This window comes from Podarcis muralis, chromosome 8 (assembly GCF_964188315.1).
Source record: "Podarcis muralis chromosome 8, rPodMur119.hap1.1, whole genome shotgun sequence".
Taxonomy (NCBI): Eukaryota; Metazoa; Chordata; class Lepidosauria; order Squamata; family Lacertidae; genus Podarcis; species Podarcis muralis.
Window position 1 is genome coordinate 44,676,750 of NC_135662.1, and position 1,025,717 is coordinate 45,702,466.

The window sequence follows — 1,025,717 nt, forward strand, 5'->3', positions numbered from 1 at the left end:
TGGTAGATATACCAGTACTTCCACCAGTTCCAGAAGTCCCAGACGGGTGGGAAATACTAGTAGGTATTTAACATCAATGACAGAGAAAGCTATCTCTTGAAATATCACCAACGCTTAAAAAATAATAATACACTTGACACAGCAATACTGATTAAGAGAATCAGTGCTTTAAAATAGGCCAAAAACCTTTTGATTTCATCTAAAGTACATTTTCCATAATGTTAATGTGACTTTTATTCATCATACTTCTCCCCTCAGAAACACACAGCTTTAACCATCAATTTTACTATAATTTTATGTGATTTGCTGCTGAAAGGCGGTGTAAGGAACTTATTTCAGAGACAGAAATGACATACAAGCACACAATTAGAACCTAGAACTTGAGGGGATGTCCACAAAAGCTTAAAACATTTCATGACTTGCTCCCCAAGGAACTTAGAAATTGTAGTAGCTCTTGGAGCGAGGTGAGTAATCTCTTACAGAGAATTCTGAACATCCTCGTAGAACTACAGTATCCAAGGTGCCTGGGGAAGAATTGGTATAATAGCTGCTTGCAATATAGACACACACCTAATTTAACTACATTGTAATTCTGAGTACTATATGAGCCCTGATTCCACACTGACTATGGCCTGGTTCAGACCTTATTATGTGGTTGCCATTCACCAGGCAAAGTTCTCAGTTCACAGCAATATTGCTTGAAACTCAGCATCGCATGGGTCTCCCGGAATACAGTGTACTTCCCACACCAGTACCTCCCCTTGTTTGGGATGTGACACAGGTGGCCCACAGGGAACAGCTGATGTACATGGACACCAACAAAGGGAAAGCATTGATAGTGGGCTTATGCGTGTACTTAGAAATGCTCAACTTTCTTTAGTGAGAACAGGATAAGTCATTTGGCATGGGTGCATGTGGAGCTTACACACACACACACACACACACACACACGGGTATGACATAGAAGACAAGTGTATTTTAATAGCTTCATTTTCGTTATGTTTTAGAACCTACTTGGCAAAAGAAAAATCTTGGGTATTTTCCTTCCTCAAAATCGTTAGCAGAACTTTTTTTTATTATACTTAATTTTCATTCAGTCAAATGTTTTGAATATAAGCAGCGGCGTAGCGTGGGTTGTCAGCACCCGGGGCAAGGCAAGTAATTTGCGCCCCCTAACCCGTGGATTTGCGCCCCCTAACCTGTGGATTTGCGCCCCCTAACCCATGGATTTGCCCTAACCCCAGATGTTGCGCCCGGTGCGGCCGGCCCCCCCTGCACCCCCCACGCTACGCCACTGAATATAAGTCAATAATCATGGCAAGCTCAGAACATGTACCCAATAACACAAACAAATCTAAGCTGTTTGGGAAGAATGTTTAAAGATTTCAGAACCATATAGACATATGGATCTTTGAATTCCCAGGCACTTATTACCTATCCCACCTGTCTGGTGTACTGAGCCCAAATGGGGTTTCCTCAACCCACCTGTTCCCCAGGTTGCCCTGCGTGGCTAGAAACATGGAAGAGACCAAAGTTCATGTCCTCCATTCTTCTACCCAAAGATAGAACTATCTCCCATACATCACTTTCAGACAATTCTAGCCCCTGGCTTCCAGTCAGCTGCTGCACTATAATAACATGCAGCTTAATCCCATGGGAATCCTATCCTGCCCTTTCCCACTGCTTCTGGCACCCCTGTTTCATTCTTCTCTATAACATTAGGTCCTCCATCCCTTCCTTTTGTAATTTATTGGCTCCAAATGCTGCAAAAATACATGCACTGTATTAACAACCCTGTGGAGGGAAAGTCCATTCCGTCTGCTGCGGAAGCAGAGCTACTGCCTCTAACAAATTGTTGCTCTAGGCATTTGTCTAGGGTCATCTACTATAACTTCAGTCTTGCTAGAACTGAGAGCTAGGAACTGCCACTTTATTCCACTTAAGTTACCAATATTTGGTGTGAGTGGGAGAGCGGGAGACATACTGCTTCAGTTAGTTCAAAGTCTAAATTCAGACCAATAATTTCTGTTGCACTTTTTTAAAGAAAGAAAGAAAGAAAGAAAGAAAGAAAGAAAGAAAGAGAAATACAGAGATCATTTTTAGAGTATTCCATATAACATAGGGCACAATGGCAACAGCGTAATGTAACTTTGTGATGCATACCCAATTTCCCTCTTACGATACAGTCTATTTCTGACTACCAGATGCTAGAAGCTAACAATAGAGAAAGCTATCATGATGATTCCCTGCTTGTAATCTTCCCTGTGGCATCTTTTGTCTGCAGTTAAGAGGACAGAATGCTTGACTAGAATTACCATTAGTGTGCCCCAGCATGGCATTTCTTGGGAAGAGGCCACAGCTCAGTGGTAGAGCTCACGCTTTGCATGCAGAAGGTCCCTGGTTCGGTCCCTGGCATCTCAAGTTTAAAAAAAGGAACTTGAGTAACAGGGTTGGGAAAGATCTCTGCCAGTTAATATGGATTGCACCGGGCTACGTGGCTAATTGTGTAACTAATGAAATACAGCTTTATGTGTCTTTGTGTTTTCACTGCCTACTTGTAATCAAATCAAATGTATAGAAAATGCATGCCATACGCTGTCTTCAGGCTGTAGGGGGTAAATCACGTTTGAATGTTCTTCCTATGTTTTTATAAAAAGCCTTTCTGCACACAGAAACATAGCAGGTTAGCTTTCCATATGCAAGGGTTTGCTTGTTTGTTTGTTTGTTTGTTTACACATAGGAGTATTCATACATGCACTCCCTGACCTCCATCCCAAGGTGGTGCAGCCTGCTGAATGTTTTATATCCTTCTCCCTGATGTGCTAGTTTTCTTCATGCAAGGAGTTTCTCACAGGGGAGATTTAGATATGTCCTGCCACCTGCAGAATCAAGTTGTATGATCCAAGAAGGACCATGTGTTGTTGTTTTTAAAATTCAGTATGTTGTAATACTTTTCTGAAGTCTAGGTATAAGATAAGTGTTGGTTTTTTTAAAAAATAATAATAATCCACCAGCTTGCTCCATGTCCAAAAATAAAGAATTGATAATTATTTAAACTTTAGTCTACATTTTTGCAGTAGCAGATTCTTCCAGTACTGTAAACATTTCCCTCCAGCAAATCCCAGCTGTATATTTGATTTTAGTATCTCCATTTCCTTGCTGCTATATGCCTGAATTGTGGGGTTTGGGGTGATAATTCTTGAGAAATTGTAAATGACAGAAGGCCCATTACAATCAGGGAGGAATGATGAGCATATGCTGGAAGTCTTCAGGCAATGTTAATTTCTGTATTAAGTCTTTAAATGTGTGCTCTTTGCCTAGGTGAAACGGGTGGGGGTGGGAAATAAGGGTTGGTTTGATGCAGCTGTGAACACTTTGGAGAGCCAGAAAACTGCAGGCCATTTGATTCCCAAGTTAAAGAGAGGAAACAGAGTTTGACCAACAGGGAAGACAGCTTTGTTGCAGGGTGCATGTAGCAGGTATGTTACTATTCATGCTCTTCTTTAAAAAGCCAAGATATGCGGCTAGACACAGGGCCAGATCAAGTCCCGGTAGCAGAAGCTTGTGCAAGGATTTCTGCTGGCCCAAGTGGGATTTCCCCTCCTCCCCTTTGCCCGATGCCCCCCCAGTCGCTTCTGGGGGGTAAGGAGACACACACCCCTGCTCAGCAGTACTCAAGGGAAAGAGATGGGATATCATTCTATCTGGCAAGCTGAAATGCTTGCACTAATGGAGTAACTGTCATAGCAGTATGTTGACTTCTTCTCAGTGCAATCCTTGGGAGGCAATAGAACATTAAAAACCAACAACAGTAAGTGGTTTGCAAAATTATAGAACTTGAAGGGGCACTTCTCTACTACTATGATGCACTTCTCTGTGACCTTAAGGCTGTAATTCTATACACTTACCTAGGAAAAGCCCATTAAACTCAAAGGTCCTTACTTCTGACTGTGATAGGTAGTTGGGATAGCACAGTAGCAGACTGCTCTGTTTTAGGATTAATATTGTATGAGAATGGTCTTATTTGGTTAAATTTAAATTATATTTTACATTTCCTTGCAGCTGATTTTTTTTAAATTATGTTTGACTGTTCTTAATTGCATAAAAGATATTAAAATACAGTATATGCACGTGTGCAAAAGTTTTGTCAAATGTCACTAATAATATTGCAGGAAGGGCTTCCAGTAGGTGCTTCCTGATGTTCTAGCACCCACTTTACACATGAAAAGCAAGGCATGTATTAACAAGACATTTTTCCAGAACCAAAACATGGTACTTTGAGAGCACACAAAATCTATCATCCCTGCAGCGGTTCTCAACCTGTGGGCCCCCAGATGTTGTTGGACTACAACTCCCATCATCCCTGAGCTCTGGCCTTGCTAGCTAGGGGTGATGGGACTTGTAGTTCAACATCATCTGGGGACCCACAGGTTGAGAAAGGCTGCTCCAAGGCATGGAACAAACGTAAGCAAAATAGAGCAGAAGTCCAGCTGTAAAACCCGCTTTATTTGTTATACAGCCTGCTACTTCCATGCAACAGCCTCCGCAGCGTGTTACACACACAAAGGTGCACCACGCAATTTAATGGGCAGCAGGCTGTGGCTATTGTCCTAACCCGAACAACATGTGGTTTCCCTCTGTTCATCTGTTAGATGTGGACATCTGAGAAATGGAAGCCTGGCAACATAGAGGTCTATACACGTAAGCTTCCCCTGGAGCTGGAGACATGTGTGATCAGGGTTCCAGCTCTTGGGAAACACTACAATACACAGAGGTCTACACCGCAATGCTTTAGCGCAGCAACCATTCTCACAGAATAACTGGATGCCATGAGTGGGGGAAGCCATGCGTCATCAGGGCCCATTGCCTTTTTCATGGTATGGACCCCTTTGTGTCATGAAGGGAGCTCATTCTTGGAAACTTCACCATACTAGGTCCCCCCCCCCCCCCCCCCGTCGCCCTTGCTTTCATTGTGGCAGTAGCACACTGGACTGAAGATTAAGCCTGCTTACCTTAATATGTATCAGATAAGCGGCTCAGCAAATGGTCTGGGAACACCAGGCTAATGCTCAGCAGGTGTAGATCTGATAGGTAATATGGACAGGAGGCAACTGGGTATTCTATGTTTTTAATTGTTGCTGTTATCAGTTATCTTTTTTGAATTGGAAAGCTACAGATCCAAAACTCATTTCTTTTCTATGAACCAGAAAGCTTAATTGTATTATAGTCCTCCTTCTTCCTTCCCCCCCCCCCTTCCAAATAACGAGTTCATGTTTTTCCTCTCTGGGGAGACTTCCATCCATTCATCTCCAACTACAGCCCCACATGGATGTAGCTCTTGTGAATGGCTTCCTCGTGTAGCACTCTTTTCCATCGCCACACATGAGAAAGGGCCTAAAAATAAGTCTTCTGGCAGCAGTGCACATGAGGAACCCATAATTAGTGTCCTCAGCTTGGATCTCTTCCTTGAGATGACTGCTCAGAAGTCACTTTGTTTCTGACTGGGGGGGGAATGGTTGTGTGAATCAGCACTACAGCAGCTCCTGGGTACCTAATTTGCAAGCTGTGTTTTTATCTTAATCCATGCAAGCAGTTGCCTAGAAATTCCATAGAATTGCTTATTCCTCACCTATAACTCTTAATAAAAAATAGGACCGTGCCAACCTATTAAATCCTTAATAGAATATTCTAATGGTTATTAAATCAATTGACTCTGAATCTCACTTTAATAAATGAGTCAGACAGTATTTTCCAATTACTGTCATCCACCACCTTTCTAAAGAGCAGATTATTCTGATTGAATTTTTTTAAGCTGTTCAGCACTTTTAAGATCCCCTCCCTAATACATTTGCTGAAAGAATGTAGCTTTGAAGTGGATATAGGAGAGAGGAAGAATGACCTCTTGAAGGGATGTTCTGGCACTCCACTTCACTTCATATTTATCCCAGGTGTAAACTGCCAGGGTAGCTTTTCACTGTCTGTTTGTTTAGTTGTGACTTTCAGTATTTTCTAAAATTTTAAGATTTTCTGTGGCTAGAGAGGGCGTGGGGGTGGGGTTGCAAAACAGCTTTCCTTCCAGTCATCATTCCACTTCTTCTAATCTTGTAATATTTACAAGGAGCAACAGGAACTGAAATGTTATGGTGGAAGAACTGTAGAAGTGTATGCAGCTGACCTTTCCAAAGTCAGATGTTTTAAAAAGGTGTCTGAAAACCAAGGTATTTTCAGAAGGGTTGCAGTCATCCTGGGCCAGATAGTCACTTGGTGTTTCCTCCACTGGGTCAGTCACAGTTCATTGCTGTTGCTGCCCATAGCACTTTTACTTTCCTAAAATGTAGTGCGGATCAAAGTGGGAAATGAGGAGAATACAGTGGTACCTCTAGATTCCGGAGCCCCATTCGCATCCTGAAGTGAACGCAACCTGCGCATGCGCGGGTCGCGATTCGCCGCTTCTGCGCATGCATGTGATGTCATTTTGAGCGTCTGCGCGAGCAGCGAAACCCGGAAGTAACGCGTTCCATTACTTCCAGGTCGCCATGGAGCGCAACCCAAAAACGCTCAACCCAAAGCAAATTTAACTCAAGGTATGGCTGTATGTGAGTTAACAGCTTTACAGAAATATTGCATATGGTCCAAGAAACTAGGTGCATTTTACTTTGCTTACTGTAGATCACACATACCTCAGTTGGTAGGGTATGAGACCCTTAATCTCAGGGTAGTGGTGTTTATTTGAACCTCACACTGGGCAAAGTTTCTTGCATTGCAGTGGGTTGGACTAGATGACCCTTGTGCTCCCTTCGAACTCAACAGTTCTATGATTCTATACACAAAGAAAAAAATAAACCTGCCTAAGCTAATAATTAAGGCAGTGTAAGGACAGATATCTGAACTGATACTACCCTTGCTGGTGCCTTTCCCGGGAAAGTCAGAGGCTCACTATGTCAGGTTCCTACTGGAAGACCGGACAAAAGCTAGAACATTGGCAGTGGCAAAGTTTTTATCGGTGGTTGCAAGAACAAATGAGCCCTATATTCCAAACAAAGTGCTTGATTAACCTGGAGGTAGGCTGTATGAACTCTGTATTGATTTGTAATGTTTTGTTGGGTCTCTGGACAGTAATAAAGATAGTAGTAGATATCTTCACTAGTAGCATTCCCTCTAATTACAAAAGTGAAAACTTTTGTTAGTCAACAAAACGCGTGGTGGGACCTCGATCATCCCCCATAGGAATACTTTGTGAAATACCCCTCGCTTTCTGTTGCTTTGTAGTGCCTGACATTGCTGATTTGCATTTGGCTAGCGTTTCAGAAGTTGGCATTGCTTATCTTCACCTTGACGGATGAAAGATCCAGAGCTGAGCTCCTTTCTTTCCACTTGCTTTAAGTGTGCATATCAACACAAATATTCATGGAGGGAAAAATCCCTCCTAAGATTACTCAGTGCATAATATGGCTATTATGGGGATTTCCACCTTCCTCTGAAGCAGCTGTTACTGACCACTGTCATAGGCCAGATACTAGATGCTCAGCCTAATCTTCTATTACACTATTAATTTCAGAATTTTAAGATATTAAAAATCAGGATTTATGTGAGGACTAGGCATTTACTCCCTCTTCTTAACAACATCTGCATTCAACCCTACTGTGATATGTAGTCGTTTAAAATGTGGACTTGGTAAACATAGGTCTTGCATTTTTAAAAAAATTGAATTTTATTTGGAAATAAAGTTTAAATTTAGGAAACAAAAAAGGAAGGATACGTAATACAACAAGATAATTAAGGAAAGAAAGAAACTCACTGATTACACTTCTTAATATATCGCATTTCTGCCATGCACTATCCTGAATCAATTTATGGATACATATATTCTTACCAAGTGGTCCATCTAACTGTCCTAGATCATGAGCTGGAAGAAGAATGAGCTACTTTGGACTTCTTCCCTGGCTATGTAAAGACATCAAAGCAACCGCTGTCATAAACATGGAGGAAGGGACAAATGCTTCCTCTCACATTGGTACAGTTGAGCTTTAGCAAGCCGCAAGCACATCTAGAATCTCGAGAATACACAGCTTAGAGCAGGAGCGGCCAAGACAGATGTTGTGGCCATTCACATCAGTCTCAGCCAGCATGGCCACTGGGCACCATGTTAATTGTACTTGGCCTAAAGGCTGTGCAATTGCTGGTGCTGTTTTTGACTGGCCTGAGCATTTGCCATGAGAACAGGGTTCAGGGAACTGTGAACCAATGCATCAGAAATATAAATCAATTTACTTTTCCCTGTTTTAGATGGATACAGTTTGGTAGAACAGCCAACCGATGGCCATTTAGGCTGCAAGTTATATATTATCTGTTAATTTGGTAGTTATCCTCTTCAGTTTTCATTCATTTCTATATCAGTCATAGCTACCAGTCATATTAAGCAAACTATGCTTAGGAAGATGTGCTTTAAAAAAATCCTTTCCCTCTAATCTTGCTTGAATGTTGTACCAGGGACAATCGTGTGTGTGTGTGTGTGTGTGTGTGTGTGTGTGTGTGTGTGTGTGTGTGTTTATTAATCGGATAGTGATTTTACCTGCAAGATCAAACTATTTGTATAACACACTAGTGACATGCAGAAGGACCTTTCCTGAGATCTGCTGAGGGAATTGAACCCTGTACAACAGAGCTGGAAGTTGCATCTTACCTAGCAACTGTTTCTAAGTAGGACAACCTATCACTGTTCCCATGGCGGAATGAAAGGAGCTTGCAACACTGTTGGGAAGAAAGACTAATGGTAGGCCTAAGATGGAAGGGAGGGGGGAGGGCACCAAGGGCCTGCAGCTCAGAGCAGGGAAGGTTTTAGGATCAATTTGGTGGTGCTAGGATTGCCTGTAGCTGAACAAATAAAAGACCATTGAGGCTAGTAGGATAGTTATTAATAATAAAGTGTATCGTGGGTGAGCGGGGGGGGGGGGAGAGACTAGTTCAAGCATTAAAGATACTGGGTAATTAGTTGTCATAGTAAAAGATTTCAGATGCCATACAAATTTAGAGACAACTCCCCAACCCCCTTGATGTAATACCAAAAATTAACATAACAGCTCGCAGAATTGAAATAAAAATAAAAATCCTGAATTTTCTTATCCACCCGCCCCCAATCAAAAGTACATGCAAATTCTTTGCTACTAAAGACCAAGCCAGATAGCAAGGATTTGCACAGCATTTTTGGTTGTCATAATGAGGAAAGGCTAGAGTGGAAAGATACATATGAAAGTTCAAGATAGAAAGGGAAGACTAGTATGGGGATTTTTTGTGAGTACACTTGCTGGCTGCTCTATTGAGAATTTGCATATTACAGTACATAATAAAATATTCTGCAGTCAATCTGTTTAACTAAAAGGTGTTTGACCTTTCCTGTCTCTTCTTTCTCTATCTCCCTCTCCTTCCCCCATTACTTGGAAAGGCCAGTGCTAATTTTTGGGGTGCACATTAACTGATATGGGCTAATAGCAACAAGGGGCCTGATAGTATATCTGCCCACCCTTATTTTGGCATAGCCAATGGGATAGAATGATGCCATATCTAGTCAAGGCCATTGAGTTGTACCTATCATATTTAACTGACTTAAAATCTGGTGCACCAGCATTTATGTTAGCAGGTATCCGGTGCTATTGCATGTGTGCACCATACTTCTAATTAGTGACTAAATATTTGGGGAGGTGTAGCAGTTGCCGAATGGAACAAGATTAAAAGCTGCTTAGTACATGAAGTATATCATTCATGATCCTGCATAAATTCTAATCCTGGAATTCTTTAGCAAGAGATTGGGTTTCAAGCATCGCAAGTGACAATAAACTTTTCTCATATTTTCCCCACTAGATGAAGGACTAAACCACGAGTGCAAGCTCTGCAACCAGACATTTGATTCTCCTGCCAAACTACAGTGCCATCTGATAGAACACAGCTTTGAAGGAATGGGAGGGACCTTCAAATGTCCAGTCTGCTTTACAGGTGAGTATTCAGGAACTGTTCATTTTATTCATGCACATTCTCAAATGATGCCATTTATGCCAGACATTGACTTCAGGTCAGCTTGCATGCAAGTATTAGATTTATGCTCTTTAGTGGTATTGATTAGGAATTATTTTAAAAGTCAAGCGTGCAGAAAGATTGGACCTCCATCTACCTGAATTGCTTTTGCAAGCACACTCTCACACAATATGTTTTTATCGTATCAATAGGGTGGGTTCCAGAGACCCCATGTGCTGAGCAGAAGGTTCCAATTTCTGCCAGTTTCCTCCCCTCTCATCTTCCACATGCCACACTGCTCTAACCATAAAGTGAGATAAATCCCCATTGTATCCTGCTACATTCCTATCTGATGTACATACATTCTCAAAGGAAGATCACGTGTCTGTGGGGCTGTTGGAATACTTGTTTCAGCAGCGCATCTCAAGTCATGTACCATTTAAGCTGATTGGCCCCTGTGTCTTCATGTCTGCATGTAGAACCAGGCACATGTTGACCCAAGAAGCCACTGTTAATTGCTCACGTTTGAGGTGGTAGGGGATCTTCTACATATTACCGGACATAGATCAGATTCACCATGTTTATCCCTCAAGTATTCAGCACAGCCCATCAAACTACACATTGTGTATAATATTTTGGGTATAAACGTGCAAATCTGATCTAAGTCTGTTTGGTACAGTTTTCAATAGCTTCTAAAAACTTTTTTGTTGGAGCAAGCCTACCCAGACATGAGACATTTTAACGCCTTTTTAAAGGATTTTCTATAAGCAAGAAAACAAACAATAAGAATGAGAAGCTACAATGTCTCCATAGATGTGTATTTTTTTAATAAAAAACCTTGCTTTTTATCTATATTTTTTATAATTTTATTATGTCCCCTATTAATTGCTGTTTTAATTGCTATTTTAATGAATATTTTTTACATTTTATGTTTTCTTTCAATAAGCAGTATTTACGTTTTGCCAATAAACAGATAAATAAAGCTCCCCATTGGCACCAATGTGAACTTTTTTTACTGCTGCAGGGGGGAAGTTTCCTGGGGAAGGAGTTGTGGCTGTGAAGGAGATGATTAAGCCTTCCTTCCATGTGTGCTGACACCTCATCCAGATTGCCCCTCCCACTTCTGAATTTAAATACACACACAGTTTACAGCTATGTATTAAACATAACATGTCGCTTCACCCACAGTTACTTGCAGCACAACACCTCTATTGAACACTCTATATAGATCTGTCTCTGACGTTCTGTATATGAAAACTGCCTTCACGTAACGTCAGCTACCATGTGATGCTTCTGATGTGACTAAATGATGTGCTTGCCATTGTGTACTCCCTCAGATAAGGTTACCAGATTTTTTTCCAAAGAATCCAGGGACACCTTTAAAAAAAAAAAAAAAAAAACGAGAAAAAAAGTTATTAATATAAGTTTTGTGTTTTTTAAAAAAAGTAAGCAGTAATATGTTCTCTTCTGTGGTCTCATCTGTCGCACAGCCTTCCTCTGGGCCCCAGCCTGCTCTCTTGGAGTGCTAGCTGCCATGGAGCAGGCTCGGGTCACGCCTGGGCTTGGCCACATGTCCTTGCCCTCCCAGTGCTCTCCTACCTTTCCTAAGCAGCGGCAAGGTAGGGGCTCCCCTCTTTTTTCTCCTTCCTCTTTCTCTCTCTTCCTTCTCGTTCTCCTCTCTTCCATCTCCCTGCATCGCCTCCAGGGGTTTTCTGGCCTCGGAGCGTCGCTGGGCAGGTGGCCAGGTGCTCTCGCTCCTGGTTCAATTCGGGTTGCGCTGGGGTGGGGGGGCTGTCAGTGGTTCCTCCAGTTGACGCACCGGGCGTCCCTGGTTCCCTCTCAGCAGTGGCGGCGGCAGTAGCAGCCTGGAGCCAGCCTGGTAGCACAGTTGGCTCTGGCTGGCTTCAGGAGCTGCTCGCTGCCATGGCGCCCGCCATTTTGCCTCACCAGAAGTCCCCATATGATGTGTCTTGTGCCGTTGAACCTATCACACAACATTCATTCCCTACTAATAAATCTACAACACTTAAAATATAAATCCAGGGACATTAAATGAAATCCGGGGACGGATTTTGTCCGGGGGCAGATCTGTAAATCCGGGGACTGTCCCCGGGAAACGGGGACATCTGGTAACCATACCCTCAAAGAAACTATCAAGTGCATTTTCCTTACTTATGTACCTCTGTACTCTTCCACTCTCCCCTTATCCCCACTGTAAATCAGCTTCGCACTGCCACCTCCTCAAGCCCCCTTCCCATGTTACTGCTTCCCCACAACCAGAGGTAAATGATACTCCAGGAATCATGACTTGGAACCATGCCTTCCTTTCCATTGTTGTGAGAAACCTCAGGCATTTGCTGTTTATAGGCCTATCTATTGCCAATAAGACAAGCTCCCCTACCACCCTGGTAGGGGTACGAAACACACTGACATGCTGGAAGAAGCATAAACCTGCAACTGTCGCTGAAAATTAAACCATAAAGACTGCTTACAGACCTTTTATGTTTGACAGCAATAATGCACCCTGAATCATAGTGAATAAATGCAGGATTTCTTTTTTCTAAAAGAGGAAAATCAGCGGTTTGCACAGCTCTCTATCAACGGGAAGCAATTTGGGGTTTTTGTTCTCCACTGATGCACTTTGATAAGAAAACATGACCCTTAGTACTTTCGTATTAGTCCTTCTTGTTTGGCAGCTCCATTCCCAATAAAATGCAGGCATCCACTACGAGAGCCAAATTAAAGTAAGATTTCTCTTCTGTTGGTTGAAGTTGCTGCTACTGATTATTACCTTCCCATATTCAAGTTAGACATGTTTTCCTGCATTATAACAATTTAGTTAATTTTCACTACACAGCTTGCAGTAATGATGTCTGAGGCTGTAGATAGTTTTGCTTTCAACCGTATGCCTGTCAGGCATCTGGGTTCAATAATTCCTTCAAGCATTTCTTTTGCATTTTAGTTTTTGCATTAATTGTACAGGATTTTGCTGTGTGTGTGTGTGTGTGTGTGTGTGTGTGTGTGTGTGTGTAAGCGTTTCCCCCCTTTATTCCCTTAATGCAGCTTGTGATTCAAAGAGTTAAGTTTAGGATGGATTTTTAAAAAACAACAGTGTACAAAAAAGCGTATGAAAAGCAACCCTACTTGTGGTTCTCACCATAAATAAGTTCCCTGATTAAAATAATAATAATAACAATAATAATCCTTTAATATTTCAGCCAGTGGCCCTGTAAATGTATAAAGAAACCCATTTTCCATTTTTGCTGATGGGGTAAATAGACACAGCACATTAATCATAAACAATGATGTTTTATGAGTAATATGCTATTAAATTATTTTAGTGTGTAGAATATTAACAAAACCAAAAATCACCAATACAAGTTTTATATGGAAAATGGAATACAATCCTTTTTAAGGTAATGAGAAATGTGATTAAAATGTATGACTCACAAGAACTCTATTCTAATTCTTTTCTCTTTTCTTTTTTTGGCATTCAATTAGAATTATTTTAATGATTAGGAATGGAGTCAAAGTTAAATGCCAACGTCTTTAATAAATCCTTTCCCTGCCTATACAGATTAATATTGTAGATGCAAACTTTTTTTAGGTCACAGTGCACCAGGCATCCATCAGAAGTCAGTGCTGCCAACCCAAACACTGCCTCTGGCATATACAATTTAATTATTAATAGTATGTCTCCTAGGTAAACTGTTACACAGTCTTAGGGCCTTGTTTTGTAGTCATTAAAATTGAACATGTTTATATTATTGAAACCCTTGCATTCAGTGTGTACTCAGAGTTGATCTTAAAGTATCCAAAGAGAATTTACCTGCAGTTGTGTTTTACGTTTATAGACATTGCCCCAAAGTAGCTGTGGGATATAATTTTAACATTAACACATTTAAATACAGAAATAGTTTGCTAGATTTAAGTTTTGGGCAAATGCATAAATAAATAAAAATAGCGGGTTTTTGTGCTTCCATATTTCACAGTAGCAAGGATTTGTTTATTTTCAAATGTTGCTTTTGATGTTCAGCACATTGTGGTGCAATCTGAAATTATTGTGGCGAGGGGAAAGGTACATTTCTGAGTGTTTGAGATTGAAACAGTATTTGATTATGTTTTTACCAGACATATAAGCACAGTTCTTTTACAAAGAAAAGAAAATTAGGACTTGGATGTAGAGCTGAGCAATCGTGGCTGGTGCCTATTATAGCAACAGTATAATCAGAAATTACAGGGTTCTTGGATAATTGTACCCTTTGCAATTGCTGTGAGTTAATGAGGAAATGTTCACAAAAAAGTCTTTCCATGTATAAAACGTATAACAAAAAGTTCACTTTTTCTTTTTAATGTTGCAGTGTTTGTTCAAGCCAACAAGTTGCAGCAACATATTTTTTCGGCCCATGGACAAGAAGACAAGATCTATGACTGCACACAGTGCCCACAGAAGTTCTTCTTCCAAACAGAACTGCAGGTACTCAGCTTATTGAAGGGGTTTCAGTAGAGATGGTTGTAGTATGTATTTTTCACCAAAGGTGTTCGCGTGGTGGATCCATAGGACTGGTTTCTGGGAAGTGCAATGATGCTTCATCGGAATTGAGCTTAGGGATGGTCAGTAGACAGACATATTTGCAGTTAGCCCATATGTAAGACTGCCCAAGCTGCATCTTAAGAACTGCTAGGGAGGCTACGTCAGAACACATTTCTGTGCTGCAGACTTGAAGGAGGATGATAGGTCTTGTAGATTCATCCTTTGCCCAGATTACAAAAAGGTAAACTGTGGTTTGAACTGCAGAGTTTGTAGCATCACAAAGAAAGAAACAAGTGCACAGAAGTATAATTTTACTTCCGCCTTCCGCTCTGGAGGAAGTGATAACTGAACTTGAGTCGTAGTTGGAGTTGCCAACAGTCTTGATTCTGACCATGGAAGGATCTGAGGGAAGCGCTGTCCATTTCAAGTGCTTTGAATTTGTATGGTACAACTGGCCTGGCATGCTAACCCTTCAGCTGCAACCCCCCCCCCCCGGCCGCCCCCAATACAGCTTCTGGGTTCTCTGCTGAGACACAGTTGGAGACTGTGAGAAGGCAGCTGTAACTTGGGAGTACAGGGATATTCCTGTGTGAGAACTGAAAGCTTTATTAAAGGGTTCATGTATAAAACTGGCAAGTTGCAGCTTGCGGAAGAGGCCTATACCTTTAAAAGCCTCCAGTCAAGGCCCAGGGCTTGCGCTGCACCTCTCCTGTCTTGCACTCTGTCACAGCTGAAGGAGATGATGATCAGCTGGAGCAAAAGAAAATAATCTTCTTTGAGGGCCTGCATCTATTCACAAATACCATCCACATACATCAATCTTCTCAACAAACCCCCCTTTTCCTTTGTCCCTGCTCATCAGTTGTAGAGAAGAGGTGCACCACACACACCACGAGAGTGACAACAAAAGTGTGTTTGTGTAAGTGCAAACCCTTTCTCTAATTGCAACTTTGCACTTCCACCTACAGATCCCCATTAGGGTCATTTCCCACATTACAAGGCAGCAAACCTGGATTTGCATTGCCCTTGAGTATTTACTTAAAAGGCTGCTGTGACCAATCTGTGCTCCCTGATTAGTGTGACAGTAAGATGTATTCAATTACAAATACACATTTACTGCATCCACATATTACATTTTTAAGTGTAAACTTAACACATTTTAGACGTATTTTAAAAGATGTAATGTGTGAAGAAGTGGTCTTTATTGATGTCTCTTTCAGGCTCCTGAAATAGTCAGGTCAAAATTAAACTGTTCTTGGGTGAGTGGTAGAACCAAGAGGTAGCAATCATATTACTATGCAAATAGCAAATGTACAAAAGGTATTAAAAATCAATTGTTTTAATTATTATACTACATAGTCTCTCTCTCCCCCCTGCCCCTGATAGATTGAATATTCCATGCAGAAATCTCCATGTCAGGGCTTAATCTCATCTGGCAGTCCTGCTCTTGAACTTAGAAGAAAGCTTTGTCTTTTGTTAAAAGTAGAATTCTTGAGTCCCTAGTGTTCATTTGTAAACCCATATTTTGCTTTCATTGGGACACATTAGTTCTCTAGAGAGAAACAGAAAAGCAGGTCTAGAGCTCTTACATGAAGTTAGAATTTATTTTAAAAGGTCTCTCCGTTGCTCGCACATAGCAGCTATAGATTTGCCAAGAATGGTTTTTGTTACACCTGCTGAAAATTAAGATTCTGAACCACTTCCCATTTTACAAAAGTATCCACATGTAATGATGCTTTTTTTCTTCTTAATGAGATGTTCTTAAAGGTTGTAACTTATGCATTCCTGTGTTGAAATGGATGTAGCTTCTCCCCCTGCTAAAGGACTTGTGAATCTAGACACCTCAAATACAGAGCCCATATATTTTTTTATAAAAGGAACAATAGTCTTAGTCTGCCACTAATAAAAGGCACAAAAGCTGATTTTGCCTGTGAATGTCCCTTCAGTTACTGAGAAGTTCATCCTTGTCTGTGATGAGTGAAGGTAGAGCTTTCTCAAAGTTGACTTTTAGGAAATCGTCTGGCGTAGATACAATAGAAATAATGGTTTTTCAAAATGGATTGCCACTGCAGCCTGGGGTTTGGTGTGTGAACATCGTGAGAAGTTTTCCATGAGATTATTATCTAATTATTCTGAATCATTTACAATTGGATTTTGGTACAACATATGCAGTATTTTTCAACATTAGCTAATGTTAAACATTAGCTAACAAACGGAAGGAAAACGTCACAACTTTACAGATAAGGGAAGGACGGGAGAATCATTGTGACATGAAAAGAAAACACATTATAGGAGGCAATTCTGAAAGCTCTCAGTAAGATTAGCTTTGATAGAAGAAGGGTGATTTGTTGGCAGTTTTCAGATGAGGATAGAAGGAAAAGGAAGGACAGTAAGGCAGGTGGGAATTATAAACATGGGCAACGGTTTGGCAATGCACTTGCTTAGGAGGACTGTGTTAATTTCCTATCTTAGAGATTTTCAAGGAAAGGTCAGGTTGTCAACAATGTTACTGCCCTCCTGGAAGCCAAGAGGAGCATATTAAGAAATCCCTTATAACTGAAACAGCAATGTCTGAAAGGGTATTTCATCACACTCTGGGTGGTGTATCGCACCCTCCACGACAGCCCAAATTGATACAGAGATCCATCCAAGCAGATCTTTCACTAGATTATCAGCCTGCTAATTTCAAGAGCTGCAGCCAACCTGGGTCTCTTCTGGGTCAGCCAAAAGGTTACATGGTTGAAATGACGTTGCTTGCGCTTGATCAGCTCTAATGATACTATTACTCAAGCTATTGAGCTGCCACTCCTTAGGGGAGAAGTTGCTTGTGTTTAATTTCTAGACGGAGACTATGAGAGACCTTCCAATAAAACCTCTAAGAAAGAGATTATGGTGGACATGGAGTCAACAGTACCATGCTTAATATTTCTTCTATGATAATAAATAGCAGGAAGGGGTGAAGCATTCTAAACTTTCAACTCAAGCGATCAATTTAAATTTTCAAGGATATCTTCACAAGGAAAAAGGCTAAGATTTTTTTTTTAAATGAAGCAAAGGATTAGATTTGACATTTCAAGATCCCCGGAGTCATTGGGAAGAGGGGGAGCAGCCACTGGTTTTCAGGCCCTGGAGGCCAGCTGTGATTATGCATCCAGTAAGGAATATCTTATCTGTTCTCCTCCTTTGAAAGGAAATCTACCTGAAATCCAATTAACATCACTCAGCTTTAGGCCAACATTTTCATATATTATAGCCTTAATTTTTCAGAGGTCTTGAGCATCAGCAGCTGCTATTTATAACAGAAAAAGAGGCATAGTGTTATTCAGCGCTCCAGACATAAGCACCTGAATTTAGGAATTCTCATAATGCCATAACCTACATCAAAGTGCCCTAGCTCTCAAGAAAGCGCTGATTGCCACCACTTCCACTAACTAATGTGTGAACTCAGTGCTTAAATATGACAATTTCAGTCAGCTGTGGTAGGCAAAAAGGCTTCTTCATTATGGTAGAGAATATTTCTAAGAACCAAGTGATATTCCCAAGTATATCATAGACTGGAGAGAGGTCTTCCTTTGCACCGGGGCTCAGGCTTGGAACCTGCTTTCAGACCATGTTCCAAGTGTTTTTCTGTCATCGCTAAGCAACCACAACCTGTTTTCTTCTCATGAGTTCCAGGCAAGGTTGAGGCCTAGCATATAACTTATTAGAATTTAAGCACTAGCTGGGGATCATCATATTCTGCCACAGCAAACTTCACAAATAAAAAGAAACACATCTTCCCAGGTATAAGTCAGCAGGATTCCAAACGTGGCAACACGAGGGGAAAGAAAATAGTGCCTCGTTCAATTAACTTTCTAGTCTCATTATATTAATGTTATTGTGGTGAAAACCTTTTATTTTGCAGAGTTTTAAAGATTGCATTTGAAATTTGGAGTGGGGTTTTTCTTTAGTCTCTGTTTACATAGAGGTGAAATTACCAAGGACATCTGAAGAGTAATCATGATATTGTCCCTCAGGGATGCCTGAAAACATCTGTACATAAAAGAGGTCTCCAGTTTTCTTGGCAGTCCTTTTCTCCAAACAGTTAACGTAGTTGTACTTTGGTACAAGAGAGTTTGTTACAAAAATGTTTGGGGGGGGGGAACCTGAAAATGTATGAATGACATGACTAAAGGAACATGTTTTAAATTCCTTGCACTGTTCCATTTCTCCCCTGGGGATTAAAGGACTTTAGAGCCATATTAGTCTTTCATAAGGTAATTCTTTTCTGAAAAAGAAACTTCCTGATCTGGATTGTGTGAACCCAACCTTATTTGATTGGCCTATTCAAATATAATCACTCCCAGTGGGTAGGTGGTTCATTAGGGTGTGAATATTTATAGCCCCTTGTAAAATCAACTAGATCTGATGTGTCAGTCACATTGTACAATGAGGACGTAAAATGATTGAATAGCTTAGCTGTGTCTTATGCACTGGCTTCTTTTTTTCACAGGGATTCTTGTAATAGCATATAGAATGACTCCTTTTTCTTCAGAGCTCCGGTTGTTGAAAATGGTTCAATTGAGCATCTTAGACTGAAAAAATCAATTCAATATCCCATATTAAACTGAAACCAATAAAAAAAGTTGCATTAGTTGCAATGTTCATAACTATTAACAATCTCTGCTTAGCTCCTCTTTGTGTGTTTCTTTGTTGTGTTTTGCCTTGTTGAACTGTTAGCCTATTTTTTAAGGTCTTTTTATGCTTTCTGTGTTTTTTATTTTTAGGAGTTGCTTAGCTGAAGAGTGCTGATGCTTCTAAATTGTACTTTGATTTGGTGACATGACTGTTGTAGACCCAAGTTATCCAAGTGTCCCTGTTTCTCAGGGACACCCCCAATTTAGAGAAGCTGTCCCGGTTTCTGATTTGATCTGGAATGTCCTCCTTTTCCTTGGGATGTCCCTATTTTCATTGGAGAAATGTTGGAGGGTATGGGGTTATCTGACCCCTGAGCTGTTTCAAGGCAATCCTGTATAGGGAAGATTTAAAAAAAAGTTTAATGTTTTATTATGTTTTTGTATATGTTGGAAGCTGCCCAGAGAGACTGGGACAACCCAGAAAGATGTGTGGGGTATAAATAGCAAAATTATTACAATTATGGAATGGGATGTCCCTATTTTCACCAGAGAAATGTTGAAGGGTATGCTGTTTTGCATTGCCAGTAGTGGATTTATTTCATTGTTCAAATGAGATAGCAGAAAGTCTAGTGTGCCTAATGGAAGGGCTGGCCCTGTTGGTCTAAGTTTAAAAAAGAAATATGTTAGGTCAGTGAGTACAGTATTTCCTGCAGCAAATGTAAATACCAATCATCAAGGTAATATTAATTTGCTAAAGCAGTTGGGAGAAGCAGGATATGGTGGAGGAAGGGAATCCAATTTTCATATAGAAACAATAATTGCACTATTACTTGCACAAAATGCGAATAGGCATAACTAGGAAAATGTTATTTAGCTATAGTGATTTACGTGTACCCACTGTATGTAAGAAACATGTAACATCCATGTAACAGCCCAGTGATATTTTGAAGTTTTGAGAGTGAAACTGGAGGCTCCGCCTTTGGAGGAACGCCTGTAGAAATTCCAAGGGAAGTTGAGGAATTTCAGTAACTTTCTGTTGGACCTGCATGCATTCAAAAGACATAAGCAACTTAACTCCACCTTTCAAAACATAGAGGAAATCCCATCCAAATTAAAGGAGAGCCCAACAGCAAAAGCGGAACAAAGCCTGATCATGACATTCCTCAGAGAGCCCTCTGAACCTCTCACTTGCCCCCGTCTCCTGCCCCACAGGAAACCAAAGATTGTTTGCTCAAAAGCATTGTCTTGGGAGGAGCTTAACTCTGGCATGTTTTGCTTATGCTTCAGGATTCCAATTGGGCCGGACTAATATCTGGGTTTGGTTCAGAATTCTGTGCAGCACACAAGACCAAAGACATTCCTGAGCCTTGCCTTGTATGCTCAGAGCCTTTCTACAGGGCCAGCAATGTCTTCAATCCAGACGTTTCCAGATTGCATACTAACTTAGAAAATAGTTCAGACCACTCAGTACCAGCATTGGATTGGCTCTTCACTGTATAAACATATACCTTTTCCTGTAAATGAGCATTCATATATTACAAATTAATTAACCCCTTAACAAATGTTAACCATGCTTTTGTTCACCACAGACTGATTAAGCTGATGAGCCTTTTTCACTCCACTCTTGAAAAAGCACTAAACAGATAGCATGGTGAAAAATACTCTAATTTGTTTAATCTAAGATGAAAGATCCTGATTGAAATGCTTCTGTAAGTATCTGCTGGAAGAGTCATCAATTCACCCTTTTTGTAATTCTTTAAAAACCCCTTATAACATGAACAGAAGGGTGATTAAAGGAAACTAATCTTAATTGGATGATTTTGAAAATGTTGTTTGAGGGTGCAGTATTTATTCTGGACTAATTAATTTGGAACAAAAATCTTCTGAACACAGCCTTTAGACTTGGGAGTAGGCTGAATATGCATAGCAAAACAGTATTAGCTGGGTAGAGTTAAGCTTTCCATTTGTATTTGTATATATCCTCTAACAGCTCAGTTATGTTTGACCACCATTAAGCTTCCTGCTAATGCAACCTATAATAGTAAGTAGTTTTCCTATGCTAAGTGTGAATCACCATCTCTTCATTCTACAGCTTTTTCCTCCCTTTCATTTCCCTGCTGTTAGAGACCAAGAACTGACCTTAGATTACCCTTCATCTGACTCATAGTTGACAACAGATGGCCATTTCTGGGACTGTCACCAGGGTGACTTTTGAAGCACCCATGATTACTGTATTAAAGAGCCTCATGACTAGTTCACCCTCCCTTCTCCTCTCCCACTAGCCCTGGCTCCATTGTCCTCACTTAAGATTTCCCCATTCAGAAACTGCATGTTGAAACTTATTACCTCCCAAAGTACTGCTGCAAACCTCTAGATGATCCAAGCACGTGCTGGAAAGAAAGCCTTGCGTTCCACATATCAGAAGGGTCTGATGAAACAAAATTTCCTGTGTTTTAGAAGTGAAAAGTTAACACTGCAAATTGTCTCTTTTATATTTGAGTTTTCATTCCCAAAGTTGGTTTTGCTCTAGTGACACTGTTTAAAGGGAGGGCTTTAATGGGTCTCAATAACTTTTTTTGCTTTGTCCTTCATGAGTTCTTAGGTGCCTTCCACATGTGCCTAGGACTTGGAATGCTGGAAAGATAGCCAAAGCGATCACTATCAGGGAGAATGTAGACTTGACACCACCTGCCACTCTCTGTTATCTCCAATAAGCTAAACAGAACCCCTTCAACAGCATGTATATTTCAGCAAGCAGAAAGTAATGTGTCACTCTGGAGCTCAAAAGCAATGGTAGTGCTGGGTCAGGCAGCAGCCCAACAAGATGTCTTTTTCTTTATGGGACAGAGGGCTGTGTCCTGGCAACATTGGAACTTGTTCACTATCTCTTGACTAGATTGTCAGCAACAGAGGCAGACATTCAAAAGGTTTGTTTGGTGCTGGTTTGCACATGTAAAAAAAGCTACAAGTCCCCAAGAATCCCATTTCTATGGGCACGGTGGCAGCAGCGGTGGTGCTGGCTGGAAGCTGTCAGTTGGATTTATGGTGCTGACTATGAGCAGCATCAGTATATCATTAGACCCCAGCTCTGGTTCCTCTTTGGTTGCTCCATGAGGGAAGCAGGTTGAGGCAGAATCGATAGTCTTGCAGTCTACACACAACTGTTCTCTAGGCACAATACGTTCTCCATTTTTGCTCCCAGACTTAAGAACACCAAACCTGGGGAATAACATTCACTATTAACATCAGGAGCCAGTGTTGTGGTGGTGTTCCTGTTGTCCTATGGGAAAGCTAGCGCTCAATATCTTCAGCAGCGGTCAGAAGCCACTGAGGACACCGCTGCTGTAGCAGCAGCGCATCCTTCCTGGGTAACTCCAGCATCTATTTCTGATGCCTCTGCAGTTTGGTAGATACATGAGGTACACCGAGCCACTTGTCTAAGGCAGCAGCTTGAAAGGGGCATCGGAAGAAGCTCCCTGCTGCCACCTCTGGAAGCCACCACCACGAGCCCTCCAGAAAATGGGCACCTTTTGCTAGTGACTGCCCTGCTGCTGGAGCTCCTGTTGCCAGCAACTACTGGCTGGATATTTTGACAAAGCCCTGTTATTTGGCTCATCTGCAGTGTCTATAGCAGGAACAGCCAGCATGGTGCCCTCCAGATGTTGTTGGACTGCAACTCCCATCATCCCTTACCGTTGGTTGTGCTGCCGGGGGGTGGTAGGAGCTGTAGTCCACAAGCATCTGGAAGGCTTCCCATTAGCTACCACTGGTCTACAGTAGGTAGAGGCCTCTGGTGCTCAGGGGTACAGCAGAGGCAGGCCCCATCTTGCTCAGATAGCAAAATGGCTTGCTCTGGACCAAGGGGGTGGCAATTAGTCAGTATATATTATAGATAGGAGAATAGCTTGACCAAGCCACCTATGGCATTTATTTGGGCTCCCCACCTTTGAAAAACTGATTGTTTTTCTTTTCATTGTTTGGATCGATCTACAGTGATACTTCAGGTTTCAGACGCTTCAGGTTATAGACTCCGCTAACCCAGAAATAGTACCTCGGGTTAAGAACTTTGCTTCAGGATGAGAATGGAAATCGCGTGGCGGCAGCGGGAGGCCCTATTAGCTAAAGTAGTACCTCAGGTTAAGAACAGTTTCAAGTTAAGAACGGACCTTCAGAACGAATTAAGTTCTTAACCTGAGCTCTCCCAATATTCTACAGTTTCTTATTCTTTATGTTAAGAGATTTCTTTGACTTCTTTCATTCTCTTTGTGTCCTTCCCCCCCCCTTTCATCTATGATATGAGTCAGAAGAAGCAGGATGTTCATTCTGTTGTGAAGTGCTCCCAGGGGCATTTTGACCTACTGCTGAAAGAGGTGCCTTGCTGTCCTGTCCTTACTGTGGAGATAGAGATTTCACCTCTTAGCCAGGAAAAACTGCAGTCGCCTGGACACAAGCAGATGAAATCATAGCAAGGTGCTTCCTGCAGTAAATGGCAGCATGATGTATCCATAAATCCCCATTCTGGAATTGCTGCTGTCATGACAAACTCCGCTTCTGCTTTCTGTCTGTAAAATGGGGATAATTATTAGTGACAGTTTTCCTATACCATCAAATATTTTGCCAAGGCAGCCTTCTTTGGGTATGCGTTTTATAAGGATTATGAAGCATCATTAGCAAACCAAGAGTAAACAGAAAACATGAGGCTTAGAATAGGAGAAGCATAAATCTGAATCTAATCACAATCAACCCTTAATCTAAACAGGGTGGAGGATGCTGTGATGCATTGTTTTATATGACTGTTTCAGACACAGAAAGGCTGCTGTGTATCTTGAAAGATCTATTGTTTGCTATTGACAGGGTATGCTAGAGCAAGATATTTTCCAGAGCCAAACCTGTATTTTAAGAGGAATTCACATTTGTATCCTTTATTGTGATATTTGGCGGCAAGTCTACAGCTAGTAACAGTCTCTGCCCTGGAGCTATGAAGGAGTAAGACTCCATTGTTGGAGAGAGAGTGGTGCTCTGTGTAAAAACCTGAGATGTGGTAGGCAAGATGAATCGCGCTTAAAAGCAGTGCTTGCGGTGCTGTCATTTAGAACAGGGAACACTGAAGCTTTAAACGAAAGTGAAAGGCAGGATAAACGCCCCCTTTAAAAGTGGTGGAATTCTTAAACTGCCTACAACAACAAATCTTTTCCATTGATGACAGCACTGAGGGCAATACAATTTGGCAGTGGATGGCTCTCTCTGGGGATGAGATGTACAGAATCTTTTTTTTAAAAAAAATGTAAATACAATCATTTTGTAACAGCATGGCAAGTATTTCATGAAGGAGCATGTCCCAGAAATTCTATAAAGAAGTGGGCTTGGCGTGACTTTATTCTCAGAGCATTTTATTTGCGGCTTTAAGACTGATTAATGTGTAAAATAACTCAAACAAAGGACTCTTTGTGGCACAGCTGATTCCTGACCATTGCCTTTCCTCTCTTCTGCTAAATTCCATACTTACGGTGCGATCCTGTACAAGTCTACATCAAAGAAAGCCCCGTTGAGCTCAATGAGACTTACTTCCTGGTAAGAGGTGATAGAATAGCAGCCTTAATCATTTACATATGAGTTAAATTTAAGTCCTGGCTTTCTTCTTTAAAAGAATCAAACTTTAGTATACATGGCAGAGTCTTGCTCGCCCTGCTGGTCAAGTTTCACGTGGTTTATATGGTTTAATGCCTTCCTGTCATTGTTGATCTGTGTTGGCTTTTAAAATAGTCCAACTCAGAGCTGAGGGTTGGGCACACTTTCCACAATGTGGCATTTCTTAATAATGGTTCCACTTCAGTGAGGTCTCCATAGTGGCATGGTGCCCTGTCCATTGGCATAGTTTAGCATGACAATGGGATTCAGCACTGGTTCTGTGTTATATGTTTTCCTCTAACAGTGTCCACTGACCTGTCAGTATAGAAGGGCAACAGGGCTAGCAACGTAAGGCTTGTCTTAGGATAGGGTTTCAGGTTTTATTTAGAATTTGTTTTGTGAGTTAGCTTTTGATCAAGCCATGGCTTTTTACTGTAGATCCCTCTGCATATTTGAAAGTATTTTCCTAAGTCAGTTGCATTTACCTCTGGATCTTCTCTGGGCGGTGCTTACAGGTAATTTATTTCTGCTACATGAAAAATTTAGGCCAGCTCTTCCATTAGGCAGAGTGAGACATTTGCCCCAGGTAGCTGATTTTGAGTGTCATGAAAGGGGAGAAAATTATTAGCTGTTTAGTTAATTGTCACTATATTTTTCCTCAAAGGAGGGACAGAAGTGTTTGTGGCGTTTTCTGCTTCAGAAGCCAAAACAATTTGCACTTTAGAGTTGTTGTTGTTGTTGTTGTTGAATTTATATACCGCCCTATATCTGGAGGTCTCAGGACGGTTCACAGAGGGTACTTGGCAAGAGTGAGGGGGAGACAATGTTTGCTGCTTCACCCTCAGGAAGAAAAATATATTGCACTGACCCTGAGGGCACAAAATATCATCTTCACACGATACTTCAATGTACAGCTTCAAAAGGCAGCTCCTCCCACCCCCCGCTGCTTTCCTAGTTTTGTAATGTATTTATTCTACTAAACACATCAGCAAAACATAGGGTGCATATCAGTCTTTGAATGGTAGTTTCTCGCTCTGTCTGTGCGTGTCTTCCTGCAGATATATACCATACCATGTAGAGAAATGCTGTACCATTAAATATTAGCAGTGCATTTTGCTTTGCTTTGAGTTTGTCAAGGTGAAAGGTGATTGTGCAGGAAAATGGAACACTATATTTGCTGTGCGACAGGCAGTAAGAACTCGCTCCCATGCTCAGTTATAATTCATGACTGTACTGGTGGGAAGTCCTTATCCCTCTGTGGAGTTAATGCATCTCTACTGTAGCCTGCTGAGAGCACCCTGCGTCCCCTCCCACCATCTGTGCATTCACTTGCGTGCCTTCGCCAGCTCTCTTTGCCGCGAGATCTCTTGGTGTTAAAACTGTCAAAGTACTTCTGCCTGGTAGAAGTGGCTTGATGGTGTGTATTAATGTTAAATTGTCGTCTAAATGGAAAAGAGCCAGAAGAGAGATTTATTATAGGCCCCGTTTTTGAAAACACTATACTGATGGGTGTCTGGCTCTTTTTAAAGGACTTTGGAGTCTCTAATTTGCTTTGCTTTCCTGATGGAATTTCTGTATGGGAAAAGTGATGAACTAAATGGCTTTTGTCAGTTTTCTGGATCTTCTGCTGATTTGTTGGCACACTGACCTTTTATTTCTTGAAGCATTTGCATCCCACATTTGCCTGAAATGTAGCAAACTGAACAGTATTTACCCACCCATCGCCTAATTTGTGCCTGCAACTATTTTTCGCTTTCCTCATGCTTATTTCCTCTCTGAACTGAGGCAGCCCTCTCAGAGTCAGAGAGTTAATTGCCTCCACGTTTCCCAAGGCATGGGAATCACATGACCAGAAAATATAAGCAAACAGTGTCGTTTCTAAAATAGACCCCATATGAAGATTTTTTATTGGGTGAAAGGGCTGTCTGAAGAGAACTGAGCTGTGACAAGAGCCTGGAGTACACAATAGGAGGGTCAGAATTGGACCACAGAGATTTAGGATGGCACTCTTATTACCATGACCCCTTGTTGCTGCCCTGGGTTCTATGACTACAAATAAGATGGAAAGATATAAACAGATAGTAGCAATGCAACAATAATATATTTATGGATTTCACAGTGTGTGTCGATGCAGTTTGTTGTTAACACAACTTTAGAACATAAATCAAATCTAGACCTCAGTTGCCTGTGAATAACTTTAACAGATGTGATATCATAAGAGGCTCAGTGTGTTGTGAATTGCAAAAATGACCTTTTGTGTTTGTGCGTGTTTATAATCTTTCAGAGCTCTTTTTTCACTGAGGTTTAGTATCCACAAATGTCAGGTGAAATGTTCAACATTAGCAACTACCTAGGCTTTCTCCCAGAACATTGGTAGGCTGTGTAACTATGATGAAGTTCTCTTTTCTCACCACTGGAAGTGTCTTTACATACTCTCTGCCTTGTTTTATAGCACAAAAGATAGAAAACCAAGAATTTGTTGCACAGGATCGAAATACCTTCCCTTAAGGAAGCTTTTCTGTTTTGGGAATGGTTCATTTTGCTAGCACTCAGACCGCAAGACATTGATTTCCACCCCCCACCCCCCAGCTTCCTAGGACATTTGGAGCACTGTATGTATAAATGGCCATGCAGGAATCTCAGCGTCCATTGGATAGTGTGTATGATGTCACTGGTGATAAACCTCTCCAACATGGCCCATGCCATTTTTTTTAACTCCTTGTTTTCCTCTGAGGAAGAGCTTTTCAAAATAAAATCATGTTAATGTTCTCAGTTGGGCAGTCCCCTGGGTCACTGGAGCACTCAGCCAGTGCTAGGTGGGTGTTGTTTTTTTAAGAAGCAGCAAGCTTATCCACCTTCCCTTTTGCTATTCTGCCATTTCAGAACATGAGTAAAATTGATTAAACAAAGAGGAAGCTTTCAGGAGATCTTCCAGCTTAGTTACACACAGAGAGAGTGAGAGTCCGGAAACTACAGCATGACTTCCCTTCTCCCATTCTATCTATTACATGGACACCGTATATCACACTGCAGGCATTGACTGGAGTTAGCACAAGTATAGCTCTATATAAAAAGCCTGGGCTTTTTTGTTATTATCTTTAAAAGCACCGTATGGTGAGTGAAGCATCATACAAAAGTTCCATGGGTTTTTTATAAAAAAATAATAAAGTAGGGCAAAAATGACTTGAGAAGCTCAGTGTCTAGGTTTTCTTAGGTGAAAGATCACTTTGAGATGACATGGCTGAGTAGTCAGGTTGAAATCCTTCTTGGTATTTTATTAATTTTGCACCAAGATAAATCCTGAAATTCTGACAAACTCCATGACAGGTGAAATTCCTTCTTGCAGAATCTGCTCAGCAAGAGGCTGCTCATTTCGTTCTGTTCTGAGGCAGGCAACAGGAGGGCAGCTTTATAATCAGCCCTCAAAGGACCCCCAGCCGCCCCAGAGTCTTGGGCTGATTGAATAACTCCTGGGCCTCTTCCCCTAGGCCTCCATCAGCAGGGGTCCTGTGGAAAGCAATCTCCTGCAGACTGGCACAGAAGTGAGCTTTAAACTACTATTTTCTGCTCTCCAGAGGAGCCTGGAGTACTAAAAGATAGATGGACTGCAGATATTTTATGAGAAACTGTCAGAAGAAGAGCAGGGTAAATGTTTTTTTTCCCATCCTTCTTTGAGTCATGTGCTACATCATTGTACAATTTCTCCCAGAGTCTTGTACATTTAAGGGAAGGAATTAATTGGTTGCCTACGCTAATTTCTTTTTCCTGTATTCCTCTTTTTATTTTTCACTCTTTATTTTTTTTCCTTTCTGTTTTATTTTTTTAAAAAAAATATTCACTCAGAGGCCCTCTGCTTAACCACAGTTGCAGAAAATCAGTACCATTTGCACTGAAATATTTATAATGACAGAATGAAAAATTGGATTCATTTTCTGGCTTGTAGCCGAACAGTCGGCAACTTTGTGCGGTGTTGTTCAGCATCTCCCTCCCTTCGTTTCATTGGGCTTGTCTTCCAGCACATGCACACACAGAGAGGATGCTTCATAGGAATGCCTACAAAACAGTCTCTCTCTCTCTCTCTCTCTCTCTCTCTCTCTCTCTCTCTCTCTCTCATCTCAGCAATGAGAAAACAAGTACTACGTAACCTTTCAAGCATTTATAATATGTATAGTTGGAGAGAGAGGGCGGAAGAAGGTAAAACAAGTAGGGGAGATTATGAAAGATGACAAGTAGTAATCTATTTTGTGTGGGGAAGCAGTGTACAGATGGAATTCTGAGGATTACTTCAATGTATTCATTGAGAGGCAGTGTGTGGATTTAACGCTAGACAGAATGCCTGGAACTTCCTCCTAATTCTTACTCTGTCACTGACTCTGAGGGCCAAACTACAAATTACTGGGGGGGAGGGGCCACCCCACTCACTACTGCTTTAAGAAAGCTACAGGGGCCAAAATTGGGGATGGGAGTGGGGGGGGAGAGAGAAGGGGAGAAGTGGTGTCAATTCAAGATTCTGTTTTATAGCCTCTGAAGAATGAATTAACCTGGGTCAAAATGCAGCAAGACCTCTAACATAAACTCAGTGCACTGTTCTTAAATTTACTGTCTGTGCATCAGAGTAGCTGGAAATGCCCCAGGGGCCAGGTCTGAGCATCCAAGGTCAGTCCCAGATATTTTGCTACCTTGCTTCCCTCGGGAAATAAAAATTCCCAAGCAATCGTAGTCACCCACTGTATGAACCTCATGCACTGCTTTTGGTGTGCCTCGTCACCCTGTGCAAAATTAATGCTCTGTCCTAGAGTGTGCAGATCAACTAGTCAGATCAGAATCTCTTTTCTGAAGCTGTGTAGGAAAATCGTCTCATTTCTAAATCGACCCCCCCAGCCGCCCCAAAGCAGGGCCTTCAGAGGGAAGGAACAGGACTGACAAGGCACTAGGCTACAGATCACACAAGTGTTTTGAGATAGAAGAGTGACTTTTCCTCTAACTGTACATCTGGTATTGAATGATCTGGAGGTGAGTTCAACAAACACCATGCCCAGTAAACAAGAACAAAAAGCCAAAAGGGTATGACATGCGTGGATTGTTTCTTGACAGGTGAAATAATATTAAAAAACATTGAATTGCTTAAGATCTAATAATGTTTAAACAGTTAAAAATGGGGCAAATGCAGATACAGATGAAGAAAAATTAAATGAGGACAAATCACTGAGATTTAGCCCAGTTTGGAGATTCAGCCTTTCAAGACTGTGTGACTTCAGTTGTCAGTTACCAAGGAACTAGATTTACACCATACCTGCAGGAAAATGTTTCTGTATGGGCTAAATGCTGTGTGTTAGTTGATGAATAGGATCCCACTATGAATGGAATCGGATGAAAATGGCATTTTGTGTTTCTGTGTCATTTCCCCTCACACATGCAGAATCATTTTCTTCTTCCTTGAATTATAACCTATCAGTAGAATTAATTATGTTTTCTGACGAAAATAATTCTCACCGATTTACTTTGCTGGCTTTACATTTCAAAATAAAGGCTGACTTACTAGGATCAGTACAAAACATTATGAATGCGCAGCCTGCTGTAATTTGTGTGATATATACGTTACTAACAGCAAAAGTTTTGTACAGTCTTGCAAATTTGGCTTTTTTATTATGTTCCCAAAGTGGGTTTGAAGGAATGTACTGTCAGGTCAGCATAAAGTGATGTGCGTTCTGCTACAAACAGCATTGTAACTCACACTATTGCCCTAAAATGGTTTTTAACAGAGCAAATGCTTTGATTATTTTTTTTAAAAAAATGTCTACAAAGTAGTCTTGTCTACAAAGAGATGGCAAACTTTTCTGCTGCTCGGTATATACATATGCAACTGATTTTATGCTTAAAGTCAGTTTTCATTTTGCTCTATTTATGTGGGAAGGTGTAATTTTTTTTGAATTTTAACTGCTTTACAATGGCATGAAAAGTAGAATATCACATTCGCAGATGAATACAATGCAGTCTTCTTATACTCAGTACAAACTTGTTTTGTCTAAAATAAGACACTATACAGAGCAGCTTTTAAATGGTTAGTTTTGATCTAGTATAAGCTGACCTACTTCCCCTGAATATGTGGCCTAGGGGTGGGCAAGACTTTCCATAATGAGCTGAGAGGGGAGTGTAATGAAATCTGCTACCCCTTTGTACAATATTGTTCAGGATGTTGCCTCATCACTTGCCACAGCGCCATTGAACATAGGCAGCCTTCTCTCTTGCATCTACTGGCCTCCTTCCCTATTTCAAGTCTATGTACAGCTGCTCTCCGGCCTCCCCTCTTTTATCTTACCTGTCCGCATGCAAGACCACTTCCAGTAAGTCATGGCCAAGCCACAGGCAGTAAATAGCACTTTCATGGACAATAAACAGCTAGAAGGGGCCCATTTTCATCCCTCATAAAAACTAGCACAGGGTTCTGATCAAGAGTGGGAGCATATTCCAGACGGGGGCCACCAGACTGCTCCGCAGCCTCTCCAGATAAAAATGGCCGGGTTCCACTGACTTGTTTAAACACTAATGTTTGGCCTTTTGCCTCCTGCCTCCAGTCTTTCCCCCACCACCTCCCCACAATCAGCAGTAGAATAAATTTAATCCCTGTTTAGGTTATTATGAAGTAGTTCATATACTTCAAAAATGGATTAAATCCAACGGCAAATTTAATTATGTTTGCATTAGGGTGCTAGAGAAGGAGGAAGCGGGATTGCAGGTATAGATGGAAGTCAAGCCTTTGATGAGTTTGTAGTCCTGTTAACCCCTGGTAGCTGTTGTCCTTTCAGGCAAGAAGTCCCCTCAGTGCTTTTTGCCCAGCAACACACATACACACTCACACCCACACCCACACCCTCCGTGCATGGTGTAAAATATAACTAGTTTGATCTGAGACAGTCAAGTTTCTAGTGAATTGTTTGAATTACCTTGGCAGCATTGCACTAGTTTGTAAGGATTGCAAACATTCAAGTCGGCGTGAGACAAGGGAAGGGACTAGTCTTGCTAGTAGGTGATATCACAAGAGTGCTTACCCAGGAACCCTTGCTATGTTTTCCTTTCCCTGGGAAGGAAAAGGATGTTTGGTGAGTTACCTCCCAAGAGAAAGATTGCTGTTTTTCTAAAATGCCACCTATTGCACCTTCTCAGTTTTCTAATGGTACCTTTCCCAACCACACATACCCCAGTTTTCAGAAGGGGTGACCCTGGTGTGTATGAGGAAGTTTCAGTGGGCATTCTCTCCATGTGGCCTGGGGCTTCTGACATTACTTTCATGCCGTTGGGTGACAAATACTGAAAAGTGGCTTTCAGGCTGCAATCCTATGCACTCTGTACTATAACATTTCTTGATTTTCTTTTCATGTTTTATGATTTCTTTTTTTAAAAATGTTGTAAGCCAGTCTGGGTAGTGCAAAGTTACCCTGCCAAAGCGGTTCAGGATAAAAAGGCAAATGTAGATAAGCATACAAACATGGAACATAGGCATATGCCATTTCACATTTTAGCAAACATATTGTGCATGCATGAAGTTACAAGCAAATGTTACAGCGGACAGCAAGCAGCACAAACATGTCTGCATTATGGGAAAGGTTAGAATCCAGCACGTATTAGGAGCTTCTCTTCGGTACATTCTGTATGGCAAATATGACTTGATAACTGAGCTACAGGTAGTTTTTCAAGAAGCGAAACAGAAATTGCAGCAGCAATAAGAGTTGGCACGTGATGGTGTGACAGCAGAGATCTTGCTGACATGGAGGATCTGTCGTGGAGATGTTTTTGAACTGGGGGAACTTCAAGCATAACACAATCCTGAATCCCATGTTTTCTTTCCATGCTGGCAAGAGCAGATTCTGGGAGAAGCTGCTCTCTCTCTCCCGCCTTTTAAGCTCAAGCCTTTGCTGTTGTGCTTTTGTTGTTTATATATTTTGAATGCCAAGGCAGTTTAGCAAAGTTATTAGTTTATACATTTTGCAAAGGTAAAGTAACCATAAGAGCTTTAAATTAGAGTAAGTGCCACTTCACTATGACAGATTCCTTTGAGTACTGATTAGAAAGGAGGCCTCCTGTTGGCTGCCCCTTTATGCGTAGCAGCATTACTGTGTCTGCTTGTTTATAGCTTGCTTTTTCAAATGGTGTAAGCGTGCGGTAGGATGATGAATCGCCTTCTGATAGACAAGATTCTGCCTTTATTCTAGGATCAAGACAATGTTTCACTTTAAAGAGTTGCTTTAATTAGATGGAAGCGTTCCTGCCTCATCTAATGCAGTAGCTTTGATTGCATGTTACATAGGAACATGAGATATTTAGTACAGCTGTTCCATCAGAGCTCCACAACACAGATCTGGGTTGTTTTTTTTTTGCAACATGTGGTGGGACAGGTGAAGGGACATATTGCCACACAGACATGGTGCAGCTAGCCTTATACAGAGTTCTTTTCACTCTGAGCCAATGTTTCCTTATTCAAAGGTAATTGCAGCAACATGGGATAGAAGAAAGAAACAGGGACAGACATTCAACATCAGTGGGTGGTAATCAGATGGGTTTTACTCAGAATAGACCCATTCAAATTAAGGAGAAGGATTAAGTTAGGTCCATTAATTTCAGGGGGTCTAAAGAGTAGTAGAAAACCACGCAATATTTTGATTTATAAGACAAACAACTAATGGCCACCCTGTTCTCAGCATCTTAAGATGGAAGCGAGTGGGAGAGAGGAACACCTGCCCAAAGGACAAGAGAAGAGGTCACTAATGAATGCATGTGAAACAGGAAGTGCAGAGAAAGAGGTGGAGAAAGGGACTAATGAGTATAAACACTCATTAATGTGGGTGTATTTGTAGTCAGCTTTTGAAGCACTTTCATTTCAAGCACATCTCCTATTTCCACTTCCAGTTACTTTCCCCTTTAAGCAACTTTCTATTCTAGACAATGCACCTTTGCGTATGAGGGGAACTAATGCTATTTAATGAATTTATGGCAATATGTTCTGAAATCAGGCCTTGACTTACAGCACTATACTTTAATATTGTGGGGAGCAATTGTCCTGAACGTCCATAACTGATTAACTCCTGAACTATCAGATCAGTCTGAGTCAGTGGATACTTTATGTAGGAAACTGCATTTCTGCACTATTTCCTTCTATGAAGCGATAACATTGTAATAGCACAGTGCATTGTAAAGCTGGAAACACTATAGATTGTGAACTGCTCTGGTGTTGTAGCAATGAGAGTCTTGAACATTCTGAACATAAGCTTCCATACGCCAGAGATATCAATTATTTTTAGGAGACTGGAACAACTCTCAAGAGGAAGAAAGATGCTGACTGATAACTGTGGAGGGGATATGGTAATAGCGGTTTCCACAAAAAATCAGAAAATTTCCGTGCACAATTTTCTATTACTTTTGCCCCTGGAGCAGTCAGCCACCGTTGAACAGAGTAGCTATAAAACTCCAGTACTCTGCTTTGGTAGCATTTTCCACTCACTTTGCACAAGTGTAAGTGATTACACCAGGGGCAAGGCAGCAGAGAATGAGGACACTACAAGTTTACAGCCAAGATCCACAATAAGGACATAAAATGTTATTGTCTTTTATAACATGTCACAGAAAACTCATTCCAATTTTTCTCTTCTGTGTTTGTGTTTTGGAAGTTTGTGGTTTTTTACAGTGCATCCTGAATTCTTGACCTTCAGGAAAAAAATGTAAATGTCTCATCATTTGTATTTATAAATAGATGGACCATTGTTTAGAACAGTTTTCTCCAACCTGGTGCCCTCCAAATATTTTGGACGACAACTCCCCTCATTCCTGACTGTTGGTCAAATTGGTTGAGGCTGATTGGAGATATGGACTGGTTGGTCGCAGAGGAATGATGGGAGGAACCAGGTGGGGAACCACCAAGGGAAGAAGGCTCAGACCCCAGGGAGTGATGGTGGGACAATGATGAGTGGCCACAGGGAGAAGATGGGGAAGAAGAGGTGTCAGAAGCTGAAGAAGTAACAAGGCTTAGTGAGCTGGTAGAGTCTGTGGCAGAGAGCCGTTCAGAATCAGAGGCAGAAGCAGAAGCAGAAAGCTTGGATGAGAGCAATGAAGAGGCAGAAATGAGTCAGGCTGGTGAAGAGTCATGAGGGTCTCTCCCTCCTGCTGTGACAAGCCCTGCTACAAATCTCGCAGAAGAGATATGAAGTGGGAGAAGCAAAGACAGGCATGGAGGCGCAGTCTCTGATTGCTTGGGGGAAACCCTGGAGAGGAGGAGACTTAGGCAGCTGTGAGGAGGTGGGAGCTTCAGTCTCAGCAACTGCTTCATGGGGGGGCAAGACCTACCAGAGATGAGTTGCTGTGCTTGTTAGGCCTGATACTCTGCCAAGTCTGCTAATCGTGTTTTTGCTGTTAAAGAGTTAACTCCAACTTGCACAGTATGGTTCACTGCCGGCTTGCTTCTGACAATATCCATCACTTGGGAATGTCAGAAGCCTGACCAGACAGATTTGCCTTCTACAGCCTCATAATTATTTCCAACCAATTATTTCATAGTGTCTGTGACATTATGAAACCACTTTCTCCGCAGGAGCACAATGAGAGGGTTCTCTCTTCCTTGCATTGTCTTGGCTCACTTGCTTCTACTGCTCAGAGATGGCAGAGATATCAGTACAGAGGGATTGATGGGAGGAAATGAAGGGCTGGGTAATTTGCAAGAAATCCAAGTGCTAATGGATGGTGGGTAGGTGGAATTTAACAGGAGGGTGTATGTAAGGCATAGTAAGATGAATGCAACAATCCAGCTGTCCTGTTGGCTGTAATTGAAAATTACAGAAGATATGGATGCTAGCAATGGCTTAGTTAAGAGAATGTGCTGATCCTGTTAGCTAGATGTTATCCTTTCTTTAAATGGAAAAAAAATGAAAGTTTGGTGAATTGAATTCTTAGAAATTAACTATTTATTGCCACATATAGAGGCACAAAGCTTGTTAAGTAGATACAAATAACTTTATAGCTGGCTTAGTTTTAAAAACATCTGCGTGATTATCAATTTAAGCTGCCATTATTTGCTGCTAATTACTAAACAGAGCTGTTAAATATTTAGTAGTAATTTGTTTAATTGGCTTTGACCTATAAAGTAGTAGTATGCGCATACCATGGGTTGTGTTCCCTGAGTCAGAACTGAGCAAGCAGGGAATGCATGTGCTGTAAAAGAGAAACACCTTACAGCTTGTCAGGTTCCTTTGCTTTTTCATTCTTTCCCTGCTGTAGATTGATTTGTCTTGAAGGTATCTACAATTAAGGCACGAAGAAGGAGCACAGTGCATGGATATAAAATGAGAGAGGTCGTACTTAAGCTTGTTTACAGATGTTCTAGTTTAAAAAGCACCAGCATGATAAATTAAACATTACAAGGCCAAAAAAAATTAAAGCAGAGAAACAACTGGCACATGAACACATCTGTCCATAATGCACTGACTTAATCCTTGAATATTTGATTAGATGGTCTCGCCTATTGAAGCCTTCTGTCTCTTGTTGCTCTTCTGTACTGGAACTGCTGTGGCTTCTGTTTTCTTTCCAAACTGGCCGGGCTTAACATAGGCATTTTGTGCCTAACAAAAGCAACATGTGTGCAAGAAGTTTGAGCAAGAGGGCACTGCCTAGCTTGCCAGCTTCCCACTTCTTAATTTTACCAAGGCTGTGCTCTATCAAGGTTAGAAATTGTCCTGTGCCCATCAGAGCCGTGACTCATTTTAGGATAAAACTTCCCATGTGGACCCAATTCAGACATCACAGTCCAACCATGCCTTGTTGTCTGAACTGGACAAGCTGTATGATTTCCCACAAATCGTAAGCCTTGTTCAGGCATTAGTTTCCACTTGATTTGGGTTAGGTTCCCTGGAAAGAGACAACAGTTCTGTATATGTTAGCCATGCTCTGCTATCACACTCAGTGTTCCAGCACATGTAGATGGCCTATGCACATTTATCAGGCTTTCCCATCTCAAAACCTTCCCCAGCTTGTGGACAGCCTGGGGCTGCATATTGTTCAGCATGGGTGAGTCACCCTCCCGCCTGCCTCTGCCTTGGTTGGGCAGAGTGGCATGTAAATTGCACCTCTTCCATACACTTTGAAGACTGAAGGGAGTGTGATTGTGATGGGGAAGAAGCCACACAGGTCCACCTCAATGAATACAAGAGGTTCTTTGCTTCAGACTGCAACCTTCAACTTCTGAAGAGTGACAGACACAGCAGAGTGGGGACAGAGCTTAGCACAGCCATCTCCATGTACAGTGGTACCTCTGGTTAAGTACTTAATTCGTTCTGGAGGTCCGTTCTTAACCTGAAACTGTTCTTAACCTGAAGCACCACTTTAGCTAATGGGGCCTTCTGCTGCTGCTGCCGCACCACCAGAGCACGATTTTTGTTCTCATCCTGAAGCGAAGTTCTTAACCCGAGGTACTATTTATGGGTTAGCGGAGTCTGTAACCTGAAATGTATGTAACCTGAAACATATGTAACCCGAGGTACCACTGTAATGTGTAGCCTTTACACATGAGCAGCATACCCCAATAGGGCTAATGCAGCCAGTATATCACACACAAGTGAATAAATCCAAGGCTGGGCCTATACAGTTAGCAGAATATTGAGACAGTTGGACTCTGCTACTACCAATGTGGGAACTTTCGAAAGTTCACCTATGTTTTAAAAACTATAGAAAATCCTGCTGTTTTTGTTCTTTTAATCAGAAAGAGAGTTTCTAACCCAGCCTTTTCCTGCTGTGTTGATTTTACTGTTTGCAGGAAATTTTTAATGGAGGGAAGCATTCAAAAATGATGTCTTCAATTCTCGTCTTGAAGCAGTGCAGTCCACCTGACTGCCTCATTCAGCTGTATGAATAGATCGGACTAGAGACCTAGGCATAAATGATTGTATATGCCAGAGCTCAAGTATAGCTCTGGTACTCTTGAGTGGCAAATTCTTTGCTTTCACAATGCTGCTGTTGTCCACTTACCCTCTCTTTGCTCCCTTGCTGGGAATTGGGAAGGAAGGTAGGCATGGCAACATCAGAGCAAAAAAGCTCCTACTCACTGCAGGAGCTCCTCCCTTACACAGAAGTATTAAAGGTACCCAAACTATGTTCAGTCCAAACCTACTTGCAGGTCTTTAAATATGTAATGGTGTTGATTTTTATCACAGCTGACACAGTCTTTTGCTAGTGACAGAGTCTAGTTTGGGATGAGTAAAACAAAAGCACTCCCTTCCTTCCAGTTATGAATACAGAGAAGAGATTAGTAAAGATCAATTAATTTTGAACATTCCAGTTAATTATTCTCCAAAAAATAAATCTGAAAGATAGAGGAAGAAAAAGTTGGTTTCTGCCCTCATTTTCTTTCTGTTTCTCGTCTTGACTTTTGCTATGCTCTCTCACCTTTCTCTGTGATAGTGATATAGTGCTGTCCAGCGAGTGTTGTGTAGAACGGTGTTAAATGCCAAAAGAAAATTCAGCAGTTTCTTTTCAGGTTCATTGTAAACTTGGGGTGGGGAGGAGAGAGAAATCTCTGTTCCAATCCAAAAGCATAAAAGTGCAGAGTTTCTTTTACAGAGAAAAAACATACAAATAAATGGAAAGCATTGCCCACAGAATGCAACAGCATTTCATGCTCTGGCATTAAACTATTCTACTTTATAAGGCTATGTTTCCACTAGATCATTTAGCAATGTAGCTTGACGCCTTGACACGCTGTAGTTCCATGACTGAAAAATTTGTCTTATATAGATTAAAGCACTATACTGACCCCTTTTACGTCGTAACTTCTATCTCACAAATCTAATATCTCACTGGCACTCCTTAGACCCAAGATCCTCTTCTCCAAATATTTGTTTAATTCTACCTATGCCCCACTGATCTTATGAGGAACTCAGAGAGGCTTACCTAAGGTTCTCAGGTAATCTCATATCCAGGCACCTTGGAGGAGCAACCCAACTTTTATTCAAACAGTTTTGTGATATGATATATAATGGCCATTCATAACCAATATTCTTTCCCTCCCCCTGGTTTTGTAAAGTTGTCTTATGCTGCAGTCTTGAAGTTGGCATTCAGCTGACTGACAAGCTTTAGGGGGCAGCATACGTACTACTTGGCTGATGGAGTCGGAGGGTCACTGGTAGAATGGCACTTACACTGCCCAGGACACGGTATGGTAATATGGTGTGGTATGCCCACAGAAAGCTCCATGTGTTTAGATGCCCTGCCAGCAATGTGCCACCACTGGTGGGAGCTGAAATGAGGTGTTTCTGGGGCATTTGAAGTGAGGCCATGATTTCACAGGATCCTAAGCCCCCAGTACTACCCCAAGCAGGTCCCAAAAACTAGTGTCAGCTTTGTAGAGCTTTTTAGCCAAGGCGAACTTGTCTATCACTCTTCTCCATCTAGCTGATATTCACCATGGAAGGTGAGCACTTCCCATTTGCTTCTCTTCTGTTTTTATTTTATTTTTCACTTTTGCAGGTCACCCTATAATATACATTCCCGAGGCAGCTAACACTGTAAAAATAAAATAAAAGCTACAACAATAAAATGGATTTATTCAATAAAATGTGATGAAGCGCTAAAACAACCTGAAGTTAAAATCAAGAACAGGGCAGAGAAGAAAACATCAGTGCTAAAAATAGATTTAAGAGCTAACAGCAGGCATTAAAAGATTTAAAAGTCCTGGGGAAATAAAAATACATCTGCCTGGCACCAAAAATACATTAGAATAGACACCAGGTGAATCCTTCTGAGGAGTACTTCCTCAGGCAGGGTGCCGCCACTGAAAAGGCCCTTTCAACAGCAGTGACGCTTTGCCCCTCACTTGATGGATCACCCAACAGAAGGCATCGGCTGATGTTCTCAAGGTGTAGGTAGATGAATGTGAAAAGAAGCAGTCATAGAATATAAGAATAATAAGAATAAGAATAATAAGAATAAATAATTTTGTACCCTGCCCATCTGGCTGGGTTTCCCCAGCCACTCTGGGCGGCTTCCAACAAAGATTAAAAATATACTAAAATGTCACACATTAAAAACTTCCCTAAACAGGAATCATAGAGTTGGAAGGGACCAGAAAGGCCATCTGGTCCTGCAGTGGGGGACCAGATACAATGCAGGAATCTTTAGCTCAATGTGGGGCTAGAATCTATGACCCTGACATTAAGAGTGTCATGCTCTACCAACTGAGCCCTTCAGGTACACGGTTGCAAGCCATGAGGAGACTTGAAGGAACACTTTGTATTGGGCCCAGAAATGGACAGGAAGCCAGATAAAAGCACTCACATAGCCAGTTCCAGTTTGCATATTCTGAACCAACTGAGCTTTTTCAAAGGGAGCTGCATATTACCAGGTCATGGATAACTGAATTCCTCTCTGTCTGTGGGTTTTTTTTACTCATTTGCCTTCACTATTGAGTTTTGCCCCTCTCCTTTAGTCATTTTTTGATTAACCAAAATGAAAATTGAAACCTTTCCCGCCCCCTTGCTTGGTGCATCTCCTTCTTTGTGTTCTTGAACATTTCTTTGTCCAGTTTTGCAGGAGCTATATTATCAATCCTGAAAGCTAGGATTGGAAGTTCTGGAAATCTTATTGTAATCAAACCACCTGCTTGGCATTAGGGCTTGTAATCGGGGTATGCTGGGTTTGCCCATTTTTACTTCATCCCCATCTCTATCACCCCCGCCAAGTATCCTGCCATTTTCCGAGGACAAACTGAAAGCTATCAGTAAGAGGTTTGGAAGAAGGGAGCAATGGATTGGGGGGGGGGGGGGGAGAAGCAGAAAACCTTGATTAGAAAGTATAATTTAATAGAATGTGTATTGAACCAAATGTATTGATTAATGTGGAGGATATAGTACTTATATTGATTCAAACTAGAGATTTAGTACTAAAAGCTGTAAGCCAAAAAGCTGTTGCAGATTGCTACAAAAGTCAGTTTAATGCTGTCCTTGAGAATGCCTTCACAAAGAAATTCTTCTAATGTTTGAGGAGTAGGTAGAATGCTGTATATGTCAGTTTGATCCCGGAGGGTTTTATTTTGTACTCTAATAGCTGTTACGAGCCTACATTATATCCAAGGAGTAATTTTCCTTAGGGTTGCCTGGCTCGCTTTGTGTCAATATTCTAGCATTTTAAGTCACGTACAGTATATGCTTCTGGGAACAGCGCAGGAGCCAGCCAGACTCATAATGGTCTGCATTCATTAATAAAGGCAGAAGCTTCTGTCCCTCCATTGCCCACTACAGGGATGCCTCCCTGGTCTTTTGGGACCTGTACAGACACATTTAAAGAAAGCTTTGTTTTGAGTGGGCAGGAGATGAAATGCAGGACTTGGAGGCATTTCCTAAGTCAGCTCTATGCCCGAGCACAGAGCTGACCTTAATGGGTCAGAGAAGAATGCAGGTCAAAAGACTTATTATCCAGCCGGTTGGAAACCAATTGCTTTTGGTGTGTGTGTGTGCGTGTGTGTGTGTTTTTAAAAAAGTGGTGCTTAAAGGTTAGTAATGTAGAAATCTGTTTTACAACCTGAAACTGTATTGGAATGCCGTGGGCTTACAGAAAAGGGGGAGAAAGCAGCAACGGGGCTTAGTTTTTAAATGTAGATTTCCCATCAATTTTAAAATGTTAGTATACCATAATTAGTTAATCAGTGATGATTGATTACTGGTGTTCACTTTCTTGAATTAAGGAAAGAGAAAAACATGCTGCTGTGATTCTGACACCATCTGTTGAACAATAATGTCCCCATTTAATCTTTCTATTTCTTTATTTGTAATCTGCTTTTCAGAAACAATTGCATTCATTTCATTCAGCTTCGAAATGTCTCATTTAAATTGAATGCAACAGCACTTCACGTTTGGGATTCTAATGGGGTATTGGAATAAGGGGGAGTTTTTTTCATGGTAGATTTTTTTCCCCCTAGCACTCTGTTTCTCTTTCTCAGATTGCTTTCTGTAAGAATTTAGTTCAGGTAAATACAACAGGGTGGAGAGGAGACTTCAAACAGTTGCTGGGGGAAAAAACCCTGCTTTTTCACTGTTGCAGTGAAAGCTGTGGAACTCAGCGACAAAACACAAGACCGTTTCCCAAGTTCACTGAAATGGACACAGCCCAAGTGTTTGAAGCACCAAGCTGCCAATTGTGGATTTAACATCAGTTTCTGAAACCTAAAGGGTTGAATAGATTATCATATGAATGTTAAGTTCCACTGATATCACAGAGCAAGTGCCCATGGAAAGTTAGTATTTTAGAATCTGTGGCACGTGACATATGCTGACATCACATTGTTCCGTGGAATGCAAGGATCCTTGAACTCTATGGCTTCATTTTTGTTGTTAGGAAATAATTAAAAACAAAAACAAAACCCTAACTTTCTATTATTGTATTTTTGTCATTGCCCCTCAAATTCTGCATACAGCATGCTTTTGCAAAGCAAGATTACGTGTGTGTGTTTGTGTGACAAAAGACAAAGCACGAAAGACATTAATTCCGATCCTGGAAAAGAATATAAATTCTAATCCAGTTTTCTTCTTCAAACTGACAAAATCTACAAAAAAGCTGAAAGAGCTCCCAGTATCAAACTTTCTCAGCAATATACAACACAGATATATAAATACTGAGGTAATAGGATTGAGATTTCAAAAATTTGCTGAATTTTATATCTTATTTAGATGAGAATTTTTGCTTTGCCCTTTTAATGCACACGCATCACTCAGGGTGCCTTAGAGTGGCAACATGGGCAATAATAATAGAGTGGCAATATGGGAAGGAGAATGAACTCGGGGAAATTACTTAGTACTGCATGCTTTCTAGAAGATCAATTTTAAAAAACATCTGCCTCAAATATACTGTATGTCCTGTAAAGGGCAAATTCCATTCTCAGAGTTACACAGAAGCTCTTAACTCTAATATTGGTTCTCCCTGTGCACTGAAAACTCCCATGTTCATGTCAACAGGAGCTCCATCTTTCGATTTCCCCACTTGTGTTAGCTCCTATTGTCATGGAAGTGGGAGTCCAGAGCACATGGAAAGAGGAGGATATCAGAGCTCAGATCTGCTGGGTGGATAATAGAGGAAAATTTTGTCCTAAATTTTTAAACATAACCTTCTTTATATAAAAAAACACCCTTAAACCAAAACCTCCAGCAGTTCATAACTGGGATTAATGGTTGCAATTTTCAGTCGCTTATACATGGTGTCTCCAGTAGACAACTTTTTTGTTTTTTTGTTTTGTTTATGGCAGAATATAATGTAGCTCTCTGTGGGATTAAAGAATTTTTCTCCTTCCCTTACCTCTTTCCTCCCATCTTTCACCTTTTTGTCTCATAAATGTTATATCTGCACTATACTCAAAAACAGCCTTTCTCCCTAGGCAGGTATTTCTTTCTAGTCCATTGATGCTCTAAAAAAATGCAAAGAGGTTGCACATCCTTGTAGTCTCAAGTATTTAGGGAGGCTGCTCAAGGTACATGTTTGTGTCTTTGCTTAATTAGCAATTTTTCTCGCTGTTGCTTCTATCTGAGTTTCTGTCTCCATGTTCTCTTGAGAATCTTGTTGTGCAGCAGGCCATATTAGCTATGGAGCACCACAGCAGGGCCCAGCAGAGAGTAATCCCATGGTTTCTTTTATATCTTCCACATTAATGCCTCCATGCTCTTTTTTTTAAATGAAAAATAATTGTGATTTGGAACATCGGAGGGTGCCTTATAATGGGCCATAAACCCATTTTGCTCAATATTGTCTACACTGACTGGCAGTAGCCCTCCAGGATTTCAGACAGGGGGTGTGCCCAGCCCGACTCGGAGGTGCCAGGGATTGAGTTTGTGCATGCAAAGCAGATGATCTACCCCTATGCCACACCCCTTCCCCCTTTGAGTGCTGATCAGACATCCAGTCCAATGCTCTGCAATGCAGGAATCTCAACTAAAGCATCATGGCCATCCAACCTCTGCTTAAAAACCTTCAAGGAAGGAAAGTTCACTACCTCTCATGGTAGTATGTTCCACTGTTGAACAGCTCTTAACCATCAGAAATTTCTTCCTGATGTTTATTGGGAATCTCCTTTCTTGTGGCCTACTAAGATGCCTAGATCCTGTTCACATATATTACTGTTAAGCCAGGTGCCCAACATCTTATATTTGTGCAGCAGGTTCCTCTTGCCTAAGTGTCCCTGTTGAAATTCATTTTGTTAGTTTGGGCCAAGATCTCCAAGCTGTTAAGGTCATATTGAATACTGATTCCATCTTCTGTGGCATTGGCTGCCACTCCCAGTTTGGTGCCACTTGCAAATTGCATGAGCATCCCCTCAATTCCTGCATCCAAGTTATTTATAAAAGCACTGAACATTAAGGGGCCCTGGACAGAACCCTGCGGTTCTGTCACTTTGTTCCAGGATGACGAGGAAGCATGCCCATAAGGCTTCGTTTCCAGACCCTTTATCACCTTGATCACCCTCCTCTGTACATGTTCCAGCTTGTTAATATACTTTTGAAGGCTACATAAACCTACATTATGGTGAGACTCTTGCTGCTCAGTTTTGCCATCAATGCAATGCAACAAACAAAAGTCTGCCCCGTTGCTTGGGCAGTACATTCCCATCACCTCATTCTATCCCATTCAGAGTGAGGGCAATCCAAGGAAGTTATTTACCAACATTAAACATTGTCAAGTAGTGAAATCTGATGGGCCCCACGGTGCCATGACCTGTGATTCCCAATTGGCCAGGATCATACAGTGGGGGGGGGGGGGAAGGCCTAAATATACACCGAAGCGGCAATATCATGGGTCTGGGAACAGGTAGGCGGGTGGTGGGGAAATAAGCCTAATGCAGGGGCAGGTTTCAGGTTTTTGTTCAATTTTGCATCCCTCAAAAATCCAGTTTTACCTAGAACATGTTCAAGTATGAAAATTCATTCAGTACAGCATTATATATTTATGCTTCAGAGAAAATTCTACTAAAGTATTATTCTGAACATGGTTGTTCCTCACATTGTCTTTAAGAAGATTATAACTCGAATGTTTGAGTCACCTGGACCTACCTGCATCGTAGGGACCACCGAACGATGTAAGATGTGAGCAGATTAATAGGATATCATCTGGCATATGGAAACACATACTCTGGTGTTGTCTTGGTCACATGGATTTGAACACATTTCAGACATTACCGTAACAAGTACATTTCTGTCACACTAAATCAGGAAAACTAATCTCTTAGTTATATTCAGTTTAAAGACAGGCGTTATTGGTCATAATAGCCACTATTTGCAGATCTTATCTGTCATTGTTTTACAGCATTTTGATACATGTCGACTGATGTGGGAAATGCTATGCATGAAATCAAATGGTCTTGGGTTTGCTTTTCTGCTTTTCAACCTTTTAGATTGTTAGTCAGCAGGCAGAACCCTTGTTGAGGTATTGCAGCGACTAGTACACTGTGCAACTCAGTCCTAAACATGGGTGAAATTCAGCCTTATGATACATTGGGTATATGCAACATGGGGAATAAAATCCACTCTCACAGTAAAACTATCCTCCCCACATGCTGCACACATACACCCTAAATCTATTCTGGGGGTTACCCCAACCCTCTAGAGCAAGTTGAGGGAGGAGTGGGTGAGAAATCCTATTGTGCAAGCAGGCCACTTTCCACACACTGAAGGCCCACCTTCAGTTCCCATACAGTTACTCCCATAAAGTTCAGTGGGATTTATTCCCTACTAAGTACCTGTAGGATGCTTGGGTGTAGCCTTAGGTGGTGTCACAAATATTGAGTCATATACGAATAAGTTCTGTCTTCCTTCAGGATTCTTCTCAAACTTTCGATTTGTCCTTAGACTCACTTGCCACGTACTACTGGCCTCTTGAAAAGATACCTAGGGAGACATCCACACAAAGAACTATTATACTAAGATTTGTCCTAGGCTCAGCTGCAACATACCAGTGGCCTTCTGAAAAGATACTTATGAAGATATTAACACAAAACAGCTAGCATACTAAAATTTGCCACCAGTGGATGGATCTGTAAGCATTCTCACAAAAGGAAGGCCCATGCCACATTCACTGGCAATCACCCCCAGATGTTTGCATGGTCTGTTGGTGTTTTCTGCATTATAGGCCCAAACCAACATATTCACAAATGGCCATTTCGGCAAGTACTGTCTTGGACTTTGACCTAATGTACTTTGAAGTGCATAAGATGAAGATTATAGAAATGATTCCAGTGTGCAATACAGTGGTACCTCGGGTTACATATACTTCAGGTTACAGACTCTGCTAACCCAGAAATAGTACCTCGGGTTAAGAACTTTGCTTCAGGATGAGGACAGAAATCGTACTCCAGCCGCACAGCAGCAGCAGGAGGCCCCATTAGCTAACGTGGTGCTTCAGGTTAAGAACAGTTTCAGCTTAAGAACGGAACTCCGGAACGAATTAAGTACTTAACCCGAGGTACCACTGTACAAAGCAACATCAAAGTGTGTATAATAGGCCTGTGTTCTTTTTGCACCCGTGCTTTGTTTCCTTGGCTGTACAATAACCACATATCTCCTTTTTTTCTTGCAGAATCATACAATGACCCAACATAGCAGTTAGTGCAAGGCCCAGTTCTTCAGGAACCGATTCTTTGCGGGACAAGAAAAAAAAAGGGAACATGTTTAACTCTTTGCACGAGACTTTCATTGTTAATGTATATTATTCAGAAACATTGTATTGTACCATAAAACTTGTATTATCAAAACTGTTGGATGTTCATGTGTTTGAACTTTTGAGCACCGGAGAGACTTCTTGTATATAAAGTGTTGCACATGTATTATGTTGTCTGATACTAAAATGGTCTTATAAAGACAAGTGGACTTGGGCCCTATTCAAGCAGGATTAAAAGAAGAATAACGTATAAAGGGAAAAAAGGCTTAAGACAAATGTTATTTTCAAGGAAGAAACAGGAGAGAAAAACTAATACATTAAAACCCTATTTGGCTTTCCTTTCATTCCAGCTTATGTCTACAATTTCTCTTTTGGTATACAAGCAAATGAATTCAAGAGTATTTTTATTGTTGAAGATACTTGCAAAAGTAAAAATAAATAAAAACGAACCGATTCTCTCCAAACTTGACCCCCCAGCTGAATATGGCCTGTATATATATTTGTAAGCCTTGCGATATGACAGATAGCATTACCATATATGCAATAGTTGTTATGTAGATTGTCAAAGAAACTTTTTTCCCCCCTGGATACCATTTGAAGCTTTTGAGTGTTCAAGACTTTTCCTTAATGACGTCACATGGCCAAATTTTTGAATCAGTTGAACTAACATGTATGTTACTGTTATTAATGTTTACTCTGCGGTCTGAACCTGGAGATTACTGGAATGGTTTTCCAAGAGGAAATAAATTCAGTTTACCATTACATTACAGCGTGGCTGTGCTTTTTGTCCCAGATACAAACAAACCTGCTCTCCTTTTGCAACTTAATTTTGACTCGTAAATAAACAAATTATTTTCCCCTTCACATCACACAGGATCCCAGAAATCAGGCTCTTACTGCATCTCAAGCTCTAGTTTAAATTTGTTATTGTTTAAGACGTATATTTCTTTAGAAAAATACCAGGATTGTCGTGGTAAGTGATCTGAATCCAGAGCTTGCAAATGTCAATCTCCTAAACCAGGGGTGGAGAACCTGTGGCCCTCTAGATATTGTTGGGAGTTGGTGGCTTGGGCTGATGGCAGTCCAACATGGACAATGGATGATGGGAGTTGTAGTCCAACAACATCGGCATTACTCATTCCTGTCCTGAACTTTGTGACTGCCATTTGTCCAGTTTTTTAAAAAGTCACTGACTCACTGAGGTCAGTGCATTTATTCCCCAGTAAGGATGGAAGAATCTGTCAAGTTCAGTTCTCTCAGTTGCTCATTCTCCAATCTTAAATTCGGTTTTCCATATTTTGCAGAAATTAAAAAAAACAACCACTTTTTTAATCCTCATCAACACTTTAGGACAAAGTTCACCTAAGAAACAGTTTTATAAACAGTATCTACTTTTTGCAAGCAATTTTTCCTATTATAATGCATTTTTGTGTAAGTTTAATTAAGACCATCATTTTCACGCATACTTTCCTCTGATATATATATATGCATTTTTGCAAACATTGGTTGGAGACCTGCATTGCAAAGTGCACATACTATTTTGGAAAGGGAGAGCTTGATAGATCTGGCTTTAACGGCATACTGAGTCGAATGTCTCCCCCATCCCTCCTGCCCAACAAGTATGCTTTGGATTGTAGCCTTTGCTTCCCCTTTTCAGTATTTCATGTTTCTATTTCAGCCTCAGACACTGTTGGAAGCTCGTGCGCTTAAATGATTATCTTATGAAGGGAGCGGTAGCCGGTTCTCCCCCCCCCCCCCAACCAGAGGTGGCAACCCTGTTAAATTCCAGCCACAGCATTGACATGGACTCCTCTACCCTCCAGTCCCTTGTCCTCACTGCTGACAGAGATGGCAGTAGAGGACGTGGCCAGAGAGAGCGCTTCAGTGAGCACTCCAGCCTTACATTTCCTGTGGGGGATTGTTCAAAGCCAGCCGAGAAGTGTTGCCGAAAACTGCATTAACCTGTTTGTCCCAAGTATGTGTAAAGGAAGAATGTACCATCAGGGTTTTGCTGTTGCTGCTGGTCCTCAGATATGCTGCTATGAATGTTCACCCTAAATCTATTCTCTGCGTTTGTTGCACAGTGTTTCTGGAATCCTTATGCAGTGGTTAGAGCTACACAATGTGGCACCACAAAGAGTTGCTGGCCTTTTCCTGTCAGGGTAGATTTTAAGTGTGATTTCCAGTTTGCTGAGTGTCACATTCTGAATCTCCACAGATGGGAGGGCTGGAAACAAAGTTTTCAAAATGCTTCTGCTTGCCAGAGATTTCAAGGAAAAAATGTGCCATGTTTCTTTCTCCAGCCTTGAGAATTTTAGGCATACGTTTGCCAAGAACAAAAAACAAAACAAAAAAAAGAATATGGGATTTTAAAAAGTAGTCTAAGAAAATCTCATTTGTGCTGACAAAAGGATAAACATGGGCAACTGTGCATACACTGCAAGTACAATGCCAGCTTCTATTTATAATAACTCAGACACCCATTCCGCTTTCATTTCCATTAATATGTTACTCATCTCTGCCAAATTGGATCCGATTATGCCTTCTTTCTTCATGGCAGATACCTTTTGCAAAAGTGCAGGCATTTATTTCAGCCTTCATGTGTGAAAGCGGGACATATTGGTTAAAACTGTAAATAGCATGTTTTTCGTCAAGTTCAAGTATGTTAGAAATATTACACCCCACTGTGTTTGTGCCACTGAGTTGAGACAGATGGTAGCTGGGAAAGATGCAATCTTATAATCAAAAGCTAAAATATGTCAAAAATATGTTAGCAAGCAAAACATAGCATATTACTTGCTTCTTATGTCATGACAGCTTGCAAAACACGCAAGGTTGTTGAATTTCTAGTTATGTAAATACAGTAACACAGTAAACACAGCAACAGCAAATGTGATGGTAGCTTTGTGCATCCATTAGTCCTGCCTTTCAGGGCTAGGGAATAGAAGTCTTCTGGTCACATTCAACTCCTGGCTTGAAGAGCGAGTCACTCATATCAAATGCCTGAATCCATTTACCTTTCTCATTAGTTCCCGGTTTCTCGGTGATACCCTAAAAAGCTGTTTAAAGAGATTATGAAAGACATTCAACCTTCCCAATGAGGATTGAGTCTTCCATGGGGGCTTATCAGAGCATTTAGCAAACAGAACAAGATTGGGGTATCAGTTTGCAGAACCAGGAGGTGGGGAGGAGGGAGAAATACAGAGACTCCGTATGAATGTGCTTAGTCTCTGGCATGCTAGCTTCCCCAGTGGGCCACTGAAGCTAAAATGAGCCACCCTAATGAGAAGGGGGAAAGTAAAATTGTGCCAGCATCAAGGAGACCAGGGGGAGGGGAAGAACAGGAGACATACATGCTGGATGCAAAGCAGGCCACAGGTTTATTGAACGAGAATGCCTGTTACTTGGCATAAAGAGTGGAAAGGCTAAGCAGAAGTCACTGCTCACAGGCTGTACTATTCAACCAGATTGCTAAATAAGCTTGTGAAGATAGGAGGAGCGAATGAGGTGGACTTTGTTGGGGTGCCCCCTGGTCCCCATAGTGGCTTAGCTGCTGCATAAGCCCCTTAAGGGAATTTACAAGGAGTTAACTCTCAGTTTTTCCAAACCATAGGCCCAGACACAAGCTAGGGACATAGGAAGTTGTGTTATACTGAGTCAGACCATCTAGTTTAGTTTTGCTTAGTTAGTTAGTTAGTTAGTTAGTTAGTTAGTTAGTTAGGTAGTTAGGTAGTTAGTTAATAATATAATAATATATCCCACCCATCTGGCTGAGTTGCCCCAGGTACTCTGGGCAGCTTCTAACACATATAAAAACATAAAGCATCAAACGTTAATAGTAACAATCTAATCCAATAAAAAAGTCAAACTAACTTTAAAATAAACAACCTATATCAAATAAAGCTATATTCAATCATCTATTAGAATCTAATAGTAATAGTTTGCACCAAGGAGGAGCAGCCTTTGGTCTTTCAAATTTCAGTGGGGCCATTCAAGCCTCACCTTACAATATTCTCCTTTATATACCTGCCAACACTAAGATTTCACTTCATGCCTCTGACAAAATGGGCCACAAAAGTCCAAAAAAAATCCACAAAGCTTGTGTCATAAAAAAATTTTTTTAGTATTTTAGGTACCACACAATTGTTGACCATTTCTGCCATGAGAGACTAACACGGCTACCCTCTGCAAATACTTATTGACTCTTTAAAAGTGCTAGAACATTCTCCACTCAACTATAATCCTGTCACAAGGAATGTACTTGTCCTTTTGCTTTTATCCTCTCTGAGACACTGTCCTCAAGAAAGACTAGAAAGAGCTGTACCTTATATACCAACATATGACCCTCTATTTATATGAAGAATTAACAATTACTTCACACCTTGATTGAATACTTCCTTATTTAGATGTCACAACAGATTTTCGCAGCCTTCAGAGGGAAAGCTTTAGAAATGTTAATATTGTGACAGGCAAGACACCTAAAAGCAAATGACTCATAATTGGCGACAATTAGAAATAACTTGGTATGAAAACAGACTATTACTTGCCACAGTGTGCTGGGGCTGGGAGGGTGAGCTTGCATCTCAGGTAATGCGAAGGACTCCATGGAAAGATCTTGGCCACACAAACAAGAATATAACATTGATTCCACTCTAATGCATTCCTTCATACATTACTGCTCAATTATCGTTCAAGGGGCCTTTACGCTTTACTGGCAAATGGAACATTCTCTCTGCGATGTTCCTTTCACTGAGTTGCCGGGATAATGGAAGATGAGCAAACAAAATCAGGCATGTTATCCTTCTACTCATAATGGGCACAAGCTTATTTATTCAAATGGTCTAAACATTCCATTGAACCTGAAGTCTGAATAAACCAACATACAATGTACGTAAGATTACTTAGAAACAGTCTTATATGGATGAGATAGAGCTGATTCCAAATGAGAAAACTCAGACAATTAAGGTTCAAATCGTAAAGACTTTATGATAAGTGTGCAGTTTCAGTGGATTTGCAAGACCACTGTCTGGAATCCTATGACATTTATAGGAAAGTATTTCATAGACGGATGCTGTGCATGTTCCTAAATTTAGAGCACAATTCTAGGCCAGTTTACTCAGAAGTCACCTGTGCTCAATGGGAATTACTCCAAGTGTGCATAGAATTGTAGCCTTAGTGCCTTAGGCAACCATTAAATAGTTAGTAAAAAAGATAATAGGACAAGATTCCACCTTTATGTTTCTTTCATGATGCCAAGATTTCAACTTTACTGTTAATCTTACTTAGACAGACACACGCACACACACACACACCCCAAAAGTCAAAATTCTTATTTTGATATCAATTCTTCATTTGTCCAAAATGCTTGTGATCTCATTTGCTATGATCAGCAATTTCCTACATCACTGAAGTTCTTCTACTGGATCCCTCAATATGATTTTAAATCAAAGAAATACAGTAATTATTCAGTGACTGCAAAGAACTCTGTTTCATAGGATACATTTTTACAGGACTTTTAAATATAATTTATGAATATTTGCAAGCATAATAATTGTCTTTTCTGCTGACATTTTCAAAGCGACACTGTGATTTGTTGGGTCTCCAGAGAGTCTGAGTACAAAACTGATAATTATATTAAATATACATAGACAATAAAGAGTGTGTTTACATAACTATGCCCATAAATATCTGATTGAACAGTCATTGTTCTCAAACCCCTTTTAAGCAGCTCTCTGAGGAATCCAGTTCTAATGACATGATGGTTTAAAAGATGTTGCTCAGTCTTGTTCCATATTTAATTAACTTTCCTTTTTTAAACTTGTGATGATGGAGACAATAACAAATAGCTCTGAAAAGAGAGATGGCTTTGAAACATGAGTGAGAACTTGTCGTGCTTTGTACACCATACGCCAAAGGAAATTTGTATGGAAGAGCAGGCGGCATGAGCCTGCCAAACTCTGTGGGGAGTCAATTACTAGATCATGTGATAGAAATAATAATGATAATAATAATAATAGTAGTAGTAGTAGTAGTAGTAGTAGTAGTAGTAGTAGTAGTAGCATTACAATATTAAATACCAAAATGAAGAACGTAACACTAGGGTGTGGGTAGAAAGATTCAAAAGATATGTAGTACCCACTTGGAACTTCTCTTGGGTCATCTTTGAAATGCCTCCTATTTATTTCAATGGATCTTGCAGAAGGAATGTGTCACTCGTTTCAACATCAGGTGGTTACAGGGAGTGTTACAAATTCAGAGTATTTTTTGCTGAGATTGTGTGTAAATAAGATCAGAGAGGCATGCACAGCAAGGGAGAGGTTGCTGTCAGATCTGTGTACTGCTAGCCTTTGTGACCTGGAGGCTGTCAGAGAATAGACAATGAAGGTATGTTATCCCTGTCTGGGTATGATTGCAGATGAGGGCCACCTGCTGAAGCTGGTTACAAAGTACTCCATGCCACAGAGGCCACTTATACCTCCAGCTGCAGAAGTAGATCCAGACATGCCTCAAATTGTGCAGCTGCGCCTTTAAGGGGAGGTGCAACCTCTTCCAGAAGAGGTTGAACCCCAGTCATCTCATCTAGGGAACCACCCACTAACAGTGCCTCAGTCTTATCTGGATTTGCTTTCATTCAGTCCCTTACTGAAGCCAGACACTGATCCTGCACATCCAATGCCTCACCTGCAGATGCCACACATCTATTTCTCCTTTACACCAGCATATTGATGACACTAGACACCAGTTCTTTGGAAGACTCAATCAGCGGTTTCATACAGATGTTGAACAGCAAGGGGAATAAGCTCGACCCTTGTGGAACCCCACATCAAAAGCTCCACAGTATTCGCCAAGCACCACTCTCTGGAGTTGGCCATCTAAAAATGAATGGAATCACTGCAAAGCAGTGGTGCCTGGTTTCAATTCAGAAAACTGTTCTAGGAGGATACTCTGGTCAATGTTCTAGGAGGATACTCTGGTGGCAAGCTACCGAGAGGGGAAAAAGAATCAACACGGTCACACTCCCTTGCCTCTCTCCTAACCAAAACAGTTTCTGTTCCAAATCCCAGTTAAATTGTGCCTAGAAAATCAGCCTCATCTAAGAGAGCCTGAAGCTGGTTAGTAACTTACCAGTTCAAGAACCTTGCCCAAGAAAGGGACATTCACAACTGGATGATAGTCATCTAAACATTTCAGCTCCAGGGAGGATTTATTAAGAAGTAGCCTTCCCATCACCACCACCTTCAGGCATGCAGTGACCACTTCCTCTGACAAAGAAGCATGAATCACATCCCTGATCCAAGCGGCCATCTCCTTGCTAGTTTTTATCAACTACAAGATCAAGGGTCCAGAGAACATGTGCACATCTGCACCAATTCAAGAGCCTTGTCCAAGTCCTCGAGCCATACCAATCGAAATTCATCCAATGAAACAGGAGTAGACAGTGTTCTAGATACCTCTTGAGATTCACCTGCTGTACAAGCAGAGTGAAGTAGTTTCTATGTTGTTTCACTTTCAATTGATGGTAATAATGAACAGTTTGGAAAGGTTTGTAGGTTTTATGCAAGGCTTTTCCCCCCGGCCAGAACTGTTCTGTCACCTTTCAGGTAGGTGCCATTGCCATTATAAGAGAACAAGGGAGGTGTTCATGGTGAGTTCTGGCACCTCTTTTTCTAGAAAAATAGCCCTGGTTTTATGTATTGTAATGTTGTTGATTAATGTTGCTGATTTATGTTTTGTTGTAATGTATTGTTATGTAATGTTGCTGATTTATGTATTGTAATGTTGCTGTTTAACCCATGTGGGTGGCGCTGTGGGTTAAACCACAGAGCCTAGGACTTGCCGATCAGAAGGTCGGCGGTTCGAATCCCCGCGACGGGGTGAGCTCCTGTTGCTCAGTCCCAGCTCCTGCAAACCTAGCAGTTTGAAAGCACATCAAAGTGCAAGTAGATAAATAGGTATTGCTCCGGCAGGAAGGTAAACGGCGTTTGCATACGCTGCTCTGGTTTGCCAGAAGCGGCTTAGTCATGCTGGCCACATGACCCGGAAGCTGTACGCCAGGTCCCTCGGCCAATAACGCGAAATGACCGCCGCAACCCCAGAGTCGGTCACGACTGGACCTAATGGTCAGGGGTCCCTTTACCTTTACCTAATGTTGCTGATCTCTAGGAATGCTAGAAAATGTGGAATTAGTCAGAAAGCTAGCTAGAAACTATTCTGAGAACAACATTACTAATTGTCACCATGCTTGGGGGATTTTTATGTCTAAGGCTGTACTCTTATACTAAAGGAAAATCTCAACGCAAGAACAGAAAACCAACCCAATCCTAGGAAAGCACAAATGAACAGGAGGCACTAGATGCCCGATACATTAGGGGAGAATCGTTGCTAAAGATGCGTCCCCAAAGAAGGATGTGTTTGAAAACACACTTGCCAAGGAATCAGTCTTATTTTAAGGGCTTTTTTTCTCCAGTCCTATACATATACAGTGGTGCCTCATTCTTAATTCATTCTGGAGGTCCGTTCTTAACCTGAAACTGTTCTTAACCTGAGGTACCACTTTAGCTAATGGTACCCCCTGCTGCCACCACACAATTTCTGTTCTCATCCTGAAGCAAAGTTTTTAATCCGAGGTACTATTTCTGGGTTACCGGAGTCTATAACCTGAAGCATCTGTAACCCGAGGTACCACTGTACACATAAACAAGTAAAGCTTGTGCTGTCCAAGTAAGTCATTGTAGACTCAGTGAAAATGACTAATATTGGATGGCTATCACCCTTAAGTTTTATGAGGCCTTGGCTAGTCAATGCCAGAACACCTTAACATTTATATTACAGATTTGGGTCACTCAGCTATGTTTGTGAGGACCCAAGGTTTTGTTTACTGACCAATATTTTATTTCCTGAGCTATATTTATTTGGAAAAACCCCACAGCACTGTGATATTAAACAGCCAGTAAATACCTGTGTTTGGCCTATTCGCAGTAGCGTTTGTTTTGTCTGAATCTCAGGTTTTTGCCCAACATGTAATTTATTGTGTTTCTGCCTCCTGTGTGTCCATTGCGAAGTCATTTGTTTCCTGTTTCTCCTTGGGGAATTCATCACTTGCTCATTTTGCCCAGCATTTATATGAGCCATGTTGTCTCTTGTCCTTAGTGTCACACATATATTGATGACTTTCATATTGACTGTGTTCAAAGCCTTGTGCATCCCCCATCGAAAAGTTCACGATACTTTGCACCAGTGTCATCTCTGCTCCCGTTATTGGTCTGCCTGACTGCAAATGCACTTAAGAATTAGTTTTATTAATATGTCCAGGGAAGCAATTCCATCAGCAGCCCCCTTCCCTGTTGGTCTATGTTGCAGAAAATATATAAGTTTTCCTTGAAAAAAGCGTGCCAGTCCTAGAAACAATCATGTTTGCCGTTGGTGTCCACAGATAGCTTATTGTGATTAAGAAAAGAAGGGGCTGCTCAGGAATGCAAGGAGCTGCTTCATCACCAAAGACGATGCGCTCCGCCTTGCTCAAAGGATGCTTGCTGAAATCTCATGAGGAAGGAGAGCTCAAAATCACTTGTCACTTCAAAAAAAAAAAAAATTGCCCATGAAGAATTGAAACGTGTGGATTATTTGGACAAAACATAGTTCTGTGTGCCTCATTTTGTCTGTATCATTGCTGTAATTCTTAAAAACTTTATTCTTTTTTTAAAAAAGAAAAAGTATTTCAATTTAGCTATCCCAAGAATTCCAGTGTGGTATAGTGGTTAAGAGCGGTAGACTCGTAATCTGGTGAACCGCGTTTGCATCTCCGCACCTCCACATGCAGCTGCTGGGTGACCTTGGGCCAGTCACACTTCTTTGAAGTCTCTCAGCCCCACTCACCTCACAGAGTGTTTGTTGTGGGGGAGGAAGGGAATGAATGTTAGCCACTTTGAGACTCCTTTGGGTAGTGATAAAGCGGGATATCAAATCCAAACTCCTCCTCCTCCTCCTCCTCCTCCTCCTCCTCCTCCTCCTCCTCTTCTTCTTCTTCTTCTTCTTCTTCTTCTTCTTCTTCTTCAGGCAGGGACCAGCAGCTTTCAACATTTTTTTAGTAATGCTTTTGGCCCATTGAAAATGTCTCCACATGCAAAGCACTTCCTGAGGGTTGCCACTGCAAACACGAACTTGTGCTTCCCCATGGAATCCGAGTGTCGGAAGAGAACACTAGTATACCTGCCCACCAAAATGTTGCTATAGAATATCTGAGAAGGCTGCTTTATAGCTGGGGGCGGGGGAGAGAGAGAATAAAGATCTAGAAGGGATGGTTGCTCCCTTCATGGCCTGCTTGAGAGCATCCCAGAGACACCTGCCCAGCCACTGCTGTAAACAAGATGCTGTATTAGACTGGACCCAACCAGATAATTCTTAAATTCTGAATTCCATTATTAATCTTTAATAGCAGATATTCTGGGGGCTTATATCTATTATATCTTAAGCCACTTTTGAGAGCTATGTTCTCATGAAGTGATGTTTTATGAAAGGAGAGACAAAAAAATAGTCACAGCACAACAAATGTACAGAATAATACAAGAAGTTGCTTTGGAGACAAAGGCTATTTATACCAGCTGGAAAGATGAAGTTCTAAAAGACTCACCTAAATGCTACAGTTGAAAATAATCCATAATCCATAGTTTTGGGACCACCACCAAGAAGATCCTGTTTCTTGCACATGCCAACCAAACTGAACGTAACAGAAGCAGATATGCTGCAGATACAGGATTACTTTTCTTAAAGTGGTAATTAAGATTTCTCCTTCATCTATCTGTAAATGGAGGATTGACTTAACAAATCAATCCTGTATAAACTAGTATTCGGTGACCAGACAACATCAGATGATTGGCTCTGTAGTAGTCTGGGATGAAGCTCACTAAAAGAGCTTTAATAATTGGCAGACAAGAAGTAAAGGTTAGGTTCAAGTGCTAACAAAATATTTCCCGAGGAAGACTCTGGTGAGGAACATACCAATGCAAGAGTCACAACCAGAAAAAGCAGCATACCCATTACTAAAGCAAATTTATTTGAGTTGTGAGCCATAGCTCATAGTCAGCCTTTGAAAACTTTGGGAGTAAAGTAAAAAAAAGTCTCCAGAAATCATTAGATGAGAAAGGGGGGAAATGGCATAAAAGAAGACCAAGCATTCAGAGCCAGCTGTAAGCAATGTAAGATCGGGCCCCAAAGAGGAAATGGACTGGAGCAAGAATACAGCCAAGGACGAGATGAAAGGAGAAGGCCAGTTACAAGAGAAGAGATATTACGAGGTTCTTCCAAGACTCTTGATTTAGGTGACACCCTGGCTTTTATTTTGCTAAGAATTTTCATGCACAATCCCAGTGCAACCACCAACTGAGATCTTCCAAAGTGTCTGAATATAGAAATGTGGAACTCAGCTGCCTGCCTTGGTTCCCTGCCTATCAGCTTCCTACAGGAACGAAAGTGTTCATGCAAAAAAGGGTTTTAGCCAATTTCAACAGGGAAGTCTTGATCAAACCACTTCTCTACCACCACTCTCAAATGATGAAAAGAGGAACCAGATATTTGCATATGCCTCTATACACAGCATCAAGATGGAACTTGTTTTCTTCCTGTTTGGGGAATAATGTTAACCCAATAAATATACTAGGAATTAATTCAACATACTCAGCTATGGTTGCAAAGATCTGGGTAGCAACTAGCAAGCAACTCATCTAGTTGCTCAACAAGACTCCAGAGCAGCGCTATGGGACCTGTGGCCCTCCAGATGTTGTTGGACAACAGCTCCCATCTTCCCTGACTACTGGTAATGCTGACTGATATTGATGGGCGTCAGAGTACAACCACCTCTGAGGATGGTACAGGTTTCCCATCCCTCTTCTAAAAGTAAAATAAAAAGTTATTTGAAGAGTAGCTGGCAAGAAATGAAAACTTGTACATTTGTAAGTTTGTATGGGCAGCCTTGGGACGCAGGTGGCGCTGAGGGTTAACCACAGAGCCTAGGACTTGCCGATCAGAAGGTCGGCGGTTCGAATCCCCACGATGGGGTGAGCTCCCGTTGTCCGGTCCCTGCTCCTGCCAACCTAGCAGTTCGAAAGCACGTCAAAGTGCAAGTAGATAAATACGTACTGCTCTGGAGGGAAGGTAAACGGCTTTTCTGTGCGCTGCTCTGGTTCGCCAGAAGCGGCTTAGTCATGCTGGCCACATGACCCAGAAGCTGTATGCCGGCTCTCTCGGCCAATAAAGCAAGATGAGTGCCGCAACCCCAGAGTCGGCCACAACTGGACCTAATGGTCAGGGGTCCCTTTACCTTTACCTTATGGGCAGCCTTACACACAACGGATTTCAGTGCAATATTCAAGTGTCCATTTCAGCTCCCAAATAGCCCTGAGGAATTGAAGCATATAAACCTCAGGGCTATGCAACTGGACCAACCTGGGCACTTTTTACAAGCAAAGTGAAAGTTCACCGAAACCAACAACAACACAACAGATTCCACTGCAGTGGGCTTTGATTCGGCATTCTATTGTGAATGCCATCCACTGACTCGCATGAGCAAGATTGTACACTGCATCGTTGATTGTTCTATGCCCCTGTGCTGGAGTGTTATATGTTTAAATAATTTGAAGTTAATTAAGAGTATTGGCTTGGAACTAAATCAGGAAACTTACACATCTGTGCTCGCATCCTGGAACAGAGGTGTCTTAAAAAGTGCCGCAAGCAATGTACTTTAGTTTATACCCTATTTAAAAGTGTGTGAGTGTGTGTGTGTGTGTGTGTGTGTTTCCTTTGCTTAATGGGCAGGGATATAGCTTTAAGAAAACTTATTTGAGTTCTAATTCATGCTTTTAAAAACCCATTACAATTAAATTTTTATCTAAAAATTCCTATTTTCTGGGAGATCTTGTCCACTGTTCCAAATATTAAAACCTCAAACGTTAGGTGAATAAAATGTGGGATGCCAATTGACAACAGCTTGAGTTCCCTCTAAATCTCCAGTGCCTTCAGCATGATATTTTAGCTTTGTATTAAAATTGGCTTCACTGGAGTCCTCTCAGGGTAGGTGGACGATTTCTTACCCTTTGTTTGAATCAGACATGTTATGATTTAAATCCACACTGCAAATTGACTTTGATCACACCTTTCAGATGCCTTTCCCCTACGCAACTTACTGATGTCAGCACCCGCCAGAGATTTGGCTAAAACAAGCAAAAAATATCCAGTTTGAGTTTGTAAATATTAGGCAAATTCATATTTAACATGGGATAAATAAATACCGTATAACACATGTCATGTTTCCGTAATTTCTTGGAAAATGTATAATTACTTTAATAAACTAATGAGAATAGTTGCAGTCTGTACAATGGATCTTTAAACCCATAGCAATCACTGTGATATAACACCATATAAGAATGGTGCAGATTCAACATCTGACTAATAATAATAATAACAATAATTTTATTATTTGTCTCCCACCCATCTGGTTGGGTCCCCCCCCCCCCAGCCACTCTAGTACATAAGTACATATTAGCAAGAATAAAATTAATAATAATAGTTCTCTGTAATATTTATTGTCATTCCTATTACAAATATAATGGAAATTATTAAGCCATTGCTGTAGGATAATTTTAACTCATGCAACAGCTTGATAAGGATGGTACATCTCCATGTTTGCATTTTCCAAAATACACTGACTCCCATGATTAAGGAACACCAATTGAAAGTGGTCTAGGAATATACAATCACCTTCTCTACCTCTGTGTTCTATGTATTCCTCTAACATTAACCTTCTATTCCAACCCAGAATCTTCAATTCTGTTGCTTGTTTATTTTTATTAATTAGAGTGATTTATACCCCACCTTTCAAACAAGTTCTCTGGAGGGCTTATAAAGTTGGAAACTACAATAAAAATGCAACAAGCCAATACAAAAATGCATGCAAAACCCCACCACTGCCTTGCTCTCACCTCATTTCTCTAGATGCCTGCCTCAACACAGTGAAATGCCTTCCATCTCAACATCTCTTTGCCTTTATCTGTCTCAATGTAGGAATATTAAAAACACAGGTCCGCCACCCACCATAAGAATATAAGAACATGAGAAGAGCCCGGTTGCATCAGGCCAAAGTCCAGACCCTGTTTTCACAAAGGCCCACAAGCAAGAGCTGATGGCCACTTTCCAAGGCTAAACCCCCTTGATTAGCTCTGCCTGTTCCCTTCTTTTTGGCTTCTTTTCCTTCAGTTGCAGCCTGTGAGAGCAGGACCCGTTTTCCATTTCCATGACTGATTGCTACAGGAGCAATATCAACAACATTAGGCAGGCACCCTCAATACACTGTTTTAGATGTCTGCTAAAAACTTTTTTGATTTCAAAAAAACCTCTCCAAGTATATAAACTAGAATTGGGGCTTTTACATTTTGTTGGTTTTACATGCGTATTATTGATAATTATTTTATATACACCACTTAGAGCTTTTTTCTTTTTCGTTTTCAAGCAGTTCACAAACTTTCCCAAAGAAAAAACAAAACAACAAAACTTGATCATTGTATCTTATTGCACTGGCTCCAAGGGATGGGAGAAGAGGGCATGGTATTGCAATGGTTCCACTCTTGCCTGCAGGGTCAGTTTTTTTCTGCTCCACCCCCTGGAAGATGGTCCATGAGGTCCTGTTCTGCCCCCCAGTGCTATCCAACATCTAAACAAAGTTACTGGGCAAGTTCTTTAGGAGTGCCATGCCACCAATATGCAGCTGGCACTGTTCCATTTTTCTCCTTGTCATTGGAGCGGTGTCTGGCTGCCACGATGGGATGGATGAGGGTGGATAAATTGGAACTGCATCCCAATAAGACAGAGATGCTGTAGTTTGGTGGTTCCTGGGTCCAGGAATTAGGAAGAGAGCCTGCTCTCAATGGGATTTTGCTTGTTCCTTGCAGGAACAAGGAGGTGTGTAGTCTGGGGATCCTCAGTGAGAACACCTTGTTACTGGAGACACACAGGTATATTCAACAGGACAGAGTTGTCTTCTCCAGCTCCAGCTGCTCCTGTACAGGAATAGCTTGGCCACAGTGCTGCAAACACTGATAATAGCTCATCTGGGTTACTCAGATGCTTAGGGCTGCCCTTGAAGACAACTCAGAAATTGCAGCTGGTGCAAAATGCACCAGCCAGCTTGTCTTTTGAGCAGAAACAGGTTGATAATACTCATATTCTTGGAAGATGAAGGGAGAGAGATTAAACCTGACATTTGCGTGGGAGGAGGAGTGAATCATCCCTTTGCCCACACAGGTAAACTTTAGGTAAACCTATTACCTGACACTCTAGGAAGAGGACACAGGAATGAGTGTGTGCTGGTGAAACCAAACAATCCTTGTCTTAGTCTTGCACTTCTCTTCATTTTCCCTTTCCAGCCCACAGCTATTCCAGACAGAGGAGAGAAGGTAGATACTAGAGGTGGTCTTCAGTGCTAGTCCTACTCAGAGTAGATTCATTGGAGTTAATGGGCATGGCTAATTAAGGTTCATGAATTTCAATGGGTCCACTCAGAGTAGGACTTAATTGAATAGAACCCTAGGTCCCTATCGCCCCACAATCAGACTGACCCACAGGAAAATTAGTTGCCGTCCACCCAGGCGCTCAACTCAAAATCCACAGGTATTCATCTTTCATTTCCATTGAAGCTCTCTTTGGATGCTGCTTGGTTATATCCCATTGGGAGATTGCTGTTTTACAGGATTGTTTCTAGGTCTGCGGTTTTAATGCTGCTTATTGCCATTGCCACAACATTGCAGAATAAGATTCCAACTTGCAATAAACCATTTCTGGATTCCTTCCAGCAGTGAGCAACAACAAAAGATGGAATAGGAGGAAAGAGCCAGTGCTGATCTGGCGGCAGCCAGTGGTCCCTCAGTGGCAGTGATCTGACTAGTATTTGATGTAAGGATGAAATATGGCATTTCCAAAAATAACCCTTAAGAACTCCCTTGGTGGCTGTTAAGAAGGCACAATAGAACTCTGCAGAGATCTGTCCATTCCCCCAACATAGGATATGCAGAGCCACATCTATATTTTTCATTCTAAATGTCCCCATGCCTGCTTACAGTTTAGTGCCACATACTGGTTCACTGCAATGCTAAATATCCAAATAACCAAGGAGGCAGCCAAAGGATTTAGCTAATCAGATCAATGTTTGCTTGTAGGGAAATTTTCCATAATGATAGTCTGTACAATGGGAAAGGGCTACATGCAATTACACAAGGGTTCAGGTCCAGAGCTGGTCAAGAAAGTAGGGGTGAGGATGAGATCATCTACACCAGTGGTTCTCAAACTATGCCCTTTGTGGGACAGAATCTATGCCATTTAGTTGAAAGGTGGCCTACCATCCTTCAATGGATTCATTTCAATTGAAGATTAGGCTTCTTATGCATTTGAAGCTTCTGCCCCTCAAATTTTCATAACTTACAGTGTTTGCTAAAATTTACCTCATGAGTATGAATGATACTCGAGTTGCAGAACCTTTCCAGAGACAATTTGTTTTTCTTATGCAAAATGTAATTGTGCGTAAAGTAGTTTTAGTTTGGTTGAATTTTATGAGAATGTAATGTTTTCATGGGATCAAAAATTCAAGTGCTTATGAAAACTCAAGCAGAACAGAACAGAGCAGAGATGTTATGATTTGGTGGTGCTGTTGTGGAAGGGATTCATCAATCTGTCCACTTACTCTGTTTGCATAAAGGAAGATTTTCATAAAGGGCCTCTAAACTTAACCTTTCATAGCATGGCTTGAACACATAGGTGGGTGATGATATGCTTTAGTTATATACAAGATGCCACATGCATAAAGAAAACCCTACATTAAAAAAATTACATCTTCATCAAGTTCTAGGAAGACTTTGACAAAATGCCTAACCTCTACCTTAGCCTTGGTAATGAAATCAATATGTACTAATCAGGCCAGGCTGCCAAAAAAGGGCACTTCCTTGTCCTCCTCATCACTATTGAGAAAACAAAGCAAGACAAACAGATCTTCACTGAGCTTTAATTGTGAATAGAAATGCACCCTGAGATGGCAGTCTGGAATCACCCACCCAATTTACTGATGGGTAAATGCCTGAAAACAGGTTTGCCAATGAAACTAGTTTACTTACCCCAATCACTGACTATAAAAACAAGATGCTGGTAGCTCATAAACAGAAGTGTAAACCAGCAGGAAAGCAGAGTTTCTTCTTTACTTTAAGCACTGGAGTTGGCAAGGAGACAAATTGACACTGGGGAACGAAAGCAATTCCTGGTTCCTTTACAGTCCACCAATTTGTTAGCATTCAGTTCAGAAAGAATCAGACATGTTCAGGAGGTGCACGCATGGAAATCGTCAAATGCAATAGGGCAAGTTAAGCTTGCTGCCATACGTGGGGATCTATGAACTGAGGCTTTGGGCTTTTATGATCTAGGAAAACTGATTGCGCAGAGAGCTTGTTCTGATTAGCAATTTGCTCAGCTATATCAAATATATAATGGTTCCTACATGCCTATGGAGAGTGCTAGTGAGTAATTCTAGTTTCTATGAAACAAACATATACAACCTTTATAGATGCCTGTTTGGGACCCTTTGGCTCAATACAGATGTGATGCTCTCTCTTGCTCTTCATCATAGTTAAGTGGCTAGAAGTGGATCATGGAAACATGTATAGTGGTACCTCAGGTTACAAACGCTTCGGGTTACAAACATCAGGTTACAAACTCCACTAACCTGGAAGCAGTACCTCTGGTTGCGAACTTTGCCCCAGGATGAGAACAGAAATCGCGCACCAGCGGCGCGGTGGCAGCGGGAGGTCCAATTAGCAAGAATGGTTTTGGGTGAAGAACGGACCTCTGGAATGAATTAAGTTCATAATCCAAGGTACCACTGTACTCTGTCCCAAGCCCCTCTATCATACAAATTTCTCCCCCCTATCTTAACAGCATTAATTATGGCAGAGCATTACATCTGCAGTAATAGCTACAAATGTTTTAGAATAATCAGGGTTAGTTTAACAGGGTCTGAGGCTTGTTTGGAATCTCTGTTAAAGCTGATCCTGGCTAAGGTGAATCCCTTACAATGCAGTGATTCATCTGCACTGGCTCCAATCCTGCTCAGCAATGGCAAGAAAAGGGACAGTTTGCCTGGGCCCACTCCCAATTAGGGAGCCCTAGTCAAGAGTACAATGGTGGTGAATTGGGCTTTACATATTTATTTATTTTATATTACTTTGATTTCCAGCGCAGTTTGCAACATACCCATGCAACAACGTTTATGAAATTTGCAACAACTGCCCTGAGCTCCTTTGAGAAGACAGGTGGGATATAAATGCAATCAAATATACAGGCAGACAGATTTATTTATTACTTCATAAAATTTATACACTGCTTGACTGAGGATGACTGCAATGTGTTATATGTAAGGCTGCCCCTGAAGACAGTTTGGAAACTTCAACTAGTGCAGAATTCAGCGGCCAGGTTGCTCACCAGAGCAAGACGGTTTGAGCATATTACACTGATCCTGGTCCAGCTGCACTGGCTACTGATTAGCTTCCGGGTCCAATTCAAAGTGCTAGTTTTGACCTATAGAACCTTAAATGGCTCAGGACCGCAATAACTCAAGGACCACCTGGACCCTGAGATCATCTGAGGCCCTCCTTCATGTGCCTCCTCCTTGAGAGGTCCGGAGGGTGGCAACACGAGAATGGGCCTTCTCTGCAGTGGGTCCCCGTCTGTGGAATGCTCTCCGCAGGGAAGATCACATGGAGCCTTCATTATACACCTTTAGGCACCAGGCAAAAAGGTTCCTTTTTAACCAGGCCTTTCGCTGACCTAATCAGCATCCTATACCCTTTAAAATGTGGATCTTTTTTTGGGTGGAGTGTTATTGGATTATTGTTTTTATTTTGATTTTATATATTGTAATCTTTCTTGTGAACCTCCTTGAGACCTCTGGGCATAGGGCAGTATATAAATTTAATGAATGAATGAATGAATGAATGAGGATTGAGGTTTTTTTGTTTTGTTTTTGTTTTGCAGAAACCACCTCCAAGTAGTTTACAAAAAAAAGATAGATGTTAAAAGGAGCAACTGTAATGAAGCACGTAAAATTTACAAGCTTGGGAAAACAATAACCTGGCCCCTAAAAAAATATTGGCACCAGCCTCCCTTGGGACAGAATTCCACAAGGCAAGTAGAATACTTGTGGAGGCCCCCTGGTCCCTTGCCACTCACACGTCTCATTCGGTGGCATTGGCAGGAACACTCAGAGGAGAGCACCTGACGACAATCTTTATGTATAGGGAGGCTGATGTGAGGTACCAAGTCACGTTAGGATTTTAAATAAATGTTTCAAACATATTGGGCTTTTTTTAAAAAAAAAAGTTGGCTTGGGCAAGAAGAGAAGTAATATAATACACCGGACCATTATTAACAGAGTGACCGGATAATATTTACACTTTGGAAGCTCTGATCTTTAATGCACTAATTAAAACTCTTTTCAAAGTTTTGAAGCGGAAAGGGAAATGAAAAGAAAGCTCCTTGTTTCTGAGTGTGTCAAGGATCAAAGTCCTCTTTTCTAAATATAAAACCGTTATTCCCGCTTACCCAGTGCAGGTTCCAGTAACAGCAGCTGGAAGAGTCATGGCAGATCTGCATCTCTGAGCACCTCCACATCAACGCCATCTCCCATCACCTCTACTAGGCTCTTGTTTGCATCAGCCTCCACCATCGGTGCCCTCCAGATGTTTGAATTCAGCTCCAAAACATATATTCTATATTTAGAGTGAAGGGCACCATGATGGCGAAGCCTGGTTTGCATTAACACCAGCTCAGGGTAGCTCTGACTAGCCTCAGAGTGAGGGTGGGTCATACCCTGTGGGCCGAAGGAGAAGTGGGGGGGGTGGTGGTAAGAGAGCCAGGTTTCCAGAGATCTGCCTGGATTAATTTTATAGGATACTCAGTTTCCCAGCAGCCTCCAGTGCCCACACTCATTTTTCTCCACCCGCTAGGAACTCTCTAGAGGCCTTTTCTCAACAGCCATATTGCTCCCCTTTCCAAGCAACTAATCTTCCTCCCACCTCCACAGTCACCTCATTGCAACGTCAAAGTATCCTTGTCAACTTTTTGCTTTTTCATCTTTCCTATTAAGGCACAGCAACCATGTTGCAAGCATGCTTGCTCTTATAACTGTATTGATACTGTAGTCTGCTGCTTCCTATGAACTCTGGCCCTAATCTAGGACTATGCACAGCCGCTGCAATGCACCTGAAGGATCCTCTCACCTAAGAGATGGTAAGCACTCAGATACTGGCAGAAGGAAGAACAGGGTGGGGCCTCCAGTCCAAGCCCTGTTAAGGTCTGGTCTGAGGAAGAGAGAGGTGCAGGGGCCTTGTAGCAGCCCATCAGCTGTTAGCACCTGGGTTGTAGACTTAGCAGCCCCACAGGTCACCTTCTTGCAGCCGTCCACAGCATAACCACGCCCAAAGACAACAAAAAATCTGCTTCAAATCCCACATCAAGTCTCTAGGGCAGGGGTCTGCAACCTTTAAGACAAAAAGAGCCACTTGGACCTGTTTCCGAAGAAAAACAACAACTGGGAGCCGCAAAACTCGTCATTATAAAAATAACTTTTTTGTCACTTTTTTATTATTTCTTTGTTTGACCCCTCAGAATTACTCCTCCTCATAGAAATAACAAGTTACCTTTTTGTGTGTGTGTGTGTGTTCTTCACTCCCCTTCAAAACAGTGACCAGCGTACATGCCCCCTTTCAATGCAGTGACCAGCGTACATGCCCCTTACAATGTAGCGGGCGGGCGGGAAGGAAGGTGACGTCGGGACGGTGCATGACTAACGCACGCACCGCCCCCATGCGACGTCACAGCCAGTACAGCGCCCGCCACAGTGGGGAGTGTCGGGGCGCACAATGCGCCTCCTCCCCTCACTAGTATCCACCCTTGGAGCCATGGCAAAGGTGTAAAAGAGCCACATGTGGCTCCGGAGCTGCGGGTTGCAGACCCCTGCTCTAGGGAGACAGTCAGCACGCTAGCAGAGCCCAGACTCAGCTCTCTGGCTTCATCTGCACTTATACATTTAAAGCAGTACCATACCACTTTAAACAGTAATGGCTTCTCCCTCAAAGAATCATGGGAACTGTAGTTTCTTAAGGGTGCTGAGAGTTAGTCAGGAGACTAATAGTCCTCTTGCAAAGTTGCAATTTCCAGAGATCCCTGGGGGAAGAGAGATTGACTGCTAAAACTGAGAACTGTAACTCTATGAGGGGAATAGGGGTATCTTAACAACTCTCAGCACCTTTAACAAACTACAATTCCAGGCCTAGATAGTTCAGCTGGTTAGAGTGTGGTGCTGATAATGCCAAAGCTGCAGGTTCAATCCCCATATGGGACAGCTGCATATTCCTGCATTGCAGGGGGTTGAACTATATGATCCTCAGGGTCCCTTCCAACTCCACAATTCTATGAAATGGCTATCTATGAAACAGATTTTTGGAGGGAAGCTATGGCTGCTTCAGGGGGTATGATAGTACCTTGCAATTGGGGGCCTCTCTTTCTCACCCAAATTGCAGACTGATGTTATTTCTGCACAAAAATATCTTGCTCCGTCTGGCTAGAAGGGGAACTCTGGATGAGTCATCTCATAGACAGACAGACAGACAGACAGACAGACAGACAGACAGACAGACAGGGTAATCCAAGCCCTTAGCAAGCAGCAGAGTTCAAAGTACAACTTTCCCACTAAGAAAGGTACGCAGATGCCACTGCCTTATTTTAGCATAGCCTCATTTTGCTTCCAGACTGATAGGTACTCAACCGCCCAAATGTGCTTTCAGAGGGAATGTTTGAGTACATGGCTGAAAATTTGTGATGCAACTGGCTGGAAAAATCAAAGCAATGCATAAATCACTGAAACAACAGGAGAAAGGAGGAAACAGAAAGAAATAATGAGTTGTCCTGAGGACAAAAACTTGTCTTCCGTCAGTGGAGTGCACCCACCTACAGCCATGCTGACTTATGAATCTCTAGGCAGAATAAGCTTTATTTTCAACCTCTCCTCCAGTTTCCTGAGAACTAGAAACTTGCATTTTAATTTTGAAAATGAAATTCAAGAGTTTTGAAATTCAGATTTCAAAAATAAACCCACCCACCCCCAGTAATTTCCATGAGAGGACACCAGGACTGCCCCCCCCCCCAAAGGCTGTGATGGCCTTGTAGTTATCTAAAAAATTCCTGGATATTGTACTGAAACCCAGGATGCTTTGAGGGCTTTGTTTATGGAAGAGGAGGCTTTGATCGCCTTTGAGAGTGTTTGCCTCCTGCTTTGTTTGACTAACTGAACTTTAAGGTATTTTCAGAGCCCAAACATCTGACCCTTGTGAAACTTGCCCAGTTCTATCAGCTGTGCTTGGCTCAGTGGGGGTCCCTCTCCCTACATTAAAGTGCTTTGTGGTTCTTTGAAGACAGGCATCTCTGTCAAAAGAAAGCCAGTTCCATTGTATTGTTCGCAGGAACCACAGTGCCTCAGCCTCATACATTGCTCAGCTAAGTAGCTTTTTTTCCTCCTTTCCTTTCCAATCCGATCCTCTCCTTCCCCTTTCTCCTCTCTTTAAAGCAGCAGCAACAGCAGCAGCAGCAGCCAGCACGCTTGAAAGTTCTGCGGTTTAGTTTGGAGTTCATTCATCCCTACAGAGAGAGCTTGTTCTGCCAACCTCTACATACATGTCAGCCTAAATAGCAACAGATGTACTGTACCTTGGATGTATAAAATTTTCATAAAATATAACAAATGCTGTTTTTCCACTTGGGATGAGTCATTAACCATATGCTTGCGATATTGCTGCTTTTTGCTTCCCTTTCCTTTTTCGTAATGCAAAAGTCTAACGCAGACAGTATGGACTAAATTCTGCACAGGGAGAGGGCTCTTGCAAGAGGAAAAAGGGGAGAACCCTTACACTTTCTCCACTGCTTAGCAAAACCTTAGCCCACATTCCCATCCCCGACAGGAAAAGGGAGAGGTAACATAGGGGTTCCCAGAATCGGGGCAGTCTCTGGTCACAGCTGGCTACAAGAGTGATGTCCATAAAAAAAACTCTCAATCCATGGTTATGACACCACATTGCTCCCTGAGGACTTGGGGTATCTTTATTATGACTGAGCATTCATCTCCGACACCCTACTGAGGGCGTCTCCAGACTGTCTCTGTTTTGCAGGAAGGATTTCAGCACCTATTGGATATTGAAGTTATTGCTTTTTATTATTATTTATTAAATTTGTATACCGCCCTTCAACCACCACAAGGTGGTTCACGGCATAAAAATACAAAATGAGAACACAAAATAATAAATCGAAAACAGACCACCTCCCACAAACAAAATTTAAAAGCCATAGAACGTTAATTAGCCAAAGACCTGGTAATAAGAGCAGAGTGGTTCACCATGAAGCCTGGGAGCTGCATGCTGCCCTCGAGGCAATTTTTGGCAGCCCTAGACAACATACAGGACTTCTTAAAATGGTTTGAGTAGCTAACTTTTTTTTCTGTTGTTGCTGTGAGGCACCCGCGAAAACAAACAGCAAAGGTACTTGTTCTGTCTCCCTCAGCCTGTGCGAGGCCAAACAGGCCAGCCTCAGCACCCAATCTCACCTGAGGCTGGGGTGTGTGTGTGTGTGGGTGTGCGTGTGTGTAAAAGTGTGGCCCACTTCTTCTGAGAGGTTGGGCGGCCCTAGATGAGATGAAACTTTCCAATGCATTTCCGCCATCACTTTCCTTATCACAAAAAGACTTCCCGGTCAACTATAATGGCGCGTCTTGAATTTGCCAGTATCCCACCCAAAAAGGGCCACAGTCCAGAAGCAATCTAAGCCTAGCTGCTTCATCTGGTATGCTGAGACACAGGCTGGATCCAGCCAGGCCACCCCAGCAATTCTCCATTCCTGCTCTAGGTATGCCTCTGAGCACCAGTCGCTGGGAGGCAACAACCGGTGAGGGGTATCGTCTGCATGACCTGTTTCCTAGGGGCATCTGGTTGGTTGCTGTGGGGAACAGGATGCTGGACTTGATAGGCCTTTGGTCTGACCCAGAACCCAGCCCCTTCCCTTGCAAAAGCCCCTCTCAGCAAATGAGTGCTTTTATGCAAAGTGTGCTCAGGGCTCCCCCACCCCTCGATTTTGTGCTTCGATAGGTACTGTGGCTGTGCCTCAGGCGAACGCACCTGAGCGTTCCCACTGAGACAGCACACCTCTACGTGGCTGTCAATATGAACCATCTCAGCATCAATCCGCTTGACTTGTTACCTTTAAAGCAGAGTCTTTAATTAAAATGCTTTGAGGTAATTAGGCATTTGAAGGGTAGTTGCCTGTGTTATTCTGAGAAGGCAAGAGGTGTCAAGGATACGTTTCAGCACTTCGTTTTGCAAAAGTAACTCCTCCAGAATCCTTTATCATCAGACAGAAAACATAATTTACCCATGTATTTCCTGACTTGACTACAACACAGTTTTAGGGCCCGAATCAGTTCATACATGATTGTGGGTGGTGGGTAAGGGTGGGGCAGAAGGTCCCCTCCAAGTAGGAAGGGAAGACAGGAAAGTCTTGTGGCGCAAGCAGAACTCCATTTGTATCGCTCAGGATCCAAGGTGATGGCAGCAGACATGGATGGCCTTCATTTCAGACCAATTTATTGCACAGTAAACTGGTGTGTTGTGAAACAGGACCAGGTGGGGCTGTTTGGTATGAAGCATATGGTGGTGCATTTATGTGAGGAGTTTCAACGAGCAACACACTCAGTAGACTCAGTCTCCATTTTCCACTAGCTGCTGGGAAGAGGCTGCTCTTTTCCACATGGGCAATCCGCATAGTAGGCTTATGTCAAACCATTCATAGAATTATAGAGCTGGAACAGACCACAAGGATCATCTAGTCTAACCCCCTGCAATGCAGGAATCTTTTGCCTAACATGGGGCTCGAACCCATGACCCCAAGATGAAGAGTCTCATTCAAACACCTGCTTTGACACAAACAAAATAGAATCATAGGCTGGAGACAGCTTTTAAGGCCATTTTGTCCATGCGTGAGGAACCTCAGTCCAAGGGGCTGTATGTGGCCCTCCAAGCCTCTCTTTATGGCCCTCATGACTCTCATGGAGCCACACAACCTTCCTAAGCCACATCCATTACTGGCCCTGTTATGAACCCTCTTTGTGTGCTTTTGCCTGAATGGAAAAGGTCTATGAATGCTAATAACGCTTTCTGCTTGTCTGGATTTAGAACTTAAAGGGGGGGGGGGTGAGTCTCATGTACAAAGGTAACGTTTACATTTGTTGCCCACTGGCACACAGCTCTCAGAAGGTTGCCCTTGGGCTGACAAAGGTTTCCCAGTCCTGAGCTAGTCCAGTCCTCTGCTCAGTACAGCAAATGCAGAGCTGGAGCATCACCAACAGACAGGTGTCCTACCTGTGCTTGAAACCCGCAGTGAGGAACTGGCTCCTAACACACACACACACACACACACACACACACACACACACACACACTGCTGCTACCACCATCCTTGGTGATAAGTTCCATTGTCAATCTGCTCTTACCATTAAGAAGTTTCTCCTAATGTTCAACTGAAATCTACCCTCTTGAATTATGCAAGCTGATGTGCAGCACGTTTCGGCCACCATTCATGAATATGAATTATTGTCAGCGATGGAATTATTCTGCTATTGAAGAGGCTGAAAAGTTCATTGTTGCCTGCCTTAGTTTCTGCATTTGTTTTTATGAGTCTTGCACTGAGTGATTATCACTCTGACAATGAAGAACAAACTGTCATGGTCCCTTGCTGCCTGCAGCTTTTAATTTAAGCAGACAGCTAGGAACTTAGGATTCACAGCTTAAACAGATGGAAAGGCTCAAGCGAAGAGGTGCCGCTTGCAGCTTCTTCTAAACGTGGCCCGTCTTAAGCTGAAACATATTTTTCTATGGAGAGGATTCCTGGAGGTGTTAGCTTGACTGTCTAGTGAGCTTCACTCTTGGGTAAAAGGCTTCCAGATTACCAGAAGACCAGAAGGGCTAGGTGTACATTTTGTTTTACTGCTCAGCCTCCTTCACAAAGACATAACACTTCCATGCAATCTCTACCTCAGTCCCACTTCTAGAGGCATCGTCAAACAAACAGCTCTTTTCTCCACACAGAGAGCCAGGTCTAAGAGGTGAATCACCTGGTCTATTGATCTGTCTGGACAACGATAAAAAGGATGATGTATTTATCAAGGTAAAGGTAAAGGGACCCCTGACCATTAGGTCCAGTCGTGGCCGACTCTGGGGTTGCAGCGCTCATCTCTCTTTATTGGCCGAGGGAGCCGGCGTACAGCTTCTGGGTCATGTGGCCAGCATGACTAAGCCGCTTCTGGCGAAGATAAATTACCAGACCATGTGGTACCCTCCTGATGTTCATCTCTGACCATTGGCCATGCCAACTAGTGCCAATGGGAGTTGTTGTCCACCACACCTGCAGGACACCATGTTGATTATCCCTCTGCTAGGCAGATGGACAAATCCACCTGATGTCCAGGAAGCAAACAGGGACAGTTGTAAATAGATGAGACCTGGGATTCTCAAGAGCTTCTTCCATAGCTACTTGGAGTGGTGGGCTTGTCCACTTTACATCTCCTTTCACATATCCTAGGCTAAAACTAAGCACGGAAAATTCTGTTGATCATCTGCAATGTCCCACTTTCTTCTTCTTCTGTGTCAAATTCTAGTCTTCTCTGTAAAGTTAGGGTCTAAGGTTATCAGGTGAAGTCTGTATAATTGGATATCCTAACTCTGAAGTTTATGCACAGAACATTATATGACCTTAGGAAAAATGGTTTGTTTGTTTACTGTTTTAATGTGCTGAACTTGGTGCCAATGGTATTGTTTCAAAATGAATGTGCATTGTTGAACTCATCTTGCGTACAGTTCAAATGGGTGACTAATCTTTTTTTTTTTACACTTTCACACCACACTGGCACACACCTAGGACATACACACACAGTCCCTCCATATCTCATCCATGCTTATCAAATGATCCATCTGATAACCGAGGAGGTTACTTGCACCAGGGAGCTGGGCTGACAGAGACATTTAAACCTCTCCACCTATTGCAGCACTGTGTGTGGGTTTCTTTTCTATTTTGGCAGTGACATTCTAATCTATGGAGTCACAGGGGAGGGGGAACAAAAAAACAACAACTCTGTACACAGTGTGCTTGCTGGATTCTTATATTAACACCAGTTTTACCATTAAGCAGCCTTGCCTATCTCTAGCTCAGTTATGGGGAATCTATTGGACTTCAGTTCCCATCAGCCTCAGCCAGCAAAGGCCAGGGATTATTGGAGAAGTCCAACAACATTTTCTAGAGGGACACATTTTTCCCTTCCTGCTGTATGCCTATTTCTTAAGATCTTCTCCTGATGATGATCTTCACTAGGTGCCTCCTGGAGGAACACTATTACATAGCAAAGGGAAGGGCCTTTTCAGCCTGGCCACGAAATGCCATAAGAGATTCTCCTTGTGGCAACATTACAACCTTTCAGGTGCCCAGCGAAAATGTAAGTAGGCATATTCTTGTAAATTATTGTTACGTTTGCTTTTATCTGTTATTTTACTGTTGTTTCTACTAAGATACAAATTCTTGTACACCATCATGAAATCCCAAACGGAATGAAGGAGTGAAATATATGAATGTTTTAAATAAATAGTGGGGTACGACATTCAGAGTGCAAGAGGCACGATGCTTGGGAAACTGGTAAGAAACGTATTTCAGTTTCTCTACGGCACTAAATGCAAGGGCTGTGCTCAAGCTGCCCCATAAAACAAGTATTTGGCACGTATTGCCAATGGGCTGCCATGCAGCTATTGGAAATGTTCCAAGTGTTAGTGTTGTAAGCAACACCAGCAAAGCGATATTGGATCCCCAGCAGTTGTCATGCAAAATTATTCTCAATCCATTTCATTCTCATGAGTACCATCGTCCTCCACCTCACCTTCACAAGAGGCAGGGGCAGAAGGATGACAAAACAAAGCTCTTTTCTGACAGAGGAAGACTTCTTAAGAGAAGGAGAGATGTCAGAACAACACAACCTGGCTGAAATAATGTTCAGGCGAGCAAGAACACCACAAAGCACTAAGAAGCAGAGAAACCTTGTTGAGAATGCCACAGACATTAAAACACACACAGGCAGCAAGGGGAGGGCAGGCTATGTGTGTTTGGCAGGGAAGGTAGACCTGCAAGTCCCTTCCACTCTGGGCTCGGCATCAGCTTAAATTCAAACCAGGCGTGAGGAATATGAGTCTTTGTGAGAGCTGTTGTCCATACTGTGCTGAACAGAAAGGAAACCTGAGCTGGTCTAGGGCCTGGCCTGAGAGCTTTGAAGTGATTTCTCTTGGTAAGGAAATCATTTCCTTTGTCTGTGCATGTTCAGAAAAAATGCCTCATCAAAGAAATGGTTCCCACCAGGCAATTCACATTGTAATTACTTTACACAAAAGAGTGCATGTTTTCTATTCCTGGAAATGGGGGGAGGGCATCAAAATACGTTGTACATATTACAAGCACAAACTGGCTCACTTAATAGGTTGCAGTAAGTTTGGGGTTAGACTAAATGGGTTTGGGGGTCCTCTCCAAACCTGTGATTTTATATCTTCTGTAAAATGGGATTTCTGCAAAGAAAGGGGGACTGCTAAAAAAAACCGGTCAAACCACTTTCTTTGTTAAGTAAATGACCCTTGCCAGGTGGGTTAAGTATTGGCTTTGTTATGTTAGCTTTGGCCCAAGTGTTGCCATAGAAACTAAACAGCTGAAGATGCTTCTAGAAGCCTAGCTGAAATGAGAAGACCTTTCTCAATTGATTTGGATGAAGGAGCTGGCATCAAGGTGTGTGTCTGAAGGAGAACAGAAGGAACCTCAGTCTTGAGGTAAGATCTAGAATCATACAGAGGCCCGATTTACTCTCTGTGAGAACCCAAAACTGTAGGTTTTGTGCACCCAAAGCCTAATGAGGGAACAAGATTTGTTGGAGTATTAACGCTAGGCTCCTCCCATCTTATGTTCAGTCTGTATGTGTAAACAAACAAACAAACCACAACCCAACAGTGACATTCCTTCAAAGGAAACCAAAATATGTACTGGGATCCCTGAGAAAACGTACTGTTCAGAGATTGGGGGCTTGTAACAATATGCTATTTACTGAAACTATTTGTATGCCACATGTATTTTCATATGCATTTTTATAATAAATGCCTACTATACCCATACCACATTTCACATTTCCTAAAGTAAGAACACATAACTCTTTTATACATATTATACCTATAATATTACCTTTGATGTGCATTTTTGCATGTAAATCTTGCATATAAATCTTGCAGGCTTGCTTTATTTAGTTGCTTATTTGTTTATTTAAAAAGCACCTGACAATGTATGAGCAGCTCAGACAGACGGGATTGCTCAATACAGGAGGCAGCCAGATGTGAGGAAAGCTTGATCCAGTCAGAAGTACTAAATTCTGTGTATAAATCTATTCAAAACACATTCCTCCTGCTTGCCTGCCCTGGACATTAATAGCTTCATTTGCTTCACCATGACTCAGAAAAGTGCAACTTCGCCTTTGGGGGAGGCAGCTTCTTCAACTCCTTATAGGCCACCAAAGAGGTAGGCAGGACCCTTCCTAGGGTCTCACGCCCCCAAACATTTTGGGAGGACAATTTGGGGCTCCCCTCCACCATCCCACCAACCCTGTCGCTCACCCCGTCACCCCCTCCCCGCCACCAACCCCTTTCTCACCCGCCTGCTCACTGCCGCAACCGGCTCACTCGCCCTCTCCCCTCTCCCTTACCTTGTCTGCTGTCTTCTGCCTTCAGCTCCGCAGCCTCAGGAGATGCCGTGTGATCCAGAGCGGCCTGGTGAAGGTTGCCACAGCCTGCACAGCATCGAAAGACGCCGCCAGAGCATGGAAGCCAAAATGGGACATCCAGGATTGTGTCCTGAACCCCTGGCCTACCTGGTGACAAGTCGGTATGTCAAAGTCCGGGGGTCAATCCATGCAAGCAAGGCCCAAAGTCCAGGAAACACAGTCCAGGGTCAGTCCAAGTAAGCCAAGTCTAAAGGCTGCAGTCCAGAGTCAAACCCAAAGCACAGTCCAGGAGTATCCAAGCCAAAATCCATCTAAATTGGCTGTCGAGGAGACACAGCGCCTCAGCTCTGCTTCCCTTGTGTGCTTTGCCTGCTGGGCTTGATGAGGCATATGACCCTCACCTGTTCCAGCTGAGGAATCACACTCTTTCTCTCAGAGCTAGCGAGCCCCACCTGGCCAGCTAAGAAGCTGGGCTGTGGGCTCGTTTGCCTCAGTCTCCTAGAGCACCCCTCCTTGCTGCTCTCTACTTCTAGAGCATCCCATGTTCATGGAGACAGGGGCCCCTCTGGCTTTAGGGTCCTGTGCAATGACCCCCATTCCCTCACCATCTTTTGTCACCCTATGAGTACTTCCCCCCCCAGCTTACCCCAATGTGTCCCAGTCCTGGTTATACCCCTCCATGGGATCCTCTTCCTCCTTCCCATCGTCCTGCCACTTCGTGACAGATTGGGATCAGAAGATGGGGCAACTTCTGTCAATCTGGGAAGTCCCAGTTAAATCGGGAAATTTGGGGGTTATGGGATATCCCAGGTTTCCTCTGTGTGCAGTCCTGTATTTGAAGGGATGTTTGGTTCAAATACAGTTTAAAGGTAAGGAACCCTTTGCTGATGTGTGGAGTGTTAGAGGCATCTCCCTGCAAGTATAGTTCTTGACAGAGCTCTGCCCATTGCTACCGTCCATGATTATCTCTCCAGACAAGGTTTACAGCGGTGCATTTTCTTGACTTATGGTCCAGAGGCTGTCTCCGTGTACATTTTGTGAGTTGAATGCTCTGACACAGTTTTAGCCTGTAGACAATGGCACATCAACTGGCAAACCACTGGGCATTGCTCCTCACCTTTCTCAGTGCAGCAAGTGTATTCTCACAGTAGTGCATATTCGACGGAATCAGAGAAGCATTCAAAAAGTTCAGGTATGGCTGTTTGGGCAGTGTAGATTCAAGGCCAAACTTTCTGCTTTGAGCTATGGGCCCTCGAGAAAGATCTTGCTTGCCACCAGGGCATGATCTGTGCTACAGTTGACACTGTGGTAGCTCCATGTGACAAAAACACAGTTCAGGACCAATCTTCTGCTGCCAGTGGCCTAATCCTGGATGTCTTCAGGACACTTGCTGCTTTGTCTTGGTAGGGAAGAATGTGTTTGTGATGCAAGGGCTGTGATACTGCCATCCATACATTTGAGGTAAACTGTAGTTTCTGGGGACTTTTGTTTTTCTCTAATGAATTGTTTCTAGTGACCAATAAGAAAAGTAAGTAGGTCAAGTGGGCTCTTTCACAACCATTTAATTGTGGTTTCAGCTGCCAGGGGAATAACATGTAAAATGTGTGCCATGCCCTTGTCTCCCTGAACACAATTTTGATTGTGAAAGCGTAAGGAGAAGATCCACAGTGTAGTGTCACTGTTGGGTTTTGCTTCAGTGTTTTTATTGCATCCCAATTTCCAGCGTATTCTGTGAGGTTCACAAAACAGATACACAACACCATGTGCTCATATGATAACATTATTATTTAATAATAAAACACTAATGCTAACTGATGAAATCTATTTTTCACTTTTTGTCCTGTTTGGCCTGATTTATTAATAATTTGTGTTCTGTCATGGAAACAGGCTTTCTGTTACTTGCACTGTGCCCTGAAATTGTTTTAACAGCAGCTTATATTTTACTATTGGGTGACTTTTAGGAGCCATTGCAGTGCACAATGCCATCTCCATATCTGTAGTTCAGAGATGTCAGAAGGACACCCAAATTATTCATAGAATAGGATGGATTTCCATTGCAGTATTTAATAGATTTTTTAAAAACTGGCCACCTTCACATAATAATCCCAGGCAGTTAAAATGACTGATATGCTGCTGTTGTTAGTCTTCTGGGTTACCAAGACAGCCTGAGATTGGCATAAGGTGCGAACAGGACCGTGGCTGATAAAAGTTGTGGCAGCAACAGCAGCAGACTAAGCTATTCATGCTTTCTGCTTCTTTTAAAGAGAAAACAGTCATTTGGTTCATAGTGTTTGAACTTGAGGAGAGGTGGGGATTTTTAAATATTGCTACAAATGGGTCACACCTCTTCATTCATTAAACTAAAGGAAAGCACTACCTCATAGAACTGTAGAGTTGGAAGGGACCCTGGGGGTCATTAAGTCCAGCCCTCTGCAATGCAGGAATCTCAAATAAAGCACCAATGACTGCTGGCTATCCAACCTCTGCTTAAAAACCTCCAACGAAGGAGAGTCCACCACCTTCTGAGGGAATCTGTTCCTGCCTCATGCAAGTCATGCCAGAAGATGTGCAATGGGCTCACCCTGCAGCCCTACAAACTCAACACAGCCATCAACCTAAAATTGGACACTGTTCCTCTGTTCCTTCTAGCATTTTATTGCTCAGAATTTAGCTCGTGCTGTTCTTAGTATTCAGATGTGTTTTTTTTTTAAAATCACTTTGCCATGATGTGACTGAAAGGTGACAGGAGGCGGCTAGGAGTCTGACAATCTGCACAGCATCCTCCCCTTATACCATAGAGGCTGCTTGTACCAGACAAAAACTAGTAGCGATTTCTCACAGTTGTCAAAGGCCAGCCATCGCATTTCATGTAATAGACAAAAGGTCTTCACACCACTGCATTCTGTATAACAGGAGTATTCTGTCTCTATCTCTCTGCTACGAAATTATTTTAATGGATCCTGTCAAACTTTGTTTCCTAATAACTATGTCTTAATTTATCTCAAGAGAAAGAACAGCATATAACCTCTCACAAATGACTAAGAATATTTACCCTCAGGGCCAGCTCAAGACATTTTGCTCCCTGAGGCAAAGGACATTTCCACTTTAAATGGCCATGGAGTCCCTCAAAGAATCATGGGAACTGTAGTTTTTAAACAGTGCTTTGAGTTGTTAGCAGGCTCCTATTCCCTTCACAGACCAACAAGGCTAGGGTGGTTTAATAATCAATCTCTCATCCCAGGGAACTCTAGGAACCGTAGATCAGTGAAGAGAATAAGAGGGTCTCCTAACTACTCTCAGCACTGTTAATAAACTAACTTCCCAATATTCTTTGGGGGGGGGGGAGCCATGATTGTTTAAAGTGGCATGGGACTGCATTAAATGTCAAGTGCAGACGGGGTCTTTCTGTCTCTTGACTGCCAATATCTGCCTCACTTCCACACTACACATTGTATTGTTAAGCACCGTGCAGATGGAAGTATGAGACAATTTCAGCACCCCATTGTTCACACATTAGCAGATAAAAAGGAGTACGAACCACATGCTATTTTAGCTCATCTCATAAAATGTGATCAAGTTCTCTCTGAGCCCCCTTCAATATTCTTCTACAATTACAACTTGTGTAACATTTTCAATAAGAAACTGAGATTAGATTACAGTTCTGGAAAGTAGAGCATTGGCCCTTTTAAAAATGTCTGTTGTTAACAGCCTTGCCAAATTAATTATATGTCCCTAAAACTGAAATTATTTCTGTGCTGGGAAACAGTAATATCTCTCTGCCCCCTCTCTTCGTTTGGCAAGTGTAAAGACTTCTTTCAATCAAGCATTTCCAGTGCAGTGCAGTTAGGGATATAATTGAATAGGTTGTAAAATGTACAGTATGTAGCATTTGGAGGCCAGTCTGCTAGGGTTTTTCTTCAAGAAGCCTGGGTTACTGCACTGCATCTTAACTGTCAAGCTATTTTTTTCCTTGCTAGGTTTCATTTTGTGTTATTTCTTCACCTTTTGGAGACCCCTTACCTCTCCCCTCTTAAATCTACACTCACCACCGAGCAGACATAATCCAAGATTTTCAGTAAATCAACACTATATGCTCCCTACTGACTAAGAGAATTTGATACTGACAGATTATTACACCTAGAAGAAAAATACTGCCATAGTTTCTCTAACATTATTTGCCTGGAAGTGAGAGCAGGGAGAGAGACGTGTGTGATATCCATTATGAATGTAACAATGCCAGTATTCTGCTGTAATAGAATTATTTTTAATTTATATTTCATGACAGAGAACATAGGTTTCACCATGAATCTCTTTCCCCATCTTTAGCACATTTTGGCCACAAGGTCCTGGAGATACAATTAGCCTCCTTAATCACTGTGATTATTTAGACCACAACAATGCCATTGTTTTAGCTCATGAGATCTATCCAGCACAATAACATTTTGTATTTATATGAACGACAGATTATTCCACTTGATAATCTCAACATGCTTTGCAAGCATTTAATTAATGCAGCCTCTTAATGGCACTGTGAAGTAGGTAAATATTCCTTTCTGTATTTTACCAAGAAGAATGCTAGATGTAGCAGTAGGCTGAGATAGTGTGTACATTCCCCTCCCTCAGAGCAGGAGGAATGGAGAATTTCATGGGAGATTATTTCAAGATCCTGCACAAAAGAATATTCTGATTCAAGTTTGTTGGAAAAATTCCTTGGAAACCAAGGTCCAGTTTGGGGCAAGTATTCTTTGGTGAGAGAACCCCAGCAGAAATTTAACATGGCAAAACCTGCAAGAAAGAAAAGTGTGGAAATATAGACTGTAAAACCTTTAAAGTGCGACCTTTCCAGTGAACTCCATAATGTCCCCTTTATAAAGCTCCTTCCAAAGTTTCCTACTCCCCTTAGCATAGAAAAATGTTTGGAAAGTTATAAAATGGTTTATTTACAAACTCTCCAAAGGTCAGATTCATGTGGTTTTCCATACAGCAGTAAAAAAAACCCACAAACAAACAAACAAACGTTGAACAGGCAGTAAAATGTAGCTTGTTTACAAAATGGTAAAAGTTCCTAAACTATTGGTATAAGAAAACACTGTTTTCAGTCTCCATTCTGGTCTGAAACAAAAGAGGCTGGTTAAAGCCATGCAGCTGGAGGGAACAATTCAGAGCTCCTCACACACCATATAGGCTGAGGGAACAAAGGCTTGGTCATCTATTTCCTCTCAAGGTGAGGGGAAGCAGCATAAGCTAACACTAAAGCAGGACAGCTTACTCTATGGCATCAACCCCTTCATACATTCATTAGACTCAAGCATGCTGGTTATATGAGGCTGGTTTAGCCCACAAAGTATTGGTATGGTGGGCATTTGGCTAGGGCTGCTTTCAGAAGTGTTGCTCCTAACATTACCCAATAGTTGTTCTTACTCAGTAAGCTACAATGAGAATTGCTGCTGACTTTCCCTACTATTAAGAGTGTTGTACTTTTCACTATGAGTATGTCCCAGTGGGTGTGGCATATTTGCTTTGGGTGCAGTCCTTCTGAATGTTTTAACTGGGACAAAAATGCTCATCTAGCTATGAAATAAAGGTCTACAACACCATAATGCTGTAATGACTAATGGGCACCTAATTTCAGTAGGAATTCTTTTGCCATTCTTTTGCCAACTGTTAAGGACCCATCTGTTAACCCTGACCGCTAGTACCGGTCCTGATGCCTTGGTATGGAAACATTTTACTGAATCTCTTTGTTATTGTTGTAAATGAAAAGTGGTGTATAAATTTGCTAAATAAATATATTTCATTTTTTTTTCTTTAAAAACAAACACTTCCTGGTCACTTTTAGCAACCAACATCATTGATGACAGTGACTGCAAAGGGTCTTTTAAAAATCTTTTTTAAAGCAACATTATGGTGGTTTGTTTTTTTATGCACTTTCTCCTATAACCCTTCAGAACAGCTCCAGCTGTTGGCAGTACATAAGCACTTCCCAGTTCCACTGGGGAATCTGTCTTACTGCAGAGACCAGTATGTAGACAGTAGCCTTGAGCAGGGATGGAAGGATAAATTATGTTGCATGAATCCTCCCTTCCTCTGTGAAGGGACTGCAGGGAAAGAGGAAGGCAAATTGGGCTCTGAGACTGCACTGTTGCATGTTTCTGAGCCCTAATTTCTTCCCCTCCCAACACAGCACACCAAAGGAAAGATTAGCAATGCCCTCCTCTTCCCCTCCAAAGTCACTGGATGGGGAAGGGCAAAATCCAGCTGTTTCTTCTCCTTTGCCCCTGGGAGAAGAGATTTCCCCCAAAGTTCACCTTCCCACCATCACCACCCCCATTGGTTTTCACAGGGATCCCAGTCACTTGTATGTGTTAACAAAGCAATAAACTTTTAGAAAACTTATTTAGAGTAATAGGTACAGTCGGTGATCATTTCCATTTACAGGCCAAGGCCACCCATTGAATCCTCCTTAGCAAAGGAGGTATTTGAACTCAGGTTGACCATGCTATTTTCTGGGATTACATTGGTTAATACGCTGTGTTTAAATCCCAGGCATTTTTGTAAGATTAAGTCCTAATAATGACTCTTTAGATTTGCACAGTAGCATAGCACACGGCTGGGGCTATACAAATATGATAAAACAAAATAACTGTATCATTAACACCAATCAAAACATCATTTTGTGATAAATCCACATGCAAATTGCTCCCCCTTACTCCAGTTTGTTTACTTATTTTTTTGAAAGGAACATTCACTGAATGATTCGCCGTTAATGGAGAAGAGAAGATTAAGAAACAAAAACAGTAGCTTCAATCCATCATTAGGGAATTAATCAATTGGCAACCAGTGCAGGCAGCTATTTAGATCTGTGGCCTGAACAGCTTAATTGGGAGAAGCATGTTAAAAGGTCTAGAATGATGTTCAAAGGAACATAAATAGTACATTTTGGACTTCTCATCTGGCTTTGATTTAACAGTTTCTATACCAGGCACTTTAGGAAGAGAGCAAGAAAGAGAGAACACATTCTAGGCCTAATCAGAATATTCTTTCTTGACCTCATAACAAAGGGTCGTTTGCATTTTAAAAAAGTAAACAAAAATAGCTTTAAAAGGGTTTGACTCCTCGGCATTTGAACATTTTTGCCAGCTATCTCTGAAGAGTACATTAATAATGATAAAAACAACCAGAAATATCAATCGAAAAAAGAAACTCACAACAAAAGCAGACAGACTCCACTCCCCACATCTCAAAATATTGAGAATCTCCAGGGGCAGCACTCCCTGGGTTTGATTTATTTTTGGGTGGGGATAAGGACTAGGGACAATCCAGGCAGAGGCATCACTACCTCAGTTCAGGACTCCAGAGAGATGCACTTAGCACTAAGAAGGTGCCTTCGACCAGTCTCTCTCTCTCTCTCTCAACTTACCCCTTGTTTTGTCTAAGTTCTAGAACTACCGTACCTTTGGTGCTCAGACAAGGAGGAAGGGTGTTAGGCAGACAGAGAGAGACTGTTGGACTCAAGTGCCTAGCAACCCCAGCTAGCATGGCCAGTGGTGATGAGAGAGTTCTAATACAACACAACATCTGGAGGGCTACAAGTTGAGGACAGCTGCTTTACTCTCTCTCACTCTCTCACACATGCACAGACACACAACACAAACCTTTATCAGCTTTCCTCTTAGATTGGCAAGGGAGTATGTGTAACCTTTCTGAAGCTTTGTGTGTCCCCCCCCCCTGCAACTTCTACACATTCTATACAGATGTCTGAGTATTTCCGAACCATTAGCAATCTCCATTATCGAGCAATCTCCTTAGTAAAGTCACAATAAGGTTTTTACTCAGTTAATGGATAGGTTACACTTGAATCTCCTGCCAACCTAGCAGTTCGAAAGCACGTCAAAGTGCAAGTAGATAAATAGGTACTGCTCCGGCGGTAAACGGTGTTTCCGTGCGCTGCTCTGGTTCGCCAGAAGCAGCTTAGTCATGCTGGCCACATGACCCGGAAGCTGTACGCCAGCTCCCTCGGCCAATAAAGCGAGATGAGCGCCGCAACCCTAGAGTCGGTCACGACTGGACCTAACGGTCAGGGGTCCCTTTACCTTTACCTTTATACTTGAATAGTTTTCCCTTCCTGTTCCAGGTGTGATTTCCAAGCCATCTGAAAGAAGCAAGACCATGCCCCAGAATGCCTAACGGGGCTCAGCCTATGAAATGTGTGTGTCCTTCTACCTATCTAAGGAACAAATTATACATATTAAATGTATCTTTGCATTTAATGTGCACTATTAAAAAAGCATAATTATCAGGACTACCGCAGACAAGGAGGAGCAGCTCAATTTTCCCTGCTGCAGTAGTGACAAAAATTGCTCCTTTGAAGCTGCTCTTTGCAGTTTGAAGAAATCCCCCCTTGTCACCAATGTGCGACAAGCCAGTTCCCTTCCCAACACTCCATTCTGTTCTTCCAACATCCTGTCACACTTTGGTGTGACCAACGAAGAGAAACCCAAAGGCTATGCAGACAGAAGCTGTCTTGATAATTATTAATACCTGTGGCCACCAGGTACAGGAATAAGTTATGCCTCCCCACTGTGTGCCCAAGTGCACACCTACTTCATACATCCCCATAACTCACTAAAATAGTTTCTGTCACTAGCAGTGTATAGGCCCATCTTAGGCTGGTTAGTTAGCTACAGCTGTTCATGGCTAGCCGGCTCCACTCACCTCTCACCTGGACTACTGCAATGTGCTGTACATGGGACTGCCCTTGAAGATGGTTCAGAGACTGCAGTTAGTGCAGAATGCATCTGCTAAATTGGTAAGCGAGGAAGCCTGATGGGACCGTGTGACACCAGTCCTGAATGCCTTGCATTGACTGCCAGTGTGCTACCATGCTTGATGTGTGCAAACAAGCATGCAAAGCCCTAAACAGCTTTGAGCCCAAGTACCAAAAAAGACTGCATTTCTGTATAACACCATATTGGGCCCTAATATTGGCAAGGATGGCTTTGCTAATGGTGCCACCGCAGGGTGCTATCTCATTGGCACTGACAGGGCCTTCTCAGTTGCAGTTTACCATTTGCTGAATGCCCTCTCTGGTGAGGTGCATCTGTTTTCCTCTTTATTAACTTTCAGGAGCATTCAAAACATTCCTGTTTACCAAGGCATTTGATGGCTGAATGTTTCTGTTCCTTGCAACCTTGAAATGATTAGCTGTGAGAACATGTGATTGTTTTTTAAATGGTTCTAAACTGATGTTGTTGTTGTTGTTTTTACAGCATTGTTCTGGTGTTTTTTGCTGCCCTGGGTTCCTTGGTGAGGAAGTGCTGGATTTAAAATTAATAACTAGACAGATAAAGCAAAATAAATAAATGAAATAAATAAGCAAATCTATCTTTTTGGGGGTTATTTTTATACTTTGGAAATATGGCCCAGATCAAGAAGTGTATGGTACAACTTCACACGTGTCTGCCATTAGGGCAATCTGGTATCTATCTATGAGACACATCTTCTCGGCGCAATCGCAAACACACTCTTCATTAGTAACAGAAAATGATGCATGTGGTTACCTACCGCAGTGTGAACATGCTGCTGCCAGAAGACTTTCACATGGAATTGCTTAGCTGAAGGCCCCTAAATGTTTTAACATCTCCAGGAGACAGCACCCTGACAATGTAAGTAAACCCAACAAACCTTATGAATGTATTGTACATGACGTTTATTTTGGAGCAAACATGTTGCCCTGCATTCCAACCCCCTGGAGGCACGGTGCCATCCTCTTTATTCGTCAAGAGTATGCCCAAATCCCAGAGTTGGCTGATCTGCAGGAGGCCCACACGTTCCCTGTCTCTGAAAAGAAAATCCAGAAGGCAGCCTTCAGAGTTTATCCAAACACAATGGTTGTTGGACAGACTAGACATTTTGAGACGCTTCATAAAAGTGCTGTTTGATGGGTATTTGGCTCTTCTGTGGTGGTGAAGCAAAAGTCTATCTTGATATTTAGGAACAATAGCTGGGCCAATTCCATCTCATTTTTTAATGCAGAAAAAAATAAATCATAAGAATTCAATTGATACAAGGCCATATTGTGGGCTATATCCAGAAACAGATTTCTGTTTTAAGTCACTCCCATGAGTGCGGAATAACAACAGATATGTAGGGGTGAAGCCAAGTCTCAAATCTGATTTCCTAATCAAATGGAAGTGTTTTCTTTTATGTTTGACCTACTTGCCTTAGAAGCTGTTGGCAATTTCTCCATAGTCTTATTATGCATTTCTAACACCCCTAATTATTTGTAAGGTGAACCGCACGGCACAAATAGTTTAGAACCGCTTTCTTGCCCCTGAACCGTAGCATCACTTGCGTGGTGTATTTGGATCATCAGAATTGAGAACCAAGGTAGGAAGCTCTTGGGGCGCAGTGTGCATCCAAGCTCTTCCCACTTCACTATTCACGTTGCTGATCCTAGCTTCTTCTTCTAAAACAACACACAACTGATTGGTTAGAACAGCAGAACTGGAAAGGACCAACATATACAGCCCAAACCTATATTGTACACCTCAGCAGACGACAGAGCAACTCAGATCCCAGTGTGCTGTAGCAGGAAGGAGAGGATCCCTGCATAACAGCAAAAGCACTTATCTCAAGATTATTGGAGTAAGGGAACTCACATCCAGAGGAAGCAAAATTACTGCACAATCACTAATCAGAATAACCTGGTAAAAAATTCCTTTGCAACTCCAAACAAGGCAACCTCTGAGAGTTGTGTGGGGCTTAATGCATTTTTGTGCTTGGTTATTAATCCTGTTTTTATTTATGCTTTCTCCACCCATTTGTTACCTGCCCCAAGTGTTTAGCATATGCTGGACTATAAATTTAAATAAATCATACATTGGTAGGCTTCTCCCCCACCCCTTTGGCCATTAGAGCATTTCAAGAAACATCCTTCTTTCTTGCTGGTTTTTCAACTTAATACTCCAATCACAGAAGTCTCGGTCTAAGCAGAAAAGCTCTGGAAGGAGACAATAGGAAAATGGAGAGCATGGCAGAGGCACTAATGGGAACATAGCAGCGTTTTTCTTCACCTCTTTCACTGCTCCCGCCCGCCCCCCCTTGCCCATTTTTAACCACATATGTACTCTCAATTTCCCAGGCTAACTACAAAGCAGTTCTGAAATGTACAAGACAAATAACAATGTCAGTCAAGAACAGCAACTGAAGCTAAGTGGCAACTTACTGTGCACAAAGGTAGAGCAATAAAGTAAGCACGTGACAGAGATCCTTTGAGGGCTGGTGGCGCTGTATTTTTCCGCCTTTAAGAGAAACAGCAGTATTCTGTCACTAACATCGGCAGGGCTGGGTGAAATACACAAGTTTGACTGCAGAGAAATTCTTGGCATTTTCATCCGGCCCTCTTTTTTTTCTTTTTTGCGGGGGATGGGGAACCCTCAGCCCTGCAAAGGGGACAGTTCTGAACAAAAGCCGACAGCAGCCACCTCTTCATGTCAAGCTGCCCTAAAACAGCATGTGTGGGGCTCTTGTAAGAGCGTGTGCTTGCAGCTGGAGGGATTGTAATAAGGTTGGCAATTTCTCTCCCTCCACCACCGATGGAATCACTACTATCACCTCCATCAGTTCCCCCTCCCCACCCCACACTATCCACCCAAAATCCCCCAGAAAGCTTCTCTTGACCTTGTCAGTTCTTTTCACAGCCCTCCTTTTCAAATATACAGCCAGACTAGTTAAATGTATTTATATACTGTTACATTTGTGCCTGCTATTTCACAGGCCTGACTCCTGCGCTTTTTCGCCGCAGTGTAACATGCAGATATTAGCAGATGATTGTACGTATTTCCTTGCTATGAAAAGCTTCATTTCTGCAGATCAGGCTGTTGTTGGCAACCCTATTTGTACCCTACCACTCCTCCTGTAAGCGTCAGGTGGCATACCTGGGTCTGTCTCCTTATATTATTAGTATTATTTTATTTTCTTCACAACAGCCCTGCTAGGTTGTTATGCTGAAAGACCGTGGCTTGATTCGAACTGAGATCTTCCCAGCCCAGCTGTCTGTACACCACACCAGCTGCCATCAATTAAATATATATATATATCTCCCCTGCTTTAGATGCAGGGACTCTATAATGTGCACAATGAAACTTTTTCATGCATGGAATCGTATGCTAAAGGAAGGGAAAACTCCTGCCTGGCCTTTCCCAGGATATGTTTTTACTGAGTGAGAGGCAATATACCAACACACTATCATCCCTAACAACTAATGCAATACAGGAGTCTATGTGCCCTATGGAGTTTGCTCCTATGGCAACAAGCTCTTTGCTTCTCCAAGAACGATTCCTCCCACCTCCCAAACTCTCCCAGGAGCTGGACAAATTAAGGACTTACATGCAGCAGCTGAAGCAGCTGACATTCTAGGTGAAGGAGATGGAGGAAGTGACTACCGAAAGGGTGAAAGTGTAGGGCAGTATGGTGCACGAAGCGTTGCACTAGCACTGCGAGTGACCCACCTAGCCCCATAGTTCACTGGCCTTCAGCCAGTCACAACCTCTTAGCCTGACCTACCTCGCAGGGTTGTGGGGCAGATGATATGGGAGGGTGACCACTTATGCCAGTCTCAGTTCCTTGGAGGAAGGCGGTTAAAGCAACAATAACTGAATGGAGTGAATAATATGGAAGCCACTGACAAAGAAAGGTGAATATCACGGTCACTTCACACAATAACATACGGCAAACTCTGGTATCCTTTTAGTGTGCAACGGGGAGTTTCCTCCAATCTCAACTTCCAACAAGTGCATCTCTATGATACACTCTATGATTCTGGCATTTGTCACACTCACATTTTGGTTTTTAGGCGTATGTATTTAAAATGCCCTATGTGCATATCGCCCTATGTGCATATCGCCTGCCAACCTAGCAGTTCGAAAGCACTCCCGGGTGCAAGTAGATAAATAGGGACCGCTTACAAGCGGGAAGGTAAACGGCGTTTCCGTGTGCGGCTCTGGCTCGCCAGAGCAGCAATGTCACGCTGGCCACGTGACCCGGAAGTGTCTCCAGACAGCGCTGGCCCCCGGCCTCTTGAGTGAGATGGGCGCACAACCCTAGAGTCTGGCAAGACTGGCCCGTACGGGCAGGGGTACCTTTACCTTTTATGTGCATATCTAAAACGAATCTCAGGTCAGATCCGGACCAGGCATTGAAATCATATTCAGTGCACATTTAAAGCACATTACTTCCCCCAAAGAATCCTGGGAACTGTATTTTCCTCCTTACAGAGCTTAACAAACCGTTGTGCAGCCTTTTAGCTGCAATACCATTGTGAAAGATTGCTCGCAGCTGTCATTTGCAAAGGACTGCATCAGTTTAGTGCAATCCGTTCTAAACAATAACAGTGACAAAAAGGGGAGAAGTGGTGGCTGATGCCCACATAGCGACTCAACACCAGTAAGTTGTAAAGATGTGGTATTCAGGTTGAACCATGAAAGCAGATAGTGATTGAAGGTGTTCTGCACTGTGTTGAATTCCTAAACATGTTTGCTCCTTCATACAATTCACTACGGTTAAGTTTGAGGATTCTAACTTGAAGTCTTCATATTTGCAAAGTGTGTTTCCTTTGCCTGCTTTTATTTTCTAACTTGCAGAACTGAAGAGGTCTTTTCAGTTCCAGTTGACCAAATTGCCTGTGGACAAGAAAGAGAATTTGGAGGGGGGGATAGCACAAACATACCCTCCCGATTTTTATCAGCCTGACAGTATCCCCAATCTACACTTCTTCAGTACAACAGCAATGAGTAAATCATTCCTGGATGTATGACTGCAAGCTATGAATCTCCTTATCAACCCTGGATGCTTCCCCTCATCTCCAAAACCCAATACCCTCTTCTGTGATAAACGATGGGCCTCTCAGCTATAATTCTCCATGTTTAGGATAATATAAAATTATGTGCCATGCATATTAAAGGAACACAGACACTCTCTATTAATAGAAATTAATGCTGTTGTTACCAGATTGTACTTGGGCTGCCTCTGACAGATGAAGCAAAGCAAAAGGCTGGGAGGAGATATTTGATTCACAATAAATAGATACCAAGATTTATGATTAAAATAGAACATCTTAATGATTTACCATAGCAATGAAACCAATAGGCTGGTGTTTCAATCCGATATCCACAAATTTGTATAATCCTCAGGGTAAAACAATTTAATGTGCTGTCTCTTTTATAGTTACAAAAGGCCTTTCATATGATCAATTATACATAAGAGTATAATAAATGTAACTTTCTTCATACTAATCACATCTAACTTAAATTCTCTTGTTGGTCTTTGGAGTGTATGTAGCATTCCCCATAAAGTTTTTAGTCTCTGCTCTTAGCAAAAGTTAATATGCCCAGAACTTTCAGATAAATCATCAGTACAAGGGTCTTTATACCCGCACAACTATTCACACAATTAGGGGCCACCTCCTCCTGTGAAAGACCCTTGCTTAATACAATAAACTTGCTCTTTTGTCTTAAATGGCACTGGGGCTATCTTTTGCTGAAAAGGCTGAGTTTCATACTATGCCCCATGCATGAAATCATGGTTTAATTCTCTGAGTTATCCATCACTAGCAGAAGCATTTTCTTGGAAGTGCATTCCAAGCGGGAAAAGATCCTTCTTATTCTGGGACATGCTGGCCCCTCAGATGAAAAACAAAAGTTGTGCTTGTGCATGCACACACATGCATATATAAGGTAAAGGGACCCCTGACCATTAGGTCCAGTCGCGAACAACTCTGGGGTTGCGGCGCTCATCTCACTTTATTTGCCGAGGGAGCCAGTGTACAGCTTCCGGGTCATGTGGCCAGCATGACTAAGCCGCTTCTGGCAAACCAGAGCAGCACACGGAAACCCTATTTATCTACTTGCACTTTGACGTGCTTTCGAACTGCTAGGTTGGCAGGAGCAGGGACCGAGCAACAGGAGCTCACCCCATCGCAGGAATTCAAACCACAGACCATCTGATCGGCAAGCCCTAGGGCTCTGTGGTTTAACCCACAGCACCACCCGCGTCCCGAGCACATGCATATCTACTTCACGGCAAAAAGATATAGCAAGAATTTGGCACCTCAAAAGTGTCCCCTGAGCCAACCACAGCACTGTGCTTCACTTTAGGGTGACCCTGAACCAGCTATGCCCTACACTTGCGTTTTCCCCTTTGTACTTCTTCCAGAAACACAACCATTTCACACTTGGGTGCATAGGCATGCCTGAGACTGAGTTTGTGTATGCAGCTGGGGGCTACAGCAACCACAGCTCCCTGACACTTGCCTCTGTATGACACATTCACTGCCACATTCACATTTTACATGTTTGGGCACAGTCACAAAACAACTTAGATGCATACCTAATGTGCAAAGTGTCATCCACTCCCTTCCCTCCCCTGGCTACTGATAAGGCTGGCCTTAGATTAAATGGTGCCCTGAGTAAGGAATATATTTGGTGCCCCTTCCATTCAAATTTCCATTTCTTTCAATTATCTGGGGGGGGGGTTAATTGTATTTATTAGGTTTTATACTTTGCAGGTAGTACATAAAAGCAATATAACAAAACAACAAAGCAACAAGAATAATGTAAAGTAAACATGTGGGAAAGAGTAAGTATTATGACTTGAGAAATAAGTGAGAGGTTATCGTAAAAATGTAGAGTACGTCTTCACAGATCTTGGGTTGTTTTTATTTATTTATTGTCTTTATAGCTCATATTTTCTCCAGAGAGGTCAATGTGACATACGTTGCTCTCACCCTCCTCATTTAATCCCTACAACAACCCTGTGAGGTAGGGATGAGGGGCACTGACTGGCCCAAGGTCACCTAGTCAGCTTCATGGCCAAGTAGGGATTTGAATCCTGGTCTCACACGTCCTAGTCTGATAAATTGTGTGTGCATGGATCTGATCATAGCCACATACACTATTTGTTGAAGTGACACGGATATTGTATATTTCCACACCAAATTCAAGTAGCAACCGTATTAATTAGCACATTACTGGTCATGCTGATTTGTGTTGGCAGCTTTACTAGTAAAGCTTTATCTTTTAGCTGCTGAGTGGATAGCCCAGTTGAGTAGATAGCCCATTACAGTTTATCACCAAGCCCCAGACTGCTTGCCTCTAGATCTTAGCTTGGGACACTCCCACTAACTCTCACTGTTCCTGAGGTTTCCATTCCACCAAGACCAATAACAAATTTCACCAACTGCTCCCTAAAAGCCCCAACAGCAGCCAGATGTGGCGGAAGACAAAGAGTACCTTCTTCCTGCTTCCAACATTATGAGGCTAAAACCAAATCTAATCTAGGATTGTACCAGCCCCAATAAAAACCTCACATCATTCACCCAAATACTCAGTCACATTCATATTCTCTCCTTAGTTCATCAGGTACCAATTCCCAGCTCCCACCTGAAAAGCGATCAGACTCCAACCCCTTCCCAACTGTCGCTCACCTAGGACAGAACTGCATACCCCCAAGGTCAGCCAAAACACAACCATAAAGGGGTGGGGACCCCCACTCATGATGCCCTCAAGCAATGCACGGCAATTCTTTACAGATCAAGGAATAGATGTGAAAACTCCAGTTCCCTCTCCAGTAGTTCTCAATGCCAGATGCTGCTGATTGGAGAGCAGGCAATATATCTCAGTAAGAGATAGACAGGTATGGCCAATTCATACTTCGTGGAAGTAGGAACCCAGAGGTTCTCAGCCACCACACCTCGCTTCTGATTATCTAGCTGCCGCCCATCCTCTGCTGTGTCCTGTGATGCAACTACGTACTGTTTCTGACTCCCCTTGGCTGTTCAGAGGGAAGGGTAACCAGATTCTCACTAACACCTCACTGTGGCCAATGAACATCCAAGCTAGGAATACAGGCTTCATGTTGGTTATTAAGCCAAGAGGAATATACCTTGGCGTATTATCTTGGTGCCTTGACATTAAGCCAGAGTCCCCCACTTCAGACATAACAGGTAACTGTGGCTTAATACAAGGCAGAAATGAAGTTCTGAAGCAGCACATAAGGGTAAGAAAGGAGGGCATAGGGAGGAATGCTCAGCTCCAATGCATCTTCCCAGCTTCATAAACTGTGGTTTGTAAAGCCCTGAACAATTGCCCAAAATGTGCCAGTAAGTCGCAAATTAAGTTCCTAGCAATAGAACACTACCCACATAAATGGCCATTGATTGGCAATCCCAGCTTACCTTTGCAAGTGCAAATATCTGAGCTTTCGTGATATGTCCCTTCATCATCCTTGGCATACTGTTCTGAATAGACACATCCCTCCAGCTTTTGAACATGTTGCCTTAAAGTCTGGCACCTTTTTGAAACTAGGCTGTCAGGAAAGGAAAAATGAACAAGAACATTGTAATCTGTTTCGACCATTGTGAAGAGAGAGACATCTGGTAGGCCACTTGGAAGTCAGCCAGCGATGAAGGCTTCAATTAAAATAATGAACGCTTTCTCAGGAGTAGCACCCAACTCATTAAAGAAGCCCCCCATGTGACTTCTCATGTCATCAAAAGAACATCACTAGAGGGGGGAAAACAGGCTAGTGAAGGAGAAAGAAGGGGGACAAGTACAAGAGGATAAAATGGATTTTTAAAACCTATAAATGAATAATATGTTTCTCAGATCTTCTGTAAAGACTTGGATTGGAGCAGACTCACACAACCATCTTTTTTTACAGAATTAAAGCAGCACTTGTGGTGTGATATTTTTGGTATGTTGCACAGTTCTTGTGAATGTTCCAGCACACTGGCATCATGGTTTACCACAGCCCCATAATTCCTAGAAAAGCAGGTCACACCAGGAAGATACATTCAGCCTTTCTACTTAATAATCGCTCAGTGCAATAAAATGTGCAATGCAGTGGTGTTAATTTTACTTCCTGGTTGGATGGAGAGGATATCTTTATGTGGATAAGGTATCTTAAACATCATTATTATTGAACTAGTCATTGTCCAAAGCCCAGCTTCCAATCCTCAGAAAGGAAGATTGAGTTATGGTGTAACCTACACAGGTGTTCTCAGAGGCAAACCCACTGAGTTCAATGGGGCTTACTCCCTGGTAAGCGGGTCTAGGATTTCGGCCGAAGCAGCCAGTGGAATATTTTGAAAGCATGCAGGAATGTCAACTGGGGTCTAGGTGTCTGCTACACCTCATCACAGTCTAAGCCTGAAGTTGGATCTGAATGTGTTTTGATGCTGGATCAGATAAGTCTAGCAACATTCAGGTGTGGGCATTCCTATTAATTTCTCATAATATTGTTCAAGTAAAGTTAGACATCGAGCATTATTCTCTCCAGGCCATTGATAATGACAAAAATAAGCAAAGCCTATGTCACTCTACAAGTGCTTAATAAAAATGCGGTGCTGAACCACGCTACCCTAATTTGGAGCTGTGGTCATCCAGTAATGGAGTAAGGAAGGCTTAAATTAGAGGCTCGGCATAGCAGAATGCAGTTGCTAATGAGCCAGCACAGAAGTTCCTTCTCAAGCTCATTTAGAGTTTGTAATGGCAATTGGTTCATGACATTGTGAGGTCATTATAGTGGCCAAATTATTTTAGTGCAGCTCTTCAGAGACCTTGTTATGAAGCCAATATCGAGGTGATATTACAATGGTAAAATTATTTCCACGCACACTTTGGAGAAAGCAGCACTACAATGCTCTTAGGGTGAAACTGCACTGCAAGATTACAATCTGAAGTGAGAGCACAATGCAAGTCTGTGGAGATTAGACTCAATTATGATGTCAAAACAAAATGAAAAAATGTCAATGCAAGTTATACCATTAAGGTCGAGACTTAAACCTAGGAAAGCTCTGCATTAAAATCCCACGTTACCTTTAAATCACATTCTTGTGCTTAGGTGTTGCAGCATGCATGCTGAATGCTTTGTTCAGCTGTCTTCCGCCAGTAGGGCACGAGGTGTTCCACAGGTGATCACTGTTGCTGACGTGCAGGTGTTGACTGACTTAACTAAAAAAGACCCAAGAAATGTAGCATTAATAGTTGCAGCTTAGCAATGGCACAATAACACATGCCTCAATGGTTCTTCCCTCTTCCCTCTCCCAGGAATGACCCTGGCACCAGATAGGCAGATAAGGATAAGAACCGAATGGTGCAGTAAGTCCCCCCCCCCATCCCAAGTGTTGGCCTAAGCTTAGGGAACTCTATGTGTTGGGCCAGCACTGAGGACCCCTAACTTCTTTCAACTTTCCTCTTTCACTGAATTTTCTGAGAGTATTAAAAAGGTATTGGTTGAGTCCTGAATCACATACCTGACTCAAAGTCATAAATCAAGTAACTGTCACCACGAACACACGTGGGGCCTCCTGACAAGGTTATGTTTACCAACTGGTGGCCAAATGATAACAAAATTCCATGCTGCCATTTGCCATTATGAAGAGCTTCACATATGGTCTGCACGTAAGCTTAACATTTCTTTAGATGGAGAATCAGATTCATACATAGACAAGAACTTGATGGCTGTTTTGCTGCCTTCATTAACATTGATGGGGCAGTCCTTCCAGGTAAGAGCTCAGTATGGATAGAAACCATAAAACTATAGATTGTGGCAACTGCAGTCAGATTTCAGGGACTGCAGTGAATATTTCCTTTTCCTTTTTTGTGCAAGCATTTCTTGTATACATTTTGTATACTTTCCCCCATCTCATTTCTGTAGCAACTGAACGGGTTTGCTTTGAGTTTTAGATTCAAATTATTACAAACCACATTCCCTGGTACCAAGCTCATGTCAGAAAAATGCAGGTTCTGAATGAGAAAAATGAATTAATTTGGCAACCTCCCAAATCACAGCTCATATATTTCAGCCATAAGGTTTGTAACACTCGGTTTTGTTGTACCTGTTCTTGTAGGGAAGCTTTGTTGGTGGGGTGGGGTGTTACTGCCAAAGATTTGCTCTGCTGCTAAATCTGTTGTCATGTATATGCAAATAGTTAATTGTGTTTTATACCTGCATTATCGGTTGCACTGATTATATCAGCCTCAACCTGTGTATACTGATACCATTAATTAGCATAAAGAGTTATTCCTCAAAACCCCATGGCTGTACCTCTGACTCATTTGTCATGAGGGTAGTAGAAGTCAAGCACAGTGCAGTAATATACCAAATTTAGCCTCTGAGATGCAATCATCTTTATTAATTGTCTAATGTAGCAGAGCCTGATGGAGATAATACCATCCTGCAGGGTGCTGATAACCTCTTACTTGTCTCTTAAGTCATTTGAAGCCTGATACAAAATTGTATCAAAGGAGCTTCTACCCGCCGGGCAATTCCTTTTATGATGGGGTGATCCACGGAAGGGCCCACCACACTGGTGCTTTTTCACGTGGGTGTATTCTTCAACATGCCACTGATGCAATAATCATGCACTAGTAGTGGGTTTATACTGGACCATCCACACATCATTCTTTGTCATTATTCTGCTATGTTTCTCTAACGTTGCCGCATCACTGGCCATCTGGGGAGGGGGGCACTCTTGCACTATAGTGCACCAAAAGTGGGACTCAAAAAATCCCCAAACCCTGGTATATTTGCGCTGTAGAAAATAGCTAGATTTCATCCAGACATTATGGGGCATGCAGTGATTGAAAATGAAGCAGTATATCTACCCCAAAACCTTTGCACGTATAAGTACTGTAGGTACCAGGGAATGTAGTCTTGAAAGCAGCATTGCTTATAATGTCCCCATAAGCACAAATAATCACGAATGCACAATTACAAGGACATATGGAGGAGCCCAGAGAGCAGACTACATGCCAGAACCATTTCCAGAATCCGCTACCTGCACACTGTATTGTGACTCAAATGAACCAGACTTCTGGCTTCCTAACTATGAACCCCACTCAATTCTGTATGAATCCTGCATGTTAAAGAACAGGGCTCAAACTGCATGGGATGTTCTGTTGCAGGTTTTTCCCTCCATACAGACAGAGATTTAAAAACAGATACCTAAACAAAAGTGAAAAATCTGGCAGAAGACCAGCAGTGCAGGCAGATGGGAAGGGGCTGTTTTAACACTTTCCCTTCTGGTTGTTTTCATATTGAAATCAGCGCCTGCAGCTGCTTTTTGCTCCATGTCAGAAGAGATACAGGTACTTCTACTTTGTTTATTTGTTTAAATGATTTCTATTCCTCCTGTCCTTATCAAAGTGCACTAAAGGCAACTTATAATAAGAAGCAAACTTGTATGCTTTGGAAATGCAGAATAAATACAAATTGCAGTCAATAAAAAAATGGGAGTTGAGACATCAAACTGACCTAATAAAGAAGACACTGAAATAATATCATTGCTTGCCTAAAGGTGAGCAGCATGGAGGTCTGGCTCACCTCTCTATACAAGCTATTTCAAAAATCTGGGCGCCACAACTAAGGCGGTTCTCTCTGGAACAGATAAGAAGAGGGCCTCCGTAGTGGAAGAGAGCCCCATGGCAGGTTTCACTTGCGGGGAGGCAATTCCAAAGGTATTCCGGCAATTCCAAACACAGCTGGTGGGAGATGATGTTGAGTGGGCAAATGGCCAGAGATGAAAGAGTTAAGAAACTGCCTCTCTCCACCACTCAATATACCTTTTATTTCATAAAAAAACCAAAACACCGGCCTCTTAAATAGTTGCTTTGGGGGTTTTTTTTTTAAAAAAGATTGGGGTGGTGGTAGAAACATCTGCAACCAAGCATCGCATGTAGTTTGGGCCTAAACATCCACAGTAATTGAAAATGCTTACAAGAAGTAGGGAAACAGCATTTAGAAGCAAGCGGGCCTGTGAGCATAGCTCCCACTGTGCCACTTAGAAAACGGACCCTTCTTCATCTCTTTATCATTTTACTTAAGGTATTGTTAATGTGTGGAATAAACATATCTCCCCAATAAAGAACTGCTTCTAAAACAGGAGACCTGCTTAATGCTTCCATTATTGATCTGTGCAGAGGTGTCTCGTGCCAAACGGCTCGTTCTCTTCTCTGCAGCTCCAAGGAAGCAAGCCGCATTTGCTTTTGGCAAGTTATGAACTCGCGCATTTTATGCAGCACTAATATGAAGCGAATGCCCTTATAAATAATCTACGCAAGCAATCTTTGACATTAATATACTTTTAGTGATACTGAACCAGGGCGGATAAAGTTCAAGAAGAAGACCTACGACATTAAGGCCTCTGAGGTTTGAAAGCTACACAACTGCACTTAAAACAAAAACAAAAAAATCTTTTCTGTATTTGGTTTTTGCCACCTGCTATTATATTTTCTGTTCACCTCCCATCCACATTCCACTTATAAAAACAGTTTAGTTTTTATGGGAAGGTATGTCAACAAAAGCAATAGCTTGGATCCTGAGAACCAGCAGCAGAAGGTAATTCATAGAAGGGAATTTATTCATCTCTTCTTTCCCCCTTGAAGCCCCCTAAATGCTTCTCTGGGGGGTGTCAAGGGGCCCTCCTGAAGATCATAGGTGTGTAGGGTGGAGTGCAGGGAGCTTCTGGGGTATGGCTCCCAAATCAATGAGATTTACCTGCTACAAGTAGGTTTTGGAAGATTCCTCCCCCTCCCCTCCAGCTTCCTGCACCTGATTCTTCACTGTTCAGGAGAAGATTTGTGACCTTCTAGAGCAGAAGCCTTCAACTTTTTCAGAGCCAGCACCCACCTTTAACCCAAACATGCACTTAGGGACCCATTTCTTAATTTTTTACCACATGTTTGCGTGGTGGTTGTTCCGCTCCTGCTGCTCAATAGCATGTCCTGATTAGGGATGTAAGAAGGAATCATTTTCCATTCCTCCCTGTTGCATGAAGTTGTTATGTACTGAAGTTCTCACCCTGGGCCAGCAGGGGGATAGTGTAGATAGTTTTCACTCAGGTCCACATATGCAAATAATTGAACTGAAAGGGATTGAACGTGACGTTCAGTGAGTGGATGGTTACAGTTACGTTGTACTGGAGCTCTATATAAGCAGGCTGGCTGAACCCTTCAGTTCAGTTCTGTTCTGGCCTGTGAATAAACAAGAGCTGTTCGAAGAATCACTGTGTCGTCTGATATGTTCACCCACAACTTAACAGAAGTAATGTTTCCATTCCTGTGTAATTTGCCTACTGTCAAAAACTGTACTATTCATATTGCTGTCCACTGTGGCGAAATTACACAATTTAGGTAATTAATTACATAAATGAAGATGGAATTGTCTAATCCCCTTTTTAAAGCCAACCAAGATGGTGGCTTCTTGTGGGAGCAAATTGCATAGTTTTCCTACGTGTTGTGTGACGAAGTATTTTCTTTTGACTGTCCTGAAACTTTTAATAGTCATATTCACTGGATGTCCGCAAGTTCTAGTGTTATGAGAGTGTTTCTTTCCAGGATCTCCATGATAAACCTCTATCATGTTCCTCTTATTCGATTTAAACTAAGACACCCACCCACCCCACAACGCCCAGTCTTCTTGTAGTGATCTGCAGACTCACCCTAGTAATAATAATAATAATAATAATAAATTTTATTTATATCCCGCCCTCCCCAGCCGAAGCCGGGCTCAGGGCGGCTAACAACACTAAAACAGTACAACATTATAAAAACATTATAAAAATTAATTAAAATACAAATTGATGGCAACCATAGACTAAAGCTTTGTAGAGATTGCCAAAGGAGGGAGTCAGGCTGCGCCCTGACCAAAGGCCTGGTGGAACAGCTCTGTCTTACAGGCCCTGCGAAAAGATGTCAAGTCCTGCAGGGCCCTTGTCTCTTGCGACAGGGCATTCCACCAGGTTGGAGCCGCAGTCGAAAAAGCTCTGGCTCTAGTTGAGGCCAGCCTAACCTCTCTGTGGCCTGGGACCTTCAAGATGTTTTTATTTGAAGACCGTAAGTTCCTCTGTGGGGCATACCAGGAGAGGCGGTCCCGTAGGTACGAGGGTCCTAGGCCGTATAGGGCTTTAAAGGTTAAAACCAGCACCTTAAACCTGATCCTGTACTCCACCGGGAGCCAGTGCAGCTGGTATAGCACCGGATGAATGTGATCTCGCAGCGAAGACCCCGTAAGGAGTCTCGCTGCGGCATTCTGCACCCGCTGGAGTTTCTGGGTCAGTCTCAAGGGCAGCCCCACGTAGAGCGAGTTACAATAATCCAGTCTGGAGGTGACCGTCGCGTGGATCACAGTGGCTAGGTCAGGGCGAGAGAGGTAAGGAGCCAACTGCTTAGCTTGGCAGAGATGAAAAAATGCCGCCTTTGTTATAGCTGCAATCTGCGCCTCCATGGAGAGGGAGGTATCGAAGATTACACCCAAACTCTTAACGGACGGTGCTGGCACTAATTGCACCCCCGCAAGAGAAGGGAGTTGCCCCCTCAATCTCATATCGTCCCGTCCCAGCCAGAGGACCTCTGTCTTCGAAGGATTTAACTTCAACCGGCTCCCACGTAACCATCCAGCCACAGCTTCCAAGCATCTGATCAGTGTGTCTGGGGCCGAGTCAGGATGGCCATCCATCAACAGATAGAGTTGGGTGTCATCAGCATACTGATGGCAGCCCAGCCCAAAACTCCGGACAAGCTGGGCAAGGGGGCGCATAAAGATGTTAAAAAGCATCGGGGAGAGAATCGCACCCTGAGGCACTCCACACACCAAGGAGTGGCGGGATGACAATTCCCCCCCAAGCGCCACCCTCTGTCCCCGACCAGAGAGAAACGAGCGCAGCCATTGAAGGGCTGTGCCCTGGATCCCCACGTCGGCAAGGCGGTGGTCAAGGAGTTCGTGATCGACCATGTCGAAGGCTGCTGACAGGTCTAGAAGAATCAGCAGCCCCGACCCGCCTCAATCCAGCTGCCTACGGAGATCATCTGTTAAGGCGACCAGAGCCGTCTCGGTCCCATGACCAGCGCGGAAGCCGGACTGGAATGGATCCAGAGCCGATGTTTCATCCAGAAACCTACCAAGCTGTTCCGCAACCGCTCTCTCAATCACCTTACCCAGGAATGGAAGATTCGAAACCGGGCGGTAATTGGATAGATCTAAGGGATCTAATGATGTTTTCTTTAAAAGCGGGCGCACCACTGCCTCCTTCAGTTCCCCTGGGAATGTCCCGGTGCCAAGGGACAAATTGATGATATCCCCCAGGGGGATATCATCCTGAGTTTGAGCTGCATATAAACGCTCCATCTGACTGAGGTTTTGGACCCTGCTTCCCTTCTCTGTGTTGCATACCTGACCACCCAGGCCCCCTCTGCCATCTGGATGAAAGATACTGAGACTCCAACTCTGAGTGGGTCAGTGTTTCAGTTCATTAGTTTTTGTTATTGAAATGGGAGTCTCATGGGAAGGTGATCTCATCATGTACTGAGTTTCACTTTTTGTAAAAGAGAGACAGAGAGAGAAGCATACCTCCAGGTTACTTATTTTTTTAAATAGAAAAATAGGCTTAGACTCTGTGAGGCAGGAGATGGTACAAAACATGCACGCAAGGGTGGCCATTTGTACTTTTCAGAGTATAATCCTCTACTTGGAGGTGTCTTCTATTGGAAGGACTGTCCAGTCAAAGTCCAGTGTAAAGATGAAGGAAGAGCAGAGGCCTTGAGGTTGCACATCAACAACTAGCAACTGGACAGCAGACTGAACAGGCACATTGGTCACCCGATCAGAGTCTTCCTATGTTTTGTGAGATGAATTGCTTTTCTGTTAAATTTTAGCAACTATTTCTCAGTCTGCATTTATACATATAAATTAGAATATGCATACCCTCCAACATTTCTCTGATGAAAATAGGGACATCCCATTGCATAATGATGGTTTTACTATTTATACCCCACACATCTTACTGGGTTGCCCCAGCCACTCTGGGCAGCTTCCAACATATAAAAAAAAAACATATCAAGACACTGAACATTTAAAAAAAACCTTCCCTGTGTAGGATTGCCTTCAGATGACTCGGGGTTGGATAACTCCATGCCCTACAATATTTCTCCAATGAAAATAGGGAAATCCTACCATATCCTGAAACATTTCTCCAATGATATTAGGGACATCCTAATGAAAAGTGGGACATTCCAGGATCAAATCAGAAACCAGGATGGCTTCTATAAATCAGGGACATCCCTGGAAAATAGGGACATTTGGATGGGTTTGCATATGCAGTTTTTTAAAATGCAAATCAATGCAAAGGGTTAAATTCCCCACTTCAGATGGGGGCAAAGGGTTCAATACCCTCTCCTGTCTCTGCTACCCAGCCTATCGGATCTTGATCCCCTCCCATTGGCCACTGTTTTGTCAAAGTAAAAAGCAATCCCAGCTTGCTAATTAAGTGCTTAACATAATGTGTAGTTTGTCCCCTGGACAACATGCCTAGTAGTGGTTTCTGGTGGGAGACACTGCCTTTGCAGATTGCTTATTACTGCCTGGCTTTCTTGTTGGTCTGCTTGAATGAAAGTATGTAGATGAATCTCTACCACACATCTGTCTGGATGTCACACTGACTAATAGAGCATTCTGTCATCCTCCAACATTAAACATCGCCTCCCAAACTCCAGACATATAGATATGTGATTACACTACCATGCAAGTGAAGTACCAGGCTGTGACATACCCCTCAACTGTCCCAATTTAAGCGGGACATCCTGTTTTGGGGAACCGTGCTCTTGCACAAGTAACATGACTTGTGCAGGAGCATGGCCCCAAAAGATGTGCATCCCAGTTTTACAGTGGGGCATGTTGGAGGGCATGCTGTGGTCAGTGTAAGTAAAGCTTGTGATCAGCAGCTATTGTGTCAGTCACACATGCTTAGGTTTGGTTACTGAATCAGCTGACTCAGTAGAATATGGAAACATTTATGCCACGTGGCATGGTTCTATTTCAACATGGGAGCGGCTAAATCTCAAATTTCCCTGGAAGACAGGATCACGCCATCTCACATGGAAACCCTCCACCTACTCATGGGTATATTTTGACTAGCTGATGTTACTAAGTGAGGGCACCATGGCACTCTGCACATGTTTAAGGCACTTTATAGGTTGTCTGCAAATCCTGGAGAAAATGTGAGGTTTAGCAACTGTAGCCCTACCAACTCAAAAAACCCCCAACAACTGCCAATTCAATCTCTCAGCTATAAGCCTATCCCCCTTTTTTGCCACATTTTGAATATCATGTGTATAGATCCATGTTCAGTTGTGTGAACTGATGAACCCCACCCCCCAAAAATCTTATTTTCTGTTTGAGTATTAACCAGATTACTGCAAAACAAAAAACCCACTAGCTATTGTAGTCTTACAGAAAATAAAGAAAAAACAAGCTTCCAAAAAATGAAGATTTTATGCAGTGCCATTTTACCAGCAGTGTGTCTGTCTTCATTTGCAATAGCAGATAAATAAATTCCTGGTAAAATCTGTATGACACTGCCCTTGAACATAGTCTCTGATGAGCAAGTTGATATAACATTAAATCCTTCTTCTTCTTCTTTAAATTCTAAGGCCGACTCCAAATGGGAGAACTGTGAAATAGATGGCTTTAAAAGGACAATATGACTTTAAGATGTACAAATACATAAAATCGCTGAGAATTATACACTTTAGGCATTTCATGGAGCCTGAGAGAATCAAGGAACATTTCAGGGAGATTACAGGGAACACAAGGGATTTTTCCTCCCCTTTAAAATTGTATAGACAGAGCTGACTTTGGGCACCTGCTGAATTACTATTAAAAATTAAATTACTAAGCCTAAACTAACTTGAAATTTCTATTTCTGACCCAGTTTGGAGGTAGTTCCGCAGGCAATGCCCAAGGAGTACTATGCCTTCCTGAAGGCAGCAATGTAGCTGAAGCACCTTGCTAATTGTTCAGTCCTCTCAATTTAATATTATCAATGGAAAATGCTAGGCCAGAATCATATTCAGTCTCTGATGAGCCTCTTTCCTCAACCAAGTTATCAGAGATCCAGATTGTTGCAAAGGTGAGCCTGGAATCAGAAATGGCAGATGCATCTGTGTTGCATTTAAAGAAGTTTCAGAGATAGTTCTGGGTTCTTTGTACCCCAGTTGGACCCACCCTACCCCGCGTGAGGTTTGGAATCCCAGGTGTCACATGGAAAAGAGACATCTCCTGTTACGGGGCCATCAAGTAACACTATCTTGTTCCCCCAGACTGAAGCGGACTGTTGTTACTTTCAGTTGCTATTTGCTCTGAAAACAGTGGCTCCTGGATAACAAGGGGTGACATGACACAGACTGCAAATACCATATTGTGGCAGCTGGGAAGATAATGTGTGTTACCAGAGAATTCACAAAGGGGGAAAACTTTGAAACACTTTAAAAATGCAGGTGCACAAATTACTCATGCCAGGAGCAGCAGTGGCATTTTGTAATAAAATCGTATGTTTATTCGCCATCGTTGAAGGTGTGCACCTTACAGTTTCCAGAGAGAAGGTTGCACAGTGCTGGATAGTTTGCCGAAGGATTTAATGCCTGTACAGAAAGGAAATGCAACTTATCAATTTATAGGGATATATTCCATCCTTCTCCTGCAGATGGAATGCCTTGCTGATGCTTTGGGGAGTTTGGCAAATAACAGAGGGCTGCTCCAGATGATCTGCTTATTGAGCATTCATCGTGCTTTGCTTGCACAACAAACAATGTAGAGGTTAGACCATGCCCAGTCTTTATCGAGCATTCATTTGGATTTGTTTGCAGGTTTGTTATTCAACAATGAGCCTTCGCCCTGACTTGCTTGTGCAGTATTTATACACCTTCCTGTTGATCATTTGTTCATCCTTCACTTTCCGGTGCATTCCCCCATCACTTTCCTAACAGCAAAAGGTCTGTTTCTTTGTTTTTAAAAGTGTAGACGTTGCACTAGGGCAACAAAGCACTTAAATCCAAGGAGGTGCGGAAACCATTTCTGTATTTGATGGATTCCAATTGTTCTCTGTGTTCTTCGCTTATCTGAAAGTTCTGTGCCATGACAAGAAATCAGGGTTCTTCATATTGTTGAAGGCTGTTATATCTTCCCTCCTGCAGATTTTAGCCAGTGCCAGCTTTCTGACCGCTTTTTTGTGTTTGTTTTGGCTCTACTGAGGTTTGACTTGCTGACTGTTCTCATATGTATGTGGAAAATATACTGCAGGCTGGTTTTCTGTATGCTCCTATGTGAACTGTGGTAATTTGGGGAGGATGGCCTCCTGAAAGCTTCCATATGAATTTTTCTAATGCTGGAGGCACACTAGCTGTGTGCTCCTGTTGAGTATGTAGATTGAAAATGTCGAGCAAAAGATCTGAATATTTAAATCTCCCCTCCCCTCCTGCTTATAAAGTAGCACAACAATTACCTGAAGAAGAAAAGAAGATTATGATTTTAGCTTGATAGTGAATTGAGCGAGCTCTGGAAAAATATTAATCCCTCACATTTATTTCGTGTAGAACTGGATTTGCTTTTGATACTGGAAAGGCAAAATAAGACCAGTGAGACAAGAACTCAGCCCATATTGAGGGAGTTGAAAGTGGTATTCCATTTTTGTCCCTCTTTGTTCAAACAATGCTTTCGAAAGCTGTCTGAAGGTATTGGATTAATAGGTTTACTGTGGTTTATTCTCTGCACATCACAATAAAACCATACTTAATGGTTTGCCATGAACACACTGGTCTGAATCACTTTGTTCCTCCCCACTGGTGTGTTGAGGAAACAAACCACAATCTCTGCCTTAGCATTATGTCCAAACCAGACGTCGTGGTTTGTTTCTCTCTAAACAAACCATGAACCATAGTCAATGTTTGTTCTTGGCTTATTGATCATGATTTTTTTCAAGTGAAGCAAACAAAAATATTGGTTCAGACATAATGCTGTAGCGGGTTTCTTTCTCCCACACACAAGCAGGGAGGAGCAAAGCAACCCAGACTGGCACACTGATTGTAAACTATTAACTATGGTTTGCCACGCTGTGTGAACTGGGCCATATAATACCCTGTCTGTAACTGATATTCTACATTGTTTATGTTTGATAATATTATCTGCATGATGTTTAATCCGTTTTCTGAGGTCTCTGCATTGGCCAAACCACATCACACACGAAGTTCTTGACATGTTGAGGGGAAGTGGAGATGGAACCATTTCTTCAGCAGGTGAATCAGAGTGTTGCTTGATGCATATTTAAAGTGAGCAACAGGAACAATAAATGCCTGTACTGAATAAATGCAAAATGCAACACTTGGCTCTCCAACTGCATTTCTTTCAGTCAGCCGCACTGGGGTGTGGTTCTCAACATTTATATATGTACCTCAAAAGAGTAGAATTATGTGAATCTATAACATGGCTCTTTAACAAATCTATTCTGACTTGACACACAATTTGACAGAACGTTATAGCGTGGTCGAATAATACAGGACAACAATGCCAATTCTTCAGCTGCCTACTGCAGGGAACCATCTCTAATACATCATGCTGTAAGGTCACCAAGGTCAACTATCTCATTAACCATATATATTCTCTGAGTAGTCCTGTAGTCATTATGCAAAATGGCAGCATATTAATTGCAATGACTTCTCATCTAAATGAATTTATTTCAAATCTCACTTAATTCAATATTAATTAAAATTAACAATTTGTGGCATTGAGCTATCATCTGGTGAAACAATTTTTTATACTCTTCTTTTTCAACTGATCAGGTCAAGCTGCATAATTTCCTCTTCTGCAGCCCACGCCTATCCATGTACACACAGAAGGAAGTTCCACTGGGGACTAATGCCCAGGTAAGTGTTTTTAGGGCGCCACCCACAGAGCAGACAAAAGCAGGTACTTCCCCCCGCCCTACCATGATACATGGGTAAATTATGGAATTCACTTCCGCAAGATGTGGTTAACCATTCAGGTAGCTCGAGAAAGAGACAACCAGCATGCTTATGAGTACCAGTCACCATGAATCAATAGTCATTATGTTCTGCTTGTAGGCTTCTTATATGCATCTGGTTGGCCAATGTGAAGGACAGGATACTGGACTAGGCAGACTTCTAGCCTGCTTCATCAGGAATATTCTCTTTTATGTAAAAGGCAGATGAAAAATTGGAAGTTCCTCTTTTGTATTTTTTTGCTAAGGTTTTCTTTTGCTTTCTTTGTGTTCTCATCTCCCTTTCCTCTATTTCTATTGTCGCTTTTCTTTTTCTGTTTTTCTACTTTGTTTTGTATCTTTTCTAGCTGCAATTTTACTGTATTGCAGGGAAATCTCAATAAAAAACTTAATAAAAAAGAAAAGAAAGTTGACCCTTCATCAGAGGGTTAAGGACCTCCATACACAAATAAAAAGACAGAACACAGACAACAGACCTTATTTTCAGTAACCACTGAGTACCTCCACAAATGGACAACTTACAGGATCTGTACCAGCCACAAAGGGAGTCAAGCAAGGGTGTATTCTAGCCCCGACACTGTTCAACTTATATATAAATGATATTGCCTTGTGTCTAACATCTCCAGAGTATCATGCCCCTAAATTGGCCACAAAACCCATCTCAGTTCTATTATATGCAGATGATGTGGTTCTTCTATCCCAAACAAAAGTAGGCCTAAAAAGGCTGATCAGAGCATTTTCAGGATATTGCCAGAGGACAGCTGGCCGTGAATTACAAGAAAACCAAAGTCATGGTTTTCTCAAGAAACTATAGGGCCCATAGATGGTGCATGGACAACCAGCTAATTGAACAGGTCAAAGTTTTCAAGTATCTTGGCCTTATTTTCCAGTCTACGGGGTCATGGGGAGCACACCAGAAATGTGCAAAAGAAAAAGGGTCCTAAAGCGCCAAAATTCTAACATGTTTTTTCCACACAAAAGGTGGTAAACATATACCATCAGTCCTGGAAGTGTTCCAAGCTAAACCCCTAGCACAGTTATTATATGGGGCTCAGATGTGGACAGGCACTCACCTTGGATCTACGGAAGCTGTCCATTCAAAGTTCTTAAGGCAAAAATTTCTCTCTACCACCCTGAGTCCCAAACGTATCATTGCGCCTAATCTTCCCTTGATAGAATTACGGATCTGGAGTAGGACACTTAACTATTGGCATTGCCTAAACTCAAATCCCCCTGCTCTAATATCCCTAGTGCTGCAAAATTGTCATAAGAGCGCCCGGACTAAAATTGTCTATCAAAAAATTAACTCTTGTGGTTTATCACCACAACAGCTACTCACTTTGGGTTTTAGTAAAGCAAACAGTCTAATTTGTCAGTGCCACCCTAAATGATATCGAGTGTCAGAACAACTTAGCCACAATAAGGAAATTTTGCCCATGGTATGACTATTTACCAACTTCCCATTTTGACTCTCTGGGTGTACTTGAGGGACGATTCCAACATATTCCACACAAAAAACGCTTATGTCCCTGTGGAGATGGCAGTACCGAATCGGTGGTGCATGCCCTTCTGGCTTGCACTCTTTATAAAGACTTGAGGAATAAAAGTCTATTCCGGGTCGCCCAACCACTGCCACAGTGTCCTTTCTCTTGGCAGATCAAGATGAGCAGGTGACAGCAAATGTTGCAAGGTTTTTAGCTGGGCAGTCAGAATAAGATCTACTATTTGGCCATTGATTCAAAACCCTAAAGTGTATTTTATACTATTAACTTCTTATTTCTATTCTTTGTATATTGTATTGTTGTTTTATTGCTATGGCTGATGGCTGATGCAAATAAAGAGTCATTCGTTCGTTCAACCATTGAGTACCTTCTCAAGTTTATGGTGAGCTTATCTCTGCATGGAAATAAGCAAGGCAAGCCTTTGTACCATGTTCTATAGTACATGGTGGCCAACTGGCCTCCTGTGTCATGCCATCAGTGAACATTCATTTTGTGCAAATTCTGCACCAAGGCCTACTTAGGGATCTCTTTTATATAACAGTCCTGGAATCTGAGGAGAAAACAAATTCTGAACATGTGCAAAGTTTATTCTCCTTAGCCCTGAGTAACTACAGATTTCCAGCCTCCCTGCCTCCTTAGAATATAAGAGCAAGTGGCTTCTGCACACATTATTAGAGTTTTGAGTTAAGAATATATATATATCTTTCCCCACCCAAGCCTGCTCTTGGTTTCCTCCTCCCTGCCTGAGGCAATTTTTCACAGAAACCACAGGGTTGCTTTTTCCCTTTTCTAGGTAACTGGGATGGGGCAAGAAGTCAAGAAACGGTGTAGATTGCATGCACAGCAGCTGCCAGAATGGACCGCTCTAGCTTCAGACATTTTTGAAGAGATGGGAGAGTGGTGAATGTGGGCTCTGGCCTGGGAGGCCTGGCGTTGGGGTCCCCCACCTGCTCTTAATGACTAGTCTCCACTGCCAGTATTTATATTGTATTCTGAGGCTTTGGGGAGGAAAAGAGTGCAGGAGTTGTGGGGAGGGGAAGCAAACGCATGTAAAAGAAAACATTTTGCATCACTTTCTTTGCCTCAGATCATATAACCTGTGTGATTAACAAGTGCCTTTTAATTTTTTTAACACTATCAGTAAAGGGAGAACATATGCAACTTCTGAAGTTTACTTGTGGTGCTGTCAAGACTGGGCCATGGGCACAAGTCAGAGGTAAGCCAGGAATGAGGCGTAGCCAGTAGGGAGGTTGGCAAATTCTGACAGAAATGGAAATGGGAGTGAAAACTACCAGTGTTTGCTTATTTATCTGCTGCCCAGAATGGAAATCATAGAATCATAGAATGGTAGCATCAAAAGTGACCCCGAGGGTCACCTAGTCCAACCTCCTGAAATTCAGGAATCTCAACTAAAGCATCCATGACAGATGGCCACCCAATCTCTGCTTAAATACCTTCAGTGAAGGAAATTCCACCACCTTCTGAGGGAGTCTGTTCCTCTGCTCCACAACTCTTACTCTCAGAAAGTTCCTCCTGGTGATTAGTCGGAATCTCCTTTCTTATAACTTGAAGCCATTGGTTGGGGTCCTGCCCTCCAGAGCAGGAGAAAACAAGCTTGTTCCATCTTCCCTGTGACAGCCCTTTAGATATTTGAAGATGGCTATTATATCTCCTCTCAGTCTCCTCTTCTCCAGCCTAAACATACCCAACTCTCTCGACCATTCCTCAATAAGGTTTGGTTTTACAGACCCTTGAGCATCTTGGTCGTTCTCTTCTGCACACGTTCCAGTTTGTCAATATCCTTCTTGAATTGTGGCGCCCAGAACTGGACACAGTACTCCAGGTGTGGTCTGGCCAAGGCAGAATATAGAGAATGCGATCAGTATTCACTGTGTTGTTTTCAGTCCACAGGTGATAGGTGATTATGTTTCCTACCCTCCACCATTGGCACTGTGTTTCCTTTGCATTGAAATGAATTGTGTGAAATAGCACAATGACAATGTACATAATTAATTACATAAATTAGGTAAATTACATGATTTTTGCCAACAATATGAATAATGTAGGTTTTGGCAGAAGAAAAGCTGCAGTGGGATGGAAGCAGTGCTGCATGCAACAAATACAGAGCAGAAAAGTAAACAATGACTTTACTTCAGTAGTCAAGACTGAATAGGGCCAAAGCAGGTCACACGAGGGAACTAGAACTGAGGATGGAAAAGTCAGGATTAAAGGACAAACCAGAATTCAGATTAGAGGAGTCAGCTAGGACTGCAGGATACAGGAACACATCACAGCTCAGGAAGGCCTCGTTGCTTAAGAAACATTTAACTGGAACAGAAAGCTCTCTTAGAGTGTTTCCCATCCAATAGTCAGTGTGGGTGGGCAGTGGCTGACTGGGCAGCAGCAGTTAAGGGCCTGTGGATTCAACACGGCCTTCACCACACTGGGCAAACACACACTAACCCAAAAGCTCCCAGTTCTTCCTGGCATCTCCTGATAAATGTCAACCTTGGGCTTCACCATTGCATCTCAGTGTGGTGTAGTGGTTAGAATGCTGAGCTAACACCTGGGAGAATGGGGTTCAAATCCTCACCCAGCCTGGAAGCCCACTGGGGGACTTTGGGCCCATCACTGTCTCTCAGTCTAACCTACCTCACAGAGTTGCTGTGAGGATAAAATGGAAAGAGGAGGGGTTCATGTCCACCATCTTGTGCTCCTTAGAGAAAAGGTGGAATAGAAATGCTAAAGAAGCAAGCAAGCACATTCAGCACAATGTGGGTGTAAAGGAGTTGCTCCCTAAAAACTGGGCCAGGGGCAGTGCAGAGGTGTGGGTGTGTGGGTATGTGCTGGCCAGAACAGAGCTAAGAAAAAAATGTGGTTGCCCCTGTTGAATTGGGATTGAAGGAAGGCATGCATATGTCCTTTACCAAGAAATGGGAAATTAGATTCATTATTCCATGGAGCTGTATGTTTGCCTCTGTAAGCCTTACAGAGTGTGACGGCCGTAGTCAACAGAAGATTTATTTTTGTATCCATATATGTTAGTTGTTTCATTTGTATTCTTTGTACCAAATCTTCTTGCTGAACTTCTGTAACCAAGGGGAAAATCCAGTACAAATTGAAGGTGTTTTACAACATGGCGCAGAGACTTAGAATTCATTAGTGTACTGGCTAAATCATACAGCTGCACAAGACATTATTAAAATATCTCCGACTGGAGGGAGAGTGGACACAAGACTTCAGGTTGGGGCGGGGAGGAGCCTAAATTTGCAGTTTCCTTTTGAATCTTTCTGAGGCTCGCAAATATGTATTTCGTTTGTACGGCATAGCTGGCCTAGAACAACCACTTATTTCTGTGCATTTTTAATATAGGTTAGCTTTAATGAAACTATGTTGTGCCTTGATATCAGCCTAACATGTCCACAAAGCAGCATGGGCCCTGGCTTCACATCAATATTTCCCTGTCAGAGGTATACTGGAATAAAGGTATAAACTCAGAAGCCAACCCAGCAGCATGTTAATTATCAATGAATTCAAAGGGAATCTACCTTGAAGGAGGAGACTATTGCGCAGCCACAGCTCCCCTTGACGCCAATAGGAATGACACATGTGCATTTATGACACAGTAAGACCTTGGATTAGAACGGCAGGGTCTAGTCATAGACTAGCTAATTCGTGCGGTCGTAAGACAATAATGAGGCCTGAACATTGTGGGAACTTCCACCATCTCCAAAGTTCATAAAGCAATGTGACTTTGGGAAATATTCCAACAAGGTACTCCCCCGTACCAGACTTAAGAAAATGAAACAAATCTTATAGCAGGGAGAGTCTTTCCTGGTGAATCAAATAGCTGTCTTAACTATGATTTCAGTCTTAAACTTTAGAAACAAGCCAACTTCAGTAAGTGGATTCCCCACAGAGGAGTGGACCTCAGCAGGGATGCCAACTTGAGTAAAATAAAATATTGGGGGAGGGGGTCCAGGTAAGCCCTGCCCCACATAATATTGGGCAATGTGCATCAACTGGGGGGGGGGGCCTTGCTCCCTCAAATATTCTATTGGGGGTGGGTGAAGGGACATTGGCCCCTAGGAGTTATGTCACCCTGGTAAAGCAAAGGCACTCTGAACCTTTGCAGTTATTATTCCCTACTATAAGCCCCAAGAAAAGCAATGACAAACCTAGACAGCATCTTAAAAAGTAGAGACATCACCTTGCCAACAAAGGTCCGTATAGTAAAAGCTATGGTTTTCCCAGTAGTGATGTATGGAAGTGAGAGCTGGACCATAAAGAAGGCTGATCGCCGAAGAATTGATGCTTTTGAATTATGGTGCTGGAGGAGACTCTTGAGAGTCCCGTGGAGTGCAAGAAGATCAAACGTATCCATTCTTAAGGAAATCAGCCCTGAGTGCTCACTGGAAGGACAGATCGTGAAGCTGAGGCTCCAATACCTTGGCCACCTCATGAGAAGAGAAGACTCCCTGGAAAAGACCCTGATGTTGGGAAAGATGGAGGGCACAAGGAGAAGGGGACGACAGAGGATGAGATGGTTGGATGGTGTTCTTGAGGCTACCAGCATGAATTTGATCAAACTGCGGGAGGCAGTTGAGGACAGAAGTGCCTGGCGTGCTCTGGTCCATGGGGTCACGAAGAGTCGGACACGACTAAATGACTAAACATACTATAAGCCCCGGAACTGGAAAAAGTAGCCACAGCCGTGACATAAAATATTCCCAGCCCATATTGCAGATCAAGGCCTGAGAGACTGACTGTGACTTGTCTATGGTCACTTCTTATGTTCAGGGCTTACAGCTCACACATTTAGGCAAGCCAGCTTTCAGAATAGGATGGAAAGATTATGCAGGCAGAAAGACACACAGAATGGAGGCAAGCCCCATACAGCTGCAGTGTATCCTGCTTGACTACTCTCATTTCAAAAATACTGAGGCAAAGGGTGTCAGCAGTGTACTAGCAAATGCCTATTTACTTGAGCCCATTTGGTGACAGGTGACAGAACTGAATGGAACCCACAGGGACAGGGTGTGAATCAAAGTTGCCCATCGCTGCCCTCAAAGTGCTTCTTTCCAAGAACAAGTGGGAAAACTCCAGCACAATCCCTCGACCGCCCTCCCTTGCGCTCAACAATCTCAAAGCCGCTAATTTGTCTGAAGATTATAAAATTGTACATTTATCATAGTGATTAAGGACAAACATTTTTTCTCCTTGAATCAATTTAATAATTGTCTGGATCAATTATCTGGGAGCAGAGCATCATTAAAATGCATTTGTTTTCGTCCACAACCATGAATCTGACTGTGTGTCTTGCTGCAAGGGTTCATATTGCATGGCATCAGATTGTACCTGTCATTAGGCAGCTGCAAATCACCTTGTATCTCCTAATGCAACATGACTGTCAAGCCAATACAATATTCTATAGTCTAATTTTTCAGTCAATTCCTTGTTTTTGCTCTCATAAGTATACCATCGTCTGGAGTCATAAACAGAACCCAAGTGCATTATGTTGGGCCCTGTTTAAAATGTGTAATGCCCACTAAGCAGGGAAGAGACTTACAACACAACTCTGTTTGTGTCAACTCAAAAATAAGTCCCACTGAGTTCACTAGGGCGTAATTCTAGGCAAATGTGTATAGGATTTCAGTCTGGGAAATTTCAGGGGGAAGTTACTTCACAGAAGCTAATCAAATGAAGAGAGGAATTTGGTTTAACTGTTTTGTGGTCAGATGCCTCCTTGTTATCCCTTCACCCACAGATTTGCTGAGTATAGCACAGCATCTAAGGCAGGCTTCTCCTGAGCGTGCGAGATGAAGAGGTGCGGCCACTGAAGCTGCACAATAAGGCCTCCTCCCAACGATGCATTCTTCATGCACCTCCCAATCTTCAGCCCAGTCTCTGAGATATAGTAATGAAAGTTTGCTTTGCAAGTTCAGGACACCATTCTACATGTTATGCTCAAGGCAGACGCCCTGCACCAATGGCCAAGAGGAGCAAGCAAGACCCATCAAACATTATACTTTACAAGTTGTTTTGTTTATCGTTCTGTTGTGCAAATTATCTTTGCATCAGGGCAAGCTCAAAGCAAGGGGGCTGAGGGTTAAGTAAAAATTACAATAGAAGGAGAGAGATGTTCTTAGCCAGCTGAAATCTCCCTCATGGTAGTAGAAGCCTCATTCAGAGACCTTGAAACTCTGCAACTCCTACTAAATTGGTACACTTAAGTGCATTTTAATTAGTCACCAACTCGGCATAGCTTGGTGTTGCCGTGATAATATCCAAGCTCTGCAAAAGTGCCACCCTAGGGACCAGCTTTTGGGGCTATGCTTGGATATCACAAACATACACATCAGCCTTTCAAAATATGCTTGGATGTCACAAAGTGAAACAGCTATGTTGCATCAGGGTGGTTGGCTACAAAACAATTACAGGAAGACTAATCTCATAGAACATCAGAATAAAGCTCCTTCTCTGGTGTGGGCTAGCATTCCTGAACATGTTATATGTGTTTTCAAATGCAATGTAATGACTATCATATGAGGTTTTATGCCAACTTCCATCTTAGTTCCAAGATCATCCTATCTCTGCTTCCCAGTGACTCTTGCCCAAAGCAGTGTTCCCATACAGATAAGTGATATACTGTCTTCTTCACCTGTGGACTCTTGATGTTATTTCATGGCTTAATAAACAGCAGGAAATTGTTATTCCCTCCGGAGACTAAGAACATCCTCTCCAAAACAAACCTAGGGTTTACCTAACTGAGTAAGTGCACGCTTGTCTCTGTTGTCTATGTCAGGATGCAACTTCCTGAGCTGATGAAGTTGAACATAATAACAGATTTTTCTCCCTCCCATCATGACTGAAATTTATTTGGAAGGCAGAAAACAAGACTATTTGAAAAAGAGACAGGTCAGAGGCTTCAGGAAGTTTACATTTGGATCCATATCTCATTCTTAATACCTGCATGTCTAAAAAGGATACCCCCTGCTCAAAACCCAAGTTCTTTGTATGCACTTCCTGTCCCTCCCCTCAGTTGCACATTACCTTATGAACTGCTCTCCCCACCTTTTTTATTGCCCCCCCCCCCCCAATAGCGACGATGTTCCTTTGGCTTGCATTCTGTTTTTTAAGACGTATGTCTGTTTTGGAACTCGGTGAAAATATTATGATGCATTAAGATGTGAAAAGACAATGGTTAAATAACAAAAGCTGAAGGTCTGAGCCTAGAAAAGAAATACCACTGGAATTCCATCAGAAGGAAAGATAAATGAACAGAACTACAGTGACATCTGCTGGTCTCTTCGTTGGCAAGACAGGTCCTGGAAACTGACAGCAGATGGTGAGAATAGAAGTTAAAAATATAGATATTCTTCATAAAATGTTATTGATGTGCAACAACTATGATAATGAACTCTAAGCATAGGACAAAAACCCAGTCATATATTTCAGGAAGTTGTAGTATTACTCCTGCAATCTCATGTGTAAAGCAAGGTGAAAAAAACAAACCACTACATCATTCAGCTGAATAGCTGGGCATAAATGTTAAATGTGATCAGTAATTTGAGATGGATTAATTTCCAAATGTCCCTCTTAAGTCTTGTTAAATAAGTGCCATTTCACCCAAATACCCAGAGCATGCTGCTTGAAAAACACTAGACACACAAATTTGGATATCTCAGAACAATCTGCCACTTCTTAATGCATCTATAGAAGATGGCAAGAACTATAAAAGTATTCTGACCATGAATGGTCCTTAAGGATACTTAAGGATACTGTTATGCAGATATTTAAAGACTGTCATGATCAGGGATTTGCCATTTAAGCATTAATGGCTTGTGCAAGTTTTTGTTGTTTTAACATAAACTGTCAACCTCTACCTTCCCTGAAAATATTCAGTCTGGGTACTTCTTTAATTTTGCTTTGGACCACAGCCACAATTTCCCTTTGCCTAGAGAATTTTCTAAAATAAACTTTGTACTATATAATCTTTGATTTAGTCCTAAAAGTTAGGGCAACAATTATAACAATCCTAGGTCAGTCGGTTAAGGACACTGAATCTGCTGTCTTTAACACCATTTTCATAGGCGCAAGTTCCATTGTATTTAGCTAATTCATACTCAATGGAATATACCATACTTCTGAGTAGAGATGTATTGCAGTGCACTGTTACTTAGAAGGAAATTCCTTATGCATCCATGGAACCTTGGTGTGTTTTTTTAAAAAAATAGAACTGAAATATTAATTTATTTGGAATATTACTTTTACAAATTAAAGAAATTTATATCCAACTTGGAAAAAACTGAACTACCGCAGTACATATGAAAGCTGGATACTAGCTTAATGAAGATGGTAGTTTTTCTTCGCTAATTAATTAATTTAGAAATGTGTCACATAAACACACTGGCCACAACCCAGCACTCCACAGGGATCCTGCATCATGTATGGCGCTTTCCCTGCAATGAAGAGAATGTTGCAACCAAGAGCTCCATTTCAGAACGAGGTGGGATGGGTAAACACTGGGAGGCAAGATTCAAAGCAGTGTGTTTTAGGAACACATCTTATGGTTATTTTCCTTCTTTAAAAAAAGCATTTAAAAACAAAAAATGGGTCACAGCAAAAACATACTCTTTAGAAAACAAAAACATTCAAACACTGCTTCCTTAAGGGGGAAAAAAACCACCCCTTAACACAAGTACAGTGGACGCTCGGTTGCGAACGTGATCCATGCGGGATGCACGTTCGCAACCCGCAGCAGCACATCTGCACGTGCACAGGTTGCGATTCGGCACTTCTGCGCATATGCAAAGTGCAATTCAGCTCTTCTGCACATGCACAACTGCCAAAACCCGGAAGTAAACCATTCCTGTACTTCTGGGTTTCGGCGGTCTGTAACCCAAAAAAACGCAACCTGAAGCGGTTGTAACCCGAGGTATGACTGTACAGTGGTACCTCGGGTTAAGTACTTAATTCGTTCCGGAGGTACGTTCTTAACCTGAAACTGTTCTTAACCTGAAGCACCACTTTAGCTAATGGGGCCTCCTGCTGCTGCCGCACCGCCGGAGCATGATTTCTGTTCTCATCATTGGTGTTTAGTGCAGGAAACAAATCAGGCAATGTGTATCAGGTGAGGACATCTCCACCCCCCCTCTGGGGGTGTGCTCAACATAAGAAAGCAAAAGAAAGTGTATCAGATAGGGATGGGAAGAATTGCTTTCATTCTCATTTTAATATGTACCAATTTTTTACCAATATGCAAACCAAACCACAGGTAGGGCTGCCATATATCCAGATTTTTCTGGACATTACCAGGATTTCAAATGTAGAACTGATGCCCAGGGGAATTTCAGAAAGGCAGCACTTTGTCCTGGATCTTAAGGAAGTCAATTGAAAAATTGTGGTTTTTTGACACTTTTGTGAAAAAAGCTGAACATTTTCGTGGTGTCCTGGTTTTTACTTTTTGAAATATGGCAGCCCTAACCATAGGTCACTACTGAAATTTGCACTGCTCCAAATTTTGGTCTCAGACCAAAAAATGTGTGCAAAAACTTGTGTATTAGTGCAAGCAAAAGTGTTTATAATTAGTGAACCTAAAATGCATTCTATTTAGCGGCAAACTGCAAAAATGCATTTGCTAAGTAAAATTGTGTACAAAAAAATTACATATAATAGGAGAAATACACATGAAAATCATGCACACTTTAAAAAAAACCAAACATATGTGGAAATGGGAGAAAACCGATGTTAAGGTGGGGGAAATGAAAAAAAAACAAGAGAAACCAAAATTGACAGATTCATTCATCCCTATCAGGAGATGCATCCAAACATAGCAGCCAAATCCTAGGGGCCGAGGATACTGCCCTGAAGGGTAGTTCAGCATTGTGACTTAATCAGTTCCTCAATTGCCCGCTAGTTTGTCATGGGCAAGCAATCTCATTGTTAATGTAAAGTACTAAATAAATTGCTTAATGTGGATTGTTGATATTATTGGAATTTGATATTGCTCACTGACCTATTAGTATGTTTCACACTGTCGGACCAGGGGCAGCTCTGACACACACTCTTTAAACTTTTGGTATGTTTTAAATTAACTGTATTCCTTCATATGTCAATAGTACATGGTAGTGTGTTATTTGTTATGGCTATTGTGCTATTTTCCTTAAACTGACTTCTGTGAGTCATTGGAACACAATGTATTTTTGCAAAATGTAGTATATAAGTAAGCCGACTATGACTGACAGTGGCTACGGTATAAAACCAAGAAAAGGCACTGCTTGATATCTCTGATTCCAGTCCTCCTACTGAAGTCATCTGCGGGCACATCAGATGTCTTTTAGTTTGGACTAAAGCCACTGAATTAAGGTGATGTGCTGCGTACAGAAATACAGACTCTTTTCAGATGAATGCCACTAGTACTTTCACAGGGAACAGAGCTGATTAAAATCCTGTTTAAAATTTGCATCTCTGGGATTGATTAGTAACCCTGGGGTCCTAGAGGAGCCCCCTGGGAAGGCCTCACAGTGGTCATGGGAAGCATCAGATTTCATTCTCCAGGGGCGGAGAGGAAAGTATGACCTTGAAGAGGGAGATCTGGTGTCAGGTGCCTCGTCGCTGCTACCATGGAAACTTCTGCAGACCCTTGCCTTGAAAAGGGGAACATGGCAGTGGCAGACCAGGCCTCTGACTTGCCCATAAACCAGGGAGATTACTCCACCTGGAGTGTTGTGAAAGGGAAGGAGGAATCTAGAAAAGGATGGAAGCATGCAAGACCACTGCTGAGCCCTTACATCTAGTCTTCTGTGTGGTCAAGCATGGTGTTGGATAAGGTGGTTCATCCACCCCACCTGTTGTCACTACCTACCTAAAGCAACAATGTATGAGCGACATCCAGCACCACGTGAGTGGGCTTATTCTCATGCAATGAGACTTTCCCTCCCTCTCCTCTCCCTTGCAACCCCAACGTCTGTTCCAGGGCTGCAAGGCAGGACCTGTTCCACCAATAGTACCTATTCTGCTGGATTTTATCCAATGTCTGCCCCATTTATATTTCCTGTATTGGTTAGGGTGTTGTTCTCTCTTTTCTGTTGGATATTTAAAGGCGGTTGATAAATAATTTATTTAACTATCATATAAATAGCATATTTTGCATATTTGTAATTCAAGTTACTATTTTTTAAATGAAGATTCCATCACCTTCCTCAAACGCCATTAGTATAAAAAAACCACATAATATTCAAAATACCTGCAACGTGTACCATTGCCACCATAATCTTAATGACAGGAGGCAGGATCCACAATTTAAAAACAAACACACAAAACCTTACATTTCACTTTGAATCAGGCCTGGTGCCAGTACGTAACATTCTGGAGCAAATGCCAGGGCCACAACAGGATTTCTCACCACTGCCAGCAAACCGCCATAGCTGTGCAAAGAGGATCTCTTGGTCCACTTATCACGTGTGGTGGTCAGCACCTCCTTGTCAATGATGCTGCCATTCCCCCTGAGGTATGCACACTGGGGCAGAGCTGGCATCATTAACAGGACAGCAGTGGCCAGTATGTGTGATGACTGGGCCTGGAGCTGCATCACTGAAACACCGGAGAGACAGCAGGGAGTGTGGGGCTGACTAGCAGCCTTGCCCTGCGGAGCTCCTGGCCTGCATGTGCGTACTGTCTGGTGTCATACTGTCAAGGATATTGGCCTCACCCCTCCAATCTACACATGCCAGGAGTGGGCCAGTATCAGTAACAGGGTAGAACTGACCACTGAATGCATGCCTAACAGGAAGTTTCTAATTCTAGGAAGTTTAAAAGAAAGGTATAAAGACAACTGCCCTCTCCTGTTGTTTGTCCTTTTCATCTGGGATTCAGAGATCCACTGTCACTATATGCAGAGGCTGCATTTAGCTATTGTGTCCAAAAGCCACCAATTGTACTGTATCATGCCTGCTCCTATGAGCTGGCAAAAAAAGGTGGGGTAAGATTGAGATGTCAGTTAACTTCTTCTCCCAGCCCTACATGGAGACACCAGGGATTCAATTTTGGGCCTTCTATATATAAAGCAGATGTTCTACCACTGAGGTGTGGCCCTATCCCAGCTAGATCAGCCAGGGGTCTGATTCAGTATAAAACAGATTGCTCTGCTCCTAATTCCTTGGAGGGCAGAGGTGCAATGATTTGTGTGGATTGTCACCCTCTTATGAAGGGGTCCGTTTTCTGCCTGCAAAAGTTGTTCTTCAACAGGCAGCAAATGAAGCAGCAAAAATAAAATAAAATATAAAGGTTGTGCTTCAATGGTGTGGAATTCTGGGACCTTTAGATTTGATCTACTAAAGCTTTCTCTCTCTCTCTCTTGGGTATCAGCAAAGGTGTATGACACTCCAGGCTTCTAATTCATGGGCTAGTGGCTGTTCATTCTGCTACCTGCTGAGCTTCCATCATAATGATGAGTTCTAGTCTTCAAGAGTAGTATTTTACAGAGCAGCTAGATGCACAGAGGCAAACATACACACACACACACACACACACACACACAGAGAGAGAGAGAGAGAGAGAGAGAGAGAGAGAGAGAGAGAGAGAGAGAGAGAGAAAATAATAGCACCTATCGTACATTCAGATGCCAAATGCCAAAAGAGAATGATTGAGAAGCATGATGCATTATGAACATGGGCTATGGGGGATGACTGGAGTGTAGAGTTAAACACAACACTTTTATATAACAGAGGCAAGTGGGAAGAAAGAGGATGTTCCATTCTTTCACTCTGCCTTGTATGTTCATTCTTTTCTGGTCCAAGGGTATATATCTATGCAAAGCAAAAAAAAAAAAAACCTATTCGAAATCCTCATGATAGCTACTCTGAAACCTATGGGTTTTCAGCATCTGCGAACAATAATAATAATAATAATAATAATTTATTATTTATACCCCGCCCATCTGGCTGGGCCTCCCCAGCCACTCTGGGCGGCTTCCATAAAAACCAAAAATACAGTAAAATCACATGTTAAAAACTTCCCTGAACAGGGCTGCCTTAAGATGTCTTCTGAATGTTAGGTAGTTGTTTATCGCTTTGACATCTGCTGGAAGGGCGTTCCACAGGGCGGGCGCCACTACCGAGAAGGCCCTCTGCCTGGTTCCCTGTAGCTTTGCTTCTCGCAATGAGGGAACCGCCAGAAGGCCCTCGATGCTGGACCTCAGCGTCCGGGCAGAATGATGGGGGTGGAGACGCTCCTTCAGGTATACTGGACCGAGGCCGTTTAGGGCTTTAAAGGTCAGCACCAACACTTTGAATTGTGCTCGGAAACGTACTGGGAGCCAATGCAGGTCTTTCAAGACCGGTGTTATATGGTCTCGGCGGCCGCCCCCAGTCACCAGTCTAGCTGCCGCATTCTGGATTAATTGTAGTTTCCGAGTCACCTTCAAATGTAGCCCCACGTAGAGTGCATTGTAGTAGTCCAAGCGGGAGATAACCAGAGCATGCACCACTCTGGCGAGACAGTCCGCAGGCAGATAGGGTCTCAGCCTACGTACCAGATGGAGCTGGTAAACAGCTGCCCTGGACACAGATTTGACAAGTTGCTTTGCTGTGGTCTGTTTCTAAAGTAAGGCAACTATTCCTAAACGGGCAGCCAGCCTAAAATCACACAAGAGCAAATAATCATTGCCTTCTATTTACCACGTTTCAAGGCATCTTTAAATACCCTTTTCTATTTCTTCATTGAAAAGACTTATATGCTGCCTTTTCTATGACCAAGGCAGTTACTTTTTAAAACAACAACACGAAAACAGCTAAAAACACGATCACATTAAAACTATGAACAGAAGATAGAAATATCAGTGCAGTACCATTATACTGCAAACAGAACAATTCACAAGCAACTCTGGAAACCCTCCAGAACAGCACGAGGAGGGAGGGGCTAGGGAATCCTTCTGTCTGGCAAGCAGAAATGCTATAGATTGCTATAGGGTTATGTTGGATTCTTCCCCCTTTGCACAATTTGGTTTTGATCCGATTATGGGAAACAGAAAGAGAGAAAGACAGACAGACAGACAGACAGACAGACAGACAGACAGACAGAGAGACTTTCCCCTATGTCAAAGCCAGTACTGATACCAATACATAAAGGTAAAGGTAAAGGGACCCCTGACCATTAGGTCCAGTCGTGGCCAACTCTGGGGTTGTGGCACTCATCTCGCTTTATTGGCTGAATATTACCTTCCCGCCGGAGCAGTACCTATTCATCTACTTGCACTTTGACGTGCTTTCCAACTGCTAGGTTGGCAGGAGCTGGGACCAAGCAGCAGGAGCTCATCCCGTCATGGGGATTCGAACCACCGACCTTCTGATCGGCAAGTCCTAGGCTCTGTGGTTTAACCCACAGCGCCACCCGCATCCCGGATACCAATACATAGCCAGCCGCAAACTTGAATTAGATTTGTTGTTGTTGTTTAGTTGTTTAGTCGTGTCCGACTCTTCGTGACTCTTTCCCAACATCAGTGTCTTTTCCAGGGAGTCTTCTCTTCTCATGAGGTGGCTAAAGTATTGGAGCCTCAGCTTCATGATCTGTCCTTCCAGTGAGCACTCAGGGCTGATTTCCTTAAGAATGGATAGGTTTGATCTTCTTGCAGTCCATGGGACTCTCAAGAGTCATATCTATTTATTATTTGCCATATCTATTTATTATTTATTTCATGAAACTGATACACCACTTGATTTAAAGAAAAAACTTCAATGTGGTTTATAAAAAGAATAGCATAAAATTATCAGCAAAAACTGTTTAAAACAATCTAATGCAAATGATGCCTGCTATTCGACTCCTGTTGGGAGCCTTTGGAGTCCCTCCAGCAAGCATGTGGAGGGACAACAGTCAGTGCCTTCCTGCAAGAGGGCCCTTTCCTTGGGATGCTTTAGCTGAGATTCCTGCATTGCAGGGGGTGGACTAGATGACTCTCATGGTACCTTCCAAATCTACAGTTCTTTCCTTCTATTTTTAACTGGAACAAGAGAGTTTAAAGGAACACAGGGGGCAGGGGAGATGTTAGAAAAAATAGACTGGCGGTATCCTTCACAGAAACCCAAGAAGGCAGGCTCCAAGTGAAAAGATAGGCCTTTATTAAAATACAGATGTGCATAGGGACAGCCTCAAAAATAAGGAGGCTGCTTTCTTCTAGGGTCCAAAACTGGGGCTGGTTTGTTGGCAGTCCCTTCAGGGCCACTATTTTGACAGGTGGAAGGATAATCTGAAACATTCAGTCTCTGCTGGATCTCTAATCATGGTAGTGGACCAGAATATGGCAGTGGAAACTCAGCTTTTTGCATCTCTGTGTTTTTCCCACAAGAGGACAGGTAAGTTTTCGTGTTCTGATGCTGTCACTACTTTCTACCTTTTGTATTTTTCCAATCTCGCTCATCTCATGCTGTCGCAAGATTGCAATATCTGTTGTTTTGAATGTGAACTTCTCTCTCCTAGTTTTTGTTGTTTTTTAAGCCTCTCCATAGCTAAGTTGCACCAGAGCAGGCAGTGCCAGCTTCCACAAATCCCCAGTCAAAAATCCACCTGATATTTCCCCATGCAGCAATTCTCTGCCTCTAGCCTCTTCTCTCTATTACTGAAGTAGTAACTAAATGTATGGTCCAGGCAACATGGAGTGGTTAGCCTGTGGCAGCTAATCATTTGAGCCTTTTATATTTCTGTATTGAACCACTAAGACTTTTTACTTCTTGTTAAGCCATTTTTGTTAATAAATATTCTCATTATAACTGCAGCGTGACTATTGCTAATTCCCTAAAGAAAGCACACTTATATTGTAACCGCAAAATTCCCTTATGCAAGTGAAGTAATTGGGCCCAATGCAATAATGTCTGTGATGTACTATCATTTCCAGTAAAAAATCCAAAAGTAGTATTGCTAATTCCCCAAATTAGCGTGTTCCATGAATACATGCATAAGATCAGGATGCATGGGCATATGTGCACCTGCATGCAAGAGGATTTGGTAACATTGAAAAATGTTGCTTCCAGCAAACAATTTTCATCAAGAGCATGGCAGGGGAAGGAAGGGTTTACTCTTCTTCTCAAAACCCTGCAGTCCACTGGTGGTTGGACCCTCTGTAGCAGCTATTTTTTTGTGTGGGCGTGGTGTGGGTGTGTGGTGTGGGTATTAGAACATGTATATTAATTGTATTCACACAATAAACATAATGTATAATTTGGCCCTTAGATTATTTGTCACTATTAAAGGTAAAGGGACCCCTGACCATTAGGTGCAGTTGCAGACGACTCTGGGGTTGCGGCGCTCATCTCGCTTTACTGGCCAAGGAAGCCAGTGTACAGCTTCCGGGTCATGTGGCCAGCATGACTAAGCCGCTTCTGGCGAACCAGAGCAGTGCACGGAAACGCCGTTTACCTTCCCACCAGAGCGGTACCTATTTATCTACTTGCACTTTGACATACTTTCGAACTGCTAGGTTGGCAGGAGCAGGGACCCAGCAACGGGAGCTCACCCCGTTGTGGGGATTCGAACTGCCGACCTTCTGATCGGCAAGTCCTAGGCTCTGTGGTTTAAGCCACAGCGCCACCCACATTACGTAGTGTCTAAACAAGCATATGACTTTCCTTTCTTGTAAAACTATCTAGAATGTTTGTTTGATTGAGGAGAATTTCATCATTGGTCATTAGTTTGATACCACATGCTTTCTTTCTGCAATCCTATGTACTAATAGTGACTCATGTAGACAAAAATGCACTGTCCATGCACAAGAATGAAGTATCAGCAGACTTGTGGGATCTCTAAAGTTTACAGGGGAGGAAAAAGAAAAAACTCTTGGGGTAGCAAACCTTAAAAAATCAAACCATAAAACAGCCCAATGAGGACTACGGTTTGGGGAGATGCATTTAAAGGTGAACGCACCAAATTCACACTTTCTAAAACAAGAGGTTTTCCCTTTTCTCTGTCTTGAAACTTCCATCATTCATCTTCAGTGGATGCCCCAGGTCCTAGTATTATGAGCGAAGGAGAAACCCTTTTCCTTTTTACACTTTCCCCACATTGTGCACGTTGTTTAGGGTTCCATACCCTGTCAGCAAAACCTTAAATTTGGCCTGGCAACCCAGGCTACATGCTGTGCAGCTGCATTCTATACTAGCTGAAGCTTCCAGATCAAATGCAAGGGCAGCCCCACACAGAGCACATTGAAATAATCAAATCATGACATTTCCAATGCATGAACCTCTTGAGCCACACTACCCCTGTCCAGGAATGGCTGCATCTATCACACCAACTTGAGAGTGGTAAAAAGCACTCCTAATCACCAAGGCCACTGAATTAGCATGATGGATCAATGAGTATTCCCAGACTCCTGGGACCCAATGATAGATCAAGGAGTACCTGTTCAGAGGAAGTGCAACCCCATCCAAAACTGACCTATAAGAGACCTATCTCCCAAACCATAGAACCACCCACCCACAGGTCCACCATCTTACTAGGGTTCAGCTTCAGTTTACTGGCCCTTATCTAGGTCAACACTGCCTCTTGACATCACCCTTTCCTTTTACTATATATTTCCCTTTGAGGAAGCTAAAATGGTAGTTGTGCATATTTACAGCTGGGTATTACAGTACTATATGCACAAAAATTAAAGAAGTGTCCCTGTATAATGCAGTAACCATTTTGCTTGAGGCACCCCCTCACACACAGCACTAGCATGTATGGAAAACCAGCACTTGATAAATGTTGTTTATTGGGGTCAGAAATGAAACACGGGCATATCCAACTCTTCAAACAAGCACTGTAATGACTTGCTCCCAGTGTTCTGGGCGACATTGCCCTTTATTTCACGTCAGCTAATCTGCACACACTGTCCTTCCAACATTATCCTAAACTATTCTGCCAGTCCAAACAATCCATTTGCCATGGTTTGCAGCATCAAAATTCTTGAGTCTTCAAAACAAGTTGTTTGCATTAGGAGGAAGAGTTATGGAAGCAAGAGGCTGTGTATTGTATTTCTGTCTCACAAGCAGGTGCCCTGAGAAGCATCTATTTGTAGCAACACAATCCAGATGCCATAGCAGTGCTTCTTTACATGGGCAATTGTGTACATTCCCGTGAGTTTACTCTCACCCCCAGGAGGGGTCACCTCGCAAAGTTTTCTTGTCCTGGACGGGCTCCTCGATGCTAAGAAACTCATAACTAATTACTATGACTTCAATTCTTAACTGGACCAGCTGTGTCAAAGCAAGGAAGCCACAGTTCCCAAGTGTTGTAGGATCTATAATTTATCTTCCCTATAAAAAAGTCAATATTGGACAAAAGAATGACATTTAAAAAAATCATAAAATAAGTAGTGTGGTATTTACCCAACACGGTCTTTTCTTCTCATAGTTTTATATCACATGTTGAGCTCTGTTTATACACCTCTTATGCTTTTTGTGTGCGAGAGAGTCGGATTATTCTCTTCTCACTTTGGAAGACTTCTGGGCTAGAGATGAAACAAGACCACTGAGAAAAGAATGTGCCTACGAGAGAGCCTCTTAAGACACTGAATTTTTAATGCCGTAAAATGGGTTAGGAATCTAATTGTAATTTTTCTTAATTTTAAAATAGTGTTCTTAAGACACCCTGGTTGCTCAGGTTTGGGAGAAGGAATAATGAAAGTGTTTATTTCTTTATGTGCACACTCAGTGGCACTGTTTTTGTTTGCATATGGAAAGCCAAGTCTCGCAGCAACAACAGCGTCAGATGAAATAAGGAGAGCTCTTTTAATATTAGAACAGCAGCAGAAGTGAACTCTTCATCAAAGATTTAGGGACTGGTCCTGCAGCCTTTCTTCACAAGAAGAGTTTTTTGTTCTCTTAGAGTTGTTTTAGGTCTTACAACCCAAATTCAGATGTGATGCTTTTACGCTGGAAAGGGGTAACTCTGCAAGCATTTGGGTTTATTTAATTTATCATTATCAGACCAAGAGATCCACCCATTCTACCTTAATCCAGTATCCCATTTCCTATGGTGACCAGCCAGATTCCTTTGAGAAGCCCACCAGGAACTGAAACATTGTTATGGAAAATCCAAATTGGCTTTTGTTTTGGGGGGAAATAATATAAAACAAGACTATTTAAGTATCATAATTGAATTTTGAAAAAGATCCCAGTCAAATAAAGTTTGATAATCATTACTATGAATTTGGAAAGTAGGAGATGGTTGTAACCCAATGAACAAAGGAGGTAAATAATTATTTTAAAGCCTTAAGCTTTCCTAAGAAGCGGAAGAGAGTTGCATATAGTGTCAGTATATGGTTTTGTTATTATGTGGCATTGGATTTGGCCATACCTGAGCAGAATAAATAATGTCTTGTTCTAGCTCAGTTCCTGTTGCAGACATAGAATAAAATTATTTTTAGCTTCCTCTAAGTCCTCCATGACAGGGGACAAGAATAATTTGTTAACAACATACATGGGGCAATGCTGTGGCAAGGAGAGAATCAAGGTTCATACCAAAACCAGCACCCTAAATCTTAGTGTCAATTCAGTTTAATTGGGTTGTAGATTATGCTAGATGTTACTCGGCATCATCCCTGGAACTCTCTTTTTCTCTCAGGGTATTATTTTTGTGCCTAGATTGTGTGGTATTTTAATGGCCTGTTGCATTATTATTTTATTTGTCTTACCTATAAGACAAATGCAAAAGAGTGTTTAGTTTTTTAAAAATAAAAAAATGAATAAAACATATGGAGTTTGGAATCATTATCAACACCACAGGAGCCCTGTGGAAATTGCTGAGAACTTACTTTCCTAATTTGATAGCTAAAGACCTCCTTTTTCTGACACACATTAAGGATTTTGATTGATACCTTTTTATGGTTACTGGGTGATTGTCTGTTTGTCAAGTTGGTGAAAGCAAATGCAATCCGCTAACAACCGTGAATCAATACGGTGGTCAGTATTCACACATGTATTGCCGAGTTTTCTGATATTCGTTGCTACCCTAACCTGCTTTCCTGTTCTTTCCTACGCACTGCAAGTGACCTCTGTAAACAGACAAATTCCAGTTCACTTCCCTCCAGATTCAAGAGCGTGAGTCAGTGCCCTGAGGGAATAATGAGGAATTCATTGCTGTTGCTACAAAGAATGAAGTAGGAGAAACAATGCACATTTTCTCCTCAGAATGAGAGGAACAAATAGACAAGAAGAGTACCAGACTTGAGGATCATGGAATTGCAGTGGTAGCTAATTTGTAGTAGCTAATTTGAAAATGAGATCAGGGACTGCCTTCTGACTAGCGTGGAGTGGACCAGAATGAGACACCCACATAAAGAATGGAGTGATGTGAGTATGTGTATGTGTATGTGTAAAGGGGGGGGGGGAGAGCACTTTGTGCAAAATATTTCCCTGCATCTGCCATGTCAGCCCCTAGAATTGATTGTGACCTGGTTCATAAAGTTGTATGGTTGCATGGAGGTTTTGGCAGTGAAAACTATGGGCAATTATCCTGGTTCCAATTCACTACAGAATGCTTGAATACTCAAACTGGGAGGAGGTTGAGAGTGCACATGCCAGCTCTAACCTCAAGACCCCTGAATGCAGCACCCTCAACCTTCCCACGTGGACCAAAAAGCACTGAAGGGAGCTTTTAAGCATATTCAGTTGAACGTGCTTATAAGCCCACCTGCAGTTGGAAGGCAGGTAGAACTGGGCAGTCATACCACAAGGGCCCTGGAACATGGAAGATTTAAGTTTAAGAGAATGCTGCCAACATGTTGCACCTCTGACATGACAGTTAATTTAATAAATAGTAGTTAATTTTAATTTTTTTAATAATAATAATAATAATAATAATATATAGACGGCTTTGTCATTAATTCTACTCATATTGATCCAGAGCAGATTCCAAGGCATAGTTAGCAGAGTAAAAACTTAAAACACGTTGCATAGACCAGAGGCAATTAATATTTCATCCAGCAGAGCTTTACTGCGACTGAAGGCAAATAAGCATAATGGTCACAAATCCAATACATTTAGGATTAGCACGGTCCATAAGAAATCCAGTTGCAGCAGACTTAACTTAAACTTACAACAACTTATCATAAGACTAAAACCTGAAAACCTAGCATACTATATACAGAACACCACACCAGAAGGAAAGAGAGATAGAAAGTGAAACCCAGGCTCCTTGTGGCCTTATTCTTATAGTCAGCATGACCTTGACAGAAAGAGATAACAGGACCAGTGTAAGCCAGCTGTACGCAACTTCTCTGAAGGAATAACCCAAACATAATGAACCTTCTGCCCGTTTCTAGGCAGAATAGAAACTTAAGTGCCAGCTAGAAACTTCTAGCTTGCACCAGTTTCTTTCACACAGATAAGCTTCCAGAACCCTCTTGAATTAATTAGAATAGGAAAGATCTCTACACATCAGATCAATACTTTCTGTACCAAGAAATGCAAACTGACAGGCTTCCACACAGGGCATTTACTTTTTATGGGGCATCTGCATAATCTCATGATTAAAAAAACCACATTCTTTTCCCTTTCAGCTTCCATTTTACCTGAAAGTCAGAAAATTCAACTTCTCCAAATGTCCAATTTCTCCAGGTGTAGATGCCCTATCATGCAGCTGATCCACAGGTGGGGGCAGTTACGGTCTGTATAGATTGCTCAACTCATTTCCTTTTCTATGGCCTATATTACCTCTCTAGGAACCAACGTTATAGCTTTAACCCTTCATTTTCCAAACAGCATTGCCTTAATATCCATTTTTCTCCCCCTTCCTTGCACCCCCTCCCACACAATTACAGTGGGAAGACAGTCATGACTGGGAACACCTAGAAAGTGAAGTTTCTGGTGTGGGTGTGGGTGTTATGGTCATGGCATCAAAGTGAGGAGAACCAAGAAGGGAAAGCAAAGGAACAAATGAGAGAAAGGATTGGGGAGCATTTATCTTGTCAGTAGAAATAACTGGATTTATTTTGTGATTTTTTTAATCATTGCTTCTTTTTTTAAAAAAATCCCCAATAGAGTGCTTTCCCAGAAGTTCTGAAAAGACTTTTTCACATATGTGATCTTATCAATAGTTCCATGCAAGAAAAGACATTAGGTTCATAGTCAAGACAGTTTCCTTCATACGTTTGCTTAGATTCAGAAATGACATGAGCCTTATGAATAATGTAGTGTGTGCATATTGTCATCTTTGGATAATATCATCAAATACACCAAGAATCCCTCTAAATTATTGTTCGCTCAAATACCTCCCTCAGTCATGAGGCTGAATTAAATTGAAAGCACACAGCCAGGATCCAAACAAGGGTAAATTTAACAGCAGTCATAAACTCTGCTGAAATCTGGAATAATTGTATACCCATTATTAAACTGGCCCAGAGTCCCCATTTACAGAAACCGGGGGTCTTTCTGATCATGGAGTTTAGACCAGTCATCTGCTTAATCTGGTCTTAATCAATGTGGACTTTTTATTGTTACTTTTTAGAATCAAGATAATATTTGATCTGTGGGCAAGAGAAATGTGCTATAAATGCAGATATTTTCCCCTGTGTGCTCCATGGAAAATATACTATTATAGTAGGTCTTTTTAAATAAATAAAAATTAGTACTCATAACACAGTGCAAAACAAAAAACCTCACTCTATGGAATACATGGAATTTTAAAAAAAATGTGTTATCTCTTCCTTTTCTTAAAAAAACAGGTAATGGAGACAATTTACAATACAAAAACCAGGGACCGTGGAGAAGAGTTGCTGGGGTATACGGCGATCCAGTCTGTTATTATTGCAGAACAGTTTCCAATAGGGCATACCTCGGATCCTGTCACACCTGGGAAATACTCTGACGCTGTGGTTCATAAAGACTTATGACCATTTCATCTCTTGTTTGCCAATGTCTGTGGAAGTGTTTATCTAAATGGCTCAACATTTGCTCAAATCAGCAAATCACCACCATCATTAAATTGTTTTCTTCACTACTCTTTGCCATGAGGTCTTAGAGCAGGTTATCAGCTTAAAAGAGGGACGCGGGTGGCGCTGTGGGTAAAAGCCTCAGCGCCTAGGGCTTGCTGATCGAAAGGTTGGCGGTTCGAATCCCCGCGGCGGGGTGCGCTCCCGCTGCTCGGTCCCAGCGCCTGCCAACCTAGCAGTTCGAAAGCACCCCCGGGTGCAAGTAGATAAATAGGGACCGCTTACCAGCGGGAAGGTAAACGGCGTTCTGTGTGCTGCGCTGGCTCGCCAGATGCAGCTTTGTCGCGCTGGCCACGTGACCCAGAAGTGTCTTCGGACAGCGCTGGCCCCCGGCCTCTTGAGTGAGATGGGCGCACAACCCCAGAGTCTGTCAAGACTGGCCCGTATGGGCAGGGGTACCTTCACCTTCACATCAGCTTAAAAACTTTGGGGGGAAATCATAAGAAAGCTCAACAACTTCAATCCTAAAAAAAGTCAACAACTTTGGTCGGCCCTCGCAGCCCTTCACTTCATCAAATCTGGCCTTCTTTGAAAAAGGTTTGGACACCACTGGTTACTCCACAAACCTCTGAATGCAGAGGAATTAGCATGTGGGCACCTCCCTAAATTTAATCCCAAAGAGTGTCTGTAAGGAAGGAGGCAGTGTTTCAGATATTTGGAGCCTAAATAGTTTATGGCTTTAAATTCTTGAATTGGGTCTAGAAATGTTCTAGTAACCAGTTGATGTTAAATTGGAAGTGTCTCCTTGACTTCAGCTTATCATGTTACATTATTTTTGCTTGCTGAAGTAAAATATATTGCAAAACCACCCCTCCCACAGCAGCAGCGGCAAGACACACACACTGACTAAACAATACAGAAGACCTCTCCCCATATCAACCTGCCTGTACTTTAAGATCAACATAATGGGCTCTTCTATTGTTTTACTATTAGGGAGGCTCATTCAGGGACATAATGCAGAATAGACATTAAAAAGTTGAGCTGTTCAGGTTTGTATGAGTGGCTGGTGTTTTTTTTTTAAAAAAAGGTTTCTTTTTAAATTTATTTATTTAAATAATACAGCAAAAATAGAACATCAATAGAAAAAAAATGAAATGAAATTAAGGGGGGGGACACAGTTCAAAAACATTGAAAACAAATATACTTGTTGTATAGTACTCCCCCCACCCATCCACCCGCAGCTTCCCTCCACTACAATTCAACTTCTTTAAATCACTATCTCCGCATTTATCCTTGCCTTCTCCAAATGTATTGGTATTTGTACTTCTTTTATTGTATGAGTGGCTGTTTTAGTTTCCAGTCCACTGTATTTAGTTGCTACCATTTGCTACTGTTTTTATAAATCTCATATATATATATATATATATACATATATATATATATATATATATATATATATATACATACAGTGGTACCTCAGGTTAAGTACTTAATTTGTTCCAGAGGTCCGTTCTTAACCTGAAGCACCACGTTAGCTAATGGGGCCTCCTGCTGCTGCCGTGCCGCCGGAGTACGATTTCTGTCCTCATCCTGAAGCAAAGTTCTTAACCTGAAGCACTATTTCTGGGTTAGCGGAGTCTGTAACCTGAAGCGTATGTAACCTAATTTATTTTATGTTGTACCCCACTCTGGCATCAGTATGGAAGATAGACACATTTACAGATCTTTTGAATAAATAAACTGGTGAATTTCATTAAACATTATATGGGAAATGGGGCAGAGCAAGCTATACACAGAGATGCTGTTTTCTGCAGGAGGCTTGTGTCTGCTGTAACTTTTAGATCTATCCATACATCTTCCCCACCTCCTACCCCGCACCACGTCCACGCTAAGGCCTTGCAGTGATTGGATAGGAGTTTCCTTTGTACAAAGTCCACGTGCGACTAGTAGGCTCACTTGCAGGCACCTGACATCACCTGCCAGCTCCTGGTCCAGCATCAGTTCCACTGAAAGTGCAAGGGAGCCTGGCTTTTCCTTTGTGGAGAGATGAGGGTTGTCAGCCTTTCTTAGGATTCACTTTGGGGTCATCCTCGTTTCCGTGCAGAAGTATTCAGAGCTACAAATCACATGCTCAAGCCAAACCTCAGCTAGCGTTGCATGGGGCTTGCATAGGAGCAGTGTGTGACAGATTACGGACTACATATCAATTCATTTGTCAGCCGCTGATCTGAGCTTACACCAGTGGGGAAGGAAGAACAATTTGTGTCTCTCGCAGTTTTTGTGATGCAGAGCTGTTGGTACTAAGAAGCAGGATTAGAACATCACCTCATTTCTCACACAGTGCAGAACACACTAACAGCTGGCGGTCACTAGAGATCTTAGTCAGATTCAAATCACTAACCTAAAAGGTGAAAGCCTCCACATCCCATTACCAAATCCTAATACATCCCATCCCCCGGTCAATTAAGGGTTGATCATTACGAATTCCATGTTGGGTTAATTAATTACTATATCTGAACTCTGCCGTAGGATTTATTAGATCATCAGGGGCCTGCAATTTATTTTATTTAGTGCTGCATGAAACGGTTCTTTCAAAAAAATAAAAATAAATCCCTAACTAAAAATTTTAAGAACGCCGTGTGTTTTTTTCGTATACACAAACTGCTATGTAGACATTACATATATTATTGAAGCAATCCTTTGGGATTGGCAGGAACAGCAAGGCAGCAAGCTAACAAGCTGGCCCAGAGGATAAAGTACATGTGGACCACCACAGATACAAGCAGCGTGAAAGCCAGAGGGCCTGCAGAAACTATTGCCATGTTAATGAACCTCCACATATAATGTGAAAAGGTTTGTTTATAGAAAGGTGCAGGATGGGAGGTTATTTTCAAATCCTCTTGGAACGAACCAGATTTGCTTTTCAAAATACACAAATATTAGAAAAAGAAGCTCAATGTCCAGGAGGCAAATCAATCCATCATTACCTACCCCAAGCTCCCATATTGCAGCTTGAGTAGAAAAATACTGCAAAGGACATTTGCCCTAATGAGGGACCAGAAATTCTCCTCATGCGCAAAAGCTCATTCCTGAAAGCTGCCCTGCATGCCATGACTTACCCCAGTAGCCAACGAAGAAAATAAGATCTACATTTGCTTAGCAGCACATGTGAAGTAGTAAAGAATATAGCTTTTGAGTATGTGTAAACTGTATTTCTCTTACTTTTGAATAGAGATGGGGGAAATTGATTCAGTTTGCATTTAAAGGCAAATCCTTTACCAAATTTTAAGGCAAATCTATCAACTTTTCTGAATTTTGCAATGCATAGTAAATTGTGCATAAAAAAATGAATATATTTATGAACATAATATACAAACGTATTATTGGGGGGCTGCTTGCAAAAATGTGTACATTGATAAAAACTGTGTGCAATGTGTTTATGAGGTGAAATTCATACTAAAATCCTGATGTGTTTTCATAAGATTTAAACAAAAATCCCAAATTGTTGAAAAAATGCAGAGAACTGAATTTCAGATTGGAAAAATGAGAAACTGGGAGAACAGAAATTGACAGATCTTTCCATTCCTACTGCTGAGTGACCATTGCTTTCAAACCCCCCCCCCAATCTGGCATTAGGTAGTCCAGTAACAGGACATGGATCTAAGACATGTTTGATCACCACCCAACACTTTCTATTTTACACCCAAATGACAGGAAAAGCCACTCAGAACTACCCCCAAATCAGTGCGTCCAGAGCTACTACATGAACAACAGATATCTGATATCTAGGATGATTATGGAGAACAAAGGAAGCTGCTTTACCCAATCCCACCCTCGGTCCATCTAGTTCAGCATTGTCAATGCTGACTGGCAGTAGCTCTCTCACACTTCTCTCTTTCCCATCCCTAGCTGGGGATGCCAAGAATTGCACCTGAGACCTTGTGCGATCGTGCAGAGCATATGCTCCACCACTGAGCTATGGCCCTTCCAGCACAGAGAAATCCCATACACATCTAAAGTGACTATTGGATGGATGGATGGTGCTGTTTTTGTGCTTTATAGTTTTTCTCGGGTTTTATTGTACTGTTTTTATTCTTTTTAAACTGTACACTGCCCTCGGAGCTTTTGGAGACGCCTGGTTCATAAATCTGCAAAACAAAGGAAGAACCGGTCCAGATCAAAATGTTTGACTTCTAAATCAGGCTGGATTCCCAGCGCTTTCTCCTTGTGGAAAGAGAGTTCTGGCATAGAGGGGGCCAATGCCTGCTGTTCCTGCAGCCCCAGTTGCCGTGCCAACACGAGCAAATGAGGTGCCTCCTTACACAGGTGCTGGCAAAGATCCAGAAAGCCTTCGAACATTTCTGAAGGTCTGGCCCTTTAGAGTGTAATATTCCTAACCCCATTAACATACATGGTGATGATTCTGTCGACTTTTGTGAAAATCTGCATTTTCAACGTGCCGCCCTCTAACTCTTGCTCTGACTCATACTGCATGCGGCTTGAGTATTGCAACCTTACAGTTTAAATATATCCAAATCTGAATGCTACAAAAAACACAACTGTGTAAACTAGCTCACTTTCATTTCTGCCATTTGAAATTTATGCCACGACCTCCAGGGAATTAAGCTGGCTTAAATACAAGTTGTAATAGTTTGAGGATCCCGAAGCTCCATATAAACAGCAAGAAAAATGTTTTCAGTTCTATGGGCCATGGCTAATACTTCCTCTACTGAACATATTTGGACTAAAATGGTTTCCAAGTCTACTCCAAGGGCAAAATTTAGATCTTTTGTTTTAATTTTGGCTCTTTAGGGCTTATCAAAGATGCATATTGATTTTTGTCAGCAGTCCAAGGCACTTTGTGCTATCTTCATCGATGCCAACTTTTGGCAAGGCATCTAATTCTGGAATAAAAAAAAATGGGTGTGACAATATAAAAATACAGTCCAAATTTGATTAAAGCAGCAAACGGTTGCAAAGATGATGAGGCCAATTTGCAAAGTGCTTGGAGCAGCAGCAGTGAGAGTGATTTGCCTTATTAATCTGTGAATATTAACGCAGCTGCCCATAACAGATGACAATGCATTTTTTTCATTTTCTAAAGTTGAGTTGGGGGGATCCCAGACCTGAAAAATTACAGGAAATGTCAATTTGCCATACCTCTAAAAGGCATACTGAGGGATTAGGGGATATTATTTTAAGAGAAAACCAACACTTGTCCTCCCTGAAAGAAAATGGCAAGGAAGTAAGACTAAAGTCATCAAGTGGCAGCCTAGAACTGCTTGTTGTTTCAGCAGGTAATTGCTACCAATTCCCAGCATTCTTAAAAAACTATCATTCCCAATATTCTTTGTCAGGAGTCATGTACTTTAAATGGATTGTCGGAACAGTGATACTTTGACACACTTATAACAAGGGATAGGAACAGATGCCTCATCACATGGGATGCAAAACAACCACCAACCCTCCCCAAAACACATTCTTCCAGCATTTCAGGCAGTTACTCACCATAAATGTTTAAGGATAAACATCTCATGGTTCCACAGAGCCAGCTTGAATGACAGGGTTATCAGTGTAGTCATTTTATAGATCAGAGGTGCGGAAACTGAGACCCTCCAGATGTTTTTGAACTCCTGGCAGCCCCAGCCACAAGTTCCCCACTCCTGTTATAGATGGACAAGGGACAAGGAATATAGCACCTTGGCCAAGGGCATCCAGCATGTTTTTCAGTGGGCAGGGATTTTATCAAAGATATCCCATAATGCAAGTATATCATTCTCTGTGGTAAAGGTAAAGGTACCCCTGCCCGTACGGGCCAGTCTTGACAGACTCTAGGGTTGTGCGCCCATCTCACTCAAGAGGCCGGGGGCCAGCGCTGTCCGGAGACACTTCCGAGACACATGGCCAGCGTGACATCGCTGCTCTGGCGAGCCAGAGCCGCACACGGAAACGCCGTTTACCTTCCCGCTAGTAAGCGGTCCCTATTTATCTACTTGCACCCGGGAGTGCTTTCGAACTGCTAGGTTGGCAGGCGCTGGGACCGAACAACGGGAGCGCACCCCGTCGCGGGGATTCGAACCGCCGACCTTTCGATCGGCAAGCCCTAGGCGCTGAGGCTTTTACCCACAGCGCCACCCACGTCCCACTCTCTGTGGTATCACATACTAATGTTCCACTATTCTAAGTTGGATAAGTTCATCATAATGCAGAAGGCTGTTCACAGTTATCATCTGAACATTGCTACCCACTGATGGGAGTTTTCTATACTTAGGAAGCTGTCACTGGTGAGCTTTATTCTTGTAGGCAAACCTGGGAGAAAACCATCACCTCCCCTTTCCTCCCAGATGTACTTCTGGCTGCGTGAAATCCACTCTGGCCATTTCCTTATTTATCAACAGCTGAATTCATCCATAGTGTACTAGCTGAATCTTTGTTCTCCCATCTGCCCTGTTACATGTCTACTTGAATCTTTCCATACAGCACTGAGACGTCTCAGAGTCCCCCAGGATGACATCAGAACTGAAATCTTTCAGCCTTAGTGATGAACTTGAAGTAAATGGGCCAAAGACTGAACACTGGAATCCTATGCATATCTACTTAGAACTAAGCTGCTACATGGGGCTTACTCCCAAGTAATTGTGCATAGGATTTCAGCCTTAGACCAGATAAGTACCTGAAAAGTTCTAGGACATATCTAAACCTCATGTGATTTAGCAGCATCTTGTGAAATAACAAAACTGAGATAGAAATATGGGCAGGAGCCAATTCAAATGAACAACGTGACCCCCTTGACCTCCCAGTGGCTTTTGATACCATTGACCACTGTATCTTTCTGGAGTGGCTCAGGGAGGTGTGCTTCAGTGGTTCTGCTCTTACCTCCAGGGTTATTTCCAGAAAGTAGTTATTCAACACCGTGAAAGCTTTCCTGTGCTATCCTTCAGGGTTCCAACTTGTCCTCCATTGTATTTAACAACTATATGAAGCCACAGGCAGCAGTTATCAGGAGTTTTGGACTGACGTGTCACCAGTATGCAGGTTACACCAAGTCCTAACTCTCAATTCTTTTTGAATAAGGAGATGTGGCTGAGGTGCTAGACAGGTCTTTGGAGGCAGTTATAGACTGGATGTTGACCAAAAAAGTTGAAGTTGAATCCTGAAAAGACAGAGGTAACACATGTTCCAAGTTCTTGAGTTGAAGAAATGTGAATATGGTTTGTTCTAGAAGGAGCAGGTCTGTAGTTTGGGGGCATTCCTGGATCCAACATTGGCACTTTAGGCTTGGAGTGTCTATTTCTTGCTCTGGCTAGTTCACCAGCTATAGCTCCTTTTGGACAGAGATGACTTGGCCATGGTACTCCACACTCTGGCAACTTTCAGATTGAATTATTGCAATGTGCTCTATCTGGTGCTGCCCTTGAAGACAATACAGAAGCTTCAACTGCTCCAAAATGCAGAAGCCAGATGACTGGGTGGTGTTCCCTTTAAAACTCATATAACAGCAAGGTAGGTTCCCTTGCTATAAGGTAGGCCAACAGAGGATGCCCACATTTGTGCTGAAAGTCCAAAATGACTTTTGTGCCAAATATCTGAAAGACTGCCTCCATCCCGCCTCCATCTCTACAGACCCTCTTGGGTGCTAAGATCAGCGGAGAAGGTCCATCCTCTTGGTAGGTCCATCATCTTCTTAAGTTATAGCAGCCCCTACACTGGGAAATTGCCTCTTCACAGAGGTGCATCTGGCACCTTTACTGCATTGTTTCAGGAGTATGCTGAAGACTCACCACTTTACCCTGTCCTTTGACATATCAGATGTGTGCTTTCAGGACTGTAATTTGTTTCAAATGTTTTTAATATTGAATTTTAAATTGTTGTAACCCACCCTGGATCTTGCTGGTGAAGGGCAGAACAAATTGAATCATCACCATCACCATCCATCACTGCTAAAACTTCAGCTGAGCCATCAGTCCAGGTCCAAATGCAAGGAGCTAAGCACTTTCTAATAGCTTCCTCTTTTATCTGGCTGCAGTAGTGAGGTGCCAGAGAGATGCCCAGGAATAGCAGCAGCTGGCATTGTGTGTTTGGTTCCCCTCAATAAGCTGCCCCTCAGCCCACTCTCCCAAGAGCAAATGTCACTTTTGCCTCATGGGCAGAATGGCTCTTGAGTGGAAGGAACTGCCTCAGGCTTAGCACAAGAGTGGTTTTCGTTTTTTTCATTTAACAAACTTCCAGCCCCAATTTTTTGTAGCCAACTTCCAATTTAATGTAAGCCACAGCATTTTAAATGCAGCAAAATTCATAGCAATTCATTTTCATGCAGCTTCGCACAACACTTTGCATGGGCAATGAATCACAGCCATTCTGCAAAATTAAAATACTTTGCTAACTCTTAAATCTGCTGCTGAGGACATATTTCAAAACAATTTTGGCATTAATAAGCTGGGCAGCCTGTTTTGTCAAATTGTTCTGGCACTGACAATGCAGACTGACTGATATCTTGAATGACCCTGGCACTAGAAAACCAGGCTGGCTGGGATTTCACTTCACCCTGGCACCAACAGTCTGGAAGTGGAACTGGTTTTTTCAGATTAATGAGTACCCTAAAAACTGTATAAAATTGGAAAAGGAAAAAGTGCTTTCAAAAAGGGAGAAACTACTTGCTGCCTTCCCACTGGCCATTTGCCCCTTCATCTTCTCCACACAACTCTTATCTGCTTTCCAGAGGTTCACTCTGGAAGTCTTCTGTTTAATCATGTTCTTATTTCAGGATAGTTTGTATTTTGTCAGGCGTGTCTTGCTGTAAGATTTATAAAGCAGCTGTCTTTATTGTGCTAATGTGCAACAACAGCATTGGTTAAATGCTAGTCTTAGGAAGAAGCTACATAGTTAAACTAAGAGCCACATAGTAGTGAGTTAAAAGCTTCCCACATAATAAAGGCGTACAGGAGCCTTTTCATACATTATCAGAGTGGTGCGGAGGCAACTTCTGCATGACTGGATCACAAGCTGCTCTGGCAACATTTGTGGGGAGAGAGGACACCACATATGGATCAAATGAGACTGGCATGGTAGCTTTGTATTAGAGGGCCAAATTACATATGATGTTAATCACATACCAGTAATTTGCCCTTGACTGCAGGATATTTCTTGCAAAAATAGCTAGACCCTACTGTGGACGTTGCGAAAATGCTCATGGATAAAATGGTAGATCTGCACATGCTTTGTCTCAGATTGTTGGTGAAAATGACAATTTTTGCACTGCTGGTCAGCTTATATCAGAGTCAGAACAAGGCGGTCCAGGGCTGTTAGTACCCATGTCAATATTATTTAAGGCAGAAAAGCGGCCTATTTGGAAAAGGGGCAGTCTAGATAAAAGTTGGAGTTCACACCATTGGAGGGTACCTAACTTGATACCAAATAAAACATTAAAGCCAGAACAAATCTATTTTGATATTAGCATACATGAAAACCCTCATGGAGAGTGAAAGCAGTCCTTCTATCATTTGTTTTACTTTTTTTAAAGGTATAACATTCATATAAAATGTCTTAGTCTTCCTTTTAATGTGGAAGGAAGGATGCCAGTTATGCTGCCTTATAACAACCCAAGGGCCACATATCTTTCTATACAAGTTTATGAGGGCCACATTTCCTTCTACACAACCTTCTGAGGGCCACATGCCATTGGGGGCTGGAGCCAGAAACAAAAGGGTCAGCAGAATAATGTAAAAAATATCTTTGTACAGAAGGCTAGTTTCTACACACACTTTCACCCTCCTCTCTATTTTCATGCGTTCTATCTTCTAATGTTAAAAGTCATAGATTCTGTCATTGTTGTTACTGTGCATTCTATGAAACAGGAAACATAAATTAAGTAGTTAAAAGAGGAAGAAAAATGATCCAATGCTAATGAAATGGGTTCAAAACCAAATGGTTTTAAAAGGTCAAAATAGCGCTTCCCCATATATTCTTCCATAAAATATTTTTATATTTTGTGTGGGGTTTTTTGCATACAGATCTTTGTGCATAGAAAGATTTACTATTTTTCTAACAAGTTCTAGCCACGCTAGGTGATCTAAGCTCATGTTTACAGTGCATGCATGCAACTATTATGTGTTGAGACAGAAGGGTTTTATAGCCATTGGGAGTTGCCTCCGCAGTTACAATTCACAATACTATCTAGTGTTACTCTAGCCGTTTTCTTTTTTTAGGGGGAAAAAGTAAGAACAGCAGCGGGAATCTTGTGCCAAAATAAAGCTTCATATATTTTAGTGCTTTCCTTTGTTTTGCCACATCCTCAGTGTCTGCTCCTCAACACAGTCAATCAGCTGGTTTTTGCCCAGTTTAACAGTTCATGAAACTAGTTGATCAAACAATTCCATCCTCTTTCACATCCATATTTCCTCCTGCAATGCAAATACAAAAACCATTTGTAGGAGGAAACGGGTTAAAAGAAAAGAAAAAAGTTATCAAATTTAAAAGGCTGGCTTTGCAAGGAAAAGCCCAAATAACTATTCCTTTTAGACAGCTGGTGTTTCCACCACCACCACCCTCAAAAAAATCACATTCCAGACACATTGCAGGTCCAAAGTGATTATATGTTACTGCTAGTGTCAGAGGAAACTTCTTCCTAAGTGATTATATGTTATTGCTAGTGTCAGAGGAAACAGTAGAGGAGAAAGATGGAGCTACAGAAGTAGTTAATTCTAGAGGAAATCATGGAGTCCAAAAACGACATGCTTTTTATGGGGAGTCACAAATTGGAAATGTAATCACTGTGGTTAAGGAGCTGCTACCTAGGCTGTCAGTGCAAGCAGATCAATATTAGGAAATCTGCCCATATGGAAAAATGGACACTAAGTTCACAGAAAAAATTATTAGTCAAAACATCTACTCCAAGAGGCATAAAGCAGATTCATTTTTACTACTCTGTTATCAGAGATCCACAGATCTCAAAGTCAAGTCTCCCTTATGAGGTGCAAGCAGGGCAGGGACAATCTTCTCCCCATATCCTTCTAGATTTATTTTTTTTCATGCCTTGATTGCATGAAGTGATGGAGCTCCAACCCTTTCCCGTAACGACAGCTACAAAGTGAGACAACAGCTCAAGCCCTGAAGCCTTTGAGGAACCATGTTGCAATGAAAATATAACAATATGCTCTATCTTTACTGGGAACCGTTGCCAACTGGAGGCATGTGGTCCGTATTGTCTGCATTGAAAACATCTGGAGATCAGTGATAGTGTGGTGTTAATATGCCGAAAACTGGCAGGGGGCTGTTTCCCTCGAGTCAACTTGCCATACAACAAAAATGCATATGAATGGAAACTGGGCAATTTGGAAATCAGAGCTATTATTCTGGGGCAGAATCAATTTTCTTCTTGTACTCTCCCCTTCCCAAATTGTATTTTTCCTTCTTGCTCCCCCCACAAATTATGCTATTCTGTTGCTTTGCAAGTACAAAACAGCAAAATCTCACAAGGTTATAAAAATAATAAAGGTAGTGATTGGCAGGCAAACACTACCCACAAATCCTGATGGGAAGCTCAGTTACTTCATCATCACATGAAATGGGGGGAAAGGAAATGCACCTAGAGAATTGGGGAAGATCAAACAATACAAGACAAAGGTGCTGTTACCTGTGTGAATCCAAACCAACCAAAGCACAAACTGGAAAAAAGTCTATATAGCAGAGAGAGGTTTTCTGTTTTCCAGTTCCAAATAAAGAGAGAACATAAGATACAAAAGTAATATTAATTTCAATGCACATCTGCAAAAGATGGAATGTTTTTCTCCATCAGCTCACTATCAGTGATGAGCCCATGATGCCCCGGGCCCTAGACAGTGTTAGCAGAGATGTATCAGATCATCAAAGGATGAGATAGAGAGGCCATAGCTCAGTGGTAAAACACATGCTTGGCATGTAGAAGCTCCTAGGCTCAATCCCTGTCACTGGCCAGTAGGACTGGGAAAGACTCCCTATCTAAAACTCTAGACAGCCACTGCCAGTCGGTGCTGAGCTAGCACTGCTCTATCTTACATGTGCCTTTTTGGTGCTGTCAGCCTCCTTTTGGAATAAGAATATGGGAACCAGCTGTATGTCATCTAGTCTGTATGCCAGCTGTATATCATCTACCTCTCCTCTGAACTGTATCCAAAAACTTTATTGTCGGTTAACTTTTGTTTTTGTTTTGTATTTATGTATTTGTATTTTGTATTTATGCCTAGATTGGTGGGTTGTGTTTTTTGCAATACTGATTTTATTCTGTTTGCTGAATTGTTGGTTTTTGTTATTTTGCATTTACTGACATGTTCTGAACAGTATTTTGTATATTTGTATTTCTAGTGTTCTCTGTTTTGATGGTTTGCTGTAAGGTGTTTTGGGCACAACTCATGGAAAAACGGCATATAAGTAAATGCAGTCAATCAGTCAGGTGAGTATATTTTGCATGTTAATGTTCAGCTTTTCTAATACAGTTAACAGTCATGGAATGGTTCTTTGGCTTTATGCAATTCATGTATCAACACTTCATTTTAATGCTGGTGCAGAAGAACTAATATTTTGTGAGGATTTCCTTACCAACTTCTATCACAAACATGGAATATTGGCTACACTATAATGAACGTTAGCAAGAACTGCTATTTAACAAGGATCAGAACACACCTCTTTGAAATGGTCTGGCTAATATTCAACTTCACTTTTTCCCCCAAAGAAGAATATACAAAACACACAGGGAATTTTGTGTTAGTGCCAGTGATTATATTACTTTCAAAAGAGAAATAAAAATCTCACCCTGAAGCTTCAAATTATTATAGAGAACAGCTAGAATTTATTATAGTGAAGAAGTACCACACAGAGAGCATTTGTGGCAGATTTTTGCCAGACTCCTTGCAAAGGCATGAACATTTTCATCTTGTATGTGTTTTTGAATTAGTTACAATTCTCTTTCAACTTTGTGAATTCATTTGTATTAAAATGTGTGCACATGTAAAATAGTACTTGATTATCTATATACCCTTAATTATCCCATTGTACATTATGCTTAAACCGAAATAAGAAAGTAAGTAAATAACTAAATAATTTTTTTCTCATATCCACACTTGCACAACTTGTCTTTTTGGCAACAGGTGTTTCATGATCAAGGAATCAAAGCAAAATATTAGACAGGAGGAATTGGTGTGTGTATGAGTAATTAGTTTTGCTTCAGAAATGTAAATGTTGTTGCCTTCTCTCTCAGTGTGAACAATTGTATTCATGACCAAATTGGGACCAGGATACCTAGCACATCTCCTTCTATTATACCAGTCATGCCAGCCTTAAAGATCTTCCAAGAAGACCCTGAAGGTTGTTCCACAGCCAGGGATTGTCACTTGGTGACACCATAGAAATGGGCCTTCTTTCGCTTCGGTACTTTGTGAGATGGAGACAATACTGTAATAGTATCGAAATGTCTCTTAAAAACTTATTTGTTTGCCATAGTTTTCCTGGACTCCGATCCCAAGACAGGGATGAAGGAGAAATTTGATTCAATTTGCATTTAAAGGTGAACCTACATAACTTGCACTTTCTGAAACAATGCATGAAGCAAAGCACAGCTATGCTTCAAAATGTGCATTTCTCCAAATTTTGCAATGCAGTTCTCCAGCTAAGTAAAGTAAACAAAGGTACCACAAGAGTCATCTAGTCCAACCCCCTTCAATGCCGGAATCTTTTGCCCAACATGGGGCTCAAACCCACAACCCTGAGATTGTGGGTCTCATGCTCTACTGAAAACAATTGGTTTGCTAAAATGTGTGCAATTAGGAAAAAGAATCCCTGGCTATATTGTTAACCTTTAATTCTAAAGCAGACCTAAAATGCATGTCAGCAGCTACGAAAGAACGGAGCAATTGTTTAATTACTTTAGCATTTTTATGCACAAGTATTCCCACACGCACATCTGTGTCTGAGCTTGGATGCACATTCCTCCCCCAGGACTAGTTCTATAGAATGTGGGGAGGGGGGGTCGCAGTTGATACTTTGCATGGAGAAGGTCTCACATTCAGTGCCTGTCACCTCCAAAAGAAACTGTCAGGTCCAGGAGAGGCCTCTGCCTGAGACCTTGGAGATTCACTGCCAGTCAAAATAGATAGCACTGAAATAGATGAACCAATGGTCTTATTTAGTATAATAAGGCCGTTCCTTACACCTCTTGGGTCTCATTTGTGAAGTAAGGAATAAGGCCTCAAAGAGAAGGGTTGATGTATTATTAGAGAGACAATTGAGATGTCAAGCAAGTAGCCCTTCCAAATCTATATCGTCAAAAGAAATGAAGACGCTTAGGTGTTCATTATTTAGATGTGAAGTTGCAAAAGAGATGTCGCCCCTTCAGTAACAAACCTGTGTGACTGTCTTTAAATTGCATCTAAGCCCAATCATCTCACACCCAAAGATCCATCGCACCACCACAGGCTACTTGATTCATTTAACTAACTTGAGAAGCAACACCAAGATGTAAATCAAGATGGTCTTAATGGGTAGCCTCAGCAATGTTAAATCCACATCCATCCCAAATTTCCCCCCATTTCTTTGTCTCCACCACTACACTGAAAATGGGGCAAGGCTTTCCAGCACGCATATCTATTTTTTGCCTATTCCTGAAGATTAAAATTACCCATTTAATGGAACATTTTGCCGTTAACAATCGTCCCCGCCCCCCTTTTGCTAACCAATTGGACATGCTTGAGTTCACGCCGTCAGGGGTAAGTGTGACCATAAATCAATGAAGTTCTAGAAACCTTGATGCATGGCTACTGAAGGGAAGGCAGGGAAGCTGAGATAACACATGTATTAGTTTTAGTGACCACCGTGTTATCTTTATTGAAGAAAAGTTTTATTCCCCCAAGTTAGATTACTAATGAATGTGTAACAAAAGTTCTTTTTCTGTAAAAGGTGATAATTTTACACAGGGGATTTATCAGTCTTTTTCTCGGAAAGGCTGATACACTGGGAGTTCTTTAAAGGCCCGTTTAAAAAGAGAGAGAGAGAGAGTCTGTACTCCACATGTAGCTTTTATGACCTGTAAAGTAAAGGGACTCCACATGCTCTGAGGTTCAATTGAAATTATTGCTAGGAATGTAGGAATACAACAGTAGGACTGTATTCACCTCAAGAGTTGCATGCTTTGTTGATACAGCATGAGAGGAGACCATACAGATCAGAGCTCTAAGTTGGCTCTTGCTTTGTTCTCCTCTTTGTATTCTGCTTTTGTTTCTCGCTTTTGGCCTCTAGGAGGGTCACTCTGTACTCAACATAATCTGTTGCTGCAAAGCACTTTGTGGTCATTTCTACAAAGGTTTCTATGCGACGGTACAGATATGGCACCTAACAGTGGCACAAGGTTTAAACAATATACTATTCCCAGCCCCCAATTCTTTTGCTCCATAGGGGAAAAAAGGAAGGGGGGGGAAGCAATGTCTTTGCTAACATTTACAATATTTGGGTCAATATTATGTCCATAAGGGCTTCAGTATCTTTGTATTTTTAGTACAGAAGTCCTTTCAGCTATGGGGTGGGGTGCAGCGCTTCACTGTATCACAGCTTTGCAATAATACTCAGTGGTACCCTCCAGAGGTTTTGGACTAGAACTCCTATCAACCTCAACCAGTATCACCAGTGGGCAAGGATGACAGAACTTGTAGTCCAACTACATCTGGAGGCCTCCATGTTGGCTGTCCCCAGATTAGACTCTTTAACATCACTGGCTCTCTATAAGTCGGTATGGCAGACAGCAACCATGGCAGACTGGGGTGTTGTATGGCAGTCTTCCCGATATGTGGCATATTCCAAGGAACAAGTATCTATCTACCTTTTGCCAGTATGCTTCAGAGTATGTGTTACTGTCAAGCCAGGAGTTCATGAAGCTGGCATTTCCCCTCTCTGCCCCATACTTGTATCTCACCCTTCATTCAATGAGCTCAGTATTTATTTATTTATTTAGCACAATACCTCTCTCTCTCTCTCTCTCTCTCTGTGTGTGTGTGTGTGTGTGTGTGTGAGAGAGAGAGAGAGAGAGAGAGAGAGAGAGAGAGAGAGAGAGACCTTGGGTCTTTCCCTGTAGGGCTGGCAATAGTTTCTGTAATGCACTTCTGATTACTATTATTTAGAAGAAAAGGTATGAGCACACAAGTACAGAAATACCTGCACATGTGTCCAGAACAGAAAAGGGTAGTGTAGGGCTGGGGAGGAGCAACTGATGAGAGGGACAAAGCAACACAGCACAGATACATCTCCTCAAGCTCTGTCCACTGGTGCAGACAGCAAATTAAAATATCCCCAATCTCAGAGCAGTGCTTTATTGTCATGACGGGGTAAGCAGGCAGGTATGGCTAGGCTAGCTGAGTGACAATTTGGAGATGGAGGGGAGTACACAGAACAAGAAGCGGAAGCTACAATTTGGTGAAGGCTACACATTTAGCTGGAAGTTTGAACCTGGATTTCTCACATCAGTAACCCAACACTTTAGTCACTGAACTATACTGGACATTTGATTTGGACCAGTACATTTGACATCTGTTGATGGGTGTACTCAACCAACTTTTCTCTCTCTCTCTCCCACTAACAGCTGATTGTTTCCCCATCACTTCTGTCGAATTCCACGTGGAACTGAGTCATGTGATGAATCCAACATATGTTGAGCTCCGGGGCCAACAAACGTTCAACAAACCTGACTTCTGGAGGTTGCTATATGTGTGTTGGCTGGGGATCTGGGCATGTGTTAGACCCTTCATTATGACACAGTTTCATATGGATCTCATCATGGGGTGACTGCAAGGGGGGGGGTCACATCAAGGGGATAAGAAAACACTTCCAAAGTCCACGTGCCAACTTTCCCTTTGTGGTTTTGCAGCACCCAAGAGTGTTCTGTGAATATTTTTACATACTGGTCATATATTTGTAGCATGTGAAAGGAATTCTGCTATGGCAAAGCTGAGGGAGGTAGAAGGAAAACTGGAGAGTCTGGGGAAGAATGGGGAAGGATTTTTGCTCTACTGCCCCCTGTTGCTGGTCAGCAGAACTTGCTGTTCCAGAAGGTATTCTTCCATACTACTGTTATCTTCCTTACTGTAAAATTTCCTTTTTTATAAAATTGTAGCTCGTTGTATCCTTTCTGGTGTACTTCAAACAAATATTTTTTAAAAAACAAAACAAAGCAGGAGTTGGGGATCTCATTTCCTCAAGGACAACCTTGGGGGAGGGCAGAGGGGAAAGGGGGTGGCCAGTGGAAGTGACTCTTCCTTTTGCATAGTAGGCAACATTTTAACCACAGAAACTCAGAGGGCACTGTGCACAGACACTCCTTTCTCCACCCTCAAGCCAGACAAGCAAGAGGCATTATCAAAGCATTATCATAATAATTTATATTGCACCTTCCAGACTGATAAACTTAATGACAACCTTTCCACCTGACACTATAGTTCTTCATAAACAGAGCATCTCAATTCTCTGTCCTGCCTTCTGCTTGCTATACTTTTGCTCTCCAGCTCCATCAACATTTTTAACAGGATCGCCTTTGTCTTATCTATTATCAAGTTGTCTACTGTCTTAATGTGAATGTCAGTCCCAGTGCTTCCAAGAAAGAAAGAATCTTACTTGAAAGTAATGGTACTGGGGAAGTATACAACCTGTGGCTTTCTGGAGGATTTCTTGCTTTTATAACAGTCACCCATTATCTATTAGGCTTCCAAATTTAGAGACCTCATACCTTTTCTAATTAGCTGGTTTCTGCTACAAAATCTATGATGCCTTATTGCACAGGGTTGCCATATTTAAAAAACCGAAAACCAGATTTTACTGGACATTTTGACAATTTCTACCCAGACACTGCTTCTAACTGCAGTATTCTGGTTATGTCCAGGCAATTCAGGATGTATGGCAACCCGACTGTTGCAGAGGTGAGAGGCTTAATTTACCTGCATATTTATTCCATGTTCCCAGTAGTTGCCATGGAACCAAATTTATTTGAACACCACACCTTTCATTATTTGATACCTACATCAAAGTTTCTAAAGCAGCTTTGATAAGTAGCTGTTCCAATTCTTACAAATTCTCTTCATCATTATGTAAAAACCATAGACTCAGCCGATGTAACTGGGCTGCATCATAATCTATCCTTAAATTTGGGACAGTTAATCCTCTTGTCTGTGTTGAGGCCTGCATGGTATTAGCATCAATTCTAGGCCGTTTATCCTGCCACATGAAGCTGTCCAGGATATTTTGCCAACTTTTCAATTCTTTTGAATCCACTGACAAGGGCAAAGCGATAAACAAAAATGCAAATCTTCGTAGGACGGCCATCCTAATTGAATTTATCCCGGCCACTTCCTGGTTAAGATTTCCACTAGCAGGCATCCTGCAAGGCACCTGAGGTTGCATTGGAACCCCAAATGTATGGTGTGGATAAAAGAAGCTGAGGTAGTGTGGTGCTGCAATTGAAAAGAAGTTCTAAGTAGACAGGGTAAGCATGCTCTTCCAGCACACCACTTATTTGCTTCAAATTGCACCCTCCCAAAAACTACAACAGAGAAGATATGTAGCCTCAATCATCTAACTTAATATTCTATGTTCAGACCCTGTGAGTGACAGTGGGAAAGGCACAGGTCTACAGATCCACTTCAATATAAATAATTAAGCAACCCATTTCTTCCCAAAATCAGTACTGTCGAGATACACTGGTGCTGTCTCTTTGAACTCTATGAAATGGGTGAATTATTTTCAGATCTTGCTTTTATTTTCAGAACTTGACAGCACCATCCTCAGTCACACTGTTCCATTCCACTTGGAACTGTTTTATAATGGTAACAGTTTTATATGTTTTTATAATTCTATATTATATTGTTGTAACCCACTCTGACGGTGAAAGGCAGGTGAGAAATTTTGGAAATAAGGAATGTAATGCTAGGCAGGCCCATTCAGAGCTTGTCTGAGGCCCGGGGTGGGAGACTTGTTCTTGGCATGACAGCATAATTGGGAGCCCTCAACCACCTTAGCCCTCTAAGATCCAGGGCAAGTGTACCCAGTTCTCCCTCCCCTGTGCATGAGCCTGGTAACACAGCTACAAGCCCCAAGTCATTAGTAGCAGTACCACTATTGCCTCTATTGCATCGGGGGGACCCCAATCTCCAACTGTTTAACTACTCTGATGTAAACAACAAACAGGAGGAAGATTCCTTTAGCAATACAGGAATACTTAGATATTTCACAAATTAATATGGTACCAGCACAACATGGGGCATCCCTGCTGGTCCCAGGTTCTTCATCCTCACTATTTGGATTTGCACCAAGGAAAAGGGTGTGTGCGTAGAGAGTAAGTTGGAAGCGTGCACAATGCAAAGTATCATTACTAGTCACAATGTGTGTCTGTTAAGGCATCAGCTTTGGCTTAACAATTCCCCAGCTTTGCAGAACTTGAGCCAACACCAGAGAGCTTTAAAACTCTGGTTTTAAATTGGCAGGCTTTAAAATCGCTGAATTAATGCATATTGTGTGTGCATATCAAAGCCTAACTTAGACTTTTAGTGTAACACTTAGAATTCTAATGTTAAACCCCAGCAAATTCTTGAATAGGGAACTGATATTTTCCTGTGCCTCTTAAACTCGTAACTAATGTTTGCTTCTTGACTTACATACTCGATATTACTTGATCGATTACGTCATGTGAGCTTAGCACACTTTAACCACCCTGCTGTACTTACAAGGATGGTTAAAGAATAGTAAAAATTTCTCTCTTCAAATATGTAAAGCAGGGTTGTAATTATGACTGCAGTCAATCCCATGTACACTCACTTGGGAGCAAATTCCACTGAAATCAATGGGACATAACTCCAAATAAATATGAATAAGATTCTGCTGTACAAATAGACAGCAAATTAATTAAAGTGGAATACATGGGTATGCTTGTGTATCTATGGTACTGGCAGCAGACCGGCTCATCTCTGTAACACAAAACTAGTTTTTTTCCTCTCTAGCAAATTAGAAAGTTGCTTTGTTTCAAAAACTCAGTCTACAGCACATCTATTAAAGCTGCAACACTGACATGGGAGGGAATCCTATTTAAAAATATTCTGCCTTTTTCTTTTAAAGGGGGGAGAAAAACTTTCTTTATAATCATTGTCTTGGCTCACATCCCTGTTTCATTTAACCTCATCTGCCTGACTTTTACATTCGTGGAACAGATTTCCATTGCTTTGGATTCTCATATAATTGGCTGCTATGATATTCTTGGACTGCTTCTTTTCTTTTCTTTTTTGTTTGGGGAAAAAAACCCATTTGATACCATTAATCATATTGCCATATGTAATAAATTGGCTGCATTGGGTATATTGCTTGAAACTGTCACATGGTTCCAATCAGGATCCTGCCAACTGAAAGTGGCTATTGGAAACTCTGAATCTTCCTTTCAGGCTCTTCCAGTTGGAGTTCCAGAGGGTTCGGTCCTGTTTGTACTGTACATTAATGACCTGCAGGCTGGTTAGCTGCACGTAGGCCAAGACTTACAAGTATGCACATGTTCCTAAGTGCCGCGCTACATAAGCAATAACCTGCTTGCTATCAAAGTCACATCGTTAGACTCAACCTCTCTCAGCACTTGCAAAGCTTAGAGGCTCACACGGCACATCTCTAAATTGCAGCTAAAACACACACACAAGTACAAAACCCAAAAAAGGGCATTTGGTAGAGCCGTGTAAAATGATTCAGGGAACAAGAATACCGCTGGTATTATTATTTTTTTGCAGTTGTCAAGCCCCTTGTCATGTCACAGCTGGAATACCAGAGTCATCTTAGAAGAACAAAAGAATAATCTGAGTGGATGGCTGGCAGGGCTGGGGAGGCAATAGGCTGCTATTTTGAGCTTTGAACAGTTTACAAAAGGTTCTTTCCTGTTTTAGGAAGGAAGACAAGCTTTTTTTAAAAAAAAAAAAGAGTGTCCAATAATTTTTCAGACTAAGGAGAACACCCCTTTTCCCCAGCCCTTGAAAATATTAGTTATTTAAAGCATCTCTTACACCAACCCATTTTTTCAGTCAAGATTCACAGAGCAGCGTACATACTATTAATAAAACCCAGGTAGCCTCAGGTTACAATCTAAAAGGCATGACACAAAAGAAAAAATGGATGAGGAGGAGGAAGGAAAACGCTAATTCTTAAAGTTAAACAGGAGTTGTTATAATGGTCAGCGGCTGAATTTAAACAATCCAGGAAGAAAAAGAGCCGAATGCAGATGGTCTCTCAGCAGAACCTATAAAATGGTTCCACTTCCCCATCTCTTCTTCTGCTACAGCCTGAGGGAAAATTCTGTTATTTGCACTGCAAAACAATTGAGCTAGGAATGTTAACTCTATAAACCAACAGTCTGGTGCCTGGTCAGGGACTGGCTTGCACAGGACTCTGGGTCAGGAGAGAGAAAGAGAGAACCTCACCCTACCTCCCGGTGAACAGCAGTGACACTACTGGCCAGAGGTCAGGTGAGTGGTATCGCCCTACCACCCCATCTACTACTGGAAGGCATGGATTATACATTTTAAGGATAACGTATTCCCTGTCCCTGGTTTAGATCATCAGACTGGTTTCTTCTGTTCAGCTTCTTCATTTCAGTTCCTGCAGTTTGAGCAGCAAAGTATTTCCTTTCCAGAACCGAGAGCAGGGCATAATCTCATGAGTTCAAGCTCAGTGAAGATGGAGCATGTGCAGGGTGGTGGCTCAGAAGATGGGGTGAGTGAATGCCTGATGATTCGCCTTCTATGACCTAATATACTGTGTCACTGCCTTTGGGAGCCAAGAGCCTCTTGCCACATGCCCTTGAATGGAAGGTCAGCATGGAAATGCCCAAACTCTGGCAAAGAAGTCCTCCAGCTGAGAAAAATAATCCGGCCGTGGCTTGGCAAAAGCTTTTCTTCTCTCCTCAATTTTTCTGACTTGACATGTTGCTCTAGTGCACTTCACATCTGATTAAATTAGTCGCATTGCATTATATCCTATCAAATCTGACATGATTCAATGGAATGTGAGCAGTGCATATAAAGATGTACTGGCAGCAGATAGTAGCTACCTGTCCCCAAATGATCGCCTTGCTAGCAGCAGATAAGAGGCAAAGCTGATGCCTGATTTTGATATGTGATTTCTTTCTCTGCTGACATAGAGGGCCTTTGTATCAAACTGATTGCAGTTTTGGATTATAATCACAATGCGCTTCTCCTAAGCTTCCTCAGCAAAACTCAGCATGAATAATAAACATTAAAAGGATGATGACTATATTGATAAGACCACTTCAGCTAACAGAGTGATTGGGAGGGCTATGCACAATCCATCTTTTTCTTCAGACAGCATAGGGCCACTGTACTGTTAGAGCACTATTATACCACTTTAACAGTTAGGGTAGTGCTACGCAGAGCATAATGGAATGATCGCTCCTTCTTCCAACTCGCCCCCTAAATCTATTCTGGGTCCGTCCCCCCCGCAACTCTCTAGGGCAGATTTGGGGATGACACAGGGTGCGCATGAAGGGAAGAGAGCAGGAAAATCCTTTTGCGCTAGTGCAAATCCTTGCAATAGTTCAAATATGTAGTTGAATACAAAGAATCATGGGAACTGTAGTTTGTTAAGAGTGCTGAGAGTTGTTAGGAGACCCCTATTCTCTTCCTGTTGCGAAAATTTACAGAGTGGTTTAATGATCAATCCGTCTTTCCAGGGAACTTTGGGAAATGTCCTACATTTGTAAAATGGCTCTGAGGTCTACTGTCCCTTTTCTCTATTGCCCCCCTGGTGCTGTAGCAGGTAACAGACAAATATATTTGTGGTGCTTCATTTCCGCAGCATCTTGCAAAGCTCTGAAATTATATATTGTTTTATTCAGTGGTTGAATCATAATCACAAACGCATCTATGGTGTGTCTCCTTTCAAGGGTGCCTGAAATGAGTTCTCAAACTCACCGTGCTGGAAAATGACAATTAATCCCTCCATTTGCAATCCCATCGTTGCCTTCAATTTGCACCAAAAACATTCCACAAGCTTCGGAATGAGCCCTGTTATAGCAAGGATCCAGTTTCCTCACACCATTGTGTCTACTCAAGCAATTGCAACAGAAAAATAGTGGAGCCTTTCCCTTCATTTCCCCAAATGTAGGGCAATATTAACTTGGTTTCCAGAAGACTGAATGGCAATTAAACCCATGAATTTGCCCAGCTCTCCTGCCAATGAACTGTCGCATTCTCAGTTGCACTTCTGACTGATGCAGCTCATGAGACACAGCCTATGAGTCAGGAAGCAAAACTGGCTGTGATCTCCCTCCTCTATTCTGAATTTGATGTGAGGGCTGGTGAGGCCTCCTGTGTATATTGGGGCAGTTCAATGGTTTGCAGTAAATACAACTCGCCATGAAGCTAACTTGTGCTTCTAATTAGATCATAGAGCAGTAAGCTCTTCCCTCTTTTCCCCGAGTATCAATGGTGCCAGGAAAGTTCAAAAAGGCAGAGGGCATCACCTCTTTTATCTACATTATCCAAGGAGGATGTTTTCAAAAGTGCCTATGGGAGGTGAATATAGGTGGGAATAATAGCTCAGAAAAGAATAGTTCAGATTCTTCTGTTTGGTCTGTGTTTTAAAAAAATAAAAAATAAAATCCCTTGTTCTAGCAGAAATTCATAGATGGCTGATTCATCTAGACTGTGGCCTTTATGTTCAGCACCCGTCTCCAGGAGCAGGGGTGGGGGTAGAAACCACACACACAAGCTTTGGAAGTGCACAAGCAACTTTAAAATGTGGCAGGCACAATGTAGCTAAAGTTAAGTGCTTTTAACTTTAATTGATTTCACTTGTAATGCTAAAACACATGCTTATCATTGCAATTCTATGCAAGTCCCATTTTGTTCAGAAGGACCTTCTTACAAGAAAGGGTGCATTGCAGCCCGAATCTGTCACATTGATATCAAGAGGACTTAACATGCTTGATTTGGGCAGGAGCATGTCAGATGCCCTGCCTTTTGCTTACATTAACATCAATTAATCAAATACTGAAATATATTAGTTTTACTGGGACCACTGAACAATCAACTGGCCACTAGAATCCTTAACTGGTTTGGATTTTCCAACATAGGCAGCTGGGGTTTGTGCATACAGTTTGCCACTGGAAAAACAGGGAGGTAAATCATTTGCCCAGCCCACCATGTGCCTGATCTGAATCTGAACCATTCACATCTGTAGCTGCTACTTGGGGGGAACAAATTAAAGAGATGAATCTCTGTCATAATAAGCTCTAAGACTTAGTTATTATGTTTTAAGTATCTCTCAGCCCAACCTACCTCTCAGAGTTGCAGTGCGGATACAGCAGGGAAGGGTGAGAACGGTGCATGCCACCTTGAGGTCCCTGAAGTAACAGCGGAGTATAAATGTGAAAAGAAGATACTTTCTTCTGAAATTGAAAAAAAAATCACACCATCTTTATTAGGTACATTTCCTCTAAGCAAAACTTCTGAAGGGCTTCTCAACAGAATCAGTGGGTCCATGGATAAGCCTGTAGTTGCTAACCCTGGAGTGGGGTAATGCAATTTTAATCAGTGAAAGCAAATTTTAATCAGGGCGCTAAGAATTAAGCACACATTTGTTAATGTTTCAAAGCTACTTTGAGTCTGTTTTGATAGTGCTTGAGGAAAAAATGAAAGCTACTGCTTTCTACCGTGTATTTATTGAAAATATTTATTTCATGCCTCTCAACCATGATTTCCAAGGCAGATATCACACACACACACACACGAGAAATGGGCTGGATCCAGAATTCCTGTGAGTAGAACTCTGCTCCTGGGACACTCCTGCCAGCTCATGGGTAGAGAGATGATTTTCACTGATTCCTTCTTCCGCTATATCTTGTAATAATATTTTTGGGGACCCTCCAAAAGTGTGAGAGCTGTGGTGCCAGGGGAATTGGCTAAAAAATTAAAAAGCCTTTCCTCCTCCTTCCCCAAGTGGGAACCTCCAGTGGGTGTTAGCTCCAAAGGAAAGGCCAGTCTGGATCCAACCCAGTATCAACAATAATGAAACATGCACTCTTAAAAAAAAAGTTAAAGCTTTAAATGGTGGCAATATCCAGTCTCAATTCAACAGCAAAGCTGCTACCTGCTATTCTGAACTAAATGAAATTTCCAAACAGTTTCTGGAGGCAACACCACATAAGGCATAAGGGCATGGAATTGTATCCAGATCCCATTCTTCCAGGAGTTGCCACTGCTCATATAGGCACCAAAGCTGGTTAAAATCAGTGCTTTTTTCCTGGGGGGATACAGGGGTACGCATACCCCTAAACATTTTGTGAATCTAACTGGTGTTTTTTTGAGAGGAAGAGCGGTTATAATTGCAAAAATGAAATAAGTAAAGGGAAGCTTATCTGAAACATCTGCTTTGTTATGAGGCATTGGCATAATCAACCAGATCAATGCAAGCAAAAAGAGAGAGCACGGTGAATCTTTAGTTCCGTGGCTAACCCTGATGTCCATTTACTGTATTTATTTTTCCCAATTTGAACTATAAAATTGTGGTTTTCTTGAGTCAAAATATGAGTACCCCTAAATATTTTTTAAGAAAAAAAGCACTGGTTAAAAGAGTTTTGAGCCATGCATGATGGCACCTAAGTACTCATCCACAGAACTAGATCTAAAATCGTCCCTAAGCTGTGACCACGATCCTGTCAGTCCAAAAGCATTCTCAAACTGAGAACCTGATCATAGTAATGGCTGGTAATGTTTTGTTTATTAAATTCTAAATGCTCTCACTGCCTTCAGTATCTCAAAAAAGATACCCATACTGATGTTTTGGCAGCATGTAAATGCATTTACACGTAATTGGTTTAAAGGCTTACGATCACATTTTATTAAATTGGTGGACAGAGGTAATTTGAATGTGAATGCATTCCTTGGTGTTCCTTTCCACTTTATGTTTTCCTGTCTTCTATGAAACCTGGCTTACCATCTATCAACAGTTAAATACTTTTAAGACATTTTGGTTTCAATGGGAGATTTCAATCCCATTGATTTTAATTAGAGAGGGTTAACCGCCCTGAGTGAGGAGGAATCATAAGGGTTTTATTTAATTTTGCTCCTTTGTTTTACCCAAGTATATCATAACTTTAAATCAGGGAAAGCAGGGGAGGGGTTGAGACAGAAGGTTCTTGTAAGGGGAAATTATTATTTTTTCTATGAGTAAAACAGAAACAAATAGAGAACATGCCTGCTATAGAATTTCTTTTTTAGTGGATCTTAATATGAAGCTGGGTGTACTTTGTATGAACCCTGTAGCCCTGATGTAACATTTTCAATTAATTTGTTTATTGGTTTAATAGGCTTCTTCTATTACATTTATGAGACTGTATGGGCTTCCTCTGATGGCTAATTAACACCTTTTTACATTTTTGACCAAAGCCTTGGCTTGTCTGCTGGGTAACACAGCAGACTTTGATTTATCAAGCTTTGGAACAGAGTAGTTTTATAGGGAGGGGTTCGGGTGGGCTAAATGTGGCCATTAAATCATATCTTGCTTATTATCTGTCTTTTCAGTCATTAAAAATACATAGTAAATAAGCTGTTTCTATGTCAAATTTTTCATTTTTAACAGAATTGCTTTATTTTGCTTTGATTTTTTAAACGATGCTGCTTTCAATTTATGAGGGTAGGGGGATAATTAAACTTGTTCAACTGGCTAAGTACTTCAATAACTTGTCCTTAACACACTACTCTGGTTTTGCTTACACTCTGTAGAGCAGCGGGGGGTGGGCATTAAATGCCCAGCTAACAAAGCTATGGTTTGGCCCATCCTGTCTTAAAAAGTGGTTATCCTAGATATGCATTTTTATTGGAATGACTTCTTACATCGAAAGGACTAGAAACTTAGGGCATATTCCTACACTTGAGATCCCTCGAACGGGCTTTAGGATTTGGCAGAACCTCTGCTAAGCTGGTGGAATACCCCACCACCCCACACAAAAATATGTTGGTGAAACACTCTGCCAGTGGCACTGTTCTGGTGGCAAATATATGCCAGTGAATAGGCTGAACAGGAAACAGTTGTTGGCAGATCTCAGAGGTGCCGAGTTGCAGCCAGCATTGGGAGCCGCCAATGCACATGTATGACGTTACATGCATCACGCTTCAGGAGGATGCAACCCAGTCAGATGGCCAAGGTATAAGTAACATTATTATTATTATTATTGTTATTATTATTATTGAATAGGGTGTCCCTATTTTCATTGGAGGAATGAAGGAGGGTATGCAGCAGAGGTGGCAGGTGTGGGCAGAGGATCAAGGCTCCCACTTCACCTAGGCCGCAACCAATATCAGGAAGTGAGGATTTGTGAGGAATTTTCTCTTTGGATTTTTGACCAATGTGTGAATTTGTCTGTGCAACTCTACCAAATTATTCCCTTCACAATGAACAATGGGGGGATCTCTCTGAGGACTTCCTTGTTATATTTGTGCCCACTTTACAGATTGTACCTCAGAGAGTTCCCTTGCTTGTTGCTGCCGTTGCCTGGCTTTATGCCTTCCTTCCCTGAGAAGGGAAGTACAGTGGTACCTCAGGTTACATACACTTCAGGTTACAGACGCTTCAGGGTACAGACTCTGCTAACCCAGAAATATTACCTCAGGTTAAGAACTTTGCTTCAGGATGAGAACAGAAATCGTCAGCAGCAGGAGGCCCCATTAGCTAAAGTGGTGCTTCAGGTTAAGAACAGTTTCAGGTTAACAGACCTCCGGAACGAATTAAGTACTTAACCCGAGGTACCACTGTAAACTGTTTTGTCTCCTGTGTGGATTTGAACAAAGCAACCCCTGAACATGGTTCTTCCTGCCTGCTCTAGCAGACAGCACCACAGAGTTCCCTTGGCTGTGCACATTGCCTGGTGGTCTGTGTCTCTTGCTTAGTGGGGCATGGGAAGATGACAGACAAGCTCCCTCCATGCATGCCGGGAGTGGGGTGCCAGCGTCGGCACAGTCCCCTTAGCCTCTTAGCAGAATTTCCAGAGAACATAGGAGTGCCTATGCCATTTTGATACAACATAAAAACATTTTCTGGTTGTGTGTTTTTACCTCGCCTCCTGGGCTGAGCATGCACAGTGTACAGCAGCTATTCTACCAGCATAAAGGCAGAAAATCTGTCTTTCACACACAATGCAATGAAGGCCTCAGTCCTGTTTGGGAAAATTTCTGTGAGACACAGGCCAGTGCTGGGTGGGGCCAGAGGCAAGAGTGGTGGAAGAATTAGCCAGTGCCAGATTTACGTATAAGCTAAACAAGCTATAGTTTAGGTCTCCAATCTCTTGGGGGCCCCAAAAAAAATTAAAGGGGGGAAAATCTGGATGTACCTTTCCAAAATATAAGGTAAAAAACAAATAAAATAACACCTACACACAGTAACAGTGTTTGGTGTTGTGTAGGCTCTTATGATGTAAGTAATGGGCCTGATAGCCTGCTTCCTAAAATATCACTGGTTTGCTCATTTCTATATATATAGGGTGCCTACATTCTGCATAGATACCTATTAGGTCCATAAATGACCACATAGCATATATTCAACACAAAAAACAGCAACAATTTGTTGTTGACAAAGGACAGCTGGACATATAAACAGCCCCATTACCTTCAGCAGTTTAGGGCCTCGTCAGACCTAAATCCTGTTCTGTAATTAGCGTAGATGTTACTTTTGTGCAGTAGGCTGGTTTCTGCACATGCTTACACGTCCCTTTCTACTCTGCAGTCTGGTGAAAACACTCAAGGAGCTGGTGAGAGGTGTGGCATAGGAGCAGGGTGTGGTTGTGGAGGGTGTGTGGTCTTGGGAGAGTGCTGAGGATCATATCAAGACTTGCCACATTCAGCCTCAGGCCTAGAGGTTCCTCTGAATTTAGAGTATAAGGATGTGGCACATAGCACTTCTACCAAGTTAAGGCTCGAAGCTGGTTATCTGTTTACGAAACCCTCAGATAAGAAGGTTTTGAACTGGATGGTGTATATGGACATTTTACACTGGTTCTATCTGAGTAGTATTTTTGCTGACCCCTAATTTTAGATGTTTGCACTTAGGTTAAAAGACCACTGATGCTTTTAAAAACAATATTACACTTCAGCGAAATGTTGGCTTATGTTGCACAATAGCTACATGAAAGTATCCAGGCTCGAGCACATTGCTTCATGAAATTCATATGATGCACTGTAAATATTTACAGTATTTTAATGCAATGAGTTTGACCTGGAGAAAAAGCTATAAAATAGTTGAACAAAATCCTCTGGGAAATGCTAGCAGGCAGCGCTGCCAAGTCTCGCCATTTTATCACAGGCCTCATAACATTTGATCCTTTTATTACGTCCCTAGATCTGTTTATCTCAGATTTCATTTGGAGGTGAGAGGAGGGTGCCATTAGCCTTCAGCTTTGTGGAGGAAAGCTTGAAATTAATTGTGTATTTTAACCTAGTAGCCCTTACCGAATCTTTTTATCTCTGTTGACAATTAGATTGAATACTCAAGCAGTATTATTGTTTCTGAGTGACAACATTATCAGGCAGGTATTTCATTTTGTTTTAAACTAGAAACTTAAAACATACGTGCCTAGGCAGTGGAGTCTCACCTACTTTTTTATTTTTCTATTAGCTCCTAGGATTTCTCTGCCTTTCAGGCCTATCCCTCCCAAGTCATTGTTAGGCATACTCAGACTGCACCCCCTGAAATTAATGGTCATGTTCACTGATTTCAATAGTCTGAGTACAATTAATATTGGAGATTACCCATAAAATACAACTAAAAGCATATCTTCACAATTGCAAAACTAAAACAAAATTGGAGCGTATGTGCCTATGCAACTGCTTCAATCATGGAAATTGCACTTTCGCTTGTGCCATGTAACGTTTGTTCCATATCTCTTAGGAGTCAAGCTTTCAGTCTGGCAGCACCTATGCTGTGGAATTTTCTGCCTTTTACGTTAAGCTGTAATGTTTTAGACCCCACCTAAAAAGCTTTTCCTCCTCTCCAACAAGCCTATACTGATACATAATTTGGTTATGTATACTTGGTTATGTATACTTGCTAATTTTTACTGACTTTTTATGTTGACCAAAAAAGTGTGAGAAATCTAAACAAACTAGCTATTATAAGGATCTCTCCTGCCCCTTCATGCAGAGTAGAAACTACATGTTTGCTATCCACAAACAGCTGAATTGTTACTGTATTTTTTTCTTTTAAAAAACCACATACTGTATAGAGAGTTATGTTTACATAGGCTAAGGTTTACAGACATTAAGTGTATGCAAAATACACTGTATATTATTAATAATTGTTTTAAATTGTTTTGCATACACTACTTTAGAGGTGTTGCTTTTAAATTAAGTGGTTTATAATTTTTTTCAATATAAATAAATCAGCAGTCTGAACTACTCTACAGGCCAGCATAAGAAATCGGACAAAACATTTTAATACAGTGAGGGGAACACTTTTTAACAATTTAAAATACTGAACCCATCAAAACCTATTCAAACACTGGTAAAGAAGAAAGTAAAATAATCTCTCTCGGGGTAGGTGGGAGTTACCACCAAATATAATATGATAACAACAACAGAAACAACAACTGGATAATATATTGATCAGGCCGGCAGTGTTAAAAGTGTTAGATGTATTTTACTTAAAGAATTTTTCCTGGTTCTGGTATGGGAAATATGTGTGAAGAAGCAAATTTCCACATGGTTTCATTATTGAAATGGCATTTACAGCACCAAACAAGTGATTTTTTTCCTTTTAAAAACTGTATAGAGAGTTATGTTTGCATAGCCGCAGAAACCCTGTGGGACATTCGGTTTCCAAAAGAACGTTTGAAAACCAGAACACTCACTTCCGGTTTTCGATTGTTCAGGAGCTGAAACATACGAATTCCAGGGCGTTCAAGAATCAAGGTAGGACTATATAGGCTTTCTTTTTAAAAAAAAAAATTTATTAACCGACCAATCAAATTAAATCACATCACATAAATTCCGAATTACAAAGCCGAATTTTAAATTTTTGTTGGGGGTACCCATATTTCAAGTTCCGAAGGAGATTCCAATCATCTTCTTGCTGCTGCATTAATGTCCACAAATCTGTCCAAATAATGTTCATAATTCTATCCAGTCCTATCTTGCTGTTCCCACATCTCATCTTATTCATATATTTTTCTTTTTTCTTTGTGATCTCTTCTGATAATCTCCTTAAGCAGGTAAACACCAGTTGTAATCCTGTGTGAATTTTTCCATTCGTCCAATCACCATATCAAGATGGTTTCCATATATCATCACTTCCATAAATAAAAGCACTCTTTCCATCATTAATCTTCACAAATTTGTCGCCTTCTTTAGTCCTCTGAGGAGGCTCGCCCGCGATATGAAAACAGATCCATTCCTCCTCCCAGACATAAATCTATCAACAGAACTTGCCAAAATGGCGACGCTGTTTTTTACTGCGTCACCCCAAAGCTCTTGTACTTTCCACGATCTCCTTAAAACATGCTTTTGGTTAGAAATTATCTCCACACAGTCATAAATCATCCAGCTTAGGTCATTTAAGCGGCATTTCTGACTTGTGGGGGGGGGGGATTCTTGCTTAATCACATAGAAAAAAGAAAGGAAAGTCCCCCCCCCCCATCCAGTCCCGTTGCCGACATACCGAGCCTTGGTGTGTCTTCTCATGATATATTCCTGTTTATCCGACCCGACTATATAGGCTTTCTATTCCTCTTCGTCCTGTCCTACGAGGTGAATGGTTGGGAGACATAATACAGATCTCTGTGTGTGCAAATGCAGGTTTCCAAATTGGGCCTTCTATGGACTTCCATGAGAAGAGGAAAAGAACAATCACTATTTTCGCAGTAGCAATGTATCACACGTCACCAAGTCTAGTGGATAGAAATAGCACCCCAAGGAAAACGCAACATTACCTCACTTTCTCTAGGGCATAAAATGCCTTCTTTGACAAAAGTGTGAAAAGTTGTTCTTTTTTGGACCGAGAGCACTTCATAAAATCAAGTCAGAATTAGGCAGGTGTTCTTGAAATGTGGAGGATTGCAGATCTGCTTGTCTATTTTCATGGGAATAGGAAAACGAGAAGCCAGGAGAAACTGAAATTGACAGACTCGCCCATCCCTACAAGGATTCTCTGGCAACCTCCTACCCTAAAGGTGCCAGCCTCACGCAGCCCTGAGCAGCGGAAAAACGCTGTTGAAACAATTTGCTAATCTCCTCTTTTGCAAAGGGTGGCAAAGTGTGCTTCCCTATTTCATGATAATTGGATGAGGAAATGTGGGTGGGAGCACAATTTATTTCAGAGTTTGAGGAATTATTTACCAATTAAGGAGAGGAGCCGAGGATACTGTAAGCTACATTACGCTGGTGTGAACATTCCCTTTATTATATTATTTATACATGTGAAATGGTGGCTTTTATGAACTAAAAGGTTAATCACTTGAATGGGATTGCTTAGCAGCTCTTTACCATCCCACATACACACACAGAGGCAAATTGGTTAATTTTATGTGAAGAAAATAACCTGGCAATTTTTCTAGCACTTATCTGCACAGCACAGTTTAATAATGATCACTGTGTCTGAAATGGAATAAAGAGTCCAGAAGCACAGCTCCGCCATGACGTGGGTCTCCCTTAGGAGGTACAAGCAGTTGACTGATATACTTTTAGGTGATATATTTTTCAAAATCATCACCAATTTTGTAGGCATCTCCCCAAACCAGGAAATGGATCACCTAAAAAGAGGACAACCAACCTGTATGAATTTTGTATGTGCTAATTTATATGTATAGGAAATTACATACAAAGGGTATATTATCAGGAGAAATTCATACTAAAATGCTGATAAATTTCAAAGAGTAATACAGCAGCTCTCATCACTGGAGGAAGACTGTGACCAGGTGACTTGTCTGCTATCTGGGTAATGGACAATTTCAAGCTCCTGCTGCTGTCTCATCTTAGATTCTTTATCTGTAAACTGATCTTGGGCCGATAAATAGAGCAACTGTCCTTCTGTAAAGTAGGACCAGTGGACATTCTCTAATTTTATCTCATAAAAGGGTTCTCTGATTTGATTCTCAGCTAGAATAATAGTAAGTACAGGACAACTGCATCTAGTGTTTGAGAAAGGCTGTTGTTTTAGGAAGGAAGAAATGGAATCTGGAGACTGGAATATAACATATATTCTGCTCAAAATATGCCATGGGATCCTTAATGACCACAAGTGGTCAGGACCTCCGTTTTATGTCTCTTAGGAGATAGCTATGGCAGCCTTTATAGATTTGAGTACACTAACTGCGAACAAAAGCTGAAACTTTTAGATTTAATGAAGCTGAGGATCTAACAGCAAATAGCAACTATTGAACTTGTTATGGACAAACCTAGAGTTTGATTAAGTCCACTGAGCATTCCATACACCATATATATATATATATATATATATATATATATATATATATATATATATATATGCTTTCGTAGATTTTCACGGGTACAGGAATGCAGGTTTTGGTGTCCTCGGGTGTCTTCCCGTGTAAAAGTTGGGGTGTCTAGGCGACGTTTCGACGAGGTCTCACTCGTCATCTTCAGGCTGGTGCTTTCGGCTTCTTGTTACTGGAACAGAGCAGGATCTCAGTGTTTGAGTTCCTATAAATACTGTTGAGGGGTGTGGTGTGTAGCCTCCAATGTTCTGGGCAGAGAGGAAGTTCCCAGGCTAGTGTGCCTTTATATATGCACATATATATATATATATATGCATATATATATATATGCAGGTTTTGGTGTCCTCGGGTGTCTTCCCGTGTAAAAGTTGGGAAGTGTACACGGGAAGACACCCGAGGACACCAAAACCTGCATACCTATACCCGTGAAAATCTACGAAAGCATATATATATATATATATATGCTGTAGTTTACATGTCTAGCTTGCTTCAAGATTAAAACAATCACTATATTTCCCCCCCATAAGCACAAAAATATTAAAAATTGTAGAAATGAAAGAGCCCTAATTGGTGGTTGTGATAAAAGGGGAAGTGGCTGTGCTATTATTAATGCTTAAAATTATATTGCAAGCACTGTACAGTTGTCATATGATTTTACTGACATTCCTAGTCTAAAAACTAGAAAAATATTTCACTGACAGTCATCAGTTCATCTGTTCTTCCTTCTTCCTCTGGATATCAGGAAAATGTCTTACTAAAACTGCTTAGGGGCAACTTTTCTCCTCCAGTTCACCTAAACAGAAAAGTTGACCCTAAGCAGTTTTTGTCAGTAAAGCTCAACAATTTTGGGGTTCTATTTGTGTATCTGGTTGTTTGTTTCTGGCTTTTTCAACAGCTGCTTTTTTAACCCACATGGTGGCATTGAACTGTACTCCCCAGTCTCTCTGACCCGAAAGAAGTTCTGGTCGCTGATTCAACAGCTGCTTTTGATCCCCTCTATTATGAATCAGTAAACACCTACATTTCTCTAGCTTTCTCAAATGTAAACAAATAGTCTGGTCAAAATTATGAATTTTGGTCCTGGCGGGGGCGGGGCAGAGCTGAGCCCTGGATCTTTTGTGGCAGACCCTGGATCACCTGCTCCTTTCTTTCCCTTTTGCTAAACTGTAAAAAATAAACCAGACTCTGTTCTAGACCAGCTGGATCAAGGGGCAATGCTGGGCAGACTCCAGTCAGATAGCATCTTAATTTACTCAGAGGCACCTAAACATGTAAATTAACAGGTGCACATTTGTGCCATGGGCCTGGGCTCACAGATAGTGGGTTTTTACCTAGCAATGCCCTTGTTAAAAACGCATAAAGTGTCTCCTTTTATTCAATGTTCTCTAAGGAATCAGGGATAGGGAACCTCTAGGTCCTGCTGAACCACAGTTCTCATCATGCCTGGCCATTGGTCATGCTGGCTGGGGCTGATAGGAGCTGGAGTCCAACAATATATGAAGTGTAATAGATTCCCCATCCCTGCTCTAAAGCATCATCATCTTTGTCACGGTGAGAAGTGTGACCAGCATAGGTTCCTGCCTTACATATATTTCAGACTCTGATTTACCTCAACTTGTCTAGGAGGTGAATCATTCTCCTGTAGCCTTGTGACCTGCTTTGACTTCTAAGAAAGGCCTTCTCTGGGTTTTGGGAATTCTCTCTGGAGACAGCCTCTTCCGTTTTCAAGACATTGATTTCTGCCTCTTGCTGAGCTGGGTCTAGGCCATGCAGCCCGGAGGATTCTTATTTTGATTCTCAATTCTGCACTTTGCTCTGTTTGGACTCCCAATGCCATTTTCTCTTCTTTTATTCTTACAAATGGTTTTCTATCTTTGCCGATATTCCCTACAATAAACTGTCTTCTGGGTTTTATTTTAAGCTTTTATTGCCCCCACAAATTAGTCCTATTGCTTGGTTCTAAACTTGTGAACCTTGTTCACAAGATTTCATAGAGGAAGGATACCACAGAGCAGAAAGAGTGGTTGGAAAGACTCTAAATGGGTCAAGTCTGCTCCCCCGTGGTTGCTCTCCTTCCTCAGACGCCCTTTGCCCTAGGAAATTCCTATTGGAGTCTCCTTCAGGTAAGGGGGTGGAGCAAAATGGCCACCACCAATAGCGAGAGTGCCATTTTCTTATGGTGAGGAGCCATCTCTTCCCATTACATTTGCTCGTGAGTTGGCGCTGCAGTAGCAGTCAGTGGGCTTTGCGCCTGATGTCCAGAAAACCTTGCCTCTTTTCATATTAATTGACTGGCTAACAGAATTGACAAATACTGTTCTCCTACAAAAAGGTTGTGTTAATTTTCAGGTTTGCAAAACCCATTTAAAGTATCATTTGAACATTTTGGGGCCTGATTCTTCACAGGAGAAGATGCAATCCACTTATGACACCATTCTCTCTCATTTGCAATTTGGAATGTGGGTGTGAAAATCCATCAGCCTTGAATTTTAAAAATATTTTGCCATAACACCATTTTTATGCACTTCATCTGTCCTTTTGACACATCACATTAACATAGTTATGTCAATACATCCCAAAGCAGAAAATAAAATGATGCACAAACACACACACACAATTTAAAAATCAAAATAGTATGTTTCACTGTATTTAACTAGAGTCCCTATCACATACTAAAGAGGCAAGGCTCTAAATTAAATTTCATTGTTAGCCCCCAGTAGATAAAATTCCCTTCAGTACTCTCTGCAGGTGCAAACTGATATCCATATGGCCCAATGAATGTGTAACACAGATTTCTCTGTTGTCGTCAGATTAACAGCACAGCCTTTGCATGGTTACCCTTTGGTGCTAAATTCTCCTTTCACTCAGGGGGTTAAAACAGCCTTGCGCTATCCAGATGTTCAGTGAAATGAAAGATTAGCAATTCTTGCCGCCACTGCTCTTTCCGCCCCACCCCCCTTCTCCTTTTCTAAAACTGATATTTTCTTTAGGAGCCTGTTTGGAGTGAGTTGGAGCAATTTCTTCCCTGAGGTATATCAATCAATAGGCTGCTCTGGAAGAGGAGCAAAATGTTGAACAAGTAGACCAGAGCGCTATGAATTTGTTTACAGGGAATGACTTTCCACTGAATGAAGTATGCATCCCAGGGTTTCACTTTACCCTCTAAAACAGTGGCAATCTTTTCTGCTAAACAGACAAGGCGCATACTTTTTTCCAGAAGCATTCTTATTAATTTTCCTGCAAAACTGTACCTATTTACTTCAAACTGTGCATTAAGCGAGAGGGATAGGTATTAGAAATATGTCAATATAAAATTCCCACTTGCCATAAACAATGGCTTCCCAGGGGAGAAATGAGAAAGGTAGCCAAAATGGATGCCACTCAATGAATGCCAATTTAAAATCTACCAGACCTGTCTTTCGTATACATAGGCATGCTCAGGTCCCTGCTGTTCCAAGAACCGTTCAAGCATAGAATAAGTAGCATTCCAATGAGACAAACCTTCTGTCTCAGCTGATGTTTAACAAGCTGTTTTGTTGCTGTGACTGGTTCTCAGGGTTTGGTAAGAAGGCCTCACAAGAAAGACTCAGGTTGTTGCTAATGGGGATGGGTGAGAAATTAGTTCAGTTTGTGTCTTAATGAGAACCTTAAAAAAATTCACATTTCCCGAACCAAAATGAAAACCGAAATACAACTCTCCTTTGAAATCCACACTCCTATGAATTTTTTGCCAAAGAATGAGTACAAAAATATGTGTATTAGTGAAAATTATATACAAAAAAAGGCTCCTTGGGGGAGATTACATGGGAAAATGCTTATACTGAGAGAAATATTCTCAAAAATGCATACAAATTTTAATCAGACTTTTTGTTTAATTGCAAACATAGGAAGAAGTGGGGTCAACTGGAAATTAGAGAAACTGAAACAAACCAAAGCTAAAAGATTTACCAATCCCTAGTTACTAAGTGTTTCTCTGTTTATTTAAAATATTTAGGTCCCACCCTTCATTGTTACCCGGGCAAGTTATATGACATAATAAATCATAACAATACAATAAAAGTAGATAAGATTAACAATATAACGATTGAATGCACCATTGTTAATCAAAATAGTCCATGGGGGGCAAGATAATTCAGGAACAAGCAGCTTCATATGTATTCAGTTTGGAAGATCGGTGTTAGCCCCTCATTTTCCTTATTACATACAAAAGAGGCTTGCCCAGTGGGGCAGAGCCTCAGCAACAGTATCCTGGCAACATTACTGCTGCTTACCTGAGGAAAAGGTGAGAGGCAAGGAGGTGGAGAGGTCCAGATTTCATCAAACTTGAATACAAAATGTTTCTTGAGAATCCTGAATACATTTCTCCAATTTTGATTATGTTCCAAATGTTGTTTTTGGCTTAGAGCACAGCACATCAAGAACACACTGGACAGCAGAGGCTATGGGCTATATCCAGGGATAGTCGTACTCAGCATAGACCCATTGACAATAATGGACATTACTTGGGTCCATTAATTTCACTGTGGCCACTCTGATTAGTTGGATACAACCCTGTGTTGCCTATCCTCCTTAGGCCTTATGAGACTTATAGTATTTGTAGGAAATTCATCACCATCATCGCAGACACATACTCACTTGCCTTTTGTGTCTTGTCTTGACAGTTTACAGCCCGGGGCTTGCATCACTTATTTGAGGCATCTTGGGCTATTTAATATTCAAATATTTTGCCTCAGAGGACATCAATGGGAATTGTTGTCTAGCAGGAAAAAGCTGAAGCACCTCACCAAGCAAGGATGCGGCCTAGAGACGCTTCCTTAATAATTCTGGCACCATAGGACCACAATGTTATATCTCTTCCAGATGTCAGCCATGAATGTGGTTTTTAGTTTTACTGTCTATTAAGCAGAGTGTAAGTATTCTACATACATAAATTTTAGGGGTGCAGCTGCTCAATGATTGTATCAGATCGTGATGTGGACCATGTCAGTCAATATTTGTATGGTTGGGTCTGCCTTGCAGCAGTGGGATATTTGATCTACAACATGGGTAGGCAAACTAAGGCCCGGGGGCCAGATCCGGCCCAATCGCCTTCTAAATCCGGCCCGCGGATGGTCCGGGAATCAGTGTGTTTTACATGAGTAGAATGTGCCCTTTTATTTAAAATGCATCTCTGGGTTATTTGTGGGGCCTGCCTGGTGTTTTTGCATGAGTAGAATGTGTGCTTTTATTTAAAATGCATCTCTGGGTTATTTGTGGAGCATAGGAATTCATTCATCCCTCCCCCTAAAAAAAATATAGTCCGCCCCCCCCCCCCCAAGGTCTGAGGGACAGTCAACCGGCCCCCTGCTGAAAAAGTTTGCTGACCCCTGATCTACAACAACAGTGTGATTTTATAATTTGGAACCAATTGTTTATCACAGAAGCTTTGAAGCTGATTTACCTATTTTATCACTGTCACAATGTTTTAAGTGAATCTGGCAAATGGACCATTCTGCATAAGGCAGTTAAGTTTGCAGCCAATTTTTTCTTTCATATTATTATTTTGATTTATTTTTTTCAAATTCAACTGAGTGTAATTGCATCTTTCTTTTATTTATTTATTTTTGCCTTGTTTAGTCCATCACATTTTCCTCATTTACCTGTTGGTGTTGACAACAGCAAGATTCATTTATTTAATTTTTAATTTTTGTTGAATGTCCATTTCTTGGACTAATCAAAACTGGCCACAGGATGTCACTATTACTCTACAAACATACAGCAAGTGATCTGTTTGTTTATTAAAGGGCAAGTCTGAACAATCTCTGGACACAGTTTCCTGCACAAGCTCTGTTAAAATAATGCGGACTCTGCAAGAGAACCGCTGTTTCCTTACTAGGTTCCCATTCAATTGAATTTATACTGGAGAGACTTCTAATGGAGTCTATGTTCTATCCTTCACCAGTTTGTTTGCATTCATTCATCACCAACATTAGCATGGCTTTTCAAGAAATCATTAGGACCAGTGGACACATGATGTTATGCAGTCACATCAAGGCTGCTTTACATTGCTTCAGAGGGCACCTAGCTGCTACACTGTGCAAACTGACCCTGTAGCAGCGACGGATGAGCAGATCATTTTATCTATGTTCTCTTTCCCTTTTGCATGTTTTCCTTCTAAAACCCATTGTATCCTGTTGCTGCATTAATCTGACACTGATTAGTAACTGATCATCTCTCTTATCAAAGTAACATTTGTGAGGTAAAACAATACTCCCTCTCCGCCCCCCCCCCCAAAAAAAAAGATCTGTCAGCATAGTTCCTTCCAGTTACAGAGGCCTGAAACTGGGTTGGTCACCAGTCCCACCTTGGAGAATCTACCTACCTATTCATGATAACTATAGTAAAATTATTAGCCATCCTGACTCAGTAATGAGTAATTTTTATTGAAAAATACCTTAGTTGTATGCAAAATAGCCCAAAATACAAAATGTAAGCAAAAAGGGCAAAACACAAACACAACATATTCCATGTGAAATGAAAATCAAATCCACAAGAGCTGAAGTTCAATATTTTCCTCAAACATTTTAACTAATTGTAAAAGTAATCGTCGTCATTATTTTCCTCAAGGATGGAATCAAAGCAATCTTTGTCTTCATCTGCTTGGTTGTCACAATGTTGTGCATGATGTGTTGCTGTGCGCATCAAGCTATTCTTCGTACAAGATCATGTGTGTGCTGCACAAGATTGCTTCCGCTTGCAGGACAACAGCTCCAGACCTGACTCCAGTGTTGGTTTTCCAGTCATCTACTATGTGTCCCTGCTCCCAGAATAGGTTTCCATGGGAAAGTCCTTCCTAAAAGCAATTTCCACATGGATAACACGGAAGATATAGTTGCAAACGGGGAGGGAGGAAATGGGTAGACGTGTGTTGGTTGACATAAGTCACCAACATCCATAAACCATAAGTTCTCAATAATAAGCAATATATCATCAGGAAAGCAATGACAAACCTAGGCAGCATCTTAAAAAGCAGAGACATCACCTTGCCAACAAAGGTCTGTATAGTTAAAGCTATGGTTTTCCCAGTAGTGATGTATGGAAGTGAGAGCTGGATCATAAAGAAGGCTGATCGACGAAGAATTGATGTTTTTGAATTATGGTGCTAGAGGAGACTCTTGAGAGTCCCATGGACTGCAAGAAGATCAAACCTCTCCATTCTTAAGGAAATGAGCCTTGAGTGCTCACTGGAAGGACAGATCCTGAAGCTGAGGCTCCAATACTTTGGCCACCTCATGAGAAAAGAAGACTCCCTGGAAAAGACCCTGATGTTGGAAAAGATAGAGGGCACAAGGAGAAGGGGGTGACAGAGGATGAGATGGTTGGACAGTGTTCTCGAAGCTACCAGCATGAGTTTGACCAAACTGCGGGAGGCAGTGGAAGACAGGAGTGCCTGGCGTGCTCTGGTCCATGGGGTCACGAAGAGTCGGACACGACTAAATGACTAAACAACAACAAATCATCAGGAAAGATGATGTGTTTGCCCAAAACAGTCTGGCAGGCCAAACCCTGAAGCCTGGCATTAGACTCACAGATTGGAGGTTCCCCACTACTATTCTGTACCATCATTAATCTGTATACCAGTCCTCACCCACTTGATGATACCTGTTCCTGTTTGTCACTACACACACCTCTAGCAACATAGTCATGCACTCGCCTCTTTTCTGCATTTGCTTATGTGCCCTTACTACTCCCTGAGAAACACTAATTTACAAACAAAATCAATCCAGCTACAAGAACCCCAGAATACATATGCATAATTGTAAAATTGCAAATGGCAGGGGAGGGGAACATAGACAAGCATTGTCTATGCAAGTGAAGAAGTCCCAAGGATTTCAGCTCACATGCATGGAAGTCATACATGATGCTTGCATGTTATATCCTAAACTGACTTGCCATTCCATGGCAGAGCAACATCCCAACTTGCTTGCCAAGCTCACTAGACAGGTTAAATGCCATAGGAATCATTTTACTGTTTATCCACTAGATGGTACCCTCACCTTATCATTTTCATTTTGTCAACTGCACTGGGGCCCTTTTATTAATTTCCACAGTCCATTTCAGTAAACCCTCTTCCTTTTCCATTTACTCCCCTGGAAGATACCTGCTCGCACTGTTTCCACTTGGTCTAGATGGAAGGAATGAAAAATACCACTGCTTCAAGCCCACGTCATCAAATCTGTAGACACACTTTACAGGTGTACAGGGATGTTCTGTTAGTATAACAAGTGGCAATGTGTGGTGCAGTGCCTTTTGTTATATAGGTTGTGTGTTTTTAATTGAAAGAGCCTTTGTTGAAGCATACAGACATTAACACATTTGAACTGGCCACTGAATGAATACAAGGAGTGGGGCTGTGGTTATCGACAGGGCAGGTGAGAATGTGATCCTCTCTTTAATCATCATCTGAGGCCCTTCTTCATGTGAGATCTGGAGGGTGGCAACAAGAGAACAGGCCATTTTTGTAGTGGCTCCCCATTTGTGGAATGCTCTGCCCAGGAAGATTTGTCTGGCGCCTTCATTATATATATTTTGGGCGTCAGACGAAAACGTACCTCTTCAACCAGGCTGATTAATATCCTACAGCCTTTTAAATATATCTGTGGGAATGGAGGATGTTTTTGTTTTGTTGTTTTGGTTTAATTATTTAGTGTGTTTATCTTGTATTTTATTCTGTGAACCACCCTGACACCTCTTGATGAAGGGCGGTACAGTATATAAATTTAATAAATAATATTTCTGTCCCAAACCAAAATTCCTGCCAGATTAATGACAGTACCTGAAATAGGCAGATCTGCAGCAGATGCCGTTTGTGGGCCACAACCGTAAAACTCTTGCCCCAGACGCAGTAACTCTCCAAAACAATCTTGCTGAGACCATGGGGATAAAAGGGTGACAGAGAAATATGCACCTATAACCACAATAGGATCAGGCTGAAAATACACAATGGATGGTTTCCAGGTATGAAAAGGAGAGACTCCTGTTGCCACTGCTAGCCTGAACACATCTTGAGAACACACAGTAAAGGTCTGCTTTTTCACACAAGCCAAGAATAGTGTGGAGAGGAAGTAAGTTGCCTTCACACCAGACTATTTGTCCACGTTGCCTTCTAATCTGTCTGGCGGGTCAATGTCTCGGAGCTGGAGATGCTAGAGAGGGACTGACTCTTCCGGTCCTTTTAGATGCCAAGCATGTGCTTTACCACTGAGATATGGTTCCACCCAAAGGAAGAGTGAGTGGCGCTGAATATTCATTGGTGAATCTTTACTAACAGACACCAGCACTGATGTAAACAGTCAAGCAGGCATTGGCTTGGATAGCTATCATCCTCATCATCTGGTTTCTTTTGGCAGGGAACATGGAATAGCACCTGTTCCCTTATCATGGAGGATGAGGCCATCAATAGCTCCAAGCCACAATAGCTATTTTCTGCATCCGCTATGAGAGGCAGTATGACTCTGAATGCTCATTGCTGGGAAGCACAAGTGAGGAGAGCACCACTGCACTCAGGTCCTGCTTTCAGGCTTCCCATAGGTGTCTGGCTGGCCACTGTGGTGCATCTGCACTATACAATTGCAGCACATGGTTTCCCCCAAAGAACCCTGGGGTGTGCATGTGACCTAGAAAAACAGGGTGCTTTACTAGATGGGCCATTGGCCTGATCCAGCAGGCTCTTGTGTTCTGATCTGGGTGGAATCTACACACACATTAAAAAAACGTTCTGAAAATGCTTTTTTTAAAAAGTTTAAAAATACATTTAATTTTCCATAAGGCTCACCATCACCATCTAGTGTCACATTGTATATTTCACTTAAAACATTTTATTTGCAGCTGTATACTGTAGCTGAGTCCCAGGAGTCTCCAGGCTTCAGTACAGGATCTCTGCATGAGATTAGGAGAAATGAACAACTAGTGGAAAACAAAACATCAAATGTGTTACAGAAAGTCCACATTTATTGCATTTAAAAATATATATGTATTTCATTTTATTTATTTCAGAAGATTTATATATCCCTTGACTTGGGGTGAAAGACTTTGCTTTGCTTTGACATATCATATATGTACCACGTAAGGGATCACACAATTAACATAATACCTGGTTTGGCTCCTCGACTTTTGGTTAACAATAAATTCATGTTCACCTATTAAAATGGACTAATCTGCAAGGCATGTTGGGTATGGATGCAATGAATTAGGTGAAGGACAAATGACCTTCACCACCTTTCTAAATTTTACAACTCTTTTAGTTTAAATTTGCATCATAAATTTGCACCTTTTGCTACTAGGCGAGTTTGGCTCTCTGAGAGGCGGCAGGAAAAAACCTTTTAAAAAGTTCAGTTGCTATGAATATTCTGGATGTTGATCCAGTACAACTGTTTTGTCCTGAGCTTTACAGAGCAGCTGAAAACACCTCTGTAGTTTCAGCATCCAATTTGTGTGATACATGGTTGTTAATTGAACATTTAGGAAAGTTATTAAAAACACTCATTCTGTGCTGCATATGCCATTTTTATATTATTATTCTAAGGGGAGCTAAGCATGCTAATGCAACACAAAAGCCCTTCAGAGTTCTAACAAGAGTACTTTTCTTCCTTGGCACGTCTCATAGATTGCCGTTTAAATGAAAAATAAGTGCAATATTTAATATGGAGTTCTTCAATTTAAACTTGGGCTTGGTCGATTTGCAGGGATCCAGAACAAACTATTTCTACTTGTGCTTTTAGCCTGCCCTGTATCATGGTCTCGGGGCACTTATTTTGCCAATAAGTACAGACATTCGTGTCACTGAAAGGTTCTTAGCTTGCCAGCGCATGTAGTGAAAGTCTGAGTGTGCGAATAGGAGATGTGACTGTCTGTATCAAGGGTGGGGAACCTCAAGCGGAGTGTGGCCCTCCAGACCTCTCTTTTTAGCCCTTGGGACTCTTCAGCTAGCCTTTGTTTAGCTGAAGTGTGTGCTTGAAGCTGTGGTGTTACTTTTTGCTTGCCTGAGTGGGCAATGTTCTGGCTTTTATGCGGCTGGAATATAGCTTACTGTACCAAAGTAGGAATTATTGTTGTCACTCCTCCAGCGTTGTTGTTGTTGTTGTTATACGCCACCCATCTGGCCGGGTTTCCCCACTCTGGGCAGCTTGCAGCATATATAAAACATAGTAAAATATCAAACATTAAAAACTTCCCGATACAAGGCTACCTTCAGATGTGTTTACCTTTACCCTTTAGGACTGGTGTTATATGGTCCCAGCGGCCACTCTCAGTCCCCAGTCTAGCTGTCGCATTCTGGATTACTTGTAGTTTCTGAATCACCTTCAAAGGTAGCCCCACGCAGAGGGCATTGTAGTAACCCAAGTGGGAAATAACCAGAGCATACACCATTCTGGCGAGACAGTCTGCAGGCAAGTAGGGTCTCAGCCTGCATACCAGATGAAGCTGGTAGACAGCTGCCCTGGACAGAATTGACCTGTGCCTCCATGGACAGCAATGAGTCCAAAATGACTCCCAGGCTGCGCACCTGCTCCTTCAGGGGCACAGTTACCCCATTCAGGACCAGGGAGTCTCCCACACCAGCCCACCCCCTGTCCCCCAAGAACAGTACTTCTGTCTTGTTAGGACTCAACCTCAATCTGTTGGCCGCCATCCATCCTCCAACCGCCTCCAGACACTCACACAGGACCTTCACTGGTTCTGATTTGAAGGAGAGGTAGAGCTGGTTATTATCTGCATACTGGTGAACACCTAGCCCAAACCCCCTGAAGATCTCTCCCAGTGGCTTCATATAGATGTTGAAAAGCATGGGGGAGAGGATGGAGACCTGAGGCACCCCACAAGTGAGAGCCCAGGGGTCTGAACACTCATCCCCCCAAACTTTTTACTCTGGCCCTGCCCACTTTTGCCTTTGATCCCACCCACCAGTGACATGTGGCCCCCAGAAGGGAATGTGGCCCTCTGGCCGAAAAAGCTCCTTATCCCTACAAGCACTACATGAAATGCCTGCTTTCCTTGGTGGAATTCTGTACAGTATGAAATGGTCCTAATGTCAGTAGAATGAAAAACAAAGGTGAGTGGACAATTAGATTTGAATTTTATGTAAGAGACAAAATTAATGTGAATTGGAAATAATGGGGAGAAATGAATCTTTCTGCATGCATATGAGACTGAGCATTTTAATTAGGGTATCAAATACCAATCATTTGTTTCGTGCTTCTTTTTTATTAACTGGTTAATCAGTTAATAAAAAAATTGACGCAAAAATGTTAACAGCACAAGGGAGAGGTGCTCTGAGAATACCTGATTAAGAAAATGATTTCTCATGACTCAATAGAAGTAGCAACTCCTTTGCTCATCAGTTGTACACAAGGCCACTGAATTTGACCCAGCCAAGCACTTGAAACTAGGTATGCCTGAAGCTGAGCCAAAACAAATGCTTCCCAGTTTCACCACTTCATTCACTGGCTTTGAAGTTGAGTGGCATTTTAGTGATTTGGGATGATGCAAATGGAAGCAGGGTGTTCATCCCATTTGTTGGTGGTAGGGTTCATACCTCACCGATGCTCGGTTTTGGTTTTATTTGTTTTTGAAAATCTCCTTCCGTTCCCACTGAGAGAAGATGGAAGCAGTGCTTCCAGTTCCTGCCCTTACTCTGATTAGGCTTAAGGGAGAAACTCCCAGAGTGACAACAGGAACAAGTAGCAGTTCTTCCTTCCTGTCTGGATAGGAACTGGAGGAAGTTTGTAACAAAGAACAGCAGCAGCAAAAATGGAGCCCAGTAACTGCAGGGAAGGTTATTTTGGTTGCCATTAGGAGTATATGAACAGCAGGTGGGGAAATAAAAAAGGTGAGCTCAGGGAGCACGATTTCAGGAAACCTTCCTAGCCACCTTCCCACCTGCTCAATTCAACCTAAAAAGTTACTTTTAAGAACTTTCAGTACAGGTCAGTTTCTGCTTGTACTGCCAACATCTATGTTTTTATACCAGCAAATACTGCAAATTGCTCATGCAGCCCCAACTAATTCTGTTCTAATTAGTCTTCCAACTCCAAATTGCTTAGTGCTAATGGTAGAACCTCCTAAAATAGGTGCTGGGGACCAATTCATAAATTAGTTTAGTGGCCTGAATGCCACAGCAAAGCCACTCGTCGATAGCTGTGATAGTTGTTGTGACACCCTTTGTGTCAGCCTTTGTCCCACACTTTAATTATCAGGATTTAAGAGAACAAATACATTATTAGGCAATTTAGGGGAATATCCTCCTTGTGTTTGTATAGAGAGCCAGACATTATGTCCCTGACTCATCAACCAGGTTTACAAGTCACATATTAATCAAAAGTTGACACTTAAACCAGTACACATAAGGCGTTTATTTTAAAACATTTGTACCCTTCCCTTCTCTTCCCACTTGGGTGGAGGGGGGTGGTTTTTGCTGTGGCATATTTTCTTACTATTTTAAAAAATGGGGGTGGGGGAGCCAAGGCTACAGGAGCTAATTTTATTACTTTTATTTTTCAAATGTACTCTCCTTTTATTCTCCTTTTTGAAAACAAAATTATATATGTGTATACATGTATTCACATATATAATTCGAATCCCCGCGGCGGGGTGCGCTCCCGTTGCTCGGTCCCAGCGCCTGCCAACCTAGCAGTTCGAAAGCACCCCCGGGTGCAAGTAGATAAATAGGGACCGCTTACTGGCGGGAAGGTAAACGGCGTTTCCGTGTGCTGCGCTGGCTCACCAGATGCAGCTTTGTCACGCTGGCCACGTGACCCGGAAGTGTCTGCGGACAGCGCTGGCCCCTGGCCTCTTGAGTGAGATGGGCGCACAACCCTAGAGTCTGTCAAGACTGGCCCGTACGGGCAGGGGTACCTTTACCTTTTTTATACATGTATAAGAAGTGAACCCCATGTTATTCTGGTAGTCATGATGGTGCTATGATTCATTTGCCTTTAAAATATGAAAATGCACATGCGCAGAGCATTAAAAAAAATAGCAGAGCTGGCAAACTTAAAAAAATAATTGCTCTCGCATATTAGTAATGTAGAAACATCCCCAGAGTTCCTTGGGAAGAGGCCTTGATTGTTGAAGAACTCTGAGTATTGGAGCTCTGTGATGGTGACTGGGATCTCATAACAACTCTCAGCACCCTTAACATAATACAGTTCCCAGGATTTTTTTTTTGGGGGGGGGGAGCCTTGACTGTTTCAAGTGGTATGATACTACTTTAAATGATTGAGCCTTAGCCTGCTTCTGGGTTTGCTAGCTGACTTAAGTTACAAGGAACCAGGGCTGGGGAACCTGTGACCCTCCATAAGTCATTGGCTTGCATTTCCCATCATCCCTGACCAGCAGAGAAGTGGCAGTAGCTTCCAGCGAGATCTTGTGCACTCTGCAAGATCTCGCTGGAACCTGCTGTTGCCATTGCTGCTTTGCAGGTGTTACTGCACAACCCAAGTAATGGGTTCTGTGGTGGGTGGTAGGGCAGTACCTTTTTGTTTCACCTCAGGTGGTGAGATGGCACAGGCTGTCCCTGTCTCTGACCCTTGGCGGTGCTGGCTGGGACTGATGGGAGTTTGAGTTGCAGAATATATGGAGGGTCATAGGTTCTCTCCTTCAAGGGATGCTAGGAAGTACCAAAAGGGAACCTCGGCCAACTTCAGTAGTTTAATTTATGTGTCTCATTTGCTTTTTAAAAACAAACAAACAATGGGGTTGTATCCAATGTTAGTTATTCTCAGAGTTGGCCTATTAAAATTAATGAACATGACTGACTTTAGGTCCGTTAATTTTGATGAGTCTGCCCTGAGTATAACTAATATTATATGCAACACAGTGGCAATGGCAAGTGTATAACTAATTGCAAGGGAGCCCAGTCTAGATTTTTATTATAATAATGAAATTATAATAAATATTCTCTGTAGCTGTAGTAAAATGTTACCTTTACTGCTGGCGTCACAGCTGTTTCCCCACGTTTTTTGTTCTCCTTATAACAGTTGCCAGAAATACCTCTTTCCTATATCCTCTGCTTCTTTTCTTACTTTCAACTAAATTGCAATCATTTGTCCTCCTGCCTTCTTATCCCCAGTGTCCCTTCTTCTTGCGTCATTGTGCAATGAAAAAAAGACATTGCAACCAGTAAGGAGAATCCCTTGGAGCTCCTGATATCCAAACAATAATATACACTGTGAGAGAATGCATGGGATTCTGTGTAGTGTTATACTGGCAGGTGTTTGAATGGATGTTTTACTCTCAAGTATAAATTAACTGAAGCCCCAGAGCAAAAACTGCTCGTCCAGATATAGGCAGCCCATACGATATACCCATTGTTGGACAATGCCACTCCAGATGGCAGGAGTGGGACTGAAATTGCCCTCTAGTTGTTGTTGGGGTTTTTTTTGGGGGGGGGATTTACCTGGATAGAAATGCAAAGTTGTCAGGAAGAATGTTCCATTATTCTCTTAAATAGAGAGTTTAGGTTTGGTGGCAGTTGTTTTCAAAAACGAGGGCACTGAAATATTTAACACTTTCCTCCTGAAGTGGTACAGAAAAAAATCATAATGTAAAATTGCCAATCATAAAATAGATCCAGATTAAGTCATACTTAGAGGAGGTCCGTTGAAATGAATGGGACTTCGTTAAATCCTTGTATGTGGCTGGAAGGCATCTGGGCAGCCTTATGGTACTTCTGCCTGAGCCCAGGGTGCTGTAAGAGCCCTGCCACTTGCATCTGCACTCTGATCTCTGCAAGTCCAGTCTGGCCTGCTGTCGTGTTGCCTGCTGCACCTTGGCTTATGTGTGGCTCACCTCACAGGGCCTTGCCTCCATGCCCCTTGCGGCTTTGTTTCTCTTTGTTGTCGTCTTGCATTGATCTCTCTGCAGGCTTGTGGTTCCAGGGTGTGGTTGGAGTGTGTGGAATGGGGTGGAATGACATGGTGTGACACTGAGAGGGGCTAGCTCAATGAGACTGAGGTGTGTCTCCCACGCATTTGAGTGCCTCACTGGCCCGGTGGTACAGCCATGCATGCTGGGAGCTGTTTCTGGATTGGCTACTCTGGATGCACTCTTGCTGCAATTTGTTTCCTTTGCCCTGTATTGCCACACATACCCCACCAACAGAGTTTGGGTGCAGCAGAATTTACACTATCGGAACAGCAGAATATCTGCGGGTTTCCCATTCTTTGGATGGTTCTCTCATTCACTGAAAACCATGTTTATGGAACAGTGTCAAGAAATTAAAGCAGATCTTAAGTGCTGCCCATTTGGCATGCACTGCAATGACCATAAGTCAAGAAAGCGAGAAAGCCTGCCATAAGGAAAGACAGCAACACTGCTCACGAAAGTATTGCAGGAGAAGACAGCATGTTTTTATATTCATAATGGTAAATGGACCCCTGACCATTAGGTCCAGTTGTGACCGACTCTGGGGTTGCGGCTTTCATCTCGCTTTATTGGCCGAGGGAGCCGGCGTACAGCTCCCGGGTCATGTGGCCAGCATGACCAAGCCGCTTCTGGCGAACCAGAGCAGAGCACGGAAACGCCGTTTACCTTCCCGCCGGAGCGGTACCTATTTATCTACTTGCACTTTGACATGCTTTCGAACTGCTAGGTTGGCAGGAGCAGGGACCGAGCAACGGGAGCTCACCCCATCTCAGGGATTCAAACCGCTGACCTTCTGATCAGCAAGTCCTAGGCTCCGTGGTTTAACCCACAGCGCCACCTGCGTCCCTTTTATATTCATAACATTCAACATATAGTTTGTGGCACTTACAAAACAAAATGGTTGTCCAAATAATGTTTCATTTTCTCATTGAAGTACAGAGTAGTGAATAAGAATGGCCTAATTAAATGCCACATCTTGCATTGTCTACAGCACCTCCCAGTTAACATAATTATCAAGAGGTATAGGGAGATTTTGCAAACACATACCTGCCCTCCATCCCCATTGGCCAAGAATGTGAAAAGACGGTACCTTAAGTGCAAAATGATTATTTTTTTCTTATATCTGCAGGGGGAAAACAAACAACTCTTTCCACCAAGCTCAAATGCTGCTAATGCTCACAATTACTGTGAGTTTTCATAACAACACATTAAGCTTTTGCATACTTAAGAGTCATGTAAGCTTCATTAGCCTTAGATTACTTCCTGGCTGTTTTTGTGAGGTTTTCTCACACCCTCATATCTTCCTTCCAGCCCATGACCTTCCTTCCATGATCTGATATCAGAGCCCTCCTGGATCAGACCAAAGACCAATCAAGATCATCACTCTTTTCTCACAGTGATCAATCATATGCCTATCAGACGCCCACAAGCAGGACGCAATCCACAGCAAGTGGCACTCAGACTTCATACATACTTCACACATCTGGGATTATGTTCCCCATTCTTTTCTCCAGAATGATGGCCAGTTGTCGTTTTTTATAATCCCATGGCAGAGTTGCCAGGTACATCTTTTGTTAGGAAGGTTGCTATTGACATCTGGGCCTTCAGGAAGCTTTGGTAATAGCTGATTTGCCTCCCACACACCCAGCTAAGGATGCTGTAATATCTGGGCAATATCTCTGACAAAGAATGAAGGAGAGGCTGTAGCCTATAATGCCTGAAGATCTGATGTGGGCCAACAGATCTGACTGCCTGTTGGGATGTTAAGTTGTGCCACCACCTATGTTTAACCTGTATGTAAATAAACAAATATTACAAAATGCCATTAAGCCTCTAACATCCCCCTTCCAAATGCTGCTTGGGGAAGTGGGGTGACCATAACATGCTTGGCATGCTTTAAACTGTTGACTAGATGGGAAGTTGCATTTTCCCAGTCACAAAGTATTGAGGCTGACATAGAAGAAATTTAGGCTTATGCCAAAGAAAATTCTGTTAGGACAGACCCACTGAAATTAATGAAACCAAATTAGTGATCTCTAATAATTTAAATGGGTCTGACAAATATTGACTACAACCTTTAGTCTGCAATCCCATACACGCTTATTTGGGAGTAAGTCCCGCTGATATTGATGAGGCTTAGTTCTTAATAAACAAGGATAACATTGCAGTGCTAAAATCTCATCCTATAATTTAATACTAGGTCACTTCTCCTCTTCCTGCAGTACCAGCCTCTACCATCTTCCTTTTCCCAATCTTCGCATGCTATTCCTTTTCTGGTCCTTTTAATGGGAGCATTATTTATCTTTAGTAAATAACCCAAAATGCCTTTGAGGGTGCATTTTATAAATTAATTACTAATTACATTATTAATTGTTATCAAGTTTCATTTCTGGAAGGCTACAGAGATAGTTGAAATGCAGAAATTCTCCTGAGTCTGTCTTACAGTGTTTTATAGACCTCATGTTTATGCAATATGATTGATTTTTCTCATGTCCTCTTAAGTTTAAACTATATTATTCTGTTTTAGATAGATTTTGCTTTAAACTACTCTTTATGCAGGTTTCAATTAAAATGTTATGGTGGCTAATCATTCAGATATTTGTGGTTTCTCTTATACAAGTACAAATTTCCTTCCCCCCAAAAAAAATTGTCTAGAGAAACAGCAAAACTGTAATTAACCTTTATTTTTTATTATTAAGTAATCCTTCCACTTTGTCATTTTACTTTTACTGATGCCAGTGATAGAACATACAAATTTGATGGCATAGGAACAGAAAGGATTTGTATTCCGGGAGGAACTTGTAAGAAAACTGCTGGTAAAGCTAATTCTGGTCTTACTGTGATTACCAATAATCTTCCAGCAGCCAATGATGCTTATTTTATCTCTTTCAGCTGTGCTAATGACTAGTCATATTAGCATATAGGTGTGTCGCCCAAGACCCCTTCCTTCCCCAGTTTACATCACTTTCCATCATAGCCCACTCAGCTCTCAATGTATGCATGTGTTCCCTCCAGAAACACTGGCTGAAAGTTTGTTTCCTCGTAGGCAAAAGGTACCAGGTAAGACTGCTGTCTGAAATCCTGGAGAGCTACTGTTGATTGGTGTAGACCAGCCCACCCCAACATGGTATCTCCTGGAAGTATTGGACTACAATTCTCAGCAGTCCCAACAAGTATGGTCCATGGTTGGGGATAACGGGAGTTTAGTCCAAAATATCTGGAGGATACCAGATTGAGGAAGGCTGTTACAGACAATAACTACTGAGTTAGATGGACTATTGGTCAGACTTGGCAGCTTCCTATTATTCCTCCCTCCCCGGTCCTATGTTCTATAGATCATAAATCCCTCCTATTCTTTTTTCCCTCTCCTCATTCCAAAGTCTTATGTGAAACAGGGGGTCCTTGAGTCTTCTGTGTCACTGTCCCCCAGGGGATTCCTGAGCCCCCTTGCAAGATAGGCATGTAAGTGTAAGAGATGGAATAGGAAGGCACTCGTGTATTCACCCTAATAAACTATCTTGACACGTTCAGAATAATGTGGCCTTTATTCCACTTTAAATGGGTCCCAGCAGTGCACCTGAAATTATCTTCATACAACTAGCAGAGTTAAACAGTCTGGAGAGGCTCCGTTTCCTTTCTTCTGATTGCTTATAGTAATTTTCAGAAAGCAAGATGGACTTGACTGCTAGCCCTCAGAGGAAAGGGTTGCGGGTCCCATGGAAAGCCAACCGTCCCCCATAACAGATGGGGCAACTAGAGCTCAGCACAATTCTGGCACCACTGTCCAATGGATCTAAATATTGCTGTTAGCAGTAATGCTAGACTAGGCTACTAATCTGCTTCTCATGTGAACCTATATGCTGTTGTGAAAGTTAGGATAGACAGTCATGTTGGGTCAAGTAATTAGAACTCTTAAGAATTCTGTATGAAACGACTACTTCTCCTGGGTGCTGTTTATGTTTTAAACGTCCGCATTCTAGTCTGGGGCCAGGTGCAACAATATGTTTATTCTCACCATCTGTGGTTGCACTGGGGTTTCAAAGGAACCCTGGAGGCTGCAGAAATGGCTTGCCAGTGGTGCCTGCCACCCCTTGCTTCACACTGTTATTCTCTACCGGGCTTGAGAAATCGCTACTCAGGGCAGCCGCTGTAGCTCTTTGTCTGAATTGTTGTAGACACCTGTTTATTGCCAAATGGCAGTAATGTAGCTTCAGGGTGTTGGTGGTGCAGGAGAGAGAGGCTGATAGTCGGAAGCTCTTACCATTTCCTCGGACTACTAAATCAGCTTGCGCTGCCCAGCCCTGCCATTGCTTCACAAACTGCAAGTAGCGGGTTGTAAAGCAGGAATATTCACAAGCCCAAACTTTGAGCTCAGTCTCTAAAACGAATCAGAGGCATCTGGCTGTTTTGCTGTCAGTGGGTAATGATGCAGCCGTGTCACAAACCCAGATGTGATTCTACATTTCTGCAGCTGTTCTGATGGGAATTTCAATGCCCCAAACATCTGCTACTGGGAATCATAGGCATGGCAACACAGACAACCTTTCAGGGCTGTTATTTTGGCTTGGGTTTTTCTTCTTCTTTCAAACTCCCCACCCCGCCGGGATATATTTTTCCCTATTTATCTAAAAGGTTTAAAACCTTCCTATGTGGGAATAAATGGCAATAATCTTAGATTCAGTACCAGGCAGTACAAAATCCCAGAAGCTGAGAGTTATGGCTTCATATGGCTGAGAAATGAGGTTTATAGAGGCTGACATGATAGGACACTGTCTGTCATGTAAATAAAGTGAAAGGGAATTCTTAAAATGAAGCCATTATTGTCTGTTGCATAAATATGTATTTAGATCATTTTAATAATGCAGCGGTGTGAGTCTTTCAGGTAATTACATATTTAAAATATGGCTCAGGAAAAGCTTTTTGAAGATAGTTGCATTTCAAAAGATGTCAGCCATTTTAATGCATCAAATCAGAAGAAACTGGAGAAATACATCATGAAATAATTACTGATCAAATATGTGCATGAGAGAAGTACCTAAAAATAAATGTTTCTACCGATTTGTATGTGTGTCACAGAGAGAGAGAAACATTCTCAAGCTAAATCATTTCTATGCCATCTTTTATTATTTCATGGATAGAAGGGGGAAAGCTTTTCTGAAAATTGTCTGTATTCCAAAAGTTAACCTCTCAGCCATTCAGATGAACCAACAAAGAACTGAAAAGGGAATAGCATAGATTCCTATGGAAAATCAATTCATCTCTGTGGTTTTCTTTTAACTGTATCTAACAGTCAGATTGATTTGTTTAAATCTAGGGGAACAATACCCTCTAAGTCATCTGCATGCCAAGTTCAGTCCTGGCATGAGATTTTATGACATAAATACAATAAAAACAGAATTTACTCTAGAAATGCTGACTTGGCAAAATGGCACACACCACCCCTGTCATAATTCTTTGATTTCCTGTATGTGAGACCATTAATAAACTGAAAGCAAACACAGGATATGAAAAATCAATACAAGGTACAGTACTGTAATGTTATAGCTGCAATAGCATTCCTAATTATGATTTCTTTTCTCAAGGAAACTATTTGGTGTCTAGCATCTGTGCAGTTTTTCCTTGTCCCTGACCTATTTTGGAAAGTTTGTCTGAAACACAACCCACCACAACTGACAAGGTGTTCTAACTGAGCTTACTGCATAAGTCAGATTGCTAACACGTTTCAGAGTGATAACAATGAGATCCCAGCTGTGATTTTTATCTCATGTTACCATAGAGACATGATGTGCTTCTAAAATGGTGGCTGCGGTGGTTGTTGCTGTGGCCTGCAGAGGTGAATGGGAATTACAACGCAGGGTGTAGAGTTTGTGATCACATCCACCCCATACATTTAAAGCACTCTTATGCCACCTTAATAGTTATGGCTTTCCTCAAAGTATCCTAGGAAATGTTGACCTCACAGAGCTACAATTACCAGCACCCCTAACAAACTACATTTCCCAGAATTCTCCATGACTGATAAATTTGTATAAGAGTGCAGGCACTTGAAATGTGCAACAGGGTGGATGATGAACACAGACACATGGGCAAGCTCCCCCAATGCACCATTTTTTCCTAGCATGTTTTTCTCTCCCAATTAAGCATTTCATTGTTGTTTTAGCTTTGCCAGTCTTTAAAGGAGTTTTTCCAATGTCATCTAGAGGGTTGGCTATCCCTGGCATAGGGATTTCAACTGCATAATGCATGTGAAAGACTCTTGAGTACTTGAGTGTGTCATACAGATGGTAAGGATTACTAAATGAAGGAAAGGGCATGGTCCTATAGCAGTAATACTGATAGTGACCCCAAGTAGTCAATAAAACACAAGAACACATGGGTTATTTGGGCTTAAGTTGCAGGTTCCAGATCTAAAGTTGCATCTCAAATACTGGAGGAATGGTTAGAAATGGGATATTGCTCAACTTCTGCTAAATCTACTTCTTGGTATTTTAAAGATCCAGTTCACCTATATATTAAAATGAAATTCGTACACAATTATTTTTCTTATATTGCATTGACATCCTTCCATTAGATGACTTTTTAAAAGTGGCTTCTTAAAATCTAAACATTGTGGAAGCATATAAATTGGTTTAAAAACATAAAAAGAGCCTGCAGGATCAGGTCAATGACCTATTTGGTCCAGCATCCTGTTCTCACATTGGCTAACCAAATGTCTGGAGGAAACCAACAAGCAGGTCCCAACCCCTCCTGTGGTTTCCAGCAACTGGTATTCAGAAGTACTATTGCCTCTGATTCTATAAGAATGTGTGGCGCTAGAATTCACCTCATATGTCACTGTTTCTCTACTGAGACACAAAAACTTTGAACAGGTCTGGAGCTATACAACAATGCATGTTGACACATATGTTTGTTACTTTCTTAATGTGCATACCCATAAATGCAGCTGGTGACCTGGGTCTACCTTGCAGCATGTAGTCCAGCCTTCCCCAATATAGTGACTGCCAGATGTTGTTGGACTTCAACTCCCATCAGGCTAGCCAGCATGGCCAATGGGGAAGGATGATGGGAGTTGTAGCAGTGGCAGATTTGGGTACTATGACACCCTACGTGAGGCCAAAACTTGGTGTGCCCTCCAACCCCTGTTCTGCCTTTCCAAAGGTGGATAAGGATGCACCCAGCTTTGGGAAGGAGGTACGAGAGCTCTGGCAGGGTCCTAGAACCCTCCCTCCTCCTTCTCAACCCCAGGAAAGTGTTAAGTAGGCTTTTGGAAGGAGGCAGGAGGCCTCAGGCATCTTACTTACCAGGTTTTGAGACAGTGCTCTTTCAACTCATCACCCAGTATGTGCGTACTACTTGCATATTTCCAAATCTACCCCTGGTTGTAGTCCAGCATCATCTGGAGGGCATCAGATTGGAGAAGGCTCTAGTGATCAAAAAAGTTAGTGATCTTCAAGTACTTCTCCATCCCTGTTCATTGGAGATTGCTTGTAGCAGGTAGAGAATGCTGGTTCCTTTAACATCCAAGGGTTCTTTTGTTAGACATCATGACAGAAATGTGTTAGGGCCAAATGCAGACACATATTTTCTGTGACTTCTAGTCATGTCCTAATGTTATCTTCTGTTCCTTTCTGGTCAACATGTTTACCACTGATGTTCTAGAAATGACAACAAAGAACAAGAATTAGAGTCATAAGCCATAGGAGTGTGAGGGAACCCAAATAAGAGGGGAAAGGCATAAAAGAAAAGAAAGCAGGGGTAGAGAAGATAATTTTTACCCAATAGAAATATTGGTTCTCAAACTGTGAGGACCCATACACAGTCTAAATGTTGCAATCATAAGTATGTGGGGTGATGAGGGAAAGACAGGGTTGTTTTTTTAAGTCCTGATGTTTTTAGTGTTTTTCAGAAAAGAAAAAATTACAAATCTCATTTATCAACGAACAATGTTATGCTTATAGAAGTATTTGGGAAGGAGGAGAGTGTCCCTTTTTAGAGGTTACCCTGGACATGTGAGATGGAAGCCAGCCTGCCAATAAAGCAAAGTTAGCTTTCTGCTTTGGAATTTCTGTCAGCAGCAATCATTGATACGGCTGTTCCTCCTTAATAAAATCCATCATGCACTCCAAAAGAGTAACTAGGACACTTAGTTTTTATTCCACATGCATCTCATTTGTCTTCAGCAGGTTCTTCCATAATCTCATCATTATTGCTATCACCCTCTGAGGACAGCTGACTTGCATTAATCAGCTAGGCCTCCCTCATTCCTCACTAGATTCTTTGCAGCTTTACTGTGCCCTTGGGCATCCTAACTTTACTTGAAAAATTAATAAACCTCCCCTCTCTTATCTTACCTTATTAATGTCTGTCTTTGTAACCCATTATCCCTGCATCTCATCAGTGACCATTTGAGGCTGTGGTGATCACCAAAGGATTGCACCCTGGTGAGGCAGCGCACAAGAGTGCCCTACATAAATGCAAAAGAGGAAGTTCAAAGCCCAGCTTTGTTGTTTAGGAGTCTGAATGGTTGATGAAGTGAATGCGTGGGAATTGTTAGGATTCCACAGAAGGCCATTAAGGCCCATCAGACATTTCCCTGTTGCCGTCCTCATGCCTCCTTCCTCCACCCACCAACCAGCACACACCCAAACCTCCTTTTCTCTTTCTCTCGCTTTGCAAACCATGGGCTTGTTAGCCGTCCAGTATTTTGAAATACTGGTATGTATGCTAATCACTTGTGTTTGCACATTTTTGGGGGTTGTTGTTGGTCATGGTTTGCAGTTATACTGGCTGTCTCCCTTGCTTACTTAAAAGTACAATCCAATTGAAAATAAAGATTTTGCAGGTTTGCTCATTTCACACAGAGATAGCAGCTGGTAAGTGTCTTTTGCAATTCATCAGAGGCCTCCCCGACCACCTGCTCTTGGCATCCTGCAAACAGCTGGCTCCGTGTATGTACCATAAGCTATTATCTTACTCAATAAATAATGAAAGAAAGAAAGAAGGCAGGATGGAGTCATTTCTTTGTAAATAAAATAAATTGATCACCATCTTTCTTTTCCCATCTAGAAAGAAGCCATCACGTTAAAGGTGTGTTCTGTTTAAACAATATCTAATACACAAACATGGACATGCATGTCCAGGCAACAAGCAAACTCAAATGCATGACAGTTTCTTTTTTCTAAAAAATTGCTGCATTTTATAGAGACCGTGGGGAGGTTTTTTGAGAACTTCAACTAATGTCACCAGATGCCCCACTATTGAGAGGGAAAGCTATGTTTTCCAAAGACTGTCCCACTTAACTCCCCCCCCCAAACGAATTTCTGTTCTTTAGTTCTTAATTGTAGTGGATGTCAGCAAGTCACTCGTGTTTGTTTTGGCCTTGTGCTGCTGTTGGACGGCACCACTGCTGCGTTTTCTAGCTGCCTGGGTTTTGTTAAAGTAGGGCATTAGGGGGAAGCATTAGAAGCAAGAGAGATCAGTGCCAATAGTAAGCTTTCCATGTGCAAAGCTTCCAGATACAATGCACGTCTGATGTATGTTAAGATTTGTGTCACTATCTGCGCTTATTTGCATTGGTGGGGGTGTGCATTTCCATCTGTGTTTCAGTGCAGGAGGGAGTATACATCTCTGTACACTCTTGGGCTAGCTACTCATGGATAACACCATCTTGTTGCCTTGCAATTAACATGTAGTTCATACAAAGCTGATGAGTATCGCTGTGACTGAACATAATAATGCTGAAAGCCAGGCTATCAATTCCATAAGGAGATAGTTATTGCCAACCAGATTTAAAGGGGGGGGGGGGATTCTGCAACGGACTAGTAATTTGATTAAGTCAGAGGTAGGTCACTGTTGTTAAATTATTGTGGAGAGTAGAGCCAAAGCTGATAGTAGCTTACTGAGCTCATATCAAAGACAAGGTGCAAACAGGGCCTTTTTGTTTCACAACTCAGTAACTTCCTTGCCACTATCCTACAATATGTACAGTAGCTTCCACTGACTTGAAAGAGAGCTTCAGCCTTATGGGACAGCGCCAGCATTTAGGGGTGTTGTGAAAATTTAAGCAAAGGTGCTCCACTTACCCATTGTTACTTACTGCCTCATCCCCGCCCCCGCAAGGAGCAAAGAACTCGCCTTGGAGCCAGAGAGATGTCTGTGGATGGTGAAGGGTTGCCACAAAGTTGAGAGAGGTCCACTAAGTCTAGCCTTCCTCTGTCCATTGTAAAGTGAAGATGCTGGCAGCAGGGGCAAATCTCAGCAGGGAATGGGAAAACTCTGCCCATGTTGGTATGCCACCAACATCTTCATATTGCAAGAGTCAGGGGGGAAAGGAGGAGTTTGGTGGTGGGCCTCTCCTATCTTCAAGGGAGCTGCTTCCACCACCTGCTACTCTGTGCTGGACCACAAGGTGAATTTTCCCTTAGGTTGATGGGCAGCAGAAGGAACAGGATGTTTGGGTGTTCTTACAAATGCTTGGGGGAGAAAAACTGAAGGTTTTCAAGCATTTGAATGGAATCCCTGTAGGGCCAGGTTCATTTTCGAAAAGCACAGGGTTTCTTATCCATCATGGATATCATTAGAAAATACTGCATTTTACCAAATTCTTCACCAATAAAGAGTAGTGTTGTTTAATCTAGCTTCCGCAAAGTCCACCTAATCATTTTTTTAATTATATCTAATTACAGCAAATAAAAGCAATCTGCTGCATGAATAATTTTTTTAGGCATTTTAAATTTAGGATCTTATTCTAAATTATTCTTTGCAGGTAAGGAACTGAGGGCAGTACAATGGATGCTGCTTTCTCATATCTGTAGAACACTTTTTAATCCCTTCTGGACTTTTGCTACTTTGGAACAGATTTTACATCAAATGTGTATTCTAGCCAAAGTAGGTTTTACATTCAAATGCAAAAGTCACAGTTTTAAAAACACCCTTTTAGCTGTTTATACCAGTTTGGCATGATTTTATGAAAGCACTAAGCTCAGCCCTAGAATTAAAGGAACAAAAGAAAAACAGTGCAGCTGTAACATAAGCTTTCTGTTAAGCCAAGCGGTTACAGATCTATAGAGGAATGTTAAGTCTCACAGTTCAGGACACTGAGAGAGAGAAAAGTGATAGGTATTAGAGAAAATGTTTTCCACTCCAGTTTGGATTCTGAATTCCAGAATGTGGCACTGGGTGGTTATTGCTTTACTACAGGGGTGGAGAGCCTTTTGAGCCTCCAGATGTTGCTGGACTAAAATTCCCATCCTTGACCATTGACCATGCTGGTAGGGCCAGATGTCCCAAAGCATCTGGAGGGCTGCAGGTTCCCCATTCTATTCCATGGCAGCTATACTTTGGGATCCCACAGGGCTCTGTTGCATCCACCCATGCTTTTTAACATTCATATGAAACCACTGGATGAAATCATCCGGAGATATGGACCAAGGTGCCATTACTATGTGGATGACACTAGATTTTATCAAATCTAGGTGAGGCAGTGGGTATTTTAAACCAGTGCCTGGATGAGGCCGATCCAAGGAACTAGTTCATTTGACCAGCTGAGTGTTGTTCAGCCAGTTCTTAAGGACAATAGCTGCAATGTGAGAGTGTTTTTGGATTCAGCACTGCTATTTAGAGGCTCAAGTGGCTTCTGTCGCCAAGACGCCTTTTATCAGCTTGGACTGATATACTTGCTGCAACCCTATCTGGACAGAGATAGACTTGCCACAGCTATCCACATTCTCTTAACCTCTTAATTGGATTGCTGCGAGGCACTGTATATGGGGTACCTGGAAACTTCCATTGGGCAGCAAGATAGTTTACAAGGATTGGACATTATGATCTCATTTTGTCATCTGCATTGGCTTCCAAGCAATGTACTGATCTTAACTTGGAGCCAGGTTACTTAGGATTGTCTCCTATAGACGTTTCCTACCTTGACTTTAAGATCTGCTTCAGGAGCCCTTTTTCTGTTACCCTCCACTAAGCCAGGTGCTGCAGGTGGCTACTAGGAAGAAGTGGTCTTCAGTTGTTGTGCCTCACTTATAGAATGTCCTCCCCAGAGAGGGTCCCCTGGCATCTACAGGCTGGCTTTTTGTACACCAGGACTTTGTTGTTTTATTTTTCACCTAAAAATGTTTTAATAATATTTCAATATTGTTTTTCCCCCTGAAGTTTTAAGATCTGTGAAATGGTTGCTACTGCTGTGAGTTTTACTATATTGTTTGACCTCTGTGCTCCTGGTTTTATGCTGCATTTAGATTTTACGGTTTTAATTTCACATGCAATTGTTTCACTTTTATTGTAAGCCGCCTAGAGAACTTTTGCTATTGGATGAAATATAAATTTTGTAAATATAAACAAACAAATAATCATTATGGAAACATACTGGAATAATTGGAACTAGTAAAAGTGGAACACCCTCCCATCAGATGTCAAAGCGATAAACAACTACCTGACATTCAGAAGACATCTTAAGGCAGCCCTGTTCAGGGAAGTTTTTAACGTGTGATATTTTAGTGTATTTTTTGTTTCTATGGAAGCTGCCCGGAGTGGCTGGGGAAACCCAGCCAGATGGGTGGGGTACAAATAAATTATTATTATTATTATTATTATTATTATTATTATTAAAGATATATAACAGGAGTTTGCTTGTGTACATGCAAAAATAGCTTTCTTAACAAATATATATCCCAAAACCAACAAAGAACTATTGAAGAGAACCTGAATTGTCTTACGTATTTCCAGTTGATGACATATATAGCTGACAATTTATAGCCAAGTATATTGTATTGGATACAATTTCTCTAGGGACGTGGGTGACGCTGTGGGTAAAACCTCAGCGCCTAGGACTTGCCGATCGCATGGCCGGCGGTTCGAATCCCCGCGGCGGGGTGCGCTCCCGTCGTTCGGTCCCAGCGCCTGCCAACCTAGCAGTTCGAAAGCACCCCCGGGTGCAAGTAGATAAATAGGGACCGCTTACCAGCGGGAAGGTAAACGGCGTTCCGTGTGCTGCGCCGGCTCGCCAGATGCAGCTTGTCACGCTAGCCACGTGACCCGGAAGTGTCTGCGGACAGTGCTGGCTCCCGGCCTATAGAGTGAGATGAGCGCACAACCCTAGAGTCTGTCAAGACTGGCCCGTACGGGCAGGGGTACCTTTATCTTTACCTTTATATTGTATTGGATACAATTTCTCTATTAAATCATCTCTATTAAATCTGGGATTGGATTTAGCTTTCAACTGATTAAGATCTTCATAGTTAATACTTTCCAAATGTTGTCATACTATCTATGAATAGTTGGAAGTTGTTTTACGTTTCTATTATGCTGCATTTTAAAACTTTACCCTATTAAAATCAGCTCCCTGCTAAACTGTGATATCGCTTCCTGGTTCATTACACCCAACAAGAGGTATTTTTCTGTGTGTGGAGTAAAAGTGCTTTGAAGAAATGCCTGAAACAAATGAGGCTGTCGTATCAGAGTGTGATTGTACCCTGTAATCTTAATGTGCACAAGTGTCTGTGTTATCCTTGCACATCCTCACCAACAGTGAATACATTAGCCCATTTCACTACATCATTTCCAAGCAATACTTTAGCAAAACTAGTTTCAAGATGGTATCCAGCACCTCATGAAATCTTGTTCATAAACAAGATTTATTTAAAAGTCTGTATCCCATCTCAGGCTGTTGTTCTCAGTCAATCTGGAGATCTCAGTTCCATTTTCCTTCATATAACGGATTAGCTCCCTTGGCCTCAGAAGTGAAATGAGCGCTTCAACCCCATAGTCGCCTTTGACTGGACTTAACCGTCCAGGGGTCCTTTACCATTTTTTTTTACCAAGTGTAGGAGCCCATATTATATATAGCTGGGAAATAATATGCCTAGAGTATCTAGCTCTATCATAAAAGCTTTAAGGCTTCAACCCAATAACCAATAATCTGGAACCAGGAATGGGAAAGAAATGTAATTCAGTTCACATTTAAAGCCAAATTTCACAAATTTGTACTTTTCGAAACAATATGAGAACCAAAACACAGCCATCCTTTGAAATTTGCACTTATCCAAACCAAACAATGGGCGCAAAAATGCATAGATTGGGGGAAAGTGTTTATCAGAATGAATATGTTTGAAAAACAGCATGCAAAAATCCATTGCATTAGGGGAAATAGCATGCAAAAATGTGTACATCGGTCAAAACTATGAGTATCAAAGCATGCATTATGATGCAATGGTATTTCATGTGTGTAAGTGTTTTGCCTGGACCCCAGAACAAATGATCTCTAATGGACATAGCATAAAAGAATTCACCACTGTTCATCTTAGATAACCACAATTCATTATGTAACTGTTGCATATTCATGGATGCCTAGCAATATCACTATTCATAGGACCCGTCTTTTCTTACATAACTTTTACCTTCCATAGATATAACCAGTTAAGCTCGTCTCTCGTCTTGTTGTGACCCACTCTCAGTACGTCACTAATTTCACAAAGTAAGCGTGCACTACCTTTGCACTCAGTACACAAAATGATGACTAAGGATGGATGATCACCCTTATAAGACTCCGGAGCAATTAATCACCCCAACTTCTATCACCTCTCCAACTTGACAAGTTTGCCATGTGACTAAGCAGTGCTAAGGGCGCACACAGTTGACACAAGAGCAATCTTGAGATGGGAAACTGTGAAGGGGGTGGGGTGGGACCATCACTGCTGAGTTGTTGAGCACATCATTTGCCTGATCCTACTCACATAATAGAAACAATTCCCCACTGATTTCAGTGCACAATACAGACTGTTTGACTAGTACACTAGAGCATAATATTCCATATGAGTACTGTAGCACATATCTCTTTTTTGCTCAAGTGTTATCATTAAGTAGGAAATGCAGCATATTTTTCAAGCTGTCTGCAATTGCACTGGAAACCCACATATTTTTAGTTAAAGACTGAAAGTAAATTGAGGATATGGAATATCAATGGGAGGTAGTGCTCCAGCTGCTAGTGCAGCACTGTTAATTACACAATACTTTTATGGAGCAATTCAGTGGTAATTCTTACTGCTATTCCTCCTTAATAAGATCCATTGTGCACCATAAAATAGTAACTAGGACACAGTTTGTATTCCACATGCATCTCACATCTCTTTAGCTGCTTCTTCCATATCCATAATCTCATCATTATTACTATTACCCTCAGAAGACAGTTGACTTGCATTAATCAGACAGGCTGACATTCCCTTACCAGATTTTTTCCCCTGCAGTTTTATTGTGCTTTTGGACATTTTAATTAACTTGAAAAATTAATTACAAATTCCAACCTTATTAATGCCCGTCTCCACTCCCCAACTTCTGTAGTCCATTAGCACAGTTTTATTGGCACTGACCATCGCAATGCAGGGTCAACAAATAATGGGGCGTTAAGAACATTTCTGTGTGATCTTTACTTAAGTGGGAAAACAATCATATCCACAAATCATGCCTGCTGGACAGGATAGGATCACATCCTCATTGGCCATCTTCCATCCATTGCTGCTAGCCTACTGGTATGCTGATGCAAATGATATCCTGAATGTTGTGCATTGTTCTTTGCACTAGTACAGTTAGTTTCCAACAGAAGGAACACAGTGGCAGAAGTGGCTGCTCTTAGCAAGAACTGTTTATTTTCTCCATGAACCCTACATGTTGAAGGCTCAGTGGCAGAGCATCTGATTTCTATGCAAAGGGTTCTGAGTTCAGTCCCTGGCATCTCCTGGTAAAGCTGGACAATATCCCTCTCTGAAACCCCTGGAGAATCACTGTTGGTCAGTGCTACCAATACTGAACTAGATGAACTAATGGTCTGAGTCCTATGTTCTGTGCTTGTTGTTGTTTATTTGTCTTAGTCGTGTTCGACTCTCCGTGACCCCATGAACCGGAGGATGCCTTGGAAACTTTCACTTTCTTCTCAGAGCTTCTCCTTTTTTATGTCCATGGAGTTTTATTGGCAAAATACTGGAGTGGTTTGCCAGTTCCTTCTCCAGGTAGTCTAAACTCTTGGCTATGACCTGTCCATCTTGGGTGGCCCTGCACAGCATAGTTCATAGCTTCTCTGAGTTATTCAAGACCCTTCGCCACGACAAGGCAGTGATCCATGAAGGGGATTAAGCTTAAGATCCTGCAAACTTCAGTTGCATATATGCAGCAGTGAGTGGTCAAAGTTGCCACATAAACCTGAGTTTGATGACTGTGAAGCTCTTCATGGCGTAAGATGCATTCTAATGCTCCTTCCGCTGAAGGAAATCAGGAGTGAGCAAGTCGATTGCTCACTCTTTTCCAGTATTTCAGTAGCAAAGGTTGCACTTTGGAGGGAGCAGTGCTTCATGGATCCCACCAGATTTTTGAGAGATGGAGGAGTTCTGTGAATGACCAACATATTTTTTTTATCTGGAGCAAGAAGCTTTCTGAGGCAGTTTAAAGTTACACATCCTATTGCAACCAGGAGAAAAGCTCCTGAATAATTTAATAATCTCAGGCTGTTCAGAAGAAGAAGAAGAAGAAACTCATTGCTTGGGTCCTTGGGACATGGATGAAGTTGTGTGGGTGGAAGTATATATTTATTCACTGTGGACTTTGATTAATTATTTACCAGTTCAACTGCCATTAACAAGATCTCTGAGTGGCAAGGTCTCTGCTGGAACGAAATTTAATCGCTCCCTTCATTATTTACACAGGTGAGATCCTCACCTTTTAATATAGAAATCTGGTACCAGGTTCCCTAAAGTCAGCTGAATAATTGGAACACCCCAGGCTACCAATTTAATTCAGCTTCTTCCGAGTCACTACTCTGGGCCCAGTTCAGACTTGCCTAGCATCAAATAAGAGAGATTACTCACTTGTACAAGAGCTGCAAAAATCAGGCTCTCGTTTTGCATAATTTGGCTTATACTGCAGGGAAACAAAGAGGAAAATCTGCCTGAAAGTTTCAAAATGGATTAAACGTTTCTCGTATTGCCAAACATAGTGTTTTCAGCTGTGTGTAACAAAGTAATAAAAAAGAAGCTCTGATATACACTTGCCATCAAGGTTAACTATGTAGTAGTGGATTTATATGGCAGGCACTTAACCACAGACAGCTTATTTTGTCACATGAAAAGTATTCCTCATAGTTGGAGAGCCAAGTCCTATGACTATTATCTGAAATATACTCAGAGTCGAGAGTGGATTTCATGCTCTTTATTCAGCTCAAGTGGTGAGGAGGAAATGGAAGTTCCCCCCACAATATCTGCTTTATATACATTATTTACACAATGGGCTGCACGTGATTGGCTAATTCCGGGATTCTCCTGTAGGCCAATCAGACTTCCACCTGGAGCTGGATTGGGTGGCTCCTGCGGACCAATCAGACTGCTGCATTCTGAATCCTATTGTTCTAGGACCAATCAGACTGCTGCATTTTGGATCCTATTCAACTCAGTAATTAACATTATCTATGTGCGAAGGCGACATTTGTTGACTTCTTCAGTGGACTTCTTGGTGGCTTAAAGTGAACTAGCTTTATACTAAAAAAAAAATCCTTCCAGAAGTGTATCTGAAGAAGTGTGCATGCACACGAAAGCTCATACCAATAACAAACTTAGTTGGTCTCTAAGGTGCTACTGGAAGGAATTTTTTTGTTATTATTTTGTTTCGACTACGGCAGACCAACACTGCTACCTACCTGTAACTAGCTTTATACTGTAACAAGTGCATATTTATAAGTGCTTCTTCGTGTCATTGCTTCTCTAGCCTTCAGAGTTTGTGCATCTGCGTCAAAACTGGTAAAAGTTTGGACAACAATGCTGGTAGGCAAAGCTTCCTGTGTCCATAATAGAGGATTTATTGAATGCGTTTCTCCAGTGGAAGCTGGTGCCAGTTGGGGCTGGTTAAGCAGAGGGTCACTTAAGATGCTACATGTCACCTAGCAATGAGTGGAGTTAATGCCAGGCACCATGTAGGAACTCTCCAGGACTAAAATCCTATGCCCTCAAGAGAGTATGCTCCCTTGAATACAGTGGGATTTCCCTTTTGAGTAAAAAGGATAGGATTGGGGTGAGACCACAGTGATACAGACCCCAAGCAAGCAAGCAGGCAGAGCAGAGAGTGAGAGATTTCATAAGGGGGGAGAGGAGAAGGAAGGGGACTCATGTTCTGTGAGGAAACTGAGTCCTGCTGCTGCCTCGTTTCCCTTTATGGATCAGCAATGCCTTTCTCCCTCCCTCAGAAGAACTCTTGCACATTCTCTGTGGCACTGCTGTCCCCTTTAACCATGAAAATTCTGCCATAGCGGAGAGCAAAATGAATAATTTTCTTGTCAAAAGCTGAACTGTAGTGGAACAGAACCAGTGCTGCATGCAACAAATATGGGGTGGAAGAGAAGTCAATGTCTTCTTACATCCCTTGTTTTGGTGCTTCACTCCACACATCAATTTATTACATCATTTGGTATTCTTCCTCAGCCAGAAAAGTATATTAGATGCATAGGTGCCAAATCCCTGGGGCACTGGGTGCCCGAGCACTCACAAAATTCCCCATGAAGGGGCCCACAAATTTCAGTGCCAGGGCCACGCACACTGCATAGCACCCGCAGCCCTGGGCACCCATGGTTGCGGGGCCAAGTTGGCACTCCTGATCAGAAGGTACCTCAAAGGTGAACTAGTCCACCTAACTCAGCCATTGTACTAAAGTCATTGGTAGTCTATCTGTTAGTGGCTGCTAGGTTGGTGGAGGCCCAGGGGTAGAAGGACGCTGCAGCTTTTCCATTGGATAACTGGTTTAAGAGAGCTTTACATATAGCTACCCACCATCTGAAGGAACTAGGAAGTGAAGCAGGACCAGACATTTGGTTGACTTTTATACTCCATATAAACAATCAGCCTGCAAAGAACCTTATTCCTCCTAAATATTACTTCATATGGAAATATTTGAGCTCCTACTTGTTTGCTTCAGACAATCCCTACAATTATCTGGCCTTTAGTCCTTGGTGCAGTTGATGTGAAACCTCCACTAGTTATACCCATTTTCTTACCTGTAACATTTTCTTCCCTCTCTCTCTCTCTCTCTCTCTCTCTCTCTCCACACAAACAAACAAACAAACAGAGTATTTTTTTTTGTCTGTAACTGTGAAGATTTCTCTGTTTTGTTTTACATTAAAAAAAAAAGGTCACCTAGCCCAAACTGCTACTGATGCAGGAAAACTACCCCTTCAGCATCCCTAATATATGGCCATCCAGCTTCTAATGGAAAATTCACCACCTTCCAAGGTTGACTGTCCCACTGTCAACAGCTTTTACCTTCAGGAAGAACTTCCTAATGCTCAGTTGAAATCTTTCTCCTTTCAATGTGAACACTTTTGATCCTACCCTCTGGAGCAACGGAAGACAAATTCATTCCATCTTCTGTGTGACAATGCTTCAATGCCCTCCCACCAGATGTCAAAGAGAAAAATAACTACCAAACTTTTAAAAGACATCTGAAGGCAGCCCTGTTTAGGGAAGCTTTTAATGTTTAATAGGTTATTGTATTTTAGTGTTTTGTTGGAAGCTGCCCAGAGTGGCTGGGGAAACCCAGCCAGATGGGTAGGGTATAAATAATTTTATTATTATTATTATTATTATTATTATTATTATTATTATTATTATTACTACTATTAAAATAGTTTAAAATGACTATCACATCTTAATGGTCTGTTGTCCAGGCCAACCATACTCAATTCCTTTAGGGCTTGGTCTCCAGGCCCCCTCCAATCATTCTCTTCTTCCTCTGGATCCCAGTTTGTTAGTATATCCATCCTAATCTGTGCTGCCCAGAACTTGACACTGCACTCTGGGTGAGATCTGATGAAAACAGAATAGGGTTGGCACTATTCTTTGCCAATATATTTTGAATTCTGCACAAATTCAAAAGTTACCACTTGAACAGATAATGCAAATTAAATAAATGTTATAAATGAGGATTGTGTGATCTGCATAATTCATTCTGATTTCAGAATCTAGGAGTAGCTCGGTCCCCTATAAAACAAGAGAGATAAAAAGTTATCCTGGTAACCCTAGCACCTCTCTAAGAAATATACCATATTTTTTGCTTTATAAGATTCACTTTTTCCCTCCTAAAAAGTAAGGGGAAATGTGTGTGCGTCTTATGGAGCGAATACAGGCTACGCAGCTATCCCAGAAGCTAGAACAGCAAGAGGGATTGCTGCTTTCATTGCGCAGCGATTCCTGTTGCTGTTCTGGCTTCTGAGATTCAGAATATATTTTTTTCTTGTTTTCCTCCTCCAAAAACTAGGTGCGTCTTGTGGTCTGGTGCGTCTTATAGAGCGAAAAATACGGTAATCTGTGCTGCCTCTTGAGCTAGCTTCTTTGACCTCATGTTCGTGGGTTTGTAGTGAAATCATGAGGAATACCTATGATTTTTATTTATTTAAAAGCATTAAAGGTAGTCAAATACTGCAAAAATTCCCTTAGAGGAAGAAACTCATGCAATGAGCTGTCAAAATGATTGGCTTGTAAACAACCTATGGACTTGAAGATGATTGACTGCTCAGAGTTGCTCAGTGAAATGCTTGTGAATTGAACAACAGTTGAATTTACCAAAGTAGAAAATCTGGAAAGAATTAATCCATGAATAGCAAAATCTGTGTGCTTCATATTGATTGTAGGAAGTTCAAAATGGTCCTTTTCAATGGAGTATGGAACCTTTCCCTAGATGTGCAGAAGCTGATACAACTGAAGTCATGACTTTTCTTTGATTTTCTGCTGTGTGTTAGTGGTCACTAGAGTTGGATAGCTTTAAAAAGAGATTAGAGAAATTCATGAAGGCAAAGGCCGTTGGTGGCAATTAGCCATGGCGCTTATATGTTACCTTCAGGTCCAGAGAATTATACCAGCTGCTGGAGAACCACAGTCCTTTATGATCTGCTTGTCAGCTTCCCAAATACATTTATTTGCTTCAATTTATTTCTAGGCTTTCTTACTTACCCTTCATCCTTAGATACTAGGGTGGGCTTTATAACTAAAATACAATTACAAAATGATGAATAATCAGTAAAGCATATGGCAACAACAATAAAAGAATAAACAGTTAATAAAACAATTTACAGGGAGTATAACTAATATAATGAAAGCTGCAAAGTGCTGGTGCCTGGTTAGCCTCTCAATTTGGGGGCCACCACAGAGAAGTTCCTGTCATGATAAGCCACTGCCTCCTGAACTTTTGAGGATGGTGGCACTACCAACAGGCTCTCTTCCACTGATCTGAATCTCCAAACTAGTGCATTGGGGTCCAAGTCATTTAGGGCTTCATATGTTAATGAAAGCACATTGAATTGGGCTCAGAAGCGAATAGTCAACTGGTGCAGATGCTTGAGGACATTTGGCTGGCCAGTGTGGAATTCAACCCTCTTCTAAAATAGGAAACAAAGTGGAGAAAGTGGGTCGTTATCCTGAAAGCATTCAGACAGAGCTTCATCACCTGGACATAATCCTCTGGAAAGCTCTTGCACATTAGGCCCCACTGAACTGAACCTTCTCTTGTGCAGTTCCTATCGATTTCTGTGAGGCTTTCACTGAACATCCCAGTAGACCGTGCCCCTTTTTTTGTACAAGTATTTCCTTCAGATATATAGTTCAGCCCATGAAAGATGAATGGAGATGCCTGTGTGTATAACTATCTTTTAATTCTGGCTTGTCAAATTGTGACAGCCACTCTGGCATTGTCATGTTAGATTGTCATGTTCTGTTGATGTCAGAATTTTACCTAGAAATAGGAGCTGACATGATCTGAATTATGATATTTTTAACAATAAAGGCCAAACTATACCTTACACACAGATTTGTGTTACATTATCCTGCTGGGCTCCCCACCCCCACCCCAGAAGGGACAATCCTAACATGAGTAGTAGTAGTAGTACCCTCCCCATCTGACTGGGTTGCCCCTGGGCAGCTTCCAACAAATAATAAAACAACAAACATTAAAAACTTCCCTCTACATAGTCTTATCTGCTACTTTCCTTTTTCATTGTGCCCCCATATTGGTAGTGAGGGGGTTGTTTGAGGCAGCTGATTTAGACTTTGAAAATGGCAGGAAGGTGAAGTGCTGAACACCCTTTCCTTTCCATTTCTCCAGTGCCAACTGCAAATCTAGAAGTGGCTGTTCCTGTGTAATATGCATCCAACATCTAGTTGCATCCTTAAGGCTGGGCCCAGCACTGCTTGTGCAATGGAAGGTCTATCTCCTCTCCTTTCTTCTGCAGTCCTCTCACCCCCTCAAAATCTGCTTCAGAGGGTTGGGGGACGACGACATTGGAGTAGATTTTGGGTGCCCATGAAGAGAGGAAAGATGTGATTCCTAGCCTGGGTTTCTCAAACGTAAGTCATGCCAGGTGAATCTCATTTCTTTTTTTGATAGACTTACAAGCTTGGTGGATCCCCTGTGATATTCTTGTGGGGAAGCTGGTAATATATGGGCTAGATGAGGTAACTTAGGTGGATTTGCAGGTGGTTGACTGACCAAACCCAAAGAGTGGGTTACCTAATGGTTCCACATCATCCTGGAAAAAAGTGACAAGTGGGGTGCCACAGGGTTCTTTCTGGGACCATTGTTGTTCAATTCCTTTGCCCAAGCTATAAATGACTTGGACAAAGGAATTGAGGGAATGCTCATCAAATTTGCAGATGACACCAAACCAGGAGGTCACATGGAAGATGGAGCAAGTTTGTTTCCTCCTGCCCCAGAGAGTAGGACCTGAACCAAGAAAGGAGATTCTGACTAAACATCAGGAATAACGTTCTGACAGTGGAATGTACTCCCTCACAAGGTGGTATCCATCTGTCATGAATGCATTAGTTGGGAATCCTGCATTGCAGGGGGTTGAACTAGATGACTCTCAGGGTCCGTTCCAGCTCTACAATTCTATGATTCTATTGTGGCTCACTTTTTGTCCCAGCTTAGAAGTCAGGGTTAAGCCTGTAGTTTGGAGGAAAATTACAGCACTGCGTCTAAAAATTTCCAGAAGCATCACAAAACTGGTTATGAACATACTATTCTACAAACTAATTGAAATGAAAACATGCCTGATATATGTCAAGGCATTTTGCCCCAGGCAAAATAAATTCTTTAGGCAACAGGAAAACTTAATGCTCCCTTGGAGAAATAGCTTGAGGTCAAAGGTAGCATTTGCTCTGTAGCCACATGTGTTTTCAATCTGCTTAGCCCTTGTGATCAGCAAAGCTCAGCCATGCAAAGGGGAAGATGTGAAGAGCTAGAAAGCAAAAGCATACAAATGAATTTCCTAAGAAAGATAAAGTACAGGCATAAATAAGCTCGTAAAAAATAGAAATAAACTTGATGCTGTACAAAGAGAGATTATATTGTGTCCCATTCTTGCAAATGCCATATCTCAGCCTCAACAAAGCCTGGTGCATGTTTCCTAACAATGTTGTTCAGGGTGAGAGTGTGGGGACATTGAAGGGAGAGTTTGGAGTCCAGCCATCTCTCAGCTGGGGAAAGGCCATAGCTCTGGTAGAACTTCTGCACTGTATCATTTTCGGGAACGGCTGTGAATGTCTCCAGTCTGAACTCCTGGAGACCCACTGCCAGTCTGTGTGGACAATGCTGAACCAAATAGATTCAGTATAAGGCAGTTTCCTACATTGTGATGTTTCAGGTAGCAGCAGGAAACTGGTGGCCACCTGGGCGAGAACTTGGTTTCTCAGCCATAGATGATAATCCGATGTGAATGAGTATTTTGGTGAATAGCTGAAGTTTTTATTGGTGTTGGTGGAGTTCTAGAATAAATAGTATAAGACTGACAGTGTTGTAGTTAGGTGTTGTAGTGTAAACATCTTGTATATATACCTAGGGGACTGATGGGACTGATAAATGCTGAGAGTAAGTAAATGTTTGTGGGGGGGGTGTCTAAAAGTGTAAACGTCTGTAGGTGTAGTTTGGTTGAAGTTAGGGTGTTAATGGGTGTGGAATATGTCAAGGGATGAGTGAAATATTCAGTGAGTGGGATCATAGTTTATGGATTTTCATTGGGGGTTTTTTACTCACTTTATTATTTTAAATATTGTGTTCATTTTTTATTTTCTTTGTAAGCCTTTTTGCTATATTTTTGGATGAAGAGTAGCATGTAAATAACACTATAAATAAATAAACAGACCGACATACAGAGAATGTTGGGGGGGGGGGGAGAGAGAATGTGAATAACATGGGACAAGAGCAGCAGAGTTGATGTAACTGCTGGGCCAACAGGAACGGTGTAAACTCCCAGTACAGTGGTACCTTGGGTTAAGTACTTAATTCATTCCGGAGGTCCGTTCTTAACCTGAAACTGTTCTTAACCTGAAGCACCACTTTAGCTAATGGGGCCTCCTGCTGCTGCCGCGCCGCCGGAGCACGATTTCTGTTCTCATCCTGAAGCAAAGTTCTTAACCCGAGGTACTATTTCTGGGTTAGCGGAGTCTGTAACCTGAAGAGTATGTAACCCGAGGTACCACTATACTAGCCTTTGCTTCTAAACTCTGAAGCTCAGCTGAAGATGCTCACATAGCAGGAACAATAGCTCCTTAGGTGCAGAATTTCCTGATAGGACTAGTGTTTGTCTTCTATGCCTAATGGGGTCACTCTGTGTACCATATGAAGTGTTCTCTTATCTGAAGTACATTTTTGCAGCATGAAAAACGAATGCTGCTTTAACTCTTTCTGTAGCATGTTTTATTGCCGAGTAATTCACTATGATTTTCCCCAGCTTTCCCCCCTGCAACCTGTGTAGCAACAATTGCTGTTTGTACACCACCTGATTCTCTCTGCTCTTTTTCTAAGGTTAACTGTGTGCACTTGGTATGCCTGTGCCTTTTTAATGGGACTGCCTGAAGTGCTTTTCAACCCCTACTGCTTATCTGACTTTCAATATTCTCCAAGTGGGAGAATGGCAATTGTATTTTTCAGGGTCAGATATGATTTTGCTGGCAGCAGCTGTGCTAAATCTCTAGTTTGGTTTTTAAAAAGGAGGAGGAGGGGGGGGGAGACAGTTCTAAATTGATACCCAATGTTTTTGATGCTTATGCAAGAGAATGACAATTAATGTCCTCATACTGATTTGGGCAATGTTACATAATTTTGCTTTCTGAGGTTTTAGTCTACGACGTAACAGGATGCACTTCCAACGCAGCTGAGGCAAATGTAATTGAAATGTTAAACTTGAGGTGTTTTGTAACAAAAGGGCTGGCACATACATTTCCAATGAACTTCTACACTTTGAACATTTACACTGAATCAACCCTAGTGCTCAGATTACAAAAGGGGGGGGAGGGCGGTCCAGGGCAGATTACAAAAGGGTGGCCCTTGTTACCCCTTGTGACCATCCACATAGCTCCTGTTTTTAAAAGAATATGCATGTGATTTAGCTCAATCAATCAAACTGATAAACCCGGCACAGGATTATCCAGAGTTGATTCCATAATGTGTGAATTGACAGTAAACATGAAGCCAGCTGACAACTTGTTGGTTGGGCAGGTAGCATATCTCTGACAGGCCAGGGACATTCCTGGTTTTGAAGCAATCCTTCTGCCCTTTGTTACCCATGATGAAACATTCATATTTTTCTACACTTGCTTTGCTATTTTCAGGGCAGGGTCTGAGTACAATTAAGTCTAAGTAGCAGCTGGAGACCATTGTGGGGATTGTCAGTGACAGCTCAGATTGCAGGGGTGCCAACTTGAATGAAATATGGGGGGACAGGTAAGCTCCACCCCACATAATTGATCACAGGACACGGCACATGCACACCATCTGAATGGCAATACCTATAAACTTTGGAGTCCCGCCCCCCTCAAATATTTTATGGGGGGGTGGGTCCTGAAGACCTCTCTGCCCCTAGGGGTTGGCGCCTATGTCAGATTGTACCATGCTAACTAAGAAGTACACAGTTGATAGAATATTTCAGAACATTCCTATTTGGGAGGCTAGACAACCCACAACTCTCTAACACATATCAATTCCACATTCTTTGCCAGGACCTTCACGTGACAATAACATTCACATCTGCTTGATAGGATTATTATTTTTCATAATTTTGATGTGCGTTGCCTGCTTGTCATGAAGGTGCCATGCATCTAAATTCACTTTGATCTCTGTGGCTGGGGTGGTATGACAATAGTTTTATTTGAACTGGTCAAGAAGGAAATCCAGCCATAGAAGGAAATCCAGTTCATAGTATTATTGTCTGACCATAACTCCTTAATCTAAAAACTGAAATTAATGTACACTCATTTGAGAACTAGTGTAGTGAATGATGGGTTTGTGAATGATGCGTTGGGAGTACCAGGTTAAAAGAACACTGGGTGATCCAAGTGAAAACACTCTCTTTCAAACTCACCCAATCCCTCGCTGCCTTCACCACGAGGCTAACAGCAGAGATCTACTTTACAGGGTTGTTGTAAATTACGTATGGGGAAATTACATCTGCACATATGGGGTGGTATGCAATGCCATTCCTACTCAGAGTAGATCCATTGACATTAATAAACATGGCCAACTTAGATTCATCCATTTTAATACGTCTGTTCTGAATAGGACCTACTTGACTACAACTCTTGGATTGGTGCTAAAAGAAATAGAAGCTTTAAAGAGCTCTGCTCTTCAAATTCCAACTTTGGGGGAAAGCTATTATGAGTTTTCCAATTATAGCAAGCAAACCCCTAACAAGAAGCCGGTACAAAGTGAAGCACCTCCTTTTAATCCAGAAATGTACTTCGGCCCATATTGTATCAGCTGCTCTGGATTAATAATACTCATATTTCCTTAACATTAATGACTGCAATATGAATGCCATTTGAGAAAGAGAACCTTAGCAGCATTTTAAACTATATTCCAAATTCAGATATTATCGTTAAAATGTGTTTTACATTACTCTTGAATTCCCCCTCTCCAGTGCAAATCTAAGCGTTTGCTCTTCGTTTTTACATACTAGATTGAACATTTTCAAAGAACCCTCTTCATTTCCCTTTTATCTCTTGGTATACCATTTCGCTGCAGCCTCCGTTTCCCTCTTGTCTTTTTATTCAGTGTGTGACTCATCTGCAAGCGCAAATTACCTTCGCTAAAGTATTCTTAGGAGAAATAATTAGCCAGAAGCACCTCCTCTGCAGGCTCCCACATATGCCTCAGAGACCAGGGCGCTTGACATAAATCATTTAGTCCTGAGCCCTAGCACACACCTCTCCCAAAGGACTCCGTAATTGGCAAAGTAGTTGCCAACTGGGTTTAAAGTGATTTGAAATTGTTTTCCATACAGCCTTGCTGATAGCTAAAGGTTTCCCCTTTACCTCAAGCATGAGTTACAGTAACATGATTGAATGTAACCAGTTATTCAGTTCAAGCTGTGATTCTGATACAGTATAGACAATATAAATTCCCCGGAGCTCTGTGAGGCCACCTCAACGGTCCATTTAAGTCCAATTCAATTAGGCTCACTATAGTTCTTAGGATTTCGTAGGTATGTTTGCAGCAGCCTTGAGGCTTGAATGTGAGAACAGAATTCATCTAGGACTTTTAAATTAGGTCTCAGGTGTCATCATTCTAAATGAATTATTACACTGGTATGTTGTTCATGCCACTACAGTTAAGGTTATGTTAGTCTCTCTAGTCAGCCATTTTAACACACTGAGGGCTGAGAGATGCCTTGTAAGGTCCTTCTGTGGCTGCGACTTTTTTTAAAAAACCACATGAATTCTTAAAATAATTACACTATCAGGAAAATACATGGGCTTCTTTATATAGATAGATGGAGATATAGATTTAACAGGAAACTTCCTGGTAGATTTGAGTTTCCAAATGGTGTAAATTCAGGGAAAGCATATTCCTGTAGAGCTGGTAACATTCCCCCCCCCTCCCCGCCCCCTTACTGGATGCCATAAAGAAAAGGCATCTGCCCCAAACAATTAGCAATCTGATCCAGCAAAGATGACAGCATAATAACAGTGCATACTGTGAGTTCTTATTGAGCTCAGTAGGGCTCCCCCGGGGTGCGCAGGGAAATGCATTTTTATAAGAAAATGCACAACTGAAGAAGTGTAGAAGGCAGCAAGCAAGGTATGTAGCATTCCCAAGAAATAGAATTTATCCAGCATGAGCATATATTCTTAGGAAGAATGTAAAGCACAAAAGAAATGGATGAGCTCACTCAAGGGTAGCCAACATGGTGCCATTCAGATATTTTTGACTACAACTCCCATCAGCCCCTATCAGCATAGCCAATAGTCAGGAATTATGGGAGTTATTTCAATGACATCTAGAGGGCACTGCATTGACTCTACCTCATCCCTAAACAAATAACAAAGAATGGTTACTTGAGGGAGTGATTATTACTTTTTTCTGGGCTTACCTCTTGTTTTCTTTTAAGGCTGCTGCCCCTGAGTTAGGCTGCAAGTAGGTCTCTCTAAGTGATACGGGTGGCTCCGTGGGTTAAACCACAGAGCCTAGGACTTGCTGATCAGAAGGCCGGCGGTTCAAATCCCCGCGACGGGTTGAGCTTCTGTTGCTCGGTCCCTGCTCCTGCCAACCTAGCAGTTCGAAAGCATGTCAAAGTGCAAGTAGATAAATAGGTACCGCTCTGGCGGGAAGGTAAATGGCATTTCTGTACGCTGCTCTGGTTCGCCAGTGGCTTAGTCATGCTGGCCACATGGCTAATACGCCAGCTCCCATGGCTAATAAAGCGAGATGAGCGCCGCAACTCCAGAGTTGGCCATGACTGGACCTAATGGTCAGGGGTCCGTTTACCTTTAGGTCTCTCTACAGACCCTTTTGAGTGTTGATATCAGCTCTCTTGATATTTTCTCTGCCCTCAAAAGCTTAGGAGAAAACAGCCCCTCACTTGTGGAATTCCTTCCGCACAGAGGAGCACCTGGCACCTTCAACTGATACTTTCTTTCATTTGCTAAAGATGCACATCTTTAGCCTGGCATGTGACAACACACACACACACACACAAACTCAGTCCAGTTGTGCTTGTGAGTTGTTTTCAGCTGTTTTTACAATGTTGTGACCCACCATGGAACCTTGTGGTGAAGGGTGAATAATAATAATAATTATAATAATAGCTGTTTGTTGCCGGTATTGTTATAAATATTATTATTTTCAGATGAATCAAGAAAACCACTGAGTTACTCCCAGGGCTTTTTTTTTTCAGCTGGAACTTGCTAGAACTCAGTTCCAGCACCTCTCAGGTGGCCACCATTGTCATTATAAGAGAACAAGGGAGGCCTTCATGGTGAGTTCCAACACCTCTTTTTATAGAAAAATATCACTGGTTACTTCTTTGTATCCATAGACAATCTACAAGAGGACAGACCAAGAAGGGAAAATGACAGAGCACCACTTGTTGTCACCTATAGCTCCCAGCTAAAACCATTCCAACATATCCTTAATAACCTACACCCCTTCCCTATCTCAGAAAACAATCCTTCCCTTTCATAGCCCTTGGCTGGTAGGCCTTTCCTTGCTTATCAGACAGTGCCCTGACATGAAATAATTGCTCAGTGAAGATCAGAGATAGTCTAACCACCATGTAAGCTTTGTGCAGCAAATCAGGATGAATTCTGAGTAAATTGGTAATCTGGGGGAGCCCTGACTCCCAGGGAAGTGCATATAGGGTTGCTTGCAGTCTAAATCTCCACCTGCTTTAAAATATTATATGCTGCTACACTCAAAGTTATCCAGTAACGGTACTTCAATGAGCCTATGAGTTGAGAAAGTTGACACCTGACCCCCTCCATTAAAAAGAAAGAAAACTGCTTACCAACATTGCTAGCAAATAGCATGAAGAACACTATTTTTATTCTTTTTGTTTATCATGTCATATTGGTGATGTGTAGGTGGTGGCAACCCTCAGCACTAAATAACGAATAAACCATCATTACGCTGTGGCAGCAGCATTGATGTCCTGTTTGGTAATTATGGAGCAAAAGGATGTCCGTCTGTACTTGGTGGACTGAGAATAGATGGGCTGAGAATCCAGGGTTCTGTTTCCCAGGGGGGTTGGACCAAGAGTTTGATATTTTTATTTATTTTTATTTTTTGCTATTTTTCTAGCATGTTTTCTGTCATCTTTTTAAAGTGCTTTTTGATATATAGCCCCCCCCCCATTCCACCAAATAAATAGTAAATAGTTGTTCTTGATATTCTTTTTAAACAGCAAAATTTTATTCCAATGGGAGGGTGGCAGAGAGGGGACGGGACACACCAACCGTTGGTGAATTGAGATTAATATCCTGAAGTATTAGTGTCTTACCACTTAGAAAGCATGACACTCCCAGCTTTGTACAGGAGTCCTGTTTGTATAACTTAATTTGTCATACCTGCTTAATTCACAAGTGTCCTGTAAAGGATGATATCTCTATACTGGCTATTGGATGTTGAAATAGACCCATATGCCCCCCCTAATTTGAGCTGGGCAAACTACTGTAGAACCACATTGACATCTAGTGGCCAAAATGATACACACTGATATTGAAGGTATTTCCCAAGGAAAAGTATTTTTCTAGTGTTATATTTTTCTGGCATGTTTCAATTTGAAAGAGTAACATGTATTTTACATTCTTCATACTAATGTTCGTGGGTGCTTTGAACAATGGTTCAATATGTGTGTGTTGGTGGGGAAAGAAATGCAGAAAACCAGTGTGATGGAAAATGCAAAATGGGTTTTGGCATTAAGAATATTACCCTAATTCCACCTTCTCATGTTCCTATGAGTATTTGTGCTTTCACCTCTGCCAGCCTCATCTGGCATCATTTACAACTGAGTGATTTATAGAGTGCAGTAAATATCCATTGTTGGAAATACAGGACCAGTATTATTTAAGTTCAACTCTTAAAACTAAAGCTGTATGCAGATTGTTTTCTGAAAACAATGGCAACAGCTCTCCTTGCAGCCAGAAGATAACAGCTGTTTATATTTTATTAAGTGTGGAGAAGTCTTACTCTAGATAATCTTGTTTCTCCCTTTCATCAAATAAAAGTTGTGCATTTTTAATGCTTTAAGACTATGTCAGGTGGGGTACCAAGAGTAGCTTTACTCAAGTGATATGTTTATTTTCTTTAAAAGGGCTCATATTAGTTTGATTCAATTTAATTTATCAACTTATACAATATTAAAATTAGGAAAACAGAAACAACATTCTGTTTTCTCTCTGGCCTGAATGAACCAGGTCTTTGCTGTGTTGGCGAGAGAAAGGTTTGGAAGAGAGATTCCTACTCTCCAGTAGCAGAGCGAAGCACAACGGTGACTGCCAGAAACGTTTAAACTTGGTTTTATTTACATCTGCCCTCATCCACCTTTAAACAAATGCTCCCTACAAAAATACCAAGACTAGAATAAATCACAGCAAGTTTGCTTTGGAAATGCTGTAAGTGAGTGTTTCCTCACAGTTTCCAAAAGTTGCAGCAAACAAGTCTCCATCAGCTGGCATCAAGACAAAGATGAAAAAAAAAGCTTCCAAATGACTTAAAAAGAAAACTACTTGGTTTTCTTACAAAAAAAATCATGCAATCTTTGTGTTAGCAAAGATACGGGGTCTAAATTCTCCTTTTAGAAAGATTCGTCATTCATGTACAGCATTTGCTATGTTGGGAGCAAAGCGCTTTCATGCATGCAAGTGTTACCTCTTTCAGTAAGAGTCAGTAACTGTATATCACAACATGCCGCCCACCACAAAATAAAGCCAGGCGTGCTCCTCTAGGGAGAGTGGGGTTAGGTTGGTTACTTGTTAGATGCAGAGGTATGGTTAGTTCTTGTCTACCCAGGAAGTCGTTTGGTCTATTTACTCAGAGCTGGTGTCACTGTTCCACATCCCTTTAAATAAATGTTGGTCCACTATTTTAAAGCCTCCCTAGCCATGCACAATGACTGTCTCAAACGTACACACCTCAGCTTAACTGTGAAGTGAACATGGTTTTATGTTTTCAAACTGGATGGAAGCTGGTTTGAGGGGAAACGCATCCAAGAGGATAGGTATGGATTTTGGCTAATGCTGTGTGTGTGCATGACTTCAATGGTGGAAGCGCATTGGAGCCAGAGTAAATGGCACAGCATAAGAAGCATGGATGCTGTAGGTTGTGTGTGTGTTTTTACTGCATCTGTTCCTGCGCCTTTAAAAGCATCTCCCCCCCCCTTGTAATTTATGGGTATTGGCAGGCAAGTTAAGACTGAAGGTCATTATTTTGAAGTGAAAAGGTTTCACCTTGTATACATGGCACCTGAATCCCCTTCATTTTAATAAAGCTGTGCTTTGTGTTTCTATGGCTCCTGCTCACCTGGAAAATTGACCGATTTGCCGTTGAATCTGAAACTTCCCAAGGGCCAGGCATGCTCCAGCTGGTGAGCCATCATCACGTGTAACGTGCCCCCCCTATGGAAATGATATGCTAATTTATGCCCCCAAATGAAGCATCTGTGTTGCCATTTGTGCTGCAGATACCAGCAGAAGATCTCTGACAGTTACTCAGGTGTTAAGAGTTAAGTGAGAAAAATCAGATTTATTCCCCATTACTGCCATAGCCACTAAAGCAATTGAGACTGGATTTTCCCCTTCCAGTGTTTCATGACGGCATCTTAATAGTTTGAGTCTTGGTGATGCATTACCAGAAAAACTTTCCCAGCTGAATTATTCATGTATTCAGCCTACTAAGCCAGATAATAAGAGATGGCAGAACCTTTCCTTCAGTCTCATGGGGCATATTCATATATTTTAAAGATTAATATTCTGGCCAAATATATACCTTTCAAGGTGTATTTTTGTCTAGCTCTTTCCATTCCATTCAATGAGTTTTCTGTTATATTTGAATTTTATTCCCAAGAAACAAAACTAGAATGTACTCACTTTAAAATGAAATAGGTGTGTTGGATTACACACACACACACACACACACACACACACACACAGCATGCACACAAACAGACATGTAGAGAAATCTTCCCGACTTCATTATACACCTTTAGGCGCCAGGCAAAAACATCCCTCTTCAACCAGGCCTTGGGCTGATTAACAACCTGTACCCTTTTAAATGTGTTTGTGGGAATGGGAGGGGAAGAGGGAGGGGTTAGTGTTTTGTATTGTACTTGTTTTTCTTATGTATTTTGTATTTTTATCTTGAGAACCGCCCTGAGATCTATGGATGAAGGGCAGTATACTAAATATAGATAGATCCATAGTGTCCAAATTGTGTTACCCTCCTACTACTGACTAGTAACATTCAGCCATTGCAAACTGTGCACGGATAATGCTGTAACAGCCCCCTTTTAGTTATAAGCATGAATATGGTCCTTGTCAAGTATCCATGTGTAATGGGAGATTAGAAGCTCTAGTTGCAGTCTGCCATTTTGTTCCAAGGCTACAAATGATTCTGAAATGAGAGCCAGGTTCAAGCTACGGACAAACTATGGCTTGCACAAGCCACAGTTTGCTGCATCTGGACAAAACAGCAAACTGTGGTTTGCGGCATACTGAATCGGATGTTTCTCATTTCCACCTCTTGAACATGAAGGAGCAGGAAAGAGGAGAAAGGGAAGCACACAGGCTCAAGACTTGCCATAGCTTATGCTCTTAACATCATAAGGCTTTCCATGGTTATGACTGAACTGGGCCCATACATGGCTTTTGCAGGATTGGATTGGGAGTCTTAATGACTACCTAAAAAACTGCTCAGTAACTGAAAGACCCGTGGATCAAACAATCAAGGATTAGAGGCACAGCAGAGGTCAAAAATGTTTATTAAAATTTATACCCACTTGACTGTTTAAAAAAACGCCCTCAAAGCAGTTTACAAAAAGATATCCTGTCTTAACCATGGGATCAGAGTAACAATTCAAAAGGCAAACTGAGAGTTCAAATAGATTTCCTTATCTGGTAGTAAGCCAATGTATCCCTGTGCAGACAACCCATCTAAGTGTGTATTTTATTTATTGCATGTATGTCCCACCATTCCTTTCATAAGCTCAAGGTGGCAAACATGATTTTCTCTCTCCCCCCCCCCCCATTTTATTCTCCCAACAATCCTGTGAGGTGGGCATGAATGTATGCATGAAAGCGGGGCTGACATTGGACTTCCTGGTTCTGCCCACAATTTCCATGTGTTTACTGTGTGTAGGACCTTCTGCAGCGGTTACATTCAGATTGTGCAACCAGAACATTTGGGCCCTACACAGAAGCAACAAGTTGAAGTCTGGAGATTGGGGTGTAGCCAGGAGGTTAGATCCTGCCTGCCTCCACATATCCATTTCTACACTTTGATCACCTGCTAACATAACTCTCTCTTGCATAGCCTTTAAGAAGATAGGCAGAAATTTGGCAGGGCAGCTTTCTCCTTCATCTGAAAAAGCAACTGTTTGTGTTCATCATAAATTTTACAAGTTTCAAATCTCCAAGGTTTTAAAAACTGCGGAAATTTGTAATGCAAATTGTGATTACTAATTCTCATTATAAAATAAATAGATTAAATAATAAAAAGGAATGTTGCCAGAATGATATAAAATCTTGGGATTACTTTTTCCTCTGAGATCAAGAACATCGATTGTACATTTACATTATGTACAATCGTGCAAAATACATTTGCTGGATTATCTGAGGCAAAAATGACAAAACATTTTTTTAAATAATTACAGGATCATTAAGCCTGGGCAATTACACACAAATGGGCCAGCACATAAATGATTATTAACTGAACTGCTAGATAATGTTTCATACTGTTTGCTGTTTGCTATTGTACTTGCTTCTGTAGGATAGCAAATCTGGGTTTCCATTTGGACAGAATAACAAATAAACTGATGATCTGTTGTAAGCGCATTTAAACATGGTTAGGCACATACATTAAACCCTACAATTTCCTCTGTGTAATTAAAAAAAAACTTTTAATAATATGACTTTTGATCTATGCAAGGCTGAATTGTCTTATACTGCAGTGTAGCTAATCCACTATTTGCAACATTTAGGCCTTTGAAAAGTCTGCAAGGCTGAACCACATCTGGCAATTGGAATTATAATTTACCACACTCAGTAGTGATTAGATTACATATTTATTTAATGTGTATGAATCCACAGTTCCTGCTCATGGGGCACTTCCCCAAGAGGAAGAAGAGGAATCAGTTTTTGCCCACCTGCAGCAACCTGCCAAATCTGCTGGCCATAATGTTTTGGATGCCTCAGACTAAGGACCTGACAGCTTCCCAGCATAGCCTATCCAAGAACACCTTCACAGCTCTAGCTGCAGGCTGCAAAAATGGGAAGCTGTGCTTGGTGACTTTTTAGAGCAGAAAGTCACCAAGGTTTTCAGAGACAAGACACCAGCCAGTAAACACAACGGCACCATCTTTTTGTTCTAACTTATCTTCCTTTAATACTAAAGGTTTTTCTGCCACTGCAATGCAACTAGGCCACCACATTCCCTCCCAATGACCAACAGTGCTGTATCATGACAACAAAATATCATTTCACATATTGTTGGGAGGAAAAAGTGAGCAACCCAACCCAAAAAACTTACCCTCTTTCTCCCCCAGAATAACTTGGCATTGTCTTCCTACTTAAAAGGTAAAGGGACCCCTGACTGTTAAGTCCAGTCGCGGATGACTCTGGGGTTGCAGTGCTCATCTTGCTTTACTGGCTGAGGGAACCGGCGTTTGTCCGCAGACAGCTTTCTGGGTCATGTGGCCAGCATGACTAAGCTGCTTCTGGCGAACCAGAGCAGCACACAGAAACGCTGTTTACCTTCCCGCCGGAGCGGTACCTATTTATCTACTTGCACTACGACGTGCTTTCGAACTGCTAGGTTGGCAGGAGCAGGGACCGAGCAACGGGAGCTCACCCTGTCACGGGGATTCGAACCGCCAATCTTCTGATCGGCAAGCGCCACCCATGTCCCACTTAAAGGTAAAGGTACCCCTGCCCGTACGGGCCAGTCGTGACCGACTCTAGGGTTGCGCGCTCATCTCGCTCAAGAGGCCGGGAGCCGGCGCCGTCCGAAGACACTTCCAGGTCACGTGGCCAGCGTGACGAAGCTGCAGCTGGCGAGCCAGCACCAGCGCCGCACACAGAAACGCCATTTACCTTCCCGCTATAAAGCGGTACCTATTTATCTACTTGCACTTAGGGGTGCTTTCGAACTACTAGGTGGGCAGGAGCTGGGACCGAACGACGGGAGCTCACCCCGCCATGGGGATTCGACCTTACGATCAGCAAGTCCTAAATTTATCAGTGAAAACAGCAGAACAGCCCTACTAAACCCAGCACAGGACTGTATGCCATTAGAAAGCTGAGGTACATTAAAGGCTAGGTCACGGCACAATACACTTAACTGAAAGATTAATTTGTTGCGATGCATCTTGTTTGTGTCTTCTAAATTATATGGACTAGTGTGTGGGGTGTTGATGAGCAGAGAAGCCTGCATTTAAAACCCTAAATTCAATCTGAGGACCTTTGGGTTCACTATGGCTCTCTCACTGTATGAGATACGCACACAAAACTTTCCTCCACTTCCCAACCCAGAAATTCAAGGAAGAGGATGCCCTGGATGATACCACAGCTGGTGAGAAAATGTACACTGAAGAGAGAAAGTAAAAGAGAGAGGGGGAATTATTTATGTGATGAAAAGTTGTACATCTGTGGATTTTACTTTTAAAGACAAAATATGCTTTACTATAGTAGATGGATTTCATAATACAGTAAGCCCACAACTTACGCACATTTAACTTGTGCACATTCAGCATTATGTGCTTGGCAAAAATAATAATGATGATGATTGAAAATATGAAAATGGGGCAGAAAGGGGGTGAGTGTCTGAGCAAAAAAGACTTTGGCAATCTCCACCGCTACCGCCGCCATTGTACCCAATGTGTTTTGACTAGACATGATTTTGGCATAAGGGACATAACCCCCATGTAAGTTGAGGGCTTGCTGTATTTAGCTAATCTGTGCACACTCCAAAACAAAACTGACTTCCAAGCTGAAGTCTGCATAGTCAATAGTAAGTACAAATTTTTAAAAAACCATATAGTTCTACTGACATCTACTGGAAAGAAACAACTCCTAATGCAGTACTTCAAAGTTGTTGCTTTATTTGTAAGACCATAAGTTTGTAAATGTAGACTAATATAATAATTTTAATATCAGGTGTAAACACATTTTAGATCCATTTAATAAATATTTGTTAAATATAGATAACGAAGTAATTATAAGTAGAGAAGCGAGTTTCAGGAAAACTCTGTACCAGCTCCTCCTAATGATAGTGTTGGTGGATTAATCTGAACAAGACAGCATACAAGACCAATTCCAATTGTTAAATTTGCCTTCAGTGAATTTGAGCTGCCTTTGGCCTTGTTGTAAAATGTAATGGTTTCATCCCATGCTCAAATAGAGAATTTTTTTATTTTTTAGCAAGGCACTCATATGCTTTAATTGCTATTAGCAAGAAGCCTTTGAAAACCTGTGTGGCAAGACATTCCAGGGCCAGTGACACAGCAGGGTTTAATTCCTCTGAACGATGAAGCACAGTGTAGATTTATGGGTCCTCTGCAATGTTTTATTTATAAATATGCAAGTAGGGCACGCTGGAAACCAATAGGCAGACACCTACAGCAGGCAGCAAATTTACAAATCCTGCATCTGGTTCCTAGAGAGCAACATGTGCAACCCTGCTAAGTCTATTATTGAGTTTCTACTCTGCAGTTTCCAAACTGTCTTCAAAGGCAGCCCTACATACAGTGTGTTATAGAAGTCAATGCTAAGTTTTACCAGAGCATTGCTAACTGTTAGTAGGCTGTCACTGCCTAGGGGGTGCCAGAGCTGGAACACCAGCCAAAGCCAATGAAAGTCACTACCTGAGCCAACAGTGACAAAGCAGGATTTAGAAGTAGCCCCAGACTACAAAATAGATCCTTTTGGGCAGTGCAACCCTTTACAGAACAGGTTGAACACTATCTCTCTGATAGCAAATCCCACATTTGGAAAGCATGGTGAGGCATGTGAAGGAGCTATATACACATACAGCACCGACACATGTGTCTATGGCTGCTCTGTGCATGTGGGAAGATGCTGGTGAGATGCAGGAAATGGCTGCATAAGTGCAGTGCATTAACTAAAACACAGTGGTACCTTGGTTGTCGAACGGCTTGGCTCCCAAACAAATTGGCTCTCGAACGCCACAAACCCAAAAGTAAGTGCTCCACTTTGCGAACGTCTTTTGGAAGCCGAACATCCAACGCAGCTTCCGCAGGAAGCTCCTGCAGCCAATCAGAAGCTGCGCCTTGGTTTTCGAATGGTTCCCGCAGTCGAACGGACTCCCAGAACGGATTAAGTTTGACAACCAAGGTACTACTATACAGTTAAACATTCCTACTTCTCTGAGTAATAGGGTTTCGGTTTCGGCTCTCCAAAGCAAGCAAAGAGCCTTTTAGAAGCCCTCACCCTCTCCCCAATGCCAAGGCTCGCTTTTGCAAACCCCATATCCTACTCGTCTTTCCTGCTAGCTACATTCCTACTATAAACTGCTTCTCTGACCATACACAACCACTTGCAGAGCACCAAACCAAGACCCCACACTACAGACAAGACTGCTTACTGATGACAAGGGCTGTTTCCTTATTAGCAATCAGGAGCAACAGGTGATGTTGGCAGCTAGGACAATACTTCCAATTTATAGAAGTACAGTGGTACCTCCGGTTACATACTTAATTCGTCCCAGAGGTCCGTTCCTAACCTGAAACTGTTCTTAACCTGAAGCACCACTTTAGCTAATGGGGCCTCCTGCTGCCGCCGAAGCATGATTTCTGTTCTCATCCTGAAGCAAAGTTCTTAACCCGAGGTAATATTTCTGGGTTAGTGGAGTCTGTAACCTGAAGTGTATGTAACCTGAAGCGTATGTAACCCGAGGTACCACTGTATTATAATTTCAGAACTGAACTGTTTCATAACCCATTTTGTAGGTACTATGTGTTTCCTCAATTCTAACCAGTATTGACTCTGTCAATAGTCAACCACAAAAAAAAAGCTTTTGCAAAGAACTATAAGAGCAGGTTTATTTCATTCAGTGTCAAGAGTAAAAATAAAACTAAAAATCCAAGAACTTTTAATGCATTTTTATAATGGAGTTACTGTCAGAAGCGATTTTATACTTTTGTAGTTGATGGATATCAAGTTCGCTTTTCTTTGATTTTGGTAAAGATGCCATGAATAAAAACCTAATCTAATCCATTCAATACAACTGTGCCCATGACATTTTACAGAACTGGATCGCAAATTGAAAAAAACAAATAAGACTAATAAATTCAGAGTAAAAGAGTTTGCCAAGCACATGAACTTGACGTCCTGTACTATCAACTTAGCGTCTCAGGTGTGTAGACAACCAAACAGCAATTTCCACTTGCAGACCTACAATCCAGAAGAAGCGAGTTCAATCTTTTATGAAGAAACTATAATAAGCATTAAAATTGCCTCACAGTTCTATTTCAATATGAAATACACTTACAATCATCACAGTAGTGAGCAAGCTGTTCAAATGAGATTTTTTTTTTAAATCCCCAAGATTGCAAATCAATTAAAACATATGATTCAGCTAGCATTGAGCACTTTTACATACCATTGTTCCAATGTCCCCACTGTGGAAGGACGTGTGGATCCAGAATTGGTCTCCACAGTCACTTACGGACTCATTGTTAAAACCATGTTTATGGAAGACAATCTTACTCGGCTACAAGTGATCGCCAAAGAAGAAGAAGAAATGTTATGTATTACTTCAGGTGAACCTCACTTATAAGAGCTAGTTTGATGGCCAGACTATAGCATAGAAATTTGCCAGTAAGAAAAACTGGGAAATGAAAATACAGTACAAACCAGAACTTGACAGTAGGCTCAAGCTTCATTTTTCAAAGGTGTTTAAGATTCCTACTTGGTGCAATTAATTCTTCCTTCCCCAGAAAACCCTTCCCCAGAAGTGAAAGATAAGACAGGGAAACTCTGAATTTCCTCATTTAATTGTTCTTAACAAAGTAAGTAACTGAATACAGAAGAAATCTCATTTGTTTAAGGCCTTGGTTTCTGAGTGCTGAGGCATTGAACAAACTGAAAACATTTTCTGGCCACTGAGTTCTGTTACTCCAAAATATTTCCATGTCTTCGAGATAAAACATTTAGGATTACAAAAAATCCTTTCACTATCTGAGTGACTGGTGTTTTAACTGCATACATACAGGGGAAAGATAAAATGGCTATGCGATTTTGCAAACTGAATTACTGTTACATTTTCTTCTTGTCCTTCCTTATTCTTTTGTTCTTCCCCAGCTGCTTAGATAAATTTTCCTAGAGAGAGGAGGAAAAAAATCAAAATGAGCACGACTTATTTCTTACTCTGCATAAGCTGCTGTGCTTTTCTGCACTGGTAGGATACTTTCAAGGTTAATGATCTACAATTAATACTCTGTTTAGTTTTATGTTTTCCTGATTCACTGAACGGATTCTGAAAAGATTGATACTTGTGTCATTAAGATTATTTCTGAATGGAAAAAGTTGTCTGCAAAATGATGCTAACCATTCATAACCATTGGAGACGTTACAGAACAGATTCCATTTCAACTTTTTGCCGTTAGGCTTTATATAGGAACTGTTTTCTCTTAGGTATGAGTGACAGACAATACAACTGGAGCTCTTTCTTGCCACCTGTGGGGCTTTCTGCACAGAAAACAGGCACTACATTAACAACATATCGTAAATAAATTACACTGTACTTTCCATGGCACACTGGTGTTGTTTCTGATTAATATAATTTTTAAAAGAGTAATGTTTAGACTATTATGCTTCATTTACCCCCTCTTTTATATGACCAAGATCAATAATACTATTGTACTATAACCCACTGAATCATAAAACACCACATGTTTTTTTCAGAGCAGGTGGCGTTTTAGGGCTCTGAAAGATTTTAAGTATTGGATGCATTCCAAAAAACTTAGCAACTGGTACAAAAGACAGTTGATTTCAGATGAACATGAAGTTTTTACAGGTTTTATACCCTGTTTACAGAATTACCTTCAACACAGGGTAGAAATTAGTCTCCTAAAAATTCAAGACCCTCTGTCACTTTCTATAGCCTTTACCTTTAAAATTCTCCATCTCTCCACCACAGCCCACCTAATCGCCTCTTATTACATGTCTTAGCTTTGCCATGTTTCATGCTGCTACTTGATCTTCCCTTTCTTCAGTGCTCATCTGCCAACTCCTGTTCTTTCCTTTTGCCACAGAAATCATGCACCAAACACATCAAGCAGAAAAGGAAGCAAAACCGAAAAGTGACGTTCAGCCACCCACAGGCATGCACCTCTGACTTTATTCCATTGTTTCCTTCTCAGAACCAGTCCCACGCTGAACTTGTGGGGAGGTGAAGGAGAAAACTGTCAGTCTGGGGATTGGGCATGAGAAATAATATTCACCAAAACACCACCTATTCCTTGAAAAAGCTTTCCCACCAAACTACTTTTAAACTTGGGGAAAATTTTAAATACCGTATTTTCCCCTCTATAACACGCAGATTTTTTCTCCTAAAAAGGAAGGGGAAATGTCTGTGCGTGTTATTGAGCTAATGTGTGGTCCCTGGAGCCAAATGGCGCGAGGGGAGGCAAAAAAAATCAGGCAAAAATCAAATCGCGTGTCTCGGAGAAGGGAAACCTGAAAAGAGGAAGCGGCTGCTTTCCTGCATTCTGCCTCAGGGTCTTACTGCCCACCCACCTCTGTTTCCTTGCTGTGTTTGCTCAAACGGAACAAAGAGCAGGGAAAGCCCCTCCCCTCCAGGCAAGCAGAGGGGAAAACATGCAGGAGGGAGGGAGAGAGAGAGAGAGAGAGAGAGAGAGAGAGAGAGAGAGAGAGAGAGCTGGTTGGCTTGGGTGGGAAGGTGAGGGAAAACTTTTGCCTTCCTTTCCTCCCTCCCGTTATACCCCTCTCCTGCATTCTTAGCCAGCTGCTTCTCTGCACACCCCTCTCGTGCTCCTTGTCCATTCTGTGTTTTTCCTTCCCTCCCCACTTAAAATGTGGTTAAAAAGCATGGATCCACATGGATCCTCAGGATCTTTGCATTGGGTCACCCCAAATTCACCATCAGATCACATAGCATGTCCATGGCTACAGCCTGCCCCCCAAAAATCACACACCCACTGTTGCCTGGGGCTGCAATGGTGCAAAAACGTGGTTACAAAGCATGGATCCACAGGATTCTCAGGATTTTTGCATTGGGTCACCCCAAATTCACCATCAGATCACATGTCTGTGGCCACAGCATGAAGCACAAAAATGATACATCCACTGTTTCATTCAGAATGTTTTTTCCCTTGTTTTCCTCCTCTAAAAACGATGTGTGTGTTATGGTCAGGTGCGTGTTATAGAGCGAAAAATACGGTAGTAGTTTTCTCATACAAGTAAACTGAAAAATTCAGTTACGTGCACATGCCATTTTAGAGAGTGTCTATGTGTGTGGCATTTCAGCAGCCAGTTAACAGAAGCCATCGCTATTAGGGTAGACTTACTGGGGACTTGGTGTAATTCTGTTCCACAAGTATATTCCTGGCACAATTGTTGATGTGTTTAAAACGATCTGGTCCTAGCAGGATACCACCATACCAACGGGACACCACCACCAGAACATTGCGGACATCCAGGATCTGTATAAAAACACTTGTCCATTAACATCTGGAAGATGAGCTGTGTGACTTGTGTCTGCCTGGATGTGCTTTCCTGTATACAATGAGTGCATGTCATTGTTGATGTCACTCTCTGGAATATTTCTAGAAATAAACATTACCCCCCCTTTTTTTTAAAGCACAAGCCAACTCCGTCTTCCCTTGCCCAAAATTCTTTAATAAGAAAAGCTGACATTGGTCCAGAAACTCAAATTCTGCACTGGTACGTCAACAATTTAGGCATATCCAGCATCTACTTAATAAATTCAGCATCTGACTGTTAACTACTCTCGCTATTGGGGAAGAAGTAAGCAGGAAGAGGAGAGCTATTGTAAATGAAATGTAGAGGGCTGCAGGAGTGGAGGCAGCAGCACCACCTGCCAGACCCTAGACCTCCCATTCAGCAAAGGCTAAAATCACTACGGAGCGGGGGGGGGGGGGATCCAGCAGGTGAAGCTCTTCTGGCCATAATATGTAAACAGGGGCATTGCAAGGGCGTTTAGCTGAGTTTTAGGAGGATGCCCAGTGTGCTATCTCACAGTGTACGTAGGACCAAGAGACATGGATGGAGAGGAAGCTGCTGCAGTGACCTGCAACACCTGTGCCCTGTTTGTCTTCCTGACTGGAAATGGGCAACACTACGCCTGCAGCAAGAGCAAGCTGGAATAGAAGCTACAGCAACCTGAAGCCTCTTAGAGACCAGATATTAGATGAGGCTGGAGCATGACGGACTCGTGGAATGCTGGACACAATCTTTCACCTGCCCATTGCATGTATCTAGTTTTTAAATACAGCCATAAGACTGATCAGCATGGAGAAACCAATTCATGGCCTTGGACCAGATTAGGACCATGGGCTATGCTTTCAAATTATCTCCGTTGCAAGATCCACAAAGATTCTTTAAAAGTTTTGTTGTTTTCACCAACATATACAAACAGTAAAGAATTCATGATAGCAAATATGTCAAAGAAGAGAATACTTTCCTCCCATCATTTAGCCAAGTAGGTCCTTCCCAAGGGTGCTCTCTGACGGGGAGTCAGTTTTTGAGCCATTGCTCAAAAAAACACACACCAAATCTCTGGGAAGTAATTGCCGAATGCTTTAAGTCCCAATTATTTTAAAACCACATTGGGATTTTCCAAAAACCAAATTCTGTCACAGACATCAAATTCCAAGTGTTCAAAACTGTAAAACATGAACAGGTCATGTTGTCTGCATCTCCCTTAGGAGGAGATCTACTACAGTAAAAGGAAACAGCACACAGACAAAGAAGGTGGTCCTCCTTTGTTTCAGACACAATTCATAGCAATTTCTTTTTTAATAAGTCCCAGTTGCATGGCTACTCTTTTCACTGTTGAGAGACGGAGTACTATTAAGGCTTTTCTGGGCTCCCATGCCTTTAAATGAAGCGCTTCTAATTTACAGGTTCAAGCAATTTTATTGCCATCTATTGATTACATTGGGGGGATTAGTGACTAATCTCCCCTTGAGTAGCCTCCCTGAGAATTGCCCTGCATCAATTTCCTTTCCCCACAGGGGAGGCTAATTACTTATTTCCTCTTTTTTTAATAGAAAGCCAGCGATTTAATTTTTTTTAAAAACGTACTTGATTCTTCTACTGTTTTAATCTGTTATGACCTGGCACACGAGGAGGATGAAGAACTTTTCAGCAGGTGCAGAATTTATGGTTAATTATGGTTTGATGTGACATATGAACTGGGTTTCTATGTGATGTGATGTCACCATATTTTGAAACACTCAAGTCCCGTCAGCCAGTGATGTGTGGCATATGGGCAAGGAATCTCACTGCACCATAATGTAAATGTGATGTAAAGGAAACAGGGGAAATTAGGCACAGACTGCCATTTTCAGTGTTTCTGTCTCTAGTATCTTTCTGCGGATCTTGTAATTCTACACCTAGAAACTGAAATTTCCACTAAATAGTACCTAGATGGTAGGATGTTTTTATTATTTTACAGTCTTTCCATCATTTAGCTCCCATGTGTAAAAATACTCAAATACTGCTTTCTAATCATTATCTATCAGCTATCTAATCTATCTATCATCTACACTCAATACAGATTTGTAGAATAAACTTTATTTTAGAACTACAATACAAACACTGGGGGCCGGGGGGGGGGGGAATTCTCCAATTACCAATTGGTTCCTTTTACCTGCATGAGATGGAGAAGACGTCCACCTGCGGCTGTTTCACCGTCATCTTCACAATCCTGTAAGAAAGTCTGCTTGTCTTCACAGTGTATCCTAAAAGCAAAAAGTGAAACAAAAAGTGTCAAGTAACAAAGCAAACATCCTTACATGTTTGCTGCTTATCCCATAATACATATCTCAGCAATATTGTTTATGGGGCTCTATCATAACCACCTGTAGAATCATAGAATTGGAAGAGACCACAAGGGCCATCGAGTCCAACCCCCTGCCAAGCAGGAAACACCATCAGAGCACTCCTGACATATGGTTGTCAAGCCTCTGCTTAAAGACCTCCAAAGAAGGAGACTCCACCACACTCCTTGGCAGCAAATTCCACTGTCGAACAGCTCTTACTGTCAGGAAGTTCTTCCTAATGTTTAGGTGGAATCTTCTTTCTTGTAGTTTGGATCCATTGCTCTGTGTCCGCTTCTCTGGAGCAGCAGCAGAAAACAACCTTTCTCCCTCCTCTATATGACATCCTTTTATATATTTGAACATGGCTATCATATCACCCCTTAACCTCCTCTTCTCCAGGCTAAACATGCCCAGCTTCCTTAGCCGTTCCTCATAAGGCATCGTTTCCAGGCCTTTGACCATTTTGGTTGCCCTCCTCTGGACACGTTCCAGTTTGTCAGTGTCCTTCTTGAACTGTGGTGCCCAGAACTGGACACAGTACTCCAGGTAAGGTCTGACCAGAGCAGAATACAGTGGCACTATTACTTCCCTTGATCTAGATGCTATACTCCTATTGATGCAGCCCAGAATTGCATTGGCTTTTTTAGCTGCCGCGTCACACTGTTGGCTCATGTCAAGTTTGTGGTCAACCTGTAGTTACACTGTATGACAGCGCGAGAGAGTTTTGATGCTATTAATGTAACAATCAAGGCAGATGTTTCTCTTTTTCATCCCTCTGAAATAATTGCCACTGAAAACTGGCTACTCACCTGTATGCGTATATATTGTGAGTAGCACTGGCTATTTTCTTATTCTTGTACAACTCAGCAAGAACATTTTTCACCTACGAAGGAAAAAAATGTGTTTTTTTCTCCCAACGTATAAATGCTTATATGCTTCACTTTTAAGGTTTTGCAAACAAGGCTCATTCTCTGCAGTTACTACTAAAACATTTCAATTAAATTAAATGCAACAGTGGTGGAGACTACAATATGGCGTCCATACTTCTGGTACAAGAAATTATTCTTTTGCGCAAGTACATGTTTCCTTGGCAGCAAATGCCACTGGATGCAGTGGTGTATACGTCTGTGCAAATGTGCCCAGGACAACAGCCTGCAAGTGTAAAACTTAAGACAGCCTTTGCCAACCTGGTGCCCTCAAGATGTTTGTACTACAATGCCTATCAGTCAGCATGGCCAATAGAATGACAGGAATTGTAGTTCAAAATATCTGGTGGACGCAAGGTTGGCAAAGGCTAATTTAAGATTTGGTGTAATGGTAAAATGCACCCAGTACCACCTGAGATAGTGATGCTCAAGGAAGTTAATGTGTTAACCACAAAACTCCAAAGACCACGAGTGCAATGAAGATCTTTCCAAGACAACCAAGGGTGCCCCAGAGTACAACTTCAGCTACATGGACTGTTGGGGCTTACAAGGAACATGGACTGGGATGGGGGAAGAAAAGAAAGGAACAGGTTACAGATCGACAGAAAGGCTGATTCTTTGGGTTAGCATTTTTTTTTACCATTGCCCAGCCTCCATGTTCGTCTGTAGTACCTTCTATCCCTTTCCTTTGGAGGAAAGAGTCTGGAACTTGGACTGTATCACCAATGTCCTCAGTTATGATATAACTATGCATATTTGAAAAGGCACTTTGAGAATGGCTGAAAAATGTGATGCAAACATAGGCTAAGATCCTACATTTCCTTCTCTAGACAGCAGAGCTCATGGAATATACCTTCCCATCTCCACCCTCCCCTTTCTCCACAGACTTCTGCAATTCTGCTCTGTGGGATCCTTCAAAGTGGTATTGGGAAATGAGGGAGTCCATGAATGGAAGATGCACTTAGGATTCAAGCCATTGTCAAAATTTTAAATGAAGAGTGTGGATAGAGTAAAGAGAAGGTGAAGATGAAGGATATAGCAAACTGTTGTGGAAGGAAAGCGCTGGAGGAAGATCGACCTGCAGCTCTTAGCCTTGGGGAAATTTTTCTATGCTTAGAAACGTGAGCAGCCAGCCAGGTACAGAGGGCCAGTCTTGTACATTTGGCAAGGCATGTGAGGAGGTGAAAAATGGGGCCCTTGATATCTTATTAAAGCAAAACACTACTGATCAGATGCCAGAGAAGATGCACTGCCTGATCTGGAAAGTCACAAGGGGCTCTTTGTGTAAGAAAATGAAATACGAAGCGGTAGAAATAACGTCAACAGGCCTTTACAGATCAAGACATCAAAGGCTGCTTCTGGGGGCTGGCACCCCAGACCCACACACCATCTTCCTGTTTGAGCTCTAGGTCACTCTGTGTAGCCTGTAAAGCATTTTTCTCACTCAGAAAACTTAAATCAACAGGATCAACAGTATGTGGATTAAAACAACAACAACAACAACACCACCACACTGGTTTGCTTTTTTGCCCAATAGGTTACAGAATCTATTGTGTTAATCTGTGGAAATAATCAAGATTCCTCCAATACTCTCTTTTACACATTTAATCTTTGTACTGTAGGCCCTAAGAGCTCAATAAAGAATTAGATGGTAATTTATTAGTTGTCCTTTCCCCCCATATCTCCTTAAACGTAGTTATCTATTGTTCTGTTCTTATCAGATGGCTCATGTTCCCCTGTACTAGATAAACCTTGTGATGAAAAAACTGTTTTAATAAACAATGCATAATTAATACCACTTTAAGCAAAACATTATTAAAGCTGTGAGAGCTTGAGAAAACATGCCTGGCAAGCAAATTGCTTTTAATTCAAAAGGAGAGGAAAAAAAGTCATCTCTCTAGAGTTATCAAAATACATCTCCAATATTTATCTTTGCAGTATTCCCATTATTTCACAGCAAATTCACTTACTATGCTGGGGAGAGGAAAAAACTGATATAGTCTACCTCAAGACACAGTTCAGAGTATCTGCAAAGAGAATTTTGCTTTGAAAACAGTTTCCCAAATCATATATTTCCCTTTCTAAGGGGAAAAATGCACCAAAGGAGGGCAATGTAAATAACTGACTGTGCTAATAATCAACCAGCAATTCTAGAACAGTTTCCACCACCACCACCACCACGCAAATGGGACTGAGCTGGCACAGGCTGGTATGTGTGCATTAATAGTGCATTCCTATGAATATCTACTCAGGAGTAGGTCCCACTGAGGCCAGTGGGCTATACTCCAAACTCTAGTGGTGCAGCAATAAAACTTCTGGCAAATCTGCAAAACTAAGCAGGGTTTCAAATTGGATGGTGGACCACATGTTGAGATGCCTGCATTGCAGGGGGTTGGACTAGATAACTGTCAGGTCCCTTGAAACTTCAGTCACCACAGGTATTCATGTCAGCAGAGGGGAACAGCCTAGGAAACAAAGGAGGCGTTTGCACTGCACCAAATCCCACTACAGTTTCTCACAGGTGTCTTTCCCTCAGGTAATTTATTTGCAGAGGCATAAAGCTGGCCAAGGGACGCAGGTGGCACTGTGGTCTAAACCACTGAGCCTCTTGGGCTTGCCGATCAGAAGGTTGGCGGTTTGAATCCCTGCGACGGGGTGAGCTCCCGTTCCTCGGTCCCAGCTCCTGCCAACCTAGCAGTTCAAAAGCACGCCAAAAAGTGCAAGTAGATAAATAGGTACCGCTCCAGCGGGAAGGTAAACGGTGTTTCCGTGCGCTGCTCTGGTTTTGGTGTTCCATTGCACTAGAAGCGGCTTAGTCATGCTGGCCACATGGCCCAGAAAAACTGTCTGCAGACAAACGCCGGCTCCCTTGGCCTGTAAAGCGAGATGAGCGCAGCAACCCTAGAGTCGTTCGCGACTGGACTTAACAGTCAGGGGTCCTTTACCTTTTTTAAAGCTGGCCACTGTGGATACTTTGGTCTTATGCTTTTCAAATAAAAGCTTTCACAGAACAGATAATGCCTGTAGGACTCTGTAAGTTATCCCAGAGCTGAGGATTTGTTGTTGTTTAGTTTAGTCGTGTCCGACTCTTCGTGACCCCATGGACCAGAGCACGCCAGGCACCTCTGTCCTACACTACCTCCCGCAGTTTGGTCAAACTCATGCTGGTAACCTCGAAAACACTATCCAACCATCTCGTCCTCTGTCGCCCCCTTCTCCTTGTGCCCTCCATCTTTCCCAGCATCAGTGTCTTCTCCAGGGAGTCTTCTCTTCTCATGAGGTGGCCAAAGTACTGGAGCCTCAGCTTCACGACCTGTCCTTCCAGTGAGCACTCAGGGCTGATTTCCTTAAGAATGGATGCGTTTGATCTTCTTGCAGTCCATGGGATTCTCAAGAGTCTTCTCCAGCACCATAATTCAAAAGCATCAATTCTTCGGCGATCAGCCTTCTTTATGGTCCAGCTCTCACTTCCATACATCACTACTGGGAAAACCATGGCTTTAACTATACGGACCTTTGTTGGCAAGGTGACGTCTCTACTTCTCAAGGCCTGTCATTGCCCTTCTCCCAAGAAGCAGGCGTCTTTTAATTTCATGGCTGCTGTCACCATCTGCAGTGATCATGGAGCCCAAGAAAGTAAAATCTCTCACTGCCTCCATTTCTTCCCCTTCTATTTGCAGGAGGTGATGGGACCAGTGGCCATGATCTTCGTTTTTTTGATGTTGAGCTTCAGACCATATTTTGCGCTCTCCTCTTTCACCCTCATTAAAAGGTTCTTTAATTCCTCCTCACTTTCTGCCATCAAGGTTGTGTCATCTGCATATCTGAGGTTGTTGATATGCAGCCTTTCGCATGATGTATGTTTCGCATGATAACATGTGCTATTTCTGTGCAATCCACTGCTCAGTTTCAAGCCAGATATACAATCCTATCGATTCAAAAGGTTACCATTCATCTTTTCTTATCTGATTATCTTGAATCCAAATTACTGCACACCTCTTTTTTTACAAATATCCTGGATCCAAAAGGTTACCACGTATCTCTTCTTTCAAGATGATCCTGAATCTAAATTCCCCAGGTCATTCATTTTAATCTGGATAGCAATATTTAAGCCAATAAAACCCTCTGGAATGGATGACAGAAATCTGTATTTTGCAGAAGAAAACATATTTGTGGTATATGTGTTAAGCAAATAAGAACATATACATACATGCTTACAAATGTATACTTATAACCTAGAGAGGAGGAGACTGAAAGGCCTGTCAGAAAGCAGATTTTACTAACCTGTTTGGGGCTCACAACAGGTGCTAAATGTGCCTGGAAAGTGCTTCTTCGGTCTGTAATTGGGTTTCCATGATAAATTGGCGGCAGCTCTTCATCTGCAAATTTAAGAATTTAGGTTTTGTGCAAAGGTGGGCTACTGTACCATCACTCCAACTAATTCAGAATGCCCTTGCTAAACTAGTCTCTCCCCCCGTCTCCTACAATCACAAGCTTCACTCCTCTCTTTTAAATCCTTTACACTGATTTCTTTGCTTGCCTTCCATCAACTTTTAAAGCTTTCCTTCTCTACAGCTTGCTACGAGTTTACTATGGATTAAAAACTGCAAATAAAATGCTGCCTAAACTGGGAAGTAAGTCAGGGAATAGCTGTGCGTGAGCCAAAGGCTCACTTCATGCTCAAGTATGCAACACATGCATCTCTTACCAATATTTATAAAGCGCAAGATATAGTGGGGGGAATCTCCACGCCTTCTAATCATATAGCATAATCTCACCTAGGATCACACTCCTGTCTGTTCTGCACCATGCCATTTGCTAAGCCATTCACTGTACCAACAATAACTTCCCTATTGATCCCTTCACAATTGTGGTAAGGGGGTCCACACATAGAAAACCGTGTGAGAGCTATGGCATTTTCTGATCCCACCTCTGATGTCCATGTGCTGAGTGAGGTGGATATCTGAGGATGGAAGGTTCAGGAAAGAATGATCAGGGTTCCAGTTCCCACAGAGATCTGCGCATGTAGTCTTCCCTAGCTCAGACGCCCATGTCTAACATGCCGAAGATGGAGGCAAGCCTTAGGGAATCAGTCCCTTTGTAAATGTTCACCCCCTTCACAAAGGCATCAGTTCCTCTTTTTATTTTGCCAGACCCACTTTTTAATCAAAAGATCAGTGCAGATATCTAACACAAAATCACAGGAGGACAAAGTGATTTGCAGCAGTGCTTTCACAAGGCTTGGCTCCACTTCACGAGCGCCGTTTCATATATATATATATTATAGACACAAAAGTAACAGCAGAAACATAACTAAACACCAATAGCTACTCTACCTTCTTGGCTTTCTGACAGATCAAATTTCAGAGTTACAGCTGCACATTCCCGGAGGGGTTGATACTCCAGTGAAAAATTCTCTTCGTAATCCAGATCAGTTTCTTCTGTAATTTTTTTAACATCTGGTCCTACTGGTATAAAAGCAATACCTGCTTTAAAAGGCTTTCTTGACAGTTCAAACTATTTTAAGTGATTGGTAGCATCTGTGGGGAAGTTAGTGGTACAATTACATTTGCAAGTGGCACTTCTTAAGAAACACATATAACACATACTTTGAAAAATAAATAAAAAGGATGCATTGGTCATTCAGAGGGCAGAGCAAATTATTACTGTACTTTTCTCTCTATAACACGCAGATTTTTTTCTGCTAAAAAGGAAGGGGAAATGTCTGTGCATGTTATTGAGTGAATGCGTGGTCCCTGGAGCCGACTGGCGCGAGTGGAGGCAAAAATCAAATCGCGCGTCTCAGAGAAGGGAAACCTGAAAAAAGGAAGCTGCTGCTTTCCTGCATTCTGCCTCAGGATCTTACTGCCCACCCTCCTCTGTTTCCTTGCTGTGTTTGCTCAAACAGAACAAAGAGCAGGGAAAGCCCCTCCCCTCCAGGCAAGCAGAGGGGAAAGCAGAGCGTCCTTCCTTCTAATTCCTCTCCGTGCTCCGGTGCTGCTGCTGCTGCGTCTAGGGACTCGCAGGCAGCCGGAAAACATGCAGATGAGAGAGAGAGAGAGAGAGAGAGAGAGAGAGAGAGAGAGAGAGAGAGAGAGAGAGAGCTGGCTGGCTGGCTTGGGTGGGTGGAAACTTTTGCCTTCCTTTCTTACCTAACCCGTTAAACCCCTCTCCTGCATTCTTAGCCAGCTGCTTCTCTGCACACCCCTCTCGTGCTCCTTGTCCCTTCTGTGTTTTTCCTTCCCTCCCCACTTAAAATGTGGTTACAAAGCATGGATCCACATGGATCCTCAGGATCTTTGCATTGGGTCACCTCAAATTCACCATCAGATCACATAGCATGTCCATGGCTACAGCCTGCCCCCAGAAAATCACGCACCCACTGTTGCCTGGGGCTGCAATGGTGCAAAAACGTGGTTAAAAAGCATGGATCCACATGGATCCTCAGGATCTTTGCATTGGGTCACCCCAAATTCACCATCAGATCACATAGCATGTCCATGGCTACAGCCTGCCCCCAAAAAATCATGCACCCACTGTTGCCTGGGGCTGCAATGGTGCACAAACGTGGTTACAAAGCATGGATCTACACGAACTTTGCATTTGGTCACCCCAAATTCACCATCAGACCACATAGCATGACCATGGCTACAGCCTGCACCAAAAAAAATCACGCACCCACTGTTGCCTGGGGCTGCAATGGTGCAAAAACGTGGTTACAAAGCATGGATCCACAGGGATTCTCAGGATTTTTGCATTGGGTCACCCCAAATTCACCATCAGATCACATGTCTGTGGCCACAGCATGAAGCACAAAAATGATACATCCACTGTTTCATTCAGAATTTCCCCCCCCCCCTTGTTTCCCTCCTCTAAAAACGATGTGCGTGTTATGGTCAGGTGCGTGTTATAGAGCGAAAAATACGGTAATTATAACTGTCAGAACCACATGTAAAGTACAGTGGTACCTCGGGTTAAGTACTTAATTCGTTCCGGAGGTCCGTTCTTAACCTGAAACTGTTCTTAACCCGAAGCAACACTTTAGCTAATGGGGCCTCCTGCTGTCAACGGCGCCACCGGAGCATGATTTCTGTTCTCATCCTGAAGCAAAGTTCTTAACCCAGGGTAATATTTCTGGGTTAGCAGAGTCTGTAACCTGAAGCGTATGTAACCCGAGGTATCACTGTATTATAAAATATTTTGGACCCACTACTAGGAATACCTACATGTGCAATTGTCACATAACAACCTACAGACAGGTTGCATTATTTTTCTGACATCCAAGTGTCCCCATATCAGAAAAAAGGAAAATGCATGAAGTGACACTCACACATCGTATTTTTCAGGGTTTAAAAGAAACACAAGGGTAAATTTTGCATGTGCAGATTTAGAGAAGAAACAAATCATAGCAAGTATTACACAGATCTTGCCATCTAGCTTCTGTGCATTTTGAACTTGCACAAATTACCTCCAGGAATCACAAACGTGTGCAAACATGGTTCGTATGTCTAAATTTCCCATTCCCGCTATGTGACTCTCACATATTCAAAAGCCTTGAAAAACGTAGTAAGCGTATCACTTCAGATAAACTCAAGCAAAGTTCAGATGATCACTAGGAAATTTCAGCAATAATCTACAGATGGGGTAAAGCAAGGCAAATTATTTGGCATAGATTACTATAACACCCCTTATTCTGCTGAATGTCCACCATATCTCTCAGGATGCTCCAATCGTTTCACCCACATGTTGATTCCCTAGTACAGTGTTTCCCAACCACTGTTCCGCGGCACACTAGTGTGCCGCGAGATGTTGCCTGGTGTGCCGCGGGAAAAATTAAAAAATTGAAAGATTTTTTTTTTTTTTAAAGTCAAATTTTCGATTGGGGTGCCGTCACTAGATGACCCCTGGGGTTCCCTCCCTCCCTCCCTCCCGCTCTGCGCCTCCCTCCTCCTCCTCCGGGGAGGCCCTTCCTGGCTCTCGGCCAAGGCTTGGCGGCTGCCACTCACTCACTCGCTCGCCCACCCATCCCTCCATCCCTGCACCCGGCCTCTCCCCCTCCGTCCCCGGCGCGGGGGCTGCCGGGATCCGTAGTCCCCTCGCCCTTGGGCTCCGCGCCCGCGCGGGGTGCGCAAACTACGTTTCCCAGCGTGGCCTGGCGGGCCGGGCGTTTTGTTTGAAGCGCTCTTCTCCCGGCCATGGAATGAGCGCGGTGGCGGCAGCCGGGCGGGCAGGGGCTCTTCCGCGCAGACCCCGCGCAGCCTGCCTGCGCCCCCGCGGAGATTGGGCGGCAGGATGGAGGCCGGGGATCCCCGCGGAGGCGGAGCGGCGGAGGCGGAGGCTGCCCCCCAGGTAGGGCTGCGTCGGGGGTTTTTTATTTTTGCAATACTGCATCCGCGCCGGAGGGGACGCATCGGACCGCGGGGAGACCCCTTGGCGGGCGTGCAAGGCAATGCATGCGTGCAGGCGTTGCATGGAGTGCAGTGCAATGCAATGGCAACGCGGCGCCCTGCATGCATGCATGCAACTTCCACCGGCGCTCCGGACTTGGCAGGTGAGGGGGGTCCCCAGTGGGTGGCAGAGAGAGCCGGGAGGGCGAAGGGGAGCCGGGGGGGAGCAGCGCTGCTCCCCGAGCCGAGCCCGGGGGGAAACTTCGGCGTCGTTGCGCCGGGTGTTGGAAGCGGAGGCTGGCGGGGGCCCCTCACCTGCAAAACCTGGTCGCCTCTCATATATTTCGTGCATTGCATTCATCGCCCGCTTTCTCCTCCAAGGAGCTCCCGGGGGCGCGCGTGGTTCTCCCCGTGTTATCCTCGCAACAACAGCCCTGCGAGGTGGGTCAGGCGAGTGGCCCAAGGGAGCACCCAGGGATTGTCCTGGCCAGGTGGGGTGATTTGAACCCTGCTCTCTGCCCGGTCTTCGTCCTCATTTAGCCCCCACATGTGCATGACTGTGCATGACTGAGGTTTTCCCCCCTCGTCTTGGCTATGGTGTGAGTCTGTGCTGTTAATTAATGGGGTTCTGCCTTCGGAGAAGATGAGCCAGCCCTCAAGGAGGTGATTATGTAATTTGCTAGCAATTCATGTCCCTCCCGGCGTGACGCTGCGCGCTGATGTCACGGGGCTGTAATGGTGGTGTGCCTCGAGATTTTTTTCATGAAACAAGTGTGCCTTTGCCCAAAAAAGGTTGGGAAACACTGCCCTAGTACATGTCACCAAAAAGTTATACCACTAGAGGGCAGAGAGAACTACCAAATGCAGGCATGGCTAAATGCACGTCTGGCTTCAAGAATGCTTTGCAGAGGATAGCAGAAAAATATGTGGGCTGCAAATCCTGCAGTTTTCAAAGCCACACCAATAGTTGCCAAAAAAAAAGTACAGCACATCACATTAAAGATCCCACCCTAAGTGTTGTAATCTACCTATTAATTTTCCCAGTAAACGTGACACCCTTCAGGAAGAAACTAAACATGAACTATCATTCTGAAATGTCTCTTATTTATTTGTTGTATCAAGATGATAAAATTGCAATTTGGAGGAATAACAGAAATGCCAGACTACATGCCTGTATATTCCAAGTGTGTTGCTGTTCTGTTGACAGAGAAGCAAGACTTTTGTATGGTGAAATTTGGAATTCCTTCCTGTTACAAATCAGTCAGGTTCCATATCAATTATTTTTTTCGGTGTCTATCGAAGGCCTTCCTTTCACAACAAGCCTGTTAAGTAGAGATTTTTATTCCCTGCCTGTATCAGCACTGGGCTTGAAAATTGTGTCTATATTGTTTAACCGCTTTGCAAAGTCTTGTTGGAAGCAATTGATACATGAAATAAATAAAAATAAATAAATAAACATTCCAGAACCTTAAGCCACATACAACGTTAATTAGTACTATTTCCATTGCATAAATATTTTTGTATTCCTGGTTTCAGTTCTGCTACCAGATATTTTTAAACACTTACTAAACTGCAGCTGGTATTCCTGCTTTAATAGCACTCTCGCCGTTTCTCACTTTAGGAGGAATGCTGAAGCCTCCGAGAAGTGGCTAAAAGTGCATTTTTAATAATAATCTACTGATCTATTGGGGATGCGGGTGGCGCTGTGGGTTAAAGCCTCAGTGCCTAGGACTTGCTGATCGAAAGGTCGGCGGTGCGCACCCCGGTCCCAGCGCCTGCCAACCTAGCAGTTCGAAAGCACCCCCGGGTGCAAGTAGATAAATAGGGACCGCTTACCAGCGGGAAGGTAAACGGCGTTCCGTGTGCTGCTCTGGCTCGCCAGATGCAGCTTGTCACGCTGGCCATGTGACCCGGAAGTGTCTGCGGACAGCGCTGGCTCCCGGCCTATAGAGTGAGAGGAGCGCACAACCCTAGAGTCTGTCAAGACTGGCCCGTATGGGCAGGGGTACCTTTACCTTACTGATCTATTGGAACTAGATGTAACACGTTGCTTGAAATTGGGTTTTATTGGGGGGGATATAGAAAGCAGAATTGATCATTTTCTCAAGCAACTGAAAGCGCCTTAGCCTGCCTCTAGCTTTATTTACGCTGCCTCACATGATCCAGCTGCACGGGGGCCTTACAGCGAACGAAGGCAAGACTGTGTAGACTGCCATAGCCCTTCCCGTGTCTGATCACAAGCCCTGCATGTACTTCTAGTTATTGGGTCACATGGTGCCCAACAGGCTTTAACACAGCCTTCTCACTTCCCACTTGTGGTTTTTCTACATAGTAATGATTAAAAGTAATCATCTAGGGTTATATGCAGTGCCGTGTGAGCAGAGTTATGTGTGTGCAACAGGACTTCTCCTTCCTTTCCCCACGTGTTCCCAAAACCTGCTCCGGAGGTTGCTCAGACCCATCTGTTTAGCACCTTACCTGAATCAGAAGACTGCGATTTTTCTATCAAAAATTCACGTATCTTCTCCACCCATAGATAAAGGATGCTTTCACCAAGGTTCTGTCTGAAAAGCATGATACAAAATATACAAATCTACTCTAAAATTACTTTTTTAATGGATAGCATCATAGAAATCTCTATGTTTCAGATGTGGTTTAGGAGCCTTCTTGCGTAAAAATATCCTGAGATACACCACTTTCATTCCAGGGACACAGAGTGGCTTGTTCTTTAGGTTTTGGAAGAGAGCAGTCAGGAAGTTCAAACCTATGCATGCTTCCTCAGAAGTAAGTGCCACGTGATGTTACACCATAACGCATGGCCTTTGCCTAGCTTTGCTATAACAGTTGTCTCACTAAAACAGAATGGACTATTTTGTATAAGACCCATAAATCTTCACTTCCAGCAAATATTGCTTTTTCAACATTGCTGCCATCTGCTGGAATTATGTATAAAACATTTCAGGACAGTATTTGGATTTTTAAAAACATAACCATGACATTTATTATTATTACATTTGTTTGTTTGTTTGTTATTCATTCATTCATTCCCTGCCTTTTACTCTGACAGGACTCAAGGAGGCTTACAAATAAAACCAAGAATAGCTAAAAACAGAGAAAAAATTGATTAAGCATTAACAGAAGTCAAGCACATATATAATCTGAAAACATACAAATAACTGCAATAAAAGCAGCACGGCAGCAGCTTTGCTTCTTCCTCATCAGAGCACTTGAAAGTCGTGGCCCTTTTAATACGATCTACAGATACAGCTGCACCCACTCTCCGCTGGTTTGTGAAAACATGGTTTTCACGGAAAGCAGATACTATGCTAGATCCCAGCTTTCCATGCTTCTTTCTATGATTCGTATTCCTACAAACAGTACAACTTACACATAGAGTTCTTCCAGATAATTTGCAAGTTCCGCATATTCCTGTCCAGAAAGCCAAGGAGCACTAGAATAAAAAAGGAACGTACTAGTTTAATATTTGCATCATTTTAAAACCATTTTCTACTTCAAGATACTAAAAACACCTCATCGTGATTATGATTTTATATGCTTTGGCAAAATCAAATCATGTTACAATCCTACCTTCTTCTTCATACTGGGACAGTACCCATATCACAAAAATATGATAATGAAAAACTAGGAAGAGACACATTTTCACTTGCTTTCTCCCTTATGTTGCTATAATTTAGAGTTTGCTGAGTTCCTTTAAACCAGGACGATTAGCTGATTTTGGCCAGAGGGCTACATTCCCTGTTGGTCAAATCTCCAAAGCTGAAGTGCATATGGTCACCACACACTCACTTGTTTCACACAAGCCTGTGTATCACACACAGAGAGTGGTTACATATTATGAAACTAAGAGTTTGGAACAAAAGGCACAGAAGCTTTTTTTCAAAAATATTAACTTATCACTTACTTAATTTGATAAATAGGTGGTGCTGTTGTCGGATATTCAGGAGGCAGGATCACCTGGAAAGTTTTAAAAGTAGATTAGCCAGAAATTTTCATTCCAAATCTAGCTGGGGACGGGGTGGAGGAGGAATATAGGACAGTTCCAAAACATTGTTAAGGTATTAAATAACTGGAAACACTAGTACATAAATCCTTAGATGACAGTCCTGCACACAAAGTGAGCCTTACTTATGCATAAACATGTACAGAATCAGGATCTTAGGTACCTTATGGCTCTCCCATAATATACAGATTTTACTCCTCCCATTTTTCCGGCATTATACGTGAGACAGATGCAAACATTAAAGGACAGAACCCACAGAACTATCTTGCCAACATTAAAACATACTTGGAGAAATAAAAATCCTAGCCTACAAAGAAAGTTTTGCTTTTTAAAAAGTTACAGCACTCTGCAACAACTAATAAAGTAGGATGTGTCTCCCTACATGTGACTGCATCATTTATAAATCAATTGTGTGTTAAAGAATAGTCCTAGTTATTCTTAAGTAGGGCGCCAACAGTTTCAAGACAGGGTGGGATCACATTCCTCACCACATTCCCCAATGCTGCATTGCCATGCTAGCTCTGACCTCTAAAGACTGCATGTTGAGTGCAGTCACCAGCAAGGGAACCCCTGCTCACAAGCAGCACCTTGTGCTTACAGGCTTCACAGGATTGGGACCCCCAATTCTACAGGGTTCCCGATTGTGTGAATGCCCAGTGCAGAAGCAGCTGTGTGTAAAGGGATCCCCTTGCAAACAACCAGTTATGGTTCAGTTGTCAGAGGGTGGAGCTGATGCAGAAGAACTTGCCCTGCTCTAAGCTTGAAATCATGAATGCCTTATATGTGAATAATGCATAACGAAGGCTAAAGTTAAACCCAACAGATTTGAGGCCAAGCCACAACCCATAATTCCTTCATTCTTCATTTTATTTGTATGCTGCTTTTCCACCAAAAGAATCAAGCGCAAAGCAGCTTACAACAACAACAACAACAACAACAACAACAACAACAACAACAACAACAACAAAACAATACTTCTCAAAATCAACCATTTCAGAATAATGTAATAAAACATTACAGTACATTTACAACATTACACCTCCTGACAATAGCAAAAGTAAGCTCAAAGATGCCCATCTGAGATATCCAGTTGCAAACTCAAAGCCCAATTATGTTACAGGAAAACCTACCTGCAGACAGAGTCTCCACTTTGGCTTTTCCAGGCAGTCGCTAATCTGAATGCAGAATACTTTTGCATCTTCATCAATGGTGCACCATTCATCACCATATATAGCAGACAAGGCTTCAATTTCTTCTGTCTAACAGAAAATTATGCAGTAATATTTTATTTTATTTATATACTGCTGAACTACAATAATTTATAAGTAGTGTGCAATAAACTTGATGCAATGTAAATCAGTTAAAATTACAAATTCAGAATTCAGTTGTTGGAATAAATGTCTTCAGTAGTCAGCACAAGCCGGTTCCCCAACACAGTGGCTGCTTAGGAGCAAGGTGTAACAGAATCGGAACATATGAAGAGCTTGCTAGATCAGGCCAAAGACCCATCTCATCCAGCACCGCTGCCTCGCAGTGCCCAAATCTAGGTGGACTTTAGGAGGCAATCAGAGAAATGCACGAAGGAAGAATTTATAAGCAGCAGCTAATAATGATGGTCGCATTAAGCCTCTGCATACCAGGAGGTGGGAAAGTTTCCTTAGGGGCATCCTGGCAGCATCTATCCGGCCACTACTGAATTCGGTGGAATTGGGTCAGATCCAACGGGATGACGAATATATTAATATACTTCAAGGTGATGCTAGACGACAATGCCCATCACTCGCCAACCATGCAAGTTGGGGTTGAAGGGCGATGGAGTCCAACCATATCTGGAGCCATATCTGGAGCCACATGTGCGCCCCCATCACCTTAGCATGCAGGCAAAACCCCTTAGGCAAACGCCCCGTTTCCCTGACCTGCCCCCTTCTCCTGGAAGCCGAGCCCGACGCCCCGCCATCAGCCTCCCGCTCCGCAACGCGCTCACTTGTCTCTGGGCCGTTTCCGGGTCACTCGCCGCCATCACGGCGCGGGGAGGCGGAGCTCGCGCGTCCAATCAGCCCAGCGCCCGGGACGCAGAATCAATGCCCCGGAGAAAGAGGTTAGCGCATGTGCGTAAAGGCGAGGTGCAAAAAAACTCCAAAATTTTGGAGGACGCGTGTTGCGGCCTCTCTTAAGAGCCGAGAGTCGGAGGCGCTCGGGTTCTCGTGCGGAAGGCAAGGTCACCCCTTAGGAAATGGGTATGGCTGAAAGGCCACGGGGAAATGCAATATGCAGCAGGTGAAACGCATGAAGACCAAAAAGATGCAAAATTAGGGTGTCTTTTTCAGCTTCTCAGTCGCGGTAAACAGCTGTTCTGTAATTCAGCAGAAAGTGTTTATAGATTTGGGGGTGCTGTAAAAGGGATTTGGCGTTTAGTAAATGTAAACACAGACTTGAACGCAGTTCCTTTGGATCCAACAGAATCTGCTTTTTATTGGTGTTTATGGTAGTAGCTTGCATTGACGGTTTTGAAAAGCTAGAACACGGAACCATTGGCCAGCTTGCAACGTTGACAGGACTGTGTGGAAACTCTCACTATGAATAAATTCATCAGAATGGGAGTGGTACACATGGCCTCTGCAATTTGCATCATTATGAACTTGAAAGTACAGTTATGATATTGCTTCAGGCCCAGAGGCAAAGCAGATGTGGCAACAACCACAGAAAATGTCCTTACCTGCTTGAGCACCTGTGCACATATTCTAGGTGCACCCTGTTACATACATTTAAATGCTTTTACCACATTTGTTGGATTGTTCACATGTAGTCTCCATGCCAAGAACGCGTTTACTAATGCTATACAGTATGTGAGTAGACAAGTACAAGTGATAAGTGCCTTCAAATGTTCATTTCTGTATAGAACACTTCTATACTAAGCATCGTATCTATGGTTGCCATTAAATCTGCTGCGATACAGCATGTTGAACACTCCCAAGCAGAAATCTATGCCAAACTGAGCCAAGCAGTGGCCCAAAACATTACTGGAAGCAATTACAGGGGAGCCATAGAATATGGGTCGAAACAGACATGGTAGTGGCCATAAATAAAGTGCTCACCCAAAAAATACACAAAGATGTCCACCTAGAAGTCATGTGTTCCAACCTACAAGCCATTTTTCTCAGTTGCTAAGTCCCATTACTCATTTCCACTATCTACAGAAGTTGGATATATCTAGACTTAAAGGCTTTTCTACATTTTTCCTTTGTGTGCTTTTTTAAATATAAATTTATATGGCTAATTTCGTTGAAAATTCAGGTAATTAAAATAATGATTATCTTATGTTTTGACATTTAACTATGACTTTCTAAAGGAATGACGCTGATAGGTCCCTCTAAAAAGAAATGAAATACACAATATGTGCATTTGGGGGGGGGGGGGATCAAGAGCACTTGCCTTCTCACTTTTTGGTGTAATGCAACAGCAGATGACACATCTACAGGGGAAAAAATAAAAGGCCATGCTAGTCAGGTTAATGATGAAATAGTCTGTATTTTTTTGTGTTAACTCCTTCTAAAATCTGAATGTATTCCCATAATAGGCCTTACCACATAATTTATTTTGAATGTCTTATGGGCTTGATTTGAGGTAATTGTGTGAGACAGGTAGACCTGCAATCATAGGTTTGTTGCAAAGCAAACTGTGTTCAGAGTCTTAGGATTCATATTGCATCTGAACATGAGCAATGCAGTCTTTGGAGAAGACTGTTTATTATCATGACGGCTATGTTTTACATGTTTTAACCCTCTTTTTAAGAGTCAGTTCAGATCTTTATGCTTTCTGTTCCCAACACTTCACCATCATGTCCAAATTAGAATGGTTTCATCTCAGCTATGATGAGGTACCCCACTTCTGTGCTGAGAGTACACACATCCTGCTGTAAGGAGAGATCATGTACAAGTTAGGAAACAGGAAACGTGAAGCAATCTTGTGCTTCCTATTCCAAATTTCCAAGACTATTCTAACAGCAAATTCACACAGGAGACTGCAGCTGTATTAACATTTAGTAAACCTTGCAGATCCAAGTGAGAGTACCGTTTGTGAAAACTATGCCTCCACGTGGGTGGCTACAATTCTTACAGTGGTGGCAGCTCAATGAATTTCAGATCTTTCCCTGAAGGAACTTGTAATTCTCTGGAGGAGGAAGAGGTCTCAGCCACTCCTTGTGAGTATCCATGATAGCTAAACTCATTTTTGAATGGTAAGAGTTCCAGGAGAGATAAGCATCAGCCCATCCTAAACACATTTTACACATGGATCTTATGCCAGCTGGTGCATCTGATCTCGTTTATGTAAGCAGTGAGTCAAGTCGTTATTGAAAGTAAACAAAACATCTCATTTTTTAAACTTAATTTGAATTAAGTTTTTAGCACCACAAGGAACATTTATTTAGGATTGTAATATTAAATATAGGACAGAAATGTGTGTGTGTTGCAAAAGTGTTATTCTATAAAGTACGAGCAACAAGATAGGTGGGCATGATTTTAAAAGACCATGCAGTTAATATTAAAGAGAAGAATGTTAAAGTATACAGCCTTGCTTAATCAGAATGATGTAATCTATCTACCCCAATATTCTTTATCAAAAAGCACAGGAAATAATTTCCTGATCACGTACTGAACTACTTAGGTATGGGAATGGAGTCTTGGTCCTGTTATCTTGTTTCTCTTGAAATATCCATCCCTCATTACTTTATCTAATCTCCTTATTAATCTATTATCACCATTGTGATAATGAACTTAGGTAAAGGTAAAGGTACTCCTGCCCGTACGGGCCAGTCTTGACAGATTCTAGGGGTGTGCGCCCATCTCACTCTAGAGGCCGGGGGCCAGCGCTGTCCGGAGACACTTCCGGGTCACGTGGCCAGCGTGACATCGCTGCTCTGGCGAGCCAGAGCCGCACACGGAAACGCTGTTTACCTTCCCGCTAGTAAGCGGTCCCTATTTATCTACTTGCACCCGGGGGTGCTTTCGAACTGCTAGGTTGGCAGGCGCTGGGACCGAGCAGCGGGAGCGCACCCCGCCGCGGGGATTCGAACCGCCGACCTTTCGATCGGCAAGCCCTAGGCGCTGAGGCTTTTACCCACAGTGCCACCCACGTCCCTGATAATGAACTTAGACGGTGGTAAATTCCATAGACCAAGGCTGTGATTATGTCATTGCAGCAACTTTTATTTGAAAGCTCCTTGATATTACAGCTTATGCTCTGCGAGCCATTTTTGTAGTTCTGTTGTTTTGTTTACAAACTTCTGTAAGATTATTTCATTGGGTAGACTCCAACCAAAATACAACAGTTGTTCCATTCACTTTTCAAAATAATGTGTAATGTTCTGAGCTATCTCTTTAAGAAAAGAAATGAAGTGTTCACATCCTTCTAAAATGCAGTCCTATACATATTTACATTAAATTAAGCCTTTTAAAAAACTCTGTAGGTGTTGCTTCCAAGGAAATATGGATAGGCTGCATGCTTCACTAACACAGGCTTTCAAAGGCCTTGATAGGTAGTTTTGTTTTAATACTGCCGCCTTCTCTGCACCTCCTACTCAAGAAAGTGATAGCCAGAACTCTACATATGCATCACCAGTACCATAAAAGCATAGATTTTGTATAGTTTTTGTAATGTTCATAACATTCAATTTCCTGGTACTTTTTATGTGATGCTATTTCACAATGTTATCACTATATTTTAATAAGAAGAACCAAACACCATTAATAAAAACCACCCACCTCATTACATCTTCCTTTGCATCTTTCTGGCTTCTAGTTCCTTCAGGTTAAACATGTCTAGTCAAAGAACAACCTACTCTTGACAAATTTTCTCACGGCACTGTAGCTCCTGGCCTACTTTTGCAGTACATTATCTAATGGGAAATGGAAATTACTTTGTTTCAACACACTGGCACATTATTATAGTCTGTAACTATTAGCAACACTTTACTACAGATCTGTCTGCAGTTTTGGCATTATCACAGCTATTGCAAAATTATTCTCAAGTGCTGAAGGCACAAGTTAACACACTATGAGCTACTGCAGAAAACTGGATGTAGGAATTAGGAGCACATGTATATAACCAGTCTGGGATTTATTTCATTCCATGCCACAGGGTCTTCTTCTGACGCAAATAAAAATACTAGGTAAGAAAATGATAATTAACATTTAGTGTAGATTTTTAAAAGCTTCATGTCAGCAGTTAAAACCTGTTTTCCACTGTTCCATTTATTTTTCTAGCATTGTTATAGCTTATCATTCAGTTCATTGTCCTTGTTTAAAAAAAATGAGTTTTTTCTAAAAGTTTATTGAGAAGCTTGTTTTAATGAGATGCCTCAGCTCATTTATAAAGCTCATATCAAAATCAGATTATGCTATCTATATGAAGATTTTCTCTACATATTCTCTCCAAAACATCTTGCAGACATTAGTATAAATGAAATAATAATCTAAAGTATTTATTAATGTTGCACAGTAAGGCTTGGGACTGGTCTTGTAAAAGCTTGTCAGGTGGGAAGAGTTTTTCCTCAGTAAATATACATGTGGAAAGTGATTTGGTGCATCAAATCGTTCATGCCAAAATAAAACCTGTTTGCCTTTAAGGTGCCACAAAACATTTCATTTTTGCTTAGCTCTGTAATTCTGCAGGCACTCCTTACACAACTTACTCTTTACTACAGACCTCAATTTAAGAGTGAGTCTTGCAGTCCAGTTCTATCTCATTGGGTTCAGGGACACCTAACTCCGCATAGTATTGGGCTGCTATTGAGGTGCAGTTAGGCTGTAATCCTCTGAGCACTTAGTTGCCAGAAGTCCTATTGTACACAATAAGCAATTACAGTTGTGCATTCTGGTCCAGCTATTCAAATCCTTGCAGAACCAAGTCCTGCCATGGGCACAGTCAGGATTTATGTTGGTGTGTGTGTGCGCGCGCAGGACACCCACCTGTCATCATCCTCTGTCTGGCTCTGGCTTGCAGATTCTGGCTGAAATGTCTCAACAACAGTTGTTTCAAATTACTTTCTTTTCACCCTAAGTGCTCAGAAAAATCTGTCAACATCTTCACTAGGATGTGCCACAACATCATTGAAGTGACCCCAGCGAGTACTGTATTTCAATTTCAAATATTCTGATTATTTCTACTTTTAGTAAGGTATTTTATTTACTTGATTTAAGGGGGCAGGCCGGGGCAGCTGCTCCCCTGTCTCCCTGCCTAAACCCAAGCCCTTCAAGGTGAGAATGAGGAACCTGTGACCCAGATGTTGCCAGGTAAAACTTCCCTAAATGCTCTGCACCGGCCGCGCTGCCTGAGGCAGGTGGGACTTTGGAGCCTAGTTGCAAAGACGTCTTGCTCTTGTTCACAAGGTGGCAGGAGCACCCGCGGTTCCCTTACTTCCTCGGGGCGGTGGGGCAACAAAACCTGCGGCGTCCAAGGGGTGCCGGTGTCTCAGCGCCGGCCGAGTGCCTCGCGCGCCTCCGCCGCTGGGTGGAGCTTTGCCTCTCCGCTCTCGCCGCTGCCTCCCGGGAGCCTCTTATCTTGGCAGGAGGAGGAGGAGCGCGGCCGGGAGGGCCACGCGGTCACGTGCGCGGGAGTGGGAACTACAAGAGAAGCCGAGGGGAGGGGGCGCGCGGAGCGGACCGCGGCTGGTCGGAAAGGGTTGCGCCGCTGCCGGCCTGGCGCCGCCGCCCGAAGCGGTGAGAGAAAGAGGGGAGTGCGCGCACACACACACGAGGGGAGGGGGGTGTTGGAGGCGTAGAAAGCGCAAGCCCAAAGAGACCCCCCCTCTCCTCCTTTCCCCCCTTGCCTCTTTTCCGCGCGCGCCTGCTAGGTGGGGCTGCGTGGGGAGCTGAGGAGCTTCCCCCTCACTCTGTGTTTGGGGATGGGAGTTTTCGTCGTCTTCTTCCCAGAACCTGCGAGTGCGCTTTCTGCCTCGCTCGGGGCGTGCTGCCCTGCTTGAACCCCGCTCCCCAGCAGCACCCACCCCCTTGGCTGGCAGCTGCAGCGCGCTTCGGAGTGGCGGGGACCGGGGGTTGCAAGCGGCGAGCGCGCTCCTGCCAAGTGCAAGCGGCGGGGCCGCTCCCTTGGCTGCGCTCTCAGGATGTGCAATAATAGCAGCGCGGGGCGCAGGAGGTCCGGGCAGGCTTGGCGCAGAAGCGCGGGTCCTGCTATATAGCAATTGCTCGCGTCTCGTTCCTCCACCCTACCAAAAACCGTCACGTGTGACAAGATGTTTTAATTTTGCGGGCTAAGTTCGCTGCCTTGCGAACTCGAAAGTTCAGAGGGGCCAACAAGCCTTTATCTCTTTTTGGATTGGACCGCTGAAAAAGTGGCAGCATAGCATGAGGGATTTTAGTACCTGAAGGCTGTCGCATCTTAGGAGGAGCTTTACTTGCTGGGCTCGGTTTTTTTGTCAGAGAAACAGACATGGGGGGGGGGGGGAGAGACACGAGGTTGCAAACCCACCAGAATTCCGTTTCCTGCTATTTGCTAAGGTGTTGGTCATTCATGGTGCGATGAAGTGCCTTTGGTACACGTGTTACTCATCATAGATATGCATACACTCGTATATTAAGGTTCTGTGTGTATGTTGAGTCCTAGAATATGCAGTTTTATTCATATCTCTCCTTAAGGTAGTTTATCCTGCATTGCATTGTGTTGAAACAGATGACCCTTGGAATTCCTTCCAACTACACAATTCTGTGATTTTATTATTCTGTGATAACTATAATAATCAAACCTCTGAGTATATGGAAGGAAGTACAGTGATACCTCGGGTTAAGTACTTAATTCGTTCCGAAGGTCCGTTCTTAACCTGGAACTGTTCTTAACCTGAAGCACCACTTTAGCTAATGGGGCTTCCTGCTGCCGCTGTGCTGCCGGAGCACGATTTCTGTTCTCATCCTGAAGCAGAGTTCTTAACCCAAGGTACTATTTCTGGGTTAGCGGAGTCCGTAGTCTGAAGCGTCTGTAACCCGAGGTACCACTGTAGTTGTAACATGAAGTCATCACAGAAACTATTATGATGGATGTGCAGTTGAACATGAGAATTAACCAATGTGTATTTAAAATTAAAATGGAAGCCCATTTGTACAGTGATTGAACACACATTTTCTGACATCCACACAGGACTTTTTGGCTCTTGTGTTTTTTGTGTGTATGGCTAAATGTAAGATAGGGAGTGAGAAGACTATCAAACAGATGGAGTATTCTAACTAGTGTCTTATCTTCTTTTAAACCTAAATTGGCATTGTAAAATTTGGCACACACCCCCCACTCTGTTGTATAGCATAGTTTTGGCACCCCGTGCAGTGAGGTACCCAGTGCAACCACACCAGTCGTGCCACTCTAAAACCACCTCTTATTCAGTGTGTGCAGTAATTAAATCATGCAACAGGGATTTCAGGGCACTGTTATTGGCAAGATCAGCGTTTTGTGTTATCATGCCCATCACAAAGGAGTGAGGCTGTTGTACAGAGTGCATTCTGTTCCTTGATCCTTATGGAGACTGTGCAACATTGCATGGAGCAGGAAAGATGATGAAACATCCCATACTGGCATTATGCAGATCCAGCAGCACTCTTTCAACATATCCAACAGTTAGAGCTCTTGACAGTTCTGTGTTTGCCAGTGTTTCTGCTCCTTTTTACAGAGGTGGGGGGGAAGCAGCAGCCTCTAGTCACCCTTCTCCTACCTTTCAGGCAATAATGCTACTGTACACAGTTCTTTCAATCACTCTTATTTGTATCCAGCAAATGCAAATACCGTACCAAATGGAGAGCTGCGAGCTTACAGCAGAAAAATGACAATTGGCATATTAGACTTGATACAAGCGAGTCACATTAAATTCACCAAAGCTTATTTTGGGGATGCATTTGAAGTTTTCCAGTTTAAGGGTCTGATACTGTTTCACTAATTCCTGTAGTCTAAACGTGTGTGGTTCTTCAGCTAGTGTTGTTTCCATCTGGTCCATACAGATAAAACAGCAATTGGCATAGACGACTGTTTGAACTGTGCAAGCTGCATAGTTAATATCCTTCTTGCAGGCAGCACAGAGAGTTGGGTCAATGAGAAAACATGCCTGTATTTCCACAGCATGCTTTCCATTATCTCAACCATTTATTATAGTGTTGAATTGGGAGTGTGGAGGCATATAAAATTTGGGAGTGTGATAAAAAAGGCATCATTTAATTCAAGATCACACACCAAAAACTGCACAGAGGGGAAATTAAATAAATCATGTTCAGTCTGGTGTGTTTCCACTTTAGCATTTTCATTAGTAGTAGGTGTAGTAGTAGTAGTAATACATACAGTATTCTACTCTTCCACATTTTCATACATTAAGGAGAACTGTGTAAACTGTTGCAGGAAGGGTGGCATTTAAATGTAGTAGTAAATAAACAAAATAGTAACAGCAGCAGATTAATAGTAACAGCAGACAGAGCTAATAAAATCATAGTCTGACAGTCTGTATATATGTGTGTGTGTGTGTGTGTGTGTGTGTGTGTAAAACTAAACACTTAATTGATGAACAAATGGGATGAAATCTGCAGCAGCAAGGCCAGCTTCGTTGCTTGCTAAACCAATGGGGAATAATGTGTAGCTTACAAGTGAGTCACATGCAGCCCCCCCTCCCATGATACTTAGATCCGGCCACATGATATTGTAAAAGTCAGTGTCTCAGCTAAAACAAGCATGCTAAAATCAAAGCATTAGTTCTAGTTGAAAAGGAAAGGATAGCTTGACAGTGGCAATGTGTCTTTTTCTAAAATAAAGAAACCCAGACTAAGCCTCATACTATTTCCTTTTTTCAGTCCTTGAGGATACAAGGATTGACATGCAATGGGATATTTTTATCGCTTGATTAAAAACAAAACTTTGAACCTTTTTCTAGGAGTGTGGTGACTGCAGCACCAGCATGATCTTGATTATGCAGAAACCCTGAACTATCAAGATTTAAAGATAAAGTAGTCAATGCCATCTACTAGAACAATGTATAGGAGCTCTCTCACTGATCTGAGAGATCACAATGCAAACACATTCAAACATTGACATGTCTCCCAAAGAGCTTACCAAATGATAGCTAGGTCCATTGTATTATATAATTTGCATACTTTAATGCAAGGGTAGCCAACATGGTGCCCTGCAAATGTTATTAGACTGCAGCTTCCATAATTCCTAGCTACAGTGGTAGCTTGGGTTACAAACACTTCGGGTTACAGACTCCGCTAACCCAGAAGTAGTACCTCAGGTTAAGAACTTTACCTCAGGATGAGAACAGAAATCGTGCGGCAGCAGCGGGAGGCCCCATTAGCTAAAGTGGTACCCCAAGTTAAGAACGGACCTCCGGAACAAATTAAGTTCATAACCAGAGGTACCACTGTACTGCCCATGCGGGCAGGGGCTGAGGGGAGTTCTAGTCCAACGGTCTGTAGAGAGCACCAAGTTGGCTACCCCTGCTTTAGTGGTTCCCTTCCTCTAGTCCAGACTTTCTCAATCTTGGGTTCCCAGATGTTGTTGGACTACCACTCCCATCATCCCTGACTGTTGCCCCTGCTTGCTATTGATGATGGAAGTGGTAGTCCAACATCATCAGGGAAACCAGGGTTGAGAAAGGCTGCCCTAGTGTTTATAGGTACAATCCTGGTGGTCCAAGTACCCTTTGATTTGCTGCTATACTCCCATGTGCTGATCTGCTTTTGCTGTATGAGTCAAAGACTGAATAACTGGCAACTAATCACCTGCCCTGGGGACGCGGGTGGCGCTGTGGGTAAAACCTCAGCGCCTAGGACTTGCCGATCACATGGTCAGCGGTTCGAATCCCCGCGGCGGGGTGTGCTCCCGTCGTTTGGTCCCAGGGCCTGCCAACCTAGCAGTTTGAAAGCACCCCCGGGTGCAAGTAGATAAATAGGGACCACTTACCAGCGGGAAGGTAAACGGCATTCCATGTGCTGCACTGGCTCGCCAGATGCAGCTTGTCACGCTGGCCACGTGACCTGGAAGCCTATAGAGTGAGATGAGCGCACAACCCTAGAGTCTGTCAAGACTGGCCCGTTCGGGCAGGGGTACCTTTACCTTTACCTTTTAATCACCTGCCAGAAGTCACAATGATTGCCCAAACCTTCCTTCATAAGGAATTGCATAAGAAGGCAAAATTGGAGTCACTATGTGCCCTGTTCTATGATAGTTCTCAGCATGGGTGAAGCCAGGATTTATGTTGGGGGGGGGGGGCAGAACTGAGCTATCTGTGATGTGATTGGTCAGTTAGTTAAGTATTTTTATTTACAGCTTGCCCCCCTGATTACACCCATGGTTGCAAGTGATTAGAGTGGTGGAATACTGGAAATCTTTAAAACTCATTATAATGCTGCAATTGATTAGTGAGGTTGCAGTTAAGCAAGAGAGGTGGGGTGGGAAGAACGGACCAAACATGGAAGGACTGTAGCTCAGTGGACAGAGTACACGATTTCTATGCAAAATTCTGAAGGTGACTCTTTGACTTCTTCACGTAGGGCTGGGATACTCCTGTCTGAAATCTTGGTGAGCCACTAGCTCACTATTGTCTAGAAGGATCTAGATATAAGGCAACTAGCTATGTTCCTAATTCTCCTACAACATCCCCTTAATATATCTTCATCACAGATCCTGATGTGCAACATTTGCTCAACTGTGAACAATATCTTCTGCATACTGCTTTGCTTAAATGAGAGGCTTCTACAGAGTAGAAAAGGTTACTAAACTGCCTGTTTCTAGAAGATATGCTATTACCTGGTGGGTCCTTGAGTGTGAGGAGGTGGGGAGGGTTGCAGAGTAATAATATAATAGCCTGGAACACTTAAGTGTGTTTCAAGAGCAGCACTTCCAGTTCTTCATGCACTAGCAAGCCTCCATAAACCTAAATAATACACTTCTGAGTATTTGGACCATTCTGTTGAACCAATGGAATTCTTGCAAATAAATACATTGCCAGTCTAGTTCACCTGAGGACACTACAGAAATGTGAAATTTGTAAGTTTTCTGTTTGAAACCCTTAAGTTGCATTCTACTACAACTGAGAATTTTGATTAATGCCCAAACAAACCTGCTTAACTTAAATGGTAATCATCTAGGTAATGCTGAGTCATGGAATGAAGAGAAGGCAGGTGCAAACTTGTCTGTTAGATCTGCAGCAAGGATCTTAACTATGCCATGTATATGTTGGAAGCGGCAGAATCCAGATGACACTTTTAATGGCACTGAAAACATTTCTGACCAACTTACACTGGTCACAAATAGACCCTTGAAATGAACCTAGATGATGAGATATACCCCAATCTTACAAAGTCCTGACTATTTTGCAGAGATTCGGTTAAGTTTATATATTGCAACTTTGATTGTCCAAAATGTGGGGTTGTGCCACCAGCAACATTCTTTGTAATGGCTAGTCAGACAGTTATTGATATACAGGGATTGTGCATCGACCACCTACATGCCCTCCAGATCATCTGAAAGCTCCTCTGACCCTAAACCCATTTCTGAAATTTGAGGGGTACTAGAATAGCTTCTGGAGAGCACAAAACTTTACACATATGGTCAAAATATGGGCTGCACATGGAGCTGCTTGCATATGTATCCATACAGGACTTTTTAAATACCTGAGCTAGTGTACCCTATTAAAAATATTTCTAAACAAGTGCAGATTCATTGCTTTTGGTTGATACTGCACTCAGACATATGGTCTTCATGCAACCCCTTCCAGCTGATCAGCCAATTGATTTTGGCTACATCAGGATCACTGAGGAGGGGATGCTTTGCCGTCCTCCCGCCCATGACCTCAATGCAACCCAAATCACTGTCCCCATGCTGCTCTTAGCCATTTAGGAACAGCAATCTAGGCTGCATTGGGATTGTTATAACTATTAATGGTAAAGCAGGTGTGAACTGCCCTGGAATCTTCAGATGATGGGTGGTATACAATTATGTTGTTGTTGTTAGTGATGGCCACCAACTTGGATGGCTTTAAAAGAATATTAGACAAATGAATAGAAGATAAGGCTGTAATCAGCTGCTAGCGATGATGACAATGTTCTGCTTCTACTCTCAGAGGCAGTATGGCTCTGAATACCAGTTTCTGGGAATCGCAAGTCAGGGGAATGTTGTTGTGATCTGGTCTTGCTTATGGGCTTTTGTGATCTGGTCTTGCTTATGGGCTTTCCATAGGCATCTAGTCAGCCACTGTGAGAACAGGATACTGGATTGGATGTGCTTCTAGCCTGATCCAGCAGGTCATTCTAATGTTCTTAATTAAGCAAAGGCAATTCTGTTTGTTAATTAACATAGCAGAATCTGTTTAAAATATGCGCCGTAATTGAACTGTGGAATTGACATGCATTAATACATCTTGTGGTAATGAACTTGGTTGGCTATAAAAAGGGAATTATGAAATAGAAGATGAGACTATGTGCTACCTCTAGTACTGGAGATGGTGTGCTTTTTGGTTGCTGGGAAGCACAAGAGGGGAGAGTGTTATTGCGCTCAAATTAGCCTCTGTGGGATCAAGGTGTTGGACTGCCATGATAGGCCTCTGTTCCGATTTCAGCAGTGCTTTCCTTATGTTCATGCTGTTTCTGTGTGCTGGGTTCTAATGCATTTTTAATTGCTAATTGTTATTTTTTGTGTGAATGTTGTCACTGAGTACTCCTTTGTTTAGTGGAAAGGGGGTGGGATATCAATTATACAAATAAATAAAATAATTATCTGTATTTTAGTAGAGATGAACACTGAGGCAGAACAGCAGCTTCTCCACAATGCTAGAAATGGACACAGTGAAGACATCAGGCAGCTGCTGGGAACTATGGACAAAGGAGAGGCCATCTTTAACATCAACTGCAAAGGTTAGTATAGGCAGCCATTTGAGTAACACCTGGGACATTTATAAGTGTTGACACCATGGCTTCATTGGAACAAAATGTATACATTACTGCAGGATATTGGTCTTCTGGTAGTCCTTGGGAGAATGTAAAATATACTGGAATATTTCAGGCCAGATGTCATATCAAAATACGGTGTGTAGCTTCTCGGATCCATTGTGGGAAAAGATACATTTTTGAGAAGGTAGCAGAAAGGCCTTGTGTCATCTGGCACCACTGCTTTGTAAAAGTGCCAACTATGTTTTGAATAAATGCCTTGATGGATTATGATCTACTCCCTCAGACAAAAGCTAAGCTAAAGCCATTAGCGAAACTCATGGCAACTCGGCCTTCCTTTTTAATGTCACCTTTCCTCCAAAGAGTGCTGTATGTTCGTTATCATAGCAGCAATCCTCTTGAGATTAAGGTTAAGCTGAAAGATAGCGAATGGCCAAAGGTTTCCCAGTTGAGTGGGGAGCCCGTGTTTTCCTGGTCCTTGTCTGAAACTCAAGTCTAACTGCTACAATGCTTTTACTTCTCACTGAGGATGATACAAATTCAATTTCTATCAAACACATTTGAGAGCATCTTAAATTGGTGCAGTGCAGAATCATGTAGGATCTTTTTCAGTTTTCTTGGATGTTATAACTTTGCTTGCATGAGGGATACTGTAGTTTAGATTTGTCGTGTTTTATATTGTATCTTTAGGCAGAAGCAAATCTAACTTGGGATGGACACCTCTTCATCTTGCATGCTACTTTGGGCACACCAGTGTTGTCAAGGATTTGCTGAAGGTATAAACTTGTAATCTTCTAATGAATTAATATTTTCTGTGCAACAGAAATCAGCATTTCTTCTCCAAAGCAATTAGCATTTAACACTGAAATGCTTAATCTGTAGGTCAAAAGGTTTAAATAGTTAGATGCTGAAACCGTATGCAGAAGTTTATTATGTCCCCATTGCACTGTGCAGGTGTTTCCTGTCGTACACAGTGGGCATGAATTGGGCAGAATCTTTATCAAACCTTCCGGCTTCAACCCTTCATCACACCCAACACCCCCTTGCATGTCCACTATGTGCACTAATCAGGAACCCTTGACATATTCTTCAAATAGTATAATTGAGCTACTTTAAGTGTGTGTGTGTGTGTGCGTGCATGTGTATATGCATACATGCACACACACACACATGAAGCAGAACATGTTGATACTCTTAGCAAGTACAGTGGACTAGAAGGGATCATGCTTCAAACTGATTAAAATGTTCAAGCTGTGTCACTTATCTGTGAAGGTATAAAGGACTCTTGATGCAAGTAAGAGTGCTCCTTCAGCTAAAGGTTTTCAGCATTAATCCTAGTACTTAAAATAAATGGCATTGGTGGTTTCTGAGTCTGAAAGATAAGAAACCAAGTTGAATCTGTTAGCCCATAGGCCTTTAGGTCACCAGCAGGAGTTCGGAATGAAATCTAGGCCTCCTGGCTCTAATTTTGAATTCTGTATGTCTATGTAATTGTTAAACCACATAATCCATTTAGTTCTGCTGCATGTGTAGCTTGATCTGACCTCTTTGTAACCCTTTTGAGAAAGAAAATGAGCTGAATCCAATTTGAACAAACTGGATTAAAGGTGGCGATGAAGTAGACTGGCACACAAGAATTGTTACCTTCCCAAACACAGAGGGCTTAGAGCTCAGATCAAGACCAATATAGCTTGCACTTGAGCACAGAGCATAGCAAGTGGACATGGGTAAGGGAGGCTGGCCAAACCACCTTTTGGAAAATGTTAATTTAAAATGAGTTTGGCATAGAGCAAGTCTTTACTATGCTGGCTAAACTTTCTATTTAGAAATTTTGGAGTACTGTCATTCTAATACAGCCTGTCACTATCCCAGGTAAAACAGATTTTATGTGGAAGCATGCACCATTGAAAGCAAGAATAGAGTTTGTGTGAATGGTCAGAAACCAATTTTCTTGGATGCGAGCGCTACTAAACAATCTTTCTTTATAGGCTGGTGCTGAAGTAAATGTATTAAATGACATGGGAGATACCCCACTGCATCGTGCAGCCTTCACTGGGCGCAAGGTAAAATTAACAACTTCAGCCTCTTCTCAGAGGCATACCATTGTTCCTTGTGACTGTTCTCCCTGTCACAGACACCTTGTAATTTCCCTGTTAGAAATGTTTGTTCTGTTTAATTATACGTGGCATTCACTTCCCAAGACCAAAAGTACAAAGCAAAAGTAAACTGGCTAAAAGGAGGGAGAGGTCTTTGTAGATAATGCAACAAAACTTTGTCTTTCAGGAGGTAGTTATGCTGCTTTTGGAATACGAAGCCGATACTTCCATTGTTAACGGGAATGGGCAAACTGCAAAAGATGTTACACATGATAAAGAAATAAGAGAGATGCTGGAAGGTATCCATTCTGTAAGATATATGAACTTTAGAGAATTGGCATTCTGGTAAAGATGCTTTACTGCTGCAGTTTCTAGCTCAATTGCATCATTCAGTATGAACAGTGGTGATGTCTTCATCCTTCTTAAAGACTATTTTGCCAAGGTGACAGAGCACTTCTTTTCCCTAATGATAAACACTGTCGTGGCTGCTTGAAACTGTGTCTGCATTGAACACATCCTGTATGGCACGATTAGACCTTTTACAACACTAGAAATGTGTTGATGATGTGAAGAAAACTGCTTGGTAGTTGCTGGCTTGCATGATAAACCTCTGCACTGACATTGCATTGACACATAGATATGCAAATTTTGCCAAGGACCTGTGCCTTGAAGCTATTAAGTACCTAGCAGCATCCCTGTTAGTGTTCACAATTAGCACACTGGAAATCTGTGGTTTTCCCGAGAGCCTGATGTAAAAGGAGACAATGGCCTTGTGTATCATAACCCACATAACTTAAGCTTTTTGTGCATGTGTGAACTTCTAATTTGGTTGAGACGGTAATACGTTATTGACCAAGAGCCTTTGATGGGTTTTCTTTCCTCCATAAGTGATACAATCTTTGACCATTTCAATAGGTGGGCTGTTGTATGGGTGTATTCAAGAAATGTCGAGTCTTTCAAACTACACAGTTGTTTTTTAAGGCAGTAAGGTGCCATTTATTGCAGAAATGTCTACTAGTATATACACACACAAACACAATCAAATCTAATTTTAGTGGGGCTTACCAAGTGCAATGTCCTTTATCCCAAATTACTTTTTTTAAAAAAATCTCATAAGATATATGATTTGTGTGTCCTATGAAACCAGTGCTATTTTTTGTAAAAAATGTTCTAAGCCACATGTTGCTGATTACGTTTAGGGTGGCTTCCTTGAGTTGGATACTCTTTTTACATAAAATACCGCTTGTGCATTGTTTCATATGCCATTGAAACCTGTGCCATATTTGTCTGAGGTGATACAAGGAGTTCCTTCATATTAGAAGACCTCAAAGCACTTTCCCACTTATAGTGTATAGCCTAAGGTTTGTGGCAGAGACCAGTGTTAATTTAGGGGGCACTATCCCCTGAGACACACTGCAGACAATCTAACATGGGTTGAAACTTTTATTTGAATTGTCTGAGGGCATTAGAAGTAAGGAGTTGTATCCGCTAAGTTCTACTAGGTGTGAATCCACTGAAATTAATAGACTTAAGCTAGCCAAGTTTATTTTCATGGTCCTACTCTGAGTAGGACTAATGTTGGATGCAACCCAGGGTCAGCATTCTTTTTAGTACTGGCATCAATTGCACATTTCCTTCTTCTGTCCTAGGGTAGGAGAAATGTGTACTTGAGTCATTTCTAACATTGACTTCAGAAGCTTGAAGTAGCATTTTAATAAGGTGCCTGCAGTATCATGCAATGCAATTTTCCCATGTAGATTTGTCAGCTATAACCAGTTTGTTGAAACTTAAGTGGAGGGTTTAGTATTTGCCAATGTAAATGTCAGTTCTACCTAAAGTTCCCACGTGATCAATTGCTTCTGATAGGCTACTTTTCTACAGTCAGGGAAGAAAGCTAGGTTACAACTTGCCTACACTAGAATAGTTTGTGAGAACTAGAGACACTCGTGCTTAGAAAAGGATAAAACTTTCACAGGTTTGAGAAAGAGAGGGAGACAACATGCTGTGTGAGAGTGAAAGATTGGCACATAGTTCAGACTTACGGAGTTTCCTGTCACAATATATGATGATAATGACCTCTCTACTTGAACAAATTAATGGAGAAGAAGAGGTCTATCAGTGGCTATTTACAATGACAGTCAAGCTGAACCTTCATGTTACTCTGATTTACAAGTACCAGGAGACAAGCAACAGGGAAGGTAAGATGCCTTCACCTTCTAGTTGCACAGTTTCTGGAACGATTTGGCTAGCAGCTATTGGAAACAGGGCACTGCACTAGGTGGGACCTTTGTCTGATCTCCCAGGACTGCCCTTACCTGGGCTCAATGAGTCACTTGCCTTATCCATATCTTCTGCTATTGCTGCCAAATTCTGTAGTGGTTCTAAGAACTCATTCCCTTTTAAAAAAGATGCATTCCCAGCACAGATGATATTAGATATAGTACTGTCTCTACTTCACAGGGCTAGAAGCACTGCTTGCTGGGAGTTGTAGTATGGCAGAAGCAGGAAAAGGGAAGGAAAACTGTTTGGGCATAGAAGAGGTGAGCAAAGGGTCTTATGTAAAAAGAGTGTGTTACTGGGGAAAGCTGCTGTTAAAAGTATAAAATCCACCAGTATTTTGTTTTAGGACACACTCTCAGTGGCGTAGCGTGGGTTGTCAGCACCCGGGGCAAGGCAAGTAATTTGCACCCCCTAACCCGTGGATTTGCGCCCCCTAACCTGTGGATTTGCCCTAACCCCAGATGTTGCGCCCGGTGCGGCTGGCCCCCCCTGCACCCCCCACGCTACGCCACTGCACACTCTCATTAGTTTGTGGCATTTAGCATTATGGCGTAATTTGGGATAGAAGTGCTTTGGGATGGCTGACTGGGGAAAGCTCCACTAAAATTGTGTCAAACTTTATGTTCTGTATTTCTTTTTGGTTTTTCTTTTTGGTGGAGGGTCTACGTAATCAAAGCCCTGTAGTTGTTTTAAGACTCTCTGATCTTTAATACACACATATAAGCCTTGGAATGATTAGAAATTGTATTACAGTACTTATGTAGTTAGCAAACCTGCTTAGATATGATTCAGATAACGTCTATATTTTTTGGAGAGAAATAATAAAGATTATATTATGATACAATTGACTTTCGCTATCCAGTATTGCATTTAGAGTTAACCCTTACTTAGCAGGATACTGAGTGCAGGAGTTGCTCAGTTTTGCATTGCTTGGTCTTCTAGAATTTCAGTTTGCCCTTAATTTCAAAGAAATAAACCTTGTTGGTTAGCATTTGCCATTGAATTCCTCTGTAAGCAGAGATGAATGCTAATAGCACTATTGCCAAATAGCTGCACTCTTATGACTGCACGCCGTGGGGGGTGGACATCATTTGCATGAACTGAGCGTGTACAAACCTGTTCCTATGGATATGATCTGGGTATAAAAGCAGGTTCGGTTAAAGCTGCCTATCCAGATAATCAAAGATGCAGTGTGTCCCCTGCATGGGACTCTCCAAAGCCTGCTTACTAGGACCTTTTAACTGGAAAATACTGGGGACTGGACTTTTGGCTTTATGTATGCAAAACATAGGGACGTGGGTGGCGCCGTGGGTTAAACCACAGAGCCTAGGACCTGCCGATCAGAAGGTCGGCGGTTCGAATCCCCGTGACGGGGTGAGCTCCCGTTGCTCGGTCCCTGCTCCTGCCCACCTAGCAGTTTGAAAGCACGTCAAAGTGCAAGTAGATAAATAGGTACCGCTCCAGCGGGAAGGTAAACGGCATTTCCATGCGCTGCTCTGGTTCGCCAGAAGTCGGCCACAACTGGACCTAATGGTCAGGGGTCCTTTTACCTTATGCAAAACATCAGCTCTACTGCTGAGCTGGTCTTGGCCTACTGTATTTTTTGCTGTATAAGACTCACTTTTTCCTTCCTAAAAAGTAAGGGGAAATGTGTGTGCGTCTTATGGAGCGAATGCAGGCTGCGCAGCTATCCCAGAAGCCAGAACAGCAAGCGGGATCGCTGCTTTCGCTGCACAGCGATCCCTCTTGTTGTTCTGGCTTCTGAGATTCAGAATATTTTTTTCCTCCTCCAAAAACTAGGGGTGTCTTATGGTCTGGTGCGTCTTGTAGAGCGAAAAATACGGTATATTGTTCTGGAAATTAAAAGGCTTGAAGTTTAGGGAATATAAATCTGTGACCTACTGCTCAGGAGGGAAGGACCCACAAATGTTAATTGCTTTTTCATTGGGAATCTAGCAATGAAAGAAACTTCCCTATGGGAGGATGTTGTTTTAATTAATAATTTGTACTTAGCTGTAGAAAGGACTGAAGAAAGAAAACTTGAAGAACTCCTCCTGGGAGCTGCACGAGAAGGAGAAACTGAAAAACTCACAGCACTGGTACATACTGTGTTACCATTCTCTTGATATTTTTAAGCCATACTATACAAGTACAGTGGTGCCTCGCAAGACGAAATTAATTCGTTCTGCGAGTTTTTTCGTCTTGCGAATTTTTCATCTTGCGAAGCACGGTTTCCCATAGGAGGAGCAACTCATAGCACCACACCGTGTGCTATGAGTTGCTCCTCGAAGTCAAGTCGCAACTGCACCTCTTCAAGCAATGCACCCTGGGTATTAACGGTTTTAAGAAAAAGGAAACAAACTTGCAAGACGTTTTCGTCTTGCGAAGCAAGCCCATAGGGAAATTCGTCTTGCGAAGCAACTCAAAAAACCAAAAACCCTTTCGTCTTGCGAGTTTTTCGTCTTCTGAGGCATTCGTCTTGTGAGGTACCACTGTAATGATAGAGATACAGGGTTTTTAAATCAAAATAAATAATAGGCATGGTGGAAATAGATCTCAGGCAGTGGAATGGCCAGGAGCTCTGGTTGTGCTTTCTGTCTATAATTCTGCTCGGCTGTCTGTGGTGTGTTAGAAAACGTAACTGCAAAAAATTACAAGTATGATTAAATAATGTTTTTTTTATAATTGTCTCTAGTTAAACAGGTCAAATTCTCCTGACATCAACTGCACTGATCAGGTGGGAAATACACCATTACATTGTGCAGCATACCGTGGCCATAAGCACTGTGCTTTGAAGCTCCTAAAATCTGGAGCAGACTCCAAAATAAAGAACAAAAATGGTATGTAAAAGTTTCATTTTATTAGCTCCAGATTTCCCCTTTCACACGAAAAGCAAAGTGAATGTGTTAACTAAAAATAAAACATTATTTTCATCTAACTGGGTCTAGAGTATTGTATTTTAGCACTGTCAATTGGCTTTGTATTAGAGAATTTTAATCCGGGTTTGTGTTGCCAGTAAATAAGTGCCAGATGCCGATGAAAATAAATACCCAATAATCCTATTTTAGCTCTTACAAAGCCCATATGCTTAACCAGTACCGTCTGATGTATTCTTGAAAGGACTTCTGTTGCTAATGTCATTCTCACATTAAAAAATTGAGCATGGCTATGTTTAGTAGAATAATTTTTGAATCAATCCTTTGTGATACCTTGAGTAAAATGCCTGTTGAACAATGCCTCAACCCAAGAGAGCATCCTTTGTTTTTCCTCTCAGCTGTGAAACATAAGGTATATTCTCAGAGTTGCCAACTTTATTGATTCTGATCCAGCTACGATGAAGTAAATCTGTCTGCTCTTTTGAACAGGTCAGACACCCCTTGCTTTAGCCCAAGGTGCAGAAATGAAACACATCCTTGGAGGGGGCATTGGGAAGGTGGGTACAGCAGATTGTGTGTTTAATCTGTACCATTAACGTGGGTCGACTTGTGTTTAATTTCTCAATTCTTTTGTAGGTGAGCAACAAACCTCCGAAACGATATGAAGGACTACTCTGGAAGGTGCCTATCTTTTTTCCCTTTTTTGTCTCATCCTTATGTTTTAATTGGCCAGAGGTTTTTTTATTTCAATCCATAGCAATAACACAAATTGATAGACAGTTCATTCACTGTACTAACTCTCAAGATAGAAGCAGAATTCATACCATAAATGCCCTTATCTTGAACTGCTTTGCTGAGGCAATGGCTCTTGGGAGCGGGCCAGAGGCCAACGTGTCTCCTTTCTCCAGGGCTGGATTTACACTGACCTTTTTAGCGTTATTAGAACAATATTAGCTATATTGTTCTAAAACAGGCACCCCCAACCTTCAGCCCTCCAGAAGTTTTGGACTACAATTCCCACCATCCCTGACCACTGGTCCTGTTAGCTAGGGATCATGGGAGTCGTAGGCCAAAACATCTGCCTGTTCTAAAATGTCACAGGGGATACAACCAGTGGTGTAGCGTGGGGGGTGCAGGGGGGGCCGGCCGCACCAGGCGCAACATCTGGGGGGGCGCTCGCACTCACAGCTCTCTGCCCCTACCAAAATCCACGGGTTAGGGGGCGCAAATAATTTGCCTTGCCCCGGGTGCTGACAACCCACGCTACGCCACTGGATACAACTAAATAATGTTCATTACCTTAACGTTATTCATCCCTAACAACAGCTCCCTTTCCTACCTGGTTCCTGGTTGCTCTGCAGTGCCCTCTGGTGTCATATTTTAATAAAGCATTATTAACATTCTTAGCAAAATGTAATGTGACCCTTACGTCTTCAAAATCATTCCTTGCCTCTTTCATCATCATCATCATCATCATCATCATCATACCTTTATTGTCATTGAACAACCTTAATGTTATAAATCATGAGAGTAGATCCGCCCCAGGTTATATCTTCCATTTGAGCTCTTCCATTTCTAATATGACCCATCTGTTCCATATTGTTGCTGTTGTCTTAAAGGCTAGCGGGTGACAAAATGTCTTAACTTCCCTGACATGTATGAAATATAGGCTGCTTGAATCTTTTCTTCATATCTGATCAATATTACTTCAAGAATTGAACCAATTACAGTTTATTGCATTATAATGACCTGTGCAGCTAGATGCTTGGCTCAGAAGGGTGGAGCTAGATGCTTGGCCCAGAAGTCACAGGCTTTGGGGATATACTTGAAAAGAAGGCTATTGTACCATCCTCACTTTAACTAAACGTCCACGGGGTAGGCTAGTAGTAACTGTACTTGGAGCCTTTTATACCTCTCAGGTGAAAATGTTCGTCCTTCCCAGGCTCCAGCTGGAGTTTTCAAGTAAGCATTACTTCGGTTTACTATCAGTCAAGTATCACACAACAAATAGCAGATTAGTCATCTTCTGGCCTCCTGAGATAATTAAAACAATTAAGGATGTGTTGTTCAGCATTAAAGCTGCTTAGTAATGCTTCTTATTGCTTGTCATGCAGCAACACATGGCAAATTCAGCTATTGCTGAGGTGATAGACTCCATTTTTGTTTTGTTTTTAAGAGTTCAAGATTTTTTGGGTGGAAGCCATATTGGGTAGTACTGGAACATGGAGTCCTCTCCTGGTACCAAAAACAGTAAGTGTGAAATTGAGCATCTCTCTAAAGCCTTTTGAATGTATAAAATTGATACCATCTGCTTTTGAAACATGATTTTGAAATGGTTGAAAAGTTGAACTTTCTTTACCTATATATAAGCTGAAATTTATTTCTTAAGATTATAATTTTATCATTCCATATATTTGAAGAATGTGGTTTTTATTTATATTATGATGGATTGACTTGTATTACAAGGAAGACTACCTTTGCATTTGTTTTCAGCTCTCTGAACACCCTTCATGTGTAAATATAATGGGTAGTATTTTATTATTAGTCTAAGTCCACTGAGTTCAGTGGGTTTATTCCAAGTACGACTCAGTCAAATACCACCCAATCACATTCTACTATAAAGAAATTCTGCATCACTCCAGAAGCCTTTTGGTGGCTGTAATACTGATGATGATGATTAATTATTTGTTCTGCCTTCTTTTGAAGGGCTGATATTGGGAACAGTAATCGCCGCCAAGGATGCAAGCACTTAACACAAGCCATTTGCACAGTAAGCAAACCGGGGAACTCAGAAATATCTGTTATGATTGTGGACAGAATGGGCTAGTGTGTTAGGCTTAGGTATGGAATATCCAGGTTCAGATACCCAAACAACAGAGCAAACATTTTTAGCCAAGTTTGTTCTGTTTTTATTTTTGGTGTTATGGTATTGTTGTTGTTGTTTAGTTGTGTCCGACTCTTCGTGACCCCATGGACCAGAGCACGCCAGGCACTTCTGTCTTCCACTGCCTCCCGCAGTTTGGTCAAACTCATGCTGGTAGCTTCGAGAACACTGTCCAACCATCTCGTCCTCTGTCGTCCCCTCCTCCTTGTGCCCTCCATCTTTCCCAACATCAGGGTCTTTTCCAGGGAGTCTTCTCTTCTCATGAGGTGGCCAAAGTATTGGAGCCTCAGCTTCAGGATCTGTCCTTCCAGTGAGCACTCAGGGCTGATTTCCTTAAGAATGGATGCGTTTGATCTTCTTGCAGTCCATGGGACTCTCAAGAGTCTCCTCCAGCACCATAATCCAAAAGCATCAATTCTTCGGCGATCAGCCTTCTTTATGCTCCAGCTTTCACTTCCGTACATCACTACTGGGAAAACCATAGCTTTAACTATACGGACCTTTGTTGGCAAGGTGATATCTCTACTTTTTAAGATGCTGTCTAGGTTTGTTATTGCTTTTCTCCCAAGAAGCAGGCGTCTTTTAATTTCGTGGCTGCTGTCACCATCTGCAGTGATCATGGAGCCGTTATGATATTGTCTGGTTCTTATTTGTTATTGTTGTTGTTTAGTCGTTTAGTCGTGTCCGACTGTTCATGACCCCATGAACCAGAGCACGCCAGGCACGAAATTCTTATTTGTGAGCCACTTTATAAGGAGTGTTGAGGCATAGATATTTTAAACAGCTGAGGAGAATTATGTATCCTCTACTTATGGCACATGATATTTCCTCCCATTCCTTAGAAAAATCTACTAGAATTCTACATGCTGGGGCATTATGTTCCAGGGCATTCCTTTTTTTAGAGTATCATTTTTTAAATCAACCTAGCTTCTAAAAAGGCCAACAGTCAGGGAACAAGCAGTACAACTTATAGTTTTGCAACATGCCCTATCCACAGTAATAAACTTATAAAAATAAATTACTGTGTAAAATGCACACATCAGCTTAAACTTATTGTGAGCAGGGGTAAAGAACGATGACCTCCAAGTGGGACTCAGAATTCATAGCCAGATATATTTTTGAATACAGTCACACAATGCCAAGGCTGTGATAAAAAAGCAGAATTACAACAAAGGGGTTGCAAACGCTGCAGGAAAATGAGGACTCTGCTCTGTGATTTGTACAGTATGCAAAACTAAGCAAGTTGGCATATATGCTGTTTTGCATTCTTCTTTTGTTAGTTACAGGGTGGGGGAAAGAACAACAGAGAACATAGAATGCTCTGCCCTTTGGTTACTGGAAGTACTGCTGGACCTCACCTTGACTCCACGAACCCTGACATTTGCCCATAACATGTTCAAACCTATCCTTAACAGTCATGATTAATAAAAACTTTCAATGGGGTTTTCAACAGGGAACTGACTGCTTTTAATGAAAGGGCTGTGCTGTTTTCATTGTAATCATCTATATGTTTTTAATGTATCTTCTATTGATGTTTAACTGTTTCCTTAATGATTGGGGGTTGGTTTTTTTTTATTTCTCTGTTTTTAGCTGTTCTTCTTTTATTGTAAGCCACCTTGAGTTCCTGTCAGGGAAAAATGCGGGTTAGAAGTAAAGACATAATAATAGTAATCTGATATTTTTTTTAAAAAAATGAGATTCTCAGAATGATGTTGCTGGTTTTTTTTGCACCAAATTTTCTCTGAAAGAATGAAGTGGGCATGGATTTAACGAGACACAAATGCACCAACTGAATTATCTCTGACAAAACTCATTTTGCTTGATAGTTTGCTATTCATTTTTTTTTTCAGTTAGAGAGCTTTAAGTGAACAAGGTCCAGACAAACTAGGGATGTTGGATTTGACCTGTAAATTTTTCAATAACTTAGTCACTTTTGCAGATGGAACTTGTATAGGAAGCACTGTGCAGTTTGCTGACCTTCTGTTTCTGACCTGCTGTCTCTGCTTCCAATTGAAGGTAAAAAGTACAGACGGCAACCTCTTCTCAATCAAATGCTTTGATAATACGGTTCACAGTTTTAAAGTTCCCAAGACCAATCAACAGTCAAGAGAGGTAAGTATTTCTTTAACCGATACTTAGTAACTTGCGGATTCTAGCCAAGAACAAAACCACTGCTTGCCTAAATGTCGTTGGATAGGAATCTTTTCGGGCTGAATTTATTGAGTTCTTGTAATGCCACACTAAATTATCTTATTGCTATGATGAATGGTGCTGTGTAGTTGCAGCTTTGTCTACTCCTTGTGCTTCACAGGGAAAGCAAGGCAATAACTAAACTGCCTTCTTCTCACTCTGCCTGAAAATTTCCCTTCCAGTATTTTAACTTCGCTGCAACTTCCTTAGCTAATCAGACTAGGGAAGGCTGACATTAAAGGCACCCCATGTCCACAGTGCTCCATGCAGGGTCAAACCCAACTTTTCATGAAATGCCTATGAGAAATGACAGGGACAAATAAAACAAGTGTTTATGCTCTTATATATATTAATTCATATACTATTTGTGCCCCATAAGCTTTAATTAAGAAATACCTTACAAGATGCTTGCCTGTTGGTCTTAAAAAAAGATTCCCCCCCTCAAGATCAGTCCTTTTTTAAAAAAAAAGTCTTATCATACCATTTCCTTCCTTCGTTGCTATCTAACTTTTGCCTCTCCATCTTTGTCACCTCTGTTGGTACACTCTCAAGATAAGAGCCGTGGTGATTTGTGTGGACTATGCCCTATTAAAAATTAAAAAGTAGCAAATACTGCTTTCTGCTGAAACCTCCCCCCTTTTTTCCCTTTCCTTTTTTCCGCAGAACTGGGTACAGGCAATAGAAGACCATTCAGCATACAGCACACACTATTGTACTCAGGAACAACTGAGCGATGAAGAAGAGGAGGATGACACAATATCAGTTGCCGAGTTACAAGCTTCCCTCAAAGTAAGGAAAAGCTTCTGTATCTCATGCTACGTAGAGGTCTTCTTGACTCTCTGAATTTCTGGATAACTTTTACCCTAGGGCCTTTCCTCTGGAATACACCAACACGAGGTGCCATGGTCTGTGCAACTAAGGTTTAAAGGTGTACATAATAGAACTTAAAAGGTCTGTAAAGGAATCTCTCTCCTTTTCCTTTCTCCCTCCCTCACACATACTAGGCTTTATCTTTAAGCCATTCTCTTGCATTTTGAGCTGCCATTTTCCTTTGTTCTGTATGAGAACAACAACGGGTTGAATTTCCTTGCTTTTCTGCTACAAGTGCTGCTACTATTTCCTCATTTTTCATTTATTAACATTATTCCTATTGTAGCCCAGCATTCAGCTAAATAGTCTTGGCATGAGTTGAACAAAAGAGCATGCAGTTCATGATAACCGTTAAGTTAAAAAACACTTCCTGAAGAAGTGAGACATTTACAGATAATGCCACACATTTTCATTTCCTTTGGATTTGGGGGCGGCACCAGAGACTTGTGATATATTGGTAATTCTTTAAGTTAGAAATATACAAACAGACACTACATGGCAAAAAAATACTCGTAAAACAGCAGTAAAACAGCTAATCTTGCATCTGACTCCTAAGGTGCTTCACTTTACAGTTCACATCTGTTAGTACTGTATATCCAACAGAGTAGTTTGGTTAGTTCAAGGATTTCTGGCTGCATATTGGAATTTCTCCTCCTTCTTCTTTAAAACAGCTTCACATATACAGTGGTGCCCCGCAAGACGAATGCCTCGCAAGACGAAAAACTCGCTAGACAAAAGGGTTTTCCGTTTTTTGAGTCGTTCCGGAAGACGAATTTCCCTATGGGCTTGCTTCGCAAGACGAAACGTCTTGCGAGTTTGTTTCCTTTTTCTTAAAGCCGCTAATAGCCGCTAAGCCGCTAATAGCCGTGCTTCGCAAGACGAAAAAACCGCAAGACGAAGAGACTCGTGGAACAGATTAATTTCGTCTTGCGAGGCACCACTGTACATATATATATACATGTATGTCCCAGGTCTGAAGGTCTTCATGGCACTACTTAAAATAGTGTGTAGAATATATCGGCTTCTTCTACTGTGGTTTTTTTAGAACTAGCTATTGGGCAGATATAGTTCTTCTGAACGCTTTCCTGCTTGCCTTTAAGTTGTCTAACAAGAAAGTAATTAACTTTTCCTTGGATACCAAACAAGAAAAAACAGTCACTTTAAGTTACATTCATTTAAGTCAGTAACTGGATGTAATTCACTTCTAAAGCAACTTTAATTCAGCCTATGTAGCCATGTGACACTCGAAACAGGATGCTGTCCAGAGTAACACCTTCTCATTTACTGGAGGGGGCGGGGGGAGCGGGGAGAGGGTTTTACTACTTCAAGCCAGAAGAGGGAGCTCATCTGTTTTGTTTAAATATTTCTGAAGACCTGCGTAGGTATTTTTTTAAAACAACAGCAACAGTATTTAAAGATTATTTGAAAACCTCTGATTATAGGAAACAGGTCTAGCATAAGAAAAAAAGTTCAGTAATTGGTTTTCATTATAGTAATAAGGTAAATAAGTAAGTCTAACAAAATGCACAGTTGCAGTGCTAGTAATTTTTTTATCCTAAGAATAATTTGATTATGCATATCTCAACTCTTATCTTGCATAAAAATATACACTTCCTGTGGGAAGGGGGATTATTGGTTTGTTGTTGTTATTATTTTTACTATGTATTTTGTGGTTTATATATTGTAATTTTATGTTGTGAACCGTCCTGAGATCTACAGATGAAAGGTGGTATACTAATAGTAAAGGTAAAGGTAAAGCGACTCCTGACCATTAGGTCCAGTCGCGGACGACTCTGGGGTTGCAGCGATCATCTCGCTTTACTGGCTGAGGGAGCCGGTGTACAGCTTCCAGGTCATGTGGCCAGCATGACTAAGCTGCTTCTGGCGAACCAGAGTAGCGCACAGAAATGATGTTTACCTTCCCGCCGGAGTGGTACCTATTTACTGTATCTACTTGCATATTGGTGTACTTTCGAACTGCTAGGTTGTCAGGAGCTGGGACCGAGCAACGGGAGCTCACCCCATTGCGGGGATTCGAACCGCCGACCTTCTGATCAGCAAGCCCCTAGGCTCTGTGGTTTAGACCACAGCGCCACCCATGTCCCATATACTAATAGTACTAATTTGGAAAAGCAATTGATGATTTTTGAAAATTGGATGGCCAATTAGGGTTGTGATTAGATTAAATTTCTCCAGTATTTTAAAACTTCTTAATGAACTTCATGAGTCTGACAAAACGTTGCTTGAAACTGGATGCAAGGTCTTGGTTTAGTAGCACCAACAAAAACCCTGAAGGAAAAAAATGAATGAAATGAGTCCCCAGTGGTGCAATGGTTCAGTGTTTCTGGCTGTTAACCACTACACATGCCAAACTAATACCTCTTTGGCTTCTTACAGCTTTTGCCTGTCTTTATGCAAAACATGTTCATGTCTTGGCTTGTTTTACTGCATTCTCCTGTTCTAGTATCTTAGATTAATTTTAAGCTACTTTATTTCCTGTAATCATCCTCTACTATCCATACTTCATCCCAATTTCATTTCTTTATACTGTACAGATCTTCCAAGGGGCATACCTGGGAGCATAACTACAGCATGTGCAGAACTCTAAATAGGGCCAGTACATGCTGTACTGTTGCAGATAGTTTCTGGAGAAACCTTACAGCGCATTGCTCATTTCAGGGCAACTAGTGAATAATTCTCCTTAGTCTAACTTGCTTTATCAGTGCCTTAAAAATTTATGCTGTGAAATTTGAGCATCAGCTGTGTCACCTTGAAAACAATTGTACTTCTGGAAACTAGAGGACGTGCCTTCAGCCATAGAGGGCTTTAGTTCGGAAATTGATGTCGTGTTTGTTCTTTTTCTGTCCCAGTATGATGGTGCTTCCAATAGAATAAATTATAGCTCAGAATCAGCAATAGCCATTATTAAACACTGAGTCTGGGTGAGCAATGTGGCAAACTCAGGATTCATTTATTGGCTTATTAACAGGGTGAGCCTATGTATTTCTACTTAAAATTAGGTCTGAGATGAATGGGACATATGTCTGGATTGCAGCCTAACTGAAGCTAACTGTGCAAAGGACAGTATACATACTGGTAGGAAACCTGTACTTTTCAGTATGTTGTTGGATTCCAACTCCCACCAGACTCAGCCAGCATGGCAAATGGTCAAAGATGGTGAGAATTGTAGTCCAGCCACACTTGGAAGGCCATGGTTCCTTCCCCCTTACTTGAGATAGACAAATAGGTATAATACTTCCTTGGATCAACCTATAATAATGTTATGTGGGTGCCTTGATTCCCCTGAATCCCTCAGTGCCAGATTCCCCTAAATATCTGATAGGTGTTAGAATTTCATCAAGCCTCCTGAATCCCTGGATCCAGCAGGGATTCAGTTGCCAGAATTGCCAAGCCAGCCTGATAATGGCTGCTAAGTATGAGTTGTTAACTTAACCAAGATGGTAAATAAACCATACACCACAATCTCTGCTGTGCCTGGACCCATGGAATCTACTCTGCCGCAGAGATTGAGGTGGCATGTAACAATATACCCAGAAGGGTGTGCAAGCCTCTGAATTATAGTAAACTGCATATGCTATTACGTTTGAGTAAATTGCTTATGCCACTGTGTTTGCCCATTAAGAAGTCCTTTCACCTATTTTATCTCTTTAGGGCCAAGGTACAACTCGTAAATAGCAAAGAAAGTTAGGAGAATTGCTTCTGAAATTCATGGGTAGCCTCCCCCCCCTTTTTTTTTATGAGCTGCTATGGCTCTTGGATGTCCTTTATATTGGGACACTTTAGAAATAAAACCATACATAAAAAGAATGCTGGATTAACACTTGTAGATAACTTTTTTTGTAAAAATTCACATGTAAATAATATGAGCAGCTGCTCTCTTTTTGAAATAGAGGGCCGAAGTAGATGAGAATTGGAAATCTGTAATCAGATCTCCGTCCCTTTGTTTTTGAAACAAGCAACTGCAATGAAGGTACACCTGAATTAGGACTGTGGAACGGTGAGGGGACATTTGACATTTCCTCAGTGTAAATCCCCGCCAAAGCTGATATTTGTCTCCTTAGGGAAAAGTCATGGTTCTTTTCTGCTTCTTTCTCCTTTTCTTTTCTTAAAAAGGTACCTTTAGATTAGAGATCTGTAGTGGCATCTCTCATATGTCACCTAGTTTGCCACAAAGTTTTATAATGATGTAGGTCATGTTTAACTGGAAAGAAACTCTTTAAGATTCATTATTCTGAAAGTGTAAATATCTGTTTCCTCTCCACAGGTTGCACAGTCATGGCAACAAAGACTTGATAAAGAGATTTCTGGATTCCTCACCGTAATTAGGTCATGTGACACTTCTCAAGGTGACTTGTTTTCGTTCATAATAAGGAACTCTCTTGTTGCTTTGAAACACTTTCCAAGCTGATCCGCAAGATCAGCCTTAACTAGTTTCTCAGTAAATATGTTCTGTCTGACCAGATGTCTCAATCAGGCCTTAGTAATGGATGCAAAGTTAGCTGATCTCATACTCAGCATAATTTTTGCTCTTTTGTGTCCTGATGTTTGCAAGTAATTTAACTAACACATTTTGATACAGTTTAATATCTATTTTTCAAAAGGTTAACTTCCACTTTCTGTGTGTCCCTCAATATGCACAGAGAGGGAGCAGGTTGGTTTAGATACAAGCAGCGACCATTTTGTGTGCGTTTGATTGGTGTGCGACCACTGGTGTGCAAGCCATTTTTGGCCCCGAAAGGGGCCCGGGCAGAAGGGATCAGACTTACTTGCACTTTGCCGATGAGCACAATGAGCTGGAATGCAACCCCCTCACAAACGGGGAGTTGCCTCTACTGTGTGAAATTAGAGAATTTATTTTAAGAAAGTAAACCTGACAAGTATTTTAGTACTCATGTTTCATAAAATTGTGCGCATTTAAGCTGCAAAACCTTCTTCGTCAAGGCAGTATCTAATGCATTTTTAGAAGTGAAGAATTCACTGGGGACAGCAGCCTTCTCAACCTTATCATTCTGGAGTTCTCTTGCCAAAACACCTGAACTTTCTGCAATGCTGTTAGAATAGCACTTCATCTTACAAAATTCTTATACAGGCCTATAGTGTTCAGATGTTTCTAACTTCTATTGCTCTCAAACTGTCAAAATTTTGTGCAACATTTGTAAATGAAGAACAGGAGGATACAAGATTTTAGAAGTTGTGGTAGCTGACTCAGAAACATAAATTTGGGGTTATGTGGTAATGTGCCATCCAATTGCTATGAAGGAAATGTTACTGTTCAGATATTCCCACGGGCTTGTCCAATAGCAGTCATACTGTGCCCATCAAAAGCACTGTCTTGGTTTGTCCTCCTGTCTTGTGATCATAAATTTCATAGTAAATTGTACTTTCTCCTAGCTAAGACCTGTGGGTTTTATTACAGCAGAAAGTAATTAAATGTTCTTTAATTAGACATTCCTTTTTCTCAAGTCAAAGATATCAAGTGTATCCTATATAAGAATGGCTGATGGATGAAAGTTCCGGGTCATGCTTCTGTGAGACTGTTTTAATAATAAACTTTGTTGGTTACACGAGCTAAAACAACAACAAAAGGTGGGGTGGAATAAAACAGTAACACATATATTACCTGCCCTTCTTCTAAAGGAATGCCTACTTCATTTCTCAAGAAAGCTGAAGGGGTTTCTGAAACATCAAGAGAAACTTGTGAAGCGCTGAGCAATTGTCTCAAACTCTTCACTAAGCAAGAAGGGGTAAGTATTTCTATATGACATACTCTCTGTGAATTAAAACAATGACAAGTATCTATAGAAGAAGAATATAAGAGCATCATTTGGATGGGATCTTTTCTGTCCTTTGCAGCCTTGAGTTCTGATTGCTGAGCAATATTCCCTACTGGTTTGGACACTTAAGAACTTCAAATATTTAATGCAATGTCACTTAAGTTCATAGCCTGAGAAAGCTTCTGAAGTGTTCTCACAAATAACAAATGCAGTTTTAGCAGAGAGACATTGATAATAGAACTCTAGAACACTGGTCAAGGTAATAAAAAGAAAGAAAGATTAGAAGTGGAAGAAATATTGGAGTGGAATGTGCAGTCTGCTTCCAGGGGGAAGCAAAAACAATATTGTGGCTCCTTAAGGTTATAGTGTAAGCTTTCATAGATGAGTCAACTTCCTCAAATGCATGAAGGTTGGCAGGTATATGTATATGTGGGGGAGGGGAGGTGGTAGAATTGTAAACACTGGGGTCAAAAGCCAATGAAATGCAAAAAAGAAAACTCAAAAGACAACTGAATTAAAGCTTAAATGTATGCAAGATCAGCACAGTCACTATTCACAATGGCAGAACTGTAGGCCCACAACTTATGCACATTTAACTTGTGCACATTTAACTTGGCAATTTATTTATTTGCTTGAAATAAAAAGGGGTGGGAAGGGGGCAGGTTCTGGGAATACCGACTTTGGCAATCCCATCCTCCATTGAACCCAATGGGTTCATGCCAGAATGTAATCCCCACATTGTGTACTTTGTAATTGGAGATCACAATCAACCTACATTAGCTCTGTTAACATGTTGGGGAATAGGAAACCCTTGTCTGTATTTAAGCCCAGATAGAATATATTGAAGATTGATTCAGAAGTTTCATGATGGAATTTTCTATTTAATGTTGCTTTGTTCAGGTGGGGGGGGGGGACTAACTTTCAGATCAGCAGTAGAGTACTCTGGGAGACTGAAGTGTTCTCCCACTGATTTTTTTTTTTAAATGTCATTATTTCTGTTAGATCTGTATTCATATAGACCTGCTTGTCTTGTGTAGAATGCAGAAGGCATTGCTGGCAAGTAGGTGGCAACATATACTAAATTGGAAGATGAACAGGTGAATGGATCCTTGATGTGGCTAATGTTAGGTCCTGTAGTGGTATTACCAGAGGAAATGGGGACAGAATTGACATTGGGTTAGACTGTGTTTATAATCTGCAGGATAGCTTTGTTCTCACTTCAGCTAGAATTCAGTTGTCAAAAATCCTGTCTGTTTTAGACCAGAATTAAGGTTCTTCCTAAGATGGTTCAAGTTCCACAAAGCCAGCAGATTAAAAACTAATGTAGACATGACTCATTATTGGTAAAGATGCTGTGCAATGTCACAAATTGTGCATACTTTCAACTTAGCTCCACATACCCCCACTTTTCCTTAAGTCTTTCCAGCCCAAATACAGATGAGGATGAAGTACCTGGGACCAGCAAATATGTTCCATGTTGTGCTGGTCCTTAATGTGTTGCTAGAGGAATCCTCCTTTGACTTTCCATGTGCCTGTTGTTGCTTATGTCCGAAACCAGCAGGATGGGTTCTTTTAGTACAGTACTCTTTACCATCCTTATGCTGGCTTGTCACTGAGTTTTTTTGTGATGTACTACAGCAGGGGTCGGCAAGGTTTACTGGCCATGGGCTGGATCACTTCCACGGAGATTGTTTGTGGGCCGGACTGGCACAGTGCAACGCCGGAAATCACGTCTGCGCATGTCTGCAGTGCTGGAAATTACTTCTGCGCATGCCCAGACACCAAAAATTGTCCCTGTGCAGAAGCAATTTTGGTGTCTGGACATGCGCAGATGCAATTTCTGGCGCCCCTTGGCGAGTCCCCACACTGCGCTGTGCTGGTTTAGCACAGCGCGCAGGGGACTCGCCGAGTCGGCGGCTTGGTTCAAGGGTGGCTTGTGGGTCAGTAAAATGGTCTTTGTGGGCTGCATCCGGCCCATGGGCCACACGTTGCCGACCCCTGCACTACAGTAAAACTGAATAACATGAGAGGTCCGAGTTTCTTATTCTGGATTTGAAACTCCAGCATGAATGAAAGAAAAATATTCACTATCCTATGACTTCAGCAGTGGATATGTTGCAAAATGTTTGAGGATATTTCGGAACCTGAAATGCTTGTTGGGGATAAAACAGGTTGAGTGGTGGTGTGCTACAACTGGTGTGAGATTTAACCCCTTAGGTTGAATCACATGACAAGGACTTAAATTACTAATGTGCTTACATAAATCCACTGCTTATAATAAATTAATTAAGCTCATGGGAAGACAAATAAAGCTACAGTGTAGCCATTTGTTTTCAAGGTAAATTGTTTTCAAGGATAATTGGGTGCATTATAGAATGTTGAGCTGTATTATACGGTATTGTAAACTTGCAAAAGCTCACCGTTAATCTGTATAAAGTTATGGCTGAATTTAAAACGTTTTTATGGTGGTAGATGTGAGTTCAGCTTTGTTTTTCCTTTAGCAAGTTGTATTGCAAATGAGGAAGCTTGAGCCGACCGTGACTCGCAGCACCAGTTACTGTACATGACAATGCAGCCCATACAGTGAAGCCATTGTAGGCTCTGCAAAAATAGTCTTGAATAGTGAAAATCTGAGCATATGTCTTCTCCTGTTACACTTGAGATAGGGAAAAGTGTTGGAAGAGGGAAGGATTTGGCAAGTTTAAACATCACAAATAATGGCTAAAAATGCACCTGCGATTACTTAATGCATCTAAGTAATTATTCCTTTGGACTGTGTTCTTAAGTAATGTATATTACTTAAAGTGAACATTAAGATAGCTGTGTATGGGATTTTTGCCAGGAAGGTGAGGGGTAAAACTGAAATGCAATGAAGTACTGGTTTAGAAACAGACTTAAGCAGCACTCCAAAGCCAAGCATCCCAAACAAAAACTTTCCTCAACGAGACTTTTCTTCAGAGGTTCCCACTGAATAGTCACAGCATATATTAAATTAATACTGAGCAGTATTTAAAAAAAATTAAGGGGAAGGGCCATAGCTTAGTGGAAGAGCATCTGCTTTGTATGCAAAAGGTGCCAGGTTCAAATTCCAGTATCTCCAGATAGGGCTGGGAGTTTTCCCCATTTGAAACCTGGGAGAGCTGCTACCTTCTCAGTGCTGAGTGCTGAGCTAGGCTGACCAATGGTCTGATTTGGTATAATGCAGCTTCCTGTTATTAACCACTGTTTTTTCATGCAAGTTACAAGATGATTTTACCCATACTAAATATATATGTGTTTGTGTGCCTCTTTTCCCCATTGACTGGGGTATGGGAGGAAAGTTTCTTATTCTGGATTTGGAACTCCGAAGTTCTGAAATGCCCTCCAGCAAAATAATGTGTAACAAAAACTTCCCTTTCTCTAGCAATTAAGGTGGAGTCAATTTTTTAAGAATGGGGGAATGCAGGGTGGTTGTTGTTGTTGTTGTTGAAAAAGGAGTATTATTCTGTGTGGGATATGAGTAGTAAACCTTGCAGAATGATGGCATAAATCTATAGAGAGGGTGGAGGCTGCACTTGCTGTTTATTAAGCGTAAATGAATTGTTTTCCTGCTTGAAAATATTTACAGCGGTACCTCGGGTTACAGACGCCACTAACCCAGAAATAGTACCTTGGGTTAAGAACTTTGCTTCAGCATGAGAACAGAAATCACGTGGCAGCGGCGCAGCGGCAGCAGGAGGCCCCATTAGCTAAAGTGGTACCTCAGGTTAAGAACAGTTTCAGTTTAAGAACGGACCTCCAGAACTAATTAAGTTCTTAACCCGAGGTACCACTGTATTGTAGATCCCCAGAGTGATCTTGGGATAGTTATCTGGATCAGGACTACAGCATGGGGAGAGGCAATCTTGCTCCAATGGAAACTTCTCCCTACCACTGCTATGCAAAACTGCAGGACCACAGAAGGGGGCCAAAGGGATAAGCCCATTGACCCCACTCCAGAGAAGGCCCCCTCATGTTGGCATTTCTGCAGTAAAAATCACACTCAAAAGCAAACAACCTGATTAATGCCATAGTTCAGACCTTAGCATTGCATATATTAAAGTGCAACACTAAATATAGCTGTTGTGGTCAGGGTCAGAATAAAAATTGTATGGTGCTGGGTTATAAAATGTGTAGGGTCCCTTTGTACCTAACCCAGTTTCTGCCATCCATGCCCATTAACAAATGTACTGAAATCAGATGGGCACCTGTCCCTGATTCTTTCCTTTTTATTAAAATAGCTTCAGAGGATTTTTTGGGGGAAAGAATGTACGTCTAGCTTATGAAGTTTGTTGCTGAGGGCTCCATGTGACTCCGCTTGTGAAATAAATCTATTAATGTGTTGGTGATGGTTGTTTCTTTAAATAGCACCATTTTGTATTCTGTTTCGAAAAATGAATGGAAAATTAAAATTCTGAATGAAATGTGAGATACTCATTTACATTCCCCCCCCCCCCCCGAGAATGTGGTTCAGATTACAGGGATATTTAACATCCAGCTAGGTCACTCAGGCTGCAGTCTTAAACTTGTTTAATAGGAGTCGTTGAACAAAATGGGACTTATTTCCAAGTAAATACGTTTAAGATTGTGCTTAGAGGGGAGGGCTGCTAGGCTTCATAGCACTGTTTGTAGGCCAAGCCTAGGCTCATTTAGTTGTTCTTCAGTGGTGTAGCCGTCACATAATGTCTTGTTGGGTGGTGATTTTGGGGTTAATCTTCATCATTTAGGCATTGTTTAAATCCCATTCCAACATAACCATCCAGGGGTCCTTTACCTTTACCTGCTAGACTCTATGGGAAGTATCTATGCCAGTACAATGTATTTTGGGGGGTGGGGTGAGGGGGGTAGCAGGAGTTTTTTGTGTGTGGTCCAATAATCCATGTGGGATTAAAGTGTTGTCTCACCTGTATGGAATTCTCAAAGTGCGTATGTTTTGTTTGTCTTTCTTTCTTTTTGCTGCAGCAGTAGCCATACCACACACAAAAAATATTGGAATTGTGGTTTTCCACACTGCTTTCTGAAGACCTTATTTCTTTTCATTTTTTTCTTTTTAAAAACTTCAGCATATAACTGCTTTTTGGGGGGAGTGGGGGGCACAGCTGTGTTTACCAGTTTAATGGACAGGCATGAGTTAAAGTGGTCCAGCATTTTCTGGCCTTAAGGTAAAAGAATGAGAAGTTTCACTGTTTGATTTTTGCCTGTCCCGGAACTGTGAGGAATAGGAGTTCTACAAAAATGGCTGGCTTCAAGTTGGTATAACAAATAAAGTAACTAAACATCCATCTCCACCCCGCTGCCTTTTGAATTGCGTGTTGTGGTTAAAGGTGGGGCAAGACACCCTTTCTTGTCTGTCCTGTCTGTCCTGAACTTCAGAAGACTCAAACCTGTGCATATTTACGCGTGCAGGAAGAAGTATTTCCCCCTGCGTTCAAAGGGACTTAAAATTTCGAATAGACATGGTTAGGATTGCACTTTTAAATCCTCCTGAATTCAGTGGGGCTTAATCTCAGGTAAACGGGATTAGAACCGCAGTAGTATTATTTCCTTGGCAAGCCCACTTCTTGACAAAAGTTGCACTTAGGCTTCAACTGTAACGCGTGTCTTCGTGGAAGAGAGAAATGTTTTCGCAGCAGGCAGGATGCCTCCGTGTGGCTTGCTGCACACATGCTCGCCTTCCCACTCTTTAGGACCCAGCAGGAACTGGAGTCAGTACTTGGGTTAACGGGTTTGCAGCTCCGGCGAAGGCTTGGCTCCCCTTTCCCTTGCATCCCGTCCTGAAGTGCGCGCGGGGCGGGCGGAGGAGCGGCTTCCGTTTCTCCTCCACCATCCCTCTCCGACTCCGCGTCTGTCTTGGCCAACTCCAGGAGGCGCGGGGACCGCGTGGGGGCGCCCCAATTTGGCCCTCCAGAAGCCGACGAGCAGCGCTTCTGAGTCAAGGGCTTTCTTTTTTTTGCTGCTTCTTGCAGCAGTCGGTGCAGGGAAAGCACCGGCGTCCTAATTAAGCTGGTGCTGCGCCTGCTTGCTTGTATCTCCGCTCTCCTTCGTTGTGCTTGTTGTTGTTGTTGGGCCGGGACTTCTCTTGAAAGCCTTCCCTGCTCGGGAGCTGCGAGCCTGCAAACTGCCCCCGGGGGTGGGGGGGACCCACTTGGCTCTCGCGATAAGCCCTGCAGAGGCGTTGGTGCAGTTGCAATAGCGGCGCCGATTTGGAGAGCGGACTAGAAAAACGAGAAGGTGACTGAGGCGGCAGCAGCAGCAGCCGAGACCTTGCAGGGCTGCGCGCGAGGTCAACAATGCCCTGGTGACAGAGGCGGGAGGAGAGGACTCCGGCTGGGCAGCTTGCAACGCGAGACGACCTTTGCCAGCAGCTCCTAGGATTCACCGCGTGTGTGTGTGTCAAGGTGTGGAGCACAACAAACGAGCTGGAACGGTAGGTTTCTCGGGGCATGCAGGTCTTGTGTGTGTGTTTTTCTTTGGCATTACGTATCCGTGGGGAAATATTCTTGAGGAAGAGATGGAAGGTGCAAGGACAGGAGGGACTGATCTGGGATTCTGACACTATGGGAAGGACATGCTGCCAGGCTTTGCTGCTCTACTAGGCTCAAAATCTATTCCATCATCCCCTGACCCTGGTAGGCTTGTGCTATAAAGCTGAAAAGTTTGTAGTTTCTGGTGCTTTGTTTTCTGATGCTGAAAGTTTAATGGCTTCCTTCTGACATTGGAATGCATTCCTCTTCGCTGTGTCAATGAGCCTTTAAAAATGCCTATGTGTTAAAACGTAATTCAGTTCTCAGAACTGAGTTCTGGACATTTTTTTAGTAGTGGGGGCTCCTTAAAAATAAATAAATTGAAGCTTAAGTAGAGGATGCAAGTAAAATTATAGTTTGTGGTATTACTTCACTGACAGCATTGCTTTTATAGTTTCATAGAAGTTGGTATTGTTGTATTTCAGTCTTTGCAAACTCCAAAGAGATGTTCAATATTGACATTGAGGCGTTTTCAGCCATATCACTATAGTAGCAAATAGATACAGGTAAGCTTCCTGTCAGGTGTGTGTTCTGTAGAACAAAGGATATGCTTTGGCTTTAAAATGCAGTGCATACAGATCTTAATCTTAATTTGAAGGTATGAAATGAGGACACTGAAACTAAAACTAACTAATTTACTTGAAGTCTGAGACGTGAGTGAAATTCAGTAGTAACCTAACAAACTGCTATGCCCTTGGAAGTGAAACCCTATTGGTTTTCAGGGTTCTTACAAATATATGTATTTAAAATTGAAATTAAAATTTTCATAACTTAATTCTGTTTATTCCTTTGTGGGAAGCACCTTACTTCTTAAAAGAGTGATGCTTGGCTGGCTTTATTATTTGCTGCAGTGCTTCTACTTAATCCACAGTTTTCTGGAAACTATCGCGCCATCCGCAATGTACATTTAAAGTACTGTAGAATTGTACCACTTTAAGCAGTCATGGCTTTCCCCAAAGAATTCTGGGAGGTGTAGTTTGTTAAGGGTTCAAAGAGCTGTTAGGACACCCCTTAGAGCTACAGAGAGCTACAGTTCTGAGTTCCCTGAGGATGGATAACCTACTTTGCACATTATAACTCTGTGAGGGGAATAGGGGAGCTACCTACTGAAGCATTTTTTTGAAGGTTGGTCTAGTGGTGCTTGTGTTCATGATAGTTAAATAGAACCTCCAGGTTCTGAGACAGTCTACCTTATTGTATCTCTCGGTGTTGGGTAAACAGCAGGTGAGGGATGTCACCTTTAGGCTAGTGGCAGGTTGCAAAATCAGGCTGTGGGAAAATGCTCGCTTGATTAAATGGACCTTTATGTCTCTTCTTATGTTGTAGGGGACTGCTGTCTTACACCCACTTTTACTCATGCTGAGTTTCCTACATGGGTGTCGTTTCGGCGTAGGAAATTATGACATACACAGCATGGGCGAATGGGGGTGAAAAGTAGTGCTGATGTGCAGTGGATCCTGTGGGAACTATGCCATTCACTGGGTACTACTAGATCTGAGTGGCAGCTTAACTAAACCCATTAACCCCTTCCCCTCCACTGTAACCAAGCTTAAGAAGGTGTAGCTATATTTGTTCCCATTCATCCCTTGCTACCATTCCAACTACAATTTTTAATTGTAAGGTCCTTGTGGGCAGAGACAACTCATTCTCGCTTTCCGTTTTCTCCCCTCTTTTTCATATTTTATTTCTTTTTCTTATGCAACACTGGAAAACACAGGGTAGCAAAGTTTTATGCAAAGATGAACTTGCTCCAAACTTTAAACATTACAACAATGCCGCCTACGATTATGTTAGCCCATCCCTCATTCTTCTAGAACGAAAGGCTGTTTTTTATTGCCTACTTGAAGGTCCCATAAGAGACTTCAAGCACTTATAAAGGGAAATCTCAAGTGCAACTGCAGATATCTAGCTTACCTCATCTGAACTGCTACAGACCATTAAAAAAAAAATTCGAAGGAAAACAGGGTGATGGATTAATCCCTAGAATGTTGATCTTTCCCAATTTATTGTGGCCCTTAGGGGATTTATTTCCAGCTCCAAATAGTATGAGTATTGTGTGTTGTGCAGATGTCTCTTCATGACACTTGGCACACTCCCTGGAAAGATGTGGAAGTGCATAAGCCTTGCTTATGTGTTACAGGGCTGGCCCTACTCCAAATGGCACCCAGGGCGAGGAATATTTCAGTTCCCACCCATGTGCTGGGTTTTTGAAACCCTTTTTGTGCATTGTGTTTGCAGCCCTTTTCATGGTTTTGATGCACAAGTTGCATACTGTGTATGATTGGTTCTTGTTAGACAAGATGGTGCATTTGTGCATATGGATCCTATCGCAATCATGCCCACACTGTTCACTGAATGAGACTGTTGAAAGGCTTCCTGCAAATAAAAAGCATCTGTTAGTACAGCCCTGGCCATGCAGCTCAATGTCCCCAGCTTTGCAAGTGAATATGTAGTTTTCAGCTGTTGAGTGGATCATTCAGTGAATAGCCTGGAGCCCAGGTGATTGTGTGCTCTGGCCGGCAGCAGCTCTCCAGTCTTTCAAGCTACCGGTAATGTGTTTTCTAATCCTGTTACTTGAGATCTTTTAACTGGATCTTTAAAAAGACCTGCTGCCAAGAGCATACTCACAATCGTTACATCCAAATTCATGAGATCCAGAATGTTGCTGTTCCTGCCTCCTTCAGTCCAGATGGCGATAAGATAAAGTGCAGAATGCAAATTATAAAGTAAGGCGGTGGAATTTGCTCCAGTTTGTTACTATTTGACATAGAAATTTTAACCAAGATTTTGTAACTCTTCCAGGGTACATGGTAATTCTTAATTAAATCTTGTTCTGAATATCTATCTATCTATCTATCTATCTATCTATCTATCTATCTATAGATATATGGATATATACACACATTCCCTGGGTCAGTTCTTTTCCCTTACCATTTTTGACCAAAGTGTGCACTACAAACAGGAAAAAACATACTTTCTCTGCACAGTGAGTTGTGGACCCAAGCATATGACCATGTGGGAAAATAAGTGATATTTGGGGATCTAAAGCGCCACTTTTTTCAGTGCCAAGTTAATCAATTAATCGGTTATGTCGATACTTGAAACAACGTGGTGATAGATCAAGGCCCTCTGTTTAAAGTTGGCAAAAAACCATACAATTACAGGGTAGTATTCCTCTCCTTACAGAAGGCCCTTCGCTCCAGAGAAGGCTTCCATTAACACAGACAGAGGGGGAGATGTACTTTCCCCCTTTCTCTCTGTGATGACGTCACTTTCCTTCTACACCCCTCCAAAATATGTTCCAGAGAATTAGGGAACCTCTTTGGAACAGCCATAGGAGGTGGTACTGGGAGCTGTCATTTGGTACAACCCATATTTTATGTGCACCAGTACCAATTTTGTGAGACATATTGGTACTGGTGGTTCAAGTTACTTCAGCATAAACAATAATCCTATTAGCTGCCCTTAAAGACACAATGTTAAATAGAAAACTATAATTTTAAGGATTAATTCACTTAAATGACTCTGTAATGACCATGAGCAGTCTTTCAGTCATGGAAGTTTATTTGGGTGGAGGACAATATTAAATTGCGCATTGCCTCCCCAGTTTCAGCCTCATGTTCAAAGCTGTAGCTTCTTTAACTTCTCATACTAAGTTTCATCAGTATTGCACATATATCTCTAGTTCGCTGCTGTAGATATGAAACGTGAAGTACCGTATACAGAAATATAGGCCTTCAAATAAATCAGACTTGGCCTGTATGATGGGCACAATCCTGCCATTCTGCTCATACAGCTGTTCTTACAATATATTAGGGACAGAAAGAGGGATATGGAGGGTGGCAACATGGAAACGGGCCTTTTCTGAGGTGACACCTCTTTTGTGGAATGGTCTCAATGATGCTTGCCTGGTGCTTTCATTACATATTTTAGGCGCCAGATGAAAGCCTTTCTCTTTAACCAGGCGTTTTGCTGATTAACATTCTGTGACCTTTTAAATGTGTCTGTGGAAGAGGGTGTTATTGGTTTATTTTGCTTCGGTTTTACTATGTATTTTGTGTTTTCATTTTGTATTTTTATGTTGTGAACTGCCCTGTGATCTTCAGATGAAGGGTGGTATACACATTAAATAAATAAATAAATAAATAAATGTACCTACCGTCAATTTTCCTTTAATTCCACAATAGACTTCATACGGTGAGCCTGTCTTGTAGAACACTCAAGGAAAACACTGCTGCAAAGAATGGCCTGATTTATGAACGTTCTAATTTGAATCTGCAGGGCCTTCTCTGTAGTGGCACTCTGTTTATAGAACTCCCTCCCTCCTCTTGGAGGTGCATAGAGTGCCTTTGTTGGTGGAGTTTCACTGTTGTCTTTAACACCCATCTTTTCACCTAGGCCTTGGGGTAAATTACGGTAGGTTGGTGGGTGACACCAGCTATTGTTGACATACTGTGCTGCTGCAGAAAAACAGTGCTTTTATGGTAATTGGTTTTGTCACTGTTGTAAAATTTATTTTTGTTTGATGTGAATAATGCAAACCTCCCTGGAATCCTGATGAAAGGCAGTGTAGAAATTCAGCATTGTAAATAAATCATTGTAAAGGAATTTGAAACAGAGCCACACTATAGACCACAATGTATTAGAAGACTGATAATACTGGAAGGCTTTCTGAGGGATCCTAGGCCAATAATTTTTGAGTTTAAAAGTCAACTGTACCAATATGTTAAATAAAACTGGGAAACAAACTGCCTGTCAGTGGAGCTCAGTAAAAATGACATAATATACTTAGAGTTGCCAATAGCTAAGGAGCTGCATTCAGGACTAACTGAACTTCATAGAATCATAGACTTAAAAGAGCCTGTTGTGTTACCCCCCAAGCTAATACTAGCAGTTCCATGAATTATACAAAAGTTGCATTAACTGATTAGTAGGAAACTTACTTTGCCTTTCATAGCGCCTTCAGTTTTAGTTGCCAATTTTTGCTTAGACAAATTCTTTTTGTAAGCTTTCCTATTCTGTGACGCATTAAAATGGTGAGACAAAACTTCATGGCGAGTGCAGAAGTTCCCTGGTCATCTTAATCCACTTCTCTGAGCTTGTTGACATGGTTTAGTTAGCAAACTGGAGCCTATTCTTGATATAGCCTTGAGTTTCACGTTCTTGGGAGAGATGAGATTTTATTCATACATGTTTCTACTTATAGGTGAGGAATCTGAAACTGGAGCATGAGCAAGAGAAAAACAAGATCTTATCTGAAGCTCTAGAAACACTAGCTACTGAACACCATGAATTAGAGCAGTCACTGGTCAAAGGGTCACCACCTCTGAGCATCTTTAGTGAGGAACAGTTCTATGATGCTGTTTCAGGTAAGTGTGTGACATAGAAAACTAAAATGTTAGGGTTTTTTTTCTTTAAAAGACCAGGGTCAAGGGTGTGCGCGTATTTGTGTGTTTATGTAAAAACATATGCATATATACACACACACCTTGACTTCTCAGAGTAATGAACAGAAGAAAAGGACTATCCTGTCACAAGTAGTTTGCAGTATAAATTTTGACTCTGGCTAGGAAGAATATGTTGAAAGGGGCAAAAGTAGCAAGATTTGGGTGCGAACAGCTGTAACTGGATTTGGAGTAATGAATTGTTTACTCTATAAGTAGTAGGTATGTAAATCTTGGTTTATATACGATAGAGCTCAATTTTTATAAGAGCCACGGTCACTCCTAGCCTGGCTGCTTTTTGCCATCTGTCTCTTGCCTCTCCATCTACAGACAAGGACAAGCTAATGAAAAAGGAATTTAGATCATGATTCAAAAACAAAAATGTGGTTGGTGCAGGCTCAGGAGAAGTAACACTTTAAAAACCCATGTTCAGTGTCTAAAAACAGATTAAAACATAATACACACAATTTCTAGCTTGCCTGACCAAAATGCATTAGATCAAATTGAATTGCACTGTTGTGAGGAGAAACGCGCTGTAATAAACTAGGTGTTCAAATAGGTTTCTGCTACTGAAACCATTCAGCTGGCTAGGATTTCAGGGTCATCTTAGAATGGACAAGTAGTTGTCTTGGCCATGTATAATGTGTCCTCTGCAGAAAATAAGAACCAGACCTCTTTGTTTGATTCCTATTTTTGGATAATGACTGAAGGAAAAAGCCTGTTCTCTGAGAATGAGGGGTGCAATGTGGGTTGGAATCTGCATGCTGATCAATTGAGTGGAAGGCATAAATGAAACTGAATGCAGTTTCCCTTTTGTAAACTTTATTAAGCTACCAAAGGATTTGAGAGAGGTTTTGCCACCAGCAAAGCCCCTCACCAAGGTCAAGAAATGCTGGAGAGAATGCGTGGTTTGGCTAGCTTGCTTAAGAACCTTCTGTGTGTTACTTCTCTACAGGCAGTGAGAAAATGTCGTTAAGCAGAAGGCTATGGTCTGCCTAGTAGCCATTTCTCTTGTTGATGATTGTTTCTCAGCATTAAATTGTCTTGTGAAAATTATTTATCAAAGGCCTTTCACGGAACCTGAAAGACAACACAGCTGCTCCTAATGTGTGCATGCATGCATACCATAAGTGTCTTCTGATATGTAGAAAGATAACACAGACAAATTTAGTGACTGTGCCAGAAGGTAAAATCTATTGGAACTTAAGGAAACCATTCTGGTGGAAGAACAGGGTTGTCTGGGATATAGGTTATTATGTATTGTTATTTATACCTTGCCCATCTGGCTGGGTTGTTAGGATACATACAGATGTTAATATAAAAGTCTAAGCCAGAATTTGTGCACTTGTATCCGAACAGAACATCTAAAGCTCCTCAGGTAAAACTACATGTCTGATATGCTTTGTGCCTCCCTTTCGGGGGGGGGGGGTGGACTCCATCTTAGTGCTGCTGTTTCAAGGGAATGTAATTTCTCATTTGTGAAGTTTGATAACATGATCAAATTTGAATACTGCACCAAGTTGTCGATTACTGAAATGCTATTATTGAGGGATATTACAGTTGCTTGAACCAAAGAAAATAACTGGGTGGGAATAAGGACAGTTCCTTTGTATGAAAGGGATTGAAAATTCACAAGAAAACAATCATCTTGGGCAGATAAAGCCATTTTTTTTTTTAAATAAGCTTGGCTCTAAGAGAGGGGAGAAATGTAGGCTATTTGTTTTCACTTGAAACTGTGTATTATGGGCCTTGTAAGCTGCAGTTTTAATTAATTGATGTAAGACTTTACAATTGGCAGGTCACCTGGAACCATACAAATCCCTTGTTTTACGGACTTACCTAAATTAATAAGTTTGCCTTGTTATGCTGTCCTTCTGTAAGTGGATAGGAAGAGTCTGTTTACAATCTTATATCCACGGTAGCAAACTCTTTTGAAAAGTAAAGCTCCCTGTCAACTTGGGATGTCTGTGAGGAGATCAGGAATTATGCAACCCTAAGGTCTCTCGTATTACCTGAATGGTTTCCTGTGCACCATAATTAACCTGTAAAGCTTCACTTGTGCCTTACAGAACAGCTTGCTCAGCAGCTAGTTGCCTAAAAAAAAAAAAAGTCTGCATGTTTGGTATAATAGGACTTACCTAGTGGACACCTAGCTAGCTAATATCTGCACCACATAAGTATTAAAATGTAGTAAGAGAACTCTCCTGTACATTTTGGTATCTAACACTAGGAATAACTGACTGCAAAGGGAAGGTTATGAGCCACTTTCATGATCTGAAGAATCTGCTTCCATCCTGACTTCCATGTCTCCAAGTGTCTTGGACTGTTAATATCCATACATAAAAAACAGCCAATATATTCCAGCTCTTGAAATTTTGCATTGCCATCTATGCAAATATAGTGTTTGCTTTGATCAGATTTGTTTATAGCACAAACTGTAAACATTTATGCAAAAGGTCTGTGTGCTGTCCTCAGTTCCTTTTCTGTGTTTGTAGCTGGGATAGAAAGTAAGTGACTAAACTGGGTTTTGCCAGACACTGGAAGAAAAGACACTTTCTCAGTCTCTGGGGAAAATATGTTCTATGAAGCCTAGGATTGTTGATGGTGGGTTCTAAACTCTTTAGATAGCACCTCCTTCTCCCTATGGCTGGTAAAAATACAAATAAGTGTGTTTAAAACAGCAAATGCAAATCTGAATGTGTGTGTGTGTGCATGTGTGTGTGCGTGTACACATACACACACACACTTGGTGAGATTTTGTACTCCACATTTAAAAATAGAGTTCCACTGGCCCTAGTTGGCTTTGCTACCCATTTGGGTGAAGGAAGGTCATGGAACTTGTAGTAATGTGTAGATGCAGCTGATAACAGAAATCCTGGGCATCTGCCAGATGGGTATGATTCAGAGAAATGCTGGTCCTTGTTGAGTGTATTTCAAAGGATTGTTATGTGTGTAACCAATGCGAATGCACGTTGTGCTCATTTACCATGTTTACCATAGTTGGTAAGAAAAAATGTTTTCCTTTCCTCATTGGGTTGGACTTGCTGGTGAGTATATTTGCTTTAATGTGTCCAGCTGTGTTTCACTATGTTTTTATTCTTTATTGTTGGGGCATATTAGTTTGAAAAATCTTGATGTACATTTTTTTTTAAAAATTAACTCAGGCGAATACCTGGTGTTAAATTTAACTAATAGCACAGGAATTAAATGACACACCTAGAGGAAAAGGCTGGATTCTCATATTAAAACTATGAAACAAAGAGTTGTGTAGGAACTCGTATCTTAACCCTGACTCCAATAAGTATGGTTAAAGGATAGGCTAATATCGCACCTGTAGCTGGCCTACGTTTAGGAGTTGGTAAGATGTTTTGCTGGTACCCTGTACTTGTCTGTCCCTGCTCACATTCCCATCTTTGTATATTCCTTGGCGCTGAACAATTTGCTCACCCATGTTCTTTCAGAGACTCAGTCTCTACTTGTACTAAGTTTTCACTGGACAAATGCTGTCATCAGTACACCATAGGCTACTTAAGTTTCATTACGCTGTGCAAAGGAGGTGTCCATTAGCCTGCGAAAGGCTAGCCTGAAGTGTGTCTCATTTGGCGTTCATCTGTCTTACAGATTCAGAATCTGAAAAATCATTGAGTGGATTTGAAACTGTGACAACTTACTCATTAGAAGACAGCGTGGATTCTAGTGACACTATAACGTCTGACATGTCTGGAGAAAAGACCTGTAAAACTGGAGAGACTCTGTCAAATGGCATCAAAAAACACAGGTAGGATTTTTGTCTAGAGAGGCTGCAACCTTTACTGCTGTGCTAGAAAAAAAACAAAACCCAAATGTGGTATCTATAAAAGATACTTGGGGATACTTCTGCCTTTCCCCTTGAACAGTGGTGGAACAGAAGTTCATTAATATGAGATCATCTTTTTTGTTGTTAACATTTTTTTTTAAAGTGAGGTACATTGATGTGACTACACCATGTTGCAAATGAAATACATGAATTCTTAACAATGCATGTTTCTGGCTCATTTAAATTTGTCTCACTGACATCAATACTGGTCTCTTGTTTCTTCATGTTTTTTTAATGTGGGTCTTTTACTGCCTTTTAAAAAAAGTTTCCAGTTACTTGATCGCCTTTGCATTATCATTCATTCAATGCTAGTATTGGCCAGATATTTCAATATGTTTTTGCAAACAAAAAACATCAAAAGCAAGAGGTCATATTGAAGACAAATGTCACACATCTTCTGCTTCATCTGTTCTTAACTTTTTTACATGTAAAAGGAGGACAATAGATCCCCTGTGACATGTAACAAATACTGCACCTTATTTCTCAGGTTTCAATGCAGAGAGAATTTAATATGTGCACATTTATTTTTTACTTCCACTGTTTCACTATCACTAGTTGCTTGGCATAAAGATGGTGACCTTATTTTATTTGCTGAAGACAAATTCAAGAGAGAGAGTTCTGTTTAAATACGTTTCACTCTCATAAGTATCAACATTTCCATGCTTGCCTCTTGGCTCAATTTAATGCATTCTGATCACCGCAAAATGGCACCATGGCTTGTGTGCAAAATGAAACCTGTCATGTCTTCACCCACAATTGTTGAAGGACTAGAAATATTTCAGAATTTCTAGGCACAATGAAATTTAAACGAATAAGCAGTCAAAATTCCACACCCCCCCCAGATTGACTCTGTTTAATAAATGATAACCAGCACTCCCCACTTCATCTCCCATGCCCCTTCTCACGTTAGATAAGATAGTTCTGTTAATGCAGTTTGCACAGTGTTCATTCCGTGGAGAAAGGGAGGATTAGGGTCCTTTATCAAATGATTTTTTGCTAGGCAGCAAAGATAAGCTCAAAGCAGCTCTAACTCTAGGAAACAATCTGCAATTTGGCGGCTTTCCACAATGCTTGTTGTAAAACTCTATTGCCAAAATGGTAAACAAGAGGTGACAAGAGCCGCCAAGCTCTTATTTGTTCCTCAGTCCCCTGGCATTTCTCTTCTTTCCACTACAGATGTCTCTCATTAGGCTTTTTGGCCACTATTTTTTTTTTTTTTTTTACATCTCTATAATTTTGCCCCCATACCCTTATTCAGCAATAATTATGTCTCTTGCTGTTTTTTTAATGGACTTTTTGGTAGTGTTTTAAAAATGCAGCTAGGGCGTATTCTTTTTTAACTTTCCAGCTCACATCTCTTTCTGAACTATATTGCAATATCTGACCTGTCATCTGGCGCTATTTAGGGAATTGGTGTCTGCAAATACTGTATATTGATGCAGATTCTCAGAGCTCTGTGGGAAAACCAATCTAAATTTTGCCTTGGAGCAAACTTCCTCAGGGGATGAAGCTGTTCAGTTGTCTTGGGATTCTTGTACTGTTTTCTTCTCTTGTCATACCGTGACTACTGTTGTAACATACATTTATGTGGGCAATGTTTTACCATGGTTTGTCTGAGTGTTTTATGTTTGCATTTATAAGTAAATATATATATATATACAAAGGGGAGGAAATGCATGTGTAATTTTAAATGTAGCTTTGATACAACACTAAGGTGAACATACTTTTATGGTAAAAATTGTAAATAAATATCTGTCATGATTCTAGAACCGCAGTGATGTTTGTATTACACACAGAAAAGACATTCTGCCAAAGTTTGGAATTGGACATGTTTTGCATGTGGCATGTGACTTTTCTGCTAGGAACGTAGCAAACCAGTTAGTCTTGGGAACGAGTTGTCATTTCATCTGACACTTTCACTTCTGGGTTCTCATGCTTAGGCTTACATTATGTGCAGTTCTGAAACAAGGATGGGGGGAAATAACTGAACACATGCACAGGCCTAGTAGTGTCTTTTTGTCTGTGTGTTTGTCACTTGTTACTGTGCCATTTAATTTTTAAAACGGAACAAGAAACTGGCTGCTCAGTTTTCCTCAGTGGAAGTTCATTTTGAAGTGTAATAGATCGAAGGGGCAATTCTGGCCGTGGTACTCTGTCATAATCACATTGACACTGGCATAATCCCGGTTCAGCGTTGGTGTCAGCATTGAGAAGGGGTAAGAAAAGTTGCTAATGACTCTAGGGTGCTGATTTCAAATAGCAAAAATATTTAAACTTCCACAATGATACCTTGTAACAATATTTTAAAAGCCCCAAATATACAAAGGCTAACTGGGGGCTTATCAGTGAGCCAGACATGTAAATAACGTTCATTAGCCCAAGTACAGGCAGTGACCATTTTATGTTCATCGGATTGACATGCACACACACACTGGGAAGTGGTCCCAAAGTGGGGTGGAACGGGGGCAGGGTGGGCTTATGCAAACTCCACTTGCACACACAGGTCAGGAATGGAACCACCTGTATGTTAATGTAGAAACAACTCCTGTTCTACCAAAAAGAAAAGAAAAGAAAAAAGCATGTTAACTGATTTCCTCAGCTGTTTGTGTCTATGTGCAATAGGTGGCATGCTGAAGGAAGTGCTACTAATTGGCTGCAGCTCTCACTCCCTATGAGGTCTTGTACTGTACTTGTTTTTTTGTGATTGCAACAGGAAGGAGGGCCCCTTCTGGTTAAAGATTCTGTGCTTTGCTGGTACTACCAGGAGGTGACGTGTTGGCCTCTGCCAAAATAAAGGCCATATACCGCTCTCTCTCCCATCTGCCTTAATTTTTGTGCTTTTAGGGCTATGTCCGGCTACACAAACTATACACTCAAGTAACTTCAGAGTTTCAGAATTGAGATGCTGCTTGCCCCTCGTCTTGGGACTTAAATGGATGCTGAAGTTCAGTCCATTTGTAGCACTTCAAATGCTGTTAGTTTCTTGAATGACACGAAGCTGGTTTATTGACTCTTGGTTGGATGGGGGGTAAGGGATTGTGAAGTGGGAAGAACGGGGAGGAAGGTGGTAAGGTTGGTCTTTATACAGTGCTCCAAACATGGCTGAAGATAAAATAATTGTTATACCATGCCTTCCATCTAGTCCAAAAGATTATCTTGGATGGTCTGGGGTGCGGGGGGAGGGGTAAAATAGTCCAAACAGTTTGAGGGAAGTCTGGCCACAGGTTCAGTCTATGAAGATGTGTTTGGGGACGACCATGATATGTAATGGGGTGTTCCTTGTAGATGCTTAACTAGCTCCATATAGCCGCACCACAGAATCATTCAAATTTAAACATTAAAGAATATTGTCCTGTAAAATTTAGCCTTGAATATGAGAAGTAACTAGAATAGGTGAAATGAGAGCTAAAGCCAGCTTCATGTGCAAAGAATGTGTCTTGTTGCTTGTTTTTCTGTGTCCCTGGTGCTAAACTTAGGCATTTGCTATCGGTTGCTTGAGATAATTGGCATGCTCAAACTCTTGGAATTTTTCATTGTTGACAATACATAACTAATGTTGAAAGAGTACATGATCTGAAGCAGAAAAGAATATTTGCCATTTGATACAAACCATATGCAGCTTGTACTAAGCATGTTATTTAAGGCATGCAAGCCATTGGTATAGCATAGTGAAACTGGATGTAAACTGTAAATATGGCTTTTATGAGACTAGTAGATCAGACTGGAATTTTCATTTAAAGTTCCTGACTCTTGGGCATGTTCTCTTCTGTACATTCTATACATTAATAGTGAACTCAATTATCGGAGTACTGATCCTTATCTAGCCAAAATAGCACCATCAGCGTGCAAGAGGGAAGTTTCAACATGCCTGGGAGCAGATGGGAGGCAGGGAAAAGAAACCCCAATGTTTGCAGAATGGTTTGAGGGGGGGAGCCCTAAGAGGGGCAAATGCCAAGAACTGCCCAGTGAAAACTGGGAATATCAGTGACCACAGAACTCTGGCTGACAGTTGAAGGAAGGGAAATGGAAAACCAGGATGGTGTTGAAATTGGCGTATCCTGGGAAATCCTGGGCATGTCTGGCTGGAACCCTGAACAGGAGCATTCCACACAACAACACTTTGTTGTAGGTCCTACATGAGTTCCGTAATAATGAGATAATGATGCTAGCGAAAAGTGCTTTCACATAGCATACCCTGCTGTCATCGCTAAAACAATACTGTAAGGTAGGTAACTATTGTACCCATATGGCAAGTGGAGGCTGAGAGTGTGGCTTGGCTAAAGCCATCTCTTGGGTTCCTGACTGAGGCAATCCCATTACCTGGGGACTCTTAGATCAGTCTTTTTTAGATCACTATGCCAGGATGTGCTCCAGATCCATTTTGGTCAAGTTCCATGGGCTTCGTCAACTTATCTACTATGCCTTTGTTGTTGTTTTTTTGACTTATTGGAACATTCACCTGGCTGGTTTTTGAAGGTTATGCCTTTATTTTTATTGCCATGAAAATGCAGGTCTTTTTACTGTTGTAAAATAAACTAAGCATTCACTATAAAATTCAGTTAAACAACTGCTAGAACATACACATGTGCCCCTTCAGAATTGCAGCAGTAAAAGTGGTACAATGTTTTTAAAATAAAAAAACAAAAAAGCATTGCTGAAGTTAAACACTAGTGTCAGCTTGTCTTCTGCAAATAACCTGTGCAAGGAATGTGTTTATTGAGACAGAACACACACTTCCTTAGTATAACACTTCCCTCTTTATTCACTGAAACTCTATTGAAATTGGGAGGCCCATAGTTAGCTGCTTTAGTGAGTTAACAAATACCATGCCGTTTAGGGCATATAGCCTAAGGAATGCAAAATGTAGTCCTGTGAAATAAAGCAAAATATTTCATAGAATTAAAAATCTATTAAGCTGAGAAACCATGTTCATCTTTCTCACCATTGCAACCTGGGGGCAGCCATTACATCAAGCGGTAGCAGGGAAGGGCCTCTCGCTTCATCACTGCAACTGAGAGGCCAGTGACTGCCTCTCTTAGAATTTTTCTACCCCAGCTGTTTGTTAAGAGAACTTGACACTAAGAACTTGAACCGAATCGTCTTACTTCTTCATTCCTCCTGAATCATTTCTCCATTGTGTTGTCTTTTTAAATTATAACCCTGAGGGCGGTGACTCTATTGTTTTGTATTGCTCTGTAAACTGGTCTGGGGCATTTTTTGGCTGAAGGGCAGGATAAAGATTAGTGTAAAATAAACAATATAAACCTTGCCCTCTATCCTGACGAGTAACTGAAGAAAGCAGTTCTAAAACTAGAAAATATTTTTCTGCCCTTTTGCACTAATTTGGATGAAATCAATTCTGACAATTTTTTTTTTAACTGATCTTTTTCACTGGAGTAAGTAATAAATGCTGGTTGCTGATGATAGTTGCAAAGATGTATAGGGAGGCATATTGTTAAGGAGCTTTAGAGTCATGCAAGTGTTTTCTTTTCTGAAATTGAAGACTTCTGTCTCACTTGTGAATTCTTTTTCAGATATCCTGGACTGGGCACTTGCCTTAATAACGGGGCCTTCCTGTCTCCCATCAAGTGGAGTCAAAATGTTATCTGGATGCAGGCCTCTCCTGTGAAGGGACCACTACTTCCTTCCCAGATATAGTACTCTTAGCTTAGCCGGGGTGGGGGTGGGGGTGTAAAAATTATTAGTGGGGGTGGGGGTGGGCAGATAGAGAAGTCCCCTAAATATAACTTAAGCACATTACTGTTTCACAAGTGATATTTATGTCTATACTCTAAATGTCAACTTGTTTTAACCGTCATGGCTTCCACCCAATGAGCCCTGAACTATTGCTGTATAAAGGGACATGGACTGCTTTGGGTATCTTCACAGAGTTCTTTGGGGGAAAGCCCTGATGGGTAAACCGGTTTTGAAATATGTAGTGTAGATGTGGCTAATGCAGCATGTAACATGGGAAGCATTGAATTGTATTTCCAAATAATGTTAATATTAAATTTTGAATGGTGGCTGAGAGCATTTTATTCTATTTCTATGCAATTGTGTTCCTCGCCCGCAAAGTTTTGCTTAATAGCCACCTTCACTATTGGGGTGCAGTTGTTTCCTTTCCCCTTCAATTTTGTGCAATTTAGCATTAATCTTAATGGAAAGTTACAGAAAACCGACTTCTCTGACAACTTTCCACTGCATTTGCTTTCTCTTTCTGTGGGCTTGCCTTCTCTTGTGCTACAAAATAATGAAACACTAATATTTGAACATGCATATCCTTAGTGGTGTACACAGGCAGGAACTGAGCTGTGTAGTTTGAGAACATAGAGACAGGGACAGACTGTTGCTCATTCATGATACAGGATAATACTGTCAGTGTGAGACGTTGCTGACCTCTTTCTTGACTGGGCAGCATTTTCAGCAATAGGGCTAAGCTCGCAATACCATAATTAGAGGGGAGAGGGGGGAAAGAATGCATTGTGAAAGGAAGCTAAAGACTTAACAAAATAAAACCCACTGGATCAGGACACAGATACCCATCTAATCCAGCATCCTGTTCTCACAGTCTCCAACCAAATGCCTATGGGAAGTCCACAAGCAGGGCCCAAGTGCAACAGTGCGTGCACGTCACCTGTGATTCCTAGCAACTGGTGGCTAATAGCCATGTATTCCCCATGTTTAATGACCAAAGTCAGTGGCTATCACTACGTGTTGGAGTGAATTCTCACAAGAGTAAAATCTTAAGGCTTTGAGCTGAGTGACTGACCAGCTTAGCGGAGCAGGGAAGCTCACTTGCTGCTGACAAGTGCCATAGGAGTCAGAAAAATATCTGAAGGGGAGGTTCAAAGCAACCTTGAGGATTTCCCAGCTTTTGGCTTCTCCCTACCAAGTGTGGCCCAAGATGCCACAAAAACATGTCTCCTCTAAGGAGGGAAAATAAAAGAGGGAAGACTCTGGGGGTCCAGTGCACCAGGCCGGATCTGTTTAGTGGATCCTTGGAAACAGTTTGTTGAATAGAGAAGTACATTCAAAATAGGTAGTAAATCCAAGAAAACAACTTTACAATGACAGGAGTCTGCCATCTGACTTCCTGTTGGGCTCAGGGAGGTTGAAGCAACACTGAAATTGGGACTATTTTCAGAGACTTGGACAGGATTTTGTTCATGGCAGGCAGAGTTTTAGTTTGAACAGTCTCCATATAGCATGAGGATTGAACACAGTACTCCCAGGATGACTGTTCTCAGGAAAGTGAAGAACAATTTTCTCCAATTGTCTTTCTTACTATAAGGGTAAAACACCCGGTTACAAAATGTCAAGTGTTTTTAGAGATAAACAGATTATTCATTTTGGTGTTCTTTTGAGGAAAATCATAACACGAAGCAAGTGCACATGTAGGGTTGTGTTTTGTGTTACTTTAAAAAAACAAAGAGCACACTTATTTAATACTGGAAGAAGGAACGTATTTAGACTTGGATTCCGCAGGCCTGGTGACTGAAAAAAGAGCAAATTATGCTTGGAAAATTATGCTCTTTGGTGCACAAGTATATTAAAGGCCACCTAGCTTAAAATTGTTCCCTTTAAAAAAATTCATTTTTTCATGCTGACTTGTATGCTAACGGTGCTTTATTTTGGGGGGTGGGATTGGGAGAATTCACTGACTTTATGTTGGCCTGATGTAGAAATTAGTAATGTATTTTGCACCATTAGAACTGGATAAATACAAGTTAGGTTTTCCTGCCATAAGGGCTTTTGGCAGGTTAACAGGTATTTTTGCTTACTTTAATCTCACAACCCTGTGAGATAGGTTAATAGCCCTTCTAGTGAGTTTGATTAAGATGTAAGATTAAAAGCTAACCACTTGCAATTAAGCTGGTGGTTGTGGTGGGTGGTGGGATTTAAAAAAATAAAAAATACAAGTGTAAAAACATTTGTATTTTCTGTTGTTGGCAAAATGAAGACACATCTGGTGCCGAAAGGTGCTGTAGTACAGGCTTTGTACAAGGATAGTCTTTCAGGGAGTTGGACAGTGGCATTGTAGAACAGTTACTTCCAGTGATAATGCATGTTCATTTTTCCTGTTCCATTATGGGCTCTTGTCAAACTGGCTTTGTAGGCTTTTTTGCTTCAAGCAATAATCCTCACGGTATTCTTACAGAGGCATGACTAGCACCTGCTGCAATACCCATCTACATTCTAGCGTGATTGTTGCGGGAACACGTTGGATGACAACCATGAAAAGTCATTCTTTCTTGACATTGTTAGAACTGGTTTTTGAGCTTAAAAAAAAAAAGACAGCTTAATATATATTTGGGGCAGGGACAGAGTAAGAGAGAGCCATCCAGATAATATCCCACCATTCAGAACAGTCTTCCTTAGGTGTGAATTTGTCTGGATCACAGACAGCTTCTAGTCTAATCTAGTCAACTTCATCACTCAACTGAATTGTATGAGACTAGGGGAAGCAGTTGCATAGTAAAGAAATGGAACAGGCTTCCCCCACCCAAAGGTAGGCTCCTTAACACACTTAATGCCTTTACCAAGTGTCCAGAATTAAGTGGGATGTCACCCACCCACCTCTCGTGCTTCAGAAATATGTTTACACAGCTGCACATCTTTTCTGTTCTTAAAACAGTCCTGTTTTTTAAAAAAATGCATTTACAAATTGAGCTGTGGTTACTCATACAGAATACTGGGCTGTTTAACCTTAAGTACTGTAGTTCTTAATTAAATGTGTGGCAATGCCTTACATATACCCAAATTTAGTATAATTATTCATACTTTTATATTGAGGACAGATCTTCTCAACTACCTGTGTGACAAAACAGTCTGAATTGGTTACCCAACCGAAGTTGCATTATCTTTATTGCTACTATGCAGCACATTTGGGTGGTTTATATTGAGGTACATAACTGGTTTGTGATCAGCGATGTATCATGAGCCCTATTTGAATAGAAAAATTGAGGGTTGGGAGACCAGTTGGCTGTTGTAGTACAGGTTTCTGTTCTGTCAGTATTGCGTACACTCTTCATTCTGCAAATACTTAAACTAGAAGTATATTATTCAGGTCTAATGAACTTGGTCTCTTGCCCCCCCCTCCCCACCCCACCCCTCTAGGACAAGCTTGCCTTCTCCAATGTTTTCCAGAAATGATTTCAGTATTTGGAGCATCTTAAGAAAGTGCATTGGAATGGTAGGTGAAACATAGCTTCGAATAAAAAGCTTAATCTTAGTCTTTATAGTAAATGTATTGTAATAGATTATTGATACCTCCCCCCCCCCCCCCAAACCGGCTTTTGAATAAAAGAATTAAGGACTGACTGATGTATGCATGCATTTCGGAAGGAAATGGGTGTGTGTCTTATATAAAATCAAATGTCAGAAAAGTGTGGCAAGCTTTTTATCAGCTGCAGCCAGCATGAGGAATGGTCAGGGATGATGCGAGTTCTTGTCCAAAACATCTGGAAGAAGCTAAGTTGGGGGAATCAATTCTGGTTTGTAGCCTGCAGGTAAAGCTTGTTAGGTTTTTTTATTTCTTATACAGTGCCTGTTAGGCACTTCATAAATTAATGCTGCAATTAATAATTAATATTGTAATTAATAATTAACAATAAAATAATGACAGCTTAATTAACACTGGCCCTTTTGCATTAATGCCTTCTAAGTGTTATTTCAGCTCACTGTAAATCAGCCTTCTTTCAACTCTTTTCATGATTTGTGTTTTAGTAATATTCTCAAGCTTAGGGTGGTCCTTTTCCTTGCCCATTTTATCATCGCAACCACCCTGTGATGTAGATTAGAGTGTGTGAGGGACTTGGAATTGTTTTGTGAGTTTCATGGCTTAGTGGAAATTTGAAACCAGGTTTCCCTGGTACAACTTCAGTACTCTACCCATTGCATGCTGTACGGGCTCTTGTTTAAAAGGGAGGCAGGGTTCCCGCCCCCCACGTTCCTTTCATATCACCCTCTACCTTCCCCAATATGTACCAGCCGTAATGTTGGCAATGCGCAGTAGTATATGTAAACATTTTTAATAAATGCTTTTAACACTCTGCTAGGAGCTGTCGAAGATCACTATGCCAGTAATTTTTAACGAGCCGCTGAGTTTCCTACAGCGACTGACAGAATATATGGAGCATACATACTTAATTCATAAGGCCAGTTCGCTTTTGGACCCGGTTGAAAGAATGCAGGTACTCTACTCAAAATAAATGCATCTGGTGTTCTCTGAATGTTGCATACTGTTTCACGCAGGTAGATAAAGAGAGCTGCTTATTATTACAACATCTGAAACACTGTTGTGCACATTGTTGTGCATGAAATAAAAGTAATTTTGCCTCCAGCTATTGAATATCAGAGCTGTTAGGTTGGCATTAAGCAGTACTGCTTAACTCTTTGGTTTTTCTATTTTTAAAGTAGTGGTTGTAATTGACTTTTTCTTCGTTACATGTTTTCATGCTACTTAACTACTTGAATGCTTACCTCTTTATGAGAGTTAGTGCTTTTAAAAACCCCACACAAAATAATTGGTAAGATTTTCTGCTTTAAACAAACATAAATATGAGTGCAAATTGCTTTTTCAACAGTGTGTAGCTGCCTTTGCTGTCTCAGCTGTTGCCTCTCAGTGGGAACGTACAGGAAAGCCATTCAACCCATTACTTGGAGAGACGTACGAACTGGTCAGGTAACAAACTCACAGTGCAATTTAACTGGCTGGCTCATTGAGAATTGAAAGTTAATGTCAGATATTTAAGATTTTGTTCATTGATTCTTTTTTAATGTACAAAGCTGATGTGGCAATGCCTCATTTTATCCCCTTTTGTAGAGAAACTGCAAATATCACTCAACTGTCACTTTCTTTCCATGTTTAGAGAGGACCTTGGATTCAGACTCATCTCGGAGCAAGTTAGTCATCACCCACCAATCAGTGCTTTTTATGCCGAAGGACTGAGCAATGACTTTGTGTTTCATGGTTCTATTTATCCTAAACTAAAGTTCTGGGGAAAGAGTGTTGAAGCAGAACCCAAAGGGATAATAACTTTGAAACTTCTTGAGTAAGTTGATCTGTTTGATACCTTTTGGCTGCCTTAGGCAAAAAGCAAGTGGCATTTAAACGGCAGTGTTGTATAATGTATACTGGGGGTTCCCACACTGTGGTCATTCAGGTGGTCTGTGTTGTGTTGGTGTACTTGGGAGACAGCATACCCATCATGTTAAATGCTGATTTTTAACTGTATTTTAATTGCTTTTTGTATTTCTTGTATTTGATTGTATTACAATTTAAATGCTATAGATTATAGTCAAACGCAATATACAGGAAATTAAAAAAAATGCAAATACAATTAGAAAATTATACAGCATCTTTAATAAAGCATTACAATTGCTAAGACAGATGGAAAAATCATTAAGTGCTCAGCCAAGGTGCTCACCAATTTTCAAGTGGTCTGTGGAAAAAAAAAGGTTTGGGGAGCCACTGTTCTATCCTTAAACCTGAACACTCCCTCCCCATTTGTAGATGGAACCAAGCAGGCATGGTATATAAGTAAAAGGAAGGAAGGCAAACTGCACAGGTCTGGCTGTCAGAGCTTTGAGAACCAGAGGATGGGTGTGCCCATCTGACATGGGCAGAGATCTTTCCTTGTCATAGTTCAGGTGGACTGAGCTACATCTGTAAGTATGGTATTTGACTGAGCTTAGGCAAGGTCAGCTGCTGAAGTCCCTGTCTTTGAAACCTGTGCAGAAGAGTTGGCTAGTCTGGGATTGTCTTAAATGTGTTTGAGAGATTCCCAAGTAAATTTAGGATAGGAGACTTTCATGGTTCAGGCCTGAAACCTAGATTCATCTGGCCAGGAGTTGGGGAGAGAGTTAAGGTAGGACTGACTGGCCAAGATTTGCTAAAGCCTACAAAATTGTGAGAGCGAAAAGTAATCATCAGCTTACGCTTCCTTGCACTGTGAAAGATTTTGACCTAAAGGCATGTTCTGATGACTTTTGTTTTGTGAATCTAAGAGCTTATTCTCTTTGCTCCCTTTCAGACATAATGAAGCATACACATGGACAAATCCTACATGCTGTGTGCATAACATTATTGTGGGCAAACTTTGGATTGAGCAGTATGGGAATATGGAAATAACCAATCACAAGTAAGCTGGAAGTCTTAACTTGCTACTTAGCTTGAAAGTGTGGCATGCTCATACTGTAACAGATATAAAATGCACTCTTAATTCCAATGCATAAGAAAACATTAAAAGCATAATCGGTGTTGTCAGGCAACATGAATAGCACTGCTCTGCATCACTCAGATCCAAAATGTTCCTGGAGAGAGAGAGTGTCAGGGAATATTATGTTACTCTTTCAGTGGTCAAAGATCCAGTGTATTTAATTTATATTAGATCAGGGCTTCTTTTTTCCTTTAACGCTTTCAAAATATCTCCTTAGTAGTAAAGCTCATAAACCCAAGGCAGATATAGTACATATATTATGCTGAACGCTACAGGAGCCAGAGCTTGCATGCTTGAAGTACTTTAAATGGCTTAGCCAGTATTTGATGTGAAAGTGTAAATTATGAGAGTTAAATTTAATTTTCTGCCCCCACAGAACTGGTGAAAAATGCATGTTAAACTTCAAGCCCTGTGGCCTGTTTGGGAAGGAGTTGCACAAAGTGGAAGGTTACATTCAGGATAAAAGGTAAGCAAGCCTCTCTGCTTATATTTCTAAAGCAGATGGCAGATGATTTATTTTTATTTTTTACAAAAATGCTTAAATGCTATTAGCCTAAATTATGTTGCATAACTAGGGATGAGAAGCCTCAGGCCCCAGGGGGCAGATTTGGCCCTCTAGGCTACCTCTCTTGTCCTCAGGCGTTTGTTCAGGTCACACCCCCTCACTGGCCCTGCTCCCATTTCCTTGAGTGCTTTGGGCTGGCTAGAATGTGGTCTTAACTGTGATAAAGCCCCTTGCCTGCCTGGATGGAGAGAGACTCGTGTATGAACCTCTGACTTCTGCATAGTTAGAATGCAGCTCACTGTACAAAGGCCAAGAGTCACATTCTTTGTGTTTCCTTCTTTTGTCTCTGTCCCTGCTCACCAGTGGCATGCAATTTTGTGAGAGAATAATGCTTCCTTTGGCTCTGAAAAATGTCCCCTACACCTGACTTAGATGTTCATTAGCTTCTGTGAGTTGAGCATTTTCTGTCTTAACTTCTGTTTAGAGCCGTAGTCTTCATTCAGCCTTTTCAGATCAAGGACCCACCTTTAAACTCAAACATGCACTGAGAACCCATTTCTTAATTTTCTACCATCCGTTTCTATGGTGGTAAGAGATGCTGTTGCAATCCATCTCAGGTCATGCCGTGACCCAGTATTGAGTCCCAAGCAACCAATTGAAGACCAGTGGTTAAGAGTGTGAACCTGAATATTATAATAAGTCAGTACTTCTGCTGTTCCTTAATTTGTTTGTTTTGTGGGGGGCTCTTTGACAGCAAAAAGAAACTTTGTGCACTCTATGGAAAATGGACTGAGTGTTTGTATAGCGTTGATCTTGCAACATTTGAAGCTTACAAAAAGAATGACAAGAAGAACACAGAAGAGAAGAAAAACAACAAGCAGGTATTGATATTAAAATGTAACTTGGTAACAGTGATGTGTGTTTAAAACTAACAGCAGTAAAAAATGTCCTCAGCTAAATACCTTCATGATTTGAAAGGATTTATGCAGCCATCCTGTTTTCCTCAGTGCTTTAAAAATCCTGAAAATGTGTTTGTTTTTTTCTTCTCCTTTGGACTTTGCATGCCTAGTTCACAATGTGACCCAGTTTGGACAATCTTGCAGAGCTCCATAAACCATGGTTTATAAAATGAGGAAAGCACACTGGGCCCAAAGCACTCTTCTCTCACTCATTTGCACCAGCTTTGGCACACATTGGCTTGTATTAAGCTAAGGGTTCCTGTTATGTCAAAGCAGAAGGAACTCTGGCTTACCAGTAGTTAACAAGCCAGGAAAATAAGCTAGGTTACATCCCAATGTACTGTTCTAGTTTACCAATATTAAGCTAGAGTTCCCTGCTTCATATGCAACAAAGAACTCGGGTTCCCTCACTGCGAGGTGAGGTTACAGGGGAACCAGGCAGAGGGCCTTCTTGGTAGTGGTGCCCATCCTGTGGAACACCCTCCCATCAATGTCAACGACATAAACAACACTCTGACTTTTAGAAGACATCTGAAGGCAGCCCTGTTTAGGGAAGTTTTTAATGTTTGAAGTTTTATTCTGTTTTTAGTCCTCTGTTGGGAGTCGTCCAGAATGGCTGAGGAAAACCACCCAGATGGGCAGGGCATAAATAAAATTATTATTATTATTATTATTATTATTATTATTATTATTATTATTATTATTATTAACAAGTCAGAATCTTTACTGTAAACTCCTTTAGGGGAGGAGTTCTCAGGCCTGACATATGTTCCTGGCATCATAACCTATGGTAGATTAAACTTTGGTTAATGGTCCGAAGCAAGCCTTTTTCTTGTTTTTATGGAGATGGCAGCATCTTGTAGTCCTGTAATTATAGAGGTATATAAAAAATGCTTTCAATAGACAAAAGCTCTTTAAACTTCATCACATTGGTGATGTTGTCTCCTCTTCTTGGATTGATTTTTGCAGACAACATGAAATTGCGGGGAAGGTAGGCTGCCATGAAAAGTTTGTGGGATTCTCTCTCTTTTTCTAAGGGGTGTGTGTGTGGCTTTGTACACACAATTGCAAATTGTGGCGCCTGCTCTTGGGTTGATCAGCCCCATGGAAGGAGCTCATACCTTTTTAAAGACCTTCAAATTATTCAAGGTGAAAATAAACTAATTTTTACTCACCAAAACATAGGGGATTGTTGCAACTAAAGTTGGGAGACATTTTAGCACATGTTTAATTTTGGTTGGATCTTTCCCTTAGTTTGCGTGTGTGTGAGATACCAATTCTGGTACACACTTAATGTTTATAATTTCAGTATGCTCCAGTAGTGATTCACATGAATTGCTACCTGTAACGCAGCTTACTTCACTTATTATCAGGAGTATGGAAAGGCTCTAGAGATCTACTGCAGTCTTTGAGAGGCAGCCCTGTGAAGGGCCCAGGGGGACAGGAAGAGCAAACAAGAAAAACATACCATTCGTACATGCCTCTTGTGTTACTAGCAAACTCTGGTTATGCAGAAGATGGCTGCTGCTATGGTGCAAAATACAAAATGCTTAAATATATGGAGCCTTGCTTTCGCTTGTAGATACGTGGAATTTACAAGGAAGATGGAATTGGATAATAGCAGATTTATTAATGGCAAGGATTTGAAGCTGAGATACTTCCAAGTCCCTTCTAGAAAGTTCTGGCTTCACATGCTCAAAAGGAGAATTGAATAGCTTGGGCCACAATCTTTATCTCACACTAAGATCCAATAAAGCTGGCGCACAGGACATAGAACAGTAAAGAAGGTTTTAAAAGCCAATTAAGAAACAGGAAAGGGAAGAGACATGCATGGTTGAAGGGGAGAAAAAGAAAACAACAAAACAGAGCTTTGCTCCTGGCAATTTCTTCCTTTTAACAATCTATGGTTTTGTAAATTTGCATACACTCAAACATAAAAGATGTAGACAGTTTCCCCCAGGCAGTCTGCACATTTATTTCCCTTGCCCCCAATTGCATACGAACTGGAATTTTTTAAAATAAAACACACACACCAAGGAATTGACTTGATCAGATCAAAGGTTTGTCTTGGGGGTAGGGTGGGGGAGAGCCTGCTGCCCTCCATATGTTGTTGGATTCGATTCCCATCAGTCAGAGCCAGAATGACCAGTGGTCAGAGATGACGGGAATTGTAATCCAGCAACTTCTGGAGGGCCAGAGGTTACCTCCTTGTCCAGCTTTCTGTTGCCAACCCTCAGCAAAACGTTCGCAAGCAGGGCAGGTCAAGAGATAATTCAGTCGTATATCCATAGTACCTATACAATTAATATTTGCCCCCGTCATTTACATGATTGGTTAGTTATCACACTGCTGGGACTAGGTGTAGTTGGAAAGCACATGAAACATTAACTTATTTAAGCAGGTCTTGTTGATGCCCGGATGGCAAGACTACCTGGGGAGCATTTTGGGAAATCATCACTATTTAACGGAGGACTAGGCATCAGTTTTGGGATGAAGGACCACATTACCTTGGGGGGTAGTGAGGGGCTGCATAATGGGGCAATGGACTGACCAAAGCAATAAGTAGATAGGATACATGTTTTCTCTCTCCTCTCAAGCTTGTGGTGTTGCACGTAGGATGTGGCCCACAGATGGCTCACTTGTGCCTTAATGGGGGTGAAAAGTATCCACATGAACCTTTTGACAACATTCATCTTAGTGTAGCATTCTGTATGCAGGCTGGTTTTGCTGCATTTCTCAAGATCCTAAAATAAAAACTAGGTTATTCCGAATCTAGCATGTGTTTCTAGAACACCTTTTCATCGAAGCATACGTTTTCTAATGCAGGCTTCTATATAAGGCCAGGTATCTTACTAGCCTGTGGAGAGGAAATGTGATTCTGCTAAGCTGCTTATTAGGCAGATCAGTAAGAAACAAAGCCATTCCTCCTTCACCAGCCAACATGGTTTTGTGCTGGCTGCAGAGGGCAGTGCATGCCTTCTCCATCCAGCACAGAAAGAAAGTGGGCAAGCAGAGTAGGGGACAGATTGCTCCATCCCTCACCTGCCATCTTACTCACCTGCTGACATGGAATTCCTTATTGCCTATGGATGTTCCAGGGTGGTCCAAACAAGTGACATGTCTGAGAATGATCCCTCCCTCCCTCCCTCTCCTTGTGCAGAGTATTTGGGAATTATTAAATGTTAACTCCCATGTTGTCCAGAATGGTCTCCATTTTGACCATGTATCAGTAAATACCTTGATTTGTTTTTTGAAAGGTTGGGGGGGTATATATAAAATATTATATATATATATTCCATCTGTGCCTACTTCTGCTGCCTCTTTTAACTACTAGAGCTAGTTTGCAGGTTCTTGTTTTTCATTTTACTTTCTTCTTATAGATGGGCAGTTCTGATGAACCAGATGAGATGCCCTTGCCAGATTGTGAAAGTGTGTGTGTTATACCTGGAAGTGTGTTGTTATGGAGGATAGCCCCAAGGCCTTCTAACTCAACACAGGTGAGGAACCTTGACCAAGACTCTGCATTTTGTCAGTGTGTTGCTCTGTCTCATGCACATGTGCTGCATGGATTTGCATTTCTTTGTATATGTGTGAGAGAGATCTATCTCATGTTGCCTGGGTTAAAGGGTGTGTAGGTGAAGAAAGGAGAGAATATGGATAACTTTCCACCAGCTCGTGCCTCCCATTTCAGGAAAACAAAATTCAGGTTACAATTAGGTGTCTGGCAGTTAAATTTTATCCTCTCGCTGTACCTTCCTCAACCTCTTAGCACCTCCATTACTGTGTGTAACATTTGTAAAAGAGAGGATTATTCTTATCAGTGTAGAATTCTTTTGATAAAACCCTTAAGGTTTAGTTAGCCTTTTCTCTTTCCATAGCGAACATGAGCAAGGCTACCCCCTTCCTACCTAGACACAAGGCGGGATCCAGTGCTCCTGTTTCACTAGCACAAGGGATGTGTATTAGCAGAATTATAGTTTTGTTCTTGGAAAGCATTGTATAAATTTGGGATTTCTGTTGTTGTTTAGTCGTGTCCAACTCTTCGTGACCCCATGGACCAGAGCACGCCAGGCACTCCTATCTTCCACTGCCTCCCGCAGTTTGGTCAAACTCATGCTGGTAGCTTCAAGAACACTGTCCAACCATCTCGTCCTCTGTCGTCCCCTTCTCCTTGTGCCCTACATCTTTCCCAACATCAGGGTCTTTTCCAGGGAGTCTTCTTTTCTCATGAGGTGGCCAAAGTATTGGAGCCTCAGCTTCATGATCTGTCCTTCCAGTGAGCACTCAGGGCTGATTTCCTTAAGAATGGAGAGGTTTGATCTTCTTGCAGTCCATGGGACTGTCGAGTCTCCTCCAGTACCAGTTTAATGTTTTTTGGAGTATTGTGATCCTCCCTGAGAGCTTTTATGGCAGAATATAAACTTTAGACTCTTGCTTCCTCAACACATATACCGCAGCGCATGTCAGTATATATATTGTATACTTGGATTTGTGGCATACTTGTCAAAAAACTTGTCTGCCTCTTTTTTTGCTCTTTAGGCCCAATTAGAATTCTATCTATTTAACTTGGAGAGTTGGATATCAATTAGTTTCAATTAATCCCTACCCCTATTATTTATATACCATTACATTCTCAGCATTTAATACTAGTAAATGTTTGCAATCACATTGGAGCCTATACTCCCCATAATCATCTTGTGGTGATCCAAGTTCTGAAATATTCCCTTGCCTGTTGTTCCAATTGATGAGCAAATAAAACAAACCTGTCCTTCATCATGCAGCTTAACACTTTTTGTTATGTTGACATTGATCCTTTTCCATTGATCCCATTCCAGTTCTTGTAGTCTTCTAGTTCGTCCTGCACAAAATCCCATCTGTTTTCTGTTTGAAAGGCCACTTAGATAATTTGATGATACCTGTTCATTCCATGAACATACGCCTTTCCCCAAGGTCACTGTAATGAAAACATTGAATAAAAGGCCCCAAGACTGATCCCTTGAGAAACTCAGTTGGATACTTCCTCTGAGAATGTATAAGCCTATTAACAGCTGGTACTTGCTCATAAAAATAAAAGAACATTCAAAAAGCTCTTTGTTGTTTTTCAGATGTACAACTTCACTACTTTTGCTATGGCTTTGAATGAATTGGATGAAGAAATGGAAAGTGTTATTCCTAAAACGGACTGCAGGCTAAGGCCAGATATAAGAGCTATGGAAAATGGCGACATAGGTAATTTAAAGGGCTAGCTGAATTTTTTTATTTTTTAAAAAATCTATATCCAAATGCTTCATTTTATAGGACATACTTTTCATGTATAGATTTGTTTTAGCAATCAAATTTTACAGAGTCCCTTGCAAAGGAATGCCTGTTAGTGATATAAATAGTAATCGGATGCTAACTTTTTGAGAATATTTACATCTGACTTTCCCCTTCTACAGCTAGCAAGGCTCCTCCTCGTGCAATGGTTCTCAGTTTTGTCATTGATTTTATATAAATGAAAATTTATGCCTTATGAATATGAGTTTCAGCTTGTCCTTTCTCACAGCGTCAACTTTTATCAGGAGCTGGTTTCTGATTTTGTAGCAATACCATCAAAATTACTCAGACTTTCCTTTACACAAATGCAAACTCATGATATATTAACAAATTTCAGTTGATTTCCAATGTAAATTTACAGAAGCAAAGAATATGTGAAAATGCTGCAATGTCAGGGTTGTATCCAACACTATCACTGCACATAACACTATCGCTTTGCTCCCATAATATGACTTCACCTCCCCTGTGGCAGCCTTTTGTACACCCTCAAAATCTGCTCTGGGGGGTTGGGGGGGGGGGACACCACCTGAAGCAGAGTTAGAAGGCATGAGAGGTGCTATAGGTGGGGATAAGAGGAAGGTGAAGTCCTGTTTGCTCATGCCCTTAGTTAATGTACCTTACATGTCTGTTATCTTACATCATTTCTTGGTTACTCCCATTTTTTGGGAGCATGGGAAATATTACAGTGAAGCTGGTGTTTGAATGATCTACCAGTTCACACCACTGCACAAAAATCTCAAGATTCTAGTTGTGCCAACCAAAACGGCATTAAAATTCTACCCCTGTCACTGACATAGCAGTATTCCAGCTATTGGGAGTATTCTTCCGTATGTTTCAGTTGGATCCAGCCTTTTCTCTGTCTGTCTCTTGGTAGATGTAGCAAGTGAAGAAAAGAAGAGGCTTGAAGAAAAACAAAGAGCTGCTCGTAAAAACAGGTCAAAGTCAGAGGAAGACTGGAAGACAAGGTCAGTAAACTGGGGGCTAAAGCACTTGATTTAATAGTTTACAAATGCTTTTTCTAACTCTCTTTTCAAATGTGTGCATACTTGGGAGTGCCTGGCAATACTACACATGTCCACTGCTTATGTGCTGCAGTACTTTGCCATTTCAAATTGCTCATAGTCTGAAAACTCACTGCACCATCATTTTCAAAAGAGGCCTTATATTTTACAACAGTGATTTAACTACTTACTTCTGCTAATTTCAGTCATTACTAGATTTTTTGCTCATGTTAAAAGCTTTCAAAAGCGCTTAGGTTTAGCAGTAGCCCCTTGTATTTCAGAAGTGGAATTAGACTTATGAGTGAGGTAAACAAATTGTTTTCAGTAGAGCCACATTGGAGTCTGTGAAAATCCCTAGCATTTTTAGGCCAGCAGTGGGGACTCAGAATTAATTTGTAGCTGGTCCCAGGGGAATTTAGAAAGAAGGGTACTTTTGACCTCCTTTCTCTCTCTATCAGTGTTTGATTGAAAACATTAAGGGTAGGCAGACTTGGAAACTCTCCCGTTGAATACTCTGTTGTATCCCAAGCAAGTTAAATGATTCTGAGACAGGAGTGGGAATACAACTGCGAAGATACTACAGTCTGATGGAATAGAATTTTGGTACAATTCTGTCTTGAAGTTTAAAATTTGGAATTCATATCCAATAAATGCAACGAGTCTGCATTTTGAACTTGTCAAGTAGCTTCAAGCTCATAGTGGGTTTGTGGTTTTTGTGCAATTCTTAAGTCTCGGCACTAATCGGTGTGCTTTTCCACTTGAGTCTCCAATAGATGCATACCTCGAGCAAACACAGTACACATGTAATACTTCCACCCATATTCCATGAAAACATGAGGTCTGCATTCCCTCATTGTAAAAGACATGCATTGCCTGTGAACATACATGCATCTGTGTGGACATACATACATGGACAGCCTAGTGTTAAGGTTTTTTTATAATCTTTGCAATTTAAGTTGGTTTGAAATGTGTCTCAGGGCAAGTTGAATGATAGGGCTGTAAAGTTACCTTGTGAAATGCAGACTACACTCCCATTCTTAAAAAGGCATTTAAACCACAACTTCTGATTGTAAAAACATATTGAACTTGATTATTGTGCTTGTAAAGTACATGCAACATTATACCAACTTGAAGGAAGCAGGCTCACTCTTGTATACACAGTCCATACAAGGTGATTTTAGTGCTAAATACAGAATGCAGCAATATGTCAAATAGACTGCTTCTTTGCCACATTTAATATCCATGCGTGTTTCTTTCATAATGGTAGAAATTCACATACCTTTATTGTGGGCATGTTCACAACAATGGTTGTGAAGCCATTTCAGTCCCCCCAAATAGGACTTTAAAATACCTTTTATTATTATTATTTGCCAGTAAGCAACACTTTCTAAAACTGGAGAAATGACTCCAAAATTTTTTTTGAACTGTTGTTCTTTTTTTTAGGTTTCATTTGAAATTTTTGCCACTTACACCTCACATACTGGTCCTTTTACACAGATGTTATACTGATAGGACAGATAGTGTCAATATTAAAAAGTGATACAATTTTGTGCTTTATAATGGTAGAACACCAAAGTAATCATGTATTAAATATTCAGTTGCTCCAGTGGCTGTATTTTTTTTAAAAAAATAGTTCAGCCAGAAATCTCATAATTGGGAGATTTAAATACTGCTAAGTAGGGATGAAAACACATCAAAACACTTCAATACAAGTTCATCTAGTTGCATTGGAAACTCCAGGATGAAAAAAGTTTTCCTAAAAGAAGAAAGTACTGTATATATCAGGCAGGGTAAGAGGCTCGATAGCCCAAATTATGAAAACATTCAACTCTTGGTTCAAATTCATGTCCATATTTAAAATCCGTTTAATTGTTTTAGGTACTGTTGCTGTTTCTTCAGTATAATTAAATTCAGCAGGATGTTTCAGTTGCTTTGCAAACAGGTCAATGAACCCAAATAACCCTGGACTATTGTGCAAAGAATGTGATGGGATGAATTGCTTCTGAAATAAAACAGCTGAAGTTACGAGTGACAAAGATTTCTGGCTTGTAAAAATAAATTGTGAAATTGCATGTTTAATGCAAGATAAAGGCAAGGTTTTGCAATACTGTACGAGCTGCTTTAAGGCACATCAGTAGTCAGTGTGGGAAACGAGGCCTGCCACATGGCAAAGTACTAATTTTCTAAATGAGGCAAACTACCTCCCAGACCTTACCTTTCTCACAGAAGGCAACAACAGGGCAGTGCATCAAATCATATGTTTCAGAAATGCAAATTTTCTACTGCATTGGTCAGTGCGTATCAGAATTGGGACAAGCAAGTCTTTTTTAAAAAATCAGTGGGTAGCTAGGACAATGATACATTGTTGATTTTAATGGGACATGAATGCTTGACTGTGTTCTGGGCTACTTTTATTATCCCTGGTAAAGAGCCAAGTGCGTTGGTGTGAACAGGGACAGCATGGATTCCCAGTGGAAGTGTTTTTCCCCGTTGCTGGGATTATTCCTCTTCATTGCCCCACTCTACATTTTTAGCAGGGAGATTGTGAGATTGTTTTTAAAAAAGAAAAACAGTAAATGCCCTTTTAGAATTCCAGTCCTATGTTTTAACTGTGAACAGAGAATGTGAACAGAGTGAATGGTGGACCGTGACTCCTGTATATTATACTATTAACACAGTGAACTTGTAAAGAGACAGACGGATAACATGCTGTATTATTGCTTTACTTTGAATTATGCATTTATTTCTACAGAAGTTGTATTTTTACATGGAATTGCTCAGTGCTCCTAAATGCCTACCATATGTTACAAACATTATGCAGAGAATTGCTAGAAATTGCACCCCGTGTGATAACTTGCCATAATGCTGGGTATCCTAGTACTCTGGTGAAAACTGTTATGTGCAGTGCAGATTCTTCTGGGAGGCGTCTTGCTGTGGTTTGAAAATTCCCATCCTGGTTGGGGCTGACTCCACACTGGAGTTGGAGCCCAATCTATGGAGGGCAGCAGACTGGGAAAGGCTCTGCTGCAACCACAGAAAGTCAGATGCCTTTGGTCCCTCCTGCCAAGGTACTTGCAGTACAAGCTTTTCAGGGGGAACATGCACACTTCCTCATGCTGGTTTTGAGTCCCAGGAACATAGTTGAAGGAAACAGAATGAGAAACTGACACTTTCCTCCAAGCTCAGCTGCCAGTTTGAATATTCATCATCAGGAACCTTTTCTCAGATACTTTTTGTCCTGTTGCTGCCAGACATGGTCCTATTTAGAAATCAAGTACCTCTATACTGAGAACAAACTAAGCTGTACGTTAGGAATTAAAACTTTAGAAGCTTCTGAAAGTTTCCTCTGGCTCCAGACTTGGGAGTGTCATTGTGTATTCTTCGGTCAGAAGCTACTGAGCAGTCTGTGCATAATAGCTTTTACACAAACTTCCAAATGTTGCCTTCATAAAAATACTTATGCAAAGTAGGGGACACGAGCTAGCTGCCAACAGGCACTAGACTCTACACTTTCCTTCATGGTTTGCTCATTCAAATGTCTTATTGTTGCTGTAAGTTGCATTATGTTTTGTCTCTTTTTAAAAGTCAGCCAGTGGCCCAGGGACCCAGGTTTGATCTTTTCTGATACTTTTTTTTGCTTGCTTTCCTAACATGTTTGGCTTTGCATTTTAAGGCTTGAAATTGTTTCCAGTTCCTATAAATTAGTGATACTCGAAATATGAATTTGGTCCTCTTATTAGAATTCTGTCGGCTTTCCAACTTACCCAAATTGACTATTCTGATTTTGGGTTTTTATTTATTGGGGGGGGGGGGAGTGTTATTCTTAGCAGTTCTGGTAAACTTGATGCTTAATACAGTGGTGCCTCGCAAGACGAAATTAATTCGTTCCGCAAGTCTCTTCGTCTTGCGGTTTTTTCGTCTTGCGATGCACGGTTTCCCATAGGAATGCATTGAAAATCAATTAATGCGTTCCTAGGGAAACCGCCTTCAGACCAGGTCCGGGGACAGACTGTCCCCGGACCTCTTCTGAAGGCTGGGGGGGGGGGGGACAAGGGCTTTTCTTCCCACCCCCAGCATTTTAAAAAACCCTGGGACAGCGGAGGACTTCTCCGCTGTCCGGGCGATCTTAAATGCTGGCGGGCGGCATTTTAAAATCGCCCCGGGACAGCGGAGGACTTCTCCGCTGTCCGGGGCGATTTAAAAGCCCCTGTGAAGGCAGGCAGGGGGGACAAAGACTTTCGCCCCCCGCCCGCCTTCAGAAGGTGTTCCCGTCCCCCCCCCCCCCGGCTTCTCAGCAGCGTTCCGAAGCGGGGTGGCTGGGGCAGGTGTTCCCGCCCCCCGCCCGGCTTTGCAGCAGCACTACGAAGCCCGGCGGCTGGGGCAGGTGTTCCCGCCCCCCCGCCCGGCTTTGCAGCAGCGCTACGAAGCCCGGCGGCTGGGGCAGGTGTTCCCGCCCCCCCACCCCGCTTCGGAGCAGCGTTCCGAAGCGGGGTGGCTGGGGCAGGTGTTCCCGCCCCCCCGCCCGGCTTTGCAGCAGCGCTACGAAGCCCGGCGGCTGGGGCAGGTGTTCCCGCCCCCCCACCCCGCTTCGGAGCAGCGTTCCGAAGCGGGGTGGCTGGGGCAGGTGTTCCCGCCCCCACCCCGCTTCGGAGCAGCGTTCCGAAGTGAGGTGGCTAGGGCAGGTGTTCCCGCCCCCCGCCCGGCTTCGCAGCAGCGCTACGCAGCCCGGCGGCTGGGGCAGGTGTTCCCGCCCTCTCACCCCGCTTCGGAGCAGCGTTCCGAAGCGGGGTGGCTGGGGCAGGTGTTCCCGCCCCCCCCGCCCGGATTCGCAGCAGCGCTACGAAGCCCGGCGGCTGGGGCAGGTGTTCCCGCCCCCCCCACCCCGCTTCGGAGCAGTGTTCCGAAGCGGGGTGGCTGGGGCAGGTGTTCCCGCCCCCCCCCACCCCGCTTCGGAGCAGCGTTCCGAAGCGGGGTGGCTGGGGCAGGTGTTCCCGCCCCCCGCCCGGCTTTGCAGCAGCGCTACGAAGCCCGGCGGCTGGGGCAGGTGTTCCCGCCCCCCCCACCCCGCTTCGGAGCAGCGTTCCGAAGCGGGGTGGCTGGGGCAGGTGTTCCCGCCCCCCGCCCGGCTTCGCAGCAGCGCTACGAAGCCCGGCGGCTGGGGCAGGTGTTCCCGCCCCCCCACCCCGCTTCGGAGCAGCGTTCCGAAGTGGGGTGGCTGGGGCATGTGTTCCCGCCCCCCGCCCGGCTTCGCAGCAGCGCTACGAAGCCCGGCGGCTGGGGCAGGTGTTCCCCCCCCCCCCCCGCTTCGGAGCAGCGTTCCGAAGCGGGGTGGCTGGGGCAGGTGTTCCCGCCCCCCGCCCGGCTTCGCAGCAGCGCTACGAAGCCCGGAGGCTGGGGCAGGTGTTCCCGCCCCCCCACCCCGCTTCGGAGCACCGGGAGAAGCGATCTCCCCGCAGCCCCTTGCTTCAAAAGAGGTCCGGGGGCAGACCTCTTTTGAAGCAAGGGGCGGTGGGGAGAAGCGATCTCCCCGCCGCCCCTTGCTTCAAAAGAGAAGACCCGCTGTCCCCGGGGCAAGCTTCGTTTTGCGAAGCAAGCCCATAGGGAAATTCGTCTTGCGAGGCAACTCGAAAACGAAAAAACCTTTCGTTTTGCGAGTTTTTCGTCTCACGAGGCGTTCGTCTTGCGGGGTACCACTGTATTTAAATAGACCTTGAATGTTAATGTCCAGGGTTTCTTAAGATGTACCTGGGAAGGAAAGGCAGAGGCATATATTCTTTTCCAGTATCATAATTTTTAAGATTGTTTGGTAGTTTAAGGGTGAGTTTATACCATCATGGAAAGAATTTTAATCTCCATATGATGATTCTCTCCTTACCTGTCAATTCTTTTTAATACATCCAATTTGTCAAATTTTGTGAAGTACAATCAAAACCTAACCTTCAAAACATGGATGTGGGGTTGTATATACAGTAATTCTTCACCAGAGGAGGGATAATAGTGTTAAAACTCAGTCGACTTTTCTTCCCTGTTAAAATGATAATATAAACTCAGTTTGCACAAGGTGCGGTAGAATAGTAAATGTACCCAACAATTTATATTGGATTATTTGCAGTATGTATGTATGTATGTATGTACTCACTTCTGCCTATTCCTAGCACCCTCATGCTTATTGGACCAGTTTGGACAGTCTTTTCTAGCTTTAAGAAGTGTCCTGCCATGCAACTCCCCTGATGTGCATTGCTTCATTCTTGGCTTGTATTATGCCAGTCTCCCTTGTGTTCCAGCTGCAGAACTGTGCCTTAGTACAAGCCAGGAATAAATGGCAGGGATAGCACACAAGGAGGTGGGAGGAGCACTTGGTCCCAGCACTTGTTCTTGGCTTCATAATCTGGGGCTTATGTATTGTCTTTTTACGCTAAACTGAGCCATGGATGAAGGACCATTGCAAGATGGCTAGAGTGTTGCAGCGACAACGCTACCTACCTCCTGTCACCTTCTCTTTTTCATAATGGACACCTCTGTTTTTTGGTTTGTTAAAAAAAGCAGCGGCTGATTTTTTATTTCCCTTTTCACAGCGAGATAAGAAACTGAAGCTCACCTCTTTCCAGGGCTGTTTTGGGTGCTTGCTTCAATTAAATTTGCTAGTTGTTAAATTTTGAAAGCTGGACTGATATGCATGTAACTAACCTGCAAAAGGAGGCCTAGCTTCCAGGATCACATAATTAGCCAGTTGTCATGTGTCCTGACATGACTTTGTTGTCTCCATGCCTCTGAGCAGGTGCATGGGAGTGGAAAGGAAGGAAGGCAAGCTGGCCAGCCCACTATAGTCTTCTGGCTGAGAGCTCTCTCCCCTAAAGGAACGAACAAAATACTTGGACCCATCCCTGAAATGAGGCCACAGAACAGTTGCCTCCTAATTGTGTTTCTCACTCAGTGATAAATATAATTAATTTCCCCATTCTCTCGGTTGGATCAAAACGTAGTAAGCAGGGGAAACAGTGGCTCAAGTAGATAGTGAGGAAGATAATTGTATTGCACTTCCATTGTTTCTAGAATATATATGGCAGCTCAAGCATACATTGATTGGAATATAGATACTGTGTTCAAAAGCATGTGACCTTTCTCCCTTCTTTTCAGGTGGTTCCACCAAGGGCTGAATCCATACACCAGTGGGCATGACTGGCTTTACTCTGGGAACTACTGGGACAGAAACTATTTCAGCTTGCCTGATATTTATTAAACTGCATCGGGAAGTCTGAGACTAACACAAACAAGTCTTAATCAGTTTTCAGTGTTTTCCTTTGTTCCTGTACTCTTAGAAAAAAACCCAGCTCTGAATTTTAATTGAATGTACTATATTCAGCAGCTTCTGCAGCAATTATGGTAGCACAAGATTACTGGGAGGAGATTTTGTCCACTCCCCTATATTAAACCATGTATAATATGCATACACCACATCCGTTACAGGGAGGAAGAGCACTACCTATATTTGCTGAAGAAACAGTGCAACTCATGTTCCGTCCCACCCAGGTCAAATAGAAAATAGAAACCCTTTGGGTTTTCTGTCTTTCTCTTTGGTCAGTGATAATCTGCTCACATAATGGAAATTTGAAGCCTCTTATGAAACAAATATCAAAAGCACACTCGGGAAATGCAATACTACCATGGCTTGGAGGCAGAGAAGGGCATGCCACTCTTGAGAAGAATTACCCAACTTTCTGAAAGTGACATTCCATTACTTCATAAAATACTGGATTATAGATTATTAGCCTCAAAATGTTACTCTCTCTGCACCAGCCTGCCCTTCCCATTCATCTCAAGATACTAAGTAGGATTAACTGGTATAAAATACTCAGAAATGTCTATTCCATGTTTAGTGCAGTGTTTTGAATTTGCTCTTACAACTTTTATTACCATGCTCAAATCTTTATGGAATTAAGAGCCATTTAAATCTTTAAGAGTTTAACTAAAATGAAGTATTTTATTTTTTAATCTGCAATGCACTTAAGATGTGCTCAGCACTATCATAGGTGGGAGGAACTGGTCCTAAGCAACAGCATAGATATTTCAAATGTATCTGGGTATTTGCTGTCAAAAGCAAACTCTCAAAGGAAGTTGTGCGCATTTCAAAGCCAGCAAGGCAGCTCTGAAACTACTGTACACAGCAGATTTACCCCTTTGTTTGGGGTACATTAAACTTTATGGGATTATATATTTGTATAAAACTGAGTACATAAATTCCAGAGGGCTTGCTGCTCTTGTATAATTTAATTGCTGTTTGGAAGTATAGTGTTAACTGAATAATTTAATTGCTATTAATAAAGACTTTAAACTGCCTCATGGCCGGAATTTCTTTATTGCATTCAGGGAGGTGGGGTATCAAACCAGGAAAGGGTGGATTTTTTAAGCTTTGCAAAATGTTTATTGAATCAGTTCACCCTAAAGCATATTGGTGGTTGAATAGTTAAGATAGTAAAATGAATGAGATTAGTTATCCTAATTTCAGCAATTTTATAGAAGTCCTATTATTTATCTTCCCACCACACTGCTGGGGGGGGGAGGTGAGAGCATGTTAGTCCAAATGGGCCTATTTGGAGGGCCAATGGTAACCCACAACTGTCTTACTGCCCCAGGTTGTCTAGCATACAGCAAAGGCTTGCTTCACATATTGTATAATTTTGAGGTGGGAAAGGACACTTTGTGTTGGGCAGGAGAGATGGGGCCCCTAAACTTTCGTAAAGTCTTCTGCCATACCAGGGAACTTGGAGAGAGGGAAATAATTAGCCTCTTTCTTAAGTATGGGCTTTAGAACTACAAAGAAGCAGTGAGTACTGCCGCTTCTCTATATATCCAAAGTCCAACTTGAAATAAGAGCTTAGCCTACCTCTCTCTCTCGAGCCCTCGGAATTGCCAGAATGACCACAATTAATTTCCTGCTACTACAACCACCCAAAAATTGTGGGTGGAGGCTTTCTAGTTCCCACCTTGGGATGGAAAAACCAATGGCTGAGACAAAACAGCATTCTTATATGAGAGCCTGTTTTCATTTTGCAGTTGCATGGAATCTCCATGCCCTCATTCTGTATTTCCTGGACATGACGTTCTATTTTGTCAATTACCCAGTCATAAGACTTCTGACTAAGGGCCTTCCAAGTAGCGTGACAACTTACTGGGAAGGGAATATTGTCCTGAACTTTAGGAACTATATAACAATAAGGGCAACGTTCATTTAGACTTTCTTTCCCTAGCAGTCCATTTTAAATTTCTCAAATAGATCAAAGGTCAAAATGAGGAAAGTGTCCTGATTTTAGTTCACTACTCCTTGATTACTAGTCTTATAACTAAATACCAATGCTTTTTAAAAAACAGTCTTTAGATAAGAGCGCTTGCATTGCTTTATTGCGTGTATTAGTTAATCAATTTCTAATTAAAGATGCAGGTTTCCATTCTGGGGTGAAATGTTGAACAGCACCTCTTCTCAATCTGGGAGGGAAAAAGTTTAACTCAGTGAATTTAGCATTTTTTGTACATAGCAGTAGCAAAACATCGGCACATATGCTCTACTGCATTCTCTTGCAGAAAGGTATAAGGACTCAGTGCATTCTAACCTGACAGCAACTCTCAAACATTCTCAGCCAGAGGTCGTTGTTCCCAGCCCTACAAACCAAGTTCTTTTAACTCGAGAATTCAGTGGTTTGAGCACCCGAACTGTAACCAGCAAAGCATGTGCTCTGTGGCCTTCCTTGCAGCAAGAAATTGGAAACTACAGTTTGAAGTAGGTTTCCAATTTCGGCTTTGAGGCCGTGTGCGAACAATGTTTTGCTGATTCAGGTGTCACAGCAAACCGACTGGTGCTAAACAAGAACCTTGAAAGAGCAGCAGCATGCAAGAGCAGAGTGAGGGCACCATGACTCTGCAACTCATTTCCGATCCTCTTAAGGGGGTGGGCTAACTTGTAGCACCCCCACCCTCAGCTGTATGTTTGCTTTCATCACATATGCATTAAAAAACAATCTCGGCAGCAATCTACAATCAAACACGGTCATGACAAACATAATGGATCTCAGCTCTACCCCACTACAGAAACAAAACAGCATATTCACTGGGTGATGAAAAAGTGCTAAAACAGAGGACTATCTTATTTCTAGTAGAAGTTCCACAAATGGGGCACAGTAGCAGAGAATGCCCTGTCTTGGGTCATCAGAAGCAAGACCTCCTCCACAGATCTTTAACTCCAAGGGTAGTAGATACAGAGAGATGTATTCGGGGACCAGACTCTATAAACCCATGGCAAATACATGTGGGATGAAAATGAGATTATGGGGGAGCAGAGAAGAGCAAATTCTGGAGGCTTTTGTTGACATGCAAGGGCTGCTTAGAGAGAGGCAGAGATTTAGTAAGCCCTTGCTGATGTTAGTCTCCCCAACTTCAGAATTATTTCCTTTGTGCAAGTGATTCACAAACCTATCTGCCATGACAGACAGCAGGGATTCTATTAACTCTGTTTTTTAAAGTACAATCGTGCACAACTGTGCACAAGTGGAAGGGTGCCAGGAGAAAGAATTACAATTACAGTAGTTTGGTGCTCCCTGTTTCCAGCTGAAACATTGCAACCAGTGCCAACCAGAAGGGGCACTGATTTCCACAGATGTCATGGTCCTACCACCCAAATGGGAACAGAAAGCTAAGGCAGAGCATCTTCCTAACCTCTTCTGAACTATACGTAGCAAATAGGAAATTAAGGCTACAGCCATAACTGGGAGTAAGTCCCATTGGATTTAGTAGGACTTACTTCTGGGTAGACACAGAATCACACTTTTTATAGCTTTTCAAAATAATTTATAAGTTTTTGTGATTCTTACAAATGACTTCTTCACGCAGCTCATCGTGCAATGAAGGTGTAGGATTTGAAACTAAAACCCCCTTCCACAATGCCAGCTTACTCAAGGGCTAGCCTGCCTCTAACTGGATGTTCCATACAGCTATCAATTGAGATATCTTTCTTTCTCCAGGTTCAGAGGCTGTCTGTCTCTGAATAGGCTGGTGGAGACTAACAGAAAAGCATTATTAGCCTCAAACTCTGCTTGTGAGCTTCATTTTGAACCTGGTTTCCATTGGGGGGAATCCAGGGATGTTGGATTAGATGGGCCTTTGGAATGGGCCTGCTCTTCTATGAAAAGCCTTTTCATATAATCTGATCCCTACCCCATTTTAAAGAAAAGATTGCTCTTTTCTATCTATCTTGAATCAAGTTTTTGCTCTTTTAGCCTGTGAATACAACCCAGTGCTTCAAGAATCTTAACAAATCCCACTGTTCTGACGCATGAAGGTTTTTATTCTGTAATACTATACAACTGACAGGAAAATGATGCATTTTAGCATCTCTATAGCCTAAAAAAGTTTCTAGAGTTGCTTACAAAGATCAGATAGTCAGGTCTCGCTTTGAGGGAGAAATTTAAAATCGTGTAACTACACGTAGTTATTGGGAAGGTGGAAGGTGGAAATTTTTTGGTTGGAGTACCTGAGAACACATTGGGAAAGAATGGTGGTTGGAAAGAATTGGGGGAAGGAGGGGGTGAGAGATGGAAGGAAGGATGAAAAAGAGAGGTGGAGAACAGAGGAAAAGGCGGAAGGAGGATGCTGTGCTCTGGCAATCCCAGAAATAGTTTCCCTCTAAGCTGGCCTATCATTACTGCGGAGCTTGTGCAAGAAACAGAAGTAATGATCATTATCACCATCTTTATATAGCCTTAATTAATACAAGTAAAACATTAATGTGTACCAATATCTACTTTTGTGTTGTCCACCCCCACCCCATCCAAGCTTTTAGCCCGGCTATGAGCCTGAAATTTGTCCTTCACCTCCAACTACTACATTAAAGGAAATGGATGTTTATGTACAATTTTGGTGCAGCTAAACTGATACTGTCTACACCGAAGGTGGGAATGCATCAAGTCTGTAAGAGCTACATGGTGTTTTAACAGATGCCTTAACCCCGTTCACGTGTTACAGGTGAGACATAATTGTGATGGTTGCAGAACAGAACCATGCTTTTAGCCCTGCCTGCACCTGACATACATCTGTATGTGAATAACATGAGAAAATAGGCATTGAATTACGGAATTCAAAGCTCAGGCATGGAATTGCTGTCCTACACAAAAATCCACTCCTAGAGACCCTGTCCCCCTCCTCCCCATGGCTTTTCCTAATTTCATCAGGGAGATGAATTTTGTTGTTCCCATTGTCAAACAACTGTAGATCTACCAGTAGAGCCCAACCTACCTTCTCCGCATGCCCCCTGCCAACCTGGTCTGCACTGTCAGGAGCTTGCCAGGGTTTCTTAGACAACCCAAGCTGGAGATGCCAGGGAATGAACTGTGGACATTCTGCCGGCAAGTCATGTGGTCTACCCTCACTCTTCCAAATGTAAAATTCTCCTTAGCAGAAAGCTGCCACCACTGCACTCTTTTACAAATATTTTACCTGCTATATTTTTAATTCTGACATGGCTTTCTGCCTTGTACTGATGCAACTGTCAGCTCTCATCACATCCACGCTATATATGGAAAGTACATGAAAGGCAGATTTAAACCACATGGCTTCCCCAAGAGAACCTTGGGAACTGTAGTTTGTTAAGGGTGTTTGGAATTGCAAGTCTACAGTTCTCCAGATTCTTTGGGGCAGATCATGTGCTTTAAATGTCTAGTGTGTTTGTGACCTATGTTATTGGAAACTACTCCCAAAAGTATGTTTACTTCATGCCCATCTTTGCAGGTCACATCTATTCATGGTTTAATTTCTCGATAGGACCGAATTACACCCACCCACCCTTTGTAGGCTATGCTATCTTTAACTACTTGGTCAGCTCATGAAGATGAGAACTGTAACTATTGCAGAACTGTTTTAAGTACAACAAGGCATCTGCATTATGAGGCCCACCAGGCTAGAATGACACCACCAAGCCCTCAGCAGCTCTTGAGCTCCTTGTGGCATAAACTGGCCTCATCTGCTGGCAACAAAGTTGCATTTGACCCATTTACACGATGTTTGTAGGAACTGATCTACTGTTTCATAATCACTGCAATTTTACAACACCAGCACTTTGACAAACCCCAGATCATCCCCGAATTTAAGTCTACTATCTCCCCCTCCCTGTTTGGCTATTCTCATACACTCTGATACACTGAGTAATTGGCCCTCAACACCATGACATGTGTCCTTTTAAACAATACACTAGACAACATCCAATGTCATGTGAGGAGTAGGGCTGGGAGTGGATAGGTAAGGCCTGTGTCAGAACTGGACATCTGTTCCACAAGCAGGCTGACACTGTTGGTTGTCACCAATACAGAGCAGCAGTTCTAAAGCATCAAAGCAAAGGCAAACCGGGGAAGATTTTCAGAAGTAACAAAGACAGCATTTCATGGATTGCTGAAAAAAGAACGGAACTGATCTGCATGTCTCAGCAAATCTCTAGAAAACCTGCAACCTATTCCATACTTTCAAGTTCAACAACAACAACCAGAACAAAACTACTTTTATCTTTCACATGCAATAGCAGCTGGAAAATAACTCTGAGTGGCGTTCAACTAAGTTTTACTCAGACTTATTCAAATGAATGGCTCCAATTTAGTGATGTTCATTAATTTTAAAGGATCTGCTCTCAGTAAAACTTAGTTGAATGCCATTAAAGATAGCTCTTCATTAATTCTGCAATGTAGAAAAAATTGCAGCAAGTATTCTGTGGACCTTCATCAAATTTCTAACCCAAACTTAGTCTCCAATAATGGACAATGCACATGAAGGAAAAGGAAAGCAAATGACAACAGATTCAGCAAGGGGGCTCACAAGCTTCAAACCCGTTTCTCAGAAACTGGCCAAATGCACATTCCAAAGGAAATCAACAACATCCCTTCAGTCATTTGCTGAGTATTTTTTTAAATGTTCTATGAACAACACTTGATTTGCCACTGCATCTCTGAAAAAGGGACACACTCACCAAACCAATTAAGATGTGAATGGCATCAGCACCCTCATACAGCTCAGAGCACTATGTCCTTGGAAACAGGGTCCCAGGTGCATAACTGGGCAGGGAACAGATGTGCACAACACAGTGCTCCATGTGCCATTACCCTCTCTACGCGCTAAGCCTCTCTCTCCATGCACTACAAGTCCCATCGTCCCTGGCCATGCTTGCTGAGGCTGGTGGGAGTTGTAGTTCAGCAACATCTGGAGGGCCAAAGGTTTCTTTACACCTGCATCAAGTCCTTTCCTGAATACAAAAGTCCTACCAATGAATTGCGGGGCAAGGTATTCAATTTCCAAACTTTTAACTTTTCTGCCAAACAGAACAGAATTTAAGTTTCATAAAAAAAAACCACAGAAGCTAAGCACAAACTTTTGCATCAGAGCCATCACCTGGGAATACATTCCATTGAAATCCGTAGGATTTGAGTTCCAAGTTGAAAGCTTATGGTCATTGCCAACTGAGGTGTGTGCAGAGAATTCCAACATTATTTTAGTGTCCCATTTTCAGCAGCTCACAACCCTTAAAAAATAAACTACCTGTCTAATATTTATTTTTCACCGTTCCCAATATGAAAATGGTACAGCTTCTTCTCTAGAGGGAAATGCATAAAATAAATGTGGGGTTACGGACACCCCCCCCCCCCGTTTGCAACCATGGAAGAAAACTTTCTGATCCCAGAATGGCTGCAGCATATTAGAAATGTAGCCCACTAGAGAATACATCTCTACAATCAACCAACCAACCAACCAACCAACCAACCAACCAACCAACCATTAAAATAACAAAGTGAACTGATCTACTTACCCTTTTGCTATTCTGTCCTGCGCACAGAGGCAGTAGTAAATGTGATCTCTCCTGCTATACCATAGCTGCCTGCAAAGGGTGCTTTATCCCCAGCTCCTGAGCCCTTCTTCCCATTCATCACATCTTCCAGTGGTATGGCAACTGAAAGAAAAACTGGAGTTGGAGGCCTGCCGCTATCCTGTGCGGAGTTAAAATTGGGATTGGCCATTTTCGGATCTGCTGCCCTGGCAACTGGTACAGGTATCGTAGCGAACCTCCTCACAGTCCCACCAGTATCCTGCTGTGCAAGGACAGCATGGCCAGGTATGGGTTTCCAGTCCTGTTTATTCTGAACAGAAGAGCCCACTAAAATGAAAGGTGGTGCATTTCCCTTCTTCCCTTCTTCCATCATCACATAAGTTGGAGAGGACACTTGTGGTGGTTGGCCTTGTTGTAGCATCTGCGGCTGTAGATACTGCGGCTGGTCCTTACCACTAGATATGAATAGGGTTGCCTGGGGAACAGGAGCACCAGTTCCAACAGGTGGAAGGGGTGGTGGAGGTGGTGGTGACTTGCGACCTTGTTGATGCATATCAGTTAGACAATAGAGAGTCCACACATTAGAATATGGTGGTGGTTGTCCTGGTTCGCTTGTTGCCATGGCTATAAAATAAAAATTTAAAGAAAATTTGCTGGCATGAAAGACCATCTAGTAGGATGTACGAACTGCAGTCACATTGCATAGCCTTACTCACAACTTTATGCCACAAAGAAAGGATGTTACAGAGAGGAGAGAATCCCTGAAGGCAAAAGGGAGGACCTTGGCATGGCTGAAATGGAGAACAGCAGAAGAACCGGTTCTCATAATTTTCGAAATAAATCCAAAGTATCAGATTCACAACTTTGGGGGGCAATTTTTGTCATTAGGTACTTCTGTTGGTTGTAAGGATACTGTTTTCGTATGGGTGACCCAAAGATCATGGGTTGAAAGTGTCTCCTCGACCACAAGTCCTGTCCAGCCATGCCAACCCTTTGTGTTCCTCTAACTCCTGTCCCCTTCGGCATTCTCTCTTCTGTAAGATGCTTCCAGACCTTACCTACCTACACCTCTCTAATGGGAAGTGACTCTAGGGAATAGTGTGCCATCGCAGGGCACACTAAGGCCATGGGAAAGGTGCTAGGAGAGCTTCTCCAGCTCGAGAACAGGAGTGGGCTACACACTTCTCACAGAGGGAGAGCAGAGAACGAGAGGAAACGGTGTCGCCATGGGAAGCCAATCCTCCAGCTGCAGCAAGATCTGCAGTTCTCAGCAAGAAGCGAATAGTCCCCTCTCTGTCAACAATCTGGAGAAGACCAGGCCTAATGGGACAGCCCAGGCAACCACCACCATTTCTTTTAAATGCAAAAACCTAAGCAGTGCCATGGCTGAGCATCTGAATACTAGTTTGTTTTTTAAAAAACACAACCTGAAGCCACGGTCACCCACATCACATTCTGTTAACCGCTGTGAGCATGTGTGTAATTTTGATTCAAGATGCATAGTCTATTGTGAGAGGGGCTAATCATGGTTTAAAGAAGGGCCAAAAGGCATTGGCCTAACTCCCCGCTGAATGTCATCCTGCTCCTGCCCAGTCTGCTTGCAGGAAATGATACAAGACTTGAGCAGAAAAATGGGGCAGCTGGCACTCACGCAAGGTATGTTTTTGGGCCTACTCACAATCAACCATGCACCTGGAAAAAAACAGAGGCAAAAATTCCAGACATGCACATTTCAGTTTGGTGCTGTGGGCTCTGTAACTCCCTAAACGCAAAAGTGACCAATCACTTATCTCAACACGGCACTGCCATAGATACTTGCATTTAAATAATTAAAGCTCCAGTCCCCAAGGCACTGTACCAGCACAAGGCCTTTGGGGTCACAACCACACCATTCATTTAAAGCACATGGTTTCCCCGACAAAGTCCTGGGAGTTGTAGTTTAAGGGTGCTGGGGGCTCTGTGAGAGGTAAACTGCAGTTCCCAGTATGCTTTGTCAGGGGAGCCATGTGCTTTTAATGTACAGTGTGGGTGTGACCTCAGTCTCAGCTGAGCTATGGGCACAAGTGCATTTGAGGAGATGGAGCCATCTGTTGATTATGGAGCAATAATAGCACTACAACATGGAATAGGCAGCTTTCAGAAATATCTTGACTTTCTTACCTGACATAATAAAACCTGGATCAGCTGAACTCAGTTCCTCTGCAGTATCCATCCTGTCATGGTCACATTCTGCATCATCTGCAGATGGATCTAGAATACTAGCAAACTGACCTGCATTCTGCGAAGCCATCAGCGGATTAAAGAGACATGCTACAGTGTCTACGAAAGGAATTACTATCTGCTGCGGAAACTGCTCTACATACGGTGGTGGTTGGGGCTCTCCACCAGCATTGGGATCATCATCACACATGGGGGTGAGCTGTATGTCTGATGTGAGCTCAATTTCACTTGAACAAGATTCAGCCCGCAATGGGTCTTTATCAGGAGGAGGTGGTGGTGGTGGTGGCGGGGGCGGCTGTTCTTCCAGCAAGGGGTCTGAGGAATCTGGATCTGCTACGTCAGCAGGTGGCTGCTCAGCCTGACTGCCTGAGGTAACTACCTCCCCAGGAGCAGAGGTGTGGCTTTGAGTGGCGGACCCAGCCCTGAGAGAGTGTACAGAAGCTGCAGGGGCAGCAGGTTCTGCTTCTGCTTCTGCAGGGGCAGCAGGCTCTGCTTCTGCTTCTGCAGGCGCAGCAGGCTCTGCTTCCTCGGGGGCAGGCTCTGGTTCTGCGGGGGCAGGCTCTGGTTCTGCGGGGGCAGGTTCCGGTTCCGCGGGGGCAGGTTCCGGTTCCGCGGGGGCAGGTTCTGGTTCTGCAGGGGCAGGCGGTTCCTCTTCTGCAGGGGCAGGCGCTACTTCCGATGGGGCAGGGGCAGGTTCCGGTGCGGGTGAGGGTGGCGGGGCCTCTGTGACTGAAGCAGCAAGTTTCTCTATACTTTGGGATGAGGTAGGGAGCGTCTGCACTGAGACCGCCACATCCTTCAGTTCAGCTTCGGAAGAAACAGGTTCAACTTTACCTAGCATCTGGGATGCCAGCTGGGCTGGATCGGCCGGGACGTAGGCGAGCCCAGCTCCCTTTTCGTCCCCAGCCCTGTCTACAAACTCGTCCACGGTCGATGGGTACTGGGTTGTCTTGGTGCACTGTTCACGGCGTGGTTCTTCACTTATCTGGTCCTCTTCTGTGTCAGTCGATTTCTCCTTCCGTTTTGGTTCGTCACTCATCGGAGCCGTCGTGTCCACCTCTGGCCTATATGCATCTCCCACGTCAGCCCTTTTGCGGGGCACCTGTGCCGCTCCAGCTGTCCCTTCTGCCCATCCTTCCACTGCAGGGTGAACAGGAAACAAGGTTAAGCAGCTTTCTTCTCAAAGCGCTTTCTCTCTAAGCCACCAACTTGCAGTTGCCGAAAATCACCAACTTCCAAGTCTAGTTTGAAAAGCTTAACACTTATTTATTAATTGCTGGGAGACTCAATGAATGGCTAACAGCTTGTGAAACGTTGAGGTTGTTCCATACATTCAACTGTCAGATAGTGTCCACTTGTCATTTCAAGGCTGCACAACAGGAGCCGGTTTTCTGCAATTCCCCAAAGACTGGCTTTTAAAAATACTTTCGCTTTATACTTTAAATGCTGAACAGGAAATGTCATAATGACCTAGACAACATTAATCCCTTTCCATAAAGCCACTTATTTCCTTTGGAGAGGGGTTACAGCTCAGTGACAGAGCAAGTGTTTTTTAAAACCTCTTCCTGTAATAGTTAGCTCATGATCTTTGATTTTTATATTTTTAATGTGGTTTCAATTGTACAGATGTAACTGTTGCAAACCACTTTGCTATTTTTTATTTAATTTTCATATGCAAGTGGTTTTTTTTAATGAACAAATACATATACAAGGTCTGATGTTTGCTCCCCACTGCTGCCAGGCAGGACTGGGAAAAACCTCTATTCAAAACCCTGGGAAGTTGCTACTAGTCAAGTATCAACAATACTGAGGTAGATACTGGCCTGATTCAGTATTAGGCAGCTGTGTTCTTTATGGAAGGTGTCTGCTGAGCACCACTTTCTATAAACCCCAGGTTTCTACAAATCATAAGTGGATCCTTTCTACTTCAAACAATTCATCTGCTTCTGGACTATTACCAAATAGTGGTCATGGGCCTTATGGACCTGACCTGATCTCAAGGCCGAATAACCCTAAATAGCCACTATGAGGCGGCTGCCCCCCTGTGGCCACATGTCCATTTGGCAAGTTGCATGTGCACTATTCACTCCTTGTTTTCCTCTCACATCCACTCAGTAGCCTAATTTAGAAAGCAGGGGAGACTTTTTCGCTGTTGCTATTGTTAAACAACTGGGCATGAGAATCCTTATGGACCTGCTGTGAATCACTCTAGAGATCTACCTTCCGGCCACCTCTGCCTTACAACATAGATAGGGTATTTTGTGACTGCATGAATAAACTTCCCCAACCTGCAGCTACTTATTTGTTGCATATTTTCCACAAAAATACAAGTCAACTTTCTACCAGGGATGAGGAAGCTGTGGGGCCTTCCGATGTTGCTGGGCTAGAACTCCCACCATCCTTGAGTGTCGGCCATGCTGTCTGAGGCTGGTGGGGGTTGTATCAAAACAACCTCTGGAAGGCCACAAGTTCCACCGTCCCTGACTGCTGACTCAAACAGTCTCTCTTCAAATCGCCATTTGACGGGATCTCTCCAAATCCAATTTAGCTGCCTCAGTTATAATCCCTTTTTGAGGGAGACAGAATAACACATTGCAGTAGTTCTGTGATCCCGTTTACAGGGGCGAAACGAGGCTTTATTTCACCCAGGTCAAAGACCCAGTTTGGCACACACACACACCCCCGACCATGTGCATTTGTGTACACACAGAGAGGCTGGAAGCCTCAATGGTGCCCCTCTGAAGGCTTCACCCGGGGCAAAAAACCTGGCTAGGTCCCCCACAATAGCAACAGCTCTGCTGTGTAGCATATTTTAAAAGGCATGAGATTCCAGGACTCAGGCTATGATATACGTGGAAGACTGATGTGGCAGAAAAGGGGTTTCTATTGCTACAACTGATAACAACTGTTACTCCTGTTACTAATGATACGGTTCAATAGTCTTTAAACAGAGATATCAAGTCTTTTTAACTCAAAATGATGATTCCAATACAAAAACTGCAGGCTATCATTTAGAAAGAAATACAGTTTGCATAGTGCCTGTCAATATATTCTACATACTATCTAAAGTTTATCCATACATACAATTCCTAGTGTTTTAAAACACATGTGCTAAAACACAAGATTGCTGATTTCCCCCCAATACAAGGAAGGACAATCTTTACTGCAATTAAAAGGTTAACAATCAATGTTTCACTCTGATTGACACATTTTGTATTTAATTCAGTAACATTTAAGAAAGAAGGGTTTCTTATTTAATTTTCCTGGTGCCATTTTCCAGGGTGAAAAGCACCCTTCCCAAGCTGCATTTTCTTGTATGGGGTGGGTTTCAGCTGGAAAATGAGATGAGGAGGAGAGCCCCCTTTCCCCCATGCCAAGCTTCCACTTCAAATCACACCCTCAGCGGCTGCACTGTATTTCTTTTAAAAAGAGGGAGGGAAGGCAGGAATGATCCACACTATAAAGTGCATTCAATGCACACTTAAAGCAGACTGCTTTCCCCAAAGAATTTCAGGAACTGTAGTCCCCCCAACCTACAATTCCCAGGACCCTTAACCAACTACTACTCCCAGGATTCTTTGGGGGAAGTCATGTCCTTTAACTGTGTCTTGGCTGTGCTTTAAATGTACGGCATGCATCTGCCTGTGCTAGTTCTTGTCCCAAGAAGTATTGCTTTGCTGCTAATGTCTTACCTCTAGTCATATGAAACTCTCTCACCAGGTCTTTAATGTCTAAATTAGGATGGTCTGGAAAGAAAAGGTGGGAAAAGCCAATTAATTTTAATTCAGGGTATCAGATTTTACAAAGGCTTGAGGGGGTGGTTTGCTGACAATTTATAAATTGGAGCCATTGCGGCAGTACTGTTAGTCCAAAATGTCACTGAATTACTCTATAAACTAGTATTTAACTTTTAAAAAGAAGAAAAGCAAACCTTCTCGGAAAAGTATAAGTTCCCTGAAATACACAGCAGCAAATTCAGTAATGTTAGAGGGACTGGCTTTCAGAACTGCTCTGCTCACTCCCTCAAGTAGAGTCTTGAGGCCATAAGGAACCACCATCCTGGGCTTTGTGGTATGCATTGTTGCCACTTGAAGACAATACTGCAATTTCACAACTGTAAGGAAAGGAAACTGGATGAAATAAACTGGTGTTTTCTACAATCTACACTACTTTCTACCCATAACCCACATGGAAGGTATCACTCACAGTGATTTTTCAGGGCCTCTAGTGGACAGTAATGAGGAAGTTTAGCATAGACCTCTTATGGGAATTTTTGGAGGGGAAGCCATGTTAGGCTGCAATCCGCACCTACCTCTTTGCCCAGTTCACACTGCTAACTACTTGCACCCCCCCCAAGGGTAGCTGTAGAATGATGTCATTTCGTGCATTTATATTCTGCCTATTAGGGTAAACCCTCCCAAGGCAGCTAACAAAAATCAATACAAGATAGCATTTCAAGAGGTGTTAGGCTTCTGCAGCAAAAACAACAGAAGTTGCTTCCAAACCCATTTACTGAGCATTCCTATTGATTTGTTTGCACGTTTGTGTGGAGGGTTACACACCTCACTTTCCAAGGTATTTCCCCATCACTCTCCGAATCACAAAAAATACCACCTGAATTTGCAGGTATGCACTTGAATCACACCTGTAAATAGCAACAGGTGGAAGATGCCCAGAGACTCTTATAATGCCTTACAGATTAACAAATTTAATATGGAATCAGCTTCTATCAGGTGCATGGAGTGTTATACTGAGTTACAGAATACATATGGGAATTTTGGGGGGGTTGGGGGTGTAAAAAGTGAGGTCAGCAAGGGAAATAAAATGCAGAAAATATTAATTATGCACATTCAAAAACCAGTTAAGTACATCCTTATCACCACACCTGTATTGTATTTCCAGCTATATTTCTACTCAGACCTAAATGTGTGTGTGTGTATCTACACACTCACACAAATATGCATCTGATGAAGTGGACAAAGTGGTCCACGAAGTTTATGCCATAACAAGACACAAATAGCAGAGAAATTTGCTGGGAGTCTTCCCTGTGGGGAGGGTAACCACAACTGAAATAAATCATCCAGCCGTAGTAGGGCGCCGCTCCCTCGGGCCCGTACTCCGACGCCCTTCCCTGCACGCCCCTCGCCCAGCTTCGCGGCCATGCACGCAGGAAGCCGCCCCTCGCTCGGTTCCTTGTTTGCTCCCCATCCAACCCGCTCGTTCTCCTCATCAGCCACAAGGTGGCTCCCTCGCTCGCCAAACCGCCGCTGGCTCGAAAGCCGCCCGACCTTTCTTTAAAAAATACTTCGCTAGTCGGCTACGCCAAAGCTCCCGCCTCGCCCCTTGCCGGAGCCTCCTCTGGAGCGGCGAAGAAGACCGGCGGACCTTTTATATCGAGATGCTCCTGGTGGGCGGGGCTAGAGCGCACGCATTTGTGAGGTCACAAAGGCCGAGTTAGACCAGCGCTAAGGAAAGGGCGGGGAGGCCGGCCCTGACGTTCGCCAGGCCTACTCTAGATATACGCGCGAAGCCCCTCAGCGCGGCCAACTCGGGATGAGCGCGCGCCTCACTGAAACAGGCGCGAAGGGATTCAGCTGCAGTTATTACACGGCCGTTACATAAACGTGTGTCATTATTACAATAAAAAACCCGCCAGTAGCTTCACACGTGACGAGTTATCTAGTGCAGAGAATTAATATGCCCCTCCCTGTTTGCATTTCCAGGTGAAACTGACCTGGCTGCGCTCGTTTACCTGAGGGAGGCGAGTGGGGGAAGCTCTTATTAAACCTGTGTTGTTCAACAAGAGGACGACCCCGTGCTGGCAAAAGGCAATTTCCCACATTTAAATTCAAGTTATATTGGCAATTAGAGACGGTGTGGCATAGTGCCTAGGGTTCAAATCCCCACTGAGGCATGAACTTCACTAGCAGACCTTAGGGCAAAGCACTGCATCTTAGCCTCACCCAGCTTACAGGGTTCCTCTGATGATAAAATAGAGAGCAGAAGGCAAGGTGGTTATAAATGTGTTTTTTAAAAATTGTTTTCTCTGAAAAGATTGTTTACAATCTGTAACATGCTTCTCCCACACCTATAAAATGTATCTTCATACTGCTGTCAAATGTTAGATTGCACTCTCATGAAGACACATAGCTCTCTCCTTCCAGTATTTTGGAGGTGCTTTATAAATAAGCAGCAACAAAATGGATGCCTGCATACGTACAAATTGACAACATACACGAGGCATGTGGAAATGAGTACAAAAGACACGTCTCTTAAATGTTTGACTTTTCAAATCCACTTGCAACTTGTCAAGAAATGCTATATAACACTGAAAAGCTCAGCTATTCATCATTAAGTTCTCCCCTAGCTCCCTTAAATCTGTAGAATTTCACTGCTTGAGTGCCTTCCAAGGGCCATGTTGTTGTTGTTGTTGTTTAGTCGTGTCTGACTCTTCATGACCCCATGGACCAGAGCACGCCAGACACTTCTGTCTTCCACTGCCTCCCGCAGTTTGGTCAAACTCATGCTGGTAGCTTCGAGAACACTGTCCAAGCATCTCATCCTCTGTCGTCCCCTTCTCCTTGTGCCCTCCATCTTTCCCAACATCAGGAAGACTCCAGGGAGTCTTCTCATGAGGTGGCCAAAGTATTGGAGCCTCAGCTTCACGATCTGTCTTTCCAGTGAGCACTCTGGGCTGATTTCCTTCAGAATGGATAGGTTTGTTCTTCTTGCAGTCCATGGGACTCTCAAGAGTCTCCTCCAGCACCAGGGCCATAGGTAAAGGTAAAGGGAAGCCTGACCGTTAGGTCCAGTCGTGGCCGACTCTGGGGTTGCGGCGCTCATCTCGCTTTACTGGCTGAGGGAGTACAGCTTCCAGGTCATGTGGCCAGCATGACTAAGCCGCTTCTGGTGAACCAGAGCAGTGCACGGAAACGCCGTTTACCTTCCCGCCAGAGCAGTACCTATTTATCTACTTGCACTTGACGTGCTTTCGAACTGCTAGGTTCACAGGAGCAGGGACCGAGCAACGGGAGCTCACCCCTCATTGCGGGGATTCGAAACGCCAACCTTCTGATTGGCAAGCCAATCAGGGGACTGTTGGCATCCGCTTCTGTGAGTATAGCTATATGATGCATGTGCTTTCTGAACATTTGCTACACTGACTTCTGTGTGCACCTGAAAATAAAGTATGTGAAGAGACCCTGAAACACAGCAGGCACAGATCTCCACTGGGGAGTTCTTGTAAGCTTCTGAGGCTTCACAGTGTTCTGATTTTTGTTGTCATGTATTTTCTAATTTTGAACATTGTGGACCAATTCTCTGTAACTCAGGACTTTAGGGGAATGTAAAAGACAAGTGTGGGAGTGAATGCAGGTGGACTCTTGGCAAAGCTAGTAGTCAAGTGAGTAAGCAATTGAGTATAGGCAGATAAAAGGTTTTCAAAGCATGCATAAGCATGGAAAGCAGAAGTAGAACTTTGTAGATCTGGAATTATTCAAACACTCAGGTAATTAATACAAGTGAGTTTTGATTCCTTTTTTTAATACTAATGTTTTCAAAATGCTGGGATCTATTCAGGCATTTCCCTGTCTTATGTTTGAGCTAAAGCTTGAAAGCACTGAACTATCTGCAGGTCTGTACTACAGATTAAACCGTATACAACTGAGATGACCACCTAAACAAAGATGATGAATACCTAAACAAAGTGATTTTTGAAAAATTCTCAAACGGAAGTAGCGAATAGTCTAATGGATTTTATGCAACCATTACACTGGAAGAGATTGAAGGCCATCTAAACTTAACCCAGCACACAAAGACCATTCACCCACTTGCAAAACACAGATCAACCTGTGGCACAATTCAGCTCACAAAACAAACTCCAAGGCCTCCAGGCAACTTAATCTAGAGGAAAATCCCTTACCAATGTAAATCATACCCAGTTCATACCATGTAAAATTTATCCAAGTTATGCCGCATGAATTATTGTGAATGTGACTTATGCTACAAAGCTTCCAGTGACTTATGCGACTTATGCTACAAAGCTTCCAGGCTAATTGTAGCAGTCTTGGCACTCCAATAGAAAAAGAAGGGAACCAGTTTTCAATGCAATGGTTCACAAGTGAGAGATGTGAAATTGTACAATTTCATTGATAAATATTATTGTATCACATTATAAGCCCAGCACACTCCATTTCCTTTGAGCTAGGCTAGCCAAAAAATTAACTCAATATAAATTTTCTTTTGATTTCCACAGTTTGTTCAATTTAATTAATTGCTCCTCTATTGCATTAACTCTGCTGTTATTTGCTGTGCAACAATTGTCCCTTTCACATTTGTTTGATCAAGCAACCCTCCTGGCTAAGCCGCTGATGTAATCTATGCAGGTGCTGAGGGATACAACAGGATGGCATTTAAAAAACAGAGGTCAAGTCAGGAAAATGTTCTACAGATTTTATTTAAGAACCAATGTGGTAAATATAAGAAACAAGCATTGAAAGTTTAGTGGCAGAACATAAAGTGTTTGGCTCCGGGGGGGGGGGGGAGTGAATACATCTTTTAAGGAAAACATTTTTTTTTAAACGGTAAACAAGTACAGATTTTGCATGGGAAACATGTCTTTGCAGTACACATGGAATACTGTTGTCCAAGCCACAACTGAGACCCAGTTCATAGGTTGAATTTTGCTTACACAAGACATGGGCAGTGCATCAACTGAGTGGCATGAGTACTATTAAACAGCTGGGTTTCCCTACAGTAGACACAGGGGAAACTAAAAGGAAAGAATCACACACCCTTGTAACCAGGTATATTTAGGGAAAACCAGCAATTTTAAGTGCATGCTCACCATTCAACCAACATCTCCACATGTATTCTGTATGCTGATATTTCTATGCAAGTATGAATCAGTTCTGAGCTGAATATGGTAGAAGTACTCAATCTGCAAAACCTGGAGAAACTAAAACATGAAGAACAAACATTCAGGTTCCGGCGGCAGCCCAGAACATTTGAGCCTTTGTTCTCACTGAGGTGATAAACCAATCTGAGCTGTACACAGAAAACTAGGTGTTAGGGAGAAGGATTCTAGGTTAGAAACTTCTTTTCCTGAGAAGCTAGTCTTCTATGTGGAGGTGTTGTGGTTGTCAAATACAGAGGAACATTTAATCCTGTGAGCCCACTTCCTCAGACTTTCTTGAAAGAAGCCAAACACAGGCCTACCACCTCAGAGGAGAACGAGGCCTAAAGACCCAGCCTAGATATGACCCTAATTTGAATAGACCAGAAGGGGAATTTAATCCTTTCTCTCATCAAAATTCCTTCTGCCCAGAATGGAAAAAGGTAACAGGCCCTGGTATTTATTCTCGCAAGTGCTTGTGTGTATTGCTCAGTAGGTGGTTAAGCACCACCCTCCTTCCAACTCTGATCAAATTAATGCCCTTGCAACTGCATTAAACAAAAACTATTGGGAAACCCTCCACACGTCTCCTGCACCACATCAAATTTGGCCATAAGTTACACCATTCACTCTGATAAACATCCAGGTATTCTTGAAAAACTATGCATATTTATCACTAGAAGGCTACTTAACTGAAGGGTAATTACAAAGAAGGGAAAACCCTCAAATCTTGTTCTTAATTTTAGTCAGCAGAAATATTTTTTAAAGTACAGGTTCTGTAAATTAAAGACATTTATAGCACACCAAAGTAAACAATCTAAAGTGACATGTAAAAATTCAAGTTATTCACTTGAAGGACGTCATAATGCAATAAGGTATCAACAACAACAAAAATATACCAGACCTGGTAAATTCTTAATAATATATATATATATATATATATTAAACCAATGAGATGCTTACTCTGTTATTGCTATTAGACCATGCCTCCGAGCTATAAAGTATAAAAACTTATTCCAATTACATAAAATACAGCTGAGATTATTCTCATCACTGGCATAATCTAATATAAAAATACCTTTGACATTTACAAGATAGAGGTTTCTTCTATGTGTGCACGAGAGGGGTGGGAGTGGGGGGAATACATGGATGGCACTGAGCATACAAGGCGAGATTACTTTGCTTGCAGGATTAGCACATCTCAAAACAGACCTGGCGACAGCAATAGGCCCATGGTCAGGTCACTACTGTTTTATTTATCATCTAGACACTTGTGAGGAGCCCCTCCTATGAACCCATCATGCCAGTGCAAAAGTCTTCTAACTTTAATAGCCTTGCTCAGGCATTTATTGGTGTGTAATCCTCAAGTCATGTAAACTGGCACAGGTGTACTTAAAACAGTTAACTTCTACAAGAGTCTAAGATGCGGAGCTAGTTTAACTTACTAATTCGTGTCTAAAGAAAAACTGCAGATAAGGTAAAGTGCTTGCACCAATTAAAAAAAACCTAGCAGAAAAATTGTGTGTGTGAGAGATTCATAAGCAATCAGGGGTCAAAAATGCTTTCATACAGGCACATAGCTCCCAACCCACTACGTGTTTTAAGTTTTGTTAAATTTTGTAGCTGTAGGATGGCTGCTCCTGTTTCATGAGCTCAACATTGAAAGCTTATCCTCAGATCCCATGACCATGCAGGGATGAGGATGCTGCTGCTGTGTTTGATACCCATTGACTCTCTGTATGACCACCAAGGGTGAAACAATCTTGTTGTGAGGCAACTGCAATCTCTTGCTTGAGCGCTGCTAATTTCCCAATCCCCTTGCCCTTCCAAGGAATGTACTGCAAGGATCCCAACAGGTTGTTTTTTTTGTTTTTTTAATCTCCAAGCCAAGAAACAGAATGGCAAATCCTGCCATTTAAAGCAAACAAAAGAGCAAACATCCCATGTCTACAAAATGAAACCAAAGCAGATAAGCTGTCAATCCATTGAGAAATGGGACTTCTCCAAAGCAATAAATAAATAATAATAATAATAAAGAAATATTCACAGCATATAGTGTTACTAAAAAGTAAAGGTGTAGTTACATCTCTTAAACATTCAACTTCTCTTTTTAAAAGGCAGCAGGTTCAGCTGTCGTGAAGTGCTTTTTACTGGCCAAAGGGAGAGTGGGGCAATCTAACCCACAGCTCCAGTCAATACTTGGCAGTTTGGGGAGCAGGCCTATGCAGGTTGGGGAATGCTCTTTATGCACTGCACCACACGGAGTATCAGCGAGAGCTGGAGGTGAAATGTGGAGCCCCCTGCTTATATTTATCTCCACGTGTTCACTAGAAGCATGGCAAGGTCTGAATCAGGGCCAACAAATTTGTACTCTCCATATGCCAAGAAAGTGTTGGAGCCAGTCAGTCAGGTAAAGTACAAACAATATAAGCATTTTTCAGAGTGTGCCAGAATAAAAGTTTATAGCTAGATACCAGGAGTGAAAGTAAGGCTCTAACCACTTTGAAAGAAAAAGGTACTTCAGTTCTATAAAGTTACACAATTCCCAAGTATTCAGGAAAACTGCTATTCCAAAAATTGGTGTTTGAGTTGTTTTTGATTTTTTAAAAAAACACTTACTTGTTAAAAATAAAACACTAAAACAAACTGGAATAAAGATAAGTGACATCATAGGTCTGGACTGCCACATGGCAAGTCCCATTATATTTAACATATGAGTGATAATTTGTAAACACCTTGTTAACAGCAAAGCTAGTAGGCAACAGTACCATTTAAAACAGATAAAAAATGTCTTCAACACAATTATTAAGGGTTTAAAAATAAACATTTGGCTGAAAAATAGAAGTTTCTAAATCTTCACACAATTTAACATAAATATAGGGTTAGGCTCTGTTACACATGCATTTGGATGATCAATATAACTTAAATGAGCAGGTTTGCTGTGCTGTGAGTGAGCCAGGCTTGATTCTTTCCAGGCTCGCTCTGTTTTTGTTGGCCTCTGAATAAAATAATATCTATTTCTGCCTATTTACAGTTTCAAACAATTAATTACACAGTACTGTTTCAACAAACAGTTGGTATTCCTCTTCAAAAGAACAAATATACCTATCCAAAATGAGAGAAAAAAGCTTTTTGCAGAAACTGAGCCAATGTTGTTATAGAAGTCAAAGTGTGCTTATTGTGGGCTCATTTGTACAATCACAAGCTAAATATGTTCCACTTGTCTAAGAACAAACAAAAAAGACACACCTCAAAAGCAAAGGCTTCCAAACCTGGAGAAGTCCTCTAGCACAAACCCCACAGAATCCCAGATAAAGATATGAAGACAAGTGGGAGGTGGGGGAAGGAATAATTGAGTAACAACTGCCTCTCCACGACCTAACCCAATTTTCCAGTCCCCATCGCCCCAGGCCTTCACATACCTATCCCAGAAGTTAGACAACTTCTAGCTCCCACTCACTCAATTAGGACTTGTGCAAGAGAAATTGCTACTGGATTAGGCCCTAGGACACTTAATATTTTTTGGCTAATTTTGCCCTTAACCATTGAAGATGGTAATGTTTTTCTGCCACCAACTCTAGATGTCGTGGAAAAAGTGTCTCTGGCACTGGTGGTTGTTTTCAGTAGAGAAGCTGGTCCTCCTAACAGTTTTGCTCTGAGTGCAGAAACAGGGAGAAGAAAGAGTTGAGGCATCCTGCCCATCACTGGGGGACCACTTCTTTTAGAGAGGCTAATGCTGCATGTATGCGGACATGCAATCTGTTCTCAAAATCATACCCTGTGAATTCCTCCTGCAATGAAAAAGCAAACAAACGAATACATTAGCCTATGTCACTCAGATTTACCAAAAAAACATGGTAACTTTTACGCAGGACAGAATATGGCATTTATTTGTTTATAGGGCATAGCTCAATACCCTCAATGGCAATGCAGGCTGGGAAGGATAAGAGGTTTCCATTCACATCCCACAATTACTATTAGCAATGCCACCCTCCAAGTCCAGCCAGGCTATATCATGAAGGAAAGGACACCCCATCTGTATAATAATAATGCTCAATTCATTTACTTTTTTTTTTTTACCTTTGCCTGAAGCAGTAATGCTTTGCCTCTTGGTACTGTCTGCAGGAGGAAGCAAAATGTCATTTTTTAAATTTGTGTGCAAATGCAAGAAAATAATACTTTGGGAGACAGACAATGGCACATTATGGGACTTTCTCCATTTCTTCACTCTCTGCTTAAATCTGCTTTGGAGGTTTTCCAAACCCTACAGTGAAAAATTGGGGGGTAGGCAGGGGAGAGGAGAGGACATCTTGTTGCACCAGTGGAAACTTGTTCTATGGTCTGGTTAGTCACCACTGAATGTCCCTCTTTAACTGGTCTAATGAGAATTCAAGTTCTAATAATGAGTTTGGCTAGCAAAATGCCAACTACCAGAAATTAGAGACGTAATTTTAATAAATAACGTCACTCAATAAGTTTTTAGGTATCTCAAAATAACTGGCAGCTGTCTCTCCACATTAAAAAGAAGAACAAATTTGCACACACAGTGGGTGATATTCAATTAATGAGTCCCATTAGCACAAGGATTTCTGCTTGTGCAACGTGACTCCCCCCCCCCCCCAAATCTCCTTCTAGAAAGCAGTAAACCTCGCAGGCCATCTTCCACATGCATTGTGTGTTTTTAAGTATACAAAAATGGGGCATACATAGCCCTTGTATATCCCCTCCTTTTCATATAAGGATCCAAATAAAAAGGCAAATTCAAAATACTGATACATCATCGATGTGCCAGTGGATCTCTGATTTTCATGTTCAAAACAAGCTCGTGCTGCCTTTCCATGGTCTTGCTGGAGAGCAATTAAGAGGCAGGTCTGAAAAGCATTAATTAAAAGCTATTTTAAGACCTTCTCTTTAAATATGGCAATGAAGAGAAGTGTGGGCGGCTGAGTGTATGAAGCATGAAGAGAAAGAGTAAGAAGATCTCTAATTTTTACATGCCTAGATCTTTACACTCTTACTAGCTTCACAAGTTTTACCACGCACAGTTGGGAGGCACTAAGTATATGTTAATAATGCTTGGACAACTCAAGAGTGTTCCCTACTGGAAAAGGGCTTAAGCAACCCAGCAAGCCACCCATTCCTCGCTCTCTTTACCTGTACCGATGCTCTTCCCTTCCCTCCTAATCTCACCCATGATGCTAACCACCGCTCTCCCACTTCACCCTAAATGTGCTGAAAAGGTAGGGGTAGGAAGAGAGACTCCAAGCCACATTCGTAGCCAGCTAATGCCTGGTTTAAGAGTAATGCTGAGCATGCAAAAGAAAGGAAATAAGAGGAGACAGAGAACCCTTACCCAACAAGGGTTCAATGTATGTAATTTAAAAAAATTGACCACTAGGCTCTACCTACCATACTGGCATAGCATCAACTACAGGTCCCTGACATGCTAATGCTACATGTATACAGACCAGCAACACAATTTAGATATCTTCTCATGCAGTATTCTTTAAACTTTTATTGTGATACTTGAACTCAAGCTTCATTGCAAAAGGGGAAACGGGTCACCTGACACCATGCTGATGTCATGTGACCAACATCAGAGTGGCTGGGGATGGTGGAGTTCAGGAACTAGCCCGCCAGGCTGAAAAGGTTTTCCACCCCTGAGCTAGATCATATGTTGAAATGCCATATGCAATTCATTTGACTCCATCTGAGAATATCACCTGTACTACCAGTGCAATATCATTTCACAACATTTAAACATTTTTCACCAACAATGCTGCAGTGACTGAATAAATGGACATTTCAAATGGACCACTGATTTTATTGCACTGATTAAATGCAAGAGTCATATCAATAAAATGCTGGTAAACTTGATGCAATTATGTTAGGCAATCAGTAAACTGGTAGGATAAGATTAATACAACTCCCCAGAACACAGGACCACGTGTTAAAAATAAAACCACTAAGAAAGGCCAAAAAGAGAAAATGCACATTCCAGCTTGCTTGCAACCTTCCTCTACTTCTCTTTTGAAGTAGTAATGTCACACCAAATTTTAGACAGTTCCAAAGTATGCTGTACTGTTTACCTGTGGGTCTTCTAACAAGAGACAGCCAAGTTCATAGCAAGCATAGGGTTGGATATATAAATTGTTTTGGCGGCACAGTTCATCTTTAAGGGCTCGTTGAAAGAACTGTAAAACAAAATTGACACATTCAACACACAGTGACATTTCAAAGAACAAGAGAAACCTTCACACTGGACAACATATTCTCAGATCTTGCAACTATCTTCACCTGCAGGGCCTGTTGATTTGCCAGTTAGCTTCGGAACCAGTTAATGCATCAAATCAAAAATAAACTTGGAATAACTCCCTAGCTCTTAGGAGTTCAGGGACTTTAGAAGAGGAACATACCTGAACAGCATCTTCAGCATTTCCTAAGCATTTGTGTATGGCCCCAAGTAGCAAGTTCTTTAAACCAACAACAGTGGAATCATCAATTTCATGGCAAGCTTTATCAGAAAAGAAAAGGTTGAAGCATTTAGTTTTTAAATTAGATAAAAAAATATTAAATTTAGTTCAACAATTTGTACACAATTTTATTACAATTGCCTTTAAGCAGTATGGGACACGGGTGGCGCTGTGGGTAAAAGCCTCAGGGCCTAGGGCTTGCCGATCGAAAGGTCGGCGGTTCGAATCCCCGCGGCGGGGTGCGCTCCCGTTGCTCGGTCCCAGCACCTGCCAACCTAGCAGTTCGAAAGCACCCCCAGGTGCAAGTAGATAAATAGGGACTGCTTACTGGCGGGAAGGTAAACAGCGTTCCGTGTGCTGCGCTGGCTCGCCAGATGCAGCTTTGTCACGCTGGCCACGTGACCCGGAAGTGTCTCCGGACAGCGCTGGCCCCTGGCCTCTTAAGTGAGATGGGCGCACAACCCCAGAGTCTGTCAAGACTGGCCCGTACGGGCAGGGGTACCTTTACCTTTTTTAAGCAGTATACAAGAAACCCAACGTAATTATAAAAAAAAAGAATTAGATACAGAAAGCTGCTTAAAAAGCTTTAAAATCAATCTTCCCCAAGTTGCTGCTCTACAGATAAGTTTGGGACTTCAAATTCTCATCAGCCAGTGGACAGGGATGATAGGGGTTGTAGTCCAAAACATCTGGCGGGCAAATGATTGAGGAAGGCCGCTTTAAACCTATCCCCTAATCTTCTGTCTCCACTTTAGACTTTTTAGTCCAATCAACATCTGGACAAAAAAATGCTAATATTCTCCCCTTTCAATCAACAACCACCAGATGGATCCGGTGCCAACCCTACTACTCGTGCATGTTGGCAATGGGTCCGATCTGGGCTGTGGAAGCAGCAGTGGCTGCATAGCTCCATCAAGCTCCACCAGCGCCAGCTAGGGGGATGGATTGACCCCTAAACATTCATCATGGCCATTCAAATATGCAGGAGAGCCAGGTGAAACAATATATGAATTGGCTCATAGTTCAACCAACACCGAAATGTTTATAATAGCTTTAAAAAACACTGTTCTATTGCACAAATATTTTCATTTATGTTTATGCTGGAGGAAATGCCAAATGCGTTTAAAGAAGCAGCAAATTTATGTTAACTAAGAATTGGTTAAGAAACAAAGGAGCAACGAAAAGTTTGTGAAGTTACCAATAAAAAACGAATAATGTAAAGTGTTATGAATCCTTTACAGTGGACGCTCGGGTTTCAAACATGATCTGTGCGGGAAGCACGTTCGCAACCTGCAGCGCCACGTGTATGCACGCGTGGGTTGCAATTTGGCGCTTCAGCACATGCGCAAAGCTCGATTTAGCGCTTCTGCACATGCGTGACCTCCGAAATCCAGAAGTAACCCGTTCCGGCACTTCCGGATTTTGGAGCATCCATAACCCAAAAAAACGCAACCTGAAGCGTCTGTAACCTGAGGTATGACTGTATTTGCATGAACCAGGGAGGAACATGTTGGACACAGAAGTGTACACACACCATGAGTTTAAGTCAAGCTTTCCAGCCTTGTATTCTGTATGAGTCAAATGGCACAGAAAAATGAACTTCTGGAAATATGTTCAAGTTGCAGCCTTTACCTCTGGGTGGCTTTTCCAACCCTAAAGCCAATTTCCCAAGGCCTAAAGTACAGTCATAAAAGTCAGAAGAAGGCCTTGAGAAGCTATATACTGTTTATATACAGAAATGTGTTTTAAGTCTTGTCTAAATTGCTCACAGCGAATGCCAGCTGCCATTTTTAATATGAATCTCTTCCATCCTAAGGCTTATAGCTTCTTCAGCAACCCGAGACAAATGACATCACCACTAGGATCAGCACTGGCACTAAAGAACTCTCTTAAAGAGATGCATGACAAGGCATCTGTATAGGAATGCTGTATTGTTTTGTTTTTCCTTTGAAGCAATATGCTTTTTATCTTCAGAAATCCACAGTCTAACAAAGCGTGCTTCAAATTAAGGCAAAACATGAGTAGATAGTAAAGAATATTTGTCATCTGTGCCTGTCTCTACTTCCTGAAGATGACAGATCTGGCATCAGTTATTCATGCCCTAATTTCGAAGTGAATAGGTAGTGACAATGTGGGGTTCCCTTTAGACATTCAGGAAACTTCTACCAGTTGTCATCAGGTACTGGAAGACTGGGTCTTATACCATCCCTACTGGTTGCCCATCTGTTTCAGGGCTTTATTTACACTGCTGGTTCTGACCTTTAATGTGTTAAGAGTTTAGGACCAGATTGTTTCAGAAACCAGTTGCGATATATGAAGATGCAGACTGGGTAACTAACAGCCAACCCTATCTATGTAATATCAAGTAATCTTTGCTGTGCACAGAGGGGAGATAGTGAGAGGAGAGGGGGTGGCATAAGCTGGATGGGCAGGGGCTAACTGCCTCAGTGTGCCCCTACCTTGGACTCCTGCATCTATTGATAGCTCTTTCTCGGGAAGCTACGTGAGCACTGGTACTCACAGCCTGAACATCAGAAATAAAGGGAACAATGGCAAACCACAACACTGAACCAGTAGCTACCATGCACTATATTTTGGCTCACATTACTGCCAAGAATATGTTCTGATCGGTGGTGGGAGAACAATACTCAAATTTCCACAATCTGGTTTATTATCCACTTCAAACTGCTTATTATTCAAAGCCCAAGAGTTTATAGTGTATCAATCATTAGATGAGTAAGCCAGTTTCTGCCTTAAATTGGCACAAACTGCAAGTATTAGCGACAGAAAAGTGAGGGTTTGTAAAAGAAACAGTTTGTGCAGAAAACAACAATAAAAAGAAACAGACATCACATCTTGTACCTTGACTCATGTGCTGTAGGTTTGGGAAGGAGCAGTTTGGAAGAGCTTTCCATAAATACAATACTTCAATGGATGCCAGTATACAGAGTTGCTTGGTTGGTTTCTGCTTCCTAAATCTATCTGCCTGAAAACAATAAAATGGTTTATTTTAATTTCCATCTAAGCCAAGGGCAAGAAGTTTTCAACATGTTTTCAAAATGCAACCTTTAAAGTTATACAATTGGACAAGCTGAAGGATATTTTTAACATTCAGCCAGAAAAACAGCAAACCTCTAAAGACTGAAATGTCAGCATAAAGAATCATGTGCCACAACATAATACTCCAGTGTATCCCTAAACACTACAAAGTGTGTGCTGTTCAGGTCTTCAGCCAGTCTAGAACAGGAACTTTGTAGTACTGTTTGGGACATGCAGGGCGCACATTTTTAAGTCCCACTCTACCAAAACATTCCCCTCTAGTACTGAAAGGCTCAGAATAACAACAGGCTGATCTTTGCGCATGACCATGGTGCAGCTGGGCATTTAACCCTGTTCTTAAATTGCTTTGAGTCTTTTTTGTACAAAGCAACTAACAAATATAAAGATCAATACACGCAATGCAGATCTCATGGATTTAAAGTTAAAGGCACTTCCCTTTAACTTAAGAATTTTGCGAAGCATTTCTGAGCTCACATCAAAGGAGAGCATTTATGTTGCATGTACCTACTTTCTGGATCAGATTCCTAATCATAAAGAGTCACAACTTGTCTTGCGAGGACGAGAGATTCTTTCCAATTAGTTAAGAAAAAAGCAATTTTGTGGGCAAGTCCCAGACTCCAATGGAGAGATCCATAGCATATCACTTATTAGATCCTTCAACCTCATTCAACCTCATCCACCCAGACCAAGCCACCCCCATAGCAGAAATGTACTGGTTTTAAGGTCAACAACACACACTTGGGTTACTGCCCAACACCATGTCCACAGTTCCCTCTTCTAATTTAGATCTGCCTCCAGGAATCTAAACTCCTGGTATTATCTCAGGTATCAACAAAGCAAGGGGACAAACATGGGAAAGTTTTCAAGGGCAAGAGAGGACAAAGGAGAGAGAAAGAAAAGGGACCAGATAAAAGAAGTGAAGCCTTTTTCTCTCCAGATCACTTGTTGGCAATTTAAACTGTTTGACACTCAGTGGTAGAAGCTGAGATATGAAAACTAGGAGCTAAATGGGACATTAAACTAAGTTATGTGAGCCACAACAGAATGACTAGGCAAACTTTTTTATAACAATACAAAACTGAAAATTAATGAACTGCTGCTAAAATCTTATGTTCATTTTTCACATGGTCTAGTCCTTATCTGAAGACTGCAAAAAAACACAAAGCCATGCTTCCCCTGCCTGCCCCCTTAATATTCGAGGGTCCCTCAAAACACTGCCTTTCTGTAAGGCCAGCTGAGAGGCAGAACCTATCAGCTTGCTTGATGCTGCAGTGATTTCTTGGAAGTTGAGCAGGCAGAAATTTCTCCTCCCACACCCTCAGCATCAGCAGCGGCAGTTTAAATCAGAAATTTTAGGTGCAGTACTGCTCAGAAATTGCTTGTGCTAATGAAATTCCCAGTCGCAAAATGTGCCTAGAACAATGGGAGTTTTAAACGCTGTTGACACTGCTTTAAGCCAAGACATAAAACAAATGCCATACAGAGATTTTAAAATGTTCTTACAGCACTAACCTTAATAGGATCATTCTACAGACACTAACAGCACAGTAACTGGACAAGGAAAACGGCACAAACATAGCAAAAAAATGGATTGTCTATTTTTCTCTTCAGAATGTCAGATGCACTATAATATTATTTTGCTTTCCCATTAAGACAGACATGGTATAGCTTTTCCAGTGGAATTCTTCCACTACCAGTTTCCATTTACAGAAGTATTCCTGTATCTGGTAGAAGAAGCATGCAAAATTAAGATTCTCACTAAAATTATGTGCACTCTCTCCATAAGGAGAAAATAATGTACAAACCAGCACAGCATTGAATTATTCTCTAGTGCTGATCTCCGGGGGGGGGGGGGGGGGGGGGAGGTGTCCCAGCCTGAAACTCACATGCTTCTCATGACAGGTCCTGACATACTTATTTTAACAGGGTCAGTAAACATCAGTATTTAAAATGCATTGTTCAGAAAAGGTTTTAAAAGTTTCAGCTTAGATTGCTATCACCACCACCACCACCACCGTCATCAAATCAACTCGGCCTATGCTCATCAGACCTTTTTGACCGAAAACTGCTCAATTTGATTGTTTTTTCTTTTAAAAAGCTTCTGGACTTCTTTGAACACATTCTGAGCTCCATTCACATCACCGGTGGCACCTTGACACACTGTAATAAAGCACACACCAAAAGTTTATTCTAGTTATCTTAGGGCAAAAAACCTTTTCAGCTGCCATTCCACATATTCATAAAATTTCTTAAATGTTTAATGACTAACTGATGCCTGAATTTGCTTGTTTTTCTTTCCTTGCTCCATCTTTATGTAGGATACCTATGAGATTATAAGCCTACAGGCAGGTTCTGTGTTGCTTTTGATATTTGTACAGCGCCTAGAAAACCTTAGGTGCTTCATACATAAATAATAATGAGATACAAACAAATGCAGATAGAGGCTATCATGCAGAAAGAATATTGCATGCTCACATTTCATCTAATTAACAGTAAATAAAAATATATAAATACACACCACTGTTACATTAATGTTGTGATTTGTGAAGCTGTAAATCTAAGGTTTATTTACAATACATAACCTAGAAAAGGAAAAATGTAAGTTGTGGGTAGTTTTCTTGCAGAGATACGCTACTGCCATATAATGATCAACAAATTCAACACACACACACACACACACACACACACACACACTCCTATTCATGTAATGATACTTCCCTGCTGTCAAATAGGCATAGTAGCATTGGGACCATCTTGATTCATTTTTAAGACGCTCAAAGGATTCAAATGCATCCTTGAAGTTCATTTCTATCATGCTGCACCAGCCTGTAAGAACAAGCAAAACATTTTTTATACACACTGAAAAGAAATGGTTCATACACGGAATAAGCACACACACACACACACACACACACACACTCACACACACACACGTGTGTGTGTGTGTGTGTGTGTGTGTGAGAGAGAGAGAGAGAGAGAGAGAGAGAGAGAGAGAGAGAGAATGAATATGAATATGAATATATCTGGAGGAAATAGAATCTGCCACTGATGCAGGACTGAGTGAGTCCTGATCCCTCACTGCACATGAGAGCACAAGGGTCTTGGGTGTCAACAGCCATCGCAGAAATGGAGTGGAGTTTCTGTAAGCAGGCAGCTTTTCTGGCAGCAAGCCCATCACACTGCTTCAAGTAAAACCTGCTTGTTTTCTGTCTGAAGGAAGTCCACAAAGGTTAGGAGATGTTACAGTTTCGAAGAGTGGGTGAAACAAAAATGCATTGCTTTGTCTTCTTTTAGAAGCCATGGTGCCTTTAATTATATCAGAAACACAGTCTTCTGTAAGAAGTCACTGAATAAAAACTAGAATCTGAAGTGTAAACACAGCTCTTAACATGCTTTCAAAATGTGTGTGTATGTGGGGAGAAGAGGTGTACTTTTGGTTTACTAATGCTGCACTTTCTTGACAGTAAGCAAGACCTGCAGTCACTCCACAGTCACAGGTTGAACATTATCAATGTAACTTTTTAGGTGTGTGTTAATAAAGGCAATGAGCATGTAGCTCAAGTAATCCTTATGCATCAATGGACAATTAAGTGTGGTAAACTTAATTTTCCCCTTTGTCTATTGACCAACAAATGGTCATGATTATATAATTTACTAACACAACTCAATATTGCTAATTCAAGCACTAGTAGCAGTGATTAAACACAGTAGCAATAAGAAAATACATTAGTATTATTATATACCAATTTCATATAGACAGACATGCTGAATCTCTCTCTGATCAGTTGCCAGTTCCAAAGCAGTATGAAAGGAGGTCAAGGCACTGTTGATTTGACACTAAGGAGAGAGAGAGAGAGAGAAAAATACTATTATCAAAATGCAAATATGAATAAATACCAGTTGTAATCATTACAATTCCAAGCCCTCCAGCAGAGTATGGAAGCGAGGATGGTCTGGTGTGATTTTACTGCAAGCCTGCAGCCCAAACATCAGCTGGCTACTCAAATCAGGTCTGGTTCACAGGACACACTAACTTGGCTTAGCAAGATTACACAAAGGTATGGTCTGCTGGACAGGAGCTGACGGCAACTTTGCTGTTCCCTGGTCATTTTAGCTGCTGCAATGTACTGAGTTAAGCCAAGGTTTGACTCAGTATGCCATATGAACCAGGTTAAGTTCTCCTCTCATTAACCCATAGCTGTAACAAAGGTTTGTTGTTACAGATAGGTAGCCGTGTTGGTCTGCCATAGTCAAAACAAACAAAAAAATTCCTTTCAGTAGCACCTTAAAGACCAACTAAGTTAGTTCTTGGTATGAGCTTTTGTGTGCATGCACACTTCTTCAGATACACAGAATCACACCAGACCAACAAACCAAAGGTTTGTTGGTTCATTTCTCTCCAAAGAGTTTGTTTGTTGCTTTGTTTAGAGAGAAACAAACCACAAGCACTGGTTTACACATAATACTAAGCCAGCCTCCTGTTTTTCTTCCTCCTGACATGGCAAAACGGGAACTGAGTAAGAGCAAAGCAGGCACAAATGAGGAGCTTTCCCTGGCAGACTCTGGTTCTCATTAAACCATGGTTGAAGTATGGTTTAACACTGCACATGAATAAGGCCACTGTTGTGCTGCCACCATTTTAGCTAGCCATGTACAGTTTCAGAACAGTTCACTTCTTCTCCCACAAGGGGTCAGGAAGACACTGGATTGACAGGAATTAATGCTACCAACGGAGCAGCAAATGTCACCCTTTTGCCAAAGGAAAACCTCTGTTTTGACATCTATAACTGCCAACACATTTTGGAGATATTCTCCACACCCATGACCTCTAGAAACTTGCTTTTCAGTTTATTTTTCTTTTTTTAAGAGTCCAGGGTGCCATATTTCATGCTAAATAGAACACTCCCCCAATCCCTGTCCTCTTGACTATATTATGGATAGGCCAACTGCATTGACACTCTGTTATTGAAATGGTTTTGACTCAACAAATCTTGCAAAATTACAGTCATACAGAGAAGTCTATCAGTACCTCTAGACGCTGTATTCTTCCCTTGAAGAACATAAAGAGAGACGAGTTTGGATAAGCAGCTTCTTTTTTCTGGAGAATGTCTTTAGCCTCTTGCAATCCTGCTTTGGTGTCACTGCCATCCAAAGCAAAAAAAGGACGAACCACAGTGTGGTACCACAGCAAGGCTAATCTGAAAAGACATGCACACACACAAAAATCATGATGCTAGCTGGTTCTGTAATGAGGAGATACTGACAAAAGATTCTCTCTCTCTCTCTCTCTCTCTCTCTCTCTCTCTCTCTCTCTCTCTCTCTCCTGTGCCAGGCCAACATTATGCCAATACCTTAATTTAAACCTTAATCACAGCAAGAGGAGACATTGCCTTTAGTAAGGCAGGTTGTCTTTTTATGCTTCTAAGCAAGGTCACAATCCTACAGCATCACACACACAGGGTAGGACAGAAGTGTGCATTTGTGTTGTCATTCATTATGCAACAGAACAAGCAAACATTCCCTCCACCCAGCTACATACTTAAAACCAGTTTGCAATTCACCACACAATCAGCTACAGTAAAAGATTCAGAACACCTCAGGCTATGCCCAACTTATTCCTCCAGCTGTGCCAGAGATGTCTAGGGTTCCAGTCGAAGACCACTTGTGCGCACAACATGTAATTAACACTATACTACAAGAAGGAAACAGCTCAGCACCCCTGCATTATGGGGCTTTCATTTCAGAGGAAGAGGTAGCCCTCAGCATGCATCTCTTTGCACATACAAAGCTCTACTTTTATTGAAGTGAATACACACAGTATTTCTCAATCCAGAACCCTAACGTACTATTAAAAAAATATGAATTACAGACTGCAATTGGAATTAACATGTTAAACCAGAATTCTAAATGAAAACAAAGAGCTGCCATGCAAAATAAAAACCAACATTAACCCAACTTTGCAGGCACAAGTCAACACCAGCTAAATCCTTAACAAAAAAAAAATGTTTCTACAAAAGGTAAAAGTGGTATATAATTCATTAATATCATTCAAATCTTTCCAATAGCTTCACTGGATGGAGGCTGCATTCACAGTATTTCACCTCAAGCCAAATACTTCTTGCAACTGTGGAGAACCAGAGGGTCCTTGCCACAGGGCTATTACATGCAAAAAGAGGCTATGGATCGGGCATAACTATTCCCTCCGCTGAGCTGAATGGAGAAACCTGAATAGAGGAGTTCTACATGTTGGTCACAGACCACTCAGGGCTTTTAAGAAATGTGGTCCATCATTGGAATACACAGAATCATACAGGGACACAGAGACACAAATAAGAAATTCTAGACAACATTACTGAAAACCAGTTTTAAAAGTCCCAAATTATTACTGCCTTAAGAGCTGTTTATTTCAATCAGCATTTATCTAGGTTGTTTGAATTTGTAAGCATCTGAGGTCACAAAAATATATCCTTGGTGAATTAAAAATCTCTCTAAAAGCCAGATTCTCATTTCATAAACCATCGCACATCAAGCAACAACGTTATCTGGTGATGTTTCCATTAAAATAAAATGAAAAGAACAAATACAAGACCGCTTCCTAAGTTACGTTGGCTTGCAGTTTACTTACTTTCAGTACTAAGTTATTTACCAAAGCATTGCAATATAGCTACTCACGTAGCTAAAGGGGCCTTCATGTCCTTACTTTCACTTGCATATATCAGTGAAGAAAGCCCCTGCAGGCGGTCTCCAGGAAAACCCAGCAGGTTGATGATTTTGAGCAGGTTTGGGGGCACCATGGATATGCAAAGATGAAAAAGTCCATATCCAAAGCTAACAGCACCTTTCAGACGGTTTAGTGAATCCTCCGTTATGCTTTCTGCAGCAATATGATTATCATTTGCAGCGTAAGAAGTCAAGGATTCCTGAGTTATCTTCTTCTGATATAATTCCTGAAGTGTATTAATGTCTGTATAGCATTTATTGTAGATTTTCCAAGCTTTTCTAAGGATCCACCCACCTTTTATATAAGCTGAGAAAAGAAAAAACGAGTTCAGTCAAAGACAGCAGCTTTTCCAAACAGAGGAACAACATAATAATGGTTCTAGAACTGACCTGGACCCTGCAATCATAATCTGAGGCCCTTCTTCATGTGCTTTCTCCATGAAAGGTCCATGAGAACAGGCCTTTTCCCGTTTGTGGAATGCTCTCCCCAGAAAGGTTCGTCTGGCACCTTCATTATACAGTCAAACCTCGGTTGTTGAACATAATTCATTCCGGAAGCCCGTTCGGCTTCCGAAATGGTTGACAACTGAGGCATGGCTTCTGATAGGCTGCAAGAGATTTTGCACTCAAGCTGAAGCTGTGCTGGACATTCAGCTTCCGAAAAATGGTCAAAAACCAGAGCATTTACTTCTGGGTTTTCGGTGTTTGGGAGCCGAAACATTCCAAAATGGAGGCTTTGGGAGCCGAGGTTTGACTGTACATCTTTAGGGGGGATGCAAAAACATTTCTCTTCTCCCAGACCTTGGGCTAATTAAACAATCTATGTATGGCTTTTTAAACTGTGTGTGTAGGGTATTGTTTTTGTTTGTTATTAAGGTATGTATTTTTGTTTTTTTATATTGTAAACCGCCCTGTGATATTTGGATGGAGGGCAGTATAGAAATTTAATAAATAATAATACTAGTAAAAGTCATTCATAAATACTGGATATCAACTTATTATACCTTTCCCCACAACAAACAAACTTTACAACGCACAAAGTGTTCCACTAACGCAAGCATTTTTGGCTATGCGATGGAACTTCATTTCCTGTGTGCCCCCTAAATAAGTTCTGGGGGTTCCCCCAACCCTCCTCAGATATAGGGAAGCAAGGGGGTGAGGAAGGGGAAGGGAATTCCCATTGCACAGTCAGAAGTGCTTGTGCTAGTGGATCTGCTTAATGGACTAAAACCTAAAAAACCTTTCCAACTTATACACGTGCTCAAACCAATATCCAGGGATTCTGAAAACAGAAAAAGACTAAAGAACCTAAGCAGTTAGTATGTGATATTAAGAGGAGATTCTGGTTTTCAGAGGATTCTGCCAAGGGACTCAGAATATGTGGGGACATATAGGGCCCAAAGAAAAAAATGATGTAGCATGCAAACTCTAACCATAAATCTTTACAATGGTTAAGTCACTATTCATTCCCAATTGCTTTGGATAGGCTGTAAACAATGAAGGAAGGAACAGTTTCTTTTTTAGAACTACCAAGCTATGGAAAATTAAGCTGTCTGTTGCAATAAAAACATTCAGACCAGCAGCCATGATTCAGCTTTATTAGGAGGCTAAAGTTACTGCAAGACTGTGCAGTTCGACCACTTTCTGCTGCATAGCACATTTGGTTCTCGTGTGGCTCACCACAAGGCAAGTGTTTACACAATTTTGTTCAGCAATGCCGCAGTAAGCATGGAGGGGGTAAAATACATAGTCCTCTCCTCACCTTGTGGCCTGCACATCGACAGATAAAGGTCAAAAATGAGAGGTACACTTCAGAACAATCTTATATAGACGTGCTGCGTTTTGCACTGAAATACTAGTTTTCAAAAAATAATCAGATATACATGTATTTCTTCAGTATGCAGATTTATTTAAAATATTCCTAATATCCAAGGGTGATACAAGAAAGTAAAAAACACACACTCTGGATGCAGAATTACTGTTATCACATCATTTGATTAAATGTAAAGCAGCTTCTAATCTGACCAGCAGTGTTAACTGAAAGGAGACCAACAACTCACTAACAGTAACTTGGATTTATAGGGTCTAATGTTAAATAACAATAGGAGTTCCAAAAAGCATCTGAAACCACACACAAAGAAAGCTGTAGCATGCACATGAAAGGAGAACATTTTCTTTCCTTCTAGCAAACTGTCTTAACAGGCTACTAGAATGGAAATTGTAAGTTGTCAATCACCTGCGAATCAAACTGGTCATCAACATTCTTGTCACCTACAAGTGGGAAGGACTGGAGAACTCAAAAATTCAATTGGGGTGGGGAAATAAAGATTTAATATTAGAAGTCAGAGCTCACCCGAGAGTTCTTGTTTCACGAAAGAAAGCACAGCAAGATAAACTTGACAGTCTGCTACAATGATTTGTCTCTGCAGTCGATCAATCATGGATGGGGTAGCCTTTCGGCCATCAACCTGTTTGAAAGCCATGAAAGTAGGGTAGAAACATCCAATGAATTTTAAATTCTTCTAACTCAGGCAACATATTCTCCCTTGCAACAAGGTGGTCTTTCATTTCCCAATAGGGACACACAAAAAAACTGTGTGGAATCCTAACACAGCACTGAAACTAAAGAGAATTACCTATCACATTTACAAAGCTGTCTGTATGTTTGGAAACTGAAAATATTGTACATTTTCCATATGTTGCAGAGGAACACTTTCATATGTAAGAGCATTATGATAAGGAATGTATTGTCCATCCAACAGAAAGTGTGCGTACATACTTCCTGTCTTCTGCTCTAGCAAGTAAAAAAGTTCATGACTGGAACCATGAAACAAGCATATCTATCGCATTTCCCATTCCAGCAACCTTTATTTGAAATCATTTTCTTATTCTGTGGAAGCATAGAAGGAGATGAGAGGCAGTAGCAATAAAGGAGAAACCCTTCATATAAAGCCATGGTTAGCTTCATATTTTAGGTCGCTTTGGCATAAATAATCAGATTCTATTACGTAAATGCATATGCAAGAGTGTTTTAAAAGGAATGGATTAGAAAAGCAAGCAGTAATACCTGCACATACATTTCATAAAATGTTGGGAATATATATCACCTTTTCTTTATTCAAGTGGCAGAGGATGTTACTGTCTTTTACCAAAACAAAGGTGATAATCTGAGGAGTGAGCACTGAGTTCAATAGGGCATTATGCCTGCTGTTCCTCTCTGCAAAGTTGCTGCCCACCCCTGCCCCTCTGCAAAAGATGATGGATGGTGCATTTGTACACTGGGAACTGGAAAACAAAGACCTCCTCATATTCCCATTAGAAAAAATATATGGAACAGTGAAACTAAACAAACTGCTCAGATTTTTATACACTCAACATTAATAATGCAGGATGTTCTCAAGGGAAGCCAAAGCTTCATTATTTATAGACTATGCAGTGCTGCACTGGTCCACTGAACTAGCAAAGACAAACAGCATCCATGGGATACTTCAGCAGGATTACTAGCCAAAATTAATCATTCTGGTTTGGAAGAGGAGACGTGCCAACTACATGTATACAACAGGTGGTGGCAACTGAAGCGGAAATCCTCTATTAACTTATATCATCTGAAACAGTAATATATTAATTGTAATTTATTTTAAGTGCAAAAACATGTGCTTCAAATATCATTTCAATTACAAGTGTCGGCTTTGCAGTCACAGGCAAGTATCAAAGGTAAGCAGAGCTCTACATAGATCTGTCAAGTCACAACACTGCAAATACCTGTATGAACCTGCAATTCAATAGACAGAAGCATGAGGGTTAGAAGCTAAATGGCAATTGGTAACATCTGGATTAACAGATGCACCTTCTTTGCTCTCCAAGTCCTGCCTTTAAACTAGTGTGGGGAAAGTGAGGAGAAAGGACTAGGTTTCAATGGAGGAGGCCTGCACAAGTGGTAAAGAGAAAAAAGGAGATATTCGGGGGGGGGGTAAAGAAATTTGTCTGGGGTGTTGGGGGGAGGAGAATCTGGGTAAGATTTTACTGTTTCAGAGAATCTGAAGGGCAAGTTACTTTGGAAGGTTTGATATTTGATGCTCAGATTCCACCCTCTGCTCACTTTGAGATGGGGCAATTGCCCCATCGAGTTAGCATTCCACTTCCACCAGGAGCCAATGTGGAGTTCTATTTAGAGTTTTCCTAAACAGAAATTCTATTTAGTTCTCATGGCTGAGGATGCAGGCTTCCATGGACAGAGCTGGGGTGCAGCAGAAACCAAGGGAAAGTGAAATAGGAGCGGATTAACAAGAGTAGTTGTGGTCCCTCTGGTTTCAGGGGTTATCAGCTACCACTGTCAACAACTCAGCAGGGCTAGCAAACAGAATGGAACAGGCTTCACAAAAAGAAGAAAGACTATATATGGTCAATATCTACCAATGAGATGCCTAGTGGCACCTGAAAGAAAGCTTCTAGAACAGCAAGACTAGCCATATCAGGCTACATTTTTTGTCATGACAACCAGAAGCCAAGACCTTATCTATCAATTGCCATAAGCAGTCTGAAGTTGGAGCTTGTGACAAAACAAGGCCTTTAGGATCTCCTACCTGGAGTTCCAAAGACCAAAGCTTGGGTACTAATGCTTATTTGAACGGATGGCGGTTACGTACCCTGACGATTCTACAAAGTGGTAAATCACAGGGATGATGGGTAGAATGTAAGACAAGGACCTCAGAGACCAAGATTTAAATCTTCACTCAGCCATTAGACAGATATCTAGGAAGCAGTTGCCATATTAGCATGGGATATATTAGTTCACATATTAGCAATGTTGCACTTACATTCTTCTTAATTTTGTTTTTAATGGTTTCTATAACTCCTGCTTCTTCACTCTCACACAGTTTTTCAGTAGCTTTTAAGTCCTCACACGCCAGCTGCATTTTTTCTTCTTCAAAAGTCATCATGGCATTCTGTTAAAACATAACCAAAAACAAAACAAAACACCCCTATTGAATCATAAAGTGACAACCTAATCTAAACCTGCTTACTGCTGCACAATCTAAGGATACTGTATAACGGTTTTATAAGCACTTGAAATAAGCTCACTATCTAAGACATATAAGCGTCTCACCCAAGAGCACTGCATTCAAAATGTCACTGTGAAAATGAGAAGAGAAGTCAAAAATTTAACCATTTGCTACTGTGCACTGAATAAGTATTATAAAAGGGTACTGGGATGAAGGCTTCCCAATGGAAAAATGATATACAATTAACTGAAGACTTTCTTGGAATCATTACACACTTAATGTAATGCCAAGGTCACAATTAACTTTGCTAACATGATTGTAATTCAGGAACAGAGAGCATGTGGCCCTCCAGATGCTGTTTGATTCCATTTCCAGCTCCAGCCAGCATGGCCAGTGGTGAGATATGATTAAAACAGTGGTCTAATAACTCCTGGAGAGCCACAGGTTTCCCATCTTGGACGTAGTACTTATCAGATTGGCCATTCCAATGCATCATCAGAACATGAATCTTTTCCCATATGGCATGCACTTACTTTAATAAGTCTAATGCTATATCAGCTAGCATCAGGAGACCACCATATGAGACTCTGGGAGTGAGGACACAGTCGAAATATTAAGACACTAGAAGATTGTGCTCTACTTTCATTAGATGAAAACTAATGTCAGTGCTCACGTATTTCCAACAGAGCATGAAGATTCTGTAGCATCCAAACTCCCTATATATAATATTCATATTTGGCTATTAGTTTTGATAACTTGTCAAAATTATCATGAAATTCTTTTTAACAGCTTACATTTCAACTATTCCTGATACAGCATGTATATTCCCTACAAGTTTAGGGAAGCTTTTAATGTTTAATAGGTTATTGTATTTTAGTGTTTTGTTGGAAGCCGCCCAGAGTGGCTGGGAAACCCAGCCAGATGGGAGGGGTACAAATAAATAAATAAATTATTATTATTATTATTATTATTATTATTATTATTATTATTATTATTAGTTAACTCATTCTTGCACTTCTAGGCTGTTAACCCAGACATAAAAAAGAAATAATCAAACCACTTTCCAACATAAATGAATATACATCACCAAGCTTAAATATGTTACTGCCTGTTCACATTATAAACCTATCAAGCGGAACTTACTAAGCATCAAGACAGCTGTGCCTGTCCAGCCATTTTAAAAGAAATGTTAACTGAATGTCCACTGTCCATCCACGTTTTCTGTTTTTCTCCCAAAATTCCCATTAAGGAAATAGATGTTCCCATGAAAATTTCCAAGGGAAATAAAATCTCCTTTCATCAAATTAAAAACAGCATGAGTTAGCAAACACTACACAGAAGCCATTGTCTCATTTGAATTTTCATAGTAATATGATTTTTCATCTTATTTTTGGCACAGCACTGATTCTTTTAGACATTTCAAATTTGTCCTCATGTTAGAATAACAGGGTACAAAGTACACCTTTCCAAGGGCAAATTCGCTTCCCAAACTGCCAGATTACTCCAGTGCAACTGAGGTTGTACAGTCTTTTGGACTCTTATTTCTGCTACCAGGAAGCAGGACAAGCAGTAGCAGACGCGCCAGGGCTGCCATTGTTATTATTAATATCACACTGATGTCTCAGCATTCCACCCAAAGGAACCAGTTGATCTGGGTCTGGGAGTGCTTCAGCTCAAAGCTGAGCCCTTGCTTTGGGGTTAATGTTTGGAAATTTCCAATACTTCTCCCATCCCAAATCATCCACAAATCACTTTTGCATCTTGGTTGGGGAGAGCTTGAGACTGAAAGGGGAATGTCTCACTCTGCTTGCCTCTTGCTTTTACTACCCAACTTCTCAGACTCTGCTTCTTCCCTGACAATGAGGGATGGTACTGCCTGTACAGGTAGGTGCACTCAAAGGCTGTTAGAGGTGCTGTGGCTTGGAACCTTCCCCCTGCTCAGCTTCTTCCTGCAATGCAGGGAGGTACAGTGGTGCCTCGCAAGACGAAAAGAATCCGTTCCGCAATTCTCTTTGTCTAGCGGTTTTTTCGTCTTGCGAAGCAACCCTATTAGCAGCTAAGCGGATTAGCGCTATTAGCAGTTTAGCGGCTATTAAAGGCTTAGCGGCTAAGCTGCTAAAAGGCTATTAGCGTCTTAGCGGCTTAGAAAAAGGGGGGGGGAGCGGAAAATTTTTTTGCAAGACTAGCAAGACATTTCGTCTTGCGAAGCAAGCCCATAGGGAAAATCGTCTTGCGAAGCAACTCAGAAACGGAAAACCCTTTCGTCTAGCGGGTTTTCCGTCTTGCGAGGCATTCGTCTTGCGGGGCACCACTGTACCATAGCTGGGATCCAAACCAACTTCAAAGTGATCCCAGACAGACTCTCTCATTTCTGTATCTGCCTTTATTCTAGAGGACTTACACAGGACAAGCATTAGGGGGTGTGGGTATTTGAAGGAGTATTCCTTCATACGGATGTCGAACCTTGCTTTCCCCAGGTGCCCACCACAAAGACACTGCTGTTGGGGGGGGGGGGTGCTATCAGAGCTGCTGAAGGTAATATTGCCCTCAACTAAACTGACCAACACTTCTGATAGATCCTCTGGGATCTCCTCCTTGTCTCCATGCCTAACAAACTGATCTCCAGCTTCAGGCAGAGGCATCTCCAGTGCTGCTCTACAAAAAGAACAACAACAACAATAGCAGTAGTAGTAGCCAGAATAGGCTTTCTTCCACCACTAGTGCTGCCAGCTTCAGAGGTAGGCTGGAGATCTACTGCATATCATTGCTGTTCCTGCCTGCCGTAGTAAATGTGCATGTGAGTTGGGGGGGGGGGGAGAATTCAATGGCCAAGTATTACTCTGCCACTGCCATTGCCACTGCCAACCGAACACCATGGACAAGCTCAGAATCCTTCCAAAGTGTCCCACTTCAGCTTGGGATTCATCCAAACCTGCTGCACTTCCAGAGTATTAACTCTGCCTTTATAGCTTGGCAGGTATCTGGGGTGGGGTGGCCAAATAAATAATGGCTAAGCAAATAAATAATGCTTAAGCAAGGCTGTTGAATTTATATACAATGCCAAACCATACTTTTAACAAACACAAAAACTGTAGCTTCACATCATGGTTGTCAGAAAACAACCCATGGTTTGTCTACTGGGGTGGGTTCAGAAGTCCAAACAATGTGCTTCAGTCTAATTGAGCCAAGGCTTAGTGTTGTGTGAACCAGTCCAAGAAAAATCAGAAATTAAAATAGTTATCTGCTTCTCCCAACATAACTGGGTGTTTCATATACAACTGAACTGAAATTACCATGATACTGTGTTTGCTGAAAAGAGAAGTAATGTTACATAAACACTTCATTATTGTTACTTCTATAGTTTCTATTTGTACAGATTTTTCTATCTATCTGTCTATCTATCTATCTATCATCTATATATCTATCTATCATCACTTTTATGCCTCAAAGTCAAAAGCAAATAGTAACCCCTTTACTTCTGGACAGGGTAATTTCATCTCAGCTCCCACATATAGCAAATTTATTTCCCAATGCTTTTTTCTAATGGCCGTTTTGAATGACACAGGCATGTAAAGTGCTGCAGCTATATTTAGAATAGTAACTAAGCAAAAGCTTTTCAGGGCACAATGATGTTGTGCTGTGGTGTTACACTGGTTCAGCAAACCAGCTCAGATAAGCAAGGGGTTTTTTTTGGGGGGGGGGTTCCTATTTATACACACCAGAAGGAAGCTATTCCTAAGAAAATATACTGCATTAAGCCTTTCCCTGACATGACAGCTGATGTTACTGGGACACTAGCAAACTCCAAGTTTTACAAAAATGTCAACACAGCTGCAAGTGGGATTTGCCCCGTACTTCTTTGCTTCCCATGTAAATTCGACAATAGAAGAAAGTAGGACTAGTATATATGCACATTCTTAGTCTAAAGGTGCCATAAAAGCTTCTGCTGTCTTCACTATTTACCTGAAACCACCAAGCTTTACAACATTTATCATGGCATGTGCTTTCATGTACTTCACTTGATGCATCATTATCAACAGCATCTCAGAGGATGGTTAAGGGGAAAGGTTACCTATTTTAATTTGCTCTAGTATGTAGGGAACGACCAAACAATTTACTCTGCTACTGAAGGAACAGGTCTGTCTTAAAAGCAGAGTTCATCATCAGATGCTGCAGAGTTATATTTTTAATGTATGTTTGAATTCTTAAAAGATGATCTGCAGTAAAAGTTCTAAGTTGTCAGCATAGCCAGCATGAACTGTGCATGTGCTGCCAGGTTACACAAAATTTTGGAAGTGTTTTTGCTAGCCACTAACAATGAACCTTCTTTTTCAAATTAAATAATTCAGTATCATACTACCAGGTGCAGAAGTTACCAACATTAAAATACTTCTAGACCAGGAGTGGGGAACAGGATCTGATGGGTGGGCCTTATCTGCCCTACCCAATGCAGGCCAAATTTGGCAGGTCAGCAGGTCACCCACCTCTTACTTGATTTCAGGAGACACAGTGGAGTATTCTTCTCTACCTGCCTGCTGCTGCCGCCACCTGCCCACTCACAGGTGAAGTGCACAAGCTGCTCTGAACAGCACTTTTGAGCCGCTGATGAATGGAGATTAAATCCTGCTACCTTGACTGATTGATCCTGTTCCAGGTCCTCCAGTGATGTTAGTTGATAGGCAGGTGGGTGTGCTTTGAGAAAAATGGCCTTGCAAGCAAATTGGACCCCCTGCATATATCCTGCATCACATTGATTTATTTAGACAACACAATACAATATAATACAAACGACCGCAAGAGTATTTGTGCTCACTTACCAAAAAACTGACAAAGCTAGCCCCAAAACTCATTAATGGACTATGGTTTCTGTAAAAGAAAAAGAAAAAAGGTAAAATTACTACTTGTGTCAACATTCCATATTACTACTTGGGTGGAAGCACAAAAATCTGATCAAACATCTTTGAAAAGAGCCAACATACACATCCAGTCGTTTTAAAGTTGTGCTGGTGGGGACTATTGTTCTTTAATTTTCAGGATCACAATAAAGACCTGTTCTATAAAATAACCATTCAAAAGTCAAATCCATGTTCCACTTTTACACAATATACATGGATTTAATACATTTCCAGGATTTTTCAAATTCCTAGCATAAAATCAAATTCCAGATTATATTTTTAACTAAACATAGAATACACACTAAATATGAACTAATTGAAATTAATGACTACAGTGGTGCCTCGGGTTACAGATGCTTCAGGTTACAGACCCCATTAACCCAGAAATAGTACCTCGGGTTAAGAACTTTGCTTCAGAATGAGAACAGAAATTGCATGGCGGCAGCACGGCAGGCCCTTTTAGCTAAAGTGGTGCTTCAGGTTAAGAACAGTTTCAGGTTAAGAATGGACCTCTGGAATGAATTAAGTTCTTAACCCGAGGTACTACTGTATATGAATTTAGTGCAGCAAGGAAAAGTTCTAGTCTGCAAGCCAACTGACAAATAATAACAAGAGAAGGAATCAGGTTTGCAGGCAGATGTTTCTTTGACATTTCCACCTGAAATCACACTGCTATGAAGCATCAAGCTTTATTTTTGACAGAAAAGTGACTTGCTTCATTAATGGTATGATCGGCTACAATGAAAATTCCAAAAATATCCAAAGTTCTCCTAAAGAACAAGTTTCAAGAATAATCCCATATAGAGAGCATTACTATTTTTATCCTAAACACCAAAAACACATGGATAATGAGGGAAGGACCCCCATTTTCCAACAGCTGGTGTTATCAGGCACAGGTGACAATAGAGAGTTCCATCAGGCTACATACGGTAATTTCTATGACACAGAGCTAACAACCCTTAAACTCCTTCTTTCTACATATACCCAGAGGTACAGCTAGATAATTTGGGACCTTGGACTTAACACTCTTGGAGTGCCTTTCAGTTGATCACAGTCACTCTAAAAAGTACCCGTCACTTAAATTTATTTGCCTTAAATTGCCTTTTATAGTCATTGCAGAACTACATCTCAAAACTAGATAGCCCTTCTAATCTTAGCTTGGTGATTTGAAGTTATCATGCTGACAGCTAATAAGACAAACTGATTTCAGTATAACCAAAATATGGAAGGAATGAACTGGGAGTGTTGCATACATTAAGTAAATTTAAACAGTAAATTACATACTTTCTACTCAGGCATGAACAAAATATTTAATTGCCACAAAGTTAAGAAAAATTAACTGTTTCCCAGGAAACATAAATCTATTCCACAAGAGACCACATGAATTTTAATTAGCTGCCAGCAATAACAAGTCCCCCCCCCCCCAGGAACTTAATTAGGACACAAAATAATCAGATGAACAAAAGAAATGCCTGAAAGGTCATCCTTCGTTACTTCATCTCTCTCTCCCACCCCCTCACACACACACCCTATGCAAATTTATACCCAAATTAGGTATAGAATGTACCTAAATCTAAACTTTCAGATAATCTTGGGAGGAAGGGGAGGTTGCAAAAGGGAAAACAGACAGATAGAAACTACTGTTTCGCAGCCATTTTCAACAGAACTATCAACTTTGGCCTGATCATGGCACTCAGCAGCTAGATTTTACTCTATGCCAAATTTCAGATGGTTTGGACAAATGACCTGGAGCTTATTAGCATTCAGCACTTATAATTGATTAATGCCCTTTGATTCCTTCACTGAGCCTGTATAATTTAAACAGAATTCAGAGTGAAATGGAATTCAGCTAGCATGCTACTGCAGAAACTGATTAACTGACCCTTACATGTATGTGCTACTTCATTTAAGATGTACTGTATATGACTGACACATCATACAATGACCACTGTGCTTTCCCTTCAACTGTCTTCATTTCATCCAATTCCACAACTGGTTTCTGCTCTAAAACAGCTGTCTTTTTCTGTCTCGTTTCAATGTGTGGAGTTCAATGTTGCACTATGACAAACATTCCATCTGTGCAAGCATTTCAGCTCACCAGACAGCACAATCCTTCCTCTCTCCTCCCATGTGCTCTTCTGTAGGTTCTCCAACCCCACCCAGAGCCATGTGGGGGGGCACATGGGGAGGAGAGAGGAGAATAGCTCCACTCCCCAAGCAGAAGACTTTGCCCTCAGGTTCTGCTGATGGAGCTGTTGTCCAGCAGATCTTTAAAAGAGAAAGAAAAAGCATGCCTCCCGTCAGTTATTTTTTCCACAGCTACGAGCAAGGTTTGGGGAAAAGCAGCTCATATTAATATCTTTATCTTTTCCAGCCTTTTTGATGGTTTCCGTTCAACACTATTTTCTTGATAAGGCTGCATGCCTTTGAACTACAGATCTCCATAATGGGATTTATTGGCTAGAAAAGAGAGCAATTCCATATTGGCTAATCCTCTCCTGAAAGGTGGGGGCACATGAGGGATGAAGAGAAAACACTAATACAATATAAGAAACACTAGAATATAAAAGTAATGGTATTCTTACTACCCATTTTTACAAAAATTGGAAAGCTATTTGGAAACAGGCAGCTTTCCATCATGCTTAAACAATCTCTGTAGAATTGGGCAAATAATAAAACAACCTACAAGCAGAACCTGCAACAATTTGTTGCAGTGCTCTTGTTCATTTTTCCAGCCATTTTCCAGGGCACTCCATTTCACTTCCACTCCTTCCCACCCACCTATCTTTTTTGCCCCCTTAGCAGAAGTATTGAGTTTACAGAAGTACAAAAATTCCCCAGAGGCAGGGTAGGGACCACTAATACCTCTCTCTTTTTTCTCTGTGGCCCCTTTTTGGCTAAAAACATGTTGTCACTCCCTAGCAGAGTTTGATATTACAGTGAAGAATGCTATTCTAGGTTTGTTTGGGGTTCTTTTTATTTTATTTTATTTTATTTATGAAACATTTCCTACAAAGCACCTCAGAGATTTCACGTTGCAATAAAACACACACATAAAAGGATGTATATAAATACAATTGCAATGTAATACATGTAACTGGCTAGAATAGGTCTCCACATAGAGGGCTTGCTGAAAGCGTTTCATCTATAAAAAGAAACTCCCGAGAAAGGGTAAACCTGCATCTTACACTTATTTTACTTACATGATCGTAGCTTTGCTGGGTGGGGAGAAATAAAATAAATATATGGAGAGCGGAGGAAGGCCACTTGCCATTTATTTGGCACAAAGCTGTGATCATGGGCATACTTGGCTTTGGGAAGACGGTGTGAGGGCTCTGGACTACAGCTGCAGTTGGCCATAGTCTTATCAACAGATGTCAAAAGCTTTTTAAAAGACATCAAAGTCTTTTTAAAAAAGAGGGCTGCCATAAACCTCAGCCTGTTCCACAATTTCACGATAACCACAACTTATAATTATCTGAGGGAATCTTCTCCTTCCATCCTCTTCCCCCATTTCCTCTACATAATGACCAGACTTGGGCACCAATTATTTTCGGAGCCCTTCAATGAACAGGAGCACCCCATTAATCCCAAAAGGGAAAGCACACTTATGGAAGCAATCTCATGTGTGCAAATAATGCTTTCTTTGTTGAAATTAATGGTTCTAGCATAAAACAACAGCACATTTTCATGTAAGAACTGGACTCATTCAGTAACCAATACTGCTGCTACTACAATTCTTTAAATTGTAGCAAATGTTTATTTTACACTCTGTTCGTTTCATTTTTCATTACATTACATTCTGTTCTCAAAGTTACAGCTCACTAACACAGAACAAAAACCAGAACAACCCTTTCAATCTTTATTGAGGACAGAACTCAATTTAGGTATTTGTTGGATATAAGCAAGCAAGGAGATTGGTGTACTAGCTTCTTGGCAGAAACAATAGGCTCAGAGGGCTAGCAAAGAAGCTGTACACTGAAAAATCCAACAGGTATGAATTAATTAAGGGTACAATCCAACTACAATTGAGCTCTGGGAAGAGAGCGAGCTCTAGCTGCAACACAGAAGAACAATGATCTATTAGCAACACAGGTGTTTTCGAGCACAATTTGAAGTGTTGCTGCTGACCTTTAAAGCCATAAACAGCCTCGCCCCTGTATACCTGAAGGAGCATCTCCACTCCCTTCGTTCAGCTTAGACACTGAGGTCCAGTTCCGACGGCCTTCTGGCAGTTCCCTCACTGCAAGAAGTGAGGTTAAAGGGAACCAGGCAGAGAGTCTTCTCGATAGTGGCACCCGCCCTGTGGAATGCCCTCCCACCAGATGTCAAGGAAAGAAACAACTATCTGACTTTTAGAAGACATCTGAAGGCAGCCCTGTATGGGGAAGTTTTTAATTTTTGACGTTTTATTATGTTTTTATATGTGTTGGAAGCTGCCCAGAATGGCTGGGACAACCCAGTGAGATGGGTAGCGTATAAATAACAAAATTATTTATTACTATTATTATTATTATTATTATTATTGTAAATCCCCCAAAGCTTTGGTTCTTAGTTCTAATACTATCATGGTGATGAGTTAGTAAATTCTTGTTCATTTTTATAACTGTCAGTTTCCATTTCATCTTCCTAACTATTTTTGCATTTGCTGACACTCTTAATTTGCTTTCTTACTCTCATATCTTCTCTTTTCATTATTGCTCTGACCCCCAGCAACCATGTTAATGCTACTTTTCACTCTTACGCCAATCAACATTACTAAATTTAGGTCCTCTTCTTCTTTTATAAAGCCATCCATCTTCAGCTCCTTGACAGCATGCATCCTCTCAACCCCCATTTCAACCACACAAAATTATCCTCTGATCTGTACATTCTCCATCGGAATATGGAGCTGTTTACTCACTTTGTTGGCAATGACAGTGAAATGACAATGGCAATGACAGTGACAGTGAAAGAAACAGATGCTGTACAGTTAAGGTGCAATACTGAGCAATGACAGGAATAAAAAGGGGGGGTGCAATTTTGGAGAGAATAATGGAGGTAAGAAAAGAATATCTGTCAGGAATTAAAAGGTGTGAAAGACAAAAAGCAGAGCCAGGTGTGTTTCTGTCACTGCTAGGAGACTCTGACGGAGTGAGTGAGTGGCAAAGACACTAGATAGCTCAGGTGGGAAGAGCCAGACACTCAAAACTACTTTAATTGAATGTTTCAATTACTTCTACACTTGTTTTGATGCTCAACTACAATTTAACAAACCTATTTCCATTATTGCATTGCCCCAAACTGTCCACTATTTCAGTCAATTTAGAAGAGGCTTAAAGCTTTGACACACCTGACATGACACTGAGAAATTTCCTATGAACATGTACTTTAAGTGACTGTTCTACACAAATGGGGTTAATGGACTAGTCCTAGTTCTGACAGGCAGCAACCTTGGTTCCAACTCTCAGAAGTCTCTCCCTGTTACATCACCAAAGGTCCTCACCCATATGTTCAAGCTTCCCGGAGTGGGAGGGAATTAACTTCAAGGTTACAAGCCTCTCAGGCCAGAAGTGGCTGGAAAAACTATAGGAGAAGCAGTAATTGACTAGCTCAGACAAAATCACATCTCAAAACAAGGGGTGACATTTTTTTCAAGTAGTCAATACTGTTATGAGTTGGGGGTCACTCTGGATGATACACGGGGTCTCCTCCAAACCTGTAATTCTGTGGCTGTGAAGTTAGAATGAGTAAGATGAAGCCTGCCAAACCAGTTTCTTTGTCAAGGTAATAGCTTTGGCTGACCAGTTAAGTAAGGTAAAGGTAAGGGATCCCGGGATGGTTAAGTCCAGTCAAATTCAACTATGGAGTGCAGCGCTCATCCACACTTTTCAGGCCAAGGGAGCTGGTGTTTGTCTACAGACAGCTTTCCGGGTCATGTGGCCAGCATGACTAAACCGCTTCTGGTGGCACGGAACACCGGGATGAGTGCCAGAGCACACAAAGGAGGAAAGCCACTCTCTATTTATTTATTCCCCCCACCAACCTGCACAAAGCTGCAACCACAGGCTTACCCAGCTTTGGGAAAGCAGTGTAAGGACTCTGGCAGAATCCCAGGCGTCATCCCAAAGCTGGGTAAGCAATTACTAGGCTTTGGGAAGGAAACGGGAGGACTCTAGGACCCTGTCAGAGCCTTTGCACCTCCTTCCTTAAGCTGAGTAAGCTGCTCACTACTTTGCAGAGGGGGACAGTTCTGTGGGTCCCTGGCTTTTATATTCGTGATGGCCTGGAACCCAACCCACCACATAACATGTGAGTTAGCTGTACTGCTATTTGCCATATGCAAAGAGGTCGCTCAGTTGCCATCCCACCTCACTTGGTTGGATGCCATGCCATCCTAGGATAGAGTACAATGAGTCAAGCGGGGTATAGGTATGTGAAAGTGCTGTGTGAGAGTTTTGAGTGATGTTGGAAGCTGGGGACAGAGAAACATGTCTTGCTCTGAGCTGGACTTGAGGCTCCCCTGGAAAACTAATGGGAAAGCAAGATCTGTCGAGGGTGTTAATGTTATGAACCCCTTCATCTTACGTTCAGGTGCATATATGTGTAAATATAAAATGATATATCCTTAAGACATCACACTCACCACTGACCATTCCAACCCTAGGTAAGTGCACCCCGGGAAGCTCTTGCTGCTTGGAGACTGGGGTAGGATGCAATATGCAGCAAGAAAGAATTACAACGATTATTATACCATTTGACTTGAAGTATTCTATATTCTTCATAAATCATCTCTTTCCTTAGGTACAATTTTTTCTATTCAGAAGATAAGTCAGAAAGCCCCAGGCAAAAACCACAAATAAATAAATAGGAGAGCTGGGATTCTAGGAAAACTGTTCTGTTAAATCTGCTTTGTGTCCCATCTTCCATGCAGCAACACAATTAGCAAATGCTGGAAGTGATTAATACTTTCTATAATTTCCGTTACAACTAGCTGAGAGTAGGCAGCAACTAACGGCAGCCACCCCCAAGTCATCTTTTGATTTCCCTTTCCAATTACTAGATCCTGGTTTGCATTAACACCGATTGGATCATCTATTCAAATAAGATGCTATTTGCAACACCCTGAAGCAGTTGCTGAAACTCTTTAATTTCAGAGGAAAAAACAGAGACATCATTTCTTTTTGCCACCATTTCTTCCTGTTAGCTGGGCTCTTCTAGCTTCTACCTCTGAGGTCCACAGAAAAGAGGAGAAGGTTGTTTGACCTATATTCATAGTGCTGGTAGAGTTATACCACGTTTTTTCTCAACTAAGATCAACTGAAGGATTCCAATTTCCCATTGGTATATACAGTACTTTACTATCCACTTATCTAAATATCACAATAATTTTGGAACACATATGCCACTTCCCACATCTCAGCTGTTATTGCTTCCTAAAGTCTGTCCTGGAAGTTAAGGAAAGGATACACAGACATACACATACATTCATGAGTCAAACTTTGATGTGACAAAGATATCTGATATGTTCCTGATTTGTGAGTAGACAGGTATACCAATTATCAGAAGCAGCACTCCTGTGACTGATTATTAGTAATGGTTTATGCAAATAATTTAGATGTTTTAGCTGAAATTGACAGAAAGCATAATTATGCTGTTATAGTTGTTCTAAAACCACATATACCAGTTTAAGATCAGATTAGTTTCCTCAAATGAACAAATCAATATGAAATAAAAGGTGAAACAGCTATTTAGACTCAACTCAACTCAGCCTCAGATAATAAGATACTGATTCCCCCCCCCCCTTTTGAAGTACAGGTTTCTTGGAGTGTTAAAACAAAAGCACTGATTTTGATGCAGATTCGAAGTCTGTCAAACCTGCATCCCATCCAGCTGGCACTGCTGTACACCAGGTGTTCAATACCCAGCTGTGTTTACACCTCTTCCACGGTAAAAGTCAGGACACAGTCAAATACCTGCCAGGATACAAAATGCACTGAAGTATACATTTGCCCCTCTAAAGAAAAAAATATTACTCTTTCATACTTCAACTTGCCTAGAGCTCAGTCTTTGCATAATGAAGATCACAGGAGAATAATTACACAAACGGGTCTCATTTTTTAAAATCTTAAGAAATCTATTTTGTGCAATAGAAACAGCAGAAATGGAATGCAATGTATGATTTTTCTAGAGGATTTTTTTGGCTTGCTAGAAAACATTTGCTGAGCAGCTCTATTCTTAGTAGAGCTTCCTCTAGTAGTTGGTATGCTTTATACACACGTATTCAGTACAATATGAGGCCAAAACAACATCCCCCAAGTAAATTGAGGCCCAAACAAGTCATGGTTTGTTCCCCCATACACTCCCAGACCCGTAGCATCCCTTGCACCCATTCTTCCCAGTCCCGTTACGATTTTGTAAAGCTGGTATACTATTTATAACTTGACACTGAAAGTTTGATTGGGGGGGCATGTAGGGGGGCATACTTATACCTCTTTTGCCTGCAAGACCAACCACTGAGACTAAAACTTAAAACAACATAAACTATATTAATATCAAGAGATTCAGTCAGCAGCAGTCATGAAATCAGCAATAAAATCTGATTCCATTCTTCTTCTTTGGCAATCACTCGTAGCAGAGTAAGATTGTCTTCCATAAACACGGTTTTAACAATGAATCCGTAAGTGACTGTGGAGGCCAATTCTGGATCCATGCGTCCTTTCACAGTGGGGACATTGGTTTCCGGGCAGGAGTTGATCACAGATGAGATCAGCAATAAAATCAGATTCCATTAAACTAGCTAGAAAGAGGAGAACTTTCATTCCTGTCTAAAAGCTGCAATGATAAGCCCTCGACAAACTGAAGTAAGTAGCGAGTTCTAAACTGAATAAAACTAATAAAGACATTTCCTTTTTGAGATAATTGTTAAAATCTGAATGGGATGGTTCTGAAGACAAAAAAGGTTTTCTGCAAGAATGATTGATCAATTTCAAGGTCCCTCTAACACAGCAGCTTTACTGAAGCTGAGCAGGTTGTCAGTGCCTGAATGAAAGGTCACCTAGGAACCCAATATATATTGACTTGAGTTATATATTTCATCCCTCTTGGATTATGTATGTAACAAACAAAGTATGTGATGCAGGAAGGCTGACAAGTGTATTTTTGCTGGTTCATGCACTACAAAGAGGAACAGGAAGGACTAAGCATAATCTTAACAATTTTATGCTGAAATAAATCTCAAGGACTTCAGCAGAAAACAATTCCAAGTGAATGTTTTAGAATTAGGGCATAAGGATATAGTTCTTCACATTTTACCAAACTTTAAATGTACCAAAACTTACTTTGGCTAACAAAAGTATCTATGAAATTGTACACTGGGAAAACAAAAACATACTGAAGAGGGTGAAATGGGGAAGGGAAAAAAGTCAACTAAGCAGATAATCTGCTCTGCTGAACTGAAATAAAAGAGTGTAATAGAAGATGACAGTACTCTTCCCCCAAATGCTTGCAGGATGCAAGGAAATGCTCTCATTAAGAAGATACACAGCATTTGTGCTTAAGCTTCTCTCTCTTCAGCAGAATCTAGGTGGAATAAAAAGAACTACACTGATGCGATCTTAGTCATGCTAAGAGAAAGACTTGCTGTGAAAGACTGGAGAGTGAACTGGGAGAGGAGGGGGGAAACTGGCTCATACAGGACGTAGAGATGGCACTGTAGTTTATGCAGGTGGCAAATGGCTGACCACAGGCCTGCTTACCTAGGTGCAACAGGAGCACTAAACAGGGCTTGCAGGGAAGGACAGGCACTATCAGTAAGCAGAAGCAACAAAGCTTCCTCAGAGCAAAATAGGGCAGACGTTAAGCATGACTGGAGATCCCAGAGACAATACTTTGAGACAGCTATCATATTAGGGAACTGGCAGGGGAATCAGCATCAGCTAAATCAATGTGAGATAAATGGTCACCAAAGCAAGATTAGCAAGCAACCTTATGAGAATTATTTCTTCATTTCAAGAAATTAGTCCCAACTCTAGAAGCATTGAGGTCATAACAGCCTCCCCCACTCCTGCTCCAGTGTCTCAAACACAGAGAAATGCATTTCTGTGATCAGTGAATGGACTTGAAGTACTTGATGCAATTCTGTCTACAAAGCCAGATGAGAGGGTGCCTGGGAATACAATTCCTTAAGAGGCAGAGAAGGCCAAATACAAGAGTAACAATGAATACTACTTCAAATTATGAGAAACCACATTGAAAACTGGTTTGACAGAGGACAGGAGACCCAAGCTGTTGCCAGTCAACTTTTGAGTAAGGTAGGGATGAAGAGTATGGAATTCAGGAAAGTGTCATTTTATATATATATATATATATATATATATATATATATATATATATATATATAAATGAACAAGGTAGGGTGGGAGAAAACAGGCATGAGGATAAAGTGATAGAAGGTGGTTAATGATCACCAGAAGTGATCCTTGAATAGTAATACTGCTAGCTAGGTTGGCAGTTCAAAAGCACACCAGTGAAAGTAGATATATAGGTACCACTGCAGCAGGAGGGTAAACAGCGTTTCCATGTGCTCTGGCTCCTGTCATGGTGTTCCGTTGCACCATAAGCCGTTTAGTCATGCTGGCCACTTGACCCGGAAAGCTGTCTGTGGGCAAATGCTGGCTCCCTCGGTCTGAAAAGCGAGATGAGTGCCGCACCCCATAGTCGCTTTTGACTGAACTTAACCATCCAGGGGTCATTTACCTTTTACCTACCTAATACTGCTAGCTAAATGAATTGTGGAAGGTACCACTGAGTGCCTAGTTAATGTTTCCTAGACACTGGTGGTGCTCACTGGTGAATGGGACAGGGGGTAGAGAATTCAAACAAGGTCAAATGCAGCTGTTTTCCTGACCAGGATTAGCAGTACAGCAGTGTTTGAGCAAGTACAAAGTTCCTCATTTTCACCACTGAATCATCATTAGCACTACCATATATATAAAAATACGTGTGTGCGTGCACACGTGGGGAGTGAATTTTTGTGTGGCAGTACTCACTGGTATGGAGGACCAGCATCTCTCTTTTTGCTGCCCGTGGCAGCCATCTTGTGCAGGCTCCCACAGCTGGTATACTGATATAATATACCAGCTCCTCATTTTTTACACCACCACCACTATACACACACAGGCTTCCAGGACATGTTGCATGACTACCAGGCAGCTTGGAAGTAATAGGAGCAAACTCCTAGGGGCTGAGGGGTCTTCGCCACGCCAATAAAATATTTGAGGGGGCTGGGCCCCTCCAAATTTGATGGGCATTTCCATTCAGATTGTATGCATGCACCATGTCATGTGATTGATTTTGCAGGTCGGGGTTTACCTGCCCCCTTCCAAATATTTTATTCAAGTTGGCACCCCTGCTGGAAGTTTCTACCAATTCCCATTTTATAAGTTAAATATTAGGGAGCAGCTATCCCTAAAGCCCAACAGATATTTCGCAGTGGAGAGACAAGTAAACTGGGATGAATGTAAGAAACGCAGACAAGGAAATAAAATGAATACGTAATTGTGATGTGAAGTCTAACCATAGCTGTCAACTTTTCCATTTTTTAAAGGGAAATTCCCTTATTCCAAATAGGAGTCCTTGCAAGAAAAGGGAAAAGTTGACAGCTATGAGTCTAACAATTTGTGGGCAGGTCATGGGGGTATCCACAGTCACTGGAAAGTTCATGCAACAAGGCAAAGTAAGGGAGATTAACTGTAAGCAAACCAATAGGCACCAGTGGCTGTAGTGAGAGAAGAACTAATTGATTCCCAGCAGGAAAATATTTTGGAAAGATTGAAACAAAGGCCACCATGCAGAATTTCAATTTTATTGTGAAGGGGGTCATCATACTGATGTCAAAGTGGTACCCAGGAGTATTATTGCAATCTACTTCATTTAGCACTTATTCCAGAGGTCTATAAAATTGATTAAATTTTTTATTAAACTGTTGGGGAGGAATATAAAAACTAATGAGAGTGGAGGAAAAACTACTGAAATAAAACCAACAACTACTGAATGTGTGAGGTAACACAGCATAGTGAAAGTACTCAAGACACAAGCAAGGGAGGGAGGAACCATAAAAAGACTCTTATTTGTTTGTGGGGAAGAGAAGTTATGTGGCTTATACTGAAATACTGATATCCACCTGGCTGTTGCATACAGCTTCTACATTAGTACATTTCTCTAGAATTGTCATCTTTTCTTCACACCATTTTCATAGAAGATCCAGTTTGGTTGACAAATCATTGTATTATAGAGTGATTTTAGCCTTCGCATGTTTCTCACACTCAAGTTGTATCACTTTTTAAATTACAATTTAAACCCAAATGCATTACCAGTCAACACTGGTGTGGACAAGCAAAGTGCTACTAAGGCTTTTCAGAACACCTATACCTTTAATTAGAAGTATCCTGCTTGCAGGTTCTGTCCCTTCACTACTTCCTGTCAAGCATACACAGCTCTTGTTCCTAGAAATAATTGTCAAGAGTACCGGTACTTTAATTAGTTCTTTTCTCTCACTGTTTTCTTTATTTCCCCCCTTTATTTTATGTAAAATTGAAAAGAGAATTATGAGAGGAAATCACTGATTAAAGTCCCTATCGGAACTGATAATAAGGGACAACTAACTGAAGCTGCTGAAGCAATAATTAAGAAGTTATTTATCAGTAATCCCACTGCTACACTCAATAGGAGCCAAAAAAAAGGATCAAAGCATTCAAGTAGGAAGCTTTGGAAGAGACCTTTGCTTATGAATATATATTACAGAAAGACCGTAGTCAAGGGGAATAGCATTTCTGGGTAATATACCACTGTATGAAGTGCAGTCTTTATTTTAATTCTGCTTCCCACCGACTTCAGTGTGACTGAGGCATTACTTTTCTGTAGAGCTCTGATGTGGAAGTAACATTAGTTGCAGTCAGTGCACAACTTTCCCCCCACATATATCATTACCAGGATAAGACCAGCCACCACAAAGCAGCACACTGGGCACATTTCACCAAATAATTGCCACTGTGCAGTCTCTATAAACTCTAGTGGTTTTTATACAATCCCCCACATATACTGTATATGAATGAAGTTCTATCAGCAGCAGTGTTAGGTGATGGTGTCCAATGCCTTCTGGGACAGAAGAAGTAAACCCCTTTCCACCACTGCTTAACCACAGTTTAGAGATCAGTCCCAGGATCTGCTTTTAATGCCAATATTCAGTCCTGAACCCCATGAAGTTATGAAGCATCTTCAAGTATGTGCAGAGTGGCTTCTTTCTTTCACCACTAACCACAGTTGATTGTCACACGTATCTGGGTCTAAGCACTCAAAGAAAGATACAGGACACTGGAAAAAAAATTGAAAATACAATGGCCTAAGAAAAGAAGAGATAAGATCATGATCTGGAAGTGGTTAGCCCTCAGTGTATAAAACCATTCTGCCATTCAGCCAGATTAGCTGAAGCAAGTTTCAATAGACACCTGCTGAAAAAAAGGTGCATTAGGTGCCACAGGGTGCGACTGCAGTGACAGGTATTGCTCCAAATAAGAATTAAGGCACAATTGGAAGGTGTGATCTTGTTCAGCAGGAGATGCAATAAAAGAGAAAGACGTCATTTATTTAGTTTGGTATGTGGGCAATCCTTCCACATATGTGGGTGATACATACAGGAAGAGCAAATCCCTCTGAACATGCTCAAGGCTATTACCTCACACATCCCAGGGCCAAGTGCAGGCATTAAAAAACAAGCTCAAGGATGTGCACCAGCGAGGGCCGAGTTCTGGGTGCAGCAGCGAGGGCAGCCACGCCAAGCACAACAAAGGGAGAAGGACAAGTGGCGCACATTGCTAGGGTGGCAAGGGAGAGAGGAGCAGGTGGAGGGCTTCTGGCGAGCGAGCCTCCATGCACCCGAAGGCAACCCCAACGGTTACCATTCCAAAAAATAAAAGCGAGCCGGGGGGCGGCTTAAATTTAGGCTGGAGATCCGTCCCTTCTCACGTGCCCCCAGTTTAGACTGCAAGGTCCTTGGGGGGCCAGAGAGAGAGAGAGCGAGAAAGAGGATGGCGGGTACCTGTATTTCCTGAAGAGCTGGTCGGACTCCCGGAAGCCGTTGTTGAGCAGCATGTTGATGCCGGCCAGCGCCAGCTCGGAGTCCTCGAGGGGCAGCAGCGCCTCGCCGGTGCCGCCGTCCTGCTCGGAGCCGGCCATGGCAATGGGCAGGTGGGAGACCCACCCAGCAGGCTCCGTCGTCGTCCTCCTCCGCCTCCTCCTGCACGGGCGCCGGCAAGCGGAGAGGCTGGGCGGGCGCAGAGGGCTATAAAGCCGCGCAAACAAAGCCGAGGCTCCTTCCCGCCGCCCTTCGCGGCCCCTCCTCCCTCAGCGGCAACCGCCCGCTTTCCCCTTCGCCGGCCCGACGCGAGTAGCGCAACCGGTTAGCTAAGGCGACTCCGCAGCCCTCGGAGCAAGGGCTTGCCGCTGGCGCGCCTGCGCGGGGCAGTGCGTGAGCCTGCGTGCCTCTGGCGCCGAAGCCGCTGCCCTCAGTCAGCCGCCGTTGGCACCTGCTCGGAGTGGCTGCTCGGGGTTCCAAAGGGGAGAGATCTGGGGCGGGACTCCAGGTGGCGTCAGCGGGTGAAGGTGGCTTCTTTAACAAACCGAAAAAAGAGGAAAAAGGAGGTTTTTTTGGAGATGGGGGGAATGTAAGCTATATATTAAGTCCTCCACCTCTAAGCATCTAGAGGGCTGAAGGGTGCATCTGATGCAGTGCTTTGTTCCCAGCACTGGCAGAACAGATGCCTCTGTTAAAGTCTCCAGGCGCCTGGTCTTCAGATAGGCTGCTGCTGAATGTGGAGGTTCCATCATCTAACCATCCTAGTTAACAGAGCTACATAGCCCAGTCCTCTCCGGTGCATGTTTGCTCAGAAGTAAGTTACACCGATTTCAACATACGTCTATGTGCTTGTTTCCAAGCTTTTAAGTCCTGCCTCTCGGTCATATGTGTGGTGGGCTAACAACATAAAAGGGCGGGGGGGGGGGATCGATGTTAAATTCGTCAGTGGGGCTTTCTGTCTGGTCGGTGTGCTTAGGACTGCAGCAGTAAAGGATTATTGTTATTTAATGCAGTACTTACAAAGTGCCTAAAAATTTCCAAGCACTGTACTAAAATAGATGTATTAAAATATAAGATAGTTCCTGCCAGCAGTTGAAATGTGATACTCTGCACAATTGAACTATATTTGCAAACATTCTGTCAAATGTCCGTTTAAAAAAACCTTTATGTGTGTTTTGATTTAGCTATAATTTCTCCTTAGAGTGAACAAATCACGATAACGCTGCTATGACTGTGTGTGTGCCTATATAGCAATTTATCAGGTGTCTCCATAATATGTATGGTTTTCTGAAGCAAAAAATCTCAGGAGACTTGAAATAAAAATGCCAGAGACGCCACGGTGTAATATGTTACAATTATATTTCTGCCTGCATTGCTGCAGTAGTGAATGTGAGGAGTTGAAGCTGTGTTTTCACTTTATATTCCCCTTGTCATAGAAGCCCTGCCTCCTAATACCAGGTGTCTGACAGCAGCAGGAAAAGTACCACTCTAAACATGTTCAAGGAGGTTGCCCTCCCTCTTGTTATTCTTTCAAGGACAAACCCTGGACTCCAAAGCAGATTGTGAGGCCAAGCCTTGGCCCAAATTCAGTGTAAACATGTGACTGCAGTTTAACACAGAAAATGAAACAGGAAAGGGCACATTTTCCTCCTAATGGCAATGGATTGAATCCAAACTGAAATCCTGTGCATGCTTACCTGGGAATAATTTTCATTGAACTTAAAGGGCTTGCGTCTGAGTAGACAAGTAAAGGCTATTGCTGATGAACAAGCACACAGTTTTAAAATCTTGAATGTTTATTGACACAGCTGTCATTTAAGCTGCAAGAAGCCACACACAAGGATAATCATGCAGAAACTACTGGGTTAAAAATAAAATGAAATACCAAGTATAAATTTCCAATTATGTAGGACTGAAGATTGTGGGCAGCAGGGGGAGGGGAGGCCACCTGCTCAATGTCAAAACTGACCATGACACTCAGGTTGGAGGTGAGCGGTGTCAGGCCCACAAATTGCAGGGGCCCCATTGCCAAACCCCAGAATCTCCTGTCCTCCTTCCTTGCTGTTGCTGTTTGTTTATGCCCCGAGGAGGACCTTAAGGTCCATAAATAACAAAATTTTGGAGTTCCTGAGCCTCAAGGAAGTTAGATTGGTCTCAACTAGGGCCAGTGCCTTTTCAGCACTGGCCCCAACTTAGGAAACTCTCTGACACAAGAGACCATGGCCCTACGGGATTTGACATCTTTCTGCAGGGCCTGCAAGATGGAGCTGTTCTGCCTGGCCTTCGGCTTGGACTCACTCTGACCCCTTATATGGGATTTGGTATATAAATTTTCCCTTGGCTTTTTTGCTGGCTCATGTAGGACCAACATGGATAGCTGCCTCAGGTGAATATCTGATGTTTCCTCCCTTTATGGTCTTGATTTATGGGCTACTAGTAAAATGAGGCTGCATTTTAAGCTGTATTTTAAGTCGTATTTTAATTAACTGTCCTCCCCTTTTTCTATTATGTTTTATTGTAATTTATATTTGGTGTTAGCCGCCTTGAGCCTGGCCCTGGCCGAGAAGGGCAGGGTATAAATAAAAAAGTATATTATTATTATTATTATTGTTGTTGTTGTTATTTGTTCTCTTAAATGCAAGTAGTAACTAAGGGAAGAAGATGCGCCTCGAATCATAGAATTGTAGAGTTGGCAGGAACCACAAGAGTCATCTAGTCCAACTCCCACAATGCAGGAATCTTTTGCCCAGCATGCGGCTTGAATGCACAACCCTGAGATTAAGAGTCTTATGTTCTACTGACTGAGCTACGAAGGCTTAATATCCTAGTTCACACTAATATCGTTCTTAACAGGGACAGTTCTGAGTTTAAGAAGCAGCTAGGAATTAAGTACACACAGTTATATGGCTAGAGCTTTCTGGATTTTCTGGTGCGTGTATACTGTGTGCTGTTGCTTGTCAATGCATCAGTGTATTCAACATACTTCACCTGGACTCCTCATCCTGCTGCAAGAGACATAGCATTAACATTTAAAAACTGATCCTAAGCACTGTACTGCCAAAAGTTGGTTTGCCTACTAGTGACTGCTTTACAGTCAAGCAAGAAAAGGATTTCAGATTTAAGGATTGTATTAAAATTCAGCAACAAAAATCTTGCAAATCTTGCTAAAAGATGGCTGAGCACCTTGCAAAGCCTTGCTTTCCGCAGAAGCCATTTAAAAGAACCCATTTATTTACCAGAATGGATGCTGCTAAAAATATTCCAAACCTGCCTGAAATAGATTGCAGGGCTTCACTTATTACTGAAATTTAAAAGTCCTTGTATCAGAAATGTTACAGCTCTTCGGCATATGAGTCCTTACTTTAAGTGATTGTCATCTGACAGCACAGGCTGTGCTCTGCCTAATCAAAAATGGTCTCAATTTTTTTTTAATGCATGAGTTTACAATTCTTTTAGTTGGCCAGGATAGAAGTTAAATCTAAAGAAGAGGTGGTTCTTCTCTATGTAGGTTCATATTTAAACACTCAAGCAATCTTCCTATCATTCAGCCCAAATTGGAGAGAGACAACCGTGATCCTTCTAAAATCTGCCACCTAAAGTGATATACTCCTTTGCCTAACAGTAGAGCTGGCAGTTTCTACTGAAAGCAAATAACAACTTCCCAGCTGTATCAAATTCAGAGTGATAACAAATCCTTGTATGTGATGTTCGGCCCATTCCTATGCATGTTTTCTCAGAATTAAGTACCACACGGATACCCCTTTCTCTGGTTTTCTAGTCCTTATCTCCAACAGTCCATTAGCATTCTGTGGTCACTGAGCACACCCAGTCATCACTGGGCTGTTCTGCAGGGTTCCCTAGTATCCTGTTCATAAGACATGTAGATTTGATATATGTTGAAACAGACGGATCAGGCCCCTGGTTGCACTGAAAGACTTGCACAGTATGTTCAGAGAACAGACCAAACACATTTGGGTTTCGTTGGGACATGATCCTGCACACACACACACCACCCTGCAAACATTTGGTATATACACCATGTGAGCCATATTCACCCATGAAGCTCACAGGTTGACCTGGGGCTAGTCCTTGTCAGCCTAACCTACCTCACAGGGTTCTTGTGAAGATAAATGTGGGGAGGGTTAGAATCATGAAAAGTACCTTGAGTTCCTTAGAGGAAATGTGGTATATAAACATAATGGAATAAACAAACAGATGAAATGTAATCTGTAAACAGACAGCCCCGATGTATTTCTTACATTTAGATTTGCCTTCATAACCACTACTCTTCATGTGGTTTGCAATTTAGCCGAGCAAAAATCATGGAGATAGCAAATAAGTACCTAAGTCCTGTGTGTTATCTGTGGAGTTCCCTGCAAAGTGTGAGAACCATGCTCTTTAGTTAACTCTGTTTGGCCCACTTACAATCAAGTTGTGCCAAATGCTTAGGAAGATTTGTGGTGTTGAAAACTGTATTTCCACTACATTAAAGCAAACATGACGTACTTCAAACAGCAATGATCAGGCCATTTTACTGCTGCTGTTAGTGTTACAGCCTGTTGTTAATAGTTTTATAGTCCTTTTCCTGCGTTAATAAAGTGCATTTAATCTCATTACTATGGAACATCAAGAGATCAGCAATGCTGCAGCATTGCTTGCAGGCAAAGTCTGTTGCATAGTGATAAAGGCTGTAGGTTACACACAGGGCACTGATTTGCAGGACTTCAGTTATAAAAAAGTTGATGTGAACAGAATAAAACTGGATTGGAATTGTTATGGTTGTGCAGCTTTTTTAAAGAAGATCCCAGAATTGTTGATCTTTTTAAGGGAAACCTAACCCCAAAATAGTGATTTGAAGCTTTCTGAGCTGTTTCCGGTGCTTTTTCTATTACATTGCCATACATCTGGGTTTACCTACTAACACAGTCAGCCACTTAAAAAGCCCATTGTGGCTGAAAAGCAAAATATAAATATAATTTATTAATTAATGGGCAATATTTGCCTAGTCCTGTTAAATGTGGGGGGGGGGGGGCTATGATTGGCTGCACCTCTTGCAGATTAAACTGCATCCTTCAAAAAGAGGATGGGGACTTTATTTGGCAGGGGAAGGCTGCCTAACTTCTCATGATGGCAAAGGTGTTCAAGCTTAGCTCAGTGCTGATCCTCGGAGCTTGCAACCACACCTCGCAAACAGGGACAAGGATTGCAGGAGGAGACTGAAGAGAGCGAGCTTGTCTCTTCTGGAGCCTGAGAGTGTGTGTGGCTGATTGCTTTGTGGGAACACAGGATCTGAGCGGGAGGCGTTACAGCTAAGAGGAAGCCAACTGAGAGGGGAGTTAGCAACCAGTAGCAGTCAAACTTGGCTCAGTGCAGATCCTGGGAGCTTGCGGATAGACCTCGCACACAGGGGCATTTGCGAGGGCATTTAGCGGGAGAGTTTAAGGGGGAAGACCAGAGTCCTGTCTCTTGGTGTGTATAGGACCAGAGACATGGAGGGTGAGGGAGCTGCTGCAGTGACCTGTAACACCTGTGCCATGTTTGGATGATGACTCAAATGCTCCTATACTTACATGGGAGTAAGTCCCACTGAACTCAATAGGACTTTGGGGGGACAAGGATTGCACCATCAGTGAACTGTGAGGCACCCATACAAACATTGACATTGTGCAAATGAAGGTCAACATGAGCACAAACTTCCCCATCCTCTTCGATGTAAAGGAATGTATCATGTATACAGTGCGCATTTGACTCATTTCCCAGTCTTGAGGGTTATAGTGCAGCCTTCCTCCCATGCACCTCCATGGGGCCCTGTGTCTAGGCAGATTATTTCAGTAATGAAATAATGAAATCAAGGCATACAAGGGCCTTTCAGCCCCTAAATCAATCCATTCAAGATTAGACCATGCTGATAAAATTATTATCATATGACAGCCTTGCTTAGGCATGTGTGTGTGCGCGCACACACAAAGAACATTGTGTTCTCTCAGACCAGTTATGATGTCTATATACTGCATTGAGAATCAAAGGCAGTATGCTTCTGAACACCAGCTGCTGAGGAACAATAATGGGAGGCAGCTATTGGCCTCATGTCCTCTGTGGGAAGAGGATGATGGACCAAATAGGCCTTTGGTCTGATCCATCATGACTCTTAATGTTAGTCGCCCCTAGAGACAGTCTTTAAAATAGATAGATAGATAGATAGATAGATAGATAGATAGATAGATAGATAGATAGATAGATATACACAAATTGGGTGGCAGGGAATCAGTTTTCAATAACATGTCAGCATTGGGGGTGTGTGAAATAAATCAAAATATTAATTACTGCTATTCTCAACACATATTATCAATATAAAATTTCTACAAGTTAAGCCACTCATAGCTGCAGTACAAAAACTGATTGCTGAATAACCCTGAGAACATAACAAAATGTACTTGAGTAACCTCGTGAAGTGCAATACAGGGAAGTCTATTCCACCTTCAATACCTGTTTTGGTTTGATGTACAAATACCTAACATCTTTACCCTCAAGGTCATTTCGGTAAAGGGAGGTTTAAGCAAGGGTTTTAGTCTATAATTAACTAGCTCTTATTTTGCTGTCCTTTCCAGAATAGCTAGTTTCTCGGGTGAACATAGTAATAATGCTGGAGCTGTTAACCTTTCCAGAGATTGCATTACATTCGATCCTTTATGGCAATAATCCTTCACTTGAACTCCACGGGAATTACTTCTGGGTAGGCATATATAGGAATGGACTGATTTGGTCCCCCAGCTATCACCTTGTGTTCCTTGTGACTGACAGTGCCTCTGACTCACTGACATTGTGCACAAAGCGCTGTACTTAAGTCTAGGCACAACCAATCACAGCGAGTAACTCTAAATCACTTGTAACATGCATTTTACTGTTCAGTTTGGAAACATTGCCCTCCAGATGTTGGACTACAGCTCCCATCATGCTTGATCGTGGCTCAGTTAACTAGGGCTGATGGGAATTGGACTCGAACATCACCATTGGAGGAGGAGGAATAGTTTCCTCATCTACCTTAGTGTTTCCATTCTCAAGGGGGCTTCAGCTAAGACTGAACAATGAATAAAACAGTAAAACCAATCAGTAATTCAAAACAAAATGTCTAACAATCAAACAGTAGAATATGGGTTTAAAATCCAAGTCAACGAAAAAGTCCTCACCTAGAACTAGAAAGTGATCAAGTAGGTACTGGGTGAGGTTCCCTGGGGGGAGCATTCCATAGGGTGGATGCCACAATCAAGAAATCTTTCTCCCCACAGTCATTGCCTGCACCTCCAGAGGCAGGAGAGCCAGAAAAAGGCTTCAAAGGATGACTGTAATGTAGTCACAGGTTATTGTGAAACCAGAAGGGCATTCAGATACCCAGATCCAAAGCCATAGGGTTAAACACTCAGTCAGACTATCATGGCAGCTTTGAACTGAAACACACACACACACACACACCACCCAAAATTCTGATTACAAATCTGTCATGTCCAGTTTGGCCCTAGTAATAAATGAGGGCTCACACAATATTTATTCAGATTGTACATACTGTACTAGGGAGAGTGTTTGTTTCTAACATCTGATATAGCACCCCTGAGAAATACAGTTTTGTAATCTGAAAGGTTTTGCCACATGTGCTTGGGAAAATAAATGACTGTAATATGTGTTTTAGGAGTGGGACTGATAAAAGTCTTTGTTTCCCTTTGTATGCCTGAACACGAAGGACTCTTCCTCAATTAAGTGTATTAAATGTGTGCATTCAAGCACAATAATTTTCATGTACGTTCAAGTGACAGCATTATCCATGGGCAACAGCTGGGTTAGGGCTCTTAATGATTAGATAAGCTTTAGTCAAAGGCCTTCATGCCTTCCCTTCATTCTCAAGACACTGGAGGTCACAATGCTGGCTTCTTTGTTTTTCTAAGGAAAAGCCAATTCACGAAGCTGAAACTGGAAGAGCACTGTTTGTGTTTATGTGTGCTTGATCCTTTCCCCTCTTGATATCTGTCGGCTTAAAATAATCCCCAAGTCACTTTCCTATCCACAGGGGGAAGGATATGGAGACACCTTATATTTTTCTTTTCAGGGGAAAAAAAGCAGCTGAAGGAAACTAGTAAAGCAGCCTCATCCTGATAGCTGTCCAATTCCAACGTCTTGTTTCATTCTGCATTTATTTCAAAGAGGAGGCTGCATTTATTTTGCAGCCTCCCCTTTGAAAAGGGTGGCAGGCAGATCTGTGACAGGGGATCTGCCTGCCATCCTTTTTCAAATGTTAAATTAAAGATGGGGAACCTGTGGCCCTCCTGTTGTTGTATTCCTGCTCCCATCAGCCCCAGCCAAGATTTATCTCAGTCCATTTGATATCTGTATGTGGAGTGGTATCATCTTGTCCTTTGCCTCAGCCAGCAAAATATCTTGGGGCTGTCCTAGGCAGGAGTATGTGAACTGGAATTAGGGGGAAACATAGAACAGCTACTCAGGGACACGGGTGGTGCTGTGGTCTAAACCACAGAGCCTAGGGCTTGCTGATCGGAAGGTCGGCGGTTCGAATCCCCGCAACGGGGTGAGCTCCCATTGCTCGGTCCCTGCTCCTGCCAACCTAGCAGTTCAAAAGCATGTCAAAGTGCAAGTAGATAAATAAGTACCGCTCCGGCAGGAAGGTAAATGGCGTTTCCGTGCGGTGCTCTGGTTTCGCCAGAAGCGGCTTAGTCATGCTGGCCACATGACCCGGAAAAACTGTCTGCGGACAAACGCCAGCTCCCTCGGCCTATAGAGCAAGATGAGCGCCGCAACCCCAGAGTTGTTCACGACTGGACTTAACTGTCAGGGGTCCTTTACCTTTACAGTGGTACCTCAGGTTACAGACACTTCAGATTCCACTAAAACAGAAATAGTACCTCGGGTTAAGAACTTTGCTTCAGAATGAGAACAGAAATCGTGCTCCGGTGGCACAGCAGCAGCGGGAGGCCCCATTAGCTAAAGTGGTACCTCAGGTTAAGAACAGGACCTCCAGAACGAATGAAGTTCTAAACCTGAGGTACCACTGTACCTTTTTTAAGAGTAGCTATTCAGGCTAATGATGTAGCACTACTGTATATTTGAAGAAGAGGCAGAAGACAAAAAGTTTCTTTAAAAAAAGCATATGCCACCTCAGGTTCCATGACAGAAGAAAGCCAAGACATAAACATAGTAAATAACTTTCTTCTGTGCTACAGTTTTAAAAATATTGACACACCAAGGTGCCTAGTCATACATTAAACCTCTAAATAAGGGTTTTCCTCTTTAATTGTTTCTTGTAGAGAAAGGGATTAGCAAGGAGCTTAAGGCAAGTTTCCAGTTCACTGCTGCACCCCTTAAAAAAAAAAAAGTTGGCACAGCCTGTAAAACAAATTGCTAAAGAATCTAGCAGAGGTTCCTTTCAGGAGGTAATACTAATCTACTAAAACAGGGGTGTACAAGTGATGACCATACCTTGTCCAACCTCTGCAGCCTGCATGGTTTTTTTTTCCACCTGCACCAGGCTTTTGTCATGTTGATGAATTATTGTATTATGAGTGCAGAGAGGCAGTATGTCAACATGCAATGCTAGGGCAAATGAATAATAAGATCTTAAGCAAAAGGTGAATAAGTAGGGAGTGGTGCTTGTAAATGGAAACAGGATATGCTTCCTTTAATACTGCTGCGTTACAACATAGCAAAAAGAGTGTTGACACTATGCTCCAACAAAGCCACTATTACAGTTTCTGACTGGTGCCACTTAACTCTCATGAAAAGCTGTCTTTCCTGGATTAGTACAGCAGCTTTGATGATGGTATTCACGGTAGGTGTATTAGGGGCTTGTCATCTTGTGTAACCACTTGCTTAGATCCATAGGCTGCCTCATGCCAGGGGCTCAGGGAGGATACTCAGAGAGTCATCCATCTGGAAGGGCCAGAAGACCATCAGTTCAATGCAACCATACAACAGGGCAAAACCAATTACAGTGGTCACTTCCTCTTTCAGCTTACCAAAGGTTAGGTCTTACCACAGCAGCATCCAATGGTTTGTTGAAATATGCTGTTGAACTACCATGCTTTGGCTTATCTGTACACATGTGAAACTAGCACTGCTTTCTTGCAGGCTATAGAGGGGATCTGTACTTCAGATGACTTTGCAAACAAAAGTAGGGAAATGGACTAGAGAGGCATGGAAAAATAATAGGATAGATAATTACTAGTCACAGCTGCAAATAGGCACTTGTTTAATGGTGCACTATGCACACATAAATGTGACTATCCCCCTTTTTTTTAGGAGCTGGATGCTTCCCTATATATTATGCAAAGTGAAACAAGCAGAAAGAGAAGGCAAGGTTAGAAAGCAAGTTGTATGGGTGGCATTGCTGTGACTCCTTTTGCTCTCGACAAACATGACTTGTGAACCATGTGGTTGAACTTCAGTGCTATTGAGCAAACGAGGAAATGGTTTGTGGAAGTAAAGTATGAATGCTAACACTAATCCAAGCCACAGAGCTGATAACGAGCAGCAAGTTTTTCTATGGGAGTTTTTTTGGAGCTAACAGGTCCAGGATGAGGAAATTAAGAAGTGGGCAAAAGGAGGAAACCTCCCAAATGTTACTGGCTAGGTAACAGGACGGTTAATTACTTTTATGGTTTTATTAATTTATAGACAGGGTTGTACCTCTTTCAACTTAAAGCACTACTATCAAAACAATACATATCCTATTGGGTGCCACAGTGAGAGGAGGTGTTAATATTCTAGTGATGAAGGGATTCTTAGCAAAGTCCAAGTATCCATGAGCAATGAGTGGTATCCAACTAAGTCGGAGTACAACCACTGAAACAAATGGAATTAAGTTATTCATAATTATTTAAGCCCACTCCTTTCAATGGGTCTACCGTGAGAATGACTGGAAATACACTGATTCATTCATCCCTACATTATACTGGTGTAAGCTGGCTCCCAGCATGGCAGGACCATAGGATTACTAAACTGGTTTCTGAAATGTATGTGTTTCTCATAAGAAACATCATCTTCTTTAAAATATGAAATTGATGGTAGAATTGAGTGTATCATTGCAGCCCACATTGCTCAGGTATTTCTTAATTGTTATTTTTTTAAGTGGGCTGGTATAAAGGTAAAAAAGGTGGAAGGAAACCCTGAAAAAAAATGGCAGTCTAAGATGTAGATAAATCATGAACCACCTGAATTTTCTAGACATGTGTGAAAGAATACCTCCGGTTGCAGATCTTGCAGTCTCCAGACTAAAACACTCACGGAAGATCAAACTACCTTCATTTTCTCCACACACACAAAAGGGCACAGCATCTTTCTCACTTCTGTTATTATGGGAGGAAATTATACCACATAGAGATATTTTATGCATATTAAGTAAAAGATAGTGGGCTGAAACTTACTGTTCTTATTCAGCCAAATTATTTTGATTAAAGTTGATCAAAATAGTGCCATGTGTAAATACAATAAACATACAGATTTTTTTTAAAAGCAAATTGCATTTATTTGGCCATAGAACTCTTAAAACTGTAACTTCTTGGATTCCATTCTTTTAAAGTGCTTCATATTCAGGTTTATATTATTTTTGTCAAATGCACACTTATAAGAAAGAGCTGGTTCAGCAACCCAACATAATTGTCTATTTTTTATAAAATTCTGCCAACAAGGTCAGATTCTGGTTGTAATCCAAATATTTTTCATTTCTAATTTGGGTAGTGCTTGTCATGTCAGGTGCCTCAGGACTGGCCGCTTATGTCAATACAAGTGTTCTAGTTATGCACAACTGTGGTAGCAGAGTCTCACCTGATTGTATTATGTACAACAGCATTTTGTATTTCACGTGGCTTTATCATATAGAATGAATTGTACACAGCAAAAGCCAAACAAAATATCAAAGCATCTAACAATGGTGGCCCAGACCACAATTCTGAAAAATATATACATCCTTAAACCATGTTAGAAATAAGTGGCAAGAATCACACACAGTTTAGAAGAGATGAAAACATATTGTGGCATTCATACAGTACATTAAGGAGATTTCATCCTGAGGAGATACATGGGGAATTTAATTGACAGGGCACCCTTGCAAGCTGACAACACCATGAACATCTGAAATTTTGCTCACTAAAACAGGTTTGTCATTAATTGAAACACCCTTCAGACAGCCAAGGAACACGTCCTGAACAGGAAGCCACGGTGTTGCCAAATTTACTGTAAAGAGAAAGGATAAAGATAAGTTGAATACAGCACATTGCGGTTTGGTACAGAATTGTAGAAACTGAAGTTTTTCTTTATCAGTAGACGTGGAATGAAATCAGTATATGCCTATTCCTATTCAAAATAAACTTCTTTCTTTAGTGTAATATATAATGGCTATTAAAAATTACTTGGAATTCATCTATGTTTTGCAACAAATGTTAACATTTTACAAAGGCTCTCTTTCCAGTCCCACTGATTGGACAGCTTTAGAAAGATTAATACAGAACTCTCTAGTCAAGTATCTTCTCTTGCCCCCTCCCCTTCTACCTAAACTCGCTGGCTGTGGTCCTGTTCCTATCTGTTTTCTTCCTGACTGGCCTCTTGGCTTGACAATGTTATCTTCCCTTGCAAGCATCAAGCTTCTATGGAACTGGCTGGAACTTTGAAGTTCTTTGTTGGGATGACTTGTGTGTCTCCTCCAAAATCTTGGAAATGCATCATTTGCCCCTGGAGGGAAGCCACAACTGACATCAATGATGATCAGCTTCACTTCTGATGTAAATAGCAGCTTTCTTAAGGTAAGGCCACTTGTCATTGGGGATAGCTGGGGTAGCGGGAAGGATTAAACCTTTTCTTCCCCCTTCTGTTGTCCTACTGCTTTTGTCCCCATGGCTACTATTTACACTTTAAAAAATAATAATAATTGCATTTTCATTTCATTAATGTGCATGTTAATTGCATTAATGAATTTAACTTCTCATCTAGTTTGGCCTTCAAACAGAAAGGCTTATTCATAAGGAATGAGAAAGAGATTCTACTTTCTTTTGACCGAATGCGGTTTTTCCAGATAGAAGGTTGTCACATTCATTACATACATTTCTTTTAAAAATAATAAAAAAGTTAGCAGTACTGAAAGATTAACCAGAAAGAGTCTTCCTACCTGGAACTCTCCCAAAATAAAGTGGTTGAGCATGGCTGGTGGAGAGCATAGCTGATGGTCCAGTGGTGGAGTTACTCTTTGCATCTACTTCAAGGTACACAATGTTCTGTTTCCGAGTTACTATAAACAATCACATGAATCACATGCCTTTCATTAAGACATTCCTCAGTTTCAGTCACAGTAATACTTCACTTATATCCTTTCTCCTTGGATTGATTGATTGATCGATCTATCTATGAATGAAAATCTTTCCTCACCTACAATTCTAAGACACCTATTCTAGACAAATACAATATGTCTGGAGGTAGCCATGTTTAAAAATTAGCCTGGTGGTGGTTGCTAGCCCTTTTCTCCCTGAATTACCTCTCCCCATGCAGCTTTTACCCCAAACCTGTTCACCTTGCAACCGTAGGTCTGAAAACCCTGGGGGGGGGGGAAACAGCTGGGGGTGGGAGGATCTAAGAAAAATAGGCTAGAATAGCTACATATTACAGCTGTAGTGTAATATGTCATTTGGAATGCAGGAATGTTATTTGCAGTACTGTATAGTTTATTTCATTGTTATTCCAGTGAGAAAAGCACGTGGGAAAGCTGCTACAGAGAAAAAGAGCAAATATGATTCCACCAATCCACCGTCTAATGTTACTTAATAGATCTGTTAACCGAAGCAATAAATCACCTTGCTTTAGAACAATCCTGCTGTAGTCCCACTGAAATCTATGGGGCTACTCTTAGGTTATTCTGAACTAATTTACAGATTGTGTTCACAACACGTGTACAGTCAGAATTCATATCAAGCTAAACTGAAAATGCACACAAATACATCTTAAACAGATACAAATTAAGTTATGCATTTAAAGAACATTAGTTAAAAATGCATTAGAAATCCAGTTAGTCATCTTTAAAAAGCATGAAGTGCTACTTTTTTTTAGAGCAATGTCTGACTCTCATTTTCTTGCCTCTAAAGAACTGGGGAATGAGATTGCATAGTACCTGCTACGGAGTGCCATTTTCCATCACACAGAGACTGCCGAGGCGTGACTGACGTTGAGAACTCTCCAGCGCCATTATTACCAGAGGCAGTGAGCTGTGAAAACAGACATCTTTTAAATTAGCAGCAACAAAAGGAATAAAATAAAAGCATGGACACAAGAAAATGTGACGATGAAATATTTACTGAGCCTGATTAATTTAGCCAATGCTTTTAGGGACAGTTGTCCACTTGTAAACCCTGGATTGCTATGCTGTTGATCTTTGAGTATACTTCCAATCCACAGAAATGCCAAGAAAGTGTGTTTTATACTCGGTGCATTACTTTGGTGAAAAGGAAGTAGCCATGTTAAGAGTTTTCTAGGTGGTTATTGCTAAGTTGAAGCTGATTTAATAATTTATACTGACATCACAAGACTTTGGCTTACACTGCCCTTGACAATGCCAGTGTCTGCAGTGAAGCTTAGATTTTGCCCATTGTCAGATGTGTCCCATACTGCTGCCCTGTACCACATAAATATATAGGAACCATGAAAACTGAGCCAGGTTCTATTTGCACAACTCCATCTCTTCATCTGCATGGTCCATCACCAGTTCCATTTGTCATGCTTGAATGTGACAGAAGTCTGGGAGCTGGCTTTTGTAAATACTGATACTAGATCTTAGTAGATGCTCAAAGCAGATGCTCCCTTTCCCTCACCCACTCTGTCTTCACCAAATCTGGGGGGCGGGGGAAAGATGGAATCACACTTACCATGCCTCCTTCCATGTACACAGTTAAATAGTTCCTTTGTTTGCTGCCAGTATGAATTAAAATGCCATTCAAGCTTCTTGAACGAATGTTAAATACAATCCTATAGTCCAAGCTCAATGAAAAAGCATTTTCTGTGAAGCAAAAAGAATTGGGAAAACATGTTAAAGGGGATGCCAGCTCTGTACTGTACATTGTTACTTGCTACTGAGATGTGTATGTGTTCCAAGAGCTGCCAGTCTTTTCTTTTAAGATGGGTATTATATAGTCCCCCATTCTGTAAGATGTCCCTGGTCCCAAAAGGGTTCTGTTTGAATGCACAACTTCTGAATCCCTGTTCTGATTGAATGCACAGCTTTTGTTCAGAACCAACAACTCCTACACCATACTTACCGATGACAATATGCCCCCCTTCGTTGAAGAAAGAGATCCCATTCTCCAAAACATTATCCAAGCAAGGCAGAACGCCACTGTTCTGATGGTATGTACGCATGTGCTTTCCTTCCACATTAAAGTTTCTCAGGCAACCTGCAAAACTCTTTCTCGGTATACTCTGGAGATATAAATTCAACATAGATTATGATAATATTTACTTGAACAATGCATCCCTCCATGCTGGCTGGCCTAGGAGCAGATACCTAAATAGATCATGCAGTTTTTAGGCTATCTTGAAATGTCAAAAATCTCTAGAGCTATATGTATTTTAACTTTACAAAGGAATCAGGGTCAGGCTAGAACATTGGTGAGGAACCTGTGGCCCTCTAGTTGTTGCAAAATGAAACTTGTGCATCCATATTTCTCAGTGGGAGTCAAGTTGGAAGGTGAGATGCCAGTGACCATCTTGGCTGTGAGACCTAGAAGACCAGCTCCCTACCTTGCAGGCTTTTCTACCTAGCCTGGGAGGGGGGAGCCCTGACTGACTCCAGCTACAAAAGCTGAGGCTGCTGAAGAGGCCAGAGACCATCTTGGCTGTCTCTTAGTGCAGACCCAGGTCACTGAACCTGGGCTTCCACAGCCACTACCTGCCATGAGCCACCTTTGGCAGAATTGGCAGCAACAGAGATGTTCTATGCTTCTGATAATATTTTATTCACTTGTTAATTATGCTGTTTTAAAAGTGCATTTTGTATTTGATTTCCTTGAGTAAAGTTTTATTTTTAAATATTTAAGATAATATTTTTAGTTTCCTGTTAATTATGTTGCTTTGAATGTATTTGAATGTTTTTAAAAGATCTTCAGTAATGTTTTATTCTGGATTGTTTTATTTGGTGTTTTAATGTGTTGTGAACCACTTTGAGATTTTTTTTCCTCTTAAAAATATAAAGTGGTAAAAATAATAATGCAATTGTCACAGACTGGAAGTACTCCATGTGAGAACTTTGTTGTTGTTTAGTCGTTTAGTCATGTCTGACTCTTCATGACCCCATGGACCAGAGCACGCCAGGCACTCCTGTCTTCCACTGCCTCCTGCAGTTTGGTCAAACTCATGTTAGTGTGAGAACTAGACTGCCACTATTTTCAGGTGGCATTCAAACACACACCAGCAAATTCAGGTTGTGCCATTATAGCTGATTGGGATGTCTTGTGCAACAAGCCTACTTCCCCAAAAGATTGGATTTTTTATGATAAGGAAGGTATAGGGAAAATGCACTGGAAAACTAGCATTAACTAAACTAACCTCCTTGCTAACGAACTAGAATGAATGCTCTTTAAGTATTGTCATCTAATCTGCCTACAAACAAATCAAGATGAATGCTGAATAAGCAGGTCATCTGAAACCACCCCTGATTTTATGCAGCTGGAAAAAGAAAATGTTACCTGCCTTGAGCCAACCACATCTAAGTCCACATCAACTGAAACACCAGCTTTTTACCTGAATTTTCAATGAAGGAACCCCTCCTAGGTAGATCGGTGACTCAGTCATGGCAGAGAAGAAAGGTTCTGTGTTTACTTCCCGAGCTTTCAGACCATCAACAACAAGTCGTACTCTCTTTCCAGCTCTGCTGAACACCACCTTTTCAGAAAACAAGCACAGTCTTAAACAAATACACCCAAGTTTAAAAAATAAAGCAGTGCTAAATGTCCTCTTGGAGTAACACATAACTGCTTTTTTCATGCTAAGTGGTAACAGGACTGTGCCTTTTTTTAAACTATTTTGAAGTTTAGCATTCTATGGGGGACACATAACTGACCTTCACCTGGCATTGTCCACACATTCTGAAATATATATTCACAATGATGGCTGGACGCTTCAGCTGGTGACAGTAATGCCTGAGTGGATGTTAAATAAACTGTAATTTGCTGCCATGTAGTCATCTGGCAGTTCCTTAATGTGGAGAGTATGAGAGATTCTCTGTGTTTTAAATTTCACCAGAAATTGATCTGAACTAACCAGCCACAGGAGGAGAGGGGGATGAGAGGCAAATCATGGATTGGGTTCCAGTCAGATACCCTCAGCAGATGGCATGAAAATAAAGTGGTTTGGACCAGTGGTTCCCAATTAGCCAAATACTGTGGCCCCCCTGTTTTTCAAAAGCCAAGACATGGACCCCCTACTTTTGAAAAATTTGATACCTCTGTAGTAGCTTTTGTGGGTCTACGGCAGCGGGTCCAATGGCACAATTCTCACGTAGGTTACGCAAACTCCCTGGGGTCCATGGACCACCAATTGGGAGCCACCGGTTTGGTCAATAATTGCATCACTAGACTTTGCTGCTTGTCCTTCCCACCATGGCAGTGATAGCTTTTGTCCACAAGCTGCCTCCTTCAGAGTTAGAGATCTGTCACAATGGCTGCCCTATGTACTAAATGACTGAATCCTTTAGCCAAGGCAGATTTCATACTCACAGTATGCCACTGTCCGTCATTGTATTTAGCTTTGCTTTTGATTTTTATCTTCCTTCCATCAGCAGCAAGTAAAAGAACAAAACGCCCTTTTGAAAGGAAAAGAGCTGTGTAGCTGTTCCCCAGCTTGTCTCCCATGAAGAAGATCAATCCTCTAGATGATGATGTACGAACGTCCACAGCAAAATGGGACCTTGAATTACATTTTTTAAGATCAGAGAAGATTAACCAATACGGAAGCAGAAAATGCTATGGTTATATTATTATATTTCTCATTAAATTAATATTCAGTTGCTTCCAAGTTCCTCTCTCTTCAGTGCTCACAAATACTCTTTGATGAAGGATATAATTTACCACAAAGACATCAATAAGCTCCAAGTATAACCAGATATTTGAACCTGGATTGCTATATCCAAGCCCAGAACTGATTATCACATAAATAGTCAAACAAATGCCACATTGCCTTATTTATTATTACATTATGGGATAAAATATGTTCCTAAGAACCCAGTCTGAAAGTACCTGTATGATGTCTGGGGACATGAGACAGGGACTCGGGCAACAGAACTCAGGTGCCTTACTCTGCTCCTCTGGGACAGATCTCAAGCTGAGGGCATTACTGGCTTAATCTCCATTGTTCTGCAGCATCATGCATATGGTGACATGAGCCAGAAAAAGCTGGTTTTCAGTTCATTTGGGACCTTGTGACTTAAGGAACCAACTGTAACTTGACTTGCCGTACATAAATCTTACTCAAGTTGGGTTTTGTTTCCCAGTCTGAGCAATTCATCCAATGGAACAATAGAACTGCCTTGCCACAGGTCTGTCTTTGACTACATTCCTCCCTCCGGCAACCTGGTGCCTAGCCACCAGCCTGCCTTCCAATTGTTTCTCTGGCCCTTGTTTGTCTGATCCAGTGTCTGAACTCCAGCCTGTTTGTCCAGCTGCCTTTGACCCAGCCCTCGTCTACTTTGCCAGACAACAGCTAGGTCTCAGCCTGAAAATATTCCATGGAATTCTAGATGCTTTGAAAATGTTGAGAACAACAACAACAACAACAACAACAAGAAATCCCATTACCTGTCTCTTGATGATGCTTGAGATGTTGTAAACAACAAATGAGTGTCAGGAGTATTGCCAAAATGATAAGCTCCAGTGACAAAATTTAACTGAGCATGTAAAGGACAGCCCTTGTTGTTTTGCTGCACACTTCCATCTGTCAAATAGGCAATGTTTTTTTTCCTCTGGAAAAGAAAATGTAAATATTGAGTAATGGCACCTCTTAAGAATAACCTAATACAAGGTTGGGGGTTAATAATTTTGCAGGGTGGAGAGTAAAGAAAAAATAAATAAAAGGTTATTCATTTGCTTGAGATCATTGAGTGTATTCACTCATTTGTCGCGTCTGAAAATTGACATCTTGTTTTTCTCTCTGGTATCTGTCGTAGATCTGAGGATATTTTTAGAACTATGTTTCAAAAATCATTGAGTCACAACTTGAGGTTTTCAAGGTTTTCAAAAGTAAATGCTATTCCTCTCCGCTCTCAGTGTGGTGTTCTTGATTAAATTATCCATCCTCTTCTGATTGGCAATCTATGTATGTTTACTCGAAAGTGACTTATAGTAGGGATGGTGAACCACAATTCCTGTCATCCTTTACCATTTGTCATGCTAGAAGGAGCTGATGGGAACTGGAATCTATAGAAAATGGAATCCATGATGAGCTCAAAAGACGAGAGTAGCAGTTGCCAATCACCATGCTCCTGATGAAGGAAGCAACACTAGTACCAAATGAGCCCATGCAACCCACCTCTGGATCTGAACTACAGCCAAGTACCATATTTTTCGCTCCATAAGACACACTTTTTTCCTCCTAAAAAGTAAGCGAAAATGTCTGCGTCTTATGGAGTAAATGTGTGGTGGATCGCTGGCTCCCTTTCCGGCCCCGCCCCCTTGCCCAGGCCTCCATTGTTGAATGTTCTGCAGACGCAGGCTGTTTGTTTCCCCAACGACATGTGACTGGCTGATAAGATTATCTGTCTGGAAACTGTAGAAACTGCTCCCTTTCCTTTCCTAAAGAAGCTGCTGAACTGTGAGGTGAACCCCATAAAAACGGGATTTTTTCGCTTTGCAAAGTCAGCTCAACAACTTTGAGCTGATCCTCAAAAAAACGGAGCTTTTCCCCTTAAAGAAGCCGCACAACTGTGAGCTGATCCCCCAAAAAATGGGGCTTTCCCCCTTTCCTCCTCTAAAAACTAGGTGCGTCTTATGAAGCGAAAAATACAGTACAGTGGTACCTCAGGTTACATATGCTTCAGGTTACATACACTTCAGGTTACAGACTCCGCTGACCCAGAAATAGTGCTTCAGGTTAAGAACTGTTCTGTTAAGAACAGAAATCGTGCTTTGGCGGCATGGCGGCAGCAGGAGGCCCCATTAGCTAAAGTGGTGCTTCAGGTTAAGAACAGTTTCAGGTTAAGAACAGACCTCCAGAACAAATTAAGTACTTAACCCGAGGTACCACTGTACTTCTTCTGGCTATTGATCAACCACACTTGTCCCCTTATCATCCCATGAAGCAGCATCCAGCAAGGAAGCAGAGGAGGAAGACTACATTTGCTGCACTCACACCTCACTGGTAAATGCAGCGATGCCCCCACCCCCAGTTTCCTAGGGGTTGTTCTGGTTTTATGCAATTTTGCTCATAAGCACAATAGCCAGGAATGCAACCCTCATGTAAGATGTGAGCTAACTGTATGTTCTTTCCATGGTAATTACCAACTGTTATTCTTTCAAAGCGTGTACTGTATATACTAATTCAAGCACATTAGCAAAAAATTTACAAATGGCTTATTTGTTGACTACGTTCACTGAATGTATCCAAATAGGTTTCCCTTCCATGCTGAGCAGCATGGTTACTTACAACAGATTTTTCTACAGTACTTCCTTTACCCAACTCATTTCCCAGAGTTTGTTCTCAGTCAGAGCTCTCTTTCATTATGCTTCTGCTATCACCACTTGCCCTACTCAGGCTTTCATTATAAGGCTTACTAGCACAAGCAAGGAGAGGAGAGGGGCACAAGCTCACCTCCCATCCCCATTGCCCTCTGTGTGTTTAAGGGTAACTGTTTGCAACAAGGACACCTCCTGCACTCATGGAGGCTCCCAAGCATTTTGGAATCCTGATTTCTATGTCTAGAGAACTAGACATAGTTCTATAATTAAATAACATAACAAACAGAAGTTACTGTATTTTTTGCTCCATAGGACACACTTTTTCCCTCCTAAAAAGCAAGGGAAAATGTGTGTCCGTCATGTGTGCTGCCCTTCTCCCTTCTCGGGGAAAAGCCCCCGAGAGCCACACACACACTCCACGCGGCTTGTGAAAGGGAGCGCTGAGCAGAGCCTGGGATGCATACAGGCTCTGCTCAGCGCTCCCTTTAAATAATATTTTTTTTCTTGAATTCCCCCTCTAGAAACTAGGTGCGCCTTATCATCAGGTGTGCCTTATGGAGCGAAAAATACGGTATGTTTTCTTGTTGCATAAACTTGTATTTTCTTTTCTTTTCCTTTTCTTTACAGAACTCTGAACTCCCAACCTTTAGAAACCTTGGATGGTCCACATCATCCAGGTCTTTCAGCAGCATCAGCTTGGGTTGTTTCTTTATCATACAGGATCCTAAGGATACATCAATCTTCTTAGTGTTATCGGTTAGGTTTTGTACTTGAGGAAGCCGATCTGATCTGGAATAGATGTAAGAGAAAGCACATATTTCACATAGCGGAGCCAGCTGATAGGCTTGTAAAATACATAGGAGAAATTCTTTTTTCTAGGAAGACAGTACAAATAAATCAATTTAGCCTAGTTTCCCCTCTAAATGCTTTGCCTTTCTACTGTGTTTTGTATACTAGGTGACACATTTGGAGGTGGCATTTTTATTGGCACTACTTTATTAGTGAAAAATTAATGCATCTTTGGGAAAGGTGTTCTGAATGCAGCTGTTCTGAGAATAAGCACACACAATACAGGCAATAACATCTATAAATTTGAAAATCTTAGTTGAATTGATGAATGTTCTGCCTTGCCCAATCAATAATACTTTTCTTTTAAGTGGATCCTTACTTATTCTGTTAAGGGGCGATGTGCAAAAATATTACTTTCTCTCACAGGGGCCTCCCACTTGGAATCTGATTTAGCAAAAAGTTCTATAATATTTATGTTAGAAAATAGCTGATACACTGGATAGGTTACATGGGCTAAAGTCTACAGGGGGTAAAAGATTGCAGCCTGAGTTGAGAGAAATGAGCAGGTGGGCTCAGTATGGGTGGTACCAGAGGAAGAGGGGCAAGCGCCCCTCTAAATGAGGAACTTGCCCTCCTCTTCATTGCTGGACCCCTGTCCTTAACACATACTGGAAGGAATTTTTTTTGTTTTGACTTAACACATACTGTTATTTTTCTTTCAGAGAGCAACTTGCCTACCTAGAAATATACTTTGCCCCTCCTGTTTGCAGCCCCCGAAATATTTTTCTGGTGCTGCCTCTGGGACTCAGCAACACCAAAACAGTTATGAAAGTGTAAAAGTATCACAACTGTACCTCCGCACATTTTGGGTGGGTTCTGATAAACTGATGCAGTGCAAGCTGCACTGGGAAGCAGCAGTGTGCCTAATCTGCACCAATTTCCTGATAGTCCACGAGTTAAGCTGTATGGCAAATGCCAGCAGTACAGTCAACACAGAGGAAGGGTGATCCAAACCCTGCACAATACAGCATTGTCTTTTTCACGTACTACTTGCTAACGTTCTGGTTTCACTTTCAGGCATACAGATGCTACTTTTTCAGTATGTGCCCAAAGGCATCGTGCAGCGTATTACGATTCTGTTGTGCTCATTGTAAACACTGGTTTTGTGAGGAGCGGAAAGTACCATATTAATGGATTGGAACAGTCTGTGCTCTTATGCAATATGTTTACCTTTGTATAAAGACATTGGAAATGCATCCTTCAAAATCATTCCCACCCAACTCTATTGGCCGACTCATTGTTTTTCTTCCGAGGGTTCCAACTATTGTTGACTCAGGCACATCATCAACTAGCATCTTAAGCCTGGAATGAGAAAAACAAAACCTAGCGTGAAATTTTGAGAGCAAAACTATTAAGTCATCCCAACATTAATTTCATCAGCCACTTAACATTCGTACAGTACGTTTTAACCGTGGTTCACAAAGCTGTTTACAGCATAAAGCACTACTAGTACATTTTTTAAAAAGAAAAGAAAACCAACCAATCAGATCAGTGTATATCTTAGTTAACTCATTTTCAAAAGCCTAGAACAATTTTTTTTGCCGGCCTCAAAAAATAGGCAAGTGAGAGCCCCCAGAAGGAGGACATTCTATAATACTGAGGCAGCTACCCAAAAGGTCTAGCTTCTAATGGACACTAATCTAGAATTCACAAAAGATGATACTCTGGGCGGGTAAATTATGACTTCAAGCACAGCCTTGTTTTCCTGTTACAACTTGGAAGGAAAAGGGTTGCATATAATCACCAGTGTCTATTTATTTATTAATCGTGTATTTATTAAATTTGGACTGACTGCAGTAGAGTTCCCCTTTTCTGCATGGGACCGTGATTTAGCAGAGTAGAATCAGATTCCACACAATTTTTGCAGAAGTATGTGGCCACGATGGTGCCTCTTTTGCTCTTTGTTTTCACACTGCAGCACAAAAACTACATCACTCATTAATAGTCTAACATTTTCTGTGGCTAGCCAAAGGGCCCATGCAGTCTATGTATACCCATGTGACTAAATGAGAGCATCCAGTACAGATTCTAAAACTCCATATAGGCATTATGTTAGAAATCAAACCATTACATTTGACACATTATTGTTGATGAATTGGATTGTTGCTGCAGTGCTCTCCACACAGACAGAATTCAAGCAGCTAGTTGGTTGTCATGGGATAGGGTTATTTCCTGCCAGGTTACCTCCCAGAAGCTGGTATTCATGGAGTAAGAAGCCAATATTTGTGATGGCCAAACCACGACTGAACGTTCAACTAACCAGGTTAACCACGGTGATGATCATCACATGAGATGCACATCATCAGAATCTAATCATAGAAGCTTCTGCTCCACCAAGCCAACACAAATTATCAGTGGGCACAGGTTTCACAATTGCAGCAACATTACAGAATTTCCCCATTAGGTGGATTTATGTAAAAATAAAAATGCCATGATTCCTAGGTTGCTAGCAAAGATCAAAACAGATATGAAAAGAAGATATCTGAGCAAGTCCATACAAAGAAGATGTGGAGGCAAAAGGTTAGCAGCATCTGTGTATTTACCATAACCTGGAAAAGCTAACAGATCAATTTATACATGCTAGTTGTGATCTAGCAGTTTCAATCTGCTTGCAGAGCTCTGTGTGCACAATATTTGCTTCATTCTGTTCTCTGAGAGGGAGCACATAGTGCACACAATGGGAAATGCCAGTGAAGACTCACAGAAGAGTATGAAAAACCTTTCTACTCTTATGTGCAGAGCTGCAGAGCTCTTGATCATGCCCTATGGAAGAGGAGTGGGTTGTGAAACTGGCGTACCAAGCACAGAGATAAGCGCATACGGAACACACAAAAATAAACTGGGTCTACATTTTGTCACAGAAAATGCTCTAATATTCAATAATGGAACTGTGAAGACTTTGAAAATACAAAAAAAGTCTCCTGTTTATTCTGAGGTTCCACATCAACTGCTGGCATTAATCCTAATGCAGTTTTAACTTTCTAGATATTATATAATCAAATGTCAAGTCAAGCAATACAGCCCCATATTTTTTCTCTAACATAGTATTCACTCTGTCCCATAAAGTGTTGGACTTACGTGTCACCCTCTTTCATCACTGTTACATAATGCATTGAGCCATCTTCATATCTCTTGCTAGACTGACCTTCTTCATCAGCTAACTTTACGATGACAAAGCCATTTCTCAGGAGCACAGTAAGCACATCAGGCTAAAAACAAACAAACCAAAATTTAATTTTTGAGGTTTTAGCTTTGGCAAAAAGGGGGATATGATTATCGCTGAACAGGAGAACAAAAGAAGATATATCTCTCATACCCGTAAATTGTAATATAGCAATGTTCCATCAAGGGCCAATGTGTGAAAGCCAAATCCAATTTGGAAGTCGTTAGGAAATGGAAAACCATCATCACTCAAATCAAGTACTCCATTCTTAGAAAAAGTCGCAGCTCTCACAAGCTAAAAATACAAATGGATAATGAATAGGTTTCCTTTTTCAGAAGAGTCATCCCTACTTTCCTTGCTTCTGTCTAATATATCAAGTGCAATTAATGGATCTCACATTATGGGCTCCATGGGAATGTGGGGCTCACAGATCTTATTCTGGAAAGGTGTGAAAGTCCTCACTTTGCAAAGTTTTTTTTTTTGGGGGGGGGGGGTCTTAAATACATTATATGAATGAAATGCTATCATGATCAAACAATGTTGAGCTCTATAGATTAGTATCCAGTACCTAAGGAAGTTGTAATCGGCAAATTACCTTCCAGTCTTCGGGACAATTTTTGCTGACACCAAGCATCTCAGAGATGGTAGGAGAAGACTCAAAAGAAGTTTTTACATTCTTCATGCACCCACGAAATGGAGGTGTCGATATATTAAAGCTGTTTCCACAAAGAAAGAAAAAATACCACATAGCCTTTAAATTTGCCATTATTGATTCCAAATGTCTCATTTCATGTACAAACTGTTTTCCACTTCTTATCTCCAGAGTAATTCAGTAAGTGCTGTTAAGAGATTGTGAATTGCCCTAGATCACTAATTAAATATCTTGGTTAGAAAAGGGTATCCCACTCTCAAATCTGCCACTCTATTCACTGGCCCCCACTATACACATGAGAGCAGTATTACAATGGCAGAATGACAAGTGCAAACCGGCATTAAACTTACGTGAAGCATATTTTTGTATCTACGTAGGAAGCTTTTGTGTTTGTGAACTGGAACTTGAGGTACAAACTAAGGCCTTACAATTCAACCCAGACCTGGGAAAGGACCAGCTAGGTCTTTCAGTGAAAGGCTCCGCTTTGTGTTAATCATGCCTGCACAAATGAAACCTACCAAGCTGAATACAGCCCAGCCGCCAAGTATTTGTAGCGTTCAAGGTGATTTGACAATGCTCACACTAGGCATCAAACACAGGAGAAACGTCAGACCACAACACCTGGAAGGTCACATCATTCAGCTCGGTGGACCCCAAGTTGTGCAGGCCTGACTTCCATCCATAAAACAACACAACAATCTTAGGGAGTAATCTGTAGTGTAACTCACCGTTCTCTTATAGAGGCTGGGATTCCACCGAGGTAATATGAATTGAACGGAAACATACTTATGTTAACTTGTTCTCTAGGCCTGCCGAAAGCAACTATTTGTGGGCCAATGAGTAAAAGAACCTGAAATGAATAAAACAATCAGATTTTAAACCAGCCTACAAAGAAACAAGGGAATTTATATATAAATTTCACATTATCACAACTTGTTTTTAAAACAAATAATGCTTCAGAAGTTAATCTAACTGTTGTTCCATTGGGTAGTTAAATAACTAGTAAAAGTGAGAAGACTAAGTTCTAAGAAGAAGAAGAAGATGAAGAAGAAGAATTTATTATTTATACCCCGCCCATCTGGCTGGGTTTCCCCAGCCACTCTGGGCGCTTCCAACAAAACACTAAAATACAATAACCTGTTAAACATTAAAAGCTTCCCTAAACAGGGCTTTTTTTCCCTTTGAAGGAAAAAGGGACATAACATCTAGAAGATGCTAAGCAGAAATGTTAACTTTTATAAATGGTGTGAATTTGCATCATTTATAGCATCATTCATAAGTGATTACATAGTCGGATATTCATTTATTTTACATTTTTTTAAAAAACCTTACTATTTGATCCATTCCATTGTTTATGACCACTTGACTCTTTGCTTCTTTTGGAGGCTGTGAATCAACTTTATACCTGAGTACCAGCTGGCCTTTTTCAATCCTCAAACAAATGAACTTGTCCTGCAATTAAAAAATAATATGTCATGTAATATATTATAAAGAGTCATTTATTTGAATTAGGCATAATTAGCAGTACTCTGTGCAGTAATCCTGAAAATTTCAGCCTCAACATTTTAAAGAAAATGTGCATTACCAGTTCTAGTGGCTGAATGTACAGATGAATTTGAATCTGAGCCACATTTCAGAAATCCATAACTCGCCTTTATGCAGAACACAACAGCCTTACAGAGTCAGCCTTACAATTGGCTGCATACGAGTTTCTGGATTGGCCAGAGCTGGTATGTTGCCATGGCAGGTTCCACAGCCTTATTATACATTTCTAGGTTAGGAGCTCAATATGTTGTACCACGAAAAAGCTCAAGAAAACACAGTCATTCCTTTGAGGACTTTGTTCTGCTTACTGCAGTTCTGTCCTACTATTACGTAAGTGGCCTACGTTAGAGAAAGCAGAAGGGCAACTCTGAAAGAAAAATTTATCGCTATGCCCTGAGGGATAATTCATCCTTTCAGTTGATTCACATCTACATTTTTTTTTTACTCAAGCAGTATTCCCTTTGATCTGACATGTGCAAAACTTTTGCCTCAACTCTATTTATTTATAAAACACATATAGCATTTTTCTATATGAAGACAACACAAAGCAGTGAACACAGTAAATCACAGGCTGAATATTTAGGTTGGGGGTTGTTACAGTAATTTCTCCTAATCTTTCATTCAAAACATTTCACCTGCTAACCTCACTTCTTCAAGTCTTTTGACTGTGGGCAAAGTAATTGGGCATAACCATTCTTTCCACTTCTGCCATATGTTTCTAGGGTGCCTGCTGGAATCAGAATTCCTTGCTGGAATAATACAAAGCTTTAAATGGATCAAGAATTGTCTTCTTTCAATTGATTAAGCTTATGCCCTGGCCTGAAGAATTAGCTAACTAAGATTTCTCAATAATCATTGAAGTTACTCATCAATTTTTGCCACCAAGCAGTATGAAACACTGTGTATTACAAGACATGTGTAAAGCACATGCTTTTTAAACATTTTTCCTAATTACATTCAGGTTCTACAATTCAATTTTCTTATCCATTCACTCTTAATTGTTATGCAAATATTATTTGCATGAATCTCTTTCTCCACATGAGCAGAAATATTACCTGATTACTTGCAAAAAACACAATTCCATCATCTGTAGTAGTCTGAATGGTTTGTTCATATCGTCGAAAAGCGCTAGTTGGTGAAGTTACATCAACATGTGCATAACCTGTGCCTTCAAAATAAAGTCTGGAAGACTGTTCTTTATATCTGTAACAAAGAAAGGGGGAAGTGAGAACTACTGCGTGTTCAGAATCTCAAGAAGTATGTTAAGCAAACATTCACAAAATTAGTATTTTTCAGTTTGAGATCATAAAAAGGGGAAGTTGTATTTTAAAACTTTTTAAAACAAATTTTTTGTCACAATTATTTTTTTAAAAAAGGCTGCTTTCTCCTGTTGGGATATAAACAAGAAGAATCTACACAGTGGATTTATCTTGCACGATCTCACAGCAAGCCCACACAGATGACCTTCCTTCCCCAAGATGAGCATTCTCATCCTCTGACAGCTTAATCATTAGTATCAACCTACTAAGTGGAAAAGATTTTACACAAAGAATGCCTGAGTTGTCTGTATGGGCTTCTTAAAAACTGCATAGGACTTGGAGCAGTTCAGCAAACCTAATTGTTAAGGCTTGTTGAACACATGTTCAGCTTCCTTTGCTAATTCTGTTCCATGTGGATGTCATTACAATATGATAGAAAAGATCTCTCTTGAGGCCACAATTGCTAAACTTTGACTGGGATAAGGAGAGTGTGACAGTGTTAGAAACTGAGATATGTAAGCTAGGAGCTAAATAGCACCTTAAACCTAGGTTATGGGCACAACAACGGTTTAGGCACACTTTTTTGGAACAAGAATACGATACTGAAAATGAATGAACTGCAGCAAAAATACTATGTTCATTTTTCATATGGTCTAGTCTTTCCCCTGCCCACCCCACTAATATTCTTAATACTTCTCCAGTCTTCAGAGAGTAGCTGGAAGTGGGGAGGCAGAAAAAGGTCCTCCTTTCCATCCACTCTGCAGTTTTAAATCTGAAATCTTAGGCACAGAACTGAGCCCAGAGCTCAGAAACTGCTCACACCAATGAAATTTCCTGTCACAAAATGCACCTAGAACAATGGGAGTTTTGAACACTGGTGATAGATTATTCTGTGGCGCAATGCGTCAGTGCACCTGGCTGTTAACCAGAAGGCTGGTGGTTCCAGCCCACCCAGGGATGGCCGTGGGCAGGATTCTTGCATTCCAGGGGGTTGAACTAAATGACCCTCAGGATCCCTTCCAACTCTAGGATTCTATGTATTATAAAATTCCAAATATACAGCACATGCCATGTGGTAGGATTTTGTTATTTCTTTTACCTTCTGCATGGTTGTACTTCACTGGTATCAAGATTAAAACTCCTCTTGAAATTGTACAGGCTGATAACTCTCTCGTTCAAGCTATCCAGTTCAATGCAGCCTTCATAAGGAGAGTAGTTTAGCGTACTGGGAAGCTGTAAAAGTAAAAACAGTCTTCAGTGAAATTCAGCACCATAATTTTAATTAATTATTCAGATTGATGAATTCTGCTTTTCAATGCAAAATTTGGTTTGATTTTTTGAAACCCACCTAGGATATATATCTCATACTGACTAATAATAATAATAATAATTTATACCCCGCCCAACTGGCTGGATTTCCCCAGCCACTCTTGGCAGCTCCCAGCAGCATATTAATAATAACAATAAGTTATGGGTTGTTATTGCTTAGGTCCTTTTTGTGAAGCAAATATGAAATGAAAGACTAATCTGGAGTATCAGCATTTGATTTACAATACACACACACACACACACAAAATATTTCCATAAGTTATAAACACATTACTATAAAATCTGACGGATATCCTCCAACATAGAAGACCACATTGTCAGGATCCAGGTTGAGAAGAGTATGGCTGTTTCCACTGCTGTCATCAAAAGGCCCAAAGCTTGATGGTGAAGGAGAGGTTGCACCTTGAATGTAATTCAGTTTTGCATACTGGTAAATCCTTAAAAAAAAGGGGGGGCAAAATTTGAATATCTCAACCTAAGCCCACAAAAAGATCGGGAAGGATTTTTTTTATAGAGTCCCATACCTTTCAAACTGCACACGATCCAAAATTGCATCCTTGGTATCGCTTTCAAACACCGATTCAGGCACCCGTATTTCGGCTTCATCGCCTCCTAAACTATAGGCACAAATGAGACGGCCATCGCGGACAGCCATGCCTATGTAGTCCTTGGAACTCTAAACATGAAAAAAAATAATTCTTAATTAAGAAAGCTGGCTTCACATTTATTTATTTTTAAATAATCTTTAGAAGTATCAGTTGTTTGTGTGTGTTAGGCTGTGCACAGGGAGTACATTCCCCCCACTCAACCTTTCCTACCTATTTTGTGGTCCCAGTGAAAATTACCGTCCTAAAGCTGCCATTTGCCCCAAGATGGCAGCTGCCAATTGGTGTCATTTATAACTTGAAGCATAAACCAATTCTAGGCACACCAACTCCAAGAAGTATTGGAACTATAGTTTTGAGCCTTCTGGTTATATTTTTATTTCTTACTTGCCTTTCCCCATGGGTTCCAGAAATTTAAAAATATAGTATTCAAACAAATTACAGTCACAAGAATTGAGAATATTTATCTCATGTGTCAAAAGTGTAAAAATGTGCCTCTGCAATATATTATGTAAACTACATTATGAAGGTGTCAGATACATCTCTGTGGGAATAGAATTCCAAAACTTAAGGACCGCCACAGGGAATGCCCTCTCCAGGTCACAAAAACCCAAACTTCCGAGAGTGGCCAAATTACCAATAGGGCCCCTTCTGTTGATCTTAACATCCAAGAAGGTCCATAGGGAAATATTTGGCCAGGGAGGAATTATTCCCTAAGCCAAATTGGGCCTATCTGAGGCTTTTGCCTACCTCATAGCTATTGTCACAACTTGCTAGTGGATAAGGCATGGTGTTGGATCTTTAGTCAAGGCAAAGGAGTGGGGGTTGGGAGTCCCATCGCTTGCTCCCAAGAATCAGGGTACCCCATTAAGGGAGTCCAGAGGAACATGTTTCTGTCCAGATGCCCAGGCAGGGAATGATGGGCCATAGCTCCCCCACCCCAAATGATGATTCTGGAGGAGTCGCCCCAATTTGATATACGTCATAGGGTGATCCTTCACCTAGGATTAACCCTGCCAAATCCAGACGGGCTGGATGATTCAGAATACACACCCAATGCCTACTGACATCTGCAATCATTAAAGTCGTGGCCTGTTTAATCCCAAAATGCTTGTCTTGTGATTACTGCATCTTCCCGTGCCTTGGCCCTCACCAGCTTCAGCCTACTATGCCTGGGCCCACAAGCCACTTTCAGTTAATTGACTGTTAGATAGAATAGTCCGATGTCCATTCACATTTGCCGCCCCAAATTAAGTTAATAAGCCATGTCTGTGCATGTTTAAAAGATGTAACCGTCACTCCAATTTCAGCTAATATTATAGTCAAAAAGTGGAACACATTCACACAGTGATACACAAACTACTTACATATATGAGGTTCTAAGGTATAAGAATAAAATTATCCCTTTTTTTTAAATTCCTGAAATGTAATTTAAAATTATAACACAATGGGCCTTTATTTACAATGGGACTGCAAGCTTTCAAATTATCAATGGATTGCAAATTAAAAGCACATTTGCTTTTTAAGGCTAATTTGTGCGTGTATCTCACATAAAATAAAAATTGAAAAAATTGCCACCTAAAACTATATAAAATAAACAAATTGGCAGAACTGAATTCACATAGACTTTTTGTTTTGTTTGCTTTTTGTAGAGATACTCACTTTATCAAAGTAATTCAATTATTTGAACAGCTGCTCAGATATTTACAACCCATTGTCCATAATGATGGGTGAATAACGTAATAAATATTAATAAAAATAATGGAGACAAGAAACGAATACTTACATCCTTGTCACCCAAGTACATGACAAACATGTTGGACGTCTGCCGCCGTGGGCTGTCCAATCGTGAGAGAGGCCTTTGCAGATACAAAGAAAGAGAAGTATAGCCTTTCAAGTCATCGAGGTTATCTGGAGGCCGGACCTCAACCCCAGAACTGCCATTGAACCTCATGGGAACAGCAACCTATTAAAAATAAAAATGAATATAATCAGTTACAAACTCATATGGGAATCAAAACAGACATGCAATATTATTACAATTTTGACTTAAGTTCTGGGGAGCCATGCAACAGCCTTAATATATGTAAACAACTACAGTCCTATTCGGACATTTCATTCTCAGTTATCACTGTGTGGCTGGGAGAATGCTCCCTGGCCCACACCAGCTTTTGTATCCCCATTGGCTTCCCTCTGCCACCCATGGTTTTTTTGTGTGTCTGGAGGGAGGAGCCTACCCTACATACATGGGCTCCCTATACAGTTTGTAGCCTATGTGACCAGGAACCTTATATGTGTAGAACAGGCTCCTCCTTCAGACCTCCCCCCCCTCTAAAGTATTCAAGAGGAAAGCAATATTTACATTCTGTGAAACAGAGGAGAAGCAGGCAACTGAAGCTCTGTTACTGTGGGCCTGTAGGATATGTTTGCACCATGTACCCATGGAAAATACTGGTTTTTCTTGTGACTTACATTGGTAAGCACAGGAACATTTTTAAGCATGTAAGTAATGGTTCTTACTCAATTAGTGAACAATATTAGCACTTACGTAATTCTTGTACCCTCCTTCTCTGGGGCCATCTTGCCTGCTCCATAAGGGCAGAATCCTATGAACATTGATTAGCATCTTTGCCCTGATGCTTTTGTGAACTGACTGTTTTAATGACTGGACTGGTGCCATACTGTGTTTTTTAATTGTAATGGTATGGATTAAACAGATTTTACATATGTGTCTAACTTTACTTATAACAATGTTTACTTTTTTTATTATTGTTTTTCCTATACTTTTAGTGGTTCTCATTTTAATATGTAAGCTGCTTTGAATCCCATCAGGGAAAAAGGTGGAGTATAAATAAAATAAGAATGCCAGTTGGCTTTTCAGCATCAAACCTGTCCTGGGGAAAAATGCTCTCTGGGCAGACCTAAAGAATAAATTATTTCTCTTTATTAAAGGTTTCACTAAATACACCTGGGTAACAATAATAAAATATGTGAGTGTGGGCATGTAGCAACATTCTTGGGCAAACTTGTGATGACAAGTAGCAAAAGAGGACAGAAAGAAGAAGCTATGGAAGATTCTGCCACAAGCCACATACCTTGTTAGCAGCATCTCTTGCTTGCTGGATGAGCTCTCTGATGCGGTTTATATTCTCCGATATGTTAGCTATTGGCATAAGTTGTTCATTGATGCGTGTAATCTTGTTAAACAGATCTGGGAGGATGTTTGTCAAGTTCTTTACTGTGGATAGGATTTTTTATTTTTTTAGTGACATGAGGGAAGGATTATGTACTAAAATGCAAAATATGAGTCATGTAATCTGCAATTGCTGGAATATAATGGGGCACACTCAATTCTTACCAGGGTAGTTTCCCAACAACCTATTCATTTAATGTTTATCCTGCCGGTTTGAGGGGTAGTGGGGATGGTTGTACGACATTAAGTAAAGCAATTGTCATCCCTTGCTTTCCGGTACATTTTCCTTTCATTTCCCATTGTGCTCCTTACTTTAAAAAAAAATAAAAATTGGAAGGAGCTTTGTTGCGCATCTAGTCCACTTTAACTGTATAACCTGAATTTTCCAGTCTTGAGAGTGAATCCCACTCACAAAACAGTGACAGTCTGGAAGTGCCCCAAGACTTTGGGTGAGGACCTTTTCTAGGAATTCCCAGCAATAACCAGATTTATAACATCTATATTTAGCAAGTTGTGAAAGAATATTCAACAACAGCAACATGGCCTAGTTCTCCCCTCAAAAACAAATGCCGATATCACTCCTGAAAGGCTGGAAGAGGCCCATGGAACAAACAAACTGCCTACCTGTATTGTTTGCATCATTCAAAGCCTTGTTATAGTTAGAGCTCTGTGTGCTTCCATAGGAAATCTTTATCTTTTCCACATCTTCTTTAATTGGGTTCAGTTCCGTGAGAACATTAGCAGTAATGTCATTGGCATTTTTGACCATGTTCTTTGCGCTTGTAATCAAGCCGTCTGTGTCATCTAGCAGAAAGGAAAAGATGCACAAAGATCCAAATATTTGAATGGTTTCTATACGACCACATATTTTGCTCCCTATTATCTTTCCTTCCCCATTTGGGTAGGGCTGTTTTTTATTTACAAGGCAAGGGCTGTCTAACGTTTTTGGTCTGAGGGCCACAGTTACCGTTGGCCAGCCCTCCAGGGCCTGCAAGCCACTGGTCTTGGCCTCTGCACCCTCTTGCACACAGCTCCCCTGCTCTACGTGGCTAATTCCTGCAGGTCATCTTAAGGGAATACCTCCTCCCCACTCATAAGTTGATTGATCTGATGACTGGGGAGAGAGTGCAGGACACAATCTCTCATTTATTTATTTATTTATTTATTTATTTTTCTGCCAATTGCTAAAATTGGTGGGGGTTTGGGTGGTTGGCAGAAGGTAGGGTTTTGCTTGCGGGAAGTTGGGCCAGGGATTAGTTGCTTGGCATAATAAGAAATGCAGAACAAAATATACAGCAGTGGAAGTCCACATCAAATTATTTACCTCTATTTATCCCCTGAAGGTTGTTTTGAAAGCTTGTAAGATTTGCCTTTATCACATTTTTCTTGTGCTCGGCAACCTCAAGTCTGCTCTTTAAGTCATCAAGAGTGGGACTGATATCTGTAAAAAAACAACAACACAAAAACCACCAACCAACCAAGTGTTAAATCAGCCTGATAACTATGGATTGGATCATTTTCTGGTGAAGCTTCGCTACTTTGTTCTCTAGTCTTTCAACAGGAGGAGGGGAAGCAACTCCATCACAGCCAAATTCAATCCTAATATAAGCACATTAAATGGCCACCTTTACACTTGACTTTGGAGATGGGTGAGCATTGGGTATACTCAGTAAACTTGTAATTCTGCATTAAAAACCCAACATTCTGCAACCAGATAATAGCTTTCTATGGGATCAGGTTGTAAGGAGTAGAATACAGGAAGAATTACCCTTTCAAAAAAGCTCCAAACGGATTTTATTACTTGCCTAAAAGCAGCTAGCTGAGAACTAAGCAGGACAGAGATATTTGGAATCCTATTACATATTACTCCTTAATAGCCAATAACAGCGATGAGGGTGCCACATGTCTTATGAGCGGACTGGAACTGCATGATTTTAATCACTGAAACCCAACTATTCTCAGAATCCCTCAATCCTGCATATAGCATCCTGGGCACTTGGAGTATTTCTGGCTGCACTCCCCTGATCCCTGGTGGGTCAGGGTCTACAATTAAGTAGGTTTCAATCAGGACGTTGCACAAATCCCTCAAACAGAAATATATATGACTTCCAACAGTTTTTGAATGATACCCTTTTTCTCATGAGTCAAGAAGCGTGCTGATCAAGCTACATGCAATTTCCCCCCTTCACTTTGATTTCATCTTGTTAAAATTGCTGCAGGCCAGATAAAATTGTTGCATTGCCTAGATTTGTCCCATTCCCAGATTTGAAAGGTTGTAAGGCTGTAATGCTTTCTAAAGTGGTAAAGCCCTCAGACAGTACTTTTACCACTTCATAGCGGAGAGATCTGTTTCTCCAAAATTGTTCCCAAGTAACCAAAGCCACCCACTCTTCAAAATGAGCCAGTCTTTCATCTGATACTGTTACTTTGTTATTGGCTCATCCAAAAACTGCTAATTTCAGACTAACATCTTTCGCCATTAACATTGCTGTAATAAAGATGGTGCAACTCAACCCTGAATGAGACATGAAGCAACAATACCAGAATGGTGGCAAAACTTTTATGAACCTGCACATTATTTATTTGCTTTTCAAGATACCCTGTAAGGTCTTTTCTGCAGCCTGTGCTTGATTTAACAGATTGCCGCTGTTGATCTTCAGTCTCTTGGCACTTCCAGCTAGGTCTTTTCTCTCCACTGTCTGAAAATGAAGCATTGCCATGTAAAGTCTTCATATAAGGGAGGTAGGATACATAAAAAAAAGTCAAAGGAGGCAGTGCACACAATCAGGAGGATTTAATCTCTGCCAGGTGTTTTCTATTTTTGTTGGATGCAGTCCATGAACATCTGCTACTGTGCAATCTCCATTCATTTTAAAGATACTTCCATGCAAGCCCTATTCAGAATATGAGATGCTTGGAGAATTGTCAGAGTGTTGCCTTGGAACCTATTGTGAATCTGCCTGGATTAGTTCTATAATATCTAAAGTAATGATGAAATGAGATGGTGTCTTTTTTGAAAAAAAAAATCACAGCTAAGCTGAACAAAATGTAGGCACCCTGAGATATGTAAGATTAGGATCAAAGCTTCCCGTTCTATTTCCCTGATGAGTCTGGAGTGCTATTAACTCACTTTTCATCAATCAACCACTGCTTTTAACTGCATTAAAAAAATAAACAAACCCGTATGTGTGTAGCATATTTGCAACGGCAGCATTCCAAATCATGCAAGATACTAAGCTGTGAATTTGAATTCACATTCAAATTCTATCTAAATACCCAGTTAAGAGTTGTCTTAAGAGAACAAAAACAACAAGAAGGAGCAGGGCGGTGTCTCCCACTCTGGTGCTTCATCGGTTCTCCTTTCCCACCTGCTATGAGGCCCAATAAGAATCCTGGTGACAGCAGGCAGGAGAGAGGGGTGGGACCAAAGAGATTCTGGAAGAGGAGAGCTGGAAGCAGGCTTTCCCTTATGTTTTCCCTCCCCTTATGGTTTTGATCTACGGGCTACTATTAAAATGAGTCTGCATTTCAAATTATATTTTAATTTATTTTAATGTATTTTAAATTGTTTGGGTTTTTTTAATTGTAATTTTACTGGTATTAGCAGCCCTGAGCCCGGCTCTGGCCAGGGAGGGCGGGGTATAAATAAAAATTTATTATTATTATAAGGTTAACTTCAGCTAACAGGCAGGTTGTCTGAGGTTGTACCTTAAGGGCTGTGCATTTTATTTAAAATAAGATAAAATAAATCCAATGGCTAAAAAACAAAACAACAATTCTGATGTGATTTCAGAATACTCTTACTGATAAAGCTGAGTCTGCAGCACTGGATGCACTGTTGGCAGCAACCTCTGCTGCTTTGATGGCATCAATAATGTCATCGTAGGCAGTAGCTGCTGCCACAGAACAGGACACCAGCTCGTCATCGCTGACGTTTTTCTTGATCCTGTGGGGAGAAGAGCAGAAAATCTAGCAATTTGGACCATGTATGGTGAAAATATTTTTGGTTGCTCTTTTGGTGGCATTTGCTCACAAATGCCCGACAGAAAAGTATACATCATACAATAACACAAGTGGTCCAACAAATGGTACTTTAAGGTGCCCTTTTTGGGTAGGGACACTCTGCTGCTGAAGTCCCTTTTTTACCTTGAGAATTCATGCCATGAGGCTGTAGATCAAAGAGACCACTCCAATCCCCAAGAAATGTTTACATGAAAACCACAGAGGTAAGCGCTTAAATCAGAATTTAAAACTGAAACACACACACTTTTATGAAAGAAGAGAAAGAATGAGAGGCTTTGGAACCATAGGTGCCAACTCCCTAGGTGCCCGAGCACCCACAAATTTCAGTGCCAGGGCCATGCACACTGCATGACACCCACGGCTCCGGGCTCCCATGGTCATGGGGCCAGGCTGGCACTCCTGGTCAAAGCAAAACACTTTCAAATCCCACCAATTCCATCTAGTTAAACGCTGGCTTTACTTTCCCACTGAAAGCAGTGAGGCTTAAGCATGCTTCCCTTTAGCTGGTTCAGGGTTTTAAGGCTGGCAAATTGACAGTGCAATGTGTAGATTTGGTCAAAAATCAGAACCCCTCTGGCATTCTAAAGATATGGTCATGTTCTGGAAAGTGACTGATACACAGGTATCATCTGAAGGGAGCATGCCTGCAGGTTTGGAACCAGTTCTATGGGACCCTGGGCAAGCACCGTCCTGGTTCCCCATCTCCACCCTACAAGTGGGAAGGGGCTGCAGGAGGCAACCCAGTGCTCTGAAGGGAAGCTCCAGGTGAAACAGCTGCCATCTTAATTTCCTCAGAATGCCTCTGGTCCCTATATCAGGGGTGCCACAGAAATTAAAGATGGAAGAGGCTGCAACTACCTCTTCTCTTTAGAATGCTGGGCCCCAAATACTTCAAAAGGCAGGAAGACACACAAAAAGAGGCTGGTGTCAGTTGTGGTGGGTCCTTTAGGACCCTGACATTTGTCCTACCATGCTGGCTGCTGGAGCTGGGTCTGAATGTTCACCTTCCTTCCTGCTGGTTTGGGCTTGAAGGGCAGGAAAAGGGGTTTAGAACATGATTCAGTATAAGAACCTCTCCCATCTGATCCATGAATCAGCTCTCACATATAAATAACAAGTTCCTCTTCTTTTGCCTTCGCCGTTCACCTTTAGCACAATACAGTATACAATGCTCTTTAGCAAGATGCATGATATCTAGCTATTCATCTGCAAAAATGAAAACATACTCATCCAGTTTTCTTGCCAGGTCTTGTAAAAAGTTGGCATGCTCTTCTGCTCTCACTACTAGAGGTTCTTTGCTGGCCGATAAAGACTGGCTCTTCAGTTTTTCACTTAGGTCCTTCCTCGCGCCATCCAGCTGGGCAGCTAAGTTTTCATATTCCTGAAGTTTGAAGGCAAATGTCACTTTATTTGCTGTGACCCAGACAGATTTATAAAAGTGCAGGAAATAAATGGCAATTCTATCTTTTGTGTGCTTCAGCTTTTCATGCAAATCTTGGTGCTTTGAGCACAGCACAGAGGATTAATCACAAAAGATTAGACAGAAATGGGAGGAAATGTTTTCAACATATAACTTGTATTTTGTGAGCAGCTATTACCGCCTACAAAATCAAATCATTACTTGCAATAGATTTTTATTTCCATTACAATGATTTCTCTCTCTCTTCACAGAATTAAAGCATTACTTCTTCAATACCTCTTTGCTCTTCTGCAGCAAGCCAAACACACTGTTTGCTTGTGACAATGATGCTTCAGCAGAGCTCAGAAGATCCAATATGCCAGTCTGTTGTTTAGTCATTGCATCAATCCGTTTCTGACAAAGAAATGAAGAGGAGTCTCAATTTTTAAATGCAGCTCTCATTGGCAGAGATATAAGTAACATAGCTTTCTGAATAGTAACAAGGGGCACTATCTAGCCATAGGCTGTCTCCAGGTTGCAAGTGCAATTTTGGGAAAGGTATAACTTGTTTAATGGTCAGGTTGCATTTACCCAAAGGCAGGCTGATCCTAAATCAAGCATGTGTCTTAGGGCCAATCAACATGTTACAGCATCTACTAAATCATAGCTTTAAGTGAAGGTTTTCATTTTTGGCATGAATTGCCTAATCTGGATTGGAACCCATGCCTGCAATTTGCATAGGGACGAAGTTCCCATTGAAGCAAATTGCAGGTATGGGGCTCTTATCCAGTTCAGAACCATTGTATGGACAAAAGGTTAGAGGCCTCCCTTTATAATCCAGGCTAGGAGTACCACCACCACTCCCACTGCCACTTTGTGTACAATACAAGCACACAGCTTTGTATTTAAAGGCACAGCTGCATAGCTAATGTAACCTGGCATGTAGAAGTAAAGATTCTGATTAGGAGAAAAGGAACACTGGCTTCCTCCTGCAAACCCTAACTGAAGGGAGGAGGACATAGAAAATTCGTAGTGCAAGCCTTTGCACGGTCTACTCAGATTTAGGTTCCACTGAGTTCATTGGGCCTGACTCCCAGGTAAGTGCATATAGGACTACAGCTTATGCCTATTAGCACTCTACAGCAGCCATTGCAGGGGTTCCTTATCAGTGCTCTACAGTTCTGGACCCTGCTTTCTGAAAGCCAAGAAGGGTTGGTCCAGGATTAGGGAAGGAGAAAGCCCTTCCTCACTCACATCCAGTGCCCCCAGGGGGTACTCAAGGTTACACAGTACCGGCATCTCTTGTTGTTGTTAAAAAGTGTGTTACTTACTGTAACAACTTCATGGTGAGCACCGGCACCTATTTTTCAAGTGAAGGTACTGCTGTAAAACTGAAGACTGTCCTATCCTGAAATCTCTGGATAATTATTTCCTAAACTAGAAACGGTTACTATTATTATTAATAGGTAACTAATTAACTACCTACCTACCTACTGGTATTTGGCACAAAAGTAAAGCAGAACAGGATGGAACAATTTATGACATGTCTGTGTATCATTGGGTCATCCCAGGTAATTTCAGGACAAAGAGAATAGGTCTGGGCAGGCTGAACAATTAAATTACACCTCATATAACTGTTCCAGAGAAACTAAGCTTTGTTTCTTTATTAAGAAACAAAAAGCAAAATAAAGCAGCAGTTTCTTATTCCATCAGCCTTTCACAGTATCCTTTTGACAGAGATTATTGATAAGGCCAGATAAAACGACTTGGAATTTCACATATTCTCATCTATTAAAGATTTTTTTTTAAAGAAAAAGAAAATAAATAAAAGTGGTATTACCTTAACATCTTCCAAAAGGAGTTGATTATTTCCATTTAAATTTTCAGCCTGCTTTGTTTGCTCTTTTGCTTCATTCAAAGATATCCGAAGATCTTCGAGCTTGGATTCATACTCATTTAATGACTCTCTTATAGTTTTAATAAGTCCCTGGTTTTTTGCTTGGTGCTTTTGTAGTTCAGTCCTTACACGCTCCAGCACTATGGAGAGAATTAGAATGGATAAAGTTTGATTATCGGATAGCAAAATAAGAACAAATTTGATTATCCATACTGCTGTAAGGAGATAGTGTCCACCTAGCTTAAGTCCTTTCTGGTCACTAGTCCTGTTCTGGTCTTGCCAATGAGTGGATTTTAATCATCTGGAACGTTCTCTCCCAACCTAGTACTCTCCAGATCTTTGGACCAATTCCCATCAGCCCCAGCCAGCATGGCCAATAGTTGGGAATGATGGAAATTGCAGTCAGAACCACCTAGAGGGCACCTGATTGGGGCAGACAGAGATTAACCATCTGTGACTGGACTAGTGAGACTACAGGAAGGGAAACATCCATTATTTTTCTTTAATTTGCCTGCCATAACATGATGTGACGACATTTGTCAGGCTAAAGTCTTAGTGAATAAAGAAGTGTTTCAGCTGACTTACATTAAAGTAACTAAAATAATACAATGCAAAATTATGCTACTGCTACAATTCACATGAAGACCTTTAGTGGGCACCCAGAATGTACTTTGTACTACGTGATTTTCTCGTACAATCCTGCCATCATTAAGTATTTTGCATTCTCTCCACAATTTCTTTACCAAATTGTGCAGCAGCAAATGATGAATACACATCTGTTGCAGGCAAAGTGAGGAAAAAAGGGGTGGACATTACATATCACTGCTTGCTGGTTTTGAAAAGAGAAAAGAAGTTATCACCTTGACTTCTTGAAATGCAAAAATTAAAACACAAAGCTTATAGGCCCAGCTGCAGTAAGCACTGAAGTCACATCCAACCAAGAGGACTTGTTTAACCTGCTCCTTGGACTTATGGACCTCAGAAAGTTTCTTCCTGGTCTAGCATTTTCTGATCTTACCATCTGTACTCCTGTCCCCAAGCCTACCACCTTCACCTTCTTCTTCTCCACCTCATGTTAGCTACAGAATGATCGTACATGATAAGACCACTTTCAGTTCCACGTTGTTTACAACTCCACTGGGCAAAGGAGGCAACAGTCCTCCTCATTCTAGCAAATCTACTCAGAGTCATTTCTATCCCAGGATCTATGCATACAGTCTTTATGCTCTTACAAAGCTGGGCTTCTCTTTTCTCCTTTTCTGCTTCTGTTAGTTGTTGCTCGAAATTGCGGTTTCTCATCTCGTTAATCATTCGCTGAGCTTGAGCCAGCTCTTTGGCACCATCTCCTGAAGCTGAAGGAGTTACTGCTGTAGAAGTACCAGTTATCTGATCCAGGAGAACTACGACAAGGAAAAAACACAGATGAACAAAATACTCTGACAGATACTTTTTCTCAGAGCCATGTGTTGTGTTGTTTTCTTTTCTTAACCTAAAAGGTTCTACTTTCCATTCAACACATATTCAATGATGCAGAAATAGTCCATCAAACGATCCTAGTTAAACAGACCAGGCCTCTTGCCTTTGCACCACTTTCACTGTTGTCGGGGTGGGGTGTTACACCTGCTTTTTAACATGCAGATTATATCCCACTTATTTGGTAAGGAACTGGGGCGAGTGCCTATGCCTATCTTGCCAAGAGGATGCTGCCAAAACAACTTTTCCCTGGTGAGTTGTCCACTCCTTAGCTGTTCTACTTAAAAGCAGTGGTTCTCAAAGGGTGTGGCAGGAGGAGATGGCAAGTGTGGCAGGAAGATTCAAGGACAATCAAAGAAACATTTGCACATTTCATTGCAGTATAAAATAGCATTTATTTATTTATTTATTTATTTATTTATTTATGCATGCATAATATGGATAGATCTCTTCTCAAAATGAGAGCAAGAGCATCAAGTGTTCAGGGGATGATTCGTGTTCTTATGCAGCTGTATTGTTTTATACTATGTGGTGTCCTATGATCATATTATAAAGTAGTTGTGGTCTATGTTATAAATCAAGCACTGCTTCGGAATTGTTTCTTTTTGTTTTCCAATGTATTTCTTATCAATAAAAAAATTAGATGTTTATTCTGAAAGTGTGACCCAGAGAAAAAAGTTTGAGAATCACTTAAGAGTATTTTACTGCACAGATCACCCTCCTAGACACCTTCACTTTTTGGCAGCTCCTAGCAGAGCAGGGCAGCATCATGAGGGCAATCCATGGGATTTGAACTTCTACATCAGATGTAGGGAATGTTTTTCAGTCTGAGGGCGGCATTCCCCTCTGGGCAACATGCTCGTGGTGGGGAGAGTCAGAGGCAAAAGCAGTTGAAGCAACAAATGTGAAAGTTACTTTAGGACAGTAGGATAGTTATATACATATTCGTATACTCTCCTTTATCCTCAATCCAGACAAGGAATAGGACTATCTGAGTTAAATTGCAATTGCAATAAAGCAAAAGCAGTCTGGGCGTGAAGCAGGGCCAGTGAAGAGTATGGCCTAGGAAGAGTTTTGAGGCCTAGACAGAGAGGTTTGGGAGGTGGGCACATTTGGCCACCAGGCTTGAGGTTCCTCACTCCATTCTACACATTACAAATTGGGGGAGGAGAATTACCAGGCGCAGCCTGACTCCCTCCTTTGGCAATCTTTACAAAACTTTAGTTTATGGTTGCCATCAATTTGTATTTTAATTAATTTTTATAATGTTTTTATAATGTTTCACTGTTTTAGTGTTGTTAGCCGCCCTGAGCCCGGCTTCGGCTGGGGAGGGCGGGATATAAATAAAATTTATTATTATTATTATTATTATTATTATTATTATTATTATTATTATTATTACCACAAAGATGCCATTTTCAATAACACTTCTGAAGCAAGCATAATGTCAGATCTTAATCTAGGGCAATAATCATTCATAAGAATTTCTCATCAATAACCACTGCTCATAAACCCCACCTTTTATTTGTTTATGTTATTTCATTTTATTAAAGATTTCCTTGGTTTACAAAAGTACATGCCTTGTCTCTTTTTTCAAGTTGCACAGATTTTTCAAGTTTCTACAGATCTGTCACATTTGTTATGAGACTTTAGTGTTAAGTACAGTGTTAGCCGCCCTAAGCCCGGCCTTGGCTGGGGAGGGCGGGATATAAATAAAATTTATTTATTTATTTATTTATTTATTTATTTATTTATTTAGTAATTATTATGTTGGGGAGGAGAGGAGGGGTGGTGGTGAAATTTATATTTTTTACAGTGTACGTGTGGGATTTTGGGTCAGCGTCAACTAGATAGGTTCTCTTTCTATTTGCTTGTTACATTTTCTTTGCAGTGAGAGAGGTTGGAGACCCAGGGTATGGTTGGTTGTCTGTAATGGGGTTTGTTTGCATTTGTGAGGGTGGGGGGGGGGGCTTGTTGGGCCAAGTAAGACAGTTTGATTCGTATGTTGTTGGTGGGTTCTTGTTGTCTTGTTGGGCTGTATATGCGATGAAGGAAGCCATATTGTGGGGTGAAGGCATCCTCTTCTATTTGTCCCCGTGTCAGTTTCAGTTTATTGGTTAGCTTTCCTAGCCAGGCTGTTTCCCATACGATTTGGTACCACTGGTCCATGTAAACCCCATCTTTTATAACAATACTCCATAATCAGAGAAATGTGGTATATCAAGTTGCAGTAGTGAATTAAATCAGCTGGAATTTATCTCCACAAAACAGAATTGTGATCAAATAAAATAATGTAGGAGATCAGCAATTACTCTTACCGTTAATATTGGTGGCAACACTTTGTATCTTTGAAATCAAGTCTTTCCCCCTTTCATTAGTCTTACTAAATTTGTTGAACAGTGTCTCTGCTTTCTTGTAATTGCTTTCAGCCTGACAAGAAGTAAGAGTTTTAAAACAAGAGAGCACAAATCAATATTAGTTTTTTTAAAGTATTTGCTACTACAATTCAATGTTTCTGATAATAGCTAACAAAATTTGTTAAGTCATGACAGATTTCAGAAACTTGGTGAATTTGACATTTACTGGTCATTCTTAAGATTCTACAAGAGGAAATATCAGAAGTGTTTGTGTCATGTTTCCCTTGGCTTTAGTGGGCAGAGCACCTTGAACCTGGTTTCATCCATATCCAGACCCCCTGAATCAAGAGGAAGCCAAGATGTAATGCTTACCAGTCATTCATTCTGATAGCTATAAATGCTTTTGTTCCCCAAACTACATAGTTCCTTCAGTTATCTATGGCGGAGTAGCCCAGACAGCATGGATCACCCCAAGTAGAAGGACAATTAATCTTTAGTTCTGCTATGTCCTCTGCAATATCACAACTGGGACTTTCTTGGAAGCTTCCTGGTTCTGCTTTTCAACAACATATTCAGTTACAGGGATACCTCTCCACCTGTGTCCTCTGGAAAATGCTGGCTGTTCCTAAATGGGAGCTCTAGGTCTTTGATTATAAGTAAGCCCCACCAGGATACTGGCACAGTGTTCGGCCTGTAGGATCTCATCATAGGGATCCCAAAGGGGGATATATACCCTCCAGGTTGCAGACCTACCCAATTCACCCCTCTCACCCCTTTATTTTTCTTTCATTGTGTGCTCTTTAACATCACTGCCTTCAGACCTCCAGTTTCCAGCTTTTTTGCTGCAGCTGCAGTCTGGGGTTGTTCAAGTCAATATGCTATCTGGTGGCCTCCTTTCCTGTGTCTTCCTGTCTTCTTTTTCTATCCTCCTGAAGGATAGCTTTCTGTCTGTCACTTCTCATCACCTTTCCCCTGTTAGCTCTCCTCTTTCTGCTGAGCTCTTTCATTCTTGCCTCCCCTCACACCACATTCTTTATTTCCTTCTGATCACCTTATGTGGCTATTATTGTCTCTCCTCCCTGGGCATCTGTTTCTCACTTCTTGGCTAATTGGCAGGGCAGAATACCAGCTGGCAGTGCCCACATGACTTGCCATTTGTGGGTAACCCCACTCAGAATCTGCTCCCTCAGAACTCTTGAAGCAAGGGAAAGGGAGCTTCCTCTGGCTGGGATCCCTCACAGTCAACACAGGTAAATGACATTTAATACCCCATACATGATCAAAAGTCTTTCGAGCAGAAATTAGGCTTTCCATTAGAATTTTAGTGAAGGCACTGACATTTCCTGACCAGCAAATTCCAGCACTTCTTATATATAAAAAATGTAAACAGCTCACCTTTTCTTTTAGAGCATTAACATTTTGGTTAAGGTCGAGCAGGTCTGTCTCCAGTTCATCCACTTTTGGGCCGTGAGTCGTAATAACGGTACGATAGCGGCTCAACAGAATCTGAAAAGAAAGGCCACCAAAAAGAGGGGGAAAGGGATGTCTGACTGAGCTGAAAACTGTATCTGAATTCAGCATGAGTTTGGGCCAAAAACGTATTTTATCTAGACAGGAATCCTAAGTCATTTACATAGGAAAGAATTCAACTGAAAGACTTAGGCTGCAATCACACCCATACATGTAGGAGTAATTCTCATCACTCTCGGTTTGATGTACTTCAAAGGAAACATGTGTTGGAGCAAGCTGTTACTTCCTAGAAAAATGTATTTAGAGTTTTGGTGCCAGTCAGAACAGATTCAAAGATCTGGTGCATCCAACGCCTTTAAAGTATTCGGCATCTAGCTTGTCTATAACCCACGCTAGTAACAGTTTATGTGGCAGACTGAAAAGATTCAGAATATCAGTTGAGGCATCATAGCAGGATGAGACAGACGACAGGCAAAGCCACAATCTACTTGGACAGAGCATACAAAATCCCACCCAGCATGTCTTACTTCCCCAACTTATGGGTTTGTGCTAAAGAGATGAACTGGGGCCATGAAAAGCTTTCGTACAGACAAGCCTTAAGCCTACCTTCAATAAAGCAGAGCCTAAATAGGTCCCTTATGGCACTACGCAGATGTAATTAATTCTGTCAGTTCCAACGCCTAGCAGCTGAAGCTAGGGGACCTGATGGGTATTGGGCGGTGGAGTCACAGGGGCTGCTAAGTCAGCAATGTGCAATCATGTGGCTGCTGATGGGCCAGCAGCAACCATCATAGACCATGTTACGGCCAGTGCTAGACTCTGCATGCCATGGTGGTAAACTAGCAGTCCTTGAGTCTCCGCCACTGTTCCTGCTCCTGCTGTTTACAGGGGCTGATGGGAGCTGGAAACAAGGGAAGGTGGGAAGCTCCTCTTTCCACGCAGGCCCAGCTCCAAAATACGGCACCCTTGGGCAGATGCCAGCATTCCAGTGCCCTGGCAGGCCCCACTCCTATGTTGACAGCTACCCTGCTGGTTGTTCCTAGGGCAGGCTCATGTGGAAGAAGGCAATCTTTCAGATACCGGGGTCCCACAAAATGTAGGTTTTCAAAGACAAGCACCTGCACTTACCGTATTTTTCCGTGTATAACACGCCCCTGTGTATAAGATTCCCCTTAAAGGTAAAGGTAAAGGTACCCCTGCCCGTACGGGCCAGTCTTGACAGACTCTAGGGTTGTGCGCTCATCTCACTCTAGAGGCCGGGAGCCAGCGCTGTCCGCAGACACTTCCGGGTCACGTGACGAAGCTGCTCTGGCGAGCCAGAGCCGCACACGGAAACGCCGTTTACCTTCCCGCTAGTAAGCGGTCCCTATTTATCTACTTGCACCTGGGGGTGCTTTCGAACTGCTAGGTTGGCAGGCGCTGGGACCGCGCAACGGGAGCGCACCCCGCCGTGGGGATTCGAACCGCCGACCATGCGATCGGCAAGTCCTAAGATGCCCCTTATTTTGGGCCAAATTCATAAAATGGGGAGACATTGCCCAGAGTTTTTTTAAAGGAGGGATTGCCGAAAAATGCTCACCCACCTGACATACACTGCCACTCGCATGCAAATGCCACGTATTGTCTGTCACTTCACTGGCAGAAGACACCAATGACACGCCCAATAGCCACTGACAATCTCCGGCTCGTGGCAGCAACCAATCACATGACCCCCCGCTATGCACTATCCGTGTACAAGACAATCCCCAATTTTAAAGAAATTTTTAAAATAAAAAAACCTCATCATATACACGGAACAGTATGGTAATTGTGCTCACAAATGGATTTGCAGCCAGTATAGCAGGCAACAGTTATTCCCCCTTGCCATTGCCGGGCACTAACCATGCAACTATGCCAGCTTTCCCCAACCTCCTGCCCTCCAGAACTTGTTGGACTACAACTCCCATCACATCATCTCAGACCACTGGCTGGGGAAGACTGAGCTATGCTATGACTAACTGAATTTTCCAATAAGGGAACCCCAAGGACGATGTGGACTGGGCTGCCACGGTCTTTCCCAAAGAACTGGCACAGGAAAGGACCATGCAACTGGCTCCATCAGTCCAACCTCAGCCACATGGGACCACGTCACGGACAAGTGGGTCTCGCCCAGCTGCTTCTAAAGGTCATCACATTGTGTAGTTAATTTGAAACCTGTTTCTTTATTTCTTCCCCCAGCCCCGTAAGGAAATGCCAGCTTTTCACGTTACCTTCAGTTCCTTGATGCGGTCTTCCAGATGCTTCATCTGCCCCAATGTGTGGGCACTGGCATTGACGTTTTGCATCTGAGACTTAATCAGACGGAGCTCGTCCCCCATTGTACTCAAATCCTTCAGCAAAGTAATTACACAGCTATCACAGGCTGAATGGGAAAGAGCACATCCAAACAGTGCAAAGTGTTAGTTTGCTGTATGGGCAGAGAATGACAGCACCAAAATAACACCTTTCCACAAACTGTCATCTACTGCTATAAATGAACAACAAAGGCAGGGGAAGCTCAAGTGCATTTAAGGCAGTAACCAAATCCTGAGGCCCTCCCTAGTATGCCTTGACTTATTTTAGAGTTACTCCCTGTCAATTTTCCTTAAGAGTAGGATAGAGGAGAACCTTTTCTTTACCTCAAGAGCTGCATTCTCTCAGAGGTAGTCTGTCAGGAAAAGTGCACTGGAAAAGTCCCAGCAGTGGCACTATAAACACACTCTCTGAAGATCATCATCACTCCCATATGTTCTCTCTCTCTCCTACACATACGCACTTATTTATTGCATTTATATCCCAACCCCAAGGAGTTCAATGTAGCGTACATGGTTTCCCCCATACACACATGCATACCACACAGAGACATCCAACAACACAGACACCATCCACAGCTACACTCCAACACTCATCCATCTACAACCTTCTCCACTCCTACCACCACCATCATCCACACAAAGCAGATGCTGAGTCCCCTTTGCAATCAGGAGAGAGAGAGAGAGAGAGAGAGAGAGAGAGAGAGAGAGAGAGAGACAGAGACAGAGACAGAGACAGAGAGAGAGAGAGATGGGCAGAGCTAATCTGTTCCTCCCCACCCCCCTACGCTTCCTACCTCCCAGTCCTAATGGGAGGTCTTCCCTGTGGAGGTCTTTCATTCTGGATACAAAGGGAACTAAGCAAACTGGAGGAGGATGGATGGACGGTCACCGGGGGGGGGGGGGGTGTTACAGTGAAAAAGCAGGCACCAGCCCTTTGAGTGCACTGTAGGCTGAATATCATTCAAGGGGTTCCCCACCCCTGTGTAAGCATTTCTGAATAAGTTCACTGTCAAAGCATGTGTTGACCTTTGCAGTCTCCCATTTAAAACAATGGTGACTCTTTAATGAAGCCCTATAAGCAAGCATCCAGACTGCTCATGCATTATTACTTACAGTCGCAATCTTCTTGAGGATCTATATCTTTTGGTTCTTGGCTTATGCATTCTGGAGGTTAGGGGGCAAAAGAAGCAGATTAAAATCACATGATAATACAACACAGATATCAGGCATGAGATTTTGAAATCACATTCAGAAAACTGATACCGCTATATAATGGATGCTCTCTTTATTCACTGAAAACTAACCATAACTCTTAGTAGGTTTTCTACTACTGGAAGATGGAACTTGTCTTTTCAAGAGTTACTTTTCCGGCAGGTACTAGAGAATGCTACTCAATTTGGCTTCCTTTGTTCTTTTTTTCTATCTAGGACACCATGTGAAATTAATCTCTACTTCTCTTCAGTTCTGTTGCCTACCTAACAAGGAGCTTATGTGTTTTACTTAAGGCTAGAGACAAAACGGGATGCGGGTGGCGCTGTGGTCTAAACCACAGAGCCTAGGGCTTGAAGATCAGAAGGTCGGCGGTTTGAATCCCCACGACAGGGTGAGCTCCCGTTGCTCGGTCCCTGCTCCTGCCAACCTAGCAGTTTAAAAGCATATCAAAGTAGATAAATAGGTACTGCTCTGGCGGGAAGGTAAACAGCGTTTCCGTGCGCTGCTCTGGTTCTCCAAAAGCGGCTTAGTCATGCTGGCCACATGACCCAGAAAGCTGTCTGCGGACAAACGCCGGCTCCCTCAGCCAGTAAAGCGAGATGAGCACTGCAACCCCAGTGTCATCCGCAACTGGACTTAACAGTCAGGGGTACCTTTACCTTTAGAGACCAATCAGGGTTAACTGGGGAATCAATCACTGTGTGTGCCTTTGTCCCAGCAGTCCTGGGTGCAACCTGAAACCTACACAGCATCTAATCCAACAACTTAATCCAAGCCTTATTTTAAGGCTGTGGCTAAATACAGATAATCTCAGTAAATTCACATTAAGGACGAATATCGTGCATCTATGCCAAAAGTTACCTAGGCTGGAACTAGGAACTTGTGCAGGTGCTCTATATGGTGAGCTATCAGACTGCAACTTGGGACATCTTCCGGGCTCTGCCCTACCCACCCTCTACTTAGCTAAACTTCCAGCCTGATGAAGAATTCTGGAGAACTCGAAATCTTGCTCACTCACTGACTGTGGATTTTGGATTCCCCCAACCCCATAGGCCAACATGCCTTCGTTTGCTTTCTGAACACCTTGCTAGTTGTGGTTAGAAAAAAGGTCTCAGGCTGTCCAAAGTGAATAATAGCTTGACATCGGAAAGCAAGTTCACACTACCCAGAGTCATTGGTGTTCCCAGGGTTATTGTTACAGACTGGTTCTCTTTAAATAACAACTTCCATTGACATGAACAAAAATGCCATGCTATATCTTAAGCTATTCTGATGTCTGCTTCTGCAACAACTGCCAGAGGCAATAACCCCGCTGTTGTTCACTTACACAATGATAAAATGAGACCAGTCAAGAGCCCTTGAACTTGCTATTTAACTAACTTTGACCCTGATTTAGCTCTTGAACATGTAAACAGAACAACGGTTAAAGTGACTGTAAGGCTCATAATTTCACAATAAAAATGTAAATGAGCCTTGAAAGTCTGCAGTGAAAAAACCCTGAGGCCCAAGAATTAATCTTTAGGCCTGTCCAAATTTCCGCTTGTCCTGTGGCTCAAAATCACAGGTTCAAGCATGTTTCCATTTGACCTGCACATTCTAAGCAGAAGTCTGAGCTTGCCCCACTTTTCCCAGGAAAACGCCACTCTTTGGTGCTAAATCGGAGCAAACGACAATCCAGAGAAAGCTCCAATTGCCATTTGCTCCAATCAAGTGCTAATTAGCTGTTTTCTCCAGGGGGAAGCAGCAGGACAAGAGGAAGCGTGGATAAGCCCTTTGTAAGGATAAATCGCCCTTGGGTCAGGCCAGGATCATACTTCATGCTGAAATTTTATACATTTATTCCAAACCTGAATAAAGCATTGGAATCCACAAATGACAAAAAAATCTTTCTAAACATTAAATAAGTAGTTCCTTCTGCAGCATTTGGCTCTTTCCCATACAGATCAACAATGAAATCAAAGGTTGCATAGGATGAGTCCATGCCATGGGTTCAGACCATGCCAATTCTGCTCTAGTCCTCTTAAGGACTGAAGCATTTGAAGAAGCCAGGGTATGGTACAGACTGCTGCTTATGTGACCCCAGACTCCAGTAGTTCTCAAACCACTATAAGTAACCTCAAAACAAGCCCTTATTCTCACATTCCATGGCTTGGCAGAGATTCCAGGTTGTGTTTAGCCCATACTATGAACACAGTGGATTAGAATGGACTGAGCCTGAGCTACATGGAACAAAAGGATTTTTACGGAACATTCACGTGTCTGCTATCATGGCCAGATGAATTTAGCCTCTCAGTTGATTGATTGTCTGTCTGCTACTGTGTGAATTGAAAGCAACTGTTCAGGCTAAGAAAATATGAAGCTAGAAGCTCAAATTGGAAAAACTGCAGGGGATGTAATCTTTCACATTTAACCATTGACCACCATACATAGAAATCTCCTGTAGATATATTGCACGATATATTTAATTGGCACCTTCCTTTAATGCAACTTTTATTACAGCCTGTGCAGTATTAAGGACAGTCTGTGATGATGCAATTAAATGCTTCAGTAATCTAGTGGAAGACCACAATAATGTCTGAACCTACTAAAATCACTGGTCTGCTGATTACAGGTTATACTGCTGCTGATGTGGAAAAAGCAGTTTAACACTTGAAATAAAACTGCATTCTGAGTCAAGATCAAACTTGTCCTGCCAGCCTTTAATTTCAGCAACATATTTTCTGCAGAATATATCCACCAATAACACAACTCTAGTGAAGGAGCTTTTGCATAATGGAAGATAGTTAACATTACCTTTGAGAAAGAAAGCATCTCAGTCGATTCATATTAAGAATGAATGAATTGCCTTCATGCCAAAAGCTACCTGGGCTAGAGCTAGGACCTTGGGCAGCTGCTACCAGACTGCAGCTTGGAACACTTTCCAGGCTCTGCCAACCAGGCTGGTTGCTGGGCTCTCCTGAAGAGGTAGAGCTTCCTGGTTGGATTGGAAACTTGCCTGAGCAGCAAAACTTTCCTGGCTCCAGCATAGAAACATAGAAAGCTGCCTTATACTGAGCCAGACTATCAGTTTAACTAGCTCATTATTGTTTATGCTGACTGGCAGCGGCAGTCCAGAGTCCACACAATTTCCTTTGTGTTGTACAGTTCAATGGAATACAGTCACTAGGAATAGCTATACAACTCTACATACCCCCAGTCAGGCGCTCACAGGTCATGAGCTGACCATTATCAGGGCAGTTGCACTTCTGACAGTAACCTCCATATTTGAGTGGGTTTCCAAAATAACCAGGAGCACAGCTACACAGGGAAAACAAACACAATTTGCAATTAATACATTTTCCCTCAGACTGAAACATCTTCTGCTGGCATTATGGTCTGCACAAAATCCAGTCGTGAAATCTAGCCATTTTATTAGATTTAACTTGTAAGTGCCTATTCTGACAAAATTTTCACACACAAAAATTCTTAACACATCACATTGAGCATCTGGGGTTAGCTGTAACATCTGAAAGACTGCAGAAAGCAAATCCAACTGTTGACACACACAAAAAGCAAACCCTTGAAAACTTGACTGTATCTTCTTTCTTTCAGATCTCCTATGACAGTGGCCTTCAATTGGTGGGTTAGGACCCACTCGTAGGTCATGGTCTGATTCAATGTAGATCACAACTAGAGCACTTCCACCACCCAAATATATGTTAAAAGGTTAATAAATGGGCCCCCAAATGCATGTTTAGGTTAAAAATGGCTCCTGGATATGAAAAGGTTGAAGACTATTGTCCTACGAGGCAAAGGACCAGTTAGTCCAGCCAGAGTTGTATGTATTAGATAATAACTAATTGGTTGTTCCTCATTGTCTGGACATGTAATTCAGGACTCCTGGAATCTTAAAGAAAATTAATATGTGGTCATGAAATTCAATTATGTTGTCATTATTAACATAAAGAAAGAGAAATTAATTCAAAGTTATGCAAGCCAGGATTAGGGAGAAAATAAATAATCCAACAGAGATGATGTTTCAAAAAGTCTAAATTAAGAGGGAACACATTGCAAAGGGCTTAGGCACACTTCCTCTTCTCCTACTGATTTCCCCCAACAATTCTTTAGAGCTCAATTGGAGCAAACAGCAATTTGGGTTTTCTCCAGATTGACGTTTGCTCCAACTGAGCACTAAAGAGTGGGCTTTGCCTGGGAAAGGAGTGGGGAAAGGGGGAAGCCTGCAAAACCTCTTGTACCCATGCTTTCTAGGCGTGGGGCAAGTGGAAGTGTGGACAAGGCTAAAGTGACAGTACCCAACTTTTTTTACTGCATTGATTTGGCCAACAATTCCTACCTTTGAAATTCAAAGCTGATTTCAAGTTGGCTTCTTTCAAAATGAACCACATTTAATAGTACATGACAGTTTGGACAAAACAACAAACTACAGTTAAGGCATCCTTTTTGCAGCTGCTTGAAGTGCACCTAGGTTAATTCTTGTCAGGCTTAACTATGCTTTACTGAGATGTCCAACATATTATTAAATATAGGGTTCGATCCAGAGGGGTGATGAAGTGTACTTTCATTTGAAATTTGTAAAATTTTAGCAGAGTTAAAATTTCTTTGGACTGCACTTGTATTTCACACTACTGCTCAGATCCAAATGCTCCAAAGTACATACAAGGGCTCTCATGTACAATAGGAGAGCTGCGTAATTCATGTCAAAACAGTGTGCACAATTCCAGCAGAATGTGCAGACTTCACAAAACACTGAATTGAATGCAGCAGGTTGTATTTGCAGAAAGCTTTCTGTGTGCTTTCAAACCCCACAGCGCCTTGGACTGTAGACCAAGTATGTTAATATGGCACACCCTTAGAATACACAATGGGCTGATACGCTTTTCATGAGGAGCCAGAACATGGCTTGGTGCAAACATCCATGTGTGGTGTCTACAGAAGACTGTAGCTCCCTGGTTATTATGCTGCAGACTTGTACTGAGCTAAGCCACACCTTGGCTTAGTGTGTTGCTTGAACCTGGGCACATGAGTTAGCTTTCTGCACACTAACCACAAGCTATAAGCAAGGCATGGTCTAGGTTGATGGCTCACAGTTAATCTGGAGAGTGCTCAATCATAAACTTGGATTTGGACAACATGCTGAGCCAAGTCATGGTTTAGCTCATGCCAGAGCCATAAAATAGGGGACGAGGAAGTGAAGCAACCACACTCCTGTCTTCAGTAACCTGCATGCTTATATGTTTGTACTAAACCATGGTTTGGCTTAGCATGATGTGTGAATTAGGCTAATATTTTGCAATGTGCCACTTTTTAATTAGAAAACCCATATTGAGACAAACAATCACCTTTCACAGTGCATTCCAGTATAACCTTCTTTGCAGAAACACTGAATTTCTCCACCATTTTCCACGCATCCATTAGCAAAACTGGGGGGAGGGACAGAAATACAATATTTAGACAGGTTTCAATATTTTGCAAGAAGCTGAAATTTAAATTGCAGCCAAAATATCAAATAGCATTGAGAGTTCAGGTGTATTGCTGCCTATCTGCCTAGACCTTCTGAGAACAGTTTGTTCTGCTTAACAATGCAAACAACCAAATTGTTAAAAAGGAAATAGGGAATAAAAATGACATCTATTGATGTGTTATTATTGAGCAAATACAAATGTACTGCATTTCCTTGAGGATTCTAAGTGAGGCATTTTTATCTACAGAAATCTTTGTATTTGGTGATGCATTGCCATGGATAATCTCTATGACAACTCACTCACTGTTTCTCTGAATTCTGCACAAGATTTAGTCTACACCCACATAGCAGATCAAGGCATTTATGCCAGGCTACCAGCCCATCCCACCCTTTACCAGGCTCATAGTGGCTGGTAACCCCAATGAACTGAGCATGTGTAGTATGATGGCACCTCTGCAATTCACTAGATCTCACTCATTGCACAAGAACACTGCCTGTTGGTAAGAAAGGGGGATGAGAGGAAGCAGGAGATCTGCCACTGTATCAAATTGCTCAGACAGTGGTGCTATTACATCTGCTTCTCCTCTGTGGTGTAGTTTCTCAATTCCCTTCCCCCAAGAAAAGATCCTTGCACCTTGGGAATCTTGATACAATTTGGTCCCCCACCCACCATTCAACTATGCAACACATACATAGGCACGAGGATCAGGATGTAAAACATTCACTATTATTTGCTTTTAAAAAAATCACTTTCTACACACTCCTGAGGGAAACCAGGAGTTTACAGAGGAAAAAACTACTTAACGTCATCTATCTATCTATCATCTATCTACCTACCTATCTATCTATCATCTATCTATCTATCTATCTATCTATCTAATCTATCTATCATCTATCTATCTATATCTATCTATCTATAGTCTATCAGTTATTTTCATAAGGCTCTTGTCCTCTGCTTTTGCACCTGGCAAATGTCTGAGGCCCTTGGCCATTAATTATCTTAATTTTAAGTGCTACAGGGTCTTGCTATTTCACAGGACCCCAAACATTTTTAGCCAAGCTCATTCTGCAGAGTCAGGTTCAATGTAATCTTCATCATTTCCTATCACCCCTTGAAATGAAAACAAACCCCAAAGGCCACTATCATACACTGCAGTGTGCTCTGTCCACACAGGCATATATAACTGTTTTTGCACTGTTGTCATTAATTGCCCCACCTATATTCTTTTGGCAAATGGTGGTATTTCAAGAAGATCAGACAGCTGCAATCTGCCCCATCCATATACCCAGTAGTAGCTTTTTGAACTCCTATCATAGGATCAGGTGTCCCATTTTAGGGAACCATACACATGGGAAAATACACCATATCTAAGGAATAACATGCTCAAGTAAGCCTCAAGCATTCAAAAAAGAACTACACTTAGCAGACATAATTCTTTTCATGGCAGAATAGTCCAACACCTTTGTCAAGCAGATGGAAGATAAGGAGAGGACAAAGAATGAAGAAAGAGCTGTCAGTGGAGGGGGGGCCCTTTCTCCATCCTCTGGACCCCCTGGACCACTCAGCTAACCTGCTGTACCTGAACTGGGTGTGGAGAGTGCAGCTGAATGGGACACAGCTGTGGGCAGCCTAAGGATGTACCCTACAACTTGGACCTGCCCATAAGTGAGAGACTAGGGTGATGTCTGCTGTTTCCAGGAACTCTTTTCATTGTGAGACTTTTGTGGGTGAGCTGAAAGTTTGTTTGGATCCTGGGCAAGAACCCAGAGCCTGAGAGGGAGGGTGTGTCAGAAGGTAAATGAATTAATATTGATGTAGTATATATATTAGTAAGGGACGCGGGTGGCGCTGTGGGTTAAACCACAGAACCTAGGACTTGCCAATCAGAAGGTCGGTGGTTTGAATCCCCGCGACAGGGTGAGCTCCCGTTGCTCGGTCCCTGCTCCTGCCAACCTAGCAGTTCGAAAGCACGTCAAAGTGCAAGGAGATAAATAGGTACTGCTCCGGCGGGAAGGTAAACAGCGTTTCCGTGCGCTGCTCTGGTTCGCCAGAAGTGGCTTAGTCATGCTGGTCACATGACCCGGAAGCTGTACGCTGGCTCCCTTGGCCAATAAAGCGAGATGAGCGCCGCAACCCCAGAGTCGGTCACGAATGGACCTAATGGTCAGGGGTCCCTTTACCTTTACTTATATATATTAGTAACTTTGTATTACTGTAACATTTTTATATGTAACTCTGTATTTTTGTAATATGTTGTTTAAGTTGTCTGTTGTTGCTTCAGTGTTCTGTACACCGCTTAGAGATATTTTTAAGTGGTATAGAAATTAATCAATCAAATAATCAGTCAATGTGTCAAGCACAAGAAAAACACAACTCTCCTTTCCTAGCGTCCCTCCCCCATGCCCACACAGTACCTGCTTGTAAAAGGACAGCGACAAGCCCTGCAGGTTCTTTGCGTGGCATCTCCAAAATAGCCTTCTTTACAGCGTTCACACTTCTCGCCAGCAGTATTATGCTGACAATTCTTTTAAAATATGTACAAATATATAAAACCAGAGAGTTAACAGCAATTCAATTACCAGCAGGAGAAAATTAGAGTTGATCAGCTCCAAGCCATTTCCACCACACAATTATATTACCACAAGAACAAACATATGACTTTGACAATGTCTTCATTCTCTTGAATCATAGAAAAGTTGCTCGCTGGGGCCAGAGATGGTAGAATATTACAGTAGCCACATATCTGGTTAACATGTCAGTGGTTTAAATAACTACACATCCAAGAATCAGACTCTTAGTTGGAAGTGATGCAAATACTTGTGAGCAACTTTGGATTCATTTCACAATCTATTCGAGTCCCTCTATAAATGAATATCCTGCTACCCATTTTTTTCTGTTTAGCCCTTTAGTTTGAACAAGTTTATATAGACTCAAATCTAGGTAGACTGGTCCAATAAAATATTTTTTTGTACTTCTCACAGCCCTAGCATAGGACTTAACAGTCCCAACACCACTGGAACAACAACACTAATACAGGGAAGCAATTGCCTCAGGACAGGTACAACAATTTTTCTTAAAATTAGTTTTTATTGAAGATTTTATTGTGTTACAAAATAAATAAATCAAAGAACATATAGCGTATCCACTTTCAATTCATACAGTCTTTTTCACAGTTCGTTTATGTTTGGTATAAGATAATAATGTCCTGGACATCTTGTGGTTCGGGGGAAAGGGGAAAGAGGGGGGGAGAGGGGGGATATTGTTCTTCGGTTCTGTTGCATAATGTTACCTGTCACAGCAACAAAACCTGATCAGATCATCAAACTGCCACCAATGAATTAACATTTTTAACTTTATGTGGACACATAACTGCACCCTGGAAAAACTATTTCCTCTGCAAAATGAATTGAAAGTGTCCATCTTTCAATTTGAACCAATAGTCATCAAACAGTCGAGACCACCTATGCACACAGAATGCAAGCTGCATTAATTAGTAACAAATATATGGCACTAGCTATAACTAGCAGTTTGCATGGCTATTAAAACAGCAGGAGCAAGGCTGAAAAAGCAAACCTTGTCTTCTCTTGATTTTCCTGCCTGTGTGTTTTCTTGTCATGGCCTGCCCCATTTCTCTAATCAAAATTTCTTATGATTCATACATCTCCTGGAACATGCTGATTTGGCTAACAACCCCAAAAAGGTTTGTTGAAACCAAAGTCAAGGGAAGTATTGCATAATCATCGTCAGAGGATGTCAATGCAGCCAAAATAGGTTCATAATGAAAAAGGCACCCATGCAATGAATCTGGCAGTGAATCCATGCAGTGAATAGGGGGCATGATCTTATAACTTTTCAGAATAAACTATTGAGACAAAAGCAGTGAAATAGAATACAAGATAACACTCCCTAAAGAGTGATATTGATGCAAGCCCTGATCCTTCAACTAGAGCTCATATTTGTGCAAGTTCTTTAGCAACAGAATTGTAAAGGACACTTTTAAAAGCGTGATTCATTTCAGATGAGATTTGTATCTTGCTGAAAAATTAGTTTGCAGAAATCAGACATTTACCAATTATGTCTGCATTATAACTGTCCACTTCCAATGTGCGGAAACTACCTTCTCTTGACATGCTTATACATGCATTCCGTAGCTTTCACTCTTTGGGCAGAACTAGTTGCTACAAGAGAAACATGCTGCAACCACTTTCTAGTCTTTCTATCAATGTGTAGCTTATTATCAATGTGTGTCATGGTTACTGTCCTGAATGTTTTCCGCTCTCTGGTTCAGACAGCCAAGAAGCTGAGATGGTAGTGGGAAATGCAGTGCCGTGGCATCACATCACACATTAGCCACACATTACCAGGAAAACTGGAGACACAAAAGTGGCAGCAATTCTGTATTTTTTGTAAAATGCAGTTTTATAATGAGCGTTTAAAGTCTGCAAAGCAAGCAGCTGGCATAAACATACTAGCATACCCACAATCATGGTTCAGATAAATAGGATCAGTGAACTAAAGTTTCCAAGAGGAATGCACTGCTAAATGGGTTGCATTTTTAAAAGATTGGGTGCCATTTTCAAATGATTAGAGAGATGGAACCATTTATTATTGTGACACACAGATTTGTATTCCAGGTAAACAACTTGCATTCTTACACATACTGTATGATGGATAATATTTTACCTATGTTTACGAGAAAAACAACAAATAGATATACAGCGCCTTGAAGGCTAACAATTTTATTATGGTAAATATTTTGTGGTTGAGGGTGTACTCCATCAGATGCGTGGAGTGTTACTGGACAATACTCCATGCATCTGATGAAGTTGATTCTAGTCCATGAAAGCTTGCACAATAATGCATCTGTTAGTTTTTAAGGTACCGTGCAATTATTTGGGGTGTTGTTGTTGTTTTTGTACTAATAAACCAAAACAGACACCCTTATGAGATCACTACACTTTATGAGTTCACTACACATGTGCTCATAGAACTCATTCACTTCAGAGGAGTGGTTCAATATATGCATTGCTTTGCATGCACAATTTTTTACCCTCTACTAGAGAGAAGGGCCTAGGATCTAGTCCGGTACTGGACAGAGCAAAACTACTATGCACGTCAGTGGTTAGTAACTAACAGCAGTGATAAATCTCAACAATCTTTGCTATTATTACTTACAATACAAATTCCAGAACCATCCAGGCATCTATTTGCATTTCCGTGACAATTGCAAGGAACACACCGTCCTGTTAATAGGCCACTGTTCTCACGGTAGAATCCTGGGCTGCATTCCTATTGCATACGAAGGAGAGTTTTTTTAGAAGGGTATATGTTTATATGTGAAATTTTAAGGTAGAAGAAATTAAATTGCTAAATATTGTCATATGAAGACCTATTATATGATTAAGAGGCATAGGTTGTATTCTAATATTCATCTCAGTTTGGTAAGCCAAGACATATGGCCAAAGTTTTTCAGTTTGGACGTAGCAGGGAACTATACTTAATGGAAGACTTCTTGGCTTGTTTGCTCGCTTTCAGGAAGGGGTGAGCCAAGGGTCTCCTTGTGTGAGGCCAAAAGGCTCCTTCATAACTTGTCATACTGAGATATGATCAAATGCAGTCAATGTCAACCACGTCTAAAGTCCACAAACTGCCCAACCATTCTGAAAAGTAGCTGTATATATCAGTGCTCTGAGATCTGTCAAGAAGGATTCTCTCAACCTAAACCCCTGAAGGCTGTTCTGGCTGGACATATTTCATATCCTGTGAAGAATGTTTCCAGAATAAGTCCAGTTTAGTAAAGTATTTAAAATACAGCTAAAGGTGTTTTTGTTCTAGATCCATAGGTTTCTGTAGAACTATGCTTGTTCACTAGCGTTTAACCAATTTAAAGTTTAATTTTCAAAACTACTTGCTGTAATATAACCTCATCCTGATTTCCTCACCTGAGGGTATGTGAAACTATGTTGAAGCAATGAGGGGCATTCTTTAATATGAAGCACAATTTGTACGTACAGGCTTGTCCCAAAGACAAGTGAAGCATGAAAAGAATGTTCATCAACTAGAAGCATTTAAGAAGTAAAGCTGCTCTTCCGCGATCAATGTCAACTGACAGAATTTTGGGGAGCAGGATAATAATTTTTTAAAAAAGAAAAGAGACACAGTTGTCAAAAAGCCATGTCCTGTTCCAATAAAGCATATCAGTTGAAAATGTGGCTTTCACCAATGAAAAGGGATTGTAAAAAAACTTTAATAATCTCTGGGCCACCACTTCAACCCTCCCCTCTTCAAAACCTATAGTCCAGTTGTGATGTGAGCATCTTGACAACCCCAGTACTGTATGCATGCTCTCTGTGCTTAAACAAATGGAGTTAAAGAAGGGGCCATATACCATGGCCCCTCCCCAGATATCACCATGCCCCCCTGGACCTGTCCTTTTCCTCCATACATGGTTTGAGGTCTGAAAGGGGCATGTACATCCCTAGGTGCTCCACGTGATGGGAGACCTTGCACATTCAGACTTCCCAATCGTGTGGAACTGCTTCATGTGTCTATTCATTTCTTGTAGCATGAGACCTTATTCCTGGCTGAGACTGCAGAGGACAAAGTATTAGCAAAGGATTAATCCCCACCCCATGCTAGGGTCCTGATCCAGATTGCTTCCTCCCTCTGCCCCCAACGGCAATTTGTGTAAAAGAAAGAAAGCAGTCAAGGACAAACAATGAAATGAGTTGTCAAGTTTTAGCCCTTAGGTGTGGTTCTGGGAAACTTGTCTTGAAGTCCTATCTCTCCCATGAATACATTGTTTAGAGCTGGACAAAACTCCCTATGTGTGAAAAAATAATGAGTAACCTCACTTGTTTATTGTGAGGGCAAACAAAATGAAGATTATAAATCACATTACAAATTAACAGGTCTATGTGAATGGTTGTAGTATAATTTTTTTAAACAACAATTGATGCCGTTCACAAGAGGGAATTATCCTGCAGCAGCTACCAGTACAGGCATTTAAAGTATGGATTATTGCAAAAACAGCTTGCTGAAATAAAGCTAATTATGACCCAATTATTAAAAATCAATTAAAGAGAACTATTTGAGATGTTCATATGAAATAATCAGTTTAAAGCTAGCTATTGTCTTTTTTAAAAAAAGTTCTTCCAATAGTAGTTTCTCTGCACACTCAAATTCCATTTTCAATTGCCTTGAAGGAAAATAAGATATCATGAGCAGATAACACTTCCATGGAGGACCCTGGAGTGTGCACTGTAAGTTTTGACAAATGCATATTTGTCCACTTTGTTCAAATGGATGGAGAAGAAATATTTTGTTGGCCACATGGCAATACCACTCTGGCGGTCAACATTTCAAAGCCACAGTAAAAGTGAATGTGCATTAAGTTTTGTGTTTGAAACAAGGACTGCAATCTTAAAAAAAGAAGAAAAAAGAATAGAAACAGCCTGGCTAACCATTCTATGACCTTGTACACCAGTAGAGTCTAGTACAAATGGTTAACAAACTGCCCAGCTAACGACTCAAACAGCAACATTTTGTAGCAGGTCTTCTGGACAATATAGTCCAATGGATAAAGAGATCAGCTTGTTGTTGTTGTTTTCACTCAAAATACTGCATAACACACTTTTAAGTCAGGGCTATAAAAAGCAAAACAAAACACCTTAAAGCAGGGGGGTAGGGGAAGAGAGAACACACGTTACCTGTCTTGGTTTAAAATCCCAGTGATTTTGCTGCTGCTGCCCTCCGCCAAGAAGAGAAGGGAATGCTATCCTGTGTTGTGTAGCATGCACCAAACAGTGCCTCAGGCCTATGCACAACACCAGCCATCCAATGTTGCCCGGCCTCTGCATTCCGGCCGTCATTTTACTTAGCTTAAGGCTTTGCTGCTCACATGCAAGGAGGCTCTTTTTGCTATGCAGCCCTTTTCTTATACTACCCTCTTATTGTTCAGCTTCTCTGACTCAGTCGGTGTGCTGTGATATGCCCCTCCTTTAAAACTTCGTACATGAGTCAGGTTGTGCAACACATAGCAGTTCTTGAGGTTAACGAACCGCTTTCTAATTCCTGCAAATGAGCGTATATCTGCATTAAGGTGTGGCAGGCATCACCTTTTCCCTGCCTAAGACAGTCAGGCAGTACTAGACGATTAGAACTGTAAATCACAGGCTGAGTAATTCTGTGAAAACATGCAGGGTGTGTGAGCTATTTTATGGAGTACTGTGGTTCTATACCTTCCTTTGGGCTACATGTTTTAATCAGTCCAGGAAAAGGGAGCAAAAGAGGCATTTTTGTGCATGGTGAGTAGGAATAGGAATGAGAAGAGTTTAGTTAGTGTATTAAATGCAAGCCTTGGCATGCTGATCGATTGCATTTTTCATATAACTGACTGTGAAGTGTATTTTTTTTTAAGCCTCTGAAAGTATTTTTAAAAATGACAAGCAAGCTTTATGCTATTATTGTAACCTGAGAATAAAGTTGATAAACTTGCACATCAATCCAAGTGCATTTACTTGGAAAAGTCACAATGAACATATCAATGAAGTGTTACCAAACAAGTAGCATTATTAGAGGAAGTAAAACAAAGAAGACAGAAGCTTAGTAGGTACAACTTTTCTCCCATGAGAAATGGCAGCTGTCAAAACACATTCTCCTGTGCAGATATCAAGGTACAGGCCTTTGGTCACCCCCATGAGCAGAAGCTTAGGCAGAGAACCAAAATACCTGAAGATCAGTTATCACCCCCTTCCCATCCATCAAATAATCAATCTGATGCCCGCAGGGGGTAATTTGCATCCCCACTAGGGAGGTGGAGTAGATGGAGATTTAAACCTCTCCAAAACCATGTCTACTTTCTTCCTATTTCTCCTTACTTCCAATTCCTTCTCCTTCTCCTCCTTCCCACTGATGCAAACATCAGTGGGTTTCTGGGAGACCTGAATATGTTGTTTGAGGATGGGTTCAGGCTCCCAGGCCTCCCAGGTATGTAGGATCAAACCAGTCAAACCCAGATTTTCAGATTAATAATTTAAGTACTAGGCAATTTTTTCTCTCCTTTAAAGGTACCCCTGCCCGTACGGGCCAGTCCTGACAGACTCTAGGGTTGTGCGCCCATCTCACTCAAGAGGCCGGGGGCCAGCGCTGTCCGGAGACACTTCCGGGTCACGTGGCCAGCGTGACATCGCTGCTCTGACGAGCCAGAGCCGCACACGGAAACGCCGTTTACCTTCCCGCTAGTAAGCGGTCCCTATTTATCTACTTGCACCCAGGGGTGCTTTCGAACTGCTAGGTTGGCAGGCGCTGGGACCGAGCAATGGGAGCACACCCCGCCGCGGGGATTTGAACCGCCGACCTTTCGATCGGCAAGCCCTAGGCGCTGAGGCTTTTACCCACAGCGCCACCTGCGTCCCTTTCTCTCCTTTACTTCTGAACAATTCTGAATATACCCGTCACACAGCATTATGGGGCATAATATGGAAGAATAGTGATCAGAGGAATGTCTGGTGGCAATTATGTCTTGGCAGAGTGGGTGGGAGATATCTACTGCATGACCACTCCTGCTGATTGGCAACTGAGGAACTAGCTAGTTGGCTCAGGATATATGTGAATCCATTCCTCCTCCCCCCCCCCCAAAAAAAAACCCCACAGCCTGACTTTTTAAAGAATGCTGAAATATTATGCTTCACACATCTTTAGAAACTGGGTTGTATTTTATTGGTTTTACTTTTAAACGTTTCTTGGTTCTATTTTTGTCATTTGGATGTTTGAAGTTTTTTGTTCACACAAATGAATTAAAATGAAATCCATAAATGATAAAACTCCATAAATATATAATAGCTGAATTAAGTACAATTTCTACAAGAGGACTACACCGTGAAGGTGGAATGTCCCATCGAACATAATTGTTCAGAAACGCGTCTCTCCTGCGCTTTTAAGGCAATCAATAAGAATGAATAAGACTCTCTCGTTGCTATAGCTAAATCAGTACTGTTATCGTGTGTCATGAATGATGCAGAGCAGAAACAAAGACAATTTCCTACCTGACATGAATCACCCATATATTCAGGAGGGCAGGAGCATGTCTCTACATCAAAAGCAACGATGCCATTTCCTGCATTGGAGACTTCTTCCAGACCGACCTCGCCCAAGGTTAACCGCTGAGATTCTGTGAAGTAAAGTCCTCTGATTCGTAATCCATCCAGTCTAGACAGGACCATCATCAGTTCCTCTCGAGATACCAAGCTATTGCTGCTTGCATGTCTGAAGTTTCCCTGCACATTCAATATATAATTAAAGTTAGGAGAAAGTTTAATTAGCAATCTACTCAGTGTAAAAGTACTGCTGCACATGCAAAGGGATATAGATTAAACATAATAATAATAAAACAGGTTCATGCCTTCTAAGAAGCAATGGGTGCTGGTAGCCTAAGGGAAAAGGACACTAGCAGATTGAAAACCCAAGCAAGAGACAATCTAAAGTAAAGTAAAATAAATGAGGGTCAGCCTCAGAAGTAGACATATAAGGGCAGATTACAATAATAACATACGAAGTCAACTAGGACAGGAACAAAAGGTTTCACTTGACACGGGGCTGTGCAAAAAATTCCCAGTGCTTAATTATTCCACAGAAAATTTCCTGTTTCATTAGTAACAATAAATGGGTGCCAATTTTGAAAGAAAAAGCAACAACCATACCAAATGCATACATTGTAATAAAATACATTTAGAAATCCACACTTGAGAGAAAATACATTCATAAATGTGCTATTCTATGAGAAAACGCGTTCAAAAATATACATTTAAATATCATGTGAAACTGACATAGGACGGAAATACACTCATCCATCCACACTTCATTGACAGAGTTTGTTGTAGGCTGGACTACGAATGCCTGAGAGGAAACCTCATGCATCAAAATGTGATTTGTTTGGAATGGCCTCAAACCATTTGCAAGCACATATGTAATTGAAGGCAGAATATAACTCAAAAGTACTTTTATTTTTCAAGTTCAGGCATGAGCCTGACAAGAACCCAACTTGACTTTGAGACTGCGGGAACAAGCAGCTGTTTCGCTGTAAATAATGACACTATTTCTGGACAACAATGAGGCGAAGCCCTTTGCAGAGTTTGGCTTTTCAGAAGTGTTATATTTCCTTGGGCTGTGAGAAGTCCAGGTGCAGCACAACAGGAAGTATTTAATTTAGTTGATAGAGAGAGAGATAAATAAATACTGGAGAAGTATTTCTGGGAAGTGGGTTGTACCATCTCCAGTATACAGGCTCGCCAAGCTCAACAGTCTCATACAAAGGAAAAGTTAGAAAAATATACAGCAAAAAACCACTCACTTTCCACAACTAATGAACCTTAGAATTAATCACAACTGTAACTCACACATTACTTTGACCCCATTGCAGTACAGATTAGGGAGAGGTCCCAGTGCCTGCATGACGCCCTCATAACTCTATGCTTCAAGTAAGCACCAGTCGTACGATCTAACTCAGGATACAGCAACTTCATATATACCATTTATGCTTCACATTCTCAGTTCCTTATTGGAGAACTAGGCTTCACCTGGCATGCATAGTGATATTCTCTTTGTTGTATGGTTTCTTTTCCTGATTAGAATACACTTGCAACACAGTTTCTTCACATTTGTTCAATTTCAAATGTTTACAACAGGAAGGAAACAACAGAACAATCCTACGCATGGTTACTCCTAAGCAAATTTTGTTCAGTGGCCTTTACCTGCTCATAAGAGTATTAAAAATTGCAGCCTTTAAAGTGTACTTTGAAGCAAGACTGTTTCTGATGCTGTGCTATAAAATAAGCAGAAATGTCAGCTAGTGATTTATGAAAGGGAATTCCATGAGTCTTACCTCAAGTAGCCGAACTGATCCATAATACTGTTTGTCGGGCAAAGGATTGTTAGGATCCACATAGATTAATTTCATTTGGTGGCCCTGTGCAAAAATATTACCATTCCAAACATCAGTATAAAATTCAATGTGCAGAATTAGCATGCTTTACAGAACTGCGTTAGTTGAGCGATATTTCAGTTGTTATTAGATCTCAACAAAAAGAAATGTAGTTAACATTAAAGTATAGTAGTGGTGGTGGGGGAAAACCTTTTTCAGGCTGAGGGTGGCATTGCCAGGGGCAAAAGTGAGTGAAGCAATGAATGCCAGGCTTGCTTTTGTATAGCAGTCTAGTTTCTACACCCACTCCTCTCTACCCTCCATTCAGGCCATCAGGAGGAATTATTAGAGTTCAGGGACACATTCCAGCCAAGGTGTGTGGTCTGATGAGAGCCCCAAGGGTCAGCTAGAGAGACCCAGTGCTCATCCAGACTTCCTTTTGTGCCATGTTTCTAGGCACAGGTCTGTGCTTTAAAGCTACATGTCTGGGTGCTCCCCCCCTTTTTTTTGGCCCTATGAAAAAATCCACTTCTTACCACTGAATTGGAGCAAATGGCAATCTGTGGGAAACCTGAATTGCTCTTTGTTCCAATTCAGCATTAAAGAGCAGGCTTTCCTGGGAGAAATGGTGAGGCAGAAAAGAAAAGAAAAGAAGCAGCACTCAGACATGATGCTTTAAAGAGCAGACCTGTGCCTGGAGAGCAAAAGGTAAACCCCTAGAGAGATGGCATTTGTATGAGTTCCCCACCCTGGAAGTACAGTATGGTATCTCATAAGTGATTAGCTAGCTTATTGCATCATTTTAGAATGCTGTAAAATAGAAACAGTGTAAAAACTCTATTCAGACCAGGACGGTTCTTGGAGAAAGTTTAGGAGCAGGCTTTAAGCTTACACATTTCATTCTCGACTGGCTTCAACTTTTTATTCCAAGAAATAGTAAATACCAAAACCAGGAAATCCCAGGTTTATTTTAATGTGTGATCTTCCAGTTCCTTGCAGCTAAAGCTAAAACCATCTTTCCAGCAGATTTATTCTCGTGTGGTCACAAAGATGGCACATTCAAATAAACACATTTCAGGCTTTCGCCTCTCCCAACAGGGGCTGTATAAAGTCAGCAGCAGGAAAGGGAGAGGGAGAAGCAGGAGAGGAGAAAATGCCACCTGAACAAAGCAGAACAACCCTTAAAAACGGTTTAACAGGAAGACTCTTGATTTCACTTACAGTAAGCTGCACATCAGGCCTTTTTTCCAGTAGAGTCATGCCTTCGCTAGGCAAGCCAAAGGATTTAACTTGATAGCTCAAGTAGCCGCCATATGAAGAAAGCTAAACAACATATTTAAAGAGATGGTGAGAATTATTATGAGAGCTTATGACATGGTTTCTAAGTATTCAGAGCACACTTATCTCAGAACCTTGACCCTTGCAAGAACATTTCCAGTGCTACCAGCACAGGATTAATGGAGGTGCAGAAGCAGTCGGATGAGGAAAGGGGTAATGTATTCTGAAACATGCATTTTTAGAAGGCATTTCTACAGGCATAACCCCAAGCAGAACTGATGATTATTACTTAAAATACTTAATAAAGGACAGGGAACCAAATATTACTGTACCTTAAAAGTGGCTAAATTGTGTGCTGCTGCTATAAAATTAAGGAAACAAGCTTAATTTTAATCTATTTATGTTTGTATGCTCTATGTTGTTGTATATGTTGCACTCTGGTCAGTGAGCGAAATAAATGGATTCATTCATTCATTCATTCACCCAGCCCTAACACACATCATGCCTTGTGATATAATGCCAGGTCAAAAATTATGAAACCAATATCAAAATATGGACTTCAAACCAGTTTTGGACAGTATATCAATATATCACCCAGCCCTACTATTGACCTTGGATGGTAACAATGTTCTGAATACAGCTTTGAGGGTCATGTACCTTTTCTCCCAGGTAAGATGGAGGTGCTACCCAGTATAAATTGTGCACAGAGGGAGGCAGTTCTTGAACATCAGCAACGACACTGTTGCTGCCTGGATTGAAAGTTACAGGGATGCTCATGCCATTATCCACAGCTTCTAGGTGCCAGTTCCTCATATCAACAAACTAAGAGTGAAACAGACAATAAGACACTTAGAGAAGTTTCTATACTGAATACAGTTTTCCCAGAGCAATAGAGTTAATGCGCATGACTACCTGTTTTCTGGCGGAAATGTTTTGTTTTGCCTCATGTGAGAAGTTTTTCCAACTCTTTGCCACGAGCAACAGCTGCTGGTTTTGTGTGACACCACAAACCGTCTCAGGCAAGTTACTGCATTCAGTGGATTGAGGTTCTACACAGCCATATCACAATATAGATACCCTTCTGCAGCCCCACTACAACAAGGAATGGGAACTGGGAAGCCACCCAATTCACAAGTGCTGACAAACTATGTGTCTGGAGGGGTGAGAGGCTTGTCACAGAGATTGCTACGGTGAGTGGAACACATAGCCTGTGTGTTATAGTGATGTGCAAAGCTTATTGCTTCTGTTCACAGTGAACAAGCAAGTCAAACTCTCTTCTGCAATCAACAGTCAGCCAAAGGCTGAAGAAAAAAGTACCAGCCACAAACTCAAGAGCAGCCTCAATTAGCCCTAGCTGTTCTAAGAAATTGCAATGGCATAAAGGGGAGGGGAATAATACATCTGAAAGACACATGTATATACAAAGTCACACCCCCAACTTCAGACATAAAAACAGTGACTCTAATTCAGTCATACCTTGGTTCTCAAACGGAATCCGTTCCAGAAGTCCATTCGACTTCCGAAAATGTTTGAAAACCAAGGCACGGCTTCTGATTGGCTGCAGGAGCTTCCTGCACTCAGTCGGAAGCCACAGAAGCAGCATCAGACGTTCGGCTTCCAAAAAAAGTTTGCAAACCAGAACACTTACTTCCAGGTTTGCGGAGTTCGGGAGCCAAAATGTTTGAGTCACAAGACATTCGAGAACCAAGGTAAGACTGAAATTGGAGTAAGTCTTTGATTTTAGGCCACAAAACTAGACGAGACTTGATCCACGATTGGATCATTCATTTTAAAGAAGAGGTTAGAAGCGGCGCACCTATAAATGTTTCCCTGCAGGTCAAGCAGCAACTTCAGGCAGAGGGCTATTTAGACTGGGGAAAGTGAAGTGTGTAAATTCTTCATGGCACCAAAGCCCAATCTAATTTCCCCATGCCACAGCTAATTTGAATTGAAGCAAACAGGAAATCCAATCAGATCTCCTGCTAGTTGCACCCTTAAAATAGTGATTGAAAAAAGAATAACTTACAGCAAACATACCTTAACCCTACGTTTATTTGTGCTGCGACAAATATTGGTTGCTCCGAAACAAAAGCAATTGGTGCAACCCTTCGGGTTAGCAGAGTCCAAATAAAACGACCCAGGGCGGCACATGTCACACTGAATACCTTCAACATTCTCCTATAAGTCAGTTGCAATAAGTCATTAAATGTTTCCACATAAAGCTCCTGCAGTAATATACACATGAAAAAAGCTGTAAAATACATCCAAAATAATACATAACATTGTTTCATCGCCTTGATTTTCAGTACACAGTAGCACAAATGCAAATGAGGTTGCCTCCTTCTGAAAGGAGTTTCAAGCAAATGACACACATATGCTTTTGCTGCTTTGAGTGTATAACAAGCAGCTCCGCCAATACTATGCTTGTGTGCATTAAAATTAAGGTGCTTCCAAACAAACCTTTTTTTGTGGATGATTGTCACACATTTTGACTGCTGTCAGTCGCAGACTGATTCACACTGAACACTCTTGATCTAGTTGGAAGCAGGGATGAGAACAATCCATCTATTTCTGGTCCTTGTCGCTATTTCATGTGTTCACCCATAAGTCTGTTTTGTTCCATTTCTACATTGATCTGCATTTTATTTTTATTTTAAAGCTCTGCACAGATATTTGCAAAATATGCATTTTAAAATGCACTTGGATATCTTTGACCCAAGAACAATAATATGTCAGAACACTCAGGAACTGTAAAAGCTGGTGAATAACCAACTAATGTTCTGATTTGAACCTTAGTCCAAGAGGTTTGTTTTGGAATTTGCAAAGATCAACATACAATCTTTCTGAGTTTAAAGACTGAGCCCAACTGTGTGTGTGTGTGATAGCCACTGTGTCAGAGAATTACAATAATACCAGATATATGTGATGTGCAGCTGATAAGACAACTAAATTAATCATCCTAGAAAAAGATAATTGAAGCTCAAGGGATTGTTGAAAGTGAGCAGTTGCACTTGTACTTACTCTTGGAAATGATTGTTTGGAAGCACTAATAAAGTTTGGCAATGAACAGTTAGTACATCAAGTTAACACTTTATATACGGGACCATATTCCTGAACTGCAGGGGGATAGACTAGATGATCCTCAGGCTCCCCTTCCAGCCCCCAAATTCTATGATACTATAAGCCAGAAGCTGAATTAATGTGGGATCACAACTGAGTAACTCCCGCAAATCCATTGCTACATTCACTGAGCCCATTACTAGATGTTTAGTAGTGAAGTGGGCAGCTGGAGTGAAGTTAACAACATTCAACCAGAGTCCTAGAAATGTGCTAAGCAGTGCACACGAGATATTGGAGCAGTGTACACAAATATCCCCAGGACAACGGAAGTGGGTTTTCCTAGAACCATTTGCACTACTGGCAGTAGAGAGTATTTAAGGGGGGTGGAGGTTTTTGCACAAGGGTTCCTCTTGATCAATCTGTATAATAACAGAATCCAGTTGAAGTGTTTCTATTGATTTCAGCAGGAGCTGAATTTGCTTCCCTCTGAAATAAGGGACGAATGGTGAAATAGACACTCAAGGAACAGCAGTGTTGCAACATGTTTCCTTCCGAGGCTTGATTGCAAACCAAGGTGTTGTACTAACAAATGTTTCCTTGGGAAACTCACAAGTATTAGCTCCATTTAAGAATTACCATTGGTTTCATATTATGGTAATTCAGACATGGAAAACGCTATACAGCTAATTAATAATTTTATTATTCCTTAAGAAATCATGGGAACGGTAATCATCACTAGTTAATTAAGGACAAACTCCTGGCAATTACGGTCGCACCAATTTTGAATGCAAAAGCACCTGACCTTACAGAGGCAAACTCCTGTCTGTGGATGACAAACATCTGGCTCTGTTCCTTCTCTGTTACATTCACAGGGTTTGCAGTTTGGAAAACCATAGGAACCAGAAGCACATCGATCGCACCGTCGACCAGTTATTCCTATGCGGCATCTTCAGTAATAAAATAAAACCAAAAAACAATTTCTGAAAAAAGGTTTGCTTTTTTGGAAACTCAGTGAGCCAATGAGAGAGTCTTTATGTAACAGTATTAAAATCAGTGTATATGGTAGTTTTCCATTAGCAAATAAATATCACACTGTGATGTCATAAAATACTAGTGTTTCTTAGATGTAATTTAGGCATCAAAGACAGACATGCTGGAACAAACATTTAGAAGTGTCAGCTATAACTGAATGCCATTCTGTAAAGACCTCATTATTAAAACTCATTGCTTTCTTTCACAGTGGTATACAGCAATGGCATTTTTAAAAATATCTGAATAACAGATTAACCTGAAGGACTAAACAAGGTTCAAAGCTCTGCTTGAAGTATACATAAGGCAAGTAAGATAAGAACACTGCACACAGGTGAGGCACAATACGCACAGTGTTGAAGTGTAATATCCACACATCTTGATAATAAAAGCAAATTTGCACACTAAATTGGGACTTTGAGCTTTGGTGCACTGCATAAATCTGAAGCTGTGGAAAGACAGTAGCTCTGTGCCAGCAGACATGTGGCTGCTGACCAGCCCGAAGTGCATGTCGTTCAGAAGTCACATGTCTGTATGGTGCTAACCCAGCAGCCCCCATCCTATTTTCTTCTGGTTAGATCCACAGGTAAGAGGGACAGGATCCGCTGTTTCCTCAGCTGATGCTTGATGGTGGTAGCGTCTTTCTTCCCAAACACACCCAGTCACCACCATAAATGATATAGGCCAGTTGGCAAATTTGATTCATATGTGGGAAGTTCAAAACACTTATTCTTTCATCACATAATGTAATGCAGGCCAGGGAACCGTGGCTATTGGGTGGGACACAGATATTGTATATAAATAATAGACACGTACAGCCAACAATAAAGCATACTGTCTCCCACCAATTGTTTCTCAGAGTAAACCAACCTCCTAGCACACACTAAAGCTCCTAGGCATTCCACTTTTCAGAAGTTAATTAACACTGCATAGATGCCTATTTCGAAGAAAAGGACTTCTTGTCCCATCTCATGTCTCTCCCTTGCATTCCCCCCCGCCCCCGGAACGTGGAAGTTTAAACTGTAGCCTGATAATATGGACTTACTTGCACTGCCCAACAATTTTATCACATTCAGCATTTCCCGGATTAATAATGCCTTTCCTGGAGCAATTGCAGCCCTCGCAGCCAGTAAGGGGGTGATAGCCGAAGTGCTGCCTCACACACACTTCACATCTGGGCTTAACGGTTTGAGGAGGACAAATACACTTTCCAGTGATGTCATCACAAAGTCGCCGCCCGCAACTGCATGCTGGGATTGAGAGAACCATTTAACACATGAACAATATTGTATACCAGTATATGCAAGTTCATCTAAATTTGAATAGAAGTTTTTTTAAAAATCCACTAGAGCTTGTTTTGCCTCATACCAACTTTATCATATAATGGTCTTAAAAGAGTTTAAAAAGTGAAAAATGAAACATACATATGCTACAGGAAGTAGTTATTTGGGACAAGCGCTAGGCTTTTCCGTCATACTTTCTAATTAGGTTTTTAAATAACAAACACAAAAAGCACAATAAAAAACAATTAGAAAAAGACAACATCTCAGATATCTCATCAAGTACTGGGAAGAACATGAAGGTATAATTCTGCTGCCAGGGTTTTTTGAGGCGCAAGAAAGACTTGAAAGCCTTGCAGACAAGAAAGACTTGCAGCTGTACACAGACCTGGACCTCAAAACTGGAGAGGCCAGCACTGCTGCACTGCCCTCTACCTCTTTCTCTCTACTGAGATCTGCCCAGTGTGTTCTCCACAGCTCTCCTCTGAAGCCCCATCTCTAAACCAGCTTCATGCCAGCATGGGACTTACAACTTAAATCAGAAATAAGGGGAAATGGTGAGAAGACAGGATGTCATATAACAGTTACAGCTATATGATAAACCACTATTTGAAACCATACACATAATGGCTTTCTTTGGGGGACATATATCTTGAAAGTGCATGTTTGTTGCTTAGGAGGAGATATTGAGTAGGTACAGATTGTGGCATGCACTCCTTTCAGAGCGGAGATCAGTACCCAGTCTCTCTCCATGTTAGAAAATGTGTCAAGACATATCTTTTCAAATGGCCTTTTAAATCAGTATTAGTGCTCCTACTACTGCGTGTAATGCTGTTAGTTATGCTTTATCACTTTAATGCTTTTATGATACTGTTGCTTTATTGTTCTGCTTCGTTGTAAACTGTCATGACTGGTTTACAAAAAGGCAGTATAAAACTATTAACAGAAATAATGTTGATATTACTACAGATGCACTTGGATGTCACGTTACACTATTGTATAGCAAAACATAAATGAGCCTAGCCTCCTCTAAGGCTAGCTTTAAAAAGTCAGCTTCAAAAACCATGGTTTTAAAGTACCATAGTTAACTGTTAACCACAGTTTGTTGGTCTGGGCAGTAAGACAAACTGTGGTTAACAAAAAGCGGAGGAGAAAGCTTCCGAATGCTTACATAGAGAGGAAATTGGGGAACATGTAAGTCCAAGAGGATACTAGGCTCATTTACATCTTGCTAAAACATAGTTTAGAGTGACATCTGAACACCAATAGTACAAGCATATATAATATAATAATTTCTCAAAACCCCACAAAGAGAGGGAACCAAGGCTTTTTGTGTAAATGCAATAGCTGCATTAGTATTTGCTTTGGTCATTTAAAAAAACACCTGCATATAGATGACCACTGATGGGACAGGCTATAAACTTAAGGGAAATAAAACTGGAATGAAATACAGAATGAAACTTTAAACACTTTAGGCAACATTCCAAAAAAGTGTAACGCAGCACATGACCTCTCCCAACAGTTATTAAAGACATCCTTACGTTTGCAAAAGGGAAATCCATAATAGCCTGTTTGACACCTGCTACACTGGCGGCCAATGATGTGCTGTCTGCAATTGCACTGCCCTCCCACAGGGTCGCAAGTGCGACTGGTGGCCCCATTTCTGTGGCAATTACAAGGCAGTGCTCCATCATTGTAGGCAGCTACAAGTGACCTTGCAGACGTTCTACAGAATTCGGAGGAAGTGGCAGGGCTGTTAAAAGAAAAGAAAAAAGTAAACTGTGATTTGTAAAGCACCATGAATACCACAGTGGGCAACCTGTGGCCCTCCAGATGTTGTTCAACTACAACTCAAATCATTCTTGGCTGGGGATGATGGGAGATGGAGTCCAACAACATTTGGAGGACTACAAGTTCCCCACTGCAACATTACATAGACAGTGTAAGTAAAATAAATTAACTAGCTAACTGGCACCCATATAATAAATAACAGATGTGTTTGGTGTCATGGAATATGAGGCTGACTTACTTGATGTAAAAACTGTTCCCACCACAATGATAGATGAAATCAAATGACTTGTCCACAGTGTCTTTCTGAAGAAGTCTATAACTGTAGCTGTCTGCTGGAACAGCCAGGACACGTTCCTTTAAAAATGATAAAGAAATGAAATGGTGTGTTTAATCTTAAGTATCCAAGCACTGTTTCCAATTTCCATTCATTTCAATGCAATGTGTATGCAAACGGCACTTCCACTGCACTGGTAGGCGCTCCAGAAAACAAGGGCCTTAAAGTATTTTTTATTTTGCATACCACCCTCCATCTGAAACTTAACAACAGCCCATTAAACCCAATAAAATAGGAGAAATAAATAAAACATATCACAGCAGAGACAGAAAACACAACAGAATCTGGAGAAATAAAGCGGTTTTTCACTGGTGCCTAAAAGATGTTAATGTAGGGACCAGGAGGGACTCCCACAGGAGAGAGTTCCACAAGCAGGACATCACAGTCTAAAAAGTCTTCTCCTCCATTGCCCCCTACAGCCACATAGTGGTAGCACTCAGGAGAGCTCCTGAGGAACAGCTTGATATAGTAGAAACAGATGATTGGGGGGGAAAGACAATTCCCTCAAAATACAGAGGTCTCAAGCAGTGGAGGGCTTTAAAGGTGAGAAGCAGCACTTTGAATTGTGCTTAGAGACAGACCAGAAGCCAATGGAGCTCTTTAAAGATGTGGTGAAATGTGTTCCCAACCCAACATCTTGTCTCATTTGGTGCCATGGTGGCAATGTTTTGAATTGCTGTTTCTAAACAGTCTTCAAAGCAGGCCTTCATACACCAATAGCTGTAGACTGGAAATTACTAGAGGGTGGATAATTGTATTTTTTTTTAATAATACTGTAATTCTAAACAACCAGCTCATTCAACATACATCATGGGGATGTGTGGTTATAAGCACTAAAACATTTTATAATTATTAAGTCATAAAATATTGTAATCTGTCTGTCTCTATCCAGATAAAAGGAATCTTCCCTGGTTGAAAGAAAACTGCAGCAGCTGCCTGCATGACTCAATGAAAATAGCTATACTACTGTTACCTATGCTTTGGGTAACTTCCCATTTAAACTATTACAATGTATATAGCATGTGGAGCTGTGTTTTTAAAAAGTTAGAAAATCACCATTGGTCTGGAATAGGGCTACAGATTTATTGACTGGTCAGTTTGATCATATTACATCTGTATGTTGTCAAACGCACTGGTTCCCAGTCTGTTTCTGAGCCTAATTTAAAGAACTGGTTTAACCTTTACAGAGATAAATAGATTGAGACAATGCTTGCTTAAATAATCTTAAGATCTTTTTCAGAGGTTCTGTTCCAGGTGCCCTTGCCAAACAAAGTGAAGCAGGTAACCACAAGGGAAATGACCTTTTTGGTAGTGGTATCCCAGTTATGGAACAACCATCCCTTCGAAGTTTGCCTGATGCCATCTTTGTGGTTTTCTGGTGCCAGGGGAAGATATTTTTGTTCGCCCAGGCCATTTAAATAACGTATGTCTTATGGTATGGCCTGGTCCTCTTATGTTTTTTTTAAAAAAGCAAAACTGTATTTTATATGTATTTTTAGTTTTTAATAGTTTGCATTGTTTTATACTGTAGTTTAATTTTTGCATTTGTTTTGTAATGAACTTCTGAATTGGGTGACAATATAACTTTAGTTAGTTAGTTAAATTAATATTTTTTAAATAATAATAATAATTAAATTGTCTTGAATATAACAAACCCTACCAACACAAGCATTTTTCCATTAGGAATTTTCACAGTGACTGAGATATCGTGCTGAGGGATGTCAAGTTCAATTCGATTTTCTGCCATCACCAAACCTCGGCATCCAGCAATATGCGGACAAAATGAAGCATTATAAGACCCTGAAACAGACAAATGGAAAATAAAATGAAATGAAAACTGTGAAAACTCAAAACATGCTAAAAATATCTAAACCCATGCAAAACCCAACTCACCTGACCAGAGTCGTCCTCCATCTACAGTCACGTGTACAGGAAATGTTGGGACCTCCGGCTGGTAAAACTGTATGACAAACACGTATCTGCCCAAATGCGGCACTCTCCCATGCAGAGTAATTTGGTTCTGTCAACATAAAAAAGTTTTGTGTTTTGAGCTTCATCCTATTTATAGTCAAAGTGTGGCAATGTCTAAGCACCATCCTTGCACGCTACTGGTTATTCAACTTAGCACAACTGAAAGTGTGGGAAGGTATCCTATATGAAAAAGAAGGTTAAGTTTATGTACAGGATTGTAAAAAAATTTTTTTTTAAAAAAATGCTACAAATCTCTTGTTTGAATTCTCATCCTGCTAATTCTCAGATAGCTGCTTGGGCCTAGAAAGCTGCATTAAGGACTGTCCTTACAGGAAAATAGTGGCAAAGCTAGTGGCTTCAAGAACTACTTCTTTCTTTCTGCACCAGCTTTTTTCCAGACCTGTAGTGGAATTTAATGTCAGAGCAAAAGCTCTGTAAAAGGCCAACGTATTGTAAATCATTTAAGAGAAACTCCTACAGTTGTGCAAGAGTTCGGCTGCATGCCAGATGATATTAACTTCTACAAATCAATTGACATAAACACAGCCAAGTCTGTGCTGGACTGTGACCCGCATTTAATTCAAAATGTTAAATACCTGTGAAGAAGTCAAAGTTACTCCATTAGCTGTATGAGCAGATGGCAAAGGAGAACTTAGTGACTCCTGGTATATCCCATTTCTTTGCACTTCTGCAACCTGCCCATCCCTCAGAGCATCCAAGACCACGGCTGAAGGAGGAGTTTCATATTGCGAGGGGAGGCATGAAGCACTTTAAAAGGGAAACAGAATCAGAACATATACATGTATACACAGAAAAGTGAGTACAAATAAATATGAAGCCTATACATTTCATTTTCAATTTGTTTGCTGCCATTTACATTACTATATTTACAACATACCCTGTAAGTGTCCCAGAAAAACCGGGACATCCCACTTTTCCACATGAGAGCATGGCGGCCATTTTGGGTGGCTTGATTTCATGCAGAGATCTCACCCCCAAAAACACTTGGGGGGCACAATCTCACACAGTGCTCCAAAATACATGTTTTGGGGCGTCTGCTGTTGTGCAAGAGCACAGCCCAGAAGAAAGCATGTCTTTTGGGCTCCTTTATCTTGCGCAGGTCACATGATTCACGCATGAGCATGGCTGAGAAGATGCACATCCCAGTTTTAGGACTCAGCATGTTGGACGGTATGTTTACAACCCACAGAAATAATGAAATACACAAACAAAATGTACATTGTTGTGGTATAACAATTAAAAATACTGGTGTGTGACTGTTTTAAATGTCCTGAGATGGAACATTTGTCAGAGTTTGCAAAGAAGCTAAAATAATTCAGACAAGCCAAATTTCTCAAGAGTGTGTGCACAGCTCTGGGCAAAGCCTTGCATATCTCTGCTAAGAAGAAAGCATAACTGAGATCAAATTATTCTTATTTCGGAATACATGGCAGCCTTGCTGTATGATGGGTACTGCAGTTATTCCCAGGTCAGAAAGAACCTTAAGCCTTCTCTTGATGGAAGCAAAAGCAGTTTACCTTGGATCAGCTGAATGGCCAGAAGTGGCAATGCAATATACTTTAGGTTCCAAGTACTCTATAGAAAAATCTTCCAGAGGAATAAGGCAAACTTTATGCTAGGAAACAAAGACGACAATGAAGGTTCTGTTATTTTCTTCTTCCAGCTAAGAGCAGCATGTGAATAAGGCAGCTACAATATGTGAAAACAGCACACCATTTGTGCTGTTAAAGAAAGGAAGGAAGCAATTCAGTTTAGCAAAGAGGCAGTGCAGTATGTGGAGACCTGTGAATGGAAGGCTTGTAAGCTACAGGATCCTGCCAAGGAAAGGGAGGACAGAGAGCTGAAAACCCCTTTCCATGACCACAGGGCCTTCTACAATCTCTTGCCTTCATTAGAAGGATTTGTGAGAAGCCATGAGAGCAATGTGGTTGGCCAAGAGCTGCTACTCTACCATTATATGGGATTAGAAGTGTACGCTTTTGACAGTGAGTCACACAGCAGTGCCTTGAACTGCTCACTGGTCTTTACTAAGAATAGAAGCAAAAAATAAGCATTCAGCCTACTTTTACTGTTCAACCACAGTAAGATTATTCATTCCAACTTCATTTATTCAAAGCTGGTAGTATTCCTGTGCAACTACAAAATGTGGACTGTATCCCAGAATTTGGCACATTGAAAACCTCAACTTATTTTTGAAGAAGCACAGTTCTAATCCTGATGAATTCAGATAAATGTCTGAAAACACACAATGTGTACCTATTAGACGGCCATGTATCCTATCCATGTATCCTGCACAGGCTCTCATAAAGACAAGTTGAATAAATGTATGCAATGCAAGGGCTGCAGCTGAAGGCTCAGAAACAAAAGCTGACCTCTTCTGATAGCTCCAGAATCCATCTTATGGTCAACTTAAATTAGCCTCCCTTGGGAATAGTAACAGCCCCAGTCCTGTGGAAGTGAGAGATCCTGTGGAACTTTGTTTGCTGCTTTCCCAGAGGCAGGTAAAATATTTTCTTTTTAAGAAAGCCTTTGAGAATTCCTGAGAACAAACAGCTATTGCCTGTCTGCTCATATTTCAGATATTGTGCTGCCATTTTATTCCACAATTTTCCGTGTTCTGTTATTTAGTTGGATTTCATTAAGTGACTTTCTATACATTGCTTCTAACTGTGTAAAGCTGTGAGACATATCATATGAAAAGGAAGTGCAGAAAGGGTTAAAAACAAACAAATAATAAATAAACCAAATGTCTAACAATGATTCAAGAAACAGAACAGCAAAACAATCTCACTGACTAACCAGTGAGCCAAGAAATTAACTCCAGAGAAATTTTTAAAAAGGGGTGGGCGAATCCCCTGGCCAACAGGATCTGGGTGCACTTCCTTTCCAATTCTGGGTAACTTCACCAACAGAAACATATGAATCTGTCAGACCCTTGGTCCATCTAACTAGTATTGTCAACTCTGATTGGCAGTGACTCTATAGGGTTACAGGCAGGAATATTTCCCAGCTCTGCCTGGAGATGCCAGGGACCTGGAACCTTTTGAATGCAAAGCCTGGGCTCTGTTACTGAGCTATGGCCCTTCCCCTATTCAGCCACTATTTATTTTTTAAAGGAGTATTCAGTATGAATGTCCACAGTACCTTGCAACCAGCAGAAGTTCAACTCCTTTTGAATGCAACCACCAAGGAGCCACATTCTATTCTGGTTTTTATCCCAGCGTTCTCCATATGCATGCTAGCCAATGCATTGTTTTGAAAGCAAGGGGCTAAGTGAGGAAATATTTAAGTATCCAAAAGGTGGCAGCAAAGATCTTATAATGAAACTTTTAAACCAATTTACGCACAAACCTATCTTCATAGCCAGTCCCTTTGCTTTGCACTTGGGAAGGGTTGAAAAAGACACATATGCACACATTTTTGTGGGGGGTATTATGGAACCGCACAATCACTGTGATCCTTTGAAACAAAAATATGTGAAAGCCTGCATCACAGCGGCTGGCAGGACATTGATAATAATGGATTATTATTGTGGTTATTGTTATTTATTTATTTATACTCCACTTTTTTCCCTGCAGGGACTCACAATGGATCCAGGTGGCAAGAGTTCCCTTATTAGAGACCCCAGAGTAGCCCACCTGACAGGAAAAATGTCACTTACTAGGAGAAAATCTATTGCTGAAGCCCTGAGATGGAAGTTTGCATCAGCCAGAAGGTCATAAACTGCAACTCGGTGCATTTCATCAAGCACGACACTGCGGCATAGAAAGCTAGAATAGATTTTAAAAGTAGTTAAAAACCATACTGGAACTCTTCCACCCCAAAAGAGTATTCTTCTTCTACCGTTTGCTTATTTCCTCCAAAGCCAAGAAACAGTGAGTTATTTATCAGGATTGTACCATTTATATCTGGCTATTTTAAATCATGTTGATTGGAAAATAAGGAATGATCCCAGATAATCAATACAATCCAAAACAGGGAATTATGTTTGGAATTAAAGAATTAAGTTCTCTCTATGGATTAATGCAATGAAAATTATTTTAAAATCTATTTAAATCAGTATTTCACTCCCTCAGATTATTCTGTATTCTTTAGATGGAGACACACACAAGCCGCCCAATCCATACATTATCTGAGCCCGGCCTTGGCTGGGGAGGGCGGGGTATAAATAAAAATTCTTATTATTATTATTTATTATTATTATTATTAAATCAAACATAGAGCACAAGAACATAGAAATTTGCCTTCTAATGAGTCAGACCACTGTTCTATCCAGCTCAGTATTGTCAACACTGAATGGCAGCAGCCCTCTAGGGTTTTAGGCAAGAGTCTTTCCCAGTTCTGCCAGGAGACACCAGGAACCTGCAAAGCACATGCCCTATTGCCAAGCTGTGGCGCTTCCCCATCTCAATTCCCATTTATTTTAAAACAGTATTCAGAATGAGTATACGGTAGGCATATGTAAGCAAGTTTAAAAAGAAAGACAAAACAGATATTCAACCCAAATGGATAATTAAGTTTCCACATTTCCCCACCTGTATTTGCAGCTATATATATTGATTTTTGCCTCCATCACATTCCCGGGGGTGTCAATCTTCACATTGCCGACATATCCTCGATCATGTTCATTAGCATACTCCAGGACTACGACGTAGCGGCCAACTTGGGGAACTGTCAGCCTTATCTGCAGATCCACCTAAGAAAATTTGAACCACACTTGACTACTACCAAAGTAAGGATTGCAGGGGATGCCATCCATTTCCCAAGAAACACTTTTCTCAAGCATGCAAGAGTTTCAAGAAAGCAGAAGGAGAGCTACATAATTCCTGAACGCTGAATCCCAAACCCACCAAAGCCTTTCCTACAGAAAAAGCCTTCCTTACCCTGCCCCCCAGAATGATTGCCCCATGGGTAAGTCACACAGTAATACTGCAGGGGATGCATGGAACTAAAGGTAAAGGTAAAGGACCCCTGACAGTTAAGTCCAGTTGTGAACGACTCAAAGGTTGTGGCGCTCATCTAGCTTTACTGGCCGAGGGAGCCAATGTTTGTCTGCAGAGTTTTTCCAGGTCATGTGGCCAGCATGACTAAGCCGCTTCTGGCAAAACCAGAGCAGTGCACAGAAACGCCGTTTAACTTCCCGCCAGAGTGGTACCTATTTATCTACTTGCACTTTGACGTGCTTTCGAACTACTAGGTTGGCAGGAGCTGGGACTGAGAAACGGGAGCTCACCCCGTTGCAGGGATTTGAACCACCGACCTTCCGACTGGCAAGCCCAAGGCCTTTAGACCACAGCGCCACCTATGTGGAACTAGAATGTACGAAATTGACACACATGATGGCAGATTTACCCACAAACAGAGCCATCTTACCTCTTGACCAGTGATATGAGACATTACGGGATGTTTGGCTGTTGGCTGTTGGGAAGCTACGTTCCTGTACTCTCTTCTGTTCAAGGAAACTCTGACTTCTGAACCAAGCACACAGCAAAATCTATCCAGTGGCAGGTGCTCATACTGTAAACAACTTTTTAAAGAGGAGGAAGAGACACCATTAAAATCAAATAAAACAACCCAAGGCAATGGTCTCAATAATATAAAAGGTGCACTAACTTATATGTCACTGCCTGTCCTGAATATGTGCAAGCCTCTGTAACTGGTATCTGCAGGATGGGGGCTTCATAGTAGTCGCTAGGCAAGAGCACCAGGTAATCCTAACAGGACAAAACAATATTAACATAAGCGTATTTATTAAGCACATAGAAAATAATTATGTGAAAATTTCAACATAAGTTGCAAACAGAGTGGGTTCCTGTTTCCACAGAAGATTAACAATGCAAGCCCATGTATTCAGATATAAGCCCCCAGTTATTTTGACTTATTCCTATGTAAATGTGTATAGGATTGCTCCCCAAGGACACCGTCCTGTACTCAAGATCTTCTAGCTGAGGGATTTTAAGAAGTGGAGGAAGCCAGGAAACAATAGTGGATCTTGATCTATGGTGCCACATGTCCAATGGATTTGTATGATATTCTTCAATCTTCAGTCCTAGGTGCTGTTGGACTACAACTCCCATCATCTATAAATGTTGGCTGGTGATGGTGGGAGTTGTAGTCCAACAACATCTGGGTGTTAGGATAGTTCCGTTCCACCTTAAAAGGGAACAGGCTGTTGTGTGTCACATGCCTGTTTAGTTCCAGCTCTCGCTGGGAACTTCCGTTTTGTATATAGCTTTTGTTCCAGCTGTTTTCCTGGACACGGAGGCAAGCAGTCATGTTTTTCCTTTGTTCTGAACTACGTTGAATAAAGCTGTAAATATGCTCTCCTGTCTGCATCCTTCCGTTGTGGAGACTCTGCTGAAAGGGTGTGCACAGGTCTTGGAATGTCTCTGAGGCTCGTGTCACTAATTGACTGATGATGTTCCACGGGAGACCGGTGATCGTCCAGAGACAACTGGGGGCCTGCCTGATGCCTCCGTCTCCTTGACAGTATCCCAACACTGGGAACCCGAGGTGAAAGACTAGTGGAACTCTTCCAGTGTGCTAGTGGCACCATCCCATCAGCAATTATATGCCAATGGGGGGGGGGGGATGGGGACAGGGTAGAGTTGTACATGTGAGGGGTACACTTGTCCCAAATCCTATATTCACTCAGACCACAGTCATGCTGCTGACAGCATCATTTTACACTAACCCCAGACCTGGACAATAGAACTGAAAGCAGTCCCTCTGCTCACTCTGGCACAGAATATGGTGTGATTCAGCACCTAATCACAGCACACAAGCCTAGCACAGAGAGACCGCCACTCCAATAACTAGGCACAGCTCATGAGGCTATATTTCTCTGACCTCATGTTGTGCAAACTGAGAGGTCAAAAGGGAGAATGATGGGGGGGGGGCAGAGAAGAGAAAGGGCACTCTGCACAGAAGGAGACCATTTTGCACAAAACAGTCCACCCTCACACAACATAAATAAACTCTTAAGAGGAGCTCTGCCTCATGACTCCAGGCACAACCAACTGGCAGTAACCTCCACTTCACCAACTGGGGTTTTCAGAACCAAGCAAGTAAGGGGAAGGGGAGCACAAGCTGCAAAACGTAATATCTGTGATAGCCTTCCACGCCCCCTTTCCCCTTTTTTTGCTATATATGAAAACTCTGTTTTGACTGAACTGTACTGCTCTAACATTCTTTTCTCCTCGTAATTATAGCAAACATCTTACCAAAAGGACTCCCTCTGCCATGATTTTAAAAATCCAGGTTCCAGGAGTCAGTGAAAATGCATCTGCAAAGCTCTTCCCTGGGACAGTGACAAAAGCAGGTTCTTTACTGGGCGGGAAGACAACACCTTTGCTCTGAGGAGTCCCTGCCAGCAAACAAGAAAATAATAATAATAATTTTTAAAAAACACTCCCTGATGACTCAGAAACCAACATTTTTATTAATTAAAATGAGATAAGCAGCAAACTGAAAGAGCAGGTGCATCCCCCTGCCCGCCCAACCATGTACAGTGGTACCTCGGGTTACATACGCTTCAGGTTACATATGCTTCAGGTTACAGACTCCGCTAACCCAGAAATAGTACCTCGGGTTAAGAACTTTGCTTCAGGATGAGAACAGAAATCGTGCTCCAGTGGCGCGGCGGCAGCGGGAGGCCCCATTAGCTTAAGTGGTGCTTCGGGTTAAGAACAGTTTCAGGTTAAGAACGGACCTCCGGAACGAATTAAGTACATAACCAGAGGTACCACTGTACCTGCAACTCAAGACAACACTTCATGTGTCTGATAAAAGGGACTGTAGCTCACGAAGGCTTATGCCATAATAAATCCATTAAAGGTTACCACATGACATTTTTTAGATTTACACTTGGGGGGGGGGACCTTGGGTGGCCAGCTAAAGATTATGTGTGAAGAGGCTCAAAGTGTGTGTCAGACATATTACTGCAATGCACTGCAATAGACTGTATGAGGTATGAGATTAAGATCCAGCCAAATCCCATGATATATGCGATCCACATTCTGTAACAGGCTGCCCTCCATGAAACCACCCTGGGAAATATCTGTCAGAAGAACTAAACGTGGCAAGCAAGCTATTAATAAGCTAAATTTTTCAATGAACGTTGGCTTATATACTTTTTTAAGGAACCTACATGTTTTTAAGTCTAGCACCAGAGGTCTTTCTCTAAATATCCCTGCCACTCTGTAGGCTTTCATAAAAATAATTACTGTTATTTACATGCCGCCACCTGATTGGGTTTTCCGGAGAGCCATGTTTTAGACTTTTTTTTTTAAAAAGAAAAGATTGCCCAGGATTTAAACTGATTTTCTATCTACTGCTTTTTGTATTTTTACTGTTGCTACAGTAACTGTCTTTTTACTGAGATTTAGAGGTATGGTCTAACTTAAAATTGTCATTAATGGGCCGGATTTCCGTGATTAAGATGAATGTGCTGCCAAAGAAGCTTTTTCTGTTTCAAGCCCTCCCAATTATAGATAATGTGAAATGTTTTAAAGAATGGCAAAAAGCTCTTTCTGGATTTATCTGGCAGGGGAGGAAACCCAGAATTAAATATAAATTACTAACGGATTCCAAAGAAAGAGGGGGATTCTCTCTGCCAGACTTAAAAATCTATTTTGAAGCTGCTGCACTTTATTGGATTAAAGACTGGATGAAATTAGAAGATACAGATTTATTAGATTTGGAGGGATTTGATAATGTGTTTGGTTGGCATGCATATTTGTGGTATGATAAGGTAAAAGCCCATAAAGCATTTAAAAATCATATAATTAGGAAATTGTTGTATAATGTTTGGATAAAATACAAAGACCTTTTAGAAAGAAAGACGCCCAGATGGCTTTCACCAATGGAAGCAAAGGCCCAGAAAAAATTAAATATGGATACTAAATAGTAGAGATATTATGATTTATTAATAGAGGAGGAGGAAGGTTATAAATTAAAATGATTTGAGCAAATTAAAGATAAGCTAAATTGGCTACATTACCACCAGATTAATGAATTGTATAAATCGAATAAGAGAAATGGTTTTGGAAATGGTTTGGAAAAATCTAAGTTGGAGACGGAGTTGTTGGATACTGAAGGTAAAAATTTATCTAAAATGTACAAGCTTTTGCTGGAGTGGCATACGAAAGATGAACAAGTTAAATCTGTGATGATAGATTGGGCAAGAGATTTAGGACATAATATAATGTTTGAAGACTGGGAAAGATTGTGGAAGAAAGGGGTCAAGTTCACTGCATGTACTTTGTTAAAGGAAACTATTATGAAGATGATGTATAGATGGTATTTGACTCCTGTAAAATTAGCAAAGATGTATCACAATTGTGATAATATATGTTGGAAATGTAAAGAAAAGGAAGGAACATTCTTTTATATGTGGTGGACCTGTCCCAAGGTGAAAGACTTCTGGGAAAAGATTTATAATGAATTGAAAAAAATGTTGAAATATACATTTATAAAGAAACCAGAGGCCTTTCTTCTTGGAATAACAGGTTTGGAAATGCCCAAGAAAGATGTTAAACTATTTTTGTATGCCACAACTGCGGCTCGTATTTTGTTAGCTAAAAAGTGGAAAATTCAAGAACTACCAACAGGAGAAGAATGGCAGATGAAGATGATGGATTTTTTGGAGCTAGCCGACCTAACCGGAAGAGTCCGCGACCAGAAGGAGGAGGAACACCACAAAGAATGGAAGAAATTTAATGATTATTTAGCTACATTTGTTAAGCTAAACTAACCGGAAATAGCTTCCAGATATTTAATGGGCTTAGGATTGTATTTATGTTAACTGATAAAATAATATGTTTAATACTATAAGGAGAAGATTTAAAGATGTTAATGTTCAATTTAAAGTGTATAAAAATTGGGTTTTGGAAAACCATTATAAGGATATGCAATGAAATTCAACTAAGGGGAAACGAGGAAGTCGCTTTACAAAGTGAATAACTGTTATTTTCAATAAGGTTATGATTTATGTTTGTTATGTTTGTTCGTTTTGTGTTTTTGTTTGTCGTTAACATTGTAAAAACCAATAAATTTTTTGAAAAAAAATAAAAATAAACCACAGAACCTAGGGCTTGCCGATCAGAAGGTCGGCAGTTCGAATCCCAGCGACGGGGTGAGCTCCCATTGCTTGGTCCCTGCTCCTGCCAACCTAGCAGTTTGAAAGCATGTCAAAGTGCAAGTAGATAAATAGGTACCACTCCGGCGGGAAAGTAAACGGCGTTTCCGTGCTCTGCTCTGGTTCGCCAGAAGCGGCTTAGTCATGCTGGCCACATGACCCGGAAGCTGTACGCCGGCTCCCTCGGCCACCGCAACCCCAGAGTTGAGCACCGCAACCCCAGAGTTGAGCACCGCAACCCCAGAGTTGTCTGCAACTGGACCTAATGGTCAGGGGTCCCTTTACCTTTACAATAACTGTCTTTGTACTGTTGCAAAAACATACATGACACCAGACAACATGTAGGGTGGACGGGTGGGCATGGCATAAAAGAAGCTTTTAGTTCAACTGAATTCAGTGCATGAAGACACATTGCAACTACCAGCTGAGTTCCGCTGCCATTTTGCTCTACCTACCTTTACGAAGCCGAGAATAAGCGATTATGTGGCCAGATACCGCAGCAGTTCCAGGATTAATATACCTCAAGATAACACGAAATAAACGGAGGTTTGATTTCTCCAAGTTCAGAGTTATCCTTACTTCATTCTGTAAAATGGGAGGTTAATAAACAAGGAGGAAAAAGCCATAAAGTACCAAAAGGATAAATCTTCAGAAGCTGTGCAAGCAAAATACACAATTCCTACAGGGGGAAAAATAAGAATAACAAGTACCACACATATAGACAGAGACATTTATGCGGAAGGAAAAGCATTTTCTGGCATAAGGAAGAGAAAGACAGGCAAACCTAGCAAGAAACGTAATTCACTTACAAGTGTTATTAGGGCCAAAATGTTTCCCCTCAGCAATTGACATCCTCCCTCTACAGCTTTTTGAAACCAAGGTGACATAGTGCAGTGCTAGGTGGAAGAGCTTAGGAGAAGCCACAGTGACAGGTACTACCACCTCTGGCTGGGGAAAAAAGAAGCAAAGAAGAGGACAGGAAAGCATATTATTTTAATACTACCACCCAAAAGACAGAAAATGTCTAGAAACATTTAGCAAATGTAACACGACAATCAAAAAAGTTATGGTGGGTTTGGATGAAACACAGGTCTAAAGCACAGGTCTTCTTACTGATCCTCACTGTGAATGATGTCCTGATGAATCTGGAAGGATAACAGGTTTTGGCTGTACTATGGTCCGCATTTTTATGTCTGCACTCTTATACACACTTACCTGCATCGTCTGCTCCTGTGTTTCTGAGAAGACATGTATATCATTGCTCTGTTAAGCTGGCATAGTACTGTGGTATCCATGTGGCATGGCTTAAGGATAAGAACTGTGTTAAATGATGTGTGCTAATGTTAAATCATGGATGATGTACCTCGCACTTCTCCAATCTATTTTAACTTGGCATTTGAGATGAAGGTTTTCCATGTATTAACTTTAGGGTTGCCAAGTAACTACTACTTAGAGAATCCAACTGGATGTCAATGATGCAGTGGAAAGGTTTGAAACCAGATGACTGAAGTTCATTTGGCATATGCCTAGAGTTCTATGCATTATTTAACTTATTTGGTTCGATTATTCTTCCTCACCCTTTTTCTATGCATCTCCTATTGGTTTTTCATCGGTGATCACCAACTACAGAATCACTGCAGCAAGGAGAAGGAGGGGAGAGGTTTCGGGTGGGAATGTCAACATTGCTTCCCTTCCTCCTCTAACAAAAGCTTCAAAAATGAAGTTGACTTAATGAGAACAAAACAGGAAATGCTGAGCTGCTCTACTATCTAAAATTAGTATAAAACAGCCAAAAATGTTCTTCTCTGGATCATCTTAACTAGGCATATTCTGGGGGCTGATCCAGGTTTCTTAAGAGCACGTTCTGTTTTTGAAGGCTAGGAAAAGCAGAGGGGGGAAATGGCAATGGAGAAGTTGTAGTTCATAAATTTATATTTTACCCTTGTAAAATTCTGACATGGTTAACAGAACTTAAAAGAATAACCCTAAGGGAAAGCCCAAGATTAAGAGGAGTAAGGCATACAAATGAATGAAGATTAACCAGAAGGAATCCATTATATATCATGCTACTCCAACAATCTCTCTGAACGCGTCCCCAAGGATGAACAAGCATCAGTTGATGAAATAAAACATATTCTCCAAAAAGATGCCAAGACAGCACTTACTGAATACATTCCTCCAATTTTTTTCTATAATGCTCACAAATTGAGAATCACAAAATCATAAAATTGTAGAGTTGGAAGGGACCTTGAGGGTCATCTACTCCAACCCCTGCAATGTAGGAATCTCAGCTAAAGCATCCATGACAGATGGCCATTCAACTTCTGCTTAAAAACCTCCAAGGAAGGAGAGTCCAACACCTTCCAAGCAAGTCTGGTTCACTGTTGAACAGCTTTTACTGCCAGAAAGTTATTCCTAATGTTTATTCAGAATCTTCTTTCTTGTAACTTAAAACTATTGATTCAGGTCCTACCTTCCACAGCAGAAGAAAACAAGATTGCTCCATCTTCCATGTCACAGCCCTTTAGATATTTGAAGATGGCTATCATATCTCCTCTCAGCCTCCTCTTCTCCAGGCTAAAAATGCCCAACTCACTCAACTGTTCCTCATAAGGCTTGGTTTCTAGACCCTTAATCATCTTGGTTACTCTACTCTACATGTTCTAGCTTGTCAATATCCTTAAATTGTGGTGCACAGAATTGGACACAGCACTCCTGGTATGGTTTGACCAAAGCAGAATAAGAGTGGTACTATGACTTCCCTTGATTGGAACACTATACTTCTGTTGATGCAGCCTGGAATAGCATTAGCATTTTTCTGCTGCTGCTGCTGCTACATCACACTTTTGACTGATGTTAAGCTTGTGGTCCACTAAGACCCCTAGATCCTTTTCACATGTATCATTGGCAAGCCGGGTGTCCCCCATCTTATATTTGTGCAGGTGGTTCTTCCTGCCTAAGTATCGAATCTGACGAATTTGTCCCTATTGAAATTCATTTTGTTAGTTTGGGCCCAGTTCTCCAATCTGTTAATGTCACCTGGAATCTTGATTCTGTCTTCTGCAGCATTAGCTACCCCTCCCAGTTTGGTATCATCCCCTGAATTCCTTCATCTAAGTCATGTATAATTGAACAACAATGGGTCCAGGAGAGAACCCTGTGGCACCCAACTTTTTACTTTTTCCCATGATAATAAGGAACATGAGTGAGCACTCTTTGGGTTCGGCCAGTCAACGAGCTACAAATCCACCTAACAATTACCTCATCCAGCCCACATACTGGCCTGACAGTATAAGGCAGCTTCCTATGTTCCTACTCAATTGTAACAAGCTTAGGTCAAGTCTAAAAATATTCACTTCTGCCTCACAACTCCAGCTATTACATCTAGGAAAAACTTGCTATATGGGTCATCTCAATCACATGGGGAGTTTCTACAACTACAGTGGATTTCCTGGAAGCATCTGCCCCTGGTGTGGATATATCTCCAAGTGACTGGAAGGAATCACACGGCAGACTGAAGCCAGTGGTGGTGTAGTGGTTAGAGTGTTGGACTAGGACCTGGGAGACCAGGGTTCGATTCTCCACTTGGCCATGAAACTCACTGGGTGACCTTGGTGGCCAGTCACAACCACTCAACCTAACCTACTTTACTGGGTTGTTGTGAGAATTAAATGAACTATGTAAGCCACCTGGAGCCCCATGGAGACAAAGTTGCGCTATAAATGCAACAAATAAATAAAAAATAATAAACTGCTGCAGAAAATGCAAGAGGGCATGTGGAGTCACCACTTAGAAGATCTCCCCACAGAGAAAGGGTAAATGCATAAAACAGGCTTTGCTGAAGAATGTTTCCTTCACACCCATTATAAACTTTTTAAAAAGAAAAGAAGTTTAAGTATATGTGGGATTAACTTCTTCTGGCCTCTTCTATAATCCAGCAGGACCAAGGAAATGAACTCACATCTTCTTCCCAAGGTTATTTCACAAAGTAACATCTGGTCAGTTAAATACATACTTGTACTGAGGACATCTGTGCATAACCTCGCCAGCTAAAGCCAGGAAATTCTTGAAGATCATAACCAAACCGGATTCCTCTTCCATTAGGAGATGTACCATCTTCAACTTCAAACTTCATGTGATGTAAATCAGGTAAGTAGTAGTCCTTTTCAGGCCTTTCATAAATACAAAAATGAAATGGCAGGCAATGCTTTTGTTTTCTAAAAATGTTTCATTTGCTACATATGAAAAAGAGACATAACACTTAAGAACTGGCCTGCTGGATTAGACCATATGGCAGAAGTTAAGGAGGGAGATGGCGAAACGAATCCTCTCCATACTACTACCAAGGTGAAGTCACAAAGAGCGCCCTCGCAGAACTTGGCACCCACTGTTGAAAGTAGCTGGTTAATGCCAGATTACCAGTCAAGTGTTGATGAATCAGCACAAAATCTTAAGGAAGTTTTGATGCTGTATTGTGTTTTTAATATTTGATTGGAAGCCACCCAGAGTGGCTGGGGAAACCCAGCCAGATGGGCGGCGTATAAATAATAAATTATTATTATTATTGGATTTACTGGTGCCTAAGCTTCACTTTTCCATCTTACTTACTCATTGCAGGATTTTCCAACCATGTGCCTTCTGCACTGGCAATCACCCGACAGATCATCGCACACACGGTTTATGGCCCCTCCCACGTCGCATTTGCACCCTGCGAGTAAAGGAAAGAACCAAACTTTTTAAGCAAAAATATATGATACTAGAAAGGGAAGCGGGTGGCGCTGTGGGTAAAAGCCTCAGCGCCTAGGGCTTGTCGATCGAAAGGTCGGCGGTTCGAATCCCCATGGCGGGGTGCGCTCCCGTTGCTCGGTTCCAGAGCCTGCCAACCTAGCAGTTCGAAAGCACCCCCGGGTGCAAGTAGATAAATAGGGACCGCTTACTAGCAGGAAGGTAAACGGCGTTTCCGTATGCGGCTCTGGCTCGCCAGAGCAGCGATGTCACGCTGGCCACGTGACCCGGAAGTGTCTCCAGACAGCGCTGGCCCCCGGCCTCTTGAGTGAGATGGGCGCACAACCCTAGAGTCTGTCAAGACTGGCCCGTACGGGCAGGGGTACCTTTACCTTTACCTTATATGATGCCAGAAGAAAGATTTGTAGGTTTTCTGGGATAAAGAGATGGGAAGAACACTCTCCGCCTTTCCGTAAATGACTTTAGTGCCGCATTGTTTATGCTCAAGATCAATTCTCAAAAATGTATATGTATGACTTTCTGCAGTGGGCTGGCACAGACCCAGAGTCATCACAGCAGATGCTCAACAAAGTACCTGTATAGATCCAAAGTCACCTCTCCATCTCTCACACACAATCAAGAGCTAGGAAAGAGCAGAGGAGGAAGAACTGACATTGCCCCAATTGCTATGGCTGTTTTACTGCAGGTCACTGTTGGAATGAGTCCCTGTTTCTGAAGGGAAAGAAGAGTAGCACAAACAGAATGAGATAAGCAGGGACTCATTAAAACAGTAGTCTGTTTTCTATTTATATCCCACCTTTCCTCCAAGGTGGCTGACATAGTTCTCCATCCTGCATTTTATCCTCACAACAACCCTGTGAAGCAGGTTAGACTGAGAGACTATGCCTGGCTTGAGGTCACAAAGTTTGCTCCAAGATTGAGGGGGGACTAGAACCTTGGTCTCCCAAGTCTGGGTCGCTAACCACTACACCACACTGACTCTCAAAAACTCTGCACTGGCAACACAGTAAGTGCACAGTAATCAGGAGTGTGAACACAGCTTAAGGCCATCAATTGAAAGAGCGATCTGTGTTGAAGGAAGCAGATATTCAATACTGAAAACTTACCACTGTCACTTACCAAAATTTAAACAGAAGGCTCACATTGGTAAGAAACGATAATAAAAGTTCATATGCAAATATGTTATATAGGAGTGATTTGTAGACTATGTTTTTTAGAAACATGTCCTGTAGTAACTAAACCACACTGTACCTTGACATCCAAAATAATTATTGTCTTCTAGGCCGTAATAACCATCTTCACAAGTATCACACGAATCTCCACAAACGTTAGGCTTGCAGTAACATTCACCATCCACCTATAAGGGGAAGGGGTGGAGAAGCTTTCAAGTTTTCCTTTGATACATTTCTTATTTCAAAAGAATCTTTAGTAATGACCTAAAATATTTTTAAATAGGCACGAATGGATGGTTGTGGCATTAGGTGGGAGCTGGTTTGCAAACAAAGAGATCACAATATAGAAAAGGAAAGAACTCAAATGTCCCACTTCTGCAGGATAGCCTTATGGGGAATTATCTCTCAGGTTCTAGTTTAGTGATGGGGTCCTTGAGCCGCTGTTGGGCTCCAAATCCCAGCATTCCCAGCCAGCATTGTCATGGATAGGGATGGAGCCCAATAATATCTGTGGGGCCCTGTTCTAATAGTAGACTAGAGTAGTAAGTTGCTCCTGTGATTTGCCAGATTTGAAGTCAGCCAGTCATGGGTAACTTTGGCAGGGTGAGGGAGCTCATTTATACAAATTAGCTAAACCTGACACCAACTTGCTAAGCAAGCTACTTGGGATACAGATACGAACATTTACATGGGAGTAGTTCTTATTTAATTCAGTATTGTATTTATTTGTTTGTTTATTTAGGTAGGCTATTTTTCAATTGCCTAATAAAAAAGCTTCTCTAGGAGGCTTACAATGTAGACCAAAAATTCAAAAATAAAAAGATTACAATATAAGCCAACAAATAAAACACAGCAGATCAAAATGTAGAGAAAGGGATAAACAGAGAGAGGGATAAAAATGCACAGAATTAAACCAGTTTTAAAAGAGGGAGCGGAGAAATAAAATTCACTGAGGTAAAACTAGGCTGTCATCCTGTTTGCCTGGCAATGAAAAGACATTAGGGTAGGTGCTAGGTGGGTCTCTCTGGGGAAGGCATTCTACAAACTAGGGAGTCACTACTGAGAAGGCTTTTTCACTCATTGACATTTGTAGTACCTCACCTGGAGGGGACATTCATGCATGTCACCAAGAACTCAGAAAGATGAAAAGCAAAGTTTTAAATTGGGCCTAAAAAGCAAGACTTGCACCCAAGTAACAAAGAATATTGGGATGCCAATGTCCTTCCCACCCACACATTTGGGGCTGTAGACCAGTGTGAGAGCTGGTGCTTGATATGGATTTGTTCAGCCAAAAAAGTTGAATAACACATAAGTGAAAACTGAATATTTTTACCTGCCGACACTCTCTGACTCCACTCAGTGTTCCAGATGCCTCACACTGGCACTCTGTAAAGACAAACGTATCCACCTGAAACCATTTTCTTAGAAACCTTTATATGATTGACATCTGCTGGATGAGGGCTAGACAACAGGCATGCCTAAAGGAACTCTCTGCCTTTTAAATTATAAGACCAAAATCCAGAAAGACTTAGGGTTCATATAATACTCTAACGTGGAATGTCTACCTGTGGTGAGATGAGCCTGTCTGCCCCCTCCATCCCTTCTCCATCCCCATCTGCAGAGCAAAACTCCAGAACTAGGAGATAGCATCTGTTTGAGTGGAAGCTCCCTCTGATTTCACATTCCAGACCCTTAATGAAAACAAGGCCAGGATTACACAGACAGGGAGATTCCACTTTAAAATAAATATGGGCTGTTCCATTTCAGGTATTAAGTTTATGATGGAGGAGGTACACATGAGACAGAGATATGCTCCTGATTTCCCCCAAACATAGAAATTCTGGGGGGTAAGTATCTTGCATGTGTTCCTGCTAGGTTGACTATCTGTTATCTTCCTCAGTAATTCTCCTGGGGCTATGAAAACCTTACCATCACAACCACTCTCCAGGGAATCTTTGCTGACCTTGCCACATTCTGTTACCATGTAAGTGGAATTCAGTACTAATGATTCCTTTATCTTTTGCTAGATTGGTGGAGGCACGTTACCATAAAAGTGACATGAATTTTCTTTGGGAGGGAAAGCTATTTTAAGACTCCTTTCCACACAGCAAGCTGTCTAGACCTATCAGATACACTTTGGGCATTGCTGAACATTTTGAAAATGCTTCCAGTTATTGTTGTACTTATTTTCCATGTTCTGCATCTCAACATAACTCTAGGCAGTCCATGAAAAAGGCAGGTGTTTTCCAGAAAACTACCAACAGGAGGCTTCTTGGGCAAGTAAATAAACAATTTTCTCCAGGCAAAATGGCCTCACTCTGTGCCAAATCAAACACTAGATTGAGGGTGCAATTATATAGCCCTTGAACCTGGGAGTTAAGTTTCATTGAACTTAAGAGAACTTACTTCTGAGTAAATATTTACAGGAATGTGCTGCAAAAGCATGCTTGCATTTGTGTACTTCTAATTTTATTTTTAAATAGCAGCTGTAGATGACCCTGATCCAGATCAAGACTGTGGTGTATAGGAACAGAGGCTTAAATCCTTTATTCTGTGTCATTTTCATTATAATCCCAGGCCCCAAAGGGCTGCTATATGAGTTTTGCAAGTGTATGTTGCCTAACTCTGCTAAATTTACATCAAGTGATTCTGCAGAACAGAATTTGGCTATGCATCATTAGGCATCTGTGTTACTAATGGGAAACAGAGTGGTGTTTTTGGTGTGTTTTTTTAAGCAACTGGTTTGTTTGATACTCTCAGCCTGTGAGAATTGTGCTTTCACTAAAAGAGGAGGACAAAACCTTCTGCAATATACAAGGCAGCTGAATCCAAAGTCAGTGGTTTAAGACTGCACAGTGAAGGCCTTCGCAACCATGTCCACATCCGTGTCAGTCAGTGAAGCCCCTTTGGAACCTCAAATGTGTACAGGTACTATCATTTTCTTAGGGTTGCTGTATAAAAGATAATAGTGGCAGGTCTGGAGGACCTGGACTGGGCTGAGAACAGGAAAAACCACAGGCTTTATTTTTATAATATAACATGAGGTGTGTACAGTGCTTGTTTCTTTAAAAAAATGTTTAGAGGTACAGTGGTACCCCGCAAGACGAATGCCTCGCAAGACGGAAAACCCGCAAGACGAAAGGGTTTTCTGTTTTGGAGGCGCTTCGCAAGACGAATTTCCCTATGGGCTTGCATCGCAAGACGAAAGCCCATAGGGAAATGCTGGCGGTCGGGAGCAAAGACTTTCGCCCACAGCCGGCCTTCAGAAGAGGACCTCTTCTGAAGGCCGGCGGGGGGCAAAAGTCTTTGCTCCCCCCCGCCTGCCTTCCCCCCGCCTGCCGGGGGCGATCTTAAAATGCTGGCGGGTGGGAGCGAAGCGTTCGCTGCCGACCCCCAGCATTTTAAAATCTCCAAGGGACAGCAGAGAAGTCTCTGTCCCGGGGAGATTTTAAAATGCTGGGGGTCGGGAGCGAAGCGTTAGCTGCCGACCCCCAGCATTTTAAAATCTCCCCCTGTCCCGGGGAGGTTTTTAAATGCTGGGGGTCGGGAGCGAAGCGCTGCCGACCCCCTGCATTTTAAAATCTCCCCGTGTCCCGGGAAGGTTTTAAAATGCTGGGGGTCGGGAGCGAAGCGCTGCCGATCCCCAGCATTTTAAAATCTCCCCGTGTCCCGGGGAGGTTTTAAAATGCTGGGGGTCGGGAGCGAAGCGCTGCCGACCCCCTGCATTTTAAAATCTCCCCGTGTCCCGGGAAGGTTTTAAAATGCTGGGGGTCGGGAGCGAAGCGCTGCCGACCCCCAGCATTTTAAAATCTCCCCGTGTCCCGGGGAGGTTTTAAAATGCTGGGGGTCGGGAGCGAAGCGCTGCCGACCCCCAGCATTTTAAAATCTCCCCGTGTCCCGGGGAGGTTTTAAAATGCTGGGGGTCGGGAGCGAAGCGCTGCCGACCCCCAGCATTTTAAAATCTCCCCGTGTCCCGGGAAGGTTTTAAAATGCTGGGGGTCGGGAGCGAAGCGCTGCCGACCCCCAGCATTTTAAAATCTCCCCGTGTCCCGGGGAGGTTTTAAAATGCTGGGGGTCGGGAGCGAAGCGCTGCCGACCCCCAGCATTTTAAAATCTCCCCGTGTCCCGGGGAGGTTTTAAAATGCTGGGGGTCGGGAGCGAAGCGCTGCCGACCCCCTGCATTTTAAAATCTCCCCGTGTCCCGGGAAGGTTTTAAAATGCTGGGGGTCGGGAGCGAAGCGCTGCCGACCCCCAGCATTTTAAAATCTCCCCGTGTCCCGGGAAGGTTTTAAAATGCTGGGGGTCGGGAGCGAAGCGCTGCCGACCCCCAGCATTTTAAAATCTCCCCGTGTCCCGGGGAGGTTTTAAAATGCTGGGGGTCGGGAGCGAAGCGCTGCCGACCCCCTGCATTTTAAAATCTCCCCGTGTCCCGGGAAGGTTTTAAAATGCTGGGGGTCGGGAGCGAAGCGCTGCCGACCCCCAGCATTTTAAAATCTCCCCGTGTCCCGGGAAGGTTTTAAAATGCTGGGGGTCGGGAGCGAAGCGCTGCCGACCCCCAGCATTTTAAAATCTCCCCGTGTCCCGGGGAGGTTTTAAAATGCTGGGGGTCGGGAGCGAAGCGCTGCCGACCCCCAGCATTTTAAAATCTCCCCGTGTCCCGGGGAGGTTTTAAAATGCTGGGGGTCGGGAGCGAAGCGCTGCCGACCCCCTGCATTTTAAAATCTCCCCGTGTCCCGGGAAGGTTTTAAAATGCTGGGGGTCGGGAGCGAAGCGCTGCCGACCCCCAGCATTTTAAAATCTCCCCGTGTCCCGGGGAGGTTTTAAAATGCTGGGAGTCGGGAGCGCTTCGCTCCCGACCCCCAGCATTTTAAAACGCTGTTCCGAAGGGGGGGGGGACACCTGCCCCAGCCGCCCCACTTCGGAAAGCTGTTCCGAAGCGGGGAGGGAGGGCGGGGACATCTGCCCCAGCCGCCCCACTTCGGAAAGCTGTTCCGAAGCGGGGAGGGGGGTGGGGACATCTGCCCCAGCCGCCCCACTTCGGAAAGCTGTTCCGAAGCGGGGAGGGGGGGCGGGGACATCTGCCCCAGCCGCCCCACTTCGGAAAGCTGTTCCGAAGCGGGGAGGGGGGGCGGGGACATCTGCCCCAGCCGCCCCACTTCGGAAAGCTGTTCCGAAGCGGGGAGGGGGGGCGGGGACATCTGCCCCAGCCGACCCACTTCGGAAAGCTGTTCCGAAGCGGGGAGGGGGGGCGGGGACATCTGCCCCAGCCGACCCACTTTGGAAAGCTGTTCCGAAGTGGGGAGGGGGGGCGGGGACACCTGCCCCAGCCGCCCCACTTCGGAAAGCTGTTCCGAAGCGGGGAGGGGGGCGGGGACACCTGCCCCAGCCGCCCCACTTCGGAAAGCTGTTCCGAAGCGGGGAGGGGGGCGGGGACACCTGCCCCAGCCGCCCCACTTCGGAAAGCTGTTCCGAAGCGGGGAGGGGGGCGGGGACACCTGCCCCAGCCGCCCCACTTCGGAAAGCTGTTCCGAAGCGGGGAGGGGGGGCGGGGACATCTGCCCCAGCCGCCCCACTTCGGAAAGCTGTTCCGAAGCGGGGAGGGGGGGCGGGGACATCTGCCCCAGCCGCCCCACTTCGGAAAGCTGTTCCGAAGCGGGGAGGGGGGCGGGGACATCTGCCCCAGCCGCCCCACTTCGGAAAGCTGTTCCGAAGCGGGGAGGGGGGGCGGGGACATCTGCCCCAGCCGACCCACTTTGGAAAGCTGTTCCGAAGTGGGGAGGGGGGGCGGGGACACCTGCCCCAGCCGCCCCACTTCGGAAAGCTGTTCCGAAGCGGGGCGGGGGCGGGAACACCTTCTGAAGGCGGGCGGGGGGCGAAAGTCTTTGTCCCCCCTGCCTGCCTTCCCAGGGGCTTTTAAATCGCCTCGGACAGCGGAGAAGTCCTCCGCTGTCCCGGGGTTTTTTAAAATGCTGGGGGTGGGAAGAAAAGCCCTTGTCCCCCCCCCCCCCAGCCTTCAGAAGAGGTCCGGGGACAGACTGTCCCCGGACCTGGTCTGAAGGCGGTTTCCCTAGGAACGCATTAATTGATTTTCAATGCATTCCTATGGGAAACCGTGCATCGCAAGACGAAAAAACCGCAAGACGAAGAGACTTGCGGAACGAATTAATTTCGTCTTGCGAGGCACCACTGTACTCTCATTTTCCTACTCATATTGAAAAAGTGCCCCTCAATGAGGCCAAACTTAGATTCACAAAATGTTTAGGGGTATGCGTACCCCCAGAAAAAGCACTGTTTGTATCAACACAGCCTTACCTATGCATCCATACGGGTTTTCTCTGGCCAGATGCCAGTAAAGTGGTTTGCAGATGCTACAGGTTGGACCTTCTACATTTTGCAGACACCGGCAATCGTCCTAATGGACAAAGGGAATAATGCATATGTCATGACAGGGAGTTAAGGGTCTTGACAAACTAGTATACAGCTTTGAAATACACATAGGAAATGGGAGGTGGAGAACAGTTTTACAGATGGAGAATCCAGACTTAGAATTAGTAAGTTGTCTGAAGATACACAATGGGCAGAATTCACCTAACGAGTTCCATCAGCAGAAGTCCTGCACAAGGGCTTCTGCTTACACAACAGGACTTCCCCCCTCTCCTTCCCCTGCAGCCCCTGAAATTGGCTTGAAGAACCCCCAGAGACAGCCTACAGGGAGAGGAGAGGGGAGATTGTTTCATCTGGCAAGCTGCAACGCTTGCACTGATGGGACGTTCCACCCAATACAACCCCAATACAATGGTCTGTAGCTGCTAGACTATACTAGTTTGGATCCTTGCATGGCTCAACATGTGACTGGAGGAGCTGGAGGAACCTATCCAAACTCTGAGAAAGTCCCCACCCCCACCCCGCCAACTCACAGCTGCATCCCTCCAACTTGCAGGTGTACATTTAGAAAATGTGTTGATTTCTTCATGCTTTTTAAATTAATATTTTTATACTGCCCATCAATAAAGTCCACTGGAAAATTTACATTAAGTTATGGATCAATAAAAACACACATATATACACACACAAATAAAAGATTATCAAAAACCTGTTTGAGTGGAGAACAGTCTTACACCTCTTTGCACAATGGAACTAATGAGACTTGAGCAGAACAGAGGCAAATTCACTACAGAACATTTCCCTATTATGTACGTATATTGTCATCAAATCTCACAAGTAATAATATTCACACATTTGATATTAGGAGATATGACAAACATTCCATTTCTCCTACGCTTATGAACTAAAGAGGGCTTACCATCCCACTCCACACAGTTCCTTATCTAAAAGTCACTTACTAGAGGAGTCTCCTCTACGGTGCCTGTGAGGACAACTTGCCCCATGCCCATTAACTAGCAACGGAAAAGGGTGGAGAACCAGTCATTCAAGCCCTAGCAATGTGGCCTTGTGTTATAATTGTAGATGCCATAGTCAGGTTAAATAGCAGGATAGGTGCTAATGTGTTGCCAGCTATTTGTTTCTTTCTCCATATAAATCCACTGTTATGAAAATGAAAGTTCAATGAACATGCCTTTGCATGACAATTCTATTATGCAACACAATTCTATTATGTAATACTTACAGAATAAGAATCCATGGTTCCTGCTGGGTCACATTCGTTGCTGTTTCCTGTTTACATTTTTTTAAAAAAACAACAAACCCATTATTTTAAAGCTATTTATTTTCAACAATCCATATAGCACTTTTTAAGTGAAGAAAGTATTCCCTGGTTATTTCACTATGCATTGAGCCTCACAACAAACATTGACAGTTTCTCTCAGATATATTCTTAATAATATTTAAATACCTCCTTTTATGTACATACTGCATAGTGTTTTATCCTCACATTGGCCCTGTAGTCAATGTTGGTCCCATTTTACAGGTAGGAAACAGAGATGGAAAACATTAACTGAGGCCAATAACATGAGTGAGATTTCCCAATAATTTTATACATAACACTGCCCAGTCATTGGTTTTGACTGACTTGGCCATGGCCATTGAGGGAACCTCATGACCACAGGAAAGCAGAAAGAGATGTATGTGCTTGTATCTCTGAAACTTAAATCCAGACACATTCCATTCATGGAGGATTGAGCTATAAACAACCATTAACTCCTTTCCTGTGGCATCAGGACAACAGAATTTCTCTGATGAAGCAAGATTATAGCATTTGAAACTTCTTAATTTTAAAAGGCAAGTAAAAGGGGATGTAAAGGAAGTGTATCAAAGTATGCATGCCATAGAGAAAGTGACAAAGAATAGTTTTTCTCCATCTCTTTTAACACTAGAATGCATGGACATACAATGAAGCAGAAGAATGTTGATTCAGAACAGATAAAGTACATCTCCACACAGCACATAGTGAAACGATGGAATTTGCTCCTATCAGAGGCAGCAACTTGGATGGTTTTAAAAAGGGATTTTCAAATAAATTTTATTTACTTATTTATTTAAAACATTTTTACTTATTTTTACTTATTTATTTAAAACATATTTAAAACATTTTTATCCCACTCTTCAGCCAAAAAATGGTTTGCAAATGTCTGAGATAAGGTAGTATGGCTTCCTTGCCTCAGTAAACTGTCCCTCTAAATCCTTCAGGACACCTGCCACCACCTGAGCTCTAAGATCTAAGCATCTTATAATTAGCAATGGCAGCCTAAACAAGTAATTAGCCGCACAATGAGGGCAAAACTTGTCCATCTCCCCTGATCGCATACAATTTTCTGCTTCTAAAATATCGCCATAAATAGATGTGTCTTGGTAATTATTACCTTGGCAATGAGGAAAACTGTTGGCTGCTGAGAGACATCTGTGACACTGTTGTCCTATAAAGCCTGGTTGACACTCACACTGGCCTGTGACTGCATCACATGCGCCCTGGTAGGAGCCATGGGTCGAGCACTGACAAGCTGAAGAAAGGTGTTAATTTTATAAGGACACCAGGTTTCATATTACTACACACATACATATACACACACATGGATAAAAGTTTGGAGACATGCTCTGGCAAGCAGCTGCTTCTTTGTGGATTGATACATTCCATGCTTCTCCTTTTGGAGAGAGATATGTAACTTGGGGTCAGAGGTCTTATTCATCCTCCTTCACCTCATGTAGCCCCTAGCTATGTTGGCAATCTCTCTGAGGACACCAAGCCAGAGAGCAGAGACTCCCTCAACTGAATGAGAAGAGCCATATTTTCCTCTAGTCTTCATGCCTCCATTCAAGCACTTTGGGCATTGAGCAAAAAACAAAAGGCCTCACAAGTTGGTGAAATTCTACAAATATAACACACTGAAATCAGCAGCTTCTGAAGTCCACCTACTCAAACGCTTTCAAATCTTGCAAAAATTTTGTTGCAAAAAGTTAATTTTCACAAAAAGTATCAAGATGCAGCTAGTTCTACATTGAACAATACAGTGCTGAAATCTGCAATTTTGAATACAGGCCTCCCCCCCCCCCTCTCCCTCCCCCCCCCCCCCCCGGTTAATCTGAGGACGGGAGTTGTTTGAAGCAAAGAGCATGGAAAACATGTTCTCTGCTTACTGTGTAGGTTGTCAGGAATTCTGTCAGCTGCACAGCTGCTATACTGTTCTTAGTTACGCAGCCTTTGCCAAGTTGGTGCCCTCTGGATGTTTATTATATTATTATCTACATTTCTATCCTTCCCTTCCTCCCAAAACAGCACAGCCAGCCAGCAACAAAGCAGCAGAATGGTGCAATAAAAATCAATAAATTAAAACATCAAGGACATCTAAAAACATTTTAAAACAGTCACATATCCTCACACCTCATCATTTCAAGGTTGCCAGGAACAGTCTCTTTCAGTCATCAAATGCCTGGGTGAACAGGAATGTTTTTAAATTCCTCCTAAACGCTGATATTGAGGTAGGAAGACACACCTCATCAGAGAGGGCATTCTACAACCAGGGAACTGCCAATGAGAAGGCCCAAGCAGGGGTCAGGGCCAACCAAGCATATTGGCTGGGTCTAATGGCAACAGTAGTTCAAGACATCTTTGAGGGCACCAGGCTGGGGAAGGGTAAGTGAACATCACCATCAGAGAGTCACAAAAATGTGTATTCTGCCCAAGCTAAAGTTGCTTGGCACACAAACAAAACATTTGCAATATATTGAGCCAGTCTGCTGGTCCTTATGCAATCGAGGGTCAATTTACACTTGAAATTTGTCACTTAGCTTCCCCTTGTGCAGCTGGTTTTTTAACAAATAAAAAGCTGGTGCAACAGTGGGAGGGTGACCAAGATCAGCATCATGGCACAGGGGCAATAATCCTTTGCCTCCAATCAAAATGCTCCTCCCACCCACATGCCTGTTAGAAACAGTTTAGTCCTAAGTGGCAGCTGCTCTCTAGAGGTAGGGGTAGGGAAACGTTTTTGGCTCCATGGACCAAATCCCTTATCAGAACTTAGCATCGCAAGCTGAATTTTGACAGGTGGGCAGGGCAACCCACCTGTCAGTCACCTGATATCATTTTTCTTAAATACATCTAGTAAACTAAAACAGTTTTGCTTCCATGTATAGTAATACATTGTTAAATCAAAGTTCATATCTGAGAAAGAAACGTGATTGGTTACTTACGCAAACAATTGGGATAGCTATAGTAGCCAGGAGCACACTGGCTGCATTTTGGCCCAGCATAGTTTGTATAGCAATGACAATGTCCCAAAGAGCCACACATGTTGCTCACAGACCCAGATGTATCACAGCTGCATTCTGTAAGGGGGGAGAGAATAAGAAACCATGACATTGTTGTTTGTTAGTTCTCTTTAAGTTAGAAGTTCTTGGCCATTTTTGGCCTGTGGGCACGTTTGGAAATCTAAAAGACTGTTGGGGGCACCACAGAATGCTGATTTCATAGAAGGAAAACTGGTGATGCTCAGAATTCCCCCCCACACACACACACACACAAAAAACCCACTTATACCCACTAAAGCAGGTAACCTCCCTGCCTTTAAGAAGCTAGCAACCCCTCCAAAACAAAAATTATTTGAAGAAACATTGAGAGGGACAGGTGGTTTTGAAGGGTACCTAGAAGAATGTCTTGGGGTTCTTTGGTGCTCATAGGTGCTACACTGGGGACCCCAGATTTTAATCATAATTTTTATCCCCCAAAGCAAATGTCAAGAGATGGCAGTAAAAATCCTAATGCTTCTGTTAGGAGGGAGGGAGGGAAGGACCTTCAGTGAAAGAAAAAAATTGTGTTCTTCTTGGCACATCAATATTTAAAATTGTGTCAACATTTATTTAAAAAATAATAATTCAACTAATTTCAAGCTGCAAACCCTGAAGTTTTCCAGTGGACACCAATGCACCGTAACCAAATAATAATCGCTATGCCTTTTTGTCTGTCAAGTTAGAGAGATGGCTCTAGCATTAGGCAGAATGAGGTGGCTACCTCAGGAGGATGCTTTTGCATGTTATGAAAGAGCAATAAATTATTGGCTATTTAATTTAGTGTTGTCACATTTTCACTGACAGGGAGGGGAAGAGGTGGCTGAGGGATATTCTGCCTCAGGCATGAAAACGACTTGACCTGGCTTTGGTACTATGAACCTTGACTTGGGAAGGTGGATGCAGAAGGCAACATGTGCTGCTCTCCCTTAGGCAGCAAAATGTATGGGGTCCACTTTATAACTGACATGTCTGAGGACCAGGCAGGATGAAATGAAGTTATCCTTAGTTAAGTGTTTGTGGTATTGCTAGATGATACCCTTATAGTACTAATTCCCTGAGCCTAGCAGCCAATTACTAAATATGCCTTAATTTTTTGCAATGTCAGCTATTAGCATAACCATCTGACGTTCTGTGAACATTTTAAAAATGCTGATCAGTCTAAACTCTGCAAAAGCAAACTGACAGATTAATGGCTGCTTAGAGCCGAAAGTAATGCATTTATTATGCATATGCATTGGCTTGTGGTACATTATGAGATTTAACAAACTACTGTTGCTACTTCACTTCACTTTTTAAAAAGTTCTTTATGCACCTCCAGCTGTGAGCTACTATCTGAAGACGCCCAGAGGGAGGGCAGGAATGCAAAGTACCGGTAGATGCCTCTTAAGATACATTGTAACCTAATCCACTTTTAAATATATCAGAATCGTTATTGAATTTGGCTTCAATATGGAATTTAGTTCAGATTTCTCAGCTCCATCTTGTACATGACTGTGGCAAATTATCTGGGCCGTTATTAGACTGTATGGTGAATTCTGATGTTCTAAGCCTCATTAGGTCCTCATGGATAATTACTTAGCTGGAGGCTTTTGCTGCAAAAAAGGGTACCCTCAAAATCACATACTGGCCTCATTCAGGCATAAGGCTAAGCCCAGCCATGGGTTGGTGTAAAGAAGTAAATATGAAAGCTCCCAGTGAGAAGATCATGGGCCCTCTAGTCCCAATTGCTGTTGTGTTGCTGTCCAAACCTGGTCTTGTGATTTTCAAGCCCCCAAATAAACCATAGAACAAACCTTTTGCTTTTTGGTTTAGCACTTTGTCAAAACCATGGGCCAGGGTTTTGACAAAGTGCTAAACCAAACCATAGCTTAGCACACAGCAATGAAGGAGCAAAAGTAGAGGAAGTGGTCACGATCTTATTGCACGTTTTCTTAACATGTGCAAATGGGATCACTGATTAGTTCCATGTAACAGAAAACATTCTCCCCCCACTCCCCAGTACTTCAGGTGCTTTAGTAAGGGCTCTTGCACTGTCAAATCAGTTTTCTGAGCATTTTCAAATAAAAATGGCTCCACTTAAATCAATATAACGGAGAGTCTTTCATCAATTTTAATGGCTATGGATTTAATGTATAAATCTCAACTCTTATATTTGGGATTTTAACATTTCCCTTCCGATCTATTTAGCTTTCATAAGATGTTTTCCTTTCTTTGGCTGCCTTTTGTGAGCCCCTCTCACCTGGGCCTCATGTCAACTTTTTAAAGCTCAACATGTCAACCAAGCCAATTTGAGGTACATTTTCTTAACAAAGCCATAAACTGACTCATTTCCAATGAAACATTCTTCCATGCCAACTGAAGGATATAAGTTATGGTTTTCATTAAATCATTTGTATGTCTTCCCGGTCCAGCAATATCAAACTCTTTTGCTGTGTCGTCTCAATCCAGCATTTTGCAATAAGTGGAGAACTTTTCAAAGTTCATAATATTTTCCAGTGTCGCATTCAGGAAGGGGCAAGCATTCTGCACTCCTGTGAACATAGTGCTGTTTATATTTTATGTTGCCTTTATTTTCCATCACTTTCCAATTACTGGGTCATGTGATAAGAAGAAACTGTCACACAGTCATGTGACACATTGCATCTTGACACCGCAACACATAATGTATGGGGAGGAATTATAATACAGTAATTGCTTAGCGGGATGCGGGTGGTGCTGTGGTCTGAACCGCTGAGCCTCTTGGGCCTGCGGTTCAGAAGGTTGGCAGTTCGAATCCATGCAACAGGTTGAGCTCCCGTTGCTCTGTCCCAGCTCCTGCCAACCTAGCAGTTTGAAAGCACGCCAGTGCAAGTGGATAAATAGGTACTGCTACAGTGGGAAGGTAAACGGCGTTTCCCTGAGCTCTGGTTTCCATCACGGTGTTCCATTGCACCAGAAGCAGTTTAGTCATGCTGGCCACATGACCCAGAAAGCTGTCTGTGGACAAACGCCGGCTCCCTTGACCTGAAAGCGAGATGAGCGCCGCAACACCATAGTCGCCTTTGACTGGACTTTACCATCCAGGGGTCCTTAGCCATACAGTACAGTGGCACAACACATGCTTTGCGGTTCCATGTGCAACTGCTAGCCTCTTTAGTTACAGGATCTTAGCTGACATGCTGGGGGGAACATTGACTGAGACCCTGGAGAGTGCCTGCCAATGAGAGTGGATAGCACCTAACACTGCAATCCTATACAACTCTATTCAAAAGTAAGCCCCATTGAGTAAGCCCCATTGAATTCAGAGGGACTTACTCCCAGGTGTGTATAGGATTGCAGCCTAAATAACCCACTGCCTTACTCAGTGTAAGGCTGTTTCTAATAACTCAATATGCTTCCCTCCCAATTCTCAAAACATAAGGATGCAGCCAAAAGGAACACACGACTGTACACATTTTCAAGTTTGATGTCCCCCTGACCAGATCAATGCGGTCAGATTTATTTATTTGTTTATTTTACCTTGACAGAAGGGGAAAGAATAATATCCAGGCTGGCAGGCGTTGCACTGAAAGCCATCTACGCCAACACGGCAAAGGCATCTTCCAAGGAAGTCACATATTTCAGGAAGGGTGCCAGCTAAATTGCACTCACACACTGCCAGGGGAAGACAGGGCACTTTCAGAAGTGATTGGTTTTTTTTTAATTAAATGATATTTATTACTTTTCAAACAATTTCAGCACAACATTACACAAAAAAAGAAAGAAGAAAAAAGAAAAAAGAACAATACAAATACAATACAAAACACCACATACAAAGTAAAACAAAAACAAACAAAAACAACTTAAAATCACCTCAAACATTTTCAACATCCCATCTTTCATTCGCTTATTTCCATCGACCTCCTCACACCTCCCTTTTTGTATTCCACTTCTATTTATTATTTCAGCAATTCCTTTCCATCTTCCTCTGTTTTCTATCCTATAATTATCTTAACACACTTCAGAAGCTAAATTACCTCCAGGATTGTAGTGAAAACTATCTCCCATCCCACCATTTGCTAGGTCACAGTTTGACATGCAGGTCATAAAAAGTTGATTCTAAAGAAAGCTAATTATTTATGCCACTGTGGAAATCCGATTAACTTGAACTGCACTGAAAACTCACAAGTTCCATAACTAGGTCAGCATGCTCCTTCCCCAAGCCTGTTGGAAGTGATATTTATTTTTTCTTCATTGTCTGAATTTTTTAAGACAGATATGGAACATGTGGCTGTCCCGAGGTTGACTCCAACTCCCATCATCTCCAGGCAGCATGGCCAAGGATCAGAGATTATGGGCAACATCGGGGGGACTGCAGGTCCCCTATCTGTGATCTAATAAGTTCCCAAGGTGGCTAACAAAAACGCAACACAAATACCGTATAAAAATAAGCCAAAACCATGATTACTTACTTTGACAGAAAGGGTACTGGAAATAGCCTACAGCACAGCTATCACAGGCAATTCCTTGAAATCCTTCACGGCATCGGCACTGTCCTGTTCGTCTGTCGCATTCACGATCACCTAGTGCACCTGAGCCATGGCACTGGCAAGCTAGGGACATTTTTAAAAAAGTTAATAGTCTTGAAATTCAAATGTATTTGGATGGGGGGGTTAAAATTGCATTGCATTTGATTTTGGCATCTGTCAGCAGAATCAGAATCGTAGAACTTACGTTGACAACGTGGCCCAAAAAATCCTGGCTTGCAGCTTCCTAATGCAGAAAGACAGAATGACGTCGTGGAATTAACAGAACAAGCAAAGGAAACCCTCAAATGTAGCAAATCTATTAGTTGCTAAAGAACGTTATTAAAGGATAAGCCCTGCCTTGCTGATTTCCAGGTGCAGGAACTGAGGATGCCAGGAAGCTCTAAGTAAAAGATTTTCAATGCTAAGAAACAGACAGGTCTTGTGATGGAAGAATTATTGACCAGCAGAAGTCAACTTCCTTTGCAGGTGGACATACACACATGTATTAAGCCTATCTTCCTCTTCTTTTTAAAAATGTAGTATTTATTAAGCTTTTAAAACAAGCACGTACAGTTCCAAATGTTGGCGTTGTTCAAATGTAAGAAGCTATGCACAGTGTTGTTTATTCTGATTGGTAGTGGCTCTCCAGCATCTCAGGCAGAGATCGTTCACATCACCCTGCTACCTGACTCTTTTTTTTTTTTTTAATGGAAATACCAGGGATTGAACCTGGGACTTTTTGCATGCAAAACATGGGTTCCTTCTCTCAATGGAGAATGAAGTGAATCATTGTGATGCACTGTCTGCCTTTGGTCATGTCCACACCATACATTTAAAGCACTCTTATACCATTTTGACAGCCATGGTTTTCTCCAATGAAATCCGGGGACTGGAGCTTGTTAAGGGTGCTGGGAATTGTAGCTCTCTGAGGGATCTTCTAACAACCCTCAACACCCTTATAAACTAGGATTCTTTGGAGGAATCCTTTAAACACATGCATTTCTACTCAAAGTAAGCCCCACTGGGTTTAAGTGACAAGGCCCCACTGAGCTCAAGGCCTCAATCCTATGCATACTTACTTGGGATTATACTCCTGAGTAAGTATGCATAAGATTGAGGTGTTGAAGCCTCTTTCTCTCATCCCAGCACAGAAGTTGAGCAAGCTGCCAGAGGACGGACAGAGCAATCAGTCCCTCTCTGGGCAGTGTGCTGCGTGGAAAAGAAGAATGAGGCAAAGAGAAAGGAGAAAAGTGGCTGGCATAAAGAGAGGGAGAAAATGAGATGGCAGTAAGAGAGAAAAAGGACACCAACCAAAGGAGGAAAGTACTCACAGGTTTTAATCCAAAGACGAAGCACATTCATACTAACAATTTCTGAACATCCACATACAAACCAGCCTCAGAAAGAAAAACTCATATGCTACTTGAGTAAACCCACCCTCAGATTAACTTTATTTATCGGGATTGTGCCTATGATGGATACAGGGTCATTAAATTATAAAAATGGAAACACAACAGAAAAAGATCACTTGCCAGCTATATGACCAGCTGAAGGGTCTTCTGGACTTGGAGTAACAGGATAAACAGGATTCCCTTTCAAGAGGGGAGAAAAAGAAGACAACTTTCAGAAAATACCTAGTACATTTTACCTACTTACTACATTTATACATCGCTTTTCTACCCAAAGCACTCAATGTGCTTCACAGTTTAAAACAATTACTTATAATTTCATAAATATGATACAATGGCTCAGGATCGCATTATCTCAAGGACCACCTGTCCCCATATGAACTGACCCAGACCCTGTGATCATCATAAAGCCCTTCTTTGTGGGCCTCTTCCACAAGAGGTCTGGAGGATGGCAACATAAGAGTGGGCCTTTTCCACAGTGGCTCCCCATTTGCGGGATGCTCTCTCCAGGGGCATTCAGCTGACACCTTCATTGTGCATCTTTAGGTGCCAGGGGAAAACTTTCCTCTTCAACCAGGCCTTTGGCTGATTAACATTCTATGACCTTTTAAATGTGTTTGTGGTGGTGGTTATGGGTTTATTTTGTCCTTGTCCTTGTTCTCATTATGATTTTTGTGTTGTGACTCACCCTGTGACCTTTGGGTGAAGGGTGGTATACAAATTTAATACAACAATAATAAAATGAATCATGACAATTACTTGAGACAATTCCAGAAGACGTGGGGGAGGGATGTGAGTTGGTGCATCCTGGCTGGCAGAGAGTATCTCACTGTGTCTCAGCCCTTCCTCTAATGTAATATAGGAAGCTTCCTTACTCAGAACCAGACCACTGGTTCATAGCTCACAATCGTCTACACTCTCCAGCATCCCTCCAGGGTGACAGATAGGAGACATTCCCAGTCCTATCTGAAGATGCCAACAACTGAACCTTGTACCTTCTGCATTTAAAGTAGATAACTCTGTCATTGAGCTACAGCCCTTCCCAGATATTACATGCATGGAGCTGCATAGACTTGTTGGGATTAGGAAGGTGGGGCAATGGCTGAAAACAAAATCTTTTGCTTCTTACCTTCCTTTTTTCTTTTGACTAACTCTGGCTCCTCACTTGTCAACATTCTTTGTCATTCTTCCTCCTCCCAAATCCCCCTTCTGACACATCATCTTTACCTCTCTTCTCCCCACCCTCCACCCTTGGCCTTATGTTCTCCCTTACCCAAATCTTCTTCTTCCCCTTCCCTCACTCAAAACATTCCTCTTGCTTACTTCCCCTACCCTTGCTCAGATCAGCGCTCTGTCCTGGCCCTCCTCATCTGAAGAAGAACTTGAGCTCACAACTCTGGTTCTGCCAAAGGCTTTCGTTTTCAGATTAGATCAATGCATGAGGCGTATTACAGGTTACAGGAATCCGCAAGTACATGGGAGGTTAAATATAGGGCTAAGTGCCAGCTAAGGCATTGATGCAACAAGCAACATGCCCTTAGTGGCAAGAAGCTGCAGTCCTGAGACTTGGCAAGCAAGTAGGCACTACTTGAGGTGGGCTGGCCTTGTTCCAAGGTGACAGAGGCAGACACACAACTAACATGGCATCAGACTTACTGCTAGCCACCTCCCCAGAAGGGGTGGAGTCTTGAGTGACAGGAGGAACCACCAAAGGACTAGGCATCTCTTGAGGGAGAAGAGTAGAAGGCTCCTCCATCCATCTACTTGGGCCCTCCCCAGTGTCCCCCAAGATGCTGTGTCCCTCCTTGAAATTCAGACACATTTTGTGCCCCAGAATTAATGATGATCATAGGGACCCTCCCTGAGGTCTTCTAGTGCCTATTCTTCAAGCCCCTCCAACTCTTCCTCCATGTCTGACCACTCCCTCCATGATACCCTAAGGGACTCGTGACACCCTCTTTTGCCCACATCTCTCCCTGGCTCACCTTCTCTTGCAATCAACCCCTTGCTCTTCTTCACCCAGTTCTCTTCTTCTCCACTCTTTATTTCACCCCAGTCCACCCTGTTCTTCATCCCTCCTCCTCACCTTCCTCTGTTACAGAGAACTGAGTGAAATGATGCATTTAAAAAATATTCAAGGGATTTCCCTTGTGCTGGTAGACCTTTGGAATGCTTCAATGCCCACCTGCTTCCTTTCCTCTAGCTGTTTTCTGCATTTTTATCCACCCGCCCCCACCATGTTTAGGTATGTAGACGTCTTGCAGCTTTAGAAAGAGAAGTCTATATACCATGACCTTTGACAACAGACTAAGATGTATATTTTTAGGACCCATCCTATTTTTCTGATTGTAAGTTGTTTTCAATTGTTTTTAATGTTGTGTTTTAAATTGTTGTACGCCGCCCTGTGTTAATCGCACATCATCATTATCATCATCATCTCATTATTTTCTAAGGGCTGTGTTCTATAAGTAACAGTAGCCTGAAACACAACTGAAATATTACGCAGTATTGGAATGGAAACAAAGAAAACAGGGTTGGGGAGGGGCAGAAACACTCAGCCAGAGAAAACATGTTTAAAAATAGAAGTTGCAGATGTCTGCTTCCCAACCCATGAGCCAACCAGTCACAGAGATATATAACAACATGTTTTGTTAGTAGAATTCAGCTTTATCTCACATTTATGACTGCTACTTCCCTCCATGCTTCATTGCAAAAACCAGAATATTTATTTCCTTGTCTTTTTTTGCAGTATAACTTTTACTTACTGGTGACTTTTGGGGAAATATGATTGGAACAAATGCATGTGTAGGGGGGATGTTTAATGAGACAGGACAAAAATGCAGAGCTGTGTGTTGATATATGGATACTCACCATAGCAGAAGGGGAAGCTATGGTATCCTTCAGCGCACCGGTCACAGGTCTCACCCTGATAATTCAACTTGCAGTAACAGCGACCAGATCCTTCCTCACAGCCATCAGAATGTTCTGAGTTACAGCTGCAGGCTGTATATAAAACAGTATCAGTCCCAAATCTTTCTTCAGCTTGAATTTATTTACTTCCTATTAAAATTAAAGGAATGTCCACTGCACTTGGGCTACTTCCTGGTTTAGATAGCACTGCTGCAATAATCCTTTCCATCTTTAAAGTGCTGTGAGAACTTTACCTCTTCAGTCAATACAGTATGATGCTTTCCTGTCAGCAACAGCTTAGGTTGATTTTTCTTGATATATGTCCCTCGTAGGCTCACGCGGGGGAGCGGGAAGAGGCTGCCTGCCTGTCAAATTGCTTTCTAGTATCCCATTTAACATCCTGGGTCCCAGTTTCTGAGCGTTATTATTGCTTTTATTTATTTAGGCAGTTATGCCCCACCTTCAATGTTACCACTTCTATTGCAACTTACAGCAAAATGTTTTTAAAAACTGAAGTAAAGAATTGCTTAAAAAGATGGATAAAATGGCAAAGAAATAGCACCAAAGCCAATCTGACCAGTTTTTTAAGGGGCCTAATTAAAAATATAAGGGACGCGGGTGGTGCTGTGGGTTAAACCACAGAGCCTAGGACTTGCCGATCGGAAGGTCGGCAGTTCAAATCCCCGTGACAGGGTGAGCTCCCGTTGCTCGGTCCCTGCTCCTGCCAACCTAGCAGTTCGAAAGCACGTCAAAGTGCAAGTAGATAAATAGGTACCGCTCTGGTGGGAAGGTAAATGGCGCTTTTGTGCGCTGCTCTGGTTCGCCAGAAGCGGCTTAGTCATGCTAGCTGTACGCCGGCTCCCTCGGCCAATAAAGCGAGATGAGGGCTGCAACACCAGAGTTGGCCATGACTGGACCTAATGGTCAGGGGTCCCTTTACCTTTACCTAATTAAAAATATATTTGCTCGGTGCCAAAAAGGATAAGCTATTTGGTGCCTGGTGTTCCTTTCTGAGAAAGCTTGTCGCTCTGGTCTGACACCATCCTGACCCCCAAAGATGGGAAAACCCTAAGAAGGAGTCCCAAAGACTATCTGAACATATGGGTAAGTTCATGTGAGGGTAGGCAGTCCTTCCTGTACCCAGGTCCCAAGGGCCTTAAAAATAAGTGCATCAGCCTTTTGAATTGCCCTAAGGAAGGAACAGCAGCGGGTTGTCCCATGAAATGGCTCAAAAATACTTTAAAATACTTAATAAAACTGAAGAGATGTATTCCGTTCAGCAGGCTCCAACTCAACAGTTCCCATGTCTCAATCCTAACATACATTGCCAAATTTCCTAACAGCAGTATTTGGAGCCAAGTAAAGTTTCTGAGAGGGTTTCAGGGGCTACTCCACATACAATGTATTTCAGTAAGTTTGACTGGGACGTTCTTTAAGCATGGCAAGCAATTACTGATCTATCATTCTCCAGCAGCAGTCACAGCTGGTGCATCAGTATTACCTCTTTTGGTCTCATACCAAAAACACAATAACATAACATGGGCAAAATCTATCTGAGCATTTCTCAAGCACATATAGCAAAAAATAAATAAAAAATGGTTCCTGTACCTTTAAGGTTTACATGGCAGGGAGAAGCTGTTCTTGCAAAGTGAACTACGCTTAGAATCAGAGAAACTCTAGGGCAGTAGAAATATACTGACTTCACATTCTAAAATATATTGGCATTGACTTCCCATTTTCCTATGAAATTGGAAGGTAGACTGGAAACAAGGTCAGCCTCCCCGTGAGGTGGTGTGAGGCAGCCACCTCGAACAGTGAAAGCAGCCCGCCCCCACCGCCAGGGCCCCCGCTGACAGAAGAAAAGCACCGCTGCCAGTAGCACCAGTTTCCAGCAGCATCTCACAAGATATTCAGCATGATTTTGCTGGAAGCCAGTGCCCACTGCTTGCACTTCACAGGTGCCACCATGCAGCACCAGGGAAGAGAGACTTGCGGGGAGGCAGGATGCTAGCAGGGCAGCATATTCCTGCTTTACCACAAGCGGCAAAATGGGACGCACTACCTCCGGGTGGAAATCATTAGGGGGAAAAGCAAGAGGGAAAGAACATACGTATACATCCATACGTTGCTGTCACTGGAACACCATAAGGACGGTAGAAGCCCTTCAAGCATTTCTCACAGTTTACACCGGCTGTGTTGTGCTATGCAGGATAAAATAAGGGGAAAAGGTGACACGAGAAAAAGAACAGCTAAGCAAGGAAAGAACTGAATGTGGGTGTTTGAAAATATGTTACTATGGCCAAGGAAGAATGTTAATGTGGTAGAAATGCAGTGCATTCTGGGTTTCGTGGAGGGCGGTTCTTTTGCATGTTGTCAGAAGCTGAGGAGTTAGAACCCACAGCTCTGGGTACAGTTACCTAAGCGATGACCCTGAAGTAGCACCTGAAGTAGCTAGGCCCACTCAGGCTGTCTCTTGGCTTATTCCCTCGTTTGACTTCCTGACTCAAACTCCTAGTCTAACTCCCAACTTAACCCCCTTCTCTTGGACTCCTCCCTCCAACCTGACAGCTTCTATGGCTCAACCTGGCATGTACAATTATACCTTGGTTTTCAAATGTCTTTGGAGTTGAATATTTTGGCTCCCGAATGATCGAAAACTGGAAGTGATCGTTCCAGTTTTTGAAGGTTCTTTGGAACCCAAACATCTGATGTGACTTCCGAGGTGTCCGATTGGCTGCAGGAGCTTCTTGCAGCCAATCGGAAGCCGCGCCTTGGTTCCCAAACATTTTGGAAGTCGCACGGACTTCCGGAACAGATTCCATTTGACTTCCAAGGTACCACTGTATTGACAAATGCCCTATATGATCAAAATCTAGTGAAATTAATGCAATCTTATATGAAAGACTATCTTCATGGCTGCTTTGACCATTAAATGACTTTTGTTAAATACAGTGGTAGATCAGTTTACGAACTTAATTAGTTCTGGAAGTCCATTCTTAAACCAAAGCGTTCTTAAACCAAGGTGCGCTTTCCCTACTGAGGCCTCCTGCTGCCGGTGCCCTTCACCGTTCGGCTTCCGTTCGGCTTCCGAGGCAAAGTTCACTAACCGGAACACCTACATCCGGTTTTGCAGAGTTTGTTCACCAAATAGTTCGTTAACAGGGCTGTTCGTAGACCAAGATACCACTGTATAAGAGAACATTCACTTTGGCTCTCCTTTAATTTACATCAGAAGGGAAAGCCAGTAACAAAGTTATCTGATTTCCATATGTTGCAACACACACACACCCAGTTCATTTCAAATGCAATTGGATGAAATGTGTTTTTTAAAAATGGAAAATGTAACACCAACTTATTTGGATAGCAGAGTTATTTAAAACTTTGTGATCATGAAAGATTAGCTCTACAGCAAGGGAATGGCATCTGTGTAACAGAAACTCATTGCCTGACACAGAGAACAAAGCATACATAATATCATTATTTTGCAAAGAAACAGACTGCACACCATGTCCCAGTTTTCTTCAGTTGGTCATTTATGCAAAACTTTATAATTGTGTTTCTATGATACAAATTGCAAAAGGGTAAGCCCAATACCTGTGCCTTTTTTGGGATGGAAAAATTATAATTAGATTTCATGGCTAAGCAATTTCATGCAGCTTAATTTCCACAAAATCAAATTATGGACAATCAACATCAGTTGCAATGGACAGCGGGTTTTTTTAAGATACCAGTCATTTTCCTTGCTTTGATGATGTTCAGAAAAGATGCTTAGCTAACATATTCTTTCATGGGCAAAAGTGCAAAGAGGAAACGACACAGAAATGTCAAATTGGAAACAAAGAGTTTCCCTCTTTCCCTTAAAAAATATTTTTTTCTTTGATTTACATCCAGCTACATGTGAAACAAATACTGCTTTCAGTTTTAGCATGATGGTTGCACTGGATGTTTCCTATGACCCCAGGTCTCAAGTGGAAGGCTAGCTGTCCTCTGAAGCACTTGCCAGGGAAGAATGGGTTCTGCATCAATTCTGCACTGCCCGCCCAGTTCTGAACATGGCTTGGCTTCTTCAGCTACCCAAGCAATGGCCTGCTTCCCCTCTTAAATGATCAGAACTAGTATGACTGCATTGACTGATGGGATAAATTTGTAGTTTCCCAACAGGCTTTTTGGCCTCCTAAGGATCACCAAGACTACATTAGTAACAGAGCAGCTGTGCTGCCTGTGATGATCCTCCAATCAGCATCCTAAACATGTGGATGAGGAATGACCAGCAATGATTTGATGTGTTTTCCCACTGATAAACAGTGTCCAAAGTATCTGATTTAAATGGCAAAAGTCATCCTGCAAATAGTCTGGAGAAATGTCTCAAAATATCTCTCTTGCATCATTTCACTTTCATTACTCACGTCTCTTTAAAAAACATATCCATGTATTATTTCAAGCATGTATTATTTCAATCAGAGGTTTTGGGATGAATAAGATGAAGTATCCTATACTTGGTACAACACTTTTCCTTTAAGTGGTGTACTAAGTACAAGGTCCTTCATCTTGGTCATCTCAAAAGTCTTGTTCCCTTGATTTAAATTGCTGTTGGCTGTGCCTATTCAGAAGCTTAAAAAACAAAGTTCACAACACAATCTAACACACACACACACACACACACACACACACACACACACACAGAAGTAAGTCCTACTCAATTCAATGAGGCTTGTTCCCAGGTGAGTGGACACTGGATTGCAGCCTTATATGACTATCTCATACTCATTTACGTGGTAATGAGCCCAATTAACTCAGTGGGACTTCTGCGGAAACATGTTTAGAATTGCACTGTCAATCTTCCATTACTGAAGTTTACATACCAAGCGACCAGTGATTTCGGCTATCTCCTCTTTTGGAACATTTTTAGAAAAGATTGTGGAATGAAATAAACACTTTAATAATGGGAGTTTTACCTGACAGTTGATGCAGACCCCTCCACCTTGATACTGTTGATAAATATTTAAGCTCTCTTTACGTTGCTCAACTTCAGGATCATAATAGCAGTCCATAGCATGTCCATGGCAGTTGCAGGCTGAGAGAGATGATAAATTTCATTACAACCATCAGGCAAATGAGCAATGGAACACAGAGAAGAAAAAAGCACCTCTAATTTCCATATGTCATGCAATGAGTTTTTACATCAGATGCAGCAAGGTCATCGCAGTCTGTTCAGTCCTGCACTGTTCAGACTGAGAATTGTCATTCTGGGGGACATACGGAGGGCATTGTAAGACTGAAAAAGCTGCAAATTCACAGGGTATTTCTTAGCAATACTTTCCAAACACACAAATGGGGCCAAAATTGCTTCTGAAGAAGCAAGGACTATCTCAACCAATTTTTTGCCAGATATCTGGCCTTGACATTGTTCCAAGTCAGAGCATATGGGAAGAAGGGCAGGGAGTCAATCACTTCAGCATCCAAGCATGACCTGGAAATATCAAACCTGCATGGTTGCACTGGAGCTCTTAACAATATAGGATGATGTCATATTATTTACTTATTCACAGCCTATCTGTTACATAAAAGAGATTTTTCTTCCATATTACTCATGTGGGATTCAGGTACTGTTTGGTCTGACATGCCTAGTTTCATTCAAAAGTTTTTGCAATGTTTGTCACTTTCAAGCTTCACAATATAGGCCGATTGGCCTGAAATGTTTGTACATTGATTTTCGTCAGTCTTTTGTTCTATGCCACATCCATGGCACGTGTCCACAGTTGAGTGCTCCTAATGTGGCTCTCCAACTCAGTTGCAAAACATGTTCCAATTTGCATCCAGAAAGCAGCTTTGCCAGTCCTTAGCTTGTGATGTGGTTCCCTGGCTGTCAAGCACTTGAGAAGTGTTGTGAAAGGGACTTCGGCAAGTGGATGAGACAATTCACTTGCCAGTCATTTGATGTCAGAATGGCATAAGGTGACTGACAGGTTGGCTATCAAAGTTGGCTAGTCAAAGTTGGTCCACAGGGGTGGAGACAGATAATAATCTGCCTTGGTCTGAAAGGGCCCTTCTTTAAATGGCTGGAATGAATTCTTTCAACATGTGAGGCAATAATACAGAGGGAAATTATATTATGTATATTAAAAGCACCTTTCCCTCCCCACCAAATAATCACATTCAGATGCTAAACTTACGTTCACAAGCATTTGTACTGCTGGTTGTTGCAGGTTGCCATTGTTTCTGGTTATATCCAGGGCAGCAATGATTGCAGGTTTCTCCACAAGTGTTGTGCTGACATTCACATCGGTACCTGGATATATAAGTAATTGTCATTAAACTTGAATCCTTTATAACAGCCATGGGGTTGAAGTATTATTATTATTATTATTATTATTATTATTATTATTATTATTATTAAATTTCCAAAACAACTTATATGAAGACATCTCAAGATGATGAACAATGTAAAATAGCACAAAAAATACATTGCCATACATTTAAAGCACTGTTACAACACTTTAACAGTCATCGCCAAATAATCCTGAGAAATGTAGTTTGTTAAGGGTTAAGAGAGCTATAATTTCCAGAGTGGTTCAATCACTCTTCTCAAGGAACTCTGAGAACTGTAGCTCTCTGAGGAACCGGGATCTCCTAATAACCCATTTCCTGGCACTGGGATTAATTTCCACCTTAGAAACAGTAAAGTGCCAAAGATGCCTTAAACAAATTCTGAAGTTATAGAAGTAAAACCTGAAAACGATGCCATCATTGTACAGCCACAAAGCAACCGTTTTGAAAGCACAATGGTTTTGGTCGTACTGTTGTATCCTTACCTGTATGAATTTATGTCCCTTTCGGCATCACAGATATCTGCATGTCCATTACAAACACACTGTCCACCAACACTGATGTCTTTTATGCTGTAGTAATACTAGACAGAAACAAGATTTGCAGATAAGTAGCTGACAGAGCTTATCCTCAGGGTGTTCTCTCAAAGATTATGAATTCTAGACCCAAGATGATATAAACTTGCTAGTGAAATATATATATGACCACCAATAATTCCCCCTACCATGAATTTCTGACCTTGATAAACTTCTTCTCCACTAAAATGTGTATTTTAAACATATTTTGGTTATTTATTTATTGATATGGGCTGAGGAGCAGAAGATAAAAAAGGCAAGTGAAAAATAGAATGGGCAGCTCTAAAACAGAAAGTTATAATCATATGTTTCAACACTTCATCTTTACATTCTCATCTTTTTAAAGGGCATTGTAAGGATGATTAAATTAGCATATGACTAAACCAGATCAGGGTAGCTGAAGGGTCTCAAACCCTCGGTGAGTTAGGGACTTCCCCTGCATATGAAGACAGGCTCTGGCAGATTGAGTGGACAAGACCAATACTGGGTCCAACAGTCAAGAAGGTGGTTTTTACATGTGCTGTAGAGGGAAGTGAGGGGCTGATGGAGCTCATCAACCTGGGAAGGTAGCCCTTCTAGGAGAAGGAGAATGCTGGTCCTAAACCTCCGCTGCCTTGCAGGATATCTTCAGGAGAAGAAAATGAGTAAACCTTACACAAATCTGGAGTGGAGTCCCTAAGATGGCTGGATGGCACCTTGTATGCCTCCTTCCAGCAACTCCTGCAGCCAAGCTGGTACCAAACATATTGCTCTGCTTTCCTTTGGACCACATCAACAAGGCCAAGAGGGGGGTCCTATAATTTGGGCTTGCACCCCAGGGAGATCAGTTTGGTGCTGCTAACACAGTGGTTTGACTTCACCCCCAGAGGTGCACTCCATTGTCTCTCCAGACAGACAGATGCCAACAATTCTTTGAGAATTTAGGAAGAGGTGCAACACATACTTATTTCATCACGTGTAGCCATACAGTGGTTTATGAGGCTTCATACAGCACCTATGCAATAACAAGTCTTTCTCCATAATGTCAAAAGGGTACAGAGCTATGCAGATCAAAGCCGAAGATCTTAGAATTATGTTAAATCCCATGCTCCATGGTTTCAAATTGGCCAACCATCTATTGACTTAAACAGCAGGAATCCAAGACACAGAGTAAGCATTACAGCAATATCAAGTAAAGTGGGAATACAAAAAAGATAATTTCCACTCACTATTCATGTCACTGACCAGGGGCCCAAAATAATGTACTGTATAGTTGTCTCAGAAACTCAAAATTGTTAGTCATTCTCCAGAACTGTTTAGCCTTATTCAGTGCATGTCTGTTCCAATATAACAATTCAGGGATTAAGATTAAGGCTGCAGTCTATAGGAACTTACTTATCTTGCAGTGCTCAGTTGAGTCTTACTTCTGAGTAGACATTCACAGGATTGCACTGCTCGGCTGCAATTGAGCATATGCTTATTTGGAAGTAAGTCCTATAGTACACCGTGGATTTATTTCTGAATAAATATGCATAGGATTGGGCTTCTAGTCATTTGCAAGCACTACTACTCCATATGGTGTCCAGAGAGCTTAAAAGTATGTTATCTGAGCACCACTCCCTGCCACCAGCCCATGTATGGCAGATAAAGCCACACTCAGTCAATAGTTATAATAACTTCTGTGTACATTTAAGAAAGAGAGAGAAAGATTCTCCACCCTACCTGAGCAGTATTGATGTACAGTGGAAGGAAGAAGGCCAATAAAGAAATCAAGTTTGCTACCTTATCCTCAGTGACCAGGAAAGGCAAAAGGTTGCATCTGCAGGGGAATTATTTTATCTTACAAATTCTGCTTCACATATGTGTAATGATTAAAAGCCTACTCCATGTTTTCCTAGCAGTTCTAGCACACCAGAATCTGGAGTAAGTCAAAAGCAGGTTTTGTTTAGGAGTCACACTCTTTTTCTCTAGTAGAAGATTCTAGTAGAACTCTGTGAAACTACCTGCTTGATAATGGTCAGAGTGATAAAATCATACTCTGCTTAGACCACTTTTCTGCATCTTCCTGGATCCAAATTTCCTGAAGAAATTTACAATATGCATCCCACTTTCCCCAGAAATCCTTAAATATGAATGCAGCTGGAGTAAGGAGTGGCTTTAGACCAGAGGTAGCCAACATGGTACGATATTGCTGAATAAAATCTCCCTTCAATACCAACCAGTATGGCCACGGCCAGGGTTGATGCTAGTTGCAATCCAGCAACATCTAAAGGGCACCACATAAGTAGGAAGGTTCCTTATGTAGAGTTAGACCATTGGTCCTTCTTGTTTTTAAGCAGAGTTTGGATGGCCATCTGTCATGGCTGTTTTAGCTGAGATTCCTGCATTGCAGGGAGTTGGACCCGATGTCCCTCAAGGTCTCTTCCAACTCTACAATCCTATGATTCCTCCCTGCCAAAAGATAACATTTACTCACTCTGCGTGTCACTGTAGGATCCCGTTGAGCTTTAGATATCAAGTGCCCAAGAAGGGTATTGGTTCTGAGGAAATGTAAACGAATATTTGTTGCTTTAGTAAATTCTCTAAGTATAGGAGAATGGGTGAAGTTATTTGCTCCTGGACGACCGTTTACCAAGGATATCACAATCTAATATGAGAGAGAGAGATCAGTTTTAAAACATGGACAAATTAATAGAAAGCAACTTATAAATATCTAGGACATGAATAAGAAAACTGAGCTCCTGGTCCATTATTGCAACCATTATTTCAAGGGTGGCCATTGTTTCAAAAGGTGAATAGATTCCAGTGAAATGTTGTTAGAATTAGTGTAATGCCACCCACTACAAGCATAGCTAAATGCAAATGTGGGCATAGGCAATTGGTGGCTACACAATACAGCCACAGACTAGGGGAGTGGGAAAGGAATTACAATAGGCTTCATTGTAGAAACACTCAAGTAACTTGCAGCACAAGCCTAGACATATCCTCTCAGAAGTGAAATCAGTGGGCTTACTAACAGTCAAGCCTGGAATGAGAAGGCAGAGTGGGGGCAGCACTTTGATGATGATTTGGAGGCATGTTGCAGCCCTGAGCTATCAACCATAATGTTTCAAATAAGCCCTCAACCCAATCTTCTTTAACAGATTTGGGGACAGGGGCTGCAGAGAGAAGGGAGAATCAATGAAAGTCATCTCTTCCCTTTCATCTAACAGAAGCCTCCAATGGATTAATGAGCCTTTAATCAGTGGAGCAACATAATAATAATGTATTTTACACCACCCTTCAATCATATTCCAATAAGAGTTTAAGACAGCAATTCAAAGAAAAATGGGTCTTAAGCCATGAATTACACGTGTACAGTATAAAAAACTAAGTACAGTGCTACCTTGGTACTCGAATGGCTTGACTCCTGAACAATTGAACTCCCAAATGCCACAAACCCAGAAGTAAGTGTTACAGTTTGTGAACGTTTTCAGAAGCCGAACGTCCAACGCAGCTTCCGATTGAGTGCAGGAAGCTCCTGCAGCCAATCAGAAGCCACACTTTGGTTTGCGGAAGGTTTTGGGAGTTGAACGGACTCCCAGAATGGATTAAGTTCAAGAGCCAAGGTACCACTGTATTCTAAAGGCAACAATTGCCTAGGCTCTCAATCTAATAAGACAGCCAACAGTCACAGCTTCTCACAAAGGATAAATAACCTTGTCCCATTTGTGATATGAATGAATCTCCAATATTAACTATCTAATTGAAAGAACCTTTATGTCCAGCAGATAAACTAGAATAAATGCTTGAACATTCAATGTACTTTAAAGCACTTAGAATTATTGGAAATATCAATACTATTCGTACACCCCTAACAATCAGTTATGTTGTTAAAAGATGTGTAAATACTGAAGGATTTGGCCAAAATGAATTATTATTTTTAGTTGTAGCACAAGGATCCATGACATAAGAGATTGCCGGCAGCAAATAAGCTTTTTAATTACTCTCTCTTTACGATAGAAAGAAAATACAAAATGTAGTTGTGGAATTTCCCCATAAGCCAGAGCAGGTTTTTCTAATGATTAAAGAAAACTCTTCAAAGCCCTTTTTAACAAGAGCTCATTGTAGACTAATAATCAGCTCTACTAACTCAGAACCCAGTTCTTGGAACTATACTATTTTAGGAGCCAACTGGAATCTTTATCCATGCCTGTAAGCACAGTAAGTCCTACCAATAGGGGGAAAGAGATTATTTGTATGAATGATTGCTAGCTAATTCAAAACCAAGGTGTCTGTTTGTAGTTTTATAGCCTACAAAATGACTTATAGTTATTAGAACATGGTGGCCAGAAAGGAAAGCAAAAAGCACCAGTAACCAGGGCAGTTGTCAGTAGTAGCACTTGTGGTGGGCCAAGAAACACAGAGGAGGTGGATATCTGGTGGGAGAAAGTGTTCTATATGTCCTTGGAAGAGTGGAGTGTAATTCAAGAGTGCTCATCTTCAGATCAACCCATTCACCAATCTAACTTATATCAGAATGCTGGAGTGGAACAGGGAGGTACATAGACAAGTGAAGTGAGTTTCAATGGTGGTTACAGACAGAAGAGAGAATGACCACTGGTCACTAAGGACCCATTTAATGGTACTGATCTGCCTTATAGTTTTGTTATGGTACTATTACTGAGGTACATTTGAAGTACTTTCATGCAAAACTCTTGTCTAAATGCTGTGTTATTACAGTATTGCTGTCGTCCCGTCCCCCCGTCCCCTGCCCTGAACTTACCTCTCCATTTTCTAAAGGCACAATCCGAGAATATTCTGTAGTGCAAATGACATCATCATCTTTTCTAACACGGGCATTCGCTTCCTTCCCAAAACGTTCCCAACAGCCTTGCTTAGAATCTAACAAAAATAAATAAATCAACGTGTGCAGTTCCTAACTTCAGAACATTACTCCAACAGTTACATAGAAAATAGCATAAACCGCCAAATCTAAAATGGAGTGAAGCCTGGTAACTCAGATCCTGCTCCGTGCCTTCCCAAGACTCTTTACTGTTCTTACAAAGTTATGCCGGATAGTCTGAGTGTTTCAGTGAGTCTGAGAAAGGGACAAGGGAAGAGCAGGTCTTGCATGCACCATTTAGCAGGAAAATATCACCTCTTTCCCAATATTGGGGTGTCTAATCCACCTCAGTGGTTGTTTTTAAACCTTGAGACACAATGTGCAATTAGGCACTGACAGAATCTGGTCTTAAGTTTGCCTTAAGTGAGCATTAAACTACAAACTTTCAGTCTCATCATATGTAGCATACAGCATGCTCGCTAAAATCTGTTGATGTATATAGTACACATTTGGTTCGACAGGATTAACCACAGTTTCTAAAGCTTGGGCATAACAGGAGGCTGGGGCTTATTAAAACAGAAAGTGAAAGATTTCCTTCTCCTTTACTCACTGGTGAAGGAAATGGGAATGGGAAGTCTGCAGCCTGATGAATCAGTACATTAGCGAGTGATTTTGAACTTAGCTAAAGGTATTTGGCAGGCGGGGGTGGGGGTGGGAGTGGGAAGAGACTTGTTCATGAATTCCTTAAGGCACCACATATTCTTAGAAGTTAAACGCCCAGCAGGAAATAGTTGCTATTGTCAAAATAAAAAGTTATAAGAGTTTTAAAAACTGGTACTCACAAGCAAAATATTGCCATGGCATATAAGTTTTTCCAAAGTCTGTTGATCTTTCTAATACCCACAGATCTGGACGAGGAGAATTTGCAAATTTGATGAGGACATAGGCCACATGAAAGAACTGGTAATAAAATAACACGTAGAGAAACATTAAAATATACTAAATTGTACAAAGAGAAAGGTAATCCTGTTATTTCTGCTAGAAAACGATAGGGGTGGTGAGGTTGTGCCTCCAGTGGAATTAAATATTTAATGTCTGATATTAGTAACCAAACAATATCATGCCTATGCTCATGTTTGCTCTTCTATACCAGTGTTCTTTAACCTTGGGTCCCCAGCTGTTGTTGGACTACAACTCCCATCATCTCTGACCATTAATCAAGCTGGCTGGGGATGATGCGGGTTCAACACTGTTTTGGACCAATGTTGTTCAGTGCTCAACTAACTGGATGTTTCAAACACACTTTAAACAGCAGAGGTAATTAACTATAAGTTACTTTGGGTTGCCTTGGGCAACATAGTGACTGACAAATTTAAGGGTAAGGGAAATTCCATTGCCATGCAACACCAAAAAATGATAACCACAACAATTTAGTCACGAAGACAAAGTATAACTATGGTGCCAGAACTACAATGAATGCAACTTCACTGGAGCGGATCTAGAGTAAGCAATTTTTACACTATAGCCATAGGGTTCAGTCTTCCTAACTCTTCTGTCAATGTTCATATTAGTGGTATTTTACTTGGAACAGTGTGTGGAGGCTTGGCCTATTTATTTCTTTAACATCAAAGAGAATGCAGTAATTAACAAAGTTGAAGCCTACACTTGATGAAGAGGAGTCAGTAGGCCTGTCCCAGGCCTTCGAGCACTGATGTTTCTTGGTACCCACTTCCTAAATGAATAGAGCTGTATTCTGGCAAAGCGCCGACAAAGCAATTGTTAGCAACAGGACATAGTACAGTTCAAAGAGAGATAATGACAGAAGATTAATTCTCACAGCAACTAACAGCAATTTGTAGTTCAGGGTGGGCCAACTTTTCATACCAAGTGGGCCACAAGAGTACTTTGACATGGAACCCATGGGCCACACACTGCCTTGTTCTATGAGGGATGAGAGGAGCTAGGCCTCACTTAGCTGGCTTTAGGAAGGCAGCCAAGACCTGGGGGCATGTCAGATGTTGGCCTTGCTCCCCCCCCCCCCCACAATCATATGCAACAAGACGGTGTGTGTGGCCTGTTGGTTCTGTGTCAAAGTACTCTTGTGGCCCACTTGATATGGAAAATTGGGCCACCCTGGCCTAGGTACTGGCCATTATGGGGAAAAAGGAAGTGGCTCAGCACTAGAGGGCAAATGGGTGCCCCTCCTCCATCTGGCTGGTAGTTAGAAAGACAAAAGGCCAGAACTGAGAGTTGAGTGATATGAGCTAGAAGCTAGAACTAGAAAAGCAACAGGCTGAGAAGCCAGAGGGTCAAAGCGATGTTTGACTTCTGTTTGAATCCAAGGGGAAAGCAAGGCCCTCTTGGGGTGTTAATGCTGTGAACTCCTCCATCATAGGCTCAGGTTGTGTATATATGTGTGTAAGTAAGCCATATATCATATAGACACAATGAAGCCTTATTTACCTAGGGATCCATCAGCCACGCCATCCCCGGACCTTGGAGGGAACAAAAGTACCAGGAAAGCAAAATCTTCTTTGGAGAAAAAGTTTATTAAAATCTGTCCACAGAAACATTCTGTACACAGAGACAGCCAGCTAGATAGCTCCTGAAAATACACTGGCTGTAAAGAAATACGCATCTACAGACTTCTTATACTCTTCTGAACACTCTCCCCCCTCCCATACCTTCTCAAATTATTCCCTTACATAGCACATCTATATTGCTTGCTAAACACATTTTATTGCTTGCTAAACATTCCTGTCTTTCTGCTAGCTAAGCATTTCTTCCCCTTTCCTTCGTACACGTGTCTTCATCTTTGCATTAGTAAGCATTCCCTTCGTATCTCTTCTTATCTTGCATTACTTAAAGCAGAAGCAAAGCAGGAAACATCTTGCTAGTGGTTTTTAGTTGACAGCAGTTTCTGGCTAGGCAGGAAACGACCTTCTGACCTGTAGCTAACATCAGCAGTTTCAGATAGCTGGTTAGACAGGAAACGGCCTCCTGACCTGTCTGATTTAGACTTTGCAAATAACTGCATTTTTGCTAACTGTCTGGCCGAAATTTGCAGAAGTAAGATTAGCTCAGAGATTTACTTAGGAATTTACTGCAGATAGTATTCACAAAGTACAGAGCTTAGAAAATATTGAGAGAAACCTTTCCCATCTCCCTTTACTCCCTCCTCTTCTTTTGAACAATCTATTACTTAGATTCGTTCTGGGGTAGGGGTCTATATTCTCTCATAAAAACAATCACACACAGATCCATTGTGCGAGACATCATCTTTTCCATCATATGTTGCAAGCATTGCATCAAGCAGGGTATACAGAAGCAGAAAAGCAATAGAAGCATTATTGGGCCTATCACCATAGTAAATATCCTCCCCATCCATCCACCTGGGAAGATGCTATCCAACCAAGACATATCCCAGCCCTCCCAGGTTTGTACAGGGACATATGCTACCTTTTCAATGCTTGCTGCCAGATCACGGATAGCCTCGCCATGGTCTGAAATGTTGAAGCAACATGCTCCATTTCAGCCATTTGTAACCACCTATTGTAGGGGTTATGGGCACCCCACTCAGTCATCAAACGGGAAATGTCAGCAAGGGAAGTCGGGGGACTTTTTCCTTCCTGTGCCAATACACATGTGGGCTCTCCAACTAAAAAGAAAAGGAGAATCATCAAAGGTATAGATGGATTACGTTTCCTCCCACAAATACGATACCGTTCATGCCAACAAAAATACAGGAGCATCCAAACAAGCAGGCCGGTACATATCACTCCTACCCACCATCCCCAATATCTCCATGGTTCCTCCCACCAATATTCAGTCATGGTGGGTATCGTGTCAGTCACTCAAGGGTATGTGTGTAACTACCTCTAAGGCCCACTGGGTGTATGGTACTTCGATGAGTGGGAGAAAGAGGAGCACCTCCTGGAGGGGGGGTTTGGTGAGAAATAAAAAGCAACACACCCACAAGAATAGACTGCTGCTAAAACTCTAGCCTGGTGAGGAGTCAAATGCCCAATGGGGTGGTCCCCTTCCCAAATTATTGTAAGTCTCGCTCTGTCCCTATATTGTGGTAGGATATTCTCAGGTGGGTGAGTTCGTAGAACAGGTACGTTGGGAGCGCTGCCCGCGGGCGCCCCTCCCATCCAATTCTCCAGCCGGAGGTATCAGCCTCCGGAGTGATATCAGCAGAGCGGTCGTCAGCGGAGGGTCTGGAGATGGTCAGCCGAAGGGGTTAATCAGGATTTAACTGCACAGTCCAATCTGTAGTGGTCACTCTGGTGTGGTGGACCCAAGGGGTGATGCCGGCGAATTTCACGGCGGTGGGTGTGGAGAGCAGGACGGTATAAGGTTCCAGCACGGTTGTAGCTGCGTCCGTGCCCAATCGTTTACCCACACTTCATCACCTGGCTCGAACTGATGCAGCCAACACACAGGGGTTGCGAGCCTGGGTCCACCTGTCGAGACAAAAGAAAACTTGGGAGAGTGACTGTACATAGTTATTCAATTGCATATCCTGGCTAGCATATGGAGTTAACATTCTAACATATGGAACTGGTCTTCCAAACAGAATTTCAAAAGGTGACAGGTGGGTTCGCTTTGACGGGAGACTGCGGACCCTGAGTAATGCCAGAGGTAACATTGTCACCTAATTAGACCCAATTTCCTGTGTCAGCTTGGATAGCTGATTCTTTAGAGTCCTGTTCATTCTCTCTACCTTTCCAGAACTCTGGGGTCTATAAGCAGTATGCAGCTTCCAGTTGATCTGGAGCGCTTTTGCCAGTCCCTGTAGGACCGCATGAACAAATGCTGGTCCATTGTCAGATCCTATGGACCTTGGCAATCCATAGCGAGGGATGATTTCCCTAAGCAGGCACCTGGTTACTTCAAATGCCTTTTCAGTCTTTGTTGGCCATGCTTCGGCCCTCCGGTGTAGGTGCACACTGCCACCAGCAGGTAGCGGTGTAGTCCACAACGGGGTAATTCAGTAAAGTCCACGACAAGATCTTCCATAGGTGCAGTTCCACTATGCTGAATCCCTGGGGGAGCCAGTGGTCCGGCTCTGGGATTATTCTTTTGACACAGCAGGCATTTCCTGGAAATCTGGGCTGCCAGTTGGTAGAGGTGGGCTATATAGAAGCATTTCTCCAGCTGCTTGGTTGTAGCATCTGGTCCTATGTGGGTTGAATCATGGTATCTCTGAATTATCTGCCGAGAAAGAGACTCTGGAATCCATATCCTGTCATCAGGGGTAAGGTACCATCCTTCTTTGGACAATGTCAACTCCTGAGCGTCTGCTGTGTCCCTTTCCTGCTTCGTGTAAGCTGGCTTGTCAGTAGTGCTTAAAATCTCTTCTGGGACCAGTGCTCCAATAACCGAGGCGGGGGCCAGTTCCTGGGCTGCTTCTTTGGCCACTTTGTCTGCCAATCGATTTCCTCTGGCCACTTCCCCTGGTCCAGTCTTGTGTCCATAACAATGGATAACTGCCACTGCCTCGGGCTCCCATACAGCATCCAGAAGGTTCAATAAGGCTTGTGGGTGGGCCACCTGGCTTCCTCTGGAGGTAAGCAAACCTCTTTCTTTCCATAAGGCTCCATGGGCATGTAAAGTCAGGAATGCATACTTAGAATCTGTATAAATGTTTATCTTCTGTCCCTTTGCCAGGCTCAGGGCTCTGGTAAGCGCAGTTAGCTCTGCCAGCTGGGCCGATGTTCCAGGCGGGAGTGACTTTGCTTCGATCACCTGGTCTTCCAGGGCTACCACTGCATAGCCTGCTTTCCGGTGTCCAACCTCAATGAAGCTGCTTCCATCCATAAACCATGATGGCCACTAGGGGTCTGCTTCATCTTTAAGGTCAGGTCTGCTAGAGTACACCTCATCCATTACTTCAATGCAGTCATGCATGGGCTCCTCACCTACTCCTACCGGTAATAGGGCAGCTGGGTTGAGGGCTGTGGTAACCTGGAACTTCAAACGCGGGTGCAACAATAGCATCTGGCACTTTCTCATCGTTGCTTGGGAGAGGAAATAGGTACCCTTCATGTCAAGCAGTGCTGGGACTGCATGCGGAGTCACACAAACAGTGTCTTGGCCAAAAATAAATTTGTCTGCTTTGTTCAGTAGGGTAGCTACTGCCACAACTGCTCTCATGCATGGCGGTAAACCTTGTTCTGTAGGCGTCAGGCGCTCAGATAGGTATGCCACGGGCTGTTGCCAGCTTCCCAATTTCTGGCATAGCACTCCCTTTGCTGTTCCCTGGTCTTCATCCACAAACAGGGAGAAAGGCTTCTCAGGATTTGGGATGCCCAGCGCTGGTGCTTGCTGCAATGCCTTTTTCAAATCCTTGAAGGCATGCTGTTGCTTTTTCCTAAGTGGCCTCGCCCTCCTCTTCTTCTCCTAACGGTGGACTTCCCGTCTTCAGGGCCATCAACTTCTCTGCCTGGTACTTCTCCTTTTTTCTTCTGGGTCTCTTTTTCCCTCTGATTATAAATGGTCTGGGCTAATTCCAACATCCATTCAAGGGTGTGGCCCATAAAAACCTTCATTTTTCTTGGTGGATATCGGGCGCCGCTTGGGCTACAAAGGCAGTTTTTATGATAGGGGCATTGGCAGCCTCATCTGGGTCCACAGGGATATACTGGCGGTAGGCTTCCTTCAGCCTCTTTAAGTAGGCTCCAGGGGCCTCCTCTGTCCCTTGTACTATTTCTCTGGCCTCCACGAAGTTGGTGGGTTTTCTGGCTGCCCTCCTCATGCCATTTAAGACATTCTGGCGATAAGTGGTGAGGGTATTTTGCCCTTCAGTGATCTGATAATCCCATTTCAGTGTATTTTCAGGATATCCTGCTGCAACAGCTTGATCTCCTGCCCCCTGCGCTCTCATGTGTGCTCGGGGCTTCAGCATGAATTCGCCTAGCCTCTTCTGTAGTTAGCAGGGCATCCATCAAATATTGCACATCATAAAAAGTGGGGTTGTATGTTTTAAAAAAAAAAATTCCCTCAAACAGCTTAATTATTTTGGCAGGGTTTTCTTCAAATGAAGGGTTTTGGTTCTTCCAATTACAAACATCTGCACTAGAGAAGGGGACATGTTGAACTGTATGAGTTCTATTGGGCACCACCCCATTAGGTCCCGCGGGGGTCGGAGGGTCATACACTCTATGGAGAGGCATCACTCTGGCCGCGCCCTTCTTCTGTGCTTTATGTGCCCTATGGAGGGTCACTCTTTTCACTGCCTTCCCCACTCCTTCTGCCACTTTCTTCTCTGTTCCCCTATACATCCCGCTGTTTTTAACATATGGGGACTGACGTCCACTTCTCATAAAGTTCCACATACTTTTTCAAACATTCTGCCTGTTCCTCTGTTCATATCTTTCCATCACTTGTCAACTTAATCAATCTTCCTACAAATGCCTCATCCTCATCATCCTCTTCTCGTTCCTCCCTTTCTCCATCTTCGCCCAGGTCTTAACAATGCATTGTCCACGGGATTGGGGCTGGGCCATCTGCTCCCTGTGGCGGGGGTGGTGCCAGGGCTGTTGCCGGGGCATAAGGCGGTGGGGCATCAAAACTTTATCTTCTTCCATCTCTGAATCCTGGAGGACTGGGGGGTTGTCCTCCTGTTTTCCTGACTGAGCAGATACTGCTGCCTGAGACTTTTTGGCAGCATGACTTCAGTCAGGAGGGGGGTTCTTTTCCACATTGGTCTTCCATGTGGAAATGTAGGGGATTTGATCAGGGTGGACATTCAAAATGTTCTGATATAATGGATTAATGAGTTGCAAATCAAGGGTCCTAATGGACGGCCAATTTGTTATTTTGGGGTGGGCCAATCTAATTTACACAATGTCCTCATCTTCCCCTCTCATCAGCTTGAATCTCCAAAAGCATTTCAAAGGGGTACTTTTACTTTGGCCAGAACCCATTTCTTCCAGATCCTTCGCTACTATTCACAGTAAAAATTCTCTCACACTACAGCCCTACAATCGCTCGGCCAAGGGGACACTAAGCCCTGGCCCACACTTGACAACAATTCAGTTACTAGAGTATCTTGACATGCAACATACAACATACAAAACACACCAACATAATTTCAACATGTAACACACTAAACACACCAAAATAACTTCAGCATGCAATACACTAAACACACCAAAATAACTTCAGCATGCAATACTCAAAACACACCAAAATAACTTCAGCATGCAATACTCAAAACACACCAAAAAAATCACAATATATATATATCCCTCCCTCTTCTGTTCCAAATTTTTGCTGGTGGCACTCTCCTGCACAACCAGTCCCCTTTTTACCAAACCTTACTGGTGGCATAACACTGCCACGCCCTTTTTTCCCTTCCTGGTGGCCCTCTGCACAACCAGGTGAGGCTTGATCAGACCTCGCCCCCCTTTTCCTTGGGGCCCACGCCCTTTCCCTTGGGCTTACCGTTTTCCGCTGCGGACCTGTCCCCTTGGCGCCGTCCTCTTTGTTTTTCTCCCTCAACAAGATGTCTCCACTGCAGGACAGTGTGGCCGGCTTCCCCCACAAAACAGGCGGGGTGCGCGCTGAAGCCTGCAAACGCTGCTGAGCTGTTCACCTTGGTTGAGCCTGGCCCTCTGGTCCGTATTGGGGAGGGGGCTTATCCCGGACGAGCCCCCAAAGAAATGAAGCCTTATTTACCTAGGGATCCATCAGCCACGCCATCCCCGGACCTTGGAGGGAACAAAAGTACCAGGAAAGCAAAATCTTCTTTGGAGAAAAAGTTTATTAAAATCTGTCCACAGAAACATTCTGTACACAGAGACAGCCAGCTAGATAGCTCCTGAAAATACACTGGCTGTAAAGAAATACGCATCTACAGACTTCTTATACTCTTCTGAACACTCTCCCCCCTCCCATACCTTCTCAAATTATTCCCTTACATAGCACATCTATATTGCTTGCTAAACACATTTTATTGCTTGCTAAACATTCCTGTCTTTCTGCTAGCTAAGCATTTCTTCCCCTTTCCTTCGTACACGTGTCTTCATCTTTGCATTAGTAAGCATTCCCTTCGTATCTCTTCTTATCTTGCATTACTTAAAGCAGAAGCAAAGCAGGAAACATCTTGCTAGTGGTTTTTAGTTGACAGCAGTTTCTGGCTAGGCAGGAAACGACCTTCTGACCTGTAGCTAACATCAGCAGTTTCAGATAGCTGGTTAGACAGGAAACGGCCTCCTGACCTGTCTGATTTAGACTTTGCAAATAACTGCATTTTTGCTAACTGTCTGGCCGAAATTTGCAGAAGTAAGATTAGCTCAGAGATTTACTTAGGAATTTACTGCAGATAGTATTCACAAAGTACAGAGCTTAGAAAATATTGAGAGAAACCTTTCCCATCTCCCTTTAACAACAGTCTCTGCTGTATCTCATTCCAAAAGTAACACAAAGCCTGGGTAAGTGCCTGGAACCCCTGGAATCTCACACAGCTCAGAGACTGAGGTGGAGTGCCACAATACTGTTCCTGAAAAATATATCTAGCATAGTAGCCAAGAATCTGAGCTATGAATAAGGGAGCTTCTGGTTAGAATCTCACTAAAAGCCCTAGGCAAGCCATACCATCTTTCCACCTCAGTTGTTGCATCTAAAAATGGAGGAAATACTGGTGTACCTTACAGGATTGTTGTAGGGATTACAGTTAAAAGAGTGGAAGTGAAGTTAAATAACGCTTCAAAGAGCTTTACAAATATTATCATCACACAATTGGCATTAGTATTGCCTAGTTATATCAAACGGAAATGCATGCATTCTCTATCTTCCTCATAAGATAGGCAGTTGGGAAAATATGTATCCTGCAAATTATTTTGGTTATATCATGGGTTCAATCGATCCAAGTACAGACTACCTTAAGAATTTTTAACCAACTTACTTATGAATCACAATGATTCATTGTTATTATTAAGTTCATACTGCTCTCTAATAGAAAAATGTTTGTAAGCGTTGCCTGTGGCACTCAAACGATTCTGACTTCATCTTTTTTGGCTCCAGCTGAGGTTCATCCAAAGGACTTTTGATACTGTGGTTAGTATTCGTATGCCATAGAAATGCAATATCTGAAAATATTATCTTAATTTGATTACCTGAACATAAATAATGGAGGAGGAGCATACTCAGTGGCCACATTTGGACTAACATATTTCAGTTTAATAAATTAATTTATGAACAAGTCTTATTCTCCTACATGCAGTTTTTTAAAATATTCCCTGTGGGTGATCAAATAAAGAAGCCCATAGTAAACTATTGCTTCCAAATCAGGAAACTAAAATTTAAAAATCACGTGTAATCCTGATTACTGAGTGGAATAACTTACCTTTGGTATTTTAAAATCTTAACTAAATACGTAAAACAGCCTTGGAACACTTACATTTCACGTATTTTTTTAGTTGGCCATACCTACTCTCGTCAAATGCCAACGGCTAACTGGTGGGCAGCGTGGTCGCAACGGTTGTACTCACACATGTATAGACACGTTTTAGTGATGTCGCAACACAAATAATGTTTATCGATATTGAAATATTGTTGGTGTATCAATGTGCCGCTTGCATCAATATGCCCCACCTCACCCTATATGAAACCATGGTTTATTGTTGCCATTAATCAGAGTTCCTTGGTTTGGATGTAACCAAGTGCAGACTTCCTGCCTTGTTTGCTAGGCTGAGTGAAGGGAGAAGCAAAGTGGGTGGATGCTGGCATATGAGGTTTGTTTAGAATGGGCTTATTTATTAAGCCAATCTTAAGTCCAAACACAGCAATTTTCTTATATACCTTTCAGTGCTTACAAGTTGTTGAAATCTCCTTTAAAAAGCTAGACGGTCTCCCTGTTTGCCTTGAAATATAGAATATATCTTTAGCATACTAGTAGAGAGTCTCACTGAATTCACTTGAAGCTATTTCTGAATAAACATGCTTAGATTGTGCTACACATGATGATAGTTTTGATCCCTTTATTTAGAAAATCAGCCATAACGAAACAGTCATATTAAACAAATAGGCATTGTCCTTATGTATAGTACATAAAGACAAACAGATTAACTACATTTAACTTTCCTGGTTGTATATACAGCAATTTCTATTAAAAGAAGTTGGCGCATTAATCTTCCAGGAAAGAATAAAGCTGCTGACATCTGGTATGCAGTTATTCAAAATGAAATGTTCAAATTAATCTTAAACCACACATGCTTAACCTATCAAGCCACTTTAAAGTTTTTAGATTCTGGGCCATGTCACGGGGCCATTTCATTATTTAAAAGATTTCTGTGAAATAAAGGAAAGCTCCCAGGTGAGAGCTGGGATGGTCCACTGCTTTCTATGTGAGACAAGGGTTAAGAGCTACCTTTCAGAGAGGACTCCTTTTATTTTCTTTCTCTCTGTGTTTGTTTCTATTTAGACTATTTTCTTTAATCTTATCATATTATGATAAAAGCTTTAATTAAATCTTATTTTTTATTAAAAAAATAGAAATGCAAATAAACAAGCAGAAATCAATACACACAAGCCCAGCCACAATTTACCATATCCAGCTAAATGCTTTAAAAAGGTTTTTCAGTTGCATGAAAAGTGGTGGTGGCACAAATTCAAGGCAAGCTATCTAGAAGGTCCTAGGATATGGCTAAAGACACATATTTGGCTCTGGTCAGCAGCTGGGTGGGTAGCTGACCGCTTGGTAACCATAGGTCCACAGCCATGGCTAAGTAAAAGAGGAAACTATAGTATACTGTATTCCTGGCTGTGGGGGACATTTCCTAAATGGATTCATTTACTTTTAACCACTTTTAGCCGCTTATAAGCTAGTGTTGCCATATTTCTAAAACTGAAAATAAAATAAAAGTTCTTGGCAGTTGTTGAGCCTTTTTGGCAAAATTGCAAAGAAAAAATTAAGTTTTTTATTTTTCCTGATTTCTGCCCATACACTGCTTCTGACTGCAATATTCCATATATGCCCAGAAAATTCTGGACGTATGGCAACCCCGTTATAAGCCAACCCTACATTTGCTCATAAATCTCCACATATCATACTTCTTGCATTACCTGCTTGAAACTGACTGATCCATCGCATGAGGGGGACACAACCAACCAACCACTACCAGTTAAAATTTCAAATACCGGTATGTGGTTTGATAAACCATATGTTGTGGTTGCGAGGAAAGTACCACAACTACAAAGAATACTCATTATCTATGAAATAAAAGCAGAACTAATGTAAAAAGGAAACCTATGAGGTTTGCCAAGCAATGAGTAATGTTAAAGTCCATGTTATCAATAGATCTTGCAACAGATTCATTATGGTCTTTGGAGCATTGTACCATTTGCTTAAGGGTTTTTAGTTAAAGGTCATTTGCATGTCTATGTCTGTCTGCTAAGCAGCACTTACGTTATCTTTGCAATGAAATAAAAGCAAAATAGGAGGCCAATAACTATCCTAAAAATGATCGTGTCCCACTTGTGAACTCCTGGCTAGTCCATATGGAATACTAGGCTAACATGAAATGGGGGAGAGGCTTTGAACTGGTGTTCAAGAAAGGAATCTATCTAAGGTATTGAATGTACCCCACATATTTCAACGTTTAGGAAAAACCCATAGATCTGTGATAAGCAACATACAGCTTATACTATTGCGACAGTAAAGGAGGTAAGGTAGCCATTTTCAAGATGCCCCAGGTTCATACAGTTCACGTAAGATACAGATCTGAGAAAAGGAAAACTAAGTCAGGAAAAAAACGTTTCCTTGATCTGGAGACAAGCAGAGACCTGAATCACCCATGAAAGCAGCTGCAATGTCTTCGCTGAAGCAATTTCATTCATTAAGAACAATATTCTTAGGGTGGACTGTAACATTGTGAAACTAAAATGGCACATCAAATCCCACCTTTGCCTCAAAATGCTAAGTGTGTGTGTGTGTGTGTGTGTGTGTGTGTGTGTGTGTGTGTGATTTGCAGGAGAGGACTGGGAAACAGGGGGTGGTGCTTAATCCTTTCCTAAATCAGCTGATTCTCCCTGAAAGTAATCTCCTAAAGCCATTTTTCCCAAAGTGGGCCTGAGATCTCAAATAAAACCAGCAAGAGGAAAATAGTTTTGGAGGCATTTAAAGAGGATAATAAGGAAGGATGGGAAATTAAACACACAAAGCCCACTATCTGTTTCTCCCTTGCAAATACAGTGGTACCTGTATCGGGTTACAGTTGCTTCAGGTTACAGACTCTGCTAACCCAGAAATAGTACCTCAGGTTAAGAACTTTGCTTCAGGATGAGAACAGAAATCGCGCAGCGGCAGCGGGAGGCCCCATTAGCTCCAAGTGGTACCTCAGATTAAGAACAGCTTCAGGTTAAGAACAGACCTCTGGAACAAATTAAGTTCTTAACCAGAGGTACCACTGTATCCACCTGCTTGGGAAATGGAAGTTTGGGGATATGATTTGCTGAAGAAGCATGCATTCCAGAAGGCAGTGAAAGGAGGTACACCTTACAATATGAACATGACACTGTTTTCTTAAAATGTATTCTCAAGCTGTCATCAGTGTGAGATATAAGAATATATAACCTTTTAAAACATACAAAGTTACAAGAATTGTATATTTGGAAGGGACTCATCAGGACATTTAATCTAACCTACGAGACACAGAACAAATAGCCTATATCTGAAGGATCTCCAAGATGCTTATAAATTTTTTTTTCTCAGAAGCAGATCCCACAACCTCCCTTAGCGGTACATTCCTTTACTTAATTGCTCTGATAATTGGAACATATTCCAAAAATTAACTGCAACTTAAATCAACGGCCTCTAGTGCTAATTTCACCTACTTCTGCCCTTTCCATATTATATGAGTGCGTGAGTGAGTGAGTGGATATGAGTACATACATCTGTGCATGTGCTTGTATGTGTACCCAGTTCTTTTATCTAGGGCAAGGGTGGGAACCTTTTTCAGCCTAAGGGCTGCAGTCACTTCTGGGCAACCTTCCAAGAACCACATGGGGCCAGAGGCATAAGTGGGTGGGGTGATGAATGCAAATTTTACCTTTGTATAATAGTCTAGTTTCAACACACACCCTCTGTCCTCCATGCAGGCAAGGAATAAGCATTTTCAGAGTTCAGGGACACATTCCAGCCAGAGTAAAACACTCAAGGAGGGTTTAACACAGGGCTGGGGAGGGCTGTGGTCTGGGGAGGGGGTGTGGCCTGGAGGGAGGGGTGCGGCCTGGAGGGAGGGGTGTGGCCAGGGGTGTGGGTTGTGAGAACCAGACGGAGGAGCCTAGAGCAGTGTTTCCCAACCTTGGGCCTCCAGCTGTTTTTGAACTACAATTCCCATCATCCCTGACCACTGGTCTTGCTAGCTAGGGATGATGGGAGTTGTAGTCCAAAAACAGCTGGAGGCCCAAGGTTGGGAAACACTGGCCTAGAGGGGCACATTAAGTCTCAATGCCTGAGGTTCAAGACCTCTGCTTTTCCTTCTGAACACAAGTCTAAAGCATCTGACAAAAAATTACAACACAACCAAAGCAAAGTTTTCAAAATTACGATCAGTATAAACACAATAAAACAAATATCTGAACAATAAATCATGCGGTTCAGAATCATACCAACTTCTTAATGGCAATTCCGCTAATAAATAGACAGCAATATTTCAGTAGTTAATCTAACTAAGTAATCCAATAATAAACCATAGAAATTCAGAGAAATACAGGACAACAAAGTCGACAACATGTACACTTTCCTCAGAGGAGACAATGTGGTGCCTTTAGATCAGGGGTCAGCAAACTTTTTCAGCAGGGGGCTGGTCCACTGTCCCTCAGACCTTGTGGGAGGCTGGACTATATTTTTTTTGAGGGGGGGAGAAATGAACGAATTCCTATGCCCCACAAATAACCCAGAGATGCATTTTAAATAAAAGGACACATTTTACTCATGTAAAAACACGCTGATTCCTGGACCGTCCACAGGCCAGATTTAAAAGGCGATTGGGCCAGATCCCCCCCGGGCCTTAGTTTGCCTACCCATGCTTTAGATGTTGCTGGACTCCAACTTCCATCAGCCCCAGTGAATATGGCACTGGTCGGGGGGGGGGGGCTTTAGCCAGAACACACCAGAAGGGCATTCCAGCACCTCTCAGCTGGGCGCCAGGAGTAGACCTGACCTGACAAGCCTCAACAAAGCCCCAGCTCGCGAGAAGACCCTCCTCAGAGCCCTAAGGGGACGTACTGTATGGGTCTAGAGAGGGTCTCTTCATAAGCCAGAGGCGCAGCAGGGCTTTGCTGAGGCTCTTAAGTCTCCTAGCTAACAGCTGATGGAAAGCACAAGCCAGAGAAGTGGAGGATGGGAGATCATTAATGTTGGGATTCCATTCCACCTTTTGTTGCAGAAATGGGATTGTTGCGTATCACATGTCTGTTTACATTCCAGCACAGTTTGCTGGCGTGAGCGGAACTTCTGCTCTGTATTGCTTTTGTTTTTAGTATTTCTCCGAGAAGACGGCAAGGAGAGATGACATGTTTTCTTTGTCCTGATTTATGTATAATAAATGTGTAGTTTAGTATGTGTCTACAGCCTCAAGCCTCTTCTGTTGTGCAGTTTACACTGCTTAGTAAAGTATGCTCAAGTCTGCAAGCTTGAGTCACTGATCACGTTGGAGCAGAGGTCGAGGGATCTCTGCAGTGGCAAGGCTTAAGGGAGGCGCTCCAGCTGGGGCCAAGCCAGCTGGCCTTTCAAAACACGTCCCCCCCAATTCCGACAATTAAGGTGTCCAGCTGAGGCACAGAAGCCTCTCTGCCTCTCAGCTGCTCCAGCTCATGCAAGCCAGATGAGGTGGGTCTCCTTAAGGTGCTCAGCTGAGGTGTGGAAGGCTCCCCTGGCCTCAGCTGAGCAGCCTCAACAAGACTCTGGCACATGAGGAGACACCCACCCCCCAGGCCACCCCCCTAGGGCTCTGGGGTGGATCTTCCTGAGGGAGGTGCATTCCACCATCTTTTTTGGCTAGAAAAAAAGGATTGGTCAGGGGTGATGGGATTTGCAGTCCAACAAGATCTAGCGAGCACCACATTGCCTACCCATGCCCCAAAGCAACAGCAAGAGGGATAATAGAGGACTAGATATTAAAGTCCAAATTTCTTTCTTAGCTATTGCTACTGTTGCTCAAACTGCCCCTGCTGTGCTGTTTGAGTCCATGCTGGGTTTGGAGTTCATCCAGATTACTGAACTTAGCTGTGCCAGCCTGCCTTTTTTCACTTCTCCCATGCTAAGGGGAAAACATTGTGATTGCATTGCTGGTATTCATTAGCTCCGTTATAAATCAGTCATTTAATATGCACAATGAGAGGAAAGCAACTGCAAACAAAATCAAACACTTTTTGAATGACATGTTCCTCCTATTTGCTTTCAGTGACTTCCTTCCTACTTACCTAATCAGTGTAAGATTTTAGCTCTTTTTAATGGGTGAGAAGCAGTGTGGAACAACATCTTTGGTATTTGCTTTCTTATAGTGAAAGTACACTGAAAGACAGGAAATGCTTCCTTGGCTGTCAATATTTCTATAGAATTTCTGTGTATTGGGAATACGCTAGTTTACAAAACTTCCAAAGTATATTGTTAAGCACACTTGTTACTACGCTTACCATTGTTGTTGCTTGGCCTGTTTACAGATACCTAAGCAAAGACTCATGGGCTTGTACAGCAGACAGCAAAAACTACTGATCCTAAATCAGATTGATAGTGAAAGACACTTCACCCCAAGAACTGTCATCCACAGCCAGCTCATGACATCTGTTCACTGGCTTCAATCACACCTAACACTGGCCACAACCCATGGTTAGAGAAATTAAACTGTGTGAGAGCTGCGAGCTGCTACACAGACAGTTCAATCACTCCCTGCTTGGCTTCCTAGAGTAGGGAAATAAACCAGAATGTGGCCAGCTGAGCATTATGTGTGAAGCTACACTTCTTTCTCTCCAAAGAAACCACAATTGGAAGCCAAGGTTCGTTTTTGCCTTCCTATTCATGGTTTGTTTGAGAAAACAAATCACAAGCTCTGGTTCTCACTTAATGCTAAGCCGTTCACTCTATGGTTTGTTTCCGCAGTCTAGGAAGGAAGGAGCTAAGAACTCAGTTATGTTTCTTGATAGCAGCTGAATTGGTTGTTGCCCATTCCCATATGCTTAGAGTCATTCTCAACTTTCTGCTTTTGGATCTGTTTAACGCCACAGAATTTTACCTCTTTCCTTAATATGAAGTTAGGTCTGAAAAATGAGTGTGGTAATTTATTTAACGGCTGCTAATATCACAAAGATGGGACGCGGGTGGCGCTGTGGGTAAAAGCCTCAGCGCCTAGGGCTTGCCGATCGAAAGGTCAGCGGTTCGAATCCCCGCGGCGGGGTGCGCTCCCGTTGCTCGGTCCCAGCGCCTGCCAACCTAGCAGTTCGAAAGCACCTCCAGGTGCAAGTAGATAAATAGGGACCGCTTACTGGCGGGAAGGTAAACGGTGTTTCCATGTGCTGCGCTGGCTCGCCAGATGCAGCTTTGTCACGCTGGCCACGTGACCAGGAAGTGTCTCCGGACAGCGCTGGCCCTCGGCCTCTTAAGTGAGATGGGCGCACAACCCTAGAGTCTGTCAAGACTGGCCCGTACGGGCAGGGGTACCTTTACCTTTTTACTAATATCACAAAGATACCACACTGGGGACCAGTGATGTTTCTCTACACCTTCCTAGAAGGAGCATGCGAGGAGGGTCTTCTCTCTCAGGTGAAAGATAGGTAACTCTATGGACAAGCTGGGATGCTACTTCTCCCATAAGGGGAAGAAGCAGAGGTCTCTTACTTCTCCATGCCTGCACAGAGCTGCCACTACCTCAGTTGAACAAAGCAGCCTTGTGGGTAGTGGGAGCCTGCATGCACCCTGGAGTTTCTGAAGCTGCAGGAAATCCCCGCAGTAAATCATTCTGATCTAGTGAAGTCTTCAGCAGTTGAATTATTAAACAATATCATCTACTCATTGAACAACAAAGTAGCAGCAACTAATTTTCTCTCTGTATCCATTTCATTGGTAATTTAGAACAGAGTAACCACACTATTCAATTACATAAAGCCCTCCTGAGGCACAGTGGGTCAGTGGGTCTGGCTCTTAAGCATAAGGCTGGTGGTTGTGGGCAGGATTTCCTGCATTGCAGGGGATTGAACTACAATTCTATGATTTACTTGGCATAAAAAATAATTTAGTAAATAGAGAAGGCGTAGTAGTACCTATGGTTAAAGATTTTTAGTCAACTAGCAACCCCCCTTTAAAGGGATTAGTCACCTGATTCACTGATAAAGTTTCATAATCTCAATACAAGTGCTATTTTGAATATGTTTAACTAGCGTAACAGATTTATTAATGTAATGGACATCACTAATTGATAACCTCATATCAAGGACTGATAACTGAGGTCAGACACTGTGACCCAGAACTCCTTGATTATAGAGTAGAATCTCCAATGGCCAGTAGTAGGGGAAAGTTGTTGATGGAATTCTTGTTGAGCTCAGCATCCAGAAATAATTAAGAGTTACTCAATCTGGAATCTTAAAGGCATGCACATCTCATTACATAAAAATGGGTTTTATCCTGAGAAGTGGGAGAAAAAAGAGACTGGCGGTTAGCTCTTTGAATGCTAAACAGTTCCCATCATACTTTGGGCCATGCATAGACAACAGACAAGGGAAAATGTCAAAGTCAACAACATGGAAAGCAACACCTGTACTTGCCTGTCCTAGATCTAAAGTAATGTTGACCACATCATACTTTAAACCTAAGGAGAGAGAAGGACTTTGCCACCAGCGCTCTGTCCCGTCTATAGCATTGGTTGCTGGGTGAGCTTTGTTGGGATCAGCGGCATCGCAATAGTCACAAAACTGGCCCTGAAAGAGAAGAAAACAAAAAGATGTAATGATCAATGCGACAGTTTGAACTTGACCGCTAATGGTTAAAGATCTAGGAAGTTGGAAGATCTAGCCAAGGTAGCGCTTTTCAACAATCAGCTAAAAGCAGAATTAAAACGATGGCTCTAGATGGCACCTGATAAAGTGTTATATTATCTAACAACACCCTTGCCCATGGCTAAAATCCACCAATTTTTACACACGTTACTTCCAGGCACAAGGAATAGTAGTGCACTAATTAAAGGGCAATTCACTAAACTTCCAGGCACACCAAACAAGAAGCAAGGCAAGAAGGAAGCTTTTCAATAAAAGGACAGTTGCGTGAAGTTTTTCTGCACCAGATGGAGAATTTTATTAGGGAGGATCATCAGGTCTGTAAAAATACAGGACAACAACACGAAAACATTAGGCTGCAATGGTTTGGCACACAGCAATGGCCTCCCCTCTAGGAGAAGAGAAGTGGCAAGTGGAAGTATTTAAAGGGGTGGTAAGAAAACAAAGTAAACAAATTGGATTTGGGGATGGAGGTTCTCCATCCTTTCCCCCCTCTGCTGATGGTCAAACTGGACAGGCTTTTTTTGCCAGGTTACTGAAGATTAGGCCACAAGAGAGCCATTTCAACTTAACTAGGTCACTTGGAGTTCTGAGGACAAGTTTAATAATGTTTCTAAATGTACGTCAGTGAATTCTTCTGGAGCAGCAAGCATCTCAGTTATTTAAAGTACATTCCACAAGAGCTGCCAACGAAGATGGCAGATGGAAGCTAAAGGAAAATAAGTTGCCGAGCAAACCTTTCCTTTTGCTCTACACGGGCAGTATCTGCAGAAAGGCATTCCACAATGCAGCCTGCCTGGTACAATGTCTCAGTTCCAGGAGATTGGGAGTATTGCCTGGATCTGGGCCATGACTCATCAAAGCAGCTCTGCATATACAAGTCACCTCAAAACGCACATCTTCTAGAGTTTCCATGACTGTGTATATAACATTATTCTCAGTACAAAAAGTAATGTAGCCTATGGAAAATTGGAAGTATGGCTGCATATGTACCTTCTACAGGAGTAGTCTATACAGGGCATAAACAGAACGTGTAGGAAATGATCTTCTCAAACATAGTGTTGTTGGAAATTCCAGTCCAGCTCTAAGCACAACACTCATAGCTATGTTGCCCATCTAGGGTCAAAACCATAATGACACCTGGGTTGTCCCTCTACTTTATCCTATTGGATATACCTGTTGGGAGCTGAGTTTCTGCTGAAGAGAGTCTGCTGCACTTGGATAGACTCCCTGGCCCATTTAGAAACCACATCTTTCCAGGGTTCTAAATAATGTGAGGAGTCTAAAGAAGTACAACATACTCGCCACTGCAGATGTTTCACTCCTCAATAGGGGAGAGGGGATGCTGCAGGAAAGGGGACGAGTACAAGAGGGAGAGGGCTTATCATCACTCTCCCCTTTGAGTGAAGTTAATTGTGTGTAGGGTGGTGGTAGAGAAAGAACTGAATATAGCTCTGAGGTTACAGGATACTGGGTTGCCCTTCCTTCTGTCAGGTAGATTGCTGGTTAATAGCACAAGATGGTTTTCGCAATGGGAGTGAAGGCTTAGGGTATATTTGGGAATAACTCATGTTTCAATGAGATAGCCCAAAAAGCTTGGAGAAAGTCATATACATGTACCATTAAATGGAGGAAAGGGGGAGGGCAGTGCACATGCATAGAAAGAGCTATTTGCATTTTTGAAGAGGCAGAAACAGAAAGAGTTTAGAGATGTTTGCAGCCTGAATACATCTCAGTGATGAAGAGCTGGGAATGTGATGTTGGGAAACAAATCAGCTGCCTTGTAGGATTCCTGAAAGTGACCTTTGTACATGTATTTATTTTAAATACTCATATACCATTCTTCATCTGGGCGATACCAGATGTAAACATAATATAAAGCAATCACACGTTTGAAATATTTAAAACCACAATAAAATGACCTCCACCGTGAGGCAATATAGATACCAAGCTAAAAATGTCAGCAGCCAACAAATCTTCAGCAGGTACTCACCCAAGTCAGTGCCTGCCTTATTTCATTAGGGAAGGAATAAATAATAAAACTTTGGAAGCAACTTGGATATTCTGAAACCTCACTCAGAATTCTCTCCAAGTTACCTGAGGGCTGTGGATCTGCCAGAGCAATTACATCCTTTGAATGTTAAGTGTCCTTGTCTCCCTCACTTCCTGCTTTGTATAATATCTTGCTTGAAGAGTTACACAAAACTCAAAAAGTTTGCCACACTTTGTGACCTTTTGGTTGATCTTAAAATAGGTATTGGCCAGTTGTGAGTTTTGGAGTTTGGTTGGTTGTTGTCCCACCCCCCCCCCCTTATGCTGCTACCTTTGTCTTGTTGTTGTTGTTGTTGTTTGCAGGAGACCTTCTTTTCTGGGCACAAACCCACACCAAAGTACAAGGTCAAGCCCCATTCATACTTCTAACACAGTGCAGGGCACAGTGGAGCAAGTACAGCCTTTCCAGTTAACTGATATTTCCTGTTGCTAAAGTTCTCTATCTTACATCTATGATTATCTGAATATGTTCATTCACTCTCTCCATTCTTTTATACTGCGGACATGAATAGATGTGAGCATGTTTGTTTAAGCCTTCTCCCATTTCATAGGTATTTGAAATATGGTGTCCATAAAAACTCTCTTCCTTAACTTTGAATTCGAGGGTTGGGGCAGTGTGATCGCATATGCACTGTGCTGTTATCACATTTTCCAGGTCTGCTTTCCCCAGCCTTTTGAAAGAATTTGGAACCCCTCTTGAACCAAAAAGATGACTGGTAAAGTACAGAAATATTTCTGCTATGTGTCTCAATGAGGCTTTGTTAGAAACAGGAGAGGGAAGCTGCTGAAAACACATTTCTACAAATTCTGTAAGCAGCACACAACATGTCCTCTTGTGCCAGGGCACATCTATCAGTAATCCTTCCGGGAGCTTGGATCAAGCACAAATCGCAGGTGACCCTCTCACCCAGAATCTCTGCAACAAATGTTAAAGTAAGAGGAATTCTCTTGTTCACTATTGCTGTCATACCTAACTGTAGAATTATATCAATTCACAACTAAACCACAGGGTTTTAACTTCATAAATGGGTGAAAGGAAACAATACCACAGAAACAGTACCTTTGGCTTAATTCACCTGTTAGGATTTGCTTCTGCCTAAATGACTGTAATTGCTTCTAAAACCTCTTAATGTTAAAATCAGGTAGTCTGCAGCATTCAAATTTGCCCCTCAGAAGACTCCCCAGCCTCTAATTTCCTGTAGTCATATAAAATTTGTGGTGCAGGTTAGCTCTAAGAGGGGTTGTCATCTCACTCACAAAATAAAGAAGGCTTAGTCTACAATCCTAGCTCTTCCTACCTGGGATTAAGACACACTGGATTCAAAAGGACTTACTTCTGGGTAGAGATAGTTATGATTGCACAGTAAAGCTGTTCTGCATATACTGTATGTTAATTGACTTAAAATATGCAAATCTAAACTGATTTTGGTGAGCATTTAGAATCAGTTAAAAATAGATAGGAATCAAATACAGACATGACAAATAGGGATTTGGCTTGGCAATCATTTGGCACATTTCTTCACATATGCCATTGTAAGGTGCATGCAGAACTAATGGTGCACACTGTAATAGATCATTTTTGGTTAGAATTTACTGTTCTTATCTTCAGACAGACAAGATCCTAGAAGCTACTGTCGAAGCAGGGGGTGGGGGTGGGGCATTTTATTTAACCCAGTCTAGTCCAGAATTCTGTTCTCTCACAGTGACCAACCAGATGCCTATGGGAAGCCGCCCCACCCAAGCAGGCCATGAATAGAATAGGTCTTCTCCTTGCCTTGCCAACAGATTAGCATATCATAATACTGACACAACAATACCAGATGGAAGGCAGGTCATTGAGGAGAGTAACAGAGATCGTCCTTCAACATTGACAGGTATAAAGTGTAGGAGATCAGTCTTATTTTTGTAAGTTATGTGAACAGTTCTGGACAAGATGTGCATTTGGCTTGATCCAGCAGAGCTCTTCTTGTGTCGTCTTAGGACAGGCACAGAGAAAGTGGAAGGGCAGCTTGTATATATTGCAGAGGTCCCTGGGAATGCCCTACACAATTGGCATATGCAGTCTTTTCTATGGAAGGAAGGCCACCAACTGTTAAGAGGACCTTTTATTCAGCACTTCCTTCAGAAATCCTGAAGGACACTTTCCTGCCAGTACAGCAGTTTCCCCCATTTTTAAGTGGTGAAGCAGCATCTCTAAGCTGCAATGAATGAGTTAACTACCACTATAACTTCGTTCTGTATTCATAACCAGTAACCTTCAGCACATGCACAAGAGCCTACCCTTGTACTCTACTTGACAGACTGTGGGTGAGTGAGATCCAAAGAATAATAGTTACTTTGGCCCTCATTTCAATCATAATTATGTACTGAACTTATGGAAACACCCAAACATTTCCAAAGTGTCAGCACCTGGATCATGAGAAGACGGCAGTGAAGGCAGGGATATCCGATCCAGGTTATCTATACATAGGGGAGAGTACTCCCTCCCCGAATATTCCCCCCCCTACACAGTTCCTGTGCCTTTAATCTATCAAAGAAAGACAGGAATTCAACTGGTGCATCTTTCTGCTGCACAGAGATCCGATGGGAAAGCTGCACCTGTTAAATTTCTGTCGTGTACAGGTGTCAAGCGGTTAACGATGCCGGTAAAACAAAGCTGGCAACTATTGATTTAGAATATGCAGCTTGCGCGTAAAGCACTGGCGGAAGGAGAGGCGCCCGCGGAAGAGATGCAGCCTTCTGCCAATTCATTAACTATCCTGATGCTATGCTGTTCAGTCTAGATTAAGGGGTACATCATGTTAGGAGACCAGAGTGGCTGCACAGGTACAGAATGAGTTAATTTGTCCGCATTTAATGATCTGGACTGGAGGATCCATGCCACTGATCCCTCAGTTGATCCCCAACTTAATCCACACCCGCTTCACCCGGAGTTACCTGGATGTTTTTCCCCGCGGGAAAAGCGGCGGGGCCCCCCACCAGCTTGCAGAAGAGCTCTCGGCGAGGCCTCCCGCTCTCGTCCTGGCCGCAGGTGTCGGTCGCCGAAATCTTGGCGATCTCCGCCAGGTTGAAGTAGGGCGGATGGAGGCTGAGCCCCGGCGCTTGGGACTCGTCCGGAGAACCAGCCACCCGAGGATCCGCGGAGCAGCAGCGGGACCAGAGCGCCAGGACGAGCCCGGCCATCGCTGGGTTGGCAGCCCGTCTCTTGGCCATCCTGCCTGGGCTCCCTTCCAGCGCGCACGAGGCGACCCCGGGGCTGCGTTTGTTTACGGCGCGCGGAGCCACTGACCCGGGAGGGAAGGGCAGGCGGAGATGGGCCTCCCTCCGCTCCTCCTGCGCGCCTTTGTTTTGCGCCGATTGGCCCGAAGGGCGCAGAAAAGGGAAAGGAGCGGCGAGGCGGAGGAGGCGGAGGCAGCGAAGACACCCCCTGCCGCTCGGCCGCCAGCCTCGCAGGATCCAGGCGGAGACGCCGCCGCAGAGACGTAGTCCGGGGAGGCAAAGGGGCGGGTGGGGGGCAAGCGATCCACTGAGAGACCTCTCCTTCAGCCCAGCCTGGGAAACAGCCCGCAGTCATAACAACGGCCACGTGTAGGGAGGTTGGCAGGTCTGGGGTCCCCATCGTTACGCAGAGAGAGACTAGCCCTCCATGGCACTTTTCCCGTGGCTGCGATCAGGGGTGCCAACTTGAATGAAATATTGGGGGTGGGGCAAGTAATTGATCCCATGATGCGATACACGTGACCATTTCTATGGCAATGTCCATCAACTTTGGGGGGCAGACCCCCTCAAATGTTTTAGTTATTTATGTTTTATATGGGACGAAGGAGCCCAGGCGCAGACTCAACTCGACTCCGTGGCGTTTGTTTCCGTCTCTACAACTCTAGCTCAGGTTGAACCAACCAGTCTCTATCTCTCAGCATAGCCCCCCCCCCCCCTCACAGGTTGGTTGTGAGGGGAAAGTGGAATGGAAGAACCATCTCTGCTAAATGCAGAAAGTTAAGGAAATGAATAAATAAATTAGACTTAATGATTGGCAACTGAATATCTGAAGTGTAACGTTGAGAAGCACTGCAATGTTTTATGAGGTGATGGAGGTGATCTGAACAGTTATGTCTGGCGATGGCCCATTCACACTTGCAAGTAGGGACGGGGAGAAATCCAACTCAGTTTGTATTTAAGGAAACTGATTTGCACTTTTTGGAACAATGTGAGAACTGAAACACAGCAGCCCTTCAAAAGTTGCACTAATATTAATTGTGCAGTAAAGCTCTCCAACCAAACAATGGTGGGTTTGTTTGTTTTGAAAGAAAAGCATATATTGGGGAAGTGTGCATAACAATATATTAATGAAGATAACACACAGGGGTGCCTTTTATTAGGGGAAATTGTTTGTCAAAATGTGTATGTAATGTATTTATTAGGAGATATTTGCACTAAAATTCTGAAGAATTTCCATGAAGATTTATATATATATATATATATATATATATATATATGCAAATTGCTGCAGAAATATGGAGAACTGTCTTTAATACTGGAAAAATGAGAAATGGAGAGAACCAAAATTGACAGACACTTCTATCTGAAAGTCATCAGCTGATGTTGCAGTCCATAAGATTTAAGTGATTAATATCCATGTGTGAATCAGACTGGTGACAGGGTTTGTGTGATGTGAATGAAGAAATTACTAAAAAACTAAGTCTGTCTCTACAACGCAACCGCCATGCATTGAACTTAAGATAAACTACTCAGGGTTATCTTTTTTAATAACTTTAGCTACAAAAATAATATTTGTAATTCATAACCTTTTAGGGAATGTAATAATATATTTCCCCCTCTCCTCTCCTCATCATCCCCAAATAATCTTAGACAACGTCCAACATCTTCTGAGCTGGGGAATCAAGGATGGAGAACACTGCGCGCGCTCTCTCTCTCTCGCTCTCTCTCTCTCTCTCTCTCACACACACACACACACACTATTGCTACATCTACAATGCCTTTTGTATTGCTTCCTGTATAGTATAACAATAGAAATGGCAGCTTTTTGGATATATTGGTGATAATTATCAGTTAATAAGGCTTGCATGTTACACACTTATTGAGGTCTGACATGTTACACATGTAGCCACATTTTAATGCCTTTTGTTGTTGTTTTTTGGGGAAAGCCAGTTTTGGGAGTGATCAATTTAGAGCAGAGAAGCAGTATGATGGAGAAGAGCTGCTTCACCCTTTCCCCATCCTCCTCCACTACAGATTGCCCTCTCCTGAAGTTTCCTTTTTGGAGCGGGGGAATGAGGAAGAGAATCAATGGGTAGGTTTGGTTCATGGGCGTAGCCAGGATTTTTGTTGGGGGGCAGACCTTTTGTTAGGGGGGGTAGAATCTCAGTTTGCTATGCATTTATATTTATTTTTATTGATTTGGGGAGGACACCCCCTGCCCCTCCCTTGGCTATGCCCATGGTTTTACATGCTTTTCTGTGTAATGTGTACTTGGGCCTTAATTTTTCAGAGTTGAAACATGTTGACTCAAACATATACTTCCTTATAGTCTTTTGAAAAATGTTGACTTACACATTACACTAAACTTTTTTTCTGCAGTGTCAAAATCACCTTTCAGCAACTGTAAATGGAGACACTTCCTCTGCACATAGGCTGCCAGAGGCTACTTCAGCACTCTGTCAAGGTTAAAGCAGCATAAGTAAAGTGGCAGGATTACCTTATAACTTACTGCCAACATCTTGGGGAAATTTTGATGAGCACAACTAACCGGCATGCTGATCTTGCCTTTATTCTTCAGAAACAACAGTGTGGACTGCATGCTGGCGAGTTTTAAACCCAGCCACAAGCTGAATCAAGAAAGTCCACCAGTTCTACTTAATTATCCAATTAGAAAATTGTGGGTTTTTTTTATCTTAATCACATTGCATTTGGAGTGTAAGACTTCTCCAGGAATAAAACAATATGTCAAGGGGGAAATTCATATACATTTATTTTTAGAAAACACTGACAGTACAATCCTATATATGTTTACTCAGAATGAGTCTCATTGTGTTCAGTGGAGCTTACTGGAGATGGGTATGTATAGAATAGAATTTATGCCTGAGTTGTTGTTTTGGTACATATTCCAAGGCAAGCATATCATAAGCCCATGGGTAGCTTGTGCACTTACCATAAAGAGCTCAAAACCTGTTCAAACACATGAACGACAGGACACAGCACGTTTACTTCATTCAATGTTTACACTTGCCAGTTATGCATCTTCTGGTGTTCAAAGCTCAGTGATCCAACTTTGGACCCAGAAGGTGATTCATTGATTGATCGATCAATGAGATAACAAAATGATGAACTTTAGAAACATTTGTGGTTATTTTTATTCAAATTATGATTTTGGTTTCCCAGTTCTCCCAGCTAATTGCTGTTAAAATTTCCAGCCTTCTTTCTCTCTCTTTCTCAGTTATAGAGGTCTTGGGAATGCCAACATATATTGCAGCTTAGGAATATTTCTCCTGCCTTTCACAGGGTTCCTGGTAGCAACACCCTTATCCTCTATGGAAGCCACATCCGATAGAGTTTGAGTAACAGAGCCTTTAGCAATGCTCCCCTTCAGGCAAATTAGCCCCCTTTATCAGAAAGGTGACATGTTTTTTTCCATGTATGCCGGAGGCCACAGTCTTGCTATCCATCTTGGTATCAAGGATGCAGACTGAATGTCACATTATTGCCTTTAAATCAAGCTGCTCACTGGACCATTTGGCAAAAGCTAACATGTGGTAAGGGCAAGCTTTCAACTGATTGTCTGGATAAGCTCTAACACTTCTGTTTCTAATCCAAGACACATTGGAGAGTTGTACCCACTAACTTGATCCAGGGAAATGCTTACAACACTGTATGAGACACAAAGGAGTCATTTGTGTGCTTATAAGAAAAGAACAATTTAGGTATTTTGGCTTCTTTTCCTTGGTAAGATCTAGGTACTCTAAGCGAATTACACTGACTTCTTGTTTCTCTTGTCTTATTGGACTTTTGCCCAGCCCAGTGTTATATAAACATAAATAAAAAAACACTTGTCATTCCACAAAGGCATAATTAAACATCACTCTGAAACCCCAGCTGAGGCAATTCTCCCTAGAATTGATGGGATCGGTCTCTGAGTGCAGTAAAAATAGGGATGAGCTGCTAAACCTGCACTAGATGGATACATCTAGCCAAATCTTTGTTAGATGCTTAATGCAAAGACATATTGGTAGATAATAAAAAGACTCTCAGGGCTGGCCTAAGACATTTTGCTGCCTGAGATGGTGCCCAGCCCACTTTGCCTATACTGAAGCTGACCAGACTGACAGCTGAATCTTACTTCAACACTGGCAGTGGGACAGCATTCTCCACCACACCTTAAGGCAGCAAATTAGCACAAGGGAACACAACTCTCCCCTAACATATCTCTGCCACTGACTGCTCTCCAGAATCTGCTGCCTGAGGCTGGTTCCTCACTTTGTCTAATGGCAGAGCAGCCCTGGGGAATCATAAAAATAGGGAACGACAGCTACATTTCACTGTTCCAAGTGCTACTGAGGCAGTGTTGTCAGCTTCTGTCATGCCAAACAAATATTGCAGGGTGGGGGAATTCATGCTAAATCTTTTGTATTTCACATCCTGTTTTTTAATGTGCTGCTGCCGCTGCCAGCGTTCCTTCTCTTTGTCATGTAGGTCAGGAAAACTGGCAACAGTGGTACCTCGGGTTACATACACTTCAGGTTACATACGCTTCAGGTTACAGACTCTGCTAACCCAGAAATATTACCTCGGGTTAAGAACTTTGCTTCAGGATGAGAACAGAAATCGTGCTCCGACGGCGCGGCAGCAGCAGGAGGCCCCATTAGCTAAAGTGGTGCTTCAGGTTAAGAACAGTTTCAGTTTAAGAACGGACCTCCGGAACGAACTTAACCCGAGGTACCACTGTATTACCACACTTTTGCCATTGCATTCAGAACAGCAACTTCAAGTAGCTGAAACATCATAGGGATGTTTTCTGAGCAAAGAGGCCCAAAGGCCCAGCCCCAGGATGAAGTAGTCCATCCACCGCCCAGCTATAACCAGGCCCTGGGAACACACCTCCGTTAAAGACAATGCTGGGCCAAGAAGGAGTTTGCAGGCACCACTGGGCAGCCGATGAGCTATGGAAGCCCAGTGTTTATATTGGACTCATCGGGCCTATAAGTGCATATTTTGGACACTGCCCTGCCAATATAATTCCATGTGGTATCCATAATATTGCAGCCTTATAATGGTTCTATTCATCTTTGAACAGAATATTTCCACAATATCTACATGCTATAATGGTGTGTGAAAAGCAGAATCAGTGATAGTGGATTAGGAGAGCTGAAAAGGCATGCCATGTATATTGTGCTCTAGGAGGCTTAGTTGGGTCAGAATCAAGTATACACTTCCAGAGTCAACACTAAATACATTACTTCTAGTAAATGAGCCACCATATCTGCTACAGGGCTGTGAAAATTTGTGTCCCAACCTTTTGGCGCTGTGGGTTAAACCACAGAGCCTAGGACTTGCCGATCAGAAGGTCGGCAGTTCGAATCCCCGCGACGGGGTGAGCTCCCGTTGCTCGGTCCCTGCTCCTGCCAACCTAGCAGTTCGAAAGCACGTCAAGTGCAAGTAGATAAACAGGTACCGCTCTGGTGGGAAGGTAAATGGCATTTCCATGTGCTGCTCTGGTTCGCCAGAAGCGGCTCAGTCATGCTGGCCACATGACCTGGAAGCTGTACACCGGCTCCCTCGGCCAATAAAGCGAGATGAGCACCGCAACCCCAGAGTCGGCCACGACTGGACCTAATGGTCCTTTACCCTTTACCCGTGTACTATCTGAAACCAAAGGGATGCAATGGTTGGCAGATGTGAAAACTATTGGTGTTATTTTCAGCTCTCCTACCCCACTATTAGCATTACGTGACTAAAGACTAAGTTGATGTCCTTGATTTTGAAGGGTCTACTCTGCGTACGACTTCATCAGAAGCCACCCACTATATTCTCATTTAAGATGCTGTCATTATAAGTCATATTAATGTCATAGTCCGTTTATTTGTATAGCATGTTTTCCACAAATACATGGTGCTCAAAGCTCTTCAAAGGATAGACAATTTAAACAAAGGCACTCTCCTTTATTGTCTCCCGAGACAGACGGATGCCAACAACAACAATACATTACAACTTAACATTACCAATTCCATAATTACAGGTCATTTGAACATTATCAAAAGTTTAAATGGACATAAAACGTACCAGTAGATCAGTTAATAATACCCAATACCAATAATATCAGTTCTGCACCCACATTCAGCAATTCATTCAACAGTTCATAATTAGGAGATCTAACAAAACTAGTGGAAAAAAGAGAAGAATAACAAAATAGACTCAAGGCACTTTAAGCAGCCCATCCTGAACAATAGGAGAGATCCCCTTCTCACCAGGGTCTCCAGTCTCATGCCAGGAAAGGGCACCTTCATCTCCATGGCAACAGCCCTCTTGTCTCTGGGCAGCAGAGCCCCAAGAGAGGCAGGATGAGGAAAAGCCTTTCCAAGTCTTCAGATAAAAGCACACATACTGTTCCTATACTCATGCCATGAATAAACAAATTGCCATCTCCACACCCAAAACACATACAGTACAGATAGTGTATTAAAAATAGGCTTTCCTGGAGCGTAACTTTTTATTTCAGCTTGTTGGTAACCTAAAGCCTTTAACCTTCTGGATGCAGCATTTTTAGATTGATTTTAACAGCAAAAGTGCAATTCCCTCACAAATTAAGCTCCCCTGTAATGTAAATGTGCATGAAAGGAAATGCTAAGAAAAACAGTAGAAATTCATTTTGCTTCTTTTATTGAGTCAACTGAGGACAGGTAAACAGTTAACTATGGAATGAGTCATAAAATACACAAAAGGGGAAAAGGGGAGACGGGAGGAATCTGAAAAGTTGGCAAAACAATCCATGAAATCATAACCTGCACACAATGTACCAAAGCTGGACAGGGGGGGGGGATCCTCAGGGCTGGGAGGGGAGGAAGAAAGTATTTTTAAACTTATTGTAACTATACATATATGAGGAATGTTTGTACACCCTAAGAATGAAACTCAGCAATATAAAGAGCAACTTGAGTCCTGCTAAAGGTTTTAAGAACTGAAGCGGGTTCCGAACAGCACGCACAGTTGTGCCACTAATTGGAAGCCAAAGCACACAACATGCCACAATCCTCTCTCCAGGAAACCACATTGATTCTCATGTATATGATGGAAAGTGAGTCAAGCACCTTTTCACCCTATTCAGCGAATCCCATGATGTAACTGACAAGTTACTTAACAACAGGAAAATGGGAATGTGTGCTTTGTTGTACTGGTTTGGGGACCTCCAGTTCTGTGGCTCACTTTAAGTTGTGGCATCCAATTTAAATCTTATACGAGAACTTTCCAACGCAATATACAGTTAATGTGCATGACTCAATGCCACAGGATGCGTGATGGTCATATATTATAAAAGAACCAGGCTATTTATTGTGGGATTCATGCTATTTCGTGCAGAATGCTATTGGCAGCTAGTTAATGGCATATATCCACAACATCTACAGTATAGCAGGGGGGAAATTAACATGATAGGTCACTCATTTATTGATTTTAGTTCATGTACATTTACCATCAAGTATCCAGGACTGGTGATGCACAAAGCCAGAAGGCACGTTCCTGTTTGATCAGAAGGAAAAGCTGTAAATGCAGTCCGTCAATATGACAACCAATCAATACAGAATAAGGCCCCGTCTGCACTATACAGTACAGAGAGCTGCAATTCCCAGACTTCCTCTAGAAGTGGATTGTTAAAGCACTCTAAAAATTGTAGCTCTATGATGGCAATAAGAGTCTCCTAAAATCTCTCGACATACTTAAAAACTACAGTTCCCAGTTTGAAGGAAGCCATGACTGTTTAAAGGAGTATGATACTGCTTTAAATGTCTTGTGCAGAGATGTTTAGGTATGGAATGAAGAGATTATCTCACTGATAAGTTACCTGTTGACGAGATAACAGTGACAGAAAATGCTGAGTGGCTGCTACACATTTCACACTGCAGCATTCTGCTGTGGACTGCAGTGGAATCTCCTTGAGTTAAAACTGCATGTATAGCTAAACGCTCTGGGGAAAGTATTTAATATGCCTGTAAATAATTTAAAGCACACTTCGAAAGCTGTTTTACTTTGTAAGAGATGAGTGATTTTCATAAAGTGTTTCTAACATTCTTTGCTGCTTTGCTGGAGAGAAGAGTGCCCAGAATTCAATTAACTAAAGAGGAAGCAAAAGTTAATGAAAGGGCATGGCATTACTGGCCACAGGACACCATTTTAAAAATGTCAGTGTGCGGATGCACGTGTTAAGAGTCCTCAGTCTTCATGATGCTTCTTTTGTCTCTAGATGTTAAATCCCAGGGCCTGCAGATTCATGCATGCATATATTTTTAAGACCCACCTTATTATTCTCATTCTTTATTATATTTGTGTATTGCCCTTTATCCATAGATCTCAGGGCGGTTCACAACCTTAAATTACAATATAAGAAACACAAATTGTAAGTTGTTTTAAACTGTTTTTAATATTGTGTTTTAATGTTGTAACCTGCCCTGGCACCTTAGGGTGAAGGGTGGGTAATTAATAAATAATAATATTAAATTACGGGTCTAGTATCTTGTGGCACTGCCAAAGAGCTTCATAGTTTTTTGTTGTTCTTACAAGCTGTTGTTGTTAAATGTATATTTACATGCATATACTCCAAGGCAAATATATAACATAATGAAAGCTCACAATACACTCCATGAGCAGAGAACATAGGCACTCAGTTTGGGGTATCAGCATGTAAAAGTCTGGAGGATGAACATCAGTGCCGCCCTTGGCTATATGCCTTCATTCCACAGTGGCACAATGAAAAAGTGGATTTATTTTTATAGTGCAGTCTGTAGGCAAGGATGTTATTAGGATGTCAGTCTGGGGCATCTAACTGTAAAAATCAGGATCTATGGGAGTTGGCATTTCAGATCTGCGTTTTAGCATCATAGCTGTTCCAAGCTAGTTGTTTTTTATTGTGCAATCCATGGGTATAGAATTGAGTTACTAATGCTCCAGTTGTAAAAGTCATGAGGTTTTATGTCTTAGATCTCCATTCTTTTTACACCATTGGATTGAATAGCATGGATGAAAGCTGTAATCAGATAGTGCATATACAAATTGTGAGGATTTGTCTCTCTGAATTTATACTGCAGCACTGCCACAAAGTAGTGGATCTGTGATTTGTATGCAATACTCTGAAGGCAAAATGGTGAGTTGAACCTTCAGGTTTCCAAGAGGTCCAAAGTTTAACCTCAGAGGATGCTGAGCCATGGTTAAATGCCATGAAGCTTGATTCCTTAGAGAGGAACAAGACACGGGAACTAGTTCCAGGCCTGCCCTGGCCACAAAAGGTTTACAAAGTTCAGTTATTGCAAAAATTTTCAGTGTTACTTTTATGCATTTTTTAAAATCATCATGGTATTTACGGTAACAATAATATATCATGTCCTTTAGAGGAGAAATTGTGAATTGTAGAATTTTAAATACCTGTCATCATCCTTGGGTTCACTCAATTTTGTTTATAACATTCTTCCATTTTCTTCAAGTTGTGAGGGTGGGAGATGGGGAGGGGCCTCACAAGTGGAGTAGCCTAGGGCCTCTCTTCATCTAAATCCAGCCCTGGCCCAGGTGCTTAGAAAATAAGATGGGCCTCTTTTCCAGAAATAAGTGAAGCTTTTCAAAGAATGGTTTGCATGCTGTTACAGTTAGAGGAGTCAGTGCAAACTGCATTGGATAGGGCAACCAAATGCAAAGTTGGTCTGTTTCTTAGTACCATTTATGTTGCATTCCATGGGCATGGATTGGAGTTATTGTTAGATGGTGGCTCTGACTGTAAAAATAATTAAGTTTTACGTCTTGGCTCTGCCTAGAACAGACCTTCAGTGGGCGGGGCATGAAGGGCTTCAGCTTTTTTACCACCAAACTTGGGTCTCCAGCTGGTTTTGTGGACTACAGTTCCCATCATCTTTGCTAGCTAGGGGTGATGGGAGTTGTAGTCCAAGTTTGGTTGTAAAGAAGCTGAGGCCCTTCAAGCCACGCCCACTGAAGGTCTGTTCTAGGCAAGTTTCGGAAACCCTGATGGGGGGGGGGAACCGGCCAAGTATCCTGGGAACTGTAGTGTGTATACAATTCCCAGCACTCTTAACAAACTACCTTCCCCAATATTCCTGGAATCCTTAATACAGCTTGTCTGCCTGGAGAGGGTGTGTGTGTGTCTCCACACTCTCAGGCAGAATTTTTCCCCGTGCTTCAGGACTCAAAGCTCTCGAAGAAGTAACCTTTTTTCAGCCTTTTCAAGAAATCCTAATAAAGGTATTGATCAGCTCACACAAGTGAAATTTGCGCGTGCACACACCACGGCCAGTAGGCCTCCTTGCACTTTTTTTTTTGCCTTCCTTCTGTCTACCCTCATTTAGGCGCAGAGCCAAATCTCTCGCTTAGCAAAGTGCTGCTGCAACGTGCGACGCCCAGCACGAGCGCGCGCTTCTCAACGCCCGGCTGCATATCAATACACCATAGTTGCTAGGTCAGCCGCTTGCGGTGTAACCTAAGCGGGCGAGGGAATTCTCCGAGGGGGCAATGATGAGAGGGCAAAGCGTGCAAGCTGCGAAGGAGAGCAGGCCTCGTGCTGCTGCTGCTGCTGCCTGGCTGGCTGGCAGACTGCCGCGGCTCTTACTCAGACGCCGGCTCGGGCGCGGTGCTGCTGCTGCTGCCGCCGCCTGCAGCCCTGCAGCCAGCTCTGCTCCAGCGGCTCCGCAAGGCGAGCCAATGATCGCTGTCGTGCCGACGCCGGGGAAGGCCTGGGAAGGAAGTGCTGCTGGGGAAGCGATGCGGCTTCGCTGGGTTTGGCAGGCATGAACCGCTTTGGGGATCTCACCATGTCCTTCAAGGTAAGCTTTTCCCCAGCCGCGCTGCTGTTCGGCTCCTTCATCATCTTCCAAGTTCTCCTGCGGCTGTGACCCGTTATCACTGCAGATGCCATGGCAGGCCTGGCTCAGCGGCTGCCTCTGGCTTTGCGGGGCAAGCTGGGCTCCTCTCTTTTCTCCTAAGCGCCAATGCAGCTGGCGGGAACCAGGTGGCTGGCTAAAGCAATGTTTGCTTTTTATTAAACGGCGATCGGGGTGGGGGAGTGTTGAAAGGTTAAGCATGTGGAGTGTGGGCGAGGCATTTATTTTCAGGCTCTGTTTGAGACTGAGTCTCTCTGTGTGTGTGTGTGTTTTAAACTGAGCGGTGCCGTCCACTTCAGGATGAAGCCTTTCACCCACTAATCCCAGATGTGCGAAGGCTGGCCATGTTGAGTGGTGAGGGGAAAGCTCTCTGTCCATGCACAAAAGCACTCCTCTTTTCTCCTGCTAACTACTGCACGTGCTGTGTGGCGGATGAGACCTAGCATCAGAAACATGCCCTGTGTGGAGCAGTGTTGGAGGAGGAGATGTTTTCTGCACAACGCAGACATAACATGTCCGAGGATGCTGTATAGAGAAAAGAGTTTGCGCTGAATTATTTTTGTATTTATTATTAATATTCCTGATACTTTTTACCTCAGAAGTAATTCAGGAAGTCTCAAGGCAGCTCACAGCAAAACCAACACAGACTGAAAAAATAATAGTTTTAACATAGCAATTAAAGTAATGAACTGTGGATTATAATAATTTCAGTTTGTGTGCAGCCAAGCACCTGCTGAAACAAGTTGGCTTCTGCCATTGGCCAGAATGCAAGGAACAAGGAGCCAAGTTGGCCTCCCTCCACAGAGCATTGCATATTTTACATGCCACAACCAAAAAGGCCCTTTCTCTTGTATCTTTATGTCTGCCCACGCCCACTTTTGCTCACTACAGTGGTACCTCAGGTTAAGTACTTAATTCGTTCCGGAGGTCCGTTCTTAACCTGAAACTGTCTTAACCTGAAGCACCACTTTAGCTAATGGGGCCTCCTGCTGCCACTGCGCCACCAGAGCATGATTTGTGTTCTCATCCTGAAGCAAAGTTCTTAGTCCGAGGTACTGTTTCTGGGTTAGCGGAGTCTGTAACCTGAAGCGTATGTAACCCGAGGTACCACTGTATTATATTGTATGAAATTTGAGGCTGTGTTATGCAAGGGGGTGCTGTCAAACTTCCTGCCCCCGTCACATATTGAAAAAACAAGTTGAAAGTGTTGCACTGCATAGCCTTGCCCCATTCTGTAGACATGTGCACTGGCCATAGGATTCCCTATCTGAGTGAGATCCCTGGTACATTTCCATCAATAGTTTCTCCACTGGCTGGCAGTGGCTCTCCCGTGTCTCAGGCAGGGATCTGTCCCGTTCCTTGTTACTTGATCCTTTTAGCTGAAAATTCTGAGTAATAGTTCTGAAAAATGAAGGTGATGCTTGTCAATTGTTCCTCCTTGGTTATGCTGTTTAGTCAGAGAGAGCATGTTATTGTACTAGGGTGGTAATAAATTAAGATAGGCCGGACTTCAAGGATTGCAGTAAGAAGCCTAAATCCACATAATTCACCCAAGTACATAAAAGAGAGGAGGATTATAACTCATCAGAAAACAGGTGACAATTGATAAACAGAAAGGTTCACCTGAAAGTGTGCTCATTGGTCTCTATATTATGCAGTTCATGTACAGTGGTACCTCGGGTTACATACGCTTCAGGTTACAGACTCCACTAACCCAAAAATATTACCTCGGGTTAAGAACTTTGCTTCAGGATGAGATCAGAAATTGTGCTTCGGCAGTGGGAGGCCCCATTAGGTAAAGTGGTGCTTCAGGTTAAGAACAGTTTCAGGTTAAGAACGGACCTCCAGAACGAATTAAGTACTTAACCTGAGGTACCACTGTATTCTTGTTTCTTTAAACAGATACTTTCAAGTTTGATGCTGTTTGCAAATATTTAATATTTCTCTTCAACCTGCATCTTATTGCAGAACATTTTGTTCATTTGTATGATTGTGTTTTTTTATGAGGGCTTATTATTGGAGTGCTGGAAAGCTAAAGTGCACAAGCTTCCAAAGAAGAAGAAAAAACAAGCACAATGACAGAAAGATACGAAGCTTTTTGTAGGGAATGACATAGTAGTTTGAATTCAGAGAAAATAAGCTTTTCCAGAGACAGAGTAGTTGGATTTTCCTCAGGAAATGGGCAACATCTCAACATTCCCCTAAAAACAACAATTATGTCATCTGGAGAGGATCTATCTTTTCCTTATGCCCTTTGTTAAGCTTTTACCCAGATAATTTTATTATTTTTGGTTGGTTGGTTGATTAAAATCGACATAAATTTGTATAGGAGTAAAACAATAGAACCCACCCACCCCCGGTCTCTGTTTTTGGAAAAGATGCACATGTGTCACATCCAGCTTCATTTTAGAAGAAGCATTCCCTCCTGTGTAGAAGAGAGAGAGGGTTTCCTCTTCTAAGGTGACACCTGCCATGTATTGTAATTGTAATATTTAAAACATCTAATCTGTTTTGTGATTCACAAGCAACAACTTTTTAATTGATTAAAACATTTTAATTGAGTCACTGCACTGAATGATTATCTGAATATTTAAAGCCCAGCCCTTTGGAATTCATGGCCATGATCTTGAGACACACAGGGTGCGGTGGAATTGCATTGTTCCTTCTCTAGGTTGCCACATGGCTAACTATGACTCTGCCTCATTTTAGCCTTTCCACCAGCATGACAACGTAGCTTGTGTTCCTCTAGCATAGCAGGGTGTTGGTTCTGCCAGATTTTATGCCCCCTTAGCTGCTGAATGAAGGACGCGGGTGGTGCTGTGGTCTAAACCACAGAGCCTGGGGCTTGCCGATCAGAAGGTCGGTGGTTCGAATCCCCACAACGGGGTGAGCTCCTGTTGCTCGGTCCTCACTCTTGCCCACCTAGCTGTTCGAAAGCATGTCAGAGTGCAAGTAGATAAATAGGTACCTTCCGATGGGAAGGTAAACGGCGTTTCCGTGCACTGCTCTGGTTCGCCAGAGGCAGCTTAGTCATGCTGGCCACATGACCTGGAAGCTGTACTCCCTCGGCCAGTAAAGCGAGATGAGCGCTGCAACCCCAGAATCATTCGCAACTGGACCTAACGGTCAGGGGTACCTTTACCTTTAGCTGCTGTATATTGAATATAGGGTTTTGCCCTAAAAACTATTCTTGTGTGCTTGTTTCACAATGGTCTGATCCCTTTCTGTTCTGATGCATATCTTATCCACCCTTTTGTGACCAAGGGTGTTGAGCCAGGTTAGTGTGCTATGTGTGGTCTTTTTAGAGCAGAGCTTTCCAAACTTTTCATGTTGGTGACACACTTTTTAGACATGCATAATTTCGCGACACAGCAATTCAGTTTTGCATCATTTTGCAACACAGTGATTCAGTTTTACTATCAAACTAGAGGTTATACTAACCCCTTTCCAGGCTCAGGAGGAGCCTGGGGAGCGTTCGCGTGACATACCTATACACTGCAGCCGATACACTAACGTGTCACAACACACAGTTTGGAAAGCTATGTTCTAGAGCATAAAATAATGACTCTATGCTTGCATTAGTGTGTAGGCCCAATACCCACAGGGTAAGAAGGTGTTCTTCGAGAGTCAAATGGGTGGAGAGCAGCTTTCCTTTGCTGAACAGCTGTGTTTCTGTTAACCACTTAAGAAAACAAAGCAGAGAACATGCACGGTTAAAAGCAAAGGGCCCTTGCCAGGAAAGAAGAAAAAAGATCCCTACTAGCAAGACTTCACAGATATCCCCACGTTTGTACAGAATAATCTGATTTTTGTTGCATTTTGGTTTTGTTAACAGAAGGAGACACCACTTGCAAATGCTGCGTTTTGGGCTGCGAGGAAAGGAAACTTGGCACTTCTCCAGCTGCTATTGAACAGTGGGCGTGTGGATGTGGACTGCAAAGACAGTGTAAGGACTTTGTGCATGACAGGAACAGATGATTTGCATCTGTTTGCATAATCTGGTCTAGCGGCAGAGTGGGGAAACTTGACATGAATGCATTATTTTCTTCATACTGAGTGTGCTCAAAAGCAGGAGTCAAACAACACGTTACATGGCAGTTACATGACTGGGACTCCCCTTGCGCTTTTATTTTTCTTAAAAAGCAGTTTGCACACCTTCCAACAGTTTGCAAACCCTCCAACATATTTCGGCAGAAAATCAAGACTCGCTGATCTGGAGTGCTGGGATACATTTTGCACAGAAGCCACAAACCCTAGCATCCTCTTGTGCTCAAAGTATGGGAACTTTCAATAGTTACTCAGCAGGGGTCACAAAGCATTTTGCGTGTGCCAAAAGGCCTTCCCTTCTCTATTGAGCAGGTGCAGAGAAATTATATACAGCCTTCAGGTTTGCATGGCTTTCTATCCTATTTTTAAGATAATTAGTTTGTATTTCTTTATGCCCAGCTTGGTTCAACAACGCTTATGGTAGCATCGTACTATGGTCACAAAGAATGCGTGCGAGAATTGGTGCTGCAAGGAGCTGATATCAACCTTCAGAGAGAGGTATGGTAGAATTCTTAATTTTAAATGGGATTGCAAGAAAGACTAGGCCAAAATGCAAGATTCAAGACCTATTTTATTGTGAGAACTTATGGCTGTATGCAATGAGTGACATTTATGCGGTCAGCAAGTTTGGGTCCTGGTTAGTAGATACCGCTAAGGGCCCCCAAAGATGAGCAATAGGATATCACAATGCCCTAGTTAGTACGATCAGTTCCTGATGTAATAAGCCATGATATGCGTTGTGTACTTGTATACAGTCCCTATGCAAAAAAACCCCACAAAAAGCAAGCCAGGAAGCTCAAATTAACCATAGATTTCCATTTCATATAAGCCAGGAACACATTGATGGCTTCTAAAGAAGAGGATTAGGAAGTCAACTTTCATTTAATTTAAAGTTGGCTTTTGAATCTTGGCTTGTTTGGAATCCACCTTAAGACCCCAGTTTGCACTTAACAGGAAACTCGGATTAACTGCAGCTTCCTGGTTTATTTCTTCGCTTGTGGGGAGCTAGCAAGAGCAAAAGGGGTAGCTGGAGGTACATGAAGGTCATACATAACCTAGCCAATTAAGCCAGGATTAAATTGTGTAAACACGGCCAGTATCTTTGACTGATGACAGAACACAGAAATGAGTCAGAATAGTGGAGTTGATATTTTGAATTTCCTTGGTTACTTGCAACCAGGATATCAATCTCTTGCTGTAGGGTTGTCAGCCTCTTATCTGGCTTCTGTACAAGCAGGAGACATCATTTGCCATTAAACAGCAAGCAGTGTAGTTCAACTCAGACTTGGCCTGACAATTGGAGGTTACTATTCTCCCAGGATGGTGCTTCTCATCCTTCTCCATCATTATAGCATTTTAATCAACTTCTTTCCTAACAGCCTTTTAAGTGCCTGTCTCAAAAGGACTACAGGATATAGTGACAACCACATCCTCATTTTAACATATCCTGTTTGTATGCACAGCTTTTAATTGCAGCTCTCACTGTTGCTTTTTAAACTCAGAGAGAAAGTTAATCACCAGTGAAAGTTGCCACCTTCTCCATGGTAGGGCTCCTCTTTTTTGCATAGCTGTATGACAGGTAGAAATGCAACAGGTAGAGATTTTCTTATCAAGGCATCTCAGCACTGGGAAAGGCTTCACACATTAATTTTTTATCTGTCATGCAGATATTAAATGCACAGATACCTTATGAGAAGAAGGAGTGGCAAGCTTGAGTTGGTGATATCAGAATTCCCTTCAGTAGCAAATACAGTGGTACCCCGCAAGACGAATGCCTCGCAAGACGGAAAACCCGCAAGACGAAAGGGTTTTCTGTTTTGGAGGCGCTTCGCAAGACGAATTTCCCTATGGGCTTGCATCGCAAGACGAAAGCCCATAGGGAAATGCTGGCGGTCGGGAGCAAAGACTTTCGCCCACAGCCGGCCTTCAGAAGAGGACCTCTTCTGAAGGCCGGCGGGGGGCAAAAGTCTTTGCTCCCCCCGCCTGCCTTCCCCCCGCCTGCCGGGGGCGATCTTAAAATGCTGGCGGGCGGGAGCGAAGCGTTCGCTGCCGACCCCCAGCATTTTAAAATCTCCAAGGGACAGCAGAGAAGTCTCTGTCCCGGGGAGGTTTTAAAATGCTGGGGGTCGGGAGCGAAGCGCTGCCGACCCCCTGCATTTTAAAATCTCCCCGTGTCCCGGGAAGGTTTTAAAATGCTGGGGGTCGGGAGCGAAGCGCTGCCGACCCCCAGCATTTTAAAATCTCCCCGTGTCCCGGGGAGGTTTTAAAATGCTGGGGGTCGGGCTGCCGACCCCCTGCATTTTAAAATCTCCCCGTGTCCCGGGAAGGTTTTAAAATGCTGGGGGTCGGGAGCGAAGCGCTGCCGACCCCCAGCATTTTAAAATCTCCCCGTGTCCCGGGGAGGTTTTAAAATGCTGGGGGTCGGGAGCGAAGCGCTGCCGACCCCCTGCATTTTAAAATCTCCCCGTGTCCCGGGAAGGTTTTAAAATGCTGGGGGTCGGGAGCGAAGCGCTGCCGACCCCCAGCATTTTAAAATCTCCCCGTGTCCCGGGGAGGTTTTAAAATGCTGGGGGTCGGGAGCGAAGCGCTGCCGACCCCCTGCATTTTAAAATCTCCCCGTGTCCCGGGAAGGTTTTAAAATGCTGGGGGTCGGCAGCCCGACCCCCAGCATTTTAAAATCTTCCCGGGACACGGGGAGATTTTAAAATGCTGGGGGTCGGCAGCGCTTCGCTCCCGACCCCCAGCATTTTAAAACGCTGTTCCGAAGGGGGGGGGACACCTGCCCCAGCCGCCCCACTTCGGAAAGCTGTTCCGAAGCGGGGAGGGGGGGCGGGGACATCTGCCCCAGCCGCCCCACTTCGGAAAGCTGTTCCGAAGCGGGGAGGGGGGGCGGGGACATCTGCCCCAGCCGCCCCACTTCGGAAAGCTGTTCCGAAGCGGGGAGGGGGGGCGGGGACACCTGCCCCAGCCGCCCCACTTCGGAAAGCTGTTCCGAAGCGGGGCGGGGGGGCGGGGACATCTGCCCCAGCCGCCCCACTTCGGAAAGCTGTTCCGAAGCGGGGAGGGGGGGCGGGGACATCTGCCCCAGCCGCCCCACTTCGGAAAGCTGTTCCGAAGCGGGGAGGGGGGGCGGGGACACCTGCCCCAGCCGCCCCACTTCGGAAAGCTGTTCCGAAGCGGGGAGGGGGGGCGGGGACACCTGCCCCAGCCGCCCCACTTCGGAAAGCTGTTCCGAAGCGGGGAGGGGGGGCGGGGACATCTGCCCCAGCCGCCCCACTTCGGAAAGCTGTTCCGAAGCGGGGAGGGGGGGCGGGGACATCTGCCCCAGCCGCCCCACTTCGGAAAGCTGTTCCGAAGCGGGGAGGGGGGACGGGGACATCTGCCCCAGCCGCCCCACTTCGGAAAGCTGTTCCGAAGTGGGGAGGGGGGGCGGGGACACCTGCCCCAGCCGCCCCACTTCGGAAAGCTGTTCCGAAGCGGGGCGGGGGCGGGAACACCTTCTGAAGGCGGGCGGGGGGCGAAAGTCTTTGTCCCCCCTGCCTGCCTTCCCAGGGGCTTTTAAATCGCCTCGGAGAGCGGAGAAGTCCTCCGCTGTCCCGGGGTTTTTTAAAATGCTGGGGGTGGGAAGAAAAGCCCTTGTTCCCCCCCCCCCCCCAGCTTTCAGAAGAGGTCCGGGGACAGACTGTCCCCGGACCTGGTCTGAAGGCGGTTTCCCTAGGAACGCATTAATTGATTTTCAATGCATTCCTATGGGAAACCGTGCATCGCAAGACGAAAAAACCGCAAGACGAAGAGACTTGCGGAACGAATTAATTTCGTCTTGCGAGGCACCACTGTAAGTGGTCTGTCTAGGCCTGCATTAGAATTATTCAGAAACTTAGCATCTTGATAGTGCACCAGGAGCCTGGAGTCATTTTTTCCTGATAACAGAAAACAGGTATATGTCTAAAGGATGACACAATTCTCATCTATTTACAAAATATGTGTGTATACCTGTCTTGGTTACCTAGAATTAGGATAGTGGTCCCTTTGATGACATCTGCAAATTGCAACATTACCAGATCTACTGGTGGATAATAGGAGTTTTCCTAGATGAATTTAAAGATGGTTAGACTTGCTTTAGAAGTTGCTGGTATGAGGCTTTCATCCAACAAAGCCCTTAATGTATGTGAGCAGCTCCATTATCTCAGTGTACTTAAGCATCTGATAAAGAGACCTAGGAGAATAAAGCTAGCATGTCCACTTGACCTAACTCTGAGAATCTCGTTTGAAGTGTTCCTTCAACAAGGGGAAGGCATAGCAACAGATCTCGCTAAACTTATTTTAATGTATCCCGTTTGATGTACAGATGGCCGGTTTGCCATATGGTTGCATGCATGCTTTTGTAGCTAACCACTTGGTAAACGGTTCAATGTATTTGTTCCTCGAGCCAGTGTGGTGTAGTGGTTAAGAGTGGTGGACTCGTAATCTGGTGAACCAGGTTCGCTTCCCCGCTCCTCCACATACAGCTACTGGGTGACCTTGGGCTAGTCACACTCCTCTGAAGTCTCTCAGCCCCACTCACCTCACAGAGTGTTTGTTGTGGGGGAGGAAGGGAAAGGAGATTGTTAGCCGCTTTGAGACTCCTTCGGGTAGTGATAAAGCGGGATATCAAATCCAAACTCTTCTAGATAATTTGGGATTGTGGTTTAAAACAAATTCTAGAATGGTTATAATACAACATCAAATCATGGGTTATGAAACTGGCTTCAGAAGCTCTCCCCACTGTCATGCAGGAGGAGAAAAAGGGAGGGGGAAGCGTGCAACCCAAGTCATGTGCGCATAGCACTAACTAAACCATGGTTTAACATTATGTGTATACTAGGCCGCTGCCTTCCTTTTCCCTCACAGCTGTGTTACAGAAATTTAACAGGTTGTTTTCTCAGTTGTTCCATCCCCAAGCTATGAAAAGTAGTATCTTGAATTTTGGCTTTGTTACTCATTTTGAAAGTTTAATTATTATTTTTTTAAGTGTTGGTTGGGAGTGATGGGAGTTGTAGTCCAATACAACTGGAGGGCACAATGGTTGGGGAAGGCTGTCCTGGAATCTTCCAGAATAGAACCATGTGGGAATGTTTTAACTGAAGAGCAGCTGCTGCTAGATATGAGAATTTGGATTTGCACATTTCAAGCATTACCAACTTTAAAATAAGGTTTTAAAAGACACTGTTATGTAGATTAAATAAAATTTACCTACATACCTGATCCCTTTATGCTTTATGTTTCTCTTTTTCAGTCTGGTGCCACTGCCCTGTTCTTTGCTGCACAACAAGGTCACAACGATATTGTGAAGTTTCTCTTTGAGTATGGAGCCTCCACAGAATTTAAAACCAAAGTAAGAGATTGTGCTTGGCTTTAACACCACGATGATGAATTTTGGCAGGCAGGGATTTGGCATGGAGAGCAAGCGAGAGGCCCATGATATAATTTTGCTTCTTGCCACACAGTTCTCTGGCAGGACATATGTTCGGCTCAGGCTTTTACTGCTCCACTTTCATTGTACAAGTGCTGCTCCATTTCCTAATAATTTTTACTCTTTCCGTTGCAAAAGGGCAGAACCAAAGCTGACCAGATTGGTTGTCTCTTTTATGCTACCCAGTAGCATTTAGATATTGCAAGAAGCAATATCTAAAATGGAAAAAAAGAAAGACAGAAAGAGGCCACTCTGCTTGGAAGTCAAGTTGTATGGAATTTACAGCTGCAGGCACTCAGGCAGCTGGATTTTCTTGAAAAGATGCTGTCATTTCATGTTTAACATGACAGGAGTAGCTACTGTATACCTGCCAAGATAAGACTAAATAACTCATGTGCTTTAGGCTGTCAGATGACCGTGGCCTGAATTGTGAAAGAACTGACTCCTTTCTGTAGTCAATGCCACCTGCACAACTGCTTTAGGCAAAATCTGTTTCTTTGTGCTAGCATGAAATCACCTATGGCTCATGCAAAATGCACTCGTCTCACCTTCACCTTTTCTACTCTTGCGCTATATTCTTCATATTAGGGAATAATTGAATGTAGGGCAATTTCCCCATCAACTCTTGCTGTTGGCCACCTGTTAAAACAATTTCTCACTGAATTAACTGAACGGAAGCAAACAAAGCACGGAAGTGCTCAGATTTGGAAGAGATCTTAGAGTGCTAAGGAAGGACAGATCCACGGAACTGAAGCACCAGTTCCTGTCCTTAGTTTTATGGGACTTAAGAGTCTGTGGCTGCGTTAGTCTCGGAAACAAGGGTGGTATCCAATTAAGTTTTACTTAGAGTAGACTCATTAAAATTAATGGACCTAACTTAGTCATGTCTGTTAATTTCAGTGGTTCTCCTCGGAGTAAAACTTAGCTGCATACTACCGAATGACAGTATTCCAGCCTAGTGCACAAAACTGTGTTGAACTTGTTTTGTTACATTTACAGTGGTACCTCAGGTTACATACGCTTCAGGTTACAGACTCCGCTAACCCAGAAATAGTACCTCGGGTTAAGAACTTTGCTTCAGGATGAGAATAGAAATTGTGCTCCGGCGGTGCGGCGGCAGCGGAAGGCCCCATTAGCTAAAGTGGTGCTTCAGGTTAAGAACAGTTTCAGGTTAAGAACGGACCTCCGGAACAAATTAAGTACTTAACCCGATGTATCGCTGTTTTTACGTCTGGAGTTCTTTCCCTCACCCTCACCAAAACCTTGTTTTTTATTTATTTCATACATGTAGTGAACCAAAGCTGAGGCTCTGGCCAGCTTGAACATCACACAATAATTTAGCATGATGAGAATGAGCCTAGCTGAGCCTTTGGCTCTGCTGTGGTGCAAGGAGGAGTTTGGAAGCTTTTTCTTCACCCCCCCCCCCCTTTATTAACCACAGCTGGTTGTGTCATCCGAACCTCTCAAACTTGTGGATGATCATAATTATGAAGCTGGTTTGTTTCAGCAAACTGGTTGAGGTTAGCCATGGTTTAGAGTCCAGATCTAATGTAAAAGCAGGAAACTTATCAAACTCTGCACACGCTTCCCCCTTGCAAACGCTTGCCCTGGAAGATCAAAAGCAAGAGAGATGAGAATTGTGCGTATTTCTTTTCAGGACTTAATGTAATATGAAAATCTATAATAAGTCAGCCAGTGCCAGTGAGAGAGAGGGAGAGAGTAAAAGGTAGCATTCTCGCACATTAAGGCATGCACAGTATTTTTGCTGTTTATATACCGCTTAATTATCCAAGGTCTTAAGTGGTGTACATAAGGATGTAGCCTTCTGCATTCATGTGGCTGGGTAGGTAGTCAGGAGAGATTGGCTTTTGCTTTCCTTCCAGATTGCACAGTAACAAGGCAATAGTAATATTCCAAAGTAGTGTTATTGGGATGTGCATGTGGGGGCGGGGGGAGGACTGCAGCAGGGAACCAGAAAAATTAGAGAGCATGCACAGCTCTTTGTAGCACATTGCACTGCATGTTGGTTTGTTTAAAAAAAAAAAAAGCATTTTGCAATAGCTGAAACCCATTGTCATTATTGTCGTGAAATGCACAGCATCAGCAATATGATTTCTGCCTTGGCTTTTCTGGTTTGAAAAGACCTCGCATGCGTAACGCCAGCATTATGCAAAAGTCTCTGCTTTGATTTGCTGATGTGCAATTGTGCCAGGATGGTTTTCATTTCTCGGAATTTCCAGCGTATTTGCCAGAGACAGCAGTGCAGCCTCAGCTTCTAATTCCCTACAGATGTAGCCAAAATTGTTCCAGAGTTAACATAAACAACTGCATCCAGTACAAAAAATGATGAGGAATGTGAAACACCTTCCCTAGGAAGCAGTGCTTGTTGTTACTTTTTAGATGAGGAGGAATAGAGAAATGTCTTAAGTGTAGGAATGAGCATTCCTCCTGATTTGCCTGCAGGGTGTTTTATACGTTTTCCAGTTAATCGTTTGTTCATTTCACACTTTTCAGTGCTTGTCTCTACCACCTTCCTGTCCAGAAAATGGTCTGTTTCTTTTTTTAAAGTGGATTTGTTACAGATCTCAGAACCTCTGTGAGAGCAAGTTGCTCACTGGCAGCTCTCCGTGGTGCTACAACTACCAGCCTTCACCTGTGGGAACTTGGTAGAAATGGGTCAAAACGGCTCTTTCCATTGCTGACAGACCAGCTGAACTGTTTCCATCTCAGCCAACTTTAATAGTGTTTTTACCTCCCCCCATGCTTTTTTCCTTTTGTGTCATGTTTGCATGGAATATCCTCTTTGTAAAATCCATCTGCAAACCATGCTTTGAGGCTTTGCAGCTGGGGAGCTGGATAAAAATGTGTTAAATAAATAACACCCGCCCCCCACTGCTTACCTCTTTTACGTCTGCCCCCGCCAGTAATGTCACTTTTCCCTCAGCCAGGCTTCAAAAGCCCTGCTAAGAGAAAAAAGTAAAAAAAGGAAGGAGATGTCCTGGAAATAGACAACCAGGAGGCAGGATGGCTCACTTCCTTCGACTTGCTTTCTCTTTTAATTGTGCCTCCCAGTTCCCAACTGCATGATGTGTGAAAGGGCAGGCCTTACTTCAAGAAACTGACACAGTTTTGTTTTACATGACATCTCATAGAATTATAGAGTTGGAAAGGGACCCTGAGGATCATCTAGTCCAACTGCTTGCAATGCAGGAATAGGCCAGTACAGGGATCAAATCTGTGATCTTGGTGTTATCAGCACCACACTTTAACCAACTGAGCTAACATGTTGGCAGGGGTGGGGGCTGACTTTTGGAACAAAAAAATTGTTGGGATCCAGTGCTAGTGATTTTATGGATGTCTGTTGTAATCAGTGCTTTTTTTCTAAAAAAAAAATGTTTAGGGGTACTCTCATTTTCCTACTCATGCAGTATTGAAATACTGCCTCTCAATGAGGCCAAACTTAGATTCACAAAATGTTTAGGGGCGTGTTTGTTATTTATAGCCTGCTCTTCTGGCTGGGTTTCCTCAGCAACTGGGTGGCTTACAACATAACTAAAACCATAATAAAAACATCAGTCCTTAAAAACTTCTCTAAATAGAGCTGCCCTCAGATGTCTTCTAAAAGTCTGATAGTTGTTTATTTCCTTGACATCTGAAGGGAGGGCTTTCCACAGGGAGGGTGTAGATACCAAACTTCATGAATGACTGTAATTAAGAAGTCATAATGTCATAGCCAGTATAACAGGGCCTGTGACTTTGCAGCAAGACCATTAAAGTCCAAGAAGAAGAAGAAAGCCAAGTTCATGCTGGAGGAAAGAAGAAAAGTGCTTTCCTGTTTGAAGAGACCCTGGATATCAAATCCTTGGATGGGGAATGTTGCTGGAAACTATAAGTGACAGCTGTTTGAAGTAATATAGTGTGGACAAGTTATCAGAAAAAGCCATGTTCAGAATTTCACATTTTAGGTACCTCTGGATGCGAACGGAATCCGTTCCGGAGCCCCGTTCGCATCTTGAAGCGAACGCAACCCATGTCTGTGCGTGTGTGGGTCGTGATTCGCCGCTTCCGTGCATGCGCGTGACGTTATTTTGAGCATCTGTGCATGCGCGAGCGACAAAACCCGGAAGTAACGCGTTCTGTTACTTCCAGGTTGCCGTGGAGCGCAACCCGAAAATGCTCAACCCGAAGCTACTTCAACCTGAGGTATGACTGTATATGGGAATTATGTGTTGTTCAGCGGTAGGATTGATAGCCACATATAGGGACAGTTTCCATTCATTGTGAACTAAACAGGGTCGCTTCCAACTCTACAGTTCTATGAGTCTTTGAATATTTATTAAGCCCTCAACAAGATACGTATTCCTCCCAAAGTTCTTGTTCCAAGGCCAGGGCTTAAATCAGAGCCTTCCAAACTGTGTCTCATGACATATTAGTGTGTTGGCTGCAGTATGTAGGTGTGTCGTGAGAACGCTCCCCACACTCCTCCAGGGGATGGAAAGGGGTTAGTTTAACCTCTGGCTTGATAGTAAAACTGAATTACTGCGTCGCGAAATGATGTGAAAATGAATTACAGTGTTGTGAAATGATGCATATCTAAAAAGTGTGTCACCAACATGAAAAGTTGGGAAAGCTCTGGCTTAAATTCTGCCACTGCCAGCAGCTTCCCCTGGCATTATCTGCAGAACTTCCGTTTGATTTCTTCATTGCTATTATTGTATTGCATTGAAATGCAAGACGTAGGTGGTATTCTATAGCCTTTGTCTTTCCCCCTTCACTTATGCCTATTCTGTGCTTTCTTTTTACTCCCCCACCCCCTTGCAGGATGGAGGCACTGCTCTGTTAGCTGCGTGTCAGTATGGGCACATGAGAGTGGTGGAAACATTGCTGAAGCACGGTGCCAACGTTCACGATCAGCTTTATGTGAGTTTACTTGAAGTTGGCCTTCAGCCATTCTGACCCTCCCTTTCCCCTGGAATGTTCAAGGTTTAAGGAAACCTTTCCGGGATTCATTTTTTCTGTTAATGAGAAAGCAGAGTGCTCTGGAACTGGTGTTTCTGTGCTACTATACGTGCTGGAAAGGAGTTGGTGGAAAATTCAAAGCTTGCCCAGTATGCCAGCTCCTCCTTACACTTTGAGCCATTCTACACATTACACAGAATGAGAAAGCAAAATTATAAGCTGTACATGTTTAATATTGCACATGGAGATTGGGAATAATGGAAACTGCCTTTTATGAAGTTTCCCTGCAGAGGGTTCTCTTGTGCACCCAAGCCCAGGAGAGGGGCAGCTACTTCAAACAGCTCTTTTGAGAAGCACTTAAAGGCAGCCCTCCATGCTGGAACTGGAATGTGGGGGCTGCCTTTAAGCGCTGTTTGAAGCATCTCACGTACTTCTCCTGCGAGTCGGTGGGTGGCAGCAGGGGAGAGGGTGGTAGAGATTCTCCTTTCCCACCTGCTGTTGCTGCTGCCCACCTGGTCGTAGGAGAAGCATGTGTGCTGCTTCAAATAGCACTTTTGGATAGGATATGAAATATGTAATGCACTTTAAAGCAATGATTGAAAGGAAGTTGTTCTTAAAACCAAAAATCTGATCAGCTTCTGTTGCTCAGCAGCACTCGCAAAGGACTTCCACAAGAGGCCGACTTCAAATGCACATTTGCTGGAACCATTACTCAGAAAGCACCAGGGTTTATTGTTTAATCTTTAAATTGATTACATGAAAGACTGGAAGCAGACTAATTAAAGAGCAAGCTTGCTTTCTGCGTTCATCAATGCTGCAGAAAAGTATCGGTAGTTATGAAAAAGATAATTCAGTATATAAGCAGTCTTGCTATGCTTGTGGGCTAATGGAGGAAAGGAAGAGTTCAATGATTCTGTTAAGAAATCTTTTTTTGCCAGCTTAAAAGCTAATTAAATATTTTATTTAAAAAATTAAGGACGGAGCTACTTCGCTTTTCCTGGCTGCCCAAGGTGGTTACCTGGATTTAATTCGGCTATTGCTGTCTTCTGGAGCAAAGGTCAACCAGCCAAGGCAGGTAATGTTCAGCATTGTTAAGACACAGACAATGTTTGTTACCCTCCCTTATTTATTTTTAAGATTGATACTGCCTAGATTTCCCCCTTCATCTGTTCATGTGCAAAGACTAACCAGCTGTGCCTTGGTGCTGACTACATTCCAGTTATTGGTGTGCCTTTGATATGGAAGTTAATATTTGATCAAATTTGGATACATGTGCTGCTGTTGGGTTTTCTATACAGACTGCCGAGGTTGTAGTTTAACTTCCTCTAATACTTGGCATTTCTGGTTATGCATTCTTACTTAGATTATAGGTATTTCCTAGAATCTGTCCCATGGAACAGTTGAAGGAGGTATGTGTGCCATGGGATCCTTAGAGGACACAAAAGTCAGAAAGTTAGGCAAGAAATTTGTTCTATCTCCCCAACAAGACCAGAATAGCTACAAGGGGTGGAAAACCTCAGGCATGTGGACCATATGTGGCCCTCTTGGGCTTTGTCTGGCACTAAGCCATGCTCCCTGCTCAGGCTGCACCTTTTCACTGACCCTTTTCTGTGCTCATCATGAGTGCCTTTGCCCAGCTGGAAGGTGTCTGTCAACTGTGGATAATATGCCTGTTGCTTGAGCATGGAAGCCTCTGGGTATATACATGCGAAAAAGCCTCTTCAATTTCAGGGCTCTGGGATGTAACATTTCCCCACCCATTTTTGGCTTTGGCCCTGCCCACCACTGGCATGGGGACCAAGGAAGGTTCCCCAAGAGGGACTGTTGCCCTTGGGTTCAAAGAGGATCCCTACTAACAGGAAATGCCCAGTGCCACAGAAATCCGGCTTAAGTCCAGAGCCACTTACTGACTGAACTATATTGCACCAGAGGTTATTTTCCACCAAGAGTAGAGGAAGGTGTAAATGCGGGAAATTGCAGGTTCTGAGTAAGTAGGTTCCTTAATCATTTACATTCACAGGTTGCTGATAACAAACATGAACTCAAGTGACGTGCCTTCTCATTCGGTATTTCCAGGCACACAAAGCCACAATTAACTATAGGATGTGTAAAAATCATGTTAGCACCCTGTGTTTCCTTATTCCTATAACATAAGAAGAACCCTCCAGGATCAGGCCAAAGGCCTATCTCATCCAGCATCCTGTTCTCACAGGCCAACCAATTCCCCATGAGAAATTCACAAGCTGGACCTAAGCGCAACAGCACTCTGTTCTCCTGCAGGTTCCAACCACTGAACCATACTGCCTCTGCAAGTGGCGTTAGACCGTAGCCATTGTGGCTGGTAACCACTGATAGCCTTGTTCTCCATTCATTTGTCTATTCTTCTTGAAAGCCCTGCTGTGGTAATGAATTCTTGTAGGAATGAATTCCATAGTTTAAATTTGCACTGTGTGAAGAAATTTCCTTCTTTTGTCATTATTGAATCTCTTTAACATTAAGCCTCACTTTGATTGACTGTATCTGAACTTTTTCCAGTTCCACAGTATCCTTTTTGAGGCAAGGGAACCAGAATTGTATGCACTATTTATTGCCTTGTTCCTCATGTCTTTTTGGAATTTCTGCCGCTATCATTATGCTCTTTTCATTTTGCACCAGCCTGTCCACAGGGTTTCAGTTGCTACCTTGATAAACAGGACCCAAAGCAATCTAGTCCACAAGTAACCCTGTCTCCTCCTCAGTTGGCAGATCTACTGTTGACTCAGAAGGTAATGGCCTGAACTAACAGGTTTACTGCAGTTGAGTCTTCTAAGGTTACTAGTTCTAGGAAACACTGACACCTTGTGACACTGAACTTAATTACCTGCCTCAATTTTGCTAGCTGTTAACTTCCAGACTGAGTGTTTACAGGAAATGAGATAAGATAATAAATGTTGCAGTCCTATATATAGATATCTATTCAGTGGTACTTAGTCCTGGATAATTGTGTACAGGATTGCATCCTAAGTGCCTTGTTTGGTTCCCACTAAGGTCCATGAAAGCCTTTGCATTTTTTCTTTGTATTAATATTTGCCGGCATCAGTCTGTCTCAGAAAACAGTGGAAGAGTGTGCCTTTGTGGGTAAAGTCAAACCGCTGGAGAGTTACAGTGCCTGCTGTGGCTGTAGAGACATATTTTATTGCAGGTGGGGCAGATGAAGGTGTTTGCTTTTGCTGCTATAGGTGCACCATGGCATTTCTTCTCTCTGCACTCCTCATCACTGAACATATCAAGAAACAAACATTTCAAATCTTCCCCAATTCTACCATTTGATATTTAAGAAAGCTTGGTGACACCATCCACAAACCAATATTTTTACCAACTCATGGTTGAAAACATACACAAGCTAACCACAAAATTTAACTGCTGTACAGCATCGTCACTAGTAGAAAACAAATAGCAATTTCCTTTCTGAAATACAGTGGTACCTCGGATTACATACGCTTCTGGTTACATACGCTTCAGGTTACAGACTCCGCTAACCCAGAAATAGTACCTTGGGTTAAGAACTTTGCTTCAGGATGAGAACAGAAATCGCGCGGTGGCGGCGCGGCAGCAGCAGGAGGCCCCATTAGCTAAAGTGGTGCTTCAGGTTAAGAACAGTTTCAGGTTAAGAACAGACCTCCGGAACGAATTAAGTACTTAACCCGAGGTACCACTGTACAGAGTTTTAAATTTGCATCCTGTATAAGCTACAGGTATAAAGAAGCTCATTTCTTATCTCAGCAGAATTATATATTCCATGGTTGGAAAACTGTTTGGGTTTGTTAAAAAAGAAGAAGATGCAAGGCTTTTGTAAACTGAATTGGGCACAGGAAGTAAAACTCAAGAAGCTCCTCTCCCTCAGCCTTGTTTTTCCTCATCAGCACTGTATTATTTTTGTTTAAAAAGAGTCCTTCAAACGAATACAGAACTACACTTCATGACCTGATAACAAACAAAATAGACTCTTGTCTGCGTTAAGCTTTATAGGAACCAGTACTTCCTGCTTCTTAAACTTTGGTATAGCATCTGATATTAATTAAGGCGTTTAAAACAGAGAAAATACTGTTTGTTATACAGAGTACTGTTTTCATCTTAATAAGTTATTGAACATTTCATTTGCACTGTTCAAACTTTTATTCAGCCACAAGGACATGCTGAAATATATAGATTCTGTTTGCCTGTTTGCATTCCCTGAACGCTGAGCTGAACACGATGTCCCTTCTCCAGGGGAAAACAGGTTTTCATCAAGGATTCAAGTTCATTTTGTCCTTGAGTTCCAGCCAGAATCTTGTGGTGAGCTGCCAGAGCTGTTCAGCGTGCTGCCTGTATCAAACTGATGGGTCCTGTTTTGCATGTTATTTCGTCTTCTTCTTAAAGGATGGGACAGCTCCATTGTGGATAGCCTCTCAGATGGGTCACAGTGAGGTAGTGCGAGTGATGCTGCTCCGAGGAGCAGAACGAGATGCTACAAGGAGTGTGAGTAGCTGCCTTTTGTTTTGGGGGCTTTATATTAGAAGAAAAGGAGTCAGCAGTGCTCTGTGATATGGTGGACAGGGGTTGGGAGCCTGTATGTTGTTGGAGTCTACCTCCCATTAGCTTCAACCAGCATGGCCAGTCATCAGAAATTATGGAAGCTGGTGTTTAGCAACCCATGGAGGGCTACATGTTCCCCACCCATATTCTAGAACATCCCATTGGTGTGCTGTGGCAGTCAGCACTGCAGAATAGGTTGGCTAGCATCCCTCTCAATTATCTCTCATTGCAAGGGGCATCTTACAACAGAAGGAACAGCTTCTTCTGTTTCCAAGTTGGAGATGTTTTACAAAACCAGAACACAGAAATATACTTAAGAAAAAAGCCAATCCCTTTCCTCTTGGTAATAAAAGTGTAAATTAAACAGTTAACCTTTGTCTCTGAGTGGTCCCTGTCACTCTCTGCCACGTTACTAAGAAAAAATTGGTAGGTCATTAGTGACAAAGATGTAGTGCTCAGATCCACTTGGTTATTTGTTATTTCTCAATAGATTACACAGCATGGCCTTGGCATTGAAGGCAAGTTTGAGGGCTGACGCATTTTGGAGGCTCAGTTTAAGATCAAGGATAATCTGGATCTAAAGAACCTCTTAACAAATGTGGCATGCACAGTAGAGTTCTTTTTCTTGAGCACTAGCCTTCTGTGGTAACTGATGGATTTCATAAGGGTCTGCTGTTCAAAATAAAGTAAAGCCCACTGAACATACAGTTCACTCAAATGAGTAGAATATAATAGATTAGGATTATTCATGTTTAGTAAACTACCAACTGCTACTTAAGAAGAAAAATGTGATGGGCTTTCAAGACTCCCAGTCCTTTATCGGTTCAAGGCTAACATCTTTTCATGTCCAGGTCTCGTGGTTATCCCCAGGTTGCTTCAAGGAGAATGGAAAGCTGCCACCAGCCTTCAATAGCCAGATGCCAATTTGTGTGGCCTTGTCAGGGAAATGCTGCTTCACCCAATACATAAATCCAGATTTGCCACCAAGTATACATGAAATAGAAAGCTGTAGACATCATCCTCATCACCATTATTATGCACCAGCAGGTCCCAGGCAGATTACAATTTTAGAATTAAAAACAGTTAAAACAAATGACAATCACGGGAAAAGGGTGGTAAATGACTTCCTAGTTTATGTATATGTGTGGTGCGTACATTTGTGAATTTCACATTTTTAGGTATGTCCTTAAAACCACTTAGTTGTACATCTATAAATGCAATGTGCGTGCTGTTCCTTTGGTCATATCAGCCATTGTGGTGGGGGGACAACTGCAGACTGCCCTCCTGGCACCAGCATTGATACAGCTTACCTGTACAGGGTAAAGCAGCAATGGCAAAATTGAGGCTGTGTAGATGCACCAGGGGAAACACCATATTCACCCCAGACTCAATGCTGCCTTGTAACAATGCTGGTGTCAACTGGGTGGCTGCCCAATAGCAAGCAGAGCTGGTGCCATAAAAAGAAGGAAAGGGTAGTAGCAATTCTCCCTTTCTCCTCTTCAACCTTACTTAATATTTATTTTGCTGCTGCTTAAGCAGTGGCAAGGCCCTCCACCTCCCTGCTCCAAGGTCCTACCTCGAGTGAAACATTCTGGGCATGCTGGATGCGAGACTGCCCATGGCACTGCTATGGTTTGCTGTTGCCGAAGCCCTATTTAGAGGGAAATTGTACAGTAATTCTAAACCTTTTCCTAATAGTTTTAGGTAGTAAACTGCAGTAGGGGCACAGGGAGTCTCAGCCATCGCTCCTAGAATGCTTTACTCCAAGGAATGCATTGCCCCTGAACCTTTCTTGAGAGAGGCAGGGAGCAAGGGGGGGGGGCTTCTGATGGCAGCAAGCATGTCATGCTATACCAGAGAACGCAAGCCCAAGTTAACCAGCTTCACCACCTGAGCCAATTGCTTCAGTTTGCTGAATGACGTTGCTAGCTCACTTCAATAGGACCTATTCCTAGATTAAGTGACTATAGGATCACAGTCTTAGGAATGTTTCAATGACAATGTTTTTAAACATTGAAGTCTGCAAAGCTAGGGTATGGATGTCATAAAAGCACTGCTGCTCCATGCAGTAAGGGCATCATGTACAGTAAGGACACTCAAAGCCTGCTTATGGGAGAAATAACATGCTCTAAATGGGTTATAATGAATGGGAGGAACCTTCCCTTATGAATTCTATACAAGGACAAGTCTAAAACAGGACAAATGGTCATCTTCAATTCATGTTTCTTCTCTCTCCTCCTTTCTGTTGTAGGATGGCACAACTGCTTTACTTAAAGCTGCGAACAAAGGATATAGTGATGTTATAGAGGAATTGCTTAAATTCTCTCCTACACTTGGTTTATTGAAGGCAAGTACTGAGAAAATATTTGGGATGCTCAGAACCATTGTTCTCTTGGATGCTGTGGGAGCTTTCACTAATTTCAGTGGGACTCTCACAGAAGATTGCTCAGTTTGACTCAAAATCCTAAGTTAATTCAAATATTTTTCTAATATAGAGATGTTAATATAAATCAGAGCCTGGTCCTGGGTCTTTTCCCTATTACATATGCCAGGCTTCCTCAAACTCTGCCCTCCAGATGTTTTGAGACTACAATTCCCATCATCCCTGACCACTGGTCCTGCTAGCTAGGGATCGTGGGAGTTGTAGGCCAAAAGCATCTGGAGGGCTGAGTTTGAGGAAGCCTGACATATGCCATGTCTCAAACTCAGGTGGGGTAAAGTCTTCTTATGCCCACCCATCTGTTGGAAATGGTTGGAAAAGGCTGCATCACTGTTAAGAGACCTGAGATTTAAAAGTTACGTATTATTGTTGTTGTTGTTGTTGTTAGCAACATCATCTGCATTTAGATATATTTTGTGTTTTTGTATATACTAGAATGGAACATCAGCTCTCCATGCAGCTGTTCTTGGGGGCAGCGCTAAAGCAGTAGCACTACTCATAGAAGCGGGAGCAGATCCACTCCTTAGGAACAAGGTAGTGTGCTTTTGTTTTAAGATTGTCAGACCTTTGAAACTGTTAGGAAAGTCTCAATCTTTGAATGAATCTCTTCGTAGAAATTCTTAGTAATTTTAGCCTGAAGTTTTACATTAGGAACAAAAACAGAGAATAAATTCTCCATATTGTGTATTTCCATTAGAGGGCAGCACAACTCTTGGGAAAAATTGTTTGCATCAACCACTTTCATCCCGCAAGGTATTTCTGTTACCTGTTGCAGCAAAATCATCCAAGTTTCAACTGGCACCTTTAAAGACTAACAAATCTCTTTGGGCATAAGGTTTTCTGGACATTTCTGTCATTACAGAATTGCACCACCGCCTCTTTTAAACTTACTGGAGCCTCCACAGTATACTAGAATACAAATCTGTGTAGACCAATATAGTATTTTTCCTCCTCAAGGGAGGCCCAAAGTCAATTCATTACAGATCTAGTTTAAATGCTACTGAGGCCTGAATGTAAATTTGAGTGTCAGCTGATCCTGCTCTCATGAGTGCCAAATCATGATTTTATTGGAAAGAAATCTATGTTTAATAGTCATTCATCCCTGCAGTATAGAGCAAGGATGGGGAACATGTGGTCTTCCAGATGTTGCTGAACACCAGCTCTGACCATTGCTCAAGCTGGCTGGGATTGATGGCATTGGAATCCAACAAGGTGTGGATGGCCAGAGGTTCACCATATCGTAGAATCTTTTTGATTCATTTTCTCTCAACTTAAAAGCCAGAAAACGAAAGGCAGTAACTTGCACTCCTTGCAGTGTCTTGATGTGCTCCTTGAAGCAGAATCGCTGTCCTGCAGCAGCCCAGGGAAGTCACTAGAATATGATGGGGTAGCTTGCTGAAGACCCCTTTGGATCTGCCCTGGGGATGGGAAGTGCAGAGTCCTACAAATGGCATTGGCCCTAGCCTCAGCCACCATGGTCAGTGGTCAGGGATGTAGTCGAGCAACAACCAGAGGACCACGTTAGCCACCCTAATCTAAGTAATTCCTCACAAGCCAACTTTGAATTATAGTCCCTGTTAAACAAGCCTGCTGAAAGGCTCAGTAATACAGCATTGGTATATTTTCTGATGAGAAGTGCATGAGTCCACAGTTGAATGTAGCTCAGTGCAGAATGTTGAATGCCGATGCTCCTTTGGGTGATGTTCCTTGAAGTCTGCTGCATGAGAACCAGATGGTGAAAGTCCTTTCTCTGGTTTCCAACCGACTCGTGTCTTGTTTCCAGAAAAACGAATTGCCTTCAGATCTAACGAAAAACGAGCGCATCCTACGGCTTCTGCAGACCAGAGAAAAGCACCGAAAGAGCTAATACAGCTTTGCGTCTCAAGAGAGAGCCAATGAGCCCTGCCCATATTCGCCCTCAAGCAAAGCTAGTTATCCTGCAGAACTGGAAATGTTTTGCTGAGACTCAAGCGACATGCCCTGACTCTTCCTCTGTGAACAAGGTCAGGGTTCTCCATGGAGTGGCACTGCTAAGGTCCTAACACCACTGCACTCACCAGATTTTTGTCTCTGGCTTCAGATGCAGGGAAGACTGGGTCGTGAGTGGCTTTCCTGAATAAAATCTTTTTCTGCTCCAGAGAAATATTCCTTTGCTGTAGCATTATCTGTTCTTTGAAGTAAACCTCCTGACCTTATTCAAAGTTGCACAGGTCTTTTTAGTTGTGCTCTGGCAAGTCCAGTTTGGCCTGAGCCCTTCTCAGGGCCTGCAGATGGCACAGACGGGGGCACTAGCAGTTTGGTTTCTCATAGTGCTTCAAGCCTCCTTTTATAGCCCATTGGTGTCATGGTACCAATTAGGCCATTTGCTCACTGGTGTCATAAAGGTTTCTGATAAAAATGTGGGATGTTCAGTTACTTGCAGCAGCACTCCCCTGCTAAGGCACACATCACATGTTAGATTGTAGTTGTCACAGTGCAGGCGGGCAGGGTTTTTGGGTGGGGGTGCTTGTGGGGGGGGGGTAAGGAAGATGCTGGCAGGGAGGGAGCAAAGCCCAAAGTGGGTGCCACCCCCTTGGGTCTGTCTTCCTGTCTACCCAGTAGGCTGTCAGGAGAGGGACAGCTTCCTCTTGCTGAATTGAACACCCAGAAGAGAGCTGCTGTGATTAGGCTCAGAGTCACATGCAGCTCTAGGGCTGCAGGCTGCCAGCCCCGGTCATATTGGGATGATATAGCTGTTAGCGTTCTTTAATACCAAAGCTCACTTCCTAAATTATATTCTTACTACACACATAAGTACCTAGTGGTGATCTCTAGACAGATTTCTTATTGCCTACTTAATGATGCTTTCCATTTATTTATTCAAGACCTATCTTCCTATATAGAGATTCTGTCTGTCTGTCTGTCTGTCTATCATCTATCTATCTAATGCATATCTCATGGAGCTTTGCATCTGTTTGTATATTGCCCTTCAAATTATTGATCCAAGTATGGTTTACAATGCGTATTAAGCGTTTTCCTAAATCTAAGAAAAGCATAATGCATGGTTAAGCCCTTACTCAACTGGTTTGTCTACTGTTGGATCCCAGAAGGTTTTTGGAACTATGTTGAGCAAGCACAATAATACGCTAGGAAGCCCAACCATGCAGGAAAGGCTAGCAAACACATGTTCTATGCAATTTAAATCAATTTTTGAAGAGATTTGCCTTCATTCTGGGATGAGATACTTAAAGCAGGCAAAACGATAAATTTTATTTCACATACTAATTATTTAAAATTGATGCAGGCGTTCAGGATTTGTATGATTAACTGACTGTTAGGGGGAGGGAAGTACGCTACTATAATATGGAATAAGGCTCTGTGGCTGGGATTCAACTAAGTTGTTGTGAACAAGCAAAACTCTCCTCCTCGTCCCCTAATCTGCTCTGGAGGCTTGGGGAACCCCAGAGCAGGATTGGGGGGCATGCAAGGAAGGAGAGAGGGCAAAGCCCCATTGTTCGAGTGAAACTAGCAGTGCATTGAAGCCAATCCTATGTGTGCCTGTTAGTCCTTTGGAACATCCCAAGAACAAAGTGAGTAGTGAAAGCCTATTACTCTGTAAAAGAATACAGTTAAGATTATATTTGTTGGATCAAACCAAGGGTCCATCTAGCCCAGTGTTTCCCAACCGGTGTTCCGCAGCACACTAGTGTGCCGCGAGACGTTCCCTGGTGTGCCGTGGGAGGGAGGCGGGCGAGTCGGGCGGCGAGAGGCAGGGCGGCGGCGGCGAGGATCCGCGTCGAGCCGGGGGCGGCTCCGCGGTGGTGGTGCCGAGGTTTCTCTCTCCATTCTCCCCTCACACACACACACAGGAAATAACACAGGATCAGCTGACAGGACCCGGCCAATGGGGCGGCGGCGGGGCAGCGCGCGCAAAAGGGAGGAGCGCGAGACAGCGGACGAGGAGGAGGCCGGCATGTCCGGGCAGCAGCAGCAACAACAGCAGCAGCAACTCCCGGCGACGGCTCCTCAAGCCCCGGGCAACCCTACTCCCTCACCGGCCTCGGCCGCCCTCCTGCTCCACCCGCTGCCGCCTCCCCCGCCGCCGCTGGCCACCTCGGCCCCGCCGCCGCCCCCTCCTCCGCCCGCTATCGCCGCCACCACCACAACAGCCGCCGCCGCCTCAGCTGGGCCCATGCCTGCCGGGAGCGGCGGCGGCAGCAGCAGCAGCAGCGCCCCGGCGCCCTTCCCTCCCGGCGTGACGCTGCGCGCTGACGTCACGGGGCTGTAATGGTGGTGTGCCTCAAGATTTTTTTCATCAAACAAGTGTGCCTTTGCCCAAAAAAGGTTGGGAAACACTGATCTAGCCCACATAATGTCCTTTTTCCAACACTGGCCAGCCAAATTGTTCCTAGAAACACACTTGATGGCAACTGTTGTGCCCCATTGGTATTCAGGGGCATGCTATCTCTGAACAGTGACATTCTAGTTAGTTAACAAAATTTACAGAGCACTTCTATAAAAAACAAACAAACCTCTAAGTGAGTCAGGACTGTGTATACATTACTGTTTACTCTGCATCCCCATTGCTGGTTTTTTAAAGCCGTGTACACACAACATTAGCCACAATTCATATCTTTCCCGAAGTTTATTGAGAAATCCTGCTGTTTAATGTGTTTTCCTTGAACCAGCTTCCATCCAAGCTGAAAACTTAAGGTACAGTCACTTCGCAGTTCAGCTGAGGAGAAAGCCATTGAATGTGTGCAGATGATTGCTTAATGAATAGGAGTTCCAAAGAGATTGCTTCGCTGTGTCCTCTCTGCCCATTTTTGTGGATAGACAGCGGGTGACTTAGGAACACATCAAACTCGACTGGTGTGTACAACACCAAACAAAAGCAACTTGAAACGCAGCAGGGAAAACAATCTTGCTGCATTTTAAAACTGGTATTGTGTACCTAGCTTACATAAAAGTATACACTATTATAAAGTTTAGCTGTTAAAGCTATTAACCATCAATAGCTTTGTACTGGACTGATACATTTCTCTATCTGGGTCAGTTGAAGGAAATACTAGAGACAGTCACCAAGCCTGTAACATATTTTAGGCACGAGAGTCTACCATAAAGGTGCTAGAAACATGCACAGCATAAATAAATCATCTTTAGTATTTATCAGCTCCTGTGAATTGGACTTCCTTCAGAAACCAGAGCAGCACATATATCCTGCTGAACAGATAGAAACCAATGGCATAGGAGCATTTACATCAATAAGTGGTGCTAAAAAACCCCCCTTATGTCTGATAATTTGCAACAGCCTATTTTTCTAGCATAGTCAGGATTGATAACTCCAGGTGCATTGATAACTCCAGGTGCAATATGACTGAAACGTTATCCCAGCTGTCAATATAAAGAGACTCTGTTTATTATCTTTCCCTGTGAACTGCTATGTTAATATGCCAGTTCTTGCTAGTTATAACTAGGTGCCAACCATTGAGGGTCTTTTGTGCTTCTCTTATTTTGTTAGAAGTCATGCTACTCAGTTGCTTGTGTCAGAGTGGACATATTTTCAGGGCCAGGGGAAATCAAAATACCATTTGCAAAGGCTGCAGGCTCAAAATTCAGCTGAAATATTTCACTGTTACCTTGGTAAATAAAAATGTTTTAAAAACCCACTTTGCTGTTGCTCAACAGTATTGAGTCATTTTGACGTATGCTGTAGACTTCAAGGATGATAGCTGTTGCAAAACAAACGAGTTTGATCTATAGGAGGAAGGGAAAGAAGTGGTGAAGCAAGGCTCTAATGAATTGCAAACACAGAGAATGCACTTTTCTAATAATATGCTGTTGATGGTGGTTTTTTAAAAGTTTTGGAGCACTATGCTTAGCACAAGATAAAAGCAAGCTGCTTGTGTGTGTTACCATTAATACTGTGATACGTAGTTTAATGTTTTGGGGTTTTGTTTTGTTTATGTTTGTGTCTGGGTTAATTCTCCTTTAAAAGCTGCTGAATTAAAGCCTCTTGCCCTCCCATTTACCTTTGGGAATTTGGCAGGGGTAGTGAGGGTGCCAGGATTGCTGAAAATGTCAGATTTTATTTCCCCAGCCAGCAGGTATGCCAATGCTTAACACTGGTATGGAAGGAAGATTTGTCTACTGTTATATAATGGTTTGAGAAGGCAACTTATGCTGAGTACCAAAGTATTTCTATGACATTATTTCTGGCATATTGTTATTTGTTGCATTTATCCATTGCTTTATATAGAAAATGTCTCAAAGTGGCTTACACCACCATAAAATACAAAACAGCTAAAACATATTTATGTCCGATATAGAATGTTGCTTGGTTAAAAAGAACAACCCTGGTTATAGTGTCATGTTTTGATATAAGTGTAGCTAGTTAAGATGGTGTTGTAGTCAGTCTTATGGTATACCTGTGAAGCCTTAAATTATATTACAAAATCTGGAGCTTCATTCCTTTTGTGAGAACCTTTAGCATTATTTTTTGCAAGATACAAATGATTAATTTAAAACATCTGGCCTATAATGCTTGAATTAACGGAAGATATATCCAGGTGTAATTTTATAGTTCTACAATAAATTTGTGTAGTTCAACATTATATGAACTTGGATTAAGCTGTGCTTACTACGTCAAATATCATAATCACATTTCCTTCCAGTGACTTAAAGTGTAAATTGATTCCAGACTGGCCACTTCTTACTCTCTCTACCCAGACACGTCTCTTTTCACTGTAAGCTATGTGCAGAATTGCAACTGACTTCTGTAGTTCTGGAGATAGAGGATTGTATTTGTGTACATACATCCAGCTATCCTCCATGCACGCTAGCGGGCATGACATAGCCATGTTAGTAGAGGAAGGAAAATACCAATAAAAAAATAACACTGTCGGATTTTTACTAAGGTTTGAGAAAAGATAGAAGCAGCATACATTAGGAAGAGCAGCAAAATTATTTGATGACGATATCATGCAGCTTCCCTGTAAAAAGTGAGTTAACCAAGAGTGGCAATTCCAGAGTAAGTACATAGGGCAGGATTCACCTAACAATACTGGCCAGCAGAAGCCCTGGGCAAGGATTTCCACTTGCTTTCCCCACCCCCTGAAATTGCCTTGGGGTGGATGGGATCAGGAGAACCCCCAGTGCAGTGCACAGGGGGAAATGAGGGGGCATTGGTCTGTCTGGCAAACTGAAGTACTTGTGGAGACAGAACATTTGTCCAAGTACAACACTGAATTCCACCTCAAGTGTGGAAGCACCCACAGAAACATCTCTCTGCCTTTAAACATTGCCAAGGGAAATGAGAGGATACAGTGGTACCTCGGGTTACAGATGCTTCAGGTTACAGACTCCGCTAACCCACAAATAGTACCTTGGGTTAAGAACTTTGCTTCAGGATGAGAACAGAAATTGGGTGGCAGTGGTGCGGCGGCAGTGGGAGGCCCCATTAGCTAAAGTGGTACCTCAGGTTAAGAACAGTTTCAGGTTAAGAACAGACCTCCAGGACGAATTAAGTTCTTAACCTGAGGTACCACTGTACTGTCAAAATGTTGCAATGTTTGAACAGCAGCTGGACTCCGCTCATGACAGTCTAACCAGAGGATGCAAATGTAGCTGTTTCTCTTAGCGATACATGATAGTGTACGGAGATAGGAACTTGCTCCAGAATATTTTCCCATTTCAGTATTATTTTTCTCATGCCTTTGCATAGTGCGGTGTCTTTGCTAAATTATGTACAATTCAGTTTCTTTCCTCAGATTACTTTCCCATGTAATCATTAAAATTAAAATAATGCTTAGCTTGTCTTTGCTTTTCTATATTCAGACGCTGAGAGGCGTTTAATATGCAGACTAAATATGAATCTAATAGAAACTTTATTTGAATAGGACAGTTCCCTGATTTACTAACACCTACTTCTGTTAACAGCTACACTATTTTGAAATTCCATCCTAAACTTGAAACTCGGGTTGGTATTCATCCAACCCACTTCTGGTATTCATCCACTTCTGGATTTCCATTATGAGAAAGTCAGTATCTTGAAAAGTATCCTGCAATCTTCCTTGAAATATCTGGATGGATGATTAATAATAATAATAATAATAATAATAATAATAATAATTTATTTATACCCCACCCATCTGGATGGGTTTCCCCAGCCACTCTGGGTGGCTTCCAACCGAATATTAAAAACACAATACGGCATGTTTTATTATTATTTATTAAACTTAAATCTCACAAAGGAGATCAGGGTGGTAAAAACACTAATCATAAAATAATACAAATTTAAAAATCTTAAAACAACCATATATTCTCACAGCTAACAATTTCAAAGTTACCAGGAACAGTATATTTCAGCCATCAAATGCCTGGTAAACAGGAAAGTTTTTAAATGCCTCCTGGAAGTTGATAATGAGGGAAATAAATGCAGCTCATTCTACAAATGGGGAACCATTAATGGGGAAACACCACACACACACCCTCGTCAGTAGCCTGAGTCACTTTCTGCCTTTTGAATACTTGTGTGGCTTGCAGAAGTGCCCTGATTTGCACTTTAAACACCAAGCTAAGAGCGAAGTGCCCCACCTGTTGTTTGCTGCAGTATCCCAACATACCTACCTTCAAGCCGATCTACCTGCAAGTAAGCATCTCAGCTAGTGGTTTCATGTAGTAAACTGGTGCATATACTTGAAAACACATCTTTTCCACTCACAAATAATTCACCCAAGTGGGAATTCCCTAGAGTAAGCATCCCACTCTTTGGTCTTTTAAGTAAGTTTGGGAGCTGTATTCTCCTATTTTAATGTTACTGTGTTAATATTTCTTAAACTGCATTAATAATATTATTAAACTGTAGTTTAAAATGCTATATTATGCTTCTGCTGCGTACATTTGGTAATTTAAAAAATGAAAACTTACGAATCACAAAAGAGAGTGATTTACAAATCATGAAAGAAACTGGGCCAAAGGAAGCTGCTGAATGAGCTTTTCTAAAAAAGAAAAGAAAAAGGGCGTAACTGGCTGTGGTTTATCATCCAGCCATCCTGCAAGTCATCTAAACATGAAAATTAGTCATAGCTGACTGACTCGTGGTCTGGTTCCCAATGAAGTCTCCTGTGCAGCATAATTGACAGTAGTTTCATTTGGATCACTGCGGGCTGCATTCTATTCTGTGTAGAATATCTTAAAATGGATGATTTTGGTTCCTTGTTAATGTAGTTTTTTGTTGCCCTAAAACAAAAACAAAAACACAATCGACCCTCATCTACCTTTTCAGCAATTCATATTTTCACCACCAGCTGGCTCTAAGAGATGTTGCAAAACATTTTGGTTCCCATAGGAACCGCTGATTGACAGAGATATTCTTTCCTGATTACTCATTCCTCCACTCCTGAGTCAGATTACAAACAAGTTTATAGATTAGAAGCTTTGGTCACCCAGTTCTAACAATTACAACACTTGTCAGGCCACTTCATGTCAGCAGCACACACAGAGACATTTTACACCCACAGCAACAACATATTGGGCTGAATTTATCCATGCTGCAACTCCAGTAAAATCCATACTATCACAATGGCTGATAAAACCTGATATAGCACAATGAGATTACGGTAATTACCGTAACTGAAGTACTTTTATGAAGAGGAATGTGCACTTAGAGCCACAGTCCTATGCACATTTACCTGGGAGGATGCTTGGTGAGTTGCATGTCAGATTTAAAGACGTGCATTGGCAGCCACTGTCTTATCGCTTCCTTATCAAGAGATGCTGAAAAATGTGAATGAGGAGATCCACAGCCATTGATCCAGTTACCTTTATGTTCAGTGGGAGCCTCACCCACAAAGATACACAGTATGGGGCAGACACGTAAACACATTGGGAAGAAATAAATCTAGGCTCCTCAAGAAATGACGCATTTTAAATAAAGCACGGCTTTATGACAAACACACCCATTGTTCACAGACTTGTTATAAAAATGAGATAGTTTGACTCATTGCAATGTTGGTCCCTCAAGCACACAACACAATTAGCAACCATGAACAAAAGCAACTATTAGCATAGAAGTCCCAGAATAAAACAAAAGTTCGGTTGTTTTCAATGTTCTAGTTCTGAATTGGGCTGACATTGTATGTGAAACTTAGATCCCAGTTCAGCCCCCCTACTACTTTTTAAAAGGACATTTGGCAACATTTATTAGAGGAGTTATAATTCATATTATAGATTCAGGTAGGTAGCTGTGTTGGTCTGACGCAGTCGAAAAAATGAAAAAATAAAAATAATTGTCCAGTAGCACCTTATAGACCAACTAGGTTTGTTCTGGTATAAGCTTTTGTGTGCATGCACACTTCTTCAGATACCAATTAATATTATGTTTATTTATATCCCACCTTTTTCCCTGACGGTCTCAAGGTGGCTTACAGCTAAAAAAAGAGACATTAAAAACAATTAAGCATTAATAAGATATGTGAGATCTATTAAAACATAGCACCTTTTGTTAAGAAAAATGTTAGCAATGTTTAGGCTTAGTGCCTCTGAGCGCGTGCAGAGTTCTTCAAAAGAAAGGACTTTCAAAGAGTCTCACTGAACATGTGCAAAATGGCTTTTGAAATGCTTCCTTGCCTGTTCAGTGAAGGCAAAATCTTGCACCTCTCACTTTCTGTTTGGAGGCTGCTGGCTGGGAACAGGGACCTGGAACGGAGAGGGCCATAAAATCAACCTTGGAGCAAATCGAAGAAAAACTGGAGATACAAACATATGCCTGGACGGACGCCCAACACATTTATGAGCTTTCATGGCGCAATCCCCAAGGACGTTTGCCAGGAGGGAAAGCCTACAGATTACAGCAGGATTTTCTTCGGAGTAAACATGTTTGGGAGTTAAAACTCCAAAAGGCGAAACAGGAATTCCCGCTGGGCGCGTCAGCGCAGAAGCAGGCCCTACCGAGTTAAAGCCTTACTCCCATGTAAAGCGTACATAGCTTGGATTGCGGCCTAACCCGTTCAGGGACGGCAACAAACTTGTGCCAGCGACACCAGAGAAACCGGTTACTCCTGGGGCAGCCGGACACGTTTCTTGGGCGGGCGGGCGGGCGCGCAGGTGGCGTGACGGGGCCGCAGCTCCGCCTCACAGGAAAAGGCGACCAACTTGGGCTGGGCCTAAGGCGGAGCTGAGGCGACGCCGACCGCTTCGGTAGGCGGCGGGCGAAGCGGCTTTCCGACATCGCCTCAGATCTCAGCGCCGCCCCTCGCGGAGGAGGAGGATAACGAGGAGGAAGGGGCGGGACCGCCGAGCCTTCCGCCTCTGAAGCGCCTCAGTCGCAGTTCCCGCCTTGACTACGTTGGCCGCCCAGCGACTTCGCAGGTTGCCGGAGTCCCACAGCTAATCGAGCGGGAGGCTCCTGGGGGAATGGGGAGCCGCGCTGGGCCAGGCAGCCAAGGCGGCTGCTGCGGGCTGTGCGGCCTCAGGGTCGCCGTCGCCTTCTTCTTGCTAGCGCTTCTGCCCGGCCGGGTGAGTGGAGAGGGTGCCTTCAGGGTGGTGGAGTATACAGCTGGCGTGGGGCTAGGGGTGTGTGTGTGGTGGTGGTGGGTACATTTTGGGGTAGAGGAAGACCCCTCACAGACTTGTCTAAAGGTCCCTGACTGTGTAATGAGAAAAGGGGTTTTTTTGGGGGGGGGGGTCGAGGTGAATGCTTGGGGGTTTGGTGGGTTCTGACCTTAGCAGCAGTAGTAAGAAAATATACCCCGGGGTGGAGGTGGGTAGGGAGAGACTCTTTGGGGTGCAATTCTGGGCAAAATGCTGTTTTACTCGAAAGTAACTCCTGTTGAGTTTTGTGGGACTTGCTTCCAGATCCGTCTGGGTAAGACTTCTGCTTTAACAGCAGCTGGCACAGGTATCTGTTCTGCTTCAGATAGTTCTGGTTAAGAGTTCTGTTTCTCTGGCATGGAGGAGCAAAGGGATGCGGCAGGTCACGAGAACTTTAAAATTAGGACGGGCAGTCAGTCGTTGCTGTCTCTATGTCAAGCGCTTTAATTGTAAAAGGAAGCGTACATCTTCAGAGCCGGGTCAAGGGCGGGGAACTTGCAGCCTTCAAACATTGTCAGCCCATAAACTCTCCTGATCTATGCCGGCTGGAGCTGCGGGGGGTGGGAGGGGTGGGCAAGGACATCTTGAGGAGTGCAGATTACCTCCCCCCCTCCTCCCAGTGTAAGGCAATTTCCATCCTTCCTTGGGAAGTGCTTGAGCCTGTTGCAGAGAGCAAATTGGTGTATTGTAGATTGCAGGCCCTTGTAGGTCTTATTTATCTTGCACCAGTGGTATGTGTGGCACTTCAGAGTGTAAAAGAGGGCAGGCTTTGGTCCCTAGAGCTTGCAATCTAAACTTTGATGCAAATTAAGTGGTGGCATCACATAGGTATTCTGGGAGGCAGTTCCAAGCATATAGGGGAGCAAAGGAGGGAGACTGGAGTGAGCCTATTCTGCTGTAAGAATGTTGACAAACCCACAGGTAGTTTTAGGGGAGCACATTGAGTGCAAAGCCTCAGGGGAGCCACCAGGGGCGTGGCAACTAGAATGGAGCGGGAGAGGCAGAAGGGCACCAAATTTTGGCATAGCACAGGGTGTCAAATTTGAGACCCCAGGGTCCACCACGGTAAAAAAGCAAAATCCAGCTGTTAAAAAACACCATTCAGTGATGAGAAGTCTGTTTTGTCATGAAAAGAGTGGTAAATCATTTTGTAGTTGAAAAAATGGCTGGGTGAAAGCAGCATAAATGACTAATTGTCTGAATACTGTAGCAGCGTTATTGTGCAAGCAAGACTGAGAAATCACCTGGATCAGGTAATTTGCCAGACATTATTATTCAAGCAACTAGGTGACATTCATAATATTGTAATAAATGGCTTCCAACAGTTCCAGTACTTATTTGTAAACCTGCTGTTATTCATAAATGTATTAAATATTTCTATCTTGCATTCAAAACTTTTGTTGATGGTACAAATTTAAAAGCAAGTTGTGTGCTGCCAAATAGATACAAAGCAGTAAAGTGAAGTTAGACATTCATAACCCATTGTTTCGGCTGACAGGACTCCTCAGTGGTTGTTGAGTCTTAAGAATCTCATTTTTGGTTCCACTCCCCAAGGAATCTAGGTCTTACTATTTAAAATTGAAAGTCTGAGAGGCTCACATCTAACACACCTGGCAGTGATACATTGTTTGGATGTGATCTGCATTGACACAATGAATGCAGAAGTACTCAGTGTACTTGTTTCATAAGAGTTGTGCTAAGAGCAGTCACAGCTCTTTGTTGCTCTTCTCTTGGATACCTGATGAATATAGCACAGATAGGTTCCTGTATTTTCTTTACTTTCTCATGCTTATTCCAAGTGACACGATAAACCTTTGTTGTGCCTAACATATTTTCTTTTGCTTCTTGGTTAGGACACTAACCATCAAGAGCGTAGACATGGTTGAGCATATGTGTCATTGAATGCTGAATGGCAGACATTGGAGTAATAGATGCAACTTCCATATTACTGTTTCAGGTTAAGAACGGACCTAAGTACTTAACCCGAGGTACCACTGTATTCCTATCTGTCATATCTAATAGGCACAGGAGACCAGAGGTAGAAAAGTGGCAAGTCTACAGAATAGCAGCTGGTTTCCTATTGATCGTTGCTGCTGTAGGCTTTGCTTGTGGCCTGCATGGAAAGAAGAAGTGGAACCGGCTTCTGGTTACCCATAGAGATCATAATGAATATAAGCAGTTTCAACAAACTGTTCACATTCCTTAGTGTTCCTTTGGAGTTGTGTGTGAGAGATGTGAGATTTACCTACTGTTACTGGGGCACATTATGTCATTGAGACAGTACATGCACTGTTCTTTGCCATGTGTTCTTTATCTTATAAGAAAGAATTAAGATATGCATATTTGGCCACCATTATCCTCCCCCCATCCAAACTTTATTGAATTATTTAAAAACAATTACAAAGCATAAAGTGTTTGTCTTCCAGGAAAAATACACTACAGTTGTTAAGCCTTGTATGTAGTCACTCACATGGCATCAAAACAGACTGCTTGGAAAATATTATACATTAGAGATTAAGCTCACATCCACAGGATATGCTTCATTCTAGGGTGTTAAGATAATTTCTCCATAGTGGCCACCATTATAAATGTGTGGAGTATACAGTGTTTAGAAGTAGTGGTACCTGTATTGAGAACAGCTTTTCCTTGTTCATACTAGGTGCTTAAATGGGTTGGGAGCTTAGTGATCAACAGGGCCCCTTTCTGCAAAATGAAGTAAAAGAGTGCACCACTTCAAGCTGCAGATGGAGATCATTTGGAATGTTCCTTTGCCTTAAAAGAAGCTCCCTGCAAGTATTAAGATATAACTTTTATTCCTGGTGTGCTACTTTTCTACTAGCCAGGAGCGTTCACATAGAAAAACATTGCAAAATGGTAGCTTTGAACAGCATTCTGAAGTGGTGTAGTCAATTCTACCGCCTTATTTAAGTATTTATTACATTTATATCCCACCTTTCCTTCAAGTTGCTCAAGAAAGCATACATAGCTCTTTAGCTAGGTGGTGTGTGGAGTGAGGAGGGAGTGGGGCTTCTGTTGGGGTTAGTGGGAGTAAGTTTAATGTATGCTTTAAGTTGGGAGGTGGGACTGGTATCTGACCATAGGATTATGACTTAAGAAAGGAATGCTGTCAAGTAGATGTGTGGGAAGCTGCTGTGTCTCTGTGTATCCTAAAATTAGAGGACTACAGTATTGAAATATGTGAGCTGAAAGGGTGCTTTAACTTTTGAGAGTTCCTGCAGTGGCACTGTGCAGTGCTGTGTGAGCACCAAACTGTGTGACATTTTAATTTAATCTGTGTAGGTAAATTCCATTTTATGAGCCATCTTCTTTTGGTAAAAATTGGATGGTTTTGCATAAATTCAAAATTTAAACTTAGGCATTAAGTGGGTATCAAGAGCCTAGTTCACTGTACACATCGTGTGAAATCCTATTTAAGGAATCTTAACTAGGGTATGGTATGATGTCTGCATGGATAAATTACAGAACAACAACCATCACTTGGTCTTTGGGTGCTACTGTGCAGTGAGGGAGAACCAACACTAGGTGTTCGATTTCATGGAAACTTTAAGTATGATTTGGATTCTAAATTCAGGTTAGCCAAAACCATGATATGGTGTGATGTTTGAAGTAGCTGTTTGGTGTGTTTGAATATTATAGGATCACAATAGGAGAGTACATTCTATGGTTTGTAGTTAGAAAAAGCTTCAGTAGACTGGTTGGAAACTTGGCAGTGTAAAAGAGGATGGTCCATCCTGAATTTTGGGTAGAAAGGATGAGAAATGGTTTATTTTGAATGATTTTTTTTTAATGGTATGAGACTTTGGTGGCTAATGGTGCTTTTATTCTATAGATTTTGTTATGGTGGTTTTTTGGGGGGGGAATCTTCATTTATATTTTGTATTTTGGGAAATGGTTTGTTGTGTCAGGTTAAGAGGAATGTCTAGTATGTGCTGTGAGTTGTGCAATATGTTTGTAGTTTGGTCACAATAAGGCCTTTTCAAAACTATGTTAGTCAATGGTATTTCCTAAGGCATTTGACTTCATATGCTCAATACAAACCTATTGTGAGAAAGTTTTAAGTGGAATGTTGGGTGGAATGAGAATGAGTGTGGGCAGAGAGGGTCAGTTGGAAAATGACAGCATGGCTGTGCAATGGGACAGAGAAGGAGCTGGGAGTGGATGTGAGATGCGAGGAGATGTGGCGGGGGGGGGGGGGAGTACTTCCAGACCAATACTTTATTTTCAAGAATTTATAATTCAGGTAAGCGAAGAGGTTAGAAGTTAAGTGTGAAAGGAGATGGTGGTGAGGAAGAAATTTCAGACAATTTATAAAAATAGAGGCATGGGGTTGTGGAATATCTCTAACATTCACAGTGGCAATCTCATTAAAGAGGAGCCTGATTAGGAGGGAAAGTTGGCAATCCGTCTTACCTTATTTCACTCAATAATTTAACCACTTAATAGTCATCAGATGTTGCATTTGAATTGTCGCCCTTCTGAATGGTCTGAGATAATAACAATGATATTTATTAGTTTATTTTTCTGTTTCAATAGAATTGTAGCCCTAGCCTCCTCAAAACATAATCAAATCAACAAACCTTTTTAGTTTAATATGTTGTGTTAAAGCCTTTCCATGTTCACTCAAAGTTGCAAAATACTTTGAAAATAAAGCTAGTATATGCTGTATTTTGTGTAGGATAGTATATATCGGGGTGGGTGGGTGGATGAGCGCGTGCACACACACAAAATATATATAAATAATACTAATTCTTACAATTAAGGAGAGTGATTGAGCTATGTTTCTTTAACATGCTAAGCAGAGTTGGATTAGTTTAACATTACACATGAATATTTCTGGTGGATTTTTTGTAGCTGAAATGTATGAATGGGTGCATTTCTAGCATCCTGAGTTTGACCAAGTTTTGCTTGGAGGACATAACTCAAGTAGGAAAGCTGCAACTGAGAACTAAAAAGGTTTCACATTGGTAGCCTCCCTATGAATTTTATGTGTCCCCAATCTAACAGATGTGCACAGTAATTTGTGGCAGTTTCTCTTAATATAAACCACTTAAAAGTAGATGTATGTGAATGGAACTTAGGGGGGGAAATCTCACCTAGTTTTCATTCATGCATCTTGGTATTACTAATAATGAAAGCAGGTAGTATCCATAGATGTAATGCTCCAAAATTGAGTAGGCATTTTTGCATATGGTTCAAATGGGTTTAGGTAAATCTCAGTGTTTCATAGGGTGATAGTTAAATCACAGCAACAAATATGAGAGAATAATGTTTTTGATTTTATCATTAATTCAAGTCTGCAGTAGCTGAAACGTTTCCAAGAATACTTGCAAAGAGAAACATTGTAGTCCTAAACAATAGTGCCTCAGTTCTTGTCAAAAAGGCAAATGATTTATAAAAAGAAGCTGGTGTTTTTCTGGTATACATGAGAGACTTTTGTGTAATTGTTTCTTATACATGTTCAATTTGAGGAGGGAAGAGATGACAGATACAATTTTATGTGCTTTGAGGGTTTTTAAAGATATAATTTAATTATAATGAATTGTTATATGCCTATAAGCATCAGATGCCTTCAGTATATAGTGGTACCTCGGGTTAAGAACTTAATTAGTTCCAGAGGTCCGTTCTTAACCTGAAACTGTTCTTAACCTGAGGTACCACTTTAGCTAATGGGGCTTCCCGCTGCTGCTGGTGCGCGATTTCTGTTCCGAGGTACCACTGTAGTAATAAATGGGTAGGATTCAAATCAATTTAAATCACCAATGAGAAAAGGCTGATTTGAATGCTTCCTAAGTGACATGACCTTTGTAATGGCATTTGTCTAATTATATAACCAACACCTGCAAGTCTGTTCACCATCTTATCCTGACCCACTTATCTGGCCTGAATGGGAGAGGTGCTAATCAGAAGATAATATGCTGAAATTAGGGAACACAGAAAAGCCATATTCTCCTTTTAAGAATTGTAGTATTGAAGATTACAAGATGGTTTGAATATATAGGCTTGAGTGCGTTGACATCAACAGCCAAAAAAGAATTGTCTTCCTCTTTCCACACCTGGCCAGTTGGTTTGAAGAGCTGCAACTCTGACATGAGGAGCAGAACCTGAGCTTTCCATACTGCTAAGTCAAAACTTTTCCTAGCAACCAGCTGATCCATGCCTCAGACTTGGGCAGCTACACTCACTTAAGGCTAGTTCTGCAACAATGAACCATATGCCAAAGTAGATTCAGGGCATGTGTAAGGGAGTGGTGCTTCTCTCTTAACAGAAGTGGCAGTGCAGCCACTACTGAAAAAGCTGCCCTGGATGCAGTTTCCATTGATGTTTTTACTGTTACGACTGTAGTATTCCATTTTTATATTGTACAGTGTCTTGTTCCATTTTATAACTAAGGTTTATAAATAATTATAATAAATACATAAAATATGCTGTGCATATCCCTATTGATGCATAATCGTAAGCAATAGAGAACAGACATAATTCTACAAAATGTAGTTCCAAAAGTTCATTTTTGTAAGGGAACAAAGTCAAGGCTAAACAGAAATCTGGCAATCTGTCCTTGTAAGCCAAGTACATTATGTACAACAAAACTGTTGGAAGTCTTTCCAAAAACAAGTGTGGACTCTAATCTTTAACCTCGTATGTGTAGATCCCTCTATAGATGAAAAAAGCTTCCAGAAATGTATAAGTTTCAAAGTATTAATGACAAAAAACTCAGTTAAGCTTTTACTGTATTAAGATTACAAAAGTACTACTCTTCAAGATACAATGCATGAAACTGTGCAAATGCAAATTCAAACAGAAAATAGAAAATTGATTGAAAATAACTATTATAAGCACCCCTGTTATATGTATTGCATCAGTAAGATAACCAGTGCTTTTTTCTTTAACAAAAAACAAAGTTTAGGGGTACTCTCATTTTCCTACTCATATCAAAATAGTGCCGCTCAATGAGGCCAAACTTAGATTCACAAAATGTTTAGGGGTCTGCACACCCCTGAATCTCCCCAGAAAGAAAGCACTGAAGATAACTAATAGCTAAGTCTGCTAACAATATTTAGTACTAACATAACATTTCAGGAACAAGTACTTCCAATATTCAGCAAAAATCCTGTAAAGAAGATCAGCATTAATATTCTTCTATTGCAGATTGGGGGATGGAAAGGAGATGAAGCTGAAGGAAAAGTGGCTTGAATAAGGTTCCCAATGGCTGATAATATTTCAGCCAGGGACTTGGTACTTTATAAGCCCTCTAAACTTTATACAGTGTTGCTAGTCATTCTAGCTGTTGTTTCTAGTTGCATAGAAGAGAATACCAGTCTCTTGATGAGATAGGAGAAAGATGCCGATGACAGCACATTTCCTTTCAGCCCTGTGGATAAAGTGTTGTCACTAGACTGTCACATGATGCATGTGAGACATCAGAAGTCTTTGCCTTGCAGATCTTTCTCTCCCTGCCTGTCTCATGCAAGTTTAGTGATTTTTCTGTATACCTTTCATCACTGAATTCATCAACCTGTATGTACACATCATTCTCATAAGACTGATATTTTAAAAAAGGGAATCCATTTGCAAGTTGATGAGGGAAAACAGGAATGATCACACTTTCATCATTAATTACCAGTTCAGAGAAGTTGCTGACTGAGCTTGCTTCATAAAGGTTTACTTGGTTTGAGTCCTTTAGTCTACTAATGAGGAGCCTTTTTTCAGCCCAAAGGCTACATTTCTTTCTGAGCCAGAACAAAAGTGGACAGAGCACCAAATGTAAAACTATGTACACTATGCTACTTTATATACATTTACACACACACACTTTAAAGCAAGAGGTGTTATCAGTCCAAGGGCACATTCCAGCTAGGAGGAAAACACTGGGTGTGAAGCAGAGCCAGTGAGGGGGGTGACCTGGGAAGAGAAGTGTGGAGGTCTGTATATGGTCTCTGGGACTGCAGAAACTAAGGAGTATTTTTGGCCCGAATGCTTTTGTGTTGTTGTTGTTTAGTCGTTTAGTCATGTCTGACTCTTTGTGATCCCATGGACCAGAGCACGCCAGGCACTCCTGTCTTCCACTGCCTCTCGCAGTTTGGTCAAACTCATGCTGGTCGCTTCGACAACACTATCCAACCATCTCATCCTCTGTCGTCCCCTTCTCCTTGTGCCCTCCATCTTTCCCAACATCAGGGTCTTTTCCAGGGAGTCTTCTCTTCTCATGAGGTGGCCAAAGTATTGGAGCCTCAGCTTCACGATCTGTCCTTCCAATGAGCACTCAGGCCTGAACCAAACACAATTCTGAAAGCCTTCCTCCCATGTAGCTCTGTGCTCTTGTCCCAGAGTATCCTATGTAAACCATATAAATGTTAGGAAATGGTTTCCTAGCCCTCTCTTTTTCTAGTGTTTGCTATCAAATAACTGTATTTATTTCATATAATTTATTTCATTAGAAGTGAAGGCTGCCAACATTTAAAAGAGGATTGGACAAATTCATGGAGAATAAGGAGATCAATGACTGCTGACCATTATGGATATGTTCTACCTTCACTTTCAGAGGCAACATGCCTCAGAATGGGAGCTGCAGGATGTGGGGAGAGTAGACTTGGGCTCAGGTCCTGCTTTCTGACCTCATAGGCATCTGGTTGGCCACTGTGAGAACAGGATGCTGGTCTAGATGTACCTTTATTTTCAACCTGATTTAAAAGTGATTTGTATCCTAAGAACCTTTCTCTGAAACTGATAATGACTCCTTACCATTTATGCCTATTTGTTGAATATTTGACATCTGATATTTGACTGTAAGATCAGATCAAAGGTTCACCTAGTCCAACATTGCACAGTGGCCAACTAAATGCTCTTAGTGATTACAATGGTTCTTAGGGAATTTGTGTGTGCAAAAGTTGACCAAGATCCATAAAATGGGATCACTAATTCTGCACAGGGCTTTGAGCCTGTGTTACTGTATGAGAAATCTCCATCATGTTGAAGGTTGTTCTGAGGTGATGTCACTTGAAAAGCATTGTGTTGGGATCTGGGAAAGCCCAGCCTGTTGGTAAACTGAAATGCCTGTAGTTTGTGGGTATATTTAAAATGGTGTTCTCATGAGCAGCCTCTGTTGGGACACTTTTAACATTCGTCTTGCAAGTGTGAAACCTATGGTCAACACAGTTAACATTCGTTATTCTTCATCTGTAGGTATTTTCAGACTCGTGTATCTGGTATGGCCAGTGTGAAGTTGCTTCTGGAGATAAAAGGTACAGTTGTGAATATAAGGGTCCACCGTTGCCACTGCCGAAAGATGGCTATGATTTGATACAGGTAAGTTTCTAGTGAATTACCATTTTACTGGAAAATAAGAACTTTAGTGGGGATAGGAAAGAAGAACTAAGCATATTTTTTTCCTAAACTCAGTTGTAGCATAAGGAAATCTAATGCTAATATTGGTATGAGTAAGGCAACATGGTAACTGAATTATGGACTATGTTTTGTTCATTCCACTTAGCCTCTGTAGTTGGTATATGCATTTCTTGACTTGAATGTCTACTCTATAAGGATTACGATCATATCAAATCTACCAGTCTCTTCTTCTGTAATGTTATACTAAGGAAGTATGAAATAGTAATTACTAATTTCACTATTACAGTGATTCTAAGCCTGTTAGTAAGCAAGCTGTTGAAAACAGTGAGATATTTTCCAGGACAATTGTCTAAAGTTGAGTGTGTAAAGGAGGTGGATTTGCCCTGCCAGTCCTTAAACTTTGTTGTGAATCAGCTGCTTTTTGCTGGCTGAGAGAATGGCTGCTTCTTCAAAACACTGAAGTGTTGGATAATGGCAGATGAAGTTGATAGACTATATGGAATTGGCGGAAATGACTGGCAGAATCCGAGACCATGGAGAAGAGTCGGTGGAAGAAGACTGGAAAAAGTTTAAAGATTATTTACAGAAATACTGTAAAATTAATGAATGTTAGAAGAATGTGGGAATGAAGTTATATGGCTTTAGTAGAAATGTTATAAGGAATTCAGTATAAATAGATTAATAGAATATTAAAGGAAAAAATAAGGCTACAATGTGTTAAGATAATTATAGGATAGAAAACAGAGGAAGATGGAAAGGAATTGCTGAAACAATTAACAGAAGTGGAATACAAAAAGGAGGTGTGAGGAGGTCGTTGAAATAAGTGAATGAAAGATAAGATATTGAAAATGTTTGAGGTGTTTTAAACTGTTTTTGTTTGTTTTTGTTCTGTTTTGTTAGTTTAATGTGTTAGTGTTATGCAGTGTTTCTGTATTGTATTGTATTGTATTGTATTGTTCTTTTTTTTTGTAGTGTTTAAATGGTTGGAAAAGTAATAAATATTAATAAAATAAATAAATAAATAAAGTTGAGTGTGTAACCCTTGCAGTAGAAGAAAAAAATCACAGGCTACTTTATAATACTTGAATTTTAAATATATATATATGTATTTGATTTTTTTCTTAAGGAACTCTGCCCAGGTTTTTTCTATGAGAATGTTAGCCTTTGTTGTGATGTACAACAACTTCAGACTTTGAAAAACAACTTGGAGCTCCCGCTGCAGTTTCTTTCCAGGTATGTGGGTTGTTTGTCTGGTTGTTGCTTGTGGTATTTGCCCCCCTGCTCTCGCTTCTCAATAAACTAGAGAAAATATGGTAGACATTTACTTGTCTAGGAAATATAATGGGAAAATAAATATCTACAAATGCCTTTATTACAATGTCTGTCTTTACCCAACAAGTGCTCCAGAAGTTGTTCTGCTCATTCTCTGATGGTGGAATGCTACCAGAGAGATGCATTTTAGTAGACAACTTTCTAGAAAGGTTGGTCAAATAAATGTATATAAATATTAAGCATTTTAATGATTTTTATTCTGCTTAATAATATCTCCAGACCTATTTCCAATAAAAGAGAACTACCTGAAGAGTCTCTGTGATGCTTTCCTCATATTTGTTTATAGTTCATATTTTCTTCAGCTTTTATTGGGGCAACAATACTAAAATTTAAATACAGTGGACCCTCTGGATTCGAACCTAATTCATCCTGTGGATCCGTACTTACCCCGAAAAGTCCGTATCTGGAGGCACCGCTTCTGCGCACACACGCAGCACGATAGAGCACTTCTCCGTGCATTCGCACGTGGCAAAACCCAGAAGTATACACTTCCGGGTTTGCTGCGTTTGTAACTCGAAATTACGTTACCCGAAGGTAACATAACCCGAGGTAGCACCGTAAATGGTGGCTTCTGAATCTTGGGCTGCAAGCCTACACATTCTTATATCGGAGTATTCCTATAGTAGAACTGACCTCTGAGCATGCATGCGTCAGATTGGACTGTATGTCTCATTTGATTTCACTGCTGTGCTGCTTACGTAGTTTCATTTCTTTCCTCCAGATGAAATGCTATGAACTTTTCTGTACTCAATATTGCTGTAGCCCTTGCTGATCATTCTTAGAACTACACATTTCAGGAGTGCATTATTAATTTAAGCTTTGATATCTGGGCCATAATAACTGTTTGTTGTGCTTGAAGACAAATGCTACATTCTGAAAATTCCTGCATTTTGTGTGCACATACTGGATAAAGGAATAAATGTTTAATAATTACTCTCTCTTTAGGTGCCCATCATGTTTTTATAATTTTGTAAACTTGTTCTGCGAACTAACCTGCAGTCCTCATCAGTCTGAATTCCTCAATGTAACAAAGACAACTTCATATATTGATCCAGTTACAAAAGAGAAGAAAACCAATGTCGTTGAACTGGAGTATTACATTGGAGAAAAATTTGCTAATGGTAAGCAAGGCAAAATAGTTGTGTATCATTTATTTTTGTTCTTAGAAGATTTCATAAAAGCACTTATTTGCCTGTATTCTCATGTGTATATGAACTGTGTGGTTCATCTGCAAGTCAGAAGTTGAGTAGTACGGAAAAGAGAGGATTGAGTGAATGCTTGGGGAGGAAGAGAGCTGTGTGTATATGTGCCATTGAAGTTAGAAAAATGGGATCCAGCATTAATCCTATTTGCAAGGCTAATTCAGGAGACTATAATCTTACAGTTCATTTCCCCCAAAGAATATTAAATCTGGCAACTCTTTTGTTCTCCAGTGCCCCATAAAGTAGCAGGGTAGTATTTCTCATCTGCCCTGTCCATTTCTGTTGGCAAACTTCCACTGATGCATGTTGATGCCCTCCTCCTGGGCTCCCACAAGGTTTCTCACAAGGTGCTCATAAAATCAGAGGAGTGTCCTTAGTCTCCTAGGCAATAGAGCAGTTTCCTCCTTTCCTGTCTGGGGCAACTGCCGGGCTTGGACACACCCAGCTACCTTTGCAACCAAATTGTCACATCCTCCTTGTACATTTCAGTTTCCACAGCAAGCAGAAGACAGATTACTTTGCTGCTGCTGCTGCTGCTGCTGCTGCTGTTTGCCCCAGATCCTCTCATAGCATTGGGGTTGAGTTATCTTGCCCTCACCTTTTCAGAGGCAGAAATGGCACTCTTGTCTTCTGTAAAGGCTAGTGCAAAGGACAAGAGATCCCTCCTGCATGCTTTGCAATTAGTGGAAAACTATTCAGAGAATCCACTGGTGAGCTAATGAGAAGATTTGTGAAGCCTAGATTAATCTTGGACTGTGTCAAAACCTTTTGTCTTCAAGTATTTCTTCTGTAATAATTCAGAGTTGCTTTATTTCAGATGCTGAGTAAATTCTTATTTGTATCCTTACTGTATTATCAGCATTGTCTTTTTCTTTATTGAAATGATACTTCTAGATATGTATAATGCATGTAAAGATGTGGAGGCACCATCAAGCAATGTTAAAGCGCTGGGACTATTGTGTGGAAAAGATGTTAGGGAATGCAATGCAACCAACTGGATTCAGTACATGTTCAGCAAGGATAATGGTCAGACTCCTTTCAACATGATTCCAATATTTTCAGGTAGGAAACAAGTGTTTTAAATAAACTTTTCCTTATTGACTATTAGTAGCAAGTGACTTGAACTTGAGCCACAAATACATACTGAATTTGGACCATCCCCCTAGGCAACGCAGGATTAACTACTGGGCTTAATAAGGCTATAGCTTTAGGTGTATGTGCATATGATTTCATATATACATAAAAATGTAAGGCTGTAATCATGCACCGCAGTTTAAATGAGTGCTGATACATACTTCTAAAAGGGAGGAGATGCTGTGAGGTCACTTTGGCTTATCTTCCTCACAATGTTTTTTTCTGTCAGCATGTGTAGAAGAAATATTAGATAGGAACTGTCACCGTTGTCTTTTTCTGCATCTACCAAAGACCATCTTCTTCCAATCAGCCTTTTAAGTTGATATATTTTCCAGAGTGCATCTGCACTGCAATTCTTTGAAAGATGTTTTATCACTTGTTGCTTGCTGCCCTGGGCTCCTTTGGGCAGAAGGTGGAGTGGGTTAAATGCAATAAATACATCTTTAAAGGTAAAGGTACCCCTGCCTGTACGGGCCAGTCTTGCCAGACTCTAGGGTTGTGTGCTCATCTCACTCTATAGGCCGGGAGCCAGCGCTGTCCACAGACACTTCCGGGTCACATGGCCAGCGTGACAAGCTGCATCTGGCAAGCCAGCGCAGCACACGGAAACGCCGTTTACCTTCCCGCTAGTAAGCGGTCCCTATTTATCTACTTGCACCCGAGAGTGCTTTCGAACTGCTAGGTTGGCAGGCGCTGGGACCGAGCAATGGGAGCGCACCCCGCCGCGGGGATTCGAACCGCCGACCTGACAATCGGCAAGTCCTAGGCGCTGAGGTTTTACCCACAGCGCCACCCGCGTCCCCTAAAATACATCTTTAACTTGTGGCAATTTTGAATGCTTTTTAAATCCTGGATCAAATGGTAAACTTGCTTACCCTAGTGAACACAATTTTTTTCTAATGGTTTGGCAACGTTAAAAGTTGAAGTTGCCAAACGGAAACCATTATCTGTTTACGTTGGTTTTAATTTGTCATAGATTATATCTACAATTTTAGTATCTTTGGGTATTTTTTGAGTGTGTTAACTTTTCTCTTGTTAGATGTTTCTATCCATGGGATGACTCCTATGAACAATGCCACCAAAGGCTGTAATGAGTCCATGGATGATGTCACTGGGCCTTGCAGTTGTCAGGATTGCTCTATTGTCTGTGGTCCCAAACCACAACCCCCTCCACCTCCTGTACCTTGGCTTTTGCTTGGTTTGGATGCCATGTATGTCATCATGTGGATCTCCTACACAGGATTTTTGCTTGTGTTTTTTGCAGCAGTTTTTGGAGTTTGGTGTTACAGGTAAATAGCTCCCTTTTTAAACAGCATTGAAAATTAAGTGTTGGAGTTGTTCATAAACTGTTAAATAATCCCACTGTTTACTAAGGGTAGAATCCAGTGGGACTTTAACTTTTTCTTTTATCCTGCAACCCCCCACTCCCCGGTTCAATCTGCTGTAGAGAGTGAAGCCATGTTGTGTGACAATGAACAGCTTGCACATAGACAGCATTTAGAACATCCCCATACTGCAGTAATGCTTTGTTTTTGCTTAGTGTGCAGTTAACTGAACAGCCACTAGCATTCTCTGTGCTTTAAGGAACTATCTAGGACAAGTATAGCATAACTGTATATTTATACATTTTACACCTACACTGAGTACTGTATATATTGTCAGACTTGGTGGCATAGCAAGGTGAGGAGAGTGCTTGTAATATGTCAGACTTAGCTGGCTTACCTTGAGATTTCTTTTGCATCTGGTGTTGGCTTAAAATAAATCCTGGGTGCTGCTCAGTGTGGCTGCTGCACTGTGTATCTTCAGCTGCATCGTTTTTATCTCTGAAACTACAGAGGCAGCAGAAAATCTGTCAGAGTAAACAACTGCCCTATGAGCTGTTCATAGTCATGGGATTCACCCTCCCTGATTGCTCAGTTTTAAAGAGACAGGGAAGGGGGAAGTCAAAAGACCCCACAATGTATTTAACTCTCAAATTAATTTTTGTTTATTTACAAATGGTCTCATAGAACCCTTTTCTGTGCCTGACAATTGCACCATTGTAGCTTGGTACAATGAAACGTTTTGTATGAAATTGTACCACACGGAAGCCTCTGGCCAATCTAGTCTGTGCAAACTCTGATTCAGTAGTTCAGTTTTGCTGAGAAAGAGGAAGTGTTTTTGAGAATTTAAATGAGGTCTCTAGGAACCTATAATACATTAGCTGGTGAGGGAGATAACTGCTTAAAATGTGTTGAAACCAAACATTGTGCTCTAAAACAAAGTGATTGTGATTGTAGTGCTTCCCAACTAGAAGGTAGTAAAAAAAGCTTGGTGTGCTTATTTTACAAGATGCTTATCAAGGAGAATAACAGGAAGATGTAGCACAATAGAAGGCGATAATAATTCTATTGTTAGAAGGGATGATTAATATCAGCATGTGTAATGATGATGATTCTGTGACCTAGTTTGCATGTCATCTTAAGGCATAGTTTAAAATAAACTATGGTTTAAAGTGAACATGCACTTAGCTCTTTCCTTCAGTGCATCAGTGACAACAAAGAAACCAGAGATTGACTTTGTCCATTATGTGTGAAGCAATGTCTTGTAGCTTATTTCCCATCGAACTATGGTAATAAGCCAAGGCTTGTTCATATGTAATGTTTCTTGCTTGGCGCACTGAAGAGGGGAGCAGGAGAGTAGCAAAGTACACTGTACATTCACATTGAACCATTGCTTCAATTAAACCATGGTTTAATGTGACATGTGAAAATGGCCAAATGTAGTAAGTACTTCAGGTTCATAAAATGTATATGTCTTAGTGCCTGCACTCTGTTGATGGCTTTGTAAACTTCTATTCTACACAGACCTGAAGAGCTTAGGAGATATGTGTAAGACTGTTACAGTGAAACCTCGGTTTTTGAATGTAATCAGTTCCGGAAGACAGTTTGACTTCCGAATTGTTTGAAAACCAAAGCTCAAAGGGCGGAGAAAATTGAGAAAAATACAGTGATACCTCCGCAGAAGCCGTTTGAGTTCCAAGGTGCATTCCAAAACGGAAGCATTTACTTCCAGGTTTTCAGTGTTTGAGTTCCGAAACGTTCATGAACAGAAATGTTCGAAACCCGAGGTACCACTGTATAGGGCAGAATTAAGTAGTATTCAACAGAATAAACTGGTAATGTTTTCCTGGATTCTAACTTTTTTAGGGAAGAGATAGTGGGGATTGTTATGTGATTGAGTAGCAAGATAAATAGCAGGTTGGGGAGAAGGCTAGACTGAATATCTCTTCCTGATGCACATGCTAGTGGTGTTAAGAGCATTCAAGTGATCCTCACCTGCAGCCACAAGTGGTACATTCAGGTAAGATTTTATTCAACACAATTAAATAATATGCCTTTTCCTGACTTTACTACTTTGGGTAAGGATCACTTGAATACTCTCAAGAACCCTAGCATTTGTGTCAGGGAGAAATGTATAGTCTCGCTTTCTCCCAATATGCTATTTTATTTTAATTGTCAATAGGCTCATTGCATGAGGTGCCTGATAAATAAATACTTATTGAAGGATATTTTACCACTCCAGACAGCAGTATTAAAATGTTGAACCTACAACACTTTCCCTTGAAAGGTACAGTCCAGGAAAAGCTTTGCCAGTAGATTCTGATGAATCATGTAGATCACCTGTTTACTAGAACATTTACTACTACATGATGATTTTGAGGTTTCCGAATAAATATTCTCTAACTTGAAGCAAAGAGACTGCTGTAACTCTGCAATGATCCAGTGAGAGAGAGAATGGCACTACGTTGAAGAAGAGCAATTAATGTCAAATATGGCAATGCAGTTACCTGCCACAGAAATGGCTAGTGATTGATGCTGGATTTTCCCTAGGCACTATACAAATACTTTAGCCACCACAGAGTAGCTCAGCGCAAGTACTTGTGATTGATGTAATGAAGACTTGGCTTCCAAAAATTCTCTAATAATGAATAAAAATTCTATAATAACAGTTTCTGTATTTTCTTTGCAAACTGTAACCTAGAGTGTCTTGAATCACTTTATTAAATAAAATAGAACTGAGAATCCTATCCTGAGTGCTCTTGTTCATGCTCATCTCTTTTACAGGAAGAGACACTTCGTTTCTGAATACACACCTATTGACAGCAACATTGCCTATTCTGTTAACTTACGCCAGAATACTGGTAAGTTCTAGAAAGTAATGATAGAGCGTTTGTGTGTGTTCCTCTTTAAGAACGTTGGTTATAATATATTAAATAACATGCTGGGTTTGTTGTAAAACAATATGTCCTGAATTTTTTCCTTGCACACCATTTCTCTCTCTCTCTCTTGCTTTCAGTAATAAAAAAGGAACTTAATAATATGAATTATTAGTTTTTAAAATAAATATCCTAGACTACACCCAACTCTTCTTCATAGTACTCCCACACGCATTATGCTGGTGTATTTCCTGATTTCTGCATTCATTGGCTGAATTATGCCCTATTTTATATGGAGTCGGGCTTAATAATGTCATAGTCCTCTTTTTCATTCTGTACAATTTTGTTAAACAGAAAAACCTGGAAGCACTAATTAATAGTAATTGTTGGTTAGGTATATGGGTCGTGTTGGAAATGGATATCTTATTTACTCTGGATGTGCTCTTGTTCTTGCAGGAGAAGCTACCTGGTGTGAAAGGCTGGGTGAAAGGTTTGAGAACGTGTTAAGAGTCACATTCACATCATGGGGGGCTTTCTGTGTTCGAAACCCAAGACCTGTTGTGCTCTTTTCCCTGGCTTTTATTGCCATGTGCTCCTCAGGCCTGATGTTTGTCAAAGTAACAACAAATCCTATAGACCTCTGGTCATCCCCAAACAGTGAAGCTCGCAAAGAGAAGGAATATTTTGATACTCACTTTGGACCTTTCTTCCGTACTGAACAACTTATTATCCAAGCTCCAAATGCCAAGCCAGAAATCTATTCTCCATATCCATCAGGAGCAGATATTCCTTTCGGGCCTCCACTAACTAAAGATATCTTGCATCAGGTAATACAGACGGCAGCCCTTTGCATGCTCAGTGGATGCAAGGGTGCAAGTTGGAAAACTGAAATACAAAGGGGTTTGGGGGGGGATGCCTTTGATTGGCAGTTACCAAGAATTTCAGGGAAGCCTCTGTTCAGATACTTAAGCCCTGTGTAAGCCCTTGAAACCTCTACCATTTCAGGGATAGGTGCCTGCCAGCATAGTACAATCAAAATTGTGTGCCATTCAAGAATTGAATCTGGTCCTGCTACTTGTAGTTATGGCTTAGCGGTTCCAGGTAGCTGTGTCCAACTTGACTATGACTGCACTAAAAAACCTTGAGGCGCGCATAATGACACTGGTTCAGATGTAACCATGGTTTAGCACTCAAAATGAATTAAGTCTCCCACCAGACTCGCATGCTCCTAACTCTTTTTCCGATGACGCCTCAATAAGGGGATTGGAAGTCTCCATATCTGCTTTCGATTAACTACAGTTTATCATGTCATCTGAACCCTCAACTATGGTTAGTTGAATCAAGCTAGCTTCATAAATTCTGGTTTTGAAGTTGGCTTGTTTCTCAGCTAATCATAGTTACTCTTAACCTCAGTTTGTCAATTTTTGGATGACACTGCATGTAGTGGTTAATCTGAAATAGAAAGAAAAGCTTTCAGATTCTAACTTGCAGCCTTTGCCAGGGGGAGAGGTGGGAGTTTACAAGCCCAAGGCTCACTGCAGCTTGTTCTTGTAATACAAACTGTGGTTTAGAGCAAGCATCCCCAACCTATTAGGCCTAGGGGGACATTTGAAAATCTAAACTGCAGAAGGTGTACCACAAAGCACCCATCTCACACAGGAACTGTCAGTGCTTAGTACCGCTCCCCCACAAGCAAAACTTTTACACCACCCAAAAACAACACAAAAAGACAATTCCCCCCAAACTGGGAACCACCCAAGAAAAACAACCAAAATAAGCCCCCAAAACCACAGTTAAAAAAAAATTAGGGGTGGTAGAGAGCCTATCTTAGTGGGTGTCTGAGGGTGCTATGCTTGGGAACTCCAGGCTTGAGTTATGTCTGAACTGGCATATTGTAGAATTAACAGTTGCTGTATGTTAATGTATAATAGAGATTTCTGTATTTATATCCTAGCCTTCCACTGTAAATCATTGCTCTGGGTAGCTTACAGCATAAATGCATAATAAAATAAAATAAAACCATACATTCTAAGCAGTACTATGAAACCTGTTTTTTGTCATCTAATCTCCTTTAGACTGTACAGTTTGAGCCACAGTTGGCTGGCTTTATCCACCATATCTTAAAGGTTGTTTGATGCATGGACATAAGAAAAGTTCTGTTCTGCTGCTATGACACTTAAGTTCTTCCTTTCTCATCCTTTCAGGTGCTAGACTTGCAGGATGCTATTGAAAACATAACTGCTTCTTATAAAAATGACACCGTAATGCTGAAGGACATCTGCCTGGCTCCTCTTGCTCCCAACAACAACAACTGTACTATTTTAAGTGTACTCAATTATTTCCAGAACAGTCATTCTGTCCTAGATCACAGTATTGGTGATGAATTCTATGTCTACGCTGACTACCACTCTCACCTCTTGTACTGTGTCCGGTAAGCACAGTGATATTTCACACATATATTTGTAGCTTGTCAAAATTGCTTTTGAATATCTGTTTGGCAGACTGACTTTCGTTTCCTTCTTTGGTCTACATGCTTCTTGGATAGTTTGCTTGATACAGGGATTGTAGAATACATTTTAAGTAAAACTAAAAAGGAGCTGTTGACTTGGTTTGGAGAAAGCGTCATTCATACACCATGCTTTGTGTCCAGCATCAGGGTACCAAGCCCCACCACTGCTTTGGAGCCTAGACAGAATTCCTTGGAAACTGAGGAACTCTGGATTAATATAAGCCAGTGCCTGGGGTGGAGATGGAGCTTCTCCCTAGTTTCTATTCCTGGTTTCATAAAAATTTGCTTTATGAAGGCTTGAACAATTGGCTGAATTGAGCTGATCTTTGTACTTGTAAAGTTCTCACACCTTATTGCTATACTTACATGATTGGAAATAGGATTACTTACTTTGTTGGAAATTACTTCAGAGTAAGTAAGTAAGTAAGTAAGGAAGGAAGGGTGGTGCTGTGGTCTAAACCACAGAGCCTAGGGCTTGCCGATCAGCAGGTTGCTCTCGTTTGCCAGAAGTGGCTTAGTCATGCTGGCCACATGACCCGGAAGCTGTACGCTGGCTCCCTTGGCCACTAAAGCGAGATGAGTGCCGCAACCCCAGAGTCGTCCATGACTAAGACCTAATGGTCCCTTTACCTTTACCTTTAAGTAAAGAATATACATGATTGAGGTGTTAAGGGAGAAAATGAGATGGAGTCAAGGAAACTTGAAGGGCATTCCAAAGTAAATGCCCTTCACTTCAAAATATGATCTACTGCAATATTGTAACAAGCAGTGTTCTACTTGGATAACTGTCAACAACTGTATATGAATTTCACAGGGCTCCAGCCTCTTTGAATGACACAACCTTGCTTCACGATCCGTGTTTGGGAACATTTGGTGGCCCTGTGTTTCCTTGGTTGGTGATGGGAGGATATGATGGTAGGTGTGAAGGATCAAAACAGGTGTGGAAGCCTTGCTGAAATGAAGGTGTAGCCTCCACATCCATTTGTTGTGATTCTCAGTCTCTTTTCAAGACTGTTAAGGTAATACAGCCAGCTTAGTATCCAGCCTATAGCCTACACTTTTATCAGCTATGAAGTACACACTGCATCTCAAATTGCTGGCAAAACCTTACCACTGCCATGTGGTGTTTCCATGCCATGTGGGAAAATATTCATGGTGAGGAATAGAGTGACTTGCACACAACAAACTGTATTTTCTTGTTTAGCAGGAATTAGTAAGATAGTGTAGTATTTAGTCTGGATGGAAAACCAATTTTCTGGTGAATACTATTTAATTTCAGTGCACTGGTTGACAGCCAGTGTGTGAGCTAGTATTCTTTTACTTTATTCAGCAAGGAAGACTCAAGCATACATACCTAAAAGCAATTGTAACACTTTGCATGGGTTGGGGAGGAGAGATGATGGAGTACCTTCTGAGGACAATGGTGTGTGGAGTGGGGGAAGGACTAGTAGTGGGGCCCCCTAAGCCTGGTGGAAAGTTTCATTGAGATCAGTTGCATTTACGTCTGTCTAAATTGGCTTAGGTTAGCACTCATGACACTATTTCTGCTAGTAAATAAAATGGGTCTTACTTAGTGAAGTAGCATGAAGTGAATATGGAAGACGCTTTATAATAGGAGTAGACAACATGTTGCTTGCCATATGTTGTTGGTCTCTAGTTCCCATCATTCCTTGGTCATGCTGGCTATAATCTTCTATAATCCTTAAAATAGTTCCTTATGTATTTTATCTTTTTTTAAATGCCTAGGTGAAAATTACAATAATGCTACAGCCCTTGTGATCACATTTCCTGTCAAGAATTACTACAACGACACAGAAAAGCTAATGAAAGCACAGGCTTGGGAAAAGGAGTAAGTCTTTCTAATTGAGGCTTAACTGAAACATTGCATGTAAAATTCTTATACTGGAGATGAGTCAGTTGCCTGCCCAAAAGAATCTGGCAAGGTCTACTTATCAATTCTTTAAACAAGCAACAAGCTATTTGTGTAACTCAGAAATGAACATGTTATAGACGAACTGCTAGAGTTTTGTCTGACATAACTTTTAGTTAGTGTAACCTTGGAGCTGCACAAACAGTTTCCCTATGCAAGCATAAGATGCTGAAGACTGCGTCAGAAGTTTGTTCATATCCTTCTTTTCATGATACAGATCCTTCCAGGGTGGCTTATAAGTAACATTTAACTACATCTTAAACCCACAATAATATAAAAGTCAAGGGTGTCCCCATAGAACACCCTTTGGAGGCGGTGATAGAACATCCAGCTGAAGCAGGCTGTGAGGCAGCCTTTACTTTTGTCCTTCACATTTCACACTTTCTTAAAAGTATGAACTGAGCCCAAGGATAACCTGGGACATCTGGGAAGCATGTAGTCATCAAGATAAAGTAGAATGTTGGGTCTAGTCCAAAAGTACAACTAACATTAAAAACAATTAGAGGCCTATGTGAATAATGTGAGAAATTTATTCTGACATTCTAAGAACCCATTGATTTGTTGTCTTTCAGGTTCATCTCTTTTGTGAAAAACTATAACAACTCAAATTTAACAATTTCTTTCTCTGCTGAACGTAGCATTGAAGATGAAATAGACCGGGAAAGCTACGGTGATGTTGGTACTGTTGTAATTAGCTACGCAGTAATGTTTGTGTATATCTCTATAGCTCTGGGACACATCAAGAGTGCTGCTAGATTCTTGGTATGTATCTTTAATGGTTTAAAAGCAAGTCTACAACAAATAAAAGTGGGCTGAAACGTTTATTATATATTTGACTACTATTTTAGCTCATCTGTGTGTGTTTTTACTCTTATAAGGGGAATTCCATTAACTTCAAACCATGTTTTTTTTTTAAAAATGCTTTGTCTTTTTTTTTTTTAGAAGATATTTATTAAGGTTTCTTTAAAGAATTTATATAAAATAGAAAAAACAGAAAACATGAAAAAGCAAAAATACAAACATAAAAAACACATACAACAACATGTATAATTTCAAACCCTTATATTTGTAAAAACCTACTTTCCCGACCTCCTCGTACCTCCCCTTTCTGTATTCCAATCTCAAATTAATTCAATTCAGCAAATCCCTCCCCTAAATTCTATTTAATTTTTGACCCTTCTTTTCTTAATGCTTTGTCATGTAATATGGTATATGAAAAATTTAACAGAAATTGGCTGCTCAGTGCAACTGTTTTGTGTTGACTGAGTTGGTTGCAGGTTCCTTCTCTTTTTCAAAGTACCAAAAGGAAATATTTTATTCAACCTCAGAATCATTCTCTCACTAATCCAGCAAAGGACATTTCTTTATACAGTATATCACTTACTGGATTAGGTGCTGTGGGTCTACACTGAAGTTTTAATGATATTTTGATGCTAATTTTCAGCACTGGGTGATTTCTAATAGGATACACATTCCTATTCTGGGTCTTTTTATGCAAGACTAGACCTAGATTTTGATGTGATGTAGTTTTGTTAAGCTACAATTATACTTGAAAAACATTTATAATGGGTACCAATCAGGTATTTTAAATATAATTGTTGTGATTTGTTTCTTCTTTCGCTAGGTGGATTCAAAAATTTCCTTGGGCGTTGCAGGCATTCTGATTGTACTGAGTTCAGTTGCATGTTCTCTGGGCATCTTCAGCTATTTTGGAGTTCCCTTAACATTGATTGTTATTGAAGTCATTCCATTTTTAGTGTTGGCAGTTGGAGTGGACAACATTTTCATTATTGTCCAGACATTTCAGGTATTTTTGTGATTCCTCGCCACCCTAGTGTGTAATGAATAAGCTGCTAATATAAGTTGAATATGAATATACAAGTGGGATCAGTGGGATCATTTAGGCCAGTAGTGTACCTCTAAATTGTGATCAGATAGGAAGCTACTTTAAACTGAATGAGACCGTTGGTCTCCTTAGCTCAGTTTTGTGCATACTGACTGCCACTAGCTCTCCAGGTGTACAAAGATAAGTCTTTCTTAGTCCTACTTGGAAATACCAGGAATCTAGCATGGGATCATTCCATCCAGAGAATGTGGTCTACCACTGAGCCATGGCCCCTTGATGCAAGAGGTGTTGCATTTGGTTCTATTGTATTACATGTGGTGTTGCTTTTTGAAATCTTGTTCAAGTGATTTTGTGAGATGTTGAGTATTGATGAGTTCAACAACAAAAAAATGAAAGTACTCCCATATTAGAATTGTGTTTACTGGGAATCTTACTTAAAAAAGTAAAAAGACTTGGCATATAATATGCTAGAGAACAAGTGTCCTTACTGGGAAATTGGTTGGGAATAAACAAAAATACTTGGAGCACTTGAGAAACGATAGTGCAATATATTGCCGAATTTCATTAGGTGCTGGAGAACAGTACAGCTGTTTGAGGATATCTACCTTCTATTATGATTTTGCAAATAAACCCTTGCGTTACTAGCCCACACAATATATTTATAGCACCCTGACACAACCCGCTCTCCTTTAATTTCCCTGCCAGCTTGCTTAACGTTATGGTTATCCAGATGGGTGGCTCTTTACAAGTGTGTCCTAGCATCTTTGTACTAAACTGCTGTTATATCTCATGCTTTTACACAAATATGTAGTGCGGCTGCATTTGGAACACTGTGTACAGATTTAGTACCCTAGATCTAGAAAAGGGCAACCCAAATGATCAAAGTGTTGGAGTGTCTTCCATTCAAAGAGAGGCTGAAATTTGTTTAGTTTAGGGTGGAAGATGACTCTGAAAGGGAATGTGACAGACTATAAAATCATACATGTGCAAAGAAGTTTTTCTTTCTCGCACATAAAGCTGTAACTCTGTAGTTATTGAATGGTGATATATTCTAGATAGGCAATAGAAAGTACTGTATCACATAATATATTTAACTTGCAGAATTCACTGCCACAGTATATAACCGCTGCTGGTGTGGCTAGCTTTTTAAAAGGGGATTAGACAAATGGAGGATAACCATATTGATGCTTATATGGCAACTTGGTGTTAAGGGATAGTTTGACACTGAATACTACTTGCTTGGGAGCAACAGCAAAAGAAGTCATCGCCTTCTTATCCTGCTTGTGGATTTTTTGGAGGGAAATGGTAGGCCACATGCAGGATAATGAACTAGGAGGATCTTTTGGTCTGATCCAAAATAAGCTCATGTTTTATTCATATTCATGTCTGAAATTCATAGAACAGTAGAGTTTTTCTTCCAGGTGGGGCATGAACTGTAAAACCTCTGTAGGATGGGTATTTATGCGGGGAGTGAGTAGTGTTGGGTGTTGGTCCTCTTTTCTTTCCCGCCCTTTGCAGGCTTTTTCTGTAATGGGAGGAGAAATTGTCCTGGCATGCCCTTGGAACTCTCTCCCTGTTTTCTGCCTCCATTGTCAAAGCCCTGGTGAAGAACCAGCAGCAGCAGTAGACGTTTCCTCTGCTCCTGTGAGGAGGCCTCCATGCTTGGACCTCCCTTTTGGAGATGGATTTCTCTCTCTTTGTGGACAGGGACATTCACACAATCCTTTTAAAAACATGTTTTATTGATTTTTCAGAAAGAGAGAGAATACACCAACAATATCATTCACTTTACCCCTTATCATCGCTCCTCCAAACCCTAACAGAACTTGAATATACCCCAAAGATTCACACAATCCTATTGCCCCTGTGCTGCCTTCAGAGGGCCAAGTGTAAGAGGGCCTTACACTTGAAATTCTGGTTGTACTATACCAGGGGTCAGCAACCCGTGGCTCCGGAGCCGCATGTGGCTCTTTTACACCTTTGCCGCAGCTCCGGGGCGGATACTAGCGAGGGGAGGAGGCGCATTGTGTGCCCCAACACTCCCCACTGTTTTAAATGTCACAATGGTTTTGCGGCTCCCAGTTTTTTCTTCTTCGGTCCAAGTGGCTCTTTTTGTCTTAAAGGTTGCAGACCCCTGTGCTATACAAAGAATAAAGAGATAGGTTTTGTTTTCTTCTAGTGGACATGGAACAAAGAAGTGACTAGAAATGGGAAAAGGAGAACGAGAAAATTCATATATGTTCATTTTCTATAGTGACTGTGTGAAATGATCACTGTTCTGGGATAAGGAGAATTGAGTGGGCAAGACTGATGTACATTCTAGGAAACATTAGCTGCTTATTTATATTTCCTTGAATACAAATGTTTGGATCATAGATCCAAGGAGAACTTTCTCTAGATCTGATTTCTAACAAATGAATACTATTTCAGAGAGATGAACGCCTTCAAGGTGAAACTCTAGATAAGCAGATAGGCCGAATCCTTGGAGATGTGGCTCCTAGTATGTTCCTGTCATCATTTTCAGAGACAGTGGCCTTTTTATTGGGTAAGGATTTTTAGTTTGTAATTATTTTTGGTTTCAATATACCATATTTTTCCATGTCTAGGACAATGTTTTTGTATTATAAATAATTTTTTACAATTGTGGGTCATCTTATACACGGATAGTGCAGAGGGGGGTGGGCAATTGGTAGCAGCCACGTGCAGGAGATTGGCAGCAGTGATTGTGCGGGTGATTGGCCGCGGCAAGGCCTGGCGATTGGCTGCTGCTGCGGCAGTTGGGCGGGCGATTGGCATCGACCGGGCAGACGATTGGTGGCTTTGTTGAGGCGGGCAATTGGCAGTGGCGTTGAGGCTGGTAAACGATTGTATTCAATCCCCTCCCCAAAAAAGCTCAGCAGCTCTGGGCAATCTCCCCCCATTTCCTTAATTTGGAGTTCGAAAAAATAGGAGTCATCTTATACATGGGGGCGTGTTATAGATGGAAAAATATGGTATGTTGTACTCTGTTCATCCTCATCACTTGCAGGGTTTAGATAAATGCATACTCTGCTTAATTGTAACATGGATGGTCTATTAAGCCATTATTTCTAATGGCTCTATTCCACATTGTGCAGTGGAACTTCTGTCACAGAGGTGGGGAGTGCTGGTGGAAATGATCACACACAAGATTTGTATCAGGGATACTGAAAGTTACTAGAAGCAAAAAAAGCAAAACCATTATACAGCTTATCATCCCAATTTTTTGTTTATTTTTTTACATTGTGCTAAATTCTAGCTGGTAATGTTAAATTTGTCTTCTACCCAATGTATTGCTGGCAGCTAGGGAGGAAAAAGGTCATCGTGTAGAACAAAATGATAAAGCAACATTCATTCTGTGGTTGCTTGTGAAATTATGGCATCTACTTAAATTATCTTACATGAGATTGTATTCACCCTTGAAAGCACCTGCTGCTATGCATGCTGCCTGTGGTATTGAGAGATGATCTCCTGTCATCTTTTTGTAGAAGTCTTAATCATGCACTGTTAATTTGACATCCAGGGATTAAAATAAACTTTGCATTTCTTCATACTGAGAGAGACAGTGCAATACTTCTATTTCTGTCTTTCTTTTAGGATCTTTGTCTACTATGCCTGCCGTTCGTACTTTCTCCCTATTTGCTGCAGTGGCCGTATTTATTGACTTTCTCCTTCAAATTACTTGCTTTGTAAGCCTCTTGGGCTTGGATATTAAGCGCCAAGAGGTAAGCCTGCTACAATACATTCAACGTTTGTTTTAAGTAATTTAATTGCTACTTCAGCTTATTTCATTTTGCATTTTGTTTTTCAGAAAAATCGATACGATATTCTGTGTTGTATCAAAGGTGGTGAAGAGATCAATAGTGTTCAGCACTCTGAAAGTGTGTTGTTTTTATTCTTCAAAAATATATATTCTCCATTTCTTCTTAAGGATTGGATGAGACCAGTTGTGGTATGTGGACATTCATGTTTGAGACTGGCTAAAAGTCTTTTTTCATTTTGGGGGGGGGGAGTGTACTTTTATGCTAACTTTATCAATCAAAACGCAGCAGTTGAGTCTTTTAACTGTTCAACGATATTTTGTGAAGATTCTTCTCCCTACTATCATTGATGTTTTTCAGGATTTCATAAGTTATTTGGTAGCCTGAATGAAGTAGTGGTGGTCTGTAAGCTCTAATTGTTGCTTCCTCCAATGCAGTATGGCATACTTTTTATTCTGGAGTTCTTGTGATTAATATATTAGAAGATGTTAGCTACCGTATTTTTTCATGTATAAGACTAGGTTTCCCCCCTAAAAAAATAATGTCTTGTACACGGATACATCTCCCCCCATTTTATTAAATCTGAGTCCCCCCAAATAGGGGGCATCTTATACATGGGGGTGTCTTATAGACGGAAAAATACGGTATATTTTACAGCAATATTAAGTTGACTAGCAGCCTTCTGTCCATCATTGCTCGGGAATTCTAAGAAACCGAAAAGCCACTGCAGTGAAATTGGTGGTTAAAATCAGTTCAGTGTTGAACAGTTCAGTCCACTATCCAATTATATCCAAACATAGATGAAAACCTGATCCTTGATATCAGGAACCAAATTGTTTAACAGATGCATAATTCTTTGAATGTGTAAATAAAAGTTGTTTCTGTGAGCTAAATCACTTGTTGAAATATCACTTATTTCTAGATATCCATATTTGTGGGTGTGCTGTCATTCAGCATAGCAGTTGCCAACAAGGTTGAGATTGGCCTGGACCAGAGCCTGTCAATGCCAGATGTAAGTGACTTTTGCTTCTTCTTTTTTGCCTTTGGGAAAAACAACTGCAATCAACATACTACTCTTGTCTTACCATATATAGGGTAGAGAAGCATTATAGGTAGCTTCATGTTTTTCTCATTCCCTCTCTCCTTTTTTATATAAGGACTCGTACATGTTGGATTACTTCAGCTCTCTCAGCAAATACCTGCATGCAGGTCCTCCAGTATACTTTGTGCTAAAAGAAGGACATGACTATACTACTTTGGATGGGCAAAATATGGTGTGTGGTGGAACAGGATGTGACAACAACTCCCTAGTTCAAGAAATATTTGATGCAGCAGAGATTAACAGTTAGTAAGTGTTCACTTTTTTCTTCATAAAGTCTGTTCAGCAAATAACTGACCCAGACACTGCAATCATAATCTGAGGCCCTTCTTCATGTGCCTCTTTGGCGAGAGATCCAGAGAGTGACAACTTGAGAATGACCCTTTTCTGCAGTGGCTCCCTGCTTGCGGAATGCTCTCTCCAAGGAGGCCTGTCTGGCTCCTTCATTATATATCTTTGGGCGACAGGCAGAAGCATTCTTCTTCTCCAGACTTTTGGCTAATTTCATAAGGATGAAAGCCACTTTTCTGTTAAACCCTCAAAATGATTTACAATCAAATTAAGTATATTTTATGGTATGGCATTTTGTTGTAAAATACTCATCCAATGGCAGTTTAAGTTACATGAGATGAACTTTGAAATTCTGAACACTTCTACTTGTAGTCTAGGAAAACAATTGCTAATCCTCCAGACAAACTAGACTGTTGTGTATACTTAACATTTAGTAGGAGAAATGTCCTGTTTTGAAAGTTCATTAATAATGTTTGGGTAAAGGTGGCTTGTTTTTCATATTTTAGCACAAAAATTGGCTATGCTCCTTCTTCGTGGATTGATGACTACTTTGATTGGGTCAAACCACAGTCAACTTGTTGCAGAATCTACAACACCACTGGCCAGTTCTGCAATGCTTCAGGTACCGTTTGTTGCCTTTGTACACTCCCTTAAACACGTCTTGCTCAGAATTCTCCTGTTGGGATGTGTGGAATTCTTAGCATGCTTTGATGCCAGCCATGCCTACCTACTTCAGCTTGCATATTTTACATGGGGGCAGGATGTGGAGTATGCTTTTAAATTCCTACATTTTGACAAATACAGCCAATAGTTTAGTGTTGATAACACATATTGTACATTAAGAACTGGCCTGATTCATATCAGCATCATGGAGGCAAGTCCCCTTTCTCGCTTCCAACACTTTTCATAATGTTTACACACAGGTGAGTAATGTGTTGTGTGGTGTAGCAGCTACTGCTATACATGGAACTGCTTCCTATAGAGCTTGCCATGTGAAGCACTTCCGTTTTAAATTTAGGAAAGTAGACTTCTTAGCTTTGTGCCATCTTCATTTGGGTTGGATTATAGACATAGCGACATTTGAATAGAATTCAATGGCAGTTGCTGCTAAAAAATGCTTACATATGAAGATCCTGCTGGATCAGGCCAGCTAGTTCAACATCCTGTTTTCATAGTAGCCAACTAGTTGCTCATGCAAGCAGCATGCCTGAGCGCAAAAGTGCTCTTCCCTCCCATTTTCCAGCCACTGGTATCCAAATCATACTCCCTTCAACTATAGAGGCAGAACCTAGCCATCATAGCTAGCAGCTACTGGTAGCCTATCATCACATGAATTTGTCTAATCTTTTATAGTTTTCCAAGTTGATGGCCATCACTGCTTGCCATGGGAGCAAATTCCATAGTTGAACTATGCACTGTGTGAAGAAGTACTTTCTTTAGTCTGTCCCGAATCTTCCAACATTTCATACATAGTTCAGCTGGGGTGTTCCTCTAATTGAGTAACTGCTTGGGTGCACAAAAATATGGGGCTCTTCAGCTAAGATCTTGGTTCTTTGATGAAACTGCTTTATTGTGAAGCAGGGTTTTTTTGTGTGTAGCCAATTAACATACATTTTCCAACAATGTTTATGCAGTTGTGGATCCATCCTGTGTGCGTTGCCGGCCACTGACTCCAGAAGGGAAGAAGAGACCTCAGGGTGAAGACTTCATGAAATTCCTGCCCATGTTCCTCTCTGATAACCCTAATCCAAAATGTGGCAAAGGGTATGTGTCAACAGGGGAGCATTTAGAGGGGACACATTTTCCTTCAAAGTAACACTTATTCTGACAAACACTGTAGTCATAAAGTATAAGAGGCGCAGACCACCAGTGGTAAATGAGGCATTTGTGTGTGGAGTGGCAGCAGTGCCGCATCTGATGGGATCAGGGAGTGTGAGGTGATGAAATCAGGGCAGCTCTGGGCTGGCGACAGTTTTGTCCCACAGATGTGTGCACACCTTTGCAAAGTCTGTCTTAACTTGGAGCTTCCCTGTCCTCCCTGCCACATCCCAGAAAATGTTGTGCTGCCACTTTCCATACGTACCCCTGCTGTTGCCGTGCAGTACCAATCTAAGTGTCAGGCCTTCATTCTGACAGCCCAGAACATTGCCTTCTGTTGTTTCACATATCTATCATTGCGGTCCTTGAATAAAGCATCACAAAGCTGGCTTCTGCATTCATTTTGCAGAATTGCATATTTGGGCACAATTGTGTTGGGTGTTCAGTTGGATCCATAGGTTCTCTCCTTTCACACATCCTTCCATCAGAGAGGAGTTTTTTTGTGTGTGGATCCAACTCATAGGGTGCTGGTTTCTTTGGCTAGAAGTCAGACACTGGTAGTCCAGGGCCTACTGAGGAAGATGACAACACAGTATCTGGGGTGAAGCGAATGACTGTCTTCCACCATTTTACATTTGCTCTGTGCCTGTTCTTCCATTTGCCTTCCTTCTTGACAGATGAGAATGATGTCAGTTGAAGGACACTGACTGCCTGCCTTGGCAAAATACTGTGTACCCTTATCTCTCTAGATTAGCAAATTGTTGCACAATCATAGAGTACTGTGCCCAGGAGTGTCCTAACAGCATTGTAGAAGCTAGTTGTCTCTTGAATGCCTTAGATAATTTTAACCTAATAATCATTCAATTGATTTGTGTGCTAACTGTACTTTTCTTTACAGAGGACATGCAGCATATAGCTCTGCAGTTAACTTTATAAACAACTCTGAAGTTGGAGCTACCTACTTCATGACTTACCATACGGTGTTGAAAACCTCTGCAGACTTCATTGATGCAATGAAGAAAGCACGTGTGATAGCAGACAACATTACTAAATCCATGAGCACTGAAGAAAAGAACTATCGTGTATTCCCCTACAGGTACGTGGCTCTTTCTCCACCTCTGTTCCCCCCTCCCCCTGCCAAATACTTAAGTGTTACAGGGTGTTTTTTTTCTTTGACTTACCTATATAACCAGCTTTTAACAGCAAGAAGTTCTCATGGCAGCTCATGGATATTAAAATAGGAAAACAAATGGAACTGTTATACACTATTAATTTCTGAAGACCTGGTGCAATGAAGTTCCATCATGTCTCCAAAAAGAGACCAAAGAGGAACATAACAAACCTGTCAAGGGCCTGCACACCAGAAATCTAGACCCACAGCTGTGTTTCTAATAGAAACTAATTTGGGGCAGCATTTGGATAGTGCCTAATCAGCTAATTTTAAAACCTTGGGGGATTTGTATGGGAAAGCGAGTCCATGTTTAGGCTATACGGGGGACGGGGACGGGGGGACAGCACTTTTAACAGAATGTGGAAGCAAACCCAGTGGTAATATGTTTTTGCCAACCTACACAGATGGGGCATTTTGTACTAGTTGAGACTTCCAGACAATGTGTTTAAAATCAGTACAATGTAGTGTGTGTTAAATAAGCCCAATCTTGGGTGAAAAATATATATTCTGGTGGGTTGAATGTTGGTTGTTACTGAACCATGGGGTGATGATGTTGACCTAGTGTGCAGTAGCTGTAAAAAAAAGTGAATTCCATGTTGGGAGGTCATTATGAAAGGGATTGGACATAAAACTGTGAATATCAAAATGCCATTGCACAAATTTCAGAGCCGTAGTTTTTAAGAACAAGAGTTTACACCCTGTAATATACCGGTAACAAGGGTTACTGAATTGTCCTGAAACTTTCCTTTCCTTTGATGGAATGCTGGCGGCCAGGTGGGTTTAGCTCTCCCTAGTGTTCAAAGGCAAGAACGCACGTGCCTCTCAGGAACTTTTACCCAGCCCTTTCAAGGACACAACCTAGGTTACATTCCTCCCAAGTTGCTTGCAGCAGTAGCTTAGCAATTCTTTCAGTATTCCTGCTTTTTCAAGCTTTCATATTTTTCCTTGATCTTTAGTTTGATTTTTGGGAAATAATTGGGAAATTACTTTGCATAATTTCCTTTAATGGCGAAAACACTATAAATAATTGGTTACTCTCTGAATGAATTGATTTATTACAGTCACAGACCAGAAATATAGACATATAGTGATAGAGAACATACATAGGTTAAAATTATAAGCGAGAGCATGACTACTCTCTGCATCCTGGTTTTTTAAAATGTCTATATTAATCCTATTTCCTCTGCCAAACTTTTTGAAAAATCTGAAAGTGGCATTCTCTTTTGAGAACTAGACGAAATTAGTAATTTAGAATTAAGGCATCAAAGTAGCCAAGCATTCAAAAGACTTATTCTGTTAATCTGTTACCAATGTGAACATTTTCTATTCTTTTTATATAGTGTGTTCTATGTTTTCTACGAACAATATCTCACTATTGTGAAAGACACCGTCTTTAACCTCAGTATTTCCCTTGGATCAATATTCTTAGTAACAATGGTGCTGCTTGGTTTTGAAGTGTGGGCTGCCATTGTTGTTACCCTTACCATTGCTATGATCCTGGTCAACATGTTTGGAGTCATGTGGCTCTGGGGCATCAGCCTGAATGCAGTTTCATTGGTTAATCTTGTCATGGTAAGTTCACCCTCATCTTTTTTTTATCTGCTCTCTCAACTTTTGGCGTTAACAGCAAATGCTATGTGCTGTTAGCCAATGTGGTGCCTTTCAGATGTTGCTGAAATAGTACCACCTTCCTCCCTGACAATTGGCCAGGCTAGCTGGAGCTGATGGGAGTTGGGAGTCCAGCAACATCTGGACGGGGAAGCATGTTGGCCACCCCTGCTCTTGAATTACAGTGTGGGTGCTTCATACTATGCGACTATGATCTTAAAGGGCTATTAGACACTATCAAAACGTGTTTCCAAAAATATCTGCCAAAATCTGGTTCAGAATACTGTAAATCCACTGTAATATGTTATGTAGGCAAATTTAATATCATAGAACGGGAGAGTTGGAAGGTACACCAAGGGTCATCTAGTCCAGCCTCCTGCAATGCAGGAATAACAGCCTGGATACCAAATTGTAAAGCAAGGGCTCTTGGTCCAGCCCACCCCACCGGAAAATGTTGCAGTGTACCTTTTAGTGTATGTTATCAGATCCTTTGGCTAAGGGGTCTAGAAAACAGAAGTTGGCATCAAATCCAAGGGTCCCTGTTCTTACTTTGTTTTCTCCCCTCCTCCCAAAAACTTTCTTGCAAAATAACACAAACTCTTCTCTTTTCAACTTTGGAAGGGCTGAATGACACAGAAGCCTAATCCCAGCTGCATTGTTTTCTGTGCTGTGTCTTCCTCAGTCCTCTTTTGTTTTCAGAGTAGAAAGAACATGAGGAATATAAGGTGCTCCCATTCCACTCTCTCCTCTTTGCCTTCTCTCCGCTAGCCTCACCTGCCAGCTGATTAAAGCATCCTGGGGCTGTTGAGGCCCTGCACTCATCAGTAGGCCAGAGAGTAAGAAATACTTTAGCACAGACATAGCTCTCTAGCCTAAATACATAAGTCATTTTCTATGTCAAGAGAACTACTTCTAGGTGAGGAGGCTTTTTTACTCAAGGGCTGAATGTTCTCTTATGAGAAAACTTCCATATACTAGTGACAGGCAATTTATTTCAGACATTTATATACTAAATATTCAGAACTTCTAAGTGGTATACAGAAAAAGTTTTTTTAACCATGCAATGAATAAGAATAATTTAAAATGAATCATAAGACATTAAAAATGAGTCCAGGAAAGGTACAGAGCTGATATAAAGGGTGTAGCCTATGGATAATGCTAAATGTTGGATAAAGATGCCTGGAGGACCATATCAGGCCTTTGACCCCAAGGTTCCCCATTCCTGCTGGAAGTAAAGATACATAAGTGTAGGAAACTTCCTTAAAAAAAAAGAATCAAACCCAGAATGTTGAAAATGGAGTATTCTGTGGCAGTAAGCTCCTTAACCTATGCTGTCTTCTTTCCAGAGTTGTGGTATCTCTGTTGAATTCTGTAGCCATGTGACAAGAGCATTCACTGTTAGTACAAAAGCAACCAGAGCAGAGCGCGCTGAAGAAGCACTATCCCACATGGGCAGCTCTGTAAGTATTTTGTTTTGAAAACTATTCTGTTGTGGCACTAGAAACCACTTAAGGGGATGCTCCTATCTCCAGGGTTCAAAACTCCCATTGTTCTAGGTGCATTTTGTGACAGGAATTTCATTAGCACAAGCGGCTTCTGAGATCTGGCCTAAGGTTTCAAATTAAAACTGCAAAGTGGAAGGAAAGGACCTTTTTCTGCCTCTCCATTTCCAGCTACTCTCTGAAAATTGGAGAAGAGACTCTCTTAAGGATATTAGGGGAATATCCTTAAGGATTAGTAGTGGGAAAACTAGACCATGTCAATAATGAACACAATATTTTAGCAGTTCATTCATTTTCAGTGTTGTATTCTTATTATTTAAAAAAGCACACCTAGACATTGTTGTTGCACCCATAACCTAAGCTTAAGGTGCCATTTAGCTCCTTAGCTTTCATATCTGTTTCTAACACTGCCTATCTCCCTCTCAAGGAGGCCTGAAAGCTGGTACAGAGCATAGCCTGTAGTGACATACTTACTGAGAGTGCAATATAAAGTTAATTAGAATAAAAACAATGCTTTATAAATGACAGTAGCAATTTCCTGTTATGTTTCAATTAATGCATTGCATAAAACTAAACACTGTCTCACCCTTTGTCAGGTTTTCAGTGGCATTACTCTCACAAAATTTGGAGGAATAGTAGTGCTTGCCTTTTCCAAATCCCAGATTTTCCAGATCTTCTACTTCAGGATGTATCTAGCAATGGTACTACTTGGAGCAACCCATGGTCTAATATTTCTTCCCGTCCTACTTAGTTATATAGGTAAGATCTTGCTCAATATGTACAAGTTGACCTGAAATTTTAACTCTCAAGGAAGTGTGCATAGGGGTGCAGCTTGAGCTTCATTCTGTATTAATGTGATGTCTTGAATTGGTTTGTTTATGCTCATAGTGTGTAGGATATGACTCCACAGCATGAAGGCAGGAGTCAAAACTGGTGGGGTAAATGCAGAAGTCTCTGCCTGCAAGGACAGCTCTCATCCCATCTGAGAACACTTTCACTCAAAGGAAAATAATTATTTCAAGCAAACTGATTTTGGGATACTACTTCTGTCTCTGCAGAACCAACCACTATCAAACTGGTAACTTTTCCCTTTTCCTTCACAGGACCCTCAGTAAATAAAGCTAAAGCACGTGCAGCACAAGAGAGAAACAAAGGTACAGAGAGAGAGAGACTCTTATTCTTCTAGCCATTTTAAACAAAGTGGTCAGTGGACTCGTTGAACTCTACCTGAAGCCCTTTTCACCATAAGTTTCAGCAAGTTTCTATGACTACTGTCGCACAACAACAAACCACTATTACTGGACAGATTAGAGATCTACCCAAGTAGATGACCAGTAGTTCTGAACAACTTGGACCCAGGAAGTACTGCATATTTCAGTTACAGTGTTACTAAAATTGGAAGGATCATAAATTATTATTATTTAATACATTCTAGTTTTTATTCTTGTGAAAGTGTTTCACACAATGAATTTGCTTTCCTGATGAAATATAAAGTGACATGTATGAGAATAGATTGCTGACCCACTGACACTACTTTTTAAATGCAAGTCAATGCAATTTGTGGCTCTATTTTTAGGAGAGACAAATGAGCCATTAGTGGAAAAATAATATTTTAATAATTTGCCAAAGGGTCTGTGTGTATATATATACTTTATTATAAAATAGGAATTTTTGTAGGTCAAAAGTATCAGTACATAAAATGCAATAAATTAAGTTTATACATTTCGTATAGCTTTTCTACTTCAGAAAGCAGTAGGCTTCATTAGTGCTTGGTCTCCAAATACCTGTTTAAAAAACACAACATGCTCTTCACAGTGCTCTCCTGTAAAACAAACAAAAAAGACTGTGTGGAATTAAATCTGAAATACCTTCCCACTACTTTATTTAATTTGAATGCAGTTCCTGAGGATTTCTAGACTGGTCACACCTGTTAGACAGGACCACTGGTCCAGCTCAATAACATAGTACATCAAAAAAATTGCACTGAAACTTTGTACCAAGAGTTGATGAACTGGAAGTAGTTTAATATGTACTACTGTTGTATGCTAAGTTACTACTATGACAAAACTGGATTCTCAGCACAATCAAAATAACATGCCACTTCAGCCAGCACTAGAATAGTTTCTCTACCCTCCTCTTGTCCAAACTTCAGCACAATTGTCCATGACACTTTCTTGGCAATATCTGTCACAATATGAAATTACATTCAGACTAGCCGATTCCCATAAGCCTTGTATTGCCGCAAACACTGGGACATACCTAATCAAACTGAGGGGAAGGAGGCCTTTCTATGTTCTTGATCACTGTTATGCTTAAACCCTGCTACTAAGAAATCCACACCATGGTATACCTGAAAGAAGGCCTTTCATGATTTGAGTGTGGAGGACTTTCAAGGTAAAAATGGTGATATAAGCATGCATCTAGGCACCTATACTCTTCCCTGGCCAAGGGAAGTATTCAATTAAGTCATATTCAGAGTACCTCCATTAAAATAAAGAAACAAGTTAGCCACAGTTAAATTAAATGTGGTTGATGTTGAGTATAATGTATATAAACAGCTACAGCGAAATAAGTCCTCCTTCTACTTGCACTCTGACTAAAAGTGAATTCCTAAAGCCCAAAACATATAGCAGCAGACTCCCCACAACCACTACCCATCTATTAAATGGTCTTTACTACAGTTGTCATTTTCTATGAGAATCTGTCAAATCAGTATTCAAAATGTAGACACAGTGCCTTTAATTGCAGAAATGATATTTTAAGAGCAAAACAGTACAGTTTGTGGTGGGTTATCTTTATTTGAACTCTGTAAATCAGTGCTTTGAACTTAAAAAGCTAGTGTGTTCTAAAAATGTATGGTCTAGACAGCTTACGGAGGGCAGGGCAACTTACCACAGTTTGTGTATTAATACCTCAACTGTTCAGTTATCTTAATAAACTTGTACGAATATTCACTAAAATGTGGCCAAGCTCCATTTAAATGGCTTAGCCAAGTCCCTAAATTCACTCTATAAACCACAGCAGTTTTTCCAATTTTCTCTTAAGCAGGCTCACTGAAAATATTTACCAGTAAAGCAGATTTGGAACCAACGTTGGTTGTAAGTGGCCAAAAGTACAAGAACAGATTGCTGAACCTTGAGTCTATCCCAGCTTACTAAGATTTACAAGACACAATCTTGTTTAATAAACTTTTCTATAAAAAGATATAAAGGCTGGCTGGGATTATCTTGACACACTTCCCTCCCCGCTTTGCAAATGGACACTTTACCTGGAGTGAAGCTAGGGTTTCCACGCAATCGCTGATTTCTCTGCTCAAAGAACCTGAATATGGTATAGAATAGCATCTCATCTTCCGTCTGCTTTGCTGCATCAAGAAACTTTCGAGCAGAAATACTATCATGGCCTCCAATACCTCTGATGAATCTCAAGGCAGCCAGTACCTGATGCTTAGACAACAAAACTTCCACTATTTCATCATTTGCAGTAGAAAGTCTCTGAAAGCAAAGTGACTACAATTAGTGCCTGCTGAACTAATGAAAGCCCTAAATTCAACACACAGGGGGAATAATCTTGCAATTTATTGTGGTGGATGATGAAGTGTTCAGATTGGGCTGTTCCTCTTGCAAGACACTCAGGCAGGAGCAAAGAATTGTGGGAGGTAGACCCGTTTCTCCTCAGTTTTCCCCCCTCCTGCCTGGGACTGAGCAGTTTGGCTCTCCCAGCTCTCAATGTTTTGTTGACTGCTAGTCAGCTGAGTCCTCTTTAACTACTTTATTATTCTTAGTTACTTAGTAATCTTCCTCTTCCTTAGTTGTTTATTGGCAACTTTGCCTGTCTTTGTTACTGTTTGGTGTCAGTCCTTTTATGTGTCCTCTGCTGAGGTAAAAAGAAAAAAGCACCATTGTCTTCCTGCTAAACATGTTTCCCTTTTCTATGTTCAGTGTTTTACTTCTATTTTTTCATTAATTTCTTAATTTTTATCTTTTTTCCTTGTTGCTGGCTGTTGCCAGCGGTTGAGTTGCCTTTTCCTTCAACTTTTTTGCGTCACAGACTGCCTCCTGCAGTGACTGTGCGCTGCTTCCCTAAACAGCCGCTCAGCGCCTTACTCTCAGCGTCCTTTTGGACCCTTTATTCAGCGCATCAGCTTTTCTACAAGAATTGCTGCTTCTGCAAAGAAAGGTTAAGGGACAAAGAAAATAAGCTTCCAACTTCTTTTTCTCCTGTCCGCTGCAGCGGCGCAAAGGGCTGTTGCGACATGTTTTGCCTGCAATAATAACGGAATCAGCAGTCTGCTTCAGTGGCTCAATTTCTTCCCACTAGATTTTGATGGCGTCCTTATGAGTCTCTGCAAGGCTTGGGTGCCTCTCCACATAAAAAAGTTAAACAAAAGTTGAAGCAGCTAAACCTAGCAGGGTCCTCTAATACTTTTCACAGTCACTTAAATCACTCTTTCCGTGTTAAGGGCCATCATTTTCCCCCCAGTGTTGTTGGTAAGGTAAACAAACCTCCTTCAGAGCAATCCATGACTCAGCCACGCAGCCCTGGCTCAGTTATCTAGTGAGGTTTTACTGCCACCTGCTGGCAATACAAATGACATAGCCATGTCCTCTGATTCTGAGCCTGAATTTCAGGGTTTTGCTGATGCCCAATTAGGGTCTAATGAGCAAAGTTCATTGTCACCAATGGGTCAAGGTTTATCAGAAGTTTTGAATGTGAACTTGCCTGCTTCTTTAATTGATCCGTTGAAGGATGCCCTTCTCACCTCCTTATCATCAGACCGTAAGCATGACTGCCTTATCGCTGGCTAAACACTTCTGTATTTTCCACAAAGACGAGGTTGTGCTTCACACTGATCCCACTTTTGTACCAAAAGTACTTTCAAGATTTCATATTCAACAGGAGTTGGTGCTTCAAATGTTTTGTCCTAATCCGCAGCATCCAAAAGAAAAGGCTTGGGCATTCTTTGGATGTGCGGCGGGCTTTGAAGATCTATATCCATCGTACAAAGAACATTAGAACTACAGGTGTCTTGTTTGTGTCTCTTCATACTTCATCTCTGGGAAAGAAAGTTTCTTCTGCCACCTTATCCAGATGGCTACGTGCTTGCATACTGTCGGCTTATGAGTCTCTTAAGTTACCTTCTCCATCACATATATTTCCACGCTCTACCAGTTCTACTACAGGCTAGATCTTTTACCCTCAAGTGATGCAGCCTTTGGCCGCACAGTCCTTCATCAGGTTCTATAGTTAGCTCAACTGCAGTTGGGTCCCGCCCAGTTGGGAATTGATGTGGTATGTCCCAATCCAAACACTTCATCGTCCACCATAATAAATAGGATGATTGGTTTTACCTGAATAGCAGATTTATTAGGTGGACAATGAAGTATTCAGAACCATCCCTATGTGGGTCTGCGGTTGAGTCATTTTCATGAGCAGGGTTTATTACCGTATTCATTATATGACATAATTTATTATATGCCTGAGTTTTATCATGGAGGGTTTGTTTTCTTGACATGCAGGTTTTCCCCCCATGCTGCTGCACATTACTTTCTTTACTTTCGTTCCTGTTCACGTGTTAGGCAGGGGGAGGTAGGCCTTGTGTTTAATTTAGTTTTAGATTTTTGTCGTGATGCTCCTGCTTGGCAAGTCGGAAAAACTGAGGAGAAATGGTCTACCTCCCACAATTCTTTTCTCCTGTCTGAGTCTCATGCAAAAGGAACAGCCCAATCTGAATACTTAATCATCTACCTAATAAATCTACTGTTCAGGTAAGACAAATCATCCTTTCTATACTCTGGACATGAAGATTATATCTTTACCTTACTTATAACCTCTGATCATTTATACTTGTTCATGATTACTTGTTGGTATATAAGCAGACAAGGAAATCACATGTTAAAAGTTTTCTCTGCGTACTTACCTTTAACATATCCAGGGAGAGCTGATGTGCTGGAGGGTAAATGCTCTCTAACGACAGTAACAAGCAGGCCTGAAACAGGAAGTTCAACAGTGTCTTAATACTTCACAATTACGTGTTAAAACCTACAAGTAGCATGGTTTAAAATAGTGTGAGCCAGAGTCCAGATTCCTGCTATGAAGATACACCTACAAAGTCTGGTGAAAGGGCAGCATAGAATTAACCAAGAAGCAATGAAAGCCGTATGGTGAAGGACGAAAGAAACTAACTTACCAGAGGTTTTGAATCACTGAGAACATGATATTGCAGGAACTGGTGAAGCATATAGAATAGGTTGTGCTGAACAAGGGTTTTGATAACCAGTTCATATAGATAATGCTAAGGAGGCAAGGAAAAAGACTGCTTAAACCAGTAGTAACTAGGCAAGTATTTAACTACTACGTTATCACCTTAGTTCTAGGGGGTGAAACACAAGAAAAGTTAACTGAAAAAGGGCACATATACATGCAGGGCGTTGTTGTTGTTTTTAAAAAAAATACTATAATTTTCTGAATTCAGTACTAGAACTTCAGTACTAGCTAAAGGCTACTAGTCTGTATAGCAGAGATGGGGAACCTGTGGCCTTCCAGATGCAAACGCCCACCATCCCTGGCCATGCTGATGGGAGTCTGAGTCCAATCACATGAAGAGGGCCACAGGTTCCCCTTGCCCTGCTCTGAACTCTTCAGATAGATTAGTAAGCTCTTTGGCTGCAGCTCGTCCAACTTCAACCTCTTGGCCAGCTGGCCAGTGAGAAGAAGGCAGCAGGAACAGATATGAAGTCTGAACAGAGCAAGGTTGATCCTTGAAGCCTCTGGATTTTTCTTCAACTTGTGCTAAATTCTTTTCAACTCCATACTTTCTCTGTTGGGAAGGGGTTTACTGGGTTTAAGAATACTCAAACAGATTTTTCTTTTTTCTCTTCTGGAGGTTGAAAGGGAATTGAGACATTTTCTCATGAGCCGGCCCTGTTGATAGTTCCCTATAGCATTTGTGGCCTTTGGAGCAGGAAGACTGGACAAGCAAACGGAGGTTCAAGTGCCTGGATGGAAGGAGCTGTAGCTGAAAGCAACTTGAAACTCAATACTACCTTTAAGACTAATCCAGCCTACCTAACACTATTGGGTGAGCAGAGCTCTCCATATGAAGGAGGGTAATGCAGTGTATGAGAGGTGGTGGCAAACGAATGGACTTTCTCCAACTGTATGGGTGCATGTATATTCACATGTGAACTAGAAACCTTACACTGAAAGATGCCGACACAAGGGCTCAAAATTAGCACACTTACAAAGGCTCATTTCCAATCCTGAATATTTGACTAAGCAAACACTCCAGCGTTTCAGAAGGAAAAAAAATTGTACAATTGTAGCTTTGATCCCAACACATCTGTTCATTGCTAGCCCAAACTCTTCATAGTGCTATTTGTCATATTTATACTTAGTTGATATCTATAAGTTGCTCTGTCACCTCAAATCGCCTCTAAAACTTCATATATCATTACATGCAAACTAATGCAACGGTTCTGTAAAAGAATGTGGAATGTCTGTATAAGGGGAATGAGCACATTTTCATTTTACTTAATAAATAAACAGCTTTAATATTTCAAAAATTGGTAACTAGTGTGCAGTCTAAAAATAGTTAACCGGGATAGAGAATCATAATCTTATATAACAAGACATTTTAAGTTTTTACCTGAACAGCTATCTGGAATTGGTTGAGCGAGCGAATATACTCCATTAGGACAGCTATAGTGAACTTGTGAGGTGCTTCCTAAACAGGAAAAGGAGAATTTACTAAAGGAGATGCTTCAACTCCAATAAAGAATCTCTTTAAATCAGGAGTCAATTTTTTAGTTTGTGGACTCATTTCTACCTTTGAGAAAGTGTCAAAAAATGTCTGCCGGGGGGGGGGGGGGATGTGTCCCATTCATGACCATCATCAGTCACAAAATACTCATTAGAGAAGTCAAACTGGTGAGCCTAGAAGGTAAGTAACTTGCCCAAGAGGCAGTACAACAAGGCATAAGTGGGGTCTGAGCCCCAGAAAATAAGCTCTCTCTCTGTCAACCAACTTCCTCTCTCTCACCCCACCTGCAGCCATAGTCCTTGCTTCCGCCTTTCTTCCCATGGCCTTCATCGACTCAATTGTTGTCCTTGTACCTACAGCACACAGGTACAGAAGTCCTCTCTGCTCTTCAGCCAGTGAAAAGATTGGCTATCGTTTTAGGAATGATGTGGACATGGGCAGTAAAAGCTCAGTAAGAAATAACAAGCAGCCAGAAGAGGAGCACTACACACTAGGGAGACCACCTGTCAGATAAAAAAATATATCTGGTGCAATGTGGAGAAGACAGCATGTGGCGGGGGGACATAAGAACCCCCAGGTTTAAAGTGTCTGATTGACAGCTATTCAGACTTTCTTCCTGCTTCAGAGAAACTGACAAATTACCTTCTGTTTACCACAACAGTATTAGTTACTGTCAGCTGTGATTAATACTTGCCTCCCTTTGAACTAACATATGAAGACCTATGAAGTTAAATCAGCATGCTGGTGTGTCTATCAACCAACCTTTTTTTCTGTAAAAACAGACAAAACATGCGTATACATGTCTGACTGATCAATAACTGCCTGGGTACGAACTGGCCGTTTGGGAGGTGGATTGCTTCTGCTCTGCCCGGTTTCTAGTGCCTGAAAAATATCAGAAAATATTTTGAGATATAACATATATTGAAGGACTGATAACACTTACTAATTTTATACCTTGACACCTAGATACATTGGGTTGTATTTGACAAAGTCATACTCAAGTAGACCCACTGAAATTATTGAATCTAAGTAATGTTTATTAACTTCAATCAGTCTACTCAAAAGTGACTTAGTCAGCTACCACGCCTTACTTGGTAATAGATTCCAATGACTAACCAAAATCCATGTTTATGTCTCGTGTGCCTCCTCCATGAGGGTGGCAACATGAGAACGGGCCTTTTCCGCAGTGGCTCCTAGTCTGTGGAATGCTTTCCCCTAGGGGGGCTCACCAGGCGCCTTCATTACGTATCTTTAGGCACCAAGTGAAAATGTTTCTCTATAACAGAGCTTTTGGCTGATTAAACCATCTATGGCCTTTAAATGTGTTTGTGGGAGGGGGGGTTATTGGTTTGTTTCTTTTTTTTTTGTTACAAAATGAGAACACAAAAGACGTACTTTTATGTAGTGAACTGCCCTGTGATCTTCAAAGAAAGGAAGGTATACAAAATAAGTAATATCAGGATTAAACCAGAACTATAACTTTTAATCAAAATGGCAATACCTTCAAATACAGTGGTGCCTCGCAAGACGAAATTAATTCGTTCCATGAGCTTTGTCGTCTTGCGATTTTTTTCATCTTGCAAAGCACGGTGTCGGGAAAGTTTTGGAAAAGCTTCAAAAATCACCAAAGTCTTTAAAAACCTCAAAAAAGGCTACCACACCGCGTTCTATGAGTTGCTCCTCGAAGTCAAGTAGCAACTGTATTAACGGTGTTAAGAAAAAGGAAACAAACTTGCAAGACGTTTCCGTCTTGCGAAGCAAGCCCATAGGGAAAATCGTCTTGCGAAGCAGCTCAAAAAACAAAAAACCCTTTCGTCTTGCGAGTTTTTTGTCTTGCGAGGCATTCGTCTTGCGAGGTACCACTGTACGTAAGAATATAAGAGCCTGCTGGATCAGACCAATGGCTGTCCTGTTCTCACAGTGGCCAACCAGATGCCCATGGGAAGCCCGTAAGCAGGACCTGAGCACAAAAGCACTTTCCCCTCCTGCAGATTCCAGCAACAGGTACTCAGAAGCATACTGTCTCCATAGTCATTATGGGTAACAGCTAATGATAGCCTTATCCTCCATGAATTTGTCTAATCTTCTTTTAAAGCCATCCAAGTTGGTGGCCATCACTGCCTCCTATGGGAGTATGTTCCAAAGCCTAACTATGCACTGCCTGGAGAAGTACGTTCTTTTATCTGTCCTGAATCTTCCAACATTCAGCTTCACATATTTAGTGGACTTTGGTGTGGAATTATTTCCCCCCACAAATTAAAAAGTAACTAGTTCCTTTTTTAGGGATTGTAGTGATCATATTTGAGCTTTAGTTACGTACGTGTGTGTGTGTGTGTGTGTGTGTGTATGTATTAGAGAAGCTACTTTTCATTGTGTAAGGAATTACAGATTTGAACACTGTCAAATCAGTGATCAAAGATTACTGCTAATCAGAAATGGTATATACAAGGCACATGGCAAAGAAAATGATGTTCATAACTTGCCATATTGTAAGTCTGCTCTGCTTCCAAGTATTTCTTATATTCATGATTGAGTTTGTCAAAAACGGTAGCAACCACACTCAATGATCCTCCGTCTGGTTCACTTAACACTGCAACAAAAAAACACACACGATGAAATTAGTGGCAAGGAACACTGGCATATTAAATTCTGCAAATACCTCTGAAAATTAGTATCTGTATTTATGCATCGCTCCGAACCACATTTCATACTACAATAAACTAGCTGGTAGTCACCATAATATAGTTACCCTTAAATCTTCTTATGCTAACTAGAGGCCAGATAACTGATACTTTAGGTACTTAATATGGGGATGGCATAGTGTGCAAGAGAGTGCTTTTAGAATTAACTTCTTACAAAGTTTTTCAAAAGAACAGCTCCTGGAAACTGGAAGCAAAATCTTACTCTGAGAGCACACAGCAAGAATAACCATCTTGCAATCTTTTCTCTGAAGAAGAAAGTCCATTAGTTTTCCTTTGTCTGGTAAGAGATTTACTATAGGCTCCAGTTTCACCTGCAGATTCCAGAGGTAACCTGGAAAGGAAAAAAAAACCAATAGCAAATCCTTTTCCAAAAGGAATCTAAACTTACAACAGTAATATGAGCCACTTCCAAGCCAGACTTTACATATAGCATCTTTGTCCTTATATAATGCTTGTACAAACAGACTCCAACATCAGACCAAAACATTCCCTTACAACCACATTATACTACATTACATTATACTATACTACATTAGAAGTTACCAATTCATAACTAGTTCTTCATTGAGTCAGATATTCCACCAACCCACTTGAGTGTGGTTTTTTAATATCTTAAATATGAGGATAGAACATACTTGGTTGTGGTTTTTTTTTTAAAAAAAAAGATAGCATTGTAATTACACAAACTGATGAAAACAGAAGAGCTCTGACAGCTTCAGACATACCTTCGCTTGCACTGATGATAATATCAGGCTGAAAGACAATCCAGGATGAAGAATCTAAATGTTAAACAAAACTCCACAGAAGTGTATTGGCTGTAGAGTCTCTATAAGGTCTCAGGGGTCTACAAAGTCACTTCATGGCACCTCTTAAATGCTGCCAAAATTACTATTAGGATTGCTATTTGTCAAAATTGGGGGGAAATGAGAACACCATCCATGAGAGAATGACTAACAAAATCTGAAACACAGTATGTGTGGTTAGGCTGACATATATGAAGAGAGGGTAGACAACTAGATAATATCTTCATTGAGAAATGGAGCCATTTCATAATGTACTTGAATAATAAGGTACAGAAGAAAGTAAACCAATTTGTGCTACTCTGAATTTTGTGACATTAATTTGTTATGCTTGTGTGTGTATATATATAAATCTTTTCCTGTATTGTCAGCTCTCGATATCCCATTACTCTATTTTTATTCTATTTTCTTTGGCATATGTTATTATATTTGGTTATGTTTTATTAGAAATAAATATATGATAAAGGGGGGGGGGCAAAAACAAAGGCTCTTTATGAGATGGATCCAAACAGTTATGTGACTAACTTAATATACAAAAGGGAGATGTGCAAGCTTAATCCTGGCACCCCAACCACCCCCAAGTCTTATCACATGATAAAGTTATTGATTCATAAGGCTGGGGAAATAAGACTGAGCACACTTAACTGGGCATAAACCCAACTAAAAGCCCAAGCATAGGACTGTGTTGCATGCCAAATAGTGCTATTTTATACTCTTCAAAGATTCAATGCGTATTTCTATTGCAATATTTTTCAATTCTGCTCCCTCCAGATATAAAAAGCAACATGTTTATCAAACAAGAGAGAGAAAAGATCTGGGGTTCAGTTTCAGAACAAAACACAAACTGTTGAAGGATACAGAGTTTACAGGGAACTGGGAACTGACTGGTTACAGAAGCTGGACCTGCACATGGAGAAAGAAATTGTATCAATTACTCATGATCCTGAAGAGATTAATTTGTTTTGATAAAGATTCACAGTTGAAATCTATTGCATATCAATATACCTTGAAGAGTTAAGGCTATGGTCTAGGAGGATTAGGCCCAACAAATTCATATAAAACAACAAAATCTATAAAAAAATAGATAAAAAAAATATATTGCTTATTAGCATTTACTAATGAATTAGCTACAGTACTAAATCCTTTATAGCCAACACAGAGGTTGACTATTTGTTGCACAGGGTCCCCAACACCTTCCCTCAAGGGATCACTTTTGTTTTAGAGCTATAGGCATATTTAGAGTTCTGGGTGGAATCTGGAGAAAGTGCCCATGAAATGGTGGTTAAGGAGCAGCACCACTCATCTCCTGTGTACCATGTTGTGACCCAAAAGTCAGAACTGAGCCTGCAGAGACAGGGCTTGCATAAGGGCAGCAACAGACACCCAGATGACACAGGATGGAGAAGGTTATTTGCCAGGTGGTTTAAAGCTCCCAGCACCTGGTCTTCACACCTTCCCTTGATACTCCGGCTACACTCACTGTGGGTGGAGGCATATGGTGGGGAAGTGACCGAAAAGGGGCTTCTCGGTACATTTTCATACAGCTCACTCAAATTTCCATCCATCTTTGTATAAGGATCAGGAAGCAAAGACTCTAGCCAACCTCAGAGAGCTAGTCTTCATTTTCCAAATCCCATTCAAATTGACAACTGAACATGAAATTTTCAGTGTTTCACATGGAGCTGAAGACTACTCTGGTGTAGAGACACAGGCTGCTTAAAAGCTGCAATCATGGGGGGGGGGGCAAACACAAGAAGGGGAAACTTCTAAGCAAGGTCAATCCTGGCCAGGGGACCTGCTAGCTCTCTCCAGGCAATGACAGCCAACGGCTGCCTAGAAATGATACTATTTCTTCCCGTGAACAAGATATTTGAAACATTTAGCAAAAGTTAAACAATATTATTCCTTAGTTGTTAAATAAAATGGAAACCCAAGTGATAGATGCACAGTCAAATGTTACATTTTCCAGTATCTCTTTCTTTAGATCTCTCTACCATCTAGATTTCCAAGCTAGTTAAACAGAAAACAAAAGACCCCTACCTGCCACAGGAATCTGATAGGGTTGTATAGATCGAGCTGGAAGTACAAGCTGGTGAAGGGTAACTGTGCCATCAGATTCTCCTTTGAGTCTGATATCAAATATAATAGAGGTCTAAAATTGACAAAAAGAAGTAAGTTCCCTTGTGATGCACATCAAAACTAGTTCGTACGTATATGGAAAAGTGCAAAAATGGTGGAGTAGCCTTGTCAGACTTCTGATATGAGGTGTGGAGGACCTTCAAGGGCCAACTGCTAACAGAGAGTGGGACCAAAGCCAAAACTCACATACAGCCCATTTACAATCAGACCACATGCACATACTTAGATGCATGTCAGAATTACAACTTGTCCATTTAACCACCACTCGCAGTGCTGCCAGGAACCAACTGTCTTTTGCCTAAACTCACATGTGAAGTTATACTCGTAATAGGTCAACATGCATACAGTCTCATTCACCAATTTCCCCTAAACACTGAGCACAGCTATTTCGCATGCAGGCTCCCTTTTGCCTCTCCTTTCCCTACTCCTCTTGTTCTCTTGGTTTAACAGGACTTCTCCCCAGTTTCATCACACCACAATATGCAGTTATTGTTTTACTTCTCTTCCGTCCTCCTCCATCCTTCTATGGTATGATAACTAATTACACACATTGGTTTTTAAAATAATCCACTAATGACACATGGTGGCGGGCTTTGTTCCTAGACTATCAACAGCCATCGAGCACTGGAGTAGCAAAGGCAGGGCGGAGCCTCTGGAACAGTGGAAGTTATGTTGTTCTGGTGGAATTCTTTTTGCACATGAAGGTATCTAGATCTCACCAAAGGGCTATTGGGGGCTACTAGTCGTAATGGCTATGCTCTGCCTTCACAGTTGGAGGCAGTAATGCTTTTGAACACCAGTTCCTGGAAAGCACAGGAGGGGTGAGGGCTGGGTGCTCTTGTGCTTGAAGCCTGTTTGCTGCTTTCTCACAGGCATCTTGTTGGCCACTGTCAGAACAGGATGCTGGACTAGAAGGACCATGGCCTTGATCCAGCAGGCTCTTTCGATGTTCTTAAAAGATTTGTCATGCCCTACACAGCTACAACTTTCACATAACTTTATTATTGTATATAATGAATGATCTTAACAATCTGAAGCACAAGCAGGCAAAGGAAGATAAAATGGAAGGCTTCAGCTGTTAATGTTCAATATGAGAAATAAAACCACAGGGAAAAGTAGTACCTCAGTATCCTGATGATGAACTACCACCAAGTTGTCCACAACATTTAGTGCAAACTTGCCAGTCCTGTATAACTTCAATATATGCAACTTCTTGCAGGAGCCTTCTCTGTGGTAGATTTAAGCATGGAGAGACAGAGAGCGTATTATTATCAAGAGCATTGATTTTGTTATAATTTTATAATTCTTTAATCTTATCAAAATTATAAATAACAGACAAACTTGCCTTGGTAAGTGATAAAGAACTACTTCAGCTCCTGTGCTGTTGGATGTCCGTGAGTGGTGTCTCAAGTACAGAACATAAAGTTGCCCATATCTAAGGAGATAAAATTATTCTATTTTGTATGAACTCATGAGTAAATTTCAAAGAAAAGGGTATGGATCTCTCTTGACAGCCATTATAATTTACAATACTGTATATTGATAATGCTTCTAAATAAAGGCTCACAATTCCATAAGTGGAATCCATCACAGTATAATCATTATTTCCTTTGGAGAAGACTTAAAAGTTTCCTTAACTCCTGCACTGAAATTAATACAGAATTAATTTTAAAAAGGTGCCAATCCATGGAACTAAGGATAGGTGCGACTTCGAAGCTGCACAGAAAGGACCAGTATTTTTCAAGTTAAAGGAAAGGAGAATTGAAAGATTCTGGGCTGAAAAGATGAAATGCATTATTGTAGTAACTAAATAAAGAGAGTATAGTAAATATAGGGAGGATAGTAAATATAGGGAGGATTGGGCCAGGGTCTTTGCCTGTCTCAGGCAGTTCCTTTTAGGGGGGGAAATCAATTTAAGGTGTTCAAGAGGGGACTCTTTGAATTCAAAACAAACTAGGCTTCAGTAACTTGCTCTGCTGTGTACATTTTAAGTTTCTTCTTTCCTTTGTTCACTGAAATAAATGGAATTAGAAAGTGGCTGTTATCTGTAGCTATTTCACATCCTCTCTTAGAAAACAGAACTGTAGAGAAAACCAATTGCTTAGTAAGAAAGAAAGAAAAGGAAGAGATATTAAGGGCAACATGTCCACATTTTAGGACATAAATCTAAAGGGAGGGAAAAAACCCCAACGATAATACTTACATTGTAGCCATAGCAATATCTCTTTCAGAAAGACTGAGTTTGGACGCCTTTGGAGCTGCGGGTAATTCGATTTCAAACTTGGACAGCTTTGACATAGTTCCACCCTAGAAGAAAGCATGTTGAAAATGTTGCATATAATTCTAATTCTATGTGGTTCCTCTTATGGTTTGCATAAAAATTATCCCAGCCCACAATATTTTCTCTCAGAAACTTGAGCGTGCCCAGTACCAAGCAGTAAAACCAAGTTTTAAACTTGCAATTCTAAATTTGCAACTTAATATTATACTCATTGATTTTAATGATCCACAAAAATAGGCTTATGATTGAGTGAACTGTTCATTAAATAACTAACCTATCCGAGGCATCCATTTCATTACTTAATATTCCAACTTTAACTATTAAGTAAGCTAGCACAAACTGAAGCTAGAAAATGTCCAAGGTACTTTGTCATCTAAAAATATTCTGCTGGCTCTGAATCTGTCCTCCCACCCCCCTTACAGTTTCTTCTCAAAATTAATTTGCAGCTATGACCTGCACTACTAAATCAACTTTCAAACACCTCATCTTTGGAGAAAAGGAAATTAAGTCATGGGGTTAAAACAAAAGTTATACATTATGACTGACTTCTGACATGTTTTACTGGAGACTTTTCCTTTGAAATCTCAACAACATTAAAAAAAATCTACAGGTCAAAGCAGGTGCTGAATAGAAGGTGTGTTTTTTGTAAATTCTGGGGACAGATAGTAGATATATGAAAAGAAGTAGAGATTCGCTGCAGCTTCATGATGCTTCCAAGTTCCAACACACACACACACACAGCCTCCTCACAAAACTGTCTTCCAGATAAACCATTTGCTGACCAGAGCATACAAACAGCACCTCCACGTGCCATATAAAACATAGCCAAGCTTAAAGCCAAAGAAGTAGGAAAGGTGTGTATATTTGGGAGCAAATGAAAGGCAAGGGAATGCAATGAAATGCAGCATAGTTTTAAAAAGCTCTCTGAGCAGCTAATTAAAGCAATGTGGATGATAACACTGGACACTCGACTACTACTATTACCTTAAAATAGAATGGCTGTAGAACATTTCCAAGAACTGTGGTAGACAGAAGAATTACGGAACTCTCAGGACAGTACATGTACCAGTTTACGTTGATATTCTGACTCTTCAAAAGTTTTAAAGTTCGCTTCTCTGGTAACACCTGAAGACACAAACAAATTCCAGTATACTTCCAAAAATGCAATATATTTTAGTTGCTAATCCTAAGAAATATTTAAATTTGCTCTAGGTGGGCAGACGGCATGTGAAGAATCTGGTTGTCAAAACTTCTGAGTTGTGTGATGATGATGATAATTTATTTATACCCCGTCCATCTGGGCGGCTTCCAACCAAATATTAAAAACACAATACACAGCATCAAACATTAAAAACTTCCCTAAACAGGGCTGCCTTCAGATGTCAGGTTTGTATCAAAGTGGAATCAGGTAACAATGATTCTTCAAGCAGCTGCACTGGCTCCCTATATGCTACTGAGGCCAAATAGATGTACTGACATTATGATATAAAGCCCTGACACAAATACTTTAAGGAGAGCCTCTCCCAACATCCATCACCTCAAGTCTTGCGATCTGGAGGGGAGGCCCTTCCTGTGGTCCCACTAACTGCTTAGAATTGGGAGCACTGCTGATAGATCTTTCCTGCAGTATTCTATTAGAATATTCATTTCCTTCTTCACCAATATGGGATTACTTAAGTGTGGAAAGGAAAATTTAAATTTCAAAAGCCAAACACAAAATTACAGGATTTAGCTCATCTGGCACTGAAATGTCACTTGGCCTTTAAAACAGAGCAAATATGGCAGAACAACGTAATATACTTGAAAGAAAGGAGATCAGATTGTTTTTCTTACCTGATAAAATTCAATTCCCTGATCTGTTATGAAGACGATTTCTGCAGAGCCTGTCCAGCAGAATCCTAAAATGTTGGCATTCTTGGTCTTTAAGAGCAAACAACATTCAGTTGAAATAGGCAAATATGCATACAGGTTCATTTAAGGCAGAATTATCATGGGTCTCCTGTTCTAGTTTACATGTTTCAGTTCCAGCAGTAAATCTAGAAAGGAGTCCCCCGTGTTCAAGAGTGTCACAAGTGCTTGCGATGTGCAAGTAAAGCTTCCAAGCAAATCCTCATTGACAGTATTTTATCATATACAGTACATTCTGCATGTTTGTCACTATGCAAATACAAGTATTATATTATCACATACCCTTGTCAATCATCCTAAAGCTTAGTTTATAATAAAGAAATATGAAACTAAACTTAGAATCTCATCCTATGCATGCATACTCAGAGCAAATTATACTACATTCATTGCAACATTAAGCTTTCAAATGCAATTGAAATATTCAGTGAAGATTTGTAGCAGTAATACAGTACTGTAAAACAGGACATCTGATAACATGGCTATCTCATCACCCTCTCACGAAAAAATGCAAATCCACACATGTTAAGAGAAAGGCATCTGATGTCAGTCATGCCAATTATTACATTGTATCTGTTACTTGTACCAGTAACTATCTGTGTTAGATGTTACTCATAATGCTCCATTCTAAGTGACTAGAAGCATGGTGGAAAATGGACAAAGCAAAATTAATGTGAATTAATTCTAATCCCCTGAGTTGTCAGGGGATTGAAATACTCTGCATCAGTTACTAGGTTTAAGAAATATAAAAAATAACGGTAGAATGTTTGTTGAATGCTATTCACACTGCCCATTATGGATCACACAAGAACCAATAGGCTTAAACTACAAAAGATTGACTGGAGCATTAGAAAACACCTACAAGCAGTCTTGAGGTTTTCAAGTTGGTCAGCCATGTATCAGAGACACCAGAATCACAGAATAGTCTGTCTTATGACACAACTTGTGTACTTTTGCAGAAAGGTGAGGAAATTCATCAACAACACCAACAACATAAAGCTGCTGTATTGGACTCTTTCACAATGACTCTAAAAGCTGCTTCACATAATTAGAATTTATCACATGGATGTAGGTTCTATGAAATAAAATTGCATGTACACAAGCACAATTCAGACTACCCTCTCCGTGCATTCAAGAACACATGATGAAGAGACATGGGACAGCATGAGCTAGCATAGCTGTTTGTGCAGGGTTAGTGGTTTCCTGAATCCACTCAAGCAGGTAAATTACAAAACTGGATTTTGGAGAAATATGGGAAGAATTGGTTCCTATCACTATGAACATCAGCACAGTGAGCTAGCTTTTTCAGGACAGGATAACTGAAATTTTATCACGTGCTTCCATTGAATAAATGTTTCAGAACAGATTGCAAGACTAACTAAATGGGAAGAGAAACTGCACTTCAAGGGTAGATTATCTGCACTGCAATCTCATGAAGTAGCTGAGTCCTTTTCAAAATTGATTATAAGCAAGAGAGGTTCCTAAAAAAGCAGAAGGGCTCTGCCTCTTGAAAGAGGACTGTTTATTATACATGCTTGGGAATTCTTTGTTACTTTCTACTGCTTGTTCAAGAACGGATTTGGGGATTTTAATACTTCCAGCTATGAAATCTGATCCACTTAAATGAACAAGCTTTCTCCTCCTCACCTCCCAATGTTCATCACTGTAAAATGAGAGCTACTGACTAAACCTTGCTGATGGTCAACATTATTTTTAAAGGCAAGAATACTGGTGTTAGTGGTCAACTAGAACCTAAAGCATTCTGAAGACTACAATAGCAGCATAAAAGTGAGATGACTCCATTCTGCATTTTGAAACTTTTTTTATGAACCAGCAAACTGAAGGTTAATGAAGGTTACAATATTTTAAAGAGTTAACTTGGTTTAACTAAGTTAACTTCGTATTTGTTTTAATGTACCTTGCATTCTTGAGTATATTCTATCTGTGGGAAGTCTGGAATGAAGTTCAGAAAGTCCTAGAACAAGAAAAGCAGCAATTACGAAACACGTAGGCTGAAACCACACAAGTGTTAGGTACATCTAAGCTCACTGATTTTAATTGACTTAGCCAGGGGTCAGCAAACTTTTTCAGCAGGGGGCCAGTCCACTGTCCCTCAGACCTTGTGGGGGGCCAGACTATATTTTGAAGGGGAAAAAAGAGAACAAATTCCTATGCCCCACAAATAACCCAGAGATGCATTTTAAATAAAAGGACACATTCTACTCATGTAAAAACACACTGATTCCCAGACCGTCCGTGGGCCGGATTTAGAAGGCAATTGGGCCGGATCTGGCCCCCGGGCCTTAGTTTGCCTACCCATGGCTTAGGCACACCTAACTGCATAGAGCAAGACTATTAATATACTTGAATCTCTCTTCTTCGTAAATTAAGACAGGCATCTAAGAGCTTCTTTTCTGTTTTAATATCCTACTTTCCACCTAAATGCTCCCTAAACTTTAATTGGCCATGGAATGCAATACTGTTCAAGACACTGAAGAAATGTAAAGGAGAAAATTATTTACAGACAAATGTAATGGTGAGTCATAATTCAGATCCCAAGCTCTTGCCTCCAGAGCTGCAGTTGCACTCAGGGTAAGCTAATAGTAAATATATTAATACAAAATAAAAGAAAAAAAACCCTGCAGAGAACCTATTACAAGACATCAGCCACCAAGGACAAAATAAATGGCTATAAACACTCCCACATGCCCCTAGACAGAGGTTTAAATAGAATAAAGAAATAAAACCCAAGAGGCTCAATTCGATCAAGTTTCTTTAATCTTCCTTTCCCTAATTACAGTGGTACCTTGGTTTAAGAAAGATTTGGTTTACAAACTCAGCAAAACCAGAAATAGTCTCTTGATTTGAGAACTTTACCTCGGTCTAAGAACAGAATCCGAACGGTGGAAGGGCACTGATGGTGGGAGGCCTCATTAGGGAAAGCGCCCTTGGTTTAAGAACGCTTTTGGTTTAAGAACGGACTTCCGGAATGGATTAAGTTTGTAAACCGAGCTATCACTGTACTTCTAAGCCACAGTAACTGTATTAACATTATCAGCTACTCTATTAGTCTACATTTCATTGTGCTTGACTATCTGAGTTATTTTTTAAAACTTGCAATTTCTTACCACATTCTTTGATGTTCTCTGGACAGCCAATATTTTGTTGCCCAAAGAAAATTTGATGCACTTCACTTCCCCTTTGTCTTCCATTCTATAAAACAATAAATTGTCAGAGGAGATAATTTATGGCCATTTTACACAGCAAACCTATACACATTATTCAGAAGCAATGGGCATGCACGCAGTGGGCACCGCTCCTAGTTATGCCAAGAAGCCAAAAATCAAAGCACAAAATAGATAATTGAATACTAGCAATATGCCTGCGATTATGGCAGGTTGGAAAGCATGTATGTCTGTGCTGAGGGAGGTCCTCTACACTACCAAGGTTCCAGTACATACACTGCCCTCCCTGCCGCCACAAATTCCTTGTTAATCATAGCTGTCAACCTTCCCTTTTTTTGCAGGAAATTCCCTTATTCCAGCGCCGTTTCCCGCTGCTTCCCCGGATTGTTAGATATCCCATAGACTGTCCCCAGGACAGGTGAGGCTGCTGATCCCTTATTTTCAAATCTGAAAGTTGACAGCTATGTTGTTAATGAGTGCTGGATTTGCTCAGTATTGTGGATAAAATGTATTATTATTATTATTATTAATTAAATTTATATATTGCCCTTCATCTGAGGATCACAGGGCAGTTGACAATATGAAAACAGAAAAATATATACCATAGTAACTAACAAAAACAATACCTCCCCACACTAGCTGACCCTTCTATTGTGTCTCCCACAGTGATTTATTTTTCTTAAAGGAATGAATGGCAAGAGAAAGTAAAGGGACACTCTTAAGGAAACCATCAGAAAAGGAGTTAAAACCAAGTCCTGCCCCTGCTCACCCTGGGGTCTGAGGGAGGGGGAAAAAAAGACATCTGCTATATTGAAACAAATAGCATTCTTTATTCAGAGGGACTTTTGGAGGATGCTTCTTTAAGTTTTGCACAAAGTTTATTAACAAACAAAAATAATTTGAATTTGTTGTGTCTTAAGACCGAAAGGCAAGGACCTCCTGACCCCTGTATACCGCAAGCCGATCACTAAGACTGCTTTCTGGAAGGCAAAGCACCATCACTAAATTTCAGAAACCAGATTTAATCTGTTTAAATTCGGGAGCTCTTCACGCTTATGAATGTGGTGCTAATATTTATATTTCTGATGTTTTAATCTATGTTTTAAATGCTGTATTTTTATGTTTTATTTTTCACTGTAAACCACTTTGAAACATATACTGAAAGGCAGGATGTAAATCCCTTAAATAAATGGCCAGATTATGTTTCACCTCAACTGTAGAAGCTTAAGACTGCTTATCTGGTCCTATAATTCAAAGGAACACCTGAGAAGTGAGCCAGCCAGAATGACAAAGATAACGAACCCACAGCTTTATGCTATGATGATTCCAAATATGTCACAATCTAAAAGCAGTCAGCCAGAGTAGGCTGTATACATTTCTTTTAAAAGTTGTAAGTCTTGTGTATTAAATGAAACACAAGTGGCCTCAACTAGTCACACAAATCAGCATTTTCAAAGAAGCATTCAGTTTTCTCTTACAACAAAAAATTTGTGTTTTGTATCAAGGTAGAATCTTAGACACTGCAACTAAAGCCCAACTCCAGGCTATCAAGGGATTAAGCAGCACACTCTGTTTTAGAGCACATTTACCTGAATGAGATGGGATTGCGGTCTTCCAAGCCTTTAACTACGACCCCAGTAGCTCCACCAGATCGAACAGCAAAAACCTAAGTAATTAAAAAGTTAATATCCAGATTTAGGTTCATTTTAGTACAGGGTTCTTAACTCACTGTGGTCAGTGACTGAAATCAATCAATCCATTCATTCATTCATTCATTCATGGTTCTTAACCTGTGGTTCATTGATGGGCTTCACAGGGTCAATGAACTAGGAGCAAAAAAATAAAAAAATAAAAAATTGATGCAAAAGTTTGTGTATATATGATTATGTGCATTTTTCTCAGGAGGGGGTCAATAGCTTTCATCAGATTCTCAAAGGGACCCATGACGCTAACAAGGTTAAGAACCACTGCTCTAGAAACTTTCAAAGTAAGATAAACATCAGATTTTATAATTACAGTGGTACCTCGGGTTAAGAACTTAACTTGCAACTGGTCCATTCTTAACCTGAAACTGTTCTTAACCTGAAGCACCACTTTAGCTAATGGGGCCTCCTGCTGCCACCACTTGATTTCTGTTCTCATCCTGAAGCAAAGTTCTTAACCGGCGGTACTATTTCTGGGTTAGTGGAGTCTGTAACCTGAAGGGTCTGTAACCCGAGGTACCACTGTATCCCTTTCTAATTATGAATGTAGTTTAATTTAATGCATTACTCATTTAAAAAACTGGTTTAACTATTTTATTTAAAATATAAAGGACCAGTTCTCATTATTTTCTCTAAATGTCAACAGTTGCAGTTCCTTCTTGGCCACTTGCATGCTGCTCATGGGTCCTCCCCAGCTAGGGCAATGTGAGGCTTGCTTCCAATGACTTCTCCCTACTGATAAATACTAGCTTAGAATATGTCAGTTGCATAATTCATTCTTACATGATACCACTCCCAAAGATTGCGCAGAAGCTGCAACTCAACTGTTGGTGGCCTTGGGCAAGTGGTGGCATTAAATTTGTACAAGCTGCCAGTGAGCTTATGAACCCGAAACAAGGAGCTCAATGGCAGTCAGAAGTCACATGCATCTCAGAGATCACATCTCCTCAAATATGCTTATCTGCCTGCTAAGAGAAGGCTCTGCTCCAAGTTCCTGTTCAGGTAATGCTGGCTGGAATGAGGGGCATTGCACTTTCAGTAGCTGCTCAAGTTTCACAGCTTCCTTTGCCACATGAAGGGAATTACCCAAGTGCTTTAGCTAGTGAGGACAAGGAAATGGGCTGGCAAGAGTGAAAGTAGAAACTGTTTTCTACAGTTATTTTGTTTGTACTTATTTGCTCTGGGATGTATTTTATGCCTGGACACATTTAGAAAGGCAGGATAGAGATGGTTTAAACAAACAATATGCTTATTGGAAAAGTTCACTGATAACCAGTCTGTGCACACACAAAAAAGCCACAACTTCCATAATCATAAACAGCTAAAAAGGGTGCTTCTCAGATTGTGAAAATTTGTGCCAAATGTTCTTCTAGTTCAACAACTGCAGGGACACACACAGTCAAATGTGCGTTGCAACAGTTCGCACGTGGGAGAAAATGTTTTTTTGTTTGTTTAGTCCAATTACCAGCAGAAGGATATCACAGCACATATCTGTTTAAACAGACCAAAGAGATGTCAAAGCTACAGTGTGGCAAACACAGGCTTTGATGTCAAATTTCAGATTCCCAGTTGTCTTTAAGACCAAGCTCACATGAAGCCTGTTCAAGAAACATAAGCAATCACATGGAGAACAAAGAGATCACGTGAAAGCACCCACTAATTAAATTAGTGTTTCAGACATGTGATTGTCACTAGAAGTTGTATTTTTCAATAAAAATATTGCAAATTATATCAGTTTTGGCTCTTGCATTAAGAAAAGGGATAGAATTTTCTCTCATGAGTTATTTATGGCACCTTTAAAAAACTGATTCAAGAAAAAACTATCTCTGCTAGCAAATTGAAGTGCTGAAGGTAAACTCATAGTAGGTGCAGAGATTATGAAATGGACGCACAATTTGGCCTTCACCTTTCTGCCCATAGCATGATTTGTGTTCTATTAGTAAACTGAAGCAAACTGTCTATATGATGCAACAATGTGGACATCCCTACCAGGCAAAGCAAGTACTAATTCCAGAGAGCCAGAAGAACACCCAAAAAAGTCAATGCTCAGAACAGAGGGGGAACTGAACATTTAACATTTTTGTAGAACCGAAAGCATCAGTAAGGGCAGTTTCCCCACAGCCTAAGTCACAATGAGCTGCACCTGAACTTCCCCTTCTTTGCAACTATTAAAAGAAGTTCCTTGTTCCACCTGGTCATTTTACAGATACAAACATTTCACAAGATAATAGGCAGTGCTGCCCAACATCCACCCTTCTTACTGGTTATATTACTTCAAACATATTGCAGGAACCATTTTTCTGTAAAAAGAAAAGCAGCCATCCTACAACCAAGTTGGAGAGCCTTGCTGCAGCTCCAACAGCTGTGGGTCAAAATTCTCACACAAGGCCTGCCTACAGCACTAAATCTCTTTCACTGAGAAGACTCTGGATCACAGTAATTCTCAGGGCTGTTTCCATGACTGAGTTGTTAATTTGTGTGTTAGTTAATAGATCTTTATGGACACATAACTTTTTTCTGTGTATATATTTGCTATTGTTTTTATTTAGTTGTTCCCCACTCCGGGATTAAACTATGTGATGATGACCAGGCTATAAATATACATCATCATCATTATTTACAGAAGCCACCCATTCCAGTAGATCTGGATTCTAGCAGTGGCTTTCAACAGCTGAATCCGGATTTGCAAGTGGATGGCACACACACCCTTCTAAGATGGTCCACAAAGCACAATTCTTTCCAAGGAAGGCAAAGAGAGGAGATTCATCGGATTATTATTTTTTTAAAAGACTACAGGCTTCCTGCACATTTAAACAAGTTTTTCTCAAATTTCGCCTAGCGCCCTTTTCCCTCTCATCCCTGCATTAAAAATCCCACCAGCGGAGCAACTGTTGAGAGGTAGAGGAGAGCCCCACTCCCCCAGGAGAGCCCCAGAGGAAAACAAGGCACGAAGATGGGCCCACACTGCGGGAGGAAGAGAGTGGCAAGGGCAGCTCTGGAGCTATAGACTGCAGCTGCAGCTGGGGGTTTTGTTTCTGAAGGGAGGGGCCGGTCTGGGAAAGTTGGGAAGCTCCTGCCTTTGCTGTACTTATTATTATTATTCTGAGGCGCCTGCTATCCCAGGGGTGGCGGCGCCAGCGAGCGCGTGACCGGCCGGTTCCACGGGGGCAGGAGCGGGGGGGGGACGGGCTGCCCGGCGGGTTCCGCCCCTTCCCTCGGCCCTGAGCCCCACCCCACCCCCTCACCTGCTTATTGGCCTCGTCGAAGAAGACGCAGTTGACGGGGCTCGCCTTCTCGAAGTGCACGGGCCGCGCGCACAGCGCCAAGTAGTAGTCCTGGCTGGCGGCCGTCGCCATGGCAGCGGGAGAAGAGCCCCTCGGCGCGCCAAGCAACCGCCTTTCCCCCCGCGCGCCGCTTCGGGCCTTCCCGCGCCGCTTCCTCTCACTGTCCCCCTCAGACCCGCTTCCCACACAACAAGCCGGTTCGTGGTGGATGCGGCTCTTCCTCCTCCTCCTCTGGGCGGCCGCACAAGCGCTTCCCGGTTAGGCGGCTCTTGCGCATGACGAAGGAGCTGCCGGCGGCCCTTAAAGGCGCCGCAGGACGACGCGGCAAAGGTGCCGCTATAGGCCGCTTGACTGGAAATGTCGCTCCGCTCTTCCCACCGGCAGAAAGGGGGAGGGGGTGGGAAAAATAAAATAAAATTATTGCTGTTCTTTATTAAATTTGTACGCCGCCCTCTACCAGCAGGTCTCAGAACGGTAACAAAATAAATTCACAGTATAGAAACAAAAAATACACGATAAAAATAAAAGCGAAGACCACCCAGCAGAGCATCTGATCAGATCGGGCCGGCATTGCCGCTTCTCCCGGGGGCCAGGCGGCCTCTGAGGCGACGCTCTGCAACTGGCCTTTAGACGTCTTGCCACCCAGAGGTTGGGCGATCTGGGCCTCCGCTGGCGTCCAGCTGAGGGGTCGTCACAGCAGGAGCACCAGCAGCGTCATATGCCTTAAGGTCGCCACCTGTCCCTTATAATAAGCGACGGTTCCTTATTCCAAGGGGAAATGCTGCTATTCCTCCTCCTCCTCCGCTGAGACGAACGCTGAGCTCCTCCCTCCCGTCTCCGCCGTTGCCTCCCTCCTGCGCCTCCGCGTTCTCTGTCTCTTTCCTTTCTTTTTCTCCCTTCCGTTACACTAAATCCAGGGAAGCGGGGGATACCAGGATGCGGCTGCTGCTGCTGCTGCTGCTGCCTGGGTCATCGTTGCTTTTACGTGCTTCCCTGACCCTGTTCTTTAATAGACGGGGTAGGGTGGATATTGCAAATCTATTCTTTGGGTACCAAAGAAACCCCCTCCCCCCAAAAAAAAACCCCCACTACCCAGACTATTTAAAGTGCTTTAAATGTGTACTGCAGATGAGGACTCAAAATTCCCTTGCAAGAAACTGTCCCAGTCCTAAATTCACTTTCATCTTGATCCTTTGAAAATAAGTCCCAACTAAGTTCAGTTGAATTTACTTTCAAATAGAGAGGATGGAAGCCTTAAAATGGTTGTTGCTTTTATTTATTTAAATAAACTGATGCAAAATATTGTATAAAGGACAGGTCCAAAAATAAAGCACACATGGTAACCCTAGTGGTTAGATGAACTTATCTATGATGCATGTGTGTGAATGTGCGTGGCATTAGCAGCCACATGGAAAAGGATGCTGGAGGCAAAGGTCTCTGAGAAAGAGAAACAGAATTTGTTGCTATATTCACCTCTTTCTTTTTATCTGGTTTCTACATATACCATTCTTCTGACAAGCAGAAATTCAGCAGATGGGGAGGATGTGAGTCCTTGAAATTAATGTGCATTGCGAACTTAGACCCGTAAATTTCATTGGGTCTCCTCTTTAGGAGTATGACCAGCACTGGAAACAACCCATTGCAATGGATTGCTTTAAAGTCATTTCTGCATCAGGTAAAGTAATTTTTACACACACACACCCAATTCCCCACTCCCAACTTGACCCATATTTTGCCTGACCTGTCCCTTATTTTGCCCGGCCAAAGGTGGCAACCCTAATGTCAGTGTATGCTAAAATGTCAAGGAATGGTCCCCAAAGGCATGTTTGAGTTAAAAGTGGGTCCTGGGTCTGTTGATACTGGCAGCTTTCCAGGGTTGTGGGCATTCCCAGGCCTACCTGGAGATGCCAGGGATTGAAACCTGGACCTTCTGTGTTGCAAATGTACTGAGCTACAGCCCCAATTTAGCAAACAAACATTTGCTGCAATTCTGTACATGTTTATTTGGCACCAAGTTCCATTGAATCTAGTGGGCAGTGCTTCTAATGTACAGGATTACATAAATCCTAGACATTTGTCTAAACTTCAAAAGCTTATTTAACTAATAGCTATCACAATTTCTTGACCCCCCCCCCCCAGATTTCATAATTACACATTGTGTGACCAAGTGTCCGAATCTGGCCATCATTAGGCAATGAGGTAATAACTACAGTACCTGCAAGCTCTGCACTAAGTTGCCTGCTACTCTCAGATGCTGAGGAGCAAGGTTAGTTAAAGGAAGATGCAGTTGCCCATCAGGTCAGCTTCTGGACAGAGAATAGGCGATGCACACCATCTTGCACATCTCTTCTGCCAACAAAATTCCACACAATAGACATGTTTCCCACTTTGGGGAGACTTGGCTCTCAACATGACAAATATTAAAGCATTTTACTTTCAATGCTTTTGTAAACCAGGGAAGGATCACCTCCAGAAGAATCCTGCCATCAGTATTGGGTTGTATAAACAACTGTATCCATTATAACTGGATACAGTACACAGAAGCATACTTGTACTAAGTTCCCAGAGCAGCTAAATGTCAATGTAATGCTACTTTGTAATATTAAAATGAGAAAAAAAGTTTCTCATGACCTCAGGATTAGCATTACTCTGGGGGAGGCCTTCGAGATGTGTTTAGAAAAAGACAACAGTGGATGTACTATTTGTCTTTGACCTCTTTGGACCAGTACTGTCAAGCCTCTTACGTCCTACACACACTGCCCAACATAAATCAATCAATCAATCGCTGTATTTGACTAAAAGCCATTACAAATCCAGTTACAAAACCAGCAAATCCAATAAAACCTGTTAAGAAAGATCCAGAAATAAGCAACCATTTACAATAAATCAAATTAATGAATCCCCTGCACAATCTACAGTGTTGCCTTTTATGTGACTAGCACAAATACTTTTAGTGGCTTTTGCGAATAAAGCTGCTTTATATGTGACAAGTGGGTCGCAGTCATGTAATAGCCAACATATTTTCACTTCAGGGTTCTGTCCCTGCAGCGGTGCAAACATCTGTTCCAAAAATCTTTCTGGGGTTTTGATAGAGCTGAGCTGACAATGGAGTATGTATGTAATGGGGAAGATCTTCTAACTTCACCTGCCCCACAAATACAGAATCTTAAATGCATTGGAACTTTTCTGTATCTTCCATCTAAGACTGATGTGGGCATTGTTTGAAAGTGTAGAATTGTAAAAGCAGTTCTCAGGGAGGCAAAGGGAGGCCTTTTGGTGTTGGAGAGGATTTTGGTTTTACTTACAATACCAAAATTTGTGAAGGTGGCTGCAGTAGCTGAATCGTTAACAAGACCACCATACCATTTCCAAACAAATGCTCTTCTAAAATGTGTTGGGGAGCGGGGATTATTGGGCTGTCCTTGTTTTTATTTCTATTATGTATTTTGCATTTTTATATTGTGATTTTATGTTGTGAACTGCCCTGAGACCTGCGGTTATAGGGCGGTACACAATAATAAAAAATGCAGGTCATCTGAAAGGTTGGTCAAAGGGAATTTTTAATTTAAAAAAAACCAAAGAATTTTCAATAGTTCTTAATACTCAATTTAGTAAAAGCCTATCAGGAACATCATAATAGTTTTAAAAAGCATACATTACACTTCTGCTACATTCACTGGATGGCTCCATTTGATTGTACTTGCCAATGTCTTATTTGAAAATTGATCAGATTTTATATGGACAGTTAAATACAATGCTTACTTTAAATATCTTTTCTATAGACCAGCCTCTCAGCATGTTACACTCATTCACTTTTGTGAGAATGATGGATTTTGAACTAGAATGTAATTTTTAAAGCTGGACAAAAAAAAACCCTACACGAACACAGGGACAAGATCAGATTTGTTTATTATCCCTCTTATTTTTGCATGGAACGAGCTTTTCCATAGGCCACTATGAGAGCTTCACACAGCAACAGTCTCTCACTACAACATAATGAAGGGATCTAAAAGAAGAAATCTGAAAACAAAAGGTGACCATTCTAAAATTTTACCACCCTACTAAGTCCATTAATCTAATAAATCTGTCAGTGAATGAACTGTTTTTTAATACTGACCATAGTGAAATGATACAATTTAGTTACACTTAGGTACACTCCAAGAATGAAATCAACAATACATGAATAGACAGGCAAGTCTCTCCTCAACTTCCATATAAGATCTTGTAGACATGTTCATTGTTATAGGACTCTAGATTTCTTACACATATGCATCACCAAGGATTTGTGTTCTATTGGGTTTTTTGTTTATGTGGTCATATCAACTGCATTAAATTGTATTACATGAGAGGCTATGTTACATACACATGCGGAGACAAAAGATGTTTTCTGAATCACACCTAAAGAATCTATTGTGCAAAGATGTAAATTTACTATCATCTCAAGTTTATGCATTTAGGATACAACTGTACAGAAGCTTCTTCTGCTGTGCATCCTTACTAATTTTGTGTAATTTAGACTTGTTTATATTTTTTCCCAAAGCTACCTCCATGTGAGAATCATACTAAAGTGCCTTCTGTTCAAGTATTGTTCAAGAAACAAAGACCAAATATTTTTGCTATTGATAATCCAGTAGCAAGTTTCTTCTTTCAGCATTTAACATAATGGCCTGCATATTTAAGAATCAAATTACAGGAAAAGAGTTTTTTTATTATTGTGTAAAAATCATATAAAATGTTTTAGGCTGTTCTTAATGATTAATATAAATTTTGTATATCGAATATTAAAGTTTTTGTAAAAATAGCTAACTTTTGATATGAAATCAATGTTGAATATAGTTATGAAACATAATGTGAGCCTCCCTTTAACCATACACTATTAAAATTAAAGTCTGTGCATAAACCATACGCACAAAAAGTTTTAAACTTTTTCCTCCATCAGGTATACCAGTATGTAAAAGTGTAAGGGGAAGGAAAGAGTATCAATCACTCTTTCCCATTTTTATGTAGTACTTCAGTTTAGTCTGAAATTGTGACATTAAATAAATTAAATATTTCATCACACCATATTCTTAACTCAGCTGCACTGACCTGAAAAATTCATGTCAGATTAAAAAGGAAAATTACTTTCCATTGTCAGAGAGCCATGTAGTTGACAGTCCCAGTGACCTAACGTGGGCTTGTCTGAAAAAACACACCAAAGCACCAATGCACGTTCCCTGAAGTTTCATTTATGGCATTCTGAGTTGACCATAACTTCTGTTGCTTTTGGCAGCTGACATTTAATCACTGCACTTAATGTAAGATGCAAAAAAGATGTTTCAGTTCAACTCAAAGTGCTATTCATTGCAAGATGTTGGTGGACTCCCATAATCACTCGGATACAGAGACACCTTTTTCCCATGATTTTGAACATGATCTTCACTCATCTTCTCCAAAGCTTCAATCTATAAAACAGAAAGACACATAGTAGTCAGAAACAGACTATATTTAAATGTACTGCAATTCTGCTTGGCATGATACCAATTTGCTGAACTTGTACTGCCTTTGTCTTCACCTTTTATTGTTGTCAAATTACTGATCAGCTCATGTTTAAACAATTGTGAGTTCATGCAGCATACAAAAAGCTTGTTATTGAGCTTTGCCAATTTTATTTTCTTCCTGTTTCACCAGCATTACTATCCTTGACATTTTTTCCCTTGCAGAAACAAAATAGATTCACACACCCATATGCAAGATAGTCTCACCTGGTAACAAAACATATTTTGTGCTGGGGAAAATGGACAAGGCATAATGGGAAATGCAGACAACAGCACCATCAGCTCAGCCCACGCACAATTATGTTCTAAGAACAAGGAGTTAGTTGGGATTTTCATACAGAGTTTAGTGAAAATACTACTTCTGTTGAACCATTCCCAGTGGTTCCTATACAAGCATATTCAATGGAAATATTACCTGCGTGTTTAACTAAGAGCCAAATTAAAGTCAAAATCACAGGCCCATGTTAGTGAAAACGAAGTCCACAGAAACCAAACAACTGCAGACAACTAATTCCTTTGAGCCTCAGAGGACCTTTGGTCTCGAGTTTCCCCAAACAGCAGCAGTCTATGCCATATGGCAATCCACTACTGAAACTGCTTTGAAAAGCAATTTGTGTACACCTGACTATTAGCTTAGGTCTTCGCTGAAATGTAATGTCAGTCTATGGTTTTGGTGGTTGCAATTACATTGTTTTCCTGATATGCTGTTTGGTGTATACTTTATGTATATGTAATTTATGTTTCATTGTTACCACTCTAGAATTGCTAACTGCAGTGAAAATCACAATACAATTGTTTAAAATCAATGTTTATTGTCTAAGTTACAAATAATTCATTAATTTTAGAGTTTTAACAAGCCTGTTTTCAATTTGAAAAATTATCTTAAAGTTGACATTGAACGCCAAACCTAAATATACCCAAATATACTATTTTTGCAGTTCACTACTCTAACTCACAATACTAAAAAAAGAAAGAAAAAAATCCAGCAGGCTTTTTATCTGAGTTCCGATTTTATTGTTTTAATTCATTTTTGTTTCATTGTACTGAGCCTTCTCCATAGCACTTAGATTTGACTGTAATTAAGCAGTACATATAATGTCTAAAATAAGTAGCAAAATGAGTATAGCTAAAGCAAGAACAATTTACCTAAGAACACATTCACAGCAGAAAGCAATATATTGTCAGATCAAGTTAGGTCTGGTTAATTCTTTGTGCCCCAAGACTCAGGATTTTCAGGACTATGATAAAAACTGGTTTTCTGAAAACCCTACATTTGCTCACTTTATTGGGCAGGTTAACGCTATGTATCTTGCAGAAACCAAGGGTTTCACTAAAATGGTACATGAATAAGTTTAATGAATAGTACTCATACATATTCCTAGGGGGACTGCTTCATATTTAGACAGAAAGGCTGGGTCACACAAAGATAAGCGGCATCTCCAAATGTATGAATAACAATGCAAAAAAATTGGGCTCAACACTGCCTTCATAATGCAGATCTCTCTGCACATTCTAAGAGCTTCTCTGAGTGCAGCCTAGTGAATAAGATCATATTTATACTCCCCCTTCCCCACACACTCCAAGGTGGGGAGAACTTACCTCAGCTAAGAAGTCCACTTCATTGTCAGCTGCTAAGTTTAAACCTGAGACAGCATTGAAGAGCTCTCTTTCACAGAGTGTTTCAGATACACCATTCTTCTGGAAGAACTTTCATTAAAAGCAAAGAAAAGTTTAACCATTGAATTCATAAAAGCATTCTCTCCCCCCCCCCTTTCTTTATTTAGTCCAGCAGTTGTTTGAGGTAGCTATTATTTGTGGACATTTGGACTTGCAATAAGATTTTCCTAAGCTTTCTAGCCTGCATTTCTCCCACACAAATACAAGCATGTTTTATAAGCCTGTGTTGTCTTATTTTCGAAGGAGAGTGGAGTCTCCAGATCAAGGTCAGGTCCTTGAATAAAGTCTTTTGATAACCTATTAAAAAGACAGCTGGTTTTTGTTTTTTGTTTTGTATTACAAGCAACTAAGGGACCAAAAATCAATTACACTTTAAGATGTTCTCAACTCTTCCTTGAATGTCCCTGAATATAATTCTCTCTCTTCCCCATTAAAATTAAACCTACATTTTCAGAATGAAGTGATAAATATTTTGAGAAAACTTCCATATACATTTAAAGATATATGCACTTCTACAGATACAAATACAAAATAACAAGATTGTCAGATGCTTTACCTGTGAAACATTCCTGCAATCTCTAAACAAGAACTGGAGTCCATGTGGGTGAGTGGGCTCCACAGACTGACTGACATCAATTAACCAGACCTATAATATAAATAAGAGGAGTATTTCAGATATTTGCATATGGGACCATCTCTAGTTATTTTTCTCAATGCAGAATCTGCTTACCTTTCCCCCTTGCCACAGCATGTTGTATTCACTTAGGTCAGCATGAACTAAACTGCACTCTTTATACAACTGTTGCATCATCTAGAAACAAGCAGTAAGTTATTAACGGGAATGCTCTCCATGCCACTAAATTATTATTCAATATTATGACTAAAGACTGATTAAAAATTGACAATGTATGCATGAGTACATGCATGCTGGATACAGAAAGCAACCATATGAAAGAACCTTTGCTTATTTTTCAGAAACAAAATATTACCAAATTACCGTATTTTCCCCTCTATAACACACAGATTTTTTCTCCTAAAAAGTAAGGGGAAATGTCTATGCGTGTTATTGAGCGAATGTGTGGCCCCTGGAGCCGACTGGCCCGAGTGCATCACACATTTTCTTCGAGGGTCGTCTTCATTGCGGTCAGCAGAAGCCAGGGAAGTGCTTGCTAGGAGGTTTGGCCACTCTGATCGCTTGATTGTGTGTGCAGCGCGACTGTGTGTTTGCTAGTGTGTGTGCTTTGTGAGTGTGTGGTTGCCTGTGTGTTTGTTCGCTAGCGTGGGTGCTTGGAGTGAGTGAGAGAGTGACTGACTGCTGCATCTTCTCCTGCAATTTGCCTTTTAAAAAAATGGAAGCAGCGGGGCAGTAAAAACCACCTCCGAAAGCCCCATTTTTCCCTTCTAAGGCTGCAGCTCGGCTTTGGGAGCCCTGAACCCCTGCCTTGTTCTTGAGGGATCTTTGAGGTTTTCCCTTTAGCTTTAACCCAGCCCCCTTATTTTACCAGTTTATCTTCATTCTCGGTGTGGTAAACTGATTGCAGGCAGCCACACGTGTGTTCGAGCCTCCCGAGAAAGCTGTTGCTTTCCTGCATTCTGCCTCAGGGTCTTACTGCCCACCCTCTTCTGTTTCGTTACTGTGTTTGCTCAAACGGAACAAAGAGCAGAGAAAACCCCTCCCCTCCAGGCAAGCAGAGGGGAAAGCAGAGCATCCTTCCTTCTAATTCCTCTCCGTGCTCCGGTGCTGCTGCTGCTGCGTCTAGGGACTTGCAGGCAACATGCAGGTGGGGGGGGGGGAGAGAGAGAGAGAGCGAGCTGGCTGGCTTGGGTGGGTGGGTGGGGGAACTTTTGCCTTCCTTTGCTCCCTCTGGTAAAACCCCTCTCCTGCATTCTTAGCCAGCTGCTTCTCCGCACACCCCTCTCGGTACTCCTTGTCCTTTCTATGTTTTTCCTTCCCTCCCCACTTAAAACGTGGTTACAAAGCACGGATCCACGTGGATCCTCAGGATCTTTGCATTGGGTCACCCCAAATTCACCATCAGATCACATAGCATGTCCATGGCTACAGCCTGCACCAAAAAAATCACACACCCACTGTTGCCTGGGGCTGCAATGGTACAAAAACGTGGTTACAAAGCACAGATCCACATGGATTCTCAGGATTTTGCATTGGGCTACCCCAAACTCACTGTCAAATCACATGTCTGTGGCCACAGCATGAAGCACAAAAATGATACATCCACTGTTTCATTCAGATTTTTTTTTCTTGTTTTCCTCCTCTAAAAACTATGTGCATGTTATGGTCAGGTGCGTTATCGAGCGAAAAATACGGTAAATTACAGATAATATTTGGCATGCTCACTCTAGTTAGCTTATCTGAACTGTGAAGAATTGCAACTGCATATGACTGATAGGCATATTTTTAAAATGCCCTAATCACTCTTGCTTCTACTAAAAGTACCTAGCCATGACTTTTTATAATACACTTACTACACTAAGAAAGGCTGTCAATCTCGGGAGTATTAAATATAATCCAAGTATTGTAGGACTCTAGAAAATACTGTTGTAAAGATAATTGCTGGTTTCACAGAACCAACACTTTCAGTGGGTATAAATAATAAATTATTGTTATTATTATGGTCCTGTATTCAAATTTTTGTTCAAGCTACTTGTAGTAATTTTTTACTTCAATTCAGTTCTGACTAAAAAGACAATATAAAAGACATAGTAAAACCACATTAACACATCCATAATAAATAAGTCTATTAAAAGAGCATAACAGTTAAAACCATCAAATAAAGTATTTCAAGACCAGGGAAATGCTTGTTGAAACAGGTGCATCTTTAAGAGCAGGTGGAATGCCAATACTGATGGGGCCTCCCATGTTCCACAACATTGGTGCCCCTAATGAAAATGCCAGATTCCATATTATTACAAGCCAATAATCAGGCCATGGAAAAACTAATGGGCTTTATCTGATGATCTTAACAACCTTACCAGACAGCGGAGGGACCCTACATACACATTTATATAAATTTAATAAGTAAATCAATATTCATCAATTATCTGTTATTGAAAGGAACTCTTGCCAATCGTTTCGAGACAAGACAATTGCATTGATCTTACATGAAGAACTTGATAGTAAGCGTTCTTCATATCTTCGCTACTGAGTTTTACTTCTTTTAGTTTAGGTGCTGGAACTTGATCCTGGCCAATGAAGGACATAACTAAGACATGCTTTTTAAGGGTAACCACTTCTGGGCAAGGAATGCCAGCTGCTTGCATTCTATGAAGACAAAAAAAAAAAAGCATTAGAGCATAAGAATTTCCAGCTAGTCAAAAACTCACCAAAGTGCCTACCACTGTCATACTTGTTTTCACTCAATTAGTTACTGGCTCTTTATAAAAGCATACAACAGGGTTGTGAATCTTCTCAGCTGAGCAGGCAAGATTCTTAGCTCACCCACCTCTGGTGGGTCACTTTGACAGGTGGATGGGGCTGCCCACCTGTCAATCACCTGACATCAGGTCACCCATTTCTCCTTTGCAGTACAGCTTGAATGCAAGCCAATCAGTTAAAAGACATTTTAGCTGATCCAAGTGGAGCTTGAAGTCACTGCCAATCAAGCAACCCCTGTGTGATTCCGCATTGTGAGGCTCTTATCAAACCTCTGCACCCATGTCTTTCCCTGCCCCACACCTAACATCATATACAACTTTAGGTGTGGGGTAGGTGGATTGGGGGCCAAATTAGGCACATTTGTACCAGCCCTAATTAGACTTGTGGGCTGCAGATTCCTCATTACTGCCATATAACATTTCAATGTATTTACTAATGGGTTGTACTCAATTATGCTTTATTTTGGATTTTTAAATTTTTTTAACCATACTGTATTATTTGTATAGCTTTGTATTTTATTGTATACACCACCTGGAAATGTGAGCATGACAGGCACTATATAGTTTTAAATAAATTAAGATTTAAAGCAAAACAGTTACCCGTATAGCAGCATACGGATACAGCAAATAGTAATTGTAAAAAATGTTAAATATTTTATACATAAAGGAACATGGTTCAAGACACGTAGTCAATGTTGAAGGGAGATTTTACATTGATTCCCAAGTACTTGGTTTTCAACAAGATGCTACAGCTTATTCATACCTACACCTACATTTCCATACCTTTTTAAGTTGTGCATTTCTTTCTCAGCCCACATTCGGATTATCTTTCGTGGATTCAGTTTGCTGAAACGATCTCTGAACCTATAATCATCTTTGATATACTTATCACGATTCTTAAATTCATTCAGAGTTGTTTTAAACACCTTTATGGCACATTCTGAAGGTATGGGGCTAGCATCCTCACCCAAACTTTAAGAGGAGAAAAAAAGAAGTTTTAGTTACATGCCTACAAACCAATTTTAAAGCTTCAACCAGTAAAACAGATGAGAAAGTATAGATAAGGCAAAAGACCAGAACATATTTGGAAAATTATTTCATTGCATTATATCTCAATATGTCAGCTTTGAAACATTTGACCGTTGAACTAGTTAAATATTCATTTTATAATGATGTATATTTTACATTACTAGATTTAAATAGTAGATTTAACATAAGGTTTCATGATAGCCTATAATATGATTTATTTTAAGGAAGGGGGACAAGTGTGATGCTGCATACTTCCACTGCAACAATTTTATAAAATCTAAGCTAACAAACAGTATACATGTATTCAAAATACTATGTTGCTCTGCAGTTGCTCAGTTTTACACAATACAAGTATCATAACCATATTTTTTAAAAATACCTTCCTCCATATGCATGAAACACCACCGACTCTTTTCCTGTACTTATGCATCCAGTGATGGTCTCCAGCATTCCAGAATTGACCATCTTATACAAAAGTAAGCGTGTTTTAGGATCTACTGCTTTCTCCTGCACAAGAAGAGCGGGGAAGATAAACTTTTATTATGCTGTATGTTTAGTGCAGATAACAAAACGTTCCTTTGATTAATCTACAAGTGCTATTAACTTTAGCTTGATCAGGTGCTTTAAATTTTAAAACGATCCTCTATATTTTTTTCTGTATCAATTACTTCAGACTTAACACTCCCATAGCATAAAACAACCTACTCAGCAGGTGCAACTCTCAAATAATGTTCTGCTATGACTCCAGAAACGTCTTAACTTTTTCAGTATTCAGATATCAAGTTTATTCTAAATACAGCCCTGCTAAACTATGCAATTTTCATTTTGTCTGAGTCACCAAAACGTACAGCAGTGGAATGTTCCTTCTTCTCATGGAGCCTGGCGCTTCGACGTTCCTCTGAGTATGCATGCTGCTTTAAGGCATTGAACACATGATTGGACAATTTTAGGTCCATACCAATTCCATCACCAACTTGAAATTCAGGTGCAAACTGTGAAGACAGGTGAAATTCAGTGAATGACATGGAATTTTCTGTGTGTCTGAAAAAGTTGCTGATAGGGGAGGACCTACAACTGCAATGCGTCCATTACTTACTATAGCTCAGAACAGCAGAAAAAACTTTTCCCCATATTATCATAACAATCTAAAGAGAAGACCTATGGGAGAGAGACTCACTCCAGGCCAGTTTGGGAGCTTTAAGACAGAGCAGAAATTTGAACCCAGATCTCTCAAGTTCAGAACTTACATTATCCACTAAAGCACACTGCAGATGACAGTAATTCAGATAATAAATTTTATTGTTCTTGTCAGAGGCCATGACAAATACAAACTACAACAGATCAATATAGTTATAAGAAAGAATAAAAATATGGGGCAACTATACTGTGAACCTATAATACAGGGTTTGGCTAGATGACACTCATGGTCTATTCCAACTCTACAATTCTATGATCCTATGAAATCCTTCTACGAAAGTATTTAACCAGAGACATTAGGGGGCATTCCAAGGTAATAGGATACCGTGCTCCCTTCTGGATCTGGATCTCTGACACATGCTTCAGAAGCTAAGAGATCATGGCCTGGTTTACATGCTGTGCTAAACTATGGCTTGTTTAGACGAAGTGTGGCTTGCTGAACCATGGTTTGTTGGCCACCCAGTGCTGGATACTCACCAAGCTACAGAGGCATGAGGTAAGAGCAGCTAGAAAACAAATTTAGCTTGGGAGAAAACAAGCCATGACTTGTTTGTTCAACATACTATGAGTTACCTCACAGATGGGCAAACTATGGTTACAACAAACCAGGGCTTAGTGTTATGTGCAAATAGAGCCATATAATTGTTTTTAAACAGGTGCATAGAACAAGTTTAAATACTGGCATAGATACTATCATGACATTTGTATCAAGTACTGGGTTATCATGGGAAGTGAAGCAGTATATATCAAGAGTCAACAAGTGTTTTGCAAGTAGTCACGGACCAACCTTGGAACGTCAATCATAAACTTAGGACAGAACTTACATTTTCCATTCGAGCAGTATTCTTTCTTCCACACACAACCTCATCATGCTTGGTAGTAATATCTTTTCCTTTTCCTATAAAGCCTTTCTTTGGAGTAGTAGTGGGCTTATCTATGAATAATAAAAATATTGCACTCAAAATACACTTCCAAGACTAGTAAATGTATGCAACCTTTTTAGCCACATCCTACGAAGCATTCTAGGGCACAAATTACACTGATGCTATCATCTCTCTATCTCTCTATCTATCTATAGTTATATCATATGGTTCCCTACACAAACTACCCTGATCCTTTCCATTTCTTTTGGCTGTTATTTCTTTGCAGCTATAGTGAACAAAAAGGTTTTAGTTCTTAGGGAAGCTTGAGAAAATCTGACACTTTCATATCCTAAAAAGGGGACTCATTTACTAAAGATTTTTTTGAAATGTGTTGCTAATACTTCATATTTAATCAACATAAATAGAAAATGCATGAACTACTGACAAAGTTATTGGAAGGCTGCAGCTTCCCATTCCTGAATCTGTCTCCTAGACAATCTTTGCACAAGAGAAGTACACATAACTGCTTTACTCACATTCCTTCCTTTTCTTCTCCTCCCTATACTCTATTCTAAATTTTTAGAATTCAAGCTACAGTTTAGCAGGGATTTGCCTTTTGCTATTGAAAGCACTCCCATGTGCTCTATTAAACATTATAATATTTAAAAGATAACAGCATATTATGTAATTCACAGTGTGATCTTCATTAAGCAGTTGCCAATGGCCTCACAAAACACTTTTTCAGGATCCTACAATATGAAAAACATTGCTTATAGAAATGGTACATTTCGTAAGTTTTCAATCCAAATGGTACCTGGTCTATAAGGATCATGACGAGTATCCTGCCAATCGACCTCATCTTCAGAGCTGTCACTGTCTTCAAAAGGATGTACCTTGCGGTAGTTCTCAAAAGATATGGACACTTGAGAAATAGAAACAAAAATGTATACGAGTTAACAGTTGTTAGAAGGGCCACTGAGAAACAGAAAGATTCACCCTAACAAAGAAATCATGACTCATGATAGTAACCTTTGCTATCTCCATTGAACTTCTTTTCTTCACGTCGAAGCTGTGCATCAAATTCTCTATCAAATTCCATTTGCAGCATCTGTGCCAGCATCAAGTCACTGGAAGTATCAATATTCTCCCCACTAATAAATGATCCTTCAACAGCCCTGGATATGAGAGACCAAAAGAGAACACTTAGCGGGACAATTCAGCCCTTGGTACTCCAACTAAGAATATAGTACATTTTTAGCTGCAATATAATATACGTTACAGAGGAGGAAGTTGATTACTTTGTGTAATTAAAAAGGAAGGAGGTGGCTATGCAATTTCTTCATTTTAAAGGAGCCTGGCAGGACACTAAATAATTTCCACACAGTATACAACATGGAGTGTGGTAATTCTACTCCCTTCCTTTTGAATACAGCTCACTTCAAAGAAGGAAGCAATTCAGACTCTTTCAGGCACCTTGTGTAAGATGAGTCATTCCACTAGGCACCAACTTTTTTCCTCTCTCAAACCTGAAGAGAAAGCTATGGCAGCAGCAGGTAGGAAGGGTCGTAACTAGCTTTTTTACCCCAACAAAAAGACTTTGTCAAGCCCTAATACTGACTTTAGCTATTGCTACAATAGTTTCCCAAAAATCACACTCACCATCTGACTCTATGCATATGTACTCAGAAGTTCTACTTATGTAATATATACTTCCAAGTACAGGTGTGAAGAATTGCATCTGTAAAAAAAAAATACAGGATCCCACTAACAATTAACTAAGTCTGTAATAAGCATTCATAATGTAAGGATATTGAACTTACGATACCACTTCAGGAAAAGAAGAATTTTCTTCTTCTAACTGTAGCTCTTTAGCTAGCTGTTCACTCATGACATCAGCAAAGGAACATGATATTGTGGTGTTTTTAGGAGTTCCCCATGGACACTGCAATAAAAATAGATATCTTTTTGGCTATGGATAAGACAGATAATTTTTCTTTGCATAAAATCCTGATGTCACATTTCTTTGTATAGATACACGGAAATACACTGTGTAAAATGAATCCAGTCTTGTGAAGTCACAGAAGTGAGTCATACTACTTTTTATTTAAAGACTGAACAATGCCTTTAAAAAGTATACATAAAAATATATCAGCATTTAAAATGTAAGAGCTGTTTAAATATTTGCCTCTATAATCCACTCAATTTCTGTTTCAGATCTGAAATTGTCACTTTCTCCACTTAAATAACTGAATATGTCCAGGATAAGACAGTCTCCCCCTGTTTTTTCACTGATCATTGCCAACAGTGTTAGAAACCGAGATATGAAAACTAGGAACTAAATGACACCTTAAACCTAGGTTATGGGCACAACAATGGGATGTCTAGACACACTTTTTATAACAAGAATACAAAGCTGAAAATGAATGAACTGCAGCTAAAATATCATGTTCATTTTTCACATGGTCTAGTACTTCCCCTGCTCACACCTTAATATCCTTAAGAGGGTCTCTTCTCCAGTCTTCAGAGAGTAACTGGAAGTGGGGAGGCAGAAAAAGGTCCTCCTTTCCTTCCATTCTGCAGTTTTAATCTGAAATCTCAGGCGCAGTAATGCGCCCAGAGCTCAGAAACTGCTCAAGCTAATGAAATTCCCTGTCGCAAAATGCGCTTAGTAAAATGGGAGTTTCAAACACTGAGTGCCAACTATGAACCATCCTACAAAATACCTACTGATAAAAATCAGAAGGGTTTGATTAGCTGACGAATATGTGTCCACAGTGATCAAAGATCCACATGACAGAGAAGAAATGCTTTTTACCATGCCAACGATAAAGGACCAAAGGTCTGGCTTACAAAGAACTCTTCTCTCAGAAATTCATGTTACATAACACTAAGGCTGATGTTGCTGTTCTGAACTAGAATGCAGCCTATCTGCTCCAGTTTACATTAGTGAGGTCATTGAGAGTTGGGAATTATTAAGAATTTGTAAAACAGCTGTTACTTTAAATGTTACAGCAGCACACCCATAAATCTAATTTATGAATGATGGACCCGTTAATGGTCTCTCTCAATGAATACCAGGTTTCAGAGCACTACAAATGAGTTACTTGGCTCTGAGCCCAGCACCATATCCATCTGTAGCCTCTTATCAGAAGACTGACAAACAGGCAAGCTTATCTGAGCATATACTCAAAATTGCTTAAATAAGTTATTACTCCAGATCATTACATTCTAACCTTGTTTTGGGGGGGTTTACGACCAGGTCCTTGAAACAATGAGAACCCTATACCTATTTGCCTCTATGCTGGCAAAGAGTATTATTATTTACTTTGCTCACTCAGCTAGGTCCCACCTACCACCTTTCTGCCACATAGCCTCCGGTGGCTATGAAATGGTTGTTCCCTCACCAGCCCCCAATTCTATCATCACAGGACCCCTTGGACCATTTACTCGTCTCTGCCAGCACAAGGTTGGCCTTCTGAATTAGAGCAACCCTGTGGGGCAGGCGGTGGAAATGAAAGGAGCCACTTCGGCCAATAAAACCCGCGCCCCCCCCTACCCGTCCCAGCCAGTGTGGCGGGAGAGGAGGCAAAGCCAAGGTCTCCTTCTCTGGAGGCCTGACGCCTCGTTTACACCCGCAAAAGGACGAGGCGGGCAGAATTACACGAAGTGAGTGGACTGTACCACTTAAGGTTCCGCGAGGGGAGGCAGCGTCGTTTTTCTTAACTGTCACCACAACATTCCCTGAGAGGAAACCAAGTGTGTGTGTGTGTGTGTGTGTGTGTGTGTGTGTGAGAGAGAGTGAGAGAGAGAGAGAGAGAGAGAGAGAGAGAGAGAGAGAGGCGGGTGGGGGGAGATATTTCATTTTGTTTCCTCTCAGGTAATTACGCGACGAGGCCTCCGCTCTACTCGCTTATCAATGGGGGGATCCTCCCCGCCTGATGCGACGACGGAGCCCATCCCGCCACCTCAGGCTCCTCCGCTGGCTCTCGTTCTGGGGGCGGCTGGATCAGGACCAGGCCTGAAGAAATTCCTCGGGCACGGCCGCCGCCCCCCGCCCCCCTGCCTCACCTTGCTTTGGGGCCAAGCTGGACTCGCGCTCGCCTCAGGAGCGGGGACGACAGCAGCGATTGCTCCGGGCTCCATGTTAGGCGTGCAAAGGAACGGAGATGGACGCCGAGAGAAGGAAGAGCAGCAACAGGGCAAGAGGGCGCCTGGCAGAAATAAAACTTCTTCCGGCTTCTTCTCCGCTCGCCTCAACTCCTCCCGCCCCTTCGCCGTCGGCGCTGGTTGCCTATTGGTTCGCTGAGTGCACGTCTCGGTGACGTCACTTCCCTTGGAATCTCCCCTGCCCTAAGAGGCTTTTGTGTTGCTGTTGGCGGCCGCTTCGCTTCCTGCTTTGTCGTACGGATAAAACCACTCCGTCCCTTTCATTCGTTTATGGCACGGTTTTCTTACAATGCCGTGAAAATAAACCACTGACCAAAAAACTAAATCAGCGCTGGAACCTACGCTTTTGAATAAATGGGAACACGAATGGCTCCTCAGCGATGACCTTTAAATCCATCTTCTCTTTCAGATGAGAAATGCCTGTCATTTGGGATTCGGCACCCCCACGACTCGGGTTTCTTTTTCAATCACAGTCTGCAGCTCTGGGGTTCACCATTGGGAAACATCATAACGAAGAGTTGCCCTTGTCCACTTCCTATAGATTTTTTAAAAAGTGTGCATGGAAAGGTACAGAAATATTTGTGCCCAAGTTCAAGAGTGAGAAAAGGCAGTAAAAGGTGGGGGAGAAGTTGAGATGAGGGACCAGAACACACAGCACAGAAATAATCCAGCTCACTGTGGACAGGAAACAGCAGTGTTGTTCGGTCCTGTTTATTGAACAGGTGTGAATCCCTAGCAAAAGCACCCTTAAACTGAATGTACTGTACAGTATATGGACATTTGCGAATCAATCACGCAAGCACATAGAATTAGAACATAATTACCCATTTGTAAGGCAACACCCCATCTGGAAGATATGTGGAGCACTTTGCAGTTTTCATTGTATTTTTTTTTTAAAGAAATAGACAATTTGTTGATTGCTAAATTATTGTTAACGTCAGTTTATTCGGGGTTATTTAAATAAATATATGGTACAATTATTCGTTTACACCAGTGGTTATGTGTTAGTTTCACATTATCCAAGTGCACCATAAAATGTACCAAAAGATAAAAAATTTGTAAGAGAAACCAAGGCACTTAAACTGCGCGTTTCTATGCTATCACTTCCTTGTGTTAGTCTGCTGAAGCAAAAACAACAAAGAATCTTGTAGCACTGAAAGGCTAAAAGCTTTATTGTGGCATAAGCACGCAAGACGATTCATCTTTACATGGATACTGGGTGGAGATGAGCAGCTTCCTTCTTTATAAAGTTTCTGATCCTTTGAAAGGAGTTTCCATGGCCGGGGCGAGCAAACCTAAGTCCAAAATACATTTGTATACAGCCGTGCTTTCTCCGATTTAGGTCTTTAATCCTAAAAGATATTTGTTTTGTCCCGTTTGGAGTTCTTGCATTTTCTTCACTGCCGCCTCCAACGATAACCTTCTGCTCTGGAAATCTGAGGACGGGCGGCAAAAAACCCAACACTTAGGGAAAAAGAAAGGTGGAGTCCAAGCGACATCCCTCTCAGAAAAGACTAACCAGCCAGACGGTGTATAAGCGCATCATAAACGGGATTGAGGCCGCGGAGAGAGGAACGGGGAGAGCGGCAGCGCATTCTTTTCCTTCCGCCCTGGGAAACCGTTGCCCCTTTAAGAAGGCGGTTCCTGGGGCCCTTTTCTCCGCGCCCATTGGAGCAACGTGTCTCTGTCATGGCAGCCGCATGCAGTCGCTCTTCCAGGCAGGTCGCAGCAGTCGGGAGAAAGTGCCTTTCTTCCCTTGTCCCCGGACTGGTGAAATGATTTGACAGATGTATTTAAAGAGACCTGCAACTGGTCTCGCCTTCTGTTTGTTCTACTTGTCTTCTTATTTCACCAACAAGGTGAGGCTGAGAGAGCTCTGCTGGTTTAAACTGCCCTTTATTTCGACTTTAAAATTTTCACAGGGTCGCAAGTTTTGGCTGGTCTGCTAGTTTTTATACCTCGGAAAATCGAACACACTGTTTGCCTTTTCTCCCCCCGCATCGGTGAGCTTGTGTTTCTCTGCGAGTCAATGAACAGCTGCTCATTGATTTTCAGTTTGTTTCGAAAACTGACTTTTCTCCTCGCAGCGACTTGCAGCTACCGGAATCGACTTTCCTTTAGCCCGCTCTTAAACCCCACATGGGATGGGGGGAGGACGGAAGGGTCCTCACATTTATCCCTGGAAAGCAAGAGGTTAATGAATAAACTAAATCAATGGCGTTATATAGTTGCCTTAAGTGGATAAAATAGAAATACTTCTAGGGCTGTGTGAGAACTCTTAACAAAACTCAAAACAATTAAAAATCATGCACAAAAGGTCATATGGGGTTATCACATCCCACTCAGCCTTAAAGTATATACATACAGACAATAAAACATGCTCTCAAGCGATAAGAAAATTGTGGCAGTTTTATTTGTATTATCATTTGAAAGCACAATGTTTTTTTGATAGTTTGTATACACAGCAAGTCTTAAATATTTAGGTTTAGGACTCTGGGTTTTAACTATTAAGAAAGAATTTACGGATTTATTCCATTTAAATGTGTTGGCTTTGCCACCCTGAAGTTAGAAGAAAGGAAAAAAACTAGACACATTTACTTGGGAGCAAGTCTCAATGAGGTACTTCAATACAAGCTTCAGACAATTTTGTTCCCTCTTCTGTGACAAGTGAAATGTGTAACCTTTCCAGGATCTACAGCCACTTCCAGACCTAATCTGTTGCTGCAAAATCAAGAAAAGTCTTTGCAGTTCCTTAAAGACTAAGGCTGCAATCCAAACCCTACTTACATTGGAGTAAGCCCCATTGAATTCAGTAGGACATACTTCTGAGTAGACATGGTTAGGATTGTTCTGTATTAACTTTTGTGTACTAGATCTGACAAAGTGAACTGTAGTTCAACAAAGTTTGTTTGGAACACAAATGCCTGACAGAACGTGTGTTCCTGCCTGCCCCCCCATCTGCTTGTGCCATGAGATCTTTAATAGAGACCCTCTCCTTGAGCACCTTCCTTCATGGAGATGTGTTTTGCATGCACCAAGGAGAGGCCTCTTCTGTGGCAATACCACATATTTGGATCTGAGAGGTACCTGGCACTGACCGCCTTTTTGTGCCAAGTTAAAACATTTCTATTTGCTCAGGTATTTTAAAGAGTTATATTGTCTTAATCTGCTTTTAGTTTGTATAGTCTTGTTTTGCCCCGTAGTCTATAAATTGTTTGACAAATGTGTTATTCCATCTGTAGCTTTGATTAATTCTCATATTTAATGTATTCCGTTGTGGAATCCACTGAAGGACAGCTTAGAAACAGTTTACATAAATAAAATAAATTAGGCAATCTTGTATTTGTTAGTCTTTAAGGTGCTACAAGTCTTTTTAGCATCTTTTTAGCATCTGTTACCTTTAAAACAGAAAAGACTGGAGTCTTGCAACATCCTTTAGAAAAATCAGATTATAGGAACACAGGGATGGATGAGAAGCAACAGGCTGTGGTATTTTCAAGGCAGAAAGCAAATGAACAATGAAGTTCAAGGGGGAAAGTATGTAAGAATAGCATGTAATTTAATCAACCAAATTAAATTACTTGCTCTCTCTCTCTGTGTGTGCACTGTGTGTATATATATATGTTGCTTTGGTTTGGTTTATGGTTAAGGCAGAACCGGCAAAGGTCATGAGAATCCTATGCAACAGGTAGCTTCTAAGGCTTTACTTTAAATCTTCTTCAGTTTACAACATCTACTTGCAACTCCTATGTTTGAATTACGGAAAAAATGTACATCTGATAAGCCAATGAGTTTGGTAGATTCTCTTACTTGAAGTGGTCACTTAGTTAATTCAAATTGCACTCATTAATAAGTAAGTTCTGTCCCAAGTAGCCTATTCAGGTCAGGGCTAGCTATGACTTGTTTCTTTTTATTTTTATGGCTGGGTTCTGTTTCATTGCCTGATCCATTGCATCCATTGATTTCTGTTAAAATTACTTGAAAAGTAAGTAAGTGTGTGTGTGTGTTTATGTACTATCCCCTAACTTGGTGTTTTGTCTTCCAGTATGTTCTGTCTGTCCTGAAATTCACCTACCCTACTCTTTTTCAAGGGTAAGTATTTCAAAAGTGCATTAAAAATGACAGAATAAGTACGTAGGTAGCTGTACCAGACAGAGGCTAATGTTGATGTCTCATACACTTGCTGTATATCCTCATCTGGAAAACTCCTATATGTTTTATTGTTACAACATGTTATTCACTTGTCCTAATTCTCAGCTCTCTGCTTCTGTGTCAAAAACAGCTATTTTTTCAACAGCCCCTCCCTGTAGCTGAGGGGGAAGGAATGTGCCATTTTCTAAGTTTTGATAACTTTCACTCCCCATTTCAAATGTTCAAGAGCTTCAAATATGTCAGATCCTATGGTCAGCCTACTTCCCACAAAACAGCAGAGGAAGGCAGTTTAACCAAAATCACAAGGCTGATGGCAGAGTGCTCAAACTCTTCTGAGGAAGAGATTTGATTGGTGGTTTAAAATTGACAGCTATGGAGGGAAAGGGGGGGCCAAGACCAAGATGGTGTGAAAGAGAGTTCTTATTTTCACAGTGGCTTCTGAAAGTCTCTGTCAAGTTACAACAGTTCTTAAGATTCTGTGTGACAAACCCAGACAAAACAAATGTAAGCTGATGATTATTTGAGTGAGGATTATCTAATTATGCATGAGGTAAAAAAGTGAATAGAGAGAAATGTATCTCCAGTAAGACTAGAAAATGGGATCACTCAGTTAAGCTGATGGGCAGTAGACTAGATTGACCATGTTGTGTGGGGGAGCTGACATAATGCCCTCCAGATGCTGTTGGACAACAACTCCTATTATGACTGTTGCCCTTGCTGCTTGGGCCATATGGAAGTCCAACAACATCTGGAGGGCATGATATTGACGACCCCTGCTGAAGTGGCTTGCTTTGGGCCACCCAACAAGTTCATAGCAAGACTCATAGCTTATACAGTGGTACCTTAGGTTAAGTACTTAATTCGTTCTGGAGGTCCGTTCTTAACCTGAAAGTGTTCTTAACCTGAAGCACCACTTTAGCTAATGGGGCCTCCCGCTGCTGCCGCACCGCCAGAACCTGATTTCTCTTCTTATCCTGAAGCAAAGTTCTTAACCTGAAGCACTATTTCTGGGTTAGCGGAGTCTGTAACCTGAAGCGTATGTAACCTGAAGCATATGTAACCCGAGGTACCACTGTACAGCTTACCTGACACTAATTCATATAATATATATATATATATATATATATATATATATGCATCCTAATCAATATTTGCATTGCAAATGTTGGATATACAAACTAGCTTCAGTGTCACTTCTGCAAATGGCCTTAGAGAAGGAGAAGTTGGCTTAAGCTCTGTTCCCTGTGGCCTCAACAGGTGGAATCTTTGATTTCAGAATTTAGCAGTGTAAAAGCTTTGTGGTTTTGCTCCACTTAAGCAGCTGGTGCTTTAACTACAGGTGCGGGTGCATCTACTGGCTCTGCAGCAGCCCAAGTTGCCTGTTAGGAATATAATTTCTTGTTTTGTTCCATCATCATAATTTTATTTTGTTGCTCTTTATGCTGCCAGTCCAATGACTGAAGGCAGCATATGATCAGACTGTGTCACTCATGGAAGAAGCCTCCACTGTGAGTAATAATTGACTTTGGTTAATTGTTTAGAAACAGAACATTGTGCGTGTTTCAATTGCAGCTGGCAGACACTAGTTGGTGGATTTCTCCTACACATTTCCTGGAAGATTGGCTGGACTGAGATCAGCAGCAGTTCAAGGTACAATGAAATTGCAGTGTAAGAATATACAGACGGTATTCCAATTAATATTCACTGGAACATGTGTCATCTTATTTCAGATACTTGGCTGTGGTTTTTACCCCATAATGTTGCAAGAACTGTGTAGTGGTAAAATAATAATAAACATGCGCACACTTTTTTCTGTATGTAACTGGAGTGTTTTCTTTATGCTTTTATATAACTTTGCGCATATACTCATGAGATTAAAACCATAGGATAGGCCACGGTTTCATCAAGTGTCTGTGCACAAGTGTATAGGCTTTTCTCTTCCAGCCCCCTCTCCCATTCTTATATAATTAGCATGGTCAAATGAAGCTACTTCCCAACTCTATAGGGCATTTTAGACTGCATACAATCTAGAACTGAGAAATCTGCTGTTTGCAGCTTAGTATGCAAGATCACTTACTTGCTGTTTGACTGTCTATCCCAGGCATCCCCAAACTCTACCCTTCAGATGTTTTAGGACTACAACTCCCATCATCCCTAGCTAACAAGACCAGTGGTCAGGGATGATGGGAACTGTAGTCCCAAAACATCTGGAGGGCCGAGTTTGGGGGTGCCTGGTCTTGCCCAGTTATGAACTGTTTGGGATACAGTTTTAGGAATAGCTGATTTATTCCATGGAAATCTAGTCTGATGTTTAAATTGAACACATTAAAAAAACACATTAAAAAAACCGTCATGAATTTGAGAGGCAAAAACCTACAGAAAAAAATACTTCATTTTGTCCAGGGTTATGTACGTAAGTATATAAGAAGAGCACCCCCCCTCCCGATCAGGCCAGTGGCCCATGTAACCCACTATCCTGTTCTCCCAGTGACTAACTAGGTACCTATGGGAAGTGTGTGAGCAGGACCTGAGTCCCCCACTGCTCTTTCCTCTCCCAGCAACTGGTGTGCAGAGGCATAATGCTTCTGGAGGTGGAAACAGAACATAGTCATCCTGCCTAGTAACCATTGTTAGCCTTCCCCGCTATGAATTTGTCTAATCCTCTTGTGAAGACATCCAAGTTGGTGACCATCACTTTCTCTTGTGGAAGTTGGTTCCTGTGCACTGCGAGAAGAAGTATTTCCTTTTGTCTGTTCTGACTCTTCCAGCATTCAACTTCTTTGGATGCCCCTGTGTTCTAGTATTCTGAAGGAGGGAGAAAAACCTCCCTCTCTACTTTCTTCTTTCCATGCATAATTTTACACACCTCTAACATGTCCTCCCCTAGAAGAATAGTGACCTGTGACATAAAGATCTGTGCTTGGAGAAATTCATTCCAAGCAACATCAGTAGTACTGTTCTTCCATTTGTAGAATGGCTGCACATCAGGGGGACAGATATCTGATAGAGCTCCAGGGTAAGGGTGGCTTAAATGTTGTTCTCGTCACCCTGATGCTTTCTGTTAAAAACCAAAGCACTGTTGTCTCCTAACTTGGTTAAATATTTCCAGTTACAGATAGGTAGCCGTGTTGGTCTGCCATAGTCAAAACAAAAAATTCCTTCCAGTAGCACCTTAAAGACCAACTAAGTTAGTTCTTGGTATGAGCTTTCGTGTGTATCTGAAGAAGTGTGCATGCACACGAAAGCTCATACCAAGAACTAACTTAGTTGGTCTTTAAGGTGCTACTGGAAGGAATTTTTTGTTTTGGTTAAATATTGTTCTGCTTTGGAGCTTAAGACTTCACTCCACTAGATGTCAGTCTAAGCAAGGTAATCCTAACACAGAGACTTTCCTTCTCCCTGCTATCCTTAAATAAAAGATGGGATGCAAAGGATGGCATGCTGCAGAAGACCTAAAGATAAAAGGGGAGGAGTGTAAGGAAAGAGGCACTCCTTAGGGTACCCAGAACTCAAGCAATTTAAAGCTTGGACATGGAAAGGAGTACGCAGACAGCATGGATGAGGCAGAATAGGAAGTCTGTTTTCAAGAGGCATGCTTCAGAATTCTGCACTGGCTGCAGCTTCTACCCTTTCTTCAAATGCAGCTTCATGCAGAATGTGTTACATTAGGCAAGGGGTCACCAACATGGGCATAAAGGTAAAGGTACCCCTGCCCGTACGGGCCAGTCGTGTCCGACTCTAGGGTTGTGTGCCCATCTCACTTAAGAGGCTAGGGGCCAGCGCTGTCCGGAGACACTTCCGGGTCACGTGGCCAGTGTGACGAAGCTGCTCTGGCGAGCCAGCACCAGTGCAGCACACGGAAACACCGTTTACCTTCCTGCTATAAAGCGGTACCTATTTATCTACTTGCACTTAGGGGTGCTTTCGAACTGCTAGGTGGGCAGGAGCTGGGACCGAAAGACGGGAGCTCACCCCGCCGTGGGGATTCGAACCGCCGACCATGCAATCGGCAAGCCCTAGGCACTGAGGTTTTACCCACAGCGCCACCCGCGTGGGCATGGGCATAGCCAGGATTTATTTTGCGGGGACAGGCTTTATATTGGGGTGGGGCAGAACCAAATTATCTGTGATGAAATTAGTCAGTTAAGTATTTTTATTTATTTACTTGATTTGGGGTGGTAGCTGCCTCCCCTGCCCTCTGGCTATGCCCATGGTCACCAACCTTGTATTTGATCTTTGTGTTTGAGCTTTTAATACATATTCCGTACAACATGGAAGATTACTAGCTTGTAGAAATATCAGCACTGGGGTGTCTTAAGATTTTGATCAGCAACAATGATGGAAGACTCAGGCTGTGTGCAAGTCATGAGTTCCTCACTCTGTTCAGTGAGCCACAGAATAAATGAGATTTTGGCTGTTGGCTTCCTTGGTGCCTACAGTTCCCTTCAGTCTCATTTGCAGAAATACTGAGTATCATCAACCCCAACAGATTTCAAAGTGGGTGGGGTGACTCATATTGTACTTGTGTCTCTGCCTGCAGATGGAAAGATATAGGAGCTGCTTCTAACTCCTTCAGAAATCTAGATCTGAAAGTAGGCTGTTTGTGTACACATAATTCTCCAAGAACCTCTGCATTTTGTGTCTAGAATGAACAAACTATGCCTTGGGTGATGAGTGCATCCACACAACAACCTTAACTTGCCTATTTTTCCATCAACAAAGGAAGCCTAAGGATGAGAGGGGTATTTAGATTTTGAGTGTGTGCTGAAATTTCTCTGATTGAGATCTTTTAACTCCTTCACAGAAGAGTTATCTGCAATGCTCTTTGGGTAGATGCCATGATGATCAATCTAGATTTGTAGCGTAGGCATGCCTTGTGATCACCAGGCTACCATTTCGATTCATGGAATACTGCATATTTCTTTCGTACTTGTCAAGGAATGCACAACACAGTGCTCTCTGCAAAGTCATTATAGCAGATTCTGAGCCTGACTGTTGTATGGCTTGGCATGTTGGAGTGATGACTGTTGTTGAAGCATTTCCCGTAGTGCTAGACATTCTTTTCCAGCCCTGAAAAAGAATCCCTCTTGGCAGGATTGAGTTCTGAAGTTCCATCGTGGGAACGGTTCTAATGGCCTTTTCCATTGCATTTTAGATGGTCACATTGGACATGCAAACATTTTAGGGATTCCTGAGACTTCACATTGTGGTCAGTGATCTCTGTTTTCCACATGGAGACCTCATTCTCAAGCTTTAGGGCTTTATTTTTCCACTGCTGCTTCAGTTCAAATGACATTGCTTGTTTTAAGGAGGCATCTGATTTGAAGTTACCAGCAAAATAATTATAGTAGTTGTCAGTTTGATCCAGATAAGATTTGGGCCTGGTGTGAGGAAAGAGAATTTATGTTGTATGAGCAGAAGTTGGATTGAATTCAACTAACTCATTGGTTGAGCAGAACAACATACTTAAAAACAGAATCAGGAGATTACACTGTAGAGGCATGTCATCATTGCAGCTCCTCAGAAGAGCTAACCCAATAAGGATACTTGGATACACTCAAGCCAAACAGGTAGAAAATCACCACAGATGTGCATCTTTGCAGCATGGGAAGAGATGCCAAGAGATGTACCCTAACTTGCAGAGCTTCCAACTTCCTTCATGGCTCTTAATTACACCTGGTCCAGGTTCATTTCCCTTTGTTTAGTTGGGGAAAATGTTTTGGGTAGATGTCTTTTGATATCGTTTGTATACAGAATCTGGCATAGTCGTAACTGTATGCGCCATTTGTTTTTACAGATCTGAAGTGCTGTCATGGCTTCCAGCTTCTGCACTCTTTGTGGGCATTATTTATGCAGGTTCCAGGGCACTGTCCAGACTGGTAAGATACAGGCAAATGGAAACTAACATGCTTTTTCATTTGTTGGTGTTAATGTTTTACTCCAGATAGCATACTAAGGTTAAAGTCATTGGCCTAACTGAGGTTAAAGTCATTTGTGAAAACACTAACTGCTGTTTGGAAGCTGTAAGCATCCTCTGGAGCAAGTTTCGGGAAAGTGGGGGAGGAGAAGGGGCAAATCCCGTTGCACAAGTAGAAATCCTTGTGTTGACTGGATGGTTGCTTTGCAAGCAATTCCCTAATTTTCAGCTTTGTGTGTTATATTGTCCCTATATGTGCAGTGGTGACAATAACGACCACTATTGCAAATATGCATGAACAGTATCAACAAGACTGAAATGTATATCTCCAGCTGTATATAATGCAAAACTGATAATTAATGGTGAAAGAGGTTATATATATATATTTTAAGCAAGCTGCCTGGTCAGTCAATATAGAGATGACAAATGGGTATAATGAGCTCCAACAGCAAAATAGCTAAGAATTCTCAGCACAAAACAAGTCACCCTTAACAGGAGCCAGAGTTCATTCCCTTCCTCTCTTTGCTTTTGCCCTGGGAATTAGCACATGAAGCACTTACATCCTCTGATAAGGCAACTGGGGAAGTTTAGTCTATGTGACTCTTCCTTTTTCTGTTGACTTACATCCCATAATCTCCCCCTCCCCACTTTTTTTCTGTTACTCCCGCCTCTTCAGAATCTACTGTTATGATGAGGCCTCAGCTCATTGTACATGAATATGAAAGATGCTCCATTTTGACACATGAAATAGATAGGAGCATAAAATGCCTTTTCATTGTTGTTAACATGATTCCTAAATTAGTGCTCAAATGTCTATTGCCCCTACTGTGGTGCATCATATAACTACATATAGATTCATTTCCAAATCAGTCGAGCTGGTTTTAATTATGATGTTTGCTTTGTCCCTTTGTTTGGTGAGTAATTCTGCGCTGGATGAGAGCCAGTGCGGACACGTAGTGGGGAGACCCGGCTTCAGATTCTTGCTCTTCCCCAAACTCAGTCTCAGTTCCTCATCTATAAAATGGCAGTGTTAAAATGGGATTGTGAAAACACTTGAAATGGGTTTTTTTTTCCTGCACTTGAAATGCAATCTACACAGTGGCTGTAGAAATGGGTCTTACTTAGCTGTGAGGGCATGTGCCTGCCTATTTCATCTAAGAATTTACATTTCAAACTGAAATGAGAATTTCTGGAACAACAACTGGCTGAGATGTGTTCGTGAGATAGTGGAATTGAGGAGATGGCAATTTGCTTATGCTGGCTGGACCAACATACTGAGCTTCCTTTTATAAAGACTAAAGCTCCTAAAAAATATCATCAAAGACAATAGACATCTGGCGAAGGTTAGCTGAGCTGGGCAATCTGGAGCCACTGTTGGCAGCAAAACACATTTCTCTTGGCTCTAGAAAGAGCCAATAGCATATGGAAGGGGAAGGGGTGTGTGAGTGTGTCTGTATATACATGTGTGTGTTAAAACTTGGCTGGAGAAAAGGAAAAATGTAAATTCTGGTGTCAGCTTTCTTAGACATTACTTCTAGTATTTCCTATTATTGTGCTCTAGTTCAAGTGGCCTGTGTTAGATGACGGGCTCCGTTTAACTTTCTGCCTCAGCAGCAGTGAGGGGCAGCATAAATGGTAGGTAACAAGGCCAGCAGTGGAACTAGGAACTGTTCTTTGTTTTTAAAATATATCTGTACTGATAAAATATAATCAACACTGACCACATAACAAAATGTACATTGCAAAACATGATGTGATGTTTTTACAAGAGATTAACAATAATGATTGGCAAATTATTGAGCATGGGCAGCATGAATTGTTGTTTTTTGATCCTACTGAAGACCAGTCAACAACTGACTGGTTATGTGCCATGCTTGGCTGTTCATTGAATACCATTTCTTGCAAATTCCCAAGTATTTAGAATGTACTTTGTTAAGTGGCTGTGTCTTAGGTCCAAATAATTTGTTATGGCCTACATGTTTGTTTCTACAAAAAGCATTTCTAGTGAAAAAATACAAGAATAACAGATAAATTGTTTATACAAAATAAAATAAGATCAGTGGCAAACACCTAAAATAAGTATCCTATCAAATAAAGCTCTTCCAATAATTTACAAATTCCGTTTTATACAGAACTCATTTATAGTAGCCTTGCATGCACGACTTAGAAGACAAATTCCAAGTTTTCCATATAGTTTCCAGTTTAAACGTGGTTCGTTTTTGGAGTGATGAGAGGAGTTTCATTCCTATGTCCCACAAATAACCCAGAGATGCATTTTAAATAAAAACACACATTCTACTCATGTAAAAACACCAGGCAGGCCCCACAAATAACCCAGAGATGCATTTTAAATAAAAGGACACATTCTACTCATGTAAAAACCGGACCATCCACGGGCCAGATTGAGAAGGCGAATGGGCCACATCCGGCCCCCGGGCCTTAGGTTGCCTAGCCCTGCCCTAAACGTTTTGTGAATATTTGTACTTTTGTCCATTTACTGTATTTATTTCCCTTGATTTGAACTATAAAATGGTGGTTTTCTTGAGTAAAAATGAGAGTACCCCTAAATATATTTTTAGAAAAAACAGCCCAGGGTATTTGAATACACATTTTTGCATGGTTTGTTTTTTTTAAAGTCACAGTGGGTTAATAAAGAAATAGATCAGAGTTTTGAACATGCATGAAATTGTCAGACTGAAACTAGGCTAAACATTCTATCCCTTCTTGGAGACTGCACTGTTTTTCCTCATGGTGCTAGTTCTTAGTGCTATGCTCATGGGAGAAATGTAATGCTTTGTGCACCACCTCATTTCATACCTGCAAACTCCTACAGCTGTTTATAAGGGAAACTGTATCCCTAGAAATATCTGGTTTTTAGGACCCCCCAAGAGAAACATGAATAAGTGCAGAAGAGGATCTTTCCAGAATCTGCAGTGCTAATCTTATTGGTCACATTTTCTCCCTTGACAGCCAATTCCTATCTTTCTTACCTTACACAATGCTGCAGACGTTATAGCTTGTGGAATCGAGGCATTTGTGCAGAAAGAGGTATGACAAAATGAATTTCCTGTGTTGTTAACAGCCTGTGCCAGGGCTTTGGAAATAGTGAAATTAGTGTTACCATGTTTTCCCAGCTCTGCTAAATAATCCAGTTACTAATTTTATTTTATTTTTAATAAGGGAAATACTTCAAACTTTTCCTTTCAGAAATGGAAAGAAAATTATTGAATTCTGTGGGAAGAATATGTATTTTGAAGTCTGTAATAGAGCAAAAAGGGAGCCGAATGACGGTGTCACTCTGAAGATCCATAAATAGCTCAGATCATTGAAACAGAGAGGGGGGAAAATGCTGATTTTGATGCAGTCCAAGAGTTGTATCCTTGGTAGTTTTGCCTTAGTGAAAAACCACTTCCACAAATTGGGACAACCAATATTTTTCAACTTCAGCCCTATAGTATTCTGTTCCAGAGTTCCCAACTACCAGGAGCAGCTTTCAAAGGGAGGAACTTAAGCAGGTAGGAAGAATTGGTGAAAATCAGATGCCCCAGCTTATATAAGTGGGAACTCTTTCCACTAAGGCTGTGGTGAGGAACATTTGGTCTAACTGAGCCCTCAGTTAAAAGCTATTTGAAGTATAATGTAGATCCTACCTGAACAACAACAGGGAGGGAAGGCGCATTTCATGGAGAGAGGTGTTTGTTTGTTTGTTTGTTTGTTTGTTTTTTAAAAAGATGAGGCTACCACTGAAAAGGCCCTGGTGTAGAATTAGCATTTTGCAACAGCTGTAGCTTATGAATCCTCTTTAAAGGCAGACACACATAGATTGCATTACACTAACCCAGTCTAGAGGTAACCAGGGAAATATCTGCTACAACCAGATAGGGTCGCAGCTAGTAATAAAGCAATCCTAATAACTGCAGATAGCATTAAGTCCAGGAGGACCCCCACCCGCCAAAAAAGTTGCAAACTTTGCTTTTGGCTGGGGTATGCGTGCAATTTTAGAAGCTAATTTATTTAGGAACTATTTCAAGTTGAGTTCATTTTTTCTTCTACAGGTACCACAATAATAGAACTTGCATTTGGAAAACTGTCAGAAGTCTAGATGCATGTATAATAACACATTTTCTTTCCAGTGTTTTGATTGCATTTTATTTCCTTTCTTAACAGCAGACCTCTAGACTAAAAATCTGTAGGTAAGTTTCTCAATGTATAAGTCTATAGAGTTTCACAGAGGGCCTAGATTTCTCACAGATTGCAAAGTTGGTTTTCTAGTCATCATAAACTTCAAAAAGGACAAGTTTTTAATGCTTAAATACATACTTTGCTTTGAACATACAGATGAAACTGCCTAGAAATTATATTACTCAGCAGGTTGACACACAGAGGCCTACCATAACTTCTCCAGGTGAATCATAATTCCATGGTTCTTTTTCTTGACTCATCTCTTGGAGTTGTCAACACAGAGTTAAGCCTCCTTAAGTTCATTAAAATCAGTGGGCTTAGGCATCCCTAATTATTCATTGGATTTAGGCCTAGGACCAATTTGAATTGGGTGTATCATTATTAAATTAGATTCCTTTTTAAATACAGTACAGTATTGTTTCAGAGAATTATAGTAAGTGCTCAGAAATATGTATCTGTATTTGATGAGATTTGGATCAGAGGGGATGAAATAATTGTGTTTGTGTGCATATTTTTTCAAAATGCTTAAATACACAATTTCCAAAAGACCTTGACAAAAGAAGATTGTTCACAGGCAAACAGAACTATGAGAAGATATTATATAAGAATGATTCAGTAAAATATCTCAAAAATAATAAACATATTTTAACTGTGTTTAAAAGTAACTCAAGTTAATAACTTATGAAAACTTTTTGGAATTCAGGTGTTTTTGTATTAAGCCAGTATTCCCCCCCCCTCCCCCGCAGATTATAGCAGCTTCAGAGAGGTGATTTGCATTGGAGAAACGGTGTGAGAGAAAGGACTAACTTTTTCTAGCGTTGCCCACATGGCCAATTTTATCCTTCTGTGATGGATAAGTTACTGTACTTGACATCATGTGACACCAGGTGTGGGATAACCAAAGTGCGTCCACGACAGCTGCAGTGGGGCTTGCATTTGGGCAGTTTACATTCAGCTCCAACTGCAAGCCCTGCTTTTGGCAAAAGGATTTGCAGCTGTGGTTTGAATTCAAGCTGGGTCTGCAAAGCAAGAATAGGGCAGATGGGGTCATGACAAAAGTAGAAGGGGATGTTGTAAGAAGGGGCTACTACACAATGTGTGTCTTAGCTTTTTTTCCTCTTCCCCCAAGGGGCAATTTCATTGTCTATGTTATTCTCATCCATTTGATCATGCTTGTTGCCTGTCATGTGGCAAATATAGTAGTAGTAGGAATAATAACAAAACTGAAAATTATGAATAAAGCCAGGGCAGGGCTTTGGTTACAGCAGTGGCAGACAATATTGGACTCCAGTGTTGGACTCCAGCTTCCATTATCACTGACTATTGGCCTTGTGCTGATGAGATTTGGAGTCCATCATCATCTGAAAAGCACCATGTGTGCTATCCCGGGGTCACCATGTTTGAATTGAGCATGCAATCAAATCTCCATTCAGCCCTGAAGCTCACTGGATAACAATGGACTGGTCAATATTTCATAGCTTAACCCTAACTTACAGGGTAGTAGTGAGGATAACATGTACTTCCTTGAGCTATTTGGAGGCAGGATGAGATAGATACAGGATGAGATAGACAGATGGATGTATTTAATGAAATATAAATATATAATTCCTCTGAGAATGCATTGCAATGAATGTCACTCTTTCTTCCATGCAGAGTGCTGACTCTTCTGGTAGCAGCAGGGTGCCTTCCTTTCTGTGATCCACAGGTAGGTAGGTTGGTTTAAAAAACACCAATCCTAAGATTACTGTGAAATGGCTGTCTCCTTCCATTTGTCTTGCTATTGGATTCAGGAAGTGAACATTCCCTCTTGATTGTGATTGGCTATTGAGAGGAAAAGACAGGAGGGCACAGGCCAAGCAACAAAACCTTTCACAGAGGCAGGTCCACCATAGCAAGGCCTAGGAAACAGTTTGTGAAAGGAGTCTAATGCTTTTCAGGTATAAAAACCTTCTTTGGGGCATCTGCATAGAAACAAGGGCTTAAAGCTCTATTTTCAAGCGAAATCTTTGTTTCTGGATCATTATGTATATATGGATGATATTTTAGTCAGCCAAATAAGTTTTTTTGCACTGGAAACACATTAGGCACATTTCAGTAAATTGTTTTAGTGCCTCTGGAAGTCTCCTCTTCTCTCCCCACATGCATTATTGCACTTGTTTTTAAAAACATACAGCCATGTCCATGTTTACTCAGAGCTGTTTTTCAGCTTTGAAGAGAGAGAGAATAGTGGGGCTGTCTTCTCCGTGAGCCTGCCTGCCCACCCCTCTCCTTTGCAACCCACCAATATCTGAATTAGGTCTGGGTGGGATGCAGAAGGTGGCCTTCTCTGTGCCCGCGGTTGGTTTTCAAACTCTCTCCCTAGGGAGGCGCCTCTCGCCCCCTCTTCCATCCCTTTTAAAACACCTTCCTTTTTCAGACAGGCATCCATCCAACCTGCCATTCTCTTAAGTTTTTAACCTTCCTGGTTAATTAGCTTTGAATTGTGTTTTACCTCCTTTTTTTGTCCCTCTTATAATTTGTGTTTTTCTTGAGATTGCCCTCTGTTAAAAGCTGCCTCAAACATTAATGGAAAGGCAGGCTAAAAACTTTTAAAGTGATTAAAACAAGATTGCAGCCATAGCATGGAAGAAAAAAGCCAGTAGTGAGTGCCAATGAGAAACCACCACCCAGATCCCTCTCTCCCCAAGGTAAGGCCTGTCTGTGGGGGGCTCACACATGTCCTACACTTAGAGAGAACATGTGGAAGGGTGGGGGTTGTGGAGTTGCAAGCCCTCCACCACCAACACTTGGTGTGACCAGCCTCCACCCCATCTTCATGTTCATACATGGCACAAACAATCTATATGCATATCAGTACTCATGTAGCGCTCCTCCACATGAAGGGAGACCAGAGTCAAAGTCCCCACTTTGTTGTGGTGAAGCTCTATGCTGGATGCGATCCGTGCGGTGAGGCAGAGCCACAGCCACCCTCCCACCACCAGCACCACTGCAGCTTACTTGGAAGGAGCTGGCATGGGGCAGGGTGGCAGCAGAACTGCATAGTCCTGACCTCACCAGCACCTTGCCCTACCGCAGGTCCCTCCAGTATGCTGCAGCAATGCTGGTGTTGGGAGGATGGCTCAGTCCCATTATGCGGGCTGCTGCTCTGCACATACACTGTTGGGCATGAATCAAGGTTCTTAACATGCCAGTCAGATTTGCAGGCATGGACACAGCACATCTTGGTGGCAGTGGTTGAGCTAGCCCTCAGTCCTTCCCATAAAGGTAAGGGTACCCCTGACCATTAGGTCCAGTCGTGGCCGACTCTGGGGTTGCAGCGCTCATCTCGCTTTACTGGCTGAGGGAGCCGGTGTACAGCTTCCGGGTCATGTGGCCAGCATGACTAAGCCGCTTCTGACAAACCAGAGCAGTGCATGGAAACACCGTTTACCTTCCCGCCAGAGCGGTACCTATCTACTTGCACTTCAACGTGCCTTCAGACTGCTAGGTTGGCAGGAGCAGGGACCGAGCAACAGGAGCTCACCCCGTCGCGGGGATTCAAACCACCAACCTTCTGATCAGTAAGCCCTAGGCTCAGTTGTTTAGACCACAGTGCCACCCGCGTCCTCCAGTCCCTCCCATACAAAGCAGATAATACCTTGTGTTACACCAGGGGTTGTCAACTTGGTCCCTACCACCCACTAGTGGGAGTTTCAGGATTCCCGGTGGGCGGTAGGGGTTCTACGCCACATGTTACTGCAGCACTGGCAAGCGGTAAGGAAATTTTATCATCAAGAAAAATGCATTAGTGGGCGGTAGGTATAAAAAGGTTGACTACGCCTGTGTTACACAATGAAGTCTGTTTTCGATGTAGATACCCAAACACATGTCTTATTGTTTTTGTTGCTGCTACATGAAAAGAAGACATGATATCAAATGACTAATAAATTAAACTGAAATTGATACAAAGTGGCAGCTCTTTTTAATATATTGTTTTTCCTAGAACATTTCTCCTCCAGCAACTACATCTTGGAACCATTTATGAAGGAGGGTTTATCTCTCTTTGCTTTGATGTTGTATTTTACAGTTTGACACAGATGGCTATTTTTGGGCCCTCATCCATTTGCTATGCATTGGTAAGTTTTTAATAAATTTGTGAAAATTAAGCTGTAATGCATAAGTGCTGCTCCTTTTCATTTTAGTAGCGTTTCGGCTGAGGCTCCCAGTTTTCTGGCTTTTGTCCCTCAGTACAATAGCCAACAAATTGCATAAGCGGAGTTTGTTTGTATTGCTTCCACTTGGAACAGAAGCTTATTGTGTGTTCCTTCCAAAGGTATATGAATGAATCCAACTTTGCATTGAATTGTATGACACCATGAAAATGGAAGGGAAAACAAATATAGGCAGATCAAAGCTCTGAAATGATTTGGAGAGAACAGAGCACTGAAGAGTGAGAACAAATAATGGAAATGAGATTTTGATCTATACTGGTTGGAAATAAATGCATAACTACAAAACTGGGCATTAGCCAAAGTAGCTTAAATGCTGCATAAAAGTTTAGATTTTTCTAACTGCAAATAGATTTTAACAATCACATTGATACCAAATTTAAATTGGTCCCTAGCTGTCCACATTATGACTTGGGGCTTATCCGCTTCAAAGTGTTTGCATTTCTGTAGTCCACATGCCATTACCCTCAAACAACACCATTCTCAATGCTTTCCTCCTATAAATTCAGCTTTATCCTATATGGAGATAATCCAGTGTTGAGGGAAATCAGACTCCAAACTGCTCCAGATCATTTTTGGGGGCGTTTTGTGGTGGGTGGATCAATTGTCACTTTCTGCTACCCCCCTTTCCATGCCCACTACCTCCTCTGTGATTTGATTTCTTTTCCAGCAGTGTTCATAACTATTTCTGGTGTGCACCTGAATATTTCCCTCCCCCTTGATCCTTCAGATTTGCACAAATCCAGAAAACTGCACAAGCAAACCACATCAAACATTTCAATACCCAATATTTTGCCCAGCATTCTGAAAAATGTGTGCTGAGAATCACTTTAATTGCTTTTAGTTCTTTTTCAGCCCTGCTTGTAACTATTTCTGATGGCAGAACAGTCTCTCTCTCCTCTCTGATTTGCAGAAAACCAAAAAACTGCACAAGCAAATTTACAGTTGCCTGACCACGTGCTTTTTGTGTACTTCCTGGGTGGGGATTTTTTTTTAAAAAAACAGGCTGCATGCACCAGTATCTGCATGCATGTGCCATGTTGATATTTAATCAGCATTACAGAATCAACAAATCAGAAGGAGGGGGGAAGCATAAAAGGGAATGTCTACTGGTATGAATGGGAAATAGTGAAGTTGCTTCTCATATAAAAATTCAAGTACTTGTAGGTGTACTACTCCTTCTAATCTGAATGGTGGTGGGGATAGATAAACGGCTAAATAATGCTCAAGTGTGGACTTTTACATGTTTTGTGTCCTTTTATTCACAGGGGCTTACAAAGTATATTATAATTCATGGAGACCTAATTCTCTAAGGTGATTTCCCCCTTGTTTTTAAAGAGGGTAAAAGAGAAGAACCACCATTACAGAATAATAAAAAAAGATCAGGAGAAAGAGGTGTAATGGTTTTAAGGTTTAATGTTTTACTATGTTTATATATATGTTGGAAGCTGCCCAGAGTGGCTGGGACAACCCAGTCAGACGGGTGGGGTATAAATAATAAATAATAATTATTATTTTAATTACAGATTGTTTTCATGACTGTAAGAACAAAGGGACTGAGGCACAGCTGTATAGTCAGTGATAAACTGAGGTCTCCATATCTCTGTGGTCAGTAGAATCCTGATGGAGACACTTTAAAAGAATTGGATAGCACGGGGGGGGGGGGGAGCCAACCCAAGCATCCAAATTAGAATGAATAATCTGTGCACATGGTTAAAGATTTGAAGACAGAACAAGTTTTTGGGGGAGGGGATAAAGAGGAGGGAGGAAGGGGGGAAATTAGGATAAATGAGCAGGGACAAAAGTATATACTATTATGTATAACTAATAGGGGGATAAAAAAAATTCCTTCCAGTAGCACCTTAAAGACCAACTAAGTTAGTTCTTGGTATGAGCTTTCGTGTGCATGCACACTTCTTCAGATACATATGCACACGAAAGCTCATACCAAGAACTAACTTAGTTGGTCTTTAAGGTGCTACTGGAAGGAAATTTTTTTGTTTTGACTATGGCAGACCAACACGGCTACCTATCTGTAATAGGGGGATGATTTTGATGCATGTTATTGTTAGATTTTTGACTGAATGATTTTTTGACATCCCTGGATGAAAGTGTGATTATAAAGGGGGGGGGGAGAGAGACACTTAAAAAAAACACTTTAGGGCCCCCCTTAGTTTACAGCACCCCAAATGAATAAATTCACCAAGTAGACTATGGCAAGAGCTACCTGAAATACAGGTGAAACTCGGAAAATTAGAATATCGTGGAAAAGTTCATTTATTTCACCTGTATATGGTCATGAGTCTGGAATAGTGAGCTGTAAACATCACTCCCCTCTGTATCTCACACATACAAGAGTTACTTACAGCGTGGTGGATTTTGCTTGTGTGCTGCTTTGAGAGTGGGTCTTGGCAAGAACGCAAGGTTTACATACGATCAATCAACCATTTAAGAGCAAATTCTTCACTGCAGCTTTAATGCTCATCTTCCCTCTTTTCTCCCAATTTAGAAGGATATAAATTCTGTCAAGGACATAATGGCTTTGCAACTGGGTCACACGGCCTAGTAATGTAGTTCTCTGAGAGCGTTTCTGTCGAGAGGGTGTTATGGTCCTGCCATTTGACTCCTTTAATGTTAGCCGCAATTCAAAACTCTGTGACTTCGTGCTTATCAAAGAGCCAGACAGCCATGAAATGGTTGGGAATAAATTTAAAATAATGTTAGCTAGTTAGTTCTAATCCCCCAGAGCAGATTTGGGGTGTGTGTGTGTGTGTGCTAGGAGGGGCGGGGGGAGTCTTACTCACAGTATATATTCCCCACTCCTCTATAGACCAGAACCCTCTAAATGTTGCCTGATTACAGCTCCCATCAGCCTTGACCCAGTGTCCTTGCTGGCTGAGGCTTTTGGAGTCCAGTAGCATTTGAGGCACAGGTTCCCCTCTCCTACTGTAGGCCAGCTACCCTGCTAACTTCCGAACATGAGGAAAATAATGTTGCCTTTCATTTATGTTTTGGACAGGAGTGTTATACCTGGAAACTTGGCAATGCCATTTTCAGGAGTCAAAACACTGTCCCGGCAATTTCTTTTCAGCTGCAGGGCAGAAATTCTGGGAAGTTGAGCCAGGGCTGGTTCTTACCTGTTCTCATGGCCTGCAAGGGTCAGTCTGGCCTGTGCACTCTCTATGACTGGCGGCTCACATTGAATGGGGTTGTGTCCCCTGGATAAATATAGCTCTCCACCTTCCCCAGGGCAATTCTTCTCTGGCACTCAACCAGGAGTGCAGAGAGGTTGTTTGTGTGCTACTGAGCTGTGACTGAACTCCTGTGCCAAAGTCTTGGGTTTGCCAACAATAGTCAGGCAAGCAGAAATCAGAAACATGGGTAGTTTTGCCCAAATCAATATAAAGAAAACATGCCATGAGTAATAATATAACATTAACATCATATAATTGGTTTTTAGGGATTCTTAGGTATAATATTTGGTGGAAATCACTGTGTCTAGACCTCACCCCCAAGTAACAGATAAAATGATTTTCTTCTTTTAGTGATTCTCAGCAACAATATATAAACTATGCATTCAGGTAAAACTTGCATTCTTTCTTTCTCTGTTTGTTGTTTTGCTTCAGGGCAATCCTACCTGGGTTTGATTTCCTTTGGAAGAGAGAGTAGTGAAGACTTGTGCCTTTTGGGGGGGGGGGTTTCCATAATATTTGCTTTATTTACAATTCTACAAGTAGAACATAAGTGTAGGTGAGCAGTGCATGCACCCCCACTGTTTAAAGAGAGGCATCTTAAATTCCAAGGTGCTTCCAGACTTTATCTTCCCTCCCCTGCCATTCTTCACATGCACACCCCTCCACCTGCACCCCAGCTCCCTTAACTCAGTGTTTTTTATATTGTAATTTTATGTTGTGAATTGCCCTGAGATCTACAGGTATAAGGTGGCACACAAATTTAATAAATATAATAATAATAATAATAATAATAATAATAATAATAATAATAATAATTGGTGGGGAAGGGATGTGTCACCTTATGGAGGCAGAGAGGGCTTGAAAGTGAGGAGGCAAGTTTCTTTTGAAATCTCAGGAAAAAGAGTAGCTGATATCAGATTTCCAGAGTCATGACTGCCACTTTCTTTTAGTAGCATAACCACAATTAAGTATGAAAAAATGATTTGCATAATTTATTGCAGAACACAGCTTTTCTTGGGGCAGAAATTGAGGGTTTTTTTTTTTTTAAGTATAGTACTCAATCTGCTCCAAACTCCATAGACACCCAAGTTGGGGGGCATTAATGGGGTCAATCATATTCACTTTAATCATTCATAACAGTGAAAGGCAACTGAATTTTTTTATTAGCAAGATCATGAGGTTATGGGGCTCCAAAGCTGGTTTTGCATGCATTAATAGTTCATTATAGAAGTGTGACACACTCTCAACAGTTTAAGGTATAATTTCATGCCTCAGAGCAATCACTGCATTCTGAGGAATCTAAATGGAATTTTGCCAGAGGGGAAAAGCATAAATCTCTGGCAGCAATGTTTAAGAACCTTGCATTGACCTTATCACACATGCCTATATACACACAAAAATAATCCTATAGAGATATCCATAAAACATTTCTGGTTATTGTATTGTTTCCTAAAGTGATACTGTCTGATGTGTGATGGCAGAGGACAAAACCTCACATCTACACACTTTCTATTGCCCTTTAGCTCAAATTGCAGAAGCGTCTACATTATTTAAATTACAAATTTGGTAGATGGCATAATCTGTGACATCGTTGTTCAGTCTGGGGAATTAATACCGTGCTCTCTTTTTTATTTTTAGTGTGGTGATGTTGGCTTTTGCATCCCACCCAGCAGGTAAAAGAACTAAAAATTATAACTGGGTTTTTTAATTATATGGGTATGTATGGTTTCATTTTCTTACATATGCTGTTTAGGAATATAATCTGTTAGATACACCCCCCCCGATCTGTAGGTCTGTGTGTGTTCAGGTGCACAGGTGGGTCACTTGCATTTAGGTAGGTATCTGTTCCTTTTTATGGAGTTAGCTGATCTGTACATACAAAACTACATCAGTGGGGAGTGTCTCCTTGCACTGAAATTATTGGGAAATCTTTTCTAGAAAGGGAGTTCTGTTTGCCTATCATAACAATTGCATGTAGACCAGGCATAGGCAAACTCGGCCCTCCATATGTTTTGAGACTACAACTCCCATCATCCCTGACCGCTGGTCCTGTTAGCTAGGGATGATGGGAGTTGTAGTCCCAAAACATCTGGAGGGCCGAGTTTGCCTGTGCCTGATGTAGATCATACCAGTAGATTGAGGTGTGATTTAACAGAGAGTTTTAGAAGCCGGAATCAATCTTGGAAACTTGGTCATACTACCTGATATTTTATTTTGTACAACAGAAGCACAAACATTTATTTCTGTTACTGGTTTTTAATGGGATATAACCTGGTCCAAACTGTAATGCTGAAACTGAAGTTCTGATGCTGTCTATTTAGAATGTTAGTTGTGTGCTACACCTTCTCTGAACCGCAGAAAGCTCAGAGCACCATGCGGATTTACAGATTGAAATATTGGGGGGGGGGGCTGGAGAGTTGGGGAGCCTTTGCAATTAACTGTCATTTATAAATTGGCATGTTGAGCCACCACATAGAGTGTTCCAGGTTTACAGCAATATTGGATCAGTCCTTCCAAGGCCAGTTTCCAGCTATGTTCTCTCATATTCTTCTAAGCCAGTAGTGGAAACAAATTAATTCCTCATGACCATGAATATGCACACAGTGAACAGAGCTTATGCTTTTCCATTGGAAAATGCAGTATCCAACATAGATCTTTTTGCAAGTGGAAATGTGTTCACTAAAAACACACCACTTCCTTTTCCTGCAACCTCTCTTTGAACTGCTAATAAGTATCAGGTGCAGCTCAAAATGGTGAGAAAGGGGCCTTGTAAGAGTAATGGCAAATTAAGGAGTCCAGAAGCTGTAAAAACATGTTTAAACCAAAGGATACCTGTTAAATGGAGTTTCTGTATAGAGATTTAACTGAGTGTTTTTTGCTAGTTTTCCCATTGAATCAATTGTTTTATTCCACAGGTGATCTCTTTAGTGCCTTGGAATTTCCATTCCTTTACTTCTACAGGTTTCACAGCAGTTGCTTTGCCAGGTAATATTCCTTTACCAGAATGAGTTTGTCAAAGTTAGTGGCATGTAAAACCTGAAAAGGACAATGTTTTTTCTGGCACAAACCACCGAAATGCTGAGAAGGATCAAGAACTCAGTTCTCTCATTCTTCTCCACATCTTCCCACCCCCCACCCCCCTGTGAGCTGGGCTTCTCAAAGCATATGTTGTGCGATATTTTTCCACAACACTTTTGGGATGTCAAAATTGCTTGGCATCCTATGGCAAAGTATTCACTGAAGGCATCTCTTGAAGGCTCAACATTGGATTAGTCTTCATAAATCACATTGTTTTCAGTGATTACAAAGAATTAGACCATAATACCCCATTATTAGCATGTGGATTTATTTGCCTGTACATCTTGTTATTTGGAGGACTTTGCAAGTTAGTTAAAAGGGAAAAGTTTAACCAAAATCCCATTAATTCAAGTGGAAACTGCTTGCTACCCAGGAAGAATTGAATTCTTTGTTGTTCATCTCCTAAGCATGTAGTAGTACATGTTGCCCAAAGTTCCATTTATTTATTTATTTAGTGGTGAGATCTGCCTCTCATACTGCTGAGTGGCTGCCTAGTTATTTTTAGGTTCAAGTGTGTCCAAAACCCCTAGTTAGGCCGGTCTTTCTGTATTCTAAGTAGTCATGCCCAGGATTGTACTGTAAGGCGATTTACAATCCTGGGAATATCTGCTTAGTGATTAAGTGCCATTGCTTAATTTGAAAAAAACAAAAACAAAAGCTTTGCTCTATTGGACATGGCTATAAATTTTACAGCAACATTTCCATGGGTTTAGCTGCTGAAATAACAATAAAATACATGAATATAATGAATTAAATGAAATAATAGAATATTTGTATCCTGCTCTTTCACCAATAAGCTCAGCTTGGCTTCAAGCTTGATGGCTGAGTAGGTATTTGAATCTGGGTTTCCTATATCCAGACAGAATGCTGTAGCCATTACAGAACGCTGGCTTGGATCCTGAGCTTGGATGCTGCTGGTGGGAACATCCTAGGATCAGGTTTCTGTTCCTGGGATCCTGTCACCCATGGAAGAGGAGTTTGCTCATCCCAAAAAGTATTTCCAGAAGGATGGTGGACACTGTAGAACAGTATTGCAGCAACTGCAGGAGGAAGGGGGAAACTGGTGAAAATTACCTCCTCCTCCCTTCTGCCAGTGGGATTCTGTGCTAGATCTAAAGCTTCCTGTTCAGAGAAAACAAACTGAGGAGCCAAGCCACTGCCTTTTGCCCTGTCCAATAAACACTGCAGTTTTCAGTGTTCATCTCTGTAATGCTGTTACTTTTGAAGGATGTAAGGGCCTCTCCAGATGTCATTTCTATGGTGCGTTCCTGGTTATTTGTGCTCATGATGGTTATCGTGGTCGTTATATTTGATCCCACTTTCAAAACTGTTAGTGCCTGCAGACATTTCAGAGTGGGCTTACTGCTTTGTTTTCAGCCAGTGCATGCTCCATAGTTTCCTGCTGAAATCCTATTGCTTTTTATTCCACAAGTATTCCAGGGGTTGTTTGCATCCAAAGCAGCACTAGTGGAATTCCAGTGAGGCAGTGGCATTGCTGTTTCCTCCCTTCTGCACATCCACCAAATCTTATTTGGAGGGTCCCCCAACCTTCTGGAACACATTTTCAATGCTTGTAGGGGGCTATGGGGTATGGGGAAGCTTCATTCTCTAGTGTAGGTATCTTGCACTAGTACAGGCTTCCTCAAACTTGGCCCTCCAGATGTTTTGAGGCTACAGTTCCCATCATCCCTTACTACTAGTCCTGCTAGCTAGGAATCATGGGAGTTGTAGGCCAAAAACATCTGGAGGGCCAAGGTTGAGGAAGCCTGCACTAGTAGAACAAAAGTGTTCTTCCCCAGGGTGTTCCCTCCCCCCAGTTTGTTGTGCTATAGTGCAAGTGCCCTCACAGACAACAATAGTGCAGTAATATTCTGGAAGCATTGCAGAACATCTCATAAAGTGGAATGATTTGTGGGGATGGTCTAGTATAAATCTACCACTATCGCACTATTATTGTGTCAATGACATCTTGCAGAATACACCCTCCGGGCTGGAGGGATCCTTAGTTGAAAATGAGAATTCTCTCCATTAATGGTGCTGTCTACTACCACCTTCTGCAGCGGTCTTCTGGGATTCCTTCTGACCTTATATACAATGAAGCTGAAAAGCAACACATCCTCAGGACAGTATGCAGCCTGGAGTTTCCTAGCAAAGGTAAGGTGTGTGCAGCTCTGTTTTGGTTAGGTATTTAAGAATGAGCATCTGTCACTCTTTCATATAACTCCAGCCCATTCTCATTATAGTAAAGGTAAAGGGACCCCTGACCATTAGGTCCAGTCGCGGACGACTCTGGGGTTGAGGTGCTCATCTCGCTTTATTGGCCAAGGGAGCTGGCATACAGTTTCTGGGTCATGTGGCCAGCATGACTAAGCCGCTTCTGGCAAACCAGAGCAGCGCACGGAAACGCCGTTTACCTTCCCGCTGGAGTGGTACCTATTTATCTACTTGCACTTTGACGTGCTTTCGAACTGCTAGGTTGGCAGGAGCAGGGACCAAGCAACGGAAGCTCACCCCGTCGTGGGGATTCAAACCGCTGACCTTCTGATCAGCCAGTCCTAGGCTCTGTGGTTTAACCCACAGCGCCACCCGCGTCCCTATTCTCATTATAACCTACTGTAAATAGTTTTTTCCTCCAACTATACTTTATATCCACCTTTATTAGATGAATGGATCATTAGAGTGGCAAAAGGATGGTATTCATCCTCTCCTCCAAAGCAAATTAATGTGTGGGGTGGTAATTCTAAATGGCATTTGTGATTATCGGGTCAAACTGGGCTGCAGTATTATTCTTGTGTGATAATAATTTGATTTTTTGAATGCACCTGCAGATTAATGTATCTGAAGAGGTGAAAAAGTCAAGGGTTGAATCCCACAATAAAATGACATATATTCATCCAGTGTTACAGTATGGAACTGTATCAGTTTCTAGACACACCATTTTGGTTCATCAGTAACGGTTTCCATGGTGACAACCTCATTTCTGGTTACACTGTTATTCAGAGATTAGGCTCCAGATTGTATCATGGATAAAATTAGTGGCAAAGTGACCATTGGCTTAAATAAGACAACCGATCCGATAATGATTTTCATGGTGATCATAAAGATCATTTTTTTTAAAAAAAATCCTCAATATTGTATCCGTGATATGTTTGGGTTTTTCAAATCCTCACAGTATCCTCTGTGAGCATTGCATGTTTCACATCAGAGAACCTGCACATGAACTGCGAGAGGGGCAAATTCCTCCTCCTTTGGTTTCCTGTTCAAAAAAACATGCGTGCGAACACTCATTCTGTTGTCTTAATTCAGTTTAAATTTTGAGTCCTAAGTACGTCTTACGTATATGCCAGAATGCATATATAGAATTAATCAGAATTTGACAGTTCAACCTGTGTGCAATTTCAATATCTGAACAGGATGTAGGGGGAAAGATTGGGGCAGGTGTCTTGTTGCAGCTTTAAGCAAGTTTTTGGTTGGTTTCCATAGAGATAGCTTGATAATAGTCGTGTAGCATCCAGCACTAATTATTGCACTGAAAGTGCTTCAAAGTCTTCAAAACTGTCTCCATAACAACACCTTGGTATCTAACATAATTATTAAATTTATCGAGGAAGTGGAATTAAGTGTCCCTTGCTCTTTAAAAATACAACATCAGTAGATGTTGGTCACATTGTGATGATAAGCAGTGTATACACTTGATTAACCTTAGATTTAATCTTGTTCATACTATTTAAACTATCAAAAACAATGTCTAAAATTGTAATACAGCATTTTTTTACAGCTCTCAGTGGATTAACCGCACTCAGGCATCTAAACAGAATATGCAGGAAGGCAGAACTACATAGTGTGGCTATGTACTGTTAGACAAATAATTATACAACATGACTACCGGTAGTTTGCAATGAGTGTTTGTAGAGCAGCACCCTGGCTCTGGAATGAGCTTCCCTTGAGCAGGTTCTGGCAACAAGGGAAAACATTCTTATTTTACTAGGCCTTTGAGCATTAGTGGCACATTTAATTTATATTGTCCTTCAGATATGAGAAATACTATGAGTGAGATGGTTGGGTGCTGGTTTTTAGAGGTTTTAGTGATTTACATTTTACTTTTAATTTCTGTGTTGCATTTATTGCTTGTTACTGGACGTGTAACTCACCCTGCGACCTTAGGGTGATTCAATGAATGAATTAATAAAAGTAGGAGAAAGTTGCCTATGCAGACCACAATTTAAATGTAGACAAGAAGTGCCCAGGGAAGAGAATGAAGAAATACTATTTACATGGTAATATTGTGAGTTAATGCAGTAACATTATTATTGCTGAGTTACAGAACTAGGATAGAATATATTCCAGTCTTGTATCAATACTTCCTCCTTGCCCGGATATACAGTTATACTTAAGGGCAACAGCCTTTGCAAACCAGTTGATTACATTTCCCAGGTCCCAACCCTTGCAGCCATTCCATGGTCCCAGGGCATAGTCTGAAGACATATGATGCAGCATTCTTGATGTAGCCTATCAGGTTTGAGATTGGTCAGTACCTAGTTGGAAGATCAACTGGAAATCCTAGATACACACCACACTGAGCCCCATCACGGCAAAAGGGCAGGATCAAAATGTAATAAATAAATAGCAACTGGAAAGCAACCATCTTTTCCCTTCCCATCATCCATCATTACTTCTTCCTTCCTTTTAGAATAGAATAGAATCATAGGGTTGGAAGGGATCCTGAGGCTCATCTAGTCCAACCGCCTGTAATACAGGACTATGCAGCTGTCCCTTATGGGAATTGAACCTGCAACCTTGGCATTATCAGCACCACACTTTAACCAGCTGAGCTATCCAGCTGATCTCCCATGTGTGAGACTATCACATAAACTATGTGAAAGATCCAACCTGAGTGGCACAGAATAAGAAAGATGCTTATTGGTGATCAGTGCCCAGTCAACCACAACCACATCAAGTTAAATAAACACGTCGTAGACCCATATCACTTTTTGTTATGCAACGCCACCTCTACTGACTCATGCTTCCCACTACAAGAGGAAAACTGGCTTCCAGGATCTATCAAGGCTAAATTTATCAATGAGAATTATCCATATTTCTTTCCATCCCCACCTTGGCATTCCAATGTTTTTATTTAGTCTCTTTCTTAAGTGATTTATATTTGGGAAATTCTATGCTGAACTATGATTCATAAACATAATTTTAAATGGAAGGGAAAGAATAACAAGTCTTTGTCTGGGAATAATTTCCATTGCTAATTTGCAAGTACAGATTCCAGATGTTCAGTGAACAGAGCATTGCAAAATATGCTTATACAGAAGATTTTAAAATTACACCATTTATATCAAAGCATCCTTCAAAGAGAGTACAATTTCCATTCTTATATAACACAATAGTCTAATATTCCTTTCAAGATCTGTTGTATTCTGTTTTTTCTTTATGGCTCTCAAATCTTACACAGAAATCTTGTCCTTCCACCCTGCATCACTAAGTGCCATTCCAGGTGGAGGATTTTGAAAAAGGAGGAGTAGGTAGGAGCATATGGAGATATGGATAAAGATAAAACAAGGGAAGGCAAGTCAGACACCTTTTTGATGCCATCTTTTCTTCTGGTAAATGCAAGGTGGTTGAAGAGAAATATCTGCTGATATCTACCTTGGCATGTATTACCAAGATAAATGAAACATATAGGGTTAATTTGTCTTGGCTGGGTCCACCTAGGTGCTTGGTGCAACCACCACCAGTGTCTAAAGCACTTTGATACAGCTATCAAAGATACTGCAAAGCTCTAATATACTTTATGTACAAATTATTATAGCAGTAGCTAGCCCATTGTCTATTTTAGAAAATGAAGTCACTTCTGGTGAAGGAGCAGAGGGAGTGAACACATGACCCTTTCCCTCCCACCATTTCCTTGCTCCAGCTCCCACTCACTGGAGTTTTCCCCCTGTGGAGTTTCCCTTATTCTGAAGAATTCTTATGGGCAAAGGAACTGTGGTACACAAAGGGAGCTTCTTTGCTCACAAGAGCATTGCTATTCAGTTAGAGAGACCAGCCCATTTGACACATGCTGTCCCTAGCATTTGAGAATGGACTGTTCTGTTGAGAGGAAGAGGAAAGCCAACATCATGCAAGTGATCATTCTTCCACATTTATGCCAGACTTTCCCAATATGGTCTCCACAGATGCCAGTGAGCATGACCAACAGTCAAGGATTTTTATTTGCAAAGATTTCTATATTTCTGATTATGCCAACATTGAAAATATATATATCATGGTGGCGAAGAGTATACAAATCATCAATAAAATTAGATTCACAAAACTAGTACAGAATACATCATTTTATAGTCCAAAACATCTGTGGGGCACCAGGTTGGGGAAAACTGCCATACACATTGACTTCTGGCCTTCCAAACTGTCTTCTCCGGCATGATTTCATAAAATGCTTTTTAAATTATCAATGTGCAATTTCTGTAAAAAGCTACAGGAAAACTTTACATTTTATCTCTTCATAGAGGACTAAAATGTTGAACAACCCCCGTTTTTGCTGTCATTCCTTGTCCCTTTCTGCTATAATAAAAATAGCTTGTCGATTTTCTTTCCATTACATCATCTGAGAAGCAGCAAAAACACGCCAAAAAGTGGCAGAATCAAGACTTTAACTGTATTATTGTTGGGGCGTAATCTGAAACAGCGTCAGCAAAGCAGTTTGCTATCTGGCCTAGGAATTGTTTTGTTTCCTATGTTGTCCCAATGGAGTCATGAACTAGAAAATTAAATTATAAATGGAAAATTACCATAGATAAATATTCCCAAATGTATGGACATATTTGTGAGGACAAGCTATTTTTATTGATGAATGACATAAATAATGCTTTTTTAAGATTTCTTGTGCTGTTTCCAAGCCCACCTCCCTCCCAAACGATTACAACTTGACTGAAGTATGATAACAATTTCCCATTTCACAACTGCTGACAATTGTGAAGAACATGCCGGCATTTCAGTAACTTGTTAATATTTAGTCAAGAGCTGACCCCCCCCTCCCCATGCTTTAAAACTGTTGGCTTAGAATAGTGAGCATGCCTGGAAGGCTATATAAGTCCCTCAGGCTGTTGAGCATGATGCCTAAATGTAGCCTTCGTGTTCAGAGGTCATATCTACCACTGAATACCATCCGCTTTCACAGGATTCTGGGTAGAAATGATGGGAAACCACAGATGATGGACTTGATGGGTTTTTGGTCTGATTGAGAAGGACGCTTTGGAGATGTGGTTGTGAATAGACCACAGCATGTCGGGGAAACCTGTGGCCCTCAGAGGATGTTGGGGTCCAACTCAAGTCAGCCGCAGCGAGCGTGCCAGTGGTCACAAATGATGGGAACTTAAGCATCTGGCAGCCCACATCTTTCCCATCGCTGGACTAGAGGAATTAGCTCACCTGTGCAGACACGATAGCTATTGTGCAGCTTCCTGAATTAGTTCAAGAGATTGCGCCTGGTTTACTACAGTTTTATAAGCCTCAGCAATTTTGTTGGTTTTGGTTTTTTTTTTAAAAAAGATCAAAATATTACTCACCACTGGTAAAGAAATGGTTTGGGTGATGAAAGCTGCTCTTGCAACATCATCCCTTCATGTTCCCTAGCCTATCATTTTAATTCCTATTCCAGTGGTACCTCAGGTTACATACGCTTCAGGTTACATACGCTTTAGGTCACAGACTCCGCTAACACAGAAATAGTGCTTCAGGTTAAGAACTTTGCTTCAGGATGAGAACCGAAATCGTGCTCTGGTGGCGCGGCAGCAGCAGGAGGCCCCATTAGCTAAAGTGGTGCTTCAGGTTAAGAACAGTTTCAGGTTAAGAACGGACCTCCGGAACGAATTAAGTACTTAACACGAGGTACCACTGTATTTAAAAAATAAGGACTCTCCAATCACGTTAATGCTCTTTTCTATATCCTTGAAGGCCAGCAAAACATCAAGATGCTCAGGAATTAGAGGGGAAGGGGGATATTGCAATTTGCACCATGCTGCTCTGCACCATGTGACTTTTTCAGGCTGGGTCAGAAGTTAATTGCAATGAAAATACATTAAGGTTACTTTATTTACTCGAGTTGCTTCTTATCAGTGCTGCTTAGGGCTCTGATGTCCAGCGCCTGTTGAGACCAGTTCATGTTTTGCTTGTTTGACACATGGCTCTTTCCTTTTCTTAGATCTGCCAGAGTTCATCTTTACAGCTTAATGTGAGGGAAGGCCCAAAGGAAACAACTAGGGTGGATGTGGTCAGTTGGTGGCAGCATCACCTTCTTTCCTTGGCATGTAGGCCACTACTATGGCAGCAACCCAGGTTTCAGAGACCCTGAGATCTTATCGATACTGTTGTTTAATGTGGATGGCAAACTTCCTGTACCTCCATTAATTCTCTGTTGTCCGTATGATGTTCTCCTACCAATGCTTTCCTCTTCCTCAGTCCGGATTTTCAGGGATACACTGAGAAGAGCGTATGATAAAATCTGGACTGAGAGAGGGGGAAATGTAGGAAGGCAGTGATTTAGAGCAGAACATCATATAGACAACAGAGAATTAATGTGTGTGCAGGAAGCTTACTATCCCCATTAAACAACAGAATGGGTGAGCCCTAAAAAACGTTATTTATGCAGAAATCATAAATAATTTTTTTTTTAAAAGGGGGGGAAGAAATGTAGTTCCTAAGGAATGGTGTAGGGAGGGAATTATCTACCTGCAACCACAGCAGCCAGGTAAGGAGGTTAGGAATTGAGGAGTGAGGCATAAGGAAATAAAACAATTTCTTACTTCTATTTGGAGAGATCTTATTTCTTTCTGCCTTTTTTTGGTTGTCCAGCCTGAGAGGGTGCTGTTGTGTGCTTGAGCTGGGGAAAAGCATCGGCTGCTTGGGGTTCTGCCTTTGTGCTGGACTATCAACTTAAAAGGGAAGCCCTGGCAATATGCAATGCCCACTTATTTTAGGGCAGGTGTATAAGGCCAGAGTCCCTCCGCCACCCCAATGTAGCTGGGCTGATATCCTGGAATATTTCGATGGTGATTTTGCCTGTATTTTAGGTTTCTAAAATTCCGCAGTGCTTTGGAAAGAGTGTCTTTGAGCCTGTAATATTCAAAAGTGAATTACCACATCTCTTGGGGCTCCCCCAGTTCTGTATCTGTCTCCTGGAACCTGGTGAGCTCTTTCGATGTTATTGAGGGACAGTGGTATGTTTAAGTTCAGGGAGAGTATCCAGTCATTAATGAAATGCGCCATGTCCTCCACTTCCTGGTTCTCTGGAAGACAAACGTTTTTCCTCCTGTCGATGTCTGGTTGTTCCTCCAGCTTCATAACTAAAACTTTAGTCGACATTTGTAAGAGTTGGATCTCAAACTGGTTGGTTAGAGCAAGATTGTGTGCACAGTTTGTTTTTTTACAAAATAAATAAATTGATACAGTGGTACCTCGGGTTACGTATGCTTCAGGTTACATACGCTTCAAGTTACAGACTCTGCTAACGCAGAAATAGTGCTTCAGGTTAAGAACTTTGCTTCAGGATGAGAACAGAAATCGTGCTCTGGCGGCGCAGCAGCAGCAGAAGGCCCCTTTAGCTAAAGTGGTGCTTCAGGTTAAGAACAGTTTCAGGTTAAGAACGGACCTCCGGAATGAATTAAGTACTTAACCTGAGGTACCACTGTATTTAGTTAGAAAGCATATGCAATTTCTGCTCAAATGGAGTTAGGGCTGTTTATAGGGCCTGCCTTATTTTTTTAATGTACTCATCTGAGTCTCTACCCTCATCCATTGTGGCAGCTATTTTCCCTCCTTTGGAGGCCTTCATGTTGCCTTTAGGCTTCTGACTGTCAGTGTCTGAGGCCTCTCCTGAAGCCTCAGGCAGAGCTCCCTCTGTTTCTTCCTGAAGAACTAACTTGCAGATTTGCTTTTTGGTCCCTGTATTCCTTGGATCATCACCTTGCTGAGGCTTGTATGAAACTTTTTGATTAGATGTCAATAGGATCCACTCTGCTTCGATTTTGTCCCAGGGTGATTGGAGACACAGAATTATGCCGCCATTTAGCTTTCCAGCTAGCCATGCCCCTAGGCAAACAGACCCAAGTGATTAAAAGAGCTCAGGATGTAGCTGGACTCTTTTGGAAAATAACTCAGAGAACTGTGCCAATCCGCCTCAGGAAGGCTCACCCAACGTTTTGGGTTTGTAGGGTGCTTTACAGTTCAATAGCTTGAACATGCTGCAAAAGCTCAATGAACTTTTGTTTTAGAATCTTAAAATTGCCTTTTCCTTCCAGCGACGCATGGTAGCTTTTGTTTGTCTCAAGAGGAAATAGGCCTTCCCTCTCGAGACAAACAAAAGCTACTATGCGTCGCTGGAAGGAAAAGGCAGTTTTATTTAATTTTAATGGAAGTTGGGGATATGGAAATCTTAATATTTTATGCAACATTTGACAGTAACACATAAAATGGATTTGCATGTAAACAAGATCAAAACCCATCAGCATCATGGCACAGGCAGGTTTAAAAGATGCACCGTCTGACAATGATTCCAACAAATAGCTCTGTCAGTTTAGTTGAATGGGTCCTTGTGGTTAGAAGGATGCTGATAGCAACTTCAACTTAAAAGGCAAAATATCTAAGCCAATTTAAGCAAAATTAGAAGAACATTTGGCCTGAAGACAAGAAAAGTGGTACTTCTGTGTCCTGCAAGGTAATGCCCTTCAATTATTTCCTTAAAATGATTAAGCTACAATTGAATCAGTTAAAGTTTGGAGTCCTGGTTTTAAAAAAGTTTTCTTAACTTTCTGTACTGTCCCCCTCTCAAAATATCTCTTTCGAGTGTTAATATTCTTGCAAATGAAGTTACGGGAAGTTGATGTAACAAATCACCATCTTCCTTGTCTTTTCTAGGTTATAACAGCTGCTCTATCCCCATTCTTCTTTGAGATTGCAATGAATGTACCAACAGCCTGTTGGTAAGTATTTGGCGGGGGGGGGGGGGGAGATAAAAATTATGGCTGTTCTGAATTTGCTGTTGGATTTCCAAATTATGTTCATTAGTTTCTTCTGATTTTAAACAAAAGCAGTTAAGCAACATTTTGTATAATAAGAAGAACGCAGAGTAGTTTGCAATACATAATCATACATACCATAGTAACAAACAATATTTTCCCCACAGTTAAAAGGCCATAGGTCTAGGGGAAGAGGAATGTACAATGTGATAGGACACATCAAAATGGCTACTTTGGGGAAGGTGCATGGACTATGCACAGCAAAGGAATACCAGGAACATTGGAATCATTGGACAGGAGCAAAATTGTACAGAAATGCCATTAGATTAGCAAGGGCCTCAATCATTGATATAGATAGAAAGAAGGTGGCTAAGGGTGATGAGGATAAAGGTTTATAAAATTAGGCATGGAGTGAAGAAACTGGAAGAGGTTCCACACTCCTGATCTAGAGTGGAGGTTTTCAAGCAGAGGCTGGACAGCCACCTGGTGATGATGCTCCAGCTCTGGATTTTGTGCATCAAGGTGAGATATCTTACAGGACCTCCACCAATTCTGTGGTTCTTGTTAGGGACATTAAGGTTTTGCAAGCATCCAAGCAAGTGAACAGTTAATTTCAAACTAGGGCTGTATATCTGCAGTGCTATTATATGGTATCATGCATAAGATATGTTGAAGTTTAATAGGCACATGTTCAAGTAAGTGTTCATGGAAAGTTTGCAATTGGGTCTTTCTCCAACATCCTTCCCCACAAAGTAAAATGGCAGTATTTCTGAGCTATCATATCTTTTATTATTCCGGGCTCATGAGGAATAATGATATCATTATAAAATGGTTTGCACCATAATGGTTATGCAAGAGCTTGCCTTTTCAGGAGCAGTGGCACTTGCATAATTTGCAAAAACAGCCTGGTGGTGAAGCTAGGAGTTTAAATGGATGTAATGCTATTAAAACCCAGACGGCTTTGCATGGTTTGCCGTGTAAAAATGCCCTCTTACCAATAAAAACTACAAAAGTTTGTTTTATTTATAAAGTTCCATAAGGAGATTTGCTGTTTCATAAACTAAGCCTTGTGGCTTAAAATATAAGGTCATAACACTGAATTGTAGAAGAGGAAATGGAGCTGAGCCAGCGATTTGTGGATTCTTCTTGTTGAGTGACTTAAGAAAAGAGCTGGAGACACAACTTCCCCCTTGCTCAAGATGAATGAAGTGTGAGCTGACATCTTTAGAAACAAGAGACAGCTCCACTGAACTCTGCTACCTCTGGAGCCCTTTGTTCAAGCTGTGTTGTTCGCAAGATTAGTGCAGAGTAGGAAATGTCATTGCTAGAATGGTGATGGGAGAAGCGAGAAGCTGAGGAAGTGCCTTTGATGAATGTGCTGCATGGACCGTTGTGTCATAGACCAGTCTGGCAGACTATTGTATAAACGGATAGGACATCAAAGTGATCCATCCAATTAAAGTCCCATTGTGAAGGTTACTTCCCAAGCTTTTTGTTCCATTGACCATGCTGGCTGGAACTGATAGGAATTGGAGTCCAACAACTGGAGCAGCAAAGGTTGCCTATTCTTGGTGTGGTGCCTAGATTGCAGTACTGGATAGATGTGAATTCAAATGCCAGCTCAGCCCCAAAGCTTGCTATATGACCTTGGGGCCAATCTCTCTCTCTCTCTGTGAGCCTTACGTGACAGATGAGGATGTTGAGGATAAAGAAGAGGGAATACCATAAATGGTGCGGTAAAATAAAAAAGAATTCCAACTAGCTACATTTCAAATAGGCTCTACCATTTCTCTTTTTTACTTTCTGCAATGATCACCAAGCAGTTTCCTTATCTGAGAGCTATTCATGGAGCAGACGTGCACATAGATTGAGCCCTAGAAATTATTGTGTCTTCTCTCTGACTCCAAAAGCATAAAGGCTTGGGTCCAAAGAACTGCATCAGGCCTCTCCTTTTCCTTCCTGATGCAAAGAGCTACTCTTTAAGGGTCAGGGAACCCTCTGAAAGAGTTTGTGATAGGACATGAGAGAGGATCTTCAGAGAGATGAATTGGGGACTGCATTCCAGTGAGAGATCATATCATGAGATGCTTTGGATTCAAGCTACTATGTTGATAATGTGTGGAGAACATCAGTCCTGAAGGCCAAATGAGGCCCCTGGATGCTCTCCAGACCCTCCCCAGCCTTGCTTACCCTCCTCTAATGTTTATTTCCTGTGTTCTGGAACCGATAAGGACTCTTGCTACTGCAAAAATGTAAAATTTACATTCATTGCTCGACCCACCACTGGCGATGTTGGTCCCAAAAGGCTGCCCAGAAGGGGATGCAGCCTTTTTAAGAAGAGCATCATATGTAACATTAAATCATGGTTACTGCCATGTGCTGTTTTAGTTATTGATGTTTGCATCAGGCTTTACAGTGTAATAGACAACAACTGTGTGATGTAGCAATTTTGTGTATGGTTATGATCTCTCTCGCAGCAGGATTTGACCCAGTAGAGAGATTGATGTTGACATGGAAACATATAGGTGCAGGCATGGCAAGTACTTATTTTGTTATCCCCACATCATGCTTAGAGCCATAAGAAAGAGAGGGCAATTACTTTTTTAGAAAAAAAGACCATTTCCTTGATCCAAGCCAGTTATTCAGAATTTCCTAGGTTAATCAAGATTCATCCATCAGGCACTGGGAGGACAAGTGGTATTCTAGAAGGAAGTAGCCCCCTAACTGTAACAAAGACCACCCCTTCCTTCTTCCAAGAGTGTTAGGTAAAGGGACCCCTGACCATTAGGTCCAGTCGTGACCGACTCTGGGGTTGCGGCGCTCATCTCGCTTTATTGGCTGAGGGAGCCGGCGTACAGCTTCCGGGTCATGTGGCCAGCATGACTAAGCCACTTCTGGCGAACCAGAGCAGCGCACGGAAACGCCGTTTACCTTCCCGCCAGAGCAGTACCTATTTATCTACTTGCACTTTGACGTGCTTTCGAACTGCTAGGTTGGCAGGAGCTGGGACCGAGCAACGGGAGCTCACCCCGTCACAGGGATTCGAACCGCTGACCTTCTGATCGGCAAGTTCTAGGCTCTGTGGTTTAACCCACAGTGCCACCTGTGTCCCTTCAAAGACCACCCCTTCCTTCCTTCCAAGAGTGTTAAGGTTCATTAAATCAATAAATAGTTCATAGAGCTTTGTGATAGTTAGGACAGGAATGGAAGAAAATCCAGAGCGTTATCAGAGGGCAGAGGGTGCAGCATTAATAGTCAAATAACATGTGGAGGCCCAAGAAACTCTGGGCCCCAGTGCTTGGAGTACCTTCTACATGTCAAACAACCTTGGCTGCCAAAATGTTCCTTTTCCCCATGCAGTGCAGCCATGCATGTATACAATTGCTTCTGGCATCCAGAAGGCTTCAATGTGTGGTTCCACAAAGGTGCCCTGACAGCCATTGTGCTCCTAAGTGAGGGACCAAGTTCTCATCATCTTGAGGAACCAGGGGTAAGCAACTGGGATGCCATCATACTCTCAACAAATTACCAGTGGTTGTTATTCTATTACTTAAGGAACTGAAGAAATATCTCAGCATGAAAATTACCAACTATTTTGGCAATGCCATCCTGTTCAGTGAGTTTCCTATGAATTGCCCAAGTGAATCTTTGTTGATAAAGCTTCTCCTCTGCTTTCTTCAACAGTCTTTTACTTGGTGGGTTTGCTGAAGCCTCCCTGCTTTACATCGAAAGGACTGGCATATGAATATATAAGGAGAAATTATGAAGAAGAGAATAACCAAGCATTCCCATCAGGGGTAATAGTCAGTGACTGAAAAATCCAAAGCAACAGCAGTGAAGATGTGCAAACTGCAAGTGACTTAATTCCACGTTCTTCTTTCTTCAGAGCCATAAAAATGTTATTAATAGCAGTGCAGAAAGTCAGGACTCCGTTAACCTTTATACTAGCCAGGCTAAACTAAATTGTGCAGTATCAACTAAACTAGATCCACTACCGTAAAACCATCTGGGCATGCACTGCGGTAAGAAAGGTGCTTATCCTGCCCCCTTTCCAACCTTACTTCGAGTTCTGCACCATTCAGAATTTGACGGCTGTCCCTTTATCACAATATAAATTATAGGACCGTAGTCTCACTTGTGAAGGGAGAATGGATAAGCTTCTTGGTCTGTGGCAGATTTCCAGGTGTATCTGGGTACAGGGAAGACTTGGTAGTATTTTGTGCTCAGTCTGGGACATGCATTGCCCAAGTGGTGTGCTTGCTGCAAGCTTCCTTGCTCTCCCATCATACACAACTCCAGTGAAACATGAAGAAACAAAACCACGTGGGTCTGCTCAGAAAGAAAACCTGTTTAATGGGATTTGCTCCTGTGTAAATGCGTAAGGGTTGAAATGTGAATCCACTGCGGAAATCTGTTTGTATGTGCATGCAGAGGAAGAGGGCGCACTTTCTATGTGTTCTTGAGTGTGGACACAGACAAGCACAATGTCCAACAGCGCAATCGGACGTGTCTTTTCAGAACCAAATCCTATTGAATAGTTGTGTCATGATTGCAGCAGGAGGTGGCTAATTTTTGTTCCATGATTATAAGCAATTCCTACTGAGCCTTAAGCATGAGCATTTTGAAGATTGGCACTTGGGAGTATCTACATGAAAGCACAAGCAAAGCGACTGTTTCTGCCATACCTTGCAAATAGGTACCAGTTCTGCAGGTGTTCTTGTCAGTTTCCATTCAGTTTAAGGTTATCAACCAGGTAGCTGATGATCCTCCACTGATGTATAGCACCAGAACAGCTGTATTCTTTGTGGAACACTTCTTCTGTATGTTTTTTTAAACAAAATAGGCTGAGTGACCTTATTCACTGTGAAAATAATACTGTAACCAGCATACATTTGGTATACCCTCTTATAAGATGGAAGTATCACATTCAATTATTCTGTCTGCATAAAAAATCTAAGAGATGTTTAGTTCAAGCTTTGGACTGCCCCCCCACCCCCACTTACCCCAAATATCTGAAAACCAGAAACCACAATCTGATGTGTGTTCATGGACGCTGGAAAACTCAGCTAATAGAAAAGAGTACCTTGAAGTGATAACTGATTAGCACAACCAGGCCATGTTGAATGTAAAGTAACTGAGTAGTAAATCTTATTTGCATTTTTCAGTGTGTCTTTTTTCTGTCTTATATTGTTATCTATTATACACACACACAAAAGCATTTACACATCTTAAATTCCAATAGGTGCAATCCCTACAAGTATACAGTACAGTGGTACCTTGGGTTAAGAACTTAATTAGTTCCAGAGGTCCGTTCTTCACCTGAAACTGCTCTTAACCTGAGGTGCCAGTTTAGCTAATGGGGCCTCCCACTGCCGCCGTGCCGCTGCTGCTTGATTTCTATTCTCATCCTGAAGCAAAGTTCTTAACCCGAGGTACTATTTCTGGGTTAGCAGAGTCTGTAACCTGAAGCATCTGTAACCTGAAGTGTCTGTAACCCGAGGTACCGCTGTATACAGTTTATAATGCAAATCTATATATGGCTCCTTGGAAGTAAGTCCCATTGAGTTCAGTGAGGCTTACTCCTGGGTTAATGGACGCAGGTGGCGCTGTGGGTTAAACCACAGAGCCTAGGACTTGCCGATCAGAAGGCCAGCGGTTCGAATCCCTGCGACGGGGTGAGCTCCCGTTGCTCGGTCCCTGCTCCTGCCAACCTAGCAGTTCGAAAGCATGTCACAGAGCAAGTAGATAAATAGGTACCGCTCCAGCGGGAAGGTAAACGGCATTTCCGTGCGCTGCTCTGGTTCACCAGAAGTGTCTTAGTCATGCTGGCCACATGACCTGGAAGCTGTACGCCGGCTCCCTCGGCCAATAAAGCAAGATGAGCGCCGCAACCCCAGAGTCGGTCACGACTGGACCTAATGGTCAGGGGTCCCTTTACCTTACTCCTAGGTTAGCATGCATTTGATTGCAGCCTCAACCTTTGCTGTGTATTTGTCGTTTCCTCTGCAACTTTGTTTCACTGGAATATAGGCAGTTTCCATAGCAATGTTAGCCTTCTGCTCTCTCTCCCACTCCCAGCCTTTTGGTTCTGGACAGCTGCCCCTTCAAGGGCATTCAGATGCCATTATCGCTCTTCATATCCTCAAAAGGGTTGAATTATGTACTTTTTAAAGGTAAAGGTACCCCTGCCCGTACGGGCCAGTCTTGACAGACTCTAGGGTTGTGCGCCCATCTCACTCAAGAGGCCGGGGGCCAGCGCTGTCCGCAGACACTTCCGGGTCACGTGGCCAGCGTGACAAAGCTGCATCTGGCGAGCCAGCACAGCACACGGAAACGCCGTTTACCTTCCCGCCAGTAAGCGGTCCCTATTTATCTACTTGCACCCGGGGGTGCTTTTGAACTGCTAGGTTGGCAGGCGCTGGGACCGAGCAACGGGAGCGCACCCCGCCGCGGGGATTCGAACCGCCGACCTTTCGATCAGCAAGCCCTAGGCGCTGAGGCTTTTACCCACAGCGCCACCCGCGTCCTATGTACTTTTTACTCAGTCATTAATCAAAAGCCTAATGCAAAGCAAAAATAAATAAATAAACCCCTACATGGTTCAAGCTTCAAAAGGCAATTATTTAGGTAAAATGAAGCTTTCATTCAGGCTCGCAGCCTGTCAGTTTGGAATTGAGAACAAATCATACATCTATGATGGCCACAATATCATTATTATGGTGGCTGGGGAAGAACATTACCTGCTACCTGCGAGTACAAAATGGGTCTTTGTATCTCACAACAGGTTGCCATCTTGTTTGAGATTTAAAGTTGCTCCAGACTACAGAGCCATGACTCATTTTGGTCTAGAAAGTTGCCTCCCATCATACACCCACCCACCCACTCCCCTCTTCCACATGGCTGGGGAGCCTGATTAGCCAAGGAGACACACACACACACACACACACACACACACACACACAATGTAGAAGAGCTAAATATGAACAAGTCTGTAGGCACATAGGTCCCCTCTCATGTTTGCTGACTGTGTGGCCAGGGATATGATGCTAAAGGCCCCGCGTGAGAAACATTCCAAAACTGGTGCACATGTACATAAAGATATTAAATGGGATGTGGGTGGCACTGTGGTCTAAACCACTGAACCTCTCGGGCTTGCCAATTTGAAGGTTGGTGGTTCGGATCCCTGTGATGGGGTGAGCTCCTGTTGCTCGGTCCCAGCTCCTGCCAACCTAGCAGTTTGAAAGCACGCCAGTGCAAGTAGTTAAATAGGTACCGCTGTGGCGGGAAGGTAAATGGCATTTCTGTGTGCTCTGGTTTCCGTCATGCTGTTCCATTGTGCCAGAAGCGGTTTAGTCATGCTGGCCACATGATCTGGAAAGCTGCCTGTGGACCAACGCCGGCTCCCTCGGCCTGAAAGCAAGATAAGCTCCACAACCCCATAGTTGCCTTTGATTGGACTTAACTGTCCAGGGGTCCTTTACCTTTACCTAAAGATATTAAGTGGGGATGCCTGAAATGGAAACTGAGAATATTTTGCTATGGTTAATAATAATAATAATTTATTTATATGCTGCCCATCTGACTGGGTTTCCCCAGCCACTCTGGGTGGCAATACCAATGTGTATAATTTATTGCACCAATTATATATAATTTATGCATCAAAAGCATAACCAAGCAGCTGGTTTCAAAGGGAAATAAACTTTCCTAATGAGATGCAGTGGAAGTCCTATTAATAATATTTTTAGGATATATATATAGTCGTAAGAGCTTTAGTTTATTTTGCTTTTCAAAATTAATGTGGTTTTTAAAAAAAAATGTGGCTAAGTAGTCGTTTTATTTATTAAACAGTATATATTTTTATACTTCCTTATGGGCACTACTGGAGGTTTTTGTTAGGTGTTATAGGCAAAACGGATTGATTTTAAGTTACCTGTCAACAGGCTGATGCGGCATCAGCAATGCTTAATTAACTGCATAACTGAAATGTGGCTGGCAGCCCTAATTATTAATACATCTGGGGAAAATAAAACACTTTAATCCTTTCCTAGTCTAGGACTAGAAAAGCTTATTCAAAACATGACAGCTCCAAGTGCCTCTTAATAGGTGCTAATGGCTTTTCAATAGGCCGTATGTAGCCTATGGCAGCCGGCAAGTCCTGTGTTAGATTAGCTATGTCCTCATCTGGCAGCTCTAATAGGTAGATGTAGCATAAAAGTAAAGATGTCGCGGACGACTCTGGGGTTGCGGCGCTCATCTAACTTTATTGGCCGAGGGAGCCAGCGTACAGCTTCCGGGTCATGTGGCCAGCATGACTAAGCTGCTTCTGGCAAACCAGAGCAGCGCACGGAAACACTGTTTACCTTCCTGCTAGAGTGGTACCCATTTATCTACTTGCACTTTGACATGCTTTCATACTGCTAGGTTGGCAGGAGCTGGGACCGAGCAACAGGAACGCACCCCGTTGCGGGGATTCGAACCGCAGACCTTCTGATTGGCAAACCCTAGGCTCTGTGGTCTAACCCGGAGCGCCACCCGCGCCCCTCATGTATGTATGTATGTAGCATACACAAGCTGAATAGGAAAGGTGTTTTTGTTTTTGTGCTGGCATAAGTCCTCCTCTGTTCAGCAGAGTACTTTAAAAAAAAACTGGACACCCCTCTTGCAGGAGTGTAGAGTTGTGATCTTTATGGGGTAAACCAGCTTCCTCAAACTTGGCCCTCCAGATGTTTTTGGCCCTAGCTAGCGGACAGGGATGGTGGGAATTATAGTCTCAAAACATCTGGAGGGCCGAGTTTGAGGAAGCCTGATGTAAACCCATGAAGTAGGTAGAAAGCTCTAACTCCTCTGAAGACCACAGTACCATGCCTCAAATCTATACATTGCCACTAAGAAGTTATGATCCATTGTGTTCAATGGGAGTTGCTCCCTGGTTAAGCAGGTGTAAAGATTTTAGTGTGCCTGTTACACCCTTGAAAATTATCATGAAACTAGCAGGTTATACAAAATGGATTTAGATAAACACGGAGTTGTTTTTCCTCAAGTAGTACCTTTCCTGCAATACAACAAAATAGAGGGAAGATATTTTAAAGTTCAAGTGCCTCAGCTGCCATTTCAGAAATGCTTTGCTTAAACAGAAAAGTTGGTTTTTTATTTTAACATCCTTTTAGGAGACATCCTCAAGACTCCTGTGGATTGCTATGACTGCCTCTGTAGATTTTATAACCCTCCTGTTCCCTTGCATGGATTATCAGTTCCAGGCAACACACAGGATAATTGAAATCTTATTCTCTTGATTTCCTCATAGTTCCAGGCATAAAAATACTGTATGAGCTATAAAAGGATGGGTTAAATTTAGCACTTCGCAGTATTTTTAACCATTCTGCAAATACTGCCAATTGCAGTTTCACTATCACTTCAATATGTTGCTATGAGTAAGAAGCATCTGAGGAACTGAAGTCTAGATAGTGGCTTAGAACTGGAGATGCACCAATGGAAGGCAATGGGTAGACTGACTTTTCTTCCCAGCCTCCCCAAAAGCCTCTTCCTATATTCAGAGAGCTGACGGGAGGAAAATTCCATAAAATCAGGCAGATACACCTTCTGCTCTGCTCATGAAAGGTGCCTCTGGCTCAAGTTTTTGGAGATCCCCAGTTCCTTCACTGTTAAGTAGGCTTCCCTGATGCTCAGAAGAGGCATTTTCCAGAGCTACTGCAGAGAGGGGAGGGTGGGAGTAATTTTCTATCCACACCCTTCAATGGGCACGTCTCTGTCTCCAAGCCAGTTTATTTGCATAAGATAGAATACAACAAGTAGTTCTAATGAAATTTCACGGGGAAATAGTCCATAGCAGAACCTTGTAGTTAATATTGTGTGAAAAAGATCAGACCCTTCACACGCCAGTAACTTGAGTTTTAGGATTTTCCTGCCAAGTGGTAAAATTCTTACTGTTTATCAGGTGCAGGTGTGTAATAAAATGACTGTTACTGTCCAGTATCGAGTCCTGTGGATGCCCTATGGGGCTTTTGCATTTAATGATACAGTCAAAGTTCACTGCGCTGAGAACCCCTGCCCTTTCTTACACTGGAAGCTGCCTTGTCCAGAATCACACAATCAGTCTCTCTAGCTCAGCATTGTCTACTGACTGGAAGCTCTGAAGGGTTTTGAGAAAGTGTCTTGGAGATGCAAGGGGACCTGGAACCTTTAGTTTGCAAAACAAGAGCTCTGCTTTCCTCTTTCTTACCTGCATCTTGCCAACAGTACTAGCTCTTTTCAGACAAGAGGAGAGAGGTGTTCCCATGTTAGCATTGCTGTTGTATTGCAATGTTTTTCCACTGCTATTAAGACTTCACTTTCTTTTCCCTGTGAACAATATAGACGTAAACAAAAGCTATTACACTATGCTAAGCCTACTTGAAAACCACTTGTTTTTCTTTTCATTTAAGTTGCAGAATTTTAAATATCCACTGAATAATGAACACTTCAGGAACGTAATGGTAGCAATGAAGCGAGAGACACCAACATTTTAAACTTAAAGACATACTGTATTTAGGTATCGGCAGCCTTATTGTTCCTGCACCACCACCCCTACACAACTTGTGTAACATTGTAGGCAGGCAGAGCTTTTGAAAAGTTTCACTTGCTTGGGTGTATGCGGAGAAAACAGCTTTTCAAAATAATAATCTGTACAATACAGTGCATAGTACATCATCTCAAAACATTATGAAGAGTAAAGAAATGGATTTTCGAAAAGCCCATGTCTTTTTTTTTTTATGGAACTATTTACAAGTCAAAATTCTTGGTTTTGAGAAACAAAAATACGGTAAAACCTTTTTTTCTTTTATTCACCATTTCATTGCTATTTTTAATGCAATCTTGGAGAAAGAAGGGAGAATTACTATAGTTTACTTCAGTCGTGTTTTGTGCATTGACATTTCATCAGTATGGCTTCAATTTACGCTACAAAGTTTTTTCCATTTTTGTCGGTGCTTTTATGCAAAAAGCCTTCCCCTGTAACTCCTTCTCCCCCCCCCCAAAAAGAAGCAGCCAAACATTTCTGCAAATGAAAGCAGGATGTTTCCAACAAGCATGCCATTCAAGAATCCTGTCCAGTTTGTTGATGAGGGCTAATTTCCATATCTTGATTCTGCATAAACCTGCATAGATATTGAAAGGATTTAGAACTGCATTTGCACTACGCAACCCCACACTGAAGTAATGGCACTGCACTTGTGTACTTTCTGTCCCTGGTAGCCTCAGAAAGGCATCAGCTAAGGATCCACACGCACTTTGCAGTCTGCACCACCTCTTTTCAAAGGAGGAGGGATAACATATTTACAGGGATACTGTCCCACAGCAAATAGGAAAGGAATGTGGGTGAATAGCTCTCTGCGGCAACAGAGGGTCTAGGGACAGGGGCTCTCTTTCCCCCAAAATTGTTGAAGGCACAGATGTTGTTTTGGGTTAGGTGGCGGCCAGAGCACAGGGTGTTCCTTTGGTTTACAAAGTGCCATCATTCTCCACTCTGAATTTTGCCATCCAAGAACAGTCTTTCCATGCAAAATGATAACGGTAAAGGAATTATAAAACATCCTGTCTGATCTTACGTATGCACTTGGGTCTTAGGCCCTCCAAATAATATGCACTGGACCACCGCTGAAGCCAGACCCACCCTAAAGTGCAATCTTTTAAAATGGTAACGATTGTTTTAATCAATAAACCTTTTAACTATGCATTGCAGAACAGTTTTTGGTCTTGAGGCTATGCAGAATATACGTTTTTGGGGTTTGGCTAAATGAAGATGCAGAAAATGCAAATTCCCTTAATTTAAATGAGGATATCCTTGGAGTTGCAGAAAACTATATAGTGTTTTTCTCCATTCTTCAAACTAGCTTATGGGAATACATTAATATGGAAGAGGGCAAGTGAGCGAGAATTCTAGAACTGGTATTTTTTTTACTTTAACAACAGAGTTTTATTCTTAGTTCCTCTAACGGATGTATCATTCAATATATTTTTAGTTTATACTTGCAATCTACAAGTCAGACAATGGAGCATTCGTGTTTGAAAGCCAAAAAGAGGAAGCAAAGCTACACCAATAAAGTAGATTTTTGTTTCAAAATCGACAAGTTTCAATGGAGTTTTGTATTTGTATATTTTCTTGGCTGTACTTTTGTTCCCAACTTCTGTCATTTCCAGTGTCACTAATGACTGCTACAGGGGGAAAAAAAAGTGGTAGATTATCTTGGTGGACACAACTGTTGCTCAATTAATTGTATTACGCTATAAACAGTAAAATACTCAACTTTATTGAAATCACTGTGTCAGCCAAGAACTGTGTTAACTGAATCTGCACTAGAAAAAGTGGGACATGTACATTAACTACATATAATAATAGTAATTTAATTCTTTGTTGTATGTCCTCTAGCATAGTAGCAAGCACATCCAGCTGTCATTATCTTCTCATATTGTGTATATGTGTGTGTGTATAGGCATGTATATACACACATATACACATGCAGGCGGAATGTAACTAAATAGTTGGGCTAGCACAAGGATTAGTGCTATCCAACGGGATTTCCCCGCTCTCCTCCCCCTGCACATGCCTCACACTGTCCCCAAATTGCTCTGGAGGGCTGGAGGAAGCCTCAGAACATGTTTAGGCTGTTCGTGGGGGGTGGGAAGAGGGCAAGAATGTTCCCTTGCGCAAGGAGAAATTTGTCTACAGGCAGAACATTCACCTTAGTGCTACATTATATACAACCCCAAATGCACACATACAAATATTTAGAAAACAGAACACACATGGGGATTGTATAAGCTTTGCATCTCAGCCTGGGTTTTGTAATTTATGAACACAGTTAAAGTACTATAAGTCTGCCAAGTAGTGAAGTATGAAAAAATGTAACAATTTCAGTGGCCCCCCCTACTCTGAAATTTGATTTGTACAGCCAATTCTATTTGAAAACAACAGCAACAACAACAAAAAATTATCCACACTTGAGGCAAGTGTCTGTTATCAAGGCCCTAGGCGGCAGATTCTGGCCCTTGGCTGTACAAGTTGGTTTTTAAAAAACACTGTTTAAACATACAGCACCATCAACGTGCCTCAGAATGCACTCTAACATAGAGCACAAAATACAAACACTACAGAGTGCAAGTCTAACCATCTCCACAGAGGGAAAGTACAGAGGTTAGAAGTACGCATGTGGCTTAGAACAAGACACTTTCAAAATGTCCTCTCTCTTCCATACTGAACATTTGAATGGCATCACATACAAAAGTGAAAACAAAAGCAGCTGTTGGTTTCTCACTTGTAGGTGTCATACTTGGGTTTTTTTTTAAGTAGTGTAATCTTTATATAAAAAAAAATAAAAGATGTTGATGTGGGGAAAACAAACTAGCAACCAGGGATCATGCCTGGTTATTCAAATGAACCCAGATTATCTCCCTTTCAGTAATTATGTCTTTAAGCAAATAGAGAAAAGTTGTCCTCTGGCCTTTAGTAAACAAAATTCTAGCAATGATCCAAGGCTTCCTTCCACCTGATTCCAAACCTGCTCAGCGTCTCTCAACTAAATCATCGTCCCTCCCACCAGGAAAAGTGCACTTTCAATAACAGATACAAAAATAGATTGGCACGTTGTTGACACAGTGAAGGTATCTTCCGCAACCCGTCATTGCTTTAGGAATCCTTTTGTAATATGGAAACCGTTTCTGGGAAAGCTGATGAGGTTTCCACAGGAGCAGAATGTAGAGTTTAAATAAAGTGTGAAATGAAGGCTGCTGTTTTATCTTCCTTCTCCTCGCAGTAAAGTTTATGGGGAACTCAAGGAAGTTCTTTTTTTTGTCCAAGTGGTGTGAATCTGCTCCACCCACGGTTCACTCACATGCAACTCATTCATCACTTGCGTCGAGTAGTTAAAACAGTTCATCTAGCCTGAGAGTCTTAAGGAATTATTCCTACGATCAGGTTGAAAAGCTGCACTGAAAAGAGAATAAAGGGTGTTGGGGCATCTGTGCCCCCATTTTTGCATTTCCAGTAGTAACTGCTGCTCTTCTGAGCTCAACAGGGAAAAAAAAGTTTTTAAACCCCTCCCTCTTCTCGGAAGGGTAGCCTGTGCTAGGAATGCTGGACCAAGCGTCTATAATGTGGCATCACTTCATGTTCAGGTAGATGGAGAGCAAATTCCAAGGCCACTAACACTGGGAATTCAAAGGCAATCAGCTCCCTCCTGTTCAATCGGAACTTCTCTTCCAGTTTCTACAACAAAGCCAAACAGATTGGTGTATTAGTCATGTACTTTAAACAGCTTCTTCCAATTGAACTTGCAAGTTTAAAATAGGTATCTTTGGTCTTAAAATTACATCCAACCTTTCTGATGCGGCTAACAAGCAAAGGCCAATGCGTGATATAATGAAAACACAGCAATTCCATTCATCTAAGCCACCGCCAGGTCAACCCTCCTTCATTGCTACTTTTTGTGGCGAAGGTTTGTGGCCTGGGGGTACTTACATCGATAAGATGTTTCACATCGTGCTTTTTGAGGTCACTGCCGATTTTGGCAGCTAGTAGGACACATGCTCCAGCGCAGAGCTTTCTGTTCTGCTTGTTGAGTTTCCCCTTGAGAGCAAGCTTCTCAAAATAGACGAAGGCCATAGCCACGGTGGGTTCCTCAAAACCACACTCTTCTTGAGCTAGTTTGCGCATCTCTCGCTTCAGGCTGAAAGGGGAGGGAAAGGTGTGTTGCTGAAGAAACACAAAGACTGTAATAGCAATACCTATAATTCAGAAGGCTTGCCTAAACACCACCAGTAAACTGCCAATATATCATACTGCTATGCTTCACTCTCAGCACCTGCGAATGTAAAGTGTCCCCTGAATTTCTGAACATTGAATTGTTCATGTTTGAAGTCATTTTTTTTGTCCAAAAATATTATTGCAAGTCTTGAATTTCTAACTTCCATCATTTTGGACAAGACTGGAGGCAAGGAAACAGAAGCAGACAAAGGAACTGGAGCTCCTGAAATACTAATGTTCTGGCCCAATGATAGCTCTTCCATAATTCTTTCTGCTTCCTAACTTTTAAGTATCTGCTGTTGCAGAGGACTGAAAAGGTGTTGATACACCTGCACAAATGGGACAGGGGCACAAAGAGTACAGCACGACATTATCCCATTGTATTCGGCCTTGGCTGCTCTTAAGTATTAATGGAATATTTTGTCATCAACATCTGTACCCTGTTGTGCTTCCCTGTATACAACTCTAGGAGCCTGCTGATCACTGAGAAATAACAATTTGTGAAGTTTGCAATGCAGCGGACATCTTTGTACCAACACGTCTTCAATTCAACAATAGAAGAACAACCTTTCATCTATTAAAATATACCCATGATTAAGTCTTGCTATCGTTTGGTTGCAACAGCTTTCACTAATTTCAGAAACTCTCTCTATCCCTTTTTCAGCGGTTTTCACAAGAACATTCACATCCTTGTCCTTACCTTTCTGTTCCTTTAGATATTTAAAAACACTGCAGGACCATAATATATACTTAGACCACATGATCCCTATCTTATTTATTCAGCTTTCTAGTCTAAGCAAACAGATGGTTTCTTCTGTAACAATGGCCTTTGGAGGTCACTATTCTAGAAAACCTACTGTTAATATTTTACCTCCATCTACCAAACCTATTAAGGGTAGCTGCACGGCAATGGTACCTTCTTATTTTGCTGAGTGTCAGCTTGATGTAAGGAAACTTTTCCTTGAAGGTCTCGTTCATATCTTTCTTAAGGTCTGATGGCTTCACATAATCAATTACTGTTGTCTGTAAAAGATCGGGGGGGGGGGGATTCAAGGTGAATTTTCTCAAAATTTCCAGTAGAATCAGCAAAAGTAAGTAATAGTTGCACGTTCTTATCCTAAAAATGATCTTAAGTACACTCTGGCAATAGCCATCAAGAAGATACTTATCTAATTATTGTTTCAGAGGGTCATCAATTTTAATCCATCATCATAAAATGCAACAGAAGGTTATTTGGTACTTTTAAAAACTGCTATCTTGGCATAAACAGTCATGATCTAGAATTCATTTTATCAGATGCATGTTGCGATTGTCACTTGGTATGTGTGTGCACATGCACCCACCCACATTTATTATATCTATCTATCATCTATCTATCTATCTATCTATCTATCTATCTATCTATCTATCTATCATCTATCATCTATCTATCATCTATCTATCATCTATCTATCTATCTTTAAACAATAGGGTCAAAAGGCCATAGTAGCAACAGGTTAATGAATGGCTCACTCTTATAGTGCTCCTCTAGATAACCTATTTATGGAGCATTCACTCTCGGTTTGTGGAGAGGTTATGAGAGAACATATACCCATTCCGCATTCATCTTCATTTGCTTGCAGGAAGTTTATACATCTTTCTGTATACATTCAGTTCACACTTTTCAATGCACTTCCCCATCACTTTCCTAAACTGCAAAAAGTGCAGTAAAAGTAGCTTTGTTGTGCTAGGGCAACAGAATGCTTAAAAGCACTTTAATAATACACATTCTTTGTTACAGTTCAAAGACCCACGAAACAGTTTCAAAAGCAGAATGCAGCAGAGATACAGGGATTCCAAGGCGGTCACTATATTTTATCCAGAGCATGTTGATTTCTATTTCTTATTAGCTCTGAGAGAAATTTTGCCACGGCCAGGGTAATATTATTTGACTTATCTTCAAGAAGATACTTGAGATAGAAGGTTTCAGAATTTGTATGTAAATTTACCAATAAGGAAAAATACTTCACGTTTCTTAAGTATGCTCTTTCCCCCTTGCAAAATACTGAGAGGTGTCCATATTATTTACATGAGCTGGTACTGTTGAGAATACTATCTTTTCAGCTATGCTATGTTAAATTAACACCTGCAGTGGGAAAGAGCTTCAGAGTCCCAATTAAGTCTGAATTAAAATAATTAAATTTGCTGATGAAATTTCAGCTCAGTAATTTTACACTAAAGTTTCCCTCTAAAGCAGTGCTTTTCAGCCAGTGTGCCGTGGCACCCTGGGGTGCCTTGAATGATGGTCATGGGTGCCGCGGGCAACACTGGCCTCTGTCCCTCCTTCCCTCCCTCCTCTGATGCCCTCTTGCATCTCTGCATCCCAAAGACTTTCATGGCTGTTTGTTGCAGCAGCCCTGGCTACAAGTTCCCCAGGTGAATGGTGCCTCTGGGGCTGGCTAGGGGGTGCAGGTTGCCAGGAGCTGAGGCGGCCTCAGAGTAAGCAAGCAAGCGGGCGAGGGAGCCCAATCAGCCAGTCTGCCAACCCTTGCTGTTGGGAATGGACAGACAAGTGGGAGGCAAGTATGGCTGCACTGGCCTTTCTTGTGCTTGCTGTGTGCAAGGCTTGCCTGGGAGCTGAGTGCCCGATGCTGAAGGGGAGCCTTTCCACCATGCAGTGTCAGCAGTGCTTTGGCCAGTCTCCTTTGGGCTATTAACACTGAGGGCATCCTCTTCCAAGGCCCCTGTGGGGCAATGTGAGGAGGCACCTCTCTTTGGGGGTCAGGGGGCAGCTCAGAGACCAGGGGCAGCAGCAGCGGCTGCCCAGAGGACTCCCAAGGAGAGGAGGCTGAGGAAACACTCCACAAGGGGGGGTGTTTGAAAAAGGGTGAGAGGCTGCCAGCCCTGCAGGCAAGAGGTGTCGTAACTGGAGTCCTGAGCTCCATAGGGGTGCCGCAGAAAGAATGTAGATTATCAAGGGAGCCATGGACTCCTTAAGATTGAAAACCTCTGCTCCAAAGAATTTTTGTTAAAGTATAGTGACATTTAGGTAGCTCAAACTATTCTCCCATTGGTTCAGAGTGGTTCCATTTATAAAGTCTGTCCATTTGTTCTCTTGCATAGAGACTGCCTTGTCTGATGTAGACAGCAGAGGAAACTCTTGGTAGGTGATGACATATATTATACTGAGAGATGAGCAGGTGAAGGAAGTTGATATTAGAAATTCTGCCATAGTTTTGCCAAAGCTGATATGAAGATAGTGTTGTTGTGATTAAGAAACCACTTTAAATAGTAACAGACTGTCTTGACATACAGGCAACTCCCAATTTATGTTCCAAGGCACCGCATGTTTAAGTAAAATTGGCTATATTTGAAACAACCCTGAAAAAGCCTGCAAACACCCTATTCCACCTCCACTCCACTCCTTTTTCTGACATTTTGGCTCACTCTGGGCTTAAACATGGTGCACGTGTGCACAATTGCACACATATCAGATGTGCTTAAAATTGTTGCTTCCTAAATATACTTCCTTTCTTACCCTATGTTTCTTTGGTAATTAAGGCAACACTCCAACATACACTTAACCTGGGACTAAGTACCACTGAATCAGTGGAGTTTACTTTTGAGTAGTCATGTACAGAATTGTTCTGCAAGCTTGGCCAATGATCAGATATGATGGGAGTTATAGTTCCAACAACATGTAGAAGGCCAGAGGTTCTCCGTCCGTTGTAGAAGCCACAAGTTTTAAGGTGTATATACTTTGGGTCACTCTCCTCTTACTTCTTCAAGTAAAGCCTTTGCCTGCTCTTACCACGAAAACTGCTAAACCATTCACATATTTTTCTATGGCATCATTTAAACTAAGAATGGTTTTAAAAGTGCACCTTGGAATTCTGGATAGCAGGAACACTGAGTGACACAGCACACTTTATAGAACAACATATGTTTGGCCAGGATGCTGACCTTTTCTATCTACTCCCAAAGTCCAAGTACAGAGTTCCGTTTCCCCCTGAAGTGCATAACGCTTGTGCAACACATGTTTAGAAAAAGAAGTCTGAGTGCTACGCTATTACACTTTCAGCATTCTTTTGAGTAAATGACAAGAGAGAAGCTGCACAAGTCTGCAGGGAAATCCACAAATATATTCCAAAATGGTTTATAAATTAGTTCAGAAACAATTCAGGCAAGGATGTGCCCTCTCTCAGATATTCATGTGTACATGTGTTGTTGTTTTTATGAAAGTGCCCCATGACGAATATCACTAGTACTTACTAAGCTAATGGATTCAGAGGAATGCTAAGTGTCACGTCCTTTACACTGGAAGGGCCTTCCTCCCTTAATATATTAATTCTGTTATTTCTGATCAGCTGTTAGGGCTCAGTACTTGACAGAAAAGGCTACCAACACCCTCCAGTTCTGCCTGTATATTGTGTTGAAAAGAGCAGAACAGAACAGTCAGAATTTTACTTACAAAAATATACATGATTTTATTGCATTTTATTTTAACTGTATTTTAATATGGGGGGTGGATCTCTGAAGATAGCTAGCTTTCTCTTACATTCCAGCTTCTCAAACTGCAACAGCAAATTATATTACCTTTTAGAATATGGTTGGTTTGGTAAGTCATATGGCATGTCCTAAAAAAGCAAAGGACATGAAAATATTGCTAGCACTTAAACTTGGGAGAAAAGCTGGCATGCATCCACTGGAACTGGTAGCTATTTATCCTGGCATGCATTCAATTCTTCAGCCAGACACAGCAAACACAGCAGTGACCTGCCATCGCCTTTGGTGGAATGAACAGCTAAACTATGAGCTGCCCTCCTGCAGTCCGAGCCTTTGCCATGGCCTACCATTGAGATAAATAACTAGATTGCAAAGAAGTCTCCACAAAGTTATTCTGAATCACTCTTGGAAGTTGTCCAGCAACCAAAAATATAAGAAGTTGAAGCAAAATCAAGTAGCGGATATCCATCCCTAGACAGACTTGTTTTCTACAATAATTTCCAAGCCAGAAAAAAAGACCAGAAATATAACTCAAGCCACTAACCCATTGGAAGAAAGGTAACTGCTATATACATAGCCGCCACAAAGATCCCCCTAAGTATTGTAAGAAATAGGTAGGTAGCCGTGTTGGTCTGCCGTAGTCGAAACAAAACAAAAAAATTCCGTCCAGTAGCACCTCAGAGACCAACTAAGTTTGTTATTGGTATGAGCTTTCATGAGCATGCAAAAATCTCCAGATGTATCTGAAAAAGTGTGCATGCACACGAAAGCTCATACCAATAACAAACTTAGTTGGTCTCTAAGGTGCTACTGGACGGATTTTTATTTATTTATTGTAAGAAACATTAGCCATGCACATTTTTCTATGTCTGAATACTTAATATCATGTGGCAGCAACAGTTGTGGTCTAAATGAAGTCGCTCCATTCATGGGTGCTCTGAGCTACACTCAAATGCCATAAATGTATATGGAAATATTCATGTCCAGACCTACAGATTTGGTTCACAGCTGGTAAAATCACTCTGCAAAACGTCAGGCACTGTGACTGAGTCCTGTTAACAGTGACTGTCAGCAGCTTAACTAGCTTTCAGGCAGGGGTCTTCCCCAGCCCAACCAGGAGGTGCATGGACTGGGCAGTGGAACTTCTGCACACAAACTGTGTGCTCCACCACTGAGCTACAGCTCTTCCTCCAATTGATTCTTTTGTCAAATGTCATGCCTTCTCTCATTTGTCAAAACACAATGAGTTTGGATCCAGTTGTGCTTTACATTGAAATTAATGTAAAAAAGAAAAACCATAATCATCTCAAGTTCCAGTGTTTTCAATGGAACTTAAAGGTAAAGGTAAAGGGACCCCTGACCATTAGGTCCAGTCATGACCGACTCTGGGGTTGCGGCACTCATGTCGCTTTATTGGCCGAGGGAGCCGGCGTACAGCTTCCGGGTCATGTGGCCAGCATGACTAAGCCGCCTCTGGCGAACCAGAGCAGTGCACGGAAACACCGTTTACCTTCCCGCCGGAGCAGTACCTATTTATCTCCTTGCACTTTGACGTGCTTTCGAACTGCTAGGTTGGCAGGAACAGGGGCCTGAGCACCGGGAGCTCACCCCTCATTGCGGGATTCGAACCGCCAACCTTCTGATTGGCAAGCCCTAGGCTCTGTGGTTTAACCCACAGCACCACCATGACTAAATTGCTTTGGACTGAACCCATTCATCAGTGTTTGTGCTAGTAGCTTTTTAAAACTGAAAGAATGAATTATGTGTGTGCAACTGTGATAGCACAATTCAGTACAGTGGTACCTCTGGTTACATACGCTTCAGGTTACATACGCTTCAGGTTACAGACTCTGCTAACCCAGAAATAGTGCTTCAGGTTAAGAACTTTGCTTCAGGATGAGAACAGAAATCGTGCTGTAGCGGCGCAGCAGCAGCAGAAGGCCCCATTAGCTAAAGTGGTGCTTCAGGTTAAGAACAGTTTCAGGTTAAGTACAGACCTCCGGAACAAATTAAGTACTTAACCCGAGGTACCACTGTACCATGAAGCCTGTATGTAGTATAAAGGATAAGAGAAAGAGAGTACCTAGTTAATGTAGAGCAGCTGTGGTTGTGGCTCTCTGCTTCAAGGAAATTATGAATAGTTTATGTGCCCAAGGTCTGTGACAGAATTTTAAATACAGTCTTGGGGATTCCTTTTATCATCACCAGAAGAAAAGGATCACTGCAAAAGGCAACTGAATATTTTATGCCAGATTGTACTGCAGGAATAAAATATTTGGTGCCTCTACATGGAAAGCACAAATGACATTTGTCAATAAAATTATCACCAGCTTGTACTTTTTAAATGTTCTCAGTAAATCAATATTACACATTTGCATCCCTTATAGTATCATAGATTCAGGATTATAATTAAGAAGACACATAAAACTGAAACAGTTAATCAGTCTGAAAAGTGCCTGTCTCCACCAATCGCTTGCCTGTTTGCCACATTGTAAACAGCAGCAAATAAAAAAAGGAAAATTGTACCAACTTTTAAAAAAAATTAAAAAGAAAAGTCTGCTGCTTCTATGATTCCTATGGCAGATGGTTGTGTGATGATTTATTATAGAACATGTTCCCTGGTTCAAGAAGAATATTTGTTGGCAAGCAGCCTCTGTTGTATTTCTGCCTGCTGTTCAGGTGTTTTAAAAGCACAGAGATTCCATCAGGGGGGAAATATGGCAATTCAAATGTAGCCAAACTGCACTCCAAGCTTCTCTTCTGCCCCTCCTAAAGTGTGGTGGGCAGAAGATTGGGATCTACTGGTACATCTCTGGGTGATGTGCAGTAGATCAGCAAGGATTCCTGACTCCTAATTATTAAACTATAGCAAAGCTAAATTACACTCTCTTCCTACCCCACTCCAAATAAATACTGAAATTGGGGGTAACCAGCTCCAAATTTGTATGTGGAAAGACTGAGCTCCTGGTACTCTTTCAGCAGTTACAAAGAAACACCATTATATTTAATTCTAAGTGTCTGACTTCTGCATTTAGTTCCAGTGGGTGGAAACTGCGGTTCCAGCAGAAGAAAAGAATTAAGTCTACCCTCCTAGAACACAATCTCAAGTTACAAGTTCCAGACTAAACTACATTCTTGATATTGCTGATGAAAATGCACCACATGGTGTCTCTTTCACCTTATTGTTGTTGTTGTTGTTGTTGTTGTTGTTGTTGTTGTTATGATGTTGTTATTATTGGTTTCTATTTGTTGCTCATATAGGATATTTTGTTTTTTAACGCTTGATGCTTTGCTGTGTTTTTATATATGTTGTAAGCCACCCAGAGTTGCTGGGGAAACCCAGCAAGATGGGCGGGATATAAATTAAATTATTATTTATTATTATTGTATCAAATTGTGCAGTTGCCATTTGGTCCGTTATAATTCCATCCATCCTGCTGACAGAATTCTATTCAAAAGGCTAGAATAACAGACGAGACAATGCCCAACTGTTGCTCTATTCTGAATGCAGTGGACAAAAGCCAGTTTACACCACTACTTGTTCAGACCATCTCATATGTCTCAGTGCTCCCAATACGTGTGTGTGTGTGTGTGTGTGTGTGTGTGTGTTTCCTGGTCTCACTCACTCCACTTAGTTTGTGTCCACACCCATAAGAGACAATAATTTCTACAGGGCTGCAGCTGCCAAGCTCTAATGACAAAAGCCTGCCAACTAATGAAAGTTTAATTACACACATAGAGAGAACAAAATGTTCCATGCTGACATAAGGGCTACTCTTTACTCTGCCCACTTGTGAAATGTGGTAATTAAAGCTGTATTCTATTCAGGACTACAGGCCTATCTGCTACTGTATACAGTAGGTTTAAGAGCCAAATTAGATGTGACATTGGGCGCCATGTTTTATCTTCGTATGCTGTGTTCATGTATAAAGTGTGTGGGAAAGAGACTAACATCAAAAGGAGAGAGTGAGTGGGCGAGAGGAGCTGAGTAGGAAAATAGGTATGTTCTTTGAATAAAATACAATGGAACCTCGGGTTGCGAACGTGATCCGTGCGGGAGGCACGTTCTCAACCCGCAGCGCTGCGTCTGCGCACCCGCGTGACGCGATTTGGCGCTACTGTGCATGCGCCGAAACCCAGAAGTAACCCGTTCCGGTACTTCCGGATTCGGTGCGGTCCGTAACCCGAAAACGCGCAACCCGCAGCGTTCGCAACCCGAGGTATGACTGTAAAAAATAAACTAACTAAATGTCAAACCTTAGATTTTCGGCCAATGAAATACAGTAGCATAATGTCATTTGCCCTTTCATTGATCCACAGCAGCTTTCATATCCCAAAAGACAAAGCATTTGTCATTTATAACTAGGATTCTTAAATTGTTACTCTCAGCAGAGATAAAGAGCAATCAGTTTAAGTAAGGCAAATTAAGGCTTCAAAGTTTTAGCCAATGTATAGTTCACGTTCGATTCTGTCACATTATCGAACACTACTCACCATATATGAAGGGAATATTAACACCCGCTTGTGCTTCCCACAGGGCCACTGAGGATCATCCAAAAGATTAGGGTTGTACTCAATATAATCTCCCAGGTCACTGCCTATGAAGAAGATCAATGCATACAAGCAACTGCATAAGGTAATGTGAGACATAAAATAATAAATAACGGAAGACAACCTTACAGTCGAATTGCAGAACACTGCCTTTGTATGGGCGATTCAGCTTCTCAAGTGTATAGTTAAAATTGTGAAGGTGAATGTTTATTTGGTCTTCAGTGGCAATCTAGGGATGGGCAAGGAGCACTGAAGCAAAAAAACCAACATACTTAACCAAACAAGCCAGAAGATGTGCATTGGGAAAGATTACAGGCTTTCTACCTGAATGATCATAATGTAAAATATGAATTTTAAATCAGCTCCATTAATAGACAGCAATTGATATTTATTTTTTCCATATAATGTTCATAAGTGGACTTACTGAAGATAGAACAATGTTAATGAAAGCCTTAATGTACAAATGGCTGCACTGCATTGAGCAAGCCTCTAACATATCTGGACTCAAGAGAGTGCATAGTCCATAGGTCACGCAACAACGGCCAAAAATGCTTGCTACTGGTAGATACAGCTAAAACAGTTCCAGGGTGCCCTGATTGTCGGTCATGAGCTACCACAAAATCCTCCAGCAATATTAGAAGGTTCAGCAGCTGTTGTGGGGCCTAGGGGTTATGTGATAGCTAGATCTCATGGGCTTGGGAAGGGGTGCACAGGTTCACAGAATGCAGCTGAAGACAATCACGCCAATTTATTCCACAAAGTTCCATTTAGGCCGAGGACTCAAATGCACATGTATTCTAAAATGTTACCTCCATCCATGCTCCCTTGGGTGCTGTTAGCCCTTCCCAATGAAAGGCTACGATGGCTTGCATTGCGAAATTGTGAGAAGGATGAGGTGGAGTCTATCGTGTTTCTTCGTCCTCCCAAAGCGTTGGTTGGGAAGAGAAACTGGGTATAAGAAACAGTCTAAGAAGAAGAAAAAGAGACACACAATGTTGATTTTTTTTTTTATTGCTCCACAACATGAAAGCTCGTGTAAAGAACCTGTTTACTTTAAAACTTGAATTTCAAGAACTGAATGTTCTGAATTTTTACAGATGCTTAGAAGCCACTGTTTCCTTAAAAAATAAGAGAATACTGTTGCTTAAGAAATAGTAACTGTAGGATACAAATGTGATTTAACATTTGATTCACGAGATTATATGTTGGTAGGATAAGTAGTCTTACCTTCCCATTGGCTCCCAATTCCACACCTTCAAGGCCAACGATGTCTTTCAAGCAAACTCCTGCCGCAGAATGGCATGGCCTCCCACCTTCTGCTTTCATATCCCTGGGAAGAGAAGCCAGTGGTTAATATATTTTGCATGTAACTAGATATAAATCTTGTTTGTTCAACGCCCTTTCTCAAACACAAGTAAGAAAATAATGATAATTATGTAGAACAGGACTCTCTTGCCAAAAATTTATATGCTAATACTAATAACGAACACAAAATCAGAATACTCTTGCCCAGGGAAGCAAGCATTAAGCAGAAATCATTAAGCAGAAATAACATTTATTGGATTATCTGAATATGGATACCGACCTATAAAAACCTATGCGGGAGTTCTGCGGGGCATTCTCTCTTTAAGGGAGAACAATGGCCAAACACTCCAGCATGTGAATAATTTAAAGCGCAATTAAAAATTAACCAGGTTTTTTTAAAACCTGGGAACAAAATTGAAAAGCCAATGCTCTGTGCAACAACAGAAGCCTCAGAACACAATGCTTTTTTGAAATCTTATGCACTGTATTTACATGCAGTTCAAAATATGGGGGGGGGGGCTGCTTATAAGACCTGGGGAAGGAACCAGTGGCCGAAGAGCTGCGTGTGGCACCAACTTTCTGTAGGTGGGGGGAAGCTGAGTGGGGTGGAAGAAGGAGAAAGAGAAGGGGCTGACAGAAAGAAAAAAGGAGTAGCCCGGCTCACTTTTGTTTCCTGTGTACAGCCATCATGCAGGCCTCTGCATATTAATCCTTTGACAGTATAAGGTTCTCCACACTTGTGGTAGGCAGATGAAGTCTTATACAGTCTGTATTTCAAATTAATGGAAACTGAGTGTAAGGGTCAAATTAAATGTGACCTTAAATGTGACATGCCCGTTTTTGAAAATAAAAATAGCTGTTAGTTGTGTATAGAGGATGACTACAGCATATGAGTGAAATTTTACTCCTTCCTCTCCTCCTGCAGTCCTGAGGAAGATTCCTCCTCAGAAGCTGGATTTGTTTGGAGTAGGTGCCCCATGAAACGCTGTCCCATTGGATGTCAAGGACATAAACATCTACATGACTCTTAGAAGACATCTGAAGGCAGACCTGTATAGGGAAGTTTTTTAATGTATTGTGTTTTTATATTTTGTTGGAAGCTGCCCAGAGTGGCTAGGGCAACCCAGTCAGATGGGTGGGGTAAAAATATAATACGGAGGAGGAGGAGGAATCTCTCACTGGTACAAAGGCAATTGCCAGTTTCAGAAGAGGAATTTGAAAAAGTAGGTGCATGCTATCTGATACAAGCCCCTGAGAGCATCTCTCCAGTATTAAAAGAGCTCCAGTGGCCTTTAATTAATTTTTGGACACAATTTAAAGTGTTGGTTTTAACCTTTAAAGCTTGCATGTAGAAACCTGCTAGTGATGGATGGGGCCAGAAGCATACCTGGCACAAGAAATGTTGTTGCTGTTTATTATTATTATTAATTATTAATTATTATTACTTTAAGACCATCAGAAGAGCTTGGACCCAAAGGAGGAGGAGGAGGAGGAGGAGGAGGAGGGACACAATACCTTGCCTAAGAATATACTGTCCTCAGGAAGTCCTTCCTGAGACTGGTATGGTAAGGAAAGGGAAGGGAAGGTAGAGGACGGTACAGGCTGGCGACATTAACCCTGCCACATGAGAATCCCTTGCAGACAACAAGACAGTCAGGTTGTGCATCCACAGCAGTGACCAGAGGAAGAATGACCGCTGGGATGAGCACAGAGAGAAGATACGCCATGGTGCATCTGTAGCAGCACGACGGGCGCCTTCATTTGCTCCAGCTGCAACAAAACATGTCTCTCCTGTATTGGTCTCTACAGCCAAAAGCAGGCGCTGTAACTCTACCATGGTTTGACTTTACTCCCAAAGGCACACTCGTTCACTGTCTCTTGAGACCGATGCCAACACGTACAGTACAGATGAGATGGTACCAAATGAATAAAACGTTGAGGTACAGTCTACAGAAGCAAGCTTTGTCAGAACATACTGCAAGGCTGTGTCAAAAGCATGGGCTTTCAAGAGTCCCTTGGGCTACTTGAAAGAGTAAAAGCCCACTGTGTTGCAATGCCAAGGAACGTGATTGTACTGGTACCAGTTTGAAGTTGTGGCGCTGCATTGGCACTACAATCCTTCATCTCTAGTGCTATGGTTGTGCAGATGACACACCACCAGGCCTTTCAAGAACAATTTTTTTTAAAAAAAAGAAAAAGCAAGTGATTTTTGAGAGCTGACAGAACAGTCCAGAAGTACAGTGGTATCTCAGATTACATACGCTTCAGGTTACGCTTCAGGTTAAAGACTCCACTAACCCAGAAATAGTTCTTCAGGTTAAGAACTTTGCTTCAGGATGAGAACAGAAATCGGGCTCCAGCGGCACGGCAGCAGCAGGAGGCCCCATTAGCTAAAGTGGTGCTTCAGGTTAAGAACAGATTCAGGTTAAGTATGGACCTCTGGAACGAATTAAGTACTTAACCCGAGGTACCACTATATGATTAAAGGATTGTGTTTGGTTTGAAGTGCCACCTCTATCTATAAAAAACTTTTATTTCAGATACACCACACTTAATGCATTGTTAGCAAATTCAAATGGTGTGAAGTGCGGTCAGTCGCACATCAGATAAGACATCATTTATACTCTGTACATCACAAATAACAATATCACTTGCTTTGATTTCAAAGACAATCCATTCCTAGTCATAGCATACAGCAGCTTCTCCCTTGGTTCAGAGTATGCCACGTTGTGATAAGGCCAACTGCAGATCTGAAATGCTGAAGAAAAACTGCAGTTCCTGTTTACTTCTTTTGGAAGTGCAGATACTGATCATCTGTCATGGGCAAACATTTTTAATTAAGTTTACCGTTTTTTAGAAATGTCATCTGCAACATCCCTGATGCATGTAGCACATAACATTTACCCAGAAAATCTCAACAGGTATGAAACAAATATACATACCCAACATGGCTACAGTCCCGATACGGCAGCACTGAAAATATGCTGCAGAAGGATCTTCTGCCACTAATAAGGACTATTCTAGAAAACAAATAAAGTAAAGGCTATGATAGAGGGTAGCAAATCCAGCAATTCAATTCAATTCAAACTTAAAACTTTGCTTGGCAAAAACTGCTTTCCGCTATCCTACATTACTTTCTATTGCACTGCTGCAGACGAACTGGATCTATTCTCACTCATAAACTGCACTGCATGTTGCGCTTACCAACATCTGACAGGCCAAGCACCACAAACTGACATAGGACAAGGGAGGCTTAACACTTGGTTATCAGTGCTTTAAGAGAGATCACTACTAATCATATCTCCAGTGGAACAAAAGGGGGAAAGAGCCTTATGCATAGCAGTTTGGGCGCAGAATGAAAAGCTTGGGACTTGAGCCAATGCATATCCACCATTACTTTGCTCTCTCTCTACACCATTCTGAGATTCAAATGGACAACAGGGGGGGAAGAGTGGCTTTAATAACGCGGAAGCTGGTCCTCTTAATTTGGCTAAAGAAATGGAATAAAAACAAGTTGGTAACACTACTTCACTTGTTCAGACATGGTTTACTTTGAGTCTTACAAATAATGTATTTAAGAAAGTGTGTGTGTGTGTGTGTGTGTGTGTGTGTGTGTGTGTGCGAGAGAGAGAGAGAGAGAGAGAGAGAGAGAGAGAGAGAGAGAGAAAGAGAAGTATCTGTCTTTGGATGTTTTGATCTGGTTATTGGCATAAACCTCCAGGAACAAAACCAACAACTGTCACTGTTTTTTTGTCACTTTCATAACTTCACATATCTTTGACAAGGAAGCCCAAGGGAAACTATTAATGGGTCAGACAGCTGTATTTTGTTTTTGTTTTTTAAACACAGTGCTGTGCCAGAAATGGTTGAGAAATAAATGGGTCCTCTAGTCCAGAGTTCATAAATGCAACGATAATTGGAGTCTGCCGAACAGATGACAATACAACCACTTCTGCATTAAGAGATCCAAAATCAAACAGATGGCTTCACTCCGCTGTGTTTTCACACAAATTTTTACACTAACTACTGCAGTTCAGAGCAGTAATTAAGTCTGCAAAAGCATCTGACGTGCCAGCCTTTTCAGAGCATGCAATCTAATGTCCCTGTACGCAATGAATTTTGCATGAAATGTGCAGGGCTTCCAACTGTAAATGCAGACATAACTGGAGGGAATAGGCCATGTTAGATACCAACGTACTAGGAATGTCCCTTTAACCTCAGCATGCAATTGCGCTAGCAGTGAACATCAGGAAGCACTTACAATGAACTCTTCACCCTTCAGGTGAGGATTATAAATCATCATTAGCACGCAATTCTACTTTTAATTGTGTTGTCCTATTGCAAGCAAAGAGGAAAACTTCTTACAAAGCACAGCATCGGAATATAGAACAAGATGCAGATAGTAATCAGCCATTTCCCTTAAAATTAAAGTATTTGTGATGAAACAGAAACCATTGTTGAAACTTCACACATATAAATGATTTAGTTAGCCTATAGATCTACAAGGAGGCAAATACCCAAAGGTATTTCAAAGCATGTTCAGTCGCATCAGTGGGGCAAATATCTTTGATACTACACAACAAAAGAAAACTCACTATGAACATTAGGGGAAGTCTCAGAGGGAGAGCACACACTTTGAATGCAGAAGATCTCATGCTACAGTCCTGGCACTGCTGCTGAAAAGCCTCAGGCAGCCGAAGATGTGAAGGACCTCAATGTCTCAATGCTGCCAGTCAGAGTAGGATATATTGTGTTAGACAGACAAACAGGCTGACCTGGTATAAGGCAGCTTCCTATGATGTTTCTACAATGCAGTGTGCTATACTTTTAATCTGAAGCACGTTGAACTATCTGGTCAATCCTTAACATTAATCATGCTGGGAAACAGGATTGAACAGAAGTGTGGCCTACTGCTGAGGCAGAAGCAGAGTTCTTAAATAGGCAACACAAAACGGCTCAGGCAAGTTTCATAAACACAAAAACAATACCTTTCCCCCCACAGGTTGGAACACTTCTCATTGCTAATGGCTGACAAGGGATCTAGCTACTAAAAAGGAGCTCTCTGTTTTCCAAAGGCATTTTAGCACCCAAAGCTACTGGGTGCTTGGAGCACTCAATGTACTGTATCTCCTCACCCACCAAAAGCTCCTCAGGCAGGCTGCTGAAATTCCTTGGCTTGACTATCCCCCTACATTCATCCTGACTACTTCCAAAAGCTTAGCAAGCACCAGAAGAGACATCTGCTCTTGGATAGAACCTTGCAAGCAACATTGCACTTTGGTCCCACTCTCCATTCTGTACTTTTCATAGCTGGAGATTCTTGACGGCTGCTGCTCACCCAATGTAACCTTAGTTGGCTTCTAGGGCACCTGCTCACTATTTTTAAAGTCCAAGTGAGGCCCCTTGCGTAGTATTTCATCTCCCTATAACATGCCTCCCTTTATAATTCCTGCACCTATAGAGCATACACCAAAAGTGTTAACCAAGAAGAGAAATTTATTTCAACTGCTACTTTTGCCAATGGGCTTTACCAGACAGATAATGTCTGGCTACCATGTTACAGGCAGTATAGTGATAAGCATCCATGGGACGAAGCTTCTATCCTTCAACTGCAAAGTGTATAAACTCTCACCTGCAATGCTGCATACTGTGTGGCTAGCAGCCCCACCCACATCCAGTGGTAGCCCAGGATGGGGAGGTTGTTCTCACTGTGGGTTAATCCTGCATCAGTAAGCGCTTGTACACACTTACCACTTGGCAGTGGATAATTTGCCACTGCGGATCCTGGGGCAATGATTTTTACATGTGTTTTTTTTTTACCATTTAGCCTTGCTTGAAGACTACAGAATACAGAGGTAATTCTCTGGATATGTCTTGCTTTTCCTTGCAGAGGATTCTTGCATTAGGAAATGTGGTGATCTGCATACAGAATCCAATTTCCACATGTAAAAGATGACCATTGTCTCCTACAAAGGCACACTGCTCTTTGCCTGCAAAATACCTTCCATTCCTTGTATCATTCTGTCGCATGTTCTTGATGAAATGAACCTTCTTAAAGTTCTTTGGTCTGGGTGAGCCTGACAGAGTCCGGCATCTGAAAAATAAAGCAATTGAAACCAATTAAGTTCTCTGCTGAATAGCCAAAATATCTCAACACAAAGGCAGGAAGGAAAGACCAGACAAATTATTCAGTTCACCATCCTCCCCACTCAGGAGTCTGTAGCAATAACGAAAACAAGAATGTCTAGAAACAAAAGGGGCTTTAAAAAAATAATAGAATGAAGCGATATATTTAAAAATGAAAAACAGAACTTCCTGGATTCTGTTACAGATCCCAGGAAAGATGAGATAGGGAAATGGAAGAATGATGTGTATTTTCATAACCACCAGAATTCTCTGTAATAGTGCAAACCAAAATGTTTTTCAGTTTTTAAACACTTCATAATGAGTAAAGTTCCTTTTGCTAACAAAAGTAACTGGATTGTGCAAGGAGGTCTTCTCTAAAATATGTTTGCTTCCTCTTTTCCCTCCTCTTCTAAGTCTGTTAACACACTCCCATTTACCCTGCATCCAGTATGCTCCCGCCCCTGGTTCGGGAAGTGATCTATACACAAAATTAGCCACAATGTGTTGTTTCTTATAAAACAGCAGCGTAGTGTGGGTTGTCAGCACCCAGGGCAAGGCAAGTAATTTGCGCCCCCTAACCCGTGGATTTGCGCCCCCTAACCTGTGGATTTGCGCCCCCTAACCCGTGGATTTGCCCTAACCCCAGATGTTGCGCCTGGTGCGGCCGGGCCCCCCTGCACCCCCCACGCTACGCCACTGTTATAAAATACTGCATTGTGATGCATTTCCCTTAAAACCAGCTTTGACTATTGCGAGAGAGAGAAAAAATGCCCTGGGTGTAAAGCCAGTAATGTGTGCACAACCTAAGCTGTAGGAAAGTGGTGCAAAACGCAACATAGAATGGAAAAGGTGTTACGTCTAGGTAATGTGTTGGACCAAAGGGAAGGGAAAGATCAAAGGCACCCAACAGAGGAAGGGCAAAGAATAAAGCACCGATTAACTGAGGACTGATTGGCAACAGATTGTGCATGAATTGTGACAAGTGGATACGGTGGTCTAGGAAGGGATCGGAGGATAGACATGAGAGGTGTAAAGCAGTGTTTCCCAACCTTGGGCCTCCAGCTGTTTTTGAACTACAATTCCCATCATCCCTGACCACTGGTCTTGCTAGCTAGGGATGATGGGAGTTGTAGTCCAAAAACAGCTGGAGGCCCAAGGTTGGGAAACACTGGTGTAAAGGATAAATGCACTGATGTAACAGACACACAAAAATATGACAATGAGAGATGGAAGTGAAGGGATCTGCTAGCACACAGAGAGCATGTTTTCAGCTTCAAAAGTGTATTTTCACATGGCCCTTTGCTGACAAGCAATCTTAAATCCAATGTATTTGATGGAGGGCCATTATTTGAGCTTTAGGCAGGTTAGCCAGATGAAAAGAGGACAGGGCTCCTTTAATAGTTGTACAGAAGACAAGACTTTCAGCAGGCATAGCTTTTCCTGCTGCCATTTCTCCCTCCACTCAACTATTCCTATCAGCAGTCACAATGGGCTCCAATTAAAAGAACCCCCACTGCGAGCAGAAGTCCACTGGAAGGAGAAGCACGAGTAAACAATCTGAAATATTAAACATTATTTATTTCTTTGGGCAATTATAGCTGCATTTGAATAATTTATGACTGCACTTCACAATGCTCTCATGAATGCTTTGTTACATACGGTCTAAAAAGAACAGTCTCATTAAGAGGAAGCAACGGATTTTGCTATTCAGGTTTCTTGCCCCTTAGGAGATGAGGAAACGGTTCTGTTCAATTTGAATTAGGTGGATTTCAGTAGTAAATACTGATAAGCTAAATTACTCAGGCCTTGACCTATGGAGAACTTTATAAAATTTCTGTCTTGCCAAGGGGCTATACCACAGGCAAAATGCACAGGGTGTGTTACTTTTTAAATACCGTATTAGCCTGAATATAAGCCTTACTTTTTTCTCAAATTCCAACAGTGAAAAGTTAAAGTGTGGCTTATATTCATGACCTTAGGGTATGCAGCCAGGAGCGCAGGGCAAACAGCGCCAGGAGCGCGGCACCAGCCCCACTCATAGTCCCCGTCCTCTCCCCCAAGGCTGGGAAGGGAGAGAGTGAGGAAGTGAAAAAGCCGCTGGCAACGCAGCACCCTGCCCCCGCCCAGTATGCAGCCAGGAGCACCGAGGAATGGAGCAGCTTATATTCAGGTATTTTTTCTCTCCCCATTCCAATTTTAAAGGTGCGGCTTATATTCGGATGTGGCTTATATTCAGGCCAATACGGTAATTATACTGCTAAAACACATATATCATATCATATCATATATCATATTTCTTCCATTATCAACTGCAAGTGCATTTCAATAAGAGCTCTTTTTTTAGTTTGCGTTTCTTCATAAAACAAAAGAAATTACTGGTTATGGTGTGCACCTGGATACAGTAAAGATCCTTTGGAACGGTTTGAAACAAGCAATTTAAAAAGCTGGAAAAAATGTATTAAGAGATGTTAAAAAGTACAATGGAAAAATCTGAACACCCTTTGGATGAATGAAAGCATGGCGTGTATTGGCCAGGCAAACGTAACAAATTCCACGGATAGCAAACAGTTAGTGTGATGGTTTCTATTAGCTCATTTTCGTATAGGAAACATGGGACAAACACAAATGATAAAAACGTTTTCTCTTTATCACAAGCAAGTTCAAAGTTTGTGTAGTTTTTAGGAGTCTGTGACTTGTGTCCCTTTCTAACCTTATAGAAGGATGAGATTGGCAAGTTATTCATTTCTTTATTTTGTCTTTGTGAATAATTAATCATGTTAAAAAAGAAAGGGTTGTAAATAAACAGTTCTTTGACTCTGAGCAAGGCTGCCTCATGTTATGAGCTTGTTTTGGGTTCCTATCAAAGCCCCAGCTCCAGTTGATCCTCTGTCCCTCTGTCCCATTGAACACAAATGCTTTGATGAAAGAGCAACACTATCCTGAATTGGTAAACAGATTATTAGTCAGTCATGCAGCATTTGGATTCTAACAGGGTACATAGTATCACAGAGCATACTGCATTGGCGGGCTAACTTTGTAAGAGGTCTTTACAAACGAATTTGCCTTCTGGAGGCACCTATGTTTGCAGCATTATGAATATATTTGGCATGAAATGTCAGATGCTACAGGACAGAGACCTTAAAAGCTACGGGTTGTCAAAGAACATTGTATTTATATAAGGTGTGCCCCAAACAGCCATGTGTATCACTTCAGCAGTCCCAAGAAGTTCCTTGTGGAGTGAATGTTCATCAGTGATCAAAACAGTACTTGTAAAGAGCTCCAATGTTTACATTCTTTTTGCACTGACCAAGCTGAAACAATTCTATAACAGAGTCTGTATTTTGTGAGAAGGACTCTTCACACATAACAGATTTAAATTGCGCTTGCTAGTCTCACTTCCTTGTTATGTCAGGCAGGGGTGGAGACCATCAAATCTAGGGGGCCAAATGTAGCCCTCCAAACCTTTCTATTTGGTCCTTGAGAATTTCCCCTGGCCACACATTCTCCCTCAAGGCCTCATTCCCCGAGTGCTTTTGCCTGAATGGAATGTGTTCTTGAACTGTGTTAATCCTCTGCTCACTTTTGCCTGAGGCTGTGCCCAATTTTGTCCCCAGTGGCATGTGGTGTTTGGAAGGTTGCCCATGAAAAAATGTGGACCTTGGTCTGGAATAAGTTCTACAAGCTTGCTATACGTGTTCATTGTAACCTATAAAGAAGCCAATGTGGCAGGACCTATACTGTATTAGACATAGGCAAACTCAGCCCTCCAGATGTTTTGGGACTACAACTCCCATCATCCCTGACCACTGGTCCTGTTAGCTAGGGATGATGGGAGTTGTAGTCCCAAAACATCTGGAGGGCCAAGTTTGCCTATGCCTGATCTACAGTGGTACCTCAGGTTAAGAACTTAATTCGTTCCGGGGGTCCGTTCTTAATCTGAAACTGTTCTTAACCTGAAGCACCACTTTAGCTAATGGGGCCTCCCACTGCTGCTGCTGCGCTGCCGGAGCACGATTTCTGTTCTCATCCTGAAACAAGGTTCTTAACCCGAGGTACTATTTCTGGGTTAGCGGAATCTGTAACCTGAAGTGTATGTAACCTGAAGTGTATGTAACCCGAGGTACCACTGTATATGCATACGGAAGAGGATCAGCCCTTCCAGCAGAAGCTAATGTGGTAGGAGCTGTGGAACCAATCCAGTTCATTTATACACAATTTGTAATGTGGGGTGGGGACATCTTTTCCTTCATCTCATCCCACAAAATGTATTGGGTCAGCCTTGCATGCACAGAATCCCTTGTGACCTAAGCACATAAGGAGTAGGGATGGACACAGCCCTGATCTCTTCCCTCACCCCCTGTCCCTGCAATTATTCCACATGTTCTTGGGTGGAACGATATCAGTTTTAAAGAAGTTCTGTAATGGTCCAAATTCTAACAAACATCAAAATAAACGGCAAAGGGGAAGGGGAACAGAAAGAGAAGACAGAGAGAGCTACCGCGCTCAAGTCCTAGTTATGTTGGCACCTGGTTCGCCACTGTGAGAACAATGCTAGACTAGATGTGCCTCTGGTCTGATCCAGCAGAGTTCTTAGATGTTCACATGTAAAGCCTGGCCTATACATGGGGATGACGGTGGAAATGGGTGCAAACAGGGCTGCAGATCAGAAGAGGGCAGTGGCTTCAAAAATAAGGTTGGGAAGATGAAAAGGGGGGTTAATAGTAGCTTAGTGGGAAGCAAGGGGATTAATGTGGGGAGAGCGGCAGAGGAGTTGGTGAGCAAGGGGGCAGAGCCTTTTACCAAGGCATGCCAGTGGGATAATCATTTCAAGGAAAAAAACAACATGCATACACTCTGTATAGTTATAGTTACCTCCGTAAAGGAGCATTTTCCTCAATATCTTCTAAAGTCTCCAGTGAAGACCTTTGGGAAATCAACCGACGTCTGTGAAGGGAAGGGAAAAAAGAACAATTAAATACTAAAACCATATGCAATTTATTGCCCCAACCTAGACAAATAATAACACACTTTTTTAAACAAAAACTGAGCTGAACTGGGCTAATTTAAAATAACGATATAGAATAAAACTTTTCTGCTTCTTAGTTTCCTTCACACTTCTCTTCACCATAAACAAGGCTGTCATGCAAGAGAAGTTATACTGCAAGCTCTCAAATGATCTCGGGCAAATATTCACTACTTCAAACCCCCAGTTTGATCTAAGGGTTTTAAAAGTAAACACTTGTTGCCCAGATTTCAGTCTGTAGATCTGTATATGCACAGTAAAAAGGTAAAGGGACCCCTGACCATTAGGTCCAGGCGTGACCAACTCTGGGGTTGCGGCGCTCATCTCGCTTTATTGGCCGAGGGAGCCAGCGTACAGCTTCCAGGTCATGTGGCCAGCATGACTAAGCTGCTTCTGGCGAACCAGAGCTGCGCACGGAAACGCCGTTTACCTTCCCGTCGGAGCGGTACCTATTTATCTACTTGCACTTTGAAGTGCTTTCGAACTGCTAGGTTGGCAGGAGCAGGGACTGAGCTCACCCCGTCGCAGGGATTCGAACCGCCGACCTTCTGATCAGCAAGCCCTAGGCTCTGTGGTTTAACCCACAGCACCACCCGCATCCGTATACATGCCATATAAAAACCAGTTCTCCTGTCTTCAGGCTTTTCAAACTGCTACTGAGGTTTTTCCTATGCAACCTGAATTAGGTGGGCAACCTGCAGCCCAGGGCTCAAATGTGGCCCCTGACATCATTTTCTGTGGAATGCAATGTCTTCTTAAACTTTCATCTGAGTTTCTTCCTTCCTTCCTGTTTGTTTCCTGCTTGTTTGTCCTGGTTTTTAAGATCATAAGATCAGGATCATAAGATCCTGGATCAGGCCAACCATCCTTCTAGTCCAGCATTCTCTTCTCACAATTGCCAACCAGATGTCTCTGGGAAGGCTGCAAACAGACCCGAGTACAACAGTACTCTTCCCACTTGCAGAATTATTTACACCAGGAAACAAGATGCCCTTTTCTGTTGTATGAGAAAAAAATATTTCCCTTTACGACTCTGGAATCTCAAACTCAGCAGCAGCTTACAGCCCTGGGGCCCAATTATGACCCCTTGCAGGTCGCCAGGTGAAAGAGCTGTCAATCACTATCTTCAGCTCACGTTGCTCGCCTTCCTGCTCCCTATATGTCCTCTATGGTTTCGTATGATGAAGCAGGAGCAACAACAAAAAGACCAGGGGGGAAAATGGAGAGAGGAAGGTGGCCACATCACAGAGGAGACAAGAAGAAAGGGAAGGGGAAGCTGTGGTGGCGAGGGTGAGGGGACGTGAATGAAAGGAAGTAAGATCTTCCTTGGAAACGAGGCGATGACTCAATATTTTTTAAGCATACATGCTTAAACTTCAGTAATTTGAGGGGGGGAATGCAGCAAGATAAAATCAATTCTAGAAAAAAACCGAGTATCATACAATGAACATACAATAGATAGTATCAGATTGCATAATCAAAACAAAACAAAAGAAGAACTATAATCAGATTGCCTAGGAGGGAAGTTGGAGAGACTTAGAAGTTTGTTATCTCTTGCAGAAGAATCAAAAGGTATTACCACATTTCAGATAGCATAAATAGCTTCCTGTTAACAGGGTTATACAAATAAGACTACACTAATTATTAGATATTTATATACACACAAATACACATGCACAGAAATACAGCTAATGTCATCTCTTCCATTATCTGCATTAGTGATTTGATTTGTTTACAGCTAACTTGGAATCTCTGGAACATTATTCTATTTTATCTCTTCCTGGTACTGAGGATTTTCTGTTATGTTCTTAAACTTCTTTATTCTTTTGTTTTGGTAACTGCTTTGGGGGTCTTTGTTAGAGCTGAAAGAAGGTTTGTAAATATTTAAAACCACAATACATTCATGGAGGAGTAACAATAAATAAACCATTAAAATTTTAGAATGCACAAGCCCCAAAAGTTGAGGGGGAATAATGACATCTTGTACACCTATTGTGTTGTTCAAAATCATAGCCTGCCAGCTACAACATGTATATCAATTCTTTGCCAATGCAAATTCACCTGTGATGTCATTTGAATTGGATTTGTAATGTTTAAAAACAAAAACAGAATTGGGTTCATACACTTCTCTGCATTTTGTTGTGGCACTAACCTTGTGTTTAGGGTTTTAAATAAATGAACACACACACACACACACACACACACACACACACTCATTAAGAACATCTAGTGCTAATTTTATTCTAATGTAAGATTTCTTACTAAGACCTTAGTCACTGGCTATACTAGCTCACTGGAAGGACAGATTCTGAAGCTGAGGCTCCAATACTTTGGCCACCTCATGAGAAGAGAAGACTCCCTGGAAAAGACCCTGATGTTGGGAAAGATTGAGGACACAAGGAGAAGGGGACGACAGAGGATGAGATGGTTGGACAGTGTTCTCGAAGCTACTAACATGAGTTTGACCAAACTGCGGGAGGCAGTGGAAGACAGGAGTGCCTGGCGTGCTCTGGTCCATGGGGTCACGAAGAGTCGGACACGACTAAACAACAACAGTGCTAGCTAGGGCTAATGGGAGTTGGGATCCAACAACATCTGGAGGGCATTGTGTTGGCTACCCCTGGTGTAAGATGAAGCCTGCCAAATTCAGACACAGCCCATTGGGACGTTCTAATGGGAACAGAACAAGAATTCATTTCAGCAGGACTTACACAGAAACATTTTCTGGTCTTGGTTTACTGCATGGATGAGGAACCTTTTGCCCTCCAGATGTTGCTGAACTAGAACTCCTATCATCCTTGGCCATTGGCCATGCTTGCTAGGGTTAATGGGAATTGTAGTCCATCTGGTTCCTCGCTTTAGTGAATAGCTAGCCTGCAGAAGAGTTGTGGGAAACTCAACATCTTTTTTGTTTTTAAATAAAGCAGGTTTAACAGACGTTCTGAAGAAGATATCAAAAGACCTGCTCTTATTTCATGACTACAGTAACAGCGCATTAATCATGCAGCTCCATCTAGAGCAATTTATTTCTGGATGCATTTAGCCTTTGGCTCATCCCCTTGTTGGCTAAGAAGAATACATTATTCTTTTATACAAGGGAGCTTCTCATCCAGCATTTCATACTGTCTCTCCACCTATAAGCATACAAATGCATCTTCCCCAAAGGATGATGTCATTGAATTTTTAACCTGAGGTCTATTTTTAGTGCTATGCTTTTGAGCTCTAAAAAAATTCTTCAGTGACCTAGCAACTGATGAAAACTGTGATGGTAGAGAAAGAGCTCCCAAAATACATGAAATTAAGACTCCCTGGCAGTCAAATGCTTTGGTTTCATCCCCTTCCCATGCTAACAGCCTTCTCTCCTCACTTGGTTGGTGAGGAAAATTAACATTTTTTACCCTCTTTGCAAATGGAATAGTGTCTCTCTCTCTCTCTCTCTCTCTCTCTCTCTCTCTCTCTCTCTCTCTTATTATGGTGGTGAGGACAAGAAAATACAAGGCAGCACAGTGTGACAATACAAACATGAATGGTAGTGGAAAGGCCCCCTCAGCAGCACTCCTCTTTGGCTCAAAAAAATAAACTGCCATGAATTATGTTTTGTTGGCTTATGGTTTGTTTGGAGGAACAGGATGGGTTTTATTCTTCTGGTCTGTTCATAGCATTTGATTTTTTTATTTTTTGTTGTTGTTTTCAATGAGTGCTTCCCAGAAAAGTGCCGCAGAAATATTTAATTAATAATAATAATTTAATGTATTTATTTATTACAGTGGTACCTCGGGCTAAGTACTTAATTTGTTCCGGAGGTCCGTTCTTAACCTGAAACTGTTCTTAACCTGAAGCACCACTTTAGCTAATGGGGCCTCCTGCTGCTGCTGCGCCGCTGGAGCACGATTTCTGTTCTCATCCTGAAGCAAAGTTCTTAACCCGAGGTACTATTTCTGGGTTAGCAGAGCCTGTAACCTGAAGCGTATGTAACCTGAAGCATATGTAACCCGAGGTACCACTGTATTTGTATTTTAAAAGTCAATCTGCTATATGCAATACTATTCAACACAGTGTTTTTAATGCATGTTTTCCATGTCTCAGCCACTGGTGTGACCAAAAAGGGGCAGCTGCTGAAGAGGTGGAAAATTAAGCCTGACATTTGTTTTTACAACTTGCTGCATTCTGTTTACAGACACTTACTCACAGGGCCATTTTTCTCACACTCTGGAAATTCCTGTTTTCTTATATCATATCATGGATTGTTGTGCTCTTTGTAAATCAGAGCTTTTATTGCTTTTATTTTGAAAACTGCTGCTGTTTTATCCTAGATTATGTAACAGACTAACAGCATCATTCTAACCAAGGCTACTCAGAAGCAAGTCTTACTAAATTCAACTAAATTCAACGGGGGTTAGGTGGGATTAGAATTTTAGCCTACTATACTGAAAAGCCAGAATGTGAAACAACATATCTTTTACTGCTGTTTTGCACTAAATAATCCACTAAATAAATCAACATTACAGCTAAGAGCCAGCAAGGCAAATTCCAATGAAATCTTGGATAAATGAGGTGATAAGTCACTGCCTCATACATAATGCTGTAAAAAGTAGGATTAACATTGACCCACCTCACAGAAATTGTGAGCTTCTGGGCCTGTCCACATGGTAACTGGGTAATGGTAACAACAACAACAACAACTTGACAATACAATGTGCACAACTAGTTGCCTACTAGCTCATGTGGTGCCACCTACCCTTCCGCATTCCCTCCTGTTATATTCTAGAAAGTCGCTGTCCCTGTTGCCTTTTCAGCGCCTAGTGAAGACCCTCCTCTTTCAACAAACCTTTTAACTGGAGATCCTTATCCCACAGTCTGCATCTGTATTGGTTCTATTTTAATTGTTTTTTAATATATGGAATTGTTTTTAAATGTTTTTCTTGGGTTGTATCCAGTGTAGCACTAAGTAACTGATTCCATTGCTGAACAGATTTACGCTTGTGCCATGTTTATGGGGAAGACCCCAGAATATGCAACAAACAAACAAGCCTCCTCTGCGAAGAGTGCAAAACACTGCTTGCATGTTTTAGGCCCATTTGTAATAACAATAAATAATAATTATATATATATATATATATATATATATATATATTTTCCCTGCCCATCTGGCTGAGTTTCCCCAGCCACTCTGGGCGGCTTCCAATCGAGTGTTAAAAACAGTACGGCATTAAATATTAAAAACTTCCCTAAACAGGGCTGCCTTCAGATGTCTTTTAAAGATAAGATAGCTACTTATTTCCTTCACATCTGAAGGGAGGGTGTTCCACAGGGCAGGCGCCACTACCGAGAAGGCCCTCTGTCTGGTTCCCTGTAACCTCACTTCTCACAATGAGGGAACCGCCAGAAGGCCCTCGGCGCTGGATCTCAGTGTCGAGGCTGAGCGATTTGTATATAAAAAAACGAGCCCCACCACATGCACACAAGACCAAGTCTGTCAAAAATTTAAGCAACAGAAGATCTGCCAGCACATCAATGTGCTCCATTGTAGAGAAGGAATGGAGAACATCCCAAGAGTTGCAATCCTCATGGAGATGTGAAAACACTAAAGAATAGAGTTTTAGCGGCAGCCAAGATAGATCTACTCCATTTATCTGGAGTTAATTCCTCTTTAGCCATGATAGTGCAAGACTCTGCCACCAAAGCATCTAAAGTAGAAGCACAGATACAGCTGCACATGCAAGAACAACACCTTTCTTGCCCCTTTAATGTAATTAATTTTATATGTGAAAACAACTGCCGTTTTAAGCCACACACACTGGGACGTAGATCTGACCCCTGCCTTCTGAACAGCATATTCCATGCCCTAGTCTCACGCAGAAGAAACAGAAGCAAAGAAAAAAGGAGCACTTGTTCCAGTCAAATTAACTGCATTACATGAACTACACAAAAGGGCAAGAGGTTCATTAAAATGTGTCACAAAAACAACACTTCAAGGGCTCTTTCAACACATACATGGGAGCTTTGCTGCAAAGAAGAAAGAATGTTTGAACAATAAAAGCACTGTTTACTAGGATTATGCCTATAAAGCATAGTTTCATTGCTGCAGTTGCCATATCTCACTGAAGGAGTGATTCATTGGCAGCCCAGCCCAGCAGAAGTCGCAGAGTGTGCATCATTAACAGCAACTTTAAAAAATAAATGCCCAGTGTTTTAAAAATGCCTACCAATGTGCTGTAAATTCTATTCTATCCTTTTCCCTTAATGACAAAACCAAAGTGTTTTATGCATTTTATTTTTGGGAATATAAAGTGAACAGTATTCACTGATTACCAGTGGTGTTTAGTCACCCATACGTGCCTCTAGTTTCACAAGAATTATAACTGTTTGTACAATTCCTCAACCAAATAACTCACAACGTACGGTAAGTTACAAAAAGCAAACCTCAGGTCTCCTCGGATGAGCAGCGGGATCCTCCAGCACATCTCCATTCTGCCAATTATCCCAGATCTGGACATCCTAACCCCAGGACTGGAACTGTCTGGTTACATATCCCTCCTGCATCTCTCCCAGGGCCATAGCAGCAGAAGAGATGGTGAGTAAAGCAGGACCCTTGGACTCAGCAGCTCCAGGACCCAACAAGCTGCACACAAGGCTACTCTGGAGGAGGAGAAGCACATGGGAAACACCTGCTAAGATCAGGGCCTGATCAAGAACCAGGAGGGTGTGGAGTCTCCAGATCCTTCTTAAGTGCCATGTCTGAGCTGCTTAATTGTTGAAGCAACAGCTCTTAATCCAATCTCCAGCCTGCCTGATCAGGGAAATGGACAAGCCGCTTGTGCCATTTGTGCCTTGTTAGCTACTGCAAGTACAGTGGTGCCTCGCAAGACGAAATTAATTCGTTCCGCAAGTCTCTTCGTCTTGCGAGTTTTTCGTCTTGCGATGCACAGTTTCCCATAGGAATGCATTGAAAATCAATTAATGCGTTCCTAGGGAAACCGCCTTCAGACCAGGTCCGGGGACAGTCTGTCCCCCGACCTCTTCTGAAGGCTGGGGGGGGGGGGGACAAGGGCCTTTCTTCCCACCCCCAGCATTTTAAAAAACCCCGGGACAGCGGAGGACGTCTCCGCTGTCCGGGGCGATCTTAAAATGCTGGCAGGCGGCATTTTAAAATCGCCCGGGACAGCGGAGGACTTCTCCGCTGTCCGGGGCGATTTAAAAGCCCCTGGGAAGGCAGGCAGGGGAGACAAAGACTTTTGCCCCCGCCTGCCTTCAGAAGAGGTCCAGGACCTCGTTCCGATGCCGGGCGACGGGGTGAGAGGTTCCCACCCCGCTGCCCGGCATCGGGGCATCGTTCCGATGCCGGGCGGCGGGGGGAGAGGTTCCCGCCCCGCCGCCCGGCATCGGGGCATCGTTCCGAAGCCCAGCGGCGGCGAGAGGAGGTGTCCCCGCCCCGCCGCCAGGCTTCGGAGGAGGTCCGAGGACAGCGGGGAAGACGCGCTGCGCTTCCCCGCTGTCCCGGAGATTTCCCTATGGGCTGTCGTCTTGCGAAGCAAGCCCATAGGGAAATTCGTTTTGCGAAACGCCTCCAAAACGGAAAACCCTTTCGTCTAGCGGGTTTTCCGTCTTGCGAGGCATTCGTCTTGCGAGGTACCACTGTACTAAACTTCTCAGCCTGCTCTACACAAAGCCAAGTATATGAAAATACTGCACTGTCTGGATCTTCAAAAATTGCTCACTCTACTCCTGCCAATATGCTCAAAGAAATGCTGCAGAGTTGTTCAGAAAGATTACCTAAGTAAGCATCAGGAAATGTCAACAGGGAGAAATGATTTCAAGTCGGTCATGTGCCTATAATTAGGCTACATTATTGAGAACAAGCTGCAACATGGATGAAGATAAAGAAAGACTTCTGTGAGAAAGGGACAAAGGATATGAACATTGATCCCTGTTTTGTTTTTAATCACTTGTTGACTATGTGCCAAACGAATCCTGCTATACAATGAACAGGACTTTCCATTCACTAGAAATGATAAATCAAACTACTTTGTCCTAAAGCAGTGTGATATGGTCAGGTTAACATGGAACAAAAGCTTCCCTTGTCCTTTTATTTAAGTTTTGTTTTCTCTCCAGTGTTCTCAGATTAAATCACAATTTTTCCATATATATACACACACACACACACACACACACACACACACGGCTTCATCTTGGGTTTTTTTTAATGGTATGGTAGATAGCCACAGGCTACATTCACACTCCAATTTATTCTGTTTCACTGCCGTTACCCTAACTGCTGTTTTGCGCAATTTATTTGAGCTTTCAGCTGACGTAAAAGCAACTTCCGGAAAACTAATGGAATTTAACGGAATATAGCACTAGTTTAATGCTTATTTCCATGCTATTTGATTTCAGAAAAAATCTGCTTGCAGCTTCTGAAACTTGGAAAAATCGCATGAGGCAAACTTTCCAGCCTTTGTGATGAGCTGTGGGGCGGCACAATGGCGCATGCCGCACTCGTGGTTCACACTTTTTTCTTTGTCTGATGAGGAAGCGTGTGCCAGTGTTTCAGCATAGAAAGTCATGCCAAGCAGGTAAAGCCTGGAAGAATGGCAGAAAGTAGAGGAAGAGGGACAGCATGGAGGAATGACATGTGTGAATGACATTTATCACAACATGGCAGAATAGCATTTGAGATGTGGTGGAAGAGGCAGACACAGCGTAAAAGGAACTTTAGAAAGCAGGCTGGAAGCACTAGCTTTATAATCATTTAAACTACAGTGGTACCTAAGGTTACATACGCTTCAGGTTACAGATTCCGCTAACCCATAAATAGTACCTCGGGTTAAGAACTTTGCTTCAGGATGGGAACAGAAATCGTGCAGCAGTGGCACAGTGGCAGCGGGAGGCCCCATTAGCTAAAGTGGTGCCTCAGGTTAAGAACAGTTTCAGGTTAAGAACGGACCTCCAGAACAAATTAAGTTCTTAACCTGGGGTACCACTGTAATGCAATAAATTCCACGTGTGAATGAAGCAAACAGTCTGACTGTCCGGTAGGGGTAAGCAAGGATCCCCTTTGGCAACCAGCAAAGCAAGCTATTGTAAATTAGGAGAGAGCTGGTCCTTTTCTTCTTTTATGCTCACATTAAGTCACACTTGGCCAACACAGCTGTAAGCTCCTGTTACTCAAGAGCCTATAAGTTTAGTTGGTATATCTGCACCAACTACCACTTTTATGAAAGGTCGTATGAAAAAACTGTCCCAATGCAATTTCTGTTTGTCTCATTCCAAGTAAAAAAACCTGAAGAGCATACTGACCCCAACACCAACCCACACCCACTGTTCTTTATCATTCTTACAGCTATCTACCAGCACAACATTGCTCCCTGAGCTATTCAGGACAATACAACTGTATCTTCCAAAATCTGGTGCTGTGGCAAGATGTTAGCAGCCAGTATTACAGATATTGAGTGCTGGGATGAGGAGCTCACAGAGCTGGTATCACATAGGCACAAGGACCAGTGGAAGTTCCACTTCAGCCTGCCATAATGGGGATAGTTTGTCCAGCGCTTAGTACATTTTCCACAAGACTCTTTTAAGTCCTAGCCTTGAAAAACATAAGAAAATATCTCCTACCACACATTTAAAAAGTGCTTTGTTACTGCAGAACTGTTTACAAGGATGCTGGCACTGGCCTTTCATGCCAACATGAAAGCATCTTTCACTGAAAGATAATCCATAAAGAAAGCTGAACTTTTCAAAGAGATCTGAGTAGAAACGAAGAGGGAAAAGGTCACTTTTAAGAATTATACATTTGTTTTTGTCCTTTGAAGCAGACAAAGATGCTGGTAGCTACTTCCAGTTTTTCCTCCCCCCCAAACTGCAGTGGGTATTATATATCCACTATATAAATGAGTTCCACCTCCTATTTCTGCTTTTAACAGAAGAGATTCAACTTTGTGCCTTTTAAAGATAACAACAGCAACACCACCACTGAAAATAAAGCTGAAATGGCAATGGTGTTCACATCATTCCACCAGTGCAAGATGGATTCATTGTACAAAGACAGCAGAAGTGCATTTGGTTCATTCCTTCTTCCTACTTGTACATACACTTCTGTTTAATCCTCTTCAAAGTTTTAAGACAATTCTGTAAAATACAGCTTTGTAGTGCTATAGTCCTGAACAGTTTTTTCACTGGTATCAGTTAGAATTTTGCAGATGAAACAAAAGGACTTCCAGAAACTAAAACTTGAGTTATGACCACTAAAACGTCTCAAGTACTACAAACATAGAGCACTTATTTATTTTACTTATAAACCACTTTTCACCTATATAGTCATAAAGCACAAAACCTCCTAGAAAACTGTAAGCCACTGTACATAGCTATAGCTCACAGACAGGATGTAAAGACTTTCCTGTGGCTATTGTGATGCGGAGAGGGGATACTGTGAAAAGAAAACAGAATTGCTGTACAGACTAAGGAAGAAGATTGGGTTAACAAAATGAAACCACCATTCCAATGATCCCCACTTGAAGAAAAGTAGGCGGAGAGAGATCTCTTACACCACATATTCCTCAGTGTGTTCTGATTCAAAACAGTAGATACTGGGAATGATGAGAAGGATGCATTTTTTTAGCCTACCTCAAAGTAAATGTACTCACCTTTTGCATTTTCATGTTTATATATGTCATTTGAGATTAAGGACAATGGACATGATGCAGGACACTGCAAAGGACTGGCTATTCCCTGTTCTCCTAGTTATTACCAATAAATGAAAGACTGGTGGACTGGATCCAGACAATATCTGTTCATTACCAACTTAAGTCTTGGTACGAACCACTAGGTTTAAATGACTACAGATGCTTATTGTTGTCTGATTACACAGGCATTATTTGGTTAAACATATGGGACCCAAATATGCCCTTATTTTGTTAACTTAAGTAGATATGTTTTTAAAAAGAATATGAAAGCACACCACAACAATCTCATCTGGTGAGTGAAGTCATCCTTATACTCACTTCTCAGGACTAATTCTAGTCATTATAATTTGATTTATACACATTACTAATGTAATGTATGTTCAAAGGCAGGCTGGACAGTGGTAAAATCATCTTATTACATGTTGGCGAGGAATAAGCAATGATTACTCTCTACAATTATACTGAGATAGCAATGACAGTGTTTACATCATTGTTTGGATGAGATTCCGTTTCTAAATTGGGAACGGAGCATCTCAAAACAATCCTTCATCGTTATGTGTAGGTAGATCTGAGGTTTCCAAAACGAGCCTGCTAATCTATGAAAGAAATAAGTATATTTAAACCTACTATAAACAAGCTTGATTTGGAGATTAACAGCCCCTGAACTTGATTCAGCCTAGAGTTTACATACACAACCGAGGGACAACCCTCAGGCTGCAGTGAGTTCAAAGTGAGATTGACTTGGGGCAAAGGAGTGGGGAACTGATCACAAGCTCCCTCACTTCAGCCACGCTGAAGTTCATCAAAAGACAAGCAAATGTGGAAACAACAGCAGGATTATTCCATCTTGAAAACCAATTTCACGGTTCCAGAAAATTCATACAATAATATAGTGAAGGATTAACATAGACCCCTCTCTCCCACCGTGTAGATAGCCTCTATAATCAAGTGAGTCTTCCACATGAACAGTTGCAACCCCTCTGGGCGGCTCCCAACAGAATAATAAAAACACGATAAAACATCAAACATTAAAAACTTCCCTAAACAGGACTGCCTTCAGATGTCTTCTAAAAGTCAGGTAGTTGTTTATTTCCTTGACATCTGATGGGAGGGGGTTCCACAGGGTGGGCACCACTACTGAGAAGGCCCTCTGCCTGGTTCCCTGTAACCTCACTTTTCGCAGTGAGGGAACCACCAAGAAGGTCCTTGGAGCTGGACCACAGTGTCCAGGCTGAATGATGGGGGTGGAGACACTCCTTCAGGTATACAGTGGTACCTTGGTTTACAAACTTACATAATCCGTTCCAGAAGTCCATTCTTAAACCAAGGCATGCTTTCCCATAGAGGCGGGGGCCTCAATTTACAAATGGAGCACGCTCAACAGAAAGCGGAACATGTTTTGCTTCCAAGGCAAAGTTCACAAACCAAAACACCTACTTCCGGGTTTGCAGCGTTCTTAATCCAAGTTGTTCATAAACTAAGGTACCACTGTAAAGTAAGGTACCACTGTAAAGAGGCCCAATGTGTATTATTCTACCCTCCATCACTGCCCATATATTTTGAGGGAGAGAAATAATGTGAAATGAGCATCTACATGATTGGGTCCATAAAGTCAGGCCTACTTCTCAATGAAGGCTATTTGCATGATGAGGAGCAAAGGGTCATGTTGCTCAGTCAAATTATTTCAATACTGCCCCTGTGAACATGTGACTGTGGATGAAATGTAGATTCAGAGTTGGCGTGATGTTAGATCTGCCAGCTTATTAATTCATGTAGCTGTCAGCACCCTTCTTGCATTGGCGGGGAAACATTTTTATTTATTTATTTATTTATTTTTATTCCAAAATGTAAGCCACTCTACATTCAAAAAAGTACCTAAGCAGTGTACAGAAACAGAATATAAAATATAATGCAGAACACAAAAAAAGTATTAAAACATATTTGCGTGTGTGGATCAGTTTGGATCAGCTTGCTTTTGTTTTATTATGTATTTTGTGTTCTCAGTTTTGTATTTCCATGTTGTGAACCACTCCTATGATCTTTGGATGAAGGGTGGTATACAAATTTAATAAATAAAATAAATAAATAAAATCATAATGAAAATTTGAAGAAATAAACTAAATTGGAAAGCCATGGTAGAAGGCTTCCTTCACTTCTAAGGGAAGAGAAATCCAGGGAAAGCATGGTGTTAATAGTGCTCACAAAAATGATTTCCACAAATAGGACATGCAAGTAGATTACTTACAACAATTTGCACAAGTTAACTGGCAGATAGCACAGCCTAACTAGCTGTCTATTTATTATGGCAAAGTAACAAGTGTGGCCCCTTTTCCTTTTATGCATGTTGAATATAATTTTCAGGTTTTGGTAGCCATCTGCAGAGATCAGAACACATCTCCAGATGCAGCTAGTAGCTTTTACTGTGTGATCATCTCAGTGCTGACAACAACCCCCATAATCTTCATAGTTAAGAAATGGGATGTTTTGTCTTGACAGACCATCCTAATTGATAATCATGCATTTGCTCTGTCAATTTCTCTGTGCACTGATTAGCAATTCTCTTATCAGTGGATGCATATCTAGTCCTTCAGTTTATGAGACTCAGCAGAACTTTCTAACAAGCTGAAGCCTTAGAACCTCTCTGCACAAATGAACATTAGACTGAAAGGAATGTTTAAGCTGTACGGTCTTAATTCATACAACATTCTGTTTGTTTTCCTTTCCTTTCTCCCATTAATAGGTTTCTTTTTATTTGCTACCTAGATTCATAGATGTGCTTTCCCTTCCTGAAAGAGGGATACAAATAAAGATTTGGCTCACTCCCATCCCTCTTAATGTCTTTACAAGGTTTGCCTTCCTCAGGCAGCAAATTGTGAATTACACTGAGTCAGAGTATTATCAACCCTGAAGCACACCACTAAAGAAAAAATCTATACTTGGCAACTTCATTGCTGTCACAATATGCAATGAATTATGTGAGATTATAGTCTCTGAAATGCTTCCTGACTAAATGGACCTAAACTTGTATTTTTGTTTTACAAAACTAGACTGACAAAAGAAAGCATAAAATGTGGATGATAAAAGTTTTTAAGGGACGTGTACTTCAATCTTTTGGAAGATAGCAACACATGTTTTTATTTTTGACATTTTTTATTGTTAAATCTCGTCAAGTTGTTTTATGGGGAAGTGATCTGTAAATAAAATAAACAAATAAATAAATACAGAATTTCCCACTAACATTTACCCAGAGAATTTCCAAACCAGCACTATGCTTTCTGCACCTACTAAATTTGGGAGGCTGCCAATGCTGGGGTGGAAACAGCAGATAGATACAGTGGCTGGTGCTACATGTTATGACTATGTGTACAGGCCATTTTCAACAGATTCCACATGCTGTTTGGAATGTGTACACCCATAACTCAAGATAAATTTCTGCTAATGCAATGTGGTTACTTAACCATTACAGATTGTTTATTTCTCATTCAGGGAGAAATTCTGAATTAATACTGTTTCAGAATGACAGCAAAGTGGAAAAGAAGATGAAGTTGAGAAGACATGGATATGGAAAGATTTAAAAAATTTGTCTCTGGAGGTTCCTAGAAATATGTACAAACTGGTATAGTGGAGTTCCATATGATTTGGTTTAACCTAACTAAGGTCTTTAACTGTGATGGTTAAGGTTTCAGAGGCCTGGTAGCAAATATGCTTTGCATTATGCGATCTCACTGCTTTGCATGTTTCAGGCATTTCTTATTTAACTTATTCAGCCTCAACAGGTTATAGTCTCGACCATGATGGTAAACCCATGCCTTGATTAAAAAACACATGCACACAGAAAAGTAAGTATCATGGGGAAACTAGGCTACAGCCCTTGTCCCAGAGGTGCTAGATTTCTATTTGCAGAATATTTTTTATGGAGGATCATTCAGTCTTGTGAGTTCCCAGATGTAGTCTGAAGTTGGTATAGTACAGGAAAAGAGAGTTACCACATCACCGAGAACTAGGTCTAGAGTCCTTGAAGATTCGTAGGATTGTACAATTTAACTATTATAGTTGTCTCTCCTGGACCTTCTACCATTGGATGATCCACTGTTGCAAGAGCAAGACTCCCCTCTTTCCAATTTCTCTACACCATGCATAATTTTGTATACCTTTATCATGGCCCCCTGCCCTTACCTACCTATTTTCTAAAGAAAAAGCCTTAAACACTATAGGGCACTGGTCTTTAGCTGATGGGAGAGGACCCACTTCTGGGTTACAGCCTGGTCTAAGGCGAGTCACAACAGCAGACCACCACAAAAATATATCACTTAAAAATTAAAGGAACAGGTCCCCAAATGCATGTTTGAGTTAAAGGTGGACCGTAATCTGAAAAAAAAGGAAGGCTGCAGTTATAGGGGACTTGCTCCACTGCCCTGATCAATCTGATTGCTCTTTTCTGCAGCCTGTTTGGAAATCTGGACTGTCATGCCCTGTCTTGATGATGGTCTGGGCTAAGAGTCCTCTTCGCATCCCACCCTGAGCCTTAAAGAGATGAGGCAAATCTCAGCTACAGCAAGAGCATAGGAGAAAAGTTGCCTGTGTCTAACTCCTTTTCTTCATCCTACTGCCCAATAGTCAGGGTAGGTGGGTAGGAGGGGGAGATGATATCAATTAAGATGGGGGGTGAAGAAGAGAGCAGCAGTAATATATTTATTAACATGGTGTCTAATTAAATCAGGGACACTTTTTAAAAATGCATGGAAATGATTAATCAAAAGCTGCAACCCTAATTTAAAGTCTTTTCAGATAAATTATTAACATGGTGGCATTCATGGAAGGAAAGCTTTTACAGATAAAAAAACCACACAGAAGTACATGTGTGAAGTACAGGGCCCTCCATTTCAGATTCATTAACAGCCAACAAAAAACCAGGAACAGGAGTAGAAAACATAATCTGAAAACCAAGAGAGAATATAAAGAATTTACTAAATGGCACACCATTAAAATATGAGAGGCCTGAGAGATTAAAACTATTCACCGTCAGATACCCCTTTATTAAATTAGAGAGAAAACAGGCACTTCCAAAAAAGAAAAAAGAAAAAAGGAACATGTCCCTTTTACAATGACAAAAAACTATAAAAACTATTGCTAAAGAATATTCCTCAGACAGACCATGGCAATCAATAGAGTGCTGGGGCAAAGATGTACTTGAAATCCTAGGTGTATGGAATGTCAAATTTCTAAGCAAACAGAAAAACATTTATTTGTTTCCATCCATTCTAGGCAGTGTTCAAAACTCCCATTGAGCTCTGGGCAGAGTAGTGCACCTAAGATTTCAGATTAAAACTGCGGAGTGAAAGGAAAGGAGGGCCTATTTCTGCCTCCCTACTTCCAGCTACTTTCTGAAGACTGGAGAAGAGACCCTCTTAAGAATATTAGGGCGGTGGGCAGAATGACTAGACCATGTGAAAAGTGAGCATAATATTTCATTTTCAGCTTTGTATTCTTGTTATTTAAAAAGTGCACATAGACATTCTGCTGTTGTGCCCATAACCTAAGTTTAAGTTGTCATTTAGCTCCTAGCTTTCGTATCTCAGTTTCTAACACTGATTATAGGTTCCTAAGGGTTGAAAACATCTGGCTTGAAAACCTTTATTGATGAAACTCAGGTGTTCAAATAGTTGTGACTACTCAGTAGCAAGGGAAAGGCAGTCTGGATATACTCAAAAGCACTCTTGCCTTCATTGTAGCATCCCATGTTGCAGAGATGAGACAGGTTCTAAAGGCAGGACTTCAGAATTAAGCTCTAGCAGTGTCAGTGAAACAAAGCATCTTAAACTCCACTAAAACCATCTAAATGCACCCTGAATTTACAGTGAATTTACTGCAATTCCCCCTCTCCTTTCTTATACACAAAAACATCAACAGCTTTATTGGACGGGGGCTGTGTGCGTGTGTGTGTGTTTGGGGGGGGAGTAGGCTGGTAATTTTATTTCTTGTGAACACATGCACAACTCAAACCCAAACCACACTAATTAAATATAATCTAGTATGTTAAATATAATCCAGTATGTAATTACCTAAACTGCTAACACAAACAGAAAAGACAAGGAACTCTGATTATAGCTTTACAGCATATTCAGAAGCTTTGTGAAAACAAAAATGCACAGTGCACCAGGTCTTGCATGATGTAGCCGGTCACAAAAAGTGACTGTATTACTTTGCTGATAATGGATGGAACAGATCCTACCAAAGATATCAATTCTTTCAACTGGAAGTTCAAATTGCAGGAACATTACAAGGTCAAAAAGCATACAGCGTAACAAATGACTGAAGAAAAACCGGACCCTTTTCTTTCAATTCTCCCCTTCTTCTAATCCTCACATGGCTTCTCTTTGATAATGTCTATCTAAAGGCTCACCTTGAGTTGCATTAATGTCTTTCGGCAAGCAATTTCAGGGCTGCACCTACTCATCCTGCTGATAAGGCTTGTCTGCCTACAAGGCACTGCTTCCACATTTATAAGGGGCAAAAGGTTGCCCCTGAGTTGAGTATTTCTTGGGTTTATGCCAAGAATGTGCATACTTAATTATTCATTTTATATCTAAATCACTCAGAAAATTCAAACACAGTAAATGTAACTAGATAAAGTGAATAAGACTGAAAAATTAAGTTCATCAATCAATTTGACTCTCTGAAGAATGCAAAATTCTTGGTGGGGAATTTACTGCGAAAGTATTATAAAAGTGCTCAGTGGACTACACTGGGGTAGTCACTTGAAACAGTCCCAAAAAGAGGAACTACATCCCCCACGAAACAGAATAAGATTTGTGTCACATGTGTATATGCTAATTATAGGGGTGATACTGTTTTGCTTGTTTATTTTTTGTTATGTATTCTGTGTTTGTTATGTACTGAAGTTCTCACCCTGGGCCAGCAGGGGGATACTGTAGATAGTTATGCAAATAAGGGATCGAAAGTGACATTCAGCTTGCGTCGTGTAGGCGAGTCGGTTTGGCCAATCGTGGTTCCAGACGGGCAGTGGCAGTTGGTGAGAGCGAAACAGCTTTCCTTGGCGGACTGGAGTGAAGACTTGGACTTGCGAGTCGGTGAAGGGGGGGGTGTCAGACGGAGCCGATCGGCAGACCTTAGCGATGTGGCCCCTTCTGGAACACTTCCGACAGATGGCATCTCTGAATCGACACTTGGCATGGGAATGGTGGCCTCCGCAGCCGGCACATTCCGATTGGCCCTTGGACTTCTTTTGGAACTTCCTGCACTCCCGCTTTGTCTGGTGCACGTCATCGTTTTCACTGGAGGATGCCTTATCACTGCTGGCCTCTTCATGATGCACTGGAACTGGCTTCCTAGCAAGACGCGGGCTGCTGGCCTTGTGGATCTCCTGGGGGGAGCGTTCGGCAGCTTCCGAAGCCACGGCCTCCTCAATGGCTTTCTGCAGCGTGAGGTCTGGCTTGGCAAGGAGACGCCGTTGCAGATGGATGTCCCGGACCCCGCAGATGATTCGATCCATCAGGGCATCGTCTAAGTCTCGGAACTCGCAGTGCATTGCAGCCTGTCGGAGGGCGGCGGTGTAGTTGTTAATTGACTCCCCCTCTGCCTGGTTCCGGTGGCAGAACGCATGGCGGGCAGCAATCTTGGACACGTAGTGGTTGTGGAGCTTCTCTTTAATCATGTCCCACGGTGCTGCCTGGACTGCTACAGGCGCAACCAATGCTTGGGCCGTCTCGAACACCTCAGGTCCACAGAGGCTGAGGAATAGGCCCCGCTTACATTCCTGTGATACTTCCATCAGCTCGTTGGCTTGGAGGTAGTAGTTGAACCGAGCGAGGTAGGAGTCCCATGATTCAGAGGCTGGCGCAAATGGCGGTAGAGGCACAAGTGAAGCCATGATTCAGATACCGATGTGGAGGCGATGGATGGAACACAGTGCTCTAGCCAGAACAGTGAGCTCTGAATTGGTTCTGTTCAGTGATTTCGCTCGGTGTTTCAGCTCAGTAATTCAGCTCCGCTCAGAGGGTGGCTGCATCTGGCTGTGCTCTGTTGTCCATCCATCCCATCCTCGTCACCAGTGTTAGGTTGTGGGTGAACATATCAGATGACACAGCGATTCTTCAAACAGCTCTTATTTATTCACAGGCCAGGACAGAACTGAAGGGTTCAGTCAGCCTGCTTATATAGAACTCCAGTACAATGTAACTGTAACAATTTTCTAAAACTATCCAATCACTAAACGTCACTTTCGATCCCTTATTTGCATAACTATCTACAGTATCCCCCTGCTGGCCCAGGGTGAGAACTTCAGTACATAACAGTGTTCTCATTTTGTATTTTTATGTTGTGAACGGTCCTGTGATCTTTGGAGAAAGGGTGGCTTACTAATAATACTACTAGAAATAATAGTAACGTGAGACCTGCCACATTTTTTTTTGCTGTGTAGTTCTCAGTGCCTAACAGTAAATGTTCCTTTTAAGGGTTCCAAACTTAACTCTCCTCACTATACTCCATTCCATCACCCCTGTTTTCTATTTTTGTTTTCCAACTGATACTAAACAGCCAGTGACTACTGAGCATGCTCAGTCCTCATGGGCTTGTTTGTGGGTGGGTTTCCCCCACATATCTTTAAAATATATTATTTAATACATTTGGGGTTCCCCAAATCAAACTGACACCTCCCGCTTGTTTCACAGTAGCTCTGTTTTGGCCCATTTCAGTTGGTACTCAGCACCCTAGTTCACTATTAAAGGGAGTGATTAAATTCTTTGGAGTCTGATTTTTTTAATAAAAAAAAAAAACTCCAAGTGGGAGGTAGTGCCATTTTAAAATAAACATTTCCACATCTCACATCAGAGACTTCTTTTAAGATGGTGCCCACTTCATCATGTGCATGTTTCGCCTAAAAACAAAGGAATGATCCTGTTTTCTTAAGAAGCGTTGTTTTTATTCACATACAAATCCTCACGGATTTAATCTACTGTATTCTAATTAATGACTAGAAAGTATGTTTGCCATTTCATCACAGTCAACTGATCTGTAAAATACAGTAAATAAGAATGGCAAGGGCTCGTCTCTGCAGGTACACTGATTCTAAGAGCAACCTGAAAGACAGAAAACAGGCCTCACCCTTCACTGATCTGAAGGCAACAACCTTTATTGTGAACTGGTCTACAATGCAAAACTTTCAGGGAAAGCATATCAACACTTTATGCAAAATATGAAATCCATTGTCTTCACTTCCTATTGGCATGTTATATTTATCTCGTGGCTTTAGAATTCAATAAATATTTCAGTCACCAAGAAATAAACTCTAGATGACACCTTGTTCCACAGTCTGCAACTGAAACATGTTGCTAAGGAAATGAGAAGTGGAGAAAGTTTTACTTGGTATTTTGTTAGGATGTGGTGATTTAAAACAAAACAAAACTATTTTCATGCAGTGTAAGAACTTAATTTGTATTCTGTGTCTGGTTCTGGGTTAGGAATCTAAATAAAACAGGAATCTAAATAAAAAAGGTTCACTATTTTGCGAAGACACCAATATCTAAAGTTAGTCCGCATATGCTTGAGTTCGGCCAAACAGAAGAAAATGTGAAGGGAAAACAAAAACTCAAGAGTCATTTACAATTTATATGTTTCACTTTGAAGTCTGTTGCTAGAATCACATAAGAACATGCTGAAGCCAAAGCAAACTAATATATCATCAGTATATTCTACTGGCATAGCTGGTTCTGTCAGGGGATTTCTCTATGAGCAGAAGGCTGTTCTCCCTCCATTTCCTATCGAAAAGTATGACTGTGAATGCTTCTTGCAGTCTAAGAATGACTAATTTGCATTATGCTTGGAAACTTCCAGTGCAGTGCAGTCTTAAGCATACAGTATTTAAGCAGAAGTCAGTCCCACACAGTTCTATGGGATTTTCTCACTTGTAAGTTTAGTAAGGATTTCCCTGCTATGAAAAACAAAGCAACAATTAGATAAAACAATGCCGAATGACATAAACATTCAAGTCTTGGAGAAATAGTGAAAGAAGTACCAGTAAAGAAAAGAAAATTTATGTAGATGTCACACTCCAGATACCACTTTTCTTTAGAAGGTAGCAAGTTCCAAAACAAAGCATGTAAAGAAACCAATATCCATGATGCATGACTACAGCTGGTATTTAGCTGATAACGCCTGAAGGAAAATATGCCATATATCACTTTAGACATGGAACAACACCAGAGATAGTAAACACAGAAGCATAGTTACTGTCAATAAAAAAAAACTACTGATACTAGTCCAAAACAACAGGGAGTCATTTACAGAGAGTGAAATTCCCACAGTATAAATGATGCAATTTTGATTATAGACACTGACGGCAGGAAAGTAGGCATGAAGCTGAAATGCACTTTTCAAAAGTAAAAGTACAGCTGATGGCAGATTATTATTTTTAGTCCCTACAGATCAACAGTTAAGGTGGGAAAGTGTAAGCAGCAATAACCATTTGTAGCTGTTCTTGTGGCTCTTCTGAAAAGCACACAAGACATTCCACTGATTTCACCGGCACAATGCTGAACAGAAACCAGTATTTACAGCTAGACTAAATATTTGATGCCTTTCTGTAAACTGGGAACAAGGTCTGTTGCCCAAAGGAATTAATAAATAAAGGCATCCTCACTGTGACAAAGGAGAGAAGCCATAATAAAAAAATGCACCTGTGCCACGTGAATTCCTATACAAGTGTACAAGATATAAATCTGCCTTCATGTGCCTCTGTAACAACAGTGCTTGAATGGATGAGGGCCAATAAACTGAAGCTCAATCCAGATAAGGCAGAGATAGAGAATGGTTTGGCTACCAGGGTAAATAATGTTCAACCAATTATGGGTGGGGTTGCACTCCCTTTGAAGGTACAAGCTTGTAGATTCAGGTAGGCGGGTGTCTGCATCTATTACTGTCACTGGAGGTACAAGTGGCTGCTATGGCACAGAGCACTGTCTACCAGCTATCTGGAGTTTGATAACCTGGCTTCAGTCGTCTATGCTAAGGCTTTTCAGACACTGCAGCTGGTGCAGAATTCAGCGGCCTAATTCTAACAAGGCAGTCTAAATGTATAATACCAGTTCTGGCCCAGATGCGTTGACATCCGCTATTCGAAGTGCTGTTTTAGCTATAGAACCCTAAACAGTTCCAGACTCCAGTACTTTACAGATCATCTCTTCCAGTATGAAGCTGTCCAGAACCTTAGGTTGTCATTGGAGGCCCTCCTCCTGCTCCCAGAAAAGGACTGTGGTTACAAAAGTTTGGGAATGCTTTTTCCAGGGAGGTCCACCTGGTGCCAACATTACTGTATTTACAGTGACATGCCATGACTTTCCTTCACTCCGAGGCATTTGGTTGTTATTTTCTCTCTCCTTCTGCCTGATTATTTTTGTCAGTTCACTGTTTTAATAATTGGCATAGTGGTGCAGTTGGGGAAGGAGGGGTAGGAGTTAGTTTATGATCACTTCTAGGTTTTTTTACTAGTGCAATGTTTATATTTTACTAAATAAATAATTTTATGATAAGAACTGTAGCTTACAGACACTGTGTTGCCTTCTTATTCCTTGTATTCAGATCAGCCTGGACTGCTATCATGGCCCAGACACAATTATATGATTTCAATTGTAATGCTTGAATTGTCCTGCAGCAGCTGAATGCTTGCTCCACTGTTAATTGTTTTGTTAAGGTCTGATCATGTTCAAAGCATTTAGGGGAACGGGTTTGCTTAAAAACAACCAGCTATCCGTGCAGGGTTGTCATTTGAAGCCTGTTATTTATTCATCAATCCCTGCCTACAAGACAGCTTTTTTTAAAAAAAAAAATCTTTTAAACAGGTAAACAGAATGCTTACACTTAAGCAAACATGCTGTAGCAGCTCCCTATTAACTAGAGATCAATGCTGGAGAATAGCAGAATGAGAGAGATGGGGCGGTGCATCAACTCATGAGTAATGCATGATAACAGCCGCGAATAAACGAAGGATTAAGATATCAGATTCAGAGACAGATCACAGTCAGAAGAAAATGCTGCTGATTAATAAATGCATGTACATTACTTTACATCAGGGATGGAGAACCTGTGACAACGCAGATGTTATCAGGACATGTTGGCTGCAGGGCCACAGGTCCTGCTTTAGATTGTATTCCACCTCTTTTCCACCTCTACATTGCAGAGATGTTCACCCTACTTCTAATTATTTTTACTAAAATCCCCTGGAATGAAGAGGGTGTGCAAAGAAAAGGAATTTAGTGATCTCTGTGTAATATGCTAAAAAACCATTCTGACAGCTTATCAGAGGACAAAAGTGGGGGGGGGGGGTTGAGAATGAGGTTCCCCAAACAACCTCTTTTAGCATACAAAGGTTGGACAACATGGTCTCTTGCCACATGGAAGATGTTCTACTTGTCATATGAAACCAGCTTCTTGAGCAGAAAAGAAAGGTGGGGCTTGTTATGGCTCTAGGTGTAACTTCAAAAACTGGAAAACAGGAGGAGTGGCTGTCCTTTGGTCATCTAGTTAGCATTTTAGCATGCCTTTAAAGGCATTTCGGAGCAGCACACAAGAAAATCTCACCCCTCCAGAACAACACACACTTCCCAAAGTATTTACTTAAAAGCACAAGCCTTCAAGCCAAAACAAGCTACACCAACGTGATGGATTACATTTCTAGCAGGGCTACCTAGAGGATGTTTTGCGGGTGTCCCTTGCTCTGAACTGGTGACAGTGAGATACTTATCCATCCTTGTGGGGTGACCATAAGCCCCCAGTCCTTTCAGTGGTCTGTGGCTTGACTTAACAGTGCACTGCTGTTTACTCTTACTCAGACTAAGTTCCACTGTGTTCAATGGAGCTAACTCCCAGACACTTGTATATAGGATGTAGTATTGTTCATTTTTAAAAACTTGGGGCAGAAACCAACAGACTAAAGAGCAAACGTGAAATGCTTCACTAAATTCAGTTAAAAGCATAAAAGATCCCAAAACATCCAAGTGACTATCAACATCAAAAACCTTGACCTGAATGGAAAAGCTTTACAATGCTTCAGAAAGTCGCTCAGGGCAGTTTCAGGCTCTGACAAGTTGCTAGATGGAGAAAGTTCTAATGTGTTTTGGTAGACCATATGGTATTTGTAAAAAGAGCATCCTCCATTAACCCTAGAGAGCACTTTAGATATTATGGTCAGACTTTGATCATAGGAAAAAACCGGCACAAAACAAGATGTTCCAGAACAACCCCAAATATTTGTTCAGTCGATGAAACTATCCCCAAAGCACCAACGGAATTCAGCACAGCCTCTTTGCACCAATGTCACCAAAGCTTATGTCAAAGCAAGGTGCAGCAACTTACATGAGCAGGGAAGGGAGACTATTGTGAAGAAACATTTGACTTAAGATGGAAAATGATTTGCCTGTAAACTTTTGAGCACTGTTCCTATTTTTGTAAAAATGTTTGCATTTTAAATAAGAAAAGATCCATCTGTTTTATATTAAGTGCATAGGGTTTCAGTAGTATGGTAGTGAGCATGCCAAACAAGCAAACCATTTCCACAGAAAAGGATAGTATTCCTTGCCAAATGCATTTCTTAAACATTAGAATCATACTTCAAGGGTCGTGTAGTCCAACCGTCCGCCAATGAGCGAAATCCTCTGCTACAGTGGCCACTCAGTCTCTAACTTTGTACTGTAATAGGTATTTTCCTACCACCCAGGTGTGTTTTTCTCACATCACCTCCTACTACTCCAAATTCTATGTATTCAAGAGATAGTGAAAAAAACTGCATTTGAAAAGGCAGAAAACATCAAAAGTTCTCAGATAAGTGGGCATTTAATAGAAATAAATAAGTTCTAAATAAATTACACAACCTGGCTCCCAAGTAAGTAAAGCAGAGCGCAGCACCCAGAGAGGCATGGTGATGAAGTAAATTTGTAGATTAAGTCTAAGTTTAGTAATCTAACCATTTAATGTTTATACACTGCCAGAAGCATGCAGGTTTTGCAAAGAACACAGAGGGGACAAGAGTCTGGTTCCTGCCTAGGAGGTTTCAGGTCTACATTTTGGAAGCTCTCCAGCAAGTGGCACACCGTGTGGCACACTCTGTACACTTCAGCAATTGATATCCATATCTCACAGAAGCATCTCACATCTGAACTCTATAGTTCTTCTGGTCCCTCACCTTAGTTCAGTACGAGAGAAGTATCTATATATATTTCCATTTCACAACAAACAAGGTCTTATAAATCTTTCTCCGTTCACACAGTGGATTAGATTCTCATAGAGAGACATACTGCGGGCAGAAGGGCCATAAAGAAAAGCAACTGTCTTACCATCCTGGCTGTAAGTACAGCAGTGTAATTAAAGGCGTTAATGAGTACTAATCCCTACTGTATGATCTTTGGTATGTGCTCGCCTAATCCCTTTACCCAGAGTTTTGACTACAGTTCAGCTCCCTAATCATCTGAGCAGCCCTAACGCAGCTTTCACCAACATGGTGCCCTCCAGATGTTCTTAACTCCTTGCACTGGCTGAGGCTAATGGGTGCTGCAATCCAGAACATCTGGGAGGGTCACTTAGTTGGCGAAGGCTGTCCTAGTGCCTCTGAAACCACAGTCCAGAAGGAAGTGCCTTCGAGCATGCACAGAGTGCTTCCCCCGCACCAATAATTCAACCGACCCCCATGCATCTTAGATGAGGAGTGAACTTTTTTCAAGAACCCCTTAAATCCTGGCACTTCACTTCAGAAGGTGGAGGCCCTTTATTTTTAAGAAAATAATTCAAGTCCTTCAGGGAGTCCTGAAGGAACCACAGAGAGAGAGAGAGAGAGAGAGAGAGAGAGAGATCCCGAGCCCCTTCTGGGTGTAGACGCGTGAGCCTCACTCACCGGGACCTCTGGAGCTCGAAGGCGCTGGTGCCCGCAGGGCCTTGCTCGAGGCAGCAATAGTTCTGCGGGACGGCTCTGGCGAAGGAGACGGGCAGGATTCCCTGAGTGAAAGAGTTGAGGCGACCTCTTGCGCCGCCCGCCGAGGGGGTCCCGCAGGAGCCCAGGAAGGCGGCGGCGGCGACGGGCACCTGCACGGGAGCGAAGGCATCTTCGTCCTCATCCTCCTCCTCTTCCTGCTGCTGCTGCCCAGCCGCCCTCGAGGGGCTCGTGAGCCTGGCGCCGCCGCTGCAGGAGGCGCTGGGGTAAGCCTGCGGGGCGACGGGCTGGAAAGCGCCCAGGCTGTGGCGAGTCCTAGCGCTGCCGTTGCTGCAGGCTGCTGCTGCAGAAGCCACCCTCGCGGCCGCCAGTGCTGCAGCGCCGACGCCGCTCTGCTCGCCGCTGCCTCCTCCTCCGACGCCGCCCTCGTCGTCTTGCGGCACGGCGGGCCGCCCGTCCAGCGAGATGTTGGTGAGGAAAGAGAGCGCTGCCTGCCTGCGCCGGGGGTCCATGCGCGGCGGAGGCGGCGGCGGCTTCCTCAGGCAGGGCTCCAGCTGCTGGTGGAATGTGCCGCCGCCGCCGCCGTTGTTGGCACGAACTGGGCTGCTGCTGCCGCTGTTGGCGGCGGCAGGAGCAGCCGCCGCCGCCATTGTCTGTCGCGCCCGCCCGCCGCCGCCTCTCCCGCCCTCGGAGTGGGCAAGAGTAATAATCGCCGCGATAGGCACGAGCTCTCAGGCGGCGGGCGGAGGGTCAGCACCCGGCGGCAGGGCGGTGGAGTCGCAGCCGCGCAGCCGAGGGGAGTCGGGGCAGGCATGGCATGTTTCCCTCCTTCCTCTCGGCTGCCTGCATGGACAGCACGCCCGACTTTGTACAGCAGCCGCCGCCTCCTCCTCCTCTTCCTTCCCTCGCGTCCTTTTGCTCCAGCCTTTTTCTCTCCCCCCCCCCCCCGCCCTCCTTGGCCAAAGTTATTGGCTTTTATAGGTAACACTCGCCCCGCCAAGCGCTCGGCGCAACAACACAGCAATCACGTGTGGAAAACAGAAAGCTGGGAAGAAAAACAAAAGCTCCGGCCTGGAGGAGGAGGAGGAGGAGGATAAAAGGGGGAGGAGGAAGAAGAAAGGAGGAGGAGGAGGAGGCTGAGTCCAAGTCTAAGGAAGCGCCTTCAACCTTTCTTTTTCTCTCTCTCTCCTCCCCCCCCTCACCCGCTGCGTGTTTGGTAGGAGGAGAAGTAGGGAAGGTGGAGTCTGCCTGTGTTGTGCCACAGCACATGGCCTTGAGGAGGTTACATTAACAGGAATAAAAAGGGCGGGCACCTAGGAGTTAATGGAGTGTAGAAACGCGTGGATTCCTCACAGGCCTCAGGGGGCCCTTCGTGAACAAGAGTGTGCGTGGATATGCTGCGTGGCGCATTTCCCTCCCCGACATTGTTGAGGTCATGCTGCAGCTGCCCGTTTGACCACTAATTATGAAGATCCACCCCCAACCTGAAGGCTCTGGTCCTAATTAATAAACACCCTATCCAGAAGGTGCTGGGTGTTCTCTGTTTAGAAACGATTGCAGTGTTTCCCAAAGTGTGGTACGTGAAAGGGTTTCAAAGGGTACACAGCATTATTTATTTATTTATTTATTTTACTCTACTACATAATGTTTAGATAAAATAGTAGTATTATAACTACCCCCAAATTTTATGAGAGAATGAGAAAGGGTACTCTTGTAAGAGTAAAATCTCAAAAGGGGTACTAGATTATTTTTGGGAAACGGCTCTATTGAATTGCTAATCAAATGCTCGTCGCTATTGAAAAGTTGATCCAGCCCAATGTAAGGATTATCTGTATATAATTTAAGAGCTCAGGAGGGCTGCAAACCACTTCAATAAACCTTTTTTAAAATAGAAAAAGGAATACAGGGAAATAGATTTTTTTTCCTCATCTGAGCTGTCCCAGGTTTCTTCAGTTAGCTCAGACCATCATTTTTTTGGTATAATATTTTTACTAATTTTCACAAAATCATTTTGATGGGCTTCCTTACCCTGCCCTGCTGCTTTCTGTGTCCCCGGGAGTGAGGAGAAAATGACTAAAGATGCCACATTCCCTTAACTGCACAGTATTATCATTTTTATTTATATTTCTTACTCACCCTTCACCATAAGGTCACAGGACAAATTACAACAGTGTAAAAAACAACAAGAAGAAACACAGTTAACAATTTACAATCTAATGAATAGGTTGGTTATAACTATATATCTCAAGTGCCAAAGGCCAGGAAAAAGCCTTGTGTCTTTAGCAAATCACAAAAGCTATACAATGGAGGTGTCAGACGCATCTCTGTGTGGAGGGAATTCTGCAGTTTAGCAGGTGCTACAGAAAATGCTCTCAGGCTGCCAACCCTAGAACTTCTGATAGCAGTGAAACTACCCTAAGCAAGTTTAGAACTGCAGTTTAGACTGTTTAGACTTTTTTAGTAGTATGTGAAATCCACAACTTGCCAATCTACTATTAGAAAAAACAGACAATTGGCTGTGTGTCAGAATCTTTGCCAAATCCCTCTCTGTGATATCGGTTGTAGTTCAGTGGCAAGAGCATGTGCTTTACATGTAGAAATCTAGATGGACTATTGGTCTGACTCATTAAAAGGCAGCTTTTTGTGTTTGTTTTTCCATGTGTTCTTAGAGGAAGGAAATGATTTGTAGGCATAATCACACTCTCTTGTGGCCTCATTGACTCCTCAGTGCAAATCTGCAACATGTTGGCTGGTTGGCACATTCTGGGATGGTCACAGCTACCAACTGGTACTTTGGCAATTGGTTGATATTTGAAATACATCGGAAGTTGCCGCACACTCAACAGCATTTACCCACTTAGCAGTATTGAGTGAGGTAATGTCTATTTATTTCTTTATATAAGAAAATCGTACTCCTTACCATATCACCGAAACACAATCTTAATGCCACTTGTCTCATGGACAGACCATCCATGCTTCCATTTCTCACAGTATGAGGGAGGTTGTTGAGAACTCCAGGCAAGCTGTCATTTGTGTGGTAATGTATGCTGTATTTTGAACATTCTTTCTTGTCTCTCTGCAGCCTCCCACATCTTCCAGCAGACAGCTTTTAATGATACACTTTAATGGATTAGCTTTATTCTTTAAAGTGTAATACTTTGCTCTTATCACATACCCCAGGTATCTAGCATGAAGAATATGCCAAAGATGACTATTCTGTTGTGCTTGGCAAGGGCTTTTGATAATAGCATACATCTCTGAAGATCACCTGTGTAGCAAAAGTGATTAATATTCTGCTGTGACTTCTAATCTTTGTTTTGGTCTACAATAACTCTTTTTTTGCAGCTGGAACTCGCCGGAACTCAGTTCTGGCCCCTCTCAGGTGGGCGCCATTGCCATTCTAAGAGCTGTTTCTGGTGAATTCTGGCACCCTTTTTTCTACAAAAATAGCACTGGATCTACACTGTATGATGTAGAGTAGATCTGGTGCATTGGAAAAGAGGACAGGTGACAAAATGGGTGTTCTGCAGTAATTGATTTGCATTGCCTCACTCCCTTATCCCCTTACTTCCTTTCACTCAGCAATTTCCACATTCCAAAAGGAATTGTTAACAAGACTGTGTAACCCTCACCCACATGCTACCATTCCCCCAATTTCCAGCTCCATCTGACAACCAACACGTTTCTCTCACATGTTTCTGTTACCACAGAAATATAGAGCCTTAACTTTTTCTAGCTTCCAGTTTTTGGTATCTTTGTGATGCTGTGATACCTTCTGGATACAAAACTAAAACCTTTGTAATTGTATTTTCACACCCCTTGAGTGCTATTATATCCAAGTTCTGCTTCTTGTGGGCTTCTCATGGACCAGTTGGCCCCTGTGAGAAATGACTGCTGGACTAAATGGGTCTTTGGTGTTGTGCAGCAGGACGCTTCTAGTGTTATATCATCATGTCCTTTTTTTGAACTAGATATTCCATTTATTTAATATTCTACTTGTCATCACAATCTCACAAAGATGTCAATAACATTTTTAATCTACTGTTCCTTTAGTCATGGCCTCAGAAGCAAGTGAATTCTCTCCAGGGCCGTTGACACGCTGAAAATTGGTTACCTACATAAAGGTCTAAGAAGCTTAAAATTCAATGTTTCAGGTTGATTAAAATTTAACATCAAAATCCAAAGTGAGGCAACTCACTAAGCTTTCTTCTAAAATCTTAGCATGTTAAGAGTCTGCAGTTTGAGTCCCATTGGTATTAAACTGGACTGGGAAAGAACAGCTTGACAATACGTGGAACATGCTGATAACTACAAATGAAATAACTCCTTAGATGACAGACTTAGCTCAGTGGTGGAACACAGACTTTACATGCTAAAGGCTGAAGGTTTAGCCACCAGCATCTCCAGGTAGAGTGAAAAGACTCCACCAATCGATGTAGAGCCCGTCCATACACAGTCTGTACATACATTGTGAACCCCTTGTACTGTCTTTAATTCTCCCTTGGCCATTCAGTGTTCTTCTCCCAACTATGGCTGTCCCACATTTTTTCTTCCCTGAATCTGAGGATTTCCCGTGCAGACAATGTGACTCTCCCTCTCCAATTTGGATTTTCAAGTCCACATTAAGCTGCGGTATGGGCAGACCCATAGGCGGTGCTGAACTAGATGAACCAATGTTCTGACTCAGTTTAAGGCAGGTTCCTGTGTAAGCTGACATTGGAAGGAATCATTCTTTCATGGAACAGTTACACAGCAGAAGCAACTCACTCAAGCATGTCTGTGATTTTCTCTTAACTGCAGGATAACTGCTCTGGAAGATTAGGAAACCTTAAATGCACTTGTAAAATATTCTGTCCACAATTGACAAGCTATAGTTCTGTTTTTATTTTTGCTGTCTAATAACTATGCTGTTTGAACTTAGTCAACAATTCTGTTATACACACATATTCACACATATGTGTATGCTATAACTCACAAGGTATAAGTGAAGTAACACTTTATTCAAAGAAACAAAACAGGTCAGGCCTAGTGAGCACAACTCTTCCCAGTACGTCTTGCCCCAATGAGGCAGTTGCAAGGACTGAAAGTCCCTTCCTTCCCCCTGCTCTTGAAGGCTCCTCCTCCCCCGGTTCATTCCCAAGCAATCTGAGGCTCCTTCATCCTGTCTGCCTCTGCTCTGCCCTCTTCATACCTCTGTGGGTTCTGGGAGACTGGGGGTGGGGAGCTGGTCACAGCAGCAGGAGGAAACTCCCTGGCTTCTTCAGCAGTCTGCCTGATCTCTGCCTCTTGGCCCCCCTCCTCTCCAGCCTCTGCTTCTGCCTCTGATTCCGAACTACCCTCTGCCACAGCCTCTTCCTGCTCACTAAACCCTGTTACCTCTTCAGCTTTGAACACCTCCTTCTCCCAGTCTGTTCCGTCTTCTCCCTCTGACCACTCATTGTCATTCCACTATTGTTCCCCTGGCTTTGAGCCTTCTTCCCTTGGATGTTCTCCAGCTAGTGCCTCCCACCACTCCTCTGCATCTAGACAGTCCATGACATCAACTCCCTACCACAAAAAAATGATTTGAACTGAGGTCTCACCTTCAGTGCACAATTAACCCATGTAACCTAGAAGCAATGCTTGTCAAGTATAATCAGGTGGTTCACTTCTCCCTTTCAAGGAATGCAGCCGTGCAAACACACCCTGTTACATCACCCAGCCCTTATGTAACTAATTGATAAAATCTTGAACAAAAACATACACTGTGTGCAAAGTCACATTGCAAAGCACAGTATCACAATTTGAGATGGAATGTCTATTTTATTTTAGTGTGATTTGAATTCACATGTTTATGTTTGCAGTTAGGCTACTTTTGGAAAAGTAGATAGACCGTGTTTGGATTGTTGGGGTAAAGTTTGTTGTTGAAATAATAATGCCCTCTTCCATATATTTATGTATATAGCTAAATATTGCCATGCATTCTTCTCACATTACTTGTTTCTCTAGAGTTGGAATGAGCAAATCTGGTCAGCTTGTGTTATACAAACATGAAATCAAACCTCAAATTGCCTTGCAATGGAATGATCCATTTTAAAATATCTTTATGTTTAATGGTAAGCAGGGAAGAAATAATCTTATCCTTTGTGTGTTTGTCAGGCATATGTACTTATCCTACTGCAGTGTTTATGCTGATCTTACTTGAAGTTGCATGCATGTTTGGTTAAATAAATATATCTTTTTTGGTATCACAATCAACAGAGAGTCTTGTGGCACCTTATGTAAACATTAAACAATATATGTGCACAGAGTGAACAATCTGGGGACAGAAGAAGTGAGTGCACTTTGCAGCTCAATCCTAGTCAATACTTATGTCCACTGAGCAGTAATAAGATCACTCTGGACTGTCAACCTATTCCTGGTCAAGGATATGCTAGCATAAGGATTCTGTGCTTGTGTGACACAATTGTTCTGCCTTGTTGGTGAACACAACCAGCTCAAGGGGGGGGGGGGACAGTTTAGATGGTGTTTGAAAAGGGTGGAGTGGAAGTTAGTTGGGGTCATGTGCTTTTACAGGGGTAACTCCCATTCCAAACAACATACTGTTATACACATTATATTTTGCAAAATTAGGGAGCAAAGACCAAAGAGTTTTGCAATACTCCAAGGAAGAGAAGGACAATTCAGTAACACCTCTTATTCCCCTGCCCCCCAAGGGTTATAAATATGAACACGTCAAATCCCCAGACCCTTCTTTCCATTCCCAGCTATTGATATTGAACTTTCCTTCCAAGAGTTATCTACATGTATTAACGGCCAGTTGAATATAGTATAGTAATCTATAGAATATAGATATAGTAATCAAGGTTAGACTGAAAAGTCTCTTTTGGAGTAGAACTATTTAAAATTGGGTTACTGCTTTTACTCTTAAAACTGATCTGCTGTTGTCTCTTACTGAATCAGGCTTATCCGTTTTCCCCTCTGAAGCCTTTTGCTTGCAGGTCAGGGTCAGATATAGTAAGTTGGGAATTTTCCAGTAGGTCGTTCTGATAGTCTTCTATAACAGTCTTGCTTGGAAGGGGCATATCCTTTTTTGACCAAATCCTGTAAGGTCTGCATGCCTTCCAGAATCCCATTCATTGCTGAGGACAATGTCAGCTGGGGTTTCAAGGCTGATTGAATTGTTATCGAGATCTTGGTTAGATTTGTTAGCAGTTCTTCCCAGACTTCCATGTCTGTTCATTTGAGGTGAATACCAGATAGAGACTACGTACTGCTTTTCTATCTAATTCTCCCCATGTACCCACACGTTGAGACATCCGGTATTCTGCACATATGTGCTTGCACACCTTGCATTAGCAGAAGTGCCTGTGCTGCCTCTGATTTGGAATCCCCATGTAATTGCCTGGCAGCACTAGACCAATGCATCTGGGTGTGTTCCCACCATTTGAGTGTGTTCCTAGCATAATTTATTTATTAAATTTCTATACTGCCCTTCATCCAAGGATCACTGGGCAGTTTATAATGTAAAAACATAAATATACATACCATAAGTAGCATTTCTGCTACTTACCTCATCCTGTTACTGTCTCAGTAGCGTACTATGTTCTGATTGCATCAGAGCAGCATACACTCAGTGACATAAGGGGGGGGGGGTTAAAGCGTGAGCATGCTTTGTTTTGAAAACAGCAAGTGTTTAAGGTTAGGCTTCATGAATCTCTCTATGCATTGTCTTCCTTGAACTGGACAGCTTTGTCTGTTGAGGTGAGGGGCTGAATACGAATATAAAAACAAGTTCTAATTGCATCAATCTCCAAGCTTTCAAGTACAGAGACCTCCTGAATCGGCATTGAAATGCATCTCCTGTATCCTCTAGACTCTTGTTTAAAATTTATTACTACCTGTGAGCTATAACATCTGGTCACCTCTGCGTTTTGTGCAGTAGACATCCTAATTAGCTGATTAAGTATCTCCTGTACCTTTTAATTAGCATCTCAGCAGAGTTCCTTACAGTTTTGTGCATTATTTAAAAACATAAAAATAAATCGCCTATGCTCTCCCCATCTATGCTTGTACACCATGGTCAGATTGTAGATAGGGAGACAGTGGTGCATATATAAAAATAAGCACTGAGTCAAAATTTTAAAAAATTAGGGGGGGGGGAAGGCTGGAAGAAAATCCAAGATGTTATTTTAAGCAATTGTGAATTAGCATTTTACTGGGACAAGCATTGGCAGAAACTTTTTGTTGTTGCCCTCTTTAATTTGCTCCCATCTCCCCCTCCCCCAATTTCATTCAGAATGCTGTTGCATCATGATAGCATTATTCTAACTATGGCATTGTGGAAGCACATGGTGGCCTACCAGGCTACCAATTCAAGCGAAGGAGCTATTGAGTTATAAAGAAAAAGAGAAAAATGACATAAAGCTGCCCTTGTAAGAACCCCCCACTCCAATGAATAATTGCCTTCCTAAATAAATATGGTGATTTACAGGTAAAATGAAGATTTTTCAACACCTTAGTCCTCTTCAGGAATTCTAGCTCCCATGCAGGGCAACACCTCTGATGTCATGATACAACCTGGAACCTATGCAATCTGGATTCCAGCTAACAATTAAGCCTTCACACATACAGCTATATGCACAAAGTTCAAGCTGCATGCATGGGCACCAGAAAGAGAGGATCCCTGGCAGGCACAACATCAGGGGCAGGGATACTTGCTGTGGTTCAATGCCTACGTTGCGTAAAATAAAATCAAATAATAATAGGATCATTTTCATTTTCTCAGCCAAACTGCTCATGGCTGAGAGGCCCTGACCACATTGTCATTGCACACACCTCTGATCAAGGCTGATCAAGCCTGAAGATGCCAGCAGGCAACCCTTCTATAAAGGCTGTTCCAGAATTTATGCAGTGGTGCATAGATTTTAGGTGGGGAGGACATGGACAACATTACTTCTCGACAGAGAGGGGCAGCTGCCGGGTAAGAAACAGGCAGTGGAGGTGGAAGATAAATTCTGAAAATATTAACGAGTAAGGGGTCTTACTGGGGCAAGTGGTAACTTTTGTTGTTTTCTTCTTTCTAATTTTGTTGGGCTATGTGTGAGACAAAGACACAAGAGAGAAAAAGACCCATCCCAGGCTGACCACTTTGTCTTCTGAAGTGCATTCATTGAGAATGATGACAGTTCACTGCATTCCACTTAGATCAAACAATTCTTTACTTTTAAGTCTCACTATATATCAGTACAGTATATATCTTCCATGGTTTGTTACAGCATAGCAATAACTGCAAGTCTACTTTTCATATCAGCTTTCTTGACGATCTGAATGGCGGTATATTGGAAATGCTCCTATCAATTGCAAAGAAATGATAGCTACTGAAGTTTTGTGAAGGTGTTGGTTTCTTTTTTTATCCACCCCCTTCACCCCTCCCGTCACATTCAAGCAGCAATGTTAAGTAGCAGGTGTCCTCAGTGCTTATTTAGTTACATCTGAAGCTGGAGAACATAAGAAACAAAATGCAGATTATATTCCTTTAGATAGATTACATTTAGTTTCCAGTGGCTGGACCAGGCAAAGCAAAATAATATTTTTTTGCCAGTGATACATAGCAATTCATTTTTTAAAGATAATTTAGATGGCATTTTTTGTAACATCGTTATAGTATATGAAAATATCGCTTTTCCACACGACCTCCAGCCTCCAGCCAGCCTCAAAGCATCGGCTCTAGATATTTTGGTCTGGACTGGAGAGGAAGAGTTGGAGAGCAGGGGGAAATAGGCATTTAGAGGCTTTTTGGAGGGTGCTCCCCACTTTACAACGGGATGCGGGTGGCACTGTGGGTTAAACCACATAGCCTAGGACTTGCCGATCGGAAGGTCAGCAGTTCGAATCCCCGCGATGGGGTGAGCTCCCGTTGCTCGGTCCCTGCTCCTGCCAACCTAGCAGTTCGAAAGCACGTCAAGTGCAAGTAGATAAATAGGTACCGCTCCAGCGGGAAGGTAAACAGCGTTTCTGTGCACTGCTCTGGATGGCCAGAAGCAGCTTAGTCATGCTGGCCACATGACCCGGAAGCTGTCTGAGGAGAAACCCCGGCTCCCTTGGCCTATGGAGCGAGATGAGCGCCGCAACCCCAGAGTCGGTCACAACTGGACCTAATGGTCAGGGGTCCCTTTACCTTTACCTTTCACCCCACTTTACACTATTTCACTTATGTGTGTGGTCCCAACACAACTCCCTAGGGAGATATCTGTAAAGGCTTCTCAGCATCCTTCTCTGTAGTTTGATGATGTGTCCTGGTGGACTCAAAAACTGTCTCACTATTCTGTGACATTTTGATTGGCCATAATAAAGGGATTTTTTAAATTAAAAAAAAGTGGCAGCCTTGGCACACCTATGTAACTTACCTCTTTCTCTGCTTAGCTTATTTTGATGGCATTTCTCAGATCAAAACTTACTTATCTTGCATGCAGAAGATTAGCAAATAGCGCAAATGGCTACAACAGAGCATAGCCATAGTTTATATATTTGTCGGAAGAAACCCAACCCTTGAGACAAGGGGTTGCAGCATACTACAAATTGGACCTGCAACAAAATGTTATAGTGTGAAGTTCATGGGTGGGAGCAGCCAGCCAGCCATGCATTCCTCCAGAATCTGCCATTCTATTCTCTCTCTCTCCCCCTGTATTTTCCATCTCTTTCCAGTCATTTAGCATTCTGGGCCCACTGAGCATGCTCAGTCCTCACTGGGCTATTGTTGTTACTGTTGTTTTGGCTACAGAAGGATGCATAACTGGATTTGCTGTTGCTATATATGAAATAGAAAATTAAGGCTACCAATTCAGAGATTATAACTTATTTGTCATTCAGCCAAATTCTATGTGCATTCATTTGTAAACCAGTCTTACTGAGTTGGGTGGAGCTTATTCCAAGTACATAGGATTGCTGCTTTAGTGGCCAAATTATTCTAATTGCCAGTGTTGTGTTCCTGGGTGGAAAAGATCCTGATGTAGACAGTATAATTTTCATGATTGTACAGGCAAGCTCAACATACTTTTTTAAAAAAATGCCCAAGCTTATGATTATAGCACTGAAACAAATTGAAAAAGCAAACAGCAAGTTTGTCTGTAAGGAATGGACTCTATAAACTTTTCATGTTGGTGACACATGCATCATTTTGCGATACAATAATTCAATTTTACTAGCAAACCCGAGGTTAAACTAACCCCTTTCCAGCCCTGGGAAGAGTGTGGGGAGCATTCACCTGGCACACCTACACACTGCAGCCGACATACTAACATTGTGACACAGTTTGCAAAGCTCTGGTTTAGATACATTCCTGGTATCTCCTTCCATTTTTACAATTACCGGTATATGTTTCTTGGTTTTATTTCTTGCATGGGGGCTGCATGCACAGACCAAAGGCTTGTTCATAGCTGTACATTTAAGCACAACTACACTACATGTGTAGATTAAGTTTTGAAGAACAGATTGGTTTTGCACAGGCCAAAAGACAATTGGGTCAAGTCAACCTGAAAGCTAATTGTTAGTGTAACTGCAAAAGCTATTGAAATGTGCAACCTGTATTTAACTTACACTAGTTGTCTCCTAGAGGAGAAATGATGGGCATGAATATCCATTAATGTATGTCTGCCAAATCCAACCAATATTCAGTGCAAGCAGAGATACTGGTTAGTAAAGTATAGTGCTTTAGAGACCAGGTTGTTTTGCAATTTATCTAGGGTGCTGAACATAAATACCAACTTTTATTCCAATCTTCAAATGTTTGAGGGAGATACAACGTTGTAGTGTGTTACCTTCTTTGGGTTCCCTTAATGTGGCAGGTGGCGCTGTGGTCTAAACCACTGAACCTCTTGGGCGTGCTGATTGGAAGGTCGGCGGTTCGAATCCCCGCAATGAGGTGAGCTCCCATTGCTCGGTCCCTGCTCCTGCCAACAAAGCAGTTCGAAAGCACACCAAAGTGCAAGTAGATAAATAGGTACCGCTCTGGCGGGAAGGTAAGCAGCATTTCCGTGTGCTGCTCTGGTTTCGCCAGAAGTGGCTTAGTCATGCTGGCCACATGACCCGAAAAAACTGTCTGCAGGCAAACGTTGACTCCCTCGGCCAGTAAAGCGAGATGAGCGCAGCAACCTCAGAGTCGTTCACGACTGGACTTAACTGTCAGGGTCCTTTACCTTTACCTTTTTAATGTGGAGTTCCGCGTTGAATGTGAAGAGTATCCTAAACATACACACCAGCTTTAATTATGGCATTTATTCTACATTTGAAGTGTTGCATAATAATTGCATTTTCCTTCTCGCTCCTTGCAAACAGGTGCAGGGAACTGAGGTACTTGAGTTTAAAACACAGAATCATATTCTGAATATAGCTACATGATAGCTCAATCAGCTCTGTAGCCAGCCACCCTTGGTTATGCGAAGCAGCTGCATTTCTAGGTGCAGCTTTTTGGGAGCAAGGGGCAAAGCATCAGCCAATCTCCTTGCTACTCACTGGTGGAGAGGATGTGAGGGCCAGGCCAGGAGAAGAGGAAGATACTCCTCCATGCAGAGGGTATGTTAACTTACATAATGGGCTATGTAATGTCAATATTACACAAAATTTAATATGAACACCAAGAATTAGATGACTGGCATATTTATTTGTTTCATAAATAAAAAGGATGTTCAGGATACAGTGAACAAAGGGATACTAAAAGGTGTAAAAAGTGGGCTGCTGGTTTGTTGGAATAGCAATGTCAGAGGACCATTCCAACAAGTGTAAGTTAAGGGTTAACTGGTCCAGTGTTTTAAAGCCACTAGGTGCTGTAATACCAAGAACCGCTATCCTCTGGTTGCACCCTCTGGTGGCTGTTGCTTAGCAACTTGGTGGAGCAAAATTTATTTCAGGCTGTTTTTTAAAAAAAGAAATAAAATAAAAAAGCATGTTCATTATGCTCTAGCTGCAGTAGTAGTTTCATTCTGTTGGAAGCCTGGCTTCACCTGCTGTCTGGCTACTTAACCCAAGGACTCTTGTCTCCTGACAGTGTTATTTTCAGCAGTCTTACTGTTCAGCCCACCTTTTGATAACTCAGTGAGTTTGCCAGGCTTTTCACATTCTGAATTCAGTCTGCTAGCACAAGTGAATATTCCTTTGACTCCGGCAGTGGGACAGCACATCTGAGGGGAGCAAGTTAGCACGGAATGCAGGACAGCCTGTGTGTCACACCCAGCCCTTTTCTTCGGTACCTCATTGTTCTTCCTGTCAGTCCCCACACCACCAAGGTCACCCCCCTTTAGAAAACTAGCCTTGGAAAAGGAATACTGTGGCAAGGATGCATCTAGACCAAACAGATGTCAGCAACATAGACAAAAAGGACAAGGGATTACTAGCTGTCTGGCTCATGAACAGTATTTCAAACAAATATTTCAATAAAGAAGGCTATATTTACAAAACAATCTCAGGCTACCATTTCTAAATGAATACCGCAGTTCTCTCAATGGGATTCCCCCCATATACTGTAGCCAGTTCTCAACCCTCACAAGGAAGTGCTGTACAACTAGGTATCTACTTAACTTAATATCACACCAAGAAAAGAAGTGCTTCTTTGTGAGTTTCATGCAGTGTCAGACAAAAAAAGAGGGGAGCTTTAATGTGACAATTTCAACCTTGTGCAGAGCTATCTTTCATACCCACACATATATTTAAGGCACTCTTATACTATTTTAACTGCTACGACTTTCCCCAAAGAATACTGGGAACTTTAGTTTGTTAAGGGTGCTGTAAATATTTCGGGGGGGGGGGGAGCCATAACAGTTAAAAGTGGTATGATAATGCTTTAAACACTTTAAAGGTATGGTGTGGATACTTTGTCTGATTCTGAAGGAAGTGAGTTCACCTTTTAATTTCTGTCTGTTGTAAAAGTATTTCCCCCAGAATATCCTGGGGTGAACATTCAAATGAACTCGCGTCCTTCAGAATCAGACAAAGCTTCCCAAGTTCAATTTGTTCCTTTCTTTCCAGAGTGGAAAGAGAACTTCCAGAGTAATTACACCTCCTAGGTAATCCATGGTGTCAGTTATCTAGTTCAGGTTACTTGTAAAGTAATGTAAATAATTTAGTGGTTTGGTTTAGGACAGAGGGTCAAGTCATTCTTAGAGTAGTTTTTATTACTGACTCTTTGCTCTCCTCCTATAGGAGAAGGATTCTAGAACTTTTCTCACTATCATGGAGCACATGGTATCAGCAGTATCTGATACATTACACTATACATGCAGAAATGGCTTCGTTAGTTTGCTCTCCCCCCTCCTAATTTCCCCAGCCTCATTTCTTTATTATTTCATGAGTTTGTTCTGCACTGCACCCCATTTCTTCTGAGTTCTGGTGTAAGCAGGGGGTTTCGAAGGAGCACATCTGTGGTCCAAAACCAATAGTGGCACTTTTACAACCAGATTGTCTATAGCGACCTGAGAAAATAAACAGCTGAAATGATTAGCAACCCCCTCCCCCCCAAAAAATCAGTTCCAGAATTGTGATCATGCAGTTCCAGGATCTTTCCCCTCCCCTATGTTACCACTGCAGATCATGGGCATTAATAAAACACTGAGGGGGGGAGCAATCTTGATGAGATTATGATTAATTTGGTGCACCAATTTACTGATCTCACATGCAGTCCTGTGATTCATTTCTGTTACTGCAAATACCCATTGAAAATATTTTCAGGCTCAACTCTTCATAGTCCTTCTACTCTAACTTATATGCTACTTGAGCAGGAGCTCAGGTAGCATATAAGACTGCAGCTTTAAGAAGCATCTAGAGATACGTTGATGCTTTTGAATTATGATGATTGATGCTTTTGAATTATGGTGCTGGAGGAGACTCTTGAGAGTCCCATGGACTGCAAGAAGATCAAACGCATCCATTCTTAAGGAAATCAGACCTGAGTGCTCACTGGAAGGACAGATCGTGAAGTTGAGGCTCCAATACTTTGGCCACCTCATGAGAAGAGAAGACTCCCTGGAAAAGACCCTGATGTTGGGAAAGATGGAGGGCACTAGGAGAAGGGGACGACAGAGGACGAGATGGTTGGATAGTGTTCTCGAAGCTACAAACATGAGCCTGACCAAACTGCGGGAGGCAGTGGAAGACAGGAGTGCCTGGCATGCTCTGGTCCATGGGGTCACGAAGAGTCGGACACGACTAAATGACTAAACAACAACAGAGATACGTTGTAGGAAGAACAACCTGCAGAGGATAGCATAAGTGTAGCACATGCTACACTTAAAAAATTAACAAAGGAGCCAAAGGTTGGAACACGAAAATATAGGTGGTGGTGTATTTTAAATGAATCTTCCACCTTTAGCACAAAATAATTGGATAGATAGTATGAATAGTAGTTAGAATACTTTTTTAGTCATAGTGGTAATGATTTAATAATTATGTTAGCAGCCTGATTTTTCATTTTATTCAGGTGTTGATATGGGGAACACTGCATTTAATAGTTTTGAACAGCATGAAAAATTATTGTATTCATTTTAAAGTTCCCAGTAGTTGAGTTTTTTTCCTATGTAAGTGATGCTTTTTCTCAAGTGGCTTGGTGTGGTCTGCACATCCTGGTAAGCCAAACTATGGCTTGTTCTCACTGCACAAATGGGAAGGCTCCCAACTTCCTTTGCTCCTCCCTTTTACGCCCATGCCACACAAGGGTGGGGAACCTTTGGCCCAAAATTGGTTTGCCAGGTGTCTCCTATTGGTCTGTAGTTAAATCAGGCATAGGAAACCTCTTGTCCTCAGATGCTGTTGGACATCAACTTACATCAGCTCCAGGCAGAGTGGCCAATGGTCAGGGATGTTTGAAGCTGTAGTTCAGGGACATCTGCAGAGCCACAGGTTCCTCATCCCAGTGGTAAACCATAGGCAGTGGCATGCAAGCCAGATTTTTGTCTCAAATTTTTGCTGTATTTGTTAGGGGGGCTTTGTAATGATGGTGTAGGATTAATAATACATCTGCTAAATTAAGAGTGTTAATGCACCTGTTGGACAAATAAGTATTTAAATCCAAAATAAAAGATTTGGGAAAGAGCAGGTAGGAAGAGTCATAGTTAAGAAAATCCATTTTTATTAGATTTTTTCCAAAAATTATTACAAAAGGAAAGTGGTTACAAATTATTTAAGTTATCCAGTGCAACATGGAAGCACCCTCTAAAGTTCCAACTAAAGTTCACAGGAATCTCCTAGACCTGAAGTTAGCAGCTGCAATGTGCTTGGCCCCCGAAAGTGACACCAACTTACACTATGTAAATGTAGCCAGTAGGGAGATGAACTGCAGACTCCAAAGGAACAGAAAACAGGTCCTCCAAACTACAAGGTGCAAAATCAGGACAAGACACAAACATATATACAAAACCCAAAATATATATACATTAAATAGTTGTGTTTAGGTACCATGATTTTCAGATGGATTTATTTTTTCACTGACTTTAAATATTTATGGAAACAAACGAAAGGATTTATCAATTTGTAAAAGGTTATTCCTCAAGTTATGTTTTTTGTTCCTTGCCTTTTGGAGAAAACATCACATTATAAGGCTGTCTTCTTTTAGGACGCTGGCAGGGAGCAAGGTCCTCTTTTATGTAACCTAAAAAAAAAAAAAAAAAGACACAACGAAATTTCAACACATGATTTGGGCAAGAGAAAGCACTATCAAACAGAGCTGGGAGAAAGTCCTGCTTATTTCAGTGTTAAGTGGCTTTTAAAATTTTTATATTAAAAATTGTAAAAAAGTGTCCATACGAAAAGTCTAATGTTAGAAGCAATATACAGTGGTACCTCGGGCTAAGAACTTAATTTGTTCTGGAGGTCTGTTCTTAACCTGAAACTGTTCTTAACCTGAAGCACCACTTTAGCTAATGGGGCCTCCTGCTGCCGCCATGCTGCCGTTGTGCGATTTCTGTTTTCACCCTGAAGCAAAGTTCTTAACCTGAGGTACTATTTCTGGGTTAGCGGAGTCTGTAACCTGAAGTGTATGTAACCTGAAGCGTATGTAACCCAAGGTACCACTGTAATCATTACCATTTCCTAAAAAATAGTGGAGAAATGTTAGCTTGGGTAGTACAGCCTAAGACTCTTAATCTCAGGGTTGTGGGTTCAAGCCACATTTTGGGTGAAAGATTCCCGCACTGCAGGGGGCTGGACTAGATGACCCTTGTGGTCCCTTCCAACTCTACAATTCTACAATTATATGATTCTGTTGAAAAGTTTTTCTTAAAAGTTTAAGGACTATTTTGAAAATAAGTTCAATGTTACTGAAGTTTCTCATTTCAGGATTCATACACATAAAATGGAAAGAATCTGTCCATTGCCTATGAAAAAACCTCTCCTCTTCCCCGAGGGGAGGTGTTGTGAGCGGAAATCGCTTCCCGCGCTTGCAGGGGGGGGCATGGCTGGGCCCCTGCGTCACTGGAGTCCTGTGCCCGTGTCACGCCACGCACCCCAGCCAGTCAATCCGGCTGGCTGGGGGGCGTGGTTTAGCTGTTTAAAAATGGCCATGGGCACACAAGCACTGCCTTGTTGTTCTGGCTTCCTCGGATCACCTGCCTGCCCTCCCTCTAGGTTTTGCTTCTGCACCTGACCTTGCTATGGACTTCGGTTGGTCACCTTGGTTGTCCAAGGGGCCTGGTAGGAATTTTTTTCTACTTGGCAGATTGGCACCAGCCACTTGGTTTTTCGCCTACCTCGTAGCAAATCGTCAGAACTTTGTAAGGTTTGGTGGTTAGGCATTGGAAAATGCGTTGTGTACTGGAGGGGAGGTTGTGGCCATCACCTACCCCTCCCCTTGAAGGGTATTCCGTTAAAGGAATTTGGTGGTCGTGGTTCCTGTCTGATGCCCAGGTGGCCAGGGCCATGGCATGACCCTCAGGTGACTCTAGGGAAAAGCTTCCAGTTGATTTGCATCAACAAGCTCCCCCTACAGCTTGTTAACCCTTGTGTGACTCCCTGCAGAGCGGGCAGGAGTCAAGTATAGTCTGTTCAGATCCAGTGCCTAAGCCAATACCACTTACATTCTGTAACCAATAAAGTTGTGGCCTTTTTTAGCCCATTAACCTAAAATGCTTGTGTCCATGTGTCTTATTTCATCACTAAGCGGGGAGCAGGGCCTCGACTCACAAATTTGTGAAATTATTTGCGCTCTTAACAATTTATCTGGTTAGAATACATTTCTTTTAAAAGTTTGTACTTGAAATAAGCTTCTGATCCAGGATTACAAAGAAGTATATTGGATTTCAGCCAGGAGTGATTAGGAAGCGTATGCCTGTGGAACTACTGCAACCAAACTATTGTGGTCAGCATACCAAACAGTGTTATTTGGCGTTTTAAGCTTCTTAACTGCTATTGTGGCACAGCTTTTAGTTCCAGATGTAAGGGTAACTTTCTATGTTGAAACAGGGAAACAATTTGCTAGCATACTATAGTGGTTACAAAAATAAGCTTAGAGTGGAGGTGTCCCTGGTTCATTTTTCACCACAGTAATGGACTGATTGGGTGACATAGGTTACTATCACTTCGACTCAGGCCTGTGTCTGCAATAGGGAGATAATAATATTGAGTCTACCAAGTAAATGTTTCTGAAAGTATGTTTGTAATGTACTTCCAGCACTTAGGAAAAGTGCTAAATAAATTGAAAATATTATCACTTGCTATTATTATAAAGATTAATGAATGTATGTATTAATATTTAACAGGGTGCACAACTAATACATTTAAAACACCGATGAACTCTCATGAGACATGAATGATATTGCAAAAAACCCCAAAGACTACCAGTACAATCCACTGAAATAAATGACCACGCTCCCATTTATTTTAGCTGTCCTAGTTTAAGTTTCCATAGCACCCCAGCCAAGACAATTATCTGGTACATACCTATGTCATACAAGCTGTCCTAGCTTTATTTATAAGAAATGTTTCTTTTGAGCAATAGTTTGACACACTGGGCACAATGCTGGTTATGCACCTGATGATGAAATCTTGCTTGGCTTAGGGTTTGAACATGGGGTATATTGAACATGGATTCAGTTTCCCCTATTAGCAAAATCCAAGTGAGCCAACTGGTACTGGCAGTTCTCTGCAGAAAGTTTGTGGGAGGTCTGGGCTTTGCTAGGTCCCTATGTTGGACATGGCATCCCTTGTACAGAACAGGAAAGACTCTACCTGTCCCAAACGAGTAATGCCTGAGTCTTGTCTAGTCTTCCTGCTAGTAAAACAGGTGACCTGAGCTCCAGAGACAGGACAAATTGGCTCCCTGCTGTTCCATCTCCTCGCATAAAAATGTTAGTTCAATAAGTTGTTCCTTGTTGTGAAGTGCCACTGGCAGTGCAGAGTGAAAAAAGTTAGGCGCCTTTCTCAAGTACACCCACTTAAATAATGGCATTCTAAATACCGGTAACTAAGAGTAACTTTGTGCTTGAAAGGCTTCTAGCATGAAAACTCTAAACTAAACAAGAGGTATTTTATGAGGAAGCTGATGATCTCTAGATACTCTTTAAAAGGAAATGGGATTGATATAGTTTTTTTCATGGCTTCCTGCATATGAAAGCAGTATAGCACTAATCTACTGGGAGATCATTTAATGCCTGGATTGCATTCAGATAAAGAATGTGTGTACTGCAGCAACTAGAAACTGATTTAAGGAGGATTCCACCAATGAATACTACTTCTGATTACATATACAGTGGTAAACTATACAAAACATATTTTTTTCTTGAATATTTATGTGCTGGGTTTCTTTTTCTTTTCCCCACCAAACTATTTCAAGTTGGTCACATTTGCACATCATGGTAAACCATAATTAATTGTTTACAACAGATGCACAGATGGCTCCTGTTTCATTGCCCCCATAGTGTGAACAAAAAAACTACAAAATCCCTGACTTAGCATTACATTTGAACCATTTGGCTTATGCAAACCAAACAGAAAGCAGGAAGTAAAGAACAAACCCTTCCTTCACACTCTGGTTTGACTGAAACAAATCAAACCATGATCTCCAGTTCAGATTTAACACTAAGCCAGGCATCATTGTTTAGTGCCAGGAAGGAGCCAAGCAGGTATTGCTTATGTGTTCATAGCAAACTAGTAACTGGTTTACCATGAAGTGCAATGCAGCCATTGTTTCTCATTCTGAAACATCAACAATCCTAAGTTCTGTTATCAGGCAGGTGGGTAGCTAAGTAAAGGGAACACTTTGTTAAGTATTTGAAATACTTTAATAAATGTAAAAATAGTGGGAGGAATTCAACGTCACACTAAAACATGTTCCACCAATGCAAGCATTTCTGCTTGTCCAATGGAATGACCTCTCTCCTCCGTCCCACGTGCTGTTCTGGTTTTTCTCCCAACCCTCTCAAAGCCAATTTTGACATACATGGGCAGGGGAGGGGGGAAAGCCCCTCTGTGCTAACAGGAGCCCTTGTATGGGCTCCTACTAGTGAAAGTACTTAGTTGAATCTGGCCCAGTTTCCCCCCAGTGGTAGTTCTGTAGGCTGGTACTGTAGATTCCTGTAATGTTCAATACAACCCGATTGGCTGATGAAACATTAATTTTAATATTTGTGAACTGCACTTTCATATAAACTATCTCAAGGCAGTATACAGACTAAAAACACAGTATTACAATGAAAACATCAAACGCAGCAGTTAAGAGCTGGTTGGCAAAGAATCTCAGGTTTTAAAGTCCTGTCACAATTATATAGTTTTAAAAATATGTCTAAAAATGATCATGCCTGCCAAACCTGTATTGGCAAGGATCATGCCTGGCAAATTTGTGGCAAGGAGTTCCACAGGGCCGTGCCTGTCCCACTAAAGACTCGGTTCCTGATAAAGGCCAGCTGAACCTCAGGGGTCTAGGCGACCACCAAAACAGCCCCATCAGAAGATCTCAACGATCAAGTCTGAATATGAAGAAGACAGATCTGTGTCTGTTAGTTGACTGTACCACCTTTTAAGCCACTATTTCACATACTTGCCTCTTTCAACACACATCTGGGTGGATGGGAATCCGACTTCCCAGAAATTTTCTGGTGTATCAGGAGGAACGTAGCGAGACCGATGCCTTGAACAGGCAGCTAACTTCTTTTCCCTCTCCTCTTCTGGAAAATCTGCATAGTACTAAAGAGATATTGCAGAAACTCAGTATTAAGAAATAACTCCTGAATCAGAATACCCAAAAAAGGTTCTCTTACTTATCCCCCCCCCCCCGGCACTCTTGAAAGAAAGAGGTTTTCTAGCTCCATTTCAATCAAGGTTTAGGCCAGGGTTTGGCACAGAAACTGCTTTGGTTCATGACTTCTGTCAGAAGAGAGACAGGGATATGTGTCCCTGTTAATTATCCTTGACCTCTCAGCAGCTTTTGATACCACCAACCATGGTATCCTTCTGGAGTGGCTGCCCGAGTTAGGGATAGGTGGTACTGCTTTGTGGTGGTTCCGATCCTGCTTGGATGGTAGTTTCCAGAGGGTGATGCTGGGTGAGTGTTTGGAAATTTCAGCTGGTGCAGAATTCAGCAGCATATTTCACCAATTCCAGCCTGACAGTGGTACAGTGTTACTCTTGTCCTTCCTGCTCCCCATTTCACCTCATGTCTATACTGATTCTAACAGGATAATATATTAATGTTCCTTTAGAATGGGATGTCTGTTGCCAGATTTTTATTTATTTTAGAATTTTAGAACAGGTGTGTTTTACAATCTTTTTCCTCTTTAAAAGTTTGGTACACTGTTTCCTGCTTCAGGGTAATGAGTCTAGGCGACCTTTAGCTTCTTTGCAGTTTGACAGTTCTAAGGTTCTGAAAACAATGTACAGTATATTCCCACTGACCTGAATAACAGCTACAAACTCACACATAAAGGCTCTCTAAGAAGGCTCCATAATACTTCAAGAGGGAGTACATTTACTCCCCTTTGCGTTTACTAAGATAATATGCTGTGCTTCAAGCCATGGTCCCCGTCAGAACTGTATGATACAGATATTGTGCAGTACCACATTGTCTGTATGTATTCAGAAATCTCTTTCTTAAAGCTAAATTCTTGCTTCAGTTGAACTAGAAATCTAACAGCTTGCAAATTCCAAACACTGAGGAATCATAAAAACGGTCTAATATATAATGCCAAAAGGGGCATATCATGTAGGCAGTGAGTAGAAAATATCAGTTTCTGAAGAGCTTTAGAAAACGTGTGGGATTTTAAAGGCTGGTTTACACATTCAAGTTCTGGTGACTGAAGGGATGAAAAGCATGGGCAAAACAAACATCACATACAACACATTCACATCACCTCCCATGCAGTGCTTATCCATGGAGTCAGTTCACACATTCAGCTGACCTAAGATTTTCTGCTGTGGTAATGGTGGGCCTTAAGGCCAGTCCCTAAGTTTTCCCTACTTCCATCGACAAAGAAAAGAGGAAAGCAGAGGAACCTAACATCTATTTTTTTAAAAAAATAATCTCAAGAAAGGGTTTAGGCAGAGTTCCACAGTGCGCTGCATTCTTTCTTAGGATTTTATTTCATTTATGAAGCTTAGTGTACCAAAAAAGGTGCCTTTTGGGCAGGGTTTTTATTTTAACCAAACAACACGAAACACTATCATATTGGCTGTACAAAATAATGAATGTAGTCAACCCATATGATAGCTCAGTTGGTAGAGCATGAGACTCTTAATCTCAGGGTCATAGGTTTGAGCCCCATGTTGGGCAAAAGATTCCTGCAGCGCAGGGGGTTGGACTAAATGACCCTCGTGGTCCCTTCTAATTCTACAAATTCTATGATTCTGCCTCACATCCCATTATTTTGGTGCAATGCTACTGCTGAAATTCCACCTGCCTTTGTGAAAATAGTTAGCTTGGGCTGCTTATATTAAAAGCCTCTTTCTGTAAGCGTTTTAAAATTCTGCCTTTATTCTGAACATTTCTTCATTATAAAAAATATTCCCCATGTGTTTCCAATCTCACTGCTATGAGTAACTCACCAAAATCTAACAAGAGACAAGTTCTTAAAGAGAAGTCTTGCACTGTGCAGAGACAGGAAATTAAAATTGTTCACACACAGCTCTTGGCACAAGACACAGAGCTGCTTTTATGTCCCTTTCTTATTATTCTAGGCTTCTGGATTTCACATATTTTGGAACAAAATTAAGCTTCACAGTAGGCTATAGATTAAGCTATGTGCAATACAGAAAGGTATCGCAAAGTTTTTATTAAGTTTGTATTAAGCTCCTTATTTTTAAATATTTAATTTCAGAAACATACAGTTGAGTGTGTGTTTTTTTAAAAATGGGAAGAATAGATACGAAAGATGGAAATACAAGTTAAAAACAGTAAATGGAATCTCTTACATAGTATAAGACTCATCTATGCTCCCCAACAAATTGTAGAATACATTAATGAATGAATTACATGTGCTCTTACAGCCAGAGTGGATTTGATTTAAATCAAATTGATTTAAATCACTAGTCAGTAAGGCTTGATTTAAATCATTTTTACAGAAAGGTTCAACCTTGCTGGCATCCTCTTAATATTTACTACCAGAGGAAGGTTTCATTTTTGGAATAATAAATTTTCAGAATAGTTTTTAGTTACCTCAAAAATTACTGATTTGGTTATACTATCAGAAATACATAGACAGATAATTATGAAATTATTGTTTATATCTGGACAACTTTTCTGCTGTACTTTATTGGAAGGAGAAAAATAATCATTTACTTAATAACAGTGTAAACAATTTATTTAACTAAAACAATAACATTATAGCATATGTATCCATGTTTGTTAACCGATGTGATTTAAAAAATTTTAGTTTTTTTTATAAAAAAACACCTTAGACTGAGTTTTAGCACACATGAAAAACTTTAAACAAATCCTTATTTCCTGATGAATAGACTATAATGTAACTTAAATAGAAAACTATCTTTAGAAAGATTTTTCCTCCAAAAGCATTTTATTTTAAAAATCCGATTAAAAAAATCTGATTTAAATTTTAAAATCCAGTTTTAATCTATACTCTTATTTTTGCACTGTTCAAAATCAGGAGTCTTTATTGCACTCTGTTATTTCTATTTCTTCCCAATACATATTATAGTCAAGCAGGTAGCTAAATATTCAAAAATAAGGGTCATGCATACCTTGGTTAAATGCACACTGCACCATTTCATCAGCTATGCTACAGATATATGTCTCTGTATATGAAATTCATGAGTTACCTAAATTATTCTATTGAATAAACAGAATGAGGTTCATGATATCAAGGAAAAATAATTAACTTACTATTTCACATTCCTTACAAGTGTGTCCAGGTAATTTTTTCCTTTCTTCTTTTTTACGGACCACCTCAATGTGAGGAAAATCTAATACAGTGTTCCTTCTGGAAAGTAAACAGAAATTGCAAGATCTAAACTAGGTTGCAAATATTATTTTTTGCATAAGAAAACTATAATTTACTTATTTATTACCTGCCTTTTACCCTAAGGTCCCAGGGTGAATTACAGCATTAAAGCACATTGTTATAAACCATTTTACAACTTAAAACTATTTAAGACAACTATGTTGGTTTAATGTTTCATCAAGTTGCTTTAGCAATTTCGGTTTTGCTGTTGCTTTACGATTAATTATAAAACATACTTAAAATGGGATCTATAACTGTTGTGGCAGCTAACTTAAATATTGTACATCTCAATATTTTGCTACTTTTTATGTTTACTGCTTTTTTCATGTTTATATAACCAATGAGAGTTAAGAACAGATGGCCACCATAACTGTCATTCAAATCCTGATCACAGTATTATTTTAGGTAATAAATCAGGTGCAATCAGGTGGTTATCACCAGTGGAGGCCAAGGCGAGAAAAAGACCCAATATGGAGGCCGGCCGGCCGAAATACTGGGAAATAATAGAAAAAATTGGAGATAACTGGAGGCTGCAGAGCTTCGAAAAATTAAAAAATAGGGTGCAGGATTGGTTTCTTTATGCTCAAGTTCAAGAGGTTTTTAAGTCGGATAAAAAATTAGGATTCCAGGTGGAAAAATCAAAATTGGAGACGGAACTGTTAGAACCTAAGACTAAGGTACTTTCGAGAATGTATAACTTGTTGCTTAAATGGAATACTCAAGATGAGACAGTTAAATCAGCCATGATAAAATGGGCTCAGGATATTGGGTACAACATTATGTTTGAAGACTGGGAAAGGTTATGGACCACTGGAATGAAATTCACGGCATGTAATGCCTTGAAGGAAAACATTATGAAAATGATATCTAGGTGGTACATGACCCCAGTCAAGCTTGCAAAAATATATCATCTGTCTGATAATAAATGTTGGAAATGTAAGGGGGCTGAAGGGACTTTTTTTCACCTTTGGTGGACTTGTCCAAAAGTGAAGGCCTTCTGGGAAATGATCTATAATGAGCTAAAAAAGGTGTTTAAGTACACCTTTCCTAATAAACCAGAGGCCTTCCTCCTGGGCATTGTTGGCCAAAAGGTGTTAAAGAAGGACAGAACCTTTTTTATGTATGCAACTACAGCACCAAGAGTACTTATCGCAAAATACTGGAAGTTACAAGATCTTCCCACACTGGAAGAATGGCAGATGCAATTGATGAACTATATGGAACTGGCTGAAATGACTGGCAGAATCCGAGATTTGGGAGAAGAAACAATGGAAGAGGACTGGAAAAAATTTAAGGACTATTTACAAAAACATTATAAGTTGTATGAATGTTAAGAATTTGCATGATTTGGAAATTTTATCTTTAGCAACTAGACTCAGTGATCAGGAAACTAAGTTATAAGTAAAAAAAAGGTTGAAATTTAAACTAAATTATATCTACTTTAGGGTATAAGTTATTGACAAAAAGTATTTTAAATTTCGAAGTATGACATTTGAAAGATACCAATATGATATGAAATAAGGGAATAATTTGCTGATACGTGTATTGTAAGGAACGCAGGGTGAGGGGGATGTGGGGAAGTCCAGTTGGTAATGTAAAAATGTTTCTGAAAGTTGGATTTTTTATTTCTTCTTTCTTTTGTTTTTCTTTCTTTCTAATATGTCTTACATGTTTCTGACTTTGTAACTGAAAATGTAATAATTTTTTTTTTTAAAAAAAACATCAGTGCAATCTACTAAATACTGTTACTGTTAATCTCTGTTCATCTTTGAAGGGTGCTGAACAATGGACAGAGAGGCTTGGAAGGAACGGTAAGGATCCCATGTTAATATAACTGACAGTAATGGAAGATATATCCCTATGTCTTTCATCTTCTTCATTCTCCACAAACTGGAAACAGGTATATGTTTAATCTACAATTAACTAAAATAAAGCAGTGCATTTTTACACTCAATTCACATTCTTTATGACTCTTCTCAAAGTTTACTTGATCTTTTTCAAACTACGACATCCCAGTTCTGCCATGTAATCACTTGAAGAAAAATAAGCGAATCATCTTATTTTATACAGAAGAAGTCTGGTTGCCTTAAAGATGATTTTCACAAGCATATTGTATGTACCTTTCATCACTTTTATAATATGATTCCACAAAAGCCTTCTGTTTGGTTTTATCTTGTTTGTCTCCATGCCCTGAAAATACAGAACACGTCATCAATTTAAGGAAACGAACTTGGTCCCAGCCAACTACAATATAGATTTCTCAGTACTTGAAAACAATGATAATTTCCCTTGAACACCTAGATCTTTTAAAAGATAATGACTTGGTTTCGAATTAGCCCTCCTTGAATGGTAGGGCTCCTTCTCCTTAGAGGGAACTGGGATCTAGTAGACATTCCTGCTAGAGTACATGGGTGGTGCAGATTTTTTTGATAGGCTTCCCCTCCTTCTGCAACCCCCTATGCTGCCTCAAGCTGCTTTGGGAGGGTCCCTCAAACATCTGGGGCAGATGTCCATTGAAAGCGGAGAACTGTCACCTACTTCTAGCAGCAGGAACATCCCATTAGTGGAAGACCACTCACAAACAGCTCTCCTAACTGAGGTTCTGCTGGCAGGACCATCCATGGTTGAAATCCTATGTGCACTGAAAATAAAGCTGTAACTCAACCTCACCCAATGTTGGCAGTGAATTACAAGTCTTAAAACAAATACATACTCTGTAAGCTTTTCTTTACTGTTGACATTTCCTTCTTTTCTTCCTCTTCCGCCTGACAAGACTCCCTATTGTTACATCCTAGGGCATTGTCATCTTCTAGATAGGATTCATAATCTTCATATGATGTCCGATCAAATATTTCTGCAAAGGTGTCGTTTCTTTTCTCTCCTTCGACAAATGTGAGCAACAATTATTACTAGCATTATTCTTGACACCTTGAGCTAAAAAGCAGCATGATCTATTTGAATATTTAGTAGCAGATGAATAAAACCAATCAGGTTCTAAAACTAGCTTTGTTATTTATTAACTTAAGGCATGCCATCTTGATTATCTGTATTAGAAAGATGAACCAACCCATTACTTAAATAGCTTCTTGGGAATTTCTGGTAGATACTAGAATATAGGAAGAGAATAATGACAATTTTAAATCTTCTTTCTTGGCATTGTTCAAATTTGTATCCTAAAAGGTGGGGTATAAATAGCTGTAACAAATAAGTTTCTTAAGAACCTGCAGGGTATTGGGGGTGTGTGTCTTACTTTTAAATATGAACTGGCTGAGGGCTTTTCTTTCTTTTTTTTATAATCTTGCTGCCAGTTTAGGCTGTGACTTTGCTGCCCTCAACAGCCTGGCAGGCTTCACTGCAACATTCTGATTGGGGCATTCCATCTCAAGAATGCCAAAAGGCTGCACAGAGCAGGCTAAAGGTGTTTTGTTGTGTGTGGGTTTGCTTGTTTTTGCAAACTAAATAAATAAGAAATATCTTAAAGCATCTCAATTTCAAAGGTAAGAGCACCCACAATTTTTAGAATTCTCTTAACCCCAACTCACTAAAAACTTTTACAGAAGCCCCAGTTTTTAGTTATCATCGATAGTGGTGGCACCTGAATAATTAAGTGGACCTTAGTTATTCCAGATCCAAGTATTTAAAGGCTTTGATAGGGCAAGTCTAGCATGTTGAATTCTACCCTGAAATGAACTATTCACAAGTGAAAATAAAAAAAGAAGCAAGGTTATATGTACTGGTTATTACCTCTGAAAAGTAGACAAGCTACCATGTTCCAGGCCTGTTGTAGTTTCTGAAATGTCTTCCAGGATAGCTGAGCATATGGTACATTACAGCAGTACACTTGAGAAGCTACCAGACTGTACAGGACTCTAGTCATATAATTCACCTCCATAAAAGACACACAGCTACCAAGTTAGACAAAGCTCAATAAACATACACCAGGCCGTAACTTACAACATTGCTGGGTCCAGAAGACTATAATAATGACTATGGTTCCTTATGGGAGAGTTATAAGGCTATAAAGCATGAAAAAAATACACGGCTTATTTGCAAGTCAAACATAAGCATTTTGAACCTTTGGACCCAACCAATTGTTCTATTGCCCTCATTTTCTAAGCTGTGCATTGTTGGAGTGGGGCTTATTCTCTTTATCTTTCCAGTGAACTGATGGACTGTTCATGCATTTTCCATCATCCTTTCTTAAATGCTAACCAGGGAATTCACCTTGGTACATGGGGCAGCCATGTGTGTGCCATACATCCCTATAAGCAAAGGAGCTTGTAATTGTTATATTCAGTTTTTCACTTGTGTTATTAAAACAATCAAACAAAAATAACTTACTTGAACTGTTTACTTCTTTATGTTCTTGATTTTTCATTCTTACTAGAATACTATCACTGACATATGTATAGTCCATGTCTACAGTCTCTGCTTCAGTTCTTGTTTGGATCCCTTCCTTTTAGGCAACAGAGTCACAAAATAATTATGTAACATTTTTTTGAGGATATTGCAATCAAATACATACATACACCAGAGCAAATACCAGGAACAAAAACGTGTTCAGACTGTGGATCACATTTTAAGATTCTGAAAGAATCCTTTGGAGGGGTAGATCACACATATTCATTTAGTAGCGTTATCACTTGCAAGCTGTGTAAAATGTAAGCTGAGAGATCTCTGATCTAAACCTCAGCATCTCCCATGATTCACCAGGCCTGAAAATATTCTTCAAATCATTCTCCAAAACTAGTCTATAAACTTCCAAACATTGAGGATTTATCACATAAATGACACAAGCAAATGTACTAACTCAGTTTCATGTTAGCAAATGAACTATTACATTTGAGGAAGCAACCCACCAAACTCATTAGTATTTTTAAAAAACCAAAACAAAACTGAATGAGCCTCTCTTTCAATGAAATATATAATACTCCTTCTGTGAGATGCAGGCAAACTTTCCTGAGTAAGACTCAAGAAAATCTGAATATCTTTTCCTTAATGAATTATCTTTCTATGGATAAACAATTTCCACTTGCCTTCCCAAGCTGGTAGAATTATACAAGACAAACTCAGAAACTGCATATCTGAATTGGCTTTCTAAGCGTTTGCAAGACCAGGAACTAAGTTTACATTTTTCTATCGTTTCTGAAACTAACATTACTTCAAATAGGAACCATTCTAGTCTTGCTTTATTTTGAGTAAAGCATAACAGGTCAATAAAGGTAAAGGTACCCCTGCCCGTACGGGCCAGTCTTGACAGACTCTAGGGTTGTGCGCCCATCTCACTCTATAGGTCGGGGGCCAGCGCTGTCCGGAGACACTTCCGGGTCACGTGGCCAGCGTAACAAAGCCGCATCTGGCGAGCCAGCGCAGCACACGGAAACGCCGTTTACCTTCCCGCCAGTAAGCGGTCCCTATTTATCTACTTGCACCCGGAGGTGCTTTTGAACTGCTAGGCTGGCAGGCGCTGGGACCGAGCAACGGGAGCACACCCCACTGCGGGGATTCGAACCGCCGACCTTTCGATCGGCAAGCCCTAGGCGCTGAGGCTTTTACCCACAGCGCCACCCGCGTCCCCAATAACAGGTTAATAGCCATAAATAATATTTTGGTTTGTTCTGGGAGCTTAGTAATAGTCATACTATAAGATTGCTTACTTTTGCATCTATCAGAGTAACATCCATTTTGTATTGGGAAAGGTCTGCTCCTGGGTCTATGCTCCACTGCACATTTTCCAAGGGTGAATTATCTGCAAAAGAAGAGAGAATTAATTTATAAAAGAAATGAATGTTCTAAAAGTCTTAGAATTCTAAGGATATGCACATCAAAAAAACGAGACAAATAGTGACTATTCCACTAATAGTTACTATAAAAGGGCAAATTTTCAAAGGTATCCTCAAGATCGATGAAAAAGTGTGACAGCCCTGGAATTGGCACACCTACCGTATTTTTCGCTCTATAACACGCACCAGACCATAACACGCACGTAGTTTTTAGGGGAGGAAAACAAGAAAAAAATATTCTAAACAAAACAGTGGATGTATGATTTTTGTGGTTCATGCTGTGGCCACAGACATGTGATCTGACGGTGAGTTTGGGGTAGCCCAATGCAAAAATCCTGAGGATCCATGTGGATCCATGCTAAAGTCGCCCTAAAGTCGCAGGGGCGCTGGGGGAGTGAACAGGAAGCAGGAGGAGGAGAACAATCCCTCTCACACACACACACACACACACACACACACACACACACACACAGAGTATCAATCCTAAAGTCGCAGGAGAGCGCAGGGGCACTGGGAGTGGGAAGCAAGAGAAGGAGAGCGATCCCCCCCCTCTCTCTCTCACACACACAGTATCAATCCTAAAGTCGCAGGAGAGCGCAGGGGCGCTGGGAGAGTGAAGGGGAAGCAAGAGGAGAACGATGCCTCACACACACACACACAGACACACACACACACACACACACACACACACACAGAGTATCAATCCTAAAGTCGCAGGAGAGCGCAGGGGCGCTGGGAGTGGGAAGCAAGAGAAGGAGAACGATCCCCCCCCCCTCTCTCACACACAGAGTATCCTAAAGTCGCAGGAGAGCGCAGGGGCGCTGGGAGAGTGAAGGGGAAGCAAGAGGAGAACGATGCCACACACACACACACACACACACACACACACACACAGTATCAATCCTAAAGTCGCAGGAGAGCGCAGGGGCGCTGGGAGAGTGAAGGGGAAGCAAGAGGAGAACGATGCCTCACACACACACACACACACACACACACAGAGTATCAATCCTAAAGTCGCAGGGGCGCTGGAAGTAGCAGGGGCGCTGGGAGAGTGAAGGGGAAGCAAGAGAAGGAGAACGATGCCTCACACAGAGAGAGACACACAGAGTATCACTCCTAAAGTCGCAGGAGAGCGCTGGGGCGCTGTGAGAGTGAACAGGAAGGAGGAGGAGGAGAACGATAGCTCAAGCACACACACACACACACACACAGCCCCTACAGTGGCTGATCCAAAATCGGACAGCAAAAAACTGCAGGCAGGGACACGGGGTTGTTTTAAAGCAACCAGCCCCGATCTGCTTCTCTCCCTCCTCCCGGCTAGGCTGGCTGAAAAGCTTTGCTGCTACTTAGCAGCTCAGTGGAGAAGAGAGAGGGACATAGAGCACGGGGTTGTTTTAAAGCAACCAACCCCGCTCTGCTTCTCTCCCTCCTGCCCGGCTCGGCTCGCTGACAGGAGCCGCTTACACCCGCTTTGCAGTTTCAAAGAGAGCCACGGACTGCTCACAACTGCAGCGGATTCCCCTGCCATCTGTAGGCATTCGCTCCATAACACGCACAGACATTTCCCCTTACTTTCCAGGAGGAAAAAACTGCGTGTTATAGAGCGAAAAATACGGTATTTTCCTTTTCATTACTGTCAATAGAAGGGTGGCTTTTTGTTTTAAGGCTGACTGAGGCAAAAACCTTGCGGAAATCCACTCCTTTTGCCCTGGCTGAAGCAAGTTGACAGGATTATGGATGTAGCAGACACTCGCTACAGATCTGTCCCTAATGGGTATGTAGGATCTCTGTTAGATGATGGTAATGCCAATAAAAGGGGCAAGACAAAGAACGCCAATGTTCTGATATTTCAATAATATGATGAGTTACAAGGTACCTTGTTCCTTGTGCAGATTTGCGGCTTTTTTCACTCTGCAAGGATTTGGTTGAAGCACAGATGCTGGCTCACCTACTGCAGTTTGTAACCGTATCCTCTTATTTGTTGGTTTATGGACACCAGCAGCCTACCGACACAATTACAATGTTAAAAACCTTTGCCCAAATATTCTGTCTATGCTGTTTGTAATTCACATTAGCCAGCTGTATCAGTCTCCTGATCCCCCACCCTAGAACTACAAATAAGTAGCAAGAAAGTTCCCCCGGCAAATGTTGCATAACTGTCACGTGAACTCTCTCTTCGGCAAAGAAGCAAAAGAAATGCTACCGTTCCCCGAAAAAGTTCAGGTGATTATTTATGCTAGGTAACAGTGTTGCTCCCAAACTTACCTCCATATCTTCAGAGAGCTCTGATTCCAGGACGTCGTTTGGTGGATTACAAAAGGAAGTGATCTCTTCTTTTATCTGTACTTGAGGTTCTCTCTCCAGGGATGCTTCCTGTACACAGGGATCCTCCGGTGAATCTTGGCTCATTAGATAACCAACGATGGTTTTAGATGAATAATCTTTCACTGGTGGTTGAAAAACATCACAAAGAGTTGCCTGCCTCAGCCTAGTTTTGGAGGTCTCAGCACTTACATGGCTTTTTCCTTGACAGCGAAAACCCGAAAAGCGATCAGATAAATCTAAAGGCTTATCAGTTATATTATCTCTATTGATAGGAGGATTGTCTGCATGGGAAGGGAAGGCATTTTCTTTTTCAGAGCTGATCACATGCCCACTCCTTTCATCAGGTTTCTTCCTTTTAGGGCATCGGCTGCCTAATTGTTTCTGTGATGGAAGAAGGAAGTCACTCTTGCCTGTCTCATCTTTATCTAAATGTGTGTTGGTCACACATGTTATGGGCTCATCTGCATTCTGTTTCAGAACCACTTGCTTACCGGTTGGAGCCTGGCTGATAACAGAGGTTATTTCAGTCCCAGGGTTAAGCGGTACAACAAAAGCAACATCTTCAGATACTGATTTCACTTTCCCAGATCTAGAATAGGAAGAATTGTTGATGGAGTTGTTTTTCAGATTTGACTTACGTCCTGTTGCTAACACAGAAGAGGAAAGACTTGTACTGAGGCCCAAGCTGCTCTTCTTCACATTTGTAGAGGCTCCAAAAACAGGAGAAGGTACCTTAGAATCCCAGTCTGTAAGTGGAGAAGCGTCCTCAGGTGGATCTGAAAATCTGAATAGTTAAAAGTTGAAAATATTTCCCCCCCGCTAATGTGAACTAGTACAAAAAACAAACCTGTCCATTGAAAAAAAGTAACATCCAGCATAAAACTGCAACTGTTATTTATGAGAGGAATTAAATTATCTTCTGAAAGACTGGATTTATTGTCAGAAACATCAACATAAGCAGAGCTGGACACACTCCACACTAAGAAAACCCTGATTTTGAACAAAGGCTGCAGTGTAGGGTCAATAGAGGTAAGGATGAAAGGTAAGTATGTTTGTTCAATATCCTGCTCAAAGATCCTTGGGTTTCTGAGTCTTTAGCACAAGGGTAAAGAACCTTTGGCCCTCCAGATGCTGGAAGGCCCATCAGCTCCAGGTAGCATGGCAACAGATGATGTGAGATATAGTCCAATAACAAACGGAGGTCCACAGATTCCCCATCCATGCTTTAGCAGATGCTGCCATGAGGTTTTAACCTTCTGTCCATATTTATTATGCCTTTTTGTAATACATCAAATAGGACCTCTGAACTTTTAAAGAGGTAAATGGTTTATTATTTTAGAAACTGCAAATAAAAACATTATAGGGTGTGTGCATAAAAAAAGACACCATAAGACCAGGATTGGGGTTGAGGTTGAATCCTGACAAGACAGAAGTACTGTTTTTGGGGGACAGGAGGTGGGCAGGTGTGGAGGATTCCCTGGTCCTGAATGGGGCAACTGTGCCCCTGAAGGACCAGGTGCGCAGCCTGGGAGTCATTTTGGACTCACAGCTGTCCATGGAGGCACAGGTCAAATCTGTGTCCAGGGCAGCTGTTTACCAGCTCCATCTGGTATGCAGGCTGAGACCCTATCTGCCTGCGGACTGCCTCGCCAGAGTGGTGCATGCTCTGGTTATCTTCCGCTGGGACTACTGCAATGCGCTCTACGTGGGGCTACCTTTGAAGGTGACCCAGAAACTACAACTAATCCAGAACGTGGCAGCTAGACTGGTAACTGGGAGTGGCCGCCGAGACCATATAACACCGGTCTTGAAAGACCTACATTGGCTCCCAGTATGTTTCCGAGCACAATTCAAAGTGTTGGTGCTGACCTTTAAAGCCCTAAATGGCCTCGGTCCAGCATACCTGAAGGAGCGTCTCCACCCCCATCGTTATGCCCGTACACTGAGCTCCAGCTCCGAGGGCCTTCTGGCGGTTCCCTCACTGCGAGAAGCCAAGTTACAGGGAACTAGGCAGAGAGCCTTCGCGGTAGTGGCGCCCTCCCTGTGGAACGCCCTCCCACCAGATGTCAAAGAGAACCACCACCAGACTTTTAGAAGACATCTGAAGGCAGCCCTGTTTAGGGAAGCTTTTAATGTTTGATGCATTACAGTATTTTAGTATTTTTTTGGAAGCCGCCCAGAGTGGCTGGGGAAGCCCAGCCAGATGGGCGGGGTATAAATAATAAATTATTATTTATTATTATTATTATTATTATCTGGCATATTACCAAGTACTTCTATTCAGAGTACAAAATATTGGCAGGGAAACCATATTAATTTTTCTTATTACATGACATATATTAAAAATTCAGATATTGTAAGAAAATCTAAGTATGCTATTTTCTAACGGATTATACTCTTTTGAACTAAAATGTGGTAAGTTTTCTTCATGATTATATTAAATATGTTATAATACATTACTATAATAAACATTTCTACCAAAATTTATTCTATGAAAGTCCATTTAGCTTCATATGTAAAATCTTCATATATTTTTTAAAAAAGAAAATTCTAAGACTTACTCCAAGTTGTCACCATTACTTTTAGGAAACACATGAACCAACTGTTTTCTGAAATCTCCCTGTGCTTTATTCCGAGGTTCCTATGATGAAATAATAACACCACTTTACGTTTTGCAACTTCTGGTATGGCACATTTTTTAAGAAGCTCAAAATGCACATATTCATATTTAATTCCGTGGCCATGGATTAGCCAGGCCTATGTTGACAGAACATAGCTTGATGTTGACAGAACATAGCTTTCTTCAGCTTGAAGAAAAAGTAGAGGCAGGTCTGTATGCAAACCTCAGATTTGCTGAATGGAAGAGGAAATTGAGAATGAAGCACCTGGTTGTGCATGTAGTTGTCTGTCAAATTCTGGATATGCTCAGAAAAGCCTGCTTCTTTGAGTATAGTTCCTTGAGCTGGATTAGTGTGATTGCATTCAGCTTATCTGATATAATTTTATTTAACCAATTATGTGCTGAAGCTATAGCAAAGGGATCACATTAAATCAAATCACTGCAATGAATGAGTTATATTTCACCAACCAAGAAATATGAGTTGCAATTCTAAAAGATATGGTTCTATACCACCTTCGTGCAATTTATTTCCAATTTACCATGCAAAAAATAATAAAAAAATGTTCAGCCTCCAAAGACATAATAAGTATACAAGTGCGGCATACATTTCTGAAAACCAACATTACCGTAATTCCCAGTAATGAAAAATTTCAAAATGAACTGTAATTTTCATTTACATTTTCATTTAGTTTTTGACACAATAAATGGATAACAGTGAATACACAGCGATTTATACACAGTCGATTGTCTCATCTGCTGTCATTAGCAGTTGGTTGGTGCTACTTTTTGCCAAATCTTGAGACAAAATAAGCAAAAGAAAAATTGGCTTTCCCTATGAGAGTTTATTTCCCAACTAGATTTTTTGTGGCAGAACATGAAAACAGTACTCACAGGCTCATCAAGTCCAAGTGTTTCTGCAACAACTGCTGCCAAGGCAAATGGTGATCTTGTAGCCGTGTGCTCTCCTGCTATTTTTTCATCTGTACAAATGGAGAGAAGAAATCAGTAACTCAAAACATGCATGATAAAACATATTCCACTAGTACAGATAGGATTAGGTTTAAAAAAGAGGTCCATAAATTGAGCATTGTGTAATAATAGAAGTATGATTTCTTCCAAGGCAATTAATTCAACAGAACATTTCTGAATCCTTGATTTTTTTAATTTGAAACCTATTTCTTGAATGCTCAAGTTAAGAAACAATTTAGATGAACATAATAGTATTAATAATATGCAAGTTTGCAGTAGCCGTCTCTTGAGGTTCCTGGTTTCTATTCAACTCTTCCCTATAGCTTTGGAGGGGGAATGGTTTCCTCATAAGAGTCGGCAAAATGCCTGGGCAAATGGGCAATCTCCAGGATTCCTGAAAGGGCTGCTAGTCCTGGGTCACATGTCTCCTCTAATGAAGAATAAACAGACCAAAGGACCGTACAGAGCACTTTTCACACTGAGGGTTTTTCTTATTTATTCAATTCCATTCATGAATCGCTCCCCATAAAATACCTCAAAGCATCAAACATCAACAATTAAACAATTCCATATGCAAAAACAAAACAGAACAAAATTCAGATCAAATACAGATATGAATTTGGATAAAGATCTCCACTAAAAGCTTCATTTATTTAAAATATTTATAAACTGCTTAATTAAAAAAAACCTCTTAAGCAGTAAAACAAGAAAAATCTTCAATTATACAGAGTGATTACCAAGGAAAACTGACTGTACTCTTTTCCACTATCACTAATTTAAATATATAATGGCAAAACTTGCTAAATTTACGTGATACTGGGGAGAGCTGTGGGTCGCAGGTATCAGCCACCAATACTTCTTCTTCAGGACAGACATCCCTTTGGGTGGATGAAAGAGGGATCTTCCCAAGCTCTAGAAAGAGAAAAATAAAGGTCATAATCAGATACAGCATCTTTATAAAATGAAGTTTATTTATGGCATCCTACAGCAATTCCTCCTTAATATCAATGGTGGTTCTCTGCCTTGTGCTTGATGAAGAGCTGCCCCTTGCCTAGAGGTATTCTCCCCCATATTCAGATCCAGAAACAGAGCGAGCAACAATGCCCAGCTCAGGAGCAGCTCCTCTCACACAGTTTTCCCCTCTGACAACTGACCTGATGGGAGTTAAGACTATTCCTTGTTATGGAAACTCTAAAATAACTGGCTCTCTGTTTGTGGGTATGAGAGGATGGAAATACTTTTATTGTCCATTAGGTGGTAGTCTGAGACAAGTTAGTAAAGAAGCACTGCTACCAAAAATTCAGAACCATTTCCTAGAAGGAAGGAAGGATTTGGAACTGTATATTTTTATATTGTATAAAGGGGACCCCCTTCAAACTGTAATTATTCTTAATATTTTTAGCAGGGAAACAGATTTTGAAAAAGCATACTCCGAGGTCTTCCTGTCTGTTCCAAATCTGGACCCTTTTGTTCTGTGTACTGGACATGTCTATTCTCCCGTTTTCGGCGCAGTTGATTAACCATTGAAAGTGACTGAACAGGTGAATCTGGAACGAACTCTTCCATGTATTGCTCTTGCTCCCTAAGAAAAACAGACAAAATTAATGTGAAACCTAAATACTACAAAAAACATAAAGTGTTGATCTGTCAAGAGTGTATTAAGGATCACTGGGAATTGGTATCTGAAGAAGTGTGCATGCACACAAAAGCTTATACCCAGAACAAACTTAATTGGTCTCTAAGGTGCTACTGGACAATTTTTTTCGACTTCATCAGACCAACACGGTTACCTAACTGAATCGGGGAATGCAGCCTTAGAGAAGGCAGAAATAGTCCTTTTAAATTCTAGAAAAAGAGTGGCACTGCCACTTAGAACAGGCATAGGCAAATTCCGGCCCTCCAGATGTTTGGGACTACAATTCCCATCATCCCTAGCTAACAGGACTAGTGGTCAGGGAGGATGGGAATTGTAGTCCCAAACATCTGGAGGGCTGGAGTTTGCCTATGCCTGGATTAAAAGGAGGGAACCTGGCAGAAGGTGCTAATAAAAAGGCAAGTGGTGGACAGAACAAAGAATGTCTTGGCAGGTTGAAGCTAAAATAAGTGGCTGAGACATTGGCAGTGAAAACATAAATTATAAACAAAAGATCAGGGAATCAGTGGGACTATAAAGGAATAGCTGGAAATGACAACAGGCTCATTTACCAAACCTTTCACAAGTTCTGGTTTGGCTTACCAGCCAAGCATATTTCGTAGTTGCCAGAGATCACTCCTTTTGCTATGATCCTTCCCACCAGTCACCTACAGGCGCTGGAGAACAGAGGTAGAAGAGACTCTCATATTGTCCTGGAGTAGCAGAAACACCAAGTCTCTCTTTCACTGTTTCCATCTGCTCCAAAACTTAACAGCATGGTATGAGATACACTGCCTCCTCACCTCCCTCAACTAGAAGACAGTAGGATACATTTTTTTGTAAAGTGGTGGGATGTGGAGCTACTCTGGTATCCAACTTTTCAGCACTCCATGAGCAACTCCTTCCCTCTCAGGAAAGGGAGGGTGTTACACTGAGATGGGACAGGGTTTATCTGATTTATTGTGGTTTGGTTATCGTCATTATCCATCACTTCCTGGACAAACCTTTCCCTACATCTATTTGCATAGGTACAAACAGGAATTATACTTACTCTATCTTCTCTTGCATCTTCTGAAGCTGTTCAGAAATCTTCTTATTTTCATCCTGTAAATTGTTTCTTTCATTCACTGAAATATGCAAAAAAATGAAATAACATGGCAATTTCCAGTTGTGTTTTATTTCTTCATCAGTCTTCTTGGGAAATCCATTAGATGACTAAAAAACTCACTTGCATGTACTTGTACTCCAATACATTTTGTTTTCATTCTAAATAAAGAGTTCCAGCCAAGTCACTAACAGAATGTTATAAATGCAATTTGTAACTTAATTACATCACACTGATTAACTGTGAAATCCAGCAACAAATTACTTACTAATTGACTTTTTCATCACATGAGAATATTGCTCAATAGAAAGAAATAAGACTGGTGATGTAAAGGAAATGACATTTTAAAAAAGTACTGGTCCTACTGTCTTGTGTGATGTTTGGAAAGATGTGCCTTTTATCCTATCCTTGACCAAAGTCATGATGCTATCCAAATTAGTGGGCATTTGTGAGCTATACTCCCTTCACAAGAAAGTCAAGTAATAGTTTATATCCAGGAACTTTGATTCCCTTTAGAAGGCCCCTGAACCTAAGATGTAAAAGAGTTATCCATTTGTCTATAAGCAAAGCAGCACAATAACTTTAAAGGGAAAGTGGCAACATTACAAAATTTCATTGAATCCAACAGTACCTGATTAATGGGAGGAAAATACCGTATTTTTCGCCCTATAGGACACACTTTTCCCCCTCCAAAAATGAAGGGGAAATGTGTGTGCGTCCTATGGGGCGAATGCAGGCTTTCGCTGAAGCCTGGAGAGAGAGAGGGGTCGGTGCGCACCAACCCCTCTCGCTCTCCAAGCTTCAGGAAGTTCTCCGCAAACCGTGGGAGAGCTGCGCGAAGTCGCACAGCTCTCCCATGGCTTGCGGAGAGCTGCCTGTTCTGGGGGCTGGGGTCAGGAGAAGCTCGGGCTTCCCCTGCCCCAGCCCCGCGCCTGGGGGGGGAAATAATTTTTTTTCTTTATTTCCCCCCCAAAAAACTAGGTGCACCCTATGGGCCGAAAAATACGGTACATCAACATCCTCCACTCCTCAAACAATCAACATAACAGGTGTATAGCAGAAACACTGTATAATGGTGCTAACAGAGCAAACACCTCCAGGAGACCAAAGCAAGTCAAGTCAAACACAGAAAAGGTTCGGCTCCTTCCCCTCTACCCTGCAAGCTAGTCATAAACCAAATATAATCTGGGTTTGGGATGGAATCTTTAGGCATCTATTGCAATAAACAGACTCTGGCTCAATTCATACACCATAGCAAACCACAGCTTGTGCTTAGCCACAACGCTGTTTTGAGCTGTCAAACATACGGTAAATACTAATTTAGAACTATTTGTCTCCTATTGTTTTCTATCTGTTCAGAACTATGATTTGCTCTGGTTTCTATAGTGCAGCAGCTTCTTGAGGCAGAGCAATTCCTAACTCTGTGATGCTGCTCTGCTTCTGTTGAGATGATGGTTTGTCACTGGTTTCTGAATTCGGATGCCATGGCAGACAATTCGTACAAGCTGTGTTTTGCAAATTATCTTCAAACTGTGATTTGATACCTTGATTTGGTAGTACCTTCCCTAACCATGGCTTGTAAACTTTCATAGGTTTGGATGTAAAAACAAACCATAGCTTGGTAGGATATACCTTTGTGTGTGAGCAAATCTTATCCAAAGAGCATAGGAAAAAAGCACTTCTCTATATTTTATCTTATTATATTAACTATTTTGAAAGCGAGAAGTGTTTTATTAGACATTCCAAAATTTAAGAGGCTAACAGTACAATCCCACACATTAGGTACAATGGAGCCTATAAGTATAAGCCTGTTTGGGGAATGAATGGTCAATCAGACATAATGAGCATTTTCTGTGTACAACGTAGTATTTAAATATAGAAAAACTAACTATTACTGGCTCAAGAGTGTGTGATAACAGAGCACATGCAAAGAGGTCCCATTATTATGAAATGACTCAAGTAAGATAAAACTCACTCAGTTCTGTAATCAGCTTGAGGTTCTGTTGCCGAATATTTTCAAATTCCTGCTGTTTTTTCTTCATATGCTCTTCGGTTACTGCACAACGATCACATAATCCTGCTCTTAACCTATAGAAATTAGAAGATAAAAAAAATAATATGCTTATCTAACTCTAACATATCTTTAAGTACTAGATAACTCAGGGCATACCACTGATCTATCAAAATTTCAAAAGTAGGAGGTGCCTGGCTTAGCTTTTGAAAAACAGGGGGCCCAAAGTATTTACTTAATTGGAAACCACTGCACAAGAGGCCATAAATGTCCAATGGAAATTACTCCTTAGTAAGTGTGCTTAGGATTACAACCTGAAGTGGCATAGATGATCTAGAATTTTAAAATCTTGGCTATCAACCATTCTTATTATTATTGTGAAACACCTTTTTTGATACATGGCAATCAGAAGCACAATTCTGATTTTACTATCAAAGACTTTCCTTCAACTTCTAAATCTTTCCTATCTGCAGAACAACAAAATTGTTCTGGATGATCAAGTTAGCATACATCTATTTGAACTTGTTTCTTGACACACACATCATACAAGGTTACATGCTTCATAGCACTGAATGAACTTCCAAGTCCTTGAAAAAATTGTCCAATACAAATCAAAAGGCTTTGAATTCAAAACTTAAAATAGTCAGGGAGAGCATCCATTATCACCACTTCCATTTAGTAAGCTGTTTACTACTCAGTTTGATATAGAAGCAGCAAACAATAATCTAATCGGCAGGGCTTTCAAAATAAGAAAAATTATGGCTAAACCTTACCATCAAAATGGGGTAATTTCTACTTACCGATCTTCTAAAACTGTAATCGTTTCATGCAATGATTTTTGTTGCTCTCTAAGCTGCTGGTTTTTGGTGTAAAACTCTTCGAGTCTTTCTGCATCCCTAAACATATATGAAAATTAATTTACAGCAATTGTATATGTGATATATGCATTTTCATTAAGCAGAAATCATATTACAGTTAACAAAGTAAGAAAACTGTGCTAACCAGACTAATAAAACGACTCATCTGCAGTACAAAGCACATTACTCACATGGTCACAGTTCCATTGGCTTCCACTATAAGTAACATGAATTTGACAGAGGAGAAGGATGGTGCTTGATGGAAGAGGGAAGTGGTAGCATAGTACAACAAAATTATAGCTATTCTGCGCATGTGTTTTCTGTCAAGGAAAACTTTGCATTAGAATGGGCTGCAGGGAATTATTAAAATGAGAACAGATAACCAAATTACAGTGCAAGCCTATGCAGGTTTTCTCACAAGTCCCAGTGTGTTCAGTGGAGTTTACTCTCAGGTAGGAGCATGCAGTTGTGAAACCTTAATGAATCAGAATGGTGAAGTTGTCCTACATGCATGGATAGGATGCTCACAATTTTTTAAAAAAGAAGCAGTATGTAGGGAGGTTTAACAATTTCTTCCCCTTAGCTGTGATCCCCATGAACCCCCTGCAACATGGAAATGACCCTTAGAAAAGACACTCCCATGGTCTCAGTGAAAATCAGAGTCCCTTATGCTCAGCATTAAAAATAAAGAAGAAAGATTGATGCTACACACTACACATTTAATATAATGTGTGGTAGTTATGTCCCAGATTGGTTTATAGAGCAGGGAGAACATGGTGGAATCAGATAAACAAATACAGTCATACCTTGAAAGTCAAACAGCTTGGTTCCCGAATGTTTTGGCTCCCAAATGTTGCAAACCCAGAAGTGACTGTTCTGGTTTGTGAACTAATTTTGGAAGCCAAATGTCCGACGGGGCTTCTGTAGCTTCAGATTGGCTGCAAGAGCTTCCTGCAGCCAACCAGAAGCCACGCTTTGGAAGTCGAACCGACTTCCGGAACGGATTCTGTTCGACTTCCAAGGTACGACTGTAATAGTCTGGCCAAACTATTATTTGCTTAATTTATTCAATTTATATGTTGTCTTTCTGAAGGAGCCTAAATTAAATGCAGTGGTGGCAGCACTGCACATTTACACATGGTATTGGTCTGATCTTATAAAAGGGGAGAGGGAGGGTCCACATCTAATAACAAACGGGTGTGCAGGTGGGAAATGTACAATCCTCTTGTGCACACCATTTAGCTCTCTGCAACTCAAGCAGTTCAGGGCTGGTTTTTGTTAGATTTAGTCAGTGGCAAGAAAACAAACACAATTAACTAATGCAAGAAGGATTTTTACTAACAATAACTGCAATTATGTGAGGATAACATGGAATCCATATTAACAGTAGCAACAACTGATCTGGCACCTCTTTTTAAATGCTGGCAGTCAAGCTTTGAGAACAACAGACACCAAATATAAACACTTCTATTCAAAACTGGCTGGAGTGTGTAGTAGTTTTCCAGACTTGCTTTAGAAGCTGCTATATCTTAGGGACTTAAGCTTGCAGCTCAGCTATGAACAGCTACTGGGTGGCATTAGGCAAACCAGTATTTCTTACTCACATGAAACAAAGGGAACCTTACAGCGATACTGTACTGACAGTACTTTAAACAACAGTGCTATCCTGCTATCCTATGTGTGTTCACTAAGAAGAAATTCTCACTATATCCAAAAGGGGGTTGCTTCCAGTTAAGTATGCATAGCCTGCAGATCAAACAAACACTAAATAGGATTTCCAGGTTGAGTTCCTCACACACAAACCTGAATGCCTGTTATAGGCATAGTGATTGTGCCAGTAAAGAAAGTAGCCACCTAAAACAGCATAAGAAATGCACAACATGGTGGCCTAGGCAACTGAATGCAATCCTCTAATCATGCATAAAGTCCCACCTGTGGCTCAAAAAGCTTCCAATTTTAGTCTAAAGCTAGAATTTATTCTAAAGCTAAGCAGCACTTATATATATTAAAGCAGAATTTCTAAGCAAACTTACCTGAGAGCAAATTGCATTAAACTCACTCAGACCTACTTCTGAGTAAACATGTTCAGGCTACTTTGTTGTAACGAAGTCACTTGCTAGGAAATATATGTCACTGAACACAGAATATTTACTATGAATGAAGCATGGGCAGGATTACTTGGTTGTAAGTACACTCACATTCTAAGAACGGAGCAAAAAGTGTAAAAAGAGAGAGAAAATAGTGCATGATGGTCATGATGCTGCTTGACAAAACTGACAAGCTCTTCGGCTATGAAAATAGCCTCCCTAATGAGTGGTCCCTGACCCTGCATTTCCAAGACCATTAGCCTCACCGCTGAACCAGGGTGCAGCATAAGGAGCTCATTGTCTGGCTGGTTATCAGTGCTGAAATATTAAACCTCAGGTATTCAGAAAGAGTTGGGGAGAACAAGAACTCCTATAGAAGACTGTTATATCTACAATGCACTACTTGTAGGATGATTCCAGCAAGTAATAATTAAGCCATTTAGCTTGGTATGTATTAAATCTCAAGAGAAAGTCATCAATAATACCCATCTTCCACCAGCTCTGAGCTGAGGATGGAAACTTTTTAACAAGGAGATATACATGACAATATTATTCCAAACACAATCACTCTACAACAAAGTTTAAATTGAAGTTGGAGTACAGAAATGTTTTTGGAAATTTGTGTACAGGCTGAAATGAATTTAGCAGATGTATCCCCCCCCCCCCGAAACATTAGCAACTTTATCCTATACAAGTTACCGTATTTTTTGCTCTATAAGACTCACTTTTTCCCTCCTAAAAAGTAATGGGAGATGTGTGTGTGTCTTATGGAGCGAATGCAGGCTGCGCAGCTATCCCAGAAGCCAGAACAGCAAGAAGGATCGCTGCTTTCGCTGCGCAGCGATCCCTCTTGCTGTTCTGGCTTCTGAGATTCAGAATATTTTTTTTCTTGTTTTCCTCCTCCAAAAACTAGGTGCGTCTTATGGTCTGGTGCGTCTTATAGAGCGAAAAATACGGTACTTAGAAACATAAGAGCCCTGTGGGATTAGGTCAAAGGACCATCTAAACCAGCATTCTGTTGTCACAGGGAAGCTTGAATGCAGGGCTTGAGTACAATGATACTCTCTGCACTTGTGATTCTTAGCCACTGGCATTCAAGGGCACACTGCAGCCCAACAGTGAAGGCTAAACACAGCCTCCACAACTATGTGCTGTGTGAATAAGTGTTTCCTTTTGTCTGTCCTGAATCTTCCAGGGATTTAGTATTATGAGAGGTGGAGAGAAAAAATCCTCCCTATCCACTTTCTCCACACCTGCCTAATTCTTGCCCACTTCTATCTTGTTTCTCCTTACACACTTTTCCCCTACACTAAAGAGCTCCTTTGCTCATAGGGAAATTGTTCCAGCCCCTTGATCATTTTGATTGCCCTTTCCCGAATCCTTTTCAGCTCAACAATAACATTTTCAAGGGGAAGCAACCAGAGCCGTTTGCAATATTCCAAGTGTGGTACCGCCATAAATTTGTATTAATGGGATTCTGATACTGGCAGGTTTTCAATTCCTTCCTAATAATAGTCTTTTTCACAGCAGCCACACAGTGGGTCAACACCTTCATCAAGCTATCTACTACGACCTTGGGTATCATTTCTACTCAGTCACTGCCAGTTCAGGTCCCATTAGTGTATCTGTGAAATTAGAATTGTTTGGCCCCATGTGCATCACTTTACATAAAACTGAACTTGCCATATTACTGCCTATTCACCCAGACTGGATAGCCCTCACATTCACAATCCCTTTTTATTTCACCAATCTTGACAATTTGGTATCATCAGCAAACATGGCTACCTTACTGCTCACCCCTAACTCTGGATCATTAATAAAAAAGTTTTAAAAAAGTTAAACACTAGTCTCAATAATAATCCATTAAGAGGTTACTTTCTACATCTTTCAGTTGGAGAACTATTGGAGAACTATTTATTCCTATTCTCTGCTTTCTGCTGCTTAACCAGTTACAGAGCCATAAGCGGACCTCTCCTATTATTTTTAACTCCAAAGCTTATTCAAGGCTTTGACAAGTGACTTTATCAAAGGCGTTTTAAAAGTACACCTATATCTACATCCTTGCTGATATTCTACAAGGTTAGTGAGACAGGACTTACCCTTGCAGAAATCATGCTGATTCTGCTTCAGCAACACTTGATGAATTTAGAAGTAAATTCAACCAAGTTCCATGAGACTTGTTTCAAAGAAAGTGTGCATAGTACTGCAGTTTTAATGTAACTGCTAAACATAAGAAATGTTGCCTCTATTACAATCCCTGCAATATTGTCCTTAACCTACCTTTTGCTTTATCATTCCTAGAAAAGGAGATAGTAGGCTCTGTCTGAAAAACCAGCCTCTGAGGACCAGTTAGTAAATGCAACTATTTCCATTAAATGAAGAATTATAGCATATGAGGAGATACTTACAAACACCTTTCTGTTTTCAGCTTGGTGATCTTTGCCAGTAATCCTAATGAAAGAGAAACAGAAAAGCAAGAATTTATATTTTGAACTTCCATATACAAATTAATGAAGAATAATGTCTTTATATGTATATGTAGAAACTACCAGCAAATGCATACATTTGGGGCTAAATTATGATGTTATTGTTCTGAACAAGTTATTTCAGAAATTTATAGTTTGTTTTTCAGTTACTTCAGTTCTTAAAAGAAGGTAATGAACCAATGGTTCCTAGGATGCTGTCTCCAAGGATAGCCCTGAAAAAAAGCACATTATAGAAATCTAGCTAAGAAGTTGCTAGCACTCAAGATGGAAAAGAGAATTGGTGCAACAAGAGTGCAAGAACTATTTCACTCTTCTGTTTCGCCAGCTCCCCTTGGTCAGGGTTCTGGGCATTTTTTTTGGCTAGTTACTAAGGCTGGCCGAAATTTATTGACCCCGGTAATCAAGGCTGTTACATTCCTGAACCATAGCTGGAAGAATGGTGACTACTGATTGCTTTAAAAAAACCAAATTCATCAGAGCTCATGCTTCTGTTTTGAAAGCAACAGTCATACAACACATTAATGCCATGTCCTATTACAGAAGAAAGGCAAAATAGAAAATGCATGAAAATGACTTCAAAAGAAAAATTAAGGGAAGACAGGAAAGGAGGGCTCTTATCTCTTTAAGCACTCAAATATGCTTGATCATGTAGATCAGTTAGGAAATAGTTTTTCTTAAAATGTGGCTTCAGTTTGGCAAGACAATTAGATATCTGGAATTAAGACCCCTAATAAAGTGCTCTGCTTTAATCCTTCTCCACACCCATCAGAAGGAATGAGACTGCACAACAATGAGGCTCCTGTAAGAACAGGTAGTCTGTTTGGCACAGTTTTTGGTATTTTAACACTAGCAGCCTCAGTTGCTACTGAATAAGCTGTACTACGAAGGCAAAACTATAGTAATACTACTTCGCATGAATTCAGGAATTATCAGAATATTCCAGAAATCTTTCTGGAGCAATCCTAAATCAATAAATTAGAATTCGGGTATGAAGTCTGTTGTATAAATTCTGAAAAATTATGTTTGCTTTGCAGATCACTATAACTTTTATTTTTTCTCTCCACTATTCTCTTTCAATAAAACAGACTGCCTCATAACCCATCAAAGATGTAGCATTTGTGCTTAAATCATATTAGTCCTAATGAGAGTTTTAAAAAGTAAACTTGCCTTAACAGTGTTACCCTTGTGTCTTCCCAAAAAATGTATGAGAGACAGAGAACACAGACCAATACCCATTAAATGCATGGCAAGAGTAAGATTTACCACTTACTTATATCTGCCAGCTTGCTGCGCACACAATTTTCATTTAGGTTAGATTAAACTGAATTATAACCTATGAAATTCTGCAAAGGGTGGAACTACACATTACACACATTTCCCAAATGAGTGTTTACTGTTCAACAGTAATGTTTGGATATTTGTGAGGGAAAATGGAGGGTGAGTGGTGAGGTGTCTTATCCATGCCCATCCACTGATTCTCCTCCACAAGCCTCTTCCCAGTACTTCACACACATACCCACGTCACCCAATTTGATTTATTTCAGGTTTCAGAGTTGGATGCGTGTGTGGAATGTTGGGGGGGGAGGGGAAGCCATTGGGATGGATTACAAGGGAAAGGTTTGCCACCTCTTCCCATAAAATCTCCCCTAAAAATTCCTCCCTTACACTAACATAATATATACAGTGGTACCTCAGTTTTCGAACATCTCCGTTGACGAACGTTTCAGAACTTGAACGCCGTAAACCCAGAAGTAAATGCTTCAATTTTCAAACGCACCTCGGAAGTCGAACAGGAAACGTGGCTTCCGCTGAGTGCAAGACCCTGAAGCCTAGCTGTCAGCTATTGAGTTTCAGTTTTCAAACATTTCAGAACTCGAATGGTCTTCTAGAACAGATTATGTTTGAAAACCGAGGTACCACTGTAGTTCCATCCTTAGCATAACTTCTGGGAAGGTTTTTCATAACCATGTTAATATCCTGTGCTTTTATTCTGATAATCAGTCTTGTGAGTTCATCATCACACAACAATGGATTTGTCTAATTGAAGCCATGAACCAAAGCAGAGAGAAAAGTTGTGACATGCAATGAAGGTTGTGTCTGAAGCCTAAGCATTCAGCACTAAGTGTAGTATGCAACTTATTAGACTGTATTTTCCTCCAAAGCATGTTGTTAAAAATTAGAAGAAACATAACATTATCATTTGATTGCTTTCTTGGTAGCACAAGGATGAAGTTTGCACATGGAAAAACAACAAAATGACACAGTACAACCAGTGTAAGCACCAGGCACTTATTTCTCTGGCTACTGTCAATTTTGCTGACATTTAGAATTCAAAATTCATGAGTCAGCTTTAATTCATATTTATAGACCTCAGGAGCAAGTAATGTCCAGGCAAGTCTGTGTTTGATGTGTCTTAAATATCACTGTACCCAGTTCTATAGGAGGGACCCCACCTTTTGCAAAAATTAACTATCCTTCAGGCATGTCTTTGATGTACTCATGCAGCATCTAACTTTACTAATCATTGTGTAGAACATAGAAACAAAGGTTTAGGCATGAAAAAATCTGCCTTATGGCAAGGCTGCACTGACACACCCATAGTCAATCTAACTAGATTTATTCAGTGTCATTTATTTCAGGGGGACCTATTTCCAAGAATATACAGGCCTATGTATTTTTGAAAGGTCATGCCCAAGTTTTTATTATTCCAAACTGCAAAAGAACATTAGATTAGACACATTTTTTAAAAACTTAAGTTTTCTGTTATTCTGCTTCATGACATAAAGGCACTCCTTAGATTGCAAAATCCTGAGTTGATGATGTCTCAGCATGTGCCTCACTGATGACATTCCACCCACTGTAAAAACTCAGCTGAAGAATGAACTGAGCCAAAAGGATTAAAGCTAATAAACCTAGTAAGTTCAGTAAATGATTTGTTGCCTATAGAAGGTAAAATATATTGAGGAAATTACTATGCCTCGCACACCCCATCTTTTATCAGCAAGGAAGTGTATTGTTGAATGCATTAACCTGGGCTGTTTTAATTATTCTATGTGCAACATTCCCAGATATCACTTTCTCTCTTGGATTTTAATCTGGCCTGCTACAATCCTTGGTATCCCTAGTAGTTTGGACAGTGTTTTCTGCAACAGGCAAAACACAGTCTGTTATTTGGATGTATCTGTTCCCCAATACAGTGGTATGAACTTAATTCATTCCAGAAGTCCGTTCTTAAACCAAAGCATTCTTAAACCGAGGCACACTTTCCCTACTGAGCCCTCCCGCCACCGGTGCCCTTCCACCATTTGTCTTCCGAGGCAAAGTTCACTAACCGGAACACCTACTTCCAGTTTTGCGGAGTTCGTTGCCTGAAGTGTTCGTTAACAGGACTGTTTGTAGACCGAGGTACCATTGTACTGTATAGGCTAGTTTGCTATGTGAAATCAGCTGTTGGTTTTCTTCCTGCCCTTTAAATATATTTGTTGTTTTTACCCATTTTGATTATCTTATGTGTAAACTGCCTTGAGACGGCAGTTTGGAAGGCAATTAATAAATTAATTCATTGTAATAATAATAATAATAACAACAACTCTGATGTTGCCTGTTAATATTGCTGGCATTCCTGGGAATGAGTTGCATGATTCTGTCTGCATAGAGAATGCAAATGCATGAAGACTCACAGCTGCTGCTTCTGGCATGTGTGCATGTGTGTAAGATATATCTCCTGTTATGAGACGGGGGCTGCAATCTTAGCTCCATCAGGGTCTCCATAAGAATCTCTTGTGGTTTCATTGTCACTTCTACATTCCAAGAACAACAGCTAGAAAATACTTATCATGTACACCATACACCTTGCTCAATTTCTACATCATAGATACTCTGGTGAGGATTTAGACTGGAAACTACATCAGCATTCTGCAAAATATTAACTCTGTTTCACAGCTCATTGTAAAAAATCCAGCAGGAGAAAGACTGATAAACCAGAAAATCTTATTTTAAGATTATTCAGTTCCCAGAGTGTTCAAAACTTCAGTATGTCTAGATACAAAACATTCTGCTTAAGCAACTGAACATTGAAAAGATCAGGTCTAGTCAAACAATATCAACTCAACATCAACCCACATTCATCTGTAATTATCATACACACCCCACAATATGATTAACATCTTGCTATGTTTTCACCAAATGTTTTCTGAACAAGGCACAAATACCAGCTGATCAAGAGCTAATTATGATGTATTTATTTGGTAAACACACTGGCCTGTTATAGATCAGCAACCATAATATTACCTTTTACTTCTTTATCGTGGCATTCCTTCAATTTGGACCACAATTCCTTGAAGTAATCAGGAGCAGGTTCTGTGGAGTTTGGACTTCCACAAGTTCCTCCAGAGGTGCTCATCTTGTGTTTTCTGTTTTGAGTGTTTCACTTGTCTTTATGCAGTTCTTGCTGTTTGCCACTCTTTTAGTTTTACATCACACCGCTGATTTATTTTAAAAAGAAAATTGGATACCTGCAATGACAGGTTGAAAACATTTACAGTGTATGACTTGCAACAGTTGGGAAAACACAGCTTGTTCCCTTAAGCTCCTTTTCTTCCAGCAGGGGAAGCAATACGGGGATGTATTATTCTTACATACAGGTATGCACGTTTGGTAACAGCATCCTTTAATCTTCTAGTTCAGGAAGTCTTTCTTTTGTCTGTATGCTACAATTTTATTGCCTTGTATTGTTTTACTTGCTGATTGTTTTACTTGCTGATTGATTTATGGCATGCTACTGTAGGGACGCGAGTGGCGCTGTGGGTAAAAGCCTCAGCGCCTAGGGCTTGCCGATCGAAAGGTCAGCGGTTCGAATCCCCGCGGTGGGGTGAGCTCCCGTCGCTCGGTCCCAGCGCCTGCCAACCTAGCAGTTCGAAAGCACCCCCGGGTGCAAGTAGATAAATAGGGACCGCTTACTAGCGGGAAGGTAAATGGCGTTCCGTGTGCTGCGCTGGCTCGCCAGATGCAGCTTGTCACGCTGGCCACGTGACCCGGAAGTGTCTCCGGACAGCGCTGGCCCCTGGCCTATAGAGTGAGATGGGTGCACAGTCTGTCAAGACTGGCCCGTATGGGCAGGGGTACCTTTACCTTTACTGTATTCTACTGCATAGTTTCCTTTATGGCATGTTACTGTATTCTACTGCATAGCTTGCTTTAATATAATGTGGGGGCCTTTGGGCTGAAAAGCAGTACATAAATGAAATGAATGGTGATGATGATGATACCCTTGTATAGCCTGAATAGTAATTAGCTCAGGCTAAGTGGCCTTGAATTAACTTGTTCCCTCTGGAACCTGTAGCCTAGTGCCCAGGGCATCAGGTACAAGTAACAACAACAGTCTTGTGGCACTTTTAAAAACTAATACAATCACTGAGGCATAAGACTTCAACAGATGCATGGAATGCACACTAGTCTATAAAAGCTTATGCAATAATAAATGTGTTCATCTTTAAGGTGCCACAAGGGTCCTTGTTGTTTTTGCTGCAACAGAATAGCAGTCATCCATCTGTTAATAGGTACAAGGTATTTCAAGGTAATTGAAAGACTGTTTCCAGTACATGACATGCAATTTCCTTCTATAAGTACCAATTCACACTGTTCAGAGACTTGAGTTGCTGCGCCCTCACTGGTGAACATGCCTCACTTGTGCCATTTTTCTGTGGAAGTAAAAACCAAGACTAAGACCATTTATTTTAAAGTTCTAAGAGTACATTTTACTGATATTTTAGGGATAGTCCAGAAGTTCACCAGCAGGTGCACTACTGCACCCAGAGCTCAGAAACTGCTCGCGCTTATGAAATTCCCAGTTGCAAAAATGCGTCTGGAACTAGTGCTTTTTCTCTTTAAAAATGTTTAGGGGTACTCTCATTTTCCTACTCATATTGAAATACTGCCCCTCAATGAGGCCAAACTTAAGATTCACAGAATATTTAGGGGTATGCGTCCCTCTGCGTACCCCCAGAAAAAAGCACTGCCTCGAATAATTGGAGTTTCCAACAATGCCTGAAAGGCCACATACTCCTGCTTTTACAGACACTCATTTCAGTGCAAGATTCCCCCTCCACCTCCATTTCAAAGCACACGATTTGAAGTTAAACAGATCACAGCTGAGCTTTAAAAATCTTCCTGTATTCTCCACATCTGGCAGTTAAAAGAGTAAAACAGATAAATAAACTCCCTTCGCCCCCGCCCTATATCTACCTCACAGAGTAGATGTGTGCCTTCAACACACCCCAGAAAGCTTTGGGTTTGTTTTGCAGCTTCAGTAGCATTGCAAGAGGCAAACATCGAACAAGATGCAGGGCAAAGCGATAAAGGAAGGAACGTTCTTCATTCAGCACGTGGCCTGACCTGAAGCTCTTAGCCGGCTACCCGGCTGGAGGGGGAAAGAGAGGAGTGGGGAACGAAAACAAAGCCTCCACGTGACAACACGGACCCGCCCCCGGAAAGCACAGCGCGCGCTCCTTCGGAGTTTGAAAGGAGCGGCTTTTTCAAAAGGGTGATAGGAAGGGGAAGAGGAGGGTCCTCTTTATTTCCAGCTCACGCGCAAGGTGGCCTCCCCCCCCCCCCCGCTCACAAGGCTGTTGGTCCAGCCTCAAAACCGGAGTCGGACCAGTTTATGGGGTGGGGTTCCTTGTTCCTGCTTCCGCGCTGAGGTCGGGCAAGTTTAACCGCAGAAGCGGCAGCGTCTTTGGTTGGCTCGCTGTGGCTGCGGAGGGACACAGGGCGGCGGATGAATGCGGCCGGCCGGTTTCGGGCCGTGGAGGAAGAGGAGGCTTACAGGAGTCGGGAAGAAAGAGGCGCCGGGGGAAAGTCAAGCGGCCGGCAGGGAGCTCCGCCTCAGCCGGGCGCGCTCTTGTTACCTGAGGCAGCTGCTCGGTGGCTGGAGGCAAGCGGCGGGAAAGAGAAACGGAAAGTCGGAGGGGTCATACTGGGCCGCCGCGCCCGCCTTCCGACAGACGAGGAAAGCGCTTCGTTTTCTGTTTGTTCTCCCCCGGCGTCTGCGACCGGCTCGGCCGAGGTGCTTTTGGCGGGACGGAGCTGCCCCTGGTGGCCGGAGGCTGCGCCGGCGACTCTCCCGCTCTCCGCCTCTGAGGGGGATTTCCTTCCCTCCTTGCCAGAAAAGACGCCCCTCTTCCCGCTTTCTTCCTGGCGGGATATTTGCTGGCGGACCATCTGAAGTAGCGCAGGAAGCTCTGGACCAACCTACCCCCCGCGCAGGTCCATCTAGCTCAGCGTGGCCTGCACTGACTGGCAGCAGCGGCTCTCAGGGTTTCAGGCAGGCGGTATGTCTCGCGGTTTGAAGCCCGGGGGCTTCTGCACTCCCGGCGGGTGCTTTGCCACAAGAATTCCCGCCCTTCCCTACTTAAGGCAGCAGGTCCACTTTTTCCTCACCATGCTGAGAGTACTGTTTGCCCTGGTAGAGTCACAAAACAACTTAAAGCATCTGCACTTCTTTTTATTGAACATTTTTTGCCAAATCAAAATACTGCCAGTATTTTGCAAACGGGGTGCTTCAAATAGAACAAATGCCATAATTTATTCATTACTGTTTATTAGAAACACTAGTTTAAGGTTCTTCACCCCTTCATGTTGGGCTCTTCAATTTGGGTCAACAAAGTGGAGGAAGGGAAAAGGAGAGGCCTGAGAGAGGGCATTATTCCTTCTTCCTCATTAGGTAAAGTTAAAGGGACCCCTGACCATTAGGTCCAGTCATGACCGACTATGGGGTTGCAGTGTTCATCTCGCTTTATTGGCTGAGGGAGCCGGCGTACAGATTCCGGGTCATGTGGCCAGCATGACTAAGCCGCTTCTGGCGAACCAGAGCAGTGCACGGAAACACTGTTTACTTTCCCGACGGAGCGGTACCTATTTATCTACTTGCACTTTGACGTGCTTTCGAACTGCTAGGTGGGCAGGAGCAGGGACCGAGCAATGGGAGCTCACTCCGCTGTGGGGATTCGAACCGCCGACCTTCTGATCGGCAAGTCCTAGGCTCTGTGGTTTAACCCACAGGGCCACCCACGTCCCTCTTCCTCATTGGATAAACAATAAATAAGGGAGTGTGGAAAGTGATCACCTTTGGAGGTGATAAAAACTACTGAAAAGAATGTTTTCAATGCATTCATTTAAGTTTTGTGAGATGTGCATACAACTCTGTTATACAGATGATTCCTAGTAAAAGACTACTTTCCTGCAAAGATATGCACTTTATCTATTTAAGCAGAAAGACACACAGACATTGACAGGTGCTGCATAGAGCAAAGGTGCTGTGTCAGAATATAAATGTTGGTTGGGATCTAGATACTTCATTTCTCCCTCCTCAATAAAGTATCATTCTTATGAACTATGCAACTTGCTACTTTCCTGGAATCTGCTCTGCTTGTTTTCATGAACCCTGAACTCCGCACTGCACAGTTGTTAACCCTGATCTGCTTGCAATATTAACAGATAACTACAAGTGGAATTATGCAATTGTCCCTTGAACCTAGCTGTACTCCCTAGGAATGCTCCTTAAGCTAGCTTCTGCTTAGACTTATAAAATCAGAAGCCAAATTGGCTAGTAATAGAAGAAATTTAGGCCAGTGCCAAACTTTTTAAATACCACTCTTTCCTACAATGTCACATTTCAAAGAAAGTTTGTGTAAATTTCAATTTAAAAGGGGCAGTAATTTTTGGTACTTGTCCGAGGTAAAGAACTGTAAGGTACAGCCACTGAGGGATATAGGGCATTTTTTAAAAATTTTGTTTGTGTGATTTGTTAGGTTTAAGATACTTCCAAAGTATCTAACATTTAGCCCCTAGCAATTAGTGAAGAGGCCACAGCTCGTGCTTTGCCTGCTGAAGTCCCTGGTTCAATCCCTGACATTTCCAGATAAAAGGAGGTGGTCATGGCATCACTTGCACAGCATCACAAACCATAGTTAATTACACTTTGTTTTGTACCAGCCCCATTAGTGTGCAGAGGAAACAAACAATGATCCCTGATTTAGCATTATATCCAAACCAGGCCTTGTGGTATGTTTCACTCTCAAAATATCATAATCGTCCAAGATTTGTTCATGGCTTGCTAATTATGAGAGAGAGAAACCATTAATTCTGCTTTGCCCATGTAGTTAAGTCATGGATCATGTTTTCTCTCCTCCACACATCTTCAGGGAGGTGCATAGCAGACCAGAAAGGCACAATGAAGATTATTATTTATAAATAATATTTTGTAAAATGTAACACAACATATAAAATGTAATAAAATACATATAAAACATATTAACGGTTACTAGTCATGGCTACACACTACCTTTAGTATCAGAGGCAGTATGCCTTTGAAACCAGTTGCTGGGGATCATGTGCAGGACACAATTTATTGTGCTCAAGTCCTGCTATTCAGGGACATCTGGTTCGCCATTGTAAGAAAAGAAAGATGCATTGGATAGGCCTTTGGTATGATCCAATAGGGCTCTTATGAGAATCCTCCTAAACATCTTCATATTCACCATGTTTTACTATGATGCGCAAACTAGGTCATTGTGGAATACCTCTACTAGAGACCCTGGCAAGATACTGCCATTCAAAATAGACAATAGTGGGCCAGATGAACAAATAATAGAACCTGATGTAAAACAGCTTTTTATGTTCTGATTTATTATCGGAGGAGAATGTAGGAGATACATCTGTAGTAAAAGTGAGTATGAATACTAAGGCATCATGTAGTGCAGTGGTTCCTAAAGTCCCCCCCCCCAAACCCTTTGAAAATTGCTGAGGGTCTTGGCAGGCCACTTAATAGTTTTTCTGCATGCTGTAGCAACTGTAATGTGCTGTGCTAGATGCTGTAGGGTTTTTAATAGCATTTTTGCAGACACACTGGATTATCTGAAGTTTGCAGACCACGGCTGGTCTGTGGACCACAGTTTATGTAGCACACAGTTAATCATTTCAAATGATGCAACAGGTTCATTTTGAACTGTTGATATCATAAGGCAATGATGGCTCCCCCCTTCCCCAGTGTGTTATTCACTCTGGGTGAAAAGCACATTTGATGGTAGTAAGACAGAAGCTGATTTTCAGGAAACTGTTTGCTCTGACAGGTATCCCCATTAAGGAACCGTAACAAACTTCAAATGAATCTTCATTCCCCCCCAGAATGTAATTTTCTACTGCTTTAGTAGTAACAGTAATCCCCAAGATTATTGTGGAATTCATGGAAACAGAATGGTGGCGGGTGAGAATATGTGGATGACTACTCAAATAGAACATGAAACTACTGTGTGACGATACCTATGGATAATTATCAAGCGTTAGTTATCTCAATACATTTTATAATGATCAGTGATATTAAATAAACATTAATTTGTTGGTTTTGTTACCATCATTTACTCTTCCCTAAGTGAATATTATTTTAGCAGAAGGCTTTTAAAAAGTTTGATGTTGTGGTTCTTGGTTTTTGGTTTAAATTATTTTTTTATCCATTCATGCAGAAAGCATATTTTATAATAAATGTGGACATGTTGCTGCATTACAGCAGAGCTGCATGCCAAAGTATTTCACTTGTTTCTATGAGGAAGATACAGTTAAAAGTCAATATTGAAAAACATCCTTCAGGTGAAACCATGATTGTTTATATTCCCAGATGGACTTCTAACTTTCTTTGAACAGCACAACAGCCCTTTCCCTCATGCCATAGAAACAACAATCCATAACCTACTGAAATGAAAAACTGATCTGCCATGCAGTCTGAGGAGCAGCTCCTGTCCCCATTATATAAAAGGCATGTTAATTACACAAAGCTGATAGCATGGATTTTTGCATGACAGCCAAAATACTGTACTGAAAACAACTTTCAGCTGAAATCTGGGTTTTGAGGCAGAAAATCCAAACTGTTTGTTATGTGTACAGCTTTTACATACACAAAATCAGTTTTCTTTTTAAAAAAATATCTAAGTTTTGCAAAACAGCAAATAATAACACACACACAAGCTCATTTTTAAATCATAGCTATAAAACACACAATAAATTAGGTAACTGGTAATTTGCTGCCGTTTGCTGGTGGTACCCCAAATGTGCTTTGCCTACAAAGTCCCATTACTTTGTCATACAGTACTTTTATATGAAGAACTATTAAGTGTAGATAATAGACAAGGCTTTATTGCATGTTAAATAGATTCAGGGCCAAACAGAAAGCATGTAGCCCTGAGCACTGTGAGTCTTAACCCCACATGCTGAAGGACTTGACTCAAGCCAGCACAGTGGACCAATATAAGAGCAGGGTAATCTTGGCTCAGGATCCTTCCCTCTGTTGCAAACCTTTCCTATGCAGTAGGAAACCTGGGTACTAAGAACTGTGGATTGCAACCATTTGGAATACATACAAACATGTTCTACTTTCCAAAATATACATTAATTTTAAAAACTCATAAAGAGATTTTTTTTAAAAAATGAAATCTCTCAAAATCTGAATGTGTGAAACAAGTAAACTGCCCAAATCTGCAAGTTTCCTTTTACAATTCTTAGGCTCCAATCCAGCTAAAATTAATTATGAATAAGACAAATTGAAACTAGTAGAAAAATTACTTGTTATAGCCAATTAAAGTCATATTCAGGAAGACCCACTGAAACCATTCACTTAAATTCTAAGAAAGGACGGAAGTCAATAAATTTCAGGGGGTCCACTCTGAGTTTAAGTTGGATACAAATCATTAGTTTTATACTGATGAGAACATAGTTTCCCAAACATTACAATGATACTATCTAGCTGTGCTTTGTACACTTAAAAGACCTGTTAAGTCTGCCATTCAGTTTTATATCAGTTGTTATAGACACCTGGCATTCTTCCAAGAAATAACAAAGATAACTGTTCATCAACTTGGATATGCACACACCAAGCTGATACTTCCTCTGTGAGATTATGCTAGATCTCACATAATGCACTGAGCTGTTAAAGTACTTTAAAACATAGCCCACCAGGTACCAATATTTTACTTTTTACTTGCCTCGTCATTAGAAAAAATTCCTATTTAAACCAAGCTCTCTTGAGAAGAGAAACAACTAGAGGATTTTCTATTCTCCTTTTAAAATCCAGCTAAAAGGGGGATAGGAAGAGTCACATTTACTTTAAACAAAAGTTATTTTGTCCCAACAGGCATGACAAAACCTGTCTTCATTCCTTTCTATTCAGCTCAGCCAGTACAGTACTTAGGTTCAGTAAGTTAATCAGTTACCAGATTCTATAGCCTTTGTTTTCAAAGTCTAATTCTTATTTGACATTGTACCTGGGAATATACTGAGATCTATATCCCTTGGTTTTAAACAGATCATACAGGTAGGACTACAGTTTTGGTAATCCTAATTTTGGATAGCCTCTTCTATTTGTTATTTAAAGCAAATAAGGACTTGACCTTTTAATATGCAGCATATAAATTATGGCTATGCCGTATCAAACTTTGGAAAGATCATTTTATGTGCTAAAAATATTAAATTATTTAGGGGGTTGGCAGTGGAAAGTAAAATACAATTTTAGCATATGCATAGCATTTACCGTATCATATTTCCATTGTGAGATTATTGTGCTTACCACATATTCTATACACAGAAGCTAAGACACGAAAGTAAGAGATTTGCCATAATTTATGTAGCAAGTCACTGGCAACTCTATTATTTAGGCCTTTCCCCCACTTCTGTTTCGTGCACTAACCTACAGTTCTAACTATGCCTACTTAATAAAAAATCACTAAAAGGAACTGCAAAATGATGTCACCAGTAGCCATATATGATACAGCAAAACAGTAATACTTAAAAAAAACCCACAGAAATAAAATATACATCTACACTGCATAAGAAAATAAAAATTATGTGATAGGACTACACAAAATGCACAATAAAGGGAGATTTTAAAAACTTACCTTTTGGTGGTGATTGTGAAAGGTTAATGTGACTTTGCTTTTGATCAGGAGTGGTGATTATTTATTGTTAGCTTTTCCCTGAGCTTATAAACATCAAGCACATGTAGGATGAGGGAGCCACTGTGGACCACAGTGCAGAATGCTGAGAGAAGTTCTGCTGCACCTAAGATATATACAATGTGCAATGGATAACCTAATATGTCTTTCATTTAACTGGCTGGGCAGGTTTCTGCATTCTCTGGGACATGGAATCATACCAGAATTTGTTGGCATAACAGGCCTGTCAAACCAGTTCCTTGGTAGAGCAGGAACCTGTTCAGCCAGTATGCATCAAAGGGCAGCTCAACATGCTGCGGCTCAACTTAACTCTGAAGCTTCGTAAGTGGTGAATTATTCACGCCTCCACCAACTCCCAACTTAGAATGTTGTAGCCTCCAGCAAAACAATTTACCAGAGGGTTGGGGAGTGCTGTATCCGTATCAAATACAGCAATATCCTATTGTTGCAAAGTCTTCATTATTACATATCTAGATGAAGTGGTTGATAGATGCATTTCATTTATGAACGGGAAGATAGGCAAGTAAACACTTCGAAACAAACCATAAAAATTGTTTCCACCCCAATTAAATGAGATTTAAACATTACAAATGGTCAAAACAAAATCTGGGACCCAATACAAAACTGTTTTGGTTTTTTTTTTAGTTCTGGATAGAGAATACTCCATTAAGTAGTGGAAGAGTTATTCTGTTGCACATGTGATTAAAGTGTAGGTAGCACAACACCAGGGTACTTTCTGGAGCTGTGTTTCGTATGATCTGCTTTGGTACAGAAGGTGTGTGCAGGAGAGGCAGGTCAGAAGAGATATGTGTTTAAACAAGTAAAACGCAGTAGCGAAATCTGTTGAAACATCATTTGCTGACAGTGAGATATTCCTAATTCCTATCCTGCTACAGCCTACTGAAGGTTTTAAAAGCAGTTATGCTTTTACATTTTTGTTTATTTTTTCTGAAATGAAAAAATGAATAACAAATAAGAAAATATTTTCATTACAGTATTTTCTTATTTGTTATTCATTTTTATATTTCAGATAAAAATAAACAGGTGTGTGACAATTAGAATGTGCATAGCATTATAATACAGTTACACTTTATATGGTTTATGGCCTTGTAGAGATCCCCTTTAACTCATGGTTAGTAAAGAAATGGACTCTAACCAAATCCTATGTTCTTATTGATCTGTATAATCAGCATTTTTCACAGTGGCAGCATGATTTCCAGTGATTCCTATAATGTTTTATTCTTACATAAGGCCTTTTCAGACTATTAATTCACTGAGCAACTACAGTAATGCACTGTAGTTGATTGTTATTCCCTGAAGATGTATTCCCTGAAGAAACCAGACCTGCTTGCATGGGCAAAATCTTTCCTAGCATACCAAAGCTGGTCCAAGACATTTTGCTGCCTGAGGTAAAAGGACAAGATGGTAACCCCATCTTAGTGAGGGGAGCAGGCTACCTGAGGGTTGGCATCCCCAATGCAGTGTTTGGGGGCACTGTGGTGCTCAGAAAATTATACCAAGGCATGCGCCAGGCTCTCCATTCCCCACTGTGCTGGACTGACTGTGAACATGCGGACATGTTTTCTGCTGAGACCCTCCTACTGTGTTCTAACTGGACACCAGCAGACACCAAGAAAGGAAGAGGAAGGAAGAAAGGTAAGGAGGAAGGTGGAGCAAAAAACAGAGAAGCCATAAAGATTGGGAGGGATCCACCCCTTCAAAAACCAACCAACCAGAGTAACCATGAAGGGAAAGATGGGGAGGGAGATGGAGCACCCATGAAGGGAGAGATGGGAGGCAAAAGCAAAGAAACACCTGGTAGCCATGAGTGAAGAGCTGGAGGGAACAAAAACAGAAAAATGAAAATGGCCATGAGAGGAAAGACGAAGGGAACAAAAAAACAGCAGCCATTTTGGTTGAGTGAGCTGTTACTTCATGCTAGCCTCCCTCTAATGTTACCTTTCGGCACCAGGCATTCAACTAGGCTTTTAAAATATGTTTAGGGGTATTTGTGTTTTGCTTTGGTGGGGGCGCAATGTTATATATTTTGTGCTTTCACTTTGTATTTTTATGCCCTGTGGTCGTTCAAAGCAGGGCGGAATATAAATTTAATTACGGTATAATTATTAAAGAAATTAAATAATAACAATTATACCCCAGGCATATGCTGGTAGACGTTTGAAAGGGCTGGGAAGAATATTTTTTCTTCTATGCAAATTGGCCAGAGGTAGAAATGGTTTAACCTTCCCAAGAGTAGCCTCTAGTTTAAGCTTCAATTTGTCACTTAAGATGAAGTAGTTGATACTTCTTCAACATAGTGCATTATTTAAAGGACTGATGCCACAATAGGCACTTAGGACAAAAGGGGGCTAAGTAAAGCCCATATGTTGTTGTTGGCATCTGTCTTGGGAGGCAATGGAGGAGTGCACCTTTGGGGGTGAAGTCAAACTATTGGAAGGTTGCAGTGTCTGCTGCACCTGTAAAGATATGTTTTGTTGCAGCTGATAAAGGCGTCCGGTTTTGTTTCATGTCCAGACACAATATGCATCTAAGGACCCTGAGCAACCAGTCTACTCATAAGTAACCAATCCCTGATACTCCTTCATGGCCATAGGAGCCAGCTCCTAGGGGCCAAGGTCCTTTCCCCCTTCCCATAAAATATTTGAGGGTGATGCCCCCCCCAAGTTGATAGGCATTGCCATTGAAATGGGCATCATGTGATTAATTATGCAGGGTGGGGTTTACCTGCCCCCCACCCCAATATTTTATTCAAGTTGGCACCCCAGTTCATGACCAACAGCTGTGGTTAGGATGTGGTTTAGGAAGTTAGAGTCTATAACTATAAGTTAGAGTCTTGTGCCTTCCATTTGTGGGAAGCAACACAGGTATCTACCCTTGCTGTGCTTTATCTTGCCTGAAGTTTGTGATGTTGATGTTGGACAATTGACAATTGACAATTGGGACTGGGCTACATCTCCAACCCTGCTCCATTGGTGAGTATTTTGGTGAAAGTTCTATCTTCTGTAACTGCGACCTGAGCATTAGAAGACCAATAGCCCATCCAGTCCAGGATCCTGTTCTCACAATGGCCAATCAGATGCCTATAGGAAACTCAAAGGCAGGACCCAACCACAAGAGCACTCTCCCCACATACCTCTGGTTTCCAGCAACTCTAGCCCTTAATGACATCCCTGGGAACATGACATTCCAACTCCCATGAGCCACAGCCAAAATAGACAATGGTCAGGGATTATAGGAGTTGGAATTCAACAACATCTGGAGGGCACAATGTTAGCTACCCCTGTTCAGAGCAAAGACAGCGGCATAGGTAGCCACTCGTGCCTGGTGTGGCGCAAGTATCCTGCAAGCGTGGGTTGAGCAAGCCGCCCATGGGGGTGGTGCAAGCTGCCCATGGGGGTGGGGCTATCCAAGGCAGGGTGCGCTGCGTGGAGCCTCTCTGCAGCCTTCCCCACAGCTGTAGAGTGGCTTTGGTGGTGGGCTGATGCAAGCCCCACATTGCTCGAAAAAGCAGCTTGGAGCTTGCAGGTGGTCCGCCCACCGCCTCCCCCTCACGAGAGACGCGTGGCTCAGGCACGCTGCAGGCCCAACGGTGTGACGTCCGGTGCCCCCCACCTCACCTAGCTACCAGTTGCGTAGGAAGGGGTGTGTGGTGGGTGCGGGAGTTTTTTGTGTGTTTTTTTAAGTGTCATGAGCCTAATTTTTAAAAATTTTAATTTAAAAACACATATTTTTCCATCACCCCCCTCAATGATGACACCCGGGGCGTCCCACACCCACCACACCTCCTTTCCTACGCTGCTGAGCAAAGGAAAAGTGACAAAAAACTACCAACGTGCTCCCTTTGTGTAACACTTTTAAATCTTACCCGAGTTGACATTTTTCTGTGAATGACATGCCATTCCCCATTTCTAGAACTGGAGTTTATATCTTCCATGTGCTTGAGACTACTTACTATACGTGGCCAGGATATTACCGCACTGGTACTACTCTAAGTGTAGTGCCAATAACACTCACACTAGCAGCAGGAGGTGATCAATAATTATCGGTATACCAGTCCCAGACCTAAATTAGCTTGTTTAATCAATATGCAAGATCTTCAAAAGTAGCTAAGTGCCAGGCATTAATGATTACAAATCCTTGCTCCAAAAACACCTGAAGAAAAAATAAATAGGTGAATTAAGTTCTTCTACTGGTTCATATCTCAAGCTGTACGTATAGACAATAACAGTTGCCAAATGATTAGCAGTTGGAACATGATAAATTATGTACATGCTTCGCTTACCTTGTATCATTTAGCCATTATTACTTTAATTGGCCCTAGCAACATATACCTCCCCCCCCATGTGTAATAGAAATAAGAGTTTGAAAAGGGTTATTAAATGGTATTCAAATGCATGTATAAAAATAGTATGCAAAAACTATGCTTTGCTAATGATTTCAAAAAAGGAGCAAACTTTGAAGAAACCACAGAAACTAATAAAGCTCAAATGGGAGGACAGATGTGCAGTATTTACACTGCAACCACACCACCCCAGGCTATTGTTTCTTACAGCTAAGCAGGGTTGGGCTTGGTCAGTGTAACTGAATAGAAGACTTTCAGTTAAATGTGCAGCAGGAAATGGTTCTGATGATGTAGTGGATTAGAATGAGTAGGATTAATGTCACACCTTATGTCATAAGGAGGAACACTAATTGCCGGAGGTGCTGTAATTCTGATGAGAGAGAAGATTTAGAGAGCTAAGCTAGACATAACATGCAAATATATATATATATATATATATATATATATATATATATATATATAAAATCCTGCTCAGTTTATTAAAAAGCAGTTTTGTGGAGGAGGTGATTTAGAAGAAGGAAACAGCATGTGTATATCAAGGGAGAGGAAAATGTATGTGTTTAACCCTTTCCCCACCATTGCTTTTCTGCTTAGACTGTCATCCCTCTGGTTTCCAGATGACAGATTATTACTGCAGATCTGTGTCTGGACAATTTGAAAGTGGGGGTGGGGGTGGGGGGAGAGAATGGAAATTTGGTGTGGAAAAACAATAAAGCTACTATTTCTAGAACACCAAATCTTGCTAGAACTTTCAATCTAAAAAGACTGTTAAGCAAAATTAAATATAATGCATAAGTACAATTTCTTTTGTTTAAGGAGTCTATCATATCATGTTTAGATTTATATCTAAGGTAAAGGTGGCCAGTCTTGACAGACTCTGGGGTTGTGCGCCCATCTCACTCAAGAGGCCGGGGGCCAGCGCTGTCCGGAGACACTTCCGGGTCACGTGGCCAGCGTGACAAAGCTGCATCTGGCGAGCCAGCGCAGCACACGGAAACGCCGTTTACCTTCCCGCCAGTAAGCGGTCCCTATTTATCTACTTGCACCCGGGGGTGCTTTCGAACTGCTAGGTTGGCAGGCGCTGGGACCGAGCAGCGGGAGCGCACCCCGCCGCGGGGATTCGAACCGCCGACCTTTCGATCGGCAAGTCCTAGGCGCTGAGGCTTTAACCCACAGCGCCACCCGCGTCCCAGATTTATATCTAAGCTTATATTTAAAAGCATTTCTAATGAAACTCCCACAAATGTGCGCTTCATGAATGAAAGGAGAACTGCATATATGAACAAATGAAACATATTTCTTTATACACCACTCGATTATAAAAAGCTGCAAAGTGTTTTTTTTTTTTAAAAAAAAAGAAATTTGAGAGAAAATCACCACCCTACATAAAACATACAAAACTTAAAATACTAAAGCAGATTGAAATTACCCCAACTTTCTAAGCATCCGGGTAGGTTTGTCTAAACAAGACTGTTTCTAGCAGGCACTAAAAACAGTGCAGTGAAGGAGCCTGATTGACCTTAATAGGCAGGGAGTTCCAAAGTGCAGGTGCTAAATAAATGTGGAATGGGTATTATGTTGAACCTGTAGTGGTGCCAGTTCTACTGATTGAAACAGTCAAGTGATCACATGTGGGATAAGATAACAAATTTTAATTTTCTAAATTAAATGCTTTTGTGTATTTAACACTTGTCCTGAAAGACCTACATTGGCTCCCTGTATGTTTCTGAGCACAATTCAAAGTGTTGGTGCTGCCCTTGAAAGCCGTAAATGGCCTCGGCCCAGTATACCTGAAGGAGCATCTCCACCCCCATCGTTCTGCCCAGACACTGAGGTCCAGCGCTGAGGGCCTTCTGGCAGTTCCCTCATTGCGAGAAGCAAAGCTACAGGAAAGCAGGCAGAGCGCCTTCTCGGTAGTGGCACCCTGTGGAACGCCTTCCCATCATGTCAAGGAGATAAGCAACTATACAACCTTTAGAAGACCTCTGACGGCAGTCCTGTATAGGAAAGTTTTTAAATGTGTAATGTTTTATTATGATTTTATATATGTTGTAAGCTGCTCAGAGTGGCTGGGGCAAACCAGTCAGATGGATGGGGAATAATAATAATAATAATAATAATAATAATAATAATAATAATGGGCTAAGAAGTTTAATTAAGAGGTTCTCTGTTTCAGTTTATTTGTATTAATTACACTGCAGATGCAGAGTACTGATATTTTCAACTATACAGATTTAATATGTCACTGAGGAAGAAATATATTCATCAGATGACTGGCTATGTTATAAAATAGTTATAGAATACATTCATTTCAGTCTAGATGGTGATACTATCAAAATAACAGGGATAATTAATTTGCTTGAGATTTTACTCAAATAACTGTCTTGTCTATTTTATTAGTCCATCTGTTAATGCAAATATTGTGGTATCTTCATATAAGCAACATTTTGAAGTTACTATAGTGATAGCAGTTAGGGAGGGAAATCTATTTAAAATAAAGTCTTCATTTCTGCTTTTCAGAAATGCAGACAGCATAATTTTAAACAGATTTTCTTAGTTGTAAAGGTATTTCTTTCTCTGCACATTAAATCCATGGATACAGTTCTGTGCTTCTGAAGTTATCACAACACAGCAACTTGTTTTAAGGTGAAAGGGTTTAGTTTCACAATCTTTCTTAAGGAAAAATAAGTTAATGGTACAGGTGCAGACTTGCTCCCATAATAAAGGTATGCACAAACATTCATATCTACAAGGACTCATTATGGAACGTTTACGACATACTTCCCTGTAGCCATCAAAAAAATGCCTGATACTCTTATGACGAATTTGAAAAGCATAGCATCCACATCTAGGAAAACTATCTAATATATATTTCCTTTGCAGTATAGTTAAAGGGTAAGGTGCCCCTAATTTGGAACTGGCCATTGATAATCTAATCTGATGTGTCCCTCCCCAAAATTTATGGTTCAGGTGTGTAGCAAGATAAGGCATCCAGCTTAACCCCCCTCTTTCTTTCCAGCTGTTTTGATGTGCAATTTCAGTGCAAATACAAGCTGCCTCTCACCATGTCATAGGTAAAGGTAAAGGGACCCCTGACCATTAGGTCCAGTCGTGACCGACTCTGGGGTTGCGGCGCTCATCTCGCTTTATTGGCCAAGGGAGCCGGCGTACAGCTTCCAGGTCATGTGGCCAGCATGACTAAGCTGCTTCTGGCGAACCAGAGCAGCGCACGGAAACGCCGTATACCTTCCCGCTGGAGCGGTACCTATTTATCTACTTGCACTTTGACGTGCTTTCGAACTGCTAGGTTGGCAGGAGCAGGGACCGAGCAATGGGAGCTCACCCTGTCACGGGGATTTGAACCGCCGACCTTCTGATCAGCAAGTCCTAGACTCTGTGGTTTAACCCACAGCGCCACCCGCGTCCCATCTCACCATGCCATGGCAGGCTGCAATTTCGCACCATAAGCCATTAAATTGCCAGTAAAAGTGTAGTGTAAAGATAATAAATAAATACAGTATATAGATATATATAGCAACAGTTGCCTGTTAGGTTGTGGCTACAATTCAAGCTGCTGTTTTGAAGGGCCCATCTAACCCAGGGAGTGTTTTTTCTCCATGAAGTACATGTGAGACCCTTCTCTAAATATTCTGGTTCCATGAATGAGAAGCATCACAGGAAAGCAAAAATCCCATATAATGTATAGGGGTCTTTCACCTATTCCGCACACGATGATGCTCTTGTAGTTTGAGAAAACCACCTACATTTTCCATACACCAGTGATGAGAATGTAATCTACCGTATCACTTCATCCAACTAATACCACCTTTTTTTGTTTTGTTTCTTGTGTCTTTCAATAGTTCTTTGAAGGGTTGATACCTGAAATTTCAGTGCCGCGCATTAATTGTTATCCAACCTGTTAAATAACAAAAATGGTGTGCCACCCTAAGTTCTACCACTCCGCTTCTAACCTAAACACCAAAGACGTCAATATTAACTCAGGGCTCATACATGCTTCTGTTTGTTCCATGATTTCTTGGCATAGGTCTGAGAAGTTTTTCTTTTGCCCCACCCCTTTCTCTGGGAAATCCCGCTGTTTATTGCTGAATCGGAACAAAGATCAATCAGGTTTTCTGCAGATAAATTCGTCGGTAAACAGTGGGTTTTCCTGGGGAAAGAGGCAGGAAAAAAGAAAAATCTCTCAGGCTCGTGCCTAGAAGTCATGGGACAAATGGAAGAAATCGCATGTGGAAGTGTGAATGAGCCCTCGGTTTCGGTTTGAGTTGTTTGACCAAAACTGTAATCCAACTGGATTAGGATGAATTAGAATGTCACAGATGGTTATGGCTGGTATAGATAATGGCCCCCGCATCCTATTGGTGAGCATGTGGATGCAAAGGATAAAGCATCATCCTTTTCCTTGTGCATTCCTTATGATTTGTGCTCATGATGGTATTGGGACAGTTATGCACGATCCTGCTTTCAATACTTTCTGCCGCTGCAAAAGTTTCAGAGCAGACGAAAATGCTTCATTTCCTATCCTGTAGCTTCCTGCTAAAATCCTTTAATTTTTTATATTACAAGGGGTGCCTCCAGACCAGGCATAGGCAAACTCAGCCCTCCAGATGTTTTGGGACTACAACTCCCATCATCCCTAGCTAACAGGACCAGTGGTCAGGGATGATGGGAGTTGTAGTCCCAAAACATCTGGAGGGCCGAGTTTGCCTATGCCTGCTTCAGACTGTCACTATTTTGTGGGAGGGATTCAGGTGCACACCATAACTTTATATCTGCACAAATGTTGTTCTGGCACAATAAATCCACTTTTTTTTAGGGGGGGGGCAATTTGTAAAGTGACAAGGAAATACATTAAAAAATGTGGGGTGAAGGAATGATTAACAGGGAGAACTTGTGGCCTTCCAGATGTTTTGGACTCCCATCAGTCGCAGCCAGCATTACCAATGGGCAGTGATGGTGGGAGCTGTAGTTCAACATCTGGAGGGCCTCAGTTTCTCCATCTCTGATCTATAGTAAAGCTTCTTTATCCTTTCCGTGTTCCACAACATAATCTAAGTCTTGGCTCTCATCTTCACTTGGTGATCTCCTATTATTTTTCTCCCATAGCCAAGTTCACATACCAATTAACCACCTGCAATGCTATCGAGCTGGAAAACATGGCAATAAAGCTTCATAGGAAATTAGATTCCCTTACCTGCAGTGTAATTAAATAAAACTAGAGAGAAAATGTGCATCTGGGTGTTTCTAATCTGTGCACAGGATGTGGAACACTGATTTTCATGAAAAGCAAAAGATTGACACTTAGTGTTGGATCAGCAGTTTAGCTTTGTTGTATGTAAGTTCATGAACTTACAAATGACCATTTGGGGGGTTTTTTCTCCGGAGTGACGGTGCTCGAATTACTGGGCCAGCCACATTATTTTCATTATTTGCAAAAACAGACTTGCAGGGGCAGAACAGGCATACAAAGGCCCCATTTGCACTATACATTTAAAGCAGTATCATATTGCTTTAAACAGGGATGGCTTCCCCCCAAGAAACTTGGAAACTGTAATTTCTTAAGAGTGCTAAGAGTTGTTAGGAAACCCCATTTGCCACACAGAGATGCAATTCTCAGAATTCCCCAACATGGTGCCCTTCAGATGTTGTTGGACTACAACTCCCATCATCCCTGACCCTTGGCCATGGTAGTTTGAGGCTGATGGCAGTTGCAGTCAGGGTTTTTTTATCCAGGGAGAACTCGGTTCCAGCACCTCTCAGGTGGGTACCATTGCCATTCTAAGAGAATGAGAGAGGCATTCATGGTGAGTTCTGGCACCTATTTTCTAGAAAAATAGCACTGGTTGCAGTCCAATAATATCTGGGAGACATCAGGTCAGGAAAGGGTACATTAGAGAAATGAAGTATGCAACACTTCTGAGCAGAAACAAAATGCTTTAGTTTCAATTTCAAACCTGCCCCTCAGTTTGACTCTTATGTAACTGTCTGGGAATAAGAACAATTGTTTAAATATTGAAACCCATAGTTGGCCTTCATACGCAAAGAACAGACCACCCAATAGTTAAACAATTAATTTTGCTTTACAATAAGAAAATTATTGTCCTTAGGCAAAACTTATTTGATAACTATCACTCTTCTTAACTGGCCAAAAAACAAAACAAAAAAAAACCTTTTCAGTTTTCATAGCTGGGCTGACTCATAACCAAAGTCTCGATAGCATGTCTTTCCCAAAGAAGGGCCAGTGAGAGTCTAAAACATGCCGGTGATTGTGTCATGATAAAAACCATGAGGCCTCCTAAGCCACTTTTACAGATGTAGGTAATAAAAGCCAATGTTTTCTCCTCTCTGTAGATTTGAACATTTAATGACTGAAGAATTCTACATAATTACCTCTGACTCATAAGCATGAAGGCACATTTAAAACAATTAGGCACAATAACAAATTCCAAAGCATTTTATATTGGATGTGGACTCCAAATATCTCCAGATGCAAATGTGTTAAGTGTCAGATACTTGGATTAAGAATCTAGTCCTTGATAAATGACAAAGGAGATTAGTCATGATTCAGGACAGCTGTATGAAAAATGACTTTGCAGAACAAATAAATAAAAGGCACCAAAACACTGGTTTAGTTACCGTAAGGGATAACTGCACCCTTTCCGGACTCTCGTGAGGCTGGTGTTGGTGACTTGGATTTGGGCTGTTGTTATCCAAGACGCTGACACCATTGCTGTGATCTGAGGGAGGAAGAAGGGTGTTTCCTATGTTCTTGTCCATTGCTCACCTTCCAGCGTTGGTAGCAGCAGCAGCTTGGATGAAGGACTCCTGAGGTAAAAAGTCCTGTGTCCAAGTTGCTTGCCGTTTGCCTTTCATCCAAGGCTCTGCCACAATTACTGCTAGCTGAGTGAAGTCAGGAAAAGCCCCTGCCTAATCCATGCCACCTGCAACCCCGCCAATCTCTTGGTCACACTGGAGGTGAAATTCTTGCACTCATAGGAACACAGGAGGCTCCTCTCTACAGTCACCAGCAGTGGTTTCCACCAGCTGTCCGTGAAGATGTTAGAACCTCGGACGTTCTGCATGGAAGACATGTGTTTTCCTTCCACTGAGGTACTCAGCTGATGCTCTGCCATTGTTGTTTGGAACAGAATGGGGCATAGAGGGAACACCATTTCCTTCTTTTCCTTTCCTGTTCCACTGTGTAGTCTCCCCAGGGAAAGGGAATGGCACAGAACGTTACTTCATAAATGAAGGGCTGTGAATCTGCTTGGTCATCCTGTAATTTATTTCTGTAACTCCGTTAGGTATCCTAATGGACTAAACCTGTGGAGAACACCCTGTAGCTGATTAATGAAGCCTTCAGAGGAACTTCCTAATGCACAACTTAAGACACCAGAAATGAAATGTAAGAGAAAGGTGTCTGTTAATAATCTCTTGCTTGGAGAAGGCATCAAGCACTTAAACAAAACCCCCAGGGCAGAAGAGGAGGTTAACATAGCCTAGTAATATTTTAATTCTGTCATATAATCATAAGAGATGTTACCCCACCCAGGATAATTTGCTGTTTTGAAGGAAGAAATATAGCAACCTGTGGACAGATGAGCATGAGTTCTGATTTCAGCAGTGTGCTGTGGACAGGTCTGCTCAGCTTAACTCATTTGCCATTTAGTCTAGAGATTGGCTTGACTTGGGATTTTTGTTCTTCATCATCCATTTACTTACTTAAATGAAGAAGGAGTGTTCTCTGCCTTTTCCTTAGTAGGAAAAAAGAACTATTTTACAACATTATGAAGCTGCAGAAGATAGTTATCGTATGCACTAATGCCTGTGGAAATCATTGATAATTTCCCCTCATAACAATCTCCTTCACTGAGATTACAAAGATGGAGAAGGGTACAGGAGTAATACTGATCGCACTAAATCATCATGACACTTCCCGTCTCATCAAGCTCTGAATAGGCAGTCCATTTAGAACATTTTTAAAAGGCAGTGAAGGTACGTTAACGTCTTGTGCCACGTGTCAGGGTCTGAGTTACACTGGGGATTTCCAGGTATTCAGGATGTTGTAGGTTTTTCCAGTAAAAAGGAACAACAACGGAGAAATGACAGGAATAAAATGAGTGACTCAATGTGAACCTAGTGGAGCATACGTTTTGCATGCAAAAGGTCCTAGTTTCTAAAACTCCTGTTTCAGAACCCCAGGGACCTCCTGCCAGGTATAGATAATTGTGCACTAGTTGGTCGGACTAGTGGAATAAAGAAGCTCTATCCTTCCAGGGAGTTATTCCAAGGACAACTCACAAAGCAACAGTGTCACTTGGGGCAGGTCAGCCATTACTAAGCAGACATTTGTGAGGCCACAATGTGAGAAATAAGGAAAACAATTTATATGAAATATGAGTGGTTATCTTTTCTCGTAGTAGTGGTGGGGAGGATTTTAAAGCAAGTCTTCTTCTTGCCTTTTTATGGCAGCAATCCACATGGGGATCTCCTGCTGAGGACTATTCAACATGGCAGACAGAAGTTAGATCAGAATTCATTAGCAGATTTATGGGCAGTTTTGAAGAGGGCTTGTATAAGACACTGAAGCATCTGAGGTGAGGTCAACCAACTGACTGCTTCCTCTTAATGCACTGAACTTCTCCACCTGCTTAGGTTTTTTTGTTCACAGTACTCTGAGGCCATCTTGTCCATATCTTGCTCTGAGGAATCCTAGAATCAAACCCTAGGGTCCTTCTTCATGGTGAGGTGCTATGGGCAAAGGTGACCCTGGAAAGCGCTTGCATTGCTGCCACAGCAGAAAACTGAAAGTGAAAACAGGCAGCCTCCAAGGCCACTTTCCCCACAGTGCCTTGCTCTGACAAAGCCTTCCTCCCATTGAAGGATAGGTTACCTGGAGAACTCTTTAGCATCACCACATCTAGTTTGCTGCTGTGGCTAGTAGACTAGGCTGGTGACTGTTTAACAACAGCAACAACTTAAAAGGCTCCCCCCTTCAGTTAGACTACTGAAAGAACGTTTTGGAGGAGGGACCAAGAATTCTTTTTAAGGACTGTGAGTTTGGCTCTGGTACCGAAACCTGATTCATCAGCTAAGCATAAACTCACAGACCCCCTTGTTCTTTTAATTACACCTCCTCTTTCCTGAACCACTATCTAGTTAGTGGACCTTGTAGTTATAGTAAGAAACAGAACAGATGCTGCACACTGGGGTGAAGAAGTCCAAGCACATGCAGAGATATGTTTTGGGTGTGACTCAATGACAGAATGACATTTACATTTATGGCAAATATAAATAAAATCCAACAGTTAAGCTCCAGTCAGTTGGTTCTGATAAAGCTATTATTTAATGACTTTTAAACTATATATCTCCCTTTCACTGTGGTACAGCCGAGCAAGTTGTCTACTCCTGAGTTAGGTTTTAAGAGTTTACCATAATGTTTTCCCCACCTTTGGATAAACTATTCCCCTAACACTTTAAATCATCAACTCTTCCTGTGTGTGCATTTTTAAAAGGATTTATATGTTACTTTAGAAAACCAACTTTTCCTTAAGGCAGCTTAGAATCAGCATTAAAAACATTTTAAAACCAACAACCACAATTTTAAAATAAAAAGTAACAGCAGCGGAAAAACAATGTCTAGTTTCTTGTTAATCAGCTCCTAGTGCAAACATCATGAAATTATTCAGAGAACCCAGACAAATGATAAATCTGAAAAACTGATAACCATTGTTTTCCTTTTTCTTTTTTAAAAAAAGAGCAATTACAGTTTGTCTTATGGTAAATTGCAGAGAACATCATTGAATTAGCTGATTTAATACCATTTCAGTCAAACTTGTGAATCACATTTTATCCATGGCCCACTGAGCTCCCCCGATATCAGTCACAGTGCTCAGTAGTTAATATCTTATTCTTTTTTTTCCATACTCAACTGTGTCTGAGTCTTGGACACATGATATTGTAGATAATCACAACCTGGCAAACAGTGTACTCTCTATGAGGTTAGAGAATCCAATAGGCAGCCAATTAGCCAAAATGAAACACATACACCAGTTCAGGTGGTCCATTGTTAGCTGAAAGAGAAAAGGGCTTGCTGTGGCATCAGCACTGGAAAAAGGAAATGTGTGGGCAGACGTGAGGAAGGTTTGACTTGGACAAGCGAATACTCAGTACTATTGTCATTCCATCTGGTGTGTGACCTGAAAGGGCTTGGCTCGGAGTTCTGTGCTCTTTCTCATGGTCCTTTGTTCATTGTTTTGCAACTGTGACTGTGAGGTTTTGAAATGCATAAATAGTTCCGATGTTGTATCAGCGATGCTGGATTACCTAGCACGCTAAGTATGCTGCACTGTGCGGCCCCAGCTAAGTTCTTCTTGTAATGCAATTAACTGGGACCTCCTCTGTAATTTGTATGGGAGAATTTTTCCTACTTGTGTCTCTGAGCTCCTTTAAAGTGTAATGGAGTTCAGGATACGCTGGCTAGTGTCTTTCACATGATAGGAGAACAATGGGGACATTCTCGGTTGTGATGGTTTTGTCATAATGGCAGCCTATCCCGTGTGAGAAACATAAAGAGAATGCTCTTGGTTGGCGGCATATTTCAAGTGTGAGATGAGTAGGGGATCAGAACAATGCCTGCCTGTGAGGGTTTTTGTTTTACACCATTGTCTTTGTTTGCCATTCTTGGTGTTAGCAGAAGACACCTTATGATGAGGTGGACAACAGGAGCCACTGTCAGGGAGGGAGAGGTGCCACTGCGCAGCAGGCATCCTGGCAACTGTTAAGTTGTGGGTGAGCATATCAGACGACACAGCGATTCTTCAAACAGCTCTTGTTTATTCACAGGCCAGAACAGAACTGAATTGAAGGGTTCAGCCAGCCTGCTTATATAGAGCTCCACTAAAACGCAACAGTAACCATTTTCTGTAACTATCCAATCACTGAATGTCACTTTCAATCCCTTATTTGCATATGTGGACCTGAGTGAAAACTATCTATAGTATCCCCCTGCTGGCCCAGGGTGAGAACTTCAGTACATAACAACAACAGCGTCACTGCTGCGCATCAGCAGGGAGGGGAGGATGTGTGGAGAGATTGGACCGATGTGGGCCTATGTGGAAGTGCTAGATTGTCTCCACCAGTACACCTGAACAGCTTTGGTGCTCTCCCCTCTAACAGGAGACCAGGTGCACAACAGTACCCTGCCCTGGCAGGTGTTTCTGATAGCTTGTGGGATAATCTGTCCTGGGTTGTTGTTTTTACTACACAACCCGGAGTCTAGTGCAAAAGCCATCCATTTAATATTAGAGCGACAGGATTATGTACTTTGAACTGAACACACAATCCTTCCACGCAAAGATCAGCTCCTGGACACCCTACGTTTTCTTCACTTGAGCAGTGTAATTTAGAATGTGGGACAGGGATCATTTTGTTGCTGTTATTGGGAGTCAGACTCCTCACTGATCTACTGCAAATCATCCAGAGATCTACCTCCGCCACACCCCTGCTTTGAGGCATGCTTGTCAGAAAGGTGGCATTCCCCAGAACATTCTTCGACCAGGGTGGTCTTATTTTACAGAGGGCAGCCTTCAGTTGCAATGTGGCCATGCTCAATCATTGGAGGCAAGGTGGCGCACTTGGTGAAGGCTGTGATTGTGCTGGTGATCACATACCCTCCAACATTCAGAGGGAAATAGGGACTTTTCTCACTTGCCCACGACTGACTGTCCCGAGAGAACCTCTTAATCCCAATTTTATTTTATTCTTTAGTAGTTTTACAAAAAAGAAAAACACACACCAAAGGGGCAAGATTAGCCATGGACACACAAAGTATTTTTTTAAAAAAATTGAGACCCTTTGCGCTCTGCTCTTCTCCACATTCCTTCCCACCCAGGGCAGCCCTGTCCTGTGCCTGCCCTTCAGAGTCAGCGCATCATGTGGGGCTGGGCCTTGGTGGTGGTAGCCTCCTCACCCACTCTTCAACAGTCACGAGGAGCTGTCCAAGGGAGGAAGTGGGCAGCAGCGGCCCTGGAGAGGCAACAGGATGCTCCCTTGCTGCTGCCGTCACTTGGGACAACTGCCGACTCATCTTCCTCCCTGAGCTTGGCGGTGGCAGCAGTGGCAAGGGAAATAGGAGCATCCCAGGATCAAATCAAAAGCCAGGATGGCATTCATAATTCTGGGACTGTCGCTGGAAAATCGGGACACTTGGAGGCTACGTGACTATAAAGAAGAAGCAGGGCTGCTGATTTCATATTAATTAATGCGGAATTAAATTGCAGATTGACAATAATGTTTAAAAGTAATGTGTATCTGGACTCACCCTATTCTTGTGACAGTAATCGGTTTTAAACTGTTTTAATGTTGTATTTTAAATTTGCTGCTTCCCATCCTGCTGAAAGGTGGGTAAGAAATCAAATTAATAATAATGTACCGTATTGCTGAACCCAGCCCAAAAAAGTACAGTGGTACCTTGGGTTACATACGCTTCAGGTTTGATACGCTTCAGGTTACAGACTCCGCTAACCGAGAAATAGTGCTTCAGGTTAAGAACTTTGCTTCAGGATGAGAACAGAAATCGTGCTCCGGCAGCGCGCCGGCAGCAGGAGGCCCCATTAGCTAAAGTGGTGCTTCAGGTTAAGAACAGTTTCAGGTTAAGAACGGACCTCCGGAACGAATTAAGTACTTAACCCGAGGTACCACTGTAGGTGTAAAATAAACTTTTATTTTTTCCCAAGGAAGATTCCCCCTCTCAAAAAATGAAAAAGGAAAGAAAGAAAAAAGAGAGAGAAAAGAAATAAAAAACACTCAAGGCTTAGTATTTTAAAACATTATTATTAAGTTTCATTATTGTTTCTCTATATCTCTGATTTTCAGCTGGTGGGTTGGGACAACCCATCACTGGGTTGTGACCTGATGTAAGGTGGGTTGCAACAGCAGCCCTACCACCATACAAATGTATGGTAGAAAATTAAATAAGGCATCCCCAAATGCATGTTTTGATCAAAGATGCATTGCCAGACAAGAGGACATAGCCCAGGTAAAACCAGGGATGTTCCTAGGGGATCAGATTTATCGGACCATACCAGCCCCCTACCTTGCAGAAATCCACTATGTGGAATACCGCAGACTTCTTACAGCGGCTAGATTAAATGTCCTTGACTCTGCGATATTGTGGGGAAGGTACAGGGGAGTACCATACGCCCAGAGAACCTGTCATTGTGCCATGGGTGTGGTTGAGTCCACCGAACACATTCTCTTGACTTGCCCTTCTTATGCAGAGCTTAGACAAAATTTTATAGACCCACTCCTATGTCAATTTAGCTTCCTACCCGGAGAAAACCAGGCTTTACACTTGCTGAATAATGTCACTAGAGCTATACCTTCCTTGGTGGCCAAATTTCTTTTTTTTAGCTTTTAAGCATCGCAAGACTATAATTGACTGTATTGATATGGGGCTATCTGTTTAGCCCATTTTAGTGTTGGCTAAGTTCTAAAATCTTCCTGGATGTTTTAACTGTGTATTGACAAATGTACTTTTTTCTGACTGACGGTCGAATAAAAGGTTGATGATGATGATCAAAGATGGGTTCTGGTTCTGAAGAAGTTGAAGACTACTGCTCTGTATAGTCTTGCTCTACCGTCTTGGCAAGGGTGGGGTAGGCAACCTTCCATTTATGCTTACCATAATTCATAAAGCAAAACTTACTGCAGGAGCAAAGAGCACTTTATTGTCTTGAGGTTGGCAGATCACCCAACGTCTCCTCCCAATTTAACAAGCGTTAAGCTTCAATGAGACGCAAGATACATCAAGGGGAAAAATATAGCCGCGGGGCTAATGATGACAACAGCTGCCAGCAAACTTTCCACTGGAAGCATGTAAAGACTTGAAACGAATCTTAGCTCAATTTTTGTTTTAGCAGCATCAGCAACATGTCTGTGCTGGCAGAAACTCATAGTGCATTCCTTAACACTAGGGACTCTAGGCTTGCATTTGAGAATTATTAAATTCACTCGCAGCTGTGTGGTAGTAAAGGAGTGTTAAATTCATTTATATGTATAAGAGATTGAAAATTAATTTGCATAAGTTTTCTTCTGGTTGCCAAGGTGAGAGTCAGGGGAGGGGCAAGGAGTTATGCAACCGAGAGAACCCTACTTCTGTGCACTAGAACACTTGCTTAGCCCCCTCCCCAGCACTTGAGACTTAACCATGACTGTCCATTTTCAGATGGTGTTTTTGTTTCGTATGCTTTTGAAAAAATCAGAGCTTCGATCTCAAAGATGCTGAATTATGCCCTCAGTGCTAATTTCCAGGAGGTGCTTTATCTGTAATAGGGTGATAATTTGTCAGGAGGCGGGAGAGGTGATGATTTTTGCTGGGATCAGTCCAATATTTACTGCTGCCTTGGGGGGCGGGGAAAAGTATTATTAAGTAGCTACCAGCATGAATTTGACTAAACTGCGGGAGGCAGTGGAAGACAAAAGTGCCTGGCGTGCTCTGGTCCATGGGGTCACGAAGAGTCGGACACGACTAAATGACTAAACAACAACAACACTTAAGAGGATCAATGTAAACAACAAAGCCAACAACACTTAACAAAATTTAGGAACATAAACAAAAAAATCACTAGCCAGAACCTCCCCCAGTCGAAGCAGATCGCAGTGATTCATACTCAATGCAAAAGAAATACAGTGGTACCTCAGGTTACATACGCTTCAGGTTACATACGCTTCAGATTACAGACTCCGCTAACCCAGAAATAGTACCTCAGGTTAAGAACTTTGCTTCAGGATGAGAACAGAAATCGTGCTCCGGTGGCACGGTGGCAGCAGGAGGCCCATTAGCTAAAGTGGTGCTTCAGGTTAAGAACAGTTTCAGGTTAAGAACGGACTTCCAGAATGAATTAAGTACTTAACCCGAGGTACCACTGTAATGCAGATGAAAATCATATTACTATTATGCCTTCCATACCTCTAAAGACGCTGCTGGTAACTGTTGTTGTATGTTACTCCTATGAGCCTAAACAATAAAGTTCCACCAAATTGTGTAAAAGGTTGGGTCTCTCTACTTCCCTTGCAGGATTCTCAGCTGTTGTGTCATTCTCCTCAAAGATAGCAATGTTTCAGGTATTTCCATACCATACAGAAAGTTTGAACAACTGATAGGTTCATGGCATGAAATCATGCTCAAATAAATCATCCTCAAATAAAGACATTAAACTGTGTATCGCTTTTCCAGCTCTGAATATATATATATGTGTGTGTGTGTGTATCCCATATTTTTAAATCTCACAAAAAGACATGTCAGTCAAAAATGAAAATCGACTGACTTACAAGTGAAATGTGCAAGACTCCAAAGGGAAGGGTAATGGAGGGCAAAGGTACACAAGAGATATCAAGCAGACCTGGCCTGAACAAAGTGGTACCTCCACAATACTTTCCTGCTGAAAACCACCTGTCCTAGACTCCAAAAACCTGCATATGAGCAGAGTGAAAATTAAGGAAAACACTGCTGAGGAAGGACCTGGCCATGAGAAGAGTAAATGAAGACAACTCTGGTGGTAAGATGATTCTGGAACACTATTGATATGATGCAGAGTCACTTAGAGTCAGTGGCGCAGCTTCATGCTCCGGCACCAGGGGGTAGGGCTGGCGTGCGTCCCAGGGGCACCACCCGCAGGGGCGTGACGCGTGTCCTGGGGGCGGGGCACGCCACCTGCAGGGGCATGGCGACCAGCGCGGGCAGAGGGGCAGCCGCGATGGCACCCCACCGGGATTGCGCTGCCAGGGGCAATGTGCTCCCCCCGCACCCCTCTTCCTCTGCCAGTGCTTAGAGTAAGATTGTCTATGCATCATTATACCTTCAAAGTACTTTTCCTCCCTCAAAGAATTCTGGGCACTATGGTTTGCTAAGGGTTTCTGGGAACTGCAGTTCTGAAAGGAGAAAACTACAATGCCCAAAATTCTTTGAGAGGAGAAAATGTGATTTGAGCCTGTAGATATATGTGGGTTTGTGCTGGCAAATTTGAGCTACTAACTTGAAGCCTCAGTTCCATCTGTAAAATGAGAATTAGGGAACAGTCTTATGAGAGTGAACATGATGTGGACTGTGATGCACAATTAAAGTAAATCAAAGTACAACTTCGTAATTAAATGTGATTTTTAATTATCAATATTAGTAAAAAGTATATTTTAGCATCAATTCAGACAGATCTGTATGATGAATGGTGGTTATTCCCAGATAGGACCTGATCAAATCCGCTTTGTGCATATTTTGTACTTGGGTAAGAAGTGTGAGGTTGAATTCAGTGTTTCCTTGTGGTTGTGCCACTTTAGAAGACATGTGACCATTGTACTCATTCAAACAGGTTCAAACTTCTTCATGCTGAGTAGGAAGAAGTGAAGCATGGAAAGGCACATGTACAAGAAAACATGCCTGCACTCACTGTACTTACTTGCTGGGTTACTTGTGGCCACTGTGTAAATCCAGGAATAAAAGAATTGGAAACACCAGATCCCCCAACTGTCCTTATTTTCCAGGGACAGTCCTGGATTTACAGAAGCCATTCCAGTTTCTGATTTGATCCTGGAATGTGCTGCTTTTCCTTAGGACATCCTGCTTTTCATCAGAGAAATTTTGAAAGGGGATGGAATAGGATGTCCCTATTTTCATTGGAAGGTATGGAATTAACATCAGCAGAAACAAAACATAGCACTTAGGAGTACCTATACAGCATGTCTTTTTGCTGACCAAACTAAACATAACTTGGGGGCATTCTTGATTTCCTGATTGTCCTAAGATCTGAATGCCTGATCCACATTCCAGATAAAGATGCAATCCTATGATACTTTATGGGGAGAAACTTTCATTGAACTGGAAGGTCTTTACTTCTGAGAATTCCACTGCCTGTTGTGCTAAAGGCCAAACTAGATGGGATGTTGGAGACATCTGATCAGATTTCCCTTGTCTGTTTCTCTCTTCCTCCCTCTGCATTATTTTAAAAGGAACCTTGCTCCCTTCCCAAAGTGGATTGGGACCATAGCGCTGAAGGATAATTCTTAAGGGTTTCTCACTGTGCTTTAAATCATACCCCCTCCACAAGCTATTGTTTGCCCCTTCAGGGTTGGGGAAATAATATTTAAATCCACATCTCTGTGACATTTGAACCAGACAGCTAGTATCATTTACATTTTCATATTTTCATAGGAAACAGACTGCTCCTGCCAGCCAGGTCAAAGATAAAGGCCCTGGAGATGATGCCATAGCCAGGGAAAAATGGATTTTACTAAACATGTCTCATATCAATTCTGGCAAGTCACTTCCTCTTACAAAGCTTCTGGCAATCCAGAATACCATGTTGCAATAAAGAAGCATCTCTAAGGTGTCAGAGGACAATCTCTTCAGTTTTCAAACAACCCAACATTGCTACTCTTCTAGAGTTTATCTTTATAGAATGAGCTAGCCACCCTACTATGTCCTGGAGCAATTTGAAACAAAGTTTAGGCTCCTCGCAATGCTCTTTATACCTAGTAAAAAAAGTGTTCCTACTTATCAGCATAGAAATTGCCTTTAAAATGAAAGCCCTTAAATAACTACCGGTACCTCTTAAAGCTCTTTAGACACGACATCTTTCCCAACCTCTCTCTGTATGTAGAATGCAATTCAAATGAATGCTTCTAGCACCCTCTAGTGACATGTTGCTGGTTTTGTTAAGACAATCTTAATAGTAGTGCTACAATGGACTTCAAGAAACATGGCAAAACTAATAAATGTTGCCTCGCACTAGTCAGTCATAGTAGGTCTTTCCTTCTAGTGAGCTAATGTGCTCACTATACCCAATGGTTTTTGCTTTTTGTTTTTCAGGGGGAAAAGTGCCTAGGTGACAATCTGTGGCAAACACTTAAGTCATAAATATACTGCAACACAAATCATATTGCAAAGCTAAAACATGTTCTACTTTCACTAAGACTTTGAATACAAAAGTGTGTCAGTACAATTAACTAGTGCGAATCTTAGGCATACATTGTAATTTTTGGTAAATAGTATACTGGTATAACGGGACGCGGGTGGCGCTGTGGGTAAAACCTCAGCGCCTAGGACTTGCCGATCGCATGGTCGGCGGTTCGAATCCCCGCGGCGGGGTGCGCTCCCGTCGTTCGGTCCCAGCGCCTGCCAACCTAGCAGTTCGAAAGCACCCCTGGGTGCAAGTAGATAAATAGGGACCGCTTACCAGCGGGAAGGTAAACGGCGTTTCCGTGTGCTGCGCTGGCTCGCCAGATGCAGCTTGTCACGCTGGCCACGTGACCCGGAAGTGTCTGCGGACAGCGCTGGCTCCCGGCCTATAGAGTGAGATGAGCGCACAACCCTAGAGTCTGGCAAGACTGGCCCGTACGGGCAGGGGTACCTTTACCTTTTTATACTGGTATAACATTTGCTGATGCAGCAAGTTATGGGTTTGTATAACAATTTGATCACAATAAATCTCCATTACTACCGCTACTACTACTACAATATCTAACATTTCCTCCAAGGAGCTCAAGATGGCATTCATGGTTCTCCCCCCTCCCCATTTTATTCTGTGAAATAAGTTAGGCTGAAAGATGGTGGCTGGCCCAGTGTCACCCAGTGAGCTTCACGGCTGAGCAGTGATTTGAACTCTGGTCTCTAGGGCCCTAGGCCAACACTCTAACTACTACACCACAGTGGCTCTCACCGAGTCATTAAAAAAAATGTTTTCATGCTTATTTGTAACAGGCATTATTTGCCATAGATAAAGTAGTATATTCCCATGGATGTTACAAATTTTGCAATATATTTGGGCGTACATTCAAATTCCTCTTAAATTTGACATCCACTATTCAGTCCATCCTGACTTGGCAACTGAAGATCCATAGCACAAAGTTGTATTCTTGAGCCTACCAAAGAAGACCATTGCTCAAATGAAAAATCTTGCGCTGTCTGGTATTTGAATAGAACTAACCTTAAATTAAATATTATAGAAGTCATTGTATATGGGCTTCAGTTGGAGCAAATGTACTGTATTATACCTTTGGCTACAGTTCCACATGTTGGAATCCTTGAGTTCAACTTCTCAGCAGACCATAAAACAGTCACAACGCTCAGCATATCAGTAAATCTGATTGATTGGTTAATATCACCCAAGTTCAAAGTAACACGTCCTGTCAAGGCAAGTGGTATTTTCTTTAGTAATTTACCACTTCCTTCTTCCTCAAATCCAGTAGACAAAATAACAATGGAGAGGGAGAAGGAGGTCAGGTTGCTCCAAGCATTTTAAGAAACAAGAATGTTTTGGCATAAATTAAGTCTAACCTGTTACTATAAACATCAGCAGCCCTGAGTGGGAAGGCACGAGTGGAGCCCCACCTAAGTCAATGAAATATGTACATAGTTCAGACATACAAGTTAAATCCCAGGCTGCAACAATAAAGAGTAAGAACCCCTAGCCTTTTCCCAGGTTTTATCTAAGCAGGCATCGGTGCCCAGAGAGCGGCAATTCGGCTACTAATTTCTTCTCTGAAAGAATTGTGCTTCCTCTGTTTGTATAGAACTTCCTTCAGTGTTAACAACTGGGCCAGCCTAACATGTTAAAATACAATACCCCCATGCTACAATTGTTGTCACCTGTGTTTTTTCATCCCCTGAGTTGCAGACAAGCCACATCTAAACTGAGTGAGGAAAATCTGAAGGCTATTTTTATGAACAGGGAAGTAGGGGCAGTTTTGGTTTTTAGGCTTTCTGCCATTTAAAGCCTACATTGACCCTCCGTTTCTGAACATACAGAAGCTGCTGCTCAAAATATGTGCTATAAGAAATCTGTAAGAAATACACATGAATTATTTCTATCTCAGGTGGGACCCTAAAATGGCTTACATCCAGAAAATCATACAAACAGACAATTAAATATAACACGGCCATTCAAAACAGCAGAGAAAGATTCAAAACCAAACCAAATAACTGGTGGAATAACAACCGACATATCTACCATTTCTCCAAAAACTGCAAGAGAAGGAGCCTGCCAAACCTCTCTAGGGAGTAGCTTCCACAGCCTGGATGCCATACAAATCTGGCTTTACCAAGAGTCCATTGTAATCTATCTCAGTACCATAGTGATTTTATACCTCAGGTATTCAAGTGAGGACCAGAGGGACATCAGGTAACAATATGGAGTTCAGTGACACTAGAAAAGGAAGTTCTCTTTGTATGACAGAGTATACCAGGTGATATACCTTGACTCCTATAAAAGCTTGCTATGTTTTCCACATCCTTTCAGCAATTAGTTGGGGATACCTTGCACTTTGTCAGTTGTTAGAAAACAGTGTAACCCATGAATGCTCTTCCATTGGAACAGTAGGTTGATTGGGTCAGAAATAATCTACCCCAATTGTCCATGGATATATAAAAGAAGCCCTAATGTGCATATTATGACGCTTCCATTTTAACTGAGGAGAAAGTAAGTGGTCTCAAGCAATTATGTGAAGTGCAATTGGATTTATATGAATAGTCTTGTGATGTTGGAATTGTCTCAGCCTCTATTCTCTTGATAGTAGACAATGTTATAGCCTCTCCCAAAGGTCTGTTGAAAGGATAGTAAAATTCTTCCTAGATCCACATAATTGTGGAATTTTTAAACTCAAGACTTAACTTAATGGATTATGTCCCTCACAAATTTAGGAGCTGGGATGCTTTGTAGGGCGACAGCCTAGGTTCTCTGGTGCCAGAGGGCTTAGCACAGAATTTTGAAGGCTATGCATAATAAATCCAGTTCAGAATGAGCACAGGCAAAGGTACAGAAGACATTTCTAAAACTTATGCTTGATTCCCATTTGTGTGATGTGCTTTTTCCAAGGATACAGCAGCCATCAGAACCAGAATCGCTCACTCCCCCCCCCCAACCTCTGTTATTTTCAGTGAACTCATTGCTGGAGTTAGCTAGACAGCCAATGTGTAGTTAAAGAAAATGACTCTTTCTTTAAATCTGGCAATGGTAGCAAATGGGAGCATTTATAATGATGCTAGCTCTTGTTTTCAGGCTGAAGGGAGCCCCAGTACCAGCTTGTCCCCTCCCTACGAAAAAGCTAACTTTTTGAATGCATCCCAGAGGTATTGCAGTACAATCATAAATACGTTTGCTTAGGAGGAAACTCCGCCATGTTCAATGGAATTTGGTTTGAAGTAAAATGCTTAAGATGAAGTTCAATGCTGGGTGAGTAGAGATTCACTCATGCAACACAACTTCCCCTGCCTCCACCCTAGGAGCAAGAGATGTGAGGATTGAAGTTGTGTTAGGGTGTGTGTGTGGGGGGGGGGGGAAGGGACCACATTCACACCATACATTTAAAGGACTATGCCACTTGCCTCTCCAAAAATATATGGGAAATGGGATGCTAATGTCCAATACCAAGATGAAGGTCTACCAGGCTTGGGTGTTGAGCACACTACTTTATGGAAGAGAGTCATGGGCAACTTACAACTACCAGGAGTGACAACTCAATGCCTTCCACATGCGCTGCATCAGGAAGATTTTGGACACCACATGGCAGGACAAAGTCTCAAACAAAGATAAGCTCTCCCAAGCTCACATTCCCAGCATGTTTGCACTCAGCAATGTCTATACTGGCTTGGTCATGTCTACAGAATGGCAGATGGCAGGATCCCCAAGGGGAGTCGGCTTCAGGCACCAAGCCCATTGGCAGACCAACTCTGTATTACAAAAATGTCTGTAAATGAGACATCATCGACGCTGCCAGGTGGGAATCCCTTGCAAACGACTGCAGTGCTTGGAGACAGTCAAGTCATGTATCCATAGCAGTGACCAGAGGAGGAATGACTGCTGGGAGGAACGCAGAGAGAAGAAACGCCTAGACACACTCCTCCATTGTCTCCTGAGACAGATGGATGCCAACAACCACCTTAAACAGTCATGGTCCCCCCCCCCCAATAATTTTGGGAGCTGTAGTTTGTTTAGGTGCTGAGAAAATATTGGCTGACTGAATGCATGGGGAGTGAGGTTGGGGTGGGAACAGGACCATACCAACTCATTCTACCTTCACCGTCTAGGCCCCTTCAGTCCTTCAGGTGAACATACAGAGGTGGGGCCAGCCAGTACAATCTCTCACCTGCCTCCCTGTACTTAGTCAACATGGTTGGAAAGGTCTGAAAGTGTCTCCTAGATTTTCTTTTATTATATATTACTAGGGGAGAGAGGAACGGGATGCGGGTGGCGCTGTGGGTTAAACCACAGAGCCTAGGACTGGCCAATCAGAAGGCTGGCGGTTCAAATCCCCGTGACAGGGTGAGCTCCCATTGCTCGGTCCCTGCTCCTGCCAACCAAGTAGTTCGAAAGCACGTCAAAGTGCAAGTAGATAAATAGGTACTGCTCCGGGGGGAAGGTAAACGGCGTTTCTGTGCGCTGCTCTGGTTCACCAGAAGTGGCTTAGTCATGCTGGTCACATGACCCGGAAGCTGTACGCCGGCTCCCTCGGCCAATAAAGCGAGATGAGCGCCGCAACCCCAGAGTCGGTCACAACTGGACCTAATGGTCAGGGGTCCCTTTACCTTTTTAGGGGAGAGAGGAGGAGCAGCAGCAGCAGCTCTGGGGATCCTATTATCAGTGGCAGTCCATATGTTCTCCCACAAGATGTCCTTTACTCCTGATTCTGTGTCTGTTAAGGATGGTCTTTAAGCTTCCTCACTTCTGAGATTTCGGTATTTGTTGAGTTAAACATTGCAGAGTGCTTGCATGGCCCCACCCATGTGTGTCTACTTCCAGCTGACCATAAACCTTTATTGTATGTAAGAGTAGCCTCCCAAAAGGTGCCCTGAGTTGCTCACAGTATCAGTGAGTCAGTGTTTGATGGGAGTAGCTTAGGGTGCCTGGTACCAGCTAGAGCAGGGAGGCTGGCCAGCAACAATACCCCTGCAATCAAGCTTCATGACAGCCTTAACAGCAGACTGTAAATAATAAAGGCATTCCCCCTGCCTCCCTGATTGGCAGGGAGCTGTGTGTCAGAGTAAACAGCAAAAATTGCAACAGTCCTTGTTTTGCAAATACGGTAAGTAGAGGCACATCTTCCCACTTGTTCGCACACTCTGTTCCTGTTTCATGTATAGTAATTCATTCTATCTTTTCCTGGGTACTAGCACACAGAGCTTGTACATACATGAAGGCCAATTTCTCAACAGGCTAGACATGTGATGAAGCAGCAACACCTCCATACATGGGCTGTCATCCTACAAAGGAAATGTGTGACTATTTAACACTCTCCCTCGCCCTCACCAAAAAGCACATTCAGGATTTTTTTGGGGTGAATTCAGCAAGTTTAATTGCATTGTTATATCATCTCTATTGTCTGTTAATATTTGCTTAAGCAAAGTACACAAATTAGTTTAAGATTTCGTCATCATTTATTTGTAAGATGCATTTCCATAGTTAAGCCATGCTGGAGATGGCATACGCACAACATCAAAAATTCTTACATAATTCACTTTAACAGTTGCAAAAAATATAACAAAATTTATGCTGACATAAACAAAACAAAAACAACAAGTATACAATGAAATTTAAATAAAGTGTGCACTGCCAAATGGCATGAGCATACAGTATAAAGGTGATTTGCTTTGTGAACATGCACTTTGGATGCAATAATTCTAGCATCTTTCCTGTAAGATAATTACATTTATCGCTGTTTTCTGTGTATGCAATTAATCTTATGTAATCTGGCTTGTAGTCTGCAAGGCGAGGGTAGAGATGTTGAGGCTAGTTTCTGGAAAGGATCCAATGTTTTGTCAGAGGGATTTAATTGCAATTAGGAAAGTGGTGGGAAACACACGAAAAAGTGTGGGATAAGTTATTGTCCGACAGCGAGACAATCAAGTTTGATGAACTGAACGCTCGTTGTTGTATAACCTCCCCACAAGCAAATCAGAATGACCATTCAGTAAAGAGTGGTCAGTGTATAACCCCAGTGTAAGCATTTTGCAAGTGACTCAGGATGCAAGTGCAATAAACATGTGGATCTGGAGGAGCCTAGGAAGGCCCTTTCCAAAGCTATTCAAATAGCTTTCCAAAGCTATTTGAAACTTCAGGCTCTTGCAATGTTAGCTGTTAGCTGTGACACGCTGCTGATTGCCAGCTTCCATTCTTTCAGCCTATACATGATGAATGTCCCTCCCCCTTTCCTTTTGTTGTTGTTGTTGATCAAATCCTGACTTGTAATGCAGGGCAGACTAGCAATATTTATGTTAGAATGTTCATCTGGCCATGTGGTATCCAAGGATACTAAGAGTATAATGTTAAAAGTCATTGACAAGTGGTGAGTTATAACCGTAGAAACCGTTTTGGTGTTAAAAATTACTTGGAGAGCAGGGGCTGGGGAAAACAAAACCTGACAGGGCTGGACATCCACCATTCACTCCCAGTGGCATTTTAAAGGAGCCAAGGACTTGCAAAGTAGGCATGGAAGGCCATTATGCGAAGTCAGCTGTGGAGATTTAAGGCTCAGCAGCTGTATGTGTGGCGATGGAACAGAAGACAGTGGGTGATAGACAAGAAAGGGGGAATGCGGCAGCTGAGAATGAAAGACAAGAAATAAACTTTACCCCCACTCCCCACCCCAAAAATGTACAAGAGAATTCAGACAATAGGCCTTCTGGAGACTGATGCTTTTCACAGTCCGATTGGATTTTGATGACCAGGTTCATCAATTTGAATTTATCTGAGGATGCAATGAGCAGTCTATCATTCATACTCCCTTCCTATCATTTCTCTGTCTGTTAAATGGGAATGATGTTGACCTACTGAGAATGAATAAGGCTATATGATGTTGTCATGTGTTTTAATCTGGCTTTTAGCTTATTGTTGATTTTTATTATTTTTGAATGTTTGAAATAGTTTTTAAATCAATTTTTATTGATATTTTATTGTTTTATTGTTATTTTATTCCTTTTTGTAAATTCCTTTGAATTAAAAAAAAAACTTATAATCAAGCTTGTGCCGGCAGCTTGGAGAGTGGTAGGGAGAGGGAACAATAACTGAGGTACATGCAGGCTGAAGTGTGTTATAAATGCCCACAACTTCCATTAGTCATGGAGTTTGGTGTACCCATAGGGTTTAGATCCAGTCACCAGGCAACTCGACCACAGCCTACTCCCACTGTCCTGCCCCACTTATTAAGATAACATTTGGGCCCACTACACTGCAACCCGATAATGTGGGTCCATCCTATGACAACAGTTAAATGATAGACCAAAAATGTTGCTACAAAGAAGTCAACTCCCTCTCCTTCCTCCCATTGTGGGGACCAATCATGAATGTGGGTATAGTTCTTCCTCAGTCTCATCAACCAGCATCCAACCTCTGTCCATAACAAGGCACTAACATTAGGGTGGGGAAGTCCAGGATGGCAGTGGTCAAAGCTGGAGATGGACCTCTGATTCATGACCTAGGAATGGACTAGTGAGGAAGATTTCCTCCCAGGTCCACCCCAAGGTTCCATCTCCAGAAATCAGCTGGCACAGCCTCACAGCTGGTTGTGACCTATATTATGTTGGGTGGCTACTAGCCACTGGCCAAACACAGAAGGAGAAGATTCAGGCTGGTCCCTCTGCCTCCTGCAGGACAGGCACAAAGTCCCCTACACCACCCTTGTAAGTGGGACCCAAGGCTCGTTAATATGCAGCTTTTATTATTAATAATAATGCTTGGAGTCCACAAATGGATTTCTACTTTACCATCTGGTGGGTATGAAAGAAAGTCCATGTTCTCATTTCTTTATCTTTTGGTCAAATGGGTGTGAATTTACTGGAAGAATACACTTAGTCTAAACGCCCACCAGAAATGCCAGGTGTTAAAGCACAGTTGTGGCATGTAAAATAGCTTTTGAAGGGAGGCATTAATACCTGTAATTCATTACCAGCTGTATGCAGTCTGCAGTCCATTGCTTCTTAACTCAGCTTTAATGTTCTTCTTGGATGACTCTTCCCTTTGAGTAAGAGCTCAAAAGAACATCTTTAGACAATGTCTAAATGTCTGCCTCCTCGGCTCGTATTATTAAACCGTATGTTATCAAGCATTGTTCTTTCTTTGCTTTCTCAGCTATCAACCATATTGTAAAATGCAATCCATCAGCTGCTTACTTGTGTTTCCTAGCCATTTCACTAAAGTCTTTGTGAATTTTTTGGAATTGATTCAGACAAGTGGACTGCAGATTGCAGCTAGGAATGTAGGAGAAATGTGATTTTGCTTGCTTTTTAATGACAAATTACACTTGTCAAACCAATATGCAGACTGAAAAGCAGATGTCCTCCAAAATTCACATTTCTCTGAATTTTGTGGTGCCATTCCTCAGCCTAATAATATATAGAAAAATGCATATAGTAGGGGCAACTGTGCATAAAAGCAACAAATATTAGTGAGAATAACATACAAAATGCATTATAGCAGGGAAAATTCCTTGCCAAAATGTGTATATTAGTCAAAACTGCATATAAAATGTGTATATTGGGAGAAATTTGTACAAAAACGCTGACAATTTTTTCATGAGGGCGTGTTCACAAGTCTGGTGTGTACAAGAAAGTTGTGGGCAGGGAATGGAGATGGCGGGAAGTAAGACTAAATTATCTATCCCTAAAAACTTAATTGTATTGTGCAGCAGTATCAGCAACCTTGAGCTTCAGACCTGGAAATACTGTTTTTAAAAGCCGACAGCTTTAGACAGAAAATCCAAGAAATCCCCTCAGCCTCATATTTTGCTCATCTGTGGTACTCCGGGACTTGCAGTGAGAAAGGAATGAGATCATCGTAACGTTGACGGACACTCCAGTGCGACGTGATAAAAAGCCTGCGCCAGTTTCTTTTTCGGCACAAGTTTCAAAGAGCCCTATAACCTCTGAGTTTCAATTGTAATGAAATGTTACACAGGCCTGTATGACAAATGATTTTGGGGATTAGCAGCAGGCTGTGGGAGAATAACCTCGTGACATATTTTGTTTTCAGTTCAACGTTTATCTCTATCAGGTTTCTTTTTCTTTTTCTTGGTCTCTGAATTAATTTCAATAAAAACTGCAAGACTGCAAAAGGACTTGTGGAGCTCTTCAATAAAAAAGTCACTTTTATGTTCTATGATAACACTGAACAGATTCCAGACGCCCCATTCTCTTATCTTAGATATACAGTGCAGCATAACTTGTGGAAAAATCGAGGAGCTAATGCAGCTATAAGGCGAGGTAACAGTAGCAACAGTAGCATGTTAACGTAGTAATCATTCTTACATGTGGAATATCTGAAGATGTCTTTTATTGATTTCAGTTTATTTAACTGTGTTAAACCCTGGAGATATGAATCTCATTTACAAGATGGTTCTGGCAAGGAGGCAGATTATTACAAGCGCACTGAGAAGATAAGGGATGAAACCAAAAGTAAAAAATCTACTTATTTGTACAGTATCAGAATCTTTTCATCTTGCTCTCACACACAGAGATAAATGAAGAGCAATAGAGATGTTAAAGAATGATATTGGCTAACTAGTAGTTTCTTCAGTGGGGGGAATAAATTATTTAGACCATTTTAAAGTCATCAGCTCTTTTCAAGGATTGCAAATATATTTACAAAACAAAGGAAATGTTCCTCTTTTTTCATCATCCGTTATTATACTTTTACGTCTCTACGCGCTGGTGTTTATTTTGATAAGAGTGTTAATGCATGAAAAGCATGCACGAAAAGCATGTGTAATATAACTGCATGTTGCTTTATGATGACATGTACATATTGCACACATTTGCAGTTATTTCCCAAAGCATTTACAATTAGCCAGTACTTATATACCACAGGACACCAAACTGGAGTGCTAGCAATGCATTACCTAATCTTAATTCCAGGAGAAGCACTTGCTTCTGGCTAAATGGTTTATGTCCCATGGATAGATGCATTTGTGATCTGATGTTCTGCTTGAAAATCATTTAGATTCTAACATTTTAAGAGGGAGGCAGTAAAGGAAGTTGGAATGTGAACTGACTCCTATTCTTGTTAAAAAATTCAGAGGTTAGATGTGTTTCGGTTCACACGTTGTTTTGAGAACTGCAAATTAAGTTGGTTTGCATTAAAATGCAAACAAAAATGAATTTCTTCTTCATCCCTAGTAATATTAGTAATTCTACATGTTCCCCTCAAAAACCTTAAATTGACTTTTATATTTTGTTAAATTTCCTAATCTTAGTATAGCACAAAGCATTGTAGAAAACATTGACAAAACAGGTTCTGGTCATGGACAGAGTACTAGGGTTGCAGCTGACAGAGTCCCTGCTAATTGTGAAGATAAATGAACATATTCTGGTGTAGAATAAACAGAATTGCCTTACCATGGCATGAGTCCATGCTCTCCGGAAGAAAGGCCACTGTATAGAGAGAGCATGCTTTCATTTAATGTACAATTATTTGATTCAGCCAGAAACTGGACAAGGTATTGTTGATCTGGAAAACACCTGAATTATATTCCATTGTACATATTTTATAGAGTTTGCTATTATGGGACAACAACATTCTGTTGCATGGTCTGCTCAGGTGCCTGGTGTATTAATTAGTGAAGGCAGGCATATAACTAGAATAAAAGTAATTTTCAATCAGTAGATACACAATTAAAGCAATGTTATTCTCCTGCCACTTCAATAATAAAAGAGCCATATTTTGACTTCAGCTCACCTGCTGGTGCTTCCAGAAGGTGCATCCTGGAGAAGTATTGCAATGCAGATGAAGATTTGCACCCAGATTCATGTCTATATAGGCTGTGTGCATGGAAACCTTCTTCCACGGGGTGATCTCCCTCCCTTAATTGTGGCAGTTACGTTTTGCTGTTTCATTGGTACAGTTACAATGGGGCAGTGTTTCAATGCAAAGAAAATGGTTCCTATAAATGAATAAAATCAAGTTGTTTAGCAATGCAATTAACCAGAATTACATGGAAAAACTGAACAGCAGCTGCATTTAGAACCCTGAATGAGCACCAGCTTTATGAAAATATGTTTATTTCTGTTCTGTCGATTAACAGAAAGTAATCTCAGCTTTATCTGAGATTACTTGCTTCTTACTTTTCCCAGTAGAGGGTGCTATGAACTTCATTAAAAGTTGCTTTTTTTCCTCTGCTTTAAGCAGAAACTATTTATAACAGGATTGAAAGATTGTTGTGACTCTCAAACATCCAGAGACAATTTGTATTCTCTTAGGAATACCATGTGCAAAGTGAAAGCATTGTTCCATCTAGCTCAACATGGCCAATGCTAAGTGGGCACTAGCTCTTCAAGATTTCAGGCTGAGCTTTACCTGGAGATGGTGGAAGCTGAACCTGGGATCTTTGCATGCAAAGTATGCATTCAACCACTGAACTACAGCCTATCCCAAGAAACGTTATTGTCCTCAGTTACAACAGATCTCCTGAACAGTGTACCTTTTGTTTCTGTGATCGGCTAGGACCGGACAGGTGAAGCATTTCCCTTTCAAACCAACAAATGAATGACTTTTTCCAATTCCCATCACTGCCTCTGCATTTTGGGAGAAGCTGTGCTGTTTTTGAATTTATTTCTATCAAACAGCTCTTAAAAGAAAGAAAAAAGTAACTGTAGCCTAACAAGCTACTTGCAAAGACAAATTAAATACTTCTCACGGGGGAGGAGAAAACGGGAGAAGTTTATTCAATCAATCAATCAATCAATCAATCAATCAATCAGGCAGCAAGTAACAACAAGGTGGTGTGCAAAATAACATCACATTACATCACATCACATCACATCACATCACCACAACACAACACAACACAACAACCACAATTATAATAGTACAGGGGTGGGAGTTGGGGATCATGGCCATATGCAACCTGGGTGTCCTCCTCATCAGCTTCCCACCACCCCAGCAATTAGGCTTGAAAACAGCATCCCGTTAGGAGGGCATTTTCAGGGAGGGCTCAACCATCACCTCCATGTGGCATGAACATTTGCCAAAAATAGTCTTTTGGTGCAACCCCGACCCGGTGCCCCAATTAGGCTTGAAAACAGCCTTGAAAATGGCCTTCCTGTTTTTAAGCCTAATTGCTGTGCGTGGAACATTTTCAAGGGGAAGCTAGAGAGTGAAGAGTGTTGAATTGGGATCATTTCAAAGCAGCAAAAGAAAAGAAAAATGGAATCAAGAAATTAAAACATTGCAGCACCAAACAATTAGAACAGATATATATATATATATATATATATATATATATATATATATATATATATATATATATATAATTAAAAAAATTCACAGAGCTAACCTACTGAACTAATAGCATACTGAAAATTCAAAAAGATGGAGTCAAGAGAATTCTGGATTTGTCACAAGATAATGAGCGAGTGGAATGAGTAACTCTGCTCCCCATCCTATATATACTTCTGTATTCTTCAGTCCCCCCAACCAAATTATCAGTCCATTTCTTAGCCAGATCTTACCAGTTACTCCTTACGGCAGCCAGTTCTGGGGCAGCTCCTGATTACATCAAATCTTACAGAAGACAGGATAGATGTTCTGAATTTCTGTGGCATGTTGCCCTGGGCTGGGGGCATAAGGAGAGAACTGGCAGTCTGCCCCAGGTGTAGAAATGACGAGTTGCAAAGCTGTGATTTTACATCTTCATCTGTTCAATGTCTTTCTCTCAGACACAGATTTGAACTGTCCAGTAAAGCACGGCTAACATAAACCAATTTCCATATGTTTTTGTAGGCACTGAAAACGAATTTGCTCTTTTATGAGTTTGCTTTGTGCTCCACTCACATTTCCAGTGTTTGAACAATGTCATTTGCTGCCATAGAGTTTTGTTTGGAAAGTGTTTTGACGCTTGGTGCGGAAGTCAGCTTTCGACCAGAACCTCATATTTTGTTGCATACAAAAGTGCATAGCTCAGAGCTGCTTCCCTCCTCCTGTTCTCAAGACGTTAATTGTTCCTTTGTTTGTGGCTTGTGCTAAATGATTCAATTCCAGCCTTGGAGGTTAGGGGCATGGTGGGGGGGAAGATGGCAGCTTTATCCTGACAAGTCTAGAATTTCTATTGATCACAAAGATCCCCTGAGCTCAAACCCCTTCCAAAAGTCTCAGAACTGGTGCAGAGTGGTTACACTAAAAACTGCTAGGGTTGTCTCCTGAGGTTATTGCTCATGCGCTAACCCCTAGAAGAGATGGAGGCAAGTCTCAGGGGGAACGAGTGAATTGATAGCCTGATGAGTTCCCTCCCACCCCCATACATCTGTAACTCTTTGATCAAATGCTTAGCAATGGGCATATTAATTTTTTTTCTTCTGTTGTCTTTGCAGAGCTGGTCAAGAATTGATGTGCTGGATAAGAAGCAAAGGACCAGACTGCTCATGATACAACTTTAAATGGCATGTAGCATTTCAGACTTCAAGTGGAGGTTAAACCATCAAGGGTTGGTTTCATGCTGTGCATATGATGTGTATATTGTTATTGCACTACAAGAAACGCACAATGGACAGGTTGAGCTATTCATCAGAAAAGGAAATTCTACACCTGTCTATTGTGCAGTCATTTGTTTAGTGAAGGGGAAGTCAATGCGGTGTTTTCTAGATTGTGTTCTACTACAACTCCCATCAGGCTCAGCTAGCACAGCCAATTATCAGAGATGGTGGGAACTGTAGTCCAGCAACATCTGGCTACCTCTGGTTCAGACCCACTACCATTGGCTACCCCTGGTCCAGACATGTCATGTTTAGCTGCATTGCAGGGGGGCTGGACTAGATGGTCCTCACGGTCCCTTCCGACTCTACAGTTCTATGATTCTTTGTACAGGGCTAGTGCAATGTCAGGTTATTGCTTAAAAGAGACTTAAGGTAAATAAAAGTAAAAGATAACTCCATCATGTTGATGTAGAGCTGGGGTAGTTAACCTGTGGGCCTCTCAGTGTTGCTGGACTGCACCTCCCATCAACTACAGCCAGCATGGTCAATAGTCAGGGCGGATGGGATTTGGAGTCCAGCCAAATCTGGAAGGCCATAGGTTTTCTACCCCTGCTGTTGTTATAAACAAAATCTGCCCTTTTTCCCTTATGGGGTATCCAAGAGCCCATATAGAGTCCTTACATAGGTTCCCTATTGGTAGAAGAAAATAACAGAGGCCAACCAGAGAATATTGAGAAGCAAAGCAGCTAGTAAGCCTGATCTTTATTGATTTGTTGCAACAGGGTACTCACCCACCACACACAGGAGGGAGGCGGAATCCAGAACCAAGGTGTGCCTGTCCTTATATAGACATTTTAAATTGCCTGCCCTGAAGCTCAAGACCCCCCCCCCGATACATCATACCTACATCACAGAAAAGGTGGTCTACAGCAGAAATTTGAGTGCATTGTATATCTCGTCTGACAGGTTTACCTGTTAATGCTCACTTGATCGGATACCCTGGGGAGCCTGGCCAGTCTTTTGTATTGATAAATATTTAGTTCCTGAGCCAGGGCACAGGCTGGCCCCTATTCATATCTTAAATGTGCCCTTAAGACAGGATTTGTGAAGGAAAAGACAATGGGGAGGCTTTTCCATTTTCCTTTGACCTTGCAGAGAAAACATTTGGTCAGTTTGGGAATCAAAAATGGTTTCAGGTCGGTCTTGCTGTACTCTGAACTATGTACGTGCTTGGTTGATACACTTATGAACATTTAACATATATCTAAGACCTCAAAATTCCTATCACACTGTAGAGAACAAGCTCTAGGCTCCATGTTTTGCCAAATGGCAGCTTCCTTCCTCATTTTCAGATGAAATGTGGTACACAACAACATACATGCAAGGGGGGGAGGGGAGAAGATGTGCCATTCTGAATTATTTTGCACCATCAAGTGCAACATATTAGAAGGCCAGCTTTTTAAAAACATATATTTAAACTTTCAACCATGTAAATGAGATTTTGTGTGTATTACGGTAAGAAGCCAGTTTCATCTAAAAGAAGAAAGGTGGTGAGCGATGCCCATGAAGCTTGAGAAACGCAAAAAGGTTTTCTCTGACTTGTGGTGCCTCCCTCCACGGAGGAAATAGTAATGGACCTTCAACTCCCCACCTTGATCCTCCACTGCTACACCACTGTTGCTAGGGTAGGGCACTTGCCTTTTCCAGGGCACACTGATTTCACAGTGACATTATCACATGAACCTAAGCCAAACTATGGATTGGTGCAAATGTGTGGGCTTCTCAAAAGGAAGTCACTTTCCCCCCTCACAAGTCATTTTGCTGGTGCACTGAGCTAACATTTGGTTTAACATTTTATTTGAACCTGATCTGGTGGTTTAGCTTTCGCAGACACACAATGAACCACAGGACAAACCTTGGTTATAGCTCGTGCCCTACCTAGAGAGGGTTAAATCATGAGCCCAGGTTTGGATGACATGGTAAGGCAAACAATGGCTCAGTTCAGCATAGCAGCAAAATAGCAAGGAGCAAAATGGGTGCAATCTCCTGTCCAGGAGCTCATGGCCATGGTTCGGCATAGCATCACATGTGAAGCCGGCCATTGAAATCCCCAAACTGCAACTTTTCATTCCCCTTCTGTCAGAATTTTCTCCAGGACAGGAAATATATCTTCATCCACTCCTGTTCTGAACTTCATAACTCAATTCCCTCTCTAGCTGAAACATCTGATCATTTAAAAAATAATAAAAAGAAGACAAGGCAAAACAAAACCAGTTTCTTCAGTACAAATTATATGCAGAACCAAAGGTTCCTGCCAAGCTATGTTTTTTAGCTTTTAAGCATAATTGCAAATGCATTCCAAGCCACTGAGTCCCAAAGCAATGGCTTGGGCCTTGCTGGTAGATGCTCAGCCCATTTCAAAAGATGCCGATTTAATTAACACAATAGCACAATTGTGAGAACTAAGTATAGCACAGACGACTTGAACTTCTCTTCTAACCCCATTAGATGACACCTCACTTAGAGGAGAGGTTCAGTGAAGTCGTTTTCAGACTGAACTCTGGCGACTTGAGTGGGCAGAGTTGCTTCCTAAAGATTCCTCATTATGTAAATAATAAAGTGGTCCACAAATCTTATGCCATAGTAAATTTGTTGGTCTTTAAGTTTCCTCAAGACTCTTCATTCCTTCCCACTCCGCCCAAAGAAGGCTGGACCTAGGCCATTATACTTCAAGCAGTTGTTTTTATAATGGAAAATAAAGTTAAACCATTGCAACTTGAAATGATTCCTGTATAGTCCAAGAATGTCTAGCAAAATGAGCCATCAAGTTCTTTGCTATCCATTTCCTGTTTGGTCTGTAGATTCCTTTGGGAAGCTTACGGAACACAGACTTTTCAGAACACAATACAAACACTTTTCTTTTTTAATATGATGCTATTTAGTAGTTTTTGCCCGTGAACTGTTATCACAAAGTGTTGGGTTTTCTTCTTGACTTGCAAACTACAAATATTAGGGATGTTCATGCTCGTTGCAATAATTGAGTGAACAATCTGTGTGTCTGCTCATGATTCAGATACGTTGTGTAAAATGCATTAACTGCCCTGTCTTTTACCTTGCATGGACCATCCTCAAGCTCCCAGTCAACCCTTTTGCTTCACACGGTCCAAGCCTACCTTTCCTCTGATTGCTGCAACTGAATCCCACTGGTTTTGACTCACGTGACTTCTTTAATATGATTAATGCCATAGCAGCACCATGGACATTCCTCACTTTTAAAGCCCTTGAAACAACAGTGGTGACAAAGAACAGGTTAAGTCCTAACAGATCTCTCATTTGCAAGGAATTACCTAAGAATGCTTCTAGAGCTATTGCTTGCATTCTCATTTATTATGCAGTCTTTCCCCCTATTATCATTACCAACCGGGTGCTTTGATGTTTCATTCTATCACTGTGAGAAATGTACCTTGTAAGTGATCTCAAAATAATGCATATAGCTGGTGGTGTCATGGAGCAGAAACACAGGGAGAGCACCACTTCTGGTCTTTTTTCTGGAACTTGAGGGATGCTGTCATTTGCTGGGGCAGCATTTTCCAGGGTTTTAAGTTTGGAAGTTTAGAGGACAGATGTGGCCTCATTATCCCTTTGTTATGTATGGTGGACAGTGATGGGCCCAAGGTGAGCTTTATGGCTAAATCTCAGGGGTGTGGATTCAAGTGTACCCACTCAAAGTCTGACCCTTGCACGCTCCATTGCCTGACCACTGTTCCATGACTGCTAATTGATACTAATAAAATGGGTATTATGTGATGTACTCCTGCTCTTTGGGATATGGATCAACACAGCTGCCTTCATTTTGGGACTCTCATTGAGAGCATGGCTGTGGCCTCATTTTGGCGGCAGGGCTATGGGGACTGTCACAATGAGCTCCTGCACATCAAAATTTGCTGCTACATTGCTGTAGGAAGTCCATGCATAGCTGCCATATAGAGAGTACAAAAACCCACAGGGCACAATTCTCTGGCAAGCTCCATAAAAGGAATACCTGTTCCTCTGAATATGCAGGTAAAAAAAATGGCTCCAAATTGCATCCTTCTGCCTCAATAGACCCTTAACCTCATCAGCAGAGGGGGAAAGTGAAATTTGTAAATAATGATATTTGCTGTGTGGACATGATAGTTAACTTGTAATGATGGATTGGATTCAGACTAAGGTGGTAATACTTAGTTCTCATTGAAATCAGTGGGACTTAAATCTTCACTCATTTGTCTCATGAATTTCCATGAAACCAATGTTCAACTAATAAGCAATGCAATGCAGTCCTGTGTGTGTCTACTTAGAAGGAAGACTCATTGAGTTCCCAGGTAAGTATGCATAGAATTACACCTTTAATCTAGATCCAATCACATTTTTTACAAAATGTTCAGTGTAAAACAGATCCACAGTTGTAACACAAAAACAGGGAAAGGGAATGCATGGCTTTCCAGATGTTGTAGGTCTATAGGGCCCATTATCCCTAAACTCAGCTAGCAGAGCCAAGCTTGGTGATCTAATGCCAGTGTAAGCCCTGAAAAAGGGGTGTTCCATAGGCATGGTGGGGTTGGACCAGAGAGGGGAGGCATAGGCTGGATCCTAAGAATGTTTGTTTCAGGACTTGGCTACACTGGCAAAGAAAAAGCATTTTATATGCGTTGTATATGCATTATAACACTGTGACACCAGATGGCGCTGTAGAGTTCCGTTTTTGCCAACCCGATTTCTCATACAAAGTTTACAACGTGTTTAACTGAAACGCTTCTTTGACGTATCTAGATCCAGCTTCAGTCACATAGCTTGGCAGCCCAGCATTAAGCTGGCAAAATGGGTGGTATACTTCAAACAAAACTGTAAAGCCTTTTTTTCTTTCTGCCAGGCTTGTGCTGGCTCAGCAAACAGCAGCCCTGCTGCTGAATAGAATTTGGATCTGGCGTAACTTTACATCAGCTTGCTTTATGCCTGCTTCTTGTGTATAGGATTGCTCCCCTAGAAACATGCATGCATCCCAAGCAATAGCATAGCATATCATAACAGCAGTGTATCAATGCAAAGATGCAGAAGCTTGGTTCTCATTGTGGAAGCAAATGAGTGTGCCTGTGTAGTTGCCCAGAATCAGGAAAGAAAATAATAGGAGTAAGTGGGTTTTTTTAGAGGTTTACCAAGTACAGTATTATTATTAATAATAATAATAATAATAATAATAATAATAATAATAATAATAATAAATTAACTAATTAGATTTATATAACACCCATCCAAAGATCTCAGGGCAGTTTACAAGGTAAAAACACAGGATATAAACACAAAATAAATAGTTAAAACAAAAACAAAGCAAAAACAACAGCACCCTTCTCCCACATATATTGCCTCCTTTTCAGCTTCAATTTGATAACATTAAAAGATCAGAGTAAAGCGCACCTGCAAGTTCTCCACAAGTTTCCAAAATCTGAACTGTGCTATTCAGTTTAAGAATTCTTGGCATGCACGGTATTGGATTAATCATATATAGCATAAAATCCATCTAGCAAGATCTGTCTCTGTATACTCCCATGTTGCATCAGTCACTTATATCTAAAGAATTCCCAAAACAAATATATAGAAATAAACACAAGAAAACCCCCGCTTGATTATGAGATGATTCTGTGTTTCCTCTTACACATTGACCATCTTTTGACCATGGCCTGCTTCTCATATTACATCTCATACGCGTCCTCTGGAGTCAGCTGCACATTCATTCATGTAGGAGAGAAGATGAGTAGACCCCAAGGCCCTTTGCGCTACATGCATGTGCCGTATCAACAACACAGGCTGTCAGGAGTGCCTACCTATTTTTCTGATGCAACAAGACTAATGGTGTAATTACATTATAAATATTGTGTGAATCAGCTGAGTGTTGGTTCCATATTCTGGTCCATAGAAATAACATTGCCTGAAATCTGCTTGCACTGTTTCCCTGCCCATCATATGCAGATGCCACCATGCCACAAGTCAAGTCCTTTTTGTATACCACCACATCCCTGCTAAATATGGCCTTATTAACTTCCTTGCTAAAACCACCATCCTCTGTGTGGCGTATGCTATTTGTATCCCTGGCTTGCTATGGGCAGGAAGGCAAAATAAGCAGTGATTTCATACATATTTCCATTAGATAATAAAGCGATACTAAGAAAACAAAAACAAAAAACCCGCTGATATGCTACATCGTTCCTTGAAGCACTTTCACATCCCGGAAATCAGCCCAGATCATCCTAATGAAAGTGGTATCGTACAATATCATTTCACTTAACTCAGCAACAGTGTGGCAAACATATGGCATGGGATATGGATGGACCTAAAAGATGATCCTAGATTTGTGCATCATAGATGGACTTGACCGAATCCTGGACCATGCTGGATGGTTTGAAAGTACCCTTAGTGCAAATCGTACAGTTCCTACTGAGACCAGACATGATAGAAGTTTATAAAATGAGGTGTGGCATAGAGAAACTACATGAAGAAAAGTTTTTCTCCCCCTCTCATAACATCAGAGCATAAGGACCTCCAATGAAGCTGAAGGTTGGAAGATGCAAGGCAGGTATAAAGGAAGTACTTCTTCACACAGCACAGAAGGCAGTGGTGGCCACAAACCTGGATGCCTTTTTAAAAGGATTACACAGATTCACGGAGGAGAGGCCTATCAAGGGCTACTAGCCCTGATACTATGCTCTGCCTCCAGAATTGGAGGAGGCGATGCTTCTGAATAGCAGTTACTGGATACCACAGAAAGGGAGGGTGCTCTTGTGTTTGAATACTGCTTGCAGTTTCCCACAGGCATCCGGTTGGCCACTGTGAGAACAGGATGCTGGTCTAGACAGGCCATTGGCCTAATCCAGCAGGCTCTTCTTATGTTCTTAACCAATGAGGAAAAAACAATTAATAGAGTAGAGGATTGATTCCTAATGCCTTCCATGATAGATAATCTTGCACGTGTCCCAAATTTAGAAATGTAGTTATCGACAGAGCTCACCAAAAAGTGTTTGACTTCACCCAGGAAAACAGACTCCGAAATGTCTAGGTCAGATTAAATATCATTTAATTGCTTTAGAAAATAACATTTAACTGCCTGAGTAGCCAGTCTTTTTAATGATTGTTTTGATTTGCTTTGAAATGTTTTTATGTAGTTGTACACTGACCTGAAGTTTTGCAAGTGGGCAGTATATAAATGCTTTCATAAATATAAATTTAAAAATACATTAAACATTTTCTTCGTTGATAGAATTTTATTACTCCCTTCTGTCTTTTCCTCCTACACTAAGGCTGCACTGTTATGCACATTACATAGCCTTGTTGAATACAATGGGACTAAATATGCTATCAGATTGCAATGTAAAACTCACAAAGTAGGAAACTTTGTTCTGTGTGATAATCCTGCCTTGACTCATTGGGATTCTGCCACTGCAGAAATTAAGCAAGAGAGTACAAATGCGCTTCTATGTTTGAAAAGACAAGGTAGCTCCAAACATTATTGGCTAGAGTAAGTCACAAATCATGCTTTGTTCATGCTTCTATGGAATGCTGTACCGGTTTACCATAGCATTATCCATTCTAGCTGTTGACTCTTCTCCTCTCATTCAAGAATACCAGCAGTCGTTTTTAAAATGTGAATGTTTGATTTACTGATTGATTTTTAATAGATTTTTTTCCAAGAAAGTATATAGGATTCGCGCTCAAATGCTCAGAGTAAAAGTATCATTACAAAAAGTTCTTACTCTGGAAGCAAAGCATTGTTTTGAGTTAAATGCAATGTTTCCCCTTCAATTTCTTAGTGTTGCCATTTTTCCTCGGACTATAAACTTGCAGCTGTTTCTCTATTGTCAGTTGCTTTTGTTAGTGCCCCTCTCAGTCCCACCCTTCCTCTCAGGAGCTCTTAGCAGCCTCTTTGCTTTATGGAGAAGTAGGGGTTTGAACCTGGCATACCACAAAACCCAAGACTCTAGCCATTTGCACCATGCTGGCTTTGCTGTGAACAGCCCAGTGGATAGTAAATTCTGCCAGAACTTATGGCCAATCAAGTGGACGGACTATGCCAAAATGGCAAAACTAACTGGGAAGTTCAGTAATCAAGAAGACAAGAATTTTTAAAAAGAATGGGAAATGTTTATAATGTATATACAGAATCATTGTAAACAGGTCAAAACATTAGCAGGATTTTAAATATACTTGTAATGCAACAGAATGTATAGATAACTTAAGAAGATGAAAAATTGGAGTAGTACTGAAAATAGAATCAAAAGGACCCAATGAAGGGATGGGGAGAAGTCAGGAGATTCAGAGTAATCTTGATATTTGGATTTTGTACTGTTTTATATTTTTGAAAATCAAATAAAAAAGATTATTAAAAAGTTCTGCCATGCATATGAGCTCACTTTTTTTCTTTTTGACATGTGGTCCTAGGATTGTGTTGAAATGTGACCCTGTGATTCCGATACCTAACCTTGGAGTTAGCCCAAAGAAACAGCATTGGCTTTCAGATGAACTTCCCATGCCAGAATGGATACACCATGGAAGACAACCTCAGCTTCCACCATCTCCATCAGGTCCCCAGAGCAGTGGCAGATCTTGTGGTCTCAAATTTCCGTGATGCCCTTTGCGACACCAACATCCTGCAGCCCTCTGCCTCTCATTGTAAATCATAATTGTAGTGTCCCTGGCGGCACTCCTGAGGCTGCATACCCAGTGTGATCAAATCAGTTAAAGGTAAAGGGACCCCTGACCATTAGGTTCAGTCATGGCCGACTCTGGGTTGCGGCGCTCATCCCGCTTTATTGGCTGAGGGAGCTGGCGTACAGCTTCCGGGTCATGTGGCCAGCATGACTAAGCTGCTTCTGGTGAACCAGAGCAGCGCACGGAAACGCCGTTTACCTTCCCGCCGGAGCGGTACCTATTTATCTACTTGGACTTTGAGGTGCTTTTGAACTGCTAGGTTGGCAGGAGCAGGGACCGAGTAACGGGAGCTCACCCCGTCGGGGGAATTGGAACTGCTGACCTTCTGATCGGCCAGTCCTAGGCTCTGTGGTTTAACCCACAGCGCCACCCGTGTCCCATCAAATCAGTTACGCTCCCCTAAATCCACCTCTGTCCAAAGTTCCCCTCCATTTGGTCTGGTGCACCCATGGGGGCATGGCTGGAGGCTGGGCCTTGCCGTGGCGAGAATCCTCAGCAAGAACACCTTGTGGACACCATAAACCGTTGAGACGACAGTTTAAAGCAGCAAAGCTGAGCTAGTTAAACCAACAGAGGCTGTTAGTGGCTGCACATTTCTGGGCAATACCCACAGGAGTTGTCCACAGCCCCATTAATCCGGCATACGTATGAGCCGTCTCCCGCTCTCCTCCCTAGATGTCATTAATACAAAGCACTAATTGGACTCCTTAATCAGAGCAAGGCAAAGTTGGGGAGCTGCAAGCAAATGCCCGTTTTGGCTGTCACAGTAATAACGGCAGAATAAAAATGAGTCGTGGTGGTGTAGGGCTCTGTATCTCATTTCCAAGGCCCGCCAGTTTCCCCCTTTCCTTCTCACTGTCCCTAGGGATGAGCGTGCAGTGAGGCTAGGCAAAGAGAGTGCTGTGCTTGACGGCATAGCCAGCAGTGTTGTCTGCTGGGGCTCAGAGAGTGAGGCCGCTCGGCTCCTTGGCGATGTTTGTTGTTGTTCGTATGGTGCAGGAACTTGGCAGGAGCGGAGCGGCCAGTTTCCCACTTTCAGTCCCACAGTCAGGAAAGTCTCACAGCCTGTGGAGGAGACAGGCTGACTGAAAGAGCCAGCCAGCTCCACTGTAGATAAGTTAATGTACACAGAGTGGACGTAAATTACCACGACCCTCAGCAGCAGGACATTGGCCAGGGCCTGTCAGAGAGAGGACAAACGTCGGCAAGCTGTGCGTCTCCCTGACATTTACCTCTAGATAGAGCAGCCTGCTGCCCTACAAGGAAGGACCTCTTGGAGCCAGAGTTTCCTTGAAAACAGCTGCGTGTCCCTGACACCTACAAGCTAATGCAGTTTTAATCAGGGGAATTAGCTGAGGGCGGCTGACTGTTTTCCCAAGCTATTTACATGGAGGCAGCATGTATGTTCTCCCTACTTTGTGACTTTATTGACAATTCCATTATGTTTCTTTATCTGTGTGACATTTTCCCTCCTCCTCTCCAGAGAGCAACCATTCTTTTCATCTCCACCCACAAACCCTACGCCATGCTCTTTGTTTACACAGTGACATCAGAAATGAGGTCTCCTCAAGACCTAGAAATTAATGAAATTATAAATAAAATCAGAGAATGATCTTGGCGCATGCCTAGTTAATGGTTTCCTGTGTGTTCTGAAGCATATTTCTTGATTAAGAGCCACAGAGACAATGTATAATGCTGTGTTTGCTCCAATGAATCCGCCTAGATTTTTATTTTATGTTGTAGCCAATACATCCAGTTGAGATGTATTTATTTCAGATAGGATATTAAAGGAAAAGAATATTTGACTGAGAAATAGTGTAAATCATGGTTTGTATTTGATGTGTTGGATTGCTCAGCACTACTGATACTTTTTGGACTGTCAACACAACTGTAAAGCAACTCACATACATCCGTGACCCTAAAAGCAGAATGCTTTATCCTAAAAAAATTACTTGAAAATAACTTCTATTAACTATAGTGAACCTTCCACTAATCCTGAAAGTGCTGCACTGGCTGCCAGTGAACTACCAAGCTGGATTCAAGTACCAGCATACAAAGCCCTAAATGGCTTTGGACCCAACAACCTAAAGGAACACCCCCCTCCATCTTGACGGGCAGGGGGAGCTCTGTTGGTGCTGCTGCTTCTGGTTGATGCCCAGTTGGCATTAACCCATGACAGGAACATCTAGGTCAGCGGTTCTCAACCTGTGGGTCCCCAGATGTTGTTGGACTACAACTCCCATCATCCCTGAGCTCTGGCCTAGGGACCCACTGGTTGAGAACTGCTGATCTAGGTGGTTCTTCTCTGTTTGTGGAATGCCCTCCCTAGTGAGGTGCACATGTTTCCCTCACCATTGTATATCAGCATACTATTAAAAACATCCCCATTTACCCAGGCATTTGATGGCTGCTGGATACTGTCCATCAAATGGCGACTATGAAATTATTCACTGAGGGAATGTAAATGCTTTTAAATGTTTTTAGATGTTTCAATTGTTCTTAAAATGGTTTTTAAATGTTTAAAATGAATTTGTATTGTATTTTAAACTGTACTCCTTTAACACTTTGATGTTTGCCTCCCAGAGCTCCTGTGGAAGAAAGGGGCAGGATGCAAACTTCACACATAATGTAAGTAACAAAATAAGCAAATCAAATGTTCTTCTGGGCCCAGATGTACACTTAGAACTTACTGTAGGGGTGGGGCATCTGTTGTTGGATTACAACTCTCATCATTCCTGGATATTGCCCATGCTGGGTGGGACAGATGGGAGTTGAAGTCCAAGAAAGAGCCACCCTCACTTACTGATTGCTGTGTTTCCTTTTTGGTTGAGTGGAAGCACCTTAGTAAGAACATGACACCATGGACTCCACATGCTCTAGAGGTATCTATGTAACAGCGACTAACAGTTCTATCCCTTGAGAAATGAGATTCATAGGGGGCAGGCGGTTGTGAACATAACTATTACAATCTGATTCCTAGTGACAAGTTGGTTTCAAAAACCTTTTATAAAATTAATGTCTGTGTTTGAACAGGTTTTCTCCCTGAGTTAATCATTAGCCCATTGCAAAGTTATTATTATCAAATACATCACCGAAGGTCACAGAAAGAATAAAACTCATATCTGAAACGTAATAAATAACACAACCATAACTTAGCTGAACGAGACTGTTACACCCTGACACCTTTTCAAGATTTCTTTGCTTTCTGGCAATGTAATCAAATGGTGCAAAGCTCTGCTTTCGGAGGCATGTGGTGAAATGCAAGAAAGAAAGTGAACCAGAAATGACCCATTGTGTTGCTTATGCACTCTGACTACATTAGGAAAGGCTTTTGTTCTGATGTTTGGACTACGACCGGAAACAAACAGAAAAGCTTATCATACAGAAGAACAAATCCACACTTTGGCAAAACTGGGTGGACTTTTTAGTCCCTGGAATTTTTTCTTCATGGAATAGTTTATGAGCAAGATATTTCCTGAATCTACATGTAACTAATTATTATTATTTTAATGGCAGTGTGTGGGAACTTTGTCTCCCCAGGTCCCATGCATATGCCTATAGATTCCTGTGAATAAACACATACCAGAGCTTAGTTTAAGTGGACTGCAACAGGGCTTGCTTTCAGTGCCAAGGCTGATGAATAAAGTATGCAAGAGGACCCGCAACAGAGTGTTGCAGTTTGGGAGTGCTTCTGTTTGGGATTCCAGCCTGCCATGTACGTTTCTGGGACACTCCATCAGAAAACATAAGCTAGTTCAATGAAGTCCAGACAAACACCACAATGTGGACACATCCACACCTGCTGATCAGATAAATAAGCCTAGTTTTATATACAGATTTTCTTAGCTAAATTGGGACAAGGAAGCAGTTTGGATAAAAAAATTTATGTTGTTCCTATGGTATTTGCAGACACTTAAGGTTTTCTAGGAACTTGGAGCCATCACTAATCCACCAAGATAAACAATATCTCCAATCCTTCTGTTGCAGCAGAATCACAGCTTCTTAGCATGCAGATCAGGAAATTGCTAGTGCAATTATAGGGCAATTATAGGGTGGCCTCATAGGATGCAGGCATTCACCAAATGCTGCTACTGCAAGGCCAAACAACAGACCCCACCAACTTATTAACTTTGTATCTTCTAAAATTCTGAATGAGCATATAATAATTTTCTCTTTGCCTTCTAAGCAGTCACTTCGTTTTTTCCTATAAAAGCTAATCGTCCATTTAGCTGTAGCTCATAATAAAACAGAGCGTTTAAATATATAGGTAGGTACAGAAGGCTCAAATTCATAAACAATTGATAATACAGTTCATTTTTTTAAAAAGTTAATTCATGGGAAATTGGGTAACACAGAGGGCTTCTAGATGACCTCTTTATTGTGCATTTATATTTGCTTGAAGGCAGTGCTTTTTTGTCTTAAAAAATGTTTAGGGGTACTCTCATTTTGACACAAGAAAATCACCATTTTATAGTTCAAATAGGGGAAAATAAATACAGTAAATGGACAAAAGTACAAAGAACATGCATTACCTCATATTACTCCATATTATCACACATCCACATTCCACACTGCTTCACATATTAAATGCTTGCTTCCGTCTGAGACTCAGGAAACACCGTGACAGGAAATGAGGCCGCCATTGGGGGTAGCAACGGACTGACAATTCACCGTGCTAGAGAAGAAACTTCTTTTTTTTAAAAAATAGTTTCTTCTCCCATTAGATTCACAAAATGTTTAGGGGTATGCATACCTCTGCGTCATCCCCCCACCCCCGAAAAAAGCACTGCTTGTAGGGAAATTAGATGGCAATGTCCATTTAATGAGCATTGCACCAAAGAATCTTGGGAAGTGAACTTTGCTAAGGGTGCTGAGAGTTAGAAATTGTAGCTTTGGGGATCTCTTAACAATGCTCAGCACCCTTAACAAAGTACATTTTCCAGGGCTCTTTGGTGGAAGCCATTACTGTTTACAGTAGTATGATACTGCTTTCAGTGTATAGTGCAGATGGAGCCTGAATTTGCTGGTATGTGGCTGAATCTAGCCCCCAAATAGCGGCAATCGTGAAGTGCCTTAGGAATCCAAAAAGAGGTTCTAGTAACGCAACATCAGTTGCATTAGGTTATGGCGGAAGCCTTCAGGATTGGGGAAAGGAGGATCGCCCAATCCTGGAAGATGCCATACCAGTCATAGAAACTATAATAGGCAGGATTTTTGAAACGCCTATCCGGGAAGGTTATTCAAAGACAAAGTTTCTGCCCTGCAAGTTAATGTAAGTTGATTCAAATTAAGCACTATAAACCACAAGTAGTAAGCCACAGAACAGAGCTTGGGTGCAGCTTGTGGTTTGTCTAGCATGCGATAAAACACAAGCATGGTTTTGAATGTAACATGAAGCCTAATTATAGTTGATCTGAAAGCAGTGCAAAGGCACCAGTATGACCCGAAGAGGAGCAAGGCAGCCACGACCTTTGCACACTAAAGCTCTGGTTTGGCTTAGTGTTTTGCTGGAACCGGGTCATTCTAAAGTGTGGTGAAATAGTTTTGGACACCCATTCACTGCAGTCTGAAGCATTTGTTTTCAGGACAGCAAAACATAGACATTCTTTGAAATTTGCACTTCTCCGAATTTTGCCATGCAAAATTGCATACAAAACTGTAGAAATTCACATTAAAATGCTGAGGAAATTTTACAGGGACTTTTTTATTATTATTGCCAGCTGATGTGGAGATGCGGTGAACTGAATATAGGGATGTAAAAATGAAAGACAGAGAAACCAAAACTGACAGTTTTGACTATCCCTAGTTGTAAGCCACCCTGACTATGGAAGCGCGGGTTATAATAAAATTTCTTAATGAATCATTCCTGTGTCTTAAAAAACCTCTGTACATATTCATGAGCTGTTTGTTTGTTTGCTATTTCATTTCATTTCTGTCCCATGAAACATCCCAAAGCGATTAATAAAAAACATAAAAACCCCTACAATCTACAATGCACAGGAAACTGTTAACTCTTCTTGCTCAGTTCCTGTGTGCAATGGGCTTGGCATCTCCTACACTAAACATGCCCCTTCAGACATGCCCACATTTTATCATATGCCAGGATTAGACACTCAGCCTCCCTTCCCTTCTGAACAGAGGAAAAGTGCTAGGAGCTCTTCATTGTGAGCAAGTTGTCATGGTGACAGATGTAGCTGTTTTCTTTCCTATTGATGGGAGTGGGGAAATTGATGGGAAGCTTTTTGTGGCCCTGTCTCTTTTTCTTCTCTCTCAGATACAGCAGCCATTTTGTGTTATGCCAATGCCCCCCTCCCCATGGCAGCCATATATTTTTTTTTACTGTTGCCGTGACACCCTGCCCACTGCCCCCAAATGGTTGATGACTCCTGGTTAAGCTGATCAGTTAGATGATACTGTCTATAGTGGTAAGTCTGGACATGCTTAAATAAAAGTACTTTCCCAGTTCTTCAGGAAATACTTTGCTATATTACCTACTACCGAAGTATCAGTTGTTTACTTTGCTTGTATGTGTCCAGTACCCTTAGACGCCATTACAGAAAATGTAAATTTTGTAATGCCAAAGTATAATGTTCCCATCTGGTGACTGTAAGGGTACAGTGATAAAGCTGCATTCCTTGACAATGGGAGTGGTTTGGAAAGGGTGAGACAGTGAATATGTTTTACAGAGACAAATGATGCTACGATACAGTAATTGACTCTCATGGTTTGAAAAATGACATTTTGGATGTGATCCCACCTTCTGACTTTATGCTTGTCAGGAATAGGATCTATTAGTTCTTAACAGAAATAATAATAATAGCAAGCAGCCAAGGACAGCCGTGTGAATTGGCTTTAAATCAATGTTTCATGTCCCCCTCCTCCTTTGTGGGCTGTTCTTAATTCTCTGAAGTTAAGAGATGAGATTTTACAACCTCCAGCCCTTTTTGTCTTTTTCTTTTTTTAAATATAGTGAGATTACTAACCTCTTGCGGATTTTGTTTTCTTTCTTTGATAGTGGTCTGTGTCCCAAAAACCAAGATCTCCTATATTGCTCTTAGATTAAAGAGAAATTAAACAAAAGAAGGAAAGAAACACTGGAAATGTTTTACATTTTGTCTCTCTTCAACAGTGTCATGTATGTTCTTTAAGCTGCTATAGGAAATTCTACTTTCAGTTTATATCATTTATATTTTAGCTTATATTGTTGCATATACTTTCCTGGTCCATTCAAACAAACACCAATAGGTGTTCATCCTTCACCAGTTTAAATGGCACTCACTATGAACAGTTATTACAGGAACCTCCCTGGATGAGAGCTCAGTGATCTTGGTATTAGGTAACGTTTTGTTCTCTTTGCTATAGTAATTTGGACTGCAATATTTATTTTGGCATTCCGCTCTTCAGTGCCTCAGCCTCAGCAAAATGCTTTGATGATATTTACAAAAGGAAGATGAAACACAGGAGACAATTTCTTGCTTATTAGTATAACCTTACTTATGACATAATATTTATTAGCATACAACCCTACGGTTTCTATGCAAGAGTTATTTAGTCTAATCAAAATTATTTTCTAGATTGGTGGAAATATTCCAGACTAGGGATGGCCAAATTTCAGAAGTATATGGTTTGTGAATTGTGAATACAGATGCTGGACCAGAAGAACATCTGGTCTAATTTGGTAATCATCATCTTCTTTGCAAAGTTCTGAACCAGAGACTTCCTAGTTCACAAATGGAGTGTGTGTGTGTCCTGCTCTCTATGCTATATGGAAAGAGCATAGCTTGGTGCTAGAACACCTGCTTCGCATGCATTTCCAGGTAGTTCTGGGAATGTCCGCCATCTGAAACCTTGGACTGGTGCCAGTCAGTGTAGAGAATATGGAACTAGGTGGACCAATGGCTTGACTGGGTATGAGGCAGCTTGTTCCTATGATCACTGCTGATCCAAATGGTTTGACAATACCAGCATGAGTTGTACAGTAACAGCAAGGATTGCACCAGTCCCTCTCCCCTGTAAAAGGAGGTACATTTTCTCCTTGTGGGGTGCTGTCTGAAAGTAGCCTAAATGTACTGAGGAATTTATCTTAGAAACATTTTGAACTCCGTGATACACAAGTTAATGGTATGGATAGTCAACATATAGTGAATACCCTGGCATAATGTGAAACATTTAGGGGCTGTACTCTTCTAAGCAGCATATTTCTCAAGTTATCTTCAGTAAGTAAATGAAGACATAGAATCAAACCCTTTTAAAAAAAAAGAGTTCAAATTGCAATTGTTTTTCAAATCTATTGATTGTGACACTAGTGTACTCTTCGTCTGATTTTTTGCAGAGTATAATTTATGCCTCCTCTTTTGGAGTGCTGTTTCATTTGGCCCATATTTGAATATACTGTCAAAAGAAAAGAATGCCCTTCTTGAAAACAGTATCAAATATTTTATACACAGCGCGTTTTAAAGAGTCCCTGTGGCAAAGGCCTGTATTAAATTTCATGTTCACAGTTGTACTAAAGCAAGATCTTACCCTATCTTTTATATTCCTTTTGTACATATCATCAAAGCATTTCACTTAGGCCAAGTCACTGAAGAGCGGAAAGCCAAAATAAATATTGCTGTTTAAATTACTAGGGCAAAGGGACCACAATTTTATCCAACACCAAAATCATGAATCTCTGATCTAGGGAGGTAACTGTAGTAAGGTTTCTACATTTTATAGATTTGGCTAACATATCAGTTTTGATTATGCTGGTTATTTATTCCTGATTACTAAAGACATTCTTCCATCTAAACAGTAATTTATCCTGACAGACTTTTGGACTGGGAACATTTATAGTAACTTAAAATTGCAGTTGCCCGTCAAATGAAGGTCCTTGTTCTTACATTCTTTAAATCTGCAACTAGGTCTCTTAACAGTTAGGAGTAGAATCATAGAATCATAGAATCATAGAGTTGGAAGAGACCACAAGGGCCATCGAGTCCAACCCCTGCCAAGCAGGAAAAGTAAAGATAATGCATGTGAAGTAGTCTATTTCTTCTGGATCCTTGCTAGATATGGAGAACGTAGGAAGTTTCTTGTTGTACCACATCTAGCTCAGGCCTGTCTGCACCACTGGTCTTCTGCTGTGGGTCAGGATCTAGTACTCTGTACCAACCCGATCTAAAGTATGTCATAACAGCACTGCCACCACCATAAAAAAAAGCATGGTGAAAAATTAATGTGAGCCCACAAATGCATGTCTGGGCTAAAGGTGGCATTTAGAATATCTTAATAGGAAGAATGTCATGAGATCACACAGCACTATGAGAACTGGTTGCAATGGAAATGCTAATCCGTTGTGGAGATCCCATTTACACACATTCACGCAGCAATAACAACTGAGAAAATTGTACTTCTCTGCAATCAAAAGTCTAGACCACCAATAAAAGACATCTAAGTAGTGATGTATGGAAGTGAGAGATGGACCATAAAAAAAGCTGATCGCCAAAGAATAGATGCTTTTGAATTATGGTGCTAGAGGAGACTCTTGAGAGTCCCATGGACTGCAAGAAGATCAAACCTATCCATTCTTAAGGAAATCAGCCCTGAGTGCTCACTGGAAGGACAGATCCTGAAGCTGAGGCTCCAATACTTTGGCCACCTCATGAGAAAAGAAGACTCCCTGGAGTCTTCCTGATGTTGGGAAAGATGGAGGGCACAAGGAGAAGAGGACGACAGAGGACAAGATGGTTGGACAGTGTTCTTGAAGCTACCAGCATGAGTTTGACCAAACTGCGGGAGGCAGTGGAAGACAGGAGTGCCTGGCGTGCTCTGGTCCATGGGGTCACGAAGAGTCGGACACGACTAAACGACTAAACAACAACAACAATCCATCCTCAATGGCTATGCTAATTTAGAGATTATGGTCTGGATCCTACCACAGCTGCTGCATTAGGACCACACTGGGCCACAGCTCAGTGGCAAAGCATCTGCCTTGCATGCAGAAGACCTCAGGTTGTGTGAACAGCAATGTGGGATGTACATAACTTAAATGAATAAATAAGAACAATCTAATTTACATTTGGTTCCTGACCCAGGAATGGAAAAGAATTCACAAGCTGAAGTCTGCTACTCTATATACATCTCCCTTGCTGGATTGCATTTTAAGGCTGTATGATACATATCCCAGATACACTGTCCATATTTGTGAATTCTCCTCTTTCTGGCTTAAAATGGATCACGCTGTCTCGTTTTGTGACGAAAAGCACATGAAACCAAAAGGATTAATGCAATTTGTCCTAACCAAGACATTAGGGTTGTGTGCCCAGCCCAATAAAAGGAAATACATTGTTCATGATTTCATTTGCAGTGACAGAACAAGAGGAGGAAAGAGAGAGACAGAGAGTGAAAAAACAAAAATACAATATACAGGAGCCTAAGCTGAAACCTCATTTGTCACGGGAAGGGGGCTTTGGCACAATCCAGCCTGTTTGTAATGTAGTGTCTCCAGTCGGCTTGAGTAAAAGTTGGCTGCAGTTTCTTAGAACCTGCCTTTTGAGACTCAGTGGCTGCTTTTCTTCCCACAGATTTGATTACACTAATTGCACATTTTTTACAATTATAAAATCAAGGTCATGGGACAACATAAAATGCTAGAAATTGATGGCTTTTGTTTTTATCCTGCTTTTAGTGAGGTGTTTGTCCTTTCCCCCAGCTGCATTTTTAACTAGCCTATAAACATTGTAGATCTGTTGGACATAATATTTTATGGATTTCAGCTTCTTTTTAAAGGAAAACCATGTAGGAGCAATGTGATATGACAGAAGGAAGCTCTGTCAAAATCCTTGTGGTGTTTTTTTTAAGCTGTAGTCCTATAACAGTAAATCCTATACTTCTGAATAGACATGCATAGGATCGCACTGTCAGGGCTCACCCACACTTTTGCTTGACCCGTATTTTGATCGTATTGTGTACCAATTAATTTCCCCAGGTCTGAGAGCTTTTGCTGGCCCAGGCGCAGTGGAGCCAAGGGCAGAAGGGGTCTGAATACAACACAGGTGGCAATAAAACATGTGACAGCCATATGGGATTAAACAGGCCACAACTTCTCCAAAAGATAACTGAGGCCAAGGCACGGGTGTGGCTAGTTTATATTTCCCGAGAGGGGCCCAGAAGGAAGACTGTGAGATGAAGTCTCCCCTCTGGGCTGTTCCCCAAGCCATGTCCATGAACTCCCCTGAGATTGGTTGCACTGTCCATGAGAGATTCTCTAGCAACCAGTGTGGTCCATAGTAGCCAACTCCTAGGAGCTGAGGGATATTCAGCCCCCCCAATAAATATTTGAGGGGGCTGGGGTCCCCCAAAGTTGATGGGCATTGCCCTTCAAATGGTGTGCATGCACCACGTCATGTGATAGATTCTGCAGGGCAGGGCTTACCTGGGCTATTGTTCCGTGGCTGTGCCTTGCAAAAACCCAGCTTATTTGCCGAATCAGATCTTATCAGATGCATGGGAAATCTGAAGAGAAATTTTGCTTAACCAAGCTTCAGTTTGGTGAGTAAGATTAGATTTTTGCAAGGCTCAGCCATAGAACAATGAGAAAGTTCTCGGACCCGGGGTTCCATGCTGCTTCCACATCAATCTGTTTTTTATTTAACCCACATGCTAGTTTGAATTCAAAGTACCTATTTAAATTCATAATCTTAAATGCACTTTTAGACATATTTTATCTCAACACACACACACACACACACACACACACACACACACACACTCTGTATATTTTATTTTTTTAAATGTAATTTTAAAACTTATTTTATTCTAAAATATCCCAATTTAAAACATAATTTTGAGATGAGAATGTCATTGCAAAATGTGGAGAAGTGTGACATCTGAAGAATGGCCGTGTTCTGACCTGCACATTAGTCTAGCAGTCTGGGAAGTTCAGATCAGGGCAACTCATATCAGGGTTTAAAAATAATGAATTCTCCAAGCAGCCATAACGTCTAGTTTGGCCCCACTCTCCAGCTGCTAATACACATGCAACCATATTCCTGTTGGCCCTGTCAAAGGCTTGATGTCCAGTTTTATAGACCACCATAACCCTGTTAAATTACCTCAGTCTGCTTTGCAGATTGGGGGGGGGGGGATAAGGAGAGGCGTGCCTTTCTACATTTCTACATTTGTGAGAAAAGTGCATAAAAGACAAGGAATGAATCAACCAACCCATAAAGCGGAGGTGGACGAGGACTGTGGTTTAAGTGGGGATTTCCATCGAACCAACAGTAGGTGACAACTCATGTGGAATGAATACATACCAGACAAGGCATGCAATCCCTAATATTGACCTAAGAGCCCAAAGAACTGGGTGTGAAGGTTGGGAGGAAAGCAGTGGCAGATGTGTTTCTTACCCAATGTAAGTAATTGTCAAAATGGACGGCACAGAGAAAGGGTTTTCATTTATTATTTCAGTATGTATAGCCCAATTTTCCACCATGAAGGATCTGCAAAAGCCCAGAATTATTTGTGTGGGTGGTGAAATATGCTTCAAATGTGCTTTAAAGGTATAGCACAGGGGTCAGCAACCTTTTTCAGCCGTGGGCTGGTCCACCATCCCTCAGACCATGTGGTGGGCTGGACTATATTTTGAAAAAAAAATGAATAAATTCCTATGCCCCACAAATAACCCAGAGGTTATTTAAATAAAAGGACACATTCTACTCATGTAAAAACACACTGATTCCCAGACCGTCTGCGGGCTAGATTGAGAAGGCGATTGGGCCGCATCCGGCCCATGGGCCTTCGGTTGTCTACCCCTGGTATAGCTGGTACTCAGCTTAATGCTCCTTTAAGAGTTGGGGTGGAAGGACAAAGGAGTGTGTGTGTGTGTGTAGCCAGAGCAGACAGAGAAGCAGCAGAAGCCGGAAGGTTGATCATGGTGAAGGTCTTTCATGTTAAAACTACATATTTGTCGTTCATTTCTAGCTTTCTTCATTAATAGAAGGAACAATACAAAGCCCTCTTTGTCACCTGCATGAAATGAAATCTTATTCAGCAAGTATGTAAAGGAAACAATTGCACAGAAGGAATGGCATCGAGAGGCAACAATTACAGTGATAATTAAATCTTACTGTTCTTAATTCTCCCCCAGTTCCCCTTTCCCTTGCCTCTCTTTGTGAAATTTCCAAATTAAAAATTAATTAAAAAGAACAAGCTTAAATGTATGTTAAATAGGCACACCTTTGATTTGTAATTGCAGCAATTATTATATTAACACCCAGAGAGGTAGGGAACAATTAACAAGAAGAAACAACCATAGCACATGTATAGTGCCTGAGGGTGTCCTGCTCCAGGTGACTCTACCTTCAGAAAGTAGGTGAGGGGAATTGGTGGCAGGGCCTTATTGGTTGTGGTGACTTATCTAAGGAATGTCTTCCTCAGATGCATTTAGCCGCCCCTCGCATTACTGTATTTAAGATGCCTGTTGCTTTTAGTGACCCCTGATTTTGGCTCTGCATGTTCTTTATGCCCCATCTTCTGATATTGTTCTTAGATTGGCTTAATTGTTGGGTTAGTTGCTTTTAGTTAATCATTTTTAAATTGTTAATTTGTTTGAATTATTCTTTTATAAACTCCCTGTGGTCTTGTGCAGAAAGGCAGGAGAGAATTTATTTAAATACACATTCATGCCACATGTTGATAATATTAATATGGGATAGGACACAGAGGATAAAGGCAATGCACATTTGACAGTATCACACTCTGATTACAGATTGATTTCCATTTACCATTACTAAATAATATTGTATGCTTTCTGGATTAGGCAAGTGAGCCATCTTCTTCTACCCAGAAGGTTTCATGGACATTATTACAGGTAAAGATGCCTCGCTTATAAACACAGGTACAGAATTCACTGAAGCAGTAGTCACTTCATCCAAGATTTGATTGCCACAAAATGATCTTGTGGACATGCTGTTAGACTACTTCTTTTACATCACAATAATTGTTGGTGTGCTAAAGACTACTGGAGACCCCAATAACTGGATTTTTGGTGGCTGTACCTAGTCAATGGGGGGTGGGTGGCTGCTTTTCCATTTGGCGTTTGTGTCATTTAAGTTGCATTTCCCCCCTATATATGGGGAAAATTGATTATGATGCATGTGATATTTCTTAATGTAACATTAGATATCCTACACTGGGAGGGCTGAATTTGTAAAGTCTGTAAAAAAACAAACAACCCCCCCACAAAAAAATCATATTGATATGAGTCCTTCATCACCTTTAGAGTATCACCGTGTTCAAGACTGCGCGGTGCTGAGACTTTGCTTCTGTAATACTTCAACAAACAGAATCCTTGGGCTATTTCTCTTCATTAGCCTCACGCAGCAGTAAAAATGTGTGCCAACGTTGGCCTCATGCAGAGGAACAATCAGAGGAAGTAGTTCAAAGAGGTCATTCCTCCCCTTTCCCAGTGACCTGTGCTTCCCTCCTCCCTTAAATCAGCAGCGGCAAAGATCAAGAAGCGTCAAAAGATTAAGATTTTCCACTTCGGAGCATTGTGTGCACATTAGCAGCATTACACTACATTGCCCATGATTCGTTTTTAATTTCAAGATAGATAGATATGACAGGCAGAGGAAGAACTGCAGAATGGGATGTAGCAGAGAAAACCGTGGGAGAGGAAGGGTGTTGGTTAAAAAGCTGTGGGAGATTAAGGCAAATACCGCTTTTCAAATAGATCTTTGTATTTTGCACAAGTTCCTTATGTGGAGGGAGAACCAAAAAAAAATAAATAAATCAAGCTCCACGTGTCTTTGAAACTCCTGTGTTTCCTAAAAGGGCTTGCAGTTATGGTTGCCAGCTGTTTATTATTTTACTTGTCCATCCACATAAACTCATAAACCTGGCAGGTAGCCAGGACTGAAGACAGAAAAGTCCGTGAACTTCGGAGTCAAACTAGCTCTTAAAAAATAAAATAAGATTACATTGGCCCCATTTTTCTGCTTTGTCCTCACAGTTGCTTTCCAGGTACTGCTCTTAACCATTATAGTTCTGACACCCAGCCCTGCCCAGCAAGGTGGAGGGAACTGCTTCTGTATCTCCTTGGATTGCACTTGTAATGTTTATATAGGGAACAAATGGAGAAAGAAATGTTGTGGTTATGAATAGGATGTATCAGAATCATGTGGGTGTTGCTTGGGGAAAAAATCCATCTATCCAGACATTCTTTTTGTAGTGCCTTTATGATGAGTTGTGTCTGAAAAAGTTTGGGGAAGGCCACACTTCTTCATTTCCAATCGGGACATATCCTATAATGTCCTGCTGAAACCCCATAAGATTTAATACTACAAATGTTCTGGGTTATTTTTGTCCCTCCTTGGTTGTACAAGTGCCTAAAGCCCTTTAAATACTACAACTGCTGTGTAGAATGGCAAACAAGTGAGTTCTTTTTGGTGGTGTGGCCATGTTGGGATCCTCACATTTGAAGAGGTCTTTTAAGAGTAAAGGTAAAGGTAAAGGGACCCCTGACCATTAGGTCCAGTCGTGACCGACCCTGGGGTTGCAGCACTCATCTCGCTTTATTGGCTGAGGGAGCCAGCATACAGCTTCCGGGTCATGTGGCCAGCATGACTAAGCAAAATTGTGGCGAGCCAGAGCAGTGCACGGAAACACCGTTTACCTTCCTGCCAGAGCAGTACCTATTTATCTACTTGCACTTTGATGTGCTTTTGAACTGCTAGGTTGGCAGGAGCAGGGACCGAGCAACGGGAGCTCACCCCGTCATGGGGATTTGAACTGCCGACCTTCTGATCGGCAAGTCCTAGGCTCAGTGGTTTAACCCACAGCGCCACCCGCGTCCCATCCTTTTAAGAGTATTTCTACTTATAACTATTGGCATCATATTCTCAGCAGGGGTAATAAAACTGGCCTTGGTGAAACCAACCAACCACTGAGGAAGTATCTGATGCTTGGATTTCAAACTGTCACAGTGGCTCATGAAGAAACACTGATTGTGCCAATATGCCTGAGTAAGATTGTCTTTAAAAGTTCACAGGAAGCCTTTTCACCCGTGGGGTACAGATGTAAGCGATGGATTCACGGAGTCATTGTAAGAACATTAAAAAATGTCATGCAGGGACCTGTGTGCACATCCTTTCCTTTTTGAAACCCAGTCTTGCCTGGATTTATAGCAATGGGGTTGAACAGAACAAGAAAATCAAAACGATCAGAGAATTCAGCCCTGTGCGGCATTGCATCCTAAGAATGAGAAGTGAAGCCCTTTCTCCCTTTCCATTACAGAGTCTGTGTGTATTGTTTAGCCTTTAACAGTCTTTTAAAGAACTCTCTGTTTGGAGTTGGATCAGCAGACTATCATTAATTTTCATAGTTCTCCTTGGTATAATGTTGTTTCCTTATCTGTCCTCTCGTTTTTCCTTTGACTCAGCCTTTGAACGTTAATCTGCTCTTCAGTGATGACTGCATCCACCCTCATATCGGATCTATTTGTTTGCATTGCTTGAGCCTAAACTGGATTGCAAATTTCTTCTAAGAGGTGGTGATTTTGATAACCAGAACAACAAAAACAAAAAGCTTCACAGTGTTTCAAGAATGCTCAGATCTTGGACCCTTGAGTAAAACCAGGGAGCTGTGATGTGGGTTTGAATTTCTCCAGATTCTGTGTGCGTTCATGTGCAGAAATCTACACAGAGGGCATGATTCAGAGCCCTGCATGCAGTAAGAAAAAGGGGGGAAGCAAATTTAAGAGTTCATAGGAACGCATAACACTTACTTCAACATACAGGATCACCTATGGTGGTCTACTTATCCGGCAGATAAGGCAATCTGGCACAAGTGGGGTGTGAAGACACTAGAACAAAGCAGATTATTTCCCCCAGTCTCTGCTTTAAACAGAAGCACTCACATATGCTATTTCCCAAGTTCTGTGTTTAAGGCATGGCATGTGATGGGAGTTTTTTTTATTATCTTGGTGCTCCACCCTCCTCATTCCTCTGTGTGTTCCAGGAGACCAGGGGGAGTGGAGCTGGTCTCAGAAGGAGGGGGAGACTCCCTGGACTCTTCAGCAGACTGCTCATTGCTGCCTCTTGCCCCCCCAGCCTCCGCTTCAGCCTCTGATTCTGAACTGCCTTCTGTCACAGCCTCTTCCTGCTCACAAAACCCTGTTGCTTCTTCAGCTTCTGACACCTCCAGTCTACTCCCTCTTCTCCCTCTGACCTCTCATTGTCATCCCACCACCAATCCCCTGGCTCTGAGTCTTCTTCTCCTGGGGCTTCCCTTGGGGTTTCCCCAGCTGGTGCCTCCCACCACTCCTCTGCATCCAATCAGACACACACACACACACACACACACACAATTCCCAGGATAATGGGAATTACTGTCTGGTTTTTGCAAGAACCCAGTTATTGTCTTATGTTCTCCTTATAACAGGCAAACATTTCAAGGGACCCATGCAGCTTACCCTGGCCTACATTGTTAAGCTGCTAGTGACATGTCCTGGCTCATGATATCAGCATGGCAGAATCTTCTTCATGTGGTATCAATGACAGTAGCCCAAGCTCTGCAGTCAAACTGTCAAGCGCAGCCTTGGATGGTGCGAAATACTCTCACACTCCTCCTTGCTGTATTGTGACAGGACGATGTGTGATTGCACTAATAATGTGCAACGTCAACGTTATCTGTACAGGAAATAGTTGCCTGGCTGATGGTAGTGACAGCCTCTAGCTCGAAGCCCAGAAGATTAAACCCAGCTGGTTGAGGGCAATCCCAGTCTAGTAAATTTCTCCATGTCATTGACTTGTATGGAACTAGGGGAAGCAGCTGCCTAGGAATTACAAAACAGAACAAATAGGCCCCCATTGTGAGGTTTCCCCTTTTGCTTCCTGCAGTCATCAAGTTACCCATACTAGATCGGGGCTAGTTTATGCCACAGTAGTGGCAAGGGGGAAACTGCTCCACAAAAATGTATACAGAACGGTGTACATATCAGCTACTCTGTCAAGACTGTCTTTACTCTCTGTGTGAGAATGTTGTTGTTGTTGTTGTTGTTGTTGTTGTTGTTGTATCCCACCCATCTGGCCCCAGCCACTCTGGGCAGCTTCCAACCCCTATATAAATATAACCAAGCACTAAACATTGATACAGGGCTTCCTTCATTTTTTCTAAAAGTTATGTAAATAAATGGAATTGTCTTTCACTGAGTCAGACCATTGGTCCATCAAGGCTTGAACAGTCTACACTGACTGGTGTTGGCTTTCTCCAGGGGTTCAGGTAGGAGTCTTTCCCAGCCCTATCTGGAGAAGTCGGGGATTGAACCAGAGACATTTTCTGTGAAGCCAGATGCTGTACTATTGAGTTAAATCCCTTCTTCAATCTTTTCCTCCCCATCCCATCTACTTCATGCTCAGCTCCTGGGTAAACCCAAGTCTCCTGATTATCTGATTGTATCTTGTCATTTCTGAAAAGTATATATTTTTCAGTGTTTAGAGGAGATTGTTCCTACTAGCAAAGCTGTAGAAGGAAATCACATCACCAGTGAAGGGACTGCCAGCCCCCTTGGCACTTTTCTTCTCATCCTGTTTTCGGAGCCCAGCGTCTGTCATCCATTCAATAAACAAGCAGCTTATCACACCATAAACATTTATTTAACCCTCCTCTTCACCTGGATCCTTACCAGCCAAGCAAAGGGCTTGATGGGGGTATCCCCTTCCTGTCTAATTACCACGGCAGAGAAAGACACACACACACACACACACACACACACACACACACACACTTTATTCTACTCTGCTCTGTTCTTCTGATACATCTGGAGAAGTTTGGAAGGAGACACTTCATTTCACATAGCTGATAAGTACCTTGTTTCCCTGCCTTCCTCATAGCTCTTAGGGCACGGCCACCCTGCTTCCCTGAAGACATACCACTTATTCCATCCAACTGGAGTTAGCTCTAAATTCTGGAGATGGCAAGCACAGTTGTTTGCATTTCTTCTTTTAACAACTGACTGTGCTGGACCCAGATTGCAATTCCAAAGTGTGTCTGTGAGAGAGAGATATATTTTATTATATATATCTCACAAGATATTCTTTGACTCTGACATCATCAGAAAATGGAATTGGTTAAGCATGTCCATTTCCTTAGCTCCCACAATATCCATTTTTCTCTCTGTGGACTTATTTTGTTTTTCTTTCATGGTGTTGCTCCCACACAATGGGGCCAATTTTTGCTCAAGACAAAGAAAACATAAACAGACATGTATTTGGAGTTAGCACAACGTCTAAGCTCAGATGACTCTCCCCCTCCTTCCCTGCCTTCCCTCCCCCTTTTTTCCATTTTGCAGCATAGAAGAGATGCATTGGTCACTGCATGTTTTAACCATTAAACATCTGATTTACAGTAAGTGGGAACTGTGTGCCTCTTTTTGAGAGCTGCAGTCCTAATGTACATCAATCTAGGGAAAGTTAGCTGGATCAATGGAACTTAAACAATACTCATTTTATGTGGATCAGGGAAAGGTATTTGGGATCAGGCTGTAAGGGTTGCAAAAACAGGAGGAGCAGCTTCCAATTCCGGCAAGTGTTTTGTGCTGTAGAGTTAGAAGAAGCATTATACTCATCCCTCTGCTTGCTGCAGGTTAACGAACCTCAGTTTGGAAAATTGCCTGCACATTATGCTTCATAACTTTCTTTTTAGAAGGTCTAGATTTTTTTTTTAAAAAAACAACACAATGAAAGCTCAGACTTTGAGGGCCCTGCTGTAATTACTCCACTTGTACCATTATAAATCCAGTTATCTTAGGATGCCATGAATTTCTGTTGCTTGGTGTCCAAGCAATTCCCTTGTCAATCACAGCTCTGCCTTCATTCATTAGCTAAAATCATAGGCAAATGGCAGCAGCAGCCAAGATACTTCATTTAATAGAAATAGCTTAGAAATTGCACATGGTGCTTTAACTCTCTTTGTAGAAGGATGAAGCTTCTTTGTAGAAGCTAGAAGCATGCTTTCTATTTTGTTTAAATGAAGTCTCAGTCTGGTGCACCTGTTTGGGGGTGCCAATGAAGACCTTCATGGGTGCTGGGTTGGCGCACCCTGCCCAAATGGGCCATGCCTCCTTTAGCTTTAATCGGAGAGTAGGGAAAAAGAAGAGCAGAAACAGCACAGCACACTAAAATACTAGAATTCAACAGGGACACTTCGTTGTAGTCATGTTTTCAAGGTATCCTCTCAGTTAAGAGTGTTTACTTGGCCTACCAGCCGCAGGATACCCTAATTCTGCACATATTGTGCATACCTATAAACTTGTCATTGATTATGGCACTCCTCAAATGCCTGAAGGGTAGTTGTCACAATGAAGAGGACAAAGGACATGTTCTCCACTAGCCCAGATGGCATAACTAGAGCTAATCGGTTTAAATTACAAGACTGTAAATTTTGTCTGAAGCTTCTTGATAGCAGGAACAGGTCAACAATGAAATAAGTTACCTAGAAGTTGTGATGGAGAAGAAATTCAGTTCAGATTGCATTTAAAGCTGAATTTATCAAATTTGCACTTTCTGAAACAGCATAAGAACCGAAACACAGGCATTCTTGAAAATTGTCACTTATCTGAATTTTGTGATGCAGCCAAACAATGTTTCAAAAAGGCATATATTGGGGGTGGTGGTATAAAAATGAACATATCTGTGAAGATAAGATACAATGCAGCATTATATTAAACAGAAGTTGCTTGCAAAAATGTGTACATTAGTGCAAACTGCAGACAAAAGTATGTGCATACAAAGAAATTTGCACTAAAATGCTGGAGAATTTTCATGAGGTTTTTTTTAATGCAAATCTCTGCAGAAATGTGGACAACTGAATTTAAAACTGGAACGAGAGAGAGAGAGAGAGAGAGAGAGAGAGAGAGAGAGAGAGAGAGAATTGAAATTGACAGATCCTTTCAGCCCTACCTAGAGGAGGGATAGTGGGCTCTCCTTTGTTGGAGGTCTTCAAGCAAGGGGTGGAAAGCCAGCTGGTGGAGATTCTTTGCTCTGGATTTTCTGCAGAGGGTTGGACGAGAAGACCTACAGATCCCCTTCCAACTCTGTGATTCTAAGTTTGGGTGGTTTGGGGCAGTGCTTTAATTAAAGTGCACGTGTATTGCTAATATAGAGGGTGAAAAGAAATGAGACAAAGAAACTGAAAAGCTGCAGAATATGGAATAAACTTGTGAGTGTGTATGGAAGTAACCAGCCCAATGCTAGTTTCTGAATGCATTGGTTGAAGATTAGGAACAACTCCAGGAATTCAGAACTCTTAAATCAGGGGGGGAAGGATCCAGGTAATTAGAGTTCTGGAAACATCCCTAAGAGCTGATCAAACAGGCAAACAAGTATGAAAAGCAGTGCCGGTTTGAGGTGCTTATAAATATCCCACTGTAGACGCACGCAGCAAAATGAAAGTGCCCATTAGCATCCAGTATCCAGTTTTATCCCAGCAAGGGAATCCTCACACTGTAGCAGTCCCACTGGGAGAAGCAGTCGAAGGGCACAGCGTCCTGCTTATAAGGGCTGCCTGCCAACCTTTTGCAAGAATGTGTGTCTCCCTATTTTCCTCTACAATAAAATAATAATTTGGCAGAGCCGGGGAAGGAGATAGTAAATCAATACCAGATTGCAGACCTCGCTGGGAAACTCAGCCTATTTGTCAAAGCGTGTCAGCTTGCTATGTGAACTGAACCCGGTTCGAAGCTTCTGTACTTGCTACATGCTTGGCTTTAGGAAATGGAGAAAAAGCTCAACTCCGTGTGGTGCTCACAACAGGGTTAGCAATCATGGTAATGTGCTTTTGAAAAGTAAATGCTGGTTGGAGTTTGTTATCAAGATTTCAGCACATGGGTAGGGGAGACTTAGGCCTTCCTTCACTGATTACAGTCTCTGTGAACTCCTCCTTATTCCCTGTCCATGTGACAATTGGCATTAGGAGAAAGTTCCCATTGGCAGTAATCACAGAGATTGCATACATTGCCAACTTGATGGCAGTCCCCTTGCCTCATGCCATGTATTTAATGGATTAATTGCTAATCACACTATTAATGGTGCATGTAGTCAGGCTCCAAATTCATGGTGTTGAAGGAGGAACAATGTCGTTATTTGTCCAAATAGTCCACTAGTCTTACAGTCAGGAAGCAATGTGTGGTAGGAAGGAATCAGTGCAAGTAGAGTAGAACCTTGCAGGTTGTGTTTCCCTGCCAGCAGGAAAAGGAGGAAGAGGAACAAATTGTCGACTCAGCAAAATAGAGTGGAATACTAAAGAAATGACTGGATTCTATTTTCAGCCCTTATGTGATGAGTAGTTGATCATGTTACTTGTATGATGCCATTAACTTTCTTCTTCCAAAAAATCTAAATCATTCAGAATGTCTCAGGAAACGCCTTTCTAGAAGTTTATCCATGAACACCCCATACAAATATTGTCTAGCTGCAATCATGACAATAACCCCCTGATGATGCCACAATCTACTTTACAAAGTTTTTCCAGTTTGTCCCCACCCAGAGATACTTCAAACTGAAGCAATGAGCCATAAATAAAGAATATGGGGTTTGTTTTGTTTAGAGTTTGTTTGGTCTTTGCTTTGTCTCATTTGTGGAGGTTAGACCAGTTTTATTTCCCCAAACCAGCAACTAGGCTCACTGTGAGGAGGTTTGAGAACTCTGAGCATTAGAGAATGTTTTCAAACTCAGTTCCTCCAAGATGAAAAATGTAGGCTGAACAGGGCGACTGCAACAGACACATGCACTCTCAATCTCGCTTTCCCCCTCACAGCATTAAATTTCTCCTTATCTAAATGTTTTATAGCAAACATTACAAATACTACTTTCCTTCCATTTTGCCCTGATGCCGTTTGGCTGCTCTTAGTGGAGTTGTTCGGCATTTGCCTCCTGGCGTCCAAGATCAGAAGCAGGCCTGAGGCTGTTATTTATTGCCTGGCTTTTGCTTTCGATAAGAAATATTCTTTCACATGCCACTTTCCTTTTACAGAAGCGCCCTGTGTCTGGTGTTCAAATTATGCTTTCCAAGTTCAACTGTGCGTCTAATTGTTTCTGGCTTCTTGAAAAGTACTCTGGGGTAGTAGACAAGCCGTCAGCATGTGGGGAAAATGACCAGTGACTTAATATAAACCTCCTGCCTTTTATCAGCTAATGTCCTAACTTGGGTTCTGGCACAGACCTTTACCTTAAAGCCATCTAAATCTTGATGGAAAATAAAATAGAACTCTACATACCTGTCCTGTGGATTGCCCTTATCAGAAAGGGTTAATTGGTTCAATTAGCCCCCTCCCCACGCTGTCTAGCTTTCAGCACTTTATGATGAAACAAGACATATTGACATTTTTCTTAAATGAAAGTATCTTGCAACTTTGGATATGAACTATCCCACTTGTTACACTTCTTCGTGTTTCCTTGGATCTCTTTCTTACCCTGGAAAGATAATGTTCCCTTGACAGAGCTAAAGGATGCTGTAGCAAAGACTGCGCTCAGAATTTCCATTCAGGTCAGCCTTTGCTGTTTTTGTGTCCAATACAAGTACCAATAAATTTACAGTTAGAAATGTGTTCAGAGCCGGGCAAAACCCGTGGGCACATAGGTGCTTCTGCATGCACCTATATGCATAAGTTTTGGGAAGGGAAAAGCTACTGAACTGTCAAGTCAAGATGGACCAGATCAAGCCTAAAGTGCCTTTATCTGCATTGACAATATATGCTTTATTATTAAATCACTTTGGGTTGTTTTATGGGAAACAATTTCATAACTAAAGTAACAAAGTAAATAAAATATTGTTTTTCATTTCTCGTTTTCCCCCCTTATGATTATTGCTCCAACTTTTACCATTTGGTTGTTTTACTGTTTTGTGCTTGTTTTATTGGCCTGTCAATGGCTGACTGCTATTAGTGGTCACTTTGGGAGAGTTTAACAACAACAATTATAGTTGTTAACCACCCTGAGTGTCCTCATTTAGGGATGGGGAATGCGGGTTGTGAATATTTTAAATAAATGAATAAAACATGCCCTGTGGGTGGGTGGTGTATCCTTTCTTTGTACTGGCTAATTCATTAAGGGGTGGACAACATCACAACACAAAGATTTTGTAGCCTATGTAGTTGATTCCAAATGGAGGCTTAATATGGCACAAAGATCTTGCAAATGGGGCCCTGGCAACAGGTTGCTGTTTTCTGGTTTATAGGACCCCCCCCCCCCCCCGAATGGGTAAATCCAGATTAAATGGGGCAGGTGTATACAGGCTACCATTTTGATGCCAATGACACCCATTCCACAATAGACACCCACATTGACAACTCTCATAGATAGCTTTGAATTCCATTGACTTCTCCTCATGCTCATGGGAATTATTATGTCTTGTGGGGAAGTATCTAGCTTCCACAGAGAAAATGGATGTTGTTTTTTTGATTTTTGGGTTAATCACCATGTATAACTGCATGATAAAATTCAAAGTAAAAAACAAGACACAATTCTCCCTTCCCCAAAGATTTGGGAAGGTTGGCAGAAGAAGCGCAATCTCAGAACGGACTGTTCTCTGGAATCTGGTCAGAGGAGCCACATGGCAGGTTTCCTTTGAAGGACAACAAAAGAGTTGTTGTTGTTTTAAAAATCAGCTGAGAAACTCTTCTGCCCATGCTCAGCAAATGTCAATGGATGAACCATTAAAGTTTATTGGAAGTTCCATTAAAAGAGGTTTGTTTTTGCTTTTCCATCTGAAAGTGACATCAAATAAACCAATATATATAAAGGTTGAAGTGTGGAAATGATGTGGAGATGTGGCATGTGAAATGTTGAAAACCATTATAAGACCATTATATCTAGCTATCATCTATCTATCTATCTATCTATCTATCTATCTATCTATCTATCTATCTATCATCTATCTATCTATCTATCTATCTATCTATCATCTATCATCTATCTATATCTATCTATCATCTATTTATTTTTAATGAAATAAAAACTGTAAGGCTAGAATAAACCATTGAGACAATGCTCTTCATGCATACATGCCTAACATATTACTGCAATATACTACAATATACGGACAGCAGAATTACATCAGCCAAGCGAGGGACAACATTTTAGCCATGTTTTTAGCCAGTGTCTATTCAATGTGTTAGTAAACAACTAACTGCAATGTAAGCAAGTTGACCTGAAATGTGCTTTCAGACCACATTACCTCACTACCGAGCCACTGGACTGAAGCACGTTGGTTTATGTCTGGAATCAACAGACCCACCCCATTTTAAAAATGTCTGAAGTTCTTTATTCCCCAGGACAATTCTGAGAACATAACACTCCAGAATTTTATTCCCCCAACTATTGCCATGGTTAGCAAGCATGACCAGGCTTGATATGGCGCTGTGTGTGTGTGTGTGTGTGTGTGTGAGAGAGAGAGAGAGAGAGAGAGAGAGAGATGAACAAATATTTCATTCCATCGTATTTTATCCTCTCAACTTGTTATTTTTATGACCACATGTTCATGGCCTATGTAGTACCTAAAGTATCCTGTTAACTCTAGGCATACAGGTTGTGAATGACTTCAGATAACCTGTGCTCCCTCTGCTGGTTCTAGAAATGTAGGAAATAAGCACACACACACTTTGAACAGAGTATATCAGTTATATCAGAAAATGCAACAGCAACACTTTTGATTTCAGGCAAGATATGTGGATATATTTGTGAAGTGGAATTTGTAGGAGCCAACCAATGTTGACTTTCAATCAAATTTTATGACTGCTGAATCTACCATAAAGGTCGGTCTCTCTCTTCCTTTCTCTCTCTCTCTCTCTCTCTCTCTCTCTCTCTCTCTCTGTTTTTTGCTGTAGCATAACAATTTGTAGCCTACTAAACTAGGTAGCGCAGGTACACACACTCACACATCTATATACAAACACATGACGGCACTACTTAATCTCTATTTTTTCAAGCCTCCACACATATGAAGCACATTGGAAAGAAATGGCTCTACATCCTGAAATACCCCACATGGATCTCAGTTGAGTATTTCCTTTTTATCTCCAGCCCTTGAAATAGTTGTGACTGTGTGACAGTGCCAAAAACCCTATCTATACCTCTAACCCTGTAGCCTGACAGAGACCAGCCCACATTTATATTTGGGTGCGCACGCGCTAGATTGCTGGCTGTAGCTTGCTTTCCCTCCTCTATCGCACTCATAAGCTGATTTTGTGTGAGTGTGTGTGTGTGGGGGGGGGGGTTAATGAGTGCAATGACATAAGCACTGTGACTTCCAGTGATGCTGTGTACCAACAATTCTGGCAGGAGTCAAGCATTCTTAGAAAACCAGGCCATTTTTATGTATGAGGTGCTTAAATGCAGTCCTGGGTGAAGTCAGTCAGCTTAAGCACTTCAGCCAAACATCCCCCCACTCCCCAAGCATCTAAACTATTTCCACTTTCAAGTGGGCCACTTTCTCCTCAACACTTGAATCTTTTGGCAAAGAGCACCAGTGGCAAGAAAGTACATCTCCAATCGGCTCAAAAAAAAGCCCAAAAGAGGTGGGTCAGTCTTTCCTTCCCTTCCCCCTCTCCTCCAAGTATGCAGTGGGTGGGTGTTTTCAAGGAGTGTGTGTTTTGGATGAGGGAGAGCATCAGCTGCCTGGTATCAGTCCTCTGGCTCCGGCTGGGCGGGACGGAGTCTGAGCAGAGCCAGGCGCGGGAGGGTCAAGTACAGGTTGCTGAGCAGGAAAGAGGCAGGGGGAAGGGAGGCTTGGGTCACTCCTTTCTGTCTTTCATTCCCCCCCCCCCTTCCCGTCTTGCACAGTGAAGGGAATGTTGGGTCTATTCCATCAGTGTGGTATGTCTGTATAAACATCATTAGCCCGTACCGAACTGACATGCTGTAGATTTTCATTTCTCCTTACAAATTGCTCCTCTCCACAATAAAAATACCAGTCGTATTAGATGGAATATGTTGAGGGAGGGAGGGGAGAAAAAGAGATGGAGATGTTTATTCTTGCTCCCTTTGATCTGGTGGAGAGCCAGGAGCAGGCTGCAGGCACGAGAGGCGACGGAGACAAAGGCAAAGATGTCACCCAAAGAGAGTTGGGTTCTTTTTCACGTTGGCGTACCAAACAGTGGGCCCTGTTTTGAAAACAGGTAGGAGGCTGGGAGGCTTGATTCATGGCAGGGCCCTTGGAATGATGTCATACATTCTTCAAGGGAACACTCCATGGCAGCAGAAAGCAGAGTTGGCCCCAATTTTGCCTTGTTTCATCCTCCCCCAGATCCTTCTTTAGGCAAGAAATTTAACTGATGGCTCCAACTTCTTCAGCAATTATATTCAGTGGGGATGGGTGACTCTGCTCATTGCAGTTTTTCTCGGTTTCTCTTTTTTCCCTGTCTTAAGTTCAGTATTCCACATTTCCAGTCCAGTTTGCAATTTATTTATTTTATTAAAAAGTCCTTACGAAAATTCGCTAGCATTTTAGCATGAATTTCTCATAAGAATGTAAGAAAAGAAGTCTGGACAGGCCAGTGGTCCATCTTGACCACCATTCTGTTCTCACAATGGCCCGCTAAATACCTGGGAGAAACCAGCAACAGGATCCACGCTCAAGAGCACTCTTCCCTCCTGCAGTTTCCTGCAACTGCTTTTCAGAAGCTTCACTGCCTCTGACTGGTGCAGACAGAGAATAGCCATCCTGGCTAGTAGCCAATGATAAGCTTATCCTCCATGAATTTCTCCAACTTTCTTTTAAAGCCATCTAAGTTGGTGGCCTCCTGTGGGAGTGAGTTCCATAGTTTAACTACTTGCTGTGTGAATAAATACTTCTCCTAATACAAGTTTGTATGCACTGTTGTCAAATGTGCACATTTCTGCTAAACTATTTCATCAAAGTAATGCACTTTTATACGTCCATCTTCACCGAAACATTACTTTTTAATGGACACTTCACCCCAGTATATGTGTTTCTGTACACATTACATGACCGGAGAACTTAATTGCAAAATTTGGAGAAATGTGAATTTTGAAAGATGGCTTTGTTTCAGTTCTGATTCTTTTTGAAAGTCAGAATTTGGTTTTTAAAATGCCTTTAAACGTGAATGAAACTGAATTTTTCACCAGCCCTACTTTTCAGGCCTGAGTTTGGAATGGCTTTTGGGCCCAAGGGCAGAGGTTTCGACATTAGACCTTTTCAAAATATATTTGACAAATGTGGCTATGGGCTCGTCTGGTTGTCTTGAACCCACAAACCGTGGCACCCACAAACTCATAACAGTATTAATAATTGTAGCAACCACGCAATGGGGGAAATGACTGGTAGTTTGAAAGGAGCAGTAACAAACTCCTATCAAAGCGTAGTCTTCCACCTGTTTTTATCAACAATTCCTATTTAGAAACTTATCAGCTTTTAAAAACCAAAACCCTTAATTAAAATTTCCAGAGAAAAATAGCTTGGAGCAACACACCCACCAGTCTTCTTTCAGGAAGCCTGGAACACTGGTTGACCAGCTGAGCAGCAGCATCAGTCCTCCTACACATTATGGCTACTTATCACTGCAGGCACTCTCCTGAGATCTTTACTCAATGTCTGAAATGCCAGCGCTAGGATTACAGAATGAAAGGAAAGCGGAAGCTGCTTTTTTACACAGTCCTTTTTGATAGATTAGCAAAATGCTCTCTGTGACATCAGTAGGTCCGTGTGGAAGCAACTTGAGGAGCACTCTGCGTGTGATGTTTTTCCTACATGGAAAGCATTAAATGTCTGAAATAGCATGCAGTCAAATGTCACATGTAACAATTTCAAACACCTGTATTTTTCTCTATGTGCAAAAGCAATTAGATGACCATCATTGACCGCTGCTCCCCAGCATGTTCGTCAATGAGCAACATAAATGCACATCACATCTGAAGACCTGCACCCAGGTTTCACAGGATTGTATCCAGCATTAGTCATTTCAAGCTGACCCCTTGAAATGATTGGGCATGACTAATACAGGACTATTCATTTTATTTTTCTTTTGAAAAAATTAAATACCATTAAAAAGATATATGAATAAATATATTGTACAGGTTTCTCACTATTCATCTCTCCCACCTGCCTTTCATTGATTTTGGAATTGCTTTGCCCTGCAGGCTTTGCCCTGCCAGAACTGCAAATTTATTATGAGGCAGCCTTTTTGTGCTGGTTAAGAGATTGGATTACATTGGATAATGCAGACATCCTGGACTTAGAGGGTCATGATTTAAAATTTGGCTGGCATGCATGTCTTTGGTATGGGAAGGCGAAAATCTATAAAAGTTTTATGCACCATATTTTAAGGAAGAGTTTGTATACAGTTTGGGAGAAATATAAAAATTTGCTGGAAATGAAAACACCTCTATGGCTATCTCCCATAGAGGCTATTACAATAAAGAGAGTTAATATGGATAGACAATGGGCAACTTACAGGGAATTGCCTCACTTTAGGGGGGAACCTAAATTGAAATCAATAGAAAATGTAAGGAGCCATGTTACAGACTGGCTACAATATCATCAGTTATATGATTGCTGTTTAAAACAGACAGGAAAAATGTTTTTCTGGACCAAAGCTCACGATTTGAAAAAGAACTCTTACAAAACAAAGAAAAACTATTATCTAAAATGTACAATCTGTTGTTAGATTGGGAAACAAAAGATGAGCTTGTTAAAGCTTCTATGACACACTGGGCACACTTTTCCATTTAGAGCTATCCAGTGCTTTTTTTCAGGGGGGGGGGATTCAGGGATACACATACCCCTAAACATTTTGTGAATCTTTGTACTTTTGTTCATTTACTGCAGGGGTCAGCAAACTTTTTCAGCAGGGGCCGGTCCACTGTCCCTCAGACCTTGTGGGGGGCTAGACTATATTTTGGGGGGGGAAATGAACGAATTCCTATGCCCCACAAATAACCCAGAGACGCATTTTAAATAAAAGCACACATTCTACTTATGTAAAAACACCAGGCAGGCCCCACAAATAACCCAGAGGTGCATTTTAAATAAAAGGGCACATTCTACTCATGTAAAAACATGCTGATTGCAAACATGCTGATTGCGGGCCAGATTGAGAAGGCAGTTGGGCCAGATCTGGCCCCTGGGCCTTAGTTTGCCTACCCATGATTTACTGTATTTATTTCTCCCAATTTGAACTATAAAATGGTGATTTTCTTGAGTCAAAATGAGAGTACCCCTAAAAAAAAATTAAGGAAAAAAAGCACTGGAGATATCAGCAATTAACATCAATAGTGCCTAATGGCTTGGGACCAGTTTACATCTTGCAAGACTGCCTTTACATGTGCCCACTTGATCACTTCAGACTGTGGAACTGTTACAGGTGCCACATAATTCTCATTCCACAGTTGTGAGAAACTGGTATTTTAGTGTGGCAGCACCACACTGCCTATTGGGGTTAGTTGTACTCTTTTTGTCGCCCGTTTAAAGCATATTTGTTTGGGCAAGTGGCAAGCCTATCCAGATGCATAGAAACTGATGTCTTTTAATCTTTTTTACTGTGGACTTTAATTATTTTTACATGATTTTTATTGTTTGTAACTGTTTCTGTTGGCAATGTTAATATTTCTCGCAAACTGCTTAGAGGCTTTACTGCAAATCAGTGTGGTTGGGCAGGTGTGGAGTCCCTTCCGTTGCTGGCACTACCTACGTCTGTTTTTATCTGTTTTCAAATGGGGTAATGCGGAATCACTCTGCAATGAGAGTTTAATCTTGGAATGAAACCAGCTTCTCAAGAAGTGCTTTCCAGGGTAAAAAATATTCCATATATCTAGACTGGCTGTAGACTACGTAGAAAAAATGAGTACTTAGTCTCTATTGGTTCTGGAATGAAATGTCATGTTTACACCCCCTCATCCCCCCCCCCTTACAAACTTATCATTCCGTCTGCCTTTTCTCATTCTAATTAAGTTTGTCAACTTGGCCATACAGGTAATTTCCCACTCCTTAGAAAGCCAAGTGAGTAGAGTAGGTGGTTTGGGATTTTCCTGGTTTTGGCAAATGGAGGTTTTTTCTGCCTTTACTAAGTTTTACTCAGAGTAGACCCATTGAAATTCATGGCCTCTCACTTATTACATAGGACCATCAAGTTCAATGGGTCCAGTCTGAGTGGAACTTAGTTGGATGCAACCCATAATATTTCCATGCAGGGAAGCTGGTCTGAGAGGAATGTTAGTGGGAAACCAGGCCCACACCAAAGGATTCTCAATCTGGAGGTGCAATCTATCAATCATAGCAACACACTTCCCAATAAAGTAAAAGGTACACAGGCTCAGTGGCTTTTCCTGCTAGCGTCACTTGATGAAATGTTTAGCTTTGTAAAGCCTGTGAAACGTTATCTGCACTGTATTGCTTGCACCTAGTTAAACTTTATATCTCCAGTTTTCTTTTCTACACACATGGGTTTGTAATTCTTGTGCAATCATCTGAAGTTATCTTTATGGTTTTCAATTTATAATTGTATTTTGCGCAGTCTTTCCCCAGGATGCATTGGTCTGGAGAATGCAAGGCAAACTAGTCAGGCAGCTGTTAACATGATTAGCAAAGTGAGCTCTCCCCACCACCCTAAAAGCAAATAGGAGGGGCAAGGGGGGTGAACTGGATCAAGACCACAGTGAGGGGGGTGGAGGGAAAATTCCCCTCAATGCCTCCTGGACCCCATTCCAAAATATCCCCTGCAGTTTCCTTGTAAAAAGCCATTGATGCCATTGCTAATGGCATCCTAGTCCTGAGTCATATGAACTAGGCTCTGAATGGGTACAGCCATTGCTTCCCAGGTTCAGGTCACGATTGCTTCCTCTGAACTAACTTATAGTTCCTATGAGATCCAGGTTCATACGAAACATTCTCTGAATGAACACATGCTTTGGGAAAGTTGAAGGGTGTCATATGTCATAGCTGGCAGGGCTGTCTTAAGCATAGGCGGCGCTGGGGTGCAAAGATCCACCCAGAGCTCCTCCCCCCCCGGTTGCCCAGTCCCAGGCACGCAGGAGGGCAGAGCCAGCTGGCCACCTCAGTGTCTCGCTGGCTCGGTCGCACCTGAACTCGCGGCGCAGAGCCACCCGCAGCAGCAGAGCCCTCCACGGCGCTCCGACCAACGGGCAGGCTCTTCCCCAGACTCAACTCTCGGGCCCTGGACTCTCGGCCTGGTGCCCCTGAGAGCCTAGCGCCTGGGTGCCCCACACCCCTAGTTTAAAAAGTATGTGAGTCTAGTCATAAAATCTAAATAGATATATTTTGGATCTTGAATATTGTTGCTGTTGCTGCTGCTGCTGCTTCAGATACATTATAGAGCACATATTATGGGGAAAGAGCCTTGCAAGGCTGTACTTCTACATATGCTTACTTGGGGGAAAACCTCAGAGAACATTGTGGGACTTAAGATTGTGCATATGATTGCACAATATATTGGCCACCCGCAGTCCAGTCAGATGAGAAAGCACTAGCCACTCACTGGAGCAGTACTCAGCTCAAGAAGCTCCTCCCTTTAATAAGCTACTATAGCTGACAGTGACGATCATTTTGATGGGGCAGCAAGAGTGGGGGAGGCTGCAGTTATGCAGCAGAGTGATTCTGTATATATTGCTGCTGAGGTACAATTCAGTGGTTTTTTGGGGGGTGGGGGCGGCAGCATTGTTTTCCTTCTATGTTCCGCTGAGTTTTATTTGCAATGCAGTTAGACTACAATGATAAGCCCAAAATTAAAAAGGAAACCAATGAATTAAAGGTTCACTATATATTTTTCCTTCTCAAACTCAATTCTGTAGAGGTGATAAAATGCAAGCTCCATGTGAAAATAGAGGAGGGTCTTATTCTAAGCTCTTTCCTGGTCTGTCTTTATTTATGTCTTAACCTTTTCACACCATGAAGGAGCAGTAGTGAGAAGTTAAAGAACCACCTTGTGTAAATGGAAGCTTCGCTTCCAATGCAAACTGCAGGTGTGGGTCCCCATTTCCCATTACGACTACAATAGGGGGCAAAGAGTTAAAGCCCCCTAGCCCTCCCACCAGGGTCCCAATCCAGATCTCCCTTGCTCACACGCCTACTATTTACATTTTTAAAATTCTCATATTTACTAATTGTGTGTATGGTATGGCATCCCTCACACATATCCCTTTTGATGGTTCTGGCCTAACATGTACAAGGGAATGTAACACTCTTTCCCATGAACACTGTGTGAGTTTTTCCTGCATGTCTCTGAAAGGGACATGTGTGCATTTCCTCTGTGCGCATTACAATGGAAGCGCAAGAAACAGACGCATGATTCACTCGTGCTTCCTCTTCCCATTTCCTTAATGTGCAAAGCCACCATTAGCCTTGACTTTCCCTTCCACTTTCTCTTACTTCAGAAGCTCAGTTATAACTTATTTTGTTGACATTATGTGTTTGCCAAGTTTGGGCTGTTCAGTGTCCATAGAATTTCATTCAGTCCTCCCCCCCCCCTTGTTCTTTATGCCTTTTATCTTTGCTCTTATTAATGTGGTTATCCGTTGACAGTGTTTGCTGGAACAAGTACAGGAACGCTGGAACAAGCAACACTTTCCTGTTGTTGCAAAGTGCTTGTTTCTAAATGAGCACAGTTCAGCAGGATATATCAAGTTACATATTGGGGGGGGGGTGTATCTGTGTGTAGATATGTATTAAGTATATGTGTGAAGTATGACACAATGCAAGTTAATTATGCTGATCACTACAGATGAATATATTTAGGTCTTCAGGAGAGAAAGAAAGTGGAGCATCTCCAGAAATCCTTTTTATTGCACATTCATCAGTGGTGACTGATGCCATTTTGACTAGGTAGGGCTGCAATTTTTCACCTTGCAGTTTCCCTCACAATAAGACTCATACAGCAATTGTTTAGGAAAGTGTGCCATTACATATGTGCAGAGTGCCATTGTCTCCCCATTGAAAAATATAAATTATACTCTGCACGTCTATGGGAAAGAGCTTCCATGTAAGAGTCTCCAAGTATGATTTTCAGACATTGTTGTTATGAGTTTGGGGGGGTTGACCTGTATGGTGCCTAAGTCCCTTCTAATCCCTGGAGTCCTGTATCCAGCAAGGGTTAACATCTAATGAAGGATTCCATTGCTAAAGTAGCCAAGCCAGCTTCTTGGTAATGGGCCTAAGCATTGTCCATATTCTGACCAAGGAGGTTGCTCTGACCCAGAGGCCAAATGTGTGGGCCCCCTCCCTCACTTGGTTGGTAGTGAGAAGAACAATACAGTGACACTTCAGGTTACAGACACTTCAGGTTACAGACTTCGCTAACCCAGAAATAGTACCTTGGGTTAAGAACTTTGCTTCAGGATGAGAACAGGAATCGCGCAGTGGTGGCAGTGGGAGGCACCATCAGCTAAAGTGGTGTCTCAGGTTAAGAACGGACCTCCGGAACGTATTAAGTTCTTAACCCAAGGTACCACTGTAGCTAGTATGAGAGAGAGCTGGGCTAAAAGCAGGGAGACAAAGTGTGAGAGCCATGCTTGATTTCTGCTTGAATCCAAGACCTCTTGGGGTGTTAATGCTGTGAGCCCCTCCATCATAGGATCAGGTTGTATATATGTTGTAATAATAATAATGTAATAATAATAATAATAATATATGCTGCCCATCTGACTGGGTTTTCCCCACCCACTCTGGGCAGCTTCCTACAAATTATAACACCACAGTAAAACATCAGACAAAACTTCCCTAAACAGGGCTGCCTTCAGATGTCTTCTAAAAGTCAGATTGTTGTTTATTTCCTTGACATCTGGTGGGAGGGCGTTCCACAGGGTGGGCGCCACTACTGAGGAGGCCCTCTGCCTGGTTCCCTGTAACCTCACTTCTTGCAATGAGAGAACCACCAGAAGGCCATCAGAGCTGGACCTCAGTGTCCAGGCTGAATGATGGGGGTGAAGATGTTCTCCCAGGTAAACAGAGCTGAAGCCATTTAGGGCTGTAAAGGTCAACACCAATTATGCTTGGAAACATACCACAGAGAACCACAGTCTCCACTGTCCCTTGTTCCAGAGACTGGGGTGCCATGCAACATTATTATTAATGACTCACCCTTCACCCCAAGGTCCCAAGACTGAGTCAATATCTCTTATAAAATAAGCCATGACACTTGACAAAAATATGTGAAATTGTTTACAGGAACACATAGTTATTCAAAAGTTTTAAAATGTGGGGAACAGTTGCTTCTAGTTGCATGCAGTTTTCCTTCCCCACAAAATCAATTTGACTTTTCAATATCCAAAACTTTTATTTCTCTAAATTAAAAGATAAAATATTCCAACCAATAAACAAAACATCATTTGTGCACATTGTACACACTGTTCTGGGCATCATACCCTGCTAGCAAAACCTTGAGCCAGGCCACATCAAAACAAATTTGCAGTGCATAACTCAGTCTTGAATATGTGAAATAATATCTTCTGTGCAGAGTACATCACACCAATTAGTAATCATAATCAGCATGCTATTTATGAGATTAGGGAAAGTATCTTCCAAGTCTGAAGAAGGATGAGGAGTTATTCAATGTGATATCCAGACAGGCTTAGCACTTTCATTTTCAAAATTCACTGACAAACTCACCAAAAATTTACTAAGTCATAGTCAGAAACAAATGGATTTAATTGTCCTCTGCCTCAGGATGATGATATTATTCTAAAATACTCTAAGTCAGTACAAACTGTTATCTCCCTACGCAAAACACTCAGACTCATTTAAATGACATAGTCCAACTAAAGGAATGAGCCTTTGTTTTGAAGAGTTTTTGTCTTTGGCAAAGTTCCCAACTTGGCAATTGTCCTGTTTTTAGCCATGTAGGACCATTCTGTCATCCCCCAGCCTTGCCAATTCCTCCCTGCAGTCAAGCCATTTAGAAACAATAGCAGCAAACCTTTCAAAATTCAAAATGTTCTCAACTCAAGCTAGGAGACGGGGCGTGGGCGGGGTGGGGCGGGTGTGTTCCAACTTTGGAAAGCTAATCAGTCCCTGTATTTACCATACTTATCTACACAATCAGTGTTGTGTAGTACCTAACAAGACTCCCAAAGTGACACTGGTGGGTGATTGCAGAAGCCTGGGTCAGACTGGTTCTGCCATGACCAAAAACATAAGAAGATCAGGCCAATCACCTGTCTAGTCTGCCATCCTCTTCACTGTGACCAACCAGATGCCAGCAAGACCTGAGCGCATGAGCACTCTTCCCTCCTGTGGTTTCCAGAAACTGGTATTCAGAATCATTGCTAGTAGCTATTGATAATGCATGAATTTGTCTAATCCTCTTTTGAAGCCATCCTGATTGGTGGCCATCACTGCCTCCTGGGGGAGCGGATTCCATAGTTTAACTACTCTCTGTGTTTCCTTTTATGTGTCCTGAACAGCAGGATGGAGAGCACTGCCTTTGCTTAGGATACTTGGCTGTTGAGGAGTACACCTATTAATAATGGAGACAAAGGAACTTAATTAGCAGGCCATCTGGCTCCCAAACCTGCTTGACTGGCCAGTTACATAAATTGGGCAGAGTTTCACAGAAATCAAACATGGAGTCTGCAGGTGTGAGCCTTGGCCCTGGAAAGTAAGGGGTTTTATTTTAGAAGGGACTATTTTGGATGCTGGGAACAAAAAGCAGATGGAGAACTGTAAGCTTGCTGGAAACTAGAGATCTGTAATGATTCTGCCTAGAGGTAGTGCACTGCTCTCTCTCTCTCTCTGTCTCTTCTCAAGCAAAGATATGAATGAATAAATTTCCCTAGACATCATATTACTCCAGTGCTTTTTTCCTGATGGAAAGTGAACTGGAAAGATTTCTTTGAACTGCTTACCCGCAAAGAGGGGTCAAAACAAAGGCATAATATTCATTTTACCTGCCCTATTGGCAATCACCTATAAATACTGAGTTAGTATCCAACATGCTAACATAAATTAGACATTTGTATGCACTTTAAACATAAGCTATGCATGCACTCAAATGTGTCAGCCTATGCCTTTGTCGTATTTCAAATGTTACCAAAATTTATGATATTCTGAACTCGTGGAGAAATCCCCTCTGCTTCAAGAATATCTATCCCCAGCTTTGCACTCTGGTGAGTGCATTCTGGTACAGAACTTTGGGAAAATTAATCATTACCGTGTGAATACTCACAGTACACATTAATCAGTAGTGCCTGTAGTTTATATATGTATTGAGTTTCAGTGGCTTGATTTAAACAGATCCTCCGCAACTTAGAACATAAATATATCTGACATGCTGACTCAGGCTATTCCCTTTTCCATGAGCTGGTTTCCTTTCCAAACTCATTTCCTTCGTCTTAGGCCTCTCTGCAAACCTGGGCTGCAGTCTGAAGCACACTTACTAAAAAGTAAGTGCCATCAAGTTCTATGGGAGTCGCTTCTGTGTAAACACGCATACCATTTTGATAGAAGAGAGCAACATTGTGAAATAGGTCCACCACCACAGTGCCTAGAATGCAACATTTTTAAGATTAGCTATGGGCCTATTAGATATTCACAGTTTAAGTTCCTGAATTGTAAACAAGAGTAATAGTAGACACTGACGAAGCTACTTTATTCGGAGGCAGATCATTGGTCTATCTAGTACAGTGTTATCTACTCCAGGGGTAGACAACATGGTGCCTTTGAGATGTGGTTGGAGAACTCTCATCATCCCTGACATTAGCCATGTTGGCTGGGCTGATAGAAATTGTACATCTAGAGGACACCAGATGTGGGCCCTGGCTTACTCTGACTGACAGTGGATTTCCCAAAGACTCATGCTGAAGCCTTTCACATGAAATAATCTATTTAACTGGATATGCCACAAACTGAACCTAAGAAAGGAGTGTAGTTCCATGGTAGAGCATCTCCTTGGCATGCAAAAGATGCAGGCCCAATCCCTTTCATCTTTAAATAGGGCTGGGAATGTCCCTTGCCTAAAACCCTGGACAGCCACTGCAAGTCAATGTAGACCATGCAATACTGAGCTAGGTAGACCAATAGTCTGACTCCTAAGTTCCTTAGGCAGCTTCCTAAATTCCTATGACTTTATGTGTGCAAAGCCAATGCTCTACCATCGAGCTATGGCTCCCATCTATTTTTTTAAAAGACTCCACGGCACATTTCCCAGCCCTTTAATCTGTACTTGTCCCTAAGAATCTTGCTGAAATTTTGCCCAACGCATGTTATGAGGAAGGCTCCTTTGATAAACCAGCGTTGTAATCGTTTTCAGGCAGCGATTTCACTAAGCCTGCAGCTTTTAAAGTAAAGTTTCTTGTAGCTGAAAAGAGAAGACAGCCAATTCTGGTGCTACATTTAATAATTCATAAATCAAATGAAGTTCATGAGGGTTCAGAGTTTAAAAGTTTAAAAGTTTTGCTTAAGCTGCCAAAGTTTTTAAACAACAACAGAAAAAAAAACACACCCAACAAAACTTTTCCGTCCTGGAGTGCAAATACATGCTGCTCGTGTATTCATGTTTATTTACTCAGAAGTTCCAGACTTACTTACAGGTAAGTGGATTAGGCTTCCAATACATGTAAAATACCTACCTCTATTTTTATCTTTTAAAAAAATCTTTCATGAATGTCCAGGTGACATGATTTCCTTCTGTAAATGGTACCTAAATAAGATCACAGCTAGCATGAATGATACATCAGTTGCTGCTGGTATGGTTTTCCCTGCGATTACTGAAATTCTGTTTTTAATTGGTCTTAATATTACTGTTTTTATGTTGGTCTCTCCTATTTCTCCTATCCTACTCTTTCTTGCTTTTATGTTAGATTTTCATATACCACTTAGAGATTTTAAACTATTAAGCCATTTAGAAATCTTTGTAAATAAATAATAAAGTCAATCAATTGTAATAATAATAATAATAATAATAATAATTATTATTATTATTATTATTTATATGCCACCCATCTGGCTAGGTATGCCACACAGCCTCCAATTGCATATTGTTAATAGTTGCAAGGGGGGGAGGCTACCCCCTTAAATCAAATAAATAAATAAATAAATAAATAAATAAATAAATAAATAAATAAATAAATAAATAAATCTGACCAATTGCATCACAGATAGCTCAGTTCTCTCCCCCACTAACATGAAGCCAGTAAGCTACTGAAATCTCACTTGCAAAAGTATTGTGGAGGAGTGGCTGAAATCCATTTCAAGCATGCATAAGTGATTCTGCGAAAAGGCCCTTATAAATCACTGTCATTTAAATTCAACACAGGAATGTGGAGAATTAGGATTATTTGGAACAAGTGGTTATCTGGGGGGCGGGGGGGATACTTCTCCACAATTTGGATCTAGGTGCACAGTCACTTGCCTTAACTTTCTGATTAGCTATGGTGGAGTCCAATGTTTTACAAGTGTTTCCATTGCTTTGCCACTCCAGAGCAGAAGGGAATGAAGAAGAAGCCCTGTTGGACGAAGGGAGTCCATTCCACTCGTGCAGAGATATCACTGGACACAGCCCCTTGTGTCTGTGAGTCAGATAATCGTCCCAGTTTTGTGGAATCCCACAAAAAAGATGGGTCTGACTGTACTTTGAAGCTTGTGGGTGGGATTCGTGCTTCTTCTGACTACTCACAATCAAAATGTTGGCCTTGATGCTTCTTTTGCCTAAGTAATATTTATTGTAACTTCCTATGAAAAACTAGACTTGCACACAGCCATCCATGCATAGATGCATCAGTCTCTGTCTCCCCCCCCCCCCAATTTGCAATAGCATGGTAAGTATAAATCTATAAAACTGTTCTTTGGTTTAAAAGGGCTTGGCCCTGCTCTCAGTCCATTCACTGTTGTTAAGCAGTAATTCTGGATAGATTCTATGTCATATTGGTGGATTTAAGTATTGTATTGTATCAGTGGCATAGCGTGGGGGGTGCAGGGGGGGGGGCCGGCCGCACCGGGCGCAACATCTGGGGTTAGGGCAAATCCACAGGTTAGGGGGCGCAAATCCACGGGTTAGGGGGCGCAAATTACTTGCCTTGCCCCGGGTGCTGACAACCCACGCTACGCCACTGTATTGTATTGTTTCCGCTAGGTTTGTGGAATTCCAAATTTCAGCCGGCACAGCCAGCAAAGAGATTTCATAGGTTTAAAGCCCATCTCTTGAATATATTCAAGATTAAACCACCAAAAAGCATGGGAAGTGAGAGCACTTGTTAAGGTTACTTTTTAAAATGGCCCTTCCAATAACTAAAGCAGCGTTATCAGCTCAGGTTAAACAATCCCCCCCTTACTTTGAACAAACAGATTTGGAACTTTGGCATGTATGTCTCATATATAGGTCCATTTAATGGATCATTTAATAATCAGCAAGAGTTTGGAATCAATAAGTTGGCAAGAAATCAAGGTGTTGCTCAATAATAATTACATGTGATCTAACATCCTGGAGGAGGGAAATTTCCCTAAATGGTGCTCAATATCCCATTACAAAGAACATTTTTGACTGCACACTTCCATAGGAAAGGCATGATCCAGCAATAATGCTAGGCTTCTGTTTCATATGTGGATATGTGCTGGAAATGTAAAAGGGCTAGGTTAGCCATTTTCCTAGGTGGTAGACTTGCTCAATAGCAAATACATTTTTAGATAAGATTAAAGAGGCCATTGAGAGAATAAAGCTGCAACTACTAACTACCATTCAGTTTAGAGTAACTTCTGAGCAAACATGCTTTAAGTTTGCAAGGTAATTTGTTAAAGCTTGGCTTGGCAGATCCACTGTTTTACCAGTTAATTGTACACATGATATTCTAACTTGTTATTGTGAACTAATCTCTTTCATGACATTAACACCCAGCATAAGTATTCAAAACATTGTAGAGTTATGTCCATTCCACCAGCTGTAGAACAGGAACTGCTATAAACTATATTAAGGTGAAAGTAGTTAGAAACTCACACCTCCTAATTACTCCTGGCAAAATAAGACACATGTGTTGACAAGCCTGATTTAATTTACTGCAGTGCCGCTCATTTATATGCACACTATAAATTATCCAAGATCTGTATGTTTCATATAAAAAATAATAACAATAAAAGGAGAAATAAGTTTAAATGAAAAACCATTTTGAATTTGGGTACTAGAATTAGTGCCTGAAATTATTTTTTCCTCCTCCCTCCCAAGCCCTTTTCTTTTGTGCCACGCCTTTTGGAGATTGTAAGGAGCGTCTCCACCCCCATCGTTCTGCCCAGACGCTGAGGTCCAGCGCCGAGGGCCTTCTGGTGGTTCCCTCACTGAGAGAAGCGAAGTTACAGGGAACCAGGCAAAGGGCCTTCTCGGTAGTGGCGCCCTCCCTGTGGAACGCCCTCCCATCAGATGTCAAAGTGATAAACAACTACCTGACATTCAGAAGACACCTTAAGGCAGCCCTGTTCAAGGAAGTTTTTAATGTGTGACATTTTAGTTTATTTTTTGTCTCTGTGGAAGCCGCCCAGAGTGGCTGGGGAAACCCAGCCAGATGGGCGGGGTACAAATAATAAATTATTATTATTATTATTATTATTATTATTATTATTATTATTAGCAGGTGTGGGGAATGTTTGGCTCAAATGTTGCTGAACTACAACTCCCAACAGCTCCAGCAAGCATGTCTATTGCTAGAGACCCAAGTTTTATCACTGGCATTTGGAAGCCAAAGCATTTTTTTAAAAATTATTCAATACAAACAACAACCACAAAAAACACATACAACAAAAACTAATAACACAATTTAACATAACAGATTTGAGTACTGATATACCTATGACTACACCTTTTAAACAATATTTCCCCACCTCTCACCCCCCTACTTCCCACTGCTTTATTGCTTAAATATTCCTTCCAGATTTCTTCATATTTATCCATTCTTAAACATGCATTTCGTTCGTATGTGGCTGGTCTGTCCATATTGTCAATCCATGCGCTCAATGGAATCTTTTTACGGCTCTTCCGATTCACCAGAACAAGTTTTTCTTCTTCTAATATGGCACACATGTTTATACTGGCAGAGGAAGGGGGTGCGGGGGTGTGGTCCACCCAGGGTGTCATCCCTGGGGTGTGTGTGACATTGCTGCCCTGCCCCCCTGGGATACTCCCCACAGGCACCGCCCCTCTGAGAAGCTCGCCGTGGCTGGCGCCGCCCCCATGCTCACTGCACTGCCCCTGTGGGACGCTCGTGCACAGCATGTAAGCTCCATCTCTATAAATTCAAGAAAAGATTAGTGACTCTATAAACAAAGGTTTGAACATATTTTTTTTGCATTTTTGTTTTTGTTTTTGCTGAAGAGCAGGATAAAAGGTTAAATAAGTAAAAGAAGAAGAAGCTAAAGTTCCATGGGGTCAAGAGCAGTAATCCATTTATTAAATGACTAAAAAAAATAAGGCCCTTGTGATGAATGGGGAGCTGAGGTGGCGAGGAATATTGTTCAAGGAGTTTGAATAAATGTTCTTTTAGTTGTTGTACTAGTAGCATTTGGCCTAACAACAACAACAACAACAACAATTCATTATTTATACCCCACCCATCTGGCTGGGTTTCCCCAGCCACTCTTGGCAGCTTCCAACAGAACACTAAAATACAATAACCTATTAAACATTAAAAGCTTCCCTAAACAGGGCTGCCTTCAGATGTCTTCTAAAAGTTTAGTAGTTATTTTTCTCTTTGACATCTGGTGGGAGGGCGTTCCGCAGGGTGGGCGCCGCTACCGAGAAGGCCCTCTGCCTGGTTCCCTGTAACTTGGCTTCTCGCAGTGAGGGAACCGCCAGAAGGCCCTCAGCGCTGGACCTCGGTGTCGGGGCAGAACAATGGGGGTGGAGACACTCCTTCAGGTATATTGGACTGAGGCCGTTTAACTAGATCTAGTTCCTCTTTGCTGATTTGAAATGAGAGTTCTAGCAACCTTGTGCCACATCTTATTTATTTCTATAGGGTTCATTCATCATCAATAGTTATAGAATTCCTTAGTGACAGCGTCCTTTTGCCTATCAGCCTAATTTTCATCCTGAGCATCAGACACTAGTTGCTGAGCATTGTTCCATCAAGCATTTCTGATGTGATTGTGGGCCTTCTGCACTGAAAAGTTGTTTGAGTTGTGGTCCATGCCCACAGCTTCACAAACCTTGAAGATGTGTGGCTGTAAAACTAGTGTCCAAGACAGCTGTGTTAGTGCCAAATCAGTAAGCGGTTAGCCACCAGGTGGAGCTCTGGTTAGCTAATACAGTATGAGCACACTCCAGCTGAAGTTGGTCACAGCCCATTGATATTGATGGCAGATTTAAGCAAGCACTTTACTTTGTCCTGTTCAAATCACCAGGGCCTAAAAGTGGTTAACTCAGCTGGGTCACACCCAGTATGTTTTACCACAGACTTGGCTGCTCTCAATTAATTGAAATAGTTCCTGATAGAGGCAATAACCAACTGTGGGTTTGGGAGGGATTTATTTGGGGGGGGGGGTCTGCAGATCTCTGGAACTTAGGAAGCTGCTAAGTCAGACCACTTGGTCCATCTAGCTCAATAATGTCTACACGGAGTGGCAGCTGCTCTCCAAGATTTCACACAGGGGACATTTCCAGCTCTGCTTGGACATAAAAGGTAAAGGTACCCCTGCCCGTACGGGCCAGTCTTGACAGACTCTGGGGTTGTGCGCCCATCTCACTCAAGAGGCCAGGGGCCAGCGCTGTCCGGAGACACTTCCGGGTCACGTGGCCAGCGTGACATCGCTGCTCTGGCGAGCCAGAGCCACACACGGAAACGCCGTTTACCTTCCCGCTAGTAAGCGGTCCCTATTTATCTACTTGCACCCGGGAGTGCTTTCGAACTGCTAGGTTGGCAGGCGCTGGGACCGAACAACGGGAGCGCACCCCGCTGCGGGGATTCGAACCGCCGACCTTTCGATCGGCGAGCCCTAGGCACTGAGGCTTTTACCCACAGCGCCACCCACGTCCCCTCTGCTTGGACATGCCAGGGACCGAATATGGGACCTTCTGCCTGCAAAACAGGTATGATGTCCCTAGCTGCTTTCTGGGCAGGTCATTCTGTAGCTGCCACCATGCCCGTTGGCTCTAGAAAGTCTCCTTCCAACCCATTCTGGCAGCCATGGACATTCAATCAGCTGTGCCAAATATTCAACCCATCCTCCAGGTGCTTAAATGTCGAGGAACTTTCAGTACTGAATTCAGCACAATTTTATTTTATTTTATTCCATTTTCAAATAAACAGAAACAACAAAGATTAAGCGAGATATTGTAACATACAAAGGAATTAGGGGTGGGTGACTGGGGAGAGAAGATATGGAGGGGGGGAAGGGAGGGGTATAGCAAGGCCCCAGTACAATATTCACTTGTTTTTCAATTTTTGACCTGGTTGTGGAAGCAGGTAGAACAAGAGTCATATGTCTGATCTATGTTGCTCTAGTTTATATCACTACGTGGCATGCAAGAAAGTCTGAAGTCAGGATCACAGTCATTTGTTACTAGAAATAAATGCCAGGTTTGTATTGAAAAAACATGCCATGGACTATATTAGACAATGCTGTACTGCTTTTTCCCCCAGAGCACTATAGTAACCTAGCTGTCTGTAGCCACAAGTGCCTTTAAGATGAATCATGCATGAAAGCATCACATGGTTTGCTCTGAAACTGCCTGTAAAATGCTGTGAATCAGGGAAGGAATTGTCTCCTTTTGTTCAAATCCAGTGCATTTCATTATATCATAGAGTTGGAAAGGGTCCCGAGATCATCTAGTCCAACCCACTGCAAAGCAGGAATCTAAATTAAAGCATCCATGACAGATGGCCGTCCAACCTCTCCTTTAAAATATCCAAGGAAGGAGAGTCTGCAGCCTCCCAAGGAAGACTGCTCCACTGTTGAACAGCTCACCATCAGATGTTTCGTCCCTTCCCTGTAACTCGAAGCCATTGGTATGAGTCCTACCCTCCAGAGCAGGAGAAAACAAGCTTGCTCCTTCTTTCATGTGACAGACCGCATTTGAAGATGGCTATCATAGCTCAGTGTGTGGCCACTGTCACACGCTGACAACTTCTAGGAGGAGTCACAGGTGAGAGCTGAGTGCAGGGTGGGAACCAAAGGTGAAGAAGAAGAGTTTGGATTTGATATCCTGCTTGATCACTACCCAAAGGAGTCTCAAAGCGGCTAACATTCTCCTTTCCCTTCCTCCCCCACAACAAACACTCTGTGAGGTGAGTGGGGCTGAGAGACTTCAAAGAAGTGTGACTGGCCCAAGGTCACCCAGCAGCTGCATGTGGAGGAGCGGAGACGCGAACCCGGTTCACCAGATTACGAGTACCGCTCTTAACCATTACACCACACTGGCTGGACAAACTACCCCCATAAGGAGCACAAGGTGTCCCCCACCAGAGCTACTATCCCTCCAGGGGACACGAATGGCACTGTGGTCTAAACTCTAAACCACTGAGCCTGTTGGGCTTGCCGATTGTAAGGTCGGCAGTTTGAATCCGTGCAACAGAGTGAGCTCCATTTGCTTTGTCCCACCTCCTGCCAACCTAGCCGTTCAAAAGTATACCAACGCAAGTAAACAGGTAGCACTGTGGTGGGAAGGTAAACGGCATCTGTGTGTGCTCTGGCGCTCATCACGGTGTTCCATGCACCAGAAGCGGTTTAGTCATGCTGGCCGCATGACCCGAAAAGCTGTCTGTGGACAAATGTGGGCTCTCTCGACCTGAAAGCGGAGATTTGTGCCACACCCCATAGCCGAATTTGACTGGACTTAACTGTCCAGCAGTCCTTTACCATCACCATATTTTTTTTTAGCTTACTACCCCTCCCATAACACCCCATGTTTTGCATGTATGCTAAATATGTAAGGTAGCAATAGACAATGCAAGAAGATAGTGTTAGCATGTCACTTCAGTAATATTCCAAAGGCGTCATAAGAAGACACACTGACCCACATTGTGAACACACGGACATTGTGACTGAGTGCAAATATTGCGCCAGACATTGCATTTTCACAGTCTCTCCTTTGTTTGCTTGCTTGTTTTTGTTGTTGTTGTTGTTGTTGTCGTCACACTTAACAAGCAGACACAAGGAAGGAAATGTTTAGGATCAGGGTACCAGTCAAACTGATGACCTTTGGAACTCATTTGGAAAACTAATGGCAGATATGTAACTTTAAAATATGGCTTAAACAACACTTTCAATGTTGCAATAACATGATTCAAGGAATAAATGGGAGTGTGAAGCAGGAGGTGGAACGATGTGCACACCAGAAAATGAGAACACCGTAATAAATTAAGGGATTTTAATCTCCTAATAAATATTTTATCTCTGTTTCCTTTCACTATGACAGCTATATTAAAGAACCTCACCCTTTTAAAGGACTAACGTAGTTTTTTAAAAGATGCAATTTATTTATAGTTGGCTGCTTCTGATACTGTATTCAATGGTGAAAACACTGGAGCCTTACTTTCGCTTGGAGCATTAGATGCCACTGTGATTCCATTGAACAATGCATGCCAAATCAGTCCAACAATATTGGACTAATAAGAAGGAAATGAAGAGTCTTGGAATGTCGGTCATTTGCAACCCAGGATAAATATGGTGCCTGGCAACTAAACAAGGTGATAGTAGAAACGTGGAATTTTTCCAAAACTGTATGTTTACAACAGTCACTACTTAGCAATATTCATTAACTTTGAAAAAAACTCTGCACACAGAACTGGGTGTGTTTCCACAAGTGAAGCTAAGAATGCCTTCAAGGACTTATCCACATTAGCATAGAAAATTGCTACCAAAATTCGATCATTTCTGGTTGCTGAGGGCAGGAGCTCAGCACAGTGCATTTATACTACTTAGTTGCTACACCAGTCTAGATAAGGCTGTATTCTTGTTCTGAATTTCTCCCACATTACCACTGCAAGATGTTTTAGCTAGGAAAGCAAAATTTAACCTCTCATCCCTTTGCTGAGGCAAATGCTTTCGTCGTGATCCTTGTGGTTGCATGATTGTCACTAGCATTTATTGGAAAGCACTGTAACATCACTAGGAACAAATGGCATAATTCCTTCCATTAGACGTCCCTGCTTTTCTGTACTTTGTTCATTATTGTTATATATTTACTTTTAATTAGAGACTGCCATGGTTGGCCTCAACCCTGACCATCATACGTTGATTGTTTCTTTGTGTGCAGAGCCTACATGTAAACTAAGTTGTACATGCACAAACTTTATGCACAAAGGAACCATCAGTGAGTGAAAGGCAGGGCCTATCCCAGCAACCCTGATCCTATCAGACTGGGGTGGTCAACCACACGAACATTAGCATAGCCCTGTTGGATCAGGCCAAAGGTCCATCACTGTCCAGCATCAAGTTCTTATCATGATGTCGATGACAATCTGCAAGAAGGAACTGGGTGCAATAGAGGTCCCCCTCCAGTTGTGATCCCCAGCTACTGGAATACAGAGGGATGCAGCCATTTTTGCATTAGACTGATGCAAGTGGGAAGTTGTAGGAAAAAGTTGTGCTTTATGCTCAGACATATGGTCTTGTATATGCTTCCAAATATTTTGCTAGAATGGGATCGTTTACTCATCACTGAGGAAACATGCTCCAACTAGTTCATAATGTTGCCACTTGTCTCCTGATGGATATCAGGAGACAGGGAGACATTCAGTCAATTCTGCGATGGCTTTGTTGGCTGTCAGTCAGTTTCAAGGCCCAACCTGAGGTGCTGATGCTTACCTTTCAAGCTCTCCTGGGAACCACATGCCTCAGAACCTGCCTGTCCCTCTATCAACCCCACCTCTTTACATTCTCCAGGTTGGGTCCTGTTCTGCGTACCTCCACAGCTGCGGGGCCTTTCATTTCCCCTGAGAGCCTATCCCTGAGGTGGAGGGATGGCCCCTCTGATGTGGTTTGGAGACGCCCTTCCCATTTGACCTCTCAAAATGGTCTGAACCTCAAGTAGCAAAAGGGATCCAACAGTTATGAAAAAACATAGCGAAAAAAACAGTAAGATAGATGTTAAGATTATCTTTAAATGCCCTACAGTGTTCAAGCATTCATCTTTCTCTGTTTGAATCAGTGACTAGTTCTGTTATTTGCTTGAGCAGCTGAACTGCTTCAATCTGGTAAGAATTTGAATATATATATAGGGTTTGCCGAAAATCGCTCACCCGCCTGACCTACAATGCCACTCACATGTGTTGCAACATCAACCTATCATCTGTCCCCTTACCCAAAACGCATGCCTTTGCCGCAGCCATCAAGAACACGTCCAATAGCCACTGACAATCTCTGGCTTGCGGCAGCAACTAATCCCACGTCCCCCCAATGCACTATCCGTGTATAAGACGAGCCCACATTTTTAGACATAATTTTATAATAAAAAACCTTGTCTTATACACGGAAAAGTATGGTATATATCCAGAACATTTTTATCCTGCTCTTTAGCAGAAAAAGGCTCCCAGAGCATCTTGTACTAATCAGTGATAAACCCCTATCTTAAAATCTAAAAGATATAGCACAAAAGGAAAACTGACTGGGTGGGAGGAAGGGAAGAAAAGCAAACTTGGGCACTAGTTCTTAAGAGTTCTTATAATGACCAGTTTGAATGGAAAGATTTCTAGGAGAGAAGTGAATTTTTTCTGGCAATGGAAAAGCTTTCCAGTCCTGTCTCTCCTTCAGCAGCCTGATGGAATGGCTGCTGTTAGTTGAGTCGAAGAAGGTTGAGGAAAGAGCCTGATGGAGCATGTCACCCTATCCTGCAGGCATATGGAATAGATAGGACAGGTATAACAAGAATTGTAGTGGCAGAAATTGTGACAGGCATTACCACACCTAGCATGGCAGGATGGTAAGACCAGGTTGGTGGTGGTGGGGAATAAAAAGTAAGATGATGGGAGAAGTAATTAATTATAAATAGATGGTTTTTTAAATAATGCTTCTGACAAGTGATTTATGTCTTGAGACAGAAAAGTGACGGGGCATAATTGCAATTCCCTATCCCCATCACAAATAGGGTTCAACTGGTTACCTGCTCAGGGAATAATACAAGTGAAAGGAGATGCATGTTTTTTTGAATTGAGTAAGGCTAAAGAAAGGTTTGGGGCCAAACTCTATATTAGTAACTTCCTTCCTCTTATGGATGGAACCCAGTACTGTATATGGAGGTTTGTTGAAAGAATCTATTGGTGATCTCACCGTGGTGAAGGACAAAGGAAGGAAAGGACAGCAAAGAGTTATTTTGTACACAACTGGGGGGGGGGGGAGAAAACGGCCCTGTATGCATGGGAACACTAAAGACTGAAAACTCCACTTTTGCAGGAGTTCCTTGAGGCTAGGTTCTCACAGCTCAGTTAATTTGCATAACTGCAAATTCTTTTGGAGCCTCTGTGGCCTAGAGAATGCTCAGAGGGTTGCCAGATTGCAGCCTGGACATTGACTTGATACCTTGAAAGTCCCCAGTAAAGGGGTGTGTGTGTGTGACAAAGCAGGTGTGGTTTGTTCTGTCATTTCCCCTTCCATTGTATAATCCACCTGAACCTGCCCTGCTGTTATTGCAATGAGCAAGTCTCCAGGTGTGTTGCGCAGCAGGTGAGAGAGGATACAAAGGGTCTGGGGAAATGGCTTGGAGAAATTGTTTTTGTTGGAGCTCCTGCTAGATCAATAAACCTAAGTGCAGATCTCTGGATGCCATGTGGCAGCTCCAAGTTGCCTTCTTTGTAGAGATGCTTCCTGCTGGCTTCACTATGGCGCTGCCTCAGTTAAACCTGAGCTACTTCCTATTTGCTGCTCTTAGGGAATTAGGGGAATGGCCGCAGGGAAGGGGATGTGGTGGCAGCGGCTGCATGGCTGCTCAACTCTTGGAGAGATTCGGGAAAGCAGGAAAGCTGAATGGTTTCATAATTACAGCTACTTCCCTCACAGGGTTGTGAGGATAAAATGGGATGGGGAGAAGGGTATGTGTTGCCCTGAGCCCCTTGGAGGGAATAGTGGGATATAAATGTAGCAACTGAAAAAACGAATCCCTGCCACACTCCACATCCTGTAACTCCCAAAGTCACCAGACTGGGTCCAAGATCAGCATGTGGGTCTAGCAGGTTACCTTGAAGCTGGATTCTGTTTGCACATGATCCTGGTAAAATATTCTGAGAACAACTGGGTTAAACTACAGGTCAGAAGATTTCATCACAGGTATTGTTATGTTGTCTGCAAAAAAAGGAAGAGAGCTATGACACAATGACCAAGTCTCTTGTAACTCTTTTATGCTCATGGAACATAAAGGGTAAAGGGACCCTTGACCGTTAGATCCAGTCGTGGATGACTCTGGGGTTGCGGCACTCATCTCGCTTTATTGGCCGAGAGAGCCAGCGTACAGCTTCCGGGTCATGTGGCCAGCATGACTAAGCCGCTTCTGGCGAACCAGAGCAGCGCACGGAAACACTGTTTACCTTCCCACTGTAGCGGTACCTATTTATCTACTTGCACTTTGACGTGCTTTCAAACTGCTAGGTTGGCAGGAGCAGGGACCGAACAATGGGAGCTCACCCCGTCATGGGGATTTGAGCCGCCGACCTTCTGATCGGCAAGTCTTAGGCTCAGTGGTTTAACCCACAGCGCCCCCCGTGTCCCTACATGGAACATAAATGTGGGGAAACCTGTGACCCTCCAGATGTTCTTAGACCCCAGGTTGCCACAACTCACAAGCCAGCATGTCAAATAGTCATGGGTTTAGGGAATTGTCATCCCTCAACGCTATCTGGAGGGCCATAGGCTGCTCATCCCTGCCTTGGATCCATATGTTTATATTCCGTTCTGATATAACTGTTCTTATATGCATGTATCCCATGAGCAACTTTTAAAAGCCAGCCCATCAGCACAAATGAATCAAAATGGATCCTGGACAGCTGGTGGTTTCAGAGTACTTCCATATGTTACTCCCAGCAGCAGAAGATATGCCAAACCAGACATGAGGTGGGGTAGGAAGAGGTGTGAGTAGCATCTTACAGTATCTCCAGGGAAGACCTATTAACTAGGGTAGGAAAGAGGTGTTAACTACCATCCCTGTTTTGAAGCGGCTATTGCTGCACCATCCACACTGGTGTGCCAGTCGTAGGCACTGAGCATGGAGATTGGCACAGTCCCATGTGGAATGCAAATGTTCAACAAATCAGCATACTGATCTTTTGGGAAATACCTTCAGGGCCTAAGCATACTTCACAGTGGATGGATGTTTCCATGGGTGAAGCTCCCTTACCTTTATCTTCTCATCCCCAGATTATAGAGATATGGATCTATGAGAAGAGACGTAACAGGAATACTGAAGACTGCAAGAGTCTGGCAATGTGAGACTTTATGTCTGGCACGGCTTGAGAAGAAGGAAGTCTGGCTTCCTTTCTTAATTACGAGAAAGCGTACATGTACAACCAAAGAAAGCATTTGTCAGTTACAAGCACCTACTGCCTTTATTTTAAGCCTACAAGCAGTAAATAGTTTCAAAACACGAAGAATGGAATTGTAATTTGAGTGTCCAAAAAACTAAAGGAAGAGAAAACATTTTTTAAAAAGCAGCGGTTTTGTTAAATTTAACTCCAAAAACATATTTCACACTCTTCTGAAAATACAGAATATGACAGCAGTTTTAATCCTAATTTGTGGGATAAACCAAAGGCATGTTCACATCATTCCACCACTCGCTTCCTAGAATATATCCCAGAAACATCTGTCCCGTTTGGTGCCACATCCGGAGCTGAAGTCACTGATTCAATCCCCCACTTCTAGACTAGGTTGTGGGAAAGTGTGTTTCTGATTGGAAAGAAACTCATTTCCTTGCAGTGAATTCCTGAACAGGCATTATGCTAAGCATTGCTTGCTTCCTTAGTTGTAGACATAATTAAAAGCTGCTCTTGCTGTGTATCCCCTACTGGCATGGAAAGGCTCTAAGCAACTATTTAAGTGGCAGAGTCCAGCCTTCTGCTCCACCCACCCCACCCTCTCCAGCAGATCCATTCCAGGGACTGGGAGAACCTGCCATTTCCACTCCCATAATTAATTATGTTTCCAGATTAACGGATATTTCTTGCTGTGCAGCCTAGCAAGCTTGCCTGAATGTTGAACAATCATAAAAAGTAAACACAAAATGTAAACCGGGGCCCTAAAGGTTACCTTAAGCAATTGCAACTGGAAATTAGAAAAACCAAGACCAATATGGTTTACAGGTTTAATTACAATGAACTATAACAAGTTACCAAGTTATAAAATTATGCATGGCGTGGAGAAAGGGGATAGAGAAAAGGTTTTCTCTGTCTTTCATGACACTAGAACTTGCAGGCATCCAGTGATGCTGAAAGTTGGAAGATTAAGGGCAGATAAGAGACAGGATAGCACCTAGTTAAACTATGGAACTCGTCCCCCCAGGACGCAGTTATGGCCACCAACTCTGATGGTTTTAAAATAGGATTAGATGAATTCAGGGATGTGTGGGCCTATCAATGGCTACTAGGCATGATAGGTATGTTCTACCTCCACAGTTGGGGCCAGCAATGCTTTTGAATATCAGTTGCTGGAAACCACAGGAGGGAAGAGGACTCTTGTCCTTGTGTTGTGCTCCCTGGTTTCCCATGGTCATTTGGTTGGCCACTGTGAGAACAGGATACTGGACTAGACAGGCCATTGGTTTGATCCAGTTTCTTTGTATGTTCTCATCAAAGGCACTGTGAAACAAACTGACAAATATGGTCAAAGGCTGCAAAAGTCACAACAATATTTGACAATGGGAAGGATCTTACAGAGCAGTCTATACTGAGCTTAAGGTAGGGGGGCACGATTCTCTCTCCCTCTCTTGATTTAAACCCCACAATAACTCTGTGAGGTAGATTGGGCTAAGAGGCAGTGACTGGCCAAATATCACCCAGTGAGGATTTGAACCCAAGTCCTAGTCCACTGCACCACACTGGCTCTAGAGACAGCTTTGCTTATATAAGTACCATCTGCTTCAGAATTTTAACATGGTATATAAGTAAATCCATCTTCCATCTGATAATTTGGGTGCAGCGATGGGAGAATTCTTTCACTTTTATGAGAAACAAATTTTGCATGGTTTTAGCAGAGAACACAACATTCTTTAACTATAAAGCTCATCCTGTCATTCTGTAATTATAGTTTCATGCTAGCCCCCTTAGTTTCTGCATTGTAGTACAGTGTCCCACCATAAAGCCCAAACTCCATACCAAATCAGGCCAATAAATCAGAAATCCTAATAAAAGGGAGGAGGACTTTAAATGTAGCGCGTGGGTCTGACTTGCGCTTTGGTCAATCCTGGGCAAAGTACACTTTTATTGGGCCAACATTGTGCAATAAACACGGCTCCAGAGACCTTTGCCCTGCTGCTTCCCAACAGAATTTATGTTTTGTTTGCATTTGGGGGTGGAGGGCAAGTGGAAAAGGTAAGGATTGTTGTTTTAAAGTCCTTATATCACACCACTTATGCTATCTCAGAGCAACGCTAAGAAAGACTGCTTGGCATTATTTTCAGAAGGACTGGTAAGAGAAAAATCAGCTGAAAATGTTGAGAATATTATTGACTTGAATTGTATGGTGTTGGCTGCAACCTAATGAGCGAGGGTTTTGTTGCTCTTTTAGGGTCCGTTTTCCAGTTTCTGAGTCTACGGCCTTCTTCACACATTACGTTACATCAGATTTGAGTTTGCATTCTTGAAACCTAGCAGTAAGCCCATGATAGGACTCATCAGCATATCTCATCCATATCTCATCCGTTTCACCATTTTCTCAAAAAAACCTTGATAAGAACTAGCCACATCTCATCTCCCCCAGCTAACTGTGATGAAAGAGATTCCAGTGACAAACTTTGTACGTTCACCAACCTAGAATTCCATAGGTCAGGCATGGCCAAACTTGGCCCTCCAGCTGTTTTGGGACTACAATTCCCATCATCCCTGACCACTGGTCCTGTTAGCTAGGGATGATGGGAGTTGTAGTCCCAAAACAGCTGGAAGGCCAAGTTTGGCCATGCCTGCTCGGATAAAGGACAGCCTAGAAATGTCAATAGTAAAAATTGCATCCAGGTTTCTCCCCAAATGTAGATAACTTTGCCCTTATTTCATTTCCACTTTCTGAGATAATTAATTCATTAGGTTGAATCCCAGCAATCATTGCATGGAAAAAATGACTTCTGTTCATGCAACAAAACCTCTCCTCCCCATGTCCCCCCCCCCACTCCAATTCTGCTCCTGAGGACTGGGGGAACCTGTAGAGCAAGTAGATGGGAGGAGGATGTATGGAGAGGAACCTCCTCTGCAAAGTCACGCATGCAATGGCTTTGTTGGGAAAAAGACCATTGTACATAACTCTTTTTATTATTCTTTACATTCCTGATACCTCTTCATTTGGTGACCATCTACAGTTTTGATCAACGCACTCCTAGTTGCATTTCCCAACTCACTAAAAATAAATTTTACTTTTAGCAAACTTTTTTTGACCCAATTCGTACATACATCAATGGCACCACCAAATTCTTTCTCATTCTTACAGTTCAATGTTGTGACCCAACATGCTCATATCTGTTCAGGATTCCAGTAATCCCTGTGAGATTCCTAGCAAGTTTCTTTTGAGCTATTGAGCTGGGGAGACATGCAGGTGGTTACTCTGAATTCAACTGGAAACTGTTGCATGTCGTCAATTAAAGAAAAGAAACTAGATCTGAAATAGTATTCCACTTGACTCATTTGGAAGAAAATAAATTTGACCAAACTGTTAAAAATAAGCCTGCTTATTTCACTGATCTTCTGAATTTCACTGATCTTCTGCCACATATCTAATAGTTAAAGGTAAAGGACCTATGGATGGTTAAGTCCAGTCAAAGGTGACTGTGGGGTGCAGCACTCATCTCGCTTCAGGCCAAGGGAGCCGGCGTTTGTCCACAGACAACTTTCTGGGTTATATGGCCAGCATGACTAAACCGCTTCGGGTGCAATGGAACACAGTGACAGAAGCCAGAGCTCACAGAAATGCCATTTACTTTCCCGTTGCAGCGGTACCTATTTATCTGCTTGCAGTAGTGTGCTTTCAAACTGCTAGGTTAGCATAAGCTGGGACAGAGCAATGGGAGTGGGTGTAGGCCCCACACCCCCTCTCATTGCTTCTTATTATCATGTCCCGTTTGTTATCTTTGGCCTGAGTGGTACCATAGCCTAGAATCTAAGAGAGACTGCAATTTTCCTTGTACTGATACAGTGACAGATTGAAGAAAGGTGGCGTGTCCAGAAATTGCTTCCACTCATGTTCATGCTGTTTTTGTAGGGCTGTTAAGACAACACTGTCCAGAAGGAAAGTACCGCATGCATGTGGATGAAAAATGTAAAACAAATAAATAAACCCAGCTTCTACAAGTTGAAAAAGAGGAAAGAGAATCATGACAGATGTCCACCCCCGACCCCCATTTCAGCCAAAGCACTTTGAAGGCTTATCGCTTTTGCTTTTTGCCTCTGTAATACTTCTGAAATGTGTAACAAAACAAGTTTTTGCAAAGACACCATCAATCTTCGAAAGAAACTGGTTTTGTAGAGCATGTTACTAGATCTGCTAGTGTGTCTGTACACACATGCATATGAAGCCATATCTTACATGCATGTACATGGACAGTGCTCACACTACTACACCTGGGACCTTTACCATTATGTGCTGCAGATAGGATTGAATTAGTTGTGACAACCTTGGCTCACTCTGGAAAATTAGGCAGTCATCAATAAGAACCAAATATGAGTGTGCTTCTTCCAAACAGCTGGCAGTAACCACACCAGAGTTGCAATTGCGGTATTTATGGAAGATTAAAATGGTTTAAGGGTAGAGTGGCTTTTGCAGCTTGAAATGCCATTACAGAAATATTAAGAGAGGGTTAATAATGATACATTACATGGGCTACCCAACCCGTGTGGCCTGAGATACTATTGCAAAGGTAAGAGAGAAATGGCTCAAGGTGAACAGTTGTCTAATATGGAAGTGGGTGGATGAACCCAGTTTTGCTAGGAAGCAGGAAAGATTCAGACAGGGGGAAGGCCACATACAATGGACTACGGTAGCTTTTTCCAGTCTCTTTCTGTCATATGCAAATTTGCATTGTATTTTGCTGGTGGCACACAATCAGGAGCCATGCAAAAATATTAAGATGCCTGACAGAAAGAAGACATGTTTGGGTTTCCACCTGAACACACAACAGTTTAAAAGCAGGAAGAGGCGCACTAGTGTGTGCACACTCCCCACCTCAATGTTCCTATGGTTACTCAGTCCCAACACTCAGCCTAGTGTGAGAGATCTGCAGGGAGCTTTTGCATATAGAAACGTCGCCATCTGAACCTTGGTTACTTACTAGGCAAGGTGGACCAATGGCCTGACTCCATAGAAGGAATGTCCACATGTTAATACATTGTTGACAGGTCATCTGACAAATGGTAAATTGCCAAGAACAGACTAGGTGACTACAAGTCACTAACAATCTCAGACTAACCGGTCAATGGACTCCATCTCAAAAGCATTTCAGAGATGTTAAGGACAATGCTATACATGTTTGAAATATTGTTTTCCACAGAGTCAGCAAAAGAGAGTGGCAAGGAGAAAATATTTCATAATTGCATCAGCCCCTTTTTTTATTACATGTCATTTCATTACTCCCTGTTATTACACATATTTGCCCTTTGATACAGATCAAAAAGTTCATCTGTTAAGGAAATTAATGAGTCAATCAACTGCTTTACTGAAACTCCAGCCCCAGAGTTCAGCTTCTACACATGGTGACACTGAAGAAATAGAAACACAAAGACCTATATTTTGTGTAGAGAGCAATGCTCCCCCCGAAAAAAGATTTCCCCCTTCCTTGACATATTCCAAAGGCTAACATAGATGATTAGTGGGGCTGGGTGCATTCTGACAACCCATGCAGACTTTCTCCCTGTTTAGATTGTGTAGGTAGTTCAACACATTGTCTACAGAACCTGCCATCAAGCTGGGTGTTGATTTTTCTCATCATGGGCATTCAGGCAATTTGTGCTCATGGCAACCCTATGCACATGACAACCAGTTCACCACACACACATTTTAGTTGTGGAAATCCCCTCCTCCCGCAACCATACATAGGCATTAAGGCTGAAAAGCAAGCAAGACATTTCAGGTAGCCATATTTACAGTCATGTCAAGAAGGGTCATTTATGTACAGCATCAGAATCCCTATTATTGCTTACCCTTTTGGCTAGGATCTATGCACCACAGATCACCGCATCAGGTAGGCAACCTACCTCCTTGCATCCAGTATGTGGGGTTGTAGACATGGCACTTCTGTCTGAAGTACTGAATAGATGGCTGGTGTGCTATCTAACGTTTTGTTTGATCCCTTGTGTGACCAGTGGGAGTACTAGAAGTCATGGCATTTTATTTGTGCTTGATTTTGAAATCCAAAATGGAAGTTTGAGTAGTCACCGCTTACTGGTTGAGTCTTTTAAAAAACCTGAGTACAGCTAACCCACAATTTCAAAATCATGAGCTTTAAGATCAGGTTAAGTGTGAAGTTACTTCTATCACCACGTTGGCTTTTCAGTCTGTCTTCATGTTGTATATTATGTGTAAAATTATGATAATTAGAAATGTGCTATAAAAAGTGAAGGGGGGAGATAAAAATGCTGTGAATCTAAAGATTAGAACAAGCTTTTTAAAAGCCCCTGAAGACTTTTGTCCTGCCGAAAGGCTGGATATTACATTCACTGAACATGTCAGTGAGAAAAAAGGTGTGTGACCCTACCCAAGTTTAATTCTTTTCAGCGGGGTTTAGTATTGCAGTCTAGAATAAGCAGGTTTCCTTGCATTCTTTCGGACAGCCATGGGGAACCATCAGCCACTGCAGATGCTGCTGGACTGCAATTCCCATTATCCCTGGCCATTGGTCACACTGGTTGCAGCTGAGTCCAAAACAATCAGCTCCAAAAACATCCATGCAAGGGAAGTTGACAAAACAGGTATAATGCGTCAAAAGGTGAAACCTGCCCTTCAAAACCAAAGTATGACCTGGGATATCTCAGCTGGTAGATGTCATTGACTGGCTCCCTGAGTGTAGGGCATGAGACTCTTAATCTTAGGGTTGTGGGTTCAAGGCTCACATTGGGCAAAAGATTCCTGCAAAACAGAGGGTTGGACTAGATGACTAGTTGTGGTCCTTTCCAGGTCTACAATTCTATGATTCTGCGAGAACCTGTAGCCCTCCAGATCTCTTTTTGGCCCTCCAGTTCTCATCATTCCCAGCAAACATATTGGTCACTGATGACTGGAGCAATGTGTGGAGTGCTGCAGGTTTAGAGCCTCTGGTATAGCTTATACTGGTTCAAAAACCATCCTAACATTGGCATTGCTGGCTAGGGATAAATGAGATGAGATAGGATTATTTGTGTGCATGAATGGTGGAAGTAAGAATATTCTTTTGATTCCTTTCTAAACTTGTATGTAGCTGCTCCTTGAGTATACTGTATGATACACTTAAGAGAAATCACATGGTACAAAGAGAGAAAAACACATAACCTTTTTATTATTAAACCTCTGGTGAAAACGTTTCACATGACATCCCTTTTAAAAAAAATGTAAACCAACCTAGCTATGGGTCAGGTACATTATACAGATTGCATCCAGTATTTTAAAGATGCCTAAATATCTTGTTGGAGTATTTACATACTTTATCCATTAGGTAGTAAAGTTTCACTGCAACTGATAAATCTTCTAGCACATAGTTTATTCCGTGGCAAGATAGTGGGGATGACTGTGTATATAAAAGCTCATGTCCAGATAGACAGGTAGGGTCAATTTCTTTTCCTGAGAAAACGTTTGTTCTTGAAACTTGTACTTTATAAATCAGAAACACAGAAGAATGTTTTCTGTTACAGTAAAAAAAAAAAAAAATTGCAACAAAAGGATGCCTAGTTAACTTTTTTCTTTTAAATTATTTACGTACCATTAAGTTAAAATGTTTACATTCATTCCATTCATTCATATAAAAACTGTTGTTAAATCTTATGCTGATGATTTAACACTGATTGCTGCAAGACAAATTGCACTTTTTATATAAAAAACAAAATTATTGTATATATGGAAGGGGGAGAAAAAAAATCTGAATGCTACCCTGTTTACAAAGTCTGACTGACTACATACAGTTCAGCCACAACATAGACGCTCTGTCCTCCTCCATCACAGTATATGTTAAAAACAACAATGCAAATGTTAGAAATGAAAGTTCTCAATAGCCAGTTCTAATGGGAGAAGGGGGGGTACCAAAATGTGTTTCTTTCCTTCATTAGGCTGTATTGGAAGTCTGCTTCGGAAAAGCTACTCAGAAATGGGGGTGTGTCGTGAGTGGAAGGCACTAGCTGAAACACTGACCTGCAAGAGGAGATTGCCTCAAACTATCAAGTTCAATATATGCTCACTTGTTGCTTAGCTCTTCTGTGTTGCTCTATAATGCAAGCTTTGCCTACTTTGTCTTACAATAATATCAACACCAATCAGATCTTGGATGTTGGTCGAGTGGGAATGGGGAGGAAAAAATACACAATCCACAAATACACAAGGCGGCACTGGTGGTTGTGGTGAAGATGTAGCAACAGTGCAGATGGGCACTCCTTGTTGAGCTAAGAGAAGTGGTTTGGACTCCTTTGGTTGTCTTGCATAGCTGAGGACCTGGGCAATCAAGCAGAGACCATGAGAAGGAAAAAAACACCCCCCCTTCTCTCTCTCACACACACGCTAGAATCAAGGCACAAAAATGACTGCCAAGGAATGTCCTTGTCATCATAGTCACCGCTTCTTGGGACAAAAAACAAACAAAAACAAAAAACACAAGTGTTGCTGGCTGGCTGATGCCCAGTGCATGGATCCAGCACCACTGACTCATCGCCACTTCATGCTAGAGCCAAGGCACACCAGGAGGAATCCTGTCTCACAGAGGCCGTGACTTCTGCAGTGGAGGTCAAGCTGACGCCTGGATACAGCCCTTCCTGGCCGGAATATTTGAGTGTGCTAGTCTCGGGACTGCTGGCATTCTCTCCCCGGCCGGACATCACTGAAGAAACCGCCTGCAGCAGAAGGAAAGCAAGCAAAAGCTGTAAAGTAGCACATATTTATCAAGGAAAAGCAAATCTGCCTGGCCAGGCTGGGGGACTGCTGACACAATCACAGGAATTACTACCCATCCACCCATTCGGCTGAGAAGTGATGAGAACATCATTCAGTTTGAAGAAGTGGTGTGAAACATGCATGAAGTGAATCAGTTCAGTGTCTTTGGGTTAGATCTGGACACAGAACACCAGTACAATAAAATAGCAGTAAGCCACACAAAACCAAACCATAGCTTAGCAGGACTGTATAAGTATTCCTGGAGAGGAACTCACAACCGCTTTGCTCCCCCTGGTATTTTTCATTGACATGATGCGGTGAACTAAACCAAAGTATTGTCTGAAATAGGGCTCATAGTTAAGCTCCCTCCTCACTAAAGGTGAGCTATAACCAAGGTTTCTTCGGCTAAGCAATAGTTTAGCTTAGCATAATATGCGAACCAGGCAAAAAACATAACTCAAAATGGTCAGTAAAGCTGGCATGAAGGATATATGTATGAAGCTTTTCACCAACTAGTGAAGCAACAGCAGCATATGTGCCTGGAATATTTCTAAAGGAAGGTCATTTCACAGTTGTGGGGGGCTACCACAGAGAAGGCCCTTCCTCGAGCGGCCATTAGATGTATCTCCACTAGGAACAGTGCCAATGAGGACAATCTCAGTTAATGGGATGTTCTATAAAGGAGGAGCCACTCTCTTAGATAGCCTGGTCCTAAGCCATATGGGGTCTTATCAGTAGACAACAAATCCTTAAACTTGGCTTGGTAGTGAATAGGCAGGCAGTGCAATTCCTTCAGCACTGGTGTACCTTATGTACACAGTCAAGCACAGTACTCTGCAGGAGAAGGTGCCCTGTAGATTTCATCAGGAAGTCTGTTCCCTGTGATGTAGGAATCAGACTTCTAATGTGGTGGCACCTAATCTTCAGAATCCCCCTCCTTCTCCCGTCCCATTATAGATCAGACAGACACAATCTTTCCTGTCTTGATGGCACCTATTGAATATGTTTACTCTCAAAAAGCCTGTTTAAGTGGTGGATTTTATACCAGTTGTTATTTGTAAGGGCCTTAAATTGTATTTATATCTGTTCTATTGTTAATGTGAACGTTGTTAATTAACTAAACAGACAAACAAACAAACAAAATGTTCAGTCAGATGCTCCAATGAGCAGTCTAACAACAATAACAACAACAACAAAAACAACTTGTAGCCTGCCCATTTGACTGGGTTGCCCCAGCCAGTCTAGGGGGCACTTTGCACTAGCTGCAGCTGATCCCCAAGGGTAGTCGCTAAAAAAGTATCCCTAAAACGCTGCAGTCATCACAATCTTTTTGATTTTCTTTTCACAACAACATATTATAGCAAGGTGTTCCAAATTGCTAAGATCTGTTTTATAATCATGCTGCGTGAGCCTCCAGCTTGCTTCCTTCCTTCCTTCCTTCCTTCCTTCCTTCCTTCCTTCCTTCCTTCCTTCCTTCCTTCCTCCTGCTTTTTTTAATAGCACAATTCAACATCAAACCCTATTTTAGGCCCAAGGAAAACATGTGAGTGGTTTTATCACTGGCGCAGTGCACAGCTCAGAGTGTGGTTGTGTGTGACAGAAAATGGGTCTGGGCTACATGACAACTGGCGGTGGGTATTCAAAACATAGTATCAGTGTGAATTCCAGAAGCTGGCCTTGGGACAAGAGATAAGAAATGGGAGTGAGGAAGGACAGGCAGGCTGCTGTAATGAATTATGTACCTAGTGTGGCCTCGCCCAGCCTGGCGCTCTGTAGACTACATCTCCCATGGCTGCTGTGAGTTGTAGTTCAAAACACCTAGAGGGCACCAGGTTAGGGAGACGTGCTTGAGCAGGGAGTGACAATGACGGTGGTTCAAAACAAAGTTTAAGTACAGCAAGAAGGGAGTTTGGAAAGGCTCTGTTGTGTTAACCTTTTGGTATTTGCTTCTGTGTTGTACCCATAGCTGCTATTACTTCTCAAAGACACGCCATAGAAGCGTTTCGGTTAAACGTGTTGCAAACTTTGTATGAGAAATCGGGTAAGCAAAAACGGAACTCTGCAGCACCATCTGGTGTCACAGTGTTAGAATGCAGAAACAACACATGTAAGGCGTTTTTTCTTTGCAATGTAGCTGAGTCCCTTGTTAACACTGGTTTGTTTTTTTGAAAACAAATGGGGAACAAGCAGAGGCACAGTCCCATATTATTCTATATACACGATATTCATATTTTAAATTCATTACTAGGTTCAGATGTGTTCTATTTTTTGTGGTATAAATATAAATGGGAGAAGAGAGCTGGAGGCAGGTGAGGTATGCTATCTAATATGGAAGTTATAGTGACTTTATTTTTTTAGATTCATTTCCCTTTTCCAATATGCACTGTTTTTTACTCTTCTTTATACACCTTCTCTCTCTCTCTCTCCTCTCTCTCTCTCCCCCTCCCTCCCCCCAACCTTTTTTTTGGGGGGGGGTGACGTTTCAAGTTTTAACAGATGTGATGTGTCAGTGTACACAAATTATATGCTTAATATGTTTGCTTGGTATGCATTTCTTTTATAGATATCTATATTATAAGGATATTGTGGTTCCTAGCATTGTACTTTCAGTGCCTGGAATGTGCTCTAATAATGTAGCCACCAATATATTGCCTTTTCATTTATGAGTAATATGGATTTTAGTAGTTGTATTTTATGCCTGGGCATTAGGATTTTGAGATGGAGAATAGTAATGTGTCTTATACTTATAGATGACATATATACTATACTTACTTTAATAGATTTATTATGACTTTAAAATTTGTTGCATGGTGTGTTAAGAGCTTAGGTTCTTCTAGCAAAGGAAACGGGTACTCTATAAACTAAAAAAATACTTAAAAGCTGATGTGGCATTATTACAGGAGACACATCTTTTGGTGGAAGATAAATATAGAATGTATAAGATGCCCCCTATTTTGGGGGACTCTGATTTAAGAAAATGGGGAAAGATCCATTCGTGTATAAGACGCTCCCAAATTTTGGACATTATTTTTTAGGAAAAAAGCCTAGTCTTGTACACGGAAAAATACGGCACATGCTAGTAATCATTCTACGCATTCTAAGGGTGTGGCTATATTGAACCTCATAGAAAATATTTGCTGGGGGTTGAGAAGGTGGTTGCAGCATGCAAACCCAAGGATATTACTGAACTGGAAGCAGTTGCTCATGAGAAATGGGCCAAGATTCCTCAGGAATGCTGCCAGAAGCTGCTGTCTGGTTATGCATCTTGTTTGCAGCAGGTCATAGCACCAAAGTTTGTTCTACTAAGTTCTAAACACCTCCAGGTGTTTTTAGCCTACAACTCCCATGATCCCTAGCTAGCAGGACCAGTGGTCAGGGATGCTGGGAATTGTAGTCTCAAAACATCTGTTTAAAATGTGGCTTTGGGGGACAGCGAAAGTGGCTTAGACAGGAGTGTTTATGGTCCAACATCCACATATGATCACATATGGAAATGACTGGAGCCCAGTGAACATGGGGCAAAACTACAAATGACAAAGAGTGTATTGTCAGGTGTTGTCAGTGAGGAAGCAAAAGGCCAACTAACCTGCCTCTTGGAAAGGAAGTGGGTTGCAGCCCTGAAAGTTCTACCTTCCAAGAGAATTAAAATGAATTTGGGCTAAAAACTATTGCTGACAACATGAATTATACCAAATCTCTACATTGCTTGGAATCATTTGGCACCGTTGTCTAGAAAAGACGAATGAATCATTTCTGCACAAGCAAAGGAATGTGTTTTCTCTAATTGATTAATTCCCTTTTTGTGAACTGAAAAGTCGTCTAAAAAGTCTTCATATTCTTTTGTGTCAATTTGGAATTTTCCATGCTGCCAGAGATAAGAAGTATGGAAAGTTGCAGAAATGAAATATTACTGCAATCACTTAACTAGCAAGTGTATTCGGAGAATCGTGAGTGAAGTACTCGTATTGTGGCTTCGTGGTGGGTTATCATCTGCAGCATTTTTAATGTGACACCCCTCTTATCTATCCCTACATCCATCCTGTGGAGGATATTGGGATGAGAGACAGGCACACTAGTTGAGTGTCTCCCATCCCCATCGCCTCAATGTGCTTAGCTCAGGTGTGAGGAGTGAAGCGCAGCCTTGGTTCCTGCCAACATCAGTGCACCAACCCAGCTCTCACCTTCTGACCTCCACAAATTCAGTAAAGATTTGAAGGGAGAGCCAGTGGTACTCACATAGACTTTTCCCTACAATGAGCAGCCCTGATCGCCCAAGGCTCCTTCAGGAAGTCCCCAATTCAGAACTTAGTTGAACATATGGAAGTCAAAGCAACAGATCTGGCCAGGTGCACAGGCATCAGAGGTGGAGTTAGGCAGGAGGACCGACATCAGGAGCAAGTCCAGGATGTGTAACTAACTCCATCCTCCATGTGTGGCCAACATCTACAATCACAAAATAGCCTTACCATCAGGCAATATGAACCAGTCACTATAGCAAGCCATTTATGGGTGTGAACTGTGAGCCCTGGGAAAGTAATAATTCAAGCACGCGCACATTTCTATGGAACGGGTCCCTTCCGTTTCTACAGTCCAGTCAGGGGCACGATAGATAGGACTGCATCATCTCATTTTCACGTGGTTTGTATTAGCAAATACTGGGGATTAGGTCAATATGCTACTGGTTAATGATTGCTGTGGGAAATCCTAGTGCTACATACAGTAGGGTTTAGAATCATAGAATCATAGAGTTGGAAGAGACCACAAGGGCCATCGAGTCCAACCCCCTGCCAAGCAGGAAACACCATCAGAGCACTCCTGACATATGGTTGTCAAGCCTCTGCTTAAAGACCTCCAAAGACGGAGACTCCACCACACTCCTTGGCAGCAAATTCCACTGTCAAACAGCTCTTACTGTCAGGAAGTTTTTCCTAATGTTTAGGCGGAATCTTCTTTCTTGTAGTTTGGATCCATTGCTCCGTGTCCGCTTCTCTGGAGCAGCAGAAAACAACCTTTCTCCCTCCTCTATGTGACATCCTTTTATATATTTGAACATGGCTATCATATCACCCCTTAACCTCCTCTTCTCCAGGCTAAACATGCCCAGCTCCCTTAGCCGTTCCTCATAAGGCATCGTTTCCAGGCCTTTGACCATTTTGGTTGCCCTCCTCTGGACACGTTCCAGTTTGTCAGTGTCCTTCTTGAACTGTGGTGCCCAGAACTGGACACAGTACTCCAGGTGAGGTCTGACCAGAGCAGAGTACAGTGGCACTATTACTTCCCTTGATCTAGATGCTATACTCCTATTGATGCAGCCCAGAATTGCATTGGCTTTTTTAGCTGCCGCGTCACACTGTTGGCTCATGTCAAGTTTGTGGTCAACCAAGACTCCTAGATCCTTTTCACATGTACTGCTCTCAAGCCAGGTGTCCCCCATCTTGTATTTGTGCCTTTCATTTTTTTTGCCCAAGTGCAATACTTTACATTTCTCCCTGTTAAAGTTCATCTTGTTTGTTTCTTGAAGCAGATGTGTAAAAGTGCAAAAGCAATAGTCATATGTACAATTCGCCTTTAAACAATGTGTACATGTTCTAGACAAATCAAATTTTCCAGACAGGAGTGTCTGGATGTTTAAAGTTGTGCCCACACATCTCTTACCATCCCACTTCTGTGTGTTTCCGACAGGTAGCAATGGCTTTAGTCCCGGAAACAAACAAACAACCTTACAGCTGTGTTTCTTACTGCTCTGACAAACATTTCTCATGCTGTTCGTCCTGGTCACTATTCTTATCTTCATCTACCACTACACACACATCTATCATCTATCTCTATCATCTATCTATCTATCTATCTATCTATCTATCTATCTACCTACCTACCTATCATCTATCTACCTATCTACCTATCTACCTATCTACCTACCTATCTATCATCTATCTATCTATCTATCTATCTATCTATCTATCTATCTATCTATCCCCCATTGTGCAATTAAAGCCATTCACCAGCACTGACAATAATTACTTCTTTCCATTATTTTCCATGACCTTGACAGCTCCACCACCACCTCCAATCCTCAGCAAGTGTTTCACAACTCCACAAATGTGTTTCAGTGCAGCTGTATTTTTTTTGTAATTCGGCAAAGTTAAGTCTTTCTAGGGGGCCTGAACTGCTGGTGGATGTATTTGTTATGTTGTTGGTGTATTGTAAACCACAAGCTTCCCCTAAATGTTAAAAAAATAGCATGCTTTGCATACATTCAAAACACATTTAAAGCCCATGGCTTCCCCAAAAGAATCCCAGGAGCTGTAGTTTACTCCCCCCCCCCCCCCAATAGAACTGCAATTGCCAATAGCTAACAAACTACAGTTCTTGGGATTCCTTGGGGGAAGTCAATTGTATGGTGTGCATACAGCCCTAGAATTAAAGAGCTTGAAGGGACTTAAAAGGTCATCAAATCCAAACCCCTATTTGGCTGGAAATACCCAAACAAGGCAATCTGCTTGATGCACAACTAAGGACATATCTATGTTTGGTTGGTATTTGGTGTGATAAATATGAAGGACATAATCTAGTCCTCAGGAACATGTGGTGACCACATACTCGAATGTTGTGAATATCCATGTCTCCCTAGTACATGTTTGGAGATATGTACCTCTCCTCTATACATCATGTGTTTTCTCCAGCAAATTCCAGTTGGACACTAGTATTCCTGTGCTGAATAAAGGACCAAAAGCCTCTAAGTAAGTCAGGGATGGGGGTGAGGTGGGCTTACCTCCTAGTCAATGTGCTTAGGAGTAAATGCATTGGAACTCAGTGCAAAATAATTCCAAGTTAGAACACATTGGCTTGTCCTGTTACGGATTTGTGGGGAGGAAAAGCACCTCTTATACTGCCCTGCTTTTTTAGAAGCGTAACTAGAAGGCCAACCAGTTCAAGGCCAAGCTAGCAGCAGTGTAGTAAATGTCCATCCATACATAATAAGAGTTGCAGGAGGATATGTTTTCTCTTTCACAATGTAACTGCATATTTGAGCAGTGAAGCAAATAAAAGGAATTGGGTCAGAGAACAAGAGACACTGAAAACAAGGATCATAAGACAAATAGCTATGGAGCTTATTTAACTAAAAGGAAGCCATAATGAAGCGACTGAAGCAAGTAAAGGAAATGGCTGGAATACCTATACAGCTGGATGTGCAATGGATATACATCGAGTGCACACTTCCCAACATCTCCTCTCAGAGTCGCGCTTCTGTTATGGGGATAGAGCCCAAATTCCAGCACACAAACAGCAATACTTCATACTTGGGAAATATGCCCTTTTTCCCTAGATCAAGGGTGATGAACCCCTGGGCCGGATATGACCCACAGCTGGATTTCATCTGGCTCCTTGGGTTCTCCTCCTGCCCATCAGCAGGAAAAAGCGAAGAGGGAAAAGAGTTTTGATGTTCTGCAGAATGGTCAATTGCAACTGTGTTTTCTGAAGGAAAACCAAAGCCAATGGGGAAATGTCCCAACAGAGAGGTAGACTCATTTGCAGATTTGCTCAAAATGTCCATGCATTTTGAAGTTGGATGCGTGTAGTTTTTTTTGGGGGGGTGCAATTGCATTTTGATGTTTGAGGCTCTGAATAGCTGTAAAGCAAGGCTTGCAGTTCAGCTGTGCATTCAACTGAGTCTTGACATTATTTGCATTCTTCTGCTGGGATTACAGAGTTCTTTTTGCATTTTGCACAGCCAGTACAGATAAAGGAGGTTGGAGAGCTTTATAAACAAACTTTGTTGGTTCCCCCCCCCCCTTTTTTTTTTTTTTTAAAAGTCTATGGAGAAAATGGAAGGGTAAAGCGAGTGGCACTGCTAAAAAAAATATTTCTCATTTTCCATAGGAAACGGCTGCTTGTGCCTCAACCCCCTTTTGGGTCTGGCCCAGTGTAGGTGCTACACAGCCTCCTATTGGAAATTGCTTAAATCATCAGCTAGCTAAACTGTTGCTCAGAGAGCCTATATTTTTACCGCTCACTATGGCTTATCATGACATGCAATCTGGAGCAATGTTTCAAAAAGCCATACATATTGAGATGCCAGCAATATGCAACTGCATCAAAATGTAAAATCAAGTTGGTGCATGTCTACTCAGAAGTAAGCCCCACTGATTTGAGCAGGACTTCCTTCCAAGTAGCATGCATAGAATAACAGCCTAATTGGCTACTCAGTGGAAAAGGAAGATGTTCAGCCAACCACCCAATTCTAATTTAAATGCTTGACAGCCCTGACATACACTTGTATAAAGTGTGTTGAGCATTAATGGCTCTCCATCATTATCTCACAAAGGTGGATTATATTCACTTAATTAACCTTATCAACAAGGTATTTACAGTACTCAATGCTGAAATAAAATGTACATTGGAAGTAAAAGTACCTATCTTCCGCACATTTACCTCCCTACCAAATACATCACCATCAGAAAAGGTAGCATTTCCTAGACTGGACCCGTGAGTGGGGAGATGGTCTACAAGTAGAGCTTCAGTACTGTGCTTTCTGCTAATATCTGACCCAACTCCCTGCTATGACTGCTGATCATGAAGGATTTTAGAATATACAGCTTTTAAAAAGCGGAAACTTGTTTTAGCCCGTGGATCACCCCAGCCTGGATCAGGGCCAACGCCTATTGTACAGCACGGTACAATATAAGATAGGATACGACACAGTATAAATAAGAGATAAATCTTGTAACTTAATAAAGATGTTTGTGAAGTACTTGAGTTTTACATTGTGTTTGCGTTTATAGGTAATTTCCTCAGATATTCCCCGTCCAGTATCAGCTCCCTAACTGAAAAGTTTATTTAGATTACTGTTCTACTAGATAAGATAAAAATGGAGATAACATGCGCCACAGAAATCTACTCGCTTGCAAGCATGGATACTATTTTGTCACTTACCCCTGAGGCTGTGGTTTGTGTGCTAGGGGAAGCATTTTTTCGGCAGTCATCTGAGTTCGTAGAAGACGTGGAAGTTGGAGTCATAGGAACGGCATTATTGCTATTATTACCTGCAACGGAAGCACCCAGGTTAGAACTCTGCGTTCTCCAGATGGACAAATCTCTGCCCCTCCACAAACTCTTTCATTATATTTACCCGAGCATGACTTTGTCTTAGCCATGTTCTTTGGTTTTCGTTTCCTGGTTTGAATTCCCTCTTTCTTCATAGCAAGGGGTCGGGGTACCTAAAATGCAATACCCCCCAAAATTTTAAAAAAATCTGAAATTTGTTTTCTCTTTGGATACATTAGAGACATCCTACTATAAGCAAAATTACAGTGAAAATAATGGCATTAGGACATAATGTTTGATTCATTATGTAACCACTATTCATGTAAAATTTCACTATTTTTCTTTCTCCAGTTCTACACCCCATAGGTACACAGAGGAGCGGTCATAGGATATGGTTTTTGGTTTTTTTTATATCTGGCTGGCAAACAGTGACACTCGATTCTGTAATGGACATTGTACTCTGTGCAGATATAGAGCTGCGTTGTGCATATATGTGTGGGATCTTTTAGGCCTATAAACCTTATCCATAATCAGCATCCTTAAGAAGATGGTAGAATGGTAGTCTCATTTTGGGTGGCAGTGTTGGGAACAGTGCTTGACTCAGTCCAACCATTTCTCATCCATCTACTAAATAGTTGGGCCTTTCCCATCAAACTTGCAGCCTCTCTTATCAAAAGCCTTTCCCTGCAAACTTGCATTCATTTCTCTCGATTGTCTGCACTATTGAAGAACTTCTATGTGGCTAGAATGTTTTACATGTGGAGTAAACCAGTGGTTCCCAGTTCGCTAAGTACTGCAGAGCCCCCGTTTTTCAAAAGCCAAGCAATGGAACCCCTACTTTTGAAAACTTGGATATCTCTATCATAGTTTTTGTTATGTGAAGGGTGCCACAGACACCCTGAGTGGGTTATGCGGACACCCCTAGGGCAGACGGACCACTCATTGGGAACCACTGGAGCAAACTATTCCTTCAAAGTGAAGACTGTTCCCTTTCTCCCAAATAGAATTTGCACATTTACAAGTGCCACATAATGTCTGTTCCACATTTGCAAAGAAGTTGATATTTTAATGCGGCAGAACCTGTGCTTTGGAATTCCTGACTCTTGACAATAGGCAGGAATCCTCGCTATCTTGTTTTAGATGCCTAATGAAAACTTTTTTTTGTTTTGGCAAACCTATCCCAACATATAATTTCATTGGCTATATTTGTTTTAAATGTGTAACTGATGTTAACTTTGTTTTAATTATCGTTTTATGTATATTTGTGTTTTCTAATTGTTCTGTGGTTTTTTGGTTGTGCTTCATCTACGATTATATCTGTACACTACTAAAACAACTCTTCCATTAAGCGGTTCATAAATCTCCCAACTACTAAACCAATAAATAATACCCAAGACCTGTCAGCAGCAGCAATCAGTGACTTCTGTTTTCTGTTTAAATTACTCTTTACTGGAACATTAAATGATGGACTGCGACATGACGTGGGGCCGTGGATTTCTCTATTGACATCCCCTATCATTTAGTAGCTAAGTACAATTGCATACATGCAAAATAAAAATAAAAATGGGAGGGATAAGAGATGCTCTCCCCACCCCAATCCCCTTTCGCCCTCCTAGCAGAGTTGGACTTGGGTCTCCTGTGAAACTAAATGCATGTTCCATCTCAGGAATGGTGTGCTGGCTGGCCATTAAGCATGCATCAAGCAAGGACTGAAACAGCTCCTGATAATATGAAGTAGCTGCTCACCCCATGAAGTTTCATGTACAGGCCACAGGCATTGCATACGGGCTCTCCTTCTGCATTCCTGCGCCAGAGGGTGGTGGTCGTAGTGTGACAGTTGGCGCAAGACAAACCCATTCTTCTCGAAGAAGGCTAAGAGGCAAGCACAAGGAAATGCCAAATCAATACAAAGACATGTGGGGAGAGCTCTTCTGCACATAAGCAGTAGCAGGATTGCATATAGACCACAAAACTGGCTTCTAAAGAAATAGAGAGAGAGAGAGAGAAACAGACAGACAGACAGACAGACAGACAGACAAACAAACAAACCATTAAGCCGCATTAAACAGTTGGTCCCTTACCTTTCCTGCCCCGATCTGGCCACAGTGATCCATACGCTGGTTCTTGACAATTGTATGTTCTTGAAACTGCCCCTGAAACTGGCCAGGACACTCCATTGGGTGCAGATTGCTGCAGCGAGGCTCCTCACAGGGTCCCTGCCATGGGAGCATATTCAGCCAGTGCTTTAAAAGTTGTACTGGCTCCCGGTGGAGTATCGGGTCAGGTTTAAGGTCTGGTTTTGACCTTTAAAGCCCTTTGTGGCTTAGGGCCCTCGTATTTACGGGACCGCCTCTCCTGGTATGCCCCGCAGAGGACCTTAAGGTCCATGAATAATCATAGTTTAGAGGTCCCAGGCCCTAAGGTAGTCAGATTATCCTCCACCAAGGCCAGGGCCTTCTCAGTGATGGCTCCAACCTGGTGGAATGCTCTGCTCCCATGAGACCAGGGCCCTGCAGTATTTAACTTCCTTCCACAGGGCCTGTAAGACAGAACTATTCTGCCTGGCTTTCAATTTGAACTTACCCTGATCTTTTATTCCCCCTCCTTCCCTCCCCCTCCCCTTTTTATGAAGATTACCCGCTCTGGGATCCCACAGTTAATTCTCCCCTGGTCTCCTCGCTAGCCCAAATAGGACTAATTTAGCCAGCTAGCCCTGGTGATCATCTAATGTTTATTGGATGGATTTCCCCCCTAAATTGATTTTTGAATTCTAAATTTATTGTTATTCATGTTTTATACTGTATTTTATGCTGTTTTTTGTTGCATCAATTAAGAGTTTTAAATTTAAATTTATTGTTTCTGAACCGGGAAGGGTGGGGTATAAATAAAAATTTATTTATTCATTTATTTAAGCGGTAGAAAAGGAAAGAGACTCAAAGGTTTAATGGGCCAACACATTTCAAAAATATATTCTCCATGGTCACTCAAACACACAATGCCATGTTTTCTACCATGCGAATTCATTTGGTTACACAGTATGGTTGAAGGAAAAGTTGTGCCCCTGAGTAAGATTTTTTTTTAAAAAAACATGTTAGGCCAGAGGTTTCCAACCTTTTTAATCCACAGCTCCCTTGACCAACTACATTCTTTCTGCGGCACCCCTGTGGGATCAGGAGCCCAGTTATGTCACCCCTTGCCTGCAGAGCTGGCAGCCTCTCACCCTTTTTCAAACACCCTCCTTTGTGGAGTGTTCCCTCAGCCTCCTCTCCCCTCTCCTTGGGAGTCCTCTGAGCAGCGTCCCTGGTCTCTGAGCTGCCCTCCCTGCCCCAAAGAGAGGTGCCTCCTCACACTGCCCCACAGGGGCCTAGGAAGCACCCCCTGGCCAGCCCCAGAGGCACCATTCGCCTGGGGAGCTTGTAGCAAGCGCTACTGCAACAAACAGCTGTGCAAGCCTTGGGGAGGCAGAGACGCAAGAGGGCATCAGAGGAGGGAGGGAGGAAAGAGGGACAAAGACCAGTGTTGCCCACAGCACCACTGACCATCACTTACGGCACCTTGGTTGAAAAGCACTGTGTTAGGCAATTTTTCTGAACGCTTTTCAAACTCCCATCTCTCCCCTCAGCTCTCCAGTAAATTGGCTAGCCACTTACTTTTATGTCTTTGTTCCCACCAAGAAGCAAAACTAAAATATCTTGCTCCCCCCTCCTCCTGAACCATTAGTTTCAGTTTCTGCCACTTCTTCCAGCTCCCCCCCCCCCCAAAAAAACAACAACAAGTGTTTTGGGAGCATCTGAATATATTAATCATCTTCCAGTAATTCATGCAAAGAGCTATGTGGAAGAATTAACATTCCAAAATACTTTGCAGAAGTGGGCTTTAATTGTTGTTTTTTGGAAGGGGGTGTCAGTAAACTCAAGTATAGCAGAGCAGCCTATATTATAAACAAGTCATTTATGGCACTGTTCAGTGGAGTTTGGAGCAAAGATGAAGCAACTCTACATCAGAAATAATCGTACAACAAAGAGCTTTACAACCACAGACCATAGATCATAAGTAAAGCTGCTCCCATAAACATGTGAAATGAAGGTGAAGGGGTTATAAAATTTCCTGTAACAAGTGATCTCTTTTCCATTAATCATGGGCAAGAATTTCAGCTACATCATAAATCTGCTGTTTTGCACAAGTACTCAAACATTACAAAAACACAGACTCACTGACTATAGATTTACAAACTAACACATTTGCAGGGAGAGGGGGGAGAATCCATTACAGAAATAAGTATTTTTCTCATCCAAGATTGTAAATGATGACACTCTGGGAAAAATGAATTTGTTCAGGTTCCACCCACCTTTCTTTCTGCACAATTTGCCAGTTTGCTAGGAATTTTTTTTAACCATTGGCTCTACTGAGACAACTGACACATAAAAAAACAAATAACCATTGTCAAAATCTGTTTAGAATATTACTGTTTCTTTATCTTTTGTCACTTTTATAACAAAAATGCATAGAAGAAACAGTAGGGGGAACCACAGAATTTTATGATTATTACTTAAAATGATTTTATTACTAATTGTGTTATTCTAAGGATAATATTAGATTCTCAGCACTCATTCTGGAAAATGTATATTTCTAGTTTTTATGGTTCCAGGATTCTCATTTGTTCCAATGGCTCAGGAGCAAATTGACCAATGTTTCTCAACAATGATCATCATTTAGAGGTGGCAGTTGTAGGGCACATCATTAAAGTTCATATAAATTAGATAATATTGGAAGTTATTAAAAGAAATGTACAAATTATTTCCATGAAATGGGCTACTGCATAGTCATGTTTTCTTAAAAAATATATGACCATATATAAAAGATAAGATGTATGAAATAACTCAAGTTTCCTTTTCACTTATTTGGAATAAATGGAGGTATTTTTTATTCCTGTAATGTGGGCACTGGGGAGGCACAGGAAGACTTTCTTCCTCCTAATTAGATTATGCACTACTTGATGAAATTAGGTAGATAACCAGTTACAAAACTCCTCCTGTTACTAACTTTGAAAATCCCTTTGTCCATGAGGGCACCATTGAATAGATGGTAATCAGGTGAGGAAAGTGTGACTTTTAAAAGCTCATTGTCTACCTTGGCTGGTTTTGTTTGTTTGCCTTTGAAAAGATTGTGTCATCTTAACGCAGCCTAAATAAGATTAGCATTGATTAAATTTATGGTAATCAGGATTACAACATAAATGAAATGCAGTTCAAAATCTGTAATGGTTGGCTGAGATGACACAGCCTAAGTAGGAACAGTATTGATTAAGTAAAATGCAATAGTAAAAAAAGCAAAAATCTCTAATAGCACATTATTTCATATGGGAGGAGAATGAATATATTCTAGTTGCAAGGGAGGAAAATTTGAAAAGTCTTTCTGTTAGTTATTAGTTAGCTATAATTTTTTTAAATCTTGCCTTCCAAATGTATTTTTCTGGGCTATTTACATAACATTCATGTAAAACAACATGAAAATCCAAAAACTAGCTGGAAATAATAATAGATAGTGTAGTGTAAAACAGTCATTGGCTAAATGAGGTTTAAAATTATGGGGATTTTAAAAAAATGTTCTTTACCTGATTGTAGATGCCAGGTAAACTTCCACGGGGAAAGCACCTGACAGGTAAGAGAATACCAGTACTGTACCCCAAAGATCTCTCTCTGGTTACCTAGTGGTAGTATGAGTAGTAGTATGGCACCATCTACAATCCAGGGTAACTGAATAACCCTTAAAATCCATCTGAGAAAGAGGGAAATCCTCAGAGGCTGGAAATTTTTTCTTTGATAGGGTGCCTAGTTCATCCTAGTGATTTTACACGTGTGCATTTCTATTTAAAAGTCAAAGGCTGCATTTCGACTATGTGAAGACCTTCTGTTGACGCTTACCGGGTTTTACTTCCAGGTCATTAGGCGTCAGACTAAAGGGTTTGTGTGAACCCAAATCACCTCACTCCCAGCCAAATGCCAACATCCTAACTGCTACAATACCCTCTTATGAGTTCACTGTTCTCAGATTCTAGTTAACTGGTTATTGTGCTATGCACTACTACTCTCTGGGAACCATGAGTACATTTATATGTTTGCAGTGTAACACAGCCCCCTGAATTGTTGGACTACACCACTGCTAGTCCCCCCCCCCCGCCCCATCTCATCTTACTCTGTTGGAGGCGTCTAGGGGAAAAGTCTGACGGTGACATGGGATTTTTTTACACCCTCTTTAAATATCAGCTTGGCTATAAGCAGAGCCAGGGCATGCATTTTGCTGTTTGAGACAACAAGATGGAGCTCTCTCAGCTCCATACACAAAGGCCAACAGGGCTGACAGGAGAATCTTACTTCAACATGAGGGCAGCTGCCTTGCTTGGGGAGGACAGGACAGGCTGTGCTGTTTACACACACTTCCCTCCCTCACGAAAGGCTGGCTCCAACTGAGCCATGTCTGGTCCTTAGACACTTTGGAACTCCCTTCTTATTGACATCAGGCAGGGGCCCTCCTTAATCTCTTTACAGTGCCTGATTAAAACATTTTTGTTTAGGCAAGTCTACTAGGAAATGTAGAAAATGAAATTAAAAGATATGTCTTTGGGGCTTATTGTTGATTTTAACTATCTTTTGAATGTGTTTAAATATGTGCCATGAACAGAATTTTACTTATCACAGCAACATTTTGTTTTTTAACCTACTCGGGCGTTTTATTACAATCAAGCAGTATAAAACTTCTGCTCAATCAATCAATCAATCAATCAATCACTTCAGCCATTTGATTCATTCAATTTATTGGCTTTTATTAACCAGGGAGAGAGAGAGAAAGAGAGACAGATTGAGGGGTGGTAAGGGAGTGTGTGTATAAATTAGAGATTGAGAGCCCCAAAGAGGAAAGAAGGCAGAGTCAGAACCTTCAGCCTTTCAAGAAAAATTCTGGCAGGGTTTGTGCTTGGAAATGACCCCAGCTTTCAGACTTGGCTCTGGCCATAAGTGACACATGCATACTTCCTTCTGACACCAAGAAACAACCCCAGCAGCAGAAACTAGCCCTGAACTAGGAGATGTGAGGGCGAAAGGTGGAAAGTGGCCTCTTAGCCCAAAGCCTCCCCCAAAATGGTCACATCAAAGAGGGAGTGAGGCTTTAGTGTACTAGTCCCTTTGCCCAGAGGTCAATTCTGGGCCAAGTCTCACCCTCATGGGTGAGAGAAATTTTGTGGGATGGAGTAGCAGGATGAACTCTCAGGTAAAGGAGTTTTCCCATTAATTCCCCCCCCCCACACACACACATACTTCCATGGAGGAAAGTGACAAATTGAGTGATTGGTTGATTGATTGATTGATTGATTGAGAGCAACAGAGAATCCTAGACTCCCTTACTTCCCAACACCTCAGCTCATTAACCTTACAGTGATTATTATTTACCAGCCATTCTCATAGAGTGAAAACTCACTCCTGCAGACTATCTTACTCCTGAATTGCTTTTATTGTGCTATAATATCTCAATAAAGAATGGCAGCATTTGGGATATATTTGTTTCCTGGGTCAAACTTAAATGATGACAAAGTAGAAACTTGTCAGGAATGTTTGGGGAACATATTTTATGAATTGCTTAATTCTGGAGAATTAGTGGTTTCTACTCCTAGTGCGCACTGACATACTTTGAATTCCTGAAAATCCAGCCCTAAAAAATCTCAAGGCTTATTAGACAGTGGTGAGGATCACAATTTTGTTTCTGAAACACAGGACATGCTCATAGTCCTTATGATCTGGCAAAAAATGCTTAAGGTAACCAAGTCCTTTTGGTCCTTTTACCAGAACCAAACAGATAACAACTGTCTATATACCAAAACTACAATTAGGCTATTCCCAATCCTCAATTAGCATAATAATAAAATCCTGAGAAATGAAGATTGGATTCAAGCAGCTCCATTAATTTCCTAGCACTAGCAATATTTAATTACATCCCAGTCTTAATCTCACTATATGGTTAGTGAGGATTCCTTCATTTTTTTTGCTAAATAACTGGCCTCAGTTGCAGGGTACCGCTGAGAAAAACATGTCTAAAGTCCACATAAGCTTTTGGAACTTGCCCCATGCATTTAAGATTTGTAGTACACCTTACTGCATATATCTTCTCCAGAAATAAAACTCACTGAGTTAAAATTTAAAAGAATGTATGTGTGATTGAACCCCCTGTGAGTGTCGTGTTTCAATCATTTCATTTCATTGCTAAATCCAAGTTCAAGTTGGCTACTTCTATAAAACAGCCTAATTTAGGTCGTGTTTCAATGAATGGCAGAACTGGACAAAAATCCAAAACCTTTGATTTTTGTAAGACATTTGTTTGCAGTGCAAAAGTTTAAAGTACAACTTCTTTCAGGACGTTTTTAACTGTGTAACTGCTTTTAGATTTTTCGGATTTTAATTGCCATCTGTTTGTCAGTGCAAACCTTCCACACAGCAAGTAGCTCTTAAAATGAAGCAAGAAGTTGTGGTTCTGATACTGTGGGTCTGCACAGGGCTATTGATTTCAAGCAGCTTGTTTTGCAATAGAAAAATATTGAAACACAATGTTTAAGCAGGAGGGGGAGAGGGTAAATGAATTCCTGGATCTGGGTGGAGACAGGGAAAAGACCCTTCAGTCTTTCACCCACCTCACTGATACTCACCACTCTCTTATGAGGCTTGATGAGAGGCCTGCTAAGTCCATTCATTTTGGTGTACAGCCCACAAGCATTGCAGAGATAGTTACCAGTTCCATCCCTTCTCCACAGGGGGGTCTGGTAGGAGCCACAGTTGACACATTCCCGGCTCTCAGAGAGATCCTCCAGAAGCTCTGTAGCGGAGAGGGGCAAAGAGGCTGGGTTAGCTTGGAAGTCATGCAGAGTCTCAGCTGACTGCTCTGGAGTTATCTTGCCCCTCTCCACCCTCAAAAAAGAAATCAGCTGGATTGCTCTCCCTCCCCAAAGACAGAGCGGCTAGTCCCATCACATCCAGGGGCCAAGGAGTGCACCCCATGGGTTAGCATCACAGTCAAAACAGCGAAGTGAAAAAAGCCACACTAAATTTCCAAGTGGGGCCCTGCAGCCCCCCAATCAATCCATATCTTCACAGAAGGATTCAAAGTGCACATTAGATACATTTAGAAGCTGCAGTCATCCTATCCAAGTTTACCTGGGAGTTAGCACCAATGAACATAGCACCTGGGAGTTAGCACCAATGAACATAGCAGGACTTACTTAAAAGTAAACACACATATGCTGTCTGGCTGCAAGCTCGCTGAGCTAAGAGAATAAAATCAACTAAAGTGGTTAGGATCAGATTCTGCTCAGAAGCCTAAAACCAGTGGAGCTCCCCTCCCCCCCCCCCGAATGAAGTTCAGCAAATTAAATGTCTTTAATAATATTTATAACAGCTTTTCTCCAAGGCGCAACGTATAGATAGCTATTCCCCCTGCTCATTTTACAATCACAACAACCCTGTGTAGGGTAAGAGGTAGTGAATGGTTCAAGATCAACCAAACAAAGCTTCATGGGAGGGGATTTGAACCCAGATCTCTCTCCCCACCCCCCAGTCTAAGTCTGACACTAAAACCCCAAGGCAGCACACTTTCCAAAGTAGTTACCAGAGTCATTTCTGACAGCAAAAACAGAGACTTATAATTCTCAGTTGCAGGTATATATATATATATATATATATATATATATATATATATATATATACACACACACACACACACACACACACACACACACACACACACACACCATTTTTCTTCCATTATAGAACCCAAAGTAGTGTGCATACAGTTCCCATGCAGCCACACAAACCCCCACCCGGACCTTCTTAGCTGGGATGTAGGCAGAATAAGCTCAGTGACCCTTTAAAAACTTAGCACCAAGCGTCAAAGAAACAACTGGGTTTTTCTGGTTTTAGCTGTTCTCATTTTTATATGTAAGCCATCTTGAGTCTCCTGTCAGGGAAAAGGGGGGTGGGGGTAATAAATAAGAAGCAGAAACAATCAAATGCTGGTGATTTTAAAGGGAGGCTCCAGGTTGAAACTGAATTGCAAGTCCCCAAGGAGTCCGAATGTGATCATTTGGGGCTTGATCAGACCCAAAGGAGCAGAGCTGAACTCAAGGTGTGAATCACGTTTCCCTAAGGGGCCTCCCTTTGACGTTCCTTTACAGCCACCTTAATATCAGTGACAAGAGAGTCCCGGCAGACCGAAATGTTCTCCTCTTGGTTTATATATTGCCATTGCTGGTGTCAAATTTGTATCTCCCTATTCCTTCACACAGAGACTGGCCTGTTTGCCTTAGATGGGGGGGAGGGGCAGATAGTGGTGTATATAACTTTGCAAGATGAGCAGATCAATGAACCCCTGATATTGTGTTGCCAGAGTAGGCACAGGGAGAGAGTGGCCCTCCCTCTATCTGGCCTTGTCGCTGGATCTGGTTCCTGCGCCTGGAACTACTGAGAGGCTGTTTTAGGTTGGGGACATAGAGGTCTGTCTGCAAGAGAACAGTCCTGCCAGCCGAGATGTAACCGGCTCCCATTTCTTCCCATTCCCATCAACCATCTACTTGGACACTAAATTTGCAGAGTATTCTCCCATCTTGATCTTGCCTGTCCTTGGTACTGTTCAATAATGAAAGTAATAAATGGATCCTGTCGCCCTACTTCTCCGGCTTGCGTTCAGAAACAGTAAGCCTGCCTTTACTTTGCAGCAAATTGTAAAAACATGATCCTTTCAATTGGGGCTTAAAAAAAATAAATTCCAATTTAGAGAGGATTGTAGTCATGAGGGAAGGAGCCGGAGCAGCAGCCGGAGGGAAGGTCAGGTATCTCTTTCGCAATGCTGCAATCCCCTTCCTCCTTCTCTCCCACCCAAGTCAGGCGCTCTGGTCAAGAAATGGGAGGCAAATTCAGCATTTGCTGAATCTGGGTGTTCCCTGGAAAACTCGAGCCAGCAGCCTTGGAGGCGAGGAGAACCGCAGGCAGGAAGGCGGTCGTGCCCTCTCCCCCCCCCCCCCCAGTCCTTTGCGGTTCTTCCCCAGCTACTATCTCGTCTTCCGACGTGACTGCTTTGAATAGCTCGCATGTCTCCCTTCCGTCTGCGGGGATCGGCTCGCGGCAGCGGGCTCAGGAAAGAGATCACCCAAAGCAAGCTTTTAAAAATCCAGCAAAATTAGTTTCTGCCTTTGGTTTTGGCGATGCTTTCTGGCTTCAGCAACTTTTTGCGCTGTTCTCACAGCAAACGCTGCGCAAAATGCTAAGTAAACCTTAGCAATTTCAGATAGGCTTCCTTCCGAGTAAGGATGGAGACCCAAATGGGAAAACAACAGGACTTGCCCAGGAAACACGGTGCATTTGCGGTGCAATGCTTACGAGTGGTGCCTTGACTCAGAAGTAAATCTGCACTTGCTCCATGGGGCTAACTCTAGAATAAGTGCGTTTAGGATTGCCGCCTTAAGCATCTTTTATTTTAATTTGTCCCTGTCTTCTCCTCTCTGAAGAGATTTAAATCGGAGTCACTTCGCAATTCGCGCGCGCTCCTTGGTTTACACCGCTTATCTAGACGGATGGTCCCTTGCTGGGATCGCGACCTGGAACATTAATAACTAAATTTCTGCTATCGCTCCGGATTTCCTTGAAATCCAAGCCAAAAAATGGCGTGGCTTATAACGGAGGACAACGTGTTCCCGACCCTAAGTCGAGGGCTGGGAATTCCCTGTCGCGATTTTAAAAGCCGCAATTTCCCCAGCGCATTTCTCTGTAGATCTATAGATACAAGGGTTTTTGTTTTTCATTTCCAGGGAGGGATCCGCATGCAGCCCGATCTTGGGCAAGCTTACTTGCACAAAGTCAGTCCCTCCGAGTTCAGCGGTTCTTAATGCCGCGTAAGTGAGCCTCAGAATACATGCACTTAATGGGGAGTTCGCCCCCTTGAATGCGCTGGAATTTATTGTCAAAACTGGGTACATATTTGGAGTAATTTGCACAGGAGTTCAGCTTCCCCCTCAAGGAGAGCGTGCCTTTATTGATGGATTAATAGAAATCTTTATAGACCGCCTCGTGAAATATCAAGGCGGTGTCCAACATAAATGTGCAAGTGCAATAAAACATAACATGCGGTTTTTATATAAAAACGCGGGTTATTGATTCTAATAAAATTATATTGAAATCGGTGGGTGATTTAATTATGCTTGGGATCAGGCTGCTCCAGGCTCCCTTGAAATCCCCACTATTTGCCTTTGGGGCCAAGTTGCAAGGGGCTTTAGCCCCCCAAGCAGTTTCTTTGGAAAGGGGGAGGAAACTCCATTTAAATCAATGGACGGGGAGACGATTAAGTCGCTGCGAAAGCCTAACGTTCCCCCCCCCCAAAAAAAAATCCATGTACTTCGTTGGAGAACGGGATGTTGAGAGGACCTGGAAGGTTTCTGGCAAATCCCAGGGGACGTTCTCCCCCCCCCAACCCCCCCCCCCTAAAACCTGCGGAACTGAAATAAAAGGGGTCTGTGGAAAAGCGCGGGCAGGCGACGTACTGAGAAGCTTCTGCAAAAGATCGGAGGTTTTGCCTCTGTGCAAAGGTCGGCCCGCTTCTGACTATTTTTCTGACCAGAGGACAGAACTGGACTTAAGCTGCGAGTTGAGAGGTATTGATGGTGTCGAAGTGGATGCGAATTGCGAAGGGAGTTGGAACGATCAACTCCAGAGGGCTAGCCGCGTTTCTTTGTTACCGCAAAAATAAAATAAAATGCTAACACCAATCTGCCAGCCGGAGTTCATAATCACAGAAGTCTATGCCATTAAACACACACACAAAACACCTCTTAGGTTACAATCAAATATCCGTTTTCCTGGGAGTTCGCCCCATTGAATTAAATGGGACTCCCTTGTGAATAGATCTGCATAGGAATACACTGTCCCCTTTAAGATGCCACCAGATTATTATTTTTTTGGGGGGAGGGGTAATTTCAAGTAAATTGATGGCACCTTTGGGGAAAAGCCGTCCTCTGAGTGTCCCTAGGCACCCGCCAAGTATGTCTGCTGCTGATCACAGCCTGATTTTATCACAAAAGTTCAGTCACCGCAAGATAAGTCCGTATCTAGAGAATATATGATCCTTCTCCCTCCCACCCTCAAGAAAAAATATCCCAGTTTTTCAGTCTTTCTGGGAATCCATGGTTAATTCTCAAAAGGGTTTCCAGAAAGCAGAACCCGGCCCCCACATATAAAATCTCCCTGCTACCGAGAGGAACTAGAGAAATGCCGTTCCTGCTTTTTCCTACTTGGAAATTGCCTTAGGAGAAGCCGATGGAAAATGGGCACGACTGCAAGCCTGGAAGTAACTTTCCTCCCATTGAGCTCCCTGCGCAAATAGCTTGAAACAGTTTCAACGGCCTCTCCTGTCCTTTACCTGCAGCCCTAGTTTTCTGCTCTTGGGCACGCAAGAAAGTGAAAGGGACCTCGTAAATGTCAAAGGAGTCTTTGCGATTCGTGTTTAACGACAAGAATGGGGGAGTCGAAATCCTGGCGGGGCGAGAGACACCAGCCCCCTCCCCCCCTTTCCCCAAAGATCTTGTCTTTTGGAAAGGAGCAGAAATGGAACAGGCGAAATCGCAGCAGGCCAGGACTCATTCCTGGTGCAACGTCAGCCTGTAGTTTTTGAATAGCTCCTGAAGAAATCTATTCATCTCTGCACTACAAGACTCACGTGCCACGGCTTCAAGGACACTGGAGTCAAACAGTGAGATCACTCCCCGTGCAAAAAACAACACACACACACGCTGTGTCTTATCCTGAAGAAAACGAGTTTACACGAGACAACAAGACGTCCCTCTACTCCTCTTCTATAATAAAAAAAGGTTTTATAAATAACAAATTATTTTAAAATTATTTTAAAAAATTACAAATGCTTCAGATCTTTATCTGGTTGTCCTCACAACAAATTTGTCAGGTAGACCACTCACTTTACACAGACATGGGAGATTTTAGGACATTTCAGTAGTCTGCTGCAGTTAAGTATGGTTCCAGGTTCCACCCATAATATTCAACTCCCTAGGTTAAGTTTATCCATTAAAACTGATGTTTTAAATAGTGAGAAACTGCTATAAAAAATAAATGTATTCTAAATAAGTTTATTTGGAAACAAGCCTCATGAGTTTTAGTGGAGTCTGCTTCCATGTATCTTGCTTAGCGGCACAAATATAATGTAGCCATTTATAAAATTTAAATTAATACACTCTTTACTTTATTCCCATTAAAAAACCAAATTAATTTTGTGCTCATTTGTTTTCTTAAAACGTACGTTAGAATTCTGGATTTCATAAACTAGCAATGATTTGGCATAATGATTAAAATCCAGATCAAAAATCTACTCTGTGAACAGATTTTGGGTAACATGCATCTCTCATGGTTGCACTTAATTTAATATTAATTATTTGAGCTAATTAGTTGTGAGATCCTCGTTCTTTCAACGCCCCCAAGCTGGAATCTATATTAATATGCATTATGTTTGTAGCTGCCATTGCAAGGTGCAGTACTGTTTATTGTGTTCACTTACTTGATAGATGGCTTAAAAATCAAGGCTGGTATGTCCCATCTAAGCAGGCTAACATGATGTTTAGCATGCAAGCAGGTATGCTTATGGACATAACCTAGATTCCAAAAAGAGCTGTGCTTATTTAGCACGAACAGTCAATAAACTATATTAAACTATTTTGATCCATTTTTCAGAACAGTGTCTTTGTAGACATAGCTGAAGTTTTAAAAATATTGATCTAAAATTACTTTTCTTGCAAGAACAATTTACAGAATGCCGACTTGCAAGAGAAATGTGTGTATACACAAAAGTTTAACACAACAACACTATCCCCCAACAAAATTCTGGCCCTTGTCCTGCACGATTTAGTAACAGAGGAATCTGCCAGGCACTGAGTTGGCCCATTTAGTCCATTTTAGTCACTCAAGTGTTTGCTACATTGACTAGAAGCTGTTCTAAAACTGGGAGAGGAGGAGACAGGAGCCTTTCAGCTGGTATAGATCTTTCTACCCTATTAAGAACTAAAAAAAAAAAAATACAGGAAATTTACTGTAAAACATATAGGAAATCTACTTAAACATATTGATCTAGCAAGGTGCGCGGAAGCAAATTTCTTTGCACAGAGGTTATGCCGATGCAGGTTAAAAACAGCACTGACATGTGCATTGCAATATAAATTTGGTCTGCATCAGCTGTATGCCTAGGCTGAATGGCAATACAGTCCCCCGACTCACTCTCCTTGAGAAGTGAGTGGACGAGGTTCAGACTTACGTTCTGTTTTATTCAGTTTTACTTTACACAAAGAATTTCCCAGTGTACTTGTTTATTAGTGACAGTTTCCAAAATAAACTGTGCGCAGGAAAAGCAAAGTACATCTTATTCCCAGACTCTGCAAGGATAGTGACAGTGGTAAAAATTGTTGTGATTTAGTGTCCCTCCAATGGAGCTCAGAGTACTCTGTATAGAAGTATTTCAATGAAAGAATGATCCTATAAAGCGAGTCTCCTTAAAAACCACTTGAAGGTAAGTGTGTGCAGGATCGCAGCCGTGTGCTACAATCTTATGCATGTTTCTACGTAAGTGAGGTTGCAGCCCCATACTCCAGGGGCACCAAATGTGTAGAAAGTAACAAAGGTCACAACTACAGCCATTGCTCTACCTGCTTTTGCCTCTGGCCCCAACCACCAATGGCATCGGGGCTCCAGAAGCAAATCTGTCCCTTGCATCCCTCCATGTCCCCAATTACTTTATATTGTCCTGCTGAACTCTGTGGGGCTGAGCATACAAGTATAGGATTGCATTATAAGTACCGTTTAGATTAATGGGCCTTCGCTTTAGTCAATGTACATAGGATGCCTTCACTGCATGTATTGGCTGTGATCCAAAGGCTCCCCTCCTACAGTGTTTTACACACAAACAATGAGGACTCCCTCAATCTGCATCAGAGGGTGGCTATCAAATCTCTCCCCCCCCCACCACCACCATAAGCATCAAAATTTAGCTTGTCCAACAGAACTTGGGACAATCCTTATTTTTTACCATCAATACTGGCTAAGCAACATTTACACATTTCCCCAAGGATCTTCACTTAGACCCGAGTTAGGTAGGTTACGACTGTGTCAATATTACTGACCAAGGAGTAGAAGAGGTTAAGTGAGAGACAGTAATTAGTGCAAGACCACCCAGTGACTCCATGGCTCAGTTAAGATTAGATCCAGGGACGCTTACTGATAATATCTTGCCTACAACTATTGTTCTGCACCAGTTACAAAGGTAGCATATGGAGAGCCCAATACTTGGCCTTGGTATTGTAGGAAGGATCAGAATGTAACTGCTTGCAGTGAGTTTTCTAAGGCAACAGCCTACTTCCTCAAATGTTCTGGGAACAGTTACACAGTAACTCCGCAGTAAGGTCCCCCCTGTTGAATTCATTTCTAAATACATTAAGTCTATTTAGAACTGGAACAAAGGCTTTTAGGGACTCTAAAGAGAACTCTGATTTTTTGAAAAAGCAACATCTTTCTAGATATCACATCATGGATACAGTAAAGTCCCACACAGTTAAGACTGAGTTGGGTATAGACAGGTGGGAAGCATTTTTACTGTGAGGCAATGGACTAGTTTTAATTTAGAGTAGTAAAAAGCTTTGTGTCACTAAAATAAACTATAAGTACGGTATACTTGGTTTTTTAAAAAATCAACTCCCTTTAAATATTTGTTTCATTCAAAAAAGGAGTGAAGCAAATATTTAAAGGTTTTTTTAAAATATAAAAATGAGTATACCCTGCTTTCAATTTAGTTCAGTGACACAAATTTGGGGTGAGTTGTTGGGGTTTCTTCTGAAATGATTCAGCACCAATGGTTAATATATTAATCTTTAAACACTTATTTTTCAACACCAGGGCTTTCCATTCTGATTTTATCATAGTATTGAATTCAGCGAATTTAGATAAATTATTTTTCAAAAATGCAATACAGTATTTGATTCTTCTGCATTATATAGCAAAAAAAAAAAAAAAGATGCTTAATTTAATTCACAGTTCTCCTAATTGATTTTGGAAAATCATCCTGGGTGCTTTTTTTTTTTTTTTTACAACAATGCGGTATTGAGAAACTAATGTTTGTTTTAAAAGGTTACCCAATCAATCAATGGGCTAAAAAGCACTCACTGAACTTTAACCAGCTAGCAGCCTGAGTTTTTGTATTTTGCAGAGACACGTCCCCTAGATGCAGATGAACTAATTTAAGACACACAGTCCTCTCTTCTTCCCCTCCCACTCCCCCCCCCTTTTTTTGCCAAGTCAAATAAAACCGGTTCCTAGTCAAATCGAAGGGATAATAGAGCAAGGGGCTTTGGAGCGCCCAACCTTGAAACTGATTCAATCATTCCCAGCCGTTTGAAGGCACAATCTTGCAGCCAAGTAGGCCCTTGATTAGGTTAACTTCCTCGAGTTGGGTTTTGCAAAGAAATGCCCGGGGAGACGATCCCGGGATTTTTGTCTGCAGGAGAAAAAACAACAACGGCAGCAATTGCGCAGCCTATTGTGGTTTAATACAATGAGCACATTTTCTCTCCCTCAAGAGTAAGGGGAGGGTGGAGAAATTGGTGGCGGACAGATATCTCCGTCTCTCCCTTTAAGCTATTTTTTCACACCTCGCCAGGAGAACATCGATGCTAAGCGTTGAGAAAAACTATAATAAAGCCAGTTTTCAAAGGTTTCTATCTTATCAGGGCGCTTTGGGCTTGGTCCATTGTTCTCAACAGGGGACAGGGGCGGGGGCGGCGTTCTAGGGTTGCATGTGAAAAGAACCCGAGCGATTCGGTTTTAGATTTAATTTTATTTTTTTAAAGGTGTCCCACCCCTTTATTTAAATTCTGGCCGGGGTTATTACGAGATTTAAAAGAAAGCCATTACTTGGCAATCAAGGCAGTACGACTCTAGGTTATTATACCAGCTGTTGGGAATCGCAGCTGTTGCAAGCGGGCTCATGTCCTTCAACTGGGCTTCCCAGAACCTTTGGGTTGGCTTCTGGAAGACCAGGATTGTTGGACCAGATGGGTCTTCAGCCTGATCCAGCAGCCAGGACTTTGTAGAAGTTAAAATATTGGACCCTTTAAAGAAAAACCAGTCGCCCAGCCCTGCACATTTATCCTTGCCTTGCTTAATGCCTGGCGCTATGTGACAGACCTCTCTCTCCTCCACCCTCACCCAATAAAGGTCCATTTGACAAAATCCATTCTGAGCAGCCTGGTGTGAGATGGTGGAAGGTAGTTGCCAAGTGTTTGGCAGCTCCGGAAGGGTCCCAGCTGTTTGTGACTTGTCTTTTGGCACATATGTCAGCATGTATGTGGCATTTCAGATATACAGGCAGCCATCTTTTCCCCCCTTTTCTTTTTACAGTAGGTCTTGCTAACTACTGTACAGTTTAAAGGTGGGGGAATAAATGTTATCTATTTAAGAAAGTAAGTAAAAGACGTCACTACGAGAAGCAAAAAAGGGTCCAGTTCCTTAGCGATCTCAACTGGTCCAAAATATCTTTCTCAATAAATGAAATTACGATTATAGAAATGGCCAATTAAGGTCCAAAATATCTTCCAACGCATTGCTTAATATTAGTTTAATTAAATTATCAATCATTTCCCACAACACAAGGTCCCCAAGCTATATTAAAATGAAACACCTAACTTCCAACTAAATGGATATATGGGATGGCTTTGCGGCTCCTAAATCTACTTAAAAAAAAAAAGATGTTATCTGAAAAAGGTATAATGAAGTGATACCTTCTCTTTCAACCATCCCATTAAAGTTCTGTTCAACCCAGGGACTTGCTACATTCTTATGCAGTGTCCTCTTTTTTTGTGGCTAAACCCAAAAGGAATTATATTATTAGCCAATAGACTAGACACATTTTACCCATTTACCCTGGGCTAACCAAGTCAGGGTGGGAGGCCTTGTGCTAATTCTCTATCACTAGGAAACGCAAACGGTGAGGCTTTCACACAGGTGAAGCAGGTAGGTGGGTGGTGGTAAATGTTGTGAACTAAATTACAGATGTTTTGTATGAAATTGGAAGACCTTTTTTTAAAAAGTAGATTACTAGAATGAAGTCCAAAATATCCTGTCCAAAAGTTTGGTTTAAAAATATATCTGACACCCAGACATTTCTCCTCAGGGTCCTTTCCCAACCATTTGATCAAAGGATTAAGACAAATCACTTTTAAAGGAACCTACGTGGAATGATATTACTGACTGCTTCCAAATGGGAATCTCTATTTGAAGGGGGGGAATCTTAATTGGGGGAATTCTAATTGCTTTATTCTTTTTAAATAAAATAAATATGACAACCAGATATTTATTTATGCCATTATTTTATTTAGGGAGATCAGTAGGAGGAGTTAAATTTTGTGAATAATAACCACCACAGAGTAAAACAGTGGGTTTTTTTACTCCTTAGGTGGGTCTGATTTTCACATATAGAAATGAGGACCCCAGAAACCTCCTTGCAATTCTCACTAGCGAATTGTGGCCACTACTAGCCGTATCTTAAAAAGCAGCTGAAATTCTGCATTTGCCCCACCAATTTGGGATAAACAACATTTCGCTTTAAGGTTATCCAATTGCTCTTTATCCTGTATATTCACTGAATTTATGCTGAACATTCAACTCTGAACAGGCACCTTAGGACTAAGCAAACTTAAATGCCTGATTCTAATAAATAAGTTTTAGCGGACAATCATTTTAACACCCACACATTCACACATTTTAATATGTTTTATGGCTTTTAAAGATCTTCGTCCGAAAGTCAAAGGATTCTAAAGGTAAGTTTAATGAGGCTGCCTGCTTCCCTCCCCGGAATAGCCCTATAGCATTTTAATGCCACCCCATCTCAGGCGAACTCCCCGGGGCGAGAAAAGGGAGGCCATTTTTCCCAGCGCCACCCTTAGATTTCAGCCCCCAGGAAGGAAAACTCTTTCCCTTCTCAACCCAGCACCCAGCACGACAAAGCGGCGCTCACGAGGTGAGGTCACGCTGCTCAAAGCCTCAGTTTCCTACCATCTCCTTAGCCCCAAACTGCAGGTTAGGTCGGCTCTAGGGCGCGTGATGGTAGCCTGAAGGCTCCTGAGGAGAAGGGGGGCGTTTAACCCTTTCCCCGCCTGCCACTGCAGCTCTCCAAATCTCCTCGCCCAAGACGTTCCCTCCACCGGGGTTTCGTAATGAGCGTTTCCCATCAGCTACACAAATAACAACCATAACATTTAAATCCTGAATTTGTCTTGGACTGTCTGCTTTCAAAGAGATGTCATCCCTATAGTTTCGATGGCGAAGGGGAAGTTACACCTATTTATTCAGAGTTACTGAATCTGGACACGCGCGCGCACGTACAACCCCTTTTCCATCATCCATTTCCTACTCATAAACAGGGCCACCATCCAGCCACGTTCATTGGGGCAATGGGGAAGGGGGTGGGGAACCAAGCATTTACACGGAAACCTCTACATCCACCAGCATCTATCTGTGTATATCTATCTATCTCTATATGTCCAATACGAACTACAACTGTCTAGCTTTAACTCATTTTTGTCTTTCTGTATTGGGTCTCCTGTACATCGCTTCGAGGCAGACTATGATTAATATTTGGATGGATGTGCCCTCTTTATTCCCAGAGTAGGAACCGGTCCTTCCAAGCCTCCGGTCAGGAGCAGCTGAAAGCCTGACCGTTGCCTCCCAACAAATCCTTCCCGAGTCCTGGCCAAGCCAGAATCCCACCAACAGCTAAGGGGACACTTGGGAGAGGGTTACGGGGAGAGAAGATCAAGCGCCCGTCTTTCTGCCTTGTGCTGGCTGCGCACAAGCGCCACGGCCAACGCGTCCAGCTTTTGATCCCCGTTTCTCCTCTTTTGCACTTTCGGGGTCCTTTCCCGCATTATACACAAAGGAGCGCAGTGGACCCAAGACAGTGCAGAAGTGATTAGGAACTGGGTGCTTGTGGCGATTTCTGGGTAGAAAATGTGCCTCTCATTTGTCAGCCAAGAACACTAGAAACGTCTGTTCATGTTCAAATAAAAACCATAAATCATCAGCATCAGCACCACATTTTAAAACACAGCAGCACCTTTTAGAGTGAACAATCTACCCACGCTCAGTTTGCTTAATTTTCCTAGGATCCTTGCTGACCCAGAACACCTTTTCCATGCAAAACTTCTGCCGCTTGTTAATTCGGATTCCCACCCGATGGGACGCTTCGCCTTTCCCGTGTCCTGCCCTCCCCACCCGTCTGCGTTCCCTGTCCTGCCTCTCTCCCCCAATTTTGGATTGCCACCCCCTGGTTCCCGCCTTACCTGCGCTGGAAGGCCGCATGGCGAGGGGCCCGGCCCGGTTGGGCAGGCAGTGCAGCATGGAGTTGTCGAAGGGGCTTCCCCAGCCCGGGCTGGTGAACTGGGAGCCCACGTAGGGCGCGTAATAGGATCCGTTCAAGGGCCGGAACTGCTCGCGGGGGCTGTAGGCGGCCGACTCCCGGGCGGCGCCGTTGCTCGCCGGCGAGCTGCTGGCCGGGTAGCTGAAGCGGCCCGACGCCGGGTGGGCGCACCCGCCCCCCGTGGCGCCGTAGGGCGCGGAGGGGCTTTCTGGGCCCGCTTGCGGGGGCCACGCCGCCGGGCCACCAGCCTGCCCGGGCCCCGGGGTGCTGGGCAGGTAAGGCAGCATGGAGCTCACGCGGGTGGTAGGCACATAGACGGGCGATCCTGCCGAAGAAGGGACGAAGCCGCCGCCTGCACCGCCCGTGCCCGGGGACGAGCCGTCGTAGGGGCCCGGCTGCAGGCCCTGGTGATGCGGATGGTGATGCGGGTGCGGGTGGTGGTACATATCCTCGACGGGCGGCGGCTGCTGCTGCGGTAGCGGCTGCGAGGGATCCGGGCTCAGCTTGGCCGACGTGCGGCTGGACCAGATGAGCTTGTTGGCCTGATCCAGGTCCGCGAAAAGCAGCACGTCCTCCCAACTGGAAAGGCCGGACGGCGCCGCGGCCAAGGAGACGAAGGGGCCCAGAAAGGGCCGGCCGTCGGGGAGGCCCAGCGGCTGCGAGGTCTGCAGCGCTCCTCCGGGCTCCTGCTTGAAGGTCCGGCCGCCGCCGCTGCCGCTACCGCTGCCGCCAGGGGAGCAGCCCGAGGACGAGGAGGGCGACGGCGAAGGGCAGGGCAGCTCCCGCGGTGCCAACGAGTAGGGCAAGTCGTCGGGGCCGCAGCGCTTCAGCAGGCACCAACCACTCTCAGCCAGGGCCATCCAGCCCCGAGGCGCTCAGCAATTCTCCCTCGGCCTCGCAGCGGCGGCGGCAGCTACTACCTCGAAGCTAGGGAGGAAGAGAAGAGGGGGGAAGCCCGTTAGCAAAAGCCAGAGGTAGACGGAGCTCTCCCCACCCGGCCACCCACCTGCCCAACCACCCGAGTTCAGTCTTGCAATTTAAGAAGCACATTGTTGGCGAAGAGTGCCTCTGGGCACGTGCAGAGTGCTAGCCAGTCACCACTAAGGAACCGCGACCCTCACAACCGAAGCTACAGGAAAGGGCTTTTAAGCCGCCCGCCGTAGCTTAAATAAAATAAGCACCAAATAAAACGAGGCCTGTCGAGAGTGCGCGCCTCTCCGCTCCCACACCGGCGGCCGCGCAGTCCTCCCGGATCGTTCGCGGACAAGAAGCACAAAAAGCGAGCCATTTCCTCCTCCTTGGCTTCCCCCAATCCCATCCCTGCCACGGACCCCCTGGACAATCCGGCCCTCCTCCCTCCTCCCCAGCCTCGGCTTTCCCACCTGCAAAACGGAGCCGAGCCAGCGGAGTCAGCCGCACGGGCAGCGCAACGCAGCTCTTCGAGCTCCGCGGGGACGCAGCAGGAAAGCGCAGCGCCTGCGCCGCGTCAAAAGGAAAGCAAAGCAAAGCAAGCAAGCGGGTCTGGGGTGGGTGGGAAGATTTCAGCAGGCTACTCCTCGCTTGGTCCCACCTCAGCGTCTTCCAGGATCGGGAGTCCCTCCGGCGTAGCGCCTGCCCCCAGAACAGCTGCAGCAGCGCTCAGCCTGCCCGCCCGCCCGCCGGGTCCGCTCGCTCCGCCCGGGCTGCCTTTTGCTTACGGGCAAAGCGAGTGACAAAAGCCAGAGGGGGCGGGGGCTGCGGGCCGCCTCAGCAAGGACCAGCCACCCCCGCCCACCAACAGCCCGCTCGCCGCCCTGCCCCACTCCTTGGTTTCAGCCAATGAGTCACTGGAGTGGCTCCAGAATGAAAACAATTCGCAATGCAAGCGAACGGGGGCGGCGGAGAAAAGGTGCCCAAGGGCGCAAGGGCAGGAAAGTCAGGGGGTGGTCAGTGACACCCTCCCTTCTTGGGGGTCCCGGGGCAGGCAGGGTCGGGGTTGGCTGTGTGGGTTGCCCCCCACCCTCGAGGATCAAAACTGCCAAGGGGGAAGCAGAGGAGGTTGGTGCCAGTCTAAGCCACGGTTCCTGCGCCTCCTCTCCGGCTCGCCGCGGCCTGCCGAGGGGGACCCGCCGGCGCATCTTGGGAAGGGGGCCTCGTCCGCAGGCCAGTGGAAGCCCCGAGCCCTGCTTGCCGTCTCGGCCTTATTCCAGCCCTCCCCACGATCCAGGCTCCAGATCATTGATCCGGGGAGCGTCCCAGTGTCGCCGCAGTCGCGCGCCCAGAGCAGGCAAAGCCTCGCCCGCTCTCCGGCCCCAGAGGCTTGAGGTGCCCAAATTCTCACGCGAAAGGCGCAAAAGGGGGGTGGGTTCCTCAGGGTAGGGGGAGCCGAGATGTCAGCGGTCAGAGGCCGACGGGGCAGATTAAGCAGACCCCGAGAAGAGGATGCTGGCTGCCCGGGCTGGGGGCCTCGCCGGGCCCTGGAGAAGTCCAGGGACCCCCCCCTCCCTCTCCAAGTTCCCCAGTCGCACCTTTGTGGCGGCGGCGGCGGCTCTGCGAGGGTCCTTGTCGGGTGTGTCTCTGCAGGCGGCAAGGCTGCGCGGCGGCGGAGAGGCAAGGCGAGCGGGGCTGCGCGGCGGCGGCGGCGGCTGCACGTATAAAGAGCAGAGCGAAAGGAGGCGCCTCTCTCCGCGCGGCCGGAAAAGTGCAGCCAGCAAGTCCTGATTGGAGTCAGGGAGCTCTGAGCAAATAGCGAGGAGAGCGAGTGGGGGCAGGGAAAGAAGGACGGTGGGGGTGGCTAGCTGATTGGGTGGGTGTGGCTTGGCGGGGGTGCCCATCCCAGCGCCAGCCAGTCCCCCCCCCCCCCCCGCGCGCGCGCCCAGGAAGGCAAGCCGGCGCTGGGGAGGAGAGGCCAAGCCAGCCCTCCCCTCCCTCCCCTTGTAAGCCAATGAGGTGCTGGGGAAAGAGGCGAGGGGAGGCTAGGACAGGATCGGTAAAAGCCGAGCGCAGGCAAAATCCCTCCGGCAAAATGCGCGGCTCCCAAAATTGCCTCGGGAATTCACGCGCAATATCATCCCTTCCATCTTTCCCCTTTATGTTTCCTCTTATTCTACCGCTTCAGAGTATCACATCCTTTTCCTAGTAAATAAATGAATGAGTGAATAAATACACAAACCATTTTCCTCCTCTGATTTTAAATTCAGTCATGGATAAGATTTATATTTCTTCCTTTATTTTGTTTCTTCGTGTTTCTCCTCGCTCCTCTGCGAAGATTCCTGTGAAGGATTCAGGAGAGAAAATGTGTTTTCTTTTATTTTGAAGTTAAAGGGGCCTCCACCCCGCTTTTTCGCTTCTGATCCCTCCCAGGCAGCTGAACCCAGATCTCTTTGCCCAGGACCACATCTGCGGAGATCCAGGGTCTCCCGGCCGGGCCAGATCTCCCGCCTGGACCTCGGTTCCTTCCTTCGGCCTTCCCTGCCCGCCGCTCTCTGCCTTTCCTCTCCTCCACTCGCTCCCTCTCCTGGGCCTTTGGCTCTCTTATCTTAACTGCATACACACCGATATGGTACTTAACAGGAAAGTGACTGGAAATTAAAATAACTTCTTCCCTCGGAGGTTATCAACTAGGTATCTGTCATCATCAGTCGGTCCAGAAACCGAGGCATCTGCGCCCAGGAGCGGGCTCTGCTCTCTCTCCGTGGATTTTTGAATTGTATCTGTCGGAAAACAAGTTCGTGGCCTCGGCGGAGCGGGCTGCGTTTCCCGGCGCCCCTCCTGGGCGCAGATGCCTCAATTTCTTATCGGGCGACAGGTTTGTGTGTGCGTGTGGTGTTATTGTTGTATTTTCTAGACAAGGAAATAGGGAGACCCCGCCACTACCTATTTAGATTGCTATGAATGTTTTTTTATTTAATAATCTTTGAGTGTGCTGGTCAGAATACACTGTGTACTGTATGGATCCATATATATACATTTATTTATTGTTTACGCGTGTGCTCATCACACACATACACAGTCATTTTATGTATGTGCCTCGGTGTTCGCGTCTGACTCCTGCAGTGCGTGTGAGAGAGCGAGAGAGCAAATGTGTCGCTTAACACATTTTCTTGAAAACAGCCTTAGTTTATTTCGGTTAAACTTCCAATTGCAACGGAATGAGTGGGTGAAGGAAAAAGAAAAAGAAAATATAGCCGTTTCCTACTGGAGATGACAGAAGAAAATGACACTTAATGACTCAGACGTAGAAACACATAAAAGAGGTGATTCGATTTCACAGCCTCCCTGGAAGGGGAAGCGGGAGTTGAGATACCTGAAATGAAAAATGGATCGAATCTGTTTTTGTCATCTTCATGCATACATGGAGAAGGTTGTGTTTGTTAACAACCGAGTTTCAAGATGATCCAAAAACACGCATTTCTGCGCACGGCTGTGCAGAGATCCACAAGGCGCTGGGATCCGAAAAGCGTTGCTCAGGGAAGGCTGGCTTTCGCCCTTCGTCTAGTTTTGCGCAAAGCAAGCCCCGGGGACAGGTCGGCTGCAAAACACGCTCACAGCCCCACAGCTCTGTGCTCTCCCAAAGCCCCCGTGATCCAACTTCCTAGGCGAAGCTACGCTTTATGGAAAGCGCACATGACGACCCCCCCTCCACCCGCAAACCGCCCCCCCCAGGCTGTGTGAGTTGCTGGACTGTTGCTTGCGAAAAACAAATGAAAACTCTATGACGATGAACCCGTTCTTCTTCATCACTCTCGGAAGCTAGGCAAGGAGCCTTTGCACCCAAAAGTGCGAGCTTCAGGGTTTTGTGTGTGTGATTGTGGAGACTTGAATGAAGGATCCACTCCAGGAGCTGGGAGCCATTCCAAAGAGCGCCTGAGCGATTTGGGGACACCCCCGTCCCCGCCGTGCCAGGGCTAGGAGCGACGGCTCCGCAGAGCTATGACTTCTCCAGTGGCTCAAAGGTGACCTGACTTGTGAGCCTCTAGTCTCCCAAACTTTCCCCCTCGCCGCTGAGCTGCGCCCCGCCCCCTCTTTCTCCAAAGGGCTCCGAGATAAGCAACTTTTGCCTGTGGAACAAGGGGGCTTATGCGGGGCTCCCCCCCCCCCCACCTCTGGCTCCCTCTGGACTGAGGCGGCTCCTCGTGCCTCCAGCCTCGCTCAGCTGAAAGACAATGGAAGAAACTGGCAGGGCCCGTCTTTGCCCTCGGTGTGTTCTCGGCTCTCGGGAGAAGTCAAGCAAGCCCGGAGGTGGAATCCAGAAGGCGTAATATAATAAAGAAGGCAAGGGGGGAAAGAGAAAGAGAGAGATGACAGGGAGATAAAAGTCTTTTGGTTCGGGGGCAGATCTGAGAGAGGCTGAAGGAGATCTTAAACACATTTGTGTTATTAGTTCCAGTGGGGGGAGTGGTTGTTAATTTTTTAAAATATACCTCTTAATGTCGGAATAGGCTTCTAAGCGATTTGCAAAGCGCAAAAACCAGAGCCAGGCAATGAACCATACTAGTTTCTTCTAAGGGGTGTCTGCAGGATGGGACTATGTACCGTTAAGGTGGCAAATTGCAACGACCCTAAACACACACACGTGTACACCCTTGCGCACTTGTCTACCATAGAATCATAGAATTGTAGAGCTGGAAGGGACCACGAGGGTCATCAGGTCGGACCCCTGCAACGCAATGATCTTTTGCCCCACGTGGGGCTAGAACCCAGGAGTTATGATGCAGTTATGAGGACGAGAGCAAAAACAAACAAACCCCCAAACAACTGGTGCTCCAGTCGACGCTCTTTAGAGGTGGTGGAAGGGCTGTCGCCGTTATCAGTCTCGGCTGCGGTGCGGGCCAGCTTCCCGGTTTCACAGAACTCTTCGCCTACCTGATGAAGAGCCCTGAGAAATCAGACTCGCATACTTGTTGCACCATCTAGCAGAGCCAAGCGGGGCGGTCCTGTCTCCCCTTCCAGACCCAAAGGGAAAGCCTCCGTAGGCCACAGTCACTGCCCCTAAACCCAACCTACCTCACAGAGTTGTTGTTGTGGGGAGGGGGGAGGTTAAAGGAGGATGGGGGGGGGGGAACCCTTGTACGCCTTGGGGGAAAGGGTGGGATTTGAATGCAATAAACAAATAAGTAAATGTGCAGATGCTGGCATATAGCAGGAAAGAGAGAACGCCTGGCAGATGTCTCTGGACGGGAATGGGAAGCAAAGACCAAATCAAGTAAATATATAAAAATGCCTAACTAACTGACCAATTGCGTTGCGGATAACTCGGTTCTGCCCCCCCTCCCAACATAAAGCCTCCTCCCCTAAAATAAATCCTGGCTATGCCCATGCCTCTCCATAGGAGCTAACTCTTAGGGGGCTTGGGGGCCCCCCACAAAATTTTTTGAAAACCTCCCAAAGTTCAAATAGTGTGTGTGTGTGTGTGTGTGTGTGTGTGTGTGCACTGTGTCATGTGATCGATTACGCGGAGCGGAGCTTGCCTGGGCCCCCACAATATTTTATTCAAGTTGGCACCCCTGCCTGCCTGCCAACCTCCCTTTACCGAACCAGTTAGTTGGGGCTAGGACTCCAAAATCTGCTAGCAGGGAATGGCCCCCGCACCACGGGCCAACTTAAAGTAAGGCTTGGGCCAGATGTAGCTCGGGGGCTGCCAGTTGCCTATCAGGGCTCCAGCGGCGCTCTTCTTGCTTCACCAGGCGATGTCGTGCCGTCGCCCCATCGAGCAAGCAGGGAGGAGGCGAGTCTTTTCCTTTGGTTGCTCGTCAGTGGCGCTTTCTACGGGGGGTTTATTTTGGCTAAGGCGCGCAGGCTGGCAGGCAGGCAGCTCCCCACCCCCGTCCGCGTTTGAAATCGTCATTCTTAAGACATCGAGGGGGAAGACGGAGGAGTCGTCCTTGCACTGCAGCCTTGTTTGCTTTTCAGGTCTAGAAGTGGCGTCGCAAGTACGTGAAAAGCGGGACCAAGGGCAGAACGGAAGAACCGCATGTTTTTCGGATGGATAGACGCGTCACTTAGGAGAAGCGCGCAGCTTATTCAAAGGAGCTTTAAAGACTGTCCGATTTACTAGAGTTGACTTTCTCATTTGTCGCAAGAAATCCGTGGAATCTTCAAAGGGCACGAGACTCGTAATATTTCATGACACCTTTAGCTCCCTTATCCTTGCCTCTTTCTCTACCTTTCTCGCTTAAAGAGACGAGCGAAGGTGCCAGGCATCAAATTGCTCACAGGGACAGGTTTTATTTTATTTAAAATGGCTTAGCCCTACCGAAATGGAAGCGGGTTTAGTTTACACGTCCGCATGCATAGTCTCAATGTGACAGGACGTTTAGGATTTTCAAAATATTACTGTGTTTGTACACACACACACACACACACACGCGCGCACAAACATATCTGGAAAACATTTAATCCACTTTCATCACAGTGACGTTCTTATTATTCGAAAAATCCACAATACCTTTGCTTTGTGGAAAAAGCAATGAGAAGCTCAAATGAGCTTTTCAGTGGTTTGTGTGAAAACGTTTTTTTAATAACATTTCTGGAGGAATATCGTCGATCATACAGCCCTTGTTTGTCTATATAACTTAGTACGGTACGCTGGGATTCAGATTTAGATGTGCTTTTTTCCTGGAAGGCGAGGACTTGCAAATTGGACCCTGACAAAGGACACCCCACTCTTCCGTGAGCGCGTGTTCTGGGGCTCGATATTGTGGGTCCAAAAAGGGAGAGAGGATGCAAATACAATTAGATACTTTGTACATGCCCAGAACTACTCATTTCACGCCGGAAATCTCTGTCCATGGTACCTCCGCCCCTATAACGAGCGTTTGGGAACTGATAGTTATCCACTGTTCAGTAAAAAGCACTTTTCTTATGTTCAGGGACACTCTCTTACTTATCATTAAAATTGAGGACAGCGCCCTGGCACAAAGGAAACTCTGATGCTATCTGGATTGGTTGGGTTGGTCCAGTCTAAGGTCAAAACATACTTAATAGAACCTAAGTGCAGATAAGTAGGTTAGATGTTTACTCTGTGAGTTATTGACACTTTCAAATCCCAGTGAATTGAACCTGAAGTTAATCATGATGACTAATATAAGTCTTTTTTTTTTTTTTTTTTACTTCAAAGTGGAACCAAATGCAAGTAATTTCGGTTGTACTCCTTTGCACGCTCACCTGGGAGTAAACAGCACACAGCTCAGTAGACATGCACAGGATTGTGGTGTTATTCTGGATCCAATCCATTCACACACCACTAATTGTTGACTGATGTTGGGTTTTTTTTCTGGGGAGGGGGACCGCGGAACAGAATAGCTGTAACCGCCGGGATCCCTCATGTGACTTCAGAGAAACAAGAAGAGCTGGATTTTACCCATCAGCTGTCCTGAGCAAGTTGAGCCCGGAAGAGGAACATAAAGTTTCTCTGAAGATTACAATCAGGATTGTCTTGGTCACGAATTTAAAAGCCTCAGGCAAGGCCAGGCGTGAATTTATCACGGCTATGTATCGGCCTGTGGCGTTAAGTTCCATGGAGTTCAGAGGAGCTTACTCCCAAGTAAAGGAGCAAAGAATGGCAGCCTTTGGCTAGGCTAGAAGAGAGAACGAGAGTTAGCTGTGTTTTTCAGCAGAAACAAAAAGAAGAGACCTCGTCTTTCTGCTTTTAGAATAAATAAATTTGTAGCTTTCATTTGCTGGATTCCAGTTGCACAACTCCACCAGATAAGGCTAACTACAGCATATTAAGCTCTTATTCGATCCAGGACTAAAAACACTGTTCTTTTCTGTTTAAAATAAGCATTTCCCTTACTTTAGCTTGCCACACAACTTTACACACAGCTTGGGAGTAAGATCCGCTGAATGCTTTGTCCAGGGACCCAGATCTGCCTGGGATCCGGCGGCACATAAATGGTAAAGTAGAGGTGGGGAATACGCTGTCCTCATATATCCTTGCACATCTTATTCCCAAATCTCCTTTGATCGCTGATACCGATTCATTCAGGAGAGTTTACGTGACCGTTTGTTCACACATTGGATTTCTTTCCTGGGCGGCAACCAGCTCCACACAACATTGTCCTTGGTCAAATGGGGACCCGCCCCAAGTTAAATCTGCATGCAGACTTCACAGCTCGAGGCTAAGCGTGTTTCCTGGGATTCGCTAAATTTAATGGCTCTCTCCCTCTCTCTAAAAATAAATAAATACAGGTTGCAGACTTATTTTAGCAGCATACGCATCAAGAATGTCTGGTAGTTCTGGCGAGAAGATCGTCTTAACTTTTTTTTGGGGGGGGTGGTAATCCGGTTTGGGCATCCGCTTGCACATTTACAATGCGAACGCCCCATATGGTTTTATTCTACACTGGAGAGCTCCCATAGAGGTCCCGTTCATCCTGCAGAGTGTGAGGAGCCCCGGCGAGCTGCGTGGGTCCCAGTGTACTCCCGCCCCACTGGGCAAATCCCATCTAATTCAACAGCGTTTACTTTCAAAGAAGTGTTCGTGGTTGGGATCCCGGTCAGGAAAGGGCGACTGAGACTTCCGTAGGCTGCTAAATTCCTACCTACGACTGAACTATGGGATAAATTCAGGGCGGGGGTGGGGCTTCTATTATGCATCTAAAATGTTGCACCCTGTCAGCCTGCTATTGCTTTTATCAACACATTATTGATGTTACTGTAATAACTAAACCATAAGTATATTTATAAATTATCTATTTTCACAATCACCACCTTTATTTTTATGCATTTATATCCCGCCTTTCTCTCAAGTTGGGATTCAAGTCGCTTCACAACATTTAAAAATATCATTATATAATACAGAGTAATAAAAACTCGTTTAAAACGATAATTGAAACACCTCAAAATTTATCATCCTCATCATAACCTTACTTTTGTTGCTGGGGTGCTAAATACAGAATTTATTTTTTAAAAAAGAAAGAAAGAAACGGAACAAAATCTTGTAAGTGCACAGCCGAACTAAAATTCTAACTCCCTGTAATTTTAATAATGTTTAAATATGTGTAGCCCTTTTGCGCTGGAGAGGAGTCGTGTATGTGCCTCGGATGAGACCCGGCCTTGGATTGCTCTGCGCTGCGCATCTCTGAATCCTCGGAAGCCCGTGAGACTGAAATGCGCCCCAGGAACCTGGGACGTGGCGGCGGCGTTTAGGATCAGGGATCCGTGGGCAACGTGTCTCCAGGCTGGGCCTATGCATTAAGCAGAGAACGAAAGGTCACTTTGGTAGCTATCAAAGGGGAGACGCGCATTCTTTTCAAGCTGTGTTTATGTAACACGCTGTGCTTAATAAATTGCTGCTCAGCTCCGAGCAGGCTGATAAGAGCGGACCTGACGGAGAGAGCCAGGCTCTGGGCTGGGCTTCCCCTCCCCCCCTCTTATCCGTACTCCTTGCCAAGGCAGGGTTATCAAGGCCACCCAATGGATGCGAGGAGTCCCACTCTCAAAACTCCCCCAGACAGCAAATCAAGAAATGCATTCAAAGGAAAAGGAAACATTCGGAAAATATTTTGTCTAGGCTACCTTCATTTTTAAAAAACCTGTCCTTTAAACTCTGGGAAGTAAATCCACACACACACACACACACACACACACACACACACACAGAGAGAGAGAGAGAGAGAGAGAGAGAGAGAGAACCGGAAAGTCCTCTCAAATTGTTGCTTTACTGCTGAGTGTATACAAGAGCTTCTTCTGGGATCACTAAAGTAAGATTGTCTTCCATAAACACGGTTTTAACAATGAGTCCAAAAGTGACTGTGGAGGCCAATTCTGGATCCACGCATCCTTCCACAGTGGAGACATAGGTTTCTGGGTGGGAGTTGATTATGATGAGGGTTTGTCAAACTTGCCTTCCTCTTAGCACATTTCTCCCTTTCATCCTGAGTTCGAGTGTTTTCAAAGCCCATGACACCTTTGGTAAAGGCTGTTCTCCAATTGGAGCACTCGCAGGCCAGTGTTTCCCAGTTGTCGGTGTTTATTCTACATTGTTTTAGATTTGCCTTGAGACAGTCTTTAAACCTCTTTTGTTGACCTGCATCGGTGCACAGTAGTAAGCTTATAGGAAGAGACTGGAGAGAGGGGAAGTGCCTGCCAGCTTGCCCTGTGGGCATTGCAGCAACTTTGATGTGGTTCTGGGACATGTAAAGCTAAAGGGTAAAGGGACCCTGACCATTAGGTCCAGTCGTGACCGACTCTGGGGTTGCGGCACTCATCTCGCTTTATTGGCCGAGGGAGCTGGTGTACAGCTTCCAGGTCGTGTGGCCAGCATGACTAAACCGCTTCTGGCGAACCAGAGCAGCACACAGAAACGCCATTTATCTTCCTGCCAGAGTGGTACCTGTTTATCTACTTGCACTTTGACGTGCTTTCGAACTGCTAGGTTGGCAGGAGCAGGGACTGAGCAATGGGAGCTCAACCGGTTGCTGGGATTCGAACCACTGACCTTCTGATCAGCAAGTCCTAGGCTCTGTGGTTTTAACCCACAGCGCCACCCGCGTCCCTTCTGGAACATGTACAGCAACAGTAATGTGCCTATTCCTTGGGTGAGACATCTTTCCAGTTGACTGGAATCGCAGATGGAGACAGGAAAGCTTCTGAACACCAGTTGCCGGAAAACACAAGAGGAAACCTGCTTGTGGGTTTGCCAAAGGCATCTGGTTGGCCACTGTAAGAATATAGATGGGATATTTGCTTGATCCAGCACAATCTTCTTGTGCTCTTATGTCATTTCAGTGGCATGTCTTTCCAAGCAAGCCAGTCTAAGTTCCTTGTCAGGGCTGCATGAGAGAGGAGCGCAGACTGGCCTGGGCACTCCATCCCACAACATGCCGCAAGCTCAGAGCAGTTGGTGATTTTAATCATTGAACTTTATAGGTTTGAAATGGCTGTAATGTTAGCTTTTCTTATCTTATCCGCAGTGCAGGGCATTATTCCAGCCTTGTTTTCATTTTTAGTTCAAATTTCAACCTGCAATTAGTAAACCTTTTCCCACACGCCTCAACACAGCTTGAAAATGGATCTGGCTGCGTCATGGAGCAACCAGCATAGCAGCAGTGCAGCCGAGCCCGATTTTCTGCACCACAGTATGCAATGATTGAAGGAACCAAATGACCAATGAAGCCTAGCCTGTTGGACAATGCAGTACCCCCATCAAAACAGTACTATCTAGCCCAATGTCATGTCCACTATCCAGAGATGGTTTGTGTATACATTAAAATGCATGTAAAGGTAAGGTAAAGGGACCCCTGCCCATTAGGTCCAGTTGTGACCGACTCTGGGGTTGTGGCGCTCATCTCGCTTTATTAGCCGAGGGAACCGGCGTACAGCTTCCGGGTCATGTGGCCAGCATGACTAAGCCGCTTCTGGCGAACCAGAGCAGCGCACAGAAACACCATTTACCTTCCCACCAGAGCGGTACCTATTTATCTACTTGCACTTTGATGTGCTTTCAAACTGCTAGGTTGGCAGGAGCAGGGACTGAGCAACGGGAGCTCACCCCGTCGTGGGGATTCGAACCACCGACCTCCTGATCAGCAAGTCCTAGGCTCTGTGGTTTAACCCACAGCACCAGCCGCGTCCCTGTACAACATGCCAATTACACTCAAAACCTTAGTGTTGTTTGTCTTCATAGCTTCAAAAAGTGACATCTGTAAATGGTTAAAAACAGAGGTGTGTCAGTGAAAACAATTACAGCAGAATCCTAAGTAAGTTCACGCAGAGCTAAGTTCCACCGTAGCCCTGTCCAGCCGATTAGCTGCCACAGAAATGAAGGAACTGCTCTGCTAAGCCTTGCCCTCTAGATGCCAGCAAATCTACTGGCCATGCCCCAGCTCATGTGCAGTTCAGCATCAGTCTGAAGGGGACCTATATACAGATGTATGTATGCAAGGCTCTCTCCATGGCAATGCAAACCCTGATCTCCCAGGGTTTTCATTCCAGAAGAGGAAGCCCAGAATGCATGCAACTAATCCAGAATGCGGCAGATAAGACTGGTGACTGGGAGTGGTTGCCAGGACGATATAACACCGGTCCGAAAGGATCTACATTGGCTCCCAGTATGTTTCCGAGCACAATTCAAAGTGTTGGTGTTGACCCTGCCTGGCTCAATTGCTATCTCTTGGCCTAACCTATCTCACATGGTTGCTGCCAGGCTAAAAAAAAAGGGGGGGGGGAGCCATTTACGCCACCCACATCACTTTGGAGGAACTGTGACACCTCAAGTGACATAAAGTGATGCCAGTGTGATTCCACACACTGTGACATATTATGGCAGCGCCACAGCCAGTGCAGTCTCTCCTCGCTGCTGCAGTCTGGCGGCTCCAAGACCAGCACCCATGACAGTAAGCAACTTGGCTCCACACCTTCTGGTTTCTATTGTCCTTTTCCCACCCCCAAACGCAGCACGTGACAAAATGGAGACTGTGTGTGATGCAGTCTGCATGTGACTGACTGGGGAAGTTTTGTAACGATCTCTAGCTGTGAATCAGCCCCTTTGAGGTCAATGGGCTACTGCTTTTGATAAGCAGATGTAAAGTTATGAGTCTCATTTCCCACAGGTTAGCCTCCCTGGCTCCTGATGCAAGTTGCTATTCTGGTTATCTACCCAGAGGGGACATCTTACTCCCGGCATGCTTTGGGTCCCGTCCCCCCGTCCCCCAACGAGAGAAGCTGGTGTTGTTATTTGGAATCTGCGCTGAATCACATTTTAGGAACAATGCTGCTGATGTCATCTTTATCTTTATTGCTGAATTTGGCAATCTTGTGGGCATGACTGCCACCGTGATGCAATTGCCTGCCAATAAATAAATGGGGATTTGGCTCTTGACTTCCGTGAGATGCATCTCTTGTTTAGCTACTCCACGCTGGACCATATTTTGACAATAGCTGTCATGAATGGAATGGCCAAATATTAGCATTCTCATCCAGAACATCACTCACTGCAGCAGCTATAACTAATGGAAAGAGCTGCTGTAAAGTGTGGAATATCATTATGACATGACGTTGCTATACGAAGAATCATAGAAGCATAGAATTTTAGAGTTGGAATGGACCTCATCTAGTCCAACCCCCTGCAATGCAGGAACGTCTCTCTTCCATGTGCCACACAGAGGTTCAGGTTGTGGCAGCATGTGGAAGAGCCTTCTTGGTAGTGGCTTCCAGGATCTGGAACCTGCCCTGCTCATCAGATGTTCACCTGTTACCAGCGTGGTATACATTTTGGTGACATGCTAAAGTTCTCCTTTTCACCTAGTTTTGTGGAGTTTTTCATTCTGTATCCAATGTTGTTCTACTTTGGATTGGTGTTCTATGTTCCCCATCCCCATTTTTTTCATTTTAGATGTCATTTTTTAAAAAAATCTTATTGTTCTTTTTGTGGGACTGTCTTGGAGGAAATTTCATCCAGTTTGCTTGATCTTCTCTCCTTGAGGATCCCAATAAACATGTGAGGATCCACAAGGTTCCATGGAACAATTTGAAAATCCCTCTCTGAAAGAGAATCACCAATGGTGGTGTTGGGTTTTTTTGGGGGGGTAGAATGTTAATGTACAATATTTCTCTCCAAAAAATAAATAAAGCCTAGGCTAAATAGGGAGCACTTCAGACAGAGGAGACTAGAGAATATAATTTTCCTTTTCCCAATCTCAACATGGGCAACTTTATGCAACTTTAATGAATGAATGAATGAATGAATGAATGAATGAATGAATTGATCAATCTACTCTGCTCTGCAATTAAACAAGGTTTCTTTAAGTGGGTGACAACAACAGAAATTAGTAGATTGTGGTGGGTAAGCTATTTTGTTGGCTCCCTGGAAGCAGCTCAGGAGACGGATGGTTGGAATATTGTTTTGTTCAATCATAGTATGGCTCGGTCTTGCAGTTTTATTTGATGAGTGGGTTAACCCCAGAAACCACATGACATCTCATCCTTGTAAAGGAAACGCCAGCCCTCTGTGCTTTTGGGTGATTTCCACACATATTTCGAAGGTTGGAGGGAGTGCTCTATGAAAGATCAAATAATGTGTAATAGAAAACAAACATAACATTTTATTATCTTATAGACATATGCTGCCTTAACGTAAATGCACTTATTTCAAGGATTCCCCAGGGAGAGGGTGGTGGAATTGAGAAGTCAGTTAGAGCTTTACTTCTGTGTTAAAGATTAGCCAAGACATTTTGGAAGGTGATGGCTTGAAAGTACCTTACAGACCTACTCTCCATACAGTATGTAAGGAGCTCTGAGCTGGTTGCTCCAGCTGCATGGTTATAACCATGGCTTTAACCAGCTATTTTTGTTTCAGACTTGCATGGAGTCTGAAACCAACAATTTTTTCTACCAATAGTTTAGAAACTTTTATCTTTTGTTACAAAGCAACGTTTTAACTGCCTGTGCATCTTTTCTGACTGCTGTATGCAAAAGCACATGAATCTGACCTTTGAGAGTTTTTATGCTTTGTCAAAGAAGCCACAATACAAAATCAGACATGGTGGCCATCCAGCCTCATCAAGACCAGTCCTTCCAGACCATCTTTTTTTGTAGAAGAGCACTCTAGATATGAAGTCTCAGCTCCAAAAATATGCTCTTGAGATCAAGAAACCTTTTACTCTTCATTATAATCCCTTTACCTGGGGATTATCCCTCACCACAGAAAGTGAAAGAAATTGTCACTGACTTGAAAGAACAGAAAACCCTCTGCTATGCCTTCGAAAAGCTTTCTTAAAACAGCTGGCCTAAGCTATCCCACTTATAAGATACTTCAGTATACCTGAAGGAGCGTCTCCACCCCCATCGTTCAGCCAGGACACGGAGGTCCAGCGCTGAGGGCTTACTGGCGGTTCCCTCACCGCGGGAAGTGAGGTTACAGGGAACCAGTCAGAGGGCTTTCGCAGTAGTGGCATCCACGCCCTCCCATCAGATGTCAAGGAAATAAACAACTGTCTGACTTTTACAAGACATCTGAAGGCAGCCCTGTTTAGGGAAGTTTTTAATGTTTGCTGTTTTATCATTTTTTAAACATTCTTTTGGGGGCCGCCCAGAGTGTCTGGGGAGGCCCAGCCAGTTGGGTGGGGTATAAGTAATAAATAATAATAATAATAATAATAATAATAATAATAATAATAATTAATGTGGTTTACAGTGCATTTGTGGTCATAGATGTTTCTTCGGTCAAAGAGAAAATGTATTGGTTAGTATTCTTAGTGGACAATTTTTAATAAAACATAGCTTGTGGAAATGACAATCGGGGTGGCTAGATCCCCCTGAATATTAAGACTGCCAATTCCATCAGAGGGAAAGTGTGCTTGTATAAGTACATTTGTTTCTAAACACAGCTTTGACTCATTCATATGTTACAGTTTTAGAGGTAGCCCCCCAAAACAAAACCAATACAGGAGCATAAGTTTATTTATATTATTATTATTATTTAAAAAAGCACCTTATAGATACCATCATCACAAAAGGGGCATGTTGATTTAAGCTCACATCTCCTGGTTCCTGCCCATGCATCACTCCTGCAAAAGCTACTGGCATTTTTTAATCTCTGTAGAGAGAAAAAAAACAATGGAGGAAAATAAATTCTGTTCTCTGAAGGAACTTAATGTAAGTTGCTGACACAGTTAAAATGTTCTCCTGCCAGGTCTCCTTGAAGTTCGTTTCCTCTCAGACATAGATTTTTCTTCGTCTTTAAAAACAAGACCAGTATTTCAACAGCATTCTCATTCTAAACCTCTTCTCAAAACGATGAGGTTAAATTAGATACTATAATCTCATGCTCACTAGGATCCATGAAATAATTGTTGCATTTTTGCTTTGGTGAGTAAAACATTTAGACCAGCATTCTGTACAGCAGTTTCTCAGTTCAGCTATGAAGAAAGGGAAACAATGGACTAAAGGGCACAATTTATATATCGAAAGCATGTATCAACAGTGGCTTAAACCAGTTCAATTACACCTTTTCCTGTACTCAGGTATTATTTTGGTCTGATCATATTGTCTTGTTCTTGGTAAGCACCAGAATGGGAATAGTTGTAAAAGTTCTAGTTGTAAAGGTTTTATCATATAATGATTGGGTTGCACACTTAGTAAGCCCCATTGCAAATAGTTTGAGTAAATATGCATAAATTTTAAATCAACTAAAGTTGTTTTGTTGTTGTTGATCGAGCAGTATATACACCTTCCTAAATAAAAAACAAATGAAGGCATTTTAATATGGCAGTTTATTGTGGCCATCCTCATCAAAATATTATCCCATATCTCCCACCTTCCATTAACCCATTAACCCAGTTTCATAGTTTCTGCAGTCAAAGAAAAGAAAACTTACCAGATTTTCTGTGGAAACAGACTTCCTTAAATGGGAATAATATGGGATTGGCAACTTGATGAGAATGCTGCTGTATGGATGCTGTGCAAAACTTGCATACATGAGTAGTACCAAGTCCTGCTACGTGGAAGCACCCTTGGTGCATGAATAGAGCAATATAGCCAATATTTCCCCTTCTGGCAACTCTCCTTGTAGCTCAGTGGTAGAACATCTGCCTTGAATGCAGAGGATCACAGGTTTAATCCCTGGTATTTCCAGGTAAAATTGATAATGTGCCCTGCCTGAAAACCTGAAGAAGCTGCAGCCAGTCAGTGTAGAGTGACAATACTGAGTTAGATGGACCAATGGTCTGGCTTAGAATAAGGCAACTTCCTATGTGCCTATGTTGTAAAGGTAAAGGTAAAGGGACCCTTGACCATTAGGTCCAGTCGCAGATGACTCTGGGGTTGCGGCTCTCATCTCGCTTTATTGGCCGAGGGAGCCAGCGTACAGCTTCTGGGTCATGTGGCCAGCATGACTAAGCTGCTTCTGGCAAACAAGAGCAGTGCACCGAAGCACTGTTTACCTTCCCGCCGGAGTGGTATCTATTTATCTACTTGCACTTTGACGTGCTTTCGAACCGCTAGGTTGGCAGGAGCAGGGACCAAGCAACGGGAGCTCACCCCGTCGCGGGGATTCGAACCGCCGACCTTCTGATCGGCAAGTCCTAGGTTCTGTGGTTTAACCCACAGCGCCACCCTCGTGCCTATGTTGTACTCTTGCACAATTGCTGACACCCTTGTGTCTGAAAGGTTACTACTTAAGTATATACAGTACATATATTGAAATATTCCTTTAAAACATGCCCCCAGCCCTTGACACTTCATTTTTATTTTTATTTTTTAAAAATACAGTCATATCATCTGTGAAGGCTATCAGAAATCAAGGAGCCATTTTTTCTCTAGGATGTAGAAAACACCCCCTCCAAATTTCAGAGGACATTCCCCTCTTCTCTTCTCTTCTCTTCTCTTCTCTTCTCTTCTCTTCTCTTCTCTTCTCTTCTCTTCTCTTCCTCTCTCTTATTAATAATGGCTCCTGCATTGAGCTTCTTCCTCCTGCTTTTGCCTTTGACAAAGTCCTGCCTCTGACAGCGCTGATCTCCTCCTGGCTTGATTTACAGAGTGCTGTCACTTCTCTGCTCTTTACTTTCACAATCACACATTCAAACCTGATAAAGTTCAAGACCCCAAATGCTTCCAGCTCTCTGAGATTTACAGGGTCTCCATGTGGATGCCTCCTGAGCAGCATCAAGGCTGATGGAATCCTCCCAGGAGGAGCTGGTGGAGATAAACTCAAAGCCCTGGGAGGGGGGGGGGACCGAGAAGGTAGGTAGGTAGGTAGTTTCCATCCACTCCCTTATCATCTGCATCAGCCAAGACATCTATTCAAAGTTCATCTCTCTGAAAGTTCCTCTGAGTGCCAGAGACATATTTATTCCAATTCATGAAGAAAGCAATATATTTAAAGGTATGAATGAATGCGATGCCTTTGGCAGAGCTAGTTGCTGCTATGTTGGGAAATCTCTGCAGCTGCAAGGAGGTTTGGTGGGAATGGAGCCTATTTCTTGAATTTGGTGTCAAACAGTCATTCCCAGCTGCTTTGAACTGTGAGTGGAGCCCAAGCGACTTCATGGGTGGATCATCAATCTGTAAACAATAGATAGCAGAGAGTCTATAGCATAGAAAAGGAGGGTACTAGGCTATAAGTGCCTATTAGCAGAGACCCCTGGGGCTGAAAGGACGCAAAGTACAACCAGGTGATCTAGGAAGCCTCTCAGGAAGAACTTCGTGGCAATAGAGAGACCAACCTGACCCCCATCCATTGACCGGTGAAGGAGAAGCTGTTCCAATCAGTGCCGGATTTACGTATAAGCTAAACAAGCTATAGCTTAGGGGCCCCCTCTCTTGGAGCCCCCCCCCCAATTCTGAATTGTAATATAAGTAAAGGTAAAGGGGCCCCTGACCATTAGGTCCAGTTGTGGCCGACTCTGGGGTTGCGGCGCTCATCTCGCTTTATTGGCCGAGGGAGCCGGCGTACAGCTTCCGGGTCATGTGGGCAGCATGACTAAGCCGCTTCTGGAGAACCAGAGCAGCACACGGAAATGCCGTTTACCTTCCTGCTGGAGCGGTCCCTATTTATCTACTTGCACTTTGACGTGCTTTCGAACTGCTAGGCTGGCAGGAGCAGGGACAGAGCAACGGGAGCTCACCTAGGCAACGGGAGCTCACCTAGCAAGTCCTAGGCTCTGTGGTTTAACCCTCAGCGCCACCCACGTCTTCTTCTTAATTGTATTTCCGTTCAACAATTACTTGGATAGAATACATATTTTGTTATGTGTAAATGGCTTTAGATACCTCTTAGGTTCATAAGTTACCTATTAGTATCATATAGCATATATTCAAAACAAAAAATCGTGACAATTTGTTTTTGACAAAGGACAGCTGGACATATAAAAGGCCCCATTACCTTCAGTAGCTTAGGGTCTCAACAAACCTAAATCTGGCCCTGGTTCTAATGCTTGCTTCCCTCTTTCGTCTCCATTTCTTTCCCCCTTTTGTGTTGTGCCTGTTAGACTGTGAGTCTACAGGCTAGCAAGGCTTCAAGACTATGACAAAAAAAAACCCCCTGCATGCTAATTCCTAAATAAATATTGCAAGTAACAATCTGCTTCATGAAATTGAATCATGGTATAACTCATTCCGGGGGTGATTTTTGTTTCGATTTTTAGCCGCTGTAGAACAACAGTCATAGTGAATAAAGATTTGTTGCATCTATACTGCTACTAGCTTATACGGCTTAGAGGAAGGGTTAGGATAACCAAAAAGACAGGTTCTTGGCTCAATAATATTGCAATGCAAAGGTAGCTCCAGAACAGATGAGATGTGCAGGATCCATGACTGGCTCTTCTGACAACTCTAAACAGGCACAAAGGTCATAACAACATTGGAATCTGCCTTATATTGAGGTGGCTTACAATGTAGTGGTTAAGAGCAGTGGACTCGTAATCTGGTGAACTGGGTTCGCTTCCCCGCTCCTCCACATGCAGCTGCTGGGTGTCCTTGGGCTAGTCACACTTCTGTGAAGTCTCTCAGCCTCACTCACCTCACAGAGTGTTTGTTGTGGGGGAGGAAGGGAAAGGAGATTGTTAGCTGCTTTGAGACTCCTTAAGGGGAGTGAAAGGCAGGATATCAAGTCCAAACTTCTTCTTCTTCTATTTTATCTTCACAATATCCTGATGAAGTATGCTAGGCTGTGACATTTTGACTGGCTCAGCATCACCTGTGGAATTCATGGCCAAGTGGAGATGAGCTCTTATGTCTCCTTGGTCTTAGTTTAACACTCTTACCAATATATGCCATGCCCTAAATATTTGTATAAACTATAGACAAAGATCTGCCTACAAGACACAGGAAAATCATTGTTTGTATCTGTCAGTCTCTGACTGCTTTGGTCATTATGGACAGCAGCTGTTATTGTTGCCTTTTTCTTTATGTAATCTAAGACAATAAAATAAAAGAATTATATGCACAACCAATAGAGTAGGAATGGAAAGTCATCAAATTTTGTATAAATACAACAGAAGGTTTTCGAGAGAAAGAGATGCTGCATTTTCAGGCAAAGGACAACCGATGTAAACTAATGGCTGAATCCCAAATGACACATTATAAACACAAGCTCACAAAGATAACCAAAGAATTAAAAAATAGATATACCGGTAGGAAATGGTTAATCGTGGAAATAGATTCTGTATCTGAGTGCAAAGTGCCTACTGTGTTTAAAAAGGAAAATCACTTAATTACTTCTGCTGATGTCGGTTATTCATTTGGGGCCATCAAGCAATAAGCAAGCGTAACTTATGGACTGCAATATAAATTGGATCTGTGCCCACATCATTCAACAAAAACAGGGTTACTGCAAAAACAATACAGAGATGAGGTCAATTGCACAGAGTTCATGAGACAGTTATATCATCTAATTATGGCATGAAATTCACTGGGTGTGCCAGATGCAACCGTTAAACAATGAGGAACCCAACAGACAGTTCTGGAGCAATTTATCTTGGCCTAGCACCTCTTTACCCTGGCCTTTGACACCTGAGATGTACCGTATTTTTCCATGTATAAGACTAGGTTTCCCCCCCTGAAAAATAATATCCAAAATTTGGTGGCGTCTTATACACGGATAGATTTCCCCCCATTTTCTTAAATCTTAAATCAGAGTCCCCCCCCAAAAAAGAGTCTTATACATGGGGATGTCTTATAGACTGAAAAATATGGTATTTTTTTCAGAGCTCACCTATTTTTGGTCACTGCATTTTTTAATTGCAAGTTAAACTGCTTTAAGCTGTATTTTAAATAGTTGTAACATGTCCAGGATCCTTAGTATGAAGGCCAGGTTAATAATAATAATAATAATAATAATAATAATAATAATAATAATAATAATAATAATAATACTGTAGTAGTAGTAATAATAATAATAATAATAATAATAATAATAATAATAGCAGCACCTTGGCTGGTTTACATGAATGTGAGAGCTCCAAAATGTATGTGGAATTTCTCAACTTCCCCACTATGCAAGAGTACCATTGTTCATATCACTGGAGGAGAGGCTCTGTTCATACAAAGGGATATGTGTGGTACTACCCCTTCCATTGAAATGAATGGGAAGCCTGCTTTTATTGGAGCAAATCACTAGAGCTTGTGTTGTTCACATCATGGTGCGATGAGAGCTCTGGAGTGAGGGCAGGAGGTGCATATTTTGAAGCAGCCATCCAGAACCAGATGCTTTCAAGGTAGCTTGGACTACATTTTCCATGAGTTCTGACTGTTACCCATGGCAAGTGAATAACAAAGAAACAAATAATATAATAATAATTATTTATTTATACCCCACCTATCTGGCTGGGTTTCCCAATGTTAACCAACCACCACCATCTAATGTTAACCTAGAGTGGTAGGAGGTTCTTTGCATCAGAAGAAGGTAGAGAAAGGAGGCACATAACCCCCTACATTTCTGGTCACTTCTCCCCTAAAACTACCCCAACACTCCTTTTACTCTACCAGTGTTCCAGACTTGTGTTCATCTTGAAAACCTAGGTCTTTTATCCAGTCCCAAGGACCCTTTGCAATAGAGAAGCCATCAGGCCAATATTAGCTCCCAATATGCCTGATTTAACATCTACAGATCACAAAACTACCTACCAATTCCGTAAAAAGAACCACCTCACACAGTTGAGAATTCACTAACAAGCTGAAGCTCGCGAGCCAAATTTTCCGTGTTTTTTATAATGTTCATCCATAAAGGAGTGCCATGCATTCCTCAATTCCATGATCACACCCTGAAGGTATGGAAGTTGGAATTGGGTGCATAACAGAGCGTTTGGAAATATCAGCCTTCATTTTAATTACTTAATCCTTTATAAGTAAACTTTAAGCCAGCTGGAGTCTACCTTGGGTAGTTTGAAAAGCGCCAGCTTTTCCAAGGAGCTGTGCTAATCCTTTCGTGCTTAGTTTCTCTCAGAGCAAGGGTGTCATGAATGAAGAGCTTAGCAATGAATATGAATTTCAGGGGTAAATGTGTTGCTAAAGAAAGTTTTGGAGAAGTCCTCCAAGTTCGTCTTGTCTTTTCTAGAGTGATTCATGGCTTCAAAGACTTGGCAAAGATAGCAAGCAAGAATAATAATTTGAATTATTTTCATAACTTGAGACCATCTTGCTGTGAGCCCTTGAAGACCTGCTTGCTGCCTTGTAGGCCTTTTTCAACTGGCCTGGGAGGGTGAGGTCCTGATTGACTCCAGCTACAAAGACTGAGGCTGCTGAGCAGACTCTTGGGCTGGGGTAGGGATTTTTGTTGGGGTGGGTTGTTGCTTTTATTGATATTAATCTTTTGCATCTTTATTTCAGTTCTTATTATGATTTATGCAGAAATTGTTCAATTTGGATGTGTACTTTTTGATGTGTTTTATTTATTAGTATGACGACTTTTGCTTATAATGTCATATGTGCTATAATGCTTTTTTGAGATCTGTCTGTTATTTGTTTAAAGTCATACCTTGGTTCTTGAACAGAATGCATTCCGGGAGTCCATTCAACTCCCAGAACCATTTGAAAACCAAGGCTGCAGAAATGTTCTGCAGCCAATCGGAAGCTGTGGAAGCCGCACTGGACATTCAGTTTCCAAAAATTGTTTGAAAACTCACTTCCGGGTTTCGAGCATTTGGGAGTCAATTTGTTCGGGAGCCAAGGCGTTTGAGATCCATGGTACGACTGTATTTGTTTTTGGCTATATTCTATATCTGGCTGACCAATAGGATCTGAAGATGATGATGACTTTCGGTTATGTTTGTAAATATGCAAGTTTTATCACAACGTAAAGCACCCTGAGCATGGTTTGAACTATGGAAAGGTGGCAGTAGATTCCCTGGATCTGTAATGCAAATGTACCATTGCTGGTTACAACTGAACTGCAGAAGTAACTCGATCTCTCCCCACCTAGCTTTAGAAATCCATTTTATTGGAAGCTAATGAAAGCTAATGATTTATTGCCCTGTCTATTTCCTCTCTCTAAAGACACCTATATACGCAATCAGAAGGAATGCGAATTCCACCCCCTTTGACTCTAAATCTTGTAAAAGCAGTCAATATACTTGGGCAGTGTAAAGACGACACAGCTACTGTGTTTTTAATAAGGCATGTAGCGATATCAGTCCTTGCATCTGGCAGGAGGTGCAAACTCTTAAATGAGTGGGGAGCTGTAGTCTCCTGTGGTGATATCACAGAGTGAAGCCACAGTACACTATTGCTCACTGACGCGAGAACAGTGGGCGCAGAGGGCAGAGGCAATAACTCTCGCTAGGCTTCGCCAATAACCACCATGGAAATAAATCATTTTAAAACTGAAATCTCTGTTTAAGCTTGACTGCTTAACTGAAATAAATGTTTCTATAAAACATGCTTACAATGAATTACGGAGTTAAAAGTGGGAGAGCACATTCCAAAGTGCTGGTGCACAGGTGAGTAATGGAGGGGCAGGCCATTCAATACAGGTCGAAGCAAAGGCAAAGGGTGCAGAAGGAAGGTGAGGGCAGAGGAAGGGCTGAGTCGATGGGCTTTCCAAGCTCACAAAGAACTGGAACCTTGGCATCAGGTATCGCAGAGCCCTTGCAAGTGATTGAAAGAACCATTGTTTGAGGTTCAATGTGAAAAACGAATCTAGGGACACAGCGCGTTGGGTTGTTTTGAAGATTTTCACAATCCTAAATATCCAAATAGCTTTTTAAACAATATGTCATGCAATGTAATCGCATGCTTGTTTACCATCAAGGGTTGCATGCAGCCACAGGCCTTTATGTATTTATTTATGTATTTATGTATTTATTTATTTATTTGGAAGTCTGGGATAGCTCACTCACAGTAGAGCATGAGACTCTAAATCTCAGGGTCATGGTTTTGAGCCTCACATTGGGAAAAGGATTCCTCTACTGCAAGGGGGTTGGACTAGATGACTCTTGCGGTTCCTTACAATTCTCTGATTCTATTATTTATTTGCCACTTTTTTCTTGCAAGGAGCTCAATGGTTCTCTTCCCCATTCCATTCTCACAACAACTCTCTGTGGGGGAACTTGATGGCTGAGCGGCAATTCGAACCTTGGTCTCCCAGCACTATAACCTTCATGTCACACATATATCACCTATGAAATTATTTTTAAATGTACTGAACTTCCATCTATTGATTTCTGCTATGGTTTTTTTAAATGTGATGCCCACATTATATAAATCATTATTTATTTGATGATTTATAGCAGGCCTTCGCCAGGTTCAATCTTGCTAACTGCAAAATAAACTATTAGTTGAAGCAGTAGAATTTTTTTATGAATTGCAAGATCCCACAAGATCCTTGTCCATCATGGTTTATATTATAACAACTAGCCAAAGGGGACTGAAGGGGTTGATCCAGGGAGTGTCTTGGTACCTAGGATGGGAGGTGCAGAGGAGGGAATGTCATCCAGGTTTTATGAGGCAATGGTGTGGCTCCTTCATAAGAGTAGCTGTAGCTGTTGCCCAGTGTCATGCCTTCTGCTCTTGATCACAGTGCTCGAAAAGACACCTTCATTAACACTCCCCAAGTGAGCCCTTTTTTGCAAAAGCTGTGCAAAAGTTATTTCAAAACTTTTAGTACCTGGGTGGAACTGGGGAGCCTGCAAAACTAATAATCTCACAGCTTTCTTTTCAGTCCAATGGCCTGAAAGGGTTTGCATCTTGGTGCTGGGTGCAGAAGAGCTGTGCAGAGCAGTGGGTGTGAGACCAGTGACCACTATCCAATCCCTGTGCTCTTCTGCTACCACTCACTCTGCCCTCCTTGACTCAGCAGAGCCTGGGAGAGACAGAGGCAGCTATGGCTGAAGCGCACACATGCGCATACATGCTCACACACATTGCAATCGCTCCTGCAGCAGCGTGTGAAATAATGAGCTAGGTTGAGCTCTTAAACCATTTGCATGAGTTTATGGTTCAAGCATGCGCATGTGAAAATGGCCATTACTCAAAACACTATTGTGCAAACTAGTCAGGTAAATATTGTTCTTGCCCAATACTTCCGTTGTTTTTTCAAGCCCAAATGGGAATGGGCATTGTACACCCACCATAAAACGGAAAAAGCACAAAGCTCCACTGCACACATTGTGAAACATACTAACTAAGGCTGGTAACGTTTGTTCTTGGAGTCTTGAATCTTTTCTGGGATTTTTAAAGGTGAGGACAATGTTTAGAATGTAAATAGGCAGTGGTGGGTGTGGAAGAGGGATGAAGTTCCACCCACTGGTATGGAGAGAAAAACATGACAGTTTGGAAGCTAATGCGGCAAATAAAAAATCAGATCTGAATTACCCATTAAAGATCAATGCATTAATGGAATCATGATTAATGTATTAGCAAGTTTCAATGAGAGGAGATTGGCCTTTCAATACGCTGGACACACAAAACTATCTTAAAATGCAGCTAGGTCCTTCCTTTTCTCAGTTCACATTGAAGCTGGCTTGGGGGGGGGGGGAATACATCAAAACATAGCACTTCATAAGATACGATTAGATAGACAAAGGAAAGATATGGATTGCAGCTACTGTCATGTGTACACCACTTCTCAAACCAGCAGTGGGAAAGCACTGCATGAAGAATAGATGTAAGTTGAAGCATACACAGCCTTAGTTTCAAAAGCAGTTTCTCTTTCCCTTCTTGGACGTTCTGATGATTTTCAGGCAACAAGTAAAAAAATTTGCTTTCCCATTTAATGGCGCTTGACACTGGATTTTGTTGACTGCTTCTAATCTGCCCATTATGTTCTGGTGGCTTCTGCACTGTAGTTACGTATTTTTAAAATATTAGGTACCATATTTTTCGCTCTATAAGATGCACCAGGCCATAAGACACACCTAGTTTTTTGAGGAGGAAAACAAGAAAAAATAATATTCGGAATCTCAGAAGCCAGAACAGCAAGAGGGATCGCTGTGCAGCTATTCCTCTTGCTGTTCTGGCTTCTGGGATAGCTGCGCAGCCTGTATTCGCTCCATAAGACGCACACACATTTCCCCTTACTTTTTGGGAGGGGAAAAGTGAGTCTTATAGAGCAAAAACCTTTGGTGTGAAAGGGCCTTCTCCCTGTTTTTGTTATTCTGCATGTACCACTTTGAACACTCAGAAACCAAGAGGCCAAGAAACGATGGCGTTTGACAAGAATAACATGAACAGCAATGGTATTAACTTGGATTCGCTTCCTTGAGCTGCCCACACTTGAACTGTATAAAATCCATCCATTCCTATATCAATTAGAGCTTCAGACTCTCAGAAATGAACAATCTCAAAAAGAGAACGTCCACTATACATAGCCCAGCTAATGAACTGCCAAAATAGGAAATGTCTGGACCAGGAGCTACCTACTGTGGAATCTATGAATAGGCTGACCTTTTTGCCATTGTTTTTCCACTTTCCATGTGGAAAACAAGACAGGTTGTAACAATATTATTTAAAGGCTTGAGCTGGTACCTAATTACTGCCCTTGAAATGTTATGTATTTAGAGCTCTAGCACTCTGGCAACACAAGTCCCACATAGGGATTACATGCCTGGATTCAAAGGCGGACTGGATTCTAATTGAGTCAAAAAGCCCTAGGCTAAAAAGAGCATTTGGAGGACTGTATGCTTCAAAGTAGGGAATTTTCTACAATATGCAGCTCTTCACTGTGGCATAAGAAGCTAAACAACATGCTCCCCCCCCCCTTTCTATGCATCATGGTATAGAAGCCCCCTAAGGATGTAGGGTACATCCATTGCTTTAACCACTGTGCAAAATGAGAATTATGTGCATTGTAAAACCATCATTGAAATGAGCTCACTTGTTTCTAGAGGGAGGAAAGCAATGAGAGATTTTGTCCTCTAGGGAGCTATTGACTGATTCCAGCAATTTTAGTTGAGGATCGGAGAGAAGATCACAGTCATGCCTATTCAGGTGATCTGCACATCTCACCTGAAGAAGCAGGACTTTAAACTAAACTGGAGGGCAGGGCCGTCTTAAGCATATCTGGCGCAGTGGTGCAAAGATCCCTCCAGCACACACACACACACCCGTTTCCCAGAGTTGTCGGCCTTTGGGGGCCCCCCAAACTTGTTGGTTGTTGACCTTTTTTTAGGAATGGTTCCCCAGAGTTGTAGACCTATTTTTTAGGGAGCTGATACCACGCTTACACATTATCTCTAACAAACCCTTAGAACAAAATAAAATGAAAAGGCAGAAGAAAATCTAATGAAGTTCTCATTTCCAAAGCAAGAAGACTCATTCAAGACTCAGCAGTTCTTCTAATTCATCCTCATGATTCAAGTCACCACATATAAAAAAGCTGAAGCAATCACCAGTTTGTTGTTCTTTAAATAAATTGATAAAGACACAGAGAATGAAGTTCCTGGTCAATTTGTGTTTAAGTACAAAGCTGACGTTTTCAAATATTGTGGGGGGTGGGGTGGGTGTGGGTGTAAAGCAGTGACATCCTGAACCTAAAAAGGACCCAAAACCTGGGTCACAACTGCACTTACCTGAGAGTAAGCCCTGCTGAATCTAATAGAACCTTAAAACCCACCCCCGTCTTTAAAGTCTTTTTGTTGGTGTTTGTTTGTTTGTTTTTAACCACCAATTGCATGGAGAGCAGGGAGGCTTGCTGCTCAGAACAGGATTTCTACAGATCAGGAGTGCACACACAGGCTGACGGGGGTGTGCAAGCTGCCAGGTGGGCGAACGCCACAGTGGGGATTTTGACACCAACCCTAAGGGATGACACCTTGCCCCTGTCTCTTAATACATTTACCATTGCTCTAAGAAGCTCAGGGTGGCATGCATCGTTTACCCCTTCCCCTTTTATCCTCACAACAACACTGGGAGGTAGGTTAGGCTTGCAGACAGTGAGCGGCTCAAGGTCACCCAATGGGCTTCCCAAATTGCACTTGGATAGAATGGCCTTACAAACAGGGGACACCTCCAAATGGATCAGAGGAGGGCAAAACAGAAGGGACACACACAGCTCGCCTGCCAAAAAGGGGTTGGGTGGGTAAACCTTACACGGTTCACACCAGGGCAAAAGCAGTGTTTTCTTTTGGATTTAGCTCTTTGTATTAAAAAAAAAATGGTACTCTTGGATCCCACTGTGTGATCTTCCTGCTGGTTTTACACCCACTGCACGTCCAAATGGCGAGAAGGGGTGTGTGCGGGGGGGGGGGGGGGGAGACTTCTGGAGCCGTTCCTCTCCTAGCCTCCCCGCAACCCTCCAAGCTCCTTCCCTCCTAAACCTGTCGCTTCCCAGTTGTAGCAGAGGCCGCGCAAAGGCGGAGCGGGGAGATGGGTTTCCCCCTCTGGTTGCTGGCCAAAGGGTCAGCCTGACTGCCCGGCCACAGTGCCCGGCTGGGGGAGGGCAAGGAGGGAGGCGGCCAAGGCAGCCGGCGACGGAGGCGCTGCTCTCGCTCGCTCTCTGCAGCCAGCCAGCCGAGCCCGAAGCGCAAGCACAAGCAGAGCGTGCAATCGGGATCCCAGAAAGTTATGGATTCGTCGGGTCCTGCGCCTCCTCATATGCCTAGCCAAGATCCCCATTGCACGCTTTGCTGCGCCTCCCTTGTGCTTGCGCGCTGGGTTTGGCTGGCTGGCTGCATGGGGGCGGGGCACGCGTTCCGGGAGGGCGCAGGGCGCGCTGGGGGGGACAGCCACAATGGCACCCTTTCCCAAAATGCTGCCCGGGGCGCACCCCCGTGGCTACGCCCCTGGGTCCCGGACTCCCACTGCTGGGCGCCCCTGATGGGCGCGCGCCGTGGCGCAGGGCGCCACTAACCCTAATGGGTAAGACGCCCCTGCTGGAGGGAACTTTACAAGGACAAAGAAACCTCCCTCTCTCAGACACACATGCACACACACACTCACTCACACACACACAGAGACACGGAGAAATGACTTCTTCAAGTACATTGCTCACTTCTAATAATTTGATCAACATTACTCGTAATCTATTGCTATTTAATGAGAGTAGTACTGTAGTAGTATATATAGTAGTTTAGTCAATATAGACCTAGAAGTAAAGCAGTCACTTCCAACTGATTAACACCTTTGTATTTATGATGGAACAGTTTTTGACCTAGCCACAGGTTTTAATTTCAAATATTTTACAACTAGGTGAATTATGTTGTTGGCGATGTTTTTAGGACATTAAACAATGGGCATTTGCTCTAAATAATTAGCCGGGTAATTATGAGTGCAGCTATTTTTTAAAACAGAAAGTGCTTTTGCAGGTCTTTCCCTTACATTTAATTAAGATACAGATGGGTAGCCGTGTTGGTCTGCCATAGTCAAAACAAAAAAAATTCCTTCCAGTAGCACCTTAAAGACCAACTAAGTTAGTTCTTGGTATGAGCTTTCGTGTGCATGCACACTTCTTCAGATACACAGGGATCTGAAGGGATCTGTGTGTATCTGAAGAAGTGTGCATGCACACGAAAGCTCATACCAAGAACTAACTTAGTTGGTCTTTAAGGTGCTACTGGAAGGAATTTTTTTTGATTTAATTAAGAAAGCACATACCGTAGGGGACACATCATGGAAATAAGAGGTAGTGGAATGCCTGTTAAACCACATTATGGTTATTTTCTCTGAAGAACGCTTTAATAATGCTAATCTCATCTCCATGCTTTGACAGAAGTTGTAGTTTCCTTCCTTTTCTGTTTCCTAAAGCTGAATTCTTTTATGGGGTTTGTTTTATAGGGGGCATTATTATTTTACTTAATTGCCTCATCTTCTGAGAACCAATATGTTATTGAACTAAGAAGAGCAAATAGTATGAAATGGTATGAATAAAAAGAAAAGAAAGAAAGAAAGTTTTATATTTTAGGAATTGGCTCATTTCGTAAATCTTTGTTGCATCCATGTTCATACTGATGGACAATAATACTTGTTTTGAGCTACTGTGGGTGGATAGTCAGGAAATACAGTGTGGGAGTTCCTCTTAGTCTGGCCACAGGACACTGGGATAGGAATATGGGGGAGTGTCTTCTGCATTAGCTGGACCTAAATTGATATAAAGTGCTGCTTAATCTGGAAAGCTTAACATATGAAGTGCAGTAATAAATCTTAACTGACACTATGGAAGATTCCCAAGTGATAAGTGAAAATGCTTTAAAATGCACATGTGATTTTTGCCCTAAGCAAACTGACAAGGAAATAAATGCCACTGAATTGATGGAATTTACCTCTGAGTAAATATGGATTAACTGTTTTGCTCCAGTCTCTGCAGTAACATAGCTGAGTGGGGATGGGAATCTCAGATCTCCAAACCAAATACCTGGTCCTCTGACCACACCAGCAATTATGTAAATGAAAGCTGAGTATGTTGGGACATCTTAACGTTCTTGCAAAAAACACCCCTGGACCACAACAGAGTTTTCTGTTCAACAGCTTCTTTAATGCCAGGTATACAGAATAAACATGTTCAGTTGGGCCTTAATGTTTAAAACTTCCAAATCATAAATATAAGAACAGCCACCAAGTGAATGTGCCTTCCTTTTAATTAAATGATAGGTGTATGAACTAATTAAAACAATTGATGTAGGGTAAGTTGGGGTGGTTGGGTAGGAGAACCAACTCAGATGCAGATGCCCTGATCCAGACAACTCATTGCATCCCATTGCATTGTCTTTCTATCCACTGGCAGTTTTAAAAGCAACTTATGACCCAGGGTGGAGCCAAGCTTGTTAATGATTGTCTGAATGGCAGAGGGGTAGAACTAGACAATGGAAGTGCAGGGAGGCAGGATAGCAATCCTATCAAGCCAAAGTGCTGCAAGGTAAAATGTACATAACACAGGCGTTTAGAGAGAGACACCATGTATTTATATGCTAATGCTAGAAGCCTGGGAACCAAAATTGGTGAGGTGGAGGACTCTGATTTTAAAAGAAATCATAGGTAGAATGGTGAGAACTAGCAAGGCATGGTTAACTCAGGATACAAATTCTATAGCAAGCTTTGTCAACTTGGTGCTCCCCAGATGTTCTGGACCCCAGCCAGGTCCCCTTGTGGAATTTCTCTAGTACTGGGGAAAGTTCCCTGTTGTCATTAGACAACAACATTATTGGGTGTTGGTGTGATTCCAGTATTGTGTGATCTCCATAATCAGGACCAGTAGGTCATAGCTGACTTCCCATGTTAGGCATGAGGTTTCTGGGCGGGAGTTGATCATGGTGAGGGTTTGCCAAGCATGCCTTCTTCTTAGCACATTTCTCCCTTTTGTCCTGACACTCTCATTTTGTGCACAGTGGTCATTTCGTGACCCTTGGCAATGTCTTAATTTTTTATCATTAAAAATTCAGGTAAAGAAGGGCATTTCTAAAACTTCACACACACACACACACACACACACACACACACACACACACTATTTTTATGTCTACTTTTATGTTGAAAGTTCACTGCAAATAGAGGGGGGAACAGCACAGGAAGGAGGAGGAGCAAGAGAGGCATTTTACAATTTTTCAATGTATGAATACCAGCACCACAATTTTTTACAAGCATTGAGGAGTAATGATGTGGCAGGCTTTTCTCTCAAATTCTAACCTGTCTTTTGCATAATTTAGGCGTGTAGAAGAAGCATGGGTTGTTGTTGTTTATTTAAAAAAGAAACAGACCCTGAAGGGATTGCCTAATCATTCCAACTGATTCTGAGTTAACTGGATTAGCTGGCAAACCAAATATTCCAGCTACTGACTAGTCAGGCTCCTAAACAAATGTTGCCAGAAATCCTGTCTTCTTGAAGCAGCCTCTTTAATCTGAAACTACAAGCACACACAAAGGACACGATAGACTGATGACAGATATGAAGAAATGTAAATAATCTATTAAAGCAAGGCGGCTGCCTTCCATGTTTTCTGTGATTAGCAGTATACAGAGGATATTTGCACGCGCTCAGGAATCTGTTTTCCTGGTGATAGAGCCTGGTTGTATCAGCTGTCATCTTTTTATTGTTTCAGTTTGGCACTAGCTTCCTTTCTGTTCCTTTACATGAATTTATTAGAAATGATAATATCAATCTGAATACATGCAAAGTAGATCATTGCAAAGGAGAACAAGCGGAAGTTTTGGGGAAGCATCAAACTTTAGGAATGGGAGGGAGAATTATCGCTGCGGCTTTAATTTTCCTTTCAGAGGTTTGAAATGATAGCTCTTAGATAGTTACACACCACTTCCTAATACAAGGATACAGATATATATCAAGAAACATACACTCAAACATATATTCTCTCCATTGTTTACATTGTTGGGGTTTATAAAAGCAAAGCAAAACTGAAAGTCTGGTGTACAATAACAATACCTAGCATTTATGTAGCACTTTGAAAGCTAACATGTTTTAGGTATTCCAAAATCCAGATTAGGTCACTACAACTTTTATTAGGCCAATTTTTGTAAGATGTACACTTATGGCTTTACCAGAAGCCAATTGCCCCACTTGTTTTCTTTACCATGTAGCCTGATAAGCCTGGAGAAGTTTAAAACTTGCATACTATTTTGTGAAATTTGGGTTGGCCTTGTAAAAGTATTGTCCTAAAGAAGCTTTATTTTTCTTATGGACCAACACAGCTTCCTTTACTTTTTATCTATTATCAAGTTAACCTTACAACAACTCTGTAAGGTATAACAACAACAACAACAACTTGCAGTTGCTGAAGGGTAGGCTGAGCAAAAACTGTCTTGTTTCAGAACATAGGCAAACTCAGCCCTCCAGATGTTTTGGGTCTACAACGCCCATCATCCCTAGCTAACAGGCCCAGTGGTCAGGGATGATGGGAATTGTAGTCTCAAAACAGCTGGAGGGCCAAGTTTACCTATGCCTGATGTAGGCAGTTAATGACAGGTGAGATTTGAACTGGGAAATTCTGAGTGCCACTTTGCCACTACACTTCATCAGTTCACAGCACAACTAAGGATGACTACACCTCATTTAAGTCTATGGCATTTGAGTGCATTTAACTGGGTGCGGGACTGTACATATTCATGTATCGTGATACTGTTTAAAGTGACTAGAATATCTGCCTTAATGAATGAATCTTGCTGTCGGTTTAACTGGGAATCAGTTATCCTTCCATTCTGCTTGATGAAGAGCTATAGGCAACCTGAAAATGCATATGTAGTACATTACCTAGGACATCATGTAACTCATTCAGAAACCAGTAGGGCAACATTTGAATCTTCTTGGGAACTGAAAGCTGCAGTAAGAATTTCAAAGGGATTCCAGAGTGAGACAGCTGAACTGAAACTCACAATGAAGTTTGATTTTATTTGTCTGGGCCCAAATGGTGACAATGTCTTCCAATTCAAATGTTAATTTCCTCAGCTGTTCTAAGATGTTATCAGCAATGACTATTTAAATGGTCACAGAACATTTGCATGCATTTAAGCTTTGATTAAATTGTCAGACACTATACTTCTTGCATTTCATGGCACTTTGCGTTACTATTTTAAATCTTACACGCCCACCCCACCCATTGCTTTGGCAAAAAGGGAAGCTCACAGAAAGGCCACATTTTATCATTGTCCCCTTGTGTCACGTGAATGTATACTGGCCAATTTAGGACAACACTTCAATGTATCAATTGAAATTGATTCTAGTCCATAAAAGCTTTGTTAGTCTTTAAGATGCTACAAGACTCTGCTGATTTCGCTACAGTGGAATAGCATAGCACAGAAATAATTCTATATCACGTCACACAGTCAGAAGAGAATTTGGCCTTTTAATGTGGTTCTTTTTTCAGTAAACAAAACAACCCATAATATATTAAGGGTAATTTAATCAGTGCAAAGCCTCCTATCAACCAAATATTTAAAGTGGAAATGTGCAGATGTACCACACTTTCTAGGCTAGTTTTCTGTTCCCTTTTCTTATCATAAAACATCAAATTTTGGGGTGTGGGGAGCAGGTGTGTTGTACAAGAGCACCAAATTCACTGTATTACACAACCTGAATTTGCAGGCATGTAACTGAATTAAGCTGCAAATCAGCAACAGTCTGGAAGAGGCTTTGGAAATACTGTATATGAAGTAATTATTTTGTTTTGTTTGAATAAATGTATCCATTGAAATTGATTGAAGTCTTCCTTCTAGGACAAGGAATCTCAAGGTGGCTTAGAGCCAATTAAAAATAATCAGCATCAAAAAGCATCAGCTAAAATATGCAACAACGAAACAAAAACACAAGTGCGTGTCTAAAAATATTTTTTCCACCAGCTTTCTAAAAACCAACAAAGGGGTGAGTCCAATAGGGAGAGGGCAACAGCTGAATAGGGCTTAATTTCTTATAGCTACCCACATTACATCAGAAGGTGGTTCATTTTGAGCAGGTATTCCTTGAAGGATCTTAAATGTACTGTATTTAGGCTACTAGGACAGCCTCGTAGCAAGCTCCCCACTCTTCCCTATGTCAATAGAAACCGTGATGCAGGCCTGTGTTTAGAGCCCTGACAATGAGCTGTATATACCCCTAATACTCCTGTTACGTTACCCACACTTATACAGAAACTGATTGAGTAAGCAAGCCGCAACACACAACACCTGTTGCAATTAACTATATGTGTGGACTGTGTAAATGTTATGTAAAACAGTATTTTAATTTTCTTTGCATTGGCCAGGCACGTAAGATGTAGTCATTTGTCCAAGAACCTTGTAGCCATTCTTAGACCATATTAGGCATGTAGGAAGCTGCTGAGTCAGACCATTGATCTCAGTATTTTCTACACTGACTGACAGCAGTTCTCCAGAGTTTCAGGCAGGGCTCTTTCCCAATGCTACCTGGAGATTCCTGGGACATTTCGCATGAACAACAAATGCTCTACTACTGAGCTGTTCTTCCATGCTACATTGAAAACGAGGTCCAAGCAAATAATGACCCGTGAGAAACCTGTTCTGGTGGGGGAAAGGGAGACTGAGTCATGCAAACAAACTCCCACATGACTGAAAGACCGGCTGGGTAAGGCACACATTAATATTGCAGAGAGGAAACCAAGCACCTTTGCACATTGGGACTGCTTACAATGACTTTTGTTGCTGATGGCGCATGTTTGGCTCTCCTTGTTAAATGTTGTTAAGCAGGAAACAGGTTTTAAGGCAACAGGGTCCTTGGGAGTTCAAACTCCTGCCTCCAAATGTTCTTACAAGATGCACACTTGGCACCGACTTACAGGAAATATTTAATTAGAATCGGAAGGCGCTGGCTCCACTGACCTTGTATTTATATTCCCTGTGTACTCTGGGCTACAATGACTTCGGCTGATAGTTTACACGGGTGATTTATTTATATCAACCAATGGAGAGTTCTGGAGATTTGGGGAAGATGCAAGCGGACGGGGAGGGTGGGGGGCTCAGCGAGCAGGGGGTGAAGGAGACAGTCAAGGAGTCCTCTTCTAAAGGAGGGGGACCATGAATTAAACAGGGAGAGTGACATATTTATGAGTCCAGTATCAGTTGCCTGCACTGATAAGCCGCGGTCATTAAAGGAAGGAAAAGTCACCTTTGTGTATATAAAATATGCAAGAGACATAGCTTGAAAAGAGTGGACAGGAAAGCATTGGGTAAATAAAGGATATCCCATGAAGCATAATGTGCAAATGAAATTACCTCACCAGACAGGAAACTTATCCATTTATGCAAAAGGCATTTAAGAAGCGGGGGGGGGGGGGCGTGTGCTCTTATTATTTATTTCATTTGTATGCTGACTTTCCTCCAAAGGAGCTAAACACAGCGTTCATCTTTCTTCCTACCCATCCACCCTTTTATCCACACAACAACCATGTAAGGTAGGTAAGGTGGAGAGGCAGTGACTGGCCTGAGGGCAACCAGCAAACTTCATAAAACCCATAAAACAAGGGGATTTCAGCAGCCATCAAGCAGAGAAATGTACAGCAACAGCTTCAAGCTAAACAAAAGCCGCAACAGCTCTACAGAACAAATTAACAGAGAAGCAAAGTCAATTATCACCGGAAGCCCAGGAAAATATGTGGATCAAAACAAGGAAAGCAATAAATACGCAAATAAACAGAGGGGTGAATTTTCAATGAAACATGTACTGGATTGTACTGGATTTTAAGGTATTAGCGCAAGCATACAACAAAGTTCAATACTTTTCTGTGATTTCTTGAGTTGGCATCGCATTCCTGCAGTGCTCCAGAATCCCCTCTCATCTCCATTGGCATAGTGTCAGTCTGGCATATAGATAGGGAAGGATGACTAAAATAGGAGATTTGGAGGTGGTAAGGACAAAGTACTGTTAAGGTTTATATACTGGCGGCATAAAGGAACAGCAGCAACACAGTTACTACATGACTCTCTATACTCCAGCACTCTCTGACTTCTTAGGTTGCATCTACTAGTTGCAGATGGTGCCAGATGGCATAGTAGGGCACCTGATGATGGTCTAGACCTTGTCTGGAGTACTGTGTCCAGTTCTGGGCACCACACTTTAAGAAGAGCACAGTGGTACCTTGGTTTACGAACTTAATTCGTTCCGGAAGTCCGTTCTTAAACCAAACTGTTCTTAAACCGAGGTGTGCTTTCCCTAATGAGGCCTCCCGCTGCCAGTGCCCTTCCACCGTTCAGATTACATTCTTAGACCAAGGTAAAGTTCTCAAACTGGGGCACTATTTCTGGTTTTGTGGAGTTTGTAAACCAAATCGTTCTTAAACCAGACTGTTCTTAAACCGAGGTACCACTGAACAGGGTCAGAGGAGGACAACAAAGATGGTCAGTGGTCAGGCAGTTAAGTCCTATGAAGAAGGTTAAAAGTACAGTGGTACCTCGGGTTAAGTACTTAATTCGTTCCGGAGGTCAGTTCTTAACCTGAAGCACCGCTTTAGCTAATGGGGCCTCCTGCTGCCGCTGCGCCACCGGATAATGATTTCTGTTCTCATCCTGAAGCAAAGTTCTTAACCCGAGGTAATATTTCTGCGTTAGCGGAGTCTGTAACCTGAAGCGTGTGTAACCTGAAGCGTATGTAACCCAAGGTACCACTGTAACTGGATAGTGTTTAGCATGGAGAAAATAAGACTGAGGACATGATAGCGCTTTTCACGTGTGGCCTGAAGGGCTGTTACATAGAAGACAGAATATTGTTTTCTACCGCTCTAGAGGACAGGACTAGATAGAAGGGGCTTAAGTTACAGAATGGTAGATTTCAATTGAAAAATATACAGTATTGATGGTAAGATGAATTTGACAATGGAACCAGTTATGTAGAGCAGGGTGCCTCAGAAGTTGCTGGACTACAACTCCCATCATTCCTAATTATTGACCATGCTGGGAACTGGGTTCCAGCAACATTTGAGGGCCAAAAGTTCCCTAGCCCTGACTTAGAGGGATGGTGGGCTCTCCCTTGCTAGAGGTCTTAAAGTGAAGGCTGGACAACCATCTGTTTGGAGTGCTCTTCTTCTGGATTTTCTGCAACGGGAAGCTGGACTAGGAGAGAGACCAGTGCCACTTCATGGCTGCTGCTCTATTTGCAATGGGAAAGGAGATCCACTGGGAAAGTAGCTAGAAGAGAAAAGATGGATGTTAACGAAGCAGTAAATTAGAAGACTAGATGGCAGACTCCTCTAATTCTTCTGAAGTGCAGCCAGCTTAACAGTCACCACTGAGCAAACCACATTTTCATTTGGGCTCACACAAACAATGACATAAAAGGTGACTACAGGGATGACTCAAGTGCCCACTCCAGTAATCTTAGAAGAAGAACAATAGAACCTGAACCTCTAATCCTTTTCAAGAAAGAAGATAAACATTATAGCAGAGAGGACAAGCAGAAAGAACCACCACCCCTCTCTCCCTTAGCTTCTATAGAACACTTCAGGAGGAGAGGTTGATGATTAATGTCAATTGGTGCAGTCCAACCCTGTGGAGTATTGTCATCGATTTCAGTGGCGAAAGGATTGCGTTTATTCCACAAGGGCACGGAATTACACATTTTGCACGATCCCACTAGTTAACAATGCATCGCTTTTTAGGAAACTTTAAACCATTCTCAAAAGAAAACTTCACAGCAGTTATCTGTTCATTGCGCAAGTCGCAACTGGAACCTTATTTGAATATTCACAAACAGAATGTATATCCAGCCACATCTGAAGGGCCACAGCTTAGTCATCCCTAGTTTAGAGGCAATATCTGACCCTTCAAGAACACATTCCAGCCAGGTCAAAGCCCTTGAGGAGAGTGTCGAATAAGCTGGGTGGGGGCGCGGCTGAGGAGGGAATGTGTTTCTTCCCTTTTGAAGGTGCCTCAGTGTCTGCCCTAGCCCAGGAGCAGGGCGTTTTGAATCTCCCCACCTTCTTCTCAGCATTTTCCCACTCTACCTTTACCCCCCAGTTTTCACCTTCAGCATTTGCGTATAGACACTCAAGGTCACAAACAGATAGGAGGGTTATGCCGATCAGCAATGAATTCCCCATAGTCACCTTTGACTGGACATAACCGTCCAGGGGTCCTTTACCTTACCTCCCAAGAAAAAAAAAGCAAAAGCAAAAAACCGCATACAAGGAAGCGAGGGTAATGAAACTGTGCAGAAGATACACAGACACACCGTTATTGGGGAGTCTTTACCTTGCACTTGATCCAGAAGTTGTGGTTAGTGCAGAATGCTGCAGCACAATTGCTGACAGGAATGAGACCTTATCAGCACACAGCACCTGTGTCCAGACATCTGCACTGGTTTCTGATTTGATACTGGCAAGGTTCAAGGTATTCCTGTTAGTATATAAGGCCCTAAACAACTTGGGACTAGTTTACCTTTGAGATTGCCTCACCCAATGTATGCCCCCCTGACCACTGAAATCCACAGAACTGGCACTGTTGTAGACACCACATAATACCCATTCCACATTGGTAAGGAATTGATATTTTAGTGTGACAACACCTACACTTTCCAACTCCCTCCCTTCTGCTTATACGTCTTGTAGAAGTGGTGTATAAATTTTATGAAACAAAAATATAAATAAATAAAGTTGCTAAATTCCTAGGCTCAAGTCCAGCTAAACAATTCTCACTGAAAGTGGAAGTTAGTTGTAAGACTAATTTCAGTCCTATTTCTTTGAGTTGGATTTATAGAGTGATATTCGACTAAGTCATAATTTATTTTAATGGGTCTACTCTATGACTAACATCGAATGTCACCCAAAGTGACTACCTTTAGCTAGATTGGGGGCCTGATGTTTATTTTACAGGAGAAAGGAAAGTTTCAGAAGCAGAATGGAGGTATAGGTAAATGGCATATTTTGTAACGTGCAGGTTAACTAGCAAATGGTCAAGGGTGGTAGTCAATTCTGGTCCTGCACAGAGCAGACCAACTGAAATTAATGAACCTAAGTTAGTCAAGTGCATTAACTTCAATGGGTCTACTCTGAGTAGAACTGGTGTTGAATACCACCCCAAGCATTAGAAGGTAAGAAGTAACAAGTCAAAAGATTCAAGGGCAAAATAAATCACACACACTTTTTTCTTAAAACAAAACAGTGAACAGAAAAGGGTGTCCAAGCACAGGAGAGCTTTTTGTGGATATCAAATATTTACACAAGTAACCTCCCTCTGAACCATCTTGTTTTTCCTCATTCCTGGAATCTTAATGCTAATGTATTTATTGCTGAGAGGAATGAAAATTTTGAAGATTTCTTATTCACAGCACAGAATTAACCCCCGCCTCAAGAAATAATATTCTAAAAGAAGGAAAAGATATACAACCAAATGTTTGCAGAACAGTCGTATATAAAATAAAACCATTTGATTTGATATAAATATATTCTGAATTTGGAGGAGAGAGGGTGCCAATTCTTTTAAAAATTTAAAACCACACAAATTTCTCACCAGTTTAAGAATCCAAACCTTCATCATCCCATTATAAAAAAAATAAATTCCATTTATTGTTGAAATGTATCTTGCCTCATGTCTGTTAATTTTTTCCATAAGAATTAAAAAACAGAGAGATATAACCAACCAGAGTTAAGCACATTCAGTTTTCATTTATTTCAGTCAGAAAAGTAAGCAAGGTTATGATCCTATACAGAAATTTACCCAGGAACATTTCTAAGTTGACATATATAAGATTGTACAAAAGTTCCTTCTATTAAATTCAATCGGACTTTAAGCTTTCTGACTTTGATTAGATCATATATATGAGTAACTGCAGCTTAAAAGTATGGTTCTTGCCAGCTTGCTCTTATTTTTCCACGCTCATACAATAAAATCTAGGGATTAAAATACTGGCAGATAATATATTTTTAACACCTATATTGGTTTCTTTGATAGTTCCGTTTTTAACAGAGGGTGCTTTCAAATTGTTGGGGTTGGGATGCAATCATGTACAGTACTGGCAAATTGAGGTCATGCAGGTAAAATGGATTATTATGACTTCTGACTATCTACAGTATCTTTTTATCATGCATTATTTTCCTTTTGATTTAGCAAACAGATCTCTTTCTGTTACTTTACATGCTTTAGACATGGACGAGCACAAAAATACCTAACCCAGGCTTACCATTGAAATGAGTGTACTGTGTCTGAAAATGTCAGAGGTATGCCATTACACTTTGCTGTATTCCAAGGGTCAGCAAACTTTTTCAGCAGGGGGCCAGTTCACTGTCCCTCAGACCTTGTGAGGGGCCGGACTATATTTTGGGGGGAAAGAAAAAGAACAAATTCCTATGCCCCACAAATAACCCAGAGATGCATTTTTTTAAAAAAGCACACATTCTACTCATGTAAAAACACCAGGCAGGCCCCACAAATAACCCAGAGATGCATTTTTAATAAAAGGACACATTCTACTCATGTAAAAACACGCTGATTCCTGGACTGTCTGCGGGCCGGATTTAGAAGATGATTGGGTCATATCCGGCCCCCGGGCCTTAGTTTGCCTACCCATGCTGTAGTCCATAAAGGGATTCCAGTCTCACAGATATGACAAGGACTTTAGAATTTGGCTCAATATGACGCTAGGAAACAGACTGGTAAGCATATGTCAAGCTATTCTTGAAAGGTGCCTGGAGGTTTGATTGCTGACTTCAGTAAGATGTGGATTTCATTAATTTTTCCCATTAGAGTCATGCCTCGGAAGTCGAATGCCTTGCAGCTCAAATGTTTGGGCTCCCGAATGCCGCAAACCCAGAAGTGAGGGTTCTGGTTTGCGAGCGTTCTTTGGAACCCGAACGTCCGACGTGGGTTCCGCAACTTCTGATTGGCTGAAGGAGCTTCCTGCAGCCAATCGGAAGCTGCACCTTGGTTTCCGAATGTTTTGAAGCATGAAGACTCTTGGGGGTGTAGTTTACCATTCACAGAGCTACAATTCACAGCACCTTTAACAAACAAATATAGTGAAGAGTATGGGTGAAAAGCTATAATGGCTGTATTCCCTGACCACTCTTTTTTTTTTAACCCCACGTGATAGTAAGGTAACAGAATTTAAATGCAATAATAGACTTCAAAACAGACTGCAAAAACTACTCAGAAACTCAGAACAAACAAACTGAAACCTTCACAACAGAAACAACAGAATAATCTTTTTGTTCTTTAGCTATGATTCTCCACTTTTTGGAGGTCTTCTGTCAACCACCCCCCTCTGCCCTGAACTGCTGCAGGGAAATGTAAGTGGAGGGTCAGAGGGATGAAGACACTGAGCAAAGCACTTGGGAGTCGGAATATGTTTGAAGCCAAACCACAGGCCGCATTTGTCAAGCTCTTAAGAAACAGAAATGAAGGATCAAAGCAGGAGCCTTCGACAAATATTAACATTTGTCACCTACTATAACTTTTGATGTGCTTCTTTTTGAATTTTGTAAAGGCAGCCAAGTCCTACAGGAAAGAATCTTTGCGCATCCAGAAGAATAATATAATGGTAATGTTGCCATAATAAGGAAGTCCAAATTTAAGATAAGACACTTTATATGCTTCCCCCTCCTCCACAACCAGAAAAACAAGCCATCTATTCATTATGTCTGTGTAAAGTATCTTGATATACTACCTTAACAGATTCCTCTAATTTATTATCCATTTAAATGGAGGTGTGTTTTTTTAAAAAATAGTTTTTATTAAAGATTTACTTGTGTAACAAACAAATAAACAAAGAAAAGTACATATAGCGTCTCCACTTTCAATTCATAGAGTCTTTTTCACAGTTTGTTTACATTTGGTATGAGACACTGTTGTTATAGACATTATGCGGTTTAGGGGAAAGTGTTCTATTGCATTGTGTTTGTGCAGGGGTTTTGTGCCAGCATCACGTGGGTAGGTTCATTATTTATATATTTATTTAGGTTGTTTTTTTTTTGCACTGTAAGCAATTGGGGGGGTCCAGAGTTTGGTTCGGTTGGTTGCGGTGTGGTTTGTTTGTATGTGTGAGGGTGAGAGGGGGCAGTTGTTGGGTCAGCTTAGCCATATTGATTCCTATGCAACTGGGGGGAATAGGTCATTGTCTTGTTGTGCCGTACATGTGATAAAGGGGAGCCACACTGGGGTGAAGGTGCTCTCCTTTGTTAACCATTTTAATATTGATTAATATGCAATTGATGCTTGTTGGCTGTTGTTGAAAAGGGCATTCGGGTGTCGTTCTTGAATTTTGTACCCTGTCTAGAAAGAACCTCAGCCTGCAAAGGAGCTTACATTTTTTTAAAAAAGAAAAGAAAAGAAAAGTGAACTTTTATTATTAAATGTTTTATTATTAAATTTATTAATAAAACCAACCATTTAAATACTGCAAAAATCACCAGATTAATAGCTTTCTTTTTGACAATAGAACAAATACATTCATTCCCATGTCAATATTTTGAAAGTTTTCTCTCACCTTTTTATCACCTAAGCAATGTTAAACAATTTGGAACAACAACCTTATCTGGTCCCTTTACAAATCGTGAATCTAGGGCCAATCCATACCTTGGCTTAATGTGGGTTGTGAATCCCTTATGCCTCCTTTAGTCTCTGCTTGTCCATTCAGCATTCTCCTCCAACTACAACTATCCCACACTTTCGCCTCCCTCAGTCTAGAGATTCCCTATGCAATCAGTGTAGTTTATGCGTTTGGATTTTCAAAGCATAGGGAATCTCCAGATTTAGGGAGGAAAGAGTAGTTGGAGGAGAACGCAGCATGAACAAGTGGAAATTAATTAAAGGAGGCAGAACAGATTGACCATCCACGTTAAGCCGAGGGATGGATAGGCCCTTATCCTTAATCAATTTCCCTGCACATCTTATTAAATGGAACTCAAATCTCTAATCTCTGAAAGCTACACGCGTCTCCTCAGCGATTCAAATCGAAGAACTGATATGCTAGAATAATTTGCATATCAGTGGAAGATCACATAGCATTTCATCTTTGCTGACTTAAAGTATGTTATAGCTAGGCAGTTTTTCAACTCGATTGTCATATGCCTCCCCCCCCCCTTTAAAATACAGCTGCAGTGGACACGCTGAAAAATTAGCAGAAAGGTTCAAAGAGGAATCTTCATGACTGGCTTTGTTTCAGTTTTCGAGCGGGATTTGTCAGCTACGCATTTCTTCTTCCAGCAGACTAAATAAGAGACAGAAAGCCAGATAATTTCTAGGGCCAGAGATGTGCCGAGGTCTCAACCGGCCGGGCGCCAGTTCTGTTTTCCTCACCCCCTCAATCAGGTGGCGTTCAACTCTATGCTGACATCCAGACCAGCAGAAATCCAATTTAGAAGTCTTGGCCCTGCTGCTTGTTTTATGAGCAACTTGAACCATCCTGAAAGATTTACTGGTCTAGGGCCTAGGTATTTCTCTGCATAATGTGAGATGCATAATAGTGACAATAGCTCAGCCTTAATTTAGGAAATCTAGTCACTGTCAAGTGTGGTAAATCATCTTTAAAACAAACACTCTTAACATTTTCAAGATAAAGTTCATTCCCTTGTGATGATGTGGTAGTATGGAATGCCGCGAGGATCTGGGCAGGGATTCAAAGCAGTAAAATCACATTAGGTAAGATATAGCTGCCTCTTGTTGCTGGGATTTCAGAGAATGTTGGCACCAGGGTGACAGGCCGGATAATCCTTAATGGGGCAAGTGTGTCTGATACGTGTTCTTTGTTCCAGCAGTTTCACCTTTGTATTTTAAAAATCTTTTAATAGTACACGCTTGTTTTTACAATAAATGCAATAAATAAATGCAATAAATGCAAATAATTGCTATGTTATTTGTTGGGGTGTACGGGAAAGGTTCTGGGGCCAGCCCTACCATTAAGCAGAAGGAGGTGGCAGCCTCAGGCTGCGGATGCTGAGGGGCAGGTAGTTGCAGTGACGTGTTGGAGCACAGCTGTGTCTGTCCCACAGCTGGCTGTGCGTTACCGGGGGCAGCCGAGAACAGTGTCTTGTTGCCAGTGTTGAAATAAGATTCAACTACTAGTCCAGCTAGCTTCTGTACAGAGAATAGCTTGGACTCTGCTTCATCTCAGGCAGCAAAATGTCTTGGTCTGGTCCTAAGAGGATTCAACCGCTTTCCTCAAGGAAGTAATTGTGTGGCTTTATTTTCCTAGACAGATTTTAATAATAATAATAATAATAATAATTTATACCCTGCCCATCTAGCTGGGTTTCCATTTGGTTACAGAGAAAATTAATTTTTATTTTTGTCGGTCATAAAATATTTCCCTGCCCCATAGCTCTGGAGTAGAAGCTATTGCGATTCTTCTGAGTGCTAAGCAGTACATGCTTATATGAGTGTCCAAGGCAGCTATTGCATTGACAGCGCCAGTGCCACAGTCGTCTGTTTTCAAATGCTTCTCATTATTTCATACTGTCCAACTTTTTCCAACGCAAATCTGGGATGCACATCCTCCGAGATGGGCTCCAAGGTGAGTCACATGACTCATTTGCACTCAGACCCCCCCCCAAAAAAAGTGATTTTTTTTTCCAGAGCAAGAGCGCAGTGCAAAAGTGCGCAAGATCACAGCACCCAAATGGCCACTGGGATCTTGCATGAAAAAAATTGGATGTGCCATTTTTTCCAGTGCACCTGGAAGGTATGCTATTTATTAATATGAGGTGTATTTCATGGTTACCCTCTCAATGCAGCTTCCAAAAGTGCTGAAACACACTGTTTAGAGCATCAGATTATAAAACCAGACATTATTGCTACTGTACTAGATAAGCACCAGTGTGAATACATTGTTAAGGCAAAAACAGCCTTTGCTTTACAATTTGGAAAGGCCCTCTATATACAACAGTGCTTTCAGCTGCAACAATCCAATACAGTGGTACCTCGGGTTAAGAACTTAATTCGTTTCAGAGGTCTGTTCTTAACCCGAAACTGTTCTTAACCTGAGGTACTATTTCTGGGTTAGTGGAGTCTGTAATCTGAAGCGTCTGTAACCTGAAGCATCTCTAACCCAAGGTACCACTGTACTCCCTTACTTGGGAGTCAGCCGCTCTCAGAAATAGGACTTACTCTGAGGGATATAGGATCATGTTAACCAGTTTTGTGACTCTAATGAGAATACTTGGCTAATGCTGAAGTAAGGCAAACATGTCGATGCTCTTTAAGTTATCTCATTTTGCTCAGATTCCCTTTATTAATATATGACTGGTTCTGGATGTAATCCCAGGCAAGCTAACTTCCAAGTAAACACACGGGTGATTTTGAATGAGTTCTTTATCTCTCTTTTTCTTAATGAAAAGCATCAAGGAAAGCACCATAGGTGCTTCCAACATAGTGATGGTTAGAACTGGCTCTGCAGGTTTATCTGTCTGCCTTTGCACAATGTTGCTCTTGTAAAACTTTGTACTCTAACATGTGAACTCCCAGTGCCCTCACAACATTCGGTTCATTTCCTCGATATCACAGCGAAACAGTTTCTCAGAGACTGTAAAACTGAAGGTGTAGGAAGACGTGACTCGAAAATTGTTCTCATTGAGGTGGAGAACATAATCATAAAAGTGCTTGAATGCAAATACTGTACATCAGAGGAAGTTTCTGAAAACTTGTTTCACACCTAAGTATATACCGTAAGGTGACTATGGAGCATAAAAGGCTACTTGCAATAAAACAAACTGGTTTATAACAGGGGAGTTATGCATGGATGACAATCATTGCCATCAAGTATAGCCCACAGGAACCTTGGTTGTATAGTTCTGTATTTGCCAAGATCCCTATTTTACCAGCGGTGGTGGTGGACACCTTGTAACATGAAAAATCTAGGCGGGTGTAAAATCCAATACATGCTGCAATAGCCATTCTGTAAATAAAATTGCTGTAAGAAGAAGGGGGGTATGCTGGAAACACTTGAGATCAATTGTTTAGAAATGAAGTCCTTGGAATATTAACATTTGATTAACCTCATGAAGACTGAAACCATCCAGAGCAGCATAAAATGAGACAGAATAATCAGTTTACAAATACATGAATTTGCTGAAACATTTTTCTCTGATAACAATCAGTGCTATTTTTCTAGAACTCACCACAAATGCTTCCCTCGTTCTCTTAGAATAGCACGGTGCCTACCTGAGAGGTGCCAGAACTGAGTTCCAACGTGTTCTGGCTGAAAAAAAGCCCTGATAACAATATTTTGGAAATATTATAAGTCTGAACTGTATAGAATTCAGGTCCTGTGATCAGCGGTGGAGGAAGCCGCTCAGACACCTGGGGCAGCACGCCCAGGGGCGGTACAAGCCACCCATGGGGCGGGGCGAGGGCGGGGTGAGTTGCCCATATGGGCAGGGCACACCGTGAGGCCTCTGGAGTCTCCCTGCCTCCTCCCACTCAACTGCCCTGCAGCTGGGGGGGGAGGCAGCGGGCAGACCGTTTGGGCAGCGCGGAGTCTGCATGCGCCCAAGCGACCGCGTCTCTCCCAGGAGAGATGCGTGGCTCGGGCACGCTGCAGGCCCTGCAGTGAGTGCCACCCGGCATTTTGTCACCCCCCTCAGTGGTGACACCTGGGGTGGCCTGCACCCACTGCACCCCCATTCCTCCGCCCCTGCCTGTGATAGAGCCCACTGTGGACCAGCAGCTCCATGATGTAGATGCAAGGTCCTGTAGAGAGGAAGAACATAAGTGTTTGTTGAAACATAATCTTGCCCTTGCTCTTTCCTGAGCTACAGGTCTCTTAGCACAGCCTAGATGAGTTTTAAGGCACCTACCCAAAAGAAGGTCCGAAGACCTGAATTTCATCACAGGGCAACGACTAACATATTGAGCAAACAGGAATATTTTCAGTAATAGGAAGCTGCTGGGGCTGAGGGGAGCTGGAGTCTGTCATCTTGTTGGCCACAGGCTCGCTACCCCTACTCAAGGGGAAATTTACCTCAGTGACAGGGATGCTGTTAGAGAATGGCCTAAGACCAGGATTGCTGATGCTGGGCCTCAGGTCACCTACCCCTTGGATTCCTAGAACTAGTTTTACATAGCTACTACTTTGTGGTTCTCCTGTTGTTTGAAAACCGAACCATTGGTTGGTCCTTCCTGAAGAACAAATCAGGCTTCTCCCTCAGAATGCTAAGTTCCAGCAGGGTCTCCTGAAATCAGCTCAAAGGCTGAAAACCAAATAATGAAAGAGTGCAGAAAATGAAGATGGTGGGGCTCCACTTATATAATTTGTTAAAGAAATTGTAGTTGATTTACAGGTCAGTGGATTTCATCAGTACTCTGCAGGTTTAAGACAAAATATTTCAAAAGTTACCTATCGGGGGTGGGGGATGTTTCTGCTGATCCAGGAAATGTTCCGAGGTTAATGATACATAACTGCAGGCAAGTAAAGCAATATTCTCTTCTAAGCTGGGCAGAAGGTACCTTTTGAAGGCTAACAACACTTTACTAGGATTCATTCCTCAATTTCAAAAGTTGGGTTTCCTGAGATATTTGAGGGTGGGAGTATGGAGTTCAAACAGGAATGAGGAAACTGTGGTCCTGCAGGTGTATAAATCCAACTCCCATCAGACCCAGCCAGCATGGATCAAATCAATATGGTGTTCCATCTCTATGTAGCAGTCTAGAAGGTTACCATGGCCAATGGTCTCAAAAGCTGATGAGAGGTCAAAGAGAATCCAAACAGGGTCATGTTCCCCCATCCCCAATACAGAACATCCAGGTAATAAATTCAAAGCATTCAGGAATCTCCACAATATTGCAGTATTTGGGTGTGGGAATCATCTGTAAAACTCACACATCCCCTATATTCAAGGCAGCACCTCAAGTAACGTTCACTCGGCTGGCTAGGAGAAGACTCACCACTTCCTAGCACCAATCTATGGCAGTCTGAGTGCTGCAAAAATATGATCTAATAGTGTTTCTGTTAAAAAGATATGTGGCTCCTGTGGCATAAATGAGCCAAAATTCACGGTTGTGTTAACTGTTCAGAAAGGAACTCAGCAAATACCGTCTAACTGTGTAAAAGCAAATCACAAGTAACAGATATTTTATCTTGTTCAAATCTATCTAGCTCCCTTAGGCATGTAATCCGGCCTGAAAGCATTGAAACACCTTCTTATCTTTAATATATTTACACTCCCATTTGCAGATAGGGAACTCCTGGACATCATGCCCAAGGGAACACAAGTTGTATTCGGTGGAAACAATCACTGTGTGCAAGGGATGTTCAGCAAAGCTAGTGCATATTATACATGCCATAGAAAAAACTTAAGAGGTCCTGGTGGGATTTTGAAAAAATATAATCTACAGGAAACCAGAACTGGATTATCTTCTCATTTTATATATATTGAGAAAAACAAATTTGATCCCTTGTGTACACATCCTAAAAGAGGCTCCCATTTGGGGAATAACCAGCTAACCATGCAATCCTATACACACCATTACCTAGGGGTGTGCATCACTGAAAACAATAATAATTACTTTGGAGGAGAATGGGTAGGATTGTAGCCTAAAGCGTTTTTATTCACATTCTGTTCATGCAGACATATTTTTCTCTTTCTCCGCTTTCTAAAAATGTATATTGGTATCTTTCTTTATCCTTTAGGTAACATAACCAACCACAATCCCTGAAGCTCCAAGCATCTCTTTGACATGATGAAGCAAGGTCTTCTACCGGTTTGTGTTTCCCCCCTAAATATGGTGGTCAAGAATTTCCAACTGGCTCACGTCTCTGAAAAGATAACCTCTGGTCAACTGAGTCCCAATTCTTCTGTCTCCACTTTGTGATATATTTTATGATCTCAGACACAGCAGATTGTTAGCCTGCAATGTTTGGAAATAGTAGATGATTAAACCTTCTGGCCAGGTGTAAATGCAACCTTTGTCTTCCTCAAGCTGTGCGAGAATTGCCTTCCTTCTCAAAATTCCCACCTGGCATTGAGCCTTACAAACAGCCTCATCGTACAACCCAAACTCAACCTTCCACAATTTCTGATTTATGAACATATTAACGGAACATGTTCACTGGGTAACCCTAAGTTTTAGGGAAAGTGCTGAGCAAGCCACTAAAAAAATAGAAAGAATGTGCCCTTGGAGGATTGTGTGCCCCCCTCCTCCTCGACTAGAGAATTTTGTACCAGGTAAATAATAAAAAAGTGTAATGATTTACTAGGCTTTTAAAGTGAACTGAAGGTAAGTTTGCACTGCTGCTCCATCTAAATATTCGCTCTGCGTCTATTCCCCCCCCGCCTCCATCAGTGTCACATGACAGACTATTCCTAAATCCTAATGCACCCATAGTTCTTTAATAATATGACAACATTTTAAATCTTACCTTGAAGTCCCAAAAATAAAACATTGCTTCACACACAGAAAACCCAAAGACACTGTACAGAATTGTTTCATTTCTTTGGATACGATGATTTCATATTTTCCCCTTCTTCTGGGTAGGGTTTCTGTATCATATGTCTATTGAATTATATTCATTGTAAATTGCTTTTGAGACTCTGTATTGCAAAGCAATAGTTGCACAGCAGGCAGAAATTCAACAGGTGAAGTTTTCCCCAGGTCTGGAATTACAGCGATGGTAAAGTTGCACCTGCAAAAATGGTAATTGTCACAGAATCATAGAATTGTAGAGCTGGAAGGGACCCCAAGGGTCATCTAGTCTAGGGCGATTCAGCACACAGCCCTTGAGGCTTTATTTGGCAGCCCTCAGCAACATCTGACGGCCCCCATGCAGCCCTTGTGCTGCCTTCACAAAGCCAGTTAAGTGAGGTGCTGGGCTTTGGGAAGGAGGCAGAGTCCTAGAGTGCTCCCATCTTCTTCCGAAAGCTGAGAGAACACTAACTACACTTTGAGCAAGAGGTGGAAGGCTATAGGACCCTATCAGACCCCTCACACCTCCTTCCCAAAGCCCAGTGCCTTGCTTACTTGGTTTTGGGAGGGCAGCATGAGAGCTGGGGGGGCCATCAAATTTTGGATTCACTCTCCCCCCATGTGACAAGGCAGTGTGTGGCCTGTGCGTTCCATGTCAAAGTACTCTTGCGGCCCACTAAGCAATATCCCCATATGCTGTATTTGACTTTCTCCCATCAGAGCGAAGGTCTCCCATTCACTCATATAGGAAAATAATAAAGCACTATATTTATAATGGGATGCGGGTGGCGCTGTGGGTTAAACCACAGAGCCTAGGACTTGCCGATCAGAAGGTCAGTGGTTCGAATCCCCACGAAGGGGTGAGCTCCCATTGCTCGATCCCTGCTCCTGCCAACCTAGCAGTTCGAAAGCATGTCAAAGTGCAAGTAGATAAATAGGTACCGCTCTGGCGGGAAGGTAAACGGCATTTCCATGCGCTGCTCTGGTTCGCCAGACGCGGCTTAGTCATGCTGGCCACATGACCTGGAAGCTGTACGCCAGCTCCCTCGGCCAATTAAGCGAGATGAGCGCCGCAACCCCAGAGTCGGTCACGACTGGACCTAATGGTCAGGGGTCCCTTTACCTTTACCTATACTTACAATGTAGTGAGGTGGGTAGACTGTGTTGGGTCTGCACAAACTCCACCCTCAGTCCAGTGGAGGTTGCAGAGTACAGAGGGATGGGTTGCATTTCCCTCTCCCCAGCCCCTGCACCCCTGCAGGGCTGGCCCAACCATGAGGCAAGGTGAGGCGGCAAATACAGCTTTCAAGGAATGCATCACCCATTGCTGCAGTGGAAGTGGAAATGGCAGCTGCAGCATGCAACTTGGAGGCCAGATTTGTCTCCTCCTCAGCAGCTTTCCTCCCTTTCCACCTCTACAGTGGCCTCTTGGCGAATAGGAGGCACTGCTGGTTTCGTCACACCCTTGTTCCTGACGTTAATCTTTATTTCCCCCATTGTTCCTGATGTAGATCTTCACTCATCCCTTCTTCCCTGGCAGTGGGAGGGATGCCAAAATGTCTTGGGCCAACCCTGTACCACCCTGTAATATTCAGATTCTTCTGCTGCCACTGTCCGATGTATCATCACAATAATCATTTTGCTAGTGTTAAAGAAATACTGGACAGAAGAAGCAAACATGCAGGATGGTTTTCGTCCACTCTCCCATCAAATTGTTCAGCCTGCTCTATATCTATCTTCAATGTCATTAGCAAACTCAGCCCTTTGAGGGTCACTGTCCAGAGGCCTTTTATTTGCTTTTTAAGGTAGAGTTCTCACCCACAGGCATATGATGCAGAGAGATTATTGCTGAGCAAATAATGGGCAGTAAAGGCCCTTGTCCGAGTATTTTCTCAGCACATTGGGGCTGACTACTATTCAAGGTAAAACGCAAAGGCAACAAAATTGATCTCCAAATACCTTTACTTCATTTTGGTCTCCTCCCACCTTTGAACCTCTGTTTGCTCAAACACTGTCTTCCTCAGGGTCATAAATTTTCTGACATAAATTCTGGAGAATAGAGAGCAGGTGAAATTACTGAAAACAAGAGATTCTTTTTGTCTAATTTCTGAGCCAAGAGGAGGCAATGCTCAAGTGACCAAAATGTATGATGATGATGATGATGATGATGATGATGATAAACAGTACAAGTGGTTTTGCCACCTCTTGTTCCAGAAGGTCTTCTGTGCCTTTGAAAGATGTATAGCAAGGAAAAAATGCCAATAGATAAGATTTCCCTTGGTATTAAGATAAAGTGATGAGGATGGCTTGTTAAATTTCTGCATATAAAGAAGCTGCTAAAAAGTGTCTTGGCTGTTTTTCTACCTCCCAAAATCTCTTTCTAATCCCTAGTCATCTTCTGTGCAAGGTTTTTAATCCCGGAAAAATGGACAATGTTCCTTTGCCTCACAGAAGCTAGTTTAGTCCATAAGCAACATTGTCCCATTAGGAGGGTTGCCATATTTGAAAAAAGTGAAAATCCGGACACAAAAGTTATTGAGGGAATTCACCAAAATCTAGACTTCTGACATTGATTGACATTCATCAGGATTTCCTTGGACATTTAAGAGATTTCCACCCAGACAAGTGTAATAATAATAATAATAATAATAATAATAATAATTATTATTATTATTATTATTATTATTATTATTATTATTATTAATACTCCGCCCTCCCCGGCCAAACCGGGCTCAGAGTGGCTAACATCAAATGTATAACACATTAACATAAAATCAGGCAATCAATTAAAATACATCCTAGAATCAGATCAGGATCAGAATAAAATCCAATCAGATGGCAATCCGCAGATGTTCTGCCTATATCCAGGAAATTCCAGATATATGGCAGCCCTACCCCTACCCATTAACAACCAAACATTCCAAGCCACCACACCAGCCAGTTTTACACATCCATTGCACAAGCTTCACAGCCACACAGGAAATACTAAATAAACAAGAATTGCATTGTAAAACAAATTCTGTACATATACGGAGGTTGCCCTGATAGATGTACCTATGAGTTTGTACCCACAGGTCAAGTCTCAAAGCGGCTAATTGGAATCAGTAACAAAGGCATCAAAGTGACTCCAGTGTCATTCACTGTTCGTTCCATAATATATTTTGCGGTTCTGATTACTGTCATTTTAGCCCAAATCGTTTTACTCATCATTGCATGGACTTTGTGGCTGCTCTTCATAGCAGAGTGGCCAGCGCACAAAACCAAACCATTAGGCACGAAGAGCGATGGCAACCAAGAAGTAGATTGAGCACCACATCTTCTCCATCCTCACAATTTACCTCCAAGATTCCACCTATTCTTTGCAAAGCAAACTTAACAGGAGAAATATGAACGCAGAACTGAGCAAAGCAGCTGCATGAACAGTGTCAGCCAGAGGGTCAAGTGTTATGCGACTGACTGCTTGACAAAGACGGAGGATATACTCTGACCCAAAAGTGAGGAACATGAACATCCCCTACAGTTCATTTTGTCCTTGGCTCTTGTAACAGGAGTGAGGAAACTCAAGCTGAGCCAGGCAAAGCATCTGTATAGTTCTGTTAGCCTTTCCCCTCCATCTAGTCTTTGTTTTCTGGCTGTTTAACTGGGCTTAAAGCTATTTCCATTTTTCTATTTTTCTTCTTCTACCCACTTTTCTTCTCAGAACATTTCCCTCCTAATCCTTAATGCTGGGCTGGGGGCAGGGTGTGTGTGTGTTAAAATCTTTGTTTCTTAACTTCAGCCTTGGCAGCAGGCAGAGATGCTGGGAGCTGTGCCATAGTTTCATTCACAGTGAATGAAATATGCACCATCCTGATAAGAATGAAACTATGGAAGGGAAACTGGGCTGCACTATATGTTGGTGAATAAAGGCAGGGTTTGTGACAAGGTATTCCCTGCAGCGTCTCATGTAGTTTTCTTCCCAGCACAAACAGCAGCCACTGGGGAAGCGATGCAAAAGTTGCTGTTGGCATCTGTCTGTCTCAAGAGACCATGGAGTGCATCTCTGGGGGAGAAGTCAAACCACTGTGTTAGCAGTACCAAAATGACCTCCACAGGGCACAAGCCTGGGAAGTGTGTATGGGGCCCTGCACTGCCCAGACATGAGACCCCCCTCTTGGTCTCACTAATGTGGTTCAAAGGAAAGCAGTGCAATACATTTGGCAGCTTGGCTGCAGGAACCGCCAGAAGGAGGCTAACAAAGCACCAGATTTGTGTAGGGTTTACTCCTTAGCCTTCTCTTCTCCCAAAGATGTCCTGCAAGGCAGAAGATTTAAGATCAGTTTTTTCCTTCTTCTAGATGGGCTGCTTTCCCAGGTTGATGAGACCCATCCGCCTCTCACTTTCCTCTACAGCACGTGCAGAAACTGCCTTCTTGACTGTTGGACCCACTATTGATGTTGTCTATTCAATCAGCCGAAGCCTGTCTTTGCGTACAGGGGAAGTCTCTAAATCACCAAGGGTTTGAGACCCATCAGCTAAGCTCACCTGGATTAGCCAGCCAGTAGCAGTCATTCCAGCAGCCACAGGTGAGAACTGAGCGCAGAGTGGGGACCAAACGTGGACAAAGTACCCCAGAAGGCACATGGCATGCCCCCCCCCAGAGCTACTACCCCACTCCTAATATACCCCAAAAAGTATTGAATTAGCAAAAGTGATGTATCTTCACTGTTAGGAGCAAAGCATTTACTATGGTTGATCTGAGATCAGAGGCTGTATAGTGTTAATGATCTGCTTCACTCATATTGAACAAAGGGAGTCTTTAACCTGGTTTTACAAAACCAAAAAGTCTGCTCTTAACCAGCTTTGCTGCATCCTAGTTCTGTGGGCTGAGAGTGTCTGAGATATGTGTAGTGACACAAGTGATCCATTTTCAAGGGACAGCTTGCTCCTCCTGCTCCACTTGCCATTAGGGCTGCAAGACAAGACATATGTGGTTCAGCTGGCATTTGGCTGTCAAATTTCCCATTTGTTTTGCTTATTATATTTTAAGCAATGTCTTTATCCGCTTCATGCCAATATGACACAGCATACCTATAAACAGCCTCAGCCCAGCATACCTGAAGGAGCGTCTCCACCCCCATTGCTCAGCCCAGACACTGAGGTCCTCCTCTGAGCGTCTTCTGCTCACTGCGAGAAGCGAGGTTACAGGGAACCCGGCAGAGGGCCTTCTTGGTAGTGGTGCCCTCCCTGTGGAACACCCTCCCTTCAGATATCAAGGAGATAAAAAATCTCATAACTTTTAGAAGACATCTGAAGGCAGCCCTATATCGGGAGGTTTTTTATAGGCCTGGTGGTTTTAAAATGTTTTTAGATACGTTGTAAGCCGCCCAGAGTGGCTAGGGAAACCCAGCCAGATGGACGGATCATCATCATCATCATCATCATCTGTGGGGAAAGTGAGCTTGGAAAAAAGATCTGAAGGGGGATATAGAGATGGATGTCTCCGGAGTGGGGGGGGGGGGTTGCAGCAAAGGAGAATGCGGCAGAGGTATCTTTTATAGCAGGTATCTTTTATAAGAGAGTAGAACACAATAAGGGAGTCACGGGTGGCGCTGTGGGTTAAAGCCTCAGCGCCTAGGACTTGCCGATCGAAAGGTCGGCGGTTCGAATCCCCGCGGCGGGGTGCGCTCCCGTTGCTCGGTCCCAGCGCCTGCCAACCTAGCAGTTCGAAAGCACCCCCGGGTGCAAGTAGATAAATAGGGACCGCTTACTAGCGGGAAGGTAAACGGCGTTCCGTGTGCTGCGCTGGCTCGCCAGATGCAGCTTGTCACGCTGGCCACGTGACCCGGAAGTGTCTGCGGACAGCGCTGGCCCCCGGCCTATAGAGTGAGATGGGCGCACAACCCTAGAGTCTGTCAAGACTGGCCCGTATGGGCAGGGGTACCTTTACCTTTACCTTTAGAACATAATAAAATCCTGGTTGGATCAGGCCAAAGGTCCATCTGCTTCAGCATCTTGTTCTTACAATGGCCAGCCAGATGTCTATGAGAAGCGTGCAAGCAAGACCTGGGCAAAACAGCACAACTGAGGGAAAGTCAAGGTGGGGCACAGACACCTAGAAGACGAAAGAGAATTTTAGCTAAGGAGACATGCAGAGGAAGCGTCAGAAGTTTAGAACATTGCATAAGGAGAAGCAAAACGATTTGGCAATGGACTAAATATTAATTTAGTCAGATGTTTCTATTCCTCCTTTCCTGTCCCAATAACGGGACTTGCAAGACAGCTCAAATAATATTTGGATCAAGTGGGTGGGGTTTAAACATAAATACCAAGGCTATGTACCTGGGCAACAGGGTGGGTGGTGGCATTGCCAATGGAGATAAGGCAAAATCATTCATTGTAATCTGCTGTTTGTTCTGTTAGGAAATTATGCAGTGCCAGCTGATCATAAAAAAAACTTACTATCTAGATAGAACAACAACAACAAAAATCCTTTCAGTAGCACCTTAGAGACCAACAAAGTTTGTTATTGGTATGAGCTTTCATGTGCATGCACACTTCTTCAGATACACTGAAACAGAAGTCACCAGACCTTTGTATATAATGAGAGGGTGGGGAGGGGTATTACTCAGAAGGGTGGTGGGAATGGGTGATTGCCTGATAGGTGTGGTAAACCTGTTGACGACTGTTAACGACTGCAATTGGTCTTACAGGAAAAAGCAAGGGGTGAAGTGGTTAAAAATAGCTTTATCATGTACAATGAGATAAGAATCCAATGTCTCTATTCAGACCAGGTGTCTCCATGGTTTTAAATTTGGTAATAAGTTGCAAATCAGCAACTTCTCTTTCCAGTCTATTTCTGAAATTCTTTTGTAATAAGACAGCTACTTTGAGATCTTGTATAGAATGTCCTGGGAAACTGAATTGTTCTCCTACTGGTTTCTCTGTTTTGTGATTACTGATGTCAGATTTATGTCCAGATAGAAGGAGAATAGTCTATCCATGCAGTAAGATTTAAAATGACTCTCTGTATGTAATGGTTGACCTGCTGAATCCAAAGTAACTGTTGAACTAAGTTCTTTTAAGTATTACCTATAATTTCATAACTGTTGTTCTTTCTCTATATTTCACCTCCAGCTATTTTTAAACTTCCCTGCTGTAAACTCATTTGGGTACTTTCCTAACCATTGCTGGTATTACATGTTGTTTTATGACATGTTCAGTCTGAGGCTTTTTACAGGTGGCATAGTTTGTTTTTACAGTAGTTTTTTGTATCAACCAGGGTGTGTATTGGCTGGCGTTGATGTGTATATAATATGTATCAATACTGATGTATATTTAGCAAAAACAGTATATATAAAATATGAATTATGTACACATTAATGAGTTGATTACACATTATTAAACTATCAGTGGAATTTTGCAATATAATTTAAATAAGAAGGTGGGTAACTGTAACTGCCTCAATGGTTTTCTTACTTCTAAGTGCATTAGTGGTTCTTGCCATTTCCTTGTTTTTAGTGTTGAAACCTTGGGAATATGTTATTCGCTGCAGCAGCAGCAGCAAAAAAGTAGAAACAAGATAGGCAAGGTCAGACATCTGCTGCTTTCCCCACTTTCTTATCCATGATGTCACAAGCATCAAGGTCTTCTGGCTCATTTTGGCTCACATCCTTGCAGAAGACACAAAGTGACTCAATTTGCAGCCTTCTGTTTTAGTCATAATAGATGCCTACTTGTTAGAATATGAGGAATGCAATCCCGCCCATTAGAACCAGTGGGAACCTTGCCATTTACCTCAAAGTTATATGAACTGCTTGCACCTTTGTTCTGCAACTGAATCAAGGACACAGAGACTGAAATTAAGAGCTGTGTGCAAACACATGAAGTGGCCTGGGGCTCTTATTTATTCATTTTAGATTTATGACCCCAACTGCCTATCAGCAGATGCTGAAGACTTGACTTGTCCTAGCCTTATGTACCAGCCTTATGTACCAGTTATGTACCAGCAATGTACCAGTTTTTATACAAGTGTGTGTGTGTGTGTGTGTGTGTGTGTGTACACATACACACAAATGACCCACATGTTTTAAGATCTATTTCTAAGCTATCCCTTACCATGACCCAAAAGTGCTACCGTGTGCCTGGGTGATACCATAATGAAGACGAGAGTTTGTGACCTGGGAGCAACCACCAAGACTGTTTCTTTGCTTGCTCTTGCTACTCTAACACAGTTGTGGTGAACCTTTGACCCTCCAGGTGTTGCTGAACTTCAGGTCCCATCATGCCTTGTCATTGGCCATGATTGCTAGGGCTGATGGGAACTGTAATTCAGTAACATCTGAAGGTCAAAGATTCCCCACTCCCACACTAACATGTCACAGAAATTGGCTACTCAAGGTGATCCTATTGGGTGATATAATGGAGACTGCAGACAAACACAATGTAAGCAGGTATGAGGTTTAATGGATTCAAACCATTTAAGACTTCGCAGGTAAAAAATAGTGCATTGAATGCCCACCAGAAGTCAGGGCAGACACTGACCAGCTATGCTTCCAGTGACCAATCTACCTGTCAGGATAGTAGGCACTGTGTTTTCTACCTTCTGCTCACCATAGGATACATTAAAACAGCCCCATGTATAGTAGCCCTAGCACCTTGTACAGTAGTGTGGTATATCAAAATGCTACAGATGGAGATATGGAGTAAGAATTGAGCTCTTAGACCTGGGCCAGGTGAAAAGATACAGAGTAAATGGCATCAAATTCCATGTCTCTGTGGTTTCAACCACTGAACCCATATCCAACTGAAACAGTGGGAGAGACAGAATAGATACATAGGACGAACTGGTGAGTGGGGGGGGGGCAATATTAGCATTTCTCCATCATTTCCCCTGTCAATATTTTACTCACTCTGAAGAGATATTGGGAATGCTGGCAGCCATGTGGCCAATATCTGCTGGTCAAGAGTATTAAAGATTACAGAATTAACATGATCAAAAGGATCCAATTCATCCTACCTCTATTTTGAAAGAAAGATATTCTGATTTTTTTATTTTATTTGCACCTTATCTTTCCTCCAAGAGGTCTAGACAGAGTTCTGCCTCCATTTTGCTCTCACAACAATTCTGTAATGAAGGTTATGTTGAGAAAGAATGAACTTCATGGCCAAATGGGGGTTCAAACCTGTCTTACTTTGACATCCTAACTGCTACACCATCTTGGCTTATGCAAGCCAAAAGCTCTGTCCCAGTATGATAAAAGCCAGGCTGGCAGAGATCTAGAGAAGTAGTGATATTCAAGTAGCCTTGAACCTGCTTTGCAGCTTTCAGCAGCTGATTCAGCAGTTTTCCTCCCAAAAGAAATCAACAGTTCACATCAAAGTTTGATTTTTTAAAAGCAACAAGAACAACAATAAAGTAGGCAGCCGGTACTCACCACCCTGAAGCCAAGTGATACCTGTATTGACCATTTGGTCTGTCATTTGGCCTTGTAGATACACTTCACATGCATGACACACTTCACACACATGAAATTACAGCACTTGATAGAATGACCTTCTCCACAATCCAACACATAATTAAGCACACATAACATACAGTCTGTGGGTAAAACCTCAGTGCCTAGGACTTGCCGATCGCATGGTCGGCGGTTCGAATCCCCGCAGTGGGGTGCGCTCCCGTCGTTCGGTCCCAGCGCCTGCCAACCTAGCAGTTTGAAAGCACCCCCGGGTGCAAGTAGATAAATAGGGACCGCTTACCAGCGGGAAGGTAAACGGCGTTCCGTGTGCTGCGCTGGCTCGCCAGATGCAGCTTGTCATGCTGGCCACGTGACCCGGAAGTGTCTGCGGACAGCGCTGGCTCCCGGCCTATAGAGTGAGATGAGCGCACAACCCTAGAGTCTGGCAAGACTGGCCCGTACGGGCAGGGGTACCTTTACCTTTTTAACATACAGTCATAAACACACAGATATCAATCAGCATGGGCACTGCACCCCAGTGTTCAATTTGGCCCCTGTTGTTCCTTTTGAGAGATCAACACAACTTCTAGCACTCTTGTAATTAAAATGGATATAAATTTTAGTTAATGTATTCACCCATATTTCTTTAAAAGGTAAAGGACCCCTGACAGTTAAGTCCAGTCGCAAATGTCTATGGGGTTGCGGCGCTCATCTCACTTTACAGGCCTAGGGAGCTGGCATTTGTCCGCAGACAGTTTTTCTGGGTCATGTGTCCAGCATAACTAAGCTGCTTCTGGCGCAAATGGAACACCAAAACCAGAGCAGCGCTTGGAAACCCGGTTTACCTTCCCACCAGAGCGGTACCTATTTATCTACTTTCACTTTTTTTGGCGTGCTTTTGAACTGCTAGGTTGGCAAGAGCTGGGACTGAGCAACAGGAGCTCACCCTGTCACAGGGATTTGGGGATTTCTTGCTTTGTATTAAAACCTAAAACTGTGCTTGGTTTTTGACCTTACAGTTACCAAGCATCAAGTGACGCAGCATTTTTTAATAAATATAGGTCGTTCTGCTTCTATTCAGAGTAAGACAGGAAGCGTGTTAAAAGTGTTTCCAAAACATTATTTAGGGGGGGGGGATCATGTATTTGCTTCATTTTAAATTAAAACCTTGTTCTGCAACTGATAGGGTGTTTTATGACATTTCTCATGTGACAATAGGAAAGAGTCTGTTCCACTTCAGTTTTGTAATATTGCCTACTGATTGAATCAGAAGCACATGATTAAGAGCTGGCCAAAGACATTTTGGCACCAGAGGCAAATGACAAAATGGCATCTCCTCCCTGCCAGGGAAGAAGGGATGAGTGAAAATCTACATTAGGAACAAGGGAGGACTAAATATATACATTGGGAACGAGGGTGGGAGGAGATGGGCAGTGCCTTCTATTCACCAAGAGGCCACTGTAGAGGTGGCATTGGGGAGTGCTGCTGAGGAGAAGGCAGATCCGGACTCCAAAGAGTTGCAGCAAGGTGGGGAAAGACTACTTGTTTTCTCTAACCAAAGTTTCAGAGTAATAATGCTGGCCCAAACAAGGCCCTTATCAGCATGTTACTGAAATTCAGTACAGTGGTACCCCGGGTTACATACGCTTCAGGTTACTACACTTCAGGTTACAGACTCCGCCAACCCAGAAATAGTACCTCGGGTTAAGAACTTTGCTTCAGGATGAGAACAGAAATCGTACTCCGGCGGACCGGTGGCAGCAGGAGGCCCCATTAGCTAAAGTGGTGCTTCAGGTTAAGAACAGTTTCAGGTTAAGAACAGACCTCCAGAACGAATTAAGTTCTTAACCCGAGGTACCAACGTACTTTGATTCCCTACTTAATTTTTAGTGCCAGTTCCTTCCATTGTATTTCCCAGTGCTGAAATTACAAAGGAAGACAGAAACTATGTTTAAATAATAAAACCATCCATCAACTCCAAAAGGGTCAACATTTTCTTAACCACAGCAAGTCTGCCCACATCTCAGCTCAGAAAGGTGGCAGTGAAGCAAAAAAGAAAGAAAGAAAAAGAAGGTAAACTCGAACAGAAGGCTATAACAAAACCTTTTTGTGTTATTGGTGGAAATGAAAGAGAAGTGAAGGGGGGAAACAGCGGAGGGCTGGCTAATCTGCTTGCCATCGGAAAAGAGCCGTCACAGTGTTTTCCTTTCTACGTAACACGTGGGTTGCTTAGGGTGTACAATACCAGGCCGTGCAAAGGCCTTGTAGCCTTCTGTTTCAATGGCTTGTTGACATAAGGTGGAGTTTTGGGTTACTGTGGTGGAGGCAGCTTCCTGCCACAGTTTCTGATAGCCATAAATCAAAACATTGTTACTGGCCTTTTTGTTCGCAATCATGCTAGGCAGAAGTATAAGCTTTTTACGGACCCCCCCCCCTTTATGTTATCCATAAATATCAGAACACTTCTCCAGAGATTAAGTCCTACAACTATCTCCTTTTTAAAAAGTATTAGAAAACTCATTTGGACCTCTTTCAATCTCTTCTCTCTCTCTCTTGCTTTCAAAGGAACATAGGAAACTGCCTCATTCCACTTTCATGGGACAATCTTCAGCCTAGCTGGTGTGTGAATGCCTCAATACAGTGATACCTCGGGTTAAGAACTTAATTCATTCTGGAGGTCCGTTCTTAACCTGAAACTGTTCTTAACCTGAGGTACCACTTTAGCTAATGGGGCCTCCCGCTGCCGCCACACCGCTGCCGCGTGATTTCTGTTCTCATCCTGAAGCAAAGTTCTTAACCCGAGGTACTATTTCTGGGTTAGCGGAGTCTGTAACCTGAAGCGTCTGTAACCTGAAGCGTCTGTAACCTGAAGCGTCTGTAACCCGAGGTACCACTGTAAATGGTTTCTGACTTCTACATATGCCATAGCAGCTAACCTTTTGGAAACTGAGGTAGAGCTTATTTAGCAGACCATGTTCCTTTGTTTCTGTAGGACAAGGTATCATTCTGTGAGAGGGAAAGTGTGTTACAAAAAGGAACTCTCACTCAACAGTGTCAGGAGAGAGAGATATCACAACCAACAACAACAAAAAAGCTAGTTCTCCACAGCACAAGGAAAAAAAATCAACCGCTTCTGTTGTGGATGGAGCCAGAAGTCAAACTTGCTACTCTTCCAGTCACGGGACCCAGCTAGGTAAAGGTAACGGTACCCCTGACCGTTAGGTCCAGTCACGGATGACTCTGGGGTTGCGGCGCTCATCTCGCTCTATAGCCTGAGGTAGCTGGCGTTTGTCTGCAGACAGCTTCTGGGTCATGTGGCCAGCATGACTAAGCCACTTCTGGCGAACCAGAGCAGTGAACAGAAACGGCATTTACCTTCCCACCAGAGCGGTACCTGTTTATCTACTTGCACTTTGACGTGCTTTCAAACTGCTAGGTGGGCAGGAGCTGGGACTGAACAGCAGGAGCTCACCCCGTCGCAGGGATTCAAACCACCGACCTTCTGATCTGCAAGCCCTAGGCTCTGTGATTTAGACCACAGTGCCACCCGCATTTCAAGTGTGTTGTAAAGTGCATTATACAATTGTGACACTAGATGGCGATGGTGAGCTATGGAAAGTTTAATATTTTTTCAAAACCTTTTTTTAAAAAAGAATTTTCACTGTGTTTGTTTCTATGTGTCTAGATTCCACCAGGCTCTTCTAACTCTGCCTTCAAATAATGGAAATTATATTCAAGTTGCTCTAAATAAATGGTATCACACCTTTCATGGTGCTGGAAAGAAGTGGGAGGGAGGTTTCAACTTCTATGGAATTTATTTGTCTGGTCAACATTGTCCTCTGGTAAGTAACTTTCAGAGAAAAGTCTCACTGAGACAAAAAAAACTGACAGCTGTAACTTTATATATCTAAATGTTTGCAGATACTTTGTAAACTACTCTAAGGGAAAGATCCCTTATGCTGCTTGCACTGTGACTGTGTAAATGAGTTAATCTCTGAGGTACACAGAAGGAAAAACTCTACTGGCTTACTAGAGTCTTCCAGGGAAATTCAGCTAGAAAATTATGGAATGATAGTATACCAATGTTGCATACACACAATACATCGAAAACACATGGCTTCCCCCAAAGAATCCTGGACACTGTAGTTCAACCCTCAAAGAGCTACAGTTCCGAGCACCCTTAACAGGACTTTCTCTGACCCAAAAGATTGGACCCCATTTTGCATGTCTGAATTTCCATTTTATTTTCTTTAATTTGTTTGTCTATTGCTGTTCCAGCTGGTTTATGTTTGCATGCTTTGATAGCATATTGTGTGAAATATTAACTGGTATATAACTGCTTTAAACTAATATATATATTCTATGCCTGCATTGACTAGAAAAACGAACTTGGAATGTCCAGAAGATCCAATATATGAACAGTGACAGACCTTGGGGTCTCAAATGTCAGCGGTGCCTTGTGTGACTCCAAAATTCGGTGGCGCCCCACCTCTTGCGCACCATTCTGCATCATAGTTGTGGCACCCCCAAGGCTTCGTACTCAGTGCGACCAAACCAGTAACGTACCCAGAAATGCACCTTTGATATGAGTTATAATACAAGTTTTCCCAGTAGTGATGTATGGAAGTGAGAACTGGATCATAAAGAAGGCTGATCGCCAAAGAATTGATGCTTTTGAATTATGGTGCTGGAGGAGACTCTTGAGAGTCCCATGGACTGCAAGAAGATCAAACCTATCCATTCTGAAGGAAATCAGCCCTGAGTGCTCACTGGAAGGACAGATCCTGAAGCTGAGACTCCAATACTTTGGCCACCTCATGAGAAGAGAAGACTCCCTGGAAAAGACCCTGATGTTGGGAAAGATGGAGGGCACAAGGAGAAGGGGACGACAGAGGACGAGATGGTTGGATAGTGTTCTCGAAGCTACAAACATGAGTTTGACCAAACTGCGGGAGGCAGTGGAAGACAGGAGTGCCTGGCGTGTTCTGGTCCACGGGGTCATGAAGAGTTGGACACGACTAAATGACTAAACAACAACAACAATAATACAAGTTATAACTTCTATTAATCATTTTGATATTTTATTCATAGTTTATTTTATACATTCTGTTGACATATCATCACATTCCTACTTTAGCATTTCATCTTAATCAAGTGAACAAAAATGCACATTAGAAGATGTAGCCACTCTTCATTAGGATCATTTGCGCCAGACCTTTGCACCATTTGAAATTACAATGACACTTGGATATTATTCCTTTAAAGTGCTTGATTTATTTCAACCATAATTTTGGGATATTCCAGCAAATGAGTAGATGATGTTGCTCTGCTCACATTTAGCACTTTTCCTGTCAAAATGTTTGTGTGTGTTTCAAGTCCTGTTTTAATAGTATCTTTCAGCTGTGGGTACCTAAACCTTCTGCTTTCTCACTACATGTGATAAAAGAGGCACTTGCCTATCATAGTTCATGCTGTAAGAGCCTCTAATGGACTATGGGCCTTTTTTGCGCTTGCTGACAACAAGATCTCTCCAAGATTATTTTATCTACCCCCCCCCCCCGCACCAGACTGCTTCTACAACCATGAATCTGAGGATCAGAGTTTTTCACAGCATCTCTTGCCTTTGCCGGTGGGTAAACAGACAACCAAAATATCCAGATCTGAGGCAGCTTGACCTTTTAGTGACCCTTAGGCTGACCTAACACAAGTCACTCTCACCGGCCAATTTGTTTATCTTGGTTCCTTGGTGCTCTGAACCCTAAAGCATCAGCATTCCCAGTCTGTAAACTCCCAAGTCCCACTGCGACCACTTGCCGGTCACAACTTAAGTGCCTGCTGCCAGCTGAACGACAAAAGCAATTTTTAGTTTCTACTCCCATCCTTGAGATTCAAGCAGACTGGCGGTGACACAAAGTTTCCACAGACGGCAAAAGACCCCAAAGGCCTTCCAGCTTATACCCTCCTCTCACTGCCATACTGTTATCTCTCTGCCTCTGATTAGCAGTCTCTTTCTCTCTCACTCTATAAATTAAACATGCATCCTCTACACAAAACTCGGTGGCAGTGCCTGGCTTCCTGACATGCTAAGTGAATACCGCAGTTGAAGTGATGCTCTTATATCAACAGAAGATGGTCACCCAATAAAGAGGTCATGTGATGTCTCTTTAACTGTTTGCCGGTTTTTAAACTTTTTTTTTTTAAAAAAACACCACGTATTTCTCCAGCCTTCCCCTCAAAAAAATTGGACCAAGAATGAACATTCATTTATCTAGCACCCATTCATTTTGTTTTTATATACAGTAGTACCTCGGTTTTAGAACATCTCCATCGATGAACATTTCAGTTTTTGAACGCTGTAAACCCGGAAGTAAATGCTTCAGTTTTCGAACATGCCTCAGAAGTTGAACATGCCACGTGGCTTCCGCTGAGTGCAAGATCCTGAGGCCTAGCCATCGGCTATTGAATTTTCAGTTTTCGAACGTTACAGAACTCGAACGGCCTTCCGGAACGGATTACGTTCGAATATCGAGGTACCACTGTATATAAAAACAAAATGAATGGGTGTTAGATAAACGAATGTTCATTTGCATATTTTCTTCCTGTGAGGATACATAGGATGAGTCTCATTAAGCAATTTAAACATATAAACCAGGGATAGAGAACCTGAGACCAATGGGCCATGTGGCTCCATGACTGTGGGTGCCCAGAGCCATGGGTGCCATGCAGCGTGCATGGCCCTGGCACCAAAATTTGTGAGTGCCTGGCCCCTTCACTGGGAATTTTGTGGGTGCTTGGGCACACAGGGCCCCAGGGACCTAAGCCTCCACGCATCTCTATCAGGCCTTCCTCAGAGGCCTTTCACCCTGTTCCCAGTCGTACCTCTCACAAGCCCTACTTCACACCCCGAGAGTTTTTGCCTGGCTGGAATGTGTCCTTGAGCTATGATAATGCTTCTTGGTTGTCTGGTTGGAGGAGGGAGAGGGCTGTGCGAGTGTGCGTACAAACTAGCCAACTGCACCAAGGTAAAAACTGTATTTGCTGCTCCTCCTACTTTTGCTTCCGGCACTGTCCACCTCTGACACATGTCCCACAGAAGGATATGTGGCCATTGGGCTGAAAATGGCTCCCCACCCCTGGTATAAACAGAACTTCCTGTACGAAAATGGCTTTGTGGTAATAGTTAATATTTAAATAAAGAAAAGAAAAACATGTCTTATGTTCACAAGGACATAGCCAGGGGCATAGCCCTGCATAGGCTGGGGGGGGGGGGAGCTCCCCCACCCAAATCAAGTAAATAAATAAAAATACTTAAATAAATGTAGAAATTGTAGAAACATTTTGTCAGATTTTTCTGAGCACTTGGAGACTAAAGAAAGTACCAGTAATTTAAAACAACTGCTGTTGGGTCGTTTCATTCCAGATCTGCTAAAAGGTAAAGGTAAAGGGACCCCTGACCATTAGGTCCAGTCATGACCGACTCTGGGGTTGCGTGCTCATCTCGCTCTATAGGCCAAGGGAGCCAGCGTTTGTCCGCAGACAGCTTCCGGGTCATGTGGCCAGCATGACTAAGCCGCTTCTGGTGAACCAGAACAGCACACGGAAACGCCATTTACCTTCCCGCCGGAGTGGTACCTATTTATCTACTTGCACTTTGACGTGCTTTCGAACTGCTAGGTTGGCAGGAGCTGGGACCTAGCAACGGGAGCTCACCCCGTCACGGGGATTTGAACCGCCAACCTTCTGATCAGCAAGGCCTAGGCTCTGTGGTTTAACCCACAGCGCCACCCGCGTCCCTTGTCTGCTAGATCTGTAGCCTCAGCCAAACAGAGAATGAAGGCAGGTAGGTGTGCTACTTCCACCCCAACATAAATCCAGGCTAAGCCCATGTATGTTCATAACATTACATTGGTATTGAGCTGTGCGAGAGGAAAGAAACAAATTGCCTTTCTTCCAAATGGGTGCATGATCCACCAGAGAACAGCTGGAATGATAATGTGCAAATTTACCTAGGAATGTAGTAAAGCCCATTAGAGGTAACTTCAGATTTGGTCATTGTTCCACATGTAACAATTTCATTGAGGCTAAGTGGTTTGTGAATCCTGTTGATACCAAACAATATACATGTATAAAGAGTTCTGAGACTGTAGTACCAAGGGAGGGCTACACATTACATCCAATATGCCTGAGAACACCCGTTGCTGGGGAACAGGAAAAGGAGAGTACTGTTGCTCTCATAGCCTCAGGATAGGAAGCTGGCTGGAAAGTGTGAGAAGAGAATGCTGGACTAAGCTGGGCCTTTGGTTGAACCTAGCAGGGTTTTTCTGATGTTCTTACCTCCCAAACTGTAAGTCAAAAGCATTGCTGCTTCATACAGCTACCCTTCTCTGAAACGCACAACTGTACTACTCTGGGCCAGCCAATTAGAATAACAGATTTCAGAATACAGACCAATCTTTTCCATAATGTTTGTGTGAGAGAAAGTAGGCGGTGGGGGCGGGGGAGGGGGGATATGTCATGCCAGGGAATGTCTCCTCTTCCAAGAGTGACTAGAAACACCCCATCTCAAATACAGGCCCATTATCAAGCCCAGCTTAAATAAACTTCACTGTGCATTCAGTGATCAACCTCCCTCAGAGCTGCTGGCTCCATTCATCACTGCCACGTTTTCAAAGTGACTGCGATGACAGCTCATGATCATTAACCTAGTAATGGTGTGCTTTACATTAAAGTGAAGGCACATCAAACAACAGGCCCTTACAATTCAAAAAGGTAACTAAATGATAAAATAGACATTCTCCAGCTAACCACATACAGATGGTGACAAAAACCTGAGGAACGAAAAAGGAGGACTTTGGGAGAGGAAGAAGAGCCAGCTATTTATGCAGCGATCGGTTGTTTACCCCCACTTTTTAGCATTATCATTGATTATTATGATTGATTTGGGAGGATGAAAATGATTAGGATTTTGAGTGATAGGGTTTTGAGTGACTTATGTCATAGGCATGCATGCTATATCGCTGAAACTTTTCGTGTGACAAGATTAGAAACTCAGTTCTGGAGCTGAAAACAAATTCCTGAACTGATCATGGGCTCAATATACCACGTTCTTTAATTCTATGCCTCTCCCCCCCCAGACACTATTTTGCACCTGGCTTCAGTTAATGGATCTTGGGGTAAAACCTGCAAGTCTGAAGTCTGCCCACCCTGGGATAAAGATAAAGAAGCACATTGGGTGATCTTTGGCCTTTCACCATCTCTCAGCCTTACTTACAGAGTTGTTGTGAAGACCAAATGGGCAAGCGGGGGAAGGGAAGCCTTCACATACCCCTAAGATACTAGGATAAAAGGTAGGGGAAATATGAAACAAAAAATAGTAAAGAAAAATGCTGCCATTCCCAGCTGAAAGAATATTATAAGTATTGTTCTTTGAGGTGAACATGGGACAGCCCAAAGCCCTCCACCATCAATACCAGCTTTTGAGATTCTTACATGGACCCTGATCCAGCTCTAGCCATGGTTAACTAGCTGGACATAATAAAGTCTCAATATGTACATTCCCATTTGCCCTACCATATCCGCTCAGTTCAATGGCCCTTGGATGACCATGGTGAGGAGGATGGACATATGCATCAGAGTTATCAGAGATATGTAAGTTGTTGTTGTTTAGTCATTTAGTCGTGTCCGACTCTTCGTGACCCCATGGACCAGAGCACGCCAGGAACTCCTGTCTTCCACTGCCTCCCGCAGTTTGGTTAGACTCATGTTTGTAGCTTCGAGAACACTGTCCAACCATCTCATCCTCTGTCGTCCCCTTCTTCTTGTGCCCTCAATCTTTCCCAACATCAGTTGGAAAAGATGTAAGTTAGTAGTGATAATAATACACTGGTACCTCAGGTTACATACGCTTCAGGTTACATATGCTTCAGGTTACAGATTCCGCTAACCCAGAAATAGTGCTTCAGGTTAAGAACTTTGCTTCAGGATGAGAACAGAAATCGGGCTCCGGTGGCGTGGCAGCAGCAGGAGGCCCCATTAGCTAAAGTGGTGCTTCAGGTTAAGAACAGTTTCAGGTTAAGTACGGACCTCCGGAACGAATTAAGTACTTAACCTGAGGTACCACTGTAATATGTAAATCAATATTCTTTTAGTTGAAATGAAGCACTAATTTCAGTGCTTCACAGCTCAGAGATAGTGCTTCCCTAACACTGGAAGTGATCTTGGTGGGGAAGAAAGATGAGAGAAAGATCAGAGAAATGCAGCAGCCTGTTCCTTTCTCTCACCTTGCACAAGAGAACTGGCTGTGCACAATTAAATTGGGTGGTCCATTGGAATTACTTTAGATGCATCCAGACTGCGATCTGTCTTGCCACCGTATTCCAGTTGAATCTGTGACATGGTCTCATGTAAAAATTTTTACCACAAGTACACTTTTTGGATCACCAAGCCGTGTTTTCTGAAAATGGTACAATAAAAAAAGTAGACAGCAAAATTGGTCCATGGGGGGAGGGGGCGGGACCAAACTGCACAATATCTTTATTAGGACCAGCTAAGCAAAAGGTGTGAGCAAGCTTTCAAGTTTACCAGGATTCTAAAGAAGAGTTCTGGTGAACTTGAAAGATCCCTTCCTGCTTTGCAACTTGTCCGTAGGTCGTAATGAAAAATTTTTTGGTTTTGAAAATAAACAGAGAGATCTAGTATGTTACAATGGTAAAGGTATTCATTATTTGCATTGCCATGATCCTACACTTTGTCGAAGGGAAACTCCCCACCGGAGTAGAAATCATATATTGAACAGATGGAAAGCTCTTCAATCTGAGCAGGCTGAAAGCAAAGAGGAAGGTTACCGTAACTTCCGTCATAGAGCTTCAGTATGCTGATGACAACGTAGTGTGCGCACGCTCAGAGGATGACCTCCAAACCATCCTAAATATCTTTGCAGAAGCTTACGAAAAGCTTGACCTATCACTCAACATCCCAAAAACCAAAGTGCTGCAACAAGTACAAAAGAACCCCTCTTCAGTACCATAAATCCAACTTAATGGTGTAACATTGGAAAATGTTGATCACATCTCCTACCTAGGCAGTTATCTTTCCACAAGGGCCAACATTGATGCCAAAATCCAGCATCGCCTAAGCTCTGCGAGTGCAGCTTTCTCCCAATTGAAGTGCAGAGTGTTTGAGGACCGGGACGTTCCCAGGGAAACCAAAATGCTTGTTTACAAAGCTATTGTACTACCAACCTTACTATATGCTTGTGAAACATGGACTACTTATAAACGCCATCTCCAACTCCTTGAAAGATTCCATCAACGGTGTTTCCGAAAAATTTTACTCATCACTTGGGAAGACAGGCGAACTAATATCAGTGTACTGGAAGAAGCAAAGATCACCAGTGTTTCTTCAACATCAACTTCGTTAGACTGGTCATGTTGTGCAGATGCCTTTTGATCGTCTTCCAAAGCAACTACCTTACTATATTCCGAACTTAAAAATGGAAAGCATAGTGCTGGTGGTCAACAAAAGAGGTTTAAAGACTGTCTCAAGGCAAATATTAAAAAATGTAGTATAAACACTGGCAACTGGGAAACACTGGCCTGCAAGCGCTCCAATTGGAGAACAGCCTTTACCAAAGGTGTCATGGGCTTTGAAGACACTCGAACTCAGGACGAAAGGGAGAAATGTGCTAAGATGAAGGCATGCCTGGCAAATCCACACTGTGATCAGCTCCCACCCGGAAACCAATGTCCCCATTGTGGAAGGACGTGTGGATCCAGAATTGGCCTCCACAGTCACTTATGGACTCATTGTTAAAACCGTGTTTATGGAAGACAATCTTACTTGGCTATGAGTGATCGCCAAAGAAGAAGAAGAAGAATGGTAAAACCAGGAGTAATGTAAGCATTATCAGAAGACTGGTTTTCAACAGTTTCAGAGTTTGGTGTACTAAGAGGGTCATGTGAACGAATGAGTTTGCTTAGAAAAACAAGTGAGGTTAGTGAGCAATGTGAACACTTAGCTCAGCACAAGTAAATATTATTCTTAGCACAATCTGTTGTTGAACAATAGAGTCTTAAAGAGCAGGAGCCCCAGCACAGAGTAACTAAGGAAAGCTATCACCCAAATTAAGTCACTGGCATTTTGCTTTTAATCCAGCAGGGCTATTTATTTGAAATAGGTACTGTATGTACATGCCAGTCTTACTTTAAAAAAAAAAAAGTGATACAATAAACATTTCTCATAAAATGTTGTGTTTTTTTAAAAATAAAAACAAAACCGTTCTAACAGCAGTGATAAACAAAAAGCAGTAAAAAATCAGAAGAAACATAGCAGCCACCAATCACTCACGGAATAAAAAAAGCCTTGACCTGTCAGCCAAATAATAAAGGTGTTGGTGTGAACCAGACCTGTGGGGGGGGGGGGAGAGGATATTCTATAGCCAGGGCACCACTACTGAAAAGGCCCCCTCCTCAGTGTTATACAGTCTAGACAGGAGTTCTAAGGATGACTTAATACAGATTTCCTAATCAAGTAATGCAAAAGATGTAAAATTATGTAAAAGACATGCAAAAGCATAGCTGTCAACTTTTCCCTTTTCTTGCGAGGAATCCTATTCGGAATAAGGGAATTTACCTTTTAAAAAGGGAAACGTTGACAGCTATGTGCAAAAGTCAGGTTACAGTGGTACCTCGGGTTACATACGCTTCAGGTTACATACATTTCAGGTTACAGACTCCACTAACCCAGAAATATTACCTCGGGTTAAGAACTTTGCTTCAGGATGAGAACAGAAATCGTGCTCCGGCGGCGCAGCAGCAGCAGGAGGCCCCATTAGCTAAAGTGGTGCTTCAGGTTAAGAACAGTTTCAGGTTAAGAACAGACCTCCAGAATGAATTACGGTAAGTTCTTAACCTGAGGTACCACTGTATAAGCCTGGGTCTTCATGTCTGCAGGGAGTGGGGAGTAGGATCACAGCAGCAAGCCACACATCCCATCTCAGGAGTGAAAATTTACATATCTGCAGCTTGCCTACATGTGTGCAAAGTATGAATTGCGCTCCAGGCACAGTCAGAGACCCTGCAAAACATCTAACCACGTGTAACAGCCTACATGTGCACAGGTTTTATGTGTGCAGTGCAGATGTGCAAACAAATACAGATTTGTATTGGCAGGGGGTTGGACTCGATGGCCCTTGTGGTCTCTTCCAACTCTATGATTCTATGATTCTAGATTTGCTGGTGGACAGTGTCAGAGCCCAGCAGGGTCAGAAAAAATGCTGTGGTCCAAGGCTGGCACAGGTCATCTGAAAGTAGCAGCTAAGAAGCCGAAGATCCAGAGGCAAGCAACGTGGGCCAGAAGTGAGGTTCTACAGCCAGCAGACAAAAACCAAAAGGGCTATAGCAAAGTTGTCAAAAGACAAGCCAATGCAAGTTCTGAAGCAGACAAAAAGGTATGTCTTCTTTGGCGGTCACTCATAGCCAAGTAAGATTGTCTTCCATGAATACAGTCTTAACAGTGTGTCCGTGACTGTGGAGGCCAGTTCTGGATCCACACATCCTTCCACCATGGGGACATAGGTTTCTGGGCAGGAGGAGATCACGGTGAGGATTTGCCAAATGTCCCTTCCTTTTAGCATCTTTCTCCCTTTCATCCTGAGTTCGTGCTTCTTAAAGTCCATGACACCTTTTGGTAGAGGCTATTCTCCAATTGGAGTGCTCACAGACCAGTGTTTCCCAATTGTTCATGCTTATACTGCAATTTTTAAAGATTTGCCTTGAGAGCATATTTAAGCTTCTTTTGTTGTCCACTGGCATTTCACTTTCCGTTCTTAAATTGGGAATAGAGTAGTTGCTTTAGACGACAATAATCAGGAATCCAAACAACATGACCAGTCCAATGAAGATGATGTTGAAAAAGGTATGTATTGGCTTCTTGAGTGAAGAACTGCTCAGGCTGAGGAACCAGGCCTGTTCATGTCCTATATTGTCCCAGTTATATCAAATCAGAAGAGAAGGAGGGAAGAGGATAAATGCTTGTGCAAACCTGAATAATTACTGTAAGATACTTAAAACAAATGCTCTTTGACACACTGTATAGGCATGTAACATTTACAAAAATCAATAGCCCACCATATATGAATAACCCACTATTTGTGCTGCTTTGTTCCTTTGAGATCTCTCGCATTGAGTTTCAAATTGTTCCCTCATTTTATACCTCAAAGGGGTAATTTTAAAAAAACGTATGCACACAACACACACACACACTAATGAACATCACAGCTGGGAGGGTTTTAAAAGTGAAAGGAACATAATAATTTAAGGAAGTTACTAGTAATTATCTAGGGAGCCAACAAATAGGGGTGCATTGCTACAGGTAGAATGTGAATTTATTGAGATCAACTGTATTCCAGCTTTAAGCTTTTGGGTACAATCTGTGTCTCTGATGTGCCTTCCACAATAGGGGGTCTGTTCTCAGCAGGGGACAAACTACAACACTGGGTGAGGGTGGTGTTTGTTGTTTGTATTATAGTTCTCTGATATTTATTTCATTTCCCCCTCTCAGCTTCCATTGGATTAAGCCTCCCTCAGACAATAGAGCCAACTCTGGCTGTTTAGGTTAGTTTTTAAAGGTCAATAAAGTTCTTTCTTTCCCAGGAAACCCTCTTCCTTCCTCTTCAGTCCTGGGCGTTCCCTGGGTTAGAACCTCATGGTTGATTTCAGCTTGACTGGGTTTGGCTATTACCCTCCCTCCCTCCTCCTTCCAAAGTCATCTCTTTTATGCAAAGGGGGTCCTTAGATTTTGTAAATAATAGACAGATGGGGAACTGTGCCAATCAGTTACTTGGAAAATATCCAAGAGCACCTAGCCACGATTTTAAGGAGAATCTAAATGACTATTCTGCTCTCATGTAAAGTATTGTTTCCTACAGCAGTGGAAGAGGGAGGAAATCCCAAACATACCGCCTTAGGCTTCCAAGGATGTGCATTTTTGCTCACTGCCCTCGCAAGAAATATGACTAAGGCAGAGTCATCTGCTTCTCTCTTAGTGAGGGTTGCTTAGCATTGCTTATGCTGTATTTGCATCTAGTGCTTTTGGCTTTGCGTGCTCCCATAGAAAGATTGCACTGTTCCTCACAGCTTTAGATATTTTGGTTTTTTTGCACACCTCTCTTCACTAGCATTCTACATGCTTACATCTAAGCACCTTTTTTTAAAGCTACCTTTCTGTCTCTTTCAAACTCATCAATTGCACAGTATATGAAAGGAACATAGGAAGCTGCTGCTTTATATTAAGTCTGACCTTTGGTCAGTCTAGCGCCTTCTACAGTGACTGGCAGTGACTTTCCAGGGTTTCAGGCAAGAGTCTCTCCTAGCCTTTACACTGTATAGTTAAAGCCATGGTTTTCCCAGTAGTGATGTATGGACGTGAGAGCTGGACCATAAAGAAGGCTGATGGCTGAAGAATTGATGCTTTTGAATTATAGTGCTGGAGGAGACTCTTGAGAGTCCCATGGACTGCAAGAAGATCAAACCTCTCCATTCTGAAGGAAATCAGTCCTGAGTGCTCACTGGAAGGACAGATCATGAAGCTGAGGCTCCTGTACTTTGGCCACCTCATGAGAACAGAAGACTCCCTGGAAAAGACCCTGATGTTGGGAAAGATTGAGGGCACAAGGAGAAGGGGACGACAGAGGACAAGATGGTTGGACAGTGTTCTCAAAGCTACCAGCATGAGTTTGACCAAACTGCGGGAGGCAGTGGAAGACAGGAGTGCCTGGCGTGCTCTGGTCCATGGGGTCACGAAGAGTCAGACACAACTAAACTACTAAACAACAACAACAACAATTGAGGATTGAGCCAAGGACCCTCTGCATGCAAAGACCTTGCTCTACCACTTAGCTCCGGCCCTTCCCCAAAGGGAGGTGAGGGGGGAAGGGTCTCATTTTCAAACGAGAATAGGCAAATCTTATTTTGGAAGATGATATGGAAAGAACACACCAAGCTCAGCTCACAGAAAAATCACATTACTATTGCAAAGGATAGCTCTTCCTACCAGTACGATAAAATGCAGAGCTCCATACTAGTTACACACTGGATATACTAATTTGGCAGTTGTTGTTGTTGTTGCATACCATAATTACAAACAAAAACAATACTCCTCCTTATTATTATTTCTGTATGTACCTTTCCAAGGGCCACATGTACTCTTCCTCACATGCAGAACCATAAGGCTGGTCCAATGCACTTTTGGTTGCTAAAGAATGCTACTGCTACTGATATTTTATGAGGAATAACTACTCTGGTAAAGAAAACTTCTGTAGTTCTGTCTTAAGTCTCTCAGTTTTGTTTTGGTTTTGTTCTTTTGCAGTGAGCCCCCCCCCCAATCACAGCTTAGTGAAAACAATCTGTTCCTTGTGTTCATCAAAACACCAGTCAAGTACAGCCATCAACAAAATCACAAGATAGAGATGCCTCCTTCCCAAGTAATTATAGGATGTTCCACTGTCTTCATGGAAAGCTGGAGTGGTCCACAAGTAGCAAGAAGCATCAGAGAGCAAATGCCATTACAAGCAAATAGAGCTGGGGGCAGGGGCAGGGGCGACTCCTGAAGTTTATTTTAAAAATTGACACATCTGGGTAGAAATAGCAAGAGAGGTACCATATCTTTGCCGCAAATGGGGCATTTTGAGCCAATTTTTTTTTTTTTTTTTTTTTTTTGCAGCGCTCTTTGAAGCCATCTGGTCCCAATCCATGTGCAACAGATTGTGTTATAAAACACTGCTTGCCATGCTAGGATAGATAATGTAATTAATAATATTATTGTAATTAATTCACTGTTCTCAGCGTGGGAGGGATGGGGATTGGGGGAGGGGTTTTTACTCCACACTTCTAACTAAAGACCTAATGAGGAATTTGCAAGTGAATGGAAGGCCATTGCTAGCTGTTATTTTAAAACAGGGAGAGGGGTTGCAGACACAGATTCCCTGATAAACACTCCATGCAGAGCAATTTGGCTGCTGAGCTAACAAAGTCTGCAGCAGCAGTGAGAGACAGATCAATTAATTAGCCGCCACCAGTCATTACCTGTATGAGGATTGTTGAGCATAAAGCCTAGTCTGGGGTAATAATTCATGAGCACCCACTTCCAGATCTCTTAACACCCTTCTAAGCTATAACAATGAAACTGCTACCTGATCAGCAGTTAATAGGGACCAGATGGACCTTTTAAACGCAAAACAAAAAAAATTCCTTCCAGTAGCACCTTAAAGACCAACTAAGTTACTTCTTGGTATGAGCTTTCGCGTGCATGCACACTTCTTCAGATACACTTCAGATACACTGTGTACAGTGTATCTGAAGAAGTGTGCATGCACACGAAAGCTCATACCAAGAACTAACTTAGTTGGTCTTTAAGGTGCTACTGGAAGGAATTTTTTTTGTTTTGACTATGGCAGACCAACATGGCTACCTATCTGTAACTTTTAAATGCAGAGAGACAAGAGAGGTGGGCTTCCTGGTACCATCTTGGCAGAACAGTTTTATGGATTTCTAGGGGAGTCTACCTTCATGTTTACTAGAAGTACATGGAACTAATGTCAACCGTGATCACCTGGCTGGAGACATTCCCTTCCTCTGGGTGGAAGTCCATTAAAACACACACTTTTAATGGACTTCCACCCAAAAAAGATTTAACACTGAACTCCTATAAGGACAAACTCCACTGCCAAGTGGTACATACATACATGCACACCTAATTTTATTTCTACACCAACTTTCTGTGGTTCAAACCATGCTCCAGGCAGCTTAATAATAATAATAATAATAATAATAATAATTTTTATTTATACCCTGCCCTCCCCAGCCAAGGCCGGGCTCAGGGCGGCTACATGAAGCTTACAACATGAAAAACACATGACCACAACATAACAAAAGTAGTCATAAATAAAACATTGAAAAACACACAACCAAGTCGAACAATTTCCACATAGATCACAAGATCTAAAAATAAAAATACAAAAAAGCCAATAACAACAACAACAACAACCCCCCCCAAAAAAACCCCTAACAACACCCCAGTACAGAGGCTCCCCCTGCCCTAGTTTTTCCAGCAGATAATCAGGTTAAAATACTGGAGTGAACTCAGCCCTGGGAGTGACACATCCACACCACCCTCACTGGAGACACACTGGCTTTATTGTTACTACACATCTTTTAGTAACTCTACCATGGCCAATATTTGGCAAGACACCTAGGAATGGCTTTCAGCATCTGATGAAATGCATCTTTTGCCAAGTGAGCATCTAGGAGAACGAAAGGATTAAAGACAGATTTTTTTCCCTTTTTAATCCCCTGTAGAGGCAGTTAACCTAAGCCCATTGCACTCCTTTATATGCCACTTTACAAGTAAAACATAATGGATAATGCACCTATTGTTAACCAAAAGCAGTCATTATAGCTGCCTCCTTAGGTTATGATAAAAAGGGAAATTGCAAAACAAATTAGCCAAGGTCCATTGTCTTGATGTTTATTCATCTAGGCATGCAATTAGTGCTGCTCAGTTTATTATTATTGAGCCCGGCTAAGGCTGGGGAGGGCGGGATATAAATAAAATTTATTATTATTATTATTATTATTATTATTATTATTATTATTATTATTAAATGTTCTTCCTATTTATTTCTTCTTGAGTACAAGAGCAGGACTATTGATTATTTATTGCTTACTGTATTTATTTTATCCAGCTTTTGATTTATATCCAGTTCATAATCCAATGGATTTATATCCACCTCCCTGCCAGGATATTTTCTGTGTTCCCAAGTTATGGACTATTCTACCCAAGCACAAGAAGCTGCCATTTGGACTGCCAGGATCCAAGTTGGAGAACATAATCTCTTCCAGCAACCAAAAATAAAGCAACTGTGACTTCTCCTGCCCATTTCTTCTTTGGTTCTGTTCCCCCTCTCGCCAGCATACTGGAATTGATTAGGGCTCCCAAGTATGCCACACAGAGAGCCAGTGAGAAAGAAGGCAGGCAGTAGACATTGCTATCTTACCTCCTGCAACATTTGGAGATGTAGCGTTCTGCAATTTTGATTCTGGCAGCTGCAATGTTTAGAAGTCCACTCCATATTTTTCTAGTACTGTAGTTCTAACACTGCGTAACCTGGAACAGATCCAAACTCTTGTTTCAGTCAGGACTCACACTCCCTCTAAAAGCTAACATGCTGTGAATGATTCCTGGTAGACCTCATACTATATATGTGCTGCTACTAAAATAATTTTAATAAAACCATTTTATCTGGCTTTCCTTGGCCTCTGAAGAACCATACAATAACGCTTCCCTAGATATAATATAGCAGAATTAATAACAAAGTCTACTTATATAAATGTTTACTTTTGTAAACATGGAGAGAGACACTGGAAGCAATACACGGCTTTCTGTAATGTAATCATAATGTAATACAAGATAATAAGCACCATTAGTGTGCAAGCACTGATAACATATACAGTATTATACTCAAACTATATAGTCACATGCAAGTCAAACAACTGAAAACCATTTCCTACAGATTAAGAATTCACACTTTTCGTCAAAACAGTTGCATTACTCTCCAAACACATGCAAAACAGACATTAATTGACTCACCCAGATGAATTGTTTCAAAAGCAGGAATAATATCTTGCTGCTGATTTGTAATTCTGGACTAAGGCTTCTTGGATCAAATCTGGAGTTATTGTAAAGGTAAAGGGACCCCTGACCATTAGGTCCAGTCGCGGATGACTCTGGGGTTGCAGCACTCATCTCGCTTTACTGGCGTACAGCTTCCGGGTCATGTGGCCAGCATGGAAAATTATTCTCCATAGATGGTAAGGATTGTATCATTGTATCATTGTATTGTGATTTTTACATTGTCATGTATACCACATTGTGATTGTTATATACAAAGTGGTATAAACAGTGCTTTTTTTAAATAAAATATCTTTAGGGGTATTCTCATTTTGACTCAAGAAAATCACCATTTTATAGTTCAAATTGGGGAAAATAAATATAGTAAATGGACATCGGGGTAACAACGGAACTGATGATTCAGTGTGCTAGAGAAGAAACTTTAAAAAAAATTTAGTTTCTTCTCCTGTTAGATTCACAAAATGTTTAAGGGTATGCATGCCCCTGCGTACCCCCAGAAAAAAGCACTGGGTATAAAAACATTTTAAAACAAATAATATATCAGTCAATTTTAGAGCTGATTCAGATTTGCAATGGTGCAAGTCTATATATTAAAAAATAGTGCATAGAACACAAATATTGAGTGATTGCTTTTAACCTTGTGTAAGTTACACAAAGTAAAAACATGACATTAAAAGTAACAAAAGAAGCTATAAAACAGCAGCAGATAAAAGAAAACCAGAAACACCAGATTAAAAAGCCAGACATAGCAAGTGCTAAAAACTCAAGAACCAAATGTCTAGATGTCAAAAGAAGAGGAGTTTGGTGTATCAGCTGAGAGAAAGGAATTTGAAAATCATACTGCCACCACCGAAAAGTTGTCATAGGTACTTGCCCATCAGATTTCATGTATGGGCAAGACCATGATCAGAGCCTCAGATGTGACCTGGACCCCAAAGGCTTTCAAGGTTAAAATCAGTGTTTGATCAATCTCTCAAACAACAGCAATGCAATGCAAGACAAGACAAGAGTAATATGGAATGCAAGAAGCTGTCATATGCAAAAAGTGGACTATTGGCCTCCATCTGGCAGTGACTCTCAATACAGAATTCCCCCCCAGCCCTACCTGAAGAAGCCAAGGATTGAATCCAGGACATTTTGCATACAACACATGTGTTCTGCCAGTGAGCGACAGCCCTTCCCGACGATTGGATGGAAGCAATAGCACAGGAACCTCCACATGAAGCAGGGAAAACCTCCTTATCTGAAGCTGCGAGTCAGTGTAGAAAATACCAGATAGAATCTGATAGAGTTAGACCAATGGTCTGGCTTTGCATAAGTAAACTATTAAAATAATAGATTGAAAAGATACTTGGTTGTTTGGGAGTTTTTTTACGGGAAGGAGGGAACTTCCAATCAGTTGGGTGAATTACAGCACACAGAACCAGCACAGAAAAACATTTGTGAAACCCTTCCAACTAATATCAGTGTTATTACCCTTCATTGTTTGGAGAAAACAAACATAATTTTACTGCCATATGAAACCTGTCACTGCATTGTTAAGTAAGCAGTTATGATAGGCTGTGATATTAAAGATAATTATGCTTGTCAATTGAGCTGAAGCAGTTAATTAGATAAACAAAACGTCTCATTTTTATTTCCTCATGGCCAGCAAGAGATGGGTAGAAAGTAGCGTGTATTAATGATATTATTTTCCCTACCATGGAAGAGTGTTTTAATAAACATACAAAAGCAACTTTATCGGTCCTCATAAACCTTGATTGAACACACAGTGATAAGGTCTGTTTAAAATGTCATCTTCACAATAACACACACAGAGCCAACTTGAGCCTTAGCAATGACCTGTGTAAAAGAGGCCGCTCTGGAAAGTGCAGGCCCCGTTGTGCGATGTATATCATATAAACAGTTCAAAGCTTCTGTGGCTGTTCTGTGTGTGCGATTATGGGTGGCTAAAAGGTGGGGGTTGTCAAGTGTGTATATACATTTTTGTGGCACCAGCTTTAAAGGCTATTTTCTTCCGAAGAAGTCTGGCTTTGGTAAAAGGTGAATAGCCTGAGAGGGCTGGGTCCTTTGAGCCAGAATGACCTTCAGCACTTAGGTCTGCAAATAGAGACAATTTCACAGGGCTTTCTGAAGGAGAAAGGCCTCTCGTTTTAATCGCCATCATTATCATCATCAATGCTAACACGCAGCCTATGAAAATAACCTAATATGCATGGCAGACTATTTCAAGTCCCGTGAATGGAAGGAAGCGACAGAAGAATTTCGTGGAATGAAGAGCCTTGACACTTGTAATTTTCTTTTAAAAATGTAACTAGTCCTACTAATTCCAACTCCAGTAAATTGTTGTCTTTTTCTTTCTTTTTTATAATCTCATTCTTGTCATCTGTGCCCTGGGAATATTTAAATGTTCCCAGTTTCCCAGAACCAGTGGCAACAGTGACACCCAATGGTACTAGGAGGCAAAGCCCCAGTCAACAGATACCATAATAAATTCCAAATCTTTTTCAAATGGAGAATATTGGAATAGACAGGAACAGCATCTGAATGGAAGAGTAACACATCAGCAATTTCCTTTTGCAATGGAGGCCTGGTTTTGATGTGGGCAGTGATGTATTGGACATGTGAAGATATTGCAATTCAGCACACTTTCATTATATAAGCTTTACGTGGGGCACCATTTTATAGCTCAGTTACATATACATTTTATCTGCATTTAGCACTTAAAAGCTTTTGGAGTGATAACCCTTTTAAAATATTAGTGAAAAACTGCTTAAATGAAAGAGTATTATATTTCTTTTTTTAAAAAAATTCTCTTTATTAATTTCCATTAACCAATCAAACACAAATAACAACAAAACAAAGACACAACAAAAAAGAAAACAAACAACAAAAGGCATCATACAAATAATTGACTTCCCTCCACCTCGGTTTTGGATTATGTAACAAAAAGTTTTCCCCCGCAGTTTCGATTTATATCGCAGTTTTGATTTATATAAAGAGTATTATATTTCTATGGTCCTATATGGTAAAGTAAAACAATCTGAATGGTCACCACCATTTTATTGTTATAAATTAATTTTCTTCCATCATACATAAAACAGAAACAGAAACAAAACAACAAATGTAATAATACAAAAATATCAGAAATAACTAAGGGAGCCACGAATTCATTCCTGTAATTGGTCAACAAAATCTGAAGATATGAGGAGACACCAGTTAATGAAACCATTAAGAGCTCTGCATTCTCTGTGCTTGCAGCACCAGTACTGAATAACAGCAAACCTTTATTGTCACTACACCACCTGTGTGCAGTGAAATTAAACGAGCCCCCCCCCCCCCAGTCTTGTTCACACTCTGTGTGCTTGTTGGAAGTCAATTGCACCACTAGTAAATAATTTGTTGGTAAAAATAATAGAAGTCCAACCACAGTATAAAAATGTTCTGGCTCTTATAAACCTTTGGAAACCTTTGTATTGTGGGTTATCATTCCTGTGATTGCCAGGCTACAAAAATGTTCATACTGCAGATTTTGGCAGGCTCTGTAGTCTTCCTTCATAGTGCTATGAATATCCTAGCTCCACCATTGCCACCACCATTTTAGCTAATTGTCCCCCCCCCCCATTAAATACTTTCAGTCTTGCACTTTTGATCCAAAACATTAAGCACTCGTGTTTCTTCCTCTTCTTCTTCTCACATTCCATGGGTAATTATGGACATCATGCTTAAATTAATAAATGCTTATTGCAAAATTATCTTCTTTTTTTAAGATCCTTGGTGCAGTATTTCCAATTGTATGGGAAGTCCATTGCAGCTCTGCTCTCAGTTTATGTTGCAAGATCAGTTAGTGTTAGTAGTCATCCACCTGAAAGCAGACTTGGAGAGAAAGAACGGAAGTCTTCTAGCTCACTCTCATTTATGCAGAGATAAGATTTACCGTAACTAATAACTTTGCATGGTGATATGATCTTCTTAGCAGTAAAGTGCATTACTGCCCCCTAGTGGACTCTCTCTCTCCCCACAGAGAGAGAGAGATATCAAAGTGATCAAAGTGAATGAATCCAGGTTTCATTTCAACTACTGTACTATTCTTTCCTTGTTAAAAATGTCACCTAATCCTTAAGTGCTTTTGGACTTCGGAGATGGGGTGCATAACCTTTATTTGAGATTCATCTTTATTCAAATTTTATTGTTTTAAAAATGTGCGCTTTTTAGAAATGCTCAGATAAAGCATCAGTCAGAAAACACTTTCTTGTTGTGACAGAACACCTAGCTCTGCTTTCATTTTCAAGCCTTCCTTTGTGTCATAGGGCTGTCCTAGATTTTAAAAAAAGGCACACGTCTAATACTGAACTCTTTATTTGCAAGAGAAACACTTACAAGCAGCTACCACGGTGCTCTGGACACACACACACTTCTAGTCTCCAGGCATCTGTCCACAGATTTGGGCCCTATGGAGCAGTTGCAGAAACAGGGAGACCCTACTCTGCTGCTGGCTTATATAGCCTCCCCAGTCGGGTTGCATGCCCACAACCTGAGACTTTTCCTGCATGTAAGGCGCCACTTTTCTTCCCACCTCAAGATCCTCCTGGGTCTAGGAGACAAGAGGGACAGGGGAAGGTCAGCTGAACAGCCTCTTCTTCCTCTACATCTGACATACCTTCCTGTCTCAGCCTGCCCTTCTCTCCTGGCTCCTGCCTTGCGGGCAGTCAGACCCCATAAATCAGTGGTTACCTCTTCTGAGTTACTCCCCTGGTCCCTAGTCCCCTTCCTCAGTCACACGTTCTTTGGAGCCCTGCCAGTCCCTGACACTTTGCAATTCGGAAGAGGACGTGTATCGACCTAGAAATATTGAAGCCAACAAAAGTTGTCATCACACCCATTTAAAAAACTGAATTATTTTAATCTAACCAAAATATCTTTTGAATTCCCAAAACATGTTACAACTTTTGAGCACTCATTTTGGGAATTTGAAAGTTGAAAAATTCAATATGTCCCACTACTGCATCTTCCACACCACCAGAAGCTGACCACCCTCAGTACTCATAGTAACACCGAGTCTAGAAATACTATACTGTTCTATAGTCTAGAAATACTATACTGTTAGTTGGTAAGCTGGAATTAGTCCAGTTTTAGAGCCACATTAGAGTTTATTTTGTAATCTGTTTTGACCTCTTGCCTGCTTCCCCCTACCCTTTCATTCTTAGTAGTTTCACAATCTGACCACTGAAGTGTGATTGCCAACCTCTGGTTTCTGGAATCCCCACATCTAGACACCTTGATTCCATGCTACAGAAAGTTTAGGATCAGAGGCATGAGAAACCAGCACATTCTGCTGAACTCTGCCAGAGATCAATTCAGTTTTCCACAAGCTGAAATAATTGATGTTATCTACTTTGTGACCATCTCCAATTAACCCATCTGAGAATGCATCTCTAGATGTTCATAGGACATTGTTTATATAAAGGTAAAGGTACCCCTGCCCGTACGGGCCAGTCTTGACAGACTCTAGGGTTGTGCGCCCATCTCACTCAAGAGGCCGGGGGCCAGCGCTGTCCGGAGACACTTCCGGGTCACATGGCCAGCGTGACATCGCTGCTCTGGCGAGCCAGAGCCGCACACGGAAACGCCGTTTACCTTCCCGCTAGTAAGCGGCCCCTATTTATCTACTTGCACCCGGGAGTGCTTTCGAACTGCTAGGTTGGCAGGCGCTGGGACCGAACGACGGGAGCGCACCCCGCCGCGGGGATTCGAACCGCCGACCTTTCGATCGGCAAGCCCTAGGCGCTGAGGCTTTTACCCACAGCGCCACCCGCTGTATACAATGTATACAGCTGTAAACAATGTATATTGTTTATATACATCATACTAAATCCCTCTGCAAAACAGAATCCTTGGGTCATTTTGTTCACTTTTGTTGGGCAGAATAATGTCTGGGTCTTCTCTTACTAGGTTGCTCAGTGCTTGCATTTGTTGAGTTTACAGTTCTCTGAATTTGGTGCCTCCTAAAGACACAGCTCGGGGACGCGGGTGGCGCTGACGGTTAAACCACACAGCCTAGGACTTGCCAATCAGAAGGTCAGCTGTTCGAATCCCCGTGACGGGGTGAGTTCCCGCTGTTCGGTCCCAGCTCCTGCCCACCTAGCAGTTCAAAAGCACGTCAAAGTGCAAGTAGATAAATAGGTACCGCTCTGGTGGGAAGGTAAACGGCGCTTTTGTGCGCTGCTCTGGTTCGCCAGAAGCGGCTTAGTCCTGCTGGCCACATGACCCGGAAGCTGTACGCCGGCTCCCTCGGCCAATAAAGCGAGATGAGCGCCGCAACCCCAGTGTCGGCTACGACTGGACCTAATGGTCAGGGGTCCCTTTACCTTTAAAGCCACAGCTCAGTCTACTCAAGCAGTGACCACAAGTGCAGGCATTTTCAACAAATGCGCCATTGCAATATGTGTGTCAGGTAGCTACTTGGCTGAACCCAAGTATATTCACAAAATATTGCAAAATAGACTTGTACTCTTTTTCAGAGGTTGTGCTTCGGAGGTGTCTCCTCCAGCAGGTTATTTCAAATACGTACTTAATTTAGCTGTACTCACTTAAGTCAGTAGGAGCAGCTTAAGAATACTGCTGTTGTCCTAGTGCCCAGTCAAGAAGGGACCACTGTCCTCACTTGAAGGGTGTTTCTGAGGGAGCACTAGGACAAAACCAAGACTCCACCCCCACCCCACTGCTGACCAACATACATGCAATAATTGAAGACCCAAATGTCTAGAGTGCAGCCAGTGCACATATGTGTTTGTGTTATTGGGCTTTAATGGATGTTGCATTGGTTGTATGTAATTCCTTGAGTGTTAGGTATTCTTCTACATCTGGTTAGAAGCCAAACTCACTCCGAGGAAGGAGTGA

The 1,025,717-nt window shown here is 42.0% G+C and overlaps 14 protein-coding genes and 6 long non-coding RNA genes across 63 annotated transcripts in view; 8 read left to right on the forward strand and 12 right to left on the reverse strand.

Annotated features, from left to right (window-relative positions):
* Window positions 1–47,214, forward strand: part of ZNF521 (zinc finger protein 521) — a 298,917-nt gene extending 251,703 nt beyond the window's left edge. For 10 of the 12 annotated variants that reach the window (XM_028737138.2, XM_028737136.2, XM_028737137.2 and 7 more), the window contains 4 exons: window positions 1–59; window positions 9,859–9,990; window positions 14,370–14,485; window positions 46,372–47,214. The exon at window positions 1–59 is cut by the window's left edge and continues 7 nt beyond it. In XM_028737138.2, the coding sequence (XP_028592971.1) occupies window positions 1–59; window positions 9,859–9,990; window positions 14,370–14,485; window positions 46,372–46,401 (337 nt within the window). In that variant the 3' untranslated portion in view covers window positions 46,402–47,214. The remainder of the gene's footprint in view (window positions 60–9,858; window positions 9,991–14,369; window positions 14,486–46,371) is intronic. The other 2 variants (XM_028737133.2, XM_077933090.1) reach the window with 1 other exon arrangement.
* Window positions 45,257–156,048, reverse strand: LOC114600676 (uncharacterized). Of its 3 annotated transcripts, none has more exons than XR_003707621.2 (7): window positions 155,948–156,048; window positions 95,242–95,376; window positions 93,600–93,730; window positions 87,594–87,669; window positions 85,931–86,023; window positions 84,466–84,593; window positions 45,257–45,683 (listed from the first exon to the last, which is right to left on the reverse strand). It is a non-coding gene; the product is annotated as an uncharacterized LOC114600676 (long non-coding RNA). The 3 variants fall into 3 exon arrangements; XR_003707620.2 differs by lacking the exon at window positions 45,257–45,683 and adding an exon at window positions 80,690–81,151; XR_003707619.2 differs by lacking the exons at window positions 45,257–45,683; window positions 84,466–84,593; window positions 85,931–86,023 and having other exon boundaries at window positions 87,485–87,669.
* On the forward strand, window positions 128,785–131,686 carry LOC114600678 (uncharacterized). Its single transcript, XR_003707625.2, has 3 exons — window positions 128,785–129,039; window positions 130,248–130,338; window positions 131,412–131,686. It is a non-coding gene; the product is annotated as an uncharacterized LOC114600678 (long non-coding RNA).
* A 2,663-nt stretch (window positions 156,049–158,711) lies between the features above and the next one.
* On the forward strand, window positions 158,712–317,498 carry OSBPL1A (oxysterol binding protein like 1A). 6 transcript variants are annotated; one of them, XM_028737144.2, is made up of 29 exons: window positions 158,712–158,814; window positions 254,169–254,294; window positions 255,018–255,103; window positions 256,316–256,390; window positions 256,611–256,722; window positions 260,717–260,802; window positions 261,399–261,543; window positions 262,069–262,136; window positions 262,216–262,260; window positions 263,756–263,829; window positions 264,286–264,349; window positions 266,480–266,575; window positions 267,317–267,442; window positions 271,809–271,890; window positions 273,182–273,288; window positions 285,067–285,229; window positions 288,926–289,082; window positions 298,278–298,353; window positions 299,219–299,353; window positions 299,747–299,844; window positions 300,032–300,214; window positions 301,196–301,303; window positions 301,758–301,847; window positions 302,641–302,767; window positions 306,226–306,342; window positions 307,951–308,074; window positions 309,036–309,126; window positions 312,748–312,771; window positions 316,300–317,498. In XM_028737144.2, the coding sequence occupies exons 1-29, from the start codon at window positions 158,751–158,753 to the stop codon at window positions 316,400–316,402; spliced, it is 2,952 nt and encodes a 983-aa protein (XP_028592977.1). In that variant the 5' UTR covers window positions 158,712–158,750; the 3' UTR covers window positions 316,403–317,498. The 6 variants fall into 6 exon arrangements, with proteins under 6 accessions (XP_028592977.1, XP_028592972.1, XP_028592975.2 ...); XM_028737139.2 differs by lacking the exon at window positions 158,712–158,814 and adding an exon at window positions 241,400–241,498; XM_028737142.2 differs by lacking the exon at window positions 158,712–158,814 and adding an exon at window positions 243,586–243,601.
* IMPACT (impact RWD domain protein) lies at window positions 221,012–241,473 on the reverse strand. 6 transcript variants are annotated; one of them, XM_028737159.2, is made up of 11 exons: window positions 241,385–241,473; window positions 240,531–240,659; window positions 239,302–239,354; window positions 238,768–238,830; window positions 237,858–237,943; window positions 232,329–232,457; window positions 231,277–231,371; window positions 226,876–226,949; window positions 225,895–225,985; window positions 223,568–223,702; window positions 221,012–221,357 (listed from the first exon to the last, which is right to left on the reverse strand). In XM_028737159.2, the coding sequence occupies exons 1-11, from the start codon at window positions 241,418–241,420 to the stop codon at window positions 221,295–221,297; spliced, it is 954 nt and encodes a 317-aa protein (XP_028592992.2). In that variant the 5' UTR covers window positions 241,421–241,473; the 3' UTR covers window positions 221,012–221,294. The 6 variants fall into 6 exon arrangements, with proteins under 6 accessions (XP_028592992.2, XP_028592989.2, XP_028592990.2 ...); XM_028737156.2 differs by having other exon boundaries at window positions 232,329–232,460; XM_028737157.2 differs by lacking the exon at window positions 241,385–241,473 and adding an exon at window positions 241,189–241,238.
* Window positions 317,499–318,539: 1,041 nt separating the features above from the next.
* Window positions 318,540–331,891, reverse strand: CABYR (calcium binding tyrosine phosphorylation regulated). Of its 6 annotated transcripts, none has more exons than XM_028737148.2 (6): window positions 331,539–331,871; window positions 330,165–330,347; window positions 329,926–329,979; window positions 326,174–327,373; window positions 323,996–324,136; window positions 318,540–318,645 (listed from the first exon to the last, which is right to left on the reverse strand). In XM_028737148.2, exons 2-5 carry the CDS (start codon window positions 330,310–330,312, stop codon window positions 324,003–324,005), a joined length of 1,536 nt encoding a protein of 511 aa, XP_028592981.2. In that variant the 5' UTR covers window positions 330,313–330,347; window positions 331,539–331,871; the 3' UTR covers window positions 318,540–318,645; window positions 323,996–324,002. The 6 variants fall into 6 exon arrangements, with proteins under 6 accessions (XP_028592981.2, XP_028592980.2, XP_028592985.1 ...); XM_028737147.2 differs by having other exon boundaries at window positions 331,522–331,860; XM_028737152.2 differs by having other exon boundaries at window positions 323,996–324,637; window positions 327,068–327,373; window positions 331,522–331,823.
* Window positions 331,892–334,670: 2,779 nt separating this feature from the next.
* On the reverse strand, window positions 334,671–375,709 carry TTC39C (tetratricopeptide repeat domain 39C). Its single transcript, XM_028737169.2, has 14 exons — window positions 375,355–375,709; window positions 361,200–361,248; window positions 356,197–356,325; window positions 353,733–353,847; window positions 351,332–351,686; window positions 349,689–349,857; window positions 348,403–348,496; window positions 347,378–347,485; window positions 346,710–346,819; window positions 344,462–344,585; window positions 341,543–341,640; window positions 341,216–341,320; window positions 339,207–339,245; window positions 334,671–338,917 (listed from the first exon to the last, which is right to left on the reverse strand). Exons 1-14 carry the CDS (start codon window positions 375,489–375,491, stop codon window positions 338,828–338,830), a joined length of 1,722 nt encoding a protein of 573 aa, XP_028593002.1. The 5' UTR covers window positions 375,492–375,709; the 3' UTR covers window positions 334,671–338,827.
* A 139-nt stretch (window positions 375,710–375,848) lies between these two features.
* Window positions 375,849–389,653, forward strand: LOC144328711 (uncharacterized). The gene is made up of 3 exons (XR_013393945.1): window positions 375,849–376,204; window positions 388,025–388,190; window positions 389,520–389,653. It is a non-coding gene; the product is annotated as an uncharacterized LOC144328711 (long non-coding RNA).
* LAMA3 (laminin subunit alpha 3) lies at window positions 386,893–524,788 on the reverse strand. 2 transcript variants are annotated; one of them, XM_077933093.1, is made up of 78 exons: window positions 524,291–524,788; window positions 519,074–519,226; window positions 501,148–501,265; window positions 500,246–500,364; window positions 497,957–498,127; window positions 495,412–495,509; window positions 494,773–494,888; window positions 493,555–493,673; window positions 490,710–490,800; window positions 488,561–488,692; window positions 485,809–485,872; window positions 484,486–484,520; window positions 484,224–484,364; window positions 483,292–483,426; window positions 479,698–479,832; window positions 477,873–478,010; window positions 476,681–476,727; window positions 475,366–475,465; window positions 470,387–470,439; window positions 469,133–469,238; window positions 467,744–467,843; window positions 467,151–467,307; window positions 463,591–463,720; window positions 460,221–460,363; window positions 458,611–458,711; window positions 458,371–458,524; window positions 457,533–457,693; window positions 456,659–456,767; window positions 454,515–454,612; window positions 453,573–453,744; window positions 452,899–453,025; window positions 452,666–452,805; window positions 450,910–451,025; window positions 450,422–450,633; window positions 448,646–448,850; window positions 447,374–447,518; window positions 445,549–445,689; window positions 444,169–444,333; window positions 443,455–443,556; window positions 442,195–442,278; window positions 440,360–440,590; window positions 435,489–435,602; window positions 432,728–432,837; window positions 430,191–430,271; window positions 428,042–428,148; window positions 424,753–424,803; window positions 423,556–423,707; window positions 421,232–421,342; window positions 419,798–419,909; window positions 417,239–417,406; window positions 415,950–416,146; window positions 414,407–414,523; window positions 413,937–414,091; window positions 412,492–412,633; window positions 411,287–411,386; window positions 410,012–410,128; window positions 409,312–409,491; window positions 408,590–408,732; window positions 407,281–407,460; window positions 405,414–405,565; window positions 405,164–405,326; window positions 404,660–404,793; window positions 403,357–403,504; window positions 402,089–402,208; window positions 401,485–401,606; window positions 400,700–400,820; window positions 400,258–400,398; window positions 400,020–400,150; window positions 398,112–398,243; window positions 396,737–396,881; window positions 394,218–394,381; window positions 393,141–393,330; window positions 392,167–392,307; window positions 390,687–390,846; window positions 390,297–390,427; window positions 389,546–389,639; window positions 388,553–388,672; window positions 386,893–387,624 (listed from the first exon to the last, which is right to left on the reverse strand). In XM_077933093.1, the coding sequence occupies exons 1-78, from the start codon at window positions 524,564–524,566 to the stop codon at window positions 387,479–387,481; spliced, it is 10,332 nt and encodes a 3,443-aa protein (XP_077789219.1). In that variant the 5' UTR covers window positions 524,567–524,788; the 3' UTR covers window positions 386,893–387,478. The 2 variants fall into 2 exon arrangements, with proteins under 2 accessions (XP_077789219.1, XP_077789220.1); XM_077933094.1 differs by lacking the exon at window positions 483,292–483,426.
* Window positions 502,836–509,694, reverse strand: LOC144328712 (uncharacterized). The gene is made up of 2 exons (XR_013393946.1): window positions 508,757–509,694; window positions 502,836–504,771 (listed from the first exon to the last, which is right to left on the reverse strand). It is a non-coding gene; the product is annotated as an uncharacterized LOC144328712 (long non-coding RNA).
* A 10,244-nt stretch (window positions 524,789–535,032) lies between the features above and the next one.
* ANKRD29 (ankyrin repeat domain 29) lies at window positions 535,033–559,050 on the forward strand. The gene is made up of 10 exons (XM_028737177.2): window positions 535,033–535,398; window positions 539,291–539,401; window positions 539,902–540,000; window positions 544,778–544,876; window positions 549,776–549,874; window positions 550,890–550,988; window positions 554,312–554,410; window positions 556,719–556,814; window positions 557,343–557,441; window positions 558,691–559,050. Exons 1-10 carry the CDS (start codon window positions 535,363–535,365, stop codon window positions 558,772–558,774), a joined length of 921 nt encoding a protein of 306 aa, XP_028593010.1. The 5' UTR covers window positions 535,033–535,362; the 3' UTR covers window positions 558,775–559,050.
* A 9,105-nt stretch (window positions 559,051–568,155) lies between these two features.
* On the forward strand, window positions 568,156–610,827 carry NPC1 (NPC intracellular cholesterol transporter 1). 2 transcript variants are annotated; one of them, XM_028737172.2, is made up of 26 exons: window positions 568,156–568,403; window positions 577,680–577,802; window positions 578,968–579,074; window positions 580,119–580,294; window positions 581,270–581,437; window positions 582,549–582,798; window positions 585,616–585,692; window positions 586,164–586,534; window positions 587,912–588,138; window positions 589,031–589,131; window positions 589,963–590,065; window positions 590,719–590,908; window positions 591,771–591,953; window positions 594,423–594,537; window positions 595,608–595,735; window positions 595,822–595,962; window positions 596,694–596,783; window positions 596,929–597,119; window positions 597,668–597,783; window positions 598,796–598,925; window positions 599,878–600,075; window positions 601,491–601,722; window positions 603,105–603,218; window positions 603,857–604,019; window positions 604,364–604,414; window positions 610,147–610,827. In XM_028737172.2, exons 1-26 carry the CDS (start codon window positions 568,302–568,304, stop codon window positions 610,149–610,151), a joined length of 3,852 nt encoding a protein of 1,283 aa, XP_028593005.2. In that variant the 5' UTR covers window positions 568,156–568,301; the 3' UTR covers window positions 610,152–610,827. The 2 variants fall into 2 exon arrangements, with proteins under 2 accessions (XP_028593005.2, XP_028593004.2); XM_028737171.2 differs by lacking the exon at window positions 610,147–610,827 and having other exon boundaries at window positions 604,364–604,985.
* On the reverse strand, window positions 575,186–583,398 carry LOC144328713 (uncharacterized). The gene is made up of 2 exons (XR_013393948.1): window positions 583,232–583,398; window positions 575,186–576,830 (listed from the first exon to the last, which is right to left on the reverse strand). It is a non-coding gene; the product is annotated as an uncharacterized LOC144328713 (long non-coding RNA).
* On the reverse strand, window positions 604,892–629,881 carry RMC1 (regulator of MON1-CCZ1). Its single transcript, XM_028737174.2, has 20 exons — window positions 628,983–629,881; window positions 625,624–625,700; window positions 623,978–624,062; window positions 622,768–622,824; window positions 620,778–620,864; window positions 619,929–620,069; window positions 618,867–618,970; window positions 618,009–618,098; window positions 617,786–617,891; window positions 616,565–616,676; window positions 615,383–615,427; window positions 614,450–614,503; window positions 613,927–614,055; window positions 613,506–613,612; window positions 611,785–611,904; window positions 610,909–610,986; window positions 609,451–609,555; window positions 609,181–609,249; window positions 606,529–606,754; window positions 604,892–605,082 (listed from the first exon to the last, which is right to left on the reverse strand). The coding sequence occupies exons 1-20, from the start codon at window positions 629,091–629,093 to the stop codon at window positions 605,003–605,005; spliced, it is 1,983 nt and encodes a 660-aa protein (XP_028593007.2). The 5' UTR covers window positions 629,094–629,881; the 3' UTR covers window positions 604,892–605,002.
* Window positions 629,882–632,913: 3,032 nt separating this feature from the next.
* RIOK3 (RIO kinase 3) lies at window positions 632,914–646,972 on the reverse strand. Its single transcript, XM_028737175.2, has 13 exons — window positions 646,789–646,972; window positions 644,541–644,662; window positions 643,750–643,895; window positions 643,535–643,642; window positions 642,682–642,791; window positions 641,509–641,652; window positions 641,040–641,167; window positions 640,415–640,603; window positions 639,359–639,518; window positions 636,966–637,046; window positions 636,792–636,881; window positions 636,158–636,265; window positions 632,914–634,465 (listed from the first exon to the last, which is right to left on the reverse strand). Exons 1-13 carry the CDS (start codon window positions 646,861–646,863, stop codon window positions 634,358–634,360), a joined length of 1,569 nt encoding a protein of 522 aa, XP_028593008.1. The 5' UTR covers window positions 646,864–646,972; the 3' UTR covers window positions 632,914–634,357.
* Window positions 646,973–648,561: 1,589 nt separating this feature from the next.
* On the forward strand, window positions 648,562–687,803 carry SLC35D4 (solute carrier family 35 member D4). Of its 5 annotated transcripts, XR_013393947.1 has the most exons (16): window positions 648,562–648,746; window positions 650,933–650,979; window positions 652,612–652,689; window positions 656,837–656,918; window positions 659,927–660,004; window positions 661,124–661,149; window positions 662,792–662,843; window positions 665,205–665,253; window positions 666,615–666,660; window positions 668,892–668,927; window positions 670,179–670,213; window positions 671,456–671,525; window positions 673,679–673,772; window positions 682,539–682,603; window positions 685,117–686,129; window positions 686,324–687,803. XR_013393947.1 is itself a non-coding variant. In XM_028737178.2 (15 exons), the coding sequence occupies exons 1-15, from the start codon at window positions 648,675–648,677 to the stop codon at window positions 686,382–686,384; spliced, it is 891 nt and encodes a 296-aa protein (XP_028593011.1). In that variant the 5' UTR covers window positions 648,562–648,674; the 3' UTR covers window positions 686,385–687,803. The 5 variants fall into 5 exon arrangements, 4 of the variants coding, with proteins under 4 accessions (XP_028593011.1, XP_028593012.1, XP_028593015.1 ...); XM_028737178.2 differs by lacking the exon at window positions 685,117–686,129; XM_028737179.2 differs by lacking the exon at window positions 685,117–686,129 and having other exon boundaries at window positions 661,127–661,149.
* Window positions 687,804–693,159: 5,356 nt separating this feature from the next.
* On the reverse strand, window positions 693,160–745,716 carry CABLES1 (Cdk5 and Abl enzyme substrate 1). Of its 2 annotated transcripts, XM_028737185.2 has the most exons (10): window positions 744,508–745,716; window positions 718,776–718,847; window positions 713,779–713,871; window positions 710,720–710,797; window positions 707,700–707,802; window positions 707,282–707,438; window positions 706,416–706,519; window positions 698,353–698,459; window positions 697,152–697,359; window positions 693,160–696,899 (listed from the first exon to the last, which is right to left on the reverse strand). In XM_028737185.2, exons 1-10 carry the CDS (start codon window positions 745,191–745,193, stop codon window positions 696,759–696,761), a joined length of 1,749 nt encoding a protein of 582 aa, XP_028593018.1. In that variant the 5' UTR covers window positions 745,194–745,716; the 3' UTR covers window positions 693,160–696,758. The 2 variants fall into 2 exon arrangements, with proteins under 2 accessions (XP_028593018.1, XP_028593019.1); XM_028737186.2 differs by lacking the exon at window positions 710,720–710,797.
* A 14,906-nt stretch (window positions 745,717–760,622) lies between these two features.
* Window positions 760,623–804,009, reverse strand: RBBP8 (RB binding protein 8, endonuclease). Of its 5 annotated transcripts, XM_077933100.1 has the most exons (19): window positions 797,732–798,237; window positions 795,117–795,340; window positions 790,749–790,791; window positions 786,197–786,292; window positions 785,361–785,473; window positions 783,332–783,407; window positions 782,078–782,229; window positions 781,458–781,559; window positions 780,570–780,658; window positions 779,620–779,699; window positions 776,999–777,842; window positions 776,610–776,736; window positions 774,608–774,699; window positions 773,292–773,406; window positions 771,664–771,831; window positions 771,071–771,140; window positions 768,833–768,929; window positions 765,543–765,684; window positions 760,623–761,158 (listed from the first exon to the last, which is right to left on the reverse strand). In XM_077933100.1, exons 2-19 carry the CDS (start codon window positions 795,226–795,228, stop codon window positions 761,061–761,063), a joined length of 2,616 nt encoding a protein of 871 aa, XP_077789226.1. In that variant the 5' UTR covers window positions 795,229–795,340; window positions 797,732–798,237; the 3' UTR covers window positions 760,623–761,060. The 5 variants fall into 5 exon arrangements, with proteins under 5 accessions (XP_077789226.1, XP_077789223.1, XP_077789222.1 ...); XM_077933097.1 differs by lacking the exons at window positions 760,623–761,158; window positions 765,543–765,684; window positions 768,833–768,929; window positions 771,071–771,140; window positions 797,732–798,237 and adding exons at window positions 786,445–786,573; window positions 803,765–804,009 and having other exon boundaries at window positions 771,710–773,406; window positions 781,449–781,559; XM_077933096.1 differs by lacking the exons at window positions 760,623–761,158; window positions 765,543–765,684; window positions 768,833–768,929; window positions 771,071–771,140 and adding an exon at window positions 786,445–786,573 and having other exon boundaries at window positions 771,710–773,406; window positions 781,449–781,559; window positions 797,732–798,245.
* Window positions 804,010–906,931: 102,922 nt separating this feature from the next.
* Window positions 906,932–942,501, reverse strand: GATA6 (GATA binding protein 6). 5 transcript variants are annotated; one of them, XM_028737196.2, is made up of 8 exons: window positions 942,215–942,501; window positions 938,987–939,990; window positions 926,267–926,433; window positions 919,656–919,790; window positions 919,321–919,446; window positions 917,660–917,747; window positions 917,464–917,573; window positions 906,932–908,489 (listed from the first exon to the last, which is right to left on the reverse strand). In XM_028737196.2, the coding sequence occupies exons 2-8, from the start codon at window positions 939,921–939,923 to the stop codon at window positions 908,316–908,318; spliced, it is 1,737 nt and encodes a 578-aa protein (XP_028593029.2). In that variant the 5' UTR covers window positions 939,924–939,990; window positions 942,215–942,501; the 3' UTR covers window positions 906,932–908,315. The 5 variants fall into 5 exon arrangements, with proteins under 5 accessions (XP_028593029.2, XP_028593027.2, XP_028593028.2 ...); XM_028737194.2 differs by lacking the exon at window positions 942,215–942,501 and adding an exon at window positions 941,571–941,766; XM_028737195.2 differs by lacking the exon at window positions 942,215–942,501 and adding an exon at window positions 940,634–940,796.
* Window positions 942,502–942,606: 105 nt separating this feature from the next.
* LOC144328714 (uncharacterized) lies at window positions 942,607–989,189 on the forward strand. Its single transcript, XR_013393949.1, has 2 exons — window positions 942,607–942,850; window positions 988,922–989,189. It is a non-coding gene; the product is annotated as an uncharacterized LOC144328714 (long non-coding RNA).
* The last annotated feature ends 36,528 nt before the right edge of the window (window positions 989,190–1,025,717 follow it).

Bases quoted from the DNA above. Each gene is read 5' to 3' on its own strand.
- OSBPL1A (XM_028737144.2), top strand. From the start codon at position 158,751: ATGCACATGTATGACGTTACATGCATCACGCTTCAGGAGGATGCAACC. The intron at 256,391-256,610 runs GTAAAATTAACA...TTTGTCTTTCAG, and splicing joins CAGCCTTCACTGGGCGCAAG to GAGGTAGTTATGCTGCTTTT. The intron at 299,354-299,746 runs GTACTCTACTCA...CTTTTTCAACAG, and splicing joins ACCCGGTTGAAAGAATGCAG to TGTGTAGCTGCCTTTGCTGT.
- IMPACT (XM_028737155.2), bottom strand. From the start codon at position 241,227: ATGGTTGGACTCCATCGCCCTTCAACCCCAACTTGCATG. The intron at 231,372-232,328 runs GTAGAGTAGCTA...TTAAATTTGCAG, and splicing joins TCTGTCAGAAAGCCAAGAAG to ATGAAGAGCTGCCGCCAATT. The intron at 226,950-231,276 runs GTTAGTAAAATC...TTTCCTTCGTAG, and splicing joins CTGTTGTGAGCCCCAAACAG to GTGAAAAATGTTCTTGCTGA.
- CABYR (XM_028737148.2), bottom strand. From the start codon at position 330,312: ATGCATACCACAAAGCCCAGGATGGTGGTTCCTTATGGCCTCAAGACT. The intron at 329,980-330,164 runs GTTTGCTTTTCT...TTTTCTTTCCAG, and splicing joins ACTTATACTTTTCCGAGAAG to ACCATCCTAATTTAGACATT. The intron at 324,137-326,173 runs GTAAGAAAGTCA...TTTTTCTTTCAG, and splicing joins TCCAGGTTTTATTATGTCAG to TTGCCATACCACTGGAAGAT.
- TTC39C (XM_028737169.2), bottom strand. From the start codon at position 375,491: ATGGCCGGCTCCGAGCAGGACGGCGGCACCGGCGAGGCGCTGCTGCCC. The intron at 349,858-351,331 runs GTGAGTAGCTAT...ATGTCTTTTCAG, and splicing joins ATGAAGGCCCCTTTAGCTAC to ATTAGCCTTGCTGTGGTACC. The intron at 341,321-341,542 runs GTATGTTCCTCT...TTTGTTTTACAG, and splicing joins ATGCTGAAGATGCTGTTCAG to TTCTTTCAACGAGCCCTTAA.
- LAMA3 (XM_077933093.1), bottom strand. From the start codon at position 524,566: ATGGCCAAGAGACGGGCTGCCAACCCAGCGATGGCCGGGCTCGTCCTG. The intron at 444,334-445,548 runs GTATGTTTGCTG...TTTCACTCTTAG, and splicing joins CAAATAAACGTAGGGTTAAG to TTTGTTGATATGAGGAACTG. The intron at 430,272-432,727 runs GTACTGTGTGGG...CCCTCCCCCCAG, and splicing joins CGCTGTCCTTTTACAAGCAG to TTTTGCTAATGGATGCGTGG.
- ANKRD29 (XM_028737177.2), top strand. From the start codon at position 535,363: ATGAACCGCTTTGGGGATCTCACCATGTCCTTCAAG. The intron at 539,402-539,901 runs GTAAGGACTTTG...CTTTATGCCCAG, and splicing joins ATGTGGACTGCAAAGACAGT to CTTGGTTCAACAACGCTTAT. The intron at 544,877-549,775 runs GTAAGAGATTGT...ACCCCCTTGCAG, and splicing joins CCACAGAATTTAAAACCAAA to GATGGAGGCACTGCTCTGTT.
- NPC1 (XM_028737171.2), top strand. From the start codon at position 568,302: ATGGGGAGCCGCGCTGGGCCAGGCAGCCAAGGCGGCTGCTGCGGGCTG. The intron at 590,909-591,770 runs GTATGTATCTTT...TTCTTTCGCTAG, and splicing joins AGAGTGCTGCTAGATTCTTG to GTGGATTCAAAAATTTCCTT. The intron at 596,784-596,928 runs GTAAGTGACTTT...TTTTTATATAAG, and splicing joins AGAGCCTGTCAATGCCAGAT to GACTCGTACATGTTGGATTA.
- RMC1 (XM_028737174.2), bottom strand. From the start codon at position 629,093: ATGGCGACGGCCGCCAGCCAGGACTACTACTTGGCGCTGTGCGCGCGG. The intron at 625,701-628,982 runs GTGAGGGGGTGG...TTAATTACTTAG, and splicing joins TCGACGAGGCCAATAAGCAG to GTTTTTGCTGTTCGATCTGG. The intron at 620,070-620,777 runs GTAAGAAAAACA...TTGTGTCTTCAG, and splicing joins AGGGAATTGAATTTTATCAG to GTGTTACCAGAGAAGCGAAC.
- RIOK3 (XM_028737175.2), bottom strand. From the start codon at position 646,863: ATGGAGCCCGGAGCAATCGCTGCTGTCGTCCCCGCTCCTGAGGCGAGC. The intron at 641,168-641,508 runs GTACGTTTTGGT...CTTCTTGTGCAG, and splicing joins AGAAGGAACATTCCACTGCT to GAGAAAGCAGTAGATCCTAA. The intron at 640,604-641,039 runs GTATTTTTAAAA...CTCCTCTTAAAG, and splicing joins TTTCATGCATATGGAGGAAG to TTTGGGTGAGGATGCTAGCC.
- SLC35D4 (XM_028737178.2), top strand. From the start codon at position 648,675: ATGTATTTAAAGAGACCTGCAACTGGTCTCGCCTTCTGTTTGTTCTAC. The intron at 661,150-662,791 runs GTAAGTTTCTCA...TCTTCCATGCAG, and splicing joins TCTAGACTAAAAATCTGTAG to AGTGCTGACTCTTCTGGTAG. The intron at 662,844-665,204 runs GTAGGTAGGTTG...TGTATTTTACAG, and splicing joins TTCCTTTCTGTGATCCACAG to TTTGACACAGATGGCTATTT.
- CABLES1 (XM_028737185.2), bottom strand. From the start codon at position 745,193: ATGGCGGCGGCGGCTGCTCCTGCCGCCGCCAACAGCGGCAGCAGCAGC. The intron at 710,798-713,778 runs GTATTTTGCAGG...TTTGTTTTCTAG, and splicing joins AATGATACAAGGAATGGAAG to AATAGTCCTTATTAGTGGCA. The intron at 698,460-706,415 runs GTGAGTAGTGTT...GATCTTTTACAG, and splicing joins TAATATTCCCTTCATATATG to ACAACAGTAATTGATTATGT.
- RBBP8 (XM_077933100.1), bottom strand. From the start codon at position 795,228: ATGAGCACCTCTGGAGGAACTTGTGGAAGTCCAAACTCCACAGAACCT. The intron at 779,700-780,569 runs GTGAGTACTGTT...ATTTCATCATAG, and splicing joins CACTTGGACTTGATGAGCCT to GAACCTCGGAATAAAGCACA. The intron at 765,685-768,832 runs GTAAGTTAATTA...ATATCTCTTTAG, and splicing joins CTTGTAAGGAATGTGAAATA to TACTATGCAGATTTTCCAGA.
- GATA6 (XM_028737196.2), bottom strand. From the start codon at position 939,923: ATGGCCCTGGCTGAGAGTGGTTGGTGCCTGCTGAAGCGCTGCGGCCCC. The intron at 917,748-919,320 runs GTGAGCAGCTAC...ATTGCATTTTAG, and splicing joins TGTACATGAAACTTCATGGG to GTACCCCGACCCCTTGCTAT. The intron at 917,574-917,659 runs GTAAATATAATG...CTTCCGTTGCAG, and splicing joins TAAGACAAAGTCATGCTCGG to GTAATAATAGCAATAATGCC.